The 1,153,433-nt window shown below is 33.6% G+C and overlaps 4 protein-coding genes across 11 annotated transcripts; all 4 read left to right on the top strand.

The window, feature by feature from the left end:
• Positions 1–241,908: 241,908 nt before the first annotated feature.
• LOC114335105 (latrophilin Cirl) lies at positions 241,909–1,068,055 on the top strand. Of its 8 annotated transcripts, none has more exons than XR_007701173.1 (17): positions 241,909–242,108; positions 356,185–356,226; positions 586,495–586,597; positions 898,680–898,869; positions 961,879–961,988; positions 990,772–990,924; positions 992,218–992,415; positions 996,859–997,515; positions 997,595–998,211; positions 1,000,467–1,000,632; positions 1,007,201–1,007,415; positions 1,011,572–1,011,675; positions 1,020,170–1,020,214; positions 1,021,747–1,021,915; positions 1,041,311–1,041,665; positions 1,053,512–1,053,778; positions 1,057,245–1,057,492. XR_007701173.1 is itself a non-coding variant. In XM_050663553.1 (17 exons), exons 3-17 carry the CDS (start codon positions 586,510–586,512, stop codon positions 1,057,977–1,057,979), a joined length of 3,930 nt encoding a protein of 1,309 aa, XP_050519510.1. In that variant the 5' UTR covers positions 241,909–242,108; positions 356,185–356,226; positions 586,495–586,509; the 3' UTR covers positions 1,057,980–1,068,055. The 8 variants fall into 8 exon arrangements, 7 of the variants coding, with proteins under 7 accessions (XP_050519510.1, XP_050519507.1, XP_050519514.1 ...); XM_050663553.1 differs by lacking the exon at positions 961,879–961,988 and adding an exon at positions 962,568–962,674 and having other exon boundaries at positions 1,041,311–1,041,529; positions 1,057,245–1,068,055; XM_050663550.1 differs by having other exon boundaries at positions 1,041,311–1,041,529; positions 1,057,245–1,068,055.
• A 5,569-nt stretch (positions 1,068,056–1,073,624) lies between these two features.
• LOC126893150 (uncharacterized) lies at positions 1,073,625–1,079,578 on the top strand. The gene is made up of 2 exons (XM_050663102.1): positions 1,073,625–1,073,712; positions 1,079,172–1,079,578. The coding sequence occupies exons 1-2, from the start codon at positions 1,073,625–1,073,627 to the stop codon at positions 1,079,576–1,079,578; spliced, it is 495 nt and encodes a 164-aa protein (XP_050519059.1).
• A 5,452-nt stretch (positions 1,079,579–1,085,030) lies between these two features.
• Positions 1,085,031–1,126,770, top strand: LOC114335109 (uncharacterized). The gene is made up of 17 exons (XM_028285276.2): positions 1,085,031–1,085,436; positions 1,092,371–1,092,639; positions 1,101,239–1,101,357; positions 1,101,462–1,101,646; positions 1,101,869–1,101,966; positions 1,102,022–1,102,135; positions 1,103,077–1,103,339; positions 1,107,448–1,107,486; positions 1,107,525–1,107,849; positions 1,107,904–1,108,005; positions 1,111,343–1,111,428; positions 1,113,649–1,113,734; positions 1,113,811–1,114,200; positions 1,115,584–1,115,731; positions 1,115,784–1,116,332; positions 1,122,107–1,122,862; positions 1,126,418–1,126,770. The coding sequence occupies exons 1-17, from the start codon at positions 1,085,236–1,085,238 to the stop codon at positions 1,126,588–1,126,590; spliced, it is 3,903 nt and encodes a 1,300-aa protein (XP_028141077.1). The 5' UTR covers positions 1,085,031–1,085,235; the 3' UTR covers positions 1,126,591–1,126,770.
• A 14,671-nt stretch (positions 1,126,771–1,141,441) lies between these two features.
• Positions 1,141,442–1,147,462, top strand: LOC114335110 (TBC1 domain family member 22B). The gene is made up of 4 exons (XM_028285277.2): positions 1,141,442–1,141,649; positions 1,142,754–1,142,887; positions 1,142,941–1,143,177; positions 1,146,419–1,147,462. The coding sequence occupies exons 1-4, from the start codon at positions 1,141,585–1,141,587 to the stop codon at positions 1,147,375–1,147,377; spliced, it is 1,395 nt and encodes a 464-aa protein (XP_028141078.1). The 5' UTR covers positions 1,141,442–1,141,584; the 3' UTR covers positions 1,147,378–1,147,462.
• Positions 1,147,463–1,153,433: the final 5,971 nt, after the last annotated feature.

Genomic DNA, 1,153,433 nt, shown 5'->3' with positions numbered 1-1,153,433 from the left:
TCGTCTTATTGTCTCTACATTTAACGTCCATGATTCCACTCCATCGTATAGTACACTATATACGTAACATTTTGTTACGTTTTGTATCGTTTGTACACTATATACATAGGACCTTTTTCATTTTCATAAAATTAGAACGTGCTTTTTCGATTCTGACTTTGATTTCTGCAGTGTAGTCATTATTTTCTGTTATAAGTGTTCCTAGGTAAGTGTACTTTTTACTCTTTCGATCTGCTGGCCCTCTACTATCAAAATTTCGTTAGTATTATGGTTGTTTTTACTAATTTTCATAAACTTCGTCTTTTTGATATTGAGAGAGAGAGAGTCCGTACTCCCTACTACACCTTACTATTTTACTCATGAGTCTTTGCAGGTCTTGTAAACTATCGGCTATTATTACTGTATCATCTGCATATCTGATGTTGTTAACTAGGACTCCATTTACTCTTATGCCGACTGTTTCATCTTCCATAGTTTCTCGCATTACCTCTTCAGAATAAGCGTTAAATAATAGAGGTGATAGTATGCAGCCTTGCCTGACTCCTCTCTTTATTTCCATTTCTTCAGATGTTTCTTTTTCAATTCTTACTATCGCTCGCTGATTGTAATAGAGGTGTGTTATTACTCTTAAATCTCTTTTATCTAGGTTTTTAGTTTTCAGAATTTCCATGAGTCGATCATGTTTTACTTTATCAAACGCTTTATTGTAGTCTATAAAACAGACGTAAAGAGGACGGTTAACATCCAAACCTCTCTGTGTCAGCACGTTGAAGGAGAATAATGCCTCCCTAGTACCCACACCATTGCGGAACCCATATTGAGTGTCAGTAATATCCAGCTCCATTTTAGAGTGTATTCTGGCGTGGAATAATTTTCAGCAGAATTATTCAGTGTGTTATAGTACCAGAAAATTGATTTTGACAAAGATATAATTGACACTTCACTTACTTATCATAGGGGATTCATTGGTTAAGTTTATTTGTAAATGTTTATCTGGCTTTGCAAATACTGCAAAAGTGATTTTTACTGTGTATTTAACAGATTGTTTGACCGCAGATGAATTGTAAATGGGAGGGAATCTGTCGTGTGCACTTTGAAAGCTTGGTGTGACCTATTAGCCTACCTGAGTTTATTTACACCTACAGTTTATATGTAGTTTATCCATACTGGCTTATTCTAGTTCAGCCATTTAATGAAAAATGACAAGAGCAGAGTAAACATTTTTACGAACCTGCGAAATTTTCATTTTCGGGGTGTTTTTATACAAATATTGACGAAAATACTTGATTAAATTAACTAGAAGTCAATATTTTTTTGTAAGTAAAATTCTTCTTGCGTAGACATGATTATTAAAAGGAGTTTTAACCCTTTTTAAATTTGCATTTTGATTGTGCGTTGTTTGATTTTCTTCTTCATTCCAGGATTTAGACGTTTAGGATATTATAAGCTTTTAGAGGATTTATAATATACTTGAACTACTGAAATAATTACATACAAAGTTAAATTTTCACTGTGCACCATAAGAAATTTAAAAAATGTCAGGATAGTGACCATCTTTTCAATATTTTACTAGTGGCCACATTTTAAAATTAAGTGCATTAATAAGTTAATATCAATATTATTCTATATGGTATACAACCAACCCCCGGGAACTATCCCGTTTTAAATTAACAATATTGTTTCAAGTATTGTTTTAAAACGAATAAACAAAATATTGGAACGATTTAATTTAACAATTCAACAATAAATTTTGCAATTAACTTATATTAAATTTAATAGAAATATTGCGAAAAATAAATCAATATAGGTAAGTATTATGTTTATATGGGATTAAGCCACAATGATTGCTGTAATGAAAATTTTATTTTTTATTAACTAATGCTTGACGTTTAGATTTCCATTATGGAAATCGTTAGTAACTATAGCTGAATGAAGATAGCTTAAGGCCTTTATTATGAATGTGAAGAATTTGAAACTGTTCATTAAAAGACTGATTATGATCTAGAAGATGAAGTGCGTACGTAGAATCTGTATTCTATTATTTTGTGTGCCGCCAGACGTTTGTAAAAGGTTCAGCCAGTTTGACCGATGTAAGTTTTTGGACAGTTAACACATTCAGTTTGTATACACCACTCTGGAATTATTGCTTTTTCTTTTGGCTCTTATTGGTCTTAATTTATTTGCTTAAGTTGATGTTTGTTCTGAAAGCTGGTGTTATTCCTTTCTTGTTTATGTACTTGTCTATTTTTGTTGATATCTTTCCTGTATATGTGATAGAGCAGAAGGTACTGGGTTTTTTCTGTGGTAGTGAGAAGAAAATATTTATTTTTTTACTCTTTTTGCGGAAGTATTGAAAACAAAAGTTTTCAGTGTTTTTGAAGTGAAAACTTCTTTAGAGACGTTGTGCGATTTTTGGACAGGGGAAAAAGCATTGAATTCGCGACCGTCATTGTGACCATCATCGCAACCGTCATTGCGACCGTCATTGCGACCGTCATTGGGACCGTCATCGCGACCGTCATTGCGACCGTCATCGCTTATGGTATATATTATTTGTATGTATATATAAATTGTATAGAAGTATTTAAATTTAAAATAAATGTAAAACCTATTTTAGGATGGGGAAATAGATTTATTTCGCGACCATCATAGCGACCGTCATCTCTTCGACGAAATAAATTTTGTACGTATCTATATTATGTGTATCTATACATAAATTGTATAGAAGTATTTAAATTTAAAATAAATGTAAAACCTATTTTTCGATAGGGAAAAAGGATTTATTTCGCGACCGTCATCTCTTCGGCGAAATATATTTTGTACGTATATGTATTGAAGTGAAAACTTCTTTAGGGACGTTGTGCACTTTTTGGATGGGAAAAAGTATTAAATTGGCGACCGTCATTGCGACCGTCATCGCTTCGAAGAAATAAATTTTTAAAGTGAAAACTTCTTGAGAGTCGTTGTGCATTTTTGGATGGGGAAAAAGTATTAAATTAGCGACCGTCATGCGTCATCGTTTCGACGAAATAAATTTTTGAAGTGAAAATTTCTTTAGGGACGTTGTGTAGTTTTTAGATAGGGAAAAACGTATTGAATTAGCGAATGTCATCGCGACCGTCATCGCTTCGGCAAAATAAATTTTTAAATTGAAATCTTCTTTTTTGGACGTTGTGCACTTTTTAGATGGGGAAAAGTATTGAATTAGCGACCGTCATCGCTTCGGCGAAATAAATTTTTGAAGTGAAAACTTCTTTAGGGGCGTTGTGCACTTTTTGGATGGAGAAAAATTATTAAATTTGGATGGGGAGAAAGTAATAAATAAGCGACCGTCATCGCTTCGACGACATAAATATTTGAAGTAAACTTTTTTAGGGACGTTGTGGTCTTTTTGGATGGAAAAAAGTATTAAATTATCGACCGTCATCGTGACTGTCATCGCTTCGATGAAATAAATTCGTGAAGTGAAAACTTCTTGAGGGACGTTGTGCACTTTTTGGATGGGGGAAAAGTATTGAATTATGGACCGTCATAGCTTCGACGAAATAAATATTTGAAGGGAAACTTCTTAAGGGACGTTGTGCACTTTTTTTTATGGAAAAAAGCATTAAATTAGCGACCGTCATCGCTTCGATGAAATCAAGTTTTGAAGTGGAAACTTCTTGAGGGACGTTGTGCACTTTTTGGATGGGGAAAATATAAATTAGCGACCTTTATCGCTTCGACGAAATACATTTTTGAAACGAAAACTTCTTTAGGGACGTCGTGCTCTTTTTGGATGGGGAAAAATTATCAAATTAGCGACCGTCATCGCTTCGACGAAATACATTTTTGAAGTGAAAACTTCTTTAGGAACATTGTGCACTCTTTGGATGGGGGAAAAGTATTGAATTAGGGAGCGTCATCGCTTCGACGATATAAATATTTGAAGTGAAACTTATTTATGGACGTTGTGCACTTTTTCGATGTAAAAAAGTATTAAATTAGCGACAGTCATCGCTTCGATGAAATCAATTTTTGAAGTGGAAACTTCTTGAGGGACGTTGTGCACTTTTTGGATGGGGAAAATATTATATTAGCGAACCTTCATCGATGTACGAAATAAATTTTTGAAGTAAAAACTTCTTGAGGTACGTTGTGCACTTTTTGGATAAGGAAAAATTATTAAATTAGCGACCGTCATCGCTTCGACGAAATAAATTTTTTAAGTGATAACTTTTATAGGGACGTTCTGCACTTTTTTCATGGAGGAAAAGCATTGAATTAGGGCCGTAATCGCTTCGACGAAATAAATAATTGAAGTGAAAACTTTTTGAGGGACGTTGTGCACTTTTTGGATGGGGAAAAAGTAGTAAATTAGCGACCGTTATTGTTTCGACGAAATAAATTTTTGAATTGAAAATTTCTTTAGGGAAGTTGTGCACTTCTTGGATGGGGAAAAAGTATTGAATTTGCGACCGTCATCACTTCGCTGAAATAAATTTTGTACATATAAATTACGTGTATGTATACATAAATAGCATAGGGCATACGCATCGCGTAAATCGTATATGATATAGGTATAGCACTTCTTTTAGAATGGGGTAAAAGCATTGAGCTCGTAATTTATATACTATAAGAAGTTTTCACTCTGTCGGCACTCCCACGAGTACCTTATTTTTTTTAGATAAAATGAATTTCCATCAAGTAACGGTTGACTCCGTCAATTATTCAACCATATCTTATTTTAATAATGAAAGATCCCATGCGTACAACGTATTCAGAAGAATATAGCAGCACCCTGTATAAATGACCGGCACCTAATTCTGCCCAAAGAGTCAATTTTGCCGATATGTGTGTTCTCATTGAACAAATAATGTTGAAAAACAGTTCGGGCTCGTTCTTTAAAGCGCTTATACCTGGATTCTCAACACCTTTTCAAAATGCAGTTCCGAATACTCGTTTTCAGAACTAAGATAAAGAACTATGAAACGTCTCACGAATTGCTGCTGTTGTGTCTTTGACTCTTTCTCGAAAACATGAATTTTTCATGGCGTGTATAAAAAAGCCTCCTGTGCCAGTCCTTAGAGGTTTTCTTTCTTTCGGCGACGTATCCCCAGGAACGATTGGCTTCGATATATAGATCACAATTTATCTTTGAAATCTTTTACAACTTATTGGTATACTACTTACTATATAACATTACTTTGTCTTCCGAAATACAGTTTTAGTATCGCATAATTTTTGAAACAGAACAAAAATTTAAAAGTAATAATTTTTAATTTTTAGCAGAATGTTATAATACTCGTCTATCCTCTCCTTTAGGTGTCTACAAACCCATAACATTTCAAGTTGAAGCGTGTTTTTGCCGAAAAAAAAAACAGTAAACAAAACTTTTTAAAGGAGAATATTTATTTTAGACATTTGTGTTCGAGAATTTGATCTGTGCTCTATTAGGCCAGGGTAATAAGAAAAAAAATACACCCTGTTCGTGACACTTCAGCAGCCAGGGTACTGAAGTGTTTTTTCGACAGGTAATACCTATAGGAACAAATTATAACTATTTCCTGCGTAGGATTTGGCGGCAATTTCTATTTATAAACAATTAACTGTCAAAAATGGCATTTTCTCCCTTTTTTTTTCAAATCAACGGAAAACAGTAAAGCTTATGATTTTTTTAGTACAAATATTTTCGAGATTATGGAAAAAGCTTTAAAATTACGTATTACAACCTTTGATATACTCATTTATTGTTAATATAATTGCGAAAAAAGGTCAGAATTGCAAAAAAAATTTTCTTAATAACTGTTGTAAAAATTAGTGTACAGCTTTGAAATTTTTGTCAAATGAGGATTCTTTGGTGCTTAATATGTGATAAAAATTTCAAAGCGATTCATTGAATTGTTTAATTTTTATATAAATGGTTTATCCCAGAGAGCATTTTTTTGCAATAATATAAGTCAGAAAAAAATGACCTTAGAACCATTCCACAGGTGTCAAATGAAAGAGCATGAGCTACATTTTCAACGTGGTTTAAAAAAGTGAATAAAAAATGCATTTATTAGTAATAAATAATTATGCAAGAGTATCGTCAATTTTTCTTTGTAAAATTTTTGAATAACTTTTTCCAAAAAAATTAACTTTTTTACCCTGATTTAAGTGCACAACTACCAAGTAATATTATCTATATCATAATTGATAAAAAATTGTAATAAATATGTATAATTTCTTATATAACAAAATAAAAAGTTTATAAGGAAGGATTACGATACTTTTGCACAATTATTTATTACTAATAAATGCATTTATTATTCACTTTTTTAAACCAAGTTGAAAATATAGCTCATGCTCTTTCATTTGAAACCTGTGGAATGGTTCTAACGTGATTTTCTTCTGACTTATGTTATTGCAAAAAAAATGCTCTCTGGGATAAACAATTTGAATAAAATTTAAACAATTGAATGAATCGCTTTGAAATTTTTATCACATATTAAGCACCAAAGAACCCTTATTTGACAAAAATTTCAAAGCTGTACACTAATTTTTGTAACAATTGTTGCGAAAATATTTTTTTTGCAATTCCGACTTTTTTCGCAATTATATTAACAATAAAGGAGTACATATATCAAATTTTGTAAAACGTCATTTTAAAGCTTTTTCCATAATCTCGAAGATATTTGTACTAAAAAAACCATAAGTTTTTCTGTTTTCCATTGATTTGAAAAAAAAACTGAAAGATGCCATTTTTTGACACTTAATTGTTTATAAATAAAAATGGCCGCCAGATCCTACGCAGGAAATAGTTACAATTTGCTCTTATAGGTATTACCTGTCGAAAAAACTCTTCAGTACCCTGGCTGTTCAAGTGTCATGGAAAAAACCTTATTACCCTGGACTATATGTCTGCTTGAGTTTTCAATGAGGAGGTGCGTTATTACAAAAAATGAGTAATATAACGTCAGAACAAGCAGCCCAAATTGTAGGTTTAATTCGAGATGGACGATGGCAGCAATCAATCAATCAATCAATATTCTTTATTTCATCTGACTTTTACAAGTATTGAAATGCGTCAAATACAATCTATGAGTAAAAACTATAAGCATTTACATAAAAACAGTTAACATAAAAACCTATAAAATATACACAAAAACATACAAATTGTTAAAAAGATGCCTGCAAGTATTCCTCTAACGAATAGAAAGTGTTTACCAAAAGTAAGTCCTTAACTACTGTTCTCTTAAATACATAAATATTTGACTCTTTAACATAATTAGGTAATTTATTATACAAATGAACGCATGTTGGGTAAGGACCCTTGCCTACAACGGTCAAGTGGCGAAGAGGGGTCACCAAATCATTTCTGTAACGAAAATTGTAGCCACTCATTAAGGAAACATCATTTCTGCAAATAAAATTGCCTCTATGTGACTTTACATAAACAACACAACTGAAAATATACAGCGAAATTACAGTTAAAATATTTAATTGTTTAAAAACTGGTCTACAGGAATCCAAGCGCCTTCTAAACGTCATGGTACGAATATTTTTTTTTTTTTGAAGAACAAGCACCTCATTAATTCGTGAGCAATTTCCCCAACAAACTAAGCAATATTGCAAAATTGACTGTACATGAGCAAAATAGTAAAGTTTTAAGATATCTAGGGAGAAAAAATTCCTAAGTTGCCATAGAACATAACTGTGCACAGACAATCTTCCCACTACATAATCAACGTGAGAGCTCCAAGACAAATTAGAATCCAGGTAAACACCTAACAACTTAGTGGAGTATTTACCACTGACCCATTGTCAAGTTTTACTAATGGACTCATCTGCATAGTAGAAGGTGAAAAGGTTACCATATTGGTCTTTGATCCATTTAAGATTACGGCATTATTTAAACAGTAATGAGTCATACCTTTCACAAGACAGTTTGCTTTTTGTACTACATGAAAAAAATTATTGGAATTTAGTGCAACTGTGGTATCGTCAGCAAATTGAGTGACATAATAGCCCGATTGCTGTTCCATGTTTTCTACTCGAACGCTTATTGCATCAGAAAAATTATCTAATGAATGGGGAAACAAACATGTTGAGCTATCGTTTATCAGTTGATTTAAATCATTGACGAAAATCAAAAATAAAAGAGGGCCAAAAATACTTCCCTGTGGAACTCCGGAGAGGACACTTTCTTCTGAAGAAAATATTATATTTCCATTCACATTGACCTTAATATCTTGCTAGTGTTAGGGAAATCCACCAATCCAGTGTTTCGAGAGCTTTAAGAAGGTATAGAGAAAGTGGAGGATACACAAGAAGAAGAAGAAGTTCCAGGACGTCCCAGGTGCACGAACCCCGCAAATGAACATTATATACATCAGCAGACTTTTGTTACAAGAAAATAAAGATCGAAAGATGTTACTGAATAAATAAAATGAATATCAATATATTCCACAATATATAATACAAAATTCAGTAAATCTCTCTATCTCATCTCAGGGATTTATTATGGGTTAGTAGAAGGTGACCCGGTTATTTCTGAGCATTAAAACAACCTATAACTACAAATATTTATTGAACATAAGTGAAGAACATAAAATGAAACAAAATAGGGGAATTGCAAAAAAATATAAGAAAATGTATGACTATTGAAACTATTAACTATAAAATAAAAAAATATGAAAAATAATTTTTAGGAAACGCTTTTCTTTAGTTCCGAGTGACTAAAATTAAAAATATTAAAAAATCAACTAAAAAATCAACTAAGCAAAAAATAAAAAAAATTGAAAAAATCTAACACATTCGTCAAAGAAAAGCGTGGCGCGTCTTCATCGAATAAACGGTTTTTGCCCCACGCTTTTCTTTAACGAATGTGTTGGATTTTTTCAATTTTTTTTATTTTTTGCTTAGTTGATTTTTTAGTTGATTTTTTAATATTTTTAATTTTAGTCACTCGGAACTAAAAAAAGCGTTTCCTAAAAATTTTTTTTTCATATTTTTTTACTTTTTACTTTTTAGTCTTACCCTTTTCAAATAATAAAATATATCGTCATGTTTATTAAAATATGTATAAAACATATGATGTACAAACATGAAAAGTAGTCGGAATCGGCAAAAAATTTGAAACTTTATTGTTTATTTATGAAGCATAACGTAAACAATTAACGTAAAAAGTGAAATTATGTATAGTTTATATAATTAGCTACAATCTGTAAAAGTTTCAAGTTTCTTCATTGTAAAAAGCAAGAGAATTTAAGCCTTTTCCGTTAAAATCGTTTTTTTACTTAAACAATTAATAAATATAAAAAAATGTTATTGACTATTCGTGTATTGTTCCTGCGAATGCATATGGCTGCAAATTTTTAGTCATTTGCACTGAAAAAAAGGCAGTCAAATTAACGTCCAAAGATTTGACCCAAACGATTGAACTAAAGGAAAGCGTTTAATTAATACGCCAAAATGAATTCTAATGTTAATTATAGCACAAAACGTCCCTACCGGTGGTTTTTCTAAGACTACGATAAAAACACGAATTTTTTGAATTCGAGTTTAGGTTGAAGTTTTGTTTCGTATCGTATTGAAATTTGACACGAATAAGCGCCGATTTTTATACATATAAACAAATATATGAGCGTGTAAAATTTGAAACTTTATTGTTTATTTGTGAAGCATAACGTAAACAATTAACGTAAAAAGTGAAATTATGTATAGTTCATATCATTAGCTACAATCCGTAAAAATTTCAAACTTCTACATTGTAAAAAACAAGAGAATTTAAGCATTTTCCATTAAAATCGTTTTTTTTATTTAAACAATTAATAAACATAAACATTTTTTTTTATTGACTATTCGTTTATTGTTCCCACGAATGCATATGTCTGCAAATTTTCATTCATTTGCATTGAAGAAAAGGCAGTCAAATTAACCTCGAAAGGTTTGACGCAAACTATTGAACTAAAGAAAAGCGTTTAATAAATATACAGTACTGTTGAGGCTTAAAAGACCTAACTTATCACATACAATACAACCTGATGAATGAAATGTACCCACGTTCAGCAAGAATCAGATATATACTGTAACCATACTATATTAATATTACTAGTACCAAATATAGAGTGAATAATTTATACCATGGAGTGTCAAATACCTACTTCTGTAAGTCTACCTGTGAAATTATATACCCTGTAATTACTCTATTATAGCTATATCTAGGTGTACAATGAGGGTAGAGGAAGGACTTAGATCTGGACAAAAATGGTATCTATAGACACACTATAGGATATAAATGGTATATGTATATAAAAATGGTTATGTTGCTACTGTTACCGACTTATCTCTGTTCTTGCTTACGGTCTCGTGGTGGGTGTTCCTGTTGTTATGACTCTGGTTGAATTGACTAGGTGCTAGCTACTAGTTGGTGGTATTGGATGTTAGGACAGCCACGAGTCCCAAGTTGTGTCCTCAAGAAGTTGGACTACCAAGGAGAGAAAATATACTGTCAGTAGGGACTATACGGGACGGTAGAAATACTAGAGGCTATAAGCTTAGTAATAGCTTTCAAAATATTTACCTGTTGGTGTTAAGTGTCCACAAAGAATTGTCACGATGTCTTTCCTCACAGTCACAAGGGGTTATGTCCCGTAAGCATCTAAACATTCCGTATATGTATTTGGACCATAGGAGTTTTCTATTGGTTCGTTGCAGCACGCGGTAATATTTTAACCAATAGGCGGCGAGGTTCCAGATGCATATACGGAATGTCAGTCGGTCCCAAATTCATATACGGAATGTTAAATATCGTACACCGACAAAGATAAGTTTTTTTAGAGTCTTTTAAAAGGAGGTTGATTTTAAAATACTTGTTACTGTATTATTAAATAAAAATAAAACAATTATAGTATTTCGAATGTTTTTTGGTGCGAAATTCATATGCGGAATGTTAATTATTCGTAGACCAAAAATGGGACTTTTTATTAATCAGTTAAAGGAGACTGATTTTAGATGTATATTTTATTGATGTATTATTAAAGAAAAATAAAACAATGATTAGGTACCTATTTTTGTTCTGAAGCTATTTCCTTGTGGCATTTTTGTAATTAAGTATTTTCTATGGGAAATAAGCCACAATTTTACTAAAAAATGAATTTATTAACGTTTCGAAGCTCAAATCGGGTTTCGTTGTCAAAATACAAAATACTATTAAAATAAATAAAAATGTTGTTGCTAAGTAAAAAAATTCTTCTAATAATTTATTTAATCTAACTCATTTATATTGGCAATTCAGACGTATATTATACCAATATTTATGATTTGCGTTCCTGGACGACTTTACTAAAAGATAGTTCATTCGATTACATGAAATCATCCCAACTCAAGAATATCCGTCGCAAAAAAATCATAGCATGTGATCTGTCTTTAAAAAGACAACCAAATGCAACGATGACAGTAAAATTCTCGCGTTAGAGATTCCATAGTAAATCACGAGGGAAAACCAGGAAAAAACCTCGTGATACTATCCCGACATCGTAAGTAATTGGTCTTACATTTAATTTACCTTCAAAAAACTAATACCAAATTCTGACTTTAATATGTTTAAATTATAAATATTATTAATAATACATAGATATACAATAAGTAATACTAAAATATAAAATTTGTACTACCTCGATATGTTATTGACTTACTAATCGTGGTATTTTCTTTCTATTGACTTCCTCTTTCAGTATGGGTAACCACATACTACTGCATTCTACCGAGGAATTTGCGACACAATTGGTTTCATTTAGCATAATTAGAGCCGCTTCTTTGATTTTTCTCTTTTTACTATCTGATTCTTTCAGGACTATACTTGAATCTCTCCACTGAACTCTATGTTCATTATCCCATGCGTGTTGACATATTTGAGTTCTATCAAATTCTCTATTTTTAATATAAGACTGATGTTCACTTATTCTAACGTTTAATGGTCTTGATGTTTCACCTAAATAAAATTGTTCGCATTCACAAGGTATTTTATAAATGCAATTCTTTGTTCTTTCTTGTTCATTGTTAGGTTTAGTTTTAGATAGAATAGATCTCAATGTGAATAATATAATAATAATAATAGAATAAGTGAACATCAGTCTTATATTAAAAATAGAGAATTTGATAGATCTCAAATATGTCAACACGCATGGGATAATGAACATATAGTTCAGTGGAGAGATTCAAGTATAGTCCTGAAAGAATCAGATAGTAAACAGAGAAAAATCAAAGAAGCGGCTCTAATTATGCTAAATGAAACCAATTGTGTCGCAAATTCCTCGGTAGAATGCAGTAGTATGTGGTTACCCATACTGAAAGAGGAAGTCAATAGAAAGAAAATATTACGATTAGTAAGTCAATAACATATCGAGTTAGTACAAATTTTATATTTTAGTATTACTTATTGTATATCTATGTATTATTAATAATATTTATAATTTAAACATATTAAAGTCAGAATTTGGTATTAGTTTTTTGAAGGTAAATTAAATGTAAGACCAAATACTTACGATGTCGGGATAGTATCACGAGGTTTTTTCCTGGTTTTCCCTCGTGATTTACTATGGAATCTCTAACGCGAGAATTTTACTGTCATCGTTGCATTTGGTTGTCTTTTTAAGGACAGATCACATGCTATGATTTTTTTGCGACGGATATTCTTGAGTTGGGATGATTTCATGTAATCGAATGAACTATCTTTTAGTAAAGTCGTCCCAGGAACGCAACTCATAAATATTGGCGATATCATTTTAAAGTCTTCTACTTTAAAATGTATAATATACGTCTGAATTGCCAATATAAATGAGTCAGATTAAATAAATTATTAGAATAATTTTTTTACTTAGCAACAACATTTTTATTTATTTTAATAGTATTTTGTATTTTGACAACGAAACCCGATTTGGGCTTCGAAACGTTAATAAATTCATTTTTTAGTAAAATTGTGCCTTATTTCCCATAGAAAATACTTAATTACAAAAATGCCACAAGGAAATAGCTGCAGAACAAAAATAGGTACCTAATCATTGTTTTATTTTTCTTTAATAATACATCAATAAAATATGCATCTAAAATCAGTCTCCTTTAACTGATTAATAAAAAGTCCCATTTTTGGTCTACGAATAATTAACATTCCGCATATGAATTTCGCACCAAATAACATTCGAAATACTATAATTGTTTTATTTTTATTTAATAATACAGTAACAAGTATTTTAAAATCAATCTCCTTTTAAAAGACTCTAAAAAAACTTATCTTTTTCGGTGTACGATATTTAACATTCCGTATATGAATTTGGGACCGAGTGACATTCCGTATATGCATCTGGAACCTCGTCGCCTATTGGTTAAAATATTACCGCGTGCTGCAACGAACCAATAGAAAACTCCTATGGTTCAAATACATATACGGAATGTTTAGATGCGTCCCGTAACCAAACAAATGTCCATCGGCATAACAAAATGTACATCCCCAAATCCGTCACTGCCACAAGCTCCTCGAGACGATACGTTTCCATAAACTTGGGCTGTATTATTAGTGAGTTTTTGTGCACACAAATACGTAAACGTAACGCATCTTTTTGACATATACGCTTGCGCATTAATGGTTGAACTCCCGTATCGCGCTACGTATTACCTAAGGTTACGGGCTGGTACGTTAGGTTCATACGCATCCCTATCGAGCCGAAAGTCACCGAATGCACACAGGATCTTGCCCGATTACCTACCAAATGAACATTTCATCAGCGTACTACTCGTTTCTAAACATTTTAAGGTTATATTGGTTATTGGTTTAGTCTATTTGAGTAAAATTATTCTGTGTTTGTAATTGGAAATTGGAACTTCATAATAGATTTAAAATTTTATTGTTTTTAAGTTGTCTATTAATAAAGCAAAACAAACAAATCTTGTATTAATTTAAGAAATACAGTGATCACCACAATTAATAACTAGATAAACAAATGACCTAGTTTCAGTAAAATTTTCAAATAAATATTACCACACTATTTACATTATACCTACTGGAATTCTGATGTAGGTATACAATAATTTACAACTAAAAAGTAGGTATAAACAAAAATAAAAAAATTTTAACCTAAGGAAAAATAATATTTTTATATTTAAATAGAAGCAATTAAAACCATACAATTTCATCATTCATTTATCTTTTTTTACATTTGTATATTAATTGTATATTGTGTGAACATTGTTTTATTTTTTTGAATGTCAACGGAATTTAAAAATGACTTTACGATTTGCTTTACGTTACGTTAAGGCAGTTACAAAAACTACCTATTTTAACATTCATCCTCTACGACACGTTAGTTGCTTTACGTATACGGAGATGCGTACGTTACGTAGCAACAAAAACTCCCTAATAGGGAATTTTCGCCGATAGAAAGGGATTAGTAAAGTTCCACCCCTTGCAATCCGACCTCGTTCCAAAACAATCGAAGACGGATGTCATCCGTCTTTGCTTAATGTCATTCGATCTGAGTTCCAACTCAGACGAACCATTCAAGCACGGAACCACTGACTGATTCAGTTACGTGACAAGAACCTATGCACAACCTATGAACGAGAGAAAGACAGCATATTTTTAGACTTTCAAACTATTCCTAAACAAATCAACAGAACAGAACCTTTTTGCGAACGAACAAACTGTTTTAAAGGAACTACCATAGGCGTAACCAGGGGGGTTTAAAGTATTAAAAATCTTTCAGTTTAACATATATAAATGAATTGTGAAGGTTTAAAAAAACCGTAACACTTTGCGTACACATCCTGCTACAGCTAGAAACCTGCAAAATGATGTTTCCACAGCCCGTAATGTTCGAATAAGTGCCAATTCGGTTAGAAACAGATTAAGGAAATTTGGAATCAGAGCCAGAATACCTGCTACAGCTCCACTTTTAACGAGGGCACACCATATGGCACGTTTAAGTTTTGCACCAGAACATGTCGATTGGGATATTAGCGACTGGGCTAATATTAGGGAGTTTTTGTTGCTACGTAACGTAACGCATCTCCGTATACGTAAAGCAACTAACGTGTCGTAGAGGATGAACGTTAAAATAGGTAGTTTTTGTAACTGCCTTAACGTAACGTAAAACAAATCGTAAAGTCATTTTTAAATTCCGTTGACATTAAAAAAATAAAACAATGTTCACACAATATATAATTCCACGAGGAAAAATTTCCTGTAGTTGGCTGTATACCATTACAAAAACATAAAATCCTTTATAAAAGGTATATTTGTTAAAATCCCTATACAGGGCTACATCAAAGACAGAACTAGTTTTCGATCGGTTGACCGATCATCATCAGTGCAATCTTAGAATCTACATGCAAGCCACCAAAGTAAAAATAACAGGGTAAAAACCCTTTACAATTGATCCGTCATCGGAACATATGACAAAGATGTGAATTATAACATGGATGATTAAGATATCCAAAGATAGAGCTCATTGGTACCTCGGGCGAAAAACATTGGATATCTTAATCATCCATGTTATAATTCACATCTTTGTCATATGTTACGATGACGGATCAATTAAAAAGGGTTTTTACCCTGTTATTTTTACTTTGGTGGCTTGCATGTAGATTCTAAGATTGCACTGATGATGATCGGTCAACCGATCGAAAACTAGTTCTGTCTTTGATGTAGCCCTGTATAGGGATTTTAACAAATATACCTTTTATAAAGGATTTTAATATACAATTAATATACAAATGTAAAAAAAGATAAATGAATGATGAAATTGTATGGTTTTAATTGCTTCTATTTAAATATAAAAATATTATTTTTCCTTAGGTTAAAATTTTTTTATTTTTGTTTATACCTACTTTTTAGTTGTAAATTACATCAGAATTCCAGTATAATGTAAATAGTTTGGTCATATTTATTTGAAAATTTTACTGAAATTAGGTCATTTGTTTATCTAGTTATTAATTGTGGTGATCAATGTATTTCTTAAATTAATACTTTGTTTGTTTTTCTTTATTAATAGACAACTTAAAAACAATAAAATTTTAAATATATTATGAAGTTCCAATTTCCAATTACAAACACAGAATAATTTAACTCAAATAGACTAAACCAATAACCAATATAACCTAAAAATGTTTATAAACGGGTAGTACGCTTATGAAATGTTCATTTTTGGTAGGTAATCGGGCAAGATCCTCGTGTGCATTCGGTGACTTTCGTCTCGATAGGGATGCGTTCTCACGTACGTATCAGAGCGTTACTAGGGAGTTTTTGTGCACACAAATACGTAAACGTAACGTATCATTTTGACATATACGCTTGCGCATTAATGGTTGAACTCCCGTATCTCGATACGTGTTACCTAAAGTAACGCTCTGATACGTACGTGAGAACGCATCCCTATCGAGACGAAAGTCACCGAATGCACACGAGGATCTTGCCCGATTACCTACCAAATGAACATTTCATTTCATCAGCGTACTACCCGTTTATAAACGTTTTTAAGGTTATATTGGTTATTGGTTTAGTCTATTTGATTAAAATTATTCTGTGTTTGTACGTAATTGGAAATTGGAACTTCATAATAGATTTAAATTTTTTTTAAGTTGTCTATTAATAAAGCAAACCAAACAAATCTTGTATTAATTTAAGAAATACAGTGATCACCACAATAAATTAATATCTAGATAAACAAATGACCTAATTTCAGTAAAATTTTCAAATAAATATGACCAAACTATTTACATTATACTGGAGTTCTGATGTAGTTACAATAATTTACAACTAAAAAGTAGGTATATAAACAAAAATAAAAAAAATTTAACCTAAGGAACAATAATATTTTTATATTTGAATAGAAGCAAATAAAACCATACAAGTTCATGATTCATTTATCTTTTTTTTTACATTTGTATATTAATTGTATATTGTGTGAACATTGTTTTATTTTTTTAATGTCAACGGAATTTAAAAATGACTTTACGATTTGCTTTACGTTACGTTAAGGCAGTTACAAAACTACCTATTTTAACGTTCATCCTTTACGACACGTTAGTTGCTTTACGTATACGGAGATGCGTTACGTTACGTAGCAACAAAAACTCTCTACTTTAGGTAATACGTATCGAGCTACGGGAGGTCAACCATTAATGCGCAAGCGTATATGTCAAAAAGATGCGTTACGTTTACGTATTTGTGTGCACAAAAACTCCCTATTTTTTTTATTGATGAGTCAAGATTTGCACTTTGTCAAGATTTGCACTCTGGCTCTGATTCCAAATTCCCTTAACCGAATTGTGTCACTTTACGAACCGAATTGGGCCACGGACTGTGGAAAGATCATTTCGCAGGTGGCTAGCTGTAACATGATGTGTACGTAAAGTCTGCAGATGTATATAAGGGGCCGTTCAAGTATTACGTAACACAGGTTGGGAGGACGGGCGGGGGGGGGGGGGAATCTTCAAAAATTGCGTTACGTGATACTTGAACGCCCCATTACCGTGCCTTACATAGGGGGGGGGGAGTCAAAAATCTTCAAAAATTGCGTTACGTAATAGTTGAACGCCCCCTAACGTTCATCTGCGGGGTCCGTGCACCTAGGAAGTCCTGGAACTGGTCTACTTGTGTATCCTCCACTTTCTCTATACCTTCTTAAGCTCTTGAAATCTTGGATTGGTGGATTCCCATAACATCAGCAAGATATTGCTGCAATCGGCTATCTAAAATTAAAGCTACTGTTTGGGCTGCTTGTTCTGACGTTATATAATACTCATTTTTTGTAAGAACGTACCACCTCATTGAAAACTCAAGCAGACATAGTGCACAGATCAAATTCTTGAACACAAATGTCCAAAATAAATATGTATTCTCTTTTAACCACGTTTGGTTTACTGTTTTTTTTTCTGCAAAAACACACTTCAGCTTGAAATGTTACGAGTTTGTAGACACCTAAAGAAGACAATAGACGATTCTACTAAAAATTAAAAATTAGTTTTAAACTTTTTTTTGTTTTAAAAATTATGCGATACTTTTGTGATTAGTGTATTTCGATTGAAAATCTTTTAAGACCTTTTGATAAATAAAAAATAAAATGGCTCGGGAATAATTTGATTCCTGATATTTTTGCAATAATCCTACTCCTGCAAACTAACATGGTTCGGTAGTGAAATTTTTTCGAATTCTGAAAACAAAATATAGGGTCACGTTCGGAAGCATATTGAACTGCCACTGATTAGACGCACTCAGTGACAATTCAGTTGAATTTGATTGAATTGTTCCTGTCAATATTATTATTACTATGTCCAGTCGTTATAGATTTCATCTCTAGAGATGAAACCGACAAGCTAAATTTATTCTCTTTTTCATATCTAACTGGCACTAACAATAACACTTTCCGCTGTATTCTCAACTATTTAAATTAGTTTAGAGGTTACACAACTTTTCCCTACAGTTTGTCCCTTTAGAAATTTTTAATACAATACGTTTTCCACAAGCTTTGTTCAGCTATTGAGGATACTAAATTGCCTTCTATATGCCATAAAAATCACCCTTATGACTTAATAACAGCTTTATCTTTACTATTTTTCATTTCAAGTAAGTGCCAATTTCAGTTAATAGAACGGTTGTACGTTATTGTTAAACGGCAGGCCCAAATTATATTTCAGAAGTACGGTTACTAAACAAGGAAGAAAACAGAACAATATAAATACATATAAGTAAAATTAGTTTGTTGAATACTTCACAGAGGGCGCAAATAAAAAAATATTGCATTTTTACTAGTTCTGGAGTCCTCTTATATTGAACAAAGCATTGAAGAACACATTAATAGAATTTAAAGCTATTTCAGAAAGCATCTGTTACTTGACTAAGAGAAAAGTCTATGCATCTGTTACTTAATGAGTCTCTTAGAAAGATTGTAAGACTATACCGAGATATTTTTCATATTCGGATTGAGGAAGAACAATGTTAATATATACAGGAGGACACATGTTTCTCTACGTAGCGCAAATGTTACGTGAAGTACATAATTTAGTTTCATTAGATTTAATTCGCCATATTTTTAACCATTGACGAATTCAATTTAGGTTTGATTGGGGGTTTCTTGAGGCTGTTGATGGATCTGTGTGGGATGCCAAAATAATTTCATCTGCGTACGTTGCTACTGTAATTGTTCTTGTTGTTGGAATGGCCGATGCATACACGAAATATAGTATTGGGCCAAGCAAGCACGCTGCCTTGCGGAATGCCTGAATATTATATAGAATACATGTAATTCAGTGTACTCGGTTCCTTGTTGCACCAGAAGTTGTTTATTTTCCAGATATGATTTTAAGAACTGGAAATGAGGATATGTAGTTTTATTTGCAGTCATGTATGTCAGACTTTATCGAATGCTTGAGATATGTCAATAAAAGCAGCTGAGCAATATATGTTGGCGTTTAAATCTTTGTTTATTTTGTTAATTCTTTGCTTAGTTTTAGCGACACTTTGTCCTACAAACAAAGAAAAACATATAAAGGTCATAATTCAATTAATAGCTTCCAAGTGGAAACCAATATGTGCTATTATCAAAAATTGGAATTTTTTACGCGTAGCGGCAACAATCAACTCATTAAATCGTAAAAATATAGAAGCACGGTATCGAAACACCAACCATTTTCATTGAAACTCTATTTAGCATGCTATTTAAAGAATAATAGACTTTTACGATCATCAGAATAACAGCACTTTCAAATGAAATATCAATTTGCAATTAAATGGTCTCATAACGTTTATTTTTCATGATATATATATATATTTCTACAGACATGCTGAATAAATTTGGCCTCTTTATTTTTTTTATATTATTTGCCGTATACATATAGCTATTGTATATAGCTAACTGTAAGCTGGATAAATCTGTGGTCCATTTTAATAGAAATGGGCACACCAATACACATGGCGACACTTAGTTAAAATCTGTACCAGTCCAATATAGCAACAGTACGACTAGATCAGAAGTTCTCAAACTAATTCAAGACCGAGGGAGGTCTTAGACAAGGATGTGTGTTGTCACCTGACTTATTCAATATTTATGGTGAACATGTCATGAGGATGCCTTTAGAAGGATTGGCCGGTGGAGTAACAGTAGCTGGTAGGAAAATCTCTAAGTTAAGATTCGCTGATGACACTACACTTATAGCAGCAAATGAGCAAGAAATGTTTGATCTCCTGCGAAGAGTTGAGTACGAAAGCAATAAAGTTGGTCTCAAAATCAATAAAGCTAAGACAAAAATAATGGTGGTCGACAGATTCAACACTATTCAACTGACTAACACCTTACAGGAATACCAGATAGTAAACACCTTTGTCTATTTTGGGTCTAGTATAACTAAACTAACGATGGTAACTGTGAAGCAGAAGTTCGGAGACGTATTGATGTGGCAAAAAATGCGATGATTTGCCTAACTAAAGTTTAGAAAGACAGATCTATCTCTCAAAATATCAAGATGAGACTGGTGAATGCCCTTGTATTCTCAATATTTCTATACGGGGCAGAGACTTGGACTCTTCGCGCACGCGAGCGCCAAAAAAATAATGCCTTTGAGATGTGGTGCTGAAGAAGAATGCTGCGCATACCTTGGACAGCTCATAGGACAAACGTTTCCATTCTAAGCCAACTCGAGATTTAAAAGAGGCTGTCCACAATATGTCTGCAACGAATTCTGCAATTCTTCGGTCACGTGGTTTGCAGAGGTGACGAGAGTTTGGAGAGATTAATTGTTTCTGGAAACGTTCCGGGGAGAAAATCAAGAGGACGATTACCAACTAGATGGTCCGACCAAATTAAGAATTTAGCTGGAAACTCATTTTGCGAAGCTCTTAAAGCAGCTGAGGATAGAGATCAATGGAAAAGAATTGTTAGAAATATTGGAAGAAATCACGATCCTCAGTAATGGGGAAACGACAAGACAGAGAGTATAAAATATATACTTTTGTAACACCACATTTCAAATGACTGTAGCTCATTTATGTGTTCTTGCTTCAATTTCCAGCTTTCAAGTCCCTATTGCAGTATCTAAAACACGTAGCATCTAGAGCTCTTACACTCAGTTCTAATCTAAGGCCTTTGTTGCAGAGAATTGTTTTAATTTTTTACAAACGCATTTCTTGCTATTTCTATTCTGGCCCCGGCCCCTATTTTTGTTTAATAATTATTTTCTGAAATCCAGGTTCCCAGGTAGTTGTATTTATCAACCCGTTCTATCGGTACATTTTCCAAATGTATGCTTGTTTGTATATTTGTTTTCTTAGTTATTATCATATATTTAGTCTCTTTATATTCATTCTTAGTTCATATTTTTCACAGAAATTATGATATACCTACATATGATCAATTATTTTTTCTTTTCTAAATGTTTCTAAAGTGATTTGATTTAAGACTTGGAGGCTACTTTAGTCTCTAAGTGTTTATATACTTTTTTCATGTGTTTTGTTTCTGTTTTATCATAAATTTTCAATTTTCTTAAAAGTAAATCGTAATCTCCTATGGCGGGTTTTCCGTACGCTTCCCAGAAAACGAGTTTTATCTAACTAAAATCTTAATATAGGTAATAGTATCAGCTGTTTATTGGCTTATGAATAATTTAACCCAGAAATACTCAGTTTCGCCAACTTGTGAGAGAAGGGGCGCTTAATGTCTATACTGAAGCGGAATATAGCCAGAGAAGCAATTTCAAAGAAATATTTGCAACCGAGCTCGCTTTATAGAGGATTCCTGTTAGCTCTTTGATTAAAATAAAAACTCTTAAAAATTTATGCACATACTTCGGTTATAATTTTTTAAATTTTAAAAAGTATTCACGTTTGATCTTACTTTACTTTTAATGTTTTCGTGTGAAATATTCATGCACCGTATATTGTTTCTTTGATACTAGTAACACCCTTATTTTTACTCGTTATTTTAATTATTGTATATAAATTAGTGTTGTAAAGTACTCTAAACCAACTGATTTCTAATAAAATAAAAAAAGTATAAATTGGAGAAAAGAAGTGGGCAGGTTATAGTTACAGAGGTTCTCAAAGTGTTTTCTTGTAGTATTTTCAGATTAAATACTGTATTTATTTTTGAAGATATTCTTCTTTAGCGGCGAATCGATTGAGGGTAAAATTTGATTGATCCCCGCGCATGCGCACACCGACAGTATGGTATTAGTGGTTATACGGGCTCTGATTGGGTGTTGAAATTTTGAAATGATCTGTCAATAATTGTTCAATATGGAGGTTATCGGTAAACAAAAATATTGTATAATATTAGTTTTTATTGATGTGTGGACAGAAATAAAATCAAATTTATAATTATAGTGACTTTTTAAATAGTTTTGAAAAGCCGCAGGTACGTAATTCTAAATGTTTCAGTTGGAAATACCTAATAGTTTCAATACCTATCTATTTGGAAAATTTAAACAAAATAATGTAGCTACCTATTAGTAGGCAATGCTTTAATTTACATAATCTGATTACGAACAAACTTTCTACAACCCTTCATCTCATATATTGTTTTCTTACTCTATATTTTGTTGTATTTTATTTCGACAAAAATCAAACTAATAATTTTATTAAATTCATATAAATTTATGGTGTAAACGTTTAGTTTGTGTATATTCCCACATGACATATACGCGAATGTGGTCTAGTTTGAAATGCCGTCAGCTTTCGTACGGCGCGGTAGACGTGAAGTGGGTTCGAGCCCCAAGCAAGTTATTATTTTTTTATTTTTTTTTTATAGATTTTATGATTGTAAGTATATTATTATATAATTTTTGAAGATATTCTTCTTTTTTGAAAGTGGTAGATAAGAAAGTTAGTTTGATTTTTAAATAAAATAAGTACAAATAACCTTTTAAGTATATTTACTTCGTTTAAATTACCTATTATATAATAGAAGAATATCTTCTTACGTGCGTACAAAGTACACACACATTCTTTTTTTTTTATTATGTATAAAGCTTAACAGGCTTAGGGCTACAATTGCAATCAATATAATCCTGTATACCTGAACATCCCTGTATACCAAAATTAAAAAATCATACAGAAGTAAAAACTTCGTTTGTACAATGGTGTAAAAAAGGTTTATTACAAACCAATAAAAGTCATCCAAAAGGATTCGCAAAACGTTTTCGATCTAGATCAGATCATCTTCAGTGCCTAGAACGAAGTATTTCCACGTTAGAATGAATGCAAAAAGTTAAAATTGTGACTAGTTGAAGAAAAAATGTGGTAATACTTACGTTCTGCTTAGTATATAAAACTAGCTACTTTATGACATTGGTAACATCGATAAATATGGTTTACATGATACTTATATGATATTTATAGCGACTCCAAGTCGATGTTAAAGGATTGAATGTGTTAGGAGTGCTCAAAGGGCAACATGGTTCCCTGCTCGATAAAAAATTTGTGGTACTTGCCAGTTCAATGGACACAGACCAAAAAAAGTGAAGGAGATGACAATCTAATTATTAGACAGAAAGCGACATGACAAGACAGGTAGTCAATTTTTGGTTATGAATTTAAAAAATAATGTTGTTTAGAATTTAGATTATTACTTAAGCTGAATGTATATTAATAACTGTATTAAAGTGAAATTTAAATTATAATAAAATAGATTTTATGAAAAAGTCTAAAAGGCAACTCTCTGTTACAGAAAGAACTGTTGTTAATGTTAAGTTGATAAAAATATTACTCATAGTAGAGTCAATGACGTCATTGATGACAGTTTTGAAACGAAGGCGAAAGTTTAATTTAGTTTGAAATAAAAAGAGAAAGAAAAATAATTAAATGTGAACAACTTATAGACGTACAAAGGTAAGATACATGGTAATGTTGTAAAAAAAAAAAAAAATGTTGGTCGCCTATTATTGTGGTTGTAATGGTTATTAACAAATTGAAAAAATATTTTAATTTAATTTATTGTCTGAATTAGTGAACTGATGATTTGAAATCTATAGAAGGTAATGGAGTAAACAGACTGAAATGGAAGAAATATATATTGCGGTAAAAGTTTTAAAGGAGAGAAGAGTGTATAGCAGAAGCGTTGATTGAATATCCGTATATTCAATCAACGGCAGAAGCAAGTTAAAAACAAGTAATGGTGGTTGCCTGATATGATAGGTTGAAAAAATATAAATTTTAATTAAATTACTGAAAGAATAGTATGTATTTAATGATAATGACCTAAAATATGTTAAAATGTCAGATAAAATAAAATTATGCACTCCTAACACATTCAATCCTTTAACATCGACTTGAAGTCGCTATAAATATCATATAAGTAACATGTAAACCATATTTCTCGATGTTACCAATTTCATAAGGTTGCTAGTTTCATGTACTAAGCAGAACGTAAGTATTACCACATTTTTTCTTCAACTAGTCACAATTTTAACCTTTTGCATTCATTCTAACGTAGAAATGCTTCGTTCTAGGCACTGAAGATGATCTGATCTAGATCGAAAACGTTTTGCGAATCATTTTGGATGACTTTTAATGGTTTTTAATAAACTTTTTTATACCATTGTACAAACGAAGTTTTTACTTCTGTATGACTTATATATTACTACACTTGTATCAAGTGGGGTGGCTTCTTGTCCAATTATGCTCCTTGCCGACTAAATTGACTAAGTATTCTCCTCCACTCATCCCTGTTTGTTGCTCATTCTTCCAACCAATAATTGCCTCATTCCTGAGACCTTCCTGTACGCTGTCCAATCATTTTTGTCTGGGTCTTCCTTTCCTTCTTTTCGTGATTGGGCCCCGTTTTAGGATCATTTTTGGCATCCTCTTCCTTTACATCCTACAAAGGCACTTAGTACGTTCTTTGAAGGTAAAATATTGCAAAACCTCTGAATTTTAAAGAACCGCTTGGACTGACATGAAATTTAGCATACACATAGCTAACAAGTCAAAGAAAAAAAGTGATATTGTGTCGATGTGTGCTTTTGCCCTAGGGGGGAAAAATGTATGTTCGAAATAAGTCCGGAAATGGATAAAATGACTTAATTCTTAGCAACTTTTGTTCTATAAAGTTTTTTCACCAAGTTAATACTTTTCGAGTTATTTGCGAGTGAATATGTTAATTTTTCTACAAAATAACCACGTTTTCAGACGGTTTTTCGCAAATACCACAAAAAGTAGGTATTTGGTCGAAAAAAAAATTCATAATATATGAATATAATTTGATATTCATAAATATCAAAAATATAGCACGTAAAAAAGTAAAAAACATGGTGTATATATTAGGTCACTATACCTAGTAGAAGCAGAGTTAGGTATAGCTAATGAAAAATAGATTCATATTCGTCAAATTCCAAATCGAATATTTTAACGTGCCATAACAAAAAACGGAAGCACTTTTTTGGGGAAAACTCATTTTAACTTTTTTAAAGTGTTTAAAAAATGTTTGTTTTAAAAAAAAATTTTAGCATAAAAAAGTAAACAAGCTACGCTCAAAATAAAGTTGGTCTCTTTTTTGGTAAGAAATTGGGAAAATCACCCCCTAATTAGCATTTCAAATGAACTTAATTGTTACCACTTCACAAGTTTTTTACTCGCGTATGTATTGACCATATGATCTGTAAGTTTCATCGGTTCAGTCCTTATTTTTGAAAGAGCTGTAGTTAAAAGGGCTTGAACGAGTCACTTATCACGAGTGTATGCAAATTTAGAAACACCGAATCTTAACCAATTTTTGTCTTACAGAAAAACAAAAAAATAAAAAATATTCAGAAAAGTAAAGCCGACTTTTTTTTTATTGTTTAAGAGTTTTGGTATCTCTAGCAATTTTTAAGTTATTTTGAAAAAAAGCATTTTTTTCAAAATTAAAATTTTTAAAAATTTTACTTTAAAACCAAATTTTTTCAAAAATAAGCACTTTGAATCGATGAAACTTACAAATCATATATACAGAATAAGCCAAATAAAAACGGAACATATGCAGTTAATACAGTGTATCGGAACTACGTTTGAAATAGTCGACCAATATAAAAGTTTGACCCACATAAATCATAGCAAAACTTAACTACCTGTCTTCTTTTAGGCTAAGGCTACGGCCAGACAAGCGACAATTTACGGCGCCACAAGAGCAGCAAAATGAAGCGCGAAAATTGGTCCCGCGGTGAGTGGAGTGGACGGCCAGACTAAGCTGTAAAATATCGCGAAGCAATATCGAACGGGTCCATCTTCAGCGTCGTGTCGCAAACAAATGGACCTAGGTCCAAATTTGTAGCTCATGTAGCCACAGCCACGACGAAAACACTGTATTTACATCTCGCGACACGCCGTAATTTACATCCCCGTCTGGCCATATTTTTTACTGCAGTTAGTGACACTTCATTTTACTGCTGTTACAGCGCCGTAAGAGCAGTAAAATGAAGCGGTCGTAAAAAGCATGACCAGATGGGGATGTAAATTACGGCGTGTCGCGAGATGTAAATACAGTGTTTCGGTCGTTGTTGTGGTTAGATGAGCTACATTTGGACCCAGATCCTTCTTACCAGGACCCATTTTCGCGCTTCATTTTACTGCTCTTATGGCGCCGTAAATTGTCGCTTGTCTGGTCGTAGCCTTAGCCTAATTGGAGACAGATAGTTGAGTTGCTATGATTTATGTTTGTCAAACTTTTATATTGGTAGACTATTTCAAACGTAGTTCCGATACACTGTATTAACTGCGTATGTTCCGTTTTTATTTGGCTTATTCTGTATAAACACAACACAAGTAAAGTAACTTGTGAAGCGGTAACGATTAATTTCATTTAAGTTGCTAATTGGAGGGTGATCTTTTTGATTTTTTTTTGCCAAAACAAAAGGGACCAACTTTATTTTGAGCGTAACTTGCTTGCATTTGATGCTAGAAATTTTTTTTATAAAAACAGATATAAAACTTTTTTTAAACACTTTAAAAAAGTTGTAATATGTTTTCCCCAAGAATGCTTCATTATTTGGATATTTCACATTGAATTATTCTATTTGGAATTTTTCGAATATGAACCTATTTTTCACTAGCTATAACTCTGTTTTTGCTAGGTATAGAGACCTAATATGTACACCGTTTTTTTCACTTTTTTATAGGCTATAGTTTTGCTAAGAAAATTTTTTTCGACAAAATGCTTAGGTTTTGAGTTATCTGCGAAAAATAGTCTAAAAACGTGGTTATTTTGTTGAAAAATGAACATATTCACTTGCAAATAACTCGAAAAGTATTGATTTGGTGAAAAAACTCTATAGAACGGAAGTTGCTTAAATTAGTCAGTTTATCCATTTCGGGACTTATCTTGGACATATATTTTTTCACCCCCGAGATGATGTGAAAGTCACCCCCATGGCAAAAGTACACATTGGCACATATCACTTTTTTCTTTGACATATTAGCTATGCGTATGCCAAATTTCATGTAAATCCAATCGGTTCTTTAACATTTACAGCAAAAACCGTGAAAGAATGTACTAACTCTCTGTGCCTTTATGAAGCGACTTTACGCTTGGTTCGTTATACAGTTCCTCTGAGCCTTTTCTTTTCCAATCTTTCCAATATCACCGTATTTGCTTTTTTCATTGTCCATACTTCGCTACCATACGTCATTGTGGCCCTTATTACCGTTTTGTATATCCTTATCTTTGTTTTTCTCGATACATATTTGGATTTTAGGCTTCCGATCTTTTTTCCCTTTGCCAATCTGGAATTCAATTCTCATCCCTCCTGACCTCTTCCCTTCTATAATAACCCCCATATACGTGAAATGGACCACTCTCTCGAAATGATATTCGTTTGATTCATTAGATATGAAAGCAAACTGTCCCTCTTCTTTTTGCTCTGTATTTCCAGGTATCATGTACACTGGAACCTCGATAACTCGGATTAATCGGGACCGCGGCCGATCCGGGTTATCGAAAATCCGGGTTAGCCGAAGAATACGGTAAAAATTAATAAAATACGGTATACTTACAAATAAACTCCGTTAAAATTGAAATAACATGAAATATAAATATAAATATGCACAGTACCTACACATCTAAATTACTAAAAACAAGCAAACACAAACGTAAGCAAACGGAAGCGAACAATATACAAGACTGTACAACTGTACTACACACAATACAGTCACAATCGATGTTATATTATTTAAGAACAGTGAAAACTAAAGACCATTGTTTGAAAAAGAATTTTTTAAATAATCTTTTAGTCTTTTTAAACAATGCTGTTTGAAATATATAAAGGAATACTACAGACAGGTGTCTGTTGTTTCTGCCGGCGCGGCGTGTGCCATGAGTCATTTTTTCTATCGTATAGTTCAAATCACACAAATACACATTATCTCTCAAATATTATATTACATACATTTGTATTGTTGAAATGTTTATCTGATAATTAACTATGTATTTTGATGGGAAATAAGCCACAATTAAATTGAAAAATAATTTTATTAACATTTCCACGCCCAAATCGGGTGTCGTTGTCAAAATACAAAATACTGAAAATTAAAATGTTTATCTGATGAAAATCGGTCCGAGTTAGCCGGACTTCCGAATTATTGGGGGCCGACTTATCGGGGTACCACTGTACTTTGATTTTTCCTGGTTTATTTCTAGGTCACAATATTTTGCCTCCTTTTCTAATCTTCTCATTTTTCTTGTTTTCGTTAGAACAGTAAGATCATCAGCGAAGGTCAGACACTGTTGCTCATTGTTGAAGATGGAAGCGGTCATTTTAAGTCAGCTATTTCTGATTATTGTTTCCAATACTAAGTTAAAAAGCACCATGGATAACAGAACTCCTTCTCTAAGACCTCGTTCACTTCAAATTCATCCGATGAGAATCCTCTCCATACCACATGATTTCGTGTGCTATTCAAAGCCATTCTTACTAACCTACATAATCAGTTTTGAGAGTATGCCTAAGGAGTCAGTGCTTCATACATTTTATTCCTTCTTATTACACGCTTGTTTACAATCTAAGAACAACACATGAAGGAATACCTTATGTATTAACTCTAATATTGGCATGATATTCACCTAGTTTATCTTCAGCAAATCTGTTGAATATCTCTCTTAGCATCCTGGCTAATGCCTTGTAAGAAGTATCCAACAAAGCAACACCTCTGTAATTTCCACATGCCGATCTATCTCTTTTTTTGTATACGGGGCATAGCAGAGCTTTTTTAAATCTTTGGGCAAATTTCCCTCTTCCCATATCCTCTTGATAAAGCTATACATCCTTTTTTTGTAGTTCTTTCCCTCCATTCTTTATTATTTCCGAAATTTCAAAGAAATATTTGCAACCGAGCTCGCTTTATAGAGCGTTCACAAAACATAAGACTAAAATACGATTTCGATGTATACCCACACTTATGCCTTATCCTCCCTACAGAGTGTTTCAAACTTAACATCAGAAAAACATATATTTTCTTCCACCCGGTATAAGCTCAAAAAAGAAGTTTGAGTAAACCTTTGCCCAACTCTAAATACCAATAGTCCATTCTTTCACGGTTTTTGCTCTAAATTTTAAAGAACCGCTTGGATTGAATGAAATTTGGCATACGTATAGCTTACATGTCAAAGAAAAAAAGTGATATTGTGCCGATGTGTGCTTTTGCCCTGGGGGTGACTTTCACCCCCTCTTGGGGGTGAAAAAATATATGTCCAAAATAAGACCGGCAATGGGTAAACTGACTAATTTTAAGTAACTTTTGTTCTATAGAGCTTTTTCGCTAAGTCAACATTTTTCGAGTTATTTGCGAGTGAATATGTTCATTTTTCAACAAAATAACCACATTTTTAGACGGTTTTTCGCAAATAACTCAAAAAATAAGTATTTTGTCGAACAAAAACGTTCTTAGCAAAAATATAGCCTATAAAAAAGTAAAAAAAATGGTGTACACGTTAGGTCTCTGGATCTTGTAGAACTACAGTTATATAGCCAATGAAAAATAGATTCATATTCACCAAATTTCAAATAGAATATTTCGACGTGAAATATCCAAAAAATTAAGCACTTTTTGGGAAAAACCCATTATAACTTTTTTAAAGTATTTAAAAAAGCTTTATTTCTGTTTTTACAAAAAGTTTCTAGCATTAAATTTAAGCAAGTTACGCTCAAAATAAAGTTGGTCCATTTTGTTTTTGCAAAAAAAACTCGGGAAGACCACCCCCTAATTAGCAACTTAAATGAAATTAATCGTTACCGCTCCACAAATTATTTTACTTATGTTGTTCTGAAGCTATTTCCTTGTGGCATTTTTATAATTACGTATTTTTTATGGGAAATAAGCCACAATTTTACTAAAAAATGAATTTATTAACGTTTCGAAGCCCAAATCGGGTTTCGTTGTCAAAATACAAAATACTATTAAAATAAAACAAACATGTTGTTGCTAAGTAAAAAAATTCTTCTAATAATTTATTTAATCTGACTCATTTATATTGGCAATTCAGACGTATATTATACATTTTAAAGTAGAAGACTTTAAAATGATATCGCCAATATTTATGAGTTGCGTTCCTGGGACGACTTTACTAAAAGATAGTTCATTCGATTACATGAAATCAATCCCAACTCAAGAATATCCGTTGCAAAAAATCATAGCATGTGATCTGTCTTTAAAAAGACAACCAAATGCAACGATGACAGTAAAATTCTCGCGTTAGAGATTCCATAGTAAATCACGAGGGAAAACCAGGAAAAAACCTCGTGATACTATCTGTTTACTTAGCAACAACATGTTTGTTTTATTTTAATAGTATTTTGTATTTTGACAACGAAACCCGATTTGGGCTTCGAAACGTTAATAAATTCATTTTTTAGTAAAATTGTGGCTTATTTCCCATAAAAATACGTATTTTACTTATGTTGTGTTTATATGATCTGTAAGTTTCATCGATTCAAAGTGCTTAATTTAAAAAAAAATTGGTTTCAAACTAAAATTTTAAAAAATTTAAATGTTGAAAAATATGCTTTTTTTCAAAATAACTTGAAAATTGTTAGAGATACCAAAAATCTCGAAAAACAAAAAAAGTCAGATTTGCTTTTCTGAATATGACGTATTTTTTTGTTTTTCTGTTAGACAAAAATTGATTGAGATTTGGTGTTTCTAAATTTGCATACATTCATGATCAGTGACTCGTTCAACCAATTTTAACTACAGCCCTTTCAATAATAAAGACTTTGAACCGATGAGACTTACAGATCATATAAACAATACATACACGAGTCAATAAACTTGTGAAGTCGTAACGATTAAGTTCATTTAAGTTACTAATTAGGGGGTGATTTTCTCGATTTATTTACCAAAACCAAAGGGACTAACTTTATTTTGAGCGTAACTTGTTTAATTTTGATGCTAGAATGTTTTTATAAAACAAAAATGATGCTTTTTTTAAACACTTTAAATAAGTTTTAATGAGTGTTCCCCGAAGTGTGCTTCATTTTTGGGTTATTTCACGTTAAAATATTCCATTTGGAATTTGACGAATATGAACCAATTTTTTAATAGCTATAACTCTGCTTCTACTAGGTGTAGAGACGTAATATATAAACCATTTTTTTAAATTTTTTACAGGCTATATTTTGGCTAAGAATCTTTTTTCGACAAAATACTTACTATTTGAGTTATTTGCGAAAAACCGTCTAAAAGCGTGGTTATTTTGTTGAAAAAATGAACATATTCACTGCCAAATAACTCGAAAAGTATTGACTTAGTGAAAAAACTCTATAGAACAAAAGTTACTTAAAATTAGCCAGTTTATCCATTTCCTGATTTTCTTTGGACGAATATTTTTTCACCCCCAAGAGGAGGTGAAAACCACCCCCAGGGCAAAAGCACATATCGGCACAATATCACTTTTTTTCTTTGGCTTATTAGCTATGTGTATGCCAAATTTCATGTCAATCCAAGCGGATCTTTAAAATTTAGAGGTTTTGCAATATTTTACCGTTAAAGAACGGACTACAAAGAAAAATCTAAAATAATAAAAAAATAGCGGAATCAGTTAATCTGTTCGCGAAAAAATCAACTATGAACATGAGTGATGCATAACTTTTGAAACTATGTGTATATTTCCTTCTTCTTCCGCACAAGATCTTCTATCCCAGGGGTCACCAATTAGCGGACCGCGGTCCGGATCCGGACCGTGAGCAACTTTTGTGCGGACCGTCATTAAATTCAGAATATAGCGTTTGACAATTTTGAAAATGTTTGGCCATGAAATTGTATATTATGTTTGACTCAACTTATGTGTGCGAAGCCGCTTTATCAAGAATGAACTTTAAAAATCGGTACAGATCTCAGCTAACAGATGAATATCTCAACTCCCCAATGAGAATCAGAGTCAGTTGCACCAAACTCACTCCAAACTTCAGACAGGTTGTACATAATAAAAAATGTCATTTTTCTCACTGATAATTAAATTTTGTAAAGAATGACAAATTTTCTGATTCGGTTTTTTTTGGGGATTCCTGTTCAAAAATGTCCCCTTAAACAAATCAGAAGGGGCCCGGGATGCCGGGCAAAACAATCTTTTTATACAAATTCAAAATTACCTTTTAGCCCCGAAAATTGTATTTAAAAAAAAGGTCTCTTGCCATTTTTTTTTTCAAAAGTTGATGGTTTTCGAGTTATAAACGATTTAAAATCTGAAAAATGTGAAAATACCTACGCATTTTCGAGGTTTGAAAACTCGTATGTAAATTATTAGTTTTCAGGTTGCCAAGTGCCTAAGTTGAAGTTTATAAATTAAATTTCAAGGTTCTAACGAGTAATCGGGACTTACTTCAATATAGACCGTTGTTTTTTAATTGTTAATTATGCGAGTCCACTCGGCTTTTAAGTCGCCGCACATCGCAATTTATGGTGCGTCTCTGTCGCACTTATTATACATATTTTACGTACTTATGCAACAAATACTTCACATTTATTAAAATTTTATAATTTATTATTAACATATTTTATTCTTAATGATTTATTTATTTATTCAACTAATTATTGCCAATGTGCTAATTAAATAGGTACTCCAATAAAAACAAACGGTCAAAATTGAAATAAACCCCGATAACTCATCAGAATCTTGAAATTGAATGTTTAAACTTCAATTTAGGCACTTAACACCCGCAAAAATAATAATGTACACATGAATTTTCAAGCTTCGAAAATGCTTATTTTCGCATTTTTCAGTTTATAAGTCGCTTCAAAACTTAAAACTTGAAATCTATCAAGTTTTGAGAAAAATGACAGAAAATCTTTTTTGTTTAAGATGACCCAAAAATGCTAAAAAACATATTTTCGGGAGCAAAAAAGGTGATGTTTTGGATTTATTAAAAAACTGTTAAAAACAATTTCTGCCTAAAAATTTCCCACTGCACCCTTCTGATTTGTTTACCGAATTGGAACAACCAGACAGGTAGTGTTAACTCCGGACCCTCAGGAAATATAATTGGTGATCCCTGATTCTATCTCACAAGCATTTTTAAAGAAATATAAAAGTGTTCCTAAGTTGCTGAGTAGTGTGACTACAAAGTCAATATTAGCAAAAACTTATAGCAAAAGTAATTGCAGAATCCAAATCTTTACTGCAAACACAACTGTCGTTGGATGAATTTTATTATATTGATATTACTTAAGCACTAAATGATCTTGGTTACTTATGCCTTTATAGCATAGATAAACGCTTGAGTATCGGAACAGACGACAAAGATATATTAAAATGATAGCGAAACCACTCGCTCTTTATGGCTAATACCTATTAAGCTTGTATATACAAAATTTTGTTATTAGGGCCGTATGAACATCTTTGTTTCATTGTTTTATGAGAAAACGCTTTTGGGATTCATGTTTGTGTAAAGGTTTCCGAAATGGGTAGAGAGTCAACACCAGACAATATCAGTAAATATATATTTTAAGGGTAACAACTATTTACCGAGTTTTTACATGATTATTTACCATACGGGAAAATCTATAGGTTTACTACTATTATAGTCTACTACCAAAGCGGATTCAGACCGGGAAGGTCGACTATAGACCAGATCTTCGTGCTACGCCAGGTGTTGGAAAAAAACTGGGAATTCAACCGCGATGTACACCAATTCTTCGTGGACTTTAAACAAGCTTACGATTCTGTTGGCAGAGAAGCATTGTGGGAGACTATGGTAGAAATGGGAGTGCCTGGAAAGCTGGTACGATTAGCACAGGTGAGTACGGAGAACGCTTCCGCACGAATCAGAATTGGCAGTACCACGTCAGAGGAATTTCTCATCGACACCGTGCTTAGACAAGGAGATCTTCTCGGCCTCCTGCTGTTTAACTTCGCATTGGAACATGAAGTAAGGAAAGCTCAGCCACAACTGACAAACGGATTTGCCGCCCAAGGATCAAAAATACTATTGGTATTTGCGGATGACGTGAATACAATTGCACAATGCACCAGAGATGCAAAAGAAGTTTTCACCCTATTCGAGAACGGAGCCAAGGAAGTTGGTCTTAAGGTCAACGAGGACAAGACCAAGTATATGGTGGTTACGAGAAACCCAAGTCCAAGGGTTAGACAAAACGTAACAATTAATGAATACAACTTTGAAGTCGTCAAAGAATTTAAGTACCTGGAAGCGATCATAACATCTGAAAATAAATATGAAAAGCACGTGGCAGCCAGGATCATTTCAGGAAACAGGGCATATTACTCATTAATGACAGTACTTTAATCAAAAATACTCTCAAGACCGGCAAATATAAGATTATATAAGACAATAATTCGTCCCACAATAACGTATGGAAGCGAGACATGGACTCTGAACCAGCGGAAAACAACAAAATTACTGGTACTTGAAAGAAAGATACTGCGGACTATCTATGGGCCTTGCAGAGAAGAGACAACAGGAGAATGGAGAAGAAGACACAATGATGAACTCCAGACAATATATGGAGATGAAATCATAGTACGCTCATCATCATCATCATCCAGCCTTCTGCATCCAAAGTTGAACATAGGCCTCCCCTAATTTCTTCCAGTTTTGTCGATCTTGGGCTTTCTGCAACCAATTCCCAGCAATCCTTTTGACGTCGTCTGTCCATCGTGTAGGTGGTCTACCTCTACTTCTTCTGTCTTCTCTTGGTCTTCACACTGTAATTTTTTGGGTCCACCTCCCGTCCTTCATTCTGGCTACATGGCCCGCCCAATTCCACTTCATCCCTGCTACTCGCTCTATGACATCTGTGACGCCTGTCCTTCTTCTGATTTCTTTGTTTCTGACCCTGTCTCTGAGAGTCAGTTAACGATAATGTTTCACGAAATTCATATCAAGCGGGGTGTGAGACAGGGCGACACTCTCTCACCTAAATTATTTATAGCGGTCCTCGAATACGCCTTTAAAATGCTAAAGTGGGAAAAAAGAGGAATAAAAATAGATGGAGAAATGCTCAATCATCTTCGTTTTGCCGACGATATAGTACTTATTACCAAAGATCTGGGTGAAGCACAACAAATGCTACTAGAATTAGAAAACGTATCTTCAACAATAGGTCTAAAAATGAACATCAGCAAGACCAAATTTATGACAAATTTAGTTCCCAGCGAACACCTAACCATCCAAAATCAAGTGGTAGAATTGACAGAAAAGTACATATATCTCGGTCATGAAATCAGAATAGGCAAGGACAATCAGACTTGCGAATTTCAACGACGAATAACACTTACTTGGGCGGCGTATGGTTCACTAAGAGACATCTTTAAGAGCAACATCCCGACATCCTATGAAACGGAAGACATTTGAACAATGCGTTCTTCCTATTATGACATACGGAGCAGAAACTCTTACAAAAACAACAGCACTAAAAATGCGAGTGGCACAAAGGCGCATGGAAAGATCGATTCTCGGCGTGACAAAGAAAGACAAAATAAGGAACCAAGACTTAAGGAAAAGAACAGGTATCACTGATGTCGTTGAACGTATAGCCAAGCTGAAATGGAATTTGGCAGGTCACATAGCGCGACTGAAAGACTCCAGATGGACCAGAGAACTAATTGACTGGCTCCCAAGAGAAGACAAACGCAGCAGAGGACGACCACCAACACGCTGGATGGACGACATTAACCGAATATCCAAGAAATGGCAACAAGAAGCACAGAACCGTGAAGAGGGCCGACGAATGGGAGAGACCTATGTTCAGCCGTGGACAGAAGAGGTTGCATGATGATGATGACCATTGCGAAAAAAAAGCTCTCTGGGATAAACAAATTGAATAAAATTTAAACTAATTGACGAATCTTCTTAAAATTTTTTGTACATTATATGGACTGTTTGACTCAACTTTTCGTGCAATATGAAAATCTTAAGGTCATTTTCGCAAAAGATATAGCAATTTTTTTATTTTCGAAATTTTAGTTTTATTTTGCAATTTCCGAAGCAACAAATGACGGGACCAAAATTCAAAAACTGCCATTTTAAACCTAGGGTCATCTACTAAAAGAAGAATGCTACAACTAAGATATTTAATTACCCTATTTTTACCTGTAGTGATTTAAACGAAAAAACTGCCATTTTTGACCCTTATTTATTAATAACTAAATTTCTCGTCCGAACTGTGACGGGCATTTTTGTATTTATAATGTATTAGGTATATAGTACCCAAAAAACCCATTTGCAACCTGGCTGCTCAAGTGTCCCGAAAACCTTATTTCTCTGGACTATATCGGTTTACAGCCTTCCGACTCCTAACCGCCATTCTTCTCTGTTTAACGATAGACCTGCAGGGGTTTCTCTTTCCTCTAGTTTTTTTTCAATTCCCTTCCTCCAGCTTCTTCTCGGCCTTCCTCTTTTCCTTCTCCCTTGTGGCTTCCACGTCAAACTCTGTTTAGGGATACTGTCATTTGGCATTCTTTATACATGTCCGTACCATATTAGTTGTTTTGTTTTTATCTCATCAATTATTATATGCGTGACTCCCATCATTCCTCGTATTTTCTCATTTGGTATCCGATCTCTTCTTGACTTGCCTACTCTTGACCTCTTCTCCAGAAGTCCATTTTTGTTCCTAGTAACATTTTCTCTGTTCTTTCTTATTCCTCTTCATAAAGGTGGCGAGAAATCTAATGCCTGCAACTATAGACCTATTGCCCTACTACCGGTACTCTCCAAAATTATTGGGAGGCTCATAAAAACCCGACTTATGTCCTTTCTCTTTGATAACAATATTTTATCACAAAATCAGTTCGGCTTCTTAACTAATAAATGTACAACTGATGCCATGTTTTCTGTACTTCACGAGGTTTACCAAGCACTAAACAATAATCTTTATACTGCCACTGTTTTCTGTGACTATTCCAAAGCTTTTGATTGTGTAAATCACAACATTTTGATTAAAAAACTTAATTTCTATGGAATTCGAGGTATTTCTTTGAATTGGTTCAAATCTTACTTAGATAATAGGAAACAACTGGTTAGAGCAAATGATACTGACTCTAGTCTCAAAAACATTGTATGTGGAGTACCACAAGGTTCAGTATTGGGTCCTCTACTTTTCCTTATCTTTATAAATGACATCACTAATTTAAAAATCGATGGAAAAATTTTTCTTTTTGCTGATGATACCAGTATCACTTGGAGCAACTCAACTATTGCAACTCTTCATGCAACTATAACTTCTGATCTTCTTACGATAAAAACCTGGTCTGACTCTAATTTACTCTCCTTTAACGTGGATAAAACAGTAGCATTATCATATAAAGGTGCTCTTCAACCCCTGCTTGTGAATAGCAGCCAGATCTCTACCGTTGCTTCTGTAAAATTTCTTGGTATTCTTTTAGACAGCAACCTCAAATGGTCCCTTCATATCGATTTGTTAAGTAAGAAACTCGCCTCAGCCTGCTATGCCATAAGATCTGTTTCGAAGGAACTCAATTTAGCATCTTCTAAAATAACATATTTTTCTTTATTCGAGTCTCATCTTCGTTATGGTCTTCCTTTTTGGGGGTCTAGTACAGCTGCCCAATTTGATGTTATTTTCAAATTACAAAAAAGAGCAATAAGATATCTGTTTGGCCTCAGAAGAACAACCCATTGCAGAAGTTATTTTAAAGATCACGAAATTTTAACCCTTCCATCTTTGTATATTTTAGAAACTGTTTGCTTAATTCGTAAACACATGCATGTCTTTCCAGCAAGGCCTCATCATGACTACTCCACCAGAAATTCAACTTTTGATGTCTATTTACCGATCCCGTCTTGTGAGTTAGTAAAGAAATCTATACTATATTCCGCAAAAAAACTATACAACCATCTCCCTTTACAACTCAAATCTGCAACATCCTTTCTCAAGTTCCGTAAAATGACAAAAGCTCATGTATCTAAAAGACCATATTATTCAGTAGAAGAGTTTCTTAATGACTAACTAAGAAATCACAGTAATGTACAAGTAACTAAAGTGTATTTATCTATATTTGGGTGTCACATACGGCAGCTTAAACTTATTCCTTTGTTTGTGTTTTATTATATTATGTTGTATGTTCAATTTTGCAATTTATAGTAATTTTGCAATATATTGGTTTTTGTTTTTTACTTCACTTTTTTAACTTGTTTATATTTTTTTTATTGACGATTTATCTAATTTTAAAAAATTGTATTTGTTATTGTTATGTATATCTTTTTCGTGACTCTATGTTAAGCTTTGTCCACAAAATTGTATAATTTTCAGTGACAATGAAGCATATTTCTATTCTATTCTATTTTATTCTTTCATTGGCCTAACGTCACTGCCATATGTGATTATACTTTTAAGTATCGTATTGTATATGAGCCGTTTGTTCGCTTTAGCTTTAGGTACTGTTTAGTCCCACAGAATGCCGTTCATCATGGATATGGCTTTTCTACCCTGTATGTTTCTGTCTTTTAGAGCAGCATCGAGTGTTCCATCGTTATCCTTATTATCACAATAATTATATTTATTTATGTTTATACTAAATTAATATTTCTAGTTTTCTTAGTGTACATTTTATACTATTTATGTCATACTTCTTTTACCGTACATATTTCTTTAGTGTAGATATATCTTTGTCTCGTAATATGAAACCATAGTGACATAATCTAAAAAACATTATGAAATGAATTTCTTATAACGTGACATATGAAATAACCCTTGTAACAACATTAATGTGTCATATCTTATAAACGATCTCACAATTTTCGTTGTAATTAAAGACAGCTGTTCACGTGTATGATTAGAATTTCTCTATAGCCAATTTATTAAAGCGGGAAATATCTAAGCCGAGGAGAGGGTGACTCATTTCTCCTGGATTACATTATTAAGAATAATTACATAGAAAATTCGGGAAGCATTAGAATACTCATTTTAGAAATTAGTACGTATAGATGACATTATTGTATAAACGTTGTCGTTCTTCATGATTGCTAACGTTTAATAATTTAGTGAGCAATTACAGATTAATCAAAAGTATTACCCAGAATCATTTCAAACCTCTACCAAGAACAAAAGGCTAAAATCAGAATAAAAAGCGAAACATCTGGAAAAATCAATATCGAGAAGGGAGAAGACAGGGATGTGTCCTGTCACCTTTGATATTCAACGTTTACTCTGAGAAGATATTTAAGAAAGCTTTGGAAGATACCTCGGATGGTATAATTATAAATGGGCAATGTATAAATGGAACACTATGGTTCTGTGAAGAAATAAAAATAAAATGCCAAGAAAAAAGAAAATCTACCTAGAATACAAGTCCAAAAGAACGAGACAAACATATGAAAAATATAAAAGAGTACGAAATGAATTAAACTTAATAGTAAGAAGGAAGAAAACAGAATATTGGGAAGCATTTTCAAACAAGATTGAGCACGACTTTTATGGGATGCAAAAGGAAATGTGGAAAATGATAAGATGGAAAATGATAAGAGGTCAAAGAGCAGAGATGAAGGAATTGATAGAAGTAAAACATATTGATACAGATACATGGACAACTTACCTAAAGAACCTCTATCAAACAGCTAATCACGAATAACTGGAAACACCAGGATTAGAATCGGATGAGCAAACAGAAATTAAAGAGGTTGATATAAAGAACGCCTTAAAGAAGATGAAAAATGGAAAAACTCCTGGGAAAGATGGAATAGCTAATGAACTTTTAAAATACGGAGGAGATACACTTCACAAAGAACTGCATATAAGTAAAATAATAAATACGGGAAGAATTCCAGAACAATGGAGAACCACTCAAATGATAGCGTTATTTAAGAAAGGTGATAGGGCAGACCCCAGTAACTATAGAGGGATAAATTTACTGAGCACTATACTGAAACTGAAACCCGACGTTTAGGCAGGATTTTTTCCACCCGGAACTTTCGTAAATTCCAAAATTTATGCTTAACCTCTGAGTGGCGCTTCCCTGCCATGGACGTGGATAATAATTTCAGTGAATTCTTAGATAAGCTTATCTGTATCTTCAATAAAGCATTTCCTTTAATTGCAATTAAGCCAAAACATCACAAACCCTGGACTACTAAAGGTATCCGAATATCTTCCAAGAATATGCGTTCTCTTCTCTATATCAAGAAATTTACTACCAACGTCTCTATCACTGAATATATCACCAAGTACAGCGCAACCTATCTTAAACTTATAAAATCAGCTAAAAAAGTCTACTACCAGAACCGTCTGGGAAGCTCCAAAAGTGTTGCAAAAGAAACTTGGTCCATAATAAACGATCTTCGAAATAAAACCCATACTGCTCAAACATTTTCCCTTCCAGACCCTGAAAATCTAAATGAATACTTTGTTAATGTGAGTAAAAATATTACATCAACTATTTTGCCACAACAAGATCCCATTTCCTATCTCCCTAATTCAAGAAAGGCCTCGAATTCATTCTTTATAAAACCAGTCGATAAATCGGAACTGATCCAAACAATCAATATGTATGTAGTATCAAAAGCAAATCTTCCTGTAGTACTGATGGTCTATCGATAAAATTTTTTTCTAATCTTCCAGAAAATGTGTTAGAAGTCCTCATCTCACTAATTAATGATTCTTTTGAGAAAGGTAAATTTCCAGAGTGCCTGAAAACAGCCATCATTATTCCTCTTCATAAGGGTGGTGAAATATCTAATACCTGCAATTATAGACCTATTGCACTACTATCGGTACTCTCCAAAATTATTGAGAGACTCATAAAAGCCCGACTTATGTCCTTTCTAGTTGAAAACAACATTTTATCACATAGTCAGTTCGGCTTTTTAAATAATAAATGCACCACTGATGCAATGTTTTCTGTACTACATGAGGTTTATCAAGCACTGAACAATAATCTTCACACTGCCACCGTTTTTTGTGACTACGCCAAAGCTTTTGATTGTGTAAATCACATTTTGATAAAAAAACTAAATTTCTACGGAATTCGAGGCATTTCTTTAGATTGGTTCCAATCTTACTTGGATGATAGGAAACAACTGGTTAGAGCAAATGATACAGACTCTAGTCTCAAAAACATTGTATGTGGGGTACCTCAAGGTTCAGTATTGGGTCCTCTACTTTTCCTTATCTTTATTAATGACATCACTAATTTAAAAATCGATGGAAAAATCTTTCTTTTTGCTGATGATACCAGTATCACTTGGAGCAACTCACATATTGCAACTCTTCATGCTACTATAACTTCTGATCTACTTACAATAAAACCTGGTCTGACTCAAATTTACTCTCGTTTAACGTAGATAAAACAGTAGCATTGTCTTATAAAGGAGCTCTTCAACCCTTACCTCTTAATAACAGCCAGATCAGTACCGTTGATTCTGTAAAATTTCTTGGTATTTTTTTAGACAGCAACCTTAAATGGTCCCTCCATATCGATTTGTTACGGAAGAAACTCTCTTCAGCTTGCTATGCTATAAGATCTGTTTCGAATGAACTCAATTTAGCATCTTCCAAAATAACATATTTTTCTTTGTTCGAGTCACATCTTCGTTATGGTCTTCCTTTTTGGGGTTCTGGTACAGCTGCCCAATTCGATGTTATTTTCAAATTACAAAAAAGAGCAATAAGATATCTGTTTGGCCTCAGAAGAACAACACATTGCAGAAGTTATTTCAAAGATCACGGAATTTTAACCCTTCCATCTTTGTATATTTTAGAAACTGTTTGCTTAATTCGTAAACATCTAGAACATCTAGACTCATCTTTCCACCAAGACCTAATCATGACTACTTCACGAGAAATTCTACGTTTGACGTCTATTTGCCGACCCCGTCCTCGGAGTTAGTAAAGAAATCGATATTATATTCCGCAAAAAAAAATGTACAACCATCTCCCCCTACAGCTAAAATCTGCACCATCTTTCCACAAATTCCGTAAACTGACAAAAGCCTAGCTGTCTGAAAGACCATATTATTCAGTAGAAGATTTTTTTTTAGTCAATAACTAAGAAATTACAGTACCCTTTGCACACGTAGTATTTTTATCATTTTTTTATCTATATTTGGGTGTCATATGCAGCAGCTTAACTTTTTAACTTTTAAACCTTTTTATTAATTATTAGGTACACTATGCATTTGCAATTTATTTAAATTTTTGCAATTGATTATTTCTGTTTTAACTTCACTATTATTATTATTATTTAAATATATTGACGATTTATGTAATTTTAGTAAATTGGATTGTTACTGTTTTGTTTTTTTGACTATTTATAAGCTCTGTCGATAAAATTGTAAAATTTTTCATGGCAACAAAGCATAAAAAAAACTCACAACAAAAATACTTATGGAGAAAATAATGGCGGGCATAAATATATCGGATGAACAACAAGGATTTAGAAGTGGAAGATCATGTAACGATGCAGTTTTTGTGATAAGGCAAATAGCGGAGAAATCATTAGAATATAACAAACCAGCCATTTTCTGTTTCATAGATCTAGAGAAAGCGTTTGATAGAATCCAATTAAAAGATGTGATACACCTACTATATGACAAAAATTTACCACTGGATATCATAAAACTGATAGAAAACATAAATGTAAGAAATAAAATAGAAATGAAAGTCAATGGAATAATAACAGAACCCATAGAAACAAACACATGAATCAGGCAAGGAGATTCACTAAGCCCTCTACTGTTTAACATAATGTTGGATGCAATAATAAAACAAGTGAAGAAAAAAATATGGTACAAAATGGGCAGTAGAGAGATAAAAATACTCTGTTACGCTGGTGACACCGTGTTAGTAGCAGAGTGCGAAGCACCGAAAGCTTATTGCACGAGTTCAACATTAACGCAAAAGAAATGAATATGAAAATATCAGCCCAAAAAACAAAAAGCTTAGTAATTGCCAAAGAATCAATAAGATGCAAATTGGAGTTAGACAATCAAATTATACAACAAGTAATGACTTTCAAATATCTGGGAATTAATCTATCAGCCGACAACAATATCGAAGAAGAGGTAAAAGACCATATAATTAAAGCCAGTAGAACATCCGTGCCTAAACGACACAATTTGGAAAAACAAACACCTAAGAGTGGAAACAAATGCCCGAATATATGTCAGTTATTAGGCCAGTTATGATTTACACGGCCGAAACAAGACCAGATACAAGCAAAACACGAAGACATCTGGAAACCAACGAAATGAAGATCTTAAGAAAGATTTCTGGAAAAGGACTACAGGATAGGGTAAGAAGTGAGGAAATCACACGCATATGTGGGGTAGACAATATAAATACCTGGATAAAGAACAGAAAAGAAGAGTGTAATGAGCACATAAGCAGGATGTCTGAATCAAGGATAGTAAGAATAGCCAGGGACAAGTCACCGTTAGGCAGGAGAGGTATAGGACGTCCAAGGAAAAGATGGAATGACAGCTTAGCGGCAGAATGAAAGGCACCGTTGAAGAAAAACAGGCAGTACTGCCTATATAAGAGAAGAAGAAGAAGATAAATAACCTGCGATACGCTGATAACACGGTCATTCTGGCAGATAATGCTAAAGCACTGCAACGCCTAATGGACCGAGTAACGACACCCTGTAGAGAATTTGTAATGAAATTGAATACAAAGAAGACAAAATCAGCAAGCACCAAAACAGAAGGGTGAAGGTCAATCTCGACGGAAACTTAGGACCACTCACTAGAGATAAGTACACTTCTGGAAAAGGCACGTACAGTGTTTTACAAAATGTAAAAAGTTCTATGCCACCGCCACCTGGGTATCTCATTGAGAACTAAAATACTTAAGTGCTATGTTTTCTCCACATTGCTCTATGGTGTTGAAGCCTGGACAATGACAGAAACAACAGAAAAAAGAATCCAAGCATTCGAACTCTGTTGTTACCGTAAAATGCTCAGAATATCCTACATGAGCCATACGACAAATACGGAGGTCTTGCGGAGGATGAACAAGGAAAGAGATCTTATGCTTATGTCTAATAAAAGAACGACAAACACAATATTTTGGTCACATCGTAATAAATCAAAAGTATGAACTGCTGCAACTTATAATCGAAGTCAAAATCGTGATCGTAATTCTTTTTTTTGTTCATCTCCATCTCATCGTCATATTCATCATCATTTTATTCATCATTATTGTATATCATGACTATGACTGTTAATAGGGTAATATATTGAGATGGTTTAAGATTAATAAAACCTTCAGTTGTTTTTAGCGTGCCAAAATAAAATACTTGATAAAAAACTCTATTGTAGAGACCAACAAAAATCAATTATCCTTTTAGCTATATTATTTGACGCCCTTATACCTTATAATTTTATTTTCCAATTATTCATCGACATTAGGGTAATGTATAACTCGATAAAAACGCTTTTCACTCTTACTGAATATTTGTCGTAATATAACACGAATTTTAAGAATTTACATTGCAAATTTTTTGGAGGAATTCTTAAAGACGTCTGACAAAAAACACAAGAATCATTGGTAGCAACTGATTTGCACTTGGAGGGATTAGATAAAATTATGTAGAAGTCAAACATCCTTATGAAGTTGCATTAAAAACTTATGTTTGTTGTAGTTGGTCTAGTGTTTCTCCTGAGATGAACTCACTGATTGAAATTTTGAATCTATATAATTATATTAGATTAAAAAACAGCTTATGTTTCAATTCGGTTCAGAGGTAATCCACCATCCCCATACCTACGTTTCTGTCTCTCCAGACGTCTTCAGTAGGGCTACATGAACACATCTTGTTCAGAGCCAGTGAAGACGTCTGGAGAGACAGAAACGTACGTATGGGGATGGTGGGTCACCTCTGAACCGAATTGAACCTTAAGCTGTTTTTTAATTTTTCTATTTACTCATATTTTGAGTACAAGGAATCAAATTTCGTTGGAATTTTTCTTTGACGAATAGACGGAATGTGACTGCATATTGTAGAGTCCCTTTCGTCTTCTTTATTTGTCGTCTCCTTGTCTTATAAATGGTAAAAGGCAGAGATTAAGGATGTTACCAGAAAGAGATTCCATGAGTAGTTTCAGATTTATTGTTTAGATCTGGGACTTCTCATTTCTCTTCTCTATATATCATACTTTTAATCATCATATATTTTATTCTTCTTCCTCTCTATAAGCAATTCTGCTTGTTCATTTCCGAATTGATACCTCTATGGAAGGTTGTCACTCCATCTTTTGCGCGGTCGGCCTATACTTCTTCTACCGATTGGTGGTTTATCTCTTGCTAATTTGACCACAGACCACACGTGTCTTCCCCATTCTGCCTATGTGGTTATTCCATTCTATTTTCTATTTAGTGTCCATTTGTTTTAGGGGTCGCCAAGATCTTGAAATTTTCAACATCCTGTCTTGATCTTGTCTTGATTTCAAGACAAGATCAAGACAAGAAGTAATTTTAGATTTCAAGACAAGACAAGAAATTTTATGTCAATACCAAGATTTCTTGTCAAGGAAACAAGAAATCTTGAAATATCTTGACTAATATAATGAAAACTCTAAAACGTATATCGGAATTGATAAGCCATGAATTAAAGTAGATAACACTTCTTGTGGAGTCAACTTCTAGCCGATTTCTTGGCTTTGTTATTGTTAAAGCTGCTCTTGAAAATAGCATTTTGGCAAGTACAGATGTTGCTGGCGTACCGAGAAAATCCGTGACCATTTTCGATAATGACGGGTATGACATTTTCGTGTCTTATCCAACAATCATTGAAGAAAGTGTTTTAAAGCTTCTCAGATTCTGACAAAATTTACTGATCAGAACCCATTCTTTATCTAATATCTTGCAATGATTTAAATGTTCGATGTTATCGCAAAACATAGTTAAAACAATTTTTACACCTAAACCCAGGCACGTAGCCAGGAAATGTCCTTGAGGGGGGTCCAAACACAACTCAAATTTTGGCGCTCTCTGAACTAACTAAAATAAGACTGCTCTTGTTTAGATTCACAACGAAATGATTATTTATTATTTTTATTAGTTCTACTCCTATTCTGAGGAAGTAATCTTTGTTTGAATTTTGCCGTGCTGGACAGGCGGGTAGTGAGAATCAACTTGATAGATCTCCCTCTTTACTCCGGCGATTCGTTGGCTTGTAAATTTTAGAAGCCACGAATGGTGTAACAAGAAGATTAGTTCTGATAAAGTTGTATTTTTAATATTGTTAATATTAGAAGTAAAACTTTCATTCGTCTTTAGCAGATGCCACCACGGAATCCATATCATCATAATCTTTTGTGTGTGGGTAGAGGCTGACAGCCAAAATTTTAGTGGTTCAGAGAGAATCAAATATGTGTTCTCTGAAGAGAGTCTAACAAGAGTCGAAACTAGTTAGAGCACTTTTGGCGATCTCTGAACTAACTAAAATAAGACTGATCTTGTTTCGATTCACAACGAAATGATTATTTATTACAACTCAAATTTGTTGTTAGATTAGACGGTAAAATTTTTCAAATTTCACCATTGTATCTTTAATATCATTTTAGCGTCTCTGATGATGTTAGTCATCACATATAACAGGGTTAAAGTGGAGATTTGCGGATCACAATGCGAGACAGGAAGATAAAAAGATCGAATGCTACAATACAAAACTGGAGGCTGTGATAGGAAGAAGAGGAAGACCTCAGATGCGATGAAAGGACGATATTGTATAAGCTACAGGAAATCACTGGAAAAGCGCAGCCAAGAACAGATTTATGGAAAGATTTGGTGAAGACATATGTCCAAAGCTGAGTAGAAATGGGCTAAAGAAGAAGATGGTGATGTTAGAGACTACTATGTATAACGAAATATAGAATCCCATAGAAAAGATTACATCTGGTCTTCTATTCAGTTGTCGACCCAGTAATTTTTGGTTATTTGATAAAAAATGTACTTGGCTTTAACTCAACATTCCAATGAACGGACCAAACAGCCAATAAAATGAGTCTTTCGCTTTCGTTTCCCATTTTGTTTCCGGGTGAAGTTTTTACTCGATTCATTGTTGAGAACGAACGTTTTACACTGGCCGTTGTGACAGGGATAGTTGCCAAAATTGTAAGGAATTTGTAAATTTTTGGAAAAAAATCTTTATTACAATGTTCATTACGCGGAGACTTTCGGTATTTGGTTCCAAAGAAGATATTGTATTACATACAGTTATACCACAACATATATTCAGCTTTTATTGCTGTAAGAGAAATGTTGTGGGACTAATAGGCAGACAAATTTTCTAGCAATTTTGCTTTTTCTGTAGAGGCAAATCCAGGTAAAAGAATTTAAAATGTTGATAGAATACTTTTCCTCGTGGTAAATCTGATTTTTAAACTGGATATATGTTGAAACATACACTGAATAAAAACAAAACAATCCTAGTAAAAAATAATAATAATTTCGTTTACTTTTTCAAAAATAATAATAACTTGGGGATAAACTTGCTGCTTTGGTACCAAAGCCGAGACAGTTTTGGGAGGGGTCCGGACCCCATGGACCCCCCCTTTGGCTACGTGCCTGCCTAAACCCCATGTTAGCATCTCGAAAGTTAAATGCCATCTTATATCATTTTCTACTTCGTTCTCATCCTCCAACTAATCGAAATCCTTTTCGATGTCTAAACTGTTTCGATTTGGTTCAACAACTGAAATCCTCGACAGCTAAGTTTGGAATATGTGCGAAACATACAAAATGCTTATTTTATTAGCACGAAGCGCAATAAAAAGTTCGCCGGGAAATCACCTGACCGGGTGAGTCAAGACAAGAGATATAAGATGTCAAGAAAACGTCAAGACAAGATTTTTTTAAATTTCTTGATTTTTTCTCAAGATAAGACAAGAAGTTGTTATCAAGACAAGAATTCTTGTCTTGTCGACCCCTAATTCGTTTATACACTGTACGTTACATTGTCTTCTAATGTCTTCACTCCTCTTTCGATTTCTTAGCGTATTTCCTGTAATTTTTCTCATTACTCTCATCCCTGCCATTTCTAGTAGTCTTTGTGTTGTGGCTGTATCGGGTCTTGTTTCTGATGCATATGTCATTATTGGTCTTACGCTGGCTTTATAAATTCTTGACTTCATCTCAGTGTTAATATGTCCGTTTCGCCGTATTGTGTTATTAAGATATCCTGCCAGTCTGTTTGCTTTTTGTACTTGATTTCTCACTTCTTTGTCCAGGTCTCCGTGGCTTGACAATGTAATTTCAAGGTATTTTACTCCCACTACTTGTTCAATACTGATATACCATCAATTTCTATTTTACATCTGATTGTTTCTTTACTGATTACTATTGTTTTAGTTTTCTGAGATGAAATTGACATATTGAATTATTTTGCTCTTATGTTAAATCTGTGGACTAATCTTTGCAGACTATCTTTATCTTGGGCTATTAATATTGCGTTGTTTGCTTAACAGAACAAAGTATTTTTTACTTCTTTGTTTCCCATTCTGTATTCTCTTCCTTTGTTGGCGCTTTTTTTCTCTATTTTGTGTACTTATATTATGTTTTTTGTTTCAGGTACGTAACATAAAAACACCTGACGAAATCCTACATGTCAGTAGAATCGTTAATACCATGTTCAAAAAGGTCTGTATATTTTTTATTAGAATAATTTGGCCAAATATAATAAAGAGAGAGCGTTTTCAAAGTAATGTGATATGCTAGTAATGTACATTTCAAGCAATAGCAAGCTTTTTCTAGAAGATGTGAACTCTTGCACATTTCCTATACCTAGCGCAAATGACAGAAAACTGTATTATTAGGTCGTTTTCGTTCACGGCCATCAAAATAGATGATAACTTTATACGCTCACCACTTGAGTGGAAAACATTTCGGGAATATTCATTGACCTTCCATGTGTCCCGGCTTCCATGTGATGAAGGCATTGGGCCTGTATTCTTTTATTTAGGGTATTTTTGGTTTCAACTCAGATTTGTGCGCAGTAATCTTTTCTGTTTGACAAAAATTAATAACCATTTTTAATTTCGTTGCAACACGAAACTACAGCTGCATTCTATTCTAGTTCAATCAGAGAGTGCAGCAAGCACCTCTACCGGTTTCGAAATTTATTAGTTGCTCATCAGGAGGCACATATTCTGCTCTCTCTGACCCAACCAGGACAAACCCCGGCGCGGCGCGTGCAGTCACGGATTGCAACGAACGAAATGGCAGGGAATAGAATGAACTAGAATTTAATGCGGCTGTAGTTTCGTTTTGCAACGAAATTGAAAATGGTTATTCATTTTTTATTTACATGTTTACTCTGATTGGAGTACGAAGGGAACCATTCTCGTTGGAACTTTACTGCACTGAGCAGATGGGACGTGAATTATAAATTGTAAAATTCCCTCATCTTCTTTAGTCTCAGCATCCGTTATGGCTTGCAAATTTTAGAAGCCTCGGAGGTGTAACCAGAGAAGGTTCCCATTGTTTTCAGTCTGGTGGGATGTAGAGTGATATTTTTAGTGTTATTTTATGTGCTATTAGATTGAAAACTTGGTCTTTTTCTGTTTGAATTTGCTCAATTATTAGGTTTCGTCTTCATACTCTGTGGTTTTGAAAATAGTATGTATTTAGTTTTTTGCTCATTTATGGTTGAGTCCAAATTTCTCCAACTAATTTTAGTCTTAACAGACTTTAAGATTGTTAAAGTGGATGGTAGCCTCGTCGAGTATGATCCTATTGTGAAAAGATAACTGAAATGCAGCTGTGAATAATTCTGAATAATTTTCTTTTCCATCTAGGTTTTAGATAGAGTCATTAAGGTAATTGTAGTAGAGTCCTAATGTATTTTAAAGGTTAGACTTGTTTACCCTTCTCTCCGCTAATGATAGTATTGTAACAAGACTGTAAAAATCTCAAGTTTCATCCCCTTTCGTAATCCAAATGAGAAATTAATTAACTGAATAAAATGTCAGCTTGTTAGAACATATTTTTGGGCAAAACTCGGGCATTTTTAAAGCGTAGACAATATTTAGCGTGAAATTTACATAATTTGATTCCACCCACTGACACTGGCGCTACCCTATCCTTTTTACTCTCTCCAGATTTATACAAAGTGTCGAGGCATACGTAAACCTTTAATGAGACCGTATAAAGAGTCTGGAATGTATGCTATTAGGCCAGTACACGGCGCCAATTTACTCTTTGTAATCAAAGTAGAAATATTTAAATCCTCCTGACTGCGCCAATTAACGGTTTAACAAAAACAATATTAATTAAATAAACTGGAAAACTTCATGATGCAATCACCATTTATACAGATTTGTAAAGTTATTTGCACAAGAGGATCTATGGGCGAGTGTAAATATACTTCTCCCATTTGGTGATTTGTTCTATTGTTAGCTGATGGTCACTGTTTTTGTAAAGGTTAAAACGGCGCATATGATTTAATTGCTTTTAAGGCGAAAAATAGTAACTTATTCTGCATCATAAGTAAACAATTAAAAATGAATTGAAGAATCTCAGATGCAGAATCCACCAATTTAATAAGAATTAAAAATGGTAAATAGTATTTTAAAACTGAGATTTTTCGTGTTGAAAGTTCGTGTTGAAAAACCCTTTAAAATGATGGTAGAGCTGTTTTTCGGTCCAGAGGTAGGCACACTAACGAAAGCTACTGAGGACGCCTGAAATGGTAGAAACAGCCTGTCTAGCTGGTGTGCAACCCTCTGAATCGAAAACAAGCAAAACCATCATTTATTATTTTTATTTCCTTTACTCGGATTTGAATACTGAAAGTTCCTCTGCTGTCCGTTTTTCCTAGACGAATGAAAGCGAAATGTGATCGTTTCCCTTTCGTTTTCTATATTCGTCGTCTGCTGTCTTATTAATTGAAAAAGTCGAAGATTAAGGATGTATCAGTAAGAACTTTCAACACGAAAAATCTCAGTTTTAAAATACTATTTACCATTTTTAATTCTTATTAAATTGGTGGATTCTGCATCTGAGATTCTTCAATTTGTTAGTAGATGTCGCTGTATCGCGTCTGATGGGAAATTTGAATTATTTTTCAGATTCCCTTTAAAATGATGGTAGAGCTGTTTTTCTGTCCAGAGGTAGGCACACTAACGAAAGCTACTGAGGACGCCTGAAATGGTAGAAACAGCCTGTCTAGCTGGTGTGCAACCCTCTGAATCGAAAACAAGCAAAACCATCATTTATTATTTTTATAATTAAAAATGAATATACTTTTTAAAAACATGAAAATCTGAGATCTTACTAAAAGAATGAGATTAAAAGTGCTTTCTCGCCTTCTTTTTCTGCGATATATGTTGCCTTCCAGTTATAAATCTTCTATATTCTCTAAGTTGTTGTCGAAACTATGTATATTGTATTCTTCTTGTAGCTTTCTCGTAATATACAGATATTCAGAGTCCTTTGAAATCATTATTTGATCGGCTGCAAAGATTAATGTATAGAGGTATTTTTTCTGGTACCTCCATTTCTTTTAAAGTTTTCCTTTTCTTTAAGGTGGGAGTATGGTTTGAAATATTTAATTTTTTTTAGTATCTTAAATAAAAGTGCAAGAATACTCTCTGAAATTTTCAGATTGATCGGAGTAAAATTACCAGAGATACAGCGTGTTGAATATTCCTACCTTCAACTCGCTTTGCCGCGTTTCGCGCTAGCACGCTTAAGCGTAGTGAGAAACGTTCAACAACTGTTCGCCTTCTCTTTTGTAAATTACTTCGCGATTCAAAAAACATATTCCGATTTGCGTCACTTTACGATTTGACAGACAAATAAGAAGATAATTTGTCAAAATTTTAAACGCGTTTTTCTCAAAACTGCTTTTTCAAAGGCGGTGGACATCGTAACTCAAAAATTACTCGACCGATGCACCTGAAATTTTGCATATATTTTCCTTAGACATTTCATGAGGTAACGCTGTTGAGATATATTTGGCTTTATGTTTATTTTTTGTTTAGAAATAATAAATATATTGATTTTTACCCTTTTGTTACAAAGAATTTCGTTTTTTTGACTTCTGAGTGATACCAAGAACTCAAAAATCGTAAAAATAAAAAACTCGACAGCGTTACCTCGAGATACTCATAATCTAATAAAATATTTTTGAATTTTTTGTTTCACATAATCCAGTGACGCTATACGAAATAAAAAAAAAAGGAGAAGCTGCACCAGGGGGGTCAAAAAACTAATAAGCAATAATCAACATGAGAAAAATGGTAACGACATGGCTACAATAAGGACGATGAATTCGGAGAAAGGAAAAGAAGATAAGAAAGGAAATAAACAAATTGAAAATGTACTGAAAGTGGGCACATGGAATGTAAGAGGGACCTACGATGAAGGAGCATTAAGAAATTTAGATGAAATACGAGAGAAATATAGAATCGAAATAATGGCCTTGCAAGAGACCAAGCAACTAGGATGTGAGATAGTAAAAGTTGGGAAAAGTACCCTTTTTAAAAGCGGCGGGCCAAATAGATACCTGGGGACTGGTTTTATAGTGTCAGACAGAATAAGACGAGTAGTAACTGACTTCCAATCAATATCCGAAACACTGTGCTATTTAAGATTTCGCGGGAAGTATAGAAAAATTAGCATAATAAATGCACATGCTCCTACAGAAGAGAAAGACATGGAAACAAAAAATGAGTTCTATGAACAACTCGGTGAGCTAATTGGGAAAATACCAAAATATGATATAAAAATAATTGTGGGAGATATGAATGCGAAAGTAGGAAGAGAAGAAATTTATATGAATATAACAGGAGGTAAAAGCCTACATAAAGAAAGTAATGACAATGGCAAAAAACTAATAGAACTTTCAGTGGAACATAACCTTAAGATAGTAAGTACACAATTTGATCATAAAGATATACACAAAATAACCTGAATCTCTCCTGATGGGAAAACGAGAAACCAAATAGACCATGTCCTCATTGAAAGAAAACACAACAGATCTGTAACTGATTGTAGAAGTTACAGAGGAGCAGACGCGGATAGCGATCATATATTGACAATAGTCAAACTTAAGCAAGAAATTCCCAAGCTACCAAGAAAAGGAACACAACGGAAAAATACCAATTAGAGCGACTCCAAGATAAAGAGGTAGCAAAAAGAACAGAGGAAGAGATAAACAAGAGATTGGAAAGAATCACGACCGGGAACATAGAAGAGGAATGGGAACTAATACAAGCAGCTGTGATAGAAGCGGCAGACTTTAGCATTGGGAAAGCAGAAAAAGAAAAGAGAGAACAACGGTTTGATGAGGACTGCAAAAGAATTCTAGAGCAGAGAAACAACGCAAAAATGGAAAATATTAGAAACAACACAGAAAATAGTAACGAGTATTATAAAGAAAAGAGAAGAGAAGCTAAGCGATAATGTAGGCAAAACAAGAGAAAATCAGTGGAAAAGCAACTAGAAATAATAGAAGAAGACTATGTCCAAAAAGAAGTTAAAATTTTTTATCAAGGAGTAAAAAAAACACGAGGGACTCAAAATAAATGCACAATGTTTTGTAGAAATAAAGATGGTATGTTGCTGGGAGACAAGACAAAAAAAATTGAATAGATGGGCAGAATACTTCGGAGAATTAGTAAACGATAAAGCCCAAACAGAAACAGAAATGCAACAGCGAGGGCAAGATATCGAACAACAACAAATACAAGAAGCGGAACCACAACAAACACATGCACCGACAGAAAGGGAGATAATAACAGTAATAAAGGACCTAAAAAATAATAAAAGTGCCGGAGAAAGCGGAGTTCCAGCAGAGATATTAAAGGTAGGAGGAAATATACTGCAGCAAAAAATAGCTGGACTTATAAAGAAAATATGGGACAACGAAAAAATGCCGGAGCAATGGAACACAGCACTCATCTGCCCAATTCACAAGAAAGGTGATAAGAGCATATGTGAAAATTACAGAGGAATCGCACTGTTAGAAGTGGTGTATAAGGTATTAGCAAAAATTATAAGAACTAGATTGAAAGCTTATGAATCAGAGATAATAGGAGAATACCAGGCTGGTTTCGGACAGGGAAGAGGAACAACCGATCAAATTTTTTTGCTAAAGTTAATACAAAACAATAGTTATGAACAAAATCTAGGCTTACATATGCTCTTTTTCGATTTTAAACAGGTTTACGACTCAATCTCACGAAACGGGCTATACGAAGCAATGAGAGCACTAGGAATATCAGAGAAACTGATACGATTAGTTAAAATGACGTTATCCAACACAGTCAATAAAGTTATGATAGAAGGCAGTTTTTCAAATCAGTTTAACGTCAACAGAGGATTAAATCAAGGGGACTCCCTGTCAACAGACTTATTCAATCTGGTACTAGAAAATATAATTAGAGGAGCCAATATCCAGACAAGCGGCACGATTCTTAACAGAAGACAACAGTGGTGTTTCTGACGCGTTTAAGAATAGAACTTCAAAAAATGTTCAAGCAATTTGAAGAAGAAGCAAAAAAATATGGCCTGACTATAAACCAAGGAAAAACCAAGTATATGGAAATGAGAGGAGAAAATGCTGAAGAAACTAGGTGGATTACTCTAAGGACAAATGACAAAGATTATAAATTTGAGAAGGTAACTGAATTTGAGTACCTTGGAGTCACAGTTACAAATCGAGGAGACGAAGAGAGAGAGAGATAGATAAACGGTTGTTAAAAGGCAGTAGGTTCATTAAACGCACTGTTGAAGGCAAAAAACGTGTCCAGGGCAGCCAAGATCCGAGCGTATGAAACAATAGTGAGACCAACGGTGCTGTATGCATGTGAAACTTGGACAATGAACCAGAAAGTAGAAAAGAAGCTAGAGATTTGGGAGAGAAAAATATTGAGAACAATTTTTGGTGGTGTAAAGGAGGCTAACGGGGAATGGCGCAGAAAAACAAACCTAGAGATAATGGAGATGTATAAGAAACCTAAAATAACTCAGAAAATCAAGGCACAGAGAGTTAGATGGTTGGGCCATGTTTTACCCATGCCACAAGAAAGAAACGTCCTAAGAGTTTTATCAGCAGGAGAACAAGGGAAGAAAAGAAGAGAGAGACCATGAAGGAAGTGGTTTGATGTCGTCCGGACTGACCTAGAAGTAACGGGTACAAGAGACTGGAGAGGACAAGTACAGGACCGCAAAAAGTGGAAGAAATTAGTCAAGACTATCGAATCCAAGGGCCTTTAAGGCCTGTAGGGCTGTTATATATATAATCCAGTGACGAGTTCTGATGTCCACCGCAAATCCATTTTTTTTTGAGGTGCCACTGTTGGCATATTTTTCCTTGATTTTTTTTATATTCTATGAATTGTACTTAATACGATTATTTAATTAAAAACTAAAATAATTGTACCATAGTTTAAAAAAAGTCACAAAAATGTGCTTGAAATGTTGATTTCAAACCATACCCTCCCCTTAATGTGTGTCTACGTATATTTTAAATTTTATTTGAAGATATTACCCTTACTCGTTGATAATCGTTTTAATTTTCCCATATCTTTGTGCCTGGAAAATGATTTGATAGAGTAATCATGCTAGTGAGTTGTAGAAGCATATGAGCATAACAAAACAAGAAGATCCATATGAAGATTAGGCTGAAGATAAGATAGCACCAAATTGTAACGAATTTATACGATAAAATTCTAAACGCTTACGTCTCTAAACAAAGACATTCTCACCCGAAAAAATGTAACGATAACGGCAGCTAACGTCTTGTGGTTTTTTATTTAAATTAGCCGCTAATGACTAGTGTAGTTGGACCAAAAAGCAATTAGCCTCGCTATTTATCTTTTTAAGGATAATTTTCAAAGCAAGACGGTAGAAATTCCCACATTTACTCCCAATTCATAAGGACGTAGTAAATTCAGATGCAACAAAAACGTTTTTTATTAATAAAAGTGGAAGTTTTCCCGTTTATGATGCAAACATTTTATTTATTGAAGAGGCAAAAGAAAGAAGAGATAGCGTAATGTTACGAATTTACTTTATTTATATTTTTTAACACTTTATTTATATGCTTTATAACAGGCGCGGATCCAAGGGGGGGTCAATGGGGTCAATTGCCCCCTCCTTGAGACTTCGCGTGGTGTCGCATTTTTTTAAGAAATATACAGGGTGTAACAAAAATACAGGTCATAAATTTAATCGCGTATTCTGGGACCAAAAATAGCTCGATTGAACCTAACTTACCTTAGTACAAATGTGCACGGAAAAAAAGTTACAGCCCTTTGAAATTACAAAATGAAAATCGATTTTTTCCAATATATCGAAAACTATTACGAGATTTTTTATTAAAAATGGACAGGTGGTATTGTTATTGCAGTCGTATTTTAAGAAAATATTATAATGAAATTTGGACACCCCATAAAAATTTTATGGGGGTTTGGTTCCTTTAAACCCCCCAAACTTTTGTGTACGTTTCAATTTAATTATTATTGTAGCGCCATTAGTTAAACACAAGTTTTTAAAAACTTTTTTGTCTCTTAGCACTTTTTCCAAAAGTCAGTTTTTATCGAGATATTTGAATGTTTGTCAAATCCACCACATATTTGTATATGGTAAAGTACGATTATGGAGACTTGGTAATAATATGAAAATTTATTTATGATTTTCATTTTTAGGTACATTTTGAACCATATTAAAAAAGAAGCCACATCTCTATAAAAGATGCTTTATCAAAAAAATACAAAGAGGCAAAAAAGTTTTAAAAACACTGTGTTTAACTAATGTTACCGCAGTAATAGTTTAATTGGAACGTACACAAACATTTGGGGGGTTTAAAGGAACAAAACGCTCATAAAATTTTTATGTAAACATATTAAAAAAGAAGCCGCAACTCGATAAAAACTGCCTTATCGAAAAAATACTAGGAGGCAAAAAAGTTTTAAAAATATTTAATGCAACTAATGGCACCAGAATAATAATTTATTTTAAACGGACACAAAAGTTTGGGGGGGCTTAAGGGAACAAAACCCCCATAAAATTTTTATGGGGTGCACAAATTTCACTATAATTTTTCTTTAAGATGTTCTTGCCATAAGAATACCACATGTCCATTTTCAACAAAAAATCTCTAATAGTTTTCGATATATTCGAAAAAATCGATTTTCATTTTGTAACTTCAAAGGGCTGTAACTTTTTTTGTGTGCATATTTGTACTAAGGTAAGTTAGGTTCATTCGAACTATTTTTGGTCCAGAATATGTGGTTTAATTTATGACCTGTATTTTTGTTACACCCTGTATAATTACGATTGAAAATAAATAGTAAAACATAATTCCTTTTCCAAAGTACGTGTTCTCGGTCTGACTGTATGGTGTCGAGTCTTGGACTGTGAATAAAATCGATCTACTTACCTAAATTGCCTTGAGGCTTTCGAAATGTGGTTCTATAGAAGAATTTTAAAAGTATCTTGGGTGAAGAAGATTCGAAACTCCACAATACTAGAACGTCTCAGCAAGACTACTGAGATTATAGAAGGCATCAAGAAGAGAAAAGAATGAGAATGTAATGAGAAGTTTCAAATATAGCCTGCTACAAAATATTATGCAAGTTAAAATAGAAGGCAAACGCAGTCCAGGACGAAAAAGCACTTCGTGGTTAATTTAGAGTGGCAGTGAATAAAATTAAGATAGCTATGATAGTAACCAACGTTCTAAAAGGACATGGTACACGAAGAAAAATAAAGTAACAGCCCATACCGAAAAAGAATCCTGCGTACGCGAGTGACGAGAAAAGTTTTATTTCATTGCCCCCTCCTTGCAAGGTTGCTGGATCCGCCGTTGCTTTATAGACCTCGAAAAAGCATTTGATAGAGTAACACACGACCTACTATTAGAACGTTTGCAAGAAGTCGGTTTAGATGGAAAAGATATCACATTACTAAAAAACTTGTGCTGGAACCAAAACGCCAGAGTTAGGATCGAAGGTTCCACATCCGCAGAAGTAGAAATTAGGAGGGGAGTTTGACAAGGTTGTGTTCTGTCGCCCCTGTTTAATCTCTACTCCGAGTTTCTATTTATAGAGGCATTGGACGATTCCAAGGATGGAGTCAAAGTGAATGGCGTAAATATCAACAGCATCAGAAACGCCAAGGATACGGTCATACAGTGTTGATTGCGAATTCCGACTACGCGAAGTCTACAACGACTCATAGACAAGACCAACTTAGCCTGTGAGCAATTTGGTATGAAAATTGACATTAAAAAATCAAAGTGATGTCAATCCGAAAAAACCAAAACGTACCTCAAGCTTGCACAATAAATGGGCACATTGTAGAATAGGTCGATAGATTTAAGTATAAGCAGGCTTAATCCTGATCTAGAAATAAGATCGAGAATAGAACAGGCCAGAAAATCTTTCGAAACAATCAAAAAACTGCTTTGTGATTCTAGATTAAAACTCGAAATTCGACAACGTTTATCAAAATGCTACGTCTGGTCGACTCTTCTCTATGCAATTGAGACATGGACCCTTAAAATATTAACCGTAAATAAATTGGAGGCCTAAATGTGGATCTACCGGAGAATCCTCAACATTTTATGGACATCACATACCTCAAACGAAGAAGCGCTGCAAAGAATAGGCAAAGAAAGACATCTTTTAAACACAGTGAAAGTTAGAAAAACAACATACCTAGGCCACATACTGAGAAATAATAAGTGCCAATATGCTCAACTTAAAGTGAAAGGAAAGATCGAGATAAAGAGAGGACTAGGAGGGAAAAGACTATTGTGGCTCAGAAACATCCGACAATGGACAGGGTTAAATTTTGAACAGCTAATAAGAACAGCTGAAGACAGAGAAGAGTTTGCAATATTGTAGTAGCCAACCTCCATTGAGGAGAGGGCACTTTAAGAAGAAGAAACACTTTATTTATTAACTTTATTTTAATTGAAAACACTTAATGTATATTAATTATTATTTATTAATTATTAATTATTATTTTTAATTTATTTACTTTATTTATGAACTCCTTTCAATAAGAGTTCTCTTATTTATCAAGTCCTACCCTGCTTCTGGAAAACGGTAGATAACTCTGGAAGAACTAAACCCGTTCTGCACTTAGGTAAAACAACACCTTCTAGAAGGAACTGGACCTTTTACAAATATTGCAGTTGCAGTTGCAGTTACGGCGACAGACCGTTTGCTGGGGGCGACCGGTGTAACAGTAATGTTGATGGTCTACATTGTCTTAAAAGACATAATATAAAAGACATGTCCATGTTTTGATTTATTTAGATATGGTTCATAGGAGCGTAGAGCTTCAGTGAAAAAGAGCCATCGAGTTCTATTTTGCGCCAAGGTCTTCACCTCATTCCAAGACTTTCCTTGACTGACCTCTTATCTCGTCCACGATGGATCTTCTCTAAGTTTGTGCTAGACGACCTCTTTTTTTTCCTTGGGGAATCCACTTTAAGGAAGTCTTTGCAATACTGGAGCTATTTTTTCGGACTATGTGACCGATTCAACCCCACTTTTTGGACTTTATTTCATTTTTTACCCTCTTTTGTTCGGTTAGGTGCAGCAGATTGTTGTTTCTAATGATGTTAGACTAGAAAATACAACAATTCTTTGTAGGCATTTATTTACAAAGACGTGCAGTTTGTCTGTAAGGACTCTTGTCACTTTCCAGGTTTCACATTCGTAGAGCAGAACATACATGACATTTGATTGGAATATTCGGATATTTGTCTTTGTAGTATACTGGTCAGACCTCCAAACAGGTTTAAGCATGCTGAATGCTTGTTGAGTTTTTCGTATCCTCATACGAATATCGTCTTCTGTACCTCCGCTTTCTGTTATGAGTATGCCACTTCCAAGATACGTAAAATTTCCTACATTTTCAAAAAGACATGTCCATGTTTTGATCTGCATGTTGTTATAATAGAATGTTATTTCTTGCGTTTGTACAGTAAGGGAAAAAACCCTTAATGTATAATATAATATGTATCGAAAAAATGTATATAATTTTAAGTAATTTAGGTTGTTACAAAAGATATTGTTTCTACATACACAAACAAAACGAAGGTTGATTGACGAAGTTTGTTTGTGTAACCTCGCAGAGACTCACGTATAGTTTACTTTCAAAGTCCGAGTTGGAAGGAAGAAGAGATAAATAGCCCACAGAGGGATTAAATTGGGCATTATAGTATTGTTATTATTCGTATTAAGATTAAGATCGTTACTATGCTAGTTAGCAGTCATGCGAGAAGGGTGTCCTGAAGGACTACCCCGCGAAACAACATCTTAGTAACCTTATGTTGATGGATGTTGTAAATCATAAATAAAGTTATAAGTTAGAATCAGTGTTTCAACTCGACATACCAACCCTGCAACGTATCATGGCAATCTACCAACTTAACACGTTTATTCTCATGGATTCGGTGTTATTAATATTGATTTTCAAACCTGTTTTATTGACTTCAGTGGAAAGTGTTTCCAACTGGTCAGCCACATTTTGGAACCTTTGACCTATGAGACAGATATCGTCGGCGTATTCTAGATCGCTTAAAGCGTGTGGTTAACGTCCATTGTACCCCTCTTGTGTCGGAGTCTAGTTTGAAGAGAACATAATTTACAGCTATGTTAAAAAGAAACGGAAAAAGCCATCCCTGTGTGAGTCCAGTGACTCGTCACTGTTGATTCAATTGTAAATTACGCTGCATTTATTTATTTCACTAGTGTACAGTGACCAGGGCCGCGTTTAGGTTAATTGACGCCCTAGGCAATTCTCTAGTAGCCGCCCTTCAAGCATATACCATTTTTGCTAAAAAAAATTGCAAGCAGATTTTTTTATTTAAATACGAATACATAAAAATTGTTATTCCAGTTCGATCACATCAGATTTCTTTCTTGATTTTTCTTTGGAAAAATCATCTATAATGTCGTCATAATTTATCGCCTTTGTTACGTCACTTTCTATGGACAAAATCTACAAATTGTTAAGAAGTTCTTGCGTCATAATTGATCGGAAATTATTTTCATGACTATTTTCAATTCTTGACATTTTCGAAAATGACCTTTCAGCGGACACGTTGGTTGGCAACTGGGAGGCACAAATAAATGTGCAAAGCAATATCAAAATTAGGGAAAATATCTTTCAATCCACTCTTCTATAAATATTTAGATATGTCAATTATTGCTGATTGGCGATTTTATTGTGATATCCAAATGAACCTTTAAGTGAATGCATTCATGTATGAATGATGTACTATTAGTGCAGTCAGTGAGGATATCTGGCTCCGAATTCCATCCTACTGCATCAATTTACTTGATATTTTCACTGTAAGTAGGGAATAGCTCAAGAAACAAAGTCTACGCTATATCCTATGACGCTTTTAACTTAGGGGTGGTTTCCACCCGTTCTCGGGGGTGGAATTTTTTTATCAAGCTAACACCGGAAGTGGCCAGAGAACCTACTTCTAAGCAATAACTGTTTTATAATTTTTTTTGAAAACTCAATACTTTTTCAGTTATTCGTAATTAAAAATTTGCCATTTTCATTGAAAAATGACAATTTTCGGAGACTGTTTTTTTGGGAACGATAAACTTCTAACTGCATCTAATGAAAAAAACTATATAAAACATTTTTTTAGTTTATGAAAAATCAGAGAGATTCATTTTTCATAAATCTTCTAGTTTTAATAAAAAAAAGATGGTAGGTGAAAAAATATTTTTTTAGTGCATGCTCAAATCGGCTCAAACTGTCGATTTTAGCGGTATAATGCTACGAATACCTTTTGTAGTGCTTGAAAAGACCTTTAAAACGAGAACTGTAAAAGTCGGTTACATTCAAACTAAGCTAGATATGGTGCAAAAAAAAAAAATTATTACTAATGTATTTTAAGTAAGGAAAAATGAGAAGTATACCCCTCATCCACCAGAATTTAAATGCATCGTTTTTCTTCTGGAATACCTTCTACTATAGTGTTATTTCTATATTCAAAAAGTTGGTCGGGTTTAAAATAAATGGTTTTTGAAAAGAATAACATCAAATTATAGAGCGCATTTTTAAATTTTTTTAAAAATCTTCTTTTTCTCCATGTAATTCGAAAGTGATAAGAAATACGTAAAAAAATACCTTACAAAAATGTAGGTTTTCTTTTAGATAACAATTTTATTTTTTTTTTCATTACTGTATCTCATTATCATTTTCGAGTTACATGGAGAAAAAGGAAAATTAAATTTTTTTTTTACAATGCTCTCTATAATTTGATCTTATTTTTTTCAAAAACCATACATTTTAAACCCGTCCAACTTGTTGAACATAGAAATAACACTTTAGTAAAAGGTATTGTAGAAGCAAAACAATGCATTTAAATCTGGTGGATGAGGGGTTAAAATATACATATTTCGCATTTTATCTTAAAATAAATTAGTTATCCTTTTTTGTTGCACCGTATCTCGCTTAGTTTGAATGTAATCGAAATTTAACAGTACGGTCGTTTTAAAGGTCTTTTCAGGTAGTATTTAGAAAAAAGATACTGATAGCATTATACCCTTAAAATCGACCATTTCTCTGTTATTAAGTTGAACACACCCATTTGATCATGCACAAAAAAATTTCTTCTCACCTACCATATCTCTTTTTATGTTATCACTAGAAGAATTATGAAGGAACGAATCTCTTTAATTTTTCATGAGCTACAAAAATGTTTTATATAGTTTTGTTTTTTTCGTTAGATGCATAATTTTTAAGGTATTCGCAAAAAACCGTCCGAGAAGGCGACATTTTTTCAATGAAAATGGCAAATGTTCAACCACGAATAACCGAGAAGGCTTCAGTTTAATAGTTATTTATGATATAAGTATTAAAAGTACACATTTAAGGCACATATGTGGAAGTTTGCAGAATAAGCGAAGCGAGTTCTGCAATTCACATGAGTGCCTTAAAAATGTACATTTTAACACGCATCTCATACAATATTTTTTCTACAAACGTAATTACAGGACAATATCTACAAAAACTTTTACTTGAACTTGACTGACATTCCATTTTTCTATTTTTTTGACATTACATCAAAATTGCCTATACGGTCAAGATGAACTGCAGTGCCATAAAAGTTTTAAAGCACTAGTGCCTTAAAGTAGCATTTTTAACGCTTGTATGGAGTGCTAAAAATTGCATTTTTAACACGGTTGTAGAAAAAAAATTATAGAACAGTGCGCCCGCCGCCTTTGCGGTGCTGCCGACGGCCCAATAATCCCTAAATTTACGACTTTTTTCCTTTTTGAATGAACAGTGTTAAGAAAATGCAATTTGTTTTCTAGAAATGAATGCCCACTTATATTCCATTGATGGATGTACTATGTAATTAAATGTTATTCGATTTTAATTTTTATATACAAATAATTTTTGTACAGTATTTTTGCCGCCCTCTCATAATTTGCCGCCCTAGGCAACTGCCTATATTGCCTAATGGATAAAGCAGCCCTGACAGTGACTTTATAATAGAAATTAGTTTTTGAAGTATGTTTCTTAACTCTAAAATTTTCCTACCTATGTAGACGGTAGAAATTCTAAATTTACTCCAATTTTAACTGAGGACATAGTAAATTCAGATAAAAACGTTTTTTATTAATCAAAATGAGAGTTTCCCGTTTATGATGCAAAATATTTCATTTATCGAAGAGACAAAAGAAAGAAGAGACAGCGTAATGTTGATGGTCTACATTTTCATAAAAGTGAACCATTTTTTGTTTTATTTACATATGTTTCATATAACAACGTTTTATTGTCGATAAGTGGCACAGCAAAAGGGAGAAGCAAAAAATGTAAAGTTGAGATAAAACAAACCAAAAGTAACGTTACCGACATAAATACAAATTTTTCTACACTATTAACCGCGTTCTTTATATGTATAAACCACTGTTTTTATCATGAATATATAAAGCAAGCAATTTTATAGACGTAAACTCATAAAGTATACACATATAGAGGGTGGCCGCGAGTATACACATATAGAGGCATTATCAAGAACTATGACATTTTTGAAAAACTGAGCGACAGGTAAATTTTTGATTAAAGGGGCACACATTTTTTTGTCCCCCAGTGATTATTTTACTGCTACTACTATCGGTTTGAGTGTTAGGGGTGTGTATCGGCGTGTTAGAGTGTGTTATAGAGGTAGCACCTTTTATTGGAACGACCACATCAAACGTCATCGACGGGAGATTGTTTTTTGATAACTGGTCCTCATAAGGCACTCAACTCTCACTTATGGCTCCACGTGCCACATCCCGGGCAACTGCATTGGTCTGCAGGCTAAACTAAGTGAGGGTAGCCAGACATGGTGATAGGTTGGACAGTGGCAGCTGGCTGTTACAAAACTGACCATGCGACGAGAATGATAGCCACAGAAACGGCACATATACGCGGCGGTGCAGAAGGCAAAGGGAAACCATATTCTTCCCATAACGATGACAATTTCAGTAAGTGAAGATGGAATGTGTAGCGACCCGACTCACACTCGGCTCCATCTCGGTTCCGGGTCGGATGGTGTGAAATTTGCTAGCGGCTGCCAAGGTGTGAGGGACCAGGCACCTGGCAGAAATTGTGCGACTGAATCCAAATTTTCATTTAATTTAAGAAAATGTCAGCGAATTGGTACATAGAACGTCCAGGGACTGATCCAAAACCCTGGAAAGTTACGCATAAACATAATTGAAAAAGAAATGGCAGACCACAATCTTTCGGTACTGGGACTCTCAGAAACTCATTGGAGAGGAAAAGGGCATTTTAAAACAACTGCTGGCAACCTTGTCTATTTTTCAGGCCCAGATAACAAAGTACAAATGGAGTTGCAATAATTGTACTCTCTAAACTTAACGACTGCGTAATTGGATATAATACTATTGATAGCAGGATAATATCCCTTAAAATGAGAATATCCACCAATACCCTACACCTTGTCCAGGTATACGCTCCTACAACAGCTGCACAAGAAGAAGACATCAACAGGTTCTATGGTCGTCTAGAAGAAACTGTTCGCGCTATTCCGAATCGTGAACTAGTCATAATTTTAGGAGATTTTAACGCCAAAGTGGGGTCATCTAATGAAAATATTGAAGGAGTGCTGCAAAAATGGACTGGGACAGAGAAATGAGAATAACGACCGTCTAGTGGAGTTCTGTGTAGAACAACATCTTACAATTACAAACACGTTATATCAACATCAGCCACGGAGATTATACACATGGCGTAGCCCAGATGGACGAATAAGGAATCAAATAGACTACATTCTAATAAGATCAAGATGGCAGTCGTCGTCCATCAACTGTAAAACATATCCTGGAGCAGACTGTGGAAGCGATCATCAACTCCTGGTATTGAACGTTCGACTTCGTTTTAAAGTCCCCAAAAAAAGACCCCAGAGAAAAGTCATGTCTCTAAATCGATCAAAAATCAATGACTTCCAACAAAACCTAGAAGAAGCTCTTTCTTTAGAACAAGTAGATAGTGACCCTGAGAGCACTTGAATCTATCTCAAAGATAAGGTAATCGAGGCTGCAAAAGACTGTGAGGCAGCGGTTTCCACTGGCCGTACGCCATGGATATCCGATAATACGTGGACTGTGATTCAACGCAGAAAAGAACATAAAACTAGGTACGGAACAAACGATGAATACAGAGCGTTATCGAGAGAAATCAGAAAACAGTGCCGCAAAGATAAATCTGATTACATCTCTCAAATATGCAGAGAGATAGAGGAACATGGCTGTCGAAATGAACCGAGGGACTTATTCCAGAAGAGCAAACTCCTTACCAGAGAATTTCAACCTCAAACGTGGTCTGTGTTAGATAAGGAAGGTAATTTAAAGACCGATACTGATGAAATATTGGAAACATGGCGAAACTACTGTGGCTATATAAAAATAACGAGGTATCAGCAGAAAATCAGTGGCCTTCTGACTACCCTAGAGAACCTACTGTCTTACTCGCTGAAGTCAAAGATGCAATTAAATTACTAAAGAGAAATAAATCCCCAGGCATTGATTCAATGCCATGCGAAATACTACAGTTACTAGGTGACAAAGGATTACATATCATCCATTCTATCTGTATCACTGTCGCTGAGGGCGTACCCGAAAGAATTGGAGGGATCAAATAGAGGACATAGGAAATGCAAGAGGGAAAACGAAAGAAGAAGTGAAACGCCTAGCCAAAAACAGAAAAGCATGAAAAAATGTGTGAAAGAAACAACGGACCATAATCCGACCCCGTAATAGGCATAATGAAAAAAGACAAGAAGAAGAAGAAGCTAATTGTTAGATTTAAGAAAATATGCATACAGTAATTATTGTAAAAAGAGAACTATTGCAAAGTTCCCGTTAACATTATTTTTTTAATGGAATTACTACTGTTTGCTATATGTAGCATAATCAACGACAATCAATTTTTTCAAAGATCGTTCTTATCTGAATATTAGATACAAAAGTTTAAAATAAGAAAATGAATCTCAATTCTGTATAAATAATACATTAGCTTCTAGAAAGGTTTCAATTCAATGGAAATTACAATATTATGTTAACCAAGAGAAACTATTTAAATATTTCTAAATTGAATGTAAACATATAAGTGGGGAGAGTCTTATTGAAGTAGTCTCAATAAATAGAAACAAAAACCTAACAAATAAATGAAGTTTAAAGAATTATTTGAGATAATAAATAATAAAAATGAAACGTTTATAATTTCACAACAGTCCAACGGAGAGGTAGGCAAGAAGAACAAATTTCTAGTGTTACATCACTATTTTCCTTCTTCTTCTTCTTTACGTGCTGTCTTCGCGGCGGAGGTTAGCAACCATCAAGACTACCTTAAAAAGTTCGATAGATGAGCAATGAGCATCTCTATACCATTCTCGCCAGTTGCGCAGCCATGAAATTTTCCTATCGTGGATTAACCTTTTTCCTACATGATGAATCCATGATATTTTCAGGATTCTACTGTGTACCCACAATTCAAACAATTCCAGTGTTTAATTGTAGCCGCGTTCAGGGTCCACGCTTCCATTCCATATAGTAGTATAACGGTCCGAAGGTCAATGACCACCCCTTAATTTTTTTGTGTTAAGACAATAACTATATTACGACTCCGGTATAAGCATTTTGTCTAATAGAGTCGTTAAATTTATATTTGTTGATCAGAGAATCGTCGGTTCCTCGCAAATTTGTCGCTCTGGAGTGTGTACGTATGGTATTACGTAGTGCGTTTTCTCACAATGTTAAAGATATTGTGTATTTTTCGTTCTTCGTAGTATTGGATCATCCGACTTTGTTTTGTTTATCTTCGCCGAGGTATCAAAGAATTTTAATGGTTTTTCCAGACTGAAGTCTGAAGTTTTGTTAATAGATAGTACCCATTGGAGTCAGATTACTGCCGTACCGACTTTTAGATTGTGGGAAGTGATTATGCTATCTCATAAGTATTTGGCGATAACAGCTCAGAGAGCACACGTGTGAAATTGGTAATTTAGCAATTTTCTGTGGGAAACGCGAAGCTTTGGCTGATGTCGTTTTATAATTTGGATTCGTCAAGAAGAAGGTTTATGAGTTCAGAGGGTTTGGCTAAAAGTATGTCAAGCGACTTCTTATTGGCAAAGATTAAATTGATTGAATGTTTTGAATCTGTAATTGGTTATTGAGTTCTGTTAGAGGAGTTCTGTTGTAGAGGTCATCGAGTAGAGTTCAGGAGAGAGCTATCTTGCCGGGCCTCAGGCCGCCAATATGCGGTTACCGGCAAAGTTAGTAGTGAAGTTCCAGTTAAGTTTTTTTGCAATTGTATTGCAGAAATAATTGTGTTTAGTTAGTGTTTACCCCATCATGGCTTAAACAATCGGCAGACCACCGCGTTTTCGCTGTTTTCAAGCGAACGCAATATCTTTGTACCACTGTTGGTACCACCGTTCTTTACAAGCAAGTAGAAGTTAAGAAGTTTTATTTTTGTGTTTTCAACACCCTAGTTAAAGCATGAAGTTCGTTTTAATTTTAGTATTTTTTTTATTCCGTTTAGTGAACTAGAAAACAAATCACTTTTAATATTTTTGTTCGAGTAGAACTAATTTGTTTTTGAGAATGCAGAATGCATACAATGCTGAATTTCTCTATGAAAATTTTTTCTATGAACTATGGATAACCTTATGTACTGTTGCTGTATCTATTAATATTGTGGAGTGACTTTTGTGCAGTGAAATCGCGCTTTGGACTTAACAACCCACGAGAAGACTCAAGGACAATGATTACAAGGTATTTTTTTTATGTAGAACTTTTCTATCATTTATTTGTTTGGTAATCTCGATCTCAATTTGTAACACAGTGAGATCACAGATTCGTAAATTCATTTTTTGTCTTAATAAATAATGTTTTATTTGCTAATTACCATCTTATTATTTCTCTTTTTCCTTCTCTCTTGAATCGTAAGAATAATAAAGAATTTGCTGAGTATAGTATAGAGTAGACAAGGTAAATCACACCATATTTGCTGTAAATTTAAAGTATTTTATATTTTTTTATTTGACTATGTTTTTTGTTTTATTTTGATTTAATACTATCTTTCTTTTAATATTTCTATTTTGTAAAATATTTGGTTCCCTTGAGGTAACCAGTGGCGCTCAATTTTTTATTTTTGTATTTGACATCCCTATTTCGATTTTTCTTTTATTTTTTTTAAGCTAATAAGAGTATACTATAACATCCCTTAAGAATCCACCCCCTTAGATCTCTGAGACTTGAGCGACCGTGGCCATGTCCTTCGTTGTGTAACATTCCCTAATATGACATAACAACATCTTGTCAAAATTCTATTCCCTTTCGTATGACTGTTACAGTAGTGTCGAGCAAATATAGCACCTTAGTCAACTCTTAAATCCAGCTTAAGATTCCTTGTACAAAATACTTTCTTCAGTTTGTTAAAATTTGTACGTGCTTATTCTACTAATTTCTTCCTTAAGAGTCCTTTCAGTCTTCAAATTTCTTCAGAGTATGCATTGAAGAGAAGTGGTGTTAGCACATAACCCTGTCTAAACTCTCTTTTAATTACGATTTCTTCCGATGTGTTTTCATGAATGCGTATCGTTATTTACCTATAATAACATTTTTAATAACTATTTTTGTACATACGGTATGCGGCAAAATAAATAGTACTGAAATGCGTATGCGTCAAATTTGTATGTGTCAAATTTGTATGTGTCAAAAGTACTGAGTGGTTTCCGAATGTCACTTTAACATATTATGTGAATGTCATGTTATCGTTCTATGTTTCAGGATGGTTCTCATTATTGCAGAAAAATTTTTATCGTGGGTATTGTTGGATCATACGGAAAAAGTCGTGAATACAATTCAAGCTTAAAATCAGTTGCCGACGTATTTAGGCAGATAGCACGGTTTTTTGGATTCGAATGACCTGATGTAATCGTCGAGCACCCCCTTCACAGTGACCTTGTTACCATTTGGTGTGCTGTATCCGCACATGGCATATTGGGCCTGTATTTCATTGATGCAAACGATGGAACGCCGTTAACGTCAGGAGCACGCCATTGCTACATGATGTTCAGCGATTTTGTCGTGCCAGGAACCTACTACTTAATCAAAAATGGTTTCAGGAGGACGGGGCAACCTGTCACACGACCAGGGAGTCTCTTCGAATGCTGTTCCATCATTTTGGGGATTACGTGGTCTTATTTCGCGTGGCAGTGATTTTCCATACCATCGCAATCACCAGACCTAACGCTACCTGATATGAGGAATGTTGAAGGAGGCTGTTTTTCGTACCGATCCACCGTCTGACATTCCGGAATTGCGGACTAAAATTCAATATTTGTTTTCGTGCCGTTTCACAGACATGATTGAGAACCTTCGTAAACGCTAGGAAAAAGGCTTGAAACTAAACGGAGGGCATCTTGAACATCTATTTTCTCGTGAATAATGTTTGCAAGGCTATATCATGTCATCATTTTCTTTGCCTTATCCCTATGCGGGGTCGGCTTCCCTAATTGCATTTCTCCACACAATTCGATCTTGGGTCGTATCAATGTCAATCCCCTTTACCAACATGTCCTGCCTTATCGTCTCCCCCCAGGTCTTCTTTGGTCTTCCTCTCCTACTCCTTCCAGGAATCTACACTTCAGCTATTATTTGTATTGGGTAATTAACGTCTCGACGTTGAACATGACCAAACCATCTTAACCTATACTCTCTCATTTTGGCATCAATTGGTGCCACACCTAGACTTCCCCTAATATACTCATTTCTAATTTTATCCTTCTTTGTCACTCCACTCATCTATCTAAGCATTCTCATTTCCGCCACATGCATTCGTTGTTCCTCTTTCTTCTTCACTGCCCAACATTCAGTTCTGTACATCATAGCCGGTCTTATGGCTGTTTTATAGAATTTTCCCTTCAGCTTCATTGGAATTTTTCTGTCACACAACACACCACTCGCTTCTTTCCACTTCATCCATCCAGCCCTAATTCTATTGCATGCATCTCCGTCTATTTCTCCATTACTCTGTAATACCGATCCCAGGTACTTAAAACTATTGCTTTTTACAATCAGTTCACCATCCAAAGATACCATTTTATTTGTAGTAACTCCATCTTTAAATGAACATTCCAAATACTCTGTTTTTGTCCTACTAAGTTTTAAACCTTTTCCCTCCAGAGCTTGCCTCCACTGTTCCAGTTTTTGTTCTAAGTCTCTTTCACTATTTCCTACTGACACGACATCATCAGCATACATTAAGCACCATGGAATGTTACTTATGTTACCCTGTAGTTTCGCTGTTATCTGGTCCAAAACTAATGAGAATAAATATGGACTAAGCACAGAGCCTTGGTGCAATCCTACTTTCACATGAAATTTATCAGTCTCTCCCACACCTGTCCTAACACTAGTCGTTACTCCCTCATACATATCCCTCACAATCTTTACATATTCACCAGGGACTCCTTTCTTATTGAGTGCCCACCACAGAATCTCTCGAGGAACTCTATCATATGCTTTCTCAAGATCAATGAATACCATATGAGCGTTTGTTTCTTACTCCTGTATTTTTCCATCAACTGCCTTATAGTCAAAATTGCATCTGCATAGTTGATCTGCCCTGCATAAAGCCAAATTGATTCTCGGATATTTCGGTCTCTTCACGTATCCGTCTATCAATTACTCTTTCTCATATTTTCATGGTGCGGCTAAACAATTTTATAGCCCTGTAGTTTGTACATTGTTGTATATCTCTCTTGTTTTTGTAAACAGGTACCACTATACTGCTTCTGCATTCGTCTGGCATTTGTCCCACTTCCATAATTCTATTAAATAGACCTGCTAGCTACCTTGTTCCTGTCTCTCCCAATGCTCTCCATACTTCCCCAGGAATATCATCTGGTCCTACCGCTTTTCCTTTCTTTATTTTTTGAAGCGCTTGAGCCACTTCCTCGTTTGTTATCTTGGTGACCATTGCTGCTACTGTGTCCGTTGACTCTACAGGCTGTCTGTCAAATTCTTCATTTAATAAGCTGTCAAAGTACTTTCTCCATCTCTTTTTGACATAATCTGATTAAAATCTTTTGCTTTCTTTGCTCTCTGTTTGGATATTTTATATATCTTCGTTTCACCTTCCCTGGTATTAAGTTGATCGTATAGGTTTGAATACGCTTCTGCTTTGGCTTTTTTGCTCCTGCTACTTTCGCTTCCTTTTTCGCCACCATATAGTTTTGAAAATCTGTGTCGGATCTGGTTTCTTGCCACTTTTTATATAATTTTCTTTTCTCTTTTATTTTTCCTTGTACATACTTCGTTTGACCACCACCAAGTCTCTTTATCCTCAAACCTTTTTCCTGACGTTTTCCCAAGTATTTCAATAGCAGTCTCTCTAATACTACTTGCCATTTTTCTCCAAATTGTATTAGGGCTTCCTTTCATGTTCCAACATATTTTTTCTACTATTCTTCTCCTGAATAGACCTTCTTTCTAATCTTTTAGCAGCCACCACTTGATTGTTTGTGGTCCTCTCCGATATTTTTGTTTAGCTTCGCTTTTTACTTTCTTTATCCAGAACAAGCAGCTTATGTTGTTGACTTACTGTCTCACTAACTATTACCTTGCAGTCCTTGCATTCACGTATGTCTTCTTTCCTTATCATGAAGTAGTCTATTTGGGATTGATGTTGTCCACTTTTGTAGGTAATAAGTTGAGTTTCTCTCTTTTTAAAGAATGTGTTAACAATCGCCATATCCAATGCTGTTGCTATATCATGTATACTAAATATATAAATAATAATAAACATTTCAATATTCATGTCAGTACTGTTTATTTTGCTGCATGCAGCATAATTTCTAATTTGGGAATCAAGCATAGTGTATTTCAATAGAAGTTCAGCCTCGATTTTATCCCTTACGCCTTTGAGAGTTCTGAAAGATGAAATCAAAAAATTTAATTTTTATTGTAAAGAAAATCGCATGTGCTCGACGATTTTATCCCTTATGCAATTTTAAGAATGGATAGAGAACTATTGATTATGTTTTTAAAATTTTTGGAATAAGGGCTACTGTTATCTTAAGGGTGTTAATTATGACCTAAACATGTAATGTTAATAGGTCAGTGTCCGTGATTTTCTCTTGTAATTTTACTTGAGGGTTTGTTAATTTTCACGATAAGAAACGTGCTAAAAGGCATAAGGTCACGAAAACAAAAAAAAATACCTTGATAAAGTGCGGAACATAACCCTCTTTTGCCCAATGTATCTCACAAGATACATGACTTATAATTAATTTTTTAAATATTGTGGGCTTTTTCAATAGTTCAAACCTCGATTGTCACAATCAGCTGTCCTTTCTCTACACAGTTGGCTATCTTTGTTTGATTTAAACGGTTTCAAAGTATTAAGGTATGTTGATTTATTTTCTTGTTCTGTGAGTGTGCGCGTTTTTGAAGCCATCAACACAAGCGGTAAATTCAGTTTACTTACTGTTACTATTCTACTAATTTTTTTTTATGAAAACCTATTCAATTGACTTATTATTATGTTATTTAAGTTTAATTATTCACAAGTTTTAGGCACTAATACTTTCTGGTCTATTTCCAATATACTTTTATAAAATATATCCATATGTGGGAGGGGGTAGGCGGAAATAATTTTAAATATGATTTTTGCTTAATTGGACCCTATAACAATAAATTGCTAAAAGGAAATTATCATGGGTTGAGGATTTCTTCATTTGGTCAAAAGAGGGATAAGAAAAATTCGATTTTCTGAAAAACGAACCCTCTTACTTTTCTTTATTTATCTCATATGCAATTTTCAGTACTCATAAAGGCATAAGGGATACAATTGTGGTTGAAAGTCGTGTTGAAATCTGACGGTCTATTACAAATACATCTTATTATAAGCGAATGTTATAAAAGTTGGTTGATGTTTTTTCTTTGTAGTTATTTATATATTCGTAATTTATTCTATAATCTTCTAGTATTTACCGTTGAACCTGAAATGAGAACACCATTGTTTGTGTTATAGTTCATCAATAAAATTTATTGCTCTTTGTTTATACAAAACAAAAATAGACACCTGAAATTGGTTTCGGCATTGGCATGTGATATGAGCTTTTTGATATCATTTCAACCACACAATCCACGATGACAATTTATAATGAGGTTGCCGAAACGAACTAAGAAAATATCGTAATATGATAATATCAATAGACTAAGAGCCGGATAGGTGAAATTTGCTAATCATTTTAGGTACCATAAGAGGGCCTTATGGCCTTGGCCTTCTTTATTTTTTACCTCCACCCTTGTTTGTCTGTGGCTGCTCTTCTCCATACACGGACTCCTAAAAGGGCTTGTGCATCGCTGTTCACTGTGTCTTCTCAGCGCTTTCTTGGCTTTCTAACCGGTCTCTTTCCATGCATTCTAGCGTTCAGTGCTCTTTTTGGTAGCCTATCCTGTCCCATTCTAGCCTATCCCATTCTTATCACATGTCCGGCTCATTGCAATGTTTGTATTCTAATATATTTTAATGAAATTTGACAGAGGTGTTTCCTTATAAAGTTGATAAAGCTCGTTGTTGTATCGAATTCTGAAGATTCCGTTTTCCCTCACAGGTCCTAGTGTGGATCTATTAGTTTCCCTTCGAATGTGTCGAGTTTGTTTTTAGATGTTTCTTTCAGGACCCATGCTTCACTGCCATTGCATGCTATTGGTCGAATTAGGGTTTTATAGATTCTCATCTTTGTATTTCGGTGGACACTTTTAGACCAAAATATATGGGAAAGGGTAAAGTAAGCTCTGTTTGCCTGCGTTATTATCTTCCATGTTTGTCCATCTTTTGATCCGTCAACGTATATTTCTACTCCCAGGTATGTAAACTTTCCAACCGTTTCAATGCCATCTTCATGTATAATGTTTTGTGGGACTATATTTCTTCTCGTCTGTATTATTATTTTTGTATTTTCTGTGTTAATTTCCAAACCTTTAGCAGCGATGTTAACTGCGATGTGTATGCATGTTTCATAGATTTCGAGAAGGCATTTGATAAAGTCCCTCCCACATGGAAACTAATCGATATCCTAAAAACATTAGGACTAGATGGTAAGAATGTAAGACTGGTATCAAACTTATATCTCCAACAAAAAGCAACAGTTCGATTCGAAAATGAACTGTCCGAAATCTTCACAATCGGAAAAGGAGTTAGACAGGATTGCATCCTATCAGAAGCATTATTTAACATGTACTCTGAAAACATCTTTAAAGAGGCCTTGGACGAATCAGAAGATGGTATTGCAGTAAATGGACAACTTATACATAATATTAGATATGCAGACAATACAGTATTGCTGGCAGATAGTGCGCAGGGGCTCCAAAGGATGATGGATAATGTTGTAGAAACATGTAAAAAATACGGCTTAAAACTAAATTGTAAGAAGACAAAAATAATGATCGTTAGTAAGAACACCAACATAAACGTCCATTACAGTAAACAATACACCCTTATAATATGCTATCTGGGCTGCAATATTAAGGATACTTGGGATCATAGCTACGAAATAAAAACTCGTATTGAAAGAGCCAGAAGCTCTTTTAACAGTATTAGGAAGATTATCTGTAACTTAAGTTAGTACACTTGTAGTACAAACTACAGGGCTATAAAACTACTTAGCCACACCCTGAAAATATTGGAGAGAGTAATTGATAGACGGATACGTGAAGAAACCGAAATATCCAATAATCAATTTGGCTGTATGCAGGGCAGATCAACAACAGATGCAATTTTCATTGTAAGGCAACTGATGGAAAAATACAGCAATAAAGACACCAACGCTCATATGGTATTCATTGATCTTGAGAAAGCATATGGTAGAGTTCCTCGAGAGATTCTGTGGTGGACACTCAATAAGAAAGGAGTCCCTGGCGAATATGTAAAGATTGTGAGAGATATGTATGAGGTAGTAACGACTAGTATTAGGACAGGTGTGGGAGAGACTGATAAATTTCAGGTGCAAGTAGGATTGCACCAAGGCTCGGTGCTTAGTCCTTATTTATTCTCATTAGTTTTGGACCAGATAACAGCGAAACTACAGGGTAGCATTCCATGGTGCCTAATTTATGCTGATGATGTAGTGTTAATAGGAAATAGTGAACTAGACTTAGAACAACAACTGGAACAGTGAAGACAAGCTCTGGAGGAAAAAGGTTTAAAACTTAGTAGGACAAAAACAGAGTATTTGGAATGTTCATTTAAAGATGGAGTTACTACAAATAAAATGGTATCTTTGGATGGTGAAATGATTGTGAAAAGCAATAGTTTTAAGTACCTATTATCGGTATTACAGAGTAATGGAGAAATAGATGGAGATGCATGCTGTAGAATTAGGGCTGGATGGATGAAGTGGAAAGAAGCGAGTGGTGTGTTGTGTGACAGAAAAATTCCAATGAAGCTGAAGGGAAATTTCTATAAAACATCCATAAAACCGGCTATGATGTACGGAACTGAATGTTGGGCAGTGAAAAAGAAAGAGCAACAACGAATGCATGTGGCGGAAATGAGAATGCTTAGATGGATGAGTGGAGTGACAAAGAAGGATAAAATTAGAAATGAGTATATTAGGGGAAGTCTATGTGTGGCACCAATTGATGCCAAAATGAGAGAGCATAGGTTAAGATGGTTTGGTCATGTTCAACGTCGAGACGTTAATCACCCAATACGAAGAATAGCTGAAGTGCAGATTCCTGGAAGGAGTAGGAGAGGAAGACCAAAGAAGACCTGGGGGGAGACGATAAGGCAGGACATGTTGATAAAGGAGATTAACATTGATATGACCCAAGATATAATTGTGTGGAGAAATGCAATTAGGGAAGCCGACCCCGCATAGGGATAAGGCAAAGAGAATGATGATGAACTAAATTTCTCGTCCAAACTGTGACGAGCATTTTTGTATTTATAATGTATTAGGTATATATTACCCAAAAAACCCATTTGCAACCTGGCTGCTCAAGTATCTCGAACATGGTATATTTTTGCCTTATTTCCCTGGTGTACCTTAAAATACAACAGCTAATAATAATAGCTGATGATAAGGAATGATAAGGAACTTATCTTTAGGTATCAATATACGCATAAGAATTCTTACATGTTACGTCTTTAGAGTCCTCCTCTACGAAGAAGAAAGCTGGAGTCTTACACAGGGCCGTAGCTACCATTGGGGCAACCGGGGCAGTGCCCCGGGGCCCCCGGCGAAGAGGGGCCCCGTAGGGGCCTCGTTTGTTTAGCCGTGCATAGCTTTTAACGAGGAAAATAAAAATATGTATTTTAAAATCCGATCCCAACGAAATAGTTTCAAATGACTCAATTTTAAAAAGACCTTACAGATGCACCCTAGACCTCAACCTAAAGTTGAGGGGGCTAAGCCGTGGCCCCCGAGACCATAACATAAAAATTTAAATTATTACCTAGGAAATTAGTTATTTTGGCGTAATAAAACCTAAAATGCCATTAGAAGAGGAGGCCTGGGCTAAGCTGGGGCCCCCGAGACCTTTCGTAAAGATATAAATTTTTACTGAGAAAATTAGTGAGTTTGGCGAAATAAAAACTAAAATGTAACAGGAATATGCCCCCCCCCCCGTTCCAGCTATATTGTCTTAACCAATTTACCCCAGGCCACATATTGGTACGCGAAAGGAACCACATTGTAGCCGAACAATGTACTTGCATAAAACAGATAAGATGGTACTTGCAAAACTATTTAACTTAAAATAGCAATATGTAGGTACAAGAAACTTCAGTCATGAAATGCATTAAAATGAGTTTTCAAGGGGTTAAATATCAAGCATTTTTCCGGACCCCCCATTCCGCTGGGAGATAAACCCCAGACCCCACGGTAGCGGCCCCCAGATCACGTTTGGCCCGGGGCCCCCAATATCGTAGTTACGGCCCTGGTCTTACAGAACGTGCCATAAAACGATTAGAGGCGTTTGAAATGTGGTACTATCGACGTATGTTGAGGGTCTCATGTATACATCACACAATTAACATAACTATTCTCCAGAGGCTAAGAAAAGTTAAAGAAATAATTAACACCGTAAAGCACAGAAATTTGGTTTACTTCGGCCACGTTATGCGTAATAATAAATACCGACTGCTACAGTTGATTCTACAATGCAAGTTAGGCCCTGGACGTAGACGTATATCCTGGCTGGCCAATCTTAGGAAGTGGACTGGTTTAACGTAATATGATCTATTTCGAGCTGCTGTGAATAGAATAAGATGGGTCAATGTGGTCGCCAACATCTCTAGAAGATAGGTACCTTTAGAAGAAGAATACCGGCTCTTAGTCTATACCTAAATATAAGATCTGGGAAAATATCCATAAATATACGATAAAGATCTCCAAATCGTATAAATTACACATAATACGGAATAGCTTTAATGACACACATAAATAATTTAACAACTACTGATTTCTTTTGTACGCGAAATGATATTTTTCAAAGAAAATGATACACGTGGTCTATATTTAGCATAATAATAAGTAAAAAGAATTTTGTGATTTATGTTTCTTTTTTATTATTTTAATTATTACTCTCTAATAATGTTTTATAATGTCAAATTATTTCTTTGTGGTACGTCACTTGTTTCTTTATGGTATTGTCTTTAAGAACAATCTTATACTTACGTGGCAATTCTATAATATATACTGTAAAATGGGGTAACTTTGATCCTTTTTTAAGAATTATTGAAGAAATTGCAAGAAAAAGTGTATAAAATTACTACTAGTATTATAATTTTTTATATAAGGGATGACGAAAGTATATAATGATGTAATTAATGTATGGTATTTTTATTCTAAAAATAAATAATGGCATATTTTTTTTAATTAAAAGGTGGAGCTATAGAGTGGGGTAACTTTGCTCCATCTCAAAGAAGCATGAAATTTAAAATAGTAATATATAGTTGAGTTGCTTATATTAACCTTTCCCCAAAGATAGTATGTGTACAAAAAACCTAAAAAATATGGAGTTAATTATTTGAAAATAAGTATAATTGGCTGTAAATTAAAAAAAAACAAGTAAAAAATGATAAACAATAATAAGTTTTAATTAAAAAGCAATGTTACTTCAGGAATCGCGAAAATTCCTCTTTTAGAAACTTATTTTGAAGCAATACAGCCTAGTACATCAGTCCATAGATAAGTGATAGGTCAGTTGACCTCTTTTTGTTACCTCTTCTTCAAAACGTTGTTACCGTTTTATCATCAAATGTGTCCGGGATATAAGTGGCTTTCATATGAAAGGACTACAAAACATCCTACTTCTGGAACTACACTTTCAAAATTATATTTGTTTTCTTTGTCTTCTAAAAAATCTACAAATTCCTTTTCAACTTCTTTCTACCTGGCAAGCTCTTCAAAGTCTACATCGTCTGAGGAATTGTCATCAAATATCCTTTCTTTATTAGCTCTAAAGCGAACTCATTAGAAGTTCCGTCAGTAGTTATTGGCTGCTCAGAAATTTCACTGGTATCATTCCAGAGGTTATAGGTTCTTCCATCCATAATATATGTATCGTGTTGGAACATTTATTTTTTTCTGCGGTGGTTAACACTTTTAGATAAATCTGATATTTTTGCTTCAAGGACTTTTAAAAACTCCAATTGCACAACATCTGGGTCGCATTTTCATATTATTTGGCTGAGCACTTCCTCAACATTCAGGACCAAGCAAGATCGTTGGCAAAAATGAAGGAAAGTGTTGCTTTTGTATATTAGTGTTGCTGATGCCATCTTTAGTACTTTCCAGATGTTTTTTCTCTATTCATTTCAGCCTGACTCTTGCATCTGCGCCTAAAAGGTTGTGATAAGATCCTGTATCTGCCCCAGGGTGTGTCGTAACTCTGCTCATGGAGTTCCTAAAGCTTTTGTTTATGCTGGATTACTCCAGAGGCTCTCCAAGTATACAGCATGCGTGAATGTAGTCTGTTACTAATATAATATTTCCAAGACCGAGAATTAGGCAGAACATAACTACATATTACTGACCACAACTTCGAAGTAGTAAAAGAGTTTAAATACCTGGGGCGGTAATCACAGATGACAACCAGAAAGAAGATGAGGACTCAGTAAGGATAGCTGAGGGGAATAGAGGCCTGTTCTTACATATGTAAGTAAATCATCGACTCATCATCAGTGGGAAATAAATAAACTGCTGGTATTTGAAAGGAAGGTTCTCAGAATGATATTTGGCCCTTAAAGAGATGGATTGGGAGGAGAATGGAGGAGATGCCGCACTTCTAGATTGATGACTCTGTATTGTACTAAAAACATCGTCAAACGTATACCTAAAAGCTAACCGGAAAAGATATGCAGGTCATGTGGTAAGATCAAAGGAAGACACAGTATTAAAGACAGTGTTTTTGAGAGGCCAGACGGTAGAAGATGTGTCTCAGACCGTCTCAAAAAAAGATGGAAGGATGATGTTGAAGCTTATTTATCTAGGATTGGGGTTCAACAACATAGTGTTGACAAGACATAGATCAAGACAATAGAGCCTAGACAATAGGTCTGCAACGAATTCTGCAATTCTTCGGTCACGTGGTTCGCAGAGGTGACGATAGATTGGAGAGATTAATTGTTTCTGGAAACGTTCCGAGGAGAAGATCAAGAGGACGATCGCCAACTAGATGGTCCGACCAAATTAAGAATTCAGCTGGAAACTTATTCTGCGAAAAGCTCTTAGAGCAGCTGAAGATAGAGACCAATGGAAAAAAATTGTTAGGAATATTGGAAGAAATCACGATTTTCGTAATGGGGAAACGACAAGAAAGAGAGGGGTTCAACAATGGGAAATGGAAGCGCAATATCGTAGAAAATGGAGACTATGGTGAATGTGGCGAAGAATCGCCCCGACTTCTAGTGCAAGTCAAGAAGAAGACTAATATAAGCGAATAAAGCGAGGAAGTACAGGAAAAATTGGGGTCTAACGGAACAAGCAAGGTAACACCAAATTAGGTACTATAAACAAAAGAGAACAATGAAAAACTCCGAGAAAATTTAAATTTAAACAGGCGATTAAAAAGAAATATTCAAACTCACTAAAAGAGAAAAACCATCTTAATTTGAAGCTATTTAAAATCTCATTTCATTCAGTTTTCAACAACAACCGTTTCAAGAATTAACTTTATTTAAAACAAATGAATATAAACAGGCACAAGGAAAGGCCGTCTAACGGTCTAACCAACCCAAGAACTCTCAATTTTTCAGAAGAACCATTTTAAACTCGCAGTTAGTTGATTGGACATGAAACTTTGAAGAGCTGTCACTGAGTTGTTTGGTGAGTGTCTTGACGAAAATCCATTAGAGTACGGAAACCGTGGCGAAGGGAGAAATTATTTTCTAGTTCATTTTGTTTACGATAGTTTTAGAAAATAGCTATAACCCAGACAAGCTCTGTAAACATTTGGGAGAAGCCAGGGAGAAAAGGGTTTTAACTTTATAGAATTAATTGCTTTTTTGGTCACGTTATCCAATATCAAACAAAATTATATAAACAAGTATGTCACATATAAAATAACACAATAAATTATAAAAGGAAAAGGGTGAAAGAGGTGGCTGATATTTTTTAAACGATTGATGTACATTTTACGTAAAAAATATATTATTTAATTGGTGCAAATGGCCATGATATATTAAGGTCACTATAGTGTAAATTAGTAAATTTTCTATCAGAAGAATTCCTAGTAATAAAAGGATTACAACAAGGATGCTGTCTTTCTCCAGTTCTGTTTAAAGCAGTAGCGTACTGAGCATGGTTCCGCTGGTTCCGCGGAACCAGAGTCCGGGACCCACAGGGGCCCGCTTTAACGCGCTTTTTGCTTCTTTTGTTTTTAATTTGATGGGGACATTTTGAACTACACAAGTACACCCATACGAAATATAACTGCTTAATAGATTTTAATTTTTGTGTAGGTACTTATAAATAAAAACGAAGAATACCTATTCCTCAAAAAATTTGAAAACAAAATTTATTGAAATACAGGGAACACTGTTGTAAGGTTCCTTACTTGCTTACCTGCTTTCCAAAGCCCATATTTCAACACTTAGGGACCGTTCAAGTATTACGTAACGCAATTCTTGAAGATTTTTGACCCCCCCTCCCCCCCAGGTAACGCACCGTAACGTTTTTATGTACCCCCCTCCCCCTACCTAAACGTTACGTAACACCCAAGTCACCATTTGAACCTAAATGGAAAACTAGGTTGCGAAAAGTACCGGAATTATTATTTTAATCGCATTTGAGGTAATAATAAAAACTTACAATCATCATCCAGCCTCAAAAGTCCACTGCTGAACATAGGCCTCCTCCCCTCATTTCCAACCACGTCTATCCTGCGCCGCTCTCATCCAGCTTTTATTTAGCTTTCTTTCGTCGTCTGTCCATCTTGTAGGCGGTCAACCGGCGCTTCTCTTGTCTTCTCTTGGCCTCCATTCCAATAACCTTTTTGTCCATCGCCCATGTGTCATTATCGCTATGTGTCCTGCCCATCTCCACTTCAAGTTAGCTATCCTTTTGATGACGTCAGTCACCTTTGTCTTCTCCTGATTTCTTTGTTTCTGATTTTGTCTCGCAGAGTTATTCCTAACATTGACCGCTCCATTCTTCTCTGCGTTACTCTTAGTTTGGTAGCCGAGGCTTTAGGTAAGGTAAGTGTTTCTGATCCGTACGTCAAGACTGGGAGGACGCACTGATCAAATACCTTTCTCTTTAGGCATTTGAGCAACTCACTCTTAAAAGTTTCTCTCAGTTTTCCAAATGCTGCCCACTTAAGAACGATTCTTCTTTTTAGTTCATGTGTCTGGTTATCCCTGCCAATCGTAATTTCATGTCCCATGACATGAAATATGTCCAAAACTTAGAATAATAATCTTTTATTACTAATTTTACATTTACATTTACATTTTCCCTGCTTGGCCCCATCCTTACATACATTTTTGGCTTCATCCTTTATTGTTCTTCTCATGCATTCTTCTATTTGATCTTCTTTAATAAAAACTTAAAATAAAATAACATATTTATTATTTCAATATTTTATTTTGCTTAGTAAAAATTTTTGTATAACAAATAATATACGATGTTGCCAGTAGTTTCGGAAAAATAGTGAAAAAAATGTATAAAATTTTTGTTCTTCAACGCCCTATATCGTGAAAACGCATGCCGTTACAAAAATTTTATACTAAGCAAACCCCAATTATTTTTCAGTTTTTCACTTATCTTAGAGATCGTGTTACCTTTTTCTGAAACACTTTGTATATGTAAGAAGGCGCTTATGGAATAAAATTATTTCTGTCCATGTTTTAATCAATTTTAAAAAACGCTGAGACCCGTAGATTTTAATATATAAAAATGTGTGCTTTTTAAACATAAATTTAAATGTACAGGGGATTTATGCAAGACTACCGTAGTCCACAACCTTTATTTTTTAACACCCTGTATATTTTTATATGTTTACAAGCTGCTTAACAATCTGAATTTATGGTCTTTATGAATAATACAGGGTGATCATTTAAAATTATAATGTATGGAAACCACTTATGGAATAAAATTGTTTTTGTCATGTGTCATTATTTTAGAAAATTATAAAAACGCTAGGATACGTCAACTTTTAAATTCAACTATGGACTATTTAAACATAAATTTGAATATACAGGTTGATTCATTCAAGTCTAGCATAGTCCATTATCTTTAATTTTAATTAAACACCCTGTATATTTTTGTTTTTAGAAGCTGCTTAACAATGTCATCTCAAAAATGTGTATTATGTAGGGTCTATTATGAATAATGCAAGGTGAAATTTTGAAATTCACTTGAAATTTTTGAAATTTTGAAATCACACTTTAAATAAGGGTACTATTTTTTTAAATATCTATCAATTTTCTAAACTAAGCATCAGTATAGTGGGTTTTGTATTTAATGCTTTTTATTTAAAGACATTTTTAAATAATTTGAAAATTTGGGTATTTAAAACATTTATGAATACCTACTGCAGAAAACGATTTCAGAAAACATACAAGATTTATGAACATGTAGTTCCCTTCTGCAACCTCTTAAATAACATCTGTATCTTTTAATCTTTTGTTGTGGAGACAGGTCCATCTAATTATTGGAAACAAATGTTACTGTGCTTCATCTGTGTTACAAATTTTAAGATTTTTTCACTTGAAAACGTACTATTATGTATTGTCCTCTTGTCGGAACATGAACGGAGCGTGAGAGTGCAACATAAAACAATTCAGGGGTCTATGTAAAACATAAATGAAATTCCGTAGTTTTTTTTCATTTAAGTTAAAAAAGAATCCACAAGGAAAAAGTTTTCCTGTAGTTGGCTGTATACCATGTAATACAAAAAATAGTAAATCCTTTATAAAAGGTATATATTTACCTTAAAATATATACCTTTTATAAAGGATTTAGTAATTTTTTTAAAAAGAATGTTACGTAACGCGCTGTTCGAACCCCCCTCCCCCCCATGTAACGCGCCGTAACGTTTTGCAAGACCCCCCCTCCCCCCAAACTGCGTTACGTAATACTTGAACGCTCCCTTATAAAGGCCAACCGCCAGGGCTGCCTACACGTGATAACTCAAAGACTTGTATTTTTTATATTAGCAAGATTCGTTAATGAAATGTACGTAGGTAACCTACAAAGATGCAAATATGCATTGCAAGTTTTATACTGGGTCATAAAAATAATCCCAATACAATAGGCTCGATAATCGTTTTTATCGAACCGTCATCATTCAGACTGTACTTTTTAGGTAGGGAATTCTTAAATATTGAAATTAAATTCTAAATATAGACAATAGTTGTAAGGATAACAAGACCTTATATACATATAGACACAATTTCTTTTCAAGAAAATCTCGTCGTTTGATAGAAGATATCAACCCCACCGTTATCCAAGGTTTTTTTGATATTTTTTTTATTTAAGCGTTTTATCTCCCTAGAGGTTTGTATGTAATTATTTAACTTATTTATAAATGTATCATTTGCAATTTGAAAATCTATTTTGTTAATATAAATTTCATTCTAATGTTCATTTTTTAAAAGCTGTGTTAGTTTTCCGATATTAAGGTTTTAAATTATGACTGGAGATTTTAATAAGACTTCGTATATATGTTACAGTTCAAGTTGATTCTCAGTTAGAGTTGACTCCAACTAGTTGGAGTCAACTCCAACTGAAACGAGCAGTAAAAGTTGATTTTAAAAATTTAAATCAACTTTTACTAGTTGGAGTTGACTCTTCCTGGATCGATTCAGTAAATGTTGATTATACGAGAATCTCAAGTGCATTTTTGATGAGTGTGCGTTTCTTTGTTTTGACCGTTTCAACTACTTATTAGTATAGTCTGTAACGTCGCCCCCGTTAGGTAAATTAATCTGATTCGAGTTTTTGCACAAACTTACTCAAAGAAATACATCCGTATAACAATCCTTATAACAAATACACAGGGTGTCACGCGGTACCGCGGTCGAAAAATTGTTTAACCAATTTTTGTTAACCAAATTCACAAAAATAATTTTTATCTACTCTATCTCATATTATGTAAATTGTAAACGTTTTATTGTGTGAAAATTGTAAATATAGATAGCAGTACATGAAGGGTTTAAACTGTGTCTGAAGTAACAATGTATTTTAAATCGGTTTTACTTTTTCGCACTGTTTTTTAGCACACTTTCATATAATTAAATATCCGTAACTTTCGCCTTCTTGAGGAAATCAGACACGCTCTTGCAACGGCAACTGAAATGCTCACAAAACAGCGACCACGGAAGCAAAGATGGATGACAGAGGAAATATTGGATTTAATGGACGTCAACTAAAAAACAACAAATCTGTAGGAAAAGATGAAATACCAGCTGAGCTATTGAAGTTAATCAACGAGGAAAACTTAGACCTTCTTCTTGGACTATTTAATAATGTTTACAATACAGGGACTATCCCTAAAATATGGCTTGAATCAGTCTTCATATCACTGCCTAAAAAGAAGAATGCCAAATTATGCCAGGACTTCCGCCTTATAAGTCTATTAAATAACATTCTGAAGCTTTTCTTGCGTATCATACAGAACAGAATATATTATAAAAAATGTGATGAGGTCACCGGTCAAGAACAATTTGGCTTCAGGAAAGGTATGGGGACACGAGAAGCAATATTCTGTCTTCAAACTCTGGCACAAAGATACAAAGATCAGCAAGCAGACCTTTTTATCTGTTTCATAGATTTTGAGAAAGCGTTCGATAGGATGAAGCACAAGACCTTGATAGAAAGATTGAACGACATCGGAGTCGACAAAAGAGATTCTAAAATTATAGAGGCTATTTATTGGAATCAGACAGCAATCATAAAGACCAATGGTAATACGTCAAGGCCAATTGAAATACAACGAGGTGTTAGACAGCGTTGTGTGCTATCACCCATACTTTTAACGTCTACTCTGAGGTAATATTTGCGAACTCTTTATCGCATTCTTCAGAAGGAATCAGGATAAACGGGCAGAGTAAATAACATCCGGTATGCAGATGACACAGTATTAATGACTGATTCGGACCATAGTCTGCAGATACTGTTGGATAGGGTTACTGAGAGTTGTGAAAAAATGGGGATGAAGATCAATACTGCGAAAACCAAAGTTATAAGAATATCAAGTAACAAAAATTTACCTCTTCCAATAAATATGTGAAACACCAACAGCTTGAATACGTAAGCCAGTACAAATATCTTGGTTGCTGGTTTAACAATCAACTTGATTATAAACAAGAAGTCAAGAGCGAGAATAGAGGTAGCCCAACAGGGGTCTATCAAAATGAAAAGCTTATTTTGTAACAGTAGCATTAATATCAGCCTTAGATGTCGTTTTCTGCATTGCTATGTGTGGTCAATACTTTTGTATGGAACGGAGGCCTGGACACAACACAACACTGATGAACAAGTTCTGACACACTACCAACGAATATGTTCTAAGGAGAATAGGTACAGATAGGGAACTGCTAAAAATCATTAAAGTCAGAAAAGTTAGCTACCTGGGACACATAATGAGAAACAAAAAGTACCGCCTCACGCAACTGATCATCCAGGGTACGATTGAAGGAAAACCGGGTCCCGGTAGGCGCCAGATTTCATGGCTTACAAATATCAGAGACTGGACCGGCCTTGATTCAACATCTTTGTTTAGAGCCGCATTGGACAGAGACAGATTTGCCAGTGTAGTCGCTAACCTCCACTAAAGAAGAAAGCACCACAAGAAGAAGAACTTTCGCCTTGTAATGGTGATGACATGTGAGCAATAAATTACAAAAAAAGTTTTGACAGTTTTGTGGTTTGACAGAAGTTTGAATTTTTAAATGCCAAAATGGTGCAATGGTGCATCTCACTCGCACTCACATTGAGAGCTGCGTCAATACGCTCCTAGCACTCATTGTTAATAATTAAAATAACCGCTTAGTAATAAAATAATAACAAAAATTTCTTCAGTATCTTGTAGGGGGGTCGTTAAAATTCGTATGACAGTAATGACACATGACTTTTGCATATTGTATACCTACCTAATTACTAAATCTGTAAAGTTTTGATTTATTTTGTATGAATATAATTGCCAAACACTACAGAGTTTTACTTTTTGACATAAATTTTATTAATAATAAGATAAATTTTGTACAATATTTTTAATAATTAAAGTAAATAAATTTTAATTTCACTCAAATAAATAATCGATTGCTGCCATTGACCACTTACATTCAATCTCGGTTAATTTGATTAATAATCGCGGCAGGTAAAGTAACATTCTTCTTTCAATACAACAAAGTGTTACTTTACTGCCGAAAATGAGGGCAAATGAGTACAATAATGGATGATTTTAGTGACGTTTGGCGATAAACAATGATTTTAAACAAATTCGCTAAAATAATTTTTTCACTTCGCACAAATTTTTTTTTAGATCCTTTGGGCCTTTTTTCTCTAAAATTGACTGTTGTCGAGTTATTAACGACTTAAATTTTGAAAAACGCCAAAATAACCATTTTTAAGGTTTAATAACTCGGTTAAAGATAATTATTGTGAAAGTCGAGCTAGCGGCCGTGGGTAACGGCATAATCGCTGGCCTCATACGCCAGTGTACTTGGGTTCGAGCCCTGCCAAAGACAAACCATTTTCATTTCCGATAATGACACGAGCCGTCTCACCGTGCCTCGGAGAGCACGTTAAGCCGTCGGTCCCCCTGGGCTAGTGTACATCGACACTAGTTACTTGAAACAGGGTTAAAGATGTAATTGGCGCCGGAACTGTCCGAAAGGCAAAAATGCCATACGATATTATATAAATATTATGAAAGTCAGAAACTAAAAAAAATCAAAGATTAAAGCTACCTCTATAAGATCCTGAAGAAATTTTTGTCATTATTTCATTAATAAGATAATATTTTTAATTATCAACAATGAGCGCTAAGCGTGTATTGAGGCGGCCGTCAATGTGAGTGCGAGTGAGATTCACCATTGGACGGCCGGAATGGTGCATCTTTAGCACTCACCATTGACGGCCGCCTAATACGCACTTAGCGCTTATTGTTAATAATTAAAGATAAAGCTTAGTAATAAAATAGTGACAAAAATGTCTGCTGGATCTTGTAGAGGGGGCTATAAACTTTGGTTTGGTCACGTTCTGACTTTCATAATAATGGATTTTAACCGAGTTATTAAGCCTTGAAAATGGCTATTTTCGCATTTTTCAAATTTTAAATCGCGTATAACTCGACAACAATCAATTTTAGAGAAAAATCACAAAATACCTTTTTTTGCTCAGAATAACCCAAATGATCTAAAAAATATTGTTCGAAGTGAAAAAATTATTTTTGTGAATTTGTCTAAAAAAAATTGTCTAAACAATTTATCGATCAAGGTACTGCCTGGCACCCAGTAGATTTGTTATAAGGACCTCTTTTTGAGTAAGTTTGTGCAAAAAATTCGAATCGGAGTAATTTACCTAACGGGGGCGACGATACAGCCTAGACTAATTTAAACATTTTCAGTAACATTTAATTTCTAGAATCGGCTGTTTGTATGAATCAGAATCAACTTTTACTAAATTGCATTGGGAAGAGTATACTTTTCCTAGTTGGAGTCTACTTTTACTAGTAAATGTTGAATATAAATCTTCATTTTATATTTATAATCAACTTTTACTGAAACCAGCCGTTAGAGTTGACTCCAACTAGTTGGAGTCAACTCCAACTGGATAATCAACTTAAACTGTAACATATATACTATATTTTTCACTTTTTTATAAGCTATATTTTTACTAAGAATATTTTTTTTTTCGATAACATACTTACTTTTTGAGGTATTTGCGAGAAACAGGTATGTAAACTTTCCAACCGTTTCAATGTCATCTTCGTGTATAATGTTTTGTGGGACTATATTTCTTCTCGTCTGTATTTTTGTTTTTTCTGTGTTAATTTCCAGACCTAGCCTTTTCGTTTGTGTTTTTAACTCTGCGTATGTTTCCTGTGATCCTGTTGATGTTCTACTTATAATATTTATATTTGTATCATCGGCATAAGCGGCCAGTTGAACCGTTCTGTTGGTCAGTAGGTTTCCTCGTTTAGTTTGCATTTGCCTAACCGCATACTCTAGTGTCAGGTATAATAACTATGTCAACTATAAATATGCATATCTCTGCATTTATTTTCATTCTTTCACTATCTCATCTATTACCTATAATTATCAAAAGTACTGGGCGTGAACTACCTCCTTGTCTAACTCCTCGCGTTGTTTCAAATGGTTGCTATTACATATTTTGTGTTCTTATTGTATTTATTGTTTTCATATACATGTATTCTTTATCTAATCAATTAAGTAAAAGTTTTTCATTGACCCTTGTGATCTCATTGTAGCTAGCAATAAAATCCGATCTGAAAGTATGTCAATTAGAATAAAAAAAAGTTGTAAAAGTTTATATCATATATTTTATATAATATCAATAGATATAATTAATGTTCAAAACATTCCTTTATTAAAGAGACATAGCGTATCTTGAGGCACTGCGTTTATTAATAGTCTTCGATTGTTTGCAAACTGGCCTATGATGAAACCTTATAAATATCCAGGAATATGCGCTACGCCAAAGTACAGAGTAAAAACAACGTGACCCCCATTTTGGTTATTTACCTGCCAAGTGGGATTTATTTATTGCCCTTATAAATTATTCACATCAGTTACCTACATCTCCTTAATAATCTTCTAACACTCTGTGTGGTGTATCTGATTGCATTTATGTGGTTTAGAATGGACCTTAGAATGGGCCGCCGCTAAGAGCCACTTTACATAAGTGTGTGGTCAACGCTTTATAATACGAAATTCAAAAGTGAAAAGCATCCACGAAGAGCGAGGACTTTTAAAAATTTAGAATTTGCTGCATGATACGAGGGATAAGCTACCAAAACAGACGTCGGGCATTGGAGACATTTTTTATCTAAAGAAAGATTCCAACGGAGCGTGTTGAGGCGCTCTTGGAGAAATAGAAAATATCATCATCAGTGGCGTTACAGTTCTTTATGAGCCAAAGCCTTCTTCAGAACAATCCTCCATTCGCCCCTGTCTCTGGCAACTCGTCTCCATGCTCTAATTCCAATAGATTTTAAATCATGCTCTAAGTTGTCTTGGTACCTAAGTCTCGGTCTTCCTCTCGTTCGTTGTCCTATCGGCCCTATTCGGCCAAAAACTTTTCTGACTATGGCATCTTCATCTCGCCTGATTACATGCCCTATCCATCTAAGGCGTACTACCTTAATGAATTTTACAACTTCAGGTTCTCCAAAACTTCTATACAACTCAAAGTTGTAACACCTGCGCTGCGCCACAAACCTTGTTCTTTTATCCCTCCATATATTCTTCTTAGGATTTTTCGCTCAAAACGTTTGAGTAGTTCTTGGTCATTCTGTGTAAGTGACCAAGGGAGCGTTCAAGTATTACGTAACGCAGTTTGGGGGAGGGGGGGTTTTGTAAAACGTTACGGCGCGTTACATGGGGGAGGGGGGTTCGAACAGCGCGTTACGTAACATTCTTTTTTAACTTAAATAAAAAAAACTACATAATTTCTTTTATGTCTTACATAGACCCCTGAATTGTATTATGTATGATTTGCCTACAGATTTTTCAGTAGACCTACTGATTTGAGTTGCGATCTACTGAAAACTGTATAAAACCTACTGATTTGAACTCCAATCTACTTATCTACTGAAAACTGTGTAAAATCAACCGAAAACTCTAAAAAAAATTAATTGCTCAAATGTAAACCATTTCTCATTTATATTATACAACCCAAAGCCCAACATCCAACAGCGCATAATCTTCTTTCGTTCCACTTCACCTAAATTATATTTAATGGTTTAGCGACATAGGATTTTCAGGGTCAAGTCAAAATGATGTCAAGTGCCTAACCTAAAGGGATTCTTTCGTTGAGAATTGTTTTGTTTTCAGAAGACCACATGTTTCCACTATCCGGAACTGTTCCCTCGGAGTTATTTATGGGTTTATCTGATGAATAGATAGGTAGGTACTTTATATTTTGGTAACAATGAAATGGGTAATTTAAGTCCATAACATGCAGTATCGTTTTCAGCAGTAGGTAGGTATTCATTAATGTTTTAAATATGTACGCAAAGGACCCCGCACAAACCTTATGGAAAATAGGTCCCAGTGGATTTTGTTCATACTTTGGGAAAATACTCTTGGAAGCATCCTGATAAAAAGTTCTCATGGGCACAACTCAATCGTATGAAGGATTTTCAAGATATGATTTTTTCCTGGCTATCCAATGGCGACCTTTACTTTGACCTTGACCTTCAACGGACGTCATCTTCTAGAGTTTCGAGGGTTTTCGGCATTCAATTGATATAAACAGATTACTCATGGGTTTTTGGGATCGCTAAACACGAATATGCAATCAGAATTGCCCTCGGGATGACGTGGTGGCCAGGGCCTCTGCAAAGACGTCATCTTCTAGAGTTTCGATGGTTTTCGGCATTTAATTGGTGCAAATGAATTACTGGAGGGTTTTTTGAGGTCGCTATACACGAATATGCCACCAGAACCGACTCCCCGAGTACCTGAATTCCAAGGTCAATGAAAGGGGCTCCTGGAGTTTCGAGGGTCTTTGGTACTACATTAATGCAAACGGATTAGTTATAGGTTTTGGGGTTGCTGAACACGAATACGTGATCAGCACAGACACAGGAGCACCTGGTGCCTAAGACAGGTTATCTTCTGGAGTTTCGGAGGAATCAAATGGATTACTCTTAGGTTTTTGGGGTTGCTGAATATGCATACACTATCAGATCCGACCCACGAATCACATTGTGCTTACGGCACAATGTGATTACGTATTCGTGTTCAGCAACCCCAAAAATCTATAATTAATCCGTTTGCATCAATGTAGTACCAAAGACCCTCGAAACTCCAGGAGCCCCTTTCATTGACCTTGGAAACCAGGTGCTCCAGGAGTCGGTTCTGGTGGCATATTCGTGTTTAGCGACCTCAAAAAACCCTCCAGTAATTCATTTGCATCAATTAAATGCCGAAAACCATCGAAACTCTAGAAGATGACGTCCCTTGCAGTGGCCCTGGCCACCACGTCATCCGGAGGGTAATTCTGATGGCATATTCGTGTTTTGTGATTCCAAAAACCCATGAGTAATCTGTTTATATCAATTTATTACCTAAAACCCTCGAAACTCTAGAAGATGACGTCCGTTGAAGGTCAAGGTCAAAGTAAAGGTCGCCATTGGATAGCCAGGAAAAAATCCTAGACTGCTAGTATTTTTCCTTGATCCAAACTTCTACATGTTGCCAAATAACCAGGAACTCACGGAATTGGAATACCCCGTAAATCTTATAATTTTCCGAGTTTCGACCTCTATATCTTGAAAATCCTTCATACGATTGAGTTGTGCCCATGAGAACTTTTTATCAGGATGCTTCAAAGGGTATTTTCCCAAAGTATGAACGAAATCCACTGGGACCTATTTTTCATAAGGTTTGTGCGGGGTCCTTTTCAAATTATTTAAAAATGTTTTTAAATAAAAAGCATTAAATACAAAACCCACTATATTGATACTTAGTTTAGAAAAGTGATAGATATTTTAAAAAATAATACCCTTATTTAAAGTGTGATTCCTGAATTATTAATTTCAAAGTTTTATGTGATTAACATCTTGACGAAAATTATACATAATTTCAAAATTTCACCTTGCATTATTCATAATAGACCCTACATAATACACATTTTTGAGATGAGGTTGTTAAGCAGCTTCTAAAAACAAAAATATACAGGGTGTTTAATTAAAATTAAAGATAATGGACTACGCTAGGCTTGCATGAATCACCCTGTACATTTAAATTTATGTTTAAAAAGCACACATTTTTATATATGAAAATCTACGGGTCCCAGCGTTTTTTAAAATTATTTAAAACAAGGACAGAAATAATTTTATTCCATAAGTGCCTTCATTTATATATACAAGGTGTTTCAGAAAAAGATAACACGATCTCTAGGATAGGTGAAAAATGAAAAAATAATTGGGGTGTGCTTACTAAATAATTTTGGTTTCACGATACAGGGCGTTGAAGAACAAAAAGTTTTACACATTTTTTTCACTATTTTTCCGAAACTACTGGTAACATCGTATATTATTCGTTATACAAAAATTTTTACTAAGCAAAATAAAATGTTGAAATTATAAATATGTTATTTTATTTTAAGCTTTTATTAAAAAAGATAAAATAGAAGAATGCATGAGAAAAACAATAAAGAATGAAACCAAAAATGTATGTAAGGATGGGGCCAAGTAGGGAAAATGTAAATGTAAATTAAATGTAAATGTAAAATTAATAATAAAAGATTATTATTGTAAGTTTTGAACATATTTCATGTCATGGGACATGAAATTACGAGTGGCAGGGATAACCAGACACATGAACTGAATAGAAGAATCGTTCATGGGTGGGCAGCATTTGGAAAACTGAGAGAAACTTTTAAAAGTGAGTTGCCCACATGCCTAAAGAGAAAGGTATTTGATCAGTGCGTCCTCCCAGTCTTGATGTACGGATCAGAAACACTTATTAACTAAAGCCTCTGCTACCAAACTAAGAGTAACGCAGAGAAGAATGGAGCGCTCAATGTTCGCGATGAGCGATGACTGACGTCATCGAAAGGCTAGCCAGGTTGAAGTGGAGATGGGCAGGACACATTGCCAGAATGACAAATGGGAGATGGACAAAAAGGTTATTGGAATGGAGGTCAAGCGAACACAAGAGAAACGTCGGTCGACCGCCTACAAGATGGACTGACGACTTAAGAAAGCTAAAGAAAAACTGGATGAAAGCGGCGCAGGATAGACGTGGTTGGAAATGAGGGGAGGAGGCCTATGTTCAGCAGTGAACATTTAAGGCTGAATGATGATTGTAAGTTTTTATTATTACCTCAAATGCCATTAAAATAATAACAAAGTTTTTTTACCGAGTTTCCGGTACTTTTCGCGCAACCTCGTTTCCATTTAGGTTAAAATGGCCACTTGGGTGTTACGTAACGTTTAGGTAGGGGGAGGGGGTACAGAAAAACGTTACGGTGCGTTACATGGGGGGAGGGGGGTCAAAAATCCTCAAAAATTGCGTTACGTAATACTTGAACGCTCCCCAAGTTTCTGAACCATATGTTAGCACTGGACTTATTAGTGTTTTTTAGACAGTCAGTTTAATTTTTCTAGGTATTTTTGATGCCATGTGCCTTCTTAAGTCATAGTAGCACTTATTGGCGAGCACTATTCTTCTTTTAATTTCTTCACTGACATTGTTACCTTTAGTTAGCAGCGAGCCTATTTGTATGAAGGTGTCGCCACCTTCCAGTTCTAGGTCGTCAATTATTATTCTTGTAGGGATTGGGTTGCTTGACCTACTGCAACACATATATTTTGTCTTTTGAACATTTATATTTAGTCCCATTCTCTGTGCAGATGCTCTTAACGACCAAAATGCTTCAGTCAGAGATTCTGTGGACATACCTATGATGTCTGTGTCATCTGCGTATCCGACAATTTGTACTGATTTGTTAAAGATAGTACCATTCGTGTTAATCTGGGACTCTCGAATTATTTTTTCTAATGCCAGGTTAAATAAGAGGCACGATAGTCTTAGTCTATTTTTGTACATATTGCTCCTGTGAGTGTAAGTTCAGTTAATTGGACAAGACGAAGCGGTATTTGATATTCTACCATAGTAAGTAGATGTTTACCTCTATTAACTGAGTCGTATGCGGTTTGAATTCCACGAATATATAGTCCACGAACTAGAAGATATGTAATCGAAAATGATACAAACTGAAGATGGGAATCAACGCAACGTTAACTAGCAAAATTTCTCTTAAAATTTCGAATTTATGATCCTTAAGCTAATACCGAACCCTCTATTTATAGTCCGTGTGGAGCGGCGCGTTATTTCCCGTCAATTGTCGGTAAAATGGCACGATTCAAAGAATTTTTGATTAACAAACACGTACTAAGGTGTCGCCCCTTCCGACGGAGCTAGATACGATCAGTGTCGTGGTAGTTTCACCAGAATGGTCAAATTAACTTGTGATGGAAGTTTTATCCTTGTATGAAGCAGAACCATGTATTTGGAATCCAAGGGATCCAAATCATTAACATAAAAATGTTAACCGCCAACATTGGTGCAGTATAATACTCTAAAATACTACACTAAACCTGATATTCGATTCTACATTTTACACGATCTGACCACACTTAAGGATAAGTCAAGTGAACTTATCAAAAAGTAAATATTTATTCACTATAGAGTAACATGGGGTGCCAGCCGTAGATTCCTTTTCACGATTATATATTTTCTCTCCTATTGCCGACGTTTAAATTGGTAAAGTGGTGAAGCGCGCCTCAACATGCTCCGTTGGAATCCTTCTTAAAGATAGTGACGTTTCGAAATTAATGGAATTTTATCTCGTTTTGTCTCGCCCAATTTTTATTGCATATACTTGTTATTGTTTGGCTCTCAGCTAGAAGCTATAAAAAATCTTAATTTTTAAACGATGCCTTGCATCAAGGTTTTTCTAGAAAGTATTTTTAATAAAAACTGGACAAATTGGATTATACATGCTTTTTTTTAATTTTTCGTTGCTGAAGGTGTCTAAACCCTCTATTTGCTATTGAGACAGAGTCATAAACTACTATAATAGTAGAAAAACTACTATAGTAGTAGAAAATAATAATTATTCAAGCCAGTGTTACCTTAGAAATAAACGAAAAAAATGTTCTCCAAAATACACTCGGGTGCAAAAAAATCGATCCACTTAAAAATTTGGTCATTTTTGATTCTCGAATTTCCTAAACCTGTTGTCCGATTTAAGTGATTTTTTTTACCATGTTATAGCATTATTCATTAACAATATCGCTGTAATAATATTGTTGTTAGACAGGGAAACTGTCATTGTATACTGGGCGTAAGAATTAAACTGTGTTTTTTTTTTCTTAAAGTTAGCATCACCCTGTGGACTATTCTAGCATTTATAAAATACTGAAATTAAAACCCAACTATAGCCTCGGGTCTTCTTAACATTCTGTTTTTAGATTCATTCGCTTATTTTGCTGGCCATGTTCGTCATCAGTACAGGGTGTTTCTAAATAAGTGCGACAAACTTTAAGGGGTAATTTTATATGAGAAAATAAGGACAGTTTGCTTTATAATTATATGTCCGCAAACGCTTCTTTTCCGAAATACGGGATGTTCAAATTTTTTTTACAAACTGACGATTTCGTTATTGCTTTAAAAACAGTTGAGATATGCAAATCAAATTTGGTGGATTTTAAGACGTAGTTATTGCACATTTTTTGACATACAATTAAGAATTTAATATTCACCATTGGCGTGCATACGGGTAATATGATCGGTCATAATACCCGTTTTGTGCGCCAATGGTGAATATTAAATTCTTAGTTGTATGTCAAAAAATGTGCAATAACTACGTCTTAAAACCCACCAAATTTGATTTGTATATCTCAACTGGTTTTAAAGCAATAAATAAATCGTGAGTTTGTAAAAAAAAATTGAACATCCCGTATCTCGGAAACGAAGCGTTTGCGGACATATAATTATAAAGCAAACTGTCCTTATTTTCTCATGTAAAATTACCCCTTAAAGTTTGTCGCACTTATTTAGAAACACCCTGTCCTGATGACGAACATGGCCAGTTGTTAAAGTACCTAACTTTTTTATTATCCAAAATAAGCTAATGAATCTAAAAACAGAATGTTAAGAAGACCCGGTAATGGTAATGGTAATGGTAATGGTAATGGTATATCGGGGCAGGGCCCACTTGTGAGCCCTTCAGACACTTAGACCTCCTACGGCGGGTCCATTGTATCACCCCTATCTTGCTGATCAGATCAGGTCCATAAGAACCTGGTCTTCGGCGTTTATGGGGTCCAGGCTGCACCGAGCTCCCATGCTAGTCCCCCAGAAACCTTATGACCTCACAGAAAGCCACAAGTCTCTTGAAAGACAACTCCCTCACCTGGCTCGGCTGCATAGATGCCGATCCCAGGATCTGCCACCTCCGATATGCCAATACCGGGCACTCCCAGAGGACATGTGAGGAGGTTTCCTCCTCCTCATTACATAGACGACACCATGAGCCATCCGCCAGTCCAAGCAGATGAAGGTGCCGTCTGAGTCTACAGTGGCCGGTGAGCATACCGACCACCAGGGAGCATCTTCTACGATCCAGAAGAAGCAGTTGGGCTGTAAGACTTTTTGATGGCTCCACTATGTGAAGCCTGGCCTGTCTCATACCTCCACAACTGGCCCAGGAGTCCTGGAACCTCCGCAGAAGAAGCTCCCTGAGACTACCCCGACCAGTACTGAAGGGCACTCCAATCACAGGTTCGAGTCCTACAGACAGAGAGGATGAGCCCCGTCTTCCCAGGGCGTCAGCCCGTTCGTTACCTTCCACACCTGTGTGTCCCGGTACCCATACCAACCTAACCCTGTTGGTTATAGCAACATCATCCAGAGCTTTCTTGCACTCAAGAACCAGCTTAGAGCTGATCTTGGGTGCTTCCAGAGCCCTTAGCGCTGCCTGGCTGTCAGAGCAGATAGAGATGGTCCTGCCTGAGCAAGCCCTATCTGTAATCTCTTGAGTACATGCCAGGATCGCAAAAATCTCGGCCTGAAAGACTGATGCATGAGAGCCGAGAGCCTGGCTAGACTCAAATCCGACTCCACCTCCATACACTCCAGCACCTGCCCGCTCGTCTATTCTGGACCCATCTGTGAACCAGGTGAGCCCACTCTGACAGATGAGTGTAGGTTCTCGTTCTACCCATTCATCCCGGTCAGGAAATTGGACCAAGAAGGAGGATGAGAACTCAAATTGAGGGGACATGCTGTCCTGTACCATAGAAAGCACAGGACAACATTCGATAGCCTGTCTCCAAATGTCGCAATGGCTCATCGGCCCATTCGTTCCCAACCAATATCCAGAGCAGTTGAGACGATAGACTGCCATCATGGTTTCGTGCTCTACAATGAGATGTAAAGGAGGTAAATCCACCAGAACCTCAAGAGCTGCTGTGGGAGTGGTCCTCATGGCCCCTGTGATGCCCACGCATGCCAACCGCTGTAGATGCGCCAACTGGACCTTGACTGAAGACAGTCTAGCCCGGGGCCACCACACGATTGCCGCATACGTCAGTATAGGTTTTATCATGGATTGGTATATCCAATATAGAATTTTCGGCTGCAGACCCCATTTGGCTCCGAAAGCTCTTCTGCACGCCCAATAAGCTGCAGCGGCCTTCTTCAACTTAGCGTCCAGATGTTCCTTCCATGTCAGTTTAGAATCCAGGATCACTCCTAGGTACTTCACTGACCTGGAAATTGATAATGTGTTGCCATAGAAGCTAAGATTTCTAGTAGATCCGATGACCCTTCTCCGAGTAAACGGAACCACAGCAGTCTTCTCAGGATTAACCTTGAGTGACTGCCCCCGACACCATTCTTTAACGAGCCCGAGAGCCACCTGAGCGACCTCGTGCACTGTTCCCGGAAAGAGTCCCTCAATCAGTAAAACTACGTCATCGGCGTAGGCTTGTGCATACATACCTTGTTCGGAGAGTCGCTGAAGAAGGCCGTCAACCACCATGCACCACAGCAGGAGGGATAGGACTCCTCCCTGAGGGCAACCACGAGATGCCGACACCCGAACGCAACAACCGTTCCGGTACGCAGCTATCTGCCTCTGAGAAAGCAGGGCCCAGATCCACCTGACCAAGTTTCGGCCAGCCCCATGCTTTTCTGCAGCATCACACGTAGAGTCAAAAGTAGCGCAGCTAAATTCGCCCTCAATATCCATAAAGATACCCAAGCTGTATTGCTTCCGATCTCGCACCCGCTCCACCCTGCAGACAAGGTGATGCAGGGCCGTCTCACAAGACTTCTCAGCCTGGTAGGCATATTGACGTGTATGCAAGGGATTGCCCCTAAGTGCTCCATCACGTATGAATCGATCCACTAGTCTCTCTAGAGCCTTTAGAAGAAAGGATGAAAGACTGATTGGCCGGAATGATTTAGCAAGGGTAAAATCAGTTTTACCCGGTTTAGGAATAAATACGACTCTAGTCCTCCTCCAAGGCAAAGGAATATACCCTATCGTAAGACAGGCCCTAAATATCCTGACCAGTGTCTGAAGCAGAGCCGGTATAATTCCGTCCTCTCCTGGTGACCTGAAGGGAGCGAAACCCCTGACAGCCCAGCACACCTTCGTGTACGATACTACTTCCTTCGCCATCCGGAAGTCCCCATTCGCGGGAGCCTAGCCGCGGCTAAGGCAGTATCATCGTCCAAACCCTCCGGAAAGTGAGCATCCAAGAGAGTTCTGAGGGCCTCCTCGTCAGTTGTAGATAAGCTTCCACTAGGCACACGGACCTGACCGACCCCCGGGGTTGGATGTTTGGAGAGGGCATGATGGAGCCTAGCTGCAGCGGGCATGTGTTCCACGCTGTCACAGTAATCTCTCCAAGAGCTCCTCTTTGACCTCTTAATCAGAGACTTATATTCCCTCTGAGCTTCCTTAAAAGAGTCCCAGTGAGCAGGGGTACCAGTCCTCTTGGCCCTATTGAAGAGAGCCCGAGTCAATTTGCGTTGTCTCTCTACCTGAGGTGTCCACCAGGGAATAGCGGAGCCAGTCGTCCTCTGTATAAGAGGGCAGCTAGTTCTATATGCCGAGGTTAGGGCTCCGGATAAGTTATCCAAAGAGATATCTATCTCCTCAGCTCCGCCTCGACAGGGAGGCAGACCCATGAGATTATGGCCGAGCTCCTATCGAAAGATTTCCCAGTCTGTAGCTCTTGGATTCCTATATGAAATATTCTGGAGCTTAAGAGCCTCCAGCTTAATAATAATGTGTCTATGATCTGACAGCGAGATTTCCTCGGACACGACCCACTCTAAGACCAGTCTCACTAGCGCTCTAGAGCATAAAGTGAGGTCGATAACTTGACTTCAGTAAGAAGACCCGAGGCTATAGTTGGGTTTTAATTTCAGTATTTTATAAATGCTAGAATAGTCCACAGGGTGATGCGAACTTTGAGAAAAAGACATAGTTTGATTCGTACACCCAATATACAACGACAGTTTACCTGTCTAGCAACAATATTATTACAGCGATATTGTTAATGAATAAGGCTATATCATGGTAAAAAAATCACTTAAATCGGACAACGAGTTTAGGAAATTCGTGACATCAAATTGACCAAATTTTTAAGTGGATCGATTTTTTGCACGTGAGTGTATCACCATGAGTTCTCTATTCTTTTCTATTTTGTGCTATTTGGTGCCAGTTTCTCTCCACTTTTGCTTTAATGTCGTTTAGCCATCGTTTTTGTGGTCTTCCTCTACTACGACTGTAGTCGCGTGATCTCCAATGTACAATGTTTCTTATTCACGTTTCGATATTTTGTCGTGCCACGTGTCCTACTCAGTTCCATTTCATTTGCGCAATTCTTCCAATTGCATCTTCCACTTTCGTCCTGCTTCGCTCTTCCTTATTTCGTATAATATGTTCACTGATTGCTCGAAACAGCAGAGATAAAAACCCTTCGAAAAATCGATGATAAGACTCTATGGGACAGAGCTAGAAGTATAGATATACAACGGAGATGCAAGGTGAATAACATTAATAACTGGGTAAGAAACAGAAGAATAGAATGCAATGACCACATAAGCCGAATGACAGCAAATATAATAATAAGGACAACGAGGGACGGTTGACGGTTCCCCAATAGGAAGATGATCAGTGGGAAGACCACGAAAAGGATGGAACGACAACTCACTAGAGGCACATTAAAAAAAACAGACAGGTCATGTCTATACAAAAAGAAGAAGAAGAAGATGTTCTCTGAGAGCTACTCCTAACATAGCTCGTTCGATGGCCCTCTGTGCTGTTCTTAATCTATTGGCTGATAACTCTGTAAGTGTCACGGTCTCCATTCCATAGATCATAACTGATAGAATACAACAACTGTTGAATACCCTTTTCTTTAGATGATTTGGTATCTTTTTGTTTTTCAACGCGTATATCACAAGTAGATATTTCTATAACTTCAAAAGTTGCTGGAATTATTGTATTTGTATGGGAGACACAAAAGATATTATAAGTCGATCCTATAAGTAAGTAATAACAATAATATTATTCCGACATATTTGTTTCAGGATTCATAAATTAGAAACCTCCAACTTAGACGAAGTCTTGAGGTCTTTGTCTGTTCTTACAATTATGGGAGAGGTAGCCCAATGGCAATTAGTAGCTTTTATAAATTCAAACGTTAAGCTTATCTTCTAACCACTCGTCCTTTAATAATCCTTTATATCCATTCCTAAAAAGCAGGAGCTATTTATTTTCATTGTATATGTATTTGTATTCCGCAAGGTTTAATTTAAGTATTTGATAGATGTTGGGAACGATAATTAGAAATACAAAGGAAAGAGACTTTCTCTTAGGGAAATCTATACAGGAAAACAACGGGACGCATAATGGAAATGAGTCGGAAAGTGGGATAATTAGGACCGTAGTTAAGTGACAATATTATCGACTTTGTACTTTGGTTTTGTATAGTCAAAAGAAATGCCTATTGAAAATGACTTGCAATTACTTGTCGGCTGACTTTACTGGTTTTCTTTACAAAAAAAACGATAAGTATTGATATTTAGATATTCATATAGATACAAATCGGCCTTCGATAACATTCAGTGGGATAAAATGTGGCATATACTTAAAGAAATGGGGACGCCAGCATATCTAATCTATTTATTACAAGAACTTTATGTAAATAACACATAACACCACTAATGTAAGAGCTAATAATGTGGTTTCGAAAAACTTCAAATTAAAATCTGGAGTTCGACAGGGATGTGTAAATCCCCATTCTATCCAAAATATATTTTTTTTTATTTTAATGCTCCACTCGGAGTAACATTACAATCTGTTCACTATTGGAACAATGAGTAACTTAATTCTAACCTAACCTAACTACATTTTTCTAAGCTAAAGCCTTACTCATCAGTATTTCTTTAGGTTATATTAGCATATCGTCTATTTACACTGCAATTAACGTGTACACTACCGCACGATGCGCACTACACTATCTCATATGGTTTAGTACCGCACTATGCGCACTACACTAGCTCATATGGTTTGCTTCTTTTGAGTCGTCTGGTCTGGTTCGTGTTGTCAAGTAGCTGGAGGGCCTCAACATTCACGTGACGATGGAGCCTATCTTCGTGGTTCCGGGCAAGTCTAGATATAGTCTGTCTAACGGTGTCGATCCCCAGATCATTGTGGATGATACTGTTTCTAATATACCAGGGGGCATCTACGATGTTCCTTAGTACCTTGTTTTGGAAGCGTTGAATTATTTGTATATTACTTTCGCTGGCACACCCCCATAGTTGTATGCCATAACTCCAGACAGGCTTGAGGATTTGATTGTAGAGTAGCAACTTATTATGGATTGATAATTTGGAGTCACGTCCAAGCAGCCAATACATTTTTTTATATCTGATTCCAAGCTCTTGTCTTTCCTTTTTAATATGTGATTTCCACCTGAGTCTTGCATCAAGAGTGATACCCAGATATTTTGCAGTATTCTCATATGGAATCTGGATATCATTTATTCTGATTGGTATGTATTGCCTCCTTTTATTGGTAAAATCAATATGTATGGATTTAGTTTCATTCAACTTGATTCTCCATGCTTTAGTCCATTTATATATCTGATTTATGGAGTTCTGTAAGTTATGTACCGCTTCTTCATGATTATTTCCGACTGAGATAATTGCTGTGTCATCTGCAAATGTAGCAATAGTATCTTGACGTAGTTGAGGGATATCTCTGGTGTATAAAATGTACAGAGCTGGTCCAAGGACACTTCCTTGTGGAACAACAGCTCTAATATGTCTCAAATCAGAGTATGCTGCCTCCTGCTTTACTCTGAAGCATCTGTCTGTATATAAAATATATAGTGAACACATTATGCGTCAAGATTTTGAGGAATGACCAGCTGAAGAAACTACTATAAGAGGAAGAAAAATCAAACACCTACTTTATGCGTTATGCAAACCGGCCTAACGCCATTTGATGGACTTTCTTTTGACCTAATTTTATAGCGGTTTGACATAAAAATAGACAAAAAAAGAGAAATATTTTGATACCAATATTTCAAAAATCGATTTTTTGATTTCATAGCGACGAGTTGTATTCTACCAGTTATGACATGGAAAGGAGACCGTGACACTTACAGAGTTATCACCCAATAGATTAAGAACAACACAGAGGATCTTCGAACGAGCTATGTTGGGAGTACCTCTGAGAGAACATAACGAAACGAGGACGTGCGAAACAGGACGAAGGTGGAAGATGTAATTGGAAGTATTGCGAAAATTAAATTAAACTGGGTAATGCACGTGGCACGACAAAACAACGAAAGGTGGACGAGAAATATTGTACATTAGAGACCACGCGAGCGCAGTCGTAGTAGAGTGTAACGGCTCGACACGTTACGAAAGTATTTTTGAACTCTTTAATTATTTTTATAATTATTTTCTGTTGATCTCTTAATTAAATTTCTGTAATTTTCTCGTAATTTCCCATTTATAATTATTATTTTCTCTTAGATTTTAAAATATTTATTTTTATGACGTCATACCTAAACACACTTAAAACTACCTGTTTTGTTGGATTGGTGTCCCTGACGTTTGGTTCATGTTCTGGGAATTTGACGTTTTGCTCTGTGAAGGATCGGGACTTCACTTGGCTGGGGGCTGTGTGTAAGGTCAGTGGCATGAAATGGCGGGTTGATTTCCAACGAGAACATGAAGACTTATTCAACGTCTAAGTTTAATTAAAGTGAAAAGTTACCACCCATTGTTGTCTGGAGTAAAAATTAAAGTACCATCAATGGAACCTGAATAAAAATCACCCGCCATTTAGAAGAAATTTAACCCTCGCGTGAAGTAGCCCCTTTGACCACCTTGAGAAGCGCTATTACAGCCACCGCCAAGTCATCTGGGGATATGTCACTTTGGGAGCAAGCTTCTTGAGCGTTCACGCTCCATTTTCAATTCTACACCTGTCCCTACAGGAAGCATGGTTCGGTACCCCCTCTGGTGTTAATTTTCTGGGACGCAGCAGTGAACCTTTTAGGAGTAGGTCAAGGAATGTGTCGTTTTGGGAACAGTTAGTTGGGACATTGAGTAACTATGGCGTGTCATATCACAGACATTTGGTTGATGTACTATGTTATTAATTTTTTTTCAGATTTAGCTTACCTTTGTTTTTTTATATAACATATTTGTATATTAATGTATTAGGTTCCCAAACTTATTTACGATCCTACGGTAAGCCCCAAAAAATTAGGTTTTTATACTGTATTGTTAATTTTGGTCGATTCCATTTCATTATATAAATTTAGTTTGTAATATTATTTGCTTGTTTCCCAGATATTTCATTTGCTCGGTCAATTCAAGTCGTTTTGTATAGGTATTTATCTTAACTTCAATTTATTTAACGTTTATTCATTAATTTGCTTAATTCATTTTATGATATTTTATTTAGTCAGGCTTGTGCCTGCTGATTTATGTATTTTTCATATTTATCGGTTTTTAATTTAGTTGTACGTAGCAAGCGTACTATAACCATTTGGTAAAGGTAGTCTCATGTGAGTTGTACCCTATATGTATGTAATAGGTATTAAAGTTTGTAACATACATATAACAGGACTGTTGTTATATTGTATATATATCCTGTTAAAGTATAACCTTGTCATGTTAGAGTCACATAGATACTATTCATTTTGTAACTCATAGATTATCGAAAATCTAGTAGCTATATTTAATAAATGTTTATTTATTTTGCATATCATTTCTAATTATTCCTTTATATTTACTTATTGATTTAATATAGTTTTGACAGCAGTGTAAGATACCTGGGAGATTGGTCGATCCCATCTTCTGGCGCCTATAACTTAGTTTATTTTATTATCTCCTATATTCTTCTATTTTTATTATATTATTATATTTATTCTATCTATTTTCTGAACATCTATTTTATCTTCATATTGCCATTCTTAGTCATCATCACTATCTACTTTGAGCTACCGTCTTTGACAGGCATGCAAATTGGCCGTATCCATCCTTGAGTGTCAAGTTGTCGGTCTCTTACATATATCGCTAGCCTAACTTCATTCAGTTTGCGTCTGTTTATTCCTATATCTATTATTTGTTCATCACTGCTTTCATCTTATCATTTTCCCACACTAATATTACTGCAAAAGTAGTATTTTGTTACTTTAGCTTCTCCAACGAAAAGCTATTTTCTTTCTATTCCCTTCATTTTTGTTCCATTAGCTATCAGATAAACATCTATTTCTACTTCTGTTGGAGTTTATCATCCTCTTTACTTTCAGTCCAACAGAAGTTTTCTTTTTGTTACATTTTAGCTATATACTTTAGTTGTCTTTTTTCTTTTTCTTACTTCTGTTCGAGTTTATCATTCTCTTTACTTTCACTCCAACAGAAGTTTTCTTTTTTGTTACAAGAGGAACACCACAAAATCGATGGCTAACTAAACGACATCAAAGCACAGGTGGAGAGAAACTGGCACCAAATAGCATAAAATAGAGAGGAGTGGAGAATTCATCGTGATGCCTTTGTCCAGGGGTCTGGACAAAGGCCTCACAGCCTGAAAAAAAAAGAAGAAAATATATATGCGTTTCTCTCCTCATGAAACAGTGTTTTGCTATTGAATCTAGATATTTTTTGGTACTATAAAACGTATTGATCAAATTATTATTTAGGATAAAACAACATATTCCAAAACTATATTGTGCCCCTATCAGTGGCGGATCCAGGGGAGGGCGATGGGGGCGATCCGCCTCCCCTCTCAAACCAAGTTTATGTAAAGATTATAAAAACATTCATTTATTTTTCATAAAAATTTAGCCAATCGGCCCTCCCTCTTGACGATTTTGGGTCCTGCTGGATCCGCCACTGTTTGGACAATATTGATAATTACAAACATGAGACATCCCTTTTTAAGAATAATACCAATGCCGAATAAAATTTTATCAGGAAATTGAACAAAAAAGATTAAACCAATTAGAGAGGAAGTTCAGTGATTCATAAGGAGGTACTTATCTACTACAAAATATTTAGCTAATTAGTTTGCGTCTATTCGTTTTTATTAATTGAGGCGGTACTTGAGGAGGCGCAGGCGGTGCCATGGCCGATAAATCTCTGTTTTAAAAAACATTAAAAATGATAGTAAACTGTTTTAATTTCATTTAAGACGCAAAATTAAATATATTTAGTTGATGGATTCGACCGTTACTTGATGGAAGTTCATTTTATCTAACAATAAAACACTGAAAACGTTTGTTTTCTATACTTCCACAAAATGTATTATAACTAAGTGACTACAGCTGTTTCGGCAGAGTGCCTTTCTCAAGTGATATAGTTTACAATGTGTTTGTCTTTTTAAGTCTTCAACTGAAGAGGTTGAGGAGTGGGGAGCTGTTTGTCTCGAGTTGGTCATTCAGAATTATATCTGTATTTTTCAGTTTATTAATTTCCATAGATTCTAAAAAAGATAGCTTAAGGCCTTTATTTTGAATATGCAGAATTTGAAACTCTTCATTGAAAGAATGATTATGATCTAGAAGGTGAAGTGCGTACGTAGAAGTGTCTGTTTTTCTATTGTTGAATGCCCTTTTGTGTTCTGCTATCCGTTTGTCAAAAGTTCTGCCAGTTTGACCGATGTACGTTTTCGGACAGTCACCACAAGTTAGTTTGTACACACCACTCTGTAGTTGCTTTCTCTTTCGGCTTTTATTGTTCTTAATATATTTGCTTAAGTTGTTATTAGTTCTGAAAGCTGGTGTTATTCCTTTCTTTTTTATGTATCTGGCTATTTTTGTTGTTATCTTGCCAGTATATGTGAGAGAGCAGAAGGTACTGGGTTCTTTCTGTGGCGGTGGATACACTAATTTCAGGGCTTTCTTATGGAGTTTTTGGTTTAAAATTTTGTTAACTGTTTGTTCGTTATAGCCGTTCTTTACTGCTATTTGTTTAATGATGTGACTACACAACACAAATTAGCAGCCTACCATAGCATGATACATAAACTGACAGAAATTCCCATGACAAAAAATAACTTCGAGATAGAACTAAACATCATTAAACAAATAGCAGTAAACAACGGCTATAACGAACAAACAGTTAACAAAATTTTAAACCAAAAACTCCATAAGAAAGCCCTGAAATTAGTGTATCCACCGCCACAGAAAGAACCCAGTACCTTCTGCTCTCTCACATATACTGGCAAGATAACAACAAAAATAGCCAGATACATAAAAAAGAAAGGAATAACACCAGCTTTCAGAACTAACAACAACTTAAGCAAATATATTAAGAACAATAAAAGCCGAAAGAGAAAGCAACTACAGAGTGGTGTGTACAAACTAACTTGTGGTGACTGTCCGAAAACGTACATCGGTCAAACTGGCCGAACTTTTGACAAACGGATAGCAGAACACAAAACGGCATTCAACAATAGAAAAACAGACACTTCTACATACGCACTTCACCTTCTAGATCATAATCATTCTTTCAATGAAGAGTTTCAAATTCTGCATATTCAAAATAAAGGCCTTAAGCTATCTTTTTTAGAATCTATGGAAATTAATAAACTGAAAAATACAGATATAATTCTGAATGACCAACTCGAGACAAACAGCTCCCCACTCCTCAACCTCTTCAGTTGAAGACTTAAAAAGACAAACACATTGTAAACTATATCACTTGAGAAAGGCACTCTGCCGAAACAGCTGTAGTCACTTAGTTATAATAAATTTTGTGGAAGTATAGAAAACAAACGTTTTCAGTGTTTTATTGTTAAATATATTTAGGAATAAAATATCCTTGTTCGAGGACTACGTCTTTTGTATGATGTAAATCAATCATTTTCATGTGGTTATAGTTTTAGTTTTGCTGACTTGTGTTTTCTATGGACATCTATTTGGTTTTTTTTAGATATATCTGTATAACATATGTGTGTAAGTTCCTTTTCTCTTTTTGTTACTTTATATTTATTTTACAAACATATTGAAGTTTTCAGTAATTTGGTTCAAGCAACCATTGCTTGAGCCACTCTACATCTGAAATAAAGTTACACGATATTCGATAAAAATATCGATATTGTATTGATATCGTATCGAAAACCAATACGATACCGATACAATACATACCTTAGCAATATTAATGTCGATACGATACTCACTATTTGAAATCAATACAATAGTCTTGTATTGTCGATACGCTTGCCTCGATATTATTGAAAATGTCGATATCGAGAAAAATAATAAAACGCTACAGTTGTTTGATTATATTTTGTGGAATAGGTATTTAGATCATAATTATTTACATAAAATTATAAGTGATCTGCAACCCAAGCATCAGCTGTTGTAATATTTTACACGTAAGTGCCTGAACTTGAAACTCTTGAATTGTGAGTAAGTGACTATTATGATTACACTGTTTATATCATGTGGCAATATTGTTGAAGTGAGTGATGATGACGCAAAAATCATTTTCAACAAATACTGAATTGCGATTTATTCCGAGTTTCCGGGGATTTCCTTATTGTTTCAAAAGTAGTTTTTAAACAATACAGAATTAGTAAGTACAAGTACATAATAATCGACTTTTAAAGTAAGTATTCAGCAATATTAAATTTTTATAAGAATCTATAAGTTGTAAGAAATATTCTTAATATTTTTAGAATACTGTCCATTTGCCAAGCATGCAAAAGTGGGCACAGAGCCTACACAGCTCAGATGTATAATCCTTGTTATGTCGATATTTTATCGAGTATTGTATCGATATCGTATCAAAATGAATATCAATACGGTATTTTTATAAGACAGTATTGCCGATATCGATACTCGATACGATACTTCATTGGCATAACCAATACAATATTCAGTACTTAAAAAGTATCGATATTGTATCGTATCGTGAAACTTTAATCTGAAAATACTTAATTGGGGGATAACTGTAATGTAATAAAAGTTGCTCATTGTTGCTCTGAGCGTCTCATTTATTATCCAATTTTCAAACTGAGGATACTTCTTGTCATGGTGTTATATACTCTTCTTGTTTTTGTACTGATGTTCTTATCCCCCAGTACCGGGTTCAATTTTCGTTTGTCCTAGTCCATTTTTTATATCTTCTTCCGTTGTTCCTTTGTTCGATATTATGAAACCTAAATACGTGAACTTGTTTCCTTTGATTTGTTTACCTTATTCGTCTATTTCCAGGTGTTTTATTTCTGCATCCAACGTTGTTAGGTATTCAATTTTCTTCACGTTTATTTTCATCACATTCTTTGTATATTCCTGTATACAATATACAGGAATATATTATAAAGTAAGAATTCCGACACTTAAATGTATAATGATGCACGTGAAGAAGAAGTTTCATTGACATAAAAATTTAAAGTAGGAATGATGTAGATTTTTAGCATTCCATTGTTAATAGTATATTGAACATGAGTACCAATGTTTAAGCTACATACAAATTATACCCCGATGTGTATTTTATCCGGACTAAAATAAGAAAGTGCCGTAATAAAGTCACACCCCGGACAGTTGATCCAGCACGGCTAGATACTCGTACAATGGCTTAATACCTATAATCATACAATATTGTACTATTGTTGAGTGCAGAAGAATGTAACATCAAACCATCGTAAGCTTGCATGATGATACTTCTTCTATAATAAAGTATTAAAATTCTGAAGGAACGCAATTATAAAAAAGTAATTTATGTTTAGCGATTATTAGCTTTGTTTGCGACGTGTATTTTGCAAAAATTAATGTCAATATTGGACCCGCTATGAATGTTAATCATGAATGTTAATTACAAAAAGGTGATGAAACAAATTGCGAAAATTATATAGAAATATCGCTATTAGAAGTGGTATATAAAACACTTGCAAAAATCATCCGAAATAGATTGAAAAAAGGAGGTAAACAAGATCATTGGAGAATTAATACTTAATAGGAGGTTTTAGATCAGGAAGATCAACAACAGATCTTCTTCTTCTTCCTTCTTGTATGTAGGCTTTAAAGCCTGTTTCTTCTTCAATATTAGCCTCCTAAATTGTTTAAGTTTTTCGCTTCATCTTTTTCTTGGTCTGCCAATACTTCTTCGTCCATTTGGTGACTTATCTCGTGCTATTCGTACTATCCTATCCTCTGCCATTCTACTAATGTGTTCGTTCCACTCCTGTTTCTGTTTTGTCACCCATCCATTTATGTCTTCTACATTGCATGATCTTCTTGTGTTTTTGCTTCTCCCCCAATCCAACAGACTTTTCCCTGATATTCGTCGGAGTATTTTCATCTCTGTTGTTTCTAGTAGTCGACTCGTTTTAGATCAACAACAGATCAAATATGTTTATTAAAACTAATACAGAACAACAGCTACGAATAAAATTTGGGACTACACATGTTGTTCATTGACTTTAAACAGACTTACGACTCGGTAGACCGACATATGCTATATGAAGCAATGAGATCCTTAGGTATTTAAGGAAAGCTGATTAAATTAGTGAAAATGACGCTCAACAATACAAAAAACAGGACAACAATGGAAGGACATTTTTAAAAACAATTCACAGTAAATAAAGGACTGAAACAGGGTGACCCTTTATCCGCAGACTTATTTAAGAAATAGATAAAAGATTATTGAAGGGAAGTCGAGATGTGGGTTCCTTAAATACGGTATTAAAAGCAAAAAATGTTTTAAGAAACGCGAAATCAGAATATATAAAACGATAATACCACCCACAGTGTTATAGGCGAGCGAAACGTGGGTAATGAATCAACAAGAGGAGAAAAATATACAGATATGAGAAAGGAAGGTCCCGAGAAAGATTTTTAAAGGTATACAGATAGCAAAGAAAACTGGAGGAGACGAACAAATGAAGAAGTAATGGAGATGTATGTGAGGCCAAAAATTACGACAAAAATAAGAGTCCAAGGAGCTAGATGGCTGGGACATATTACGCGAATGCCAGAAGGTAGAAGCGTCAAACGAATATTGAATGATTGAATATTGAATTCATGGGAAAAAGAGGACGCCCAAGGAGGAGATGGTTAGAGGCTGCAGAGAGTGATTTAGAAGACAACGGGGTGAAGGACTGGAGAAAGAGTGCAGAGGACCGAAAAGAATGGAGAAATATTATCCAGAATTTAGAAGCCGTAGGCCTACAAGGCCTGTAGTGCTTGCATAAGTCTATATAATTATTATAAGTCTATTTTTCTTTCTCTTGCCTAAATTATTAATTGTAGAATTCACCAATATAAATTTGAGAATCAACTATATTCCTATTCACAATAGACGCCATATTCATAGCCAGACAAATTGCTGAGAAAGCACTGGAATATAATAAACCTGCTTTTATGTGCTTTATAGATCTGACTAAAGCCTTCGATAGTGTAAGACTAGAAGATGTGCTAAGATTGCTAAAGGAGAAAAATCAGCCCAAGATGATAATGATAATTAAAGACATTAATACGAAGAAAAAAACCAGAATCAAAGTCAAGAATTAACTAACATCGGAAGTAGAAATCAACTCGGGAATCAGACAAAAGGATAGCTTGAGCCCACTGCTTTTTAATTTAGTAATGGACAAAATCATAGAAAACATTAAAAGTACAGGAGAAGGATATAAGATGGCAGAAAAACAAATAAAAATCCTCTGTTATGCTAACGGCGCAATCTTAATCTCCGATAACGAGGATAACATACAGTGAATGGCACAAACTTTCAATACACTGCCAAAGAACTACAGCATGAAAATATCAACAACTAAGATCAAATCCCTGGTAGTGCCAAGGGAACCCATAAGTTGCAAAATAGTAATTAACAACGAACTAATTAAACAAGTCTCGAGATTCAAATATCTGGGATTCGAAATATGTAGTTATGGAGATGTTAAAGAGAGCGTCCGAAATCAAGCAAATAAAGCCAATTACGTGTCAGGATATCTGAGGGATGTTATCTGGAGAAATAAAGATATAAGGCTGGAAGAGAAAGTACGCATATACAAATCATGTGTAAAAACGATCATGACGTATGCGATAGAAACAAGATGTGAAACAGCAGAAAGCAAGAGGATGCTGAGAACATCAGAAATGAGAACGTTAAGGTCAATAACTGGGAAAACACAGAGACAGAATACCGAAAGACAGAATAAGAGATCTCTGTAACATACAAGATATAGTACGGTGGGGAAGACAGAGACGACGAGAGTGGAATCAGCATGTGACGAGAATGGACAGCGAGAGAATAGCCCTTATAGTCAGAGATTCAAAGCCAACAGGCAAGAGACCAATAGAATGGCCCTTTAAAACGTGGCGAGATCGCTGGCAGTCAACATCACAGCTACGAATACAAGCTCAAAATCGGTAAGGTCAAGAGGCCTAATATAAGAAGAAGAATAATAAAAAGAAAAAGAAGAAGAACTAATAAAAATTTCATGAAATTCGTTCAGTTTTTTGTGTTTTTAGTGGTAGAAATATCTAGAGAACTTGCCACTGCCAAAGTAGCATAAAATTTTAGGCATAATCAAATACCTTCAATTAAGAGCAAGTTGTGTGCATTGTCGGCGGAGGCGAATTAGAGGAGGGCGGCAATACGGCAATGGCGAACCTCCAACCTCTTTTGTTACCAATAACAAAGGAGGAACAATCGGTAGACAATTCCATGGCAAATACCCTTGTGAATATGGTGTTAATATCCTAAGTTCGCTACTGTTACCAGGGGCGGTTTTATAGATATTTTGCCGCCTCTGCGGTGATCACTCTAATGGATACCTTGTTATAGCTCTTGTTAAACTATATTTAAAACTATTTTCGCACAACTGAGATTAATGAACTATGGAAAATTAGGGCCCAATATAAAAAAAATTACATTACACGTTTATAAACATAACCATGTTGTTTTTGTAGATGATTGTATATTTTCTTCAAGAAAATCATTAGAATACAACAAACCGCCATATTTATGTTTCGTGGATCTTAACAAGGCATTTGGCAGGATAAAATTAAAGGACGTTATCGACTTATTGTACTCAAGAGCGGTATCTCTATAGGAATAATTAAAATGAATGAAAATATCTACCAGAACAACACAATCATAAAAGTAAAAGTAGAAAAACAAGTAATTGACCCAATTGAAGCTGCCAATGGAATAAGACAGGGGTATTCCCTGGAGTATTGTTCAACCTGATCACGGATGAAATAATAAAAAAAATAACTTTTTTGACTGTAAGATGTCTGTTTTGTGAATTCTGCCTTTCATTTCTTTTCCGATATTTTTATTTCTCCATATTCTGTCATTCAGGCAACCTGCGGCTATGTTTGCTATATTCACTTGATCTTCCACTTCTGTTTCAAGCTTTCCGTGGCTGGATAGTGTGATGCCTAGATATTTACTTAATCACTTGTTCTATTATCTGACCTTCCTGCTCCAATTTACATCTTATTGGATTTGCTATTATAACCATGCATTTTGTTTTCTTTTTTTGGGAAATTAACATGTTGAATTTTCTGGCGGTTATAATAAATTGGTGCAGCATACGTTGTAAATCATCTTCACTTTGAGAAATTAGTATTGCGTCATCTATATAGCAGATTATTTTAAGTTGTTTTTCTTCCATTTGGTATTTTTTTAGTTCTAATTCTCCCTGTCTTATACCATTGCCAGCTTCAATTGGGTCAATTAGTTCATCCTCTACTTTTACTTTTATTGTGTTGTTCTGGTAGATGTTTTCGATTAGTCCAAGGCGAATCTGTTTTGATATGGACGTTGAGAGGTGACTCAAATTTTTTTGCGGAAATTGCTTGAAAATAACTCAAATAATAATATTTGAGTTATCCTCCCACTCAAGATGGTCCGGAACATTGTTTAAATAATCAAAATGTCAAAATATGAAGGAAAAATTCGATTTTTTTATTGGTTTTTTGATTATAACTTTAAAACTATTTATATATGAGAAAAGTTGTACTGACATGAAAGTTGCGTAATTAAATTTCCTACGATATAGAATTGGAAAAAGAATTTAAAAAATAGTCACCTTTGTTGCAAAATAGCAATAATTGCGAAGAAAAACATACAAAAACAAGTATTTGCATTTTACGTTTTTCAACCATTTATGCTACACTTAGGACCTTCATATTTTACCCAGCAAAACTTTATGATATAGTAAAACAACACTGTAAATTTCATTAAGATTGGTTTAATAGATTTTGCAAAATAAATTTTGCAATCCAGCTTTTCCAAAAAATTCATTTTTTTTTTAATGTTGCAGGACTGAAAATAAAGCAGATAGCAAGTTGATTTCTTTTTTGCTTATAGAAGTGTACTGTACCTTTTATTTGAAATTTGCAAAATTAAAATCGATTAATTACCACGGCGTCAGGAAATTTTTTAAATAAACATTAATTTTTGGTGCTACGCGCAGGACAGCGGTGTTCGATTCACACAAGTTGATTTCCACCAAAATTTCTTCCAATCTTTATCTAATATATTATTTTGTTACTCTATATTTTGTTGTATTTTAATATTTTAATTCCACAAAAGTAATTTTATTATTGTTTGTGAAATATTGTTTAAACAAATGCATATGTTTAAAAATAATAAACTTTTATTCTCTAAGTTAAAATATATGAACAAAGAAAGTTTTGCTAAAAAAAGTGCTAAAAAAAGTGTTATTTCAAAGGATAGAGTATGTGTTTTTATTTTGCAATAAACAAATTTATTTATTTATATCGAAATGTAATAAAAATTAAAATGTATCAATCATTATCAAAGGTCATTAAAATGCCCAATCAGAGCAAACTATCCGCTGTCCTGCGCGTAGCACCAATAATTAATGTTTATTTAAAAGAATTCCTGACGCCGTGGTAGTTAATCGATTTTAATTTTGCAAATTGCAAATGAAAGGTACAGTACACTTCTATACTCAAAAAAAATCAACTTGCTATCTGCTTTATTTTCAGTCCTGTAAAATTTTGGAAAAATGAATTTTTTTTGCGAAAGCTGGATTCCAAAGTTTATTTTGCAAAATCTATTGAACCGATCTTAATGAACTTTACAGTATTGTTTTATCATATTATAAAGTTTTTCTGGGTGAAATATGAAGATCCTAACTGTAGCACAAATGGTTGAAAAACGTAAAATGCGAATACTTGTTTTTGTATGGTTTTTTGGAAATTATTGCTATTTTGCAACAAGGGTGACTATTTTTTAAATTTTTAACCAATTCTATATTGTAGGAAATTTAATTACGCAACTTTTATGTGAGTACAACTGTTCTGGGAAATGAATACTTTTAAAGTTATAATCAAAAACAAAGAAAAAAATCGAATTTTTCCTTCATTTTTTGACATTTTGATTATTTAAACAATGTTCCGGACCTTTTTGAGAGGGAGGATAACTCAAATATTATTATTTGAGTTATTTTCAAGCAATTTCTGCAAAAAAATTTGAGTCACCTCTCAACGTCCAAAATAATGTACTAATATTTTTACAGATGCGTCCTGGTCTAGATCGTTTTTATTATTCCTTGAAGTAGAGTCCTTTTCATGAGCATTTTTCAGTACGCCACAAATGATAGAAAAAAAGGTAAGTCCGTGATAATACACATTTATGACATCTATTCTAACATGACATTTTAATTAAATCTGACAGTTGTCACATTTTATTTGCAATTTGGCATAAAAACAAATCAATTGTGTTTATTACATTTATAAAATGGTATTTTCTTTGATTTGTATAGTCTTATAAATTGTACAGATTATATTCGTAGATATATTATATAATTCGTAAATAATTTTTTTCTTCGATTATAGCGCCATCTATCGACAACTACAATAACTAGAATAAATGTTATAAATGTCTGTAATCACAGACGTGCCTTTTTTTCTGTCACATACAATTTAATGCGTTAGAAAGAAATCGAAAAACTGAAAAATGATCAATAAAATTAACATGAAGTAAAACTCCCTAGTGTAGTTGGTATATTTAAAAAAAAATAAAATAATATATATATATTTGTATATATATTTAATAAAAAAATACCAACTGCACTAGGGAGTTTTACTTCATGTTAATTTTATTTAACTAGATGGTATACAGCCAACCTTCGGGTATTATCCCGTTTTATTTTTGAAAAATGATCATGAAAAGTGTAGTGTAACAAATGGATAACGTCTTTTAATTTGACCCTGTCAAATGTTTTCTTAAGGTCTATGAAACATAAATATGCCGGTTTGTTGTATTCTAACTAACGATTTCTCTTGGACTTGTCTCATTATAAATAAGTATAGCGTGGGTGCATCTCCCCGAGCTAAAACCTTGTCGTTCTTCTGCTAATGTTATAATTTCATTCCGTTTGTTTGTTTCACGTTGGTTGTAAATTTTAATGTTGTGTTTAATAAGTTAATTCCTCTTTAATTCTCCGGGTCCGATTTGTCTCCTTTTTTGAAGAAAGGTATTAGGATGCTTGATCTCCATTCTTATGGTATTCTGCTTTGTTATATTATTTTTTGTATTCGTTTTAATAGTTGTTTAGTCAGATCTTCTTCTCCATACTTTAGGAGTTCGTTCGCTATTCTGTCCTCTCCTGGAGATTCTAAATATCATGAGGACCTAATGGGCCAACCCGCTCCCCGTTTTGAAAGTTGCAAGGGGCCGTGGATACTGTATCGGGTAGTAGTGGCCATTACGGAATTGCAATAAAAGATAATGTAGAAATAACCAGATTATGCTAGAGTGAATGTGTCTCGTTAAAAGTGAACCCACAAAGATCAATCTTGATTTACTAACTCGATGAGGGGTGTTTCGATTATACATCTAAAAATGCATTTACAAACGAAGATGATTTGTTTTTAAGTGCGAATGTTGAGGAAAGTAATTTAGAGCATTTTTGATCTTTTGTCATCATGTCTTCTCTCTTACAGTACAATTCTAACGCATGCGTTTCAGTGTTATCGACCACTTTTTAGAGTAGTAATATAAAACAATAGTAATGCAACTGCAATAGAATAACACAAGAAAGAAAATACCGAACTTATACAGAACAAAGTAATGAAAATAACTACCTACCCTATGAAGATAAAGATATAATAGAAATATACGGAATTAGAAACCAACAAAACTCGAGGAACAGACCTGTAAAGGTTGAGCTTAAAAATGAAACGATAAAAAGAGAAATTATAAAACAAGAAAAAAGTAGAGGGCACAGACATTTATAAATGAAGACTTCTGGAAAGAAATACTAGATCAAAGAAGATAACTAACACAATACTTGAAAAAGGCGAGAGAGAAAGGAGATACCGCCCACATACCTAAGTAACAACAGATTAAAAATTTGGGAGAAATGATAGAGGTACCCCGGACAATTACGAAATGAAAAAGAAGCCAATGAACCAACGGCAGAGATACAACAACAAATTATAACAAATTGGGTTGTAAATATAACTTGTTCTTATTTGTTCTTCGACAATGTTTCACTGGCATATTAAGCGGATAAACATATGCGCTCTGCTCGGTGTGCAAGCCGCTCGCGCGCAGCATATTTGTTAGATTAGTACGTGTTTTCAAGTGGCACACAAACGGCTTGCACACGGCGCACCACGATCTAACTTCTGTCGGCTTTTCAACAAATGCTTTGATGGTTCGCAATACGTATTTGGACGGGTTTGCGAGTGGTTTGTTGGTTTTGGGGCGCCTGAGTTGAATATTTGTTAGTAATGGAGTGGTCGGAAGGAAATATCAAACTTATTGATGTTTACCGTGGAAAATGAAAATCAGATGATGACATTGAATATATTTAAACATGTTAGCTTGCAACCCCCAACTTGCAACCAAGTTGCAACCATCTTGCAACCAACTTACAACCAACTTGCAACCAACTTGCAACCAACTTGCAACTCAACTTGCAACCAATCGGAATGAAACCAAACACTTTTCGATGAGAATAGGAGAAGCTACTCCCGACGTCGGCCGATATCGGATCTGATCTGATCGGAGAAAAACGGATCCAATGTAGGCACCCACATTTAAAACTAATTATCTACAATTACTAAATGTTCGTAAGTTTCCTCTGGATCGCGGAAGGTTCGTCAAAATGAAAAATTTTAACGAACATTAACCGCGCCACGAACGCGCGGCGCTCACAGGGCGCGGAGTTCGCGGCGCGGATATGTATGTTCGCCTTTATGCTATAGGTCTTATCACTGTTTTATATATTCTTATCTTAGATATGTTTTACTTATAACTTGTTTAGAGCAAAGATACAACGATTACCAGCCATAATTCTCGCTTGGATTTCTTCCTTCGTATTTGCTTTTCTGGTGAATGCCGCTCCTAGGTACTAGAACTTTTCTTCTTCTTCGAATTTATATACTATCGTCCTATTAGAGGTAAAACTCACTAACTACACTTTTCAGAAAGTGGAGAAAAATCGATTTAAAGGTACAAATTGTTTTTTAAATTCACCTGACTTGAATATTGGAATTTTTTAAATGTATCTTTAAAGAATAAATAAAAACTTATTTTAAGTCATATTTCGTCACAGGAACTATAATACAATCAATATTAGATCAATTTTTGTACTTAATGAGTTTTTCCATGAACACAATTATTGGATATTGATATCCTATTAGAGGTAAAACTCCCTAACTACACTTTGTACTTGATGAGTTTTCCTTGAACACAATTATTGGATATTGAGAAGTTAATGAATTTGTCTCCATAAAATTTCGCTGACTTACGACAAACGAACTATCAAAAATAACAGTGTATTATTTAAAAAATGAACAATAAAAGTTTTGTTCTTCGAAAATAACTGCAATTTTTTCGACATTTATGACAGCCAGAAAAGTCGCCTGCTTAATTACAAAATAAATTATGTTACACTTTATGTAAGCTATCACGGTTATAAAGAAATCTAATCTCATATTTCTTTAATCAATCGCCGAACAAATAATGCACACAAATATAATGTACAGTTTGTACAGTTTCAACAATACAATGTAACACACAAGTCGCCTGCTTAATCGCAAAATAGGTTATATTATCTAATGTATTGTTTGAAAGATCACTAAGTACCGATTCGGCATTCCAGATTGTAAGGAAAAATTCACTAAGTGCAATAATAAGTTTTAATGAGTTTTACCCTGAAACCGAAATTCACAATATTGCATTCCATATTGGGAGGAAAACTTCACTAAGTGGAATAATACGTTTTAATGAGTTTTGCCCTGAAACCGAAATTCACAATAATGCACTTAGTGAATTGTACCATAAATTACCTCAACAATTAGAAGGGTTAGAGCCCCAGGTGACTTCTCCAGAGCTGGGCAGTAGCGTATTGAGTTCAAATTAATGAAAATATCAAAATCTCACAAAAGTGCACTTAGTGAGTTTTACCTCTAATAGGACGATATTTTTCCTTCCGTGATTATTGTCAGGTATTGCCCTTGTATGTATTCTCGTTCTGTTCATTCCATAATTTGGTATTTTCTTTGTGTATGTATATTCCTTTCTTTCTGGCTTTCGGGAGTAAATGCTGACCAGTTAATCGAGGCATCGGTGTTTTTGTTGATAAACAAGTGATGTTCTATTAATTTCGGCTTCTTTGTTAATTTCAAGAAGGCTACTAAATAACATTGATGACAGTGTTATGGCATCCTCTCACTGACTTCAAACTTATCTGTTTCTTTTCCATTTATCTTAATCGCATTCTCTGTTTTTCTGTGTGTCGTTTTTATCATTCTTATTAATTTTTCACTAATTCCTATTTCACGTAGTGCCTTGTATATTTCTTTCTCGTTTACTTCGTCAAAAGCTTGTTTAAAGTCGGTGAATAGGACCACTGTAGATATTTTTAGCTTTCTGCTTGTATTTCGCTCAACAGGAAAATTTGATCTACTGTATTAAAAAAAATATTAAATAAAAATTATAAAAAAAACTATAAAATGATATCGAGAACCAAAAAAAGAATGGAAAAATAGGAATGGAATAGACACCAATGCAATAGAAAAAATCACACCCTAGATCTAGATGGTAAAAAGAGTTTAAAGAAGAAGAAGAACAAGAAGAAGAAATAATTAAATTGAAACAAATTAAATTAAAAAAGGAATGTAAATACCAATGGGAAATAATTTTTTAATTCTTAAAAGTAAATTAAGCATAATAATTTGAAACTCCTGACGACTGAGGATCGTCTTGTTTTGCCATCAGTTTTCCGATGAAATCAACTTATTACCTACTTCTTTGTTTATGTTCTGAAAATTCAGTGGCCTCATACTAATTGATATTTTACAACAAACCGTTAAAACAACTCCCACTATATAAAATAACATTACTAAGAACGGTCTATTGCGATTCCTTATATTGATTAACAAAGTTATTCCTAAAAATATCTTATTCTCTGTTTGAAAAGCGACTAACTGCGTCTTTGCTTTCGAGTCATATTTTATAGCAGCAACGTTTGTATCAGCAACAGTAGTGGTAACAATACGTTAAGATGTCTTCTCCAGTATGGAGAATTAAATACAGTTGATCCCATATAAGAGAAACACAATACCTTTGTAACGGGTTTTAATGGGAAGCATATACAAATTATGTTTAAATGCCCATTATTCATTTTAAGAGATTTTTGTAGCCGGCCCATTAAGAATAAATTAGTTCAGACGTATTATCTATTTTATTTTCAGTATAAATTTATTTTATTTACCGTGCGATTTAAATGGAATGTAGCTTCATCTGAAAAAAGGATTTAGTTTAAAAAAGTAGGATTATTGTTGACATTGTGTCACAGAACTCCATTCTGTAATCTGGATCGTCTTCACTTAGTTTCTGTACCAATTGAGCTTTATATGGATGGCATTTTCTTTTTCTTTTTTTAACATTTACTAACAGTGACTTCACTGATTTCATTTTCGGTTGCAAAATTATTCTAGTAGCATATGAGTCCCCTTCCATTTCTGTCAAAGTCAGTCTTCCTAATATGGTGGGGCAGTTTGTTTTTAGAATCTCCCGTAGGGAGGTAACGTGGGGCGCCACTCTTACCACCCATCTAAAAAATTTCGAACATAACTGAGAAATTTTTCTCAAAGAAAACAAGAACACAATGCTCTACCTAGGAACATCGTGTATGCAGTAGTAATCTGTAACAACAATTCAAAAATAAATATTCATAATAAAGTAATTAAAATAAAGTATAGTATATGCAAAAAGGGTCAATACTCACAATCTTTATTGTTGTTAAAAGGCGACCGATTTCGAGGCTTGCAATATATGCCTCATCCTCAGGCTCAGTGTAAGACGTAAAAAGAGTTTTTAATAAAAACTTAAAAGATATCAGTTATTAGAAGTTTTCTGCTGGCATCAGAAGCACCGTCTGAATTAATGATTGTGAGAAGTGTTTGAAGCTGTTCAATAGTAATAAAACCGAATTTTTGCATCGATATGTTACAATGGATGAAACATGACTCCATCACTTCACACTTGAATCCAATCGACAGTCAGCCGAGTGGACTGCACGTGATGAACCGACTCCAAACAGTCAGCTGGCAAGGTTGTGGCATCAGTATTTTGGACATCTTGGATATTAAAGCACCCTATGTAACGCACAGCTGAATGTGGCTGAATTTTTATGTTTGTGCGTCACAGTGTTGCCATGCTGTTTTCTATATATTTCTTTCTCAATTTCAATCAATGTTAAATGTACCTACAAGAATAATAGAATAATAACGTTTACTTCTCCGTTATTATACTAGACAAGACGGACGGACGTTGACAATTCAATGTTTTCACATTTTTTCAAAATTGGTGAAAACAACAACATAATAAACTTTACTTAATTGGTGTTTGAAAACTACTTACTTTTAACACATTACACAATATTACAAGTTTTCTAGCAAGTTAAACGTCACAATGATTTAAAATAATCAAGTAAAAACCTATATATACATAACATATTAGAACATACCTAAAATACACAAAAATGATACATTTCACACACAAATATAATATCACAAAAAATTGTAACGTGATAGTATGAAAAAATATAGGATACGGCAACGGTGTTACATGTGACGGTCGGATCCAATGCCAATATCTACACAGACATATTAGGGTGCGCTAATATCCAAGATATCCAGTATTTTATGATGCGCATAGTATAATATTTATCGACTATCTTGAAAAGGGAAAAACCATTAACAGTGACTATTACATCTGGTTATTGGAGCGCTTGAAGGACGAAATCGCGAAAAAACGGCCCCATTTGAAGAATAAAGTGCTATTTTGTCACAAATCAGTGAAAACGATGGCAATATTTCACGAACTGGGATACGAATTGCTTCCACAGCCACCGTATTCACCAGATATGGCTCCCAGCGACTACCACCTGTTCTCTGACCTCAAGAGAATGCTCGCGGGAAAGCACAAGCACAGAAATTTAGCACCAATGAAGAGTTAATCGCCGAAACTGAGGTTATTTGAGGCTAAAGATAAATTGTATTATAAAAATGGTATTGGAAAGTTGGATGACCGCTATAATCGTATTGTCGGCGAAGGTAAGGATATTGAATAATAAAATCAAATTTTATCGAAAACCAATTTTTTTTCTACGAAGCTACGACCTTTTTTAGCCCAACAATAGATTATATACGAAAGTAGCACGAAAACGGCCTATTTTTGCTAGTTTATCTGATCTGGGTCTTCTTCTTCATCTTTAGCCCATTTCTATCCAACTTTGGACATAGACCTTCCCCAAATCTTTCCATTTCCGTCTGTCCTTGGCTGCGCTTTTCCAGTTAGTTCTTGCAGCTTTTACAATATCGTCCTTCCATCGCATCTGAGGTCTTCCTCTTCCTCTTCTTCCTGTCCACGGTCTCCAGTTTTGTATTTCAACATTCCATCTTTTATCTTCCTGTCTCGCATTGTGACCCGCAAATCTCCATTTTAACCCTGTTATATGTTCAGTTACATTTTTTACTTTTGTTTTCTCTCTTATCCATTTGTTTGATTTTCTGCCTTGTTGTTTTATTCCCAACATGGATCGTTCCCTTTTTCTCTGAGTTATTTCTATTTTAATAATAAATTAATAAATGATGGTTTTGAGAGGGTAGCACACCCGCTAGAAAGGCTGTTTCTACCATTTCAGGCGTCTTCAGTAGCGTTTGTTAGCCTGAAATGGTAGAAACAGCCTGTCTAGCGGGTGTGCAACCCTCTGAATCGAAAACAAGCAAAACCATCATTTATTATTTTATTTCCTTTACTCGGTTTGAGTACTGAAAGTTCCTCTGCTGTCTTTTTTCCTAGACGAATGAAGGCGGAATGTGATCGTTTCCCTTTCGTTTTCTATATTCGTCGGCTGCTGTCTTATTAATTGAAAAAGTCGCAGATTAAGGATGTACCAGTAAGAACTTTCTACACGAAAAGTCTCAGGTTTAAATTACTATTTACCATTTTAATTTTATTAAATTGGTGTATTCTGCATCTGAGACTCTTCAATTTGTTATTTCTATTTTGTTTATGTTGACCTTTGTTAATGTCCATGTTTCTGAGCCATACATCAGAACAGGAAGGATGCACTGGTCAAATACACGGGTTTTTAGGTATTGTTGTGTCTTTGTGCTTTTTAGTATCCATCTTAACTTTCCAAACGCTGCCCACGCCAATCGGATTCTTCTTTTTTTATTAGCTTTGATTATTTGGCCCAGGTATATACAGGGTGTAACGAAAATACAGGAACATCTTAAAAAAGAATTATAGTGAAATTTGTGCACCCTATAAAAATGTTTATAGGGGTTTTGTTCCCTTAAACCCCCCCAAACTTTTGTGTACGTTCCAATTAAATTATTATTGTGGTACCATTAGTTAAATTCAATATTTTTAAAACTTTTTTGCCTCTTAGTATTTTTTCGATAAGGCAGTTTTTATCGAGTTGCGGCTTCTTTTTTAATATGTTTACATAAAAATTTTAGGGGGGCTTTGTTCCTTTAAACCCCCCAAATGTTTGTGAATGTTCCAATTAAACTATTACTGCGGTACCATTAGTTAAACACAGTGTTTTTAAAACTTTTTTGCCTCTTTGCATTTTTTCGATAAGGCACCTTTTATCGAGATGTTTCTTTTTTAATATGGTTCAAAATATACCTAAAAATGTAAATCATAAATAAATTTTCATATTATATATTACCAAGTCTCCATAATCGTACTTAGCCATATACAAATATGTGGTGGATTTGACAAAATATTCAAAATATCTCGATAAAAGCTGACTTTTCGAAAAAGTACTAAGAGGCAAAAAAAGTTTTTAAAATATTGTGTTTAACTAATGGTACTACAATAATAATTAAATTGGAACGTACATAACAGTTTGGGGGGATTTAAAGGAACAAAACCCCCATAAAATTTTTATGGGGTGTCCAAATTTCACTATAATACTACTAAATACTATAAGATACTACTATTATAAGAATGCCATATGTCTATTTTCAATAAAAGATCTCTAATAGTTTTCGATATATTGGAAAAAATCGATTTTCATTTTTAACTTCAAAAGGCTGTAACTTTTTTTAAGTGCACATTATTTGTACTGAGGTAAATTAGGTTCAATCGAATTATTTTTTGGTCCCAAAATATGTGTTTAAATTTATGACCTGTATTTTTGTTACACCGTGTATATTCGTCAACAATCTCAATATTGACATTATTTATATTTATATTTATTCTGTCATTTGTATTTGTCATGATTTTTGTTTTACTCGTGTTCATTTTTAATCCTATCTTCTCTGACGCGTGTGCTAGTTGAGTCAGCATTGTGGCTATTTCTTCTTGGTTGGTTGTAATAAGGACAACATAATCGCAATATCTGAGGTGATTGAGATTCTTCTCGTTTATGTTGATACCCATGTCTTCCCATTCCAGTTATTTAAAGACGTCTTCCAGAGCTAAGGTGAAGAGTTTTGGGGATATTAAATCTCCTTGTCTTACGCCTCTACGTATTTATATGGGATTATTTTTGTGTGTTTTATTTTCCCATTCGACTGTCATATATATATGTTTGTTTTATAGATGTTATGTAAGAGTTGCCTGTACCTGGAGTCTATTCTGCTGTTATTTAGAGCTTTTTCTATCGCCCATATCTCGACACTATCGAACGCTTTTTCATAGTCTACAAAGGCTAAACATAAATCTAGGTCGTATTCATTTGCCTTCTCTATCAATATTTTCATAGTGAGGAGATGATCTATGGTACTAAACCCTTTTCTGAAACCTGCTTGTTCAACCGGCTGATAACTGTCCATTTTATTTGTTAGTCTATTGGTTATAATTCTAATAAAGAGTTTGTACATTTGTAAGAGTAGTGAGATAGGTCTGTAGTTTTTTAAGTCTCTTTTGTCTCCTTTTTTGAAGCAGTATTGTACTACTCTCATTCCAATCGTGAGGTATTTCTGCCTTGTGTAGACATAGATTAAATAGGAGTTTGAGCTCCTCTATAATTGCTTGGTTACCTTCCTTAAGCACTTCAGCAAGGATACCATCTGGACAGGCAGCTTTGTTATTTTTCATTTGAGATAGGGCGGTTTCGGTTTCATGGGTAGGATTTCAAAGATGACATTTTTAATTCTTCTTTTTAGATTTTCTTTTGAGTTATTATCAAGCTCCTATTTTGTGTTATATAATTCGCTATCTGGGTGCTACTGAGATATTAGCTTTGGATTATAAAGTAGAATAAACACGTAATATCAAATCATCAATGCTTCAGTCAAGTTTTCAATTAGTTTTTACAAATTAATTCTGAGAGATGAAATGGGAAACGTGCTAGTAGTCACTACCTCGTAGGTTAGCTTAAAGACGCCATTATCGTTGATTGTTTTAACTCCTCCATAAAAGACAAAGAAAGTCTAAAGGATAAAATTCTAAAGGGCACTCTTCAGGTTAATTAGTCTGCACCCCGTTCGAAAATTAAGGGAGGGCGCATCTTTCAAATTCCCATCACGAAGAAACCGTAAGTATCTAAATATTCTGAAAATTTCCTATCACGTATATATTTTGACAAAACTTCGCAACTTCCTAATTTTAAGTATCTCTTCCCTGACATTCTGCAAAAAGCTTTTGTAGCTTAAGAAACGAGTACCGATACAAACTTTGAAATACACTTCTAATGAAAATTATGTGCTCATAACAACAACGCCGCAACGCCTAAACTAAACTTTCCGGGGATTTTCTTGTAATCAGTTATATTTGTGTGATCTGATACGTGAAGTTTTTAAAACCGAAAATTATTTACTGCTTTTGTGTCATTACTAAAGTGTTTTAACGATTGCAGCTACAACAATAATGTAACACTTTATATTGATTACAAGAAATAAAGATAAATATGAATTTAAACACAGCAGGCAGAAAGCAGCGAGAATATCTGGTTTCCTGAGGGATATAATCTGACAGAATAAATATATGAGCACCGAAAGCAAAGTCCGCATTTATAAGACATGTGTTAGACCCATACTGACATACGCAGCTGAGACAACAAAGACCAAACAAATAATGAGAACAACAGAGATGAAAACCTTAAGATCCATAAGAGGTATCACACTCAGAGATAGAATACGAACCGAAGACACATTGAGAGAGCTAGGCGTTCAAGACGAAGTGAGATGGAAAAGAGCACGACGACGCATGTGGAGAGACCACGTAGATCGGATGGTCCCTGAACTTATAGCGAAATGGGCGAAGACACAGAAGCCCAACACCAAGCGACCCATAGGAGGACCCGAAAACGATGGTACGAGAGCTGGAGCTCCGGATCGCAGCAGAGACTGTAACAGAAGAAACAGGACATAGTCGCATTAAAAGAAGAAGAAGAAGAGATTAATTTAAAGTCTGCAAGGAAATAGTTAGGGAGTTTGTGAGTAACAACATTTATGTATAGTGCGAAGAAAAGCAAAAATATGATAGACACAACAGAAAAGATTAAAAGATGCCTGTTAAATGGCGAAGAAAGACCTAAACCAAGAATTTGACATAGCAAAACCAAGATATAGAAACATATTTTTATATCCTGTGAAAAAGAATTGGTATAATATTATTGGTGTTGCAACTAATTATTTTCCTCGAGAATGGAAAATCTCCTACATTTCGAGCATCTACAAAAAGGGAAAACGTAGTAATCCGTCTAATTATAGACGCCTTAGTGTTAACAGTATTATTAGTAGACTATTTAGCAGAATAATAAAGAACAGATTAGACGTAGAGACAAGAGGGAGAATAAGTGAAGATCAAAGTGGTTTTACGGCGGGACGCTCATGTGTGGACAACCTTTTCGTCATCCAACAACTTATAGAGAAAAGGACGAGTGTAAATGAAGAAATCCACATTGCCTTCATAGACTTGGAAAGGCATATGAATCCGTCCCTACAAACAAGTTGTGGCATGCCCTTGATGAAATGAAAGTGAGTCCGGCTATTATACATATTATCAAATCATTGTACAGCGATAATATAGGATATGTCAAGATTGGCACACAACTATCTGAAGGAATAAAAATAGAAAAAGGACTGAAGCAAGAGTGTAGCTTGTCACTGTTGCTATTTAACATACACTTGGAAGTCGCTTTAAAAGAATGGAAAAGAAGTTGTGGACTAATGGGAATCATGATCGGAGATGACTGCCTGTTTAACATTCACTTTGCTGACGATCAAGCAGTACTGGCAGAAGTTTTGTATGACATGGAATTCATGTTATTCCGCCTGTATTCAGCCTACAAAAAATGGGGATTAAATATAAATATAGAAAAAACAGAATATCTAGTCGTGAATTCTGACGCCCACTTTGAAATCCTAATACCAGAGAACACATTAGTTAAACAGGTTGAAGAATTCAAATATCTGGGAGCTGTAATAAACAGAGAAGGCCTAGGCAACAAAGAAATCCCAAGGCGAGTTGAACAGAGTAGGAAGGTAGTAGGTTGCTTGAATTCCGTGTGGTGGGATAAAAATATATCCATAACTACAAAATTAAGAATAGGGAAGTCATTTGTGGAATCGGCGCTAATGTACGGAAGCGAAGTCTGGACATTAACAACAGAGTCCAGAAGAAGGATCAATGCTGTGGAAATGGACTACCTACGTAGAAGTGCTGGAATCTCCCGATTGGACAGAGTACGTAACGAAGAAATAAGAAGGATGCAGGCACACATACAGCGGTAGACAGGCTCGAGAAAAGAAGCCTAAAATGGTTCGGTCACTTACTTAGAATGGACGACCAACTATAGTCAAAGAAACTACTGAAATGGAAACACCCAGGTAGGAAGAAGAGGGGAAGACCAAGACTATCCTGGAATGACACGATAAGGAAGGCCATGAAACACCGAGATTTGGAAGAGGAAGATGCCCAGGATAGAAATAGATGGCAGTTAGGTGTGGGGATGCGGCGTCAGCCGATATGACACCCCGTATATATATATATATATATATATATATATATATATATATATATATATATATATATATATATAAAGAATTGGTTAGGTATTAGATTCATCAGCTATAAATAGGACCACCCGTATATTTTACAATATTCTGTTACAGTTTTTTATTATCGATTCAGCATATATTCTGTTAATGAATACTGGGCATTTTTAGCATTGGGGATAATTTCAGAATCAGCCAGACTCTTTCCTGATGATATAAATCTCGTGAATAGATCAATTTGGTTTGAGAAAGATGGAGCACCTCCTCATTATCTTCGAGACGTTAGTGAGTGTCTCGACAATACATTTCCAAATCGTTGGATTGGAAGAAAAGGAGCTATCGAATGACCAGCAAGATCCCCAGATTTGACATATCTAGATTAGTTTTTATGGGGATATTTAAAAAATAAAGCGTATTTAAAAAGGCCACAGACTATCTACGACCTGAAAGATAGAATTACATAAGAGATAGCACTAATTTCTCCGAAAACGATTGGGAAAAGTTTAGATTAATTTTCATTCAGAATGGATTTCGGTTTCAAAAGACAAGGTGGTCATATTGAACATCATTTTTAATTTTTTTCTACCGGTGCTTTTTGTTTATACAGCAATATTAATTACAAAATAAATATGTTTTTCCTCATTTCTGCATATTAATTATTGTGGCTAACAGATTATTATGCTGTTTCGGAAATAAAAAAACTATAACAAAAGATTGTAAATTATGCGAGTGGTCCTATTTAAAATACGCATATTATCCATACATCTCAGAAGCCGTAATTTGGCAACGTCGAAAATATAAAATTTTGAATAACTGGTTCATATAATATACAGGGTGTTTGCTAAATAATGGGCCATAGCTTAACCTTAGATTCCTGAGCTTAAAATAAGTCGATTTAAGCTAACTTACCTTAGTACGAAAGTTGATAATAACTGAAATACAGGGTGTCAAAGTTAAACTTATTATTTGAATTATTCTTGAATATTTCCTGATATGCATGAGGTAACAACACGAAATTTGGTAAGCGGGGTTTTTTGGGACAAGAAATCTAAATTCGCTACCAAAATTGATGTATTATCCAGAGGGCGCCACATACGCCTTCCAGCGCTTATTTAATAGGTTATATTTTTCTTATTACTCACTCTATATACTTTTTGAATAAAAAATTGTATTCTCTTAATTTTTTCACGAAAAAAGTTTTACTAGATTCATCTCGCTAAACTCCACCGTTTTCGAGACACACGCATTTTATGTCTGCGAAGCAACATATTCTTTTGCATAATATCATTGTAGTTACACCCGAAAAATCAACTTGAAACCATAATAATTGTGCCAGTTCTCATATTTATGTCAATGCATCGCAAATTCCATTTAAAGAAATTTGCGATACATTTTTGGAAATTTTTATGGTTTTAAGTTATTTTTCGAGTGTAACTACAATGATATTATGCAAAAAAATTATGTTGTCTCGCAGATTTAAAATGCGTTTATCTCGAAAACGGTTGAGTTTAGCGAGATAAATGTAGTTTACTATTTTTAGGTAAGAATATTAAGAGAATAAAAGGTTTGATTCGAAAAGTATGTAGAGTGAGTAATAAAAAAATTTAACCTATTAAATGAGCGCTGAAAGGAGTATGTGGCGCCCTCTGGGTAATACATCATTTTTGGTGGCGAATTTAGATTTTTCATCCCCAAAAACCCCCGCTTACCAAATTTCATGTTATTATCCCCTACCTGTCAGGAAATATTCAAGAATAAATAAAATAATAGTTTAACTTTGACACCCTGTATTTCAGTTATTATCAACTTTCGTACTAAGGTAAATTAGCTAAAATCGACCTATTTTAAGCTCAGAAATCTAAGGTTAAGCTATGGCCCATTCTTTACCAAACACCCTGTATATAACCAACACTTTGTTACTATATTATACAGGGTGTCGTAGATATCTTCCATACTTTACGAGCGCACTGTAGAGTAAAGAAGAAAAATATATAAGTATTAACAAGCCAAAAATAGTTCTAGAATCAAAGGTGTAATGCAAAAGTGCCCAAAAACGATGCAAAAATCGATATTTAATCACATTTAAAGTTTTTTTCCACAAGTAAACATCTTACTCTAAAAAACGCTATTTTCAGCTGGTGCTTAACCCATTTTAGTAATTCATGATAATAATAAATCACTTTTGAATTTAGAGAGGCGAAGATTTAAGCTAAAAGCCGCTAAAATGCCTTAATTAAATCAATGAAATATCTGAGAATTGATAAAGGGGAGAGCATTAAAAATAAAGGGTTTTCCGGAAAAAGGAAAAGTATTGAGACTTAATTTCCGAGCTTATTCCACGTCACTGAATGCCATTGCAAAAGCAAGACTAACGACTGGCGCATTCAGAAAAGTATTCGCGGGTGGATATAAGGGTGAACAAAGTTGGGATCGGAAAATCTATCCAATTTTTTGAAAAAGTCCATAGACAACGAAAAATCTGAAAGACAACAACAGTACAAATATCTAGGATCATGGGTTAGTCGAAACACAGAACAAATCTTCTTCTTTACGCGCCATCTCCGCGACGGAGGTTGGCAATCATCATGGATATTCTGATCTTAGATGGTGCTGCTCTGAATAGTTCGGTTGATGTTCATCCGTACCATTCCCTCAAGTTACGCAACCATGAGATTCTTCTCCTTCCGACACTTCTCTTGCCCTGAATTTTCCCTTGTACATACACTTAATTGACGTATGTTGTATCTCTCATTACGCATAACATGCCCCAGATATTGCAGTTTTCGTGTCTTGATGGTTTCCAGTGTTTCCTTTCTTTTGTTGACTCTTCTCATGACTTCGTTGTTTGTTACATGCTCGGTCCATGATATCTTCAGGATTCTTCTATACACCCACAGTTCAAATGCTTCCAACTTTTTAGCCGTCGACGCGTTAAGTGTCCATGCTTCTATCCCGTACAGCAGAGTCGAGAAAATATAACACCTTGGCAGCCTATCTCTTAAGTCTAATTTCAGTTCTCTTGCACAAATTACCTTTCTCATTTTATTGAAGTTTGTTCGTGCTTTCTCTATTCGAACTTTGATTTCTTTGGAGTAATCGTTTATGCGATTAATTATTGTGCCAAGATAGTTGTAGTTTTCAACTTGTTCTAAAGTTTTACCGCTAAATGTCAGGGTTTCATCCTTATTTTGGGTTTTTGATATCGTCATAAATTTAGTTTTCTTTATGTTTATTGATAATCCATATTCTTCTCCGTACTCCACTATCTTGTTCATTAGCTTTTGGAGGTCTTGGAGGTTGTCCGCTATATTATGATAGTATCATCCGCATATCTAATGTTGTTAATTGTCGTTCCATTGACCTTTATTCCTGCTGCTTCTCCCTCAAAAGCTCTTTTCATAATTTCTTCAGAGTATGCATTGAATAGTAATGGTGACAATACACACCCCTGTCGCACTCCTCTTTTAATTTAGAACAAATACAAGAGACTAAAAGTAGTATAGAAATAGCAAGCAGTCTCGGATTAAGAATCTTGAGGCCCCTAGGCAACCCAAACTAGGAGGCCCTTAGAAACTTTTTCTTTTCCCTCCAAAACCTCGGATAACCCCTCCATCTCCGATAGGTATTCCTTTGTTAAGTCTATTTTGTGCCACTGTCGAACGGTGACAGTTCTTAATAATTTTCATTTTTTAAAATGATCGTTCGCCTGTTGCATTTGTAATCATTAGCGTAAGATAAATCTTACAACATACAAGCTACTGACAAATTTCGAAACTTCGACTTAAACCCAAAAAGACTATGAAGCATGAATAAATTGTTTTCGCAGTCCTGAAGATGGACTATAAAATATTTGAACTGCAATAGTTCAAAATAAATTTCAGGTTCAATATAATCAGTATAGTTTTCATGTAGTTTTGAAGCACATTCCTTTATTTGAGTATCACTCAGGTTTGGAAAAACACACAAAACACCATATACATACTGAGTTACTGACTCATACGCTGTCAACTGACGACTCAGCTCAATAATTAGCTTATCCAAAATTGGTAGATTCGTTTCAACCTCTAACTTTTCTCCACCCTGTAGAAAAACTTCATTGGGAATAGCATCATCAAAATGTAGTTTTCTTGCTCGTGTTTGTTTGCTCTCGTCGGCAGAGTATTGTACGAGTAGATCGCAGACCTTCTGCTCGTAGTAAGCAAAATGATCTCTTTGGAATTTTAAGAACTCCAAAAGTGAATTTAGAAGCTAAACTGCTTTTATTTTCAATATCGTCTCTGTGTAATGATTTACAGCCAGCGTTGATACGTTCTAAAATTGTTGCCCAATACTCATTAATTATGAAAGTTTCTTTTTTTTTACATTTCTCTGAACAAACACTTAGCTTCATGAACTGTTTCAGCTTTCTGATTAGAGTCTTCAGCAAGAGTATGAAGAGCAGATTTGAAAGCGTTGTAACCTTTAGACAAAGGTATTGTTGCATGTGTCCTTGCAGTCCATTTTGTGCTGCTTATTCTTTTAAGGTCTAGATTGTGGTGAATGAGATCGCTTAGTGAAGTTTCATTTAAGAATTTGATCATAACTTCCCAACGGTGGGTAGAGGCTGAAAAAAAGTTGTACACGGACTAGATAAACCCAAAATACGATATTCCATTTGAGGGAGAATACGTTAGCCAATCTCTTTTAATTTTTGTTCCACTGATAGGTTTTCGAAAAACCATAAATTGTGTAAAAATCTTGTAATGCCTACAAAATTTCCTTTTGATGCTGAAAAACTTTCATCAAGATTTTTACATTCTAAAGACCTTTCCCAATTCAAAATTTTATTACTTCTTCAGTTATTGTATTCCGTAATCCAATTCGTAAAAATATATTCAATTTATCTTTGATGAAGAAGTATATCTTCTTCTTAAAGCGCCTATCCGTTCCGGATGTTGGCGATCATCATGGCTATCTTGACTTTGTTTACCGCAGCGCGGAACAGTTAAGTGGTAGTCGTGTTATACCACTTTCGTAAATTTTGAAGCCAGGAAATGCGTCTTCTTCCCGGTCCTCTTTTACCATTTACCTTCCCTTAGAGGATCAGTTGGAGAAGGCCGTAACGTTCTTGATTTCTCATTACATGTCCTAGATATTCTATTTTTTTTGTTTTGATGGTTATGAGAATTTCACACTCTTTCCCCATTCTACGCAGGACTTCCACATTAGTAATTCGGTCAACCCAGGATATATGTAAGATGCGCCTATAACACCACATTTCGAAAGCTTCGAGCCGATTAATAGATGCAACAGTTAATGTCCACGCTTCCATTCCGTAGAGCAGAACTGTGAATATGTAGCATTTCAACAGACGGTATTTTGTTTTTAATGATATGTCTTGACTGTTGAAAATGGGTCTCATTCTAACGTATGCTGCTTTCGCTTTTATTATTCGCTGTTTAATTTCTGATGAGTGGTCCCATTGGCTATTTAAATTCGTACCCAGATATGTATATTGCTCAACTCTTTCGATATTCTGTTGGTTGATTGTAAATTGAGCGTTTAGCATTGGTTTTTTACTAATTGTCATAAATTTGGTTTCTTTATGTTAAGAGTTAGTCTGTTGCTGACTTCTGTTACACGATTTGTTAATATCTGTAAATCATTCAGATTATCAGCAAAAACTATGGTGTCATCTGCATATCTAATGTTATTCAACCATTCACCATTTATTAATACTCCTTGCGCACAACCGTCTAAAGCTTCCTTAAATACTCATTCAGAGTAAATATTGAATATTAGTGGAGATAAAATACAGCCCTGTCGCACTCCTCGATCTATTGCAATTTTATTAGTTAACTGGTCTTCTATTTTGATTTTGGCCGTTTGATTGTAATAAATGCTTCTGATAATTCTAGATCTTTGTTGTCAATTTCAATTTCTTGCATTAGAGTTATTAATTTGTCATGTGTTACTCTGTCAAATGCTTTTTGGTAATCTATAAAGCATACGTATATATCACAATTTACATTCCTGCGTCTCTGAAATAGCACTTGCACAGCAAAAAGGGCCTCCCGTGTTCCCAGTGCATCACGATATCCGAATTGTGTTCTTGTTAGTTGTTCCTCGCACTTTGCATACATTCGTTGTGAATGACCTTTAGAAATGCTTTAAGTAAATGGCTCATAAGGCTTATAATTCTATAGTCTTCGCACTTTCTCGCATTGGGTTTTTTGGAAGATTTATAAAAGTTGATTCTAGCCATTTTTGGGGAATTATGCCTGTGTCATATATATTGTAAAATATATTTGTCAACCATTTTATGCCGTCGTAGTCCATAAGTTTTAAGAATTCGGAATGAAAATGATCAGGGCCTACTGCTTTACCATCTTTGGTACTTTTGATGGCATACGTGACTTCTTCAACTGTAAGTGGAGGTCCAGATTTGCAATTGGTGTTTGTTGTGATGCCAGTGTTACTTCGTATATCTTGAAAAGTTTTTTCCATGTATTAATCCAAATATCCCTTTTCTGTTCTATTTCCAATACTGTTTCCCTGATTATCTGTCAGAAATCCAGTGTTCTTGCATTTATATAAGCCTGCAGCTTCTTTGATATTTTTATGGAGGTTCAACGAATCATGTTTTTGCTGTAATAACTCTATCTCTGTACATTTCGAGCTTAACCAATTTTCTTTTGCTATTTTAATAGCCCTTTTCATTTCGTTATTTTTTTTTGTTGTAGTTATTCTTATTATCTTTAGCCTTTCTTCTGTCTTCCATCATACATAGAATCTCCTCTGTCATCCATTCTTTTTTCTTTGTTCTTTCAGGTCTTAAGTATTTAAGAAGTATATAAAAATTTTAATTGCCAAGCGTGTTCTGAATTAATTTGCAAACTTGATAGAAATGACGATGTGTATGAAAGATCTCTTTTGTTAAAACTTTCAGAAACTCTGAGGCAGTTTTCTCAGTGTACAATTTGGATGGAATAGAATGGCTGCGCCGCTGATGGCAATGCTAAAAGCAACAATGAAAAGGGGGTATTCAGAAACCGCCATTTGGAGCCCGGTAATAAAACATTTCTGTCAAAAGTAAAAGAAGTAGTTTTTAGCTTTTTAAGAAGCATTAAAGAATAATTCTGGGAGGATGAGTGCCTCGGCCGCTTAAAATACCGCCGAAATTCTCTCGCTTTGCTTATCAGTGATTGAAAGCCCATATTTCAATCTGAATGTCTTTTCACTAATAAATTGTTACATTCTAGTGATTCACCAGCCACCAGACGTTATGTTATGGTAGAGTTTTACTTTTAAACAATGCTTCATTCGATTGTACGAGCTTCTTTATAAATGTACTAAAAGTCAAGCCAGAAAAAGACTGTAATAAAAACAATACTCCAATTTCTGTACAGTTATCTTGCCAAAGCCACTTTATTCTTGAAAGAAAATTTTAGAAGCCATATAAAACGGGCAAATTGCCTCTTTGGCTTAGGGGCAAGTTGGGGGAGCTGGTCACTCGTACACTGTGTTGTGTTGTAACAAAGCACGAATTTCCGAGTATATTTACCATTGAATGTGATGTTTCTACCATAATATTTTGTAACTATATTACTCACATATAAAATAAATACACTGACCCGCAAAAATAACTGGACACTAATATACACTTCTCCAAGAAATTAACACAAATTTACTAAATCTGTTGTACGATTTGAGTGATTTTTTTAATTTATCATAGCCTTATTCTTTAAGAATGTCGCTGTAATAATGTTGTTGCTAGACAGATAAATTGTCATTGTATACCGGGTGTACCAATCAAACTGTGATTTTTCTCAAAATTCGCACCAGCCTGTGGAATATTCTAAAATTAATAAAATACTGAAATTACAAGCCAACTATAGCCTCAGGTTTTCTTAACATTCTGTTTTTTTATTCATTCGCTTATGTTCGATAATAAAAAAGTTAGGTACCTACTTTAATAACTAGCCATGTTTTTCATCATTATATCCTCATTTTCTGCTTGGTTTAATACACAAGCCTATCGTAGGCTATGAGAAATTAACAATTTGATAAATGTCAAATTGTTAATGTATTAAATTGTCAAATATCGATTATGTACCTTTCACTGTTTAAAGAACTGTTTAAATATCGGAGAGGACCACAAAAAATCAAGTGGTGGATGCTAAAAGATGAGAAGGAAGGTCTATTCAGGAAAAGAATAGTAGAAAAAATATGTTGGAACACGAAAGGAAGCCCTAACACAATTTGGAGAAAAATGGCCAATATTATTAAAGAGACGGCTATTGAAATACTTGGGAAAACGTCAGGAAAGAAGTTTGAGGATAAAGAGACTTGGTGGTGGTCAAATGAAGTACAAGGAAAAATAAAAGAGAAGGGAAAATTATATAAAAAGTGGCAAGAAACCAGATCGGATATAGATCTTCAAAACTATATGGTCGCCAAAAAGGAAGGGAAAGTAGCAGTAGCAAAAGCTAAAGCAGAAGCGTATTCAAACCTATACGATCAACTTGATACCAGGGAAGGGGAAACAAAGATATATCAAATGGATAAACAGAGAGCAAAGAAAGCAAGAGATTTTAATCAGATTAGATGTATCCAAGATGAAAATAATAAAATACTAATTCACGAAAAGGATGTCAAAAAGAGATGGAGAAAGTATTTTGACGGTTTATTAAATGAAGAATTTGACAGACAGCCTGTCGAGTTAACGGAGACAGTAACAGCAATGGTTACCAGAATAACAAACGAGGAAGTGGCTCAAGCGCTTCAAAAAATAAAGAAAGGAAAAGCAGTAGGATCAGATGATATTCCTGGGGAAGTATGGGGAGCATTGGGAGAGACAGGAATAAGTTGGCTAGCAGGTCTATTTAACAGAATTATAGAAGTTGGACAAATGCCAGACGAATGGAGAAGCAGTATATTTGTACCTGTCTACAAAAACAAGGGAGACATACAATAATGCACAAACTACAGGGCTATAAAACTACTTAGCCACACCATGAAAATATGGGAGAGAGTAATTGATAGACGGATACGTGAAGAAACCGAAATATCCGATAATCAATTTGGCTTTATGCAGGGCAGATCAACAACAGATGCAATTTTCAATGTAAGGCAACTGATGAAAAAATACAGGAATAAAGAGACCAACGCTCATATGGTATTCATTGATCTTGAGAAAGCATATGATAGAGTTCCTCGAGAGATTCTGTGGTGGGCTCTCAATAAGAAAGGAGTCCCTGGCGAATATGTAAAGATTGTGAGAGATATGTATGAGGGAGTAACGACTAGTGTTAGGACAGGTGTGGGAGAGACTGATAAATTTCAGGTGAAAGTAGGATTGCACCAAGGCTCGGTGCTTAGTCCTTATTTATTCTCATTAGTTTTGGACCAGATAACATCGAAACTACAGGGTAGTATTCCATGGTGCCTAATGTATGCTGATGATGTAGTGTTAATAGGAAATAGTGAAAGAGACTTAGAACAAAAACTGGAACAGTGGAGACAAGCTCTGGAGGAAAAAGGTTTAAAACTTAGTAGGACAAAAACAGAGATTTGGAATGTTCATTTAAAGATGGAGTTACTACAAATAAAATGGTATCTTTGGATGGTGAAATGATTGTGAAAAGCAATAGTTTTAAGTACCTAGGATCGGTATTACAGAGTAATGGAGAAATAGATGGAGATGCATGCAGTAGAATTAGGGCTGGATGGATGAAGTGGAAAGAAGCGAGTGGTGTGTTGTGTGACAGAAAAATTCCAATGAAGTTGAAGGGAAAATTCTATAAAACAGCCACAAGACCGGCTATGATGCACGGAACTGAATGTTGGGCAGTGAAAAAGAAAGAGGAACAACGAATGCATGTGGCGGAAATGAGAATGCTTAGATGGATGAGTGGAGTGACAAAGAAGGATAAAATTAGAAATGAGTATATTAGGGGAAGTCTAGGTGGGGCACCAATTGATGCCAAAATGAGAGAGCATAGGTTAAGATGGTTTGGTCATGTTCAACGTCGAGACGTTAATCGCCCAATACGAAGAATAGCTGAAGTGCAGATTCCTGGAAGGAGTAGGAGAGGAAGACCAAAGAAGACCTGGGGGAAGACGATAAGGCAGGACATGTTGGTAAAGGGGATTAACATTGATATGACCCAAGATAGAATTGTGTGGAGAAACGCAATTAGGGAAGCCGACCCCGTATAGGGATAAGGCAAAGAGAATGATGACTGTTTAAAGAACTGTCACGTAAAGGAACAAGATCTATCCGTGCTGTTAAAGAAATTCCTCCCCAAACCATTATAGGCTCTAAATTAGATAAAGAGATAAAGTCGTTCTGTATGTTACACTTGGCATAACGCTCATTTGGTATCGGATTACTCAACCGTCGATCGGAACTATAGAGGCAAAATCTGGATTCATCTGTAAACAGAACGTTTTCCCAGTCTTCATTATTCCAGTTTACGTGTGCTCTGGCAAATTGCAATCTAGCTCTGCTTCGCAGTTGGGCCTGTAGCTGATCTTCGAATACGCAAGTCATGTGGAACAAAACGTCTCCTAACGGTATCAATGCTGGGTTGGATATTATGAACCGCATTAAGTTCCGTTAAAAGATTCCTTGACGTGGTAAATCGTTTTCTTAAAGCGAATAATCTAATAAAATGGTATTGAACCACCTTAGTAACTGGAGTTCTACCTTGTCCAGGACGTCTGCTGTAGTCGTTCATTTCTCTAGAACAATACGGGAAATTTATGTATGTGAAACTCTCAACCTCCGACCGATAGCATGGTAGCAAAGTCCTTCTCTATATAAGGTCGCTGCTTGACCACACGCATCGCGGATCCAATTCCTTATAGCGCGTTCCATTTCCACCAAAAACAAAAAAATAGGACTTTCAGCTCCGGGCCAATATCTGACATTTGCCTCATGTGCCATTTTTATACAGTCATTGGAAAATTGTTGAAATGTAAACACGGTAGCCGTATCGGTGGCACCTAATTGATAACATTGTGAACACGGGAGCCGTGTCGGCGGACTTGAAAGTGTTATTGAAACTTTAAATAATGAATCTACTAATTTTTTACACTTTTTGATTGTTAACAATTTGACATTTACCAAATTGTTAATTTCGCATAGCCTGCTTTAGACTTGTTTATTAAACTAAGCAGAAAATGAGGATATATTGATGAAAATCATGGCTAGTTGTTAAAGTACCTAACTTTTTTTATTATCTAACCTAACATAAGCGAATTAATCAAAAATCAAAATGTTAAGAAAACCTGAGGCTATAGTTGGGTTTTAATGTTAGTATTTTATAAAAGCTAAAATATTCCGCAAGCTGTTGCGAACTTTGAGAAAAAAGCACAGTTTGATTGGTACACCCGGTATATATTGACAATTTACCTGTCTAGCAACAATATTATTACAGCGACATTCTTAAAGAATAAGGCTAAAACATATTAAAATAAAAAAATATGAAAACATATTTTGAAGAAACGCTTTTCTTTAGTTACGAGTGACTAAAATTAAACATATTATAAAAAATCAGCTAAAAAGCAAAAAATAAAAAAAATTGAAAAAATCTAACACATTCGTCAAAGAAAAGCGTGGCGCGTCTTCATCGAATAAACGGTTTTCGCACCGCGCTTTTCTTTAACGAATGTGTTAGATTTTTTTCAATTTTTTGTATTTTTTGCTTTTTAGTTGATTTTTTTATATGTTTAATTTTAGTCACTCGTAACTAAAGAAAAGCGTTTCTTAAAAATATTTTTTTCATATTTTTTTATTATTTACTTTTTAGTCTTACACTTTTCAAACATTAAAATAAATCGTCATGTTTATTAAAATATGTATAAAACATATGATGTACAAACATGAAAAGTAGTCGGAATCGGCAAAAAATTTGAAACTTTATTGTTTATTTATGAAGCATAACGTAAACAATTAACGTGAAAAGGGATTAACGTAAAAACTTAAAATCGTTTTTGAAGTTATACTTCTTTACGCGCGATATGAGGGTGAATTTTTATATGTTAAAACCTACGATCCCGGCGCATGCGCATTATAACTTTGTTCTGATTGGATGTTCAAATGACATGTCAAAAATTATCCAATTTTGCAGCTGTAGCGCAGCTGTGGTTTGGACGGTTGACGGTTTGGTTATGTATGGGTGTTGCGTTTTAAAATTTGTGGGAAGAGAAATAACAAAGGTTAGTTAATAGTTATACTGCCTTTTTAAATAGTTTTCACATTATATTTTTGAAGTTATACTTCAAAATGTTTTAATTTATGTATGTATCAGTCCATAAAAGGTGTGGAAAGAATATATTAGTGTTTTTAAATATATTTTTCTACAAACGTGTTAAAAATGCAATTTTTAGGACTCCATAGGAGCGTTAAAAATGCTACTTTAAGGCACTAGTGCTTTAAAATTTTTAAGGCACTGCAGTTAAAAGTGAATTGTCAAATTGTGAAACGTTAAAATATTTATATTTCATTTATTAACATTAATATTAATAATACAACTTGCGCAATTTGAAAAAGGTGGTTTAAAAGGTTTTTTATTATAATTTTGTGTCTTTGGATTTATCTTCCTTGGGCGTAAAATAATAAAACATCTATTTTTATATTTCACTTGTCGCCGTGATGTATAATTTTGTATATCTGAAAGGTAAGTAGCATGCGGCTTGATGGCCTTGTTGGTAGAGCATTGGACCAGAGATCAAAAAATCGCGAGATTGCGGGTTCAAATCCCGGACGATTCATATTTTTTTCTTTTTTTTTAATATTTGGCATTGTTAAGTTTTGGTTCATTTTTGGTAATTATTGTTAATTTTTTGTATTGTAACTGTTAAGTAGGTACATTTATTTCGTTGAAATTATATTATAATAGAAGTATAACTTCTTACGTGCGTACAAAGTACACACACATTCTTTTTTTTTATTTAAACAATTAATAAACAACAAAATTTTTATGCACTATTCGTGTATTCTTCCCGCGAATGCATATGTTTGCAAATTTTTAGTCATTTGCATTGAAAAAAGTCAGTCAAATTAACGTCCAAAGATTACGACAAAACGAATTCTAATGTTAATTGTAGCACAAAACATCTCTACAAGTGGTTTTTATAAGACTACGATAAAAACATGAATTTTTTGAATTCGAGTTTTGGTTGAAGTTTTGTTTCGTATCGTATTGAAATTTGACACGAATAAACGTCGATTTATATATAAACAAACATATGAGCGTTCAAAATTTGAAACTTTATTGTTTATTTATGAAACATAACGTAAACAATTAACGTAAAAAGTGAAATTATGTATAGTTCATATCATTAGCTACAATCCGTAAAAGTTTCAAGTTTCTACATTGTAATAAACAAGAGAATTTAAGCATTTTTCATTAAAATTGTTTTTTTATTTAAGCAATAAACACAAATTTTTTTATTGACTGTTCTTGTATTGTTCCCGCGAATGTATATGTCTGCAAATTTTCATTCATTTTCATTGAAGAAAGGTCACTTAAATTAACGTCTAAAGATTTGATAATAATAATAATAATAATAATAATAGCTTTATTGCCCAACAGTTTCCCATTTATAGGACAAATACAGAAAAAAAAATAATCACATAATTCATTAGTATAACATCTACAAAGTAATAGTAGAGACCTAATCTAAGTAAAGAGAAGCCATTTTTAACAAATCATTAAGTGAGCACGAAAAAATATCACAATGATTGCAAATACTATTATAATTATTCTTACACATGACAAAAAGAGGCGATTTAACTAATATACTTGTTCTTGCTCTTGGACACTTAAATAAAACGTTTGATCTAGATCTAACTCGAGGAACGTTGAAATTAATTTGTGCTAATAAATCACTACAGTCAATACTGTTATGTAATAATTTATACAAAAATGTTAATGAACTAATTTCTCTCCTTAATTCTAAACTAACCATGTCAACTCTACAACATAATGTATTATTATCACATCCACGGTTAGGATAGATTCCATCAATTTTAAATATCAGATATTTTATAAGTTTTCTCTGTACTTTTTCAATATCTTTTGTATAACAATTATATATAGGATACCAAACTAAACTGCAATATTCTAATTTTGGACGTACTAGAGAATAGTGATGTAACGAATGTCATTTTTTGAACATTCGCGAATACGAATGCGAATGCGAATATCTGCTACCGACATTCGCGAATGCGGATGCGAATGCGAATATTCAGTTTTTTTTAATTTGTTTCTATTTTTGTAATGTTTCCAAAGTAATGAAAAGTTCATTGATATTTAGTGTAAATCAATCTGAATCTTAAGCTTTATTACATAATACCAAATAATAAAAAAATGAAGGCTGATAATGTGATTATACAAGGTTAAGTTCTATCTATCTGTTGCCCTTCATTTGTCCAAAGTTGAACGTAGGCCTCCCCCTTATTTTTCCACTCTTCTCGGTTCAGTGCTAATGCTGTCGATCTGGTCCCTGTGTATCTTTTTAAGTCATCCAATCATCTCGTCTGTGGTCTGCCCCTTCCTCTTTTGTAGTCCTAAGGTCTTCAGTGAGTTATCGCTTCTGTTAAGTTACCTTTTCTTAATAAAAAAAGATAAGAAGTGAATAGATTTTGATTTTATTAACCTAATATTATCTTAAAATTTTTTTTTTTTCTGGTTTTCATATTCGCAAAACATTCGCACAAATTTCGCGAATGCGGATGCGAATGCGAATATGCAAAAACATGCGAATATTCGCGAATGCGAATGCGAATACGAATATTCGTTACATCACTACTAGAGAATAGTATAATAATTTTATTGGTGTTATGTTGGTGAAGTTTCTGCAATTCATAATAATGAAACCGTACATTCTCATAGCTTCAGAAACTTTTTGTTCAATATGCAAATTGAAAGTTAACTTGCAGTCAAAAATGACACCTAAGTCTTTGAGGCTATTACATTTTTCCAAAACAGAGTTCTGAATTATATAGTTAAAGTTAACTGTCGTCAATTTCCTGCAAAAACTCACTACTTTACATTTTGCAGAATTTAATAGTAGTTTGTTATTAGTACACCATGTATCAATAGCAGTTAAGTTACGCTGAAGTTCTAAACAATCGCCAATAGTGTCGATCTTACAGAAAATTTTCAAGTCGTCCGCAAAACACAATTTTTTACAGTTAATTTCTTGAAACAAATCATTAATATAAAGTAAAAATAATAACGGTCCTAGATTGGAGCCTTGCGGAACACCAGACTTAGACAGAATTAAATCTGACTTAAAGCCATTATAGAATACATACTGTCTCCTTCCTATTAAATAACTACCAAAGAATTTAATTAAGTTAACAGAAAATCCCAAATTTGATAACTTTGATAATAAATACAGATGAACCACCTTATCAAATGCCTTCGAGAAATCTGTATATACGACATCAATTTGTCCTTGTTCATCTAATAGTTCAGAAATAAATTGTGTCATCACTACCAGGTTTGTCACGGTAGATCGTTTATCTATGAATCCGTGTTGAAAACGTGCAATATAGCCGCGAACACACGGATATATACGATTATACAGAACAATCTCGAAAATCTTTGAGAAGTTACACAACAGAGAGACAGGTCTGTAATTAGATATATCAGATTTAACTCCATTTTTAAATATAGGACATACTTTTGACTCTTTCCATATTTCAGGATATTTTCCAGTTTCCAAAGACAAGTTAAACAGTTTTTGAAGCGGTTTGACAAATATTCGTGTACAATCTTTAACTATAAATGCTGGAATATTATCTGGACCAGTCGTCATTTTATTTTTTAATCTTTTAAAAGCTTCCAGAATTTCATTTTCTTCAAATTTCAAAAAATTAATGGTTGGTAAATTAAAACCCTGAACGCTGATGTCCTCTGGTTCATTATTGTCAGTAGATACATATACTTTTTCAAAAAATGTTTTAAAAGCGTTGACAATATCCTGGGGATTATCAAAAGTATTTCCCTCATAGCACATTTCACCTGGAATTCGCGATGACTTATTTTTAGTATGTACATAAGACCAAAATGATTTTGTTTCAATGGTAATACTGTCTTGAATGTTTTCAATGTAATTGTTATATGCAGTTTTAATTTGCTGTTTAATAACTTTGCGCAATCTTTTAAATTCTATGTGATATATTCCGTTTCCTGTTTTTCTATACTTTTGACGGTTTTTGGCTTTGAGTTTAATATTTGATGCAAACTATTGAAGTAAAGAAAAGCGTTTAATAAAAATAACTAAAATCGGACAACATATTTAGCAAAGGACCCCGCACAAACCTTATGGAAAATAGGTCCCAGTGGATTTCGTTCATACTTTGGGAAAATACTCTTTGAAGCATCCTGATAAAAAGTTCTCATGGGCACAACTCAATCGTATGAAGGATTTTCAAGATATAGAGGTCCAAACTCGGAAAATTATAAGATTTACGGAGTATTCCAATTCCGTGAGTTACTGGTTATTTGGCAACATGTAGAAATTTGGATCAAGGAAAAGTACTAGTAGTCTAGGATTTTTTCTGGCTATCCAATGGCGACGTTTACTTTGACATTGACCTTCAACGGACGTCATCTTCTAGAGGTTCGAGGGTTTTCGGCATTCAATTGATATAAACAGATTACTAATGGGTTTTTGGTATCGCAAAACACGAATATGCTATCAGAATTGCCCTCCTGATGACGTGGTGGCCAGGGCCACTGCAAGGGACGTCATCTTCTAGAGTTTCGATGGTTTTCGGCAATTTAATTGATGCAAATGAATTACTGGAGGGTTTTTTGAGGTCGCTAAACACGAATATGCCACCGGAACCGACTCCCGGAGCACCTGGTTTCCTAGGTCAATAAAAGGGGCTCCTGGAGTTTCGAGGGTCTTTGGTACTACATTGATACAAAAGGATTAATTACAGGTTTTTGGGGATGCTGAACACGAATACGTGATCAGCACAGACACAGGAGCACCTGGTGCCTAAGACAGGTTATCTTCTGGAGTTTCGGAGGAATCAAAGGTGCTCCTGTGTCTGTGCTGATCACGTATTCGTGTTCAGCAACCCCAAAAACCTATAACTAATCCGTTTGCATTAATATATTAGCAAAGACCCTCGAAACTCCAGGAGCTCCTTTCATTGACCTTGGAAATCAGGTGCTCCGAGAGTTGGTTCTGGTGGCATATTCGTGTATAGCGACCTCAAAAAACCCTCCAGAAATTCATTTGCATCAATTAAATGACGAAAACCATCGAAACTCTAGAAGGTGACGTCCCTTGCAGAGGCCCTGGCCACCACGTCATCCGGAGGGCAATTCTGATGGCATATTCGTGTTTAGCGATCCCAAAAACCCATGTGTAATCTGTTTATATCAATTGAATGCCGAAAACCCTCGAAACTCTAGAAGATGACGTCCGTTGAAGGTCAAGGTCAAAGTAAAGGTCGCCATTGGATAGGCAGGAAAAAATCATAGACTGCTAGTACTTTTCAAACTTCTACATGTTGCCAAATAACCAGTAACTCACTGAATTGGAATACCTCGTAAATCTTATAATTTTCCGAGTTTGGACCTCTATATCTTGAAAATCCTTCATACGATTGAGTTGCGCCCATGAACACTTTTTATTAGGATGCTTCAAAGAGTATTTTGCCAAAGTTTGAACGAAATCCACTGGGACCTATTTTCCATAAGGTTTGTGCGGGGTCCTTTGCGTTAATTTCTTGGAGAAGTGTATATTAGTGTACGGGTATTTGTTTTTATATTGTTTTTGCGGTTCAGTGTAGATAATTAAAGTGAGACAGATAGTGTTTTAACATTTAAATTATTTTTTATAAATCATAGAAAAACTTTGCTTTTAAGTTTTGTGTAACGTTTTTGTTCCATGTTGTAAAGTCTTCAAATGAGATAGGCAGGCCAACTACCTTCAAATTTTCATGCAAACCATCTGACATTGCCTTTTGGACTCCATGAAATAGTGTTGTTTTCGGGTCTTGCTCTTTTTTTCATTCAGGTGGCTGCCAATCCAATGTTAACTTCGGTAGGCAATGGTCTATCATTTTCTGTATATCTACGTACCAAATGCAAACGACGGATGCAACAGAAGATGAAGTAGAAACATTCTACCAACAAATTGAAGATGCACTGAAAATGACAAAGAGCAGGGAAATCACGGTAGTTATGGGCGATTTTAATGCAGGGGTCGTCAAGGTAAGTGCTGGAACAATACTGGGAGATCAAGGACTAGGGGAACGTAACGATAGAGGTGATCGTCTAATACAATTCTGCCAAGAACAAAATCTAATAATCACAAACACGTTCTTTAAATTACCTTTGAGACGGTTATATACATGGCGCTCACCAGCAGATAAACCGGAATAAGTGGTAAGAAACCAAATCGATTATATACTGATTAAAGAGAGATATCGTAACACCATCAAATCCGTTAAAACATATCCAGGAGCAGATGTCACAACAGACCATAACCCACTAATCGCTAATGTCACGCTTAAGCTTAAACGTATTAGAAAACCCCAAAGAACTCCAAATATAGATGTTAGAAAACTGAAAGAAGTTGATATAAAAAACAAACTTCAACAGAAAATATACGAAAACCTTGATAAATTAGATACTAACACCTACGAGATAAACCATCAATGGGAAACACTAAAAAATTGCCTACTTGTTCTATGCGAAGAGATATTAAAAGAACCGATAAGAAAGAGAGACAACTAGATGACCGACGAGATACTCGGCATGATGGACCAACGAAGACAAGCCAAGAACAAAGACAATCACAATTACAAAATAATTAACAATGAAATCAGAAAAAAGATAAGAGAGACAAAACAAACTTACTATGAGGAAAAATGTAAAGAGATAGAAGATCTTCAGAACAAATACGATCTATTCAACCTGCACAAAAAGGTTAAAGAAATGGCCGGACTGCAAAAAAGAAACCACAACACAACTCTTTTAGACAAAAATGGAAACACTATTATAACGACTGACGAAAAGCTAAAACGATGGAAGGAATATATGGAAGAGCTTTTCGACGACGAAAGAGGAAACCTACAAGACATGTCTTTCGAAAACAGAGAAACAAGTGTAGAAATTACAAAGGAAGAAATATTGTATGCACTAAAAAACACCAGTAACGGAAAAAGCCCGGGGCCAGATCAACTGCCTATTGATATCCTTAAAATAATAGAAAATGAGTACATAGATGTCTTCTTAAAGCTCTTTAATGAAATTTATCAGTCGGGTGACATACCCAATGAATGGTTGACCTCAACATTTATTTGTCTCCCAAAAAAGAAAAATGCTAGAGAATGCACCGACCACCGCAACATAAGCCTGATGTCTCACACACTTAAAATGTTTTTAAAGATCATTCATAAACGCATTTACCAAACACTTGATATGGATATTGAAGAAACCCAATTTGGATTCCGTAGAGGCGTAGGTACCCGTGAAGCTATCTTTACATTCAACGTACTAATCCAGAGATGCTTGGACGTGAACCAGGATATGTACGTCTGTTTCACAGATTACAGCAAGGCTTTCGATAAAGTCCGCCACAAACAGCTAATGGACGTCCTCAAAGCAAAACAATTACAATACAATGACCTTCGAATTATAACAAATCTATATTATAAACAGCAAGCACACATACGCATTAACGAACACACATCAGAAGAGTTCGAAATTAAAAGAGGAGTGCGACAGGGGTGTGTATTATCACCACTACTATTCAATGCATACTCTGAAGAAATTATGAAAAGAGCTCTTGAGGGAGAAACAGCAGGAATAAAGGTAAATGGAACGCCAATTAACAACATTAGATATGCGGACGATACTATCATAATAGCAGACAACCTTAAAGACCTTCAAAAGCTAATGAACAAGATAGTTGAGTATGCAGAAGAATATGGATTATCAATAAACATCAAGAAAACTAAATTTATGAGGATATCAGAAACCCAAAATAATGATGAAAGCCTGACAATTAAAGGTAAAACTTTAGAACAAGTAGAAAACTACAACTATCTTGGCACAATAATTAATCACACAAACGATTACTCCAAAGAAATCAAAGTTCGAATAGAGAAAGCAAGAACAAAGTTCAATAAAATAAGAAAGGTACTTTGTGCAAGAGAACTGAAATTAGACTTGAGAGTTAGGCTGACAAGGTGTTATATTTTCTCGACTCTGCTTTACGGGGTAGAAGCATGGAAACTTAACGCATCGACTACTAAAAAGTTGGAAGCATTTGAACTGTGGGTGTATAGAAGAATCCTGAAGATATCATGGACTGAGCATATAACAAACAACGAAGTCACGAGAAGAGTCAACAAAAGACTGGAAATATTGGAAACCATCAAGACACGAAAGCTGCAGTACCTGGGGCATATTATGCGTAATGAGAGATACAACATACTTCAGTTGATTATACAGGGGAAAATCCAGGGCAAGAGAAGTGAGGGAAGGAGACGAATCTCGTGGTTGCGTAACTTGAGGGAATGGTACGGATGCACATCAACCGAACTATTCAGAGCAGCAGCATCTAAGATCAGAATAGCCATGATGATTGCCAACCTCCGTCGCGGAGATGGCACGTGAAGAAGAAGACGTACCAAATAAGCTGTTTTTGCTGTATTTCGTCTACGATGGTGGTTGTTATGATATAGCATCTAGCAGTATTTTTTTAATGTTACGGCCTAACAAAACCCTTTTGTTTGGTTTATTTTCTGATAACTGAGAAAATCGTTTATCCTACTTTTGAAAAAGTATTATTCATCTTTTTATAACGTTTGCCCTTCTTTCCCCCAACGCCAGTAAAATGTCTGCCAATATTCTGCGAAACAATTAAGAAATAAAAAGATCTTCAGTTACACATTTAATATGGCCAAAGAAAAAAAAAGCATTTCTCCAGATTTATCGATCCATTACCACTCGCCATTATCAAAAAAGTTATGGAGGAATTTATTAACCTCTCTCTTATGATTTACGCCAAAAGGTTTAGCAAATGGATCGTCTACTTCCTTTACGATCTCACTATGTTTTTGATTGTTATTCCTCCATCTCCATGCCTATAAAATTTATGCAGAAGATTCTCAAGACTCCTCTTTATGTCTAACTTATGAACGGCGTATTTTCACGGGTTAGGGAAGATTACTTCGAAAAAACTTACCACATGACAAAACCCTGCGATACGTAGGGGTGAGGAAATTTCGTGGAAACTTTCAGAATTAGTCCAGGGCGCATCTGTTTTGAGATGGACGTTGAGAGGTGACTCAAATTTTTTTGCAGAAATTGCTTGAAAATAAATCAAATAATAATATTTGAGTTATCCTCCCTCTTAAAAAGGTCCGGAACATTGTTTAAATAATCAAAATGTCAAAAATTGAAGGAAAAATTCGATTTTTTTCTTCGTTTTTTGATTATAACTTTAAAAGTATTCATTTCCGAGAAAAGTTGTACTGACATAAAAGTTGCGTAATTAAATTTCCTATAATATAGAATTGATTAAAAATTTAAAAATAGTCACCCTAGTTGCAAAATAGCAATAATTGCGAAAAAACCATACAGAAACAAGTATTTGCATTTTACGTTTTTCAACCATTTATGCTACACTTAGGACCTTCATATTTCACTCAGAAAAACTTTATGATACAGTAAAACAATACTGTAAATTTCATTAAGATCGGTTCAATAGATTTTGCAAAATAAATTTTGCAATCTAGCTTTCGCAAAACAAATTCATTTTTTCAAAATGTTACAGGACTGAAAATAAAGCAGGTAGCAAGTTGAATTTTTTTTTGCTTATAGAAGTGTACTGTACCTTTCATTTGAAATTTTCAAAATTAAAATCGATTAATTACCACGGCGTCCGAAAATTTTTGAAATAAACAATAATTTTTGGTGCTACGCGCAGGGCAGCGGTGTTCGATTCACACAAGTTGATTTCCACCACAATTTCTTCCAATCTTTATCTAATATATTATTTTCTTACTCTATATTTTGTTGTATTTTAATATTTTAATTCCACAAAAATCAAACTAATTTTATTATTGTTTGTGAAATATTGTTTAAACAATTGCATATGTTTAAAAATAATAAACTTTTATTATTTAAGTTAAAATATATTATTAGCAAAGAAAGTTTTTGCGAATAAAAGTGTTATTTCAAAGGATAGATAGAGTACGTGTTTTTATTTTGCAATAAACAATTTATTTATTTATATCGAAATATAATAAAAATTAAAATGTTGTTCTGAAGCTATTTTCTTGTGGCATTTTTACAATTTTAACTATTTATAATGGGAAGTAAGCCACAATATTATTAAAAAATGATTTTTATTAACGTTTCGACGCCCAAATCGGGTGTCGTTGTCAAAATACAAAATACTACTAACATAAATTGAATATTAAAATGTATCAATCATTATCAAAGGTCATTGGAATGCCCAATCAAAACAAACTATCTGCTGTCCGGCGCGTAGCACCAATAATTAATGTTTATTTAAAAAAATTCCTGACACCGTGGTGTTAATCGATTTTAATTCTGTAAAATTGCAAATGAAAGGTACAGTACACTTCTATACGCAAGAAAATTTTCAACTTGCTATCTGCTTTATTTTCAGTCCTGTAACATTTTGAAAAAATGATTTTTTTTACGAAAGCTGGATTGCAAAACTTATTTTGCAAAATCTGTTGAACCGATCTTAATGAAATATACACTATTGTTTTACTGTATCATATAGTTTTTCAGGGTGAAATATGAAGGTCCTAAGTTTAGCATAAATGGTTGAAAAACGTATAATGCGAATACTTGTTTTTGTATGTTTTTTTCACAATTATTGCTATTTTGCAACAAGGGTGACTATTTTTTAAATTTTTAAGCAATTCTATATTGTAGGAAATTTAATTACGCAACTTTTAGGTCAGTACAACTTTTCTCGAAAATGAATACTTTTAAAGTTATAATCAAAAAACCAATAAAAAAATCGAATTTTCCCTTAATTTTTCGACATTTTGATTATTTAAACAATGTTCCGGACCTTTTTGAGAGGGAGGATAACTCAAATATTATTATTTGATTTATTTTCAAGCAATTTCTGCAAAAAAATTTAAGTCACCTCTCAACGTCCAAATGTACTAATATTTTTACAGATGCGCCTGGTCTAAATATCATTCGCTTTATTTCCCCTGTTACGCAATTACGAAATAAAAACTATTTTATATAAACATGTTTTATAGTTTTTCTAAATGTTCTCAATAAACTTTTTACAATGTCATTTTTATTTGAGATTTGATGTCACACTAGATTTGATTTGCACAAGCCAATGGAGACCAGTTCAGGGCCGCCGCTAAAGTGTTGGCCGCGCGTGTGCAACTTAATATTAAAGAAATGTGCAGAAGATACTACATCGTAACTGTAACGCGTATATGAATAATAATTGCTCTTATCTCGACGTTACTTTTAGAAAGTTGATTAATAGCAAGCTGACAATTTGTTAATAGCAAGGGCGGATCCAGGACCGATTTTCGGGATTGGTCATAAACTTTTTTTGGGGAGGAGTACCAGAAGTACGGGGGGTAATTTTTAAAAATTAGGGTTACAATGGTGAATTTTAAGTCACTTTTCACACACTTTAAGAAGTGCCTTAAAACTCACCATTCCTGCCATAGTACCGATTCCTACACATTTCTCCGGATCCAAGTGCAGTTCTTTCAACAAGTTTAATACTATTTTTTCCAATGCTTCTCCTGCCAGGCCTTGTTCTTTCCCTCTTTCTTGATTTTCACTAATTATTTTTAGGTTCTTATAAGCGTCAGTGAATTTGACAAAGTCTGCACGAATGTTGTTATTGTGTATGTATCCCAAATTCAGAGAAAGCTGTTCCACGTGGGATACGTCAGTCGTTTCGTCAAATATTATTTGTTCAATTATTTCTTCACCACAACATGTTATTAATTGATTTTGACTGCTGCTACTAATGCATGTTGCTCAGGAAGATGCTGTGGATAGGTGTTATTTAAGAGTCTTATCTCCTGATGCCATTTTAAACCTTAACACTATGGTCCTAAGGCAAAACCCGATATGTCAAAAAACGTGATTTGGCAGCAGATTTTAAAAGTTCGCGGTGTTGTTGTAATAGTGGACATATCGCAAACAATTTTATTATCTACTGGTTACATGGATGCGTTTTACCATGTAGGGTTTTGTTATCACAATCTTCATCGCTCAATGTACATAATGGCATTAAAAACGAAAAATCGATTATTTTTGACATATCGGGTTTTGCCTTAGTACCACAGCAATTCCCCTCATTCCTAGGTCCAGCATCTTCGTCCAGAAGCATAAGGCCATCATCACGATGGTCTCTTAGAGGAATATTCTGTCGACCTAATAACACTATAGACCCTACTATTGGTCGTAGTCTTTCTTTATTTTCTGTTTCTGTTTAGACCCCTAAGAGTCTATCTGGTTAATGACTGACTTGTGAGGGTTGCGATAACTTTTTAGAAAATCCAGCTCAACCTGAAAGCACTCCTTGTGGTATGATGTTTTTTCATGGGTTTATATGACTCCGTATTTGCTCATGAGTTTGGCGAAAGATGTTAAATGTTTCGTGACAAGGCTTTGGGCTGTCATCCCGTTATTGTGACCATATTTTTCATTAGAAAAATGAAACGCAATATTTTTAAAACAATTCCTTCTGACTGTGCGAAAATACCAACCAACTCCAGTCAGAAAATACCAACCAGTATAAAATTGATAAAATTGGACATAAGATGGTTATATTTTAGGTTTTAGGCCATGCAGAACTTTTTATTAAGAATCACTTTTTTTCGTAAAATTAATAATAAAAGAGTTATCTGAACTGAAATAACTGAAAATAATGTTAGTTATCCATAATTTTTCAAAAAAAAAAAAAAATTTTAAATATAAGGATGTAATTGCATACTAGAATATAGTTTTTAATTCCAAACAACTTTTCCTAATAGCAATTTTCAATATCGTGAAAAATAAAGCTACTTTTACTCTTGAGTGAAATTCAGACTTTTTGACATACCTCGTATAACATTCAAAAAATTTGATATTTGATGGTTAAATCTTAGGTTTTGGACTATGCAGAGGTTTTTATGAAGAATAACTTTTTTTGTAAAACTAATAATAAAAAAGTTTTCCATATGGATACAACTTACAGGTACATACTGTACATATGTGTTTGAAATTAAAAATATTTGAACTGCAAATATTTAAATTTATATTATTCTAAATTCTCGGAGGGGGCCATGGGGGCCTGGAACCGCCCTTGGTTAATAGCTTAACGGTGTCTAGTCAGACAAACTTTGATGTATGGGAACACTGGAACAGGGGAAGTTTTAATTGTGAAACAGATTAAAAATTTGGAACATCAGACTACGAAAACGGTCAATGTATTTTGTCGGACATAACTTCCAATTTATTTGTTACCATTTCATTAAACTCTCATGAAAAAATCAGACTGGTGTTTATCAACAACTGGGCATTTTAATGAGTGGGACACGAAGAACATGTCAAATGACAGGAATTATGTTGGTTAGTAATAGCAGTTTGATTTTTGCATGAGAATTTAATGAAAGGGTAACAAATCAATTGGATGTTCTTTCCGACAAAATACATGGGACGTTTTCGTAATCTGACGTTCCAAATTTTTAAACTGTTCCACAATCAAAACTTCCCCTGTTCCAATGTTGCCGTACATCAAAGTTTGCCCGACTAGACACCGTTAAGCTATTAACAAATTTTCAACTTGCTATTAATCAACTTTTTTTGGTACGCGGGATCCAGGCCTATTTGAAATACAGTAGTGTGCAAAAGAAACGGGCACACTACTATATTTTACAAACAAAATCGTTTATCAAAAGCGTGTCTAAAATCATCAAATTCTCAACTTAGATTGAACTATAACCCATCTATAACCATACATAAGCATAAAGGAACAATATTATAACAGAGCAACCATCGAGTGATAAAAAGGATTTTCTTAAACCATCGAGTAATAAAAATACTTTTTTATTACTCAATGAGAACAACTTAACAATCACTTATCTAAATTCTCGCAAAGTATCCTATGGTCATATCGTACTCTCTTAACAAATCATAAATAATGTTCAGAATTTGAAAAAATCGCATATGGACCACGTAGATAAAAATATCTTAAAGTCCGAACGCAGCCAGCCAATTTGAATTAAAAAGCATTCCCTAACTACTTTATAACTACAGCTGCAAAAGGGCAGTTCATTTAATAAATAACATTATCTGACATTTTTGTTTAGATTGTTTGGAATATTAGAGTTTATAGAATGATCTGAATCATTACTATTTAATTTTTTAAATTTATTTTCGTTTTAAAAAGAGGATTATCATTAGTGGCCTGCTTTTCGCCGCCCCTATAATCGGCCGCCCGTGTGCGATGCACACTTTGCACACATGGTAGCGGCGGCCCCTAGTTCAATCCGTCAGACAAAACATTCAATTAGTGAGACAAAACTCAAGTCAGTTCTGAAAAATAGGAAAAGTGTAAATAGTGAAGTACACCACACCTTAAGACTGAAGATCTTCCTGAGGGTTGTAAGTTTGAAATTCGAGACATTATATTATATATAAAATTCGTGAAAAGGAAGAACATGGTTCTGTAGAGACTTGCTTTCAACATCGAGACTTGATTTCTAGGGAATGGTCCCAATTTTCATTGATGGTCATACCAAGGTAGGTGTATGTTTTTACTCTGTCTATTTGTTGACCGTGCACACTGATTCGTCCAAATTGCTGTTCTTTCTTAGAGATCATCATACATTTTGTTTTCTTATTATTTAGTGAAAGGCTTTATCTCTGACTTTCTTCTGTGATTCTATTCAACAACTCCTGTAGGTCTTCAGAACTGCCAGCGAATACCACCGTGTCGTCTGCATATCTTATGTTATGGAAGTTCCTGCTTCGGTTGCACTGCTTCTTAAAATATTTCCTCAGAGTATATATGTTAAATAGCAGTGGTGATAATATACATCCCTGACGGACCCCACGTATAATTTTGATATCATCGGATTCTCCTGCCTTTGTTCGGATAGACGATGTTTGATTCCATTACAGATTGCTAATAATTCTTAAATCCCAGTTGTTCATTCCAATATTGGTTAATATCTCCATCAACTTGTCATGCTTTAACGACAGTTTCTTCTTCTTGTGGTACCGTGCACATATAGTGCGTTGGCCAATTATCATAAGGTCAGACGCCTATCTTTTGCGACATGCAAAAGTTCTCCAGTGTTAGTTATGCCTGTCCAGTTCCTTATATTTCGCAGCCACAACATTTGTTTGCTACCTACCCCTCTCTTGCCCTCAATCTTTCCTTGGACGATTAGTTGAGGGATTGCGTATCTTTCTCTCTCAGGATATGGCCCAGGTATCCAATTTTTCGTGTCTGGATCAAGTTCAGCAATTTTCTCTCAGTATTTGCTCTTCTTAAGACTTCCTCGTTTTTCACCCTATCTGTCCATGGTATGCGGAACATTCTTAGCAAGGTCCACATTTTGAAGACCTCCAACTTATTAATGGAAGATATTTTCAACATCCATGTCTCCATGCCGTATAACAATATGGGCCATGCATAACACTTAACCATTCTGTAACGGAGATCGAAGGAAAACTTGCGGTTACAAAGTAGCGGTTTAAATTTAATAAAAGCTTGTCTTGCTTGTTCGGTAGGGCACTTTATTTCTTGTTGAGGATCCCCTTGGTCATTCACCATCATTCCCAAGTATTTTCACTTGCTTCGAGCATTATCTACTTGCAGTGTTGTACTCTTAAAAGTGCGGCCTTTCTTATTGCCATGCATTTAGTTTTTCCAGCATTTATCTTGAAGCCATATGTTTTTCCTGCGGTATGTATTTTATTTAGCATCAACTGCATATAATGTCCGTTATCTGTGATTATCGCGGTGTCACGAATCGGCGTAATCGGCGTAGCGAATGTTATTTATCGCCTTATCGGATACCCTTTGACCTTTATACCACAGTCAGTGCCTTCAAGCGCCTGTGCAAAAATATTCTCCACATAGAGGTTGAACAGCACAGGAGACAAAATACAGCCCTGTCGCACCTCTCTTAAAATTTCAAATTGACAGTTTAGGAACATATTTTTTAGCAGATTTGTGCATTGTGCATATGGTATGCATATACCGTTATCTGCTGCTATAAACAGCGGTATATTACTCAATTTCTCACACAGTTTATAGCTTACCTCCAAGAAAGTTTTGAAATGTTCATTACTTTAAATTAATAATTAAGTATACCGTACTTTCGGCAGCAATTAGTTTCAAAACATATACACGTTTTAGAAAAAGGTGAGTCGTATTAATATTTACTACCTGGACGCAAATTATCATATATACATCTAAAAACGTTTACTTGAAAGTACAAATAAATAATTATTTGAAGAGAAAAAGTCGACATAAATTATACGTATAATAATTAGCTGTCAGAATACAATAAAACAATAAATAGGAAACTATCAGGTCTGGTTGTACTGTTTGCTAACAATACGATATAAAGCCAGTTTTGTTGCAATTAATTTATAACTTTTTTGCGCTTAATTAAATGTTTGAAATATTGTCAGTATGTGTACTGCACCTAAGTAGCAGGTAGATATTTTACCAATTGTGCAAGACCATATTATGAAAGATACAGGCATTAGATATATACATTAAACATATACTTATAATATGCAATATTTTTATTTTTACTTTTCGATCTTTTTTTGTGAGGGGGGGTCCGCAGATTTTTATTTATTTTGCTCAATAGGCTATATAGGCCCTGGGCGTGAAATATATAATTACATTTTTTTACTACCTATATACAATATAATTAATTTGTCTATTAAAAATACATTATATTTATAAATATATACATACATATATAGCTCTCATTTTACAGTTCATGGCACATTCTTGTGTTGCAATTTCTCTTGCGCTCTTCTTACCACTTCTCTCTATTCTCTTCTGTCAGTAATACCATGTTTCTCCAGTTATCTATTTTAAAATTTCACGTAAATCTGCTTGGACGCTGTCAAACCATCTTTTGCGGGGTCTTCCTTTCCTTTTTTCCCGACTGGTTTCCTATTCAATATCATCCTGGTCATTCTGTGATTTTCCAATCGTTGCACATGTCCCAGCCATCTTATTCTATGCGCCTTTATTATTGCGGTGATTTTGGGTTCCGTATGCAGCTCTTCCAACTCTTTTCTCCATCCCATTTGTGTATTTATGCCTCCGTAAATTTATCGGAGAATTTTCCTCTCCCATCTTTCTAATCTTTCTTCATCTGTCTTTCTCAAAACCCATAATTCAAACAAACTTACACTTCATTAGGGATATCAGCATTCTATATTTCTAGTTGCCTTTTGTAATTCTGGATTCTATTTCTTTATCTTCATGTCCATTTTCCTTTACTTTCACACCAAGGTAGGTAAACTCTTCCACTCTGTCAAAACTGTATATGTAATCTTTCTCCCCTTGTATTTTTATAAACTCTTCATTGTCTTGCTGTGTATCCCCCATTCTCAAGTACTTAGTTTTCTTTTCATTTATCTTTAGGCCAAACCTATTTGCTTCCTTTTCTATCTTTTTCACAATTATTTTCAATTCTTTCTTTGGTTTTGCTAATATTGTTAGATCATCCGCGAAAGCTATACATTGATGTTCATTTTTAAATATGGTTTCTTCCATTTTTATGCTGCAATTCCTCATTATTACTTCAAGAACAAGATTAAATAACGTGGTTGACATCGGGTCACCTTGCCTGAGTCCTTGTTTGATTTTGAAGCCCTCTGAGACGACGTCTTTCCACACTACTTCACTTTTCGTTTTTGTCAACGTCATTTCAATCAAGCTAATGAATTTTTTGGGAATTTTTAATTCTTTCAGAACACGGTACATTTATTTTCTATTTATACGATCATATGCCTGCTTGAAATCTATGAACAGCGCATACAGAGTAGTTTTGTACTCATAGCAATTTGCTTGTAATTCTTTTAGCGTAAAAATCTGGTCTGTTACCGAACGGTTGGATCGAAATCCTGCCTGGTACTCTCCCACAGTATCCTCCATGTATTCGTTCAGTCTTCCACGTATGCATTGTGCTATTATCTTATACCCTGTCTCTAGGAGTGCTATTCCCCTATAATTTTCACATGTTTGTTTATTTTATTTTATTATATTATTGTACCTAAAAAAGTAGCCTATAGCTTTTTTGTAGCCCCTAGATGACCTTGGGCCTGAGATGTGCCCCTTGAAAGGGTCAAAAATGGCCATTTTTACGCTATATTTGAAGCACTATATCTCTGAGCCCAGTGGACCGATTTTATCGCACTAGGTCTAATTGTGTGAGGTCCTCGGAAGAATAAAGAAGAACCGAGAGGTACTGACCACCATCAAATCTCGACAGTTAGAATACTTCGGACACATTCTCTCTGTATCTGTAAAGTAGGGAGTGTGAGTCAAGTCCCACAGCACTTAGGCCACAATTGACCCATTGCACATCCTCCCAGGGGGTTGTCGTCCTTAGTTCATTATCCATACTGCCATTTCCAGGAAGGCGGACAAATCACCTGGTGACATATCTCCTATATCGGCAGGTGTAGGCCAAGGCTCGCCGAACGCATACTCTCGTATTGACCATAACTCCGGACATTCACATAGGACATGCTCGACAGTTTCGTCATCTCGTTCACACCTCCTGCATAGATATGTGTCTACTAGCCCCAGTGTGTGGAGGTGTTTTCTTAGTTGACAATGGCCAGTTAAAAAACCAACTATCAAGCGTAGGTTTTTCCTGGTCATTCTCAAGTACTTTTCTAATGCTGACTTCCCAAGGTTCCTTAGTGTTACCTTGGCGAGTCTACATCCTGGCCCTTCTTCCCATCTTTTCACGGTTTGTGTGTGGGAGTCACATTTGACAATTTCCGCAATTATTGCAGTTGACCAGCCAAAAAGATCACCAGGTCCTAAGAGTCGTAGGCCTGCTGCCTAGCTAGCTAGTCAGTAATGCGTTTGCCTTTATTTCCGTTGTGTCCTTTAACCCACCTCACGATGATGTTGTTACCATCCAAAGCTTGGCTAGTGATTCATGACACTCCATCACTAGCCCTGATATGACATGTGGTCTGTTCAGGGTTAGTAGCGCTTGCCTGCTGTCTGTGCAGATTATTATAGTTTTGCCGGCTATAACTTTCCAGTTCATAATATAAAAATAATATTTTAGTAACATACAATTAATAAATATGTTCTTTTTATCATCCGTAACTTCACGCATGTGCTCATAAACAGACAAATCTTTGATCTTTAATAACTCAAAAAGTATTGATTTATTTTAATAACATGATATAACAAATTTTACTTATAATTTGTCCTTCTATCGATTTGTGGGGTTATTTTCAATAAAATAGTTTTCACCCCCGAGAAGGGGTGGTATCCACCCCCAGGGTAAAAGTGCAAGTTGGCACCAAATCATTTTTATTTCTTGGGGTATGCTCTAACTAGTCACCAATTTTCATGCAAATCGATGGAGGTTTAACAAAATAGGAGGTGATAACTTTTAAAGACTTCACTAACTTTCCACTTTCATCCCTTATTGCTACTTCCTGTATCCACTGAGGTGTCAGCCTGAAAGGTGTCTTAATTATCAATATACAATAGACACATTTCACATGCCAAACTCCATATTACTTATGACGATGATTTTTCGGCTCTATCTCTTAGACTATAATACTAATAATATTACTCTACATCCCACCAGATTGAAAAACAATGGGAACCTAAAATTCCCTCATCTTCTTTAGGTTATGGCTTGCAAATTTTAGAAGCCTCGGGGGTGTAACCAGAGAAGATTCCTATTGTTTTTCAATCTGGTGGGATGTAGAGTAATATTTTTAGAATTATTTTATGTGCTATAAGATTGAAAACTTAGTCTTTTGCTAGTAGTTGCCGCTAGGGCATCCCTGCCATTTCGTTCGGTGCAAGGCCGTGTTTTGTCCTGGTTGGGTCAGAGAGAGCAGCATATGTGCCTCCTGATGAGAGACTGATAAGTTTCGAAACCGGTAGAGGTGCTTGCTGCACTCTCTGATTGAACTAGAATATAATGCGGCTGTAGTTTCGTGTTGCAACGAAATTGAAAATGGTTATTCATTTTTGCTAAGAAGTTAAGTTTGAATCGTATGACGATTGAGCTAGCCACGAGTGGAGTTGAATCCAAAGGGAATATTTGATATAGAATTGGAATTATTGTTGGTGGAGGTGGTGAAGCGTACATAGAATACATCGGAAATAGGTTAAACCGTATCACTACGAGAATTCTGAAATTTTATCTGCGGAATGAATTATAGAACATATAATATGTAATTTATTTTATTGGATAATGCTGGCTGTTTATATTATAAATGGATTACGGATTTATACAACTATTGATACTTACATTTTCAATGGAAAATAATTTATTCAATTTATCATAAACTTTATACATAATTGAACGACAATTTGACAATGGAATTTTTTTTAAAATGGACATTATCACGCAATATGGATATGTATATCGAACAAGTGAACTGTAATATTAGGTATTAATAATACGAGGTAAACAATAATAGTAGATGGATAGAAAAATACACAAAATTACGAATATACGAGGGATATTCGTAAAATAAGGTTCCCTATGCCGATGACAAAGAGTGCGACGTGTTGGTAGAAATCTGGCAACACTGCCTTACACATTAACTCTCCCTCTCTCTCTCTCACCCCACCACTTTCGCATCGCTTCATTGCTCAGTGTCGGCCTAGCAGCCTTCGAAGATTGCCTGTATAACATTTAATTCTTCTTCTTCTATGGTACTACAGCCCACATTGAGTCTGGCTTCCTTTATTTTTTGCCTTCACCCTTGTTTGTCTGTGGCTGCTCTTCTCCATACACGGACTCCTAAAAGGGCTTGTGCGTCGCTGTTTACTGTGTCTTCCCAGCGCTTTCTTGGCTTTCTAACCGGTCTCTTTCCATGCATTCTAGCATTCAGTGCTCTTTTTGGTATCCTATCTTCTCCCATTCTTATCACATGTCCGGCCGATTGCAATCTTTGTATTCTAATGAAGTCTGACAGGGGTCTTCTTCTGCTTTAAGTACCGTGCCCAAATTTTAGGCATGGGTAGCTTCCATGACAATTTGCCGATATCGTTCTTTATCTTGTGCGGCATGTAATAGTTGATCTGCTGATAAGCCAGTCCATTGACGAAGGTTTCGGAGCCATGAATATTTCTTTCTACCAATTCCCCTTTTTCCATCGATTTTTCCATTGAGTATTAACTGCAGCATCCTGTACCTGCTACCTCTCATTATATGCCCGAGATATTCAAGTTTTCTCTTTTTTATCATCTTGATTAAGTCACCTTCGTCTTGACCTACTCTGTTTAAGACTTCTCTGTATGAAATTAGTTGAACCAAAGATATTCTGAGCATTCTAGGATATGACTACATCTCGAAGGCTTCTAATTTGTTCATCATGTTAACCTTCATGATCCAGGTTTCACATCCATACAGTAATAAATGATACACATAACATTTTAGGAATTTGATTCTTTTAGTTGTAAATTCAGCTGAGAGTTGCTCAGAACAGATCTAAGTTTCATAAATGCTCCTCTTGCAATTTCTATACGAGTTTTAATTCCTTCATCCGGATTTAGTGTCTCGTTCATCCGGATTTTGGATCCAACATCCTAGGTATTTAAAATGGTTAACTTTTGTTAAAGGTTCATTATTGACAATTATTTGTATAGAGCCGACGTCTTGTTTGCTAACCACAAGTAACTTTGTCTTTGTTATATTTATCCCAAGACAGTTATTGGAATATTCTATAGTGACTTGATCTATAAGGAATTGAAGATCTTCGATACTTTTAGCCATGATCGCGGTGTCGTCTGCATATCTGATGTTGTTAATAGTTTCTCCCCCGATTCGAACTCCACATTGCCCTTCCAAGGCTTCGTTAAAAATTATTTCTGAGTATACGTTAAGCAAATTTGGGGATAACACACAACCCTGTCTGATACTTCTTTGAATGCAAATTTTGTCTGTCTCTTTGCTATCTACCAGAATAGAAGCTTCTTGATTCCAATATAGATGTTGTAAATGCTTCAGATCTTTATCATCTATTCCAATCATTTCTAGATATTCAAACAACCTATCATGTTGAACCCTATCAAACGCCTTCTCAAAATCTATAAAGCAGACGTTCCTGTACTTCCCATGACCGTTGAAGTAATATTAGCATTGAGAACAAAGCTTCCCTTGTTCCCAAACTTTCTCTGTAACCGAATTGTTGGTTTCCCATTGTCTCTTCACATTTCTGCTTGATTCGATTAAGAATTATCTTAAGAAGTAGCTTAAAAGAGTGGATCATAAGACTAATTAGGTGACCTGACAAGGGTGTTTCCTTATAAAGTTGATAAAGCTCATTGTTGTATCGACTTCTGAAGATTCCGTTTTCCCTCACAGGTCTTAGTATTCTCCTCAGTACTTTCCTTTCGAATGTGTAGAGTTTGTTTTTGGATGTTTCTTTCAGGACCCATGCTTCATTACTAGACTTAGGCAAATATGCAAATTGTATAATTTCCATATTATGCATAAAAAAATGCAAAAATTTCCAATTTTGCATATTGTTATATAAGTGTGCATAAAGTGCATATAATTTGGAATTTTGGTTGTAACTATACATATCTCTTTATATTCAGATAACTAATAGCTTGGAAATCTCAATATTTTATTTTGTTTTATAATCTCTATTTGGTATCCAAATTTTTGGTATCGCAATGTACTAACTAATAAAAGATACCGGCTTATACATTTTGTCACGTTTTGTCCTTGATACAAGGGTTCCAAAATATGCCAGTTTATACCTCTAGGTAAAAATTTTTATTTTGACGATTTCATTTTTGTTGTAAAATAAGCAGTGTCTTTGTAATTGTGAATAATTACTGTGCTTTGAAAATGCCGAAAATATACAGTTCAGTACCATTCATAAAAGCAAACTATAGTTTTCTTCAGAAAACTTTTACCCAATTAGAATCTTCCAAATTATCATTGTTAGACAGTATATTTTTAATAAAAGAATTGGAATCATTGTGTCAAAACATTAAAAGTAATACATATTGGGAAGGAAATTTTCCAAAAATTTAAAGCAACCATGGAAATAAACAGTAGTTACCAGGTTCTTTCCTGATGTGATTCAAGTACAAGCTGGGACATTTTCCGAACCACTTAATTTAAAACCACGTATTATCTTAAATTTGAAAAAAAAATTGCAAATTTTGAACAGAATTTGATAACTTGTTGTTAGCACAATTCGAAATAGTATCATTTATTTGTTGAAATACCTAAATATTCAATTACATAAGCTTGGTTTGTAAAATACATAGGTAGGTACATGTTAATTAATAAAACATAATGAAGATATTGTAAATATTTTTGTAAATAACATTTATTACATGCATATTTTCTAGATAAACATACATATTTTTGGGTAAAACACTGCATATTTATGCGCATATTTCATACTGTTTTATTTGCATATTTGCCTAAGTTTGTTCATTACCATAGCATGTTATTGGTCGAATTAAGGTTTTAAAGATTCTCATCTTTGTATTTCGGTGGACACTTTTAGACCGAAATATATGGGAGAGGGCAAAATAAACTCTGTTTGTCTGCGTTATTCTCTTCCGTATTTCTCCATCTTCTGATCCGTCGTCATATATTTCTACTCCCAGGTATGTAAATTTTCCAACTGTTTCAATGTCATTTTCATGCATAATGTTTTGTGGGACTATATGTCTTCTCGTCGGGATATCAAATTGGAGAACTGCGGCCATGGACAGGAGAAAATGGAGAAAAACCGTGGAGAAATTCCAAGCCATGGGCCTTTAAGGCCTGTTGAGCTATATTATATATATATATATATATATATATATATATATATATATATATATATATATATATATATATATATATATATATATATTCTTCTCGTTTGTGTCATTATTTTTGTTTTTTTCTGTGTTAATTTCCAGACTTGGCCTTTTTGTTTGCGTTTTTAACTCTGCTTATGTTTCCTGTGCTCCTGTTGATGCTCTACTCATAATATTAATTACATCGGCATAAGCGGCCAGTTGAACCGTTCGGTTGGTCAGTAGATTTCCTCGTCCAGTTTTGATTTGCCTAACTGCATACTCTAGTGCCAGGTTACACAATGTTGGGGCCAGCCCATCTCCCTGCTTTAGTCCCTGCGAAATTTTGAAAAAGTGGTCCGTGTTACCGCCAATGTGAAATTCATCCTCTGATTGATAAGTTTTTTAAATACAAAATGGATTTCACCTATTGACATTCATTGACAGTTGATCGATATTTATGGGTAAAAGTGCATAACTGTTCAACATGTTCGGAAATGGTGTAGAGAACTCAGTGAAGGCCTTCCGCTCCGATCTTCACTTAATTCTCTACCTACACCATTTGCGAACATGTTGAACATATATGCAGTTTTACCCATAAACTTCGATTAACTGACGACGAATGTCTTCTTTTTCTTATATTAAACCTCCTGACCTGTTCTTAACCGATTTTGAGCTTGTATTCGTAGCTGTGATGTTGACTGCCAGCTATCTCGCCACGTTTTAAAGGGCCATTCTATTGGTCTCTTGCCTGTTGGCTTTGAATCTCTGACATAAGGGCTATTCTCTCGCTGTCCATTCTCGTCATATGCTGATTCCACTCTCGTCTTCTCTGTCTTCCCCACCGTACTATGTCTTGTATGTTACAGAGATCTCTTATTCTGTCGTTCGGTATTCTGTCTCTCAGTGTTTTCCCAGTTAATGACCTCAACGTTCTCATTTCTGACGTTCTCAGTATCCTTTTGCTTTCTGCTGTATCACATCTTGTTTCTATCGCGTACGTCACGATCGGTCTTACACATGATTTGTATATGCGTACTTTCTCTTCCAGCCTCATATCTTTATTTCTCCAGATAACATCCCTCAGACATCCTGATACGTAATTGCCTTTATTTGCTTGATTTCGGACGCTTTCTTTAAAATCTCCATAACTACATATTTCGTCTCACAGATATTTGAATCTCGAGACTTGTTCAATTAGTACGTTGTTAATTATTATTTTGCATCTTATGGGTTCCGTTGAGACTACCGGGGATTTGGTCTTAGCTGTTGATATTTTCATGACATAGCTCTTCGCCACTGCATTGAAAGTTTGTGCCATTCCTTGTAGGTTATCCTCGTTATCGACGATTAAAATTGCGTCGTCAGCATAACAGAGGATTTTTATTTGTTTTTCTGCCATCTTAAGGCGGAGATACATATGCGCTCTGCTCGGTGTGCGAGCCGCTCGCGCGCAGCGTATTCGTCAGATTAGTACGTGTTTTCAAGTGACGCACAAACGGCACGCACACGGCGCACCACGATCTAAATTCTGTCGGTTTTTCAACAAACGCTTTGATGGTTCGCAATACGTATTTGGACGGGTTTGCGAGTGGTTTGTTGGTTTTGGCGCGCATGAGTTGAGTATTTGTTAGTAATGGAATGGTCGGAACTGTCGGAAGAAAATGGATGTTTACCGTGGAAAATCATTATTGTGGGATCCTCAATAAAGAACCATTTAATTTAAAGAAACAACTTAAATCCGATCTGAACGGAAATAGAAGCTGAAATAAAAAAATGTACATGCGGACCTTTTAAAAAAATGTTAGTTCATTGTTGTACTAAAAATAACATGTATTAAAAGTAAGATTTATTATTTTATTTGGGCATAAGCCACAATTCGAGTTTGAAATCAAGTTTACTTGACCTTTCGACTTTCACTTCGGAAATAGTTATCAATATCAAAAAAACATTCATAAGCAGATATATATTATGTGTCACCGGAAAGCGAAATAGGTAACGCACAACTTGGAGAACCTATAGTTTTCTAACATCGTGTCTGGTGAAGCAACGCAGTTGAAACAAGCGGATATATTATAATTGTGTCACCGGAAAGCGAAAAAGGTAAGGCACAACTTGGAAGACCCAATAGTTTTCTAACTTCGCTTCTGGTGAAGCAACAGAGTTGGAACAAGCAGATATATTATAATTGGGTCACCGGAAAGCCAAAAAGGTAACGCACAACTTGGAAGACCCAATAGTTTTCTAACTTCGCTTCTGGTGAAGCAACGGAGTTGGAACAAGCAGATATATTATAATTGGGTCACCAGAAAACGAAAGAGGTAACGCACAACTTGGAAGACCCAATAGTTTTCTAACTTCGCTTCTGGTGAAGCAACGGAGTTGGAACAAGCAGATATATTATAATTGGGTCACCGGAAAGCCAAAAAGGTAACGCACAACTTGGAAGACCCAGTAGTTTTCTAACTTCGCTTCTGGTGAAGCAACGGAGTTGGAACAAGCAGATATATTATAATTGGGTCACCGGAAAGCCAAAAAGGTAACGCACAACTTGGAAGACCCAGTAGCTTTCTAACTTCGCTTCTGGTGAAGCAACGGAGTTGGAACAAGCAGATATATTATAATTGGGTCACCGGAAAGCCAAAAAGGTAACGCACAACTTGGAAGACCCAATAGTTTTCTAACTTCGCTTCTGGTGAAGCAACGGAGTTGGAACAAGCAGATATATTATAATTATGTCACCGGAAAACGAAAAAGGTAACGCACAACTTGGAAGAGCCTATAGTTTCCTAACTTCGCTTCTGGTGAAGCAACGGAGTTGGAACAAGTAGATATGTTATAATTGTGTAGTCGGAAAGCGAAAAAGGTAACGCACATCTTGGAAGAGCTTATAGTTTCCTAACTTCGCTTCTGGTGAAGCAACTGAGTTGGAACAAGCAGATATATTATAATTGGGTCACCGGAAAGCCAAAAAGCTAACGCACAACTTGGAAGACCCAATAGTTTTCTAACTTCGCTTCTGGTGAAGCAACGTAGTTGGAACAAGCATATATATTATAATTGGGTCACCAGAAAACGAAAAATATAACGCACAACTTGGAAGAGCCTATAGTTTCCTAACTTCGCTTCTGGTGAAGCAACGGAGTTGGAACAAGTAGATATGTTATAATTGTGTTGTCGGAAAGCGAAAAAGGTAACGCACATCTTGGAAGAGCCTATAGTTTCCTAACTTCGCTTCTGGTGAAGCAACGGAGTTGGAACAAGTAGATATGTTATAATTGTGTCGTCGGAAAGCGAAAAAGGTAACGCACATCTTGGAAGAGCCTATAGTTTCCTAACTTCGCTTCTGGTGAAGCAATTGAGTTGGAACAAGCAGATATATTATAATTGGGTCACCGGAAAGCGAAAAAGTTAACACAGGGCTTGGAAGAACCTATAGTTCTCTAATTTCGTTTCTAGTGAAGCTACGCAGTTGAAACAAGCAGATACATTACAATTGTGTCACCGGAAAACGAAAAAGGTATCGCATGACTTGGAAGTACCTATAGTTCTTTAATTTTGTTTCTGGTTGTAGGAACAAGCAGATATATTATGGTAGGGGAGCAAAGTATGCTAAATGTGCAGTAACTCGAGCGCTTTGGGGACCTATTGGGTTGTGATTAGTAGGTCCTAAAACCAAAAAGTTAAGTAAAATTTTCCATTTTAGTGGGGACTTCCCATTTTTTAATTTAATTTTCCATTTCCAACAATCTTTTTTCCGATTATAGCGCCATCTATCCATAATTCAAAAAAATGTTTCGAATAAAAGTTGTTTATTTTTATACAAACAATCCAAATCTGCAATAAGAAACGGGGTCTACCATTTAAGATTTTAAAGTAACCCCCCACCTCACCTCCGTGGGGGGTCGTGCTTGGAACCATTCGATAGATTTTTCAAAAACATTGATAAAGTGTATTTGCAGTTTTTCGATATGATGTTTATTTTGCGAAAGATCGCGGGATTTGTATTTAAAATTTTAAATTTACCCCCCACCCCTCTCCGTGGGGGGTCAAGTTTGGTATTTTTCGATAGATTTTTGAAAAATATTGAACACGTAGTTTTTAGTTTTTCAATCTGACGTTCATTTCGCGAAATATTCGCTTTTTTTTGTGAAACTTATTGACTCACCCATTTCCGTACGCCCCGCTCAAATCGTCATATTTTTGTAATATAGACTTTTGCATGTACTTAACTTACCTTATCTTAATCTGACAATTTCGAATATTTTAAGGATAGATTTTTTTTCGGGCCCCCCTGAACGAACTCCCCTGTGTTAAGAGCCAATATATGGTGGAGGTACATCTGCAGGATACCACGTTTCTCCCCATATGATAATCTGACGCGCTCGAGTAACCGCAAAAATCCCCGCTTGGGCTCCCCTACCATTATATTTGTGTTGCCAGGAAGCGAAAAAGGTAGTTCCCGAAATGTTCCCAAACTGTGGCTTATTCCACATAAAATAGTAAATTGCATAATATGACACAAGAAAATAGTTTCAGAACAATACCAAAATAAGATGTAGTAGAAGTACAGGACAGAGACATGATTATCTACAATTACTAAACGTTCGTAAGTTTCCTCTGGATCGTCAAAATGAAAAATTTTAACGAACAATAACCGCGCCACGAACGCGCGGCGCACACACGGCGCGGAGTTCGCGGCGCGGATATGTATTTCCGCCTTTATATCCTTTTCCTGTACTTTTAATGTTTTCTATGATTTCGTCCATTACTAAATTAAAAAGTAATGGACTCAGGCTATCCCCTTGTCTAATTCCCGAGTTGATTTCTACTTCCGATGTTTTTTTTTCTGGTTTTGTTCTCCGTATTAATGTCTTTAATTATCCTTATCATCTTGTTGGGCTGATTTTTCTCCTTTAGCAATCTTAGCACATCTTCTAATCTTACACAATCGAAGGTTTTAGTCAGATCTATAAAGCACATAAATGCAGGTTTATTATATTCCAGTGCTTTCTCAGCAACTTGTCTGGCTATGAATATGGCGTCTGTTGTGGACCTATTTTTCCGAAAACCTTGTTGTTCCTCACTAATTGTGTATTATTCAGTTATTTTATTGGCAAGTATTTTTGTTAAAAGTTTAAGAGTTGTGCTCAGCAAGGTGATGGTACGGTAGTTGGTAGGCTCTTTGCTTTTTCTTCTCTTGTGTATTGGTATTGTTATACTCGTCCTCCACTGGTCTGGTTACATATTATTTCTTGAAAGATAATCTCTCTATGTTTCCGATTCTCCTCCGTATTTTAGGAGTTCATTTGGTATCTCATCGGGTCCTGGGGTTGTCTGTTTTTTAATTTACGTATGTTATTCCTTATTTCTTCTTTTGTGATTTCTAGTTCTGTAGAGTCTCAATTTTTTTGGCTTTTCTTCTTTAGTCCGTTAGTTCCAAGATCTTATCTATCGGAAGGAATTACTAGCGATAAATTACTATCACAACGTTGGAGCATGTGAATTCCCCGAAAAAGTGAAGTGATGAAGGGCCAGATCAATCAAGATTAAATAGCTAATTTGACCGAAATCAAGAATAAAGAAGATAATATTACTCAGACTTCTTACATAATCCTCGCATGACTAAAATAGATAATAATTGAGTAATTTATTTTATCCCATTGACAAAGACGTTTAGTGTACCTAATAAACGGTTTACGCAAAATCCAATAGAATCTACACCTACGTATAATTATTAAAAATAGAAACTTTTAAATATTTAAACGCGTTGCTGACGAAATACGACTAAAAGAGAAACCTTTTTACAAAATCAAAAAGAGAATGGCTTTAATGACAGATAGGACAGTCGTCGTTTTTTTAAAATAGCACATTTGATCGGTTTTTAATAGGCATTTTGCGTGATGATTATACCCTTCCATTGAAGGAAATGCAGCGACCTTCAATATCGGCTTTCATACATCTATTATTAAAGTTATATTTTGTCCTTCTAATAATCGGAACGTGGTTGGCCAGTGGCACTAGCGATTTTTTTTATTTAGACAAATAAATATGCATCAACTGCTGTGGGGTTATTAGGGTATATACAGATAGTAAGAAATTATACAATAAAAAATAGGAAAAGTTTTCTTTGCGGATGAAAAAAACCCACGCTTTTTTCTCATTTTTCTCATTATCTCGATATTGGTTTTCTCTCGCTACAAGACATCCTTATACTTCTACAATACCACATTCCAAATGACAGTAACCACTTTCTATGCTCTTTGATTAAGTGGCATATAACAATGTTGTGGATACGTAGTTTTCATCTTTCGTTGATTTTAAGAAAGCATTCGACAAAGTCAGACACGAAAAATTAGTCCAAATTCTTAAGACAAAACACATAGACAAAAGAGACTTAAGAATAATAACCAATCAGTACTGGACTCAAAGAATCCATTATGCCAGTTAGTCAAGACACACAGTTAGGTTTCCGTAAAGGATTTTGAACGAGAGAGGCATTGTTTGGGATGAACGTACTTGCTCAAAGATGTGATATATATGTAGACATAAGTATACTGTTGTTTTATTGACTTTCAAAAGGCATTTGATCGTATTAAGCACTTGATATTGATCGAAGTTCTAAGAGACATTGACTTGGATGGCAGAGACGTTCGCATAATTGCGTATTGGAATCAAACATTAGTTTTAGTTGACGGTTTGGAGTTTGGAATCACAGGCTCTTAATATTAAAAGAGGAGTACGGCAAGGGTGCCTCTTGTCGCACCTGCTTTTCACTTGCCGCACTTTCTGAAAAACAAGAAGAAATAATAATTATTGTCAACGGTGAAGTCATCAATAATTTGCGATATGCGGATGACACAGTACTCCTAGGTTCTACCTAAGGAGTTCTGCAAACTTTACTTGACAATGTAGTTGTGGTGTAAGGACACATATCTGGATCTGAACATGCGAAAAACCGAAATACTCGTAATATGTATACAACGGAATATAAATTTGTCTATAGATGTAAATATTACCAAACTTGGGCAAGTTCTAGATCTAGAATTGAGCAGGTCAAAGCTGCTTTTAGAACGATGTCTAAGGTACTATGTAACAGAGACATAAAATCGGCATTATGGATCCGCCTACTTCGCTGCTAAGTGTTCTTGGTCTTACTTTATGGTGTCGAGTCCTGGACTGTGAATAAAATTAAGACTTTCGAAATGTGGTGCCATAGAAGAATTTCTAAAGTTTGCTGGGTGGAGAAGATTCGAAACTCCACAATACCAGAACGTCTCAGCAAGACTACTGAGATTATAAAAAGCATCAAGCAGAGAAAGCTGGAGTATTTCGGACATGTAGTAAGAGGTCCCAAATATAGGTTGCTGCAAAATATTATGCAAGGAAAAATAGCAGGCAAAGGCAGATGATATAATGAGTTAATCCGTTTCAGTTTTGGCATATTCATTATACAGGTGATGCTCTATACTCTATACCAACGATACTCAACCTTTTTCTTTCCTGGGCTACATAGTAGCTTTTGCCACAGCTTGCGGGCCGCAATCATGATGAAGTAGTATACAGGATCAGGGCCGTGCCGTGCTATGATGCGGTGAGGCAGCCGCATCAGGCGGCATCACTAGAGGGGCGGCATAATCAGTAAAATCTAATATAATAAATAGATAATTCAACATTATTGGAGAGAAGTTTTGAAAAGAATTAGACTTTTGGCCTCACAATGTTTAGCTTTTCGTGGAACAACTGATGATTTGTTTCTACCTAATAATGGAAACATTATTAAGTTAGTACAATTGCAAGTTAGTACATTGTCATGATGATTTCCAACCTTCGATAGAAGATGGAACTTAAAGAAGAAGAAGGTAAGATGAATTGACAAGTTTAATGGGTAATATTATCTTAAACAAAATTGTCGAAATAACAAAAATCGCCAAATATTTTTCGATAATCGCCGATTGTACCCCAGACGTAAGTCATATTGAATAGCTCGCATTGACGATAAGAGTTGTCGCTTTTAATTCTTGTCAGAAAAAATACCTATAATATCGAACGATTTTTTATTTTTTTTTTTTAAGCTAGCGATTCAACCAATGAAGGTTTAATGGAACTTATTTTGACAAATTGGGGAAAGTTAGGTCTTGAGTTAGAATGACTTAGAGGACAAGGCTATGATAACGGGACCGATATGAAAGGAATAAGAAAGGGTGTGCAAAATAGAATACCTACTTGAAAAATATCCGAGGCGCTTTAGGTATGATACCCTGCGCGTGCCACTTTTTAAAATTAGGTAGTCATAATAATTGACGCAGCGTCTTCTTCTATAGAAACAACAACCTTTTTTGTATTATACAAGAACTGTAGGTGCACTTTTTTCTGGTTCTACAAAGTGTTGGAAAGTTCTGAAAAAACATGTTTCAAACTAACTCTAAAACCGTTGAGTGTTACTACATGGTCAAGTCGAATAGATGCATTGAAATCTGTAAGATTTAAATTTTGTAAAATATAAATATGATGCCTTATTCGAAACAATAGAAGATATAAACACAGATCCGGAAACTAAAGTAAAAGCACGAGGATTAGCAAAAGCTACTTATTAAAAATTATAAATTTATATGCGGTGTTGTTCTTTGGCATTTGGCTATTTCATATAAATTCAGTCTCGAAAAATTTTAACATGTAACTATAAATTTTTCAGATTGTGTGAAAATGTTGTCAGAAACTACCGAAAAAATGGAAAGTTGCAGACAATCTGGCTAAGACCAAATGAAAATTATTGTTAATAGAATTGCAGAAAATCTTGATATAAGTTCCGAATTTCCAGCTGAAAATGAAATTCGAGTCAGGAGAAAAAATCGCCCTTTCAATAGAAAAAGAATAAGAATCATATATAGAGTCAAATGATATTCTAGAAAAATTGCGTGATATATCTCTAACGATACCGTACTCCATGAAAACTTTTTTAAGGTTTGGAGATTTTGAACTGTTTGTGCCAAAATAACCTATTAATTTCTTTATACCCAAATATGGGTATGTACCACTAAGAATTTTATTAACACTCCCTGTCTCGGTAGCTAGTGGGTAAAGAAGTTTTTCAAAATTAAAAACTATTTACGAAAGTCCATAAGACAAACAAAACTAAAAAATATAGCACTCATTTCAATAGAGTCCTCACTAGCTGCTACTTTAACCAATGTGATTGACGAGTTTGCCAAAATTAAAGTCAGTAAAGAAGGGCAAAATTGGAATTTTTGTAAATGTTATTTAATGTTAATATATATTTCATTAAATTTAAAGTAGGTTTTGTCTTTAAAATAAAAATTGTCCTTCATTTTGTGTAGGTTCATTTAATAAAAATAAAAGTTAGGTTTCAATCATATTTAAGGGGCGGCATTTCGAAGACTTGCATCATATTGAAAAGATGTACCGCACGGCTCTGTACAGGATGTTTCATTGGGAAACGGAAATACTTGAATGGTGAATAGAGGTCAATGTGGCGGTTCTAGACATACTAAATTTATTGCTCCACCGACTTTATAACCGATTTACGGGGTGTTTTATCGATTTTGCCCATTTCTTTCTGGACCCATAACTTTAGAAACACCTTGTATATTTTTTTGACATTTGGTACACATGTAGAACCCAAACCACCCAACTACTAATCACAGGAAAATCCAGGTCCGGATTAAACAAAATTATAAATCCATTGTGACCTTGAAACAACATCATGTATATTGAAATATTCAAAACCCGTTTGCACATTTGAAAAGAGCTTTAATGGAGCTTCCATTTTTGCAGACAATTCAATGACTTTAATTTTGAAATTATGTAGAAATTTTTAAGAACTCGAACTTTCAAAACAAAAATTTCGATATAATTTCAAAATTAATGTCATTAAATATATATCTGCGAAAAAATTGAAGCGAGCCATTAAACTTAGTTTTTTGTGCTCTTTTCAAATGTGCAGACGAATTTTGAAAATTTTAATATACAGGGTGTTGTTTCAAGGTCACAATTATTTTTAATTTTTTTTGTTAGTCCGTACCTGAATTTTTCTTGTGATTACTAAATGGGTCGTTGCAATGTAGTAAATAAATACCAACCTTAATAATTTATTATTAAAAGTTAATACCTTCATTTTTAATCAGAGTTCTTAAAAATTTCAATATAATTTAAAATTAAAGTCATTATTGTCTGCCTCACGCCCAAACACGCCTCAAACACATCGGCACACTATCAAATAATTTGATAAACACGTGAAATTTGAAAAATAATTTGATCACAGGGCCCTTTAGTTAGCCTTAGGGCCGCATAAAAAACGCTAGAGGGCCGCAGGTTGAGTATCACTGCTCTATACTATTATTCTGATGCCTATTTAGTTTGAGGACACCCCCGCTAGGTCTGACTTCCGAGAAGTACAAAGTGATTCAGTGAAACGGTACGATCTGACAACGCTGCTGAAGATATAATAGAGGAGCCGCGGGCTGGTGACGTAAACGTTGCTAATCTAGAGTCTAGAGAGTGGGAAGTTTAGTTATCATGGAGGCGTGGTCTTGTTGTGAAAGCTTATTACAAAAATGGTGAGTTTTGTTCGTGTAAAACGAACATTTCCTTTACACTATCATTTGCCGCCCCGCGCTGCAGTTCCGTCTAACATGGCTATTAAGACTTGGTTTAGGAACTTTGAAAGTAGTGGTTCAATATCACAGAAAAGAGTGGCAGTGTCAGAACTGCTCACACACCACAGAATATTGAAGCGGTGCCAAATTCATTATATGCGAGTCGTCGCAGGGATCTTCGAGCACTCGCGTGTAATGAATTTGGCACCGCTTTAATATTCTGTGGTGTGCGAGCAGTTCTGACACTGCCAGCTCTTTTTTGTGATGTTGAACTACTACTTTCAAAGTTCCTAACCCAAGTCTTGTAACTTGGTCTTGTGAACGGGGCGGCAAATGGTAGTGTAAGTTGAATGCTCGTTGTACACGCACAAAACTTACACCATTTTTGTAATAAGCTTTCACAGCAAATGCGCGTTGTTTACCAGACCACGTCTCCATGATAACTAAACTTCCCACTCTCTAGATTCACAACGTTTACGTCGCAAGCCCGCGACTCCTCTATTTTATCGTCAGCAGCGTTGTCAAATCGTACCGTTTCACTGAATCACCCTTTAGTAAAAACCGCCTGATGAGGTCAGAGCTTCTCCACACAAATTAAGAGGTTACATAGGTCTTGCGGGTAAAAAAGTGACTTTTTAAAAAAATCATATCTCGAAAACTAAAAACTATTTTTATTTATAATTGGAACATGTAAAAGTAAATTACTTAAGGTACTCTCAAAAAAATTTTCAGCCAAAAATATTCATTTTTGTAGAGTTGGCTGCAATTTTTTGACAGCAGCCCTCTTTTGCGGTGGGCAGCATAGATAAGTCCAGTCTCATCTGAAATCAAAAAATCGAAAAGATTCTTGTAGTTTATACCTCTGGCTAGTGAATAAACAAAGGAATTTTTATTAGGTGAAGTTGTTTTTGTTTTATAAAAAAAACTACTTTAAAAATGGTCATTTTTGAAAAAATGAGAAAAATTGGGGTCGAAAATGTGTTTAAAATTATGTAAAATCTTCAAATTTCATTTTTTTTTTTAATTCCTTCGTTCATTCGCTAGCCAGAGGTATAAACTACAAGAAACTTTTTGATTTTTTGATTTCAGATGAGACTGGACTTAGTTATGCTGCACACCGCAAAAAAAGGGCTGTTGTCGAAAAATTGCAGTCAACTCTACAAAAATGAATATTTTTGGCTGAAAATTTTTTTGAGAGTAGCTAAACTTTTACATGTTCCAATTATAAATAAAAATAATTTTTAGTTTTCGAGATATAATTTTTTTAAAAAGTCACTTTTTTTATGTAACCCCTTAAGTTTGTGACCAGTCTCAACTCTTTTGAATATTTTTAATGAACACCCTAATATATATCAAATTCAAATGTGCTGATATAAATATTTCTAAAATTACTTTTAACAATGTTTTGCACAAATGGTTTTGTAGTATAAATGAATTTTTTTTCTAAATTTAATTAATAATTTACCTACCTTTATTATGTTTCTATAAAAACTTTTGCCAAAATGCATTAATGCTGTTTGTTAAAAAATTGTATCAATACATTTTCATTAAATTTTTTCTTTATAGGTTTCTATTTTGCCGAAATTCATAATTCACTGAAAATCAATTCTAACTTTTGCGAGAATAAAATATAATTATTTATTTTATTTATCTAATAGAATATATTATTAATTCAATATAAATTTAAATTTGTCGATTTAGTCGAGATATATTTAATATTTGTTTAGATATCGATGTCCCAAATTAAAATTACTTATTTGAGAACATATTTAGAGGAATATTGTTTAGAAGCAATTTTTTTCGTCTATTGACATTAGTTTTTAATTATTTATATTTTGTTTGTTAATATATAAAGTAAGTACAATAATCCTAAAGTCTTTAATATCTATTTCTAATTTTTTGATTTTGTGTAACTTCGATCAATAATTTCAGGATTTTTTCAATTAAGACAGTTTACTATAAAAGATAAAATTTCATGAAAAATTAGGAAAAGTTCTATTCTTTGTAATTATTTTCTGTTTTATTTGTTGGTACTAGTATACTTTAGAAGACCAAAAATAATCATTTTTTTCAAGAATTTTTTTCTCAGAACCTTTATTAGAAATGAACATAAAACTTTTTACATATTAATATCTAACTCTTAGAGAGTAAAAAAACTATTATCTTTTTTCATTTATGCGCGTACAGGGTAATTCACTATATTTTGACCCCCTTGTAAACTGTTTATTTACAGAATTAGAAAAAAAATGTAAAATGCAAAAGTTGTTCGATTTTTAAAATATGATTTTTTGGCATATATAACATACTAATGACGTCATCCATTTGGGCGTGATGACGTAATCGACTATTTTTTTAAATGGTAATAGGGGTCGTGTGTAGCTCATTTGAAAGGTAATTCAATTCTCTATTCAGTAATATAATCATTAAGATAATTATTTATACAAGGTGTCCAAAAAAATTGTTTTTAAATTAAATTAATTGACACAAAAAGAAGAATGTATGTAATTTTTTTAATTTAAAATACATTTTACTGCTGTTAGAAAACAGAAAAGTTTATTGCACAAATAAACATTGATTTTTGCTTAAATTTAATGTTCAAACTGCCAAGAGGCAGATGGGTGGCAGCTTGAACATTGAATTTAAGTGAAAAGTAATGTTTAAGTAATGTTTATTTGTTCAATAAACATTTATTTCTGTTTTCTGACAGCAGTACAATGTATTTTGAATTAAATAAATTACATACATTCTTCTTTTTGTGCCAATTAATTTAATTAAAAAAATTGTTTTGGACACCCTGTATAATTAATCATGTTAATGTTTATACATGTTTATACTACTGAATAGGGAATCGAATAACCTTTCAAATGAGCTAGCACTCGACTCCTATTCCCATTTAAAAAAATGGTCGATTACGTCATCACGCCCAAAAGGATGACGTCACTAGTACGATATATATGTCAAAAAATCATAATTTCAAAATCGAATAACTTTTGTATTTTACATTTTTTTCTAATTCTGTAAATAAAGCAATTTACAGGGGGGGTCAAAATAACCCTGTACATTAATATTGTAGAGGGCGCAAAAGTTGAGGCCTTGAAAAATGATGGCGGACAGTTAATCTCAGGTTTGGGATATCTGAAACAAAAAAATCGTACTGTATTTGAAAAATTAAGGTTGCTTAGGTGATAATTTACCACAATTTGACCAAAAAATAAAAAATAAATATTTTTTAACCATGAAAAACTGAAGAAAAACGGGCGATTTTTTCACAAATTTTTTTTCAAATTTCCGTAAAATCTTTTTTTTGTGGAATTTTTTACTAACGGTGGTAAATTGTCACGTAAGAATGCTTCGTTTTTCAAATGCCGTACGATTTTTTTGTTTCAAAGATCCCAATCCTGAGATTAACTATCCGCCATCGGAACTATTTTTTTTTTCGAGGCCTCGACTTTGGCGTCCTCTACAATATTAGTGTACGTGCATAAATGAAAAAAGATATATTTTTTGTATTCTCTAAGAGTTAGATATTAATATGTAAAAAGTTTTTTTGTTCATTTCTAATAAAGGTTCTGAGAAAAAAATCTTGAAAAAATGCTTATTTTTGGTCTTCCAAAGTGTACTAGTACCTTGTACATTTTGCAGAGTTTTTTTGTTGATATTAAGGTCTCTCATATGTTCACACCTCCAGGCAATTTGTTTCTTACTATATCTTCAGAGACTGGTTAACAGAATAGCGATATAGGTATAGCCAAGAATACGGTCTAACAATGAACATCAAGAAGACAAAATTTATGAGAATATCTAAAACTCAAAGACATCTCTCGTCTCTCAAAGACGAGAATCTCCTCATAAACGGAACCAGTATCGAACGAGTAGACCAATATGCATATCTTGGAACAATGATTAACTACACAAATTATAACTTCCAGGAGATTAAAATTAGAATAGAAAGGACTAGAGCGAATTTTAACAAAATGGGAAAAGTGATCTACACAAGAGATCTAAAGTTAGAGTTAAGAGTAAGGTTGGCTAGGTGCTACGTTTTCTCGACTCTGTTTTACGAAATGGAAGCCTGGACCTTGTATGCGGCATCAATGAAAAAACTGGAATTATTCGAGTTGTGGGTATATAGAAGAATTCTGAAAATATCATGGACAGAACACGTCACAAACAAAGAGGTTCTGAGAAAGATGAATAAAGAAATGGAAGTCTTAAATACCATCAAAACCAGAAAATTTAAATTTGTCGGGCATATTCCACGTGGAGAGACTTGCTCCAACTCATTATGCAGGGAAATATTCAAGGAAAAAGGAGCATAGAGAGACGCAGAATATCGTGGCTGCTCAACCTGAGAGAATGGTACGGATGTACATCAAATGAACTTTTCAGAGCAACCGTCTCAAAATTTCGAATAGCTATGCTGATTGCCGACATCCGTCGTGGAGATGGCACTTAAAGAAGAATATGTTGTTTTACTAGTAGGATAAGCAGGGTAGAAGGAGTCGTGAAAGAAGACGCATCTCCTGGTTAAACAATTTGAGAGCTTGGTTTAACTTCACTTCTGAGGATCTCTTTAGAGCAGCGGTATCGAAAGTGCGAATTGCCATGATGGTTGACGACCTTCTTAGAAGAGATGGCACATGAAGAAGAAGAAGTGATTACTTTTTAAAATCTTTTTATATACTTCGCTTGGTTGGTGTCACAGACTCCGCAAATTTTGTAATCCATTTTAAAAATAGTTCTAGGCTACCTAGACACCTGAAATTTTCAGGATAGCTTAGAACTAGCTAACAATGCAATATTTAACTGTTATTATACAGGGTGATTAATTATATAGTGGGGTGAAGCTTTGTAGATCCGTTATAGTAATGTATAGCGATAAAACTTAATAACAAAAATTGTAGCGAACTTTGAGCTTCATATTACAAAATTAGTTAGAATGTTACAGGGTGTTCGATAACATAGTGGCAGACCAAACTTATGTTTTTTTTAAATAGAATACCCTGTATTTTATTTTATATTCGAAATCTTCGTAACTTTTCGATTACAGAAATATAAAAGTTTGGTATGTTATACGGGGTATTTACAAAGTTATAACCAATTTTATATGAAAATCGTAACAAGTTTAACTACCTGTTTAAATAAAAGCAAGCACAAGGTCAATGATTTATTGACGTCATATTTTTTTATCTATTGTCAAAATTTTCGTAAATGTTTGTTTTGCTAATTTTCTTTATATTGAATACAGGGTGACTCAAAACGCAAGTACATTATTTTCTCAGTAATTTTAAATAGAATACCCTGTATTTTATATCATTATCGAAAAGTACCATTACCATACTATAATTTTTGTAAACATTCCCTATGTGTAAATTTATTAGTTTTCGAGATATTTTCATTTTTCAGGACAAAATTATTAATAATAATTACGGGTCTAAATCTTTCCAAATTTTAAGTAAGCCATGGCTGAATAATTGTCTAAATCAAATGTCTGTAATCAAAGTTGGCTACAATTTTTGTTATGAACTTGTATGACTATCTATTACTTACAACGGATCTACAAAGCTTTACCCCACTGACCAATCACACTCTATGGATAAATCGATTTTTTTTAATTTCAAACTATTTTAAAAATGTGACTAATGCAATGATATTTTAAAGTACGTTAATAAATCGATATCTACAAATTGATGGTGCCTCAGTGGCATTAGACTGCAGATCGAGAGGTCCCCAGTTGGAACCCGGTTGTTGCGTATTATCTTTTTTTAATAATTAGAAGTTTATATACTTAAAATTATATATACCATTTTAAACAACCGTGGTATTATAAAAAATACTATTTTATACTAGTGTAATTTTTGGAATCATAATTATAAATAACAGTTAATACACCTACTTAGTGCGTGAAGAGTTTAAAGTGTGCGTGAAGTAACAATGTATTTTAAATGAGATTTACTTTTTCGCACACTTTCAATGGGTTTCTTGGCACACTTTCATATAATCAAATATCCTTAACTTTCGCGTTGTCATGGTGATGATAATATGAGCAATGACTTACAACAAAATTTTTGACAGTTAGGATTTTTAAATGTGAAAGTTCTAAAAATTTTAGAATAGAAATGAATTCCAGTAACGAAGAGTTACAGTTGTTTTATTTGTTTATCGTAGATAAAATATTGTATGCTCGCTCCGTTGTCGCTCGTGCTCTAAAAATCGCGTGCGTTCGCAAAAAGCATACTTCACGAACTGTTTCATAAATAACTATTTTTATTAGAGTGTAATTTTTGGAATTTTAATCATTTTATCGTTAAATCGTTTATCGTTAAATTATTTTATATTCTTTCCTATAAATAATAAAAAAGTTTTATTATAAAAAAGTTCTTTTTTATAAAAGTGTAATTATATTAATTGTATAATACATTTGTTTTTTAATTGTGTCTTTTTCTTCTTCCTTGGGTGTTCGTATTCAGACGTTGGCCATCATCGTGTTTACAATTTCCTGAAACCTTTCTCTGTCGATTGATGTCCAAAATAATTCTTCTTCTACTGTGGAGCCAATCCATTTCTTTCCCTCCACTTTTCCTTGTTTGTAACTATTTGGCTCAAGTTTGTACATATTTCGAGGAATCCATACACTTACATATACCCACAACTTCCGCAAAATATCCCACATATATTTGATTACCACGTTACCTACTTGATTTTATTCCACATCCCTAAGTCGCTTAAGATTAAACCATGGCAATTTTCCTGCACATTCAGCTAAAATAGGAATGCGTATCAACTCTCTCTGTTCATGTGATAACTACTCTACTGCAGATTTAAATCATATAATCTTTAATTGTGAACTTAATAAATACCATACGAAAGCACTAATTGCTAGACTTCAGGAGCAGAATGTAAGTTTACCGCTGAATATTTCACACCTACTAAGCTTCAACACCAAAACTATTAATGATATCATACAATTTCTTAAAGATTCTAAAATAATAAAAAAATATGAAAAAAATATTTTTAAGAAATGCTTTTCTTTAGTTACGAGTGACTAAAAAAAATCAACTAAAAAGCAAAAAATAAAAAAAATTGAAAAAATCTAACACATTCGTCAAAAAAAGCGTGGCGCGTTTTCATGGAATAAACGGTTTTCGCACCACGCTTTTCTTTAACGAGTGTGTTAGATTTTTTAAATTTTTTTTATTTTTTGCTTTTTGGTTGATTTTTTTTAATCACTCGTAACTAAAGAAAAGAGTTTCTTAAAAATATTGTTTTTATATTTTTTACTTTTTAGTCTTACACTTTTCAAACATTAAAATATATCGTCATGTTTAAATATGTATAAAACATATGATGTACAAACATGAAAAGTAGTGGGAATCGGCAAAAAATTTGAAACTTTATTGTTTATTTATGAAGCATTACGTAAACAATTAACGTAAAAAGTGAAATTATGTATAGTTCATATAATTATCTGCAATCTGTAAAAGTTTCAAGTTTCTTCAATGTAAAAAACAAGAGAATTTAAGCATTTTCCGTTAAAATCGTTTTTTATTTAAACAATTAATAAACAAAAAAAAATTTATTGACTATTCGTGTATTGTTCCCGCGAATGCATGTCTGCAAATTTTTAGTCATTTGCGTTGAAGAAAAGGTAGTCAAATTAACGTCCAAAGATTTGACCCAAACGATTGAACTAAAGAAAAGCGTTTAATTAATTAATACGACAAAACGACTTCTAATGTTAATTGTAGCACAAAACATCTCAACAAGTGGTTTTTATAAGACTACGATAAAAACACGAATTTTTTGAATTCGAGTTTTGGTTGAAGTTTTGTTTCGTATCGTATTGAAATTTGACACGAATAAACGCCGATTTATATATAAACAAATATATGAGCGTTCAAAATTTGATACTTTATAGTTTATTTATGAAGCATAACGTAAACAATTAACGTAAAAAGTGAAATTATGTACAGTTCATATCATTAGCTACTATCCGTAAAAGTTTAAGTTTCTACATTGTAAAAAACAAGAGAATTTAAGCATTTTCCATTAAAATCGTTTTTTTTTATTTAAACAATTAATAAACATAAAAAAAAATTTGTTGACTTTTCATGTATTGTTCCCGCGAATGCATATGTCTGCAAATTTTCATTCATTTGCATTGAAGAAAAGTCAGTCAAATTAACGTCTAAATATTTGATGCAAGCCATTGAAGTAAAGAAAAGCGTTTAAAAAAATTTAATGACATCTTCAACTTTCACAAATATCTGTGGCAATAAGTTTATCTAATGCCATCCCCTCTTTGTGAACACACACACACTTTTCCTTGTATTACAAGGCGAAGTAGATGGTATAGTCGATTCGCTAATCAGAGACACAACTGTCTACACTACAATTACAATAAAGATGCACTAGAAATAAACAAGCACGAGGAGCACTCCCAAATCATGATTTGGGAGTGCTCCTCGAACATTCGACGTGTCCTGGTTTGTTTATTTCTATATAGTGCATTTTTATTGTGTAGACAGTTGTGTCTCAGATTAGCGAATCGACATATTTAGGTCCTCTAAACATATGGCCAAAGTATTTTGTTTTTTTCCTCTTTATGACGTTTACGAGCAGACTGTCTGAATTCATCATTTTAAGAACATCTTCATTGGAAGTGTGCGAAACCCATGATATTTTTAGGATCCGTCGATAGCACCACAATTATTAGAATGCTTCTTGTTACGTATGGGATGTCCACGAGATACTTTACGTGAAGATCCCTAGGTTCGTTAATATAAAAATACTCAAGTGTCGCTTAAAACCAAGTTTTATTCCTTTTTCGGTGAACTTTACAAGATCGACTGACTTTACAAAAATGATTGACGTTACTTAAATTAACTGACACTTTTTTCAATTTTTTGGAAATATTGATATAAGGCATTCTCATTGACTTGGCACTTCTAATTATAGACTAAGAGCCGCTAGGTATAGGTGAAATTTCTTAATCATTTTAGGCACGATGGGACCCTATAACTTAAATAGTAGAACCTAAAAGAAAACGTTTGAACACTGTGCCGTCACTTTTCAGTGGCACATGCGTCGACAGTGGCGCATCAAACTTTCCACTTATGGACGGGATAAATAAATTAAAAGTTACCCTCCCTTACCAACAGAATTAAATTTTTTTTATTTTTTAAGTTCTATGTGATTAACACATAGGCGTAATTTTAACCCACCACCTCCTTCCGCCTGCCCCCACCATCAAAAACTTCATTTTTCATTTTTATTTTTTTTGGTGGGATGCAATCAATTTTAAAATTTCAAAAAATTCACACGCATAGCTGAGGCTGTTATAAAACATGCCTATTTTTTATAGACCCATAGGTAGAGTGTACATAACCTCAAAAAATTAAAAGAATTTTTTTTTTCAAAAAAGCGTATAACTTTTTTTGAGGAATAGCTGCAGGTCTAATTTTTTCTTAATCTTTTGTGTTTTATCAAGCACTATATTTTTAATTTTTTTCAGATTTTTCCGTAAGGCTCCCCACCTTAAAAAATCCGAAAAACTATTTTTTGGGGGGTTTTGGGGGATTTTCCCTATTTTATAGACTTCATAATATATCAAATCAATTTTGTTTTTATAGGTTATATATAACTTGAAGTAACTGAGTTCTTTAGAATATTTAAAAATTGGAAAAACACGTTCAAACCCCCCAAAACCCCCTTAAAAAACAGTTTTTTGGATTTTTGAAGGTGACCAGCATTACAGAAAAATCTGAAAAAATTAGATTTGATAGGTTTGATAAAATACACAAGACTAAGAAAAAAATAGATCTGCAGAGCTGTCCCCAAAAAAAAGTTATATACTTTTTTCCAAAAAACAAATTTTAAAAATTTTTTGAGGTTATGTACACTCAACCTACAGATCTATAAAAATAGACGTGTTTTATAAAAGCCTTAACTATGCCTGTGCATTTTTTGAAATTTTAAAATTGATTGCATCCCACCAAAAAAAATAAAATCGAAAAATAAATTTTTTGATGGTGGGGGCAGGGAGAAGGGGGTGGTGGGTTAAAATTACGATGAATCTTATGTCTTAATCACATAGAACTTAAAAAAATGAAAAAAAATTAAATTCTGGTAATGAGGGAGGGTATTTTTTAATTTATGTATCCCGTCCATAAGTGGAAAGTTTGATGCGCCACTGTAGACGCATGTGCCACTGAAAAGTGACGACACAGTGCTCAAATGTTTTCTTTTAGGTTCTACTATTTAAGTTATAGGTTCCCGTCGTGCCTAAAATGATTAAGAAATTTCACCTATAGCGGCTCTTAGTCTATTAAGCATTGTGGTTTTTATTGTCCGTGTCTACAGGTAACAACCATATACATAATAGGATAGACCACATAGGTATAACACTTCAGGACTCTTCCGAATATGCATCGACTTCTGATTTCAGTATACTGGGACCTCTGTCTAACTGTTTGTCACAGATAGTATGTATATGTGTAGGATTTTCTCCAGAAGCATCTTCAAAAAGGTCACTGATGTATCTCTCCCATTCTTTGCATTGTTGTTCTTGATCAAAACATTGTATCTTTTTACATTTTCTAAACACTAGTTTTCACTATATTGTTCACTATATTTACTTACTTCTTCTTCTTCTTCCTTCTTGTATGTAGGCTTTAAAGCCTGTTTCTTCTTCAATATTAGCCTACTAAATTGTTTAAATTATCGCACCACCTTTTTCTTGGTCTGCCAATACTTCTTCGTCCATTTGGTTACTTATCTCGTGCTATTCGTACTATCCTATCCTCTGTCATTCTACTAATGTGTTTGTTCCACTCCTTTTTCCGTTTTGTCACCCATCCATTAATGTCTTCTACATTGCATGATCTTCTTATGTTTTCGCTTCTCTCCCTATCCAACAGACTTTTCCCTGTTATTCGTCGAAGTATTTTCATCTCTGTTGTTTCCAGTAGTCGTCTCGTTTTAGACGTGTCAGGTCTTGTCTCCACCGTGTCTGTCAATATAGGTCTAATTGCTGCTTTATAGATTCTTGCTTTTGTGTCTTGTCTTAAGTGTTTGTTCTTCCAGATTGTGTCATTAAGAGAGTTACTTACTTAATTTAGATAATTACCAAAATCGTATTAATACTGCAATCTTAATATTGCACAAAGCAAAATTTTATTCTATATTTGTGAATCTAGTACATTTATATTTCGCAATAAAGTTATCCCGCTTTGTTCAATTAACCAAATATTTAGCTGCTAACAAACATAATAATTAGAAAAGCGATGTATTTAATTAAGAGCTATATTATTCCGGTGTTACGAGCTCATAAATTGGGGAAATTGTAATAATATTGTTTATATCTAAAAGGCTCTCGCAGCTTAGCTCTGCAGATGTTTCCAGGAGGCATTATTGTTGTTGGAAATTCGCTAATAGTTTTGATTTTCTAGTTTCTTTTTAATTTCTCTTACATTGCGTATAAGTTATGTTGATTGTGTTTTGCTAATTATTAAACAGAGGAAAATATGAAAATTGCTTACGTTAACATTTAGTAAAATTTGTACAAGTTTGTTTATTCTCATTTCAATATTAGATAGAGATAATAGTTTAACAATAAAACACTGAAAACTTTTGTTTTCAATATGTACTTCCACAAAATTTCATCATGAGCCCATAGTCGTCCACTGCTGACCATAGGCCTCCTCGAAAAACTTCCATTCACATCTATTTGGCGCTACTGCAATCCAGTTGATACAAATCCTCTTTTATGTCGTCTGTCCATCTTGTGGGTGGTCTTTCCGAGTTTCCTCTATCCGCTCTCGGTCCAAGATTTTTGTGGTTCACCTATCATATTTCATTCTAGCGGCGTGTCCTGCTCACTTCCATTTAATTTTGGCTATGTGTTTTATAATGTCTTCTACACCACTTCTACGAATTTCTTCCTTTCTTACCCTATCTCTCAACGTTATGCCCAACAATGATCTTTCCATTCTACTCTACGTTGCGTCACTTGTAGTTTTCGTGCAGATGTCCTTGTTTGAGTAAGTGTCTCTGCGCCATATGTAAGAGCACATTGATTAAAGGCTCTTCTTTTTAAGCTGATAGGTGTATCACCTTTAAAAATATCACGCAGTCTTCCATATACTGCCAATCCCAGAGTAATTCTTCTTAGCAGCTCAGCAGTTTGATTGTCTCTGATAATTTTTACCATATGTCCAAGGTATATGTAGCTGTCAACAATTTCAATTTCGACGTTTTCTACCTTTAAAGGATGGCTCGGAACTAAATTCGTCATCATTTTTGACTTTTGGTAATTAATATTTAGACCTACTTTACGTGCTGCATCGCTGAGTTCATTCAACATATCATTAGCAGTTTTTAGGTCATCTGAAATCAGAACAATATTATTTGCGAATCGTAGATGACTAAGCATCTCACCATCGATATTTATTCCTTTATTTTCCAATTCCAGTGACTTCAAAGCATGCTTAAGTACAGTAATGAACAACTTAGGCGACATAGTATCTCCCTGTCGAATACCTTTCCTGATATGTATCTTATTGGTAGGACCGTGCAGATTTATAGTTGTAGCATTGCTGTATATCATATTTTGTATAATATTAGTGTACCTATGATCAATTCGACACTCTTCCAATGACTTCAAAAGTGCGGGTAGTTCGATAGTATCAAACGCTGTATGGAAGTCTATAAACGTTAGAACTAGACGTATTGTATTCAATTGATTTTTCAATCAAGTGTTTTGTGCACTGTAGGTGGTCATTTGTACCGTAGTTGGGGCGAAAATCAGCCTGTTCTCTTGGCTGATACAGCTCAAATTTTGCTTCCAATCGATTGGTTATTATTCTGGTGTATTTGGTCCAAAAAATGTATCACCAGTTAATGTCACTACACTTGTCTCTTACAAGAAACTTGTGGGTTCCGAAAGAACGATTACGTTTGTTTCATCGACTTCAGAAGGCTTTCGATCGACTACAACACGACATACTCTTTGATTGCCTGCGGGCAGCAGGACTTGGCCACTACTATACAGGGTGTTTCATTAATAATTGTCCATATAGTAACTGGAGAAACCTTAGCACAAAATACGAAGATTTAACCTAAAACACTTAAATAAAATGTGGTTCCTTACCGAGTTACAGGGTGTTTAATCTGAAAATTTAAAAATTATTTTTGCTCAGCATTTTAAAACTATTCGACGTATCCTTTTTATATTTGGCAGGAACTATAGGTACTGTACAAACTACTAAATTATGTTAAACAAACGTTTCTGGCTATTACCAGAGGCGTACAACGGGGGAAAGTGAATGGTTGACCCTTTCCAAATTCTACGCCACTGGCGAAATTGCTATTTTAGTTCAATTTTTGGATTCTCCAGTACTTTATATGAAAATAATATACTCTTCATTCGTAACGATAGAGTCATTAGTTTTCGAGATCTTTGAAGTTAAAAATGAAACGACACGGTTATTTTGATTAGTGTATTGTGTCGCTTCATTTTTAATTTCAAATATCTCGAAAACTAAACATTTTATCGTTACGAATGAACAGTAAATTATCTGCTTAAGAAGTATTGCAAAATCAAAAAATTACACTAAAATAGCAATTTCGTCAGTGGCGTAGAATTTGGGAAGGGTCAACCAGCCACTATCCCCTGTCGTACGCCTCTGTTAGTAGCTAGAAACGTTTATTTATCTGAATTTAGTAGGGTGTACAGTACCTACACTTTCTGCCAAGTATGATAAGGATACGCCAAATAGTTTTAAAGTACTGGGTACAAATAATTTTTACATTTAAATCATATGAATCATATTTTATCATAAATTAATCAAAATAACCGTGCCGTTTCATATTTAACTTCAAATATCTCGAAAACTAATGACTTTATCGTTACCAATGAAGAGTATATTATTTACGTAGAAAGTATTGGGAAATCTAAAAATGACACTAAAATAGTAATTCCTCCAGTGCCGTAGAATTTGAGAAGGGCCAACCATCTACCATCCCCTATCGTACGCCTCTGGTAGTAGTTAGAAACGTTTGTTTATCATAATTTAGTAGGGTGTCTAGTAGTTGCCCTTTTTGTTAAGTATGAAAAGGATACGTCGAATAGTTTTAAAATGCTGAGCAAAAATAATTTTTAAATTTTTAGATAAAACACCCTGTAACTCAGTAAGGAACCACATTTTATTTAAGTATTTTAGGTTAAATCTTCGTCTTTTGTGCTAAGGTTTCTCCAGTTAGTATATGGACAATTATTAATGAAACACCCTGTATAATAAGACTGCTAAGATACTTTTATTACAGTCAAGTAACCTCTATCCAAATTAGAGATAGTCGTACTGAAAAACTCCCTATCAAATGTGGAGTGGTGGAACGACAGGATTGTGTTCTGTCACAATAGTTTTCATCTATACTATGAAGAAATCTTTAGATAGACTTTAGTTATATCACATAAAAGAGGGAGTACGACGCTGACGATACATCCGTTCTTGCAGAAAATTTACAAGATCTGCAGGTATGCAGAAATCTAGTGAGTGAAGCATGATATAGTTTTTTGAATGAAAAAAGCTAACGGCGATAGAATAAAATTAAGAATATCAATGTCATAAATCATAAATATGTTATAATAACTAAGTGTCGTGACGTTAAGTAATTTTAGATTTTAAATATAGGAATAGGTTTTAATTTTAACAAAAATGATAGGCTGTGATAAATTTTATCAACATTATACAACATTGATGATACAACCTCATTAAGTTTCTCCCTGATGAAGGACATAACCATGTCCGAAAGCTTGGAATAAAATTTACAAGAGTAGACATTTCATTTTTATTGCTGCAAACCCAATATATAACGTTTATTTATATAAATAGAATATATAACTCTCTGATGTTTGGCAAAAATAATCCCTTTTTGCCAAAAATCAGATAACTATATTAAACATGTGGGAAGTTCGACATTCGAACATTTTATGAAACATATTTTTGATACAGACAGAACTGTATTAAAAAAAAGGTTGAAATTTTCAAATTAGCTTGGATTAAAATCTAATCAAAATATGCGACGTGAGTTTATACGAAAAAGGCAATATAATGTGGAAAAATGTAATTAGAAATGCCGTTCCACAAAGGGAACGGTGATAATAAGACTGATATAAATTGGTATCAAAAAAAAATGTGTAGGGGGGAGTTTTTTATCCACCAGCATCGATTTGTTTCTATACATATACAATTCGGACTTTAAGCGAATGTGGTCATCGGTTGGTGTCTATGCTTGTTCGCTTGTTCGGTTAGACCCACCGCATACATTCAACTTTTAGTCGAACGACTATTTAGTTGTGTATCATAAGTCTGTAGGAATATATTGAAGTGCGCATACTGTCAACTTGATAGTCGCTCGACAAAAAAAATCAAAAGCTTTTTGACCCGTGTTGAGCTGCCCCCCCCCCCACTTGCAAAAATTAAAAAACAAATAGCCCTGATTTATGAGCTTTCATATTCCGCAAACTAAAAATTTTGAGCTCGTTCCACTGAGCAGGAATTTAATACTTTAGTGGGGGGGGCTGAGTCAGCCCCCCCACTACTTAAAAATAGGAATATTGAATCGGTTTTTGCGGCAGAATTACGAGCTATTTATGAGCTCTTGAAATTATATAGTTTCGATTTTTGAGCTCATCCCCTTCACCCCCAAACAACCCTTTAATTGATTTAACTTAAGAGAAAAATGCTGAGAAAACTTAAAATATATCGTATTGCGGATATAATTCCTATAGCGTATATACTCTAAGAATAAACTATTAAATCACGTGCATTTCGATTATTGAGCTACAACCCCTTCGCAAGAAAACCACCCTATCTTCCCGGCTTAAGAGAAAGTTGTACTTAAAATGCAATAAATTAATTATTTGGCGACTACATATCATTTAATAATTTATAAGGTTCCAAATTACGCGCATTTAAATCAGTAAATTGCAATTTATTTTGTATAGTGCAGTCACTGAAAGTAAAAATTAACGATTACCTTCAATGTCGGTGAACCTTCATCGATTTTCACGAAAATTGGTCAGTGGTTAGAGGATACGTCAAGAAACAAAGGTGACATGGTACCACCTTGCGCCTTTACCCTGAGGGTGGATACCGCCCCTTCTCGGGGGTGGAAATTATTTTATAAAAAATAACTGCACAAATCTATAACAGAACAAATTATTAGCAAAATTTATTAAATAAAGTTATTAAAATAAGTCAATACTTTTTAAGTTATTAAAGATCAAAAATTTTAATTATTCGTGAAAAAAATGCATGTTTTGAAGCGGTTTTTCGTAAATCACTGAAAAACTGTAAGTTTTTACAAAAAAGTTAATAGTACTTTTATTCGTATAGCTTATATTCTAAGAATAAACTCTTAAATCACGCGCCTTTCGATTATTGAGCTACAACCCCTTCGCAAGAAAACCATCCCATATTCCCGGCTTAAGAGAGAGTTGTACTTAAAATAATTTAAATAAATTATTTGGCGACTAGATATCGTTTAATAATTTATGAGCTCGCAAAATATACGCATCTCCATTATTGAATTGCCATTTTCTTTCTACAGTGCATTCACTGAAGGTAAAAATCAACTATGACCTTCGATTTCGGTAAATCTCCATTCATTTTCACGAAAATTGGTGAGCGGATTTTGATGCTATCAACTATTTCCGGAGCTCATTTTTGATAGGTATTTCTAAGTACTTTGACAAGTATTTAGTACCTAAGTGTTATAAAACGCATCTCTTTCCCGTTATTTAAGCTTGAATCCTTAGATTTGAATAGTCGCAGAAAAAATATACATTTAATTACCAATAACTTACTTTAAATTAACATTAAAGGGTTTTTCAAGTAAGCAATTTATTATATTTTTTTATTAGCTTCAATTTTAGCAATTAACGCTTTTTTGTAAAAACTTACAGTTTTTGAGTTATTTATGAAAAATCGCTTTAAAGCATGCATTTTCTTTCGCAAAAATTAAAATATTTGATCTTTAATAACTCAAAAAGTATTGATTTATTTTAATCACATTATATAACAAATTTTGCTTACAATTTGTCGCTCTCTCGATTTATGGGGTTATTTTTAATAAAGTAATTTTCAACCCCGAGAAGGGGTGACATGTACCCCATGTTAAAACCCCAAGTTGTTATTGTTAATTCTTGAAAATGAATGGAGGTTTACCGAAATCGAAGGTCATAGTTGACTTTTACCTTCGGTGACTGCACTATAGAAAGAAAATGGCAATTCAATAATTGAGATGCGTATATTTTGCAAGCTCATAAATTATTAAACGATATGTAGTCGCCAAATAATTAATTTAAATTATTTTAAGTACAACTCTCTCTTAAGCCGGGAATATGGGATGGTTTCCTTACGAAGGGGTTGTGGCTCTATAATCTAAAGGCGCGTGATTTAAAAGTTTATTCTTAGAATATAAGCTATACGAATTAAACTACTATTAACTTTTTTGTAAAAACATACAGTTTTTCAGTGATTTACGAAAAACCGCTTCATAACATGCATTTTTTTCACGAATAATTAAAATCTTTGATCTTTAATAACTTAAAAAGTATTGACTTATTTTATTAACTTTATATAATAAATTTTGCTTTTAATTTGTTCTTTTATTGATTTGTGCAGTTATTTTTAATAAAATAATTTTCACCCCCGAGAAGGGGCGGTATCCACCCTCAGGGTAAAGGCGCAAGGTGGTACCATGTCACCTTTGTTTCTTGACGTATCCTCTAACCACTGACCAATTTTCGTGAAAATCGATGAAGGTTCACCGAAATTGAAGGTAATCGTTGATTTTTACCTTCAGTGACTGCACTATACAAAATAAATTGCAATTTACTGATCTAAATGCACGTAATTTGGAAGCTTATAAATTATTAAATGATTATGTAGTCGCCAAATAATTAGTTTAATGCATTTTAAGTACAACTTTCTCTTAAGCCGGGAAGATAGGGTGGTTTTCTTGCGAAGGGGTTGTAGCTCAATAATCGAAATGCACGTGATTTAATAGTTTATTCTTAGAGTATATAAGCTATAGGAATTATATCCGCAATACGATATATTTTAAGTTTTCTCAGCATTTTTCTCTTAAGTTAAATCAATTAAAGGGTTGTTTGGGGGTGAAGGGGATGAGCTCAAAAATCGAAACTATATAATTTCAAGAGCTCATAAATAGCTCGTAATTCTGCCGCAAAAACCGATTCAATATTCCTATTTTTAAGTAGTGGGGTGGGCTGACTCAGCCCCCCCCCCCCCCACTAAGGTATCAAATTCCTGCTCAGTGGAACGAGCTCAAAATTTTTAGTTTGCGGAATATGAGAGCTCATAAATCAGAGCTATTTGTTTTTTGATTTTTGCAAGTGGGGGGGGGGGGCAGCTCAACACGGGTAGCTTTTTGACTGAAAAGTCGCACAACTATCGATAAGCAGGTCAGTTCCTATGGCGTTAGATGGACCCGCGCATACACTCGACTAAACAGTTGTTTGACGGTCGTTCAGTTGGTACTAGAGACGGACAAAATCAGTAACGGTTGTTTTTACCGGGAGCATTCATCACTACTATTCAAAATACAAACTAATTTTAATCCATAAGGAAAAATTTCCTGTAGCTGGTTGTATACCATTAATTACAAAAATTGAAGAAGAAGATCTTCTGTGTAAGAGGTATATTTATTTTAAAACCCCAATAAAGGGCCACATTAAAAAACAGAACGTTTTCGCTCTAAAGAGAGCATCATCAGTGTTCTAAGCCCAAAATAAGTTGTGAAGACAAGAGTAAAAAATTTAAAGGTTGACCAAGATAAAAAATTAGGTTATACTCACAAGCTCTACATGCTAAGCCACCAAAAATACATGGGTTAAAACCCTTAAAATGCCGATTAAAAGCCTTACATTGGCGTGTTATATATAAAACCCTGACGATGGGTGAAATTTAAAAAAGATATACCTCAAAGCAGCATATGACTATACCACGAGCATGTGGGTGATTGAGTTGATTTCTCTGTCTTCACAAAGAGAAAGGTGAAAGCCAACTGATTATAGGTGACAGGTGTGAAAGCGTTTCTGACTAATGACAGTACGAGACAGACAGTGTAATATGAAGTTTTGTGAACTGATATGTAGTTAGGTACACTAACCACTAGTCATAAAAATTATTATTTGTGGTAAAATTCAATAATAACAACAAACATCATGTGCTGGGATTACAAGTATTCCCTATTAAGCTAACAAGAATAATTTACGGAGTGAAAAAAAAACGTTATTTAAAACCAATTGTCAACGGGGTTGAAATAAATGTATCACTATGGTTGGTTGCCTATCCTTAGTAATACACTTATTTGAACCCCGTTGACAATTGGTTTTAAATAACGTTTTTTTTTTCACTCCGTAAATTATTCTTGTTAGCTTAATAGGGAATACTTGTAATCCCATCACATGATGTTTGTTGTTATTATTGAATTTAACCACAAATAATAATTTTTATGACTAGTGGCTAGTGTAACTAGCTACATATCAGTTCACAAAACTTCATATTACACTGTCTGTCTCGTACTGTCATTAGTCAGAGAGACTTTCACACTTGTCACCTGTAATCAGTAGGCTTTCACATTTCTCTTTGTGAAGACAGAGAAATCAACTCAACCACCCACATGCTCATGGTATAGTCATATGATGCTTTGAGGTATATCTTTTTTAAATTTCACCCATCGTCAGGGTTTAATATATCACACGCCAATGTAAGGCTTTTAGTCGGCATTTTAAGGGTTTTAGCCCATGTATTTTTGGTGGCTTAGCATGTAGAGCTTGTGAGTATAACCTAATTTTTTATCTTGGTCGACCTTTAAATTTTTTACTCTTGTCTTCACTACTTATGGTTATACTTATTTTAGGCTTAGAACATTGATGATGTTCTCTTTAGAGCGAAAACGTTCTGTTTTTTAATGTTGCCCTTTATTGGGGTTTTCAAATAAATATACCTCTTACACAGAAGATCCTTTTCTTCAATTTTTGAAACTAGTTTTAGTAAAAATTATAAAAAATATAATTGGCAATAATAAATCCAATTTTAGCTTATAAAAACAAGATACAACTCAAAACAAATTTTTCTTACATAAAAGTATATAACGTCTATTATTTTAAATAACGAAAAATATAAACTTTTGTGGTTTAAATTACAATAATTATTATTAAAAAATTACACTTAAACATATTATATTGTTTTTAAATATGTTACAGACATTTATAAAAATTAATTATTTTAATTGAACAGTAGAAAGTTACTTATTTCAGATTTATATTTAAAAATGTGATTTGTTTCACTTTTTTTGTGGTAAGTCTTGTTCGTCTATGGGATATAATGATCCCGTTTTTGAAAAAAAACCTTTCGCAAGGTACAGAGGTAGCCACAGTTGTTTGACGATCGTTCAGTTGAGAGCATCTATGTTGAGACACGGACAAGTGAATCATTTTGTGCTGTATTGGTAGGTTTATTATTGTATAAAGTTTATTTTTTTATTTATCTACAACGTAACAATTAATTTTGCAGTTACTATGTTTAATTAATAAAAAATTAAGCACTCACTTTTGGAGTAGAACTTTATGATATGATTTTTATTATACATTTAGTAATCAAATTATACAAATTATACGGAATTAAATGAAATAGAAACACCTCGATTGGCTAAGCAAACTATTAATAGAAAAAGAGTGGCAACTCCAAGATTTCAACATTCTTTGTTGAATATCTTAAAAGAAGATGTAGATGAAGAGAAAAACTTTGCAAAACTTTCAATAGTTCCTTCATTACAGTCTTTACAGACAACGAAAATCTTTATGCAAAAATTCAAATTTTACAAGTATGTAGTATTTCAAACAATAAAAAATAGAAGAGTTAAGGACTTTACAGCTACTACTAGCTACTTAATTACACAACCTTGCGGATATTCGTACAATCAATTGTTCAACGTTCCGCGCCCATCTCAAGTATCAACAAAAAATTTCACAAGGAATCATGAGTCATCAACGTATTAACTCCGACACACTGAAATCTCCAATGTAGCTGTCGACTGTATGCGCACCCTCTACACAACTAAATAATTTATTCGAGAACAAATCGCAATACTCTCACAATTCGACTAAATAGTTTGTTGTTCGACTAAAAAGTTCCCGGGGGCCCTTTCTTGACACCATCTTGAACCTCGTCTATGCTTCTCTGAAAATAGATTCCGAAATTAAGTAATAGCAGTGATAAGACGCAAGCCTGTCACACTTCTGATCGGATTCGTATCAACATCTTCGGATGATGTGTGCTCTGTTTCAATCGTTGCCGCTTGGTGCCAATTATAGTTCTGGGATAATTCGCAAATCTTGTTCGTCACAATTCCAGTTGTTCTCAGAATTTCCATCTTTCGATGGTTAACGCAGTCAAATGCTTTTCGATAATAATCAATAAAACAAGCATAGACATCTACATTCATGTCTCAGGATCGTTGTGTTAACAAAAAGAAGACATCAAGCTTAATATTCGATTGGTTTTTTTGGTAATGTTACCAATGTAAAAATACTATGAGAAAAATTAATAAAGCAAATCTAAGGACGGGTGGTGGTCAAGTTATTGCATACGCGGACGACATAGTACTAATCACAAAAACAAGAAAAATAATGTAAAACGTGCTAAATGAAATATTAGAACAAGGAGAAAAAATAGGATTAAAGCTAAATGAAGAAAAGACAAAAATACTGAAATTTGGAAATAAACCGAAAAGCGGTGTCATCACAATCTGCACAAATAAGTTTGAAGAAGTGGAAAAATATAAATACCTTGGGGTAACGATTTCCAAAACAGGAGATAGAAGAGCTGAAATCGAAGAGTTACAACTAACAGGGCTTTCCATGCAAACAAAAATTTACTCAAAAGCAAAATAATTACGAAGAAGTCCAAAATTACCATTTATAATACAATAATTAGGCCTATTGTATGTTGCGGAAACACTCACTATGACAAAAAGAGAGGAGAAGGAATTGAGAATATTGGAGAGGAAAGTAATGAGAGATATACTGGGACCTGTTAGATTGTCTGAAACAGAATACAGGATTAGGACTAACAACGAAATAAAACAAGACCTGAAACATGGAGATATAATTAAAAAAATTAAACAGCACAGTGTTAGATGGTTGGGGCATATATGGAGAGCAGGTAGCGCAACAACCATCCACTCAATTTTACAATGGGGACCCGGAGTTAGAAGAAGACGCGGAAGACCTAGAATAACATGGTTACAGGAAGTAAACGAAGATTTACATAGGGCAGGAATTAGAGACTGGCAGGGAAAGACAGGGGATAGAAAGAAATGGAGAAGCATAGTCAATAGTAACGAGTAGCAGGCTGGGACTGATCCCCAAAAAAGATGGATCAAGATAGATTTTTAGCGGCTCAACCCCACCTGGGTCTTCACCTTTAGCCATTTTATTATTATTAATGTTACAAATGTTGATTTTAGCCAGACTGATCATATTTTACATGTCATATATTTTATTGAATAGCCAATAGCGCTGTTATCAGGTCTAGTCTTTTACTTTGATGAATATTAGAGATTCTTTATTTTATACAACTTTCGTTGGCTACCTATACATCCAGGAGTTTCTCCTAAAAGCACTAAACTGATCTAGTTAAACACGAGTGACTGGTTCAGTGATTCAGTAAAGAATCTGTTAGTAAATATCAATTTCAATATATCTGTAAATAAGATGAATGCCTGTGCCTGAATGAAGTCTTAGCCGGATCGCTAAATTTCATTAGTTTGAAAATACATATTCAGAATTCTTAATACTATTTTCACAAATAACATTTAACAAATATAAATAACCTATAACAAATAATATTAACACAAAAACATTTCGAATATCAAAGCAATTTCAATACAAAACTACTGAAAATATTTATTAGATTCCTGTGCTTTGAACGCTAGCCAAAGGGAAGTAAAATAATAAGCCGACCGTATTTTTAATATGAAGACATAAGTACAAAAAAATATTATATGTGTGTACTCATATATCACAGATGCTCAGAGTTCTTGTATATAAAAGAACAAATATTTTATTGAAATGAATAAATTTGTTTAGGAAAAAAATATCTGCCAATAAAGATTTACAGACATGCAAAAGCAATTTAATTAAAAAATACGTACATTTTTTGTGACAGTGTAGAAATATTTATTTACTGGTTGTCTCTCACCTAAGCACTCATTCGAGCAAGGATGAAGTACATCCACATTATGGTTTACAATAATCTTAATACATCGACTTAATGCCGCTTAGTTCATAATGTTAAATATGTTAAGAATGTAATTTAATAGGTTTTCACGCCTATTACAGTGGCTAGTTCCAACTACATGTACAATGTACGTTCACTATGAAGATGGTCAGTTTAGACCGAAAACGTTTTGTGTTTTTTGTAATTTACCACTATCTTGTGGATAAATTTTAAGAATTTTTTAATAAATCCATATATCTACACAACAGAAATGATTGGAATCTAGAAAGATGGAATACTTGGGGCACATTATGGGGGGTGAAAAGTACGAACTTTTAAGAAATATCATGGAGGGCAAAAGAAATATGGGAAGAAGAAAAATGTCGTGGCTTCGCAATCTACGTGAATGGTTCGGGCAGGCGCGGATTTAGAAATTCATAATAGGGCCAGACTTACCTCAAATACAGTGATGATACAGCTACCGATTTTTCGGAAGATCTACCGAATACCTGTTAAATCTACCGGTCTACCTAATTCTCCTTTTTTTCTACCGAAAAATCAAAATTCTTAATTTTAAAATTAATCTGCCGATTTTTTTTTCTGCCGAAAAATCAAAATTATTAAAAAATTTTTTTAGCGGATAGATTTGGCAACAGAGTTTAGTCAATTTTCAAGAATTCTTGAATTGCTTTTACTAGCTTGTGACACAATGTGCGAACCAGCAGATACGGATTTACCGATATCAATTTTATGACCAGTCCTTTGTCCTTTTATATTATGATTTTGGGAGTAAAATGTATCTACCTGAATCTGACTAGTGAATACTGAAGGATTGTGGCTTATTTTGATATAGAAGATAATTTCAAACTAAAAATAGTATTTATATTAAAATCTTAAGACATTAGAAATTTATTATGCACCATTTTAACTTACAGTATTTTGACATAACTAAAGAACATTAAAAATTTTTCTTGTTCTCAATTGCTTCAATATCCGATATTGTTTTGTTTTTAAACGATTATAAAGTGTAAAAAATCATGTTTTTGCCTATAAAACATTCCTTGTAAATTTTAGAGAAAAATGTTTCAAATAAATATTCTAGATCTTAATAGTTTCTAATTTGAAATACATAAACAATAATTGGAGATAATTGCAAAAAAACCATTATTTTTGCAGTAATTTATAAATGTGTGGTAAGTTTTTTTAAAAAGTCTACAACAGGAAAAAATATGCAGTTTTATTTTATTATAAATAAATTATTTCCTTATAACAAAACTAAAGCATCCTTGATATTTAGTATTCCGTTAGTTAGACGGCTCTACTCGAGTTACTTTGGATTTTAAAAAATGAAGAAAATTGCTCTATAATTCTATAATATCTAGAAAGCCGAGCAAATACATTTTTTAAGGTACATATACCGATTTTGAACTTTTAATGATTTTTATGATGAATGGTGATTATTGATCATTATATGATGATGAATGTAGTGTATTTTTGAATACTCGTACCTAAAGTATAATTTTTTTGCAATGTGATAGCAAAAGAAGCAAAAAATGAAATCTACCGAAATTTGACGATTTCTACCGAAAAAATAGGAGCTGTCTCTCGAAATTTTGTCCAAGACCTGTGGCAACACTACTCAAATATTATATTTTCCAGATTTAGCCATACGACTCACACTTACTCTAAGGATAAAATATACTATTGTAGCGGAAGAGAAATCTTGGCCGATCCCCGTATAACAGTAAACACCTCGAGAATGACGTAATCGGATGTGCTAGGCCTCGCCGGAGAATTCTGGAAGGTACGTCACGTAGGCGGAACAAGCCGATAGCTCGAGATGGGAGTCGATTGTTCCAGAATAACAACTGGGTATAAATACGGGCATATTTTGTGAATAAGTTTAGTGTATAAGATAAATTCGTCTGTAACTTATATAAATAAAGTCGTATATAAATTACGAACCGCTAGTTTTATTGTAATTAGAAGTAATTACACTAATCACGCTACAGTTGGTGTCAGGTGTGATATAAATAAGTGAATTACAGAGAGACTTTAAAAGACTTTTGAACTTTATTCGTCGGGAATAACCGGAGTGCGTTGATTGTTCGGTATTCGGAAAGACTTAAAAGACATTGTGAAAAGTACGTGTGTGCCGACTAAAGATGTTGCTAGAAGAACTCTCGCTAAAACAGCTCCGTGAACAATTAGAAGAGTACGAGCAAGATGCCAGTGGGTCCAAGAAAGTCCTGAAAGCACGACTCGACGAGGTCCTCAAGAAGAATGGAGAGGACCCAAAGACGTTCCAATTCCAGACAGCAGAACAAGCGATCTTATCGAAATTTGAAAGTGTTTCTCAAGTAATTAAAGAAGTTAGTAGACAGAACAACGAGAAACTTGAAGAAGTTAGTAGAAAAAGCGACGAGAAATTCGAAAACGTTGCTAAAAGATTCGACGAGACTTCTCAAAAGATTTAAGAAACTTTTAAAGAGGTCTGTAGGCAAAACAACGAAAAACTTAAAGAAGTTTGTAAACAGAACAATGAGAAATTTGAAGAAGTTTCTAGAACATTCGATAAGATACAGAAAAGTGTAGACGACAATAAAGAAATGTTAGAAGAGAAGATCAAACAACTAGAGACTATGGTAACCAATACGAAAGTTCTACCTTCAGTTAATGCAGTAGTTTTGGCCGTAGAAGAGAAGATCAAAGAATTAGAGAGCATGATAACCGATACAAAAGTGCAACCGTCAGTTAATGCAGTAGCTTTAGATCCTGTAGTGAAAGATGAACTACCGAGAGACGAAACGTCGCATAATATGAGATTCAAATTACCACCATTCGATGGAAAGTCCTCTTGGTCCATATATCTTAGACAATTTGAAGCTATTGCGACCGCCAATCATTGGACCGAACAGGAAAAGGCTGTTTCCTTGACTGCTGCTTTGCGAGGTGATGCTGCAGATATATTAAGATCAATTCCTAAGGGTCAAGAAAATTGTTACCAGACCTTGTTCACTCGTCTAGAAAAACGCTATGGAGATGCCCATCTACAACAAGTATACAAAGCACAACTGCGAAGTAGAAGTCAACGAGCAAGTGAAAATCTGCAAGAATTTGAAGCAGATGTGGCTCGTGTGGTGCGGTTGGCTTATCCAGAGGTGCCAGACAGCGTTTTAGAAGAAATTGCAGTAGATACCTTCGTCAATGGGCTGAAAGATAATGAACTACAGAAAGCTTTACGACTAGCAAGGCCGAAAGTTTTAGATGAAGCACTTGCTATTGCATTGGAACATGAAACGGCTAGTCAAACTTCACGAGGCCATAGAGTAAGAACCATTGAAGAAAGTGACGAACACAACGATGAACGTCTGGAGGAAATGATACGGAGAGTATTAAGTAATCAGATGCCAAAGAGACGCGAGCCTAGATGTTGGAATTGTGGAGACGTAGGCCACATTCGTCGTAATTGTAAGAAGATCGTACAGCCGTCGGAAAACTAGAGCGGGTCGACACCAAGGGGCAACTGCCGACCTCGAGAACTAGAGCCCCCATAGTAACTGTCAACCTCACGTCCTCCGGTGGAATCCACAACTTATACATCGAAGGTCGTATCAGTAATAGATGTAGATCATTTTTGGTGGATACAGGTGCAACGAGAACTATCGCACGTCCAGATGTAGTACGAGACCATAATAAATTATCACCTGCAACAGTAAAGCTTAGAACAGCGACTGGTCAGCTAATTAATACATATGGCGAGGCTAATATGTCAGTATCCATTGGCCAGACCACAGTTGAACATCAAGTATTAATTGCCGAGATCTCCGACGAATTCATATTGGGGATGGACGTACTAAGGAAAGTGGGGGCAATATTGGATGTTCAAAATGGAGTTCTCAAGATCAATGGTGAAGAGTTGCCCTTTCACGACGACAAAGAAGATGTCATCCGCTTACTTACTACATGCGACGTAACCATACCCGGTAATAGTGAGAAAATTCTGATGACCATGCTTGATGGACACTGCCGAGAGGGAAGTTTAAGGATGGTCGAAGATGTGGATAATGTCGAGTTCCTAACGGCGAAAACTTTGGTAAAAGTTCGACATGTGATCCCTGTAAGAGTTATGAATTTAAGGGAAACTGCTATCAAGTTAAGTAGAGGAGCTTTGATCGGGCAGTGTGTTCCCGTGGCTTCAATTTGCTCTGTGAATACCAATGAGAAATCATCGAAGGCGAAGTATCCAAAGGAGCTTGTTGAGATGATCATTGAAAGATGCCAAGATCTTGATCATGAACGAACGGAAAAAGTGACGTCTATGCTGATAGAGTATCAAGATGTTTTTGCTATTGACACGAAGGATAAGGGAAAAACAAGCATAGTGACGCATAAAATAAATACCGGAGACGCTCAGCCAATCAGACAACGGCCTAGACGACTTCCATTCGCGAAAAGAGATGAAGCCGAAGAGATTATCAAGGATATGGACAAACAAGGGGTAATTGAACCATCGAACAGTCCATGGACATCACCAGTAGTTCTGGTAAAGAAGAAAGATGGTTCAACGCGTTTTTGTATCGACTACCGCCAGCTCAATGCGGTAACAAAAAAAGATAGTTATCCTTTGCCCAGAATAGACGATACATTGGATACTCTCTCCGGTTCTCGTTGGTTTTCCACACTCGATTTAAAAAGTGGATATTGGCAAGTAGACATGGAGCCAGCCGATCGGGAGAAAACCGCATTTTCGATAGGATCAGGGCTTTGGCAGTTTACGGCTATGCCGTTTGGTTTATGTAATGCCCCTGCCACATTTGAAAGATTAATGGAGGCAGTTTTAAGAGGTCTAACATGGAAAACATGCCTGGTTTACTTGGATGATGTAATTGTGGTTGGAAGGTCCTTTGATGAACATGCCAAGAATCTAATAGAAGTCTTTCAACGATTGAGGGCAGCGAACTTGAAGTTAAGTCCGAAGAAATGTCACATGTTTCGACGAGAAGTTAAGTATTTGGGACATATTGTATCGAGTAATGGTGTAACAGCTGATCCTGAAAAGATTGAAGCAATTAAAGATTGGCCAGTACCAAAAGATAAACATGAAATTAGAAGTTTCCTTGGCCTATGTACATATTACCGACGATTTGTCAAAGGATTTGCCAATATCTCCAAGCCCCTAACAAAGTTGACGGAGGAGGGCAAAGAATATACATGGAGTGAGGAGTGTCAAAAAGCTTTCGAACAACTACAAAGGGCTCTGGTCAGTGCACCGATATTAAGCTACCCGGGACAGGCAGGAAAATTTGTTTTGGATACCGATGCTAGCAACAGTGCCATAGGAGCTGTTCTCTCACAAATCCAGGATGGACAGGAAAAAGTCATCGCTTATTTCAGCAAAGTCCTGTCGAAACCAGAAAGAAACTATTGCGTTACCAGAAGAGAACTGCTGGGTGTAGTGAAGGCTTGCGAACATTTCCATAAATACTTGTACGGCAGAAAGTTCCTTCTTCGAACAGATCACGCTGCTCTAAAATGGCTCATACAATTCCGTAATCCAGAGGGCCAGATGGCAAGATGGTTAGAACGACTGCAAGAATATGATTATGAGATAGAACACAGGGCCGGAAGAGTTCATTCAAATGCTGATGCCCTTTCGAGACGACCATGCAGTGCAAATTGTAATCACTGTGCCAAATTAGAGGAACGATTTTGCCCCGTGAGACGAACCACCGTAGTTAATGAGCAATGGCAGCCCCAACAGTTACAAAACGCCCAAGAAGATGATCCATGTATAAAAAGAGTATTGGATTGGATGCGGCAAGGTGAAAGACCTAGTTGGCAGAACATTAGTGCATGTAGTCCAGAAGTCAAGGCCTACTGGAGCCAATGGAATTGTCTGGTACTAAAAGATGATCTTCTGTACAGAACCTTTGAGAACGATGATGGTACAGAATCTAAGCTTCAGTTAATTGTACCTAAAAGTAAAGTGTCAGAAGTATTGCGTCAGTTGCATGACGGTACATCAGGTGGACACTTTGGTATTACGAAGACTCTGCAAAAGGTTCGAGAACGGTTCTATTGGGTGAACTGTAAAGATGATGTAAGAAGATGGTGCCGAAAATGTGAACTGTGTGCATCCGGTAATGGTCCGGTTGGTAAAAAGAGAGCACCCATGAGACAGTACAATGTTGGAAGTCCTATGGAAAGAGTAGCTATCGACATTGCAGGTCCATTTCCAGAAACCGATGCTGGAAATAAATACATCCTGGTAGCCATGGATTATTCTACAAAATGGACTGAGGCCTATGCATTACCAAATCAAGAAGCTGCTACCGTTGCAGAGGTACTTGTTAAAGAATTCTTTAGCCGATTTGGTGTTCCCTTGGAGATCCACTCCGACCAAGGGCGAAACTTTGAGTCAGCTCTTTTCCAAAACGTTTGTAAATTGATTGGTGCCAATAAGACCAGAACAACACCCCTGCATCCTCAATCAGATGGGATGGTCGAGAGGATGAACCGAACGATGGGTAAACACTTGTCCAAAGTTGTATCTGAACATCAGCGAGATTGGGACCAACACATTCATTTATTCCTGATGGCCTACCGCTCGGCCGTAAATGAAACTACAGGTCAAACACCAACCTGCCTGATGTTGGGTCGTGAAGTTCGGTTGCCCTGCGACCTAGAGTTTGGCTGCGGACCTTCCGAGGAACATGTTGCAGGCGAAGACTACGTTGACCGCCTGAAATTACGAATGAACAACATTCATGAACTTGCCCGACAACACATCCAGATAGCCAGTGACAGAATGAAAGATCAATATGATTCTCGATGCAAGAATGAAAGCTTCGAAGTAGGTGATCTTGTCTGGCTTTATAATCCGCAACGTCGTCGAGGCTTATGTCCTAAACTGCAAAGACAATGGGAAGGTCCATATGAAGTTAAGAAGAAAATAAATGACGTAATATATAGAATTAAGAAGTTGCCAAACGGTAAACCAAAAGTTATTCACATAAATCGTCTTGCACCATATGCTGGCTCAAATGAAACAGAAGAAGCACGAGTCCTCCAACAGGAGATGAAAGATGTCGCACAGCCAAGTTTTAATCAATTTATGTCAAATTACGCAGCGAGAAAGAGTGCTAGATTCGGCGTGACCACAGAAGTTCAGCAAGATCTGTTTGGTGTTCCAGAAAACGTCTCTCTGGCCCACTGTGTTGCCCAAGACCTCGAGATGACTAAAGGAATATCGTCCGTATTCAATAGAAAGTTCGGCCGCCTGGACGAGTTAAGAAATCAGCAGCCTAAAATTGGAAGAGTACTGCGATTGGAAGATGGTCCTCGATCTTTGCTGTATATGGTGACCAGAAAGTCTTATACGGACACGCCAAGCTACGAGAACATATGGCGTGCTCTAACTAATTTGAAGAAAATCGTGTGTAATTATGACATCAAAAATTTGGCTTTACCAAAAATAGGCCATGCAGTAGAAAATCTGGATTGGAAGATTGTGAGAAGCATGCTTGAAGTGGTCTTCAGAGGAACTGGTGTACAAATCACTGTGTGTTGCATGAACCCGAAGATGTCGTACCCTTCAAAGACAGTAGACTGTTATTTCTTCTTGAAGGGTGTATGCAGAGCTGGAGAGTCGTGTAGATTCCGCCATCCTGGGCCTTCATTTAGAGTTGCTGATCGAGACGCTCAGATCTTAAGAGGGGAGCAGTGTAGCGGAAGAGAAATCTTGGCCGATCCCCGTATAACAGTAAACACCTCGAGAATGACGTAATCGGATGTGCTAGGCCTCGCCGGAGAATTCTGGAAGGTACGTCACGTAGGCGGAACAAGCCGATAGCTCGAGATGGGAGTCGATTGTTCCAGAATAACAACTGGGTATAAATACGGGCATATTTTGTGAATAAGTTTAGTGTATAAGATAAATTCGTCTGTAACTTATATAAATAAAGTCGTATATAAATTACGAACCGCTAGTTTTATTGTAATTAGAAGTAATTACACTAATCACGCTACACTATATAATCCCAGATACCTACGGTATCAAAAGGATTGATAGACAATTCACGACTATTAATCTCACTGGTCGTTCTTTACCATAAAGATTAACCTTTCTACCATCAATGGGTAGGTACGCATGGATTATCTAGTAAAATACAAATTTTTATATCTTTATTGTATCGCAGATTTTAAAAGTGACTTTTCATGAGATAAGGTTTCTACCCAGTGTAATGTATTTGCATTTTAAAATATCATTTTTGTTATTCTTTGAATTGAGAAAAATATTTCCGTTGTTTATGGTTCCACCGGTACCCAAACAAATGCGCCTGCAGATTATTTTTCAGAGAAGGGTGTTTTTTTAGATTTTATGGCTTCTTTCAATTCTTTGGAAGCGGTTGTCGTGTAATTTAGTGTTGTACTGATTACTTAAAGTTTAGAGTTAACAGAAAAAAATAATAAATAATAAAAAAATACTTATAGACTAAATACAATAGGGGGGTCTATGGACCCGTTGACCCCCCCCCTGTATCCGCGCCTGGGTTCGGGTGTAGTTTGATTGAACTTTTTAGGCGCGCTGCTAACAAAGTCGCAGTGGCCATGATGATTTCCAATCTCCGCTAGTAGTGGCACGTGAAGATACCTACATACAACAGAAGTGTTTACTTCATACCACGTTGAATCACATATATGTCACATTAGTCATCATCTGAAAAGTCATGAAAAGCTTATTTAATATCAGTCGTTTTCTGCATTTCTATGTATGGTCAATACTATTGTATGGAACGGAAGCCTGAACGCTCAACATAATGCTGATGAACAAGTTAGAATCCTTTAAACTCTGGCTTTATAGAATGATCTTGAAGATACCTTGGATTACCCACACCACGTACAAAAAGGTCCTGAAGAGAATAGGTACAGATACGGAGCTGTTAAAGATCATCAAAGTTTAAAAAACTAGCTACCAAGGACACGTAATGAGAAACGAAAAGTACTGCATCGCGCAACTAATCATCCAAGGGAAAATTGAAGGAAAACGGAGTCCCAGTAGGCACCAGATTTCATGGCTTAAAAATATCAGAGACTGAACCGGCCTTGATTCAACATCCTTGTTTAGAGCCGCATTGGACAGAGACAGATTTGCTCCAGTAAAGGAGATATCACCACAAAAAGAAGAAGTCATCATCTGACTGTGGGCCAATCGGTTGTCTCTTTAGCCCAAATTTTGTACTTGCGGATTTTAACGCTCGACCTCATATGGAGTTGCCACTTCGGTCACCAGACTTTAATCATATCGAACAAATCTTCAATGACAGATTAGTCTTCAGGATCCCCAGCCACGAACATATGAAGAGCTTTCTGAGACTTTAAAAGAAGAGTGGCTATGTTTGAATATACGATTCATACGATCACTCACAGCGCCGGATAAAGGGGCGGGCGAGCCGGGCGACTGCCCGGGGCGCCAAATCTTGGGGGCGCAAAATTTTGAGTGATAAATGTAAATAAAATATTTTTTACATTCATTATTTTTTTGGACTTTATAGATTATCTTTGGGCTAAGATTATTCCTAAGACAATTATTGAATAATTGTAATACGAAAACTATTTCTACCTCACAAAAACAAAAATTTTCTAATAAAAATAATGCAACCTAAAAATTGTTATGGCTTTTAAAGGTAATTTGTCAGGTACCTATCACTTTTATGGTACATAACAATGTTATACTTAAAATACACCAAGAGCAGATTTACAAAGTATCAACAAATTTATGAATAGTCAGTGATATTATTATACTGGCGCTTGTCACCCTAGCCTCAGTGGCCAATGGTTAAATAGTTTTGTCTTTCTGTTCTGCAAATTTTGCATTATCAACATTGTCGTGTGTCCGTGTGTGTGCTGTTTCATATGAATATAAATATAGAAATTTATTTCGAATAATTCGTAAGCGTTAAGATGTTTTACTTTTTGCATAAAAACGGCGCGCCGTATGAAAAAAAGGAAGGATAGATTTTTGTATCACAAATTGAACGAGGAATTCCAAAATGATTTTTGAAGTTATACTTCTTTAGGCGCGATTGAGATTAAGGGTGAATTTATATTAATCTGCGCGCATGCGCACACCAACAGTATGGTATTAGTCGTTATACGGGCTCTGATTGGGTGTTGAAATGATCTGTCAATAATAAATAATTGTTCAATATGAAGGTAAACAAATGTATAATAATTATATTAGTTTTATTGTTGTGAGGACAGAAACAAAAAAGTTTATAATTGTAGTGACTTTTAAATAGTTTTTTAAGCAACAGGTACGTAATAATTGTAAATGTATCATAGGTACCTACCTATTTGAACCTACCAAAATACATAGTATGTAATACTTTTATTTACATAATTTGATTACCATCAAAATTTCTATCAATATTCACCTAATATATTGTTTTCTTACTCTATGTTTTGTTGTATTTTTTCAATTCTAAATCATTTCAATTCAAAATCAAAATAATTTGTTTTAATTCAAAAATGTCAAAAGTTTAATCCGTTTAGTTAGTCGATCTTCGCACATAATGACACGTTGTCTCCGTGGCGAAGCGTTTAAGGCGAATGAACCCCAATACAACGTCAGTACCAACCGCGCTGATAAGTTGGTTCAAATCCCAATGGAAACTTTTATTTTTTTATTTTTTTTTATACATTTTATGATTGTAAGTATATTTATTATATAATTTAATCTTCAGAAAATACGTATTTAGTTAAAAAATTTTCAGACAATTAATGTTCAGAAATCATTTGTGGCATTTTTAATGTGTTTGTGTGTGTTTTATTCTTTTATTATTTTAATTTTTGGCACGTTTTAATAAAAATGTTTGAGAAGTAGTAAGTATAAATTAGTTTAATATTTAAATAAAATATAAATAAAAAGTATATTAATTTCGTTTAAATCATATAATAGAAGTATAACTTCTTACGTGCGTACAAAGTACACACACATTCTTTTTTTGTTTGAAATATCTCAGTGGCGTACTATGTTTTTCTTTAAAAATTTAGACCATTACCTGTATTCGCGCCAATGGTAGATATAAAATTCTTAATTTTATGTCAAAAATGCGCAATAATTATCTCTTAAAACCCATCAAATTTTAGAGCAATAAATAAATCGTCAGTTTGTCAGAAAAATTTGAACACCCCGTATCTATCTCGGAAACGAAGCATTTACGGACATACGTTTATAAAGCAAACTCTCATTGATTTTTCATATCGAATTACCCCTTAAAGTTTGTCGCATTTATTTAGAAACACCCTGTATATAATGATTTCCACAGTTTTCACTGTATTCCTTCACTCAACCGTTCTCTTCAGTTCTGTTTATTTTGCCAGTCCCCTTTCTGCAGATTTCTTTTCTATTGCTTCGTCCATTTTATCTCTGAAAGATTTTCGGGGTCTGCCTATCTTCCTTCTTCCTATCGGGCTCCAATCTGTTATTCTGTTTAACCAACGATTTTGGTCTGCTCTTCTGACATGTCCATACCAGGACTGTTCTGACATATCCATCCATACTCTTGTTCTGTGTAGTCTATTATCTCTTGAATTAATTACCATTCTTTTCTTAATCTCTATGTTAGTTATTCTCTCTCTTCTGCAGCTTCTCCTTAGGAATTCCATCTCTGTGGCTCTATTTTGCATTTGGTTTTAATATTTTTTATTCAATTTTCACACCCATTAGTCAGAATACTTCTTGTCATGGTGTTATATATTCTTCTTTTTGTTTTTATACTGATGTTCTTATCCCACAGTACCGGGTTCAATTTTAGTAGGCCGTCTATTGTTTGTCCTAGTCACTCGATACCTAGAACCATAGCTTGGCTCTAGGTATCGAGTCATAGGCATACTCATGATAAAATAAACAATTGTACTATTTTTTAAATAAATATATTTTTACATAGTTCTTTATGGCAATATTTTGACTTTTTGCCTTTTTTGCTATTTTTTAGAAAAGGGGCGCCAAATTTTATTTTGCCCGGGGCGCTCAAAACCCTAGAACCGGCCCTGATCACTCATTCTAAACATGCCTAGAAGTGTACTTACAGGCAGTATAAACAGAGGGATCCTACAAGACATTGAATGGAAGATTCGTCAATGTTTGCGATATTTTCTTCTTACTTACTTGTAATTTAAAAAATTGTCGTATGGATATTATTTTAAAATATTTATTTTTACGATAGTGTTGAATTTTATTTTTAAAACACCATTGAATTAAAATTTAAAAGTCTGTTAATAATACAAGTATTCTAATATTTTGTGTTTTGTTTCTAGGTAAGAACTATTGTTTCTCTCAACTAGGTAAGTCCTTTTATTAAAGTATCAAAAAATCTTCGTATAATTGAATCTAATTTAATCTAAAAAATACAAGGAGACAGATAAAATTCCCAAAATACGATCGAAAAATGTATGGCTAGAAAAATAGATTTTAAAAGAATCTGCAGAAAGAAGAAAAGAAACCGCTAGAAAAGCAATTGAAAACATAGAAGAAGTCTACGTAAACAAAGACATAGAAAATGTCTACCAAGAAGTTTAGAAATTCAGAGAAACTAAAAATTAATAATACAAAGTATTGAAAAAACAAAGGTTTACTTCTAGCAGAAACAAGAGAAAAATTAATAAACATATTGGGCAAATACTTCTAGATTTCTTATATACAGACCAACATGAGGAACTAGAGGTAAATGAGAATTAGCAAGAAGATGAAGAAGCTACGTACGAGGAAAGAACTTATTAAAAAAATTAAAAAAATCCACGAGGAAATTAAAATTCCTATAGCTGGCTGTATACCATAAATCACAAAAATACTAGATCCTTTGTAAAAGGTATATTTAAAATTCCCTAAATAAGGGTTACATTACATAACAGAACGTTTTCGGATTAAAAAATCCATCATTAATGTTAATAAGAGCCAATAATGTGCTTGCCTGAGCCACCAAAATGTTTTGGGTAAAAACCCTTTAAATGTTGAAAATTGTTATTAAGTATATACTAAATATATACTAAATATTTTTAATAATATTTAGTGATGTTGCAGATATTCCTGGATATTACCCAGGGCAACACAGGACTCCTCCCACGTGATTGGAATTTAAGGATTGAAACCTCACATATTGGATTTCAATGGCCAACTGAATACAAAAGGACCTTAGAAGGATGTCAAAGGTCATCCTTCTAAGGTCCTTTTGTATTCGACGTACGTCGATGTGTATATATGTTACCGGCCAAACCCGATTTCAGGATAAACTAGTTTGGCATAGGCCAAACTAGTTTGTCCTAAGCGCGTTAGGATAAACTAGTATGTCCTAGGCTAAACTAGTTTGTCCTATCGCGCGTAGTCCAAACTAGTTTATCCTAAAGTGTATGTTTTTATATCAGGATAAACTAGTTTAGCCTAGTCTAAACCAATTTAATCTAGTCGAAAGTACATAATTGATTACAGACTGTTGCTGATTTAAACGTAAGTTTAGAAGACACTATTAAGAGTTGTAAAACTCTTAAGTATTTAGGGTAAATGATAAACCGAGATGGCACTTGTATGAAAGATATGTCTTGAGAGTATTTTTGATTTAAGTAGGGTCATTAATGAGTAATATGCCCTGTTTCCTGCATGATCCTAGCTGCCACGTCCTTTTCATATTTATTTTCAGATGTTATGATCGCTCGCAGGTACTTAAATTCTTTGACGACTTCAAAGTTGTATTCATTAATTGTTACGTTTTGTCTAACCCTTGGTCTTGGGTTCTTCGTAACCACCATGTACTTGGTCTTGTCCTCGTTGACCTTAAGACCAACTTCTTTGGCTCCGTTCTCGAATAGGGTGAAAACTTCTTTTGCATTTCTGGTGGATTGTGCAATTGTGTCCACGTCATCCGCAAAGGCTAATAGTATTTTTGATCCTTGGGCTGCAAATCCGTTTGTCACTTGTGGCTGAGCTTTCCTTACTGCATGTTCCAGTGCGAAGTTAAACAGCAGGGGGGCGAGAGGATCTCCTTGTCTAAGCCCGGTGTCAATGAGGAATTCCTCCGACGTGGTGCTGCCAATTCTGATTCGTGCGGAAGCGTTCTCCGTGCTCACCTGTGCTAATCGTACCAGCTTTTCAGGTACTCCCATTTCTACCATAGTCTCCCATAATGCCTCTCTGCTAACAGAATCATAAGCTTGTTTAAAGTCCACGAAGATTTGGTGTACGTTTGGTGTAAGATCTGGTCTATGGTCGACCTTCCCGGTCTGAATCCGCTTTGGTAGTCGCCTATTATTTCCTCTGCATATGGAGTTAGTCTTCTAAACAGTATTATGGATATAATTTTGTATGTTGTATTAATCAACGATATTCCTCTATAGTTCCGACATATTTGTTTGTCTCCCTTCTTGTGAATAGGTATTATATGGCTTTCATGCCAGTGTTTCGGTATTTCTTCTCTTTTCCAGACTTCTCTTATAAGATGATATATCTCAAGATATAGTTTTTCTCCCCCTTTTGTTAGTAGCTCTACCTGTATGACGTCTGGACCTGGAGCTTTACGGTTTTTTAGTGACGAAATTGCAGACTTTACTTCAGCTAGTGTGGGCCCTAATATTTCAGGTTCGGCTAACTGGTACTGTTTTTGTTGCCCTGTCGTTGTGGGGTTTTCTGTATTTAAGAATTGCTCAAAATACTTTCTCCATTGGCGGCTTATCTCTTCGTCGTCTGTGAGCAATTGTCCTGCATCATCTTTTATAAATCTTGGGCTGTTGATCGTGTTGCCCGTCATTGTTTTTAGGTCCCTATAAAACTGTCTAGACTGACCGGTTCTATTTTCCTCCTCGAGTTGCTGTATTCGTGCTTCTAGGTACTGTTTCTTTTTTCTTCTCAAAAGTCTTCTCCTTTGAGTCCTTACTCTGTTGTAGTCTTCCCTGTTCTCTTCTGTAGGTCGTGTTAGTAACTCCAGCCTCTTGATTGCTTTCTGCTGCAAGCTTTGTTCGCACTCTTGGTCAAACCACTGATTTTTCTTCCTGTTATTCCTTTCTTTCCCTATAGTTTCCGCTGCGGCGCTTTCTATGGCGTTTGTTACATTTTGCCATTTCTGGTCTATGACCAATTCTGGTGTTGATGTTTCTTCTTCTTCCAGTGTCTGCAATTTATTTTGGATCAGTGACTGATATTGGCGTTCATTATCAGGTAGATCGAGCCTTGAAATGTCCCATCTGTTTCCTTGTTGGCGTTGCTTTGGATGTCTCGTGTTTAGCCTTGTTCTCATTTTTATTCTGACCAGGAAGTGGTCAGAGTCACTTTCTGCTCCCCTCAAACTGTGTACGCTGATGATATTGCTAGAGTGTCTTCCGTCGATAAGCACGTGGTCTATCTGATTTCGTGTGATTCCGTTATTTGACACCCAGGTTACTTTATGTATATCTTTCCTTTGGAACTGTGTAGTTTTCACTACCATATTGTTGGCTACAGCGAACTCTGCCAGTCTTGAACTTTTTCAAAATTGGTGAAAACAATATAAATTCGTACTCGATTTTATTCGTAAATGTATCTTTTCTTTTAATTTTTGGAGAAAACCTCATCCTTTTATTTATTATTTTTTATATTATTTAATTATACAAGAATATATTGATTTATAGCATGTATCAATATCTTCATTCGATGTATCATATGATACAATATATCGATGTATAATTTTTTTTTGCCATCCCTGTTGGGACGTGATTTGGAAATTCCCTTCATGTAAAAGTCCTTACATGTTCGCTAAATTACTTTTGACTCGGCTAAATTGGTTTAGACTAGGCCGTACTAGTTTATCCTGAAGTGTGAGTCTTTATTATATCAGGATAAACTAGTTTGGCCTGAAGTGTGTGTATTTATATCAGGATAAACTAGTTTGCTTTGGCTTACGCGCGATAGGACAAACTAGTTTGGCCTACGTGCCATAGGACAAACTAGTTTGGCCTAGGCCATACTAGTTTATCCTAACGCGCTTAGGACAAACTAGTTTGTCCTGAAATCGGGTTTGGCCGGAAGCATATACATTGTGTATACTATACACAGTAATGAGTGTGCTAATAACCGGAAAAATAGCTCAAAAGATGGAAAACATAATACATTGTGAAACAAAAAGAGATGGAACTAGTGGAGGTGGAAATTATCGTTATAAACGTATTAATTAACATTACATTACATAGTTTCCCACCTTTAGACGTATCAGAGGAGTATGTCACTGTGACAGTAGAATTTTATAAAAAAAACTCCTCTCACAGACGTCTAAAGGTGGGAAAATATGTATTGTAATGTTAATTAATACGTTTATAACGATAATTTCCACCTCCACTAGTTTCATCTCTTTTTGTTTCGCAATGTACTATGTTTTCCATCTTTTGAGCTATTTTGCCGGTTATTAACGCGCTCATCACTGTATACTACACACATCGACGTACGTTTCACTTTATGTTTTGATTTAATTTGTTTGAAAATTAAGCATGACGCATGGGCAAAGATAAATTGGAACAACTATAACATAGATTACTCGTATATTAATGTTTTTCGTGGGTGGAACGTTATAGGAAATTAAGAATTTTCTAGGATGATTAAGTGATATCCAAATGTTATGGGCCACCATTTTGGCGGCCCTCCCAAAGGGCCAAGAAGTGTCGATGCAGAACCAGATAAGCCTGGCTGTTATACCATTAGCTAAAATTTTAGTGTATAAAATACTTAATCACGCTACTTGATTTGAAAATAACACTATTTTTAGATAAATTACAGTCTGAACATAATTTTATGTGACACGATTAGGAAGCATTAAAGAGATTTTCTATCAAGATGAATATGAATTATTTTATTATGCTAAGAGGCCAGTATCCAAGAACACTTGTTTTCTTCGAGTAATTTCCTTGATTATTCGTTATTATCTTAATTGATAGTATATGCACATTAAAACATCCTTCTTTATATTGAAATATGTTTTTCATCATAACGTGAACTGACGACCTTCGTTAGTCGTACCGACAGAACCAACTGTTCACACCTTTTCATATGATAACGTCATATCGCATTTTCATTTTTATTTACCGGTTCACTATGTGTGAAGCTTTTATAAATAATTTGTGGTGGCAGGACTGGACTGGCCTTTTGTGCACGCCCCACGCCAAAACAATGTGCATATTCAATGCAAATATTATAAAATTTTGCATAATTCTCTGTTTGTATAAAGTATATAACAGCTCAACATCATTATGTATACCTACCTTACTCCTATTCGAATATAAAAGAATACAATTTAGAAAATTTCGAGGAAAAACAGCGATACAGGCCTTGTAGATCCCAGGCTTCCGAAAACTTGTTTATTTCCTTCCATTTTTTCAGTCTCTTGCTTTTTCTCTCCAATCTTTCACGCCTATTTCTGACCAGTCTTGGTTTACTGCTTCCAACCATTTCTTCTTTGGACGTCCTCTTCTTTTGTCCCCATTTCTCCCCCCTTCTTCTCCTTCTAGTGCCGACTCCACTAATGAAGGTTAGCTATAACCATTGCAAATTCGTCTCTCTCTTCTGCTTTTCTGAAAAGCGTCTGTGTGTTTAAACCGGCTCAGTCGCGAATATTTTTCAGCCAGGATATTTGTCGTCTATCAGGACCCCTTTTTCCTTCGATTTAACCCTTCATAATCAGCTGTAATAACTCGTACTTATCATTTCCAAGTATGTGCCCCAAATATGCTGCTCTTCTATTTTTCAAGGTGGTCAAAAGTTCTCGGTCTCTTATTATTTTGTGCAAGACCATTTCGTTTATAATATAATCGGTCCAGGGTATTTTCAAAATTCTCCTGAAAAGCCATATCTCAAAAGCTTCTAGCTTTCTCGTTAAGTCAACATTAACAGTATAAGCTTCGACACCGTACAGAAGAATATATAGAGCTTCTCGATATTCGATAAAAATATCGATATTATATTGATATCGTATCGAAAAGCAATACGATACCGATACAATACATACCTTAGCAATATTATTGTCGATACGATACTCATTATCTGAAATCAATACAATACCTTTGTATTGTCGATACGCTTACCTCGATATTATTGAAAATATCGATATCGAGAAAAAAAATAAAACGCTACAGTTGTTTGATTATATTTTGTGAAATAATAGTAATAATTACATATTTACATAAAAGTATAAGTGATCTGCAACCCAATCATCAGCTGTTATAATATTTTACAATTGAGTGGGGCCTGAACTTGAAACTCTTGAGAGTGTTACACTGTTTATATCATGTGGAATTTGTGGCAATATTATGGAAGTGAGTGATGATGACGCAAAAATAATTTTCAACAAATATTGACTTGAGACTTATTCCGAATCTCCGGGGATTTCGCTATCTTTTCAAAAGTAGTTTTTAAACAATACAGAATTAGTAAGTGGTCGATATTTTATCGAGTCTTGTATCGATATCGTATCGAAATCAATATCAATACGATATGTTTATAAGAAAGTGTTGCCGATATCGATACTCGATACGATACTTCATTGGCATAACCAATACAATACTCAATACCTAAAAAGTATCGATATTGTATCGTATCGTGAAGCTCTAAAAATATAGTGGATATAACATTTTATATGCAGGGTAAATCAACAACATATCTGATTTTCATTATAAGGCAATTGATGAAAAAATACAGGAATAAAGAAACAAAAGCTCTATGATATTTGTTGAGATAAGAGCTATCACAACATGACAATAGGACGTCATAAAGATCGTCCTAACAAAGAGAGAGAAACTGTACTACTATAGAGGTGCTCGTTGTACACCAAATGTGAGGTTATCTAATTGTACCTGTAATAAAGGGGGTGGGAGAGGGATTTTAAACACTAAGGTTCAAAAAGAGCTTCTACAAAGGGGTACTAACTATTTATTGAGAGGAGATACATACAAAATAGAGTAAGAAAAAACCTAGGAGAAAAAGAGAACAAACATACATAAAACATAAATGCGTGGATGCAACTCTAGCGTAGATCGAGAGAAGAGAGAGAGAGAGAGAGAGAGAGAGAGAGAGAGAGAGAGAGAGAGAGCAAAACAATTAAACAAAATTGTTGGATCCAACACTAGTGTTGATCCAGAGAAAACAAAATACCTACTACAAAACTACAAGAAGTACTTACGAGCTACCAATGAGTCTTTCAGTCCGTGTACGCACTATATTGTCTGTCCAAAAGTCACTTGTTACACGATCCAGTCTGGAGACTATGTGGCAACGGTGTGGTTGAAGGCAACGGAGTGTTGCGTCTTCTTCTTAGTTGAGAAACAGGTGAGTCCCTACCGGACCTATTGCAAACACTTTTACGTGGATTGAGGGAGCAAACGAGCGTGTTGCAACCACCTCGAACTGGAGCACACCTTACACTTTTGAGAGTCGAGTCTGGCAACGGTGTGTTGCTGAGATCTCGTACTGAGACAGTGTCCAATTTCTTGAGGGACCGACAGGCATGCCGCATGGACCTCGGCCTGTGACACACTGCCATAAAAAGGCGATTTTGCCCTGGTCCATCAATGGGACCAAGGGGACACTTGAGGTCTCGAAGAAAAAGTCTTCCCGAACCATATGTCTTTTGAGCTGAGGCACACACACATATTTAACACTAAATTGTCCTTACATTTACACTGTTGACAGTGTTACATTTCAAAGATGGATTTACTTATAAAAAATATTTTCAATCTCTTTACATGGTCGAATAATTATTCGAACAGTATTTATTGATCTTGAGAAAGGATATGATAGAGTTCCTCGAGAGATTCTGTGGTGGGCACTCAATAAGAAAGGAGTCCCTGTGAATATGTAAATATTGTGAGAGATATGTATGAGGGAGTAACAACTAGTGTTAGGACAGGTGTGGGAGAGACTGATAAATTTCATGTGAAAGTAGGATGTTCGTTTAAAGATGGAGTTACTACAAATAAAATGGTATCTTTAAATGGCGAAATGATTGTGAAAAGCAATAGTTTTAAATACCTAGGATCGGTATTACAGAATAATGGAGAAATAGATGGAGATGCATGCAGTAGAATTAGGGCTGGATATATGAAGTGAACGGAAGCGAGTGCTGTCTTGTGTGACAGAAAAATTCCAATGAAGCTGAAGGGAAAATTCTATAAAACAGCCATAAGACCAGCTATGATGTACGGAACCGAATGCTGGGCAGTGAAAAAGAAAGAGGAACAACGAATGCATGTGGCAGAAATGAGAATGCTTAGATGGATGAGTGGAGTGACAAAAAAGGATAAAATTAAAAATGAGTATATTAGAGGAAGTCTAGGTGTGGCACCAATTGGTGCCAAAATGAGAGATCATACGTTAAGATGGTTTGGTCGTGTTCAACGTCGAGACGTTAATCACCCAATACGAAGAATTGCTGAAGTTTAGTTTCCTGGAAGGAGTAGGAGATCAAGACCAATTAATCAAGGTTGTGTCGAGAAATGCAATTAGGGAATCCGACCCCGCATAGGGATAAGGCAAAGAGAATGATGAGAGTGGATATAACATTTTACCATCCGATATCGGATTTGCAGACTAACTCCTCTCTTGATTTCAATTTCTGAACGGGGTTCGTTATTTATTACAATTTGTGAAATTTGATTCCAGTAAACGTTTGTTATTATTCGTAACTCCTTTTTGTCTATGTTTTTTGTCTTTACAATTTGGACTAATTTTTCATGCCTTACTTTGTCAATTGCTTTTTTAAAATCAGCGTAACAAACATGCACATCCACAGTCATATTCGTGCAACTTTGAGCTTTCAAATTAAAAGCAAATAACGCCTCTTTGCTTCCTAGTCCGTTTCTGAACCGAATTTGACTATCATCTATTCCTTTTGATCAGTATGATCAATTAAACAATTTTGGGAAGATATCAGATCCAGATCACAGAATATTCGTGCCTAACGAATAAAAAAATCTTGAAGATTGAAAATACCATGCGAGTACAATTCAGATATGAGTTTTTCATGTCAGCAAGTATCTGCAAAACATTTCAATGATCAAAAGATTTATTGTGTTGGAAAGTGTGCATATTGAATAAAAAACTTCACAAATTACAACTGTTTTGAAATTTTGATTTAATAATAATGATTAACACAACGTCCTTCACTGCAATAGTAATGTGGTAAATATAGCAATGAAAAAATCTATAAGTTAAAATGGTTAACAAAAGCGTCATATTTATGGAACATAATTTAAATTGGAAACGTAAACAAGCTATTAATAGGAATTATTACTTACCACAACAGTTAACAGTTTATATAAGTAATTATTGATGAAAGAATAAAAATTTATATATGTGTACCTCGTTTAGAACTATTTACGTTCACTTTTCTGACGTCACAGATTATAGCCCAATCAAGAACAATCTGGAATAGGTAGTTGACATTGTCTATTATTATAAGAAAAAGTTTACAATTCTACATCCCCTCCAGTTCTAAGTAACTCTTTTTCTATTGAGTTTTTTCACTAAGTCAATATTTTTCGAGTTATTTGCGAGTGAATAAGTTCATTTTTAACAAAAAAACACATGTTTTTCTTTTTCGACGGTTTTTCGCAAATAACTCAAAAAGTAAGTGTTTTATCAAAAAACATATTCTTAGCAAAAATATAGCATATAAAAAAATGAAAAAAAAAAATAGTGCATGCGTGAAGTCTGCATACCCAGTAGAAGCGGAGTTGTAGCTAATGAAGACTAGGTTCTTATTCGTCAAATTCCAAATCTAATACTTCAACGTGAAATAACCAAAAAACGGGGCACTTTTCGGGAAAAACTCATTAAAACTTTTTTAAAGTGAAAAAAGGTTTATTTTTGTTTTTAAAAAAAACTTGTAACATTAAAAGTAAGTGAGGTACGCTCAAAATATTGTTGGTCCGTTTTATATTTTGGTAAAAAGAATCGCGAAAATCACCCCCTAATTATTAGCATCCCAAATAAAACTAATCATTACCGATTCACAAGTTACTTTGTATTGTATATACAGGGTGTCCAGAAACTCTACCGACAAACGAAGACAGGAGACTCCTCATATAATTTTAAGACATTTAAACCCAATTCATCTAGTCCGAAAATGCTTCCTAAGGGAGCTAGAGCTCTTTGAACATGGCGTCTTGTAACTAATTTTTCTTAGATACCTCCAGAACCCTTGTATTTAGAAAAACAAAAATTGGTACACATATTTATCTTCCAGAGATGTAGTCCAGGGTAATAAGGTTTTTTACATGACACTCGAGCAGCCAGGGTACTGAAGCGTTTTTTCGACAGGTAATACCTATAAGAGCAAATTGTAACTATTTCCTGCGTAGGATCTGGCGGTCATTTTTATTTATAAACAATTAAGTGTCAAAAAATGGCATTTTTCCCTTTTTTTCAAATCAATGGAAAACAGTGAAAGTTATGGTTTTTTTAGTACAAATATCTTTGAGATTATGGAAAAAGCTTTAAAATGACGTATTACAAAGTTTGATATACTCATTTATTGTTAATATAATTGCGAAAAAAGGTCGGAATTGCAAAAAAAATTAATTTCGCAATATCTATTGTAAAAATTAGTGTACAGCTTTGAAATTTTTGTCATATAAGGGTTCTTTGGTGCTTAATATGTGATAAAAATTTCAAAGCGATTCATTCAATTGTTTAAATTTTATTCAAATTGTTTATTCCAGAGAGCATTTTTTTTGCAATAACATAAGTCAGAAGAAAATAACGTTAGAACCATTCCACAGGTGTCAAATGAAAGAGCATGAGCTATATTTTCAACTTGGTTTAAAAAAAGCGAATAAAAAATGCATTTATTAGTAATAAATAATTATGCAAAAGTATCGTAAATCTTTCCTTATAAACTTTTTATTTTATTATATAAGAAATTATATATATTTATTACAATTTTTTATCAATTATGATATAAATAATATTACTTGGTAGTTGTGCCCTTAAAACAGGGTAAAAAAGTTAATTTTTTTGGAAAAAGTTATTCAAAAAGTTTATAAGGAAAGATTTACGATACTTTTGCACAATTATTTATTACTAATAAATGCATTTTTTATTCGCTTTTTTTAAACCAAGTTGAAAATATAGTTCGTGCTCTTCCGTGGAATGGTTCTAACGTCATTTTTTTCTGACTTATGTTAGTGCAAAAAAAAATGCTCACTGAGATAAACAATTCGAATAAAATTTAAACAAATTGAATGAATCGCTTTGAAATTTTTATCACATATTAAGCACCAAAGAACCCTCATTTGACAAAAATTTTAAACCTGTACACTAATTTTTACAGCAGTTATTGCGAAAATAATTTTTTTTGCAATTCCGACCTTTTTCGCAATTATATTAACAATAAATGAGTATATCAAACTTTGTAATATGTCATTTTAAAGCTTTTTCCATAATCTCAAAGATATTTGTACTAAAAAAATAATATGTTTCACTGTTTTCCATTGATTTGAAAAAAAAAGGAAAAATGCCATTTTTTGACAGTTAATTGTTTATAAATAAAAATGGCCGCCAGATCCTACGCAGGAACTAGTTACAATTTGTTCCTATAGGTATTACTTCTCGAAAAAACGCTTCAGTACCCTGACTGTTGAAGTGTCACGAACAGGGTATATTTTTGTCTTATTACCCTGGCCTAATGCATCAATTTCATTCATCGTGAATTTCTAGTACAGGTTATAGGCGTCCGTTATGGGTAGGGCGACGGTTATTTTATCGCATAACTCTTTTATCTTTAACTTTTAAGCATTTTTGATATTTGATTATTATATTGTGAGATATTCTAGTACTAAAAGGTGCTGTTGATTTAAGTCCGTAGGACACACCATTTTCTAGAAAAATCGATTTGAAAATTTTTCGTCTTTTAAATTTGAAAAAAAAACTGCAAAAGAGTTTTCAAAAAAACAGTGTTTTTTACTAATTTATACCAAGAGTAACTTTTAGTACTAGAATAGCTCATAATTACAGGCAAAAAAGTTATGCGATAAAATAACTCTTGACCTACCCAAAACGGACGCATATGACCGGTACTACAAATTCGCAATTAATGAAATCGATTCATCTCTGGAATATAAATAAACGTACCAATTTTCGTTTTTCTAACTGTTTTTTTTTTATTTTTTTGAAAATTCAAGGAACGAAAAATTTTGAAATTGATTTTTCTAGAAAACCGTGTGTTCTACCGACTTAAAGGAAGAGTACCTTTTAGTACTAGGATATCTCATAATTGAATAATCCAGTGTCAAAAATGCTTCAAAGTTAAAGACATAAAAGTTATCCGATAAAATAACCGTTGCCCTACCCAAAACGGACGCCTATGACCGGTACTAAAAGTTCACAATAAATGTAGTCGATTTATCTCTGAAAGATAAATATGCGCACCAATTCTCATGTTTCTAAATGAAAGCGTTCTGGAGTTATTTAAGAAAAACTAATTACAAAACGCCATATTTAAAGAGCTCTAGCTCCCTTAGGAAGCATTTTCGGACTAGAAGAATTAGGTTAAAATGTCTTAAATTTATCTGAGGAATCTCCTGTCTTCGTTTGTCGGTAGAGTTTCTGGACACCCTGTATTATGATCTATAAGTTTCATTGGTTCAAAGTACTCCTTTTTGAAAAAAAAATTGGTTTTAAAGTAATTTTTTTTGTAATTTTGAAAAAAATTTCTTTTTTACTAGATCTGTTACTAGAATCTTTTAGAATCTTCTATGAGCCCACACTTAAATCATATCAAATGAGGAACCAATTAGAGAGATAACTTAAATATCGTCCAAAAATCTTGTTATAACTCGGTAAATCATTGCAAAAAGGATTGAAGAACGTTGGTCAATAACCTTTTCCTCGTGATTGAGTTTGCCAAGATGAATTTTTAAAGCATGAGGAGGCAATACACGATATTAAAAATCACATAAAATTAAGATTTTCACTTTTACGTTAATTTTGTGTTTTCATTAATGATGGACATCTTCATTTTTCTATTTTTATAGAGTTTTGGGTTTATTATATTATAGATTATCCAGATTTAAGCCATGCGGCTCACTGTTTCTAAGGGGACAATTCACTCCAAATTTCTAGTTTCTATTTTCACTCAGATCCAGATCCCACATGTTGTCTGGAAGTTTCTTAGGAATGACACCAGTAGTAGAGAGGATAACAAATATTGTCTGGGTACTTTCCACTCTCCAATTACTCCATCTTTAAATCTCGTTATCTCTGTATTTGGTCTTTAGTGAGTGGGAATCTGATCCGATTCCCACTGATCCTCTTCCTATCGAGGAACCGTCCCTCGCCGTCTTTACCCTATTTGTTGTCTTCTTGTATTTATACTTCTAGCTCTCTCCCATAGTTGTTGTTTCTAGAATTATTTTTGTCCTCTCTGTGTCAGGTTGTGTTTCTGCTGTGTATGTGATTATTGGTATGATGACTGTTTTGTAAATTGTGCCTTTAATTTCTTTCCCGGTATTTTTATTTCTCCACATTGTTTCATTCAGGTAACTTATCGCTCTGTTTGTTTTATTCATCTGATCTTCCACTTCTGTTTCGAGCTTTCCGTAGCTAGATAGTGTCAAGCCTCGATATTTAAACTCCATCATTTCTTCTATTTGATCATCCTAATTGACATCTTGGTAGATGGAAATTTTCTATTCCTTTACCTTTCCCTCCTCAATGGAGAGAAAGGTAAAGGTCTCTTCTGGTATTGGTGGTTCATTATCGTCACCTTTAGCAAATAAGGATCAAAAGAAGTTGGCCAATTTTTCCTCCTGTGTATGTTTTGTTTTAGTTCGTTCATCTCTTTTCTTTGTCCACTGATCATTCTCCATATTTCTTTTTGTGGTCTGCAGAAGTCGTGTTGCATCGGTTTTGAGAGAAGTTCCACCAGCGTTGTCTTTTATTTTGTTTTTTTAAATAACAGTATATAGCACTTGAAGAAAGAAATGAAAAGCTCAAATATACTTAGTTACCATGGCGACCAAATAACCGATACCGAGAATTTATAAATGTTGATAAATGTATCTATATACACTCACCGGCAGAGAAAACGGGCACCCCAAAAAAAGGGTCATTTTTAATGTCTTGTATTTTCCTAAACCTGATGTCCGCTTTAGGTAATTTTTTTAATATGCTATAGCCTTATTCTTTATCAATATCGCTGTAATAATATTGTTGCTAGACAGGTACATTGTCATTGTATACAAGGTGTACGAATCAAACTGTGTTTTTTTCTCAAACTTTGGAACACCCTGTGGAATGTTCTAGCTTTTATAAAATACTAAAATTAAAACCCAACTATAGCCACAGATTTTCTTAACATTCTGTTTTTTTATTCATTCGCTTATGTTGGATAATAAAAAAGTTAGGCACTTTAACAACTACCCCTGTTTTTCGTCAATACAGGGTGTTTTTCAATAAGTACGGCAAGCTTTAAGGGGTAATTCTGCATGATAAAATAATGACAGTTTGCTTTATAAACTTATGCCCGCAAATACTTCGTTTCTGAGATAGGGGGTGTTGAAATTGTTTTTACAAACTGACGATTTATTTATTGCTCTAAAACGGTTTGTGATATGCAAATGAAATTTGGTAGATTTTAAGAGCTAGTTATTGCGCATTTTTTGGCATACAATTGAGAATTTTATATTCACCATTGGCGTGCATACGGGATATATCTAAAATATTTTTACCCGTATGCACGCCAATGGTGAATATAAAATTCTTAATTGTATGCCAAAAAATGCGCAATAACTACCTCTTAAAATCTATCAAATTTCATTTGCATATCACAAACCGTTTTAGAGAAATAAATAAATCGTCAGTTTGTAAGAACAATTTCAACACCCCCTATCTCGGAAACGAAGCATTTGCGGGCATACGTTTATAAAGCAAACTGTCATTATTTTATCATGCAGAATTACCCCTTAAAGTTTGCCGTACTTATTTAAAAACACCCTGTATTAACGAAAAACAGGGGTAGTTGTTAAAGTGCTTAACTTTTTTATTATCCAACATAAGCGAATGAATCAAAAAACAGAATGTTAAGAAAACCTGAGGCTATAGTTTGGTTATAATTTTAGTATTTTATAAAAGCTAGAACATTCCACAGGGTGTTCCAAAGTTTGAGAAAAAAACACAGTTTGATTCGTACACCCTGTATACAATGACAATGTACCTGTCTAGCAACAATATTATTACAGCGATATTGATAAAGAATAAGGCTATAACATATTAAAAAATTAATTAAATCGGACATCAGGTTTAGGAAATACAAGACATTAAAAATGACCCATTTTTTGGGGTGCCCGTTTTCTCTGCCGGTGAGTGTATTTAATTTTAATTCCATGAATTTATGTAAGACCTTCTCTGCTGCAAAACGTTCTCCATACAGATACAACAAACATAAACCTGAAGAAAAAGCTTACGTAGCTCTGTAAAGGTTAACCTTTATTTCGCACGTATGTATCTTTTATTTACTTCTTCATTTGTTTACGTTTTCGGAATCTGCCTTCTGAGAATTTCATTATTTCTCCCACTGCGTGACCCTGTACATCAAATACCAGCCGCTCTTCAATCGTGTATCGCCCTGTATGGGTAAGATACATGCAGGTAAATCTGTTGATGAGTTCAAGTTGCATTCCCTCCACCTGAGGGCGCTGCCACTACTATCTTTTCTCTTCAGCGCGGTGATGCCGGATCTTCACAAAGTACACTCTTTCAAGGAATTTCGTATATTTTACTTCTTAATATTGGAAATTTACAGAATTATGGCGCTTCTACGAGTTGTAACGTATTTTTATAAGAAATATGTAATTATATAAAGAAAATTTGAAATGATTGTCCTAAAAATAAAAGAAAGAAATCAGTTTCAAAGTAATTTTTCACCAAAGAATTGTTGCCCTGCATCTATTTTGAACAAAATTACAAATGGTACCAATTCATATATTTAATGGCAAATAAATCGTATGAAATTATACGAAGTAATTTAAATTGGAATATTGTGGACCTCTCAAATTGAACGATATTAATAAACCAATTATTTTAGTTACATTTGCGAAATTAAATAATATCAAATGGCTTTAAACCACACAATTCTCAATGATTTTTGAGTAATTTAATAAATTAAATTAATAACATGGTTTAATACTTTATTAGTAGAAGTATAGAAAAACATTTCATATATAATATATATATTTAAAGCTCAATCATTTTTGCATTTTAAATAATGTTTTGGTAAATGTGTATATTGTAATATTATTTGTACAGATTGATTTCATATTCAAAAAATTATTAAGAACGCAGATGTGGTCACTAAGATGGTGACTGGGCATGGCCATTTAAGAAACCACCTATACAAACTAGGTAACGTGAATTAACCATGGTACAGAAAGTGCGAAAAGGAAGAAGAGACTTACAAGAGACTGCCATATATGTACATCCTATGCCACCCTATGCTAAGTGATGTGAGCCACGAATTCACTGGTCAATTGAGGTTTTAACCAGAAGAGATCCTAAAACTACCAATAAGAAAATTATTGGTCTTCGTTGAGGCTACAGGACTCAATAGAGTTTAAGGGAACAAACAAGGTATGGTACAAAGAGTACACGAGCAAGTGCCAGATACTAACGAGTCTTACCTGATTTTAGAAGGAGAAGAAGTTATTGAGAAGGAAATAGTATTATTTAAGACTATTCTTGCAGTTTCAATCTACCGATCTGACCATTATCACTTCTCAGCATCTCAAGTAGTTACTCCTGAATATGTGCAGTATTTAACGAAATCCTGCTAATTAGAATGAGAGTTAAAGAAATAGTAAAGACCATTACAACCAGAAAAAAGTACATCGAATTTTATAAAGAAAATATTCGGAAGAAGACGTCTATAGTCAGAAGAAGAATATCATGGTTTAAAAATCTGAATAATAACAATCTACCCAAAGTCAGGATGCACTACTCACTAAGCTATCTCTAATATGGATAAAGTTAAGATGCAGATTCTGTCAAAATGCGAAAGGAAGGGCAGAACATATTGTCTGCCCATAATATGTTTTGCCAATGCCATAAATACCTGAAGGAAGTCTCTTTAGAACCAGATCAATATGAAATGTAGCTTCGAAACGATTAATAGGCAGAGTAATTTTCACTAAATGGTGATCCTGTAGCACGAAAAAAGGTGCCTAAAATAATCGAAAAGAACCAAGTACATGACCGTCAAAAGAACACCTGACAATGAAAATTATATCACAGTAGACAACTATACTACTGAACGTGCGGATGCCTTCACATATCTGGGCATAGAAATCAATCAAAAGAATTCCGTAAGTAGGGAAATTAATGCATGTATTTCCAGTGGGAAAAGATTGATGACATCGAAATTATTAGACAAAATACTTACTATATTGTAAGATTTGTTGGACATATCCAGAGACAAAGAGAAACAAAATCAACATAGAAAATATTACAATAGCCAATAAGAAGAGGAAAAGAGGAAGACCTATATTGAGATGGATGGATGACGTGGAAGACGACCTGAGGAGAAGAGCACAAGAGAGATGGAATGGAACGACATAGCCAGAGAAGCAAAGAGTTATGCGGGGTTATGATGCTAAAAGAAGAAGAAAAATTTTCACCAAATAAATAACTGCCTCTATAAGGGGTAGTAAGTAAATTGTAGACTTTTTTAATTCCCATTTAAATTACTTACTCTTCAGTGATTGATAAAAAGAAACTAAATAGTCCAGGGTAATAAGGTTTTTTCCATGACACTCGAGCAGCCAGGGTACTGAAGCGTTTTTTCGACAGGTAATACCTATAAGAGCAAATTGTAACTATTTCCTGCGTAGGATCTGGCGGCCATTTTTATTTATAAACAATTAAGTGTCAAAAAATGGCATGTTTCCCTTTATTTTTCAAATCAATGGAAAACAGTGAAAGTTATGGTTTTTTTAGTACAAATATCTTTGAGATTATGGAAAAAGCTTTAAAATGACATATTACAAAGTTTGATATACTCATTTATTGTTAATATAATTGCGAAAAAAGGTCGGAATTGCAAAAAAAATTAATTTCGCAATATCTATTGTAAAAATTAGTGTATAGCTTTGAAATTTTTGTCATATAAGGGTTCTTTGGTGCTTAATATGTGATAAAAATTTCAAAGTGATTCATTCAATTGTTTAAATTTTATTCAAATTTTTATCCCAGAGAGCATTTTTTTTACAATAACATAAGTCAGAAAAAAATGCCGTTAGAACCATTCCACAGGTGTCAAATGAAAGAGCATGATCTATATTTTCAACTTGGTTTAAAAAAAGTGAATAAAAAATGCATTTATTAGTAATAAATAATTATGCAAAAAGTATCGTAAATCTTTCCTTATAAACTTTTTATTTTGTTATATAAGAAATTATATATATTTATTACAATTTTTTATCAATTATGATATAAATAACATTATTTGGTAGTTGTGCACTTAAAACAGGGTAAAAAAGTTAATTTTTTTGGAAAAAGTTATTCAAAAAGTTTATAAGGAAAGATTTACGATACTTTTGCACAATTATTTATTACTAATAAATGCATTTTTTATTCGCTTTTTTTAAACCAAGTTGAAAATATAGTTCATGCTCTTCCATTTGACACCTGTGGAATGGTTCTAACGTCATTTTTTTCTGACTTATGTTAGTGCAAAAAAAATGCTCACTGAGATAAACAATTCGAATAAAATTTAAACAATTGAATGAATCGCGTTGAAATTTTTATCACATATTAAGCACCAAAGAACCCTCATTTGACAAAAATTTCAAACCTGTACACTAACTTTTACAGCAGTTATTGCGAAAATAATTTTTTTTTTGCAATTCCGACCTTTTTTCGCAATTATATTAACAATAAATGAGTATATCAAACTTTGTAATATGTCATTTTAAAGCTTTTTCCATAATCTCAAAGATATTTGTACTAAAAAAATCATAAGTTTCACTGTTTTCCATTGATTGGAAAAAAAGGGAAAAATGCCATTTTTTGACAGTTAATTGTTTATAAATAAAAATGGCCGCCAGATTCTACGCAGGAAATAGTTACAATTTGTTCCTATAGGTATTACTTGTCGAAAAAACGCTTCAGTACCCTGGCTGCTCGAGTGTCACGAACAGGGTATATTTTTGTCTTATTACTCTGGCCATACAAGTAAACAATAAAGAAGTATAGTAATTTTGTTCGATGAGATCAAACAATAGCAAAAACAAAAACAAACAAACCAGTGCAGTTGAATACCAAAGTTTTTAGTGACTTAATAAAAAAGAACTTTTGATGCAACTACGCAAGAGAAGTAAATTATTTGAGAAAACGTATGGCAGTAACTACTTCCATTGTAAAGAAAGTCTGCGCAATATAAATCCCCTATCAAAAGTTTTTAGTGGCTTAATAAAAAAGATAACTCGCCGTCGTCTCAAGAAATGCTAGAACGTCGAAATTAACATATCTATAGATATTCAACAAGTGGAATAAGACCTCTAGGTAATATAATTTGTTACTGCAGGATTTATAGGATAGTTTACCAAGACTGTTTCTATTATAAATGGAGATTTTATGGAAACATAAATATTTCTGAATTTGCGGGTGACGCTTTTTTCGATCTAACACCAATAAACTTGAGAAGTTGATGAATTGCGAAGAGAGAAATCAAAATAAGCATAAATAATATCGATGGCTTAAAGCACACTTATTGTATGTCCGTGCATGTACTTTTTGAGAAAATCGAGTTTGAATGTTTAAGCTCCTATAGTACAGCGATATAGCGCACAGTTTTGAAATGTCATTTATACCACAACAAACGCGTTAGGAGTTAGGACATGCAATGTCTGTGCAGGATGATAAACTATTAGGAGGTCATTAAGGTACAGTGCATAATTCAATAATAAAAAAAATGGACATACAATAAGTGTGCTTTAAGCTATAGATATGTAAATCGCATACAATAGGGAACTTGCATAAAATTTTAAATTCGAAAAAAAAAAATGGTATAAATCACAACAGAACATAATTTAGAACCTGTATCAAAGATAAAAAAGTTTTGTTTGTCTTTCGTTTGGCCCCTAAACACGACTAAAAATTCAACTTATACCAGCCACCCCAAAACGCGTCGTGACGTCACAGGGTTGTATGTTTACATTCTACACCAATTGTATATATAATTTTAAATTGGACATTATAAACGTCAGTAAAAAATACAGTTATGTGACGTTAAAAGTGTTTTTGATCGTTTGAACTATTCATACAAAATTTGTACTTTTACAAATTTTCAATGGTAAACCTTCTTTCATTTCCTTCAAAAACTGTATGAAACTCCAATCTCAACAAACTGGTATATATTATTACGACATACGATAAATGTCATTAGAATATTAATATTTTTCCTTTATGTCCGACGACGAGCTGAAAAAATACCCAAGTAGGTGGAGGCCAATAAACTAAAGAAGAAGAAGAAGAATATACGTAAATATAACCATAAACAGAACCACATAGTTAAACTCTGTGACGTCACGGGTCGTTTGAACTATTTAAAAATAAAGAAGACTTTAAATTTGTACTTCTAAGTTATTATGAGTTTTTGAAGCGTGAAATTTTGTAAATCTCATTTTTATACAAAACTGAACATTATTATGTAATAAAAAAATATGTGCAAGTTCCCTATGGTGGTAGAAGTACAGAAAGAAGTATGCTTAGTTGGTTCTTAAAATTTACGAGTAAAAATCCTATCGTTTAAACTGGATTCAAGGATAATCAAAAATGACCGAAAAACCCATTTTGTTGGATATATCAACTGTTATATTCTTAGAGACCTTTATATGGATTATCCTCTAACAGCAATTACACATACTAACTCAAAATTTGGACGTTAGCAAGATTGTTTTAGAGCGGATGGATCTTGTGTCGAGCAAATCTAAGAGTGGAAGTGGAGGTGGAGCCAAACTTATTCAACTTGTTTGAAGTCTATGTTAGACACGGTTTCTACTTTGTAGCATCCTTTTTCTGTTGTGAAAAATGTGAAAAGTTGTATCAAGAAGACAACGAAAGCCAATACCGAGAAATTGCGGACGAACTACTGCACAGTTGAATGCAGCCAGACGACCAAAATGGATGGAGGCTTGGAGACTGTGGAAAAAATCGACTTTAATAAATCAAGCACAAAAGCATGGTCCTTAAGCCTACTCACTGTTAAAAATTTGTGACAAGCCAGCTGTTTGTCGTAAATATTTGCGTGCTCGAGGTAAATTGTGCTAATGTGGACGTGTTCGTCGCATAAATCGGACGCAAGAATTTTCGATGCACACAACGCACACGCTCGATGGTATTCATTGATCTTGAGAAAGCATATGATAGAGTTCCTCGAGAGATTCTGTGGTGGGCACTCAATAAGAAAGGAGTCTCTGGTGAATATGTAAAGATTGTGAGAGATATGTATGAGGGAGTAACGAATAGTGGTAGGACAGGTGTGGGAGAGACTGATAAATTTCAGGTGAAAGTAGGATTGCACCAAGGCTCGGTGCTTAGTCCTTATTTATTCTCATTAGTTTTGGACCAGATAGCAGCGAAACTACAGGGTAGCATTCCATGGTGCCTAATGTACGAGTATGCTGATGATGTAGTGTTAATAGGAAATAGTGAAAGAGACTTAGAACAAAAACTAGAACAGTAGAGACAAGCTCTGGAGGAAAAAGGTTTAAAACTTAGTAGGACAAAAACAGAGTATTTGGAATGTTTATTTAAAGATGGAGTTACTACAAATAAAATGGCATCTTTGGATGGTGAAATGATTGTGAAAAGCAATAGTTTTAAGTACCTAGGATCGGTATTACAGAGTAATGGAGAAATAGATGAAGATGCATGCAGTAGAATTAGGGCTGGATGGATGAAGTGGATAGAAGCGAGTTGTGTGTTGTGTGACAGAAAAATTCCAATGAAGCTGAAGGGAAAATTCTATAAAACAGCCATAAGACCGGCTATGATATACGGAACTGAAACTTGGGCAGTGAAAAAGAAAGAGGAACAACGAATGCATGTGGCGGAAATGAGAATGCTTAGATGGATGAGTGGAGTGACAAAGAAGGATAAAATTAGAAATAAGTGGGACCTGGGGAATGACCTGGGGGGAGACGATAAGGCAGGACATGTTGGTAAAGGGGATTAACATTGATATGACCCAAGATAGAATTGTGTGGAGAAATGCAATTAGGAAAGCCGACCTCGCATAGAGATACGGCAAAGAGAATGATGACAACGCACACGCTCCATCGTTTGTCGGTTTTTGAGCGAAGATCAAAGGATTTGCATCGCATACGGTTTGCAGTGTGGACGTTGCGTTATTTACTCCACACAATCTGAACAGACGCGCACAACGAACGATAAACAAATTTTTGGTGGTCGAGCAGTTAGATCTGCCACGCAAATTGTTGCGACGAACCATTAATTCAGTATGCACGGAAAAATTTACCAGTGAGAACGCGGCTTTACTTAGAAAACTTGATAATAGACATCCAACTAGAGACAAGGTACCAATAGTTTCCAACAGAGTGGCCTTCCACATTGTAGCAACCTCACACCTTGAGATCGTGACCACACCACAAAAGTAAAACAAGAACTAAAAATACTAAAGTCTGCTACTCAAACACAAATCGCCTCAGCGATATTAGAAATTAATTCTGGAAGAACACAGGGTTCAGGGTTTCAATAAAATCCATACAGAATTTTTACTTCACTGTGGCAAATATGCTAGGAAATGACTGGCTGATTTCTATACAGATATTTTAAAATCAGGAGAAATCCTCTACTCATTTATAAAGGTCCTCCATTGTAGACATATTAAAACAAGGAAAGGCAAATGATCAGCCTTTAAAGTACTGACAGATTGCACTGATGAGCTGTGTCTATAAACTGTTGGAACGCTGAACCTACAACAGAATTAGTTGATACCCATTGCGCAAGCAGGATTTAGACCTAACCGCAGTTGCACAGATCAGATCCTATCCCTAACAACACATATTGAAGCAAGTTTTCAAAGAAAGCTAAACATCCGCTGCCTTCATTGACCTTTCAGCTGCATACGATACCGTCTGGAGACAAGGACTAATCTGAAAACTACTCCGTGCCTTTTAGTGTCAAAAAATAACTAAACTCATTGATAGCATGCTTACCGACAGTCCAAATGAACTTCAGCAAATGGCTAATAAATAAGAAATCCAAAACCCAAAATACGAGGAACAGAGATGGAATTTCTAAGGAGAAGCTGCAGAGTAACAAGAAGAGATAGAATAAATAACATAGAGACTAAGAAAAGAATTGGAATGAACTCAGATATAATAGACTACATAGAACAGGAGAGATTAATCCGGTGCGGACATGTCAGAAGAGTAGACAAAAAACGTTGGATAAATAGAATAACAGAGTGGAACCCGATGGGAAGAAGGAATAGAGGCAGACTCTGTAGGTCTTTCAGAGATGAAGTGGACGAAGCAATGTAAAGAAGAAATCTGCAGGAAGGGGATTGACAAAACAGAAAGAACTGGAGAGAACGGTTGAGTGAAGGAATACAGTGAAAACTGTGGAAATCCTTAGTACGAGTATATTACCTATATACAGGGTGACGATTAGTAGGGTAAAGCTCAATAGCTCCGCTATAGTAATAGATAGCAATAAAAGTTAATAACAAAAATTTTAGCCACCTTTGAGCTTCACATTACAAAATTAGTTAGAATGTTACAGGGTGTTCGATAACACAGTGACAGACCAAACTTATGTTTTTTTTAAATGTAACACCCTATATTTTATTTTAAATTAGAAATCCTGTTAACTTCTCCATCACAAAAATATAAAGGTTTGTTATGTTATATAGGGTATTTACAAAGTTATAACCAATTTTATATGAAAATCGTAACAAGTTCAACTCCCTGTATAAATAAAAATAAGCAAAACAACAATGGTTTATTAATGCCATATTTTTTAACGTATTGTCACAATTTTCAAGAATGGTCGATATTGCTAATTTTCTTTATACCAAATACAGGGTGAGTCAAAACGCAAGTACATTATTTTCTCAGTAATTTTAAATGGAACACCCTGTATTTTATATCACTATTGAAAAGTACCATTACCGTACTTTAATTTTTAGATAACATTCCCTATGTCTAAATTTATTAGTTTTCGAGATATTTTCATTTTTCAATGGACCAGTAGCGTGGCCACCCAAATCACCAGAATTTAATAAACTGGACTGATTTTTTTGGGGTTACGTTAATAATGAAGTTTATAAAATACCTCCAACAACAAGGGATGAGATGAAAAATAGAATACAAAATGTATTTCGATGTGTTAATTTACAAATGCTCCGTAGAGTAAGTAGCTCATTCAATGATCGTTTTTAGGCGTACATAAATGTGTTAGGAGATAATTTTGAACACCTTATGTAATTAAATATTAAAAATATTTTATTAAAAGTAGCTTCTTATTTTTTCAGACATGTTTTTTGCAAAATGTATTACTGATAAATTATGTTTCGTTCTTTATTTGTTACATTGTTACATTTACATACAAAAGTAGTGTTTAATTGTCTTCACAAAATATTGTATTTTGTGTTTGTGTGTTTTTTTGTAAAATTTATTACTAATTTTCTTTGTTTATTTGTTGCATTTACATAAAAAGATAGTTTTTAATTGTTTCAAGAATGTTGCATGTAGTGGTTGTGTTTTTGTTTGTAAAATGTATTACTAATAAATTATTTTTATTTCTTTATTTGCTACAGTGTTACATTGATTACCGGATTGATAATAATCGGTAATCTTCAATTATTGTCAATTCAGTCATGGCTTACTTAAAATTAGGTAAATTTAAACACCTAAAATAATTTGCTCTGAAAAATGAAAATATCTCGAAAACTAATAAATTTGGGCATAGGGAATGTTGTATAAAAATTAAAGTACGTTAATGTTACTTTTCAATAGTGATATAAAATACAGGGTGTTTCATTTAAAATTACTGAGAAAATAATGTACTTGCGTTTTGACTCACCCTGTATTTGATATAAAGAAAATTAGCAATATCAATAATTCTTAAAAATTTTGACAATAAATAAAAAAATATGGCATTAATAAACCATTGCTGTTGTGCTTATTTTTATTTATACAGGGAGTTGAACTTGTTACGATTTTCATACAAAATTGGTTATAACTTTGTAAATACCCTGTATAATATTACAAACCTTTATATTTTTTTGATAAAGAAGTTAACAGGATTTCGAATATAAAATAAAATATAGGGTGTTCCATTAAAAAAAAACATAAGTAACATTCTAACTAATTTTGTAATGTGAAGCTCAAAGGTGGCTAAAATTTTTGTTATTAACTTTTATTACTATCTCTTACTATAGCGGAGCTATTGAGCTTTACCCTACTAATCAATCACCCTGTATATTTTATTGTATGCGACACGCTAAATAAATAAAATAAAAAAGACACTCTTACTATCTACTTACTGTATACGTTATCAGATATACAAGTTTTATACGTCTTTGCCTTTGCCACAGTTGATTTCGCTTCCCTTTTGGCAGCTATTCCTTAATAAAAATACAGGAAAAGTCTGGTACACAGTAAATCACGATGTGTAGTTGCCCGTGAAAATTTCATAAATCTAATATCACTCCACTAATTTAATTTATTCACAATATCTAAACGGATGTCCATCTAATGCGGGCCAGATTTTGACATTTCGACGAATTTCCCAGCAAAACTCTGGATCTGTAATTGAAACGAAATGAAATTGTAGTCATATACTGTCGAGATTTTCTGATCCAACGAAATTTGTGTCCAGACACGCGGAAAGAAAAATACAATTTAGGGAAGCACAGATTGTCAATTACCTATACCATTTTTTCGTTAATATTCTGCATGCAGTGGAAAATTGACGATTTCACAAAATTAAAAATCGTACAAATGTGGCTAAATATTGCGCTGAATGGACAACTGTTGGATGATGCGAATACGAAAAATTTTTAGTAAAATTTAAATTTAAGACAACTCAACATTTATTTAATCAATTTAGAAGTTACATACTTAAGTCCTAAAAATAAAATTTTAATGTTTTACAAGTCAGAACAAACAGAAAACTTTCTTTCCTATATAGGTCTTTTTTGGAAGTTGTTTGTTGTTATAACTCGTCGTCTTATTAAGAAGATCAATGTAAGACTTCTTACATTGTCTTGTCAGGGAAGATGATAGGTAAATTATTGTACTTTTGGTAGCATTGCGAAGCATTTCATAACAACTGTGGATTCCTGTCCATTGGCGAATATTACGCAATCATGATATCTTTTTATGTTCTAGGCCTCTCTTACCCTCCATCTTTTCTTCTACTACTATTTGCTGGAAAGTGTATCGTTCTCCTCATATTATGTGCCCTAAATATGCAGTCTTCTTACTTTTTGCTTCCTCATTTCTGACTGTCCTTCCATTAATTCTAATCATACGGCACAGGCACCACGTTTCAAAAACTTTAATTTTATTAGTGGACCTGGCCTTTAACGTCCATGCTTTCATTTCGCACAAGAGAACATGCCAAACGTAACACTTTTTATTATTAATTTGGTGGCTTTGGTAAAGACCAATTAGCCAGACAATTTTTACATCTAAGTATAATATTGCATAACTAGAATATATGATATAAGTATAAAACATTTACATATATTTAACTAACATATTAAAACTATATTATATCTAGATATAGTATATGCACATGCACACACATACGTATACATATATAGGGTGAGGCAGATAAAGGGCCTATTAGAAATATCTCGAGAACTAAAGGCAACTGAATTATGAAAATTGGAATAAGGGGGTTTTGAAGACTGATCTATTTAATGAAAATATTTGCATCGATTTGGTACTTCCGGTTATACCGGAAGTTGTTTATAACTTCGTTTTTTTTAATGGGACACCCTGTATATTTTTACATTTTTGGATTCTCCTCGATTTCTTCTTTCTTAAAATATAAGGTTTTGTAACATTATACAGGGTAGGTTAAAAGATAATTACGTTTTCTTATTAATTTCGTAGTAATATTTACACCCTGTAAGATTGTAGTAGTTTGACATAATAAACTCTATTTATGTTCAAATTATTTTTAATATAGTCTACTATTGTTAACAATTATTAAAGCTAAATTTTTAATTTTAGTATACAGGGTGGGTCGAAACTCGGAATGAGTATTTTCTGAGTTTTCTTGAATGGAACACCCTGTATTTTAGTATTGTAATGAAATAATATTTCATGGTACTTTTTTACTTCTTAAGCATTCCCTATACCTAACTGCTTTAATTTGGACCTAATTGTTAATCGCACCAACAATCTTAACTTCAACGGTATTTTGATACCTCAACCATTATTGGCAATTTTAAGTATCAGTCTAGATTAATATGTATTTATTTACAAAAAATTTTTTGTGATTGAATATTTTCACGACCAGACTAATACAATTTCACCTATTTTGTGTTGCAAGTAATGTTAAGCCTGAATCACCAATAACTCACAAATTAAAGCAGTTAGCTTTAGGGAATGCTTAAGGAATTAAAAAGTACCATAAAATAACATTTCATTACAATACTAAAATACAGGGTGTTCAATTTAAGAAAACTCAGAAAATACTCATTCCGAGTTTCGACCAACCCTGTATACTAAAATGAAAAATTTAACTATACCAATAACTCTTAACAATAGTAGAGTATATTAAAAATCATTTGAACATTAATAGAGTTTATTATGTCAAACTACTACAATCCTACAGGGTGTGAATGTTGCTAGGAAATCAATAAGAAAACGTCATTATCTTTTAACCTACCCTGTGTAATATTACAAAATCTTTGATTTTAAGAAAGACGAAATCGAGGAGAATCAAAAAATGTAAAAATATATAGGGTGTCCCATTTAAAAAAACGAAGTTACAATCAACTTCCGGTATAACCGGAAGTAGCAAAGAGACCAAAATAGTTTCATTAAATAGTTTATACCTCAAAACCCTTGTATTCCAATTTTCATTATTCTCTTAGCTTTAGTTCTCGAGATATTTCTAATAGGCCCTTTATCTGCCTCACCCTGTATAAACACATACATTTTCACAAGCCACATTTTGAAAGCCTCAAATTTCCTGGAGGTAACGTCTGTGAGTCTGTGAGAGACCACGACTCAACTCCGTACAATGGTATAGGGAAGATATAATATCGTAGTAGCCTGATTTTTATGGGTATTGATAAATCATGACATTTAAATAGCTTAGCCATTTTTTGAAATACAGATCTTACTTTCTTTATCATCCTACATTAGATTTCTAGGGAATGGCCCCAATTTCATTGACGTTCGTACCAAAGTACGAACACGGTGTATGTTTTTACTCTTTCTATTCTTTGACCGTTCACACTGATTCGTCCAAATCTCTTTCGCCGCTATAATTTCTTTAGAAATTTTATGGTTTATATTTCTGTAAGTTATTTAATTTTGAGAAGTTTTTTACATACATTAAATACCAAGTGTTCTGTTCATTCAAAATAATCTGCAGAATATTTTTAATAATTGTTTTTATCCACTTCCATTTTAAACTATGCTCTGTTTTTAAACCAGGAGGAGTAATTCAAATTTACCGCTCCGTACCTAATCCTTTGTAATTGGTCCAACCTCAGGCAAGTTTACTCCACTGTTATGAAATTTTGACACTATTGACATTTATGAAATTATGACACTATTGGCATTTCTTCTTCTTCTTAGCAGAATAACAACAAGGTTTTAGGTCGGGAAGGTCATGCACTGACGCTAAATTTATAATAAGTCAAGTTCAAGAAAAATCGTTGGGATACAACAAACCGGCATATTTATGTTTCGTGGACCTTAAGAAAGCATTTGACAGGATCAAATAAAAGGACTTTACCCATTTGTTGTACTCAAGAGAGGTACCTCTAGGAATAATTAAAACGACCGAAAACATCTACCAGAACAACACAATAAAAGTAAAAGTGGAAGATGAACTAACTGACCCAATTGAAGCCGACAACGGAATAGGACAGGGGGATTCCTTGAGTCCTTTATTGTTCAACCTGATCATGGACGAAATAATAAAAAAAAGTAAGAACTAAAAAAGGATACCAAATGGGAGAAAAACAACTTAAAATAATCTGCTATGCAGACGATGCAATAATAATCTCTCAAAGTGAAGATGATTTACAACGTATGCTGCACCAATTTAACATCACCGCCAGAAAATTATTTAACATGTTAATTTCCCCAAAAAAGGCAAACTGCATGGTAAAATAAGATGTAAATTGGAGCTGGAAAGTCAGATAATAGAACATGTGATGGAGTTTAAATATCTAGCCATCACCGTATCTAGCTACGGAACGGAGGGCTCGAAACGGAAGTGGAAGATCAAGTGAATAGAGCAAACAGAGCCACAGGTTTCCTGAATGAAACAATATGGAGAAATCAAAATATCCGAAAAGAAATAAAAGGCAGAATTTACAAAACAGTGATCATACCAATAATGGCATACGCGGCAGAAACACGACCCGACACAGAGAGAACAAAAAGATTGCTCGAAACAGTGGAGATGAAAACCCTTCGAAAAATCAATGGTAAGACTCTATGGGACAGAGCTAGAAGTACAGATATACAGCGAGAGACGGTTCCCCAATAGGAGTTTAAATATTTAGGCATCACACTATCTAGATACGGAAGGCTCGAAAGGGAAATGGAAGATCAAGTGAATAGAGCAAACAGAGCCACAGGTTTCCTGAATGACACAATATGGAGAAATAAAAATGTCGGAAAAGAAATGAAAGGTAGAATTTACAAAACAGTCATCATACCAATAATGACATACGCGGCAGAAACACGACCCGACACAGAGAGGACAAAAAGATTGCTCGAAACAGTAGAGATGAAAACCCTTCGAAAAATCGGTGGTAAGACTCTATGGGACAGAGCTAGAAGTTCAGATATACAGCGATAGACGGTTCCCCAATAGGAAGACGATCAGTAGGAAGATCACGAAAACAATGGAACGACAACTTACTAGAGGCATATTGAAAAAACAGACAGATTCATGTCTATACAAAAAGAAGAAGAAGAAGACGGCATTTCATAGCTTAATTAAGTTTAATTGGCGATTTTTTGTGTTTTCTGCGTTATTCCTTTAATTTTTAGTCTGTTTGTATATTATAAAAAGCAGTTGTTTTTAGAACTCTTTAGCGACGTATTAGTATAATATAATAGTTGTGGATTACCGTCGAATGCTGACATAATCAACCAAACAAAAAATAAGATGTATTTGGTGATTTTTCTAGTGACTTTCTTGAGTTGGATCTGTCTTTTTAGTTTACTCCTCCTGGTTTAAAAACAAAGCATAGTATCTATATAAAACATATCCCCTGGTTTCTCTTTATTTATTGTTTCACTGACTGCAAATATTGTTGAAAACTATGATAGATACGTCATAGTAATAAATACCATCTATTACTTCCCTGTTAATTAATGTTTTGTGTAACAGCACAATGTACAACTTGTATATTGAGCAATCCACCCCTCCCTTTCTCAATGCGGTCCGATACCACTACCCGTCGGATGAAGAATCTTCAACATCGGCAACACTGCCTCCATGCATAGCATCTGGCCATGGGCAACTACATCTACACGTTTCGGTCTTGTTCTTCACCTTTCAGTCAGTGGATCGGGCTAAAAGTGTGGTTGTAACGTTTCTTCGTTGTTTCTTCAGTAGATCTTCAATTAGTTGTGTAAAGTGATTTTTGTGTCACTTGTGCGTGTGTTCCGTTATTGATAGTTCTCTACGATGTGTGCTAGTGATTTTATTAAGTGATTATTGTGATGATGGATAACAATTATGCGGAGAAGAGTGAGTCTTCCTTTTTATTAATTACATACTTGCAAAGGGAATAATATCAAGTTTTATTGAAATAAAATCGAATATTATCATTTATCATGGTCCGATCAGTAATTCTTCTTCGGTAGTTAAAATTTATTCTGGTACTTGGTACTAACGATACATCTACAGATGGGAGTTTTGAATTGAACGGTCTTGTATTTACAGTTAGCTATCTGCGAACATCAGGGCATAGGTATTCTCTGCGGCTTCGTTTTCTAAAAATCATGCTCTGGTAATACTGATCTTTTACTGATATTAATAGTTTATAGATCGATAGATTATTTTATTGTCAACTTCTTTCTTGACGATTCCTTTCTTCGCGATCGTTGAGTTCACCAGTCAATAACCAGTTTAGAGAGATAGATAACATTTAGATAGATAGTTAAAAACAACCGCTAATTATAATATTTTTAACTAATGGGCTAATTAAGAATGGATTTTATTATTAACCAGTCGTAATATGATCAGGGATAAACCTATGATTTTCGTGAGTCCACTTTTTAATAGGAATTTTTGGCTTTTTGGATACTAAACTAACTCTTTGAATGGTAATGTTGTTAATTAAATAAACTCTTAGTCATTCATTATGGATATTTTATTTTAAAATATTAGTCATATTTTTCTTGTTCACTGTTGCGTTATCTAAATCTGCATTTTGAGTAGAATAAGAAATATCTCTAAATATTAAAAAAATATATCAATATTCTTTGCCGTCGGTAACATCAACATCTTTAGGTGGTTTGGTCTTAAACTTTACCATTTATCTCCTTTCTCTTTCATTATACATTTTCGGTCATTTTTTGGGACTCTACTTATTCCTACAAATCCTTTTCCCTGACTTGTTTTCCGTTTCATTCAATTTCTTTTTATTAGCTTTTCTTGTACTTACATTTTGTTTAAGTATTTATAATTGTAGTGTTTTTATTTCTGCTCTAGAATGGGACCTAAGCATCATTTCGTGCGATTTTTTCCTATTTGTTTCTTGCAGGTTATTTTCCAAAATTTTACTGCATTAATTATTTGATTATATCCCTGTCTAGATGGTTCTGTAATATATATGTGAAGCACCTGTGCTAATAACGATTTTTAAGCATTTATTATATCAAAATAATTGAAAAGAATTATTTTTGGATTGTGGAAAGAATATCTACAAGACAAAACGCAACAAAAATATGCAAGATACAGAACACAGAGAATAAAAGGTAAAGAAATAGTCAAAAATGGGAAACAGAAAATCCAGGAAAAGTTTGGAAAAAAAATGGAAGAAAACAGTAAAGATAATGTAAAATTGTTTTACAGAACACTGAAAACCCGATGAAGCAACAAAGAAATTAAATTAAAACAATTAATGACCAAAAGCGAAACAATATTAACCGATGACAAGGATATAATGGAAAGATGGAGAGAACATTTCGAACAACTATTGAACGGAGAGCAAGGAAAAGCAAAGGAAAATGAAAATAACGTAATTGGCGGATCAGAGGAAAACACGTAGGAAACAGAAGCTATACAGGTAGAAGAACTAGAGGAAGCAATGGGGAAGAAAAAGACTGGGAAAGCTTGGGAAAACTGGGAATCAAAGAAAAGATCATTTACATACATTCTAAATCCAATATGAAAGCAAAAACATATTGCCTAAAGAATGGTCAACTGCAATAATTTCTAGTGCAAAAGAAAGGAAACAAGAGACTGTCAGAACTGTAGAGGCATATCCCTATTATGTGCAGCAGAAAAGCTATACGAAATAATAATAGAAAGAATAGAAATAGTACAAACTAAAGAAAATACTAAGTGGATTCAGAAAAAGACAGATACAAAAAGTAAACAATGAAATAAGAAGGAAAATACAAAGGTTAAAGACAATGATACAAGGAAATAGAAAAATGTGATCATAAGCATAACCTATTCAATCTTCACAAATAATACAAATAATACATTAAACAACCATAGAGACACCAAGAACTTCTTGCTTGACTTCTTCAATGAGTTAAAAACGTTTACTATTCTCCTTTCTCTTGGACGTATGTACTTAAAATTCATAAATTTAACTACTATGTCTCAAAAAAAAATTTTAGTAAAGTTTGCACCCTCTTTACTTGTTTAATACATCAAGTGCTCATAATGTTATGTCATTTATAGACTTTTTCCATTATGTCTGTACATAGTGCCTTTTTCCGCTTATTAGATTTTTTCTATAGTATTTCTTACTATTTTGTTTATTAGGTAATAACTGAAATTTCATTATCACTGCAGATTACTCAGAATTTTTTACTTCCATTACATTTAACTTGTTTCTATTACACTGTTTCTTTGATTTTTATTTAATTTCCTTTTTATTAATATTTATATTTTAGAGTAGATCAGAAATTTTACAAAATGCTTAAAAAGTCAGACTTTTCATCCCTTCATTTAATCGTTTCGTATATTTTTCACTTACTTTTTATTTAGCATGTTTTAAAGTAGTTCTCTTTTAATCCCGTTGATCATAGTTTTGATTTGAAAAAAGTATACAATGATCTCAAGAAGGCACTTTTTTCGTACCGTATTAACCTACCCTACTAATATAATAGTGCTTGCTATTATACTAAACCAGCCATTTTCGGAACTTCTTAATACACAGGTAGAATTTTCTGTGCATAGGGTTCAACAGAATTTGAGCTTGAAAGTTTGTGTGATGTTTTAATCTAGAAATTTTGTATAAATAGTGCGTTGCAAGTCATAAGAGATCGGTAAACCCAAAATTATGCAGTATATCTTCATTGGAGAGCAACAATAAACAAATTATGAACATGACATTATTAGTTCTAACATGACAATATTGAAGTTAATCCTTTTTCTTGGAGCGCCATTTGTTGGTGCTCTGAATATCCTATATTGGATGTTGCAAACCAGGTTCTTAATAAAGTTGAGGCAACCAAGATGTTTGCTGAGATAATCATGTATACCTGCATTATCAAGATAACGTTTTGTGTGGACCTACCTATGAAGAGCTGTAAACTTTGGGATTCACATCTCTTATAATTTGCAATGTCTGTACTTTTTCTTTGCTTACTCCTAACTTTAGTCTTATTAACACTACGGTATATAATATTAGTATAAGGGTAGGTACTTACAATTTCAACGGGAAACGCTTTCACGAAGAAGGCAATAAATTTGTGGAATTTGTAGCTGAAGTTGTGTAATTTCGAAAAACGTAGCTATCGAAAAGAAGTATGTAGTTTTAAACGTCTTAAATCGTTTGTAATGTGAAAGTATTCAGCGTTTTTTAAGTATATTTCAAATACCTTTATTTGTTGTCAAAACTCAGAATCCAAATTTCATGTTATAGGTTTTGAAGCTTAGGCTCTAAAAATGTAAGTTCCATAGTGACCTATCTATCAATGAAAGTAATCAATGTTATTGATTTCATGAGAATAGTAAAAAAGGCAAAAATTGCGTAACATTTATTTATTTAACAGCTTTATATCCAAGTGACACCAGTATCACTTGGAGCAACTCAAATATTGCAACTTTTCATGCAACCATAACTTGTGGTCTACTTACAATAAAAACCTGGTCCGGCTTTAATGTACTTTCTTTTAACGTAGATAAAACAGTAGCATTATCCTATAAAGGAGCTCCTCAACCGTTGCTTCTTAATAACAGCCAGATCAGTACCGTTGATTCTGTAAAATTTCTTGGTATTTTTTTTAGACAGCAACCTTAGATGGTCCCTTCATATCAATTTTTTAAGTAAGAAGCTAGCCCAGCTTGCTATTCTATAATATCTGTCGAAAGAAATCAATTTAGTCTCATTTTCGATATGGTCTTCTTTTTGGGGTTCTAGTACAGCTGCCCAATCTGATGTTATTTTTAAATTATAAAAAAGAGCACTACGGATATCTGTTTGGCCTCAGAAGAACAACACATTGCAGAAACTACTTCAAAAATACGGAATTTTAACACTTCCTTCTTTATATATTTTAAAAACAGTTTGCATAATTTGTAAACATTGCATGTATTTTCAGCAAGACCTAATTATCACTACTCCACCAGAAAGTCAACTTTTGATGTCTATTTACCGATCCCGTCCACTGAGTTGGTAAAGAAATCTATATTATATTCTGAAAAAAAAACTATACATACAACCATCTCCCTTCACAACTTAAATCTGCAACATCTTTCCCCAAGTTCCGTAAAATGTCTAAAGCCTATCTATCTGAAAGACCATATTATTCAGTAGAAGAGTTTCTTAATTAATTAACTAAGAAATTACAGTAGGTACCCTTATGTAGTTACATAATACATATGTAGTATTTTTATTTATATTTGGGTGTCACATGCAGCATGCAGCAGCTTAAACTTATTAGTTCATAACGTTGTATTATGCATGCAATTTGCAATTTATATAAATTTTGCACTATATTATTTTTATTTTACTTTATTAACTTGTATTTTTTTAATACTGACGATTTATGACTCTTTGTAAGCTTTGTCCATAAATTTGTAAAATTTTCAATGATAATAAAGCATATTTTTTTTCTATTCTAGATACTGATAACAAAATTGACTGATTGTCAGCTGAGTCACTGAGCTTTTTACACATAGTTTCAAAAGTTATGCATCACCTAAAATTATTCGCATTTTCATAGTTGATTTTTTCGTGAACAGATTAACGGATTCCGCTAAATTTTTTTTATTAGGTATTTTAGATTTTTTTGGTATTTACACAGTTGGGCAAAGGTTTACTCAAATTTCTTTTTTGAACTTATACCGGGTGGAAGAAAAGAAATGTTTTTCTTATGTTAAGTTTGAGGCACCCTGTAGGGAGGGACAGGGAGGACAAGATATAAGTATGAGTATACATCGAAATCGTATTGTAGTCTTGTGTTTTGTGAACATTTTACTTTTGAATGTCCCGGATATCTTTAGAAACAAAGGAAATAGACGGTTTTGTTATTTTACATGACGTGTTTTAACTGAAACAAAACTAAAACTAAACTTTAAAAACAGAAAGGCACATAACGTTAACAATTCTGGTCGACACCTTAAGTTATTTGACGACCAAGTGAGCGATATGCACAGCGCAACAGAGCGCTGATATTGTTTAATGGAGGCTCTGTGATGTTTTGTGGTGGAATTTCCTTGAAACTAAGTACGGATTTGGTGTCTACGTAGAGTCTCTTTAAATAGCGAGAGGTACATTTCACATATTTTCTTTCTTTGAACACGTTGTTCCTTTCGTACTTACATAGGAAATAATTTCAGCTTTGTTTATGATAAGACATGGCCTCCACACGTATCGCATGTCGTCAGTTAAAACACATGAGGAGCAAAACACATATTGACGAGGAATAAAGGCAGTTTTTTGTTTTTATTCGATTCAGAGTAGTGAAGCCATCTTCAGTGAAGCTATGCAGTCACAACTCTGAAACGAACATTAACAACCATGCCTATTTAAGGGAAACCATCGCCATAGAATGATTCCACCTTTTGAAACGCAATCTAGCGACATCTCTCGCAAAACGAGGAAAACAACGAAAAGCCCTAGATACAAAGTTTACTACTTTTTAAACAATTAGAATAATTGAAATAAAAATATAATAAACAATATTTTAAATCTAAGACTTTTCGTTAATAAACTGCTTTCTGGCTGCATCCTGTATCCCTGGCTTTTACAATATATAAGCACAAGAGACGACGAAAATAGGAGAAAGCAAATAGAGGACACTTTGGCCACGCATTTACCTTCTCTTCGTCTAGGAAAAGGACCGAAAGACTGTTTCTAAATACTCAAATCTGAGTAAAGATGAAAAAGAATAAAGGCAGTTTTTGTTTTTATTCGATTCAGAGTTGGACCACTATCTCCATGTAGCTATTTCAGCATCCCATGCATCTTCAGTGAAGCTATGCAGTCACAACTCTGAAACGAACATTAACAACCCTGCCTATTTAGGAGACATATTGAGGAGTTATTAAAGATATCACAGAAACTAAAAAAATAAAATGTTCACAAAATATGAGACTACAACATAATTTTGATGTATAACCACCTTTGTACCATTTCCTCTCTTAAGGGTGTTTCAAACTTTTGTTTCAATTAAAACACATGTTAAAGAATAAAACGGTCTATTTTCTTTGTTTGTGAATATATTAGGGACATTCAAAAAACAAAATGTTCACAACACATAATACTACAATACGATTTCAATGTATACTCACACTTGTACCTTGTTCTCCCTACAGGGTGTCTTAAACCTAACATAAGAAAAGCATTTCTTTTCTTCCACCCGGTATAAGTACAAAAAATAAGTTTGAGTAAACCTTTGCCCAAGTGTATAAATGCCAAAGAAAAATCTAAAATAATAAAAAAAATTAACGGAATCCATTAAGCTGTTCATAAAAGAATCAACTATGAAAATGAGAATAATTTTTAACTTCTGAAACTATGTTGAGATATTGTGTGTCCCTGTCTAAATTCTATTCTACACATTAATAAAAGCAGTGTATTTCTAAACCAAAAACAGCAATCACTTTTATTGCTAAATGTAAACCGCTTAAAACAATAAATAACATGAAAGCCGCTGGTGAAAGTTTTTAATTCGTTTTGTAAGAGAACGGCCGCAATGTATTCTGCATTGAATATTTATTTAAATAAAACGAAAACCTACACTAAATTCATCTACCAGAGTTAATGGATTTTAACAAAGTTGTGGGTGGTCAAAGCCTTGTAGAACAGGTGTATACCAGTGTCGAAGCAATGATAGAATGAAATCTTGGCCAGGGGATGTACTTACACTGCGGAGACACTAAAACACAGGCTATAAAACATGATCCACCCATGTTAGATTTCAATTTCGTTCTGAATGAGCTGAACAGTATGCCTGTAACAAGGTTTTACTACTTTCATTGACTTTTATGTAGTCAGAACACCACTAGCCAGCAGTTTTACTACATCATATCAAAAAAATTAATTGATTTAATGTGTATTCGTATTAAAATGTAAATTATAATTTTTTATCGATGGGAATATGATGCCAACCATATTGACCCACCTTTATTATCGTTGTATGTATCTATGTATGTATGCTTTAAGACAGGGGTCGGCAACCTTTTTCGGATGGCGGGCCATGTTCAAAATAAAACCTTTTATGCGGGCCGCATATTCAAATGTAACTTAAATAGTCTTCTTCTTCAGTCTATTTGCATCCACTCCTGGACAAAGGACTCCAATGAGTTCTTCACTTCTCTCTGTTTTGTGTTATTTAGTGCCAGTTACTCCCCACTTGTGATTTGATATCGTCTAGCCATCGTTTTTGTGGTCTTCCACTACTAAAGCTGTGCTCGTATGGTCTCCGATGTATAATGTTTCTCGTCCACATTTCGTTGTTTTGTCACGTCACGTGTCCTACCTAGTTTCATTTCATTTGCGCAATTCTTCCAATTACATCCTCCACCTTCGTCCTGCTTCATATGTCCTTATTTTCGTATATGTTTTTTCAGAGATACTCGTAATATAGCTCATTCGATGGACCAGTGTTTTTCTTAATCTATACAGAGTGAGTTTTATGTATGTAACGCCTCAATTATGTTAGAAACGGCTTGCGCGATTTTTATAAATTTTGGTATGTAAGGGTCTTGTGATACGGCCGATATTATGGTGGTATTTACATTGTTTTCGGATCTTCCGTTTTTCTGAAAATCCAATGAACTTTCTTATTTGAAATGGGACACATAATATTCCCTATACCTAAACGCCAAACGGCCGATATTATGGTGGTATTTACATTGTTTTCGGATCTTCCGTTTTTCTGAAAATCCAATGAACTTTCTTATTTGAAATGGGACACATAATATTCCCTATACCTAAACGCCAAATTTCGTCGTTGTTGCTATATTTATTTAACAAAAAATTTAAAACAAGTTATAAAAATCGATTTTCTCGGCCCGACCAGACATTATTTTAGGTTCTTTGGATGATTTTAAATAAAAAAGGTCCCTTGTAATTTTTCGCTAAAGTCGTTTTTTAATAGTTATAAACAATTTTATACTAAAAAAACGAAAAATGACGGTTATCAAGGCTCAAAATCCCAAGTAAAAAATATTACTATTGTAATATTACAACCTAAATTCAAGTTCAAACCTTATTATACGCAGTTTTATTTGGGCTTATTTCATTTTAAAATATTGTTTTTTAATTGTTAATGCCCCATGATCGCCCGCTCTTTCATAAGCGATTCATTTAGACTCTTCTTAAAAAATAATATTTTTAAATAAAACATGCCAAAAATTCTTATGGGGAGCTGATAGAAGAAGGCTTCAAATTTAATTTAGGCTCTTCGTGATTTCAAAAATAATGTTTTTTATTTATGTTTTTCAGTATTGAAAATCATCATTTTCGTTGTTTTCAGTATTAAATTGTTTATAACTCAAAAACGTTCAAACGTACAAAAACGTTCGTCGTTTTCAGAATTAAATTGTTTATAACTTTAGAGAAGACTTTTAAAGAACATTTTTTGTTAAATAAATGTAGCAATAACTCCGAAATTGCAGCATTTATGTATAGGAAATATTACATAAAAAATAATCGGTCTTTTAAAGGACTTCAAAACGCAAAAAATATACAGGGTGTCCCATTTGAAATAAGAAAGTTCATTAGATTTTCAGAAAAACGGAAGATCTGACAACAATGTAAATACCACCATAATATCGGCCGTATCACAAGACCTTTACACATCAAAATTTATAAAAATCGTGCAAGCCGTTTCTAAGATAATTGAGGCGTTCCATACATAAAACTCACTCTGTATATTCATTTTTCATCTCTGTTTTAAGACATCTTTTATAACTTCCTCGTTAGTGATTTTGGTAGTATTTCAGATCCTACATTTAATACTTCCATACCGTAGTTTTCTGGTTTTGCTACGCTGAATGAGTAGATACAATTCTGTATAAATAGTAATCTTCAACAATATTTTTTATTATCTTATTTTTGTCGTTTTAGTGATTCCATTTTTATCTTTTATCTGGTGTATTTGTTGTCGGTCTTTACTACTTATTTAGAGTTTTTAACACTTTCAAACTCTTGTTTTTCTCTATAATATTTTCGATTTGTTCGGTGTTGTTGTCCCTGATGTCTTGTCTTATTCTTTTTCTTATTGCCTTATTAAGTTTCTTATATTCTGGTGAATTTCGGTCCATTCAACTTCTGTCCTTAATCGTCTGTTGTGTTTCTGTCTTTAATTTATTATTTTTCATAAATTTGTTGATTTTTCCTAAAATTGTATTAGTGCTTTGGCGGGCCGCACAAAAAGTTGCAAAGGGCCGCATGCGGCCCGCGGGCCGCAGGTTGCCGACCCCTGCTTTAAGAGCTTTGTAGACATTGTTGCAAATTTTTCTTCTTAATGCTTTCTTTTTTCCATTTGGTGACGTTTTTAGTACTGTCAGAGTTGTTTTTAATGTACGGTTGCGGTCATTGAATAGTTTACACCCTTACATATCTACAAGCCGATTTTTTGAATTTTTACGTCGTTTAAATACACATTTCAAGTCAAAGTGACGTTAACTACCAGTGGCGGACCCGGAATATATTATTCAATTCTGTTACTCCGTGAAGGAGCATAGGGCATACACGAAGTTTCTCCATTCCTGTTTATTTCTGGCAATGGCTACTATCTCGCTCCAGGCTTTCTTCATGCTTTTGTAGTCATCTCCAATCGTGTTTCTCCATGTTTTGGTCGGTCGTCCTCTGCTTCTTTGTCCTATTGTATTTCATTTGAGTGCTTCTTTTATGTTTTGTTATGTCTGCATTTTCTTTCCTCAACGTGTGATCCAACCTTTTCCATCTTTTTCTCTTTATTGTTGTTCTGATTGATTCTTGTTTAGTTATCCTCCACAGTTTTTCATTTGTTATGGTGTTGGGCTATTTTTCCTCATAATTTTTCATACGCATCTATTTACAAAACTTGGATTTTTCTTGCATTTCCTTCTGTCATTGTCTATGTCTCATTCCCATAAGTAGTACTGATTTGACATTACTATTAAATATTCTTATTTCAGTGTCCTGGCTAATGTATGTTGATCTCCATATGTTTAAGAGCATCCCAAAGGCCTGTTGTGCTTGTGCCTTTCCTATTATATGTTTAATGTCTTCCTGAACTCCATCTTTTGCACTAATTATACTGCCTATGTATAGTTTGCATGTTCACTTATTCCTACTCTAATCTCTACTGTCTTATTAATGTTGATGTTATGGCCAACTTCAGCTGACTTTTCCTCTGGCTTCCTTATAATGTTCTTCATGTCGTCTATTGTGTGTGAAAGCTGCATATTGCATATATGCCAGTTTCTTATTCTGAAGGTAATTCCAAGCGATTTTTTCTTTCCATTGTTTTTACCAATATGTTGTTATTAAGGCATATATTAAAGAGCAGTATGCAACCTTGTTTTAAACCTACTTCTATTTTTATTTTCCTTGACCTCTTTCTCGTCCATGATGGATCTTCTCCAAGTTTGTGCTTGGCGACCTCTTTTTCTTTTTCCTTGGGGATTCCACTCTAGGGCAGTTTTTGCAATACTGGAACTATTTTTTCGGGGTGTGTGACCTATCCACCCCCACTTTCTGGACTTTATTTCATTTTACTACCCTCTTTTGTTGGGTCAGGTGTAGCAGATCTTCGTTTCTGATGATGTTTGGCCAGAACATACGGACAATTCTTCGTAGACATTTGTTAACAAAGACTTGCAGTTTGTCTGAAAGGGTTTTTGTCACTTTCCAGGTTTCACATCCGTAGAGTAGTACATACATGACATTTGACTGGAATATTCGGATCTTTGTTGAGCATGCTGAATGCTTGTTGAGCTTTTCGTATTTTTATACGAATATCGTTTTATGTACATCCGTTTTCTGTTATGACACTTCCAAAATACATAAAGTTTTCCACATTTCCAATCTGCATGTTTAGTACGTTCTTTAAAGGTAAAATATTGCAAAACCTCTAAATTTTAAAGAGCCGCTTGGACCTTGGATTGATATGAAATTTGGCATACACATAGCTAACAAGTCAAAGAAAAACGTGATATTGTGCCGATGTGTGCTTTTGCCCTAGGGGTGAGTTTCACCCTCTTTTGGGGGTGAAAGATATATGTTCGAATTAAGTCCGAAAATGGATAAAATGACTAATTCTCAGCAACTTTTGTTCTATAAAATTTTTTCACCAAGTTAATACTTTTCGAGTTGTTTGCGAGTGAATATGTTAATTTTTCTACAAAGTAACCACGTTTTCAGACGGTTTTTCGCAAATAACGCAAAAAGTAAGTATTTGGTCGAAAAAAAATTCTCATCAAAAATATAGCACGTAAAAGTGAAAAACATGGTGTATACATTAGGTCACTATACCTAGTAGAACTGGAGTTATAGTTAATGAAAAATAGATTCATATTCGTCAAATTCCAAATCGAATATTTTAACGTGCCATAATCAAAAAACTTTTTTAGGGAAAACTCATTTAAACTTTTTTAAAGTGTTTCAAAAATGCTTATTTTTGTTTTTTTTAATATTTAGCATCAAAAGTAAACAAGTTACGCTCAAAATAAAGTTGGTCCCTTTTTTTGGTAAGAAATCGGGAAAATCACCGCTTAATTACCATTTCAAATGAACTTAATTGTTACCACTTCACAAGTTTTTCACTCGCGTATGTATTGATCATATGATCTGTAAGTTTCATCGATTCAAAGTCCTTATTTTTGAAAGAGCTGCAGTTAAAAGGACTTGAACGAGTCACTTATCACGAGTGTATGCAAATTTCGAAACACCGAATCTTAACCAATTTTTATCTTACAGAAAAACAAAGTAATACAAAATATTCAGAAAAGAAAAGCCGACTTTTTTTATTTGTTTAAGTTTTTTGCTATCTCTAACAATTTTTAAGTTATTTTGAAAAAAAAGCATTTTTTCAAAATTAAAATTTTAAAAAATTTTACTTTAGAACCAAATTTTTTCTGAATCGATGAAACTAAGGCTACGACTCCACGGGCTGGAAATTGACGCTAGCAGTAGCCGCAAAACGAACTTAAGGTTCCACGGAACGGAATAGGAATAGCCGAACTGAACCGACTACGCACAAGTCCTGTAGTCAGTACAGTTCGGCTATTCCTATTCCGTTCTGCGGAACCTTAAGTTCGTTTTGCGGCTACTGCTAGCGTCAATTTCCAGCCCGTGGAGCCGTAGCCTTACAGATCATATAAACACAACATAAGTAAAGTAACTTGTGAAGCGGTAACGATTAATTTCATTTAAGTTGCTAATTGGGGGGTGATCTTCCTGATTTTTTTTGCTAAAACAAAAGGGACCAACTTTATTTTGAGCGTAAATTGCTTACATTTGATGCTAGAATTTTTTTTATAAAAACAGAAAAAAATTAAACACTTTAAAAAAGTTGAAATGTATTTTTCTCAAGAATGCTTCATTATTTGGATATTTCACATTGAATTATTCTACTTGGAATTTTTCGAATATGAACCTATTTTTCATTAGCTATAACTCTGCTTTTGCTAGGTATAGAGACCTAATATATACACCGTTTTTTCACTTTTTTATAGGCTATAGTTTTGCTAAGAATATTTTTTTCGACAAAATACTTTCGTTTTGCGAAAAACCGTCTAAAAACGTGGTTATATTCACTCGCAAATAACTCGAAAAGTATTGATTTGGTGAAAAACCTCTATAGAACAAAAGTTGCTTAAAATTAGTCAGTTTATCCATTTCGGGACTTATCTTGGATATACCTATATTTTTTCACCCCCGAGATGGGGTGAAACTTACCCCCATGGCAAAAGTACACATCGGCACCATATCACTTTTTTTCTTTGACATGTTAGCTATGCGTATGCCAAATTTCATGTCAATCCAAGCGGTTCTTTGAAATTTACAGCAAAAACCGTGAAAGAATGTACTAGTTATCGATAGTAAATAGCCTTGTTGTTCCTTGCATTTATTCTCATGGACTTGGTTTTACTAATATTGATTTTCAAACTTTTTTTATTGGCTTCAGTGGAAAGTGTTTCCAATTGGCCAGCCACATCTTGGAACATTTTTGTCCTAATAGGCAGATATCGTCGGCGTATTCTAGATCGCTTAGGCGTGTAGTTAACGTCCATTGTATCCCTCTTGTGTCGGAGTCTAGTTTGGAGAGAATAGCTATGTTAAAAAGACTGTAAGCATAAGTTGTTTATTTTTGTTTTGTATATCAGTACAAATGTGTAATAAACGTAAAAGAATAAATTTTCCTTCCTTCTGTGTAATAAATTTAATAAAATTTCATTTTTTTAAAGATTATGAACGACAAAGTGCGACATTACAAAAAATTAACAGTTGCATTTTAAATAACAAGTAACAAAAAACATATTATGAAAGCCTTGAAACAAAGGTAGATGCAGTCCTGAGCGTTTTTTGTGAATGTTACTGTGTGCCTCAAGGTCTTCTTTGTACACATATTTACGCATTAATAACTGGGTTCATTAGTAGGTAACTCTGAAATATTTTTTGTGAAGTCATTTGTGTCTCTCGCACCCAAGAGATGGCTTGGTGTGACCCGGTAAATAAAATGACCTGTTAGGGCTTAATTTGTCTACTATATGTGATTATTTTGACAGGCTTGCGCTGCAACCTATAGTTTTGTCTGTATTTAAGTCGGTGCGGGGCAATTAATAAAAATTACAGCAAAAAATCCGGTCTTTTGGACCACCCGGTCCTTTTGATATTTTGTTGTTCATTTTAAACCAGCCCGGATCACCTACAGGTGTTTCCAATTTTGAAGACAAAGGTGGCCAAGTTATTAAAAAAGGTCGTGTTCTTCTCCTTCGAAAAATAACGCTCAAATTATGGTTCTGTTCGGTTTTAAGCCTCGCTGCAATCACTGGAACGAGTTTTTAACAGAATTAACTGAAATTTTGCTCAGCTTTAATTCTATATCATTATTGAATGTCTAATAAAACATTTAATACAGCTATTACTCTAAGATTTGCGTAAAATAGCCAAAAAGCTTCACCTTTACAGATAATATGAAACTCTTCATTACATAAATTGCTCAGCCGCTTGTATTTTGATTATAGTCTTAAAGAAAACTACAAAACGCTCGTTTTTAGCCTTTATATACTTATTATCGAGGCCTACAAATTAATTTTTAAATCTACCCTATAAATGGACTGAGACAAGGATATACGCTCTCAACGGTACTATTTATTCTATCACTAGACAATACAATGGAAAAGCTGTCAAACGCAGGAACTATAAACAAGAATACAGTACAAATAATGGGATATGAGGGCGATATAACCATAGTAAGTACAGATAAAACGGCTTTAAATAAAACCTTCCAGAAATAGAAAACGAAGCCAAACTGAGAGGACTGGAAGTAAATGACAGAAAAAAAATACATAAGCGTGAGGAAGAAAAAGAAGACACAAATGACAGAACTGACAATAGAAGTATACAGCTTCGAAGTCGTTGAAATTTCAAATATTTGAGAGTATTAGTCAACAGAAGAAATAAAAGTGTAATAAAGCGTTCTACAGAATTAAAAATATGTATAGAGATAAGAAGAAGACCAAAACACAACAATGAAAATCTACAAAACGACCATAAGACCAATAGTGTTGTATGCTTTAGTTAGAGCAATACATTAACAGCAAGAGAAGAAGAGCAACTGAAAGTTTTTGAGAGAAAGATTATGAGAAAAATATTGAGACCAACAAAGGAAGACGAAGAGGATGCAAGACAATGGATGAATCAACGAAGTACAAGAATGGATGAGTCAGTAAAACAAAGCTAGATCAATAAAATCACATAGAATTAGATGTTATGGACACATAATGAGAAGAGAGAAGGGCAGATGAATCAACGAAGTACAAGAATGGATGAGTCAGTAAAACAAAGCTAGATCAATAAAATCACATAGAATTAGATGTTATGGACACATAATGAGAAGAGAGAAGGGCAATCCGTTAACAGTTATAGCGTGGATACCACCATGTAAAAGAACCAGAGGTAGACATAAACTGAGATGGAGACAACAAGTTGAAGAAGACTTAAAGAGTATGGAAATTAGAAAAATAGGAAGGACAAACAAAGAGAGAGACGAATGGAGGGAAAAGTAGTGGAAACAGTGAAGTCACACCAGGAACTAACACCAGTTTTAGTGTAAAACCAAACCCAGAATGAGAAGATCCCCCACACAAAAAGGATCTTCAACTGAAAACACCTTCAGCTTCCTCAGGAGCGTATCTTCTTCTACACGTGCCATCTCCGCGACGGAGATTGTCAATCATCATGGCTATTCTGATCTTAGATGCTGCTGCTCTGAATAGTTCGGTTGATGTGCATCCGTACCATTCACTCAAGTTACGCATCCACGAGATTCGTCTCCTTCCTACACTTCTCTTGCCCTGGATTTTTCCCTGTATAATCAGCTGAAATATGTTGTATCTCTCACTACGCATAACATGCCCCAGGTACTGCAGCTTTCGTGTCTTGATGGTTTCCAATATTTCCAGTCTTTTGTTGACTCTTCTCATGACTTCGTTGTTTGTTATATGCTCGGTCCATGATATCTTCAGGATTCTTCTATATACCCACAGTTCAAATGCTCCCAACTTTTTAGTAGTCGATGCGTTAAGTGTCCATGCTTCTATCCCGTAAAGCAGAGTCAAGAAAATATAACACCTTGCCAGCCTAACTCTCAAGTCTAATTTCAGTTCTCTTGCACAAAGTACCTTTCTTATTTTATTGAAGTTTGTTCTTGCTTTCTCTATTCGAACTTTGATTTCTTTGGAGTAATCGTTTGTGTGATTAATTATTGTGATAAGATAGTTGTAGTTTTCTACTTGTTCTAAAGTTTTACCTTTAATTGTCAGGCTTTCATCATTATTTTGGGTTTTTGATATCCTCATAAATTTAGTTTTCTTGATGTGTATTGATAATCCATATTCTTCTCCATACTCAACTATCTTGTTCATTATCTTTTGGAGGTTTTTAAGGTTGTCTGCTATTATGATAGTATCGTCCGCATATCTAATGTTGTTAATTGGCGTTCCATTTACCTTTATTCCTGCTGTTTCTCCCTCAAGAGCTCTTTTCATAATTTCTTCAGAGTATGCATTGAATAGTAGTGGTGACAATACACACCCCTGTCGCACTACTCTTTTAATTTCGAACTCTTCTGATGTGTATTCGTTAATGCGTATGTGTGCTTGCTGTTTATAATATAGATTTGTTATGTTTGTTAGGACAGGAGCGTATAGCTTATATAAAATACATTTATAGTTTGTTTCCATTATATGGATAGTAAATCCTAGGACTCAAATTAGGCCGTACTTGTCTACTTAACTAACTACCAACGTCCGCTGTTTTTCTTGTTACGTGCTTAACAATAATTTATTTATCTATCAAACAATTTCTTTTTCTTTTGTTTAGACATCTTTACCTTAACGACTATCGATTTTCTGTGAATTGTTTACTTTTTTTCCACTTTCTTATGACAGAAGTTGTTTTGTATACAAATTTGTACATTGGCTTCAGTAAAGTACAATAATTGTGACAAATCCATATACAGTGCTAGTCAAAAGTCCGTACCCCCCCTCGTATCTTTTGAACGGTTATACCTATAATAGTGAAATTTGGAGGGAAGAAATAAACGGATGTAAGCTTCTTAACTAGTCATGACAGGTGACGTAATAGTGACAGATGACGTTACAGAGCCACTGTGACAGAAAATTTTAAATGGGACCTTATGTCAAGTGATACCTCGTTTGAAAGGTATTGAAAATACCTATTCAGTCATACTAATTTTGTTTGAGTTTAAGCTAATTTTGATGAATAAATGAAATAAATATAAAATTGTAGTTTCGCTTTTAATTAATAAAAATTCAAAATTCCGCCTATGATTACTTGTCAAACAGGTTGACGTTACGTAAAAACTACTAGAGAATTAAAAAACGTCAACTTTTTTGACAAAAAATCCATAGGCGGACATTTGAATTTTTATTAATTAAATTCGAAACTACATTATATTTATTTAATTTATTCACCAAAATCAAAATCAACCTAAACCTAACAAAATTAGTATTACTGAATAGGTATTTTAAATACCTTTCAAACGAGGTATCACTTGCCATAAGGTCCTATTTAAAATTATCGGTCACAGTGGCTCTGTAACGTCATCTGTCACTATTACGTCACCTGTCATAACTAGTTAAGAAGCTTACGTCCGTTTATTTCCTCCCTCCAAATTTCACTATTATAGGTATAACCGTTCAAAAGATACGAGGGGGGGTACGGACTTTTGACTAGCACTGTATAACTTCAGTAACTAAATTATTAAATAAAATAACTACATTAAAAATAGTTATAAGTGTATGAGTTCATCAATATTAATTGTTTTCAAAACCATTGCTTTCTTTTAAAGAAAAAGATCAGGATCAATAGAAAAACCTACGAAATAAAAAAAATAGTATCAGGCTGGTTTCAGACAGAGAAGATCAACAACAGACCTAAGTTTTTTTTCTAAAATTATTATAAAACAACAGTTGTGAACAAAATCTAGATTTGCATTATGTTCTTTATTGATTTTAAGCAAGCTTACGACTCCAGCTCACGAAATGGTCTATACGAATAGTCCGTTTCTTGATATTTACGTACGCATCAGAAACAAGACCCGGCACAACCGAAACAGAATCATGGAAACACCAGAAATGAGAATACTCATAAGAATTACAAGAAACACGCTGAGAGACCGAGTAAGGAGTGACGAGTCCGATACTAATGTATGGATGTGAGCCGTGGACGCTGACAAAAGCAATGGAAATAAAATTCAAATGTTTTGGAGGAAAATCCTTAGAAGGATCGTTGGACCCTATCACGATCCCAATACTAACTAATACCAAATGAGAACAAATGTCTAGGCTAAACAGATGTATAAGACTAGCAATGTAGTCAAAGAGATTAAATTCCAACGTCTAAGATGTCCATGTTCATAGACTCCCTAATAACCGCCTTGCCAAGTTAATCTGGAAGGAAGCTCCGACAGGCAGAAGGTCTTAGGACGTTCACGAATGCGATGGAGAGATAACATATTGTCAGATTCAAGAACAATGGGGCTACCCACTGACTCAACTATCATGCACAACCGTTCAAGATGGAAGAGAGTTATAGTGCTATACTAAATTTACAATCAAGATACAGTAGAAATAAACAAAACCAAGACACATTAAATGCTACTAGGAGCACTCCCGAATCATAATTTACAATTTATATACTGGTAAATTATTTTATGGGGAGAGTTAAGAGAATTAATTTTGTGTCAAAGACCACGAGATCGTAAATTTTCATCGCCCTGTATATGACCAAAATTTCTAAATAAAATAATTTAGCCGTAAGCAATGTTTCGTGGAAGAGTCAAAGTCTAGTGGTAAAGTTTCTACGAACGGATTAATACATTTCAAAACAATGAACTAGAAAACGGTAGTTTTAGAAAGTTAATGTGCCCGGTATATTGTGATTGCGCGCAGCGGTCAAATACCTCCTGGGGTACTCTACACTCTAATACCCGAATGTTAGGTTTGGACCGAAGGGTTAGGTCTTCCTCCTTTGAAAATTGTACTGTATCAGGGGCGTAACAGAGGCCCCCGCAGCGTAAAGCTTGCGGGGGGGCCCCGATCGAGCAGGGGCCCCATCTTGTCGTCTGATATTATGTAAAAATCTGTTATAGGTATATGATTTTACTTTGTGGGTTTAAATTTAAAAACGTAAATTTCTAAATAGGCATATTCGGCAAGTGAATCATCTCATCTAGAAAAATATTTTCCGGTCTCACTAACTTTTATGGGTGGCGACAATAAACTATAATGCTTTGTACGTGACTATTCAAAGATTTGAGAATTGCAATTTGCCTAATTTTAGAACAATATTTCTAAATCTAGAAATGGGTTCTCTCTTTAATCTTTACCTACGTTTTAGTATTTCGATACGATTATCCAGAGGCGTAACAGAGGCGCCTTGCAGGATGAAGCTTACGGGGGGCCCCAATATGTCAAGTGCGCCATCTTGTTATCTAATATATGTAAAAATGTGTTGTTATATTATTTGCATACATACATTTTTTAAGAAGTGCAGTATTGAAAATGAAGTTGTCCATCCGAATTAATAAAATTGTAGATATATTCGCTGATAGTAGATAGTGCACGAAGAAAGTTGTTCATCTCATAGAATAATACTTATGTAACCATTTAGTAATCTTTGTTCTATTTTATTCTATACCAATAAAGATGAAAAATGTAAGTCGTCATAAACAATGCATGATTACACCAATGCTCAGTAAATGAGAGTTTTGGAGTGAAATTATCAGCGTCGCGACGGACGTATTTGCTTGACAATTTGGATTTAGGTTCTAGTTACACTCCACTTCAAAGTTGGATTTATGCCGTTGGTTGCTTTTACTTCGGGGGTGACACCCCTCCTTGGGGTGAAAAACATACGTTTAAAATAATCCCGGAAATGTATAAATTGACTAATTATAAGCAACTTTTGTTCTATAGAGTTTCTTTTTCTATGTTAATACTGTTCAAGTCATTTGCGAGTGAAAATGTTTATTTTTCAACAACAAAAAACAATGTTTTCAGACGGGTTTTTCGTAAATAACTCAAAAAAAAGTATTTATCGAATTAAATATTAGACATCGAAGAAATATTTGTAGCAAAAATGTAGCTTATAAGATATAAAAAATGGTGTACTTATTCATGAAGTCTATCGACACAATAAAAGCACAGTTGAAACTCATGAAAAATTATTCTTATTCGCCCAATTCCAAATCGAATATTTCAACCTGAAATAACCAAAACATGAAGCAATTTTCGGGGAAAACTAATTAAAACTTTTTTTTAAATGTTTCAAAAAAGCTTTATTTTTATTTTTTTATAAGTTTCTAGCATCAAAACTATACGAATTGCGCTCAAAATAAAGTTGGCCCCTTTTTGTTAAAAAAAAATCGTCAAAATCTGCCCCTATTTCGCACCCCAAATAAAATTTATTATAACGCTTTACCATTTATTTTAAATATTTATTGTTTATATGATCTGTAAGTTTGACTGGTTCTTTTTTCGAAATAACTTAAAAAGTATTAGTGATACGAAAAATCTCAAAGAGTAAAGAAATGTAGGTCATGCTTTTATAAATATTTTGGATTTTTTTTGTTTTTCTGTAAGACAAAAATTGGTTAAGATATCGCTGTTTAAAATTTGCATATACTCGTGATTAGTGACTCGTTCAAGCCCTTTAACTAGAACCTTTTTAAAAATAAGCACTTTGAACCGGTGAAACTTACAGGTCATATAAAAAAATTAGGTAATTTGTAAGGCGATAATGATTAGTTTCATTTGGGGTGCTAAATAGGGGGAGATTTTCACAAATTTTTTTTACCAAAAAATGGGATTAACTGTATTTTTAGCGTAACTGGCTTAGTTTTGATGCTACAAACTTTTGTAAAAAATAAAGCTTATTTTAAACACTTTAAAAAAGTTCTGAGTTTCCCTGAAAAGTATTTCATTTTTTGGTTATTTCACGTTGAAATATTCGATTTGGTATTTGACGAATAAGAAAAACTTTTCAAGAGCTACAACTTTTCTTTTACTGAGTCGATAGACTTCATTTTTGTTAACAATATTCTTTTCGATCGAATACTTACTCTTTGAACTATTTGCGAAACATCGACTAAAAACGTGGTTTCTTTGTTGAACAATAAACATTTTTACTCATAAATAACTCGAAAAGTCTTAAGTTGACCACTTCGGTGGTGACACTGAAAATTACACGGTATCGTCATATTTTACGTTGATTTACTGGTCTGTAACACATAATTATAGGTATTTGTTACACATGTCGCATTTAGTAATTTTTTAAAGGGGGCCCCATTTCCAATTCTGCGGGAGGGCCCCGACGGAGTTTGTTACGCCACTGTACTGTATAATATATAATATATTAATTTTTTAATTAATTAATTTTTTTAAATTAGCAAAATTTCCGTTCAAAACGAATAAGAAGTAAATAAAACTTAGACACCCTGTTGAGAACCCTGACCGCTGCGCGCAATTGCAATCTGCCCAATGTGCCGCTTTGGAATTGACAATAGACCATGTTTCTAAATGGTTTCGTAGAAAGAAACGATTGTAAACAATTTTGTTTAGTTTAGAATAGAGGGCTTTTCTAAAATGTAAGTAAAATTTAATTTTAATATCTCCTGGAAATTGACAAGACAAAATTTGTATATATACAATACTATTTGTTTTTAAGAAAAAAAGTAGGGATATGATGTATGGAGAATGCTTGTGATTGGCGAGGAGACTGATGGAGGGAGAATAGAGTGGTTGATTTTCGGATTGATGAGAAAAAAATTTTTCGCTGTGTAATTGAGATCGGAAGTAACCAGTCCAGTTCGAAAGTAGTATTTTTGTGTAAAGTGGTTAATTTGGTGGCCGTGGAAGCAGATTCGTGTTTGAGACGAAATCGTGATCAAGTCTAGAAGTACAAACTCCTTGTGTCCGAATGGATTCCAGTTTCTGTCTGGAACGAGTAGCCGGTTTATATCAACTTGCGCGAGATATCGAGCTGGGAGAAGAAATCTTCAAATTATAAAGATTGGTATTGTTTGTATCGAGTCAGAGATTTAATTGAGGATAGAGTTCGAGTGAGTGCTGTTTTTGTTTGTGAAACAGTTTGAAGGAGAAGGATAGTCGCAGCATCAGAGGAGCACGTTGTGGGAGAACCGAGGACAACACAATCCATGAGAAGAAGTAAAGAAGATAGAAAAGGTTAGTCAGATTATTTGTGAAAAGTGAGAGTTGTTTTATATTACATACCATATTTGTTTTTGTCAACTTATCAGTTTTACAGCATAATTTATTCATTCATAACTTCATAGAAGATATAAGTAATCTATTTAAAAAGTGAAAATTAAATTTTGGTTTTTTTTATAAATATATATTAATAAGAACAGTCTTCCGAATCATTTGAATGAATTTTGGTTCAAAAAAAGGAGATAGTAGAATAAAAGTTTTTTTATTATATAAGAAATTTTTACAACAGATTAAATTTTAGCATACTTTTTGAATCTTCTATTTATGGTATAGTATATGGATAAATAATAGTGATACAATTTATATGATTTTAAGTATGTTTATTTTCCCTGTTTTGTCCTGGATAAAGTAAGCAACGAGAAATACTAGAAGCCACAAACTAAAGGTGATACATTAAAATCAATTAGCCCTGAGAATATTTTTTATTTTAAAGTTTTATTAAATTTGGTTTTGGTTTCATGAGTAGCAATTAAAATAATTAATTATATATATATATATATATATATATATATATTTGTACAAATATATATTCAAAAAATCACTATATATATATATATATATATATATATATATATATATATCAAGCAGTGATTCTTGAATATACAGTCAAGAATACCATAATCTTATATATATATATATATATATATATATATATATATATATATATATATATATATATATATATATATATATATAGTGGCTAAAACACCCCCGTGGGGGTAGCGCCGCCTTCACAGGCTCTCTAGATCCATGTTTTCGAGGTGGATCAGTCCTCCATTCTTCTTTTCTTAGACTGCATTACATATCCGGTTCCAGCTCCTTCTGTCTCTTGCTCTTTCTTCTGCATTTCTAATTCCCATGTCCCCTAGATCTCGCTTCACCTCTTCCAGCCATTTGGACCTCGGTCTTCCTCTTCGTCTCCTACCGGCCGGAGACCACTTTGTTACTATGTTTATTATCGCCTCTTCTCCTGCTCTCCATACATGCCCAAGCCATCTCAATCTTTGTCTCTTTATTCTCCTGACTATATCTTGCCCCTTCAATTCCTCATTTATTTCATTATTTCTTCGACTCCTGTATTCACCTTCTGCTGTTTTTATTGGTCCTAATATTGCCCGAATTATTTTTCTCTCAGTTCTTCTCAAATTTTCTTCGTCTGTCTTGGTCATTGTCATCACTTCTGCTCCATACATTAATGTCGGTCTAATTAATGTTTCATAGAGCCTTAATTTAGTTGTTTTTGTTAATATCTTGCTTTTTATCATTTTTTTGTTGGCTTGGAATGCTCTATTTATTGCCAATGATTTCTCTTTTATTTCGTTTTCTCTTGTTCCATCATTTGACAGCATGACTCCTAGATACTTATATTTACTTACTTTTTCAAATTTATATCTTCCCACTTTGACCTCACTATTGGTAGGTTTTTTCCTAATCTTAACATTTTTGTTTTGTTTTCGTTAATACTCAAACCCACTGTTTTTCCTTCTTGAATGAGTTCCTCTACCATTTGCGTTAATATATCTCTTCTCTTTGCCATTATCACGACGTCATCGGCATATGCTACAATTTGACCTCCTCTATTTCTGGGTGTTCCTTTGTTCATTTTTCTGGTAATATATTCTATTGCCATGTTGAATAATGTTGTGGACAAACTATCACCCTGCCTCACTCCTTTGTTTGTTTCGAACTCTTCAGTTTCCTCTATTTGCGTTTTCACACTCACTCTGGTATGACTCATCGTCATTTTTATAAGTTTTCTTAATTTAAGAGGTACCTGTAGCGTTTTTAGTATTTCCAATAGTTGCTTTCGTTTGATGGAATCAAAAGCTTGTCTAAAATCTAGGAAAAGTATTTCTAAGTTTATGTTAGATTCGTTCGCCTTCTCCATTATTTGTTTTAGTATGTATATCGCATCTATTGTGGATTTTCCTTTCCTGAATCCACATTGATATTGCCATATCTTATTGTCTGTTGCTTCCTGTAATCTTCTTTGTATTATGGTTGACAACACCTTATATACTGTACTCAGTAATGTTATTCCCCTGTAATTTTGACATTCTTGTTGGTTTCCCTTTTTATGTATCGTTATTATTTGCCCTGTTTGCCATTCTTTTGGCATTTTCTCTTCTTTCCAGATGTTTACTATCAGTTTGTGTATTTCCCTATGCAACGGTTCTCCTCCTAATTTTATGAGTTCGCTGTTTATGTTATCTTTCCCGGGTGCTCTTCTGTTTTTGTTATTTTTAATTATTTCGATTACTTCTTCGAGTGTTGGCTCATTCGTTCCATTATTTTCCCACTCTTCCTCAATTTCTGTAATCTCTTCTGTTTGATTTTCTGCCAATAACTCCTTGAAGTGTTCCATCCAGACTTCCATATATGGTTGATCTTGTGTTACTATTTGCCCTTGTTTATTTTTAACTCCACTTACTTTTGGTTTGAAACCTCTATTCTGTTCTCTGATTTTTGTGTAGAATTTCTTGATGTTCTGAGTCTTACTTTCCGCCTCAATTTCCTCTAACTGACGTTCCATGAATTTTCTCTTATGTTGTCTTATTATTTTTTTGCTTTCCTTTCGTTTTTGTTCGTATATGTCTCTATGTTCAATTTTATGTGTCCGTATCCACTGATTTCGTGCTTTTACTTTTTCTTCAACTGATTCTTTACATTCTGTATTGAACCAGTCCTTCTTTTTTGTGATTTGCTTCGTCCCTAGTGTAGTTTCCGCCGTGTGGTTAATTGCTTTTTTAATATCCCCCCATATTTCTTCGATATCATCTCTAGCCTTATTCAGTGCGGCAATTATTTTACCTATTTCATCTCCATACTTTTGTATCTCTTTTGCTTCATTCAATTTTTCGATATTCCACCTCTTATTCCTCTCTTTCTGCCTTCTCATTACTTTCATCTTTTGTCTCAGCTTTGCTACCACCAGGAAATGGTCTGAATCTCCGCATGCACCCCTGTAGCTTCTCACATCCATTATACTTGATTGTCTTCTTTTCGATATTAATATGTGGTCTATTTGTGACTCTGTTTTTTGGTCTGGAGAAACCCATGAGACTTTGTGTTTTCTTGGATGCTTGAACATTGTACTGCTGATAGACATATTGTTTCCTGTCTTTTGCGTTGTTCGATTATGGTTTTTGGATAATCTTCATTAACAAACCATTTCGATCCTTTTAATTTCCATGTAGCTTTAAGAATTTCCGTTCTTTTATTCCCACTTCTTAACTCTACCAGGACTGGTCTTTCAGAATTTCTAGTTTTGTCTCGTATTCTTCTAATGTCTGTGACCTCTTGGTTGGCTTTGCAAGGTATTTCCATTTTGTTAATGATGTCTTGTACTTTGTTTACCAACATTTGTGTGTCCTAATCGCTTGTTTCTTCAATGCCGTGTATTATAAGGTTTTTCCTCTTCATATCTCTTTCTATTTGGTCTATTCTATTTTTCTGCTGATGCAGCTCTTGTTTTAGAAGCGCATTTTCATTTTTTAGTTCCTGATTCGTATTTCTTAGTTGTTCAAGCTCACTTTGGATCCCATCTAATTTTTCTTCTATTCTCATACCTCTTTCTTCCATTTTATCTAATTTTTCCCGCAGTTCTTTTATAAATTCCTCCATTTCTTCTTAGTCAGAGTTTCCACAAGTTCGGCGTCTCCCGTACAGTTCGTGTTAAAGACCTGCAATTAATTAATCGAATTAATCAGATGCTGATCAATCTCATAACAGAGAGAAAATACAGAGCATAATAATACATTGTAAATCCCAAATCATGATTTCCAAAGTTTATACATTGTAAATTATGATTCGGGAGTCTCCTAGTAGCATTTAACGTGTCTTGGTTTGTTTATTTCTACTGCATCTTGATTGTAAATTTAGTATAGATGGAAGACCCACCCTGGGTTATACTGCTACGAGAAGAAGATCTTTGTGAGTAACAATCACACATTTTTGATTGATGTCAGTGGAGGAACGAATTAGTTGATGCAATTTTTTATTGCTGTTATTTCTTAACTGAGAGCCGCTTGTGATGACTTAGTTTTACCCCTAAAAACACCTCAATACTCTAACATCTTTGTATATCTCATATAATAGAGCCTTAGGCTTTCTAACTTGAACCGTGTAGTTTTTAACGGACAGATTTAAAAGATAAAAAGAACAGCTGGACGTTATTAAATAATATTATTAACTTAAAAATGGCAGTTGATTAATATGTAAGAAAAGCATTTATTTTATAATTATTATAACCAACATTTAAGCATATTATAGTATACTACGTAAAAGTGCTGAATTATAGATATTACAATGCCAGACAGGTGTTGTTTTTAAACAACTTTCACATAACCGTAACAATTAAAGGAGATTTTAATCACACGTATTTTCCTTCGGCCAGCCACGATTCTGTGCTAAAACTTTTAAATTAATTCTAGGAATGGGATTATTATTTTTCGATCTATTCTTTTCAAATCATGTGTTTCATACAGAATTTCATTTCAAAACTATTAAAGAAAAAAATTAAATAAACAATCATTTCGTTCTAAAACGAAACAAGAGCCGTCTTATTTTTCAGTTGTTCAGAGAGCACCATAAGCATCCTAACCGGTTTCAAACCTTATTAGGTTATCATCAGAGAGTGCATATACAGTGAGGACGTTTAGGTTGGAATAGATTCATTTTCTCGAGACTGGGCAATTTTAAAGATAAATCCCGGAACAGGTCGATTTTTATTTTTAAATTATGATTTTTTGGCATATATATCATACTAGTGACGTCATCCATCTGGGCGTGATGACGTAATTTATGATTTTTAAAATGAGAATAGGGGTAGTGTGCTAGCTCATTTGAAAGGCTATTCAAGTATCTATTCAGTAATATAAACGATAACATATTTTCTAATTGAAAAGTAAGATTGTTTTGCCTTCGCATTGCAACTGAATAAAAATGGTATACATTTTTATTTTATAGTCGTATTACTCCGTAGAGTAACTAGGTGCATTTTTCCGTTGGAACTTTACCAGCTGCAGACGGAGGATGTGAATTGCATAGTGTAGAATTCCTTCCCTCTCGTCTTCACTGCAGCATCCATTTGACTTGCAAATTGGAGAAGTCTTGGAGGTGTCACCAGGAAAGTGTACCAATAAGTTTTCAATTTAAAAATCTTTTAGTAATATTTTTAATATTTTCAATATTAATAATTTACTATTAGGATTGAAAACTACTTCGTCTTTCAATGCCAGATGGCGCTAGCCACCTACTATCATCACTTCAGTTGCAATGGGTGGGAGAACCTCTCGATGCGAATCAGTTAAAATATGGAGAACAGTGCCTACGTTCCTTCCGATGAAGGCTCCAATAAGAGCCGAAAATCGCGGTTCAAGGGACTGGACTGCACTCCGTATTCTAATTGAAAAGTAAGATTGTTTTGCCTTCTCATTGCAACTGAATAAAAATGGTATACATTTTTATTTTATAGTCGTATTACTCCGTAGAGTAACTAGGTGCATTTTTCCGTTGGAACTTTACCAGCTGCAGACGGGGGATGTGAATTGCATAGTGTAGAATTCCTTCCCTCTCGTCTTCACTGCAGCATCCATTTGACTTGCAAATTGTAGAAGTCTTGGAGGGTCACCAGGAAAGGGTACCAATAAGTTTTTAATTTAAAAATCTTTTAGTAATATTTTTAATATTTTCAATATTAATAATTTACTATTAGGATTGAAAACTACTTCGTCTTTCAATGCCAGATGGCGCTAGCCACCTACTATCATCACTTCAGTTGCAATGGGTGGGAGAACTTCTCGATGCGAATCAGTTAAAATTTGGAGAACAGTGCCTACGTTCCTTCCGATGAAGGCTCCAATAAGAGCCGAAAATCGCGGTTCAAGGGACTGGACTGTACTCCGTATTCTAATTGAAAAGTAAGATTGTTTTGCCTTCGCATTGCAACTGAATAAAAATGGTATATATTTTTATTTTAAAAATGGTATACATTTTTATTTGATAACATATTTATTTATACAGGGTGACAAAAACATATTTTTGATTAAAATAATTGACACAAATAGAAGAATGTAAACAATTTATTTAATTCAAAATACATTTTACTGCTGTCCGAAAACAGGTAAAATGTTTATTTCACAAAAATAAACATTGCTTTTCGCTTAAATTCAATGTTCAAACTCCTAAGAGACGAGTGAATTTAAGCGAACAACAATATTTATTTGTAAAATAAACATTTATTTCTGTTTGCCGACATCACTAAAATATATTTTGAATTAAATGAATTACATACATTCTTCTTTTTGTCTCAATTAATTTAATTCAAAAAATGTTTTTGGACACCCTGTATGAATAATTATATTAACGTTTATATTACTAAATAGAGAATTAAATAACCTTTCAAATGAGTTATCACACGACCCCTACCCTATTTATTTGAAACATTTTTCTCTAAAATCTACAAGAAATGTTTTATAGGCAAAAACATGATTTTTTACACTTATAATCGTTTAAAAACAAAACAATGTCGGATATTGAAGCAGTTGAGAACGAGAAAAATTTTAATGTTCTTTAGTTATGTCGAAATACTGTAAGTTAAAAAGGTATAAAGTAAATTTCTCTTGTTTTAAGACTTTAATATAAATACATACTATTTTTAGTTTGGAATTATCTTCTACAGTGGGTGATCATATTATCAGAGCCACCTCAGAAAATTTTACTTTTGTTTAATAATGGTATGTAAGTTTTTTCTTTATACGGTCCACGTTGCCTTTGAAACTTTAGAAATGGATGCTATGTTTCTGCTGGAGTGATTAGTATTGAATATTAAAGTTTCTATTTCTGCTATTTTCCTTGGTGAGATGTCTTTGGATTTCCCATGATGTTCTAGTACCACTAGTGTAACGAAAGCGCAATTTTTACTAAATTCACAAAATATAGTATAGGACTGTCAGGATATCACTAGGGAGCAATGGAAACACACAAAGTTTATTATAACTCTAAACACCAAGAATACAAAATAATAGGCACACGAGTTGCAAGCTAGGCTGGACAGCACTGACAAACAATGGCATCTGAGTCGCGCATTTCCACACATGCGTGTTGCCACTATTGTCAGACTATTTATTGCACTTTCATAAAGTGTAACAAAACAGCCAAATGGAAACAAATACATTAATATATTATGATACAGCTCAATTATATACCCTTCCTCTAAAACATTGAATTTTACTAGGTGGCTCAAATAATATGATCACCCACTGTATATCAAAATAAGCCACAATCCTTCAGTATTCACTATTCAGATTCAGGTAGATACATTTTACTCCCAAAATCATAATATAAAAGGACAAAGGACTGGTCATAAAATTGATATCGGTAAATCCGTATCTGCTTGTTCGCACATTGTGTCACAAGCTAGTAAAAGCAATTCAAGAATTCTTGAAAATTGACTAAATTTTGTTGCCAAATCTATCCGCTAAAAAAAATTTTCTAATAATTTTAATTTTTCGGTAGAAAAAAAAATCGGTAGATTAATTTGAAAATTAAGAATTTTGATTTTTCGGCAGAAAAAATGAGAATTAGGTAGATCGGTAGATTTGACAGGTATTCGGTAAATCTACCGAAAAATCGGTAGCTGTGGCATCACTGTATTTGAGGTAAGTCTGCCCCCCCCCTATTTTGAATTTCTAGATCCGCACCTGGTCACTAGTATGATATATACGCCAAAAAATCATAATTTAAAAATAAAAATCGACCTGCTTCGGAATTTCTCTCCAAAATCACCCATTCTCGAGAAAATGAAATTATTCCAACTTAAACGGTATTCATCTCTGAACAAACTAAAAATCGGGCTGCCAGTATCGGTTCACAACGAAATAACATGATGGCATGAATGTCGTGGCGACATCTGCTTGAGACAAGCGAAAGTCTTATTTTTAATACAATTAAAATAATGTCAAAAATAAAACTTCCCTTCGTGGTTTATAAAATCTGCAAACCAATGAATTGCCAGAGCAAAGAATTCTGAGGGAGATCTAGAAGTTGCATATCACTTCTCGCCTGACCAGCGCGGTAAAATTCCAACGACAATGGTCTAGCATAGTCAGTTAGGAGCAGAACTAATATACATAAATAAATAATCATTTCGTTGTAAAACGAAACAAGAGTAGTCTTATGGCAACAGGATTTAAGGGTTTAACTTAATCTAGGAAATTTTACTTAATTTTCCCAAAGTGTTTGTTAATAATCAACGACACATAACAAAGACAGTGTCAAACCATAAATGTCTCGTCATTCGTGACGAAATTTTTGATAGTTTTTAGATACTATATCACGCTTTGATAACTTCATTCTTTTGTTTATTAATCTCGTTAAACTTTTATAAATTCTAGTATTAGTAGTTCAAGGTGCAGGTGTTTTCTATTTAATTCCTATCTAAAATTAAATATGATTTCTGGAACAAAATGAAATTATTCATCAGCATGATTCTCTCGCGACAGGTCTTTCTTTCTAAAAACACTCCTGAGGAAACATTTTCGAGTGGGAAACCATATTATTTAGATTTTATTCCAAAAGTTACCTGCTTTCTGCTAACCGCACATACACTTTATATTAATAAACATTTGGAATTGCATTGGCAAAATTTAAGCACTCTACACACACGGTGTCTCAAGATCAGAAATAACATGAGTATACATGAAATCTACGACTCGTTGAGGGTTGTATAAAATATCTTCCAATGGTGCATTTACGGACAACTCAATTTATCAAGTTGTGATATATATTAGGAAGATCCTTGATATCGGTCTTGTTATTGATACAATTTTGTTCTTTATTTATGTGAATTGTCTCTAATATATATGTTTTGCTATAATTCTGTTCTTTTGCTAAAATCTGTACATTTTCAAAGTCAAAAGTATGCTTCTTTTCTATAGAATGATTAGCTAAGGCTGGTGTTTAATTTGTTGATTTTTATACGATACATTCCATGTCAAAATCACTCAGGCAAAAACTTTTGGATGTACGATTTTTCTGAAACTTGGGGTGTAGCTCCTGCGGGACGTAAAAATAAGATATTTAAGGTCAAAAAATCTTCTTCTTTTTTTTCTCAAAATGTTATTTTATGCGATTTTACAGTGATTTGGTGTTTATTTAAACAAATTTGCGTTTTCTATCGTAAAGTATCAATGGAAAAAAATAATATTTTAATAGAAGGGACTCAAAAATGTCAATATATGACATTATAACAAGTTATTTTGATTCAAAACAAGTTTTTGATCAAATTTTATAGTATAGGAAACGTTAAAATACCGTTACATTTTCTTCCATTCCCAAATCATAATCGATTTGGCTGAAAATTTGCCCACAGATAGCCAAAATATAGGACTTTAAGTGTGTAGAAGAAGTTGAATTATATTACAATACCAAAAAAGTTACATGCAATAATATCAGACTCAAAAGTATATTAGTTCAGTAGGGATAGCATTTGACCTTACATACCGAGCTGCCCAAAATTTTATTTTTCTAATCTTTCTTTAGGGGGGTCAATAGTAGCCTAAATTTAAAATCGCGAATGAATTCCTCCGTTAGGTACGGTAGCCGCCATCTTTATTTTAAAGGAGAACCGTTTTTGCTCAATATCTCCGTCGTTTTTAACTTTTCGACAAAAATGGTAGGAACTGAAATTGTTCCAAATAAGGCGTATTTACAATTATTACAATTTCTTTTTAACAATTTTTGTCGTGAGGCCGATATTTTCCAAGTTAATTGTACTTACAGTAGACGATTTTTGACTATGATATTGCATGTAACTTTTTTGGTATTGTAATATAATTCAAATCCTTCTAACCACTTAAAGTCCTATGTTTTGGCTATCTGTGGGCAAATTTTCAGCCCAATCTATTATTATGTATTTTGGGAATGGAGGAAAATGTAAAAAAACGGTATTTTAACCTTTTCTACACTATAAAATTTGATCAGAAACTTGTTTTGAATCAAAAGAACCTGTTATAATGCCATATAATGACATTTTTGAGTCCCTTCTATTAAATTGATACTTCGCGATAGAAAATGCAAATTTGTTTAAATAAATACCAAATCACTGTAAAATCGCTCAAAATAACATTTTGAGAAATAAAAAAAGAAGTAGAAGATAATTCGACCTTCAATGTTTTATTTCTACATCCCGCAGATGCTATACACCAATTTTCAGACAAATCGGATTTCCAAAAGTTTTTTTGATCCAAAATTGAGTGATTTGAAATGGAATTACCCATGGATGAAATGGAATTGTGTGTAACAACCCTTTTATGCAGATATTGTTGTGTCTGCCCGATATAAATATGTTGAATTACATGTTGAAGAAAAAAGTTTTACAATATTGCAAAGAATTAGTAACGGCTAATAAAAATTATTTCTTTTCAGTGGTCTATTTATATCAATGAATTAGATTATCATGGATAAAAAGTAATGATCCTGAAATTGTTCTCCAAGGTGTAACTCATGAAATGTCTATACCTAATTCAGTTCGCTAAATAATTAATTCTTGTTTCGGTTACTCAAATAAGTCCGATCATATATTTATAGGCCCTTAAAAATTTAGTTCGTCCGACAACCTTTTTCTGAAAAGACATGGACGATGTAAAAAGAAGAATGTGTATTTTAATATATTAATATTTAGAGGAAGTCTAGGTGTGGCACCAATTGATGCCAAAATGAGAGAGCATAGGTTAAGATGGTTTGGTCATGTTCAACGTCGAGACGTTAATCACCCAATACGAAGAATAGCTGAAGTGCAGATTCCTGGAAGGAGTAGGAGAGGAAGACCAAAGAAGACCTGGGGGGAGGCGATAAGGCAGGACATGTTGGTAAAGGGGATTAACATTGATATGACCCAAGACAGAATTGGGTGGAGAAATGCAATTAGGGAAGCCGACCCCGCATAGGGATAAGGCAAAGAGAATGATGATGTGTATTTTAATCCATTAATTATGAAATTTGATTGTGAATCTGTTGCAGTAATTAAATTCCTTCTTGTAGGCGTGTTTGAATTGCTTCTGGTGCTGTGGTAATGAAAATAGCATTTTTTGTTACATTTATTATAAGGTTTTTCTTCCTGAAATGAGTTTTTATTAAAGCAGGTGTTTTGAGCTCCATCATTTGTGTGCTGGTTGTTTTGAATGTTGTTGTGATAAGCAGCCCTATTCTGTAACTTTTAGCAAATAGAACAGAAATGACCAAGTCGAATCGTAATTACCCGAAATCGGAATGTTCGATATCTATCGCGTCGTTTTCGTGTTTGAATTGGCATTTTGTAACTTACATCGTACATAATCAGTGTAAGGGCCAAACCACACGGGCCACTCTGCAGCGCTACTTTGTGGATCCACAGAGTGGCTGAAACAGGCGATTTTCTAGCGCCGCCGGCGACTACGCTGCGAAGTGGATCGTTTGGAAGGGTGCGGCGTTTAATGTAATGGGTGAGAAAAAACAGTAAGTTTAATGAAATGATTAAAAACTTGCCGGCTAATATTTTTTAAAAAAAGTGTTTTCCTGTTTGTTTGTTTGTTTTGCTGTCCTTAAGTGATATGCCAAGCATTGCTCTTTCCATCGCGTGTTGAGTGACTCTGAGTATGTTCATATTCTTTTTTGTGATTGTCCATGTTTGTGGCCCATATGTTAATACCGGAATAATGCATGCATCAAAAACTTTAGATCTAAGATGTAGTTGAATTTGCTGATTTCTGAGTATATAGTTCAGTTTGCCGAATGCTGCCCATGACAACTTTCTTCTTCTTTATATTTCTTCCGTTTGAATTTCCCTATTTAGTATTATTTTTTGTCCTAAGTATATATATTCTTCAACTTTTTCTATAACTTTATCGTTTATTATTGCCACGGTTTCTTCGGAGTGCATGACTTTTGTCATCTTTTGTTTTGTTTAAATTCATTTTCAGTCCTATTTTAGAAGATTTTGTGTGTAGTTCTGAAAGCATGGTTTGCAGTTCTTGTACATAGGTCAGTAGCTATCAGGATTATGTCATCCGCAAATCGAAAATTACTGAGGTAGCGGCCATTGATGTTTATTCCCTTATATTTCCAATTTAGATTTTTAAACACGTCCTCCAAAACTAAGGTGAACAGTTTGGGTGATAGAGTGTCTCCCTGTTTGACTCCCCTATTTAATTGTACAGGGTTCGTGTATTCATTTTCATTTAGGTAGTATGTATGTAGCTGTAGCTTGGTTCATAGTTGCTTTTATTAAGTTGATATATCTGCTGTCTATTCTACAATTTTGCATTGCGTTTATTACGGTCGTGTGTTCTATAGTGTCGAAAGCTTTTTCGTAGTCTACAAATGCTATAAAAACTGGAAACTTGTATTCGTTACATTTTTATATTAATATTTTTGTGGTTAACAGGTGATCGGAAGTTGAATAGCCTTTTCTAAAACCTGCCTGTTCATATGGTTGGTATTCATCTAATTTCCTTGTTAGTCGGGTAGTTATGACTTTGGTGAGTATTTTAAACAGTCGATTATCACCTTTCTTGTGATAATCGTAATAAGATTACTTTAGAGTTGTTCCAGCTCTTAGGGACTTTTCCCTGGTGTAAACAACTGTCTATAAGCTTAAATAGTTTATAGTTTTGGTTAAGTTTGACAAATTCCACACAACAAGAATAAAAAATGGCAACCGGAACACCGATTGGGAGCACGACCACCACCAAAGAAAAAAACATCCGCTAGCATTTCAATTACATAGTAGATTTTGCACGGTAAAACAAGTTTTTTCCCTAAAAAACTGTTTTGGTTTTTACACTAGATACGTTCAAATCTACATATTCTATCAGTAAACTAATTATTAGAGTAGCAATTTTTAAAATGTCTAATGATTTCTATTAACCTTCTTCTTCTTCTTGTGCCACTCCTATCGGAGATTGAAAATCATCAAGGCTACCCTGACTTTGTTTACAGCTGACCTAAAAAGTTCATTAGTGGTGCAGCCAAATCACTCTCTCAAATTCCGCAACCATGACATTCTTCTACGGCCTGGATTCCGTTTTCCTTCTATTTTTCCTTGCATTATATTTTGAAGTAATGCGTATTTATGACCTCTCATCAGGTGACCCACATACTCGACTTTTCTTCGTTTTATCGTTAACAAAATTTCTGGGTCTCTTCCTATCTTTCGTATTACTTCAAGATTTGTGATTCTTTCAACCCAACTTATCTTCAGCATTCGACAGTAGCACCACATCTCGAAACTTTCAATATTTTTTATGTTGTTCTGTTTGAGAGTCGAGGCCTCTACACCGTATAATAGCGTGTTAAATACGTATCCTCTTAGCATTCTTAATCGTAGAGGGATGCTTATATCTCTGTTGCAGAAGAATTTTCTCATCTTTATGAAGGTGACCCTGGCAATTTCGATACGTCTTTTTATTTCATTGTTTTGGTCTCCAGTTTCGTTTATTAAAGTTCCCAAGTATTTGTAACTTGATACTTTTTCAATTTGAATGCCGTTTATACTAATATGTGCTGGTTGTGTCATGATTTTACTGAAGACCATATACTTGGTTTTTTTTTATATTAATGTTTATGCCATAATTGTTGCAAGCAATATTTATGTTTGTAAGTAATCGTTGTAATTCTTCTACTGTTCTTGCAACTAGTACAGTGTCGTCTGCGTATCGAATATTATTTACAACCTCTCCATTGATTACGATTCCTTCATTTGCTTGCAAAAGGGCTTCCTGACAGATGCTTTCACTATATACATTAAATAGCAGTGGTGACAAAATGCATCCCTGTCTTACTCCTTTACGTATTTCTATTGCTTTTGATATCTCATTTTCTTTTTTGATGTTAGCTTTCTGATTCCAATATAAGTTGAGAATTATTCGCAGATCTTTATTATCTATGTCTTTTCTTTCAAGAATGTCTCTTAGCCTATCGTGGCGTACTCTGTCAAACGCTTTTTCAAAATCGATAAAACATGCATGTACTTCTTGATTAACGTCTAGGCATCTTTGTGTAAGAACATTCAAACCGAAGAGAGCTTCTCGATTACCTATTCCTTTTCTTGATGCTGTATAATTATTGGTATATAAAATTAAATATACAAGTATCTAAATAAATAACAACACACGCTAAAATCGCTAATTAATTTAACAAATAAACGTCAAAACAAAAATAATAATGCCAAATGCGCAAGCGTCAAGACCAATTACGATGTCGAAATGTGATCTCGACAAGGCTTTTCTACTCAAAATCAATTTCTACTAAACGTTCCGACAGTAGTGTTGGAGAGTTACAGAATACAAATTCCTACAAATTCCGATCCGACTTGCTGACCTCTATTTGATTTGACTCATTTCTATTCGATTTGTAGTTACAGAATAGGCCTGATTGTACTTGTTTCCTATCCTTTTCAATCTTTCTGATAAGCCTTACATATGGTATTGTTGCCATCTTTGAATCCCTTCTTTTGGATGTCTCTGGAATGCTTGTGGTGTTTGGTACATTCCATGTCAAATCACCCAGGCAAAAAATTTTGGATCTCCGATTGGTCTGAAAATTGATATATAGCTTCTGCGGGACATAAAAATAAAATATTTAAGGTCAAAAAATCTTCCTCTTCTTTTTTTCTCAAAATATTATTTTATGCGATTCTACAGTGATTTGGTGTTTATTTAAACAAATTTGCATTTTCTTTCGTAAAGTATCAATGGAAAAAATAATATTTTAATAGAAGGGGCTCAAAAATGTCATTATATGGCATTATAACAAGTTATTTTGATTCAAAACAAGTTTTTGATCAAATTTTATAATGTAGAAAACGTTAAAATACCGTTTCTTACATTTTCCTCCATTCCCAAAATACATCATCATCCATTTGGCTGAAAATTTGCCCACAGATAGCCAAAACATAGGACTTTAAGTGGTTAGAAGGATTTGAATTATATTACAATACCAAAAAAGTTACATGCAGTAATATCAGACTCAAAAGTATATTAGTCCATTCGGGATAGCATTTGACCTTGCATGCCGAGTTGCCCAAAATTTTATTTTTCTAATCTTTAGAAGAGTCAGTAGTAGAATCATGAAAAAATTTCAATTTAAAATTTAAAATCACGAATGAATTCCTCCGTTACGTTAGCCGCCATCTGGATTTTAAAGGAGAACCTGCTTTGCTCAATATCTCCGCCATTTTTAACTTTTCGACAAAACTGGTAGGAACTGAAATTGTTCCAACTAAAACGTATTTATAACTGTTACAATTTCTTTTTAACAATTTTTGTCGTGAGGTCGATATTTTCGAGTTAATTATACTTACAGTAGACGCCTATATTTTTGACTATGATATTGCATGAAACTTTTTTGGTATTGTAATATAATTCAAATCCTTCTCACCACTGAAAGTCCTATGTTTTGGCTATCTGTGAAAAAGTTTTCAGCCAAATCGCTTATGATGTATTTTGTGAATGGAGAAAAATGTAAAAAAACGGTATTTTAACGTTTTCTACATTATGAAATTTAATCAAAAACTTGTTTTGAATCAAAGTAACTTGTTATAATGCCGTATAATGATATTTTTGAGTCCCCTCTATTAAAATCTTATGTTTTCCATTGATACTTTACGATAGAATATGCAAATTTGTTTAAATAAACACTAACTCACTGTAAAATCGCATAAAATAACATTTTGAGAAAAAAAGAAGAAGATTTTTTTACCTTAAATATCTTATTTTTACGTCCCGCAGAAGCTATACCAATTTTCAGACAAATCTGAGATCCAACATTTTTTTTGCTCCAAAATTGAGTGATTTGAAATGGAATCACCCTTACACATGTTAGGGTACTTTAACTAGTCTTAAAATATAGTTTTCCGCTGTTACCAGAGGCGTGCTGTAGGGATATATACTTTATTTTCGCCCCTTTTCCCCCTCACAATCTACGCCACTGTCGTAATAATCATTTCAGCATGTTTTTTGATTCCTTGTTATTTTACATAAATATCATCCTGTTGTCTCATTGCGATAAAGTAAGTAGTTTTCAAGTTATTTTCGTTTAAAGATAATGGATTCCATAAGAATATGTACTTTAAACTACATTTAATAAGATTATGTGTTTTTGGTTGTGTCTTTTCTTTAGTCTTGTGGAATTCCTTCTTTAAAAAGACACCGGGTAGTCATTTTTTGTCAAGACCTTCCTTAGACCTAGAGAGAGACATAGGTCTCTCTTAGCTCTTTCCATATGTCTGTCTTGTGCAGCTTGCATTCAGTTACTAACATACAGTTCATAACAGTAAAAATCATTCTTCTTCTTCTTCGGATGCAGATCCACTAATGGATGTTAGCGATCACATTTTCCATTAACTCTTTGTTTCTTGCAATATCTATCAGACTGTATGTCGTTAATCCCTGTCCATTGCCTTATGTTTCGGAGCCAGGATATTTTCTTGCGTCCCATTCCTCTCTTGCCTTCAATTTTACCGTCGATTACAAGTTGAACGAACTGGTATTTTTCATTTCGCAATTATGTGACCCAGATACGCCGTTTTCTTTTTCTTGATGGTTTCGAAAGACGTTATTGGTTGATTCTTTCAAGGACATCTACATTTGTGACTTCGTAGTCCATGGCATCTTTAGGATACGACTGTTTATATCCCTCGTTTTGAATGTCCAGCCCTCTACGGCATATAGCAGCATTAATCATACGTAGGTAGCACTTAGTAAACCTTAGTCTCAGTTGAAGATAGAACTCTGAGCAGGTTAGTACCTTCTTGAATTTTACGAAAGCTTGTCGAGCTTGCTCAATGCGACATTTTACTTCCCTGTCCGATGCCCAGTCTTCAAAAAGCCACATTCCCAGGTATTTAAATTTGTTCACTCTTTCAGTGGACTTGGTATTCAGTTATGGAGGAGTTTTCAAGTGCATCCAAGTTTTTGGAGATGATTATGAATTTGGTTTTTTTGGTATTAATATCTAATCCCATTCGCTTACTGTATTCTCCGATTATAGTGATAAGTTGTTGAAGATCGACGATGTTTTCACAAATTAAGACACCATCATCAGCATACCGTATGTTGTTGATCAATACTCCATTCACTTTGATTCCCATCTCTGCGTCTTGCAAAGACTCTTGAAATATGGCTTCCGAATAAATGTTAAATAAAAGAGGGGAAAGCACACATCCCTGTCGATCACCAAAATTATTATCTAGTTGAAAATAAGTGTTATCTGTGCAAAGTGTTAGTTGCTCCATGATGGCTGATACATTCAGTTTGGTTTTTGTTGTCAATTTAAGATTGGCGTCCAAGCATTTATTTTCTATTAATTAATGTTTATAGATAGTGTGGGCTAGAACTTCTTCAATTTTCTGTGTGGTCTTCAGTGTATGTATGTAGTAATTTCTACATTATTAACTTTATATTCATTTCTTCTCGTAGTTTATTAATATTAGTAGCTCGATTTATGACTTCCTTCTTAAAACTCATAGAGCATATGTGAAATTACTCTCTGTTACTCGGAGTATTATATTTCTCAGACTAGCTAGTAATAATAAATAATTTACATTAAATTAGTAGTATATTAAACACAATTATAGAAACAATTGAAATGTATAATATTAGTAGTAGTCTCAGAAGCGGGATGAAAAGAAGTAAATTAACTTGGTTCACTGTATTCCGTCATGCTTTATTGACAAGGTGTTATTTTAATACCTCTTATTTCAAGCCTTATTTACTTCTCATTGGATTATTCTTCAAATTGTATGCTTGACTTCGTTTAAGTTCTTACGACTTAGTTTAAAATGTACCACTCTATAAAGTATACATAATCTTGTACACGTCTCCAAGAAATTAACGCACCACCTTAAAAATAGGTTATTTTTAATTTCTCAAATTTCCTAAACCTGTTGTCCGATTTAATTGATTTTTTTAACATGTTATAGCCTTTTTCTTTAACAATATCGCTGTAATAATATCGTCAATACAGGGTGTTTTTAAATAAGTATGGCCAACTTTGAGGGGTAATTCTACATGAATAAATAATGACAGTTTGCTTTATAAACGTATGGCCGCAAATGCTTCGTTTCCAAGATGATGGGTGTTGAAATTTTTCTTACAAACTGACGATTTATTTATTGCTTTAAAACCGGTTGAGATATGCAAATGAAATTTAATGGGTTTTAAGAAGTAGTTATTGTGCATTTTTTGACATACAATTAAGTTAATCTTATGTTCACCATTGTCGCACATAAGGGTCATTTACCCGTATGCGCCGTATATTCGACACAGTATCAAATCAAAAGCGAATCACCATATTTGTGTTGTTCATATTTCCATTTTAGTTATCAAGCAATCTAATTTTATTAGATATATTTTGGTAATATCATGTTCTGTTTGTTATATCATTCGTGTTGTTAGACTATTAAATTTAAATACAAACAAATATTGCTTAGACAGCGAGGGAGACATTTTTTTAGAATTGTAAATTAAAAGTACAGTTTTATATATCATTGATTAAATTTTCATAAAACAGATCAAATATATTTTTAAATGATACAGAATCATCGAAAAAGGACTGATATTTCATTTTGGTTGTATTGGTACAATTGGTAGTGTGCTAGTTAAATCATGATATATTACAGACATGATTAATCCAATGTTTTTTATCCAGACACTTTAGTCGTGGATAAAATACAGTATGTTACTCGCGCTAGCTGACGCTCGCGTTTGAAATTTTATACTTATCTTGCATTTTCATTCGATATTATCCAGATTTAGCCATACGGCTCACACTCCCTCTAAGGAGAAAATTGACTCATTCCAGATACCTACGGTATCAAAAGGATTGAGCTCTGGTGGGACTCTTTCCGTGTTATTGAGTCCTAGGTGACTTGGTATGCTGGAGTATCGGAGTATCTCCCAAAAATGTTCGTACACATCTGGCCGTTGCGAGTAGTATAGCTTTCTGCATTGTCTTATAAAGATGTTCATTTAGACCCAGCTTTTTTATGTTTTCGAGGAGGTTCTTCGGAATGACCCCAGTAATAGACATAATAATCGGTACTGTCTGGGTACTTTGCATTCTCCATTTTCTTCGTATTTGAATTTACAGATCTCTGCACTTGGCGATCTTTTCAGTAAATTTTTGTGTGTGTGTATTTATGTTTTATTGGCACTGGTTTAAGCAACCAACTGGCCAGTCAATGTGTTTTCTCTCTCCTTTACAAAATATATGCTTAGTATCTAAATTTAAAACTATTACTACTACTAAGTTTTTTATTCTGTTTTTTTTTTATTTTTTTTAATATATATTTTTTAACAATTTTTTTTATTATATTTTTTATTTTTTTTATTTAGTTTTTTTTTGTTTTTTATGTATTTTTTGTATATTTTTTTACTACGCTAAGACCTAAACCCGATTCAACCTCTCGGAGGTTTAGATCTTCTTAGTAACTTTTTATTTTATTTTATTATTATTTTTTTTATAATTTTTTTTATTCTTTTTTTTTCAGAGCTTTATTTTAAACAATTAACATGGTTGTATAAAATTTTATAAACATCTAGATTGTTTGGTTGTAAAAGGTATATAAGATTAAAAGGAAATTGTACATTAACCTGAACTAGATTGGTATAGAAATTTCAATAAAATGTAAAGGACATTCTAACAGAATATGTTGTAGATCAACTAGCTCTCCACATAAACATTCATCATTATCTACAAGTCCTATTTCTCTTTTGTAGACTGGAGTCAGACAGTGATTACTTCTTATTCGACAAATAGTTTTGATAAAGCCTCTGTTGGAAACTTGATTAAACCATGTCTTGATGGGAAGTGTAGGCTGGATTTTTTTGTAATAATGTCCTTTGTCTGAATTATTGTATTGTTCCTGCCATTTCGTCCGTTTGATAGATCTGATAATAGAAATTATGTCTCCCATAGGAAGTTAATAGGTTTGCAGAGCGGATTCCTTTGTTGTTGCTTTGTAAATTTGATACGTAGATTATTGTTGTTAGGCATCGCCAAGTCAATAAGTATTGTTTCTCTAGTTTATTTATTGACTAGTACGAGATCTGGTCTGTTATGTGTCACTGTTTGATCTGTGAGTACAGTGCGGTCCCAGTATACCTTGTCCCAGCTTGATAGCTATTTCTTGATGAAGGATATTTCCTAGTGAGTCATGCCGTTCCTTGTATTCAGTTGCAGCAAATGCTTGGCAGCCCCCTGTAAGATGTTGGATGGTTTCTTGGGTTGACATCCATATCGGCATTTGTCGTTTTGGACCTAAGGGCCTGAGGGTCTTTGACAATATATTCAAGGTAATTTTTGGTTGGTATAACCTGATCCTGAATGGCCAGTAATGAATCTTCTGTTTCAGGGAACATCTTTCTTGATGTCAACCAATAGTTCGACGCTATATTGTCGACATAGTCTTGGCTGACCTCATTAGGATGTCGCCCGTGCAGAGGTTTACCCATCCAGGTGCGCATTTTTTCGTCCTTTGTAACGTGGTTTATGAGCATTTCTGGTTCCCTTAATTTGATCGGTGTCGTGTCATCTACTGCGCAAACAGTGCGATGCAGCGTAGACGTCTCAGCCTTCATCTGAAAATAAGTTTTTAAATTAGCAATCTGTTTATCTAATTGCTCACCTATAATATCCATAAGTCCTCTTCCTCCTAATTTCCGTGGTAATGTCGTTCTTTCTACTGCACTTCGAGGATGGTGTTTTTGTGCCTTTGTGAGATGTGTTCTTACTTTTCGCTGAAGATTTTCTATATCCGTTTTAGTCCACTTAACAATGCCAAATGAATAGCTAAGCGCGGAACATGCGTAGGTGTTAAATAGTGCCTTAAAGCCTTAAACAAATTTCTGCTGTTAAGGTGTGAACGAAGCAGCTGTTTTACCCTTCGTATAAACTCCGAAGTTATCTCAGTTTTCATTTGCTTATGGTCAATTTTCCGCGCTTGCTTTACTCCAAGATATTATTATTCTCGATATTATTATTATTATGCTATTATTCTGTTAAAATTTTACCTAATCCACTATAAATGCGCTTGATGTTCTTTTTTAGTGTATTTGCTTGAACAGAGATATGCCAGAGCAAGAATATCTACAATAAATTAATATATTGTTGAAAGTTACTTTCAGTAAATAGATCTGCTGTAGGTATGTTCAACATAATTAGAATCTGCGATGCAAAGTTATTATCTGGAAGCCTAACGGTATTTCATAACGGCATTAATTTTACCTGGAAAAAGCAATGTATTAGATAACATATGCACGCGTTATGCTACATCATAAATATTAGTTTTGAATAAATCAGTTATTAAAGCGCATTACATCTGAAATGTAACGTTGTTGCATAAAATCGGTATCTCCAAAATGGATTTTAGTCGCTTACATGGATTGAAATTCAGTAAGAAGCTAATTAAACCTATTTGCGAAAGCTTCTTTTAAGAGAGGTACGACAGGGGTGTATTTTGTCACCTGTGGGAGCGTTCAAGTATTACGTAACGCGATTTTTGAAGATTTTTGACCCCTCCCCTACGTAACGCACTGTAATGGGCGTTTAACTATTGCCTTACGCAATCTTTGAAGATTTTTGACCCCCCCCTCAAACTGCGTATACGTAATACCTTACGTAACCCTACACATATTTTTGAAATTTTTGATTTTTTTATTATTTTAAATAATCAAGAATATTCTCCAAAAAATTTCAGACGGATCGGATCAAAATTACCGGAAATACAGCTGTTCCCCTTCTCTTTTGTAAATTACTCCGCGATTATAATACATTCCGGTGTGCATCACTTTACGATTTGACAGACGAAGAAGTAATTGAAAATAAAAGTTGTCAAAACTTTAAACGCGTTTTTCTCAAAACTGATTTTTTCAACGGCGGTGGACATAGCAACCCAAAAACCACTTCACCGATCCACCTCAAATTTTGTACAGATTTTCTTTAGACATTTCGTGAGGTAACGCTGTCGGGATATTTTTTGTTTTATGCTTATTTTTTGTTTAACAATCAATTGTTAAACTAAAAAAACTCGACAGTGTTACCTCGCAAACTGGGTATGGGACGATTGCGCCGATTTTATCTGTTATAATTCGGTCTCGATAAAGGGTCCTTTAAGCTGTAGGCACGATTGCGCTGATGGCAGATTTAAATTAAGTCATCTAATTTAAAATGTATGTCTAAATTGTCAATATGAATTAGTCAGATCAAATTTAATAATTAGAAGAACTCTTTCAATAAGCAACAAAAACAAAAGTGGAAATTGAAACGTCAAATTTTAATTTCAAAATTAAATTGTGGCTAATTCCCACCTAAAATGGTAAATTGCATAAGATGCTTCAAGAAAATAGCTTCGTCTATCAATGGTTTTCGTCTTTACGGTGCGGTACTAGTCAAAACAAGGAGGACATTAAGATATTACAACACCACGAGAGGGGGCGCAATCATACCCAGGAATTATCAACCCTCTGAGTTTGTTCGGCGCAATCATGCCCCCAGCTTAACGTACCTCAGGTAAAATCTGCGCAATCATACCCTGCCCGAGAAACTTATAGGCTAATAAAATCTTTTTGAATTTTTTGTTTCACATGATCTAATGACGAGTTTTGATGTCAATCGCAAAATCCGTTTTTTTTTTGGAGATTGTACAAATTTGTCACCGTCGCGTTGGCTTATTTGTTAATATTTGACTTTAAATTTTTTTTCAATATTCTTTGAATTGTAATGAATATCATTATTGAATTTAAAAATAAAATAATTCTATTATAGTTTAAAAAAATCACAAAAATGTGCTTGAAATGTTAATTACAAACCCTACCCCCCTTAATAAATACATTATTATCGTCAACAAGTGACACATACCTCAAGTTATTTATTTTCATTTCTTTTAATTTTATATCCATGTCCACATTTCAAAACATAAATTTTTTTAACTACTTTTCATTTATTATTTTGGAATACGCTTAATTTATGTACTGTTGTGTTCTTGTATATATTTATTTGGTTTTGTGATGGCAACCGAATAAGAATTATACACTACGCTACCAATTTTGAATGTTAATTTATGATAATTATATTAAATGTTTATTCTGTACAAAGTTTATTGCATGTGCATGAATGCAGACGACCAAACCAAAATAACTAAATAACTAGGAATGTGATTGACTATATAGTCGGCACCTATGTTTAGTTTTATGAAAAAAGTTATTCTTTATAAAAAGTTCTGCGTGTTCTAAAACCTAAAATAAAATCATCAAATATTAATTTTTGAAGTGAAAACTTCTTATCGTTCGCTTTTAGTTTATACGGAAAATGTCGCGAAATGAAACTAAACAATGGTCTCCCGCAAGGATCGGTGCTGGCCCCTCTACTCTTTAGCCTTTATATAGCAGACATGCCTGAAACCATATTAAAGAAGTTCGGATATGCAGATGACTGGGCACTTGCTACGAGCCATGAAGAATTGGAGACTACTGAGCAAATATTAACAAACGACCTGGTTACTGGTTACCCTCGGGAGATATTTACGTCACTGGAGATTACAGCCCAATACCTCCAAGACAGAAGTATCATGCTTTCATTTAAACAACAGATTGGCTAATTACCAATTAAAAATCCACTTTAAAGACAGACCCAAAATATCTAGGTGTGACAATCGATAGAACGCTAAGCTTTAAGGAACATCTTACAAAGACGACTGCAAAACTTAGAACACGAAACAATATTCTACAAAAGTTATGTGGTACCACATAAGGTTCCTCAGCGACTACACTTAGGTTGACAGCGCTGGTACTCGTGTATCCATTTGCAGAGTACTGTGCACCTGCTCAACAGCCCACACACCAAACGTGTTGATGCCCAACTAAACAAAGACCAGACCGTTGGCAAGAAGATTGAGAGAAGAATGCTCCACCTGACATCCGGAATATGCCATGTATTACAAGCAAGCCAGAGGGATTCAGTAAACCAAGACGAATCTGGGCGACACTATATATAATATAATATCGTATGGCATTTTTGCCGGGGAGATCCTTTCGGATAGTTCCAGCGCCAATTACATCTTTAACCCTGTTTCAAGTAACTAGTGTCGATGTACACTAGCCCAGGGGGACCGACGGCTTAACGTACTCTCCGAGGCACGGTGAGACGGCTCGTGTCATTATTGGAAATGAAAATGGTTTGTCTTTGGCAGGGATCGAACCCACGTCTACTGGCGTATGAGGCCAGCGTTTATGCCGTTACCCACGGCCGCTCACTGGGCGACACTAAACAGAAGTAGAACCAACTGTGGTAGACAAACGATTAAGCATTTGGCGGAGGAATGGCATCAGATCGTACGGTGGCAATTGGTCCGATTTTTTAGTGGTGACCAATGAGTCGATTGAATATATGTACCAACTAAATTTTCGTTTATAAAAATGAATTATTATTTATAATGTATTGTTATCTTTATTTATATACAAAAACTGTGAAATAGCCATACGCCAAATAAATATAAGTGTTGCGAAAACAATCCAAGCTAAAAATCAACAATGGTTTCAGCAAGACGGGACAATCTGTCACAAGGCCAGAGAGTCTTTTCGAATACTGGTCGCAGATTTTGGGAGATCGCCACTAATCACACCTAACGCTACCTGATGCGTACATATGGGGAATGCTGAAGGGGGCAGACTGATCCACCATCTGACATTCTGGAATTGTGAACTAAAATTAAAGACTTTTTTCGTGCCAGAGGGCATCTTTAATATCTATTTTATCGGAAACGTCGTTGTGAATAAAGTTTGCAAGGCTATATCATGTATACTGAATATAGAAATATTCATAAACATTTCAGTGTTCATTTCAGTACTGTTTATTTTTCCGCATACTGTATAAAAGAGTTATTTTATATATTAATTATATATTCTATAAAAGAGTATATTTTATCAGAAACCAGTTAACCATTTTACGAAAAAAATCGGAGATAAATAATTATTGATTATACAGAGAATACTTCCTTTTAAACTGTATTATATATTATAACTTAAACGTGGGTATATAATCCTCTTCAAGTGCTGAGGCTAAAATCAGGTAAATCTGGTAAATAGGTACCAGAGTTTACGGTACCACACGGTACCCTTTGTTTGAATTCACTTGACTATTACAACCACCCTACAGACCGCTATGAAGATTTAAGATAGGCTTCATTTCCAGGTAATTTTTATGCTAGATAGATAGATTTTGAGAAACTTTATGGAAGTAATAAAGTATTTAAGAAATAGGTAATACCAATAAAATAATTTAGATTTAAGTTGTGGTGAGTCATAAATACCTATAGATAAATTCGAAAATTACCATTTTTTATGAACTGTGGTTATTATTATCTACTACAATTGAATCACTCATTTTGAAAGGGGTTACCTTTATATGTACGAAGCGCCCCCTCTTGCAAATATTCCGAAATTGAAAAGTTGTCCTAGTCGACATGAATAACTGAATAAAAAAAGTCTCATAAGGGAGGTAATCATTTTGTTAAATGGTGGGTCCAAGGACTAATAATTGTCATGTTGACCAGAAAACTATATTCACACAATAATAATTTTCCAATTCTGTTTATATTCCAACAGAGTTTTACAATCTGAAATCATCCTTATTTTCCATCTTTTGCCTTGAATGTCGCTGACTGATGAATAGGTTATACTTTCATATTTTTTTTGTGCCGAGACCTACGCTCAGCTTATATTGTATATTGAATTAATTCATTCAAACCAAATAGTTACCTAGTTGATGGCTGGCATCACCGTAATCGCTGGTGTTTTTCTGAACCCTGATGAGTTGGAAATGTATTGTTAGATTGGGATTTCGTATGCCAATCCCGCACCGCAGTCTAACTCGAAAAGAAAAGAAAAAACGTGGGCGGTTAATGATGCTATTCAAAAACCAGACAATATTATACTAGCTAGGCGTGTTTTTTCGCAATCGAACAAAATGGAGTTATGCTTCCAGCAGTGCTGCCGTTAATATTTATTCAGAAAAGGATTCTCCAACACGAATTCTCTGATATTATTCATCTTCTAGTAGTATTTATTTGTTTAAAAATGTTGTATCACTTAACATTCTCCTTGAGTTAGTTTCTATATAGAGTCAGTTTCCTTAAAAACAGCTCTCCCTATATTTGGACCTAGATCGTACCAATATAAATCCCCATCACAGACATATTATTTCATGTAATAATGTTTTTTTAGGTTTCTTGTCTCTTTCCTTTAGAAACTCAGTGTTTCAATCATTTGTGTCAATAAATTTATGAAAATGTCAAACTCCAATTTGACATTTTCACCTATGCTCTTTATTTTTAGCAAGGTCTGTGCCAAACCAAGACTTCCCTAACTTTAATTTGACCCATTTTTGATATTCTGCAACAATGTAGACCCCTAGTTTGTAAATACAGTTGCCATTTGGCCTCATAGACGTTTTTTGTGCCTACGAAGTCATTGTTCGTGACTTCATGTCTTCTTCCTGATGATTATATCCAGAGTTTCCATTCCTAGGACCTTATATACGTCACTGTTTGCCACGTATCAATGAGCATCTACAAAGTTTCTCAGTATGTATTTTGTTCTGGAACCTTGGTCTAGCTAGCACACCCCCATAGTGAGCATTCATAAGTTCATACAAGTCTCAATATTTGTTTGTAAAATTGTAACTTATTATGGAACAATACATTTTTTATACTTTATATTTAGTTCTTCCCTTTTTTTTTTTTGACGTGAGCCTTCCAGTGTAGTTTGGCAATTTGGCATCCAATGTTAGATATTATTATGTAATATACCTAAATATTTTATTCTCTTTTTGTCCCTTTATGGGTTTTGTTAAGTGCTATTTGGATCTTATTGGTTGCCTTTTTACTAGTCATTCCTACTATAAAAGAATCTAAACTTCTTTTTTGCAGTTATACCAAAAATTAGCAAGATTACTGCAGATTTCGTAAACATTCCGTCGATTCTGCCGCCAAGTATTAACTTTTTAATTAAAAATTAAAAACAGCTTATACAGGGTGGGGCATTAGTGTGACAAAGTCCAATTAATCGTTTATCGTAAGAGATACGAAAAAAAGTTATTTAGGTAAAAGTTGGGGCATACATAGTACCATAATTTAAAAATATTTTCAAATATACAGGGACGTCCGTTTTGACAGGGTGACACAAACTTATGTTTTTTTAAATGGAACACCCTCTATATTTTTACATTTTTGAATTCTCCTTAATGTTTCCTTTCTTAAAATATATGGTTTTGTAATATTATACAAGGTGGTTTAAAAGATAATTACGTTTTTGTTAATTCGGTAGCAACATCTACACCCTGTAAAATTGTAGTGATTTGACATCAAATTTTCTATTTATATTCAAACGATTTTTAATATAGTCTACCACTGTTAATCATTAACAGTATTGCGAAATGTTTTTTTGTTAATTTCGTAGCAATATTTACATCCTGTAGAATTGAAGTGTTTGGACATCAAATTTTTATTTCCTGTTCAAACGATTTTTAAAATAGTCTACTATTGTTAAACATTAACAGTATAGCGAAATGTTTAATTTTAATATACAGGGTGGGTCGAAACTCGGAATGAGTATTTTCTGAGTTTTCTTAAATGGATCTTGAATGTATTTAAGTATTGTAATGAAATGATATTTTATGCTACATTTTTATTTCTTAAGCATTCCCTATACCTAAGTATTTTAATTTGCAAGTTATTCGTGATTCTTTAAGCCAAACATTAATTGCCACAAAAATTACGTGAAACTTAATTAGGTGGCCGTGAAAATATCCAATCAAAAATAATTTTTCGAAAAAAAAATACATAATAATCTAGCCTGATCCTTAATTTAAAAAAATTGGATGAGATATCCAAATACATTCCTAGTTACCGTTGTTGGTGCTTAAAATATTAATCAAACATACAAAATTCCCCCTAGTTGGCTATGGCACAAAATTTGCTTAAACATTTGACATTATACTATTTATATAGTTTCAGTTGATTTGTTACCATTACTAATATTAATTTTTCTAATGAGGAACTGATTAAAATGGCTTTGTATTGGGAGAGTATAACAAAAATGAGCTACTTGCAATACAAATTTATCATCAGCAATTCCCTGATCGACGACAACCAAGAAGAGAAAATTAAAAGTTCAGTTTATTCAAGAAGATAATCTTTAAAAGTATACTAAAACGGTCTCAACAGACTAGGTACTTAGATTGTAAGAACGGTTGTACTAATATGTAGATCTTCAGTGACACTAAGGATTACATTTAATTCCTGTTTTCTTCATTTACAATAGTTTTTGTTTTATCAAATGTATCATAATTTAAGTGTTCAGTCCGTTGAAACCGTCGTAGTATATTTTCAAACGTTTGTCTTCTTGGTTGTCGCCTATCAGGGAATTTCTGATGAAAAATTCTTATTACTAGTAACACATTTTTGTTATACTCCACTAGCACAAAAATCTTATTAATCAGTTCTTCGTTAGAAAAATTTATATTAGTAATGATAACAAAGCAACTGGAACTATAAAAATAGTATAATGTCAAATTTTTAAGCAAATTTAGTGTACTAGGTAGAATATTGTATGTTTTTATTAATATTTTGCGCACCAACAATCTTAACTACGAATTTATTTGGATATCTCATCCAATATTAATAAATTAAGGATCAGGCTAGATTATGATTAATTTTTTTTTTTCGAAAAATTATTTTTGATTGAATATTTTCACGGCCACCTAATAAAATTTCACGTAATTTTTGTTGCAATTCATGTTTGACTTAAACAATCACGAATAACTTACAAATTAAAGCACTTAGGTATAGGGAATGCTTAAGAAATAAAAAAGTACCATAAAATATAATTTTATTACAATACTAAAATACAAGGTGTTCCATTTAAAAAAACTCAGAAAATGCTCATTCCGAGTTTCGACCAACCCTGTATACTAAAATTAAACATTTCGCTATACCGTTAATGTTTAACAATAGTAGACTATATTAAAAATCGTTTAAACATAAAATAAAAATTTGATGACAAATCACTATAATTCTATAGGGTGTAAATGTTGCTACTAAATTAACAGAAAAACATAATTATCTTTTAAACCACCTCGTATAATATTACAAAAAACCCTATATTTTAAGAAAGGAAACATTGAGGGGAATCCAAAAATGTAAAAATATACAGGGTGTTTCATTAAAAAAAACATAAGTTTGTGTCACCCTGTCAATACGCACGCCCCTGTATATTTGAAAATATTTTTAAATTATGGTCCTATCTGTGCTCCAACTTTTACCTAAATAACTTTTTTTCATATCTCTCACGACACCCTGTATGTTTCATTTCCCCTATCTAGCTTATGTTTTATTATGTTTTACCATCCCTATACGTCAGTTTCGGTATTTCCAGACTTCTTCAGTAGGGCTACATGAACACCTTTGAATCGAAACGAAACTAAGCTGCCTATTCAAGTATCGGACGCTGTAGCGGTAGCGACATCTATTAAAGAGAAATGAGAAGTCCCAGATCTAAACAATAAATCTGAAAATTCTCTTGGAACCTCTTTCTGGTAACATTAATCATTGCCCTTTACAATTTATAAGCCAAGGAGACGACAAAGGAGACGAAACGGACTCTACAATATGCAGTTACATTCCGTTTATTTCTCCAAGGAAAAATTCCAACCAAAGTTGATTCCGTGTACTCAAAATATGAGTAAAACGAAAAATTAAAAACAGTTTATGTTTCATTTCAGTTCAGAGATGATCCAACATCTCTATACGTCCGTTTCAGTCTCTTCAGACCTCTTCAGTCAGTAGGGCTACATATATGTATTACCTTTTTGTTTTCACGGTGTCCCACACAACTACAAATACCCACCGTTTGCAAGTTATCTATACCAGGTTCACAATTATAGTGCCTAGACTTATGCATAATTATTGTGGTAAGCATTAAACCAAGGAATAAACAATGGGGGTTTAAGAAGCTTTAAACTTTTAAAAGGGCCGTCTTAAGCCGAGGGTCATACGAATTTTATACGAGATATCCCGTATTTAATCAGGATTTATGCAGCAAACTACAAAGGTTGCAGGGTATACAAGGAGCTACAAACGAAAAAATTCCCAAAGATCAGACCCAGGCCTAGCATGTCAATTAATCATGCACAACATGTCCAAGCAGGAGTTACCTACGCCCAAATCGTTAATAACTCACAACAAATTACGAATAGTAATACAAATCAAACAGAAGTAACTACTACCAATACTCCCGCCTCAAATGACATGGCTGAACTAAAGAATATGTTAAAAGTCCTGATGGAACAAATGGGTACACTGTTAAATCTTCTCATCACCGTCGTCACTAAATTAACAAAATGATCAAATTCTTAAAAATAGCTATTTGGAATGCCAACGGGCTAACAAATCATGCTCAAGAGGTTAAAGCTTTTATACTAATACACAACATCGACATAATGTTAATATCTGAAACACACTTTACAAATAGAAGCTACCTGAGAATTCCCAACTATGCAATATATAACACCAAACATCCAGATGGCACTGCACATGGAGAAACTGCAATCATAATTAAGTCATCGATAAAACACCACGAGTTAAATAAGTTTAAAAGATACTATGTATATACAAGCAACAAGTAGTATCATAGAAGACTGGAACGGTCCCTTAACAGTAACTGCAATATATAGTTCACCACGACATACTATAGCCAAAAATCAATACCAAGAATTCTTCAACACACTTGGAAACAGGTTTATAGCAGGCGGCGATTATAACGCAAAACACACTCACTGGGGATCCAGGCTAATAACCCCGAAAGGTAGGCAATTATACATGGCAATGGAAACCAACAACCTTAAATACATATCTACTGGCGAACCCACATATTGGCCCACAGACACAAACAAAATTCCAGATTTGGTTGATTTCTGTGTGACGAAAGGAATACCACTTGAATCCCAGACAGCACAATCTTGTTTCGATCTTTCATCCGACCACTCTCCTATCTTGGTCATGATATCCACGAATATCCTCGAAACAGAACCTCCACCATATCTAAGCAGTAAATATACCAATTTGATTAAATTCCGGGCTATTCTTGATGAGAGACTGGATCTAAACATCCCACTAAAATCGGATGGCGAAGTTGACGAAGCAGTAAATCAATTAAATAGGATAATTCAGGAAGCTGGCTGGCAGTCAACGCCTATACAACCAAGAACAATCATACACAAAGATTTACCCAACGAAATAAAAAGAAAAAATCGCAGAAAAAAGAAGACTAAGGAAAGTATGGCAAAGAACCCGCGCACCCCAGGATAAAAATAGATTAAACCAAGCTACAGCGCGACTAAAAACTTTGTTAAACAACAATAAAAACAATGACATAAAACGATATCTACAAAATCTATCTGCCACGGAAACCTCCGAATACTCGCTATGGAAGGCAACACGAAAGATTAACAGACCACAACTCTCTAATCCACCTATCCGGGCCAGTAACGGACGATGGGCCAAAAGTAACAACGAAAAGGCTACAGTCTTTGCCAAATACCTGGAGGAAGTGTTCCAACCACATGCCCAAAACAACAACTCTGATGCAGAAGATAATATTCAATTGTATTTAGAATATCCATACCAACTAGAAGCACCGTTGGAGAAATTCACAGACAAACAAGTTTTCAACAAAATCCAAACAGATATGAATCCGAAAAAGTCCCCAGGGTTCGACTTAATCACTGCAAGAATTTTAAAAGAACTTCCCAAAAAAGGAGTGCAATATTTGACACAGATTTTTAACGCAATCTTAAGAACTGGTTACTATCCCCTTTTGTGGAAAGTGGCACAAATCATCTTAATACCCAAACCAGGCAAGCCTGTAGAAGAAGTTAAGTCCTATAGACCTATCAGTCTACTTTCAGTGATGTCAAAGGTTTTTGAAAAATTGTTACTAGACAGATTACAGCCAATCCTCGTGGAAAAGCAGCTAATACCCAACCACCAGTTTGGATTTAGACAACAACATGCTACCACCGAGCAAATTCATCGAGTCTGCAATTCCATAAACAAAGCCTTAGAAGGGAAGCAATACTGCTCTGCAGCCTTTTTGGATGTTTCGCAGGCTTTTGATAAAGTCTGGCACACTGGCCTGCTATGCAAAATAAGAAAAGTCCTTCCTCTCAACTACTTCCTAATCCTCAAGTCCTATCTCTCCGACCGCCATTTCCTTGTAAAAGTTAAAGATCAGTGCACTAACTTATATCCAATCAAAGCTGGAGTACCTCAGGGTAGTGTCCTTGGACCAGTTCTCTACCTACTCTACACAGCAGATCTTCCTACAAGCCAAAACATCATCACAGCCACATATGCAGATGACACAGCAATCATTGCAGCTCACCCAAACCCGTACATCGCCTCGCAACTGCTTCAGACAAATCTCGACAGAATAAATATCTGGTTACAAACATGACGAATTAAAGTAAACGAAAGCAAGTCAGTACATATAACATTCACTAATCGAAAAGATACGTGCCCAACCGTCTCATTAAATAATCAAGTACTACAACAAAAGGATGATGTAAAATACCTAGGTATGCACTTGGACCGCAGATTAACGTGGAAGAAAGACATATGCACGAAAAGAAAACAGTTGGGTCTGAAACTCAATAAAATGTACTGGCTGATAGGAAAAAGGTCACAACTGAGTTTGTACAATAAAATTTTAGTATACAAGGCCAATAGTATACAATTATAATTTGCCAATTTAGTATACAAGGCTATTAAGCCAATATGGAGCTATGGTATCCAACTGTGGGGATCTGCGTCGAGATCCAATATCGACATCCTGCAGAGATTCCAATCGAAAACCTTGCGCATTATCACAAATGCACCGTGGTACATGCCCAATGAACAAATCAATCGTGATCTCCAAATGAAGACTGTCAAAGAAGAAATTGCCAGTTACGCCCAAAAATACGACATCCGACTACAAAACCACCCCAACAGGCTAGCGAAGAACCTAATGAGACCCCAGGCAAACATAAGACTAAAGCGCCACACTCCAAGCGATCTACGAACAAGATTTTAAATTTTAAATTTTCAAAAATATTTTATTTATTAGAGTTTTATTTATAGGGTTTTATTTATTAATCACAAATAATTTTGTTAAGTACTAAAATTATGATTTTATAGGTTATTGTCACTAGACAGTCTCCTGCAAGTCTCTTTTAATTGTTAAACAATTTACTTATGTAATCATTATTACAGATTGTAAATAAATGGGATGTTAAAAAAAAATTAGGATTTAAGCCGGTCCTGATAACTTACAAATTTTCAACAATAGAAGATTTATAACGGGCTTATTTTTATTACTGTACCATAATTTTTAAGAGGTCATTAAGACAATAAAGCACTACATTTGTGAACCTTCTATACTTATTTATGTTTTCTATAAAATAAATACATGTAAGGACTGACACTAGCGCTCACCTTTCTATATTTCTATCTCGCATCGCTCCAGTTCCCAATCATATCAACAAATATATCAATAAATCCACTCAACTGAGACCATAGGAACTCAGAGAGAGCTAGAGCAATTTGCAAGTACCTTTGAAATATCAGCCTTGTATAGCGGTATCATTAATAAAAATGTCGGGAGTTTCCTACTGGCACTGGCAAAGCCATAATATGATGTATTATTTCGGATACATACGTGTACAGGGTTGAGTTAATTATAAAAGTTACTTTAAATTTATCAAAAATAAATCAAACCATTACTGAAGCCATTATAGAAGAATGAAAGACAAAGAGAATTTAATCGAGAAATTCAAATTGCACTTAAATATGTATTTTAAAAACCTCTCTGACGAGGTCCATAGTCACAAACTATCTGAAATTATAAAAAAAGATACCCAATGAGGGAGAAGAAAGACAGGAGCAACTGTTCAATTAGGACTACACCTTTTGGTGAGCTGCTGAAAAATCTCTTGTTTTTGATGTTTCATGCTTGTTTATCCGGCCACTTAGTGGTCTTGCAGTTTCTCCCACATAAAATTTTTTGCATTCACAGGGTATTTTATAGATGCAGTTCTTTGATCTCTGTTATGTGTTTGGTTTTGGGTAAGAAAGAACTCAGTTGGTTGTTGTGGTGTTATATTTATTTTCTATCCTTTTTAAATAATACTGGAAAAACCCAAAAATTAATAGTCTTGCCAAGCCTCAGGCATCTTCAGATGAAAGTCCAGGAAACATTTTTGGTATTATGTTTATATACAGGGTGAGTCACCTCTAAAGGACGGAAGATTACAGAGAAATCGTAAAAGATTTAAAAAAATTTTTAAATTAGTAGTTTGTAAGTTGATAAAATCTACATTTTAAAATTATTTTGAAATATACAGGGTGTCCCAATAAATGGCGGCGTATCAAAGTTATATTTTTTCTTATGGAACACCCTGTATTTTATTGCATTTTTTAATTGTCCGCAAAAAAATAAGGTATAGTTTTATAAGGCTTCCCTATACATATGTACAGAGTGTTCTGAGTTATGGTGACTTTTCTTGAAATGTAAAGTTATAAAAGAAGGCTTATTCTCAAGTTATTTAAGAAATTATGAAAAAAATACTTTTACATCTAAATAGTTGGATATTGGTTGAATGTATTCTATGATTAATTATTACACAATTATTTACAGGGTGTTCAACATTTACAGTTTCATTATTGTATTATTCAATGTGTCATATGATGCTTATTTTAAATGGAACACCATGTATATTAATATACCATTATGCTAAACGGAGTCACCTCTTTCGAAAGGTATATGGATATCCTATACCTAGGTCTAATGGTTTTTGCGTAATTTACAATTTTTTAAATTCTTAATCTGTAAATCGAGTTTAAAACAAAAGATGTATCTCATTTTATAACATCGTCATTTTATGACAGTACGGTCTGGTAATTAACAAATTCTGGTAATTCTCAAATTTAATTGTTCCTAAAAAAGAATAATCACGTTATCTACGAAAGAGCAGACATGGTACTTTGCATTGGGGAGTGTTTGCAAAATTGTATCTTACCTTCTAAAGTTTACGCTCAAAAGTATCCTTATAGAAGACATCCAAAAAAGGACGTTTTTGAGAGATTTCAGTAGATTCCGTGCTACTGGTAATGTTGCATACGGAAAGTTAAATAAAAATAAACCAGTTATTTGTGATGACGTCAAGGAGCTTGATGTCCTGCTTTCTGTTACGGAAAACCCAAATACTAGTAAAGAAAAAATTTCGGGTGAATTGTAAATCAGTCAAACGACTGTTAGAATACTTAAGAGAAACCACTATTATCCGTATAAAACTTAACTACACCAGTATTAGACCAAACAGAATTATGATAAATATTTAACTTATCGTTTATGGACTTTAGACTTTATAGAAAATCCTGATTTTTTTAAATGTATTGTGTACAGACCAATATACCTACTTTCCATAATAATGGTCTAGTTCTAGTAAATAGACATAATTTTCATTTCATTATGATACAGTAAACAAACATTTATTTCGTACAGTTTAAAAATCGAGAGTGACTATAAATATTATTTTTAAAATCAATTTACCGTTTAAGAAAATTGTAAATTACGCAAAAACTATAACTCCTAGTTATATAACATCCCTATACCATTCGAAAGGGGACCTGTGCTTAGTACAATAATTTATTAATATACATGGTGTTTTATTTAAAATAAACATCATATGACACATTAAATAATCCAATAATGAAACTGTAAATTTTGAGCACCCTGTAAATAAATGTGTAATAATCAATCATGGAATACATTAATTATAAAATAAAAACCAGACCGTACTGTCTTAAGGTGACAATGTCATACAATGCCATTAATTATCTACACCTTTTGTTTTAAAATCGATTTACAGATTAAGAATTTAAATAATTGTAAATTACGCAAAAACTATGAGACCTAGGTATAGGACATCCATATACCATTCGAAAGAGGTAAAATTGTTTAGTATAATTATTTATTAATATACATGGTGTTCCATTTAAAATAAGAATCATATGACACATTGAATAATGCAATAATGAAACTGTAAATTTTGAACACCCTGTAAATAAATGTGTAATAATTAATCATGAAATACATTCAACCAATATCCAAATATTTAAATGTAAAAGTAATTTTTTTATAATTTCTTAAATAACTTGAGAATAAGCCTTCTTTCAAAACTTTACATTTTAAGAAAAGTCAACATAACTTCGAACACTCTATACATAGGTATAGGGAAGCCTCATGAAACTATACCTTATTTTTTGAGGACAATTAAAAAATGCAATAAAATATAGGGTGTTCCATAAGAAAAACTATAACTTTGACACGCCGCCATTTATTGGGACAGCCTGTATATTTGAAAATAATTTTAAAATATCTTCTTCTTCAGGTGCCATCTGCGCTACGGAGGTTGGCAATCATCATAGCTATTTTAATTTTTGAGGCAGTAGCTCTAAATAGTTGTTTCGAGCTGCATCCAAACCACTCTCTCAGGTTCTTCAACCATGAAATTCGTCTTCTTCCGATGCTTCTTCTGCCATCTATCTTTCCCTGCATTATGAGTCGTAGGATACCATACTTCTCGCCCCGCATCACATGTCCGAGATACTGTAGCTTCTTTTCTTTAATTGTAAGTTCAACTTCCTTTTCTTTACCTATTCTTCTCAGTACTTCATTGTTTGTAACTCTATCTACCCAGGAAACCCTCATAATTTTTCTATAGGTCCACATTTCAAAGGCGTTAAGTCGTCTCATTGTCTCTACATTTAACGTCCATGATTCCACTCCATAGTATAGAACACTGTAGACGTAACATTTTGTTAGGCGTACTTTAAGAGCTAATGTTAAATCTTTGCTACATAGGACCTTTTTCATTTTTATAAAATTAGAACGTGCTTTTTCGATTCTGACTTTTATTTCTGCAGTGTAGTCATTATTTTCTGTTATAAGTGTTCCTAGGTAAGTGTACTTTTTTACTCTTTCGATCTGCTGGCCCTCTACTATCAAGATTTCGTTAGTATTATGGTTGTTTTTACTAATTTTCATAAACTTCGTCTTTTTGATATTGAGAGAGAGTCCGTACTCCCTACTACACCTTACTATTTTACTCATGAGTCTTTGCAGGTCTTGTAAACTATCGGCTATTATTACTGTATCATCTGCATATCTGATGTTGTTAACTAAGACTCCATTTACTCTTATGCCGACTGTTTCATCTTCCAGAGTTTCTCGCATTACCTCTTCAGAATAAGCGTTAAATAATAGAGGTGATAGTATGCAGCCTTGCCTGACTCCTCTCTTTATTTCCATTTCTTCAGATGTTTCTTTTTCAATTCTTACTATTGCTCGCTGATTGTAATAGAGGTGTGTTATTAGTCTTAAATCTCTTTCATCTAGGTTTTTATTTTTTAGGATTTCCATGAGTCGATCATGTTTTACTTTATCAAACGCCTTATTGTAGTCTATAAAACAGACGTAAAGAGGATGGTTAACATCCAAACATCTCTGTGTCAGCACGTTGAAGGAGAATAATGCCTCTCTGGTACCCATACCATTGCGGAACCCATATTGAGTGTCACTAATATCCAGCTCCAGTTTAGAGTGTATTCTGGCGTGGATAATTTTCAATAGAATTTTCAAGGTATGTGACATTAAGCTTATGGTTCGGTAGTCACTGCATTCTTTTGCATTCACCTTCTTTGGCAAACACACAAAGGCTGATGTCAACATTTCTCTAGGGATGATTCCAGTAGTATAGATAGCGTTGAACAGTTCTACTATTATGTCCAGGTTTTTCTCGTTGACCAACTTTATCAGCTCGCTAGGCAATTCATCTGGACCAGCAGATTTATTGGTTTTCATAGAGTTTATTGCCTGACTAACCTCTGATTTGGTTATCTCTGGGCCTACATCTCCCGTTTGGCTATCTACGGATGTACTAGCTTCTCTCTGGTCATGAAATAGTTCCTCGATATACTCTTTCCATCGTCGTAGTTTTCGTTTTGTCTCCATTATAATATTTCCATTTTTGTCGAGCAATATATTTGAGGTTCTTCTATTTCCTATTCCGGCTAGTTCTTTGACTTTTTTATGTAGGTTGAAGTTGTCATATGTGTTTTGCAGTTCTTCTATTTCTTTACATTTTTCAGAGAAGTAGGTTTCTTTTGCCTCCCTAATTTTTCTTCTTATTTGGTTTTGAAGCTGTTTATAGCGGGTCTTATTAATGGTTTTGTTTTTTCTTCTTTCATTCATCAAGTCTAGAATTTCCTCCGTCATCCATTCTTCTTTCTTACATTTGGTTGTAGTAAGTACTTTCTTACTTGGTTCTAATATAGAGGTTTTGAAGAATTGCCACTGCTGTTCTACGTTGCAATTATTTCCTGGGTTTCTGTCTAGATTTGTGTTGATTTCGTGTTTCAGATTTTCTTTTGTTTCTTCTGACTTTAGTTTCTGTATGTTAAGTTTATTGTTGTTGCGGCTTTTTTGCGTCTTTTTTAGTTGAAGTTGAAACCTAGCAATAAGAAGACTGTGATCAGAGGATACGTCTGCTCCTGGATATGCCTTTACTGCCTGAATTGAGTTTCGATATCTGTGCTTTATTAGGATGTAGTCAATTTGATTTCTGACAATTTTGTGCTCTTTGTCAGCTGGTGATTTCCATGTATACAGGCGTCGCTTAGGTAATTTAAAGAATGTATTTGCGGCTATAACATTATGCTCCTGGCAAAATTCTATTAGGCGATCTCCTCTGTCGTTTCGTTCGCCAAGCCCATATGATCCTACATTAGGGTAGCATTTTTCTTCGCCAATTTTTGCGTTGAAATCACCCATGATCACTGTTATGTCTCTAGATGCTGTGAGATGTAATGTTTTCTGGAGTTCGCTATAAAAGTTTTCTATTTTAAAATATAGATTTTATCAATTTACAAACTACTAATTTAAAATTTTTTTCAAATCTTTTACCATTTCGCTGTAAGCTTCCGTCCCGTGGTGACTCACCCTGTATAAATAATCAGATTATATTTCATTCTATTAGTTGAATTATTGGTTTTATTGCTGGTCTCCCCATTTGTATGAAGGGATTGCCTCCAGCGAAAGAGTCCTTGTTGATTTTTTCTTGCAAGTAGTCATAATTTTCGAGCAATTCGTGCTTATACGAATGGTTGTAGAATTAAGCTACCTTGAGTTTCCATGTTTTCGTGGTGATTGGTATATCTACGCTTAACCAGTTCTTTGATGGAGAAACCCTTAGGCCCTTCTTCTTCTTAACGTTCCATCTTCTATCGAGGTTGAAGCTATTAGCTGATTTTTTCAATGTTCCTCCATTTCTCTCTATCTTCTGCCATTTTAGCACATTCTGAATTCTGACAATGGAGCGCCAATAGTAGCAACAATATGGTCCATGTATATGACTTCTTTTGCCTTCTACCTTTCCATGAATGGTAGATTTTTCAAGACCATTTTTTAGAGGCACGTGTCCAAAATAGCCTATTATTTGTTTTGATATTTGTGTTCTTAGTATTTTCTTTATGGGATAGATTCATTTGTTCTTCAGGCTACCCACGGTATACTTAGCATTTGTCTCCAGCACAGCAGTACATCTCAAATACATCTATAATCTTTTTATCTTTCTCCATAAGGGTCCAGCATTCCAAGGCATACGTGGAAACTGGAAAAATTAGACTTGTTACCAGTCTCATTTTTGTATCGATAGTTATTTATGGTTTTTCCAAATGTTTGTTAATTTTGCTATTGAGCTTTTGGAAATTGCCGAACAGCGCTTTATTTCTTCAGTACAGCCTCTCTTGTTGGTTATTAAAGAGCCCAGATACACAAATTTATCTTCTTCTTCTTCCTAGCCTTCTATCGTCCACTTTTGGACATAGGCCTCTCCCAACTCCTTCCATCGGTATCTATCCTGAGCAACATATTTCCAATTTGTTTCGGTTACTCTTTTAATATCATCAACCCATCTCATCTGTGGTCTTCCTCTCGGTCGTTTACTTTCCTAAGGTCTCCAGTGTTGTATTGTTGCATTCCAACGTTAGTTTTGTGTCTAGCAGTGTGGCCTGCGAAGCTCCATTTAAGTTTGGCAACTTTTATTGTTATGTCCTCAACTTTTGTTTTTGATCTTACTCAATCGTTCCTCTTTTTATCTGATAGTCGTATACCTAACATTGCTGTTTCCATTGCTCTTTCTGTTGTGGCTAGTTTATTCATATTTGGCTTGGTTAGAGTCCAAGTTTGACATCCATATGTCATGATAGGAAGGATGCACTGGTTGAACAGTTTGCTCCTCAAGTATTGCGGTATTTTGCGGTTCTTAAGTATTCAACTAAGTTTGCCAAATCCTGCACATGCTAGTCTTGCTCTCCTAGTAATTTCCGCGCTTTTGTTCTCTTTGTTAAGCTTCAGGATTTGGCCTAGGTAGATATACTCCTGGATTTTTTCTATCTCACTGTCATTTGTAATTATACGTCTGGGGTCATCTGTGTTTGTCATTATTTTTGTTTTTCTCATATTCATTTTTATGCTGACGTATTGGGAGCTGCCTGCGAGTTCCTCCATCACAATTTGCAGTTCCATTTACAAATTTATCTACAACAGCTATATTGTTTATCATCGTTAAGCGGTTTTGATTGTTGTTAGCTCTGTCAATTATTATGATTCTCGTTTTGTCTCTATTTATTTTTAGACATAAAAACCGAAATAGCTGACTTCAATTTTGCTATTAAATACTGCTATGAAGAAATAAACAACATTGCAAAATATATATTGCTTCCTACATAGCTAACGATGATGGACATTCTTTATGGATAGTCGATTTTATAAGAATCATCTGAGACCTGTGTAGTAACGCCCCTGATGAGGTCTGCGCCGGTCGACGGCAACGTTCTTTTATCTTTCTTCGCCATAAGCAAAATATTTGATTGTCGTTTGTTAAATTTACATAGAAACGCAATATATTTTGTTTTATGGTGGCAGCGGATTACAAATTTCACTCGTGGTCTGATTGTGATCAAACATCGAAGAACAAAACGGCTTCCAAATACTATTTTCAAATATCCCACAGAACTACGAGACTGACAAGATTTTAGAAAATATCTCGTCAAGCAAGGGAGCAAGGTGGTCCAGCTTACTAAACTTCGTTTGAAAATTATTGATAGTACAGTTTTCAGTGTACTCTACTTTCTGTGATCGAGGAATCAGTATTATATCGTCTATTGGCAGACTCATAGAACGAGCAAATGAATACCACATTCCTCTATATATAGCGTTCATAGATTTCGAAAAAGCTTTCGACAGTGTCGAACATTGGGCAGTGAAAAGTTCTTTGATTAACAGCAGAATTGACCACATATACAGGGTGTAACAAAAATACAGGTCATAAATTAAACCACATATTCTGGGACCAAAAATAGTTCGATCGAACCTAACTTTCCTTAGTACAAATATGCACATAAAAATAGTTACAGCCCTTTGAAGTTACAAAATGAAAATCGATTTTTTCGAATATATCAAAAACTCTTAGAGATTTTTTATTGAAAATAGACATGTGGCATTCTTATGGCAGGAGTATCTTAAAGAAAAATTATAGTAAAATTTGTGCACCCAATAAAAATTTTAAGGGGGTTTTGTTCCCTTAAACCCCCCAAACTTTTGTGTACGTTCCAATTAAATTATTATTGTGGTACCATTAATTAAATTCAATATTTTTAAAACTTTTTTGGCTCTTGGTATTTTTTCGATAGGGAAGTTTTTATCGAGTTGCAGCCCTTTTTTAATATGTTTACATAAAGATTTTATGGGGGTGTTGTTCCTTTAAACCCCCCAAATGGTTGTGTCCGTTCCAATTAAACTATTACTGCGATACCATTAGTTAAACACAATGCTTTAAAAACTTTTTTGCTTCTTTGTATTTTTTCGACAAGCCACCTTTTATAGAGATGTGGCTTCTTTTTTAATATGGTTCAAAATATACCTAAAAATGTAAATCATAAATAAATTTTCCTATTATTACTAATTATCCATAATCGTACTTAACCATATACAAATATGTGGTGGATTTGACAAATATTCAAAATATCTCGATAAAAACTGACTTTTCGAAAAAGAGGCAAAAAAGTTTTTAAAATAGTGTGTTTAACTAATGGTACTACAATAATAATTAAATTGGAACGTACACAAAAGTTTGGGGGGGATAAAAGGAACAAAACCCACATAAAGTTTTTATGGGGTGTCTAAATTTCACTATAATTTTTTTTTAAGATACTAATGCCATAAAAATGCCACATGTCCATTTTCAATAAAAAATCTCATAATAGTTTTCGATATATTCAAAAAAATCGATTTTCATTTTGTAACTTCAAAGGGCTGTAACTTTTTTTATTTGCAAATTTGTACTAAGGTAAGTTAGGTTCAATCGAACTATTTTTGGTCCCAGAATAAGTGATTAAATTTATGACCTGTATTTTCGTTACACCCTGTATATAGACCTAATAGCCAATATATACGGTGTTTGGTAAAGAATGGGCCATAGCTTAACATAAGGTTCCTGAGCTTAAAATAGGTTGATTTAAGCTAACTTACCTTAGTACGAAATTGATAATAACAGAAATACAGGGTGTCAAAGTTAAACTCTTATTTTATTTATTCTTGAATATTTCCTGGCAGGCATGGGATAACAAAACGAAATTTGGTAAGCGGGGGTTTTTTGGGACGAGAAATCTAAATTCGCCACCAAAAATGATGTATTACCCAGAGGGCGCCACACACGTATCTCAGCGCTCATTTCTTACGTTCAATTTTTTTATCCCCCACTCTACATACTTTTTAAATCAAAACTTTTATTCTCTCAATATTTTTACTTAAAGAAGATATACTATGATACATTCGATAATGATACATATACTATACTATGATACATACATTCATCTCGCTAAATTCAACTGTTTTCGAGATAATCGCATTTTAACTCTGCGATACAACATAATTTGTTGCATAATATCATTGTAGTTATACACGAAAAATAACTTAAAACCATAATAATTGTGCCAGTTCTCATATTTATGTCATTGCATCGCAAATTTCATTTGAAGAAATTTGCGATACATTTTTGGACATTTTTATGGTTTTAAGTTATTTTTCGGGTGTAACTGCAATGATATTATAATAAAAATAAAAATGTATACCATTTTTATTCAGTTGCAAATGCGAAGGCAAAGCAATCTTATTTTTCACTTAAAATACGGAGCGTGACCAAACCATGAAAGCTTATCCCCACATTGCAACTGACGTGTATGGATTATTTGACTAGCGTCATCTGGCAATTGAAAGGTAAAGTTTTCAATCCTAATAGCAACATTAATATTATTGAATAATATTAAAAATATTACTAAAAGATTTTTAAATTGAAAACTTATTGGTCCATTTCACTGGTGACACCTCCAAGGTTTCTACAATATGCAAGCCAGATGGATGCTGCAGTGAAGACAAGAGGGAAGGAATTCTACACTATGCAATTCACAACCCCCGTCTGCAGCTTGGTAAAGTTCCAACGGAAAATGGACCTAGTTACTCTATAGGAGTAATACAATATAAATTAAAAATAAAAATGTATACTATTTTTATTCAGTAGCAATGCGAAGGCAAAACAATCTTATTTTTCACTTAGAACAGGGAACGCAGTCCAGCACTCTGAATCGAGGATTTTCGACTCTTATTGGGGTCATCATCGGAGAGGCGTAGGGCTGCTGCTCCATAGTCGAAGTGACCAACCATGAAAGCTTATCCCCACATTGCAACTGACGTGTATGGATTAGGTGACTAGCGTCATCTGGCAATTGAAAGGTAAAGTTTTCAATCCTAATAGCAACATTAACCCGGCACCTGCCACGTGGCTTTGCAAGGCGCTAACTGCCACGTGGGGTGCTCACAGCACCCCTTAACAATTTTCTGTGATCTACTTGTTTAAAAAACAAAATAATGTGTTGAGTAACACAAGAACATAAATAAACATGTTTTATTAACTTATTAGCCACTGATATGTTGCAAAAGTTGAAAAATAAAATGAAAAAGGTGTTATAAGCAAATTAGCAAGTACCAAGCCATAATAAATGAAGTCATGTAAAATATCTAAAAAAATTAAGATTTAGTGAGTATAGAGTCTATATTAATAATTTAAATCAGTTATTTTAATAAAAAATGTAAATTTGACCTGTTTATCAAAAATACAAAAAAAGATTAAAACTTAAAGTGTCAGATGATGACACCCCAATTCGACTTTAGAGCTATAAGTTCAGAATGACACTAAATAACCACTTCAAACACTAACACAGTATATGCTATATAATATTATAGAAAGCTACTATGACGCACAGCTCGGTTACAAAACTTTACCAAATATTTGATAAAAATGTGTTATGGGGTGCTGGTAGCACCCCACGTGGCAGGTGCCGGGTTAATAATATTGAAAAATATTAAAAATATTACTAAAAGATTTTTAAGTTAAAAACTTATTGGTCCATTTCTTACAATATTATGCAAAAAATTATGTTGCCTCGCAGATTTAAAATGCGTTTATCTCGAAAACGGTTAAGTTTAGTGAGATGAATGTAGTATACCTTTTTTAACTAAAAATATTAAGAGAATAAAAGTTTTGATTCAAAAAGTATGTAGAGTGGGTAATAAAAAAAAATGGAACATATTAAATTAGCGCTAAAAGGCGTATGTAGCGCCCTCTGGGTAATACTTCATTTTTGGTGGTGAATTTAGATTCCTCGTCCCAAAAAAACCCCCGTTTACCAAGTTTCGTGCTATTATCCCATGCCTGTTAGAAAATATTCAAGAATAAATAAAATAAAAATTTAACTTTGACACCCTGTATTTCGATTATGATCAACTTTCGTACTAAGGTAAGTTAGCTTAAATCGACCTATTTTAACCTCAGGAATCTGAGGTTAAGCTATGGCCCATTATTTACCAAACACCCTGTATAAGGAAGCCAAAACAACAATTAAAGTATATAAAGCAGCGGTGCTCAAAGAGTCGATCGCGATCGACCGGTCGATCGCCAAAGTTTTTGAGGTCGATCGCGATTCACGAAAAAAATACAAATGAAAAATATGTGGACACTAATTTACTTCTGCATACATGTGAGGTGGTTTAAATAATTAGTCCCGAAATAATTTCTTTTCTAGGGGAACGAGGGGAACATTTACTTTAAAACAAAAAGCTCAGTGATCTGGTTTTCGTATCAGATTTAGCAAATCATTTGAACCTTATTAATTTGGAACTACAGGGTAAAAATAACAATTATCGATATGATGAGCGCAGTGCATTCCTTTGTCAACAAATTGTTATTATTGATTAATCAAATGAACAGAAAGGATTTAAACAACTTTCTATCGTTGAAAAAAAGGTTAACCGCCCATTTATGTAAATTATATTTATTATTAGACGGAGATGAGAGTAGTTCATGGCGAGTTTGAAAGATGCTTGGCTGATTTTAAGAAAATGGCAGATATTGTAACAATCATGTCTAATCAATTTTCTTGTAAAGACGTGGAAAAAATTGCCACTACAATATTAATTACTTTAAATATGGAGATTAAAATGAGGCACTGAAAATAATTTCGGATACTTATATACACCTTAAGTCCAGAGCGCCTGACAAGAAATTTCGGTGTTTCATACCGTATAACAAATATCCATCTTTGAGGCAAATAGCTCTGAAGCTCATAGCATTCTTTGGATTAACGTACTTGTGTGAGTCTGCATTTTCCCAAATGAAGGTAGTGAAATCAAAGTATCATAATCGGCTAACTGACGAACAAATCTCATCATGCTTGCATCTGGCCCTCGGTAATTCTGTACCATCATATGAAGATCTTGTGAATATTGTGCAGTGCCATGCATCAACATCCAAATAAAGTTAGGATGAAAAACATGACTTTAATTACAACTCTCTGAAGTTACAACTTTTTATCAAATAGAAATGTGCAACAAAGTTTTTTATTTTCAAAACTGTTGTGTTTTACTAGCAGTCGATCGCTGGACGCTTGCAGTTTATGTGGTAGATCCCACACAGTATAAGTCTGAGCACCACTGATATAAAGGAACAAAATCAATACAAATAAAGGCGTGAGACAGGGTGACACAATATCACCGAATCCTTTTCCACCCTAAGATATGTTTAACAGATTAGAATTGGAAGAAAAAGGTATAAAGATGGTACAACGCTTGAACCATCTAAGGACGCTGATGACACCGTATTGATAACCGATAAAAAAAGAAGAATTGTTTAAAATGATGAAAGAACTCGACATAGAAGCTTTAAAGATAGACCTTAATATAAATTACAGCAAGACCAAAATCATAACAAATACAGGTGAGGACATCACAATGAGGATCGCACAAGATGAAATAATAGAACAAGTTCACGACTATGCATATCTGGGTCAAATTAAAACTTAACAAGGAAAACCAAAAATCAGAGATCAAAAGACAAGTTAGACTGGCATGGGCGGCATTTGTCAAACTAAGCTACATCCTTAAAAACAAAAGATATCCACAACATCTTAAGACCAAGGTATACAATTAATGCGTACTCCCTGTTCTCACTTATGGTTCCCAAACGTGGATGTTTACAAAAGCCAACATGGACAAAATAAACGTAAAGAGCAATGAAAAGACAAAGTTTGCACATACGACTAATGAATAAAAAGAGAAACGAGTGGATAAGAGAGAAAACAAAAGTTAGGGTTGTTAGATAAGAAGTTTCAAAATTGAAATGGAGATTTGCCGAACCCAATATAACACAAAAAGAAGACCGATGGAACAAAATTCTTATAAATTGAAGACCGTGGGAATATAAACGAAGCAGAGGAAGGCCCCAAATGAAATTGGCAGATGATATCAAGAAGCACGTGGGCTCCAGGTGTAGCGACAGACAGAGAAGAATGAAAAAGGATTGGGGACGCCTATGTCCAAAGATGGACCGAAAAAGGCTAATTAGATACGTAGATAGATAGATGGGCAGATAGATAGATATATCGATTATCTCTAGTTTTGTATGTCACACTCTGTCAAAGGCTTTGCTTACATCCAGGAAGGCTGCTCCTGTAAAGTATTACTTGTTGAAACCAGCTGCTGTGTACTTGTCTGAGTACTTGTGGTTCGCTGGAATGTTGAGCTCTGAATCCGAATTGTGCCTCTGGAATTAATCCTAGCTCCTCTGTCTCTGATTAGAGTCTGGTTTTAATGACTTTATATACCCTTTTGCTGACTACTGGAAGTAAGCTAATCGGATTGTAATTTTACGGAAATCTACTATTTTTTCGTGGCTTTGGTGTCATAATTACATTGGTTTCCCGTATAATCATTAATGTAATCCGAAACCAATGTAATCCCAAACCGATTACATGCGTTTGGGAAGAGCATGTACCCTAATATTGCGTTAGTTATGTTAGTAAAATACGAGTATACATGTATAATATAATTTCACTTATTTAACAATAATTGAATGGCAAATTATACCACATATTAATATGAACTCGAATAAAAAGTTACTTAAGGGTTGTCAAATAAAGGTTCTCGACTATTCACTATTTAAACAATCCAAATTTGCAAAAGTTATTTTCCCTTTAATTTCCGTTACTTTGGATTTACTCTGGTACAGAAATCACCGGAAAGGCTGCCAGAATATTTATTACCTATAAAAATATCAGCGCCATGTGGATTTTTATTTGCCTTTCGAGTATTGAAAACATCACTGGAGTTCAGACAGAATCAGTGGGGTGCATAAAAGGGTTAGATGTTTCCGTTTTTGCAAATCTCGACCGCAAGCCTAGTGTCAAATTTCATTGATAGAGGTTTGCCCGAAAACAGGTTTTGTATAGTATATTTCACGAATTTTCGACTTTTTTGGATTATGGATGAAAAAACGATCCGCTGTGCTGGGAAGGTTAATAGCAGATTATCCCAATATACGTAGCCTGTCTGTTTAGTTTTACATATAGCCGCTTAGAGGGCGCCACCAATAAAATCTATATAACAAGTCGTGTAGATACACGATCAATGATAGGGGCCACTCTACGAGACAGGATTAGAAACGAAGATCTACGAGCTAAGACCAAAGTCATAGACGTCATTGAAAGAATTCTTCTTTTCTTCTTAAAGTGCCGTCTCCTCAATGGAGGTTGGCTACTACAATTGCAAACTCTTCTCTGTCTTCAGCTGTTCTTATTAGCTGTTCAAAATTTAGCCCTGTCCATTGTCGGATATTTCTGAGCCACGATAGTCTTTTCCTTCCTAGTCCGCTCCTTCCCTCGATCTTTCCTTTTACTATAAGTTGAGCATATTGGTATTTATTATTTCTCAGTATGTGGCCCAGGTATGATGTTTTTCTAACTTTTACTGCGTTGAAAAGTTCTCTTGCCTTGCCTATTCTATGCAGCACTTCTTTGTTTGAGGTATGCGATGTCCACGAAATTTTGAGAATTCTCCGGTAGATCCACATTTCAAAGGCCTCCAACTTATTTATAGTTGATGTTTTAAGGGTCCATGTCTGCATACTGCATAGAGAAGAGTCGACCAGACGTAGCATTTGGATAAACGTAGTCGAATTTCGAGATTTATTCGAGAATCACAAAGCAGTTTTTTGATTTTTTCGAAAGATTTTCTGGCCTGTTCTATTCTCGATCTTATTTCTAGATCAGGATTTAGGCTGCTATCGATCCAACATCCCAAGTACTTAAATCTATTGACTTGTTCTAAAATGTGCCCATTTATTGTGCAAGGTTGAGGTACGTTTTGGTTTTTTCGGATTGACATCACTTTGGTTTTTCTAATGTTTCGATTGAAAGAAGCTGTAACTTAAAATGGAAATGGGCTGGACACGTTGCCAGAATGAAGGACGGAAGATGGACTCGCAAACTAGTTGAATGGATACCAAGAGCCGCTAAACGTAGTTGAGGAAGACCACCAACACTATGGCAATACGAATTACGAAAGACAACAACTGGATACAGAAAGCATAAGACAGAACACTTTGGAGACAAACAGGGGAGGCCTATGTCCAGCAGTGGATCGAGAGAGGCTGATGATAATGATGTAGATACACTGAATTTTTGAAATTAGCGGTCGAAAAATGGATCTTAGCCGAGAACATTTTTGAGCAATAATTTTTTACAATTTTCGGAGAGGATTATCCCAACAGCAATGTCACGGTGAAAAGTTTTCTGTGTTTGGGAATGAAGCACCACACCAGTCAACTATTTCCCGCTGGTATTGCGAATTTCAACGTGGTCGCTCCAGTTTCACCGACGAATCCAGTCCAGGTCCACACAAAACATTAAGAATGACTGCCGTGTAACATACCGGGAGACAGAGGCAACTTTGAGCATTTCAAAGACCTCGATCTAAAAATTCTACATAAAGAACTGGGTGTTTGGAAGTTGGTTTGCCATTGGATCCCTCATTTGCTTACAGAAGAGCAAAAAGCGGTTCGCGTCAATTGATGTCGAAAAACATTAGAACGGTTCAACAAAGGAAGCTCAAAAATCGTTTATAGTATTGTTAGTGGCGATGAATCTTGGATTTACTCCTACCAACCGGAAAATAAACGCCAATCTGCTGTGTAGGTGTTTCACGATGAGAAAAAACCAACAAAAGTGATCCGTTCTCGAAGTGTGTCGAAGAAAATGGTCGCAACTTTTGTGTCAAAATCTGGTCATGTGGCAACAATTGCTTTAGAAGATCTAAGAACGATTACTTCTGATTAGTATATAACCGTTTGTTTACCAGAAGTTTTCGAGAAACTCCAACAAGCCAACACACAACGGCGAATAATCAACAGCGAATAACGTAGGTGTTCACACTGCCCAAGAGACAATAGAGTTTTTGGAGCTTCAAAACATCGAATTGTTAAACCATCCCGCTTGTAACCCCGATCTAAGTCCCAACGACTTCTTCATGTTCCCAAAGATCAAGAATTCAATGCGTGGGCGGCGATTCCAGTCGAAAGAAGAAGCCATCGATGCCTTTAAAACAGCGATTTTTCAGGTGTCAACTGAAGACTGGAATAACTGTTTTACCAATTGCTTGAACGTATGCAGAAGTGTATCGATCTTGGTGGGAATATTTTGAAGAAAAGCAGTAAAATATTGTAAGTCTATATATTTTTTGTTTTTATGGCTATATGCAAAACTAAAAAGACAACCTATCGCATGAAGCACTGTCGAAGACAAACAAAAATACGGTTTTAACTGATAATGTATTTTACATTTATTTCGGGAAATATAATTATTAGGGCAAAAATAGAAGAAAATTACAAATTCTGTTGTTTCCGAATTGTAGTGGTAAGTATTAAGATTACCTCACAGTGTAATCAAGAGTTAGATCCATACTTATAATCACTGTCGTCGGTATCTTCATAGTTAATTGCTTCGATCCGATTTTCTTCTCATTCTTCTATTATTCATTCTTCTATTAACTTTTCACATATCCGCACACTTTTTTCCCAAATGCAGGGGTAGCAGTATTCAACGCTTCTTGCCATGTTTCCAAAACTGCTGCGTCACTGTAACCGTTACGTCCAATATAGTTCTCGTAGTAAGTTTTGATTATTCCCCAAATATATTCAATGGGATTGAATTCACAATGTTGGTAAGGGGGTAGTATTGACACATTATGTCCAAAACTCTCGTATATAATCTCGTCTACTATACTTTTGGTTTTTCATTCCTTTTCGTTATCTGTAGTAGTTCAGGCTTCAAAGAATCTTGAGGAAATGAAATATTCTCATTCGTTAACCATTATTTTATTTTATATGTACTATCCAGGAATTTGCTGGTCGTGTATTTAAAATTTCCGAATGGTGTGGGGTATTATGCAAAACTGTAACAGATGGTTCATGTAACCTTGGAAGCAATTTTCTACAACCATTTCACAAACATCTCCGTATTCATGTTATCGTGACAATCAGCCAATTTTGATTTTGACGATAACATAAGATCCGCTCCATCAATAAAAATATGTTTTTGCAATATAATATGTCTTTTTCCCCCAGTATGGATATATTTTATGGATTTTATATTATCGTTCTGCCAAATCCGTTTGATTCCACCTTTATCAAAAAATACATGTTACGTCTAAATAAACAAATGAAGCGTGTTCCTTTTTAAACTGATTATAGTTTCTTAAAACTCGATTCTTTTGTGAACGACACTAGCTCTTTAACACTAGGCTTTTCTGTGGTCTTTCATTTTGAACCTAAACTCAATCTGTTTGAAAACTCTCCATATACTTAACCTGGAAATTTCGAATGTATTTGTTTTTTAATTTTTTAACACCGTCTCTACAGAAAATGTTCTTTTTTCACGAATTTTATATATTATAATGTCTCGAATTTAAAACTTACAACCTTCCGGAAGATCTTTGGTCTTAGAATATGGTCTAGGTTAATTGTTCGGCCTCTACGTCACTATTTACGCTTTTTCTTTTTTTTCTGATATTTTTAATTCAATTTCAAAGTTTTTCGTTTCATATTGTCGAAAGTCGATTGTCACTTTGACAGTGACAGTTTTAGTTAACATACTCCTCTGATACGTCTAAAGATGGGAAACAATAATTATAATGTAAATTTATAGGCTTTTATCGCTAAATTTCCCACCTCCACTAGTTTCATTTCTTTTTATCTCACAACTTAATATGTTTTCCATCTTTTGCGTTATTTTGCCGGTTATTAGCGTGCTCATCACTGTTTAGTCTTAAAAAAATCTATTTTAAACGTATTAAAATGTAAAGATGTTAAAACTAACACCCTGTCGTTTATGTAGCTGTCGAAAAGTGTAGAAATCACACTAAAATCTGCTTGTATTGTGTTCACATAAAGATATCATGAAGGTTATTATGTTCGGTCATCTAGTATTCTAATATTAATGGGTTAAATTGGGGCCGTATACAGATCTAATGGGGCAGTTGTGACGCTATGCATGAGTTAAACTTGAAAATTAGCATATTTTGTTATCACTTATACCGACAATCGTCAGTTATGCCTATAGGCCAGGGTAATAAGACAAAAATATACCCTGTTCGTGACACTTCAACAGTCAGGGTACTGAAGCGTTTTTTCGACAATTAATACCTATAGGAACAAATTGTAACTATTTCCTGCGTAGGATCTGGCGGCCATTTTTATTTATAAACAATTAACTGTCAAAAATGGCAATTTTTCCTTTTTTTTCAAATCAATGGAAAATCATTGAAACTTTGGTTGTTTTAGTACAAACATCTTCGAGAGCATGGAAAAAGCTTTATAATGACGTATTACAACGTTTGATATACTCATTTATTAATATAATTGCGAAAAAAGGTCGAAATTGCAAAAAAAATAATTTCGCAATAACTATTAATTATATAATAACAATAACTAAAAAATTAGTGTACAGCTTTGAAATTTTTGTAAAATGAGGGTGATTTGGTGCCTAATATGTGATAAAAATTTCAAAGCGATTCCTTCAATTGTTTAAATTTTATTCAAATTGTTTATGCCAGAGTGCATTTTTTTGCAGTAACATAAGTCAGAAAAAATGATGTTAGAACCATTCCATAGGTGTCAACTGAAAGAGCATGAGCTATATCTTCAACTTGGTTTAAAAAAACTGAATAAAAATGCAATTATTAGTAATAAATAATTATGCAAAAGTATCGTCAATCTTTCCTTATAAACTTATATCCGAAAATATTATCCATGAATTATTAATTACAGATGCCATTAACAATTTGTAGAAAACTTTATGTTAATCTAGTAGATTTTTTATCTAAAAGTCTAAAGGTGGCAGTCTTTTGATCCGTCAAATACCCCCTCTCATTTCAACACCTCCCATATATTTATTGTTTAATACTGTAGCTTCAGGGCAATTAAAAGTATATTTTTTACTTGTTTTTAGTTTTCTTTCAATCTGTGATATAGATGATTAGTGGCAGTTTGACAAAAGTAAAACTTCTTTAGTATCCTACTATCTAACTGTCCTTACAACTTTATTATCCACCAATGAATCAGATTCACCTACAGATAGTTTCTTATCAATAAGAAACATCAGGTTTAGTATAAAACATTTTCACGTAAACACGTTCAGTATAAAGTACATTGATCATTGATTTGTTTCTCTATTTGACAACGATTCATTGTTGGATCAGTAATGATAAAAATTCGGCACCCTGTTATAAGATATCAGAATAATGCAGCTAAGAGCTATCGTAATTTCAAACACGTCCAGCTCACAACACTCAGCTAGACTCAGTGACTCTTCTTTATTCACTGAATGACGTTCATAGTCGCTGCTTATATCTGGTCCTTCAGTACTACCTTTGCCTTCCTCCTCTTCGTCGCTCATTTGAACTCCTCCTTGACTTCCGTTTTCGCTGTCTCCAGAAGTCTAGTCATACTCATCGGTTGCTGAAAATGGTTCTTCTTCTGATTCAGATATATTATTTACAGCTTTTTCCAACTCTTTTTCACTAAGAGGCCGGGTTCGTCTCATGTCTGAAAAGGAAAAAGTTTATCACTAATGGGTGATTCTGATCCCATATAAAATTACGGTAACGAACAAACGGTCCCACTAAAAACACCCTACGTTTTCATTACTATTTATTATATTTTACTTACTTTTAAGAATATTAACGTCTGTACGCCGCCAGAGGGAATACGACAGCTCAGCAATACATAGAAAAAATGCTGGAACCTCATCTGATAGCAGGATAACGCAAGGCCACACATTGCGAGAATCACCATGGGCTTCTTTGACCATGATTGAGTAAATATTTTGCCTTGGCCTCCTAAATCCCCAGATTTATCCCCAATTGAACACGTGTGAAACATGAAGGGTCGGAGACTATGTAATTTAGAGCATCCTCCTCAAACTTTGGGACACTCCGGGAGGAGTTAGTTAGGGCATGGAACGAGATACCCCAGGAGGATATTCATCAACTAATCAGAAGAGATCACAGGCGCATCCAAGGTTGCGTTGCCCAACGAGGTGTATCAACACAATAGTTATTGATTTACCCCTGTAAATTATCCAAGACCAAGAGTTAGGAAGAACATAACTATTGATGACCAAAACTTCGAATTAGTAAAAGAGTTTAAATATCTGGGGGCGGTAATCACAGATGACAACCACATAGAAAAAGAGGTCTCAGCAAGGAGAGTTGCGGGAAATAAAGCGTTATACTCCCTATCATCATTATTAAGAAGCTGCTAAAAAAATCTAAATTAAGACTACATGTCAATTGTTCGCCCAGTTGTAACATATATGGAAGTGAAACATGGACTCTATCAGCGGGAAATAAATTAGCTGCTGGTATTTGAAAGGAAGTTCTGAGAATGATATTTGGCCCTCAAATAGATGAATTGACAGGAGAGTGGAGAAGGCGCCACAATACTGAATTGATGACTCTGTATGGCACTGAAAACATCGTCAGACATATCGTCGGCTTACTGCCAAAACCAACTAACTCCACTTTTTAAAGTTTTGAGGAATCGACGTTTTAAACTTTAATTCGAAATGAAAAATCGTTTGAATTTAAAAATGATTTAATGACTGAAAAATATTAAAGTAAATAACATTATAGACGAAACATTTTGTTAAAAAATTATTAAAATGAAGTGAAAGTTAAAAAAAAAGTACCAAAAACTTTTTTTTTTCGGCACTTGTCGGGTTTTGGCTGTACAAAGTTAGTCAACTTCTAGGTAACTTTGAACATCACTGTCCTCCATATCAGGCACTTGTCTTGTTTTGGCAGAACTAGAATATTGTAAATGATAAAATACTATTTTATTTAAACAGAGATGTGCAGACAACTGCACATATCTGGTTTTGGCTGAATAAAAGTGTCATCATTGGAATTAGTTGTTTTGAGACCCTTCTGTTTCCCACATTTAAAATCTGCTTTGAAGTGTCTGGTTTCATCAGTACATTCTTTGATAATTATTAAGTACAAAGGCGTACTTAACTCAGAATCGACCAAAAGTGGAGTTAGTTGGTTTTGGCAGTAAGCCGACGATATAAAAGCTATTCGTATAAGATTGGCAGGTCATGTGGTAAGATGAAAGGAAGACAGAAGGAAGATGTTGTTTTAATCATATTCAAATTTTATCTTTTGTTTATTTTATTACCCTGTATAATTGTACAAAATATATACAATAAGTATATATTATGCATAATATATATGTCCTTGGGAGTTTTTTATGTAACCATATTCTATAGATTTGCAAAACTAAAAGGAATATCGACTGGTTTGAAAAGGGTTATGTAACGCACGTCTGCACCACGCACGTCACTGTGCACACATACATACCATAGTATATAATATCCAGAATTTCAGAGCTTTCTGCCGTTTTATCCTTTGTGACACATTATCGACATTCGACATGGGTCTGCCCTTTTCTCTTTTTCCTCTCCGAGGACCGACGAATTTGTTTTTTATGATTTCGTATTTATGATTTTATGACCAAGTTGTTTTACAAGTTTGTGGCATTTTTTATTTCGTCATTTATACATGATAAATGTAAGCCTTTTTAATGTTTCAATTTCACTTTTTACGATTTTTTTTTACCTTTTTAAAGGGCGAAATGGCCGCAAACGGCAAAAAAATGTCCGAATCTAAATATCGCTGTTAAAATTTTGATGCATAAACCGAAAGACCACTTTTGGGATTTTATTCTTCGTTATCTGTATGATAATAAAGATGAATAAAAATTACCAAATCAAAAGTTCTGAAAATGTGTTCATGTGAAATTGGTTATATCAATAAAATATCTCATATTAACATAAGCTTGGAAAATCGTGAAACCATTACGAACTAACAGGAAAGAGGACACTTTATACAATATTCTTTTTCTCATGATCATCTTTCAGTGCGTCACAGTTTTTCGATTTCTTTCTAACGCATTAAATTGTATGTGACAGAAAAAAGGCACGTCCGTGATTACAGACATTTACAACATTTATTCTAGTTATTCTAGTTGTCGAGAGATAGCGCCATAATAAAAAAAATAATTTTTTTTAATTAGATAATAATATTACAAATATAATCTGTATAATTTATAAGACTATACAAATCAAAGAAAATACCATTTTATAAATGCAAGAAACACATTTGATTTGTTTTTATTCCAAATTGAAAATAAAATGTGACAACTGTCAGATTTAACTAAACTGTCATGTTAGAATAAATGTCATAAATGTGTATTATCATGGACTTACCCTTTTTCCTATCATTTGTTACGCACTGAAAAATGCTCATGAAAAGGACAATACATACCTACGGTACGACGAGTGCAAGAACCACTATATATATATCTACTGATAGAACAAAGACCAGAGTTCAGCATTGATGGTGACGAACAAAAAAAAAATGATCACAGAGGAAGAAAAAATAGTTACAACCGGCAAAGAGATGAAACAAGCGATAAATTCCATGAAGAACAATAAAGCTGGAGGACCAGGAGGCATTATGGCGGAGCTAATCAAATACGGATCAGAGAAATTAAGAAGATTGATATGCCGAATCATGGAAAGAGCAATAAATGGAGAGGACATTCGTAAGTAATGGCAGGAAGCGGAAGCCTACATAACATCGATACATAAAAAAGGAAATAGAAAAGAATGCGAAAACTACAGGGGAATAAGCGTCATTGCTACAATGGGAAGGCTGCAGGGCCAAGACTCAGCAGGAACAAAATAGAGAAAAGTATAAGAAGGTAGAATTGGTAAAGAGCAAGTAGGATTCACAGCAGGGAAATCATGTCTAGGTCATATCTATACAATAAAACAGACAATAGACAAGAAAAGAGCAAAGAACAGATATGTACACATGGCGTTTATAGACCTAGGAAGGCATACGACATCGTGCCAAGGAGATAACTATACAGCGCAATGCAAAAATGGGGATAGCTAACCTAACACAAGCAATCAAGTACATATACAGTTACAGGCGAAATGAAGTATATATAAAAACCGGAAACAAGATAGTTGCCAACTTCAAAACAATAAAAGGACTACTACAGGGATGCCCAATGTCACCAATCCTATTTAAAATATTTTTAGAACACGCACTAACAACTTGAAAGTCAAAATTTAGGGGTATGGGAATACCGATAAGGGACGATTATCTACACATTGTTTCACAGACGACCAGGTGGTGATGGCTCAAGATGAGGAAGAGTTACATTCTAAGAAAACTAAAAGAGGAATACAGCAAGGTGGGCCTGAAAATAAATATGAAGAAAATGGAATACTTAGCAATATCGGAAGAAGACGTCAACAATTTGGAAATAAAAGAACACGTAGACATAAAAGGAAGAATTTTAAATATTTGGGTTTTATAATGTCAAAAAACAGAACAACTGAAGAAAAAATAAAAATAGTATTTCACGCGCATGAATCCCACTCGTATCATTGGCGAGCGGACTTCTATTTGTTTAGCAGTGTTTTATTTTCATGAAACGTGTTTCACGTTTCATGTACCTAACACGTTTCTCACGTTTCATGTTTCTTTGGTGTGCGGCCTCCCCAACAATTAATGATCTTAAAAGTTACACCCAAATCAAAGCTTTCACATTCGCATGATATTTTATAAATGCAATATTGATTCTATTTTGTGCGTTGCTAATTTCAGTTTTAGATAAAATAATAAATGGCGTTGAAGTATTCTAGGCGTTTCTTTGTATTTTCAGTTTTTTACAACATGTACAAGATTTCGTAAAAATGGTTATTAAATGGAGGAATGTCTAAAATTCCCAAGATTACAACTTTTCTAATATTCGTTTCTGTTAAGCTTGTACGTGAGATGGCAATGAATCTGTGTTAATAATGTTAAAATATGATTTTTTTTAATCTTTACGATTTTTATGGATATTTTCACATATAGATCGAAGTCCCTATTCAGAATTTTCGCAATAACCCGACTTTCATTTCCACTACCAGTTATCTGGTCGCGATCAAACGTTCAGGCATTTCAGAATCTTTGACATTCATGGTGCGATAAAAAGCAGCTCAATAAGCCAGGATCTCCAAATCTCCAAATCAGGTTCGAACTGGCGATTTGCATTTGGGAAATATTCTTATCACGAAGTAAAGACAGCCTTAAAGTTGAGCATTACGAAAGTTACGAAAATAATCAAATAAAAACTGAAAAATGTGAGCACTGCTTCACCCAAAAATATGCGTACAATAATAAATAAAAAAATATAAAAAATGATTTTAGGAAACGCTTTTCTTAGTTACGGGTGACTAAAATTAAAATTTTTATAAAATAATCAACTTCTTCTCGTTCTTCTTCTCGTTGTCCTTATGCCCTATAAGAGTGTCGGACTTTGGTATCACATATCCATCTTTAACCCATTTCTTCCAGGCCTTCCGGTCTCTTGCCATTTCCTTCATCTGTTGCACTGTTTTACCTCTATTTGTCCCGATTTCCTCGATTTGTTCCATCCACCCCTTTCTAGGTCTGCCCCTTCTTCTTTTCCCGTCTTTTGGCATCTGTCACCTTCTTTACTAGTATGTTCTCGTTCATCCTAGTTATATGTCCAAACTAATTCAGTTTTCTTTTTTCAATTTTTTTCTCTATTGGTTCCTGACTTAGCACGTTTCTGATGTTTTCGTTCCTTTCTCTGTCCATCTTCGTCTTTCCAGCTATTTTTCTCAGCTGCTTCATTTCTGCTGCATTTATGGCACTTTCATGTCTTTTATTTGTGACCCATGTCTCGCTTGCATATAGAAGAGTTGGTACTATGATTGTATTATATACATGCATTTTTGTTTCCTGGCTGATTTCCCTGTTTCCCAGTATCGTATTATTAATGGCATAGTATATTTTCGTAGCTTTCTTTGTCCTATTTGCAATTTCTAGGTCTAGCTTTCCGTCATTCGATATTATCGTGCCCAGGTAATCGTAGGCCGTCACCCTCTCCAATTCTTGTCCTTTACAGAGCACTCGTGTTTCGCCTTCAATTTCCTGCTCCTGCTGACCTATTTTCATCATCTTGCATTTGCTGATGTTTATTTCTAATTTCATTTTCTCTATTTCCTCAGTCCATACATCAATTAATCGCTGCATCTTTCTCGGGTTGTCTGCTAGGAGAACGACGTAGTCAGCATACAGTAATCCTTCTATCATAACTGGTGTTAGGTGCGTGTAGCCTATTATTGTTTTTAAGTGGTTTGTTCTTCTTTTTACATTTTTAAATAATTTGTCCATAATTATGACGAATAGGAGTGAGCTTAGGCTATCTCCCTGTTTTATCCCCTTGTTCATCCTAAATTCTAGTGATCTGCTACCTCCCATTTGCACTTTTCCCACCACTCTGCTGTACGTACTTTTAATTATCTCTAATAGTTTCCTCGGTATTCCCAGCTCCTCTACAGTATTCCACAATACTTTCCGGTCTACTGAGTCGAACGCTGCTTTAAGGTCTATGAAGGTCATATATATGTTTGTTCCCCGATCATTATTTTTTTCAATTATATTTCTTAATATGCTTATGTTGTCAACTGTTTGCCTTTTGGCTCTGAATGCTGTTTGTTCGTCTTCCAATTTTTCTTCTACCTCTGTTCTTAATCTTCTTTCTATTATTCTCGTATAGAGCTTGAACACTACTGATGAGAGGCATAAATATCTCTATAGTTTCCACAGGTGGATTCTTCTCCTTTCTTGTGAATTGGGATCAGTAAGTTTTCTTTCCACTCTCTCGGCATTTTGTTTGTTCTCCATGCTTCTCTCATTATTTCCAGCAACCACTTCTTTCCTTCTTTCCCTATCCATTTTATCATTTCGGGATCAATTTTATCTGCTCCGCTCGCTTTTCCTATTTTTATTCTACTCATCGCTTCTTCCATTTCTTCTGTACTTATTTCTTCCATTTGGTTTTCGTCTGCTGCTGTCTGTTCTATGGTTCCCTCTGTCTCTATTTCTTCACTTTCATCGCCCATATATTTCTCTTAATAATACTCTCTCCACACCTCTAGTATCTCTGTTGTATTTGTCTTTAGTTTGTTGTGTTTGTCTTTTACTCCTCTGAGTTCTTTTCTTTTCTTTCCTCTTAGACTCCTTACTTTATTCCAGAAGCATCTGTTGTTATCTCTGTAATTTTGGTTTAGTGATTCACCGAACTTCTTCCAACTCTTTTTTTTTCCTTTTCTTACTAGTTCTTTCACTATGTTTCTGTGTTTTTGGTATTCTTTTTTATCTTGTTCCTCTCTTGTACTATTGTATTTCTTCCATGCCTTTTTCTTTTTCCTCACTTCTTCCTGTATATCTGCATTCCACCATTCCGTTTTTTTGTTTAATTTTCTGACTGTTAGATTTCCGCATATCTCTTGTGCCTTCTTCATTATAACATTTTTGACATTCATGGTGCGATAAAAAGCAGCTCAATAAGCTAGGATCAGCATCTCGAAATCAGGTTCGAACTGGCGATTTGCATTCGGGAAATATTCTTATCACGAAGTAAAGACAGCCTTAAAGTTGAGCATTACGAAAGTTACGAAAAATAATCAAATAAAAACTGAAAAGTGTGAGCACTGCTTCACCCAAAAATATGCGTACAATAATAAATAAAAAAAATATAAAAAAAATATTTTAGGTAACGCTTTTCTTAGTTACGGGTGACTAAAATTAAAAATTTTATAAAAAAAATCAACTAAAAACAAAAAATAAAAAAAAATAAAATTCGAAGGATTATTCGAAAAAAACTGTTATGACAGGTTAAATATACAAAAATCTCACACATCCGTTAAAAATTAAAAAAATCTAACATATTCGTTAAAGAAAAGCGTGGGGCGCGAGAAGTAAAAAAGTTTTATCCTCAAACCGTTTATTCGACGAAGACGCGCCCCCCCCCCCCACGCTTTTCTTTAACGAATGTGTTAGATTTTTTCAATTTTTTAACGAATGTGTGAGATTTTTGGATATTTAATCTGTCTAACAGTTTTTTTCGAATAATCCTTCGAATTGGACATTTTTTTTGGTTGATTTTTTTATAATATTTTTAATTTTAGTCACTCGTAAACTAAGTAAAGCGTTTCCTAAAATTTTTTTATTTTTTACTTTTTAGTCTTACACTTTTTTCAAACATTAAAATATATCGTCATGTTAAAAAAAATGATATATGTGACACATGTTTTGCATTTATTTCAACATTTGATACATACATTGTACTTTTTCTGTAATTTCTTCATACATTTCTCAAATCAAAATCATTATTTACACCTATTACAGTTTTCGCAGTCTTTCCATCTCTTCTAATGCTTTACTATTGCACGGTGTGGACTCTGTTAATTTCTCGAGAATTAGAATTCTAATGTTAATTGTAGCACGAAACGTCTCTACCGGTGTTTTTTCTAAGACTACGTTAAAAACACGAATTTTTTGAATTCGAGTTTTGGTTGAAGTTTTGTTTCGTATCGTATTGAAATTTGACATGAATAAGCGCCGATGTTTATATAAACAAAGATATGAGCGTTCAAAATCGTCGCCGCTTAGGATGTTTATAAACATGATGTACAAACATGAAAAGTGGTTGGAATCGGCAAAAAAATTGAAACTTTGTCGTTTATTTATGAAGCATAACGTAAACAATTAACGTAAAAAGTGAAATTATTTATAGCTCATATAATTAGCTACAATCTGTAAAAGTTTCAAATTTCTACATTGTAAAAAACAAGAGAATTTAAGCAGTTTCCATTAAAATCGTTTTTTTTTTATTTAAACAATTAATAAACATAAAATAATTTTATTGACTATTCGTGTATTGTTCCCGCGAATGAATATGTCAGCGAATTTTCATTCATTTGCATTGAAGAAAAGGCAGTCAAGTCAGTCTTAACGTCTAAAGATTTGACCCAAACGATTGATGTGACACTGTTTTAACAGTTAGTCTAAAATTTAAGTACCGTAGTTTGGGGATAAATTGATCGTTTCATATTTTTTATTTTTGTTTCAATTTTTTATGCAAAAACAACATCAAAGTAATGCTAAATAATGACAATAGAAACAAAATATAGCTGCTCAATTCCCCGCTTCGTTTGGGACCAATCTGGTCACAATGCAGTCTTTTTGCCTTTACAATAAGGACATGTACAGTTACGATCACTGAATAGTTTACACCTTAATTTTTATATTGTAATACTGAAAAATTTGCAGTGTCGTACGGATTTGATAAATGTCAAAGTTAAAAATTTCAAAAAGTCGTCAAAAATTTCGCGAGTGTTGAAAAATAAAATAAAACGATATCAAACTCCTCCAAAATGGTTAGAATGCATTTGAATGATTCGCAAAAAGCAAGAGCAATTGCCAAACTCGAAGAAGGTTGGTCACGAAGGCAAGTTGCTGCAGATTTGAACGTGAGCCATATGTGCATATGGAAAATCAAACAAAGATGAGATAATGTTTACTCTATAACACGGTTGGGCGGTTCAAGAGGGCAGAAGATCTCCACGTATCAACAGGATTATGTTAGTAGATTATTTGTGAGAATCTTCTTTTGCCACAGCTCAAAAAGCTAGCGAAGAGATCGTTTCCGGGAAGTATTTGCACCGCACGTTATTTAGAAGAATTAAAGCAAGTGAACTGATAAATTGTGCAGATGCAAGGAAACCTTTCTTGACTGAGGATCACAAGAGGAGACGAGTTGCATTTTGTAATGGATTTATAAACGTGAAGAGAACTTTGGTCTTCTTCTTCTTCGTGTGCCTTGTCCGTTGCGGACGTTGGCTATCATCATAGCAATTTTAATTTTGTTTGCGGTGTTTCTGAATAACTCGATCGATGTTAGTCCAAACCATTGGCGTAAGTTTTGAAGCCACGAGTGTCTTCTTCTTCCGGGTCCGCGTTTGCTTTCTATTTTACCCTGTATTATCAGTTGGAGTGTATGATATTTATCATGCCTCATAATATGACCGAGGTATTCAAGTTTCCGTTTCTTAAGGCTATGGGTACATAATTCGCAAATATTTTACGTGTATCCCTACTTTTTCTGTCTTTACACGGCAAATTACGTGTAGTAAAATTCACACTGGTATGGATATATAAACATTACTAGAATGTCATTCTACTTGAAAATGTCATCATTAATTTAAAGAGATGGGTTTTGAATGTTCTTGGATAACTGTTATTTTTATAATTGGAAATTATTAATTCAGTTAATAAATGTGATAATTTTTTCACTAACTATGTATTCAGTGATTGTAATAATTTATTTGTACAACAAAGACTAATACTCAATCGAGAAAAGAGGAAAAGTGTTAAAGTGATTTTTTAATAATATATTGTTATGGAACGCTTACAATTTTGAACATCTTTAACAACAAAATACTTGGATCACAGAATATATTATCCTTTTGTATTCTCTGCTTGGATCTTCCACAAATAATACACAATAAATAACTTTTTATTAAATTCACGTCTTAAATCAATTATTTATCAAATACACTATATTTCAATAATATTTAATCAATAACTCAACATATTCCCGATGCAATGTCAAATATTTAAAATTGTCACTGATTGTCAGTGTCTGACTGACAATATATTCCAAAGATACATTTGGAAAATATTACCACGGCATTGTGTTTATTTTTTTCAAATCCTGAAAAAACCAATAAATATTTTTGAAAAATTTAAACGCAGAATGAAAGACTAAATTATTACCGAGGGCCGAAAGTCCCTTAGAATAAATAAAAAGTTTATTTTGAATGATATATTTGAAATTAAAAATCACACTAAATTTTCTCTTAGTTTTTCACCCCTGTAACTTATTAAAATAAACATTATAGAAGTTCTCAGGGACTTTCGGCCCTCGCTAATAACGTGATCTTTCATTCTGCGTTTAAATTTTTCAAAAATACTTATTAGTTTTCTCAGGATTCGAAAAAAATGAATCCCCATTTGAATAGCATTGCAGCCGAAAATACGTACCGATCCTCTTAATTGTGAAACAGATTTCTTTTTGTTTTCTCATTCGGCGCTTACGTTGGTGGTGTGAGTCGTCCAGGATATTTTGAGGATACTTCGATACACCCACATTTCGAATGACTCCAGCTGTCTCATTAATGTTTCCGTCAGTGTCCAGGCCTCTGCGCCATACAGCAAAACTGGAAATACATATCACTTTAGCAGCCGTATTTTTAGTGGGAGAGATATGTCGGAATGGGTGAATATATTTTTCATGTTGTTAAATGTTGCTCTGGCCTTTTCAATTCTAGATCGTATTTCGGTTGTTTGATCCCATTTCGAGTTGACGACTGTTCCAAGGTCACGAGTCAACGTGTTCAATTAGTTGGATTGAGGTTATGTTGAGGTTAAGTCCTCTTTCTTCACTCGCTCTTTGTACCCTGTCCATAAGATAGAAGTTCATCGATACTACTGGCAAGTACGACTGTATCGTCCGCATATCGGATGTTATTTGTCAATTCTCCATGGATTTTTATGCCTTCGTTTGCTTCATCCAGTGCTTTTTTAAAAATTTGTTCGGAGTAAATATTAAAAAGGAGACGGGAGAGAACACATCCCTGTCGCACACCTTTTCTGATATCAATGCTCTCTGTGGACGCATTGCCGACTTTTACCCGGGCTGTCTGATTCCAGTAGAGACTTGTCACAATTCGGATGTCCTTATCATCAATCCCTATTCCTTATCATCAATTCCTAATCAACTTTTGGTCTAGGGTTGCATTTTCCGATGAAAAAGTATTTCAGTCATATTTATAGCAATGGTCAAGTAAGCGTTTGTAGGCCGAGAAATCATAGGTATGATGAACAATATACCCATCAGTTAAGAAATAGTGGAGGATTCTCGGTTAACGTATGGGGATGGATAAGTGCTGAAGGCCCAGGCGCTTGTTATCATATAGAAGAAGAATTAAGGATTACATTACAAACATAATCTTGAAAACACAATGTTGCCATCAGTGATCCAGAGATTCCTCAACAACGGCCTTATCTTCCAACATGACAATTGCCCGGTGTATACGAGTAGAATTGTTCGAGAATGGCTGGAAGAAACTCATGTTAATGTTCTTCCGTGGCCTTCCCGGAGTGCAGACTTTAACGCCGTCGAAAATGTGTGAGAAGTTAACAAAAAAACTAAATGAAAGAAACCCTAGACCACGGAGTAGAATTGAATTATGGGAAGCAATTGAGCAGGCATGGGAAGAGCTTGTTGACTATAACATGAGGGGATTGGTGCTATCTATAAACAGAAGACAGAAGTTGTATTTAGAATAATGGGGCTTCCACCAAATATTCATTGTTGTTTATTATTTATCATTACTTAATATAAAACATAATTCATAAAACTAAACCAGCAAGTGTTTCAGAGTTGAACCAAATAATTATCGATGAATCCATATTAATTTCTAGAGACACGTGGTGAAATGTAATAGACGAATGCTACCATCGATTAGGATGTTGTCAAATTAATAACGGAGGACATTTTGAACATAATTGATGGATTCGACCGTTACTTGATGGAAGTTCATTTTATCTAACGATAAAACACTGAAAACGTTTGTTTTCTATACTTCCACAACATTTATTATAACTAAGTGACTACAGCTGTTTCGGCAGAGTGCCTTTCTCAAGTGATATAGTTTACAATGTGTTTGCCTTTTTAAGTCTTCAACTGAAGAGGTTGAGGAGTGGGGAGCTGTTTGTCTCGAGTTGGTCATTCAGAATTATATCTGTATTTTTCAGTTTATTAATTTCCATAGATTCTAAAAAAGATAGCTTAATGCCTTTATTTTGAATATGCAGAATTTGAAACTCTTCATTGAAAGAATGATTATATCTAGAAGGTGAAGTGCGTATGTAGAAGTGTCTGTTTTTCTATTGTTGAATGCCCTTTTGTGTTCTGCTATCCGTTTGTCAAAAGTTCTGCCAGTTTGACCGATGTACGTTTTCGGACAGTCACAAGTTAGTTTGTACACACCACTCTGTAGTTGCTTTCTCTTTCGGCTTTTATTGTTCTTAATATATTTTCTTAAGTTGTTGTTAGTTCTGAAAGCTGGTGTTATTCCTTTCTTTTTTATGTATCTGGCTATTTTTCTTGTTATCTTGCCAGTATATGTGAGAGAGCAGAAGGTACTGGGTTCTTTCTGTGGTGGTGGATACACTAATTTCAGGGCTTTCTTATGGAGTTTTTGGTTTAAAATTTTGTTAACTGTTTATTCGTTATAGCCGTTGTTTACTGCTATTTGTTTAATGATGTTTAGTTCTATCTCGAAGTTATTTTTTGTCATGGGAATTTCTGTCAGTCTATGTATCATGCTATGGTAGGCTGCTCATTTGTGTTGTGTAGGATGGGATGATGAATTGTGTATAGTTGTGTCAGTATGGGTAGGTTTATGATATACGGAGAACTCATGTTTGTTGTGTATTCTGGAAATCGTGACATCTAGAAAGTTTATGGAGTTATTCTGTTCTGTTTCTACTGTAAACTCAATATTATTATGAAGTGAATTATTATATGATAGAAATTGGTCGAGTTGTCTGTTAGTTCCTGTAAAGCATACTAGTATATCATCCACGTATCTCCACCAATATAAGAACTGTTTAAATACGGGATGTTTAGAAATTGTTGTTTCAAGTTGGTTCATAAATATATCTGATAGCAATGGGCTTAGAGGATTATCCATAATAAGTCCTGCACTGTTGTTTGTGTATATTTGATTATTGAATTCAAAATAGTCTTGATTTATGCAAATTTCAAGAAGGTGTAAAATTTCAGATGCAATGATCGGTATTATGGTCTAAAAGATTCTTAACTAAAACAAAAGTTTCTATAGGAGGAACACTAGGAAAAAGATTTTTTACGTCAAATGAAATTAGTCTGGAGTTGTTGGGCAATTGAAAATGTTGTATTTTATTAACTAGTTCTAGTGTATTTTTTACGGTGAATTTAGGTGAAAATTTAGTGTATTCTGTAATAATATCTGACAGTTTTTTTGAAAGTTTATATGACGGAGCTGTATAAAAAGAAACTACAGGTCTTATTGGGTGGTCAGGTTTGTGTAGTTTAATAAAAGAGTATAATTTAGGAGGTTGTGGGTTCATAATGTTAAGGTATTTCTGTTCTGTTGGATTTAGTATTGATTTTGAATTTTCAATGGCTAGTTTAATTTGTTTTCGGTATTTTTCTGTGGGGTATTTGTTTAGTTTTGAACACTTGATTAGGTAGACATTAATAATTTAGCTGTGTAGTAAAATTTTAATTATGTTGTATACATAGTTTGACAATTATTGAGACCATTAGTCGTTTCTAGGCTTTTATTTATTATTATTTTATTGTATACGGTTGAGCTGGTATTGAAGTGGAGATTTCAATAGAGGTAAATGGTAAAAAAACAAAGGCAAAAATGATAAATCGGGCAACATTACATACAAACATAAAATTTCAAATCTTCTTATTGCAAAATAGGTTTATCTCGCAATAGTTCATACATTTGCTTCTTATTTATTCTATCGTTGCTTAGATTAAAATCTATAAATAGCGGATAATACCATTTTGTTCGTATATCATGCACTTTGGATTTCTTTTAACGCAAATTTGAACTGGTCGACCTCCTCTTTTTGAATCCTATTTGATATTGTCCTGCAATATTCTGTGAATAATCCTTGTTTTGTTGTGGCCTTTGGAAAGGGAAATTTGAATACCGTTTCAAAGACTTTTCAGATATCCTTCTAGTAAGATATCCTTCTAGTAAAAAACTCCTTTTTTCCCACAAACTATGAAAAATACTTTGAGGGAAGACTAACACGTCTGTTATTTTTCTCACGGGGTATAAGGATTTTTCACGGAAAACAGTTTGATCCTTGTGTTGATAAATTCATAGCGATTGCACATGAAAATTATTTGCATTTGATTTTTTTGTAAGCTTTTACTGAGGTAAAAAGATTTTCACCTAAGGTAAAACATCCTTTTAAATACCACATATGTGTTTTTATTTAGTTTTTGTGAGCTTAGAGTTGCCAGATAGTGAAAATTTATACCAGAATTCTATATGTATATTCTCATATGACAGTGGTTTATTGATTTCAAAAAATTATCTACATGGAAAATTCAGTCACATGTTAGTCCATCATGGATCTGTACGTATCGTTGTAACAAAAAACCTTGTGGGGCAACTGAAAACTCCTTTACGCTGCAAATAAGTGTTCGAAAGTTGTTGAAACTTTCTCAGGTGTTTATTGTCAACGTAGGAACTGTGTGTTATTGGGATAACTGTTCCTCCACCTTGGTCCTTAGTCCCTTATAGGGATGTGGTGACATCATCAAATTTTTATCATTTCTTTCCATCATTCTCTGGAGGCCATCATGGATCATTTCTTTCCATCTAGGCCCCTTGAATTCCTCGATTGATCAGTGTTTTTGTTTGATCTTCCCAATGGCTAGGAAATCTTCATCGGTCTTTTTCGTTCAACTTTGCCCTCGCTGATAAGTTTTTCTATCGTGCCTTTTGACAATGTATCCAAAATACTGAAAGTATCTGTTGTATTTGTTTAAGCAACCTATCTTTTATATTGAGTTATTCTATTATGAATACATTTGTTCGATCTTTAACCCAGGATATTCTCAACATGCGGCGGTATACACACATCTGAAAATCCTCTATTTTGTTCTTATCTGCTTTCCTCAGGGTCCACGTTTCAGATGCATACGTAACTATGGGAAAAATTAATCTTCTTACCAGTCTTAGTTTTATATGCACTGTTATGGTTGAGTTTTTACAAATTGTTATAAGCTTCATCGTAGCTGTTCTTGCGATAGTAAGACTACGTATCTCTCTGTTACCTCTTCCTTCGTTTGTTAGAAGAGACCCTAGGTATAATAAACTACCTACTACATACTTCAAAACCCCCGATCTTTTTAATATGCTGAAGATTTTTCTGTACTCACTATCTACTATTATCAGGATTTTTGTCTTCCTCCTATGTTAGCCCAAACTCTTTGGTTTTCTCCTCTAGTAGTCTCATTACATGTTTTCTTTTTTTTCTTGTTTTGAAGCGATTATTAGTGTATAATCAGCATATCTGAGGTTACTGATTTTCTTTTCTTCCAATAATATTCCACTACTCTATCCGTCTAGTAACTTACGTATAATGTATTCACTATACGTACTGTTATGATCTGCTTTCTATTACTTTTATATTAATTATTATTTACTTGATCAATTATTTAATTAACGCAAATCATACATAAAAATTAAGAAAGAATCTCAGGGTGCCTTTTTATAATATAAAAAAATGTCTAAATTATCTTATGTTATACTTATCTTCTCTCGTGGTTTCAGTATCTCTTAGTTGATCCTTATCGGGATAAAATAGGAAAAGGAAATAAATAGAAAAATCATAAATAAAAACATACAATTACCTTTATTATCAAAAGCAATGTTCTGTAAATTTATCAATTAAATTCTGTGGGCATAACTGTCCAAAAGAAACTTTTACCATATAAATTAATCTAATTCAAACAAATATTTATCGCTTTGTTCTTGATACCATTAATAAACCCAGCTAAACAAACAAATTTGGTATTCGCAAAATTACTTATACTTCCTATTAAATTTTTGAAATGTTGGAATCTTAATTTCATATCATTCATATGCTTTTACGTAAAAAAATTAACTTCTGATTATAAAAAAAAAATCTATCACATAGGTTATTGACTGACCTTTTGATTCACACACAATGATGTCTCCTCTTGACCCAAACAGCTCCTCCTTGTTGATTATGTTAGGCTACCAATCAAAGCCCTCTCCGTTCTCAGCAAAACAATCCAGCAGGATACCAGCAACTATTTCTCCAAAACACAAGCCAGGCTTCCTTTGACCAGGACTCGTTCAATAAAACTCCAAATCTCTCTCCTCTCTTTCTCTCAACAATAATCTCCTGAGACCCAAGTATCTTTTTTACTTGGTGTCACAAATAATTTTAATAACGATTATTCTTGTAACTTACTCTCTTGGACTTTACAGAATCAAAGAGGTATTTCTTCTCGATTTGATTTGTCTCTCGTTCCACTTTCAGCTACTCTCACTATCAAACACAACACTAGTACTTGGTTCTGAACTACTCACGAAAACTTTTCACTGCTCCTCTCGGCTGACCATAACACAATAATCCCTCTTTCCAAAACTATCTGAAAATTCAAACTTCTCTCCTTCCCATTCCAAATTGCCTAAACCAATCAGAGACATTTCTTCTTCCCCATTCTTTTTTTCATTCGAAACACCCACTCATACTTTCAAAAATATTACTACCATCATACTAATTACTTTCGGGAAATTCTACAAAATTTACTCGGGGTTAAACAAAAAGCTTAAAATTCCAAACTTTCTTTACTTTAATTTTCTAAGAACTAATTACCTATGGCTTCTATATTTCCCGTAATAAACAATCGGTTTAAAATACTAATCCTAAATAACTTTCACTTCACTTTTATTTACAAAAATGTTTTTAATATTCTTCATGGAAAAATTCATTAAGGAGGAACCATTTTGCGTTGAATGCTAACTTCTAATAAATATTTACAAATCAATATACAGGGTGTATCAAATTCATGTGCCCGCGTTATATTAAAAAAAATTAAAATTTTTATTCTATCTTTGATTGATAAATTGAAACACAATAATATATATTGTTATGATCTGCTTCTTATTAATTTTATATTAATTATTATTTATTTGATTAATTATTTAATTGTCGCAAATCATACATAAAAAATGAATAAAAAATCTCAGGGTGCCTTTTTATAATATCAAGAAAATGTCTAAATTATCTTACGTTATACTTATCTTCTCTCGTGGGTTCAGTATCTCTTAGTTGATCCTAATCGGGATAAAATAGGGAAAAGAAATAAAGCAAAACATAAAATAAACATACAGAATTGTCTTTTATTTATCAAAATCGATACTCTAAAAATCTATCAAATCTAAAACCTGTGGACACAGATGTCCGAATGAAATTTCTACCATTTAAATTTATTCTAGTTAAAAAAAAACAATTTATCGGTTTGTTCCCGATGACTTTGGTACAACAAAATAAACAAAACCAAATTATGTATTCGCAAGATTAGCTATACTCCCTATTTACTTTCTGAAATATTGGAATTTTAATTCCTACGCTTTTTACTCAAAATTTTAGTTTCCGAACATAAAAATATCTTTCACATAAGTTGACTGACCTTTTGCTTCACTCACTCTGATGTCTTCTCGTGGCCCAAAACAGCTCTCCCTCGTTGACTATGTTAAAGGCTACTCATCAAAGCCCTCTCCGTTCTCCAGCTTCAAAACTATCAGCATACCAGCACCAATTCTCTAACAAGCCAGGCCTCTTTTGACCAGTACTCGATTCAAACAAAACTCCAAAAATTCTCTGCTCTCCTTCTCACAATAATACAGAATCAAAGAGGTATTTCGTCTCAATTTGATCTGTCTCTCGTTCCACTTTTCAGCACTATTTTCCACTATCAAACAACCACTGGTACTTGCTAACTATCTATCCACGAAAACGTCGAACTGCTCCTCAGCGATGCCAATAACATAATGCCTTCTTTTTCAAACTCACTCAAACATTCCAACCACTTTTCCCCTTCCAAATTGCCAAGAATCAGACACATTTCTCTTTTCCATTCGATAAACAAACAGTCATTCTTTCAAAATTATTCCGACCATCTTAATTACTTTCGGGGAACTCTACAACATTTACTCGGGGTGAAACAAAGATATTACAATTCCAAACTTTCTTTTAAACCATTTTTCTAGAAAATGATAATTACCTCTACCTGTGGATTCTATAGTTCCCGTAATAAACAATCTTTTTCCATTTTAAACCTAAATACATCGTTCTTTTCACTTTAATTATTCACAAAAGTTTTTAATGGTTCATCGGAAAGCTCATAAAAAAAAGAAATCCACTTACATCCAAACTAAATTCTAATAAATATTTACAGATCAATATACAGGGTGTATCAAATTTATGTGCCCGCGTTATTTAAAAAACATTTAATTTAATTTTTATTTTGCCCTTGATTGATAAAATTGAAAACACAATAATATATATATGATAGAATCGGCGATTGCATTTTATTTCACTCTGAACACAACCGATATCCTACACGACGTGTTTCGGGTCATGTCAACCACTCGTCAGGTACATCTAGGTGGATGTTCAAAGCGTAACAAAATGCATTGGGCCTTCCTGGTATAATAAACTAACCAGACTTCAGTACACTAGGTACGACATCTATATGACATAAACGAAAAGATTTCTCTGGTATACAGAAGAAATCTTCTCCGGTAGCGGACGTGAAAATGTGAATTCAAAGTCTTCATAAAAGACGATGAACGGCAAAAGATACCTCTTTGTATCACAGATTTGCCTACAAAGCCACGTTATTCGCTACACATTCGTCAATTACGGAGAAACCGTGAAATGATAGAATCGGCGATTGCATTTTATTTCACTCTGAATACCGCCAAAGTCTTTATCAAGACTTTGAATTCGCATTCGACTAACGCATGGTTCAGAAACTTGGTCACTTACACAGAATGACCAAGAACTGCTCAAACGTTTTGAGCGAAAAATCCTAAGATGAATATTTGGTGGCATAAAATAACAAGAACTGCTCAAACGTTTTGAGCGAAAAATCCTAAGATGAATATTTGGTGGCATAAAATAACAAGGTTTGCGGCGCAGATGTTACAACTTTGATTTGTATAGAACTTTTGGAGAACCTGACGTTGTCAAATTCATTAAGGTAGCACGCCTTAGATGGATAGGTCATGTAATCAGGCGAGAGGAAGCTGCCATAGTCAGAAAAGTTTTTGACCGAAGAGGGCCGATAGGATAACGAGCAAGAGAAAGACCGAGACTTAGGTACCGAGACAACTTAGAATTTTTGGAATTAGAGCATGGAGAAGAGTTGCCATAGACATGGGCGAATGGAGGATTGTTCTAAAGAAGACTTTGGCTCATAAAGAACTGTAACACCAGTGACGTACTGATAGATCAGCGGGCCCTGGTTCCAGTTTGGATGGGGCCCGCCCGCCCAATAAAAACACACATTGTATATCAAAAGTTTTTAATAAACATTAAATATAAATCATCATAATATATCATTAAAAATATATCATATCAAGTGATACCTATTGTGACGATGTGTGCTTTTGCCCTGATGCTGAAAAACATACGTTCAAGATAAGTCCGGGATTGGATAAACTGACTAATTGTAAGCAACTTTAATTCTATAGACTTTTTCACCAAGTCAATACTTTTCCAGTTATTTGTGAGTGAATATATTCATTTTTCAACAAAAAAAACACGTTTTGAGACGGTTTTTCGCAGATAATTCAAAAAGTAAGTATTTCATCGAAAAACGTATTCTTAGTAAAAATATAGCCTATAAAAAAGTGAAAAAAATGGTGTATATACGAAGTCTGTAGACCCAGGAGAAGCAGAGTTGTAGGTAATGAAAATTAGGTTGTTATTCGTCAAATTCCAATTCGAATATTTCAACGTGAAATTACCAAAAAATGAAGCACTTTTCGGGAGAAACTCATCACAGCTTTTTTAAAGTTTTTAAAAAAGCTTTATTTTATAAATTCTAACATCAATATTAAGTATGTAACACTCAAAATAAAGTTAGTCCCTTTTTTTGGTAAAAAATCGTAAAAATCACCCTCTAGTTAGCATCCCAAATGAAATTAATCGTTATCGCTTCACAAATTACTTGACTTATGTATTGTTTATATGATCTCTAAGTTTTATCCGTTCAGATACTCCTTTTTGAATTTTTTTTTTCAAAATAACTTAAACATTTTTGGTGATACCAAAAATCTCAACTAGTAAAAAAATATAGGTTTTACTATAGTGAATATTTTGTGCTTTTTGTTTTCCTGGCTGACAAAAATTGGTTATCTAAGATATGGCTGTTCACAATTTGCATACACTAGTGATTAGTGACTCGTTTAGGCCCACTTAACCACAGTCTTTTCAAAAATAAGCACTTTGAACCAACGAATCTTACATCTTATAACCAAGACATAAGTAAAGTAATTTGTGAAGCGGTGACGATTAATTTCATTTCGAAAGCTAATTAGAGGGTAATTTTCACATTTTTTTTACCAGCCACAAAAAATACGTACATTATTGTGATCGTAACTTACTTACTTTTGATGTTAGAAACTTTTTTAAAAAACAATGGACTATTAAAACAGTAAGCTAATATTAATCCTATCGTTTTTCATACTGACATGACTGATCAATTTACGCCAGCCGTTTTTATAAATAATGAAACTCAAAAATTTTCTTCATCTAAATCTCCCGTCATAATTAAAAACCTTAATATCGGAAAACTAAATCAGCTTTTAAAAAATGAACATTGGAATGAAATTTATATCAACAAAATAGATTATCAAATTGCATATGATACATTTATAAATAAGTTAAATAATTACGTACAAACCTCTAGAAAGATAAAACGGTTAAATAAAAAAATATCAAAAAAAAAAGAATGTGTGTGTACTTTGTACGCACGTAAGAAGATATTCTTCTATTATATAGGTAATTTAAACGAAGTAAATATACTTGACAGGTTATTTGTATTTTATTTAAAAATTAAACTAACTTTCTTATCTACCACTTTCAAAAAATTTTTATTAAAATAACGAAAAATAAAAAAAAGTATGAATCGTCCAGGATTAGAACCCGCGACCTTCCGTGTGCTTCCGTTCTCTGTCCCACCGCTCTGCCAACTACGCCATCGAGCCACTTGAATTGACACGCAAGTTTCGGATATAATTACACAACACGGCGACAAACTGTAAAAATGTTATGCCTACATATTTTATTATTTTACTACAGGGAAACACAAATCCAAAAACACAAGAATTATAATAAATAATACATTTCCTAAAACCACTAATATATTCTTTTAATGACTTATTTGCACGGTTACAGATACATACATACCTATCTTGAAAGATTAGCAATGAACTACATACTGTCAGTGTGCGCAGGCGCGTGGTTCATGTACAATTTTACCCTCAATCGATTCGCCGCTAAAGAAGAATATCTTCAAAAACCTTGGATAACGGTAGGGTTGATATCTTTTATCAAACGACGAGATTATCTTAAAAAGAAATTAGTATCTATATTTATCCTTATTATCTTTACCACTGCATATCGTCTATATTTAGAATTTAATTTCAGTTATTAAGAATTACCTAAAAGTACAGGCTGAAGGTTGAGGGTGCTATAAACACAAGTATCGAGCCTATTGTATTGGGATTATTTTTATTACCCACCGTATAAAACTTGCATTGATCAGTTTCCGATTTTCTGTAACTTGGTAGCTTACCTACATATCATGGATCGTGCTAATATAAAGAAATACAAGTATTTGAGTTAGCACGTGTAGGCAGGCACCGACGTCGGTTTGTCTTTAAACACGTGTTGAAACAAGGGCTTCGGTAAGCAGGTAAAACTAGTAAGGAACCTTACAAAAGCGTTCTCTGTGTTTCTTAATAAATTTTGTTTTCAAATTTTTTGATGAATAGCCATTCTTCGTTTTTGTTTATAAGTACCTACACAAAACTTAAAATTTATTAAGCAGTTACATTTCCTAGTGTGTACTTGTCTAGTTCACAATGTCCCCATCAAATTAGAAACACAGAAGCAAAAAGCGCGTTAGAGCGGGCCCCTGCGTGGCCCGGGCCCTGGTGCCGCGGAACCCGCGGAACCATGCTCAGCTCAGTACGCCACTGTGTAACACCACTCATGATGATGATGAGGACTTTCATTACAGCTTTTAAAATCAAATTATTCTCGGTCGTAACTCTTTTAGTTATCACTACCATAAGCGCCAGAGTATATTCAAAAGCATACCTAATATTCAAAAAGGAATCATAATAGGATTCAGAAAAGAGGCCTATTTTATGGAAATTTCTCTATACGGCCCTGTTCGAGATTGCCTCTTTGAGACTCGGAAAATGTTCTTGAAAACCACCCAATTGTCAGGGTGCTAATTTCATCGACTTTTGGAATTTTCAAAGGATTTATACACTTAGCGTCAAATTTTACCTTCGCGCTTCAACCAACGACATCGCCAACGGCATTCAGCAGGAGACAAGAAGTTGACAAAAACATTTATCGGGGTTCATACATAAACATGGCTATTCAAATTGACTGAAATGTACACAGAAAGATTTTTTAGTTCGCAAAATAGAGGCCCGCAAACATATAAGGATACTCAAAAAGACCGTGTTTGTTAATAAAAATTAGAAAAACTTGTCTCGGGAATCTTAAACATTACTTTTTAATTAAAAATTATGGGAAACTAGAAAAAATAGACAGGGAAAGATAAGTGGAGGAAGGAATATAGGAAGAAGGAGAGTGTCATGGTTGAAGAATTTAAGGGACTGGTTTAAATGCAGTTCTGTAGAACTCTTCAGAGCAGCAGTAGATAGAGTAAAGATGGTGATGATGATATCCAACCTCCGATTGAGAGACGCAACTGAGTAGTTGACATTCAACTCTCAATATGTGAGGTTCATCCCTTTCACATTACATCCATGTGGGTTAGAGTCCTGTGTTGCCCTGGGTAATATCCAGCAATATTTGCAACATCCATTATTTTTATTTACAATATGTAGTATCATTTAAGATTTTCTAACATTTAAAGGGTTTTTGGTTCCATGACATCTCGTAACGCGACAGTTCGTAACCGGACAATTGGTAACGGACAATTCGTAACAGCGACAGTTCGTAACGGCGACACTTCGTAACGGCGACAGTTGGTAACTATACAAGTTCGTAACGGACAATTCGTAACGTCCAAATTGAATTATGCTGTTTATTTTTGTTAACGTGGAGACTACTGTTATTACTGAAATTATGTTTATCAATTTAACGAATCAGTATCAGGATAAACATTTTAAGGCATTTCATATTTTGTGTTTCAGAATATAATAAAAGTATTTAAACACGCAAATAAAAATTATTTCAATAGAATACTTTACTTAGAAAAATGTTTACTTAGAAAGTTAGGAATGTCTAAAGACGGTTGTCGGCTTAAAGATTTCACGAATTACTTCATTATTCCTTTGTCTAAATAGGTATATGCAAATTTAAGGAACAATAAGAGGGATAAACTTTTAAAAATATTGTTAAAAGTTTGTATGTATTTAAATAGATCCTGAGAAGGCATATGACACAGTCCCGCTAAATAAACTATGGGAAGTCCTGGGCACATCAAACATACATCAAACATTGGTTAGTGCTCTCAAAGATCTATATTACGGCTCAAACTTCCAAATGAAATTCGGAAACCTCTTAGCTGAAAAATTTGCAGTTACTAAGGGTCTCAGACAGGGATGTTGTATCTCTCCGACTTTGTTTAAGATTTATATCTCTGCAGCTCTGAAACAATGGAAAAGGAAAGTCAAAGGAATGGGTATACAATTGAACGATCAGGATTGTATATATGGGTCATTCCATTTCAAATCACTCAATTTTGGAGCAAATAAAATTTTGGACCTCCGATTTGTCTGAAAATTGGTATATAGCTTCTGCGGGACGTAAAAATAAGATATTTAAGGTCAAAAAATCTTCTTCTTCTTTTTTTCTCAAAATGTTATTTTATGCGATTTTACAGTGATTTGGTGTTTATTTATACAAATTTGCATTTTCTATCGTAAAGTATCAATGGAAAACATAATATTTTAATAGAAGGGACTCAAAAATGTCATTATATGGCATTATAACAAGTTACTTTGATTCAAAACAAGCTTTTGATCAAATTTAATAGTGTACAAAACGTTAAAATACTTTTTACATTTTTCTCCATTCCCAAAATACATCATAATCGATTTGGCTGAAAATTTTCCCACAGATAGACAAAACATAGGACTTTAAGTGGTGAGAAGGATTTGAATTATATTACAATACCAAAAAAGTTACATGCAATATTATAGTCAAAAATATAGGCGTCTACTGTAAGTACAATTAACTCGAAAATATCGACCTCACGACAAAAATTGTTGAAAAGAAATTGTAATAATTGTAAATACGATTTATTTGGAACAATTTCAGTTCCTACCATTTTTGTCGAAAAGTTAAAAATGGCGGAGATATTGAGCAAAACATGTTCTCCTTTAAAATCAAGATGGCGGGTAACGTAACGGAGGAATTCATTCGTGATTTTAAATTTAGGCTACTATTGACTCCTCTAAAGATCAGAAAAATAAAATTTTGGGCAGCTCGGCATTCAATTTTAAATGCTATCCCGACTGGACTAATATATACTTTTGAGTCTGATATTACTGCATGTAACTTTTTTGGTATTGTAATATAATTTAAATCCTTCTAACCACTTAAAGTCCTATCTTTTGGCTATCTGTGGGCAAATTTTCAGCCAAATCGATAATGATGTATTTTGGGAATGGAGGAAAATGTAAAAAACGGTATTTTAACGTTTTTTACACTATAAAATTTGATAAAAACTTGTTTTGATTCAAAATAACTTGTTATAATGCCATATAATGACATTTTTGAGTCCTTTCTATTAAAATATTATGTTTTTCATTGATACTTTACGACAGAAAATGCAAATTTGTTTAAATAAACACCAAATCACTGTAAAATCGCATAAAATAACATTTTGAAAAAAAAAAGAAGAAGAAGATTTTTGACCCTAAATATCTTATTTTTACGTTCCGCAGAAGCTATATACCAATTTTCAGCGGAGATCCAAAATTTTTTGCCTGAGTGATTTGACATGGAATGTACCATATGCTTTACAGTTTGCAGATGATCAGGTGGTGATCTCAAATGACAAAGACGACATGGAATATATGCTTAGAAAACTAATTGAAGAATACCAGAAATGGGGATTAAATATCAATTTAGAAAAGACAAAATACCTCTCAATTGGCGCTGAAGCAGAACAACTCGATATCGAAGACAATCAAAAAATAAGTCCATGTGACGAATATAAATACCTGGGCGTCATCTTCGACCGTAGTGGAAAAGACGAACGAGAAATTGAACATCGAATCATACAAGCCCGAAGAGCTATAGCATGTCTAAACGGAGTTCTATGGAGTAAAGAAATATCAAAGAAAATAAAATGGAACATATATGAGACAATGGTTAAAACTAGCCTACTTTATGGAGCCGAGACATGGAGAATAACCGAGAAATATAAGAAAAAGGTCGAAGCCACGGAAATGGATGCCATCAGAAGATCGATGAGAATATCAAGAGCCGAAAGAATAAGGAATGAAGTAATAAAACAACAAATGGGTGTAGAGGGTACTATAGTTGAGGATATTGAAAGAAAACAGCTCATATGGTATGGGCATGTGAGCCGAATGGGGGACGAAAGATTGCCTAAAAAAACTATGATGTGGCAACCCCCAGAGAAGAAAAAACGAGGACGACCACCACAGAGCTGGAATCTGGGAGTTAGGAAAGCGATTAGCGCTCGAAATCTAAATGAAGACCTAACTCAGGACAGAATACAGTGGCGTTTGGGAGTCGGACAACGTCGTAAGACGTTATAAAACCGAATATATATATATATATATATATATATATATATATATATATATATATATATATATATATATATATATATATATATATATATATATATATATATGTTCGGAAAGATTTCCGCGGTCAGGTAAATGAAAATTACTAAGTTCTCGGGAAGAACCGCGTTGAGAATTTATAACTCGACGTTTCGGCACCCTTTTTGGAGCCATTATCAAGAGGGGTATGGTTCCGTTCGAGTTCGGGGTCTCAATCTGCCTACTCCCCTCACTCGTGACGTACCAGTAGTGTCTTGTTCTCTAGGAGAACGGTCAAGCGGCACTGAGGTCTCAATCTGCCTACTCCTCAGTGTCGAGTGACGACCTGTCTTTGTCTTCGCCTGTGTAGCTCCTTTTATACTCTCAGTGCGCGCGGGAACTGTATGCGCGGGAGAGGCCTGAGTGGGATCGACTGACGTGGGGATTCGCCGAAGCAGCGGTCGCCATGTTGTCGGCAGTCTTTTGGCGTCATCGCGTGTGTTTAGGCTGTGAGGGCGTTTTTCAATTTCGATGGCTTCACGGATGATTCTCGATTTTAAGGAGCGGACAGTGGCGATGGTTTTTTGCTTTCTCGAAATCTATTTGGTGACCTGTCTGAATATGATGTTGGGCAAGGGCTGAAGTAGTGTCGGAATGTTTTACAGATATGGAATGTTCGTAGATACGGTTTTGGATTCGTCGGTTTGTCTGTCCTATGTATGTCCGTGGGCAACTGGAACAAGGTATCTCGTAGACACCATGGTCTTCATTGGGGATTTGGTCTTTTACGGATCTGACAAGATTGCACAACTTGGAGTGAGTAGTGAAGACGGTTTTGATATTTAGAGGGGTAAGAATTCTACTAATCTTGTCAGTGACACCTTTGATAAAAGGTAGAAAGATTTTGGGTTGATCGGGCGGCAAGTTTTCTTTATTAGATGGAATGGGATTTAGATGTTTCTGAATGCTCCTATTGATTTGGGTTTTATGGTAGCCGTTTTGTAAGAGTGTTTGCCTTATTGAATTTATTTCAGATGGTCTGTGATTGTCGTCACTAAGCCTTATAGAGCGAGAAACAAGAGTGTTGACAACTGAACTGAGTTGGGCGGGGTGATGATGTGACTGGGCATTGAGATACCGATTTGTATGGGTGGGTTTTCGGTACACGGAATAGGAAAAACTGTGAGGTGGCTGTTTTTGAATAAGTACATCAAGAAACCAATGAATAAGTACATCCTAAACCGTATCTACGAACATTCCATATCTGTAAAACATTCCGACACTACTTCAGCCCTTGCCCAACATCATATTCAGACAGGTCACCAAATAGATTTCGAGAAAGCAAAAACCATCGCCCCTGTCCGCTCCTTAAAATCGAGAATCATCCGTGAAGCCATCGAAATTGAAAAACGCCCTCACAGCCTAAACACACGCGATGACGCCAAAAGACTGCCGACAACATGGCGACCGCTGCTTCGGAGGAATCCCAACGTCAGTCGATCCCACTCAGGCCTCTCCCGCGCATACAGTTCCCGCGCGCACTGAGAGTATAAAAGGAGCTACACAGGCGAAGACAAAGACAGGTCGTCACTCGACACTGAGGAGTAGGCAGATTGAGACCTCAGTGCCGCTTGACCGTTCTCCTAGAGAACAAGACACTACTGGTACGTCACGAGTGAGGGGAGTAGGCAGATTGAGACCCCGAACTCGAACGGAACCATACCCCTCTTGATAATGGCTCCAAAAAGGGTGCCGAAACGTCGAGTTATAAATTCTCAACGCGGTTCTTCCCGAGAACTTAGTAATTTTCATATATATATATATATATATATATATATATATATATATATATATATATATATATATATATATATATATATATATTTAAATATTTAAAGTTTGTATGTGTTTAAAGACTTTTAATATGTTCTGAAACACGAAATATAAAATGTGTTAAACATGTTTATCCAGGTACCTACTATGTCGTTAAATTGATAAACATAATTTCAATTGTAACTGTAATAACAGTTAGTTTCGACGTTTTGTATAGTTACGAACTGTCGCCGTTACGAAGTGTCACCGTTACGAACTGTCGTTGTTACGAGTTGTCCGTTACCAATTGTCCGGTTACGAACTGTCGCGTTACGAGATGTCTGGTCACGAGGGTTTTTACCCATAAGTTTTTGGTGGCTCACGCATGCATGCTATTGGCTTTTAACACTGATGATGCGTTTTGTTTATGTGATGTAACCCTTATTTGGGTCTTTTAAATATACGTAAAAGATCCAGTATTTTTTGTAATTTATGGTATACTGCCAGCTACAGGAATTTTATTTTACTCGTGGATTTTTTTAAAGCAGTAATCCATAGAAATGAGAAATAGAAATAACAGAAAGAGGTAACGAGAAAGTTATAAAAGAACATTAAAGCGCTCCGATTCGGAGCTATCTCAGCTGAATTCATAAAACACATGTCACAAAAACTACACAGAATGATGCAACAGATGTTGCACAGAGCCATAAGTTCAGAAACACTTCCAAAGGAATGGGCATAAGCATATAAGACATCAATGTTTAAGAAACAAGACAGATAACTGTGATAAAGAAGGGATTTAAACATGAAAACAATACCATAATTATAGAGCTTATGGGAAAAATTAAAAAAGGTAGGAAACAACATTCAAAACCCCTAATACACTGGGATTTATTTTGTCTAACACCAAACCTAACAACGTACAAGACAGATCAAAGGACTGAATCTATAAAATACACTGTGAGTGCAATAATTTCTATGTGGGAGAAACTGCAAAACCACTTAGTGTTAGGATAAACGAGCATAAGACATACATCAAAATTAGAGATTTCTTAAGGCACGTATCCATTACGTTGGTGCTCCGTGTAACTGCTCCACATAGTGGATACGTTAGTACTCCCGTAGTGGCGCTCACCCTCGGCGATCCAATCGGTGGCGGTTTATATGTACAGGAGCCGTGCCCATTGGAGTAGTGATGTTGATTATAGTTAGTTTCGAGTATTCGTCACAAATCGTTACTTTTGTATAAAGTAATCATTTACAGTATTCGTTACGTTGATTACTATGATTACTTTTGTATTCGAGTACCGGCAATCATATCGGGAATCGTATTTCTCAGTAGGTAGGTATTTTGTATAGGTATTCCGATATAACAACGACCTTCGCCGATCTGTTTAAGGAATAAAAATGATTTGATTACTATGATTACTTTTGTTACTTTTGTATTTGAGTACCGGTAATCATATCGAGAATCGTATTTCTCTGTAGGTATGTATTTTGTATTTTGTATAGGTATAGATATAGATCTAGATAAAAATATAGGATTCTCGCGTTCGATCTTTGTTAATGACATTCATTACATATTTTACCTCCATTATACCTCCCTCTGTTTCATCTTCTATCTTCTCCTCACCCTCACAGTGTGGGGCTCTGGGGCTCACACACTTAAAACGCTTCATACAAATAACGATAATAATCGATAACTCTCGTAAAATACCGATCCCGTCCGTTACTCGCTGGGATACGATTGGTACAAAGTAATCAAGTGTACTGGTTGTAGATACAATAGTCGTTACTCTCTCTGATACGATTGGTACGAAGTAATCAGAGTAATCAAAGTAACGATTTGCCTCTCTGTATAGTAATCGTTACTTTCGGTATTCGTAAGTAACGAGTACTTTGTAACGAATAGATACTTTTTCAACATATCTACATTGGAGCAGTTACACGGAGCACGGAGTACTAACGTAAGGGATACGTGCCTTTTTAGAGACAAATCATGGATACTCAAACATTCCGGGGACAGTTGATCACAGAGTACAATGGAAAGATCCATCAATAATCATGAAAGACACAGACATAAAAAAGAGAAAAATCAACGGAGCAACCCACATCCTACTTAATGAAGAAACATAGAAAAATGTGTAGCAAACTCATCAGCGGAATGTAGCAGGCTTTGGTTGCCAGCCAATACTAAAAAAAGAAGTCAGCAACAAGAATATATCAGCATTAACAGATTAATAGAAAGTCGCAGATACATCGTCTACAATAATTATAGACGCCCATACAGGGTGGGGCATTAGTGTGACAAAGTCCAATTACTCGTTTGTCGTAAGAGATACGAAAAAAAGTTGTATAAGTTGGGGCACACATAGTACCATAATTTAAAAATGTTTTCAAATATACAGGGGTGTCCGTGTTGACAGGGTGACACAAACTTATGTTTTGTTAAATGGAACACCCTGTATATTTTTACATTTTTGGATTCTCCTCAATGTTTCCTTTCTGAAAATATATATTTTTGTAATATTATACGAGGTAGTTTAAAAGTTACGTTTTTTTGTTAATTTCGTAGCCACATCTACACTCGACACCCTGTAGAATTGTAGTGATTTGACATCAAATTTTTTATTTATAGTCAAACAATTTTTAATATAGTCTATTACTGTTAATCATTAACAGTACAGCGAAAAGTATTTTCTGGGGTTTCTTAAATGAAACACCCTGTATTTTAGTATTGTAATGAAATAATATTTTATGGTACTTTTTTATTTCTTAAGCATTCCCTATACCTAAGTGCTTTAATTTGTAAGTTATTCGTAATTCTTTAAGTCAAACATTAATTGCAACAAAAAGTAAGTGAAATTTTATTAGGTGGCCGTGAAAATATCCAATCAAAAATAATTTTTCAATTTATTGATTATTTATTTCAATTATTTATAATAATTTTAAGCACCAACAACCTTAAATACGAATGTATTTGGATATATCATCCAATATTAATAAATTAAGGATCAGGCTAGATTATGATGTATTTTTTTTCAAAAAATTATTTTTGATTGAATATTTTCACGGCCACCTAATAAAATTTCACGTAATTTTTCTTGCAATTAATGTTTGGCTTAAAGAATCACGAATAATATACAAATTAAAGCACTTAGGTATAGGGAATGCTTAAGAAATAAAAAAGTACCATAAAATATCATTTCATTACAATACTAAAATACAGGGTGTTCCATTTAAGAAAACTAAGAAAATACTCATTCCGAGTTTCGACCAACCCTGTATACTAAAATTTAACATTTCGCTATATTGTTAATGTTTAACAATAGTAGACTATATTGAAAGTCGTTTGAACATAAAATAAAAAATTGATGTCAAATCACTACAATTCTACAGGGTGTAAATGTTGCTACGAAATTAACAAAAAAACGTAATTATCTTTTAAACTACCTCGTATAATATTACAAAACCATATATTTTAAGTGTTCCATTAAAAAAACATAAGTTTGTGTCACCCTGTCAATACGCACGCCCCTGTATATTTGTAAATATTTTTAAATTATGGTCCTATCAGTGCCCCAACTTTTTCTAAATAACTTTTTTTCGTATCTCTTACGACATACGAGTAATTGGACTTTGTCATACTAATGCCCCACCCTGTATAAACATAAACATATAACACACAGACAAATAATACAGAAACACAAAATAATGATAATTTGACACCATCCTTAGGGTAAAAATACCACCTTCAGAATTTTCAACTAAAATCATGGTTATTTGCCTACAAGATCCAGGCCAAAGTAAGTCATCCGTCAGTTTGAAAAAACATAACCGCTAAAACAACTTTCTAATAACACTTTCATTTTTGAAATAATCTTTTTTGAAAACGATTTCTAGAATTATAAAATATAATTTTCATTATCATGAAAGGACAGATTCCATATAACGGCTAATCTAGTCTGGGGATGGGTACTTTATCCCAATTTTTTGTTTCCTTTTAAGGTTTTTTTTACAATTTTATTTTCTTTCTTGGATCAGAAGATTCTTATTCAAAAGGCAGTGATCGCCATCTGCTGTTGCAGGATCGCCATCTACTATTGCAGGATCGCCATATAGCGTTCCCCTTTCCAACTACATAATTTAATGTGGTTACAGTTGAGGTAGGTCACAAGGTGCTGAGTGCCATTATGATCTGCCAACAGTTTTGTCCTGAATTCTACTTCTTCGGCTAAATTAATAATGTATGCGGAAATACTTACTTTCAATTCCAACTGAAAGTAAATATCTAAATTTAAACTCTGTTATAAATTGTCAATTAATTTAAGGGATTGTTTCCCTTATGCTACAATTAGATAAATACCTAATCTGATTAAATCGTGGTAGCAAAATAGTAAACAGTCATCGGAGCGAACTAGTATACAATTAAAAGGGTTTTTTTAACTATTGGTTCCGAAAAATGGTCTTCTAAACATTCCGGAAAAAAATTAAATCGTATGGAATGATAAATGAAAACGCAGACAAAGCGATCAAACATGTTTATCAAAGAAACCTTTTATGGGCATTATGATTGAAGCAGGCCCATTGTCGCCAAAAAGCTAAATACGCTCCCCTGTGGATACACATGCAGTTATAATTGTTTTGAAATTCAGTTGTTTTCAGTTTTCAGCACACCAACACTCACAAACTCACAACTTAACGTTTCAGTGACCGCATACAATTTTGTTCATTGAAATTTATGTTACATATGAAAATATTAGTTTTGTTATTGCAATTATTATTTATCAGTTTACAGCATTTAATGCTATAAATAAAAGTGCAGGTCATTGCTAAATAAATATCGATTTCAATGTTAACAAGCGTTGTTAACAGTCATTTCGGTTATCAAGCCTTGTATTTAAAATTTGTAATGAACATTTTGGATTATATTTAAGTATATAGGGTGTGTGAAAAAAGCGGGATGGTCGAATATTGAAGAACTGGAGACTTTAGATAAAGCTGAAGGACAAGAAATACTAAAATCAGAAATACTAAATGCTGTAAAATTGGCAAAAAACAAGAAAGCCGTTGGTCCTGGCAACCTACCGACAGATATGTTAAAGCTCATAAATGAGGAAAACATTGGATTACTGGTCAAACTTTTCAATTATGTTTATTCGACTGGTAATATCCCTGAAGATTGGCTGGATAACTGTGGCTACTATAGATTAATAAGCCTTATGAGCCACACTTTTAAAATATTTCTACATATCATCCACAGTAGAATTAGAGATAAATGTGAAGAAGACCAGGATGAAACGCAATTTGGCTTCAGAAATGGACTGGGAACCCGGGACGCACTCTTTGCTCTAAATGTATTATTGCAGAAATGCCGAGATCAAAGGAAATACGTCTTTGCTGTATTTATTGACTATGAAGATGCCTTTGATCGAGTAGAGCATCAAAAATTAATTAAAATATTAAAGGATAAAGAGTTGATAGTCAAGATATACGAATCATAGAAAAATTATACTGGCGTCAAATAGCGACAGCTTGCATAAATGGAAAATCAACAGAAACATGTAAAATACAAATAGATGTCAGACAGGGTTGTATACTGTTCCCACTGTTGTTTATTTTTTATTCAGATAGAATATTTAAAGAAGCGCTGCATAATTTGTAATGGGGCGTGAAAGTTAATGGAATTCTGATAAATACAATCAGATATGCATGCGATTAAGTGATGATATGAATGGTTTACAATGCCTTTTAAACGCCATGGACACAGTGGGAAGAGAGTTCGGCCTAAACATAAACTGTTCAAAAACAAAATACATGGTATTTAGACGTTTGGCCCATCAAGATTCGCGATTATATGTTGATGGTCATATGATTCAAAGAGCACCCAGTTTTAAATATCTTGGTTGCCATATTACTGAACAACTAGATCCAGATAAAGAGATAAAATGTAGAATCGAGATAGCCCGAACATTTTTAAAAATGAGGTCATTCTTTTGTAATGATAACTTGCAACTTCAACTTCGATGAAGTCCCAGTCCTCTTGTACGGTGTAGAAGCATGGACATCCACCATTTATCGTTTGAAGGCCTTTGAAATGTGGCTGCACAGACGTACACTGAAAATACCATGGATGGCTATGCTGACAAATGTGACAGTCCTTAAGAGAGCAAATGCTGCCCGCGAGCTGCTTGATAACATCAAATATAGAAAGATAGCCTACTTTGGACACGTAGTAAGGAGAGGCCGATATAATATTCTTCAACTTACTATCATGGGTAAAATCGAAGGACGCAGAGGAATTGGTAGAAAGCAGGCCTCTTAGTTGAAGAATATCAGGGAGTGGACAGGAATAAAGAAACAGATCAATTATTTAGAATAGCTCGACACAGAGACAGTTTCGCCATGTTAATCGTCAACGTCAAGGGGACTTGATAGGGCACGTTAAGAAGTTAAGAAGAAGAAGGTCGAATATTTCGATAAACAAACATCGGATTGAAAAACTGAAAAGACGTGTTCAATATTTTTCAAAAATCTATCGAATGACACCAAACAGCCTCCCCTCTCCACTCTCTGGAGATGGAATGGGAAGAAACTTTTAAATCTTAAATAGGAACCCGTATTTTTTATTAGGTACAGATTTGAATTCCTTATGCAAAATTATTTTTCACAAGTTGGTCCTGAAGTATCTTAATAATAATCTTCTGTATGGTAGTTTCAAGTAAGTGTTAGTGATCACAAACTCTTCTTCTACTACAAATTCAACCAATCGATCTCCCAGCTCATTTCTTTCTCCAAGCCCAAACTGTTCTATGAATTCTCCCGATTATCCTCTACCAATCTTGGCATTTAGATCACCCATAATCAGAAATAAATCCTTTTTGGGAAGGCTTTTTAAATTGTTGGATAAGTTATACAATGCTTCACTTATGCCGCCTGGTTTGTCAGCTCTAGGAGAATATACCTGGATAATGTTAGTTGTAATTGGGTACGTATTAAATTGAAGGAGGAGCACTATTTCCAATACGGGTACAAATTTTTTAGGATGCCTGGAAGTTTCTTTATTTAAGATTATACCTGATCCATTTTTGTATCTTCCGTTGGGTTAGCTGAATACTAGATGCGATGATCACCGATTTCACATCGCCTAGAGTTCATTCATCTAATTTTGCTCATTCCTATTTTGTCTATTGACAGTATATCCATCTCCTTGGTTGCATTGAGTCTTACCTGCCTCGTATAGTGTTTTAACATTCATTGTGCAGATCATAAGGTTTTTCTTTTTTGTGTTGTAAACTTTAAACTGTCTTGATTTATTTTTATGTTTAAATATTTTTTTATCTAGAACACTGTTCTTTGCTTGAATTCCCTTTTTCAAAGTCAATATTTGATTACTTTTGTTATCTACCTGTCCTAGAACTCAGTTTTCTGCTGTCTTATCTCCAATGCTCTCAACCTACCTTCAAACATACGAATGCACTTTTCATCAAAATAAAAAAAATAGTTTATAATTAGCTTCTTTTTTCGAAAAACATGAGAGTTCGCCGAAAAGTTTCCACAAACTCTGTTTTTACTATACGTACGTTCAAACCACAGCATCACAAACACCCATCCACAGAGATCAACGCTAATTTGATTATTTGGAGTTGTAATAATAAAATTATTGTGTACAAGTTGCAAACTTTTCTATTCGATTTCATTTCCTAGAATGTGATAAAGCAGAAGAATACAAAAGAGTTGAATAAATATTATTTCTTTGCAACGCTCTACAAAATAATACGTGTGCAACGGTTGTGTATTTATTCAAGTTTTAACGAGGAGAGCATTTTATGAAATTGTTGTTTTTTGTAAATATGGAATGGCCATTTTGTTTTATTTATTTAACAACCCTTGAAAGCGTAGGAGTAATTACGTTTTATAATAGTGTGGTTAAATAAAAGCAACATATTTAATATTTCCATATATTATATAAAGGTGGCTTCCAACGGAGCGTGGCGTGGCACGCATTGAGAAATAGGAAATATGTAACAGAAAAACATAAAACTCATTTTCTCCTCTATCCAGATAATAGAAAAAAAGATGGCACGGAATCAAGAAATTTATATTTTGTTCGCAGACCTACGGAAAGCCTACGATAGCGTTCCACTGAAGAAGCTGTTGCAATCAATGGAAAGCACAAGTGTTGATATAGAATTAATAAACGCCGTCAAAGTACTATACAATCAACACATAACACAAAGAAAAACAGGGACACAGATAACAACAGAATTTGTAACATCAAAATGATTAAAGCGAGGATGTTGCCTGTCCCCCGTTTTATTTAAAATATACGTCGAAACTGCTTTAAAAAGATGGAAACAAAAATGTAGAACAATTGGGATACCTACCACTCACCAACACTATGGTATATACGCTCAACTTTGCAGACGTTCAAGTAGTAATGACTCAAGATTATGAGGCGACGATTTAAACGATATGGCTCGAAAATTAATTGAAGAGTATGATATGATATGGGACCTAGAAGTGAACAAAAAGAAAACCGAATACTACGACTACAAATATGTAGGTATCAATATTTCACACCATGGAACTTTAGATAAATAGGGTCCTAAAAGTGACAATGGCGTCCTCCATAGGTAGACCTGTAAAATACTTCTTTTTATGTAACCCTTCTTAAAGAAGTAGCATTATGTAAGTTTATATGCATTTGATAACTCCCCGTTAGAATCTATTAACGCTGTCGATATTCTTGCTAATGAAGGAACTAGTACTCCTTTTATTGAAACAGAACCATTCTACCGCATAACGAAAAAAAGGAACATCCGCTGTACAGGGTGATCACTTAAGGGTAGCGAGCGGCCATATCTCATAAGATATTGGTCGTATAGATTTGAGAAAAAAAAATCATGATAAAAGTCGCCAAGAGAAAGTGCTGGAAATTATTTTCGAGTTTGTCAAACGTCCGCTAGAGGGCGTAACAACCAACACAAAGTAGAAAAATGGGATTTTTATAGAATTTTGTCTAATGAGAGTTTATCGATGATATCATTTTCATATTTACAGACTAGTTCCCTACATTTTTTTTCTAAAACGTTTTGTTCTATCTATCAAAATAAAGCGGTGGGGGAAGTTCAATTGTTTTTTTAAACAAACCAAGATTTCTTCCGTTTCTTTTAACCGATTTTAGCAAACTTAGGCTCATATGAAAGAGCATAATTTGCACTACAAAACGGTTATTTGGTTTTGAATTTTTGACGTTTGCTGTCGCCGCTAGATGGCGTTAACTGAAATGGTAGCAAATTTTTGAGTTTTTTTCAAAAAAAAAACAAATGTAATGGTATATTAATTTTTATATATTTTAAAAAAGGATAAATTTCTCTATAATTTAATGAAAAGAATTTATTATCTACCTTTTTTTGAACCGTTGATATTGACCAAAATATAATTTTATTACATTAAAAAATGGCACGCCACTGTTTTTTATCAAAATAAAAATCTGTTTTGTAATCTCTTCTTAGTTGCTAACAAAAAGAACCTCTTGACTTTTTTTCGTTAGACAAACGGTTTTAGATTAAAAAAAAGTAAATTAGTATGTTTCGAGATATGGGCGCCCCATGTAAACATGTCTTATTTTTTCAATCCAAAACCGTTTGTCTAACAAAAAAAAGTCAAGAGGTTCTTTTTGTTAGCAACTAATAAGAAATTACAAAACTGATTTTTATTTTGATAAAAAACAGTGGCGTGCCATTTTTTAATGTAATAAAATTATATTTTGGTTAATATCAACGGTTCAAAAAAAGGTAGATAATAAATTCATTTCATTAAATTATAGAGAAATTTATCCTCTTTTAAAATATATAAAAATTAATATACCATTACATTGGTTTTTTTTTTTTAAAAACTCAAAAATTTGCTACCATTTCAGTTAACGCCATCTAGCGGCGACAGCAAACGTCAAAAATTCAAAACCAAGTAAGCGTCTTGTAGTGCAAATTATGCTTTTTCATATGAGCCTAAGTTTGCTAAAATCGGTCAAAAGAAACTGAAGAAATCTTAGGTTTGTTTAAAAAAACAATTGAACTTCCCCCACCGCTTTATTTTGATAGATAGAACAAAACGTTTTAGGCAAAAAAATGTAGGGAAATGGTCTGTAAATATGAAAATGATATCATCGATAAACTTTCATTAGACAAAATTCTATAAAAATCCCATTTTTCTACTTTGTGTTGGTTGTTACGCCCTCTAACGGACGTTTGACAAACTCGAAAATAATTTCCAGCAATTTCTCTTGGCGACTTTTATCATGATTTCTTTTTCTCAAATCTATACGACCAATATCTTATGAGATATGACCGCTCGCTACCCTTAACTGATCACCCTGTACGTGTCATCAGCTCCCTCCCATATACCTTTTAGAACGTTTAAATGCCTGTATAAGATTTTTCAGGTTTTTTCCTTGATTGGGGTATTGAGTTGAAGTTAAATGAACAGCGAAACTTTCCGCAATTTTTTAACCGGGATTTCAATGCTATTTCAAGTATTTGTGGCATTTTTAAACACGTTTTAAGATACTGTTTTTTGTTCTAGGTAAAAATCATCATTCGTCTACGCAGTCATCTATGATTTTTGGTATGTAGTTGAAACATTTAAAGAATACCGATGTTTAGAAGAGGTCCCGTTATTTGGGAAGGCACCAACCTGCATATAATGGCGAATCTAAAAATGATCTAAGAACCGTCTTTAAAGTTCGAGATAGGTTACTAACATTGAAATTTTATTATATTTATTATATTATAATTTTATTATTTATTATATTTACTGTGTATTGAAATTATTTACTATTGCTAATTCGTGGCTTAGGGAGAAACTTAAAATTTTGACTTCTATACAAGTGGAATAATATGCAAATTAGTGCCATCCCAAATGACGGTACCTATAATAAGATGTTGTTACTATTCTTTATTCCAGTATCCAGCATCCTAGATATTTAAACTTTTCAACTTGTTCAATTAGTTTGTCATTTACTGGGGTATTTTTTTTTCGTAATTACTATTGCTTTTGTTTTATTTGTATTAATTTTAAATATTTTCACCCTCGCTTACTACCCTTGTTCAGCAGATTTTTCAGTTCTCATTCACGGCAATTAATACCATATCGTCGGCATAGAGGATATTATTAACAATTTTTTGATTTTTATGGTCTCAGTACTAATAAATGCCCCCCACCTCCGTACTAATAAATGTATTTTGGTTCCAACAACAGATTTCACGTATTGTGTTTATATCATTGGATCGATGTTCTTTTTTTTTCTAAACATTCTATTAGTTTTTCGTGCTTGACTTTAGCAAAGGTCTTTTCATAATCTATGAAACACAAATATGCATCTTTTTCGGATTTATCGGTTGTTGGAGCATAAACTTGTATAATGCACATAGTTTCAAAACATTAATGGATTCCGCTAATTTTTTTATTATTTTAGATTTTTTTATGTTAAATTTGAGACACCTTGTACAAGGTATAAGTTGGGGTGTATATCGAAATCTTATTGTAGTTTTATGTTTTGTGAACATTTTATTTTTTTAATGTCCCTGGTAGCTTTAGAATCAAAGAAAATATACGGTTTTATTCTTTAGCAGGACGTGTTTTAACTAAAACGATAAATTAACAATAAAAAAACAGTTAACAAAACTCTAAAAACAAAAAGGCACCTAACGTTAACAATTCTGGTCGACATTTTAAGAGTTCTTTGCCGACTAAGTGAGCGGTATGCACAGCGCAACATAACTAGACACGAGATTGTTTAATTGAGGCTCTATGGTGTTTTGGGGTGGAATTTCCTTGAGGGTAAGTACGGATTTGATGTCTACGTGGAGGCTCTTCAAATAGTGAAAAGTACATTGCACATATTTTCTTTGTTTGAACACTTGGTTCCTTTCGCACTATATATATAAAAAATAATTTCATCTTATGTCGACTTTACATTACATGATTTATCATGTGATTTGTCATATGATTTGGTCATGGACTGAAATTTACATGTTTACACTGTGTGATTTGTCATATGATTTTGCATTGTTATACGGCTCGTTTTGTCATAAGCATTGTCATGCGGCTCGTCATGGGAAAAATCATATGACAAATCACATGATAAATCATGTAGTGTAAAGTCGACTTTAGTAGTATGATAAGATATGTCCTCCTCCCGTGTCGTATGTCCTCAGTTAAAACACATATTAAAGAGTAAAACCGTTTAGTTTCTTTGTTTTTGTTATTAAAGATATCAGAAAAAAATAAAAAAATAAAATCCTCATCCTTCACACTACACACTACACACTTGTACCTCATCCTTCCTACAGGGTGTCTCAAACTTAACATACGAAAAACATTTCTTTTCTTCCAACCGGTATAAGTACAAAAAAGAAGTTTGAATAAACCTTTGCCCAGGTTTGTAAATAATAAAGAAAAATCTAACATAATAAAAAAAAATTAGTAGAATCCGTTAATCTGTTCATGAGAAAGTCAACTATGAATATATGTATGAGCATAATATTGTTTTATGCATAAGTTTTGAAACTATGTTTATTAATATTGATTGGGTTTTTATGCAAGCTTTTCAAGCTTTTAAAACGATAGTCTTGTGTTGTGTGTTGATGTCTTAGACCGGATTAATAAATATCATGCTTTTTACAACAGATGTCGGCGCTTTGGTTTTTTGTCAGTACTTTGGCTAGTTTTCTTTATACTGCAATTAAATATTATATTGCAATAACAAACGATTAGTTTGTATATTTTTATATAAAGCACGATTATGTTCTTTCAAGAAATCTATCCAGAAACCTTGAAATTTTTTTTATTGCAAAATTCATTGTACATTCAAAGAGTCATCTTTATTAATCTATCGCTGCATGTCTGAATCATAAAGACAGTTATAGACAATTATTGAAATAAAGTAATGACCAAGTTGATCTCAGGTAAACGAGTTTTAGAAAGCCGAATTGCTTAGTGCAATTAATATAATATAGTCAGAAGCAACATTTCTCTTTTACAAGATTATCGCATTCCACTAGTTGCTTAATTTTAAGAGCAAAGATCAGCCATCCATAATAGTATTATCAATCATACTAATGACTTTAGTGTGTTTCGTTCATTTCGAACTGATAACCAGACATATTAGAAAATAAAGATAAAGGCTACTTTGCCTGATTCATTTTTATTTAGGAATCTATTATAGAAATATAGTATTTCAAATGCGGCTGAACAACTTGAACAGTTATTTTTTATATGGGTTCGAACTGGTGGGTTCACAAGACTGTTTAACATATTTGTTGGATTTTTTAGACAAACGGTTATAGTTTGCGTTATTTTCACAATATTACTATACTAGTATGTATGTTATATTTTATAATATACACTCACCGGCACAAAATTCCGCCACCCAAAATTTTTGATTAAGTTTGATAATCTATAACTTTATTATTTGTACTCCGATTTTCAAGATTATTGCATCAGTTTGTAGGTACATCTATTGATGTCGTTTGTTATTATTCCGGTAACAAAATTTTTTTTTCTAAGATGGCATTTATACGTTGGTGAATGGATGCGTTGTTTTTTCTCCTAACTTTAAAAAATTCTGTGGAAAAATGGAAGAGCTCATTTTGTTTCATAGTCCTGTCATATTATTCCGGAGTCATCACTAAAATTTTGTTTTTTGAATTATCCGAATATCTCTTTTCTTGTAAAAGCTGTACCATTTTTTGTAAATAGAAACACTGATTGGCTCATAAAATAGAGGTTGGATTGATAAGATTAGAATGGCTCGCATGCAGCCCAGATCTCAATCCTATTAAGCATTTATGGGATGAATTAAAAAGAGCTATTCGCCGTCATCCTACGCCTCCAGAAAATTTGCTACAGTTATGGCCCTAGTAGAGGAATATCGGGCTATTCCCCAGGCAAGGATAACACATCTTTATTCAATGCTAAACAGATTGCGAGCAGTCGTTGCTGCAAGAGGTGGACATACCCGCTAGAGATGCATCAAGTCAAACTAGTTTGATTTTACTCAACAAACTTGACTTGACTTGAAAATCAAACTTTTTGTATAAAAAAGTTTGACTTGACTTGATTTCGATATCTTTAGGCTTGACTTGAATTCAAACATCTTCAAACAGTTTGAAAAGTTTGAATATTACGAAACGTGTTTATTTTCAATTTTAAGTGAGACCGCCTACGCCTATATTTGTTCAGTGGCGGATCAAGGGGGGGAGGGGTAGGGTAAATTCCCCTTTCTCCCAACAAGGTCAAAAAATTTTTTTTGACAAATTTCAATAAACATAGAAATGTATTGGCTGATACGATATTTAAACCGCAGACAGACAAATAAAACCCAATAAACGCGCCAGTTAGGATAATTATTAAGAAAGCTTAATGCATATTTATACATTAATTTTTTTAAAATTTAAACCCAACATTTGTAGCCTGTATCCGAAAAAAATTTAAATTGTAGATATAAAACCATATAGACCTGGATCCCGCGTACCAAAAAAAGTTGATTAATAGCAAGCTGAAAATTTGTTAATAGCTTAACGGTGTCTCGTCGGACAAATTTTGATGTACGGAAACACTGGAACTGAAGAAGTTTTAATTGTGGAAAAGGTTAAAAATTTGGAACGTCAGACTACGTAAACGTTCCATGTATTTTGTCGGACAGAACTTCCAATTAATTTGTTACCATATCATTAAACTCTCATTCAAAAATCAGACTGGTGTTTATCACCAACTGGGCAGTTTAATGAGTGGAACACGAAGTACATGTCAAATGACAGGAATCATGTTGTTTAGTAATAGCAGTCTGATTTTTGCATGAGAGTTTAATGAAAGGGTAACAAATCAATTGGATGTTCTGACCGACAAAATACATGTGACGTTTTCGTAATCTGACGTTCCAAATTTTTAAACTGTTCCACAATTAAACTTCCCCTGTTCCAGTGTTCCCGTACATCAAAGTTTGTTCGACTAGACACCGTTAAGCTATTAACGAATTTTCAGCTTGCTATTAATCAACTTTTTTTGGTACGCGGGATCCAGGTCTAATAACCCTATGGTTAGTTTTGAATTTTAAAGAAATACCAATGAATATACAGCAATACTAACTTTTGTATTGTGGTACATATTTTCGAGTGAACTAGCAGCTTGGTACCACATGTGTTTTCGAACTGGCCCTAAGATAAATAAATGCCTTTTTTAATAAAAGAAAGTCATAAAAATTTAAAATAATTGTATTTTAAACTGTCCATTGAAAAACCAAATAGTCTTATTTTATTGTAACCCTTAAGGGCATAGGCGTAACATGTCGCTTATCAAAATGTTCAATGTGTTTTAAATGTATTAATTTTTTTTAAATCCCGAGAAAACTAATAATAATTTAAAACAATTTAAACGCCACATGAAAGATTACATTATTTATGAGGGACGAACATCCCTGAAAACTTCTATAATGTTTATTTTAATAAGTTACGGGGGTGAACATAAAAAGGAAAATTTAGTGTTATTATTAATTGCAAATATTTCATTCAAAAGAAACTTTTTATTTATTCTAAGAGACTTTCGGCCCTCGGTAATAACGCAATCTTTCATTCTCCGTTTAAATTTTTCAAAAATACTTATTAGTTTTCTCAACATTCGAAAAAAATAAATATCTACATTTTAAAGTTTTAAATTAAAACACATTGATAATTTTGACTTTTATGTGGCACTCATTGTATTATTAATTTTCTTATCTTAATTGGCAACTAACATGTCTATCTCGACAAAAAAGTATATCTACTAAATAAATTATTTTTCAAACTCTTTCAAACTAGTTTGACAAACAGTTTGAATTTTCAAACCTGTACGATTGACCAGTTTGACTTGACTTGAAATATTTGTCAGAAGGATTGACTTGAGTTTGACTTGAAATTAAGTCAAACTCAAGTCAAGTTCAAACATTCAAGTTAAACTTGTGCAACTCTAATACCCGCTATTGAATTGTTTTGTTTTGTTGTTAATTTTGTTTTGTTTTGTTAATTTTAGTGCGTTTGATATTTTTAATTAAATAAACTTTCAAAGCAGTGTTTTTATTTCCAGCTATTTACAGGATAATAGAAAAGGAGTATGAAATAAAATTAGCCCTCCAATTTTTCCACAGAATTTTTTAAAGTTAGGAGAAAAAACAACGCTTCCATTCACCCCCGTATAATGCAATTTAAGCAAAAAAATTTTGTTACCGGAATAATAACAAACGACATCAATCATCTACCTACAAACTGATGCAAGAATCTTGAAAATCGAAGTACAAATAATAAAGTTATAGATTGTCAAACTTAATCAAAAATTTTGGATGGCGGTATTATTTTAGTACCTGTTCTCGTTATAATCAAGAGTTTTGAGATTCTATCAGTCTGCATTCTAGCGATACGGTTTAGCTACCTTGATCTCTGTCTTTTAGTAATGGTTTTTATTGCTGGTTATTAATACATTCCATACTTCTGTTAACTCTACCTCTTCTCCTCCAAATTTTATTCTATTTTGCCTCCATAAATCCTTCAATAATCCGTTTAAAAATTATCGATTGCACAGTTTTCACTATGTGAGCTGGAATAAGTGTTACCCCTCCCTATAAACTTATTTTTTACTTTTAGCGCATAAGCAAAACCCTCGGAGAGGTCGATTTTTAAAATAATCATGGTATATAACATCAATGTTTCGAACTTTACGCAACCCTCTTCAGGTGACAGTCATAACTTTGATTTTTTTAAATAGGAAAGTACATCATGTGACACGTCATTTAAAAGCTTTCGAAATGCTGATTACAAAAATGTATAATAATTTAATACTTTTTAAGAGTGTAGGCGCAAAATTTCCGTTCTAATCCTTTTTAAATGCAATCATTTTTTTCAAATCCTGAGAAAACTAATAAGTGTTTTTGAAAAGTTTAAACGCAGAATGAAATATTACAGTATTATCGAGAGTTGAAAGTCCCTGAGAACTTTTATAATTTTTTTTTGATAAGTTACAGGGGTGAAAAAAAGAGGAAATTTAGTGTGATTTTTATTTCAAATATCTCATTCTAAAAAAACTTTTTGGTTATTCTTAGGGACTACTCTATAAACTAAAAAGAGACCTACACCAGAACATGTATAACATACTATACTCATATCTAAAAGAAAGATATTTCCAGGTAAAATATGAAGACGAGATAACCGGTCTACATCTCATAAAGGTAGGCGTTCCTCAAGGTAGCGTTCTTGGGCCGATCCTGTATCTACTATTTACCTCCGATTTGCCTACGGACAATAAAGTATATACAGCCACATTTGCAGACGATACCGCAATAATGGCGGTACATTCAGATCCCGTTGTTGCAGCAGACCAACTCCAAGAAAACCTAAATAAAGTCCAGAAATGGACTAAGAAGTGGAAGATAAAACTTAACGAATCCAAATCAAGTCACATAGTATTCACTAAATGTCATAGCGATTCTCCTCAAATATCACTCAACAATGCTCCCCTTCCAACGGTAGATACTGTAAAGTACTTAGGCCTACATATGGACAAGAGACTCACTTGGAAAACTCATATATGGAAAAAAAGAAAACATCTTGATACCATATATAGAAAATACTATTGGTTGCTCGGAAGAAAATCTCAGTTGTCGTTGAGAAATAAATTACTAGCATACAATGCGCCGCATTAATCGCCGAGACAGAAGACGATCTCCAAAGATTAACACACATCTTTAATACAACAGCCAAGAAATACAATATGATAATATCAGCAGAAAAAACCAAATGTATGACAACATCTAAATACCCACTACGATGTAAAATCGAAATTGATGGGAAAATAATAAAGCAGGAAGCAAGGTTTAGATATCTGGGAATTGATATAACCAGTTACGGAGATGTTGAAGAGGAAGTACGACAACAAAGCTTAAAAGCAAGTAAAGCGGCGGGATCTCTTAATGACACAATCTGGAAGAACAAACACTTAAGACAAGACACAAAAGCAAGAATCTATAAAGCAGCAATTAGACCTATATTAACATACACGGCGGAGACAAGGCCTGACACATCTAAAACGAGACGACTACTAGAAACAACAGAGATGAAAATACTCCGACGAATATCAGGGAAAAGTCTGTTGGATAGGGAGAGGAGCGAAAACATAAGAAGATCATGCAATATAGAAGACATAAATGGATGGGTGACAAAACGGAAACAGGAGTGGAACGAACACATTAGTAGAATGGCAGAGGATAGGATAGTACGAATAGCACGAGATAAGTCACCAAATGGACGAAGAAGTATTGGCAGACCAAGAAAAAGGTGGTGCGATAACCTAAACAATTTAGGAGGATAATATTGAAGAAGAAACAGGCTTTAAAGCCTACATACAAGAAGGAAGAAGAAGAAGAAGCATACAATGCCATACTCAAGCCAATTTGGACCTACGGAATACAGTTGTGGGGCACTGCTTCAAAATCCAATCTAGCAATCATGGACCGGTTTCAAAACAAGGTGTTACGAGCAATAACTGATGCGCCGTGGTTTGTAAGCAACAAAGACATCCTACAAGACCTTCAAGTGCCAACTATGAGTGAAGTGATAGTGTCACACAGTGATAAATATTTACAGCGACTAGAAAACCACCCAAATGTGTTAGCGCTAAATTTATTAGACAATAGTCAACAAATTAGACGCCTTAAGCAAAAATATCCATTAGATTTACCATTCTTAACTTAAGAAACACTAATTGTAAACGTAATTTTAATACTCATGTAGAGTAAATATTTATTGAAATATTTCTCTTCGGGCCATTGTAAATTTCAACAAATGTGTTTATGGTCTGTTTTTTTAGACTGATTGCACAGTAAACAAACAATAAAAAAAATATTAAGATTAAGATCGTTACTATGCTAGTTAGCAGTCGTGCGAGATGGGTGTCCTGAAGGACTACCCCGCGAAACAACATCTTAGTAACTTTGCGTCTATGGATGTTGTAAACTTTAAATAAAGTTATAAGTTAGAGTCAGTGTTTTCCTAAGTTCCGATAGTTGGCTCCCCTTCCGTTCCATTGAGGATCCAACACGACAACTCGACATGACAACCCTGCAACTCGACATGGCGATCCTGCCAGGATGATGGAGTTTAAATATCTAAATATTACACTAAAGCTCGAAATAGAAGTGAAAGATTAAGAGAATAGAGCTAACAGAGACACAGGTTACCACAAAATGGATAAATATTAGGAAAGAAATGAAAGGCAGAATTTACAAAACAGTCATCAGACCAATAACGACATACGCGGAGAAACACGACCTGACACAGGGAGGATAAAAGGAATGCTAGAAACAGCAGAGATGAAAACTCTTAGAAAAATCAATGGTAAGACACTATGGAACAGATCTAGAAGTACAGATATGCGACGGAGGTGCAAGGTGGAGAAAATCAAGGACTATGTAAGAAATAGAAAAATGGGATGGAATGAACATGTAAGCCGAATGACAACAAATAGAGGAGTAAAGACGGTGAGAGACCGAATTTACTGAATACCCCTAAAACTCATCACAATAAAAATGTTTTGTCAAAAATCCAATACAGATAGAAATACAGCTGTAGAAGCAACTAAAAGAATAAAAAACGCAAATCGACTCAGTTCATTCACCAATAATTTTCATTGGATGACATTAAATTGTTAATTAATTGTTATGTAATATTACATAATTACAATTCAGTTAAAGCGTGTAATATGTGTCTCTTGCTTTTTGCATGATGATGTACCTCTGTAATATTTGGTAAACGTCATCGCTACAAAGCGACAAAGCTATAATTTTGTCCTAGATCAAATGCTTCTGTATCGTATACAATCGGGAATTATATACTTATAGAAATACCCTTGTTAACAATAATCACAAGCCAACCACTCGTACATTGTCAAGTGTTGTATAATTAATTCATATATTGGTAATCGTATTTGTTAATCTCTACAATTAACATATTTCAAATCATGACGAACGAATGTAATTATTGTATGAATGCCACTTGTTTGAACCGCATATATTACGATGATGTATTTCTATACTTTTTCTCGTAATTTTAGTAGGTTTTGCAATTTTTTGAGCAAACGGTGTAGACATCTTCTTCTTTAGTTGCCCTGTTTGTATTCAGACGTTGGCCGTCATCATGTTTACAATTTTCTAAAACCTTTTTCTATCGGCTGCTGCGCGAAATAATTTTTCTACTGTGGAGCCACTGTCTAATGTTACACAGAGCATCCATGAAAGTTTCTTTCGACCAATCAATCTTTTTCCCTCCAGCTTTCCTCGTATTATAAGCTCGTCTAATAATATTGCCGAAGTATTGTAGTTTTCTCCTCTTTATGATGTTTATTCGCAGACGTTCTGAATTCATTATTTTAAGATTACCTTCATTGGACGTCTGCGAATCACGATATCTTTAGGATGCTTCTAATTTGTTTAGCATCGTGTTTTTAACGTCCATGTTTCTCGGCCATACAATAGGATGCACCACACTTAACATTTCAGGACCTTCTTTCGAATATGCATCGATAGATTTTTGTTACATAAAACAGGTTTCCAGGCCATAAAGCCTTCGTGATATTTGGAACCTGATTATTATCTCTTCATGTTTTACAGGTTCTATCTCCTCTCCATTGAGAAAAAGCAGACCTTGATATAAACTTACGGGCATAGAAATCGGCCCACTTAAAAATTGGGTCATTTTTGATGTCTCATATTTCCTAAACCTGTTGGCCGATTTAAGTGATTTTTTTGAACGTGTTATAGCCTGATTCTTTAAAAATACCACTGGAATAATTAAGTATTTTCTATGGGAAATAAGCCACAATTTTACTAAAAAATGAATTTATTAACGTTTCGAAGCCCAAATCGGGTTTCGTTGTCAAAACACAAAATACTATTAAAATACACAAAAATGTTGTTGCTAAGTAAAAAAATTCTTCTAATAATTTATTTAATCTGACTCATTTATATTGGCAATTCAGACGTATATTATACATTTTAAAGTAGAAGACTTTAAAATGATATCGCCAATATTTATGAGTTGCGTTCCTGGGACGACTTTACTAAAAGATAGTTCATTCGATTACATGAAATCAATCCCAACTCAAGAATATCCATCGCAAAAAAAATCATAGCATGTGATCTGTCTTTAAAAAGACAACCAAATGCAACGATGACAGTAAAATTTTTTAGTAAAATTGTGGCTTATTTCCCATAGAAAATACTTAATTATAAAAATGCCACAAGGAAATAGCTTCAGAACACCACTGGAATACTATTGTTGATAAACAGGTAAATTTTCATTGTATACCGGGTGTACAAATCAAACTGTGTTTCTTTTCTCAAATTTCGCATCACCCTGTGGAAAATTCTAGCATTTATAAAATGCTGAAATTAAAATCCAACTATAGCCTCAGGTTTTCTTAACATTATGTTTTTTTATTCATTCGTTTATGTTGGGTAATAAAAATGTTAGGTACTTTAACAACTAGACATGTTCTTTATCAATACACGGTGTTTTTAAATAAGTGCGACAAACTTTAAGGGGTAATTCTTCATGAAAAAATAATGACAGTTGGCTTTATAAAGTTATGTCCGCAAATGTTTCGTTTCCGAGATACGGGATGTTGAATTTTTTCTTACAAATTGACGATTTATTTATTGCTTTAAAACCAGTTGAGATGTGCAAATGGAATTTGGTAGGTTTTAAGAGATAGTTATTGCCGATTTTTTGATATAAAATTAAGAATTTTATATTCACCATTAGCATGCATACGGGTAATATGATCGGTCATATTACACGTATGCGCGCTATTAAGCCGATTATTAAATTCTTAATTGTATGTCAAAAAATGTGCAATAACTATGTCTTAAAACCCACCAAATTTCATTGGCATATCTCAACCGGTTTTAAAGCAATAAAATAAATCGTCAGTTTGTAAGAAAAAATTCAACATCCCGTATCTCGGACATACGTTTATAAAGCCAACTGTCATTATTTTTTTAATGCAGAATTATTCCTTATAGTTTGTCGCACTTATTTAGAAACTCTGTGTATTGATGAAGAACATGTGTAGTTGTTAAAGTACTTAACTTTTTTATTACCCAACATAAACGAATGAATCAAAAAACAAAATGTTAATAAAACCTGAGGCTATGGTTGGGTTATAATTTCAGTATTTTATAAATGCTAAAATATTCCACAGGGTGAAGCAAACTTTGACAAAAAGACACAGTTTGATTGGTACACCCGGTATACAATGAAAATTTACCTGTATAGCAACAATATTATTACAGTGGTATTATTAAAGAATCAAGCTATAACATGTTTAAAAAATTACTTAAATCGGCCAACAGGTTTAGGAAAAATGAGACATCAAAAATGACCCAATTTTTAAAGTGGGCCGATTTCTATGCACGTAAGTTTATATTAGTCTCTTCAACTACCAACCACTTTGTCTTTAAAATGTTACTTTTAAGGCCTCTCCGACAACTTGCTTCACAGACTAGATTTACTAATGTCTGGAGATCTTGTAAATTTTCTGCAAGAATGGCTGTGTCGTCAGCATATCTGATATTGTTGATTACTTCTCCGTCTGGTCTTACTCCCTCTTGTCTGTAATCCAAAGCCTCTCTAAAGAATTCTTAAGAGTATAGATTAAAAAGACTGGGTGAAAAAACGCAACCCTGTCGTACTCCACGTTTGATGGGTAGTTTTTCAAGACGATCACCAATTTGAATAGAGTCTACTTGCTTTTAATATAGATATTTTAGTAGTATTATAATAATATCGTAGTGGTCAAGTTCTGCTGCCCACAGGCAATCGAGAAGTGTATCGTGTCTTACTTGGTAGAATGCCTACTCGAAGTCGATGAAACAAACATAAACGTTTTTTCGGAAATCACAAGTTTTTTGTAAAAGAACGCGCATACAAAATATTGCCTATTTAGTTCCTAGATCATTTCTAAATCCAAATTGCTTATTACCCATTCTACTTTCCCACAGAAGGAATACTCGGTTTTGTATAATTCGTAAAAGTATCTCAAGTGTGTGTGGCTCATCAAACTGATTAGCCTAAAATCACTGCATTTGGTCCCTTTTCTCTGACAACGCTATTAGCAGTGACTCCAACCAATCATCGTATTTTTCCTTCGTTGTAAATTTTATTAAAAAAGTGGTTAAGTAGGTAATGTTTTGCTCTTCCGACAGTTTAAGCAACTCGGCTGCTTTGGTCTGGGTTTTGATCTGGTCCAGGTGCTTTATTATTTTAGGCTTCCTGTATTCATCATCATCTTTGGGTTTTACAACTCTTCGTGAGTCTTTGCCGCGTTTACTTTTGTCTTCCATTGGTTCCGATCCTGTGCTACTATTTCTCATGGTCTCACCTCCATCTTCTCCAGGGCTTCTCTAACTGCATCTTTCCACCTTTTTCTACGCCGTCCTGTCGGTCTTCTACGGTCTGGTCTTTCCCAAAACACATTGCTAATCAATCTGTCGTCATCACTCCGTACCACATGGTCTGCCCATCTTAGTCTATTGGCTTTTATGTATCTCACGATGTTTCCCTGCCCGAAGAGAGTCTCTAATTCATTGTTGTATCTGCTCCTCCATTAATTTGTCACACTGTCCCTGTAAGGACCATATACAACTCGAAGGATTTTGCATTCCCATGCTTGCTGTATTGTTTTTTTGATTTCCGAGTTCAATATACTGGCACCTCTGTCTAACTGGTTGTCACAGGTAGTATTTGTAGCATTTTTCTCTCTCATTCTTTGCACTGTTGTTCTTTTTCGTCTGAGTTTTTAAGTACGTAAGCATTTTTCTGTGTTCTAATTCCGGAGGTAGGTATATTTAAGTTTTTTGTGGAGGTTGAGACTGTCGTGTTTTTTTGGAGGTCTTCTATTTCTTTACATGAATTCTCGAGCCATGATTCTTTGGCTTATGGTGTGGACATACTTAACCTAAAAGTTATGCAATGTTATTCCTTTACTTGGGCTGTTGATAGGTATATTTTTTTCTGAGAATTTGTCGTTACTCCATTCCTTCGAAAAATTTTCTTCTTATGTATCTGTTTACAGTTTTATGCTTTATTTTTATTTGTTAGTCTCTGCTGCGCAATCCCTTTGGAATCGCCGCCACTGGATGACTGATATGGCATCCTTCTTATCATACGCAGTTCCGAGGTAGCGGAGAAGCGGAAACGCGAATCCAATCCTCCCAATTACCGTAAAAGTAAATTATTCCTAAAATTTAGTATCACGACACGGACATGTTGGTATTTTCCCACCAAAATGAAATCTAAAACAGTTCATCAGACTATCGATTGCCAAAATCACAGACCACACCATGTGTATACTATATTTCGTACAATGTTGCCAATTTACACAAATCTAATCGCATGCCGGGCCAACATTAATCAAAACGCGGTACCTTGACGGGCTACTGCCCTCCCCCATCCCTCCAAACTCTTGCTCCTAACCTATAATGCTATAATACGTGCTACGGGGTCGGTCAAAGTAACACCCTCACGTAAGCAGTGGAGCAGATGTGGATGCGCTTACAGACTTCAACCCTTAAAGCCACTAGAGTTTGAAATTTGAAAGGAAAAGCATAATAAATGTTTAATCAACATATGAACCGAATAAACAAAAAAAAACGGAGCCCACGCTGATATCATTTGTTAGTAAGCACTCAGAATAATAAAATTAAACAACAGATACACACAACCAAACTAATATGGAATCATCTGATTAGTTATTTCTTATTATTTCAAGTGAGTTTTACAAAACTTTAAAAAACTTTATTATAAAGCATTTTAATCACCAATACATAGAAATTAAAAATAACAAATTGAAACTATTTTGTTTTAAAGTCAGTAGCACGAAAAATTTAAATGTAAAACTAACAGTGGCGGCTCGTCAGAGGAGGCAAGGGAGGCTCAGCCTCCCCATAAATTTTTTACACACTCTACACTGTTTTGTTTATCATGAATCGCGAAAATAACAAGCACTCTCACTATTATACAACGTGTAAATTCCATATTATCACTAATTATCCATACGTACGGAGCATTAGCATTAGAACGCATGATCGCGTCTCAGTTTTATTACATATTATTGTAGGCAGGACCCTGGGTTATCCCGAGATGCATGAACGGAGCCGAGAAGCCCAGCAGTCTCCGTTGCTAATGCTCCGTGCAGCGCAGCAGGCGTTTAAGGAGACCCGGTCTCCTAACACTGGCATCTACGGTGCCATCACACGCTGCCCGGAGATTACCAAGGGAGGCAGAGTAGCTTCTCGGCTCCGTTGCGTGGTTGCGTGCGTCTCGGGACAACGAATTTTAGGGTCCTGACTAAAAATAATGAAAAATCTAAAAGTGCGAATTTTGTTATGAAATTTGGTATGTGGGATTATAATAATATTTGGAACAACTTGCTCAAATAACTTTTTCCGATATCTCTAACTCAAAGCAGAATATCGGTAATTTATCGTGTTTTTGAATTCGCAGTAGGCCGCGTTTAGAATTAAAAAAATTCAGTTGAGTATCTTAAAAAATTTGAAGCTTCATTATGTATGGACTGCAAAACTTCAAATCTGTATTTATTTTGATATGCATAGGTATCTATTTACAAATAGATAGAATTGTTAACAAATAAACGACACAAACTTTGGTATTAAACTTTTACAATTAGACTATTTTTAAAATGATATGATATCATGAAATTATGAATTAGGATGATATTATGAAATGTAAATAAAAAATGGTCAAAAAATGGGGCCTTAAATTACATTTTTTGGCGCATTTTTTTGCTAGTGCAAATTTGTGTAGATATTTTAGTTAGGTATAGCCTCCCCTATTGTAAAAATCACGAGCCGCCACTGAAAACGAATAAAGTTAAAAAATATAAAACGTTTTTATTTATTTATATTTTTTTGAATAGTCATTGTTACCACCTCTAGCCCTTTGCAAGCTTCAATTTGCCTGGTCATACTCCTAATAAAATTGATAACATCTTTGTTGGCAACGGTTGTTACATTCTTCAAGAGACTTGTACTAGATGTTGAAAAAGTAACTATTCGTTACCAAGTACTCGTTACTTACGAATACCGAAAGTAACGATTACTATACAGAGAGGCAAATCATTACTTTGATTACTCTGATTACTTCGTACCAATCGTATCAGAGCGAGTAACGACTATTTTATCTACTTTGATTACTTTGATTACTTTGATTACTTTGATTACTTTGATTACTTTGATTACTTTGATTACTTTGATTACTTTGATTACTTTGATTACTTTGGTTACTTTTATTACTTTGATTACTTTGATTGCTTTGATTACTTTGATTACTTTGATTACTCTTATTACTTCGTTACTTGTACCAATCCTATCAGAGCGAGTAACGACTATTGTATCTACTTTGATTACTCTGATTACTTCGTTACTTCGTACCAGCCGTATCAAGTGTACCAGTACACTTGATTACTTTCTAGACTGACCGGAAAAATGTGGAAATGATAATGTTTCTACAGTATGATCAACAACTTTAAGTTTGTATGTATTGCATTGGTTTTATTAGAAGTAGACCAGGGCATTTAGAGGGGGCATACAAAATACCTACCTACTGAGAAATACGATTTTCGATATGATTACCGGTACTCAAATACAAAAGTAACAAAAGTAATCATAGTAATCAAAGTAACGAATACTGTAACTGATTACTTGTTATATCGGAATACCTATACAAAATACTTACCTACTGAGAAATACGATTTTCGATAATATCATGATTACCTCATATTATGATTACCGGTACTCAACTACGAAAGTAATCATAGTAATCAAAGTAACGAATACTGTAAATGATTACTTTATACAAAAGTAACGATTTGTAACGAATACTCGAAAGTAACTATAATCAACATCACTACAGCCATGCTGTATTTTGTAGATTATCCTGGCGAGCTGTAATTTTTCATTTAAGCTTATTCCACAAATCGACGGTTAAACTCCAAAACCTCGTAAGTCGATTTTTGGTCCATTATTACTTTTATACTTTGTTGGTTTATACTTTTACATATCTTTTAAACTACGAAAGCTTGTAAGTCAATATTTAAATTTAATGGTACTAGCGACATCTACAAAAACCTCATAAGTAAGATCGTTACCTAAAAAGAACCCTACACACACAAAACGAATAAATTGAATCTTAGATAAAGAAGCCAAAATGTTTTTCGTCTCTCTTCTAAAGTTACATAAAACTGACTTACGAGGTTTTGCCGTTTAATCGTCGAAATGCTCTTCGGGTTAAGGTCGGGTGAGCAAGCAGGCCATTTCAGAACAGTGATATCTTCTACTTCAAGGAAGTCTGTAGGTACTCACTCTGCTGGTATGTGGAATTGAATTATCTTGCATGACAATTAACTTTTCTCCTATGTTGCACCTCTACAGAGCCTAACTTCAGGTTCTAGAAGCAAATCAACATACCTGCGAGCTATTAAAGTTGGTTGCCCTCGCCCTCTAAGTACACGCATTCGTCGGTCATCTGATTTTATACAAATCCTGGTTTCGTCTGAAAATAGCACATTTTGTCAATTTCCAATGTTTTCGTTTTGGTGTTAAAGAGACCAATTTATCTTCCGATCAATTTTGTGCTGCCTGTATAATTGGGGAATCCGTAACTTTCTCCTGGTGTATAGTCCTTGGGAACTAACCCTTTTTCTTATCGGTTCAATTGAAACTCTTAGAATAGAATAGAATAGAAATATGCTTTATTGTCATGAAAAATTTAACAATTTTATAGACAAAGCTTACAAGAATCATAAATAAAAACAATAACAAATACAATTTACTACAATTATACAAATCGTCAATATAAATAAAACATAATAAAGTCAAATAAAAATCAGTAACAATCTATTGCAAAATTAAAACAAGAATGTGTGTGTACTTTGTACGCACGTAAGAAGTTATACTTCTACTACATATTATGTGATTTTTAAGACTATACCAAAAATTTAAAAAAATAAAAGAATAAAACGCACACAAACACATTGAAAAATGCCACAAAGAAAAAATGATTTCTGGACGATAATAATTGTTGGCAAAAATTTTAAATACGCATTTGCTGAAAAAAAAAATTATATAACAAATATACTTACAATCATAATATGCATAAAAAAATAAAAAAATAAAACTTGCATCGGGAATTGAACCCTTGAATTTCGTGCCGCTTTGACTCGTAATCGAAGCGTAGGCTCACTCGTCCAATCGCACATTATTTATCATGTGGAAAAATACGGTAACTGAACGTTTTACTGTTTGACAATTGTTTTGAAAATTATGTAGTTTAAATTTTGTGGAAGAAAATATAAAAATATAACAAAACAGTAAGAAAACAATATATTAGATGAAGATTGGTAGAACTTTTGTTGGTAATTCAAATTAAGTATGTAAATCAAAGCATTACATACCTACTAGATAAATAAATCTACGCCAAAAAATCATAATTTAAAAATAAAAATCGAACTTAATTTGGGATTTCTCTCTAAAATCCGCATTCTTGAGAAAATAAATGTATGTATTTCAACCTAATCCAAATGTATAATTACAATATGATTATAATAAAAACTAGGTACTTACCAAATTAGAATGAGTTTTCCTTGTCCAAAATAGTCCAAAAGTCCAAAAATATAGGTATATGAAAACTATTTAAAAAGGCGGTATAACTATTAACTAACTTTTGTTTGTTGTTTCTTTTCACACAAATTTTAAAACGCAACAACCATAAATAATCTAACTACAGCTGTGCCACAGCCGCCATATTGAATAATTTTTTGACATGTCATTTGAACATCCAATCAGAACAAAGTTATAATGCGCATGCGCCCGGTCGCTAGGTTTTCCCATATAAAAATTTACCCTCTATCGCCGGTAAAGAAGTATAACTTCAAAAAAAATTGCAAATTGCGTAATCTACCTTAAGAAATTTAATAAGTAATTTAATAAGTTATGCTGCTGCATATGACACTCAAATATAGATTAAGATTCTACTTATACATAACAATACTGTAATTTCTTAGTTATTGGTTAAGAAACTCTGCTATTGAATAATATGGTCTTTCAGATAAATAGGCTTTAGTCATTTTACGGAACTTGGGGAAAGATGTTGCAGATTTAAGTTGTAGAGGGAGATGGTTGTATAGTTTTTTTGCAGAATATAATATAGATTTCTTTACTAACTCACTGGACGGATCGGTAAATAGATGTCAAAAGTAGAATTTCTGGTGGAATAGTCATGTCTAGGTCTTTCTGAAAAACATGTAGATGTTTACGAATTAAGCAAACAGTTTCTAAAATATATAAAGAAGGTAATGTTAGGAATTCTGTGATCTTTGAAGTAGCTTCTGCAATGTGTTGTTCTTCTGAGGCCAAACAGATATCTGATTGCTCTTTTTTGCAATTTAAAAATAACATCGGATTGGGCAGCTGTACCAAAACCCCAAAAAGGCAGACCATATCGAAGATGGGACTCGAACAATGAAAAGTATGTTATTTTGGAAGAGGCTAAATCCATTTCCTTAGAGACAGATCTTATTGCAAAGCAAGCTGAGGATAGTTTTCTTGCTTAACACATCGATATCGATATGAAGGGGACCATTTAAGGTTGCTATCTAAAAAAATACCAAGAAACTTTACAGAATCAACGATACTGATCTGGCTGTTATGAAGAGGTAAGGGTTGAAGAGTTCCTTTATAGGGTAATGCTACTGTTTTATCTACGTTAAAAGAGAGTAAATTAGAATCTGACCAGGATTTTATTGTGAGTAGATCAGAAGTTATAGTAGCATGAAGAGTTGCGATATTTGCTCTTACACCTGTAGCTTCCAAAAGACCTTAGGGTAGAACTTAGAGTAAGAGCTGGACACTGAAGCAAGACCATATAAATAAGTTACAGTCATTTGAAATGTGCTGTTACAGAAGGATGCTTAGAATGGCATGGACACAGAAGAATACGAACACGGAAGTATTGCGAAAAATGGGCAAAGAATACGAAATAATAAAGACAATAAAAATAAGAAAGTTACAATATCTCGGACACGTAATGAGGGGACAGCGATATGAAATGCTAATATTGATAATACAAGGAAAGATACAAGGAGGAAGGGAAGAAGGAGTGTGTCATGGTTGAAAAGTTTAAGAGACTGGTTTCAGTGCAGTTCAATAGAACTGTTCAGAGCAGCGGTAGATAGAGTAAGAATAGTGATGATGATATCCCACGTCCTATTGGGAGACGGCACTTCAAGAAGAAGATCTGCTAAGAAAAAGAAGGCAAAAACTAACATTTTTGAAATCAAGGTGTCAATTTCACTCTTAAACATATCGAATTCAACAGAAATTTTGTTGAAAATTGAAGGGTCAGGCGGAAGAACGATGAATGTCCACCTGGAAGCATTTTCGGTAAAATGAGAAACAAAGTTACATATTTGTTGTGAACACAACATTTAAATTAGTTTGCTTTTATGTAAATATTTTGCCGATGTCCAGTTAGGCAAAAGGGAATAATTAACCCCTTTTCGCCACGGTGGGGTGAAATTTAAAATAAGATCTCCCAAATATTCATTATTTTCCCCCCTTGCGGCCAATCTTGTGACGTGTTTTTAAGACAATTCTCATCGTTATTTCTCCTTGGCCATTCACAGGTTGATAGTACTCTTCCTAAGCTAACAGATTGCACAAAAATCGCAAACCAAAAAATGACATCATCGTTTTTCCCTCTGACCCTTTAATTGTTTTCCAATTGATTTTTCTGTGACAGACACAACGAAATATCTTCAAATCAATAAAAAGTATTTATACCCTCCCTACTGTAATATAATAATTTTACCAGTGAGCAGTGTAATCAGTAAGTGCCTACATACCTTCTCGGTATCTTTAGTTGTTTCATGAAAATACATTTTCATATTGTGTAGATGCTTGCCATTTTTCTTTCTTGATAGAGATAAGCTCTAAGGCTTTATTATTGTCTCGGTTACGTGGTATAGCGCCATAAAGACCCGACAATAAAATAAAGTATAAGAGTAGTTCCTTTTTCAAAATATCGATACGGTCTATAACGCCTATTACAAGAACCCTGTGAGATTTATTTTGGGATGAGGAAATTAATTGTTTTATTTTTCCGTTTTTCGATGCAACTTCCCTAACAATAGGATAAATATCAAAGACAATATATCTCTTAACGCTTGTTGGCAATATTCCATTAGGTAGAAATTTCAGAATGCAGAGGGAAACGATCCAGGAAGTCAGAGACGAACTACTGTAATTTCTCTCGAAAATTGCTGATCTTTTTATTAAACGCTTTTCTTTACTTCAATAGTTTGCATCAAATCTTTAGATGTTAATTTGACTGACTTTTCTTCAATGCAAATGAATGAAAATTTGCAGACATATGCATTCGCGGGAACAATACACGAATAGTCAATAAAAAAATGATTGTATGTTTATTAATCGTTTAAATAAAAAAAAAACGATTTTAATTGAAAATGCTTAAATTCTCTTGTATTTTACAATGTAGAAACTTGAAACTTTTACGGATTGTAGCTAATGATATGAACTATACATAATTTCACTTTTTACGTTAATTGTTTACGTTATGCTTCATAAATAAACAATAAATTTTCAAATTTTGAACGCTCATATATTTGTTTATATATAAATCGGCGTTTATTCGTGTCAAATTTCAATACGATACGAAACAAATCTTCAACCAAAACTCGAATTCAAAAAATTCGTGTTTTTATCGTAGTCTTAGAAAAAGCACCGGTAGAGACGTTTTGTGCTACAATTAACATTAGAATTCGTTTTGTCATATTAATTAACCCTCGTAAGGCGGTGCTTAGATTATTACGTAAACAACGGTGCGGGGTGCATTTGCACCCAATCTGTATATCCATTTTTTATATGTGAACGTTGGGGAAATTAATTTGAAAGATAATTAGGACTTATTTATTATAGTACAAAACATAATTTTACAAAAAAAGTACCCATTTCTTCTTAAAAAAAATTATTATCGTCGCAAGACAAACACATGAAATTTTTCACAGAATGAGCAACACAAAGTTTTTACACGCAATACAGTTATGCCGGGACTTTCGGTCTTTTTTCTCTGACATAAGTAACACCGACCTTGTCCCGTAGCTCTGTTAGCTCCAATTTGCACCCAAAAGTCATTTTTTTTTAAAGCACCTAAACGCAAAGAGTTTTAAATGCTGTAATGGGTGGAATACGTTTAGAATTGAATTTAATACGAATAAAAAAATGGACAAAAATCAAAAAAATTTATTAAAAAAGATGGGTGGGAAAAACGAGGTCTGGGGTGCAGCTGCACCCCGCACCGCCTTACGAGGGTTAATTAAACACTTTTCTTTAGTTCAACCGTTTGGGTCAAATCTTTGAACGTTAATTTGAGCCTTTCTTCAATGCAAATGACTAAAAATTTGCAGACATATGCATTCGCGGAAACAATACACGAATAGTCAATAAATTTTTTTTTGTTTATTAATAATTGTTTAAATGATTTAAACGGAAAATGCTTAAATTCGCTTGTTTTTTACAATGAAGAAACTTGAAACTTTTACAGATTGTAGCTAATTATATGAACTATACATAATTTCACTTTTTACGTTAATTGTTTACGTTATGCTTCATAAATAAACAATAAATTTTCAAATTTTGAACTCTCATATATTTGTTTATATATAAATCGGCGTTTATTCGTGTCAAATTTCAATACGATACAAATGACGATATATTTTAATGTTTGAAAAGTGTAAGACTAAAAAGTAAAAATAAAAAAATATGAAAAAAATATTTTTAAGAAACGCTTTTCTTTAGTTACGAGTGACTAAAATTAAACATATTATAAAAAAATCAACTAAAAAGCAAAAAATAAAAAAAAAATTGAAAAAAAATTGAAAAAATCAACACATTCGTTAAAGAAAAACGTGGTGCGAAAACTGTTTATTCGATGAAGACGCGCCACGCTTTTCTTTGACGAATGTGTTAGACTTTTTCAATTTTTTTTATTTTTTGCTTTTTAGTTGATTTTTTTATAATATGTTTAATTTTAGTCACTCGTAACTAAAGAAAAGCGTTTCTTAAAAATATTTTTTTCATATTTTTTTATTTCATTTACTTTACCTATCAACGCATACCTGCGATATTATTTGCAATAGATAAATTGTATAATTTGTAGTGCTCTATAGTTTGTTTCCATCTACTTGATATCACGATATATCACTGAAGATTTGAAGGTAGTTTTAGAAGATCTCTGTTTTCTCTATCACATTTAAATGTTTGACATCTAGTTTAATTTTTACTCTAATTATTCTTTCATAGATATATATTGTACATCCTTGTATTAATTTAGTGTATACATTTTCCATCCATCAATAGTTTCTTGGCTCTGGTTTGCCTTTTTTTATCTCTTATACTTCTTCTTTCTCTTTATAAGCAATTAGGCTTATTCGTTGGTGTATTGCTGTCTCTATGGAAGGTTGTGATCACTCCATCTTTTGGGCAGTTGTCAGATACTTCTTATGTCGATTGGTGATTTATTTCTTGGTATTTTGGCCACACAGGTCTTTCCTTTTTGCTGATGTGGTTCTTCCATTCTTTTTTTCTATTTAGTGGTCATTTGTTTATACACTGTACGTTACATTTTCTTGTGTCTTCACTCGTTTGCGATCTCTCAGCGTATTTCATATAATTCTTCTCAGTCTCATATCTGTTGTCTCCAGCAGTCTTTGTGTTATGACTGTCTTGTTTCTGATACATATGTCTTACACTGGCTTTATAAATTGTTGACTTCATCTCAGTGTTACTATTTAGGTTTCTCCATATAATGTTATTAATGCATCCTGCAAGTCTATTTGATTTTTGTACTTGATCTTTCAGTTCTTTGTCCAGGTCTTCATAGCTGAACAGTGTAATTCCAAGGTATTTTATTTCCATTATTTGTTCATTACTGACTACCAATGTCAATTTTACATCTCATTAGATCTTTCTGATTGCTATTGTTTTAGTTTTTTTAAACTATCGAATTGAGATTGTCATATTCAATTCTTTTGCTCTTATGTTAATATGTGGACTAGTCTTTGAAGACTATCTTCATCAATATTGCGTCGTCTGCGTAACAGAGTATTTTTCCTTCTTAGTTGCCCATTATGTATTCTATTCCTTTATTGACACTTTCATCCATGATTGAATTGAAGAGCATAGTGTATAAGTTCTGTAAATTGTCCATCTATCATGGGCGCCCATACCCGTGGGCAGGGGGGGCGTGCCCCCCTAGCTTTTCTGGTGCTGTAAACTGTATATGGTTATCCAAGTATACAAAATACAATGTGCAACATCTTCACGTCTGCCCCCCCCCCTGAAAATCTATATATTGGCGCCCGTGATTCTGATTTTGTTGTTTTGGTAGATGTTTTCAATAGTTTTTATGATGTTTAAGGGAAATTTTCTATTATACAGAAGATGGATTACATCTTTCATTCTTACTCTGTCAAATGCTTTCTTTAAGGCAATCTGACATATAAATGCTGGTCTATTATACTCTAGACTCTAGAGACTTCTCAGTAATTTGCTTTATGAGGAATATTGCATCTGTACACAATCTTCCAGTACGAAAACCGTGTTTTGATTAGTTCTTGATTGATTAGTTCTTGTAAACTTTTAGTTGCGAGTTTTAGGGTAGTATGTAACAAGTTTATATCTCTGTAGTTTTCTGGCTGTTTTTTATTTTCTTTTTAATAAAAAATTACCTTAACCAATGAAATTAGTAATCTGCTAGAAGCATTTGGACATACAGAAGTATATTAAAAATAAGTTGGGTGGACATATAATAAGTTGGTCGAGACAGAATCAGGTGTTGAGAAAGACGAATGAATAAAGAACAAAAATAATAAAATAATAATGGGATGTCATGTGATAAGAAGAAATAAGTATTTTTTTATTGTAGATGATAATACAAAACAAGATAGAAGGATAGGAGTATTGTAATAAGGTTAAATAATCACTGTGGTATAATAGTGGAGTCACTGAAGGTGGATATGAGCTATTACCTCCGATTTCGTTGAACCTTCATAGATTTGCATGAAAATTGGTGAGTGGTTAGAGGATATCTCAAGCAACAAAGGTGACATGATGCCAACTTGCGCTTTTACCCTGGGGGTGGATGCCACCCCTTCTCGGGGTGAAAATTATTTTATTAAAAATAACCCCATAATTCGATAGAGGGACAAATTTCAAGCAAAATTTGTTATATAAAGTTATTAAAATAAATCAAAACTTTTTGAGTTATTAAAGATCAAAGATTTTAATTTTTCTTGAGAAAAATGAATGTTTTTAACCAATTTTTCATCAATAACTCAAAAGTGTAAGTTTTTACAAAAAAGTTATTATAAAAATTGAAGCTAATAAAAAATGAAATAAAGCCCTTACTAGAAAAACCTTTTAATTTTAACTAAAAGTGAGTTATAGGTAATTGAATGTATATTTTTTTCGGCGAGTAAAAAACTCAAGTATTCAAGTATTCAAGCTGAAATAACGGGAAATTGATGCATTTTATAACATAAACTTATTAAACATTTGTCAAAGTACTTAAAAATATCTATCAAATGATCCCCCGAACATGTTAATAGGATTAAAATTTATCCTCCAAATTTTTTTCAAAATTTATCTTTTAAAAATTTTTCCAAAAAATGTTATTGTTTTTTTTAATAACTCCATTAAACATTTGTCAAAGTACTTAAAAATATCTATCAAATGATCCCCCGAACATGTTAATAGGGTTAAAATTTATCCTCCAAATTTTTTTCAAAATTTATCTTTTAAAAATTTTTCCAAAAAATGTTATTGCTTTTTTTTAATAACTCCGTTCGTGTTTACGATATCAGGTTCATCTAAAAACTGTTTAAAAGTTAATTCTAAGTGCTATTTAAGCACGTTGAACCTAATCTTTTAAACCCCTTATTTTTTTTTTAAATAAAAGGTTAAATGACCCCGGTTGCATGGTTCCCACAGCAAAATTTAAGATTTAAACGTTTTTATCTCGGTTATTTTTTACCCTATAGAAATAGTAAAACAGGTAAAATATTTGGCACAGAAAAATCTAAAATTTGGTTATATATAATTTTTTACGTATATTGAGTATTTTTGGAGTTATTATCAAAAGAATATGAGAATTACAATAATTTTAAAAAGTATGATTTTTTTAAATTATATCTTTTTTTTTCAAAACTATGCATTCTAAACTGGTCAAAATAATCGAAAACATTACTTATGCTAATATAAAGAAGTTCTTGTAAGGATTACTATAAATTTTAATTTTTGTGGAAATGGCGTATGTTTTATTTTTCACTTTTTCCTAAAAAATTCGAAACGGTCTTTTTATTTTCATTATAACTTGCTTAATTTTGACGCTATTACCTTGTTCTGAAGCTCATTTGATAGGTATTCCGAAGTTCTTTGACAAATGTTTAGCAGGAATATTTTATACATTGCATCGTTTTCCCGTTATTTAAGCTTGAATACTTAGATTTGAGTACCCGTCGAAAAAAATACACATTCAATTGCCAATAACTCACTTTGAACTAATATTAGTTTAGTTCTTTATGTGAGGAATGTATTCAATGTTTTATTATCTTCAATTTCAGTAATAATAAACATTTTTGTAAAAGCTTATAGTTTTTGATTTATACGTGAAAAACCGATTTAAAAAATGCATTTTTTTACGAAAAAATAAAAATTTTGGTCTTTAATAACTCAAAAAGTGTTGATTTATTTTAATAACTTTATATAACAAATTATGCTTATAATTTGTCCCCCTATCGACTTATGGTATTATTTTTAATAAAATAATTTTCACCCCCGAGAAGGGGTGGCATCCACCCCCAGGGTAAAAGCGCAAGTTAACATCATGTCACCTTTGTTCCTTGAGGTATCCTCTAATTACTCACCAATTTTCATGAAAATCGATGGAGGTTCAACGAAATCGGAGGTGAAAACCTTCAGTGACTGCACTATAAAGGTAGTTCCGTAATACTATTCAGACCTACAGTGTGAAAAGTGGTCATGCTGGTTACCAACTTCCTTAAAGGAGAAGGTTTCTAAAGAAGAAGATGTGAATTATGTACTGAATCTTCTTTTTCTTCTTCTTCTTCTTCTTCTTCTTCTTCTTCTTATATTAGGCCTCTTGACATGTTCTTAACCGAATTTGAGCTTGTATTCCTATTGGTCTCTTGCCTGTTGGCTTTCAATCTCTGGCTATACGTCTTCTCTTGTCGTCTTCTCTGTTTTCCCCACCGTACTATGTCATATGTTACAGAGATCTCTTATTCTGTCGTTCGGCATTTTGTCTCTCAGTGTTTTCCCAGTTATTGACCTCAACGTTCTCATTTCGGATGTTCTCAGTATCCTTTTGCTTTCTGCTGTGTCACATCTTGTTTCTATCGCGTACGTCATGATCGTACGTCATGGAGTCATGGTACGGATGAACATCAACCGAACTATTCAGAGCAGCAGCATCTAAGATCAGAATAGCCATGATGATTGCCAACCTCCGTCGCGGAGATGGCACGTAAAGAAGAAGAAGACGTCATGATGGGTCTTACACATGATTTGTATATGCGTACTTTCCCTTCCAGCCTCATATCTTTATTTCTCCAGATGACATCCCCTCAGACATCCTGACACGTAATTGGCTTTCACAAATAGAAGCCAATACAAATCGGATTTTTATTTAAATTGTAGGGATTGTTTTCAATTTTTTTTATGAAATAGTGGGGTGAACAGATTTTCTAATGTCACCCCATCAGTATTTTTGCAAATCCGCCACATGTGCAACATATTTACAACTGCTGCTAAAGAATGTTTTTTTGTACGTATTTACAGTGTACAAACATACTAATTATTTCGCTTAGTCGTTACGTTCTAATTGTGTAACACAATGATTTAGGTGAGACCGTCTCTGTCTCGTACAATACCTAGCAGAGAAAGTGATCTAATTTCGGCGTCCGTCGAAACAAACCTCCTGTCTGACATGTAGTAAGTGTGTCCAGTGACTGGAATAAGCACATCTAATACCCTGAAATACGAAATCGAACAAGACCATTTGATACAAGTGCTCGGAACAAATGAACAGCGTATCCACTTTTCGATTTCGGCAACATTACGTCACAATTATGTCGAGGAGAGTGCCAGATCGTACCTCGTTACTCGTGACAATTACTTATAGCCTAAGAGCTAGTGAACCCTCCGAGTAACGGTCTTCCTGCAAGGCTAGAAATTTGTATAGTGATAATTCATAGCACACCAAGGCTGAAAACCATAACCTGGTAGGCATCAGCCCTGCACGGGTATCTACCAGGTGAATCGAAAGGTGCATAGTTTAGGGGGTAAAATAAATAAAAAGGTAAGTATGTGTTTGAGTAAGTCATTTAGAAGAAATGTGCTGTGCATGTCAGGCCATTCTGAACAGCATAAGACCTTGCCAGGCGAGGGGAAAGATTAGTCTTTTTTCCTAAAATTATTTTTTTGTATCGAACAAAGTTTTTTTAGGTTTTTTGAAGCATTCCAAACAGAAAAGGTCTTTATGACTTTTCTCTTAAGTTAATAGTTTTTGACATATAAGCGATTAAAAATTTAAAAATTGCGAAATCGGCCATTTTTAACACTGAATAGGACTTTTAACTGAAAATTTCAATGTTGCCAAGGTAGGTAGATATTCTTTAAACATCGATTGATGAAATCCCGAAGAGTTTTTTGCAATACAAAATCGAAAACCCCTTTGTTTTTTAATTGCTAATCAAGCGGGCGCGACACTGTAGTATAAGTGAGGACGTTTGAGTTTGCATAAATTCATTATCTCGAGAATGGACAAATTTGAAGAGAAATCCTCAGACAGGTGGCATATATATATATTGGCATATAAGACTCTTTGACATATACAGGGTGTCCAGAAACTCTACCGACAAACGAAGACAGAGGATTTTTCAGATAATTTTAAGACAATTTAACCCAATTCACTTAGTCCGAAAATGCTTCCTAAGGGAGCTAGAGCTCTTTGAAGATGGCGTCTTGTAATGAGTTTTTCTTAAATATCTCCAGAATGCTTCTGTTTAGAAAAACAAAAATTTGTACGCGTATTTATCTTCCAGAGATTAATCTATTCCATCTATTACGAATTTTTAGTACCGATCATAGGCGTCCGTTTTGGGTAGGGTAACGGTTATTTTACCGCAAAACTTTTTTGTCTTTAATTTTTAAGCATTTTTGACTCTGAATTATTAAATTGTGAGGTATTCTAGTACTAAAAGGTACTCTTGCTTTAAGTCGATAGGATACACCGTTTTCTAGAAAAATCGATCTGAAAATTAAAAAAAAAAAATTCAAAAAAACCTATTTAGAAAGACGAAAACTGTTACATTTATTTATATTCCAGAGATGAATCGATTTCATTAATGCGAATTTCTAGTACCGGTCATAGGCGTTCGTTTTGGGTAGGTCAACAGTTATTTTATAGCATAACTTTTTGTCTTTAATTTTTAAGCATTTTTGAGACTAGATTATTAAATTTTGGTGTATTCGAGTACTAAAAGTTACTCTTGCTTTAAGTTAGTAAAGCACATCGTTTTTTTTTGAAAAAAATTTTCAATTTTTTTTCAAATTCCACAAACGAAAAACTTTCAAATCGATTTTTCTAGAAAACGGTGTATCCTACCGACTTAAAGCAAGAGTACCTTTTAGTACTAGAATACCTCACAATTTAATAATCCAATGTCAAAAATGCTTAAAAGTTAAAGACAAAAAAGTTATGCGATAAAATAACCGTTGCCCTACCGAAAACGGACGCCTATGACCGATACTAGAAATTCACAATTGATGGAGTCGATTCATTTCTGGAAAGTAAATATGCACACCAATTTTTGTTTTTTTAAATAGAAGCGTTCTGGAGGTATTTAAGAAAAACTAATTACATGACGCCATCTTCAAAGAGCTCTGGCTCCCTTAGGAAGCATTTTCGGACTAGGTGAATTGGATTAAATTGTCTTAAAAATTATCTGAGGGATCGCCTGTCTTCGTTTGTCGGTAGAGTTTCTGGACACCCTGTATATACAATACTAGTGACATCATCCATCTGGGCGTGATGACGTAATCGATGATTTTTTGAATGGGAGTAGGGGTCGTGTGATAGCTCATTTGAAAGGTTATTTAATTCTCTATTCAGTAATATAAACGTTAATATAATTATTTATACAGGGTGTGCAAAAATTTTTCTTCTTTTTGTGTAAATTAATTTAATAAATTTTTTTTGTACACCCTGTATAAATATTTATGTTAATGTTTATATTACTGAATAGAGAATTATATAACCTTTCAAATGAGCTATCACACAACCCCTACGCTCATTTAAAAAAAAAACTCATCGAATACGTCATCACGTCCAGATGGATGACGTCACTAGTATTATATATATATATGCCAAAAAGTCATAATTTAAAAATAAAAATCGACCTGTCTGAGGATTTCTTTTCAAATTTACCCATTCTCGAGATAATGAATTTATGCAAACTCAAACGTCCTCACTTATACTACAGTGTGGCGCTCGCTTGATTAGCAATTAAAAAACAAAGCGGTTTTCGATATTGTATTGCAAAAAACTCTTCTGGATTTTATCAATCGATGTTTAAAGAATATCTACCTATCTTGGCAACATTGAAATTTTCAGTTAAATGTCCGATTCAGTTAAAAATGGCCGATTTCGCAATTTTTAAATTTTTAATCGCTTATAAATATGCCAAAAACTAGTAACCCAAGAGAAAAGTCACTGAAAACCTTTTGTGTTTGGAATGATTCAAGAAACCTGAAAAAACTATGTTCGATGCAAAAAAATTATTTTAGGAAAACATTTTTTTCCTCTGGCCTGGAAAGGTCTTATGCTGTTCAGAATCTCCTGTCATTGTACACATTTCTTCTGAATGACTTACTCAAACACATACTTAAATATAAACTTTACAGGAGAAAGTTTATTTTTCCCCTAAACTATGCACTTTTCGATTCACCTGGTAGATACACGTGCAGGGTTGATGCCTACCAGGTCATGGTTTTTAGCCTTTCTGTGCTATGAATTATATTATCACTATACAAATTTCTAGCCTTACAGGAAGACCGTTATTCGGAGGGTTCACTAGCTCTTAGACTATTACACAGCAGCCACTCTTTCTCTCCTTTTTTATCGGAGCTGCTAATGAAACTTACACACGGACTCTTACATGCAATACGTTCAAATAAATTACTTGCAAAATAAAAAACAAACTACAATATTGATTACAACTTTATATAAAATATTAATGAATTCTTTGCATTGCAAAAAACACCACTTGCAGGTTTCCGTCTATCACAGTTTATTTGTGTATAGCACGATTTTGTTTGTGTATAAATATAACCCCGTACATCAGAGTCGATCTTACGATGGATCCATAGAATAGAGGTTAAAAAAAAAGTTTTTTGAAATTAGCCAGTTTTTCGAAAATCGCATTTTTTATCATTCGTAAACTGATGGCATTTGATTGTGCAAGCTGGATAAATATGTGGTCCATTTTAATAGAAATGGGCACACCAATGTACCTGGTGACACTTATTAAAAATCTGTACCAGTCCAATATAGCCGTACGACTAAATCAGAGGTTCTCAAACCAATTCAAGACCGATAGAGGTGTTAGCCAAGGATGCGTGTTGTCACCTGACTTATTCAACATGTATGCTGCCGTGCTAAGCCCAAAGGCGGTAACTGATTTTTTATCGAAATTGAGATTGTTGTATTTCTAGGGAAGAACAGGGTATTTACAATATATTTACAAAGTTCTTGGAGTTACAGAAGTATTATAATGGGTATCTAGAATATATTTACAAAGTCTTTGGAGTTGTAGAAGCATTATAATATAATGAAACCTACCTAGAAATACAAAAATCTCATTTTCGATAAAAAATCAGTTACCGCCTTTGGGCTTAGCACGGCAGCATGGTGAACATGTCATGAGGATGGCTTTAGAAGAATGGGCCGGTGGAGTAACAGCTGGTAGGAAAATCTCCTATTTAAGATTTGCTGATGACACTACACTTACAGCAGCAAATGAGTAAGAAATGTTTGATCTCCTGCGAAGAGTTGAGTACGAAAGCAATAAAGTTGGTCTAAAAATCAATAAAGCTAAGACAAAAATAATGGTGGTCGACAAATTTTACACTATTTAACTGACTAACATGTTACAGGAATACCAGATCGTAAACAGCTTTGTCTACCTCGGGTCTAGTATAAGTAACGATGGTAACTGTGAAGCAGAAGTTCGGAAACGTATTGGTATGGCAAAAAATGCGATGAGTCGCCTAACTAAAGTTTGAAAAGACCAAAGATCAAAGATATGTGCGAAGGTATCCACACGAAGTTTACTGTTCTGAGATTTTCTTGAGCTTTCTGAAGTTCCAATTTTATCATCTTTTCTATGGGATGTTTCGGATAGAGATTTTGCATAGCTTTAATGGCGGAAAGGCAATCGGAAAGAATGACACTGTAGGAGATGTTTTTGCTGTTAATATATTGTAGTGCTTTGAATAAGGCAAAAAGTAATGATGAGTATATGGTGGAATAAGTGAGAAGGTCAAATTTTAAGGGACCGTTTGATGTGATAATAGCTGCGCCAACTCCCTGTTCGGTTTTAGATGCGTCGGTAAATATTTTATACCAGTCTTTATACTGCTGGTTCAAGATAAAGTTAAGCTTTGCTTTAAATATTGAAGGATTTGTTTGGTCTGAAAATATTTAGGCATAATGATATATTAATTTTCGGTTCTGCAATGATCCACGGGGGCCAGTTGTCAGACTTTATTGGAAAAACTTTTGGGAATTGTATATTTAGTTTAGAACAGTACATTCGGATTCTTTCATAGTAAAGTTTAGGTGTCCGAGGCCTGTTATCAAAGTAGTTCATGTATTTATCGTTAAAAGTATTATCGTACAGAGGTTTACTTGGATCTGAGGCGATAGAAGTTGAATGAGATAGTGTTAAATACATTCGTCGGTAATATATCTTTGTTGTTTCCACGAAAAAAGAACAATACAATACTCTCCCCAGGCATATATGGCTTGGTAACAATCTGATGAAGTCTAACTGGTTCCTTGGTTTTCCTTGGTAGCTTGCTTTTCCTGGGTTCATTGGATCCCTAATTAGTTCCTTGAATTAGACTTCATAGTTTTTTGAAAAATTCAAACTTAAATCTTTTTAAAAGATGGAAAGCTCATTATCTGGATAATGTTTATTTATAATACGTTGTTTAGACAGGCACAAGAACTATTTCATTGTTTACCAGATTTATTTAATAAATATTTCGCAAAAAATTGCTGATAATGCCTAAAAATATTTTATTTACTGCTTCGTGTGCCATTAAATTCCTTCTTCTTCTTCGTGCGACTAGGATTCCTGTTTGTCTGCCTCTTATTCTGTTTCAGTTGCTGTACATTGTCTTTCCACCTTTTCGGCGGCCTTCCAACGGGTCTTCTGCTATACGGATTGTTGTTTTTACAGATGTTCGCTAATCTATCTGGTTCCATTCGGTTTACATGTTCATTCCAGTTTTTCTTTCTTGTTTTATCCACCTGTTAATATTTTGAATTGTTCGCGTATACTTCTGTTGCTTTGTCTATCTCTTAATGATATGCCCGCTATTGATCTTAATACTTTCATTTCGATATTGTTGATTTGTTGTTTCGTCTTTCTTGTATCGGTCCTTGTCTCCGCTGCTTATGTTAGAATTGGTCTTACTGTTGTCTTGTATACTTTCAAATAAATTCCATAAAATTAATTTAAAATTATGTAAAACACCTCAAAAATTAAATTAAAATTAAATATTGTGATACATTTAACTTGGTTATTTTGTAACTTTATTGAAGACAAAACTTTTATTGTGAAAAAAAATCAATCAAAAGCTAATAAGTCTCTGGCTAAATTCACAGTAATTTTAATTAAACAAGGTGTGAATAATAAAACTTTTACATTTTACAGTCTTTTAATGGTTTCAATTATGTACAACCATTTTGTTATTAAACTATTCACATCAATTGTACCTATCCGTATCCGTGACGTAGGGCGGCATTAAAAATGGACCGGGAAACCCAATTTTCCGTTTTTGATTAATTTCAGATAAATTATTTACTTTAACCTTTTTTCACCAAAACAAGGTGTTCGGCCTACACAGTTTTGCCATATTATGCAAGATTTTTAGTTGTCAATATTAAATCCTCAATAAGAATGTCCATGTTTTTGGGGTAATTTGTAACAGCAATCGACAGTCAACACGGTTTGACAGTCGATTTAATTTCTTTTAATTTAAATTCACAAAAATTCACAAAAACTTGAATATATTAGATTTAAGCCATAAATATTGGTGTACTAAAAAAACCCCCATATACGTTGAAAGCTACAGGAAGTTGACAATGAATGAAAATCAAATGTACAAAAATAAAATACCTTTAATTTACACTAAACCTCCTGAAACTCTCTTTTCCAAGGTAATACAAACAAACTACATGGATTCAAACCTTCCAGGCAATATTATCAACAAAATAATTAAAGACAGGTGGCCTATGTTTCAATATATTTTTACTGACGGCTCCAAAATTCAAAATAAAACCGGATGTGCAATATATCACTGGAATTCTGAATACAAAGAATCATGCCGATTGCCTAATGAAGCTTCAATATATACTGCTGAATTATCAGCTTTATTACTTGCGTTAAAATATATAGCCTCTGTTGGTATGGACAATTATATCATTTTCACCGATTGTAGAAGTATTGTGGACAAACTCACTTCTATCCAATCGACAAAAAATCTAAACCACATTGAGATAGAAATTAAGAGTCTATATTATGATTTTACTTCCTCGGGCAGTTCAATTATTATTTGTTGGGTGAAAGGACATTCTGGAATATTAGGAAATGAAGAAGTCGACAAATTAGCTAAATCTGCAGCTTTAACCAAACAAAACATAAGCAACATACTTCTACCAGTAACCGATATAGATAATATCAGTAAAAACCATTGCAAACAAAATTGGCAACGTGTATATAACCAAAGTACAACGGGAATAAATTTTAGAAATTGCCAGCCACTAATTCCCAATGAGAGATGGTTTAAACAAGAATCAAATAGGCTATTTATAAAAACAATAAACAGAATGAGGTCAAATCACGCACTAACCCCAGCATACAAACACAGCATAGGTATCAGTGATAACCCATATTGCGCCTGTGGTGGAATGGGAGATCTACAGCACCTCATATTGGAGTGTGGACTGTACAGACAAAATATTAAAGTAATGTATGAAAAGTTAATTGATCTAAATTGTCCTTTACCTGTCAATTTAAACGAAATTCTTTTTCCAAAAAATAAGCAGACGTTACAATGTCTTTACGAATATGTAACGTCCTGTAAATTTAAATTTTAAATAGGCTTAGATAATAAAATTATAAAATTGTAAAAATATCACACAAAATTGAAAAATGTATCCATTAAGATAGTAGGTATAACACTCTGTAAATTTAGATAATAAGTAGGCTTAGATATTAACTTAAAATTGTTATTGTAATACCATACAAAAAAACAAAAAAACACAAATAGTCTGGCTAATTGGCTCTGTCAAAGCCATTAATAAAAAAAAAAAAAAAAAAAAAAAAAAATTCACAAGAAAAGCAAAAGTAGAAGAAAATCTAACTGACCTAATTGAAAGTGGCAATGGGATAAGACAGGGGGATTCTCTGTGTCCTCTATTGTTCAACTTGAGCATGGATGAAGTAATAAAAAAAGTAAGAACTAATAAAGGGTACCAAATGGGAGAAAAACAATTTAAAATAATCTGTTACACAGACGATGCAATACTAATATCTCAAAGTGAAGATGATATACAACAATATGCTGCTGCATCAATTTAATATACGTAACCGCCAGAAAAGATTTTAAATTTTTCTTTAGTATTTACACGGTTTTGCAAAGGTTTACTCAAACTTCTTTTTTGTACTCATACCGGGTGGAAGAAAAGAAATGTTTTTCTTAAGTTTGAGACACCCTGTAGGGAGGGCAAGGGACAAATGTGAGTATACATCGGAATCGTATTGTAGTCTTATATTTTGTTTTTTGGATGTCACTGATGCCTTTAGAAACAAAGAAAATAGACGGTTTTATTCTTGAAGATGTGTTTTATAGACCAGGGCGCATCTGTAAAAATATTAGTACATTTGGACGTTGAGAGGTGACTCAAATTTTTTTGCAGAAATTGCTTGAAAATAACTCAAATAATAATATTTGAGTTATCCTCCCTCTCAAAAAGGTCCAGAATATTGTTTAAATAATCAAAATGTCAAAAAATGAAGAAAAAATTCGATTTTTTTCTTGGTTTTTTGATTATAACTTTAAAAGTATTCATTTCCGAGAAAAGTTGTACTAACATAAAAGTTGCGTAATTAAATTTTCTACAATATAGAATTGGTTAAAAATTTAAAAAATAGTCACCCTTGCTTCAAAATAGCAATAATTGCGAAAAAAACATACAAAAGCAAGTATTCGCATTTTACGTTTCTCAACCATTTATGCTACACTTAGGACCTTCATATTTGACCCAGAAAAACTTTATGATACAGTAAAATAGTACTGTAAATTTCATTAAGATGGGTTTAATAGATTTTGCAAAATAAATTTTGCAATCCAGCTTTCGCAAAAAAAATTATTTTTTCAAAATGTTACAGGACTGAAAATAAAGCAGATAGGAAGTTGACATTTTTTTTGCGTATAGAAGTGTACTGTACCTTTCGTTTTCAATTTGCAAAATGAAAATCGATTAACTACCACGGCGTCAGGAATTTTTTTTAAATAAACATTAATTATTGGTGCTACGCGCAGGACAGCGAATAGTTTGTTCTGATTGGGCATTCCAATGACCTTTGATAATGATTGATACATTTTAATTTTTATTACCTTTCGATATAAATAAATAAATTTGTTTATTGCAAAATAAAAACACATACTCTGTCTTTTGAAATAACACTTTTTTTAGCAAAAACTTTCTTTGTTCATATATTTTAACTTAGAGAATAAAAGTTTATTATTTTTAAACATATGCAATTGTTTAAACAATATTTCACAAACAATAATACAATTAGTTTGATTTTTGTGGAATTAAAATATTAAAATACAACAAAATATAGAGTAAGAAAATAATATACTATACAAAGATTGGAAGAAATTTTGGTGAAAATTCCACACCTGTAATTTTGAACCAATCAAAATACGTTATTTTGACAGATCACCATGGCAACGGAGGTATTTTATCGGAAATTTTTTGCTCGTGGGGTACCCAACAGCGAATTATAGTGGAAATTTTTTGACGTTTACAATAACAGAACATTTTTGACAGACTGGTTTTTATTTGTTTACATAATTTAGTTTTGATTCATTTTCTATCACTTGTAGTTACTCAAAACTTATGTAAAATTGAAGAATATACTATTTTCTATCTTGAAATGGTATTCCCATGCAACTAGAATGAGTAGAAATTACGAATTTGAAAGCCTAAATAATTGCTGACAAAGCTATGGCGCGCTATTAATCTGTTCATGCAGCTTTGGATTTTCAAATGCAAATTTGGTGTGGAATTTTCTTACCTAATACCACGCGAAGTCAAATTAATATCCGGAAATTTTTTTTTGATCATGAATATTTTTAGAAAATTTCCCTCGTCTGCGACTCGGGAAATTTTCAAAATATTCATGATCTCAAAAAAATTTCCGGAAATAATTTGACCTCTAGTGGTATTACTAGTGAAAATCAACTTGTGTGAATCGAACACCGCCGTCCTGCGCGTAGCACCAAAAATTAATGTTTATTTAAAAAATTTCCTGACGCCGTGGTAATTAATCGATTTTAATTTTACAAATTGCAAATGAAAGGTACAGTATACTTCTATATGCAAAAAAAAATTCAACTTGCTATCTGCTTTATTTTCAGTCCTGCAACATTAAAAAAAATGAATTTTTTTTTGCGAAACTAGATTGCAAAATTTATTTTGCAAAATCTATTAAACCGATCTTAATGAAATTTACAGTGTTGTTTTACTTTATCATAAAGTTTTTCTGGATAAAGTATGAAGGTCCTAAGTTTTGCGTAAATGGTTGAAAAACGTAAAATGCGAATACTTGTTTTTGAATGGTTTTTTTTTCGCAATTATTGCTATTTTGCAACAAGGGTGACTATTTTTTTTAAATATCTAACCAATTTTGTATTGTAGGAAATTTAATTACGCAACTTTTATGTCAGTACAACTTTTCTCAGAAATGAATAGTTTTAAAGTTGTAATCAAAAAACCAATAAAAAAATCGAATTTTTCCTTCATATTTTGACATTTTGATTATTTAAACAATGTTCCGGACCATTTTGAGTGGGAGGATAACTCAAATGTTATTATTTGACTTGTTTTCAAGCAATTTCTGCCAAAAAATTTGAGTCACCTCTCAACGTCCATCTCAAAACAGATGCGCCCTAGACTATTAACCGAAACAAAAGTTTGAGACGGGAGGAAAAGGTACAAAGGTGGATCATCATCATCAATGGTGCTACAGCCCTATGTAAGAGCCTCGACCTTCCAAGTCTATTACGCCGGTCACTCCTATCCATTGCCAACCGTTGCCAGTTTGCTGCGCCTATTTTTCTCCCATCCTCATCCACACCATATAAGAGATACTACGGCTTTACTACCAAATATATGTTCATATCTGTGGTATACCTCGTAGTTGTACCTCCTCCTCTAAACACCATTTTCACATATGCCACCGAATATTCCTCTCAGGATCCTTCGTTCAAATATAAGCAGGAGGTTTTCATCTGCCTTGGAGATGGATATACACAAAGGTGGATGGATATACATCGATATTATGTTCTAATCTCATATTTTATGAACATTTTATTTTTTTAATTTCTCTGATATCTTTAATAACAAAGAAACTAGACAGTTTTACTCTTTAATACGTGTTATAACTGACGACATGCGATACGTGAGGAGGCCATCTCTTATCATACCAATAAGATGAAATAATTTCCTATATATAGTGCGAAAGGAACAGTTTTTTTTTATGGCCTTGGCATAGCCAATTAGCCAGTCTAGTTTGGTATTAACGCAATTTCACAAGTTAAATTACAATATATTACACCTTTTCATAATATATCATATAATATACAGACACATATATACATTTTTATTTATTTATTATATAATATATATTTTTTTTGTTTATTATTATTTTTTTTATATTTTTTTTCCCCGTTAGAGGACAGTCTAACCACAATATACTGCAGATATTTTAATAGATGCAGTTCTTCTTCGTCTCGAGTTGATTCAATTCAGTCTACTTGCAATAGCCTCTTTGATAAAGGATAAAGATCCAGAAACACCGTGTCAGAGGATGGCAAGAGACTCGAATTGAATCAAAACGAAAACGATTATTTTCTTTTTCTTTTTCATGCTTTACTCGGTTTAGAGTACAAAATGACCAAGTGTTCTTAAAGTATTCTGAGACGCATTGTTGGAGAAGCTCCTCCTAGCGGCGCCGCTTGATACTATAGTATCTCGGTTAACAGAATCCTGACTCGTGGTCGAAATTTATTTTATTTATTTTATATTTTTTTTTGTTTACTATTATTTTTTTTTATATTTTTTTTAAATTTTTTTTTTATATCTATAATTATGTTTATACTAAAACTAAAGCAGGAAAATTTTAGGGAAACATGGAAGAAAACTGGGTAACATAACTTCTCGTCCAGGGGCCCATCAGGACATTTTTATAGTAGACGTATCAGAATTAGGCCACGGTTAGGGGGGTAACAAAACATTAGGTAAAAAACAAAGGTTGTCGGGATAATACTAAAGCCTAATATTTGATGACAGGTTATAATTTAAATTTACATCTTTTGGTGTGTTCATATAAAGATTTTAAAATTTCTATATTTTTATGAAATATTATTAAATTTAGATTTATTGGAAGTAAACATTTATTTTTACATATATCTACATATAACTGTGATGTACTATTCTCTTTCTGGTTACATTCTAAGATGATGTGATCTAGACTGTCAAGCTCTCCACATATGCAATTTGGCGATTCTATTAAACCCATTCTATGTAGGTAGAAAGGTGTAAGAGCATGGTTGGCTCTTATTCTATTTAAGGTCTTAATGAAGTGCCTATTGGACTGATTACAGAACCATCTCTTAACGGGTAATATAGGTCTACATTTTTTATAGTTTAAACCGGTTGTAGACAAACTGTAGTGATGTTGCCATTGAGTTACAACATTATTTTTGATTACACTGATTATATCTGTATACGGAATATAGTTGTTATATATTTCTTCTCCATTTATTGCTGCTTCCTTAGCTAAACTATCAGCCTTTTCATTGCCCAGTACAAAAAACGTTCAAAAAACAAAATGTTCACAAAACATAAGACTTACAATACGATTCCGATGTATACTCACATTTGGGACATCTTGGATATTAAAGCACCCTATGTAACGCACAGCTGAATGTGGCTGAATTTTTATGTTTGTGGGTCACAGTGTTGCCATGCTGTTTTCTATATATTTCTTTTATAATTTCAATCAATGTTAAAGGTACCTACAAGAATAATAGAATAATAACGTTTACTTCTCCGTCATTATACTAGGTAAAATGACAAATGAGGTGTCGAATGAAAGCTTATAATCCAAGGATAGTACTAAATGTGAGAAATTAGACCTAGATTGTCTGTCCCTCAAAAAATAAGCGTTATATTGGGGATTTCTAATGTTGACATTAAAAGTTGCACTATTTTTTTTTCTATAAAACATTTTGATCTAAAACTTACCAGAAAACTTCTTTGTACTCTTTACTTTAAAATAAACGTGATTAAGAAGCTAAATTTTAAACTTCGTCACACAACTTTTGCGATTAAACTTTGCAATGGACAAATCCGCACCTTTTTCTTTGAAAAATTCATAACCTTTATCATGATAAGAATAAAAACTTGAGGCAGATACCTTTGTCTTCAGAAATGTTACAGCTATATAGTGTAAAAATTTCAGAAAAAGATATTAAAATGGAACAGAGTTGTAGCGAGGTAAACGCAAAAAACGTGATTTCTTTTTTTTATTTTTAGGTTAAAATTGCGATTTTGACAATGTTCCCCCACATAAAATTCAAAATAAACTTCATTTTCGTTTTCAGCGCCCTCGAAAATATAAAGTATGAATAAAATTAGCCATTCATCCCTCTGTGGTCAGTATCTCGAAAACTAAGCGCTTTTTTGAGGGTGCCACGCTCGTGTATATCACAAAAATTGTAACGTGATAATATGAAAAAATAGAGGATACGGCAACGATGTCACAAGTGATGGTCGGATCGAACGCCAAAATCTACACAGACATATTAGGGTGCTTTAATAGCCAAGATGTCCCACATTTGTACATCGTCTTCCCTATTGGGTGTCTCAAACTAAACATTGCTTTTCTTCCACCCGGTATACCTTAGTACAAAAAAGAAGTTTGAAAGAACTATGTAAATGAGCATAATTTTCTATATCCCTAACTTATGTCTCGCAGTTTATAAAATGATAAATGAATCGCCTTTAAACAATGTAGAGAAATTTTGAATTTAAACGAAGTATATCGTTTCGAATGAATAAATAAGTATGATACTCCGTTAGACCCACCCCTGTATATAATTAGTAATTCAAGGGAAGCGTACAGGAAACGACAGAATGAATGTTAATGTTTTAATAAAATTCCATTCACAAAGTTGTAATTAGTAATTTGAGGGCTCGTCTAGAGAAATTAATAAAAAGTTTCATTTGACTCCCTAAACTAACTCCATAATTATAATTTTGACCTTACATAAATATGAATAGTTGGTAGAAAATGAAAAAGCATGCTCAGGAAGAGCATGTCCACCTAAAAAATATAACCATTAAAGAAAAGATAGAACAATGTTTCACGGAGTTGTAGAATTTTTAAACAAAGAGTGGCTGTAGAAAAAGCGGTAGAACTTTTGTAAAACTTTGGCAGGCAGCTTTTTCGAGCTGAATAAAACATAATATTATACACCCTTCTCCTTCAGGAGGAAAATTAAGAAAACTGCTTATAATAGACACATTTATTAAAGTACTAAAAGTAAATATATCAGAGAACATATTGGAATATATAAAAGGAAAAACACCTGATTTTAATAAGATAAAAAAAAGTTAACAAACAAATGAAGTACAAGGAAAAATAAAAGAGAAGAGAAAATTATATAAAAAGTGGCAAGAAACCAGATCGGATATAGATCTTCAAAACTATATGGTCGCCAAAAAGGAAGCGAAAGTAGCAGTAGCAAAAGCTAAAGCAGAAGCGTATTCAAACCTATACGATCAACTTGATACCAGGGAAGGCGAAGCAGATATATAAAATAGCCAAACAGAGAGCAAAGAAAGCAAGAGATTTTAATCAGATTAGATGTATCCGAGATGAAAATAATAAAATACTAATTCACGAAAAGGATGTCAAAAAGAGATGGAGAAAGTATTTTGACAGTTTATTAAATGAAGAATTGGACAGACAGCCTGTCGAGTTAACGGAGACAGTAACAGCAGTGGTTACCAGAATAACAAACGAGGAAGTGGCTCAAGCGCTTCAAAAAATAAAGAAAGGAAAAGCAGTAGGACCAGATGATATTCCTGGGGAAGTATGGAGAGCATTGGGAGAGACAGGAATAAGTTGGCTCGCAGGTCTATTTAACAGAATTATGGAAGTTGGACAAATGCCAGACGAATGGAGAAGCAGTATATTAGTATCTGTCTACAAAAACAAGGGAGAGATACAACAATGCACAAACTACAGGACTATAAAACTACTTAGCCACACCATGAAAATATGGGAGAGAGTAATTGATAGACGGATACGTGAAGAAACCGAAATATCCGATAATCAATTTGGCTTTATGCAGGGCAGATCAACAACAGATGCAATTTTCATTGTAAGGCAACTGATGGAAAAATACAGGAATAAAGAGACCAACGCTCATATGGTATTCATTGATCTTGAGAAAGCATATGATAGAGTTCCTCGAGAGATTATGTGGTGGGCTCTCAATAAGAAAGGAGTCCCTGGCAAATATGTAAAGATTGTGAGAGATATGTATGAGGGAGTAACGACTAGTGTTAGGACAGGTGTGGGAGAGACTGATAAATTTCAGGTGAAAGTAGGATTGCACCAAGGCTCGGTGCTTAGTCCTTATTTATTCTCATTAGTTTTGGACCAGATAACAGCGAAACTACAGGGTAGTATTCCGTGGTGCCTAATGTATGCTGATGATGTAGTGTTAATAGAAAATAGTGAAAGAGACTTAGAACAAAAACTGGAACAATGGAGACAAGCTCTGGAGGAAAAAGGTTTAAAACTTAGTAGGACAAAAACAGAGTATTTGGAATGTTCATTTAAAGATGGAGTTACTACAAATAAAATGGTATCTTTGGATGGTGAAATGATTGTGAAAAGCAATAGTTTTAAGTACCTAGGATCGGTATTACAGAGTAATGGAGAAATATATGGAGATGCATGCAGTAGAATTAGGGCTGGATGGATGGAGTGGAAAGAAGCGAGTGGTGTGTTGTGTGACAGAAAAATTCCAATGAAGCTGAAGGGAAAATTTTATAAAACAGCCATAAGACCGGCTATGATGCACGGAACTGAATTTTGGGCAGTAAAAAAGAAAGATTAACAACGAATGCATGTGGCGGAAATGAGAATGCTTAGATGGATGAGTGGTGTGACAAAGAAGGATAAAATTAGAAATGAGTATATTAGGGGAAGTCTATGTGTGGCACCAATTGATGCCAAAATGAGAGAGCATAGGTTAAGATGGTTTGGTCATGTTCAACGTCGAGACGTTAATCACCCAATACGAAGAATAGCTGAAGTACAGATTCCTGGAAGGAGTAGGAGAGGAAGACCAAAGAAGACCTGGGCGGAGACGATAAGGCAGGACATGTTGGTAAACGGGATTAACATTGATATGACCCAAGATAGAATTGTGTGGAGAAATGCAATTAGGGAAGCCGACCCCGCATAGGGATAAGGCAAAGAGAATGATGATGAAAAAAAAGTTAACAAACTTTTTTTACCTATAATTTTGTACCTTTATTGTGTTTATTATTTCTTTGCCCAGTTCTTGCAATACTTCCGTGCTCAGTAAGAATTTTATTTTACTCATCTAAGGTATTTATTGCAGAGAATTGTTTTCATTTTTAAAATCGCAGTTCTTGCTATTTCTATCCTGGCGCTTATTTCTGTTGTTTGATCATTATTTTCTGAAATCCAGATTCCCAGGTATTTGTATTTTATCAACCCTTTCTTTCAAATGTGTGTTTGTTTGTAAATTTGTTTTCTGTCTGTGTTTTTATCTTCTTCTTCAAGTGCCATCTCCGCGACGGAGGTCGGCAATAATCATAGCTATTTCGACTTTACAGACAGCTGCTCTGAAAAGTTCATTTGATGTACATCCGTACCATTCTCTGATGTTGCGCAGCCATACGTCTCCCTATGCTTCTTTTTCCTTGTATCTTTCCCTACATAATGAGTTGGAGCAATTTGTAACACTCTCCACGTGTAATGTGTCCAAGATATTCCAATTTTCTGGTTTTAATTATATTTAAGACTTCCATTTCTTTATTCATCTTTCTCAGAACCTCTTGGTATGTGACGTTGTTATTATCATATGTCTAGTATTTTTTATATTCAGTTTTAGTTTTAGTCCATGTTTTTCACAGAAACGTGGTTCTTCTTATTTTGGCATTTCAGTTATCTCTAGCATCCTTTTTGTTTTGGATGTACTAGATTTCGTTTCAGCCGTTTATGTCATTATTGGTCTGATAACCATTTTGTAAAGTTCCATCCTAATGTGTTTGTTCCTCCATGTTGTATTATTTGAACATCTTGCTGCTCTATTGGCTTTTCGTTTTTTTACCTCTGCTTCTACATCACCATGATAGTCTTTTCTTCTTCTCTTTTTCTTCTTCCTTTTGTGTAGACATGACTCTGCTTGTTGTTTCAATGAGCCTCCAGTAAATTGTCGTTCCATTGTTTTCGTGGTCTTCCCACTGATCGTCTTCCTATTGGAGAATTGTCTCTCGCCATCTTTACTACTATATTTATTGTCATTCGTCTTATGTGGTCGTTCCATTCTACTCTTGTTACTTACCCAGTTATTAATTTGCCCCATCTTGCATCTCCGTCATATATCGTACTTATAGCTCTGTCCCATAGTGTCTTACCATTGATTTTTCGAAGGATTTTCATCTCTGCTGTTTCTAGCATTGTCTTTGTTTTCTCTGTATCAGGTCGTGTTTCTGCCGCGTATGTCATTATGAGTCTAATGACTGGTTTGTAAATTCTGCCTTTCATTTATTTCCCGATATCTCTATTTCTCCGTATTGTTTCATTCAGACAACCTGCGGCTCTGTTTGCTCTATTCACTTGATCTTCCACTTCTGTTTCGACCCTTCCGTAGCTAGATAGCATGATGACTAGATATTTAACTGGATAGTGTGATTTTTACAATCTGTTCAATCTTTTCAATCAAGGTAAAGAGAATAATGATGATTGATTCTCTTCCAATTGTAATTATGCTCGTACACAGCGTACACTCCCACTGTGTGGTACTTTTCTATCAGAGTAATAAATATAATGTCTCTCTATCTGTTTTGCCGCTCTTCTTTTTGTATTCACTGATTCCTAATATTATTTCAACACTGTAACAGTCCATTTCTTCTTCATATCTTTCCTTTCAGCTTGTCGTTTTTTTTTATTTATTTATTAAGCGCAACAGGCCTTGTAGGCCTAGGGCTAAAATGTTTACATTTCTGATTACATAAATAATATAGTAAATAACTTAATATAACTTACATAACTTATAAATTTTATTTAAATACACTTCAGTCTTTTTATACACTCCTTCACAACCTCTCTCCATCTCCTTCTGTCCAATGCTAGTTCTTTCCATCTCTCAATGTTACTTTTCTTCAAGTCTTCATGTACACTGTCCTTCCATCTTTTCCTTGGCCTGCCTTTCCTCCTCTTTTGTATTGGTCTTCGTGAAAGTACCATTTTTGGCATTCGTTTACTTCCCATTCTCTCTATGTGCCCCAAGTATCGTATTCTCTGTGCTTTGATCGTCGTCGTAATCGTTGGCTCTTGATATAGTTCTTCCAATTCTTTATTGGTTCTTCTTCTCCACTGACCTTCTATTTTCACACCTCCATATATTGCTCTTTGCATTTTTCTCTCCCATCTTTCTAACAGGTCTGTTTCTGACTTTTTGAGCACCCATGTTTCGCTTGCGTATGTTACTGTAGGTCTGATAACAGTCTTATAAATTCTTATTTTTGTTTTTCTTGATACGTATTTGGATTTCAATAATGTGCGTAATGCTCCATATTTTTTATTTCCTTTAGCTATTCTTGCCTTTATCTCCCCTTCTTCATGACCATTTTCATCTATTTTGGCTCCCAGGTAAATAATTTCTTTGGCTCTTTTAAACGAGTATGTTTTTTCTCCATCTATTTGTACGTCGTTTTTTTTATCTTGTTTATTTGTATTTCTCTCAAAATTTAAGAATTCCGCAAATCCTCAAAATAATAACAGTAATGACCATATTTGCAGTATAATATTTGAAGAAACTTAAATCCGCTAATATCGTTTTACCAATAGCAGATAATTTTTTAAATATCTTATTTCTCACAGTAAGGGTGTCATTTTAAAATAAACAACACCTGGGAAGATTAAAATTTAATTAAAAAATAACCTCACCTCACAAGTTTATTAGACTCAATACCCTAGTCTCCTTAACATGTATTATACATTAAAAAATAATTTAATATTCACAGAACAGAATAAACGTCTTTACGGTTTTCATGTGAGCCTTGAGTATGCTTCCTGTGTTTAAAAGTGTTACAGGACCAATGTAATACTTTAGTATCATGCTATCAGACTCTAATATAGAAATTATTTGAGTCTTAAACCGTATCCGAAACCATTAGCTATTATGGCTCTACGTTTTTAGGTTTTATGTAATTATTTAATCAGTTTACGACCGATTCAGTCAATGGTAAAATAATTTTTAGTAGTAAGTAAAACCTCGATATAACGGACTAATTGGGGGGATGGGGTGTCCGTTAAAGCCGAAAGTCCGTTATATAAAAATAAGTTTAAAATAAATAAAAAAAACTTTACTTTGAAGCACATATTATATGGTATAAATTTAATAAAAAACAAAACACAAACAAAATTCTATTTAATTATCTTCGGACATTCGTTGTGAAGTGGCATTGTTTGATATTAACACGCCTTCTATAATCCTGTTTTGAAAAATGAATCAAATTTTGTTTTCAATTTTGAAGTTTTGAAGTATTTATAATAAACTCTCTAAAATTACGAAATTACGCATAATACATTGAACTTCGTTATCTGACGAATAATCAAAATGTTACTAGATCGAGATACGATGGCAGCTCTGATAACTTCATTTTTGGCAGTGTTGTTTTGTCTTCTTTGCTATCTTCACAACCATCTTCATTTTTTAGGCTGATAACTTCATCTGCTATTTCACTTTCAGTCATAAGATTATACCCAGGGTCACCTTCATCTACTTCTAGCCATTGTAAACCATCTTCCTCAGCCACCTACTTCTTCTCCGGCATTATTATGTATTGTCCTACAGAAATCAGGAATTTTCAACCCTTCTAAACCTATGTGTGCATCTTGGCCATCAATCAAATTTTTCTTTTGCAAGGTACGCTGTCCTCTTGTATCTTCTGCATTATGTTCATCATGCAATACAACCATTACTTAATCTAAAAACTATCTTGAATAAGCGATGTTTTATTTTTTAACAAAACATACAACTAAAGTTTATAGGTAGGTGTAGCGTTTGGGATCCACATGGACCCCGTTGGTATTCAATGTATCTTGGTATGAGACAGGTTAAGCATGTATAATATTAATGGGATGTTTTTAATTTTTTTACGTTTGACCGGATTTTTTGTCCGTTATATCTGAAGTCCGTTAAATAGAGGTCCGTTATATGGAGGTTTTACTGTAATAATGGGTTTTCTGTGATTAAAGTTTATAGGTAATTAATAGAAATATGCTTAAATTTACTGTCTTACTATCTCTAAGACATTAAATAAAAATGCAACAAAACGCCATGTTTATGTAAGGAAGTAAAAGAAAAATATAAAGAAAAGAAAAGCATATCTGGAATACACAAATAATAAAACACCACTTTCATATAAAAACCATAAGATAATTCGCAATGAGCCACATAAGCTTGTTAGAACAACCAAAAACAACCACTTGGAACATTTCTCAAAAGATCTGGAATATACTTCTACTCAGGAAATCGAACCCAACGTGGGGCCCCGTTTCAACGTCTTCTAATGTCTTCACTCTTCTTTCGATTTCTCAGCGTATTTGCTGTAATTTTTCTCAGTACTCTCAGTTTCTCAGTCTTTGGGTTGTGGCTGTATCGGGTTTTGTTGCTGATGCACATATCATTATTGGTCGTACACTGTCTTTATAAATTCTTGACTTCATGTCAGTGTTAATATGTCGATTTCGCCATATAGTGTTATTAAGATATCCTGCCAGCCTATTTGCTTTTTGTACTTAATTTCTCACTTCTTTGTCCAGGTCTCCGTAGCTTGACAATGTAATTCTAAGATATTTTATTTCCATTACTGATGCGTTTTACATGTCTGCTCATATGGGGGCAGGGATTGAACTAACTATAAAAATACTGGGGGGTCAGAATGGGGCTAAAGAAGAAGAAGCAGACACGCAAACCTTCATGCGAACGACAGCTCATTTGTTGTGCGGTGGCTAGGTCGTAGATTCGTTAAGGGGGGTAGGAGGGTGTTAAGAAGACTAAACTACCATAATAAATACAAAGGAGTTCTTACTCAGACTAGAGGATCTTTCTACTATTTAAAAAAAAAGGACGCCGTTCGAAATAAATCCTCTGGTTCACATATGGGTACTTACTGGACATTTTATGTACTTACGGGTACCAAATGGGGGGCATTCATCATCGATTCCTCTTTGGGGTTAAACTGGGCAACTTTCTTTTAACACTGGCTTCTATGCCAAGTTTCTTTTCTTCTACTCTAAAACTCATTTCATTTGTATTAGAACCTAGTTAATATTTTTCCAAGAAAAGGTTACAGAAATAAAATGGTAGATACACTTACAAAAACGTTTATTTAAAACTTCAAACTTTTACTATGTTTATTCAAAACTTTACTGTAATTTTACTACAAAAACAATATTTATTTTAACCTTTCAATACGAAGTTATCTATTACAAACATGACTACTAAGATACAAAACTTTTGACTGGTTTTAAACATTACAAGCAAAACAATTACAACTAAACTTGTTGGGCAGTATATGTCAAATAAAATTTGACCCACTTATTTCAACTCAAAAATTTGACTTTGACAGATGTCATAAGTCTCTGCCATTTTGTTTTACTTACAAACAATTTTCATCATGAAAGCACTATATCTTTATACAAATACTTAAACTTTTTACCAGCAAACTTTAGTATATCCACTTGAAATTTAGTAAAATTAAAAATGTATCATACCTTTCTTTTAATGTCACACGGGTTACACAAAACAAAACAACGAGGTCATTGACATGGGGCGTGGCGGGGATGGCTTCAATCTTCTATTTCAGGACAATGGGGGCAAGACGAAACTTGGGGCCAAATCAGACATCTCTTCGGAAAATAGAGAACTTCAAACTAGAGGACCATATTGGTCCACACAGGGTACAGCAAACAAAGAAACAGAAACCGCACTCTTCCCCTACCGGCATAACTAACTGCGTCACAAATACTGAAAACTGGACTTTCACTTTATATATCCAAAATAATGTGGGTGAAATTTTCTACTAGTATTCCATAATATTCACAGGACAGGTTGCAAATCCTTCACTTAGTTTAACATAACGACGACAGCCTCAAGCCGGCAGAGGTACGGCTTCCGGAGCTCCACGGAAAGATCCTTACGTCTCGATGGTACTCGTAGAACTCAACTTCTCGGCGGCGAAATACTTCACCCGAGAACCTGTTGCGTATTTAAAAGAGCGATTTTCGCCCTTAATGCTGCAACTTGGCAAGATTCGGAGGAAACCATTATTTTTTTCAAGGGAAGGTTGGCATTTTTGGACGAGTCCAAACATTTTTCTAAAGGGGGGTAGGGGTACTGATCCAATGTTACGCAATACTTCGTAAGATTCTGCAATTTTCAAACAGGGACGGCTTTAAAATACTTAGGGTAGGATATCACATTAACAAATTGGGAAAAATAGATACTTTTTTGGGGATTAGGATATTAAATTAATGAATGATATTAATAAAACATTATAGCGGGAAATCCATCTGCTATATTACTTGTTTAATACTGATACCATCAATTTCTATTTTTACATCTGGTTGGTTCTTTACTGATTACTATTGTTTTACTTTTCTGAGATGAAATTATTAGATTGAAGTCTTTTGCTTCTATGTTAAATTAGTGGACTAATCTTTGCAGACTATCTTCATCTTTGGCTATCAATATTTAGATTACAATACAGAGTATTTTTACGAAACGTTCGAAACACTTCTTCTTTTAGTGCCGACTCCACTAATGAAGGTTGGCTATAACCATTGCAAATATGTCGCTTTCTTTTTGTCTAGGATATTCGTCGTCTACTAGGATCCCTTTTTCCTTCAAGTTTACCCTTCATAACCAATTCCTTCTTCTCGATCGACGATGATAAATAAATGTTGAAATCGTGGAGTAAAAAATGGTTTTATTGATGAGCTACTGATAATTATTAGGTACACAACAGTTGTTGGTTAGATAAAATAACAATGTAGACTGCACTCAAAAGGGTCTGAATCCCCTAATTTATAAGTTCACCAATAATGCACACCTCATCACAAAGGTTATTGTTCTTAGCATAGTAACAAAAACTTTGAACCTTTGTTTGTATTTGCACAAATATAATTTAAACGAGGACGCTATTGCAACATTATTTGAAGGGTAATAATCTCGTAATTAAACTATGAATCGGTATCTTTCACAATTATACACGATAAAACTATAAAATATTAGGAAATTAAGATTAATGTGAGATTACAAATTAAGGGATTAATCTGTGATTGAACAAGCGGTATCTCTGATGATATGGGCCATCTTCCTGCAGATCTTATTAGAGCTTCCTCTCATATTCCAACACATTTTTTCTATCTCTTGCCCTGAACAGACCTTCTGTATCATCTTTTAGCATCCACCACTTGAATTTTTGTGGTCCTCTCCGATATATTGGGTTTTTAATTACAGAATATAATATGTGAATGAATTTATATTTAGGCCAGTTATTAGAAGATCAGACATTTTAATTTATATTTTTGAACAGTAGCTTCCAATTATAATAAAAAATTGTCTCTTAACTATTATTTATTATGTCACATAAAAGCTGTCAGTGATACGGCTAATTTTAACAGTTTACTAAAATTCGTGGAAATACGAGAAACTCATTTTCACTGTTTTATTTTAAAAACGAGCTTTCATCAACTATCGGCTAATTATATCAACCACTACATTATATTAATTAACATTAAAGTCAGCGTATATTAATGAGTAGCTATACAATTTAAATGCCCTAAAAAGGTATTTTGTTGACCCCCAAATTATTGAAGCGTAATATGTTTTTGTAACGATTATTTATTTTCTACTACAAATCCATCTAATTATATATCACAGTGTTATCATTTTTGATTAATTAATTATTTTGCCGATAAACAATATAATATTTAGGGTCCAAATTAACGACTACATAGTTAGAGGTATAATTCGAACCCCTAAATAATTAGTAAAATTTAGAAATTAATAAAGCAGCTTTTTTAAAATTAATCTTTTTCACGAATTACACGAATATTTCTGTGCAATTGGCATGTGTATTTTGTTCGTTTTTTTTTATACTTATACAGGGGTGGGTATAAGTCATCTGAACGTCTTTTTCCCGTTCTTTCCATCCTTATTTCTCTTAAACAACAACAAATAAGTCGGTTCGCTAGTCAACTTCGAGACAAGGCCCAAACCAGACGGGACACTCTGCAGCGCTACTCTGTGGATCCACAACCACAAAGCAGCTTCCGATGATTTACCGTCCTCGTCCGATGATTAGACGGGCGACTGTGGCGAGCCACTATTGGCAAACGCCATTCAGACGGACCACTTTTGTAGCTGCCGCAGATGTTTACGAGAATTTATAGGGGAAGCACCTAAGATGAATTTCGATTCGGAACGGTTTTTGATTGAAGTGCAAAACAGACGGTATATAATATGGGTCTAGTACTATTCGGCGCCGCCGATTCGGTTTCGGCCGGTTCGGCGCCGGCCGGTTCGGCGCCGGCCGATTCGGCGTCGGCTGTTTTGGCGCCAGATTATACCTACGTTACTTTTTTAGAAACTTAAGAGGCTCTTGATTTATATCTATACCACACTAAAAAAATATATTAAATGTTATTTTTTCCAACCTTATGGATTTCTTTATGGATTTAAGGTTTAAAAAAAAACAAAGTTTCAAGTTTATTGAGACTGTTTATTCAAAAAAATATATCTATATACAATATGTACAAGTTTTAAAAACTACTTAATTTTGCCGCATTTCAAAATTATAGGCGATACCCCTCAAAAAATCATTTAGGTTTCTATTTTCGTAGTCTAACACTAGACTTTCAATTCGTTGGTCTGCCTGAATATATATTTCTTTAACTTGCTTGGAGGTTCGTTTCCAGCAATCAGCCGTTCAAGGAAAACATCCCGTCCGGCTTGAATTTTCTTTAGGGCATCAATGAACTTTCATATCGTTGGATGGTCCATGCCCAATTCATTTTGTATCCTTCTGTTGGCCGCCTCTGCATGGTTATTTGTTCTGTCATTAATAATATTATATATAATATTATTAAATAAAACATATTGTTTTTGTGAATTATTTTACATCTTCTAAAATTAAAATGTCGAAAATTGTTCTCCTGACTCTACATTTTTTGTTAAAGAAAATTTCAGACTATCATACATTAACAACTATTTTTTTTCTCTCTCACTTTGCCAAAGTATCTGTCGCCGAATCAGCCGGCGCCGAATCGGCGGGCGCCGAATCAGCTGGCGCCGAATCAGCGGGCGCCGAACCGGCAGGCGCCGAAACGCCGACGCCGAATCGCCGGCGCCGAATCGCCGGCGCCGAAACGGGCCATCCCCATATAATATGTGATACAAGAACCCGACGGCATATTTATAGGGCATTCAAAGAAAAAGCGTGGGACGTCATCTTTGAATTATTTGTTTCTGATTTTAAAGAAGGTAGCCCTATCGAAAAGAATAAATCCAGTAAGCAATGTGTTCTTTATTTATATTTAGATTTTATTATACATTGGATGCATTTGAACTGAACAAAACAAATACAATCTTGTTTGTTTATTTATGTTAAATAATGGGGTCCCATCCTAGGTCAAAAAAGTTTTTTTGTTTGTTGTTGAAAACAAAACGATAAGATATCAGTTAAAAGGGGGTTGCAAGCTAACATGTTTTTCACTTTCATTCAGTTGTCAGGTTGTATCAAACTATTTTACGCCTGTAGGATACCAGATGTACTGGTTGATTTTTCATGTGCTTCATTCTGTGATGTAGCTGTTTTTGTCTAGTTCTTCTTAATTCCATTTATGGAGTTTATTAATAGTTTTTCAAAAGCGTTGAAATTTTATAAAATATTCAAAACTATGGACAGTACAAACACTGATTTTGACACACTTTTTTAAAAAAATATTAGCCGGCAAGTTTTTAATCATTTGATTAAACTTACTGTTTTTTTCACCCATTACATTAAACGCCGCACCCTTCCAAACGATCGCCGAAGCTAGAAAATCGCCTGTTTCAGCCACTCTGTGAATGCACAGAGTGGCCTGTCTGGTTTGGCCCTAACTAATCAAAAGACGAGAGACGAAGAACAATTCACGGTTAATGGCAGGATAAGTTTTATAATTTGGAAAAGAGACATATGTCACAAAACTAATAAAATATAATAATATTTCAAAAAGTACAATATTACACAAATATCACAAAAGAAGATAATAAAGCAACCTTACTCTGGTTAGAAAGGCTTTATATATATTGTTATTTTGAAATATTTAGTGCGCGCATAACTCATATTTACTCTTTTGCTAATATTGGCAAATCCTAAAAATGACTAACGAGGTGACTTATGCCCAGGGGCGGATTTATTCATTAGTAGGCCGGGTGCTAATTCTTATAGAGGGCCCTACCCAACTCTTTTTTGACAAGGCACTTTAAAAATTAAAACAATATAAACTTCAGTACATTTAAAATCATGCAGAAGATACAAGGCTAAGACAAGGTAACGCTTTTTTCTTTGTTTATTTTCAACAAATGCTTTTATGACACTTTCAAAATAAATTTCCCCAATACGTCATTCTCAATAGAGCAGATCGATAACGAAACTAATCTGTTCTCGCCCATTGATGACCTTAATTTATTTTTAATAAAGCTTAATTTTGAAAATGATCTTTCGGATTCGCAGTTCGTGATATGTATAGTTAAATATATTCTTAAAACAATATAGGTATTTGAAAACACTGAAACAAGGTCTTTTTCGATAATAATATCCAACATGTCTTTAGGTGTTACTATAGAATTCTCGGAATTAGGAAGAGATAAAATAAAATTTTGATTTTTGTCAAACACCTTTAACTTTCAAAGCGATTTAAAAGCATTGTATTGTAAGATTTCCGAAAAGGAGATGTAAAAGTATACCTGCTAATCTGTTGCCATTTATGTCATGTCATAAAAGGGTGGTTATCGGGTGTTCATTTCCTTTTCTCTGAGAAAAAAGATTATATGAAATTGTCAATACAACAATAATTTCAAAGTAATTTTTACAATAAATAAGAGGAGTTTGGTAGGGTAAGTACGACGGCGCGTCAGAATGCCAAATACGTAATTTTAGACAAATGTGTAGGTCTTCTGGGGGCCCCTTCAACCTGGGGGCCCGGTGCTACAGCACCTCTAGCCCCCCCAAATCCACCACTGCTTATGCCCCTTTTCCTTTGAACCACAATAAGCTCAACTGCGTTTGTTGGGCTGATGCTCATCATCATCATCATTGGCTCTACAGCTCATGGTGGGTCTTGGCCTGTTCCAGAATCAGCTTCCATTCTTTCCTATATTTCGCCTTGGTTTTCCAATTTCGCACTCCTAACACTCGCAAGTCGTCTTCCACCTGGTCCTTAAATCGTGCTCTGGGCCTACCTCTTCTCCGCACTCCATCCGGCTCCACCTCATTCATTCTCTCTAAGTGGCCTAGCCACCGTAGCCTGCTTATTTTGATCTACCAATACTAGGCTCACTATAAAGGTGGTAAAACTCAAAATTATAGCGTCTACGCCATGATCCGTTTTCCTTCACGCCTTTATAGATATGCCTGAGGATTTTACGTACAAAACCTAACCGTTCTTCATCACTTTTTGTTGTCGTCCACGTTTCTCACGCATAAGTGAGGACGGGCTTGATTAGAGTTCTGTATATCAATATTTTTGTTCTTTTTGTGACTATGTTGTTGGGGGGGGGGGGGTGGGGGTGGGGGTTATTTGGATGTACTTTGAGTTCTATACGCTTAACACCATTACTATTCCATACCCCCCAGAGACCATCAAGTAGTTGTAACCCCCCCCCCCCCATTAAGATCATCCCTGGTTACACCTGTGCTGTGTCGTTCTCAATCTATTGGCTGATGCCTCTGTAAGTGTCATTGTCTCCATTCCATGTCATAACTGGTAGAATACAACTGTTGAATACCCTTTTCTTTAGATTTATTGGTATCTTTTTGTTTTTCAACACATCACTGAGTCTTAGACCTAGGTATAATTATACAGGGTGAGGCAAATAAAGGGCCTATTAGAAATATCTTGAGAACTAAAGGCAACAGAATCATGAAAATTGGAATAAAGGGGTTTTGAAGGATGATCTATTAAATGAAAATATTTTCATCTCTTTGCAACTTCCGGTTCCGTCAACTTCGTTTTTTTTTAATGGGACACCCTGTATATTTTACATTTTTGGATTCTCTTCGATGTCTCCTTTCTTAAAATATGAGGTTTTGTAATATTATACAGGGTATTTTAAAAGATAATTACATTTTTTTATTAATTTCGTAGCAAAATTAACACCCTGTAGAATTGTAGTAGTTTGACATCTAAAACTCTACTTACTTTCAAATGATTTTTAATATACTCTACTATTGTTAAGAATCATTAGTATAGCTAAATTTTTAATTTTAGTATACAGGGTTGGTCGAAACTCGGAATGAGTATTTTCTGAGTTTTCTTAAATGGAACACCCTGTATTTTAGTATTGTAATGAAATGATATTTTATGGTACTTTTTTATTTCTTAAACATTCCCTATACCTAACTGCTTTAATTTGTGCTTAATTGTTAATCGCACTAACAATCTTAACTACGTAGGTATTTTGATAGCTAAACCATTATTGGTAATTTTAAGGGCCACTCTGGATTAATATGTATTTATTTCTGAAAAATTATTTGGGATTGAGTATTTTCACGGCCAACCTAATAAAATTTTATGTATTTTTTGGTGCAATTAATGTTTAGCTTGAATCACCCATAACCCACAAATTAGAGCAGTTAGGTATAGGGAATGCTTAAGAAATAAAAAAGTTCTATAAAATATCATTTCATTACAATACAAAATACAGGGTGTTCTATTTAAGAAAACTCCGAAAATACTCATTCCGAGTTTCGACCAACCCTGTATACTAAAACGAAAAATTTAGCTATACTAATCATTCTTAACAATAGTAGAGTATATTAAAAATCATTTGAACGTAAGTAGAGTTTTAGATGTCAAACTACTACAATTCTACAGGGTGTGAATGTTGCTACGAAATTAATAAAAAAACGCAATTATCTTTTAAAATACCCTGTAAAATATTACAAAACCTCATATTTTAAGAAAGAAGACATCGAAGAGAATCCAAAAATATAAAAATATACAGGGTGTCCCATTTAAAAAAACGAAGTTATAAGCAACTTCCGGTATAACCGGAAGTTGCAAAAAAATGAAAATATTTTCATTTAATAGATCATCCTTCAAAACCCCTTTATTCCAATTTTCATGATTCTGTTGCCTTTAGTTCTCGAGATATTTCTAATAGGCCAGTTATCTGCCTCACCCTATATACTCTTCGACACTTTCGATTTCGATATTTTGATTTGTGATCACTTTTGTTTTTATTTAAATTCATTTTTAAACCGATTTTCTCAGATTCTTTAACATGCAGATCAGTTCCTCTGTATTGTTGCTTATGAGTACTATGTCATCGGCAAATCTCAGCTGACTTAACAATCTGCCATCGTTTTAATTCCACGTTGTTCCCAATTTAACTTCTTGAACAGATCAGAACTTAAATGTAGAATAGATCACAAAAATCATATTATTGACAGTCTAAATAGTCAGAAATAGAAAATATGTATCAACCAAAAAATTTTTCAAAAGCCAGCTGCAGTCTTCTTTGGCAAGTAATATGAATTTTTCCAGTTACTTAAACGTTTAAAAAGATAAGCGAGCGGTACAAAGCGTTTCATGAATATTTACGTCTTTAGGAAAATTGTGAGCGATCTCGATATAATATGTTGTTTTGTTGTCAGCGCGAAAGAAATACATTTGAACATCATTTAACGGTAATCGAGTGTGTTCAAATAGCACTGGTATTGAGCCATAAAACAAAAAGCGTGTACGCTCTTAAACTATACAGATTTTCCTTGCGGAACATATTCGTGACTAACGACTTTTCCCGCTGGGATGCTTTTCTCGAAAGAAACGAGGGTTCAGATAATATAAGTTACGCTGTATAAATAATAAAAATGCGTGACTGATTTCGCTCCTGTTTAACAGTTACATCGACAGGTCTGGGAGGAAGATCCATAGCACGTTTCTGCTTTTTGTCCTAACTGGCAGAGTAGTTGTTTCTCGAGCCATATGTTGATGTACGTTACGTTAAGCGTACTGTTTCCTTGTCACTTTCTCCGGCGAAAAAGTGGAGGGCACATCTAGACACAGGCGCGCTTATCTATTAGGGGGCACAATAGAACATTAGAAAAGACACTGTTTTTTTTTCAAACTAACTTACAAAACTTAAAAAATGTAAAAACTATTAAAAATATGTTTAGTTCTCTAATAGATTTAACACCATCTTTGACGTCCCCGCAACTCCCTGTTGCAACTCTCAAAAATTCCGTTAAGGAATTTTACGCCAGTCAAGAAAGAGTGAGTTTAGACGGTCAACAAGCAACATCTCTCCCGTACTCTCAAAAATGTAAGAAGTAGACGCAACCTCCCTGTTGCGCGTCAATAAAATCCGTCCCGGATTTTACTCCACTTAAAAGTGTAAATCAAGACGTTGGTCAAACAACGGCTCTATTTAACAGTGTCTCACGAGTTTATCAAGAATTCCCTTCTACACACTGTACAATTTACTCCACGTGCTCTCTACAGTCTGACAGAGAAGTTTGCTATCCTGAAGCCTACTCTTAATGCTTGCTCATTTATGACTCCGTCCGTCCGTGATATTCTAAGCATTCAGCACAGGCACCATATTTCAAATACTCCAAGTTTGTTAATGGAGCTGGCCTTTAACGTTTATGCTTCCTTTCTGTACAAGAGAACAGGCCAAATGTAACACTTTAGTATCTTGAATCTCATACTGAAATCCAACTTGTGATCAGTTAGAAATTTACGAAGCCTCAAAAAAGCATTTCTGGCTTTTTCTACTCTGCTCTTTATTTCAGTCTCAGGGTTCCAACCCTCGGTTTGGTAATTAATTCTACTTATAATCATTGTTTTTGTCTTCTTGATAATTATTTTCAAACCCAGAGCTTCATTTGCACGAGTTAGATCAATTAAAAAGCGTTGAAGATCTTCTATGTTATCTGCCACTATCGTTGTATGATCGGCATACCTGATGTTGTTAGTAAATATGCCGTTTACTTTAATACCCTTGTTAGAATCTGCCACTGCTTCTGCGAAGGCTTTTTCTGCGTATAAATTAAACAACGTTGGAGAAAGTATACAACCTTGCATTACTCCTTTTTTAACTAAGAAATATTTTTTTTTCGTTGAAATTTTGAAGACGTGTCCTTCCGGTATGGTTCCAATACAGATTGGCGATAATTCTTATATCTTTGCTATCCAATCCCAATTCTTGTAGTGTGACCCCACGAATGGGAGACATTTGTGTAGCCAGCCTAGACACGTTAAATTAAATAAACAAAAAAGTATTTGCCATAACGCCATTTGTGTAAAACATTAAGTAGCGTTAAATAAAAAATATATTCAAACAGTGTAGTTATGTAGGTCATAGACGTGATGTTCTTTTGTGCTACTTTTCGGGATGCCCCGGTAAGCGGGGATACGGTCTTCAGAGATTAAAGAGGTGGGTTTTTAAAATAACATTTATAATTAAAAGATATTATTGGGCGCCATTAATAAATCAAAATAAGAATACTGCAATGTTCTTATCCAAAGTTAAAGAAAGTTACTAGCAATGTCGTTCCATCTGATGTAGGTTGGTACTTACCATTGCGGTCGTAAATGTGTCTGTACTCCTTCTCCAACAATAAGGATAAGAGATGAAGTGTGCAAAAGAAAAAAATACTAATAAAAATTATAACATAGTAGTCGTTTATTAAAAAAATTAAGAAAGTAAAAATGAATTGAAATGATTTAGTAAAATTAAGTCATGCGCGAGTATGATTGGTCGAAAGAAAGAATAAACAGTTTATTATGAGTACCTGGTGACCTGGACTGTATTGATGATTAGAGCTAACATGGATCTAGTTTAGTTTAACTGGAACTGTTGTTGCCCAACACTTTTCACTTAACACTTTACAATTGTTTGAACTAGAGTACTATTTTACAACATTTTATAATATGAAAATAAAATTCCAAATTTTTAGTTTTTTTTTTGCAAAAGGTAACTGCTAATTATTGACTGTTATTGGAAAATTCCACATTGGAACGATGTAAACACTGTTCAATTAAACATAGTAAAATTTTGTTTAAAAAAAATGAGTTTTTTATCTTATTATAAAGTTAGAGAAACTGGCTCCGCGAACTTGTATTAATTTCTTCTTAAGAACAACATAACGAAGCTATTCCTTCTAATACACTAGACACCTAGACACAAAACATACTATCGTGGTATTCACTATACCCAACATTTGTTTTTTCACCAAGAAAACATACTATATAGGAGATCACTCCATCTGATAACTCACAAGACCAAATCGGTCCGCGACTCTGCACTCTCGTAGCTATATCTTGACTCCCGTTCTCGTCCCAATTTAAGACATGATTCCTTCTCTCAAACACAGAATTTACCTCCCATTCTGGCAATCACCAGATCTTATCCAATCAAAAGAAACCAAAAATTTCTTCTGCCAATAAAATAGCTAGGGTATGTTCCCAAGAACATCCCACTAACAGTTGTAAACCAATCAGAAAATACTCATTATCCGTAAACGGTTTTTTCGGTTCTCACCAAAATGCTAGCTAGCTAAGCTCTAACGACTAATCTTGAGAATTCAAAAACACTTGAGAATTTGTGTAAACATTCTGGCTCTAAAATAAATAAAACTCAGACTCTCGTCTCGAAATATCATTAAATCTCTTTGATAATTAGCCGAAGATAAACAAATGCTCTACTTGATACTTGAACGGCAAACGAAAAATATATTATATCATATACAGACCGTGGACATGTAAAAAAAATCTCGTGGTATAACACATACGTTTAATTTATTCGTCACTACAGGATCGGACCTGATATATTTATACGACGATAAATTGAGACCGTTACAGTAGGTATTTTATCATTATTTCGTGTTTTACATTATCAAATGCTTTGTCGTAATCGATGAAGCATATACAGAACTCCTTTCTTTGATCTGAACAATTCTATATTAATGGTTGCATACTAAAGATCTCCCCGCTCGATCGATTGTTGATTCCAAAGGTATTTGGAGCTGTTCCAAGAATTACGTGCAACTTTGGATGAGATGACAGATTTGTAGGACGAAACATCCTTTTGAAGCAGGACGGAGCCACTACGCATTTTGGCCTGGCGCACTTTCCTAAACCAGCATTTTGCTGGATGGATCGGTAGAGGAAAGGAGCCATGGCCTCCAAGGTTGCCAGACATTACTTCTACGGATTTATCAATCAAAGGCAGGCTTAAGAACACCGTTTAAGTGATGAGATTATAAAGTGTCACCCAAAATTTACGAAAGACTTGAATTTAATCGAAAACACTATTTTTTTCTTTAGATTATAATTTTATTGGATCATAAAGTACATCAAATTTGATCGCACTATCTTGTATAGTAATTCCACCTTCACTTGAATTTCTACATATTGATTTTCGGTGACATACATAAATCGTTCTTAAAAAACTTTTCGTCCACAATAGTACGTATTCCCGTCGACTTCTTTCATTGTCGCTACCCTTCCCGCGTCTCCGCCTCTGGGGGCATCACACAGCTATACTGTAACAGTAGCACAGAAGCAGACTGAGTGGAGCGAGGGAGCGGTGAAGCGACAAGTCATAAATTCGTTTTCCTCATTTAAAGTGCCCTCTTTTGATCTGATATTCTTTTCATAGGCTATAGCTCCGCAAATCCAAAATATCCTATCACGGGGTAGTGGTAGTTCTCTTATAGTGCGAGAAAATTCTGAAAGGCGTACACATATAGGCATATTCCATATTTATTATATCATATTAAATTCACTTCGAAAAAGATAAAATTTATTGAATGTGTGCAAAAGGGTAGTTACAAGAATTTGAAAATAAAATTTGAAGAATATTGTTCTGAAGCTATTTTCTTGTGGCATCTTTACTATTCTGAATGAACAGTCAAAATACTGTTAGTCCAGGGCGGATCTGTTTTGAGATGGACGTTGAGAGGTGACTCAAATTTTTTTGCAGAAATTGCTTGAAAATAAATCAAATAATAATATTTGAGTTATCCTCCCTCTCAAAAAGGTCCGGAACATTGTTTAAATAATCAAAATGTCAGAAATTGAAGGAAAAATTCGATTTTTGTCTTCGTTTTTGATTATAACTTTAAAAGTATTCATTTCCGAGAAAAGTTGTACTGACATAAAAGTTGTGTATTTAAATTTCCTACAATATAAAATTGGTTACAAATTTAAAAAATAGTCACCCTAGTTGCAAAATAGCAATAATTGCGAAAAAAACATACAAAAACAAGTATTCGCATTTTACGTTTTTCAACCATTTATGCTACACTTAGGACCTTCATATTTCACCCAGAAAAACATTATGATACAGTAAAATAATACTGTAAATTTCTTTAAGATCGGTTTAATAGATTTTGCAAAATAAATTTTGCAATCCAGCTTTTGCAAAAAAAATTCATTTTTTCAAAATGTTACAGGACTGAAAATAAAGCAGATAGCAAGTTAAATTTTTTTTTTGCTTATAGAAGTGTACTGTACCTTTCATACGCAATTTTCAAAATTAAAATCGATTAATTACCACGGCGTCAGAAAATTTTTGAAATAAACAATAATTTTTGGTGCTACGCGCACGACAGCGGTGTTCGATTCACACAAGTTGATTTCCACCAAAATTTTTTCCAATCTTTATCTAATATATTATTTTCTTACCCTATATTTTGTTGTATTTTAATATTTTAATTCCACAAAAATCAAACTAATTTTATTATTGTTTGTGAAATATTGTTTAAACAATTGCATATGTTTAAAAATAATAAACTTTTATTATTTAAGTTCAAATATATGAACAAAGAAAGTTTTTGCTAATAAAAGTGTTATTTCAAAGGATAGAGTATGTGTTTTTATTTTGCAATAAACAAATTTATTCATTTATATCGAAATGTAATAAAAATTAAAATGTATCAATCATTATCAAAGGTCATTGGAATGCCCAGTCAGAGCAAACTATCCGCTGTCCTGCGCGTAGCACCAATAACTAATGTTTATTTAAAAAAATTCCTGACGCCGTGGTGTTAATCGATTTTAATTTTGCAAAATTGCGAATGAAAGGCACAGTACACTTCTATATGCAAAAAAATTTTCAAATTGCTATCTGCTTTATTTTCAGTCCTGTAACATTTTGAAAAAATGAATATTTTTTACGAAAGCTGGATTGCAAAATTTATTTTGCAAAATCTATTTAACCGATCTTAATAAAATTTACAGTGTTATTTTATTATGTCATTAGGTTTTTCTGGGTTAAATATGAAGGTCGAAAGTATAGCATAAATGGTTGAAAAACGTAAAATGCGAATACTTGTTTTTGTATGGTTTTTTTCGCAATTATTGCTATTTTACAACAAGGGTGACTATTTTTTAAATTTTTAACCAATTCTGTATTGTAGTAAATTTAATTACGCAACTTTTATGTCAGTACAACTTTTCTCGGAAATGAATACTTTTATAGTTATAATCAAAAAACCAAGAAAAAAATCGAATTTTTCCTTAATTTTTTAACATTTTGATTATTTTAACAATGTTCCGGACCTTTTTGAGAGGGAGGATAACTCAAATATTATTATTTGATTTATTTTCAAGCAAATTCTGCAAAAAAATTTGAGTCACCTCTCAACGTCCAAATGTACTAATATTTTTACAGATGCGCCCTGGTCTATGTGTTTTGTCGTTAAACAAAGAAAAACAAAGCAAAGAAAATATGTATTTACATGCTTCGTGGACTTCGACAAGGCATTCGATAAAGCAAAGCATGTAAAATTAACGCAGATGCTAAAAAATATAGGAATAGATGACATTCGTGTCATTAAAAATTTGTACTGAAATCAAACTGCTATCGTAAAAATTCGAGATAACTACACGGACGAAATCTACATACAACGAGGAGTCAGACAAGGTAGCATTGTGTCCCCAGCATTGTTTAATATTTCCTCGGACCAGTTATTTTTGAGAGACATTCCCATGGAATAAGAATTAACGGAGATCTACAGTCAGAAAAATGAAAGAATACCCATGAACGAACATATAAAACACGCTGTATTTTCCTGTCACCGTGTCACAAAGAAAATTGCCCAGCGCAAGTACATGTAATAATAATAATTACATGTACTTGCGCTGGCCAATATTTTGTGTGACACTGTGACAGAAAAATACAGTGTGTTTTATATGTTCGTTCATGGGTATTCTTTCATTTTTCCTACTGTACTTAATGTAAATAGATACATGGACGATATAGCAATTCTGTCAGAAAATATTGAAGGTCTCCAACTTCTGCTTTATCTTATTCACGAAATAGGAGCGGAAATGAGGATTAAAATAAACTCAAACAAAACCAAATTTTTAGTCGTTAGTCGCAACCCACATCCAGATGCAGAGGTTCAATTAAATGGAGCACAAGTTGAAAAAGTTCATAAAATTACATATTTATTTGGGACCTGTCATGACGGACCAACTAGATCCAGACATACAAATAAAACGCAGAATAGCAATGACTAAAACTACTTTTACATTTCTTTGCAATAATCATCTCAGTTTAGAACTAAGAAAAAGAATGGTTATATTTGGTCTCTACTTTTGTATGGTGCAGAAATTTGGACATTAAAAGTATCAAGCATGAACAGAATTGAAGTATTGGAAATGTGGATTCATAGACGGATGCTGAAGATACCTTAAACAGCAAGAAAAACTAATGAGGAAGTACTAAGGAGGGTCAGTACTAATGAGAAAGTACTAAGGAGGAAGTACTGAGCAAAGACACAGAATTGCTAAAAACTGTGAAACACCGGAAAATTTCTTACCTGGGATATATAGTTAGGGAAATCGATATAAAACACTGCAACTGATCTTTAAAGCCAAAATAAAACATCGTAGAAGTGTAGGAAGAAAATAAAATTAATTGATTAAAAAACATTCGTGAATAGACTCTACATCAAATGCAGGACAATTATTCCATATTGCAGAAGATCCAGAAGCCTTCGCAATGGTGATCGCCAACGTTGCATAATTCTTATTGCACGCGAAGAAGAAGAAATTTTAAACCTTTTTCCTCAAGAGTTTGTCTCCACTGTTTCAGTGTTTATTCTAGATCGCTTTCACTATTCCCTACTAACACTACATCATGGGCTCTAAGACTTCCAAGATTCCATAACCATTATCCTAATTTCGATATCCAAACGAGAGATCCATATTCATTTAAAACGAATATGTGGAATGTCATTTATAAAAATTGAATTATAAAAGAGATGTCGCTGCAACGTTCCAAAAGTGGATTTTAAACTATTTTTAAATTTCCAAATAAATAGACAGTTTGGTTTCGTTTTGCTTCAGAGGTGTGCACGCAGCTCCACTGAGGAAGTCGTAAGACAGAAACAGCTGTCTGGAGATTGTGCATTGCCTTTGATTATAGAGCTTCACGCTACGATACAATATCGATACTTTTTAAGTACCTATTGAATATTGTATTGGTTATGCCAATGAAGTATCGTATCGAGTATCGATATCTGCAATACTGTCTTATAAAAATATCGTATTGATATTAATTTCGATACGATATCGATACAATACTCGATAAATATCGACATAAAAAGGATTATACATCTGAACTGTGTAGGCTCTGTGCCCACTTTTGCATGCTTGGCAAATGGACATTATTCTAAAAATATTACGAATATTTCTTACAACTTATAGATTCTTATAAAAATTTAATATTGCTGAATACTTCTTTAAAAGTCGACTATTACTTACTAAAATTCTGTATTGTTTAAAAACCACATTTTTTGTGAAACGATACGGAAATCCCCGGAAATTCGGAATAAATCGCAATTCAGTATTAGTTGAAAATTATTTTTGCGTCATCATCACATCATCACTTACTTCAATAATATTGTCACAAATGCCACATGATATAAATAGTTTAATCATAATAGTCACTTACTCACAATTCAATAGTTTCAAGTTCAGGCACTTACGTGTAAAATATTATAACAGCTGATGCTTGGGTTGCAGATCACTTATAATTTTATGTAAATAATTATGATCTAAATACCTATTCCACAAAATATAATCAAACAACTGTGGCGTTTTATTATTTTTCTCGATATCGATATTTTCAATAATATCGAGGCAAGCGTATCGACAATACAAGACTATTGTATTGATTTCAAATAGTGAGTATCGTATCGACATTAATATTGCTAAGGTATGTATTGTATCGGTATCGTATTGGTTTTCGATACGATATCACTGCAATATCGATATTTTTATCGAATATCGTGAAACTTTACCTTTGAATCGAGAGGTAACATAAACTGCCTTTTTCACAAAAATAGAATTGTTGGACCATACATTTTTCGAATTTTTAAATTATTAGATGTGCCATTTTCTTGATGAACTATTATTAATTGAAAAACAAAAAATAAGGTACCAACATGATGAGGCAGCATATCGTAGGGTGATAGGTAGCTATATGGACTTTGCTTGGCCTCCGAGGTCTCCAGACCTTACCCGTCTGGACTTCTTTGTGTTACGACTACTTAAAACAAAATATTTAGCTTGAGCGGCGATTTGTACATGTTAATCAGTGAGAGAGATAATGTTGAAAAAGTAATAAAAGAAGAATTGTAAAGCTATTACTAAACATTTTGAATGTAATTATAGCTACATTGATTAGGAGGTTAATGCTGTTCTCTATTTGAATTTCAAGTTATATTATTCTTTCTTTTTTCCAATTTGCATAAAACTTTTTGGGACACACTGTATATATAATATATTGAGTTATATCAACCATTATTATAATGATTCTCCCTGCTGATGGCTTCATGGTTCATTTATACATCTGTATATGTCAAACGGTTTACCGACTTATTCCCAGCGTGTTGTCAGATAATGTTTATATAATTTATATAAGATACATACATACACTAAGAGCACCATCATGTAATGTTTATATATTTTAGATGAGAAACTGCACTTTCCCAGCATGCCGTCAAGTAATGTATATAAAATTTCCCACTGTTTAATACTTCAAAATTTAAGTGTAGTATATGAAAAATGAAAGAATGACGAATTACGAGGGGCATACGTAAAATATGGTTCCCTATGCTGCCGAGAAAGAGATTTGTCCCTTTGCTGGGACAAATCTGGCAACACTGCCTTATACATCAACTCTCCCTCTCTGTTACCCCACCACTTTCGCCTCGCTGCATGCTGCATTGCTCAGTGTCGGACTAGCAGCCTTCGAAGATGGAGGTCTCGGTTGCTGTTACAGCCAATGTGAAATTAATTCATGCTGTTGTAACGGGTAGCTCTTTCAAGATGACAGACTCAGTAAAACACAGGTTAAAAACAAAGTAAATATTTTTCCGATATTTATATAAAGTTCAAAATAAATAAAATAAAATATTATTATATCTGCTGCAAAGAAAAAATAACATTATAGCTATATAACTCTCATCAAAACATAATAGTAATATTAAAATGATACAATACACAATACAATATATCGTCCTATTAGAGGTAAAACTCACTAAGTGCACTTTTTTGAGATTTTAACATTTTCATCAATTTGAACTCAACACGGTACTGCCCAACCCTGGAGAAGTCACCTGAAGCTTTACCTCTTCTAATTGCTGAGATAATTTATGGTGCAATTCACTAAGTGCATTATTGTGAATTTCGGTTTCAGGGTAAAATTCGTTAAAACTTATTATTGCACTTAGTGAATTTTTCCTTACAGTCTGGAGTGCCAAATCGGTACTTAGTGATCTTTCAAACAATAAATTAGTAAGTATAAAAATGGATGTTGATAATGGACTAATAATTACTTCTGTCTCTATCGCGTGTGATTTTTTATACCTAGAGGGAATTGTTTTGTAGAAACTTATTTAATTGTTTATTAACATTTTATTCATTATCATTAATTACCATTAAGAGATTCTCAGCTTTAGCTCCTTTAGTTAGAGGTTAGATAATCTGTTTTAGGTTTAACATTTTGTAATATGCATTAATCCATTTTTTGTTACTTATTATATAATATCCAATAATTGTGTTCATCGAAAATCTCATCAAGAACAAAGTGTAGTTAGTGAGTTTTACCTCTAATAGGATATCAATATCCAAAAATTGTGTTCATGGAAAAACTGATCAAGTACAAAAATTGATCTAATATTGATTATACCATAGTTCCTATGACGAAACATGGCTTAAAATATTGTTTTTATTTATTCTTTAAAGTTGCCTTAAAAAAATTCCATTATTCAAGTCAGGTGAATTTAAAAAACAATTTGTACCTTTTAATCGATTTTTCTTCACTTTCTTAAAAGTGTAGTTAGTGAGTTTTACCTCTAATAGGTTATTTTTATTTAGCGTATGGCTCAATACATGGAATAAATACAATAATAATTGTAAAAAACGTAAGTACATAATTCAAAAATACAAACATAAACTCATATAAAAACGAACATAGACAAAATACAGATAAAATATAAGATAATACAAACAGATAAGGTTATATCTTTAAGTCAAGTTGAGCTATCCATTCAAGGCTTGCAGGCGTAGTTTTGAAAAAGTCTTTTGGTTCCCCTCGGTATGCCCTCAATTCACATGTCTCCACTATGTGTTGGATGGTTTGATCTGGAACACTACAGTCGCAGCTGGAGGTAGGCTGTTTTCCTCATTTATGTAGGTTGTGTGCGCATACTGCATGTCCCGTTCTAATTCGGTTTAGGCTCTTCCATATGTTTCGTGACTGGTCGAAGCCATCAGGCTTTTGGACTGGGTCAGTAAGGTTGGATACTTCAGGTGAGGCTTCCTCAGATTCACATGTCTCCACTATGTGTTGGATGGTTTGATCTGGAACGCTACAGTCGCAGCTGGAGGTAGGCTGTTTTCCCCATTTATGTAGGTTGTGTGCGCATACTGCATGTCCCGTTCTAATTCGGTTTAGGCTCTTCCATATGTTTCGTGGCTGGTCGAAGCCATCAGGCTTTTGGACTGAGGTGAGGCTTCCTTAGACCACCGCGTGCGCCATCTGGAGGTAACATTGAAATCATCTGCTGTTAGCTGTTGGGCTGTTCTTATGGGTGGTTTTCTGGATGGGAGTCAGTTTGCTGCTAAACTCGGGATGTCTTCATGGATTCGTAGTTGCAAGTTGCTAGTTACTTTCGAATACTCCGTTATCAAGGCCTTTTGTCTTCGTAGAATAGGCGGAGGTATATGGCTAAGGGTGGGAAGCCAATATAGTGGAGTAGTCTTGATCCAGCCGCTAATCATTCTCATTGCTATATTAAGCTGCGTATCAACTATCTTCACATGACGACTATTTAGCCAGACCAGTGCACAGTACTCTGCCACAGAGTAGACCAAACTTAGCACAGATGTTCGTAGTGTGTCCGCAGATGCGCCCCAGTTGGTACCACAAAGATTCTGGATAAGGTTATTTCTACTACTTATTTTTTGTGCAGTTATTTGTAGATGTTTTTTAAACGAGAGAGTCCTGTCCAAGGTAACCCTCAGATATTTTGGATAAGGTTGGTAGGGTAGTGCTACATTTCTCATTTTGACCTCTAATTTTTGGTTTGCCTGTTTGTTATTGAGGTGAAAACAGCTTACCTCAGTTTTATTTAAGTTGGGTATCAGGCGCCATTTTGTGAAATATTCATAGAATTTGTTGAGGTCGTTTGTCAGCACGTTTTGAGTAATTTCAAACTGTTTTTGTTGTACTGCTATTCGATCAGTGTCAGGTAGGTCCGATATATATAAGTTGAAAAGCATCGGAGCAAGGACTGATCCTTGGGGTAGTCCATTATTTAATTTCCTCTGTTTGCTTATGTTATTACCGTGGATTACCTGAAAGTATCGATCAGAGAGCATGTTGTTTATTAGTTGTAATATTCTTTGGCATGAGATTAGTTTGGTTAGTTTATAGAGGAGTCCCTCCTTCCATACTGTGTCGTAGGCAGCTGTCAAATCCACAAAGACTACAGCCGTCTTTTGTTGCTTTTGGAAGCCTGCTTCTATATGCGTAGTTAGACTTAGAACCTGATCTGCGTAGCTTCGATTAGGTATGAAACCTGCTTGTTAGAAACCTCTAATAGGTCATTTTACCTCTAATAGGACGATATACAATAGCAATCACACTACACGGAATCAATCTATCTACACATTCAGACTCGGAGCTATCGCATTTCAATCCAATGCAATAACATCAAACAGCGACACACAGTCGCCTATCCATCGTCACTACCGCTCACTGCGGTAACGGTTCCGGTGAAACGCCTCTTCAATACGGAAGCGCCTACCTCGGCAAAGTCCCAACTCAACCCGTTGCATCTCTGCCATTCAACTATTCTTGATTCAACACGTCAAGAAGAACTGATTTTCTGATTCTCCTCGCTCGTCTTAAATACGCTCTCGGTGCCACTTCTCCTTCGGTTTCGCCTAGTGGTGGTATGTAGAGGGGATGCGCCAACATGGATACTCCTTCGATCCTCTACGGTTGACCTGCCGAACGCCAGCTCTGGGCATCATATCATTACACTGTGATACGTTTTTTAAATGCAAGATGGACCCATTCAATCTCAGTCAATCGAGGTTTATGAGTAAAAGTGCATATCTGTTCCCAACGAACGGAAATTCACGATGAAGATGGGAGCGGAAGACCTTCATATTCTTCGTGAATTTCTGGTCGGCCTTCGCTGAATTCTCTACACTAAATTTCGATTAAGGGATGATGATAGTTGAAATCCATTTTGCATTTAAAAGACGTAGCACAGCACGAATTTCACATTGGCCGTAACAGCGACTGTGACCTCCATCTTCAAAGGCTGCTAGGCCGACACTGAGCATTGCAGCGAGGCCACCGAATTTATGGAAATCGAGAAACTCACTCCGAATCGGTACTTGGAATGTAAAATTCGTAAATACAAGAAAACAAGAACTAAATAAAATAAAGTGATAGAAGTATTTAACATGCATACATGTACAGAAGACTCGTATTCAAACAGAAAACATATATTTTTGACAAAGTCTCTGAATTAAACACAGAGTAAACATCCATTTGAAATGTATTGTGCACGAAATCAATGGTTTTGCGACATTGCCAGATAAAATCGTAGAACAGTTAATTTAGAATACATTTAATATTTTTGTAATAAACCTGAATATTATAAGTGTCGTGAAAAATAGGGCACCAAGTGCACAATCACGTGAAATCAAACACAATGTTTTAAAATTTGCATAGAAGGAAGCACAAGGAAATTTTACTGTCAAACAGGTAACAAATAAAAAACCGGAAAACCTTTGAAACCTGATTGATCTGACAACGTAACCAAAATTTTCGATCGGTCTGACCTTGGCAATTTCAGATATGCCTATCGGCTTGTACATCCTAATGTCTGGATCAGAGTAAGAAAAACCTTGCAAGTAAAATTTGATTGAAGCATAGTAAGCATTTTGAAGTGATTAAACTATTCGACTTAAAGACTTCGACGTCTTCCGATTTCCAATTTCCATCTCGTTCTGTCATTCCATAGATCGTCCTCCAGTTCTCTGTCCCTGATTTCTGTCAACTCCCTCTCTCCAACTTCTTCTAGGCGTTCCTGGTCTGCGCCTACCTCTTGGTTGCCAAACTTCGCATCCATATGTTGTGATACTTTCTATTATAGTGTTGTATATTCTTCTTTTATTTTCCTTAGAGATGTTTTTATCCCACAGTAGGTACGCTGTTCAGCAAGTATATGCCTTTTCTCCCTGGACATTTCGTTCCTGGATGGCTGCATCTAATTGTCCGTCCTGAGAGATCTTTACTCCCAGGTATTTATAGTCTTCACATAATTTTATTTCTTGATTTTCCTCTACGAGGAGGCTATGTTGGTCTCCTCCGATACTCATGTACTCAGTTTTTTTCATATTCACTTCTAAAGCCCACTCTGTAAATTCTTCTAATAGTTTTCGCATCATGTAACTAAGATCTTCAGAGTCCTGTGCGATGATCACCTGGTCATCCGCAAAGCACAGCGTGTACAAAGTGGACTCCGTTAGTGGTATGCCCATATTCGTACATTTTTTCTTCCATTGGCTGAGTGCTGCTTTGAGGTATATTTTGAATAGTGTTGGCGAGATACAGCATCCTTGTCTTAGTCCTTTAGTTACTGTGAATCCAGGTGTTATAAGATTTCCCGTTTTAATTCTTGTTGTTTGTTGGTAGTACAACGTTTTTACTGCTTCAACCAATTTTATATTTACATTTGTTTTCCCCAGTGCCTCCCATAATTTAACCAGCGGGACACTATCATATGCTTTTCTAAGGTCTACAAACATCAGATGGACTTCTTGGCCACGAGCCACTTTCTTTTCATCTGAGTAATGAAGAAAACATGATCTATTGTGGATCGACCTGCGCGAAAACCAACCTGTTCTTCGGCTTCCATATCTTGGTATTCTTCTTCTATTCGATTGTTTATAAGCTTACCATATATTCTGCTGATACTACTAGTGACTGCAATTCCTGTATAGTTTTCAGGTTTTGATTTATCTCCGTTTTTGTGGATAGTGCTCAGATGTGACTCTTTCCATTCTTCAGGTATTTCATGCTTATACGCATTCCTGAAAAAGTTGTCTTAGCCGCTTAATTAGAATTTTCGGTCCATATTTGATGAGTTCCGGAGCTACATTTCCTGGGCCAGGCGATTTGCCATTCTTCAACTGTTTGCATATGGTTTCGACTTCTCTCTATTTACTCTGATTGGTGATCCTATCAACCTAACGCCTGGTATACCGTTGGATTGTAGCTGTTTGAAGTAATTAAACTAATTTTATTAAAGCCACAAACCCTGCTAAACTACATAAGCTGTACTGCGCGCAGATTAAGTTCTTTTACAATTATTCAAAGTTGTGCCTCTTGGGTCCAAAATCTAAACTCTAGTGTTTGAAGTTCCCGTTTTAATGACACAATGTTCCGTTAGTTATGACCATTTTGGTTCTAACGTTTTCATTGTGCGGCTTGAAACTTTACAAGTGCTCGCAAGTTTCAACAAAAAGGTAGATGTAGATTTCTAGTGTGTCACAAACATATTCAACTACTTTATAAACAATTACTCATTTTGAACGATATATTTACGTGTAATATCAGAAGTGGAGCGGCTAAATATTGGAAATGGAAAATTAATATTCACTGCGACTCATATCGATTTTCCACATCTATATAGTAAGTAGAAAATTGTTTAAATTATCAACGAGATTTGAAATAAAATACAATTATTTCAGACAGCATAAACCAGGCAATAAAGCACTGAACCTCCGAAAAAAAAAAACGACAAGACGGATCTTAATAATTCTTTTTGCATTCGATTCGTCAATGCCCCAGGAAACTTTGTGACCCCGAGCCATGATATATATATTGAAAAAATGCATACAAAAAATGCATTCTTAAAGTGCATCTCAAACAGACAATAAAAAAATTTCAGAATTCGTCAATTATTGGCGGAAACGAGTTCAATTTTGTTACTCGGGGGTTTTTGGGGTCACTGAAAACGAATATGATGTCGTAAGTGATCTCCGGAGTACCTGGTGCCCAGGGTACCTACTATTTACCTCGTCTTCTGCAGTCTTTGGCAAATTCATTAAAAATTAGTCAAAAATCATTACTCGGGGGGTTATTGGGATCGTTGAAGACGAATATGACATTGGAAGTGATTCTGGAGTACCTGATGCCCAGGGACTTACCTCGTCTCCTGGAGTTTTCGATAATTTTGATAAATAATTAGTCAAGACTTGATACTTGGTAGTTTTTGTGCTCGCTGAGAATATATTTAATATCGAAAACGATCTTCTCAGCAACCTCTACGTCATAGAGTTTCATTTCATATCTTGAAAAAATAACACACTTTTTTTTAATTTGGTGTTTCAAATTGTGTTGGTTGCACTGATGAATCTTTATAAAATCGATGGTACCATTGCGTATAAAAAGAAGGAAAGAATAAAGAAAGTAAAAAATACGATCTCTCGCTTAAAATATATCCGTGGCTTAGTGTTCAAAGAGCCAATGTCGATATTTTACTTTTTTGCACAGTTTTATTTAAAATTTAATATTGGCAAAACAAAACGCAAAAAATTGACATTGGCCATTTTAACACTAAGGCACAGTATGTGGCTAATACAGTATACTTCCTACTGTAGATGCCTTCACCCAACATTTAAAAAGGATTTACTTCCAAGTCCAAAATTGGATATATGGAGAAGGTGAAGACAGTTTGGATCCAACACAGTGGGCATGGGAACGAATGGATAAATCGATAATTCCCATAAAAATGACTCTAATGCCTGGTCCACCCAGTATAATGAATTTGATATTCTGTAGTTGCAAGACGGACTGCGGAAATTCATGTGGGTGCAGGAAACATGACCTTAAATGCTCCGTTGCATGTAAAAATTGTGCAAGTTGAGTAAATTGTACTAATACAGATGGTCTAATAAATCCATTGGAAAGCAAAGAAGAAGAAGAAAATAATTAAATATAAACATCTATGTATCCATCCATTTAATTGTATTTTTTTAAATAAAGGTATTTTTATAATACAAAATCAAAGAATTCGCATTAAAACCAACTGCAATCTATATTACATACCTTGAAGACCATTAACATTCAGAAATTTATTTTCGGTGAATCCAATAACTTCCATGTTTAGAGGTCTGACTGGTTGTATAACGAAAATTACAGACGTAAACAGTAGGTATCCTAGGCACCAGGTACTCTGGAGATAATTCTCAACGTCATCTTCTCTTTCAGTGAGCCCAAAACCCCCAAATAATGATTTTTGACTAATTTTTTAATGAATTTGCCGAAAACTGCAGAAGACGAGGTAAACAGTAGGTTGCCTGGGCACCAGGTACTCCGGAGATCATTTACGACGTCATATTCGTTTTCAGCGACCCCAATAACCCCCGAGTAACAAAATTGAACTCATTTCCGCCTATAATTAACGAATTCTGAATTTTTTTATTGTCTGTTTGACATGCACTTTAAAAATGCATTTTTTGTATGCAGTTTTTCAATATGATCTCATGGCGAAGAGTCACAAAGTTTCCTGGCGCATTCACTAATCGAATGCAAAAAGAATTATTTTGAGAAGATCTGTCTTGTCGTTTTTACTTTATCGTACTACATACGTAGTATAGTAGGATATAATAGATAGGATATAATAGATAAAGTTATAGGATCGTGCAAAAAAATTTTTCAGATTTCACTTTTTTTCGACGTTTTGAGTGCCCCTGAGTCTAAAAAGCAAATAAAAAAAACATGTCGGAAGTATGTACGTACGTATGTCGCCACCGCCCAGCAAAAACTACCGGACCGATTTCGATGAAATTCGGTATGAGTAAGTTTAAGAGAATTTTGTCGAGAAACTAAGCTTTTAAAAAAACCCTCCCAAGGGGGGGCCAAAATAGGGGGGTTATTTAGGGCCCATTTTTGCAAATTTTGACCAAAACGAATGAAATTTAACTCAAAGTTAGCTCATCGATAAGTAAATATAAATACGGAATTTGACATTTCCAAATTCAAAATGGCGGCCAACATGGCCGACCGCCCACCCGACACATTTCCCTACCTATCTAAAAACTTGTTTAAGATAAGTTTAATTTGAAAAAGTTGTTATATAGCCTAAAGATGGTGCTATAAGAATAATATTATCGTTTTTTAGAAAAAGTTATGGGTTGCCTATATTTAAGGGGTCAAAATTTGACATAAGTTTGAACTAGATTTTCTCAAAAATGGCTCCAAGGAATTTGTTTATTTTAGATATATTTTTGAAGTCCTATCGGTAAATTGAATGACATTAGTCAGATTTCTTAACTCTTCATAGGAGGGGAGTTATGAATTTTCTATAAAAAAATATTCGAGTGCCCGTAACTTCCTTTGTAATAGAAAATAAAATTTGAAATTTTGTAAACATATATGGTACTTCATTATCTATTATCACAATAAATTTTACCCAAAATATGGCTTCCGGTTGAGCCGGAAATGAAAAAAAATCTTAATTTTTTTGATAAGCCCTGTATATTTTTGCACATTTTAAAAGAATGCAAAATTACCTTTCCTATGACATAAAACTCGTTGCTGTAGCTCAAAAACTCGAAAAGTTACAGTAAATAGAAATTTTGCTATAATCTTGTGTATGTCCTCTCTCACGCGATCATAGCAGAGCATTATTAATAAAATTATAGGGCAGTCAATGAGGGTATTTGGCTCCGAATTCCATCCTAACACATCGATGTACTTGATATTTTCACAGTAAGTAGGGAATAGCTCAAGAAACAAAATCTACCCTATATAATATGGCGCTTTTATCTTGGGGCGGTTCCCACCCCTTCAGGGTGGTGGAAAATTTGTTGGTCAAAATAAGCACGGAAGTGGTTAGAGAACCTATTTCTAAGCAAAAACTGGCCTATACTTTTTTTTGAGAACTCAATACTTTTTGAGTTATGCGTAGTTGAAAATTGGCCATTTTCATTGAAAAATGACCTTTTCGGACGGTTTTTTGTGAATACCTTAAAAACTATGCATCGAACTAAAAACACTATATAAAAAATTTTTTAGGATATAAATAACAAAGAGATTCGTTCCTTCGAAAATGTTCTATTTATAATACAAAAAGAGATATGGTAGGTGAAAAGAGTTTGTTTTTTGGTGCATGCTCAAATTGGTGTATTCAACTTGAAATAACAGAGGAACGGTAGGTTTTAGGTGTATAATGCTACCAACGCCTTTTGTAGTGTTTGAAAAGGCCTTTAAAAACGAGCACCACTAAATGCCGGTTACATTCAAACTAAGCGAGATATGGTGCAAAAAAATATATGGACTAATGTAGTTTAAGGAAAAATCAAAAGTACATACATTTAACCCCTCATCCACCAGAATTTAAATGCATTGTTTTTCTTCTGCAATACCTTTTAATATAGTGTTATTTCTACTTTCAAAAAGTTGAACGGGTTTAAAACGAATGGTTTTTGTAAAAAATGTGATCAAATTATAGAATGCATTTTTAAATTTTCTTAAAAATCCTCCTTTTTCTCCATGTAATTCGAAAATAAAAATGTTCCACCCCCAAGAAGGGGTGAGAACCGCCCCCATGATAAAAGCGCCATAGTATATAGGATAGACTTTGAATCAAGAGATTGGGCTACTCCCAAAAATTTCATTAAAATCCATGCAGTAGGATAGAATTCGGAGGTAATACCTTGCTCTTAATCTCGCGCATTGACTGGCGTAATAGAAATAGAATGAAATGCAAATATTATAAACTATTAATTTCTCAGAAAAATGAACCAATTTGAAATGAAAGTATGACTATAATATTTTATTGATTTATGCAATAATCTATACATCTATAGTGTGTCCCCGAAATATGGCATCGAACATTTTCTCAAATGCTGGAATTAATGATGCGTAGAACTATAAAATATTTTCAAGTATACAAGGTGTTTCTAAAATATCAAAATAACGAGTAACTTTGCTATTTTTATAGAATGCCAGTATCTAGTACGATAACGATAATAGATCGGTACGATAAAGTTCTCGGGCGGCCATTCCGTCCAGCATTTTTTTTTCGGAGGTAAGGCCGATTTTAGTGCTTTATTGCCTCGCCTAGCAACTTCTAAATGAAATTATTGTCGGTAAAAAACTGGTCCGATTGACGAGTTTGAGTCTACGAAGATGTCAAAAAGCGATGTAAAAAGACTTTTGACAGTTTTTACATTAATAATTTTACGGAAAACGAATAGAACTACTTGAGACCGTCATAGCAATTGTGACCAAAATAAAAAAATAAAGGAAGTTGCTCACTTCTTCTTCCTTGTAGGGCCTATCAATTTCAGATGTTAGCGACCATCATAGCAATGTGTACTTTGCACACTGCTACTCTTAAAAAATTTGTGGTTGTTGTATTGAACCAAGTACGTAGATATTCCAGGCAAGAAATCCTTCGCCTTCCTGGTCCATGTTTTTCTTCTACCTTTCCCTACAAAACTAATTGCAGCAATCCACATCTTTCGGTGTTCCTCATAATGTGACCCGAGGTATTCGATCCTCGGCCACATTATTGTGACCTATTTTTCATAATACTGTTGTTCTTGAGTACAAAGGTAAAGAAACAGTGACAAATAAAGCTTTTGCATAATTAAAGAATGTAATTTTAATGATTAAGTACGAAATGGGAAGTATAAAATAGAAACAAAACATTTTAATGCTCAAATAACTAATTTATTGGATGTCTGCTATAAACCTACTAGACCAAAGCATTTAGCACAACATAAATCGATTTTTAAATACATCACCTAGTACGCCAGGGCAGATAAATAAAAATGAGCGATTTCAGGGTAAAAATCAATACAGGTATTTGAAGGTGCTAAATCGTAGGGGGGACATAGTTAATTAAAAATACATACAGAGGTACTCGCAAATCAACCTCAGTTTTTTATAAACAAAGGCTAAAGTCACAAAATATTGTTTTTTGCCTGTAGCATTTTTTGTATCATGTTTACAGCAAAAGTTGTATTATGAAAGTTGTGTATCATAAAAAAACGATTAAGTTTAATTTTGATTAGTTAAAATTGATAAATAATTAACCGAGATAGTTGCAAAAAACCACATTTTTGGCACTATTTTGTGAATGTTAATAACTTTTACTAAATATGCCCTAAGGAACATATTGCACCTTAATTATGAGGACATTATGTGCCTTTATTAGAGTGCAAAGTATCAAGAAGATCGTTTTGTTAGTTTACGAGTTACGTTAATTGTTTATCCAAAACATTGAATGTTTAAACATCTATTGTTGCCCAAGGAGTATTTTCAGAGCTTTTTAGCAAAGTGAAATGAGTTTTTAAAGACTCAAACTACTAAGAAATTAAAAAAAATGATACATTTATTATTTAAATGTTCTTAAACAAGTCGTTTAATAAATAGCGAGTTTTTTCCTTATAAACATTTAGAATAACTTGGTTATTTTTCACGACAAATAATTATAATTAGTTGTATCAGAAAAGTGGTAAAAAAACACACATTAAAAACTAAAAATAAACTTTCTATGACCAATAATACCCAAGTTATACTTTTTTTTTTGAAAAATCATATCTGTATTGTTTATAAATATTAAGAGTCGAAATTTGCAAAAAATCATAATAGACATCTATATTTTACATTGCAATTAATAGCTACAGTATATCTTCTATTTAAAATGAGTAATAACCCTTTAAAATGAAGGTACTCGAGCTGACTTAACTGGGACCGTGTGATGGGGGAAGGATCTCTGAGTCCGTTTTCGCGCTTCGAGATTTTGGTATTGAAAGTTCAAATTGGAGCACTTGAAAAAGTTTACAATAACTCCGCTTCCAGAGAACGTAGAGCCTTCATTTTTTTTTTAAATTGCGGTAACTGGACGAAATAATAACGACTAGCTAATTTCCATTCACCGGAAAAATCGGCAAATTCTGGAAAATGGACTTTTTTATTCAACATTTATTTACAACGTTAACACTAATATATTTGAATAAATATTTTCATAACATATTATAAATTTGTAAAAAAATAATAAATGTATAGTATATATATCTTTATATATATACAGGGTGGTTCATCGTATTTGCCTCGGTCTCTGTACGGAAAACGACTTGATATTTAAAAAAAATTCTTGACAGCAATTTACAGGGCAATTAACACTACAATCTAAAACTAATGAAAATTATACAGGGTGCTTCAAAAAAGAGGGGTATATTAAAGTTTTATTTTCTCTTATGGAACACCCTACTCGTGAGCCATTTTTGAATTTTCCTTAAAAATAAGCTATATTTTTATAAGGGTTTCCTACACGTAAATACATGGTGTTTTGATTTATTTCGATTTTTATAAGAATGTAAGGTTTAAGAAAAAAAAAATAATATCTACGAATCTAAGAATCGGTGAAAAATTTTTTCTTGGATCTTTATAATAGACTATTCAGCATATTGGAACAGATATTTATTGTAATAATATTTATAATTATTTAATCGTACATTTTTAGATTTAAAAATTAATTAAAAACAAAAACATTCAACAAAACTGAAAACATAAACAAAAACATACCTCACTATAGGGCCAAAACTAGTTTTAATGTGTATCTACAAAAACACATAATAAGTATGTGTTTTTGTGTTTTGTGTTTCTCCACAATACACCAGGGTAAATCAATACAGGTATTTGAAGGTGCTATTATTGTGCTTTATTAATAATACATACAGGGGTACTCGTAAATCGACCTCATTTTTTTTATAAAAAAAAGACCAAAGTCAGAAAATATTAGTTTAGTATAGTTTACAAAATCTCAAGAAGATCTGTTTGTTAGTTTACAAGTTATGTTAAATGTTTATCCCAGACATTGAATGTTTAAACAATCATTGTTGCCCAAGGAGTGTTTTCAGAGCTTTTTGGCAAAGTGCAATGACTACTTAAAGACTCAAAAGTTAAAAAAAAAATAATATATTTGTTTTTTAAATGTTGTTAAACAAGTCGATAAAAAAAAGATAAGTTTTTTCCTTATAAACAATTAGAATATCTTTGTCATTTTTTCTGATAAATAATTATAATTATAAATTGGATGTGTCAAAAAGCTGGTAAAAAATGTACATTAAAATGAAAAAAAACTTTCTAGGACCAATAATAGCCAAGTAATACTTTTTTTTTTTTGAAAAATCACATCTCTATATATCAAGTTTATAAATATCAAGAGTTGAATTGAAATTTTTAGAGCATGGTAATAAATATCTATATTTTATATGACAATTGATAAGCACGAAATATCTTCTATTTAAAACGAGTAATAACCCTTTAAAATCAAGTTACTCACGCTGACTGAGCTGGGACCGTGTGATATGGAAGAATGTCGGAGTCCAGTTTCTCGCGTTGAGATTTTGCTATAAAAAGTTCAATTTGGAGCGCTTGAAAAATTTTACAATATCTCACCTTCCAGAGAACGTAGAGTCTTTAATTTTTTTTTGGGTAACTCGACGAAAGAATAACAACTAGCTAATTTTCATTGGCCGAAAAAATCGGAAAATTCTGGAAAATGTATTTTTTATTCAACATTCATTCACAACGTTAACACTAATATATTTTGATAAATATTTTCATAAAATATTATAAATTTGTGAATAAATATTAAAATATAATTATAGTATGTATACAGGGTTGTTCATTTTATTCGCCTCGGTGTCTGTACGGAAAACGAATTGATTTAAAAAAAAATTCTTCATAGAAATATACAGGGCCATTAACACTACAATTTAAAAATAATATGAATTATACAGGGTGCTTCAAAAAAGAGTGGTATATCAAAGACATATTTTTTATGGAACACCCTACACCTGATGAAATTTTTGAATTTGCCCTTAAACAATAAGCTATATTATACCTAAGTACAGGGTGTTTTGATTTATTTCAATTTAAAAAAAAATGTAATGTTTTAGAAAAAAAAATAAACAGGTATTTTCGAATCTAAGAATCGGTGACAAATTTTTTTTGGATCTTCATAATAGACTCTTTAGCATATTTAAGCAGATTTTTATTGTAACAAAATTTATAATTACAATTACATGATCGTACAATTTCAGGTTTAAAAATTAATTGAAAACAAAAACGTTCTCAAATTGAAAAAAAAAATAGATTATAATTATTGATCTTCGTTAATTCTACACAGTTTTTGTACAGGTTCATCAATTTCTTCCACATTATCCATAATTTCTTAAAATAAATCAATTGTACCGAGCTTTGCATAAATTGCAAAGATGATACTGACGAAAACAGATGCTACAACCTTTTGACAGTTATTATAGATCACAAAAGTGAAGTTGAAGAAGATTTGTTTAAAAAAATTAGGGATAATGTTTAAGAAATTAAAAAATCTGTACATAAACTGTGTAGAATTAACGAAGATCAATAATTATAATCTATACATATACATTTTTTCTTAATTTGAGAATGTTTTTGTTTCCAATTAGTTTTTAAATCTAAAAATGTACGATTAATGGCCGGTTTCACCAACGACGAATAGTAGTTTATTCTATGATTAAAGTTATTCGACCAATAAACTGACATATCTCCATTTTACTAACGTCAAATAAGACTTATTTTATTTATTTATCAAAAAAATACTTACTCTTTGAGTAAATTGGCAAGTTAATCTGACTGTGAATATTTAGAAGAAAGTAAATTCGCCAGTTTCACTTTAAATTATTAAAATTATTGAAACAAAATATAAACTTAAACATCTAATACATTTTATTCGACGAATAGCATTCATTGATTTATTTGTTGTTGGTGAAACTGGACCTAAGCAATTATAAATTTTGTTACAATAAACATCTGTTTAAATATGCTAAATAGTCTATTATGAAAATCCAAGAAAAAATTGTCACCGATTCTTAGATTCGTAGATATGCATTTTTTTCTAAAATTTTACATTTTTCTAAAAATTTAAATAAATTAAAACACCCTGTACTTAGGTATAGTCTAGGTAGCAGCTAGCATATTGTTTCAAATTGAGCAATTCAAAAATTTCATCAGGTGTAGGATGTTCCATAAAAAATATATCTTTGACATACCACTCTTTTTTGAAGCACCCTGTATAATTCATATTATTTTTAGATTGTAGTGTTAGTGGCTTTGTATATTTCGATGAAGAATTTTTTTTTAAATCAAGTCGTTTTCCGTACAGACACTGAGGCGAATAAAATGAACAACCCTGTATATAAATAAATATATACATACTATAACTATATTTTAATATTTATTCACAAATTTATAATATTTTATGAGAATATTTATCAAAATATATTACTGTTAACGTTGTAAGTAGAATGTTGAATAAAAAAATCCATTTTCCAGAATTTTCCGATTTTTCCGGTCAATGAAAATTAGCTAGTTGTTATTCTTTCGTCGAGTTACCCCAATTTAAAAAAAAATTGAAGGCTCTACGTTCTCTAGAAGCTGAGATATTATAAAAATTTTCAAGCGCTCCAAATTGAACTTTCTATAGCAAAATCTTGACTAGAGAAACTGAACTCCGACATTCTTCCATATCACACGGTCCCAGCTCAGTCAGCGTGAGTAACTTGACTTTACAGGGTTATTACTCGTTTTAAATAGAGGATATTTCGTACTTATCAATTGTCATATAAAATATAGATATTTATTACCACGCTGTAAAAATTTCAACTCTTAATATTTATAAACAATAGAGATGTGATTTTTCAAAAAAAAAAGTATAACTTGGCTATTATTGGTCCTAGAAAGTTATTTTTTTCATTTTAATGTCCATTTTTTACCAGCTTTTTGACACAACCAATTATAATTATTTATCAGAAAAAATGGCAAAGATATTCTAATTGTTTATAAGGAAAAAACTTACCATTTTCTTATCGACTTGTTTAACAACATTTAAAAAACAAATATATTATTTTTTTTAACTTTCTTAGTACTTTGAGTCTTTAAGTAGTCATTGCACTTTGCCAAAAAGCTCTGAAAACACTCCTTGGGCAACAATGATTGTTTAAACATTCGATGTCTAGGATAAACATTTAACATAACTTGTAAACTAATAAACCCATCTTCTTGAGATTTTGTAAACTAATAAAGGCCCTTCATTACCTCATGATCAAGGTACAGTGAGTTCCTTACGGCCTATTTAGTAAAAGTTATTAACATTTCCAAAATAGTGCAAAAAACGTGGTTTTTTGCAATTATCTCGGTTAATTCTTGATGGATTTTAACTTGTAAAAATTCAAATTAATCGTTTTTTTGTGATACACAACTTTCGTAACACAACTTTTGCTGTAAATATGATAATAAAAATTCTATAGGCAAAAAACAATATTTTCTGACTTTGGCATTTTTTTATAAAAAAATGAGGTCGATTTACGAGTACCTCTGTATGTATTTTTAATTAACTATATCCTCCCTACGATTTAGCACCTTCAAATACCTGTATTGATTTTTTTCCCGTTTTTATTTTTCTACCCTGGTCTATAGAGACTTACCAACTTTTTGCATTGTGTTCAGGATGATGTCAGACAAAAAGCTTACTATATATAGAAATGGGTGGAAATGCATAATTGCATTTTAAAGTACATAAAATGCACCCAAAAATGAATAAACATGTCAAAAGAGGTGTATCAAAGGCCAAATTTTGTTACTCGGTGGTATTTGGGGTCACTGAAGACGAGTACGCCATTAGAACCGACCACCCAAGCACCTGGTGCCCAAAAACCCTTTAAACTCAGAAGATCACATGCCTTATCAGTGACCTTGGGAACCAGGTGGCCGGGGGTCAGTTGTCAGTTCTGATGATGACTTCCTTAGCAGTGATCGTGGGCACCAGTTGCACCGGGAGTCGGTTCTGTTGGCGTATTCGTGTTCAGGCTGATTTATCTTACACCGGGACGTAGACGGCACGGCGTGCAGAACAATATAAATCGCACGTCCTCGGCACTTCCCGGTGTCGCCCCGTTCCGTTGTAAGATAAACCAGCCAATGCTTTTCATAGCAGACGGTTCTTCAACGTGCCCCGTCCCGTCCACGTCCCCGTTGTAACATAAATCCAGCTTTAAGCAACACCAAACTCTCCCCTGTAATCTGTTTGCATCAATTTAGTGCCGAAATCACTTGAAACTCCAGAAGATGATGTGACCCTAGACACCAGGTGCTCCGGGTGTCGTTTGATGGCATATTCGTTTTCATAAACCCCAAAAACCCACCAGAAATCTGTTTGCATCAATTTACTGCCGAAAACCGTCGAAACTTCAGATGATGACGTGCCTTAGCGGTGACACTGGGTACCAGGTGCTCGGGGTTTTGATGGCGCAGTCGTGTTGAGACTCCAAAAACCCCCTAGTGACAAAATCTGGTCCTTAATATGCATATTTTGATATGTTTATGCACTTTTGGATGCATGTTACACACTTTAAAATTAAATTATGCATTTCCGCACATTTTTCTATAGAGTTTTTTCCTGACATCATCCTGAACACAATGAAAAAAGTTGTAAGGTGAGTCTTTAGGTGCTGTATTTAAAAATCAATTTATTCCGGTGTTTTTAGTGCTAAGTGCACTGGTCTATATACAGGGTATTTCAAAAATACATGTCATAAATTAAATCACGCATTCCGGGGATAAAAATAAATTGATTGAATCCAACTTACCTTAGTACAAGTGTACAAGTACAAGTGTACACAAAAAAAGTTACAGCCCTTTGAAGTTACAAAATGAAAATCGATTTTTTTTTCATATATCGAAATCTCTTATTTTTTTTTAAATGGACATGTGGCATTATTATGGCAGCAACGTCTTAAAAAAAATTAAAGTGAAATTTGTGCACCCCATAAAATTTTTATGGGGGTTTTGCTCCCTTAAACCCCCCAAACTTTTGTGTACGTTCCAATTAAATTATTATTGTGGCACCATTAGTTAAACACAACGTTTTTAAAACTTTTTTGCCTCTTAGTACTTTTTCGATAAGCCAGTGTTTATCGAGATATTTTGAATATTTGTCGAATCTACCACATATTTGTATATGGTTAAGTACCTATGATATAATATGTACCTGTTAATAATCTGAAAATTTATTTATAATTTACATTTTTAGGTATATTTTGAAGAAGAGGCCACATCTCGATAAAAGGTGACTTATCAAAAAAAGACTAAGAGGCAAAAAGTTTTAAAAACACTGTGTTTACCTAATGGTATCACAATAATAGTTTAATTGGAACGTACACGAACATTTGGGGGGTTTAAAGGAACAAAACCCCCTAGAATTTGTATGTAAACATATTAAAAAAGAAGCCGCATCTCGATAAAAATTGGCTTATCGAAAAAACACTAATAGGCAACAAAGTTTTAAAAACGTTGTGTTTAACTAATGGTACCACAATAATGAATTAATTGGAACGTACACAAAAGTTTGGGGGGGTTTAAGGGAGCAAACCCCCCATAAATTTTTTATGGGGTGCACAAATTTCACTTTAATTTTTTTTTAAGATGTTGCTGCCATAAGAATACCACATGTCCATTTTCAATGAAAAATCTAAAGAGATTTCGATATATGAAAAAAAATCCATTTTCATTTTGTAACTTCAAAGGGCTGTAATTTTTTTTGTGTACACTTTTGTACTAAGGTAAGTTGGATTCAATCAATTTATTTTTGTCCCCAGAATGCGTGATTTAATTTATGACATACCTTTTTGAAACACCCTGTATACCTAAAAATTCTAAAAATACAATAATGTGAATCATTATATTGAAACACTTATATCAACCAATTATCTCGTCTATTAACCGGTTTCTATCCCTATACATATATGTAAAATGTGATTCATTAGTATTTAATTTCAATATCTTCCAATCAGAAATCTCACTAGCTGGTCAACAAATCAAATCACAAAACTTCCTGTGTACCGGTCACATTGTCCCGCCTACTTACTTCTGCAGTTATTTTTGTTTATCAGGCTAATTCTCACACCACAAATAGGTAGTCTTATCACCGAAAAACTTATCAGAATTCTAGTATACGTTAGTCACACCTATATGGGCGAGGCAATGAATCAGAAAAAGCCCAACTACCAATTTTTTGCAGTTTAATGGATCTCAATGAAATTTGTTGGATTTGTGAACTAAAGTGGTTTTCGAAATGGAAATTGCATTATTGAACAAGGAAACTGCATTTTCAAAAGTGCATTTCGAAGGGGTGAAAAATAATTTGTAATTCGGAAATAATTGATGGAAATAAGTTCAATATTACGGTTTTTTGGTTCGCTTAATACGAATATCATGATGTCGAAAGTCTTTGAAACATCTGTTGCCCAGGGCGGGCCTCGTCTGGAGTTTTATGGAAATCCGATACAAAGTCAGTGCAAACTCGGTACTCGGGGGGTTTTTGGGGTCGCTGAATACGAATATCATGACGGTATCCTGTGCCTAGGTTAGGATGGATCTCGTCTCTTAGGGTGCGTCCACTACGGAGACCATCGCATCGTATCCTAGCCTAGAGCTTAGTATCCTACTCTTCATTTTGGTGAACGCTCGCATTTAAAAGAAAAAAGAATGCATCTGGCGATCGATAATATGGTAAGAGCAGTACGAGGGATACCAGGGAGCGAGGGTCGGCGCCTCGTTGTGAGCACAACTTTAGAGTTTTGTGAAATTTCGGTACAAAATCAATACAAACTCATTACTCAGAGGTTTTTGGGATCGCTAAACACGAATATCATGTTGGTGATGGTCTCCGAAACACCTGGTGTCCAGGACGAGTGTCGTCTCCGAAGCACCTGGTGCCCAGGACGAGTGTCGTCTCATTGAGCATTGTGAAAATTCGATATACATACAGTCAGTGCAATCTCGTTACTGGGAGGAAGTTTATGCGGTCGTTGAACACGAATACCACGTCGGCGATGATCTCCGAGGCACGTGATACCCAGAACGAACTGATTTTTTATGGAATTTCCAAAAAACTCCAGGAGACGAGTCCCCTACTAAATTATTAAATATACAGAATACCTTCAGAATTATCTCTCTTTGCTGCTGTTACTGACATTTTTAACTTTTTTCTTTCATTTTTTTAGTTATTTAATTCTCGTTTGTTTTATCTTACACATATTGTTTCCATGCTTTTTCTTCATTTTCATTTGCTTTTTGAAGTTATACTTATTTAGGCACAAGGGCAAATTTTTACATTCCCTGGCGCATGCGAACACCGACATTATGTTGTTAGTTGCTAAATCATCCAATTTATGTATGTATCAGCGCAACTAAGGTTTGAAAATAATATATTAGTGTTTTGAGTAAATATATTTATTATAATTTTGTGTCTTTGGATTTGTCTTCCTTGGGAGTAAGATAATAAGTATTTTAAACATTTTTATATTTAATACTTCACTTGATCTATTTGTCACCGTCGTTTGTAATTACGTCCCAGAAGCCGTAAAAACAAAACCCTGATGGGTTATTGGTAGAGCATTCGACTACATAACGCGAAGGTCCCGGGTTCAAATCCTGACATGGGCGATTGTTATCCTTTTTTTTTAATTTTTGGTGTTGTTTTAATAAAAAAAATTTGAAAGTGGTAATCAATCAAAATTAGTTTATTAATTAAATAAAATACAAATAAACTTTTTTTAAGTATATTTATTTCGTTGAAATCATATGATAGAAGTATAACTTCCTACGTGCGTACAAAGTACACACACATTCTTTTTTTATTTCTATAGACCGTCACGCGCTGTCCGCTGTCTGTTTCTTTGTTGAGTCTTTTACTGTATTTACATTACTTTACTGCATCTGCAAAAGAGAAAACTTCTCTTTTGCATCTTTGAGAAAACTCAATGAGATATGGAAAGACAAATGTTGGAAATATCGCTGAGAGATAAAGAGAGGAACAAGTGGATAAGAGGCAAAATCGGTATGTCAGACGCTGTCGGACATGCATTGTAATTAAAATGGAAATGGGCTGGACACAACGCAAGGATATCAGGATGGAAGATCGAATAAAGAAATTGGCCACTGGAGATCATATACCTACTACAAAAAGGTAAAGAGGTCGACAGCAAATGAGATGGAAAGATGACATTGAGCAAAGCGCACGTCCAATGTGAAAAAGGCAAACAGAAAACAGAGACAAATGGAGACAAGTTTTTCCTTTACTTTTATCTCAAAAAGTTTTGCCATTTCTTTGTTTCTTAGTTTATACAATTTTATTGTCTCTTTTTAAATTGTTTTCGTATCTTATTTACTACCATGTACCTACTGCGGTAACTGCCTATTTCGGGTGCGGTCAGACCCATTTTTCGCGCTTCATTTTACTGCTTTTACGTCGCCGTAAATTATCGCTTCTCTGGCCTTAGCCTAAATAATTGGAACTTACCTATATCACTATATATTTGTCTTTATTTTATTTATTTTCTTTGTAACGATTGTAAATATTGTCAAAGGTTTAATGAAAAAAATTGCAATAGCTTTTTTACTAGTACAGTTAGTATATTTGTATATGTAACAAAGAGAATCGTTACTGATAGTTCCTTGACTATATCGGCGAAATAATGCTATTTCCCGTTTCTTTTCTTTGCCTTATAAGCCATATGTCTATCTTTCGAGAAATGTACAAAGAGAAAAAAGGGAAACTAGAGTACACCCCAGTGAAAAGCTACTGGCGTACTCTTTGATTGTCTCTCGATTCGATATTTTAGAAAGCTATTGAATGTAACACGGTTCACCAACTTTAAATAAATACGAGTAGATACATGACAAATATATTACTTTTCACTTTATGTTCAACCTGTGTACTTAAGGGTTGTTTTATTCATATTAATTTTACCTACTCTCTGGTTGTTTTCCAAAAATTTAACTTGAATGTTAAAAAAACATTCCCAGAAAATTTACAAGGAATCTTAAATTAAAAAGTTAAAATAATTTTACGTTAAAAAACCAAAATTGTAAAAAGCAATGCATAGTGTATTTAATATAATATAATTTTACAACTTATTTGTAATGTTCTATATTAGAGGAATTCTTCTTCGTGTGCCTCATCCTTTAAGGACATTGGCGATCATCATGGTCCATTTTACTGTGTCTCCAGCGGTTCTAGAGCTTTACGATACGATACAATATCGATATTTTTTAAGTATTGAATATTGTATTGGTTATGCCAATGAAGTATCGTATCGAGTATGTATCGATATCGGCAATACTGTCTTATAAAAATATCGTATTGATATTAATTTCGATACGATATCGATACAATACTCGATAAAATATCGACATAAAAAGGATTGTACATCTGAGCTGTGTAGGCTCTGTGCCCACTTTTGCATGCTTGGCAAATGGGCATCATTCTAAAAATATTACGAATATTTCTTACAACTTATAGATTCTTATAAAAATTTAATATTGCTGAATACTTCTTTAAAAGTCGACTACTACTTACTAAAATTCTGTATTGTTTAAAAACTACTTTTGAAACGATAAGGAAATCCCCGGAAATTCGGAATAAATCGCAATTCAGTATTTGTTGAAAATTATTTTTGCGTCATCATCACATCATCACTTACTTCAATAATATTGCCACAAATGCCACATGATATAAACAGTGTAATCAAGTAATCATAATAGTCACTTACTCACAATTCAAGAGTTTCAAGTTCAGGCACTTACGTGTAAAATATTATAACAGCTGATGATTGGGTTGCAGATCACTTATAATTTTATGTAAATAATTATGATCTAAATACTTATTCCACAAAATATAATGAAACAACTGTGGCGTTTTATTATTTTTCACGATATCGATATTTTCAATAATATGGAGGCAAGCGTATCGACAATACAAGACTATTGTATTGATTTCAAATAGTGAGTATCCTATCGACATTAATGTTGCTAAGGTATGTACAGTAATACCCCGAACTTACGCGATAGGTGGGACCGAGCGGTAATCGCGTAAGTCGAATTCGCGTAAGTCGGGGTATAATTTCGTATATATGTATGTTTGGATGACATTATTACTCTTTCAAGTCTTCTTAGATATAAAACAAAAAATCCCATTACAAAAGTAACAAACAGCCACTCCATTAGACAAAACTGTAGATAAGAAATACCAAATACAAAATAAAATTGCTGATTCCGTGTAAAAAGTACAAACATGCATAATACATTGGATGAGCAATAGTGTGTGGGTGGTAATTCTACCTCGTCGATAACTAAACGATTGTGTGGCGCTTAAATAATGAATCAACAAGATTTTAAAATCGCATATCAAATAACAAATCCTACAAGATTTGAGAATCGCGTAACTCTGGGTTCGCGGGGTAGCGTAACTCGAGGTATTACTGTATTGTATCGGTATCGTATTGGTTTTCGATACGATATCAATACAATATCGATATTTTTATCGAATATCGTAAAACTTTAAGCGGTTCTGAATAGTTTTATTATTGTTTTTCCACTCCATTGCTTAAATTTTTTCAACCAGAACATGCGTCGTCTCCCTGGTCCTCTTTTTCCTTCCACTGTTCCTTGTATAATCAATGGCATTAACTCATATTTTTCATTTTTTAGTATGTGTCCAATGTAGCTAAAATTTTTCTTTCCTTCTTAGTGTTGAGTAGTTCTTTTCTTTTTTCATCTTTCTTAATGTTTCCCTGTTCGTTACGTGTTCTGTCCATGATATTTTCCACATTCTTCGATAACACCACATCTCAAAGGTGGCAAGTCTTTTTTCAGTTGCGTCCGTAATTGTCCAGGCTTCGATTCCATATAAAAAGACAGAGACATCGCATTACTAATTTATATTCCCAGTTTTCCATTGCATTATTATTGCATTGTATTAGGGCAATAAATACAAAATATAAATACAGGACAGGATGTTAAATACATATCTACTAATAGTTATAAGTACATACAGTAAAATTTGCTTTTATAGTTTTTTAAGGCAAATTTTTGTTTTAACAATGTCAAACAAAATTTGGTTATATATAGATAGATGAGATGAAAATAATAAAATACTAGTTCACGAAAGGGATGCCAAAAAGAGATGGAGAAAGTACTTTGACAGCTTATTAAATGAAGAATTTGACAGACAGCCTGTAGAGTCAACGGAGACAGTAGCAGCAGTGGTCACCAAAATAACAAACGAGGAAATGGCTCAAGCGCTTCAAAAAATAAAGAAAGGAAAAGCGGTAGGAAAAGATGATATTCCTGGGGAAGTATGGAGAGCATTGGGAGAGACAGGAACAAGGTGGCTAACAGGCCTATTTAATAGAATTATGGAAGGTGGACAAATGCCAGATGAATGGAGAAGCATTATACTGGTACCTGTTTACAAAAACAAGGGAGATATACAACAATGTACAAACTACAGGGCTATAAAACTGCTTAGCCACCCCATGAAAATATGGGAAAGAGTAATTGATAGACGGATACGTGAAGAGACCGAAATATCCGAGAGTCAATTTGGCTTTATGCAGGGCAGATCAACAACAGATGCAATTTTCATTATAAGGCAGTTGATGGAAAAACACAGGAGTAAAGAAACAAACGCTCATATGGTATTCATTGATCTTGAGAAAGCATATGATAGAGTCCTCGAGAGATTCTGTGGTGGGCACTCAATAAGAAAGGAGTCCCTGGTGAATATGTAAAGATTGTGAGGGATATGTATAAGGGAGTAACGACTAGTGTTAGGACAGGTGTGGGAGAGACGGAGAGACTGATAAATTTCATGTGAAAGTAGGATTGCACCAAGGCTCTGTGTTTAGTCCGTATTTATTCTCATTAGTTTTGGACCAAATAACAGCGAAACTACAGGGTAACATTCCATGGTGATTAATGTATGCTGATGATGTCGTGTTAGTAGGAAATAGTGAAGGAGACTTAGAACAAAAACTGGAACAGTGGAGGCAAGCTCTGGAGGAAAAAGGTTTAAAACTTAGTAGGGCAAAAACAGAGTATTTGGAATGTTCATTTAAAGATGGAGTTACTATAAATAAATGGTATCTTTGGATGGTGAACTGATTGTAAAAAGCAATAGTTTTAAGTACCTGGTATCGCTATTACAGAGAAATGGAGAAATAGATGGAGATGCATGCAGTAGAATTAGGGCTGGATGGATGAAGTGGAAAGAACAGAGTGGTGTGTTGTGTGATAGAAAAATTCCAATGAAACTGAAGGAAAAATTCTATAAAACAGCCATAAGACCGGCTATGATGTACGGAACTGAATGTTGGGCAGTGAAGAAGAAAGAGGAACAACGAATGCATGTGCCGGAAATGAGAATGCTTAGATGGATGAGTGGAGTGACAAAGAAGGATAAAATTAGAAATGAGTATATTAGGGGAAATCTAGGTGTGGCACCAATTGATGCCAAAATGAGAGAGCATAGGTTAAGATGGTTTGGTCATGTTCAACGTCGAGACGTTAATCACCCAATACGAAGAATAGCTGAAGTGCAGATTCCTGGAAGGAGTAGGAGAGGAAGACCAAAAAAGACCTTAGAGTAGGAGACGATAAGGCAGGACATGTTGGTAAAGGGGGTTAACATTGATATGCTAAGATAGAATTGTGTGGAGAAATGCAATTAGGGAAGCCGACCCCGCATAGGGATAAGACAAAGAGAATTATGACATAGATAGATGAGATTATTGGTGAATAGGTAGATAATGATGATGCGTGTATTTCAAGGGAAATATAGGGTACATAATTGGCAATTTCATCATATAAATATTGAATTACAATATCTTTTTCATTTTTCGCTGGATCACATATAATATTTTTAAGAGTTTTTAAGAATTTTTTTAATTATCTATTTTCTTTTTTTGAATATCTTTACATTCGTAGTCAAATAAAAGCTTTTCTCAGGGCCTAACCATATTATTTGGTGGAAAAGAAGGGTCGCAATCGATATCTTCGGAAATTTTTTTGGCCCCTTCTAAAATACCGTTATAAAATTCATTTGATATATTATTAGATCAGTATATTTTTGTCTGATCTCAGATTAAAATAATTCTTCATCAATTTACTTGCAATATTTGTTTTTGTTAACACAGTATTTCGTATAATAATGGAGCAAATAATGGAGTTACACGATTTAATCTTTAAAAGTAAAAATTTACCATATTTCTAGTTTCAGAGTCTCTGCTATTATAAGAATAAAGTGCGCATAAAGCGTCATATATTTTTACTAGATTGTATTAAACAATGGAGCAAAATTATGGAATAAAATAATTTTTTCGAGAATGGGCAATTTTGGAGACAAATCAGGGGTCTTGTGCTAGCTCATTTGAAGAGTTATTCAATTAATTCTCTATCCAGTAATATACACATTAACATAATTATTATTTATACAGAGTCACCGAAATATATATATAATTTTTGAATTATATAATATGTAATTTGTTTAATACAAAATACGTTTTGCTGCTGATAGAGAACAGAAAAAATGTTTATTTAACTAATTAAAATTGATTTTTGGCTCAAATTAAATGTTCAAATGATTACGTCATCACGCCCAGATGGATAACGTCAATAGTGTGATATATACATATGTAAAAAATCATAGTTTAAAAATAAAAATCGACTTGTTTCGGGATTTGCCTTAAAAATCGCCCATTCTCGAAAGAATGCATTTATTCCATAATTTTGCCACTCCCTGTATTCTAAAAATAGTTATTTTATATAAAATTTTAAAATTTTTAAACGGTGTTTAAACAGTTTCCATGATTCGCTGTAAAACAAAAGATAAACGTTTAAAAAGACATATAAATAATTATGAGCCTAAGTAAATAGTGACCATGGTACTACGGTACTACCATGAAAATTACAGTGTATAACCGTATGGCACGCAGTACTTACCATCTTTAAATTGTTCTTACTACTATGTATGTTTATTACTTCGTTTGTTTTTGTTTAATAAATAATGAGATTCTTCTTTATTAGTAGGTACTTCGAAAAATTTTTATGCAAATAATACAAAGGTTTAACAGTAACAGGTTATTTCAAAAGACGAGAAACTCATCCCACAGAATAAATTTAGCGCGCATGATATTCACACTAATTCCCTGACTTTTAAAAGCGAACAAGATGATGAATTAAAACGTTTTTGTATAATTAGTCATAGCGAGAAAGGTGGAGTTACAATAATAATGTTGATGTGCATTCCACACACACGAATAAAGGTTCCAAGAAATTCCATCATGCATAAAATATATTCTGGTAAAGCCAAACCGCATACGATTTTTTGGCTTTCTCTTTATTATACTTTACATTTTAAATCGTAATGTCACTGCCCCTTTCACTGGCTTCATAACTTGAAAATAAAAATAAGTTACAATTCATTTTCTTAACGATGCAGATATTTGTTATAATTGGGAGCTCATGGGATTCTCCCAAAGTGTTATCAAGTCGATTGTGGCGGCCTTTTTATGACACTGGAAGTCCAGCCGAACATCATCCAGGACGTGAGAGCGCTACAAGTGCAGCTTAAGACCAATTTTTAGTGTTAACCGCTAGAAGACGACCAACAATTATAGTACCTGAATTGGTTAGCGACTTGCAGCGGGCACACCAGGTAACTATAGGCCCTAATACTGTAAGAAATCGTCTCCATGAAGCCAAATATCCACAGTCGAAGACCATTGAGATGTCTCCCTTTATCCAGAGGCAATCGCGCTTCAAGATTAGAGTGGTGTCAAGAATATTAAAACTGGGATGCAAATGATTGGGCTACTGTTTTATTCTCCGACCAATTTAGATTGAGATTTCATCCAAATTCTCGTCGAGTAAGAGTGTGGAGATGATCTGGAAATGTAGAACGCTTAAGACATGTCCAGGAAGTGTACACATACAAAGGTGGTACAGTAATGGTATGGGGTGGAATAATAATCGATGACAGAACGTACCTCGTTTTTCCTGACCTCTTCCTTACAGTATAGCAGTACCTCGATGCCATTGGTCAACCTATCGATCGTCCGTTTGCTGGTGCTGTTGGTCAAAACTTAGACCTCATGCATTATAATGCTGGTCCACATATTGCACGCCCAGAGCCTATTTTACTTCAAATCAGGCCCGAGGCACTACACAATTTTCGGGCCCCTAAATATAATTATTTAATAATAACAACTTTTTTTAAATGTATTAATTATTTAATAGAAATATAGTTGCAACAAAAATTTAAATTTGTATTAACAATGAATTAAGTTTATATTTAAACAATTACAATTTGGCGATATTTCCGGGCCCCATTAAAATGCGGGCCCGAGGCAGTTGCCTCACGGGTCTAGTGGTAAAATAGGCCCTGCGCACGCCTAGTGACAGACTGGCTTGCCAACGAAAGTATTGATGTGTTGCCTGGCCAGCACAATCCCCCGACCTGAATCCCATCGAGCATGTATGGGACATGCTTCAGCGAATTACTCCACATATGGGTAGCATATACACGCCGATTAGTTTACTAGAACGTCTGATAGAAGAATGGGAAACGTACCTCAACAGGATATCGATAATCTCATTTTGTCTATGAACCACATATGTAGAACCGTAATAATCCTGGATGGACGTCATAGTTTGTATTAATTTTGTTTTTTTATTACGACCTTATTTTGTGATGACCTAAATTTTGTTAAGGATTATATTATTATTAATATCTATGGTATTTCGGTTCAAATACGAGTATAAATAGCGCTGACAAGCTTGAGGAGCTTTTAAATCAGATATAAGAATCCACTAAGTACATATTTGCGGTCATAGAATAATACTTGTGAGGTGATGTCTGTAACGTTACCCCAGTGTTTGTAGTGACACTTTTGGTTTCTTTCATCTCGCAGTTCTATTGATATAAAAGATACATTCAGTCTTTTCAGTGTCAAGTAGTATATATAATCTTTTTTCACAATATAATATATACATCCTGCTCGTGTAAAGAATATATATTTATCCATTTTGTTAACTATTTATAAACTTGATATACTGACAAATCAACTAAACACTGAGTCTTTATTTCCTGATTACAGTGCCTTGTCTAATGTAGTTCACAACTCAATGCTTGTGATAAAATCAATACTTTGGTTATAAACTACATACAGAATTATTTATTTCTCAGTATTAGAATAATTGTGACACGATTGAAGTGATAAAATCACAGTAATTAAAATGTTCTCTCGATAAATCTTGCAATCGGAATTAATGAGGACGAAGAGTGACAGAAGACTGACAAAGATTTGACAGAATAATTACTTAAAGGAAGTCTTTGTATACGAGCCAAACATGTTTATATGCGTTTTAAAAACTCAATGGGTTGTTGTATAGTTTAAATGATTAAAGGCGAAAGAAAGAGGATGCAACAGCACAAGTAAAGGACGATTTTTTGCTCACACTTTGGAATTATTATTGGAAAAGGTGAATAAAACCATGAAGAGATTATATATATATATATATATATATATATATATATATATATATATATTATATATATAACTAACTCAGATTGCGCTAGTCCCATAAGGACTGCATGGCTGTCTTACGGCCTCGGGTATACGGAGGAAATATTCTACATCTTCGTCTGTTCTGAGAGCTTGGCTGATGAGCTGTAGACAGCGAAAACGTTCCCAAGATGGCAGCACAGACGAAGGTAGAATATTTATTTCCCGTATAATATTTTACATATATATATATATATATATATATATATATATATATATATATATATATATATATATATATATATATATATTATATCGGTTTTATAGCGTTCTACGCCTTTCCGTTCCTAATCGCCACTCCTTTCTATTGTGGCAGTCTTCCTCTCTTAGATTTCTTTCAGACATCGCTTTGGAGATGCCCTTTATCCATGTAGTTGCTGGTCTTCCTCGGTTTCGTTTTTCTGTGGGGGTCCATTCTAACACTTTTTTGGATATTCTCCTTTCCTCCATTCGTCTTACGTGTCCGTACCAAACTAGCTGTTGTCTTTCGATGTCATCTATGATTGTTCTTTCTATTTCCATTTGTTGTCTAATGTCGTCGTTTCTTATGTGTTCTAGTCTAGCTCTTTTTGCTGACCTTCTCCAAAAATCCATCTCAGTGGCTAAAAATTTATCTTTGTACTTGTTGGTTAATTGCCAGACTTCGGCTCCATAGGTTAACACTGGTTTTAATATTGTATTGTAAATTCGTTTTTTATTTTCTGTTCTTATATTTTTTGCCACAATACCGAATTCAGGGCTCCTATCACCTGTTTTCTCTTTACTATCCTCCAGGCCACCTCCAGGCCTCATTTTCTATATTCCTCTATTAGTTTCCTTGCCATATATTCGAGATCTTCCTGATCCTGTGCAATTACAATTTGGTCATCTGCATAATGCAGCGTGTAGAGTATCGCATCTCCTATCGGTAGTCCTAGAGCTTACAATACCGGGATTCCGGGATCCCGAATACCGGAATCCCGGACGATTTTTGTCCGGTATTCGATACCGGTATTTATAATAAAAATACCGGTATTTCGGTATTAGCTTAATTTATGAAAAGTAAATTGATGCACAATAAACTTTCTTCTAAAATATTTTTTGCTATTACAAGAAATTATTTTTGAAGATAAACAACCAATATCATTGTAAAAAATATTTATTAAATACGCTTATTACATAATATACAAGTCAAGTATAGCGCTTTCTAAAAGCGTGAATGTCGTTAATTTCAGGCGAAGGGTTATATCAGTTTCTACGACCAAATTATTAAATCTCGTCTATACAAATACATAAAATGAGTTATACAGGGTGTTTCATTAATAATTGTCCATATAGTAACTGGAGAAACCTTAGCACAAAATACGAAGATTTAACCTAAAACACTTAAATAAAATGTGGTTCCTTACTGAGTTACAGGGTGTTTTATTTAAAAATTTAAAAACTATTTTTGCTCAGCATTTTAAAACTATTCGACGTATCCTTTTCATACTTGGCAGAAAGTGCGACTACTAGACACCCTACTAAATAATGATAAACAAACGTTTCTAGCTACTACCAGAGGCGTGCGACAGGGGATGGTGAATGGTTGACCCTTCTCAAATTCTACGCCACTGGAAGAATTACTATTTTAGTGCCATTTTTAGATTCTCCAATACTTTCTACGTACATAATAAACTCTTCATTGGTAACGATAAAGTCATTAGTTTTCGAGATATTTGAAGTTAAATATGAAACGGCACAGTTATTTTGATTAATTTATGATATGATTCATAATGATTAAAATTTAAAAATTATTTGTACCCAGTACTTTAAAACTATTTGGCGTATCCTTATCATACTTGGCAGAAAGTGTAGGTACTGTACACCCTACTAAATTAAGATAAATAAACGTTTCTAGCTACTACCAGAGGCGTACGACAGGGGATAGTGGCTGGTTGACCCTTCTCAAATTCTACGCCACTGACAAAATTGCTATTTTAGTGTAATTTTTTGATTCTGCAATACTTTTTATGTAAATAATATACCCTTCATTCGTAACGATAAAATGATTATTTTTCGAGATATTTGAAATTAAAAATGAAGCGACACAATACATTAATCAAAATAACCGTGTCGTTTCATTTTTAACCTCAAAGATCTCGAAAACTAATGACTTTATCGTTACGAATAAAAAGTATATTATTTTCATAGAAAGTATTGGAGAATCCAAAAATTGAACTAAAATAGGAATTTCGCCAGTGGCGTAGAATTTGGAAAGGGTCAACCATTCACTTTCCCCCTTCGTACGCCTCTGGTAATAGCCATAAACGTTTGTTTAACATAATTTAGTAGTTTGTACAGTACCTATACTTCCTACCAAGTATGAAAAGGATAAGTAGAATAATTTTAAAATGCTGAGCAAAAATAGTTTTTAAATTTTTAGATAAAACACCCTGTAACTCAGTTAGGAACCACATTTTATTTAAGTGTTTTAGGTTAAATCTTCGTATTTTGTGCTAAGATTTCTCCAGTTACTATATGGACAATTATTAATGAAACACCCTGTATAAAAATTCTTAAATTTTTAAAATTAGACTACTTTATTTTATAAATAAGCCGTAAGATAATCAGAATTGCTTTTACATTTTTAGATCTAGTTTTCATTTTTTTGTGTATTGTGGTGTATAAATTAGGCTCACTTATTTTCTGAATTATTTATAATAATTGAAAATATATAGCAGTCTAAACACAGAGTAATCTATATTGAATATATGTCAGAGTAAGTTAATCTTTGTATCAATATATTTTAAAGTTAAATTAATTTAAAAATAGAAAATTTCATAAGTAAAAGTACTATATGCAAAATTTATCCTAGAATCAAATATATAGTTTTTCTATTTGCACCTTTTTTGTATATATCTATTCCTACTCTCTATGTAATATTATAAACAACATCTTCTCATTTGAAAACAAAATTTAAAAGGTTTCATATATAGGGCTATATCGATTCTCATTTGTTTCGAGCTTCTGTCATATGTTGTATAATCTGTGTATAATATTAATATACACGGATTATATGACATATGACGGAAGCTCGAAACAAATGACTAAATGAAAAGCCGTATTATTTAATATCAAGTCGATATAACAACTGAGGATGGTATAAATATAACGTGGATATTTTTTATTCATAATACCGGTTTTAATATCGGGATTCCGGTATTTGAAATTTTAAATACCAAATACCGGTATTGAGATTTTGGCTCGGTATTGTAAGCCCTAGGTAGTCCCATTCCATTGCACTTCTTCTTTCACTGTCTAAGGGCTTCATCAATATACAGTGCTAGTCAAAAGTCCGTACCCCCCCTCGTATCTTTTGAACGGTTATACCACACCTATAATAGTGAAATTTGAAGGGAGCAAATAAACGGACGTAAGCTTCCTAACTAGTCATGACAGGTGACGTAATAGTGACAGATGACGTTACAGAGCCACTGTGACCGATAATTTTAAATGGAACCTTACGGCAAGTGATACCTTGTTTGAAAGGTATTCAAAATACCTATTCAGTCATACATTTTTTTGGGTTTAAGTTCATTTTGATTTTGGTGAATAAATTAATTAAATATAATATTGTAGTTTCGCATTTAATTAATAAAAATTCAAATGTCTGCCTATGCTTTTTTTGTCAAAAAAATTGACGTTTTTCAATTCTCTAGTAGTTTTTACGTCAACCTTTTTGATAAGTAATCACAGGCGAAATTTTGAATTTTTATTAATTAAATGCGAAACTACAATTTTAAATCTATTTCATTTGTTCATCAAAATTAACTTAAACTCAAACAAAATTAGTATGACTGAATAGGTATTTTCAATACCTTTCAAACGAGGTATCACTTGCCCTAAGCTCCTATTTAAAATTATCTGTCATAGTGGCGCTGTAAAGTCATCTGTCACTATTACGTCACCTGTCATCACTTACGTCCGTTTATTTCCTCCCTCCAAATTTCACTATTATAGGTATATCCGTTCAAAGATACGAGGGGGGGTACGGACTTTTGACTAGCCCTGTATATATTGAATAATACTGGCGATATACAGCATCCTTGCCTTAGACCTTTAGTGGCAAGGAAACCTTTTGATATTTCATTCCCGCTTTTAATTTTGGATGTCTGGTCTTTTCTAGTACTTCCCATAGTCTATTAATGGGGACCGTGTCATATGCCTTCGTTGGATGAAGAAATTATAATTGGGATATATACTGATGGCCAAAAAAAATAAAAAAGTTTGTATACGTGGTCGTCGGCAATTTCGTCATTAAAGCAACTTCGAAAAAGGACGTTTTGTAGGCATAAAATTTCACGAAGAGTTGAACCTAATCCATCAACGGTGTTCGGCGTCGTGGAGGGTCTGGACATCCTAGAATATTTCAAATCCCTGATTTGTGCCATCATAGATTTCTTTCTCTTAGAAATAGATGGGACAGTGTCCATCAACTATGTCTTAAGTCATTAAACCGAAAAATAAATACATGGATTGGCTTATTTTCATTAACAATTGAGGTGAATAATTTGGTAAGTCGACGGTGAATAAATGGTTAAGTCTCATGTCTGATTATCCTACTTACGTAGTAGTTACAGAATGAGATCAATAATAAGTTTTTATTCTATCTTAATTTAATGTAAAGTTTTAACATTCCATCATATAAAATCGATTTATGACAGGTTGTCAAAACTGGTAAGTCGTCTGCTGAAAACTATGCAAAATTGACTTAACCACTTATTCACTGGAGTAACAGATTTGTTCTTCTAGGTGTTGCATTTTTTGGCCATCAGTATAATATAAATTCTTCTTCAATAAATATTCAAATATTAGGCTGAGAACAAATTCGAAAACAGAATCTGTAACCTCCCCAAGTTTGCCATTTTGAATGTCACAAAAGATTAATTATTTGGATGGCCTTTACTTAATAAAATATAAATTAATTTAAACATTAAATATGGATTAATTGGATAAAATGATGGGATGAAATTATTCATCTGTGCCAAAAAATAATCAATGTGTATATCGTAAAAAAATGTTTATTATTATAATAAATATGTTTATTAAAAATAAAATTTTTATTATCGTGAAACTTAATTTGAACTTTATTTAAACTGAAATTAATTTAAAAATTAAATATGGATTAATTGGATAAAATGATGGAATGAAATCATCTGCGCCAAAAAATAATCAATGTGTATATCATAAAATGTTTATTATTATAATAAAAATGTTTATTAAAAATAAAATGTTTATTATCGTGAAACTGGCCTAATGGAGATTTCTGCTATTGTGTGTTGTGTTAATTCATTGCGTTTTCACGAAGTATTCTTTACAAAAGCGTTAGAAAAGTAAGTCATCACTTGCCGACAGTTTGTTTGTAATATGTCATTATTATAATAACATTATTACCAGACATGCATCAAAGTAATTTTTTAAATAACTCACATTTCAACGTAACCAACTTGCCGTAACATAATCTAGTAAACTTAGGCGTTTTAATAATGCTTATTAAATTAAAAAAAAACTTCCAAGTAATATAATCTCCTATATAAACTACACTACAAAGGATCTCCCAGATTGAAAACAATGGGATTATAATTAACGGGTTTAGTGCTTGACATAAAGAAAAATTAACAGAATAAAAAATAAAAAGAACATAGTCTGACGAATGTTTAAACTAGAGATGTTGCAAATAGACGAGGATATATCGTCGTCCCCGTTAGCGAAATTATTCCGATTCGATTTTTTTGCACAAATTTACTCAAAAAGAGGTCCGTATAACAAATCCACAGGGTGCCAGGCGGTGCCGTGGTCGAAAAATTGTTTAAACAATTTTTTAAACAAATTCACAAAAATAATTTTTCATTTCGAACAAATTTTTTTTAGATAATCTGGGTCATTCTGAACAAAAAAGGTCTCTTGTCATTTTTCTCTAACATTGATTGTTGTCGAGTTATACGCGATTTAACATTAGAAAAATGCGAAAATGGCCATTTTCAAGGCTTAATAACTGGAATAAGAATTATTATTTTGAAAGTCAAAAAGTGCCTAAATCAATGCTTAAAACACCTCCTTTAAGATCCCGAAGAAATTTTTGTCATTATTTTATTACAAAGCTGTTATTTTTAATTATTAAAAATTAGCTCTATAGTCCAGGCTCTATCGTCGTCCCCGTTAGCGAAATTATTTCGATTAGATTTTTTTGCACAAACTTACTCAAAAAGAGGTCCTTATAAGAAATCCACAGGGTGCCAGGCGGTACCTTGGTCGAAAAATTGTTGAAACAATTTTTTTTAAAGAAATTCACAAAATAATGTTTTCACTTCGAACGATTTGTTTTTAGATAATTTGGATTATTCTGAGCAAAAAAAGGTCTCTTGTGATTTTTCTCTTAAATTGATTGTTGTCGAGTTATACGCGATTTAAAATTTGAAAAATACGAAAATGGCCATTTTTAAATTTTAAATCGCGTATAACTCGACAACAATCAGTTTTAGAGAAAAATAACAAGAGACCTTTTTTGCTCAGAATGTCTCAAATTATCTAAAAAAAATTGTTCGAAATGAAAAGATTATTTTTGTGAATTTGTTTAAAAAAAATTGTTTAAACAATTTTTCGACCAAGGTACTGCCTGGCACCCTGTGGATTTGTTATACGGACCTCTTTTTAAGTAAGTTTGTGCAAAAAAATCTAATCGAAATAATTTCGCTAACGGGGACGACGATACAGCCTCCACTATAGCGCTAATTGTTAATAATTAAAAATAACAGCTTTGTAATAAAATAATGACAAAAATTTCTTCAAGATCTTGAAGGAGGGGTTTTAAACTTTGATTTGATCACCTTCTGACTTTCATAATATAATTTTTAATCGAGTTAATTAAGCCTTGAAAATGGCCAATTTTGCATTTTTCAAATTTTAAATCACGTATAACTCGACAACAAATAATTTTAGAAAAAAATAACAACAGACTTCTTTTACTCAGAATGACTAAAATTATGTCCATTTTTCGAAATGAAAATTTTTTTAGAATTTGTTTAAAAAAAATTGTTTAAACAGTTGTTCGGCCAAGGCACCGCCTCGCACCCTGTGGATTTGTTATAAGAACATATTTTTGAGTAAGTTTGTGCAAAAAAATCGAATTGAAATAATTTCGCTAACGAGGGCGACGATACAGGCCCATCTAAAAGGAGGTTGTTCGTTATTTTTCAGAATTTTTTACTTGTTAACTCGTCACCACAACGTGTTCCGAGACAGACGTGTTGCTAGAATAACCTTATATATATATAGCGACTGTTTTACAGTATCCTATGCCGTTTATCGCAATTCGAACGCCATTGTTTTCTGTTTTGCCATGAATCTATTTCTATAATTCTTCTGTTCATGGCTATATTGATCCCTTTTTCCCAAGACTTCTTTGATCTTCCTTTTTTCCTTCTTCTTTTTGGGACTCATTTCCAGGTTTTAATCGGTAATCTCTCATCATTCATTCTTCTCATGTGTCCGTACCAGGAAAGTTGTTTTCTCTCTATCGTATCCGTTAACGTTGTCTCTACTTTCATCATTTATTTTATTCTATCTGTTCTTACATGATTGTGTAAAGTTAATCTACAGTATCTTCGCCAAAAATTGTTCTCTACTGCGTTTATTCGATTCTGCATTTTCTAACTTATTGTCCAGATTTCTGAGCCATATGTAACTGTACTTTCAATCAGTGTTGTATATAGTTGTTTTTTGTATTTTCTCGTATATCTTTACTCCATAGAAATGAGTTTAACTGACTTGTGACGGCTCTTCCTCTACCTAATTTTTGTTGTATATATGTTTCGTCGTTTCCATCTTCCGTCAATGTAACTCCCAGGTATTTATATCCTTTAGTATTTTTTATTATTTTCCCTTCTAAGTCTAGGTCTTCGCCTGTGCAGCCTATTGTCATATATTCTGTTTTGTCTGTGTTTATTTCCAGACCCCAATCTTTATACTCCTCCACCAGTTTTCGAACCATATAAACAGTGTCCTCTGCATCCTCCGCTAGAACCACCTAATCGTCAGCAAATAACAGTCAGATTACCCTCTTCTATTCGTACTCCTATTTTTTACATTTTCTGAACCATTTTTTCAGAGCCGTGTTTATATAAATTTTGAAGAGGGTAGGGGACAGGCTGCATCCCTGTCTTAGACCCTTGTTTGTTAACCTGAAAGTATTCTGTTAACCTGAAAGAACCTATTCTGTTAACCTTAATGTCAATATTATGATGTGCCCCCTGAGCTAATTAAATTCATTGACGAAAAACACTACATATACTTTTAGATATATTTAACAAGGTATATACAACAGGAGTAGTAATCCAGGATTGGTTGCTGTCCACATGTAACACTACCAAAGTCAGTACATGCGACAGAATGCTCCCAGTAGAGAAAACAATTTCCTTAATAAGCCAGTCATTTAAGATATTTCTCAAAATAATACATGCAAGACTATACAAAAAAATAGAAGAAGATATAGATGACACCCAGTTAGGATTCAGAGGAGGACTAGGAACGAAAGAGGCTCTGTTCGGTTTTAACGTTCTTGCGCAAAGACGACTAGATATGAATCAGGATCTCTATGTGTGCTTTATAGATTATCAAAAGGCTTTTGATAGAGTACGACATCAGAAACTCGTAGAACTTTTAAAATAAAAGAATGTGGACAGTCGAGATATACTGTTATTGTGAATCTGTACTGGAATCAAAAAGCAAAGGTTAAAATCGAAAATGTCGGAAACAGAAACCATAGAAATCAAAAGAGGTGTTAGGCAGGGTTGCGTGTTGTCTCCATTGTTATTCAATCTGTACAACGAAGCTATTTTTAAGAAAGGAGTATCAGAGGAAGAACAGGGTATATCAATAAACGGAAAAATCTTGAGCAACATAGGATTCGCAAACGACACCGCTATTTTTGCAGACAGTCTAGATGCACTGCAACGATTAGTAAATAGATTACATCAAGTCAGCATAAAATATGGACTACAAATGAACGTTAAGAAAACCAAGTTCATGATTATTTCTTGCAACTTACAGTAGGAAGGCTAGATATCGAGGGAAAACACATAGAAAGAGTGAATAACTACAAATATCTGGGAACCAGGGTAAATGAAAATAATGACCAAGGTAGAGAAACCAGGACACGTATTGAAATTGCAAGACAAGCATTTATAAAAATTAAAAAAATGTTTGTTAATCGAGACATTCCTTTGTAGCTGAGGATAAGAATAGAGCCTTAAGATGCTACGTGTTCTCGACTTTGTTGTATGGAGTGGAAAGCTGGACACTAAAAGTAAAAAATATAAAGAAGTTGGAAGCCTTTGAGATGTGGTGCTATAGAAGGATTTTGAAAATACCATGGATCCAACGAGTTACAACTGCAGAAGTGTTAAGAAGGCTACAAAAGGATTGCGAGGTGATGAAGAACATCAAAACAAGAAAGCTGGAATATTTAGGCCACATTACCAAAGGTGCGAAATATGAGATATTAGAGCTCTCATTGTAAATTAGTCATTTCAAAACTTAAAGTTAAACACTTTACACTAAGGGCTAGCACATATGGTGAAACGAAACTGCAACGAAACCCTTTTGAAATTAAGTATATTCAAATGAGAAATAAGCCACAATTTTACCTAAAAATGATTTTATTAACGTTTCGACTTTTACCAGCGGATAAAGGAAATGCAACTGTAATAATGGATAAAGTACAATATGAGGACAAAATTACAGATCTAATTACAAATGGACCTTATACCAAATTAACGAAGGATCCAACGAAGACACTGGAAAACAAAATCTATAGAACTTTATTCAAATTTAAAAATGACCTAACGTACTATCAAAGAAAATTAATGACACCTCATTACAGTAAGACACCACATTTTTATGGAGTACCGAAAATTCACAAAGCAAATATTCCACTTAGACCTATTTGTAGTACCATCAATTCTCCTTGTAGTGAACTATCAAAATTTTTATTAAATATTATAAAACCATTTGCAAATAATAATGACACATTTATAAAAAATACACAACATTTTTTAAACAAATTATCAAATATTGAATTTAATCCAAATAATATTTTAGTAAGTTTTGACATAAACAGTTTATTTACAAATGTGCCATTAGATAAAACTTTAAACATAATCAAAACGAAATTAGAAAATGATAATACATTAACAACTAGGACAAGACTAAATGTATCAGCTATAATGGAGTTATTGACATTATGTACTAATAATACCTATTTTCAACTAAATAATGAATTCTATAAACAAAATTTTGGTCTCGCAATGGGCTCTTCTTTATCTCCATTATTGGCTAATATATTTATGGAGGATTTCGAAACTAATATCATTTCTAAACAAAATTTAAAACCCACAGTATGGTGGAGATATGTAGATGATGTGTTTTCCATATGGCCTCATAGATCGGAATTGTTGGATACGTTCCTGAATATTATAAACGATCAAGAAGAGACAATAAAGTTTACAATGGAAAAGGAATACAATAACACCCTACCTTTCCTCGATGTTTTGGTCTCAAAGAAGGATACTGGATATGAGACTCAAGTGTATAGAAAACCAACACACACCAACAGATATCTCAATTACAAATCAAATCATAACATCATCATTAAATCCTTATATGATAGAGCCAAAATTACTTGTTCTAACGAAAATTCATTTTTTGAAGAAAAACAATTGTTAACATCTGTTTTATTAAAAAATGATTATCCCATATCGTTTATAAATAAGGAATTGTCAAGATTGGATCGAATGGAACAGAACAACTTAGAACGGGATCCTACAACATTCACAAGAAATAATACGAGGAAAATATCAATACCATATGCAAAAGGACTATCCGAGAAACTTAAAACAATAGGAAATAAATTCAACATATCAACAACATTCAAACCAACAAACACATTGAGATCTATTCTGTCTAAAACTAAACCTAACAGTGAACAAGAAAGAACAAAGAATTGTATTTATAAAATACCTTGTGAATACGAACAATTTTATATAGGTGAAACGTCAAGACCATTAGACGTTAGAGTAAATGAACATCAGTCTTATATAAAAAATAGAGAATTTGATAGATCTCAAATATGTCAACACGCATGGGATAATGAACATAGAGTTCAGTGGAGAGATTCAAGTATAGTCCTAAAAGAAGCAGATAGTAAAAAGAGAAAAATCAAAGAAGCGGCTCTAATTATGCTAAATGAAACCAATTGTGTCGCAAATTCCTCGGTAGAATGCAGTAGGATGTGGTTACCCATATTAAAGGAGGAAGTCAATAGAAAGAAAATACCACAATTAGTAAATCAGTAACATATCGAGTTAGTACATTGAGTATTTTAGTATTATTTAAAATTTAAAATATCAAGTCAGAATTCGGTATTAGTTTTGAGAGTAAACTAAATGTAAACCCAAATACTTACGATGTAGGGATAGTATCACGAGGTTTTTCCTGGTTTTCCCTCGTGATTTACTATGGAATCTCTAACGCGAGAATTTCAGTGCCACCGTTGCATTTGGTTGTCTTTTTAAAGACAGATCACATGCTATGATTTTTTGTGGCGGATATTCTTGAGTTGGGATTGATTTCATGTAATCGAATGAACTATCTTTTAGTAAAGTCGTCCCAGGAACGCAACTCATCAATATTAGCAATATCATTTTAAAGTCGTCTACTTTAAAATGTATAATACGTGTCTGAATTGCCGATATAAATGAGTCAGATTAAATAAATTATTAGAAGAATTTTTTACTAAGCAACAACATTTTTGTTTATTTAGTATTATTTTGTATTTTGACAACGACACCCGACTTGGGCGTCGAAACGTTAATAAAATCATTTTTAGGTAAAATTGTGGCTTATTTCCCATTTGAATATACTTGATTATAAAAATGCCACAAGAAAATAGCTTCAGAACAACAGCTTTTGAAATTATTAGTTTAAAACTTGTTTCAATCGTTTACCACACACGCTGCAACCTCAAACTTCGCAATCATTTCAGTTTTCTGTGAAAACAGAAGTCTGTAAAATGTCTTGTTTAAGTTGAAGAAGTGGTGGTTATGTATTTATATCTTCGACAAAGAAAAAGGCGTAAAAGAAGAACTATGTGGATCCTTTGTAGATTGAGAAGAATATCATTGTATGTCTGTGGTTGCCAAAGAATTACAAGAAACTGATAGAGAATTCATGTATTCGTACGAGCAAAACTACCTTGAACTTGTTGAAATAATGGCAGAAACACAATACTAAGTATGAGGGATTGTTTGAGTTCTCAAGAACGGCTAATAATAACACTTAGTATTTTAATAATACTAATTATTAAATAAAAATATTTAGAATTATATATTATAATTATAAATAAATCAATATTTAAATATTTTTATTTATTTAAAAATTAAATAAATATAATTCAAATTTAAGTTTCCAAAATTCATGTCTTGGTTCACAGAAGGGTATTCTGTAGGATTCGATATGATTCCTGTTGATATTTCATTTTGTTGTACCCACAAAGACGTGAAATCCGATGAAACACAAACACGAGTTTCTTGCAAGCCGGTTTCAATGAAACTGATCTGTGTGCGTTTCAAACCGTCGGTTTGAAACGGTCAAAATGGTTTCATAATGTGTAATTTCTCATAGGTGTCTATGGCATAAACTCAAATGAAACTCAAAAGTAACTGAGGGTTGCAGTTTCGTTACATTTGCGTTTCACCGTATGTGTTGGCCCTAAGAGGTGGTCATGTAGCCCTACTGAAGAAGTCTGGAGAGACTCAAACGGACGTATAGGGATGGTGTATAATCTCTGAATTGAAATGAAACATAAGATGTTTTTAATTTTAATTAAACACTTGGATATATAGTACAGCTAAAATGATTACGTATACGATAAATATTACGCAAGAGTAATTAAACTTTTTTCTTCAATATTATTTTGCACATTATGTTTGAAGCATTATTTGGTTAAAACATCTCATTTTTGGTGGTAAAAAAATATATTAATTTGCTTGTACTAAATGTGGTATTTGTTTGAACCTGCCGATGGACGATTACGCCACGATACTATAGTGGATTAATAAGCAGTGTTGCCGTTTTTAGCGCTTCCTTCACTGTGGTATATCTAATTAAAAAGTAAACGCTCTGTATATGCTATAAAAGCACAATTCGTATGAAATAACATTTTTCTTAGTATCAACAAAAAAATACACTGTATACTCTATACTAATTTAGTTACTTTAGAGTTTACAGCAATTATACAAAAACACCAAAGTTTATAAAAATTTTAGTGCCCAAGGCAATCAGGTTTCTCCTCGGAACGTAATAAGCTGTTTAAAATTACTTTATCGCGAGCTTTTTTTAATTTTTTTTAGCTGTAAGTCATTCTCTGCGTGTCCCTAATTGTTTTAAGTAAAAATTACACATTTTTCTATAGATCTTAAACATATGTAGGAGAAAGTGTATAATTCTTTATTCATTTTTATATTACACGCGAATTTGAATAAGTATTTAATACAGAAAAGAAATAAAGGAATAATAACATTTTATAAGCTGCGTCGTAATGCAAACCAACATGAGTAACTTTTAAAATATCAAAAACTTCATGTCATAAAGTAGTTTTAATGGCCGACCATAAATTTTATAACATAAGAATGAAAACTTGGATCTGTAAAAAGAGACGCGCAAATGTGGGGAAAATTGGAGCAAAATCATCTGAAACAAATAAAGAAATAAAAATGAAAATAATCGGTTTCGTTTTGATTCAATTCGAGTCTCTTGCCATCCTCTGACACCGTGTTTCGGGGTCTACCCTTTTTCAAAGAGGCTTTGCAAGAAGACTGATTTAAATCAAAACGAAACGACAAGATGGTATAAATATTAAAATATTTACACCGCGGCGTATGGTTAGACTGACCTCTAACGGGGAACCATGGAATGTTAATTTAAATCAGTCTTCTTCACTCAACGAAAAAGGTACGTAATATTAATAAAAATGTTAATTCAGACAACAAAAGCAATACTTAAAATTTGTCCAATTCTTGGTTTTATTGGAACAACACAGCGATGTTTATCAATTCACTAATTTCGTTAGTTGATCCAATGTATGTATTACGTTTATTAAATGGATGAATATCCATTTATTAATATATAATACTTTCATTATGTATACCATAATATCACTGTATTGATATTACGAACACTGTTCACTGAGTCAACGAACACTATTCATTGAAACAACAACGTCGTTAATAGACCGACGAATACTATTCGTTGTGTCATTAACAGTGTTATTTCTCCTAACGTATACTGCTTCATGCATCCAATCAATTTCGTTTATTTCTACAATTATTTAAATTTATTCTTACAATCAATTCCGTTCATTCCCACAATAAACACGGTTATTCTTACAAGCAATTCTATTCATTCCTACAATCAGTTTCGTTCATTCCTAATATATTCTAATATGAACGTATTTTATTTAATAATTACTGAATGCATTAGCTCAATGTATGCTATTAATTGATTAATAAATATTTTGCAAATCCCCCTTTTTTGTCCTAAACCTAATGGACTTTACACTGTGTGATTTCTCATATGATTTCACTTAAACAGTGCGCTGGAATAAGTGTTACCCCCCTTATTAACTTATTTATTTTTAGCACATAAGCAAAGCGCTCGGACAGGTCGATTTTTAAAATAATCAAAGTATATTATAACATCAATGTTTCGAACTTTACGCGATCCTTCTTCAGGTGACAGGCACAACTTTGATTTTTTTAAATGTGAAAGTACATCATGTGACAGCTCATTTAAAATCGTTTGAAATAGTGATTTCAAAAATGTATAACACTTTAATCCTTTTTGAGAGCACAGGTGCAAAATTTCGATCGAATTCTTTTTAAACGCATTCATTTTTTTTAATCCTGAGAAAACTAATAAGTATTTTTGAAAAATTTAAACGCAGAATAAAAGATAACATTATTACCGAGGGCTGAAAGTCCCTTAGAATATATTATTTTGAATGGTGTATTTGAAATTAAAATCATACTAAATTTTCTCTTTTTCACCCCTGTGACTTATTAAAATAATCATTATAGAAGTTCTCAGGGACTTCAGACCCTCGATAATACTGTAATATTTTATTCTGCGTTTAAATTTATCAAAAATACTAATTAGTTTTCTCAGGATTCGAAAAAAAAAAAATGAATACGATAATAGACACACGAAAACTTTCTTTCTTCCAATACAGACTACACTTGGAAACAAAATGAAATTATTCGGCACTTCGGCAAATAATTCTTTTTTAAGCAATGGTAACACAGGGAAGCTCGGGGTATTACGATAAGGAAAAGCCGTTATATTTCAAATGGTCAAGCAAAATATTTATTGTTTCAACAACTGCGTTTATAGTTACCATGAACGCATTGATTGTGGTTATTAAACGCAGTAGTAGATTGATTAATGCATTCGTCATAACAATCAGTTTACATCTATGGAATAATCATATATTACTCTATACATATTAACAACATTTGTACATTGTTTTAATGAAATCTGTACGTTGTCACGATAAACCAAGGTAATTGCTTATCATCTACGAAATCAAGAAAGTGTTTTGCTGCCAGAATTACTATTATTTACTAAATATGCGAAATGTCAAAACACAGCAGGGTACATCAAAAAACTGATAGTCTTCTGGCTTTAAGTTAGTATTAATTTAGTTGGTCGATTTTCCTCCATTCTGTTTATATGTTGTTTCCATCGTGTTCTGTATTATTTTTTTTTTCATCACTGATCAAGTATTCTTCTTTTTAAGGTTCCATCTTTTATCGAAGGTTGGATATCAACATAGCAATTCTTATTTTACTTACAGCAGCCCTAAATATGTAGTTGGTTAGAGCTCAAACTAAACCATTCCCTTAGATTTCGTAACCAGGAGGTTAGACTGCTTTCTACAGCTCTTTTACCTTTTATTTTGCCCTCCATAATCAAACGCAGCAGATTATAACGAGGACCTCTTACTATATTATGATAGAAATATTCAAGCTTCCGCCTCTTAGTTGTCTGTACAATTTTTTCCCTCCTATTAACCCTATCAAGGATTTCAATATTGCTAATTTTGTCTATCCATTATATTCGTAGCATTCTTCGATAACACCAACGCAACGCTCAAAAGTTTCCAATTTCTTAATCTATAATTGCTTCAATGTCCAGGTTTCAGATCCATAGAGCAAAGTTTAATAAACGTATAAGTTGTAGCTGCACAACAACTTTATTCTTAGATCCATTCTTAGGTCTGTAGTACATAATAGATGTTTCATTTTCACAAATTTTGCCCTTGCTATTTCTATACGGCTTTTAATTTCCGTTTGTTTTTAGATAATTCTTAGATATTTGTATTTGTCTACCCTTTCTGTCTAAAACAACTAAAGATGGTGAAGCTGTAGGGCCTGACCAGTTTTATGTAGAATTCCTAAAACTTATGGATGAACAAGGAATAAAATGGATAACAACTGTATTCAACAAAATATACGTAACTGGAAAAATACCCCAAAGCTGGTTAAAGTCGACCTTCGTAACTTTACCCAAAAAAGTAAATGCCAAAACATGTGAAGACTACAGAACAATTAGCCTAATGAGCCACTTACTCAAAACGTTTCTGAAAGTGATACACGGCAGAATATATAAAAAATGCGAAGAACAGGTGGTATCATGGACGCAGTTTGGATTCCGCGATGCCTTAGGCACCCGAGAGGCTCTATTCGCTGTCCAAGTGCTTATGCAAAGATGCAGGGATGTTGACTGTGACGTGTATATTTGTTTTATCGACTACAAAAAGGCGTTTGATAGAGTAAAACATGATAAACTCGTAAACGTCTTGAAAGAAGCGGGAGTAGATGATAGAGACTTGAGAATCATATATAATTTGAATTACAACCAAACTGCCAATATTAAAGTTGATGACCAATTGACAGAGGCAGTCTCCATAGATAGAGGAGTGAGGCAAGGATGCATCCTGTCCCCGGTGCTGTTTAATATATACTCTGAATGCATCTTCGAGCATGCGCTGGGAGAACTACAGGAAGGCGTATTAGTCAATGGAGTGCGTCTGAACAACATTAGATATGCCGACGACGCTGTAGTTTTTGCAGACAGTCTAGAGTCTAGATGGCTTGCAAAGAATAATGTCACGCATATCAGATATAAGTAGAGAATACGGACTTGATCTCGATACGAAAAAAACAAAGTACATGGTAGTCAGTAAGCGCGAAATATTAAATACACAGCTTTTGGTTAACCAACAACTAATTGACAGGATTGACAGCTACACATACCTTAGTACCAACATAAACAGCCAGTGGGACCACTCAAGTGAAATAAAACAACGCATAGGAAAAGCGAGATCAGCGTTCATAATGATGAAGTCTCTTTTCAGAAGCCACGATTTACCTCTTGCTACCAAAATCTCTATCATCAGATGCTATGTATTTTCTACGTTATTATACGGAGTAGAGGCCTGGACACTTTCCGAGGCTTCTTTGAGAAAACTCGAGGCATTCGAGATGTGGTGTTACAGGCGCATTTTGAGAATTTCGTGGGTGGATCGTGTGACTAATGTTGAGGTTCTACGTAGAATAGGCAAGGAATGCGAGATTATTAACACAATCAAAGAGCTTAAACTAGAATATCTTGGCCATGTTATGAGGAATGAACAGAGATATGGCTTGTTGCAACTCATTCTTCAAGGCAAGGTATTTGGAAAGAGAGGACCAGGGAGAAGAAGAATATCTTGGCTTCAAAACCTGAGAAAGTGGTTTAATACATCGACAACCGGACTATTCAGAATAGCAGCAAGCAAAGTTAGGATAGCCACGCTGATCGCCAACATCCGGAACGGATAGGCACCTTAAGAAGAAGAAGAAGACCCTTTCTGTCTGGATCTTATTAATATGGAGTGTCTCGTTATATTTTGGATATTTTGTAATGACTATGAATTTTGTTTTCTTTAAGTTCATTTTGATACCGTGTATGGTACACTTTTCGTTCAGCCGTTCCAGTATGTTGGCCGGACTTTGTAGAGTAAGTAATGACAAAAATTTAATAATAATAAGTAATAATATAATTGTAATGACAAAAATTTCTTCAGGATCTTGTAGAGGGGGCTTTAAAGTTTGATTTGGTCACCTTCTGACTTTCATAGTAATTATTTTTAACCGGTAATGTATTTTTACATAGTAATTATTTATTTTATTTTAATTATTTTATGGCAGAATACTGAAAACCATTATTTGCGAAAAATATCAACCCTATGAATCCGAAGAACAGTGTGGTTTCAGGGCCGGCCGATCTACGATTGATAATATATTCTGTCTAACACAGGTTATGGAAAAAAGACTAGAACGTGGACAAGACACACATATACTTTTTGTCGACCTAACGAAAGCATATGATACAGTGCCCGTGAAAAAATTGTGGGAGGTTTTGGACAATACACACATATCTGCAACTGTCATCAAAGACATACAATGCCTCTATAAAGATTCTATGTCAAGGGTAAAGAGAGGTAACCATCTGTCATCTAGCTTCCAAGTAACAAAAGGCCTTAAACAAGGGTGCTGCTTATCTCCCATTCTTTTCAATATATATACCGACGGTGCTCTCAGACTTTGGAAGCAGAAATGCAGTGGTATGGGTATACCAATCGGAGACATAACATTATACACTTTGAATTACGCATACGACCAGGTGGTAGTTGCCCAAGATAAGGAAGACTTAGAATATATGACCAGAAAATTGATGGAAGAATACAGGAAATGGGGTTTAGAGGTAAACATAAGGAAAACACAATATCTACACATCGGTAACCAAATACAACAGGAGGACCTAGATCTTGACGGAAGTGACTACATCAGGGGTTGTACAGAGTACATATATCTAGGGATTAAATTAACAAATAGTGGAAGAACGGAACCCAGTATAGATGATAGAGTGACGAAGGCTAGAAAGGTTACTAGAGCCCTAAACCCTGTCTTATGGCAACATAACATAAATTTAAATACAAAAATGAGGATGTACGACGCTATTCTGAAACCAATTTTAACGTATGGCTCCGAAGTGTGGCAAATGACAAAAAAATCCGAAAATAAGCTGCTTACTACTGAAATGGATTTTTTTAGCAGATCTGCCAGAATATCGAGATGGGACCATGTTCGAAATGAACAGATCAGAGAAAAAGTAGGTAAGCAGAAAACAATAGTGGACGAGGTACAACGAAACCAACTTACTTGGTATGGACACGTCCAACGAATGGGAGATGAAAGATTACCAAAAATTACAATGAGATGGATACCGCCAGAAAAACGGAAAAGAGGAAGGCCACCGACCTCCTGGAAACAAGGAATTACAAAAGCCATGTCAGAAAGAAATCTTCAAGAAAATGACTGGCTAGATCGACAGGCTTGGCGATTGGGTACCGGAAGGCGTAGAACGCTGTAGAACCGGGTATATATATATATATATATATATATATATATATATATATATATATATATATATATATATATATATATATATATATATATATTTTTAACCGAGTTATTAAGGCTTGAAAATGGCCATTTTCTAATTTTTCAAATTTTAAATCGCGTATAATTCAACAACAATCAGATTTAGAGAAAAATCACAAGAGACCTTTTTTGCACAGAATGAGCCAAATGATTTTAAAAAAATTGTTCAAATTAAAAAATATATTTTTGTGAATTTGTTTAAAAAAAATTGTTTAAACAATTTTTCGACCACGGTACCGTCTGTCATCCTGTGGATTTGTTACAAGGATCTCTTTTTAAGTAAGTTTGTGCAAAAAAATCGAATCGGAATAATTTACCTAACGGGGGCAACGATACAGTCTGGACTATAAGACAATTTACTATTTTGGGAATAAGCTACAATTTTATTTTGAAATTAATTTAGTCTCTTGTTATTTTTATGTTAAATCCTGCCCTAATTCTACTTCTACATCTGCATCTACTTCCTCATTTGTAATACCGATCTTAGATACTTAAAACATGATCTCATTTGTAGTAGTAAGTCCCAAAGTTAAGTATTAAGGATGTTATAGCGTACTCCGCTATAACATGCTTCTGGAGCAATCCCCGATTGTTCCTACGGGATACGCCAGTGAAATCCTCCGGATGATTTCAGAGAAATAACGAGTGTCACTTAAGCGAAAAAGATCGATCGAATAATGAACGTTCTAGGTTTCCCTAAATGATTGGCTCGCTATTTATAAATAAATGCAATCAAGATCCACCCTCATTTACAGAGGTAAAAGTAAATAATGAAGCAGCTTTAAATCCATTTTATCCTAACGTTTAATGATCTTATTTAGATCTTTCTTACCGATATAGAGACGAACTAGCCAAGTTGTTCCCAGCGATTTTTGAAGTACATAACTAGAACGGTATATAAATATCTGTTACTTTTTCCTACGATCTGCATTTTATTTTCTCTGTTCTGTGTTTTTTAAAAAGTTCTACTTAAATTGAAGCTCAAAAAATAACTGTAAAATCAAAATCATACTTGATGGATTCGACCGTTACTTGATGGAAGTTCATTTTATCTAACAATAAAACACTGAAAACGTTTGTTTTCTATACTTCCACGAAATTTATTAAAACTATGTGACTACAGCTGTTTCGGCAGAGTGCCTTTCTCAAGTGATTTAGTTTACAATGGTTTGCCTATTTAAAGTCTTTAACTGAAGAGGTTGAGGAGTGGGGAGCTGTTTGTCTCGAGTTGGTCATTCAGAATTATATCTGTATTTTTCAATTTATTAATTTCCATAGATTCTAATAAAGATAGCTTAAGGCCTTTATTTTGAATATGCAGAATTTGAAACTGTTCATTAAAAGAATGATTGTGATCTAGAAGGTGAAGTGCGTATGTAGAAGTATCTGTTTTTCTATTGTTGAAAGTCCTTTTGTGTTCTGCTATCCGTTTGTCAAAAGTTCTGCCAGTTTGACCGATGTAAGTTTTCGGATAGTCACCACAAGTTAGTTTGTAAACACCACTCTGTAGTTGTTTTCTCTTTCGGCTCTTATTGTTCTTAATATATTTGCTTAAGTTGTTGTTAGTTCTGAAAGATGGTGTTATTCCTTTCTTTTTTATGTATCTGGCTATTTTTGTTGTTATCTTGCCAGTATATGTGATAGAGCAGAAGGTACTGGGTTCTTTCTGTGGTAGTGGATAGACTAATTTCAGGGCTTTCTTATGGAGTTTTTGGTTTAAAATTTTGTTAATTGTTTGTTCGTTATAGCCATTGTTTACTGCTATTTGTTTAATGATGTTCAGTTCTATCTCGAAGTTACTTTTGACATGGGAATTTCTGTCAGTCTATGTATCATGCTTTGGTAGGCTGCTAGTTTGTGTTGTGTAGGATGGGATGATGAATTGTGTATAGTTGTGTCAGTCAGTATGGGTAGGTTTATGATATACGGAGAACTCATGTTTGTTGTGTAGTCTGGTAATTGTTACATCTAGAAAGTTTATGGACTTATTCTGTTCTGTTTCTATTGTGAACTCAATGTTACTATGAAGTGAATTAATGTATGATAGAAATTGGTCAAGTTGCCTGTTACATTAATTCACTTCATAGTAACATTGAGTTCACAATAGAAACAGAACAGAATAAGTCCATAAACTTTCTGGACGTAACAATTACCAGACTACACAACAAACATGAGTTCTCCGTATATTATAAACCTACCCATACTGACACAACTATACACAATTCATCATCCCATCCTACACAACACAAACTAGCAGCCTACCATAGCATGATACATAGACTAATAGAAATTCCCATGTCAAAAAGTAACTTCGAGATAGAACTGAACATCATTAAACAAATAGCAGTAAACAATGGCTATAACGAACAAACAATTAACAAAATTTTAAACCAAAAACTCAAAACAAAAAAATAAGAAAGCCCTGAAATTAGTCTATCCACCACCACAGAAAGAACCCAGTATTAATACCTTCTGCTCTATCACATATACTGGCAAGATAACAACAAAAATAGCCAGATACATAAAAAGAAAGGAATAACACCAGTTTTCAGAACTACATAACAACAACTTAAGCAAATATATTAAGAACAATAAGAGCCGAAAGAGAAAGCAACTACAGAGTGGTGTTTACAAACTAACTTGTGGTGACTGTCCGAAAACTTACATCGGTCAAACTGGCAGAACTTTTGACAAACCGATAGCAGAACACAAAAGGACTTTCAACAATAGAAAAACAGACACTTCTACATACGCACTTCACCTTCTAGATCACAATCATTCTTTTAATGAACAATTTCAAATTCTGCATATTCAAAATAAAGGCCTTAAGCTATCTTTATTAGAATCTATGGAAATTAATAAATTGAAAAATACAGATATAATTCTGAATGACCAACTCGAGACAAACAGCTCCCCACTGCTCAACCTCTTCAGTCAAAGACTTTAAATAGGCAAACCATTGTAAACTAAATCACTTGAGAGAGGCACTCTGCCGAAACAGCTGTAGTCACATAGTTGTAATAAATTTTGTGTAAGTATAGAAAACAAACGTTTTCAGTGTTTTATTGTTAGATCAAAATCATACATTTATTCCCGGATTTAGAGGTCGTGATCTGGAATTATTGCTTGTCTAAAGTCGTATTAGACCACTAGGGCTTTCTCTAATGAAAAACATCCATTTACCAAGAATCCGTACACCCTAGAAAAAATGTTTCAAACAAGAAATGGAGCTAAGACGATTTTGAGCAAAAATGTTTATTAGTACTTTTTGTGTAGAATGAACCGTTCTCTCAGAAACAACACATGAAGCGACTAGCGATTTTGAATGTCAGTTACAGGCGCAAAATCAATTTTATAAATAAAATTTGTCTCAACTCGACGCAAAGATTCAATAATCGTTTGATCAGAGTGTCCTATCGACAAAAATCAAAATTATTTTTAAAGCTAAAGAGTGAAGCTTTCGTATGCTATTTCGTATTTACCGCAAATGAAGTTTTTCTCGGATCTATTATATCTAAAGAGACATCGAAAAGAGAACGCAGCAGGGCAAAAAAGCGGAAAACATTCTAAGATCACTACTATGGTCTAAAGATGTAAGAGAAAAAACGAAATTCACAATCTATCGTACCTTGGTAGAGCCTATTATGACTTATGGGGCAGAAGTTTGTCAGATCACGAAGAAAGGTTGAAAAAGAATAGATAGTAGAAATGGATTATATCAAAAGAGAGCGTGTGGCAAAAGGTTGTGGTGATCCACAAAAGATCACATCAGGAATGAAGATTTTAGAAGGAGGACAAATACTGCATATTCCAATGTAGATAGAATTGAAACGAGACAACTAGTGTGGTATGGTCACGTGAAACGAATTAATGAAGATAGATGGCCAAAGAAAGCTTTAAATTACATACCACAACAAAGAAGAAGAAGGGGAAGGCCTTCAGTTGTCTGGGAAGAACAAGTACGGCACATCATAAGAGATAGAGCCATCAAAGAGGACGAATGGATGGACAGAAAAAGATGGCGGTCGAAATGCGAGAAGCGGTAGAGGCTGTAGGAACCTCGCTTATAGATAGATAGATGAAGTCTCTTTGTATAAAGCTGTGAAGTAAATAAACGTTTCGCGATTTTTGCCAGTTTTTACGATTCTCATGAGATCAAAAAAAGAATGTGTGTGTACTTTGTACGCTAAGAAGTTATAATTCTATTATATGATTTCAACGAAATTAATATTAAAAACAGTTTATTTATATTTTATTTAAATATTAAACTAATTTTAATACTTACTACTTCTCAAAATTTTTTATTAAAACAGTGCCAAAAATTAAAATAATAAAAGAATAAAACACACACAAACAAACACATTGAAAAATGCCACAAATGATTTCTGAACAATGTAACATTTTAACTAAATACGTATTTTCTGAAAAAAAAATTATATAATAAATAAACTTACAATCATAAAATGTATATAAAAAAAAATGTGTGTGTACTTTGTACGCACGTAAGAAGTTATACTTCTAAATATGATTTCAATGAAATAAATATACTTTCGGACAGTTTATTTGTATTTTAATTAAAGATTAAATTAATTTTTACTTACTACTTTCCAAAAATTTTAATTAAAACAATACCAAAAATTAAAAAAAGGTTAGAAAACACCAGGATTTGAACCGAGGTCCTCTTGATCTCCAGTCCAACGCTCTACCACTGAGCTATACCCTTTTGTTTATCCGGGCTACAAGATTTCTCAGACATAGTGACAAACAGACGAAGTGAATCATAAAATACTTTAAATATTATTACTTATTATCTTATTCCCGAGGTAGACAAGTCTAAATACACAAAAATTATAATAATAGTTACCTATTTATGATATAAATGTTAAAAGTACAATTTTAAGGCACGTATGTGAAAGTTTCGTGTGAAAGATTCGCTTCGCTCATTCTGCAATTCACATAAGTCCCTTAAAAATATACTTTTTAACACGTCCTATATCATACAATATTTTTTCTACAAACGTCTTATATATCAACAATTATAATTTATTTATTCTCAATTACAGGACAATACCTACAAAAACTTTTACTTGAACTTTACTGACATTCCATTTTTATATTTTTCTTGACATTACATCAAAACTGCCTATATTGTCAATACGTAAATCAGAATAACATTTATTTTTATTTTTGTATTTTCTAACAAATTTTAATAGTTTTTTTCTACAAACGTGTTAAAAATGCAATAATACAGTTTAAATTAAATTTTAAAAAACCTTTTAAACCACCTTTTTCAAATTGCGCAAGTGGTATTATTAATATTAATGTTAATAAATGAAATATAAATATTTTGACGTTTCACAATTTGACAATTCACTTTCACAAAATTTTTAAAGCACTGGTGCTTTAAAGTAGCATTTTTAACGCTCCTATGGAGTGCTATAAATTGCATTTTTAACACGTTTGTAGAAAAATATATTTAAAAACACTAATATATTCTTTCCACACCTTTTCTGGACTGATACATACATAAATTAAAACATTTAGTAACTAACTCCATACTGCCTGTGTGCGCATGCGCGCAGATTAATAAAATTTCACCCTTAATGAAATCGCGCCTAAAGAAGTATAACTTCAAAAAATAAAAAATAAAAGTTTCCATTGGGGTCGAACCCCCTTATCAGCGCAGTTAGTATTGAAATTCATTCACCTTAAACTTTTACCCACGGAGACCATGTGTCATCATGTGCGAAGATCAACTAACTAAACGGATTAAACTTTTGACGGTTCTGAATTTAACGAAATTATTTTGATTTTAAATTGAAATATTTAGAATTGAAATAAATATTAAAATACAACAAAACATAGAGTAAGAAAACAATATATATTAGGTGAATATTGATAGAAATTTTGATGGTATTCAAATTATGTAAATCAAAGCATTACATACTATTTTGGTAGGTTCTTTTTAAATTTTCCAAATAGGTAGGTACCTATGAAATTTTTTATTAGGATACTGAAACATTTACAATTATTACGTACCTGTCGCTTTTAAAAACTATTTAAAAAGTCACTACAATATTATAAACTTGCTTTTTTCTATGCCATCACAACAATAAAAACTAATATACACAACATTAATTTGTTTATCCAAAATCTCCATATTGAATAATTATTGACAGATGATTTTAACACCCAATCACATCCCGTATAATGTTTATACCATACTGTCGGTGTGCGCATGCGCCCAGTAAAATAAAAATTTACCCTCGTGCCTAAACGACCGGTTACTATGAAATTTCCATTGCTAGAGCCTAATCTTCAAAACCTATAACATGAAATGTCGATTTTGAGTTTTGGCAACAAATGAGGCATTTGAAATCTGCCTAAAAAGCCTGAATTTAAGCTTTTGCGTCACGGGAAAACGAAGACGGCAAAAAATCAGTTTAAACGTTTTAGATTGTTTGTAATGTGAAAGTTTAAATTCAGCTTTTTTGGGCATATTCCAAAAGCCTCATATTTCGTACCAAAACTTAAAATCGAAACTTCATGTTATAAATTTTAAAGATTAGGCTTTAACAATGGAAATTCCATAGTTACCGGTCAATGGAAGTGATAACTTTTATTGATCTCATGGCATCATGAAATCGTAAAAAAAATGGCAAAAATCGCGCAAAGTTTATTTATTTAACAGCTTTATAGGTACTGACTTCAGTTGCGGCAAAATACAAACAATACATTCTAAAGCTGCATTCTTTAACTTTAAAATGTATTTTGATTTTTGTCCAAAACCGTACCATAGAAAATGTTGAACATTATGTACAGGGTGTAACAAAAATACAGGTCATAAATTTAATCACATATTCTGGGAGCAAACATAGTTCGATTGAACCTAACTTACCTTAGTACAAATGTGCACATAAAAAAAGTTACAGCCCCTTAAAGTTACAAAATAAAATCGATTTTTTCCAATATATCGAAAACTGTTATGAGATTTTTTATTGAAAATGGACATGTGGCATTCTTATGGCAATAGTATCTCAAGAAAAAATTATAGTGAAATTTGGACACCCCATAAACATTTTATGGGGGTTTTATTCCTTTAAACCCCCCCAAACTTTTGTATACGTTCCAATTTAATTATTATTGTAGTACCATTAATTAAACACATTGTTTTAAAAACTTTTTTGCCTCTTAGTACTGTTACGAAACGTCGGTTTTTATAGAGATATTGAGAATATTTGTCAAATCCACCACATATTTGTATATGGTTAAGTACGATTATGGAGACTTGGTAATAATATGAAAATTTATTTATGATTTATATTTTTAGGTAGATTTTGAACCATATTAAAAAAGAAGCCACATCTCGATAAAAGGTGCCTTATCTAAAAAATACAAAGAGACAAAAAAGTTTTAAAAACGCTGTGTTTAACTCATGGTACCGTAGTAATAGTTTAATTGGAACGTACACAAACATTTGGGGGGTTTAAAGGAACAAAACCCCCATAATTTTTTTATGTAAACATATTAAAAAAGAAGCCGCAGCCGCAACTCGAAAAAACTGCCTTATCGAAAAAATACTAAGAGGCAAAAAAGTTTTAATGATATTGAATGTAACTAATGATACCACAATAATAATTTAATTGGAACGTACACAAAAGTTTGGGGGGGTTTAAGGGAACAAAACCCCCATAAAATTTTTATAGGGTACACAAATTTCACTATAATTTTTCTTTAAGATCTTCCTGCCACAAGAATGCCATATCTCCATTTTCAATACAATATCTCTAAAAGTTTCCGATATATTCGAGAAAATCGATTTTCATTTTGTAATTTCAGAAGGCTGTAACTTTTTTTATGTTCATATTTGTACCAAGGTAAGTTAGGTTCATTCGAACTATTTTTGGTCCCAGAATATGTGATTTAATTTATGACCTGTATTTTTGTTACACCCTGTATATCTGGGCTGTCATAGCCCTTACCAGAAAATCTGCTAAAAAACTATAAAGAACGCATAGGGCAAAGAAACGAATCATGCTTGGAATATCACTAAGAGACAAGATCAGAAGCACTGCTTCTGGACACCGTGTGGACACGGAGAATTCTACACTGGAGACCAAGGAGGACGACAAGGAGCATAGGAAGACCTCAAAAGAGATGGACAGAGCAGTGCAGGCAAACTTAGATTGTCGCAAGCTAGAGAAAGAGGGAAGTAATTGAGAGAGACCTACATTTAGGATTGGATGGAAAATGGTTGAAGAAGAAGAAGATTGTGAAACGCCTTCAATAAAAGGAGTTATCTTAGGGTCAGGAATTATACCTAATAGAAGGATTTACGCCAACGATATTCGATGAATGGTTTTTTATTTATATACTGACCGCAAAAGTATTCTTCTTCTTGTAGTGCCTATTCGTTTTGGATGTTGGCGACCATCATGGCAATCTGTACTTTGCACACTGCTGCTCTAAAAGGTTTGTGTTTGTTGTGTTGAACCACGTACGTAGATTCTTTAACCAGGAAATCCTTCGCCTTATCATGGTCCTCGTTTTCCTTCCACTTTTCCTTGTAAGATTAGTTGGAGCAGTCCATATCTTTCGCTTTTCCTCATGATGTGACCAAGGTATTCGATTTTGGCTGCTTTTATTGTGGTTAACAGCTCTTTTTCTTTTTGCATTCTCAGCAAGATTAATAACGTGGTCGGTATAAGATGCCTTCAGGATCCGACGATAAAGCCACATTTAAAAAGCCTTAATTTTCTTGCAGGTGGCGTCTGTGAGAGTCCACGACTCAACTCCGTACAACAGTATAGGAAAGATATAACATTGTAGTAACCTGATTTTTATGGGTATCGTCAAGTCATGTCATGACATTTGAATAACTTTGCCATTTTTTGAAATGCAGATCTTGCTTTCTCTATCCTACATTTGATTTCGATGGAATGGTCCCAATTTTCATTGACGTTCGTACCAAGGTAGGTGTATGTTTTTACTCTTTCTATTTCTTGACCATTCATACTGATTCGTCTAAATTGCTGTTCCTTCTGAGAGATCATCATACATGTTGTTTTCTAAGGCTAAGAACAGAACAAGTGGCTCGAGGTGGAGGTGTAGGTCGCGGTGGATGCTACTAGTTAAGTCGCGGTCGATGTCGACAGCACATAGCAAGGAGGCCACCTGCGCTGTCAGTCGAGCTAGGCTAGAACCACTATCAAGTGAAGTAGTTTAATGAAATTTGAATGACAAAAAGACTGCTTTTACGATGTTGTGTCAGTAAAGTGATGATAGTGATGAAATGTCAGCTGTAAATAATCAGACCTTCCTTCATATTTCAAAAATTTATTGAATTTAATTACTTTAGAAATTCAAAAATAAACTGAATACAAAAAAGGGATTATATTATAAAAAGTATCAACTCAGATAGCGCAACCAATTACAGGGAAGCATCCTTGTAGGCCGCGCAGTAGACGTCCATATAAAACAAACTCATTTTATTTTCAAAAGCATCGATGTAAACCTCCTAGATGGCATCGCGCTAAACCTCCACCGCGACTTACCTGCTCTATTCTCTTCGATTCACTACAATGTGTTTGTTTTACATGGATATCGACATCGACCGCGACCTACACCTCCACCTCCACCGCGACCCACTTGTTCTGTTCTTACCCAAAGGCCGCTATTATATTAGGCAACTGGTGACGCCACCAAGTTGCTCCACCAGTGACTCATGACGTCACGGGGCATTTAAGTAAATGAGACCTATTAGACTACTGCAACTGGTTGCGCCACCAGAAATTGTTGTCGATCTGGTGGCCGAACCAGTCCACCAGCCGGGTAACCGGGTCTGGTGGCGCCACCAAGCCGGGGCATTATGTTATATGGACCCTATTAGACTGAGCAACTGGTGTCGGCCACCACTAGTTCGTTTGTGTTGTAATCGAGTGCTTCGTAGGTATTTCTTTTCTATTAACTTCTATATTTTCTATTAACAAGCGTATATTTTTCTAAAACCTTTTTTGTTGATTTATAAATATGCTATATTAAAAAGTTCTTCTCGCAGATTTAGCCGTTAATTGTTTATTCATTGTTTAAACAATAAAAGCTCTTTTTATATTTTAGAAATATCGGTGAATTCATCACTTTGCCTTGATCAAAAATGTTTCTATTTTGTATTTAATTATGCTGAATCCGAATGTGACGTTAATTGGAAAATTTTAAAAAATTGAGCTTTTATATATAGGTACAGTATGTCTGCGTAACTTGGAACCATATGGGAAACTTTTTTCTTATCAATTTTCCAAAAAAAAATATTCTTTATAAAATGCTCTGCATAGTCTATGTTATACGAGGTATGTCAAAAAAATTGTATGTAAAGTACCTTTAGATTTCACAACATCGAAAATTGTTATTATGAAAAGTTGTTAAGAATTAAAAAACTATGTTTTGGGACGCATTAATTTTATTACATCATTCTAATTGAAAAAAAATGCAATTTTTTTTAAATTACGGATACCCAACATCATTTTATTACAAATATCTATAAGTATTTTATTATTAATTTTACGAAAAAAGTTATTTTTTACAAAAAGCTTTATATGGTCTAAAATCTAAGATGTAATCATAATATATAAACTTTTATCAATTCTATACGAGGCATGTTAAAAAATATGAATTTCGTCCAAGAGTAAAGTACCTTTACAGTTCACAATATTTCAATCAGAAGAATGTAATTGCATATTCAAACATAGCTTTTAATTCCGAACAACTTTTTATAAAACATTTTTCGATATTGTTTAATATAAGGATACTTTACTCTTGAGCGAAATTCATCTTTTTTGACATACCTCGTATAAAATTCACAAAATTTGAATCTGATGGTTGCATCTTATATTTTATACTATTAAGAGCATTTTATGAAGAATAACTTTTTTTCGTAAAATTGATAACAAACAAGTTTCCAATTGCATTTGATTATTTTTCCAATTGCAATTCATTTTATTATTTTTGCTGGTGGCTATTCTCGGCCACCAGTTGCCCGTGCTCACAATTTGGTGGGCCCACTAGTTGCGCCACTAGTTGCGCCACCAGTTACCTAGACTAATAGAGCCCAAAGTGTTTAGTGAAAGTCCGTATCTCTGGCTGACTTCTGTGATTCTGTTCATTAACTCCTGGAAGGCTTCAGAACTGTCAGCGAATACCACCGTGTCGTCTGCGTATCTTATGTTATTGATACATTCTCTGTTAATTCTAATTCCGGCTTCAACATCAGCAAAAGTATTAAGACACGAAATATTTTCATCTGTTTTTGTAAGATTTCCAGAACCTCAGTATTTCTTTTATATTCTCGACAAATATATATTTTTTTCAATATCGTCTGTTGTCAATATTATTTTAGACTTCTTAAAAGGTCTGAAATGAAAAAAGTCTATCAAATGCATCATTCCTTTTTTTGACACCTTAATACTTCTGAAATATTGATAAAGTTCATTTAACTGATTTTTGTGGCCCGATTTTGTAAATCTGACATAAAATCCTAACCAGGACGAATATCAACAGAAATAAGAGATGAAATACAGAAAGTGGTTTTAATTATGAAAGCAATATCGGAAGCGAAAGAAGGAAAAAAGAAACCGTGTAAGATAAAAAGTAAATTGAAGGGACGAATATTAAAAAACAGTTGATGTTTAATTGAAAATTCGCGTAGATGATCTTTTCTTTCGAGTCCATTCCTGGTTTTCCGCGAAGGAACGCCATCTTCTCAGATTATTTAGACGTTTTATGTTTTATGGAGGGCAATTCCTTTATTTAAGGAATAAATCATAAGCCCTACCTACTCAGATTTTAATGTTATTTTCTTCAGGGTGTCGTATGATTTCCAAAACGAAAATTCACTTAATGAACATTTTCATTACTTAACTTACGAATCACTGCTTTTTAGATTACCTTCTAAAATACCTACTATTATTTTAATGGCATGACAACGGCGACGAACTGTACATTTCAGTTTATGATATAAACGTTTCGATACGAAATCCAATCTTCAGAAAGTTTAATTGACAGAAATGAAATCTGATAAGCGAATTCAACAATTTTTTATGCCCATTTCGAAAATTCGACGGTGTTTATACACATTATACAGGACTTATCGAAGGAGAAAAAAATATAAAAATCGATACCTTATTAATTGTGTCAGTTTAGCACAAAAAGTTATAAAAATAATATGTGATCACCCCAACAAACTTCGAACACAACATAGCTGTGTTATGACTCTCGATGTTTAGTCTTTCTTCTTCGTATGCTTCATCCTCTAAGGTCATTAGGATCATCACGGCTTATTTTAGTCTGTGCGCAGCAGTTCTGAAGAGTTATATTGTTGTTTTTCCACTCCACTGCTGTAAATTTTTCAACCAGCACGTGCGTTGTCTTCCCAGTCCTCTTTCTCCTTCCAATTAGTAGCTCATTTTTCTTTCCTTCGTGGTGTTGAGTATTTCTTTTTTCATCTTTCTTGATGTTTCCTTGTTTGTTACGTGTTAGATCCATGATAATTTTTCACATCCTTCGATGGCGCTACATTTGAAAGCTGGGAAGTCATTTTTCAGTTGCGTCTGTAATTGTCCAGGCTAAACTCCATATAAAAGGACATATACTACATCTCAATACTCTAGTTCGAATGTGTATTCCCAGATTTTCATTACATAATACTGCTTCCATCATATTGAAAGCCCTTCTGGCCATGTCATTGCGTCGTTTTATTTCAAGGCTGCGGTCCCATTGTTCATTTACCAGTTAACCAAAATTCAATTCCCCAATATTCACCATTGGTGCGCATACGGGTAATATAACCTTTATGTGCACTGTGCGCCAATGGTGAACATAAAATTCTTACGCCCAGTTCCACCAACGTGACTTAAGTGAAAATTTGATCTTAAGAAACAATTTTTACTTAAGTCCCGTTGAGCTTCGTTCCACCAACGAAAAATATTTACTTAAGAACAAATATTTTTGCTTAAGCTTAAGTCACCTATTATGACGACTTAAATAAAAATTTTAACTTGACGCATGCATTGAAATTCATCTTCTGTCATATATTGACAAATAAGTGAGGTTAAATTTCTTCTGCTGTTGATATTAGGTTAGGATAACTCGCATTTTTGCGATCTATTTTGATTTATATATTCCTATTTTTTGTAAATTCTACCGTAATATATAATATAAAGTAGTATTATAATAGTTTATAGCATATAATATAGTGTAGTGTAGTCTCTTTATTTTTATCTTTGGTATACACACCACTGGTTTTTTATTTTCAATGATATCCTTGTATTTGGACACCAAGGAAACCAATTCCCCGTTTTTTGATCAGAAAAGTTTACTATTTTTTAAATTTTTTCTTATTCTTATAAACTATTTCCATGCTCTTGACAAATCAAAACTATTACATACCTTAATTTTTAAAACTCTAAATTTTTAAACCGTTATATTTTAAAACTAACAACTAAATTAATGCTAAACTAATTAACAATTCTCAACTAGATTAATTTTAAATGAGCAAATAATTTCGCAAAATACACAAGAACATGACAAGAATCATATACCTAATAACAAGTTACAATAAATATTGAAATGACATTTTCTAATGACATTAATGTCAAAAATGGCACAAATTTTCTTCTTTTTTGGTGTTTTTTTCATTAAAAACTAGTCAAAAGGTTAAGAATTTTTGACACTTGCAAAGTTGGTATCTCTGATAATCTAAGTTTTTTCTTGGCTAAGAAATTTTTACTAAGAAATTTTTTTGACTAAGCAAAACTTAGCTAAGATTTTACTTAGATCACGTTGGTGGAACCGGGCGTTAGTCGTATGTCAAAAAATGCACAATAACTACCTCTTAAAACCCAAAAAATTTCATATGCATATCTCAACCGGTTTTAGAGCAATAAATAAATCGTCAGTTTGTAAGAAAAATTTCAACACCCCCTAGCTCGAAAACGAAGCATTCGCGGACATAAGTTTATAAAGCAAACTGTCATTATTTTTTCATGCAGAATTATTACTTCTTAAAGTTTGCCATACTTATCTAAAAACACCTTGTATTGATGAAAGACAAGGCTAGTTGTTAAAGTACCTAACTTTTTTATTATCCAACATAATATGCGAATGAATAAAAAAACAGAATGTTAAGAAAACATGAGGCTATAGTTGGGTTTTAATTTCAGTATCTTATAAATGCTAGAATATTCCACAGGGTGATGCGAACTTTGAGAAAAAATCACAGTTTGATTGGTACACCTGATATACAATGACAATTTAGGTACCTGTCTAGCAACAATATTATTACAGCGATATTGTTAATGAATAAGGCTATAACATGGTAAAAAAATCACTTAAATCGGACAACAGGTTTAGGAAATTCGAGACATTAAAAATGACCAACTTTTAAGGTGATGCGTTAATTACTTGGAGAAGCGTATTTTTAGATAGGTCCATGAAGGTTGTGATAGGTCGAATACCGATAAAGAAAATATAATGCAGTTAAATTGAGGCGTTTTATTATGCATTTAATTAACTAAGAACCAAAAGGCACATTATCCTAACGACCAACATTTATATTTATCAGCACAAATTGAACAACCCTCGTAATAAGTAAAATCAAAGCCAAATGCCCAAAAAACGGGAATCTTACATTTTCGAGAGATGATGGATAACGAGGAAACACGGGTAAATTTGTCCCTTCGTCATTTTAATTTTAAAGACTGTCTTTGTTGTCATTTATCGCTTAGTACGGTATATTCCAGGAAATACAAACAGTATTTTGTGCGTTCAAATATAATCAACGAATACATAAAGGCAAAATCAAATATTTGTATAAAAAGTAATTTGAATGAAGAAACCCACTTCGCCACCCGATATATCTGTTAAAATATAAATATTATGATGGATTGTTCAGGTGGTATTTCATAGGAAAATGTGTCACTGCTATTGCTAATGCCTCCTCTAAAGTACACAGTACAGTAACGATAATGGACTGATATTTAATGTACCTTTTGGGCTTTATGGAAAACACTAAACTCAGCTTTATACATCACAAAAGTATTATTTATCAAAAAAATGTACCTCGAAAACACTTACCGTGAAAGGTTTTATCGTAAGGATATTTAACATGAACTGTAATATATAATAAACGATTTTATTTAGCCATTGAACTGTATACTTTGTAATTTACTCTAAAAAATCATCATTTACATCACTATTTATATCCTTATCATAAATGATGTGCGTTATTCCCTGAAATTTTCGAATTCATCATTAATTTAACCATCACTTGGACATCCACTGGTATAGGAGCTTCAGCAATCATTACCGGAATTAGATTTCAAAAACGGCGCTTAGCGCCGGACTCCACTTGCGTTTTTTAGTCGCGCGATTGTTTTGTCGCGAAGATTGAACACATTGTTTCAAATACAAGTCAAGTGGATTGACTTGTATTTGAAACAATGTGTTTAATCTTTGCGGCCAAACAATCGCGCGACTACAAAATCGCAAGTAGAGTCCGGCGCAAGGCTGATCTTACGATGGGACGTGGACGGCATGGCTATCTTAGGGCATGCCCATATAAGAGCGGTTTGCCAACGTCGACGCCGCGATTTACCAATTTAAACGCTGGTAAACTGGCGGTTGCATATGTACGATGTTGAGCGGTTGCATGTGTTTCTATGTTAACTTGAACAGCGGCGGTTGGGTTTTTCAGGTAAACCGCGACGTCAACGTTGGCAAACCGCCCTTAGGGCTTGTTCATATATGAGCGGTTTGTCTACGTCGACGCCGCGATTTACCAGTTTAAACGCTGGTAAACTAGCGGTTACATATGTACGATGTTGAGCGGTTGCATTTGTTTCTGTGTTAACTTAAACCGCAGCGGTTGGGTTTTTCAGGTAAACCGCGACGTCAACGTTGGCAAACCGCCCTTATATGTACGAGGCCTTATATGTACGAGGCCTAAGCGCTAGTAACATTGTCATGTGTACGGTATAAACGTCGGCTAACCGCGGCGTCAACTGCTGACAAACCGCCCTCATATGTACGAACGCTAAGCGCTCGTACATATGAGGTCGGTTTGCCAACGTTGACGTCGCGGTTGACCTGAATACCACAAACGCCTCGGTTCAAGTTACCAAAGAATAAATGCAACCGCAACGTAGCGTACACATGAACCGCTCAACGTTGTCAAACCGCGGCGGTTGTAAGTTACTAGCGGAGGAATGGGACCGCGGGTCAAACGCTGTCATGTGTACGGTACAAACGTCGGCTAATCGCGGCGTCAACCGCTGGCAAACCGTTCTCATATGTAGGAGCGCTTACGGGGTACGTTGAAGAATCGTCTGATATGAAAAGCATTGGCTAGTTTATAGTACAACGGAACGGGGCGACAGCGGGACGTTCGCTGGCTATTGTTCTACGGTCCGTGCTGTCCACGTCTCTTCGTAGGATAAATTAGTCTTAAAGCATATAAAATCCAACGTAAACATACCTGCACTAGAAGCTTTGGGAAAAGTCTTTGGTCTTTGGCAAAAATAAATGTCTACCAAATTATAAATAAACAAAGAAACCAAGCTATGGAACAAATGTCCTGCATGAAATGTACGAGCACCTAAGTACCAGAAGAAGTATGGAAGTAGAAAGAGAAAACCAGAAGTACCTAAACGAAGCGAGACAATGAATAATGAAGAATACAATAATATAAGGAGAGGAAAAAATCGGACATCGAAGTTTCACGAATATTAATAATACCAGTAAAAGCACTCTACAAGAATAGCAAAATAGCTCAAAACGGGCAATAGAATATGTCGTCCACTTAAGACGACAAAGGGGTTTCTCCACATCCCCTACCCTGTTCAAAATATTCCTGGAAAAAACCCTGGAACCATGGAAAAGAAATTGCGAAGGAATGGGCATACCAATAAGAAACGAATCTAATATACTCTAAATTTTGCTGACCACCAAATAGTGGTCTCAAAAGACGAAGATGACCTCAGATTTATGATGAGAAAACCAGAACAGGAATAGACAAAACAGCTGGAAATAGACAAGCAGGTAAACAATTCAAAGGAACAGACAAGTACAAGTATTTAGGTTTCACAAAGGAACAAACTGAAAACAGTACTGAAGGATAAGAACATCAGAATAAAAACAAAAATAAGACTATATAGTACATTACAAGAAGTATCCTGACTTATGGGTGTGAAAATTGGATAATAAATAAGAAATCCAAAAACAAAATAAGAGCAAACGAGATGGAATTCCTAAGTAGAAGCTGCAGGGTAACAAGTAGAGATAGAATATATAACAGAGATTAAGAAAAGAAGGGGAGTGAACTCATATATAATATTACCTGGTTATATAATATTACCTTATAATTAACCTGGTACGGACGTGTCAGAAGAGCAGACAAAAAACTTTGGATAACCAGAACAGAGTGGAGCCCGATAGAAAGAAGGAAGAGAGACAGACCCCAAAATCTTTCAGATATGAAGTGGAAGAAGCAGTGGAAAGCAGAAATCTGTAGGAAGGGGACTGGCAAAACAAGAAAGAACTGGAGGGAACTTTTGAGTGAAGCAATACAGTGAAAACTGTGGAAATCCTTAGTATATAGGATGAAAAATATGGGAATTTTGTTTCAATCCATTTTTCCTTTCTGGCTTGACTCAGCTGTTCAGCTCAAGAGTAGGGCTTCCCTACAGAGAGCTTCCCTACAGTATCTTCAGGCACCCGTTTCTTGGCTAAAAGAAGAGGATTTTGTATATGTATTCTTATTAATTCATGCCTGCATACTTTTCCCAGTTTGACTTTTTGAAGGTAAATCTACTTCTGAATGGGATAGCTTGTGGTCTGAAACTTGGAAAGATGTTTATACCAATTGGTATATGCTGAGTTTTTGGTATGGAGCCAAATATGTAGTATTTTTTGAAATTCTTAAGTAAAAGTTGTCCAATTACATACATAACAGAAGAAGAATGGGAAGAAGTACTCATAGAGAACCGCCTAGAATTCCTACAAACTGACACAGAAGAGATGCAACTACGAAGTCAAAATGGCAAAAAAAATGTCAAAATGTTAATACAAGTATTGAATAGAAATAGAGTTAAATACGGAATCAGGAGTAATAATATTGTATTGTTTAAGTACTTTTTTCTTATAAGCTTCCTTCAATTTCTTGTACTTGCGACTTTAAATTTTCTCCAATTCCTGTTGAGTACTTTCCACAACACTAGGAAAATGTCAGGAGTAGATTATACACCCTTTACCACAAATAATTTCACACATATTGATTAAGTTGATTTTAAAGTTATGTCAATGTTTTAGTCAGAACTTAGTTGTAACGTTGAACTTGTTTGAAATTCCAGATAGTTTCGGAAAAGATATTACAACAAACTTTGCACGGTGTTGAAAGTTCACTGAATGTTGCCAAGAAATACACGAACCTTCCTGTAATATTTAAGAAAATTGGAAGGTTTTAGTCAGAATGGCACTATTTGGGGCAATTAATTTCTCAATGAATAACCTCACTAGATTTATAGTTTTACGAATTAAACAGAGTAATCAAGAAGTTTAAAGATTTCGTGTTTAACAAATTACAGAATGTACTAGACTTACCACACACTATGAACATTTTAGTGCCAAGTGTAAAATATTTCCAAAGTTGTACATTATTATTTGTCTTGCAATATTGTATATTTCAGCTTTCTTGACATAGGTATAATACCAACAGACTGCTCTTATATTTTGTCTTTTGTAGCAAATATGCCGCAACGTAATGGCAGTATATACTTGGAAAAATGAAAGACCAAAGAAACGAAAAGGTTTTTAAAATCATAGTAGAAATATTCTTCTTCTTCTGCAGTTTATTGGCCTCCACATACTTGGGTATTTGGCCAGCTCATCGTCTCGGAATAAGGGAAAAATCCCTTATTCACTTAAAATTTGGAGTTAGTACATTGTACAATTTGCTTCTTCTTCTTCATCTTCTTCTTCTTCTTTAGTTAACTGGCAATTTTGGTTGGTGTGGGACAAACATGACAAGATAAAAAAATTTCACGCTAGGGGCAACTGTCTATCAATACACAATCTTCTTTTACTTCTTTGATTTAGTAGAAATTTTGAGTTGGCATGGGACAAATACAACAACTAGACTTTTTTTTTAACGACATTAAACTTTTTTCTCTCGGGGGCAACTGCCGACTACTACACAATCTTATTCATCTACTCCTTTTTTAGTTTACTGGCAATTTTGAGTTCGCATGGGACAAATTCAACAAAGACACAAACTTTTTGCTCTCAGGGGCAACTGCCGACCATTACACAATCTTATTCTTCTACTTTTTTTTGAGTTTACTGGCAATTTATATTATACAAAATATTTATAAATAATATATATTTATAAATAATTTATATTATACAAAATATATACAATAGTAGAAATATTTATATTATACAAAAATTTTTTGTGATTGCATTAATAGTATAATAATAATTACTTGGTAATACTTGACTTAATGATGGCAGTAACAGCAATGGTCACCAAAATAACAAAGGAGGAAATAGTTCAAGCACTTCAAAAAACAAAGAAAGGAAAAGTAGTTAGACCAGATGATATTCCTGAAGAAGTATGGACAGCATTAGGAGAGACAGGAACAAATTGGCCAACAGGTTTATTTAATAGAATTATGGAAGTTGGACAAATGCCAGACGAATGGAGAAGCAGTGTATTAATACCTGTTTACAAAAACAAGGGAGATATACAACAATGTACCTACAAACTACAGAGTCATAAAGCTACTTAGTCACACCATGAAAATATGGGAGAGAATAATTGATAGAGGGATACGTGAAGAAACCGAAATATCCGATAATCAATTTGGCTTTATACAATACAAGGCAGATCTACAACAGATGTAAATATTCATTATAAGACAGTTGATGGAAAAATACAGGAATAAAGAAGCAAACGATCATATGGTTATTCATTGATCTTGAGAAAGCATATGAGAGAATTCCTTAAGAGATTCTGAGAGATTCTGTGGTGGGCAGTCAATAAGAAAGGAGTCTCCGGCGAATATGTAAAGATTATGAGAGACCTGTATTATTAGGGGATGTTCAAGTATTACCGTAACGCAGGTTGGGGGGGAAGGGTCAAAAATCTTCAAAAATTGCCATAGTTAAACTCCCACAAGAGTGCGTTACGTAGGGTGGAGGGTTAAAAATCTTCAAAAATCGCGTTACGTAATACTTGAACGCTCCCTTAGGTGAAGTCTAGGGGTGCTACCAATTGATGCCAAGATGAGAGACCATAGGTTAAGATGGTTTGGTCATGTTCTAAGGGTTCTTGGGAGGAGTAGGAGAGGAAGGCCAAATAAGAGCTGGGGGAGATGCCTAAATAAAAACGAATATATACGAGGGCTATCCAGAAAGGACCCCGCAGAAACCTTATGGGAAATGGCTCTCTGTCAAATGCTCTGAAACTTTAGGTTCTGGTAGTCCTTGATGTGTAGAACCAGACGCAATGGGCGCATAGCTCCAAAAATCATGGTTTTAAGATATAAGCCTCTGAAGTTATAGTTACAGTGAGGACGTTTGAGTTGGAATAAATTCATTTTATCGAGAATGGGCGACTCTGCAAATACATTACAAATCAGGTCGATTTTTATTTTTAAATTACAATTTTTTGGCATATTTATCATACTAGTGACGTCGTCCATGTGGACGTGATGGCGCAATCGATGATTTTCTTAAATAAGAATAGGGGTCGTGTGATACCTCATTTGAAAGGTTACTCAATTCTCTATTCAATAATATAAACATTAATATAACTATTTATACGGGGTGCCCAAAAAAATGTTTTGAATTAAATTAATTGAAACATAAAGAAGAATGTATATAATTTATTTAATTCGAGATACATTTTACTGTTGTCCGAAAACAGGAAAAAATGTTTATTTGATAAATAAATATTGTTTTTCGCTTAAATTCAATATTAAAGTCGCCACCCACCTGCCTCTTAGCAGTTTGAACATTTAATTTAAGCGAAAAGCAATGTTTATTTTTCAAATTAACATTTTTTCTGTTTTATGACAGCAGTAAAATGTATTTCGAAACCAAGACTGGGAGTGCAATACCAAGACCAAGACCAGGTGTACTGTTGCAAGACCAAGACCAAGACTGTCCAAGTCTCGTAATGGTCTTGAATTTGGGCAACACTACTTTCAAATGTATATAATACAATCTTTTTCTTGTGCTTGTTTTCTTTCTATTCCCAAACGTAACGTACTTTCCAGAGAGCCTGCGTATTTTTAATAGAAAAATTCGAAATAAATTCCAATAAAATGATAACTTCCCAAGTATTTTAAACTATCGATATTTGTAGAAATAAACGCCACATTTTGAAAAGGGTTAGTCAACCTTAACCTTTCATAAAATTCGAATTTACGGAAGTTGCTACTGCATCAAGTAATGTAGAATTTTCTTAGAAATAGTTTGGACGTGTTACTGAAATGAACCTTTAATAAAGTTTTGAAGTATGTCATTTTAAAAAAAGATCAATTTTTAGAGTAGAACAGTGAAGGATCGAGAAATTTTTAACGAGAGGTATGAAAATCATCTTAAAATACTGATTGGTATATTATTTATTGATATAAAGTGAGTTTAACTATGTCAAGTGTTTCTAAGGGTATAGTTGCCAACAAATTATTGCAGAAAACCTTATCTTAAGCTTATTACAAAGTCATGTGTATTTAAGTGGCGTCGTTAAGTTTCGAAAGGTAAACATTCTAAATAGCAGGTATAATAATATAATTAAACGTACAATAGATTAACATTCATTAAGGAAAGACACGAATTTAGGGAGACGAATTTCGTGGTTGCGTAACTTAAGGGAATGGTACGGATGCACATCAACCGAACTGTTTATAGCAGCAGCATCTAAGATCAGAATAGCCATGATGATTGCCAACCTCCGTCGCGGAGATGGCACGTGAAGAAGAAGAAGGAAAGACAGCTTTTTAGATTAAATTCGATTCGGGGACACCACCATCAGCTGACCAAGGTTTCTGCTTTTCAGCGTCTTCAGAGCCGCCTGTGGTGTATCCCGAAGCTAACTGAATCCAAGCTGTCGAAGTATGCATATACAGGGTGAGTTTTTAGTGCGGGATCGGTCGATAATTCCATTATGGTATAGAATATCGAAAAAAGTTATTAAGAAAAAATGTAGGCAATGATATTTTCCAGGCTTGGAAAATATGTTCATTTCTACAGGGTGATCAATAACTGCGTGGTATATCAAACATATAATTTTTTAAATGGGACACCCTATATATTTTTTCATATTTATATTTCTCTTATATTTCCTGTTCATATCATATAGGGTTTTGCATTACTATACAGAGTATTTAACAAGTTATGACCATTTTTATTTCGAAATCCCTATGAGATTAACACCATGTATATAAAGAAGTAATTCATAAATAATAATTTGTTTTATATAATGAGATAAACAATATACTGTAGTTTTTACATTAAGTTTAATTGAAATCATTGACGAATATTTGTATACAGGGTGAACTACAAAACCAAATTACGATTTTCTCAATTTTTTTAAATGGATCACCCTATATTTTATTTTTTAAAAGCATTATATTTATGATACTCTTTCATTTTTATATAGCATTCCCTATACTTAAACTGATTACTTTTCGAGATATTTTTAGTTTTCTTCAAATATCGGGAATACATTCAATTTTTCTGGTAGAAATAAGTTAGTATTGAGCTATAATTAAACAAAATTATTTTTATTCAATAAATAACTAACACAAAATATAAACCATAACAATATGCAGTAAATGTACCAATAAATTTGATATTAAGAAATTATCATATTTCCCTAATATACAAGAATCGTAAAATTCATACAAATAAAAATTTATTTTGTATATAATAATATAACGAAATTATTTTTATTCAATAAATAAGTTACACAAAACGTAAATTAAAACAATATACAACTGATGTAACAGTTTTTAGATTGAGGGTGAATTTATATTGATCTGCGCGCATGCGCACACCGACAGTTTGGTATTAGTCTTTATACGGGCTCTGATTGGGTGTTGAAATGATCTGTCAATAATTGTTCAATATGGAGGTTATCGGTAAACAAAAATGTTGTATAATATATTAGTTTTTATTGTTGTGAGGACAGAAATAAAATCAAATTCTAAATGTAATGTAATTCTAAATGTTTCAGTTGTATTCCAATAAAAAATTATCTTCATACCTATTTGGAAAATGTAAAAAAAATAATGTACTTACCTAGTACTTGCTATGCTATACCCCTAGTAGGCAATGCTTTAATTTACATAATCTGATTACGAACAAACTTTCTACAAATTTTCATCTAATGTATCGTTTTCTTACTCTATATATTGTTGTATTTTAATTCGACAAAAATCAAACTAATAAAAATTCATATAACCAAAATGTCAAAAAGTTGTTCAGTTTGTGTATATTCCCACATGACGTATACGCGAAGGTGGTGCAGTTTGAAATCGCTTCGACTCTCGTACGGCGGGATACACGGGAAGTAGGTTCAAGCCCAATGCAAGTTATATCATTTTTTTTATTTTTTTTTATAGATTTTATGATTGTAAGTATATTATTATATAATTTTTTTCAGAAAATACGTATTTAATTAAAATTTTTGGCAACAATTATTGTTCAGAAATCATTTGTGGCATTTTTCAATGTGTTTGTGTGTGTTTTATTCTTTGATTTTTTTAATTTTTGGTATTGTTTTAATAAAAATTTTTGGAAAGTAGTAGAGAAACTGTTTAAAGTATATTGATTTCGTTGAAATCATATAATAGAAGTATAACTTCTTACGTGCGTACAAAGTACACACATTCTTTTTTATATCAACAGTATTCTAAGCCAAGAAGTGTTTAGTGAAACATTAAATTTTATAAGCACTTTTAAACTACAAAAAAATTACGATTTTCTAATTTTTTTTACACAGATTAGCCTAAATTTTATTTGTTAAAAATGTTTTATTTATGATACTCTTTCATTTTTATATAGCATCTTTTATACCTAAATTTATTAGTTTCTGAGATATTTTTAATTTTCTTTATTTGCCGGGAATACATTCCATTTTTATAAGTACAAATAATTTAACAAATAAGTATTGTGTAATAAAATAACAAATATTTGCATTTAATAAATTACTAACAAAATGTATAAACCATAACAATGTTTAATGAATGTACCAATTAATGTGATGTTAAAGATATAAGTCTAAAGTAAATGTTGAAAATGCCCACCTTCAACGTCTATGCAATTTTGTAACTGATATTCAAATGTCCGAGCCACATTTCTTAACATTGTTGTAAGTCAATATTATTAAAAGCTCCACCTATTCTTTTTTTCATATAATCAGGCGTTGTTGGATGCTTCTGGTATACAAGGTTTTTTTTATATAGCCCCAGATGAAAAAATCAATTTTGGAAGAACTGGAGCACCGTCGTCGTGTAAAAACCTCAACCGTCAAAAAAATGTGGGCCAATCACATAATCGCCAACAATAGCATCTTAAACATTTATAAATCACCTAGTTTGACTATGAGTATTAACCAAGTAGGGATTTCTCGATTCATAGTAATGAAAAATAGTATGAGAATTATATTATTAATAACTGCGCGCCACAATCTGCAATGAGGAATGTGTTACTAAAAACTTCTTGGCTTAGAATACTGTTGATATAACAATCTAAAAACTATTACATCAGTTGTATATTGTTCTGATTTATGTTTTGCGTGAGCTGTTTATTAAATAAAAATAATCTTGTTATATTATTATACACAAGACATATTTTTTTTGTAGGAATTTTACGATTCTTGTATATTAGGGAAATATGATAATTTCTTAATATCACATTTATTGGTACAGTTACTGCATATTGTTATGGTTTATGTTTTGTGTTAGTTATTTATTGAATAAAAATAATTTTGTATAATTATCGCTCAATACTAACTTATTTCTACCAGAAAAATTGAATGTATTCCCGATATTTGAAGAAAACTAAAAATATCTCAAAAAGTAATGAGTTTAAGTATAGGGAATGCTATATAAAAATGAAAGAGTAACATAAATGTAATGTTTTTAAAAAATAAAATATAGGGTGATCCTTTAAAAAAATTGAGAAAATTGTAATTTGGTTTTGTAGTTCACCCTGTATACAAATATTCGTCAATGATTTCAGTTAAACTTAATTTAAAAACTACAGTATATTGTTTATCTCATTATATAAAGCAAATTATTATTTATGAATTACTTCTTTATATACATGGTGTTAATCTCATAGGGATTTCGAAATAAAAATGGTCATAAATTATTAAATACAAAACCCTATATTATATGAACAAGAATTATGAGAGAAATATAAATATGAAAAAATATATAGGATGTCCCATTTAAAAAATTATATGTTTGATATACCACGCAGTTATTGATCACCCTGTAGAAATGAACATATTTTCCAAGCCTGGAGAATATCATTGCCTATATTTTTTCGTAATAACTTTTTTCGATATTCTATACCATTATGGAATTATCGACCGATCCCGCACTAAAAACTCACCCTGTATGTAAATAAAATATTAAATGCGTACGGACGCGTTAGCGACATCTATCTGGACACAGAGAAAATTCTCTATAAGTCGGAGTACAGAATCCTTGGTAACTATCTGTTGCCTGAGCTTTTGAACATTTATTACTTTGTACCTGTGCCGGAAACTTAACGACACCACTCAATTACAAATGACTGTCTAAAAATAAGTTTTTCCTGCAATAATCTGTTGGTAACTATACCGTGAACATCTACCAGACTCCTGGTCAAAGCTGTAGCAGTAACAGTCCGCTCTCGAAGCGCTTGAAGCCTAAAGTTGTGCTCACTACGAAGAGCAATGGATTGTATCCTTGCTCGGACCCTTGCCCCTGGTATTTATATTCGTTATATTCGTGAATTCTTGCATTTAAAATAAAAATTTTTTTTGTCATTTGCTACCAGACTTTCACCATGTAATCTAGTCACACCACAGCTCAAATGTTACCTGGGGCATAATTTTTAAATAGTTTAAACATCCATGCTTTAATTGGCATTTTTAACTGATGTTTCCTTAACGGACTACTTATACAGGGCTTTGACCCACATATTTTTGTTAAACTATATCTTGGTGGTTAGCATGTAAACTTCACGTAAGCACTGATGATGACTGGTAAACCAGTCGAAAACTAGTTATGTGATTGTGATGTAGCCCTTTTTAGGGATTTTAAATATATACCTTTTATAAAGGATTTACTTTTTTTTTTTTTTAATAAATACATTATTTTAAATGCGAGAATTCACGAATATAAATACCAGGGAGCAAGGGTCGGAGCGAGGATACAATCCATTGCTCTCCGTAGTGAGCAAACCCTTAGAAACCGATCTTCCACGGCATTTGTGGACCTTGGTCTTCCCTGTACAGGTCTTCTTGAGTAAGAACCAGCTTATCGAAATATTTGTAAAGCATACAATGTTTTACTTCGCGGAACGCCAAGCATATCTTCGGTATATCAAATGAAACTTCCATAATGTATAGCAATAGCTTGCGCTACTTGATTTGACCTTATTACAAATTATTGTTTGTTATTAAAAACATTTTTTCCCAAAAAAGCAGCCAACATCACCATAAAGGAATATAATCAAGTTAAGGGGCAGGTAGGGGTGAAAATGGTTTGAAAATTTTGAATTATTATTTTAAATGAAAGTATGCACATAATTTCAGGAATACTTTCTCTAGATTTCAGAATGGGCGGAGCAAAATTACAGCATGTTGAATATCCTTACCTTCGACTAACATCTTCGCGCCAGCGCGATTGAGTGTAGTGAGAAACGTTCAACAGCTGTTCCCCTTCTCTTGTTTAAATTACTCCGCGATTCAAAAACATTTTGGGTATGCATCACTTTAAGATTTGACAGACAAAAAAGATATTGAAAATAAAGTTGTCAAAACTTTAAACGCGTTTTTCTCAAAACTGCTTTTTTTTCAAAGGCGGTGGACATTGTAACTCAAGCACTATTTGACGGATCCACCTGAAATTTTGCATATAGTTTCTTTAGACGTTTCGTGAGGTAACGCTGTCGAAATATTTTTTGTTTTATGCTTATTATATTTTGTTTAACAATAATAAATGAAATGAATGTCATTAAGGGGGATGGCAGGAGACAAATTTAAATCAAAACGAAACCGTAGATTTTCTATTTTTAATAATGCCTTACTCTGTATTACAGTACAAAGACTCGATTCATACAGGTTCTCTGAACCGCAAATTGGAATATTTTCCTAGCGGTGCCTTTTGGTATTGTCATACCTGGGTTAAACAGAGAACTTGAATCGAGTCGAAATTCATTTCACTTATTCCCCGTTAGAGGGCGTTCTAACCATACTGCGGTATAAATAGTTTTATTTTATACCGAGAAACTACGGACGTGTTGGTGTATATTTGTCTTCTGCAGAGCCTCTTTTACAACGGGTAGACCTATTTTTTTTTTATTTATCGTATGGCATAGATACAATAAGAACACATAATTTAAAAAAAGTATATAAAACATTACATGAAGTATCACAAACGAACATCTAATGTATTAATATAATGTAAAACATTTTCGGTCGCATTCAGGAACTCATCGAAAACTCCAGGGTACCGCCTTCGGGGGCATTCCTCAATAATGTGGCGGACGGTCTGCCGTTGCGCACCACAGTCACACTCAGGAGTAAGGGCCTTTCCCCATCTATGCAAGCTGTCAGCACATCTACCGGTACCTGTTCTTATTCTGTTCAGCGTCGTCCATGTATTGCGGGGCAGTTCAAAGCCTGGCGGTTTCTGATCGATACAGGCCATTTGGTGTGATTCCTGTGGTGAGTCGCTCTCCCATTGTCTTCTCCAAGCGTTGGTGAGGTCGAAATGTTCCTGATGTAGGGAGGTGGCCCTTAAGAATGGAGGATATCTGGAGCGTAGTCTGTTCGTTTCGATATCAAGCTTATCATGGTGGATGGGTAGTTGATGGTTAGCCTCGATTTTTCGATATTCTCTGAGAAGAGAATGACTTCTTCTTAGTTTCGGCGGTGGAATGTGACTCAGAATGGGAAGCCAATAGTTCGGTGTTGGTCGAATTGTACCTGAGATCATTCGCATTGTCTGGTTTAATTGGGTGTCAATGATCTTCGTGTGTGTGCTATTGAGCCATACCGGCGAAGCATATTCAGCCGCCGAGTATACGAGTCCGAGAGCGGATGATCTGAGTACGGAGGCTGAGGACCCCCATGTGGTGCCACATAGCTTTTGGATTATATTATTTCGCGTCTTCAGTTTTTCTGCCGTTCTATGTAGGTGTTCCTTAAAACTTAGGGTTCTGTCAAGAGTCACTCCAAGATATTTTGGTGTTGAGTTATGAGTGAGTAGTCTCTTTTCAAAGTGAACGGAGAGTTTTTTGTTGGCTTGGGCATTATTCAGATGGAAACAGCACACTTCAGTTTTCGTTGCATTGGGCCGTAGCCTCCATTTGCGAAAATATTCACCCATAACAGCAAGGTCATCCGTTAGTATTGTTTCTGTAACATTCATGTTATTATGTCTTGCTGCAATGGCCCAATCGTCAGCATAGCCAAATTTCTGCGAAGTTGTCCTAGGTAGGTCCGCGATGTATAAATTAAAGAGTAAGGGTGCCAAAACAGATCCCTGTGGCAGTCCATTGCTGAGCTTCATTTGGACACTTCTTAAGTTGCCCATTGTGACGTGAAAAGGTCTGTCGGTGAGCATGCTATCAATGAGTTTGGTTACCTTTTGGCATGGGATGGCACGGATCAGTTTGCAGATTAATCCTTGTCTCCAGACGGTGTCGTATGCAGCTGATAGGTCAATGAAAGCAACGGATGTTTTTTGCTTTCGTTGAAAACCTGCTTTAATATGTGTTGTTAGGGATAGGATCTGATCTGTGCAGCTGCGGTTAGGTCTGAACCCTGCTTGCTCAATAGGTATCACCCCCAATATGGTGTTACTAATTCTGTTGTGGATTAAGCGTTCCAACAGTTTATAGACACAGCTCAGCAGTGCAATCGGTCGGTAGTTTTGGGGTTGATCATTTGCTTTTCCTGGTTTCAATATGGCTATAATGGAGGCCTTTTTAAGGGAATGGGGGATTTCTCCTGATTTTAAAACGGGTAGACCTAGAAATAGTACTATCGGGGGATGGCAGGAGACAAATTTAAATCAAAACGAAACCGTAGATTTTCTATTTTTAATAATTTCACTCGTAGATTTTCACTCTTTTTTACAAACAATTTCGTTATTTTGACTTCTGAGTGATACCAAAAACACAAAAATCGTTAGAATTAAAAAAACTCAACAGCATTAATTCGGGAAACTCATAAGCTAATGAAGTCTTTTTGAATTTTTTCTTTTTGAACTTTTTTTCTTTTTGAACTTTTTTTCTTTTTGAATTGTTTGTTTCACAGGGTCCAATGACGAGTATCAGCTAAATCCATTGGTTTTTGGAGATGTCATGCGTTGGCTTATGTTTAATATTTTGGCTTGAAATATTTTTGAATATTTTTTGAATTGTACTCAATATGTTTATTTATGTAATTTAAAAATAAAATAAGTCTACTATAGTTTCCATCAAACTCCATACTCCCCCCATACAAGCATTGTTTTCCCTACTTGGTACGTTGGTACCATTGTTTTCTTGCCTTTATTATTGACCTAATTATTGAACGAATGTAAAACAATTCAAACTCTTTAAATTTGAGGATCACATTAACCTAGTATTTTATAACGACATAAAAGCTTTGGTAATGTCTTTTTTACTATCTTGTAACATAATAAAACAGTTGAAAGGCCATTCAGATAAGTCAATTCCATTTTCTAACATTAAATTATGAACGTATTTGATTACGATATGACAGAGCACTATAATTTGTCTTGAAATTAACGGTCTTTGCTATCCCTGATCTGAAAACAAACATCCATTGAGGAAAAGGCAGATCGTCGCCCTATGTCTGTCGATGTCATTGATGTCGTCTTTCCACTTTGGAAGATCGGATATCAAAAGCTGTGGGGTATTTTGTGTAACTATAATAAAATGTAAACAAACGTACGATCCACAATCATAAATAAACAGAAGAATTTTTATCCCTCAGATTGGTTAACAATAAATAAACATGCATGATCAGGACCGGTTTAGATTTCGACACAAGAATTGAAGAGAGAGAATAAGTCATTCACTTTTGTTCTTGTCGTTGCATCCCTCTAGAACAGCGATTCTCAATCTGTGGTACATGTACCACTGGTGGTACATATCATTATTTGCGGTGATACACAAAACGCACAAACAGCCCACAATTATAGTTAATTAGTTTATCTAGCTAGATATATATTTCAGTTAGGTGGTACTCAAAATAATAAAAATTATTTTGTGGTACATGCCTCAAAAAGATTGAGAACACCGCTCTAGAACATAACATATAGATTAAAATAACTCAGAAGTAAAAAAGTTTTCAAGATTCTTTTTTAATGTTGCAATATATAGATTCAAGTATTTTGTCTAGGAAAAACGTATAAGCTATACTTTAGTTAGAGGTATAAAAATGTAACTTATTAACACCTTTTTAACTGGCGCCCATTTTGACAGCTGTCAAGTCATTTATGTTTAGTTTGGTTTGGCATTTGGGCATGAATAAACTAACGCCTGAAATACGTATCGCGCACTACGTCCATTTTATAGTCAACATAATTGTCCATCAGAGCAAAATTCGATTAACCATGGCAATTTTTGCGCACCTCGTTTACTCCCCACTGATAATACGCATTCACAGAGATGTCAGAAAGTGTGTACAGAAGAAGGTGTTGCTGCTATAGATGCTGCTATAGAGCCTAGCATAGAGGAAGACCCGAATGAGTCTATCCGCCATCGTGAGTAACAGTTGGATATGTGTCCATGCACTTTATGGAAGATTTTGCCAAAAGATCTTGGTTTGCGTACTTTTGTTTGCGACAAAATCCAACTCGTGCAAGAATTGAAGCTACAAGATCACCTAGCAAGGCGTAGATTCGGTGAATGGGCCCAAAACGAGATTGCCGTTGATCCCGATTTTCATAAGCGAATTTTGTTAAGCGATGAAGCTCACTTTTGGTTAAATGGCTACGTCAACAAACAAAACTGCCGTATTTGGAGTTAAGATGTATTACACCGTTCTTAGGCGTCAACGCCCTTCGGTAGGGATCTATGGGGGAGTATCACCGAGCCGCAAGCCCTTATCCCTTGCCGTACTGCTCCCTCATAGGTCGATCAGATGCCCGCATATTCCAGTCTAAGCGCCAGATTCATATTTAGAATTTTATACTGGCGCATTAGCCTTTTTGTTTTTCCGATGGCCTGGGCTGGGCTTGAACTCACATACCTCAAGGCGAAGTGAAGTGTGGGTCAGCCGCTAGTCGCACTGAGCTATCCGATCGACAGATCGGAGTTAAGATAATCCTCAAAAGTGATGTTCACAAAAAATTAAAAAGTCATTTCAAACATGTAAAACGATTAAGAAACACCCTAGGAATAATTGTCCAAAATTTCAAAAAAAAAATGAAAAAGCCTTTCTATACAAAAATTTTATTAGAAATCTAGCATTATTTTAAATTTCAAGAACGCTTCTCTATTGACCTGACGTCACTAGTCGTATACCCCAAGCGCGCGCCATTCTCATAGTGTTATTGTTTACCTGTTTGACGTTTCAGGTCATTTTATTTTGTTCTCTTCTGTTTTATCAGGGTTAAAGTGGAGTTTTATAGTAAATTTGTTTAAAGTGGATAGACTGTTTGTAAGGACATATTTTGGGTGGTACAAAAATAAACAAATAAAATGGAAGAAGGTTTTCAGAAAGCCGATTCGTATAAACTACCGACTGTAGTGTAGATGTAACAATGGTGTATGATTTATTGGCATCTTGTAAAAAAATCAATCTACCACAGCTTTACTGAGTGTATATTCCATATAATTTTCCATGTCTTCTTTAAGCTAAAAAAAATAAATGCTTAATCCTCTACAAAAAAAAATAGAGAAAGTTGTATGCATGCATTGTATGCATGCATATTGTTGTATACACATACATTGGCTGGTTATTACTTTACCTTGGTTAGGTGTATTAAAAATATTTTTGTTCTTCTTCATGTGCCTTGTCCGTTGTGGACGTTGGCTATCATCATGGCAATTTGAATTTCGTTTGCGGCGTTTCTGAATAACTCGATCGATTTTCGTCCAAATCATTGGCATAAGTTTGTAAGTCATGAGTGTCTTTTTCTTCCGGGTCCACGTTTGCTCTCTATTTTACCCTTTCGTTTCTTAATTGTAAAAGATATTTCTTTTTGTTTTCCCATTCGACGCAATACCTATACGTTGATGGTGTGGGTCGCCCAGGATATTTTGAGGATACGTGGGTACACCCACATCTCGAATGCCTCTAGCTTTTTCATTAATTGTTTAATTATTAAACAATAATGTTTCCATTATTGTCCAGGCCTCTGCGCCATATAGCAAGACCGGAAATAATAACATTTTAGCAGCCGCATTTTTAGTGGGAGAGATTTGTCGCAATGGGTGAAAATATTTCTCATGCATGTTGTTAAATGTTGCTGTAATTTTCAACTCTACATCTTATTTAGGTTGTTTCGTATTTCGAGTTGACCACTGTTCCAAGGTAAAAAATATTTTTGAACTTAGGTATTATACATTTTCATTTGAACAAATATTTTCACTAAATAATTATTAATGATTTTAATATAATATAAATTCATACCTACATCCACATGTAGTTATTTCAATGTTTACTTTTACTGTATGTATTATTAGAATCTCGGTTTTAGGAATATCCCAGTTTAAGGAATACAAATGTTAAAAACCATGACCTGGCAGGCATCAGCCGTGCACGTGTATCTACCAGGTGAAAAAAGTGCATAGTTTAGGGGTAAAATAAACTTTCTCCTGTAAGGTTTAAATTTAAGTATGTGTTTGAGTAAGTCATTTAGAAGAAATGTGTACAATGACAGGCGATTCTGAAGCGCATAAGACCTTGCCAGGCGAGGGGAAAGATTAGGGGTTTTTCCTAAAATTATTTTTTTTGCATCGAACAAATTTTTTTAGGATTTTTGAATCATTCCAAACAGAAAAGGTCTTTAGTGATTTTTCTCTTAAGTTAATAGTTTTTGTTATACCTATAAGCGATTGAAAATTTTGAAAATTGCGAAATCGGCCATTTTTAACCCTAAATCGGACATTTATCTAAAAATTTCAATGTTGCCAAGGTACGTAGATACCTATTCTTTAAACATTGATTGATGAAATCCCGAAGAGTTTTTTGCAATGAAATATCGAAAACCCCTTTGTTTTTTAATTGCTAATCAAGCGGGCGCGACACTGTAGTATAAGTGAGGACGTTTGAGTTTGCATAAATTCATTATCTCGAGAATGGCAAATTTCAAGAGAAATCCTCAGACAGGTCGATTTTTATTTTTGAATTAGGACTTTTTTTCATATATATATAATACTAGTGACGTCATCCATCTGGGCGTGATGACCTAATCGATGATTTTTTTAAATAAGAGTAGGGGTTGTGTGATAGCTCATTTGAAAGGTTATTTAATTCTCTATTCAGTAATATAAATATTAACATAATTATTTATACAGTGTGTACAAAAAAATTTTTCTTCTATTTGTCAAATTTAATCAAAGTTAATTTAATAAAAATAATATTTTTTTGTACACCCTGTATAAATAATTATGTTAATGTTTATATAAGTGAATAGAGAATTAAATAACCTTTCAAATGAGCTATCACACAACCCCTACTCTCATTAAAAAAAATCATCGATTACGTCATCACGCTCAGATGGATGACGTCACTAGTATTATATATATGACAAAAAGTCCTAATTTAAAAATAAAAATCGACCTGTCTGAGGATTTCTCTTGAAATTTGCCCATTCTCGAGATAATGAATTTATGCCAACTTAAACGTCCTCACTTATACTACAGTGTCGCGCCCGCTTGATTAGCAATTAAAAAACAAAGAGGTTTCTGATATTGTATTGCAAAAAACTCTTTGGGATTTCATCAATCAATGTTTAAAGAATATCTACCTACCTAGGCAACTTTGAAATTTTTAGATAAATGTCCGATTTAGGGTTAAAAATGGCCGATTTCGCAATTTTCAAAATTTTCAATCGCTTATTTAACAAAAACTATTAACTTAAGAGAAAAATCACTAAAGACCTTTTCTGTTTGGAATGATTCAAGAAACCTAAAAAAAATTTGTTCGATGCAAAAAAAATAATTTTAGGAAAAACCCCTAATCTTTCCCCTCGCCTGGCAAGGTCTTATGCTCTTCAGAATCGCCTGTCATTGTACACATTTCTTCTAAATGACTTACTCAAACACATACTTAAATTTAAACCTTACAGGAGAAAGTTTATTTTACCAATAAACTATGCACTTTTCGATCCACCTGGTAGATACACGTGCACGGCTGATGCCTGCCAGATCATGGTTTTTAGCCTTGGTGTGCTATGAGTTATCACTAGAAAAATTTCTAGCCTTACAGGACGACCGTTAGTCGGAGGGTTCACTAGCTCTTAGACTATTATCACCGCTAGATCATTTTCTGTGGTGATATGGGAAGTCGCTGGTCTATGCCGATAAGCCTGAAACCATACCCTTGTCATCGGTTATTATTTCGTTTTTCCTCATTATTTGTTTTAGCTTTATTTAATTGTTGCTTCTTTAGGTTTTTCAGTGTTCTATAAAACAGTTTTAAATTTTCTTTACTGTTTTGTTCCATTTTTTCTTCGAACTTATCCCAGTTTCTTTTTCTCATTTTTAGCTATTTGTTTAACTTTTATTCTCCGTATTTTGTATCTTCAATATTTTTGTTGCGTTTTGTCTTGTAGGTATTCTTTCCGCAGTGTCTTCTTTTTTTAATTCGATTTTTACCTCCTTATTCTTCTGTTGTCTGTTTCGCTCTCCTATTATTTCTTGTGGTCACTAATTTAAAATAAAGGGATAACTTTGACTCCATATAGAATAACTTATTAAAATTATTTTTCCCATCCAATATTCCCATATAATCCGGACCTGGAGACTGGTGACAAAAAAGATCCTCTAGTTAAGGGACTAACCACATAAAGAAATATTTGAAGGTCAATGTTTGTCTAGGTTCATCCCGTTTCCTACTTTTACTGATAAAATTATTGGTATTGGTTAAAAACTATTTTGTCACATTTGAAATTATTTTGGATATATATATATATATATATATATATATATATATATATATATATATATATACATATATATATAAATAGTTGGTGTTTAATTCCTGGGTTTGCGGTCTGTTATAAATAAAACACTTGATTTTGCTTAGACGTTTCGGCTGTTTGCCATTTTCAATAAGCACTTTTAATTATTAAACATTACACTGTTAACAAACATATTTTATATACAATACACGTAATATTTTGAAAATTTAAAAAAATGCACATCGTGTTTCTCTAAGATGTTATGAGAGAATGCCAGGCATGGGCATTGGCATATGGTAAAAGCACTTCACAACGGTTTTGGATGGTGGTCGTAAAACCAAAACGATAATATACAGGAGATCAAGTTACATAATATACGAAAGAAATAAATGTGACTAATGTTTAACTTTTAATAATGGGAGCAAGATTTTTTGTAGTTATGATCTGAGTATGTAACTCGAAATATGAATACTGAGGTGCGTATTTTTTTTTTGTATTTTATATGGAACAGAGGCTTGAACGCTAAAACAAGGATATTCATTAATGATAGAACATTATAATAGAACAGAGTATTTGATATGTGGGCATATAGAAGATTTTTAAAAATAACATTGGTTCAAAAGATTAAGTGAACCATCCAAAACCGTTGTGAAGTGCTTTTACCATATGCCAATGCCCATGCCTGGCATTCTCTCATAACATCTTAGAGAAACACGATGTGCATTTTTTTAAATTTTCAAAATATTACGTGTATTGTATATAAAATATGTTTGTTAACAGTGTAATGTTTAATAATTAAAAGTGCTTATTGAAAATGGCAAACAGCCGAAACGTCTAAGCAAAATCAAGTGTTTTATTAATAACAGACCGCAAACCCAGGAATTAAACACCAACTATTTAAAAATTCACGGTCAGGAAATAAGCAATATATATATATATATATATATATATATATATATATATATATATATATATATATATATATATGATTAGAATTGTCAATATATTCAAGATTTGAAAATGTTTTGTGTGATAACCATATCCAAATTAAGTTAACAGTCAAATTCTATAAAACTGACAAGATCAACGATACTGTTTGAAAATTATTGAGTTTTTATAACACTGTTGAAAATCCCCAATGCCATGTCATAAACAACTACTGACGAATAATTTTAAAATTATTTAAAAATTTTTTGTCAATTGTTGCAGTCATTTTAACAAATCAATAAGTTCTGTTATAAAATAATACTACTACTCGAAATACAGTTTACGCATTGTTCTAATTTTGTTTTTTCTGTTTCAGGTAAGCAACTTGAGCACCAGATGCACTTTGGTATGTTAGTAATTTAGTTGTATAAAAAAAAGTATACAGTACCTATCGTTAAAATTTTTTTTCTACTACCGTTTAACTACTAGTTTCTACTTTACCCGTGAGTAATATTTCATTACTCACGGGCTGAAAATACTCACGGGTCATTACTCACGGGTTGAAGTTAGATTCAAGTAGTGCACGGCATTTTTAATATACTTATTATTAGCAAATAAAATTACTTAAACTTGTTTATTTAATAAAATAATCATTGTAATTTATATCAACAATTAACTTCGAAAATTGTTTAAAGGATTTTTAACTGTAACAATGGGTTAGTATATTTTTTACGTTTAAATTTCAACATTTGACATTTTAAGATTGGCGTTTTAAAAGCTAAACATAAACATTTGGCTACTAATTCCGTAAAAGGGTTTACGGATGTGAAATTTATATCCATGAATTCTGTTTCACTTAGTGTTGATTGTACAACAGTTTTTTATTGGGAGCAAACGTTTTTTTTTCATGTAATTGCCTTAAAATATGTCTTATTTTTAAAAGCCACCGCCATTATATACCATGACACTAATGACAACTACTGTTTCATAAACTCAAGAAGGGTAATTCTAACAGTGTTGCCATAGTTATATAAAATATGTGTTGCTATGAAAAATAAAATCTTTCGATTTTAAATAATGTTAGTAGTTGAAAATTATATTTGTCTACTAATCCAAATAAAAAAGGTCGTAGAAAAAGTATAGTATTCTACTCGCATGTAATGGCTATTGCTTACTCTGATGAATTACGACACTCGCCTACGGCTCGTGTCGCAAACTTCATCATCGTGAGTAATAGCTATCATTACATGCTCGTTGAATCCTCCTCCTCAGTCGTTTCCTCATTGCTGAGTGTCGTGATTCCCTATAATACGATCAACTATCTCTTTCCATCGGCTTCTGTCCTGAGCTTCCCTCATGGATTCAGAGAATGTTTTTCCACTGGCTTTCTGTACTTGATCCGTCCATGAGTAGGTGAGCGACCTCTACTTCTGCGCCCTTCAACGTTTCCCGAAATTATAAGTCTCTCAAGATTATCATCACTTCTTCTTGCAATATGGCCGAAAAATTTTAAGACGGTGGAGAGGCAGATAGAGGAAAGTCGAGTCTGAATATTAAGCTCTTGGAGGATTGAGTGATTTGTTCTGTGTTCCGTTCATGAGATCCGAAGCATTCTTCTCCAGCACCACATTTCAAAGGCGTCAATCCTTTTTCTGTCGTCCGATTTCATTGTCCATGTTTCGGATCGGTAATTAAATATGGGAAAAATAAAGGCACGTACTAATCTTATTTTGGTGTTCTTCGACAAGGAGCGATCTTTCCAGATTTTCGATAATCGACTCATAGCGTTTTTGGTTCAGTGTTGCCAATCGTCGGATAATTATCCGATTTGCGTACCTTTTTGAGAGTTGTCGTATCTTCTTCTTATCTTTAAATAAATCGGATATTTGCGGATATTTTTCAGTGTATCTACCATCGACTAAAACTTTCTCATCCATATATTCCCAACACCAACAACACATTAGTTTTGTTTGGTTCCACCAAATTTTTATAAATACCCTATACTGGATGAATGTTAGTGACATCCGATACTTTTCATCTTTTGACAAAAGGGACATGTGCCGATTCTTTTGTTTAGAATTTAAATGCACAAGTGCATCCACTTTATTAAGACATACTAATCCAATTCAAATTTCAAAAACCGTCTGCCGTCCGATGTTATTTATGAGTTTTTAGTTTTTAGTCTTTAAACTTATGAAAGCTAATTCATGCACGATTTAGTTTTATTTTCATTTTACGTAGTGCAGTGCTTAAGTAACTCAGGACTCGAAAAATTAATGCATTTTAAAAGCGTTGACCAGAAAGTTTTCGCCTATGCTATTAATGTAGCTGTAGTTTATTTTGTATTGATTTATTTATTATTTATTTTTCCAGTACCTAGTTTTAGGTAGTTTTTACGTTTTAATAAAATAATATTTAAAAGTGTTTTTTTTTACTTAAATAATTATAATAAATTAATATAACGATCCAAATAATGAAATATTTAGATTTATTTATTTATTTAGAATTTAACACTTACGATAATACAAAATACGAATAATATAATAATAGGAAGTAAATAGTATTTACATACATGAATTAGGTAATAATCAGCTAGGATACGAGATTTTCATCTATAAACGAAAATTTTTAAACCGTGAAATAGAGAATCCAGTAGATTAAAGGGCGGATTGTTCGAACGCTAATCAGAAATGGAATCAACTGATCATTATCAAATATTTAATTACTGTCAATATCAACTTTGGTTGGGTTGCTGAAAACATAATTGATTACAGTTATGAGATTAATTGATTAATTAATCAATTATGTTAATAATTGTTACGTTAATTGATAATTAATAATTAATCAATCAATTATGTTAATTATCATAATGATAATTGATTACAATCAACTGATTGGCATACGAACAACGGATTTTGTTATTTGATGGTTGTTAAGGGGACTAAAAGAATAACATTGGCAACATTGATTTTAATAACAGAATAATCTTTGACCTAGCGTACCTTTTCGTGACAAATCGGATATTTTTCGAGCGATCATCGGATAATCTAGAGAAATGCGATTGGCAACACTGTTTTGGCCATGCCTATTTTCCTACGTATTTCTGTTTCACAAGATCCTGTATTACTGATGTATGCTCGTTGAATAATACACTATAAACAATACGTGAAAAATACGATTAAGCGCAAAAGCAGACGAACCACTCTGCATTGCTACTCTGTGGATCCACAAAGTGGCTTAAACAGGCGATTTTGTAGCCCAATGATTTTGTACGTATGAGACGTGGACACTGAAGAAAATTGACGTGAGGAGACTAGAAGCATTCGAGATGTCGATGTACCTAAGAGTGCTAAAGATCTCAAATATCTAATACTGTAGGTCATTATGCAAGGCAAAATCCAGGTAAAAGATCCATAGGAAGGAGATGTAACTCATGGCTGAAGAACCTTTGGGACTTTGGGAATGGTTTGGATGTAATAACAACGAATTATTTAGAGCCGCGGTCTTTAAAAGTTAAAATCGCTCTGATGATTGCTAACTTTCGAAGCTGAGACCGCACCTAGAGAGGAAGAAGATGAAAAAACAATAAATGGATCGTTTTGTCATCCATTTTTAAATGTTTCCAGATTTATAAATCTAATAAACAATATTATACACACCCAATACATTATATGACGTCATAATTAATGACGCACTGAAAGAAGTCTCTGAGAAGCACCATACAAAAAATGTACAATGAGAACAACAATGCCGTAATAATTAGTTATAATTCAACATAAGATTGGTTTACATAAATGTAGTTGTAAGACTGGGAGGAGCCCCAAACAAGTTTTCCATTAATATAATTTATGATTCTAAATAGTTTCTTGATATCCCGTCTCATTGTTTTATAAATGTAAATTTGCTTTCTTTTTCAAATAAATCGCTGAAATCAAAATGACGCTTTCCGATTTAATATTTACTATTAAATTGAACCTAACGATACAATACAAACAAAAACAATTTTCAAATATAAACTTAGAACGGTACAAAATAGATAATAGCAATTTTAAAGTGAACTAAATGTTTTGTTCGCCACCGCCAGTAGAAAAAGAAACAAATGCAAATTATGTGCACTACATTAATTATTTGTTGTTCGTAATTGTATTTTGTGCTGTGCAAATATTAAAATTAAACTTTGCTATAGCAATAGCTATAGCAGAGCTCCTAGCGAGGACATAATGTGTTGTACTTCGTTATTAATTTTATTATACTCAGTGGAGTTCAAAATTTGCTTTATTTTCTAATAATTCGTCATTATAGTATTAATGAAAACAATTATTGTTCTATAAAAATTACATAATATAATTAAATGTTGAGTGTGATTGACAAAGTTAGCGACCTACCTATAGTAAAAACGAATACTGCTCAAAGAAACAATCTGGTAGTCCAGAGAAATAAGGATTTTCTCAGGACACTCAAAGATCCAGGTAGCTGACTACTTTTTTAGTTATTGTAGACTTATAGGAAGAAAACCTACCTGTTTCCTGCCTATAGCTCGCACCCGTTTTTTAGTTATTAACAATTTAGTGCAAATATCGCGATTTTTTCGATTTTTTACACCCCATTAAAAATCTAAATAGTTGACATAAAAGCGCCCGTTTTTTAGTTATTAACAATTTAGTGCAAATATCGCGATGTTTTCGATTTTTTACACCCAATTAAAAATCTAAATAGTTGACATAAAATTACAAAATTTTATTTTTTAGAACATTAAAAAAGCTTCAAAATACCGATTTTTGAATGTTAAAAAGTCAATATGTTGCTTCGCAAATTGCAAAATAAATGAAAATCAATTTTTGTTACTAACTTTTACTAAATTTAACCTAGTTTTAGGGTTTCACTCAAAGTTGGGTATTTGGGTACTTAACAAACGCTTAAAATTTGAGAGATCCATTAATTAGTTTAAAAGTTATTCTATTTGTTTATCCCAGAGACCTTTATTTTGCAATAACATAAGACAGAAAATAATGAACATAGGGCAATTCTGAGTATGCCATATGAAAGTAGAAGAGTGGTAGTATCAAAATGTATTAAAAAAGATAAAAAAAATTAATTAATATAGCCAAAAATCCTAATCCCAAATTTTTGAAATTTTGTAGTTTATAAACATTTAGAATAACTTTAAAAATATTATCTGTAGAAACAATCTTCTTATACCCTATATTCGAAAAGATAGTATTTTAACACAAATTTACAAATAAAGAAATTAGCCTGGGTTCGTTTGGGACAAAGTTAGCATGTGTTTTTTTTTAATTCACAGCTAATTTGTTTATAATAATTAAGGAATCTCATTAATGCCATTTTAAAGAAAGAGATTTGTATTTTTTGTTTAAAAATTTGCACAAACATTGTACCTTCACAGCACCCTTTACGATTTTTCAAAAATGTAGTTCAAACGGTTACTAGGGCGAACCTACAAATCCACCGAGTTAAAATACCGAAAAAGCAATTTCAAACGAATATAATTTTCTGTATCTCCGGATAAACTCAATGGATTTTGACTTTTTTTTTAATTTGTATGTAATTTCTACGTACATTATGAATATGCCATTTGTTTATAAATTTATTAATTAATAAACAGTTTAATTTGTTTTAACAATTCTTGAAGAAATAGTTTTTTACAATAATCTATTTTTTTAATCATAGTGTCATTAATGATCATAGAAAAAGTTAAAGTACACTTTAATAAACAAAGTATTTTAATTGGATAATTATTTATTGAAGATAATTATTTATTTATAAAAGTATACCTTAACTTTTTCTATGATTAATAATGATAGTATGATTAAAAACATGGATTTTTGGGAAAAAATTATTTTTTTAAAAATTGTTTAAACAAATTAGACTGTTTATTAATTAATAAATGTCTAGACAAATTAAATATTTTTAATGTACAGAAAAATTACATACAAATTAAAACAAGATCGATGGCTCCCAGCCCCCCCCCCCTTCACTTACCACAACTAGTCACCAATTGAACTACATTTTTAAAAATTTGTGTAAAATACCAGGATTTTGAATATGTAAAATGATTTTTTCTACGGACAATATTTTTAAAGTTATTCAAAATGTTTATAAACTACAAAATTTTAAAAATTTGGCATTAGGATTTTTGACTATATTAGATAATTTTTTATCTTTTTTTAGTACATTTTGATAGTATCACTTTTTTACTTTTATTTGCCATACACAGAATTGTCCTAACTTCATTTTCTTTCTTATGTTACTGCAAATTAATAAAGGTCTCTGGGATAAACAAAAAGAATAACTTTTAAACTAATTAATCGATCGGTCTCAAAATTTTGAGGGTTTGTTAAGTACCCCAATACCCAACTTTGGGTGAAACACTACAGTTCTAAGGTAGTTTTAGTAAAAGTTATTAACAAATAACGATTTTCATTTATTTTGCAGTTTGCGTAGCAACAAATTAACTTTTTTTTTCAAAAATCGGCATTTTGAAGGTTTTTCAATGTTTTAAAACATTAAAGTTTGTAAGTTTATGTCAATTATTTAGCTTTTGAATGGGGTGCAAAAAATCGAAAAAATCGCGATTTTTGTACTCAATTGTTAATAATTAAATAACGGACGCGAACTCTAGGCAGGAAACAGGTAGGTTTTCTTCCTATAGGTCTAGAATAACTAAAAAAGTAGTCAGCTACCTGGATCTTTGAGTGTCCCGAACATGGTCTATTTCTAGCTTATTTCCCTGGAGTATGATGCCTTGGAAGCGGATTAATAATATGAAGATGATCAGGGCAAGAAACAAGGAAAAGAAAAAAATATCCAAAACCCAGATGATAATTACTGTGTGGAACATCAGATCGCTCAACACTAGAGACCAAGAAATCATCCATAGACCAAAGAGAAACAAATAGACATATACGTTCTACATGAAACAAAAAAGAAAGGAAAAGGACAATCAATATTAGGAGAATATAATATGCTGCAGTGGAGTAGCAAAAGAAAACAGGACCAAAGAAGATGTAGCCTTACTAATACACCAAAGATACGAAACTTACATCAAAGAGTGTACATACTGTTAAAAGCAGGGAAAAACTCAAAAATAACGTAATTAACGCAGCAACAGAATCACATGAAGGGGGAGACAAGTAACGAACATTAACTCATCAAAAATGAAAACACCATGGTTTAAGAGACGAAGTGAAGATAAAATGTGAAGAAAAGAAGAAAGCCTTTTTTACAATACAAAACATAAAAACCTTATTATCAAACGAAACGAATACTTTAGTGAGACAAATAAAAAGGGAACACTGGCAGAGCTTCTCAAAACAGTGGAACACGACTTCTACGGAACTCAAAAAGAAATATTTAGAATTTAGAATGATCAGAGGAGAAAAGAGATGAACGAACTAATAAAAACAAGACACGTTCAGAAAGAAACATGGGCAGACTACTTTCGATCCCTATTTGCTAAAGGTGACGATAATGAACCACCAACAGCTGAAGTTGCGACAAGCGAAGAAATAAACATCGAGGAAGGAGAGGTAAAGGAAGCATTAAGAAAATTAAAAAATAGAAAAACTCCAGGAGAGGACAGAATATCGATGGCTTAGTGTGAAAACCTCGTATCTCATTAAATTACAATTTTACAGGAGAGGCAAAAACTGATTTTCTGCATAATATAACCTAAAAAGAAAAATTACCGTTACATATTTTTAATTCGAGCACATTGAGACGAATATCTGATATTGGTCTAGAGCTAAAAGTGTTAAATGTTGCTATTAAATTGGAAATACAAATATTAACTATGAAAAACACGTAAATATCCTTGCAGTATATAGAGCCTTTGCCCAAGTAACTATGATAACCTCGTATATCTTGATATACGTGTTTTTCATCTTAAATGAGGTTGTGTTTATTATTATTTACGAGGTTTTCATTTTTCATAGCTTATTGCACACCTCCAAATACTAGGTTGATACAGTACAAATCTTTTGATTTAAGGTTCATAAAATGTTTCTGCATGCAGGACTACCTTTTACTGTTCACAAAAAACATTTCTCCAAGTCGAATCTCTCAAACAAATACTCCAAATTAAGTACCAAAGTCTTGGTTATAAATATACGTGGTATTCAAGAGAGCAATCGATATACGTGGTTTCTTTTTTCGGCTGTAGAAAATAGTCTAGTGTATTTGGATTTTTTCTAACAGTTGTAAATCGTGAGATACAAGGTTTTCAAACTAAAACCACCAAAATGTCATTTTAGAAAAAAAAATGAGATACGAGGTTTTCACACTAAGCCATCGATATCGAATGCACTCCTTAAGTACGGAGGATCAGATGAATCAGATCACAAGAATGGAGACCAAGCCATCCTCTCTTCAAAAAGGGAGACAAATCGGACCCGGAGAGTTATAGAGGAAGGAATTTATTAAACATAACAATAAAATTAATAACCAAAGTGATAGCAAACAAACTGAATGAAATTATAACAGTAGCAGAACAACAAGGTTTTAGGTCGAAAAGATCATTCATTGATGCTATACTTATAATGAGGCGAGTGCAAGAGAAATCATTAGAATACAACAAACAGGCATATTTATGTTTCGTGGATCTTAAGAAGGAATTTGACAGGGTCAAGTTAAAGGACGTTATCCACTTACTGTACGCAAGAGAGATACCTCTAAGAATCATCAAAGCGATCGAAAACATCTACCGAAACAACATAATAAAATATAAAGTTGAAGAAGACCTAACTGACCCAATTAAAGCTGGAAATGGGATACGAGAGGGGGATTCTGTGTACTAAACCTTCAGAAAAATCGATGGGAAGACACTCTGGGGCAGAACTGGAAGTAACAGAAGAGCAGAATGGAGCGATTCGAAGAGCGAATGAAAGGCAGAATTTACAAAACAGTCATCAGACCAATAATGGCATATGCGGCAGAAACAGCGGAGATGGAAACCCTTTGAAAAATCAACGGTAAGACACTATGGGACAGAGCTAGAAGTACAGATATACGACAGGACAGAGATGCAAGGTGAGCAACATTAATAACTGAGTAAAAAACAGAAGAGTACAATGGAATGACCACAAAAGCCGAATGACAACAAATAAAGTAGGAAAGACGGCGAGAGACGGTTCCCCAATAGGAAGGCGATCAGTGGAAGACCACGAAAACGATGGAACGACAACTTAGGTACTGGAGGCACAATGAAAAACAGACAGTCGTATCTACAAAGAAGTAGAAGAAGATAGTAGCAAAAGTAGTAAAGAATTCCAAATACCATTATGTTGTATTGATGCGGTGTGCGTCAAAATAAACAGTACTGAAATTCGTATGCCTGAAATTTGTATACATATGTCAGGTGCCGAAAGGTACTGACTGGTTTCCGAACGTCGTTATAACGTATGTGAATATCGTAATAATGTTAGGTGCTTCAGAATGGTTCTCAGTTTTGCAGAAAAAATTTTTATGGTGGAGTACTATTTTCGGTCATACGGAAAAGGTCACGAAAACGGTCCAAGCTTAAAATCAACAATGGTTTTAGCACGACGGGCCAACCTGTCAAACTGCCAGGGAGTCTCTTCGAATACTGCGCGATCATTTTGGGAGTTGCACTCACCAGAACTAACGCCACCAGATGTACATATGGGGAATGCCGAAGGAGTCAGACAGATCCACCGTCTGCCATTTCGAAATTGCGGACTAGAATTAAAGATTTTTTCGTGCAAAGAGACAGTGGCGGATCTAGAAATTTGCCTTGGGAGAGGAAATTTGCCTTAGGGGATGAAAAACCGAATGAAAGACATAAAAAAGATAAACTCAGATTACCTAAAAGACATAAATAATAACTTATAGACATTAAGTTCCCTTAATTTTCCTAACTAGTGTTTATTGGATTGAACTTGTCTTTCTGTGGTTTCGGTTTGATGTCAGCTAATATATTTTTATGTATGAACATTTTTTTTTCTTTAATTTTGGACCTTGTTGGGGGGGTGGGATCCTCATCAAGGGCATCTTTAGCATCTGTTTTATCGGGAACGTGTGTCGTCGTGAATAATGTTTGTTTGGATATATCATGTATACTAGATATGTAAATAATCATAAACATTTCACCATTCATTTCAGTAGGTAGTGTTTATTTTGTCTCATATTGTACTTCTGAATCCAATGGTAATTATCATTGATCTGGAGTTAATTCCCATTCAAGATAGTACATAATCTTGGTCAACTTTGAACATATATTTGCCCTGTATAATCAGTACTATTTGCAATATTTACGTTAGGTAATTTTTCGTTTCTAGACAAACTCGTATAGACAAATCTTCCATCTTGAACAGTACAAAAAGGACTTTATATACGTTAATTATATACCATGTATTAGGACATGAATTAGCGTGTTCTCGACGAGGAGGCTGTTAAGGAGTAAAGAAAGGATGAAAATTCCAAATTAAAGATTTCTCATCATTTCTTTCATGTTGGGGAGCCATTCATTTCAGTTTCTTTCAACTAAGAGATTTTTTGGTTCTCCTTCTTTTGTTTAAATTTGTTATAACATGTTCTGGGGATAACTATTGATTATAATATGTTTAATTTGCCCTGCAATTTTGCGCTGAAATTCTTTAACAACACTCCATACCATTAGCTGCATCCAAATCAAATTTTTTTCATATCAAATTAACTATATCATCGGATTGGAGTAGAGTATTTCTTAAATTAGTAGGTATATCCATTTTTGCTTTGTTAATTTTCTTAATAATTCATATCAAAGGTTTTCATTTATTATGGTGGAAAACAATCAACAACGAAATTGTGTGGAATGGGATGAATATTGCAATTTCAGGAACGCCATGGATGTCAGCAAAACGATTTTATTTGTTGACTAAATGCCGACATCTAAAATTAAATCAACAACTAATTAAGTACGGATTGTTTCAGAAATATCGATAATATTTATAAAAAATAGAGAGATATTGGTAAACGCTCGTTAAAATGATTGAATTACGATGACTTTTGAATTCCCTGTAAATAAATGCAAGGAAAGATCGTCGAAAAAGTAATAAAAACTATATTCTTCTTCTTGACGTATTTTGTCTGTTCCGAACTTTGGTAATTAAGTTGGTTATTCTGACTTTGTTTCGGCAAACCCTAGAGTTCGTCGTCAACACCCACCACATACTCGTTGACTTCAAAGCCGCATACGACTCCGTTAATAGAAATAAACTTCTACTTGCTATGGTAGAATTTCGAATACCATTTCATCTTGTCCAATTAACTGAACTTACACTCACAGGTGCAGAGAGCATGGTAAAAATCCAAAACGATCTCTCAAGACCCTTCCATTGCAAAAATGGACTAAGACAGGGTGATGGACTATCGTGTCTCTTATTTAACCTGGCATTAGAAAAAATAATTCGAGAGTCCCAGATTACTACGAATGGTACTATCTTTAACAAATCAGTACAAATTGTCGGATACGCAGATGACATGGACATCATAGGTAGGTCCACAGAATCTCTGACTGAAGCATTTCGGTCTTTAAGAGCATCTGCACAGAGAATGGGACTAAATATAAATGTTCAAAAGACCAAAGATATATGTGTTGCACTAGGTCAAGCAACCCGACACCTACAAGAATAAAAATTGACGACCTAGAACTGGAAGGTGTCGACACGTTCATATACTCGTACTTAGGCTCGTTGCTAACTAAAGATAACAATGTCAGTGAAGAAATTAAAAGAAAAATAGTGCTCGCCAATAAGTGCTACTATGGCTTAAGAAGACAGGCTCAAAAATGCTTAGAAAAATTTACTATCTTTAATGCCTCCTCTACATATCAGCAGACGCGTCTGCGGATGCATCTGCCGATGTAAGAAAGTGCCTCCTCTACACATCGGCAGACGCGTCCGCGGAAACCTTTTGATCCGTTCTTGGAAAACCGACAACAACCGCATGCCTTAAAAATAAACAAAGACCACCAACAGACGACCAAATTACCCCATCTACACACCTGCGGATGCATACGGGGATGTCATCCGCGGACGCGTCTGCTGATATGTAGAGGAGGCATAACAAATCAGTACAAATTGTCGGATACGCAGATGACATGGACATCATAGGTAGGTCCACAGAATCTCTGACTGAAGCATTTCGGTCGTTAAGAGCACCTGCACAGAGAATGGGACTAATTATAAATGTTCAAAAGACCAAATATATGTGTTGCACTAGGTCAAGCAACCCGACACCTACAAGAATAAAAATTGATGACCTGGAACTGGAAGGTGTCGACAACTTCATATACTTAGGCTCGCTGCTAACTAAAGATAACAATGTCAATGTCAGTGAAGAAATTAAAAGAAGAATAGTGCTCGCCAATAAGTGTTACTATGGCTTAAGAAGACAGATGGTCTAAAAAATGCCTAGAAAAATTAAACTGAGTGTATGCAAAACACTAATAAGACCAGTGCTAACATATGGCTCAGAAACTTGGTCACTTACACAGAATGATCAAGAAATGCTCAAACATTTTGAGCGAAAATACTAAGACGAATATATGGAGGCATAAAAGAACAGGGTTTGTGGCGCAGCGCAGGTGTTACAACTTTGAGTTGTATAGAAGTTTTGGAGAACGTGACGTTGTAAAATTCATTAAGGTAGCACGCCTTAGATGGATAGGTCTTGTAATCAGAGGAGAGGAAGATGCCATAGTCAGAAAAGTTTTTGACCGAAGAGGGCCGATAGGACAACGAACAAGAGGAAGACCGAGACTTAGGTACGAAGACAACCTAGAAAATGATTTGAAATCTATTGGAATTAGAGCATGGAGAAGAGTTGCCAGAGACAGGGACGAATGGAGGATTGTTCTGAAGAAGGCTTTGGCTCATAAAGAGCTGTAACGCCACTGATGATGATGATGATTCTGACTTTGTTTACGGCAGATCTGAATCCGAACCAATGCCACGAGTGTCTCCTACTCCCTGGACCCCTTCTGCCGTCTATTTTCCGTTGGATAATTAGTTGAAGTACTTCATATTTACTGTGCCTCATAACGCGACCAAAGTATTTCAACGTTCTTTTCTTTATAGTTATTCCTACCTCTCTCTCTCCTTACCTATCCGACGTAGTACCTCCTCGTTGGTCACGTGCTCGGTCCAAAATATACGTAATATACGTCGGTAAATAGTCCTACATTTCGAATTCCTCTACTTTTTTCATTAATGTTGCGGTCATTGTCCACGCCTCCATTCCATATAACAAAACCGTAAATACGTAACATTTAAGAAGTCGGATTTTGAGAGGTAGGGTGAGGCTATTAGAGGTAAAAATTTGCTTCATGCTAGTGAACGACACTCTTATTTCTTATATTCTGATGTTGTTCGTTGTTGTGTTTTGTTTACTCGCATCCATTTACTTTTTGTGATGTTCAGTTTAAGCCCGTATTGTACACTTGTTCTTTGTATCTTACCCATCAGGCAACTCAGCTCCTCCTTCATAGTGTCGTCAGCACTAGTGATGGCGGTTTTTGACAATACACCGGTTTTCGGTTATACCGTTTTTTTACTTACGGTTTAACCTGGCTATTATAACCGTCTTAAAAAAACCGGTTGTTCCAAAAACCGGTTTTGTTTTTTTTAATCAATAGCCAATACTCATTAGGTTACAATTACATTTACAATGCATTTTAGTTTGCGATACTCCATTCAAATCGATATAAATATTAATCATATCGATACTATCGAAAGAATATATCGATACCAATATAATTAATCGATATATAAACGGCGTTAGGATCGTACCCAATTGGGATCGAAAATAGAAATCAGTCATCAGTGTTGTCAAATCGGTTTCGGTCAGCTTAAAATTTATTCATCGCGCGCTGGGGGCTCAAAATTTCCCCATTTTTTCTCTGAATGAATTATTTTTTCCAGAGGTAGTAACTTGAATTTTTAACCGGTTATTACTGTAAAAAGAAAAAACCTGTTATAACCGGGACAAAAAAAATAACCGCAAAAACAGATTATTGCAGAGAAAAAAACCGGTTTTCGGTTATAACCGGTAGGTTTTTCCCATCCCTAGTCAGCACATCTTATGCTATTAATTATTTCTCCATTTATCTTTATGCCCTCTGTGCTTTCCTCTATCGCTGTCTTTAATACTTCTCGCGGATATGTTAAAGAGAATAGGAGACAAGATACAGCCCTGTCGTACCCCTTTCTTGGCTTTAATTTTATTGGTCAATGCCTACTTTTATTGATCAATTTTAATCCTACTTTCACTTTCACTGTTGGATTCCAATAGAGACTCGCTATTGGTGCTATTGTGCTAATGTCTCTGTAGCCGATTTCGATCTTATGGAGTACTTCAATTATCTTTTCGTGCTTTACATTATCGAATGCTTTTGCGTAGTCTTTAAAGCATATACATATTCACGTCTTTGTTCATATCTATGCAGCGCTGGATGAGTACCTGTAGACTAAAAAGTGCTCCTCTTGTGCCAGAGCATTACGAAACCCAAACTGCGAATCTCCAATGCTATCCTCACATTTTTGCTTATTTTATTGTCTATAATCCTGGTTTATATCTTTGTAATGTGGTGAATATTGATGTTGATCACAAGACGTTGCTACTTTTGGTTTTTTCGGCATGGCGACAAAATTCGACTGTAGTCAGTCCCAGTCTTCAGGAAAGTCCCCGCTGTTATAAATATTATTAAAAAGTATGACGAGAGAGTCAAGAAATTGACAGTTTGTTTCGCAGAGCATTTCAATACTTCTATGAACTATACAATACTCTGTAAACTATACAATATACAATATTTTATAAATTAGATAAATTCTTTTAAAAACTATCTAACGACACCTATACTATCATCATTTTTAAGCGAAACTACAAAAAATATACAGATGTTTGGTAAAGAATGGGCCATAGCTTAACCTTAGATTCTTGAGCTTAAAATAGGTCGATTTAAGCTAACTTATCTTGGTACGAAAGTTGATAATAACTGAAATACAGGGTGTCAAAGTTAAACTTATTATTTTATTTATTCTTGAATATTTCCTGACAGGCATGAGCTAACAACACGAAATTTCGTACGCGGGGATTTTTTGGGACGAGAAATCTAAATTCGCCACCAAAATGATGTAGTACCCAGTGGGTACTACATCCCCGCTTTTTTTTATCCCGCACTCTACATACTTTTTGAATGAAAATTTTTATTCTTTTAATATTTTTACTTAAAAAAGACATATTCATCTCGCTAAACTTAACCGTTCTCGAAATAAACGCATTTTAAATCTGCGATGCAACATAATTGTTTCATAATAATATCATTGTAGTTACACCCGAAAAATAGACTTAAAACCATAATAATTGTGCCAGTTCTCATATTTATGTCATTGCATCGCAAATTCCATTTGAAGAAATTTGAGATACATTTTTGTAAATTTTTATGATTTAAGTTATTTTTCGGGTGTAACTACAATGATATTATGCAAAAAATTATGTCGCCTCGCAGATTTAAAATGCGTTTATCTCGAAAACGGTTGAGTTTAGCGAGATGAATGTAGTATATCTTTTATAAGTAAAAATATTAAGAGAATAAAAATGTTACTTAAAAAAGTATGAAAGTGGGGGATAAAAAAAATTGAACGTATTTAATGAGCGCTGAAAGACGTTTGTGGCGCCCTCTGGGTAATACATCATTTTTGGCTTTAAATTTAGATTTCTCGTTCCGCGTACCAAATTTCGTGTTGTTACCTCATGCATATCAGGAAATATTGAAGAATAAATAAAATAAAAGTTTAACTTTTTACACCCTGTATTTCAGTTATTATCAACTTTCGTACTAAGGTAAGTTAGGGAGCGTTCAAGTATTACGTAACGCAATTTTTGAAGATTTTTGACCCCCCTCCCCCCATGTAACGCACCGTAACGTTTTTATGTACAGCCCTCCCCCTACCTAAACGTTACGTAACACCCCAGTCACCATTTGAACCTAAATGGAAAACTAGGTTGCGAAAAGTACCGGAATTATTATTTTAATCGCATTTGAGGTAATAATAAAAACTTACAATCATCATCCAGCCTCAAAAGTCTACTGCTGAACATAGGCCTCCTCCCCTCATTTCCAACCACGTCTATCCTGCGCCGCTCTCATCCAGTTTTTATTTAACTTTCTTACGTCGTCTGTCCATCTTGTAGGCGGTCAACCGGCGCTTCTCTTGTCTTCTCTTGGCCTCCATTCCAATAACCTTTTTGTCCATCGCCCATGTGTCATTCTCGCTATGTGTCCTGCCCATGTCCACTTCAAGTTAGCTATCCTTTTGATGGCGTCAGTCACCTTTGTTCTTCTCCTGATTTCTTCGTTTCTGATTTTGTCTCGCAGAGTTATTCCTAACATTGACCGCTCCATTCTTCTCTGCGTTACTCTTAGTTTGGTAGCCGAGGCTTTAGGTAAGGTAAGTGTTTCTGATCCGTACGTCAAGACTGGGAGGACGCACTGATCAATACCTTTCTCTTTAGGCATATGAGCAACTCACTCTTAAAAGTTTCTCTCAGTTTTCCAAATGCTGCCCACCCAAGAACGATTCTTCTTTTTAGTTCATGTGTCTGGTTATCCCTGCCAATCGTAATTTCATGTCCTATGACATGAAATATGTCCAAAACTTACAATAATAATCTTTTATTACTAATTTTATATTTACATTTACATTTTCCCTGCTTGGCCCCATCCTTACATACATTTTAGGCTTCATCCTTTATTGTTCTTCTCATGCATTCTTCTATTTGATCTTCTTTAATAAAAACTTAAAATAAAATAACATATTTATTATTTCAATATTTTATTTTGCTTAGTAAAAATTTTTGTATAACAAATATTATACGATGTTGCTAGTAGTTTCGGAAAAATATTGAAAAAAATGTGTAAAACTTCTTGTTCTTCAACGTTCTGTATCGTGAAAACGCATGCCGTTACAAAAATTTTATACTAAGCAAACCCCAATTATTTTTCAGTTTTTCACATATCTTAGAGATCGTGTTACCTTTTTCTGAAACACTCTGTATATATAAGAAGGCACTTATGGAATAAAATTATTTCTGTCCATGTTTTAATCAATTTTAAAAAACGCTGAGACCCGTAGATTTTCATATATAAAAACATAAATTTAAATGTACAGGGTGATTCATGCAAGACTACCGTAGTCCATAAGCTTTATTTTTTAACACCCTGTATATTTTTGTATGTTTAAAAGCTGCTTAAGAATCTGAATTTATGGTCTTTATGAATAATACAGGGTGATCATTTAAAATTATAATGTATGGAAACCACTTATGGAATAAAATTGTTTTTGTCATGTGTCATTATTTTAGAAAATTATAAAACGCTAGGATACGTCAACTTTTAAATTCAACTATGGACTATTTAAACATAAATTTGAATATACAGGGTGATTCACTCAAGTCTAGCATAGTCCATTATCTTTAATTTTAATTAAACACCATGTATATTTTTGTTTTTAGAAGCTGCTTAACAACCTCATCTCAAAAATGTGTATTATGTAGGGTCTATTATGAATAATGCAAGGTGAAATTTTGAAATTCACTTGAAATTTTGAAATCACACTTTAAATAAGGGTACTACTTTTTTAAATATCTATCAATTTTCTAAACTAAGTATCAATATAGTGGGTTTTGTATTTAATGCTTTTTATTTAAAGACATTTTTAAATAATTTGAAAATTTGCGTATTTAAAACATTAATGAATACCTGTTGTGGAGACAGGTCCATCTAATTGTTGGAAACAGATGTTACTGTGCTTCATCTGTGTTACAAATTTAAGATTTTTTCACTTGAATAGGTACTATTAATTATTGTCCTGTTGTCGGAACATGACCGGAGCGTGAGGGTGCAACATAATACAATTCAGGGGTCTATGTAAAACATAAAAGAAATTCCGTAGTTTTTTTTCATTTAAGTTAAAAAAGAATCCACAAGGAAAAAGTTTTCCTGTAGTTGGCTGTATGCCATGTAATACAAAAAATAGTAAATCCTTTATAAAAGGTATATATTTACCTTAAAATAGATACCTTTTATAAAGGATTTACTAATTTTTAAAAAAATAATGTTACGTAACGCGCTGTTCGAACCCCCTCCCCCCATGTAACGCGCCGTAACGTTTTACAAGACCCCCCTCCCCCCCAAACTGCGTTACGTAATACTTGAACGCTCCCTTAGCTTAAATCGACCTATTTTAAGCTCAGGAATCTAAGGTTAAGCTATGTCCCATTCTTTACCAAACACCCTGTATATATTGTAGTAACAAAGCCATCGTATATAATCGACAGAAAGTAGATCGAAGAAATTTTCACATTTAGAACAATACAAATGGAGAATCCTCCCGGAGCTGGCAAAACTCTACTCGACCTATTAAAGTGCACGAACAAGCTTTATGGATGCCTGGTAAACTTGTTCCCGAAACCAATCAACGGAACAATCATCTCACAAAAATGAGATCTATAAATATATGTATTGAGTTTTGTTAGAAATTTTCGCTTTTCGTTTTTATTTAAAACACAAGCGAACAGAATTTTATAAATTCAGCTTTTATTTAAAAAAAACTGGTGATATACCTGAGTCATAACCGTTTAAATACATTAATATTCGATATATAAAATGAATCATTGTATTTTACAGCCAACATTTGTGGTTATAAACATTATACCACATATCATTAATGATAGAAAAATACTTATCAGCCTCATTTGATAGTCTGCGTGTAATTCATATTAAATGGGAAATTAATTATTAGAAATACAACCATTTTTGGTAACTGATTTCGTTACCAGGAAATTTTTATACCGAACAACAGAAACTGTTGACATTATCTATGTTCTGATTTATTAATAAGTAGCAAGAAACATTATCTATAAATAGGTGCGATGATAAAGAGATAGAGATAGACCGTCATAGATATGTTCAGTTTGCAGGAAAAGGTTATAAGCATTTATTTATTTACAAAGCTCAACAGGTCTTGAAGACTTCTTTTTCTTCTTCTTTTTGTATAGACATGACTCTGTCTGTTCTTTCAATGTGCCTCTAGTAAGTTGTCGTTCCATCGTTTTCGTGGTCTTCCACTGATCGCCTTCCTATTGGGGAACCGTCTCTCGCTGTCCTGACTATCCTATTTGTTGTCATTCGGCTTATGTGGTCATTCCATTCTATTCTTCTGTTTCTTACCCAGTTATTAATGTTATCCACCTTGCATCTCCGTCGTATATCTGTACTTCTAGCTCTGTCCCATAGTGTCTTACCATCGATTTTTCAAAGGGTTTTCATCTCCGCTGTTTCGAGCAATCTTTTTGTCCTCTCTGTGTCGGGTCGTGATTCTGCCGCGTATGTCATTATTGGTCTGATGACTGTTTTGTAAATTCTGCCTTTCATTTCTTTTCTGATATTTTTATTTCTCCATATTGTGTCATTCAGGCAACCTGCGGCTCTGTTTGTTCTATTCACTTGATCTTCCACTTCTGATTCGAGCCTTCCGTAGCTAGATAGTGTGATGCCTAGGTATTTAAACTCCATCACTTGTTCTATTATCTGACCTTCCAGCTCCAATTTACATCTTATTGGATCTGCTGTTATAACCATGCATTTTGTCTTTTGTGAGGAAATTAACATGTTAAATTTTCTGGCGATTATGTTGAATTGGTGCAGGATACGTTGTAAATCATCTTCACTTTGAGAGATTAGTAATGCATCGTCCGCATAGCAGATTATTTTAATTTTCTCCCATTTGGTATCCTTTTTTAGTTCTTACTTTTTTTACTATTTCGTCCATGATCAGATTGAACAATAAAGGACTCAAGGAATCCCCCTTTACTTATCCCATTGCCGGCTTCAATTGGGTCAGTTAATTCATCGTCAACTTTTACTTTTATTGTGTTGTTCTGGTAGATGTTTTCGATCGTTTTAATTATTCCTAGAGGTAGCTCTCTCGATTATGACAAATGGATGACGTCCTTTAATGTGACCCTGTCAAATGCTTTCTTAAGGTCCACGAAACATAAATATGCCGGTTTGTTGTATTCCAACGATTTCTCTTGAATTTGCCTCAATATAAATATAGCTTCAGTGCATGACCTTCCCGACCTAAAACTTTGTTGTTCTTCTGCTAATGTTATAATTTCATTCAATTTGTTTGTTATAACTTTGGTTGTTAGTTTTAATGTTGTGTTTAATAAGTTAATTCCTCTGTAATTCTCCGGGTCCGATTTGTCTCCTTTTTTGAAGAGAGGTATTAGGATGCTTGATCTCCATTCTTGTGGTATTCTGTTTTGTTCTATTATTTTTTGTATTAGTTTTAATAGTTTTTTAGTTATATCTTGTCCTCCGTACTTTAGGAGTTCGTAAAAACGGAAAAGGTCTTGAAGGCCTTTGGTTAACATAAAATTAATATAACACTTATATATTACAAACCTTGTATCAAGTGCGATGGATTGTTGTCCAATCATGCTCCTTGCCTACTAAATTGCCTTATGTTTCTCCTCCATTAATCCCTTTTGGTTGCTCTCAAACCATCTTCGTCTGGCTTCTCCTTTCCTTCTTTTCGTGATTGGGATACGTTTTAGGATCATCTTTGGCATCCTCTTCCTTTCCATTCATCACGTGCCCCATCCATCTCACTTTCTGTGCGTTTATGAAGAGAGTGAAGCTGGGTTCGTTATACAGCTCCTCTAGCTCCATGTTTCTTCTACCGTGTAACCTTCCACCGTGTTTTTGCCTCCATATATCGTCGGTATACTACGAAAACCAGATAAATGTCGAAATACCGAAATCGAGAAAAAACGTTTTTAAAGCTTAGTGCTTTATTTTGAATTAAGCGTACCAGTTGTGTTTGATATTCGATATGCTAGTGAAAGATGCATATATCAGAAATAATATTCTATCATTAGTTTGAAATAGTTAAGAGACCTAGCTGATTAAACCTAAATTTAAATCACTTACCTGGTTTTACCTGTAAATCAAAATAAATCACACTGTATTAAAGACACTTATCACCTTTTTACTGAATATGGTAGATATACAGCAGTAGAAATATATTGTTGTCCGGCAAATATATATGTGCGCTTAGTTGGTTTTACATGCAACAGAGCTTTGATTTTATGGAAGTAAGTAGCGATATATTGTTTTATTTGAAAATGAAAAGTTGGTTAGGTGTAACTTATTTGTTTATTACACAAATTATCTGCTGAATGGTAAGTCGTATCACTTATTGGGTTTTACCTGTATGGAGAGCGTAAAAAGCTGAGAATTTTGGTATACTTAACTCAATATTTTAAAATTTGTCATTTATCTGGTTTTCGCAGTATACCGACGATATATCTCTGAGCATTTTTCCTTCCCATCTTTCTAATTGCTCCGTATTTGTTTTTTCGTTGTCCCTATTTTTCTACCATACGCCACTGTGGGCCATTATTACCGTTTTCTATATCTTTAACTTAGTTTTTCTCGATACATATTTGAATTTCATCAGTGGTTTTAAGCTTCCCATTTTTTTATTTCCCTTTGTCAATTTGGCATTCAGTTCCATATTCTTCCTGACTTTTCCCGTCTATAATAACCCCCAGATACGTAAAATGGACCACTCTTTCGAAATTATATTCCCTTGATTCATTAAATATAAAAGTAAACTGTCCCTCTTCTTTTTGCTCTGTATTTCCGAGTATCATGTACTTTGACTTTTCCCGGTTTATTTCTAGGTCAAAATATTTTGCCTCCTTTTCCAACCTTTTTATAATATTTCTTAATTAGGTATTTTCTTGTTTTCATTAGAAGATTAAGATCATCGGCGAAGGCCAGACATTGATGTTAATTGTTGAAGATGGATCCGGTCGTTTTGACTCGGCTGTTTCTGATTATTTATTCCATGTCAAATTCAAAAACAACTTGGATAACGAATCTGTGTTTTCTTTAAATTCATCCGATGAGAATTCTCTCCATCCACATGATTTCAGAGTCATTCTTACTAACCTAACCAGTTTTGCGGGTATGCCCAAGGAGCTCAGTGCTCTTGAGCTCCAAGCTAGGAAGTATCCATCAGAGCAACACCTCTGGAATTTTCAAATGCCAACCTATCCCTCCTTTTGTATATGGGGCATAATAAAGTTTTGGCATCGTTGGGCATTTTTTCCTCTTCCCATACCTCTTGATAATGCCGTTTTTGTAATTATTCTCCTCCATTATTTAGCATTTCCGCAGCTATTTCGTTTTCTCTCTGTCGTTTGTTATTTTTGAGCCCATTGACTATAATTTTAATCCCTCCTTCCTTCACTAGGCAGTTCTATTATTACGACATTAGCATTCTCTATAAGGAAATTAATATAAGAAAAAGTACAAATGACTGAATTAATGAATGAATTATTTCGGAAAATATTTTATTAGGTGCTAAAATTGAATCCAATTTGTTCTTACTCTTTTCAGATCATCTCCACAACGTGTAGGAAATTTTCCTCTACCTCTTTTGTCCTTGCTCGATCTGCAAATAAGTCCATTTTTTCATAAGCATAGTTTTCCATAGGTTGCCAAACCTTGTGTTTGCATCAATTTAGTGCTAAAGATCACCGAAACTCAAGATGAAATGCCTTAGCAGTAACCCTGGGCACAGGCGCGGATACAGAGGGGGGTCAACGGGTCCATGGACCCCCTATTGTATTTAGTCTATAAGCATTTTTTTATTATTTATTATTTTTTTCTGTCAGCTCTTATTTTCAAACGATCAGTAAGTAAGTCTGGACCCCCCTATTATGAATTTCTAGATCCGTGCCTGCTGGGCACCAGGGCAGTACTCCGGCGGTCGGATCTGACGGAGTATTTATAAGTATTCAGCGACCCCAAAAACTTCGCGAGTAACAAAATCTGGCCCTTAATATACTGATTTTGACATGTTTATGCACTGTTGGATGCATTTTATGCACTGTAAATGCAATTATAGACCAGTGCCGATAGCTCTAAAATGGACCAAAAAAATAAAAAATTAATAGCAGGATGAGACCAATTCCAAATGAAAGTACACATATTAGATAACATGTGGAACATTTTTCACCAAATCTGGATGAGGGGAACATGGGTTGGGAGAGCGTTTTTAAGGGTTAAAACGGTTAATTACGATTTGCGGCAAAACGACACATCCTATCGAAAAAAGTTAAATTGCAAAGTTGTAGGCAATAAAAAGATCTACAACTTTTGTAAATAAACATTTTTCACATAACCTCAAAATATCCGAGAAAATCGAAAAATTCGATGTTTTTGATTTTATTTTTTTTTTCTCACTGAAAAAAAATTTTTTTTACCAAATATGGTGGAAACTTACCTATTTCTGTCCCAAACACGCTGTAATTTTTCTGCATAAAAATATTTTTTAAAACTCTTGTTTTTTATGTTTAAGGAAAAATGTAAGCATTTTTTCAATTGAAAAATCTCCCAAAATTTTTTTCTAATGCCGTTGTCTGTGATTTTTAATTTTGTGAATAAATTATAGTTAAAAAAAATAAAAAACACGCTTTTAAAGCACTAAAAATTTAAAAATAAAATATTACTAGCTTTAATTTTAAAAGTTATTTTTAAATTTTTAGTGCTTTAAAAGCGTGTTTTTTATTTTTTTTAAACTATATTTTTTTTGAAAAAGTCGGCCTACTTACCTATAAACTACATTTTTTTTAAACTTTTTTCTCATGAACCAAATTAAAAGTCGCAACAACTTTTTTAACGAAAAAGTTTATTTAATACAAAAGAAAGTAATTATTATAATTTTAATGGTCAATTTTTCATCAGTTAATTAAGTTTTTGCTTCTTTGATGGCATTTTTTCATCACATTCGGTAATGCTTACAGATTCTGCAGTTTCCTCTAAATCTTCTAGATTCTAGACCATCATGGTCTTCGTCTACATTTTCTTCATTTGGCGTTGGTTTCTCATCCATAATGTCATCATATTCATTAATAAAAAAAATGGTTTTTCAACATTGGAGCATTTATCAGAAGTACAATTTGAACATAAATTGGTACATTTCAAACCATGCTTTCGGCACCCACATTTTTGACTATTGCATCCAGTCTCACAGCTGCAGCAAATACTTTTTAGTAATATTTCTGGAATTAATTCTGCATTTGTGAATATGGGCACAAATAAATTTCCGATTTTTGCCTTTTGTGACAAAATTTTCCACAGTAACGTATATATTTTTTACACCATCAGAAAATAGAGGTTTCAATAAACAAAAAAAAAATGCGAACTTCTTTAAAAAAGCTAAAAAAATTTCGGGAGATTTTTCAATTGAAAAAATGCTTACATTTTCCCTTAAACATAAAAAACAAGAGTTTTAAAAAATATTTTTATACAAAAAAATTACAGCATGTTTGGGACATAAAGAGGTAAGTTTCCACCATATTTGGTAAAAGAAAAATTTTTTTTCAGTGAGAGAAAAAATAAAATCAAAAACATCGAATTTTCCAATTTTCTCGGATATTTTGAGGTTATGTGAAAAATGCTTATTTACAAAAGTTGTAGATCTTCTTATAGCCTACAACTTTGCAATTTAACTTTTTTCGATAGGATCTGCCGTTTTGCCGCAAATCGTAATTAACCGTTTTCACCCCTAAAAGCGCTCCCCCAACCCATGTTCCCCTCATCCAGATTTGGTGAAAAATGTTCCACATGTTATCTAATATGTGTACTTTCATTTGGAATTGGTCTCATCCTGCTATTAATTTTTTATTGTTTTTTTTTTGCTATTGGCACTGGTCTATTATGCATTTCCACCCATTTTTCTATTGTAGACTTTTTTCCAGTTGTCATCCTGAACATAATAAAAAAGTTGCAAGTCTCTAGGTGCTGTATTTAAAAATCGATTTATTCCCGTGTTTTTAGTGCTAAATGACCTAGCCCAGGGCTTCCCAAACTGGGCGTCGCATGTCAGCGCGGAATTTTAATACAGAAAATATATTTATTTGATTTTAAATGAGTATTAAATATATGTATTAATAAATAAATCAAATAAAAATATAACATCAAATCGATAGACCCTTGAATTACCGAAATTATTCAGAAAATTGTTGAATCCGAAAATTATCCGATGGTCCACGAAATTATAAAAAAATCGGATAATTATCCGGACAGTGGCAACACTGGAGTCGAGCGCATTCCGTATTCTGTTGTGAGTGATCTTAATAAATTACTGGATTTCAGAAGAAGTTGTTCTTATGGAAGAGAAAATTCTAAGATCAAAAATTTACTGTTTCCCTGCTTTACAAGGTATTCTACAAGAAAAAATGATAGAAATCCTCGATCCCTTTTAAAAAACATGTTTACACAACACATGTTATCATTGAGCGAACACTTTGAGAAATATTTTCCCAAAGATATGGATCAATGTGACTGGGTCAGAAACCCTTTCCAGTCATCCACACCATCGACATTTTCAACAGAGGAAGAAGAACAACTGACAGAATTGTCCTGCAATTGCAGCCTAAAGCTTCAATACGACAAGGACAAACTGTTTAAATTTTCTAGCTCAGTTTCTCATGAATATCAAGCCATCAGCAGTGCTAGAGTCCTTTTCATGAGCATTTTTCAGTGCGTCACAAATGATAGAAAAAAAAAGGTAAGTCCGTGATAATACACATTTATGACATTTATTCTAACATGACATTTTAGTTAAATCTGACAGTTGTCACATTTTATTTGCAATTTGGCATAAAAACAAATCAATTGTGTTATTGCATTTATTAAATGGTATTTTCTTTGATTTGCATAGTCTTATAAATTGTAAAGATTATATTCGTAGATATATTATATAATTCGTAAATAATTTTTTCTTCGATTATAGCGCCATCTATCGACAACTAGAATAACTAGAATAAATTTTATAAATGTCTGTAATCACAGACGTGCCTTTTTTTCTGTCACATACAATTTAATGCGTTAGAAAGAAATCGAAAAACTCTGACGCACTGAAAAATGCTCATGAAAAGGACTTTACATTAAAGATTTTATTACCATTTGCAGTAATTAAAAACAAGTACAGGTCAAACATAAACTTAGAAAAAGAGATGAGAGTGGCAATTTCCAAACTGTAGCCCCGGTTTCATAAGCTGTGCTGAAAAAAGCAATCACATCCCTCACTTTAACCAGCCAGTTACATAAATAAATATCCCTTTTTATTTTTGTGCTTATGTTTTGATTTCGTTCTTAGTTTCTCATAAAAATTATAAACTAAGTTAAAATAGTGTTTTTTGTTATAACTATAACCTGTTACTAGGCTAGTACTAAAATTGGTATGTATTATTGGGGGTTGGGTTGAGGGGGGTCGCAAAAAATAGCAAAGTCCCAAGGGCGTCACAATACGACTAATTTTGGGAAGCTCTGCCCTGGCCTATATGAAAACACATATTCGTTTTTTACTTATGCGATATTGATGCAAATCCTGATTAAAACTATTTACATATATGTCGGTGATGTGTTTGTAGATTGCGCTCAAACAGATTTTTATTTTATTAGATATAATTTAAAATTACTTCAAGTAACTTGATGTTCCCCAAAGGTACAACAGAATGTCCATAGTTTATAGAGACTTTAATGTAAATAATGGCGACCGCCTACACAACGGACAGATGATATCAGACGAATTAGTAAAAACTGGCAACAATCAGCACAAAATCGTGAGTATGGAAACAATTGGGGACCTATGTCCAGCAGTGGACGTAAATTGGTTGGATGATGATGATGAATGTAAATAACAACTCCATCGCTTGTGTTTAAATCACCTTAATTGTATAAAACATTTGAAGGGCTTAATGTGAAACAATGACAAGCCACACATGAGTTCAAAAAGAGTTAGTGTTATTCTTGGTTAAAGTAATAGTATAACAAGCCACTAACAAATTATCTCAGCCCTTCGTTAATAGATGGCCCGATAAATCTATGGTCACACTATTGCATAGGCCTAGTTTGTTCTAGTATCTACTCGACATAATGACAAGCCACATCAAAATGGCGAACATGGGCGGAAGCGTGTCGGATAATTATTGAGTTCTGACGATTCTAGAAAGAAAAATAGCAAAGTTGACTTGACATTCGATGACAGTGACCGTGACCCTGACTATGTACAATCTAGAAGTGACACACGTAGTGAAAATCCAGCGATATATAATTTTTTCCTAAATGTGGCTTGTCACATTATTACCATTCAAGATTAATGTAGTGGCTTATGACGTGGCTTGTTATATTATTGCATTTGGTTGTAGGATAATGAACAAAGTCCGTCAATAAAAACCAAACACACCCGTCAAAAATTCCAACAAGTTGATGGAGACAAAGAAATAAACACTGTATAACACCTATAGGATTGAAACCACCCGATCTCAGTCAATAATAGAAAATTCTGAATCTACATATATCTAAAATTTGGGTATTTATTATTAATGGAATAATGTAACAAGCCACATTTTTTTAAATAAAGGCTGTTTTTTCGCGAGTTTCAAGTAATTTGATTAATATTGTTGTCAACTATAGTCCCATAGGGCATGATGCATCGAAATATCTAAACTAAAACAATAAAAGTTGTTACTAGATTTTTTAATATTATTTTTAACATTCAAAGTCAAATATCTCACCTCACTTTTACCTTTTTGAGGCTTGTCATTGTTTCACTTCATTTTATTCCGGTGTGTTTTGTCTTAAATGCCACTTTTTATCTTATACCTATGCCCTGGTCTAATCACGAATTTAAGATATTGTAAACGTGATTTAAAAATGTACATGTGGATAAAATCGCAAATGGTCTACATAAACTACATAGAGCACCTACGCAAACTGCAAACTGTAGGGCAAAATTCCTGGTCGTCATATTATTAAAGCAATTTATGAAAACAATTAAAAGAACAGCATGCCGCTTTTGTTGTGCGAAGCAGTTATTATTGCAACGCTAAAATATGCTTTTTTCCCTCCATTTTTCAACTCATGTTGGGGTTAACATGTATAATCCTTTGCCTCTGTAATTAAAATTAATTTTTAAGGTGCCAACAACAGATCCAACGTACTTAAAAGTTTTCTTGTCTGCCAGATTTTTTCAGCATAAAACATTAAAATTGTATTTTTCGAAGTTTTGCTTTTAAAATAAAATCTTCTTTGCGTACACATCATGTTTTCAACGATTTTTTTCTATATGAACGTAAAGCAAACACCGTTTTTAATTTTCACCTTGACATGTTTCGTTGAATATTAACTTCAATAAATTTCATTTTTTCCCTTTTTGTTCTCTATTTAGAATATTAAAATTGCAGGTGTACTAATTCTTGGTAATTAAACGATTTTAACATTTGGATTTCTGCATCTGAGGGAATGAACAATCTGGGTGTTTTTGTACTATTAATTTTTTTCAGACAATTATTGCCTATTATTTTTGTTATATCAGTTCGTTTGACTCTTTTACAATTTGCTACATACGCCAGGGAAATAAGGCAAAAATATACCATGTTCGGGACACTTGAGCAGCCAGGTTTCAAATAGGGTTTTTGGGTACTATATACCTAAAGCGTCGTTTAAACACAACGATAAGTCACAGCAACTAGTTGTGATGACAAGTTGAAACTCTGTTTAGACGCTGCGATTCAATGCGATACCACCTTCAACCCAACTCCAACTTTGATAAGTTGTGCGATGCACCGTTTACACACAATGATAAGTTGCAACAACTCGATTGACCTTGATAAGTTGTTTGATTTATCGCTGTGTTTAAACGACCCTTAATACGTTATAAATACAAAAATGCCCGTCACAGTGCGGACGAGAAATTTAGTTATTAACAAATAAGGGTCAAAAATGGTTGTTTTTCATTTAAATCGCTACAGGTAAAAATAGGGTAATTAAATATCTTTTTTTAGTATTGTTTTTTAATAGATGAGCCAAGGTTTAAAATGACAGTTTTTGAATTTTGGTCCGATCATTTGTTGCTTCAAAAATTGCAAAATAAGACTAAAATTTCGAAAATAAAAAATTTGCTTTAACTTTTGCGAAAATTAATTTAAGACTTTTATATTGCACGAAAAGTTGAGTCAAACAGTCCATATAATGCACAGAAAATTTTAAGAAGATTCGTCAATTGGTTAAATTTTTTTTAATTTGTTTATCCCAAAGAGAGCTTTTTTTTCGCAATGTTATTGTTCAGAAAATAATAATGATATAGCAAGTCTGTGGAAACCACATGAAAGAAGAATAGTCATACTTTCAAGTTATTTAAAAAAATAATTAAAAAGTCATTTTCATCACTCCAAAAACATTTTACTAAAATAGAGTCATTTTTGGCTCATAAACAATTTGAATAACTTTGTTAATATTGACTATAAATAGGCTAAAACTACAATCGGATTTGGAAAATTTATATTTTTACACGAATTTTCAAAAAAAAAGTTTTCGCCTAATTACGGTTAATTACGGTCAAAGTTAGCCACTTTTTTATTTAATTGAAGGCTACTTGTTTATAACAATTAAGCAACCTAACTAGAGCCATTTTGAAGTTGAAGGTATATAGTTTATGTGTAAAAGTTTGAGTAAACTTTGAACCTCAATAGAGTGGTTAATAAAGCTTTAAGAATGACGTCCTAATGAAATCGATTCGTGGTCGGTGGAGGGGACTTAATAAAATCCGTGCACTCAAAAAATGAAACTGATTCTTCAAACATATGCTGCGATTAATACTGCCGGAGCTTGTTGATGGATTTTGATCATAATTTTTTAAATTTAGCTATTAACAAATAAGGGTTGGTGATAGAAGAGTGAAAATTAAGGGGTGTATGTATTTTTTAATTCTACATCATATAAAATTAAGGCAGATAATTTTGTCCAAAAAAATAAAAAAAAATGTCAGGGTGGCAACCCTCCTTATAACTTATGGGTATGAAAAATAGATTATAGATTATAACTATATTTTAGTAAACTGTTTTCGGAGTGATAAAAACGACTTTTTAATGATTTTTTTCAATTCTTTGAAAATATAACTATTCTTTTTTCATGCAGTTTCCACAGAATTGCTATATCATTATTATTTTCTGAACAATAACATTGCGAAAAACAAATACTACGAAAAACTTTGTGATAAACAAATTGAATAAAATTTAAACTAACTGACTAATCGTCTTAACATTTTTTGTGCATTATATGGACTGTTTGACTCACCTGTTTGTGAAATATGAAAGTCTTAAGGCCATTTTCGCAAAAGTTATAGCAATTTTTTTATTTTCGAAATTTTAGTCTTATTTTGCAATTTCCAAAGCAACAATTGATCGGACCAAAATTTAAAAAGTGCCATTTTAAACCTTGGCTCATCTACTAAAAGAAGAATATTATAAGTAATATAATTAAGTACCCTATTTTTACCTGTAGCGATTTAAACGAAAAAACTGCCATTTTTGACCCTTATTTGTTAATAACTAAATTTTTCGTCGCAACTGTAACGAGCATTTTTGTATTTATAATTTAATAGGTATATAGTACCCAAAAAACCCATTTGCAACCTGGCTGTTCAAGTGTCCCGACAAAAACCTTATTTCTCTGGACTAACAGTCCATCTTTCGTTTTCTACTGACATAAAAATATGTATCAAACATCCTCTTTATTTTTAGCCCCATTTTCCTTGCCACAAATCCTCTCAGTACTCTGTTTGCACCAATTTAGTGTTCGAAAGCCTCTAAATTTCAGAAGATAACGTAAATAGCAGTCACCCTACCCTAGGCACTAGATGCTCTGAAAGTCGGTTCTGATGTCATATTCATGTTCAGCGACCCCAAAAACCCCGAGTTGTTTGTTTGCAGTTAATTTAGTGTAGAAATCTTTTGAAACTACAGATGAAGTGCCTTATTAGTTATCAGTAACCCTGGGCACCAGGTTCTCCGGGGGGTTGGTTCTGATGGCGTATTCTTCTTTAGCGACCCCAAAAACCCCCGAGTGACAAAATTTAGCGCTTAATATACTGATTTTGACATGGTTATGTACTTTTGGATGCATTTTATGCACTGTAAGTGCAGTTATGCATTTCCAAATACATAATAAATATGAAGAATATACAGAATATCCATATTCCAGAACAGAGAATACGATATTTGGCGCACATCGAGAGAATGGGAAGTAAAAGAATGCCAAAAATGGTACTCTCACGAAGACCATTACAAAAGAGAAGGAAAGGTAGGCCAAGGAATAGAGAATAGAAAATATGCTTTATTGTCATGAAAAATTGTACAATTTTATCGACAAAGCTTACAAAAAGTCAAGAAAACAAAACAATAACAATTCAATTTACTAAAATTACATAAATCGTCAGTACAAATTAAAAAAATAATAACAATAATGAAGTTAAACAGTTAATCAATTGTAAAATTTAAAAATTTAAATAAATTGCAAATTGTATAGTCTACCTAGTAATTAAGTTTAAAAGTTAAGCTGCTGCATATGACACCCAAATACAGATGAAAAATAACAATAAAAATACTACTTGTGCAAAGGGTACTGTAATTTCTTAGTTATTGATTAAGAAAATCTTCTACTGCATAATATGGTCTTTCGGATAGGTAGCCTTTTGTCAGTTTACAGAATTTGGGGAAAGATGCTGCAGATTTAAGTTGTAGAGGGAGATGGTTGTAAAGTTTTTTTGCGGAATATAATATAGATTTCTTTACTAACTCAGATGACGGGGTCGGTAAATAGACGTCAAAGGTAGAATTTCTCGTGAAGTAGAAACAGTTTCTAAAATATATAAAGATGGAAGGGTTAAAATTCTGTGATCTTTGAAGTAACTTCTACAATGTGTTGTTCTTCTGAGGCCAAACAGATATCTTATTGCTCTTTTTTGTAATTTGAAAATAACATCGAATTGGGCAGCTGTACCAGGACCCTAAAAACGAAGACCACAACTAAGATGTGACTCGAACAAAGAAAAATATGTATGTTATTTTGGAAGATGCTAAATTGAGTTCATTCGAAACAGATCTTATAGCATAGCAAGCTGAAGATAGTATCTTCCCTAACAAATTATATGGAGGGACCATTTAAGGTTGCTGTCTAAAAAAATACCAAGAAATTTTACAGAATCAACAGTACTGATCTGGCTGTTATTAAGAGGTAAGGGTTGGAGAGCTCCTTTATAAGATAATGCTACTGTTTTATCTACGTTAAACGAGAGTAAATTAGAGTCAGACCTGGTTTTTATTGTAAGTAGATCAGAAGTTATAGTAGCATGAAGAGTTGCAATATTTGAGTTGCTCCAAGTGATACTGGTATCATCAGCAAAAAGAAAGACTTTTCCATCGATTTTTAAACTAGTGATGTCATTAATAAAGATAAGGAAAAGTAGAGGACCCAATACTGAACCTTGAGGTACCCCACATACAATGTTTTTGAGACTAGAGTCTGTATCATTTGCTCTAACAAGTTGTTTCCTATCATCCAAGTAAGATTGGAACCAATCTAAAAAAATACCTCGAATTCCGTAGAAATTTAGTTTTCTTATCAAAATTTTATGATTTACACAATCAAAAGCTTTGGCGTAGTCACAAAAAACGGTGGCAGTGTGAAGATTATTGTTCAATGCTTGATAAACCTCATGTAGTACAGAAAAGATGGCATCAGTGGTGCATTTATTATTTAAAAAGCCGAACTGATTTTGTGATAAAATGTTGTTTTCAACTAGAAAGGACATAAGTCGGGCTTTTATGAGTCTCTCAATAATTTTGGAGAGTACCGGTAGTAGTGCAATAGGTCTATAATTGCAGGTATTAGATATTTCACCACCCTTATGAAGAGGAATAATGATGGCTGTCTTCAGGCACTCTGGAAATTTACCTTTCTCAAAGGAATCATTCATTAGTGAGATGAGGACTTCTAACACATTTTCTGGGAGATTAGAAAAAAATTTTATCGATAGACCATCAGTAGTACAGGAGGATTTGCTTTTGATACTATTGATTGTTTGGATCAGTTCAGATTTATCGACTGGTTTTATAAAGAATGAATTCGAGACCTTTCTTGAATTAGGGAGATAAGCAATGGGATCTTGTTGTGGCAAAATAGTTGATGTAATATTTTTACTCACATTAACAAAGTATTCATTTAGATTTTCAGGGTCTGGAAGGGAAATTGTTTTAGAAGTGTGGGTTTTATTTCGAAGATCGTTTATTATGGACCAAGTTTCTTTTGCAACACTTTTGGAGCTTCCCAGACGGTTCTGGTAGTAGACTTTTTTAGCTTTTATAAGTTTAAGATAGGTTGCCCTGTACTTGGTGATATATTCAGTGATAGAGACGTTGGTAGTAAATTTCCTGATATAGAGAAGAAAACGCATATTCTTGGAAGATATTCGGATACCTTTAGTAGTCCAGAGTTTGCGATGTTTTGGCTTAAATGCAATTAAAGGAAATGCTTTATTAAAGATACAGACAAGCTTATCCAAAAAAGCACTGAAATTATTATCCACGTCCATAGCAGGAAAGCGCCACTCAGGGTTTAAGCATAAATTTTGGAAATTACGAAAGTTCCGGGTGGAAAAAATCCTGCCTAAACGTCGGGTTTTCGAGGAGGGTTTGCTCAAGATATTAAACTTCGTATAAACTGCTTCATGATCAGATAGTCCAGCATTAATAATTGTAGAGTGGACAGCAAGGGGTGAAAAATCTGAGACAGTATAATCAATTATGGTAGATGAAGTTTTTGTAATCCTTGTAGGAGAATCAACGTGCATTGTTAGACCATACGATTCAAATATGTTGACCAAGGATATTTGTGTAGCACTAGCAGCAGCATAATCAATGTGAAAGTCCCCGCATAATTATGTCATGACTGTTGATGTATCTTTCGTACTCAGTGCTCATTGTCCTGGCATGTTTGCATATCTCGGATCTGAAGAAACCTCTGTTTTTGATGTATGATTCATGCTCATTTTTCCTAACACTTAAAGGTCCTAGGGTCTGTCCCACATAAAAATCGGAGAACACTAGTTCGCTCCCGTGGTCAAAAAAACCCTTTTAATTATATACTAGTTCCTAGTTCGCTCCCATGGTTAAAGCGGATTAAATATTTATCTACTAAGTTCTAGGAGAATTAATATCGGCAAAATTGGTTCTGTCATTTTTGTATTTTATATAGAAATTATATTAAAATATTATTTGTTACATATTTATTTACAAGATAGTTGAATTAGATTATTTGTATAATATTCACTTCATTTTGGTTCCTATTTTGAAAAATCTTAGTAAGTAAGCAATTTTATTAGAAATTTTGGTTTCTAATGGCCGGAGAGAACTTACCGGTGATCCTTTTCTGTCGGGTATTAAAATCTGACCGCCGGAGCGAACTAGTATATGCCCATAAAAATTGTTGCATCAGGTATTTTATAGATACAGTTCTTTGATTTCTTATGTGTGTTGTAGTTTTATTACGTGTGGCATTGGACACAATAGATCCCAACGGGTTGGTTGTTTTGAACGTTGTAATATTGTATTTATTTTCTATCCTTTCTAATTTTATTAAGAGCCCTGAAAGGCCTAAAGATTCAGGCGAAAAGAAGTATTTTATACTTTTATATTACGTTTAGAACGTAATTAATTTTATTTCAACTAAATTTAAAATTCCACCCTGTACACAAAATTGTTGCGTTATCAGTATCATGATGTTTTCTTTATATTAATAAATTTTAGCCTCAGTATCAGCTGCACATTTGTAGACCAATCTAAATTCTGTTAACAATGAATGATAAATGTGTTAGTAGGTGACACGACTTTTTTTGATTCGGAGGTATGTATATTTCGTTTCAATAATGCGGCTGCAATCACCGTGGAGGATGATCTAATGTCTGCCGTGATATTCGCCACCTAATTTCAAGTTGTTTACGTTGAATACTCGGGCTCTATCTGTATGTTTTCGTTAATTTTTTATTTCATCGTTTGCCGACTACGGCTACCAAAGTACCAACCAACCAAACGTCAGTTGTTCGTTTGCTTCGGTGTCGCCTACATTCGCTTTTTATCTGTTTTGGTACTATCCGTCTGTGGAGTATTTTGCTGTGCTGTGTTCGGCATTGTTGACAGCGTTTGTCAAAGTCAAACAAGACTATTAGTATTGAAGATCGTCAGGTGCAAGGTGCAAGTATAGTGCAATTAAACGTGAACGTGATTAAGTTAATAAACTAAGTGGAGTTCAACCAAAATTTTATTTAATTGGGATTACACATCTATTAGAAGGTATTGTTTGTTTATATTATTACATTATTCATTAAAGGTAATACCACGTGCTTATTTGTTTACAGTTCTATTGTTTTAATTAAAAGAAACACAGGAAAACAAATTTTCAAAAAATTTAATAATGCAATATTTATTTAATGATTACTGATTAATGATTAACAGTCCAAATTACTGTTCCTTCTTAGAGATCATCATACATTTTGTTTTCTTAATGTTTAGTGAAAGCCCACATCTCTAACTTCTTATTCTTTAAGCAGTGACGTTTTAAGGCATCGTGGGGCCCTAGGCGGCCATAAGAAGTAGGCCCCTTTATAGTGACCATTTACTTAAAACAAATTTACAGATATTTATGTTGTTTTGAGAAGTAGTTACTCCAAAAGTAAATTACGACAATGTAAAAAAGATCATTTTTCTTTTTTTTTTTACATTTCGCAACAACTTCTCATTAATAGTCCATAGCTAATATGCCAAAGAAAAAAAGGGATATTGTGTCGATATGTGATTTTGCCCTGGGTATGAGTGCCACCCCTTCGGGGGTGAAAAACATACATTCAAAATAAGTGCGGAAATCGATTCTAAGTAACTTTTGTTCTATCAAGTTTTTTCACTAAATAAATACTTTTTGAGTTAGTTGCGAGTGAGTATGTTCATTTTGCAACAAAAAACATGTTTTTAGACGGTTTTTCGCAACTAACTCCAAAATTAAGTATTTTATCGAAAAAATATAGCGTATACAAAATTTTAAAAAAATGGTATATGTAGTATGTATGAAGTATGTAGACCTAGTATAAACAGAACTGGAGCTAATGAAAAGTAAATTCTTATTCGACAAATTTCAAATCAAATATTTCAACCTAAATAACCAAAAAATGAAGCACTTTTAAGTGAAAAGTCATCAGAACTTTTTTAAAGTATTAAAAAAGTTTTATTTTTGTTTTTGTTAAACAAGTTTCAAGTATCAAAATTAAGTAATTAAAGCTTAAAATAACGTTGATTCCTTTTTTTGGCAAAAAATCTTAAAAATTTATGAAAATCTTGAAAAAACTTATAAGTATATTATTTATATGATCTGTAAGTTTCACCGGTTCACAGTGCTTATATTTCAAAACATTGGGATTTAAAGTAAAACAAATTTTTTGAAATTTTGAAAAAAAAGGCATTTTTTTCAAAATAACTTAAAAATTATTAGTGGTACCAAGAATACCTTAAATCTTAAAGAGTAAAAAATGTAGGTTTTACTTTTCTGAATATTTCAGATTTTTGCTTTTCTGGAAGATAAAAATTGGTTAAGATATGACTGTTCAAAATTTGCATACCCTGGGTAGAGAATTTTTCATTTATTAAAAATTAATAAATGAAAATAGTTTCTATCCTTGTGGGATCGGTACTTAGCGGAGGGACCGCAGACGTTCGGATACAATTAGCGTCTCTTGATGGATATGACATCTTGAAGCTATGCCTCTTGATGGCTATGAAAAACAATGACGACTTTGCTAAATAACAAGACATTTACTCAACACACACTATATACCCATTACATTAGGTACCTGATTGGAAAAATCCACTGTACCATGCTAATGGCCATTAGTTGTCGAGGCATTAAGCCAAATAAAAAAATTTGCATACACTCGTGATTAGTGACTTGTTCAAGCCCTTTCTACTACAGCCCTTTTATAAATAAGTACTTTATACCGATAAAACTTACAGAGCATATAAACAATACATAAGTAAAGTAGCTCGTGAAGCGGTAAGGATTAATTTAATTTGGGATGCTAATTAGGGAGTTATTTTCACCATTTTTTTTACCCAAAAAATGGGATCAACTTTATTTTGAGCGTATCTTGCTTACTTTTATGTTAGAATTTTTTTTAAAGTACAAGAATAATGCTTTTTTAAACATTTAAACAAGTTATGATGAGTTTTCCATGAAAAGTGCTTCATTTTTTCATTATTTCACGTTGAAATATTCGATTTGGAATTTGACGAATAAGAACCTACTTTTCATTAGCTACAACTCTGCTTCTACTGGGTCTACAGACTGCACACATATAATACCATTTTTTCAATTTTTTAAAAGATATATTTTTTCTAAGAATATTTTTTCGATAAAATACTTACTTTTTGAGTTATTTGCGAAAAACCGTCTAAAAACGTGTTATTTTTTGTTGAGAAATGAAGATATTCACATGCAAATAACTCGAAATGTATTGACTTGATGAAAAAACTCTATTGAACAAAAGTTGCTTAGAATTAGTCAGTTTATCCACTTCCGGACGTATTTGACGGTATATTTTTTCACCGCCGAGAAGGGGTGGACTCAACCGTAGAGCAAAAACACACATTGGCACAATATCAGTTTTTTCTTTGACATGTAGCTATGCGTATACCAAATTTCATGTCAATCCAAGCTTATGTTTCAAATCCAAAGGTTCTTTAAAATCCGGAGGTTTTGCAATATTTTACCATGAGTCAATGGACTATGAGGCCCATCGGTGGGTAGAAATTGAAAAAAAAAACGTACCATACCAAAATAATCACCAGCTCTAAGCAAAATTTGCTTGCAAAATTGATTACCAAATTGAGGGAATTGTACTTAGAATACTTAGAACATGGAATATAAAAATGCCTTTGAAGATAACTGCTTAATTTGTCTTGAAGTCGGTTGTATTTTCCTGATATTTGACAGAAGACAAAGCAAAAAACTCAGTTTGATTGGAAATAATAAATTAACCATTCTCTTTTTTTTTTTGTCTCAGTTAGCCCTATTTGATCTTTTTAACATTTTAAATTCTTTTTAAATTACTGCTTAAATAATTCAATATTAATTAATGCATTTGTGTGGGATGCGGGCCCCATCAAGTGCCCGGGCCCTAGGCGGCCGCCTAGTCCGCCTAATGGTTAATCCGGCACTGTCTTTAAGTGCCTGCTCCCAATCGGTCATCATCACTATCTTAACTCTATCTACCGCTGCTCTGAAGACTTCTATAGAACTGCAATTAAACCAGTCCCTTAAATTCTTCAACCAGGACACTCTCCTTCTTCCTATACTTCCTCCTCCTCTTATCTTTTCCCTGTATAAGTCTTAGCAGTTCATATCGCTGTCCTCTCATTACGTGTCCCAGATATTGTAACGTTCTTATTTTTATTGTGTTTATTACTTCGTATTCTTTGCCGATTTTTCTGCCGTTTTCTTCTGTGTCCTTGTTATTCTAAGCATCCTCCTGTAACACCACATTTCAAAGGACTGTAGCTTATTTTCTTATTTATGTGTTCTTGCTTCAATGTCCAGCTTTAAAGTCCATATTGCAGTATCAAAAACAAGTAGCATCTCAAAGCTCTTATTCTCAGTTCTAATCTAAGGTCTTTGTTGGAGAGAATTGTTTTCATTTTTACAATCGCATTTCTTGCTATTTTATCCTGGCCCTTATTTCTTTTGTTTGATCATTATTGTCTGAAATCCAGGTTCCTAGGTATTTGTATTTTTTATCAACCCTTTCTGTCGGTACATTTCCCAAATGTATTTTTGTTAATTCTTCGTAATAGTTCGTAATGTATGTATGTACATTCTCCGTTAATTATAATTCCGGCTTCAAAATCCTCCAGTGCTTCTTGAAAGATTTCTTCTTCAAGGAGCGATAGGTGATCGTTAGGTATCGGAGTAACCTAGTTGAGTCCCAGAATTTATAATCCGTATTTCTAATAGCCGAGTTGAGTCCCGAAGATGGGTAAATTGAGTCCCGTGTCTACCTGGGGCTTAGTCGGTGTACGTAATGATTTCTAGGAATTAGAAAACAATAATTTATTTTAGAGCATATAATTTTATTACAAAAATGTATACCTACAGTATTTACAAAAAGCAATATAAGCTAGAATTACATGCTAATTCATTTATTTAACTATTCTAAATTTTTCACCTACACTTTTGAGGTAATCAAATTTTGATTTAATCTATTATTTAATTTTAAAATTTGTTCATCTACAAATTTTTTTGATGTAAGGGTTTGTGCAGAATAATTTTTTTTTACTTTTTTTTGTACACTTCTAATTTTAACATACGATTCACTTTGAAAGTCTATTAAAACTGTTAAAAATTGAAAAATATGAGGATGAGCAAAATAAAATGACGAGTTAAACCTGGAATGAAAACTCTCACATGCGTTCGTCGTCCGTTGTAAACTGCTTGACATCTCCGCCCATATTTCTGGCGGAAACTTTTCGAAAATTTCGAAAATTATCGACCAGATAGTCCGCAAATTCTACTATTCTATGATTTTGTGGCTGTATTGATGATACAGCTTCAACAAAACAATCTCCTACATCTTCTGGGTTGAGAAATGGCATTTCAAAGCAGTACCTATGTTAAATATTTTCCTACATCACTCTCTTTGTCTTTGTATAAGGATGTTAAACCTAGTGCCTGAATTTTGCGCCACCTGAAAAAAGAAAAAAACATCATTAGAATTATAACAGTATGACATATGGAAAATAAGAAAAAAACACCGGAAAACAAAAAGCATATATACACATCATCATCATCAAAAATACAATTCAAATACTCGTATGTTAAATATGACTACTTATCAGGACCAGGAAAATTACAACAACGTGGCATATGGGAAATCAGTAAAAAACACCAAAAAACAAAAAGTTTACATACACATCATCATCATCATCATCATCATCATCAAAAAAAAAAGATTCAACTATGTCAAATATGACTACTTATCAGGACCAGGAAAATTACAACAGCGTGGCATATGGGAAATCAGTACAAAAAAAACCAAAAAACAAAAAGCACGCATACACATCATCATCATTCAAAAAAGGATTCAAATATGACTACTTACCAGGATTGTCCTAAATGGAATCGGCAGCCCTTCAATGAAACATTACTCCAAACTTCAGTGACACTTTGCTGAATTGCTTCTTCAAAATCTGCAAATACCGTTCTTAAAGCAAGTTTTTTTATTGCATTTCTCAACTTGTTCTGTTAGGTATTTAAGTGCCAGTGTATATGTATGTTTTTGTTTATTTGGCAATAAGAAGAAAACCAAAGGTATATAATGATCTTCTTTTAGACCATGGATGGAGACCATTTGCTTAAAAAACTTTGGGCAATATTCAAAAGTTCCATCTATATAAACGGTGTCCAAATCTGCTAAAAATTCTAAATTGCTGCTACAGGAAAACATAATAATTTGGTTTTCTATGTCGTTCACCATTAGAAAATCCTCGTTTTTGTTGGTTTTCACTGGAAATGTTTTTAATATATCATGAGTTTCCTCCATACTTTTTGGAAATTTAGGCAGAAGAGATCGTCGGGCGTTATACATATTTTTTCGAACCAATGCCACGTCTTTGGTAGTCAAGGTACTAATATCTCCATTTCGTAATTCCTTTTGCAAAATTTTCATAGGTCTTTATGCTTTAAAATGCTTTACATTTTTCTCTCGTCTGCGCACAACACATCCAACGCTTGTCGTTATTCTTTAAAGATTTGTGAAAACGATATTTGAAGCCATTTAACACAATCAATTGTTTTCCTTTTTCACTAAGAACAATTTTCACTGAACTCATTTTGGCAATCAACTTAACACCGTATCGACCGTATCGTATACAGATAGATCGCACCATACTAAATATTTTGTAGGATATTGCTTTTTTATATTTGATTACCATAAATGCATAACCAATAAAATCATTTCATTCCTCTATTGTTATTCCAGGTAATAACAATATTTCTAAATATGCTTAAGTACAAATTAGAAAGTACTTACAAATTAGAAAGCTATTAAAAGGTAATTAGAAGGATTACGATGCCCAGGACTCAATTCGACCATCTAAATATTTTGACCCTTCTTAATTCAGGTATATGGGACTCAATTTACCTATGCCCGATAGTATACATCCTTGTCGGACCCACGTTTTATTTTGATATCGGATTATCCTGCCTTTGTACAGATGGACAATGTGTGATTCCACTGAAGATTGCTAATAGTTCTTAGATCATAGGTGTTTATTGCAATATTTGTTAATATCTCTATCAGCTTGTCGTGCTCTACTGTGTCGAACGCTTGGTAATCAATGAATCATGCAAAAATATAGCAATTCACGTCTCTACATCGTTGAAATAGCACTTGTATGCTAAAGAGAGCTTCTCCCGTAACCACTGCATTCCGAAAACCAGACTGCAACTTTAAAATATGGCTAATTAAGCTGATGGTCTGGAAATCTCTACAGGGTACGGATTTTGTTTTTTTTTGGTAAAGCAATAATTTTCTTTGATGTCAGCCATGTTCTTGGTATTATTCCGCTTAAATAATTATGTCACTAATTATTTTGTTAGACGTTGAGTACCGTCGGTGTTACATAGTTTTATGAGTTCAGCGTATGCATTGTCAGGTCCAAGAGCTTTGCCATATTTTAGTTGTGATATTGTTTTTTCCACTTCATCTGATGTGATAGTGGTCATTACATATTGTGTAGGATTGAGGTTGTTTGAACCTATTATCATCAAAAAATTCTTGTATGTCTTTGGTCCATATGCAAATTTCTTGATTTTTATCTGTGATGATGGTCCCCTGTTGAACTCGTAGTTTGCTAGCTGTGTTGGATTTGTGAAGACCAGCTGCTTATTTATTAACCTTTTTATATATGTGCTTATATTAAACGTATCATGTTTTTCTCACATTCCTTCACACTGTGATTTTAACCAATTTTTTTTGGCCTTTCGTATTTCGATTCTTATTTGTCACTAAATATTGTTGTACATTTTTTTCGTCTAGTTGTACGATCATAGTTGCGTTTTCATATTTGTCATGTGTTAGTTGCCTATATCTCAAATCTATTCTACAATTATTAATAGCTTGTTCTATGGTCCATATCTCGATAATGTCAAATTCCTTTTCATAGTCTTCGAAGGCAATAAATACGGGTAATTATGCCTTCTCCGTTATTTTTTGCTATTACGAAGATTTTGCTATTATGGAGACATCTCTGTTAGTAGGTATAAGGATTGTTGTCTTGGTTGCTGTCAAAAGCTCAATTATTATACCGTCGTGTTCTGGAGGTTTATTATTTTTTAGCTCTTTTAAAGCTCTTTCTATTTCGAATCCCTTTATTTTTGGTAGTACCTCTAATATACCAAGGTTTATATTTTTCTTTTGACGTTTTCTTTTGTTGATTAATTAGGCTGGCTTTGCGAGCTGTAGAAGGTTTTGTAGAAGTCTTTGACTATCTTGGTATTTTATTGTCCTTCTCTTCTTTATTATTGGTGTCTGTGATTTTGATAATGACTATCTTGGTATTTTATTGTCCTTCTCTTCTTTATTATTGGTGTCTGTGATTTTGATAATTTTCTGAACACCCAATATTGGTGTTGGTCTTAGACATTTTAAGCCTGAGTGGTTTTCAATGACTTGCTCTACTAAGTTCTATACTTAATGGAAGATAGAAAAAGTGGCTTGAAGCTTGCGAGAATTTAAAAAATTAGGGATAAGAAACTGGAGAAGTGTTGTGATATATTCCATTGTATATCATTGTGTAATCATCCAAATTTTTAGCAAACATGATTGTGGTTATAATGTATATGTTTATTTATAGCTGCACCAAATACGGACTGCATATTATTTGAGATCATGAAACCCTACACCTATCCTTTATCAGTTGTTATTATTATACCTGCGTTCACGGTTTTAATTCTCGAACAACATGGCTATTGTTCCGAAACCATCAACTCATCAATTTCTAGTTCCTACACTTTTCAATTTGCGGGTAATATCATGTTCATTATTCAAGGAAAATAATAAACCTACTCATCGTTTTTGTGTGCTGTTTTAGTCATTAATAGAGGTATTCTCTTCTCGGCAAACATTTTTGTTTTTACGTTGATAGTGGAAACTGGAAACCATATTATTTTAAATACAATCTTTAACCCATTCGCGAACACGACTGCATATGCAGGCAGTCATTTACCTTTGTAAGTGTCTGCATATGCAGTCGTGTCCGCGAATGGGTTAATTGTATGTTTTTCCCTACAATCTGATCAAAATGGTTAATCATTATTGGATATTCGCTCCAAATTTGTTTTGTCTAAGTGTTAGATAGGCTTTCACACGTTCGAGATTTTTATATGCTATACTCGATTTAGAAATGCATAATAGGCTTGAATAGTTTATATTCGAATAAAATACAATAAAAAATGCAAATGGGCAAGCTTTAGGGGTTGAGGTCACAATTGCACGCTTCAGTGGTGGAGAACATAAATATACTAAGGATTTCCATAGTTTTCACTGTATTCATTCATTCAACCATTCTCTCCAGTTCTTTCTGTTTTGCCAATCCCCTTCCTGCAGATTTCTTCTTTCAGTCCACTTCATCTCTGAAAGATCCCCAGGGTCTGCCTCTCTTTCTTCTTCCTATCGGGCTCCACTCTATTATTCTGTATATCCAACCTTTTTTTGTCTGCTCATCTGATATGTCCGTACCAGGTTATCCTCTTCTGTTCTATGTAGTCTATTATATATGAGTTCATTCCCATTCTTTCCGTAATCTATGCTATTTATTTTATCTCTTCTGGTTACTCTGCAGCTTCTCCTTAGGAATTCCATCTCTGTTGCTCTTATTTTGTTTTTGGTTTTCTTATTTATTATCCAATTTCACACGCATGAGTCAAGATACTTCTTGTCTTGGTGTTGTATATTTTTCTTTTTGTTTTTGTACTGGTGTTCTTATCCCATAGTACCGGGTTCACTTTTCGTATGCAGTTTCTTGTTTGTCCTAGTCTATTTTTTATATCTTCTTCAGTTGTTCGTTTGTTTGATATTATGAAACCTAAATACTTGTACTTGTCTGTTCCTTTGATTTTACCTGTTGACCTTCGTCTATTTCCAGCTGGTTTATTTCTCATTGTCCGTTGTTAGGTATGTATTCAGTTTTCTTTAGATTTATTTCAATCCCGTTCATTGTTCATCTTTCTGTTCCAGTTTTTTCGTCACAAAGCTGAGGTCATCTTCATCTTGTGCGATCACTATTTATTGGTCGTCAGCAAAACCCAGCGTATATGGCTATTTGTTTCTTATTAGTATCATTGTTTAAAAAGACTTTTTTAAACAATGCTATAGTATACCTATTCCTTCGCACTTGCTTTTCCATGGTTTCAGTGTTTTTTCTAGGAATATTCTAAACAGGGTAGAGGATTTGGAGCAGCCTTGTAGTAGTCCCTTTGTCGTCTTAAATAGACTGCATATTCTATTACCCTTTTTTATAACTACTTGGTTATTCTTGTAGAGTGCTTTCACTGCTTTTATTAATATTCGTGGAACTTCGATGTCCTCCATTGCTTCTCATAGCTTGGTTCTAAGTATCAAGTCATAGGCCTTCTTCAGATCTACAAAAGCCCGACGGGTGGATCTATGTGGAGAACATGAGTTTACTTTATCATAAAGAAATATGGAAAAATGTTATAGACAAGGCGAAAACGGCGGGTTCGTTGGAAAAAATATTCCCATGAGATTTTTTTCCATAATCACATTCGTGAGACATCCCAGAATAAGGTTCAAGAAGTCGCCCACGTGAAAAGTGGTCCAAATTTTTTTAACAATTTTTTTTAATCAAATTGTAAAAATCAATATTTTTGGCCCGGACAAATTTTTTTTAGGTTATTTGGACCATTCTGGATAAAAGAAAGTCTCTAAAGTTGATCGTTTTCGAGTTATAAGCAATTTAAAATTGAAAAAAACGAAAAATTGCGATTTTTAAGGCTTAACAACTAGGTTAAAAGTTATTATTCTGAAAGTCAAAAAGTGACTAAATCAAAGTTTAAAGCCCTCCCTACAGGACCCTGAAGAAATGTTTGTCATTATTTTATTACTAAGCTGTTATTTTTAAGTAATAATAATGAGCGCCATGCACGTGTTAGGCGGCCGTAAATGCTGATTGCGAGAGAGATGCCATTCCGGCAGTCCAATTGTGCATCTTACTCGCACTCACATTTACAGCCGCGTCAATACGATCTAACCGCTCATTGTTATTAATTAAAAATAACAGCTTAGTAATAAATTATTGACACAGATTTCTTCAGGATCATGTAGTGGGGGCTTTAAACTTTGTTTTAGTCACTTTCTGACTTTCATAATAATAATTTTTAACCGAGTTGTTAAGTCTTAAAAATGGCAATTTTCGCGTTTTTCAAATTTTAAATTGCTTATAACTCGAAAAAGATCGACTTTAGAGAAAAATTATAAGAGACCTTTTTTGTCCAGAATGGTCTAAAAAAACCTAAAAAAAGGACCAAAAATATTGATTTTTGCAATTTGATTAAAAAAAATTGTTAAAAAAAATTTTGGACCACTTTTCACGTGGGCGAATTCTTGAACCTTATTCTGGGATGTCTCACGAATGTGATTATGCAAAAAAATCTCATGGGAATATTTTTCCCAACGAACCCGCCGTTTTCGCCTTATCTATTAATAAGCACATACATTTCTTATCAAATAGTATCATCATTATCGCTACTCGTCATTTCCCAAAAAAATTATAATTGAATCCAGTGTTTCTTTTAGTATCATATCAGTTTCTGCACTTTTCTTCCTCTGCTATCGCATGTTTTATAGCTTTTTGCCGATTGTCAGATGAAATTTTTGTTATTGAAAATGCCAACGTATCTACTCTTTCATTTCGTATTCCCAGACCAAATTTTCCTATGATATCTTCCTGTTCTCTTCTCCAATCTTCACATTAAAATCTCCCATGACAATATCGATCTCGTCTTTCATTGTAGATGCTAATACTATTTCTAAATTATGAAATGCATTTTCAATTTTATCTTCATAGTCTTTCTGTTGGGGCATATTCTTGCATTCATATGTAGTACATTCATTATTTATTATTGTTTTTTGTGTTTTGTAACATAAGTATCATGTCTGAGCATAGGACGTTTTTCACAGCTTTATTATTTGTTTCTTTCGTCTCAATTATTCCTACGCCATTTTTATTTTTTGAACTGTCTTCTCTTGAATATTGTGCTCATCTATAGTTACTTAGCCTGACCCTGGCCATCTCATGTCACTTTTTCCAAGGATACACATCACATATGTAGGCGCTTCATTTCTTTTATGGTCTTGTGAACCTTGCCTGGTTCATGCATGCTTCTTATTTTCCTTGTAGGTACCTATTTTTCTTTCTTCAGAATATGTCATTCACGCTAGCTGATCGGGAGATTCTTAGCTCCCTTAGAATAGCCTGTACTCGGGGTTGTTCAGCCATTTCCATGACTGTTTCTTGGGAAATTTAGGCGCTTTGTTTAATAATTTTTTCTTACACTTAATAAATCCATATTGTTCTAAATCTATCCATTCCTTGCTATTTTTATTTCTTTTTGCTATTTTTATTTTTTATAATTTTTTATTTCTTGAGTACTTTGTTGCTCCTATAATAATGCATCGAAAACATGCGAACAATAATCTAATAAATCCATCTAAAAAACAGTAAATATTTGTTTTGGTACCATCTTTTGCGTAATGCGTTAAAACCTGGGCCACAGAATCTGATAATATGTACTAATTTACTTAGAATGACTCACGAAAAAGAGAGCTGATATGAAATCATCCGTCCTTGACATTCAATGAATTGATTACAGTTTTATGGAATTTCAATATTAATTAGGATGTTTTCTATTTATATTTTTATAATTAAATTTATAAAAATAATTATACAAATGAGTATTTTGTTAGGAAAATAACCGCAAGAGGTTTTGATTCATAATATTTTCAGATCGTAATTATAAACAAGTTGTTAAAAAATTAAATGGATGAATAGAAATATTTTGATATTGAGACATGAATGTCATAGAGATACGAAAGGTTAAAGATTTGCAATTAAGTTAAAAGATTGACATAGAAAAATGTGTGTATAAACGGGGGGTCCTACAGCTTCTGCCGTTTCTCACATCTCGATCGCCATCTTTTTCTATCTCTCCAGGTGTCTCATCAATGGCTCTGTCTTTCATGGTTTCCATAACACCTTGTATTCAAGATTTGGCTGGTCTTCCTCGTTTTCTTCTATTACTTGGATCATATTCCATAGCTCTTTTTGGCTATCTGTTGTCGTCCATCCGCTGCACGTGTCCATACCATATTAACTGTCTATTTTTTATTCTTTCACTTATGTAGTGTATCTGTTTTTCTTCTAATTTCAGTATTAGGTATACGTTCTTCTCTTGATATACGACAAGCTCTTCTCAGGTAGTGCATTTTAACCGTGTCAACTTTTTTCTTTCCTTTTGCTGTCATTTGCCAACGTTCAGCTCCATATGTAAGAATGGGCTCTACAATTACTTTGTAGATTGTCATTTTAGTTTTCAAAGTAGCTCTGTTCAATTGAATAAAAGTATCGAATTCAGAATTTGAACACTCTTCCTGCCTTGTTGCACTCTATAATTGATATTTCGTTCCGTTGTTCCTTTACTGCAGATAATGCTTCTCAAATATTTGTTTTCGTAGCACCTTTTCATTTGTCTAATTTCCAAATCCTGGTCTTCATCTTCACTGCCTATTAGGGTTGGCAAAAACCAAGGTTTTTTGCAAAAAGCCAAAAAAACCAGGTTTTTTGGTTTAAACCAGGTTTATTTGGTTTAAACCAGGTTTATTTGAGACAAAGTATTATAAGTCTAAACACTTTAAAAATGAATAAATTATTTTAACATAATAGTAATAAACAAAGAAAAAAAAAATGATTAAGACAAATTTTACTTTCATTTACAAACACAAAAAATAATATACCTAACAACAAAACATCTTCAAACGTAATAATTTTCAAATAACTAAGTTCGAAAATACAAAAATGGAATTTATTTATCCTGTTTCTTCATTTGCGACAGATGTATTAAAAACTTTAAATAAAAAAACCAGTTTGGTTTTTTCTTAAAAAAGCCAGTTGGTTTAAACCAGTTTGGTTTTTTCTTAAAAAACATTTGGTTTAAACCAAGGTTTCAAGAATTTTGGTTTAAACCAACCAACCCTGCTGCCTATTCGCATATATTCTGTTTTTGACATATTCATGCACATCAGCACATCCCCCATTTTTCGTATTCATCTTTGAGCTTTCTAAGCATATAATCTCCATCTTCTTCACAGTTTGCAATTAGTAATTGCATCCACTGATGCAGTGCTTCTTGGACGTATATTTTGAATAGGGCAGGGGAAAGACAGCATCCTTGTCTCAAGCCTTTCTTTACTATAAATACCCTTGAGAATGTATTTCCTATTTTTACCGTGCTTTGAGGACTTTTGTTGATGTTCAGTAGTGCTTTTATTTACTAAGGTCCGTTTTCGTCAAGACACCAAATAAAAGTTTTAAATGGACAGTATCATAAGTCTTTTCCAGGTCTATGAAAACCAGATGCGTAGGGAGGTTTCGGGCTGTTCGTTTTTTAATTACTTGTTGAAGGGTAAATGTGTTGTTCACGCACGATCTTACTGCTCTGAAGCGCTTTGTTCTTCAATATCTTTATACTCCTCTTCTATTCTTCTTTTCAATATACGATCATATAACCTTCCCAGCGAGCTAGCTACGCTAATGCTTCTATAATTTCCGCACTCTTTTCTGTCTCCCTATTTATAAATGGGGCTAATGTGGGCCAGATTCCAATCATCTGGAATAATTTGACCTTAAGCACTTATTAAAAATATTCAGTAAGATTTCCAAAAGAGCATCCGGTCCATGTTTCACCAGCTCGATAGGAATGTCTCCAGTCCGAGTGTTTTTCCATTTTTCATTTGTTTCAATTCCTTTTTCAGTTCTTCTTTGTTTATCTTATGCACCTCTGAGTTTTCTGTCATTGAGATGTTTTCAGGTCCTTTTTTGCCTACTTTCTGTTAATACTGTTTCGTAATATTTTTCCACTTTTTATTTTGAATCAGGGGTATATTTCCCTCATTTTTTGTTTCTTTTCTAACACTTTTTATGAATTTCCAAACTTGTGTCATTTTGGTTTTTTCTCTTAGCGACTTCTTTCTTCGTTTGTCTGTTGAGTCTGCTATAAATTTTACGGTCTTCTGAGTCTTTCGTGGCTAGCCATGTTTGATAGGCTTTTTCTTGTCTTTAATTAATTATTAGAATGTATGGAAATCAATTAAATTAAAAAATACAGTTATAATACTGAATGACCAATTTTAGACAAACAGCTCCCCACTCCTAAACCTATTCAGTTCGAGACTTTAAAGTGCATACACATAGTAAAATACATTACTTGAGACTTGAGAAAGCCCTTTTGCCGAAACAGCTGTAGTCACATAGTTGTAATAAATTTTGTGGAAGTATAGAAAACAGAAGTTTTTCAGTGTTTTATTGTTAGATATTCAAGAATACTCTAGTGGGAAATAGACGCAAACAGTTGCCAATATGTCGTAATAAAAATACGAAGACCCCCAACGCTTAATGTTTAATGCTAATTTTAAAACATTTTCGTTCTCTTATTCTTGGTATCTGTTCCGATTTAATATTCACATATTTTGTTTTATCTAAACAAGTACTCGAAAAAATGAACAACAAAACCAAACTGAATTTTAAATATATTGCCTTCAAGGGATCCACATAAAATAAGATAAATTTGATAATTTAGATAAGCAAAATAAAAAAACCGTATCTTCCGGAGAATAGAAAAAACGTTGAACCTTATCGTCTAATGAAAAATGCAGCAAAATTTAAAATTCTAGCAAGAGATAATAAATTCCGGAGCTAGATGCTCTGACCTGAAACTATACGATAATATACTTCATTAAACCGAAAAAAGTCAAAAAGTTCCTAAACTGCAAGGGAAAACTTTTCCTATTACGAAAAATATAGTGCACGTGCTATTTATGCCGCCATTCTTATTTATTATATACAAAACAAACACAAACGAATTAAGAAATTACGTCTCAACTTTTTTAAGAGCTAAAACTTGTATCATTCAAACCATAATAAACAAAGTGTATTGAAACTGCGGAACTTCAAATAAACATAAAAACAGACCGATGGACAGAATATATATACAGGGTGGCCAGAAGAAGAGACGAGAAACGATAATGGAACAAGGATTATAATATGCATCGAAAATGACCTGATAATAGGGAATTCAAAATTTACACACAAAGACGTCCACACATACACAAGGGAAGAGAGGGGTAGAGGCGAGAGATCAATCATTGATTATTTGAATCATTGAAGATTGGAAGTGACCATTATCTAGTCAAAATGAGCTTAAGAATAATAAAAGACATACAAAATGACAACAAGAGAAAAATAATAAAAGAAAAAATTAGAAGCTACAAGCTGAAAGAAATAGAAGTTAAGAAGAGATACCAGAAATGTCTAGAGGAACATAAGAAAAGAGAGAATGTTCCAAAATATAGAAGAAAGATGAAAAGATTATAAACATAGTCTATTAGTAGCTGCAAAAGAGAGTTGTGGAGTAACAATAGCTATTTGTATAACAAGGGAGGAAAGTGCTACTTTTCCTCCCTAGAATGAAGTTGACTGCCCGACACGTAGCGGAGGGCAGTAATCATTCAAGGGAGGAAAAGGCACTTTACTCCCATGTTATACATATGGTTTTTCCACCTTCCTCAAATAACAAGTAATTTTTTCATTTTTACTTAATTTATTTATGTAACTAACCAACAAAATTTATTACAACTAAAACTAACAAGTAGGTACAATATAACTGGCAACTGTCAAATATAAGTCAAATTATTAATGTAAACATTGTTAAATCAAAATAACAATTTACTGGTTTTTGCCATTCTGCAAAATACAGGGTGCTTTATAAATAAACGTTAAAATATATAGATACTTACGTAATAGAAAATAATATAATAATATAAAATGAGTTATATTTCATGAATGAAATACCATGACGTCACTTCTACTTTTCCTCCCTAGGTAGGAAAAGTACAACTTTGCTCCCTACAATCAGGTCCGGAAAAGTATACTTTCGGTAGAGGTAGGTGGAAATATTATTATAACTAGTTAGTTCTCTTCTTTGAAGAATTGTGAAATCTACTATTGCAATAATTTTTCTGCACATTATTAAAGCTTTTGACCCTGATTGCGTTCATCGGAAATAATATCTATTTGTTCCAAGTAATAAATTATTGAGATGTCATTAATAAATATAAATATAGCATTTCACGTCAGTTTTTATCAGTTCTTATCAAAATTACCTATTATTCCAATTCAACGATTCGATGTCTAATAGTTCCCGTGAATTAATTGCTCACCCTGATAAGTACATGTGTAGAATAGTTTGAATGTTTGTACACAAAAGATTTGTGCTTTTCAACAGATTTGTGATTGGTGAACAGTTTCAGTTAGCTCTTGGTTTTATCAAAAAACAGATGTGATGTGAGTGTATCCAATTATTAGGTAAACGTGTTATTTGTGGAGTGTCGAAAAACAAATAGTTAATAGTTTAAACAAATAGTTAACTATTGATTACTGGGTAAGTTGCAAAAGTTTTAAATTTATTTAATTATATTTTACCAGTATTTATCCAGAGAGAATTATCCAGTGTGGTGAAAGGATGACCGTTCTTTTTTGGTACTGTTTTTCAACCAAAATTAAGGCTCTTGCGATATAAATAAAAAAAGTGCATTAAGATAATGATTGATTTTTTTGAATAACCCAATTGAGTAGATCTCTTTTTGTACTCTAACAAGGCGTTTATAGAGGCCAAGTCTATAGCGTGAGTAAACATCCTGACGGTTCATTTCTTTGAGCGAATAAAGGTTCTATAGTTATAATTAGAATTAGAAAGTCTAATTTATCGACTTCTCCCATGTGTGCGTTGTAGAGCTAAATTACATCAGGTTGTGAAATTTCTGTATATTATTTATTAATGCTGTCCCACCTTTTGCACATACATATCTTTATTTCCAATGCTTACAAAATTTAGAGCCATCACAAGAGCTTTAATATCATACCATTTGGTCGTTATGACTTCTCTATCCCCGCTTTCGTCAGAAGTACCACAAGCACTATTTTTTGTTGGAAAAAGGTTGATTTCGAAAAGGACTAATTCGAACTGTACCACCAGTATAGATATACTTGTGCCGCAGATACTGTAATAAATTGCAGCTGGAAAAATAAATATCATAGGCTAATTGACAGTTTCTAATATGTATTCTTTCAACCAGTTTGGACGTGAAGGACTAACAATGACAGCTAAACTGGTGTTCTATCTATCTAACCAGCTCTTAACATCCATCCTTGGGCATAGGCCTGGTCTTCCTTTTTCCATGTCTCTCTATATTGGGCATTACATCCATTTTGACCCGGCGTGTTTCTTCATGTTATCTGACCATCGCATTGGTGGCCTTCCCCTTTTTCATTTGTGGTTCCCCTGTGTCAAAGGGGAACATCATCTTAGTCCATCTTTCATCCTTCTGCCTTAGGGTATGTCCGGCGAACTTCCGTTTAAGCTTTGCTACTTGGGTTGAGACATCTTACACTCTTGTTTTGTTACGGATAAATTCGTTTCTTTTCCTGTCTGTTAGTTTAATGTTTAGCATTTGTCTTTCCATGGATATTTCTGGTTTTTTTCCATATTTTCCTTTGTAAACGTCCAGGTCTGAGAGCCATAAATCAGGATATGGAGTATACATTGATCGAATTCTTGTTTTTAGGCATTGGAGTATTTTCTGTTCTTTAGAATATATGACAGTGTTCCGAATGATTCCCTGGCCAATCTTATTCTTCTCTTTATTTCTTCGGTCTGATTTTCTTTATTTAATTTAGTGATTTGTCCTAGATATATAATACTTTTTTACTTATTCTATTTTTGTTTGTGCCTCTGTAATTATTAGTTCTTCTTGTTGATTGGTCATGATTTTTGTTTTACCGTAATTCATCATCAGTCCTATCTTTATCGATTCTCTATTTAGTTCTTCGATCATTCTTTGGCATTCTTCACTTTTTTCTGTTATTAGGTACTACAATATGATCAGCATATCGTAAGTGATTCAGATATTGTCCGTTTATGTTGATACACCAGTTATTCCAGTGTAGTTGTTTTAACACATCTTCTAGCGCTTGGCTGAATATCTTGAGTGAGATGGTATCTCCCTGTCTTACTCCTCTGTTTATTCTAATAGGTTCCATTAGTTTCATTAGTTTAATAGTTGTTGTTGCCTTGTTATATATATTTATAATTTGAAGCTATCAGAACAACAGTGGCCTAAGCCCTAAAACGAAGTTTTGAGATAAATAGAATATTTGCATTCGTATTTCCTGTATATTGTTCTTGTTAAGGCAACAAGAAATTATGTAGCGCCATCTAGCCAAATATAGAGCTATATTAAACTAAAAATGCTTAATTTGTGGCGTAGGTCACTGTTGCTCTAAGATCCTCATTTAGTCGGTATATCTGTAGTTTATTCTGCTGTTTTGTAGGGAATTGTAGATGTTCTACACTATCGAGGGCCTTTTCAAAGTCTATAAATGCCATATATGGCGGGATATGATATTCATTAGTCTTTTCGATTAATATCTTAGCGTTAAAAGGTGATATTGCTTCTAAATATATACAAAATAATGTATGAGTTGATGTAGACGTATGTCTACCTGGTGACCAAAAGAGTTAAAGACCGAGTTTGACTCAACTTGATGGTATTTACGTTTTTTTCACTTGGTTATCAAACGAGCCCCGTATTGTCAAGCATTTATTTTCCGCATATCAACAGGTAGTCGATTTAATACTTCCTATTTTTCTAAAAATAATTACAAGGCTTCATTAAAAATCTAATTTCGTCTGAGAATGATCGTAGCAACATTTTGTAGATACGGTTATGAACAAGGGGATACACGCTAAAATAAAAATGTCTGGCCAACTAATTTCTTTAAATTCTTTCTCGGAAAATAAATGTGAATCTTGAGTAACGCCTCTAATTCAACTTTCACGGGCCATTTCCCTTGCATCTCATTAAAAAAAAAGTAAAAAAACGGAGTAAAAAGTGATAATTGGCTATGCTTAGTAATTTACAGTTTTAAATTAGTGCAAATACCAACTTTAATGTACGTTTTTCAGTTTTGTGTATGTGTGTATGTATGTAACCAAATACAGTATCAAGAATATTGTCGTATTTCTGTTTTTTTGAAACAAAAATTTATTTATTTATTTATTCAAAAAGCTCAACAGGCCTTGACTCTTGAAGGCCTAGGGCTAAAAATCCAATTACCAGAGAACGGCAGTTCTCGCCAGTGGCGCACATCAACACTCCCCTACACGCGACACTATATAAACACGAAATTTTAGATTTTCTAAATCTAACTGAATTGAAAATTGGGCCAACTCCCATCTTAATGTTCAGGAAAAGACTCACCCATTCATATGTCAACCATCCATTTTGGTCGACGGGTGTGGATTTTACGGCCCTTCCTATTTAGGGTCTGTTTTTCGTTCTCGTCCCCAAAACTCCCAAAAACTTCGAAAATTTAACTACGACCTTTACGACTTCTGATAGTACTGATCATTACCTTTCTAACGCATGTCTAATTTTGAAAATGGGTTATACCATTCAAAAGTTACCGAGCTCAGAAATATGACTCAATTTTTATTTAAAAAAGGGAAAATGTTTGTCGATATGTATGTATGTAGGTATGTGGAAAAGTTAAACCGATCTGAATTTTTTTTCTATGTTTGAAGAGGGGGTCAGGGCCGATTCAGAACCGATGTAGTTTGTTTGTGACTTTTGACCACCCATAAGCCAGCTATAGGACTTGGTAGGTACAAAACAGCATATTTTTTGGGGGTATATATCTTCGGTTCAAGAAGAGACAGGAGAATCGCAAGTACACCAAATCAATAGTATTGAGTTAATCTTTCAATTCAGCCGCCAGGATCAGACATAGAGTATAGCTCAGTATAGCCGAAAAACTAAAAAACTAAACTTTGAAAATTTTTAAGTTATAGGCTTCATAAGTATGATCAAATCTATTTCTTATGGGAAAAACGATTTTCAAGCTCAATAATTCCTGTAATAGCTTCAGTTATCATACTTGACCTTAGATTCATCAGCTACTACTTGTCAATACGTTTCAAACTCATATATAGTGATCAAAATCGGTTAAGCCGTTTAGAAGTTATTAAGCTACAAAAGTATAATCCAATTAACGATTATTCCCTAAATGGTTTATGTAGTTGTAGTGGTTACGACGCTAAATTTGATCTGGCAACGAGCAATTCGAGTTCATTTACCGGCCATCCCAATATTTTTTTAAAATCTATTTCGAATAGAAAAAAAATCTAGTGTACATTCGATGGACACTAGATCATTTGTCTTAAACATCTAACCAAACTTTATCCTATGTATCAGTAGCGAAATCGATTCCACGGCCAACATTTCCAACCAAGAGAAACTGTTTCTTAAATTCGCAAAGAACCCAAAATTCCAATATAAAATTATTGTTATACCTACTAATGGGGTACTAATACCTACGTATTAATCTTCGAGCCGACCTGGGCAGTTTTTAAAATGTACCTGGGGTATAATAAACGACTAAAGGATTATAGTGAGCCGAGATGGGAATACCCCATTACAAAACTTGTATCACGTGAGGTATGTTTTTGTCCAACCATGCACCTTGTTTACTAAATTGGCCTACTATTCTTCTCCATTCGTCCCTATTTGTTACTCTTTCTTTCCAACCAATAATTCCCTCATTCCTGAGATTTTTCTGTACACTGTCAAACCATCTTTGTCTGGGTCTTCCTTTCGTTCTTATGGCTATTGGTTCCCATTTTAGAATCATCTTTGGCATCCTTTTCTCATCACGTGTCCCATGCATCTCACTCGCTGTGCTTTTATGAAGCGACTGATGCTTGGGTCGTTATATGGGCCGGCTACACACAACGTCTTGCCTGTGCAGTCCAAAACTGTGCAGGCATGAACGGAACAAAAACACGGTAATACACCGTACGTTGTCCACACGTGCAGACTACGTAAAAACTGGACTGCACAAACTTCAGCCTTTCGAGAACTCAACACGATGAGCAGGACGGAAGAGGTTTTTTAATGGAAGCGTTATTGTATTGTTTATTAATAAAAAGGCAACAAAAAAACAAGCAATGGCTCCTGCGGAGAATTTCTTAATTAACTACTGTTTGACGTGTCGATTTGCACTCTGGAAATCGTCCGCAGAAAAAATTAAAAGAAAATTAGGTTTGAAAATTCTAGGAAAATTTCTCATATTTAATTTTCTTTTAATTTTTTTCTGACGACGATTTCCAGAGTGGAAATCGAAACGTCAAACAGTAGTTAATTAAGAAATGTAATTTTCATTACACCTACAATTATTATGGCTTCATCCCATACAAACATAATACCATTGTATAACTAGACAGTTAAACAATGATAATACTACATTAAACATGCCACAAGAAAACAGTTTCAGTATACTATATAAGTAGTATATAAACTTTTTCAATGGTAGTACAGTCGAACCCGCTTATTGGAATAGCCGTCGTGCCAAGAAAAAGTATTCCTATAACAGGGATATTCTAATAACCGATCATATAAGCCTAGAAAAAATGTTTTGGGACCTCAAATTTCTATTCATTAAACCGGGATATTCCATTAACCGGTATTCTAATAAGCGGGTTCGACTGTATACCAATAATGGAAAAAATAATAGTTAATCTTTAAAAAACAGTAAAAAAATTATATGATTTTAAAGAATTCCCTATTTTAGAATCAATTAAAAATCAAATATTACGTATTAAATAAAAGCGTATGCTTCATTTTTCTTATTCCTGTCGGAATATTCTCTACTGTTCACCTTCCATAATAACCCGGTCTATATAGACATTTGAAATAACAAAAATTGCCGGAGAGCCAAATTTTGGTGGAGAGCTAGTTATAGTAGAGAGCTATAACAAATAAAGTTTTAAAAGTCCCCATCGATCCCATGTGTGCAACAAAAGTTATTCGGAGTCAAAGGTCAAAATTTGAGATTTTTTGAATTTTTTTCGAAAACGGTAAGTTTTATCAAAAAAGAACCTTAAACCAAAGTTGTAGATCTTAAAATTCTCTACAAAGATAGTCCTTACTATTTTTTCCTAAGAGTTACCATTCCTGAGATATCGCGATTCTAAGAGTCACATTATACATGATATGCACACGTTTCCACACCACCTGTGAGGTAGTATACTCGGAGCGTTTTTTTTACCGTGGTTTCCCCTGTAGGCCTACTCCACTAACTGTTTTGACAATTTTAGGATAATTTAAGGAAACAATACCGGTCAAGTTCTAGATATTACCTTATTATTGATATTGATTATTGATATTGCTATTGATTATTAGGTTAAATATTGTTTTGATTTCCTTAGATATTTTAATCACATTCATATTCTTGAAAGTCTACTTCAACAGTCAAGTCTTCTTCGATTTCATCTTCTTCCTCTTCCTCTTGCTGGATGTTCAAAAATTGTTCAAATGTTCAAAAGAGTCATTGGTCTCTTCATTAAAATCACAGGAATCTTCCTCTGTTGTATTACTAAACTGGACATTTGAGCAAGACTGACCTTGGCAGTTGGTACACGCTAGAGAACACAGCAACCCGACTTTTTTACATCCACATTTGGCACTACAACCTTTTTTGAAATTGCAAGAAATAGTGTTAAGGAGTTTTTCTGGAGCAGGTGGGAGTAAGGTTTTAATCGGTTCCAGAGTATTATCTATTAATTTCCAACCCCAGTCTTCTGGATTCAGTTCATTGCCTAGCCATGTTTGAAGTTAATAATATACTCGATACAAATGTTGAGAAGCAGATGCTGATGTTGGAGGAAGACATGATAGTTGTACTTGTTTCTTGTTTCGCGTATTTTTTACAAAAGTTAAGTATCGGTAGTTATCAAGACAAGTAATTTTTTGGAGCTCCATAAACCGCAAGAAGAAAGCGAATTCCTTCCGTAATTATTGTTTGCAGTGTGGAATCAAATTCTATAAAAACTGTACAGCAGTCAGTCAAGTCTTTTTTTTTTCTAATAATTTAAGTACTGACGTTTTGCCCCTTCTGTACATTGCTGACGTAGTGTCGCAGCCGGTTATCGCATGTAAAAATAAAATGTACTTTTGGCATTTGGGATAAGCCGATAAACTTTTCGAAGAATATATCTCTGTTCGCTGTTGAGCCCTTCGAGGTTTCAGAAAATAAATAACGTTATCTACTGGAGTCCTTGCAGTAAGCAGTACTAACAAATCAACATCTTCACCGACTACAATTATTGTTGTGTTTGTTGCCTTAAATTTTTCGATTGCTGTCTCAATTATAAGGACATCTGCGTCATTTTTAGCTTGTTTCACTTCAATATTCGCAGTTGTTAATTTGTCAGTTAACATGGAAATGAAACGAGATTTATTATTAATGTTAGCGAAAAATTATTGTTGATTCGCTGGAACTGTTATATTTTCATCAAAGATATTCTCGGAGCCCGATGATGTTTTTGTAGTTCGACGACGTTGTTCTGCAGCTTTAATATTCTTTGTCGAGTCACTGTAGCCGTCAAATACCACTGTCACTGTAAGCCCGTAATGTTTGCTAAATGGTAGACGCTTGTAATAAGTACAGTGGAACCCCGATAAGTCGGCCTTCGATAACCTGGAAGTCCGGGTGGAACCCCGATAAGTCGGCCCCCGATAACCCGGAAGTCCGGCTAACCCGGACCGATTTTCATCAGACAAACATTTTAACAAATAAACAATTTAACAATTTTATCAAATAAAAATGTATGTAGCCAAAATAATATTTGAGAGATAATGTGTATTTGTGTAATTTGAACTACATATACGATAGTAAAAATGATTCATGGCACACGACGGCAGAGCGACCGTCTCGGCTTATCGGAAAGAACAGGCACCTGTCTGTATTCCTTTTCCTTTATTTATGTCAAACTGTCTTAGCATTGTTTAAAATAGACTAAAAGACTATTTAAAAAATTCTTTTTTAAAACACTGGTCTTAGTCTGTTCTTAAATAACAACATTGTTCCTTGTAACCGTATTGTTCCGTAAGTTATCTGTAAGTATACCGTATTTTATTAATTTTTACCATATTGTCCGGCTTACCCGGATTTTCGATAACCCGGATCGGCCGCGGTCCCGATTAATCCGAGTTATCGAGGTTCCACTTATACTATAATTTTATTTTAATATTTATTCACAAATTTATAATATTTCATGACAATATTTATGAAATTATATGTGTTAACGTTGTAAATGCATGTTGAATAAAAAAGTGCATTTTCCAGAATTTTCCGATTTTTCCGGTAAATGAAAATTAGCTAGTTGCTTTTCTTTCGTCGAGTTACTCCAATTAAAAAAAAAATGAAGGATCTACGTTCTCTGGAAGCTGAGATATTGTAAAATTTTTCAAGCGCTCCAAATTGAACGTTCTATAGCAAAATCTCGACGCGCGAAACTGGACTCAGACAATCTTCCCCATCACACGGTCCCAGCTCAGCGTGTGTAACTTCACTTTAAACGGTTATTACTCGTTTTAAATAGAAGATATTCCGTACTTATCAATTGAAATATAAAATATAGATATTTATTATCATTTTGTAAAAATTTCAACTTTTAGTATTTATAAACAATAGAGATGTGATTTTTCAAAAAAAAAGTATTACTTGACTATCATTGGTCCTAGAAAGTTGGTTTTTCTTTTTTAATGTGTGTTTTTTACCAGCTTTTTGATACAGTCAATTATAATTATTTATCAGAAAAAATAACAAAGATATTCTAATTATTTATAAGGAAAAAACTCACCATTTTTTAGCGACTTGTTTAACAACATTTAAAAAACAAATATATCCTTTTTTTAACTTTATTAGTACTTTAAGTCTTTAAGAACTCATTGCACTTTGCCAAAAAGCTCTGACAATATTCCTAGGGCAACAATGATTGTTTAAACATTCGATGTCTGGGATAAACATTTAACATAACTCGTAAACTAACAAATAGATCTTCTTAAAATTTTGGACACTAATAAAGGCACTTAATTTCCTCATGATCAAGGTACAATAAGTTCCTTACGGCCTTTTTGGTAAAAGTTATTAACAATTACAAAATAGTGCAAAAAACGTGGTTTTTTGCAATTATCTCGGTTAATTTTTTATAAATTTTAACTTTAAAAATTCAAATTAATCGTTTTTTCATGATACACCACTTTTGTAAAACAACTTTTGCTGTAAATATGATACTAAAAATGCTATAGGCAAAAAACCATATTTTTTGACTTTGGTCTTTTTTTATAAAAAAATGAGGTCAATTTACGAGTACCTCTGTATGTATTTTTGTCCTACGATTGTAACTATGTCCCCCCTACGATTTAGCACCTTCAAATACTTGTATTGATTTTTACCCTGAAATTGCTCATATTTATTTTTCTACCCTGGTCTACAAAAAAAATTGTGTTCACGACAAATACTTTAGAAATCTTTATCTTAAATCACATAAATAATAAATAAAGCATTTTCGCATAAATTATACTTACAGACAAGGGAAGCATCTTAAGATGTCTTAAAAGTCGGTAGAAAAAAATCGACAATCGAGTATTTTTTGAATGCCAAACAGTAGAATTTTTAAGAAAAACGTGGTTTTTAATAAATAATGATTTGAAATGTGTGTGCTAATGTAATTGATGAGTAATGAATTAATGAGTAATATTTGGTTTTTTTGTCATACCACATTTTTTATTGCTCATACTAAAATAAAAAACTCAGATTTGTAATCATGAATGGTCGGAAAATTTCCATAAATTAACAACTTTGCATTACTTCGTCAAATATCATGCTCCAGATGCATATTTTATATAATTCTCACCTAGAGAATTTAGTCACTTACTTTACGCATGCAGAGAATCATAGCAGCGTCCACTGTTTGTTTAGGCCCTCGATATCATACAACATAATTAGAAATTCTGAATCTAGATCATTTATTTCTCCCGCATACGTTGATGTGGATGCCCTAGTGAACGAGCAATTAAAAACAAGCTTAAGGGACTTGATGATGGTAAAAGCAGTAACACCCCAATCGAAACATTTATTTCAATAGACTTTATCCCCTTTGAGTTTACTGCAACTGATATTTGACCGTTCAAGAGGAAAATACGGATTATTGTTTTGCTAAACGCTTTTAGTAATTTGTTTCGTATATGTCGGCTTTTAATCGATGCTTTGGATTAAGTTCAAACGTGTTTCAATTTGGACAACGATGTCATGAATTAATAAACAGATAATAGGAATATATAATAAAAAATAATTCGCTGTAAAATTTTTTTTGTAAAACGTTTCACTCTCATTAGAGATCTTCAGTGGGTGTATTGTGTATACAGGGTGTCCAGAAACTCTCGACAAACGAAGACAGGAGATTCCTCAGATAATTTTAAGATATTTTAACCCAATTCACCTGGTCCGAAAATGCTTCCTGAAAAATCGATTTGAAAATTTTTCTTTTTTTTGAATTTCCAAAAAAAATTTCAAAAAAAACTATTTAAAAATCCGAAAATTGGTATGTTTATTTATATTTCATAGATGAATCGATTTCATTAATTGCAAATTTCTAGTGCGGGCCATATGCGTCCGTTTTGGGTAGGTCAACGGTTATTTTATCGCATAATATTTTTGTCTTTAATTTTTAAGCATTTTTGACTCTAGATTATTAAATTATGAGGTATTCTTAATGTTGTTCTGAAGCTATTTTCTTGTGGCATTTTTACAATTATAACTATTTATAATGGGAAATAAGCCACAATATTATTAAAAAAAAATGATTTTTTAATAAAAAGTCGAAACGTTAATAAAAATCATTTTTTAATAATATTGTGGCTTATTTCCCATTATAAATAGTTGGTATTAAAGTATAGTAATAATAGTTGGTAGTAAAAATGAGGTATTCTAGTACTAAAAGTTACTCTTGCTTTAAGTTGGTAAAATACACCGTTTTTTTTGAAAAATTTTTTCAATTATTTTTCAAATTCAAAAAACGAAAAATTTTTAAATTGGTTTTTCTACAAAACCGTGTGTTCTACCGACTTAAAGCAAGAGTACATTTTAGTGCTAGAATAACTCACAATTTAATAATCCAGTGTCAAAAATACCTAAGAGTTAAAGACAAAAAAGATATGTGATAATATAACCTTGGCCCTACCCAAAACGGACGCCTATGATCGGTACTAGAAATTCGCAATGGATGGAATCCATTTATCTCTGGAAGATAAATATACGCACTGATTTTCGGTTTTCTAAATTGAAGCGTTCTGGAGGTATTTAAGAAAAACTAATTACAAAACGCCATTTTCAAAGAGCTCTAGCTCCCTTATTAAGCATTTTCGGACTAGATGAATTGAGCTAAATTGTCTTAAAATTATCTGAAGAATCTCCTGTCTTCGTTTGTCGGTAGAGTTTCTGGACACCCGGTATAAATATTAATTTATGACTGTAATTTATGACGAAAAAACAAAAAAATTTCAAATCAATTTTTCTCGAAAACGGTGTATCCTACCTACTTAAAGCAAGAGTATCTTTTATTACTAAAATACCTCAAGATTTAATAATCCAGTGTCAAAAATGCTTAAAAATAAAAAAAAAAATTTTTCTATAAAATACCCGTTGCCCTACCCAAAACGGACGCCTATGACCGGTACTAAAAATTCGCAATTGATGAAATCGATTCATATCTGGAAAATAAATAAACGTACCAATTTTCGTTTTTCTAAATAATTGTTTTTTGATAATTTTTTTTAAATTTTTTTCAAATTCAAAAAACTAAAAATTTTCAAATCGATTTTTCTCGATAACTGTGTATCTTACCGACTTAAACAAGACTACCTTTTATTACTAAAATGTCTTAAAAGTTAATAATCGAGTGTCAAAAATGCTTAAAAGTTAAAGACAAAAAGGGTATGCGGTAAAATAACCCTTGCCCTACCCAAAACGGACGCCTATGACCAGGGCCGTCTTAACCATACACGACGCCGGGGCGCAAGACTCATCTTTGCGCCCCTTTTGTCAGAAGACTATGTAGGTTATAGATACGCTAAAATTAAAACTAATTATGTTTGCTTTCTTTATTTATACAGGGTGGGCCAAAGAAAACAGTCCACCTCGATATTTGGCAGTAGTTATTAGATTTTAAGGAAATGCCGAAACAGGTCAATTTTTATTTTTAAATTACAATTTTTTGATATACATTTCATACTAGTGACGTCATCCATCTGGGCATGATGATATAGTCGACGATTTTTTTAAATAGGGATAGGAGTCGGGTGTGGTAGCTCATTTGAAAGGATGTTCAATTCTCTATTCAGCAATATAAACTTTAATATTTTTATTTATACAGGATTGGACAAAAAATAATTTTTGAATTAAATTAACTGGCAGAAAAAGAAGAATCTATGTAATTTATTCAACTAAAAATACATTCTATTGCTGTCAGAAAATAGAAAAGCATGTTTATTTGGCAAATAAACATTGCTTTGCGCTTAAATTAAATGTTCAAACTGCCAAGAGGTAGCTGGAAAGCTGTTTGGGATTTCATTTAAGCGAAAAGAAATGTTTATTTGTAAAATAAACATTTTTTCTGTTTTCTGACAGCAGTACAATGTATTTTGAGTTAAATAAATTACATACATTCTTCTTTTTGCGTCAATTAATTTAATTAAAAATTATTTTTTGGCCACCCTGTATAAATAATGATATTAATGTTTATATTACTGAATAGAGAATTGGACACCCTTTCAAATGAGCTAGCACGACCCATATCCCCATTAAAAAAAATGATCGATTACGTCATCACTCTCAGATGTATGACGTCACCAGTATGAAATATATGCCAAAAAATTGCAATATAAAAATAAAAATCGAAATATTTCTGCATTTCCTTAAAATCTAATAACTACTGCCAAATATCGAGGTGGACTGTTTTCTTTGGCCCACCTTGTATATTAAAAAACATGGTTTCAATATTCAAAAAAGATCAATCTTAGAAACTAGACCATATTTTTTAAAGGACGGGGTCGAGTTCGCTCCCAATGGTAAGAATTTTACCTGAACTAAAAAAGGTAGAGTCCGAATTGGCTCCCATAGACAAAATTTATTTTACCTAAACATGTCGAAAATATCACCCAGCGTTGTCACTTCTTTCAAATTTTCTCTTTTTGTTAGAAACAGGTACCTTCCTAGAAATATCTATGGGAAAGGAGGAAGACCTAACCCTTCGGTCCTAACTTAACTTTCGGGTATTAGAGTGTAGAGCGCAAACCGGCCGATTTCAGGTAAGAGCGCAAAACGGTCGAGCGCATACCGGCCGACACCGATAATTTGTGTTAAAATTGCCACATATGCCAATGTTGAACTAAAACAAACTCTAAAAGTATTTGTCTAAAAGTATAATTTTTTTATAAAAAGTCTATATCACTATGTAAATTTCCTAAGCAGTGTAAATATTACACGATTTGGCAACAATGTCTAATGTTTCCGCGATTATATTGAGAGCTTACCCGCATTCATGCGGGAGCCAATTCGTACCCTTCTAAAATATACCTGAACGAAGCGGAGCGAACTCGACTTCACCCTTTTTAAAGTATTTCAAAGTCAACTTTTCTAGCTTTTAAGTTGGCAAAAGTTTTTATTGCTTTGGTGATATCTATTGTTGCTTGCTTTTCTATAGGTACTTATTAAAGCCAATTATTTTTGATCAATTTAAGTTTAGAAAAAGACCTTTCTCCTTCAGCTATTTATCTGGAAGTGTTAAATACCTATATCCTTAGCCTTAGACATGTAGAAATATTCAGGAAAACGGAGAGTAAATTATTTTAGAATATGATATATAACTTAAAATATCGAGTGGAGTTGTGTCTATATTTTAAAAAAATATTGGTAACAATTCTATACTATATTGATTATGTATTTTAGAAAGGAACTACAACGTTAACGGGGTTTTATTGTTTCATATAGTCAATGAACCTCTAAATATGAAAAACCCGCGGAGTGCTACCATTTAAAGGGGTGCGTTTTTAAGAAAGGGATGAATTAGTCCGTAGGCACAGGCGAATTAGGGTTAGTTTTATACACTTTTGGTACAAACACATCTACAAGAAAATTGTTCCAGGTTACATTTACTATCGAAACATCACATCTTAAAGTCAAAAATATATTTTTTACAAAGATATATTTAAAAGAAAACAAAGAAAAAAACACAAAAGATAGCCATTTTGATTTTTGGCCCATAACTTTTTTCCACAGGTATATAGGTATAAGCATTGCTCCATGGAAAAAAAAATTACATCATCACTCTTTAAAAGGACGTTCAGTAGAAGTCTGTGTGAGTTACAGTTTCCAAAATATAATTTTTTAAAGTTCGGTACTCACAGCGATTTTGGCCCATTTTCCTTGTTACTTCTCAAACATTATTCTGTAACTTTTTTCTACGTAGCTTTAGGTATATGCAATACATTTGATAGGAAGAAAAGTCAATTACCTTTAAAACGGCCTATTGAAAAAGGCTGTATGACTATTTTTAAGCAAGATATGGTTGTTCAAAGTTTTATACTTTTTATGATTTTTGATATATTTTACTATCATTTTTAAATGTCTCATACCTTTTTTTATTGTTTATGTAGGTATATACATCGTCTAATAAAAAAAGAAAGCTTATTTTCCTTACTTTAAAATGGTGTATAGTAAAAAATTCTGGGACTATTTTTAAACAAGATATGCTTTTTCAAAATGTGACATATACACATGCGATAGGTCCCACTAAGTTGAAACCATATGGAAAACTTTTTTATTATTAACTTTTTGAAAAAAATTATTCTTTATAAAATGCTCTGCATAGTCTAATACCTAAGATGCACATGCAATCATCAGATATAACATTTTGTCAATAGTATACTAGGTATGTTAAAAAATATGATTTTCAGTCAAGAGTAAAGTACCTTTATATTTCATAATATCGAAAAGTGTTATTAAGAAAAGTTATTTGGAACTAACAATTATGTAAAAAAAAATAAAAAAAAAATTAAAATTTTTCTCAAATTACGGATACCCTTGGATATCCTACGGATATCTTGTTTAAAAATAGTATAGAATTTTTTGCAATACACCATTTTAAAGTAAAGAAAATAAGCTTTTTTTAATCCACAATGTATATACCTAAATGTACAAGAAAAAAAGTCATAATGAGAAATTTAAAAAATAATCATTAAAAATGTCAAAAATCATTAAAAGTATGAAACCTTGAAAAAGCATAAATTGCTTAAAAAGAGCTGTATAACCTTATACTGTAGCTGTAGACTATTTTAAAGGTAATTGACTTCTCTTTCTACTAAATGTACCATTGCATTGCCATTGCATATACCTAGAAATACGTAGAAAAAAGTTACAGAACAATGTTTGCGAAATAATGGGGAAAATTGTCCAAAAATGCTGTGACCGCCGAACTTTGAAAAACCTATTTCGGAAACTATAAATCTTAGGGAATTTCACCAAACTTCATTTTAAAGAGGAGGGATGGAAGTTATTTTTCGCTAAAGCAATGCCTATACCTATATCTCTGCGGAAAAAAGTTATGGGGCAAACAACAAAATTGCTTTCTTTCGTGTTTTTTTCTTGCTTTTCTTTTGAATATATTTTTGTAAAAAAAATATTTTTGACATGAAAATGTGATTTTTAGATTGTAAATTAAACCTGGAACAATTTTCCTGTAGACGTGTTTGTACTAAAAGTGCAGAGAGCTCACCCTAATTCACCCTGGGCCTAGGGACTAATTCACCCCTTTCTCAAAAACGCACCCATTTAAATAGTAGCACTCCGCGGTTTTTTCTAACTTAGAGGTCCACTGACCATATGAGACAAAAAAATCCCGTTAACGTTGTAGTTTTTTTAGCTCTCTTATTTTGAACATACTCAATAGCCTTATAACTCATGGAATAAATCTTCACCATCTACACTGCGCTGCGGTGCAAAAAAATCGATCCACTAAAAATTTGGTCAGTTTTGATGTTTCGAATTTCCTAAACCTGTTGTCCGATTTAAGTGATTTTTTACCACGTTATAGCCTTATTCATTGACAATATCGCTGTAATATAATTGTTGCTAGACAGTCAAACTGTCATTGTATACCGGGTGTACGAATCAAACTGTGCTTTTTTCTCAAAGTTCGCATCACCCTATAGATTATTCTATCATTTATAAAATACTGAAATTAAAACCCAACTATAGCCTCAGGTTTTCTTAACATTTTGTCTTTCGATTCATTCGCTTATGTTGGATAATAAAAAAGTTAGGTATTTTAACAACTGGCCATGTTCGTCATCAATACAGGGTGTTTCTAAATAAGTGCGACAAACTTTAAAGGGTCATTTTACATGAGAAAATAATGACAATTTGCTTTATAATCATATGTCAGCAAACGCCTTGTTTCCGAGATACGGGATGTTCAATTCTTTTTTTACAAACTGACGATTTATTTATTGCTTTAAAACCAGTTGAGATATGCAAATCAAATTTGGTGGGTTTTAAGACGTAGTTATTGCACATTTTTTGACATACAGGTAAAAGTTTTAGAAGAAACTTACTAAAAATAAATAATTAATAAAAAAGAAGGAAATAAGTAAAAATAACGCTTTCAATAACTTTGATATTTAAATTTCTAATTACGTCTTTTACGTTCCCGTATTACCCCTGTGATACTCGGCTAAATCTGAATTTCTCTGTCATTCACCAAAAATACGTTAATGAAGTTAGCTTAAAGCTGATAATACGATATTCCAGATATCCGTGATCCTTCGGGATTTCCGTGGTTTTATTAGTCATCTTGAAATGTTTTTCCTCTCCGGATTTGAAATGGGTCCGAGAGGATTCTGTTGTCCGATGTTTTTGTCTGATAACATCTAACGTATATATACAGCGTGTCTACTTGAGTTGGAAACATATGGGAAACTTTTTTATTATTAATTTTACGAAAAAAAGTTATTCTTTATAAAAAGTTCTGCATGCCCCAAAACCTAAGATTCAATCATCAGATATCAAATTTTCTGAATATTATACGAGGTATGTCAAAAAATATGAATTTCGGTCAAGGGTAAAGTACCTTTATTTCTCTCAATATCGAAAATTCTTATGATAAAAAGTTGTTTGGAATTAAAAACTAAGATCAAATATGCAATTACATGCTTCTTATTGAAAAAAAATTGTTTTCTCAAATTTAAGGATACCCAACATTGTTTTTAATTATTACAAATATGATAACTCGTTTATTATTCATTTTACGAAAAAAAGTTATTCTTCGTAAAAAGCTTTGCATGGTCTAAAATCTAAAACACAACCATGATATATCAACTTTTATTAATTTTATACGAGGTGTGTCAAAAAATATGAAATTCGCTCAATATTATAGCACCTTTATATTTCACAGTATTTCAATTAGAAGGATGTAATTGCATATTGACACATAGTTTTTAGTTCTAAACAACTTTTTTAATAACTGTTTTCAATATTGTGAAAAATAAAGGTACTTTACTCTTGAGTGAAATTCATATTTTTTGACATAACTCGTATAAAATTAATAAAATGTGATATCTGTTGGTTGCATCTTCGGCCTTATGACCTACAGAGCTTTTTATAAAGAATACCTTTTTTTCGTAAAAGTAATAATAAAAGAGTTATCGTATGTGTAATGAATGAAAACGAAGTTAGTATCAATAAATTTGAGAAAAATTTGGAAAATATTTTTTTCCAATTAGAAGCATGTAATTGCATATTTGAGCTTAGTTTTTATTTCCAAACAACTTTTCAGAATAAGCATTTTCGATATTGAGAGAAATAAAGGTACTTTACTCTTGAACGAAGTTCATATTTTTTGACATACCTCGTATAATATTCAGAAAATTTGATATCTGATGATTGAATCTTAGGTTTTGGGGCATGCAGAACTTTTTATAAAGAATAACTTTTTTTCGTAAAATTAATAATAAAAAAGTTTCCCATATGTTTCCAACTCAAGTAGACACGCTGTATAAAGTAGTTAGGTATTTTTTACTTTTTTTACTGACACTTTATGCAAACTAAAGTTTTATATTGAGGTTGCAATTATGGTTTTTGGAGCAGGTTAACTCTTTGTTATTATTAAGCTTTCACAAAAGTTACGTGATTTATCAGGATATTCTAAAATAAATTTTTCAGTAAATAGAATGACATTAAAATGTCAGGACATTGTATAAAAAGAATAATATACTAAATAAAAAGTTTTACTTCGATTTTGAAAAGTTTTTAACTATACGGTATACAGCCAACTCCCGGAATCAATCAAACTCAAGTTGTAAATTTTTATTATTTATTATTCTTTTTATACAATGTCCTTTTACTTTACTTTTATTGTATTTACAGAAAAAATTATTTATTTTGCGAAAGCTTGTTAATAACGAAAAGTTTCTTTTGTCATTCCCTGAAAACAATGACTGTAACCTCAATAAAAAACTATGTTTATAATATATACCTATTCGATTTTATTTGAAAACTTGAATGCCTTTTTATATGTAATTTTTTTTTCAAATATATGTAGGTATTTAAATATAACTTGAAGGGTTTCTTCCTTTTGAGTCTTCTAGCCAGATCCGTGTTGTCGAGGAGCTGCTGTATGGTCTCAACATTGACGTGTTGAAGAAGTCGTTGTTCGTGACTCCATGCAAATTTTTCAATGGTCTTACTAACAGTATCTATTTCTAGGTCCCTATGGAGGTCACTGTTCCTGTAGTACCAAGGAGCATTGACAATGCTCCTTAGCACTTTGTTTTGGAATCGCTGAATGATGTCTAAATTACTGTTACTAGCACATCACCACAGCCATATGCCCATATAGGTTTTAGAATCTGTTTATACAAAAGTATTTTGTTGTACATATCAGTGGCGGCTGGTGGCTTTAGGGACAGGGTCGGCAAGGTTTTGTCTCCTCAGATAGATATGTCATCTAATTAAAAGGCTTCCATTTCATAGGCGATTTTTCTTCTTCTTCTACGGCACTACAGCCCAAATTGAGCCTTGGCCTCCTTTATTTTTTGCTTCCAATAGGAGCTTTTTGGTTTTTGTTTATTTTTATTTTTTGTTTTTTTCTATAAATTTAGAACCTAAACCTTTTTATAAATTAACTCTAGTCTATGTTGTTTCGAAGTATAAAAATGGGTTATAACGTCATTGTAAAATTTATTATTGTTTTGGAGAGATTTTAAAAGTTTTTTTCTATTGACATTTGAGAGAAGCTTGCCATTATCTCTTGTTTCATGGTGTTTCGACAATACGTTTTGACTCTTTAGAGACAAGAGAAATCCCGTTCATTTGAGGCAGAATTTGCCCACATTTGGGAACAATAATTTATTAATTTCGGGAACAGTTTGTTATACCTAATGAATTGCAGTAAAATTATACATATTTTGTAACTTATCCCACCTTCCGAAAATATTTGAATCAGCATATAAAATTTCATTTTCTCATTTTATTTGATTAAAGAATGATGCATAATTTTTAATGAAGTTGTCTAATAGATATTTTGAAACTTCTTTGGCGTAACTTTTAAATTGTGAATCGTCAAAGAGGTAAATAAAGGTAAATAGAGGTAATGACAGTGAGTAAATAAAGCGGGGGTGTAATAGTTTTAGCTTTTGCCTGGAGACCATACAATTCACCGGACATCAAGATCACTTAACGTATCGGATCGATCGAATTCTTTTAAAAACAATGAATAAAATTTAGTCTGTATTATCTCACAGATATTGTTTTATTTCACAGAAACGAATATCATCAACTCTTATTAAATTAAACATTTAAAAAAATCTATAATGTGTCCACAAATGTGTGGGTCGGCACTGCCGACCCTGCCGACCCTGACCAGCCGCCACTGGTACATATATTGACAGTGAATAGGGATGTTCACAAAAAATTTAATAGTCATTTTAAACATGTAAAACGATTAAAAAACACCCTAGGAATAATTGTCTAAAATATTAAGAAAATTAAAACAACCTTTCTATGAAAAAACTTGATTAGAAATCTAGCATTATTTTAAATTTCAAGAAAACGGTTCTGACGTCACTAGTCGTACTCGTATACTCCAGCGCGCGCCATGTCCACAGTATTCTTTCTCTTTGGGTACCTATTTGACGTTAGTTCAGGTTAGTGATGTAACGAATATTCGTATTCGCATTCGCATTCGCGAATATTCGCATATTTTTGCATATTCGCATTCGTATTCGCATTCGCGAAATTTGTGCGAATGTTTTGCGAATATGAATATCAGAAAAAAAAATAATTTGAAGATAACATTAGGTTAGTAAAATCAAAATCTATCCACTTCTTATGATCTTTTTTTTTATTAAGAAAATGTAACAACCTCGTATAATCACATTATCAATCTTCACTTTATTTTTTATTTGGTATTATGTAATAGAGCTTAAGATTCAGTTTGATTTACACTAAATATCAATTAACTTCTCATTATAAATTTAGAAAACATTACAAAAATACAAAATTTTTTAAAAAACTAAATATTCGCATTCGCATCCGCATTCGCGAATGTCGGTAGCAGATATTCGCATTCGCATTCGTATTCGCGAATGTTCAAAAAATGACATTCGTTACATCACTAGTTCAGGTCATTATATTTTGTATTTTGTTCTCTTGTTTATCGTTTTATCAGGGCTAACATGGAGTTTTATGGTGAATTTGTTTAGTTTAAAGTGGATAGACCGTTTCTAAGGACATATTTATTTTGGGTGGTACAAATAAAATAAATAAAATGAAAGGTTTTAAAATAGCTGATTCGCTAAATCTACGTAATGTACATGTAACAATTGTGTCTGATTTCTTGTCATCTTATAAAGAAATAAATCAACCACAGAGTAGCGGAATGTTTATTTTAATAAGGTACAGGGGTGAAAAAAAAAGAGAAAATTTATTGTGATTTTTAATTTCAAATATTTCATTCAAAGGAAACTTTTTGTTTATTCTAATGGACTTTAGGCCCTCAGTAATAATGTAATTCTGCGTTCAAATTGTTTAAAAAATATTTATTAGTTTTCTCAGGATTCGAAAAAATTACTTGTATCTACGTATCTACGTATCTAAGTACCTACTTTATTACTATGTTATGGACGAAGTCTTTTAAACCTCCAAACAAATTGAAAGATCATAAACTATATAGGTTCTTTTTATTTGTTAACTAATGTTAATTGTAGCACAAAACGTCTCTACCGGTGGTTTTTCTAAGACTACGATAAAAACACGAATTTTTTTAATTCTAGTTTTATTTGAAATTTGACGCGAATAAACGCCAATTTATATAAAACAAATATATGAGCGTTCAAAATTTGAAACTTTATTGTTTATTTATGAAACATAACGTAAACAATTAACGTAAAAAGTGATATTATGTATATCATTAGCTACAATCCGTAAATGATTCAAGATTCTACATCGTAAAAAACAAGAGAATTTAAGCATTTTCCATTAAAATCGTTTTTTTTTTATTTAAACAATTAATAAACATAAAAACTTTTTTTATTGACTATTCGTGTATTGTTCCCTCGAATGCATATGTCTGCAAATTTTCATTCATTTGCAATAATTTGCATTGAAGAAAAGTCAGTCAAAATAATGTCTAAAGATTTGATGCAAACTATTGAAGTAAAGAAAAGCGTTTAAAAACAAGAGAATTTAAGCATTTTCCGTTAAAATAGTTTTTTTATTTAAACAATTAATAAACAAAAAATTGTTTTACTGACTATTCGTGTATTGTTTTCGCGAATGCATATGTCTGAAAATGTTCATTCTTTTGCATTTAAGAAAAGTCAGTCAAATTAACGTCTAAAGATTTGATGCAAACTATTGAAGTAAAGAAAAGCGTTTAAAAAAACAAGAGAATTTAAGCATTTTTCGTTAAAATCGTTTTTTTAGTTAAACAATTAATAAACAAAAATTGTTTTATTGACTATTCGTGTATTGTTCCCGCGAATGCATATGTCTGCAAATTTTTAGTCATTTGAATTGAAGACAAGGCAGTCAAATTAACGTCCAAAGATTTGACCCAAACGATTGAACTAAAGAAAAGCGTTTAATTAATTAATACGACAAAACGAATTCTAATGTTAATTGTAGCACAAAACAATGTAGATAAAAACACGAATTTTTTAATTCGAGTTTTGGTTGAAGTTTTGTCTCGTATCCTATTGAAATTTGACACGAATAAACGCCGATTTATATATAATCAAATATATGAGCGTTCAAAATTTGAAACTTTATTGTTTATTTATGAAGCACAACGTAAACAATTAACGTAAAAAGTGAAATTATGTATAGTTCATATCATTAGCTACAATCCGTAAAAGTTTCAAGTTTCTACATTGTAAAAAACAAGAGAATTTAAGCATTTTCCAATAAAATCGTTTTTTTTTTTATTTAACCAATTATTATTAAACAATAAAAAATTTTTTATTGACTATTCGTGTATTGTTCCCGCAAATGCATATGTCTGCAAGTTTTCATTCATTTGCATTGAAGAAAAGTCAGTCAAATTAACGTCTAAAGATTTGATGAAGTACTGTTGAACTATTGAAGTAAAGAAAAGCGTTTAAAAAACGTGGAAATATAAACACAATCAAATCAAAACTTCCCACTTGATTTAAAAGTAATTTCTGATAGGTTTATTACTCCCTTTCCTTCTCTCTGTTATTCGCTCAAATTCTTCAAAACTTTCATAATAATATTTCCCAAATAAACGATTTGCTGCATGCTTGTAATGTTTTAAGTTCCCTATAAATTACGAAAAATCTGTGGAATCTGCAAATTGCCAGGAAGAGCCCATTACAATTTTCGCTTTTATGTATAATTCTCAATATTGGTGGGCCATAAAATAAATGGCACCGAAAACGACCTATTTATGCGATTATTGATTTTCGTAATTTTAACAATAGCCGTAAAAAAGGTTCATTTTTCTCGAAAATGTGATTGGTAGACATAATTTGGCGTACTGATGCACTTTTTACGATATCGTAATTCGACATAATTATTTACATTTTGACCCAAAAATTTGGCATTTCCTGTAAGGTCTAAAAGAACTCCACGCTTTGTCCTCCTTATACAGGGTTGGAAAAAACCCGGTTTTTTTTAAAGCCCAACCCGACGGGTTTTTTGGGTTTTTTTAGGATTTTTTAGGGTTTTTTCGGGTTTTTTTGGGGATTTTCAGTTTTTTATTTAGATTTGATATATAGTTTCTGCTCTATCAAAAGTTTTACAAAAATTATGAATTTTATTGCAAAAATAATAAAATAACAAAATATGCTTACAAAATAAAGCAACTTGACAATGTCAGCAATTTATAAGCAACTATCACATATATGTTGAAATTAGGACAGAGAAGGAGCAAGAATTTGATAAAAATATCTCCCAAATATTAGATAATGTCGCCATATATAGAGAGGCTCTGTATTTGCAAAAACAACTTGCCGTTATTGTGAAAGCTCTAGACTCTAGACAGATTCCAAAGTGATTCTGTAAACATTTCTGATGCAGTAGAAATATGGAAAGATGCCCTCGACCATGATTTGTTACAGTCATACAGACAAGAAATAAAAAAGAGATATGACTTTGCCATTCATCCATTTCACCTTTTTGCAAATACTATGGATCACAAATACATGGGAAGACGACTTCCAGGGGAAGAAGAGGAAACAGTCGAACAATGGGTTGCATCAAATCTTTCTGATGAGTTTTTGGCAGTGATGTTATCATTCAAGATTAAGGATACAGACATGTTCCCCGCAACACTTTTCAAAGAAGAACTTGTCAAAAAATTCTCAACAAAGAAATGGTGGAAGCTGATATCAATAAAAAATAAAAAAACAAATAAAATACCATATGAATTTTGTATTTATATGTTATCTTTGTTCTCATGTCCAGCTTGATCTGCATCTATTGAGCGGATTTTTTCTTCATATGGATTAATATGGATTAAGCTTCGCAACAGATTAGGTGCCGATAGAGCTGCAAACTTGGTAAAAATATATAATCATTTAAGAACCGAGCCCTCGTCCTCGACCGAGTCTAACGAATAACGAATGGGAATTGGGAATGTGACAAAAATACAGATTCTGATTTTCCTGATAACTAATATGCTTTGCTGATGCTTTGTTTAACAAGAAACTTGTTTATTTTTTTATTTGTCTATATACCATGTTTAAAATAAGTGTTTTATTAGTTTAGTTTCAGTTTCTCTCGTTTTGTATTCACCTACTACTTACTTCATGGTATTTATGTTAGTTTTTGTTTTTATTCAGAAATAAATATGACGTTCATTCAACTGAAAATTTGCTATTTTTGAAAAAACCCCAAAAAACCCAATAATAGTGGGTTTTATCAATTGAAAAAACCCGAAAAAACCCGCTGGGTTTTATAAGATGGGGAAATTCTATGCCAACCCTGTCCTTATATGAACTTATCTTTAACTTTGTGTGGTATTTAACCTTCTTCTTTAAGAGCAATCTTCCAATTGGAGGATGAACGACTACAGACGAGCCACTTTGAGCGTCTGGCTGATTTTAGTGGCTCAACAATGCTTTGCTGCAATTGAACACCGGTGGCGGACAACGGTGTCAGACACCAGTGTCTTAGTCTGAAAGGGTTCTTACTCTCAGTTAGAATCTAAGATCTTTATTGCTGAGAATTGTTTTCATTTTTACAAACGCATTCCTTGCTGTTTCTGTCCTGGCCCCTATTGCAGTTGTTTGATCATTATTTTCTTAAATCCAGGTTCTCAAGTAGTTGTATTTGTCAACCATTTTTATCAGTACATCTATCAAACGTATGTTTGTTTGTATATTTGCTTTCTTTGTTATTATGACAGTATATATTTGGTCTTTTTAATATTCACTTTTAGGCCATATTTTTCACAGAAACTACTTGTCTTGTTTGGTAGTACTTAGTTGGAGTTGTTCAGCAGAGCTACCATAATCACATTGTCATCTGCATATCTTATGTTGTCAATAGTTCTTCCGTTAATTATTATTTTTTTACTTTCAGAAGGTTTTTCTTCAACAATGGATGCCCTGTATACGTTAAATACTAGTGGAGACACAATACATCTCCACCTAACTCTTCTTCTGAGTTCAGTTTCTGAACTGTGTTCATTATCTATCACATTTTGTGCTATTTGATTCCAGTAAAGTTTTTTTATTATTCTTAAGTCCCTATTATAGAACATAATTGTTTATGAGTTACTTTTTAAAATGCCTTTTCAATGCAATTTTTGATTCAGAAACATCAGCGCTAAACGTGAATAATTTGGAAAATCTAGAATGAATATTGAATAAAATATAAAGGGACAGTAGCAAATATGGACTCTTTCTCAACATCAAAAGAACTAAGTTCATAAAAATTGGTAAGAACTACAATATTGACAAAACCCTTATGGTAGGAGGCTAGTAGAAAAAATGAAGTCTTGCAACACTAATAACAGAAAATAACGACTACACTGGCGAAATAAAAAGTTTAAAATAATTGAAAAATCACTTGCCATAGATCACCTTGTCTCTGATCCATGGATCAGAGACATGGACACTGTCGAAAAGCGATGAGAACTTATTAGGTACGTTTGAACGAAAAATCCTAGACACATATAAGGGGGTGAAAGAAAATGACGTATGGCGCAGAAGATATAATTTTGAACTATACGCAGCTTACAACGAGGCCGACGTCTTAACATCCATAAAGATCGATGTTGGAGACTGAAACCCCAAAACATATAATGAGGCAGACACCAGTAGGGAGAAGGTCAAAGGGAAGACCCACACTCAGATACATGGAACAAGTGGAACAAGATCTGAAAACACTTGAGATTACCAATTGGAAGAACAAAGCAAGGAACATAACAGAAAGGCTTAAAATCCTAGAACAAGCCAGGACCCAAAAAGAGTTGTCGAGCTATTGATGATGATGATATATCACCTTGTAGAAGTATTTTACTTTTCTTGGTTGTATACTTGGTTGTATTACTTTTTAGATTATTATAAAGATCAAACTGTCAACTTATATTTAACTTATTTACGTGATTAAAAAAAGTTTTATCAATAGTATTAATTTTGATTCTTTTGTTACAGGGTGACCAGGGTGCCATGGCCTGGCATGGGAAATTTAGGCCCGGCTTACTTTTACTCCTGTTCTCGTTCGTTGTGATATCGGAGGCAACGGCAAAAACATTAGGTAAGTCAATTTTTCTATTCGTTTATTCGGTATATCTTCTAAACCATATTTTTTGTATTAAACACCTAAGCTATGTATGTTTATGCCACTGAAATATGGTCACAATTGACCAATTATCAATTATATTATTCTTTGACTTAAATTACTAAATCATACGTAAATTCTAAGAGCTTCACCCTATGGTGTCTAACAAGTATGTACTGTAGCTTACACACAACATAGCACTATGCTCTGATTTTACAGTAGTTAACACTTTACACTAACTCAAATGGTTTTCTTCGTTTGAGTCTTCTTTCAAACCAAGTATTATCGAGGACCTGGATAGCATTGATGTTTACATGATATGGAGCCGTTGTTCGTGACTACCTGCCATCTTCTTGATAACTTTATCTACATCTTCCATCTCAAGGTACTTGTGGAGGTTGACATTTTGATACACCAAGGAGCATCAACAATGTTCCTTCACACTTTATTCTGAAATTTCTGGATGATCTGGATATTTCTTGAATTTGCACAGCCCCATAGTTGGCAACCATACGTCCATACTGGTCTCAGTATTTGTTTGTATAGCAATTGTTTGTTATGTATGGACAATGCGGAGTTTCTTTTCGTCAGCCTATACATTTTTTTGTAACGTATACATAGTTCTTCCCTTTTCTTTTTAATATGGCCTTTTTAGCGAAGTCTTGCATTAAGTGTGATGTCATAAGTATTTTGCGGAAGATGCATATATGGTATTTGGGCATCATTTATTCTGATGGAATGCTCTGGATTTTTTTATTTGTAAAATTAACGTGACTTAATTTAGATTAATTTAGTTTGATTTTCCATTTTTTAGTCCAATTATGGATTTTATTTATTGACAACTGTAATTTTTCTGCTGCTTCTTCGCTAGTATCACCTTCACCTACTGCTAGGATAGCAGAATCATCTGCAAATGTGGCTATAGTATCATTTACTAAAATTCATAAGGAAAAAATTTCCTGTAGCTGGCTGTATACCATTAATTACAAAAATTGAAGAAAAAAATCTTTTGTGTAAAAGGTATATTTATTTGAAAACCCCAATAAAGGGCTACATTTTTTTTAATGTAGCCCTTTATTGAGGTTTTCAAATAAAATATACCACAGAACATTTTTTTCTTCAATTTTTATCATTTAATAGTTCAGGTGTGTCGTATGTGTAACAGATAGAGGACCGGACCTAAGACACTTCCTTGAGGGACTCCTGCTTTGATTTATTTTAGATCTGTGTACACGCCTTCTTGCTTAATTCTGAAATATCTGTCAGATATGTATGACTGCAATATTTCTGAATATTGTTAAGGGATAAGAATTTTAAGTTTGTAGATTAAACCTGCATGCCAAAACCATATTATAGACTTCAAATTAACAAGCCGATATAAACTGTCTTATTAGTTATAGTCCAGGGCGCATCTGTTTTAAGATGGACGTTGAGAGGTGACTCTTATTTTTTTACAGAAACTGCTTGGAATTAACTTATATAATAATACGGACAAAAAGGTCCGGAACATTGTTTGAATATGTCAAACATTGTTAAATATAATCAAAATGTCAAAAAATGAAGGAACAATTCGATTTTTTTTCTTCGTTTTTTGATTATAACTTTAAAAGTATTCACTTCTAAGAAAAGTTCCACTGAAATAAAAGTTGCGCAATTAAATTTCCTAGAATATAGGATTGGTTAAAATTTTTAAAAATTGTCACCCTTGTTGCAAAATAGCAATAATTGCGAAAAAACCATAAAAAAACAAGTATTCGATTTTTACGTTTTCCAATCATCTATGCTACACTTTGGACCTTCATATTTTACCCAGAAAAACTTTATGATATAATAATACAATGCTGTAAATTTCATTAAGATCGGTTTAATAGATTTTTCCAAATAAATTTTGCAATCCAGCTTTCGCAAAAAGTTCATTTTTTCAAAATGTTGCAGACTGAAAATAAAGCAGATAGCAAGTTGAAATTTTTTATACATATAGAAGAATACTGTACCTTTCATTTGCAATTTTCACAATTAAAATCGGTTAACTACGACGGCGTCAGGAATTTTTTTAAATAAACATTATTTTTGGTGCTACGCACAGGACAGCGGTGTTCGATTCACACAAGTTGATTTCCGCCAAAACTTCCTCCAATTTTTATCTAATATATTATTTTCGTACTCTATATTTTGTTGTATTTTAATATTTTAATTCCACAAAAATCAAACTAATTTGATTATTGTTTGTGAAATATTGTTCAATGGCATATTTTTAAAAATAATAAACTTTTTGTTGTATTTTAATATTTTAATTCCACAAAAATCAAACTAATTTGATTATTGTTTGTGAAATAATATTGTTTAAACAATTGCATATGTTTAAAAATAATAAACTTTTATTCTCTAAGTTAAAATATATGAACAGAGAAAGTTTTTGCTAAAGAAAGTATTATTTCAATGGACAGAGTATTTGTTTTTATTTTGCGATAAACAAATTTATTTATTTATTTCGAAATGTACTAAAAATTAAAATTTATCAATCATTATCAAAGGTCATTGGAATGGCCAATCAGAACAAACGTATCCGCTGTCCTGCGCGTAGCACCAAAAATTAATGTTTATATAAAAAAAATCCTGACGTCGTGCTAGTTAAACGATTTTAATTTTGAAAATTGCAAATGAAAGGTACAGTATTCTTCTATATGTATAAAAAATTCAACTTGCCGTCTTCTTTATTTTCAGTCCTGCAACATTTTGAAAAAGTGAATTTTTTTTGCGAAAGCTGGATTGCAAAATTTATTTCGCAAAATCTATTAAACCGATCTTAATTGAATTTACAGTATTATTTTGTTATATCATAAAGTTTTTCTGGGTGAAATATGAAGGTCCTAAATGTAGCACAAATGGTTGAAAACCGTAAAATGCGAATACTTGTTTTTTTATGGTTTTTTCGCAATTATTGCTATTTTGCAACAAGGGTGACAATTTTTAAAATTTTTAACTAATCCTATATTGTAGGAAATTTAATTACACAACTTTTATGTTAGTGCAACTTTTCCCGGAATTGAATACTTTTAAAGTTATAATCAAAAAACGAAGAAAAAAATCGAATTTTTTTTAAATTTTTTGACATTTTGATTATTTAAACAATGTTCCGGATCTTTTTCAGTGGAAGGATAACTCAAATATTATTATATGAGTTATTTTCAAGCAATTTCTGCAATAAAATATGAGTGACCTCTCAACATCCAAATGTACTAATATTTTCACAGATGCGCCCTGGTCTATTATATAAATATGTATTAAATTCAGGATTCTTTAACATTCTCATAGTCGCAATTCCTATGTCACAACCAGCTATCGTGAATTTCTGTGTTTGCGGAAGGCTCAAAGTTGTTGTTCCGATAAACCCTACAATTATTTAAGACCAACTATTTTTCGTGTTATAAAAAGAACCCGCTGTTATCAAAACACTTAAATTTATCTTATAGATTGTACATAAGTACCACAAAAGGAGAGTACATGTCAAAATAAATGCTTTTCCCCTGTTTATATTTCATTCCGTTTATTTATAGGGTATTAAGTAGACGGGGGCCATGTGTATTCGCTCCAAACTACCACGTCTTTGTATATTTTTACAGCGGCGGAACCGTCTTGTGAGTATAAGGAAAATACAAGACATCCCTTAGCTGTGTCTGTAAGTAGGAAGTTTATTTTTATGTTGAGAATCAAAACTATGATTCAAATTACCAGATGTTCGTTTATATTTTGTACATAGTTTTGTCCTTTTACTGTATGATATTTTGAGCTACTTGGTGATTGTTATGTACTTCTTCTTCATACTTCGTTAATAGACTTAGACTTCTTTCATCTTAGGATATCTTCTTCGTATGTATTAGTTGTATATCTAGCATACAGGCATTTATGTTCCCTATGTTGCCTATGTTATCTTCACTATCTTCTTCTTTAAGTACCGTTTCCCAATCAGAGGTATCATCACTAGGGAGCGGATTTTATGCTAAATGCATATTGCTTGCATATTTCGCATATTTGAGAACTTTAACAAATTTTGCATATTTTTAAAGAAACGTGCATATTTTGTGCCTATTTAAAAACATTTTTGTCCAAACGAAAAAATTCTAAAATTTTTTAATTCGACACAAAACATTCCCTAGCACAGGCTGTCATATCTTTTCGAGAACTACCTGAAGTCGGCTCGTTCACCACTTTTCGATTTTTCTTAGAAAACATCCGATCTTTACCACAAAGTGCGTATAGTGCGCCGTCATAAAATGATTGTAGGATGTTAAATTAATATCCTATTGTTTAGAGAATATTTACACCTCTAAACATCGTTTTACGGTTCTCTAACGGAAATTTAAATATGATTTAAAAATCCGTCACCTTTAGTCGGTCAATGCGAATGTTTATTTTTTGTGTAAAAGTACTTCTGTTTGTGAATAGTGCAATATGCCGAAAGATTCTAGTCTAGTTTATTTCCGGATCGGAACCTATCCCCAGCTTCCTTACACCAATGGACAAATACTCTGCAAAGCATGTAGTAAAATGGTGAGTTTAAGATTGTTTCTTCCTCTTTTTTCTTTAATAAATAATATTTGGCTGGTTCCTCTACATTTTAAGTTTAAACAGTTTGAAAAAGTATGTGCTATTGTCGTAGATACCATCTCAGCGAAAATTTTCGGATACACAACACGTCGAGATAGAACTACATGAGTCAAAATGCAAGAATATTAGCGAATCTAAAGTTGATCAGTTACTTATTGACAGTAGACAATAGTTGATGACTTCATACAAATATCAGTATAAATTTAATTCGGATTTGTGCGAGGCGATGATTTGCAAACGTACCTTTAAAAACGCTGGAAAATCCTATGTTTAAAAGTTGTTTGGAAATATATTCCAAGAAAAGTGTTCCTGATGAAAGTACATTGAGAAAAAATTCCGTACCTCAAATTTACAACGATACCATAAAAAAATCAAGAAGATAGTGTAAAATCGATACATTTATTTTATTGTAGATAAATATGCGGTTTCTCAAAATGCGCATTTTTTAAAATTATTGTGCATATCTTGCGCATATTTCATCAAAATTGCTCGCATATAAATCCGCTCCCTAATCATCACTATCTTTACTCTGTCTACCGCTGCTCTGAAGACTTCTATTAAACTTGATTTAATCCAGTCCCTTTAATTTTTCAACCATGATACTCTCTTTGATCCTATACTCCTTCCTCCTCTTCTTATCTTTCCCTGTATTGTCAATCTTAGCATTTCATATCGCTATCCTCTCATTACATGCCCTAGATATTGTAACTTTCTTATTTTTATTGTGTTTATTATTTCGTATTCTTTTTCCATTTTTCGCAATATTTCCGTGTTTGTTTTCTTCTGTGTCCATGCTATTCTAAGCATCCTTCTATAACACCATATTTCAAATGCCTGAAATTTATTTATGTGTTCTTCACTCAAAAAAATTTAGTTCGTAATATTGATTAACAGTGATTATTGAATAGTATTTCGTTGTAACAACAATTTAATTTGTTGTTTCAACGAACTTTTAGACATTGACGAATGTATTTGGTTATTGTCACAATGATTGAATAATAATTGTGAAAATAACTAGAGTACATTAATCAATAACACTCAATTTATTCAGCCAATAACTTAGTTTCGTATATTTAATAAATAATGTTAATTGTGACAGCAACTCACTTTCTTGATTTCGTACATGACAAGCAATTACCTTGGTTTATCGTGATAACGTACATATTTCATTAAAACAATGTACAAATGTTGTTAATATAGAGTAATATATGATTATTGTATAGATGTAAGTTGATTGTTGTGACAACAAATGCATTAATCAATCTACTACTGCGTTTAATACCCACAATCAATGCGTTTATTGTGACAATAATCGTAGTTGTTGAGACAATAAATGTTTTGCTTGACAATTTGAAATGTAACGGCTTTTCCTTATCGTGATACCTCTAGCTTCTCTGTGTTTAAAAAAGTTTAAAAAATAATTCTTTGTTAAACAATGCTGTTACCTCTACCGAAGTGGTAGAGTGGTAAGTTCATTTCGTTTCCAAGTGTAGTCCGTAGTAGAAGGAAGTTTTCGTGTGTCTATTATCGTGAAATATTTTGAAAACTTAAACGCAGAATAAAATATTACAGTATTATCGAGGGTCTGAAGTCCCTGAGAACTTCTATAATGGTTATTTTAATAAGTCACAGGGGTGAAAAAGAGAAAATTTAGTATGATTTTTAATTTGAAATATACCATTCAAAAGAAACTTTTTGTTTATTCTATGGGACTTTCTGCCCTCGGTAACAATGTAATCTTTTATTCTGCGTTTAAATTTTTCAAAAATACTTATTAGTTTTCTCAGGATTCCAAAAAAAATGAATGCGTTTAAAAATAATTCGATCGAAATTTTGCACCTGCGCTCTCAAAAAGGATTAAAGTGTTATACATTTTTGGAATCACTATTTCAAACGCTTTTAAATGAGCTGTCACATGACATAATTTCCCATTTAAAAAAATCAAAGTTACGCCTGTCACCTGAAGAGAGATCGTGTAAAGTTCGGAACATTGATGTTATAATATACTTTGATTATTTTAAAAATCGACCTGTCCCAGCGTTTTGCTTACGTGCTAAAAATAAATAAGTTAATAAGGGGGTGGGGGGAGTGTAACACTTATTCCAGTGCACTGTATAAGTTAAATCATATGAGAAATCACACAGTGTAAAGTCCATTAGGTTAAGGACAAAAAAGGGGGATTTAAAAAATTATTATTAATCAATTAATATCATACATTGGGCTAATGCATTCAGTAATTATTAATATAAAATACGTTCATAGTAGGAATGAACGAAACTGATTGTAAGAATGAATAGAATTGCTTGTAAGAAAAACCGTATTTATTGTGGGAATGAACGGAATTAATTGTAACAATAAACGGAAATAATTGTAGAAATAAACGAAATACGTTAGGAGAAATAACACTGTTATTGACACAACGAATAGTCTTCGTCGGTCAATTAACGACGTTGTTGTTTCAATAAATAGTGTTCGTTGACTCAGTGGACAGAGTTCGTAATATCAATAAATAGTGTTCTTTGACTCAGTGAACAGAGTTCGTAATACCAATAAACTGATATTATGGTATACATAATGAATGTTCATCCATTCAATAAACGTAATACATTGGCTCAACTAACGAAAATAATGAATTGATGAACATCGCTTTGTTGTTCCAATAAAACCAAGTATTGGACAGATTTTAAGTATTGCGTTTGTTGTCTGAATTAACATTTTTATTGATATTACGTACCTTTTTCGTTGAGTGTTGCTTCAGTGTCTAGCTTGCAGGTCCATATTGTAGTATTGAAAACACGAAACATCTCAGAGCGCTTACTCTCAGTTCTAATCTAAGGTATTTTTTTCAGAAAATTATTTTCATTTTACAATCGCATTTCTTGCTATGTATTTCTATCCTGGTTCTTATTTCTTTGTTTTATCATTATTTATCTGCAAGGTTCCCAGGCAGTTTTATTTATCAACTCTTTCTATCGGTGCATCCCTCAAATGTATATTTGTTTGTATATGTGCTTTCTTTGTTATTATCATATATTTACTTTTGTTTATTTATTTTTAGTGCATATTTTTCACAAAAACTGCTTGTCTTGTTTAGAAGTAGTTGAGAGTTGTTCAGCAGTCTACTATAATGTTTAAGGTTTCATCATTTATACATCTTACGCTTTTTACTGGGATTTGGTTTGGGCGCCTACTGCTTGGCCATTTTTGCTGTATTTTAATGCCATTTTAATTTCCTCTTTTAATATCCTTGAAACACCATCATCTTCTACTTCTATTTCTATTTGTTCTGTTTTTATTTTCTTTGAACAACTCATTGATGTATTCTTTCTATATCTTTAATTTTTCGTTAGTATTTAACACTAGTTTCCCGTTTGTATCTTTCATTCCCGGTTTTCTTTTTCTATTATCGTGAGTTAATTCTTTAATTTTTTGTGTGTGTTTTAAAACTATCATGTCTTTTCTGTTGTTTCTGCATCCATTTCTGCACATTGTTGTTTTAACCATTCTCCTTTGGCTTCTTAATTTTGTATTTAATTTGTTTATCCATTTTTTTATAGGTGCATCTTTGTTTTTATGTTGACGTCTTTCTTCCATTAAATCTTAACTTTCTTCCGTCATTCATCGTTTCTTTTCGTATGTGGTTCGTGTCAGAATTTCTTTTTGACTTTTATACCAATATCTTAAAACCATTAAAATGAACCGCCTGTCACAATATTTTTGTAGCGCCGCTGTCAGTTAGTATTTGCTTCCTGCGATTGCACATGTTAGGGAAACAGATAATGATTTCTGGTCTGGAAGTAGTTGAAAACGGCAGTTGACAAAAACATATTGATAAGATTTGGAAATATGGTCTTAATCTGTCTCCAGATCTCCTCTTGGGCTTCCTTATTTTTGTAGTTCGGTAATATTGCCTTAAATCTTAAATCCGTTCTCTTTAATTCAAATTCGAACATAAAGGAATTTTTCCTACCATTTGTGGTCCTATAAGATGAATTTGATATTTATTATAATAAGTTTTTATATTTTTAGTTAGAAAATAAAATTCTATATATATATAGAAAATTTTATTTATTAGATTTACAAATAAACTATTTGTCTATAGATACATATCATTGAAACACGGAGCCACTTAAGGCTTTTCGCTTTAATAGATACAGCAAAATTTTTGTTACTGCACTGTAAATTTTCTTGAGGAAAAATAATAAAAAGTGATAAATGTGAAAAATTTGATTTATTTTTTAATAACAGCGTTTCTAAAAATTATTTTAAAACAAAAACTTCTTCTTTTGGTGCCTATTCGTTTCGAATATTGGCGATCATTCTGGCTATAATTATTTTATTAACTGATGCTTTAAATAGATTAGTTGTTGTTGTGGAGAACCATTTCCTCAGGTTCTTTAACCATGATATTCTTCTTCTCCCAATTCATCGCTTTCCGAATACTTTGCCTTGAAAACAAAACTAATGGCGTGTATGGGCTCCTCTAACTCTCTGAACTTCTGTACAACATTCAGGTATGCTTTCAGTCACACTTCGAATAGTTCCTTGATGTATGTAGTTGTTCCCATTCTTCCACGAGAACTTCCTCAACATGCTGTAGGTTTCTTAATGGCTGACAATCCTTCAAATGCTTCCCGATTGTATTCCAAATCTCTTCAATGGGAATTAAATCTGGGCTCCTCGCTGGCCACACCATAACCTGAATATTGTGGGTAGTCAAATAATTTTGCACTATCCTGGCAACGTGCGGTCTCGTATTACCTTAATGAAGGATACATTCTGGACTTATCTTCTTCTTAACGTGCCCTATCAAGTCTCCTTGACGTTGGCGATTAACATGGCGAAACTGTCTCTGTCTCGAGCTATTCTAAATAGGTGTTCTGCTTTCTTTATTCCTGTCCACTCCCGGATATTCTTCAACCAAGAGGCCTGCTTTCTACCAATTCCTCTGCGTCCTTCGATTTTACCCATCATAATAAGTTGAAGAATATTATACCGGTCTCCCCTTACTACGTGTCCAAAATAGGCCATCTTTCTATATTTGATGTTATCAAGCAGCTTGCGGGTAGCATTTGCTCTCTTAAGGACTGCCACATTTGTCAGCATAGCCGTCCATGGTATTTTCAGAATACGTATGTGCAGCCACACTTCAAAGGCCTCCAAACGGTTAATGGTGGATATTTTTAATGTCCATGCTTCGACACCATACAAGAGGACTGACCAAATGTAGCATTTAATCATGCGCTTTCGAAGTTGAAGTTGCAAGGTATCATTACAGATGAATGACCTCATTTTTAAAAATGTCGTGCGGGCTATCTCGATTCTACATTTTATCTCTTTATCTGGATCTAGTTGTTCAGTAATATGGCAACCAAGATATTTAAAACTGGGTACTCTTTGAATTATATGACCATCAACATATAACCGTGAATCTTGATGGGCCAAACGGCTAAATACCATGTATTTTGTTTTTGAACAGTTTATATTTAGGCCAAACTCTCTTCCCACTGTATCAATGGCATTTAAAAGGTGTTGTAATCCATTCATATCATCACTTAAAATAACTGTATCGTCTGCATATCTGATTGTATTTATCAGAATTCCATTAACCTTCATACCCCATTCCAAATTATGCAGCGCTTCCTTAAATATTCTATCTGAATACAAATTGAATAACAGTGGGGACAATATACAACCCTGTCTGACACCTCTTTGTATTTTGCATATTTCTGTTGATTTTCCATTTATGCAAGCTGTCGCTGTTTGACGCCAGTATAATTTTTCTATGATTCGCACATCTTGACTATCAACTCCTTTATCCTTTAATATTTTAATTAATTTGTGATGTTGTACTCGATCAAAGGCCTTCTCATAGTCAATAAATACAGCAAAGACGTCTTTCCTTTGATTTCGGCATTTCTGCAATAACACAATTAGTGCAAAGAGTGCGTCCCGGGTTCCCAGTCCATTTCTGAAGCCAAATTGTGTTTCATCCTGGTCTTCTTCACATTTATCTCTGATTCTACTGTGGATGATACGTAGAAAGATTTTCAAGGTGTGGCTCATAAGGCTTATCATTCTATAGTCGCTACAGTTTTTCGGACGTTGTTTTTTTGGTAGGGTTATGAATTCGGACTTTAACCAATCTTCAGGGATATCACCAGTCGAATAAACATCATTGAAAAGTTTGACTAGTATTCCAATGTTTTCCTAATTTATGAGCTTTAACATTTCTGTAGGTATGTTGTCGGGACCAACGGCTTTCTTGTTTTTTGCCAATTTTATAGCATGTTGTATTTCTGATTTTAGTATTTCTGGTCCTTCACCTTCATCTAAAGTGTCCAGTTCTTCGGGTCTATCATCATTATACAGTTCATTTATATAATTATACCAGGTAGTTCGAATTTCGTGTTCGTCTATTATCATTTTTCCCGACGAATCGGTTATAGTATGTGGAGTTTTCTTATAATAAAGACCAGCTACTTCTCTAACTTTTTTAAACATATTAAACGTATCATGTTTTTCATTCAACTTTTCTAATTCCTTGCATTTATCCTCCATCCATTTTTCTTTAGCTACCTTTATTTTTTGTTTAATTAGTTTCTGTTTTTCTTTGTATTCTGTTTTGTTATCTTTCAGTTTTCTTCTCTGCTCCATCAATTCCAGGATTTCATCAGTCATCCATTGTTGTTTTTTGTGCCTCTGCATCGTTGTTGTATATTTTTCCATTACTTTCCAGGTAAGATCTTTAAACGTGTTCCATATTTCTGTATTGTTTTCATTTGTTGAATTCTTTAGCTGATTATTCAGGTCATTTTCTATTAGCGTTTTGTTGGATGCTGATATATGTAATTTTGGTGTTTTGGGGCTTTCTTCGACTTTTTTGAGCTTCACTTGGATGTCAGCTATTGGAGGGTTATGGTCTGAACCGATATCTGCAACAGGATATGTCGTTGATCTCTTGACACCATTCTTAAATCTCTTGTTTACTAGAATATAATCTATCTGATTTCTAATTATATGAAGTGAGTTATCTCCTGGTCCCTTCCATGTATATAATCTTCTTTTGTGTAATTTGAACCATGTATTTGCGATTATCATGTCATGTTCTTGACAGAACTGGTATAATCTATCGCCTCTTTCATTGCTCTCCCCTAGTCCATATTCACCTACCAGGTCAGATCTTCGTCCTTGACCAATTTTCGCGTTAAAATCTCCAATAATATATGTGATTTCGTTCCTTTTTAGATTGTTAAGTGTCTGTTTTAATTGACTATAGAATGATTCAACATCATTGTCATATTTCTTTTCTGAAGTAGGGGCATATATCTGGATAACATTGACATTAAATGGTTTACTATAATGGTTCTGGACTTATATTTTCAGCAAATGGGACAACAAGCGGCTCAAGATCTTCGTTAATGGACGCTTGGCCGTCATCACCCCACGCCAAATACCTACTAGGTCAGGGCGGTCATTTAAAGTTATCCCACCCCAAACCATAATAAAACCTCCGCCAGAAGCCTGTGATTCTTGAATTGTGGAATCCAAGAAGCGCTTGCCTGGTCTTCTCCAGTCTCTAATACGTCCATCAACATGATTTAAGAATAATCTGGACTCGTTAGGACATTACGTTACTCCATTGTGCCATGGTTCAATTCATGTGTTCTTTTGCAAACCATCGTCTGGCTCTACGATGTGCAGGGGTCAAAGGAGGTAACTAGCTGGCCTTCTTGCATTCAACCCATATTCTGGTAGTTCAGAGAAATAAGGTTTTTGTCGGGACACTTGAGCAGCCAGAGCCATTTAAAAAAAAAAACTTTCGCCTAGGTTAAATACGGTCAAAGCTAGCCACTTTTATTATTTAATTCACAGTTACTTCTATATACATAAAATTCTCCTGTAACAGTGTTAGTTACCATACTCCTCCGAAACGGCTAGACCGATTTTTATGAAATTTTACACGTATATCCTGTAGGACTGAGAATAGTTTTTAATCTATTTTTCATACCCATAAATTATAAGGGGGGTTGCCCCCCTGACTTTTTTTATTTTTTTGGACAAAATTGTCTACCTCAATTTTATATGGTGTAGAATTAAAAAATACATACAACCCTTAATTTTCACTCTTCTATCACCAACCCCCATTTTTACATCTATAAAATTCTCCTGTCACAGTCACAGTGTTAGTTGCCATACACCTCTGAGACCGCTTGACCGATTTTTATGAAATTATATATGAATATTCAATAGGTGTTAGAATCGGTCGTAATCTATTTTCCATATCCCTGAGTGATAAGAGGGGTTCCCCCCAACATTTAGTAATGTTAGGTGGGGATATGTTTTCATAACATACTCTACAAGACTACGAGTACATACAAACTGAAAAAATTATGATCAAAATCCATCAACAAGCTCCGGAGGTATTAATCGCAGCATATTTGAAGAATCAATTTCATTTTTTGATTGCACGAATTTAAATAATTCCCCTCCACCGACCACGTATCGATTTCGTTAGGACGTAATTTTTAAAGCTTTATTAACCACTTTGTTGAAGTTCAAAGTTTACCCAAACTTTTACACATAAACTACATACCTTGAGCTTCAAAATCGCGCTAGTTAGGTTGCTTAATTGTTATAAACAAAGTAGCTGTGAATTAAATAAAAAAAAAGTAGCCAACTTTGACCGTAATTAACCTAGGCAAAAAGTCTTTTTTTCAAAATTCGTGTACCAACTTTTTAAATCCCAAAGTAGTTTTAATTAACAAATTTATTCAAATTGTTTATAATCCAAAAATGACTCTACTTTAGTAAAATGTTTTCGGAATGATAAAAATGACTTTTTATTGATTTTTTTTAATTCTTTGAAAATATAACTATTATTCTTCTTTCACGTGGTTTCCACGGAACGGCTATAGCTATATCATTCTTATTTTCTGAACAATAACATTGCAAAAAAAGCTCTTTGGGTTAAACAAATTAAATAAAATTTAAACTAAGTGACGAATCGTCTTAAACTTTTTTGTGCTTTATATAGACTGTTTGACTAAACTTTTCATGCAATATGAAAGTCTAAATGCAATTTTCGCAAAAGTTATAGCAAATTTTTTATTTTCTAAATTGTAGTTTTATTTTGAAATTTCCGAAGCAACAAATGATCGGAACAAAATTCAAAAACTGCCATTTTTAACCTTTGCTCATCTACTAAAAGAAGGATACTATAAATAAGATATTTAATTACCGTATTTTTACCTGTGGCGATTTAAACGAAAAAACTGCCATTTTTGACACTTATTTGTTAATAACTAAAATTCTCGTGCGAACTGTGACGAGCATTTTTGTATTTATAATGTATTAGGTATACAGGATGAGTCATGAGGAACTGTACATACTCCTACCTCGTATAGAGGCCCCTATGGGGAATAACAAATGACCATTAAAAAGTGTCTGCTCCCAGTGTTTAATAATATACAGGGCGAGTTTCGCATTTTGACAGAAATTTGTATTCGTCATAATTTTTGAACGGTCAGATCGATGTGTATTTTGGTCAATCGTTACACTATTACCACCTAATCAACTGATTTATTCAAACTAGAAAAAATCAGGTCCGGCTTTAAAAAATTAGTTCGTTTGGGTCTTAGAAAAAATTTCACCCTGTATACGCTTTTTGAAAACTCTAATATGAATTTTACAAATTACACAAATAGGCAATTAAAATGGCATATTTATTTTTTTCCCCACACGATTACTTAATTTTTTATAAAAAAATCAAATTTGACTATGAATTAAAAGTTTGGTAAAATGAACCATAGATTTAAAAAAATTAACTTTTATTACCAAAATTATTTTTTTTAAACAAATATTTAATTTATGTTACCACCCAATCAACTAATTTATTCAAAATAGAAAAAAATCAGGTCCAGCTTTAAAAAATTAATTGGTTTGGGTCTTAGAAAAAATTTCACACTGTATACGCTTTTTGAAAACTCGAATATGAATTTTACAAATTAGACAAATAGGCAATTAAAATGGCACATTTATTTTTTCCCCACACGATTACTTAATTTTTTATTAAAAAATCAAATTTGTCAAAATCGCAATTTTACCATAAAAATAAAAAATTAAACAAAGTTTTTCTTAAAATTAAAAGTTTCACCATTTTTTTTATAACACGTCTAGATCTAAAACTCCCCATAACACTTCTCTTTGGACTCTATAGTTTAACATAGAGGTGATCAAATTTTAAATTTTTTCACTTAATTTTTGAGATTTAACTTTGCAATTCACGAATCTGCACCTTTTATTTTTTTAAATTCATAACTTTTACGAGAAGAAGACTGAAAGTCTACAACAATTTTCATAGTACTCACAATGGTAAGAGATATGTGCTGTAAAAATTTCAGAAAAAAAATATTAAAATGGAACAGAGTTGTAGCGAGTTAAACCGTGATTTAATTTTTTTTTCATTTTTAGGTTAAAATTCCGATTTTGACAAATTTGATTTTTTAACAAAAAATTAATTAATCGTGTGGGGAACAAATAAAATGTGGGCCATTTTAATTGCCTATTTGTCTAATTTGTAAAGTTCATATTAGAGTTTTCAAAAAGCGTATACAGGGTGAAATTTTTTCTAAGACCCAAACGAACTAATTTTTTAAAGCCGGATCTGATTTTTTTCTAGTTTGAATAAATCAGTTGATTGGGTGGTAACATAAATTAAATATTTGTTTAAAAAAAATTAATTTTTGTAATAAAAGTTAATTTTTTTAAATCTATGGTTCACTTTACGAAACTTTTAATTCATAGTCAAATTTGATTTTTTTATAAAAAATTAAGTAATCGTGCGGGGAAAAAATAAATATGCCATTTTAATTGTCTATTTCTCTAATTTGTAAAATTCATAATAGAGTTTTCAACAAACGTAGGTATACAGGGTGAAATTTTTTCTAAGACCAAAACGAACTAATTTTTTAAAGCCGGACCTGATTTTTTTCTAGTTTGAATAAATCAGTTGATTAGGTGGTAATAGTATAACGATTGACCAAAATAAGAGATACATCGATCTGACCGTTAAAAAATTATGACGAATACAAATTTCTGTCAAAATGCAAAACTCGCCCTGTATATTATTAAACAATGGGAGCAGACACTTTTTAATGGTCATTTGTTATTCCACATAGGAATCTCTATACGATGTAGTAGTATGTACAGTTCCTCATGACTCACCCTGTATAGTACCCAAAAACCTATTTGCAACCTGTCGCCCTTGCAGGATGCGGATAAGGTTGTCTTCTAATAACTCCTTACATGTCTGGTTCAGGCTCTATTTATCGCAGCAATAATTATTAATAACATTAACGTAAATATCGACAGAAATTCAATAATCTAATAAATGTGATTTCAAAATGTTATCAAGTTTTTCTTTTTTATTGAATACAAGAAAAACTAAGATCAGGGGTGGGATTCTGTGTACAATCGCTAACGCCGATCGCTTTCTATCAATGTCAATATATTTGAATTTTTAGTTTTAATTCAAATATTTTCTTGTTTTGCTAAGTGTCACTTCAGCATCAATTAGAGTTAGTCCAGGGTAATAAGGTTTTTTCCATGACACTCGAGCAGCCAGGGTACTGAAGCGTTTTATCGACAGGTAATACCTGTAAGAGCAAATTATAACTATTTCCTGCGTAGGATCTGGCGGCCATTTTTATTTATAAACAATTAAGTGTCAAAAAATGGCATTTTTCCGTTTTTTTCAAATCAATGAAAAACAGTGAAACTTATGGTTTTTTTTTAGTACAAATATCTTTGAGGTTATCTAAAAAGCTTTAAAATGACGTATTAAAAAGTTTGATATACTCATTTATTGTTAATATAATTGCGAAAAAAGGTCGGAATTGCAAAAAAAATTAATTTCGCAATATCTATTGTAAAAATTAGTGTATAGCTTTGAAATTTTTGTCATATAAGGGTTCCTTGGTGCTTAATACGTGATAAAAATTTCAAAGCGATTCATTCAATTGTTTAAATTTTATTCAAATTGTTTATCCCAGAGAGCATTTTTTTTACAATAACATAAGTCAGAAAAAAATGACGTTAGAACCATTCCACAGGTGTCAAATGAAAGAGCATGAGCCATATTTTCAACTTGGTTTAAAAAAAGCGAATAAAAAATGCATTTAGTAGTAATAAATAATCATGCAAAAGTATCGTAAATCTTTCCTTATAAACTTTTTATTTTGTTATATAAGAAATTATATATATTTATTACAATTTTTTATCAATTATGATATAAATAACATTACTTGGTAGTTGTGCACTTAAAACAGGGTAAAAAAGTTAATTTTTTTGGAAAAAGTTATTCAAAAAGTTTATAAGGAAAGATTTACGATACTTTTGCATAATTATTTATTGCTAATAAATGCATTTTTTATTCGCTTTTTTTAAACCAAGTTGAAAATATAGTTCATGCTCTTCCATTTGACACCTGTGAAATGGTTCTAACGTCATTTTTTCTGACTTATGTTAGTGCAAAAAAAAATGCTCACTGAGATAAACAATTCGAATAAAATTTAAACAATTGAATGAATCGCTTTGAAATTTTTATCACATATTAAGCAACAAAGAACCCTCATTTGACAAAAATTTCAAACCTGTACACTAATTTTTACAGCAGTTATTGCGAAAATATTTTTTTTTGCAATTCCGACCTTTTTTCGCAATTATATTAACAATAAATGAGTATATCAAACTTTGTAATATGTCATTTTAAAGCTTTGTCCATAATCTCAAAGATATTTGTACTAAAAAAACCATAAGTTTCACTGTTTTCCATTGATTTGAAAAAAAAAGGGAAAAATGCCATTTTTTGACAGTTAATTGTTTATAAATAAAAATGGCCGCCAGATCCTACGCAGGAAATAGTTAAAATTTGTTCCTATAGGTATTACTTTTCGAAAAAACGCTTCAGTACCCTGGCTGCTCGAGTGTCACGAACAGGGTATATTTTTGTCTTATTACCCTGGCCTAAGTATAACCTAGCAAAACTAGAAAATAATTCAATTAAAGCTAAAAATTCAAATATTTTCACGACAATTGACACCGATAGAAAGCGACGTGTAGATATCTACACTACAGTGCACGGAATCTAGCCCCAGAAACTTATTTTTCTCTTTCATTTATAAAAACTTTTTGTACCTACTGGTGGACATACATATTTAAGTTCCTATCTAGTCATCGTAATAAACAATTTATATTAAATTAAGTTAGTGGCTCCTTTTTCGTTTTGATCAGTGTATTTAGGGGGTATGGTCAGTGGACAACAACCTTTCCTAACCCTCCCGTTTACAGTTTCCTATAATTTATTGGTTAGTATACCCGCGATAACCCTTGCGCTTTATAAATTTGTGATAAGAGAAATGTAGGTTTGTAGTTGGATAGTTTAATGTATTTCCGCATATTTCAGAATTATATTTGGCTTATACGAATTTAGATTCATTAAAAATAATCCTTTAAATATTATTGGAAGTTAAAACTAAAGTCGTAAGGTTTCGTGTTCGGCAATTCGTTTTAAATCATCTTTATCGTAATTTTCCAGCTTCTTTTGTACTTTAATCTTAGATTAAAATGCCCTTTGCCTTGCAAAAGTGCGTGTCTTGGCTATAAGAAAAAAAAATGGCAAAACTGTCTCTGTCTGGAGCTATTCTAAAATAGTTATTCTGCTTTCTTTATTCCTCTCCACTCTCCGATATTCTTCAACCAAGAGGCCTGTTTTCTGCCAATTCCTGTGCGTCCTTCTATTTTAACCATCATAATAAGTTGAAGAATATTATATCGGTATCCCCTTACTTCTTCTCTTCTTCTTCTTATACTTGTTGTAGATTTGTCGATCTGTTAATTCCGACGTCGAAGTATTTCTTGAGAGGTAGACTGCCAGCTATTTCGCCATCTTTTTGGTGGTCTCCTCGGTGGACGCTTGCCTGCTAGTTTTCCTTCTAGAGCAATTATTCTTGGTAGTCGGTGCTCCTCCATTCTTTTTACATGACTGAACCATTCTCTTCGTCTTTGCCTGCCCCATCTGACTACATCTTGCACGCCACATTGTTCCCTGATGATGTTTCGTATTCTATCTCTTCTTGTCTTCCCTGCTATTGCTCTTAGTGTCTTCATTTCGGCTGTTCGTAGCATGCTTTTGGTTTTATTGGTGTCTTCTCTTGATTCAATGCCATAAGTCATAACAGGTCTGATGCAAGTTTTATAAATTCTAACTTAGCTGTCCATTCTCATATATGGGTCATTTCAGACCACATCTCTCAAACATCCGGACAAGACAGCGGCCTTGTTAATTTGTCCTCTTAGGTCTCTGGCTGGGTCATGATAACTTGATAACTCTACACCTAGATATTTGAACTGGTTAGCTGTTCTATTGGTTTTCCCTCTACCACTAGCTTGCATCTAATTGGGTCTTTCGCAACGGTAATGCATTTTGTTTTCTGCGTGGATATGCGGACTGGGACGTTTCGCCGTCGCCGTTTCGCCGTCGCCGTTTCGCCGTCGCCATTTCGCCGTCGCCGTTTCGCCGTCGAGCCACTTCGCCGTCGGCCGTTTCGCCGTCGAGCCAGTTCGCCGTCGGTCGTTTCGCCGTCGCCATCCCGGCATTGGTTAAGTTTGCAAGAACGTGATAACATACTAACTTTTTTTTATACTAAATGTCAGTGTAAATAAAATGCTGATGTTGGTAGTTAAACCAAGTTATATTTTCGTATTCAACTATACATTATTTTCGTCCGAAAAATAAAATATTTACAGTATTAAAAATATGACTATTATCAGATTCCCGGAAATAAACAATATTGAGGAAAGGGATTTCAATTTCAATTGTTTTTACTGTATCAAAAATAAAAAACTTCATTATGCAAAAGTGTTCGAAGTATATTCGTTCGAAAACCATTCAAAACTTATATACAAGTAATGGCGACGGCGAAATGGCTCGACGGCGAAACGGCGACGGCGAAATGGCTCGACGGCGACGGCGAAATGGCTCGACGGCGAAACGGCGAAATGGCTCGACGGCGAAACGGCGACGGCGAAATGGCGACGGCGAAACGGCGACGGCGAAATGTCCTAGACCCTGGATATGTTCATGTTGAGTCGTCGACATGCTTGATAGAATCGATAAAGTTGTCTTTGTAGGTCATCCTCGTCCTCTGCAATCAGGGCTGCATCATCCGCATAGCACACTATACTGATTCTACTGTGGCTAAGTCTGTATCCTAGTTGTAGCGATTCCACATCTTCTATTATTTCATCCATTAGCATATTGAATAGAAATGGACTGAGGCTGTCTCCCTGCCTGATTCCTCCTGGTGTTGGTATGTTGGCCGTAGTGGTGTCGTTTGTTTTAATTTTTGTCGTGTTGTTATTGTTCATTAGTTTTATGACTTCAACAATGTTTTTGCTGGTATCCCTTTTTTGCTTAATTTTCTTTATTATATCGCTAAGTCTGACTCTGTCAAATACTTTCGTTAGGTCTACGAAGCAAATCCCCTTACTACGTGTCAAAAATAGGCCATATTTCTACATTTGATGTTATCAAGCAGCTTGCGAGCAGTTTTTGCTCTCTTAAGAATTGCTACGTTTGCCAGCATAGCCGTCCATGGTATTTTTAGTGTACGTCTGTGCAGCCACGTTTTAAAAGCCTCTAAACGATTAATGGTGGATATTTTTAATGTCCATGCTTCGACACCGTATAGGTGGACTGACCAAGTGTAACATTTAATGATGCGCTTTCGAAGTTGAAGTTGCAAGTTATAATTACAGAAGAATGACCTTATTTATAAAAATTTTGTGCAGGAATCTCGATTCTGCATTTTATCTCTTTATCTGGATCTAGTTGTTCAGTAATATGGCAACCAAAATATTTAAAACTGGATGCTCTTTGAATTATATGACCATCAACATATAACCGTGAATCTTGATGTGGCAAACGGCTAAACACCATGTATTTTGTTTTTGAACAGTTTATGTTTAGGTAAAACTCTCTTCCCACTGTGTCAATAGCATTTAAAAGGCATTGTAATCCATTCATGGCATCACTTAAAATAACTGTATCGTCTGCATATCTGATTGTATTTGGTATTTATCAGAATTCCATTAACTTTCACGTCCCATTCCAAATTTGGCAGCGCTTCTTTAAATATTCTATCTGAATATAAATTAAACAACAGAGGGAACAGTATACAACCGTGTCTGACACCTCTTTGTATTTTACATATTTCTGTTGATTTTTCATTTATGCAAGCTGTCTCTGTTTGACGCCAGTATAGTTTTTCTATTATTCGTACGTCTTGGCTATCAACTCCTTTATCCTTTAATATTTTAATTAATTTGTGATGCTGTACTCTACCAAAGGCCTTTTCATAATCAATAAATACAGCAAATACGTCTTTCCTTTGATCTAGACATTTTTGCAATAATACATTTAGTGCAAAGAGTGTGTCCCGGGTTCCCAGTCCATTTCTGAAGCCAAATTGTGTTTCATGCTGGTCTTCTTCACATTTATCTCTGTGGATGATACGTAGAAATATTTTCAAAGTGTGGCTCATAAGGCTTAACATGCTATAATCGCTACAGTTTTTCGGGCGTTGTTTTTTTGGTAGAGTTATGAATTCGGACTTTAACTAATCTTCAGGGATATCACCAGTCGAATAAACATGATTGAAAAGTTTGACCAGTATTGAAATGTTTTCCTCATTTATGATCTTTAACATCTCTGTTTGTATGTTGTCAGGGCCAACGGCTTTCTTGAGAGAGAGAGTTGAGATATTATAAAACAGTTTTCCTGTGGGAAAATGGTTTGAAGAAATTCTTACAGCAAAGAAACATGTGTAAGTATATCGATCGATGGTGAACTCCTGAGTCCGTCCCTATTAATAAAGAAAAAGTGGTAGTGATTTATATTCGCTATAATACGTTTTATTGTATGCCTTGTGTAATATGTCTAAAATTAGTTTTTTTCCTACTCATTTGTCGGAAACATGTAAAATGGCGATTTTACTAATGGCATGTCGTATAACGGGGAAGGAGTGCGTGGTTGAAGTTATTTAATCACAGTTTTTCCAATAGCCATTTTATATCAAAATAAAAGTTATTTTTAGGATTATTGGAAGGGTATCGTAAATTTTTTGAATGTTTGCTAAAACTTTCTGAACTAATACGAACATTTACTGCAGAAGATAAAAATTCGAACATTCTGCAGAGGACTGCACAAAGTATCGTAATAATAATTATTATGGACCTTTATATCTTTATGCGAGTTCGCCTTCCTAAACACCCGAATGAAAAGACGAATTAAAGTTAATTACATGAATAAAAAGGTTAAATTTTTCGGTTTTTTGGTACCATAAACTAAAAAGTTTAATATTAGCTTCGTTCGCGGTAACGATCCTGGACTAGTCCAGGATTAGTTACGAATTCTCTTAGTACTCGGGTTGTACGCAAGCGTGGTTCAGAATCAGTTCAGGATTAGTCCATAACACTATTATAACCTAGTTTTTATGTGTCCATCTTATTTTGATGAATTTGTTATTTTAATTCAGATTTGCATGAACATTTTACTGGATCAGATCAACCGGTTATATGGACACCTTTGAGTTCACTCCCGTCTTGTGTAGGTAGTTATTTTATTAGTCGAGTTCACTCCCGACAGTATTCGAATTCACTCCCGAGCGATTTTACAATAAAGGATGATTAGATATTATTTTTATGAAATTTAAACATTGTTGCCAAATAGTATTTTTATCCATAAAAATAACTACTATATAGAAATAAATAATATCTATATATTTTAATAACCTTCAACCTACATCTTTCTATTTATTCTTAAATAACAACTAACACTAAAAAACCCAACTTCATACATATAATATGTTAGCTTTCGAATATTTAAAAGAAGTATTTGAATCTATAACCAGTCAGAAGTTTTTCTCAAAAGTTATAACAGTAGATTTTGAGGCAAGTATACATAAAGCAATTCGAGAAGTTGTTCCAGACACTGAACTTAAGGTATGCCTGTTTCACCTGGGTCAAAGTTGGTATAGAAAAATTGAAAAGTTGGGACTGCCCCACGAATATCAGTTAAAAAACGGTGCAGAAACAGATATAACTAAATATCTTACTTATATATTTGGTTTACCATTTCTCAAAGCAGAGGACGTTGGGGATTGCTTTGCGATAGATTTTGTTGCAATTCAATCAGAAGATGAAAGGGTGGTTAAGTTTAGTGACTACTATTTACTTGAAACCTATATTGAAGAAACATCAACATTTCTTCCTCACATTTGGGCTGAAAATTCTTCGTCTTTACAACGGACAACAAAGTGAGTCTTTTCACTTTCGCAATAATGCTTCATTTTACAATACACATACAAATTTTAACTAGTTTATTCATGTTCTTTGAGATTTTAAATTAGATACTTATATCAAACTTCAAAGTATATATTTATACCGTTGTGAAAGTGTACGATAGAAAAGTGATATTGAGAAAAAACTGTATATCGATAAATTTGAGAGAACTACAAAATAATATCAAATATGTTGTAAAAAAAGTAAGCGGGGCAGTTATAGCAATTTCATCTTTAATGTATGTATGCAATGAAACTTTGTTTCCTTTTTTAAAAATCATCCCATATAGATGTAGATTTGCAAGAACGCTCAATAAGAAATATACTTTTAAACGAATGATTTGTCAACAGTGTCCAGATTTTAAGGTATAATAATTACTTATTATACTAATGACGGCTTAAAATCGCCTGGGAGTGGATTCAATCATTACGTTTTACGGAATCAGGTAATATTCATATTTTGGGAGTGAACTCAACTCGTCCCGATATATATATATATATATATATATATATATATATATATATATATATATATATATATATATATATATATATATATATATATATATATATGAATTAAATGAAAAGAGTGGTTCCTTTCATATCACGGTTTTTCTCCGTTATTGACGAATGTGTAGCGAATAACGTGGCTTTGTAGACAAATCTGTGACACAAAGATGTGTCTTTTGTCGTTCATCGTCTTTTATGAAGACTTTGAAATTTACATTTTCGCGTCCGCTACGGAAAAGATTTCTTCTGTATACCAGAGAAATCTTTTCATTTAATTCATATAGATGTCGTACCAAGTGTACTGAAGTCTGGTTATTTTATTATTACCAGAAAGGCCAAAAGCATTTTCTTACACCTCGACCATCCACCTAGATGTTCCTGACGAGAGCTTGACATGAGCTCGAAACACGTCGTGTAGAATATCGGTGGTGGTCGAAGTGAAATAAAATGCAATCGCCGTTTCCTTTCATATATATATATATATATATATATATATATATATATATATATATATATATATATATATATATATATATATATGTTTATACATAGTATGAATAGGCAGTCTTTAATGAAATATTTTATTATAAGTTTTAATGACTTTAATAAGCTACGGCCATATTAAAACATTCTCCAAATACTTTTTTTCTGAGAAAAAATTTGTTCTCTTATGCTGGTTACTGGTATTGCATAATTTTTATTAATTACATGGAGTATTTTTATTATTTCTAATACCTACATATTTTAATATTCACATCTATATTATGTATTGTTTATCAATAAAATATTAGGTATCCTGGTCTAATAAAGATTTCATAGATATGTATATTATGTTATTTTATTCATTTTTTCAGGTAGTACATTTTACATAACATTGGTTATTTTTGTATCACAAATATAATAAATACGAGTATTTAACTTTACAAGAGACACACAGTGTTTAGTAGCTTCATATTAAAAAAATGTTTTATTTGTTTATGATCATATTTCTGATAATCTTTCTGGTTATTATTTCGACCGAAATTTTTTAATTAACATTTTAATTATTGCTAAACTATTGGTTAGATTGTCGCCGGCCTCCTGATATATAATCTACTATAAAAAATCTTTCATGTCACCAATTTATTTAATTGTTGATAAATAATTACTTTCCTAAAATTTTAAATGAAAATTGCAGATTTTTTTGGGAAAACTCGGATTTTCCGAGTAAATTTTTTGCTGGAAAAGGAAATCGGAAAAAAAATAGCTTTGTGCAGAACTAAATTGCGGCGAATTTTTATTTCAGTGTTTTTGGTTTAAAGGAAAAATTTTAGGAGTTACAGAGCACTAATTGAAAAAAAGAAGATTTAGGAGTCCTAATTTGTTTATAAATAAAATAACACACTTTCTGCGGACTTGTCATACCCCATATTACTAAATATGCAATCTTAAGATTCGATTTTAGCAATAAAATAGCTGGTAAATAACTTTTTCCAAAATGACATTTTTTCGATAATTTGCCCTGACTATCAACAAACGTTGCGGTGGTTGCATACCCAATACATCCAATAAACAGGAAGGAGCACCAACCCAAATTCTGAGCATTGCCAAAATGATAACGTTAATATCCCCAGTTGGAACTAATATCGAAATGAATAAGAATCGCTATAAATTGCGACTGTCATGGCGGAGTCGAAATTAAATTGCGACATCGAAATGAATTAGAATCAAGGCCCCAGATCCCAAGGATCGGTTGTACTGGTTACGAACTCGCAGTTCGGTTACCGCGAACGACAAATCTGACAAAATCCCGGACTAGCAGTTCAGAACTCGATTACCGCAAACGCTCTTTTTAAAGTGCGCATGCTAAGTAATCCTGGACTAGTTCAGGATCGTTACCGCGAACGTTACTAATAATGGCGATGACCTTTGATTAAACCTGTAAATGGAAGTAAAATATACAACTGAGTCCAACTGTACAGGAATGTCTGAAACTGCGAAGGTCACAGATAGCAAATCAGGAGAAGGGGACTTCAGTTGAATGCGTTGTTGCAACAAGTAAACATCCATTTAAAATGCATTGTACACTAAATCAGTGGTTTTGCGAGATTAATAATATAATATAACACCGGTTTATAGCGTCCTGCGCCTTCCAGTTCCTATTTTCCAGCCGCGTCGATCTGTCCAATCTCCTGGTCGTAGATTTCTCTCAGACATTGCTTTCTGGATTCCACTGATCCAGGTATTTTTCGGTCTGCCCCTTTTCCTTATTTCCGGAGGTTCCCATTCCAGTATCAGCTTTGGGAGTCGATGTTCCTCCTCTCTTTGTACATGACCATACCAACAAAGTTGTTTTTAATTGATGGATTCGACCGTTACTTGATGGAAGTTCATTTTATCTCACAATAAAACACTGAAAAACGTTTGTTTTCTACACTTCCACAAAATTTATTACAACTATGTTATTACTACAGCTGTTTCGGCAAAGTGCCTTTCTCAAGTGATATATTTTACAATGTGTTTGCCTTTTTAAGTCTTTAACTGAAGAGATTGAGGAGTGGGGAGCTGTTTGTCTCGAGTTGGTCATTCAGAATTATATCTGTATTTTTCAATTTATTAATTTCCATTGATTCTAAAAGTGATAGCTTAAGGCCTTTATTTTGAATATGTAGAATTTGAAACTCTTCATTGAAAGAATGATTATGATCTAGAAGGTGCAGTGCGTATGTAGAAGTGTTTGTTTTTCTATTGTTGAAAGCCCTTTTGTGTTCTGCTATCCGTTTGTCAAAAGTTCTGCCAGTTTGACCGATGTAAGTTTTCGGACAGTCACCACAAGTTAGTTTGTACACACCACTCTGTAGTTGCTTTCTCTTTCGGCTTTTATTGTTTTTAATATGTTTGCTTAAGTTGTTGTTAGTTCTGAAAGCTGGTGTTATTCCTTTTTTTTTATGTATCTGGCTATTTTTGTTGTTATTTTGCCAGTATATGTGAGAGAGCAGAAGGTACTGGGTTCTTTCTGTGGTGGTGGATACACTAATTTCAAGGCTTTCTTATGGAGTTTTTGGTTTAAAATGTTGTTAACTGTTTGTTCGTTATAGCCATTGTTTACTGCTATTTGTCTAATGATATTTAGTTCTGTCTCGAAGTTATTTTTTGTCATAGGAATTTCTGTCAGTCTATGTATCATGCTATGGTAGGCTGCTAATTTGTGTTGTGTAGGATGGGATGATGAATTGTGTATAGTTGTGTCAGTATGGGTAGGTTTATGATATACGGAGAACTCATGTTTGTTGTGTAGTCTGTATACACAATGTAAAAAACTAAATAATCTAATTTGCAATAGTAAAAAACTCAATACTCATTATACAAAAAATTTTTCAAATCATACTTTTTTCAATAGATTTATAAACTTAACAGATACCAAATTCAATAATAGTGAGATAGAACTTTTAGAGAAAGGATTCAAACATAACTTGCCTCAACATAATAATCAAAAAAATTTAGAATATTTAGGTGTAGAATGTGAAGTAGCGTTAAATAAAACTGCCAAGAACATAGAAAAAAGCATCATTGCAAAATCTATTACCGATGTAGGTAGTGAAACTAATAATTCCTGTTACAAAGAAAACCAAATAGCCGTTTCAATTAAAAATAAATCAATAAAACATGACATAATATTTACAAAAGCAGACAAGATAACACTACTATTGCTATCGATAAAAGTGACTATAATAACAAAACAATAGAATTTTTAAATAACCAAAATAGTATAACACTAAACAAAGACCCCACAGAAAAATACCGAAAACAAATTAAACTAGCCATTGAAAATTCAAAATCAATAATAAATCCAACAGAACAGAAATACCTTAATATTATGAACCCACAACCCCCTAAATTATACTCTTTTATTAAACTACACAAACCTGACCACCCAATAAGACCTGTAGTTTCTTTTTATACAGCTCCGTCATATAAACTTTCAAAAAAACTGTCAGATATTATTACAGAATACACTAAATTTTCACCTAAATTCACCGTAAAAAATACACTAGAACTAGTTAATAAAATACAACATTTTCAATTGCCCAACAACTCCAGACTAATTTCATTTGACGTAAAAAATCTTTTTCCTAGTGTTCCTCCTACAGAAACTTCTGTTTTAGTTAAAAACCTTTTAGAACATAATAGTACAAATCCGATCATTGCATCTGAAATTTTACACCTTCGTGAAATTTGCATAAATCAAGACTATTTTGAATTCAATAATCAAATTTACACAAACAACAGTGCAGGACTTATTATGGGTAATCCTCTAAGCCCATTACTATCAGATATATTTATGAACCAACTTGAAACAACAATTTCTAAACACCCCGTATTTAAACAGTTCTTATATTGGTGGAGATACGTGGATGACATACTAGTCTGCTTTACAGGAACTAACAGACAACTTGACCAATTTCTATCATACATTAATTCACTTCATAGTAATATTGAGTTCACAATAGAAACAGAACAGAATAATTCCATAAACTTTCTAGATGTAACGATTACCAGACTACACAACAAACATGAGTTCTCCGTATATCATAAACCTACCCATACTGACACAACTATACACAATTCATCATCCCATCCTACACAACACAAATTAGCAGCCTACCATAGCATGATACATAGACTGACAGAAATTCCTATGACAAAAAATAACTTCGAGACAGAACTAAATATCATTAGACAAATAGCAGTATACAATGGCTATAACGAACAAACAGTTAACAACATTTTAAACCAAGAACTCCATAAGAAAGCCTTGAAATTAGTGTATCCACCACCACAGAAAGAACCCAGTACCTTCTGCTCTCTCACATATACTGGCAAAATAACAACAAAAATAGCCAGATACATAAAAAAGAAAGGAATAACACCAGCTTTCAGAACTAACAACAACTTAAGCAAACATATTAAAAACAATAAAAGCCGAAAGAGAAAGCAACTACAGAGTGGTGTGTACAAACTAACTTGTGGTGACTGTCCGAAAACTTACATCGGTCAAACTGGCAGAACTTTTGACAAACGGATAGCAGAACACAAAAGGGCTTTCAACAATAGAAAAACAGACACTTCTACATACGCACTTCACCTTCTAGATCATAATCATTCTTTCAATGAAGAGTTTCAAATTCTACATATTCAAAATAAAGGCCTTAAGCTATCACTTTTAGAATCAATGGAAATTAATAAATTGAAAAATACAGATATAATTCTGAATGACCAACTCGAGACAAACAGCTCCCCACTCCTCAACCTCTTCAGTTAAAGACTTAAAAAGGCAAACACATTGTAAAATATATCAGTTGAGAAAGGCACTTTGCCGAAACAGCTGTAGTAATAACATAGTTGTAATAAATTTTGTGGAAGTATAGAAAACAAACGTTTTTCAGTGTTTTATTGTGAGATAAAGTTGTTTTTCTTGGATTTCTTCTATTATGTTTGTTTTCCTATTCATAATATCGCGTATTACTCGTTCATTCGTAATGTGTGAGACTCTAGAGACGCTGGCCGATCTTCGCCATAAGTCCGTTCCTGTTCTGTTCGCTTATTCATTTGCCAGGTTTTACATCCATGCAGTACTACGCTTTTATAGATGCTATTATATTGCTGTATTTTCTTTTCTTTTGATATGGTTTTTGGCCAAAGCAGTGAGTTCAAAGCTCGCATTACCTTCTTTCCTTCATAATTCTTTCTTCAATTTCGAATTCTGTCCTTTCACCTTGTTGGATTCTCGTTCTAAGGTATACATAATCAGAGATTGGCTCAATAACCACATCATCCTCTAGTTGTAACTCCTTTTTCTGTTTTCCTATACACATCTATTTGGTTTTCTCTATATGAACGTATAGGCCCCATTTTTTATATTCTCGAAACAGCCGGTTTGTCATAAATATTAGACCATCCTTATTCTGGGCAATCACCACCTGATTGTCAGCAAAATGTAGTGTGTGTAGTGTTGAGTTATCATTTAGCTGTGTCCCCACGCCACGCCAGAACATGATCTCCGCCATTTATTCAAGACCTCATTCATATAGATTTTAAACAGTGTAGGTGATAAGTTGCATCCCTGTCGTAGTCCCTTATTCATCATGAAACTATCGGATAATCTGTTGTTGATTTTTATGTTTGCTTGAATGCTGTTATAGAATTCTTGCACTGCTTTTATTAAAGTTCTGTTAATACGGAATTTTCCAGGACTTGCCATAATTTACACAGTGGTACGGTATCATATGCCTTAGTTAGATTGACGAATAGTAGATGTATTTCTTTGTCTCTGCTTACTTTTTTTTCGTTGAGTTGAGCGTCAAGATGTGGTCGATGCAGGATCTTCCTGCTCGGAATTCTGCTTGTTGTTTTGCAACATTGCCAGATAAAATAGTCGAATATTTGTTTATTTAGCATACATATCTATACTTAATATTTTTTTAATAAACATAAATACTCGCATTACAAGTGCCGTGAAAAATAAGACATCATTTTTATTAAAAAAAAAAACAATATTTTCTAATAAATTCAAAACTTTCGTAAATATAGGGACACCCTTTATACTATAGCAATTGAGATTTACTCTCACTATGTATGCAGTATGCATTAAATTAACTACGTATTTTGCTCAATGCAAGCGTATATTCACAAAGAGAATAGATCACAAATGCACAAATCATTATATTTTGACTAATAGACATTTTCAGCTGCAGTAAATATTAAATGAGAACACTAAGCTCAGCTGATGTAGGTCACATTCATAGTAGTTCTATTGGGAAACGTAAGGGTAAAATCCAGACAACCGAAGAACCCAAAACCAGTGTGTTTTAAAGTCGAAATAATTACATGTGTAAGTCACAGCGTCCAACAGTAACAGAATTTTATATAAAAAAAAAATTGGCACTCGTGGGAGTGCCGACAGAAGTGACAACTTCTGTAAGGCACTGCTCCGTAAGTACAACGTGTTACTACTGATTGAAAGTAAGAGTATGCTCATAAAAGTATGATTAAAAGTGTATTTCGGGTACACACTCTATCTCTCCTCCAACCATTATAACTTCGGTCGAACTTATACGCAATTCAACCTATAGTATATAAATTACTAATATCTCGCCCTAGCGATGACGGTCGCGAGTTCAATGCTTTTTCCCCATCCAAAAAGAAGTGCTTTGCCTATATTATATACGCGTTACGTGCGTCCTATACTATTTATATATACATACAATAAACAATACATATATATATATATATATATATATATACGTACCGAATTTAATTTGACAAAGCGATGACGGTCGCGAGTTCGATGCTTTTTTCCCACCCAAAAAGAAGTGCTATACCTATCTTATATAAGTGTTTAGTGCGCCCTATACTATTTATATATAATGTTACCGGCCAAACCCGATTTCATGATAAACTAGTTTGGCCTAGGCCAAACTAATTTGTCCTGAACGCGTTAGGATAAACTAGTTTGTCCTAAATGCGATAGGATAAACTAGTTTATCCTGATATTACTACAGGATAGACCAGTACGGCCTAGTATAAACATTATAATATACCAAAATAAATAGATAAACTGAATAAAATACGCTGTAATTGGAGAATAATCAATATTTATTAAAACAATAATTATACGTCGTTAAAACTAATGGACAATTGGTAATACAAACAATCATATTATAAAAAATATTCAATGTTTTTTTTTTTTATAAAAGCAACAATTATTATATCTCAATTATAAAAATTATGATTTATTTCCCGATGGATTGCTTCGGAGTATCATTGCCTTCTTGCACTTTCATCTGTTTTTGGAACAGTTTTTGTTACAGCTGCATTTGACAAAATTTTGTGATCCAACTGATTCTCTCGTAGCTGCAACTTTTAACGATATTATAAAGCCTTAGTTTATATCTGCTTCCTCTCAAAAAGTTTGGTGGCTAATGTCGAATTCTGATCTGAAAAAAAAATTATCAAATGCAGTTGCAACAAAAAGTGTTCCACAAACAGATGCAAGTGCAAGAAGGCAAATGATACTTCGCAATTCTAAGTGACAGCAAAGTACTCGATTGAAAAATAAATAATAATTTTTATAACAATTGAGGCATAATAACTATTGCTTTTATAAAAAAAATACTGATTGTATTTTATAGTATGATTGTTTGTATTACAGAGTATTTTATTCAGTTTAAATATCTATTTATTTATGCTTTGTAGGTATACTATAATGTTTAGACTAGGCCGTACTAGTTTATCCTGCAGTGTCCGTATTCATATCAGGATAAACTAGTGTGGCCTAGGCTAAACTTGTCTTATCCTATATTGTCTTTGGAGAAGATGAGATAGTTGAAATGAAGCCTACAGAGGAGGAGGTGGCGATAGCAGTATAAGAAATAAAAACAAGTCCTGGGGAAAATGCCATGTTTGATGGATAGAAATTATCAAGTTTGGTGATCCTGGAAATAGTCCACGGTAAGACGGAATCTAGAACCGTCAGCTGGAGAAAGAGGGGGTGGGTTTAGTCGGTACAAATAGGACGGGCCAATAGTAGTACAAATAGGACGGGCCGAATCCGATACACCTGGGACACCTTCCCAGACGGTCTTGAGAAGATTCCCACCTCCCAAAAAAAAAGGATAAGACGCAATTCCAAACCAATTAATGAAATTATTGAAAAAAGACGTTGGTTTGTTGAAAAAAGACAGATTTAAGAAAATAAAATAAACCAATTTGACTCCAATCTAGAAGACGTAGAATATTTCTTTTGTTTGTAATTAATTTATAAAGCTCTTGTAGATATCCAATCAGTAGTAACAAGTAGATTCGTATACCAGTTATTCCAGCATTTGACAAACTGTTTTCCCTTCTCATATAATCCCTCGATTTTCAGCTTCCGGTATTGCGTCGGTAATGAAAATCAAATACTTTCGAATTTGAAGAGGAACGATAGGCATTTGTAATTATGCTTCATAAGGCAAAAGTGTACTGATATGCTGCAAGCAGTATGCCGGTAATATACCTGGAGTTTGATGAGACAAAGGACAAATTAATTTCTAAAACCGGTACGCCAATTAGCGCACACAAACTCCCTTTACCACATATCCCCCATTTGTCATGGTTGTTGAATTAATTAGAGGATGATACGAGTTCAATATTATATCCTAGATAAATACTATGTAATAAATAATCTTTAATTTGTTAAAATATGACTTGACCTTACTTGTTCTTTCAAATTGTTTGCTGAAACATACGGTATATTATAATCCATCTCTATCACTCCATTCATTTTTAATAGGCTTTGATCACTCGACTCTTCGTCGGCGTCTTTTACGTTTTTTTCTTCCACCTGATTTTCATTGTATAATTTGTTTGAGAAGCCTTATATTTTGCTCTTCTCTAGAAGTGTATTTCTATTGCTTGCAGCTTTTTTTTCGGGTCTAGGACGTTTCATCGCCGCCAGTTCATCGCCGCCGTTTCGATGCCGCCGTTTCGATGCCGCCGTTTCGATGCCGCCGTTTCGATGCCGCCGTTTCGATGCCGCCAGTTCATCGCCGGTCGATTCATCGCCGGCCGATTCATCGCCGGCCGGTTCATCGCCAGTCAGTATATCGCTAACTGATATATTTCCGAATTTTCGACCAATTTTCGACAGTTACATTTATTAAGTATTTATTTTTAGTATTACATAATTTTATTATTACATAATTCTAGAGGCACTGGAAGAGTACAATGAGGGCATCAAGATTAATGGCGTACCAATAAGTAATTTTCGATATGCAGATGATACTGTTATACTGGCCGATAACATCGAAGATTTACAGGTGATGCTAAATAGAGTGAATACAACTGGCAACCGCTTTGGACTGAAGATCAATAGAAAGAAAACTAAATTTATGGTGATCAGTAAAAAGAACATTCAACATATCGACCTGAATATTGAAGCCGAACGTATTGAAAGAGTACACCGATTTAAATATCTGGGATATACAGTAAATGATAAGTGGGACCCAGACGTAGAGATTAGGATCCGAATTGAAATAGCAAGATCCAAATTCATAAAAATGAGAAAGCTCTTAAGCAACCGCAACCTAAGCGTTAACCTCCGATGGCGCGCCACGAAATGCTACGTACTCTCTACGCTACTTTACGGAGTAGAAGGGTGGACGTTAACAGCAGCAACTATAAAGAAGTTAGCGGCTCTGGAAATGTAGCTGTATCGACGCATACTGAGAATACCTTGGACAGACAGAGTGACCAACACAGAGGTATTGAGACGAATCGGTAAAGAGGTGGAATTGTTAACAACTGTTAAAAGAAGGAAAGCGTCATACCTGGGCCATGTGTTCCGTAATGATAAGTACAGTCTGCTACAGCTTATCGTGGAAGGCAAGATTGAAGGTAGAAGTGGTTTGGGCAGAAAGAAGAAATCCTGGCTGAGAAACTTGAGAGAATGGTTTCAAATACCAGAAGCTGTGAACATAATACATGCGGCACAAAACAGAGAAACCTATCGTTTGATGGTCGCCAACCTTCGGTAGAAGACGGCACATAAAGAAGATTACATAATTAGGAATTCTAGGAAATGCGAGAGATAAACATTCCCGTTGCCATACCACAGTATAAAGTGGAACCTCTATATACTGTGGCCATACTTAATCTTTTACATTTAACACTACAAATTTAGTACTATCTAGTATACAATTTAGGGGAAGTAGAACAGTAAATTTAATAATATTTTTTATCTTTTTAATTGTCATAAGTTTTGAACTGAATTTAACGTCGTGTCGTGTCATCTCCCATAATACAAAATCAACTGACTAACTGGCGATGAAACGGCCGGCGATGAAACGGACGGCGATGAAATGGACTGGCGATGAACCGGCGGCATCGAAACGGCGGCGATGAATCGGCGGCGATGAAACGTACCATTCCGTTTTTTTCTAAGAAGTCATAATTCTAAGCTACATATATGAGGCCCCTAGGACACAAGGGGTATAAGTGCCACGTTTTGAGAAAACTTTATTCAAAGTTCTAGACCTAGGTAGGTACTACTTAGCATGTTTTCAATGACATATCATTATTGATCATGTTATTGTTAGTTTATGTAGAAAGTATGAAGCCACTATCGTTTCTTTGTATTTGGGAGTCCGTTTTTGTATTTAACCCAATTTCCTAAAAATTGTCACTTACACCCCTTGTGTTCTAAGGGCCTCATATGTGAATATGTTCTTTACAATGATATATATTCTGGTTTTGTTTTCTTGGCTTATATTTTTATCCCATAGCATATCCTATAGCTTTAATAGTGCTATTATTTTCGTTTCTTCAATATTTCTCTCTCTCTCTCTCTCTATCTCTATCTCTATCTCTATCTCTATGTCTATCTCTATCTCTCTCTAATGGCTTTATCCATCCTTAATGTTTATCCCAATGCTACGTCTGGTCCATTCTTCTTTATGCACTTGAAACGTGGACCTCCAAAACATCTACCGTAAATAAATTGGAGGTGTTTGAAATGAGGATCTACCGAAGAATCCTCAAAATTTCATGGACATCGCATACCACAAACGAAGCAGTGCTGTACAGAATAGGTAAGAAACGAAAACTTTTCAACACAGTGAAATTTAGAAAAACATACGTCCATCAAGTTAGCAGAACAAAGTCAGAGAACACAGTTATTCTTATACCATAATTAAGTGTAAATAAAATGCAAATTTAATGTTCCAAGAAAAAATTTATTGCTCTTTTTTATTTATCGCATGTTCTGCTAACTTGATAATCAAGCTAGCAGAACAGTAATTCAAAAATTTAATAAATCATTTATAATTGAATGCCAAAGTATTCTCTGAATTAAATGCAAATTTAATGTTCCAAGAAAAAATTTATTGCTTTTTTTTTTTAAGTTATCGCATGTTCTACTACTAAAATCGACTATATCTTCTACCAGATTCTAAAATCTACTAGATTTGAAATTTTCCCACTAAATCACAAGAAATTCTACTAGATCTAGTAGAAAATCTACTAAATTGGCAACCCTGAATATGGAACAGAAACTTCTATTGTTCAGTGAAGGAGAATGGCTCTAGTTTCTAATCGCATCTGCTTTTGGTAGTAATTATTGGTAAAATTCGCACGGTTTATTAACTTCTTAATAAAATTTAATGTTCCAAGAAAAAATTTATTGCATTTTTTTTAATTTATCGCATGTTCTGCTAACTTCATAATCAAACTAGCAGAACAGTAGTTCAAAAATTGATAAATCATTTATAATTGAACACCACAGTATTCTCTGAATTAAGTGCAAATTTAATGTTCCAAGAAAAACTTTATTGCTGTTTTTTTTTTAAGTTATCGCATGTTCTGCTAACTTGATTTCAAGCTATAATAATATATTAATTACTACCAAAAGCAGATGCGATTAGAAACTGTAGAGCCATTCTCCCTCACTGCACAATAGAAGTTTTTGTACCATATTCAAGGTTGCCAATTGAGTAGATTTTCTACTAGACCTAGTAGAATTTTTTGTGATTTAGTGGGAAAATTTTAAATCTAGTAGATTTTAGAATCTGGTAGAAAATATAGTAGATTTTAGTAGTAGAACATGCGATAACTTAAAAAAAAGTGCAATAAATTTTTACTTGGAACATTAAATTTGCATTTAATTCAGATAATACTTTGGCATTCAATTATAAATGATTCATCAATTTTTGAACTACTGTTCTGCTATCTTGATTATCAAGTTAGCAGAACATGAGATAACTTTTTAATAAAAAGAGCAATACATTTTTTCTTGGAACATTAAATTTGCATTTAATTCAGAGAATACTTTGGCATTCAAGTATAGATGATTTATCAAATTTTTGAACTACTGTTCAAACGTGCGATAACTTAAAAAAAAGAACAATAAATTTTTTCTTGGAACATTAAATTTGCATTTAATTCAGAGAATATTTTGGCATTCAATTATAAATGATTTATCAAATTTTTGAACTACTGTTCTGCTATCTTGATTATCAAGTTAGCAGAACATGAGATAACTTTTTAATAAAAAGAGCAATAAATTTTTTCTTGGAACATTAAATTTGCATTTAATTCAGTGAATACTTTGGGATTCAATTATAGATGATTTATCAACTTTTTGAATTACTGTTCTGCTAGCTTGATTATCAAGTTAGCAGAGCATGCGATAACTTAAAAAAAAAGAGCAATAAATTTTTTCTTAGAAACATTAAATTTACATTTTATTTACACTTAATTATGGTATAAGAATAACTGTGTTCTGTTGACTTTGTTCTGCTAACTTGATGGGCGTGAAAAACATAATATCTAAGCCACATGCTGAGAAATAATATGTAAGTACCAATATGCTCAACTATATCCCGGCCAAAATGTCATACGATATTATTATTCTAATGTTCCGACCATATTTTGTACGCAATTTTCGAACTATGACCGCCAAATTTTCATTATTTTTAAAATATTGTTCAACAATGAAAACTTGTTTCTCTCTCGTGTAATGCTCCATTTTTTACCAACTCCAAACTGTCAGCTGTCAAACTGTTTTTGTGTTGTTGAATTTTGAAAAAGTTTGAACTTTTCTGCTCAAATTGCGGGAAATTCAAATGTTTCGGGAATTTTAGACACCTTTTTATTTAAGTATGTAAGTCGTATATATTATAGTATTTAAGTAATATTTAAATTAGACATAGACATGCCACAAGAAAGCAATCATTTCAGAACCTTTTATGCTTAATTTGTGGTACTGTCTCATTGGACATGATGATGATCTTTTGTTTGTCGTGGTAATTTGTTAATGTAACGTTTGTATGTTGAAGGTAATTAAAGAATAACTAATAAAGATGGATACAACTTGATAGTCATTTAACAAACAGTGGGAAGATTTTAAGAAACGTGCTTAAATGTGAATTTTGTTCATTTTTCTCTCTAAATACTTATTGTTTCACAAGAAAATATTTCGTTTCGCTTCTAGTTGTTCAACGGTACATTTCAATAGCGCCAAAGCATTTCTTTACATTCTATTAGACATTTGTTAGAACACAATTATTTGAAAATTAGACATACGTATTTTAATATCAAATAAATCAAATATTGTGTAGAATTAACACCACATACAACATTTAACTTATTGGTAACTGTATTTCATATTAATTAACATAAAGACGCTGATCCACAAACTAGTTTCAATTGAAAACGAACAATCTTAATGATTTCTGATTCTTTTCCTAGTCGGATTGTAACGTGGATATGAATAAAACTTAATAAGAATTTGACAGGAAGACAAATTCGATTAATTTTTTAAAAATATTGTTTGGTCAATTTAGATAGTAAACTCTATACTACACAGAACTCATGATTTTCCTATTTATCGTGTGCTGCATTTAATCCACTTTTAGACGTTTTTTCTTAAAAAATCCTCGAGAAGCTAAAATTTGATGATTACATAAAGATATAAAGTGGAGCAGATCAAATGGACTTTTTTTTAATTAGAGGTAGAGTCAAAAGAAACTGGTCTGTGTCAATGAAGATAAAACCAAATATGTATATGTGCGTTACAGACACAAGAGACGAGGTAGAATAGGGCAAAATGTTACAATATACCCATATAACCTATAACTACATAGGAGAAATAGCCTCAACACTATTAATGGATTTAGTGTCCGCAGTCACAAAAACGCAAACAAAAAATACAAATACATTTATTAAAAGTGCTTTTTTTACAAATGCAAATTGATAAATTTAAAAAAGTAAATTAATTAAAATTAAAATTAATAAAAGTACTGCGCACTGGTATGTAGCATTCCAACAGTGTAGCTCTTTCTAATCAACACTTGTTTGGAACCAAATATGTCTTGCCGTTTCCGTGTCTGGTTCAAAACTGCGCTGTCGTGAAATGAACACGCAAACAGAAATACGCCCCCGGGTTGTAGTTCTACGAGAAGAAGAAGAAGGATCAAATGGAAAAGTAATAAAACAGACCATGTGTTCATAGGACGTAGATCGTTCTGGACACCCACATGCTCAGAAGTGTGAAAGATTTAGGGCAGAGAAATGAAGTCGTAAGACAAAAACTAAACGTGTAAGTAGGTACTCGATCAATGAGAAAATAAAAGAATATGTAATAAAATAGAAACAACATATACACATAATGGATGAAAATCAACTAAATAGGTAAACAAATAGATACTTATTCCAAATAAAAAATCGAGCCAAGTTTACGCCTAAACAGGCAACAAATTCCCAGTCACTGTAATGGAGAAAGACTTTTTGGCGAATAAAACCTCAGTCAACTATAAAAAAAACATGGAACAAGTTATATTTCACAGCTAGTTCAATTTTGGTAAAACCACTTTAATTAAATGGCAAATGGAACGACTTCATTCCAATACTGCACCAATAGTGGACTTGTTAACATCAGTTAGCATAAAATTATAATATACCGTATTTTAATTTGTGTCAAATCGAACAAAATGTAATAAACAGGCAGATTTTTTCCATACAATAGTCAATTATGTGGTTATAATTTCATTTTACCTTGTTGATGAATGAATCGAAAAGTAGGTCTAGTTATTAGATTTTTAATACGGTTTCTAGCTAATCGATTTACCGAAATCAAATTATTGTTGTAATCCACGAGATAGAAGAAGTCTGATCTGTTTCAATTCGACAATACTTTCGAATATAAACATTATAACAAGGTTGATGTTTAAATTTCGTTGCTTACTGCGATAAAAATCATGTTTTCGATTAAGAAAACTTTTATCTGATAAGAGTAAACCTTCAATCAACCTAAACTGTTCAATCAAGCGCTGGAAGACGTGTTTAAGAAGTTGAAATGGGAAAAAACAGGAATTAACATCAATGACATTGTTGATGCTGAAGACAAAAATGAGCTCCAAAAAATGCTTAAAACGCTAGATACAGAAGCGAGAAATATAGGGTTAAAAATGAACCTTCAGAAAACAAAAACAATGACTAATACTAATGACAACTGTACAATAACTATTCAAAATGAAGAAATCCAACAAGTGCAAGAGTATATGTATATGGGTCAATTATTTGGGCCTAGCAAAGAAAACCAAACATCGCAGGTGATCAGAAGAATCAGACTGACATGGGTAGCGTTTGGAAAGCTCATCCATATTCTCAAAAATAAGAGATACCCGCACCCGCAATACCTAAAAACAAAAGTCTACAACCAATGTGTATTGCCTGTATTGACATATGGAGCGCCAACATAAACACTGACATAAAATAACATGGATAATTAAAAACACAAAGGGCCATGGAAAAAAAATGCCACAAGTAAATCTGGAGGATAAGAAATGAAACGAATGAATAAGAAAAATCACCAAGGTCAAAGATGTAAATGAAAAAATAGCAGAACTGAAATGGACATTCACTGGGCACAATGCAAGGCAAAAGGTCGGCAGATGGAATAACCAAATACTACACTGGAGACCAAAGAGGAAGAGGAACACCTCAAATGGGATGGATCGACATCAAAAAACACGCTGGTTCCAAATGGATGAGTATAGCCCAGGACAGAGAATGCTGGAGAAAAAAGGGAAGGAATACGTTCAAGAATGGGCTAAATAGGCTATAGATAAGAGTAAACCTTATACATGGCGATCCTGCGGTCTTTGTTAAATAGTTATTGTAAATTATTTAAGTGTAAAGTTTAAAAATTTTCTAGCAAAATCAGGAAAAGATTTTACAGATGAAAGAATTGATCGCCCGATCGTGTTTGAAATTAGGAACGCCCTAATTGATTATTTTGAATTTAAGGGAATACCTACATTAGAATTGGAACACAAAAAGAAGATAACATTTATGAATTTTTACATACATATAAATTTTTCTAGAATTAATTTCAATGCTGTTTTAGCCGCTTGAAAATTTAGTAAATATTATTTTTGGTATTGACAGAATATTTTTAGGTTTCAATAATATTTTTCCACCTATACAAAAATTTTTTGTATTAATTTACAATATGTGTTACACGTGTTTGTTCCGTAGTAAAATGTGAGTTCACATTTGAGTTTCCGGTCCGTTGATCTGAAAAGTAAATCAGTATTAACCAAGCTCATAGTTTCACTGGGGGGGACTGATTCCAACTGCGTGTGTTCCCTACTCAGCAACTCAAATTGGATATAAAGAGGGTGGAGAAAATTTTAAATAAACATTTATAATAATGATCGGCGGAGTTTTTAAATAGAAATTATTTTATCGTCACCCGCCATTCCGTTTTACATTATTATCTGCCGTGTTTGTGTTTTATTACAGTTCAACTTTTTTGTATGTTTACATCTAGCTCATATTTTAAAATACTTGATTTCATCATCCTCACGTAGCGCTACAACCCTGGGTGGGTCTTGACTGACTGTATAATTTTTTTCCAATTTGTTCAGTTTTCCATCAACCTAGGGTCAAATGGAATGTTCATATTCCGGAGATCTTCTTGGATGTTATTTCTCCATCGCATTCTGGGATGTCCGAGTGGTCTTTTGCCTGTAGGAATCTCCTCCCATACCAGTCTTATGTTATGAAGTCTGTTCACGTGGTCTGCCCATCTTAGTCGCTGTGATTTAATTTCTTGAACAATATCGGCGTCATTGTAGAGTGCTTTTAATTCGATATTGGTTCTGATCCTATACTGGTTTGTGGTGATGTCGTGGTGAGGTCCGAAAATGTTTCTAAATTTTTTTCGTTCAAAACGTCTGAGCTTTTCTTCGTTTGCTTTGGTCATGGTCCACGTTTCGCATCCATATGTTAGTACAGGTCTGACGATGGATTTATAGATTTTGATCTTTGAACTTCTTGTAAGATTTTTTGATTTTATAAGCTTCTCCAGTGCGAATAGACAGCGATTTGCCGATTGGATTCTGTCTTTTATTTCTTCAGTAACATCGTTGTCAGCTGTGATTACGGCCCCCTATATATTTAAAACATTTCAAGTACCATTTCGAAATTGAAGGTATTGACCATCACATTTTATCCTATCCTGTCTCTTCGTATCGTTCTATTTATACACATATATTTCGTCTTCTCTTCATTAATCTTCAGCCCTACTTGTTGCTCCTTCCACCTTGTGGAAAATGTCTTTTTTTATGGATAGGATGGAGTCTCCAACGAGATCAATGTCATCTGCATATGCTAGTAATAACTTGGGACCTTGAACCGACAATTATGTTTTTATTTCGGCCGACCTCATGGCGTTCTCTAATACAATATTAAAAAGTAGTGGAGATAACGCATCACCCTGTTTGAGTCCACTGTTGTATTCAAAGCTGCCGGACACTTTATTATTTACACGTACTTTAGATATACAGACTTTGGTCATTCGAATGAGTTTCTTTGGTATTGAGAACTCCGCCGTGGCATTCCATACTTGACTTCTTTCTACGCTATCATATGCCCGTCGAAAGTCTATGAAGAAATTGTGTATGGGTCTGCTATTTATACTCCCATCCCTTTTCTAGAAGCTGTATCGGCTTGAATAGTTGATCTATTGTTGATCTGTTTGCCCTAAAACCGGCTTGATATTCTCCTAGTACATCTTCAGCATAAGGGGGTAGTCTAGTAAGAATGATGTTTAACCCTCCGTTAGTCGCTAGGATAAAGGGAGCATTAAGAGTCGCTACGGTGTCAGAGACCGACAATTTAAAAAAAATAGTTATTGCTTTAAAATTCATACAAATATTTTATATTGTGTATAGGAATGACCGAAAAATATTTTTGAAAATGTTTTATTGAAAAACAACAGACATAAAATGAAAAACCCTAGTATAACAATATACATATTGTTATTTGTAATATAAAAATATTCGCTAGGAACCATTTCCCATAATTCCAACAAACGTTTTTGTTCGGCTTTAAAGGACATCTATAAATAAGATTTGACCAAAACTTACCGATAAAATGCAATAATAAGATGCTAAATATTTACCTGAACAGCAAGTTATGCCAATAAAGTAATAACCACACCGTTAGTCGCTACGGAGTCTTGCACCGCAAATAGCTATAAAACTCGCACAACTGTACCCAAGTAGGTAAGAATGTATACAAACACGAGTAGTTGATAGGAAGAGGTACAGAAAGTGGCGATAGAAAAAACCAGTTATTTTGTAAATCCCGAACGAATAATTCTGTCGTCGGTGTGTGACACCGATAGCGACTAACGGAGGGTTAAGAGTATTTTATATGCCATGTTTAGGAGTGAAATTACTCTATAATTCGCGCATTTTATGTTGTCCACTTTTTTTGGATGGGCACTATGATGTTTTCCTTCCATCCAAATTTACCACTCCGTTATTCTTTATGAAATCAATTTTACTTTGTTAAAAATATTCATCTGTATTTATTATCATTAGTTTTGGACCAGATAACTGAGTCGTATGACGTATTCTGTCCACCATGGTGGACAGAACACGTCACAAACAAAGAGGTTCTAAGAAAGATGAATAAAGAAATGGTCATCTTAAATACCATCAAAACAAGAAAATTGGAATATCTCGGACATATTACACGTGAAGAGAGATACAACTTGCTCCGATTGATTATGCAGGGAAAGATTCAAGGAAAAAGAAGCATATGGAGAAGCAGAATATCGTGGCTGCGCAACCTGAGAGAATGGTACGGATGTACATCAAATGAACTTTTCAGCGCAGCCGTCTTTAAAGTCCGAATAGCTATGATGATTGCCGACCTCCGTCGCGGAGATGGCACTTGAAGAAGAATAAGTACCAGAAATATTTAGTTCTAAAAAATTGCCCTTATTTTGTTTGTTAGGTGTACCTAAAATTCAAAATATTGGCTTTTACTGTTTAAATGAAGAGAAAGGAAAATGAGCAAGCATTATGCAAAATTGGTACGCACAGATTAAAACAAGTCTCCTGTGACAAGTAATTGCTTCTCAGGTATTAAATTACGATTAAAAATGTTACGCAACACCATCCCATCGGCACAAAATATTGATTAAAATGAGTGCCAAATATATACGGGGCTGGACCTGTTTCATTTAGGCTCTCTCTTTCGGCATTAGTTATATGTTACCGTGGCAATAAATAAGCTGAAATTTATGCAACGTTTTGTATTTCATTGGAATTGTAATCAAACATGAGAGGTAAAAAGTCCCAAAATAATTAAATTGCTACATTTTGAACATACAAAAACTTGCGTAAAATACAGTAGATATAGTTGAACCACTGACCATTATGCAAAGTTTATGACTCTTTCAAATTATTTCTATGTAATTGAAATACCGTTACTGTGGTTGCTTTAAAGAGGATCAATTATGACTTTTTTCATTTTTCCCAAAAAAATTAAAACAGATAAATTACAATAGATTTTAAATACAAAAATACGATTTAAGCTGAGAGATAAAATAAAAGATAAAAGTGAACGACAGTTTATGTCTCCTTTCGATTCAGAGGATATTCACAATCCCTAGACAGCTGTTTCTGTCTCTAGACGTCTTCAGTAGGGCTATGTAAACACCTCTGAACTAAGACTAAAATAAACTGCGTATTTAAGTGGAATTTCAAAAATAATTCAAATCCACTTTATGACTCTGTAGCGACATCTCTTAAAGAAAAGAAGAAAAGTCCCAGATACAAAATTCATTATTAAAATAAAATTAAAATAAAAAAATATGAAAAAAAAATTTTTAAGAAACGCTTTTCTTTAGTTACGAGTGAGTAAAATTAAAAATATTATAAAAAAATCAACTAAAAAGCAAAAAATAAAAAAAAATTGAAAAAATCTAACACATCCGTCAAAGAAAAGCGTGGCGCGTGTTCATCGAATAAACGGTTTTCGCCCCACGCTTTTCTTTAACGAATGTGTTAGATTTTTTCAATTTTTTTTTTATTTTTTGCTTTTTAGTTGATTTTTTTATATTTTTAATTTTAGTCACTCGTAACTAAAGAAAAGCGTTTCTTAAAAATTTTTTTTCATATTTTTCTATTTTTACTTTTTAGTCTTACACTTTTCAAACATTAAAATATATCGTCATGTTTATTAAAATATGTATAAAACATATGATGTATAAAACATATGATGTACAAACATGAAAAGTAGTCTGAATCGGCAAAAAATTTGAAACTTTATTGTTTATTTATGAAGCATAACGTAAACAATTAACGTAAAGAGTGAAATTATGTATTGTTCATATCATTAGCTACAATTCGTAAAAGTTTCAAGTTTCTTAATTGTAAAAAACAAGAGAATTTAAGCTGTTTCCATTAAAATCGTTTTTTTTTATTTAAACAAGTAATAAACATGAAAAAAATTTTTATTGACTATTCGTGTATTGTTCCCGCGAATGCATATGTCTGCAAATTTTCATTCATTTGCATTGAAGAAAAGGCAGTCAAATTAACGTCTAAAGATTTGACGCAAACTATTGAACGAAATAAAAGCGTTTAAAAACAAATAATAATTTAAATCTGAAACCTTTCTTGCGACCACTTTGTGGTAACATCCTTTATCTCTGACTTTTACAATTTGTAAGCCAAGAGACGATGAATAAAGAAAGCGAAAAGAATTCTACAATATGCAATCATATTTCGTCTTACTCGTCTAGAAAAAGGTCCGAAAGTTCCAATACTCAAAATCTGAGTAAAGATAAAGATAAAAGTGAACGACAGTTTATGTATCCTTTCGATCCAGAGGATATTCACCATTCCTAGACAGCTGTTTCTGTCTCTAGACGTCTTCAGTAGGCTACGTGAACACCTCTGAACCAAGACTAAAATAAACTGTGTATTATCAATGACTTAATAGGCCAAGAGACGACGAATAAAGAAAGCGAAAAGGATTCTACAATATGCCATCAAATTTTTTTGCTTTTCGCTTTCTTTATTCGTCGTCTCTTGGCTTATAAATTGTAAAAGCCAGAGATAAATGATTACCAGAAAGTGGTTTTAAGAAAGGTTTCAGATTTAAATCATTATTTTTTATTTTAATTTTATATTAATAATGAATTTTGTATCTGGGACCTTTCTTTATCTGATAGATAAGAAATGAAAATTAGATTTAGGGGCTAAAATCTACATAGATCTTTGATAATACCGGTAGAGGGCTGAAAAAACGACGAAACATTGCAAGTAATTAACAAATTAAAGAACGCATAAAGTGTAATAATCCATAAAATGGGAGAAAAAAACCAAGTGCTCTAATTATAGAGGCATCTCCCTACTTAAATATAGCGTACAAAATCTTACCAAATATCCTATTATGTAGGCTGACACCTTTTGTACAAAATTTCATAGGGAATACCCAGCCGATTTCAGAAAAAATAGATCCATCATAGATTAGATTTTTACTCTAAGGCAGCTGCTGGAAATAAGATGAGAATTCGATAGAACTATTCATAATATATTCATAGATTTCCGACAAGCATACGACAGCATTAAAAGGGATCAGATGTGGAATGTAATAAAAGTCTTCGCTGTTATATAAATCGACGAAATACTGGTAGCCTTGAAATGCCAAAAAAACTTTAATTTTAACCGACAAGTTTTTGGTTTATCGGCATGGTAAAAAACAAAGAGCTACCCCGTATAACCGTTAAATTGGGGCGGTGGTGATTGAAATTAATCCCTGAAATTGTGCGAGCTTTTATATTAAATTGACCGAATTTTTGTTTGTTGGATTAACCCTTCCGGACATGGCATTATTATTTTCCTAATTGAAAAACAATGTGTGCATATACTGGAAAATAGATATATCATGATAAGTTATTTTGGATCAATTTTGCTATTTAACAATATTTATTTCACAACTTAACGATTATTTTAAGCTCCATTAAAAACAATTTATTTGAAAATTGTTATATAATTTCACACATAACGGATTTGTAAAATGATTGTTACATAATATCTAGATGTTAATCGTTTATTATAAACCACAGCTTTATTCTCCCTTTAATTTTTTTTTGTTAAATCCTTTTGTTCAATTTTCACATGTAAAAAATATTATTATATTTTTTACTGTGTTAAATCTGTAATTAAACCCCTCAATTTTAAATAATAACAAAGTAAAGCCTGTTCAATAGTACCATTTCATCCCACCTTTTTCTTACCCTCACTCGTAACCATACAGACAACTACGGCTTGGACAGTGGAGTGAGAAAAAACTTTCTTTCTACTACGATCCGTCCAAGGATCAACTCCTGTACCAATCACCTTAGCGTTGAGGGTGTATACTCTCTCTTCCAATAGCACCCACCCGAGGGTCAACTTGTATAATCTCGTGCCATCCACCATGCGTTGTAGGTACAAGAATTCTTCTCCTAGGACCGCTAGGTCGCGAACACATCTCCGCAAAATAAGAAAATATAATTAGATAGTCATAACTAACCCTTAACCGATACGAACAATAACAATTCGTGCACTAACAGGTAATTCGCGAGTGTTACGGCATACATGAGTTCGCGGTAGTTCAAACGCGAGACACGTGGAACGGGTAACAGTCAATTCGTGTGTGATCGGCATTAGTGCTCGAGACAAAAAAAGGCGACAAGGCTTCACAGTTTGGTAAGACTTTTTTATATACATATGAATATTGTCTGTTGATAAACCCTTTCCCATTTGAACCTAACCTAAACCTAAATAAGTACAGTCCACATATTATACTTTCTGAGATTATATTTATAATTTCACATATGTAAAAGCTCTATCGTACACCTTTTTTAAAAGGCTATTGAGCTCTTATGTGGAGCGCATAGAGCTTCAGTGAAAACGCACCATCGAGTTCTATTTTGCGCTAAGACTTTCACCCCATTTCAAGACTTTCCTTGATCTCTTATCTCGTCATGATTGATCTTCTCCAAGTTTGTGCTTGGCGACCTCTTTTTCTTTTTCCTTGGGGTTCCATTCTAGGGCAGTCTTTGCAATACTGGAGCTATTTTTTCGAAGTGTGTGACCGATCCACCCCACTTTCTGGACTTTATTTCATTTTTTACCAGCTTTTGTTCTGTCAGGTGTAGCAAATCTTTGTTTCTGATGATGTTAGCCAGAAAATGCGAACAATTGTTCGTACGCATTTAAGGAGTACAGGGGAAAAACAAGGATTGTCACTTTTTCATGAACTTTGGCTTTTCTCGCCATGTGGTAGCAAAAACTGAGTACTATCGACTAGACCAGGGATGGGCAAAAGCCGGCCCGTTGAAAAATCCCGCAAGCAATTTTTTTAATCTCTGATGCGATTTTGCTGAAATCAACAGTATTAGTGTGCATAGTGTTCATATAAATAATGAATCTTTATCTTCTGCTTTTCTTAAAAGCGTGTGTATCTTAAAAGATCCTAAAAAATCCTTTTCCTTCGATTTTTCCCTTCATAGTCAGCTGCAACAACTCGTACTTATATTTCTAAGTATCTATGTGCCTCAAATATGCCCTCTTTCATGTTGGTCAAAAGTTCTCTGTCTCTTCCCATTCTGTGCAACACCATTTCGTTCTTAATATGATCGGTCCATGGTATTTTCAAAATTTTCCTAAAAAGCCACATCTCTAAAGCTTCCAGCTTTCTCATTAAATCAGCATTAACAATCCAATAAAGAAGAATAGAGTGGACATAACATTTTACCATCCGATATCGGAGTTGTAGGTTTTAGGTCCTCATCTTCAAAAAGGCTGCTCAGACTTGTAAGTATTTCATTTTGTCCACTTGTTCAATAAATTCATTTTTTATCTGGATCCTTATTACGACTTAATATAATGGACCATATTTCTTTAAAAATTACGTGACATATTTTACTGGGCACAAATTGTTCGCATGTATACCCAAGTAAGACAATTTATTATTACTATTATCTATTATTACCAGTCAAATTTCTTTGTCAAAATACTTTAAAATGATATTAGTATCTTTGTCAAAAAAATTTGTTAAGCAGGGAAAAACTCCACTAAAATCATTCGCATATGCACAGCGTACCTACGCGGTATAGTCCTCCGGCCCGAGAAACATTTTGAAAATTCTATTTTGGCCCGCGTTTAAAAGTATTTGCCCATCCCTGGACTAGACTATCAATTCAGAACAGTAACCAGAAAGATAGATAAGTCTATATAAATTTTCAAAGAATTTGTATCCAGGCGAAGGGCCGGGATTGTCCGCACGCCACTGAACAAAAATAAGGAATTTTAGCAGTTTTTTGGTGCATTATTAAATTGATAAGTTAATATAGATTAATATTATATTAAGATTATAGAATAAGAATAGCTAGAATTCTGCTAAGAATCTCCTAAGTAGTTTTTAGATATCATAAGAATAAAACCTTTATTGGTGTTTATCTTAATATGTATAAAATGTGACATTCCTTGTTTTTCCCCTGTACTCTTCATTTGTTAACAAAGATCTGCAGTTTGTTTGTAAGGGTTTTTGTCACTTTCCAGGTTACACATCCGTAGAGTAGAACAGACATGTCATTTGACTGGAATATTGGGATCTTTGTCTTTGTAGTATACTGGCCAGACCTCCAAACAGGGTTGAGCATGCTGAAGACTTGTTGAGGTTGTCGTATCCTCATATGAATATCGTCTTCTGTACCTACTATTAACTTCGTAGACGATATTGTCTTCTGTAGTATGTTGTTCTTTTCATTTATTTTCATGGGTTTGGTTTTATAAATATTGATTTTCAAACCTTTTTTATTGGCTTCAAGGGAAAGTGTTTCTAATTGGTCAGACACATCTTGGAACCGTTTTCCTAAGAAGCATGTTAAAAAGAAACGGAGAAAGCACGGATCCCTGTCTGACTCCAGTAAGTATGTTAAATTCGTCACTGTTGATCATATTGTGTGTCACGCTACATTCGCCTCAGTCTACAGTGACTTTATAATGAACATTATTTTTTACGGGATGTTTTTAACTCTAAAATTTTCTGTATAATAATGGGCCGTAGTAGCTCAGGCGGTAGTATGTCTGACTTCTATGCAGGTAGGCCGGGGTTCGAATCCCAGCTCCGGCGAGAACAGCTAGACATTAAAAAAAATGTATATAGGCTCCCGGTCGACTCAGACTGAATAAAATGAATACTTTGGGTAAAACCAGGGGTAATAATAAGCGGTTGAAGCGTAGAGCTGACCCTGTTATCTTCCTTATATACCGTAGGCCCTAGATACCTAACTACCCTGCTATAATCCCAAAGCCGCGACAGTGGTATAAAACGGGAGACTTTGTGGGAGTTTTTTATCAGTTCTTCTATCAGGCGCGCGTGAAACGGGAGACTATTATCTATCAGATTTAGCCATACGGCTCACACTCCCTCTAAGGGGAAAATTGACATCCCAGATACCTACGGTATCAAAAGGATTGAGCTCTGGTGGGACTCTTTCCGTGTTATCGAGCCCTAGGTGACTTGGTATGCAGGTGTATCTCCCAAAAATGTTCGTACACATCTGGCCGTTGCGAGTAGTACTGCTTTCTGCATGGTCTTATAAAGATGTTCATTAAGACCCAGCTTTTTTATGCTTTCGAGGAGGGTCTTCGGAATGACTCCAGTAGTAGACATAATAATCGGTATCGTCTGGGTACTTTGCATTCTCCATTGTCTCCGTATTTGAATTTCCAGATCTCTGTACTTGGCGATCTTTTCAGTAAATTTAGTACGTAGATTATTGTTGTTAGGAATCGCCACATCAATGAGGGTTGTTTGTCTCGTTAATTTATGGACTAATACGAGATCTGGTCTATTATGCGCCACTGTTTGGTCTGTGAGAACAGTGCGGTCCCAGTATAGCTTGTAGTTGCCATCCTCAAGCATACTCTCAGGGACGTATTGATAATATGGGAGATGGTCGGTTTGAAGAAGTCCCAGCTTGATAGCTATCTCCTGATGAAGGATTTTTCCCACTGCGTCATGCCGTTCCTTGTACTCAGTTGCAGCAAATGCCTGGCAGTCCCCTGTAAGATGTTGGATGGTTTCTTGGGCTTGACATCCATATCGGCATCTGTCGTTTTGAACATGAGGGTCTTTGATGATATATTTCAGGTAATTTCTGGTTGGTATAACCTGATCCTGAATGGCCAGTAATGAACCCTCAGTCTCAGGGAACATCTTTCCTGATGTCAACCAGTAGTTCGACGCTATATTGTCGACATAATCTTGGCTGACCTCATTGGGATGTCGCCCGTGCAGAGGTTTACCCATCTAGGCGCGCACTTTTTCGTCCTTAGTAAGGTGGTTTATGCGCAGTTCTGCTTCCCTCAGTTTTATCGGTGTTGTGTCATCTACTGCGCAGATAGCGCGATGTAGAGTAGATGTTTCAGCCTGCATCTGAAAATAAGATCTGAAATTAGCAATTTGTTTGTCTAATTGCTCACCTATATCCATAAGTCCTCTTTCTCCTAAATTCCGCGGTAATGTCGTTCTTTCTACTGCACTTTTTGGATGGTGTTTTTGTGCCTTTGTGAGGTGCGTTCTTACTTTTCGCTGAAGATTTTCTATGTCCGTTTTTGTCCACTTAACAATGCCAAATGAATAGCTAAGCGCGGAACATGCGTAGGTGTTTAGTGCCTTAAACAAATTTCTACTATTAAGCTGTTTTACCCTTCGTATAAACTCAGTAGTTATCTCTGTTTTCATTTGTTTATGGTCAATTCTCCGCGCTTGCTTTACTCCAAGATATTTATACATATCGTTTTCACCCATGGCCTCGATGTTCTGGCCATTTTGCATATCGAATCCTCCGGGCTGTACTTTTCCTTTGACTATATTTAAAATACGGCACTTGTCTAGTCCGAAGTGCATGCTAATATCATTAGAAAAAGTTTCTACAGTTTTTAGCATCTCATCGAGTTGGTTTCGAGTGGAAGCCATTAATTTCAAATCATCCATATACAATAAATGATTAAGCTTCGCCACCACATTGTTGTTATTTTTGATGCTAAAACCTGCGTCTGTGGAGTTCAATAGCTGAGATAGTGGGTTCATAGCTAGACAGAACCACAGTGGACTCAACGAATCTCCTTGAAACAGGCCCCGGCTGATTGCGATATTTTCAGTTTCGATGTTATTTTCACCAGGTATTTGAAGGTGAATTCTAGTCTTCCACTCCGTCATTATATGTCTAAAAAGGTCACTATATTATCATCGACTTTATATATTCTCAATATATCTATAAGCCATCCATGCGGCACTGAATCAAAGGCCTTCTTGTAATCAATGAAGGCAGTAAAAAGATTCCTCTTTTTGGAATATGCCTGGTTAGAAATTACTGAGTCGATGATGAGTTGTTCTTTGCAACCCATGGAACCCTTAGCGCATCCTTTCTGTTGAGGCTCTATGATATTGTTCAGAGCACAATGTTGGTAGATACGCCGGGCTACACAGGATGTGACCAATTTATACAAAGTTGGAAGACAAGTAATTGGGCGGTATTTGGCTAGATCTTGGGTGTTCTTTTGATCCTTCGGAATTAAATAAGTGGTTCCTTGAGTTAGGAATGATGGTATATCCATCATTCTAGTATATATCCATCATCTAATATAGACTATTATTATTATTATTATCTATATATCAGCATGAAATAAGCTGCCAAAAGCACGCTCGAAACCGACAAAAACTGTGTAAGGGTGTGTCCCATTCAAAAAATTGTTATATTATTACCCTCACAGTAATGCAGTGAGACATGATGTGGTGGTCTATGCAGGAGAATTCTGATCTAAAGCCTCCTTAATTAGCTCGAATCCAATTTTTGCACAGAGGTTGCCTTTTTTGGAAGCTTGATAGTCAGATTGGACCAGATAGTCAGGCTAAATTTGAAAATTGAAAAGCGTATTTGCAGTAACTCATCTTTGATAAAGGTAAAAACAAAAGTGTCGCTTAGGAGTCTCACACAGAAGATAAGCAAGGTAACTCTTATCGCAAAATTGTTCATTTTTCCATCTCAATCTCCTTAATAAAGTCTAAGGCCCCAAATAGCAAAATACAAAGTTCAAAATGTAGTTCGCAAAGTCTCTCAATAAGCGACAAGTCAGTGACGTGTAAGCGCTAAGTGAAATGTGTAAGTGACGCTGACTTGTCGCTTAAGCGTCGCTGACACATTTCATTGAGCGCTTCGTTTTCACTTAAACAAACGTCGCTGACACATTTCGCAGAACGCTCTACAGCCCATGGTGGGTCTTGGCCTGTTCCAGAATCAGCTTCCATTCCCTCCTATCCTTCGCCTTGGTTTTCCAATTTCGTACTGTTAACCCTCGGAAGTCTTCTCCCACCTGATCCTTAATATAATACAATATATACTCACTGACATAAGAAGTGTTACACCCAGAAGGAATAATTTCTGGAACTTAATTTTTTGGCAACACGGTACATTTTAATCAAGAATGAAACGATAACATTTGCAAGACTTTTTATTGATTTGTAATCAAAAAAAATTAATAATGTGTTTGGCGACCCCCTAGCTGAAAGCACCCCTGTATACGTCTAGGCATTAACAAAATGAGATGATCGATGTCTGCTTGTGGCACCTCGTTTCAAGCAACTTGAATTTCATGGATTACCTGTGCCAGAGTCTGTGAAGGATGGTGCAAAATGGACAGTCTCCTCCCCATCATATCCCACACATGTTCGATAGGATTTAAACCCAGTGAACGGGGTAGCCACGGCAAAAAATTAACGCCAGCTTCTTGGAGAGAGTCCATAATTCGACGAGCAATATGGGGACGCGCGTTGTCTTCCTGAAAAAGGGCGTTTCGACGGCCATCTAGATAAGGCAGTAAAGTGGTTTGTAAGATGTCATCAACATAACGCGCATCTGTCATAGTGCCTCGAATAAACAAAAGTGGTGATCCGCTTCCATAGGCAATAACCCTCCAAACCATTACTCCAACTGTCCTATGTATATGCCTCTCGACAGCAAACCCGATATCTCGTCGCTCTCCACGGCGGCGTCTTATCATCTTACGACCATCATGCATACCTAAACAAAGTCGCGATTCATCGCTGAATGCTGCATTATGCCATTCTGTCACCCAATGCTGCCGTTCTCTGCACCAATTCCAACGTTGATGACAGTGATCCGCAGTCAATGGAAGCACTCGTTATGGGAGCAATGAAAACAATCCAAAGGCTCGAATGCTACGGTATGGGGTACGTATAGTAACAAGTCTACCCTCTACTAAAAACCATTGGTCAGCGATTTGACGCGTAGTAGCAAAACGGTCACGCAGAGCCAAGAGTCTAAAGCGCCCATCTTGACGTCATGTGGTACACCTCGGTTGACCAGTTGGTCTTCTTCGTGTTCCTCTACCTTCGTTTGTCCACACACGACACACTCGCATAACTATCATTGCCGTACAATTAACACGACGACCAGTTTCGTGATACGACAAACCCATATCTCTATAGGCAATAATTCTACCCCTGTCAAAATCGCTAAAATTGTGGTAATTTTGGTGTCTTCGAACTCGAGGCATATTCTTGAACTGAATACAATTAGACCGAGGAATAATAAATAAAAATTTCTGTACCAACCGGTCTTCATAAATGGGTTTTTTCACAAAAAAATTTAAAGATAAAACTTTATTTTTACAAAAACTATAAAAGATAAAACATTGATGTTGTTATCATAGCATGCTTTAAATATAGTCATTGTGCTGCCAAAAACTTAAGTTCAAGAAATGATTCCTTCTGGATGTAACAATTCTAATGTCACTGAGTATATGTATTACATATTTATATAAGTCTTACTCTGTCAAATGCCTTCTTTAAGCCGATCATACATAGGTATGCGGGTTTATTGCATTCTTTGGGTACGAACATGAAGATACATGGATGTGCGCAGTGTAGGTCGCGATCGCGGTCGCTACATCAATGTCAAAACAAGCCTTCATTTTCTTATGAGATCGCACATACCAAGGATGTGTCACCCGTTCACCCTCGCGACCTATCATCGCGGTTTACAGTGATGTCGATGCCAAAACAAAATAATTTGTTTTACATCCCGATCGAGCTGCTGATCGCGTGGTAAATTAAAGTTTATTGGTGGTTTTTAAACCACGTCACATTCGCCGGAGATACGGCTGGTGTATTTATTCATTTCTTGTTGTAATCAGGTTGCGACAAGTTTTGGTTATATGGAAACCGCAAAGAACACTGAAAGGATTTTCGGTATGTTCTGCCCGTCATCAATGTAAACCTCGACTGCGATCGCGACCTATACCGCGCTCATCCATGTATCTTCGGCATGTTCGTACCCTCTTCTTCTTCTTTTAGTTCCTATTCTTTTCGAATATTGGCGATCATTCTGGCTATAATTATTTTATTAACTGATGCTTTAAATAGATTAGTTGTTGTTGTGGAGAACCATTTCCTCAGGTTCTTTAACCATGATATACTTCTTTTCCCAATTCCCCGCTTTCCGAATACTTTACCTTGAAGGATTACCTTCAGTAATCTGTATTTGGTGCCGTTTCTCATTATGTGTCCGAGATATTCTAACTTTCTCCTTTTAATGGTATACATCACCTCTCTTTCTTTGCCCACTCTTCGTAATACGGTCTCGTTGGTTATCTTGTCCGTCCATGATATCCTTAGGATTCGCCAGTATAGCCACATCTCGAAGGCTTCAAGTTTTTTCTCCATTTCTTCAGTTAGGGTCCAGGATTCAACTCCGTAATACAATATTGAGAAGATATAACATCGTAGGAGCCTTACTTTTATCTCCAGATTAAGGTTGTGGCTTTTAAAGAGTTTGGCCATATTATTGAATGCCTTCTCTATTCTACATTTTATTTCCTGTGAGTGATCCCATTGTTCATTTACTATTGTTCCAAGATAGTTATACTGTTTTACTCGGTCCACTGGAGTATTATTGATAAGTAGTTGGGCGTCTCTAATTTTATTTTTGCTGATGATCATAAATTTAGTTTTTGTTATATTTACTTGAAGTCCAAATCTTTCACATACTTCATTTACTTTGTTTATTAGTTGCTGTAAACTGTTCAAACTGTCTGCAAAAATAACGGTGTCGTCTGCATAGCGGATGTTGTTTAGTGGTTCTCCATTTAGAAGTATTCCATGTTCGCAATTTTCCAAGGCTTCACTAAATATTTCCTCTGAATATAGATTAAATAATATAGGTGAAAGTATACAACCTCGTCTAACGCCTCGCAGAATCTGGATCGCTTCCGTTGGTTCACCTCCAAGAGTCGTTCTTATTGTGGCTGATTGGTTCCAGTATAAATTTTGTATTATACGCCGATCTTTATCATCCATTTGGGCTTTTGTTAGAACATCCATCATTTTTCGGTGTTGAACTGTATCAAATGCTTTTTGGTAGTTTACAAAGCAGGTGTAAATATCGCAAGTCATATCTCTGCATCTTTGAAATAATACCTGTAGACTAAACAGTGCATCTCGTGTACCTACGCCTTTCATGAATCCAAACTGTGTGTCTTGTATTCTCTCTTCGCGTAGCTTGTATATTCTACGATGTATAATTTTAAGAAAAAGTTTTAATGTATGGCTCATTAGACTTATTAGCCTATATTCTCCGCACTTTTTTGCTCCCTGTTTCTTTGGTAAGATAATAAATTCTGAAACTAGCCAATCTTTTGGGATATTGCCTGTGTCATAGATATTATTAAAGATTTTACATAGTATTCTTAAAGATTCATCATCAAGAAGTTTAAGAAATTCAGATTGTACTCCGTCTGGTCCTGGAGTTCTACCTTCTTTTAGTGATATTATGGCTGCTCTTATTTCTGCCACTAGTATAGGTGGTCCTTTTCCGTAGGTATTGGGGACTGGTTCTCCCTCTCATCAAAAAAAAAAATTTCGTATGTAATTTTTCCAGGTATCATTGATACTCTCTTTGTCCACGATTATCTCTCCATTGTCATTAACAAGTTTACTTATTCTTCTGTTTTTACATTTGCCTGTAATTTCTCTTACCTTCTTATGCACGTTGAAGTCGTCGTATTTACTTTAAAGAATTTCGATTTCTTGGCATTTTTCCCCAGTTCTTTCTGTTTAGCTTCTCTGATCTTTCTCTGTATCTCTCGCTGTAATGTTTTATACATGGAATTATCGTTCTTGTTTTTCCTTCTTTCTTCCATTAGTTGCAGAATCTCTGTCGTCATCCATGTCTTATTCTTACCTTCTTCGTTCTTCATAAAATTATCTTTAATGTCGTACCCTAATGCTCTCTTTGTAAGTGCAGTTTTATATCGAATATTACATTTCTATACAACCTTCCTGTACAGATATTTTGAGTAGGATATAGAAAGATATAATGTCAAATTCTCACAGTTAAAATTGTTTTTGTTTTAATTATAATCCAGAATTAATTGTTTCACCACATATACATAGAAACTATAATCAGCTAAAAAGGTTTAGAGCCAATAATGTCCATAAACCATAATTCGGGAACAAACTCGACGTAAAATATTTCGTTGGCCGTTGGAAGTTGGTGGAACCCTGTAAAGGCTGATTAGTGATTAACACAACATGATGATGATTCACGGTACGGGTGTCTCCTATTTCATGTACAAAACCTGATACAACATTCTATTTATTTCTATTTGGGGTATCAGTATTGATGGGTTTTGTATCAAAGTGAAACACAACCACAAAAACACGCCCTCGTTAATTTAATCTCTGAACAGATTTTGGATAATGCCTAGTTCCAGAATTGGTCTCAATTCAAGGGGTAATTTCTGTCAAAACCAAGTAAATATAACTACGAGGGGTTATTTTTACTTCTGAATTTAGGACAGAATTTAGATATTTATTGATAGTTTTTTAGTAAGAAGACTATTGATTTTTTTTTCAAAAGTCGGCACCTGTGACCTTTTGAATAAAAAATATATACCTACTTGTTCAATTGAAATGCTTCTTTGGTCAGATTTGCATTGGAAGCAATAATTATTGTAATCACGCAACTGACGTTCTGAAATGTTAGTTACGTTTGTTAACGTCACATTGTACAGTTTCTATCATTTGTATTTGACTGTGATTTTATGATTTTAAGTAATGTGACTTAAAAATTGAGATTGTTATTAACAATGCATCAAACAAGTTTCTTATCTTCGTTTTTCTTGTATTCGATAAAAAAAGCAAAACTTTGATAACATTTTGGAATCACATTTATTCCGATTAGACCAGTGGACCGATTCTATAAGATCAACGCGAAACAATTACGTTCGTTATCCGACGGTTTGCTATTCTGTAAGCTCATTCGGGAAGAATCGGAGAAGCAGATCACGAAGCCGATTACAAAGCGAAAGCGATAACTTTTGACTTGCGTTTCGTTTCGCTTTCGATAGTGATTGGTCGATCATTTTCACGTGGTAAACAAGCGCAGGCGCTAAGCAGGTTGTTCGTTGTGTTGATTTCACAATAATTCTGTGTTCTTTGTTTTGTTGATAATGAATTATGAATTAGTGATGCTCTTACACCACCTTCCCAATCTTCCGTAAGTTCCTGTAGCTCATCAAAAAGGAATCAAACTAGTTCTTTGCTTAAGCGAAAAATATCAATAAACCTTATATCTGTTAAACCAAATGGGTCACTTCCACTTCTATCTCGAAGGAACCTGCTTTCCTCTGGCGTTAACCGCAGATCGCAGATGGTTTCTTCGCTCGAGTTCTCCTTCTCCATATAGAACAAATTGCACCGGCAACATTTTTATTAAAATATAATAAAAATTTAATCAAACTTGTGATTATAAGGTTATATAGGTACGTCATGTAACTCTCTAGTTACTCTTCTTCTTTCTTTACTTCTTCTTTTTTTACTTCCTGCACATATATTTGCAATGTTGCCGTAATTATTTATTCATAGATCGTTTAAACTCGTATATTATCGTATGCCGCTATGATAACGAAGCCAAAGCGAAAACTAACCTTATAGAATATAAACATAAATCAACTTCGCTATCGTTTAGCTTAGCTTTCGCGGTAATAACGAAAATTATAGAATTCGCCTACAGGGCATTTAGCACTAAAAACACCCGAATAAATAAAATTTTAAATACAGCACCTAGAGACTTGTAGTTTTTTGCATCATGTTCAGGATGACGCCAGGAAAAAAGTCTACTATTCAAAAATGGGTGGAAATGCATAATTGCACTGTAAAGTGCATAAAATGCATCCAAAATTGCATAAATATAAAAATAAAGTCAAAATCAGTATACTAAGGAACAAAATTTATTATTTGGGGGGTTTTCAGGGTCACTAAATACGATTACGCCATCAGAACTGATCCCCGGATCACCTGGTGCCCAAGGTCACGGCAGGAGACGTCATCTTCTGGAGTTTCGATGGTTTTCGGCATTAAATCGATGCTAATGGATTACTCACGGATTTTAGGGGTCGCTAAATACGAATATGATATCAGAATTGTCCTCCGGAGTACCTGGTGCCCGGGGTCGCTACTAAGGCACGTCATCTTCTGGAGTTTCGAGAAATTTCGGCATTAAATTGATGCAAATGGATTACTGAGGGGTTCTTGAGGTCGCTAAATACGAATATGAAATCAGGACCAAATTTCGGAGAACCTGGTGCCCAAGGTTATTGCTAGGGGCGTCATCTTCTGGAGATTCGAGAGTCTTCGGCACTAAATTGATGCAAACTCAAAACTCCAGAAGAGGACGTCCCTTGCAGTGACCTTGGGCTCCAGGTGCACAGGGGGTCGGTTCTGATGGCATATTCGTGTTTACCGACCTCATAAACCCTTCAGTAATCTATTTGCTTCATTTAAATGCCGAAAACCCTCGAAACCCCAGAAGATGACGTGCCTTAGTAGCGACTTTGGGCACCAGGTACTCCGAAGGTCAATTATGATGGCATATTCGTGTCTAGCGACCTTAAAAACCGTCCAGTAATCCAATTGCATCAATTAAATGCCAAAAACCCTCGAAACCCCAGAAGATGACGTGCTCTATTAGCGACCCTGGGCACCATGTACTCCGGAGTTCAGTTCTGATATATTCGTGTTTACCGACCCCAAAAAAACCGTGAGTAATACGTTTACGTCAATTTAATGCTGAAAACACTCAAATCTCCAGATGATTACGTGCCTTAGTAGCGATCCTGGGCACCAGGTACTCCGGAATGAATTCAATTCTGATGGCATATTCGTGTTTAGCGACCCCAGAAACCCGTAAGTAATCCGTTTGCATCAATTTAATACCGAAAGCACTCGAAACACCAAAAGATGACGTCCCTTGCAGTGACCTTGGGCACCAGGTAATCTGGTGGTCTATTCTGATGGCATGTTCGTGTTTGGCGACCTTAAAAATCCCCGAGTAATCTGTTTGCACCAGTTTAATACCGAAAGCCCTCGAAAGTCAAGAAGATGACATCCCTTGCAGTGACCTAGGGCACCAGGTGATCCAGAGGTCAGCTCTGATGGCATATTCGTGTTTAACCACCTCAAAAACCCCCCGAATAGTCCAGTTGACTCAATTTAGTGCCGAAATCCCTCGAAACTCCAAGAGATGACGTGCCTTAGTAGCGACGCTGGGCACCAGGTACTCCGGAGGTCAATTCTGATATCATATTAGTACTTAGTGACCCCTAAAACCCGTGAGTAATCCGTTTGCATCGATTTAATGAAGAAAACCATCCAAACTCCAGAATATGACGTCTCTTGCACTGACCTAGGGCACCAGGTAATCCGGGGGTCAGATCTGAGTGCATAATCGTATTCAGTGACCCCAAAAACCCTCCAAATAATAAATTTTATTCCTTAGTATACTGATTTTGACTTTATTTTTATATTTATGCAATGTTGGATGCATTTTATGCACTTTACAGTGCAAGTACGCATTTCCACCCATTTTTGAATAGTAGACTTTTTTCCTGGCGTCATCCTGAACATAATGCAAAAAACTGCAAGTCTCTAGGTGCTGTATTTAAAAATGTATTTATTTTGTGCTAAATGCCCTCGGCTAGATATTGAATTTTGAATTTCTGTCGATATTTACGTTAAAGTTGTTAAACATTAATGATAGATTTTGATGTGCTTAGAAGACCCCGAAGGCGCAGAGTGTATCTCACAGAGCAAATTGCTGGGATAATAACTTTAATTCAAGAAGGTTCCTCAGAACTTCGTACAGCAGAAATGTAATACCGGATTTATACTCAGCCCTGTTCGACAGGGAATTGGACAGGGAAGTGGGCAGCGTGAATGTGTAAATAGCTCACTCGCGCTGTTACTCGTCATGCTACTGCCATTGCACCTACATACCCAAAGAGTCGGTTCTAGTGGCGGAAGTCAAAGGAGAGAAGTCAAAGGCGGGTTTGCCGCCGACAAAGCGGCAAGTGAGTAAGGGAGCAAGACGATGTTGTTGTCATATTCCTTTCTTGTGAGTCGTTCGGTAATGAGTTGTGGGGACATTGACGAGGAACTGATGTGAACCCCTCACTCGCGTTGATATCGTATTTCGGGCAATATTTCCGTCAACGGCAGCAGCAGTGGCAATAGCTGAGTATAAATGCGGCATTAAATGTTAGTCGTGCTGCGATAAATAGAGCCTTCACCGAACATGAAATGTATGGAGTTATTAGAAGACAACCTTATACGCATGGTACAAGGGCGACTATAGCTAGAGATGATCGACTTTCACAACTATGGGCCGTCAGAGATCGTCGAAGTACTGCTTGAACGCTACAAAATGAGTTGTTAGAAGCTACGGCTACAAGAGTTATACTCAAACTACATATATGTAATCGGCTTCACGAACATGGTTTGAATGCAAGAAGGTTCTTGATCCATATGTTGTCCCATTTGCTGAAAATATAAGTCCAGAATTTATCCTTCAAAAAGAATGCGAGACCGCATGTGACCAGGATAATGCAAAATTATTTGACTACCCACAATATTCAGGTTATGGAGTGGCCAGCGAGGAGTCCAGATTTAAATCCCATTGAGCACATTTGGGATACACTCGGGAAGCGTTTGAAGGATCGCCTGTCATTAAAAAACCTACAGGATGCGAAGGAAGTTCTCATGGAAGAATGGGAACAACTAGACCAAGAAACTATTCGAAATATGATTGAAAGCATGCCTGGACGTTGTGCAGAAGTTCGGCGAGTTAAAGGAGCCCATACACGCTATTAGTTTTGTTTTAAAATCATTTTTAGCAAAGCTTTTATTAAAAAAATAAATTGTATTTTTCACACTTATCACTTATTATTTTTTTCCACTAGAAAATTTACAGTTCAGTAACAAAATCTGTGCTATATGTATAGCGAGAAGCCTTAGATGTAATTAAATAAAAATAATATCATAAAAAGAATTAGTTCAAAACTACGAAGATCTTTATATGGATCCTTTTTCGTTTTGATCAGTGTATATAAAAACATTCCCTGAAGCGTTGTTTTATTTGATGTTTGTTAATCATATTTCTTCTTCTTCTTCTTCTTTTGGCATCATAACCCTGGATGGGCCTTTGCCTGTCTGGCTATGTCCTTCCATTCAGATCTCTCTTGTGCCCTTCTCCTCCATTGTCTTATATTCATGGTTTTCAGGTCGTCTTCCACGTCATCCAACCATCTCGTCCTGGGCCTTCCACTGTAATATCTTCTTTGTCGCTTTCGTATCTTCTTGTCGCTGAACATGTCCCAGCCATGACAGTCTATAACTTATCACAAATCTTACAATATCATATCCTTCATTCAGTTCATTAACCTCGTCGTGAACATCATCGGAGTGTACGGCCCAGAAAATAGTAAGCCCCAAACAACAAGGGAAATATTCTTTGATCAATTGCAACAAGTAGTAGATCAAGTTAGAGGAAAGTTGATAATACTGGGGGATTTTAACGCTCGAATAGGCAACCAAATAATACCTGGAATTAAACAAAAACATAATGAGAATGTCAAAAACGAAAATGGAGAACTGATGATAAACTTCTGCACGAATAACGAACTTCGAATAAACAACACCTTTTTTGACCACAAAGACCAACACAAATATACATTCAATAATACTACCCGTGGACAAAGATCTATGATAGATTATGTTGTAACTAACAGAGATATACATCCATCAAAAATAATTGACGTAAGATGCCTCAACTCAGCAGATGTAGGTAGTGACCACAGCCTAGTATTATGTAAAATTAGAATCACCATGAAACGCTCCAAACCTAAGAGAGTGGCACCAACACAAACAAAAGTCAAAGTCGAAGGACTAAGTACGGAATCCACGGAGTACTTATATAGAAAAAGAATATCAGAGAAGATTGCTGATAATGAAATACTAGAAAACGATAACATCGAGGAAAGCTGGGAAAAACTCAAAAGTAACATAATTAACGCAGCAACAGAATCACTTGGAGAGAGGAAAGTAACGAATACCAATATATCAAAAAAGAAAACCCCATGGTTTCGAGAGGAAGTGAAGATAAAATGTGAAGAAAAAAAGAAAGCCTTTTTATAATACAGAACACAACAAACACAACAGGCATACAACCACTATAAAAGAATTAGAAACGAAACAAACACTCTAGTCAGACAAATAAAAGGAGAACACTGGGAGAGTTTCTCAAAACAGATGGAACACGACTTCTACGGAACACAAAAGGAAATATGGAGAATGATCAGAGGACAAAGAAAAGAGATGAACGAACTAATAAAAACGAAACACATTCAGAAGGAAACTTGGGCAGACTATTTTCGATCTCTGTTTGCTAAAGATAACGATAACGAACCACCAACACCTGAAGTGACAACAAACGAAGAAACAAATATTGAAGAAGCAGAGGTAACGGAAGCATTAAGGAAATTAAAAAATAGAAAATCACCAGGAGAGGACAGAATATCGAATGAACTCCTAAAGTATGGAGGACAAGACCTGACCAAACAATTATTAAAACTAATCCAAAAAATAATAGAACAAAACAGAATACCACAAGAATGGAGATCAAGCATCCTAATACCTCTCTTCAAAAAGGGAGAAAAATCGGACCCGGAGAATTACAGAGGAATTAATTTATTAAACACCACACTAAAATTAACGACCAAAGTGATAACAAACAAACTGAATAAAATTATGACATTAGCAGAAGAACAACAAGGTTTTAGGTCGGGAAGATCATGCACCGACGCTATATTTATAATGAGGCAGATTCAAGAAAAATCGTTAGAATACAACAAACCGGCATACTTATGTTTCGTGGACCTTAAGAAGGCATTCGACAGGGTCAAATTAAAGGACGTTATCCATTTATTGTACGCAAGAGAGGTACCTCTAGGAATAATTAAAACGATCGAAAATATCTACCAGAACAACACAATAAAAGTAAAAGTAGATGATGAACTAACTGAGCCAATTGAAGCTGGCAATGGGATAAGACAGGGAGATTCCCTGAGTCCTCTGTTGTTCAACCTGATCATGGACGAAATAATAAAAAAAGTAAGAACAAAAAAAGGATACCAAATGGGAGAAAAACAACTTAAAATAATCTGCTATGCAGACGACGCAATACTAATCTCTCAAAGTGAAGATGATTTACAACGTATGCTGCACGAATTTAATATAACCGCTAGAAAATTTAACATGTTAATTTCCCCAAAAAAGACTAAATGCATGGTTATAACAGCAGATCTAATAAGGTGTAAATTAGAGCTGGAGGGTCAAATAATAGAACAAGTCATGGAGTTTAAATATCTAGGCATCACACTATGCAGCTACGGAAAGCTCGAAACAGAAGATCAGGTGAATAAAGCAAACAGAGCCGCAGGTTGCCTGAATGAAACAATATGGAGAAATAAAAACATCGGAAAAGAAGTGAAAGGCAGAATTTACAAAACAGTCATCAGACCAATAATGACATACGCGGCAGAAACACGACCTAATACAGAAAGGACAAAAAGAATGCTAGAAACAGCAGAGATGAAAACATTGCGAAAAATCGATGGTAAGACGATGTGGGATAGAGCTAGAAGTGCAGATATATGAAGGAGATGCAAGGTGGACAACATTAATAACTGGGTGAAAAGCAGAAGAGTAGAATGGAACGACCACATAAGCCGAATGACAACAAATAGAGTAGTAAGGACGGCGAGAGACGGTTCCCCAATAGGAAGACGATCAGTTGGAAGACCACGAAAAAGATGGAATGACAACTTACTGGAGGCACATTGAAAAACAGACAGAGTAATGTCTATATAAAAAGAAGAAGAAGAAGAAGAAGAACCTCGTCGATTCTCCTGAGTCTCCATGTGCCGTCTTCCTCTTGCACCGGGCCATAATATACTTTTCTCAGTATCTTTCTCTCGAATATCCTGAGTTAGGTTTCATCTTTTTTCGTCATTACCCAGGTTTCACAACCATAGGTTACTACAGATCTAATCAAGGTTCTGTAGATAGTCATTTTGGTTCTTTTGTCTAATAATTTCGATGTCATCAATCTTTTATTAGCGTAGTATCTATGAACGATTTCCACGGGAAGTACGTTCATTAATTTCGCTACTTACGGAGTTATTCTGATTGATTTCTGTGCCCAGATATGTGAAGGCATCCACACGTTCAATAGTATAGTTATAGTTGTATATTGCTATATTATTTTCATTCTCAGGTGTTCTTTTGATAGTCATGTATTTAGTTTTTGTTTCGTTAATTTTAAGCCCTCTTTTTTGTGCTTCAGGATCGATTTCCTTGAAAGTTTCCATTAGTCGTGTTTTTCTTCTACTAGTAATGGCGAGATCGTCTGCATATGCAGTAATTTGTACTGTTTTGGTATTTATGGCCGGTTACATTGGTTTTTCTGATGACTGCCTCAAGAACTAGGTTGAACAGCATGGTTGAAAGTGCATCTCCCTGTCTCACCCCCATGTTGATGTCAAACAGGGGAGACAGTTCTCCATCTACTTTAACTGCGGCTTTTGAACCCTGCAATGTCATTTTTATGAGGCTGATATATTTTTTTTGGTATACCTACATCATGGAGGTCTTCCAGCATTTTGTTTCTTTGCACACTATCAAAAGCTTGTTTAAAGTCTATATAAATATTATATTATAGTTCTATGTCGTATTCATAAGCTTTCTCTTGTAGTATCTCTTCTTAGTATGAATATGTTGCCTGTAGTGGCTAAGGAGGGTCAACAAAGATAGAGAACTGCTAAAGATAAACATCGAAAAATGTCTTATCTGGGACATAAATATATAGTGAGGGGAAGTCGATATAAAATATTACAACTGATCCTTAAAGGCAAAATAGAGGGCCGTAGAGGTGTAGGAAGAAAACAAGTTTCTTGGTTAAAAAACATTCGAGAATGGACTCAGATACCAAATGCTGGACAATTATTCCATATTGCAGAAGATCTGGAAGCCTTCACAATGGTGATCGCCAGCGTCGGATAATTCTGATATGGCACGTGAAGAAGAAGTGGCCATATTTGGTTTGAATCCATTTTGATAATCACCAATTATATTTTCGGAGTATTCTGACAATCTATAGATAATGCCAGAAAGGATTTTGTATATTACATTTAGCAATGTAATTGGTCTGTAATTCTGGCATTCCCTCTTATGTCCTTTTTATATATTGGCTGTATAAGACCAACTGCCCATTCCTCCGGCATTTGCTCCTTGGTCCATACCAACTTTATCAGGTAATGTATTCTTCCCTAGAGTTCGGATCCTCCATATTTCAACAATTCTGCCGAAACTCCGTCCGTTCCTGGCGCTTTACTGTTTTTTCAACGAAAACTTTTCGTTTATAAATTTGCAAAAGTCTGTGTGTTATTGCGTTGCCGCTCCTGCAATACTTAGAGCAGGTGTATCGATGGATTCTTATGTAGTTATGCCTTCTGAATCCAAATCTGAAAACCGCATTTCGATATATCTAACCGTCTTCGAGATAATCGACCTCAAAGTCTAAAATATGACGTCACAATCCGGTTATCTCCTACAGACGCACTAAACGTCAGCTCAAATGGTTGATTAGGAAGTAGGCTACTTTTTTTTTAAATCTTGATTTGCCAAGCATAGGTTATTTACATTTGAGTTTGACACTTCGTGAATGTCAAACTAAATTTTAAATTAAGTATTAATAAAACATCAATGACATTTGATAGTGAATTTAATTATTATATAAAATAAATAAGATGTTCAAAAATACAATTTGAGTATAAATATTTTAAAAGCAATAATTTATTAACAGTTTTAAAAAGGTTTATACCAGTATAAATACGGCCTCCCCTTTATGATAAATGGACTGTTCCATTTGCTATAAAATTAAAATATTATGTATACCTAGTCGTTCCCTAAACTCGACACAACTGGATAGTGATTGTAGAAGGTAATTTTTTTTTGTTTTTTGAGAATTTTGCCAAAATTGGCAAAATTACTAATTATTTAGTAATAATTATTAACTATTTAGAAATTATTTTTTTGTCGAATTGGCAAAATTATTGACTAAAATCATTAGCCAGTATTGTGTCTGTGCATGTACATCCTTCTAATGGAAAAAATATTTGAAGATTTTTCTCAAATTATGGATACCAAGAACATTTTCATTTATAACTCTTTTATTTTTAATTTGACAAATAAAAGTTATTCTTCATAAAAAGCTCTTCTTGTTCCTAAGATTTATGATGCAACCGTGTCCCAAAAGTAGGGGAACGGTCGAATATTTCGTGAACTAAACATCGGATGGAAAAACTGAAAAATACGTGTTCAATCATTTTCAAAAATCTATCCAATAACACCAACTCCCACTACACCCCCTGGAGGTGGGGTGGGGGGTAACTTTAAAATCTTAAATGGAAACCCCTAGTTTTTCTTGCAGATTTGCATTCGTTACGTAAAAGTAATCAACTTTTATGCAAGACATTTTTTCGAACTGTGGATAGATGGCGCTATAATTGGGAAAAACGATTTATCCTGATACCATAGGTAAATTATAGAAACGGTCTAATATCTCGAGAAATACACTTCCAAATAAGAACCAAAAAACAGGTTTTTAATATTTTTCGAAAACCTATCGATAAACACTAAACATGACCCTCCAACCCACCCCCTGGAGGTGGGGTGGGGGTAACTATAAAATCTTAAATAGCAACCCCCACTTTTTATTGCAGATTCGAATTCGTCATGAAAAATTAAGCAACATTTATTCGAAACATTTTTTAAAAATGCTGATAGATGGCGCTAATAAATCGTATTTTTCCAATTAAAGCGCCATATATCAACAATTCTAAAAAATGTTTCGAATAAATGTTGCTTAGTTTTTCATGACAAATCCGAATCTGTAATAAAAAGTGGGGGTTGCTATTTAATATTTTAAAGTTACCCCCCACACCACCTCCAGGGGGTTGGGTTGGAGGGTCATGTTTAGTGTTATTCGATAGGTTTTCGAAAAGTATTAAAAAAAAAGTGGTTGGGTTTCTCATTTGGAAGTGTATTTCTCGAGATATTAGACCGTTTCTATAATTTACCCATGGTATCAGGATAAATCGTTTTTCCCAATTATAGCGTCATCCACAGTTCGAAAAACTGTCTTGAATAAAAGTTGCTTACTTTTACGTAACGAATCCAAATCTGCAAAAAAATCTAGGGGTTTCGATTTGAGATTTTAAAGTTACCTTCACCCCACCTCCAGGGGGTGTAGTGGAGGTTGGTGTTTGGTGTCATTGGATAGATTTTTGAAAATGATTGAACACGTATTTTTCAGTTTTTCGATCCGATGTTCAGTTCGCGAAATATTCGACGGTTCCACTACTTTTGGGACACCTTGTATAAAATTTTATTAATTTTATACGAGGTATATAAAAATATGAATTTCGATCAAGAGTAAACTACCTTTATAGTTCATAACATTTAAATTAGAATGATATAATTGCACATTAAAACATAATTATTAATTCTAAACTACTTTTCATAATAGAAATTTTCCATATTATGAATTAAAATACGTAAATATACAAAGTTTTCGTTATGACAATGCTCGCATTTTCAGCTTGTTAGTTTCTTTATTATTTGAACTACTTCTTCATAACTCGGATTTTCAATGTGCTGCTCCCCCGTATAATATATGGTTTCATATTGTGTTAATCATATTTAGTTAATGTTAATTGACTAAAAAGAATGCAATAAAAACCTAATGCAGCCTCATCTTTCGAGTGGCTTCGCTCGAGTATCATACAACAATAAGAATTTAATATTCAAGCATGTTAATGCCGTCTTGGATTTTGAATCCGCTGCATGTTAAGTCTAACCCAAATACCTCACGTTCGGGATTAGCGTAATCTCACATATGCCGTAATTTTGGTATAACGTGGCAACATTGTTCAAATAACAGTTGATGCATCAGAAAAGCAAACCGGTTTAGTCGATACGATATACAATATTCAACATGATTCAATGAAATGAAAACGTTGTGCACAATGCACAGAGTGCACATTGCATACTGAACATGCAAGAGATTCCAGTCGAGAGCGTCAACACACTTTAGGGGGTCACTCATGTATGTACCCCTAACAAATGACCCAGAAATTATCAAAAAAACTACCCACGGTATTCGGTAAACTCCAATAAACTTTTAATTCGATTTTGAGTAGCTTTGAGGGGTTACATAGTATTTATTGCATTATAGACCAGGGCGCATCTGTAAAAATATTAGTACATTTGGACGTTGAGAGGTGACTCAAATTTTTTTGCAGAAATTGCTTGAAAATTACTCAATTAATAATATTTGAGTTATCCTCCCTCTCAAAAAGGTCCGGAACATTGTTTAAATAATCAAAATGTCAAAAAATGAAGGAAAAATTCAATTTTTTTCTTCGTTTTTTGATTATAACTTTAAGAGTATTCATTTCCGAGAAAAGTTGTATTGACATAAAAGTTGTGTAAGTAATTAAATTTCCTACAATATAGAGTTGGTTGAAAATTTAAAAAATGGTCACCCTTGTTGCAAAATAGCAATAATTGGGAAAAAACTATACAAAAAGAAGTATTCGCATTTTACGTTTTTCAACCATTTATGCAAAACTTAGGACCTTCAAATTTCACCCAGAAAAACTATATGATACAGTTAAACAATACTGTAAATTTCATTAAGATCGGTTCAATAGATTTTGCAAAATAAATTTTGCAATCCAGCTTTCGCAAAAAAAATTCATTTTTTCAAACTGGTACAGGACTGAAAATAAAGCAGATAGCAAGTTGAAATTTTTTTTTGCTTATAGAAGTGTACTGTACCTTTCATTTTCAATTTGCAAAACTAAAATCGATTAACCACCACGGCGTCAGGAATTTTTTTAAATAAATATTAATTATTGGTGTTGCGCGCAGGACACCGGATAGTTTGCTCTGATTGGGCATTCCAATGACCTTTGATAATTATTGATACATTTTAATTTTTATTACATTTCGATATAAATAAATAAATTTGTTTATTGCAAAATAAAAACACATACTCGATCCTTTGAAATAACACTTTTTTTAGCAAAAACTTTCTTTGTTCATATATTTTAACTTGAGAATAAATGTTTATTATTTTTAAACATATACAATTGTTTAAACAGTATTTCACAAACAATAATAAAATTAGTTTGATTTTTGTGGAATTAAAATATTAAAATACAACAAAATATAGAGTAAGAAAATAATATATTAGATGAAGATTGGAAGAAATTTTGGTGGAAATCAACTTCATGTGAATCGAACACCGCTGCCCTGCGCGTAGCACCAATAATTAATGTTTATTGAAAAAAATTCCTGACGCCGTGGTAGTTAATCGATTTTAATTTTGCAAATTGCAAATGAAAGGTACAGTACACTTCTATACGCAAAAAAAATTTCAACTTGCTATCTGCTTTATTTTCAGTCCTGTAACATTTTTAAAAAATGAATTGTTTTTGCGAAAGCTGGATTGCAAAATTTATTTTGCAAAATCTATTGAACCGATCTTAATGAAATTTACAGTATTGTTTTACTGTATCATAAAGTTTTTCTGGGTAAAATATAAAGGTCATAAGTGTAGCATAAATGGTTGAAAAACGTAAAATGCGAATACTTGTTTTTGTATGGTTTTTTTCGCAAATATTGCTATTTTGCAACAAGGGTGACTATTTTTTCAACTTTTAGCTAATTTTATATTGTAGGAAATTTAATTACGCAACTTTTATGTCAGTACATCTTTTCTGGGAAATGAATACTTTTAAAGTTATAATCAAAAAACGAAGAAAAAAATCTAATTTTTCCTTCATTTTTTGACATTTTAATTATTTAAACAATGTTCCGGACCTTTTTGAGAGGGGGGATAACTCAAATATTATTATTTGAGTTATTTTCAAGCAATTTCTGCAAAAAAATTTGATCTAACAATAAAAAACTGAAAACGTTTGTTTTCTATACTTCCACAAAATTTATTATATCTAAGTGACTACAGCTGTTTCGGCGGAGTGCCTTTCTCAAGTAATATAGTTTACAATGTGTTAGCCTTTTTAATCTTCAACTGAAGAGGTTGAGGAGTGGGGAGCTGTTTGTCTCGAGTTGGTCATTCAGAATTATATCTGTATTTTTCAGTTTATTAATTTCCATAGATTCTAAAAAAGATAGCTTAAGGCCTTTATTTTGAATATGTAGAATTTTAAACTCTTCATTGAAAGAATGATTATGATCTAGAAGGTGAAGTGCGTATGTAGAAGTGTCTGTTTTTCTATTGTTGAATGCCCTTTTGTGTTCTGCTATCCGTTTGTCAAAAGTTCTGCCAGTTTGACCGATGTACGTTTTCGGACAGTCACCACAAGTTAGTTTGTACACACCACTCTGTAGTTGCTTTCTCTTTCGGCTTTTATTGTTCTTAATATATTTGCTTAAGTTGTTGTTAGTTCTGAAAGCTGGTGTTATTCCTTTCTTTTTTATGTATCTGGCTATTGTTGTTGTTATCTTGCCAGTATATGTGAGAGAGCAGAAGGTACTGGGTTCTTTCTGTGGTGGTGGATACACTAATTTCAGGGCTTTCTTATGGAGTTTTTGGTTTAAAATTTTGTTAACTGTTTGTTCGTTATAGCCGTTGTTTACTGCTATTTGTTTAATGATGTTTAGTTCTATTTCGAAGTTATTTTTTGTCATGGGAATTTCTGTCAGTCTATGTATCATGCTATGGTAGGCTGCTAATTTGTGTTGTGTAGGATGGGATGATGAATTGTGTATAGTTGTGTCAGTATGGGTAGGTTTATGATATATGGAGAACTCATGTTTGTTGTGTAGTCTGGAAATCGTTACATCTAGAAAGTTTATAGAGTTATTCTGTTCTGTTTCTACTGTAAACTCAATATTATTATGAAGTGAATTAATATATGATAGAAATTGGTCAAGTTGTCTGTTAGTTCCTGTAAAGCATACTCGTATATCATCCACGTATCTCCACCAATATAAGAACTGTTTAAATACGGGATGTTTAGAAATTGTTGTTTCAAGTTGGTTCATAAATATATCTGATAGCAATGGGCTTAGAGGATTACCCATAATAAGTCCTGCACTGTTGTTTGTGTATATTTGATTATTGAATTCAAAATAGTCTTGATTTATGCAAATTTCAAGAAGGTGTAAAATTTCAGATGCAATGATCGGATTTGTACTATTATGGTCTAAAAGATTCTTAACTAAAACAAAAGTTTCTGTAGGAGGAACACTAGGAAAAAGATTTTTTACGTCAAATGAAATTAGTCTGGAGTTTTTGGGCAATTGAAAATGTTGTATTTTATTAACTAGTTCTAGTGTATTTTTTACGGTGAATTTAGGTGAAAATTTAGTGTATTCTGTAATAATATCTGACAGTTTTTTTGAAATTTTATATGACGGAGCTGTATAAAAAGAAACTACAGCTCCGTCATATAAAATTTCAAAAAAACTGTCAGATATTATTACAGAATACACTAAATTTTCACCTAAATTCACCGTAAAAAATACACTAGAACTAGTTAATAAAATACAACATTTTCAATTGCCCAAAAACTCCAGACTAATTTCATTTGACGTAAAAAATCTTTTTCCTAGTGTTCCTCCTACAGAAACTTTTGTTTTAGTTAAGAATCTTTTAGACCATAATAGTACAAATCCGATCATTGCATCTGAAATTTTACACCTTCTTGAAATTTGCATAAATCAAGACTATTTTGAATTCAATAATCAAATATACACAAACAACAGTGCAGGACTTATTATGGGTAATCCTCTAAGCCCATTGCTATCAGATATATTTATGAACCAACTTGAAACAACAATTTCTAAACATCCCGTATTTAAACAATTCTTATATTGGTGGAGATACGTGGATGATATACTAGTATGCTTTACAGGAACTAACAGACAACTTGACCAATTTCTATCATATATTAATTCACTTCATAATAATATTGAGTTTACAGTAGAAACAGAACAGAATAACTCTATAAACTTTCTAGATGTAACGATTTCCAGACTACACAACAAACATGAGTTCTCCATATATCATAAACCTACCCATACTGACACAACTATACACAATTCATCATCCCATCCTACACAACACAAATTAGCAGCCTACCATAGCATGATACATAGACTGACAGAAATTCCCATGACAAAAAATAACTTCGAAATAGAACTAAACATCATTAAACAAATAGCAGTAAACAACGGCTATAACGAACAAACAGTTAACAAAATTTTAAACCAAAAACTCCATAAGAAAGCCCTGAAATTAGTGTATCCACCACCACAGAAAGAACCCAGTACCTTCTGCTCTCTCACATATACTGGCAAGATAACAACAACAATAGCCAGATACATAAAAAAGAAAGGAATAACACCAGCTTTCAGAACTAACAACAACTTAAGCAAATATATTAAGAACAATAAAAGCCGAAAGAGAAAGCAACTACAGAGTGGTGTGTACAAACTAACTTGTGGTGACTGTCCGAAAACGTACATCGGTCAAACTGGCAGAACTTTTGACAAACGGATAGCAGAACACAAAAGGGCATTCAACAATAGAAAAACAGACACTTCTACATACGCACTTCACCTTCTAGATCATAATCATTCTTTCAATGAAGAGTTTAAAATTCTACATATTCAAAATAAAGGCCTTAAGCTATCTTTTTTAGAATCTATGGAAATTAATAAACTGAAAAATACAGATATAATTCTGAATGACCAACTCGAGACAAACAGCTCCCCACTCCTCAACCTCTTCAGTTGAAGATTAAAAAGGCTAACACATTGTAAACTATATTACTTGAGAAAGGCACTCCGCCGAAACAGCTGTAGTCACTTAGATATAATAAATTTTGTGGAAGTATAGAAAACAAACGTTTTCAGTTTTTTATTGTTAGATAAAATGAACTTCCATCAAGTAACGGTCGAATCCATCAATTAAAAAAATTTGAGTCACCTCTCAACGTCCATCTCAAAACAGATGGGCCCTGGACTATTATAATAGAGCAACTTATACAACAATATAACTTAGCAATATTTCAGGTCAATGATGAGAGAAACTGTACGTAAATTTAAGTTTCAATCTAATTACTACTTTAACCCTTTTCTTGACAATGTAACAAATTTGTAACATTTTCATTGTAGGTCCTAGGCGAGTTCTAGGTGATTTAGGCGCATTTTGTTAGTCACATTTTGTACTAATAATATAAAACTGTCCCTAGATGGCAATAGTTGGCTTATATTGTTTATTATTATCGATTTCTGATAACTTCTAAATGATACCATCTGTCACCGGTTGCATTTTCGAGAAGATTCTCTACTTTTACAATCTTTTAATTTTTTATAAGAAATAGTGTGTTTATTATTTTGATGATTGTTTTATCTTGTGTAATTATACTATAAATAGAGAGATTACGTTTTAGTTGTTTTTTTGTTTCTTCAACTATCAAAAAACGTCAAACATTTGTAACAAATTTGTTACATTGCCAAATATACCGTGAATAAAGTTTTTATTTTTTTTCCAAATGTAGATTTGTGATATTTTATCTCTGCAATATTTTTATGCAATTTTATCCGCTTTGCAAATAAATATGTTTAAAAAAAGGATAGACAAAATTATTTCTATGTTTTGTAAGTCAGGCACTACTTTCAGTGCATGAAATGTTCAAATGACAAAGGAAACTGTTTTTACGCCTATCATCACAAAAATAAGTAGTTACCTAGATTATAAGGATTTTATTTAGAATATAGTGATTATATTTTATAAATAACTTTTTTTAAATGTACAAGCATTTTTTTTATTTTTGGAGAAATTCATTTTCCTAAAATTTAAATGGGGGGTGGGGGGAGGGTTCATTATGACTAAAGAACTTTCTTTTGAGAAATCGTTTCAAACCTTAGAAAATGCATGTATCATCGTGATAACAAGGTTTATGGCATTCTTGGCAATGTAACAAATTCAAATTTGATACTTAACGATAAATTAAAGGTAAAATATATATTTCATAAATTTTTAAATAATTCTAGAAGAACATTAATAGAAAAAGAACACAGTTTTCACATTTTTGTTTTGGTTTGCCAAGAAAAGGGTTAATATGATTAATATGCTTTTCACTAAACTTTAAGTAAACAAAATGTATGATGATCTCTAAGAAGGAACAGCAATTTGGACGAATCCGTGTGAACAATGTGTCAACAAATGGAAAGAGTAAAAACATACACTTGCCTTGGTACGAACGTCAGCGAAAACTAGGACCACTTCCTAGAAATCAAATGTAGGATAGAGAAAGCAAGATATGCATTTCAAACAATGGCTAAACTGTTCAAATGATTTATCAATACCCATAAAAATCAGATTACTACGACGATGTTATATATTTCTTATACTGTTGCACGGAGTAGACTTGTGGACTCTCACCGACGCCACCTGCAAGGAAATTGAGGCTTTCAAAATGTGGCTTCATTGTCGAATCCTGAACATATGGGGTGTTTTATTAAGAATACCAAAAGGAAAAGAGTAACCACAATAAAAACAACCAAACTCGGATACCTCGGTCACATTATGAGGAACAGCGAAAATTATGGATTGCTGCAACTAATTTTACAGGGAAAAGTAGAAGGCAAACAAGGACCAGGAAGGAGAATGATTTCCTGGCTGAAAAATCTACGTACTGGTTTAAGACAATAAACCACAAATCTTTTCAGAACAGCAGTGCGCAAAGTATAGATTGGTATGATGGTCGCCTACATCCGAAAGGGATAGGCACTACAAGAAGGAGAAGAATATGATTATCAATGTAATCTAGCGTTTTCTAATTCCATTTGACACGTTTCTATTTTGGGTCATACCAACAGTAAACCCATCACAGACATGTTTTGCTTGTCTGTCTTCCACCTTCCTTACATCTTCAAGGAACATGGATTATCTTAATTTACCCCATCATACTTGAAATGCTTCTCTGCTGTCGGGACTTAAACCTTGATTTAAAAATACGACTGTTGAGGTGCTATGTACTATCCGTATTATACTACGGGATGGAAGCGTGGACACTGAAGAAAATTGACGTGAGGAAACTGGAGGCATTCGAGATGTCGATGTACCTAAGTGTGCTAAAGATCTCATGGGTAGATAGAATAACCAACGTAGAGGTAATGAGGCGCAAGAATAAGGAAAGAGAAGTATTTCTAACAATTAAGAGAAGAAAACTGAGATGTATGGGACATGTGATAAGAGGAGATAAATATCTAATACTCCAGGTCATTACGCAAGGAAAAATCCAGGGAAAAAGATCCATAGGAAGGAGACGTAACTTATGGCTGAAGAACCTTAGGCCTTAGGGAATGGTTTGGATGTAGTAACAACGAATTATTTAGAGCCGCGGTCTCAAAAGTAAAAATCGCTCTGATGATTGACCTAGAGAAGAAGAACTTGAAATTTTATGAATATCTCTTAAGGATTTTCTCCTTATTAACTATCATATTTTCTTCCTCGTCCCTTCTTTACTATGTTTACTTTTATGTCTATAGTAGATATATTTATGTTTCCCATCTCTTCAAAGCTATCTTTTATTCACTTTGTCAGCCAATCTAAATTCTTAAAAGCATGTTCTAGCACCATATTAAACAGTTCAGGTGACACTGAGTCTCCTTGTCTAACCCCTCGCTCTACTTTTATGCAATTACTATTAGTATGGAATTTGACAGTGGTTGTTGCCTGTAGGTAAAAATTGTATAATAATTTTGTATATCTATAACCTAGCCGCTAGCCTGAATTCTTTAAGCGCCTGTAGTATGTTGCTTAGCTCAACTGTGTCAAAGGCTTTGTGAACATCGATAAATATGTAGTAGCACTATGATTTCTGATTTTGTTAAATCGGCCATTAAATCTGATCCTTGGTTTAATACCCTAGTTTTTAATGTAATTGGAGGTTGTGTATTGTCTTATTTATTTTATTTACCGCTTCTTTGCTAATACTGTTATTTCCTTTGATCTGTCGCCTTAATTCTATAAGGGTTTTTGTAGGTTGACTTAGTTTTTCATCCTTTTTGTTTGTTGGACAATATTTAGCTTGAGTCTGTTGCATTGTGTTAACTATTTGTTAGTTCAATATATTGATGTGTGTTGTTGCTGCATCTTTCAATGAACTATCAATATATTTGTCGAATTCCTGAATATTAGTTGGTTTTGTCCATTTCTTTGGTTGTTTCTTATTTATAATTTTGAGTCTTTCTTTTATTTCGCTCTAATTTTTTTTCTAATCTTTTTTTTTTTGTTACAGGTAAGCAGATATTCTCGACTGTACCATCAAAAGGCAAATTTGGTATGTTTTTATCATACAGTGTGTCAATTTAAAAAGTTGCCACCCCTATAATTTGGACCCTATAGAAAATCTAAAAATATACAAAAACACGTCAAATTTTTTTGGGTCAACCCCCAAAATCTTTAATGGAAAGTGGGGTTGAGTGATACCTCATTTTGAAGGTCATTAAATTACCTTTTCAAAAATACCACATGCCTTATATTTCTTTTCAGTACTTTTGGAAAAATCTTGGACTCAATACTCTAAAAAAATTTGGAGTTCTGAACTCTATACTTAATATCTTTACGGTTTTACTTGATTTTTCCAAAAATACTTCAAAAAAATACTCTAAATACTTCCAACACTTCTGAACTAGATATTTAATTATTAAAATTAATTATAAAAAAATTAAAATTACTGAAAAGAAATCTAATGTATGTGGTATTTTTAAAAAGGTAATCGAACGACCTTTAAAATGAGGTATCACTCAACCCCCCTTTCCATTAAAGATTTTGGGGGTTATGTCCCCTCACAAATAAATTTGACGTGTTTTTGTATATTTTTTGATTTTCTATAGGGACCAAATTATAGGGGTGGCAACTTTTTAAATTGACACCATATATAATATTTTTAATAGTATTGATACTCAGTTTTATGGTATGTATTGTCTTTGATATTAGGTTACATCATCATAATTGGCTCTACAACCCCTGGTGGGTCTTGGTCTGTTCCAGAATCAGCTTCTATTTTTTCCTTTTCTTCGCCTTGGTTTTCCAATTTCGCACTCCTAACACTAGCAATTCGTCTTGCACTTGGTCCTTAAATCGTGCTCTGGGCCTGCCTCTTCTCCTCATTCTCCCCGGTCTCTGGCTATAAATGTGTTTCGACGGCTCCGCCTCATTCATTCTCTCTAAGTGGCCTAGCCACCGCAGCCTGTTCATTTTGATAGATCTACCAATACTAGCCTCACTATAAAGGTGGTAAAGCTCAAAATTATAGCGTCTACGCCATAATCAGTTTTCCTTCACGCCTTTATAGATATGTCTGAGAATTTTACGTTCAAAACAGCCTAACCGTTCCTTATCACTTTTTGTTATCTTCCACGTTTCTGACGCGTAAGTGATGATGGGCTTGATTAGAATTATGTATATCAATAATTTTGTTCTTTTTGTGACTATGTTTGATGTCAAAAGTTTCTTTAATCCATAGTACGCTCTATTTGCTAGATATATACGTCTGTTAATTTTTGCAATTACTGTATTACTTTTCTTGATTTGTGAGCTTAGATATACGAACTCTCTTATTCCTTCGAAAGTACACTGTGGGCAGAAATAAAGGAGTACATTTTTTAGTTGAAAATAACTTTTTTGTTTTTTGAGCGATTTAATTTCTTTTTGCAGGGCTAATAGCCTAACATGTCCTCAATATGACTGCAAATTTAGAAGCAAAAATAACGTACAGGGTCGGACTTATAAAAAAATTATGTAACGGTGCATTTGAACTCGTTGCAAATGAAAACTGTCTAAGCTAAAATTGAACTGATATACTCTTTTGGTAAGTTAACTATCCAGAACACTTTAGTAAAAAGGAAATTTTTCAAAATTATCGGATAATTTTTTTATTAAATTAGGAAAATATAACATTTTAACAAATAACACATTTATGAAAACAGTTTAATAATTTTAAAACTTAGACTAAAATATTATGAATGTGGCACCATTATTGTTTACCAATTCTTGAAGTCGTCTGTGCCATAAATTGATAGCCCCATTTACTATACCCTGTTCAAAATTGTTCCAAACAAACTGCATTCTTTCTTTGAGCTGTTCAATGGTTTCAAATTGTTGTCCGTCATACAAATTTTGTTCGAAAATTCCCCAAATAGAATAGTCAACCGGATTTAATTCTGGGCTGTTAGGTGGCCACATCTCTGGCTCAATATAGTCCGGGCAATTTTCACTCAAGAATATCCTTGTATTGTGGGAAGTGTGCGAAGGAGCACCATCCTACTGGAAAGTGTAATCATCACATACTTCTTCAATTTCAGGTAATAGGTGCTGTAAGATTGGTTCTTGATATGTTTCTGAATTAAGTTTTACCCCGGCATCAACAAAAATCAGACGATATTTTCCCAACATGGATACTGCAACAGAGACCATTACACCTTTTGAGAAATGACTTTTTTCAATTAAAAGGTGCTCTAGTGGAATTTCTCTCTTAAATTGTACGTCAGAATACACCCTATTATTTTGGGTATTTTTAGGAGGCCGTAAATAAAACATTTTTTCATCTGAAAACCATATTTTTCTAGTGTCTTCACGAGAGCGGAATGTTCTTAGTAGCAAATTACATCTTTCCAGTCGTTTTTCTCTTACATTGGCAGTAAGTCTTTGACAGTAAACTTTTTTAAATACCTTAAGATGGCAATCTTCTTTAATGATTCTTCGAACTGATGTGTGGGAAATCCTAGTTTCTTTTGCGATTTTCCTTGTTCCAACAGATTGGCCAGGTTGCATATTTCCTAAAACAACCCTTACTCTAGCAATATTTTCTTCAGTTCTTGAGGTTCGCTTCCTTCCTCTTCCACTTTTATGTTCAATAGACCCATGGGTTTCCCTTAGATGTCTTAAGAACTTTCCTATCGTTCCAATATGCCAATTTTTCTCAGGAAATGCATTTAAAATTTTTCTTGCGCCATAATTCTATTTTTTACGGTAATATTTACTTAATATTCTGTCCTCTTTGCTTAAAAGTGGCATTATGAACTGTCCAATTTACTTATTTAACTATAAATGACAAACAAATTCCATGGCAACCTAAGCAGTCATGGCTTACTAAGTAAAATTGACATATTTGAGCGTTTGAGAAATTCTTAAGACATTTAACAAAAATTACTGCTAATATGAGGCAAAAACGATGGAAAAGCTGTAATTTAGTGTTAAGAGAGTTTCGTTCTGGTGAACATATTAGAAAAGTACTCGAATAAGATTTCCCAATTTAAGAAAAAAATTATATTTTACAAATTCGGGATTTTTTAAAATTTTATGGCGAAGGCGCATTATGAACATTATTTAAATTAGAAAATGATATTTTGCGAATCCGGTAATTTTAAAAAATGTTATGTTTATTGAAGTGTTCTGGATAGTTAACCTACCACAAAAAGAGCTTTTTTTTCGCAATGTTATTGTTCAATAGTACCGAATCGCCTCTCGTGCTGTGCGGATGTATTGCCTTAATCATCAAGCAACGTACGCCACGATAAAAATTTCGAACCGGAATTTTTGTTAAAAACCGATACCTACAATTTAAAAACAATTAATGAAATATTTATTTTCATTTACATTGAAATTTAATGAGTTTTTGAACCCAGTGCTAATTTAAGTGAAATAAAAACATGAATGTGTTACCAGCTAGTAATGGACCTGGAGATTCTTATAGCCAGCCAGTTTCGCAAACCAACATACAGGGTGTAGCAGATACAAATATGCAAGTACAACAATTTATTAATTCTCAACCAATAACTCAAGCAGCAATGAATAATAATAATTCTTGTTTATCTCAACAACATTTTGATGCTTCTCAAGCAAATTCCACTCAGCAGGTACCAATTAATCAACAAAATTACATACATCAGGTACCAATGATCCAAAAATCACAACATATACCATCAACCAGTCAGAAATATTATCACAGATTGTCCTCTACAAGTGACGATGAGCAGCTAGAACAACACGCAGCCAACGAGAACGAATGGCAACAAGTAACGAATACAAAAAGAAGGAAGATCAGAAGAAGCAACTCACAAAACTCCGACATAGATATAAGCAATAGATATAGTCAGCTTCCTGTAGAAGAAACTGTAGAAGAGAGTCAAACAGACCAACAAATAGATATCACCGAAGCTAAAACTATAAAACCTCCTCCAATATTTGTGTACGGAGTAACAGATTACCAGAAAATGATACTAAGTTTAAGAGATGCCATTGATGATGTGCACTACAGTACAAAAACACTTGCAGATAATACAATTAAAATAATTAGTGATACTGTTGAGTCTTACAGGCATCTAGTAACGTATATGCGTGAGAAAAAAATTGTACACCACACATACCAACTCAAAGAAGAACGTGCATTCCGAGTAGTGATCAGACACCTTCACCACACTATGGATACAAAAGAAATAGTGAAAGAACTCAACGCAAAAGGCCATCAAGTCAGAAATATCCTCAATGCCAAGGACAAAAGAACTAAGGAGCCTCTTAATCTGTTTTTTGTGGATTTAGAGCCTGCGGTAAATAACAAAGACGTATATAAAATACAAAAAATGCAAAATTTAATCATACAGGTAGAACCTCCAAAACCTAACTATGGACCAGCTCAATGCACGCGATGCCAACAATATGGACACACCAAGGGTTACTGTTATAAACCTTTTGTCTGCGTTAAGTGTGGGGGAGCCCATAGTACATCAACCTGCACAAAAACAAGGAACACTCCAGCAACATGTGCACTTTGTGGAGGTGCCCATACAGCCAACTATAAAGGTTGTAGCTACTATCACAACATAATGAGACGCCCTAATAATCAAAATAATAGGCAAAATGTACAGCCAGTCAGCAGTCAGGGTTGCCCAAATGCCCATCCTAATCTTACCACCAAGCCAACAACAACGCCGGTAAGAAATAATGTGACCTATGCAAATGTAGCATCCAACAATTATACTCAGCAGAATCAATGTGACACCACAACAGATATGCTACATAGATTCTTAGACGAATTCAAAGCCATGTTTCAGCAACTTATTCATCAAAACACCATGGTGATGAATATGCTTACTACGTTAATAAATAAAATTCATTAAGTTCATTAGAATAGCACTGTGGAATGCCAACGGCATTCTACATCACAAACAAGAAGTTGAAATATTTCTAAAACACAATTCCATAGACCTGCTTCTCATCAGCGAAACACACTTCACTGACAGATCCTACTTTTACATTCCACATTACACAACATATCACAGCAATCACCCAGACAACACTGCACATGCTGGTACTGCTATCCTAATAAAAAACACAATAAAGCACCATGAAATGCCAAAATATGCCGAAAATTTTCTACAAGCCACAACTGTCAACGTCTGCATGGACTCATATAATCTAAAAGTTGCCGCCGTCTACTGTCCACCACGACACAACATAAAAAAGGAACATTTCAGTGATTTTTTCGATACACTAGGATCCAAATTTATTGCGGGCGGTGATTACAATAGCAAACACATTTTATGGGGGTCTAGGCTTACAACAACCAAAGGTAGAGAATTGGCATCAGTGATTCACGAGAAGCATTACGCATACCTGTCAACAGGAACTCCAACTTACTGGCCAACTGATCCTGCTAAAACTCCTGACTTGCTTGACTTTTTTGTGACAAATGGGTTACCAGCTCCTTACTTAGACGTAATACCAAGCTATGATCTTTCTTCTGACCACTCTCCGATAATAGCTTCAATAGGAACAGCAGCGTTACATAGAAAAACTCCCACAAGACTACATAATAAGAAAACCAAATGGGAAGAATATCGTACCAGAATTGAAGAAAAAGTAAAACTCGACATCAGACTAAAGGAACCCAATGAAGTCGAAGGGGCGATCACAACTTTTAATGACCTCCTAATTGAATCAGTACAACAAGCCACTCCTCGTCCCACCATCCAAAAGAAAGATATTTCTGTACCTAAAGAAGTGAAGGAACTCATAACTCTAAAACGAAAAGCAAGAGCTAGATTACAACGCACGCAAGCCCCTGTTGACAGAACAGTGTACAACCGAGCCAGTAGTCGACTAAAAGCAAAAATTAAAGAATTGCGTGAATGTTCATTTAATGAATATTTGAAGGGTCTTAACCGAAGTGATAACTCCATCTGGAAACCATGCAAATTCAAAAACAAGCCTCAAATGCAGAATTCTCCTGTACGTGACTCCAGCAATCCTGCAGCTATATGGGCAAGAAGCGATAAAGAAAAGGCTTCACTATTTGGTGCATACTTATCCAATGTATTCACACCGAACTGTGATGTAGTTGATGACGAAATAGCTAGACATCTCTCAAATATCCCAAACAACATACCCGCAACCAAACAACTTTCTGTAAAGGAAGTTCAAAATGAACTAAACTTCCTAAATCCAAGAAAATCTCCAGGGATCGATAAAATAACCTCCAAAATGTTAAAAGAACTGCCACGCAGAGGAGTCATATTCATGATGTACATTTTCAATGCTATCCTGAGACTAAACTACTGGCCGACGCAACTCAAAACAGCAGAAATAATTTTAATACTGAAGGCAGGCAAAAACCCAAACGAAGTTTCATCTTATCGGCCAATCAGCTTATTGCCAGTTATGTCAAAACTACTAGAAAGACTCATACTTCAAAGAATAAATAAGGAAGTACTCCCTGAGGATTGGATTCCATCACACCAATTTGGTTTTCGACAAGGCCACTCAACAGTTCAGCAAATACACAGAATAACACATTCAATAAATTTAGCAATAGAACAAAAACAATACTGCCCCTCAGTATTCTTGGATGTTAGCCAAGCCTTTGACAAGGTTTGGCATGATGGACTTTTATACAAAATATCTAAAATCTTTCCACTATCCTTCTATCGACTGCTCGAATCATATCTTCACGACAGACAGTTTCTTGTAAAAGTGAATGATGAATATTCGCAAAAATTCCCAATCAAGGCCGGAGTTCCGCAAGGCAGTGTCCTGGGTCCCATTCTATATGTATTATTCACATCAGATATTCCTACGTCTCCACACACTGTCATAGGAACCTTTGCGGATGACACCGTCATCTTAGCAATTCACCAAGATCCAGTAGAAGCTTCCAACATCCTACAAAATGACTTAGCAAACCTAGAAAATTGGGTAAAAAAATGGAAAATTAAGATAAATGAGGCTAAATCCGTCCATGTCAACTTTACTACAAGAAAAGATCAGTGTCCATCACTATACATAAATAACAAAATTATTGCTAAAAACAACTCTTCCAAATACCTCGGCATACATCTAGACTCTAAACTTACTTGGAAAGTGCACATAACAAAGAAGAGAAAACAAATAGACATGAAAGTCAAAGAACTCTACTGGTTGATAGGTAGAAAATCAAAACTAAGTTTGGAAAATAAACTGCTGATATACAACACCATAATCAAACCAATATGGATGTATGGTATCGAAGTCTGGGGATGTGCAAGCAAATCTAATATTGCTATCATCCAAAGGAGCCAGTCAAAAATACTACGCATGATCACAGATGCACCTTGGTTCGTGTCGAATTTAACATTACATGAAGATCTGAAGGTTCCATTCATCACAGATGTCATTAAAGATAGGTACAACAAACACCACGAGAAAATGGAAACACACCCCAACGCAGTATTACAGCCACTAGTACAAGCTCCAATTGCCAGAAGGTTGAAGAGATTATGGCCAGCTGACATGAAGACTATCTAGGACTCCTTCATTGGAGGGAGTCCCTTCACGCCAATGAGGGGCCCAGCTCCCAAGCCAACACTTTAACTTATAGGATGCTAATGTATTCTGATTGTTAAATAAAGCATAATAAAAAAAAAAAATAAAAAAAAAAAAAAAAATGTTATTGTTCAGAAAATAATAATGACATAGCAATTCTGTGGAAACCACATGCAAGAATAATAGTTATATTTTTAAAGTATTAAAAAAAATCATTAAAAAGTCGTTTTTATCACTCCGAAAAAAGTTTAGTAAAATAGAGTCTTTTTTGGCTTCTAAACAATTTGAATAACTTTGTTAATATTGACTATAGAGTAAATCTACTTTAGGATTTCAAAAGCTGGTATTTTTATACGAATTTTCAGAAAAAAAAAACTTTTTGCCTAGGTTAATTAGGTTCAAAGTTAGCTACTTTTATTATTTAATTCGCAGTTACTTCTATATACATCAAATTCTCCTGTAACAGTGTTAGTTACCATACTACTCCGAAACGGCTTGGCCGATTTTTATAAAATTTTACACGTTTATCCTGTAGGACGTTGAAGAGGTTTTAATCTATTTTTTATATCCATAAGTTATAAGGGGGGTTGCCCCCTGACATTTTTTTTTATTTTTTTGGACAAAATTATCTACCTTAATTTTATATGATGTAGAATTAAAAAATACATACAACCCTTAATTTTCACTCTTCTATCACCAACCCCTATTTGTTAATAGCCATCTATATATTTACATTTATAAAATTCTCCTGTCGCAGTGTTAGTTTTCATACTCCTCCGAGACCGCTTGACCGATTTTTGTGAAATTATATATGTATATTCGGTAGGTCTTAGAATCAGTCGTAATCTATTTTTCATATCCCTGAGTGATAAGGGGAGTTCCCCCTAACATTTTGTAATGTTAGGTGGGGTTGTGTGTACATAACGTACTCTATAAGACTACGAATACATACAAATTAAAAAAATTATGATCAAAATCCATCAACAAGTTCCAGTGATATTAATCGCAGCATATGTTTGCAGAATCAGTTTCATTTTTTGAGTGCACGTATTTTAGTAATTCCCCTCCATCGACCACGAATTAATTCCGTTCGGACGCCATTTTTAAAGCTTTATTAACCACTCTGTTGAGGTTCAAAGTTTACTCTAACCTTTACACATAGCCTATATATCTTCAACTTCAAAATGGCTCTAGTTAGGTTGCTTAATTGTTATAAACAAAGTAGCCGTCAATTAAATAAAAAAAAGTGGCTAACTATGACCCTAATTAACCTAGGCGAAAAGTTTTTCTTTGAAAATTCGTATAAAAATACCAGTTTTTCAAATTCCATTGTAGCTTTAGCCTTCAGTCAATATTAACAAAATTATTCAAATTGTTTATAAGCCAAAAATGACTCTAATTTAGTAAAATGTTTTCTGAGTGATAAAAATGACTTTTTAATATTTTTAAATGCGTTGAAAATATGACTATTCTTCTTTCATGTTGTTTTCACAGAATTGCTGTATCATTATTATTTTCTGAACAATAACATTGCGAAAAAAAGCTCTTTGGGATAAACAAATTGAATAAAATTTAAACTAATCATCTTAAAATTTTTTGTGCATTGTGTGGACTGTTTGACTCAACTTTTCATGCAATATGAAAGTCCTAAATTCATTTTCGCAAAAGTTATAGCAAATTTTTTATTTTCGAAATTTTAGTTTTATTTTGCAATATCCGAAGCAACAAATAATCGGACCAAAATTCAAAAAACGCTATTTTACACCTTGGCTCATCTCTTAAAAGAAAAATATTATAAATAAGACTTTTAATTACCCTATTTTTACCTGTAGCGATTTAAACGAAAAAACTCTCATTTTTGACACTTATTTGTTAATAACTAAATTTCTCGTCCAAACTGTGACGAGCATTTTTGTATTTATAATGTATTAGGTATACATTTTAGTATATAATTTATATTAGGTACATAGTACCCAAAAAACCCATTTGCAACCTGGCTGCTCAAGTGTATCGAACATGGTATATTTTTGCCTTATTTCCCTGGTGTATATTTGTACGCTCCTATTAATAATGGTCCCTCTTGTTGTTATTCCAGATTCTTTACTAGCTTTGTCTAGGGCAATGTTGAATAGAATACACGATAGGCTATCTCCCTGTTGAAGTCATGTTTGTGTCAGGAAAGTTCTTGATATTCCATTCTGCACTCTAACCTTACACTCTACTGTTGAGAGGGTTGCTTTCACCAATCTCACTAAGTGTATTGGGATATTAAATTCTATCATGGCTTTGTATAATGCGTTTTTGTCTACACTGTCATAGACACCTCTAAAATCCACAAACAAATGGTGAGTATCAATTCCATACTCATATGTTTTTTCCAAAGCTTGTCTTAGAAGGAATATTTGATGGATAGTAGACTTTTCTTTGCGAAACCCACACTGGTATTTGCCTATTATGCTTTCACAATATCCCGACAGTCGATTGTAAAGAATGTAGGCCAATATTCAGTAATGATATTTAGTTTACACAAATAACAAGTGCTAGTCAAGAACCGTGAAATATACCATATACAGGGTGTTTCATTAATAATTGTCCATATAGTAACTGGAGAAACCTTAACACAAAATACTACGATTTAACCTAAAACACTTAAATAAAATGTGGTTCCTTACTGAGTTACAGGGTATTTTATCTAAAAATTTAAAAAATATTTTTGCTCAGCATTTTAAAACTATTCGACGTATCCTTTTCATACTTGGCAGGAAGTATAGGCACTGTAGAAACTACTAAATTGTGTTAAACAAACGTTTCTGGCTATTACCATAGGCGTACGATGGGGGAAAATGAAGTTTGACCCTTTCCAAATTCTACGCCACTGGCGGAATTGCTATTTTAGTTCAATTTTTGGATTCTCCACTACTTTCTATGAAAATAATATACTCTTTATTCGTAACGATAAAGTCATTAGTTTTCGAGATCTTTGAAGTTAAAAATGAAACGACACGGTTATTTTGATTAATGTATTGTGCCGCTTGATTTTTAATTTCAAATATCTCGAAAAGTAATAATTTTATAGTTACGAATGAACAGCATATTATTTACATAAAAAGTATTGGAAAATCAAAAAATTACACTAAAATAGCAATTTCGTCAGTGGCGTAGAATTTCGGAAGGGTCAACTAGCCACTATCCCCTGTCGTACGCCTCTGGTAGTAGCCAGAAACGTTTATTTATCTTAATTTAGTAGAGTGTACAATACCTACACTTTCTGCCAAGTATGATAAGGATACGCCAAATAGTTTTAAAGTACTGGGTACAAATAATTTTTACATTTTAATCAAATGAATCATATCATAAATTAATCAAAATAACTGTGCTGTTTCATATTTAACTTCAAATATCTCGAAAACTAATGACTTTATTGTTACCAATGAAGAGTATATTATTTACGTAGAAAGTATTGGAGAATCTAAAAATGGCACTAAAATAGTATTTCCTCCAGTGGCGTAGAATTTGAGAAGGGTCAACCAATTCACTATCCCCTGTCGTACGCCTCTGGTAGTAGCTACAAACGTTTGTTTATCATAATTTGATAGGGTGTATAGTAGTCGCACTTTCTGCCAAGTACGAAAAGGATACGTTGAGTACTTTTAAAATGTTGAGCAAGAATAGTTTTTAAATTTTTAGATAAAACACCCTATAACTCAGTAAGGAACCACATTTCATTTAAGTGTTTTAGGTTAAATCTTGATATTTTGTACTAAGGTCTCTCCAGTTACTATATGGACAATTATTAATGAAACACCCTGTATACCTCGATGCAGCTTGACATAAAAGCCTTGTGAACCTCCACAAGGTTAAAATTGCTTACAAATATAGCTTGACTTGATTCGTTACATAGAATTGGTTAGCATTTAGCCGCGCTTTAATGCCTGTTTTCCACGCCCAAAACAAAACGAAATAAATTAAAAAGATATATGTTTTAATGGTCAGTTAATTCGCAGCATATCTTACATGATTTATAGTGAGCTAAAACACTTCCCCAGAAAGTCATTTTGTAACGCACACGACGCGAAGGAAAAAATCGATCTATAAGACCCGTACCCAATTTACTCGTTCAGTTAAGTCTATTAAAACGTTATATGGATCTTGACCAGTTGTATTGTCAAACTAATGACTTTTTGTGGCCATGTGCTCATAAAGTGACGTAGGTTAAATACGAAGATCTTTTAATGAGTGCGTTACTTACTACATTGTCATATATTAATACAATTCTACTTTATTCCAAAATAACAAAGATGCAGATGCATGTTATAAATACACTTCTCCAAGAAATTAACGCACCACCTTAAACCTGTTGTCCGATTTAAGTGATTTTTTTAATTGTTATAGCCTTATTCATTAACAATATCGCTGTAATAATATTCTAGCATTTATAAAATACTTAAATTAAAACCCAACTATAGCCTCATGTTTTCTTAACATTCTGGTTTTTTATTCATTCGCTTATGTTGGATAATAAAAAAAGTTAGGTACTTTATCAACTAGCCTTGTTTTTCGTCAATACAGGGCGTTTTTAAATAAGTATGACAAACTTTAAGGGGTAATTCTACATGAAAAAATAATGACAGTTTGCTTTATAAACGTTTGTCCGCTTGAATTTTCTTACAAACTGGCGATTTCTTTATTGCTCTAAAACAGGTTGAGGTATGCAAATGAAATTTGGTGGGTTTTAAAAGGTAGTTATTGCACATATTTTGATATACAATTAGGAATTAAATATCTACCATTGGCGCGCATACGAGTATTATGACCCTTATGTGCGCCAATGGTGAACATAAAATTCTTAATTGTATGTTAAAGATGCACAATAACTACCTCTTAAAACCCACCAAATTTCATTTGCATATCTCAACCGCCTTTAGAACAATAAATAAATCGTCAGTTTGTAAGAACAATTTCAACACCCCCTATCTCGGAAACAAAGCATTTGCGGACATATGTTTATAAAGCAAACTGTCGTTATTTTTTCATGCAGAATTATACTTTAAAATTTGCCATACTTATTTAAAAACACCCTGTATCGATGAAAAATATGGCTAGTTGTTAAAGTACCTACCCAACTTTTTTATTATTCAACATAAGCGCATGAATCAAAAAACAGAATGTTAGGAAAACATATTCCACAAGGTGACGCGAACTTTGAGAAAAAATCACCCGGTGATTGGTACACCCGGTATACAATGACAATTTACCTGCCTAGCAACAATATTATTACAGCGATATTGATAAAGAATAAGGCTAGAGATGCATCAAGTCAAACTAGTTTGATTTTATTCAACAAACTTGACTTGAAAACCAAACTTTTTTTGTAAAAAAGTTTGACTTTGACTTGATTTCGATATCTTTAGGTTTGACTTGAAATCAAACTTTTTCAAACAGTTTGAAGTTTGAATATCATATTGCGCAACGTGTTTATTTCCAATTACCGACTTTTGTTTTGACTTATTTGGATAAATCTAAATCTGTACTCTGTTAATCTGTAAGAGAAAAAAGTCTGTAGTCGAAGCAGAATTAATTAATAAATATACTGATTTATTTGAACTAATGTGAACTAATTCTTTAAAACGACATTGCAAAGTCGCAAAAAATTTATTAACCTACTCTATTAAAAATATAATATTTTGTTGTTCCTTCATAAATTTTCGTTAAAGTAGATTAAGTTAAAATTTGTATGATAAAAAAACCATCCAACGAATTATTTGTTAATCTAGTAACCTTAGGGTGACAAAAACGGGACACATCCAAGGAGCAGTAGCGCACCTAGAATTTTTCTCGGGGGGGGGGTTGGCTTGGGCACCGACTTTTTTTTGTGTTATTTGTGAAAGACAAGTTACATTTTCCTACGATTCTTCATAATTATATTTTTCATATGCCCTGGGGGAAAGAGGGTTTAACCCATAAACCCCCCACCTCCTGGGTGCGCCAGGAGGGTTTGGGACGACACCCAAACAGGTAGGGACGATTGAAACATGGGAAATAAAACATAACATCTTTTAAAATAGAAGCATATTTTAGCTAATTTGTTACCTATATATCCTTTTCAATTTACCTTTGACTGTAATTTACGTACGATCACGACTGCGAAACAGACAGAACACTAAAAAACTCCGCCATAATGACAAGGATTAACAGCTCGTCAGAAGAATACAAAATAGCAAGAAACAAAGCCAACTCAATAAATAAAAAGAAGAAATAAAAAAAAAACGGTAGAAAATAATTTTAAGCATTAACACAAAAGGACTAAAAAAACCAAAAAGGAGAAACCCTATTTGAAGACAAACAGATCAGCAGAATAGGGGAATAATAGGTATTGCAAAAAAATGCTATTTAGTATGAAGGAAACACACTGCGATGAAAAAGTAAGGCCGTAGAAGATAACGACGAAGTAGAAATTTTTACAGAAGTACAAAAACAAATATTAAAATCCTAGGAAACGGAAAATCATCAGGAGAAGATGAAATAGTTGTGGAATTAATAAAATACAGGAGGAGCAGAATTCCATAAACAAATTAACCAGCTAATACAACAAATATGGACAAATCAGACTACCAGACGATTGGAACACAGGCAAAATAACGCAAAAGATGGAAAACATATTAAGTTGCGAGATAACAAGAAATGAAACTAGTGAAGGTGGGAGATTTAGCGACAAAAACCTATAAACTTACATTCTATTTATTGTTTTCCACCTTTAGACGTATCAGAGGGGTATGCCAACTAAAACTGCCACTCTCCCAGTGGCAGTTGCCAAACTCGTCCGATGCGTTCAAAGGTGGGAAATAATAAGTAGAATATAAATTTATAGGTTTTTATCGCTAAATCTCCCACCTCCACTAGTTTAATTTATTTTTATCTCACAACTTAATGTGCTTTCCATCTTTTGCGTTATTTTGCCGGTTATTAACGCGCTCATCACTGTATAAAAAAAGGAGATCGGGAGGAATGCGAGAATTACAGACCAATGACTTTATTAAATACCATATTATAACATTTTAGCAAACATACTAAACAGAGACTTAAATCATGCGCTGAACGAATATTAAAAGAGTATCAAAACGGGTTCAGACCGGGAAAACGACGATTAATTCCATACATACAGTGGAGCAAATAATTCAAAAATCGAGAGAATACAACAGAGAAAGACACCTAATATTCATAGATTTCAAAAGCGCTTTTGATACAATCATTCGGACGAAAATGATGGAGGAGCTAGAGAATGTTGGAATCCAGAAAGATTAAGACACATGCTGACAGTGAGCCTAAAGAACACCAGACCAAGGATCAGTTTCAACGGAACAACTCCTAAGGAGATCAATGTAAACAAAGGCGTGAAACAAGGTGATTCTATCTCCCCGACACGATTTATTCTTATATTGAAAGTAATCATACGGAGGACAAACTGTGCAAACAAAAACATTATTACGGATTATACAACTTCAACTAGTAGCATATGCAGATGATCTAGTCATCATAGCGAAGACGAAGATGACACTTATAAAAGCATTTGGAAAATTAGATAAAGAAGCGAAGAGAATAGGACTAGAGATAAACCAGCACAAAACAAAATACATGACGATAGGGAAGGACGACCGAACTACGAAATATCTAACAACACAGAACAATAAACTTGAAACTCTATCCACCTTTAGCTACTTGGGAGTAACAATAGGAAAAGCCGGGAGAGAGAGAACAGAGGAAAGAATTCTGAAAGGCAGAAAAACATATAGATTGAATAGAAATCTGCTGAGAAACAAGGCTCTAAGTATCATGTGAACTTATAATGTAAGATTTTAATAAGACCTGTTGTTACATATGGGATGGAAACAACGACGATTAACAAGAAAGAGGAAGAGTGCCTTCTGAAATTTGAAAGAAAAATAATGAGAACAATACTGGGCCACAATGTAACAAGAGAAGCAGAAATAAGAATGAAACAAATGGCGAGATTGAAGAAGAATTAAAGAGAGAAAATAAATCAGATACATAAAATCAACCCAACGCAAATACGGGACATTGCGTCCCGAGAGACTTTTTCGGGACCCCGGGACAAATCGTTAAAAAACGGGACAATCCCGTTTTTTCGGGACGTTTGGTCACCCTAAGTAACCTCCAACAATTTTTAGTTTGAATATTATTTTGTTTGTGTCGTTTAAATTAGAAATTCTCGTGTATAAATAGAACACTTTACCTACATACTTTTCTTTTATTTCGTAAAAATAGGATATCTCTTTGAATGCGATGACATCCGGACAACATCTGTTTATTTTTTGACCTGGCTGGCCCTTCCGAGACTTGCGTCTGTTAATGAAATACATGCAGTGACACCAAATTTAATATTTTTGAAATATCCCTTGCTTGGCAGAGTTTTTTATGAATTATGTAGGGGTAATGTATACAAGGAAATGAAACACTTTCGTCATAATTTATTATCAATAATTCTAATCAAGTCAATAATTAAGTCAAATCAAGACTATTATATACCTAATAGCTAATATGCAACAATTACAAAGCAATAACAATTACCTGTTATTATTCTTAGGAAATCTAAATAAACTTATTACTCTTCCTGTCACAGATGAACATCTGCGAAATACACACGAGTAACTAGGCATTTTATAACCATAACCATAATGATACTATATAATATATAATTGAGGGGCTCGGTAGTAAACAATGGTAAGGGACAAATTTTGATTTTTCGCGAAATCGTATGTAAAAGATTTTACAAATTTAAAAATTTTAAAGATTTTAAAAATTTTACTTGGTTTATCCTCCTAATAATAGATGGAGCCAGATTAATTTCTTAAAATTTGGTAAGGGACATGCATAAGCATGAAAATAATGTTATGGGTCCATGATAATGCAGGTTGTTCAAATCTAAATGGCTTTTTTGCTTTTAACAGTGACAATTCTGAGAGCTACGATGATTGCAACTCAGATAAAGATCCTGAATTTCAAGTATTTAGTGAAGCTCTTGGTCAAATTTCTATAAATAAGACAATTTCTTTATAAACTTAGAATAAATGTTCGCAAGTAAAAAATGGTAAGGGATGTACTTAACATTGTTTACCTCCACGTTCACTTTGCATAAAAACTTAACATTTTTTACTTGCAAACATGAAAATAAATTCTCTCCAGCACTATATTATTATTTTTATTTAAACGTTTTAGAAAACCCGAAAGATATAAAATCATTTTGGGAATTGATTCCAGCTGTTTACTACAAATGGTATCTAAATTTAAAGTGAATTCCTAGTACCTACCAAATTATGTTAAGTCAACACCACTTAACACTTTACGTTAAACTATTTCAAATATTTTAGGTAAACAATGTTAAGTTGTAGTTCATATTTTCCTACTTTTCTAATTAATCATTATAAAAAAATATTTGGTTTTCCATATTTTGCCTACGTATTAACAACATATTCAGCTAGTTTTAACATGCTCCATACTCTTATATTTTTTAATAAAAAATATAAGAATATTTTTTTTTTAAATTCAACACATCAAAACTCAAAACTTCTTTACTGCCCCTTACCATTTTTTACTCCCGGACCCCTTAATTATATAAATGCTCAAATAAACTTGTTAATTCGAGTATATACCATATCCACGAGGAAAAAGTTTTCCTGTAGTTGGCTGTCTACCATATATTACAAAAAACGACTAAAATCCTTTATAAAAGGTATATTTGTTAAACTCCCTATAAAGGGCTACATTACAGAACTAGTTTTCGATAATTCGATAAACTATCATCGCTTCTTGTATCAAGTTACTTTTATATGGCACTCATTGTATTATTAATTTTCTTACCTTAATTGGCAACTAACATATCTATCTCGACAAAAAAGTATATCTACTAAATAAATTATTTTTCAAACTCTCTCAAACTAGTTTGACAAACAGTTTGAATTTTCAAACTTGTACGATTGACCAGTTTGACTTGACTTGAATTATTTGTCAGAAGGATTGACTTGAGTTTGACTTGAAATTAAGTCAAACTCAAGTCAAGTTCAAACATTCAAGTCAAACTTTTGCATCTCTAAATAAGGCTATAACATGTAAAAAAAATCACTTAAGTCGGACAACAGGTTTAGGAAATACGAGACATCAAAATGACTAATTTTTAAGGTGGTGCGTTAATTTCTTGGAGAAGTGTATTTAATGTTGTGATCGCGCTTTAAATAAGAATAATAACAATATCTAAGAATAAATTTAAAAGACTCTCGCTCTGTCACCTTTAAGGTAATTATAAATATGAAAGATGCTTATCGGAAAATATCAATCTATGGGGTCCCTACGTGCACACAATAGTAACTTCCTGTCAAATATTGGGAATGAATGTAAAATATCTTTGACGATTTATGGCACAGATTGAGAGGAGAGACAGAAAGAGAAAGAAATGCCGGAAGGTCCCTATGTGACAATGGTTTTGAAACGCAAAGAATATGATGGGTATAACGCAAAAATGTACAAAAATATGAAAACACAATATAGAGTTATCTGATCATATTATTTCAACAGGCGATTTATACAAAAATGATTAAAACTGTGTTGACATAATATGATTAATGCTGTAGATAAAATTAATATTTCTACAATAGAATAGGACAAATAATATGAAGGATGTTCTAAGATGAGAAAGAGAGTAAAACATATTTTGCTGGATACAAATAAATATGAGAACTCTTATCTGTAATTTAGGAATGTCTTAAAGACTTCTTCTCTTCTTATACTTGGTGTAGATCTGTCAATCTGTTAATTCCGACGTTGAAGTATTTCTTGAGAGGTAGACTGCCAGCTATCTCTCCATCTTTTTGGTGGTCTCCCCGGTGGACGCTTGCCTGCTGGTTTTCCTTCTAGAGCAATTCTTGGTAGTCTGTGCTCCTCCATTCTTTTTACATGACTGAACCATTCTCTTCGTCTTTGCCTGCCCCATCTGACTACATCTTGCACGCCACATTGTCCCCTGATGATGTTGTTTTGTATTCTATCCCTTCTTTTCTTCTCTGCTATTGCTCTTAGTGTCTTCATCTTGGCTGTTCGTAGCATGCTTTTGGTTTTGTTGGTGTCTTCTCTTGTTTCAATACCATAGTTCATAACAGGTCTGATGCAAGTTTTATAAATTCTAACTTTGCTGTCCATGCTCATATACAGGGTGTTAGTAAATAAGTATGAAACATTTTAAGGGCTAATTCTACATAAAAAAATAATGCTGGTTTGCTCTATAAACATAATATGTCCGCAAATGCTTCGTTTCCGAGATAAGGGGTGTTAAAATTTTTATTTCAAACTGTCAATTTATTTATTGCTCTAAGACCAGTTGAGCTATGAAAATGAAATTTGGTTAGTTTTAGGAGGTAGTTATTGCGCATTTTTTGACATACAATAAAGAATTTTGTATTCGTCATTGGCGCGCATACGGGTAATAGTCTGAATTTTTTTAAAGAAAAAAATAGTACTCCATTGAGATACTTATTTCAAAATAAAAATTATTATTAAATTCCACGTATAATTTTTTAATAAAAAATCTCTCTTACCTTTTTTCATCTGGTGCACCGTTTTTATGCAGAAAGATAAAACATCTTGGCGCGTATTTTTTATTTCTTAATACATATCAAGAAATATCCAATATAATAATACTAAACTAGAACAATAACAGAAAATATTACTAATAAGATTTAAGCTAGGTGCAAAGCTGCAAGAAATGTTTAAAATGATCTCCTTTGCAGGTAACAGAAGAATTTTATATTCATCATTGGCGCGCGTACGGATAATGGTCTGAATGTTTTTAAGAAAAAAATAGTACGCTACTGAGATATGTCAACTTAAAAATCATTTTTCAATTCCTCGCTCAATTTACGATAAAATATCTTTCTTGCATTTTTTTCATACAAGGCGCCGTTTTTATACAAAAAAATAAAACATCTTAACGCTTACAAAGTATTTAAGGTAGTTTCCAGTTCAAATACTTTGTAAACGTTAAGTTGTCTTATTTTTTTTTTCATAAGAACGGCGCCGCATATTAAAAAAAAGCGGAAAAGATTTTTTGTCGTAAATTAAACCAGCAATTCAAAAATGATTTTTAATTTGACATATCTCAGTGGCGTACTATTTTTCTCTTAAAAAAATTCAGACCATTACCCGTACGCGCACGCCAATAATGAATATAAAATTCTTCTGTAACTTCTAAAGAAGGTCATTTTTAACATTTGTTGTAGCTCTGCACCTAGTTAAAATATTATTAGTAATATTTTCTGTTATTGTTTCAGTTTAGTATTATTATATTGGATATTTCTTGATAATGTATTAAAAAATGAAAAATACGCGTCAAGATGTTTTATTTTTCTGCATAAAAACGGTGCACCATATAAAAATAAAGCAAGAAAGATTTTTTATCACAAATTAGACGTGGAATTTAAAAATAATTTTTAATTCGGAATATCACAGTGGCGTACTATTTTTTTCTTTAAAAAAATTCAGACCATTACCCGTAATCGCGCCAATGATGAAAACAAAATTCTTAATTGTATGTCAAAAAATGCGAAATAATTTCCTTCTAAAACTCACCAAATTTCATTTTCATAGCTCAACTGGTCTTAGAGCAATAAATAAATTGGTAGTTTGAAATAAAAATTTCAACACCCCGTATCTCGAAAATGAAGCATTTGCTGACATATGTTTATAAAGCAAACCGGCATTATTTTTCATGTCTAATTAGCCCTTAAAATGTTTCATACTTATTTACTAACACCATGTATGGGTTATTCCAGACAGCATGTCTCAATCATCCGGACATGACTGCGGTCTTGTTTATTTGTCCTCTTAGGTCTCTGGCTGGGTCATGATAACTTGATAAATCTACACCTAGATATTCGAACTGGTTTAGCTGTTCTATGTTATTCTATGGTTTAGCTGTTCTATGGTATTTCACCTCTACCACGAGCTTGCATCTAATTGGATCTTTCGCAATGGTAATGCATTTTGTTTTCTGCGTGGATAATAATCATATTACCCGTATGAGGGCCAACGGGGAATATTAAATCCTTAATTGTATGTCAAAAAATACGACATAACTACCTCTTAAAACCCACCAAATTTCATTTGGACATCTCAACCGGTTTTAGAGCAATAAATAAATCGTCAGTTTATAAGAAAAATTTCAACACCCCCTATCTCGGAAACGAAGCATTTGCGGACATACGTTTATGAAGCAAACTGTCATTATTTTTTCATGCAGAATTACCCCTTAAAGTTTCCATACTTGTTTAAAAACACCCTGTATTGATGAAAAACATGGCTAGTTGTTAAAGTACCTAACTTTTTTATTATCCAACATAAGCGAATGAATTAAAGAGCAGAATATTAAGAAAACATGGGGCTATAGTTGGGTTTTAATTTCAGTATTTTATAAATGCTAGAATATTCCACAGTGTGATCCGAACTTTGAGAAAAAAACACAGTTTTATTGGTAGTTGGTACACCCGGTATACCATGACAATTTACCTATCTAGCAACAATATTATTACAACGATATTGTTAAATAATAAGGCTATAACATGTTAAAAAAATCACTTAAATCGGACAACAGGTTTAGGAAATTCGAGACATCAGAAATGACCCATTTTAAGGTGGTGCGTTAATTTCTTGGAGAAGTGTATTTACTTCGTTGATGTATTTTATTGATTTAACATTCTTATTTCAATCAAACTGCCTGCATTGTATTATTACTACATTGTACTCGATAGTACGTCCTATGTAGTCTAAAAGTCCCAATTTCCACTACCACTAAAGAGTAATTTATTGCTTGGAGTATAATTAGAATTATTGTCCAATGATAGCCTTATTATGGAAATATGGATTGGGCCGAATCGAATGAGGCATTGACTAGCATTCACAGCATATTTATGCAAATACATTTCTTTCTGAAGAAGTTTTTGGTGGCTTTTTGTTGCATTTCATTAGCGGTTATTATTTTTCTGTCAACGAGTTTTACAACTTTTGATTGATTTTGTTTTCTTTTATTCGAGAACGTACTTTTTAACGCTGCCGTGTTTATTTTTGGCGTCGGAGATTAATCAAGAAATCAAATAAGAGTGTAGTTGCACTCTGATGATTTTCAACGGAAAAGTAAACAGAAAACAAATAATACAAACACGGCATTTGATAGATTCCACCAATGTTTTATAAAATTTTATAACTGTTTGTAAATTACAGAGTATTGTAAGAAATGAGCAAAGAATACGAAATAATAAACAATAAAAATAAGAAAGTTACAATATCTGGTATACGTAATTCTGGTATTTGTATTTGGAAGATGTTCTAGGCGACTACCAATGCGGCTTCTGTGCTAGAAAGTCAACAATACATCAAATATTAACGATCCAACAAATATTAGAAAAAACTGGGAATTCAACCGAGATGTATTACACCAAATTTTCGTAGATTTCCAGCAAGCATATATGATTCGATAAAAAGAAGCAGACTATAGCCAGGCCCGCCGAGAGGGGGGTACAGCCGGTAGATTTTACCGGGACCCGGCGATGTAAGGGGCCCGGCGTCGACTAGACCAAAGACGTAATTTTTCCGTTTTTTTTTCTCTTCACTTTGTGTGCATAATGCTTTTAAGTAGCACTCGGCTATATTTAATATGATATTTACCTCTATTTTGAAATACATTTTATTGTTTTTTTTTTAAACGGCGCTAGAAGCTTGCTAGATTTTTTGATAATTTGCCTGAGCCTAGTAGTGACGCGACTGATAATTTTGAGCCCGACGAAATATTTCGCTGTGGAATGTTTAATATTGTCATAGACTGTATAATAAGCAATTTAACCCGCTAATAGTCTGGTCGCAACATAGGGGCTCCTGTGGGGACTTTGAGGTCGCCGCGATTTGATGGTGGTATTATAGGTTTTTTGGGTCGCTCAATCCAGTGGAAGTGGTCTGGAAGCCCAAATGTGGTGCGTTTAATTGTTATTAACAAATTATGGTAAAATTAGCTGTTTTTTAGGAATTATTAGAAGCCCTGTAAATAAATTGATAGTGTTAAGGTCTTCTCTGGTGTATTTTTGGTCGCTGAATCGAATGCGACTAGTCGCGATTACTCAAAATGTGTTGCGATTACTCAAAATGTGTTGCGATTACTCAAAATGTGTTGCGATTACTCAAAATGTGTTCTTATTTTGTTAATAACAAAATAATTGATTATTCGCCGAAAAGCTCGAAATGCGTTATCTAAAGCAAGTTTCTAGTCTTTTTCATAGTATTTTTATACGCTAAATCGATTTTCACTAGTCGTGATAGCTTAAAACACGTTCCGACTTTGTTATTAATAAATTATTGCAAAAATAACGGTTTATAGTACGTTTACTCACGGTTTTTGCTCTAAATTTTAAAAAACCACTTGGATTGACATGAAATTTGGCACACACGTAGCTAACATGTCAAACAAGACAAGTGATATTGTGCCGATGTGTGCTTTTACCCTGGGGGTGAGTTTCACACCATGTCGGGGGTGAAAAAAGATACCTTTAAAATAAGTCCAGAATTGGATAAACTGATTAATTCTAAGCAACTTTTGTTCTATACAGTTTTTTCACTAAGTCAATACTTTTCGAGTTACTTGCAAGTGAATGTGTTCATTTTTCAACAAAAAAACCAAATAACTCGAAAAGTATTGACTTAGTGAAAAAACTGTATAGAACAAAAGTTACTTAGAATTAATCAGTTTATCCACTTCCGGTCTTATTTTAAAGGTTTCTTTTTTCACCCCCGAAAAGGGGTGAAAGTCACCCCCAGGGTAAAAGCAGACATCAGCACAATATCACTTCTTTTGTTTGAGATGTTAGCTACGTGTTGCCAAATTTCATGTCAATCCAAGTGGTTTTTTAAAATGCAGAGCAAAAACCGTGAGTGAACGTACTATAAACCGTTATTTTTGCAATAATTTATTAATAACAAAGTCGGAACGTGGTTTAAGCTATCACGACTAGTAGCAATCGATGTAGCGTATAAAGATACTATGAAAAAGTCTACAAACTTGGTGTAAATAGCGCATTTCGAGCTTTTCGGCGAATAAACAAGTATTTTGTTATTAACAAAATAAGAACATATTTTGAGTAATCGCGACTAGTCGCATTCGATTCTGCGACCAAAAATACACCAGAGAAGACCTTAACACTATCAATTTATTTACAGGGCTTCTAATAATTCCTAAAAAACAGCTAATTTTGCCATAATTTGTTGATAACAATTAAACGCACCACATTTGGGCTTCCAGACCACTTCCATTGGATTGAGCGACCCAAAAAACCTATAATACCACCATCAAATCACGGCGACCTAAAGGTGCCCGCGGGACCCCCTATGTTGCTACTAGACTATAAAGAGAAAAGATCCTTTATTTGTTTTTCGAGATCGGTTAACTGGCCTATCAACTTTGTGCATTGAGAATGATTTGGTAAAATCATGCATTTTTCGAAAATTATAGACATCTTTATCAATTAGAAAACTCAAAAAGACCATGTATTACAAAAATTTTCCCTATTATAAATATAATCAAAATTTAATCAAATTAATATGTATTTGAAATGTTTCTTATTATTTATTATTGATAACTTTATTTCTTATAAAAATTAAATAATTTTTTTCGCTCTTCACTTTTTGCCGGGGGCCCGCTCTTCACTTCTTACCGGGGCCCGCTCATCCCTCTCGGCGGCCCTGACTATAGCTAGCAATGCTAGAAATGGGAATACCAAGAAAATTAATAAAGCTAACTCAAATGTGCGTAACAGACTCATATGCACAGGTAAAGATAGGAAACAGAATATTCATTAAATTTAGTATAACATCAAGACTTACACAAGGAGACTCCATATCACCGTTGTTACTGAATTTGGCCTTAGAATACGCAATAAGTAAAATATCGTGTGAGCTGACAGGGGATTTGCGAATCGAGGTTCAAAGTATTGTTGGCCTTTGTTGATTATGTAGATGCAGTCACTCATTCTACAAGAGAATTAAGAGAGCTGTTTTCACAACTCGAGGAAAAAAGAGGTAATCTGGGTATTCGAATAAATGAAGAGAAGACTACATACACGCTAGTAACCAAAAATACAAGACCGAGAGTTAGGCAGAACATAACTTTTAATAAACCACAACTTCGAAGTAGTAAAAGAGTTTAAAGATCTGGAGGCGAAAATCACAGATGACAATCACATAGAAAAAGAGGTCTCAGCAAGGATAGTGCGGGGAATACATTATACTCCCTATTATCATTATTAAGATCTAAGCTGCTAAAAAGAAAATCTAAACTAAAACTGTACATATCAATTCTTGGAACATGAAAGGAAGCCCTAACACAATTTGGAGAAAAATGGCCAATATTATTAGAGAGACGGCTATTGAAATACTTGGGAAAACGTCAGGAAAGAAGTTTGAGGATAAAGAGACTTGGTGGTGGTCAAATGAAGTACAAGGAAAAATAAAAGAAAAGGGAAAATTATATAAAAAGTGACAAGAAACCAGATCGGACATAGATCTTCAAAACTATATGGTCGCCAAAAAGGAAGCGAAAGTAGCAGTAGCAAAAGCTAAAGCAGAAGCGTATTCAAACCTATACGATCAACTTGATACCAGGGAAGGCGAAGCAAAGATATATAAAATAGCCAAACAGAGAGCAAAGAAAGCAAGAGATTTTAATCAGATTAGATGTATCCGAGATGAAAATAACAAAATACTAATTCACGAAAAGGATGTCAAAAAGAGATGAGGAAAGTATTTTGACAGTTTATTAAATGAAGAATTTGACAAACAGCCTGTGGAGTTAACGGAGACAGTAACAGCAATGGTTACTAGAATAACAAACGAGGAAGTGGCTCAAGCGCTGCAAAAAATAAAGAAAGGAAAAGCAGTCGGACCAGATGATATCCCTGGGGAAGTATGGAGAGCATTGGGAGAGACAGGAATAAGTTGGCTAGCAGGTCTATTTAATAGAATTATGGAAGTTGGACAAATGCCAGACGAATGGAGAAGCAGTATATTAGTACCTGTCTACAAAAACAAGGGAGACATACAACAATGTACAAACTACAGGGGGGTATAAAACTACTTAGCCACACCATGAAAATATGGGAGAGAGTAATTGATAGACGGATACGTGAAGAAACCGAAATATCCGATAATCAATTTGGCTTTATTCAGGACAGATCAACAACAGATGCAATTTTCATTGTAAGGCAACTGATGAAAAAATACAGGAATAAAGAGACCAACGCTCATATGGTATTCATTGATCTTGAGAGAGCATATGATAGAGTTCCTCTAGAGATTCTGTGGTGGGCACTCAATAAGAAAGGAGTCCCTGGCGAATATGTAAAGATTGTGAGAGATATGTATGAGGGAGTAACGACTAGTGTTAGGACAGGTGTGGGAGAGACTGATAAATTTCAGGTGAAAGTAGGATTGCACCAAGGCTCGGTGCTTAGTCCTTTTATTCTCATTAGTTTTGGACCAGATAACAGAGAAACTACAGGGTAGCATTCCATGGTGCCTAATGTATGCTGATGATGTAGTGTTAGTAGGAAATAGTGAAAGAGACTTAGAACAAAAACTGGAACAGTGGAGACAAGCTCTGGAGGAAAAAGGTTTAAAACTTAGTAGGACAAAAACAGAGTATTTGGAATGTTCTTTTAAAGATGGAGTTACTACAAATAAAATGGTATCTTTGGATGGTGAAATGATTGTGAAAAGCAATAGTTTTAAGTACCTAGGATCGGTATTCCAGAATAATGGAGAAAATTCTATAAAACAGCAATAAGACCGGCTATGATGTACATAACTGAATGTTGGGCAGTGAAAAAGAAAGAGGAACAACGAATGCATGTGGCGGAAATGAGAATGCTTAGATGGATGAGTGGAGTGACAAAGAAGGATAAAATTTGAAATGAGTATAAAAGGGGAAGTCTAGGTGTGGCACCAATTGATGCAAAAATGAGAGAGCATAGGTTAAGATGGTTTGGTCATGTTCAACGTCGAGCCGTTAATCACCCAATACGAAGAATAGCTGAAGTGCAGATTCCTGGAAGGAGTAAGAGAGGAAGACCAAAGAAGACCTGGGGGGAGACGATAAGGCAGGACATGTTGGTAAAGGGGATTAACATTGATATGACTCAAGATAGAATTGTGTGGAGAAATGCAATTAGGGAAGCCGACCCCGCAGAGGGATAAGGCAAAGAAAATGATGATGTCAACTATTGTTTAGTCACACTCAATTCCTAATACGGTGGTCGCCTTGAGTCACTAATTTCCTTATATGGTCATCAGCTTGGGACAGAAGTCACACTCAATTCCTAATACGGTTGTCGGCTTGTGTCACTAATTTCCTTATATGGTCATCAGCTTGGGACAGAGTCGATCCGGGGAGACTGGTAGTTCGGTGACGACATATAAACACAGCGGAAGACGATAGATATTTGAATTGGTATCCTAAGTTCGTGGCGAAAAGTAATATAATTTGTTGTGTGATTGATTTTGACCATTGTGAACGAGTTTGGATAATAAAATAAATTTATTTTCGTAAATACGTGTTTAACTATTTTAATAGACGATAGTTGTTACATAACAGAAGTGAAACATTGACTCTACATCAGCGGGAAATAAATAAGCAGCTGATATTTAAAAGTAAAGTTCTCAGAATGCTAAATTCGTGTCTCTGTATGGTACTGAAAACATCAACAGACATATAAAAGCTAACCAGATAAGATGGGCAGGTCATGTGATAAGATCAGAGAAAGACAGAGTGTTAAGGGCAGTATTTTTTAGAGACCTGACGGTAGAAGATGAGTAGGTCGTCCCAAAAAAGATGGAATGATGATGTTGAAGCTGATTTATCTAGGATTGAGGTACAACAATGGGAAATAGAAGCGCAAGATCGTAGAAGATAGAGGGCTGCGAAGACTGGTTTAAATACAGTTGAATAGAACTCTTAGAGCAGCGGTAGATAGAGTAAGGAAGTGGCCCATCTCATTTAGTAGAAAGATGATAATTCGAAGGAATTTTTCGAGTAGTTCTTCTTTTTGAGATTTCTTAGCAAACATTGCAAATATCGTTTATATACAAGACATGAAAAAATGAAAGTACTTAATAAATTGTTTTCAAAACATTTGGTTCCTATATTAGTACACATTACATTGAGATGAATGCTCTTATTGAATAGAATCGGAGGCAGTTAACTTAAATAAATTATTACCCAAGATGTCCTTCAGTGTTTATCATTAATCAAAGTTCTGTCACATCTGAATTATATTAGTAATATATTACACTGTCTCTTGACTCCGATGTTGGTATTAGATTGTCAACAACCTCAGAAAAAGATTTCAAAACAGTCGGAGGAGAATAATGTCCTTCTTAAACACAAGCATGATTTTATTTGGTTTATCATTGAATCTACACCTAAAATAAATTTGAAACAGTAAAAGAAAATGATTAAAGCTATCAAACGAATAATTTAACTAAACGGTAAATCAAATTAAAATTTACCAAGTTGCTCTACAGCCCGATTTGGTACATTCCATGTCAAATCACTCAGGCAAGAAATTTTGGATCTCCGATGTCTGAAAATTGGTATATAGCTTCTGCGCGACGTAAAAATAAGATATTTAAGGTCAAAAAATCGTCTTCTTTTTTTTCTGAAAATGTTATTTTATGCGATTTTACAGTCATTTGGTGTTTATTTAAACAAATTTGCATTTTCTGTCAAAAAGTATCAATGAAAAACATAATATTTTAATACAAGGGACTTAAAAATGCCATTATATGGCATTATAACAAGTTATTTTGATTCAAAACAAGGTTTTGATCAAATTTGATAGTGTAGAAAACGGTAAAATACCGTTTTTTACATTTTTCTCCATTGCCAAATAACGTCATCATCGACTTGACTGAAAATTTGCCCACGGATAGCCAAAACATAGGACATTAAGTGGTTAGAAGGATTTGAATTATATTAAAATACCAAAAAAGTTACATGTAGTAATATCAGACTCAAACATGATACAAAGAATACAGAAGATATAATCATGCGCATGACGGTGAAGTGGGCGTGTTTATATGGTGTGACGTTGTGACGTAAGTGGAGAGTGAAAACATAATCTGGCTTTAATTTAGCACGCTTATTGCCGTAAGAAGGTGTCATTTGCTTTTATTTTGAATGTTTTCTTGTGTTTTAAGTTGTTTAAATAGTGTAATTGTCTTGTGTGTTTTTAAAACGCACAATTACACTGGCATCTTTAGATGAAAGCTCTTTTACATGGGTTAATCATCTTTCCGAAGGGGGGTTAAAAAAGCCATCAGAAAAATTAATTATCCAATTCCAGCAGCTGGAAGAAATATTTGTTACATTTAGTCCTGATAATGATATAAAAATTTGCAAGGGATATTTAACCAAATTATTGAATCTCTGCTCTAATGTAGAATGTAGCATTAAAATAAAATCTTTATTTTTTAGGTCTAGGATGTATTTTAGATTAAGAAAACTGAATAAAAACTTGCGAGATCAGACAGTCAGCAAAAAAGTATCATGAGACTCAAAACTATGTTAGTCCAGTCGGAATAGCATTTGACCTTGCATGCCGAGCTGCCCAAAATTTTATTTTTCTAATCTTTAGGGGAGTCAATAGTAGCCTAAATTTAAAATCACGAATGAATTCCTTCCTTACGTTAGCCACCATCTTGATTTTAAAGGAGAACCTGTTTTGCTCAATATCTCCGCCATTTTTAGCTTTTCGACAAAAATGGTAGAAACTGAAATTGTTCCAAATAAATCGTATTTACAATTATTACAATTTCTTTTTAACAATTTTTGTCGTGAGGTCGATATTTTCGTGTTAATTTTACTTATAGTAGACGCCTATATTTTTGACTATGATATTGCATGTAACTTTTTTGGTATTGTAATATAATTCAAATCCTTCTCACCACTTAAAGTCCTATGTTTTGGCTATCTGTGGGCAAATTTTTAGCCAAATCGATTATGATGTATTTTAGCGGTATTTTAATGTTCCCTACACTATAAAATTTGGTCAAAAACTTGTTTTGAATCAAAGGAACTTGTTATAATGCCATATAATGACATGTTTGAGTCCCTTCTATTAAAATATTATGTTTTCCATTGATATTTTACGATAGAAAATGCAAATTTGTTTAAATAAACACCAAATCACTGTAAAATCGCATAGAATAACAAAAAAAAAGAAGAAGAAGATTTTTTGACCTTAAATATCTGTTTTTTACGTCCCGCAGAAGCTATATACCAATTTTCAGACAAATCGGAGATTCAAAATTTTTTTGCTACAAAATTGAGTGATTTGAAATGGAATCACCCATTGTCATTTTATTATTTTTAGTGTGTTTAAATTCTATTTCACGCTATTTTTTGCCATATTACGCTGTATTTTTCTGCGTTTTTTTCTAATACCTAAGTCTTCTACTTAGAATAAATTTTTTTAAGTTGCTTTTTTGCTCTGTTCCTGGTCCATCAATGCCGCACGAGAAGTTATGGAATGGATGGTTAATATTGTAACTTTTACTATACAGGGTGTTTCATTAATAATTGTCCATATAGTAACTGGAGAAAACTTAGCACAAAATACGAAGATTTAACCTAAAACACTTAAATAAAATGTGGTCCCTTACTGAGTTACAGGGTGTTTTATCTAAAAATTTAAAAACGATTTTTGCTCAGCATTTTAAAACTATTCGACGTATCCTTTTCATACTTAACAGAAAGTGCGACTACTAGACACCCTACTAAATTATGATAAACATACGTTTCTAGCTACTGCCAGAGGCGTACGACAGGGGATGGTGGATGGTTGACCCTTCTCAAATTCTACGCCACTGGAGGAATTACTATTTTAGTGCAATTTTTAGATTTCCCAATACTTTAGTTTTGTCATTAGTTTTCGAGATATTTGAAGTTAAATATGAAACGGCACAGTTATTTTAATTAATTTATGATAATGATTCATATGATTAAAATTTAAAAATTATTTGTACCCAGTACTTTAAAACTATTTGGCGTATCCTTATCATACTTGGCAGAAAGTGTAGGTACTGTACACCCTACTAAATTAAGATAAATAAACGTTTCTAGCTACTACCAGAGACGTACGACAGGAGATAGTGGCTGGTTGACCCTTCCCAAACTCTACGCCACTGACGAAATTGCTATTTTAGTATAATTTTTTGATTTTGCAATACTTTTTATGTAGATAATATACTCGTCATTCGTAACGATAAAATGATTAGTTTTCGAGATATTTGAAATTAAAAATGAAGCGACACAATACACTGATCAAAATAACCGTGTCCGTTTCATTTTTAACTTCAAAGATCTCGAAAACTAATGACTATATCGTTATGAATGAAGAGGTTATTATTTTCATAGAAAGTATTGGAAAATCCAAAAATGGAACTAAAATAGCAATTTCGCCAGTGGCGTAGAATTTGGAAAGGGTCAAATATTCACTTTTCCCCGTTGTATGCCTCTGGTAATAGCCAGAAACGTTTGTTTAACATAATTTAGTAGTTTGTACAGTACATATACTTCCTGCCAAGTATGAAAAGGATACGTCGAATAGTTTTAAAATGCTGAGCAAAAATAGTTTTTAAATTTTTAGATAAAACACCCTGTAACTCAGTAAGAAATCACATTTTATTTAAGTGTTTTAGGTTAAATCTTCGTATTTTGTGCTAAGGTTTCTCCAGTTACTATATGGAAAATTATTAATGAAACACCCTTTATAGATATTGTTGATCTTACAGCACGAGAGCCACATTGCTAGTTGCCTAGAATATCTTCCGAATACGGAGTAAGCCTCTTTAGCAATATAAGTGATGTGTAGAACTTTATATGCTGTTCTGATAAAGCTGTATATAGTGATAATAATAATAAGCTAGGATAATATTTTCTGATATATAAAGTATGTTCGGTTTGTAGTAAAAAAATTAAGGCCCCAGAATGTTATTTGGAAGAGTTGTATAATACAAAATGTTCTATAATAAATTCAAAGGTTAAAAAATCCGTTGACGTATCTCACCGATAACCTCACAGATGAAGCATTAATGAACAAACCGTTTTTGGTTGAAGGCCCATTTTTCATAAGGGTAAAAAGTTATTTGATAGATGCTGACAGTATTTTTCTTCGTCGTTTGGCTGGGAAAAGAGTGTAAAACTTTCTGAAAATTCATGAATTTTTAACACTAGCTCATCGGTTGTAAATTGTTTGCCGTGTAAAACATTGACGTATCCAGGGGGGATTCGCTGCATTGTACAATGTTGCGATAAATCAATGAACTGGATCATAAGATCACAGGGTTTATTGTAGAATACACTACTAGACACAATCTTTGTTCTTTATAACTTTACGTCTAGCTGTGAACTGTCGCTTAGAATACAAACACGATGAATCAGATACACAGCGTTTAGTTTTCATTTAGATATACGGACTTAAAACGATATCGGCACGGGGATATGTTTTTGCTGATATAATTGCGTTTCTATATATTTGTCTAACTAATACATAGTCTATTTGGTTTCTTACAATTCTCTCTTCTTGATCTGCTGGTGACTTCCACGTCTATAGTCTTCTGTTGGTAGTTTAAACAATATATTCGTTACAACAAATTTATTGTTTTGGCAAAATTCAATAAGCCTATCACCCTTTTCGTTTCTGTTTCTCCAACCATATCCTCCTATACATGCTTCTACTTTTTCTTCCCCAACCTTTGCGTTAAAATCTTCCAATACAATGGTAACATTATGCGTTTTCATGAAAATTCATTTTCAAAAAAAATTTTGTCATAAATGCTATAAGTATCATTTTAGAGCATTTAGATAAATAAATTTGATGAAGAAGAATTTTTCAACGGGTCGGATAAAGTAAGCAAACGGGCCGGATCCGGCCCGCGGGCCGGCTTTTGCCCACCCCTGGTCTAGGCTTTCAATATCGCTTTCTGGTTTGTTCCCACTTGGCACATTAACTTGTATAATGTTTATTTTGGTTTGTTCTAGTGTATGTAGTATAGATAGTGTGACCAACTAGCCCGAATAATCCGGGACATGGCCCGAATTACAAAGTCGTGTCCCAGCGTCCCGGACAAGGCTTTCGGGCCATTCGAATTTTCAACTATTTGGTAAAGTTTTATTTTAAAGTTCTGAATACGTTATTCTTCTAAGGATTTACATAAAATTGAATTTTTGGTCGAAAATAATCGACATTTTCTAGACCTAGAGTGTAATACTAATAAAATTATTAGTGGACGTTTTTCGTTTCTGTATTTTAATTATCGTCTTATGAAAAGACATACATTGTATTTTTGATAAGATTAAGCCACAATTGGTTGTGATCATAATTACAATTTTATATTAACTTAAGGTGATATGTATTTACATGGAAATCCAACAGCAGTTGATTTTCTAATTTTTCCTTTTTTGAGAACGATTTCCGGATTGGAAGTCGAAATGTCAAAAACTAACAAAAATGTAATTATTATTACAATCAATTGTGGCTTAATGGCATCAAAAATATCATTGTCAACATAAAAATGTTAAATAATCAATAAAATGATATTAAAATTCTTCATTTAAAAAATGGCCCGACTTTCGTTGAAAAGTCCCGGATTTTAGATATTTTTTTCAGCCTTGTCCCGAATTGCACTGAATTGGAGTTGGTCACACTAAGTATAGAGCCCTTGGTGGACAATGCTTTTAGAGCAAAAAGATAAAGGAGAGTGTGAAAAAATGGGTTTTTGGGGAAAGTGAAGGTAAATAAAGGTCTAAAGTCTAAAATGACTAATGCCGAGGTTTCAACAGTATATTAATCTTTATGACGATTCTGTGGAGAAATGATACCATATTTTGCCACATTTACACAGATATAAAGTTAACTGGACTATTTTATTAGCAAAATTATCACCATCCTGATTTCCAAACCTAAATTCATTACCTCAATTTTAGTTGAAAAAAAACGGCATAAAAATTCTTTACTAGGACTTTTTATCAAGTTTATACACTCAAGCAGGTCTTCTCAGGCATTAATCGAAGGTGGAGATTTGAATAATTTTAATTCATTTCGAATATTTTTGATCGAGGTACAAAATGATCGAGGAAATTTGAGAAATCGGAGGGATGGAAGGGTTTGATTTAAGCGTTTTGAAACAAATCCTTAACATATTTATCTGTAATCATGTTTTGTAGCGCAATACATTGTATTGTTAATAAAAATATATATGTAATAGTAGGGGAGGAAAGTATGCTAAATTTGCAGTTACTCGAGAGTTATGGGGACCTATTGGGTTTTGAAGATTAGGTCCAAAAACCAAAAAAAGTTAAGTAAAGTTTTCCATTAAAGTGGGGTCTTTCCATTTTTTAATTTAATTTTCCATTTCCAACAATCGTTTTTCCGATTATAGCGCCATCTATCCATAATTGAAAAAAATGTTTCGAATACAAGTTTCTTATTTTTACGCAAGGAATTCAAATCTGCAATAAAAAAGAGGGCTCCTATTTAAGATTTTAAAGTAACCCCCCACCCCAAGTTTGTGGGGGGTCGTGTTTGGTGTCATTCGATAGATTTTTCAAAAATATTAAATACGTGTGTATTTTGCGGTTTTTCGATGATGTTCATTTCGCGTAATATCGCGGGATTCCTATGTAAAATTTTAAATTTACCCACCACCCCTCTCCGTGGGGTCGTGTTTAGTATCATCGATAGATTTTTGAAAAATATTGAACACGTGTTTTTTAGTTTTTCGATCTGACGTTTATTTCTCGAAATATTCGCTTTTTTCTTGTGAAACTTTGTGACTCACCCGTTTCCTTACGTCCCGCTGAAACCGTCAGATTTTTTAAATATACATACACTGTTATGCATGTACTTAACTTACCTTATCTTAATCTGACGATTTTAAGTTTTTTTAAGGATAGATTTTTTTTTCGGGCCTCCCTGAACGAACTCCTTTGTATTAAGATCCAATATATGGTAGGGGTACATTTACAGGGTACAAGGTTTCTCCCCATGTGATAATGTAACGCGCTCGAGTAACTGCAAAAATCCTCGCTTGGGCTCCCCTACCATAATATGAATGCTTTGAAAACCTCCTATGTTGTGTAAGGATTATAATGACCGATATAAACAGATCTTAAGAATATGCAATAAGTAAAATATTGTCTGAGCTGACAGGAGGATTTGCGAATAGAGGATCAAAACTATTGTTGGCCTTTGCTGATGATTTAGATGTAGTCGCTCCTTCTACAAGAGACGTGAGAGAGGTGTTTTCACAACTCGAGGAGGAAACAGGTAGTCTGGCTCTTCGAATAAATAAAGAGAAGACGAAATACACGCTAGTAAAAAAAATCCGAGAACATAACTATTAATGACCACAACTTCGAAGTAGTCAAAGAGTTTAAATATCTAAGGGCGGTAATCACAGATGACAACCACATAGAAAAAGAGGTCGCAGTGAGGATAGCTGCGGGGAATAGAGCATTATACTCCTTATCATAATTATTATTATCTAAGCTGCTAAGAAGTCAATTTAAATAATTAATACTGTACATGGACTCTACATTCTACATCATTCTTCTTCTTAACGTGTCCTATCAAGTCTCCTTGACGTTGATGATTAACATGGAGAAACTGTCTCTGTCTCGAGCTATTCTAAATAGTTGATCTGCTTTCTTTATGCCTCTCTACTCCCTGATATTCTTCAAACAAGAGGCCTGTTTTCTACCAATTCCTCTACGTCCTTCGATTTTACCCCTCATAATAAGTTGAAGAATATTATATCGGTCTCCTCTTACTACGTGTCCAAAATAGGCCATCTTTCTACATTTGATATTATCAAGCAGCTCGCGAGTAGCATTTGCTCTCTTGAGGACTACCACATTTGTCAGCATATCCGCCCATGGTATTTTTAGTATACGTCTGTGCAGCCACATTTCAAAGGCCTCCAAACGATTAATGGTGGATATTTTTAATGTCCATGCTTCGACACCGTATAAGAGGACTGGCCAAACATCAGCGGGACTCTACATCATCAGCGGGAAATAAATAAGCTGCTAGTATTTGAAAGGAAGGTTTTCAGAATGGTACATGGTCCACAAAGGGGTAAATTGACAGGAGAGTGGAGAGGGCGCCACAATGCTGAATTGGTGATTGTATGGTACTGAAAACATCGTCAGACATATCAAAACTAACCGGATAAGATGGGTAGGTCATGTGGTAAGATCAGAAGAAGACAGAGTGTTAAAGACAGTGTTTTTTGAGTGACCAGACGGTGGAAGATCAGTAGGCCGTCCCAGAAAAAGAAGGAAGGATGATGTTGAAGTTGATTTATCTAGGATTGGGATATAACAATGGAAAATTCAAGCACAAGATCGTAGAAAATGGAGGGCTACAGTGGATGCGGTAAAGACTCGCCCCTTTTGTAGTCAGAATTTTTAATAATACGTTGATAATATGTTTATCAACATATTATGTGCTTATGCTAAACAATCTTTAGGAATATTGTAAGCGACTGTTGATTTGAATGCGCCATTGCGCAAAATAAAATAAATTGGGAGAATGACATTTCTTGTAAGCGATAACATTCATCCACGTTTTAAAATCAAACGTTATATCCTCAATTTTGAGCCAATGTACGTAGTAATTAATTCTGAAGATTAAAATTGGACCAATTATCTCTTCAGAGGAATTTATGCTATCAGGTACCAAATCAATAGGTAATATATGACGATATTGATCATCGCTTTCAAAATATTAATTATAACCAAAAGTCAGTGTACGCTGTACAAATTTATGACACTCTAATAATGTAGTTGTATTCATAATTAGAGAATTTGCGTATATTATCAGCAATATTAATTACTTTCATTGTTATTTGTCTCGCTATTGAAATATATACGATAACCGCCACCATTTATTCTTGTTGAAAAATACACTTGGACTGCGATTGATTGACTAATTTTAATTGATTGACGAGCACGGTCAGTGGGGTGCGATTAATGTTTTTTCCAGGTAGACCCCATCTCATTCCTCAATATTTCTCAAACTGCTTTCCCCTTAACTAAAGGATGATCCCGGTTCCTGGAAGGCCAAGACACACTTGAAGCAATCGCATGGTCAAATTCCATCACCAAAATCCTAATAACTACTATTTTCCAAATGATCAGCAAATATGTCCGTTTTTCTTGGTTACCTTTAGCTCATGCACCATCAGATTTTCTAATTTTCCAATGGGTAAAGAACTGAGGGCTGAACAAAGGAGGTTGAACAAAGGATTGCACGGGATTGTTACAAAATATGTATCAGTTATGTATGATTCTAGCAGTATTGGATCTGTTATGAGGTATTCTCGACATTTTTTAAGTCAACGTTGAATAATGCAACGTTAAAAATTATTTTTAATTTTTTTGATGTTATATTTGTCATGTTTCTTTAATCACGATATTTTTTGAATAAAATTTGTACAATAAAAATAAAAAATAAAATACAAACTCTTTAGGTCTAATATTTTATTGACATTATTCGAAAATTAGGGCATAAAAACATATTTCATGCTCTCATTAAGGATATTTTTTATTAGGGGTTATCTCTCACTGTCTTTAAAGCAAGTTTGGTCATTTTCCAGGTCCCTAAGCTATTATCACGTTTCCAATCCCGTATTTTTCGTTTCTTTCCAACTAAAAGTTTGTCCTTTTTGTTGCCAAAGCCGTGAAGTAGATTTTTACAATCTTCCACATTTTCTCTTTGTTACTTTTACCTTTTATCAAAATAACAGGAAGAGATTCGTAACTAAAAACTCATCCCTGATGCCTAGAAACCCCCTGTGCATACGATTCGTCTTTAACCGAAGATGTATGCGCCGAACACTCGTATTTATAACGATCATGTCCAAAGTAGGCCTATTGCAATTCGTATGCAAACATACGAACTGTATTCTGTAAAATTATGGTTGCTATTCTGTGGTGGTTGTTTCACTACATATACATCACCTCTATAACTCCAATACACGCAAGAAACGGTAAGTTTCGTTCTAGGGTTCGTTAAAGACTTACTGCCACTTTCTATCAATTTTTGCGATAAAGCCTCAAGTAAAACAAAAACTTGGGAACTTGTTTAGTAGGAACTAATTATGTGGTGTTTCATTTTTAAATTTATTATTTTCTAATTATGAATACAAGATAGCATTCCTAATCAACTGTTTCTTAAAGAACTATTTAGACCAGGGCGCATCTGTAAAAATATTAGTACATTTGGACGTTGAGAGGTGACTCAAATTTTTTTGCATAAATTGCTTGAAAATAACTCAAATAATAATATTTAAGTTATCCTCGCTCTCAAAAACGTCCGGAACATTGTTTAAATAATCAAAATGTCAAAAAATGAAGGAAAAATTCGATTTTTTTCTTCGTTTTTTGATTATAACTTTAAAAGTATTCATTTCCGAGAAAAGTTGTAGTGACATAAAAGTTGCATAATTAAGTTTCCTACAATATAGAATTAGTTAAAAATTTAAAAAATAGTCACACTTGTTGCAAAATAGCAATAATTGCGATGAAACCATACAAAAACAAGTATTCGCATTTTACGTTTTTCAACCATTTATGCTACACTTAGGACCTTCATAGTTCACCCAGAAAAACTTTATGATACAGTAAAACAATATTGTAAATTTCATTAAGATCGGTTCAATCGATTTTACAAAATAAATTTTGCAATCCAGCTTTCGCAAATAAAATTCATTTTTCAAAATGTTACAGGCCTGAAAGTAAAGCAGAGAGCAAGTTGATTTTTTTTTGCGTATAGAAGTGTACTGTACCTTTCATTTGCAATTTGCAAAATTAAAATCGATTAACTACCACGGCGTCGGGAATTTTTTTAAATAAACATTGATTATTGGTGCTACGCGCTGGACAGCGGATAGTTTGCTCTGATTGGGCATTCCAATGACCTTTGATAATGATTGATACATTTTAATTTTTATTACATTTCGATATAAATATATAAATTTGTTTATTGCAAAATAAAAACACATACTCTATCCTTGGAAATAACAGTTTTTTTAGCAAAAACTTTCTTTGTTTAGCAAAAACATATGCAATTGTTTAAACAATATCTCACAAACAATAATAAAATTAGTTTGATTTTTGTGGATTTAAAATATTAAAATACAACAAAATATAGAGTAAGAAAATAATATAATAGATAAAGATTGAAAGAAATTTTGGTGGAAATCAACTTGTGTGAATCGAACACCGTTGTCCTGCGCGTAGCACCAAAAATTAATGTTTATTTCAAAAATGTCCTGACGCCGTGGTAATTAATCGATTTTAAATTTGCAAATTGCAAATGAAAGGTACAGTACACGTCTATAAGCAAAAAAAAATTCAACTCGCTATCTGCTTTATTTTCAGTCCTGCAACATTTTAAAAAAATGAATTTTTTTTGCGAAAGCTGGATTGCAAAATTTATTTTGCAAAATCTATTAAACTGATCTCAATGAAATTTACAGTGTTGTTTTACTATATGATAAAGTTTTTCTGGGTAAAATATGAAGGTCCTAAATGTAGCATAAATGGTTGAAAAACGTAAAATGCGAATATGTACTTGTTTTTTATGGCTTTTTATTATTTTTTATTACTTTTTATCAATTATTGCTATTTTGCAACAAGGGTGACTATTTTTTAAATTTTTAACCAATTATATATTGTAGGAACTTTAATTACGCAACTTTTATGTCACTACAACTTTTCTCAAAAATGAACAGTTTTAAAGTTATAATCAAAAAACCAATAAAAAATCGAATTTTTCCTTCATATTTTAACATTTTGATTATTTAAACAATGTTCCGGACCATTTTGAGTGGGAGGATAACTCAAATATTATTATTTATGTTATTTTTAAGCAATTTCTGCAAAAAAAATTGAGTCACCTCTCAAAGTCCATCTCAAAACAGATGCGCCCTGGACTAATTGGCCTATATTTATGTTTAACATCAGAATGAGTTAAACTTCAACTGTAACAATATGGTGCATTTATAAAATGAATTAATTTATTAAACTGTGATATATATGAGAGAGATCCTTGATGTCAGTCTTATTATTGATACAATTTTGATTTTTTTTTATGTGAATCATCTAGAGATAACTGGATAACTATTATCTGGATATAAATACAGATCAAAATTTTGATGTATGCATTATTTATGTCTGCCATCGTCAATATTTCGAACAAAATTTTTAAGGATACCGTATCATAGGCCTTCTCTAAGTCGACGAACACTAAGTGAGTCGGTCAATTTCTGGCTGTTCTGGGCCTAGATTCCGTGCACTGTAGATATCTACAGTCGCTTTCTGTCGATGGCAATTGTCATGAAAATATTTGAATTTTTAGTTTTAATTCAAATATTTTCTTGTTTTACTAAGTGTCACTTCAGCATCAATTAGAGTATAACCTAGCAAAACTAGAAAATAATTCAATTAAAGCTAAAAATTCAAATATTTTCATGACAATTGACATCGATAGAAGGCGACTGTAGATATCTACAGTGCACGGAATCCAGTGCCTGTTCTCTATAATTTGTTGAAAATAGTATATTGTGTAATAAGTGCAGAAAGGTACTAATTTCTCACGAGTTTGAAAAGTTGTTCAAACGAGAAGAAATTACCTTTCTGTACGTGTTACACACTATACTTTTTCTACAACCACATATTTTGCTAAAACTAAAAATCACAATTTCCAATCGAAGATTTATTATAACAATAAATTATAAATTTTAAACTGTGTTTAATTAATACTAATCAGTTTAAATTCCTTGTACCTAAACAAATTACACAGAAATCAGTTAAAAAATTAATGCACTACATTAATTTGTTTGAAGTTATACTATGTTAAATAATTATTACAAAATAATGTCACATTTGACGTTATATTTACGCAGTCACGGATTTACACCAAACCTACTTCATTCGACGTATCTTGCTAAGGTTGCTAAATCCTTATTGGTTAACTGATAATTATAAAATATTTATTCAGAATAAAATTGTAAAATAAAACAGTTGTAACATCCATAATTTAATTTCTATTCGATAATTAAGTATAATAATTGTCTTACAGGTTATATTTGTCTACCACAGATGTAAACAGAATATATAACGTGACTCAGAATGAGTTAGTCTACTGTGCAGAAAAGAACTTTCCGGCACAGAAACGTCACTTTTCTGCACACTAATGTCATATATCTTATACTGTGAGAAAATATCAACTTTATTAACATAAAACTGTGCAGAAAAGTGCATTTTGAATAGTGGTTATAGAAAAAATATATTATCAACACGGAATCCACTCTGATCTTCTTTTTCCTGAAATTGCTTTTCGATTGCCGATTTGCCGTTTCGATTGGAACCTGCCGAATAATAACGCTTATACCTCTGTAATTTTTACATCTTTTGTCTCCTTTTTGTGGATAGAGCTTATATACGTCAAGCTCCAATCTGCTGGAATATTTTCTTCTTTGATTAGACATTTATTAATGATCTCCGCCAACATTCTTTTAGTATTGACCGTCCGAGGTTTATTGATTCAATGGAGATGTTTCCAGATAGTGTGGATTTCCAGTTTTTTTATTTCCTTTAAGGTTCGTCGTATCTCGTCCACGCTGATTGGCTGTACTTGGTCTTCGTCTATTGGAACTGTTCTGAAGTCTCTATAATTTATTTCGGCATGCGGTATTGCTTCCGTCAATAGGGATTTGTAATATTCTTCCTACTTTGACATACTTATGGGATTTAATCTCCTTGTTCCTTTGTGATCTTTTCTGAGGTTTCTTATAAAGTTCCATGCTTCAGATTTTCGAGTTCCAGCCATACCCATACCTCTGTTTATTTCTTCACATTTTTTGTCCCACGTCCCCTATTTCAATCAACTATGATAGTTATCGTTTACTCTAGCCTAGCTCAGATTCCCAAGGTGTGTGATCCCATGAAGATCTGGATTGGAAGCAAACAAAATAATATTTTAACTAATCATGTTTATTCTTCAATAAAGATATAATAAAATATGACTTATTAAATTCAATGACATACATATTCAAATTCGTGCCCAAAGCTAACAATTTTTGATTATACTTATGTGGCTTTTGGTATCTGTTCGATGGTAACTCCTTGATGTCGAATGGTATTGCTGTTTCTGCGGCTGGCTCTAGGGTCCTAGATGTTGTATTCACCTGACCTACGGATGTTGGTAATTGCAGTCTAGGTGAGAAGCATTATATGGTCCTCGCGGTTGTATCGCCGGCGATGGAGGATGCTTGAGACTCCCGAAGGGAGAAAGGTAGATTTTATTCCCAAAAACTAGAAGATATAATGCGTATTGGTGACATCAAGAAGTCAGAAACCACAATGTGCCTTCTGCCAGTAATAGGAAAAAGTAGCAAATGGCAACAATAGATTAAATGGAATTATTTTGGACATGGAGGTTAGATATAGAAAAAAATGTTATAAAAACTATGAATGTAGGCTAACTATGAATACGATAAGATATAATGAATTTCTTACCCCAAGAGATAATTCTGTTAAAATAAATGAACGAATAAACGAATGTATAAATGAAAGACATGATGAACTACAGGAAATGAAAGAACAAAAGCAAAAATTATATCACAGATGGCTGGGAACAAAAGATCAAGAACATAAAAGAGAATATAGAGAAATGGTAAATAAATTTAAATCAACGGTAATAGAGTCAAAAAATCAAAGCTGGGAAAGAAAATGTCAGGAATTAGATACGTACATCGGCGGCCGCAAATCAAGAGAATCCTGGAGGTTTATAAAAAACATCAGATCCAACAAAACAGAACAAATAGCCATACACTCCATAGAACCTGAAAAATGGGAAAAACACTATAAAACACTGTTAGTAGAAGAAAGACCGGAATACAAAAACATAGAACAACATGAAGTCCTGATTCAAGGGGAGCCATTAGCAATCAACGTAGAAGACACTAAAAAAGCTGTATCACGGCTGAAAAATGGACGTGCTCCTGGTCCAGAGGGGATATATGCAGAGTTAATAAAAAATGGAACCAACAAACTATTCGAGATTCTAACAGAAGTTTTCAATAGGCACTTGCATGGAGAACCAGTGCCACAAAGTTGGAAAGAAGGATGGATTACATCTATCCATAAGAAAGGAAATAAGGAAGATTGCAATAACTATCGGGGTATAACTGTTACGAGTACGCTTAGCAGATTATATGGAAGAATTATAAAAGAACGCATATGCGAAGAATACCGCCCTTTTGAGTCAGAAGAACAAAACGGATTCAGAGCAGGACGATCCACAATAGATAGTATTTTCTGCTTATCCCAAATACTTGAGAAAAGAACACTGAGATCTCGAGAAGTGCATTTACTCTTAGTCGATTTAACAAAAGCATATGACACCGTGCCTGTTGCGAAGTTGTGGAAAGTATTGGAGAAAACCAGTATCAGCGTTACACTAATCGATGCTATTAAAGAGCTTTATAAGAACACAATAGCAAAAGTTAAAATAGGAAAAGAGGTGTCTAATGGTTTTCAGGTAACAAAAGGACTTAAGCAAGGTTGTTGTTTATCTCCCATACTGTTCAACATATATATCGATGAAGCACTCAGGCACTGGAAGAAGAAGTGTAAAGGGATGGGGCTATCTATTGGGGATGAAACGTTATATACGTTGCACTATGCAGATGACCAGGTAGTTATTGCCCAAGACAAAGAAGACCTGGAGTATATGGCTAGAAAACTAATGGAAGAGTACAAAAAATGGGGCCTCGAAGTAAATGTCCAAAAAACACAATATCTTTGCGTAGGAGGAGAAAATAATCCAGATGACCTCGACTTAGAAGATGAAACTATTAAGAAATATGACCAATGTACATATTTGGGGGTAAAACTGACAAAGACAGGACGAAGTGATGAAACCATAAAAGACAGAATAACCAAAGGAAAACAAGTTATAGGTGCGTTGAATTCAGTATTATGGCAAAAAAATATAAGACCGGAAACGAAAAAACGAATATATAATACCATATTAAAACCAGTAATCGTCTATGGCTCAGAAGTGTGGCAGTTATCACAAAAACTTAAAGGTAACCTATTGGCAGTTGAAATGGATTTTTGGAGGAGAGCAGCGGGAAAGTCTAGATTAGAACATGTGAAAAATGAGGACATCAGGAGACAAATGAAAGTACAAAGATCAATTATAGAAGACATCGAAAAACAACAACTAATATGGTACGGACATGTTAGACGTATGGGGGAAGAAAGACTACCCAAAAAGATATTAGAATGGGTACCACCAGAGAAAAGAAAACGAGGACGACCACCAACAACATGGATCCAAGGAATCTCAAAAGCAATGTCAGCAAGAAATCTATCTGAAGAAGACTGGCAGAATAGACAGGCTTGGCGAACGGGAACCCAAAGGCGTATTACGCTGTGAACGGGATATATATATATATATATATATATATATATATATATATATATATATATAAATGAAAGACAAACAGGAGTAATCCTAGTCGCACGAAAAAGAAGAAATAAATAAAGGTATTATCAGCCCATCTTTTAAAATAAATTAATTTTGCCACCATTGTGAGAAATATGGAGGTTGTGACTGTCATGTCATCGAACTTTGAAATGACAACCAAGTAACCATGAAGTAACGAACATAGAACATAAGATTAGATCAGCTGTTAGAATGTAGAGAGAGTTGCCTATAACAGGAGAGGGCGCCAAACAAGTTTTATCGGGGAAAACAGGTAAAACAAAATACAAGATAGAATAAAATAATTATTTTAAAATAAAATGTGACGTTTATAACGTTGCATGGTCACAATGTCCCAGGGTTGAAACATGTTTTTTTATTTTATACAAAACAAACGTTTTTTTTTTGTTTTAAACGGTTTTTTTTTGTTTTAAACATGGTTTTTTTTCGTTTTTATATTGCATGCTTTAAACAAATAAAACGTAGAAAAAATATTGTTTAAATCATATTTCTTAAAATGAGAAGGATCTGTTTGAGGAATTAGACAGCACAGATACATATAATAACTTATGGCTGTTCAGCCCATATTCTGAACTTACTTGCCCACGATATAGAAGTGCCAGGAATAAAGAACAGTGTCAAAAAATTGCAAATATTTCTGCAATGTACATTTTGCTAGCGCAAAATTCCGAGAAGTTGGTGATTCTGCTCTTGTATTGCATTAGGATGTTCGTTGGAATACTTTATCGGAATGCTCAGAAAGTTAGTTGAAAAACTGGACAATATTATTTCACATTTGCTCTAAACAATAGAATAAGTATTGATAAAAATGTAATAAAGCTTGTAAATGATACAAAGTTAAAGACAAATGCCTAAGACTAGGTATTTATAAAATTTAAAGTATATTGCAGCGCAGGGACAAAGTCCAAACAAATACTTGCACTAAAGAAGGGGTTACAGAGATATGGCTAGAACTTCTGGAAGCATTCGAGACTGAACACGCAAATGGCGAATTTTTGGTAAATGATACGAATAAAGTCAAGGAGCTTATGAAAATGGCTTTGATCCTGGCTCATTTTTTGACAAGTTTGCTTGCTCATCGCTTTAGTGGAAATAAATTTAGTCAAGAGCAAATAAAACTGGCACGGATTTGAAGAAACTTCACTTCACATCCAGAAGTATTGCCAATTGTTATTAATTACCAGGCAAAGTGTGTGCCCTTTAAACAATATATATTTTCTAAACATCTAATGTAAGACCATTGGCATGGTGGCGTTCTATGGTCATCCAACATAAAAAAAACTCTTCTCATCATACGCTTTAGTCAATTCCAAACTATGTAACCGGCTAGGCAATGTCAAAGCTGCTAAGTTGGTTTCAATTTTTAAAGAGCTTAATTATATAAGAGATCACGTGGCTGATAAAATTGATGACTTAGATTACAAGATATGAGACTGAAACAATTTGAGAAAATTAACTCTTTTATGCAAAATATTTTGAAGTTTTCCAATTTTTGTTGTGTCCCCATTATTAATAAATAAATAATATATTTGTTACAAAGTCTGTATAATAATATGTATAAGATTTTTTTTCATATTTATGTATTATTCACAAAAAAAATGAAAAAAGACGCTTGTTTAATTTAAGTGTTTTAAACAAAAACTGTTTTAAACCTAAACATGTTTAAAACAAAACAACCCTGCAATGTCCTTAACTGTTATTTATTATATCCTACAAAAATATGTTACCTAACTGACTTACCGATATTTTATTTTCCTACTCTCTCCTAGTAAAGCCCATAAATTTATCTTTTGCCGTATCGTAATTGAACTCAATCAAATCGGCATCAAAAATAAACAAAATAATTTTCCATTATCGGAAGATTGGGCTATTTTTCTTTCATACTTGCGAGAAGGAAATAAAAATCAAGGCTAACAGATAATCCCTCTATTCATTATTTATGAATATTACGAATATTCCGAAACATCTTTTAATGCGGCATCGGAGATATCAAAGAGAATATAAAGTATGTTGGCCAACCTACAAGGTGGTCTATATTTAGCTTATTATTATTCAGTTATGAAATAGATTTACTGTTTTTGTTTTTTATTTCCATCTAGAAATGGTTTTATTAAGATACTTCGTACTTTTATTATTTTTTAATCTCAATGGGATTAGTAAAAGACTAAAATTAAATGAAAGTATATAATCTTGTTATTATAGAATAGAACGTTGACAGAAATATTGCCTTCATTGTCCTAAAATATCCTCTTAAGATGAGAAATTCTTATGATGACTCTGATGATCCCTAATGCTGGTCACCTCTGAAACGAATTAAAACGTAAGCTGTCAGAGTCAGACTCAAAGATGTAATCCATCTTCTGTATAATAGAGAAGCCACCCTAGATATCATAAAAACCATTGAAAACATCTACCAAAACAACAAAATGGAAGTCAGAATAGATGGACAACTTACAGAACCTTTAGACATAGACAGCGGAATAAGACAGGGAGATTCATTGAGTCCTATGCTCTTCAATTTAATCATGGATGAAATAATCAAAAGCGTGAACAAAGGAAGAGGACGCAGATTGGGAAACTTTTTCTTAAGTCCTCTTGTCAAGAAACTGTCTCTGTCTCGAGCTATGCTCGACATAAAACTACTTTACTCTTGAGTAAAATTCAAACTTTTTGACATACCTCGTATAATATTCAAAAAAATTGATATTTCATGGTTAAATATTAGGTTTTGGACCATGCAGAGCTTTTTATGAAGAATAACTTTTTTCGTAAAATTAATAATAAAAAAGTTTTCCATGTGGATACAACTTACAGGGACATACTGTATTATAAATATATCTACGAATATAATCTGTACAATTTATAAGACTATACAAATCAAAGAATATAACATTTTATAAATGCAATAAACACAATTGATTTGGTTTTATGCCAAATTTCAAATAAAATTTGACAACTGTCAGATTTAACTAAAATGTCATGTTAGAATAAATGTTATAAATGTGTATTATCACGGACTTACCTTTTTTTCTATCATTTAATAACACTATTCGCGATGAAAAACAAAGTATCTGACATCTGGTGGAATAAATTTGAACTACTATAAGTGGTATAAACAAACCAGAGAATTGTTGATTTGAATGGAATTTGGTCAATATTAAGAAATTTTTATTAAATTTTAGCATTATGAGTTCTGTTCCTCGATTGTATGTTTGTTTATACCATTTATATCGGCCATTTTCCTGCATTCGACCTGCCCTCTATATTCCGTTTCAATCGCGAATATGGCGAAACCGCCATATTAACACTGAGATGAAGTAAAGAATTTATAAAGCCAATGTACGACCAATAATGCCACAACACAAAGACTACTAGAAACGGCAGAGATGAGAGTACTGGGAAGAATTACAGGAAATACGCTGAGAGGTCGAAAGATGAGTGAAGAGATTAGAAGACAATGTAACGTACAGTGTATAAACGAATGGACACTAAATAGCAAAAAAGAATGAAATTACCACATAACCAGAATGGGGGAGACACTCGTGGTCAAAATAGCAAAAGATAAATTACGAATCGGTAGAAGTATCGTCCGACTGCGCAAACGATTAAGTGACAACCTTCCATAGATTTATCAATCCGCCAATGAACAAGCAGAATTGCTTATAAAGAGGAAAATGAAGAAGAATATATATATATATATATATATAATATAGCTCAACAGGCCTTAAAGGCCCATGGCTTGGAATTTCTCCACGGTTTTTCTCCGTTTTCTCCTGTCTATGGCTGCAGTTCTCCAATTTGATATCCCGATTGTTTGCAGGTCTTCCTTACATGCTTCTAGCCACTTTGTCCTGGGTCGTCCTCTTCTCCTCTTTCCTTCCCCTCTCAGCAGCGAGTCCTTTGCCCACCTTCCGTCAGCCATTCTCGCAAGATGACCTAACCAACTTAGTCTCTTTGTTCTGACCATCTGGCTTATTTCTGGTTTCCGGTACAGCTCTCTGATCTCTGCATTTGTTCGTCTCCTCCAAACGTCTTCATCGTTTTTTACTCCCCCGAATATCTTCCTTAGGACACTCCGCTCCCAGATGTTCAGCATATTTTCTTGGTTTTTATTCATGACCCATGTTTCGCTCCCGTAAAGAACTGTGGGCTGGATCACTGTTCGATAGAGTCTTAATTTTGCGTCTCTGGAGATGTTTTTGGCTCTTAGTAGTTTTTGTAGGGCTCCGACTGTCTTTCTTCCTCTGGAGATTCTTTTTTCAATTTCCTGGCTTTCTTCCCCTTTACTTGGTAGCGTTACTCCTAGATACTCAAACTCCGTCACCTTTTTGAAGCAATACTCTTTATTCTCGTTGTTTGTGGTAGTTTTCAGTTGTGTGTCTTCATCTGAGGTCTGTCCAGTTTCCATATACTTTGTTTTTTGCTCATTAATTCTCAGTCCATACTGCTTAGCCTTTACTTCAAAGAGTTTGAAAATCCTCAGCAGTTCCTTTTCCGTTCTTACCATTAGCACTACATCGTCCGCAAAGGCCAGAACCTGGTTTCTGTTGTCAAAGATCATACCTTTCGTTCGTATTCCACTCTCTCTCAATATTGCCTCCAACAAAAAATTGAAAAGTACTGTGGACAGCGGATCTCCCTGCTTTAATCCCATTTTAACTTCAAATTTTCCTGATAGGCTTCCTTCTATCCTTACTCTGTTGTCGGTCTTCACTAAGGTCATTTTTATGAGTCTGATCATCTTTTCCGGAATTCCAAGTGCTCTTAGGGCCTGGTACAAACGCCTTCTTTTCACAGAATCGTAAGCTTGTTTGAAATCTATAAAGAGGAGGTTTAACTTTAGCTGTTACTCCTATGTACTGCTCTGAATCATTTTCAATACGAATATTTGATCTATGGTGGATCTACCCTTTTTGAATCCTCCCTGGTATTCACCAACCTGCTCGTTTAAGTGCCTTTCCAGTCTGCTTCTTACGACTCAGCGTCTGGCGAGTACCTTATATGTTACGTCTAGGAGAGTGATACGTTACGTCTAGTTACGACTAGTTACGTCTAGGGGGAGACACTCGTGGTCAAAATAGCAAGAGATAAATTACGAATCGGTAGAAGTATCGTCCGACTGCGCAAACGATGAAGTGACAACCTTCCATAGAGGTAAGCAGAATTGCTTATAAAGAGGAAAAAGAAGAAGAATATAACCAATAAAGTAATATCGACATACAGTGTGGTTTTTCTCGTTTTATTCCCTTAAAGATAAAAGTAAACATTGATTTTGATTTTTGTCTTCTCAAGGCACGTATCCACTATGTTCGCGCTCCGCGCTCCTGAAACTGCTCCACATAGTGGATACGGTGGCGCTCCCGGATTGTGCCACAGTGCGAGCTCCGCCTCAACGCTCCAATCGGTGACGGTTTATATGTAGAGGAGCGCATACTGTATCAATTGGAGCAGTTGCAGGGAGCGCGGAGCGCCAACCTAGTGGATACGTGCCTTTATTAAGACCACAAGGCACAAACCTGCCTTTTTTAAAATAATTTCCTTGGACCACCCAGTAGGTCTGCGTTTTTTTACAAAAGCTTCGTCCATTTATTATATATTGATTTCTTAGGATGGATTGTGTTATTAACTCATGATTCAGTTTACAAGGAGTGGCTGAACATTATAAAACATTTAATAATTAATTTACATTCGAAATCAATTAATTGTTCTATTGGAATATAATATCTTACTAAATGAAAGTTTTAGAGGTGTTTTTAATTTGTTGTGTCTTGCGGGAAAAATAATCCCATTGTACTCTTTCGTCGAAATTAATAATAGGCCAGTGAGAAATTATAATAGTCCATAATTCTGCTGAGAATGTCAATTTTAAAACCCCACAAAAATGCAAAAAAGTTTGCCACTCATATCCCCGGGGCTTCCCTTTAAACCCCCCCCCCCCCTTAGGGGGACGGAAGACATGAAGACACCATGAATCTGTATGCCTTATAAAAAATGTTTCAAACAAGAAATGTAGATATAAGAAAGTTGCAGTATTTCACCCAAGAAAGTCACTAGAAAAATCACCCAATACATCTTCTTTTTTGGTTGATCATAATATCGGCCTTCGACGGTAATGGCAGCTATGTACGCATTTGATCCCGCTTGGCGGCGCTAGTGTAGTTGGAGGTCGACGTTTTGACAATTCGTGAAGTTTGTATATGGTGTTTTTGATTACGATTTAACAAATAATAAATTATGGCCGAAAAATACGGATCTTGGGCTGTTTGTGCGTTGAAAAACGAATTGAGGAGAAGGAATGCGAGAGTTACTGGAAAAAAGGAAGCCCTTATCGAATGATAAACTATATATATTAATCATCGTCTCAATGTTCTATTTCTACAGTTCAGAGGGTATAGATCTGAGGGTATTTAGTTGGTATTGACTCGCTCCACCCACGAGTCTAGTGTGTATATATATGATATCTGCCTTATTTTTTAACAATTTAAAATTCCCAAAATGAGAACAGAGACGAATTTAAAGAAGATATGAATTCATCAAGAATCGAAATTCTGGGAGAGCATATTACCATAGATATCAACAAAGTGCAAAAAGCTATAGCAGGGATGAAGAATGGGAAAGCAAGCGGACCAGAGGGAGTAACTACGGAACTAATAAAGAATGGCTCAGAGAAATTACACAGAATGATCACTGGGATATTTAACGAATACATTAATGGCCATCCAACACCTGATAAATGAAAAACAGCATATATGACTCCAATATATAAAAAAGGTGACAGGAGAAATTGTAAAAACTATAGAGGGATATCGGTCACAAGTTCAATGAGTCGACTATATGGTCGAATACTACGGGACCTGATAGAGGAAGATTATCAATCGTCTGAAGACGAAGAACAAGGAGGATTTAGAGCAGGTCGTTCATGTACAGATAACATCTTTTGTCTTAAACAAATTATAGAAAAGAAAGTTGTGACAAATAGAGAGTTACATATGACTTTTGTAGATCTTGAGAAGGCATATGACACAGTCCCGCTAAATAAACTATGGGAAGTCCTGGGCACATCAAACATACATCAAACATTGGTTAGTGCTCTCAAAGATCTATATTACGGCTCAAACTCCCAAATGAAATTCGGAAACCTCTTAGCTGAAAAATTTGCAGTTACTAAGGGTCTCAGACAGGGATGTTGTATCTCTCCGACTTTGTTTAAGATTTATATCTCTGCAGCTCTGAAACAATGGAAAAGGAAAGTCAAAGGAATGGGTATACAATTGAACGATCAGGATTGTATATATACTTTACAGTTTGCAGATGATCAGGTGGTGATCTCAAATGACAAAGACGACATGGAATATATGCTTAGAAAACTAATTGAAGAATACCAGAAATGGAGATTAAATATCAATTTAGAAAAGACAAAATACCTCTCAATTGGCGCTGAAGCAGAACAACTCGATATCGAAGACAATCAAAAAATAAATCCACGAATATAAATACCTGGGCGTCATCTTCGACCGTAGTGGAAAAGACGAACGAGAAATTGAACATCGAATCATACAAGCCCGAAGAGCTATAGCATGTCTAAACGGAGTTCTATGGAGTAAAGAAATATCAAAGAAAAGAAAATGGAACATATATGAGACAATGGTTAAAACTAGCCTACTTTATGGAGCCGAGACATGGAGGATAACCGAGAAATATAAGAAAAAGGTCGAAGCCACGGAAATGGATGCCATCAGAAGATCGATGAGAATATCAAGAGCCGAAAGAATAAGGAATGAAGTAATAAAACAACAAATGGGTGTAGAGGGCACTATAGTTGAGGATATTGAAAGAAAACAGCTCATATGGTATGGGCATGTGAGCCGAATGGGGGACGAAAGATTGCCTAAAAAAACTATGATGTGGCAACCTCCAGAGAAGAAAAAACGAGGACGACCACCACAGAGCTGGAATCTGGGAGTTAGGAAAGCGATTAGAGCTCGAAATCTAAAGGAAGACCTAACTCAGGACAGAATACAGTGGCGTTTGGGAGTCGGACAACGTCGTAAGACGTTATAAAACCGAATATATATAACAAGGTTGAAATATTGGGGTAGCAGCAAATGTTTCCTAACTGTTCAGCAAAGATTATATACCTGTTATATATATATATATATATATATATATATATATATATATATATATATATATATATATATATATATATATATATATATATATTGATGTGATCTTGATTATTGATATGAGATAATATTCTTATATGTTACTTAATTTAATCAATGTATTAATACTAATCCAATTAATTAACCAGATCACATATCAATATGTTTTCAATCTCAGGGCGAATTATAAATTAATTACTTACTTCCGTGGCTTCTAAATATTTCTTAATGGTTCCTAATCGGGATAGAAAAGAAAAGAGTAAAAAAAATACACATATGGGTTACAATTATAATCAAAATATTTTTTATTTTATTTAAAAGGCAATCAATGCTTGATATTTGCTATTTCTTATTATTCTTAAACATAACATTTACAAATGGGAATCTTATTTCCTTTTGGTTTTCAATTGAAAGTTTTTATTAACATTTAACTATTAGGAGTTATTAGGAACAACTCTATTTAAGTTTGATGAAGCTTTTCTGATATTATTGATTATGTTATTCAATTTTTTATGTGGAATTTAATACGAAAAACCCATACATTCATGTCCAAACAAATGAGACTGACCTTTTCCTGGTGAACTGAAAATGTCCTCACACAAAACCCTTTCCTGCTATCCTTGGCTGCGATCAAACCTCGTCCTGGCTTCCAGTGATGTTCTCCTTTGAAAAACTAGCTCGAATAGCTCTCGTTCCTGCTTTTGTCGTGATGCTGTGTTCTACCTTTTTCGAAACTGCTATCAGCTACCGGGACACTCTGGGCTCAAGGAGGTTCTTTTACTCTCGACCTGGCCTACTTCTCGTTCCACGATAGATACTCCACACTCACGGAACTACACCGGCTACCTCACTCCTCGAACACTACCGTCTACTACTCGACTTCCCTTCTCGACAGCTCAAAACATTCTGCTCTCACTTTGTCATCCATTCCCCTACTTTCTAAATATCCCTTCCAGATTCACAAATCAATCTTCCACCACCAACTCTCATTCGTAATATTCCTCAAAACCAATTTTTAATCTTTCTAAATATGCTTAATGGATTTCAAAAGAAAATATTTAATTCCCATTCTAAAATACTTTCTAACTATTTACAAATTTTAATGACCTATTCTCTCTTTCAAATGAGTCTTATTTAGCATAGGCTAATGATCGAAACCTTCCGCGAAAAACGATAATGAACTATCATCTATTTCACTGAGTTTTATTTAGCATAGGCTAATGATCGACCTTCCGAGAAGAACGATAATGGTACGCGTCATTCACTTTGTTTATCTAAGCACATTGTTCCGAGTTTCGTACGCTTATTCTAATCACTTCTTAAAATTAAATATAACAATTTGTTGTATACAGGTTGTTCTAAATTTATATGCCCGAGGTTGAGAAAATTAAAAATATTTTATATTAAAGTGAATTTTGTTTATAATTATCAAATTTTAATTTTTATATCAAATAAAAATATAACAATATATATATATATATATATATATATATATATATATATATATATATATATATATATATATATATATATATATATATATATATATATATATATATAAAATTCCCAAATAAGTGCGCTCAGCATTAATTTTTGTGTTTATCTCATTTAAAAATGTGATATTTTCAAAATATGGCCGCCGTGACAGTTGCGCATTTGGGGTAAATTTGGTTTAACCATGGGTTGAGCGCAGTTGATTCTGCAATGTTGCCTTATTTAAAAAAATTATAATTCCTTATAGAAATATAGAATGTGTTAATTTAATTAAGTACAATTATTTGGGTGTTTGTCTAGGTGAAAGGCGACCTTAAATTTAAGGTGAAATTAAAAAAAATTAGGGTTAGGTTTGATCAGGTTATGTTTGAGTCATGATACTATAAATTTTAGGTTTTAGTCATTAAAGAATATTTGAATGGTACTAGGTCACTTTAATTTTCAGTTATTAACTTGTTTATATTACTTTTGATTAGGTTAGGTTTGATCAGGTTATGTTTTAGTCATTTTAAAGCATATTTTAAAGGAATTATTATGTCACTTAAATTTTCAGTTATTAACGTGTTTATATTTATTTTCGATGACGCTAGGTTAGGTTTGGTCAGGTTATGTTTTAGTCACTAAAAATATTGAGAACTTGAAAATTATTTCAAATAATTATTTCACATTTTTCCTATATTATTTCAAATATATATTTTTTTATATTTTCACTTCATAAAAAGCGATTGTAGATGTGGCAACAGTGTGACTGTATATAAAATTGCATATCTTAATCCGTGCGTCCGTGCGTTTATAATAAATTTTGATCTGAATTTTATAGTGAAGTATTCTATTTTTTACAGTCGAATCCAGGGGCAATACGTAATCTGTTTTAACAAATTTTTTATTGCAGATACGTGCATTTATTCTCAGCACATATTTATCCCTTCTTATTGCTACAATCCACTTTTTTCTCATCAGAATATCTTTGGGAAACCTGTGTCCTGATATTCTCGATGAGCACAAATGCACAGCACAACATTGAGGGATTTTATGCTCTTAAGTTTAATTCACACAGCGAAACAAATATGCAATATTTACTTAAAAATAGAAGTGTTGACGTTAGTTGAGGTGACCTCTAACTACACGAGCGCCACCTACGTTGAGCTTTCCAGATTAGTTGCCATTAATAAATTACATATTATTATGGAATTATACTGATACGTCGCTAAGAGTTCTAAAAACTACTGGTTTTTATATAGAAGCAGACTAAAAATCTAAAAATTAAAGAAATAACACAGAAAATACAAAATGTCGCTGATATAACTTAATTAACCTATGTAATGCCAAGTGTCAAAGTTTTATAAATGTCATTAGTGTCAAAATATCATAACATATGAAACAAATATTATGTAGTAGAGACCTCAGCCTAAATCTTAGAAAGCGAGTACTAAAATGTTATGTATTTTCTGTTCTTTTGTATGGTGTGGAAACATGGACTCTTAATAAACAATGCCTCAATAGATTGGAAGCATTTGAGATGTGGACGTATCGAAGAATGCTGAGAATCTCCTGGACAGACACAATAACCAATGAGGAAGTACTAAGGAGAATACAGAACAGCAGGGAGATACTGAATTCCATCAAAATAAGAAAACTTCAATACTTGGGTCATATAACACGTGGTGACAGATATGAACTCCTAAAATTAATTATGCAGGGAAAGATTCCAGGAAGGCGCAGCATAGGTAGGAGAAAAATGTCCTGGCTAAGAAATCTCACGAGAATGGTTTGGATGCAGCTCAACTGAACTCTTTCGGGCTGTAGTGTCAAAAGTGAGAATAGCAATGATGATTACCAACCTTCGTCGCGCAGATGGCACGTAAAGAAGATCATAATAGTGGAGTAAACTTGCCTGAGGTTGGACCAATTAAAAACAAGCATTACGGCGCAGTAAATTTGAATTACTCCTCCTCTTTGGGCTCTTCTGATTGATTTGTTACGGGAAATCGGTCCGCATTACCATTTTGGTTTTACAATTAATTGTGCCACTTGACGTCTTATGCAGTATTTCTTCATCCGTTCCTGTTTTTGCTTATGGTTATGGTTATTCATTCTCTAACTCTTACCTTCTTAAGGTCACTAATTATCTGGTTCTCCCATCTCTTTTTCTGTCTTCCTCGTGGTCTGCCTGATACTGGTCTCCATTTGGTGATTTTCTTGGTAACTGCTTCTTGATTTCTCCTTTCTATATGTCTCATCTATCTGAGTCTCTGCCTTGATAAATATGACGATATTTTCTTTCAAAAGTTCTCTGACTTCGTAGCTCATGAGCTTTCTAAATTCATTATTACCTAAGTTTAGTGGGCCTACTATTCTCCGAATGATCTCTATGCATTTTCACAACATATTTCTTCATCTTTCTGTGTCAAGCACGTGACTTCAGCACCATATGCCATTACTGCTCTAATTAATGTTCTGTAAATTTTCAGTTTAGTATTCTGAGTATGGTCGAAGCAATAAAGCACTGAACCTCCGAAAAAAAGGACAAGACGGATCTTAATAATTCTTTTTGCATTCGATTCGTGGATGCGCCAGGAAATTTTTGACCCGGAGCCATGATTTAATATTGAAAAACTGCATACAAAAATGCATTCTTAAACTGCATCTCAAACAGACAATAAAAAAATTTTAGAACTCCTCAATTATCGGCGGAAATGAGTTCAATTTTGTTACACGGGGGTTTTTGGGATCGCTGAAAACGAATATGACGTCAAAAGTGATCTCCGAAGTACCTGGTGCCCAGGGTACCTACTGTTTATCTCGTCTTGTGAAGATTTCGGCAAATTCATTAAAAATTAGTCAAAAATCATTACTCGGGGGGTTTTTGGGGCCGCTAACGACGAATATGACATCGGAAGTAATTTCCGGAGTACCTGGTGCCCAGAGTACTTACTGCTACCTCGTCTTGTGGAGTTTTTGGCAAAAAAAATTTATTAAAAAATTAGTCAAAAATAATTACTTGGGGGTTTTTGGCATCTCTACGACGCCAAATCGCGTCTCTATGTTAACGACGAATATGACATCGGAAGCGATCTCCGGAATACCTGGTGCCCAGGGTACCTACTTCTTATGGAGTTTTCGGCAAATTCTTTAAAAAATTAGCCAAAAATCATTACTCGGGGGTTGTGGGTCGCTGACGACGAATATGACGTCGGAAGTGCTCTGCGGAGTACCTGGTACCCAGGGTACCTACTGTTTACCTCGTTTTCTGGAGTTTTCGGCAAATTCATTAAAAAATTAGTAAAAATCCATTACTCAGGGGTTTTTGGGGTCTCTGACGACGAATATGACATCGGAAGTAATCTCCGGTGTATCTGGTGCCTAGGGTACCTATTGTTTATCTCGTGACTAATTTTTTAATGAATTTGCCGAAAACTCCAGAAAACGAGGTAAACAGTAGGTACCCTGGGTACCAGGAACTCCGTAGATCACTTCCGATGTCATATTCGTCGTCAGCGACCCAAAACCCTCCAAGTCATCATTTTTGGCTTATTTTTTAATGAATTTGCCGGAAACTCCATAAGAAGTAGGTACCCTGGGCACCAGGTATTCCGGAGATCGTTTCCGATGTCATATTCGTCGTTAGCGACCCCAAAAACCCCCGAGTAATTATTTTTGACTAGTTTTTTAATAAATTTTTGGCTGAAAACTCCACAAGAGAGGTAAACAGTAGATACTCTGGGCACCAGGTACTCCGAAAATCATTTTCGATGTCATATTTGTCGTTAGCGGTCCCAAAAACCCCCGAGTAATGATTTTTAACTAACTTTTGCCCAGGTACTCCGGTACTTGCCCAGGTACTCCGGAGTACCTGGGCACCAGGTACTCCGGAGATCACTTTTGACGTCATATTCGTTTTCAGCGACCCCAAAAACCCCCGAGTAACAAAATTGAACTCATTGCCGCCTATAACTGACGAGTTCTAAATTTTTTTATTGTCTGTTTGAGATGCACTTTAAGAATGCATTTTTTGTATGCAGTTTTTCAATATTATATCATGGCTCCGGTTCATAAAGTTTCCTGGCGCATTCACGAATCGAATGCAAAAAGAATTATTAAGATCCGTCTTGTCCTTTTTTTTCGGAGGTAAGGCCGATTTTAGTGCTTTATTGCTTCGTCTGCTTCTTCTCTTTGAGGAAGTATTTTCAGTAGGTTCGGCTTCCTATCAGTGATTCTTTCATTGATTACTATGCTTCTGTCATTAGTTCCATTAACTGAATCCCAAGATATTCTGATATCTGACCCCCAAGATAAGTGTTTTACCTTTTCAAACTCATATTCGCCAATATTTAACCTTGTCACATTAACTGTATTTTTCTTGAGCATATTAGGTATCTTGGTTTATTTTGATTTATTTCTAAACCCCTTTTGGATGCTTCCTTGCACAACTTCGCAAATTCTTCCTTTAGACTATTTAGGTTTCTGAAGAAACTATCAAGAAAATATCCAGAGATAAAAGAAGTTTACTCCTAGTCTGATCTAATAAGAGCAGCAAAAATAGTAGGATGTCTGAAGGATTTAAAATGGCGAAGTATTAGACCTATCATAATGCAGTAAAATGGAGCAAAAACATCAAAAACTAAAGGACAAGAATGAAAAAGACACAACAGAAATTAATATACTTTGTAGAATGGTCGCAAAGGCACCTCTAGACAGAGAAAACAACGAAAGCATAATAAAACACATTAATAACTATTAATTAAAAAGCATAAAAAAGTGTAATGAACACATTAGCGAAATATATGAAAGATGAGAGGAATTAAATCGCCAATAGATGTGGGCCATCTAGTGTGACCAACTCCAGTTCATTCGAATTCGGGACAAGGCTGAAAAAAATTCCCGAAATCCGGGACTTTTCAGTGAAAATCGGGCCATTTTTTTTATTTAGAACTTTAATATTATCATTTTATTTTTGTTTAAAATTTTTATGTTGACAATGATATTTTTGATAGGATTGAGTCAGCCACAATTGGTTGTAATGATAATTACATTTTTCTTTGTTTTTGACGTTTCGACTTCCAATCCGGAAATTGTTCTCAAAAAAAGAAAAATTAGAAAATCAAATGATATTGGATTTCCATGTAAATATAATCTTAGGTTAATATAAAAATGTATTTATCAGTAGTAATTACACCAGAGCTCTAAAATTATCGATTTGTATCCCGAGTGACACTTTGACAGTTTTGAAGTGAAATTATGTCAAAGTGTCACAAATCGATAATTTTTAAAAGCTCAAATATAATTCGGTAAGATTATTTCATGAATAAAATTGTTTTTTAAATCATTTTAACTAATGTTTTATTGATATATTCACCTGAATATTTGCTAAATCTGTCCATGGTGTACTATTTGACAAGTTGTAAAACAGAAATCGTCAATAATGTCACTGAATGTTCATTTTTGCGTAGCAAAGAAGGACATCTGACGTAATACTTGACGACGGGAAATTATCGAAAAAAATTACCGCTGTAATTTTTATTCTTGTAGGTTTCTATTGGTCAGAATATCTATGAACGAAAAATAATCATTACAACTCAGAAAACACCTTCAGAACATTTTTATGTTGATTACTTCTTACTATTGCAGCTTGTTTCTGTTTGTATGCATTTTGGAGGTGGTATTAAAATATTACAACCTAGAAATTGTCGACTTTTTCGTCCCACCAATTCAATTTGAGGTGAATTCTTAGAAAAATAACGTATTCAAAATTTCAAAATAGAATTTTACCAAATCGTTGAAAATTCGGATGGCCCGGAAGCCTTGTCCGGGACGTCGGGACACGACTTCGTAATTCGGGCCATGTCCCGGATTTTTCGGGCTAGTTGGTCACACCAGCCATACCCAAAAGAAGCAGAGCAATGACCTAGCCACTTCAGAAGTAGGTAATTCGTTTAAAATCAGGAATGTAGAAGAAAAGCAAGACCCAGTCTCGTCAATAGAATATTTTAATTATTATTTAAAAGAGTAAAAGAGATTTTCTAAACTAGTTATCTCCCTGAAAATGCTAGAGGTAGGAAATGAACTTAATTATATATTCAACCCTGATGTTAATTTAGTATGTTAATGGACGGCCAGTCATCAAGCATTTTATCAGACTGATGTTCGATAATCTAATGAACAGAAAATGCTGTAAGATTTTTATCAATAAAAATATGAATACGAAATTTACAACGAAACAGATGGCAGATGTTTTTATAGCCGATATAATTTATTTAAGAACTGCGTCCCAACATTTTCTAATAGTGATTAGATTGTTAATTTTAATTACTGCTTTTAATCAATAACAAAATGCGTAATAAATGCTACATAGGTATACGAAAACAATGTTAAATGAATTTAAGATTTTTGATTTTTATTGATTAGTAGACTATTTCGGCTTCCTTTATAGAAATAATTATCTTATAAACACTAATAAATAGGAAAACTACGAAAATATGTCTGATTCATATGATTACCCACACTAACTTTGAATATAATACAAGAAACAACATGCAAATGAGCTTTATGTTTTGAGCCTCAGTGCGCGAATGTTTTTTTTTAGCTTATCGAGTTTGCAGAATTGTTCTTTCTCTGCCATGATATCTCTTGAGGCTTTTTGCCAATAGCCAGATACTTACAATTTTTATATTGTAGTCATTTAGTAGTTGACAAATAGCTTCAAGTTTAAATGTGGTATTGTTTCTCGTAACATATTCCTTCATTTGAGGCCAAGTTAGCTCAAAGGATATATCTAATCAAAAACCTTTCTACGAAATAATAGTGTAAAAAAGTTTTAAGTTACTTAACAAATTTTTTTCATTCTTTGAGGTTTCGTGTTGACATCTTTGCGTCTGCCTATTAGGCCTGGATCCCACGTACCAAAAAAAAGTTGATTAATAGCAAGCTGAAAATTTTTTAATAGCTTAACGGTGTCTAGTCGGACAAACTTTGATGTACGGGAACACTGGAACAGGGGAAGTTTTAATTGTGGAACAGTTTAAAAATTTGGTACGTCTGATTAAGAAAACGTCCCATGTATTTGGTCGGACAGAACATCCAATTGATTTGTTACCCTCTCTTTTTTGACTGCTATTACTAACCAACATGATTCCTGTCATTTGACATGATCTTCGTGTTCCACTCACTAAAATGGCCAGTTGGTGATAAACACCAGTCTGATTTTTGCGTGATAGTTTATTGAAATGGTAACAAATCAATTGGAATATGTCCGACAAAAAACATGGAACGTTTTCGTAGTCTGACGTTCCAAATTTTTAACCTGTTCCACAATTAAAGCAGCTTACCCTGTTCCAGTGTTCCCATACATCAAAGTTTGTCCGACCAGACACCGTTAAGCTATTAACAAATTTTCAGCTTACTATTAATCAACTTTTTTTTGGCATGCGGGATCCAGGTCTATATGTCACACCTCTTCTCTCCCAAAATCTTTCCGATTAGTTCATCTTATGTCTGTCTTCGTCTTTTTTTTGTTTTTCAATATTTTTGCTTCCCATACTTTTCTCACTGGTATGGTATGTTTCATATACAGGGTGTCCAGAAACTCTACCGACAAACGAAGACAGGAGATTCCTCAGATAATTTTAAGACAATTTAACCCAATTCACCTAGTCCGAAAATGCTTCTTAAGGGAGCTAGAGCTCTTTGAAGATGGCGTCATGAAATTAGTTTTTCTTAAATACCTCCAGAACGCTTCTATTTAGAAAAACGAAAATTGGTATGCATATTTACTTTTTAGAGATGAATCGATTCCATCGATTGCAAATTTCTAGTACCGGTCATAGGCGTCCGTTTTGGGTAGAGCAACGGGTATTTTATCGCATAACTTTTTTGTCCTTAACTTTTGTGCATTTTTGACACCGGATTATTAAATTGCGAGATATTCTAGTACTAAAAGGTACTCTTACTTTATGTCGGTAGGACACACCGTTTTCTAGAAAAATCGATTTGAAAGTTTCTCGTTTTTGGAATTTGGAAAAATGAAAGAACTTTTCAACAAAAAACGAAGTATTTTACCAACATAAAGTAAGAGTAACTTTTAGTACTCGAATACCTCATAATTTAATAATCTAGTGTCAAAAATGCTCAAAAACTCAAGACAAAAAAGTTATGCTATAAAATAACTGTTGACCTACCCAAAACGGACGCCTATGACCAGTACTAGAAATTCGCAATTAATGAAATCGATTTATCTCTGGAATATAAATAAATGTACCAGTCTTTCTAAACAGTTTTTTTTTGAATTTTTTTTTTTTAATTTAAGAAGCGAAAAATTTTTAAATCGATTTTTCTAGAAAACGGTGTATCCTACCGATTTAAAACAAGAGTACCTTTTAGTACTAGAATACTTCACAATTTCATAATCCACTGTAGGAAATGCATAAAAGTTAAAGATAAAAAAGTTATGCGATAAAATAACCGTTGCCCTACCCAAAACGGGCGCCTATGATCGGTACTAGAAATTTGCAATGGATGGATTAGATTTGTATCTTGTAGATAAATACGCGTACCAATTTTTGTTTTTCTAAATAGAAGCGTTCTGGAGATATTTAAGAAAAACTAATTACAAGACGCCATCTTCAAAGAGCTCTTAGCTCCCTTAGGAAGCATTTTCGGACTAAGTGAATTGGGTTAAATTATCTTAAAATTATCTGAAGAATCTCCTGTCTTCGTTTGTCGGTAGAGTTTCTGGACACCCTGTATATAGTATACCGTATACAGGGTGTAACAAATATACAGGTCATAAATTTAATCACATGTTCTGGGATCAAAAATAATTCGATTGAACCTAACTTACCTTTGTACAAATGTGCACATAAAAAAAGTTACAGCCCTTTTAATTTACAAAATAAAAATCGATTTTTTCGAATGTATCGAAAACTATTGGAGATTTTTTTATTGAAAATGGACATGTGGCATTCTTATGGCAGTATCATCTTAAGAAAAAATTATAGTGAGATTTGGACACCCCATAAAAATTTCATGGGGGTTTTGTTCCTTTAAACCCCCCCAAACTTTTGTGTACATTCCAATTAAATTATTATTGTAGTACCATTAGTTAAACACAATGTTTTTAAAACTTTTTTGCCTCTTAGTACTTTTTCGAAAAGTCAGTTTTTATCGAGATATTTCGAATATTTGTCAAATCCACCACATATTTGTATATGGTTAAGTACGATTATGAAGACTTGGAAATAATATAACATTTATTTATGATTTACATTTTTAGGGATATTTTGAACCTTATTAAAAAAGAAGTCACATCTCGATAAAAGGTGCCTTTTCGAAAAAATACAAAGAGGGAAAAAAGTTTTGAAAACACTGTGTTTAACTAATGGTACCGCAGTAATATTTTAATTGGAACGTACACAAACATTTGGGGGTTTAAAAGAACAAAACCCCCATAAAATTTTTATGTAAACATATTGAAAAATAAGCCTCCACTCGATAAAAACTGCCTTATCGAAAAAATACTAAGAGGTAAAAAAGTTTTAATAATATTGAATTTAACTAATGGTACCACAATAATAATTTAATTGAGACGTACACAAAAGTTTGGGGGGGTTTAAGGGAACAAAATCCCCATAAAATTTTTATGGGGTGCACAAATTTCACTATAATTTTTCTTTAAGATGTTCCTGCCATAAGAATGCCACATGTCCATTTTCAATAAAAAATTTCCAATAGTTTTCGATATATTCGAAAAGATCGATTTTCATTTTGTAACTTCAAAGGGCTGTAACTTTGTTTATGTGCTCATTTGTACTCAGGTAAGTTAGGTTCACTCGAACTATTTTTGGTCCCAGAATATGTGATTTAATTTATGACCTGTATTTTTGTTACACCCTGTATAAATGATCCCATTAACTCCGCTGTCTGTTCGTTCTTCATATCTGTGTACCTTATTCTATCCATTTTAGTAGCACCTTTAACCCTTCTTAAAAACTTTATCTTTTTGGCCCGTATCTTGCTCTTTTGTCGTTCCACCATTCGCTGCTTTTGTATTCCCTGATATTTTTTTCTGCATATATAAATTTTTTGTTCAATTTTTTTTTATACAGTAGTTGTAACGTTTTCTTTACTCTGCTATTGATTTGTGCTTCTAGAGATCCTGTTTTTTCTATCATTACTTCCAAACATGTAAAAATTTTAGCTTATAAACGGATTATAGATATTAATTTCATTGTGATTGTCATACAACTGTACTCTTGGCTAAAATTGTATAAATCGATTGTATATGCGTCCTCATATTGTTTAACAAGTTTTAAGAAGTCACTGTTTTACCATTTGAGATTCTATCACGTCACTTATACCGGTTTCACACGCGGTTCGGTTCCACTCTGTATACATAAATATACGCATATTGTTTAAAAAATCAACGAAATTTGTTTCTAATATTTTTGTTTTTCTTTCAGGTAAGCTGTTATTCTCGTCTGTACCAGAAAAGGCAAATTTGGTATGTTTTTGTCATAATATAATATTTGTAATAGTATTGATGCTTGAAATGAAAACACTTCAAATTCTAAAAGTTACTGCAAATAAATCATTATGTCACAAGTATTTGATGCAAACTTGGACGAAAGAACAAATAATAAAATGCTTCCTCAAAATCAAATGTCCATGTTTTTTTTTAATTTTTTTCGACAAAATCATAAATAGACCAAGTCGTTTGGAAATTTTTAAGAGAACCAAGCGAAATGGATAGTAGCGCCATAGATCAGTGGCTAGGTGTTTGCTCAGGCTAGGTACTCTGGTGGCAGAGACAGAAGTTGTATAATAATCCAATTTGCTGCAGTACCATCGGTTATAACAAAAGAAAATACCGATATTTTGGCATAAATATTTAGGTACTCCCTGCATACCGTTAGGATGCACTCACATATCCGTTGCTCAAACTATTAATGGCACGTTATTCACATGGTGATTTCATAATGGTGACTTCGGTACTACCTTTTTTTGAAGTGAAAACTTCTTTAGGGACGTTGTGCGATTTTTGGATAGGGAAAAAAGCATTGAATTCGCGACCGTCATCGCGACCGTCATTGCAACTGTCATCGCTTATGCTATACAGGGTGTCCAGAAACTCTACCGACAAATGAAGACAGGAGATTCCTCAGAAAATTTTAAGACAATTTAACCAAATTCACCTGGTCCGAAAATGCTTCCTAAGGGAGCTAGAGCTCTTTGAAGATGGCGTCTTGTAATTAGTTTTTCTCAAATACCTCCAGAACGCTTCTAGTTAGACAAACGAAAATTGGTACACAGATTTATCTTTCAGAGATAAATCGATTTCATCCATTGTGAATTTCTAGTACCAGTCATAGGCGTCCGTTTTGGGTGGGGCAACGGTTATTTTATCGCATAACTTTTTTGTCTTTAACTTTTAAGAATTTTTGATACTGGATTATTAAATTGTGAGATATTCTAGTACTAAAAGGTAATCATTCTTTAAGTTTTGAGTTTAAAAAAAATTTTTAAAAAATTTCAAAAAAAAAGCGATGTATTTTACTAACTTAAAGCAAGGGTAACTTTTAGTACTAGAATACCTCATAATTTAATAATTTAGTGTCAAAATTTCTTAAAAATTGAAGACAAAAAAAGGTATGCGATAAAATAACCGTTGACATACCCAAAACGGACGAATATGACCGTTACTAGAAATTCGCAATTAATGAAATCGATTAATCTCTGGAATATAATTAAGCGTACCAGTTTTCGTTTTTTTTTTAAATTTTTTTTTGATATTCAAAAAACGAAAAATTTTTACATCGATTTTTCTAGAAAACGGTGTATCGTATCGACTTAAAGTAAGAGTACCTTTCAGTAATATGATACCTAATATTTTAATTATCCAGACTCAAAAATGCTTAAAAATTAAAAACAAAAAAGTTATGCGATAATATAACTATTGCCCTACCCGAAACGGACGCCTATGACCGGTCTTAAAAATTTACAATGGATGGAATCGATTTATCTCTGGAAGATAAATATGTGTATCAATTTTCGTTTTTCTAAATAGAAGCGTTCTGGAGATATGTCAGAAAAACTAATTACCAGACGCCATCTTCAATTAGCTCTAGGTTCTTTTAGGAAGCATTTTCGGACTAGAAGAATTGTGTTAAATTGTCTTAAAATTATCTGAGGAATTTCCTGTCTTCGTTTGTCGGTAGAGTTTCTGGACACCCTGTATATTATTTGTATGTATATATAAATTGTATAGAAATATTTAAATTTAAAATAAATGTTAAACCTATTTTTGGATGGGGAAAAAGGATTGATTTCGCGACCGTCATCGCGTCGGCGAAATAAATTTTGTACGTATATTAATTGAAGTGAAAACTTCTTTAGGGACGTTGTGCACTTTTTGGATGGAGAAAAATTAATTATTAAATTAGCGACCGTCGTCACTTCGACGAAATAAATTTTTGAAGTGAGAACTTCTTTAGGGACGTGGTGCACTTTTTGGATGGAAAAAAACGGAATGGGACGTTTCATCGCCGCCGGTTCATCGCCGCCGTTTCGATGCCGCCGGTTCATCGCCAGTCCATTTCATCGCCGTCCGTTTAATCGCCGGCCGTTTCATCGCCAGTTAGTCAGTTGATTTTGTATTATGGGAGATGACACGACACGACGTTAAATTCAGTTCAAAACTTATAACAAATAAAAGGATAAAAAATATTATATTAATTTACTGCTCTATTTCTACTTCCCCTAAATTTGATACTAAATAGTATTAAATTTGTAGTGTTAAATTATATTTTATATTATAAAAGTTTAAAAGTCTATTAGAAGATTAAGTATGGCAACGGAAATGGTCATATCTCGCATTTCCTAGATATAATTAATACTAAAAATAAATAATAAATGTAATTGTCGAAAATTGGTCGAAAATTCGGAAATATATCAGTTAACGATTAATTGACTGGCGATGAACCGGTCGGCGATGAATCGGCCGGCGATGAATCGGCCGGCGATGAACTGGCGGCATCGAAACGGCGGCGATGAACTGGCGGCGATGAAACGTCCTAGACCCGAAAAAAGTATTAAATTAGCGACCGTCATCGCTTCGATGAAATACATTTTTGAAGTGAAAACTTCTTGAGGAACGTTGTGCACTTTTTGGATGGGGAAAAATTATTATATTAGCGACCGTCATCGCTTCGACGAAATAAATTTTTGAAGTGAAAATTTCTTTAGAGACGTTGTGCAGTTTTTGGATGGGAAAGAGTATTAAATTAGCGACCGTCATCGCTTCGACAAAATAAATATTTGAAGTAAAAACTTCTTGAGAGGCGTTGTCCACTTTTTGGATGGGAAAAATATTAAATTAGCGACCGTCATCGCGACCATCATCTCTTCGACGAAATAAATATTTGAAGTGAAAATTCCTTTAGGGACGTTGTGCACTTTTTGGGTGGGAAAAGTAATAAATTAAATACCGTCATCGCGACCATTATCGCTTCGACAAAATAAATATTTGAAGTGAAAACTTATTGAGGGACGTTGTGCACTTTTTGGATGGGGAAAAAGTATTAAATTAGCGACCGTCATCGCTTCGACGAAATCAATTTTTGAATTGAAAATTTCTTTAGGGACGTTGTGCACTTTTTGGATGGGAAAAAGTACTAAATTATCCACCGTCATCGCGACCATCATCGCTTCAACGAAATAAATATTTGAAGTGAAAACTTCTTGTGGGGGAGTGCACTTTTTGGATGGTTAAAAAGTATTAAATTAGCAACCGTCATCACTTCGAGGAAATAAATTTTTGAATTGAAAATTTCTTTAGGGACTTTGTGCACTTTTTGGATGGGGAAAAGTATTAAATTAGCGGCGGTCATCGCTTCGACGAAATAAATTTTTGAATTGAAAATTTCTTTAGGGACGTTGTGCACTTTTTGGATGGGAAAAAGTATTAAATTAGCTACCGTCATCGCAACCATCATCGCTTCGATGAAATAAATATTTGAAGTAAAAACTTCTTGAGGGACGTTGTGCACTTTTTGGATGGGGAAAAAATATTTAATTAGGGAACGTCATCACTTCGACGAAATAAATTTTTGAATTGAAAATTTCTTTAAGGACGTTGTACACTTCTTGGATGGGGAAAAAGTATTGAATTTGCGACCGTCATCACTTCGCCGAAATAAATTTTGTACGTATATAAATTACGTGTATATATAGCATAGGGCATACGCATCGCGTATATGATATAGTTATAGCACTTCTTTTTGGATAGGGAAAAAGCATTGAGCTCGTAATTCATTTACTATAAGAAGTTTTCACTTCTGTCGGCACTCCCACGAGTTCCTTCAATTTTTTTTGGTATTGTACCCTCGGAGATCGCTGAGAAAATTTCCACTCAAAATAACAAAATTCAGTTTGGCAACACTGTGTAAATGTTGATAGTAACATATCCTTTTTAAGATAAACAGAAGCATAATTTAGTCCAGACAAATTAATATATTTTTTTGCCAACAAAAATGAGATTTTTCAACCAAATAATGTTTCAAATATGATGTGCAAAATAATTTTTAATTGGGTTCTGCTAATGATCTTGCTTTTTTTTGTCATTAAAGTAGAAAAAACTATAAATTTCACTCATTAAATCATTATCGTCTTAATTATTTTAACTGTACTAATATCCGTCGGCTAATTTTGAATGATTAATGGGCTCTTAAAACATTTTATCTGTAGCGGCTTCTGGACTATCTTAAAAATATCGAATTTCATTGATAAAATGCACATATCCCACCGATCTTCGCTTTGACCATACCGACTCTACTGATGACCATTACAAATTCGTCTCTATCTTCCGCTTTTCTTAGAAGCGTGTGTGTGATTAACGTGGTCCAGTTGTGATATTTTTCAGCCAGGATATTTGTCGTCTACCAGGACCTCTTTTTCCTTCGATTTACCCTTCATAATCAGCTGCAACGACTCTTTCTTATCATGTCTATCTGTGCCCCAAATATGCTGTTTTTCTCCTTTCAAAAAGGTGGTCAAACTCTGTCTCTTTCCATTCTGTGCAACAATAATCGGTCCACGATATTTTCAAAATTCTCCTAAATAGCCACATCTCAAAAGCTTTCAGCTTTCTGATTTAGTCAATATTAACAGTCCCAAGCTTCGGCACCATAAAGAAGAAAGGAGTGAATATAACATTTTACCATCCGATATCGGATTTGCAAATTGGTTACTCAGAAATTTTCTCATCTTCAAAAAGGCTGCTCTTGATTGCTCTATTCGTGATCGAATTTCTGATTTTGGATGAAGTAAAAGACAGACGTACTCTCAATCATTTATTGTAACTTCCGACGACCGGTTTCGCTCTCTAAAGTATGCAGAGCATCTTCAGGTCAACGGTTACAAGTCACTTCTTCTTGCAGTACCGTCTCCTATCGGAGGTTGGCTACCATCACAGCAATCTTAACTTTGTTGGCTGCAGCTCTGAACAACTGTATTGAACTGCACCCATACCACTCCCTCAAATTTCGCAACCAGGAAATCCTCCTACGTCCCACATTTCTCTTTCCCGAGATTTTTCCTTGGATTATGAGTCTTAGCAGAGAGTACTTTTCTCCTCTCATTATGTGGCCTAGATACTCCAGTTTTTTCGTTTGTATGGTTTTTATGACTTTGCATTCCTTCCCCATCTTCAGCAAAACATCTTGATTTGTTACTCTTTCTGTCCATGGTATTTTCCACATTCTTCTGTAACACCACATCTCGAATGCCTCAATGTTTTTGATGTTTATCTTTTTTAGAGTCCAAGCTTCCATGCCGTACAGCAGAACGGAGAAAACATAGCACCTTAACATTCTCGTTCTTAAGTTTATATTTATGTCCCGGCTGCATAGGAACTTTTTCATTTTGACAAACGATTGTCTCGCTATCTCAATTCGCCTCTTGATTTCTCTTGTCTGGTCATTAGTATCAGTGAAACAAACCCCTAAATATTTGTAGGACGTAACTCTTTCAACTGGCTGATTATTTATGGTTAAATTCATATTGGTGTATAGCTTCTTTGTAACAATCATGAATTTCATCTTTTTGATGTTTAGTTTTAGACCATACTTATTGGTATGAGTGTTTATGTTTTCCATCAAATACTGTAAATTTGCTAGGTTATCTGTTACTATTAGCGTGTCATCAGCGTATCGTATATTGTTAATTAACTCTCCGTTAATGTTCATACCAATGTTTTGCTCTAGGAGTGCTTCCTGACATATTGTTTCGCTATATATATTGAATAGTAGTGGAGAAAGCACACAACCCTGACGCACACCTCGACGAATCTCAATGCAATACAAGTCACTAAATGCTACAAATAAAAACCAGAGTTAGAACACTGTCTGGTTGTTAAAGATGCTAAAGATCCATAAGATCAAGCCAATATTGAACAACATACATAAAAGTAGTGAATATAGCAGACAAATACATATGTATGTAAACTCGGGGGCGGTAACAAACGTCTCCAAGCTCACAAACACATGCAGATGTATGCCGTCTATAATCATGCAATTATAACGTGTCGTACTTACATTCGGTTACAAGGAGCTACTACCTCAGTATTCATTAACATGGTATTTCTGCTTAAGTTATGCTAACGGGATATGGTGGAATAGACGGAGAATGTTGCAAAGGTAAACAAGTTTATGGGATTTGGGAATTCTTGAGGGTGAAGAGATAGTTGATGAAAGACAACCAACAAATCTGTGCCTGTTATTTTGTTTGTGAAGTAGACTAAAGTGAATGTCATATATACAATTTTTTAAAATGTGATGGTTTTAAAGATTTTTATTTCTATTTATTAAAAGATTTTTGTTTTTATTTATATTTATTAAAAGACTTGTATAGTCGGTTCGCTAAACTCAGACACAACTGGCTAGTGATTTTAGTAGGTAATTTTTTGTTTTTGGCCAATTTTGCAAAAAATTGGTAAAATGACTAACTATTTAGTAGTTATTAACTAATTAATAATTATTTTTTTGTCAATTTTACCAAATTGGCAAATTTACTTACTAAACTAACTAGTCAATTGTGTCTAGTAACCGTTGACCTGAAGATGCTCCGCATACTTTAGAGAGCGAAACCGGTCGTCGGAAGTTACAATAAATGATTGAGAGTACGTCTGTCTTTTACTTCATTTAAAATGAACTCTCACATGCAACCAATTCAACATTCTGATTTTGGATTTAGATCTTCAGTAATCCAGACTCCTGTATTTCATTTTGTCCATTTGTTCAATATCTTCATTTTTTTATCTGGATCCTTGTTATTACTTTACCCCTCTGACTGATAACCATGGTTTTTGTTGTGTGTGTTTAATGTTAAACCAAACTGTTCCCTAGTATCACAAATTGTGTTTAGTAACGTCTGCAGGTCTTTCTCACTTTCAGCGATAATGACTGTATCTTCGGCATAACGAATGTTATTTATATTTTCACCATTTATCGTGATCCCTCAGTTTTCAAGTGCTTATGTAAATAACTCTTCGGAGTATATATTAAATAGTAATGGTGAGAATACACAGCTATGTCTCACTCCTCTACTTATTTGCTGTTTCCATCTAATGTTACCACAGCCTGTTTAGAGCTTCACGACACGATACAATATCGATACTTTTTAAGTATTGAGTATTGTATTGGTTATGCCAATGAAATATCGTATCGTGTATTGATATCGGCAATACTTTCTTATAAAAATATCGTATTGATATTTATTTTGATACGATATGGATACAATACTCGATCAAATATCCACATAAAATGATTATATTAATAAAAAAAAACGATTCTTTATTCATTTATCACTATCTTTATTAAAAAAATCTCTTAAAATATACAAGAAATAGGATAAATTACATTGTAACCTCACAAAAAATATTATCCTCTAAAGAGCTCTTCATGCATCTGTTCACACAAATGAGTTATTTGAAACTTTATCTTTTGAAAAGCATCTTTTATTCGTTAGTACTAGCGCTGCTTCAGAAAAAAGCCGCTCGACTGGTACGGACGCACAAAATTTTCCTAGCCAACCGAGATAAAAGGAGAAACACTATTATATGATTTCCACCAGGCGCGGATACAGGGGGGGGGGTCAACGGGTCCATGGACCCCCCTATTGTATTTAATCTATAGGTATGTATTTTTTATTACTTATTCTTTTTTCTGTTAACTCTAAACTTTAAGCCATCAGTACAACACTAAATTACACGACAACCGCTTCCAAAGAATTAAAAGAAGCCATAAAATCTAATAAAACACCTTTCTCTGAAAAATAACCTGCAGGCGCATTTGTTTGGGTACCGGTGGAACCATAAACAACGGAAATATTTTTCTTAATTCAAAGAATAACAAAAGTGATATTTTAAAATGCAAATACATTACACTGGGTATAAACCTTATCTCATGAAAAGTCACGTTTCAAATTTGCGATACAATAAAGATATAAAAATTTGTATTTTACTAGATAATCCATGCGTACCTACCCATTGATGGTAGAAAGGTTAATCTTTATGGTAAAGAACGACCAGTGAAATTAATAGTCGTGAATTTTCTGTCAATCCTTTTGATACCGTAGGTATTTGGGTTATATAGTGTATTTTATCCTTATTAGAGTAAGTGTGAGTCGTATGGCTAAATCTGGAAAAATAATATTGGAGTCACAGTCACAAGCTAGTAAAAGCAATTCAAGAATTCTTGAAAATTGACTAAACTTTGTTGCCAAATCTATCCGCTAAAAAAAATTTTCTAATAATTTTGATTTTTCGGTAGAAAAAATAATTGTCAGACTAATTTGAAAATTAGGAATTTTGATTTTTCGGTAGAAAAAAGGAGAATTAGGTAGATTCGTAGATTTGACAGGTATTCGGTACATCTATCGAAAAATCGGTAGCTGTGGCATCACTGTAATTTGAGGTAAGTCTGGCCACCCCTATTATGAATTTCTAAATCCGCGCCTGATTTCCACCATAATAAAATATTTGTGTTTGGTCCAGATCTTGGATATAGCAAGTAGTTTTCAATTTCCTTTTCAAAAACATCGATATTATCTGATGATTTTAAAAATAAAATATCGCAGTTGATTGCCTTATTGGGTTCATTGTCCTTCTCTCTCGCACTAATGGAGAGCATAAGCGCTTGTGAGTCTTATAACTCTTATAATATTTTAACTGTATAATAGGCCTTATGCAGCACTCACGTGGCGTTTTTTTTTCGATATCGATATTGTCAATAATATCGAGACAAGCGTATCGACAATACAAGAGTATTGTATTGTTTTAAGATAATGAGTATCGTATCGACATTAATATTGCTACGGTATGTATGTATTGTATCGGTATCGTATTGATTTTCGATACGATATCAATACAATATCGATATTTTTATCGAATATCGTGAAGCTCTAAGCCTGTTGGTTCCAATAGAGATTGCTCACTATGTTAATATCATTTTTGTCGAGTCTTATTCGCTTTAGACGGTACTACCACTCTCTATAAATATGTGACTCCATGGATTATCTCCAATGCAATTTTTTCAGTTGCTGTATTTATCTGGTTAAAATGTGCTGTGCTAGACTGCCCTTGGTGTTGAATCTTTGCAGTTAATGTTTGAGCTTAAATTTTTAAACCGTTATCAAAATAGTTATTTTTATACCTCGGAAAGCCTTAAACACATAAGGTGGCAACTTTTATGTAGGTACAACTTGTTTTTTAAGGTAGTCATGTAAATGAGTGACTAGTTATCTTATTGATCTGTATTGGAGCTCCGCTTAGTATCCGTTATATTCTAATGTCTCAGCTCAACTTACTTGGCACTACACTCTCGAACGACCGTAAAATTTTGTATTTGATATATGGTAGATCTAAACTTTTACTAATGAAATCCTTATCTCATATTTTTGGCACAGCTTTGCGACTGTCCTGCAGCAATATACCAATCACACAGTTATAAAGTGGAACGAAGTTATTCTTGAGTATTTCCACTTAAAGAAACAAACCATCGAGTGGAAGTAAGACGGAGAGGGTGAAGGGGGTTTGACACCTAAACAGTTAGAATCACCCACCCGTCGTTTATCCCCGGCCCCGGCGGCCATATAGCCAAGCCAAGCAAAGAAATCTACCCGCACCCGCTTGCTCTAGCATTGTAAGTAGATCCAGAGACGTGCACCTTCATAATCATTGTATTTATTTCTAAACATTTCTTATTCAAAATTTTGTGTATATAACGCACAGGTATAAGATTTATAGGTAAATAAAAAAATTGTTTTATATAATACCTACTTGATCAGATTTCATCCGTTCTCTTCTCAACCTATATACATTTGTGTTAGAAAGCCAAAGGTTCGTATTTAAATTGCCTTTTGGTACGTAATTAAAAAATCGTAGTCAACGTCTTTAGTTTAACATTATGTATACAGGATGTAACGAAAATACAGGTCATAAATTTAATCACATATTCTGGAACCAAAAATAGTTTGATTGAACCTAACTTACCTTAGTACAAATGTGCATATAAAAAAAGTTACAACCCTTTGAGTTACAAAATGAAAACCGATTTTTTCCAATATATCGAAAACTATTAAAGATTTTGTATTGAAAATGGACATATGGCATTCTTATGACAGTAGCATCTTCAGCAAAAATTATAGTGAAATTTGGACACCCTATAAAAATTTTATGGGGGTTTAGTTCGTTTAAAGCCCCCCAAACTTTTGTGTACGTTCCAATTAAATTATTATTGTAGTACCATTACTTAAACACAATACTTTTAAAACTTTTTTGGCTCTTAGTGCTTTTTCGAAAAGTCAGTTTTTATCGAGATATTTTGAATATTTGTCAAATCCACCACATATTTGTATATGGTTAAGTACGATTATGGAGACTTGGTAATAATATGAAAATTTATGTATGATTTACATTTTTAGGTATATTTTGAAGCGTAATAAAAAAGAAGCCATATCTCGATAAAAGGTGCCTTCTCGAAAAAATACAAAGAGGCAAAAAAGTTTTAAAAACACTGTTTAACTAATAGTACCTCAGCAATATTTTAATTGGAACGTACACAAAAATTTGGGGGGTTTAAAAGAACAAAACCCCCATAAAATTTTTATGTAAACATATGAAAAAATAAGCCTTAACTCGATAAAAACTGCCTTATCGAAAAAATACTCAGAACCAAAAAAGTTTTAGGAATATTAAATTTAACTAATGGTACCACAATAATAATTTAATTGAGACGTACACAAAAGTTTGGGGGGGGGGTTTAAGGGAACAAAACCCCCATAAAATTTTTATGGGGTGCACAAATTTCACTATAATTTTTCTTTAAGATGCTCCTGCCATAAGAATGCCACATATCCATTTTCAATAAAAAATCTCTAATAGTTTTTGATATATTCGAAAAAATCGATTTTCATTTTGTAACTTCAAAGGGCTATAACTTTTTTTATGTGCATATTTGTACTAAGGTCAGTTAGGTTCATTCGAACTATTTTTGGTCCCAGAATATGTGATTTAATTTATGACCTGTATTTTTGTTACACCCTGTATTTATAATATAAATCGGTTCTTGAACCACAACTATAAACAATCTATCTAACACTATTTCGACATGCTCTCGTCTAATAATAAATACGAATACCTTACACTTAATTCTGGCCCGTGTTTTATACACTAGTCCAGGGTATTAAGGATTTTCTCGGGACACTCAAAAATCCAGGTATGTAGCTGACTAATTTTTTAGTTATTGTAGATTTATAGGAAGAAAACCTACCTGTTTCCTGCCTAGAGTTCGCGTCCGTTTTTTAATTATTAACAATTTAGTGCAAAAATCGCGATTTTTTGCACCCCATTTAAAAGCTAAATAGTTGACATAAAATTACAAAATATAATTTTTTAGAACATTGAAAAACCTTTAAAATGCCGATTTTTGAAAGTTAAAAAGTTAATTTGTTGCTACGCAAACTGCAAAATAAGTGAAAATCGTTATTTGTTAATAGGTTTTACTAAAACTATTTTGAAAGTTAAAAAGTTAATTTGTTGCTACGCAAACTGCAAAATAAGTGAAAATCGTTATTTGTTAATAGGTTTTACTAAAACTATCTTAGAACTTTAGTGTTTCACCCAAAGTTGGGAATTGAGGTACTTAACAAACCTTTCAAATTTGAGACCGATCAATTAATTAGTTTAAGAGTTATTCTATTTGTTTATCCCAGAGACCTTTATTTTGCAATAACATAAGACAGAAAATAATGAAGATAGGGCAATTATGCCAAATGAAAGTAGAAGAGTGATAGTATCAAAATGTATTAAAAAAAGATAAAAAAATTAATCAATATAATCAAAAATCCTAATGCCAAATTTTTGAAATTTTGTAGTTTATAAAGGTTTAGAATAACTTTACAAATATTGTCCGTAGGAACAATCTTTTTATATATTCGAAAAGCTAGTATTTTAACACGAATTTTCAAATAAAAAATTTAGCCTGGGTTCATTAGGGACAAAGTTAGCCATGTGTTTTTTTTAATTCACAGCTAATTTGTTTATAATAATTAAGGAATTTCATTGATGCCATTTTGAATAATGGGATTTGTATTTTTTGTTAACAAATTTGCATAAACATTGTATCTTCACAGCACCCTCTAAGATTTTTCAAAATTGTAGTTCAAACGGTTACTAGCGGGAACCTACGAATCCACCGAGTTAAAATTCCGAAAAAGCAATTTCAAACTAATACAATTTTCTGTATCTCCGGATCCACTCAATGGATTTTCATCTTTCTTTTTTTTAATTTGTATGTAATTTCTACGTACATTACAAATATGCAATTTGTTTATAAATTTATTAATTAATAATCAATAATTTGTTTAAAAAATACTTGAAAAAATATTTTTTACAAAAATCTATTTTTTTAATCATAGTATCATTAATGATCATACAAAAAGTTAAAGTTCACTTTAATAAATAAAATATTTTTGTTAGATAATTATTTATTGAAGATAATTTATTTATTAAAGTATACCTTAACTTTTTGTATGATTAATAATGATAGTCTGATTAAAATTAATGGATTTTTGGGAAAACATTATTTTTTCAAAAATTGTTTAAACAAATTAAACTTTTTATTAATTAATAAATGTCAAATTGCAAATAGACGAATTACATATTTGTATTGTACAGAAAAATTACATACAAATTAAAAAAGAAAGATCAAAATATATTAAGCAGATCCCGAGATATAGAAAATGATAGTAGTTTTAAGTTGCCTTTTTTAGTTTTTGAACTCGTGCATTTGTCGGCTCCCAGCTCCCCCTTCACTTACCAACCACGACTAGTCACCAACTGAACAACATTTTTAAAAATTTGTATAAAATACCAACTTTTCGAATATGTAAAATGATTTTTCTACGGACAATATTTTTAAAGTTGTTCTAAATGTTTATAAACTACAAAATTTCAAAAATTTGGCATTAGTATTTTTGACTATATGAGATAATTTTTTTATCTTTTTTTAGTACATTTTGATAGTATCACTGTTCTACTTTCATTTGACATAGTATTACGCAGAATTGCCTTCATTATTTTCTGTCTTATGTTATTGCAAAATAAAGGTCTCTAGGATAAACAAATAGAATAACTTTTAAACTAATTAATGGATCGGTCTCAAATGTTGAGGGTTTGTTAAGTACCCCAATACACAACTTTGGGTGAAACACTAAAATTCTGAAGCAGTTTTAGTAAAACTTGTTAACAAATAACAATTTTCACTTATTTTGCAGTTTGCGTAGCAACAAATTAACTTCTTAACTTTTAAAAATCGGCATTTTGAAGGTTTTTCAATGTTCTAAAAAATTAAATTTTGTAGTTTTATGTCTGTTTAGCTTTTGAATGGGGTGCAGAAAATCGGAAAAATCGCGATTTTTGCACTAAATTGTTAATAATTAAAAAACGGACGCGAAGTATAGGCAGGAAACAGGTAGGTTTTCTTCCTATAGGTCTACAATAACTAAAAAAGTAGTCAGCTACCTGGATCTTTGAGTGTTCCGAACAGGGTCTATTTCTACCTTATTACCCTGGAATACACATAAAATCATTTCTACATCACGCACATTTCACGGTCAAGTAATGTTTTATGTTTACTTATATATTTTATAGTAATTGTATTAAGGGTGGTTAATAGTCAACCACACATTGCTTCTCTGTGAATATATTTATTTTTTCTATCGTTTGATGTCCTGTTTGGATAAAAATAATAATGAATTGTATATAAAATGACAAAAGGTCTTGACTATAATATGTCGTTCAATTTTATTTATATATTTATTTAAAAAGCTCAACAGGCTTTGAAGGCCTAGGGCTGAAAAATTTAATTTTCCATTACATTTACTATTTACATATATTTATGTATAAAATACATTTAATATTTCTTATAGTCTTTCAATAAATTTCTTAACCACTTCCTTGCATTTATTTCTATCCAATGCTTTTTCTTTCCAATTCTCAATTTTACTTTGTTGTAAGTCTTCATATACGCTGTCCTTCCATCTCTTTCTTGGTTTACCTTTTCTTCTTTTTTGTATTGGCTTTCGTGATAGTATCATTTTCGGCACTCTTTCCTTTCCCATTCTTTCAATGTGTCCTAAAGATCGTATTCTCTGTGCTTTGATTACCGTCGTAATTTTTGGATCGTTATATAGTCCTGTAAGTTCTTTATTATTTCTTCTTCTCGATTGACAATTTATTTTCGCACCTCCTTATATTGCTCTTTGTAGTTTCCTCTCCAATCTTTTTAAAAAGTCTATTTCTGATTTTTTAAGCACCTTCGCTTCTTCGCTTTTATCTCTCCTTTCTCATGTCCTTTTTCATCTAATTTTACACCTATGTGCACAGATTCTAAAGCTGCCGGTGGGAATGGCGTGTATGCGCAGTATTATAGTCGGTGTATGAGAGAGAAAGTATTCGAAATAATGCAATAACAAAATAAAAGATCCCTGTATTCGTGGTCAGTTATAATCCATTGAGTACACATCCAAAATAGCATTTAGACAATTTTTAATCCTCCTAGAAGCATGGAAAATGCCAAATGTAATTTTGACGGAACATCTGCAAATATCTTCTTCTTGTCCTTAATGAAGGTTGGCTACTACAATTGCAAGCTCTTGTCTGTCTTCAACTCTGTTCTTATCAACTGTTCAAAATTTAGCCCTATTTATTGTCGGATGTTTCTTAGCCACGATAGTATTCTCCTTTCTAGTCCTCTCTTTTCCTCGATCATTCCTTTCACTTATAGGTATGATGTGATTCCATGTGCGATATAGGTATGCGATTTCCATGTCAATTTTTAGGATTTTCCGGTAGATCCACATTTCAGAGGCCTCCATTTTATTTACGGTTGATTTTTTAAGGGTCCACGTTTCAACTGCATAGAAAAGAGTTGACCAGACGTAGCATTTTAATAAACTTGTCGTATTTCGAGTTTTATTCGAGAATCACATAGTGTTTAGATTTTTTCGAAAAATTTTCTCGCCTGTTCTATTCTCGATATTATTACTGCTATTATCGTTAAATATACAGGGTGTCTAGAAACTCTACCGAAAAACAAAGACATGAGATTCCTCAAATAATTTTAAGATAATTTAACCCAATTCACCTAGTGCGAAAATGCTTCCTTCCTAAGGGAGCTAGAGCTGTTTGAAGATGGCGTCTGGTAATTTGTTTTTCTTAAATATCTCTGGAACGCTTCTATTTAGAAAAACAAAAATTGATATATGTACGTATTTATCTTCCTGAGATAAGTCGATTCCGTCTATTGCGAATTTCTAGTACCGGTCATAGGCGTCCGTTTTGGGTAGGGCAACGGTTACTTTATCGCATAACTTTTTTGTGTTTACCTTCTAAGCATTTTTGACTCTGGATTATTCAATTTTATAGTATTCTAGTACTAAAAGGTACTCTTGATTTAAGTCGATAGAATACACCGTTTTCTAGAAAAATCAATTTGAAAATTTTTCATTTTTTGAATTTAAAAAAAAAACTTCAAAAAAACAACTATTTAGAAAAACGAAAACTTGTACGTGTAATTATATTACAGAGACGAATCGATTTCATTAATTGCGAATTTCTAGTACCGGTCATATGCGTCGGTTTTGGATAGGTCAACGGGTATTTTATCGCAACTTTTTTGTCTTTAATTTTTAAGCATTTTTGGCACTAGATTATTAAATTATGACGTATACTAGTACTAAAAGTTACTCTTGCTTTAAGTTGGTAAAATACACCGTTTTTATAAATCTTTTTCAATTTTTTTTTTCAAAATTCAAGAGACGAAAAATTTTTAAATCTATTTTTCTAGAAAACGGCATGTCCTACCGACATAAAGCAAGAGTACCTTTTAGTACTAGAATATCTCGCAATTTAATAATACAGGGTAAAAATTCTTCAAATATAAAGAAAAAAAAGTTATGTGATAAAATATCCGTTGCCCCATCCAAAACGGTCGCCTATGACCAGTACTAGAAATTCACAATAGATGGAATCGATTTATCTCTGGAAGATAAATATGCTTACCAATTTCGTTTTTCTAACTAGAAGCGTTCTGGAGGTATTTAAGAAAAACTAATTACAAGACGCCATCTTCACAGAGCTCTAGCTACCTTAGGAAGCATTTTCGGACTAGATGAATTTGGTTAAATTGTCTTAAAATTATCTGAGGAATCTCCTGTCTTCGTTTGTCGGTAGAGTTTCTGGACACCCTGTAGATAATATATACTATATTATATAATTTCAATTTGAGATTGTATGACATTAACAAATGATTTTGATTTGCATATCGGGGGATGAAGTTCATGTTAAATCACTGTACCAGATTTAGGCAATGATCCGCAGGTTTAAATTCATCGAACAGTGTAATCGGCAGATATGTACCGTACTTAATTGATCCCGTCAATCATTGAGGATTAACGGGTAAAGGGCCATCCCTCAGGATACGCTTATGATCGGCTTCTATTTGCTTCTTTACGCTGTAGTCTGCCAGTGATAGAGCAAAATAGGCCGTGAATTTATCAATATATTATTATTTGCGATTCTCGATGGAAATTGATTAAAGTGCCAAGTAGTAATTGATTAGTTGATAACGACCTGATAAATACTTTTGAAAGAAAGATATAAGGAGCATATTGCGACCCATTTGCGACAATGGTATATGGACAATAAGGTTCAACCACGAGTTACATGTACAAATTTTACAAAGAACCCTCTATAGCAAATTATGCAAAAATACAAAGATTGCGCTGGGCAGGTCACTTTATAAGAATGAATAATAGCAGAACACCTAAGAAGCAACTATGGTGAAACGTCGGCCAGTAGGAAGACCAAGGAAGAGGTGGATAGACGTCATTAAAACTATCATTTCTCTTTACCATTTCCCCTCTCTTCTTCTTGATGTGTGACGAATGTTGACGATCATATCAATCTTTATCTTACCTGCTTCTTCTTCTTGATTAGAGATGTATCAAGTCAAACTAGTTTGATTTTATTCAACAAACTTAACTTGACTTGAAAAACAAACTTTTTTTGTAAAAAAGATTGACTTGACTTGATTTCGATATCTTTAGGTTTGACTTGAAATCAAACTTCTTCAAACAGTTTGAAGTTTGAATATCATATTGCGCAACGTGTTTATTTCCATTTCTAATTGAGAGGGTACCTACTGACTTTTGTTTTGACTTATTTGGATAGGTCTAAATCTGTACTCTGCTACTCCTCAAATTAGTTTGTAGTTTGTAGTTCATATTAAGAAGTATGTGCTTGGCTTGTTTATTACGTTCGTTTTGAAGTGTGTGCTTTGTGAAATAATATCTTCTCTTCTTCTTCTTTTTATATAGACATTACTCTGTCTGTTTTTCAATATGCCTCCAGTAAGTTGTCATTTTATCTTTTTCGTGGTCTTCCCACTGATCGTCTTCCTATTGGGGAACCGTCAGTTGCTGTTCTGACCACTCTATTTGTTGTCATTCGGCTTATGTGGTCGTTCCATTCTACTCTTCTGCTTTTCACCCAGTTATTAATGTTATGTCCACCTTGCATCTTCTTTGTATATCTGCACTTCTAGCTCTTACCACAGCGTCTTACCAACGATTTTTTGCAATGTTTTCATCTCTGCTGTTTCTAGCATTCTTTTTGTCCTTTCTGTATCAGGTCGTGTTTCTGCCGCGTATGTCATTATTGCTCTGATGACTGTTTTGTAAATTCTGCCTTTCACTTCTTTTCCGATGTTTTTATTTCTCCATATTGTTTCATTCAGGCAACCTGCGGCTATGTTTGCTTTATTCACCTGATCTTCCACTTCTGTTTCGAGCTTTCCGTAGCTGCATAGTGTGATGCCTAGATATTTAAACTCCATGACTTGTTCTGTTATTTGACCCTCCAGCTCTAATTTACACCTTATTAGATCCGCTGTTATAACCATGCATTTAGTCTTTTTTGGGGAAATTAACATGTTAAATTTTCTAGCGGTTATATTAAATTCGTGCAGCATACGTTGTAAATCATCTTCACTTTTAGAGATTAGTATTGCGTCGTCTGCATAGCAGATTATTTTAAGTTGCTTTTCTCCCATTTGGTATCCTTTTTTTGTTCCTTCTTTTAATAATATCTGAACCTGAATATTTTTCGGCTCAGAACAAGTACCAGATCAAATTGAGTCTGATTTTGAAGGTAGCTCTTCTCTTCCACTGCAAAAATTAAGAGAAAAAAATCTGTAGTTTATTGATATTGCGGCAGGTGATTTCAAAACAATGAAAATTGAAAAGTACATACTTGTATTATGTAAAAATAAAGAACAGTGTTATAAAATGACAATAAGTGAATAATTCTTTAAGACGATATTGCAAAGTCGCAAAAAAATCATTAAACATAGTCTATCAAAAATATAATATTTTGTTGTTCCTTCATAAATTTTTGTTAAAGGGGCCGTTCAAGTATTGTAGTAACACAATTTTACAACCTCTTTATCCCATCTGTACCTTTTCATCTTTTGTTGTGAAGAACGGATCAGCTATTTATTGCCAACATGTGTTACTGTGCTTGATCTTTTAGACAAATTTTAAGATTTTTTCACTTGAATACTATTGGCCTATTGTAACATGAGCGGAGCGTGAGGGGGCAATATAATACAATCCAGGGGTTCTATGTAAAATATAAACGAAGGTTGAAAAGTTGGGAGATTGTGATTCCGTAGTTTTTTTTATTTAAGTTAAAAACCAATGTTATGTAACGCGCCGTTCGCAGCTCGACAACCCTTTTTTGGTCCTGGCTTGTTCTAGGATTTTTCGCCATTCTGTTCTGTTCCTTGCTTTGTTCTTCCAATTAGTAATCTCAAGTGTTTTCAGGTCTTGTTCTATGTATCTAAGTTTGGTTCTTCCCTTTGACTTTCTCCCTACTGGTGTTTGCCCATTATATGTTTTGGTGTTTCGGTCTCCAACATCCGTTTAACATGGCCCATCCAGCGCAGACATCCGATCTTTAAGGATGTTATGACCTCGGGTTCGTTGTATGTTGCGTATAGTTCAAAATTATATCTTTGCGCCATAGGTCATTTTCTTTCACCCCCTTATAATCGCTTTTCGACAGTGTCCATGTCTCTGATCCATATATAAGGACCGGTTTTATCAGGGTTTTGTATATTTTGCATTTGGCTTTTCTCGTGATGTTAGATATTAGATGTTTAATTAGTCCATTTACTAACTTGCGTTACCCTCCCCCAACTTGTGTTACGTAATACTTTAAAGCTTCCAAAGTAGATTAAATTACACTTGGTATGATACAAAAACTATTCAACGAATTATTTGTTTTAATCTAGTGGCACTCTAATATAAAAAAGTTATATTGATAAAACGAAACTTACCAGCATTCAAGCAATTCTAAGCGTATACAGGAATTATTTTCAAAAAATTTACCCTATTTGATTATAATCGCTTCCTGTATCAAGATACTTTTAAGTGGCATTCATTGTAATATTAATTTTCTTATCTTAATTAGCAACTAACATGTCAATCTCGACAAAAAAGTATATCTACTAAATAAATTGAATTTACAAACCTGTACGATTGACCAGTTTGACTTGACTTGAATTATTTGTCAGAAGGATTGACTTGAGTTTGACTTGAAATTAAGTCAAACTCAAGTCAAGTTCAAACATTCAAGTCAAACTTGTGCAACTCTATTCTTGATGTGCCTATCCGTGACGAATGTTGGCGATCATCATGGCAATCTTTACTTTATCTGCAGTAACGCGGAAAAGCTGCACAGATGTTGTGTTGAACCAGGTTCTGAGGTTCTTTAACCAGGATGTTCTTCTTCCTGGACCTCGCTTTCCAAATATTTTTTCTTGCAGGATGGCTTGTAGGAGGGCATATCTGGATTCATTTCGCATAATGTGTCCAAAGTATTCCAACTCTCGAGATTTGATGGTGGTCAGTACTTCTCGGGATTTCCCCATTCTCCTAAGGACCTCCTCATTTCTGACCAGATCAGTCCATGGGATTTTAAGAATTCTCCGATATAGCCACATCTCAAATGCTTCCAACTTTCGGCACATATCCTCGTTCAAGGTCCATGATTCAACACCATAAAAAAGGACAGAGAAGACGTAACATCTCAACATTCTTACTTTTATACCAAGAGAAAGGTTGTGGCTCTTGAAAAACGCGCCCCTCTTGAAAATCTTACCTGCAGCAGTGCGGAACAGCTGCACAGATGTTGTATTGAACTAGGTTCTGAGGTTATTGAATCAGGATGTTCTTCTTTTTCGTGGACCTCACTTTCCAAATATTTTTCCTTGCAGGATGGCTTATAGGAGGGCATATCTGGATTCATTTCGCATAATGTGTCCGAAGCATTGTAACTTTCGATATTTAATGGTGGTTAGTACCTCTCGGTTCTTCTTCATTCCGAGGACCTCCTCATTTGTGACTCGGTCAGTCCATGGGATGTTAAGTATTCTCCGATCTAGCCCCATCTTAAATGCTTTACATCCTCTACACATATCTTCGTTCAAGGTCCACAATTTAATACCATAGAATAAGATAGCGAAGTGGTAGCATTACAGCATTCTTACTTTTATATCAAGGGAGATGTTGTGGATCTTGAAGAAGGTCTCCATCCGGTTGAAGGTGAATGTAGCTCTTTCGATGCGCGCTTTATCTTGTGGTTGTTAATAAATTCTTCATTTACTGTTTTGTCGAAGTAGTTGTAGTGCGTCACTGTTTCTACTGGGGTTTGGTTGACGTAAAGTTGACTTTTTCTTCTTAGCTACTCGTATTTTTGATCCAATTTCTCTCTGTGCAGCTTTGTGTCTGTCCACATTCTTATTTTTACATAGTATTTTTTTGTTCATTAGTTGTAGTCTGTCAGTTATCATCCATGGTGTTTTAGTATCGTCAGTCTTATGTTTATCCAAATGCTGCGTAATTGGAATCCTTCTTTCAGTGTTTGAGTTTTAGAAGAGAATTTGATAGAATTACGGCATCTCTTGTTGATCAGAAATATAATCTATTTAGTTCCTTAACCTTTCCATACCTTCGCTATCCCAGCAAACGACTATCCAGCAAAGTCCATCTCCAACAATTAAAATACATTGTACATGTTATGTGCGCAGACACAGAAAACATGGAAAGACTTATTATCCAAGGAAAGGTGGAAGGCCGAAGATCAGGAGGAAGATCCCCAACAAAATGGATCCACCAAATTACAGGAACTTTGCAAAAGACCTATGCATGAGTTAAAAGACATGATCAGAGACAGAGATACACTCCCCCCGGGGGGGGGCAGAACTAAAGAACGAGAGAGAGAGACAAAGAGAGAGAAAGAGAGAGAGAGAGAAAGAGAGAGAAAGAGAGAGAGAGAGATCGAGGGAGGGAAAGAGAGAGGGAAAGAGAGAGAGAAAGAGAGAGAGAAAGAGAGAGAGAGAGAGAGAGAAAGAGAGAGAGAAAGAGAGAGAAAGAGAGAGAGAAAGAGAGAGAGAGAGAGAGAGAGAGAGAGAACCATGGATAAGTCATTGAGCATAGTAACAAAAATTTAGCTATTTATTCTCGCTATTATTTTAAATTGTCAGTTTAAATTTACCTTGAAATTATTATCCATTTGAAACCCTCATTGATTTCCACTTAATAATGGTTTTTTGCGAGTTACAGTTTGATGATTTACCGTGATTGTGACTGGCCTATCGTGCTGTTCCAGCGAGGGGGACAAAATGAAGCAAAGAGGGTAGGTAGAGGGTGCACGAGAGTATGAGAGAGATAAATCAATACCTCTAAAATCTTACCGCTATTTTCATCCGTGCCACACGGCTTCATACACACACCCCTACACCCACAGGTTGAAATTTTCATGCAAAAGGACCTTCCGAAAATTTAGATCCAATCACGCATTCAAATCTAATCTGCCGAGGGACGGTTTATAGTACGGGGGATTAACCTGAACCGTTGAAATTAATCAGATAGGGAAGGAATATACGGCTTTGATTTAAGACTGTTTCGATCAACGTGACACAGCGCTATATTTACAAAAAGTAAACTGATAGATATAAGACTACTAAAAGAAAATAACATCCAGAACAAAGTAGACACGGGGATTAACCAGAATTTTGCGATTAGAAGACACTACTAGAGGCATAGAAAAACAGTGGAACGAAATGAAGACATCTATTACCACAATTTCGCATGAATATCTAAAATCAAAAAGAAAATAGAAGCAATAATGGATGACTGATAAGATATTGCAGATGATGGAAGAGCGAAGGAAATTTAAAGGTAAAAATGACAATGAATACAAAAAGTTACATAAGAGTATACTAAGGGAAATAAAAGAAGCAAAAGAAGCATGGCTGACGGAGAAATGTACGGAAATTGAAACACTTCAACGCAAACATGACGATTTCCATATGCACAAAATGATTAGAGAAGTACAGAACACCAGAAAACAACGAAATACAAGCATAATTCTAGACATCGAAGGCCAGATTTGGACTACAATTGATGGAAAGATTGAAAAGATGGAAAGAATATATGCAAGAATTATTCGAAGATGCAGCACGAAGTCCAATTGAAATAAACAATCCCTACGGCCCAGAAATAACAAACGAAGAAATAACTATGGCTATTAAGCGGATTAAAGATGGGAAATCACAAGGACCTGATGAAGGTGCATGAAGCTATTTAACAACATCTACGAGACTGGTTACTTACCAAAAGACTGGCTACTATCAATTTTCATTCCACTTCCTAAAAAATCCAACGTTAGAAAATGTGAAAAACATAGATTAATCAGTTTGATGAGCCATGTACTTAAAGTACTCCTTGCTATCATTCACTCGCGCATATACACCAAATTAGAAGAACGTATGAGTGAAGTTCAATTTGGATTCAGAGCAGGACTCGGAACGAGGGAAGCACTTTTCAGTTTTCAAGTTGTAATACAGAGAGCCAGGGATGTCAACTGCGATGTGTATGCATGTTTCATTGATTTCGAGAAGGCATTTGATAAAGTTCCACATGGGAAACTAATCGATATCCTAAAAACATCAGGACTGGATGGTAAGTATATAAGACTGATTTCAACCTTATCTCCAACAAAAAGCAACAGTGCGATTAGAAAATGAACTGTCCGACATCTTCACGGTCGAAAAAGGAGTTAGACAGGGTTGCATACTGTCACCAGCATTATTTAACATATGCTCTGAAAACATCTTTAGAGAGGCCTTGGACGAATCAGAAGATAGTATTGCTGTAAATGGCCAACTTATAAACAATATTATATATGCAGACGATACAGTATTGCTGGCAGATAGTGCGAGGGATCTCCAAAGGATGATGGATAATGTTGTAGAAACATGTAACAAATACGGCCTAAAAAGAAATTGCAAGAAGACAAAAATAATGATCATTAATAAGAACACCAACATAAACGCCCAAATTACAATAAACGATACACGTTAGAAAGAGTGGAAAAAATATGCTATTTGGGCTGTAATATTAAGGATACCTGGGATCATAGCTAGTTACGAAATAAAAACTCGTATTGAAAAAGCCAAAAGCTCTTTTAACAGTCTTAGGAAGATTCTCTGCAACTTATCTGCAGACGTCTTTAGTGTCCTTCTCCACGGAGTAGAAAGCTAGAGTCTTACAGAAGATGCCATAAAACGATTAGAGGCATTTGAAATGTGGTGCCACCGACGTATGTTGAGGGTCTCATATATACACCACACAACTAACACAACTATTCTCCAGAGGCTAAGAAAAGACAAAGAAACTATTAACACCGTAAAGAACAGGAAATTGGGGCCACTTCGGCCACATTATGCGTAATAATAAATACCGACTTCTACAGTTGATTATACAAGGCCAGATTGAGGGCAAGAGAGGCCCTGGACGTATTAGACGTATATCCTGGCTGGCCAATCTTAGGAAGTGGACTGGTCTAGGTCTAACGTCAACTGATATATTTAGAGCTGCTGTGAATAGAATAAGATGGGTCAATGTGGTCGCCATCTCTAGAAGATAGGTATGTTACCGGCCAAACCCGATTTCAGGTTGCTAGTTAGCACACTAAGCGAGTTAGGATAAACTAGTATGGCCTAGGCCAAACTAGTTTGTCCTATCGCGCGTAGACCAAACTAGTTTATCCTGATATAAAGACGCATACTTCAGGCCAAACTAGTTTATCCTGAAGTGTATGTTTTTATATCAGGATAAACTAGTTTAGCCTAAACTTCAGTCTAAACCAATTTAATCTAGTCGAAAGTAATTAATTACAGATTGGTTGCTGATTTACACGTAAGTTTAGAAGGCACAAGACAGCAAGACTTTTAAGTATTTAGGCTAAATGGTAAACCGAGATGGCACTTGTATGAAAGATATAGAAATGAAAATATTACGGAGAAAACAAGTCACGAAAGCACTCCATTAAGTGATATGGAAGAACACTCTAACTAAAGCAAACAAAAAAGGATTTTTCAGGGCATAGTGCTGAATATTATCGTGCAAGACAAGAGCGGAAGAATGGCCAGGGACAACAATAATACGAAATAAAATACGAACAGTTGAATTGGAGTTTATGAGAAGGTGTGTACAAATTACCAGGTAGGATAGAATAAGAACAGAGAAAATACGAAAGAGAATAGAAGTAGAATGCTCAATTACAGAAAAGTTGTGGTAGTAAAAGTAGAGCCCTGAAATGGTACGGGGATGTACAGGAGCACAGGTGGCCGAAAAGATTACTGGACTGGGATCCGCGGGGAGGAAGACGGAGAGAAAGACCTGCTGTGAGATGGAAAACTCACATAGGAAATGATAGATAGAGACCTCAGGGTTGGCGACTAGGAGAATAGGAGACTATAGAAGACGAAAACGGCAAACTCATAATGGGAAAAAGCCAAGAAGAAGAAAGTAATTCAGTACGGCTTAATATGAATAATAAATAATTGTAATTATTCGTAACAAACAAACAATAATATTGAGTTATATTCGCGGTCGGACGGACAGACAACCTGGGTTAAATTTCTCACCGTTAGTACGATCCTTGGATTCTAAGCTTTCATTTGACACCTCATTTGTCATTCTACCTGGTATAATGACGGAGGAGTTGAGTTCACGGACAGACAGACAGACGGGCGGACAGACAGACAGACGGACGTGGATAATTCAACGTTTTCACATTATTTCAAAATTGGTGAAAACAATATTAATTCGTACTCGATTTTATTCGTAAGTGTATCTTTTCTTTTAATTTTTGGAGGAAACCTCATCCTTTTATTTATTTTTTTTATATTATTTAATTATACAAGAATATATTGATTTATAGCATGTATCAATATCTTCATTCGATGTATCATATGATACAATATATCGATTTATAATTTTTTTGCCATCCCTGTTGGGGCGTGATTTGGGAATTCCCCGCATGTAAAAGTCCTTACATGTTCGCTAAATTAACTCAGCTAAATTGGTTTAGACTAGTCCGTACGAGTTTATCCTGAAGTGTGAGTCTTTATTATATCAGGATAAACTAGTTTGGACTAGGCCAAACTAGTTTGGCCTGAAGTGTGTGTATTTATATCAGGATAAACTAGTTTGGCCTAGGACATACTAGTTTATCCTAACGCGCTTAGGACAAACTAGTTTGGCATCCTAATTTTACACTGTACAGTACCTGGCCAAATTATTAGTCCAAACAAAGAAAAATTTACTATATGAATTTATTTCTCTCATGATTATGAATATTTGAAAAAATACCGTTTTGTTTCTTTTTTGTGAATATGTATTAACTTTAAGGTGCGCATCCATTAGGTTTGCTGCTCCGCGCTCCCTGCAACTGCTCTAATCGATATGGCATGCGCCTGTTGCATGGACCAGGAGCGCCAACGTATCCACTATGTGGAGCAATTGCAGGAGCGCGGAGCGGCAAATCTCATGGATACGCACCTTTATATGTAAAGGAGCGCATGCCGTATCGATTGGAACAGTTGTAGCGAGCGCGGAGCAGCGAACATAATGGATACGCACCTTAAGAGTTCATTCAAGAGCTTATTCACAAAAAAGGAACAACACAATATTTTTTCAAATATATTCATAATCGTGAGAGAAATAACTTCATATAGTAAACTTTTCCTTGCTTGGCCTAATAATTTGGCCAGGTACTGGACATGTCACTTATTCGCCCAGTTATTACATATGGAAACCAAACATGGACTTAACATCAGTGGGAAAATTCAGATGAAAATTGAAGTTTCTTTCAGGACCTCATCCGATAAAAATGTATTCCTTAACCCCTAACGAATTATGGTTTTTTTAGACACCTCAAAAAGTCCTAATGTGGATGAATTTTTTATTACACAGTCCCTCTTTTGCTAGATGTTTTGTTGATTTTTATTTTCCTCAATGAATAAACTTTCCATGATCTGTTTCCTCTTTTATAATACCAAAGTTTGCCTTTTATGTACAGTTATGTACATGTTATTCATGTTAAAATAGCCTGAGTTATTCCCAGTTTTAATAACGGTTTTTAAATATGTTGTTAACAGTTTCCTTTCTAGCATTATTATTCTACAGCCGTATATGTACATATTTTTACCCGGATATGTGAATGAAAGGTTTAAAATAAGTTATTAGCTAGGATTTTATATCACTCGAGGTATTGCAAATAACAGTATGAGAATATCCATCAACAATTTACTACGACATTTACAAGACACATAAAGTAAAATTAATATGTTTAAGCATTATATGCATAAGATCGTAATAGTACCGTAATACTTAATACAAAATGTTGGATACTCAGGGATTTTTTAGGTAAAGTATATTGTTTAAAAGTTTAAAAAGTATACAGGGCGAATTTTTTGATGTGTGACATAGCTATCTTGCATACTAAATGTTAAATATCGTCGAAAAATTTGTAGTAAATACTGGATCTTCTGTTGTTCTTTCTTATAAACATAATATAACATAACATAGCATAACATAACATAACATTTCTTTCGTATAAAAGGTGTCTTGGTACTCCATGGAGTACCAAAATTGGAGTATACTACTGTTTTCAAAGTACCAAAAGGTATTAGGTTAATTTCATTGTGAGAGTACTTAATGTGTTTAAGCATTATATGCATAAGATCGTAATAGTACCGTAATACTTAATACAAAATATTAAAAAAAAATTAGTAAATCCTTTATAAAAAGTATATATTTAAAATCCCTAAAAAGGGCTACATCACAATCACCCAACTAGTTTTCGACTGGTTTACCAATCATCATCAGTGCTTACGTGAAGTTTACATGCTAACCACCAAGATATAGTTTTACAAAAATATGTGGGTCAAAGCCCTGTATAAATGGTCCGTTAAGTCCGATATACTGAGAATATAACAATATTTATAACACAAATACAGTTTGCTGCAAAATAAAAAGTACTGAAATGAATATTGAAATGTTTATGATTATTTATATTTATATATCTAGTATAGCCTTGCAAACATTATTCACGACGACGCACGTTCCCGATAAAACAGATGTTAAATATGCCCTCTGGCCAGTGGCGGATCTACGGGGAGGGAAAATGAGGAAATTCCCCCCCTAACAAGGTCCAAAATTAAATAAAAAAACTTGTTCTAACATAAAAATATATTAGCTGACCTGAAACCGAAACCACAGAAAGACAAATTCAACCCAATAAACACGCTAGTTAGAAAAATTAAGAGAACTTAATGCCTATAAGTTATTATTTATGTCTTTTATGTAATCTGAGTTTATCTTTTTTTATGTCTTTTGGTTGGTTTTTCATTGGAAGTCCCCCCTAAGGCAAATTTCTACATCGGCCACTGCCTCTGGCACGAAAAAATCTTTAATTCTAGTCCGCAATTCCGAAATAGCAGACTTGACTTGACTTGAAAACCAAACTTTTTTTGTAAAAAAGTTTGACTTGACTTGATTTCGATATCTTTAGGTTTGACTTGAAATCAAACTTCTTCAAACAGTTTGAAGTTTGAATATCATATTGCGCAACGTGTTTATTTCCATTTTTAATTGAGAGGGTACCTACTGACTTTTGTTTTGACTTATTTGGATAGGTCTGAATCTGTACTCTGCTACTCCTCAAATTAGTTTGTAGTTCATATTAAGAAGTATGTGCTTGGCTTGTTTATTACGTTCGTTTTGAAGTGTGTGCTTTGTGAAATAATATCTTCTCTTCTTCTTCTTTTTATATAGACATTACTCTCTCTGTTTTTCAATGTGCCTCAGTAAGTTGTCATTTTATCTTTTTCGTGGTCTTCCCACTGATCGTCTTCCTATTGGGGAACCGTCTCTCGCCGTCCTTACTACTCTATTTGTTGTCATTCGGCTTATGTGGTCGTTCCATTCTACTCTTCTGCTTTTCACCCAGTTAGTAATGTTATGTCCACCTTGCATCTTCTTCGTATATCTGCACTTCTAGCTCTTACCACAGCGTCTTACCAACGATTTTTCGCAATGTTTTCATCTCTGCTGTTTCTAGCATTCTTTTTGTCCTTTCTGTATCAGGTCGTGTTTCTGCCGCGTAGGTCATTATTGGTCTGATGGCTGTTTTGTAAATTCTGCCTTTCACTTCTTTTCCGATGTTTTTATTTCTCCATATTGTTTCATTCAGGCAACCTGCGGCTATGTTTGCTTTATTCATCTGATCTTCCACTTCTGTTTCGAGCTTTCCGTAGCTGCATAGTGTGATGCCTAGATATTTAAACTCCATGACTTGTTCTATTATTTGACCCTCCAGCTCTAATTTACACCTTATTAGATCTGCTGTTATAACCATGCATTTAGTCTTTTTTGGGGAAATTAACATGTTAAATTTTCTAGCGGTTTATTAAATTCGTGCAGCATACGTTGTAAATCATCTTCACTTTGAAAGATTAGTATTGCGTCGTCTGCATAGCAGATTATTTTAAGTTGTTTTTCTCCCATTTGGTATCCTTTTTTTGTTCCTTCTTTTAATAATATCTGAACCAGTTTAATAGTACCAGATCAAATTGAGTCTGATTTTGAAGGTATCTCTTCTCTTCCACTGCAAAAATTAAGAGAAAAAATCTGTAGTTTATTGATATTGCGGCAGGTGATTTCAAAACAATGAAAATTGAAAAGTACATACTTGTATTATGTAAAAATAAAGAACAGTGTTATAAAATGACAATAAGTGAACTAATTCTTTAAGACGATATTGCAAAGTCGCAAAATAATCATTAAACATAGTCTATCAAAAATATAATATTTTGTTGTTCCTTCATAAATTTTTGTTAAGGGGGCCGTTCAAATATCGTAGTAACACAATTTTACAACCTCTTTATCCCATCTGTACCTTTTCATCTTTTTTTGTAAAGAACGGATCAGCTATTTATTGCCAACATGTGTTACTGTGCTTGATCTTTTAGACAAATTTTAAGATTTTTTCACTTGAATACTATTGTCCTATTGTAACATGAGCGGAGCGTGAGGGGGCAATATAATACAATCCAGGGGTTCTATGTAAAATATAAACGAAGGTTGAAAAGTTGGGAGATTGTGATTCCGTAGTTTTTTTTATTTAAGTTAAAAAACAATGTTATGTAACGCGCCGTTCGCAGCTCGACAACTCTTTTTGGGTCCTGGCTTGTTCTAGGATTTTTCGCCATTCTGTTCTGTTTCTTGCTTTGTTCTTCCAATTGGTAATCTCTAGTGTTTTCAGGTCTTGTTCTATGTATCTAAGTTTGGTTCTTCCCTTTGACTTTCTCCCTACTGGTGTTTACCTCATTATATGTTTTGGTGTTTCGGTCTCCAACATCCGTTTAACATGGCCCATCCAGCGCAGACGTCCGATCCTTAAGGATGTTATGACCTCGGGTTCGTTGTATGTTGCGTATAGTTCAAAATTATATCTTTGCGCCATAGGTCATTTTCTTTCACCCCCTTATAATCGCTTTTCGACAGTGTCTCTCTTTCAGTGGCTTTTCTCGTGATGTTGTTAGATCTTAGATGTTTAATTAGTCCATTTACTAACTTGCGTTACCCTCCCCCAACTTGTGTTACGTAATACTTTAAAGCTTCCAAAGTAGATTAAATTACACTTGGTATGATACAAAAACTATCCAACGAATTATTTGTTTTAATCTAGTGACACTCTAATATAAAAAAGTTATATTGATAAAACGAAACTTACCAGCATTCAAGCAATTCTAAGCGTACATACAGGAATTATTTTCAAAAAATTTACCCTATTTGATTATAATCGCTTCCTGTATCAAGATACTTTTAAGTGACATTCATTGTAATATTAATTTTCTTATCTTAATTAGCAACATTCTACCGCATACTTTTAAGCCATACGGACGTGTCTAGTAGTAATCGTATTTGGTTTAATAGCTTGTTAATTAGTTCTAGTTTTTTCTTTTTGTTTTGGTGATCGTTTAAAAATAAATACATAAATTGTGTGTTTTTAAATAAATAGACCCCGTAATGGGGGATAAAAATCTAAAGACGTCCTCTTTGACGAAAGAAATTGATATGGACGTGTCTAGTGGAAATAGTGTATTGGAAACTAGTGGTGAAACAACTCAGGAAAAAGATGATTTGCAGTCCAAGGAAAAGGAGATAAAGCATTTTAATTTGCAGTCAGATAAGTACAATTTAAATAATATCTGGGTATATATTGAAAGAATTGGTGATTTAAGTAATTTATCAAGATTACACCCCATGGTTTTAGGGGATTTATTATTTAAAAAGTTAAAATTTACTCACATACAGCAAATACGCAGTATTGGGAAGAATAGGATAAAAGTCTTATTAAATTCTCGTTTAGATGCTAACAACTTAGTAAATAATAAGTCTCTAAAAGAACATAATTTGCGAGCTTATATACCAAATCACTTGTTAGAAGTGAAAGGGTTGGTAAGAGACGTGGATACGACGTTTGATGTTAATTATCTTTTAGAGAATATTGAATGCACGTCAAAAGTTTTAAATATATACAGAACAAAACGTAGGATTCAAAAAGAAAGTACAATAGAATATGTAGATAAGAAAACTGTAGTCATTACTTTTGAGGGAAATATTCTACCCAGTTTCGTTGCTTTCAATCGTGTTTATTTTCCTGTTGAGCATTTTGTTGGTAGGGTTGTTCAATGTTACCGGTGCCTCAAATTTGGGCACGTCTCTAAGCAGTGTAAAAGCTCACAGGAATCCTGTATACAGTGTGGTGAAATAAAAAATCCAGATCATAAATGTGAGAAAAGTATGTTTTGCATTCACTGTAAAAATAGTAACCATGTAACAATATCTAAAAACTGCCCTTTTTATGAAAAGCAGAAGAAAATCAAGACCATTATGATAGAGCAAAAAACTACCTTTTTAGAAGCAAAATTATATTGCGAAAATTCATTCTCCGGCCAAATCAGTCACAATCCTTTTTCTGTTCTTTCAAGTTATGATAAAGAATTTCCCACACTCCCTGTAAATAACAATAATGTTTCTTTAAATCGGCCTAATATAAGTATGAAACAAACCCAATTTTCAACACACCGTCAAACTATTTCTAGTAGTGAAAACCTTCCTACAGCAAAGAAAAGAAAAGCCAACACCCCTCCTATGCAATCACCAGCACATCAACCACTTTTTCCATTCACATTTGGACCTTCACAACCCTTACCTCCTAACCCATACAAACCAAACTATGGAAAAACTGACAACAAAAATGAATTAGCTAAATGTGTGTCATCTTTTATAATCAATCTTTTAAGTAACATTCGTACATTGGAAGACATAAAAACAATAGACGATAAAACAATAATTTCAGGTTTAGAACAAGTATTGGATAAAGTAGATAATAGTAAATTTTAATGTCTCTTAAAAATACTTTTAAAATAAGTCAATGGAATGCTAGATCTGCGGTTGCCAATAAAGGTAGCTTAATGAATTATTTAAACAAAGAAAAAATAGATATTCTCCTCTTAAGTGAAACATGGTTTAAAAGAAATTTGCAGTATCGATTTAATGGTTACAATCTTATCAGAAATGATCGCCAAGATGGTTTTGGCGGTGTGGGTATATTAATTCATAATTCAATTTCTTTTAGTGAATTCAACTTAAATTGTAATTTTAATAAGGATATTCAAGTTTGTGGTACAAAGATTAAATATGAAAAAAGTGAATTAAGCATATTATCTATATACAGATCACCTAAAAGTAAGAGCACAGTAGATGATTGGAAAAATATTTTTTCGGAAGTCAGTAAACCAGCAATTATAGGTGGAGACTTCAACGCACATCATGCAATCTGGGGATCGACTTTTAATGACGCAGTTGGAAAACAACTCATAACAGTTGCAGATGACTTGGATTATATAGTAATGAATAATGGTCAACCAACTATTTTTACCCGACCTGACCAAAATACTTCAGCCATTGATGTAACTTTTGTTTCGCCTGAACTAACTAGTAAAATAAACTGGTCCGTCTATCCTGACACTTTAGGTTCAAACCATTTTATCATCAACATGGAAATAAATTGCCAGAATAAAAATGAGGAGATTAATCCCGCGAGCAAGTGGAACGTAAAAAAGGCCAACTGGTATTTATATACATCTTGTGTAGAACAATTTTTTGATAAGCAATACCAAATGGAAAATATATCAGAAAAATACAATTTCTTAATAGATGGGATCAACCAGGCAGCAGAAATTTCAATTCCACGGTACAAACCTTTTAAAAACCAAATTCGAACCCCTCCCCCCTGGTGGAATAGAGATTGTGACAAAATCATCAGTGAGAGACAAGCATCACTTTCAAATTATAAACACAATTCGAATTTTGAGAACTATTTGAAATGCCAAGAGACCATCGCAAACGGTAAGAAAAAACTGAAAGCAATCGCAAAACAAAGTTGGAAAAATTTTGTCTCCACCCTTAACAAAAATACTCCATCATCATCCTTATGGAATCAAGCCAGGAAAATAAACAGAAAACCAATATCGAATACAAAATGCTTTGACAGTACATTAGAGGAAGAATTTTTTGACCAGATAGCACCGCCATCTGTTAAACCACGAGAAATTATAATACCTACTACAAAAAATAATGAAAAGGAATTTTTACTAGAACCATTTAAAATTGCTGAGTTAGAATATGCACTCAAAAACAGATGCAACACAAGCCCAGGACTAGACAATATTAAATATCCTATGATTCAATTTCTTCCTAAAATTGCTAAACTCTTTTTATTAGATATATTTAACGACATAATTATTAATAATTCAGTTATTTATGAATTTAAAGAAGTAATTATTATTCCTATTCTCAAACCAGGTAAAAATTCCAACTTAGCAGATTCGTACAGACCCATTTCCCTTATGTCTTGTTTACTAAAAACATTAGAACGAATGATCAAACATAGACTAGAATGGTGGTTAGATAGGAATAACTTACTTCCAGAATTTCAATTTGGATACAAAAAAGGATGTGGTTCTATAGACGCTATTGCTACATTAGTAACAGACATTCAGGATACATTTACCAATAATACATATCTACCTACAATATGTTTAGATATAGAAGGTGCATATAATAGTGTGTGTCTTGACATCCTAATGGAAAGAATGATTAGAAATTTTCACATACCAGCTGCATTAGCGAAAACCATACTCAACTTTTACACTTGCAGAAAAATTTATCTGAGATCTAATAATAATAGACTGATAGGTCCTCGATATAATAACCTAGGACTTCCACAGGGGTCAGTTTTAAGCCCTCTATTATTTAATCTGTATACAGCTGACTTGCACAATATTTCAATGGTAAATAACAGCTTTAATATAATACAATATGCTGATGATTTTCTGATATACTCATCTTCCAAATCATACGAAAAGTGCATACAAATTTTAGGAAAAATGGACGACTTCTCTAATAGCTGGTTCAAAGAAAATGGATTTGAAATAGCACCGAGCAAATCCAGTATATGTATTTTCACGAGACATAATCTCCCAAAAATAGACCAAATAACAGTAAGCAGTCGTGAGTATAATTTCTGTGCCTCAATTAAATATTTAGGGATGATTCTTGACCGTAAATTAACTTGGAAGCTACACATCGAATTCATGTTAAACAGATGCAACAAGGGATTAAATTTCCTTAAAGCAATTTCTAAAACTTGGTGGGGAGCCGATGTAGAAACGGCATTGCTTTTTTATCGATCGTACATAAGATCAATCATCGATTATGGATGTGTTTTGTATGGTTCAGCAGCTAAGTATATCTTGGGAAAAATAGATGTGTTTCAAAATACAATATTACGTATTTGCCTGGGTACTATGAAGTCAACTCCAACCAATTCGTTATATGTTGAATCTCTCGAATTTCCATTGAGATATAGAAGACAATATCTTAGTCAAAAATTTCTGATTAATATTTGTCATAGAAACCCCTCTCTCTACTCCAATATTAGCAAACTTAATAATGCAGATTTAATAAATAAATATTGGATCCACAAGAACTCCCCTCCACTTTGTGAGGCTTTTAGGAATCTCTCATATTCTGATTACACCAACTCACATACATATAACAGCTCAAACTTTGAAGATTTTGATGCTTTTTTTCAAACTATTACGGTAATTAAACCAAGGTACCATGTAAATACTGCAATTAGCTTCAATATTTTAAGAAATTTATTAGAAAACTGGCCAGAATCAACAGTTATTTACACAGATGCATCAAAGTCTTCTTTTGGCACTGGATGCGCTTTTTATATCCCCTCAAAAAGTATAGAAAACATGTTTACACTGGATCATAATTTTTCAATTTTTACTGCTGAAGCCATAGCAATTTATGAAGCATTAAAGTATTTTAAGAGTTCCAATGACAGCTCCGCAACAATTTCGTCTGATTCTTTGTCGGTTCTTTTAGCCATTGAGACTATGTTTTTACCCAGTAAAAACACAAATATTTACATTCTTCTAATTAAAAAAATTATTTTTGAATTACACCATGAGCAAAGAACAGTTAGATTTTTGTGGATTAAAGCTCACATAGGGCTCGAGTATAATGAGCATGTAGATATATTAGCTAAGAAAGCCATTGCTTCTGGTGTGAAAACAGATTATAAGCTCTGCATTCCAGATTTATTTATAAAAATCAAGAATGATCTAAAGAAACAGTGGAAACAAGAATATTATGAATATAGTCAACACTCCAAGTCACAATATGCACTGATACAACCCACAATCCCGAGTGAATTTTGGTTTAAAAATTACTCTGTCCCACGTAGATACATTACATCTATAATCAGAATGAGATCTGGACACGCGTGTTATCCAGCCCATCTAGCAAAACTTAGAATTTTAAGTTCCAATTTATGTGAAGATTGTCAAAAAGAAGCAGATTTAAACCATATTTTCTTTGAATGTACAAAATATATACAACAAACTGATGACTTAATAAAAAATTTAATCAAACATAAAATCCTTCCTCCCTATAACATTTGCTACCTTTTGTCATTAAATAATAAAACCGTATATGACTATTTAACAGAATTCATTTCAAAAAGTAACCTTCACTTGTGAGCACAGTTAAACTAGTAACCTTTGTTTTACCCCATTTGTTTAAAACCTTCTTTCCGTGACCCAGTCTAGTTTGTGTATTAATTTAATGTCTTGATGGGTCCCTAGACGAGAAGCGAGTAACCATGTTATTCCTTACTGATAATCAAATAGGTATAGTGATAATTACTTTCTTTTCTTTGCTTTAGGAAGAACTTAAAAAAGTTGTGACTGGCTGAATGGCAAAAGCCTATGCCAAAAAAAAAAAAAAAAAAAAAAAAAAAAAATCTTAATTAGCAAGTAACATGTCAATCTCGACAAAAAAGTATATCTACTAAATAAATTATTTTTCAAACTCTTTCAAACTAGTTTGACAAACAGTTTGAATTTACAAACCTGTACGATTGACCAGTTTGACTTGACTTGAATTATTTGTCAGAAGGATTGACTTGAGTTTGACTTGAAATTAAGTCAAACTCAAGTCAAGTTCAAACATTCAAGTCAAACTTGTGCAACTCTAGTATTCACTTGCAAATCTCTATGGAGGTCACAGTTTCCGAAGTACAGACCTAACCTAAAGCCTCTTGGTACTTCGCACTTTTGTATTTTACTTTTTATTCTGTTTGATGGCATCAGCAATAATCAAAAACTGTCCGCGATCAAAACAAAGCCGGAATCTAAATACAACATGGCAAATGGTACCCAATCCAAATTTCTATTTAAAATAGGTTTATGTTGACGTTTCCAAAGTTGGAAGTTTTAAGAAACGGATAACTGAATATGGACTAATTTCCATCAATGGCACATGTGCCAATCATATAATATGTGAAAAATGTTTAACCTTAACCTCAATATTAAATAAAAAAAGAAAAAAATCTGTATAAACTCATGAGGCACGGTTCAATTTCCGGCCTTTTCACGACCACGCGAAATTATTTAAACAATAAAGAAAATTTGGTCGCTTCTTCTGTAAGCAAAGGCTAGCATATTTGAAAATGCGATTGGTCTGCTAATGTACACATCCCGGGGCAAAACTCCGTTAACATTTCAATGCAGAGATAGCGAATCGCGAAGTAAAACGAGAGATAGAACATTGTAAGGGCTGGGGGCTGATCCCAGAAATAATATTAGACACTTTGGATAACCTCCAAGAGATTGGTATTTGATTGAGGTGAATGTAAGTAAAATTTCTGTGGTTATAGGGTGAATAATGCAGTTTTATCAAAAAAATTACAATTTTGAACTATTAATTAAAACAGTTTATTATATGTTGTTCTGAAGCTATTTCCTTGTGGCATTTTTATAATCAACTATTTTCAATGGGAAATAAGCCATAATTTTACCAAAAAAATTATTTTATTAACGTTTCGACGCCCAAGTCGAGTGTCGTTGTCAAAATACAAAATAATACTAAATTAAACAAAAATGTTGTTCCTTAGTAAAAAATTCTTCTAATAATTTATTTAATCTGACTCATTTATATCGGCAATTCAGACATGTATTATACATTTTAAAGTAGAAGACTTTATAATAATTATAAAAGGACTATCCGAGAAACTTAAAACAATAGGAAATAAATTCAACATTTCAACAACATTCAAAACAACAAACACATTGAGATCTATTCTATCTAAAACTAAACCTAACAATGAACACGAAAGAACAAAGAATTGTATTTATAAAATACCTTGTGAATGCGAACAATTTTATTTAAGTGAAACATCAAGACCATTAAACGTTAGAATAAGTGAACATCAGTATTATATTAAAAATAGAGAATTTGATAATCTCAAATATGTCAACACGCATGAGATAATGAACATAGAGTTCAGTGTAGAGTTTCAAGTATAGTCCTGAACGAAACAGATAGTAAAAAGAGAAAAATCAAAGAAGCGGCTCTAATTATGCTAAATAAAACCAATTGTGTCGCAAATTCCTCGGTAGAATGCAGTAAGATGTGGTTACCCCTACTAAAAGAGAAAGTCAATAGAAAAAAATACCACGATTAGTAAGTCAGTAACATATCGAGTTAGTACATATTTTATATTTTAGTATTATGTATATAATATCTATGTATTATTAATATTATTTATAATTTAAAGTAGCATATATATAGCTAAAATATATAAATATAATCTATAAAATAGCATATTAAAGTCAGAATTTGGTATTAGATTTGAGAGTAAACTAAATAAATGTAAGCCCAAATACTTACGATGTCGGGATAGTATCGCGAGGTTTTTTCCTGGTTTTTCCCTCATGATTAGTGTGACCAACTAGCCCGAAAAATCCGGGACATGGCCCGAATTACGAAGTCGTGTCCAGGCGTACCGGACAAGGCTTCTGGGCCATCCGAATTTTCAACGTTTTGGTAAAATTCTATTTTGAAATTTTGAATACGCTATTCTTCTAAGAATTCACATGAAACTGAATTGGTGGGACGAAAAAATTCATGGTGGGTCACCGTCATTGTTATGAAGCAAATTTCATTGCAAGACAAATTGTATATTTTAAGAAACAAGCAATGTAAACAATGAATATATTTTCTTCGTTGGGGTCAATTTAAAATATTAATGGATTTATTTTTAAAGGTTTTCTTCTCATTTTTAAGTAAATTCAATCGTTCGACAAATATGATAGTAAGAAGTAATCAGCATAATGATGTTCTGAAGCTGTTTTCTTGTGGCATGTTTGACAATTATATTTTTGATAGGATTAAGCCACAATTGGTTGTAATGATAATTACATTTCTATATTCACCTAAATTTATATTTACATAGAAATCCAACATCAGCTGATTTTCTAATTTTTCTTTTTTTGAGAACGATTTCCCGATTGGAAGTTGAAACATCAAAAACTAACAGAAATGTAATAATTATCATTACAACCAATTGTGGCTTAATCCCATAAAAACATCATTGTTAACATAAAAATGTTAAATAATACAACGATGATATTAAGTTTCTACTACATACATATTAAAAAATGGCCCGATATTAATTGAAAAGTCCCGGATTTCAGGTATTTTTTTAAGCCTTGTCCCGGATTGGACTGAATTGGAGTTGGTCGCACTACTCATGATTTACTATGGAATCTCTAGCGCGAGAATTTTACTGCCACCGTTGCATTTGGTTGTCTTTTTAAAGTCAGATCACATGCTATGATTTTTTTTGGCGGATATTCTTGAGTTGGGTTGATTTCATGTAATCAAATGAACTATCTTTTAGTAAAGTCGTCCCAGGAACGCAACTGATCAATATTGGCAATATCATTTTAAAGTCTTCTACTTTAAAATGTATAATACATGTCTGAATTGCCGATATCAGATTAAATAAATAGATTAAATAAATTATTAGAAGAATTTTTTACTAAGCAACAACATTTTTGTTTAATTTAGTATTATTTTGTATTTTGACAACGACACCCGACTTGGGCGTCGAAACGTTAATAAAATTTTCTATTATGTTTGTTTTCCTATTCATAATATCTCGTACTCATTCATTTGTTATATGTGAGACTCTGAAGATGCAGGCCGATCTTCGCCAGAAGTCCATTTCCAGTGCGAGCAACTTCTGTTCTGTTCGCTTATTCAGTTGCCAGGTTTCACATCCATACAGTACCACGCTTTTAAAGATGCTATTACAGTCGACTCTCGTTAATTCGAAACTCTAGGGACTCTTAAAATATTACGAATTATTGAATGTTTGAAATATCAAATGGTTCGAAATTGGTGAGAGAAAATAAATAAAACTTCGAATTATTAAGTGTTGATTATTTATTAACTGCTACGTATTCTATAACGATGACAAAAGTTTAGAGGTACAGTCGTGTACATACATACATGTATGTATTCCTAATGTGAATTAATCAATCTTTCGAAAGAACTGTATTATACTGGTTTGATTCAAAGCACATTGCTGCTGCTCAGACTGCTCAATAATTTTTTTTTAGGAGAAAAAGTGCCTGAAATGCTTTTTCATCACTTTCGTTTTGTAGACAGAAGGTTTGTAAGGTATCAAATCTTGCTTTCTTAACTGACACATCTGCCAAAGGTTCTGATGTATCGTACTCATCTTCATCGTTACTTTTTTCATTCGTATCTGTCGCAGATAAAATTTCGCCATCGGTTAGTGAACCTGAGACAGCAACATCTTCATCCACTTGAACACAAAGTCAGAAAAACTCACACCGCTGATGTCAACTAATGGTGCTATTGCTGGTTCTTCATCATCCATAAGTATTGGAAGATCTTCTGTCTCCAACTTTTTTGTTGCTAAAACCAGTGCCAATAAAACACACACACACTCTCTGCAACTTTGAATTGTCGAGTGTTGGACGCCGATGAGTTCGAATTAACGCGTCGTTTTGTTATATAGAAATGATATTTTTCGTTCGAATTACCAAGTGTATAAAAATGTATTGATTTATTTCGAAATATAAAGAGATTTTGTAGGGAACTCGTGATAACTTTGAATTATAGAGAGATTCGAATTATCGCAGGTTTGAATTAACGCGAGTCGACTGTATATAGCTGTGTTTTCTTTTCTTTTGATATGGTTTTTGACCAAAGTAGTGAGTGCAAAGATCCTATTACTTTCTTTCCTTTCATAATTATTTTGTCTATTTCGAATTCTGTCCTTCCATTTTGTTGGATTCTCGTTCCAAGGTATACATAATCAGAGCTTGGCTCAATAACCATATTATCCTCTAGTTGTAACTCATTTTTCTGTCCTCTCATACACATATATTTGGTTTTCTCTATATTAACGTATAGGCCCCATTTTTTGTATTCTCGAAACAGCCGGTTTGTCATAAATATTAGATCATCTTTATCCTGGGCAATCACCACCTGATCGACAGCAAAATGCAGTGTGTGTATAGTGTTCAGTCGTCGTTTAGCTGTATTCCCATTCCAGAACATTATTTCCGCCACTTATTCAAGACCTCATTCATATAGATTTTAATCAGTGTTGGCGATAAGCTGCATCCCTGTCGTAGTCCCTTATTCACCATGCAGCTATTGGATAATATGTTGTTGATTTCTATGTTTGCTAGGATGCTGTTATAGTTTTGCACTGCATTTATTAAAGTTATATTAATTGGGGATTTTTCCAGGACTTTCCATAATTTACACAGTGGTACACTATCATATGCCTTAGTTAGACCGAGGAATAGTAGATGTATTTCTCTGTCTCTGGCTACTTTTTTTCGTTGTTGGTTGTTTTTTCGAGTTGGTTGAGCGTGAAGATGTGGTCGATGCAGGATCTTCCTGCTCGGAATCCTGCTTGTTGTTTTAACCGTTGTTCTGTTTAACTAACTGACATTACATTACATAACAACATTGCGAGGTGATACTATGATAAAGGAGGATATTATAGTCTCCCACGCTATTTTGGACTTACAACAAAATAGGTCTGGTTCCCGTGTATGAAAAAAAGATGATTAATAGCAAGCTGAAAATTTGTTAATAGCTTAAGGGTGTCTAGCCGGATAAACTTTGATATATGGGAACACTGGAACAGGGGCAGTTTTAATTGTGGAACAGGTTAAAAATTTGGAACGGTCAGACCACGAACAGACAGAACAGACATAAACAGACTTAAACTCTTCGAACAGAGGTTAAACTCTCATGCAAAAATCAGACCGCTATTTATCACCTGTCATAATTCCTGTCATTCGACATATTCTACATGTTCTACTCATTGAAACGCCCATTTGGTGATAAATAGCAGTATGATTATTGCATAAGAGTTTAATCTCTGTTCGGAGAGTTCAAGTCTGTTCTGTCGGACAAAATACATGTGCCGTTTTCGTGGTCTGCCCGTTCCGAATTTTTAACCTGTTCCACAATTAAAAGTTCCCTGTTCCAGTCTTCCCATATATCAAAGTTTGTCCGACTAGACACACTTAAGCTATTAACAAATTTTCAGCTTGCTATTAATCAACTTTTTCTTCATACGCGGGATCCAGACCTAAAATACAAAATCATTAAAAATCTAAATCTAAAATCTTAATTGAGACGTCGAATTTGTTCAGATCTTCGTAACTGTGGATGTTCAGGTAGGTATAAGCGGCTGCTGTGGTCTGTAGTGAATTGTTAAGGTCGGTACGTTCTTCATTAGCAGGTTCCTTAATGGGTACCATTGGATGATCATGATGATCAGGTTCTATCAGTGGATCAACATTTTCATTGATAGGGTTTGGATGTAAATGAACTGGAAGAACTGAAAGTTGGATAGACGACAGAAGATGTAGAGGAGGTTCTTGATACTGTGGCTGATAAACGATTACTTCTAGTTCGTTTACAAAGGTTACATTCTTTTTAGGTGTCATAGTTTTAAGAATTTGGTCAATGTGAAATTTTAGACAATACCCATCATCAAGTTGGACTTGGTAATGTAACAATCAATATTTTTTAACAATTGTGCCAAATTTCCAAAGTTCCTGGTTTCCTTGGTAATATTTACCTACCTTACTTGTACTCTCTCCCCCACATTTAACTGTCTTGCACCAGGGGGTTGATTTCATCTTGCAAGTTTTGGTGGACATAGTGCGTCGAGTTTGATTCTTAAACTTCTGTTCAAGTACATTTCTGCTGGTGATTTTATATATAATACTGCTTCTGCTAGTGAATACTGCTTCACTGTAGACATTGAAGTAGTGGGGACAGTACGCAATCCTGACTAACTCCTCTCTGTATTTTGATATTTTGGGTGTTGTGTTTGTCAACTCTTACCTTGGCAGTTTGGTTCCAATATAGAGTAGATATAATTTTCATATCACGACTGTCAATATTTTTGCTTTTTAATATATCTACAAGCTTTTTATGTTAAACCTTATCAAATGCCCTTTCAAAATCTACAAAACATAAGTACATATCCTGATTTATGTCCATGCATCTCTGGGCCAGTACATTCAAGCCGAACAAAGCATCTCTTGTGCGCATACCATTTCTAAAGCCAAATTGTGTGTCACTAATTTCATATTCAAGAGTTTTAACAGTTCTGCTGTGTATTATTTTCAAAAATGTTTTAAGTGTGTGACTCCTTAAAGCTATTGTTCTGTGATCTGAGCAGGTTGTTGCACTTGACTTTTTGGCAACTACTACAAAGGTCGAATGCAGCCATTGTCTGGGGATTGTGGCAGTCTGATATATTAAATTAAAGAGTTCAACCATTACATCAATAACATCTTCATCAATGAGTTTTAATAATTCGATGGGCACATCATCTCGTCAGTAGCTTTACCCTCTTTTGTGTTTTTAATAGCATAGATGACAGATCCACTGTGATTTCTAATGACAGTGCTTCTCTTTATTCATTAAATAGTTGTTGGATGTAATTGGTCCAGTGATACAATCTCTAATTCACATCAATAATAATATCCCCTTTATCATTTTTAAGGGTATTCATTCTTGTGGTTGTTCTAGAACCTGTCACTTCTTTGATTTTTTTTGTGTAAATTAAAGCTATCATACATTTTATCCAGCTCTTCTATTTCTTTGCATCTGTCGGAGAGCCACCTCTCTTTTGCCGCTCGAATTTTCTTCCTGATGTTTCTCTGAATTTCTTTGTATTTATTCGGGTCTTTTTCTTTGTTTTCTTCGTTCTTCCATAAGTTCAAGAATTATTGTAATATTATATTCATTTAATCCTTGCCGATGTGCCATTTTTATTTGTTATTTTTTTTATTCGTGTAATCTTGGAAAACATGGCAAGGAAATAAAAAAATCTTAGTTTTTTCGGCAAAATTACATGTTTCCTGTCCCCCTTGTTCGAGATGGACCTTCCCTAGCTTATTCTTCTCCTTCTTCCCTTCTGATGGGTCGTTCGATTGTATGCGAAGACCTTTTTGTTTTAAATTCGTCTTAAATCAAAAATAAAAACCAGCCTATCCATGCCGGAAACTATTATAATTATTATACATATATATTCTTCGAAAGAGGATACAATAAAAAAGTTTGGAAGCACGTTCAACGGACACTTTCAAACTTTTATTTAATATTAAAGTGTGCTATGCTGGTTTTTTATTATATGCATCTACGATAATATTAAAAACTTACAACGTGGATGAAGCCGTACTTTATGGTTTAATAATAACTCCGGTGCATAAAAAAGTACGCTAGTTTTAAACTTCAACTTTCTTAAATTATTAAATAGTCAGACCTAAAAACATTTGCTTATCTTTCAAATTATTATTTACATGTTTAAACGTTATATTACACGAAACAGCAATATTGTTTCAATCAGTGGCGGCTCGTCAGAGGAGGCAAGGGAGGCTTAGCCTCCCCATACATTTTTTACACACGCTACACTGTTTTGTTTATCTTGAATAGCGAAATACCACAACTCACTATTATACAACGTGCAAATTCCATATTATCACTAAATATCGATACGCACGGAGCATTAGCATTACAACGCATAGTTGCGTCTCAGTTTTTTATTATTATTGTAGGCAGGACCCTGGGTTATCCCGAGATGCATGAACGGAGCCGAGAAGCCGGCTAGCCTCCGTTGCTAATGCTCCGCGCAGCGCAGCAGGCGTTTAAGGAGACCCGGTCTCCTAACTGAAAAACTACCGATAAAACGTGGGGTACGACAAGGTTGTGTCTTATCACCCACCCTTTTAAATCTGTACTCTGAAGAAATCTTTAGGGAGGCTTTGGATGACAGACAAGAGGGAGTAAGGTTAGGCAGAGGAGTAATCAGCAATATTAGATACGCTGACGATACAGCCATTCTTGCTGAAAATTTACAATATCTTCAGACACTACTAAATCTAGTCAGTGAAGCAAGTTATCGGAGAGGCCTTAAAATCAACATTTCAAAAACAAAGTGGATGGCAGTTGGAAAGATTAATATAGATCAAGGTCAGCTTTCTCTTGATGGAGAGGAGTTAGAACGGGTAAATCATTTCAAGTACCTTGGCAGTTCGTTAACTGTAAATTGTGACTCTGATGAAGATATAATAACTAGGATCGAAATATCACGGAAGGCTTTTATGACCTGAAAACCAGTTTTATGCAACAGAAACCTGTCGATGAATATTCGAAAGAAGGTGCTGAAATGTTATTTGTGGTCTATCCTATTGTATGGTTGTGAGACATGGACGTTAAAAACCACAATGCTAAACAAAATAGAAGCATTCGAATTGGGGTGCTATCGACGAATCCTAAAGATATCGTGGATTTCGCACATTTTCAATGAAGATGTTCTTGAAATGCTGAATTCAGAACGTCTGCTCATAAGCATCATAAAGAGGAGAAAAACAGAATACTTCGGCCATATAATTAGAGGACCTAAATACCATCTGCTTCGCCTTATAATACAAGGAGAAGTGGAGGGAAAGAGATGGATTGGTCGAAAGAAACTTTCATGGCTGCGTAATATTAGACAATGGTGTGGCTGCACAATAGAAGAATTATTTCGCGCAGCAGCCGATAGAGAGAGATTTCAGGAAATTGTAAACATGATGACGGCCAACGTCTGAATACAGACACGGCACCTAAAGAAGAAGAAGGTCTCCTAACAGTGGCATCTACGGTGTCATCACACGCTGCCCGGAGATTTACCAACGGAGGCTAACTAGCTTCTCAGCTTCGTTGCCGTTGTGTGCATCTCGGGACAACGAATTTTAGGGTCCTGACTAAAAATAATGAGAAAACTAAAAGTGCAAATTTTGTTATGAAATTTGGTATTTGGGTTAGAATAATATTTGGAACAAATTGTTCAAATAACTTTTTTTCGATATTTGTAACGCAAAGCAAAATATCGGTAATTTATCATGTTTTTGGATTCGGAGTAGGCCGCGTTTAGAATTAAAAAAATTCAGTTGAGTATCTTAAAAAATGTGAACCTGCAACCTGTATGGACTGCAAAACTTCAAATCTGTATTTATTTTGATATGCATATCTACTTACAAAGATGGAATTATTGTTAACAAATAAACGACACAAACTTTGGTATTAAACTTTTACAATTAGACTAATTATTTTTAAAATGATATGATATTATGAAATTATGAATTATGATGATATTATGAAATGTAAATAAAAAATGGTCAAAAAATGGGACCTTACATTACATTTTTTGAGCTCATTTTTTTGCTAGTGCAAATTTGTCTAGATATTTGAGAGTTAGGTATAACCTCCCCTATTGTAAAAATGACGAGCCGCCACTGGTTTCAATAGATCCACAACTCGTAATTTTTAACTTCGTTTTGGTTACTCTGGATAGGCCATATGGAAGAGACTGTGAGGGTCTAATACAGTGTGGTCAATCATATTGACTCCCAACTGCTTACCTCCTCTCATGATTTCAATTTCTGAACTTGGTTCCTTATCTTTTTTCGTTGTCTGGGTATTTTTGTGCTCTTTGATTCGGTATTTGCGTTCAGTTTCCGCAAAGAGCTGTACAATTTTTTGTACTATTGCCTTATGGACAGAAGAATGGTTTGGGAAAGTATCGTTGAACAAGTTGGCTACTGCACTAGTAGGGGAGTGCATATAGATTTTCACTTCGGAAAGAATCAAATAGGATAGAACTTTTTGTAATTTCATTAAGATATGTTTAATAAACAACATATATCAAAAAGTTCTACTAGAGAAGTGGGTGCTTCATTTTTTATTAAACAAATGAACTGCGAAATTAGATGTTTTTTTAAATAACTCCGAAAATATAAATTGTAGAAAAAAACTGATTTGGCCGTTGAAAAATTCAGAAAATTTTACAAAAAAAAACATTTTATAAAGATTTTTCTAAAATTAAATCTGTAGCTTCTATAATTTTTTATGTATAACTCTAAAGTCACCTTTCTCACAAACATTGGCGCACTGTAAACTAGCGTACGGCGAAGTGCACGGTTGAGTTATTTTAATTTAATTCTTTAACTAATGGATCAAATGAAATTTTATAAATTGATCATGAAACAAGAATAATTTAGCTATCTTATGGTTGTAATAAAAAGAAATAAAATTTATGGGTATAAGTATGGTGTGGGCGGAAAGTGAGACTTACATGAATTTGGTTTAAAAATGATTTAAAAATGTGTAACTAATACAATTTTTCTTACAAAACTCTCAATTTTGCACAGCTTACCTTTCAGACATCTTACTAAACGATGTTTCTTTCAAAAAAAATCTCAAAAATTTAATTCAAATGATACGACGTCTCAAAAAATGTAATTTTTGAAAACTTCGTAGTTTTACATAATTACCACCAGTTTAAGACGGTATTACTCAAGTTTGAAAATATTTTTTACAGTTTTATAGGTGCTTTTTTAAAGCTTAGGATGTAATCTTTAAAATGCACTAAATTATTTTACTTGATTATTAAAAGATAACAAAAATGTAATACAAAAACCGAAAATTACCAGTTAAAAAAATTTTTATACACAGTGATCAAAACTTTTTTCTATAAAACTTACCTAAAATACATTTAATAATAAGCTTCAACAATAATAAATGTTCAACAAAAAAAATTTTTAGCTCTTATACAATATGTCTGCGTAACTTGAAACAAATTGATAACTTTTTTATTATCAGTTTTACGAAAAAAAAGTTATTCTTTATAAAATACTCTGCATCGTATATAATCTAAGATGCAACCATCGAATGTCAAGTTTTATTAATGTTATACGAGGTATGTCAAAAAATATGAATTTCACTCAAGAGTAAAGAACCTTTTTATTTCACAATATCGAAAATTGTTATTAAGAAAAGTTGTTTGGAATTAAAAAATATGTTTCAGTGTTCAATTACATTATTCTAATTAAAATATTGTGAATAATAAAGGCACTTAACTCTTAAGTAAAATTCATATTTTTTACATACCTCGTATAAAATTGCAAAAGTTTGATATATGTTAGTTGTATCTTAGATTTTAGACCAGGTAGAGCATTTTATGAAGAATAACTACTTTTTTTCGTAAAATCGATAATAAACTAGTTATCATAATTGTAATAAAATGATGATGGGTATCCGTAATTTGAGAAAAAATTGAAAAAAAATTTTTTTCGATTAGAATGATGTAATTGTATATTAAAACATAGTTTTTAATTTCACACAACTTTTCATAATAGCATTTTTTGATATTCTGGAATATGAAGATACTTTACTCCTTAACGAAATTTATATTTTTGACATAACTCGTATAAAATTGATAAAATTTGATATATGACGGTTGAGTTTTAAATTTGTGACTATCCAGAGCATTTTATGAAGAATAACTTTTTTTCGTAAAATTTATAATAAAAAAGTTTTCCTGTGTTTTCTTCATAAAAGTTTTCTTCATAACAATGTGGATCCTAGCTACGCAGACATACTGTATAAGAGCTTCTGTATAAGAATTTTTAAATTGTAATGCCATATTCGGATTCAGCATAATCAAAAACAAAATAGAAACATATTTGATCAAAGTAAAATGATGAATTCAACGATATTTTTAAAATTATTTATACAAATCAATTGTTATTGTTTAAACAATTAATAAACAATTAGTTGCCAAATCTGCGAGTAGAACTTTTTACTTTAACATGTATATAAACTAACAAAAAAAGTTTTAGAAAAATATAAGCTTGTTTGAATTTTTCCGAAACAATGCATGTTATCGTTCTAATTGCACTCCCCTATATAAGATCTTTTTCTATCGCCGTAGCCCCTCATCATTAAAACAGTAAGTCGCTCTTTTTCATCAAAAACCATCTTTATTGTAGAGCTTTTACAACACATAAAGAGAAGTTTTATTTATTTAAGACCTTTGTGAATAGATCGTATACCACATGTTACATAAATATGGTTGAGTTCCTTATATTTTAGTGAATTTCAATCCATGCAGCTTATTTCCTTAATCCTTTTAATGGGATTTAGTTATAATCCTTTGAAATATAATTTCACAAGCCATTAATTTAGATTAGAATTAATTTCGATAGAATTTTTGCTGTGTGTACAATTTGCATCTCTTTGTTTTTTAAAATGAAAAATATCAACGAGAAATGCAAGCGCAGATTAGAAAAGATCTTGACAAAAAATAATATTGGCCGTCGCTAAAAGCCGAAAAAAACAAAAAGAATTTGAAAATTGATGAATACGCAAATACATTTCCTTTCATTTATAACAAAGAAAATACAAATAATCTTTTGAGACTACAAGAGAAACATTTTTGAGATGCTAATAATATTTCGCGAGCTCTCTCCATCTTTGGAATTATAATTTGTGTTTACCGAAAGGTTTAAATTGGAAGCGTAATTGAATTCTTGATAACTTAGTAAAAAATAGTGAAAAGTGGTAGATTAAGTTGAAATAATGAGGGACATTTGATTGCAACATTTTGTGGAAATCTCTTGTTCTTATGATGCTGTCTCGTTTAGTGGAGGTTGGCGACTACACTGGCAAATCTGTCTCTGTCCAATGCGGTTCTAAACAAAGATGTTGAATCAAGGCGGGTCCAGTCTCTGATATTTTTAAGTCATGAAATTTGGGGGTCCGGACAAAAAATCCCCACAAATTATCCCTGGACAAAAAATCCTCACAAAAAATCTCCACAAATAATCCCCACAAGTAATACCCGGACAAATAATCCCGGACAAAAAATCTCCACAAAAAATTCCGGACAAATAATCCCCACAAATTTGTTTGGACAAAATATCCCCACAAAAAATCCCGGACAAAAAATCCCCAAATTATGCTACAAATTATGGAAATATTTGCTGCCGAATAGTTCTTTAAAGTTGTCCCGTGAATGGTGAATGCAATCGACGCAAATGTTTTAAGCTTCAGTGCATGACAGTTATAGCAATCGCCATGAAACCGCTTTTCGGCACGAAAGTAATGATTAGCAATTAAAATTAAGCATGAATTGTAATTTCGATTACCAAATTTATAATTCCAATTGTGTTTTTTCAAAAACCGTGGAAGATATGGGGAATGAGCTAAGGCTGTGGGAATCATGTTGTAACTATGCGCTTAAATATTTTCTTAACTCTGCTTTGAATAACTCTGTTCAAAACATTGCCTATTCGTGATAATAACTGCTTGTCCTGAAAACGATAATCTTGACTGTAATGCAAAAAAACCTGTTCCTTTTTGTAAATTTAACTTCAAAAATATTTAGTCATCATCATCATCAATGGCGCTACGACTCTTCGTGAGTCTTTGCCGCGTTTACTATTGCCTTTCATGTTTGTCGGTCATGTGCCACTATTTCCCATTGTCTTACTCCCATTTTCTCCAGATCTTCTTTGACTGCATCTTTCCACCTTTTTCTAGGCCCTCCTACAGACCTACAGACCTTCTCCCATCTGGCCTCTTCTCAAACAGCTATATTCGGTTTGATTTTTGATAAATTTTAGAGAACTATTCGGAAAATATTTCTTGGGTTTTTTTGTCCGGAATTTTTGTAGGGATATTTTGTCCAAAAGAATTTGTGGGGATTATCTGTCCGAAATTTTATCTTGGATGATCAGTTGCGCAAGGCGGTACTTTTCGTTTCTCATTATGTGTCCTGGGTCGTTAACGTTTCTAACTTTGATGATCTTAAGCAAATCTCCTCAGGATGTTTTCGTTGGAGGTGTGTGTTGTCCAAGGTTGTATGGTTACTAGCAGGTATTGAACGAAACAATGAATAAAATCAAAACAAGCAATCAAACTATAATTACAACACCTGCTTATAATCTTTTTATCCCTTCTGATAGCTCTAATATGGAAAGAAAAGTGGACTTTCTCAATAGGCGCAAAATACACACATTCAACATTGGTTTGTTGCTAAATAATTCAAAATACAATAAAGGGTAATAAAGGTAATTAAATTCAGGTTAAGCTTACCCCATCTGGCTGGAGACACAAGGATCGACAAAACAAACGAACGAATGCACGTCTTTACACATTCGAGTTCTCGATGCATCTCATCTTTATCTCGTAGGGGTAGAGTTTTTGGATTTCAAGTGTTTGAAAGTCCCTTTCTTCGCGACACATGTGAATTTCGATAACATTATCGTCAGGAACAACACTGGCGTCGACAAGGAAAAAAAAGGGACATGATTTCGAACTATTTACACAACCAAATCAATTTTATGGAATTTCCAACAAAGGTATTTTCAATAAAGCCAGAGTTCAAAGGCTTCTAACTTGTGCACCAGCGTTATGTTAGGCCTCTGTTCCATACAATAGTATTGGCCATACATAGCACTGCAGAAAACGACTTCTAATGCTGGGGCCACACTAACGTCTAATGCCGTTAATTATCGCATTATTTGACATTAAAGAGAGGTGTAGCCACGACTTAGCGCGCTAATTTGTTATTGCCATTATTAATCCCGTTAAACGTTAGGCGATAGCTCGAGTGTCGGTTTCTGTCAACACATCAAACGAGTTACTCCGTCACTTATCGCGTTGTTTTGGCTACACTAGCGCTGTTTTAGTTATACGCAACAAGTTCTAGCTTGTAGTGCAGCAGTGTAATTTGTTTTGTGAAATACATACTACGTAGTATGGAAACTGGATACTCTACAAAAATGGAGTGGTGCAATGAAAAAATAATCGATATTTTAACCGTGTTTAAAACAGAACCTTGTTTATGGGATCCCCGACAAATATCATGGTGTTCATAGTGACGCTTGGCGTCGAATTGTGCAGTCATTATATTTTCCAGCGAATATAAAAAATTATTTCTGTGCATTTTTATCATCCACCGTCTTCTTTTAAGTCTTGGTTTTTGCTTGATCCATTTATAAAATAATAAATTCATAAAATAATAATTAGCAGCACTCATACAATATAACAACATAGCAGCTTCGACTTCCCTCTTGAAATTATTTGATTAAAAAACGCGTTTTTTACTGACTACGCGCTAAAATAAGTGTGGCCAGTCACTTTAATTCTCCACAACAACAACTAATCTATTTAAACATCAGCTAATAAAATAATTATAGCCAGAATGATCGCCAATATTCGAAACGAATAGGCACCAAAAGAAGAAGAAGTCACTTTAATGCGCAGTTTAATCCATCATTTTTGGTGTATAAATTAATACGATAATGAACGTTAAACGTTAACGTTAGTGTGGCCCCAGCATAAGACTGATATTAATGCTACTGTTACATTTTGATAAAGCCTTCTCCTACCTCTATTCTCGTTCTTACTTCTTGTTTTTAATCAAGTTGGTGGTTCACATATATTGGAAGGGGCAAATTTTTGTTCTTCGACATTTTCATAACTTTGGTTTTCGCAGTATTGATCTTCATACACATTTTGTCACAACTCTCAGTGACCCTATTTAACACTAACTGGAGACTATGGTCCGAATCATTTATTAAATCAGTGTCATCTGCATAGCGGATGTTATTTACTATTTGTCCGTGCATCCAGATACCTTCTGAAGAGTGCGATAAAGGGTTCGCAAATATTACCTTCGAATAGACGTTAAACCGTATCGGTGATACCACACAACCCTGTCTGACACCTCGCTGTACTTCATTTGGCTTTGACGTGTTACCATTGGTCTTTATGATTGCTGTCTGATTCCAATAAATAGCTTCTATAATTTGAGAATCTCTTTTATCGATTCCGATGTCGTTCAATCTTTCTATCAAGGTGCTGTGCTGCACGCGGTCTAACTTCTTTTCAACATCTATAAAACACACAAAAAGGTCTGCTTGTTGATCTTTGCACCTTTTTGTCAGAGTTTAAAGACAGAATATTGCTTTTCGTGTCCCCATGCTAATCCTGAAGCCAAATTATTGTTATTGACAGGTAACTAAATCAGTCGAAGAAAAGAGTTCGTTTTTTAAGACATTTTTATTTGGAATCAAAACATACAAAAGATAAGATAATTAGCCTTAATTACTGGTTAATTTCGTTAATAAAATATATTTATAATCTACGCATCGAGCTTTCTGTTCGGGCCGATGTGACGATATTTTGTACATGAATGAATGATTTTGACGATCGCGTGAAATAAGAATTGCTTTTATTAATATGACATGAATGTATAAGGAAAGGGAAGAAAGGGAATCTCGCTCAGCTCGCCAGATGAAAAGACATTAGGGATATACGATCACCGCTCGTATATAGGTAAAAGGATAGGTAAGAGGATAGGTAAGAGGAAAACTGTCGGATTCGCTCAGCTCGCCTAAACGACAGCGAAAATTGGTCGGGAACTACTACCTACATAAACTCACCTCTTGTACCTCGCTGTTGTTTATTATTCTTCGATCATTTCTCCAAGAATAATAATCAACTAGGCTTTTTGTTCCGACTTTTATATCGTCCAAGACGGTACAAAAACACGTTTTACTTAATTCATTGGCGTACTCTAGACTCTAGACGACAAAATTATATTATCGTCACACCTTGTCACATTTCTGTACAGTATTGGATATATTTTTTCGGAACATAGGAACTTTCAATGCAATAAGTTAGATTCTTGATTTGCAATTAACCAGTGTAAATTTCAAGACATAGCGATGTTTCATATTTAATTAATTTGTTCGACTGCACTGAACTGAGGTGCCCCATCAAATGGCATTGTTTGTGCGATAGCCCGCGATAAAGGGATTACAATCAGAACAAAATTTGTTTCATTTAATGTATTATTCAAATTCATTTAATGAATTAATTTTTAAACATCGCGACGTTATATTGAAATTTACACTGGTTAATTACAAATCAGAGATCTCACATCGGTGCAGTCGAACAAATGAATTAAATATGAAACATCGCGATGTTGCACAGTGTGTCGCTTATTACAAGCTAGGTGGACAAAATTATTTTTCATCTTATTTACATTTGTATCGACCAGTTAAGTAATTTGATAATAAACTAAATCATTTTTATTAGTCAAAGACTAAATCAGAGGCGTTCGTCAGGGGAATAAATAAAAAATTAAAAGATTTTCTATATTTAATGCATATTTTATGGTAGACACTTCCTAGTCTGCTTGTATGAATGCGTTGTAGATTTGGAGTCTATGTAATAGGCTAATGCTTCATCTCCACTTAATTGCCTACCATCCTGCAAGCTATTCAATTTTTTATAATTAGAAGATGTAGCACCTACTGAGCATTCACTTACGCTCATAGTTGAATTAGCAACGTTTCTTTTCCCTACTGCACGAGCTGCTACTTCTGAAGCAGTTACCAACTCCCCCACACTGCGTGATTCAACGAGGTCCTCAACTATACGCATTTTTGTTTTAAACGATGCCTCGTCAAAATTTTTCCGTGGTCTTCCTATATTACCGGAACCTTGAAATAATATGGACGATCGCGGCACAGTACATTGAGCTTCAAATTTGATGTGCTCATTCAACCAACTTTCATTAGTTGCCAAAAAACGCTGTTTTGATCTTCCCGCAGCAACCCATTTATCAGAAATTTTGGAGGCATAATTTGCTATCCTCATTCTGATTTTCCTGTCAGAGTCCTCTGTTAGGTCTCTAAAATTAAATTTTGTAGAAAGGAACTCAAATAGAAAACAATTTTTTTCTCCTTTTGTTGAGCATTTTACCCATTCTTCAAAAAATTCCCTCCTCGGAAGACAGTGCTCTAAAAAAATGATGTGCTCGAGTATGCAGGTTATAACAAGTCTTATTATTAATGGGAAAGGTGCAGCTATGACAAATAGCAAATTTAACCCGGATACAAAAGGTACCTTTTTTTAATATTCTTTGATTATCAGATAGATTTGTTAAATTAGAAAAAATTATCAGTTACTATCATAAATATTATCCACCTTCAACAATTAATATTTATAAATTAAGGAAAACTTAAATTTCATGTGATTTATATGATCTACGGAATTCAACTGATTTATTCTATTACAATAAAAATACGTACCTACCTTTGGACGCTATTACTCAAAAAACAAAATGATGTGCAAGCGTGTGCAGTTTATAATAGGCCTTATTATCAATGGGATAGGTGCAGCTATGACATATAAAAAATTTAGCCCGGGTACAAAAGGGTACAAGTATTGCCCACCCTTCCAAAGTTTCAAAACGAAGGAAATTTCCTTCATTCATCATAAAAACTTTTTTTAATAGTGTTTGGTTATCAGATAGTTTTGTTAAATTAATAAAAATTAGCACTGACCAATATAAGTATTATCCATATTCAACAATTAATCTTTATAAATTAGGGAAACGTTAATTTCGTGCGATTTAAATGTTGTCCGGAATTCAACTGATTTATTCTATTACAATCAAAATACTTACTTTTGGACGTTATTACTCACACGGTGGATGTGTCAGACACAAATAAATATTAGAATAGGATGTTTTGATGTATTCTTTACAATATTCAAATAATAATTCTTTTAGTTTTGAACATGACTTTTGTCCAGCTAGCTAGGCTCAACGACACACTGTGCGTTGTCTTGAAATGTACACTGGTTAATTGCAAATCAAGAATCTAACTTATTACATTGAAAGTTCTTATGTTCCGAAACAATATTTTCAATACTGTATATTCTATTCTGTATGATTCGCAAGAAAAGCTTCAGAATATTATTTAGTAGACTTATAAGGCCCTGACATGATTTTTTTGGCAGTGGTACTAAAATTGATTCCAACCAACTAGGGATCGGTACTGCTCGGTAAATATTATTAAATAGGTCAAGGAGAAGGTCTAAGTTTGCCTCGTTGACTAACTTCAGCAGCTCAGCTGGTATTTCGTATTTTCTTGCATATTTGTTGTTTTTTAGTTGACGTTTTTTTTTTTGCAGCAATAAATGAAAGAAGTTACATTGCAAAACTGATCTACCCGTCTAAACCTATTTCGGTCCTGCATTTCTACACCTTTTTATGGAGTGTTGTTTGAATTCAGTTCAAGTTTTCACGTGTTTTGTCCTCGAAGAACTTTTTCTTTTAAGTATTTTCTCGGGAAACTTTTGTTTTCCTATTATTTCGGTTACTTTTTCTACGTGAAAATAATCTCAGTTTACTAAGGGTGATAAATTGCCATTGTACAAGTTTGTACCTCTGTTTGTAGCCCTTTTCCGTTGTAAATACAGAGGGTTGGCAGGAAAATTAGGTTAGCTAAGGCGGAACATTTTAAAAGCAAAGGACTTATTTTGTAAATGTAATAAAATCCACTGTTCCAGGATTTGTCGAGTGTCGCCGACTACATTTACACACAAAAGGCCCAAGGACCTCTCCAAAACCGTTAAATTGTCCACATCTTATTCTTCTTCCAACTAATTCATATATTTTAAGATTATTATTATTTATTCCAATTAATTCATATATTATTTATGAATGAGAAAAATAGGCGTGAGAAATGGACTGAAACAGTTGAAAATCTAGATTTTAAAAACTCGGGTAGACAAGCTTGGTCACAACTTCGAAAACTAGGAGGCAGTAACCCACCCGACCGCCCAACCAATCTAGTAACTCCAAACCAAGTAGCATCACATATAACCTCAAGGGCACCCCAAAATCGCTTACACACAATTAAAGTTAAAAAAGACCTCCAGAATTTAAAATCCACCTGTCCACTTGAAACAGAGTATCCAACTCTTTCACCTGTGAGGAAATCACTGAAGCTCTTAATGAAATGAAAACAGGAAAAGCCACTGGCTTTGGTGGCATTCATGCTGAGTTTTTAAAGCACAGTGACAGATTTACTAGGCAATGGCTTGCCAAATTCTTCTCAGACATTCTTCAGACGGGAAATGTTCCTCATCAACTAAAAAGAGCAAAAATCATCGCTATTTTAAAACCAGGAAACCTAACGATTTACCAAAAAATTATCGTCCAATTGCACTTCTAAGTATGGTCTACAAACTTTTTCAAAGAATGCTATATAAAAGAATTAGCCAAACAATACTTCAACATGGGTCTACCCCAAAATTCCGACAGCCAAAATCCCGACGGCCAAAATCCCGACACGTCAGAATCCCGACAGGCCAAAATCCCGATACGCCAGAATCCCGACACAAGTTTGATAAATTCCTTTTTAACATATAATTACATTTATTTCTGGTTTTTTGTTTATGGTCATCTGTTTTTTATTTTTTGTTGCTAAACAAAAGTATTTACCATTTAATATGAACTAATTTTCTAAATAAAATTTCTAACATATGTATATGAATTAAATTATTTTTTTTGCTAATATATAGTCAAATAATATATGTATAATCAAATCCTGAATTCAAGTTTACTTTCATAATATAATAGATATTATCATGTCACTTACAACCTTCCATTTCAGTAAGTATAGCTTTTATATTAAAAAATAAAGTCTTTAATAATGTTTTCTTTTAAAATACATAATAATTAGTACCCGTAAGTATTAGTAAGTAATATCTTTCAAAAACAACTAAAATATCTACTGTTTTTATTGATTTATCAGCAGCGTACGATACCGTGTGGAGACAAGGGGTAATATATAAATTAATGAGAGCGATTCCATGCAGAAAGATTACTGATGTCATTAATACAATGCTATGCAATAGAAGTTTTCAAGTCATCATGGGCGATAAGACCAGTACCCAAATGAAACTGAACAATTGTCTCCTGCAAGGATCGGTGCTGGACCCTCTAATCTTTAGCCTTTATATAGCAGACATGTCTGAAACCACATCAAAGAAGTTCGGATATGCACACGACTGGACACTTGCTACGAGCCATGAAGAATTTGAGACTACTGAGCAAATATTAACAAATGACCTGGTTACCCTCGGGAGATATTTCCTTCACTGGAAATTACAGCCCAATACCTCCAAGACGGAAGTATCATGCTTTCAGTAAAACAACAGATTGGCTAATTACCAATTAAAAATCCACTTTGAAGATAGACTCCTCAATCATACTAAATACCCAAAATATCTAGGTGTGACACTCGACAGAACGCTAAGCTTTAAAGAACATCTTACAAAGACGACTGCAAAATTTAGAACACGAAACAATATTCTACAAATGTTATGCGGTACCACATGGGGTTCCTCAGCAACTACACTTAGGTCGACAGCGCTGGGACTCGTGTATCATCCCGTTTCAGAGTACTGTGCACCGGTATGCATAGGCGTAACCAGGATGATCCTAAGGGGGGGTTACAACTACTGGAAGGTCTCTGAGGGGTATGGTGTTAAGCGTATAGAGCTCAAAGTCCATCCCAATGGGGGGTTACAACTCCCAAAACCCCCCCTGGTTACGCCTATGCCGGTATGACTCGAACAGCCCACACACCAAACGTGTTGATTCTCAACTAAACCACGCTTTGCGTATTATATCAGGTACAATCAAGGCCACGTCAACGTATTGGCTACCAGCAGTAAGCCACATAGCCCTCTCACACATCCGTCGAGAACATGCCCTTGTCAGGGAGTATAGAAAAATTAACGCCGATTCTGCGCTCCGCTCTCACGTTGGTATTAACGACAGAGGCATAAGTAGGCTTCGTTCAAGAAAAAACCCTCTGGATTCTGCAAGGATACTCTCTCTCTTCAATCCTGGCCCCCTGGAGGGAGTGTAATGGTCGACATGATGTCGTGTATTGTCCGTCTCCAAAGATCTCTGTCTCTGGTCATTTCTTTTAACTCATGCATAGGTCTTTTGCATATTCCCGTAATTTGATCGATCCATCTTGTTGGGGATCTTCCTCGTGATCTTCGGCCTTCCACCTTTCCTTGTATAATGAGTCTTTCCATGTTTTCTGTGTTTGCTCTCATAACATGTCCAAAGTATTTTAATTGTTGGAGATGGTCTCTTAAAATTGAACTGTTTGTTCTATGGTCGGTCCAAGAAATTCGTAGCATTCGTATCCAACAGAACATTTCAGTGGCGTCTATTTTTCTTCTTTCCGAATTTCTCAGGGTCCAAGTCCAAAAAAATTATGCGATAAAATAACCGTTGGCCTACCCAAAACGGACGTCTATGACCGATACTAGAAATTCACAACGGATGGAATCGATTCATTTTTGGAAAGTAAATATGTATACCAATTTTCGTTTTTCTAACTAGAACGGCTCTGGAGAGATTTAAGAAAAACTAATTCCATGACGCCATCTTCAAAGAGCTCTAGCTCTCTCAGGAAGCATTTTCGCAATAGGTGAATTGGGTTAAATTGTCTTAAAATTATCTGAGAAAAATCCTGTCTTCGTTTGTCGGTAGAGTTTCTGGACACCCTGTAGTTATTTCAAAATGACTCACCCCTCTCTATCTTAATTTCGCGGAATGTTGCCAACAAAACATGAAATTTGTTAGAAAAAAGTAAGTATTCGAACATACGGGGATGACAAGGGTTGAATCGGTTCATGCATAACGGGTCGCGACGAGGTGAATTTCGGTGGACTTGCCATAGCCATAGCCACCCCTTCGCCCGCCCCTTTGCTAATGTAAGTGTTACGCCTTGAACTAATTGCACGATAAATTTTTGAAATTGGGAACACAGACCTAGCGGTAAATTACCGGAATGGAATATTCATCAACAGATATAAATAGTATTAACAGAATGAAAAAATACACTGTTAAAATTCAAATGGAAGTGTAAATGATTAATTTAAAAGCTGAATTCTTCTTCTTCAGCCTGTTTGCATCCACTCCTCGACAAAGGCCTCTCCGTGAGTTCTCCATTCTTCTCTGTTTTGTGCTATTTGGTGCCAGTTTCTTCACATTTTTGCTTTGATGTCGTCTATCCATCGTTTTTGTGGTCTTTCTGTACTACTACTGTGCTCGCGTGGTCTCCAATGTACAATGTTTCTCATCCACCTTTCGATATTTTGTCGTGCCACGTGTCCTATCAGATATTTCATTTGCGCAATTCTTCCAATTACCTCTTCCACCTTCGTCCTTCTTCGTACGTCCTCATTTCGTATATGTTCCCTCAGGGATACTCGTAACATAGCTCGGTCGATCGCCCTCTGTGTCGTTCTCAATCTATTGGCTGATACCTCTGTAAGTGTCATGGTCTTCATTCCATAGGTCATAACTGGTAGACTATAACTGTTGAATACCATTTTCTTTAGATTTATTGGTATCTGCTTGTCCAAGTATTACGTTTGCAGACGACGCCGCATTAATCGCCGAGACAGAAGACGATCTCCAATGATTAACACACATCTTCAATACAACAGCCAAGAAATAGAATATGATAATATCAGCAGAAAAAACCAAATGTATGACAACATCTAAATACCCACTACGATGTAAAATCGAAATTGATGGGAAAATAATAAAGCAGGAAGCAAGGTTTAGATATCTGGGAATAGATATAACCAGCTACGGAGATGTTGAAGAGGAAGTACGACAACAAAGCTTAAAAGCAAGTAAAGCGGCGGGGTCTCTTAATGACACAATCTGGAAGAACAAACACTTAAGACAAGACACAAAAGCAATAATCTATAAAACAGCAATTAGACCTATATTAACATACACGGCAGAGACAAGACCTGATATATCTAAAACGAGGCGACTACTAGAAACAACAGAGATGAAAATACTCCGACGAATATCAGGGAAAAGTCTGTTGGACAGGGAGAGAAGCGAAAACATAAGAAGATCATGCAATATAGAAGGCAAAAAATGGATGGGTGACAAAACGGAAACAGGAGTGGAACGAACACATTAGCAGAATGGCAGAGGATAGGATAGTACGAATAGCACGAGATAAGTCGCCAAATGGACGAAGAAGTATTGGCAGACCAAGAAAAAGATGATGCGATAACTTTAACAATTTAGGAGGCTAATATTGAAGAAGAAGCAGGCTTTAAAGCCTACATACAAGAAGAAGAAGAAGAAGGTATATTTTTGTTCTTTAACACGTCGTCATGTATGTTGACGATACATTCGTCATTTGGCCCCACGGAATAGATGCTCTGGCATCTTTTCAGACCCATCTGAATGGGATACATCCGAGTATCCAGTTCACGATGGAGATAGAGACTAATTCATCCCTACCGTTTCTCGACGTTCTCATAAAGAAGAACCAATCCCAAGGTGTTCACCACTCTGTTTACCGAAAACCCACCCACACCAACCGCTACTTACATGTGAACTCTCATCACCGCTAAAATCACATCGATAGGAGTTGGAGTCGGGGACAGTACGCATCCTTGTTTATCTCCACTTTTTATAGCTATATCGTCTAACACTTGTCCTGCCTGTTCCAGTCTGGCTCTGTATCCCTTGTAGAATAATTTGATGATGTTGATGTATTTCATCGGTGGCCCATATAGTTTTTCGAATCTTTTTACATTTTGAGAATGTTTGGGTCAAAAAATGGTAATATTGACATCGGAATTCGAAACAATGAAAAAAAACAGCTAAAAAATCAAAAGTCTACAATCTGCAAAGGAAAAATAAAGATCTTATCGCTATAAACATTTTTGTTGATCACTCTAGCAATTAGAAAATACAAATTTTATTTATTTAAAGCAAAAAGGTAGTACCAACCCCTGAATCACATAAGGTTAGTTGCAAGTATCAAGTTTACATTGACTAGTCAGTTTTATCATGTTCAGTGGCAGTTCCCGCGTTAATATCGAAATTATAGTCGAAATTTAATATTATATTGCCAAATAAAAGCGCAGAGGGTCAAGAAAGAAGCTCAACAAGAGACTTGTCAACAATCAATCACATGTCACGTAGTAATTAAGGCAGAAGACTTTCAAATTTTTTTGGGGGCGAGATTTGAATGAAATGGGCGTGCTTGAGCGCTCTTTTGAAGGTATTCGGCGTGGTGAACTGGATATTAGTCGACTCCACAACATAAATCTTCGAAGGTGACATTATTCAATTGCTATGAAAGGTTTTGGCAACTTTGTGTTGCGTTTCTTATTCTCAATTATCTATTAATGTCTTCGATTACTAATAAATACCTGACACTAGAAAGAAAATAGATTATTTGATCGCAAGACAAGAAAAGATGGTATACGTGAATAATTTAAGTAGGTACTCCAAGGTAATAGTGAGACAGTAAGCCAACAACATAAGTTGCTTGAACTGGACATCCCAGTAAAAAGCGAAACTAAACCAAAATATCGAAGGGAACCACAAAAAATTAAAAAATGGATGAGAAAGAAGGACTATTCAGGACAAGAATAGTAGAACTAACATGTTGGACTAAGATCGCCGGAAGAAGAGGCCCAGGCAGAAAAAGAACGTCCTGGCTCCGAAATCTCCGGAAGTCGTATCAAGAGACCACCGCTAATCTGTTTAGAGCGGCCGTAAACAAAGTTATTATTGCCAATATGATCGCCAACGTTCGAGAATCGGACAGGGTACTGAAAGAAGAAGAAGAACATGTTGGAATACGAAAGGTAGTCCTAATATAATTTGGAGGAAGAGTGGGAAAGTTTTGGGGTAGTTCTGATTTCTTTCATTATATATGGATTTTGGGCTGCTGAATCCGAATATGAGGTTTGCGGACAAAATTTCTTGCCGGAACATTGAAAAAATCGCGAAAAAATCTAAAAATTTCAGCTTTTTTCCGCTTTTTTGCTCAAACCTCGAAAACTATTAACTTTTAGTGAATGGTCTGTTAACAGAAATTAAAGTACTTAAAATTATCCACAAATATCACTATTTACTTTTTTTTTCAGACGAACCGTTCGGTCTAAAGTGCCAAGTTGAAAATTGCCAATTTTTAACGGTCTCGGCAAATCCCACTTTTTACATTCCAAAACTTTAGTTTTTATTAGAATTCTGTCATTTGATAAATTTCTCCTAGTTTTCTGTACAAATAATAAATGCTAGTTCATAATATGAATATGGTATGTCTCTTCTCACAGCTTCTATGAATCCACTCCATCCTAAAATACCGAGAATGTCTCTGCTTTTCCCTTAGAGCCACAGAAGATCAGGCACAGATGGAGTCACAGTTTCAGTTGGTGTGAACGTTCCCTTCTGATCTTGATTTCTGATAAACCTTGAGGTTTTGTCCTTTCAAAATGGATTAGTTGAACAGCTCTCTGACTTCCATTCATAAACCTCAGGTGCGGGTTTAGTTTTTAGCCGAGGAATGGATTGGTTAGGAGCTTTTGCATGTTTTGGTGCAATACAAGAAATGCCACCCATGACGTAAAAAGTGTGGTATCCGTCGATTGTATGTACGTTAACCCTTTCTGTCTCATCGCTGCATATATATTTTATGTTTTTGAAAAAGTGGGTCTGCATTCCCAGACCGCCGTGTATATACGTTCAAGGTGTTAGGGTCTCAATTTACCAAAGCCGAAAATACGCGTTGCTTATAAAATTTTAGACTCATTGTCCCAATACCGTAGAAATATGTTCGAAAATGTTAGATTATTGTTCCCAAAGCCTCAAAATGTTGGCACCTAAGACAGGTCATGCGGACCCATTGCTGTATATATTTGTTCACATATTTTAGATATATGCTATATTGTAGCACTGGTGGCAACTCTTATAGGTAGCTGCTAGAAGGTGAAGCGTTTGTAGCCACAGAAAAGATCAGAAAAAAAAAGAAGCGAATCGAAATACATGTCTGCAAGATGCGGAGTCGGCCTTTGCGTAGTGTCATGTTTTGAGGAGTACCACACAAAAGAAAACTTTTAATGTTAATTTACATTCCATTATTTTTTTTAAGTTAGTTACATTTTTTCAAGTTGGTTTTGCTCTCTGATGAGTACTTTTGAAAAGAAAACGTTTAAGTTGGTTAAAAAAACTCATTAAAAAACATATTTTGGTCATTTATTTGTTTATTTATATGCGACGTATATATAAGGCAATGGGACACTAAGCATGAAAAAACCTTTGGGATTGAGGGACCAACATGCAAATTAAGGCCTGGCATAGAAAGGGTTAAAATCAGCGTTTTCGTACACCTGTTGTGTAAAGCATGGCTGGTCAATTTTCTGCGGATCGCCTGCGAATGCTGACACTTCCAGACAAGCAACGCGCTTGCTCAAAGTCTTGTAGCGGCAGTAAGGCCCAGATAGTTTGTCTCACCATTCCTTGCAGGATTGGCCGTTTTCTCTACAAAAAGTACGGCTCAAGAAAATAGGTTGATGAAGTTTCCTCTTTTGGGTTTTGTTCATCCTATACAGAAGCTGTTCGCCTGGAAATGTCAGCATTCGCAGGCGATCCGCAGAAAATTGACCTGCCGTGCTTTACAGAGCAGGTGTACGATAACGCTGATATTAACGTACATACAATCGACGAATACCACACTTTTCACGTCATATGTGGCATTGTTACACAGAATTTCGTTTTTTTTTACTTCTAAGTGATACCAAGAACTCAAAAATAGTTAAAAATAAAAACCTCGACAGCGTTATCTCGAGAAACTCAGAATTTAATAAAATCTTTTTGATTTTTTTGTTGCACATGCTTCAATGACGAGTTCTGTTGTCCACCGCAAAATCCATTTTTTTTTGAGGTGTCTGTAAAAATTTGCCACCCTTGGCTTATTTTTCAGTATTTTTCCTTGAACATTTTTTTGAGTATTCTTTAAATATTGTACTTAATATACCTATTTAATTTAAAAATAAAATAATTATACTATAGTTTCAAAAAAAAAACAAAAAAAAAAATATGCTCGAAATGTTGATTTTCAATCTATACCCTACCCCTTTAAAACAATCATGAGAACTACAATGTGGTGTAGATTGATTGGACTATCATATATTTTTTGTTCTTTTAACTCACCCAGTATTTGTTTGTGGTAACATTTGTAGATAAGTGATTGAAAGAACCTTTCTAGTCTTTTTACACTTGAGAATATTTCAAGATATGTAAATTCTTGTAATTATTCTTTACGTGTAATGATAGTGGTCTTTTCAAGTTATTCGTCTTTTATAAGAAACCAACTTGTTTTTTCTTAAAAAAATGAAAGTGAAAGAGGATGCAAAATTATCGACACGCGAGAAAAATAAGAGCAAAACAACATTATATAGATTACAGAAGATTAAAATAAAGTGGTATGGATATCTAAAAAGTACCAGACCGGTTCAGCAAGTATAGGAAGCTCTACGAGCAAGTCAAACAAGAGAAAGACAAACCCAACATGAATGCAATCATTGGGAACATTTTTACAGTTGAGTCCATGGTTCTTTACCCGTTCGTCATTAATACCTGGCGAGATAAAACACATACTTTTTATCTACCATCATTCTCTTCCACGCATGAAACTCATGACAAACCAGCTGCCGCCTGTTATTAAGTAAAGACACATGTTATTTTTATGAACGCTCTTAGACTCATTACATCGAAAAGAGATACATATGTACAAAAAAGATGCTTGGGGACGTTTTCAGATTTTAAGTACAATTTGTGACGTTTCTGTATTGTTTTCTTATGGCTGTCAGTTTGTTCGATTTTTTTGCTGTTTTTTTGTTCTGTTTTTGCATTTAGAAGTTATTTATATCACACAAACAGTTATTTTCACAACTAATTTTATATTGGGGTTTCAAATTTTATGGTCTTCTTCTTCTTGTGCCACTCCTATCGGAGATTGGAAACCATCAAGGCTATCCTACAGCTGACCTAAAAAGTTCATTAGTGGTGCAGCCAAACCACTCTCTCAAATTCCGCAACCATGGCATTCTTCTACGGCCTGGATTTAATTTTCCTTGCATTATATTTTGAAATAATGCGTATTTATGTCCTCTCATCAGGTGACCCAGATATTCGAGTTTTCTTCGTTTTTCCGTTACCAGAATTTCTGGTCTTTTCCTATCCTTCGTAATACTTCAAGGTTTGTGATTCTTTCAACCCAACTTATCTTCAGCATTCGACGGTAGCACCACATCTCGAAACTTTCAATATTTTTTATGTTGTTGTGTTTGAGAGTCCAGGCCTCTACACCGTATAATAGCGTGTTAAATACGTAGCCTCTTAGCATTCTTAATCGTAGAGGGATGCTTATATGTATATCTCTGTTGCAGAAGAATTTTCTCATCTTTATGAAGGTGGCCCTGGCATATTTATAATTTCGATACGTCTTTTTATTTCATTGTTTTGGTCTCCTGTTTCGTTTATTAAAGTTCCCAAGTATTTGTAACTTGATATTTTTTCAATTTGAATGCCGTTTATACTAATAAGTGCTGGTTGTGTCATGTTTTTACTGAAGACCATATACTTTGTTTTTTTGATATTGATGTTTATGCCATAATTGTTGCAAGCAATATTTATGTTTGTAAGTAATCGCTATAATTCTTCTACTGTTCTTGCAACTAGTACAGTGTCGTCCGCGTATCGAATATTATTTACAACCTTTCCATTGATTACGATTCCTTCGTTTGCTTGCAAAAGGGCTTCCTGGCAGATGCTTTCACTATATACATTAAATAGCAGTGGTAACAAAATGCATCCCTGTCCTACTCCTCTACGTATTTCTATTGCTTGTGATGTCTCATTTTCTATTTTGAGTGGTTTCTAATTTTATGGTAAGTGTATTTTATTTTGCAATTAATTTACATACAAAGTTAACCGCATTCACACAGTTAAGGAATGGTTTGGTTTAAGTTTCCACAAAAGTGAAAGAAATTATATACTTATTTAATTTTATTATATTTTTTTTATAAATTGTTTATTTATTTATTAATCACTAATGATATTCACATAATTTATTAAGCTACTTCAAATGTAGCTGTAATTGTGCACCAAAATTTTAAAGCAAAACTAAAATTTTACATTCTATTTGATAACGTCAAATAATATAATCCGTGATCGGAGTAGTAGCCACTTTCTGTCACTTGCTGTTGCGTGGAGTAAATTTCAGACTTGTTTCGTATACTTTAAAAAATGATGACGCACGCGTAAAGAACCATGGACTCAACTGTAGAGGCGATTCAACACATTATGACGTAAGCAAAGATATAATTATCTTCTGTTGAAATAATTACAAATTGACAGTTCAAGAAAGATTTTTTCTGAAGTCGTTTTCACATATCGAATCGATTTTAATTTTGTATGCAAGGCACAGTTTGGGTGGTGCAACTGTCTAAATGTCACTTTAAAAAGTTTACCCTCTTAAAATTATCACCTAGAATCAGTTAACGGCTTATTATACACTTTCTGAACTTTTTAAATAATTATTTAATATAGAAAAATTACCTCAACATCGAAGTGAGACGTACCTATACAGGGTATCCTATTAAGAACATCCCATTTGAGCATGATAATAATTGAAGACACGAGTGCATGAAGGGTCTATGTGACAAATTTTTCAAAACATGTTTTTTATGTTAAAAGTAAGTTGTTCGAACCTAAAATCTTTCAAACAAGCCAAACACGTTTTAAAATTAATATTTTCTTAGTTACTAGGGTGTAAAGGATCTATGTATACTGTAAATTTTAAAATGTAAGTGAATAAAGGATCTATGTACACTTTTTATATACAAGGTGTCCCAAAAGTAGCGGAACGGTCGAATATTTCACGAAATGAACATCGGATCGAAAAACTGAAAAATACGTATGCAATATTTTTCAAAAATCTATCGAATGACACTAAACACGACCCCCCACTCCACCCCCTGGAGGTGGGGTGGGGGTAACTTTAAAATCTTAAATGGAAACGCCCATTTTTTATTGCAAATTTGAATTCCTTATGTAAAAGTAAGCAACTTTTATTCGAGATATTTTTTTGAATTATGGACAGATGGCGCTATGATCGGTAAAAAAGATTTATCGTCATACCATAGGTAAATTACAGAAATGGTCTAATATCTCGAGAAATGCACTTCCAAATAAAAAACCAAGAAATACGTTTTTAATATTTTTCAAAAACTTATCGAACGACCTCAAACACGATTCCCCACTCCACACCGTGGAGGTGGGGGTGGGGGTAACTTTAAAATCTTAAATTGGAACCCCCATTTTTTATTGCAGATTTGGATTTCTCATAAAAAAATAAGTAACATTTATTCGAAAAATTTTTTAGAATTGTTAATAAATGGCGCCATAATTGGAAAATGCGATTTATTAGCGCCATCTATCAACAATTCTAAAAAATGTTTTGAATAAATGTTACTTATTCTTTCACGAGGAATCCAAAATTGCAATAAAAAATGGGTGTTTCTATTTCAAATTTTAAAGTTACCCCCACTTTCACCTCCAGGGTGTGAATTCACCTCCAGGGTGTGAAGTGGGGGGTCGTGTTTGGTGTTTTTCGATAGGTTTTTGAAAAATATTAAATACGTGTTCTTTGGGTTTTTACTTGAAAGTGTATTTATCGAGATATTAGATCGTTTCTTTAATTTACCTATGGTATCACGATAAATCGTTGTCATCGATTATAGCGCCATCTATCCACAATTCGAAAAAATGTCTCGAATAAAAGTTGTTTACTTTTACATAAGGAATCCAAATCTGCAATAAAAAATGGGGATTTCCATTTAAGATTTTAAAGTTAACCCACACCCCACCTCCGGGAGGCGGAGTGGGGGTCGTGTTTAGTGTCATTCGATAGATTTTTTTAAAATATTGAACATGTATTTTTCAGTTTTTCGATCCGATGTTCATTTTACGAAATATTCGACCGTTCCGCTACTTTTGGTACACCCTATATATAATATATTAGTTTTAGGACTACCTACCCTATAAATTTAGTCTATTTAGGTCTTATAGTAAAAACGTTCTATAAATAGTATAAAAACTTTAACTTCATTTTTCTCAATAACTTGCAAATGTCACATAGACCCTTCATGCACTTGTGTCTTCAATTAAAAGTTTACTACATTACTAAATTAATGTCTACCTAATCAAGCGTTCAATATGTCCTCCGTTATTAATTTGACAGTATCCTAAACGGTGGTAGAATGCGTCTATTAGATTTCTCCTAGAAATGAATATGGATTCATCAATAATTCTTTGCCTTAGTTCTACAACACCTGCTGGTTTAGTTTTATAAATTCTACTTTTCAAGTGTCCCTAATAAAAATAATCTTTGGGGTTCAAATCGGGTGAACGAGGAAGCCATTCAATTCTACCTGATCTACCAATCCATCCTCCGTGAAATGTCTAATCAATATGTCCGTGACCATAGTTATTGCTTGTAAATTCCATTCAGTGCATTCAGTTTTTGGGGTCTTTAAATATGGTATCCAGTGTGGAGTTCCCTCTATCCAAAATCTAAAATTTTGGCGATTTACTGTCCAGTACAGTGTAAATATTGCTTTGTCGGAAAAACATATCTTGTTAACGAAGTTCTCGTCAGTTAAAATTTTATTCATCATTACCTCAGTAAATTGCAATCTACGATTCGTAGATATTATACAATTCAGGCGTGAACATACCTATATGAAATTGTTAATATAATTTCAGTGGACTGTATATTTGTAGGTTGTTAGTTTAAGTGGAATTTGGAGGGGGATTATGATATACAGACAATAACTATAAGCTTATAAAAAAATCTTACCAAGTCACTGTTACACCATTTGCGATTCTATCACGACACATATACCGGTTTCACAGGCAGTCGCTTCGATTGCACTCTGTATACATAGGCATAATGCTTAAAAAATCAAAAACATTTGTTTCTAATCTTTCTATTTTTGTTACAGGTAAGCAGATATTCTCGACTGTACCATCAAAAGGCAAATTTGGTATGTTTTTGTCATATAATATTTTTAAAAGTATTGATACTCAGTTTTATGGTATGTATTATGGTATATGTATTATGGTATGTACAGTTTTATGGTATGTATTGTCTTTGATATTAGGTTGCATCATCATCATTGGCTCTACAGCCCCTGGTGGGTCTTGGCCTGTTCCAGAATCAGCTTCTATTCCTTCCTTTCCTTCGCCTTGGTTTTCCAATTTCACACTCCTAACACTCGCAAGTCGTCTTCCACCTAGTCCTTAAATCGTGCTCTGGGCCTGCCTCTTCTCCTCACTCCATCCGGTCTCTGGATTTAAATGTGTTTTGACGGCTCCACCTCATTCATTATCTCTAAGTGGCCTAGCCAGCGCAGCCTGTTGATTTTGATAGTTCTACCAATACTAGCCTCACTATAAAGGTGGTAAAGCTCAAAATTATAGCGTCTACGCCATAATCTGTTTTCTTGCATGCCTTTATAGATATGTCTGCGGTTCTGACGTTCAAAACAGCCTAACCATCATTTTTTGTTATCTTCCAACCGTTAGATCTTCAGGATCCGCTACTTGATTATTATTTGACACCCTTCCTATACTTAGTTTTATTAGTATTAATTTGTAGCCCCATTCTTTTTACTGCTGCTTCCAATGCCGTGAACGATTGAACCAGGTCTGTCTTTCTTCTTGCTATGATATCAATGTCATCTGCATACGCTAGTATTTGTACACTCCTATTAATAATGGTCCCTCTTGTTGTTATTGCAGACAGTGCCGGATTTACCACTAGGCCGACTAGGGCGCAAGCAAAAGGAGGCCGCAGGGTCTTATAAAAAAAATTTTTTTTGGTAAAAAAATTCAATTTTTATTTTCCAAAATTAATTAATAATTACCGATACTGTATATCGAGAACATTACTTTTGTGTATAAACAATACAATCTAATTAAAATAGCCAACGTTCATATCAAAAAGAAATATTAACGCTTACCAGGGTATACGAGACTACAGATTGGAGTTGGATTGTGGAAAGTTCTAGGAATGTGATAAATTGATGTACAAGCAAACACAACAATTATTGATGAACAATTTTTCAAATTTGAGAATGCTATTCTACTAAACCGTGACCCGTCAAAATAGCCCGGTCAAAACAGCCCCGTCAAAAAAGCCCCGTCAAAATAGCCCGAACACAAAATAGCCTCTACAAAATAGCCCGCAAACAAAATAGCCCCGACAAAATAGATCGCACACAAAATAGCCCCGGTCAAAACAGCCCCGGTCAAAACAGCCCCGGCTAAAATAGCCCCGGCTAAAACAGCCTCTTATAAACAATTACATAATTATTTATACAAGGTGTTCAAAAACTTTTTTTTAATTTAAATTATTTGACAAAATGGAAGAATGTATTTAATTTATTCAATTTAAAATGCATTTTACTGTTGCCCGAAAACAGAAAAAAATGTTTATATCATAAATAAACATTGATTTTCGCTTAACTTAAATGTTCAAACTTCCAAGAGGCAGGGAAGACAGGACTCGAGTTCTCTGAAAAGACCATTCTTATTTAATGTGATTAAGATAAACATCTGAATAGAGGATAATTACCATTTCCGAAAAAATGTATTTTTAAGTAATTATTTCATGATGAATTCTCAAGGGAGCTTTTTTGTCGGGGCTATTTTGTCGGGGCTATTTTGTCGGCGGGCTATTATTCCGCGGCTATTTTGTTTGCAGCTATTTATGTCGGGGCTATTTTGTCGGAGCTTTTTTGACGGGGCTATTTTGACGGGGTACCCTACTAAACATGTGGTAAGATATTTTACAACGTTTTGACAAGAGTAGCAAAACATTGCAAAAAGCTGCTACAAACTTGAATGTGACTTGCAACATATAAAGGATTACGTATTGAGTCTGAGAGACAACTTTGATTGCTATGAAAAAAGAGGAAAAGAGTTGTCTAAAATTGAAACCTTTATATATTATTAAAATTAAAAGACTCCGGAAAAGAAAAGCTCTCCCTGGCGAAAACAAAGCTGAATCCACTGAACCCCACTTTAATGGCAAAGAAGACAAAGATTACTACTTTCAATGTTGTAATTGACAGGCTTTATTCAGAATTGAATGAAAGGTCCGAAGTTTATTTCAGTCTTAATGACCAATTTGGATTTTTAATCAACTTATCTTTTTTTCCAATGAATAAATCAGGGCAAAAGCTTCTATTTTTGCTAAAAAGTATCGAATCGACGTAGATGATGACTTTAGAGAAGAGTGTGTACAGTTCAGAGGCTTTGTTGAAGGTATATTTGATGAAGAAAAAGAACCTCATGATAACAAGATTACCAAGCCTCAGAGGAATAGACTCTGGGATTATCTGAAACTCATTTGTGAAAAACAGTTAACATTATTTCCGAATATGGACACAACTTTGCGCATTCTACTATCCATGATGATATCTAATGAATCTGGAGAAAGATCATTCAGCGTGTTGAAAAGAATCAAAAACTACTTGAGGAACTCGACTTCTGACGAAAGTTATAGATTGTCTAGTTTGGCTAGTTTTGTTTCAAATGCTGAGCTTTCTCAAGCCTTAGATTTTAACGATTTGATTAAAGATTTTTTCTACGAGCTTGCAAAAAAGTCTACTTTTCCGCACGCGTTTTAGTTTGGAAAGTTTTACTTTTCCGCGCTGAATTTTCATACATATTGTGCTTTTAATGCCCAATTGCTTCGTATGTCTGAGTTGATGAAAATAGATGGGGGTAGTTCTTCGTCACTTGATGTCATCTAAATCACTGACTTATTCGTAAAATTCGTAAGTAAAGATGCGTGGAAATTTTAAAGTGTGTGACGTGCTTTTTGACAATAAATGCTTTGTTTGACATCGTTGCTATGAATTTAAAATATTAAAATCTGTATTGATATCAGAGACATGTTGAGGATAGACTTGGCTAGGGATATGCCACTCAATGCATCGGGGTGTAACATCGACATAGGATCGAGTGATCTAGCCATCTTTGTCAGTCACATGCACCGGATCGTTTAGTTAAAAGTGATAGATAGACCACCGATCGACTGTTTCCATGCTGTTTCCGCGTTACGCTTTTTTGGTGAGTGTGCCGAGTCTACGCTTAATATGTCAATGATTAATATACACCATTCATTACTGCATAACAGGTATTTAGGCACCGCATTGACTTTAATTCGGGATTATTCCAACTTATTAGCGTTATTTTTTAATTCAATTATTTGGTTAAGATTTGGTCATTTTTTAAAAGCTCGTAGAAAAAATATTGTTCCTAACTCTTGCGAAAAGTCTCTTCTCCGCACTCGACTGCTTGCCGAACTCCGCTTCGTGTCGTTCGGCAAACTGCAATCGCGTGCGGAAAAGTATGACTTTCCGCACTAGTTAGGAATATAACTATTGCAGTCGAAACAGATAGAAAATTGAGTGTTTAGAGTTTAGATATGAGATTTATTATGAGTATGGAGTGGAGTGTAATGTTAATCTCTAATCCAACTTTATCCAAATTAAGGACATGACATTGACCTTTTTTAGTATAAGAGAATAATGTGAGAATTGAACGATCCAGAAGTTTATTTGTTGTATTCTTAATATTTTTCAGCACCGTAGCCTATTACTATTACAGTTCATATTATATTGTTTGTTCTTTTACTTATAATGTTTTTTCAACTCGGCTTTTTTTAGTATTTTGTTGTCACCTGTACTTTTGCCCCCGAACGAAACAAATATTTAATTTTAACAATTAACTGCAATGCTAATTTATGATATAATAATGTTAGCAATATTAATAATTTTACAAATAACTGCTTTTAGCCTTTTGAATTATATATTTTCTATAAATATAGAAATTGTTGTGCTGTTTTGGGGATTTAGCCAAATTTGCAAACCAAGATTACTTAATTAGTGAATACAACATTTCAACCTTTTTATGTACCATTTCAAATAGATTATTGGCATTGGCATACTGGCAAACATTATTGGCATTTCTATTCATGTATGTTATGCTTTGTATGTTGTACCAATTTTAAAAAGTAAACTTAAAATACACGTTATGTATTAATATAAAATTTGCTTTATGCTTTAATTACCTAATCGTAAAGTTATCGGGGGCCGCTCGGGGTAATTTGGCCTAGGGCCGCAAATACCCTAAATCCGGCACTGATTGCAGATTCTCTAATAGCTTTCTCTAGGGCAATGTTGAGCAGAAGGCACGATAGGCTATCTCCCTGTCGAAGTCCTGTTGGTGTCTGAAAAGTTCTTGATATTCCAGCCATTACGTTGCAGTGCCATAAAACCTATGGTATTATAATTGTCAAACCTCAAATTTTCAAACGGAATTTAAAAGTCTATATTTTAGGAATAAATTTACAGGAAAGAAGTAACTACCTGGTTTTTTTCTAACCTGTTGTAGTTTTTTTAAAAGACTAGATAAATTTAATCATAAAAAATAAAAAAGAACACGGTAGATATTGACACCAAGCGCCAAAAAGTTTTTGTTTAAAAAGTCTTTTAAAACACTTCCAGCCCTCCTCGTAAGTCGTAGGTATGAAATTTGTTTTTGTTTGAGTTCTTCTCGAAGTTCTATTTGAAAAGGTTATTCATCAAAGAGCGACGTTACTTTTGGAGTTTTCGATAAAAAGTCAAAGATGAATGGAATATTCTTTCATCAAGTGTTAAAAAGTTTGATTTTGGAAGGGATTTAGCAGATTTGCAACAAGTAAATGGCAAACAATGGAGTCAAAAAATCCAAAAAGTCAATAAAATTCCGAGTCAGGAACTTCACAATGGCCTCCTCTCGAAAAGTTTCTCTTCTCAAGTGAGAATTCGTTACAAACTTAGATTTTACTTTCCCTTGAAACGTATTTCTCTGAATCAGTTAACTAAAACAATAGATTTACGGTCCTTTATTCAAATTCTGCTACACTAGACTGAACCTTTCATTTATAATTTAAAACTTTTAATATTATTTAGCCTGTTTTTTCATTAATTGCTGTTATTTTCATAATGATGACGAAAATATTTCTGAAATACTGACGAAAAATGTGAGAAATCCTAATTATATTTTTTTTTTCGTAAGATTGACATACGAGGGGTGTACAGAAAGTAAAAGAAAAGTGCAAGACAATTTTTTTTCAAAGTTAACACCTAGTGTTTCGAACGGAGAAAATGACTTTGCAGTCCAAAATTGTTCATATGGTTTTGTGCACCTCTTGAGAAAACATGTGATTACTTAATAAAATATATATTTACTTTAGGTACTGTTGGATAAAGTTACTTGGTTAAAAATTCTTCTTCTTCTTCTTCTTCTTTTTGTATAGACATGACTCTGTCTGTTTTTCAATGTGCCTCTAGTAAGTTGTCGTTCCATCGTTTTCGTGGTCTTCCCACTGATCGTCTTCCTATTGGAGAACCGTCTCTCGCTGTCCTGACTATCCTATTTGTTGTCATTCGACTTGTGGTCATTCCATTCTATTCTTCTGTTTCTTACCCAGTTATTAATGTTATACACCTTGCATCTCCGTCGTATATCTGTACTTCCAGCTCTGTCCCATAGAGTCTTACCATCGATTTTTCGAAGGGTTTTCATCTCCGCTGTTTCGAGCAATCTTTTTGTCCTCTCTGTTCGGGTCGTGTTTCTGCCGCGTATGTCATTATTGGTCTGATGACTGTTTTGTAAATTCTGCCTTTCATTTCTTTTACGATATTTTTATTTCTCCATATTGTGTCATTCAATTTAAGTATTTTAATTAATAATTCCAAACTAAACTTTGTAGAGAAAAACAAAAACCTGGGCGTTATTTTAGATGAACAGCTTAGATTTAAATAACATGTAAAAAAATTAGTTCAAAAATCATTTTGTTCTCTAAAAATATTATATAATAATAGACATGTCCTAAACAAAAAATTAAGAAAAAATTTATGTGAAGCTCTCGTCTTATCTAATTTTAATTACTGTGATTTTATTTATGGTTTTTGTTTAGACAGTGACAGTAAAAACCGTATACAGAAAGTCCAGAATGCGTGTATCAGGCTTGTTTATGGTTTGCGCAAATTTGATTATATATCACATTTATATAAGGATGTTAATTGGCTTAAAATGAATGACCGAAGAACTCTTCATTTTGCTACCTTTTTATTAAATATAATAAATAATCCTACTTCACCAACTATGCTTAGGGAACGCCTTATATTTCGTAACAATATACATAACCTTAACATCAGAAACAGGATTAAACTAACAATGCCTCAACATAGCACCGCTATATTTCAGAGATCTTTCTCATATAATGCTGTTAAAATTTTTAATTCCATTCCTAATGATTTCCTCCCATTAAATATAAATACCTTTAAAGTCAAATATAAAAAATACCTGTTAAATATGTCATAATAAGTAATCTTAAATCTTAAAAAACCAACTAAATTATTAAATTTTAATTTATTAGCTAATTTGTAGACCAAATAAAATATTTATTCAATGTTATTATTAATTGTCAATCCGTAATTTTCTTTTATCAGTATAAATTAACATAAAAGCCTTTGTGTAACTTATCATGTAAGTGACAAAAAATATAAATGTATTAGGGTTCTGGTTTGGTTAAGTTGAGTAGCCTTGAGCTAGACTTGCGCCAAACCAGGACATGATAGGGAACATTTTTTTTTATTATTGTAACTGACTGTAATTTTTTCCCCTTAAATAAAGTCCTTTATTATTATTATTATTATTATTCAGGCAACCTGCGGCTCTGTTTGCTCTATTCACTTGATCTTCCACTTCTGTTTCGAGCCTTCCGTAGCTAGATAGTGTGATGCCTAGGTATTTAAACTCCATCACTTGTTCTATTATCTGACCTTCCAGCTCCAATTTACATCTTATTGGATCTGCTGTTATAACCATGCATTTTGTCTTTTGGGAGGAAATTAACATGTTAAATTTTCTGACGATTATGTTAAATTGGTGCAGCATACGTTGTAAATCATCTTCTCTTTGAGAGATTAGTATTGCATCGTCTGCATAGCAGATTATTTTTAGTTGTTTTTCTCCCATTTGGTATCCCTTTTTAGTTCTTACTTTTTTTATTATTTCGTCCATGATCAGGTTGAACAATAAAGGACTCAAGGAATCCCCCTGTCTTATCCCATTGCCGGCTTCAATTGGGTCAGTTAATTCATCGTCCACTTTTACTTTTATTGTGTTGTTCTGGCAGATGTTTTCGATCGTTTTAATTATTCCTAGAGGTACCTCTCTCGAGTATAACAAATGGATATCGTCCTCTAATGTGACCCTGTCAAATGCTTTCTTAAGGTCCGAAACATAAATATGCCGGTTTGTTGTATTCCATCGATTTCTCTTGAACTTGCCTCATTATAAATATAACGTCAGAACATGACCTTCCCGACCTAAAACCTCGTTGTTTTTCTGCTAATGGTATATGTAATTTCATTCAAATGGTTTGTTATCACTTTGGTTGTTAATTTTAATGTTGTGTTTAATAAGTTAATTCCTCTGTAATCCTCCGGGTCCGATTTGTCTCCTTTTTTGAAGAGAGGTATTAGGATGCTTGATCTCCATTCTTGTGGTATTCTGTTTTGTTCTATTATTTTTTGTATTAGTTTTAATAGTTGTTTAGTTAGATCTTGCCCTCCGTCACTTTAGTAGTTCGTTCGATATTCTGCCCTCTCCTGGAGATTTTCTGTTTTTTAATTTTCTTAATGCTTCCTTTACCTCTCCCTCCTCGATGTTTATTTCTTCGTTTGTTGTAACTTCAGGTGTTGGTGGTTCATTATCTCGCCTTTAGCAAATAGAGATCGGAAGTAGTCTGTCCATGTTTCCTTCTGAATGTGTTTCGCTTTTTATTAATTCGTTCATCTCCTTTCTTTGCCCTCTGATCATTCTCCATACTTCTTTTTGTGTTCCGTAGAAGTCGTGTTCCATCTGTTTTGAGAAACTCTGCCAGTGCTCCCTTTTTATTTGCTTCGCTAAAGTATTCGGTTACTTTTTGGTTAAAAATTAAGCTAAAGAATCTTGGTTTGAGAACTTATGTAAAGAAATAAAAGACCTCCAAAAAAACACGACAGTTTCAACCTCCACAACGGACTTGAAATATACCTCGGAATCCGGAATTAGAAAACTGAAAAATGCTCACGTACTTAAAAACTTACTTACTTCGCCGTGGCGTTACAACTCTTTGTGGGTTTTAGCCGACTCAACAACATGCCTCCATTCTTCTCTGTCTTGAGCAAACTCCATCCAGTTCTCCACGCCCATAGTTTTCAGGTCTCCTGCTATATTATCTGGCCACCGGAGTCGAGGGTGTCAACGAGGTCTTCTTGCAGTTAGTACTTTTTCCATACCAGTCTTTCTATTTCAGAATGTTTTCTGAAGTGCCCTGCCCATTGGAGTTTTCAGGACTTTATTTCTTTAAGTCTGAGTATAGTTCTTCGAACTCTTTGTTCGTTCTTACCATATATTGCCCTGCTGCTTCATCAAGGATAGGCCCAAAAACCTTCCTTAAGATTTTTTCTTTCGCAAACACATAGTCGCTCTTCGTTTGCCCTAGTTTTGTCTACGTTTCGCTGCCATACATCACTACGGGCCGTATGATTGTTTTATATAGTTGTATCTTTGTACGTATTGTTAGTTGTATCGACACTCAACAAAAAAGGTACGTAATATTAATAAAAATGTTAATTCAGACAACAAAAGCAATACTTAAAATTTGTCCAGTTCTTGGTTTTATTGGAACAACAAAGCGATGTTTATCAATTCACTAATTTCGTTAGTTGATCCAATGTATTACGTTTATTGAATGGATGAGCATCCATTTATTAATATATAATACTTTCATTATGTATACCATAATATCACTTTATTGATATTACGAACACTGTTCACTGAGTCAACAAACACTATTCATTGAAACAACAACGTCGTTAATTTACCGATGAAGACTATTCGTTGTGTTAATAACAGTGTTATTTCTCCTAAGTTCATGTATCTAATCAGTTTCGGTTATTTTTACAATTATTTCGGTTTATTCTTACAATGAATTCCGTTCATTCCCACAATAAATACGGTTATTCTTACAAGCAATTCTATTCATTCCTACAATCAGTTTCGTTCATTCCTACTATGAACGTATTTTATATTAATAATTACTGAATGCATTAGCCCAATGTAAGATATTAATTGATTAATAATAATTTTGCAAATCCCCCTTTTTGTCCTAAACCTAATGGACTTTACACTGTGCGATTTCTCATATGATTTCACTTATACAGTGCGCTGGAATAGGTGTTACCCCCCCTTATTAACTTGTTTATTTTTAGCACATAAGCAAAACGCTCGGACAGGTCGATTTTTAAAATAATCAGAGTATATTATAACATCAATGTTTCGAACTTTACGCGATCCCCCTTCAGGTGACAGGCACAACTTTGATTTTTTAAATGGGAAAGTACATCATGTGACAGCTCATTTAAAAGCGTTTGAAATAGTGATTCCAAAAATGTATAACACTTTAATCCTTTTTGAGAGCGCAGGTGCAAAATTTCGATCGAATTTTTTTAAACGCATTCATTTTTTTGGAATCCTGAGAAAACTAATAAGTATTTTTGAAAAAGTCCCTTAGAATAAACAAAAAGTTTCTTTTGAATGGCATATTTGAAATTAAAAGTCATATTAAATTTTCCCTTTTTCACCCCTGTGACTTATTAAAATAATCATTATAGAAGTTATGAAGGACTTCAGACCCTCAATAATACTGTAATATTTGTTCTGCGTTTAAATTTTTCAAAAATATCAATTAGTTTTCTCAGGATTCGAAAAAAAAAAATGAATACGATAATAGACACACGAAAACTTCCTTCCAGACTACACTTGGAAACGAAATGAGATTATTTGGCACTTTGGCAGAGGTAACAGCATTGTTTAACAAAGAATTATTTTTTAAACAATGGTAACACAGAGAAGCTCAGGGTATCACGATAAGGAAAAGCCGTTACATTTCAAATGTTCAAGCAAAACATTTATTGTTTCAACAACTGCGTTTATTGTTACCTTGAACGCATTGATTGTGGTTATTAAACGCAGTAGTAGATTGATTAATGCATTCGTTGTAATAACAATCACTTAACATATATGGAATAATCATATATTACTCTATATTAACAACATTTGTACATTGTTTTAATGAAATCTGTACGTTGTCACGATAAACCAAGGTAATTGCTTATCATATACGAAATCAAGAAAGTGTTTTGCTGCCAGAATTAAAATTATTTATTAAATATACGAAACTAACTTATTGGCTGAATAAATTGAGTGTTATTGATTAATGTACTATAGTTATTTTCACAATTATTATTCAGTCATTGTGACAATAACCAAATACATTCATCAATGTCTAAAAGTTCGTTGAAACAAAAAATTAAATTGTTGTTACAACGAAACACTATTCAATAATCACTGTTAATCAATATTATGAACTAAATTTTTTTGAGTGGATTCTATAAGATTTTGAAAGGCATAAAGACAGCTGTTGCCGGCTTGTATCTTATTGTTTATTTCTTGTGATCCGTTATTGTCTTCAGTTGTTGTTGTTCCAAGATTCTTAAATTCTCTAACGCCTCAAAGTTAAAATCATCGATGGTGATGTTCTGACTTATCCTGTGTTTGTTTTGGTTATTGCGGCTCATATACATATATTTAGTTTTACTTTCATTGATGAGGACGTTCATCTTCTCTGCTTTCTTGTCGAACCTGACGAAAGTCACCTTCATCCTTAATATGGTGTTTCCTATTAGATCGATATCGTCTGCAAATCCCTACAGTAAGTGTTGGTCCTTCTCGATGAAATACTGTAATCGATTTTTCGATTCTTACACTTCTGATTATATGTTCCAGGGCTAAGTTGAAGAGTTGTGGTGGAAGTGCATCTCCCTGTTTTAGTCCATTGTTTATTTCAAATGTGTCCGACTATTGTTGTCCAACTGTCATCTTACATCGTTACCGTTCTATACATATCCGAATCAAATTGACTAGATTTTTTGGAAAGCCAAGTTCGCCTGCATCTTTGTCCACAGTCTAACCCTCCTTCTTCTTCTTTAAGTTCCATCTTCTATCGAAGGTTGGAAATGTTGACTGTCGTTCTAAATAGCTCTGCACTACTGCATTCGAACCATTCCCGTAAGTTCTTAAGCCAGGATGTTCTTCGTCTTCCCATATTTTGCTTTCCTCGGATTTTGCCTTGCATAATAAGTTGTAATAATGAGTATTTTTGCCCTCTCATCACATGTCCCAAGTAGGTACTAAAGTTTTCGTCTTTTTTTGATAGTTACTATTATTGCCTCTCCATTTCTTATCCTTCTAGTTACTTCCACGTTCGGCATTCTTTGAATCCATGATATTTGTAGGATTCTTCTGTAACACCAAAATTCAAAGGCGGCCAACTTATTAAAATGGACTTGTTTCAACGTCCACGCTTCCAAGCCATAAAGAAGAGTAGAGAACACGTAACATCGAAGCATCCTTAGGCGTAGTTCTAACCTTATATCCCGACAACAAAGAAACTTTTTAAGTTTAATGAATGATGCACGTGCTATTTCAATACGTGTCTTAATTTCTTTAGTTTGGTCTACATTTGATGTTATCCATGTTCCTAAGTATTTGTAGTTATCCACACTCTCAGTCACAGTATCTTCAATAGTTAATTGGATGTTTGTTCACTTGTAGCGTGTGCTGATTTAGTTATTATCATGCATTTACTTTTCTTTAAATTCATCTTTAGTCCGTACTCATGACAGCGTTCATTAAGGCGTTGCATTACGTTCTGTAAATCATTGTTGTTATCCGTTATTATTACTGTATCGTCTGCCTCTAACCCTCCATATTCTATCAAATGCCTGTTTAAAATCTATGAACACACGATGAAGCTCACGATCAAACTCCCAGCATTTTTCCATTATCTGTTATCTGTTTTATTGTGAATATCTGATCAATTATAGTAGAGCGGCCCGGTCTAAATCCGTATTGATAATCCATAACGATTTCTTCTGTATATGTTTCGGTTATTTCTACCAGTATGTTTGTAAGGCCTTTGTAGGTGATATTTAGGAGCGTTATTTCCCGGTAGTTAATACATCGCTTTATGTTTTCTTTTTTGTGGATTGGTACAATAACTCTTTCTTTCCATTCATCTGGCATTGTTTCTTCTCCTCAAATGTATTGAATTAGCTTGTATATAGAACTGTACAACGCTTCTCCTCCGTATTTTAAGCACTCTGCGGGTATAGCCATCGCTACCTGGTGTAGCGATGGTATACCCTTATTTTTTTAATTACCTGGATTACTTCCTCGTAATGTCGGGTATTGATCTTCTGTTTCAGCTGTATGTATTTCTGCTAGATTGGTCGTTTAACAGTTGACAGAAGTATTCCTTCCAGGTTTTTAGGATTTCCTTGTCATCAGTAATAGGCTGCCCGCTTTCGTTTTGAAGGAAGTTTTCTGTTCTTTGTGTGGTACCCGGCCTTAGAGTTGCACAAGTTTGACTTGAATGTTTGAACTTGACTTGAGTTTGACTTAATTTCAAGTCAAACTCAAGTCAATCCTTCCGACAAATAATTCAAGTCAAGTCAAACTGGTCAATCGTACAGGTTTGAAAATTCAAACTGTTTGTCAAACTAGTTTGAAAAATAATTTATTTCGTAGAGATATACTTTTTTTTTTGAGATAGACATGTTAGTTGCCAATTAAGATAAGAAATTTAATAATACAATGAGTTCCATATAAAAGTAACTTGATATAGGAAGCAATTATAGTACAGGGTAAATAAATTTCTTAAAAATGATTGCTGTATGCTTAGAATAATTGCTTGCAAGTTTCGTTTTTATCGATATTACTGTTTTATATTTTTATTTAAGTGCTATTACTAGATTAAAACGAAAAATTCGTTGAATGGTTTTTATCATAACAAGTGTAATTTAGTCTACTTTCACAAAAATTTATGAAGGAACAACAAAATATAATATTTTTAATAGAGTTCTAATATGAACTACAAACTAATTTGCGGAGTAGGCGGATATCTACGGGGGATAGGAAAATTCTCATACACTCCCCAAGAAGGTCCAAAATATTTTTTTGACAAATTTCAATAAACATAGAAATGTATTAGCTGGATATGGTATGATATGACCACAGAGAAATACGAAGAAGAAGAAGAAAACGGTTCGACCATCAATGTCTTATTTTTACCATATAGATCCGCCATTGGCGGAGTAGCAGAGAGAATTGGAAATAAACACGTTGCCCAATATAATATTCAAACTTCAAACTGTTTGAAGAAGTTTGATTTCAAGTCAAACCTAAAGATATCGAAATCAAGTAAAGTCAAACTTTTTTACAAAAAAAGTTTCGTTTTCAAGTCAAGTCAAGTTTGCTGAGTAAAATCAAACTAGTTTGACTTGATGCATCTCTACCCGGCCTTTATCTCTGAAACTTCTTTGATGAACTGTCTTGCTTCTTTGTTCTTCTTTTTTCTTCTATATCTCTGATTATTTGTTCCTAATTCTCCCTCTTTTCCTTTACATTAGTTTTCTTGTCTTTATTCTGGTCTGTTTATACCTTTCACTGTTGTTGTGCGAGGGATTTTGTAGCATGTAAAATTACTTTAGAATGGTACTAGTGTTGTGTAACATAAATTCAAGAACATTTTGTTTGTTTCTGGACATTTAAAATATGGAATTTTATGTTATCACGTTATTAATATTCCCATTCTCACAATTTATTACACTTTTGAGTATTCCATATTTAATAAATCGCTTACAATGCACATTTCTCTCACGTTTTTTCTATATGCGCATTTTGACCCATATGGAAGTGATGCTGCAATCTTGTAAAAACTTATAAAATAAAGAGATAAATGGATAATCTTTGTAGTAAAGTAAGTAGGCAATAATCAGAATCGTAGAAAAAGCTAAAAATTTGGTTAAAGGAAGAAAAAAAGGTAGCATGAGCTACAGAACATTATTTATAGCACAGTGGTGTTAAGGAACAATCAATACTGTACACACTACTCACTACTATACTGTAGCATTCATTAGTCTCGTTGGAATTTTAAATTAAGTTGAATCGTTACCGTGGAGCTATATTAAACAAGCGACCCCTTGCCAAGCCCGCCCCTGGATATTCCCAGTAAATAATTCCTTGGTCTTTGTCTGTCTATTATTAAATACCTGCAGAGTGGGTTACTGATATTAATAAATTAAATGAAATACAAACCACAAGCCGTTTACGAAATTAAGAATGCGCACAACTTTGCACTACGAGCAGTGGGATTTTTATGTTACGACAATAATTATAACATAACATTCTCCAGAAGTGTCATCTCATCACGCGATCTTTCCAGGTACATTTCTCAGAACATTCTTGCTCACACAGTTGGAATTTTGTGATAGTAATAGTACAGGAATTGCATTGATACTTATTGAAACTATAAAATGTTGAAATTATTAGTTGATTATAGTAAAACGAAACAAGGAGAAGAATCCACTGATGCATTTCAAATTAATGGTAATTTACTATTTAAGAAAAATATTAACTAAAACAGTTTTCTTAAGTTTTTAAAGATTTCCTTGCCATGTGTATTCCAAGATTAGGAGTTGTAAGAAAATATTAAAGAAAAATAGCGAATTTGCCAGGATCAAATGAATATAATTATTATTAAAATAAATTGTACCTGTCATGATGTATGTTGTCAACACGGGTTTTCGAGATCACTTTGTATTTGGTTTTACCTATATTCATTGTTAGTCCCATGTTTATGCTTTCTCTGTTAAATATTTCTAGAAGGATTTGTAAATCGTCTATATTGCGGTATCGTCTGCAAATCTTATGTCATTAATGATGCTCTCTCAAGCCCTACTTATTGGCTAGTTGGAAAAAATACACTATATCGATCCATAATAAGTTACTATTTTACAAACAAATATTGAATGTATGGACTTATGGATGCCCACTATGGAGGTGTACTAGAGCAAGCAATATAGCAATAATTCAAAGATTCCAGGTCAAAATACTGAGAAACATTGTAGATGCTTCTTGGTACGTGACAAACAGTGACCGTCATAAGGACTTAGAATTGGAAACTGTGGATATAATCATCAAAAAGATGGCAGGAAGTCACGAGCAACGACTTCATAGGCACGAGAATATTGAATCAATCCAGCTCCTTGATACTACTCGGCAAACTTGAAGAGGACAAAGCCTTTTGAACTATTTTTATTGATAGTGAAAACAGAGCATAGCACTATCTGTTAGTTTAGATAAAATACGCTATTGGGACCGTGCAAGTTCGGCAAAGCGACCCCTATTTCTACGCTCTATACTAAAATTCGCACTTTTAATTATATTGGCCAATTATATTAGTCCTGGTTACTGGATAATTGTCAAGGCCATAGTCCAAAAAAATAATAAGAAGAAAAAATAAGATTCAGGTTATGTTATGAAAACGTCAACAATTGTATGTAGTAAATAAAATTAGTTATTAAAATGCAGTACTGCAAGCAAAATAAAATTAATTAAATTTACCTTTATATAATAATTGCATATCATATCAATATTGTGGAGCAATATATAATTTTTCTGCTTCATTGACAGAAGGTATGAAATATACGTCAATTTGACAATATGAATTATTTAAGATAGTTGCAATATTTCTCCGCGACTCGCGCAGGGTCGTTTCTCGTTTCCCCTTCCAAGTACTTGCACACCGCGAATAGGGTAAGTTCTTCATCTTAAGGAACAGTAGTAATCTGGAGAAGGGTATAACTCTGGACAATAACAATATAGTAAAGGTTGAGTCGTATATAGTTATACTTAGGATAAAAAATCGAACTGTCAAAGCTTAACCTAAAGGCTGATTTAAAAAATAGAAGGTGTTCTCTAGCATGAGCAGCTTTTGGTCGATTACAAACAGTATTCAAAACAAACTTGCCAAATACTTTAAAATCAAAAACCTTCGATCAGTACGTATTGCCAGTTCTGACAAACGGTACTGAAACATGGGCTTTTAACAACATCACAGTCCACAAACTTTAAGTGACTCAGAGAGCTAGGGAAAGGTGAATGCTCAACATTAAGCTCAGCAATTGCAAATCCAATGAAGAAATAAGAAGACGATCAAAAGTAATAGATGTGATCCAAAAGATTGCTATATTAAAATGGAGCTGGTCAGGACACAGGAACAATGGAGTTGGTCAGGACAATGGATGGAATAGCTGTTGATGACGATGATGATGAGTCATCATCATTCTCTTTGCCTTATCCCTATGCGGGGTCGGCTTCCCTAATTGCATTTCTCCATACAATTCTATCTTGGGTCATATCAATATTAATGGTAAAGGGGACCAACATGTCCTGCGTAATCGTCTCCCCCCACGTCTTCTTTGGTCTTCATCTCCTACTCCTTCCAGGAATTTGCACTTCAGCAATTCTTCGTATTGGGTGATTAGCGTCTCGACGTTGAACATGACCAAACCATCTCAACATATGCTCTTTCATTTTGGCATCAATTGGTGCCACACCTAGACTTCCCCTAATATACTCATTTTTAATTTTATCCTTTTTTGTCACTCCACTCATCCATCTAAGCATTCTCATTTCCGCCACATGCATTCGTTGTTCCTCTTTCTTTTTCACTGCCCAACATTCAGTTCTGTACATCATAGCCGGTCTTATGGCTGTTTTATAGAATTTTCCCTTCAACTTCATTGGAATTTTCCTGTCACACAGCACACCACTCGCTTCCTTCCACTTCATCCATCCAGCCCTTTCTACTGCATGCATCTCCATCTATTTCTCCATTACTATGTAATACCGATCCCAGGTACTTAAAACTATTGCTTTATACAATCAGTTCACCATCCAAAGATACCATTTTATTTGTAGTAACTCCATCTTTAAATGAACATTGCAAATACTCTGTCTTTGTCCTACTAAGGTTTAAACCTTTTTCCTCCAGAGCTTGTCTCCACTGTTCCAGTTTTTGTTCTAAGTCTCTTTCACTGTTTCTTACTAACACGACATCATCAGCATACATTAAGCAGGATGGAATGTTACCCTATAGTTTCGCTGTTATATGGTCCAAAACTAATGAGAATAAATACGGACTAAGCACCGAGCCTTGGTGCAATCCTACTTTCACATGAAATTTCTCAGTCTCTCCCACACCTGTCCTAACACTAGTCGTTACTCCCTCATACATATCCCTCATAATCTTTACATATTCACCAGGGACTCCTTTCTTATTGAGTGCCCACCACAGAATCTCTCGAGGAACTCTATCATATTCTTTCTCAAGATCAATGAATACCATATGAGCGTTTGTTTCTTTACTCCTGTATTTTTCCATCAACTGCCTTATAATGAAAATTGCATCTGTTGTTGATTGCATAAAGCCAAATTGATTCTCGGATATTTCGGTCTCTTCACGTATCCGTCTATCAATTACTCTTTCCCATATTTTCATGGTGTGGCTAAGCAGTTTTATTGCCCTGTAGTTTGTACATTGTTGTATATCTCCCTTGTTTTTGTAGACAGGTACTAGTATACTTCTTCTCCATTCGTGTGGCATTTGTCCAACTTCCATATTTCTATTAAATAAACCTGCTAGCCACCTTGCTCCTGTCTCTCCCAATGCTCTCCATACTTCCCCAGGAATATCATCTGGTCCTACCGCTTTTCCTTTCTTTATTTTTTGAAGCGCTTGAGCCACTTACTCGTTTGTTATTTTGGTGACCATTGCTGCTACTGTCTCCGTTGACTCTACAAGCTGTCTGTCAAATTCTTCATTTAATAAGCTGTCAAAGTACTTTCTCCATCTCTTTTTGACATCCCTTTCGTGAACTAGTATTTTATTATTTTCATCTCGGATGATGATGATGATGAATATTGATGAGTAATTCAGGTTAAATGGAAATTGCCTATAGGTCATGTATGACCAGATTGTAGTTGTAATCATCATGATCCTTCTGATATTTTAAATACCTTGTATACGTTAATTTTAACGAAATCACGCTTTCTCCAGGAAATATACAATTCGATTTAGCAACGTTACAATTGTCTCACTCTTTTGAAGCATTCTCGTCGCGGAAACAGCATAAAAAATCAATTTTAATGAAGTCCTTACTTCGGAATAAAGTGCAAGCTTGATTTTCAATTAAAATCTTGTTTTGTACAACTACCTACTTCTGTTCACTGGAGAAATAAATGGCAGTAAAGTTTATAGCTTCTATTTAGTTTTATACACATTTTCGTTTACAATGTAGTTTTCTCTTATACAGCCTAGAGGTGGGAGAAGTCGTCAGATTTTATCAACTAGAAAGAATTTCCAATATGTATTTTATACACATCATACACCCGGAAACAGAAAATTTGAAAAGGTTTTAACGTTACAAACGTCACTTGTTTGTTATTTATACTTTTTGTGTATTATTTGTTATTTGTAACTTTTATTTCTTATTTATTTTATTGTAATCATTGTTTTATTTTAATCGTGTGTATTTTTACTATATATTGTACTCTATTGTACTAAAATTTTGACTAGTCAGATAAGATTTATACATTTTTTTTGTAAGAATTGTGTAAACTTTGTGAATGAATGTAACTAACTATTTATCTATCTATCTACTTAAATAATTATTTTATTTAAATTTCGGTTGATTGTATCCATTTGTTAACTTTCTGATTTGTTTTGCTATTTTTCTTCTAAAAATAGTGGCCGCTCAATTCTTTTATCAGCTAAATATTTTGTTTAATCTTTCACTTATTTTTGATCCTTGATTTTTCCCGTTATTGAAAGCCATAACTAGCTTAACCATAGACATATACCTATTTACGGATAGTAGGAAATGTAGGTGTTACCAAGGAAATGGACCAATAAGTTTTCAATTTAAAAATCTTTTAGTAATATTTTAAAATTTTTAAATATTATTAATGTTGCTATTAGGATTGAAAACTTCACCTTCTAAAGAAAGATATATTTTATTATAATATGTCACCTTGTATAAAGTAAATTTGTTGTGTTCGTAATTTAAAGTCGAATGTTGCGCTTCACGTACCTATATGCTTTTAGATCGTATAGGTTATAAACAAACCATTCTTTGTTCGACCTTCGAAAGTCCCAAGTGGGCCTTTTAAATTATGTAATGTAACTATTCTACAAGCAGTGTCCTGACCACGGGGAATGTGCAGTGTTCACGCGCCAGCCAAGTAGGAAATCGCCTTTTTATTTCCACAATCCACAATGCCATGGTATGAATTACGAACCAGAGATGTCTCGAATAACGACGAACTAACTGTAAACTTTTTGTAATTTCAAAGAATTTATTTTAAAACAGTTTCGTGAGGAGTTTCGTGAGGTCGAAACTGAATTTCTTAAAAAATGTCTATTACTTTTATTTTTAGTCTTTATCTAGTCTCGTTAGTACTGGAAAAGAATTTCTAGGATAAGATCCGTTGTTGTTTAATGTTTACTTATAATGTGGGAATTGTGGAGGAAATTAACTACCCGGCGGAAACGATGGAGACTGCAACCGTAGAAGAAATAATAGAAATCATTATATAACATGAAAAACGATAAAAGTGCAGGCAGCAATGATATTCATCATCATCAGCAGCTATTCCATCCATCGTTGGATGTAAGCCCCCCTTAGGTGTGTCCATTCGTATCTGTTTGCTATCTTTTGCATCCATTCAAGACCAGTCATTCGTTTGATGTCATCAGTCCATCTTGTTTGAGGTCTGCCTCTACTTCTTTTGCTTGCCCTTGGTCGCCACTCGAGAATTCGCTTTGTCCAGCGGTTGTCTTCCATTATTCCTATGTGTCCTGCCCAGTTCCATTTTAACATGACGCCTGTTACATTTAACATCATATATGTTACTTTTGATCGCCTTCTTATCTCTTCATTGGACTTGCGATCACTGAGCTTAATGTTGAGCATTCTCCGTTCCATAACTCTCTGAATCACTTGAAGACTACGCTGTTGTTAAAAGCGCAACAATGTTGTTGCAATGATATTCCTGCAGAATTAATCAATCATGGGGGAGAAGCACTTATAACGCGGATACGTAGTAGCCTGCTGACGAAAATCTGGGAGCGAGAGGAAATGCCGGAATTATGAAGAGAGGCAATAGTATGTCCCATTACACCGTTCTTTGGCGTCAACGCCATTCGGTAGGGATCTATGGAGGAGTATCACCAAGCCGCAAGCCCTTATCCCTTGCCGTACCGCTCCTCCATAGGCCGATCAGACGCAAGTTTATTCCAGACCAAGCCGTAGACTCGTAAACTCTATTGAGTTTTATACTACGGCGTTGGCCTTTTATTAATTTCATGACCTATCTAAGGCTCGAACCAGCGATCGCAAATCTACTAAACTTGTCGATCGCCCCATTCATAAGAAGGGAAATAGAGCAGTGTGCGAAAACTACAAGAGTATCACTCTTCTGGATGTAACATATAAGGTACTCACCATAGTCGTAAGAAGAAGACTGGAAAGGCACATAATCAAATAGGTTGATGAATACCAGGGAGAATTCAAAAAGGCCAGATCCACCATAGATCAAATATTCTTGTTGAAAATGATTCAGATCAGTTAATGTACGAGCAACAGTTAAAGCTAAACCTCCTCTTTATAGATTTCAAACAAGCTTACAATTCCGTCATAGGAAGGCGTTTGTACCAGGCCCTAAGAGTACTTGGAATTCCGGAACAGATGGTCAGACTGGTAAAAATGACCTTAGTGAAGACCGACAATAGATTAAGGAGAGACGAAAGCCTAACAGAAAAGTTTGAAGTTAAAAGGGGATTAAAGCAAGAAGATCCGCTGTCCACAGTACTCCTCATTTTATTGTTGGAGACTATTGAGAGAGAGTTAAATACGAACGAAAGGTATAATTTATGACAACATAAGTCTTTGTGGACGATCTAGTGTTAATGGCAAGAACTGAAAATGAAGTGCTGAAGATTTTCAAACTCTTTGAAGTAAACTTTAGCAGTATGTACTGATTATTAATGAGCAACAAACAAAGTATATGGAAATGGACAGACCACATATTATGAAGACATACAACTGAAGAGAACCACAAAGAAAGAGAGTAAAGACTATTGAAAAAAAAATCCACGAGGAAAAAAATTCCTGTAGTTGGCTGTATACCATTTATTACAAAAAACCATAAAATCCTTTATAAAAGGTATATTTGTTAAGATCCCTATACAGAGCTACATCAAAGAACAGAACTAGTTTTCAATCGGTTGACCGATCATCATCAGTGTATGCCTAAAATGTGTATAACCTGATAAAATGATGCAAAGTATTTAAAATTTTGACTACGATTTTAAAAGTTATAGTTGAGAATTTGTGCTATCAAAGTCACTTGCTATCATACAGCCATGATGTGAACAAGTCAAATTCGAGCTCAATGGTACCTAGAGCAGGAAACATTGGATAGTTTAAACATCCATATTTAAATTCACATCATTTTTCTATGTTCCTATGACGGATTATTTGTAAAGGGTTTTTACCCAAATATTTTTTACTTTGGTGGTTAGCATGTGGGATTCTGAGTGAGTATAACCTATAACTTTTAAAATCGTAGTCAACATTTTAAATACTTTGCATCATTTTATCAGGTTATATACATTTTAGGCAAATACTGATGATGATCGGTCAACCGATTGAAAACTAGTTCTGTTTATTTTATGATGTAGCCCTGTATAGGGATTTTAACAAATATAGCTTTTATAAAGGATTTTATGGTTTTTTTTAAAGACTATTATTGCTTCAAAAAGGTGGCGGAGTTTGAGTATCTAGGAGTAAACCTAACAAGTAAAATGGAAGCAAGCCAAGAAATTGAAAAGAGAGTTTCGAAAGGAGGAAAGACTGTCGGAACTCTACACAAACTACTAAGAGCAAAAAACATCTCCAGAGAGGCAAAATTGAGACTATACTGAACAACGATCCAGCCCACAGTCTTTTACGGAAGCCAAACGTGGGTTATGAATAAAAATCAAGAAAATATGCAGAACATCTGGGAGCGGAGTGATAGGGGAAGATATTCGTCTAAGGAAGATATTCGGGGGCGTAAAACCCAATGAAGACGTAGAACAAGTCATGGAGTTTAAATATCTAGGCATCACACTATCTAGCTACCGAAAGCTCATTGAATGAAACAATATGGAGAAATAAAAATATCGGAAAAGAAGTAAAGGCAGAATTTACAAAACCGTCATCAGACCAATAGTGACATACGCAACAGAAACACGACCTGATACAGAAAAGACAAAAGAATGTTAGAAACAGCAGAGATGAAAACCCTTCGAAAAATCGATAGTAAGATACTATAGAATAGAGTTAGAAGTGCAGATATACGACGGAGGTGTAAGGTGGACAACATTAATAACTGGGTAAAAAACAGAAAAGTAGAATGGAACGACCACGTAAGCCGAATGACAACAAATAGAGTTCCCCAATAGGAAGACCACGAAAACGATGACAACCTACTGGAGGCACATTGAAAAACAGACACACAAAAAGGAGAAGAAGAAGAACTGGAAAATAGAAACTAAATGGAAGGAGGGACGGAGGACGTTCTAGATTAGTAGAACGGACACATAAAAACAGCAATATAAAAAAGAAACCCGTCTGAAGAAGAAATTGCGATTGATATGTGGTAAACGGCAAACAGAATATGCCGTATAAAGACACGAATAAGTAAATAAGTAAGCAAAGTATATAATCTTTTCACAGACTTTTTCACAGAAATTTTATGGCTGTATTCCAAAAGTTTTATATTTGATTAACTGTGTTTATTTTCCTTTTACGCATTTTTCACGATGTACTATACTGCATTTTGTCAAATAACAATAAAAAGACCTATAATTTGCCCGGTGTTACAGCCTGTGTATAGTATTATTAAACGAACAAACAAGTAACTAAGTTTATGTTTAGGTTTATTGTTCTTAACCAATTATTATTTCTACCGTTATTTTGACTATTAAAACTTTATTTTTGTCTTTCACTAAAATGTCAAGCGGTTCTTACAGAAATTACCAAGCAGTGTAAAGACACCCACATTTAAAAACAAAATAAATAAGAAAATCTAAACACAACGATTTCAAAACATCCCTTATTCAAACAGTTCTTATATTGGTGGAGATACGTAGATGATATTATACTAGTATGCTTTACAGGAACTAACAGGAAAGTTGACAAATTTTTATCATTTAATTTACTCCATAGTAATATTGAATTTACAATAGAAGCAGAACAGAATCAGTCCATAAATTTTTTAGATTTAAAAATTACTACAGTCGGAAAAATGAAAGAATACCCATGAACGAACATATAAAACACGCTGTATTTTCCTGTCACCATGTCACAAAGAAAATTGTCCAGTGCAAGTACATGTAACAATAATTATTACATGTACTTGCGCTGGCCAATTTTTTGTCTGACACGGTGACAGGAAAATACAGCGTATTTTATATGTTCGTTCATGGGTATTCTTTCATTTTTTCTACTGTACATAAACTGGAAAACAAATATGAGTTCTCCGTATTTCAAAAACCTACCCATACTGACACAACTATACACAAGTCATCATGCCATCCTACACAGCATAAATTAGCAGCCTAGCATAGCATGTTACATAGATTGACAGAAATTCCCATGTCAAAAAATAACTTCGAGATAGTATTAATAGTATATTACATACCTAGTGGGAAAGTACTCTATTTCAGCCGAGCGGCAAGGTAGTTTACCGAGGTGCGAAGCACCGAGGTAAACTACAGACGCGAGGCTAGAATGAGTTCCCGCGAGGTTTGTATACTATTTTACTCACAGTCGGTTAGTACTTTATGGATTTCTAATACTCACAATCAATAATAAATAATAATAATATGTTGTCTCATGTAGAAAATCCAGAAACGTCGGCGTCATCATCTATTTCTGAAACTCTTAATTTTGAGCAACACGGTCTTACTTTAACCGTTAATAGTAATCATAATTCCATTGTAACTATTAATATTTATAATTCCAAATAGTTTTCTTTTTGTTAATGTTGTTGTTGTTTCTTAATTAAATAAATGTTGAGTGGATTCTATTCTTTCTAAACCATCTTTTAATCAAAAATGACATTGACATTTGCAGGTAGAAAAGTGACAGATGCTAGCCGGGTAAGTACTTTCCCGGCTAGCTGGGAAAGTAAAGTTAGTAATAAGTCGCTTCCTGATTACTTCAAAGGGTAGAAATCCATAAATTACTAACCGATTGTAAGTAAACATTATTAAACAAATAGCAGTAGACAATATGGGTACAACGAACAAATATATATATAATATCGGTTCACAACGTTCTTCGACGTCTTCCGATTTCCAATCTCCATCTCGTTCTGTCATTCCATAGATCGTCCTCGAGTTCTCTGTCCCTAATTTCTCTGTCAACTCCTTCTCTCCAACTTCTTCTGGGCCTTCCTGGTCTGCGCCTTCCTCTTGGTTGCCATTCAAGGATCTATCTTGGTATTCTATTCTCCGGCATTCTCCTTACGTGTCCGTCTCAGCTGAGTTGTTTTGTCCTAATATCCTCACAAAGAACAAACAATTAACGAAATTCTGAATCAAAACTACATAAGAAAGCCTGTACTGAAATTAGTCTTCTAAACTACCACAGAAAAAACCCAGTACCTACCTTATTAGACTAAGAGCCGCTATAGGTGCAATTTCTTAATCATTTTAGGCACGATGGGACCCTATAACTTAAATAGTAGAACCTAAAAGAAAAAAAGGAGTGCCTGACATTCGGGCTTTGACTATAACATATACAAACTGGCATGTGGTGACTGTCCAAAAACTTACATCGGTCAAACTGGCCGAACCTTTGACAAACGCATAGTAAAACACAAAAGACCTTTGAATAAGAGAAAAACAGAATCTACGTACCTACGCACTGCACCTTCTAGATCATAATCAATCTTTTATTGAACAGCATCAAATTCTCCATATTCGAAATAAAGGCCTTAAGCTATTTTTATTCGTAAGCTAGGAAGATCGTGTACAGATGCAATATTCGTCATAAAGCAAATTACTGAGATATCACTAGAGTATAATCGACCAGCATTTCTATGTCTGATTGACTTGAAGAAAGCATTTGACAGAGTAAGACTCAAAGATGTAATCCATCTTCTGTATAATAGAGAAGTCCCTCTAGATATCATAAAAACTATTGAAAACATCTACCAAAACAACAAAATGGAAGTCAGAATAGATGGACAACTTACAAAACCTATAGATATAGGCAGCGGAATAAGACAGGGAGACTCATTGAGTCCTATGCTCTTCAATTTAATCATGGATGAAATCATCAAAAACGTCAACAATATAGAATGGGAAACAAAGAAGTAAAATTACTCTGCTACGCAGATGACGGAATATTGATAGCCCAAGATGAAGATAGTCTGCAAAGATTAGTCCACAGATTTAATCTAAGAGCAAAAGAATTCAATATGACAATTTCATCTCAGAAAACCAAAACAATAATAATCAGTAAAGAACCAATCAGATGTAAAATAGAAATTGATGGTATCAGACTGATACTATCAGTATTGAACAAGTAATGGAAATAAAATTCCTTGGAATTACATTGTCAAGTTACGGAGACCGGGACAAAGAAGTGAGAAATCAAGTACAAAGAGCAAATAAACTGACAGGATGCCTTAATAACACTATATGGCGAAGCCGGCATATTAACACTGAGATGAAGTCAAGAATTTATAAAGCCAGTGTAAGACCAATAATGACATATGCATCAGAAACAAGACCCGATACAGCCTACAGCCACAACACAAAGACTACTGGAAACGGCAGAGATGAGAGTACTGAGAAGAATTACAGGAAATACACTGAGAGATCGAAAGAGGAGTAAAGATATCACAAGACAATGTAACGTACAGAGTATAAACGAATGGACACTAAATAGAAAAAGAGAATGGAACAACCACATAACCAGGATGGGGGAGACACGTGTGGTCAAAATAGCAAGAGATAAATCACCAATCGGTAGAAGAAGTATAGGCCGACCGTGCAAAAGATGGAGTGACAACCTTCCATAGAGATATCAATCCTCCAATGAACAAGTAGAATTGCTTATAAAGAGGAAGAAAAAGAAGAAGCTATTTTTATTAGAATCTATGGAAATTAATAAATTGAGAAATAGAGATATATGTAATTGATGGGTTCGACCGTTACTTGATGGAAGTTCATTTTATCTAACAATAAAACACTGAAAACGTTTGTTTTCTATACTTCCACAAAATTTATTACAACTATCTGACTACAGCTGTTTCGGCAGAGTGCCTTTCTCAAGTGATATAGTTTACAATGTGTTTGCCTTTTTAAGTCTTTAACTGAAGAGGTTGAGGAGTGGGTAGCTGTTTGTCTCGAGTTGGTCATTCAGAATTATATCTGTATTTTTCAGTTTATTAATTTCCATAGATTCTAAAAAAGATAGCTTAAGGCCTTTATTTTGAATATGCAGAATTTGAAACTCTTCATTGAAAGAATGATTATGATCTAGAAGGTGAAGTGCGTATGTAGAAGTTTCTGTTTTTCTATTGTTGAAAGCCCTTTTGTGTTCTGCTATCCGTTAGTCAAAAGTTCTGCCAGTTTCACCGATGTACATTTTCGGACAGTCACCACACGTTAGTTTGTACACACCACTCTGTAGTTGCTTTCTCTTTCGGCTTTTATTGCTCTTAATATATTTGCTTAAGTTGTTGTTAGTTCTGAAAGCTGGTGTTATTCCTTTCTTTTTTATGTATCTGGCTATTTTTGTTGTTATCTTGCCAGTATATGTAAGAGAGCAGAAGGTACTGGGTTCTTTCTGTGGTGGTGGATACACTAACTTCAGGGCTTTCTTATGGAGTTTTTGGTTTAAAATTTTGTTAACTGTTTGTTCGTTATAGCCGTTGTTTAGCATGATACATAGACTGACAGAAATTCCCATGACAAGAAATAACTTCGAGATAGAACTAAACATCATTAAACAAATAGCAGTAAACAACGGCTATAACGAACAAACAGTTAACAAAATTTTAAACCAAAAACTCCATAAGAAAGCCCTGAAATTAGTGTATCCACCACCACAGAAAGAACCCAGTACCTTCTGCTCTCTTACATATACTGGTAAGATAACAACAAAAATAGCCAGATACATAAAAAAGAAAGGAATAACACCAGCTTTCAGAACTAACAACAACTTAAGCAAATATATTAAGAACGATAAAAGCCGAAAGAGAAAACAACTACAGAGTGGTGTGTACAAACTAACTTGTGGTGACTGTCCGAAAACGTACATCGGTCAAACTGGCAGAACTTTTGACTAACGGATAGCAGAACACAAAAGGGCTTTCAACAATAGAAAAACAGAAACTTCTTCATACGCACTTCACCTTCTAGATCATAATCATTCTTTCAATGAAGAGTTTCAAATTCTGCATATTCAAAATAAAGGCCTTAAGCTATCTTTTTTAGAATCTATGGAAATTAATAAACTGAAAAATACAGATATAACTCTGAATGACCAACTCGAGACAAACAGCTCCCCACTCCTCCACCTCTTCAGTTAAAGACTTAAAAAGGCAAACACATTGTAAACTATATAACTTGAGAAAGGCACTCTGTCGAAACAGCTGTAATGACATTAATTTTTAATAAATTTAGTGGAAATATTGTAAACAAAAGTTTTCAGTGTTTTATGATAAAAATAAGAAAAGAGTGAATTGCTACATTTAATTCTTTCATACTGTAGTTGTTGTAGTAAAGTTGGCAACAACTGAATGGAAAAAGCAGATTTAAGCCCCTGGTCGGATAAACATAACAAGGAGAGAATCCACAAAAGTTTTTTATTGTATTTTATGTATAAAATTAATTTTCATCATCACGTATCGATTTAATCCATCAACGTGTAGCATTTTCTTTCACCGCTCCGGTGTTTGGTAAATGCGTTTTTTTCGGATTTCTCAACCACCTGATACCAGAAAAATTCTCTTTTTTGCGGCCACATTCAATAAACTCAGTAGATTCTATTTGCGAGGATTATATCAGCGTTCTTTTATTGCTAGATCAGCTTTGTAGAAAAAATAAATAGTTAATCTCACATGATTTGTAGAAGGAAGCCTCCTAACGATATTTTTGTGTATCGAATGAAAAGCAAAAACAATTTCGAGAAATGCCGATAAATATCGTGAAGAAACAAAATAAACGGCATTTTTGGGGCGTATAAATAAAAATAAGGAGAGGATTATAGCGTCAAGAATTTAGTAGTTTTGATTGCTTTAAATCAGAGCTGTACAACATTTCTAGCAAGAGTGTCATCACTAGGTAAAATAATGGGTCTAATTGGAACGTACGTAAAATTCACATTTTTTGGTGGATATGTTACAAATTTAGACAAATTGACATTCTTTTTTCGACATTTCCATTGTAAATAAAGTTTAAATTCTCAAAATTTAATAAAAAAACAAATAATTCATTCTATATGGAAAACTTATCGAAACTTATACATATCTTACATAAAACTACATAATTTATTTGAAATATTGTTCTTTTTTATTAAACGCTTTTCTTTACTTCAATAGTTTGCATCAAATCTTTAGACGTTAATTTGGCTTACTTTTCTTCATTACAAATGAATGAAAATTTGCAGACATATGTCTACAATAAAAAAATTGTATCTTTATTAATTGCTTAAATAAAAAAAAGATTTTAATGGAAAATTCTTAAATTCTCTTATTTTTTACAATGTAGAAACTTGAATCTTTTACGGATTGTAGCTAATGATATGAACTATACATAATTTCACTTTTTACGTTAATTGTTTACGTTATGCTTCATAAATAAACAATAAAGTTTCAAATTTTGAACGCTCATATATTTGTTTATATATAGATCGTCGTTTATTCATGTCAAATTTCAATACGATACGAAACAAAACTTCAACCAAAATTCGAATTCAAAAAATTCGTGTTTTTATCGTAGTCTTAGAAAAACCTCCGGTAGAGACGTTTTGAGCTACAATTAACATTAGAATTCGTTTTGTCGTATTAATTAATCAAACGCTTTTCTTAGTTCAATCGTTTGGGTCAAATCTTTTGATCTTTTGGACTTCTTTGGACGTTTTTGACTGCCTTTTCTTCAATGCAAATGACTAAAAATTTGCAGACATATGCATTCGCGGGAACAATACACGAATAGTCAATAAAAAAAATTTTTGTTTAGTAATTGTTTAAATAAAAAACGATTTTAACGGAAAATGCTTAAATTCTCTTGTTTTTTACAATTAAGAAACTTGAAACTTTTACAAATTGTAGCTAATTATATGAACTATACATAATTTCACTCTTTACGTTAATTGTTTACGTTATGCTTCATAAATAAACAATAAAGTTTCAATTTTTTTGCCGATTCCGACTACTTTTCATGTTTGTACATCATATGTTTTATACATATTTTAATAAACATGACGATATATTTTAATGTTTGAAAAGTGTAAGACTAAAAAGTAAAAAATAAAAAAATATGAAAAAAATATTTTTAAGAAACGCTTTTCTTTAGTTACGAGTGACTAAAATTAAACATATAAAAAAATCAACTAAAAAGCAAAAAATAAAAAACAATTGAAAAAATCCAACACATTCGTTAAAGAAAAGCGTGGTGCGAAAACCGTTTATTCGATGAAGACGCGCCACCATTTTCTTTGACGATTGTGTTAGATTTTTTCAATTTTTTTTTATTTTTTGCTTTTTAGTTGATTTTTTTATAATATTTATTTTTTATAATATTTTTATAATTTTAGTCCCTCGTAACTAAAGGAAAGCGTTTCTTAAAAATATTTTGTTCATATTTTTTTTATTGTCACTTCACTATTATATCTAAATATCTTTAGTTCTACAATAAACATAAGTAAAGTAAAAGAAATAATATTGAGACTAATGGAAAATAGACGAAAACAGAAAAATAAAGACAATGAAGAATACAAAAATGATACAGCAACAGATGTCTTGGAATATAAGAACTGCAGAAAAAGAATGACGCGTTTAATATGTACAAAAAGGTTCAAGAAATAATTGGACCACAAAGGTCAACTGCAAGTAGTTTACTTGATGCATTTGGAAAATAGATTGATAAACAAGAAAATATTATAGTCAATGAACAAAACACTCTGAAGAGGTGGAAAGAATATATTGAGGATTTGTTTGATGGCGATAGAACAGAAATTCAAATTGAAAATATATCGCCTGGTCCAGACATGACCTTCAATTAAATGAAAAGAGCTATAAAACTATCAAAAAATAGAAAAGCAACTGGTTCAGATGAAATTTCTAGCGAAATAATGAAATTACTCGACGTTAAGGGTAAAGAACAACCGGTATATATGTTGTGTTTTATAGATTTTGAAAAGGCCTTTGACTGAGTCACCCACTACAAACTGATAGGTGTCTTACAAGATGTGGGAATTGATGACCAAGTCTTCCGTATTATCAAAAATTTGTATTGGCATCAATGTGCAAACATACGAATTGGTCAAAACTCAAAACATGACGGAAGCATTGAAAATACGACGTGGAGTGGAGCAAGAGTGTATTTTTCGCCTCTACTTTGTATTATTTACTCCGAATTTATTTTCAAAGAAGACTTAGATAAAAATGCAAACATTAAAATCACCGGAATTTATTTCAACAAGAATTTCAACCCAGAGTTCAATTTTTTTCATTTTTTTTTAATTCTATGTGATTAAAAAAAGACTCAGCGTAATTTTAACCCACCACCCACTTCCCCCTTCCCCCGCTATCAAAAACTTCATTTTTCGTTTTTTTTTTGTGGGATGCAATACATTTTAAAATTTCAACAAAATGCATTGGCGTAGTTGAGGCTTTTACACAATACCTACATGTCTATTTTTATAGATCCGTAGGTTGAGTGCACATAACCTCAAAAAAAATTTGGAAATTTTTTTTTTGGAAAAAAGCGTTTAACTTTTTTTGGAGATGGTTGGAGGTCTAATTTCTTTTCTATTTTGTGTATTATTTTATCAAACACTATGTTTTTAATTTTTTTCAGATTTTTCTGTAAGGTTCGCCACCTTCAAAAATCCAAAAAATTGTTTTTTGACGGTTTTGGGGGTTTTGAAAATAGTATTGCTTTAAGCTAGTGGCTATTAAAATAAAGCAAAAACAAAAACAATATATTGCAAAATTGATATAAATTGCAAATTGAACATACAACAAATAAAATACAACATTAGGAACTAATAAGTTTAAGCTCCTGTATATGAAACCCAATTCTTAGTTATTAATTAAGAAATTCTTCTATTGAATAATATGGTCTTTTAGATAGATAAGCTTTTGCCATTTGACGGAACTTTAGGAAAGCTTTTGCAGATTTAAGTTTTAATAGGAGATGGTTGTATAGTTTTTTTTGCCGAATATAATATAGATTTCTTTACTAAGTCAGTGGACGGGATCGGTAAATAAATATCAAAGGTTGAATTTCTGGTGGGGTAGAGATGATTAGGCCTTGCTGGAAAGACATGAAGGTGTTTACGAATTAAACAAACCGTTTCTAGAATATATAAAGATGGAAGTATTAAAATTCCGTGATCTCTGAAGTAACTTGTGCAATGTGTACTTCTTCTGAGGCCAAACAGATATCTAATTGCTCTTTTTTGCAATTTAAAAATAACATCAGATTGAGCAGCTGTACTAAAACCCCAAAAGGAAGACCATTTCGAAGATGAGACTCGAACAACGAAAAATATGCTATTTTAGAAGATGCTAAATTGATTTCTCTTGAAACAGATCTTATTGCATAGCAAGCTGAGGCGAGAAATAACAGATCTTATTTCCCTTGCACTTAACGAATCGATATGAAGGGACCATTTTAGGTTGCTGTCTAAAAAAATATTAAGAAATTTTACAGAATCAACGGTACTGTGGCTGTTGTTAAGAGGCAAAAGTTGAGGAGCTCCTTTATAGGATAATACTACTGTCCTATTCACTTTAAAAGAGAGTAAATTAGAGTCAGACCAGGTCTTTATCGTCAGTAGATCCGAAGTTATAGTTGCATGAAGAGTTGCAATAGTTGAGTTGCTCCAAGTGATACTGGTATCATCTGCGAAAAGAAAAAATGTTCCATCGATTTTTAAATTAGAGATACTGAACCTTGTGGTACACCACATACAATATTTTTGAGACTTAAGTCAGTATCATTTGCTCTAACCAGTCGTTTCCTATTATCCAAGTAGGATTGGATCCAATTCAAAGAAATAAGTCGAATTCCGTAGAAATTGAGTTTTTTTTATCAAAATATCGTGTTTTACACAATCAAAAGCTTTTACATAGTCACAGAAAACAGTGGCAATATAAAGATTATTGTTTAGTGCTTGGTAACCCTTGGCTATTTATTAGTTTAAAAGCCGAACTGATTTTGTGATAAAATGTTGTTACCAACGAGAAAGGACATAAGTCGAGTTTTAATGAGTATTTCAATAATTTTGGAGAGTACAGGTAGTAAGGCAATAGGTCTATAGTAGCAAGCATTAGATTTTTCACCACCCTTATGAAGAGGAATAATAATGGCTGTCTTTAGGCACTCTGGAAATTTACCTTTTTCGAAGGAATCATTAATTAGTGAGACGAGGAATAGTTGATGTTATATATTATGTTTACTCACATTAACGAAGTATTCGTTTGGACTTTCAGGGTTTGGAAGGGAAAATGATTGAGCTGTGTGAGTTTTATTTCGAAGATCGTTTATTATGGACCAAGTTTCTCACTTGGTGAGAAAATGCCACTCAAGTTAAGCATAAATTTTGGAATTTACGAAAATTCTGAGCGGAAAAAATCCTTCCTAAACGTCGGGTTTTCGAGGAGGGTTTGCTGAAGATGTTAAAATCGCCAACGTTCGATAATCGAACAGGGTACTGAAAGAAGAAGAAGAAACGTCTAATAACAAGTTAATTTATAATTTGTTGTGTACACTAGTACACTGTACGATATATTTAATAAAAGTTGGGATGGCAGAGACCAAAATAGTTCGAAAATAATTTTAAGAACCCTATCGGATTATAATGTTTAGTTCAGGTAGATATAAATATTCCTTCCGCCGGTCGAAGCAAAAGATTTTAGTAATGAACGGTCTCCCTGTAGAAAATAACCCTTCCGTTCCATTTTAGAGTCTAATTTAGTGGGCAATCTAGGTAAATTATAGGTTCAGCGATAGCAAATGGCGCTTTAGTCGCAGGCGCGAAACGAAAGCTATGAGGAGTCAACTTCACCTTGCGGTGTGAATAACAATCTGCTAAACAGAAAACGCTTTTTATTACATCGACCATCGACTATTAGAACAGGTGTACGTGTACAAGCGGTACGTAATTTTCACTCCGAGGGAAAACCACTCACAATCTGCAGAAAGGAACGAAAATGCTTTTTACCGGCCTCTTTCTATCGACTTTTCTCAACTTTTTTTCTTTCGGAACATCGTATTTAAGCTTGAATTTATTGTGCTGTATCCTCTCCTAATTTACACTATTTTTTTCAGAGTAGAATGTCGGACTAAATACCTTTTTTACCTCCACAACAATTCTTAGCTCAAATTATGTTCATACAAAAATTTAGATAGCTTTGATACATAAAGGGTGATTGATTAGTGGGGTAAAGCTCCGTCGATCCGTTATAGTAATACATAGCAATAAAAGTTAAAAACAAAAATTGTAGCCAACTTTGAGATTCACCTTTCAAAATTAATTAGAATGTTACAGGGTGTTCGATAACATAGTGGCAGACCAAACTTATGTTTTTTTTTAAATAGAATACCCAGTATTTTATTTTATATTCAAAATCTTCTTAACTTCTCCATTATAAAAATATAAAGGTTTGTTATGTTATACATGGTACATATTTACAAAGTTATAACCAATTTTATATGAAAATCGTAACAAGTTCAACTCACTGTATAAATAAAAATAAGCACAGAAACAATGGATTATTGATACCATATTTTTTTATTTATTGTCAAAATTTTCATAAATGATTGCTATTGCTAATTTTCTTTATATTGAATACAGGGTGAGTCAAAACGCAAATACATTATTTTCTCAGTAATTTTAATTGGAACACCCTGTATTTTATATCACTATCGAAAAGTACCATTACCGTACTTTAATTTTTATATAACGTTCCCCATGTCTAAATTTATTAGTTTTCGAGATATTTTCATTTTTCAGAGCAAATTATTAATTACGGGTCTAATTCTTTCCAAATTTTAAGTAAGCCATGATTGTCTAAAACTGACAATTTACGATTACTGATTATCAATCTGGTAATAAATGTAACAATGTAAAGAAAGAAATATAATTTATTAGTAATAAAGTTTACAAAAAAACACAACCACAACATACAACATTTTTGGAACAATTAAAAACTACTTTTGTATGTAAATGTAACAATGTAACAAATAAAGAACGAAAAATAATTTATCAGTAAAAAATTTTACAAAAAAAACATGACCACAAAATACAACAGTTTTGAAAGTATTAGAAGCTACTTTTAATAAAATATTTTAAATATTTTATTACATAAGTTGTTCAAAATGACCTCCTAACACATTTATGCATGTCTAAAAACGGTCATTGAATGAGTTACTTACAGTACGAAGCATTTGTAAATTAACATTTCAAATAACACTTTGAATTCTATTTTTCATCTCATCTCTTGTTGTTGGAGGCATTTTATAACCTTCATCCTTAAGGTAACCCCAAAAAACTCGGTCCAGTTTATTAAATTCTGGTAATCTGAGTGGCCACGCTACTAGTCCATGGAAAAATGAAAATATCTCGAAAACTAATAAATTTAGACATAGGGAATGCTGTATATAAATCAAAGTACGGTAATGGTACTTTTCGATAGTGATATAAAATACAGGGTGTTCCATTTAAAATTACTGAGAAAATAATGTACTAGCGTTTTGACTCACCCTGTACTCAATATAAAGAAAATTAACAATATCAATCATTCATGAAAATTTTGAAAATAAATAAAAAAATATGGCATCAATAAACCATTGCCGTCGTGCTTATTTTTATTTATACAGGGAATTTAACTTGTTACGATTTCATATAAAATTGGTTATAACTTTGTAAATACCCTGTATAGCATACCAAACCTTTATATTTTTGTAATTGAGAAGTTAAGAAGATTTCGAATATAAAATAAAATATAGGGTGTTCCATTAAAAAAAACATAAGTTAGGTCTGCCACTATGTTATGTGAAGCTCAAAGTTGGCTACAATTTTTGTTATTAACTTTTATCGCTATCTATTACTATAACGGATCAACGGAGCTTTGCCCCACTAATCAATCACCCTGTATACACATTTTTTTAAAAGTTATGCATCATCCAAACTGCTGTTATTAATTATTTTCAGTAATTACTGTTATAGATCATTTATAAAAAAAATACCATAAAGTTGACAGATTAAAAAATAAAAAATTTAGATGCTTATAAATAAAATGTATTTAACAATTTTAATATCGTGTATTTTCACCATGGGCATCGATGTAAGCCTGAATTCGAGCTCTAATACTGCTAACAAGTCGATCAATCATTTCTCCCATTCGTCTCTACAGGCAATTGTAAGTTAATGATGGATTCTAGGAGGATTCCTACGGGCATGAACAGCCTTGGAGAGCACATCCCACGAATGTTAATGGGGTTCGTGTCTGGAGACATCGCAGGCCCCTTCAAACGGCGAATACCTTCTGTCTCAAGATAGCTATTAACCGCTTGAGTGCTATGTGGGCAGGCGTTATCATCCATAAATACAAAATTGTCACCCCCAGAATGGAGGACAAACGAGCTACTCTTATTATTCAAAACGGGCTATAAGAAACAACCAAAAACTATTCAATTTGCTATGCAAAAAAGATATCAATTTGCTAAATACATAATAATTCTTGTCAGGTGTTATTTATAAATTACAATGTCTCTCTTCTTCGTGTTCTTCCTAGATTAGGCTGCTCGTAATATGTATTATAACTCTCATGTTTATTTAGCAGAAGCTAACTAATTTCAATATAGGTTTTTGACTATACCTAGGTCTTTGCCGTCAACTTCTCTGTCTTATAGGATTTCCATCTTTGTGTTCGGTTAAATAATGTCTCTGAAAACTATAGAGGAATTGTAGTCACTAGTAGTATCAGCAGAATATATGGAAAACTTATTAAACATCGAATAGAAGAAGAATACCAAAATATGGAAGGCGAAGAACAGGCTGGTTTTCGCGCAGGTCGATCTACAATAGATCTTGTTTTCTCCATTACTCAGATAATTGAAAAGAAAGTTGCTCGTAGCCAAGAAGTCCATCTGATGTTTGTAGACCTTAGAAAAGCGTATGATAGTGTCCGGCTGTTTAAATTATGGGAGACACTGGAGAAAACAAATGTAAATATAGAATTGGTTGAAGCCGTAAAAACGTTGTACTACCAACAAACAACAAGAATTAAAACGGGAAATCTCATAACACCTGGATTCACAGTAACTAAAGGACTAAGGCAAGGATGCTGTATCTCACCAACACTATTCAAAATATACCTCGAAGCAGCACTCAACAAATGGAAGAAAAAATTACGAATATGGGCATACCACTAACGGACTCAACTTTGTACACGCTGTGCTTTGCGGATGACCAGGTGATCATCGCTCAGGACTCTGAAGATCTTAGTTACATGACGCGAAAACTATTAGAAGCGTTTACAGAGTGGGGTCTAGAACTGAATATGGAAAAAACTGAATACATGAGTATCGGAGGAGACCAACATAGCCTCCGAGTAGAGGAAAATCGAGAAATAAAATTATGTGAAGACTACAAATACCTGGGAGTAAAGATCACTCAAGACGGAAAATTAGATGCAGCTATTAAGGAACGAAATATACAGGGAAGGAAAGGCATATCCTTACTGAATAGCGTACTGTGGGATAAAAATATTTCTACGGAAAATAAGAAAAGAATATATAACACTATAATAAAAAGCATCACAACATATGGATGCGAAGTTTGGCCCCTAAAAGACAGAACAGAGAAAATGCTTAGAGCAACAGAAATGGACTTCTGGCGCCGTTAGGTGGGAATATCTAGAGCCGACAGAATAACAAACGAGAGAGTCCGACAAATCATGGGGGTTACACATACTATTGTTGACGACATCAGGACGAAACAACTCAGCTGGTACGGACACGTAAGGAGAATGCCGGAGAATAGAATACCAAGACAAATCCTCGAATGGCAACCAAGAGGAAGGCGCAGACCAGGAAGGCCTAGAAGAAGTTGGAGAAAAGAAGTTGATACAGAAGTCAGGGACAGAGAACTCGAGGACGATCTATGGAATGACAGAACGAGATGGAGATTGGAAATCGGAAGACGTCGAAGAACGTTGTAAACCGATATATATATATATATATATATATATATATATATATATATATATATATATATATATATATATATATATATTGATATGATCTTGATTATTGATATGAGATAATATTCTTATATGTCATTTAATTTAATCAATGCATTAATAATAATCTAATTAATTTACCAGATCACATATCAATATGTTTTCAATCTCAGGGCTTTTTATAAAATTAATTACTTACTTACGTGGCTTCTAAGTATTTCTCAATGGTTCCTAATCGGGATAGGAAAGAAAAGAGTAAAATAATACACACATATGGGTTACAATTATAATCAAAATATTGTTTATTTTATTTAAATGGCAATCACTGCTTAATATTTGCTATATCTTATTATTCTTAAACATAACATTTACACATGGGAATCTTATTTCCTTTTGGTTTCCAATTGAAAGTTTTTATTAACATTTAACTATTATGATTTATTAGCAACAATTCTATTTAAGTTTGATGAAGCTTTTCTGATATTATTGATTATGTTCTTCAATTTTAAATGTGGTATTTAATACGAAAAACCCATACATTCATGTCCAAACAAATGCGACTGACCTTTTTCTGGTGAACTGAGAATGTCTTCACACAAGACCCGTTTCCTGCTATCCTTGGCTGCGATCAAAACCTCGTCCTGGCTTTCAGTAATGTTCTCCTTTGAAGATTAGCTCGTATAGCTCTCGTTCCTGCTTCTGTCGTGATGCTGTGTTCTATCTTTTTCGAAACTGCAATCAGCTACCGGGACACTCTTGGCTCAAGGAGGTTCTTTTACTCTCAACCTGGCCTACCTCTCGTTCCACGATAGATACTCCACACTCACGGAACTACACCGGCTTTCTCACTCTCCGTACACTACCGTCTACTACTGGACTTCACTTCTCGACAGCTCAAAACATTCTGATCTATCTTTTTCATTCATTCCCCTACTTTCTAAATATCCCTTCCAGATTCACAAATCAACCTTCCACCACCAACTCTCATTCGCAGTATTCCTCAAAACCAATTTTTAATCTTTCTAAATATGCTTAATGGATTTCCAAAAAAAATAGTTAATTCCCATTCTAAAATTACTTTCTACTATTTACAAAATTTAATGACCTATTATCTACTTCAACTGAGTCTTATTTAGCATAGGCTAATGATCGAACCTTCCGCGAACAACGATAATGACCTATTATCGATTTCAATTGAGTCTTATTTAGCATAGGCTAATGATCGAAACTTCCGCGAACAACGATAATGGTACGCCATTCACTTTGTTTATTCTAAGCGCATTTTCCCGAGTTTCGTTTAATCACTTCTTAAAATTAAATATAACAATTTGTTGTATACAGGTTGTTCTAAATTTATATGCCCGTGGTTGAGAAAATTGAAAATATTTTATATTAAATTGAATTCTGCTTATAATTATCAAAATTTAATTTTCAGATCAAATAGAAATATAACAATATATATATATATATATATATATATATATATATATATATATATATATATATATATATATATATATATAATATAATATAATATATAATAATGTCTTTGATAATCAATGAAATAGGCATATACACTACAATTCGTGTAGCTGCAACGTTGAAAAAGCGCTTTCCACTTGTTCCAATTCCTTTCATATACATAAGCAAGTTGTTTTGATGTATTACCACCCTGTATAAATAAAATTGTCCCTGGCAAAAATCTAAAGAATTTAAAAAAACGCGGATGAAAAAGTTCTTTCGGTAGACAAATTAATAACTGATGTAGATTTTTTTTCATAAATTTAAATTTTGGTATTGGCGTGGTCCCTTTATAATCCATATTTAATTAAAAACTGCGTGATACACTGGAATCTGGAATGCGTGGAGCAATCTCAGGACCGTACGTCGTTAGATCCAGAGAATCCTTATCGCTTTTTATTACTTATTACGTATCATTCATGTCCAAAATTAATAATCGTCAAGTTTTGAAAACGTTTGTTACTAATGTCGACATTAATTTGGCAACTACTATCCTTTTTAATTATTTAACAAGACTCTAAGAAATCGCAAAATATAAAGTTAAATAAAGAATTAAGATAAAGATTTAATAATTGGCAATCGAATGTCAACATTGTCTAAAAAAGACTGGGGAGCAGATATACAAACTACTCTCCATCTACAGATCACTAACCAGACCTAAATTAAACTATGTGCGATAGCATATTCATCGGTTACTGAGTCTTCCCTTAAAATTTTAGATACAATCCACAATACTGTACTCTGCATTGTCTTGGGAGCTTTCAGAACCACACCAATAGAAAGCCTGTATTGCGAAGCAGCTGAACCAACACTCTATTGCAGAAGAATGTACTTAAAGTTAACCTACGCAATTAAATCAAATGCAAAACCACACCTTCAAATAGACATGATCACCGTAATCGCTTATCAACACTTTTCTCCAATAAACAACGTCTACGCAAACCTTTCTACCACCGAATCAAAATGGATCTCTCATCTCTTAACACCACCTTACCTCCTCGCTTTCCCGTTAGTTTTGAACCTGCTGCACCATGGAAATTGGGAGTACCTAAAATAATAACTACCTTAACTTCATTGGACAAACATACTACTAACCATAATGTAATACATCGTAATTTGCAAAACTTACTATCAAACTATACAAATTTCTCTCAAATATGATATCATTCATCTCAAATATAAGATGCTTGAAAATCAACAGATGGCGTTGGAGCAGCAGTTATATCACATATCTTAAGGATATATTCACCACAACAGAAATACATCATTTTGACTGATTCACTAAACACACTACAATCCATAGGAGAAATATACCCAAAGAATAACATTTTAGGAAAAATCAAACAAAGTCTGATGCATTGTCCTGATAAAAAATAATTTTTTTCTTCTGCAAACCGGGTATTTTTTCACGAATTTTTTCCTTCAGCTGGTCTAAAAGTTTACAATAATATCCAGAACTTATTATTTTGTCAGTTTGCAAGTAATCCACGAACAAAATTCCTCTGGCATCCCAAAAAACATCTTAACCGATTTCTGAACACGAACTTGTTTTGGATCCTAAAGGCGCATTTAAATCAAAGCGAACACGAACGAAGGAACGAATTCGTAGGTGTTCGCTTGGTCATTCGTTCGCTACAAAGTAGGGCCATTTACATTGAAGCGAACGTTCGCATTCGTTGATGATCGGGAGTGCATATTGCCCGCAGATGTTTTAAGATGGGCCACATTGTGTTTAAGTTTATTGTCGTGTTTCGAGTTCTGCAATGTGTGTTCTGTAAGGAAAAAATATGTTATATTCATAATATAATATAATACTTCAATAATTATGTCATTAAAAGATCACTTTTGTTAGGTCAGTATAATTTAAGATTTGATAATTATCATATTGAAAGGTTCAATACAAGTGCCATGGAAAAAACTCTTTTTGTTGAAGGACTAAGAATATATAACAGTCTACCATCTAGCATAAAAGATTCACCAAATGTTAAAGTCTTCAAAAGTAGGTTAAAAAATTGTATTTTAAGAATTAGTTGATATTTCGTTTTTTAAGTTATAGTTATTTAAATATATGTAAATGTTTATTTGTAATGTAATAGCTAAAAAAGCTAAATAAATCCTATTACTATAAATATAAGTATAAATTTTGATACGACTTCAATCATTTCATTTTGTCCTGTCTCTATTCTATAATAATTTAATTTAAAAAATTATGTTTTATTTAAATCTGGCATTATCGACTAAAGTTTGAGATACATAAAACGTCCAAAAATGTCTATCAATTATAAATTCATATTTCTTCTTCTTCATGCCGTGCATTTCTGCGTAGGCGTTCACCGTACATTGTCTTGTTTATAAAATATTACTGTTTTTAGCAGCATTGCAAAGCATTTCATAGCCGTGGATTCTTGTCCACGCGGTGGCGATTACGCAGCCTTGACATCTTTTTCCCACATCTTTTTCCCAGACCCCTCTTACCCTCTATCTTTCCGTCGAGTATCAGTTGCTGAAAAGTATATCGTTCCCCTCGTAATATGTGCCCCAAGTATGCAGTCTTCTAATTTTTAACATAATTTAAAAGTTCCCTATCCTGTAAACCCGCTCTTTTTAGTACTTAATCATTTTTGACTCTGTCGGTCCATGATATTCTAAGCATTCGACGTGGGCACCACATTTCAAACACTTCAAATTTGTTAATGGAACTGGCCTTTAACGTCCATGCTTCCATTCCGCACAAGAGCACAGGTCAAACGTAACACTTTTTAGCATATAAATTACTGACAAAATATGTGTATTCATATTTCTAATAATGACAAAAGTAATGACAAAAAAAATTATCTTCTTAAAATAATTTTGAATTCAATATATTATTTAGGTAGGTACCTGTAATGTGCTTCGAACTAATGAACGCAATCTGTATCAGCAGCCAGGCAAAAGGTATTTAGGCTGTTTGAGTAGTTTGAGGGAGCATAGAGAATAATACATATATTAAAGAACCAGCTTTCTTAAAATTCTTCCTCGAAAAAGTTGCTTGCTCTTGGTATTATGACTATATTATGTTCAAATAATAAATTGTAAAATTGGTGTATCAAAATAAATTTGCTTTTAATTAATTTGATTAGCTAGTCTTTCTGGGTTGAAATTTATCCAATAAAAACATTAGACTTTTAAAAGCAAACTACTTCGAACCCACTTTTTGTCTTTCTCGTTTAAATGATGCCAGAAGCCTTCAGAATGATACCATTTTTTTAGTTCAGAGACATCACAACCCATTCCTATAGAAATGTTAAATGAAGCATCAGTTTTTCTGTTTATTATTTTATATAGCTTCGATTTCGGGTTTCATATGCATTCTTCATTTCTATATAACTCAATTAATTGAAGTATCTTTTCATTGGTCCATTTCATATTGCAAAATTATGTTTTCACGACTACACAATAAACAATTATCTCCAACTAATGTTTGTAAATAAATTAAATCAGTACTTCTAAACGAATTCGTTCGCTACCGTCTATCCACTGTCCACATTGAACAACGATTTCTTTTGATGATTCGCTTACTTACCGACATCGGTTGGAACATGTGCGAATGCGAATGAATTCGTTCGGTCGTGCTCGATTCGCTGTACAAATACAATAAAATTAACGAACGAATTCGTTCGTTCGTTCGTGTTCGCTTTGATTTAAATTCGCTTTAAGATGCAGATTCACACCACTCTTTAGCCTCTTGTTTTAATTCAGGATCATGGTGGTAGATCCAAATTTCATCCAAATTGATGAATCGACTCACAAAATCTACTTTATCCTTTCGAAAACGCTCTAAATGTTGATGAGAAAGTCGCATTCGAAAGTGTGCTTGTTCCGTTGTTAGCGAATGCGGCACCCATTGTCAATACAGCTTTCTGACACCCATTTTTTCGTGAAAATATTGCTTACACTGTCCAATGAGATGACTAGGGCTTCTACTAAATCTTTTAGTCACTTGATGATTTTCTAATACCAGATCCTGTATTATTTCTACGATTTCTGGTGTTGTTGCTGTTTTTTAATATCTTTGACGTGGATTGTCTTCAAGTTTTTAAGACGAGGTTTAAATTCAGCAATCCATATTTCTACTGTAGTAATTGAAGGCGAAGACTCCTTATACACTTTCAACATTCCTTCATAAATTTCCTTTGCTTCTTCTGACTATCTTCCAAAAATAAAAATTCAACCACTGCATGATACTTTATTGTTTCCATCGTAAAAAATACTGTGACATGTCAATACTAAATGGCTTGTAAACAAAAAATGCATTGACAGATTGAAATGAAATTTCAGCCACGTTTATATGAAGAGTGTACCAACATAACAAAATAAAATTACTAATTCTGAAAACTAATGTTCAAATTCTACTCCATTTTCTTAAATACGCATTCGGCACAATTTTTAACATTAAATTTGCTTTGGTAACTCTCTTTGGCTTAAAAGCTCATAAATAAATTTCCGAAATCTCCAAAGTACATTCTTCCACATTTTATCATTTTTTGATGGCCTATTAAACATTTTCCATTTTCCGAGGAACTGATCATTTGTAGGAAACTGCAAGGTTTCGTGAATGACACGACTAATTTTTCGAATTCCGGTCCTAATGGCATAAAAGCACCAAATCGCGTTTCATAAATTCTCTATTTATCAAACTAATGAATTTATTTCACAATAAATAAAAGTAAAAAGGAAAATAGCCTAATTAATATTGCCGAGGCATTTTCAACTTTTAACGAATATTCTAAATTACGATGAATTATTGAATTCGAGCATAACCGAATTGGAAATGAAAATATTTTTGCACCAAGAATCTACCTACACACAAATAACTTTCTACATAATTTCTCTCTAACAGGTTTTGCTGAAATAATCCCCAATTGGAATGGATAGATGCTTCACCCAACCGCTACATTCTAAGCTTTTTTTGTTCAGTATGCGGTTTAACTGCCTATAAATGGTGTGTGATTTTAATCAATATTGCTCTTTATGGGGGGTATGGTTTGAAAATTTAAAAATTTTCTATTTGTTTATTATTTTAAATGAAAGTACATAACTTCAAGAATACCCTCTGAAAATTTCAGATTGATCGGAGCAAAATTACCGGAAATACAGCATGTTGAATATCCATACCCTCGAATCACTCTACAGCAGCTTCGCGCCAGCGCGCTTGAGTGTAGTGAGAAACGTTCAACAGCTGTTCCCCTTGAATTTTGTAAATTAGTCCGCGATTCAAAAGCATATTCCAGCGTGCATCACTTTGCGATTTGATAGACAAAAAAGAGATTTAAAATGAAATTTGTCAAAACTTTAAACGCGTTTTTCTCAAAACTGCTTTGTTCAAACTACATTGTAACTGCATTGTAACTCAAAAACTACTTGATCGATCCTAAAATTTTGCTCAGGTTTTCTTTAGACATTTCGCAAAGAAATGCTCTCGAGATATTTTTTTGTTTTATATTAATTTTTTGTTTAACAATAATAAATATGTTGATTTTTACCCTTTTTTACGAAAAAATTCATTATTTTGACTTCTGAGTGATGCCAACATCTCAAAAATCGTTAAAAATAAAAACCTCGATGGCGTTTACCTCGAGGAACTCGTAAGCTAATAAAATCTTTTTGAATTTTTTTGTTTCACATGATCCAACGACGAGACCACAAAATCCAGTTTTTTAGAGGTGTCTGTAAAAATTTGCCACCGCTGGCATATTTTTCAATATTTTGCTTTGATTTTGTTTTAATATTCTTTGAATTGTACTGAATATGTTTATTTAATTTAAATATAAAATAATTCTACCCTACTTTAAAAAAATCGTAAAAATGTGCTTGAAATGTTGACCCCCCCCCTAACTCTTCGTCAACTTCATTTTACTATCTAAATATATATCTATATATTTAGATAGATAGATAAAGAACAATAGGGAGCAATGGCACTGTGGATTTTGTGCAAATCTATTACACAGATTGCAAATCAGTTTTCTTATCTTCTAGATTCAAATACTTTTTGAACCCTCAGGATCCGGAAACACTGGATCTACTAAAACATACCCTGGATCTGAAATTCATAGTAATCACAATCCAGCTGTAATGGATTTTATACTAAAAAGATTTCTGAAAGTTAAAAGAAAAGTGACAAAAACAGACATCTCACTACTGAAGAACCCTGAAAGGAAAGAAGAAATAAGTAATAAGGTTGAGAAAGAAATAGAAACAATAAAAAACTTGGAACAGACAGACGTTGAAGTAACATGGACTGCTCTAAAAACGATGATAACAAAGATACAAGAAGAAGGCGTCGGGTTAACCAAAAACAACGGTCTAGCTAGGACGTTTCATCGCCGCCAGTTCATCGCCGGCCAATTCATCGCCGGTCGATTCATCGCCAGTAAATTAATCGCTATAACCTAAAGCGAGCAGTAAATAACCTAACCTGACACTACATAAATTTGAACATATATATTTCTACAAGGCCATTTTACACTACAAATTTAATACTATTTAGTATCAAATTTAGGGGAAGTAGAAATAGAACAGTAAATTAATATAATAATATTTTTTATCTTTTTAATTGTAATAAGTTTTGAACTGGATTTAACGTCGTGTCGTGTCATCTCCCATAATAAAAAATCAACTGACTAACTGGCGATGAAACGGACGACGATGAAATGGACTGGCGATGAACCGGCGGCGATGAAATGGACTGGCGATGAACCGGCGGCGATGAAACGTCCCATTCCGAAAAACAATATAAAACAAGAATGGATAACGTAAGATATCAAATAAACCAAATAGAAATCGTGGGCCCAAGGTGGGCACAACATGTGTATTGGGGATTACAAGAATGAAGTTCTGTGTTATTTACAGATGAAGCTAAATTTCGTCTTTACTCTGATACAAGAAGAGTGAGAGTTTGGAGAGGACCTGGCTAACAAGACAGACTCAGGACTCAGGCATGTATAGGGTATTCGTCCATATAGTGGTCTACAACTTACACTGTGGGCTGGAGTAATTTTTCATCATTGTACTGTTCCTATTTTTGTAGAAGGTAGTTTGAATGAATATCAGTATAATGATCGCATCTTAGAACCTGTTGTCCTTCCATTTGCCACTGCTGCAGGTCCTGATTTGCGTCATATAGGATAATGCCAGGTCACATATTGCTGCAACAATAAGAGATTGGTCTCATATTGGGGATATTACTCTTTTACCGTGGCCAGCACAATTGCCAGATCTTAATCCCATCGAGCATGTATGGGATAAACTTCAGGGATGAATTATTCCTGATCTGCACAATGTTAAATCATAGGGAAATTACACTAAAATTAAGATGAATTTATTAGTGACCAATCAGGCATTATAAAGGTATGTCAGTTTTTAAAATCCAAGCAAAATTGATGCATATACAGGGTGTCCAGAAACTCTATCGACAAACGAAGACAGGAGATCCCTCAGATAATTTTAAGACAATTTAACCTAGTCCGAAAATGCTTCGTAAGGGAGCTAGAGCTCTTTGAAGGTGGCCTCTTGTAATTAGTTTTTCTTAAATACCTCCAGAACGCTTCTAGTTAGAAAAAGGAAAATTGGTACGCAAATTTCTAGTCCCGGTCGTAGGCGTCCGTTTTGGGTAGGGCAACGGTTATTTTATTGCATAACTTTTTTCTCTTTAAATTTTAAGTATTTTTGAGTCTGGATTATTAAATTGTGAGGTATTTTAGTACTAAAAGGTACTCTTGCTTTAAATCGGTAAGACGTACCGTTTTCTAGAAAAATCAATTTAAAAATGTTTCGTTTCTTACATTTGAAAAAACATTGAAAAAACGGTTTTATTTACCAACTTAAAGCAAAAGCAAGAGTCATTTTAGTACTAGAATACCTCACAATTTAATAATCCAGAGTCAACAATGCTTAAAAATTAAAGACAAAGACAAGAAAGTTATGCGATAAAATAACCGTTGCCCTACCCAAAACGGACGCCTATGACCGGTACTAGAAATTCGCAATGAATGGAATCGATTTATCTCTGGAAGATAAATACGCTTAACTAATTTTGGTTTTTCTAAATAGAAGCGTTCTGGAGGTATTTTAAAACAGCTACTTTATACCAGACGCCATTTTAAAGCAGCTTAGGAAGCATTTTCGGACTAGGTGAATTGGGTTAAGTTGTCTTAAAATTATCTGACGAATCTTCTGTCTTCGTTTGTTGGTAGAGTTTCTGGACACCCTGTATATGAGAAAAAACTTTGCGTTCCTTAGATATTTTTGATGTGATTAGTAAATGAAACATCGTATAGACCAGGGCGCATCTGTAAAAATATTAGTACATTTGGACGTTGAGAGGTGACTCAAATTTTTTTGCAGAAATTGCTTGAAAATAACTTAAATAATAATATTTGAGTTATCCTCCCTCTCAAAAAGGTCCGGAACCTTGTTTAAATAATCAAAATGTCAAAAAATGAAGGAAAAATTCGATTTTTTTCTTTTTTTTTATTATAACTTTAAAAGTATTCATTTCCGAGTAAGGTTGTACTGATATAAAAGTTGCGTAATTAAATTTCCTACAATATAGAATTGGCTAAAAATTTAAAAAATAGTCACCTTTGTTGCAAAATAGCAATACTTGCGAAAAAAAACTATACAAAAAGAAGTATTCGCATTTTACCTTTCATTTGCAATTTGTAAAATTAAAATCGATTAACTACCACGGTGGCGTCAGGAATTTTTTTAAATAAACATTAATTATTGGTGCTACGCGCAGGACAGCGGATAATTTGCTCTGATTGGGCCTTCCAATGACCTTTGATAATAATTGATACATTTTAATTTTTATTATATTTCGATATAAATAAAGAAATTTGTTTATTGCAAAATAAAAACACATAGGTACTCTATCCTTTGCAATAACACTTTCTTTAGCAAAAACTTTATTTGTTCATTTATTTTAACTTAGAGAATAAAAGTTTATTATTTTTAAACATACGCAATTGTTTAAACAATATTTTACAAACAATAATAAAATTAGTTTGATTTTCGTGGAATTAAAATATTAAAATACAACAAAATATAGAGTAAGAAAATAATATATTAGATAAAGATTGGAAGAAATTTTGGTGGAAATCAACTTGTGTGAATCGAACACCGCTGTCCTGCGCGTAGCACCAAAAATTAATGTTTATTTAAAAAATTTCCTGACGCCGTGGTAATTAATCGATTTTAATTTTGCAAATTGCAAATGAAAGGTACAGTACACTTCTATAAGCAAAAAAAATGAATTTTTTTTTTTGCGAAAGCTGGATTGCAAAATTTATTTTGCAAAATCTATTAAACCGATCTTAATGAAGTTTACAGTGTTGTTTTACTATATCATAAAGTTTTTCTGGGTAAAATATGAAGGTCCTAAGTATAGCATAAATGGTTAAAAAACGTAAAATGCGAATACTTCTTTTTGTATGGCTTTTTTTCGTAATTATTGCTATTTTGCAACAAGGGTGACTATTTTTTAAATTTTTAACCAATTCTATATTGTAGGAAATTTAATTACGGAACTTTTATGTCAGTACAACTTTTCTCAGAAATGAATAGTTTTAAAGTTATAATCAAAGAACCAATAAAAATCGAATTTTTCCTTCATATTTTGACATTTTGATTATTTAAACAATGTTCCGGACCATTTTGAGTGGGAGGATAACTCAAATATTATTATTTGAGTTATTTTCAAGCAATTTCTGCAAAAAAATTTATTTTAGTCACCTCTCAACGTCCATCTCAACAGATGCGCCCTGGACTAGTATATTATGTACTACATTTAATAGCGACCATTTATTACATAAGAGACACTTTGGGAAACTGTCGTAAAAAAGTGTTTTTTAACAGAAACATGGCCATTCCTGGTCATGCAAACAATTGTGGAAAACAAATGTGGAATTTAGATTTTTGCTTGGCAAACAATTATGGAGTATTCACAAAAAAGCTTTTAGTATATTAAGGTTAGTCAGTGGTCCTCAAACTCATACATTGTTACTTTTTTGGCATCTCTATAAACTCAACCAGTCATTTACCAACTGTATTTTCCCTGTTGCTGTTCCATCATATATTTCGTAGTATAAGTTACTGAGATACTTTTCACATAATAGTTTAATATTTTTGAGTATATATGTGACTTTCTGCTTGTGCTTTTCTATCTTTTAAATATTTAATGGCATATCTGAGTTGCTCTAACAGGATCTGAAGGCCTGTGGGATTATTAAGCTTTATGTATTTGAAACAGTCTTTTCTGAAACAGAAAAATATTCATTCGTTCATCATAGTTTTTCGTATATTACGTAAAACATTATTATATTTATACACACATATACAGAGTGGACTAAAATCTTGAAATGCCTAATTATTTCTTAAATAGATGATTCGCAACTATAATCCAGAAATAAGGATTTTCTCAAGACACTAAATAATCCAGGATTTTTTGCACCCTATTAAAAAACTAAATAGTTGACATAAAATTACAAAATTCGATTTTTTAGAACATTGAAAAAGCTTCAAAATGTCGATTTTTGAAAGTTAAAAAGTCAATTTGTTCCTTCGCAAATTGCAAAATAAGTGATAATCGTTATTTGTGAATACCTTTTATTAATACTGACGTAGAATTTTGGGTGTTTCACCCAAAGTTGTGTATTGGGGTACTTAACAAACCCTTAAAATTTGAGACCGATCCATTAATTAGTTTAAAAGTTTAAAAGATATTATATTTGTTTATCCCAATATTTTTTGCAATAAGATAAGAGAAAATAATCAAGATAGGGCAATTCTACAGGTGCGAAGTGACAGTAGAAGACTTATACTATCGATATGTATTAAAAAGAGATAAAAAATTACTTAGTATAATCAAAAATCCTAATCCAAAATTTTTAAAATTTGGGATTAATAAGTTTTAAACTTATAAACATTTAGAATAACATTAAAAATATTGTCCCTTTGAAAAAATATTTTTTCAAACAAAAAAATTTGGCCAAAGTTAGACATGTTTTTTTTTAAATTCACAGCTAATTTGTGAATAATAATTAAGGAACCTAATTAATGGCATTTTGAAGTATGGTATTTTTATTTTTTGTCAAAAAATTTGCACAAACATTGTATCTTCACAGGACCCTCTACGAATTTTTAAAAATGTAGTGCAAATGGTGACTAGGGGGAACCTACAAATCCACCGATTTCAAATACCGAACAAGCAATTTCAAACTACATACTAAAATTTTTTATATCTCCGGATCTACTCAATGGATTTTGATCTTTCTTTGTTTAATTTGTATGTAATTTCCACGTACATTGCAAATATGCAATTTTTTTTATAAATTTACTAATTAATAAACAGTCTAATTTGTTTAAACAATTTTTTTTAAATCCATAAGGAAAAATTTCCTGTAACTGGCTGTATACCATTAATTGCAAAAATTGAAGAAAAAGATCTTCTGTGTAAAAGGTATATTTATTTGAAAACCCCAATAAATGGCCACATTAAAAAACAGAACGTTTTTGCTCTAAAGAGGGCATCATCAGTGTTCTAAGCAAGCTCTACATGCTAATCCAAAAAAAAATACATGGGTTAAAACCCTTAAAATGCCGACTAAAAGCTTTACATTGGCGTGTTATATATTAAACCCTGTCGATGGGTGAAATTTAAAAAAGATATGCCTCAAAGCTTCATATGACTATACCACGAGCATGTGGGTGGTTGAGTTAATTTCTCTGTCTTTACAAAGAGAAAGGTGAAAGCCAACTGAGTTGGCTTTCACCAGCAACACTGATGATGCTTTCTTAAGAGCGAAAACGTTCTGTTTTTTAATGTGGCCCTTTATTGGGGTTTTCAAATAAATATACCTCTTACACAGATATTTTTCTTCAATTTTTTTTAATTTTTTTTAAATAATTTGCTTCCAAAAATCTATTTTTTTAATCAAAGTATTATTAATAATCATAGAAAATGTTAAAGTGCACTTTAATAAAGAAATTATTTTTAATAAATAATTATTTATCGAAGATAGTGCATTAGAAAGTGCATTGATAGAAGTGCATTAAAAAAAGAGCTATAGAAAAAGGCCAGTATTCAGACAATACAGACTAAAATCAAGGGTGGACAATGACCTAGACGAAATTCTTAAAAAAAAATAAATACTGTTCTCCTTTATGTACAATACTTCTTTTTTACTTCTTGCAACAATGTAGTATCAAAAGTCAACTTTCAAAGTGTTCAAACAAATGTGGATTACCTGCAATATAGCGATCTCCATCAAACCGTGATCCACAATCAATTTTCCATTGCATCCGGTGAATAAATATTATTCCAATCTACGTTATGTACCGGCAATCACCTAACATCAATTTATAAAATAAACATAATGTTCTTCACCTTAATAGGTTCAATAGATTACAGTGTTCCAGTTGTTTTCAGTTTGTTTGGCAATCAGGGCGAGAGATAATCCCACCCTTTTCTATAAACCAATTAATAATAAATACGTTCCCCAAGCTGGATTATTCCAGGGATTTGAACAGTAAAATATTTCTTGGGATGTTTTTCAATTTAGCAAACCCAGTTTATCCATTCGTTACAGTATGGGTCATTAGAAATATGAAATTTACCCCAGCAAGTAAATCATTTTGAAATACTGCATGTTTATTCTTGTTTTGCTCTTAGCTTTAAATATTCCATCAATATTCTTGCAAAACTCATCATTATTAAATTCAGCATAAGGTATTCAATTAAATGATGGCACTTTATTTTCTCACAGATCAGTTCTACTTAAAACGAACATAAATACGGGGGGAAATGGATTCCATGTTGTTTCCTAATCTTTATAGGGTAATCATTAATCATAGCTAACTAATAGATCCAGCTTAATCTATCTATTTACGAGTACAATTATGTTACAATAATTATTCAATTGTTAACAGCAGCTTGCCGTATTCCCGTCATCCTTTGCCAAACCTCTCTGTCCAAGGCATCGTCTTCTTGTAAATTGCGGTCATACATCATCTCCTGACGCTCTCATTCCACGACCTTCGCGGTCTACCCCGCTTTTTTCTTCCTGGTGGTCTCCACTGAAATATTTGTTTAGGCCAACATTCTTCAGGCATTCTTAATAGGTGTCCAAACCATTTCAATGATCTCTTTCTATTCTATCTACTACCGGTTCCTCAGCGTTCATTATTGTTCTTACTTCTTCGTTAGTTTTCCTTTCCCATCTTGAAATTCTTGCACTTCTTCTTATATAGTCCATTTCTGCGGCTAGTAGCATTCTCTTCAGATCTGCGTTGAGAGTCCATACTTCCGAGCCATAACATAGTACCGACTCCACTATTGCTCACACACCCTTTTCCTTTTATTAGAAATATTCTTATCCACCAAAATGAATTCAAGCTTCCCACAATTTGCCTGGGATTCTCTGCTTTATCTCTGCTCCCCCGAATCCGGTCTTATCAAACAATGCTCCCAGGGGTATTTAAATGTTAACGTCATCATTGACAAGGACTTGAAACCGAGCCTCGCTGTTTACTACCAAATACTCTGTTTTTGTTAGACTCACTTGCAGTCCCCACTTTTGATGCTCATGATGCAACCTTTTCATCATAAATTATAGATCGAAAGCATCCTGAGCTATCACGACCTGGTCATCTGCAAAACTAAGAGAGAAAAGGGTGTTGTCATTAACTGGAATACCCATTCCGCTACATCTCTTCTTCCAGCTTCCAAGGGCTGCCTCAACATACAAATTAAACAAAAGAGGAGACATACTACAACCGTGTCTAAGGCCTTTTCTGATATTTATGGAGTGCGACAATATATCTCCCTTTTGAACTTGTACTGTATTATTCATGTACATTTCTATGATAATCTGCAAAAGGTGGTTGTCAATATTCAGGTCTTTCAAGGCTTCCCACGGCTTTGTTCTAGGGTCCGTGTCATATGCCTTTTCTAAGTCAACAAAAGCTAAGTGTAATTCTTTTCCTACGGATACAAACTTTTCTGCCAGTTGTTGCAAAACAAAAAGGTTATCTGTACAAGATCTGTCTGGTGTGAATCCACTCTCCAGCTCCAATATCCAGCTTAATTAAAATAGACAATACATTTTTTTACGAATACTAGCGAAGGAAAACCACATTCAAATGCCCCGTATAGAAATGTTGATTTTTTGAGAGATAGATCTATCTGTCCAAACTGTAGTAGTTAGGCGATTCATCGTATTTTTTGTCATACCAATGCGTCTCCAAACTTCTGCTTCCCAGTTGCCATCGTTAGGCGTATTAAATTCGAGATAGTTAAATCTGTCTACTATCTGGAATTCCTGCAACTGGTTACTCAGCAAAATAGTGTTGAATCTGACTTATCACAGTTATTTTTGTCTTGTCTTGTTTAAGTTTAAGACCAACTTTCCAATTCAACTCTTCGCTTGACCCTCGCCAACCAGAAATGCTAGATTTCGCAGGAAATCTAGCAGGAAATCTAGCATTTCTGGTTAATTTGCTGCTATAAGTCTAGTGTCATTTGTATTCTGTTTACTGCTGCTCTAAAAAGTTGATTAGACGAGCAATTAAACCAGTCCCTGAGATTGCGCAACCATGATATTCATCGCCCTCCAACGCTATCCTTTCCTGAAAATAATTCGCAGCATGATATTCTGCAGAAGCTTGTCCAAGGTATTGTAGTTTTCCTATCTTGATTTCATTATTCAGTTCTGTTTTTTTCTCAAGTCTTCGCAAGACGCCTTCATTCTAGACTGTGTCTACATTTAAGATATTCTCAGGATATTCTCAACAGTTGTTTTAAAATGATTTTTACCTTTCCAATAAGTTTCTGAGTCACAATACCAAATGGTGTGGTTTTTCATTTCTTTTTCAATTATTTGTAGCCTTCCAGGGTTTTTGATCCTTATTTGAACGATCTATGTTTCAACGCTTTGAGACTTTCTTAAATTTACATTAGGTTTGGATTCAATTGCACAGTTTCTACAAGATGCTTGATCCCTTACACCTTTTGGGAGAAGTTATCTTGGGAATATCTAGTGCAGTGGTTTCCCTTTGTCTTCTGCACCGCTGTACCACAACCATTCAAACTGTTTCAGTCATACTGGTGGTAATCCAGTTTCAAACCGATCCAGGATCATTTCCTCTACGCTTTGAGCTGGTACTGTTGATCGTTACAGTCCTTCTTTAGGAAGGGATAGGAAATAGATATCGAGATCTTGGAAGGAGAAAGGGAAGGGGCATGGTTTCTTTTAGTATGGAATGGAAAGCAAAGTATGGCTCGCGTGGGCAGCTTCGCTTCGCTGAAGTAGACCTATCATCTACTGGAATCGTAGAAAAATGTCTACCCTCTACCCCCATCTTCCTCATTTTTAACTAATAAATATATACTGGAAGGCGACTGATCATACTCTGGAGGTCTTAGTGGTAGTTTATTTAGATGGAATGGTATTAAATCGTAATAAAATATTTAAAGGATAATGAAAGCAAAAAAGTTAAATTTTCAGATATACAAATTGTTCGCACACAAAAGTAGATATGTACTTCGAACTTATTATTCTTCTAAAGAGGCCCACAAATTGCGTTATTGCTCGACAGTTTTGTTCGACGAACAAGTCTGTTCGAACAAAAATGACGCAAAACGGAAGTGTGTGGCTTGAAAACTGTCGTTTTTGTTGGCGTGCAAAAATTTTGGAATAATCAGGTTGAGCTTGATTATGTCTGTCGAACTTGTTCGATACGCACTTCAATTCCAGCAAATCTGAAGTGTGTGTGTATAACAATTTTAAAAACCGACTGTTTATCCATAAGTGGCGCATTTATTTATTTTTTAACAGAACTGTATCGTAATTTTCTGTGTGTATGAAAGATTAAAAGTCGCGAGTACAGTCAGTGATCGACTTAAAAAGGACAAAGCATATGAAAGTCTATTGGCAAAGTTAAAAGAAGTGGATTCTGGTGCAATAAAAGAAACAGTAAAGAAAAAGATTCGTTAATTAAGAGCAGGCTACAGAAGGAAATTAAAAAAAGGTAATAGATCAACACATAGGGGCGTTGGAAGAGATTGTACCAAATCTGTGGTATTGTGAGGATCTGTCATTTTTTTTGAAGGACAACGAAACTACACGTTCTAGTGTATCAAATGTAGAGACTGACGATGATTCTTATTATGTAATGACAATAATAGCCAGGAAGACGACTATGTTTGATTTTATGACAAACGCCGCCGCTACTGCACAGAAATAAATTCGTTTCATATTCGAACAAACTACTAAATAAAACTGAAGTGTGTGTGCAACACGTGTTCGTCATTTTTGTTCGAACGAAGCTAGGACAAATAATCCCCGGACAAATAATTCCGGACAAAAAAACCCAGCAAATTATCCCTGGACAAAAATCCCCAGACAAATAATCCCCGGACAAATAATCCCTGGACAAAAATCCCCACAAAAAATCCCTGGACAAATAATCCCCGGACAAAAAAATCCCCACAAAAAATCCCGGATAAAAAATCTCCAAGAAATGTTTGCTGCCGAATAGTTCTCTAAAAGTTTTCCCGTGAATGCAATCGACTCTAATGTAGGGATGGAAAAAAACCTACCGGTTTTAACCTAAAACCGGTTTTTTTACTTCGAAATAACCGGTTTTGCCGGTTGTTTTTTTGGCCCGGTTATAACCGGTTTTTTATTTTTTAAGTAAAAACCGGTTATTAGGTTTTTACGGTGATTAGCAGGCGCGGATCTAGAAATTCATAATAGGGGGGTCAGACGTACCGCAAATATTTTATTGTCCAGATTTAGCCATACGACTCACGTTTAGTCTAAGGATAGAATTCAGTCATCTCAGATACCTACAGTATCAAAAGAATTGACCTCTGGTTGACAGAAAGAAATATTAAATAATAAAAAAATACTTATAGACTAAATACAATAGGGAGTCCATGGACCCGTTGACCCACCTCTGTATCCGCGCATGGTGATTAGGATGAGGTTAGGTATTATTTTGGATCCCAATCATAATTATTATTCTCAAGTAATTATTCCAAACAAAACCATAATTCAAATTTTATTTTATAAATACAGAAGCAAACTGAAAGTGCAAACTCACATCAGCCAGAAACAATTAGATTTTATAATATTTCCTTGAAAAGGTATTTGTAATCATAATATTTACATAAGAAGTGATCTGGTTAAAGTAGACGCAAACATCATCTATTTTTCACACTTGACTCTTGACATTGAAAGTGGGTTCCATCTTTCCAAGTGGGGAAAGTGGGTTGAATCTCCAAGGATTTCCCTACGTTTTCAAAACGATACGCCCATACAGGAAGTATTAAATAAGTTAAAATGTACCTATTATACAAATATACAAACGTGTTAAAAGAAATACATGATGTAGTAAAAATAAAAGATAAATTGCATTATCCAATTTATTTTTAAGTAAAATATTTATGTTGATATTATTTTTTTTTAAATCCGATTTGAAAGAGTCTCGGAAATTGTTTATAAGTTGAAATGGTTGGGTTAAATTGTATATTATTGCAATATGAATATATTAATCTTACGCTATATTATATTTAATAATAATCAATAAATATATAATAATAATTTTTTTTAAACGTTTATTCAGCAATCTGTTAGTTATAAAAATTCTAACAATAAGCGTCTTTGGGGTTTGAAATAAAAAATAATTGACGTTAGAGAGGTCAGTCCAATGACTGGACCTCTAGTATGGAACAAACATGACATTCCGATAATATGCTACATACAAACATACATTTTACATTTACAAACAATACATATATCTAAAATATAATAATAATAAAATAATAAATAAATATGATAATTAATAGAATAAAATGGTTTTATTAAAAATTGTGTTTTATTTATATGTATTGATATTGATGTTCTTTCGATAGTACTAATTTTGATCATATTATTGATATCGAGTATCGAGTCGGGTGGAGTATCGCAAACTAAAGTGCATTGTAAATGTAACATTGTAACCTATTGGCTTAAAAAAAACCGAAAACCGGTTTTTGGAAAAACCTGTTTTTTTGTCCGGTTATAACCGCCAGGTTAAACCGTAAGAAAAAAACCGGTATAACCGAAAACCGGTGTTTTGTCAAAAACCGCCATCCCTACTCTGTTTTTCAGCCTCAGTGCATGAGAGTTATTATAGCAATCGCCATGAAACCGCACGAAAATAATGATTAGCAGTTAATATTAAGCATGAATTGTAATTGCGATTATCAAATTTTGAATTCCAATTCCAGTTCGAAAACTTCAAATTTTACATGTCAAAAGAGTGTGAGTTATATGTAATATGCGGAATGAGCTAAGGCTGTGGGAATAATTCTAATATTATTCGCTTAAATCTTTTGATCACTCTGCTTTGAATAACTATGTTCCAAACATTGTCTCTTCGTGATGCTAACTGCTGGTCCTGAAAACGATAATATCTTTATTGTAATGCAAAAAACCTGTTCCTTCACGTAAAGGACACCGCACACATCTTATGGTAAATATAATGTCACTCAAATTCAATAAAATTTACATAAATAAAATTACGATCATTTCATATCATTGATCCAAGTCTGAATTTTTTATAATTACGGAGTAAATCGATATAAGTAAATCTAAAATTAAATGATAGTGTATAGGGAGTTAGAGAGAGACATACATAAGTTACATAAGTTAAGACCTACATAAGTTAGAGAGAGAAAAGAAATTTGAGTTCATAAATCTTGTCTTATCTTATTTTTTGTGAGGATATGTTGTCCAAAAAAATTTGTGGGGGATTATTTGTCCGGGATTTTTTGTCCGGAGATTATTTGTCTGGGGATTTTTTGTCCAGAACCATTATTTGTCCGAACACCGTTTAAAGATCCTGATCATTCCTGAATAACGCATTAATAATGACAACATGCACAACAAAAAAAAAGAAATTTTGAATGCATCAGTTTTTTCCTTCGCTAGTTGTCTTGATAGAAAAGATAATAATGTATTGTTTAAATATTGTTGCAATAATGTTGTTTGCCATTTTAACTAATTTGAAAGCAACTATTTTCTTAAATAAACTGTACCTGTCGTAATTTTTTTATGTAGAAAATAGAAGATACAATAATTTTTCTCTAGGATGCAGCATCCCATTAGTTATATTTTCATAATTTAAGATGAATTATGTTTCCACGGGCACAATGCTTAGTTTTCTATTGGTGCAGTGAAAAATAAAATTCCGGAAAACACATTATAGACTACCCTTGCATAAATATTGTTGGAGCAGGAAAAACAGCAGTAAATAAGGCCTGTCTTACCCCATAAAGCAGATCTTAACGTGAACGTGAGAATGTTGGTGGAGAAATACGCGTATTTCGAGCCAGCTGAATGGCAGGAAATGCTTTGTTATTTAATCCCGCATTTCACTAAATTTATCACAATTTAATTTACTGATAATGTTAACATACTAAAAATTTAAAATGTCTAAAGTTCATTAACTACATTTTGCTAACATGTGCAAATGCACTTTTTTTGGGGCTCAGAATTATGACACATATTTGTATTATTATAAGAAAAATATCATCATCATCATCATCATCATGGCATCTACACTCCTAGCGGAGTGATTGTCGCCCTCTTTGGGCTCTTCCGATTCGTTTGTGTGACTTGGCATCTTCTACAATTTTTCTCCATTCGTTCCTTATTTTGCTTATGGTTACCAATTCTCTAACTCCTATCTTCTTAAGGTCCTCGACTACAGTGGCGGCTCGTGAGTTTTACAATAGGGGAGGCTCTAACTATAAAAAATCTAGACAAATTTGCACTAGCAAAAAAATGCACCAAAAAAAGTAATTTAAGGCTCCATTTGTTTTTGACCATTTTTATTTACATTTCACCTTACGGGGACCCTCCCTCTTATACCGCATGCTTGCATTGATAACTGAGATGTAGAATAGCTTTTGTAACTAATAATAATATTATTGTTACTAAAAAAACTTTATAAAAACAGGATTAAATCTAAAATTAACGAAATTTTTCGAATTTTGAGTCATAATTACCCCACAACGATAGAAGTTCCTTGTAATTGCCGCGATTATTGGAATAATCATCACTTTCATCGTGTCTGCGAAAAGCTAATTCTTGCGAAGCCAAATATAGTGTTATATCGATAAGCCTTTTTAAATTCATCCTATTCTCCAAAACCTGATTATTGTAAGTAATTATGGCCTCTTTTTGAGCTGTATCTAAAGCAGTTACTATATTTTGTTTAGCAAAAAGTTTTAATTTACACAAAAAAAGTTTTTCCTCTTAATAGACCCGGTTAACCAGTCCCATTTATTATACCAGTTAATATTAAATCCACGATTTTGACGATTACCTGAGGATTTAATAATAGTTAAATTTGGCTGTGGTCTTTCTAAGGCTAAGGCTCCACGGGCGGGAAATTGACGCTAGCAGTAGCAGTAAAATGAACTTAAGGTTCCGCGGAACGGAATAGGGATAGCCGAACTGTACCGACTACAGGACTTGTGCGTAGTCGGTTCAGTTCGGCTATTCCCATTCCGTTCCGCGGAACCTTAAGTTCATTTTACTGCTACTGCTAGCGTCAATTTCCCGCCCGTGGAGCCGTAGCCTAAGGCTTTAATAATATAAGCTTTATTATAATATACTTAAAGTATTAAAATTATTCATTTATATACATTTTATATAAACAAACAACGGTACGTAAATTGTAAAAATAACCTTACCAAGCCAATAACAACACAAATAAAAATATATGAAATACAAAAATTCACCAAACACTAATTAAAAGAAATAAAATGATAAAATCACACCAAAAAATACCCTGACTATTAACTTCCTTATAGAATATAAGTAAAACCACGAGTGAGCCTAATTCTGGTTTTGCCTCCCTTGGCATATATTTCTGGGTAGTTTGACGTGAAGCGATATAATATTACATTTCTCTATCGAGTATTATTGTACGCATAGGAAACTATATCGCTGGTTTCGAGACGTTTGTCGTAACTTAGAACACAACGGAGTCGAGTCTGGCTTCTTCCTCTTTTGGTAGGGATATGAGGAGCTGCTCACAGCATACAGGTGGGCATATTGATGCATTCCAGATGCGTTTAGTTACAAAAGTGTGCAATAATTTACACTTTCTATTAGTACGAGCGCTTGTTGTTTCTCGTGATTCAAAATAAACAAAACAGTGACATTTCATCAATAATTCTAGAAATATTATGTCCCAGATATGACACAAAATGTGTAAAAAAATTATGGGGAGGCTAAGCCTCCGTTGCCTCCTCTGACGAGCCGCCACTGCTCGACTATCTGGTTCTCCCATCTGGTTTTGGGTCTTCCTCGTCACGTCACAGCATAGAAAACGCAATAGCAGTGACACACTAGAAGGCGGGAAAAGTTCGCGCACTATTACTGCGCAGATCGTCGGCCATTTTTCGCGTAGTACCAGAGAGTGTAGAAAATCGACAGTGTTGCCGATTTGTACATAATTATCAGATTTACTTAACTTTTATGATATTCGGATACTAAATATTTTGTAACATAATTTTATACGTATGCCTGTGGGAATTATGTCAATAATTGGGACATAACACAAAATATTGGCGATGAATGGCGATTGTATTGTTAATATTTTGCAGAAATTCCGGAAAATATTCAAAAAGAATCTCTGACGGGTAATAAAATTAGTGCAGTAACTGATACTGCAGCAATGCAGAAATAAAGAAAAATCACGTTTTCGTAGATATCGTTGTCTTTCGACGTTTAAATGCGATCTGTGAGCAAATATTAAATTAGTGTTAGCAGCAAAAGTGAAGGAGTAAAAGAATGTTACTCCTTCCAAACAAACAAAAAATGTTAAATTATTTTAATCACATAAAGTCTTCATTTTCACAAGATGAGGATGAGGAAATTTTATTTGAAAGCGTTCCAGATGTAGTCTTATTATAGTATAATATATTACATATTATAATTTTGTTACAAGTATTTTTGAATTAACAAGTTGAATAAAATAACTTTTTTCTTAATGTATTTTTATTACCCTTAGTAACTACCAAGATCAAAAATTTTAAGATAATTCTTGGCAAAATCTGATCATTTTAGCAGTGGCTTAATGTAATTTCATATAGTGACATCGGCAACACTGATGAACGAACACATCACATCACCACTGAGATGTACTACGCGAAAAATGGCGACTCTGTAGTTTTCAACTTCAAAGGCGGCATCGGGGAGTGTCCTTGCTGGTCTAGTTTAGCTGGTCCTCGTGGTCCACCTGATACAGGTCTCCATTTGGTAATTTTCTTGATAACGGCTTCTGGATTGAAGGTTCTGTGCCTTGATAAATCTGACGATGTCTTCTCCTTTCAGAAGTTCTCTTACTTCGTCGTTCATGAGTTTTCTAAATTAATTATTACCTAAGTTTAGTGGTCCTGCTATCCTCCGAATTATTTTCCTCTCTAGGATCCTCAATGCTTCTTCTTTTTCTGTGTCAGACACATTACTTCAGCACCATATGTGAATACTGGTCTAATTGATGCTCTGTAAATTTTCAGTTTAGTATTCTGAGTAAGCTTCTTATCTTTGAGGAAGTTGTTGTATTTCCAGTAGGTTCTGTTTCCTGTCTGGATTAATTACGATGCTTCTATCATTAGTTCCATTAACTGAGACCCCAAGATATCTAAAGTGTTCTACCTTTTCAAACTCATAATTACTAATATTTAAACTTGTATTAATGGGATTTTTTCTTGAGCATAGTAGGTATTTTGTTTTGTTTTGATTTATTGCTAATACCTTCTTGGATGCTTCTTTACATAACTTCGTAAATTCTTCCTTTAAACTGTTTAGGTTTCTGCTAATTAATGCTATGTCGTCAGCATACGCCACAAGTTGCGACGTCGATGTTATAATTGTACCTTTTATTTCTGTAGCTCTTATTGCTCCTTCTATGGCGACATTAAATAGTGACGTTGATAGAGAGTCGCCTTGTCGTACTCCACTTGCTATTTCTATATTTTTGGTGACTCCGTTATCTGTTATTATTGATGTAAATAATATAGCCCGGTTATAGATAAATGAGAAATTTAAAGAGATAGACCAATTGGTGTACAAGTGGTAATACCATTTGTACACCAATTGGTCTATCTCTTTAAATTTCTCATTTATCTATAACCGGGCTATACCAAACTTGAGCAAGTTGATAAAATCCTTTACCTTGAACAGCAATTAAATTGTAACGCAGAAAGTCACGGCAACATGAGATCTAGGATAGAGCAGGCCAGAGCCGCTTTTAGAAGGATGTCCAAGGTGTTATGTAACAGAGACCTAAAATTGGCATTGAGGATCCGCCTACTTCGCTGCTACGTATTCTCGGTCTTACTTTATGGTGTCGAGACCTTGACTGTGAATAAAATCGATCTAAATCGCCTTGAGGCTTTCGAAATGTGGTGCTATAGAAGAATTTTAAAAGTTTCGAGAAAAGATTCGAAACTTCACAATACTAGAACGTCTCAGCAAGACTACTGAGATTATAAAAAGCATCAAGCAGAGAAAGCTGGAGTATTTCAGACATGTATTGAGAGGCCCAAAATATAGGTTGCTGCAAAATATTATGCAAGGAAAAATAGCAGGCAAACGCAGTCCAGGACGAAGAAGAACCTCATGGTTGAAGAACTTGCGAGATTGGTATGGTGTTGATACAAGCATGCTATTTAGGGTGGCAGTGAATAAAATTAAGATAGCTATGATGATAACCAACGTTCTGAAAGGACATGGTACATGAAGAAGAAGTTATTATTGCTGCAGTCGATCTTTCCATTGTTATTTTCGTAAGCTTTATAAGTTTTATTGGTATATCTAGGTTTTTCATGTCTTCTATTCTTTCTTTTTTATCTTCTAATAGAAGATAAGAAAAAGATACGACACATAATTCTTAATCCTTAATTATATATAATGACTAATATCTTCTGAACTATTGACATTTTTTGTTGCTTCAACTTTGATCTAAGATTGTGATTAATATTCAAATTAACCTTCCTGCTAAGTCACATGTCATTTGACCTGTTCTTTAGTACGTTCTTTAACGGTAAAATATTGCAAAACCTCTAAATTTTAAAGAACCGCTTGGATTGACATGAAATTTGGCATACACATAGGTAACAAGTCAAAGGAAAAAAAGTGATATTGTGCCGATATGTGCTTTTGCCCCGGGGGTGGTTTTTCACCCCCTCTTGGAGTGAAAAAATATTTGTCCAAAGTAAGGGAAATGGATAAACTGACTAATTTTAAGTAACTTTTGTTCTATAGAGTTTTTTCACTAAGTCAATACTTTTCATGTTATATGCCAGTCAATATGTTCATTTTTTTAACAAAATAACCACGCTTTTAGACGGTTTTTCGCAAATAACTCAAATAGTAAGTATTTTGCCGAAAAAACATTCTTAGCAAAAATATAGCTTGTAAAAAAATTTAAAAAAAAATGGTGTATATATCTCGTCTCTATACCTAGTAGAAGCAGAGTTCTATCTAATTAAAAATAGGTTCATATTCGTCAAATTCCAAATGGAATACTTTAACGTGAAATAACCAAAAATGAAGCACATTTCGGGGAAAACTTATTACAACTTATTTAAAGTGTTTAAAAAAAGCTTCATTTTTGTTTTATAAAAAAAAATTTTTAGCATCAAAAGTAAACAAGTTACCTACGCTCAAAATAAAGTTAGTCCCTTCTTTTTGGTAAAAAATCGGCTCCTAATTAGTATCTCAAATGAACTTTATCGTTACGACTTCACAAGTTTCTTGACTCGCGTATGTATTGTTTATATGATCTGTAAGTTTCATCGGTTCAAAGTCCTTATTTTTGAAAAGGCTGTAGTTAAAAGGGGTTGAACGAGTCACTGATCACGAATGTATGCAAAAGAAACACCAAATCTTAATCAATTTTTGTCTAACAGAAAAACAAAAAATTCATGATATTCAGAAAAGCAATGCTGACTTTTTTTGTTTTTCGAGATTTTTTGTATCTCTAACAATTTTTAAGTTATTTTGAAAAAAAGCATATTTTTCAAAATTAAAATGTTTAAAAATTTTACTTTAAAACCAAATTTTTTCAAAAATAAGCACTTTGAATCGATGAAACTTACAGATCATATAAACACAACATAAGTAAAATAATTTGTGGAGCGGTAACGATTAATTTCATTTAAGTTGCTAATTATGGGGTGGTATTCCCGATTTGTTTTTTGCCAAAACAAAAGGGACCAACTTTATTTTGAGCGTAACTTGCTTAAATTTTGCTTAAAAAACAGAAATAAAGCTTTTTGTAAACACTTTAAAAAAGTTATAATGGATTTTCCCCAAAAAGTGCTTAATTTTTTGGATATTTCACTTCTAAATATTCTATTTGAAATTTGGTGAATATGAATCTATTTTTCAGTGGCTATAATTCTGGTTCTACGAGGTCCAGAGACCTAACGCGTACACCATTCTTTTTACTTTTTTACAGGCTATATTTTTACTAAGAACGTTTTTTCGACAAAATACTTACTTTTTGAGTTATTTGCGAAAAACCGTCTAAAAATGTAGTTATTTTGTTGAAAAATTAACATATTCACTCGCAAATAACTCGAAAAGTGTTGTCTTGGCGAAAAAGCTCTATAGAACAAAAGTCCATTTCTGGACTTATTTTGGACATATATTTTTTCACTCCCAAGAGGGGGTGAAAGTCACCCCCAGGGCAAGAGCACACATCGGCATATTGTGAATTATTAATATTAATATTTCCTATCGCCACCTACGCTTCAGAGACTTGGACGATCAAAAAAGCAGATTCAAAACGTATAATGGCATTTGAAATGTGGGTCTACCGGAGAATGTTGCGCATACCATGGACCGCACATCGCACAAATAATTCAATATGAGCCGAACTTAACATAAAAACTAGACTCAGCACAACTCTCAACCAAAATATACTGAGATATTTTGGACATATAACTAGAAGAAGAGAAGGCATGGAACAAATGATAGTTGATGGCAACGTAGAGGGCAGAAGATCCAGAGGAAGATCTCTATTACGATGGTCGGACCAAATAAAGGACATGACTGGTTACTCATTCTTCGAAGCAAAAGAACACGCACAGGAGAGAGAGAGAACTGGACAGAAATAGTCAAACGACTTACATGACGCCACTACATCCTTACGAAGGAGAACAGATAGAGGAGGAAGAGACGACAAATGTCCTGGCTGAAAAACATTCGCGACTGGACCGGGTTAAACCTACAGACGCTTTTACGAAAAGCAGAGGATAGAGACGAATTTTCAATAGTTATAATAGCCGACCTTCGTTAGTGGAGTCGGCACTAGAAGAAAAAGATGGACAGATTAGGTTATTTAAAATTCTTGAACCAACTTAAAACAACAATTTCTAAACATCCCGTATTTAAACAGTTCTTATATTGGTGGAGATACGTGGATGATATACTAGTATGCTTTACAGGAACTAACAGACAACTTGACCAATTTCTATCATATATTAATTCACTTCATAATAATATTGAGTTTACAATAGAAACAGAACAGAATAACTCCATAAACTTTCTAGATGTAACGATTTCCAGACTACACAACAAACATGAGTTCTCCGTATATCATAAACCTACCCACACTGACACAACTATACACAATACATCATCCCATCCTACACAACACAAATTAGCAGCCTACCATAGCATGATACATAGACTGACAGAAATTCCCATGACAAAAAATAACTTCGAGATAGAATTTAACATCATTAAACAAATAGCAGTAAACAACGGCTATAACGAACAAATAGTTAACAAAATTTTAAATCAAAAACTCCATAAGAAAGCCCTGAAATTAGTGTATCCACCACCACAGAAAGAACCCAGTACCTTCTGCTCTCTCACATATACTGGCAAGATAACAACAAAAATAGCCAGATACATAAAGAAAGGAATAACACCAGCTTTCAGAACTAACAACAACTTAAGCAAATATATTAAGACAATAAAAGCCGAAAGAGAAAGCAACTACAGAGTGGTGTGTTCAAACTAACTTGTGGTGACTGTCCGAAAACGTACATCGGTCAAACTGGCAGAACTTTTGACAAACGGATAGTAGAACACAAAAGGGCATTCAACAATAGAAAAACAGACACTTCTACATACGCACTTCACCTTCTAGATCATAATCATTCTTTCAATGAAGAGTTTCAAATTCTACATATTCAAAATAAAGGCCTTAAGCTATCTTTTTTAGAATCTATAGAAATTAATAAACTGAAAAATACAGATATAGTTCTGAATGACCAACTCGAGACAAACAGCTCCCCACTCCTCAACCTCTTCAGTTGAAGACTTAAAAAGGCAAACACATTGTAAACTATATCACTTGAGAAAGGCACTCCGCCGAAACAGCTGTAGTCACTTAGTTATAATAAATTTTGTGGAAGTATAGAAAACAAACGTTTTCAGTGTTTTATTGTTAGATAAAATGAACTTCCATCAAGTAACGGTCGAATCCATCAATTATTTAAAATTGTGTTTTAAAAAATAAAACAATTATTGTATACATTATTTACAAGAGTTAGGTTATATTTATATTTGATTTGAACTTGATAGACAAGACTACACCTAAAATAGAAAAGAATAACCAGGAATAAAGGGAACCCCTTCACAATACACCGCCACTTACAATTAGGAATTTTAATTAAAAATAAAATAGCTTTTGTAACATTCAAAGTAGCTCTACTCGGTGCTTTATAATTATTTTTAGCCTGTTATCAAAATCATCTACATTATTTTAATCTCTGGCAATCCTTGAATTATCTTTTATTCTTGGTTGTATACAAATCACAGAAATGTAACGGCAGCATTTCGACGGCAAAATGCACCGTCGTACTCACAATACCAGGACGAATTATTTACTCAATAATGTTTGTGGAAACGCGCCTTGTCATTGGATATTTCAGTTATTTTGCAATTTAAAAATCTAGAAATACTCTAGAGTAAACTAGTGATTAACTGCAACTTGGAACTCGATCGATTAAAGCTACTTCAATGACTATTTTATAAAAGAGCAGAATAAGCTATGCACATAATAAAAGAAAATGGGACTGACAAAGATTTTCAAATTACAAAGGTTTTTAAAAGAAGGCAGAAGTCAGCTCCACTAAAAGATAAATCAGAAGTTTACAAAAACCTAGACAATTCACTTCATAGTAAAAAATAAAAAAATATGAAAAAATATTTTTAAGAAACGCTTGTCTTTAGTTACGAGTGACTAAAATTAAACATATTATAAAAAAATCAACTAAAAAGCAAAAAATAAAAAAAATTGAAAAATTCTAACACATTCGTCAAAGAAAAGCGTGGCGCGTCTTCATCGAATAAACGGTTTTCGCTCCACGCTTTTCTTTAACGAATGTGTTAGATTTTTTCAATTTTTTTTTATTTTTCGCTTGTTAGTTGATTTTTTTATAATATGTTTAGTTTTAGTCACTCGTAACTAAAGAAAAGCGTTTCTTAAAAATATTTTTTTCATATTTTTTATTTTTTATTTTTAGTCTTACACTTTTCAAACATTAAAATATATCGTCATGTTTATTAAAATATGTATAAAACATATGATGTACAAACATGAAAAGTAGTCGGAATGGGCAAAACATTTGAAACTTTATTGTTTATTTATGAAGCATAACGTAAACGAATAACGTAAAAAATGAAATTATGTATAGTTCATATAATTAGCTATATTCTGTAAAAGTTTTAAGTTTCTTCATTGTAAAAAACAAGAGAATTTAAGCATTTTCCGTTTACATCGTTCCATTAATACACAAATTTTTTTTATTGACTATTCGTGTATTGTTCCCGCGAATGCATATGCCTGCAAATTTTTAGGCATTTGCATTGAAGAAAAGGCAGTCAAATTAACGTCCAAAGATTTGACCCCAACGATTGAACTAAAGAAAAGCGTTTAATTAATTAATACGACAAAACAAATTCTAATGTTAATTGTAGCACAAAACGTCTCTACCGGTGGTTTTTCTAAGACTACGATAAAAACACGAATTTTTTTAATTCGAGTTTTGGTTGAAGTTTTTTTTCGTATCGTATTGAAATTTGACACGAATAAACGCCGATTCATATATAAACAAATATATGAGCGTTCAAAATTTGAAACTTTATTGTTTATTAATGAAACATAACGTAAACAATTAACGTAAAAAGTGAAATTATGTATAGTTCATATCATTAGCTACAATCCGTAAAAGTTTCAAGTTTCTACATTGTAAAAAACAAGAGAACTTAGCATTTTCCATTAAAATCGTTTTATTTTGATTTAAACAATTAATAAATATAAAAAAAATTTATTGACTATTCGTGTATTGTTCCCGCGAATGCATATGTCTGCAAATGTTCATTAATTTGCATTGAAGAAAAGTCAGTCAAATTAACGTCTAAAGTTTTGATGCAAACTATTGAAGTAAAGAAAAGCGTTTAAAAATTAAAAGAAAATTGTGCAAGTAAATATGCATATTATATGGAATGATGTTTTGATGTTATGAGTTTTAAGTGATACTATCCAAAGAGAAAACCCAATCGATGGTAATATCCAGGAACCCAATTAGATGTAAGTTAGTAGTGGACGACCATATAATCGAACAGGTAATGGATTGCAGATACTTAGGTGTGGAAATATCTAGCGACAGGCATCTGTGGCAAGAATCAAAACAGCAGGCAATGAAAGCAGCGAGAATATCTGGTTTCCTGAGGGATATAATCTGGCGGAATAAATATATGAGCACCGAAAGCAAAGTCCGCATTTATAAGACATGTGTTAGACCCGTACTGACATACGCAGCTGAGACAAGGGCCGAGACAACAAAGACCAAACAGATAATGAGAACAACAGAGATGAAAACCCTAAGATCCATAAGAGGTATCACACTCAGAGATAGAGTACGAAACGAAGACACATTGAGAGAGCTAGGCGTTCAGGACGTAGTGAGATGGACAAGAGCGCGACGACGCATGTGGAGGGACCACGTAGATCGGATGGACCCTGAACGTATGGCGCATTGGGCGAAAACACAGAAGCCCAACACCAAGCGACCCATAGGAAGACCCAAAAAACGATGGTACGAGAGTTGGAGCTCCGGATCGAAGCAAAGACTGTAACAGAAGAAACAGGACATAGTCCTATTACAAGAAGAAGAAGAAGAAGAAGAAGAAGAAGAAGAAGAAGAAGAAGAAGAAGAAGAAGAAGAGTTTTAAGTATTTATGTTCTGACAAACACTGAAAAATGTTCATGTAATATTTCCTCCCTTCAACTGGTCATCATCGTCATTTCATCATTCAATCTTCGCTTGTCCACTGCTGGACATAGATCTTCTTCATAATTTTCCATCTGTTTCGATCTTGTGCCTCTTGCATCCAATTCTTTAGACAATGTCTCCCGTGGTCTCCATTCCAGTATCCGCTTTGTCTATCTGTTATCTCATTCTAGTTACGTATCAGCCACTACTGATCTTTGTCGTCGCTGGCGGTTTGGGATGGTCGCACTGTTCTACTTGTCATATCATGATCTACCTTTCCGCTCCGTAAGTCAACACCGAAAGCTACACAAGTCAGTCTTATATGACGGAGAAGCTCAACGATTTAGATATCTTTTCCTATGCAAATCTCATGACCTAGGTATTTATAAGATATTACCTCGTCTATGAATATTGTTCCTACGTATATATCTTCGCTTACTACAAGATTTATCATCATCTGGGTTTCAGATATATTTATTTTCGATTACCATTCTAGTAAAGAAAGGTAGGGCTGATTTAAAAGTTCTTTGACCTCGCCTATCGTATTAGCTATCAGCTGCAAACCTCTGGTGGGTAAGCTTTTCTCCGTTTATGTTTATGCCCTTGTCGGCCAGTTTTGCCTTTTTACATAATATATATTCCAAAAGCATAGTGAACAGTTTCGGTGACATAGTGTATTCAACTGGTAATGAAAAGAAAAATAGAAGGAAAGCAGGGTCCTGACAGATGACAAATGACCTGGCTGCGTAACATCAAGGATTGGATAAGCCTAGACCTCCAAACCCTAAGAGTCCCAGCAAACTGCAGACTTTTTATCGGCCGATAGTTTAGTCGGGTTGGGCTGTTAGTGCGCATACCGAGCCAACTAAACAGTCGGGTTGGTGAGGGGGGCGCAGACTAGCAACAACTCTGGACCAACTATGCTCGAACGATTTACTAAATTGACGTATTTGATTTTGAAGTGAGTGGTTGCATAATGAAAAAATTGTCCAGAAATGTGATTATTGCTCTCATACAACGAAGGAGGAAAACCAAGAAAAGATTCCGGGAGTATTGGGTGCATCCAATTCTCAGTGATAGATTATTGAGTGGAAAATTTTACACGTTGTATAGTAAATTACTTGATTATCCAAAAAAGTTTTTCGCCTTTTATCGGATGAGCATAGTCAGCTTCAATGAACTGGTCATGCTAATTGGACCAGCTATAACCAAGAAAGATACCAATTTAAGACTTTCTATACCTGTGGAGGAGAGATTGAGCGTTAGTATAAGGTAAGATAAACTAAAAAATAAGGTAAGATAAGAGGCTGAAGGAGTGTAGGAAGGAGAGTGTCGTGGTTGAAGAATTTAAGGGACTGGTTTAAATGCAGTTCTATAGAACTTTTTAGAGCAGTGGTAGATAGAGTCAAGGTAGTGATGATGCTATCTAACCTCCAATTAGGAGACGACACTTAAAGAAGAAGGAGCCAACTTCAGTAGACCTACCGAAATTTCGGTAGCCCTGGCAACACTGCCCTAAACCATCTTTCTATTCTTTTCTCTACGAAAATTTAAAAATGGGAATTTTGGCGTGGAATCGTGGAAATACCAAATTATATTGTCAAAGCAAAAGACGCTAATACATTTTCTAAAGAAAGGCTATTCTCTTATCCATTGCCTGCTATTATCTTTGTTATTTCTATTTATATTGTTAACATACGTGAGTTACAACAATGGAATAGATATTAGGATATTTACATTTTTGTTTACATTACTGTAGTTCTCTACTTATAATGAAAGCTGAAAGGATAACAAAAGGCTACCTTCCTTCTTTGTCTTAACATGACTGTATTTAAAAATTCAAACCGTCATGCGTCATTTACATTCCGAATCCGAAAATTGTTGGATAATTCTGCAAACTGAACTGTCGGCCGACAAAACCATCGTCCTGTGTGCGCACGGCGCGGCGTGTAGTTAGCCAATACTGATTAAACAGTCGGCCGACAGTTGGCCGACTTTTTAGTTTGAAAGCAATCGGGAAGCCCATCAAACTTTTTTGTCGGCCGAGACTGAACCAGTGTAATGTGCGCATCTGCATACCTCTCTGTACTGGTTAAGAAGCCGACCAAATTATCAGCCGATAAAAAGTCTGCAGTTTGCGGGGGCTCTAATAATTAACCTCCATTAAAGGTACTGTGTCTTATGTCCATAAAAGCCCTTTTCCAGATATATGAAAACAAGATGGGTAGCAAGATTCGTATCAACGCTAGGCTTGAGCAACTTCCTAATATGTTATCTGGATGACCGTTGCTTGTACTGCATCTGTTAGTTTAACTAATTTTTAGTCGAACTCTTCATAAACTGTCCATTATCATTTTCCATCGCTTTCTGTTATCCTTTTCATGGTCCTGGCTCATTCGTCCTACTTTTGCTCCGAATAAACCTTCTGTTTTATCTCTTAACATGTACCATTTTCTGGCCCAGTACAAGCAACATACTTATGTTGTCTCTACTTTCCTCTTCGTTAAATAATATATTTGAGTATGATTTTATTCACTTTTGCTTGTGATTTTTATGTACAGTCAAATATACTGTAATAAAGTTTGTTTACATTGTTATTGAATCAGAAGCGCGTTCCTATCTTAGGGTATTAAGACAGTTCGTGCTGTTGAATGATTTCCTCGTTATTAAACCTCCCAAGCATCAAATTATTTACTTCAAAAAGATACATACATCACATATGAGGATTAAGATTTTCCACCTCTATTTCAATTCTGGACATGTTCTGTCTGAATTTACTGATAATTTTTACCTGCATTAATTCTTGCATTTCTCGCCACAAACCTGAATCAATAAAAGGTTCAATTTTTCCATTTGCAGTAGTCTCTTTAAATCGTTTTCCGTTTTAAACGTGATGTTCAGTCAAATAAGACTATTACCGATATTAGAATGTTCGTTTTTGTGCATTTCAAACTATGTTTATTAGTTTGCAAAATTATTAAATGAATCGTTCATTTAAAAACCCAACAATTACTGTCTTAGCATAAAGTGAGTTGAAAGCGTTGTGAAGAATAAATTGTAGTTTTTTTTTATCTAACAGTAAATATAAACATATTGTTAGAATTGTTGTTAAATAGAAAAATATAAAGATGAACGTGAAATAAGTACATTATTTTAAATTTACTAACACTAAACCATAATTGATTACAATTTATATTTCTCGACAATAACATACGCTTAAATGAGATAATTTACTTCAGACTGAATCAAATATATAAAAATACAAATACATAATTCTCTATTTAAATACTCCGGTATCTCTTACTTATCTTTAAGCGGTAAGTTTGAGAACACACTATGTGAGAGATTACAAGTTGCTCCCAGACTAATAGAAACATATTGTAAGGAACACTTACTGTCTATAAATCCAAAAAAAGACAGAGATGGTCCTCTTCACCAGAAAAAGAAGGATCACGGGGCTAATACCCCCTAGGACTGTAAACTGCAGTCTGAACTTCTCTGAAGAGGTGAAATACCTTGGTATTACCCTTTACAGGAAGTTAACATGAAACTCTCACTTAGATAGTAGAACTAAGAGCCCCCGCAAACTGTAGGCTTGTTGATTTACTACTTTGATGCTTAGAAAACTGTAAAAAACCTCTGAATTCTTACTTTTCAATAAATGTTAGTAACTATTGTAAAAATGAACCTACAGCCTGGTGAACATTGAAAGAATTATTTTCATTATTCAAAAATTTGGCAAGTTTAAAAAAACTAACGGACACTGTGGCTCAGGTACAGATGAGATGACACATCCATTTCAAATGACACACGGATTAAAACAGAGTGTGGATACAGTTTATTATTATTATTTTGGTTCTCATTTTAATAAATACTTCGTCTTCTTTGTACAGATTTTTTGAGTATACTTCTAATGTATACATCTGCATAAATAGACTTTGTTTATTTTTTTAGAATTATTAGAAATAAATATTGTTTTAATCTAGACCGAAATATTCGATTAAGATAATTGCTTTGAACCTATTAATTTAGCCCATTAATTTAAGTGTTTAGTTGGTTCATATAAGAGATGAGTAATAAGTGATTCTACGAAGTTTTTAGTAGAAAAACATTCAAAAAATAACCATAATGTGAAGAATAATAACTATGTCTGAGTTTCTGATAAGTATTTTTAAACTAAACTCATATGGTTTGCAAGGGTAGAATAAATCGACAATTTAATAAGTTTGTTAAAAAAAATTTAATTCTCAGAATTATATTATATAAGTCTTACAATAAAACACTGAAAACGTCTGTTTTCTATACTTCCACAAAATTTATTACAACTATGTGACTACAGCTGTTTCGGCAGAGTGCCTTTCTCAAGTGATTTAGTTTACTATGTGTTTGCCTTTTTAAAGTCTTTAACTGAAGAGGTTGAGGAGTGGGGAGCTGTTTGTCTCGAGTTGGTCATTCAGAATTATATCTTTATTTTTCAATTTATTAATTTCCATAGATTCTAATAAAGATAGCTTAACCTTTAACTACACGCGCTGGCGTATTTTGTATGCCAGATATAAGAATTCTACTGCAAATATATTTAAAAATTTAATTTTTGACCTTGTTTATCTCTCTAACCTATCACTGGAATGTGCTTTGCAATTTGATTTTAGTTTCGTTATAATCGGCGTTCTGGGAAGATCGTAATTTACAGTTTATTATTTGTTGTTTCCGGTGGTGGACAATATACGTCACGATTATATTAATATAAGTCGTAATATAAGTACATATTTCAATTGTTTTTTAGTCATTATGGCACAAAATATATTTTTCTTTATAAACAATACTTTTTCAAGTACATATTTCAATTGTTTTTTAGTCATTATGGCACAAAATATATTTTTCTTTATAAACAATACTTTTTCTCCTGTAAAAAATCACATTTCAAAAAATTTTTTATTAGTAATTTTATTTATTATGGAATCCAGTTATTCCATGATTCCAGTTATAAATCCCAATTGGCTTACTGAGAAGGAACTCCAAGTATTCACTGATGCCGAATAAGGTTTATAACAAACAACTAAGTGTATTTTTTCAAAAATAAATAAACAAATCCGCTGTTTTTAAATGTATTTTCTTGTGGCGTATAAAGTACGCCACGCGTGTAGTTATGTTATAACTTGATGCGCGGGTAGTTAAAGGTTAAGGCCTTTATTTTGAATAATATGCAGAATTTGAAACTGTTCATTAAAAGAATGATTATGATCTAGAACTAGAAGGTGAAGTGCGTATGTAGATGTGTCTGTTTTTCTATTGTTGAAAGCCCTTTTGTGTTCTGCTATCCGTTTGTCAAAGGTTCTACCAGTTTGACCGATGTAAGTTTTCGGACAGTCACCACAAGTTAGTTTGTAAACACCACTCTGTAGTTGTTTTCTCCCTCGGCTCTTATTGTTCTTAATATATTTGCTTAAGTTGTTGTTAGTTCTGAAAGCTGGTATTATTCCTTTCTTTTTTATGTATCTGGCTATTTTTGTTGTTATATTGCCAGTATATGTGATAGAGCAGATGGTACTGGGTTCTTTCTGTGGTGGTGGATAAATTAGTTTCAGGGCTTTCTTATGGAGTTTTTGGTTTAAAATTTTGTTAATTGTGTGTTCGTTATAGCCATTGTTTACTGCTATTTGTTTAATGATGTTCAGTTCTATCTCGAAGTTATTTTTTGACATGGGAATTTCTGTCAGTCTATGTATCATGCTATGGTAGGCTGCTAATTTGTGTTGTGTAGGATGGGATGATGAATTGTGTAACGGTCGAATCAAATAACTTCCATCAAGTAACGGTCGAATCCATCAAATATTATATAAGCTTCGCACAATTATGATCTGCTATGTTTTTCGTATCTTCTACTTTTTATTCTAAACGTTTTTGATTGTGCATTTTTCGTTGTTAATCTCTTGTGTGTTCACCACAACAACTGTTAACTGATACCACTTCAGCCATCATCGATGACTGCTATTAGACGCCATATTTAAAGACAATGAAGTGTCTTTAATATGGGTGCCAGGTCATGAAGGTGGGCATTGGAATGAACGAGCAGATATGTTGGCAAAATAAACCTTTCTGTGGCATCAGTAAAGATGCTACGAAAAACGAGGTTCAGAAATGGCTGAAAAGGAATCATCAAAAGAAATGGTGAGCCTCAAGGGCAAATCCAGGCTACAAAAATAATCGAGAATATTGATAAAGAACTCTCGAATAATTTGATGAACCTCAATAAATGAAAGATAAAAACGGTAACTGAAATGGTGACTGGGCATTGCCGTTTAAGAAACCACCTATACAAACTAGGTACCCATACCTCGCTTTACGGCCTAGATACGTTCCACGAATCTTGGCCGTATCGCGAAAAGCCGTATAAGGAATCAAGTGTTATAATACAAATTCAATGGGATCGGTTTCAAATTTTTTAAATGTGTAAAATGGTTTAAAAGGCATTTTATTTTATGTAAATCAAAAATACATACATAAAATACATACAACTTTGTGTTAATGTTAATCGTTCTTTAGACACCTTATAACCAGGCGCAGATTTTTCGGTTTATGAAATGTACGTGCGATCAGGCCAGGCATTCGCTTTCCATAAAGCCTTGTTTCGTCTACGTTAAACATTTGTTCAGGTTTATAACCACCTCTTTCAATAATTCCCTTTAAAATGTTGGGATATTCCTTGCGGTCTCATCACCGCTAGCTGTTTCCTCTTTCATTTTCATATTATGCAAATTAAACCATTTTTTTTATCTTCAAACCATCCTTGGCGTGCTTGAAATGTGGCATCTTCAACAGATGCATCGGTATTTCCATTCCATTCCAAATTTTCGAAAATACTTCAAGGTTTTTCATGGATAGTCACATTTGACTTATTGGCATTCTCTGTTTGTTATTGTCCTCAATCCATATAATCAATAATGTTTCCATGTATTTCCATAATCGAGTTAATATAATTTTCCAGAATGTAGATGTATCGACAACGAAAAAATGTTTTTTGGCCGTTATAGCGAAACATTTTAGGCCGTAAATCGAAAACGCCCTAATTGAAGAGCGCCGTTATAGCGAAATGCCGTATAAAGAGCGGCCGTATAGCGAGGTATGGTTGTAATGTGAATGAATGATGGTGCAGAAAGTGCAAAATGGAAGAAGAGACAGCCATACACATACCAATTCCAATGTACTAAGTGATGTACGGTAGGAATTCACTGGTCAAATGAGGTTTGAACCAGAAGAGATCCTAAAACTACCAATAAGAAAACTGTTGGCCTTCGTTGAGGCCACTGAACGTATTAAAGTTTAAGGAAAAAGCAGGTATGACACGAAGGTCTTACGACCAAGTGCCAGAGACTAAAACTAGGCTCGCCTGATTTAAGAAGAAAAAACCGTATTTGTCTTCTTCTTCTTTTGCCCTTTAACTCGTCCAATTTTGAACATAGACTTCCCCCAGTTTCCTCCATTTGCTTCTGTTTTGTGCTTTCTGTTTCCAGTGTGTTCCTCGTATCTTTCTAATGTCATCTCTTATCTCATCTGGAGTTGTCCTCTTGCTCTCTTTTTTGTCCATGGTCTCCATTGTTGTATCGTGGCGTTCCACCTATACAGGGTGTCCCGAAAAGATTGGTCATAAATTATACCACAGATTCTGGGGTCAAAAATAGGTTGATTGAACCTCACTTACCTATATACAGTAGTGCACACAAAAAAAGTTACAGCCCTTTGAAGTTACAAAATAAAAATCGATTTTTTTTTCATATATCGAAAACTCTTAAAATTTTTTTATTGAAAATGGACATGTGTTTTTTTTGTGACAGCTTCAGCTTAAAAAAAATAAAGTGAAATTTGTGCAGCCCATAAAAAATTATGAGGATTTTGTTCCCTTAACCCCCCCCCCCAAACTTTTGTGTACGTTCCAATTAAATTATTGTTGTGGCACCTTTAGTTAAACACAATATTTTTAAAACTTTTTTGTCTCTTAGTACTTTTTCGATAAGCCAGCGTTTATCGAGATATTTTGAGTATTTGTCGAATCCACCACATATTTGTATATGGTTATAATATGGTTAAGTACGATTATAGAGACCTGTTAATAATCTGAAAATTTATTTATAATTTGCATTTTTGGGTATATTTCGAAAAAGAAGCCACATCTCGATAAAAGTTGACTTATCAAAAAAAGACTAAGAGGCAAAAAAGTTTTAAAAACACTGTGTTTAACTAATGGTACCATAATAATAGTTTCATTGGAAGGTACACAAACATTTGGGGGGTTTAAAGGAACAAAACCCCCATACAATTTTTATGTAAATATATTAAAAAAGAAGCCGCATCTCGATAAAAACTCGCTTATAGAAAAAATATTAAGAGACAAAAAAGTTTTAAAAACGTTGTGTTTAACTAATGGTACCACAATGATGAATTAATTGGGACGTACACCAAAGTTTGGGGGGGTTTAAGGGAACAAAACCCCCATAAAATTTTTATGGGGTGGACAAATTTCGCTATAATTCTGTTTTAAGATGCTCCTGCCATAACAATGATACATGTCTATTTTCAATAAAAAATCTCTAATAGTTTTCGGTATATTGAAAAAAATCGATTTTTATTTTGTAACTTCAAACTTTTTTTTTGAGCACATTTGTACTAAGGTAAGTTTGTGTTTTTAACCCCAGAATGTGTGGTATAATTTATGACCAATCTTTTCGGGACACCCTGTATATTGTCCGTTTGTCTGGCGTTATGACCTGCGAAACTCCATTTAGCCTGGCTATATGTTGTCCTGCGTCCTCCTATCACCTGTTTTCCCTTTACTATCCTTTCTTTAATATTTTCTTCGTTTCGTCCTGTACTAGTTAGTTTCATTCCCGGATAATATATGTATTCATTACAGCTTGTAATTGTCTCCTGTTCCAGGTTCAGGTTCTCCGTTTCTTTCTTTCCTACGCATAATACAAATAAATAAGGAAAACCAAACAGCGGAGGTAAAAAGAAGGGTCAGATTGGCCTGGGCAGGATTTGGGAAATTAAAATGGATATTAAAGAATAAAAAAGTACAACGATACTTAAAAACAAGAGTGTTTGACCAGTGCATACTCTTAACTCTCACATACGCATGCCAAACATGACCTTGACCAAGGCAAACATGGATAAAATAATGAAGACACCAAGAGCCATGGATAGAGCAATGTTAGGAGTAAAATTAGAAGACAAAAAGCAAAACAACTGGATCAGAAATAAAACAAAAAACCAATTTAAAAAAATTTTATATCGCTGGATAGGTAAATGACCGTTTTTTCAAGACACAAAAAAATATACTGGGTGTTTTAATAAAAAAAGTCAACAACGTTTTTTTTTCAAAAATCCGCCATTTTTTATTTAAAAGCGATATAAAAAATGGTCATTTACCTAAAAACTTGAAAAAACGGTCATTTATCTATCCAGCGATATAAAAATTTTTAAAATCGGTTGTCAAATGACTGAGCAATTAATTTTTAAAATGAGAGATGCAATGTGGAAATCACATAACTTAATATCATTTTGCTCAGTTATGTTATTTAGGTATGTGATATCCACGTTGCACCTCTCATTTTAGAAATTAATTACTCAGTGATTTGACAACCGATTTTGAAAAACTTTATATCTCTAGATAGGTGAATGACCTTTCTTTCAATTTACAAAAGAATATACTGGGTGCTCCATTTAAAAAAAGTCAACAAAGTTTTTTTCAAAAATCCGCCATTTTTTATTTCGTATTTGAAAGCGATATAAAAAATTCTATCCATTCAGACAAAACTTTTACTAAAATAAAACATTTCAGTGACTATTTCACTCATCTTAAAATTTTCACATAATCTGACCAATCACAAACCAAAGACAGCTTGTGTTATCGCGAAAACACCAACTGTCTTTTAATTCTGATTGGTCTATCAGCTTCGTGTTTTCAACGACGTAACCATGGATACCGATCGCAAAGCAAAGTTTGACGTTTGCCAAAAAAATTATTGTAGCTGTATACGTCAAAATGAGTCGTTTCGGTGGTACTTCAAACGAAGTTATAAACCAAAACATTGAAGAAAATATACCGAGTAACACAAGAAAATCTAAATCTTATATATGGAGACAATTTATGATATTCTGTGTGGATCGCAACTACAAATTAGATGCAGAAAATAACAACGAAAGACTAGCATTCATTCTAAAAGACTGGGCCTTCAACATGCGAAAAATTGATGGTAGTGATTACAAGGAGAGTGTTATTAAAACCATATGGAACACTACTGCAAAATTGGTACAAGAAAAATATTTCTGTGAGTATCAGAGACATATTGATCCCTTCAAAGATATAACCTTCAAGGAAGCGAGAGCGGCTCGTGATAGTAAGAGAAAATTGTTGCAAACTGTACCCGATAAAAGGAAAATGAGTTCTGTCGCTATGACTTCGGATGAATATAAAAATATGTGCTTACAATGGGACGAAGACACGCCAGAGGGACTCCAAAAGAAGTTTTTTCATATAGCTGCCGTAGAATTAGCTTGGAGAGGTAACGAAGCAAGTTTTTCCATGTTACATTTTTTCAAGGAAGAGACTAACAACAAAGGCTGTTTAACAAACAGAATTGTATATAACCCGATATTCTCCAAAACCCGCCAAGGTGGTGATAAAAACTGTGCAGATAATAAATGGCTTACCCAAAATTTGAAGAATCCTGAAATGTGTCGTGTGAGATTATACCGGAAACTTATATCGAAAAGGGAAACTATTACCAATGATAGAATTTTTCTGACTGTGAATGGCAAGTGGAATAAATATAATAATAGTAATTGGTACAAGAATTGTCCTATTGGTATTAATACAATATCCAAATGGACAAAAATGTCTGCAGAAAAGATAGGATTAGACACTAAAAAAGTGAAAATAACGGATCACCCTAATCGTGCCACTGCAGTTAGTCAGTTACTACAATCTGGCGTTAGTGAACAACAAGCTATGAAAATTACTGGACATGGAAGTTCGAACTCGATGAAACCGTATTTACATCTTAGTGCCGAACATCATCAGAACATAGTGAATACTTTTAGGAATACTCCAAGTACATCAAGTAATAATAGCAACAATACATTGTATCCACCTAATAACGGTCATACTATTCAAAATTTTTACAATTGCACCGTTTATAATAATTATAGTCGAGAATAATGTATTTTTTTCGTGTACAAATTATTTATTGTTATAGGTAAAAAATAATTATAACAAATTATTTATAGTTATAATAAATATTTCATGATTATGACTAATTGTGAATTATTCAAAAAATGGGTAGATTTGGGTTACCTAGATCAAATGTATTATTATTAAATTCCTTCCTCTCATTCTACTGAATTTTTGACCTATCACTTTGTTCGTGAAATAGTCTAATAAAATACCACTCGTGATTTAATTTATCTTATAAGTCTCTTTTATTTCTAAACTCAACTGAGTTGCTTAAAGAAAATACCACTCGTCCTACGGACTCGTGGTGTTTTCAAGAGACTCAGTTTCGTTTAGAAGTAAATCGACAGACTTATCGCGAAAATTGAATCACTAGTGGTATTACTATTGAAAACCGAATATTTCTATATAGGCAGTTAAAATGGGGGAAAATATAAGTGGACACCCGGTATAATATAATATTATATTTGTATATCTGTCCCAAATATAATATATTATAATCATTAACCGCTTCAATTGTGGTTTCGTTTAGTATTACGTGTCTATTATCTTATGTGTTTGTCATTGTTTTTGTTTTGGTAAAATTTATTTTTAGACCTATTTGTGCGGATTCCTTTGCTAGTTCGGTTAGCATGGTTTGTAGTTTTTCAAATTTTGATGCCATTTCTTTCCATTTATGTTTATTCCCATGTGTGTCCATTCCATTGTTTTTGTCAGATATGATTAAGGTGTCATTATATTGTTGAACAATTGGCACCCAGAGTAATCTAGATGGTTGCTTTATTGTTACAACTTCTGAGTCATTACCTACTAAATAAATATCTTCATCCTACACCCAACTTTTTCATTTCACCTTTATATTCATTACTAAACCAGTTAAAAGATCTTCCTGTTTTATTAATAGCTCAATCAGAGTCTGTGCTTGTGTAATAACGGAATATAGACTTGTTTGTAAACACTCTCATGTGCTAGAACACAAACTGGCACACCTAGTGACAATTATCATTGGTTAAAAACATTTTAATAGTTGTAATTCCAAGAATAACTCACTATCTAAATGATAATCAAAATGAATTTGCCATTTATACTAACACCTATCTATCACGACACCATACTTTATGTAAGGTTTATTATGGGAGCTAGTTAAATTTTTTTTAGGCTCCATTTAAATTAGTCATAGTAAAACTAACTCAGGGTCGGACTGCCACTTGTAATTATGGCATCGCTAAAGGTTATTGGTGTGACATAACAATGGAGGAAAACACTCATTTTTAATGACAGTTATAGGTAACGCATTGCTCAAGAATAAATAAATAACGTATGATTGTTAAACATGTCGTACATTCTAATAGTATTGTTGGATATTCAGCTAAAACCTTGACGATACCCGTATTTGGGTAAGATAACAATTGACAATAAGAGGACTGCATCACCCATCTTACTATTTTGCCATTCGCTTTCATTTGTAAGCTTAATATTAATGGCTTCAGTGACAACAATAATGCTCTTTTTAATTTCATGGATACATGGATAGTTTTAAAAAGGAGTGTGTTATATTTGTAATTTCTTTCAATGCTTTGCAAAAAGGGCACAATAAAATTCTGGGAATATGTAATTTTGCGAAATAATTAATTGATGGGTCTTCTAATGCAATAAACTGATACACCGATCAAAACGAAAAAGCAGCCACTTATAAAGATGTTTTGAACTAATTTTTTTATGATCAAGTATATTATTTTTATTTAATTACATCTAATTCTTTTCGCTATAAATATAGCAAATTTTGTTACTGGACTATAAATTTTCTTGTGAAAAAAAAAAATAAATAAAAAGTGACAAATGTGAAAAATTTGATTGTTTTGAAGTTATACTTCTTTAGGCGAGGATGAATTTTTATTTTTCTGGGCGCATGCGCACACCGATAGTATGGTATTAGTCGCTACATATTTTAAGTTATGTAGCGCAAATAAGGTGTGCCTGAAAAGAATATATTATATTAGTGTTTTTAGTAAATATATTTATTATAATTTTGGGTCTGTGGATTTGTCTTTCTCGTAATAATTATTATTGAAAATATTTATTTTCAATTAATTAATCTATCTGTCACCATGATTGTAATTATGTCCGAGAAATGATCGTGTGTATTGTTGTGATCTGCTTCTTATTAATTTTATATTGATTATTATTTATTTAATTAATCATTTAATTGTCGCAAATCATATATCAAAATTGAATAAAAAATCTCAGGGTGCCTTTTAATATATAAAAAAAAACAAATTATCTTACGTTATATTTATCTTCTCTCGTGGGTTCAGTATCTCTGAGTTGATCCTAATCGGGATAAAATAGGGAAAAGAAATAAAGCAAACTATTATAATAAAAATACAGAATTGTCTTTTATTTATCAAATTAATACTCTGAAAACTATCGAATCTAAAAAAAACCTGTGGACACAGATGTCCGAATGAAATTTATACCACTTAAAATTATTATCTTTACAAAAAAAACAATTTATCGGTTTGTTCCCGATGACTTTGGTAAAACAAACTAAACCAAACAAATTTATGTCTTCGCAAGGTTACCTATATTTACTATTTATATTTTGAAATATTGGAACTTTAATTCATATGCTTTTTACTCAAAAATTTATTTTCCGAACATAAAAATCTCTTTCACATAAATTGACTGACCTTTTGTTTCCTCACTCGGATGTCTTCTCGTGACCCCAAACAGCTCTCCCTCGTTGATTATGTTAAAGGCTACTCATCAAAGCCTCTCTTCGTTGTCCAGCTTCAAAACTGTCAGCAAACCAGCACTAATTCTCCAACCAACCGTGTTTCTTTGACACGTTCTCGATTCAAACAAAACTCCAAAAATTCTCTGCTCTCCTTCTCACAATACTACAGAATCAAAGAGGTATTTCGTCTCGATTTGATCTGTCGCTCGTTCCACTTTTCAACACTATTCTCCACTATCAACCAGCCACTGATATATGCTAACTATTTCTGCACTTAACACGTCGAAACCGCTCTTTCTCGCTGCCAACAACATAATGAATAATTTTTCAATCTCTCTCAATCATCCAATCCATCTTTTCCCCTTCCACATTCCAAGAATCAAAACATTGACTTTTCCATTTGACAAACAACAGTCACCCTCAAATTCGTTCCGACAATCCTAATTACTTTCGGAGAAACTCTCCCACATATACTCGTATTGAAATGAAGATATTAAAATTCCAACTTTCTTTTCAATTATCAATTTCGAGAAATATTGATAACTACCTATACAGTAAACAATTTTTTTCCATTTTAAATCTAAATACATAGTTCTTTTCACTTTAATTATTCACAAAAGTCTTTAATGGTTCCGCGGAAAGCTCGTTAAAAGAGAAATCTATTTACATCCTAACTAAATTCTAATAAATTTTAAAACAGCTCAATATACAGGGTGTATCAAATGTATGTGCCCGCGTTATTAAAAAAATTTAATTTAATTTTTATTTTGCTTTTGATTGATAAAATGCAAACACAATAGTATATACAAAACGGTGGTAGCTCATCGGTAGAGCATTCGCCTACGGATCGAGAGGTCCCCCGTTCAAATCCGGACAAAGTAATATTCTTTTTTTTTTTAATTTTTTTTTCTTTCTTGTGTTTCTAAAAACACATTCTTTTTTTTAATGACGGCGTTGGTAAAAATGATTTTAAAACAGAACTAATAGCGTGTATGGGTTCCTTTAACTCACCGAACTTCTGCACAACGTCCAGGCATGATTCCAATCACGTTTCGAATAGTTTTTTGGTCTAGTTGTTCCCATTCTTCCACGAAAACTTCCTCGACATGTTGTAGGTCTCTTAAGCCTGGGTTTCCTCGAAAGCGGCACCGACAAACAGCGACCGTAACACTGCGATGAATTACGTCAGATTACGGTGAAAAATTCAAGGTTCTTCACTGGGGCAATGGAATGTGCAAGCTCAGCAAGCGGTGGCTTCCAACGCATCCTTGGAAACCAACGCTATTATTTTGCATGGTACAGTTTTTTATGATGTCATTCATCGCAGTGTTACGATCGGAGGTTGTCGGCACCGCTTTCGAGGAAACCAGCGCTTTAGTGACTGACGATCTTTCAAGCGTTTCCCGAGAGTATTCCAAATGTGTTCAATGGGATTTAAATCTGGACTCCTGGCTGGTCATTCCATAGCCTGAATATTGTGGGTAGTCAAATAATTTTGCACTATCCTTGCCAAGTGCCGTCTCACATTATCTTGCTGAAGGATAAATGCTGGACCCATATTTTCAGCAAATGAGACAACATGTGGTTCAAGAACTTCGTTAATGTACCGCTCAGTCGTCAACGTCCCTCGCCGAATAAATAGGTCAGAGCGGCCATTTAAAGTTATCCTTCCCCAAACCATAATTGAACCTCCGCCAAAAGCCTGGCTTTCTTGAATTGTGGAATCCAAAAAGCGCTCGCCTGGTCTTCTCCAGACTCTTAACACGTCGATCAATATAATTTATAAGAAATCTTGACTCGTCAGTAAACATCACGTTACTCCATTGTGCCATGGTCCAGTTCATGTGTTCTTCTGCTCTACGATGTGCAGGGGTCAATGGAGGTATTCTAGCTGATCTTCTTGCATTCAACCCATGTTGGTGAAGCCGATTACGTATAGTTTGAGTATTTACTCTTGTACCCGTAGCTTCTACCAACTGATTTTGTAGCGTTCGAGTACTTCGACGATCTCTGACGGTCCATAGATGTAAAAGTCTATCCTCTCTAGCTGTAGTCGACCTTACACGATGCATATAAGGTAGTCTTCTAATAACTCCATACATTTGATGTCTGGTAAAGGCTCTATTTATCGCAGCACGACTAATATTTAACATTTCTGCTGTACGGCGTCTTGAGTAACCTTCTTGAATTAAAGTTATTGCCCTATAGTCCAGGGCGGATCTGTTTTGAGATGGACGTTGAGAGGTGACTCTAATTTTTTTTTCAGAAATTGCTTGGAATGAACCCATATAATAATAATTGAGTTATCCTCCCACTCAAAAAGGTCCGGAACATTCTTTAAATAATCAAAATGTCAAAACATGAAGGAAAAATTCGATTTTTTCTTCGTTTTTTGATTATAACTTTAAAAGTATTCACTTCCGAGAAAAGTTGCACTAAAATAAAAGTTGCGTAATTAAATTTCCTACAATATAATATTGGTTAAAATTTTTTAAAATTGTTACCCTTTTTGCAAAATAGCAATAATTGCGAAAAAAACAAGTGAAATTTAATAAAAAATTTTCCTCTTGGTAAAAGGTATATTAGTTTAAAAAGCTCTAAAGGGCTACAAACATATAAACAAAACGTTTTCGCTCTGTAACAAGATCATCATCAGTGTTACAGAACGAAAACGTTTTGTTTATATGTTTGTAGCCCTTTAGGCCTTTTTAAACTAATATACCTTTCACCAAGAGGAAAATTTTTTATTAAATTTCACTTGTAATTAATGGTATACAGCCAACTATAGGAAGTTCTTCCTTGTGGATAAAAAAACAAGTATTCGCATTTTACGTTTTTCAACCATTTCTGCTGCACTTAGGACCTTCATGTTTCACCCAGAAAACTTTATGATATGATAAAACAATACTGTAAATTTAGTTAAGATCGGTTTAATAGATTTTGCAAAATAAATTTTGCAATCCAGCTTTCGCAAAAAAAATTCATTTTTTCAAAATGTTACAGGACTGAAAATAAAGCAGATAGCAAGTTAAATTTTTTTTACAAATAGAAGAATACTGTACCTTTCATTTTCAATTTGCAAAATTAAAATCGGTTTACTACCACGGCGTCAGGAATTTTTTTAAATAAACATTAATTTTTGGTGCTACGCGCAGGACAGCGGCGTTTGATTCACACAAGTTGATTTCCACTAAAATTTCTTCCAATCTTTATCTAATATATTATTTTCTTACTCTATAGTTTGTTGTATGTTCATATTTTAATTCCACAAAAATCAAACTACCTAATTTGATTATTGTTTGTGAAAAATTGTTTAAACAATTGCTCAATTGCATATGTTTAAAAATAATACACTTTTATTTTCTAAGTTAAAATAAATATATGAACAAAGAAAGTTTTTGCTAAAAAAGTGTTATTTCAAAGGACAGAGTATGTGTTTTTATTTTGCAATAAACAAATTTATTTATATATTTCGAAATGTACTAAAAATTAAAATTTATCAATCATTATCAAAGGTCATTGGAATGCCCAATCAGAGCGAACGTATCCGTTGTCATGCGCGTAGCACCAAAAATAATGTTTATTTAAAAAAAGAATGTGTGTGTACTTTGTACGCACGTAAGAAGTTATATTTCTATTATTATGATTTCAACGAAATGAATATACTTAACAGGTTACTTGTATTTTATTTAAATATTAAACTAACTTTACCTACCACTTTTAAAAAAATTGTATTAAAACGATACCAAAAATATAAAAAAAAAATATGAATCGTCCGGGATTTGAACCCGGGACCTCTTGATCTCCGGTCACACATTCTACCACTGAGCTATATCCCTTCTGCTTTGACAGGTTACAAGATTTCTCATAAACTGACCAAGTGAAATATACAAAAATACTTTAAATATACTTACTATTATTATAAAGACAAACCCAAAGACACAAAAATTATAATAAATAATACATTTACTTAACACTAATATATCCTTTTATAATATGATATAATATTACTTATTTGCGCTGACAGCGCTGATACATACAGCTTGAAAGATTAGCAACGAAATACATACTACTGTCTGTGTGCGCATGCGCCCAGAATGTGATAAAATTTCACTCTCGATCGTAAAGAAGTATAACTTCAAGAAATTTCTGACGCCGTCGTAGCTAACAGATTTTAATTTTGCAAATTGCAAATGAAAGGTACAGTATTATTTTATATGCACAAAAAAATTCAACTTGCTGTCTGCTTTATTTTCAGTGCTGCAACATTTTGAAAAAATGATTTTTTTTTTGCGAAAGCTGGATTGCAAAATTTATTTTGCAAAATCTATTAAACCGATCTTAATGAAATTTACCGTATTATTTTACTGTATCATAAAGTTTTTCTGGGTGAAATATGAAGGTCCTAAGTTTAGCATAAATGGTTGAAAAACGTAAAATGCGAATACTTGTTTTTTTTTATGGTTTTTTCGAAATTATTGCTATTTTTCAACAAGGGTGACAATTTTTAAAATTTTAAGTTAATCCTATATTGTAGGAAATTTAATTACGCATCTTTTATGTCGGTACAACTTTTCTCGAAAATGAATACTTTTAAAGTTACAATCAAAAAACCAAGAAAAAAATCGAACTTTTCCTTCATTGTTTGACATTTTGATTATTTAAACAATGTTCCGGACCTTTTTGAGGGGGAGGATAACTCAAATATTATTATATGAATTATTTTCAAGCAAATTTCTGCAAAAAAATATGAGTCACCTCTCAACATCCAAATGTACTAATATTTTTACAGATGCGCCCTAGTCGCGCCTTTAAGTCTTTCCAAGCACATCAAAATCTATCATTAATTGTTAACAACTTTAAAGTAAATATCGACAGAAATTCAATAACGGAATAAAAGTGATTCAAAAATATTATCAAGTTTTGCTTTTTTAGAGAGAACTTTTTTAAATAGGCAGCTTGGTTTCGTTTCAATTCAGAGGTGTGCATGTAGCCCCACTGAAGAGGTCTGGAGCCCGAAACGGACGTATGAGGATGTTGGATCATCTCTGAACCGAAATTAAACACAAGCTGTTTTTAATTTTGCTTTATTTTGAGTACAAGGAAAACGAAGATAAGATACTTGATTTTTCTTTTCATTTCTATATAGCTAGATCTAATAGCAGGTCTTTGAGTGTATAAAGCAACGGATATTTCAGTCGTATACAATAAAATAGTCTAAGAGCTAGAGGCGAGAAATCATAGTCATAAGTAATATGGAGTTTGGCATGTGAAATGTGTCTATTGTATGTTGATAATTATGACCCCTTTCAGGCTGACACCTCAGTGGATACAGGGAGTAGCAATAAGGGATGAAAGGGGAAAGTTAACGCAGTCAATAAAGGTTTTCACCTCCTATTTTGTTAAACCTCCATCGATTTACATGAAAATTGGTGAGTAGTTAGAGCATACCTCAAGAAATAAAACTGATATGGTGCCAACGTGCGCTTTTACCCTGGGGGTGGATGCCACCCCTTCTCAGAGGTGAAAACTATTTTATTAAAAATAACCCCACTAATCAATAGAGGGACAAATTTTAAGCAAAATTTATTACCTCTAATTATTTAAATAAATCAATACTTTTTAAGTTATTAAAGATCAAAAATTTGAATTTTTCGTGAAATAAATGCATGATGTAAAGCGGTTTTTCGTAAATAATTCAAAAACTGTAAGTTTTATCAAAATAGTTATGATTACCAAAAGTCAAGATAATAAAAAATAAAAGAGATTTCGTATTCTAAAAACCTTTGAGAATTAATAAAAAGTGACTTATAGGTGATGGAATGTTTTTTTTTCGGCTAGTACCCAAATCTATGTATTCAAGCTCAAATAACGGGAAAACGGTGCATTTTATAAAATATATTTACTAAACACTTATCAAAGTACTTAGAAATATGTATCGAATGAGCTCCCGGAAAAGTTGATACCATTAAACATTATGCTTTTAACATTTTTCAAAGTTTAGGCTCCAAAAATTTGGAGCTTAATTATTATATTATTATATAAGTTTTTAAAATTGTTTTAAGACATTTATATAAAATATAGCAAAAATGTATCTGAATATTATGTCAAATGTACCCATTATTGGACACCCTCAGTTTCTGTACATATTCAGTTTATACAGGGGCGGTTCTAGACCAAAAAAAGTGGGGGGCAAGGGAACACAACCGGTGAATAAACAAGATAACGTGCCTTTTTAACGAAAATTATAGTACAAAAGTACTGTAAAAAAAGAAGGGGGGGGGCAGCTGCCCCCCTGCCCCTGGCTAGAACCGCCACTAAGTTTATATAGATAGAAAAAATTCAATTAAATATCGAAATAATATAAAAATAATATTTTAGTAACATACATATTATTTCAAAAATATATTACTTCATATAAACTGTAAAATAATTGATATATCAAATAAATAAATATTACTTATTAATTTTAATGTAAGTAATGTTAAATGGCAGGTTGCAAATGTTTGGTACTGTCTACCCAATGATTTATGTATTATGTATATTATATTGTATAATATACAGTGTGTCTACTTAAGTTGGACACATATATTACGGGACACTTTTTTATTTTTAATTTTACGAAATAAAGTTATAATTCATAAAAAGTTTTGCATCGTCTAAAACCTACGATTCAATCATCAGATAGCAAATTTTATCTATATTATAGGAGGTATTTCAAAAAATATGAATTTCGCTCAAGATTAAAGTACCTTTTTTTCACCCTGTTGTAAATTATTGTTACTACGAAAAATTGTTTGGAATTAAAAACTGTTCTAATATATGCAATAGTTGTTATTATTTTAATTAAATAATTAATAATTATTATAATAATGTAACTATTATCTACATTCTTCTAATGAAAAGAAAATATTAAATTTTTTTCTCAAATTAGAGATACCTACCAATCATCATTTTCATTTATAACTCTTTTATTATTAATTTTACGAACAAAAATTATTCTTCATAAAAAGATCTGCACGGTCTAAAATCCAAGATGCAATCATAAACATAAGATTATATAAAATTGTATCGAAATTTTTAATTCTAAACAACTTTTCATAATAGCAATTTTCCATATTAGGAATTTAAATACATAAAAAATAAAGTTTTCGTTATAATAATGCTCGCATTTTTAACTTGTTATATTTAAATTGTAATAAAACGAACTTGATAATAAATTATAATCCTAACTTCATTCCCGAAATTCCTTTAAAAATTATTCTGTTAACAAATTTCAAAATAAATATATAAATAGCGTATGTTTTAATTTTCACTTTTTCCTAAAAACTCGAAAGGGTTCTCTTATTTTCATCATCACTTGCTTAGCTTTGATGTTATAAACTTCATCTGGAGCTCACTTGATAGGTATTCTTGAGTACTTTGACAAGTGTTCAGTAAATATATTTTATAAAATGCACCGTTTTCCCGTTATTTGAGCTTGAATACTTAGATTTGGGTACTAGACGAAAAAAATATACATTCCATCACCTATAACGCACTTTTTATTAATTCTCAAAGGTTTTTCTAATAACAAATCTCTTTTATTTTTTATTATCTTCAGTTTTGGTAATCATAACTATTTTGATAAAACTTACAGTTTTTGAATTATTCACGAAAAACCGCTTTACATCATGCATTTATTTCACGAAAAATTCAAATCTTTGATCTTTAATAACATTTTAATAATTAGAAGTAACAAATTTTGCTTAAAATTTGTCCGTCTATCGATTAGTGGGGTTATTTTTAATAAAATAGTTTTCACCCCCGAGAAGGGGTGGCATCCACCCCCAGGGTAAAAGCGCACGTTGACACCATATCAGTTTTGTTTCTTGAATTATGCTCTAACTACTCACCAATTTTCATGCAAATCGATGGAGGTTTAACAAAATAGAAGGTGAAAACATTTAATGACTGCACCAACTTTCCCCTTTCATCCCTTATTGCTACTCCCTGTATCCACTGAGGTGTCAGCCTGAAAGGGGTCATAATTATCAACATACAATAGACACATTTCACATGCCAAACTCCATATTACTTATGACGATGATTTCTCGCCTCTAGCTCTCCGTCTAAAATATATGTTTAAATAAAATATACATAACAGTATAAATTTTGTAATTAATTGACCAAAATTCAGTTTTTATCGTGTGTGATAACAATCCCCCATAAAATGAATTTACTAAATATGCGCCAGATGCTTTTATTCTTGTGGGCTAGATAATTTCTCGAAAATGATGTTATTACTCCGCTTAGCCTGGTGCTGGTGGATTCCTATTAAAGGCGATCAATGTGGATCGAGTAATTGACACTTTGGAAGTCGTAGAAACCGAACCTTTCATCATTCCACTGCATTCGATACGTTTGGTCTTCATCGAATATAATAATGGGCGGGAATATTTTTGATCGGCGCACAAGAAGTACTTTGTAAAGGTATTTCTATGATGCCTTCTTGATTATTTCATTTTATTGAAATATGCCAAGGTCTAACTGAACAGGTACGAGAATATCAGGTCTGTACTTCAAAGAATTTCTATAAATATTGTGCCGTTGAATTTTATATTCTATTTTGGAATAAAGAAAAAATATGAAATAAATTATTTCTTCTTCTTCTTCTTCAGATGCAAATCTACTAATGGATGTGAGCGATCATATTTTCCATTAACTCTCTGTTTTTTGCAATATTTATCAGAGATTGTATGTCGTTAATCCCTATCCATTGCCTTATGTTTCGGAGCCAGGACATTTTCTTGCGTCCCATTCCTCTCTTGCCTTCAATTTTACCCTGGATTATAAGTTGAAGGAACTGGTATTTTTCGTTTCGCATGATGTAACCCAAATACGCCTTTTTCCTTTTCTTGATGTTTTCGAAAAATTGGCGCTGTTGGTTGATTCTTTTAAGGATATCTACATTTGTGACTTTCGCTGTCCATGGTATCTTTAGGATACGGCAATCAGTGGCGTACTGAGCAAGGTTCCGTACTGAGCAAGGGCCCGCTTTAATGCGCTTTTTGCTTCTTTTGTTTCTAATTTGATGGGGACATTTTGAACTACACAAGTACAAGCATAGGAAATGTAACTGCTTAATAGATTTTAATTTTTGTGTAGGTACTTATAATTAAAAACGAAAAATACCTATTTCTCAAAAAATTTGGAAAAAAATTTATTGAAATACAGGAATCGCTGTTGTAAGGTTCCTTATACGTTTTACCTGCTTTCCAAAGCCCATGTTTCAACATTTGTAAAGACTAACCGACAGGGCCTGTCTACACGTGATAACTCAAACACTTGTATATTAGCAAGATTCATGAATAAAATGTAGGTAAACTACAAAGTTGTAAATATGCATTGAAAGTTTTATACGGTCATAAAAATAATCCCAATACAATAAGCTGGATACAGGTGTTTATAGAACCGTCGTAATTCAGCCTGTACTTTTATATAGGTAGATAATTGTTAAAAATTGAAATCAAATTCTAAATATAGACAATAGTGGTAAGGATAACAAGAAAATATATTATATAGTCACTAATTTCTTTTTAAGAAAATCTCGTCGTTTGATAAAAGATGTCAACCCCACCGTTATCCAAGGTTTTTTTTGATATTTTTTAAGCGTTTTATCTCCCTAGAGGTTTGTATGTAATTATTTAACTTATTTATAAATGTATCATATTATGCAATTCGCGAATCTATTTTGTTGATATAAATTTTATTCCAATGTTCATTTTTTAAAAGCTGTTAGTTTTCCGATATTAAGGTTTTAAATTATGACTGGAATTTTGGATGTAGAAAATTTTTGAGTTTCATTATTTATAACAACGGCTGGCGTAAAGTGATCAATCATGTGGGTATGAAAATCGATAGGATAAATATTAATTTACTGTTTTAATAGTCTATTGTTTTTTTAAAAAGTTTATAACTTCAAAAGGAAGTCAATTTCGATCAAAATAATGTTGGTATCTTTTTTTTTTGGTTGGTAAAAAAGTCGTGAAAATCACTTTCTAATTAGCATCTAAAATGATATTACCGCTTCACAAATTACTTTACATATTGATTATAAGAGATGTAAGATTCGTTGGTTCAAAGTGCCTATTTTTGAAAAGGCTGTAGTCAAATGGGCTTAAACCGAGTCACTAATCACGAGTGTATGCAAAATTTGAACAGACATATCTTTTAACCAATTTTTGTCTTCAGGAAAACAAAAAGTTCAAAATATTCACAATAGCCAAACCTATATTTTTTTATACTAGTTGAGAATTTTAGTATCACCAATAATTAATAAGTTGTTATTTTGAAAAAAAAAATTTTTTTCACGATTATAATTTTTTTTTAATTTAAAACCAAATTGTTTTTAAAAATGAGCACTTTGAAGCGGTAAAACTAACAGATCATATTTATAAGCAATACACAAGTCAAGTAACTTGTGAAGCGGTGACGATTAATTTCATTTGGGATGCTAATTAGGGGGTGATTTTTACGATTTGTTTACCAAAAAAAGTCTCAAACTTTGTTTTGAGCGTTACATAGTTAATATTGATGCTAGAAACTAAAAAATGACAAAAATATAGCTTTTTAAAAAACTTTAAAAAAGTTGTGATGACTTTTTCGCGAAAATTGATTCATTTTTGGTTATTTCACGTTGAAATATTCGATTTGGAATTTTACGAATAAGAACCTACATTTCATGACCTAATGGATTTAAAGACTTCGTATATACACCATATTTTTAACTTTTTTTATAAGCTTTTTATTTGCGAAAAACCGTCTCAAAACGTGTTTTTTTTGAAAAATGAACATATTCACTCACAAATAACTCGAAAAGTATTGACTTAGTGAAAAAACTCTATAGAACTTAAAGGTTGCTTAGAATTAGTCAGTTTATCCAATTCCGGACTTATCTTGAACGTATGTTTTCCACACGAGAAGGGGTAAAACACACCTAGGGCAGAAGCGCACATCGGCACAATAGATATCACTTTTTTTGTTCGACATGTTAGACAAATTTCATCTCAATCCGGACAGTTCTTCAAAATTTACAGCAAAAACCGTGAGTAAATGGACTATAAATTAGCTTGAGTTTTTATGGTATATTTTATTATACAGTATGTCCCAGTAAGTTGTATCCATGTGGAAAACTTTTTTATTATTAATTTTACGAAAAAAAGTCATTCTTCATAAAAAGCTCTGCATGGTCCAAAACCTAAGATTCAACCATCAGATATAAAATTTTATGAATATTATACTATTATACTTTGACATACCTATTATAATAGGTTGTCAAAAAGTTTGAATTTCACTCAAGAGTAAAGTAGCTTTATTTTTCACAATATTGAAAATTGCTATTGTGAAAAGTTGTTTGGAATTAAAAACTATATTCTAGTACGCAATTACATCCTTCTAATTGAAAATTTTTTTTTTGAAAAATTATGGATAACTAACATTATTTTCAGTTATTTCAATTCTGATAACTCTTTTATTATTAATTTTACGAAAAAAAGTGATTCTTAATAAAAAGTTCTGCACCTTCGTTTTCTGTATATTCCAGCAGTCTCCTTAATAAGTAATTGATTGGTGAAATAATGGGATATGGGCCTTAATTCTAGTGGGCGTATTATTATTTATAGATATATTTGCCAATCATTTTGTTCGGGATAAGGATCGGTTTGAATTGAAAAAGCCTCATACACGCAAATTTTTATGTATACCTAAACTGAAAAATTTTCCCATTTAGATTAACTGCAGGTAATAAATTTTTGAAATCAGTTAAAATACATTTCGCATAGAATGAGTGCCTTCCAAAACAACATGCATCAGATTTGAAATTTAACAATAAAACACTGAAAACGTTTGTTTTCTATACCTCCACAAAATTTATTATAACTAAGTGACTACAGCTGTTTCGGCAGAGTGCCTTTCTCAAGTGATATAGTTTACAATGTGTTTGCCTTTTTAAGTCTTCAACTGAAGAGGTTGAGGAGTGGGTAGCTGTTTATCTCGAGTTGGTCATTCAGAATTATATCTGTATTTTTCAGTTTATTAATTTCCATAGATTCTAAAAATGATAGCTTAAGGCCATTATTTTGAATATGCAGAATTTGAAACTCTTCACTGAAAGAATGATTATGATCTAGAAGGTGAAGTGCGTATGTAGAAGTGTCTGTTTTTCTATTGTTGAATGCCCTTTTGTGTTCTGCTATCCGTTTGTCAAAAGTTCTGCCAGTTTGACCGATGTACGTTTTCGGACAGTCACCACGAGTTAGTTTGTACACACCACTCTGTAGTTGCTTTCTCTTTCGGCTTTTATTGTTCTTAATATATTTGCTTAAGTTGTTGTTAGTTCTGAAAGCTGGTGTTATTCCTTTCTTTTTTATGTATCTGGCTATTTTTGTTGTTATCTTGCCAGTATATGTGAGAGAGCAGAAGGTACTGGGTTCTTTCTGTGGTGGTGGATACACTAATTTCAGGGCTTTCTTATGGAGTTTTTGGTTTAAAATTTTGTTAACTGTTTGTTCGTTATAGCCGTTGTTTACTGCTATTTGTTTGGTTCTATCTCTAAGTTATTTTTTGTCATGGGAATTTCTGTCAGTCTATGTATCATGCTATGGTAGGCTGCTAATTTGTGTTGTGCAGGGTGGGATGATGAATTGTGTATAGTTGTGTCAGTATGGGTAGGTTTATGACATACTGACACAACTATACACAATTCATCATCCCACCCTACACAACACAAATTAGCAGCCTACCATAGCATGATACATGGACTGACAGAAATTCCCATGACAAAAAATAACTTCGAGATAGAACTAAACATCGTTAAACAAATAGCAGTAAACAACGGCTATAACGAACAAACAGTTAACAAAATTTTAAACCAAAAACTCCATAAGAAAGCCCTGAAATTAGTGTATCCACCACCACAGAAAAAACCCAGTACCTTCTGCTCTCTCACATATACTGGCAAGATAACAACAAAAATAGCCAGATACATAAAAAAGAAAGGAATAACACCAGCTTTCAGAACTAACAACAACTTAAGCAAATATATTAAGAACAATAAAAGCCGAAAGAGAAAGCAACTACAGAGTGGTGTGTACAAACTAACTTGTGGTGACTGTCCGAAAACGTACATCGGTCAAACTGGCAGAACTTTTGACAAACTGATAGCAGAACACAAAAGGGCATTCAACAATAGAAAAACAGACACTTCTACATACGCACTTCACCTTCTAGATCATAATCATTCTTTCAATGAAGAGTTTCAAATTCTGCATATTCAAAATAAAGGCCTTAAGCTATCTTTTTTAGAATCTATGGAAATTAATAAACTGAAAAATACAGATATAATTCTGAATGACCAACTCGAGACAAACAGCTCCCCACTCCTCAACCTCTTCAGTTGAAGACTTAAAAAGGCAAACATATCACTTGAGAAAGGCACTCTGCCGAAACAGCTGTAGTCACTTAGTTATAATAAATTTTGTGGAGGTATAGAAAACAAACGTTTTCAGTGTTTTATTGTTAGATAAAATGAACTTCCATCAAGTAACGGTCGAATCCATTAATTAAATTTGAAATTGTTTGAAAATAACCTTCAAAATGCTTTATAAACTTTACCGTTGGCATATTCAAATGGCTCTGTTACTCTAGTGACCTGTATTTTGTTTGTTTAAAAGCTCAGAGTTTCTGAAAAAAACTGGGTTACACTGTTTTGTTAAGTCGAGGTTCGTGTTATTTGTCAATTAGGGAAAAACAGATAAGGGAGTATCATGAAAGAAATGCTGAAAAGACGGTAGGAATTACCGATAAAAGTATCTTGTTCGTTCATCATCAATTGTTTTCCTCATTTCGGAAACTTTTCATGTTTTCTGTTTTTATATAAAAGATGGATTGATTGTGTCAGGGGAGTATGTATGGTGTGTGGTAGGTTCACTTTCTCACAAAGGAACTCATTTTCGTATTTATGCCAAGAAAAACATTTTTTATTTTGAAATATTAACTACGCTATTAAAATAAACATTTAGTCCAAGGGCCAGTGTTGTTTCGTGGCCGATCAACGTCCATGGAGTTTCAGAGTGTATTGTTAAGCTGGGATCCCTTGGAACGTGGTGTGGCACGCCTGAAAACATGGAAATATATTAAATAGAAAAAGATAAAAACTAAAGACGAGAATCAATGCAACGTGAAATAGCGTTATTTCACTTAAAATTTGTAATTTACGATCCTTGGACTAGGATCGAACCCTCTATTTGTGGCCTTGTGGCCGGCGCTGATTGGTGCGAGCTCTCCCAGCGTTTGTCGGTAAATGGACACAGTTCAAAGAAAGTCAGAAACTGATACAGACTGTACTACAATCACAATAAAGATACACTAGAAATAAACAAACCAAGACACGTTGAATGTTACTAGGAGAACTCCCAAATCATGGCCCTGATTCTAATTCAAATTTCGACTCAAAACAAGTAGCAAACAATATGGCGACGTTGAAATGCGACTGTGCGAGTCTTGTGGATTTTAGTTGAACTAACGAATTGATGTCACAAAATAGCGACTTATCGAAATTAATTGCGACTCCAAAAAAGTGGTTGATATTATAATTTCGCGTCGAAATTATTGTAACACGACACGGACATGAATGAATGGCCGAAAGCCGAAAGTGAGGTTAGGTTTAGTTTAGGAGATGTGTTTTGTTTGTTTCTTGCAAGGAAAACGAAAGCAAAAGTTATTAATATGGCTGGGTTTTATGGAAATTTGCTGGTTTTCGAGGAATTAGATAGAATAGTATTAAATTAGAAATATAATAATTGAGAATGTTCACAACGTGAATTCTCAACTCAATGAAAGATGTAAGGTAATAATCTGGGAAAATTAGTATAAAACAAGGAAAATTATGTACCAGCTATTTTATTGCTGGGCATGCTGAAATCAAATATTAAGATTTCATATATTAGCAATATAGCTATGCAAAGTCCGCAGAAAGTGTGAAATCTTTTTTTCAATTATTGCTCTGTAACTCAGAAGATTTTAACGTTAAACCAAAAACACTCACATAAAAATTCACTGTAATAATTTAATTCTGCACATAGATATTTTTTTTCGATTTCCTTCGGCGGAAATTTTCCTCGGAAAATTCGGGTTTTCCAAACAAAATCTTTAATTTTCAACTAAAATTGTAGGGAAGTAATCATTTATCAATAATTAAATAACTTGGTGACATAAATCTTTTTTGTTATGAGTGTCTTGAAGATATGAAAATTTGTATGTAGGTACAAAGAGGGCCGGAATAAAAAGGTAATGGTTCAAAGATTGAAATCCTGTTGTTTATAACTCTGTCGCAAATGCCGGTCAAATTTGACCGGTTATACCTGGAATAACTCAATTCGACTTTTCTTTTCTTCGAAGAAGAAGCCGTGCCCTTTTCAACAGCGTTAACTTAATTTAATTTAATCTGATATTTTCTGAGGGGTTCCATTTGTTTATAAGCCAAAAAATTGTTTCTTTATAACATTCCTGAGACCGCTCAAATACCCCATTTTCAATTCTGTAAAGTACGTTGAATAGGTATAGTGCTTTTTATACGAAAATCATAGTTATTCTGGTTATCTTTCTGGTTATTATTTCGACCGAAATTTTTTAATTAACATTTTAATTATTGCTAAACTATTGGTTAGATTGTAGCCGGCCTCCTGATATATAATCTACTATAAAAAATCTTTCATGTCACCAATATATTTAATTATTGATAAATAATTACTTTCCTAAAATTTTAATTGAAAATTACAGATTTTTTTGGGAAAACTCAGATTTTCCGAGTAAAATTTTTGTTGAAGGAAATCGGAAAAAATAACTTTGTGCAGAACTAAATTGCGGTGAATTTTTATTTGAGTGTTTTTGGTTTAAAGGAAAAATCTTAGGAGCTACAGAGCACTAATTGAAAAAAAAAGAAGATTTAGGAGTGCTAATTTGTTTATAAATAAAATAACGCACTTTCTGCGGACTTGTCATATCCCATATTTGATTTTAGCAATAAAATAGCTGGTAAATAATTTTTCCCAAAATGACATTTTTTCGATAATTTGCCCAGACTATCAACAAACGTTGCGGTGGTTGCATAGCCAATAAATCCAATAAACAGGAGCACCAACCCAAATTCTGAGCAGTGTCAAAATGATAACGTTAATATCCCAAGTTGGAACTAATATCGAAATGAATAAGAATCGCTATAAATTGCGACTGTCATGATGGAGTCGAAATTAAATTGCGACATCGAAATGAATTAGAATCAGACCCCAGAATTTACAATGTATTTACATTGTAAATCCCGAATCATGATTTACAAAGTTTATACATTGTAAATCATGATTCGGGAGTGCTCCTTGTAACATTCAATGTGTCTTGGTTTGTTTATTTCTAGTGCATCTTTATTGTAATTTTAGTATAGGTGCGTACCCCTCCAACCGTTTCGAATCGACTAGTGGCTGGTACAGTCAGTGCCGTAGTAATTTTACTATGGAGTGGTCTATCGTCGTTGTATTGTAAATTTTTTCATTGTATGAATTACCCAATTCCAGTATTCTGGAATAGGTATTAATGCTTACTTACTTTACTTTTTCGTGTCTGGATCCGACTATAGTTTTTCTGCCCAGTATCGGGCTACGTCTACAAGTCTACACCCTTTGTATTTGCGAGCCATAAACCATCGAGGGTGCACTGTGATGGGCAAAGTCTGCATACTCTCAGGTGCTCCACGGTTTGTATTTCCCCACATTCACAAAGTGCGTCGTTATCTGTCTTGATGTCCCATTTAATGAGTTTCTGTTTTACAGGGGCAACACCTGTGCGTATACGGTTGAGTGTCCGCCAGATTCATTGCATTAGGTCGTTCTAGATGTAGGGAAAACAGTTCGGGTGGTTCGACGCTGACATTTCTCATAAAGCTTTTCCTTGATTTAAGTCGGCTGATTCCTGGCGGTTCGTCAAACCCGTATAATTGGTGCCTTTCATCGAAAGTTTGTCTTAACTTCTCCACATATTGTGAGGCGGATCTACGGTCGTCTGTTGATGCGAATCCAGCTGCCCGGTACAGCAGAGGTAGAGGGGTAGGCTTCATACAACCGCTAGTTATTCTACATGTTTCATCGTGGTGACTTGTATGTGTCTAGATCTACCCCAGACGGCGCAAGCATATTCCCCTGTTGAGAAACATAAAGCCTCAGTTGTTGACTTTAAGGCCTGGGGGTTTGCACCCCCTTGCTCCTTACAAGTTTCCGGAGAAGGTTGTTTCTCGTAGAAACCTTTTGTCTTGTGCTCTGACAGTGGAATTTATATGTGAGCGACCGGTCTAGTATCACTCCAAGATATTTGGGCCTATCAGTATGTGCCAAGCGTTGCCCCTCCCAAGAATCATTCAGTTTTACATGCGACAGATGGTTGTTAAGATGGAATGTACATACTTAGGTTTAGTAGGGTTTGGCTTTAATGAGTTTTGTTTGTAGTAAGTTGACATCATATTTAAAGCCTCTTCCATTGACGACTCTACTGGTGTGTTTTCCCCTTTATGGCGATACTAAGGTCGTCAGCGTAAACAAAACTCTCAATCTGGGGGTGCATTGGTTGGTCGTTGGTGTAGATGTTAAATAGGGACGGCGCGGCGTCAGAACGCTTCCTTGAGGTAGGCCATTTTTTTGGGTTCTCCATCTGCTCTTCTTTCCATTTAGCACAACGTAAAAGCGTCTATTATGGTGAAATAGAAGATATATAATAAGCTAATTGGCTGAATTTTTGTGTTGTAAAATACTAACTCTCTCTTTTTGTTGCAGAAATTCGATATGAGACTGCCTACGCCTGCGAAGGCAAGATTCTTAAGATAGAATGCAAGGACGGTGAGCTCATTAAGTTGATAAGAGCAAATTATGGGAGGTTTTCCATCACCATCTGCAATGATCATGGCAACACTGACTGGAGCGTTAACTGTATGTCACCGAAGTCTTTGAGGGTTCTACATAGTCGGTAAGTGACAAATGTTTTTAATGATATATTTATATTTGTGTCTAACGAATTCTTATCAATGTTCAAACTTCAGAAATTTGATTCGATTCAAATATGGTTAACACATTCGGTGCCACCTAATATTCAGTCACTTTTGTATGGAGCCGATACGAAAAGAACCCTATTTAATTCCACAGTATAGCAAAAACGCCTTTTGGCGTCAGTGGCAGCGAATGTGTTAAATGTTTAAGATTTTTAAATCTAAAACTCCTTTCTGCTTTATGTTTTTCTCGTATTAACTGTTAAAAACGCTGAAATTTGAATATTAATCTGTATTGAAAAACACATACTAAAAATTAATTTTGGAGGCTCAAAATTGTATTAATAGAACCAACGTCAAAATCATATAATGACCAAAAGTTTCAAAATCATTTGAGAAATTTGTTTGAGAACATTGTCTGCAAGTGCAGGGTAATGGTTCGCCTTAAGTAGCTGGAAGAGATCTTTCTAGAACCTGGTCAAATACCAAATATCTCTCCTAAACAGAAATCGGTTGCACTGCACTTAGATGTGAGATAAAAAAAGATTTAGTAGCTCTTTAATAACAAATTCGTAGCTCAAGAAAGTAGATATGTAGAAAAGAAAATTTTAAATTATTACAATTTGAGATAGTAACGTTTGAAAGATCACTAGACGATACCAATACCGGAATATCACTTCTTATTCTTTAAGTTCCATCTTCTATCGAAGAATGAAATCATCATGGCTATGGGGACCCTGTTGACAGTCGCTCTACATAGTAACAATGAGTATTTTTGATATCTCATCACATCTCCTAAGTTATGTTATGTTCTGCCTAACTCTTTTGGTTACTAGCATGCATTTCATCTTCTTTTCATTTATTCGAAGACCCAGACTACCTGTTTCCTCATCGAGTTGTAAAAACACGTCTCTCACTTCTCTTGTAGAATGAGCGACTGCATCTAGATCAGCAAAGGCTAACAATAGTTTTGATCCTCGATTCGCAAATCCCCCTGTCAGCTCACACGATATTTTACTTATTGCGTATTCCAAGGCCAAATTCAATAACAACGGTGATATGGAGTCTCCTTGTTTAAGTCTTGATGTTATACTAAATTGCATCGATGTTCCGTTTCCTATCTTTACCTATGAGTCTATCACGCACATTTGAGTTAGCTTCACTAATAGACCGTGATAGTCGTGACGTCAAATCAATGTTGGCTACTCTGAAAAGGTTTCCAAACAAAGCAAAAATCTGTCAAAAATTCACAGGTAGTGTTTGTTTTCGTTTTTATAATTGTAATATATTGCTTGTAGGATGTTTAATTTTTACAAAATGGTAATTTGTTGGGTACCCGTGATTGTAATCAATGCTCATAGTATATTTCCCACCATATTTCCAAATAGGACTGGTTAAGAACCTGAAGAAATGCAGTAAGTACTATGTAGTGTGTAAATCCTTGATTTTGTGTAAGGACATTTATAAAATTAAAAGCAATAATGATTGATATGACTAACAAGGATTGTGTCTTTAGAAAAAATGTGCAGATGATTGTTAAAACAAAATAAAATTAAAAATGATTCACAAATCACGTGTATAATCAATTAACAGACGTCAACTTTTGCTTAGTTTGGAAACCTTTTTGGCGTTTTGACGTCACACTATCACTGTCCATTGTCTTGATATTCTCATTTCTATCAATTTGGATTCAGAGGAGTATTAGGAACAAGAGAGGCTCTGTTCGCTTTTAACGTTCTCGCGCAAAGACGACTAGATATGAACCAGGATCTCTATGTCTGCTTTATAGATTATCAAAAGGTTTTTAATAGAGTCCGACATCATAAACTCATAGAACTGTCAAAAGAAAAGAATGTGGACAGTCGAGATATACAGGTTATTGTCAATCTGTACTGGAATCAAAAAGCAAAGGTTAGAATCGAAAATGTCGAAACGGAAACTATAGAAATCAAAAGAGATGTTAGACAGGATTACGTGTGGCCCCCATTGTTATTCAATGTGTACAGCGAAGCTATTTTTATGGAAGCAATATAAGAGTAACCAATTCAAGACCGAGAGAGGTGTTAGACAAGGATGCGTGTTGTCACCTGACTTACTTAACATTTATGGTGAACATGTCATGAAGATGGTTTTAGAAAGATGGGCCGGTGTAGTAACAGCAGCTGGTAGGAAAATCTCCAATTTGAGATTTGCTGATGACACTACACTTATAGCAGCAAATGAGCAAGAAATGTTTGATCTTCTGCGAAGAGTTGAGTATGAAAGCAATAAAGTTGGTCTGAAAATCAATAAAGCTAAGACAAAAATAATGGTGGTCGACAGATTCGACACTATTCAACTAACTAACCTGTTACAGGAATACCAGATAGTAAATATCTTTGTCTATTTTGGGTCTAGTATAACTAACGATGGTAACTGCGAAGCAGAAGTTCGGAGACGTATTGGTATGGCAAAAAATGCGATGAGTCGCCTAACTAAAGTTTGGAAAGACAGATCTATCTCTCAAAATATCAAGATGAGACTGGTGAATGCCCTTGTATTCTCAATATTTCTATACGGAGCAGAGACTTGGACTATTCGCACATGCGAGCGCCAAAAAGATTGATGCCTTTGAGATGTGGTGCTGGAGAAGAATGCTGCGCATACCTTGGACAGCTCATAGGACAAACGTTGCCATTCTAAAAAAAAGACTGTCCACAATATGTCTCCAACGAATTCTGCAATTCTTTGGTAACGTGGTTCGCAGAGGCGACGACAGTTTGGAGAGATTAATTGTTTCTGGAAACGTTCCGGGGAGAAGATCAAGAGGACGATCACCAACTAGATGGTCCGACCAAATAAAGAATTCAGCTGGAAACTCATTCTGCGAAGCTCTTAGAGCAGCTGAAGATAGAGATGAATGGAGAAACATTGTTAGGAATATTGGAAGAAATCACGATCCTCAGTAATGGGGAAACGACAAGAGAGAGAGAGAGAGAGAAAGAGAGAGAGAGAGAGAGAGAGAGAGAGAGAGAGAGAGAGAGAGAGAGAAAAAGTGTCAGAGGAAGGACAGGGTATATCAATAAATGGAAAATCTTGATCAACATAAGACTCGCAGATGACACCGCCATTTTTGCAGTCTAGAAGCACTGCATCGATTAGTAAATAGATTACATCAAGTCAGTATACAAAATGGACTATAAATGAACGTTAAAAAAAACAAGTTCATGATTATTTCTAAGTAACATAAAGTAGGAAGGCTAGATATCGAGGTAAAACAAGTAGAAAGAGTGAATAACTACAAATATCTGGGAACCTTGGTAAGTGAAAACAATGACCAAGATAAAGAAATCAGGACACGCATTGAAATTGCAAGACAAACATTTATACAACTAAAAAAAATGATTGTTAATCGAGACCTTCCTCTGGAGCTAAGGATAGGAGCCTTAAGATACTACGTGTTCTCGACTTTGTTGTGGGGAATGGAAAGCTGGACTAAAACTAAAAGTGAATAATAGAAAGAAGTTGGAAGCATTTGAGATGTGGTGCTACAGAAGGATTTTGAAAATATCATGGATCCAATGACTTACAAATGCTGAAGTGTTAAGAAGGCTACAAAAGGATTGCGACGTCGTAAAGAACATCAAAACAAGAAAGCTGGAATATTTAGGCCACATTGCCAGAGGTGCGAAATATGAGATATTAAGGCTCATAATACAAGGTAAAGTTAAGGGTAAAAGATCCATAGGAAGAAGAAGAATTTCCTGGCTGAGAAACCTAAGAGAATGGTATAGTTGCAGCTCAGTAGATCTTGTCAGAGCAGCCGCCAATAAGGTACGGATAGTTGTGATGATAGGAAGAAGAAGACAGTGCATTACAAAAAAAATTAATATCTCCTGTATTAATATCATCGATTAGAGAGAAAATGTATACATTTTTTGTCAGCGTTTGCAAATTACATCCAAAATCAGTATTAAAAGTACGAGAAACATAATTAAACTTCGACTTGCGGTAAGATAAATACAGAAATTGGTTTGATCCGTACAATTCATTTAAGTAATGAGAAAGTCGGGATAAAAAATTGTAATATTAAACAGAATCCCTCAATATGGTCCCCGAGAGGCAAGTTATCTCCCAATTCCCCACACGCCGTTCGTGAAGTAAGGCATCACCTGAATTTCACATTTTGGACAAATTATAAGTTCAAAGGAAAAGTATATCATGGGTGGCTTTAATCCGTAGAATTACTGCGTGTGTGTGGTGTAGAACTCGGTGGCGGTGGTCTGATAAACAGAGAAAGAAAACATATCTCAAGAGGGGACACAAGACTAATAATGGGAAGAAATGCTTAACATCCTTTATCGGTTATCTGCAAAAAATCGAAAAAACTCGCTCGATCCAGGGCCGGATTCAGCGCACGGGTCATCGATAATAATCATAAAAGATAATTAAATGCAAAAAAATGGTAATAAACAAAAGGTAAATAACGAATGAGTCTTCATTCCTACACGGTTCTTAGACATTACTACGGTTGCCCAGATCGACTAACCAATGAACACTAAGGGTGCGATTATGTCACGAGTGTACTGTCATTTGAATCGTAATATGATTTTATTCGAATCCTGAGAAAACTAATAAGTATTTTAAAAAAATTTAAACGCAGGATGAAAGATTAGATTATTACCGAGGGCGGAAAGCCCCTTAGAATAAACAAGCAGTTTCTATTGAATGGAATATTTGAAATTAAATATAACACTTCTCTTTTATTTTCAGCCCTGTAACTTATTAAAATAAACATTATAGAAATTTTCAGGGACTTTCGGCCCTCGTTAATAATGTAGTCTTTTATTCTGAGTTTAAATTTTTCAAAAATATTTATTAGTTTTTTCAGGATTCGAAAAAAATGAATACAATTAAAACACATTGAGAATTTTGACATGCGTCAAAATTTTGCATTAACTCAATGTAAAATTCTAAACTGTTGAATTCCAGCTTCCCTAATTATTTTACATCAAAAGACATTAGAAACTATTTGTAGAGGATTGAAATCTGTATTGAAAACAACTGTTAAAATTGGTCTACGAATTAAACATATTCCAAAATTTTGTAAAAATGTAAGACATTTCAGTTTTTAGCCCAAACTTAGGCCACACACAATGCAATAATGTTCACATTTTTGAACTGTCAATATTTTTATTTTATCATTTATTGTTTAAAAACAATACAGTTGATAAGATACCCTCAGTTGCGGAGAAAGTATTAATAATAAAGATTTTTTATTCAGTCAATGGTGTGAGCACTGTCAGTTAAATAGTAACGTGTTGCCTAACTTTTACACGCATACCTATTGTGGCAAATGTATCATATTTTTCAAAATTTTGGAATGCATTTAAATCGTAGAACAATTTTAACTTTTGATTTTAATACAGATTTTAATTCTCTATAAGTATTCTCTCATGACTTTTGATGTAAAATAATTAGGGAAGCAGGAATTCAACAATTTAGAATTTTACATTGAGTTTACTATGGCCCGTTTTACGATTCACCACCCGGTATAAGATAAAATGTGTATTATTTGTCTTATTATTTCATAATAACACAAATAATACACATATATACACAGTAACACGCATTCAATGATCGAAAATCATTTAAAAATATGGGATTGTGTACTCTTGTGACGTAAAGTCAAAAATATAAGTCTCCCCACCACCTCCGGTCAAGACAACCGTAATAAAGTCTAATAACCGTGTCATTCCTAGAAAGCATGGCTGATTTTTGTATAGTATATTCCGAGACAAGGTTAAAATAAAAATTCTAACCTTTTTGGTTGAAGGTCTTATTATTGGTCTTATACTGGCTTTATAAATTATTAATTTCATCTTTCTGTCGATTTCACTATATAGTATTAATAAGGCATCATGCCGATCTATTTACTTTGTGTATTTGTTATCTCAGTTCTCTATTGCTGTTCATTGTAATCCCAAGCTATTTTACGTCCTTTACTTAGTCATTGCTGATCCTATCAATTTCTAATTGACATCTGGGTTTATTCTTTACTGATTAACAATGTTTTCTTTTTCTGTGTTGAACTCGTCTTATCTCTTTTGCTGTTGCGTTGTTGACTTCTTTTGAAACTATGGATTAGTTTTTGTAGACCATCTTCATCTTCGGCTATTCTCATTGTCTACTTATCATGTTATTTTCTACTTCTTTGCACATGACCAAACCATCTTATGGTTTGGTCAAACCATCCTATGCTCTCTCATTTTGGCATAAATTGGTGTCCCTCCTAGACTCCCTCTAATATACTCATTCCTAATTGTAGCCTTTGTGTCACTCAACTCAATCTAAGAATTCCAATTTTCCCCATTCGTTATTCCTCTTAACTGTTCTAATGGCTGTTTTATAGAATTTTCCCTTTTGATTTATTGGATCGCTTCCTTCCACTTCATTTATCATCTTTTTCTTTTACAACTCTTCGTGAGTCTTTGCCGCGTTTACTATTGTCTTCCATTGGTTCCGATCCTGTGCTACTCTTTCCCATGGTCTCACTTCCATCTTCTCCAGGTCTTCTCTGACTGCATCTTCCCACCTTTTTCTAGGCCGTTCTGTCGGTTTTCTACCGTCTGGTCTTTCCCAAAACACCAGTTCATCTGGTTGGCACTTGATCTTTCCACTTCATTCATTCAGCCCTAATTCTCCATTACTCTGTAATACCGATCGTAGGTACTTAAGGGCCGGTTGTTCGAACGCTAATCAACAATGATCACTATCAAATATTTAATTACTGTCACCAAAACTGTCAATGTCAACTTTTATTGGGTTGCTGAAAACATAATTGATTATAATTATGAGATTAGTTAATCAATTAACATAACAATTATTAACATAATTGATTAAGTAATTTCATAATAATTGTAATCAATTATGTTTTCAGCAACCAAACCAAAGTTGACATTGACAGTTGTGACAGTAATTAAATATTTGATAATGATCATTGTTGATTAGCGTTCGAACAACCGGCCCTAAAACTATTACTTTTCACAATCATTTCAACATCCAATGATATAATTTTATTTGTAGTAAATGCTTCTTTAAATGAACATTCGAAATTGTAACGTTGTCGTTGTATTTGATGCTCCAGGTAACAAAATTCAGCCGAAGACAAAGGTTCGCTTTTTAAGATATTTTTATTTAGAATCAAAATATACAAAAGATAAGATAATTAGCCTTAATTACTCGTTAATTTCGTTAATAAAATATATTTATAATCTACGCATCGAGTTTTCGGTTCGGGTCGATGTGACGATATTTTGTACATAAATGAATAATGTTGACGATCGCGTGGATTAGGAATTAATTTTATTAATATGAAATGGACGCATAAGGAGAGAAAATCTCGCTCAGCTCGCCAGGGGAAAAGACATGTTGGGAAATACGATCACCGCTCGTATAAGGATCGGTAAAAGGAAAACCGTCAAAATTCGTTCAGCGCACCAAAGACGACGGTGGAAGATGGTCGGGATAACTCGCCTCTTATACCTCGTTGTTGTTTATTATTCTTCGATCAACGCTCCAAGAATAATAATCAACTAGGCTTTTTGTTTCGACTTTTATATCGTCCAAGACGGTACAAAAACACGTTTTACTTAATTCATTGGCGTACTCTAGACGATAAAATTATATTATCTTCACAAAATACTCTGTTGAAGAGCTTGTCTCTACTAGTATCTTTAGACTGTCCCCCAAGATCAAATATGAGCATTTGTTTCCTTATTTCTGTATTTTTCCATCAACAGCCTTATAATGAAAATTGCATCTGTTGTTGATATGCCTTGCGTGAAACCAAACTGCTTTCATCTTCTAGTTCCATGACTGTTATCGAGCGTTGGATATCATGTTGGCTACCATATTGGCTATCGTGACTTTGTTGGCAGCAGCTCTGAATAATTATCTAGTCGGTTTTCCGTACTGTTGTCTTAGATTTTTCAGCCATTATGTTCTTCTTTTACCAGGACCACCTTTACCTTGGATCCTTCCCTGAATGATCAGATTCACAAGTTCATATTTTTCAGGATGTTTCATAATGTGACCGAAGTATTCCAGTTTACGTCTATTTATTATATTGACCAGTTGTGTTATTTGGTTGTAAGGTCCTTCTCAGTTCTAACTCTGTTGTTTTTGTAAACAGATACTAATATCCTGCTAATCTGTTCGTCTGGCATTTTTATCCAACTGCCATAATTATATTAAATAAACCTGTTAGCCAATGTGTTCCTGTCTCTCTACACTTCCCCAGTAATATCATCTTCTCCAATTGCTTTTCCTTTCTTTATTGTTGGAAGTGCTTGAATCAGTTCTTCGTTTGTTATTTTGGTAACCATTGCTGTTACTGTCTCCGTTAACTTAACTGGTTTTCAAAGTCATTTTTCCATCTCTTTTTGACAAACTTTTCATAAATTAGTATTTTATTATTTTCATCTGAGATACATCTAATCTGATTACAATATTTTGCTTTCTCTGATTTATGATTTTAGACATCTTTGTTTCTCCTTGATCGTATATATATATATATATATATATATATATATTTGTATATGCTTTAGCTTTTGTTACTGATAATTTCGCTTCCTTTTTTAAGATCTATATCCGACCTATGTTCTTGCTACTGTTTATATAATTTTCATTTCTGTTTTAGTTTTTCTTGAACTTCGTTTGTCCACCACCAGGTCCCTTTATTCCTAAATTTCTTTGACTTTTCGAGGTATTTCAATAGCAGTATTTCTAATGATTGCAAATGATAGCAAATTGTTGTAGAAATTCCTTTCGTGTTCCAACACATTTCCTTTCTTTACATTTTTGCTTCACTTATGTACAGTGACACTGAATGTTTCACCTTTATTTCTTAATTATTTCTTGCGCCAAGAACTGCCTTAGCTGAGTCTAAGATATTTGATTTAATTTTTTTAATTTTTTTTAAGTTTTTAACTTTCTTCGATTCCCTCACTTTTATGATATTCATGTTTCTGCTTCTGTCAATAAAAATTATTGAGCAAGTAAGAAAATTGATAGTTGTTTCAGTAAAAGTCACAAACGAACGGATAAGATGCTATGTTATACAGCAAGAGCATAATTTCTTGTTCACATCGTCCAAGTACGGCCCATGTAGATGACATAAATACACAAGTAAATCAAATAGCTTCCATATCAAAGATTTGTGTAATATTTATGTGAAAGTTGACATGGATGATATGCGGTCAAAAAAATCCACTTTGATTTGGTTATAATTATTTTATATAATTTGTTCTGATGAACGATTATCACTTAACTAGAATTTCTGCATGAAAAATTCTCGCCGCGACATAATACCAATTGTTTTTATGGTAGATTTACATTGCTGTAGACTATTTAAAACCCAATTATACAGGTAATGGTTCATTAGTAAAATTTATAAGATTTCCATAGAACACAAACCGCCGTTTCTTTCTTTATCCCGTTCCTTTTACCCTATCAGGGTGTCGAATTTGATCTAGCTATTTTAACTTCCATTCACCCATCTCTTCCATTCTTTTCTGTTTCCTGCCAGTATTTTCAATTCCTCGAGTGATTTTTGTTTAACATTCCCGCCATCACTGTTTGCTGTATCCATTTTTTCCTTGGTCTGCCTCTTTTCTTTTTACGATGTTCTTTGCTTCGTGGACTGTTCTTGTTATTCTGTTGGGTTGCATCCTCATCAAATGCTCAGACCAGTTCATTTATCTCTTTGCGATTTTATTCGTTATTGGTTCTTGGTTGACCATTTTCCTAATAGTCTCGTTGCTTAATCTATCCCATTTTGTCGTTCCAACTATTCTTCTTAGGTATCTCACCTCTATTGCATTTATCCTGCTTTTATGTTTTTTCAGAATTGTCCAGTTTTCACTTGCATAAAGCACGTCTTCTTCTTCTTCTTCTTCAGCCTTAAGTAATCCAACTTTGGACATAGGCCTCCGCCAATTCAATCATTTGTTTATATTTTGCGCCACTTGCTTCCAGTTATGTCCTCCAATCTTCTTACTGTCATTAGCCCATCTCATTTGTGGTCTTCCTTTACTTCTCCTTTCTAACCATGGTCTCCTGTTGCATTTCGTGACTCGCATCTTTTATCCTTCAGTCTAGTTTTACAGCATGCTCTCCTGACTTTTTTACTTTGGTTTTGCTTCTAATCCATTTGTTTGTTTTTTTGTATATAAGTCTCACCCCGAGCATTGATCTTTCCATCGGTCTTTATGCCTGTACTATTTTATCCATATTGGCCTTTAGTTCAGGGCGCATCTGTTTTGAGATGGACGTTGAGAGGTGACTCATATTTTTTTGCAGAAATTGCTTGGAATTAACTCATATAGTAAAAACTGACTTATCCTCCCACTCAAAAAGGTCCGGAACATTCTTTAAATAATCAAAATGTCAAAAAATGAAGGAAAAATTCGATTTTTTTCTTTGTTTTTTTATTATAACTTTAAAAGTATTCACTTCCGAGAAAAGCTGCACTGATATAACAGTTGCGAAATTAAATTTTCTACAATAAAGGCATGGTTAAAATTTTTAAAAATTGTCACCCTTGTTGCAAAATAGCAATAATTGCGAAAAAAAACCATAAAAAAGCAAGTATTCGCATTTTACGTTTTTCAACAATTTTTGCTACACGTAGGACCTTCATATTTTACCCAGAAACACTATATAATATAATAAAAGAATACAGTAAATTTCATTAAGATCGGTTGAATAGATTTTGCAAAATGAATTTTGCAATCCAGCTTTAGTAAAAAAAAATCCTTTTTTCAAAATGTTGCAGGACTTAAAATAAAGCAGACAGCAAGTTGAATTTTTTTTACATATATGTAGAAGAATACTTTACCTTTCATTTGCAATTTGTAAAATTAAAATTGGTTAACTAACACGGTCAGGAATTTTTTTAAGTAAACATTAATTTTTGGTGCTACGCGCAGGACAGCGGTGTTCGATTCACACAAGTTGATTTCCACCAAAATTTCTTCCAATCCTTATCTAATATATTATTTTCTTACTCTATATTTTGTTGTATTTTATTATTTTAATTCCACAAACATTAAACTAATTTGACTATTGTTTGTGATATATTGTTTAAAACATTGCATATGTTTAAAAATAATAAACTTTTATTCTCTAAGTTAAAATATATGAAAAAAGACAATTTTTGCTAAAAAAAGTGTTACTTTTAAGGGCAGAGTATGTGTTTTTATTTTGCAATAAACAAATTTATTTATTTATATCGAAATCAACTAAAAATTTAAATTTATCAATCATTATCAAAGGTCATTGGAATGCCCAATCAGAGCAAACGTGAATGTTTATTTAAAAAAATTTCTGACGCCCAGGTAGTTAACAGATTTTAATTTTGAAAATTGCAAATGAAAGATACAGTATTATTCTATAGTGAAAAAAAAATAAACTTGCTATTAGCTTTATTTTCAGTCCTGCAACATTTTGAAAAAATGAATTTATGGTTTTAAGTTTAGCATAAATGGTTCAAATACGTAAAATGCGAATACTTGTTTTATTATGTTTTTTTTTTCGCAATTATTTGCTATTTTGCAACAAGAGTGACAATTTTAAATTTTTAGCTAATCCTATATTGTAGGAAATTTAATTACACAACTTTTATGTCAGTACAACTTTTCTCGGAAATGAATACTTTTAAAGTTATAATCAAAAAACGAAAAAAAAATCGAATTTTTCCTTAAATTTTTGACATTTTGATCATTTAAACAATGTTCCGGATCTTTTTGAGTGGGAGGATAACTCAAATATTATTATATGAATTATTTTCAAACAATTTCTGCAAAAAAATATGAGTCACCTCTCAACATCCAAATGTACTAATATTTTTACAGATGCGCCCTGGTCTACTTAGTGAGTGTCCACGTCTGTGAACCGTACATGAGTACAGGGAGGATACACTGATCGTAAACCGGGGTTTTCAAATATTGTTCTATTTTAGTGCTTTTAAAGATCTAACTCAGTTTTCCAAATCCGGTCCACGCTAATTTCGGCAGTTTGATTTTCTTTGTTAACTTTCATTATCTGTCCCAGGTAGATATATTCGCTTACTATCTTCTAAATTTATATAGTTCAACGTTATTTTTCTAATATTCAGTGTATTCGTCATTATTTTTGTTTTTTCCAAGTTCATCTTAAGACCTAGTTTTTCCGAAGCTTGAAATAGTTGCGTCATCATGGTCTATAATTCTTCGAAACTTGTAGCAAATATTACAATGTCGTCAGCATATCTCAAATGACTCGGTTTTTTTCTATTAATATGTATTCCTTTATCTCCCTGGCGAACTCCTCTGTTGATTGGCATACCTTTGGTTTTTTCATCTATTTGTTCCTGAATTATATGTTGTTTAATAATTATGACTCTGTTTATCACACCTACAGTTAAAACTGTTTATGATAATTACGGTTCTCGTTTGTAAATGTGTATTTTCTGAAAGTATATAAAATGTATATAGAAAATTGCATGACGTTTTAGAAAAATATATAATTGATATGAATGAGTATTTTACATCGAATAAATGGCGTTATTTCATAAATATATTATTTTGAGTCTCCATAATTTGATTTGAACATTAGTAGATGTATTCAATCTTTGTATGATTGATGTATTGGTTCATAACAATTTCATGATCATTATGTTTCATTTTAATGCTATTTTCTCCATAGGCGTCGAATGTATTTTCTCATTTTGGATTTACATTTAATGACAAATATTTTTATAAATGCACAAAAACTTATGTATATCTAATTGTTGTATTCGTAATAGTAGTTTGGGATAACTTGATTATGGAGTCGATTGATACGATTATTTAAATGTCTCAATATTTTAGCAAATTATTGATAGTTGGTTAAACGAAGAATTTTACGGAAAATCAGTTAAACTAACGGAGACAGTAACAGCAATGATCACAAATATAGTAAACGAAAAAATTGATGAATCACATCAGAAAAGAAAGGTGAAGAAGTTGGACCATATGAGAACCATGGGGAAATGTGAACCGCTATAGGAGGGACAGAAGTCGGAAGTTGAAAGAATGCAAACGAATCTTCTTCTTAAGGTTCCATCTTCTATCGAAGATTGGATATCAACATGGCAATTCTTATTTTACTTACAGTAGTTCCGTAGAGCAAAGTTGTACAAACGTATCAGCGCAACAATCTTATCCTTAGATCCATTATTAGGTCTCTACTACATAATAGATGTTCCATTTTCACAAATTTTGCCCTTGCTATTTCTATACGGCTTTTATGCCTGGTTGCACAAACAGATCTTAAGCTCCAGCTTAGCTAAGCTCTACTTATAGATAGGGCCTTCTTGAGTATCACTTACGTTGCACCATAATTTTAGATTCTTACCTTATTATCAATTATATATATTATTATATCATGGTATTCTTATTAGAATATATTATAATTATATTATATTAATTCTTATGATATTCTCGACTTAAGCTTAAGACCTGTTGGTGCAACCGGGCATTAGTCTCTTGTGTTTGTTCAGCGTTTTGACTATCCAATGTTCCTAGATATTTGTATTTCTCTACCCTTTCTATCTGGATACTATTAGATAATATGGAGTGTCTCGTTGTTTTTGGATGATTTGTAATGACCTTGAATTTTGTTTTCTTTAAGTTCATTTTAATACCATATTTATATGGTACACTTTTCGTGCAGCTTCTCCAGTATGTTTGTCAGACTTTGTAGAGTTTAAGTAAATCTGACAGTGTCATTGGTATACTTTATATTATTAAGGATATCATCATTTTATGCTTATCCCATCCTTACTTTCTCCTAAAGCTTCTTGGAAGACGGCTTCTCTATATAATATTACAGCAGTGGTGACAATATACAGCTCTGTTTTACATCCGAAAAATTTCTATTTCTTCCTACATTTGATCCTCAATTCTTATTTTGACTTTCTGGTTCCAGTAGAGGTTTGAAATTACTCTGATGTCTAGAATGGAGAAGCAGTAGATTAGTCCCCGTTTACAAACATAAAGGAGTTGTCCAATAATGATCAAACTACAGGGCCATAAAACTGCTTATTCACACCATGAACATATAGGAGAGAGTAACTAATAGACTTATACATGAAGAAACCAAAATATCGGAAAGATTTCACTGAAACCGAAAGGAAAATTATATAAAATTATAAGATATAAAAGACCAATCAGCCAAAAACAATTTTGTGTTTCATCTTAGATGATTGGAATACCCGTAACTAAACTTTCAGATAAAGAGCATCACTGTTTTAATAAGGCTTAATTACTTCTCTGAGAGAAATACATCCATTTACAACAAACGTAGAAAATGATAAAAATGTCAAATACGTACATGTTAATGTAAATAAAATGTTTTCTCTGTCGCTGTTGTATTAATCCATTTTATATTAGGCTTGAACTTCCAGATGTGGATTTTTTGCAAGTGTTTAACGAAACGGTGACAAGAATGTTTATTGACGAGTATTTACTACTCTGCTTTATATGTCTTCATTCACCAACTTCTATTTTATTAGAAGGAGCAAACAAAACCTATTCTAAACTACTTTTGAAGTTTTAGAATCTTTGATTTTCAATAAATGAAGATGATGATGATGATGATCATAATGGTTTTAATTTATGAGCAGTCTCAAATATTCAACTAAAAACTTCGTACTTTACATTGTACTTTATTCTGCCGTTATTTCCCCACGATAATATTATGATACTACTGCTACAGATGGCCCATGTAACAAATTATGAGGTCCTAATAAGAGCTAATGTCCAAAGAGACCTGTTTAATCAAGTTGATTATCGAAAGGTTTCATACTGGGGCCATATTCTACGAAATAACAAATATCAGTATCTCCTAAGTATCATCTTGAAATACCATGAAATACTTCACACCCAAGAAACGGCATCAACACAAACAAAAATTGAGTCCAAGGACTAAAGGCAAAATCCACGGAATACTTATACAGAAAAATAATATTAGAGAAGATTGCTGATAATGAAATATTAAAAAACGATAACATCGAGGAAAGCTGGGAAAAGCTTAAAAATAACATATTTAACGCAGCAACAGAATAACTTGAAGAGAGTAAAGTAACGAACGAAGATATCAAAAAGAAAACTCCATGTTTAGCGAGGAAGTGAAGATAAAACAAAAGAAGAAATCCTTTTTACCATATAGAACACAACAAACACAACATAACAGCCACTATAAACGAATCAGAAATGAAACGAATACTTTAATCGAATCAGAAATGAAACGAATACTTTAATCAGACAAATAAAAAGAAACACTGCCAGTAGCTTGTGAAAACAGTTTGAGCACGTGTTTTACAGAACACAAAAAGAAATATGGAGAATGATCAGAGGACAAAGAAAAGATACGAGTAAACTAATAAATACGAAACACATTGAGAAGGAAACATGGCAGGAGATCCGTATTTGCTAAAAAATGGCGATAATGAACCACCAACACCAGAAGTGACGACAAACGAATAAATAAACATTGAGGAGGGAGAGGTAAAGAAAGCATTATGGAAAAAAAATAGAAAATGACCAGGAGAGGTATATATCATGTTGTACTCAAGATTGGCTCTCTTGTACCGGGTGTCCCAATAAGAATGGCTCTCGGCCATATCTCAGGAACCGTTTATAGTACAGCTTTGAGAAAAAAATATTTATAACAAAAGTTGCCTCGGGAAAAGCCTGGAAATTATTTTCATAATTGTAGGTCCACCGCTAGAGGGCGTAATTGAATATCAAATATTAAAAAATCAAAATTTTACAAAATTTACTTAATGACAGGGCACTGGAAATCCAATCATCGTATTCTTCATAAAATTCTGCGCATATTTGATTTCACAAGTATTTCTATCTTTGCAAATGAGAGGTGGAGGTGAGTGGGAATCTTCTTATGAAAAAATGGCTGTGAGTCCGGTTCTGCTAAATCGAATTTTGCATATTTAGTCTTGTTGAAAACAGCATTTTTTCGTCAATGTAAGAGTCTTATTTTCGAAATAGTCTAATAAGGTTACTAATCAGTTATTTAATTATTTTCGGAAATCTAGTTTTCTTTGAAGAATATTAAATACAAGTATGCATTTTTAAACCTGTGTTACAAAATTAGAACAAATTAGCAACATAATATAAAAAACCGCATGTCGATACCTTTTTTCTATCTCGAGATATCTTAAGAAACGTGTAAATTTTAAACAACTGTTAATGTCACCGGTAAACGAAGTTGAGGAAAAATAGTGTGCTATGGAAAAACAAATAAACATTTTCCAGATGTAAACGTATATAATTAATTAAAACAAGAATAAGACAAACAGCACTATAAGATATAACAAAGAAATAAAAGCATCTACCAAATTGTTGCCCATCATTTTCGATGCAAGCATTTACTCTTTCAAGAGTAGGTTGAACAGCAGTCTTAATTTCTGCTTTCGCAATGCTTTGAATGGCGTTTCGTATTCTCTAGATTCTAGATCATGTTTTCTCGCGTAGTGGACCTAGCGGCAAAAACAAGGTCTTTAATCCGTCCCCATAAATAAAAGTCTAAAACAGTAGGTAAATCTGTTGCTTTTCAATCTACTCTTGAAAGAGTAAATGCTTACATCGAAAATGATGGGCAACAATTTGAACATTTAGGCAGTCACTAAGACTAAGTAAGTAGTTACTTTTATTTCTTTGTTATATTTTATAATGTTGTTTGTCTTATTGTTGTTTTAATTAATTATATACGTTTACATCTGGAAAATGTTTATTTGTTTTTCCATAGCACACTACTTTTAATTAACCTCGTTTACCGGTGACAGTAACAATTATGTTTAAAATTTACACATTTCTAAAGATATCTCGAGATAGAAAAAAGGTATCGACATGCGATTTTCGGTATTATGTTGCTGATTTGGTCTAATTTTGTAATATGTACAAGATTAAAAATGCATGCTTGTATTTAATATTTTCCAAAGAAAACTATATTTCTGAAAATAATTAAATAACGCCTCCTAGCTTGCATATTACTTATTAGGCTATTTCGAAAATAAGACACTTACATTGATAAAAAAGAGCTGTTTTCAATAAGACCAAGTATGCAAAATTCGATTTAGCAGAACCGGACTTACAGCTATTTTTTCATAAGAAGGTTCCCACTCACCTCCACCTCTTTTTTTGCAAACGTAAACTTAAACTTGTGAAATCAAATATGCGCAGAATTTTATGAAGAATACGATGATTGGATTTTCAGTGCCCTTTCATTAGGCACATTTTGTAAAATTTTGATTTTTTAAATTTTGATATTCAATTACGCCCTCTAGCGGTGGACCTACAATTATGAAAATAATTTCCAGGCTTTTCCCGAGGTAACTTTTGTTATAAATATTTTTTCTCAAAGCTGTACTATAAACGGTTCCTGAGATATGGCCGAGAGACATTCTTATTGGGACACCCGGTACAAATGGAGATACGAAGAAAAGCCAAAAACAACTCTGATGTGTATATGTATAAACAGTGAAATTAAGAGAAGGCAGGGAGGTAAGGATAAAATGTTTAAGGAAGCTCTAGAAGACCAAACATGTGGCATCAAACTAAACGGAGGATTGATTATCAAGTATCGGGGTATAATCCACACTCGATGTAGAGGAAAATGATTTACGCAGTAGTTAAGACATCTCGTTTTAATTTTAAATGTAAAAGTTTGCAGTATTTAGTATTGATCGACTCCATACATTACTTTAATTATTCAGCTTGTTATTTATGTGTTATGTAGAATAACATAAAAAATAACAACTTAATATTAACATATACATACTACAATCACAATAAAGATTCACTAAAATATAGAAATAAACAAACCAAGAAACGTTGAATGTTACAAGGAGCACTCTCAAATCATAATTTACAATGTATACAGCGTGTCTACTTAAGTTGGAAACATATGGGAAACTATTTTTTTATTCATTTTACGAAAAAAAGTTATTTTTTATAAAAAGTTCTGCATGCTCTAAAACCTCAGATTCAATCATTAGATATCAAATTTTGTCAATATTATACGAGGTATGTTAAAAAATATGAATTTCGTTCAAGAGTAAAGTACCTTTATTTCTCTCAATATCGAAAATTCTTATTATGAAAAGTTGTTTGGAAATAAAAACTAAGAGCAAATATGCAATTACATGCTTCTAATTGGAAAGAAATATTTTCCAAATTTTTCTCAAATTTATTGATACTTAACTTCGTTTTTATTTATTACACATACGATAACTCTTTTATTATTACTTTTACGAAAAAAATGTATTCTTTATAAAAAGCTCTGTATGTCCTAAGACCGAAGATGCAACCATCAGATATCACATTTTATTAATTTTATACGAGGTATGTCAAAAAATATGAATATCACTCAAGAGTAAAGTACCTTTATTTTTCTCATAATGGAAAATGCTTATTAAAAAAGTTGTTTAGAATTAAAAACTATGTTTCAATATGCAATTACATCCTTCTAATTGAAATATTGTGAAATATAAAGGTACTATAATCTTCAGCGAATTTCATATTTTTTGACACACCTCGTATAAAATTAATAAAAGTTGATATATCATGGTTGTGTCTTAGATTTTAGACCATGAAGAGCTTTTTATGAAGAATAACTTTTTTTCGTAAAGTGAATAATAAAAGAGTAATAATCATATTTGTAATAATTAAAAACGATGTTGGGTATCCATAATTTTTTTTTTTCAACTAGAAGCATGTTATTGCATATTTGATCTTAGTTTTTAATTCCAAACAACTTTTTATCATAAAAATTTTCGATATTGAGAGAAATAAAGGTACTTTACCCTTGACCGAAATTCATATTTTTTGACATACCTCGTATAATATTAAGAAAATTGGATATCTGATGATTGAATCTTAGGTTTTGGGGCATGCAGAACTTTTTATAAAGAATAACTTTTTTTCGTAAAATTAATAATAAAAAAGTTTCCCATATGTTTCCACCTTAAGTAGACACCCTGTATACATTGTAAATCCCAAATCATGATTTACAACGCTTATACATTGTAAATCATGATTCGGGAGTGCTCCTCGTAACATTCAACGTGTCTTGGTTCGTTTATTTCTAGTGCATCGTTATTGTGATTTTAGTATAACTATTAACATTTTATAATTTTTTAATTATTTATGTTTTTTAATTGCGACGCCTATGACTTTCTATTTATGTGTGTGCTTTTGTCTGTCAATATTGTATGTTACCTGATAACGTAAGCAACTCTTTACCTAATTAAATATGTTCGCTTTTATTGCTTTTAAAATAACTGTCACGAGATTTAAATGTAGCAGAAAAATAATCCTACAAATACACGTCAAATAGAATTAATCTGGACTCTGTAATCAATTCTAACTGGGCAAGTTCAATGTTTATATTTATATCTATTAATGTTTGTAACTTTTAGATGCTTTTCTTTAGTACAACTTGACCAGTGTAGCGTGGCATTCGAATGTCACATGCGCAGGGACTAACTTCGCCATGGGACAACATAATTTAAAGGTGGAATACCCTGTATATTTTTACCTTTTTGGATTCTCCTCGATGTTTTCCTTCTTGAAATATAGGTCTTGCAATGGTATACGAGGAAGTTTAAAAGATAATTACGTTTATTTAATAATCTCGTAGCAACATTCACACCCTGTAGAATTGTAGTGATTCTACAATTGGACCCCGTTATGCAACAAGGAACCAACCAACATTTTTTCGAAAACGGAGTTATTGGTTCGTACAGACTGTAAATATAATAATACTATTCACGTTCTGCAATAACGAACCAAATGTTCCGGTACATCATCATAGCCATCTACTGGACGATAGAACCATATTGCAGATTAATAAATTTGATTGTACAGTTTTTCAATTTCGAACCAAGTAATTTTGGTTCCTTGTTGCAGAACAAAGACAAAAAAGACACCTGCAATAAATGTCTTTTTTATGCCTTTAAAATAAAAATAAAGAGTATTAAAGACAATGAAAAATAGGATATTGTTAAGAGACAGGAATTTCATTTGGAACAAAGTGAATTACGAAGAAAATCCATAATTTAGCCTAACTTACCTTATTACCTTAATAAGCCTTATTAAGACGACACGACGTACCGATGACGAGTATACAGAGGTAAACATAAAAATGGAACAGAGTTTGTCACGTATTTAGAACCATTGCGGCTTAAAGGAAAGTCAGTTTCCGAAGAAAAACTTAAAGATGTACAGAGTTATTTTCATTTAATTCAAGACACCACGATTTTTATTCAAATTTTATAGCAGATAATACTATAATCTAGGACATACAGTACGTCCCAAAAGTAACGGATAAATTCATTATTAGCTAAATAAACAACATAATTAGACATTCCTGAAACATGTCGATCTTTATTTTTAAATTACGATGTTTTGGCATACGTATATAATCATACAAGTGACGCCATCCATCTGGGCCTGATGATGAAACCAATGAGACCATTTTCTTAAATGAGAATATGGATCATGTGATAGCTTATTTAAAAGTTTATTTAATTCTCTATTCAGTAATATAAACATTAACATAATTATTTATATAGGGTGTTCAAAAAAACTTACATTAAATTAATTGAGGCAAAAAAAAAGAATGTATATTCCGTTGGGGTGAGTTGACGGAATTAATTAAAAATAATAAAAATAAATGTAACGACTAACAGTAATATATTTATTTATTTTGGGTGAACAAGCGGTATGTTTGCTTATATCTCGAAGGAGGGTTGATTGTCAGCGAGCCGAGGGTTTGTCTGCATCGTTTGCATGCTGTGTATAGACTGGCCTCCGGAGCACCACTTTTATGTCAACTGGTTTTGCGGTTTTGAGATAATGACCAGAAAGGGTCATAATATATTCTGCATCTGCCTTTTAAGAACCTTTTTGTATTTCAAGAAGTTGACATAACTAGTGTGGCACTCTGGGGGCATCGCAATCTATTAGTGTTTCCTTGAAAGAAACATTAATCTTACACAATCTGTTTAAGGGATAATTTTTCGTTTCTCGAAATCAACGGCATATGGTTTGTATATCACATGTGGATTTTAAATGACCAATGCCGTTTCGTTTTGAGAAAAGTTATCAAAAATTAAGAAAATAAAATTAGCAAAAATAGTAATTAAAGCGTACCGCTATATGTACGTAATTTATTGAATGCAAAATTTATTTAACTGTTGTCAAAAAAAAAATTTAACAAATAGGTGTTAATAGATTGTTTCTCGTTTAAATTCAATGTTAAAGTTGCCACCCACCTGTCTCTTGGCAATTTGTACATTTCATTTAAGCGGAAATCAATGTTTATTATTCAAATAAAATTTTTTTGTTTTCTGACAGCAGTAAAATGTATTTAGAATTAAATAAATTACATACATTCATCTTTTTGGGTCAACTAATTTAATTTAAAAAAACATTTTTTTAACACCCTGCATAAATAACTATATTGCATAATGTTATATTGCTGAATAAAGAATTAAATACTCTTCAAATGAACCATTACATGACCCCTATTCTCATTTAAAAAATCATCGATTAGATCATCACGCCCAGATCGATGACGTGACTAGTATGATATTATATATGCCAAAAAATTGTAATTTAAAAATAAAAATCGACCTGTTTCGGAAGTTTCTAATAATGTTGTTTATTTAGCTAATAATGAATTTATGCGTTACTTTATGGACGCACTGTAGATGGATTAAACAGAAATATAGATTTCGTACCAGACGTGGATTGTTAATGTTACATTTAACAACAAAGAACCTAGTGATTAACAACAAAGAACGACCTATTGATTTTTTTCTACCATAGGAGATAATTTTTTAGTTGTTTATTTTATTATTGCAATAAAACCAATAAGTTATAATAAAAGTGTTTAGTTTTGTGTCGTTTATTATTATTTTTATATCCAAATAATTTTTTCAAACAAATAAAACGTTTTTCTTGAATATCTCCAAACTAACTTAATGCCAATTTGTTCCTTGTTGCATAACGGGTCCAATTGTACAGGGTACAAATTTGTTCTAAGAAATTAATAAAAAACGTAATTATCTTGTAAACGTCCTAGTATAACATTGCAAAAGGTTATATTTTAAGAAGGAAAACATCAAGGATAATCCAAAAATGTAAAAATGTACAGGGTGTTCCATTAAAAAAGTAGATAAGTTTGCTTCACCTTGTCAGTACGGGTGACCCTGTATATTTGATAATATTTTTTAACTATGGTCCTATCTATGCTTCAACTTGTACCTAAATAATTGTTTGTTAATATCTCTTACGACAAACAAGTCATTGGACTTCCTTGCACTAACGCCGCACCCTGTATACGAATATAATTATTGTGTGAGGATGACGTAACGGCGCACGATGTATATATACAGGGTGATTGATTAGTAGGGTAAAGCTCAACAGCTCCGCTATAGTAATAGATAGCAATAAAAGTTAATAACAAAAATTTTAGCCACCTTTGAGCTTCACATTACAAAATTAGTTAGAATGTTACAGGGTGTTCGATAACACAGTGGCAGACCTAACTTATGTTTTTTTAAATGGAACACCCTATATTTTATTTTATATTCGAAATCCTGTTAACTTCTCCATCACAAAAATATAAAAGTTTGTAATGTTATACAGGGTATTTACAAAGTTATAACCAATTTTGTATGAAAATCGTAACAAGTTCAACTCCCTGTATAAATAAAAATAAGCACAACAGCAATGGTTTATTAATGCCATATTTTTTTATTTATTGTCAAAATTTTTAAGAATTATTGATATTGCTAATTTTCTTTATACCAAATACAGGGTGAGTCAAAACGCAAGTACATTATTTTCTCAGTAACGTTAAATGGAACACCCTGTATTTTATATCATTATTGAAAAGTAACATTAACGTACTTTAATTTTTATATAACATTCCCTATGCCCAAATTTATTAGTTTTTGAGATATTTTAATTTTTCAGAGCAAATTATTTTAGGTGTTCAAATTTATCTAAATTTTAAGTAAGCCATGACTGAATTGACAATTGAAGATTACCAATTATCAATCCGGTAATCAATGTAACACTGTAGCAAATAAAGAAATAAAAATAATTTATTAGTAATACATTTTACAAACAAAAACACAACCACTACATGCAACATTTTTGAAACAATTAAAAACTATCTTTTTATGTAAATGCAACAAATAAACAAAGAAAATTAGTAATAAATTTTACAAAAAAACACAAACACAAAATACAATATTTTGTGAAGACAATTAAACACTACTTTTGTATGTAAATGTAACAATGTAACAAATAAAGAACGAAACATAATTTATCAGTAATACATTTTGCAAAAAAACATGTTTGAAAAAATTAGAAGCTACTTTTAATAAAATATTTTTAATATTTAATTACATAAGGTGTTCAAAATTATCTCCTAACACATTTATGTACGCCTAAAAACGATCATTGAATGAGCTACTTACTCTACGGAGCATTTGTAAATTAACACATCGAAATACACTTTGTATTCTATTTTTCATCTCATCCCTTGTTGTTGGAGGTATTTTATAAACTTCATTATTAACTTAACCCCAAAAAAATCAGTCCAGTTTATTAAATTCTGGTGATTTGGGTGGCCACGCTACTGGTCCATTGAAAAATGAAAATATCTCGAAAACTAATAAATTTAGACATAGGGAATGTTATCTAAAAATTAAAGTACGGTAATGGTACTTTTCAATAGTGATATAAAATACAGGGTGTTCCATTTAAAATTACTGAGAAAATAATGTACTTGCGTTTTGACTCACCCTGTATTTGATATAAAGAAAATTAGCAATATCGACCATTCTTGAAAATTTTGACAATACGTTAAAAATATGGCATATGGCATTAATAAACCATTGTTGTTTTGCTTATTTTTATTTATACAGGGAGTTGAACTTGTTACGATTTTCATATAAAATTGGTTATAACTTTGTAAATACCCTGTATAAGGGTAATACAAACCTTTATATTTTTGTGATGGAGAAGTTAACAGGATTTCGAATTTAAAATAAAATATAGGGTGTTCCATTTAAAAAAAACATAAGTTTGGTCTGCCACTGTGTTATCGAACACCCTGTAACATTCTAACTAATTTTGTAATGTGAAGCTCAAAGGTGGCTAAAATTTTTGTTATTAACTTTTATTGCTATCTATTACTATAGCGGAGCTATTGAGCTTTACCCTACTAATCAATCACCCTGTATGTACGCATTGTAGGTCCAGTTTCACCATCTTCCTAGTGTCGTTACACTAAGCAGCATTATTATTCATGACGATATGCTACTGTAGCATCTGCTATTGTTCGGAATTTATCTTATGTGAATCGTTATTCGTTAGCATTAAGTGTTGCGTCCAAAAAACAATTTGAATATTAGCTGGTCTCAACGTAACTTGAATACAGTATCTACGCTTTTCTGTCTGGCATATTATAGATTATGGGCAATAACCTTATAGTATTGGTAATTTTGTATGTAAGTGTAGTAGACTCGGAATTCGGCTATACTTTATTTCACGTTAAGAACGAAACGTTTACCTTATGCAGATCAGTGTTGCCAAACCTCTCAGGCTACTAGACTGTCGGTAACGATTCATTCTAATAAGACGGCGTGGCATCGGCGCGCTTCTATCGTCCATAAGAAATATATTGCCCGATATCCGCAACGTTCTGCTCTTAACGTGAAACGGTCTATAGATAATTTAAACCAAACATAAAAAAATTCAGGTTGGCAACATTTTCTTGTCGAACAAATGATAAAGTGATTAGCAGACTAAACATTATTCTTTCTTGGTAAATCTTCGTCTATTCAAAGCAATTACCTTTGTAAAAGTTATTGTGAGTGTGGTTCCGGACCTTTATACACTTCTCGAATAAAACGCACCACCTTAAAAATTGCTTATTGTTAATGTCTCGAATTTCCTAAACTTGTTGTCCGATTTAAGTGATTTTTAAAATAACATCGCTGTAATAATATTGTTGCTAGACAGGTAAATTGTAATTGTATACCGGGTGTACCAGTCCAACTGTGATTTGTTCTCAAAGTTCGCGTCACTCTGTAGAATATTCTAGCATTTATAAAATACTGAAGTTAAAACCCAACTATTGCCTCATATTTGATAATAATGTCTAAAACCCAACTATTGCCTCAGTCGCTTATGTTGGATAATAAAAAAGCTAGGTACTTTAACAACTAGCCTTGTTTTTCATCAATACAGCGTGTTTTTAAATAAGTATGGCAAACTTTAAGGGGTAATTCTGCATGAAAAAGTAATGACAGTTTGCTTTATAAACGTATGTCAGCAAATCCTTCGTTTCTGAGATAGGGGTGTTGAAATGTTTCTTACAAATTGACGATTTATTTATTGCTCTAAAACCGGTTAGGATATGCAAATGAAATTTGGCGGGTTTTAAGAGGTAGTTATTGCGCATTTTTTTATATACAGTTTTTAATATTCACCATTGGCGCCCATACGGGTAATATGACTCTTATGTGCGCCAATGGTGAACATAAAATTGTTAATTGTATGCCAAAAAATGCACAATAACTACCTCTTAAAACCCACCAAATTTCATTTGCATATCTCAACCGGTTTTAGAGCAATAAATAAATCGTTAGTTTGTAAGAAACATTTAAACACCCCCTATCTCGGAAACGAAGCATAAACTGTCATTTTTTATGCAGATGTACCCCTTAAAGTTTGCAATACTTATTTAAAAACACCCTGTATTGATGAAAAACAAGGCTAATTGTTAAAGTACCTAACTAAATAAAAAAACAGAATGTTAAGAAAACATGAGGCTATAGTTGGGTTTTAATTTCAGTATTTTGTAAATCCTAGAATATTCCACAGGGTGACGCGAACTTTGAGAAAAAATCGCAATTTTATTGGTACATCCGGAATACAATTACAATTTACCTGTCTAGCAACAATATTATTACAGCGATATTGTTAAAGAATAAGGCTATAACATATTAAAAAATCACTTAAATCGGACAACAGGTTTAGGAAATTCGAGACATCAAAAATTACCCATTTTTAAGGTGGTGCATTAATTTCTTGGAGAAGTGTATTTAAATTCATCGCTGTTATCGGTAATATGACTCAGGGATTAAAAGCTTAAATAACGTCTGCACATTCTGACGGAATTCCGTTTTATTTGTACTATACAGTTGGATGCTCTCAAAGGTTCCGTTGCTGCAATCAGAAGAAATTGTATAATATTCGAGCAAGTAACTAAATTATATTCTAATGTATCTATTGCTAATTGAACCAGCAAAAGATAACAACAAACGATGACGGTTCGTTTGATCTTGTGGCATTGCCAGGGGCTCGGCATTTTCTTCATTCAATTAGCAAGTATATTAAACTAATAGATGCTTGGTTATATACTTGAAATATACCTACTCAATTATTTAATATGTTTCTGAAACTACTTATTTTACTGTGGCATTTCTATTTAATATATTACACATAGTTTCAAAAGTTATGCATCACCGCTCGTATTCACGATGTTTACTCTTTTATAAATCCGTATCTTTATCATATATTTAATGGGCCTGTTTTATAAAAAATATACCATTTTTGGTTTTTTATTTTATTTGATTACCCATTTAATTGACCTGGTTTTGCCAAGGTGTAAACATTTGAAAAAATTATTCTGGTGAAATTTTTGAAAACGTGATTAAAAATGAATCGTACTTTAATTTCTTATAAGTTGGACCGTATAAGAATTATCAATTTAATTGAAGAAAGCCATTCGCAGCGGTTCGTGGCGGAAAGAGTGGGTGTTTCTCAGAGTGATGTCTCACGGATATGGAATAGGTTCCTGGAGACAAACTCGATACGGAATAGAGCTCGGTCTGGTAGACCCCGAGTTATCAATGATTGACAGAATATATATATATATATATATATATATATATATATATATATATATATATATATATATATATATATATATATATCAAAATTTCCATCTGTAGAAATTCTTCTGTCTCTACCAGCCCTCCAAAGAGAATTCAGGCATGCTACAGGAGTCAGATTATCGTTGGCTACAATAAGAAGAAGAATTTTAGACTCAGGTTTGAGGAGTCGTCGACCAATAAGAGTTCCTCAGCTACAACCTAGACATGTTTTGGACCGCTTCCAGTGGGCTCAAAAACACATATCAAAAACACATACCCCCAACATTTTTGTAATTTTGCTCTTTTTTTCAGACGAGACCAGAATCTGTTTAAATAGTGATAACTGGCGAATTCGTGTGCGGCTAGTTGTGCAGCTCTTGCTGGCTCTCGCCACACACAAATTCGCCGGTTATCACTATTTAAACAGATTCTGGTCTCGCCTGAAAAAAGCACAAAATTCCAAAACAGTTGGGGGAGCTCTATGTGTTCTTAAGCCCACTGGAGGCGGTCCAAAACATGTCGAGGTTGTAGCTGAGGAACTCTTATTGGTCGACGACTCCTCAAACTTGAGTCTAAAATTCTTCTTCTTATTGTAGACAACGATACTCTGACTCCTGCAGCATGCCTGAATTCTCTTTGGAGGGCTGGTACAGACATAGAAGAATTTCTACGGATGGAAATTCTGATATATCTATTCTGTCGATCATAGGTAACTCTGGGTCTACCAGACCGAGCTCTATTCCGTATCGAGTTTGTCTCCAGGAACCTATTGCATATCCGTGAGACATCACTCTGAAAAACACCCACTCTTTCCTCCACGTACCGCTGTGAATGGCCTTCTTGAACTAAATCGATAATTCTTATACGGTCCAACTCAGAAATTAAAGTATGATTCATTTTTAATCGCGTTTTCAAAAATTTTACCAAAATAAATTTTTCAAATGTTTACACCTTGGCAAAACCAGGTCAATTAAATGGGTATTCAAATAAAATAAACAACCAAAAAAGGTATATTTTTTATAAAAAAGGCCCACTAAATATGTGATAAAGATACGGATTTATAAAAGCGTAAACATCGTGAATACGAGGAGTGATGCATAACTTTTGAAACTATGTGTATATTTAATATACTGCATTTCAAATTAAAATTATGGTTTAGTACCATTAAATTTAGTAGATGACTCATTTGTTGTTTAGGTTATACAAAAGTCCAACAAGTAACCATAATAATAGTGAAATAATATTTGCGTTTAATAGTACAAATTATTCCATATAGTCCAGGGTAATAAGAATTTTCTCAGGACACTCAAAGATCCAGGTAGCTGACCACTTTTTTAGTTATTGTAGACCTATAGGAAGAAAACCTACCTGTTTCCTGTGTAGAGTTCGCGTCCGTTTTTTAATTATTAACAATTTATTGCAAAAATCGCGATTTTTTAGATTTTTTGCAGCCTATTCAAAAGCTAAACAATTGACATAAAACTACAAAAATTAATTTTTTAAAAAATTAAAAAACCTTCAAAATACCGATTTTTGAAAGGTAAAAAGTTAATTTGTTGCTTCGCAAATTGCAAAATAAATGAAAATCGATATTTGTTAATAACATAACTTACTAAATTTAACTTAGAATTTTAGGGTTTCACCCAAAGTTGGTTATTTTGGTACTTAACAAACCCTCAAAATTTGAGACCGATCCATTAATTAGTTTAAAAGTTATTCTATTTGTTTATCCCAGAGACATTTATTTTGCAATAACATAAGACAGAAAATAATGAACATTGGGCAATTCTGAGTATGCCAAACGAAAGCAGAAGACTGATAGTATCAAAATGTATTAAAAAAAGATAAAAAAGTTAATCAATATAATCTAAAATCCTAATGCCAAATTTTTGAAATTTTGTAGTTTATAAAAATTTAGAATAACTTGGCAAATATTATCCGTAGGAACAGTCTTTTTATATATTCGGAAAGCTAGTATTTTAACACGAATTTTCAAATAAAAGATTTAACCTGGGTTCATTAGGGACAAAGTTAGCCATTTGTTTTTTTTTTAATTCACAGCTAATTTGTTTATAACATTTAAGGAATTTCATTGATGCCATTTCAAATAATGGGATTTGTATTTTTTGTTAAAAAATTTGCATAAACATTGTATCTTCACAGCAACCTCTACGATTTTTCAAAATTGTAGTTCAAACGGTTACTATGGGGAGCCTACGAATCCACCGAGTTAAAATACCGAAAAATCAATTTCAAACTAATACAATTTTCTGTATCTCTGGATGAACTCAATGGATTTTCATCTTTCTTTTTTTAATTTGTATGTAATTTCTACGTACATTACAAATATGTAATTTGTTTATAAATTTATTAATTAATAATTAGTCTAATTTGTTTAAACAATTCCTGAAAAACTATTTTTTTACAAAAATCTATTTTTTTAATCAGTATTATTAATGATCATACAAGAAGTTAAAGTTCACTTTAATATATAAATTTTTTTTATTAGATAATTGTTTATTGAAGATAATTTATTTATTAAAGTATACCTTAACTTTTTCTATGATTAATAATGAGTCTGATTAAAAACATGGATTTTTGGAAAAAATTATTTTTTCAAAAATTGTTTAAACAAATTAGATTGTTTATTAATTAATAAATGTCGAGTTGCAAATAGACAGATTACATGTTTGTAATGTACAGAAAAATTACATACAAATTAAAAAAAGAAAGATCAAAATATATTCAGTGGATCCCGAGATATAGAAAATGATAGTAGTTTTAAGATGCCTTTTTTAGTTTTTGAACTCGTGCATTTGTCGGCTCCCAGCTTCACTTGCCCCTTCACTTACCACGACTAGTCACCAACTGAACAACATTTTTAAAAATTCGTGTAAAATACCAACTTTTCAAATATGTAAAATGATTTTTTCTACGGACAATATTTTTAAAGTTGTTCTAAATGTTTATAAACTACAAAATTTCAAAAATTTGGCATTAGTATTTTTGAATATATTAGATAATTTTTTTATCTTTTTTTTAGTACATTTTGATAGTATCACTTTTCTATTTTCATTTGACTTACGCAGAATTGCCTTATCTTCATTATTTTCTGTCTTATGTTATTGCAAAATGAAGGTCTCTGGGAGAAACAAATAGAATAACTTTTAAACTAACTAATGGATCGGTCTCAAATGTTAAGGGTTTGTTAAGTACCCAAATACAGAACTTTGGGTGAAACACTAAAGTTCTAAAGTAGTTTTAGTAAAAGTTATTAACAAATAACGATTTTCACTTATTTTGCAGTTTGCGTAGCAACAAATTAACTTTTTAACTTTCAAAAATCGTCATTTTGAAGGCTTTATTTACAACGTTCTAAAAAATTAAATTTTGTAGTTTTATGTCAACTGTTTAGCTTTTGAATGGGGTACAAAAAATCGAAAAAATCGCGATTTTTGCACTAAATTGTTATTAATTAAAAAACGGACGCGAACTTTAGGCAGGAAACAGGTAGGTTTTCTTCTTATAGGTCTACAATGACTAAAAAAGTAGTCAGCTACCTGGATCTTTGAGTGTCCCGAACATGGTCTATTTCCAGCTTATTACCCTGGAGTAATACAGTAACGCTAAATTATGACAATGATTCTGCTGAAACCACATTTTGGGTCGTCCTTCCCTTACTTTCGTGGTTAGACCCCGTTTTAGGGGTACCAGGTTTAGAGGGTTACCAGATTTAGAGGTACCAAGTTTAGTGGGTACCCTTTCCATTTTCATCTCGTACCCCATCCATCTCACTCTGGTCTAAGAGCAACGTTTTCGAGAAAGTATTTTAAGACAGCTGATTCTTTAATATATTGTTCCCTATGCATCCTCGAACACCGTACCGGCCATCTGGCTGCTGATACAGGTTGCGTTCATTACTGCGCAGCACACCTGTACAGGTAAATACAAAATCAGAGTGATTGATTAGTGTGATAAAGCTTAGTAGATCCGCTATAGTAATAAATATCAATAAGAGTTAATAACAAAAATTGTAGCCAACTTTGAGCTTCACATTACAAAATTAGTTAGAATGTTACAGGGTGTTCGATAATATAGTGGCAGACCAAACTTTTGTTTTTTTTTTTAATGGAACACCCTATATTCGATTTTATATTCTAAATCTTCTTAACTTCCCCATCACAAAAATATAAAGGTTTGTTGTGTTATACAGGGTATTTATAAAGTTATAACCAATGTACTATGAAAATCGTAATAAATTCAGCTCCCTGTATAAATAATAAAAATAAGCACAACAGCAATGGTTTATTGGTGCCATATTTTTTTGTTGATTGTCAAAATTTATAAAAATGGTTGATATTGCTAATTTTCTTTATATCGAATACAGGGTGAGTCAAAACGCAAGTATATTATTTTCTCAGTAATTTTAAATAGAACACCCTAATTAATAGCTTGCTCTGAAAAATGAAAATATCTCGAAAATTAACAAATTTAGACATAGGGAATATTATACAAAAATTAAAGTACGTTAATGGTACTTTTCGATAGTGATATATAATACAGGGTGTTCCATTTAAAATTTCTGAGAAAAGAATGTACTTGCGTTTTGACTCACCATGTATTCGATATAAAGAAAATTAGCTATATCAAAAATTCTTAAAAATTTTCACAATTAACAAAAAAATATGGCACCAATAAGTTGTGCTTATTTTTATTTATACAGGGAGCTGAACTTGTTACGATTTTCATAGAAAATTGGTTATAACTTTGTAAAAGCCCTATACATATAACATAACAAACCTTTATATTTTTGTGATGGGGAAGTTAAGAGGATTTCGAATATAAAATAAAATATAGGTTGTTCCATTTAAAATAACAAGTTTGGTCTGCCACTGTGTTATCGAACACCCTGTAACATTCTAACTAATTTCGTAATGTGAAGCTGAAAGTTGGCTACAATTTTTGATATTAACTTTTATTGCTATCTACTACTAAAGCGGATCTACTAAGCTTTATCACACTCATCAATCACCGTGTACATTGAATTTAAATTATTTTAGGACGAAGAATTCTTTTGTCATTACCTTTTAAACCACAGAAATGTCAGGCAATTATAGTTCATATTTCTAATAATGTTTAAAAATTAATGACAAAAAAATTTTTCGTCTTACAATAATTTTAAATTCGTTATATTTACCTGTACAGGTGTGCTGCGCAGTAATGAACGCAACCTGTATCAGTAGCCAGATGGCCGGTACGGTGTTTGAGGAAGCATAGGGAATAATATATTAAAGAACCAGTTGTCTTAAAATACTTTTTTTTCCGACGTTGCTAGCTCTTGGTCCAGTTCACTTCAAATTCATCCGATGAGAATCCTCTCGATACTAAATTTCGTGTACTATTCAAAGTCATTCTTACTAACCAGTTTTGTGGGTATGCCCAAGGAGCTCAGTGCTTCATAAATTGTATTCTTTCTTATCCTATCTTACGCTTGTTTAAAATCTAGGATAACGCATGAAGGGTTACCTTATGTTCACAGCAGGAGGCAGTCTGTATTTATTTTAGTGTAAAAATCTGATCTGTCACTGATTTCCAGTTTGTCTTCAGCAAATGTGAAAGTCTTATCTTAGCATCCTGGCTAATACCTTGTACAAGTATCCAACAGAGCAGCACCTCTGTAATTTTCACATTCCAATCTATTCCCCTTTTTGTTTATGGGGCATAATTAGGCTTTGGTTCAATCTTTGGGCATATTTTTCTCTTCCTATATCCTCTTGATAAAGCTATACATCCTTATATTTAGTTCTACCCCCCCTTTTATTAGCATTTCCTCCTCTCGTCTTTTGTTATTTTTGAGCTCATCTTTTAATCCTCCTTCACGAGGCAGATCTATTATTATACCATCATCCTCTATAAGGAAATTTTCATTCTCATCTGTATGTTGCCCATTCAGTAGTTCACTAAAATGTCTCTCCCGGAGAAATAAGAAAATTTAAATACTTACATATTTTAAATACTCTGATTTCAGCAATATCTTTAGACACAAATACTCTGTCTCGACGTATTCGTTTTTTGTTAGGTGTAAATAGAAATTATAAAGTTTCTTATAACACGAGCGTCTCAAGGGATAGAAAAAACGGCAATCAATAAAAGCTCTGACATTGTTGTTCATGTAAGTAGTATCAGGCACACACTCTTATTAAGTTACGCCCGTTAAATATACATTATATACAGCTTGCTTTTTGTGAAAGTTATATTTCAGTTATATGAAATCAAAGGTTCTCAAACTAAAAAGCAATTAGGTGGTTTTGACAGGTTTGTTTTGATGATACACCTGTACGTCTCTCGAAATGAGTTCTAAACATTCAAATGAGTAAATGAAAAAGACAGAGTTAATTAACTTTTTTCAAAAGCGATTCATTACTTTCGCAATGCGTTTTATTTTTAATATAGCCACCAGACCTGCGGAGGTGTTAGATAGGTACTAATAATAAAAAATGGCATTACGCGAATTCGGTCTTTGTTGATATATTTTCTTGAATCCATCAACATCAAATGAACTTTGTTTCTGTTTGTGACTGAAATCTAGCACTAGTACAAAGCGAGTGGCGCGTAATTGACACCAATAGCCCATAGTTATCATAAATGAAATTTTGTGCGAAATGGTTCTGTCATATCCTGTCTGTCAAAACAATATCAGTTTACTGATCTACAAAGTAGATTTTGTGCGTGGTATAGCTCATATCGTTACACCATTACCAAACGATCGGATTGTTTAATAATGTTTGTACATTTTAGTCCTTTGGCTTCTCTGTCGTCATTTTCATTTCAAATCTCTTTGTAATTTAATATTACTATATAATTCAGTATGGTTCAAAATAATGGTAGTATAGTATATTTCAGATTTTTTGTCTGTACGTCATCACATCCTAGATACATTAACATTTTTGAAATCCCAACATCATTGTTAGTAAAAGGATTTAAGTATGTATTATGTTTATACAGGGTGTGTGGTAAAGAATGGGCCATAGCTTAACCTTAGATTCCTGAGGTTAAAATAGGTCGATTTAAACTAACTTACCTTAGTACAAAAGTTAATAATAACCGAAATACAGGGTGTCAAAAACTTTTATTTTATTTATTCTTGAATATTTTTTGACAGGCATGAGATAACAACACGAAATTTGGTAAGCGCGGTTTTTTTGGGATGAGAAATCTAAATTCGTTACCAAAAATGATGTATTTCCTAGAGGGCGCCACATACGTCTTACAGTGCTCATTTAATACGTTCAGTTTTTTTAGCCCCACTCTACATACTTTTTAAATCAAAATTTTTATTCTCTTGTTATTTTTACTTAAAAAAGGTATACTACATTCATCTCGCTAAACTCAACTGTTTTCGAGATAACGCATTTTAAATCTGCGATACAACATATTTTTGTGCATAATATCATTGTAGTTAGACCCGAAAAATAAACTTGAAACCATAATAATTGTCCAGTTTTCATATTTGTCATTACATCGCAAATTCCATTTGAAGAAATTTGCAATACATTTTTATAAATTTTTATGGTTTTAAGTTATTTTTCGGGTGTAACTATGTACAGTAATAATATGCAAAAAATTATGTTGCCTCGCAGATTTAAAATGCGGTTATCTCAAAAACGGTTGAGTTTAGCGAGTTAAATGTAGTACACCTTTTTTAAGTAAAAATAACAAGAGAATAAAAATTTTGATTCAAAAAGTATGTAGAGTTAGAGTGTGGGATAAAAAAAACTGAACGTATTAAATGAGCACTGTAAGACGTATGTGGCGCCCTCTGGGTAAAACATCATTTTTGGTGGCGGATTTAGATTTCTCGTCCCAAAAAACCCCCGCTTACCAAATTTCGTGTTGTTATCTCATGCGTGTCAAAAAATATTCAAGAATAAATAAAATAAATGTTTAACTTTGACACCCTGTATTTCGGTTCTTATCAACTTTTGTACTAAGGTAAGTTAGCTTAAAAACGACCTATTTTAACCTCAGGAATCTACGGTTAAGCTATGGCCCATTCTCTACCAAACACCCTGTATATGGAATTAAACCACAATTGTTGGTGTAATGAAAATTATATTTTTAATTGACTAATGTTTGACGTTTCAATGTCCACTCCGGAAATCGTTCTCAAAAGAGATTAGCGAGGAACTAGAAGGAACTAGCGAGGATGGTTGTATTATCTGCATAATGTCAAGTTGCAAACTTCTTCCTGTCGATATTGACGCCACCGTTCCAGATCTTTGGAAGGAGTAGGCAGAAGAGGGCAAAAACGTGGTATGACGATGAATGTCGGAAACAGCAGGAAAAAAGACAAACAGTAAGGAAGACATGGATACAATTACAAACAGACAAAAGTAAAAAGGAATACGACGACTGCTGAAAAGAAACAAGAAAAATGATACGCACAAAGAAAAGAAACTATGAACAACAAAAATATGAAGCTATGGAGAGAGACCGACCCAAACCAGGCTCCAGAGAATTCTATAAAGCAATCTCCACAGAGAAAAGAGGACATAGAACCAATTCTATCCATACACTGAGAGACAATCAAGGCCATATGATAATCGACGATAAAGAACTAACAGAAGAATGGAAAGGGTATTTCAGGGACCTTCTAAATATTGTAGCGGAAGAGAAATCTTGGCCGATCCCCGTATAACAGTAAACACCTCGAGAATGACGTAATCGGATGTGCTAGGCCTCGCCGGAGAATTCTGGAAGGTACGTCACGTAGGCGGAACAAGCCGATAGCTCGAGATGGGAGTCGATTGTTCCAGAATAACAACTGGGTATAAATACGGGCATATTTTGTGAATAAGTTTAGTGTATAAGATAAATTCGTCTGTAACTTATATAAATAAAGTCGTATATAAATTACGAACCGCTAGTTTTATTGTAGTTAGAAGTAATTACACTAATCACGTTACAGTTGGTGTCGGTGTTCGGTAAACTTAGTGCGATATAAATAAGTGAATTACAGAGAGACTTTAAAAGACTTTTGAACTTTATTCGTCGGGAATAACCGGATGTTGCTACGAGAACTTACAGTAAAACAGCTCCGTGAACAGCTAGAGGAACGGGATCTGGACAGCAGTGGGCTCAAGATAGTCCTACAAGCACGACTCGAGGAAGTCCTAACGAAGAACGGAGATGATCCAGAGACGTTCCACTTCCAGTCAGCAGAACAAGCAATCTTATCGAAATTAAAAACTGTTTCTGAAACGATTGATGATACTTCTAAGATAAGCAACGAGAAATTTGAAAGTGTTTCTCAAAAGATCGATGAAACTTCTAGACAGAACAACGAGAAATTTGAAAGTGTTTCTCAAAAGATCGATGAAACTTCTAGAAAAAGCGATGAGAAATTTGAAAGTGTTTCTCAAGTAATAAAAGACGTTTGTAGACAGACCGACGAGAAATTTGAAGAAGTTTCCAGAACATTCGATAAGATACAGAAAAGTGTAGACGACAATAAAGAAATGCTAGAAGAGAAGATCAAACAACTAGAGAGCATGATAACCGATACAAAAGTGCAACCGTCAGTTAATGCAGTAGCTTTAGATCCTGTAGTGAAAAATGAACTACCGAGAGACGAAATGTCGCATAATATGAGAATCAAATTACCACCATTTGATGGAAAGTCCTCTTGGTCCATATACCTTAGACAATTCGAAGCTATTGCGACCGCCAATCATTGGACCGAACAGGAAAAGGCTGTTTCCTTGACTGCTGCTTTGCGAGGTGATGCTGCAGATATATTAAGATCAATTCCTAAGGGTCAAGAAAATTGTTAACAGACCTTGTTCACTCGTCTAGAAAAACGCTATGGAGATGCCCATCTACAACAAGTATACAAAGCACAACTGCGAAGTAGAAGTCAACGAGCAAGTGAGAATCTGCAAGAATTTGAAGCAGATGTGGCTCGTGTGGTGCGGTTGGCTTATCCAGAGGTGCCAGACAGCGTTTTAGAAGAAATTGCGGTAGACACCTTCGTCAATGGGCTGAAAGATAGTGAAATACAGAAAGCTTTACGACTAGCAAGACCGAAAGTTTTAGATGAAGCACTTGCTATTGCCTTGGAACACGAAGCAGCTAGCCAAGCTTCACGAAACAATGGAGTAATAGCCATGGAAAAAGGCGATAAGAGAAAATATGAACGTTTGGTGGAAATGGTACGGAGGGTGATTCGTGACACGATGCCGAAGAGACGCGTGAAGAGGGCTGGAAGAGTTCGTTCAAATATAGATGCTTCCTCGATACGGCCATGCGGTGAAAGTTGTAATCACCGGCTTAGAGTAGAGGAACAGCGTTGCCCTGTGAGACGAACTATCGTAGTTAATGAACAATGGCAGCCTTAACAGTTACAACACGCCCAAGAAGATGATCCATGTATAAAAAGAGTATTGGATTGGATGCGGCAAGGTGAGAGACCTAGTTGGCAGAACATTAGTGCATGTAGTCCAGAAGTCAAGGCCTACTGGAGCCAATGGAATTGCCTGGTACTAAAAGATGATCTTCTGTACAGAACCTTTGAGAACGATGATGGTACAGAATCTAAGCTTCAGTTAATTGTACCTAAAAGTAAAGTGTCAGAAGTATTGCGTCAGTTGCATGACGGTACATCAGGTGGACACTTTGGTATTACGAAGACTCTGCAAAAGGTTCGAGAACGGTTCTATTGGGTGAACTGTAAAGATGATGTAAGAAGATGGTGCCGAAAATGTGAACTGTGTGCATCCGGTAATGGTCCGGTTGGTAAAAAGAGAGCACCCATGAGACAGTACAATGTTGGAAGTCCTATGGAAAGAGTAGCTATCGACATTGCAGGTCCATTTCCAGAAACCGATGCTGGAAATAAATACATCCTGGTAGCCATGGATTATTTTACAAAATGGACTGAGGCCTATGCATTACCAAATCAAGAAGCTGCTACCGTTGCAGAGGTACTTGTTAAAGAATTCTTTAGCCGATTTGGTGTTCCCTTGGAGATCCACTCCGACCAAGGGCGAAACTTTGAGTCAGCTCTTTTCCAAAACGTTTGTAAATTGATTGGTGCCAATAAGACCAGAACAACACCCCTGCATCCTCAATCAGATGGGATGGTCGAGAGGATGAACCGAACGATGGGTAAACACTTGTCCAAAGTTGTATCTGAACATCAGCGAGATTGGGACCAACACATTCATTTATTCCTGATGGCCTACCGCTCGGCCGTAAATGAAACTACAGGTCAAACACCAACCTGCCTGATGTTGGGTCGTGAAGTTCGGTTGCCCTGCGACCTAGAGTTTGGCTGCGGACCTTCCGAGGAACATGTTGCAGGCGAAGACTACGTTGACCGCCTGAAATTACGAATGAACAACATTCATGAACTTGCCCGACAACACATCCAGATAGCCAGTGACAGAATGAAAGATCAATATGATTCTCGATGCAAGAATGAAAGCTTCGAAGTAGGTGATCTTGTCTGGCTTTATAATCCGCAACGTCGTCGAGGCTTATGTCCTAAACTGCAAAGACAATGGGAAGGTCCATATGAAGTTAAGAAGAAAATAAATGACGTAATATATAGAATTAAGAAGTTGCCAAACGGTAAACCAAAAGTTATTCACATAAATCGTCTTGCACCATATGCTGGCTCAAATGAAACAGAAGAAGCACGAGTCCTCCAACAGGAGATAAAAGATGTCGCACAGCCAAGTTTTAATCTATTTATGTCAAATTACGCAGCGAGAAAGAGTGCTAGATTCGGCGTGACCACAGAAGTTCAGCAAGATCTGTTTGGTGTTCCAGAAAACGTCTCTCTGGCCCACTGTGTTGCCCAAGACCTCGAGATGACTAAAGGAATATCGTCCGTATTCAATAGAAAGTTCGGCCGCCTGGACGAGTTAAGAAATCAGCAGCCTAAAATTGGAAGAGTACTGCGATTGGAAGATGGTCCTCGATCTTTGCTGTATATGGTGACCAGAAAGTCTTATACGGACACGCCAAGCTACGAGAACATATGGCGTGCTCTAACTAATTTGAAGAAAATCGTGTGTAATTATGACATCAAAAATTTGGCTTTACCAAAAATAGGCCATGCAGTAGAAAATCTGGATTGGAAGATTGTGAGAAGCATGCTTGAAGTGGTCTTCAGAGGAACTGGTGTACAAATCACTGTGTGTTGCATGAACCCGAAGATGTCGTACCCTTCAAAGACAGTAGACTGTTATTTCTTCTTGAAGGGTGTATGCAGAGCTGGAGAGTCGTGTAGATTCCGCCATCCTGGGCCTTCATTTAGAGTTGCTGATCGAGACGCTCAGATCTTAAGAGGGGAGCAGTGTAGCGGAAGAGAAATCTTGGCCGATCCCCGTATAACAGTAAACACCTCGAGAATGACGTAATCGGATGTGCTAGGCCTCGCCGGAGAATTCTGGAAGGTACGTCACGTAGGCGGAACAAGCCGATAGCTCGAGATGGGAGTCGATTGTTCCAGAATAACAACTGGGTATAAATACGGGCATATTTTGTGAATAAGTTTAGTGTATAAGATAAATTCGTCTGTAACTTATATAAATAAAATCGTATATAAATTACGAACCGCTAGTTTTATTGTAGTTAGAAGTAATTACACTAATCACGTTACAATATCATACAGGAAGAACAGCACAAAGAAGAGATCCTTATCACGGCGGACATGCCCGTCAAAAATCCCTCTTTTGAAGAAACCCAAAAGGCCTTAAATAAGCTGAAAAATCACAAAGCTCCGGGTACGGACGAGATACCAGCAGAATTTCTGAAATATGGTGGAGAAACACTACATCGCCAAGTCCACCAATTAATAACACAGATATGGTTAGAAGAAAGGATACCAGCAAGATGGAAGGAAAACATCATAGTGCCCATCCACACAAAAGGGGACAAAACAAAATGCTCGAATTACAGAGGAATTTCACTCTTAAACACGGCATATAAAATCCTCTCAAACATCATTCTTAATAGACTAACCCCTAATGCTGAAAATGTCCTAGGAGAATATCAAGCCGGTTTTAGGGCAAACAGATCCACAATAGATCAACTATTCACGCTGAGACAGCTTCTAGAAAAGGGATGGGAGTATAACAGACCCATACACAATCTCTTCATAGACTTTCGACAGGCATATGACAGCGTAGAAAGAGGCCTAGTATGGAATGCCATGGCGGAGTTCTCAATACCAAAGAAACTCATTCGGATGACTAAAGTCTGTATGAAGGGTGGAATATCAAAAGTACGTGTAAATAATAAACTGTCTGACAGCTTCGAAATCAACAGTGGACTCAAACAGGGTGATGCGTTATCTCCACTTCTTTTTAACCTTGTATTAGGTTCAAGGTCCCAAGTTATTACTAGCATACGCAGATGACATTGATCTCGTTGGAGACTCCATCCTATCCACAAAAGCCATTTTCAACAAGGTGGAAGGAGCAACAAGCGAAGTAGGGCTGAGGATTAATGAAGAGAAGACGAAATATATGTGTATAAATAGAATGACACGAAGAGACAGGATAGGACAAAATGTGACGGTCAACACCTTTAATTTCGAAAGAGTACAACGTTTTAAGTATCTGGGGGCCGTAATCACAGCTGACAACGATGTTACTGAAGAAATAAAAGACAGAATCCAATCAGCAAATCGCTGTCTATTCGCACTGGATAAGCTTATAAAATCAAAAAATCTTACAAGAAGTTCCAAGATCAAAATCTATAAATCCATCGTCAGACTTGTACTAACATATGGTTGCGAAACCCATGACCAAATCAAACGAAGAAAAGGTCAGACGTTTTGAACGAAAAATACTTAGAAAAATTTTCGGACCTCACCACGACATTAACACAAACCAGTATAGGATCAGAACCAACATCGAATTAAAAGCACTTTACAATGACACCGATATTGTCCAAGAAATTCAATCACAGCGACTAAGATGGGCAGGCCACGTGCACAGACTTCATAACGAGAGACTTGTAAGACTGTATAGGAGGAGATTCCTACAGGCAAAAGACCACTCGGACGTCCCAGAATGCGATGGAGAGATAACATCCAAGCAGATCTCCGAAAAATGAACATCCCATTTGACCCTAGGTTGATGGAAGACCGAACAAATTGGAAGAAAGTTGTACAGTCAGCCAGGACCCACCCAGGGTTGTAGCGCTACGTGATGATGATGATGATGATGTTCCAGTCCTCAGTAGCTGTCCGCATTATCCATTTGCCATGTATGTTGAATAGAATTGGGCTTAGTATGTAGCCTTGCCTGACGCCCGCAGTGACATCCATGAAGTACAGATATGTTGCGATGGAGATACAACTTGCTCCAACTCATTATGCAGGGAAAGATTCAAGGAAAAAGAAGCATAGGGAGACGCAGAATATCGTGGCTGCGCAACCTGAGAGAATAGTACGGATGTACGTCAAATGAACTTTTCAGAGCAGCCGTCTCCAAAGTCCCAATAACTATGATGATTGCCGACCTGCGTCACGGAGATGGCACTTGAAGAAGAAGAAGAATAATTGAGGCTTAACCCCATATAAAATAATACTTAAACTAGACGTGCCACAAGAAGGCAGTTTCAGAACCTTATAGACTAAGAGCCGCTATAGGTGAAATTTCTGGACATCTTGGGTAATAAAGCACCCTATGTAACGCACAGCTGAATGTGGCCGAATTTTTATGTTTGTCCGTTACAGTGTTGCCATGCTGTTTTCTATATATTTCTTTCATAATTTCAATCAATGTTAAATGTACCTACAAGAATAATAGAATAATAACGTTTACTTCTCCGTCATTATACTAGGTAAAATGACAAATGAGGTGTCAAATGAAAGCTTATAATCCAAGGATAGTACTAAATGTGAGAAATTAGACCTAGATTCTCTGTCCCTCAAAAAATAAGCGTTATATTGGGGATTTCTAATGTTGACATTAAAAGTTGCACTATTTTTTTTTTCTATAAAACATTTTGATCTAAAACTTACCAGAAAACTTCTTTGTACTCTTTACTTTAAAATAAACGTGATTGAGAAGCTAAATTTTAAACTTCGTCACACAACTTTTGCGATTAAACTTTGCAATGCACAAATCCGCACCTTTTTCTTTGAAAAATTCGCACCTTTATCATGATAAGAAAAAAACTTGAGGCAGATACCTTTATCTTCAGAAATGTTACAGTTATATAGTGTAAACATTTCAGAAAAAAATATTAAAATGGAACAGAGTTGTAGCGAGGTAAACGCAAAAAAACGTGATTTCTTTTTTTTTATTTTTAGGTTAAAATTGCGAGTTTGACAATGTTCCCCCACATATAATTCAAAATAAACCTCATTTTCGTTTTCAGCACCCTCGAAAATATAAAGTATGAATAAAATTAACCATTCATCCCTCTGTGGTCAGTATCTCGAAAACTAAGCGCTTTTTGAGGGTGTCACGCTCGTGTATAATATCACAAAAATTGTAACGTGATAATATGAAAAAATAGAGGATACGGCAACGATGTCACAAGTGATGGTCGGATCGAACGCTAAAATCTACACAGACATATTAGGGTGCTTTAATATCCAAGATGTCCAAATTTCTTAATCATTTTAGGCACGATAGGACCCTATAACTTAAATAGTAGAACCTAAAAGAAAACGTTTGAACACTGTGCCGTCACTTTTCAGTGGCACATGCGTCGACAGTGGCGCATCAAACTTTCCACTTATGGACGTGATAAATAAATTAAAAGTTGCCCTCCCTTACTAACAGAATTAAATTTTTTTTATTTTTGTAAGTTCTATGTGATTAACACATAGGATTCAGCGTAATTTTAACCCACCATCCCCTTCCCCCTGCCCCCACCATCAACAACTTTATTTTTCGTTTTTATTTTTTTTTGTGGGATGCAATCAATTTTAAAATTTTAATAAATTCACACGCATAGCTGAGGCTTTTATAAAACATGCCTATTTTTTATAGACCCATAGGTAGAGTGTACATAACCTCAAAAAATTAAAAGAATTTTTCTTTTCAAAAAAGCGTAACTTTTTGAGGAATAGCTGCAGGTCTAATTTTTTCTTAATCTTGTGTGTTTTATCAAACACTATATTTTTAATTTTTTTCAGATTTTTCCGTAAGGCTCCTCATCTTCAAAAATCCGAAAAACTGTTTTTTGGGGGGTTTTGGGAGATTTTCCCTATTTTATAGACTTCATAATATATCAAATAAATTTCGTTTTTATAGGTTATGTGTAACTTGAAGTAACTGAGTCCTTTAGACTATTTAAAAATGAGAGAAACACGTTCAAACCCCCCAAAACCCCCTTAAAAAACAATTGTTTTGATTTTTGAAAGTGACCAGCGTTACAGAAAAATCTGAAAAAAATTAGAAATATAGTGTTTGATAAAATACACAAGGCTAAGAAAAAATTAGATCTGCAGCTATCCCCAAAAAAAGTTATATACTTTTTTCCAAAAAAAAAATTTTTTGAGGTTATGTACACTCAACCTACAGGTCTATAAAAAATAGACGTGTTTTATAAAAGCCTTAACCATGTGTGTGAATTTTTTGAAATTTTAAAATTGATTGCATCCCACCAAAAAAAAATTAAAATCGAAAAATAAAGTTTTAGATGGTGGGGGCAGGAAGAAGGGGGTGGTGGGTTAAAATTACGATGAATCTTATGTCTTAATCACATAAAACTTAAAAAAATGAAAATAATTAAATTCTGGTAATTAGGGAGGGTATTTTTTAATTTATGTATCCCGTCCATAAGTGGAAAGTTTGATGCGCCACTGTCGACGCATATGCCACTGAAAAGTGACGGCACAGTGTTCAAACGTTTTCTTTTAGGTTCTACTATTTAAGTTATAGGGTCCCGTCGTGCCTAAAATGATTAAGAAATTTCACCTATAGCGGCTCTTAGTCTATTGTTCTTGTTAGTAAAAGGATATTGATATTGACTTCATCCACGTGCCTTTGTTTCTTTTTAAGAATAATCGCTATCACTAAAAATCCCAGTGACGGAAATATTCTCCCTTCCAAATCATGCATGAATTTTTCTTTAAGAAATTTATCTCTACGACGTATATTCAATTCAGCTCTTTTTTCAACTTTTGTAACATATTCTTTCTGCTCATAATATTTTCTGGAATATTTTGCTTACATCGAGCATGACAAACTGGATTTTTCTCTGGAAAATCGTCCACGATTACCATTTCGGTGTGTAGGATCAGATTCTGCTGCGGTTGCATCTAATAGCGGCGAAATATCAAAAATTTATTTTTATTTATTTCTAAACTGTCCAGATACAAATACACGACAAATAAAATTCAAGGCAAGAGGAGTCTGATCTTCTAAGTAAAGTAGAAATGTTTTGGTTATTATCTAAATAATCATCTATTATTTGTTTATTGTACAGTGCGTCCATAAAGTAACGCATAAATTCATTATTTCATAAACCGGCGACTTCAAGGAAAAATACCGAAACAGGTCGATTTTTATTTTTAAATTACGTTTTTTTGGCATATATCATACTAATGACTTCATCCCTCTGGGCGTAATGACGTAATCGATGATTTTTTTAAGTGAGAATAGGGGTCATGTGATAGCTCATTCAAAGGATATTCAGTTCTCTATTCACTAATATAAACATTAACATAATTATTACAAGGTGTTCAATAAAATTTTTTTATTAGTTAAATTAATTGAGACAAAAAGAAGAAGGTATGTAATTTATTTAATTTAAAGTACGTTTTACTGTTGTCAGAAAACAGGAAAAAAATGTTTAGTTGACAAATAAATATTGTTTTTCGCTTAAATTCAATATTAAAGCTGCCACGTACTGCCTCTTGAAAGTTTGAACATTTCGTTTAAGCGAAACTTAATATTTGAGGGGTCCGGCAGTAAAAAATGGTAAGGGGCAGTAAAGAAGTTTTGAGTTTTGAAGTGTTGAATTTTGAAAAAAATATTCTTATATTTTTTATGAAACATGTTAAAACTAGCTGAATATGTTGTTAATACGTAGGCGAAATATGGAAAACCAAATATTTTTTATAATGATTAATTAGAAAAGTATGAAAATATAAACTACAACTTAACATTGTTTACCTAAAATATTTGAAATAGTTTAACGTAACGTGTTAAGTGGTGTTGACTTAACATAATTTGATAGGTACTAGGAATAGGAATTCATTTTAAATTTAGATACCATTTGTGGTAAACAGCTGGAATCAGTTCCCAAAATGATTGTACATCTTTCAGGTTTTCTAAAACGTTTAAATAAAAATAATAATACAGCGCTGGAGGGAATTTATTTTCATGTTTGCAAGTTAAAAATGTTAAGTCTTTATGCAAAGTGAACGTGTATGTAAACAATGTCTTACCATTTTTTACTTGCGAACATTTATTCTAAGAATATAAAGAAATTGTCTTTTTTATAGAAACTTGATCAAGCTAGCTTCACTAAATACTTGAAATTCAGGATCTTTATCTGAGCTGCAACCAAAGTAGCTCTCAGAATTGTCACTGTTAACAGCAAAAAAGCCATTTAGATTTGAACAACCTGCATTATCATGGACACATAACATTATTTTCATGCTTATGCATGTCTCTTACCAAATTTTAAGAAATTAATCTGGCTCCATCTATTATTAGGAGGATAAACTAAGTCAAATTTTCTGCTTTGCCATGTCCCTTGCCATCTTTTACATACTATTTCGCGAAAAATCAAAATTTGTCCCTTACCATTGTTTACTACCGAGCCCTTCATTTATTTTTCAAATAATTTTTTTTTCTCTGACAGCAGTAAAATGCATTTAGAATTAAATAAATTACATACATTATTCTTTTTGTCTCAATTAATTTAATTAATAAAAATTTTTTTTGAGCATCCTGTATAAATAATTATGTTAATGTTTATATTAGTGAATAGAAAATTGAATTCCCTTTCAAATGAGCTAGCACATGACTCCTATTCTTATTTAAAAATCATCGATTGCGCCATCACGCCAAGATGGATGACGTCACTATTATGATATATATGCCAAAAAATCGTAGTTAAACAATTAAAATCGACCTGTTTCGGGATTTTTCCTTAAAGCCGCTGGTTTATGAAGTAATTAATATATGCGTTACTTTATGGACGCACTGTATATGTCAAAGTACTACTAAACAACGAAAGTAAAAGCTTAAACTTGATAAGAGCACTATTCAATAAGATATATTACGCAGGTTCATCAGAGTCGCTAAAATCAACATTACCAAAAAACCCAATTCCACACAATCCGATGCCTATCGAATTTTAAGCTTGATGCCTCCTGTTCTTAAAACTTTTCTCAGAATCATCCATATACGAATTTACAAGAAGTGTGAGTTTCAGATGAGTGAGACTCAATTCGGATTTTGAAACGGATTGGGCACAAGACAAGCTCTGTTTGCCTTAAATAGCACAAGGATGCAGAGAAATGAATGTAGATAAATATGCATGTTTATTGATTATCGAAAAGCTTTTAACTGCGTTTAAGATCAAAAGTTGATGGCAATTTTGAGAACAACTGGAATTGATGAACAAGACTTGCGAATTATCTCAGAACTGTATTGGTACCAAACGCCAACAATAATTGAAATAGTGCACGCAACAACCGAAGATATACGAATCCGACAAAGAGTGCGACAGGGTTGCGCCTTGTTACCGCTATTATTTAATCTATATTCGGAATTCATATTCAGAGAAGCATTCGACAAGGTCTAAGGCTCTGAAACAGAAAAAATAATAGATGCCTTTGAGATGTATCTTTATATAGACGGATGCTGAGAATTCCATGGGAACAAAAAGTTATTAACGATATGGTACTTCGGCGCATGAGTAAACAATGGAACAAAGAGAGAAAAATACAATACTTGGGTCATGTGCTGAGAGGTGATATGAATTACTCGAAATCATATTTTAAAGTAAAGTACAGGGCAAAGAATAACTTACGACATGACCTGAGGAGATCCACTTAAAGATCCACTTTAAGACATCAAAAAATCGCATCATCATCAGTAAAGATACAGTGTATGGTTTTGTAAGACCACAAAATACTGTGACCAATATTTTGGCTGAAGTTTAGCGGTTCAGAAAGCTGGAACAAAAACGCTTTAGGATATGAGCAACATTTAATGCCTTTTAAAAAGGATACGAAGGATATTATATACCTTGTCAGCAATATGGATATCTTAGGCTTTCCACCAAGATCTTATACGAAAAGGAGAAGCTCAAGAATGGTGTGAACACCATATTTTGAAATTAGGGTCCATAAATTGGTCAAGAAATTGTCAGCGTCAGTTTTTTTAAATTCAAAAGAAATTTTGCTTGTAGATTACCAAAATTGATAAATCAATATACTTAAATTAATATTGTCGTCTTTTGAATCAGCTGGATTCAAACAAAATGAGAAAAGTCCTGTTTTATAAAAAAAAATCATTGTTCTTCAAGACAACGCACACTATCAAACAGATTACAAAAACTATTGCAAAAATCAGTGAATTTATGTACGAGGTGTTTCAACATTCGCCCTGTTGCCCTGATTTAGCTCCTTCTGACTTATCTGTTCTCACATCTCAAAAATTCATGAGTGGAAAACGATGTTCATAGAACAGAGAGGTAATGTGCGCTTTGGCAACGTATTTTGAGCACTTCAAGATTAGAATCCATAAATTAGAAGATTACTAGACCAACAAAACTTAATGGTAGTAGTGAAAAACCTATTATCCCTGGACTTTTACTTGCACCACACATTTTATTTTTTCTGTTTCCTTAACAATGTCGCTAGAAAATAATGGCAGCAACATTATTCATAGACCATTACCTATTGTATGCGCCCCTGCGTTTTTGAGGTATTTTGATGTAAGTGTATGCAAATATATGTAAATTATTATATTGCCCACCCAGAAAAAAGTAATTACGTCTATGTTCTATACGGCAACACCGACAACCCTCGAAAAACGGTAAAATTATCTTTCTCGTGTATTATAGTCTGGGAGCCAGTCCACCCAAGTTTTTTATGTATTTTTGGCTGTTGATTACGAATTTCGAGGGTGGATTTCGATCCGAGGGATCAAACAATTATTGTTATAAACAATTTAATTGTTTAAAATTGATTATATTAAGGCTCTAGCTTGTAAACTAAAAGAGATATTTTTTGTCAAATAAAATCTGTTCCTTGAATAAAAATAAAGAAAATGGCGTTTACTAAACTTTAATCGAATAATTAGAACTTGAGATATTGTAAAATTAGTGCAAAATTGTTGCAAAATAAGTATTTTCTTAGCTTTTTCAATCGTGACTCGGTTATGACGCATGCGAGTGAGCTTTACAAAGTTTCATTTGTAAAGCTTAATTTATCTACTTTCAAACAAAAATGTTAAATTACTTTATCTGTATTAGTATTGAAGTTATACGCGTTTGAAGTTATAATTTTCTTAAAAAATTATAAATTAATTTGTTTATAATAGTTTTAAGCTTTGAGCAATAAACAGTTACGCTTTAAGTAATAGTAACGATAGAAGACCTCAAAAGGAACATTTTAAGCTGGCGAACAGATATCTGTATTTTAATAGCGCACTCTGAGGCGCAAGATCGGTTCCCAGCTAAAAGGTACGCGCACGAACCGCTCGATACAAATTATAGTTAATTCTTTCTTTTTTCTTTCTTCTTTTAGTTCTTTTCATTTTTGAAGATCGTAACACAAATTTTCTTATTTAATTCTTATAATTAACTCATTATAAAGTAGATCCCTTTCATTCTTTTTACTTCAATTTTTTGTAATAAATAAGAAAAAACATGAAAACCTAAGAATTCAGAATTATTAAGAACTTAAATGGAATTTTTCTTATTTATTATTATTATTTTCTTTCATGCATCTACATCGAGATATGAAGGAAATCTCAGCTTTTTACATTTACATAAGTTTTTAGACAATTTTTACATTTACATGTTGGTATTTAGTCTGTGCTTGGAGGCATTACAATTAAACCTTTGTCGGGCTTGGATTTGGATATCTGGGCCAAAAATAAACCTACGAATATTTTTCCAGGCTCAAAATATTTATTTTGAGTTCATCTATCATTACTCACTTGGTATAAATTTTTATTATCATCATCATCACGTAGCGCTACAACCCTGGGTGGGTTCTGGCTGTCTGTACAACTTTCTTCTAATTTCTTCGGTCTTCCATCAACCTAGGGTCAAATGGAATGTTCATTTTCCGGAGATCTGCTTGGATGTTATCTATCCATCGAATTCTGGGACGTCCAAGTGGTCTTTTGCCTGTAGGAATCTCCTCCCATACCAGTTTTACAAGTCTTTCGTTATGAAGTCTGTGCACGTGGCCTACCCATCTTAGTCGCTGTGATTTAATTTCTTGGACAATATCGGTGTCATTGTAAACTGCTTTTAATTCGATGTTGGTTCTGACCCTATACTGATTTGTGGTAATGTCGTGGTGAGGTCCGAAAATGTTTTTAAGTATTTTTCGTTCAAAACGCTGAGTTTTTCTTCGTTTGATCTGGTCATGGTCCACGTTTCGCATCCATATGTTAGTACTGGTCTGACGATGGATTTATAAATTTTGGTCTTGGAACTTCTTGTAAGAATTTTTTGATTTTATAAGCTTATCCAGTGCGAATAGACAGCGATTTGCTGATTGGATTCTGTCTTTTATTTCTTCAGTAACATCGTTGTCGCCTGTGATTACGGCCCCTAGATACTTAAAATGTTGTACTCTTTCGAAATTGAAGGTGTTGACCGTCACATTTTGTCCTATCCAGTCTCGTCGTGTCGTTCTATTTATACACATATATTTCGTCTTCTCTTCATTAATCCTCAGCCCTACTTCGCTTGTTGCTCCTTCCACCTTGTTGAAAATGGCTTTTGTGGATAGGATGGAGTCTCCAACGAGATCAATGTCATCTGCGTAAGCTAGTAATAACTTGGCACCTTGAACCGGTAGCAGTTCTGTTTTTATTTCGGCCGACCTCATGGCTTTCTCTAATACAAGGTTAAAAAGTAGTGGAGATAACGCATCACCCTGTTTGAGTCCACTGTCGATTTCAAAGCTGTCAGACAGTTTATTATTTACACGTACTTTTGAAATTCCACCCTCCATACATACTTTAGTCATCCGAATGAGTTTCTTTGGTATTGAAATCTCCGCCATGGCATTCCATACTTGGGTTCTTTCTACGCTATCATATGCCTGTCGAAAGTCTATGAAGAGATTGTGTATGGGTCTGTTATACTCCCATCCCTTTTCTAGAATAAATTTTTATTGCTCTTTGGTTTTAAACCCTTATAAACAAATTAACTTAAAATTTTTTAAAGAAAATTATAACTTCATACGGGTATAACTTTAATATAAATAAAGATAAAGTAATTGAACAAATTTTGTTTGAAAGTATTTGAAAGTATATAAATTAAGCTTTAAAATGAGACTTTGTAAAGCTCATTTGCACGCGTCAAAGCTGAATTACGATTGAAAAATCTTCCAAAAGTACTTATTTTGCAACCATTTTGCTTTAATCTTACAATATCTCGAGTTCTAATTATTGGATTAAGATTAAATGAACAAATTTTATTTGAAAACAATTTTTTTCTCTCTTTTTGTTAACGAGCTACAGCCTTATAAACAATTTATAAAGAACTAAGTTGTTCATAACAATTGTTTGACCACTCGGATCTAAATCCACCCTCAAAATTCGTAATCAGCATCCAAAAATACATAAAAGAGTTTCAGTGAATCCATCAGAATTGAAAATTCCACGGTAACCTAGCTCTCCTAGACTATATGTTATAAAACCGAGTGTGATTATACATTCTCAAAAAAACTAATAAAAGCAGTGTTTGGACAAGAACAATTTGGTTTGAAAATAATAAAAAAAAACGGGAAAAAATGAAACGGTCAAACAGTTACTAATAATTTTTCTGCTATTTTTTGGTTCGTCGGCAAATAAAATGAGTTGCCTATGTTATAATAACTTTTGTGAATAACAGCATGGGATAATATATACAGTAAGGCTCAAAAATAAATTCTCTAGCCTTCTGCTCTATATTTCTATCTCTAAGAAACATTTCGATATGTAAGAATGTTCGACAAGCCAGTCTTTAACCATCGAAAGAGCTGTACTTTAATTTAGGTCTTCCAAATGACACTGATTTGTCATTGTTTAGAAAAAATCTACAGACGAATATACGAACAATTGAAAAAATCACTTCCCTCATCGGCAAAAGGTGCACTTGGAGTTATCCATATAGTCGGTTCGCTAAACTCAGACGCAACTGGCTAGATATTTTAGTCGATAATTTTTTTGTTTTTTGCCAATTTTGCAAAAATTTGCAAAATTACTAACTATTTAGTAATTATTAACTATTTAGTAATTATTTTTTGCCAATTTTACTAAAATTGGCAAAATTACCGACTAAAATATCTAGAAAGTTGCGTCTGAGTTTAGCGAACAGACTATACCAAGAGGTAATTACTTATAGACAGAGGAACTAGAGAGAATAATGGACATGGACAACATATGGTTTATCATGAAAAACTTAGAACACTGTGAGGAATACAAAACAGCAAGAACCATATCCTAATGAAAAATAACTATAAAATTAGCGTTGGGGTATATTCAATGGCGATGTTTCCAGGTCCTGTGGCTTTCCAGTTTTTCATTTCCTTGAAGATTCGTCTTAAAGTCCACAATGATTGGCTGTACTTTGTCTTCGTCTATTGGATCTGTTCTGAAGTCTCTGTAATTTAAAGACTAAATCTTTCAACCTAATAAAAATATTTGTAAAATAAAATATTTTTAAAAGATTTTTAATTGAAAAACTTATTAGTCCATTTCCCTGGTGACACCTCCAAGGCTTCTACAATATGCAAGCCAAATGGATGCTGCAGTGAAGACAAAAGGGAAGGAATTCTACACTATGCAATTCACAACCCCCGTCTGCAGCTTGGTAAGTTCCAACCGAAAATGGACCTAGTTACTCTATAGGAGTAATACTAATATAAAAATAAAAATGTATACCATTTTTATTCAGTTGCAATGCGAAGCTAAAACCGTCTTAATTTTTACTTAGATTAGAGAGTGCAGCCAGCACTCTTATCGACGATTTCACCTCTTGTTAGAGGCTCTTCAGAGAATGCATAGGCTGCTTTCTCTAATCCTGGTAAAAAATTTTCGACAGATTAGTCCCCCATTGCAACTGACGTGAAGGTAGTAGGTGCGTAGCGGCATCTGCTAAATAAAAGTTTTTCAACCTACTAAAAATATTTGTAAAATAAAATATTTTTAAAAGATTTTTAATTGAAAAACTTTCCATTTCCCTGGTGACACCTCCAAGGCTTCTACAATATGCAAGCCAAATGGATGCTGCAGTGAAGACAAAAGGTTTTACAATTAAAAATCAAATACAAAGACAAATTCTTGCATATTATAGAAGCCTTGGAGGTGTCACCAGGGAAATGGACTAATAAGTTTTTCAATTAAAAATCTTGTAAAAATATTTTATTTTACAAATTTTAGTCTTTCATTTAGCAGATGCCGCTACGCACCTACTACCTTCACGTCAGTTGCAATGGGGGACTAATATGTCGAAAAATTTTTACCAGGATTAGAGAAAGCAGCCTATGCATTCTCTGAAGAGGCTCTAACAAGAGGTGAAATCGTCGATAAGAGTGCTGTCTGCACTCTCTAATCTAAGTAAAAATTAAGACGGTTTTGGCTTCGCATTGCAACTGAATAAAAATGGTATACATTTTTATTCTCTGTAATTTATTTCGAAATGTGTTCTTGCTTCTGTCAATAGCTTAATCTTCCTGTTTCTTTGTGATATTTTCAGAGGTTTCTTATAAACTTCCATGCTTCAGATATTTCAGCTCCACCCAGATATCTATTTATTTCTTCACATTTTTGTCCCACGTTTCGTTTTTTCGTATGGTCATATGTTTCTTAACTTCCCTGTATTCCTAAACTTCCCGAGGTATCATATCTAAAGTATTGGAATAATATATACTAAATTACAACACAAGATAACTTATGGTCAATGTATGGAATCGTAACAAAGTCCCACAATAAGGACACAAAATATAATAATAATAATAATAATTTGCCTACGGTATACAAGGAAGGTAACAGGGCTGTCAAGCTGGGACTTCTCCAAACGGACCATTTCCCATATTATCAATAAGTTCCTGAGAGTATGCTTGAGAATGACAACTCAAGCTATTTCTACTGGGACCGCACTGTACTCACATATCAAACAGTGGCACATAATAGACCAGATCTCGTATTAGTTAATAAATTAACAAGACAAACAACACTAATTTATTGAAGTGGCGATACATAACAATAATCTACGTACTAAATTTACTGAAAAGATCGCCGAGTACAAAGATCTGAGACAATACCTATTATTATGTCTACGTCTACTACTGGAGTCATTCCGAAGAACCTCCTCGAAAACATAAAAAGCTGGGTCTAAATAAACACCTTTATAAGACCATGCAGAAAGCTGTACTAGGTACTCTGGCCGGCCAAATGTGTACGAAAATTTTTGGGAGATAGTCCAGTATACCAAGTCACCTAGGGCTCGATAACACGGAAAGACTCCCACCAGAGCTCAATCCTTTTGATAACGTAGGTATCTGGGATGAGTCAATTTTCCCCTTAGAGGGAGTGAGAGCGCTAGGGCAAAATCTGGGATTGGCCTACGGTATACAAGATACCTGTAGATAGTTTCAAAATATCTAGATGTTTTCGCCGGCTCTAGGGAACGATCCCTGGCCTTCTGCGTGATAGTCAGACACTCTCCCGCCTGAGCTACCCGGCCCTTACAGCTCTAGAGAATATTCAGATATTTATAACAAAGTTACTGAAATTATATATGTCGTAGTTTCTTAGAGAATCAGCCTTTTAGCTAAGAAACCAGCCACTTAGCTAAGAAGCGCTTCTTAAGCGCTGGTTTCCTCGAAAGCGGTGCCGACAACCTGCGATCGTAACACTGCGATGAATGACATCATAAAAAACTGTACCATGCAAAATAATAGCGTTGGTTTCCAAGGATGCGTTGTAAGCCACCGCTTGCTGAGCTTGCACATTCCATTGCCGCAGTGTGAACCTTGAATTTTTCACTGTAATCTGACGTAATTCATCGCAGTGCTACGGTCGCTGTTTGTCGGTGCCACTTTCGAGGAAACCAGCGCTTTAGACTAATGAAATTCAATGTTTCCACCTTTTTTTTCTATAAGGCTGAAAAATCCAGCTTTTTAGAAAATTTTCGAACGTTTTAGTCTAAAAAGATAAATTCTTCAGTCACTTAGACTAGCGTCATGGAATTGGCCCGCCTCTTCTCTATAAAGCTGAAACCGGAGCAGTTTTATAGAAGAATTAGAAAACATCTGTCAAAAGATGAAATTGTCAATCTTGTAGTGTATAAAGCCAAATGGGATGGGAACTGGAATTCCCGTTAGGTCAAATGATCTTTTGGTACTTTTTAAGGAGTAAACTAAAAACCCTATGAGCATATTATTTTAGCATGTAGCATTGCACCTTATTTAAAAAAAATCTATTAGATCGGCCTACACAGAATCTCGCCTTGTCCCTAAAAGTGTAGGTTAGTTTTGATAATGTAGAAAAGTTTAAAAAATCCACAAAGAAAATGATTTTCTGTAGACGGCTCTATACCATTTATCACAGAAAATTATATTTAGTAAAATCCTTTATGAAAGGTATACAGGGTGTTTCATTAATAATTGTCCATATAGTATTTGGAGAAACCTTAGCACAAAATACGAAGATTTAACCTAAAACACTTAAAAAAAATGTGGTTCCTTACTGAGTTACAGGGTGTTTTATCTAAAAAATTAAAAACTATTTTTGCTCAGCATTTTAAAACTATTCGACGTAACCTTTTCATACTTGGCAGAAAGTGCGACTACTATACACCCTACTAAATTATGATAAACAAACGTTTTTAGCTACTACCAGAGGCGTACGACAAAGGATAGTGACTGGTTGACCCTTCTCAAATTCTACGCCACTGGAGAAATTACTATTTTAGTGCCAATTTTAGATTTTACAATACTTTCTACGTAAATAATATACTCTTCATTGGTAACGATAAAGTCATTAGTTTTCGAGATATTTGAAGTTAAATATGAAACGGCACAGTTATTTTGGTTAATTTATATGATTCATATGATTATTTTTTTCACCTGTCAAATTCTGACGTTTTTGCTTTTTCAGCCAATCACCACGCGTCGTTCTAGCCAATCATTGAGTGTAATACTGATAAAACAGCCTCTTCCTTGATAAAACAGTTTTTTCTCTGATAAAACTTAAGGTACCCTAAATTTCACATAATACGTACATACCTGTGTTTACTAACTTAATTTATGAACAGCCCTGGTACATAGATATTTTAAAAACACTAACCACGATATACTCAGATTTTCTACAGTTTTTATTTTCAAAATAAATATTTCTAAACTTTTCATAAACGTCAAACAGAACCGATGTAAACCGTACACAGAACTAATTCTTCTATTTTGTTGCCGATTTCAACAAACCAGTGTTATCACATAAAAGGATTCGAATATTTACAACGTAATATTTTGGAACAATAGTTACTTTTAAAATACACATTATATTAGTAGAATTAGTAAAATAGTTCTACAATTACATTCTCCTATTTTATTATTACAAAAACACGGGTGAATAATAATTAAATAAAATGCATTCACTTGGGGGTTAGGCGAAACCAATTACACCACTGCACTGTGGTGAACTCACCCAGCGTAGCTGGGTAAGACCACGAAGCAAGTAGGCCTAATAATACATATTGGTTCACAAAATAATCTTTTCAAATACCACTCGTCCTCTAAATTTCTTGATAAATTTTTTCGTTTTCATACTTAAACTTCTTTATTTAGGGTAAAATCACTCAAACAAACCGAAATGGATAAAATCACTCGTCCTTCGGACTCGTGATTTTATCATTCGGTTTGTTTTCGTAATTTTACCAAATAAAGAAGTTTTCGTGAAAACAAAAAAATTTATCGATAAAATTTAGAGGACTCGTGGTTGATTAAAATTTAAAAATTATTGGTACCCAGTACTTTTAAACTATTTGGCGTATCCTTATCATACTTGGCAGAAAGTGTAGGTACTGTAGACCCTACTAAATTAAGATAAATAAACGTTTCTAGCTACTACCAGAGGCGTACGACAGGGGATAGTGGCTGGTTGACCCTCCCAAATTCTACGCCACTGTCGAAATTGCTATTTTAGTGTAATTTTTTGATTCTCCAATACTTTCTATGAAAATAATATACTTTTCTTATGTAACGATACAATGATCAGTTTTCGAGATATTTGAATTTAAAAATGAAGCGACACAATACGTTAGTCAAAATAACCGTGTCGTTTCATTTTTAACTTCAAAGCTCTCGAAAACTAATAACTTTATCGTTACATAAGAAGAGTATATTATTTTCATAGAAAGTATTGGAGAATCCAAAAATTGAACTAAAGTAGCAATTTCGCCAGTGACGTAGAATTTGGAAAGGGTCAACCGTTCACTTTCCCCGGCGTACGCCTCTGGTAATAGCCAGAAACGTATGTTTAACATAGTTTAGTAGTTTGTACAGTACCTACAGTTCCTGCCAAATATGAAAAGGATACGTCGAATAGTTTTAAAATGCTGGGCAAAAATAGTTTTTAAATTTTTAGATAAAACACCCTGTAACTCAGTAAGGAACCACATTTTATTTAAGTGTTTTAGGTTAAATCTTCGTATTTTGTGCTAAGGTTTCTCCAGTTACTATATGGACAATTATTAATGAAACACCCCGTATAATTTATTAAATAAAAGTTCCAGGGGACTACATCAGAATAATAGCAGAACGTTTTCGATCTGAAGCGAGTCAGTGTTGAACGGGATGCAAACATGCTAAGCCACCAAAATGGCTTTTTTGATTTTGGTGGCTTAGCATGTTTGCATCCTGTTCAGCACTGATAAAAACGTTCTGCTGTTGTGATGTAGCCCTTTAACTGACTTTTATTTAATAAATTAAATACCTTTTATGAAAGATTTTACTAAATATAATTTTTAAAATAATACACTAAGCAGCAAAATTAACGTACCACCTTAAAAATGAGATATTTTTGATGTCTCAAATTTCCTAAGCCTCTTGTCTGGTTTGAGTTATTTTTTAGTATATTATAGCTTTATTCTTTAAAAATATCACTGTAATAATATTATTGGTAAACAGATAAACTGTCATTGTATATCGGACGTTGAATATGTTGAAATTAAAACTCAATTCTAGGTTTAGGCTTTCTTAATATTCTGTTTTTTTATTCATTCGCTTATATTGGAAAATAAAAAAGTTAGGTACTTTAACATCTAGCTATGTTTTTTGTCGATAAATCCTCATTTTCTGCTTAGTTTAATAACCAGGCCTGCAGTAGGCTATGAGGAATTTACAATTTGATAAATGTCAAATGGATAAAAGTCAAAAACTGTTTGATTTGTTGTGAAAATTAGTAGATTCTTTATTTAAAGTTTCAATTAAGTCCGTAATTTTTTTTGTTGTTTGGTGGAAATAGAACGCGCTGCAAGGAATTTGACCCACGATGAGTGTGTTTAGTAGAGGCCTCGAAAAATGATGGCGGACAGTTAATCTCAAGATTGGGATATTTGAAACAAAAAAATCGTACTGCATTTTAAAAAGGAAGGTTTCTTATGTCAAAATTTACCATAATTTGACCAAAAAATAAAAAATAAATATTTTTTTAATCATGAAAAACTGAAGAATAACAGGCGATTTTTTCACAAAAATTTTTCTAAAATCTTTTTTTTGCGGCATTTTTCACTAACGGTGGTAAATTGTTACGTAAGAAACCTTCCTTTTTCAAATGCCGTGAATTTTTCAAATTCAGAGCTTCCAATCCTGAGATTAACTGTCCGCCATCAGAACTACTTTTTTTCGGGGCCTCGCCTTCTTCGCCCTCTACAATATTAGTAGTGTAGGTAAAAGCATAAATGAAAAAAGATATATTTTTTGTATTCTCTAAGAGTTAGATATTAATATGTAAAAAGTTTTATATTCATTTTGTACAAAGGTTCTGAATTTTTCAACAATCTTGAAAAAATGCTTATTTTTGGTCTTCTAAAGTGTACTAGTACCTTAAATAATATTCAATGCTCGCTCATGCTAAAATAATATGATCATATGGTTTTTAGTTTATTCGTTAAAAAATAACAAAAGATCATTTGACATAACGCAAATTCCAGTTCCGATCCCATTTGGCGTTATACCTCCCTACCTAGAGACTCACAATTTCATCTTTTGACAGATGTTTTCTAATTCTTCTATAAAACTGCTCCGGTTTCAACTTTATAGAGAAGAGGCGGGGCAATTATATGACGCTAGTCTAAGTGACTGAAGAATTTAGCTTTTTAGACTAAAACGTTCGAAAATTGTCTAAAAAGCTGGATTTTTCAGCCTTATAGAAAAGAGGGCGAAGACATTAAATTTCATTAGTCTAAGAAGCGCTTCTTAGCTAAGTGACTGATTTCTTAGCTAAAAGGCTGATTCTCTTAGAAACTACGACATGTACAACCTGGCTTTGCCAAATCATAAAAATAATAAAATATAATGACCATTTTTTGATTCAATTTAATTTAGATTTTATATCCATTTGCGTATTTTCTTACAGTCATTATTGCGCTATTTTCCCTAAAGGGGAAATTATCACTCCTTAATGCTTTTCCTGGAAGGAAAAATTACCGTATTCGTTTTGAACGAACCTTGTATATTTCTCGGCACAATCGCTTTGGTCTAATTGTGATTGGCAATGAAGTTTGGTAAATTTTCAGCAATAAAATAGGTAATCGGTCTCTGCACATAATCGAAATTTTTATTTTTTACTCTGCCTTGAACTTTTATATGGTCGTAGTCGTAAATGATATACTGTTACAGTTATTGCGTTTAGTAACGATAACGTTTATTTTAGACCAGGGGCTACCACACTTTGAAAACTTTTAGCGCCCTAACATTTTATTTCCCCATCTTTAATGATATAGATCATTTTTCATACTTTGTAACCCGATTCATTTTAAAGACGTTTTTATCGCTTTTTCTGTCACTTGCGTTATTTATGAGCCATTTTTCAAGAGGTTTTTAACACCGACTGCATTTGTATTATGAATGCCACAACTGGACGAAAAAATGTACATGGACGGAATTTATCAGAATACTACACTATGCTTTTCTTCGTCAATTTTTACGTATATAATAAAAGGATTCGATAACTATATGGGACCGTACGAATTTGTAGAAGTCTTTACCGTTCTCTCGAATCTTTTGTATAATTGATCTATTTTGACAATATTCAATCAATCGAAAACGGAGTAACAGAAAACGTTCTTAAAATCGTGAAAAGAAAACCAAATACATGTGCATAAACGGCCGAATAGACAATATAACCTGGCTGCAAATTGACCTATGTATTCACTACTAGATAAGCTTATAAAATCGAAAAGATTACCCAGGAAATCAAAAATCAAAATCTACAAATCCATTGTCACCATTGTCTGACCTATAATAACGTGGATGCGAAACATGGACGATGACCAAAGCTAGTGCAGAAAAACTCAGGAGTTTTAACAGAAAACCCTGGCGAACTCCTCTCTGTATTTTGATATCTCGGATGTTGTAGTTGTCAACTCTTACCTTGACAGTTTGATTCTGAACCTATTCAAATGCCTTTTCAAAGTCTACAAAACATCAGGACATTTCCTGATTCATGTCCATGCATCTCTGGGCCGGCACATTCAAGCATATCTTGTGCCTATACCATTTCTAAAGCCAAATTGTGTCTCACTAATTTCATACTCATGAAAACTAGTTATAAACGGCAAAAGACCGAGAATTGTGGATATAAACATGAATCGTATATCCAGTGCTACCATCCTATCCAGTGCTAGCATCCAAATGCTACGTCTGGTTGACTCTTCTCTATGCAGTTGAGACATGGACCCTTAAAACATCAACCGTAAATAAGTTGGAGGCATTTGAGATGTGGATCTACCGGAGAATCCTCACAATTTCATGGACATCGCATACCTCAAGCGAAGAAGTTCTGCATAGAATAGGCAAGGCAAGAGAACTTTTCAACACAGTGAAAGTTAGAAAAATATCATACCTACGCCACATACTAAGAAATAATAAGTACCAATATGCTCAACTTATAGTGAAAGGAAAAATCGAAGGAAGGAGAGGACTAGGGGGGAAAAGACTATCGTGGCTCAGAAACATCCGACAATGGACAGGGCTAAATTTTGAACAGCTAATAAGCTAAACAGCTGAAGACAGAGAAGAGTTTACAATTGTAGTAGCCAACCTCCATTGAGGAGACGGCACTTTAAGAAGAAGAAGGTATATCCAGTAGTGAATTTAAGAAGGCTGATAATGACGGTGCAAATTCAGGAGGAAAAGAAGAACTTGAAGATCTGATTAACCAGCGGGTACCACATAAAGACAGTCTTTTTTGGTTGTCATACTACAGGCAATTGGATTATTGTACAGTTTGTATATTGTACAGTTTGTATATTGTACAGTTTGTATATTGTAATGTGTGTGTTAAGTGATTGCGTTGATATTATAGTACATTCTTTCACGGTTTTTGCTGTAAATTTTAAAGAACCGCTTGGATTGACATGAAATTTGGCATACTTATAGCTAACATGTCAAAGAAAAAAAGTGATATGGTGGAGATGTGTGCTTTTGCCCTGGGGGTGAGTTTCACCCCATCTCGGGTGAAAAATATATATCCAAGATAATTCCCGAAATGGATAAACTGACTAATTTTAAGCAACTTTTGTTCTGTAGAGTTTTTTCACCAAATCAATACTTTTCGAGTTATTTGCAAGTGAATATGTTCATCTTTCAACAAAATAACCACGTTTTTATACGGTTTTTCGCAAATAACTCAAAACGTAAGTATTTTGTCGAAAAAAATATTCTTAGCAAAACTATAGCCTATAAAAAGTGAAAAAAACGGTGTATATATTAGGACTCTATACCTAGCAAAAGCAGAGTTATAGCTAATGAAAATTAGTTCATATTCGAAAAATTCCAAATAGAATAATTCAATGTGAAATATCCAAATAATGAAGCATTCTTGGGGAAAACACATGACAACTTTCTTAAAGTGTTTAAAAAAAGCTTTATTTCTGTTTTTAAAAAAAAAATTTCTAGCATCAAATAATGTAAGCAAGTTACGCTCAAAACAAAGTTGGTCCCTTTTGTTTTGGCAAAAAAAATCAGGAGGATCACCCCCCAATTAGCAGCTTAAATGAAATTAATCGTTACCGCTTCACAAGTTACTTTACTTATGTTGTGTTTATATGATCTGTAACTTTCATCGATTCATTCATAGTGCTTATTTTTGAAAAAAATTGCTTTAAAGTAAAATTTTAAAAAATTTTAATTTTGAAAAATTTGCTTTTCTTCAAAATAACTTAAAAATTGTTAGAGATACCAAAAATCTTAAACAATAAAAAAGTCGGCTTTACTTTTCTGAATATTTTTTATTTTTTTGTTTTTCTCCAAGACAAAAATTGGTTAGGATTCGGTGTTTCTAAATTTGCATACACTCGTGATAATTGACTCGTTCAAGCCCTTTTAACTACAGCTCTTTTAAAAATAAGGACTTTGAACCGATTAAACTTACAGATCATATGATCAATACATACACGAGTAAAACACTTGTGAAGTGGTAACAATTAAGTTCATTTGAAATGCTAATTAGGGGGTGATTTTCCCGATTTCTTACCAAAAAAAGGGACCAACTTTATTTTAAGCGTAACTTGTTTACTTTTGATGCTAAAAAATTTTTTAAAAAACAAAAATAAGCATTTTTTAAACACTTTAAAAAAGTTAAAATGAGTTTTCCCCAAAAAAGTGGTTCGTTTTTTGGTTATGGCACGTTAAAATATTCGATTTGGAATTTGACGAATATGAACCTATTTTTCATTAGCTATAACTCTGCTTCTACTAGGTTTAGTGACCTAATATATACACCATGTTTTTCACTTTTTTACGTGCTATATTTTTGATACTAATTTTTTTTCGACCAAATACTTACATTTTGAGTTATTTGCGAAAAACCGTCTGAAAACGTGGTTATTTTGTAGAAAAATTAACATATTCACTCGCAAATAACTCGAAAAGTATTAACTTGGTCAAAAAACTTTATAGAACAAAAGTTGCTTAGAATTAGTCATTTTATCCATTTCCGGGCTTATTTCGAACATATATTTTTCACCCCCAAAAGGGGGTGAAACTCACCCCTAGGGCAAAAGCACACATCGCCACAATATCACTTTTTTTCTTTGACTTGTTGGCTATGTGTATGCCAAATTTCATGTCAATCCAATCGGTTCTTTAAAATTTAGAGGTTTTGCAATATTTTACCTTTAAAGAACATACTATTAAGGAAATTCGATCGATAATCGTTTATCGCGGATAAAACGGGGATGTCTTGTATGTGTCTTTAGCGGATACACGTTTACACGTCACTGATTGCATTTGAAACTAGTTCACAACGAGAAAAATCGTTTATTTATTATGAGAGGCGGTATATAGAGCTTCGCAGTACTGGTTCTATGTCTAATTGCGAAGCACTCACGCTCAGCGATACTATTATGCCAGACAGAAGGCTTTGATTACTGTATATATGTCTATGTCGCATAAAACTACCTGTACTTCATGTGCTAATCTACTTCTGTGTCAATAACCAATCAAAAGCTTAACTTCTTTACTTGCTGTTCACATAAAAAATACGAAATCATTTATTTTCAGATGTTCAGATAAACAGAATTGTACAGTAGAGATAAACAACGAGACTTTTGGAGATGATCCATGTCCAGATACTAGTAAATACATTGAAGCGCACTATGATTGCATGTCCGGTAAATATCTGTTTACAGGTCGACAGAAATATCTGAAACCGCCAAGATCAGGCCAAGGTTACGCGACGTTGTCAGATCAAACGGATTTCAAAGGTTTTTCGGTTTTTTACAAATGTGTTCTAAATAAACAGCTATTCGACGATTTTATCTGACAATGTCGCAAAACCACTGATTTTGTGCACAATACATTTTAAATGTTTGTTTACTCTTTGCACCATCGCGTTCAACTGAAGTCCCTCTCTCCTTGATTTGCTACCTGAGTGACCTTTGCGGTTCCAGATATTTCTGTACAATTGTACAATATTTCGATTTTCTCATTGCTCTAGCAGGTAGTAGGATGCAGGTGAATTATAGCCCAGACAAACTGTAACAAAAAAAAAGTAAAATTTTGTGGAAAATTCTGAAGATGTTAGGTTCAAAGATTCAGAAATCGGTACATAAAGACATTTCATTTTATGATTAAGTCAGGACTAACTTTATTATTATTATTATTACTCTTTGGCATACAATATTGGCAGCATGTAAAGGTACACTTGTTGTAATTAATGTCACAATACCAAACTGTCGGGTGTTCCGCAGGTGCACCCACAACCAAAACTGCAGCATCCCGGCTAGTACGAGTATGTTTGGGGATCCTTGTGCTGGTACGCATAAGTATCTCGAAGCACATTACCAGTGTTTACCAGGTAAGTTCCTTTTTGTACAATGGTACCAAGGTCCAGTACCAACGTATATTTTTAGATTACTCAATAAGTTTTCTCGTTTTTACGTTTAGTTTTGTATTGCATATCGAGCAGAATATGAGTAGTTATGGAGAACCAGGAGGCTGATTGAGGTAGAAATACAGATCCCGTTTAAATCCAGTTGGAAGTTTTGTCGCTTAACCGACCTTTGTTTTTTCTCTAAAGTAAAACATTAGTTTCACCACTTACATAAAGGGTAGCCCCCATTAAGATAGGCAAAATGCCCTCACTCCCATAATTAAATTTTTTTCCATTTTTTTACGTTCTATATGATTAAATAATAACACTTAGTGCAATTTTATTCCACCTCCTCCTGACCTACCACCAAAAACGTCATTTTTTATATCTAGTAGGTATCCATAACTACTCATGTTCTATAATGTACTGTACTGTTGTAACCATATTTAGATTTACCTCCTAAAAATTCATCTTTTTGCTTCATAAGTAAGCCAACCCACGTTGTCTCTCGTCTGATTATTATGCAATATTAGTACTCAACGAACTATTAAAATAGATAACAGAACCTGAATTTTAAGCGCTTAAGCAAGCCTTTAGCAGGTCGAGAACCAAAGTTATAGCAATTTTAATTTTAACTTTAATCTGACGTACGTATCAAATACGTGAACGCTAGTAACGTTGGCAATATAAAGCAACAAAAAATAGGTTTGTTCCAACCTGTCACATTACCGTTGTTGAATGGTTACGATCATGTGCAATAACGAATAATTATGCGCCGTAATACATTCGTAACCATTCAAGAACGGTAATACTGCCGTAACTTTGTTTAGGACCACCTGATCACCATGCTAAACCATAACAGATGACGGCAGGGTTACCAGACCTAGGGAATTTTCCCTAAACCTAGGGAATTTTGAGCCAGCTTAGGGAAAAAGGGAATTTTATTCAATTCTATGAAAAATCTAGGGAATTCTTATTATTTGTAAGACGATTTTAAAAAATCTGTTTGATTTTATATGCTTTATAAAATTGCACATATACAGGGTGTAACAAAAATACAGGTCATAAATTAAATCACATATTCTGGGACCAAAAATAGTTCGAATGAACCTAACTTACCTTAGTACAAATATGCACACAAAAAAACTTACAGCCCTTTGAAGTTACAAAATGAAAATCGATTTTTTTTGAATATATCGAAAACTATTAGAGATTTTTTGTTGAAAATGGACATGTGGCATTATTATGGCAAGAACATCTTAAAAAAAATTATAGTGAAATTTGTGCACCCCATAAAAATTTTATGGGGGTTTTGTTCCCTTAAACCCCCCCAAACTTTTGTGTCTGTTTCAAATAAATTACTATTCTGGTGCCATTAGTTCAATTAAATATTTTTAAAACTTTTTTGTCTCTTAGTATTTTTTCGATAAGGCAGTTTTTATCGAGTTGCGGCTTCTTTTTTAATATGTTTACATAAAAATTTTATGAGGGTTTTGTTCCTTTAAACCCCCCAAATGTTTGTGTGCGTTCCAATTAAACTATTACTGCGGTACCATTAGTTAAACACAGTGTTTTTAAAACTTTTTTGCCTCTTTGTATTTTTTTGATAAAGCATCTTTTATCGAGATGTGGCTTCTTTTTTAATATGGTTCAAAATATACCTAAAAATGTAAATCATAAATAAATTTTCATATTATTACCAAGTCTCCATAATCGTACTTTATCATATACAAATATGTGGTGGATTTGACAAATATTCAAATATCTCGATAAAAACTGACTTTTGGAAAAAGTACTAAGAGACAAAAAAGTTTTTAAAAACTTGTGTTTAACTAATGGCGCTACAATAATAATTAAATTGAAACGTACACAAAAGTTTGGGGGGGTTTAACCCTAGGATGCATAACATGTGTCTAAGAGACTCGAGCGTGCATTTACATCTTCGTAAAATGTGATTAAATCAATACCAATAATTGCCGATTTAGGAATTCGTTTTTGACATGTATGACTGTTTGTTAGTGTATAAAAATTTAAATAGTATGCACAAAAAAACTAAAAAAAAAAAATAATTTCCATTCATACCCCAATAATGCATACCATGAGTCCGGGAGACTCTTATCGAATTAGTGGTCAAAGGTTTGTCGTGAATCACCGCGATCCTTCGGTACTATTCCATTACGCATATTTATCTATTGCCTAAACTGTAAAGCTAAGAAAAAGGAATTTAGTCACGTTTTGAAGTGTCAAAGTATTAGTGTTAGTTAGTACGTTGTCTCAGTTGTCTGCTTTCATAGTTTATATTTGTGTTATTCGCATCATTATTCAAGTAAGTGCACTAATTTTGGATCAGTTTATTACTTAGTCAATAGTTTCATCCACAATTTTATTTTTATAAAAAAGTAAAATTTATTTTTATAAGTGAGGTAGTAGAAAATTGATAATAAATATTGATAAATATTTTTTGGGCTCACTTCTTAGAAAAATCATTTTATATAACGAGTGCTCTTTTGCGATAGACTCCTGTGTTTTTGTTTTTACAGATATCAAAACAGAAGTAGTATACAAAAATTCATTCACACATTTCATCAAAAAAGGAAAATCATGTTATATAACGAGTGCTCTTTCGCAACAGACTTCTGTGTTTTTGTTTTTACAGATTATCAAAACAGAAGTAGTATACAAAAATTGTATTTTCAAATGCACAAATTTGGCTTTCAAGTAAAATACTCTATATTTTCAGGCCAGCAATATGGCATCCTCGAGTAAAAAAAGATCCGTTCACCCCAACGATAATAGTTATCAGGAAATCTTACGTACGTGGTATGAGGAGGATGACAACGATTCCATAACTAGTGAAAGTGAAGTATCGGAAGCTGATCAAGAATACGATCAGCCTGCAGTATACAAAGATAGTTCAGACGAGTATTCCGAAAATTCTTCGAGTAGTGATGATATGAACTTGAATCAAAATAATTTAACAATTGAAACAGCAGGTACATCATTTATTAGCAGAAACAATTTTGAATGGACATCCACGCCTCCTTTGCAAGGAAGAACAAAAATTCACAATCTATATCGTTTCACGGCGGGACCGAAAGTAAGAAACGAAATGTTGTCTCCGAAAAATGCTTGGGATAAATTTGTGACTGCTGAAATGGTTGAAGAAATAATAATATGTACCAATAGAGAAGCCAACCGAATATTGGAAACCAAGGGAAAGGTATGGCCAAAAATTGAAAAAAAAAGAAATGAACGCATTTTTTGGCCTGCTGCTACTGGCTGGTGTCGAGAACAACTGGGATACGCCTGTCAGAGAGTTGTTCTTAGATAAATCATCAAATCCACTGTATAAAGCTACAATGGCAGAAAATCGTTTTGAAAATATAAGACGATTCATACGATTTGACGACCGACGAACACGTTTAACTAGGTTGTAAACTGACAAATTTACTTATGTCCGGTATATATGGGAGTTGTTTGTGAAACAGTGAGGAACAGTTATGGTACCAGAATTGGATGTAACCATTGACGAACAGTTACTTGCATTTAGAGGTCGTTGTAATTTTATTCAATACATGCCATCGAAACCTGCAAAATACGGAATTAAATTTTTTTGGCTTTGTGAAAGTGAAACAGGATATGCAGTTGATGGGCAGATATACTTAGGTCGTCAACCTGTTGAAAATATTCAACAAAATGTAGGGGAAAATGTTGTAAGGTCCTTGACCGCTTCCATAAAAAATTCTGGTCGCAACTTGACAATTGACAACTTTTTTACTAGCATCCCTTTAGCACAGCATTTACTGTCTATAGGAATAACTTGTGTTGGGACATTACGAAAAAATAAGAAAGAGATCCCCTACGAATTTCAAGCTTCAAAAGAAAGATGCGTTTTTTCCTCTATTTTTGGATTCAATGATAATTTGACTTTGGTAAGTTACGTGCCAAAGAAAAATAAAGCTGTCATTCTTCTTAGTTCAACGCACCATGATCAATCTGTAGATATTGAGAGTCAAGCAAAGAAGCCCGAAATTATCAAATTTTACAACCAAACAAAAGATGGGGTTGATAAAATGGACCAGATGATTGGTACAATATTATGGATGTAGCAGCTCTTAACGCGTTTCTCCTTTATACAAATCAAAATAAAAATTTTGCTGCAGGAAAAACAAATAAAAGACGATATTTTCTCAAAGATTTAGTAAATGAGTTAGTTTTACCATTTATGAAAAGAAGGGCTAGAAACCCTAAACTTACAAACACAATCCGAAGACATATGGGTAATTTTATCGAGTTTCCTCAAGAAAATTTAGGGTTAGATTTGGCTCATAGAAAGAAAAGGAGATGTTCCGAGTGCCCTTCACACATTGCAAGAATGAGCACACAAATTTGTCAGAAGTGGAAGTGTCCAATTTGCAAAGAACACAGTGTTTTAATATGCAAGAATTGTATTGAGTAGTTACTTACCAGGTATTTATTATTTGTTTATGCTTATATTATTATAAATAAAGAAATATTAAATAAATATTTGACAACAATTAAAGAAAATATCTATTTTAGTACTTTATTTACAAAGCGAGTCTGCGAGACTCATGTTATGCCATAACGTAGAAAAATTTGCTTATGCATCCTAGGGTTAAAGGAAACAAACCCCATAAAAATTTTATGGGGTGTCCAAATTTTATTATAATTTTTTCCTAAATTACTACCGCCATAGCAATACCACATGTCCATTTTTAATAAAAAATCTCTAATAGTTTTCGATATATTGGAAAAAATCGATTTTCATTTTGTAACTTCAAAGGGCTGTAACTTTTTTTCCGTGCACATTTGTACTAAGGTAAGTTATGTTCAATCGAACTATTTTAGGTCCCAGAATACGGGATTAAATTTATGACCTGTATTTTTGTTACACCCTGTATTATCTACATGAAAATCGTTTTATTCGATTTTTGATTTTGTGTGTCGCTTATCAACAATAATCGATTCGAATCGATCAGTGTTTCGATCATTTTTAATTTTGACCATTTCGGACATTTTACAGTTTGGGAGTACAATGCTAGAAGTGTACAATATTTTCCGTACAATGCTAGGATTGTCCAATTTAGGGCTTTGCTCGTAACATATACAAAAAAATACTGGATCTACTCGCGGAGGACATCCTGAAATTACCCAGTGGCAGTACGCCTGCGCATTAGCTGTTCAGATGGAAAAAGTCGACCTTGTCCAATGCCCAGTTTTGTAATGCGCATGCGTATATTGAAAATATATAGGGAATTCTAGGGTAAAACTGGTGGTCAAGTTGTTAGGGAAATCTAGGGTAATTTTGAAAAAAATTCTAGGGAATTAAAAAAAATCATCTGGCAACCCTGGATGACGGTATCTCTAAAGATATATAAATAGCAACTGGATTACGACAGGGCGACTCTCTATCAACGTCACTATTTAATGTCGCTATAGAAGGAACAATAAGAGCTACCGAAATAAAAGATACAATGATAACATCGACATCGTAAACATATGTAGCATTAATTAGCAGAAACCTAAACAGTTAAAAGAAATAATTTGGGAAGTTGTTCAAGCAAGCATCCAAGAAGGGTTTCGCAATAAATCAAAATAAAACGAAATACCTAATATGCTCAAGAAAAAATAAAGTTAATGTGGCAAGGTTAAATATTGACGAATATGAGTTTGAAAAGGTAGAACCCTTAAAATTTCTTGGGGTCTCAATTAACGGAACTACTGATAGAAGCATAGTAATTAATGAAAGATGCTGGCAGGAAACAACCTACAGACAATACAACTTCCTCAAAGATAGAAGCTTACTCAGAATCTTAAACTAAAAGTTTACAGTGCAGTAATTAGACAAGTAATCACATATGGTGCTGAAGTAATTGGCTTGACACAGAAAGATTGAGGTTCCTAGAAAGAAAAATCATTCGGAGAATAGCAGGCCCACTAAACTTAGGTAATAATGAATTTAGAAAACTTATGCACTACGAAGTAAGAGACATTTTGAAGGAGAAGACATCGTCAGATTTGTCAAGACGCAGATACTCAGATGGATGGTACCTACAGAAAGGAGAAATCTAGAAGTTGTAGAATAGGCACATGGAATGTGCGAAGTTTATATGAACCAGGAAAAACACACAATGCCATAAATGAGATGAAAAGGCTGCAAATATCAATTCTGGGTATCAGTGAAATGCGATGGCCCGGATCTGGCCAATGCCATGTGGATGATCATGAAGTATCTTATGCAGGAGAAGAGAGTAATTACCATCGTCATGGTGTAGGATTCATAGTCTCAAAGGAGGTTAGAAAATATGTTAGGGCGGTATGCCAGGTATCTGAACGAGTCATAATGATTCAGTTGCACGCGAAACCCAGAAACATAGATTTAATACAAGTGTATGCACCGACAGCGGAAAGTGAACTGGAAGAACTTGACAAGTTCTACGCCGATGTAAAAACTGTTACCGACCAACTCAAGACTAGAGATCTCACCATTCTGATGGGTGACCTTAATGCTAAGATAGAAAAAGGCAAACAAAGTAATATTATTGGATGTTATGCACTGGGCGATAAAAATGAAAGGGGAGACTATTTCGCAGATTTTTGCAAAGAACATAATCTATGTATAATGAATACCTTTTTCAAATTACCTAAACGGAGATTATATACGTGGAAATCTCCAGCAGATACCCCCCATACTATCCTAAGAAACCAAATTGACTACATAACCATCAGTGAGCGTTACAGAAATGCAGTCTGTAAAAACCTATCCTGGCGCCGATGTTCCATCTGATCACAATCTATTGTTAGCCGAAATAAAATTAAAACTTAAACGGATAAAACAACAACGATCCTCTAACAAACTGGGTACCGATTTTATTAGAAACAACAGTCAGGGGATTATAAACAATTTAGAGAGCAATTTTGAGAATAGCGAACAACAAGAATCCATCGAGGATCATTGGAACCAAATCAAAACGATTATAAGCAACTCAACTCCAAACTTCAAAGAGAAAAATCAAAAGAAGCAACAGTGGATGAACGCTGAGATTTTGAATTTGATGGAAAAAAGACGCAAATTTAAGAACCAAAACACCGAAATGTATAAACGCATTAATAAAGAGATAAGGACTAAAATACGATCGGCAAAAGAAACATACTTTGAAAACAAATGTTTAGAAATTGAAGAGTTGCAGAGAAAACATGATTCATTTAATATGTATAAAAAAAATAAAAGATCTCACCGGTCAGAACAAAAAACATGCAAATAACATCGTTGATAGAGACGGAAAACTGATTATCACTGATTTGGATAAAATAGACAGATGGAAAGACTACATTGAGGAACTGTTTAATGATGAAAGGCCCGAGCTTGAAATTAACGAAGTAGTTACAGGATCTGACATAACTATGGACGAAATTGAACAAGCAATAAGATTAGTAAAGACCAGAAAAACGACGGGACCAGACGAAATACCGAGTGAAACAATTAAGCTCTTCGAAAGTTCAGGTAAAAGATCTCTCCTTCATCTTTTTAATAAAGTTTATCAAACTGGCTATATACCAACGGATTGGCTGCTGTCGACTTTTGTGACGACACCTAAAAAAGCAAACGCGAAAAGATGTAGTGACTACCGAACCATTAGCTTGATGAGTCATGAGTCATGTTTTAAAGATATTTCTACGAATTTTGCACTCTAGGATGTACCAAAAAATAGAAGAACAGCTTGGTGATACACAATTTGGATTCCGCAATAACCTTGGGACCAGAGAAGCACTGTTTAGTATTCAGGTTATGGTACAGAGATGCAGAGATGTCGTACATCCGGTTTATATGTGTTTCATTGACTTTGAGAAGGCCTTTGATCGGGTAAAACATACTGAAATGATTGCTATTCTTCAGAAAGTGGGTATTGATGATAAAGACCTACGCTTTATCAAAAATCTTTACTGGCATCAACGTGCAAACATCAGGATTGGCCGGGACACATCTGAAGAACTTCAAATACGAAGAGGAGTAAGACAGGGCTGCATTTTGTAATTATGAAGAACTTCAACATCTGATTAATAGGATTACCACAACGTGTGATGAATATGGACTCAAGCTAAATACCGCAAAGACCAAGGTGATGGTTGTCAGTAAGACGCCAATACAACCGCAAGTAGTAACTGCTTATGGTGAACAATTAGAGAGAACTAACAGTTTCACCTACCTTGGTTGTAAGTTAAATGAGAACTGGGACATGAGCAAAGAAATTAGAATACGTATAGAGAAGGGCAGAGCTGCATTCTTTAAGATAAAGAAACTTTTATGTGGAAACAACATTACTTTGAATCTTAAAATTAGATTAGTGAGATGTTATGTGTTTTCTACTCTTTTGTACGGTGTCGAAGGTTGGACTTTAACAGATACTCTTCTCAAGAAATTGGAAGCCTTTGAAATTTGGGTATACCGAAGAATCCTACGAATAAGTTGGGTGGATAGAGTTCGTAACGAAGTTGTTTTGCACCGGATGGGAAAAGTCACGGAAGTCGTCAGAACAGTTAAAAATCGAAAACTTGAATATTTTGGCCATGTTATGCGACACCCAGAGAGATATAATATACTCCATTTAATAATACAAGGCAAGGTAGACGGAAGAAGAGGGCCAGGTCGAAGAATAACGTCATGGCTTAAAAACCTGAGAGAATGGTATAACAGATCCTCTGCATTCCTTTTCCGAGCTGCCGTTAACAAAATTGCTATAGTCAATTTGATAGTCAACGTTCGATAATCGAGCACGGCACATGAAGAAGAAGAAGTAGAAAAAGTATGTCCAATAACCAATAAAATTGAAATAAGCTGTGTGAAAGTACTTGCGATGTGATCAAGATTTCTCCAACACAATACTGTTTCGAATCACAAATAACATACTTTCAGTTATTTCATATTTAATTCGACAAAGGACTTTATAGAAAATGAATGCTTTCATACTATATTTATGGTAATGTCTATATCGGTTGTAAAAATGAATTTATTCAAAACCGAAACTTCATAGCTGTATTTAGGTGAGGCATTTACTAATAATAATATATACGTGTAATACATACATGCCGAAGGAAAACTCCATACACTATTAAAATTATTCAAATTGCCTTAAATAAAATATAATTGAGAACAATTATGTATGCATCATGAGATGTAATAAATGTAAGATACCTTTCATTTAGGCACTGATTATAGACGTATTAAGTAAGAGTAATGTATTCAACTTACAATAGAATTCTTTAGAACCAGCTTTATGTTTATTTTCAACACCACACGAAACAATATGGAAAGCATTGCATTTATACACTGTTTCTAATGTTACTTTTGTAACAGTATAGAGATGGGAACCAACTTTTGGAACGGAAACGCTGAAGATTTTTGACAAAAATGCTTACCGCCGTAAATAAAATTTTCACGACCATTTTACTGAAAAGATTAACTAACAAAGTTGAATTTGAGCTAATCAAGCAGGCTTAAACCAGAATCCTTCTGCATAGACCACATCAATAATGTGAGGATAATAATGGAACATTCGGTTGAATGGAACACACCCCTATACATGGTTTTTATCAATTTCGATCGTGCCTTTGACAAAGTATCTCATATCGCTATATGAAAAATCTTAGAGGGACTTGTTTCTGAGACCTGTTTGTTAACACACGTATACAATTTACCAACGACTTAAGCCAAAGTATCGCTAAATTAAAGCCGTTTAATAGTTAAGTTTTAAAACTTTAGTGATACAAAACATCAAGAATTATTCCGTGAGTAAAATTTTTAATAATTACTGCATCTAAGGGCATCTAAGGTACCATTATTAATCGGAGTTTGAGGTTAAAAATCAAATCCACTCTGCTAAATTTTTAATTACCTAACATAAAAAACTGGATCGGTGATTAGTGAACTTCAACAAAAAGGCAGGGTCGGCCTTAAAAATATGTTTTGGACACTAATTATATAGAACAGAATAACTTAACAAATTTTACTATTACAAATATGATGTCACAGCCAACATCTAAAAACCAATCTTCTTTCACCATCATCCACCTACAAGAGAATACTGATAATTCCAATTTCAATAATGCGAGTACCTCCAACGCATTTTATGCAAGCACTGTCTTCCAAAATATCTACAAGTATCCACGCAAGGATCAAGCAATTATCTTCAGCTCTATCCAGGGTGCAAAACTTCAAGAGTATCTTCTCCAATTGGGACCTCTGGTCAAACCAAATAATATTTTTTTCTGTAGCAGAATCTCATACAACAGAATATGTATTTATCTAACAAATAAATCACTAGTTGATGAGTTCTTAACTAAACATGGTGAAAATGTCGTAAATAATGAAATTATCAAAGGAAGACGTCTAATTTCACCAGCGGACAGACTAGTATTATCGAATGTAGACCCAACGATCCCACATGAATCTCTTGTAACCTTACTGGAAAATATTGGATTAATGTTGTTCTGAAGCTATTTCCTTGTGGCATTTTTATGATTAATTATTTATATGGGAAAGATGACAACGGCACCCGATTTGGGCGTCGAAACGTTAATAAAATTATTTTTTTCATTTTAATTGTGGCTTATTTCCCATATAAATAATTAATCATATTGGATTAAAATTAGTATCTCCAATAAACTTTCTTAGAATAGGGGCATCAAATCCGGAATATTAACACATACTTAGCTTTAGAAGACAGGTGTATATTGCTTCTTCCCCAGATACCATCATACCGGAATCCTTGGAAATAACGCATGAGAGTCTATCATATCGAATCTTTTTATCCCTAGACAGTCAACGCTGCTTCACTTGCCAACTGTCGGGACATTTTGCATCCCAATGCCCTTCCGGCAATATTAACCCAAATATCCAACAATCACCACAACCCACACAAAATATTCAGATCTCGCCAACTTAGTCTCAACCTGCCGAAACATATTCTAATGACTCTACAATAGGTAATATTCTACCCGGAAATTACTTGTTAGTAGAAAATTGTCCAAAAGACGCCAATAATACTTTAATCACACCCACTCTGGCAACAAATCCAGACAGCACTGTTCAATCTGCAAATACCCCAACCGCCGATAAAACTTCTAATTCAACAAATTCAACTCTGGCAACATATCCAGATCGCATTGTTCAATCTGCAAATAAACCGCGGATAAAACTTCTAATTCAACAACTTTCTCTGCAACAAAACGAACAGCAGAAGATATGTCTCCAGCTACTCCAGAAGAACAAGCGCCACCCAATACTTCTACCTTCTCTCTTTCCACAACAGTCCTTCGTAAAAACAAAAAGCCCAAAGCTAATACATCAGATCAAGAAATAGAACTCACTGAACCCATTATAAACTATATCGACTCCCACTCTCCTCCCCTCATAATCAACAGTCATCAGTTCAAACAGCTCCTAGAGAATACACGCAGAGCAAGGGATGTTCTTAGTCTTGCTGAAGACTTCACAGAAGATATTCCAAAATTAATAGAAATGTTAGAAGAACTACGTTCCCACGCAAACACTAAAAAGCTAAAAACTCGTGTCACAAAGCTTAAAAACAAATTATTAGATCAATTTCAAGAATAATTAAGAGAAGCCCAATCTGACATCTCAAACCTATCTCAAGAGACCTAATAAATACACTCGACTCAATACAAAAATGTAAAACGTCTACAAGCAAATTAAGAGAGATAAAAGAAGATACTGGTCCATGGAATCCACATTCACTCAACAAATCGCATTACGTGATCCTATCTCATCTTCGGTTAGAACACTACTACACTTACTCATGAGAAAGTGTAATATACTAATTTGAATAACACAGGTGCTAATAGAATGTGATAAATTTGACTCTTACAAACAATCGATATCTGGTTATTCAAACAATATAAAAGACATTCTTAATCCATCAAAGCGACTGAAAACCTCTTTACCAATTCCTTAACAAACATAACTTAGCAAGTAAGATATATTGTAGGTAACTAATTTCATACTTTGTACTCCTATTAATATTGTATTCTCGTTACCCCGCTAATGACCTTCGTGGTTAATGCAGTTATTTTCTAAATAAAAAAAAATCTTAGAGCTAAGAAACATTCGGCAAAAAATTATTTTCATTATAAAGTCACTGTATACTGAGGCAAAATGCAGCATGACACACAATGGGATCAATAGTTACGAATTTAACGTACTTACTGGAGTCAGACAGGGATGCGTGCTTTCTCCGTTTCTTTTTAACATAGCTATAGACTATGTTCTCTCCTAACATGACTGTAGACTAAAAGAGGGATACGATGGACGTTAACCACACGCCTAAGGGTAAAAACATGCCGAAGATACATGGATGAGCGCGGTTAGGTTGCGATTGCGGTCGCTACATCGATATCAAAACAAACCTTTATTTTCTTATGAGATCGCATATACCAAGGATGTGTCACCCGTTCACCCTCGCGACCTTGCATCGCGGTTTACAGCGATGTCGATGCCAAAACAGGATACGGAAAGTATATTCGGTATGTTCTGCCCGTCATCGATGTAAACCTCGACCGCGATCGCGACCTACACCACGTTCATCCATGTATCTTCGGCATGTTTTTACCGTAAGCGATCTAGAATACGCCGACGATATCTGCCTATTAAGACAAAGTTTCCAAGATGTGGCTGTCCAATTGGAAACACTTTCCAATGAAGCCAATAAAATAGGTTTGAAAATCTTCTTCTTCTTTATAGCATGATCGACCGTGCTAGTAGGTTACTGCCTGTTCATTGCCATCAAGTCTTCCAGGGGCCAAGAGGTCAAGCATTCTCGCCATCGTTTTGGTGGTCTACCTTGTTGTCTTTTACCTACTGGGTTATTCGTTTTTGCGCTTTTAACGAGTCTGCTGTCGTCCATTATCTTTATATGTTTTTTCCAATATCTTCGTCTTTGCCTGACCCACCTTCCTATGTCCTGTATTAAACAGTTTTGTCTGATGTCTTCACTTCTTATTCTGTCACGTAGAGTTTTGCCTTTTCTACTTCTTAGCGTTCTTATTTCAACTGTTCTCTTCATCTGTAACGTTCTGTTTGTGTCTGGTCTTGTTTCTGTCGCATATGTTATAATAGGTCTTATTGTTGTTTTATATATTTTGATTTTGCTTTCAGTATTTAGATATTTGTTCTTGCATACGATTTCTTATCAGGCATCCCGATTTTCTAGCTGGTTTCATTGTTTGTTCTCTGACCTGTTTTGAGAGATTTCCATAGCTTGTTATTTCCGCTCTAAGATATTTGAAGTGATTCACCTGTTCCACAGTTTTGGAGTCAATTTCCGCATCGTCAGCGTAGCAAACGACTCTAAAGAATGTGTTACCCATCTTAAATCCAGCTGTTCTGGGAAGGTTTTCTATTATTTTGTTTCATTATTAAATTAAATATGAAAGGGCTCAGTGAATCGCCTTTACTGTCCTGTTTTTATAACTATGTCTTCTGTTGTCAAATGTCCTACTCTTATTTTTGTTTTACATTGTTCGTTAATATCGTGTACTAGGTTAATTAGCCTGTGGTTTAGCCCTTTTTCTCCCATTATTTCCAACACGTCCTTTAATCGCACTCTGTCAAAAGTTTGAAAATCAATATTTATAAAACCAAATCCATGAGAATAAATGCAAGAAACAACCAATGTTTCCAACCGCATTTCTCTAGATTATCCGATGATCGCTCCAAAAAGATCCGATTTGTCACGAAAAGATACGCTCATAGGCGTAACCAAGGGGGGTTGGGAATTATAACCCCCTCCCCCCAATTGGATGTACTTTGAGCTCTCTACGCTTAAGACCATTACTATTCCACCTCTCAGAGGGCCAGAGGGGCGCAAAAATTACAAAATTACAAAAAAAAATTGTATGTCTTTGTACTCACTTTATAATGCTCAAAAAATTACAGGGTCTGGATTTCAATGCATTTTTTTTATACTTCTCGTATCAAAGTTGCGCGCGAAGTTAGGCGTGTTAATGACAGTAGCGATTTTGGGGGCGACCCTTCCAGAGACCATTCAGTAGTTGTAACCCCCCCTTAGGATTTTCTTGGTTTCTTTTATCTTTTTTTGTATTGATTACATTACTGAAAACCCTTTGTACACTGTATAATAGCGTTTGAAAATGGTAGAACGAATAGCAATGAAAATATTTACTTTTTTTAATTAGGAAACAAATATATATTAGCTTCATTTTTTAATTTTACCATTTATCCGTTATAAAAAAGTATTTTCACAAAACTAAACTTATTTCAACAGACGTTTACTTAAGCATTGTACTAGATAAAATAAAAATAAAACTAAATCGTGCAGTAGCTATCAAAGACTAAAAACCCATAAATAAAATCGGACAGCAGAATCCCTGTTTTTGAAATTTGAATTGGATCAGTATGCCTTAAGTGGAGACATTTGTGCATTCAAATTTTAAACAAAACAATTCGCACAGGTCTCTTTTGTCCCTTCTTATCTTAGGAATAATTACCATGAAAAGTATCGAATGTCGCTAACATTCATCCAATATATAGGCTATTTATAGAAATTTGGGTGGAACCAAAGAAAAGTAATGTTTTCGTTGGGAATATATGAATGAGAAGCGGATTTTTTTAAGTATATTTTTGTTATCAGTCTGTTGTAGTAGATTGGTAGATACACTGAAAAATATACGCAAATATCCGATTTATTTAAAGATACGAAGAAGATGCGACAACTCTCAAAAAGATACGCAAATCGGATAATTATACGCCGATTGGCAACACTGGAAACAGCATACTATGTACTATTAACAACATGCAGATTGAAAATGTGAAAAGTCTAACGTATCTTGGAAGTGTCATAAGTCATAGCAGAAAGCGGAGATACAGAAGACGATATTCGTATGAGGATACGAAAAGCTCAACAAGCTGTTAGCATGCTCAAGCCTGTTTGAAGGTCTGGCCAGTGTACTACAAAGACAAAAATCCGAATATTCCAGTCAAATGTTATGTCTCTTCTACTCCCCAAGGTATAAGAAAAAAAGGTCGCCCAACATAAACTTCAGACGAGAAGATCCATCGTGGACGAGATAAGAGTTCAAGGAAAGTCTTGAATTTTTTTTTATTTAACCTCCCAATTTATTTACAATCTGTAAAACAAAGTTACAATGAGTAAATTTTGTGACCACTAGTGTAGGTAACTTGGAGAAAATGATTAATTAATCATTTTCTTTACAAATATTTTACATAGATATAAAATTGTTTGTCTCTGGGAATTACGGCTCATATAACTAAAATCGCGATGGTAAATCACTAGGTGTATTTCGTCTAAGTCTTCGTCTGACTGGTTGTCTCATCAGGTTTCTGGCTAGTACATTTGGATGTTGTGTCAGTCTGTCTTGGTATTTCTGTGCGAAGTTAGTAATTTCTTCTTTTACTGTTGCAATTTCTAGATCGCGTCTAATAATATTATTTGCAACATACCATGGGGCATTTGTGATTATTCGATGAACCTTCGACTGGAACCTCTCCAAGATTTCGATATTGGAGTTTGATGCAGTACCCCAAAGTTGGATCCCGTAACTCCATATTGGCTTCAAAATTACTTTGTAGACAAGTACTTTATTTTTCATCGAAAGTGATGATTTGTGACCAATCAGCCAGTAAAGATTGTGTAATTTGAGACCAAGTTGTTTACGCTTCATAAAAATGTGTGTTCTCCAGTTTAATCTTTGGTCTAGGTGCATTCCAAGGTATTTGACTGTTGCTTGCTGTTTTAGTTGGTGGTTGTTGATATATACAGGCGGGCAGTGACCTTTACGGTTTGTGAAGGTAATATGAACCGACTTTGTTTTATTTGTTTGAAAACGCCACCATTTTAGCCAAGTTTGCATTTTGAGGCTGGTTTGCAGAAGTTGAGAAGCTATCCGTGGGTCCTGATGTACTGACATCACTGCTGTCTCATCTGCATATGTAGCTGTCGTGATTTGAAAGTTTGTTGGTAAGTCCGCTGTGTACAATAGGTATAACACTGGCCCCAGAACACTGCCACAGTACATAGAGGTTCCACAGTAAAACCACTACTCTGTCGGCGCTTTGATCTCAAGAAGTAATACCGGCAGTACGCAATTGGTAATTCACCAGTGGTGGATGCGGGTTTTCCCTGTTAAAAGCCGTACGTTTCTATGCGAATAGCAATGCGAGAGTGAGGCAAAAGCGACTGCCAACATTGAGCGGTCGCCATGCGCGACTACAGATTTTACTTCCAATTTTTCGGAGAGTGGTTCTACTGTGTGCTCTTTATACTGTGACACTGCCCTGTGGAACTCCGGATCCAACTGGAAATAGAGACGTGCGCTCATCTCTATGTTGTACAAAAAAGTAACGGTTATGGAGGTAGGATTTTAAAATTAGGAAGTGAGTGAGAGGAAGCATTTTTTTTTAATTTGTGTTGAAATGTGAGTGAAGTCTTGAAATGAGGTCTTACTTTTTTGTCACTTTTTTGCTTAAATGTTAATAAAAAACCATGACGCAGTAAAAATTTCGATACTCACGATGTAGGTACTCCTTTTCTATTGATTTATTGGCAGTAATTTTTAGATTTTTAAATGCTTCATTTCCTATAGTAATAAATCGATATAAAAATTGTTTTATAAATGAGATGAGCAAATAAAAGGTGATAAAAACAATTTAATACACAAATTAATTACAGATAAGGGATTTTTAAAAAATAAAAAAGGTTATTATTCGTGTAGTCAAATTGCCCGTATGATTCATGATAAAAACAGATGATTTTTACCCAATTAGAGGCTCGCAGCATCCGAAGTATTTCCCAGCAATCTGGAATATTCCAGGTTTCTAAAACAATAAAGAGTAATCTGCGAATGTTGCCAAATAAAAGTGGAAAATATTTTAATACTTTGCTTGGACGCAACCATGTTTGTTTTAGTGGAAATTCCTGTGAAAAAGACCATCGGAGCAACCCCAACAGTGACGTGCTAACAAATAAAAAGACATCATTTCAAACACGGGTTTCATTAGCTAGTCCATGTTGTGAAACCACTCCCGTCTGAAAAAATTTCTGATACGGTATCTTTGCGGATTCCTATTCTAAAATTTCCCCTTTAACCCTAGAAGGACCAAGTAGGGTTAAAAAGTATCCGCAAAATTGCATTACATCCGATTTTCTAAATACCTTTGTTCCTAAAAATCTCAAATAATTAGTAGTTGTCGGCGTACTACTGCCCTATAGATGGACTAGTTAGCATTTCTATAATTTAATTTATTTCCTCATACTTTTATTAGAAGTTGACAGTGGACTATAAATAATCCCCTTGAATACCTTCAACACCATCCCAAAATGGAAAGGGACGATATCATTCATGTGTCAAATTAGGAAAATTTAAATGAAAAAAGGCCAATAAGTGGGCAAAACAACCATAGTTTGTTTAAAATGCAAGTATGTATGCGGTAAACACAGCAAGAAGTCAAAAATGTTTTTATATTCTACGATGATGCCAATCCACTGAAGCCGAAGACTCCGGGTAAATTATAAATTCGTATCTTTTAACTGTTTCATTAACGTCTAGGAATAATATAAAAGTATTATTTTTAAATTAGTTTAAATAAAGAAGCACGTTTTTGATTAATTTATGTGTGGACATTTATTCATCGCACAATATGCGCACATCGCATATGTGGACATCGCACAATAAGCTTAATGGGACACACACTAAAAGTATTTCTTAAAGTGATACATACAAGAATTCACAAAAAACTAGACGCTGACATCAGTGATACTCAGTTCGGGTTTCGAAACGGGCTTGGAACAAGGGAAGCACTATTTGCACTTAATATCATGTGCCAAAGATGTCTGGATGTTAACCAGGATATATATATATATGTGCTTTATTGACTATAACAAGGCGTTCGATAAAGTTCGCCACGAACACCTGATGAGACTGTTGGTAGAGAAAAACTTGGATAAAAGGGACCTCAGAATTATTTTCAATATTTACTATAACCAGAAGGCGAATATTAGAGTAGAACGGGAAACAACCGAGGAACTCGAGATCAAAAAAGGCGTAAGGCAGGGATGCATACTTTCACCAACCTTGTTTAACTTATATTCAGAAGATATTATAAACAGAGCCCTTGCTGACCAAGATATAGGAGTTAAAATAAATGGCACTTTAATAAACAATTTGAGATACGCTTATGACACAGTATTAATAGCAGAAACCCCGGAAGATCTCCAAACACTGATAAACAGAATAGTAGAGTGCAGCGAAAAGTTCGGTTTATCACTTAACATCAAAAAAACAAAAATAATGATGGTGTCGAAATCTCCACAAAATTTTTCTGACATAACCGTACATGATCAAAGAATTGAGCGTGTTAGAAAATATAATTACCTGGGAACTGTGATTAATGAAAACAACGACAACTCTGAAGAAATCAAGATCAGAATAGAAAAAGCTAGAGCTACTTTTACCAAAATGAAAACAGTTTTATGCGGAAGAGAGCTAAGTTTAAATCTTAAAATTCGCCTGATGAGATGTTACGTGCTGTCAGTTCTTTTCTATGGAATGGAAGCTTGGACACTGAAAAAGATCGATACAAGGAAAATAGAAGCATTCGAGATGTGGATGTACCGCAGGATACTGAGAATATCGTGGACAGAGAGAGTGACAAACATGGAAGTGTTGCGAAGGATGCAGAAAGAAAAAGAACTTGCGCTTACTATTAAAAAGCGCAAATTGCAATACTTGGGACATATAATGAGGGGACAAAAGTACCAGCTACTACAATTAATTATTCAGGGAAAAATAATAGGTAAAAGATCCATTGGCAGAAGAAAACATTCATGGTTGAAGAATTTAAGAGATTGGTACAAGTGCAGCAGCTGCCAATTATTTAGATCTACGGTATCAAAAATACGCATAGCCTTGATGATAGCCAAACTTCGGAACGAGGACGGCACCTGAAGAAGAAGAAGATTTATTGACCCTCCTTGGTCTTCGCTGTTTCTACTAAAAGCTTGGTCCTGCGAGGGTTAAACAAATTTGAAGAGTGCCGGACGAAATTGTGGGCAGATATTGTTTAAACATTTTTTCCTATACTACTGTCGGTTTACAGCGTTCTCCTGCCTCTGCCTTCCGACTCCTAACCGCCATTCTTCTCTGTTTAACCATAGACCTGGAGGGATTTCTCTTTCTCTAGTTCTTTTTCAATTCCCTCCTTCAAGCTTCTTCTTGGCCTTCCTCTTTTCCTTCTCCCTTGTGGTGTCCACGTCAAAATCTGTTTAGGGATCCTGTCATCTGGCTTTCTCTGTACATGGCCGTACCATTTTAGTCAATATTTGTCAAAGTCACATCAGTTATCATTTGTCACTTACTTGAACACTACCGCCATAATAAGGAACTGTCATTCATTGTTCTTTCATTTTGACTTGCTAAGATGTAGCATAATTTTTATTTAATTAATTTCGATCTGTTTGTCCTTTGTCCAGTGTGTGTTATATGTACTTATTAATTAGTTTAAAATTTTTAAAATTTCTTGCCAATGTTGCACTTTGCTGGGATATCTTCCTAATTTGACGAAGTAAGTCTACGCTATTGTAATTTTTTGTTTAACTTCAACTTTGATTTTTTGTCAAAGTTTTTTCCACCTACTTTTTTTGCTACAATGGCGTTTTTTTGGCTTATTTCAGATGCCCCTGATGATGCTAAGTTAGCGAAAGTATAGTTGGGCCAGATTTAAACTATATGCTCTAAACCTGCCTTTTATTCCTATAGATTCCATATATTCGAGCATTCAACCTAGTTCTGTTTTGTTTTTATGTCATCAATAATTATTGTATGCATGACACATCATATCTCGTATTATCTCATTTGGTATCCGATCTCTTGCTCTTCTCCAGAAGTCTATTTCTGTTCCTAGTAACATTTTCTCTTTTTTTTTTGTTTCATTGGTCAAACTTCACTGCCATATGTGATTACACTTTTTATTATGGTATTGTATATGAGCTATTTGTTCGCTTTAGAAGTTGTTTGGTCCCACAGAATGCTGTTCATCCTGCATATGACTTTTCTACCCTGTAGGTTTCTGTCTTTTATAGCAGCATCGAGTGTTCCATCTTGAGTTATCTTCATGCCCAGTTTGTGTTCATCACAGTCACAGTGTTTAATTTCTACCCATCGTCTAATGTAATGGAATGGACTGCTTTGCTCCTCCAATCTACATGACAGTTTTCTTAATGTTGACTTCGAGACCCCATTTGCTATATTCTTCTATATTAGCTTCCGCATTGTAACGGATAGCTCTTTCAGGACCACAGACTCAGTAAAACACAGGTTAAAAATAAAGTAAACATATTTAAGATAGTTATATACAGTTTAAAACAAATAAAATAAAATATAATTCCGTCTTCTGCAAAGGAGAAACAATATCAAACTTTATTACAGTCATAATAGCAACATTAAAATGATACGATAAACAATACAATACATATAATACAATAACAATCTCGCTACGTTAAATCCACATAGCCCTATATTCCGATCCGGATATACCGCATTTCACTTCAATGCGGCGCGTAGTCACTCGTTCCTCGCTACTACCGCCTCCTGCGATAACGGTCATGGCAAGACTCCACTTCACCACGGTGACGTTCCCTAGGCATAGTTCCACCTCACAAACGGTGCATCTTTGCCAATAGGGCTATTGCTAGTTCAACACGCTAGCAACGACGGATTTTCTCATTCTCCTGGCTCGCCTTAAATATGCTCTCGATGCCACTACTCCTTCTGTTTCCCCCAGCGGTGCTATGCGCCAACACGGCTGCTCCTACGGTTGTCTCTGGTCGACCGGCCCATCGCTGGCATCATATCATTACAGCATCATGTAACTCAAGTCGTCATGATCCTGAGCAATCAAAATTTGGTCATCAGCGAAACATAAAGTGTGTAGTGTTGTATAATCATTGAGAGGGATTACCATGCCATTACATTTTCTTTTCCACAGGTTGAGTGATTGTTCCAGATAAATTTTGAAAAGGATAGACGAGATACAGCAACCCAGCTTCAATTATTTCGTGACCTTAAATCCCTCAGACATCCTTGATCCAGTTTTAATTTTTGCAGTCGTTCCATTATACAGACTTTGGACTGCTTTAATAAGACCATGTTTAATGTTGGTTTGCTGTAGGGTTGACCATAGTTTGCTGAGGGGCACACTGCCAAATGCTTCTTGTGAGTCTACGTACACCAGGTGAACTTCTTTATTAACGGCTGTTTGTTTCTCAATAACTTGCGTAGTAGAGTACAAGTGGTCTACTGTGGACCCAGCTCTAAAGCCAGCTTGCTCCTCTGCTTCGTAATCTCTATTTTCTCATTTTCTATTTTGTTCTTAATACGTTTCCCATACATCCTACTTATTGTGCTGTTTACCGCAATTCCTCTGCAATTTTCACACTGATCCTTGCTGCCCTTTTTGTTGATAGTTGCAATTTTTTTAAACAAATTCAAAAGGTCACCTTTTTTGCTCCTGAAAATATTTTATTAGGTTTTCGGGTCATTCTAAACAAGAAAAGGATCTTGTCATTTTTCTCTTAAGTTGATAGTTTTCGAGTTATAGGCAATTTAAAATATGAAAGATGCGAGAATATGCATTTTCGAGGCTTACTAATATTTAAATTATTATTTTTGAGGTGAAATTGTTAATTTTGCGCGTCCACTAGAATTTTAAGCCGCCGCACAGTGGTAAGCGCATAATGAACAAGTAAAACACAGCGGTCTAAATTGAAGTTAGACCCGACTACTCTTCAGAATCTTGAAAATGAATGTATAAACTTCAATTTAAGCATTTGGCAACCTCAAATATAAATCAAACTTCAAAGCTCAAACCTCAAATTTACATACGAGTTTCTTCGAAAATGCATTTTTCAGATTTTAAATCGTCTACAACTCGAAAACTATCAACTTTTGAGAAAAATTACAAGATAACTTTCTCGTTTAGAATGACCCAAAAACCTAAAAAAATTTAAAAACCTATTTTCCGGAGCAAAAAGGTGATTTTTTGAATTTGTTTAAAAAAATTGTTTGAACAATTTCTGCCCAAAAATCCGCAAAGAAACCGAATCAGAAATTTTTCAGACGGGAGCGGCCTTGCAACATGGACTAAATAAAAAGACATCATTTCGAATACGAGTTTCATTAGCGTACTGTTTGTTTTGGTCATTTAGTCGGTTCGTTTATATTATTGTCATTCAAAACTCCACTCCACTGCTTAGGACGGGATGAAACAATTATAAAAATTGGACATTTTGCTTTGCCCGTTTTACGCGAATCTTTTTTTCGTTTTGATGGAATGCAGTTAACTTTATCACCCTGTTTTAATAAATCAAATTGATTACGTCCATTAAAAAGTCTGCTTTAAATAATATCTTTCTTTTCAACTTTGATTTAAACATTTTTTTACATTATGCATTTATATCTTTCTTTTGATACTCGATTTTAACAACTTCTAGACTGTTATTTATCGCCTTCCGGAGCGCTCATCATCATTGGTGACGGTACGACCGCGTTTGAATTCAGCAAACCATCATCTAATGGTTGTAATCGATGGAGCAGAGTCCCGGTAACACTTTTTGAGCCATTGCTCAGTTTGGACGGTGTTTTTCCCAAAGTCACCATCCCATGGTTAATCCCGGGACTTATTGTCCGACGTATTATGATACTACTGACTAGCTTAGGACTGAAGTACATACTAAAAGCATAGAGTCTCATAAGGGTAGCTTCTATATCCAAACATGACAAAACCGGACAAGAAAAAGCAAAGTCTAATGGCATTTATAGTCAGAATCTAGAAAAATTGCTCGATAGCCTCATTTGGGATGGTGAAAACCTCCCTCGTAGGGGGGGGGGGTGGCGACAAACATCGCTTTACCAAGAATATGTACGCTGAAACTGTAGAAAAAAGTTTTAAACATAGTGCTGCAGATGATTTAGTTTCTATGGAAACGAAAGATTTACGCGCCTGAGTGGTCAAACCATCTCCTCAAATCTTTCAGCCACGAGTTCTAGAGTTCTAGTTCTGGCGCCTTCCTACTGATCTTTTTTCCTGTACTTTACCTTCCAATATGATTTGGAGTAATTCATATCTTTCACTTCTCAACACAGGACCCAAGTATTGTATTTTCATTTCCTTGATCATTTTTAACTCGCCAAAATATAAATACACACACCCAAACTTACATGGAATCACCTGATATTTCTTATTACTTCGTGCGAATTTAAAAAAACGAACACACGAACTCAAACAATATTTATTTTAAAGCAATTTAATAACAGATACATAACAATTAAATAAAACAATAAAGTGTTTAACAAACAAATTGAAATTAGTTGTTTTCAAGTCAATAGCATAAAAGATTTCAATGTAAAACGAATAATGTTTAAATTGCTTTTATTTATTTTTTTTTTGTTTTTTTTTTGGTAGTCAGTGTGATCCCCTCTAGTCCTTATGCAAGCTTCAGTTTGCGTGGGCACACTCCTAATCAAATTGTCAACATTTTGTTGTGGTAGGTTGCTCCATCCCTCAAGAGCAGCTTGTACTAGCCGTGAGGTGTTTTGTGGATTATCCTGGCGAGCTCTAATTTTTCTTTTAAGCATATCCCACATATTCTCTATAGGGTTAAGCTCGGGTGAGCAAGCAGGCCACTCCAAACAAGGGATACCTTCTGCTTCAATGATGTCTCTAGTCACTCTAATGGTATGGGGAGATCCATTATCATGCAAGAAAATTAAATTTTCTCCTGTTGCACCTCTCCAGAGCCTAACAACAGGTTATAAACATACCTAGAAGCAGTTAAAGTTGATTGGATGAAAATTAAAGGAGTTTTTTACGGATCACAATTCCTCTCCGGAACAACACACTTCCTCTTGTATATTTGTGAACAGATCTGACAGTTTTCGTTCTTGCTTATCTTCCCCGACCTCAGCGGCGGCTCGTGGGTCAATCTTCAGGGGGGTCATTTTGGTTTGAAAACTTCAAACTGTTGATTTTTTAAAGTATTTAAAAGATCTTTTAGCATTTATATTTTAGATAAAAAATACAGACTTAGATAAAACTCAATACTATTTACCCTAGTTTTCCGAAAATTAAATTTGTCTTTTTTTAGAGTAAATCTTTTAAAAAATATAGGAAAAATGGTATGAACAGGTTATTGACTGATATATAGATAGGAATATTTATAGTATAATAAATTGTAAATTTATTAAAACGAAACTTACTTTAAATATTTTTATATTTTAAGTCAATTCTTCTATCCTTTAGTTCTGCAAAATAGTCTATGACCTTCTCATTGAAATTTGGAATGCTCTTGACAAGCGTTTTCTCGATGCTCAGCATAGACAAGGCACTAAGTCTAGGTTGTCCCATCGTATTACGCAGGAATGTTTTTACTCTTTTTAAAGTAGAAAAACATCTCTCACTTTCCACGGTTGTCATAGGGAGTGTGCACAAAATATTTAATAACTTCACTGCTTCAGAAAATGTTTCAGACAAATTCATGTTAATAAAAAGCTGAAGTATGGCTACTGCACCAGCACTATTGCGAAAATCCTCACGACAATATAAGACTTCAAGTTCCGATTTTAGTTTGGAAATATTCACTGTGGGATAATTAGCCGTCACCATTTTTAAAATATTTTGCGGAAAGTTGGTAGTGTATGCTTCAAATTTCTCTATGTAGAATAACTGTGAAATCATGAGATGATCATTGAAACTAAACCTGTGATTTATTTCAGATATAATAATATCACAAATTTCAAGTGCAGTTCGTCGCTTTGGATCCTCTGCAGTAGTTTTTCTTTTTTTTGCTGTTGATGTGCTTGGTACTTCTGATTCCAAAATAGTATTTCTAATTATTTGGATATTGTTGTTAAAAGACAGGATACAATTTTTGACAGATATAACATCAATGTCTCGCATTTGCAATTGTTTAAACAATATATCAACATGGGGCATTATTTTATGGAAAAAATTTAACCAAAATAAAAAATGCTCATCTTCCAAATGTCTTTTTAAACCAGTTGCTTGATTTATATTGTTACCATCTTGCTCCTCATCAATAATTTCCTCTAAGCAAGATTTTAAATCATCTTTATAAGTGTATACAATTTCAACACATTTTGTATTGAAAGCCCATCGAGTAGGCGCAGCTTTAGGTAGCCTTACTTTAACCACTCTATCCAGAACCATCGTACGTTTTGGAGATCGGCCGAAAAAGGACGAAAATCCGTGTAAATTTGCAAAAAATATTTTTATCGGTTTGTGTTGACTCGCCGCTTTTTGGAGGATAAGATTAAATTGATGGGCATAGCAGTGAATGAAGTGTGCATTTGGGTATATTTCTTTAATTTTTGTTTGTACTCCTCCCAGTTTACCGCTCATGACTGATGCACCATCGTAACTTTGGGCAATCAATTTTTCAGGTGCTTCATTAATTTTTAATAATTGAAGTTCTTCCAATATTACATTAGTTAAATGTTGTGCTGTAGTACCTAGGGGGTTAACAAATTTCCAAAATCTTTCATGTACAATACCAGTTAATACATATCGCAATATGATAATCATCTGCGTTTTATTGGAGCTGTCTGTGGTCTCATCTACTTGAATGGCCACAAAATTTGTCTGGCCAATCTCCTTCATGATATGAGTATGCACAATGGCTAACATTGATTCTAAAATATCGTTCTGAATTGTTTTCGATGTTCCTTTAAATACTGTACTTTTTTCAATGTGTTCTTTAAACATTAAATCCAGTTCAGAAACAAAATCGATAAGGCCCAGAAAAATTCCACGATTATTGGAGCTGTCACTTTCGTCATGACCGCGCAATGCAATTTCGAAAACTCCACAAAATTTTACACAGTCGATTAGTTTGTTTAAAATATACCTATTTTTAGATACCAATTCATTAAAGTCATGCACAGATTTACGATATACACTATCAAGTTGCTGTCTTATGTTAACACGTCCTAAACTTGCGTAACTCATTGATGAATTTATATGAGTAGTTGAAGAGGCATGTTTTGTAATTTTCACTTTTAAATGCTTAATGTCAGTTACTCCATTTTTCGCCCATACAGCGTCATTCGAAAACAGTAAACACGGATAGCAAAAAAATGCATTTCTCACACTGCAGCCACAAATCCAATCACACAAATTGTACATTGATTCTTTAAAATATCTTTGAATGTCCTTACCCCTATCCTTTGTTGTTTGTTTTAAATTCATGTTTGGTTTTGGTCGACCACTTTCTTTTTTCTCAAGCCGCCGTTCATAATTTAGTGTTCCAGCAGATTTTAAGGCAATTATTTCGTCAACAACACTCATCTTGTTTTTGTTACAATCACAAAAAAATCCAACAAAACAAAATAAATTACGCAAATACGCCGCGATCGATATAGACCTGCCGTGAAGTGCGGTCAGCAGACGGTAACTAACTAAACGTGAGGCCGTCGACTCTACTAGAGGTATACGACGGAAAGGTCACTCCCACTCTCGCCCACGAAATTGCTATCTGCCGTCTCTTTTCTATTTTACATGCATTTGTCCATAAGCCATAAGAACTGTATATAGACAATTTAAAATACGGCCCAGCCACGGGCTTGTGTATAGCGCGAGGCGCGACGTTATTATATCTATTATATTTGTTTTGCCAATGCAGACTGCTGAGAGAGAATTTTATATTTCAGAGTGAAGTTTTAGATAAAAGATATTTTTAATAAAATTGGTATTTTTATGAGATTATTTTAGGGGGGTCATTGACCAATTGACCCTAAGGAGGAGCCGCGCTTGCCCGACCTCTAAGTACACGATTTCGTGGGTCATCTGATTTTACACAAATCCTGACTTTTTTTGAAAATAGCACATTTTGCCAATTCCCAATGTTCCAGTTTTGGTGGTGAAGACACCAATTTAGGCAATCAATCTTGTACTACTTGGATAACTCGAGAACCCATAACTGTCTCCTACTATATACTTCTTGGCACGAACTCTTCTTCTTATCGTTTCAACTGAAAGAGTTACACCTGTAGCTTCCAAAAGCTGCCTTTGGAGCTGCATGTGAGAAATGGATGGGTGTCTTCTAAACGATCGTGGCTAGCCGTTATTACTTTTTGGCGACTTTACCTTGCTTTATTTTTGAGCTTTCCTAGTCCTGTTACCTAGCATAGGTTTTGGACAGAACGCCCTGTGTTACGTCTAGCTCTACAGCTATGTCCCTCTGAGAACATTTCTTGCTCCACAAGACCAATAATATTTCCCCGTTGTAAGCTCTATAACCCCATATGACGCATATTTTCGTTTTTGGACGCAAAAGTTAGTTTATTTATTTTCGTTCAATTTGCAGCTCAAGCAAATAACCTATACCGTACCGAGCTGTATGCAGCTCAAGCAAATAACCTATACCGTACCGAGCTGTACTATCTGATTGTCTTATAGATTTGTTTATTTTCAATGAAAACCTTTATTCTTCGCAACAATAACAAGTTTTTTCAAAAGAAATAAGTATTACTTTAAAATACGTGGTGATTCCATATAAGTTTGGGTGTGTGTATTGATGTTTATACTGAATTTCATCGATTATAAAAGACATCAAGTCTACATAATATCTTTATTTTATAGTACAATACCTTTCTTAGTTAGTAACTTGTATAATTTAAACTGAAATTTTGTATAAAAGCGATTTTCCATTTAAGTATTCTTTAAGAAGTGTAATTACTTGGCTATCGATTTCTAAATAAAATTTTCATGAAACACTAAAACAGTTTCCTTACAATTTATAAACAAACGCCTTCATGAATTGATTATAAAAACCGCAAAGAAAACGAACCTTTTAGTTATCTTCATCCGATTCTATTATTTATTTTACAAGGACTTTTCTTTTCTTTTTATTTCACGAACCATAAGAACTTCAATTGTAAAACGGTAGTTATAGTCCGGTTCAGCAAAGTAATAAAACAATTTGATGATATTTTAGCCACCACTACAACTACAACGAGTCGACCTAGTCCACCATGGCTTATAACGTCCCAGCCACCAATGTGGAGCACCATCAAAGCGCCATCTAGTAGACCTACTCATCCGACACCTCCTCCAAAGCCAGCAGTTATTTCGCTGCCTCAAACACCAGGTAAGCTTCTTTAGTAACTATTATTAAGATTAAGTAACGACTAGTATGAAATCGAAAATTATTTGTTTATATATGGCGGTAAAGGGAGGGGTAAAAGCTGTAACGATGACACCGTCAGCGCTTGCCACCGGCTGTCCCTTTCTCTATATGCGAGTACTACTGACAAACTACCACTACCATTGATGCACGCTGGAGATGAAACAACGATAAAGATATAAAACGTCGTGGATAACGACATCGACAGCGAAGCTTTGCATGAAACTGAAATAGGTATTCTACTAAACGGGTACCGGCTAAACATCAGTTATGCAGATGACAGATAGTTTTTGCTTAATAGCATATGTACTTTCTCATACACCGACTATAATATTGCGCATAGACGCCATCCCCACCTGCACCTTTCGAATCTGTGCACTGTACTTAGCAGCAGTGTGAATCTTGTTTACTCTTGGTTTTTTCTGACATTAAAAACAAGCTAGTTTATTTTCACTTGTTTTTTATATGTAGCTGTTACCGCGTGGTCTTGTCTTTAGCTGTACTAAAGTTTTTTAATTGTTAACTATACGTCTAAATGTTTTATATACTTTTACATTACTTTGATGGTTCATTGGATAAGATATTTTTTACTTGTACATCTTATCTTGCTACATGTCTTTTTTAAGGTAACACTAGTGTTTTTTTACTTCTCTTTTGGATGTCGTTTCTTATAACACTCATTTGTAGATGAACTGATGATGTTTACTGAGCAGTAAACGAAACGTCTTCAATAAACAAATAAAGTAGCCGAATTCTTTGTCTTTTTTCTCCACCTAATTGACCGAAAGACCCTACCCCTTTCATACATGGCTTTGTTTATTCCTGCCTGCCAACTTTTCCTCGGTCTACCTCTTCTTCTTTTACCTTCCAATTTTGTACTTGTTTTGGGATTCTGTCTTCATGCATTCTTTGTACGTGACCAAGCCATCGTAGTTGTATTTCGTTGACTTCGTCATTTATCGTATGTGTAACCTTCATTATTTCTCGTATCCGTTCATTGGTGACATGTTCTCTTCTTGATCTTCCTGCAGCTCTTCTCCAGAAATCCATTTCGGTGACCTCTAACATTCGTTTTGATTTTTTCTTCATAGGATATGCTTCGCAGCTGTATGTTATAAGTATTTTCACTACAGCGTTATAAATATAAATTTACCTTTTATAAAGGACTTAAAAAAATTGTAATATTTACCTTACTTAGCAATGAAAGACAATATAATTTGTATTTTAAACATAATTTAAATGTATTTTTTGGTGTAGGTCCATCCACTTCAAGAACGAAATCTACATCAACGACACGTTATTTTTCAGTGACGCCACCGCCACAGTTGCCTGTACAGCCACACAATACAGGAGAGTTTGACGAGGATGCAAAACTGTATCCCATTCCAGATGAAATTACTACACTTCCATTTACCACAGTCACTCCTATTGGGGTTGAATCCAACAAACCTACATGTAAGTTGGTCGGATATTTTTTCTTTATGTATTTAACTTATTTTCTTTATTAACTATACCTACACGAATATTACAACATAACATAAAAAATGGAAACCTTAAGTGGACCGCGTTATGTAATAGCGGATTAAGCGCCAAAATGTAGTTTTGAGATAAATCGGTTTAAAGATTTTAAATTTGTTATTGGTACTATTTCTAAAATATAGTACTGACATGTTTCATATTTAATATATTAATGCAAATGTAAATAGACTTTTACATGTGTTTAAAATTTTTTAAAAATAATTTATATTTATAAAGTTATTCGATCAAATGTCGCTTAATTCGTTAATGATTTTTTAAGATATGCATGAGTTAAGATCCGAATACCGGATTAAGAGACATATTTGGCGCTTAATCTGATGTTACCTGACAAAGGATGTCTTTTAATTGGATATCTTAAATGTTAGTAAATATGTTATGTTTTGTAATAAAGAATTAACCGACTATTCATGGCGCTTGATTCGTTATTACACTTACAAAGATACGGATTTTTGTTTATGGCAATGAATTATGTACCATTATTGGCGTTTAGTTCGATATTACAAATCCTAGTGTGAGATTTTTTTTAATAAAATAAAAAATGTCGCTTAATACAGGCATTTAAAAACAGCTTTTTTTTTTAATTTTTTTACAAAAAACATATTTTTATACATAGATTTGCACCCTAGCTACAATATGGCACTATTATCTCGATTTTGGACTTTTGGCGGTTAATCCGTTATTACATAACGCGGTCCAAGTAATATCGAGATCACAGAGTTTTGTTGAATAACCTAGAGTTCGAACCATAGATATTAAGGATAGACAAGCCATACGGAGCAAAAAAGCGTAACGCGCGGGCAGTCGATCAGTAGTGTATATAATATCTCTATTTACTAAGCGATTCCTCTCATGTAACAGACAAAGATGGCTAGACAACTCAATCCTTAATATTGGCGTTACACCTCGATGCACAGAGCGGCCCATACCTTGCCTAATCTATCAGTTATTATATCTATGGTTCGAATTCCCTATGATCGTATTAAGACAGAAATGAAGCAGGCTAGAGGGCGCTATTTTTCGATTGAAAAAAAAAACTAAGTGGGCAAGACTTTGAGAATTACACCTGATTGCATATTAAGAAAATTTTAAAAGTTCTCGTTTATGTTAGTTTTATTTATGATTTTTATTATGGAATAATGAAGTTTAAGACTTCCTTTATCAAATTAAAACTTGTAAGGAAGCAAAACGATTGTTTTATGCCAAAATAATTACAAAAAACTCGTGTCACTCACACAAAATTCCATGTAATTGTCATTGGAATTGAAATTTCAATGTTTACATTTTCTCCTTATTTGTTTCCACCTAGCGGACAACACGCGCACTAAACTTTACAAAAATCGGCCTCACGTGTTCTACTTATCCAGTTCTACATCTAGTTTATTATTACTACATTATTAATTTTGGTATTCCTGTCTTGATTTAATTCAACTCGGACGTTTTAAAAGGCTTGTAATATGGTTAAATACTCAAAACAAGAAATTAAATTGCACGGTTGCTGTAAACTTAACCATCAGCAACTAAACTGTTTTTATTTCAAGTTGGAAACTTGATGATGTAAAAGTTCTCTTGAGTAAAAACGTACACGTAGAAACACGTAAAAACGAGCCCGATATTCCTGTTATCCTGCACATTTACCCAACATTAAGATGACATGAAAGTAACACTGAAAATTTAATTAATGACGAACACAGAAAACTAGGAATTTCTAGGGAAACCATTTCTATTAAAAGTTTAAGTTTGAACGATTTTTACGGGTTATAAAAACAAATAGCTTAAGATAAAACTTTAACCTTCTATATTTTGTGTACACTATGTTTGGAACATGTAATCTTAGCCCGGCCGCACATCAAAGAAACATGAAACGTAAATTACGTTTCATGGAAATAAACCACTGCTAAACAAATATACGTCCGGCCATTTATGAAACTCTCCGAAAATAAAAATGTGTCATGAGCATGAATCACACTCGTTTCATTAGTAGGCGGACTTTGAGATTTTTTTAGCAGTGTTTTCTTTTCATGAAACATGTTTTTCGTTTCATGTTTCATGTTTTTCGTTTCATGTTTCATGTTTTTCGTTTCATGTTTCTTTGGTGTGCGGCTTGGCTTAGAGAGCTTGTAGATAAATAAAGAAACATGTTAATTTTACAGAGAGTGTAGAGAAATAAAGATGCCTATTAAGGAAACAGGCAAAAACTCTCAATTTTTCTATAAGCGGGAAAATTAACTCAGAATTAAAGTCAGAATATACTTCCTAGTATACCTGTGGATTTCTTAGCACAACAACAGCAGCAAAGAGAGATAATCGGGAAAAGTCGCAGATAAAATGGAAGAAGATAGCAAAAGTAACCAAAGGCTATTCTACAAAACCCTGAAGACAGCAAGAACACAAAAAACATCAAATATACAGCATTAATTATAAAAATGGAGAATTAATACTAGAAACAAGACATTAAGCCCACTGCTCTTTAATATAATAATGGACGAAATAATACAAGCAGTACGTAAAGGTCATGGTTACAGAATGGGGAACAAAGAAATCCAAATATTTTGTTATGCAGACGACGCCGCATTAATCGCCGAGACAGAAGACGATCTCCAAAGATTAACACACATCTTCAATACAACAGCCAAGAAATACAATATGATAATATCCGCAGGAAAAACCAAATATATGACAACATCTAAATACCCACTACTATGTAAAATCAAAATAGATGGGAAAATAATAAAACAGGAAGCAAGGTTTAGATATCTGGGAATACATATAACTAGTTGCGGAAATGTTGCAGAAGAAGTACGACAACAAAACTTAAAACCAAGTAAAGCGGCGGGATCTCTTAATGACACAATCTGTAAGAAAAAACACCTAAGACAAGACACAAAAGCAAGAATCTATAAAGCAGGAATTAGACCTATATTGACAAACACGGCGGAGACAAGACCTGACACGTCTAAAACGAGACGACTACTGGAAACAACAGAGATGAAAATACTTCGACGAATATCAGGGAAAAGTCTGTTGGATAGGGAGAGAAGCAAAACATAAGAAGAGCATGCAATGTAGAAGACATAAATGGATAAGTGACAAAACAGAAACAGGAGTGGAACGAACACATTAGTAGAATGGCAGAGGATAGGATAATAGTACTAATAGCACGAGATAAGTGACCAAATGGACGAAGAAGTATTGGCAGACCAAGAAAAAGGTGGTGCGATAATTTAAACAATTTAGGAGGCTAATATTGAAGAAGAAACAGGCTTTAAAGCCTACATACAAGAAGGAAGAAGAAGAAGAAACAAAACAAATACCTAGTTAAAAGATGGACACAAACCTTTAAATAACTATTAACGGATATAAACCAAGATGGCATCAAAATAATACAATTGGCTCTGCTAAGGTTCCATATTCTATGTTTTCTACTGGATGTGGCTTCTGTTGCGGAGAAACTTTGTGATGAAATAATGATTGGCACATGATCAGATCCATGAGGTTCTTGTAAAGTATTCCAATGGAAATAAGAGGCATTATCTCGGGAACAAATGGTTAAGTCTACAGCAGAAGGTTTTTTGGAAATAGCGAGAGTGGGAGACCCATCGTTTAAATATTCTAAATTACAATATTTTATAGCATATAGAAGATTTTACTTAATCTATCAGCGACTTCGCAGCCCCACGCCAAATTGTGTGCGTTAAAATCGTCTCCTATTATAAATGGTTTTGATATATTTTCTAAAAAATTTATTCATTGTTGAATTGAAACTTTATTATTGGGTTCATTATATAGAGAAATTATATGTAAAGGTTTTCTGAAAGGTGAAATTTTATTTGAAATATATTTATATTGGAAGATAACACTCAATAAACAAGGAAGATCTAGAAGAAGCAATAAAAACATTGAATAAGAGTTAAAGGTGCGACCAAAATGGATATAATAAGGACCACAGATATAAGGAACGAACTGAAAATGCAATCCACATTGAAGTTGATAGAACAGAGAAAACTGAGTTGGTGGAGTCATTTGCACCTTATGAAAGATACCATACCAGTGACAAGAGTGTGGGAAGCAAAAATATTGAAAACCAAAAAATAGGATAACCAAGACAAACATGGAATGAAGAATTCGGAAAGATATTGGAGAGAAGATCAAGTGACACGAAACCGCAAAGAATGGAATAAATTTGTTAAGAACTAAATTAAATATATAGTCAGAGTAAAAGAAAAATAGTACAATAAAATAAAATGTTTACAAATAAACAAAATCTGAAGGATTAAAATAATTATTAATTGAAGATAATAAAAAAAATGTAACAACTTTTTCAGAAGTATCACTAATTTAGACTTTTTGTTTTTTTTGCAGACGATGTCATGTATACGTCAGTACCCAGCATACTTCCGTCCTGGGGCAAGGATTCTGAGGGCATACCGTATCATTGCAGCCCCCAAACGGTCCGTAGCATATACTGGAATTGGACAAAAGTTAACGCGACGTCAATCCAGCCATGTCCAGGAGGGACTACAGGATTCGCCAAATGGCACTGCCAGGCATTTCCAAATTCCAAAGAACCGCAGTGGTACCCGCCAAATCCAGACCTTAGCGAATGTAGGTCTGTTTGGTTAACCAGTCTAGAACAAAGGATTATTGTTGGTAGAGACCCTTTGCTGTCGATTACCAATGACTTAGCTCAAGTAACTAGCAGTAAAACACTATTTGGTGGTGATATGATGTTCACAACGAAGATCATCCAAAAATTAACCGAAAAAATGAGCAAAGATATTCAAACATTCCCTGATGCTGCACAAAGAGAACAGTTCGTCACAGAATTACTTTCAGACGTAGCCTTAACAGGCAGTAACTTGTTAGATGCTTCTCAACGCTCATCTTGGAAAGATCTGAGTTATAAAGAACAAATGAATGTTGCTACTTCATTGCTCATTGAGCTAGAAGAAAATGCTTTTCTTCTTGCTGAAACTGTGAATAATAAAAAGACTGTAGACCGACATTTCAAGAATATTCGTAAGTATTTAAGAGTAAACATTTTAATTTGTTATTTATTTGTTTAGACAGTATTTAAAGATTCTAATTACCTTTTTAGTGTTGTCCGTTCGAGTTCTAGACGTAAAGTCTTTATCTTATGAAGTATTCCCCGAAGGAGCAACAAAGAAGCACTGGAAAGTGAGCAATGACGTTATAGAATTACCTAGAGGAGCTTTAATAGAAAATAGCGATGGTTCTTTAGTTAGACTAGTCTTCGTAGCATTTGATCGGCTAGAGGAAATCTTGCAATGGCAGCCAGAAGGGATCGACACCCCAAATCCTAGCAACAATGTGTCCAAAGTACTTAATAGCAAAGTGATATCAGCAAGTTTGGGCAAAGGTAGACATATCCAGCTAAAAGAACCCGTGAAGCTTACTCTGCAGCATTTAAAAATTGAAAACGTCAGCAATCCGACGTGTGTGTTTTGGGATTATACCACCAACGCTTGGTCGGAAGAGGGGTGCTATGTGGACTATATATCCTCAAATTTAACTCATACTACGTGTTACTGTGATCATTTAACTAATTTTGCTATACTTATGGACGTTCATGCGATTTATCTACCAATGGCGCATGAAATAGCTCTACAAGTTATTACATATGTTGGTTGTATAATATCCATCATCTGTTTAGTGTTGGCAATCATTACTTTCCAGTTATTTAGAGGACTCAAGGTAATTGCTTTTTGTATAATTGAGGCCCTCAGAGCAACAGTGGCCTAAGCCACAAATTGACCATTTTTAGATTATGTCAATAAAAGCAGCAACATTAAATCTTCGGATTAACAGGGGCCTACACAACCTACTATATATTTGGCTAGATTTGTAGCGCCATCCATAAAAATACTGGAAATAAGAATGCAAAGATTGCATTTATCTCAAAACTTCGTTTTTGGGCTTACGCCGCTGTTGCACTGATAGCCTTAATTATGTTTTCACTTGTGTGGCATATTGTACTTGATGCTGCATTTCAAATTTATTAATATAATAGATCACTAGCTTTGTAGTGGCTTAAAGGGAATAGCACGAACTGATTAAAAGTTAGAGCACAATTTGCCCAACCAAGTTCTGGTCGAGTTTACATCATTGACTCTACAATAACAAGTTAGGATTATTTAGGTTAGTTAGGGCTAAAATATGTAACTTGGAGCTGACTGAATCACTAATGTGTATGCCAAAAAAAGTCTCTACAATACATTGAGCATCTTGGCTTGTTCCAGGGTTATCCATTCATCATCATCATTATCAATGGCATTACAACTCTTCGTGAGTCTTTGCGCCTTTCATATTTGTCGTTCCTGTGCCACTATTTCCCTTTGTTTCACTCCCATTTTTTCCTGATCTTCTCTGGGCCGTCTTCTCTTTCTCTCACCTTTTTCTGGGCCGTCCTATAGACCTTCTCCCATCTGGTTTTTCCTAAAACACATTGTTTCTAAACCGATTATCTATTCCATCCTATTATTTGTCTGGGATTTCTAGGTTTGCTCCTAAGTGTGTCTGGTCCATGTGGAATACCCATAAAGTTGATTTTATACACCAATACCTGTATCGGTCTGTACCTATACCTGGATATTTCTTGGGTGGATTACTGTTTTGATTAGTTCTGAAATACAAATGGTCTGTCTTCTGTTAAGGTTCAGAAGATTGAATTCACAAGTATTCTCAGTAGATACTGCTCACTGAGATATCATCACTGTAAAGTAAGCAAAGTGCTAAATTCAGAGGACACTGCCGAAAATATTATCTGCAAATGCAGAACGGTTGCTGTCCATTACAATAAAGGCCTGGTACAGGTGTTTTTAGAACCTGGTCAGCTCTTTTTAGAGCCGAAATTCATATCAGGCTTCTTAGAAATATAGAGTCTTAAAAGCGTGGACTGTAACACAGATATTAACGTGGCAATACAGAAATGAGACTAAGAGACTCAAAACTATGTCACAAATTAAAGTTTCAAAATTATTTTCACAAAAATTTAAAGAATGACCAATACCAAAACATAAAATACATAAATTTTGTTTTTTCAAAAAACACGTCATTTCAAAATGGAGGTGCCTTCAGGATGAAACCACTGGGCCATACCTGAGGGTACAAAACAAAATAGTTTCTTTTTGTCATTGTGGCAAAATGTTACAAGTGAAACATGCCTCTTGGACTTACTACAACTTGTTTTTAAGTTCTTTCTCCCATCTTTCTGGTATCTTCAACTCCTATAAGCATATGCGAGACAGGCTCGCCTGAAGTGTTTCAAATTTAGTTTGTGTCTTGCACTCGTTTCTGAGAATAAAATGAGCCAATTCGCGGGAATAACACCTCTTCTTCTTCTCAAGTGCCATCACCGTGACGGAGGTCGGCAATTATCATAGTTATTCGGACTTTAGAGACAGCTGCTCTGAAAAGTTCACTTGATGTACATCTGTATCATTCTCTCAGGTTGCGCCTGAATAATTAATTGGAGCAAGTTGTATGTCTCTCCACGTGTAATATGCCCGAGACGTTTCAATTTTCTTGTTTTGTTGGTATTTGAGATTTCCATTTCTTTATTCATCTTTCTCAGAACCTCTTTGTAACGTGTTCTGTCCACGATATTTTCAGAATTCATCTGTACACCCACAGCTCTAATGATTCCAATTTTTCATTGATGCCGCATTTAAGCTCCAAACTTCCATTCCATAAAACAAAGTCGAGAAAACGTAGCACAGAGCCAACGTAACACTTAGCTCCAGCTTTAAATCTCTTGTGCAGAGCACGTTTCTCATTTTGTTAAGTAACAAAATGAGAAAACATGTAACATCTACTAAATTCCAAAAAAAATGTGCATGTGCTCAATGGAAAGTTCACTACGGATGATTATACTGTGAATGTGCCAGCACAATTGCCCTACTTGGTTCTAATCGATTTTTAATCAAACTAATAATTGTTTTCTTTTTTAGAGTGATCGTACGACAATCCATTGTAATTTATGTATATGCCTTTTAATAGCCGAAGTGATATTTTTGTTCGGAATTAGTCAGACTGAGAATAGGATTGTATGTGGAGTGATTGCTGGATTCCTGCAATACTTCTTTTTATGCGCTTTCTTCTGGATGTTCTTCGAAGGTAAATATAAATATGTTAAGGGGATATTCTCGTACGCCACTGGTGTCGTTATAAATATTGTACGTTACTCAGTTTTATAAGTAGCTGCCTGACATTAGTTTTAGTTTCATTTTTACATAAATCAATAATGTATCTTTTGCTAAGATAATTTCAATCAATCCGCCAAAGAACAAGTAGAATTGAAATGAATTTCGACTCGATTCAAGTTCTCTGTTTAACCCAGGTATGACAATACCAAAAGGCACCGTTAGGAAAATATTCCAATTTACGGTTCAGAGAACCCGTATGAAACGAGTGTGTGTGTGGACTCTAATAAAGAGTATGGCATTAGTAAAATAAGAAAATCTACGGTTTAGTTTTGATTTAAATCTGTCTCCCTTCATCCTCCGATAGTACTATTTCTAGGTCTACCTGTTGTCAAGGAGGCTCTGAGGAAGACAAATTTACACCAACACGACCGTAGTTTCTCGATATGAATTAAAACTATTTATATCGCAGTATGGTTAGAACGCCTTCTAACGGGGAATAAGTGAAATGAATTTCGACTCGATTCAAGTTCTCTGTTTAACCTAGATATGACAATACCAAAAGGCAATGTTAGGAAAGTATTCCAATTTACGGTTCAGAGAACCCGTATGAAACGAGTCTGTGTACTCTAATACAGAGTATGGCATTAGTAAAATAAGAAAATCTACGGTTTCGTTTTGATTTAAATCTGTCTCCCTCCATCCTCCGATAGTACTATTTCTATGTCTACCTGTTGTGTAAATGTGTAGGTGTAAATTTATCTTCCTCAGAGCCTCCTTGACAATAGGTAGACCTAGAAATAGTACTATCGGAGGATGGAGGGAGACAGATTTAAATCAAAACGAAACCGTAGATTTTCTTATTTTACAAATAGAATTGCTTATAAAGAGGAGGAAGAAGACATAAAACAACTTAATGCGTTAAGAAAAAAACTATATCGTAAAACTAGTAATACAAAACATAGTCCAGGAAAGTAACGATTGTCTCAAGACACTCTTTGGTACAGGTATCTAACATATCTGCTTTTGATACATTTGGTGATAAAAATATGTCATAAACAAAATATGCCAAAGTGTAAACGTCATTTTTTCCTTATAAACCATGTGAAAGCGCTATTTAATTTTAAATACTAAAGGTGAAAACCGATGAAATATATGGAATAGTGACACAATTTTACTGAAAAGGCATAGAAAATCCTTTAAAATAAGAGTTTGTAAAGTTATTTTTGGTAAATGAAATAAATTAAGAGACGTACTCACAATAAATTTATTAAATAATCATTTCGTTCCAAAACGAAACCAAAAGCCGTCTTATATTTCAGTTCGTTCAGAGAACATCACATACACTCTTAACCGGTTCCAAACCTTCTTAGGTTATCATCAGAGAATGTATATGACTTTCTCTGAACCAGTAAAGCATATCGGCCTGTTAGTATCGAATCGCAACGAAATAACGTGGCATGGGTGTCGTAGCGACATCTGCTAAAAGCAAGCGAAAGTTTTACGTTAATAAAATATAAAATAATATCAAAATAAAACTTTATTGGGGTAACATTTTTCTGGTAACACCTTCGTGGCTTTTAAAATGTGCAAGCCAAATGAATGCCGGAGCAAAGAAGGCTGAGGGAAATCTAATAATTGCATTTCACTTCTCGCTTGTCCAGAGCGGAAAAATTCCAATGAAAAATGGTCTCCCATACTCAGTCAGGAGTAAAACTAATAGAAATAAATAATCATTTCGTTACAAAACGACACCAATAAATTTATTATTTTCTCCGGACGAGTTTTTTTTTGTAATTTGTAGCATTTAGTTTACTATTACCGGGACGCATCTAAACATTCCGTATATGTATTTGGCACCTAGGAGTTTTCTATTGGTTCTTTGCAGCACTCGGTCATATTTCAACCAATACGCGGCGAGGTGCCAAACGCATATACGGAATGTTATTCGGTGCGAAATTCATATCTTCTTCTTCTTGTAGTGCCTATCCGTTTCGGATGTTGGCGACCATCATGGCAATCTGCACTTTGCACACTGCTGCTCTGAAAAGATTTGTAGTGGTTGTATTGAACCACGTTCGTAGATTTTTCAGCCAGGAAATCCTTCGCCTTCCTGGTCCTCGCTTTCCCTCTACTTTTCCCTGCAAGACCAGTTGCAGCAGTCCATATCTCTCACTGTTCCTCATGATGTGACCGAGGTATTCGATTTTGGCTGTTTTTATTTTGATTAACAGCTCTTTTTCTTTTTTCATTCTCAGCAAAACACCCTCATTAGTAATGTGGTCGGTATAAGATATCTTCAGGATTCGACGATAAAGCCACATCTCAAAAGCCTCAATTTTCTTGCAGGTGGCGTCTGTGAGAGTCCACGACTCAACTCCGTACAACAGTATAGGAAATATATAACATCGTAGTAATCTGACTTTTATGGGTATCGACAAATCATGACATTTGAACAACTTTGCCATTTTTTGAAATGCAGATCTTGCTTTCTCTATCCTACATTTGATTTCTATAGAATGGTCCCAATTTTCATTGACGTTCGTACCAAGGTAGGTGTATGTTTTTACTCTTTCTATTTGTTGACCATTCACACTGATTCGTCCAAATTGCTGTTCATTCTTAGAAATCATCATACATTTGGTTTTCTTAGTGTTTAGTGAAAGTCCGTATCTCTGACTGACTTCTGCGATTCTGCTCATTAACTCCTGTAGGGCTTCAGAACTGTCAGCGAATACCACAGTGTCGTCTGCGTATCTTATGTTATTGATACATTCTCCGTTAATTCTAATTCCGGCTTCAACATCATCCAATGCTTCTTGGAAGATTTCCTCAGAGTAGATGTTAAACAGCAGTGGGGATAGTATACATCCCTGACGGACCCCACGTTTGATTTTGATATCGTCGGAAATTCATATACGGAATGTTAAATATTCGTAGACGGAAAAAGATAACTTTTTATTACTCAGTTAAAAGGAGATTGATTTTAAAATACTTGTTTATGTATTATTAAATAAAAATAAAACAATTATAGTACATATTTGGAATGTTATGTGGTGCGAAATTCATATGCGGAATGTTAAATATTCGTAGACTAAAAAAGACGACTTTTTATCAAGTCAGTTAAAGAAGACTGATTTTAAAATATTTTGTTAATGTATATTAAAGAACACCTTACACCGTTAGGTAGAAAGGTTTAGATTATATATATATATATATATATATATATATATATATATATATATATATATATATATATATATTAAAGAAAATAAAAGAATTTTACCTATACGGAATGTTATTTGATGCGAAATTTATAAATGGAATGGTATGGTATAGATTTGAGAGACTTTATTATTTCTTTATTTGACTATTTCGCTTTCGCAGAATTTTTAATGACTTGCACGTGTTGTATAATATGTTTCAGCTATTCAATTCTGTTATTTCTGTTGAAGTTTAGGGCTGTGTGCTACCAGACGAAAATAGATGTCTTTTTTTATCTACGAACATTTAACGTTCCGTATATGAATTTCGCACCAAATAACATTCCATACATTATTAATAATACATTAACAAAATATTTTAAAATCAGTCTTCTTTAACTGACTAAATAAAAAGTCGTCTTTTTTAGTCTACGAATATTTAACATTCCGCATATGAATTTCGCACCAAATAACATTCCAAATACTATAAATATTGTTTTATTTTTATTTCATAATACATTAACAAGTATTTTAAAATCAATCTCCTTTTAACTGACTAATAAAAAGTTATCTTTTTCTGTCTACGAATATTTAACATTCCGTATATGAATTTCGCACCGAATAACATTCCGTATATGCGTTTGGCACCTCGCCGCGTATTGGTTGAAATATGACCGCGTGCCGCAAGAAACTAATAGAAAACTCCTAGGTGCCAAATACATATACGGAATGTTTAGATGCTACCGGGACCTGACGATGCTTTGCATATGGTAGAAAGCGAAACCGGTCGTCCGGAGTCAATAATAAATTAATTGTGAGTACGTCTCTTAAGCCTCGTTTACACGGTGACAATTGGCGAGACAATTGTCAGAAAACAACTGACTGGCATGAAATTACTGTCTTCGTCTAAACACTTCAGGCCAATTGCCTTGCCAACTGTCCTCACAATTGGCCCAAAATTCAGTTGTCTCCGGGAGTAGACTGAGGACAATGAGCTGCGCCTAGTGAGCCCCCACCACTCGAAATCTCAATCGTCGCGACAATTGGCGCCGTGTGAACGGTGTAGGCCGGTAAAGCTGATTTAACATTAGTTTTAAGTCCTCACCGGACACAACAGATGACGAGCAGTCGGCCATGTTTTTGCTCTCTACTGCCATGGCAATAGTTGGCCCTGTATAAACATCTTCTCGTTCAACTGGACTGGCCTCCGACAATCCGCAACCACGTGATGACAATTGTCCAATGACAATTGTCTCGCCAATTGTCATCGTGTAAACGCGGCTTTAATTCATTTCATTTCATTATGGACTCACATATGCAACCCATTCAACATTTTTTTTTAATTTGTTGCTTAATTATTCTAAAAATAGCTTCAGTCGATTTTTTGAAAAATATTACTTTTAAATACTAACACATATCATATTAGAATGTCATTTACAGATAAATAACATAAACGACCTTTATAAGGAATTAAAAAATTTAAAATGCCAATAAACCTTAATACTTTAATATTTACAAATGATATGGAAATTCTTCAACTCATTTATAAACATGTTAAATTATGTAAATACAAGTTGTAAACTAGGCATAATTTGTTAATTTAGTTTGAAAAAATTAAAAAGAAAAAATAATATATAAAAAAGAACATATAATAAAATAATAATACCAAAAGAATATATAAAAAAATAGAAACCAAAAGAAAAAAAAAGAAAAATAAAAAAAACAAGTAAAATAAATAACAAAAAAAAATAGAAGTAAAAAAAAGTGATTACCACAAATTAAAATATATAAAAAAATATAATATAATAATATGTTGTATCAAAAAAATAATATTGTAGCACTTACGTTATGAAATAAGAAATATATGACTATGAATCTGCAATCAATCACAAACAAGTCTGGCTAATTGGCGCTGCCAAAGCCATTTTTCAAGCAAAAAAAAATACTTTTAAATATGAACTTTCCTAAAAATGCAGAGAAAACATTAATTTCACGCGAGAATGGGGACAGTATGGCAAATATTCAGCTATAAAAAATAGCTAAATTATAATATATGTAATGTAGCATCTCGACATTTATAACTTTGAAGTTATGAATTCAGTTTTAGAAATAGTAAAATCGAGAGTGCAAATCGCTTCGCTTTTAAACTTTTTATCTTTGGCGCATAAGAAATCTTGTTGAAACATTTTTTGTCAAAACTAAACTTTTAATCTTTCAAATGGAACTTTTTACATGTCTTAATGTTTACAAACCAAGCCCCGGTAAATTTTGAAAAAAAAAGGGTTAACTCGGCTTTTAAGGAGCGTAATAAAAATTCGTGTAAAAATACCGACATTTTGAGTAAAAAGATCAACTTTCTACATGTTGATGCGTCCGAGTTATTTTAAATATTTATAAGCTTAAAATCACAGTACTTTTTCAAACCTATTTTACAATATTTAACATAAACTTTTTGATCGTTTAATTATTGAATTTGATAATATTAAGCCTTTCTATTCAATTTGGTGCTTTCAGAATTCATATAGATCCAACAATTTACGCATAATAAAGTTGTAGATAAAAGCTTTCTGGAATAAACAATTTCAATTTTGCAATAACTATTACATAAAATTTTTATAGCTGAATATTTGTGATATTGTCCCCATTCTTAGGCGAAATTCAAGTTTTTTGTGCTTTTGCAATTATTAATCATTTTCAAAAAATCGACTTTTGAACTATTTTTGCAAATCGACTTTTGAACTATTTTTGCAATAATTAAGCAACACTGAAATTTCTCGTGCAACCAATTTCTGGGTACATACATCCTTAATCTCTGCATTTTACAATTTATATTCCAAGGAGACGACGAAAAAGGAGATAAAAGGGAGTCTACAATATATGCAGTCACATTCCCTCTATTCGTGTAGGAAAAATTCCAACGAAAAAAAATGACAAAAAATGAAATAAAAAATGACGTTTAATCTTTCGCATGTTTGGTTTATTACATATTGTTTTCACCAAATTTATCAAAAGCAATGGTTAGGTATTAAAAAATATGTAATATTTTTAATTAGTATTAAAATTAATTAGCAAAATTTATTTTGCTAATTATTTATTAAATAATAGTTTTAATTATTAACAAAATTTATTTACAAAAATTGTCACGAATATAGCTTTTTTTGCTAATTTCTCTGGTCTAAGACCGAAATGATTGTTTTCATTTAACATTTTAAAATACAAAAAAATTGAGATTAGTAAAAAAATTTCATGGTGGAATCAAAACGATCGACCCTAAACTTTTCTTCTAAATGAACTATTGTTATTAATTCTTAAAATAATCGTTTCATTGTTTGCTTTCAGGTTTTCAACTGTATGTTATGCTTATAGAAGTTTTCGAAGTTGAGAAATCTAGGATGCGCTGGTATTATTGTATAGCTTATGGTCTTCCTTTTTTAATAATATTTATTTCCGCTGTAATATATCCTCAGGGATATGGAACTTACAGGCATTGTTGGTTGCAGACTGACAACTACTTCATATTTAGTTTCGTTGTACCGGTAGCAGTTATCATATCGGTAAGTCTAAAAGTCTTTAGTTAATTTCAGTATAATTTTCTGTCTCCTTCAAAAAAGGATACAAATCGGACCTGGAGAGTTACAGAGGAATTAACTTATTAAACACAACATTAAAATTAACAACCAAAGTGATAACAAACCAACTGAATGAGATCATAACATTAGCAGAAAAACAACAAGGTTTTAGGTCGGGAAGATCATGCACCGACGCTATATTTATAATAAGTCAAGTTCAAGAGAAATCATTAGAATACAACAAGCCGGCATATTTATGTTTCATAGACCTTAAGAAGGCATTTGACAGGGTCAAATTAAAGAACGTTTAGTCCGGAGAAATAAGGTTTTTGTCGGGACACTTGAGCAGCCAGGTTGCAAATGGGTTTTTTGGGTACCATATACCTAATACATTATAAATACAAAAATGCCCGTCACATTTCGGACGAGAAAGTTATTAACAAATAAGGGTCAAAATTGCAGTTTTTTCGTTTAAATCGCTGCAGGTAAAAATACGGTAATCAGATATCTTATTTAGAGCATTCATCTTTTAGTAGATGAGCAGAGGTTCAAAATGGCAGTTTTGGAATTTTGATAAGATCATTTGTTGCTTCGCTAATTGCAAAATAAAACTAAAATTTCGAAAATAAAAAATTTGCTATAACTTTTGCAAAAATGAACTTAAGACTTTGATATTGCATGAAAAGTTGAGACAACCAGTACATATCATGCACAAGAAATTTCAAGACGATTCGTCAATTAGTTTAAATTGTATTTAATTTGTTTATCCCAAAGAGCTTTTTATTCGCAATGTTATTGAAAATAATAACGATACAGCAATTTTGTGGAAACTACATGAAAGAAGGACACTTATATTTTCAAAGAATTTCAAAAAATCAAAAGTCATTTTTATCATTCAGAAAACCTTTCACTAAAAGTCATTTTTGACTTAAAAACAATTTGAATAAATTTGTTAATATTTACTGTAGAGTAAATCTACTTTGGGATTTCAAAGGCTGGTATTTTTACACGAATTTTCAAAAAAAAAAACTTTTCGCCTAGGTTAAGTGCGGTCAAAGTTAGCCACTTTTATTATTTAATTCACAGTTACTTCTCTCTCTCTCTCTCTGTCCTGTCGTTTCCCCATTACTGAGGATCCTGATTTCTTCCAATATTCCTAACAATGTTTCTCCATTGGTCTCTATCTTCAGCTGCTCTAAGAGCTTCGCAGAATGAGTTTCCAGCTGAATGCTTTATTTGGTCAGACCATCTAGTTGGTGATCGTTCTCTTGATCTTCTCCCCGGAACGTTTCCAGAAACAATTAATCTCTCCAAACTGTCGTCACCTCTGCGAACCACATGACCGAAGAATTGCAGAATTCGTTGCAGACATATTGTGGACAGCTTTTTTTTAATATTGAGTTGGTTTAGAATGGAAACGTTTGTCCTATGAGCTGTCCAAGGTATGCGCAGCATTCTTCTCCAAGTTACAGTTACTTCTATATATATAAAATTCTCCTGTAACCGTGTTAGTTACCATACTCCTCCGAAACGGCTTGACCAATTTTTATGAAATTTTACACGTATATTCTGTAGGACAGGGAATAGGTTTTAATCTATTTTTTATACCCATAAATTATAAGGGGGGTTGCCCCTTGACATATTTTTTTTATTTTTTTAGACAAAATTGTCTACCTTAATTTTATATGGTGTAGAATTAAAAAATACATACAACCCTTAATTTTCATTCTTCTATCACCAACCCCCATTTTTTAATAGCCATCTATATATTTACATCTATAAAATTCTCCTGTCACAGTGTTAGTTGCCATACTATTCTGAGACCGCTTGACCGATTTTTATGAAATTATGTATGAATATTCGGTAGGTCTTAGAATCGGTCGTAATCTATTTTTCATATCCCTGAGTGATAAGGGGGGTTCCCCCTAACATTTTGTAATGTTAGGTGGGGATATGTGTACATAACGTACTCTACAAGACTACGAGTACATAAAAATGAAAAAAGATATAAAAATCCATCAACAAGCTCCAGAGATATTAATCGCAACATATGTTTGAAGAATCAATTTCATTTTTTGATCGCACGGATTTTAATAATTCCCCTCCACCGACCACGAATCGATTTCGTTGGACGTAATTTTTAAAAGCGTTATTAACCACTTTGTTGAAGTTCAAACTTTACTCAAACTTTTACACATAAGCTTCAAAATGGCGCTAGTTAGGTTGCTTAATTTTTATAAACAAAGTAGCTGTGAATTAAATAAAAAAAGTGGCTAACTTTGACCGTAATTAACCTAGGCAAAATGTTTTTTTTTTTTGAAAATTCGTGTAAAAATACCAGCTTTTCAAATCCCAAAGTAGTTTGAACCTAGAGTTAATATTAACAAAGTTATTCAAATTGTTTTTAAGCCAAAAATAACTCTACTTTGGTAAAATGTTTTCGGAATAATAAAAATGACTTTTTATTGATTTTTTAGATTCGTTAAAAACATGACTATTCTTCTTTCACGTAGTTTCTACAAAACTGCTATATCATTCTTATTTTCTGAACAATAACATTGCAAAAAAGCACTTTTGAATAAACAAATTGAATAAAATTTAAACTAATTGACGAATCGTCTTAAACTTTTTTGTGCATTATATGGACTGTTTGACTCAACTTTTCGTGCAATATGAAAGTCAAAAGGCCATTTTTGCAAAAGTTATAGCAAATTTTTTATTTTCGAAATTTTAGTTTTATTTTGAAATTTCCGAAGCAACAAATGATGGGACCAAAATTCAAAAACTGTCGATTTTAACCTTTGCTCTTCTACTAAAATAAGGATACTATTAATAAGATATTTAGTTAAAGTATTTTTACCTGTGGCGATTTAAACGAAAAAACTGTCATTTTTGACACTTATTTGTTAATAACTAGAATTCTCGTCCGAATTGTGACTGGCATTTTTGTATTTAAAATGCATTAGGTATATAGTACCATAAAAGCCTATTTGCAACCTGGCTGCTCAAGTTTCCAGAACATGGTATATTTTTGCCTTATTTCCCTGGTGTAGTTATCCATTTATTATACTCTAAGAGAGGTACCTCTAGGAACAATTAAAAAGATAGAAAACCTCTACCAGAACAACACAGTAAAAGTAGAAGATTAACTGGCCCAGTTGAAGCTGGCAATGGGATAAGAGGGGGAATTCCCCGAGTCATTTATTGTTCAACATGATCACGGATAATAAAAAAAAGTAAGTACTAAAAGATGATATCAAATGGGAGAAAAACAACTTAAAATAGTCTGCTATGCAGATGATGCAATACTAATCTCTCAAAGTGAAGATTATTGACAACGTATGCTGCACTAATGTAATATAACCCCCAGAAAATTTAACATATTAATAAGACAAAATGCATAGTTATAACAGCAAATCCAACAAGATTTAAATTGGAGTAGAGGGTCAGATAATAGAACAAGTGATGGAGTTTAAATATCTAGGCATTACACTATCTAGCTGCGGAAAGTTCGAAACAGAAGTGGAAGATCAAGTGAATAGAGCAAACAGAGCCGCAGGTTGCCTGAATGACACATAATGTTGGAGAAATAAAAATATCGGAAAAGAAATGAAAGACAGAATTTACAAAATAGTTTCCAATAATTTCATATGCGGCAAAAACACAACCTGGCACAGAGAGGACAAAAATATTGCTCAAAACAGCGGAAATGAAAACCCTTCGAAAAATCGATGGTAAGACACTATGGACGGAGCTAGAAGTACAGATATACGACTGAGATGCAATATGGAGAACTTTAATAACTGGGTAAGAAATAGAAGAATAGAATGGAATGATCACATTAATAAAGACGACGAGAGACGGTTCCCCAATAGGAAGACGATCAGTGGGAAGACCACGAAAACGATGGAACAACAACTTACTGGAGGCACATTGAAAAAACAGACAGACAGATAGACCAGTAGCCGCTGGAGATGAGCCAATTGGGCAGGCATTGTAGTCTAAGTCCTAGCAATGAGCAGGAAAAAATAAAAAATGTGTACAAATGAATAAAATACCCTTTGAATGCAAAAAAAACATTTTGGTGTAACTTCAAATCTTCCTTTCCTTCCTCTTTCCTAATAAATATGTTTATTTGTAGTTAAATGTAATATTCCTAATAATGGCCATAGTAATGATGTGTAAACACTCCAGTAACACAGTTTCCATGAAAAACAAGGAGCATTCCCGACTTGCAAGCACCAGGTGAGTTACATCTTATTGTATTTAACTTAGTGGTAGTTCACTACGTAATATTTTACTTTTCAAGTGCGAGACAAGTAGATTGACTCATGTGTGTACCTCCCATTACTAGTTAAAAATTTAACACTGTGTACATTGCATGTTGTCTTTAGTGGTCAACGGTTAAAACATTGCATCTATGGAATTGAAAGATCTGTTGATTTATTTTTATGTATTTTTGTTTAGTTTAAATGATATCACTAAAGATTTACACTCCATCTTTTTTCTATTAAGACAACAAGGACTCTAATGTTACATAATATTGTGATAAAACAAGAATCTATTGGGAGATAATTAATAACACCTTCATTCGTTGCCAGCGAGTAATACTGATACTGCACCATGATGAGCACCAGCGCTTACAGAATTTGCTCCATTTCATCAGAAATTTTCTTCCCGTGTAGCTCCTTGTTAGACCATGTATCATCTACTCATAAATGGTATATTTCAAAGGAGTTATTAAGCCTCACATACTTTTTCACCTTTCAACCTAAAAGCCCTTTTGTGAATACCCCACAACCGTGCTTTTGAGTAACAGAAAGGCTGTATGGCTAACTGTCGAAGTCTTGATTTAACAAGTATTTAAACTTTACTAAAGACGTAAAAATCTTCCTTTGTAGATGGTATATAATGTATTTAAAATTTTTTCTAAAAAAGATCCAAGTTGGACTTAAAGTGGGTACATCTCTGGTACGATACAAACAAACGTTTTCGGACTAATCAGTCCATCATCAGGTTAAAGTTCCAGATCCAAAGTAGTTGAAACTAGCTACTGTGGTAGGTCGGATGACCTTACCAGTATAAAAATTAAGCCATTTGGGCTACATCGAGAGTGATAATAAGTCGATGTTACAAGATTGAAGTGTAATTAAACCAAAATGGAGTCTTCATCTTAACTTCAAACTAAATGGTTATGTTGAAGACAGTAGGAAACGGACTAAAGAGAGAGCCCGAGAAACAGAGTCCGTTTCCTACTGTCTTCAACATAACCATTTAGTTTGAAGCCAAGATGAAGACTCCATTTTGGTTTAATTACACTTCAATCTTGTAACATCGACTTATTGTCACTCTCGATTTAGCCGAAATAGCCTAATTTTTATACTGGTAAGGTCATTCGACCTACCTATGTAGCTTTTCAACTACTTTGGATCTGGAACTTTAACCTGATGATGGACTGATTAGTCCGAAAACGTTTGTTTGTATCGTACCAGTGATACAGATGCCACGATATTCTGCTTCTCCCTATGCTTCTTTCTTCTTGAATCTTTCCCTGCATAATCAATAGAATCAAGTTGTATTTAAGATTTCCATTTATTTATTGGGAATATAATTATTCCATTTATTTATTGAGAAAAGTATTGGGAATATAATCAGGACGTGCATCAGATCTTTATAGACTTCAAACAGGCTTATGATTCAATTAATCGTGCAACATTATGGAAGGCAATGATCGAGCTCGGCGTACCCAAGAAACTAGCTGCGGTAACACATATCTGTGTAAGTAACTCCTTTGCACAAGTTAGAATAGGAGGGAAAATATCAAATGCTTTCTGCGTAAATTCTGGACTGAGACAGGAAGATCCGTTGTCCCCATTGTTGTTTAACCTGGCCTTAGAATATGTCATGCGAAAAATGTATCCAAAAATCACACCAGACATAACTGCTCGGGGAGCTAAAATCATACTCGCCTTTGCCGATGACGTAGACGCAGTAGCACAATCAACATTAGAAGTTAAGGATATTTTCTCGAGCTTTGAAGAAGCTGCATTAAAACATAAATGAAAAAAAAAACAAAATACATGGTCGTCTCAAAACAAGAACGACGGCTAATAGGGCAAAACATTACTATAAACGAGCACAACTTCGAAGTGGTTAAAGATTTTAAATATCTAGGAGTAACAATCACAAATGACAACAAATTAGAGTGAGAAGTTGAAACGAGAATAATGGCAGGAAACAGATCTTTCTTTGCAATGCAACATCTCATGAAGTCAAAACTTCTTTCACGAGGTGCAAAAATCCAGATATACGCGTGTCTACTTAAGTTGGAAACATATGTGAAACTTTTTTATTATTAATTTTACGAAAAAAAGTTATTCTTTATAAAAAGTTCTGCATGCCCCAAAACCTAAGATTCAATCATCAAATATGAAATTTTCTCAATATTATACGAGTTATGTCAAAAAATATGAATTTCGGTCAAGGGTAAAGTACCTTTATTTCTCTCAATATCGAAAATTCTTATGATAAAAATTTGTTTGTAATTAAAAACTAAGATCAAATATGCAATTACATGCTTCTAATTGAAAAAAAAAAATTTCTCAAATTTATGGATACCCAACATCGTTTTTAATTATGTATTACAAATATGATAACTCGTTTATTATTCATTTTACGAAAAAAAGTTATTCTTCATAAAAAGCTTTGCATGGTCTAAAATCTAAGACACAACCATGATATATCAAGTTTTATTAATTTTATACGAGGTGTGTCAAAAAATATGAAATTCGCTCAAGATTATAGTACCTTTATATTTCACAATATTTTAATTAGAAGGATGTAATTGCATATTGAAACATATTTTTTAATTCTAAACAACTTTTTTAATAACCGTTTTCAATATTGTGAAAAATAAAGGTACTTTACTCTTGAGTGAAATTAAAATTTTTTGACATACCTCGTATAAAATTAATAAAATGTGATATCTGATGGTTGCATCTTCGGTCTTAGGACATACAGAGCTTTTTATAAAAAATCCTTTTTTTTCGTAAAAGTAATAATAAAAGAGTTATCGTATGTGTAATAAATAAAAACGAAGTTACTATCAATAAATTTGAGAAAAATTTGGAAAATATTTTTTTCCAATTAGAAGCATGTAATTGCATATTTGATCTTAGTTTTTATTTCCAAACAACTTTTCATAATAAGAATTTTCGATATTGAGAGAAATAAAGGTACTTTACTCTTGAACGAAGTTCATAATATTTTTTGACATACGTGGTATAATATTGACAAAATTTGATATCTGATGATTGAATCTTGGGTTTTAGAGCATGCAGAACTTTTTATAAAGAATAACTTTTTTTCGTAAAATGAATAACAAAAAAGTTTCCCATATGTTTCCAACTTAAGTAGACACGCTGTATAAAAGACCATAATACGACCAGCAGTCGCGTATGGAAGCGAAACATGGACGCTAACAAAAAGAGAAGTAAATAAATTGCTGATTTGGGAACGTAAAATCCTTCGAATGATATATGGCCCTTGCAGAGACAGTGTGACAAACGAATGGAGGTGCAGATACAATAACGAGCTAGAGTGTCTATTCGGAAAAGAAAATCTAGTCAGGTATATAAAGGCCAATAGACTCAGATGAGCAGGGCATGTGATACGCAGTAACGACAATCGCCTTATAAACAATGTGTCCTGGGAAAGGCCAGATGGAAGAAGGTCCGTAGGGCGGCCTAGAAAAAGGTGGAAAGATGCAGTCAAAGATGATCTAGAGAAAGTGCGACAATGGGAATTAGTGGCACAGGACCGACAAACATGGAAGACAATAGTAAACGCGACAAAGGCTCACGAAGAGTTGTAGCGCCATTGATGATGATGATGATTTATTTATTCATGTTTCTCAGAACCTCTTTGTTTGTGACGTGTTTTGTCCACGATATTTTCAGAATTCTTCTGTACACCCACAGCTCGAATGATTCTAGTTTTTTCATTGATGCCGCATTGACATTTCGTAAAACAGAGTCGAGAAAACGTAGCACCTAGCCAACTTAACTCTTAGCTCCAACTTTAAATCTCTTGTGCAGAGCACTTTTCTCATTCTGTTAAAATTTGCTTTAGCCATTTCTATTCTGATTTTGATTTCCTGGAAGTAATCAACTGTGGAGTTACTCATTGTTCCAAGATATGCATATTAGTCTACTCGTTCGGCATTGGTTCCGTTTATGAAGAGATTTTCGTTATTTCTTTGAGTTATATTCTCATAAATTTTGTCTTGTTGACGTTCATTGCTAGACCGTATTCTTGTCCAAACTCCGGTATTCTGGTCACCAGATTTTGAAGAACCTCAATATTTTCGGCTGAGATGACAGTGTCATCCGCATATCTAATGTTGTTAATGGGAACTCCATTTATCTTTATTCCAGCTGTTTCACCCTCAAGAGCTTTTTTCAAGATCTCTTTCAAGTAGGCATTAACAAGAATTAGCGACAACACGCATCCCTGTCTCACTCCACGTCTGATTTCAATTTCCTCAGACAGCTGTTCGTTAACACGTATTTTTGCTCGATCAGCTTGTTTCGCTAATAAACTCGATCAATTATATCGAATATTGCGAAAGAATTTCAGTTCCCACGAGGCACGTTTGCTCTGACTCCTCGTTAAGTGACACATTTACGATATCTCGCTACATCTATAACTTCATTAATTGTGCAGTAGCAAAGACGTATTGTCTATCACAATAACTACTCAATGCAGCCAACGTAATAGCGAATAGAAGTGATACACGAATATTATACTGCTCATTTTGACTTAATAGCATACAAATTTAGCAGAAGACACACACAAACAATACACGGCATGAATTAAATAGATTTTTATTAGTCTAATGTTTCAAAGGCGGTGCAGTCTTTGTGAAATTACTCTTATTCGTTAACTATAAGTAACGAATGTTTCGTTGTGACTGTAACATTTTATTATTTTATAATTATATGATTGTAACAAATATTGACTACCGCTTTTGATATTTCTAATACTGGGTATGGTTTTACACAATAATATTTTACCTATTGGAGTAAATTGTACAGTATATACTTTAAATAATTGTTTTTTTTTTAGACTGCATGTACAATAATTAATTCTGATATGTCTCAACTTAATCTTTTTACTGAGCGTCAAAAAGTTTAATTTAGTCTTTGTAGCACCTGACTGTCAAAGTCGGGACTGTGTAGGTGTAGATGATTGGAACTTTTTAAATTTATTGTTTGTCTTATTGTACATCTTCCATTTCTTCATGATGCCTATTTCGGTATCTTGGAACCCTGTACCAGCTTTACAGGTCCAGCGAGTAAGTATCATATACAGGGTGTTTCATTAATAATTGTCCATATAGTAACTGGAGAAACTTTAGCACAAAATACGGAGATTTAACCTAAAACACTTAAATAAAATGTGGTTCCTCACTGAGTTACAGGGTGTTTTATCTAAAAATTTAAAAAATATTTTTGCTCAGCATTTTAAAACTATTCGACGTATCCTTTTTATACTTGGCAGGAAGTATAGGTACTGTACAAACTACTAAATTGTGTTAAACAAACGTTTCTGGCCATTACCAGAGGCGTACGACGGGTGAAAGGGAATGTTTGACCCTTTCCCAATTCCACGCCACTGGAGAAATTGCTATTTTAGTTCAATTTTTAAATTCTCCAATACTTTCTGTGAAAATAATATACCCTTCATTCGTAACGATAAAGTCATTAGTTTTCGAGATCTTTGAAGTTAAAAATGAAACGACATGGTGATTTTGATTAATGTATTGTGTCGCTTCATTTTTAATTTCAAATATCTCGAAAACTAATCATTTTATTGTTACGAATGGACAGTATATTAATTACATAAAAAGTATTGCAAAATCAAATTACACCAAAATAGCAATTTCGTCAGTGGCGTAGAATTTGGGAAGGGTCAACCAGCCACTATCCCCTGTCGTACGCCTCTGGTAGTGGCTAGAAACGTTTATTTATCTTAATTTAGTAGGGTCTACAGTACCTACACTTTCTGCCAAATATGATAAAGATACACCAAATAGTTTTAAAGTACTGGGTACAAATAATTTTTAAATTTTAATCCTATGAATCATATCATAAATTAATCAAAATAACTGTGCCGGTTCATATTTAACTTCAAATATCTCGAAAACTAATGACTTTATCGTTACCAATGAAGAGTATATTATTTACTTAGAAAGTATTGGGGAATCTAAAAATGGCACTAAAATAGTAATTTCTCCAGTGGCTTAGAATTTAAGAAGGGTCAATCATTCACTATCCCCTGACGTACGCCTCTGGTAGTAGATAGAAACGTTTGTTTACCATAATTTAGTAGGGTGTCTAGTAGTTGCACTTTCTGCCAAGTATGAAAAGGATACGTCGAACAGTTTTAAAATGCTGAGCAAAAATAGTTTTTAAATTTTTAGATAAAATACCCTGTAACTCAGTAAGGAACCACATTTTATTTAAGTGTTTTAGGTTAAATCTTCGTATTTTGTGCTAGGTTTCTCCAGTTACTCTATGGACAATTATTAATGAAACACCCTGTATATTTGGACTCATTTCGTTGTCTCCAAAAAGTGTTTGCCGCCTACAATCCAATGTCTCGCAGGATTCGCTGCGAGTCGATGAGTAGAAGGGATTTGACAGTTTTCGCCAGCGCTATTAGTGGCAGTTTTTGTGAATTGAATTTGAACAATTTTATCAGAAAAGTACAAGTTTCAAACCGCGAGAGAGCGCTACCGACGAAACTCACAGCCAATAAAAACAAGAGGTAGCCTCTAAATTTCACATAAACTTTTTCTTTTTCTCAATGGCCTCTTGCGTAAGCAGTCATCCAGTCGCACGAATTTATATATTAAATATTAAAATTATAATGAACAAAATAAAAAAACATAATTACTTTTACTATTAATTCTGTGTATTCGTTCAGTAAGCAGGTTACAATAATATTTAAGTTCATAATTTGTGTTTTTCTAGATAAATATCTATTTTTCTCGTTTTGTATATTTCACATACACCAATTTTATCAGAAAAGTACAAGTTTCAAACCGCGAGAGAGCGCTAACGTCGAAACTCACAGCCAGTATGGTAGACTGTAGCAGGTTCTCTTCTACAAAATCAGCAGATCAAGTCTCCATATAACAGTCCATTGTATGCAGGTGTTCCTGATCTGGCGCATGTCACTAAGAAAACCTGTTATGACTCTGAGCTGATTCCTGCTTGTTTTTCACAGTTCTTCTTCTTGATGTGCCTATCTGTGACGAATGTTGGCGATCATCATGGCAATCTGCATCTTATCTGCAGTAACGAGGAAAAGCTATACTGAGCCATCCATATTGAACCAGGTTCTGAGGTCCTTTAACCAGGATGTCCTTCTTCTTCCAGAACCTCGCTTTCTAAATATTTTTCCTTGCAAGATGTGAGTGCATACAAGTATTGTAACTTTCTAGATTTGATAATGGTCAAAGTACCTCTAGGTTCTTATTCATTCTTCTGAGGAACTCCTCATTTGTGACTTGGTTAGTCCACGTGATTTTAAGAATTGGTCCAATATGGTCACATCTCAAATGCTTATAATTTTCTGCAGATACCTTCATTCAAGATGCAAGAGTCAATACCATAAAAAAAGACAGAGAAGACGTAGTATCGCAGCATTCTTACTTTTATACCAAGAGAGAGGTTATGGCTCTTGAAGAAAGCCCCATATGGTTGAGGATGGATTTAGCTTTTTCGATGCGCGCTCTTATCTCTTGGTTGTTGGTTCATTCTTTGTTTATTATGGTGGCGAAATAGTTGTAGTGTGTCACTCTTTCTACAGTGGTTTGATTGACGTAAAGTTGACATCCTGTTATCTTTTTCTTGCTAATGAGCATAAGCTTTGTCTTCTTTACATTTATATTGAGTCCATACTGTTGACTGTATTACGTGATTGTGTTCATAAGAACTTGTAGGTCTTCTAGGTTGTCCGCAAATATTATGGTGTCATCTGCATACCTGATGTTGTTTAGGCGGTACCCGTTTAGTAAAATACCTTTTTCAGTTTCGTGCAAAATTTCGATAAATATTCTTTCAGAATAGAGATCCTTGCCTCACTCCACGCACGATTTTCACATATTCGGTGTGTTCACCTTCAACTTTGAGACTTGCGGTCTATTTCCAGTAAAGGTTCCTAATTATTTTCAAATCTTGGTTGTTAACTCCTGCTTCTTTTAGTATTTACATCATCTTGGCGTGCTGTACTCGATCAAAAGCTTTCTTGTAATCAACCAGACATGCGTATACGTCGCAATTGACGTCTCTGCTTCTCTGGAATAAGACTTGTATTGAGAACAAAGACTCTCCTACCAACAGCATTTATGAACCCGAACTGGTTGGGGGAAATTTGACTTTCACATTGAAATTTTAGCCAGTATTAGCAACTGCCAAATACTGACAGAATTAGAAAAATGAGCGAATAATCAAACAACGGATGTATCAGCTAAATTTTTCTGTCTCAAACTTTTAAATATACCAATCAAAAAAGTACAATGTTGTAATTAATATTGAAATAAAATAAAGCTAATCTTAAAAAACAAAGTATTAGTACAGTTTGCTCCAATTGGTTGTAAATATCGTGTGGTTAGGTATTAATTCTAATACTATCTTTCTCTCTCTTGCATGGCGATCTTATCCTATGGTAGTGGAAAGGAGGAAAATGCACTTCATATCAAAATAAAAGCTCATTTGTAAGAATTTTCTTTATTGTATTTAATTTTTGTTAAGTAGTTTAGTTTTAGTGCACGTTTAGGTAGTGTAGGCTTTATAAATTAGTGCAAAGGCTATAAAAACAATATGATTCTCTTAAAAGGTTGTACTCTTACATATTTTAGAAGTGTCCGTCTAATACAGAGATGGCAAAATAGTTCTGCTTAAAGTTTTCTGTTCGTCCTTTGGAATGAACGTAAGAATCTAACTTGTTTATACACTTACTGTTTAATAAAAGAACGCAGAATCTTTATGAAACTCACCACAGCAATTAGCAGGCAGAAGCATGTAACAAACTTAAAAAGCACCAAAGACTAATAGATTTAGCTTGAAACTCCAACTAGTCCCTTAGATGTCAAAAAACAAAGACGACAAGTAAATATTTAGAGGGTTACCAAGCTCTGACAAGGGCTCAAGGACTGAAGAGGAGAGAAGAATTTGTATTCAGAAGAGATAATTAAGGAAGTAATGGAGGAATCAACAGCAGGCATAAAACATATCTACTGTTTTCAGATGCCAGTTTCAAATCTACTACAGGAACAAAGCTAAAGAAATCAAGGACAGGCTAAACCTAAAAAACAATTAAAGACCTTATATTTAATGAGACTAGCAAGGATAATCTGCTATGCAGACGATGCAATACTCATATCTCAAAGTGAAGATGATTTACAACGTATGCTGCACCAATTTAATATAACCGCCAGAAAATTTAACACGGTAACTTTCCCAAAAAACAATAAATGCATGGTTATAGCAGCAAATCCAATAGGATGTAAACAAGAGCTGGAGGGTCAGATAATAGAACAAGTGATGGAGTTTAAATATCTAGGCATCGCACTATCTAGCTACAGACAGCTCGAAACAGAAGTTGAATATCAAGTGAATACAGCAAACAGAGCAGCAGGTTGCCTGAATGACACAATATATATGGAGAAATAAAAATATCGGAAAAGAAATGAAAGGCAGAATTTACAAAACAGTTATCAGACCAATAATGGCATATGCGGCAGAAACACGACCTGATACAGAGAAGACAAAAATATTGCTTGAAACAGCTGAGATGAAAAACCTTCGAAAAATCGATGGTAAGACACTATGGGACAGAGCTATAAGTACGATATATGACGGAGATGCAAGATGGGGAAAATTAATAACTGGGTAAGTAACAGAAGAGTAGAATGGAATGACCACATAAGCCGAATGACAACAAGTAGTAAGGACGGCGAGAGACGGTTTCCCAGTAGGAAGACGATCATGGAAGACGAGTCATGTCAATACAAAAGAAGAAGAGGAAGAAGCAAGTAGAAATTGCTGAGTCATTCAGTCAAATAAATGTACTTTTACAACCCTCACAAAGGGCTATTTTATCAATGTTTTATCAATCTACATTTCCTCAATTCAGTTTTGTTTTTATAACCTTTGCCAGCTTATTAGTATAGAATCAAACATATAAGAACTATAGCTATATTTTTAGCTAGTGAACATATAAACTAATATTTTTAATGTGTTTTAGCGCTTGGCTGAAAGGAGCATTCATCTTAGTTTTTCTTCTTGGTTTGACCTGGACCTTCGGATTCTTATACCTGAACAAGGAGTCAGTAGCCATGGCGTACATCTTCGCAATATTAAATTCGTTGCAAGGATTCTTTATTTTCTTATTTCATTGTATACAGAACGAGAAGGTAAGATGTTGTGTGTACAAAGAACGATCTACTCTCTTGTAATTTTTGTTTGTATCGATAATTTAAGAAGTTAAACATGTTTTTGATTATGAATAATACTAGGCTGTTCAATAAGTTTTGCGGTTCTATAAGAGAGGGCGTTGCTACTAGCCTAATTTTATTTTGTTATGTTGGTACACTCTTCATATGAACGTGTGGGAAATTTCATTTCAATATGTCAATTCATTTTTTGTTTACAAGCAATTTAGTATAAGCCGCGTCTCCATCGGCTGTACGCTCAGGCGAGGCTGCGTCGCTTCGCGAGCCAAATGCTCGGTCTGTGTGGACGTGCCTCGGGGTTGTACGGGCGAACAGGCCTCGGAGCCGAGCCGGTCGGTAAAATGCACGTGCTCAAAGGCGCCTCAGTGTGCGTTGTTCGTTCAGTGTGGACGTAAGTGTATTGCTTGATTGCGAGGCATAAGCTTTGGTTGTGCTAATTCGATCGTGAATATGAATACTCAAGAAGATTCGATTACCTTAATTAAATTATATGGTTCACACACGTTGCTATGGGCTCCTAAGCATCCCAAATACTTAATAAAAGTCAGCGGGAATATATGTGGAGGCTAATTGCGGTGGAAATTAAGTGTCCTGTTGGTGATTTGAAGAAGAAAATGGAATCCTTGCTAGGTTCATATCGGCGAGAGAAAAGCAGACAGAAGTATTGCAAGCTGGTGTAAGAATCTCCTGTTGCTAAAAAGCTTAGAGTAATTAGAACTTGTTCTGTTGCTTCTTGAACAGTAATGGCTTCTCTATAATTTGTGTTGCGCTTTCTAATTTTCTCAGATAATAATGAACACAGATTTTCAAATTCTGGTTTGTTCAACGGTGTAAAATTATGCACAGAGTTATCACAACAAATGTCCTTTAGTAATTTATTTCCCTATTGTTTGCGACAGTCATAAAGTCTTTTGATCCACATGCGTGTTGTCTTTTTTTATGTCGGTACTTAAACAATAAATTGATAGGAAAACAGCAGAAAGCTGCTGCAGCAACACGACTGTCCATTGTCCATCTTGAATTGTTTGAGGGAACTGATGGCTCGGCTTGCATCGCGAGCCCCGCCTCGATGTTTCCGAAAACCTAGGAAGTTGGCTCGTGAGCCGGGCGACTACGAACTGCCCCACGCTACCTAGATTTTAATGGGTTCAGTTTTATAGTGGGATTAAAAGCGACTACGAACTGCCCCACTCTACCTAGGTACTTAGATAATATTTTTGTGAACATATATAGTTTTTATTTTACGTTATTGTATTCAAAAAGGAACCCAATTCCCAAAGAATGAGCGAAAACTTTAAATGATTAAATAATGAAACTATAACAATATAATCGAATAAAGTTTATTTATAAATCTACAATAACAAAAACTACAGTTAAACAATAACAATGCTTAATTCTGTCTGATTAGTGATTAAAATAAGTAAGAGTGAACATTATATTTTAGGTTTTAAAAGTTACTATAATAATTGCAAACTGACTTAATGAAGTCTAATTTAGTAATGTTTTGATTAACGTAATATTAATTTAGCCTATTTTCAATAAAATCAACTTTTCTTTTTGCCGTTTTATCAAGTTTTTTTTTGAATCTATGTGCAGTTCTAATTTTCACATATACTTCTGCTTGAAAATTTAACAAAATGTCTGTAAATTTAAATATGTCAGGATGTGATTTATAAAAACATACGTTAAATTTCGAGTGAAATGATTCACATGCGTTTGTAGTAAATATAAGAGATGATGAATTTGAAGCCCACATGTAAGGTGGAAATGTTGAATCTTCCGTTAAATAATTATCAACTACGTAATCACAAAATTGCAAAACATCACCTTTTCCATCTTTGGAGACCGTGGCCTTTGAATATTTATATTCATTAATAATTAATAAAAGTTCTCCCTTTTGACTAAACATAGTCGTTAGATTCGCCATTTAAAAGTTAAACACTAACGGACAAACCCGGACACTATACCGTAATACTTGCAACTGAAGTGAATAACTGAAAATATTTATATTCTTACTTTGAACTACATATAATCAAATTTGGAATTTCCGGTCATTAAGACTTAATCCCCAACTTTCTCGGCGATGGGGCAGCAGGTGCTTGGGATTAATGGGCCCAGGTAGTTCGTGGGGCAGTTAGATATCGCCGCGTGAGCCAGCCTCCGTCGAGGCTGGCTCGCGAGCGTGTTCGCCCAGTGGAGACGGGGCTGTAGACGTGTCACAGTATTCTTTAAAATGGAAACAATCGTGCATTTTTATTTTTGGAAGGTTTGAATCAAAGGAAGTTTATGAACTAATGTCGAAAGTATATAAGAACCATTGGCCTTCAATTAGTACAGTAGAAAGATGGGTTCCTGAATTTAAAAGTGGTCGTACAAGCCTTGAAGACGATCCACGTCAAGGACGTATAAAGACAGCAACACCAGAAATCGTAGAAAAATACAGGATATGGTATTGGAAAATCGTCAAGTGACAGAACGAGATTTCGTAGGAGCCCTAGGCATCTCATTAGAAAATGTGAGCAGTATTTTGAATGAAGTATTGGGTATCAGAAAGTTGTATTCACAACGGATGCCGCGTTCGCTAATAATGTAACAAAAACACATTCGAATGTGACTTTCTCAGCAACCTTCAGAACGTCTTGCAACGCTAAACTCGGCTTTGGAAAAGAAAGATAGTCGAAGTTAGTATGCAATTTGAAAGAAAGTGAAAAAAGTATAGAATAGAGAAGAAGGAAGGAAGCAGAATAGAATAGAGCACCGGCTAAGAAGCTCGAGAAACAAGAGACTAAAAAGAAGGTGGGATTTGAGGGCCAGAAAGTGGAATAAAATTAAAACAGATTTCTTTCTGAAATAATTTGGGCGTGAAAGAAGGAGAGCTGGAAGAATAAAACAAATTAGATAAATAAAAACAGACAGAGATCCTGAACAAACCAAAATGTAGGGCATCAGTCTTACTTTTCAGCAAATTAACAAATATATAGATAACTAAACTTTCCTGATATGAAATTTATGTTGTTTCATCCTAAACCAACTACCCGTTGAAGTGAAACTGGAAAGAGATATGTAATAAGCAAAAACGAATTTACTAAATTATTTATTACAATTTTTACGAATATAGTACAATTTACAAAAGAAAATATACAACGTTACAATGTGATACATATAGTTAGTAAATATGTAATTGAAAATAAAAAGTCCTAGTGAGATTTTATGGTTTAAAAATAGAATAACCAATCAGTTTTTATGTTTGTACTGTTCATTGAAATTTAATAAAATACCGGAATATTTGAGATATATATTTTACCGCTTTTTGACCAGTAGCGATAGAAAATCCTGGATAAAGTCTCCCTGAAGACTTTAGTTGGCTGAAATCCACATCAACGATAACCACACCGTGGTAGAGAGAAGTTCAATGGAACGTGACCCATAAATTCACGTCCGATAGAAGGAAACCATTCGATTTTCGGAAACGTCTAAGACCATTCCAAACAGGCTCCAACCAGAAAGTAAACCGCTTTACTTCAACGAAACGGAAAGTTTCCTGGTATGGAAAATATGCAGAAACGCCAACAAAAAAACCAAAACCCATAACAACCAAACACCAAAATCCAGACGAAAACCAAACTCCAAACGGAAACCAAACCTCCAAACGGAAACCAAACCTTTAAACGGAAACCAAACCCTGAAACAATAGAAAATTGTTTAGGATTTAGAAAACTAAAGTGACAATTTTTTACCGGGATAGAAAAAGAAATCAAGAATTATTACCTTGTACAATGGATCTTCCCACAAACCACTGCTTGTCACGACAGCAAAATGAAGACAAAATCAGATACTAGCGGTCTTTCAAAAACGAACTTTACAAAAACTAAACGACTATAGAGGTGGGAACGGATATATTTTTGGCAGAGGCTTTGTAACTGTAACAGTCTTCTAAAGTATAAAGTAGATTTTGTGCGTAGATTCATCACTATGGATGAGACTTGTGTCTATCACCATCATCCTTAATCAAAACGAGAGGCTAAAATGTGGTGTGAACCTAGTTCCTCGGGTCCGAAACGAGTTCGTGTCCAAAAATCGGCCAAAAAAGTGTTAGCATCAGTTTTTTGGAATGCGGGAATTTTGTTTGTGGTTTACTTGCAAAGTGGTAAAACAATAAATTCTGGATATTATTGTAACATTTTAGTCACGCTGAAAGAACAAATTCGTGAAAGAAGACCCAGTTTGCAGAAGAAAAACATCCTTTTTCATCAGGACAGTGCACCGTGTAACATGAGCATTTTAAAAATGGCTAAAATTCATGAATAAAAATTCGAATTGTTGGAGCATCCACCTTATTCATCAGATTTGACCCCTAGGGACTTCCGTCTGTTTCAATACCTAAAAATATTCGTGCGTGGAAGGCATTTTTCATTAATTGATGAGGTCACAACTGCTGTGGAAGCGTATTTTGCAGCCCTTCCAGATTGTCACTTCAGGGATGGAATTTATAAATTGGAATCTTGTTAGAACAAGTGTATTGATGTTCAGGGAGACTATACTGAATGTTATAGTGTACAGTGTAACCTTGATAACTCGGATTAATCGGGACCGCGGCCAATCCGGGTTAGCCGAAGAATATGGTAAAAATTAATAAAATACGGTATACTTACAGATAAACTCCGTTATAATTGAAATAACATAAAATATATATGCACACGTTAAAACATTACCTAGACAAAAAAACACGCAAATAAAAACCTTTCTGAAGCATGAGTACAGAACGGAAGCTAACAATAGAAGACTGTACTACACACAATACAGCCACAATCGGAACGGTGTTATGATATTTAAGAACAGTGGATACTAAGACCATTGTTTAAAAAATAATTTTTTAAATAGTTTAAAAAATAATTTTTCCCTTTTAGTCTTTTTTAAACAATGCTAAGATAGTTTGAAATAAATAAAGTAATACTACAGGTGCCTGTTGTTTCCGATAATCCGAGCCTATGAACGCTCTGCCGCCGTGTGCCATGAGTCATTTTTACTATCGTATAGTTCAAATTACACAAATACACATTATCTCTCAAATGTTATATTACACACATTTTTATTGTTGATTTGTCTGATGATAATCGGTCCGGGTTAGCCGGACTTCCGGGTTATCGGGGTTCCACTGTATTTCAAAACATGAAGTTGTGTTTTTCTTATCGAACCGCAAAGCTTATTGAACAGCTTATTATGTTTAAAGCATATTTTTAAATGTTTACGTGCCTCCAGTGAGTTTAACATTGTTACCAATTGAAATGATTGTAATTCTCTTTGTCCATTGGAATAGAAATTTTAAACTAGGTGAATTCAGTTATGGTAAGTATTTTGCTTAGTTGTGGCATGTAATAATAGTGTAAAAAATAGGAATGTGCATAGGACAATCAAATAATCGGATTGATAAATGAAACAAAATTATTCCGGTTGGGTTATTAGCCACACGCTTGTATTTCAATATAAATATCCATTTAAATGTTGGGTTAATCCATGCCAAGTGGTCCAATATAAATTAAGATGGTTGCTTGAGTATTTTTAATATTTTTTATTTTTCTACCTTTTAAACTTCAGTCTATAGAGACTACAGAATTCCATTTATTTTATTTTTTAAAAATTTAGTTTGCCGATGACGGCCATTTTTGTTAAAGCGTATCGATCATTTTCACGGAAAAGATGGCTTCGCTCTTTAGCCAATATTTTCACTTAGGTTTGTCCTAGAACAATAAATCAAAAACCAAACTTTTTAGAAAAGTATGCTCTAAAAAAACGGCATATAGCATTATTTAATTTCAAACTACCCTTAAGGCCTTAAATGAACCTCAAAGTTTGAAAAGGTAAACTGATAAAATTCCATTTTCAGCATTTTTTAACAGCATAAGACAAGCCTATAATGGTTTGTAATTTTTTTCTGCAAAAGACATACGTACATACTTTAAATAAAAAAAGTTTGAGCTTTGAGACTTGAGTAATTTTTTTCAAAAAAAATCTCAAAAATGTAATTTTTTGAAAATTCTCAAAGTTTGACCCCTTATATCTCTGATGGACACGGATGAAAAAATTTTAAATTCGGCTGAATGTTAGCCCCTAGCAAGTAGAATAAGGAGTAAAAATTTGGAGTTGCAGACTTATCTCATATAGGACTTACAGGCTTGAAAAAATGGTCGAAAATCAAAAATGGTCGTGGTAATTAAAATTCAAATAAACTGTCTAATGAAATAAAAATTAATCTATTTTCACCAGATTTCACAATGAATACAAATTTATACAGGGTGGGCCTAAGAAAACAGTTCACCTTGATATTTGGCAGTTATTGGATTTTAAGGGAATGCCGAAACAGGTCGATTTTTATTTTTAAATTACAATTTTTTTATATATATTTCATACGTCTCCATGACGTCATCAATCTGGACGTGATGACGTAATCGATGATACTTGCTAGGGGCTAACATTCAGCCAAATTTCAAACATTTTCATCCGTGCCCATCACGGATATAGGTGTCAAACTGTGAAATTTTCAAAAAATTACATTTTTGAGATTTTTTTTGAAAAAATTTACTCAAGTGTCAAAGCTCAAACTTTTTTTATTTAAGGTATGTACGTATGTCTTTTCCAGAAAAAAATTACAAACCATTATCGGCTTGCCTTATGCTGTTAAAAAAATGCTGAAAATGGAATTTTATCAGTTTACCTTTTCAAACTTTGAGGTTCATTTAAGGCCTTAAGGGTAGTTTGAAATTAAATAATGCCACAAAAAATTTTTTTAGGGCATAATTTTTTAAAAAGTTTGGTTTTTGATTTATTGTCTTAGGACAAACCTCAGTAAAAATATTGGCTAAAGAGCGAAGCCATGTTTTCAGTGAAAATAATCGACACGCTTTAACAAAAATGGCCGTCATCGGCAAACTAAATTTTTTTAAAATAAAATGAATGCAATTTTGTACTCTCTATAGAATGAAGTTTAAAAGGTAGAAAAATAAAAAATATTAAAAATAGTCAAGCAACCACCTTTGGACCACTTGGCTTGGATTCACCCTGTTATGTTTATATGGGATTAGCCACAGTCAGGTTGTAATGACAATTACATGTTTTACCTAAAAATACTTAACATTTCGAGTTCCAATTACTCTGGAAATCGTTGTCAAAAGAAAATTAAGGGCATATTATTCAAAAGTTGTGTACAACCGCCAGTTGTTGTTATTATTGAGGTTATGTCATATCACAGTCAACAAATTTTGTACTTTACCTATGATGGTTGTAGGCAACAGCCCGCTTTGGCTGGAAAGATATAAAGGTGGATGTTTTTATGCTCTGTGTTACATCAAATTCTGATATTCTTTGTATTTATGTATTTGTACAGAATAATCATAATTTGATGTATCACAGAGCATAAAAACATCCAAGGCGGGCCGTTGCCTACAATCATCATAGGCAAAAAGTAATATTTGTTGACTAAGATTTTTTAAATTTTAAAGAATTTAAATATGTGATGTTATTATAAAAGAGAATATTAACAATTCAGTAATAAGCAGACCTAAAGTTTCATTAACACACATATAGTAATAATGCACTATAAGAAATAGTCAGTTCTGTCGGCACTCTCCAAGCCGTTTTTTAAATGTGGAATACTTTAAGTTTTTGTATTCGTTTCTTTTGTAAAAATATGTCAAAAATGAGTGTGGCTAATAACCCGACTGGCACCAAATTGTATTAAAAGAACATTTCAGTCAATCGTTTTTCAGTTTGTAAAATGTTTTAACCTTTAAATAGTCAAAAAATATTTCAACAAAACATATGTTAACTTTCTAAATTATCGTTTATACTCGTATACACCCTGATATACCGATAATAGTTACTGTTAGTATTTGCTGAAAAAAAAAACCTACACCCTATCAATTATACCGGGTGTCCACTTCTATTTTCCCCCATTTTAACTACCTATAACTTCTAAACGGTTTAAGATACAAATATGCGGTTTTTGCTGAAATGTTTTACTTTAGTAAAAGTGTTGTCTGAATGGATTGGGTTTTTATATCGCTTTCAATTACGAAAAAAAAAATGACGGATTTTTGAAAAAAACTTTGTTGACTTTTTTTTAATGGAACACTCAGTATATTTTTTGTAAATTGAAAGGACGGTCATTCACCTATCCAGCGATATAAAGTTTTTTAAAATCGGTTGTCAAATGACTGAGTAATTAATTTTTAAAATGAGAGGTGCAACGTGGATATCACATAACTAAATAACATAACTAGAGCTCGGGAAATACAGCTTTTCATCGATTGTCATTTGTTTCGAGCTTCTGTCATATCTTGTATAATCTGTGTATAATATTAATATACACGGATTATACGACATATGACAGAAGCTCGAAACAAATGACTGTGAATGAAAAGCCCTATATGCAAAAAGCATATTAAGTGCATATTTGCATATTTTGGGTCAATTGTATAAGTGCATATGCATTTATTAAAAGTGCATATTTTCAGATATATCACAATATGGACTAACATCTGAGTAATGCAGTTTAGCGAGGTAGGTAAAAATTTTTCTCGGAAATACCCCTTATTGATATTAGCATAATATAACAATATACCCCAATGGACAGTAATACAATTTGGACAATATACCCCAATGGACAATTGTAAGATTCGTTGCAATATTCCAATTGCAAAATTGGATAATCCAGTATTCCAACAATTTTTAAAAAAGTACTGCAATAATGATAATGATGTAGAAGTTCCTTCTGCTACGAGTATACGAAAAAAATATGTTGATTCCAGCATGCAATTTACTGTTAAAGCGATTAAAACTGCAATTGGGAATAATGTAATATGTGGACAAGACGACAGATGTTAAAGGACGGTATTTTACAAATTTGGTTATAGCTATAGGAAGTTTAAACGGGAGTGAGTGTAGCACCGGATATTTAGTTTCCGTTATGGAGTTGCAAAAAACGAACAATGTAACTATTGTCCTTTTCATGATCTTTTTCAGTGCGTAACAAATGATAGGAAAAAGGGTAAGTCCGTGATAATACACATTTATGACATTTATTCTAACATGACATTTTAGTTAAATCTGACAGTTGTCACATTTTATTTTCAATTTGGAATAAAAACAAATCAAATGTGTTTGTTGCATTTATAAAATGGTATTTTCTTTGATTTGTATAGTCTTATAAATTATACAGATTATATTTGTAATATTATTATCTAATTAAAAAAAATATTTTTTATTATGGAGCCATCTATCGACAACTAGAATAACTAGAAGAAATGTTATAAAAATGTCACCGACGAAATGTATTCACCGACGTGCCTTTTTTTCTGTCACATACAATTTAATGCGTTAGAAAGAAATCGAAAAACTGTGACGCACTGAAAAATGATCATGAGAAAAAGAATATTTGTAGATTTGTAAATGAATCTCTGAGCAACTTTTTTTACCTCAACCTATACCAAGAGAAAAAAAAATTGTTATTGTTAATTATTGACACCATATATGATCAAAGCTGGACAACATTTTAAAATATTTTTTCCAAACTTGATTTTCAAACGTTACTTGTTTTTCACACGCTTTAAATAGAGTAGCAGAAACTGTAAGGATAGAATTTCCAATGGTCAATATCCTTGTATAAAAATATTTTTAAAAGCCCCTCTGCGAGTATAGGTCTATAAAAATCGTTTACATAATGTGCCTTTACCATTTGACCATATGATAACTAGATGGGAAACATGGTTAAATTCTCTAAATTTCATAACCGATCATTTTGAAGGAATTAGAGACGTCATTTGTAGTTTCAATGTAGATAGGTGCTCAGGTGCTATAAAAAGATTGTGGATGTTTAAAAAAACCGTTATTAAAAAGTAATTTGGCACATATCCAAACCAACTTTGAAAATATTGCTGAATAAAAGCGAAACATTTCATTTGTACTGAAATTATCAATTCACTAGATAAAAAAATTAAACACCTTGGGAACACCACAAAATGTATCAAAAATTCTGCACGGTGTTAAAGAAAAATGAGGTATATCAAAAATAATTCAAATTAATAATAGTATTAAGGGGAGTTGTGAAAATAATTTAATTTTACGCGTAGAATCCTCAATTATTATACATTATTTAAGTTTGGTCCTTTAACTGAATATAAAGAATAAATGAATATAATGATGCAGGTAATAGAAATTTCAATATTTTTTTTCTGAGTTTAGCATAAAATAAATTAAATACCTCCAAGATAAGGATTACTGCGTTTTTTATTTATATGCATTAAATGCATAAAAGCATATTTCAGTGTATATTTTAACTGTTTTTTGTGCATATTTGCATGCATATTTTAGGGTTTTTAAGTGCATATTTCCCGAGCTCTAAACATAACTAAGCAGATTGATATTATGTTATGTAATTTCCACATTGCATCTCTCATATTAAAAATTAATTGCCGAGTCATTTGACAACCGATTTTAAAAAACTTTATATCGCAAGATAGGTAAATGACCATTCTTTTAATTTACAAAAAATATACTGGGTATTACAATAAAAAAATCAACAACGTTTTATTTTTCAAAAATGCGCCATTTTTTATTTAAAAGCGATATAATAAAAAATGCAATCCATTCAAACAAAACTTTTACTAAAATAAAACATTACAGCGAAAACCGCGTATTTCTATGAGTCGTTTAGAAGTTATAGGCAGTTGAAATGGGGGAAAATATAAGTGGACACCAGGTATTTTGGATGGAAATAATTGAAATTTTTAAAATTGTGATTTTACAACTGTTTTTAAGATATGGGTCTATTAGTTATACATGTAATTGTTGACAGTATATTAATCTAGAATTATTATAAAAACATTTTCTTGCAAAAATGTTCCTTGTTTTGAATAATTTGGACATTTGAATGAAGGATCTTCTTTGCTTTATGAATTCTTGACTTCTCTATAAATTGTCTCACAGCAAACTAGCCATATGTTGTCCGCCTCCCTGGCCTAAACCCAAACTGTCCTTAAACTTTGCTCTTCAGTTCTCTCCCAAATTTTCATTGTATCTGATATTAAATTTATCCCTCTATAATTCATAGGTCATAATATTTCGTACCAATTTCAACAAGCGTATCGTTCCTGCTTCCATGTATTGTATGACTACTTGGAAAATTGCCTCTGAGTACATGATGATTATGAGAAGTGATAATGTACCGGGTGTCCCAATAAGAATGGCTCTCGGCCATATCTCAGGAACCGTTTATAGTAGAGCTTTGAAATAAAAAATTTTATAACAAAAGTTGCCTCAGGAAAAGCCTGGAAATTATTTTCATAATTGTGGGACCACCGCTAGAGGGCGTAATTGAATATCAAAAATTAAAAAATCTAAATTTTACAAAATTTTCCTAATGAAGGGGCACTGGAAATCCGATCGTCGTATTCTTCATAAAATTCTACGCATATTTGATTTAACAAGTTTAGGTCTACCTTTGGAAATAAGAGGTGGGGGTGAGTGGGAACCTTGTTATGAAAAACTGGCTGTGAGTCCGGTTCTGCTTAATAAAATTTTGCAAACTTGGTCTTGTTGAAGACAGATCTTTTTCGTCAATGTAAAAGTTATGATTTCGAACCAACTTACTGAGTAATATGCCAGCTAGAAGGCGTTATTTTATATTTTTCAGAAATCTATTGTTCCTTGGAAAACATTAAATACAAACATGCATTTTTAAAACCATATTACAAAATTAGACAAAATTAGCAACAGAATAGCGAAAACCGCATGTTAATACCTTTTTTATATCTCGAGATATCTTACAAAACGTGTAAATTTAAAAACATAACTGTAACTGTCACCGGTAAACGAAATTCATTAAAAGTAGTGTGCTATGGAAACAACAAAGAAACATTTTCCAGCTGTCAACGTATATTAGGTCTTTTCAACGCTTCTCATTTGTTTCGAGCCTCGTTCATATCTCGTATATTAAAATTATACACGGATTATACGGCATATGACAGAGGCTCGAAACAAATGAGAAGCGTTGAAAAGCCCTATTACAAAGAAATAAAAACAACTATTTAGTGATGACATAAACGTTCAAATTTTTGCCCATCATTTTCGTTGCAAACATTTACTCTTTCAAGAGTAGATTGAACAGCAGTCTCAATTTCTGCTCTCGATATGCTTTGAATGGCGTTTAGTATTCTCTGGATAATGTATTCTAGAGTAGTGTATGATGGGCAACAATTTGAATATTCAGGTCGTCACTAAGTAGTTCTTTTTGTTCTGTGTTATATTTAATTTTAATAGTATTGTTTCTCTTTATATTGTTGTTTTAATTAATTATATTTTTATACGTTGACATCTGGAAAATGTTATTTTGTTTTTTTCCACAGCACACTACTTTTCATTAACTTAGTTTACCGGTGATAGTAACAGTTATGTATAAAATTTACACGTTTCTCGAGATATCTTGAGATAGAAAAAAGGTATCGACATGCGGTTTTCGCTATTCTATTGCTAATTTAATCTAATTTTATAAAGTATGATTAAAAATGCATACTTGTATTTAATATTTTCCAAAGAAAACTAGATTTCTGAAAAAAATTAAATAACGCCTCCCAGCTGGCTTATTACTTATTAGGATGGTTCAAAATTATCACGCTTACATTGAAGAAAAAGATCTGTCTTCAACAAGACCCAGTTTTCAAAATTTGATTTAGCAGAACCGGACTTACAGCCATCTTTTCATAACAAGGTTCCCACTCACCCCCACCTCTTATTTTCAAAGGTAGAGTTAAACTTGTTAAATCAAATATGCGCAGGATTTGATGAAGAATACAATAATCGGATTTCCAGTGCCCCTTCATTAGGAAAATTTTGTAAAATTTAGATTTTTTTATTTTTGATATTCAATTACGCCCTCTAGCGGTGGACCCACAATTATGAAAATAATTTCCAGGCTTTTCCTGAGGCAACTTTTGTTATAAAATTTTTTATTTCAAAGCTCTACTATAAACGGTTCCTGAGATATGGCCGAGAGCCATTCTTATTGGGACATCCGGTACATCCCAGTCGAATTCCTCGTTGAATTTTCATTTCATGTGTTCTCTCATGGTTTTCTTTAACTTTTTACATAAATACAGTGTTAAAATTATAGTTTTAAATCAGAGAAGTAATTAAAATTTTCTTCTTTTGAGGTATTTGATAAAGAACATAATGTTTCTGCAATTTCAGGACCCTTATCTTAAGAAATTATTTGAGGAAAATACTGTTTTTTATCTTTTAACAACTGTTTTTTGAGGAAAACAACACTTAGGTTTTAACAAGTATCCAAATAATAAAATATTTATTAAAATGTATTGTAGACTGGTATAACTATTATTTAAAAATGATTTTCACTATATTGCCGTATTTAAAATAAATAAGTCATGTGTAGTACTAAAATTGTAGCAAGCAACTGTACATAAAAATGTAAAAAAAGTTTAAATAAACAACTTAAATGACATGTTTTGTAGACTTCTTTAAAATTTTCAATTAGTTGCATAAGTGGAATAATAAGCGTTATCTAAAAGTGTATTAACTTTAAATTTACTTTAATGTGCTGCTTTTAAATAATTTCAAAAGTGAGGGTCGATATCAGTTGTAAACCCGTTTTCAAGCCAATCAAAGCGATGCTAAGAATATTTATATTCCAATAATACATCAAGTCTCTCAGGTGTCACAAGTCTCCCTGATGACGGGTAGACCCAGAAACACGTGTAAGAGAAAAATGACAACCGTCTATATTTATTGAGTGTCACGTTCTTACTCGACGAAAAATAGTACAAAAATAATAGTGGTTTACATCACGGTTCTTAGACATTACTACGGTTGCCCAGATCGACTAACCAATGAACATTAATGGTGCGATTACGTCACGAGAGTACTGTCATTTGAATCGTAATATGATTTTTTTTCGAATCCTGAGAAAACTAATAAGTATTTTAGAAAAATTTAAACGCAGAATGAAAGATTACATTATTACCGAGGGCGGAAAGCCCCTTAGAATAAACGAGCAGTTTCTTTTGAATGAAATATTTGAAATTAAATATCGCACTTCTCTTTTATTTTCAGCCCTGTAACTTATTAAAATAAACATTATAGAAGTTTTCAGGGACTTTCTGCTCTCGGTAATAGAATAGAATAGAATAGAAATATGCTTTATTGTCATGAAAAATTGTACAATTTTATCGACAAAGCTTATAAAAAGTCAAGAAAACAAAACAATAACAATCCAATTTACTAAAATTTTCATAATAATATAGTTTTTCATTCTGAGTTTAAATTTTTCAAAAATATTTATTAGTTTTCTCAGGATTCGAAAAAAATGAATACAATTAAAACACATTGAGAATTTTGACTTGCGTCAAAATTTTGCATTTTGGTACTTCCTCTTAATCTATAATTTATTGTAAGAATTTAAATAATAGGTACCTAATAAATTTGGCCACACTACAGCCTGTACCTGGCATTCTAAAATGTCATCAATATTATTATTATGTTAATACTTAATGAACTTTTAACGTTTTAACCTACCTTATAAATATATATTCTTTTTTAAACTCCTACAATAGGTACGATCTACAACTTTCATGAATAATTCAAAATAAGTTTTTACGTGAAACAACACCAAAATTACAAATACAAAAATATAAAGTAAGCTAGGAATAGGTACCGGGTTGTGAATTGGAAAGCGGGCCATAGGAAACTCAATGTAAAATTCTAAACTGTTGAATTCCAGCTTCCCTAATTATTTTACATCAAAAGACATTAGAAACTATTGGTCTACGAATTAAACATATTTCAAAATTTTGTAAAAATGTAATACATTTCAGTTTTTCAGCCCAAAATTAGGCTACACACAGTGCAATAATCACATGCAAATGTCACAATGAAGTTATTATTTTCACATTTTTGAACTGTCAATATTTTTATTTTATCATTTATTGTTTAAAAACAATACAATTGATAAGATACCCTCAGTTGCGGAGAAAGTACCTATTAATAATAAAGATTTTTTATTCAGTCAATGGTGTGAGCACTGTCAGTTAAAATAGTAACGTGTGGCCTAACTTTTATACACATACCTACTGTGGCAAATGTATCATATTTTTCAAAATTTTGGAATGCATTTAAATCATAGAACAATTTTAACTTTTGATTTTAATAGAGATTTGAATTCTCTAGAAGTATTCTCTCATGACTTTTGATGTAAAATAATTAGGGAAGCAGGAATTCAACAATTTAGAATTTTACATTGAGTTTCCTATGGCCCGTTTTACGATTCACCACCCGGTATAAGATAAAATGTGTATTATTTGTCTTATTATTTAATAATAACACAAATAATACACACATATATACACAATAACACACATTCAATGATCGAAAATCATTTAAAAATATGGGAATGTGTACTCTTGTGACGTAAAGTCAAAAATAATAAGTCTCCCCACCACCGTCGGTCAAGACAACCGTAATAAAGTCTAATAACCGTGGGTTTACATGGGTAAATTGTTGATGTATTAGTGGAATATAAATATTCCTAGCATTGTCGTGAATGGCTTGATTGAGTTTGGGTTTAAAGCTGTATTTAATGGCTATCGACTCTCACTTCATCTGTCCTAGTTAGTACGCTAAATGCGTACTTTTTGGTATATTATTTGACTATAATTGCTAAACAGCCGGTACGTTTTGAGTCAGTTGAGTCTTATAAGTCTCTCTGATGACTTGTAGACCCAGAAACACGTGTAAGAGATTGGTAAGAGACTTAAATTGAATCGAAATTCAACCGTCTATATTTATTTTGATTTCAAAAGTTTCTAAGGGGTCTTCTTCTTTAGGTGCCGTGTCTGTATTCAGACGTTGGCCGTCATCATGTTTACAATTTCCTGAAATCTCGCTCTATCGGCTGCTGCGCGAAATAATTCTTCTACTGTGCAGCCACACCATTGTCTAATATTACGCAGCCATGAAAGTTTCTTTCGACCAATCCATCTCTTTCCCTCCACTTTTCCTTGTATTGTAAGGCGAAGCAGATGGTATTTAGGTCCTCTAATTATATGGCCAAAGTATTCTGTTTTTCTCCTCTTTGTGATGCTTATGAGCAGACGTTCCGAATTCATCATTTGAAGAACATCTTCATTGGAAGTGTGCGAAACCCACGATATCTTTAGGATTCGTCGATAGCACCACAATTCGAATTCTTCTATTTTGTTTAGCATTGTGGTTTTTAACGTCCATGTCTCACAACCATACAATAGGATAGACCACACATAACATTTCAGCACCTTCTTTCGAATATTCATCGACAGGTTTCTATTACATAAAACTGGTTTCCAGGTCATAAAAGCCTTCCGTGATATTTCGATCCTAGTTATTATCTCTTCATCAGAGTCACAATTTACATTTAACCAGTTGCCAAGGTACTTGAAATGATTTACCCGTTCTAACTCATCTCCATCAAGAGAAAGCTGACCTTGATCTATATTAATCTTTCCAACTGCCATCCACTTTGTTTTTGAAATGTTGATTTTAAGGCCTCTCCGATAGCTTGCTTCACTGACTAGATTTAGTAGTGTCTGAAGATCTTGTAAATTTTCAGCAAGAATGGCTGTATCGTCAGCGTATCTAATATTGTTGATTACTTCTCCGCCTAGCCTTACTCCCTCTTGTCTGCCATCCAAAGCCTCCCTAAAGATTTCTTCAGAGTACAGATTAAAAAGGGTGGGTGATAAAACACAACCTTGTCGTACTCCACGTTTTATCGGCAGTTTTTCAGTACGACTGTCTCCAATTTGGATAGAGGCTACTTGATTGTAATATAAGTATTTCAGCAGTCTTATATCGTAGTGGTCAAGTCCTGCTGCCTGCAGGCAATCGAAAAGAGTATCATGTTGTACTCGGTCGAATGCCTTCTCGAAGTCGATGAAACAAACATAAACGTTCTTTTGGAATTCACAACTTTTTTGTAATAGAACGCGCATACAAAATAGTGCTTCTCTAGTTCCTAGACCATTTCTAAATCCAAATTGCTTATTACCCAACCCATTCTAGTTTCGCACAGAAGGAATACTCGGTTTTGTATAATACGTAAAAGTATCTTAAGTGTGTGACTCATCAAACTGATTAGTCTAAAATCGCTGCATTTGGTGGGCCTGCTTTTCTTTGGTAATGTTATAAACAGTGACTCCAACCAATCATCTGGTATTTTTCCTTCGTTGTAAATTTTGTTAAAGAAAGTAGTCAAGTAGGTAATGTTTTCCTCATCCAAAAGTTTAAGTAGCTCAACAGGGATTTGATCTGGTCCAGGTGCTTTATTGTTTTTGGCTTGTTGTATTGCTTTTATGACTTCTGCCTTCAGTATACTGAGACCTCTGTCTAATTGGTTGTCATAGGTAGTATTTGGAGCATTTTCTCGAGAAGCATCGTCAAAAAGGTCACTGATGTGTCTCTCCCATTCTTTGCACTGTTGTTCGTGATCACAAATTTTTCCGTCTGCGGTTTTAAGTACGTGAGCATTTTTCTGTTTGCTACTTCCGGAGGTATATTTAAGTTTCTTGTGGAGGTTGAAACTGTCATGCTTTTTTTGGAGGTCTTCTATTTCTTTACATGAATTCTCGAGCCAGGATTCTTTGGCCTGTTTAATTTTTCTTTTTATGAGTTTGTTAATTTCACGGTATTTGATAATATTTCTATTTTTGTATTTTCTTCGAACTTCCATCAAGTCTAGAATTTCTTGGTTCATCCATTCATTTTTTGCCAACATTGTAGGTGTTTTTAAAGATTCCCTTACGTCCTCTAAAATCGAGTTTTGAATATCGTACCAACATTCGTTAATAGTTCTGTTTTCGTTTGGTATATTTGATATTCTGTGCATTTTACTATTTATCTGCTGTGCTATGTGTTCGCGCGTTTGGGTGTTTTAATGGGGTCGAGATATATCTTACTAGGCTTAGTTGGCTTTGTTAGTTTCTTTAATTTAATTTTTATTTTGGAGCAGAGTAAATTATGATTTGAGTTTATGTCGGCGCCGGGGTAAGTTCTTACATCTTTAATATTGTTCCGAAATCGATGGTTTATTAGGATGTAGTCTATTTGATTCCGTACTATTTTACCTTGATGTTCATCTTGAGGGGATTTCCACGTGTAGAGACGCCTGTCTGGAAGTTGAAACCAGGTATTTGTAATGACGAAGTCAATTTCTTGTCAGAATTCTATTAGACGCTCACCTCTTTGATTTCTCTCTCCCAAGCCGAACTTTCCGGTGATGTTTTGTGTCATCTTTTGTCCAACTTTAGCGTTAAAGTCTCCCATAATTATTGTTGTTTCGTGTTTCTTTGTTGTTTTTAGCACTTCTTCTATTTGATGGTAGAATTCTTCCATTTTCTGCTCATCTGCATCTGTAGTGGGAGCATAAACTTGGATGATATTTATATTTACAGGTTTAGCATTCAGCTGTATTAAAATTACTCTGTCTGACATTGGGATGAAGTTAGTCACGTATTTACTAATATGCTGTTTCATAATTATTGCTACTCCGTTTCGATGCATATGGTCTTGATTTCCAGAAAAATAAACGGCGTATCCGTGTGCTATGAAATTCCCTGTATTTGGCCATCTTGTTTCACATACCCCCATGATAGTAATGTTTAGTCTGTCCATTTCAGAGAGTAGATTTCTCAGCTTACCAGCTTCATATAAAGTTGTTACATTCCATGTAGCTATTTTATACGGATTCTTCATTTTCATCTTATGTCTGGTGATGTTTTGCTCACAGGGATTTCGCTGGCTAGCGACCTGGGAAGCCCTGTGGTTTAATTTTGTATTCCTTCCCCTGCCGGATCTTGAGTTCCGCAGCCCATGATCAGTAATGTTATTCGTTTCACTAATTGATTTAATGATAACTTTACTAGGGATTATAATGGGGTGGTTTCCCGTTGCCTTCCCCATAGCAGTGTTTTAGCCGTATCAATCTAATATAGTAATTGTCGCCTAAAAGTGTCCGTATTAAACTGTTCCGAAACTTTTTCTCCACCTTAACACAGTAATGAAAATGCTGCTTCCTATTTCCATGTACATATTTGTGGTAAATACATGTATTTCTAAGTGGTACATTAAGTAAATTCTCTAAATTAATGCAATAAATGCTTATTATTTTCACTGTGTTGTGTTAGATATGAGTTATCTGACACTTCACTTTCCAATTTTGATTTGTACTAGCACCGTATTTGATTATTTTGCTTACTTGCTCCCTTTTAAGTTACTTTTAAGTTAGTTAGTCGCACTGTTTTGATTTGGTTTTCTTCCCAGGTGCGGAAGGAATATCGCAAAATAATAAGAAGACACTCCTGGTTACCGCAATGTCTTCGTTGCTCTAGCCCGAGTGGAGGATCGGGAAGCACCAGCGGCAGCTCCGGGATGGCGAAAGAACGGCGAACCAGCCTGTACGGTGGTTCTAACGGGAACCCTTCGGCTGGTACCAACTCCCATTCCACTGACAACTCTGTTCTTACACAACACGGAACTAGTGTGGGTACCAGTGTAGTCAATAACCTTAATAATGCGCGTCCTACTGCACTAGTCCAGATTGTCCCTAGAACTGATCTCAACAATGCTAGTACCACCACGACGAGCCATAAGAGGCTGCATAATGTCTCGCAACAAGGTACTATTATCTGAGAAATGCTTACCAAGTGCAGCTCGTTATGTCTCATGTTAATATAATGTAATAGATCAGGAAAGTAACGGTTTTTATCAAGACACTTCTTGATACAAGTATCTAACAACTGCTTTTTTGATAAAATTAGTGATAATAAAGGTGAAGACCGGTACTAAAGGTGAAGACAGGTAAATTATATGGAAAATGTGACACAATTTTACTGAAAAGGCATACAAAATCCTTTAAAATTAGAGTTAAGTTATTTTTGTTAATTTTTTGCTTAGTTATTGGAAAAATAGCTTCAAAAGTAGATTTTTCGAAATATATGAGAAACTTTTGTAAAAATGCTCAAAAATCTTAATTTCCTTTACTTCCTACATGGATCTGAATTATGTTACATGTTTATAAGCATAAAATCACAGTACTTTTGCAAACCTATTTTACACTAAGCGTCAAAATTAACGCACCACTTTAAAAATGGGACATTTTTTATGTCTCGTATTTCCTAAACCTGTTGTCCGATTTGAGCAATTTTTTTAGTATATTATAGCTTTATTCTTCGAGAATATTGATGTAATAATATTATTGCCAAACAGGTAAGTGTCATTGTATACCGGGTTTAACAATGATAGTGTGTTTTTTCCTCAAAGTTTTGAACACCCTGTGGAATATTCTAGCGTATATAAAATATTGAAATTAAAACTTAACTATAGCCTTAGGCTTTTTTAACATTTTGCTTTTTGATTCATTCGCTTATGTTGGATAATAAAATAGTTAGTTACTTTAACAACTAGCAATGTTATTCATCAATACAGGGTGTTTCTAAATAAGTGCGAAAACATTAAGGGATAAAATTCTGCATGAAAAAATAATGACCGTTTGCTTTATAAACATATGTCCGCAAATGCTTTGTTTCCGAGATACGGGATGTTGAATTTTTTCTTACAAACTGACGATTTATTTATTGCTCTAAAACTGGTCGAGATATGCAAATGAAATTTGGTAGGTTTTAAGAAGTAGCTATTGTGCATATTTTGACATACAATTAAGAATTTTATATTCACCATTGGCGTGCATACGGGTATAAACGTTTTAGATACATCCCGTATGCACGCCAATGGTGAATATAAAATTCTTAGTTATATCTAAAAAATGCACAATAACTACCTCTTAAAACCTACCAAATTTCATTTGCATATCCCAGCCGGTTTTAGAGCAATAAATAAATCGTCAGTTTGTAAGAAAAAAGTCAACATCCCGTATCTCGGAAACGAAGCATTTGTGAGCATATGTTTATAAAGCAAACGGTCATTATTTTTTCATGCAGAATTACCCCTTAAAGTTTGTCGCACTTATTTAGAAACACCCTGTATTGATGAAGAACATTGTTAGTTGTTAAAGTACCTAACTTTTTTATTATGCGACATAGGCGAATAAATCAAAAAGTAAAATGTTAAGAAAGCCTAAGGCTACAGTTGGGTTTTAATTTCAATATTTTATATACTCTAGAAGATTCCACAGTGTGTTCCAAACTTTGAGGAAAAACACACTATCATTGTTACACCCGGTATACAATGACACTTACCTGTTTAGCAATAATATTATTTCATCGATATTCTTGAAGAATAAAGCTATCATATACTAAAAAAATCACTAAAATCGGACAACAGGTTTAGGAAATACAAGACATAAAAAATGTCCCATTTTTAAGGTGGTGCGTTAATTTTGATGCTTAGTGTATAACAAATGTTTTAATCGTTAAATGATTTAGTTTGATAAAATAAGCCGTTCTCTTTAATTTGGTGCTTTCAAAATTCATTAAGTAGACCCAATAGTTTACGCATAAAAATGTTGTAGATGATTTTCAAAAAATCGACTTTTAAAGCTATTTCTGCAATAATTAAGCAACAAATTAACAAAAATAAATTTATAAACTATCATTTTAAAGGATCTTCTATGCTTTTTCAGTAAAATTGTGTCACTTTTCTATATAATTTAGCGGTCTTCATCTTTAGTATTTAAAATCAAATAGCTCTCTTACATTGTTTATAAGTAAAAAAATGACGTTTAATCTTTTGTACATTTTGTTTATCCAATTTATCAAAAGCTGTTGTTAAATACCTGTATGAAAGAGTGTTACGAAAAAGGCTATTATTTTGCGAATTTCTCTGGTCTATAACTTGTACAAAGTCCTTTGAAGTGCCTTCTCTTAATACCATCAAAATTCGTCAATTGGCGTTTTGAGTTAATATAGAAAAAACAAAAATCATTAGGTATACCTTGAACTGTAAAATTAAAAAAAAAGAAATCGATTTTCAAATTACTTTTACGCCACAATTTTTCAATTCACCCCTTTCCTCTAGAACCTGATTGTTTGCAAAGTAAATACCTTCCAAACAACAGTTTCGCTATATAGGCAACCAGCCATACACACTATCCATACATTACTACCACTATAGGTGGAAAATCTGTTCCACCAACTTACTCCACTATTCAACAAGTACATAATTAATGTTTTAAACTAATTTGCTGATATTCTCTTGTCTTCAGTTCTCGTTTCGAGCAGAGTTCAGCATATTCTCTTAAATTAAAATATCATCGATTTTATATCGCTTCAATTTTAATTTTTAAGACACATAATATTAGAATCTAAAAGTTATTAATAGCCATTTGAAAATATTTGATGGTATAAAGGAAAGGTACTGCAGAAAAATAAGCGTGTGGAAGCTTCAGTTAAGCATATGTGTGGCATTATGTTCACGTTTTTGCCAATACTTCTCGTACCTTTTGTTAAATAAATAAAGATAATTGCTTTTTCCATGTACAAGATTATTTTTAATTTATGTTATGGATGGCGGAAACACAAATTAAGTACTTGTCTGTTTTTAGCATCATTCGTCACACTCATAAATCAGTTACATACAAAATAAGCCTAAAATGCGCCTCAAACTATTTTCTGCATGATTTTTATGATTATGCATTTCATATAACTATTAACTAAGACATTTATATATTATTTTTATGTCTTAGTGACGTAATCATTCAAAATGGCAGATGGGCGCCATTTTAATAATTTTGTTGTAATAATATGTGAAGTAATATTTCATTTGAAATCTCGTGTATCACCCTAGGGAGAGTCCATATTTTTTGAAACAGCGGGAGAGGATGACACTAAAATCTAGGAAAATGCTGAGTGGCACAAGAGCTTTCAAGTTAGGTTTTACTTTTCATGTGATCCCATTTCTATACCCCAGTTAAAAACAATCATCCAGAACTCATATTAGAACGATTAATGGAACTATGGTGAGACGTCGGCCAGTATGAAGACTGATAGACGAAGTGAGCACAGATATTAAAAAAATATTAAGAGTGGATAACTGAAGAAGAGCAGCCATGGAAAAGGATACTTGGTGGCGGATGAGGGGGGAGGTTAGTGACCGAATTGGACTGTAGTGCCATAGGAGAGAGAGAAAAGCAATGATAGAAGCAAATTAATGGATACAAAAGTGCACAGAGGACATGAAATAGGCAGCGACCATTACGTGGTAGTAACTAAGATACGAGAGGAGATGAAAAAGAAGAAAAAGCCTAGTACAGAAATAGACCAGGGCGCATCTGTAAAAATATTAGTACATTTGGATGTTGAGAGGTGACTCATATTTTTTGCAGAAATTGCTTGAAAATAACTCATATAATAATATTTAAGTTATTCTCCCACTCAAAAAGGTCTGGAACATTGTTTAAATAATCAAAATGTCAAAAAATGAAGGAAAAATTATTTTTTTCTTGGTTTTTGATTATAACTTTTAAAAGTATTCATTTTCGATAAAAGTTCCACCGACATAAAAGTTGCGTAATTAAATTTGCTACAATATAGGATTAACTGAAAATTTTAAAAATTGTCACCCTTGTTATATAGCAATAATTTCGAAAAAACCATAAAAAAACAAGTATTCGCATTTTACGTTTTTCAACCATTTATGCTACACTTAGGGCCTTCATATTTCACCCAGAAAAACTTTATGATACGATAAAACAATACTGTAAATTTCATTAAGATCGGTTTAATAGATTTTGCAAAATAAATTTTGCAATCCAGCTTTAGCAAAAAAAATTCATTTTTTCAAAATGTTGCAGCACTGAAAATAAAGCAGACAGCAAGTTGAATTTTTTTTACGTATTAAAGAATACTGTACCTTTCATTTGCAATTTGCAAAATTAAAATCGTTTTACTACCACGGCGTCAGGATTTTTTTTAAATAAACATTAATTTTTGGTGCTACGCGCAGGACAGCGGATCCGTTCGCTCTGATTGGGCATTCCAATGACCTTTGATAATGATTGATAAATTTTAATTTTTAGTACATTTCGAAATAAATAAATAAATTTGTTTATTGCCAAATAAAAACACATACTCTGTCCTTTGAAATAACACTTTTTTTAGCAAAAACTTTTTTTGTTCATATATTGTTTTCACTTAGAAAATAAAAGTGTATTATTTTTAAACATTTGCAATTGTTTAAACAATTTTTTACAAACAATAATGAAATTAGTTTGATTTTTGTGGAATTAAAATATGAACATACAACAAAATATAGAATAAGAAAATAATATATTAGATAAAGATTGGAAGAAATTTTGGTGGAAATCAACTTGTGTGAATCGAACACCGCTGTCCTACGCGTAACACCAAAAATTAATGTTTATTTAAAAAAATTCCTGACGCCGTGGTAGTTAACCGATTTTAATTTTACAAATTGCAAATGAAAGGTACAGTATTCTTCTATTTGTAAAAAAAAAATAACTTGCTATCTGCTTTACTTTCAGTCCTGCAAGATTTTGAAAAAATGAATTTTTTTGCGAAAGCTGGATTGCAAAATTTATTTTGCAAAATCTATTGAACCGATCTTAACTAAATTTACAGTATTATTTTATCATATCATAAAGTTTTTCTGCGTGAAATATGAAGGTCCTAAGTGTAGCAGAAATGGTTGAAAAACGTAAAATGCGAATACTTGTTTTTTTATGTTTTTTTTTTCGCAATTATTGCTATTTTGCAACAAGGGTGACAATTTTTAAAAATTTTAACCAATCCTATATTGTAGGAAATTTAATTACGCAACTTTTATTTCAGTGGAACTTTTCTCAGAAGTGAATACTTTTAAAGTTATAATCAAAAACAAAGAAAAAAAATCGAATTTTTCGTTCATTTTTTGACATTTTGATTATTTAAACAATGTTCCGGACCTTTTTGAGTGGGAGGATAACTCAATTATTATTATATGGGTTAATTCCAAGCAATTTCTGCAAAAAAATTAGGGTCACCTCTCAACGTCCATCTCAAAACAGATCCGCCCTGGACTAAAAAGGAACTGACAGTTATTATCCATTTTGGATAATTACGTCACTTAAACATAAAAATTTTGTATAACTGCCTTAATTCAATTATCCAAAACCTTTCTAATTTGTTTTTTCTGTCCTTCCGAAGTGTTATCGTTCAGAAAATAGTTGGGAGCTAATTTTAGATGTTCACTGGGTGTGTAACAAAGAGTTGAGTAGGTTTTTTATTTGGAACACCTAAAACTCCACAATCCAAATAAGACTGTTTATTGAGTTTTGTTTTTGTTGTCTACCATAAAGTTTCAGATATTTTGCCTTTTTAATAAACAACGCTTTAATATTACATTCTTTATGTCGTATATTTTGCGTTTCTTGTTTCACGTGGTTTTATTGTCTATTTTTTAATGTAATATCGAGATGAAGTATTGGCTACGTTTGGCAAGCTGGAGGCTTGAAGCAAGCTGTTACTCTTAAAGTGTAAACAAAACATTTTTTTCTCTCGTTACTGTTTTTTTTAATAAAAAAAAATCACCTGTACAATATTTTGTAAGCATGGACCTTTTCTACTAGTATCATCAATCTTCGAGTAGATAGTACTAATTAGACTAAAAGCACAAGTCTAGAAATTATCAATTACAAAGATTTTTCTATATATTTCAAAAAAAAATATTATGAAAATGCATTCTTACCAAATTTTTGTCGTTTTAGTATATTTGTCAGTTACAGTAACTCCGAAATTTTCCAAAACTATTACTAATTTAAATAGTATATTGTATTCTTGATTTCTAGTTGGTTGTATTAAGTCTAGGACTCATCAGAGAATGGTAGAAGTGGAAGATAGACTCTTAGAGTCAAAGAGGATTCTTTTTCAAATTTCCACACATTAAGGTGCCTATTTTCTCTCATTCAACGAAGTTGGAGCTACCTACAGTAGAAAATTTGATAAAGAATCCTACTTTTCTCTTTTAATCTGATCTCTTCCCAGATTTCTACCCAGACATATCATATGATCGAAGAAGACACTTTTTAGATAGCAAATATGGACATTCCTATATAAAACCGTAACTTTTATTGTACCTTAACTTTTGTTTGCTTATAACAAATACAACCAAATAACTGATAAAAGTTTTAAAAGGCTAAAGAACATTTTATGGTTATTAACCAACATTTTTCTGATCTACTAAAGCTTAGGACGTTGCAAACACCTACCAATCATAGAATTTAATATTGAGAATATTAACCTTTAAAGTATATTAAGTTAAAAACGGATTAAATTGTCAATATAAACACCCTAAAATATTACGATTTTTCTGCAAAAGTTAAAATAGAAACCTATTGTAACGCAAATTTTTAATTTTTGTCGTTTTGTTGTTCTTGTTATGCGTTTTGTTGTTCTTGTTATGAGTTTTATTTTTTGTTATGGATTATGTATGTTACTATGGCTGTTAATACTTTTAGGTTATGGCAGAAGTCTCACTGTGACCTAGAAGATCTCTTGTGTCCCCTATTTTCTTGACTTCTCCTAATTATTTGATAAAATCATATCGACAAGATGTCTCCCATTAGAGAAGAAGTTAAAAATATTATAGAGAAGCTAAAAAATAACAGAAGACCAGGAAACGATCAAATAACATCTGAGATGTTCAAATATGCAGGAAATCGCATTCATGAAAAACATGGAATGAAGAACAATTGCCAAAAGAATGGTGGGAAGAAATAATATGTCCCATTCGCAAAAAAAGAGCAAAAATTACAGGGGATAGCATTGGTAATACATATAAAGACAATACTAAAAAAGAATAGAATATAATTGGTGAATATCAGGTGCGTTTTAGACAAGGAACATATTCTCTTTCTGAAAGAGATACTAGAGGAAATCTATCAATAGCACAAATGCTATAATATAAGCCAATACAAATGGAAAAGCAATTATATATCATAAAAAGCATCAATACCTGGCGTTCCCTGATGATATAGCAATAGTAGCGAGAAGCAAACAGGAACTGATAGGGATAACTAAAGAATTAAAAACAAATACCGCAAGAAGGACGATATTATATTAATGCCATAAAAACAAAATACATGGAATGAGCAGACCAAGAATATGTAACAGGAAAGTATAATAGAACAAACAAATAATAATACATATTGATTTGAGGATATTGAGAGGTTCGAATATCTACACTGCGGTGCAAAAAAATCGATCCACTAAAAATTTGGTCATTTTTGAAGTTTCGAATTTCCTAAACTTGTTGTTGGATTTAAGTGATTTTTTTACCACGTTATATATAGCCTTATTCATTGACAATATCGCTGTAATAATATTGTTGCTAGACAGTCTGTCATTGTATACCGGGTGTACGAATCAAACTGTGCCTTTTTCTCAAAGTTCGCATCACCCTGTGGACTATTCGAGCATTTATAAAATACTGAAATTAAAACCTAACTATAGCCCCAGGTTTTCTTAACATTTTGTCTTTCGATTCATTCGCTTATATTGGATAATGAAAAAGTTAGGTACTTTAACAACTGGCCATGTTCGTCCTCAGTACAGGGTGTTTCTAAATAAGTGTGACAAACTTTAGGGGGTAATTTTACATCGGAAAATAATCACAATTTGCTTTATAATCATAATGTCCGCAAACGCTTCGATTCGGAGATACGGGATGTTCAATATTTTTTTACAAACTGACGATTTATTTATTGCTTTAAAACCAGTTGAGATATGCAAATCAAATTTGGTGGGTTTTAAGACGTAGTTATTGTACATTTTTTGACATACAATTAAGAATTTTATATTCACCATTGGCGCGCAAACGGGTATTATGACCCATAATATTACCCGTACGCACGCCAATGGTGAATATAAAATTCTTAATTGTATGTCAAAAAATGTGCAATAACTACGTCTTAAAACCCACCAAATTTGATTTGCATATCTCAACTGGTTTTAAAGCAATAAATAAATTGTCAGTTTGTAAAAAAATATTGAACATCCCTTATCTCCGAAACGAAGCGTTTGCGGACATACGATTATTAAGCAAACTGTCATTATTTTCATGTGTAAAATTACCCCTTAAAGTGTGCCGCACTTATTTCAAAAAAACCCTGTACTGATGACGAACATGGCCAGTTGTTAAAGTACCTAACTTTTTTATTATCCAACATAAGAGAATGAATCAAAAGACAAAATGTTAAGAAAACCTGAGGCTATATTAGGTTTTAATTTCAGTATTTTACTAAGTGCTGGAATAGTCCACAAGGTGATGCGAACTTTGAGAAAAAAACACAGTTTGATTCGTACACTCAGTATACAATGACAGTTTGACTATCTAGCAACAATATTATTACAGCGATATTGTCAATGAATAAGGCTATAACGTGGTAAAAAAATCACTTAAATCGAACAACAGGTTTAGGGATTTCGAAACTTCAAAAATGACCAAATTTTTAGTGGATTGATTTTTTTGCATCGCAGTGTAGTAGACCGGTCTAGTTAGACTCAAAAATAGGAGTGAGGTTACAATAATTACCATCAAGCTGAAAATTGGCAGCATTGTTCAAAATACCATCATAAATGAAATGTAAAAAGTCCTCATAAATCCGACCCGAGCTAAAAAATTTACGCGGGGTCAAAGGTCACCAAATATGGTTTTTAGCGATTTTCAGCGAAACGGTAAATTTTATCATAAAATTAGTTCTAATAAAAAATGTGGATTAGATGATTATCTACAAAAAATCTCTTAATACTTTTTTTCGTAAGAGCCACCGTTTTTGAGATACAACGATTCAAAGAGTTGAAAGAGTTCTAATCGTAATAATAATATATTAGTACACCACTTATATACATCACTGAAGCCGTAATACAAGTAAACATAATATTCTATCGTCAACTTAACTTATATTACACATAATAATATAAGATATAAATATGATAATGTTTCTACTATACAGCTTACGGTCTACCGAGGGATGCAATGTGTAAGCTGTATTAATTATATTACAGTGCCAACAAAAAAATCTTTACAAAGTGAATGTAACGCGAAAATAATAAGAATTATTATTTCAATTTTACGGCTTATTCCCAACAAAAATAGTAAATTGATATGACAAAGTATTAACTTATAATAATTCTTCTTACTTATGCGTCTTATTCAAATTGTAAAGATGGGTTTTGTCGGAATAAATACGTTCTATCGGTACGTCGGCTAACCTAATCACCCTACCTATTCTTTTCTCAGAAGGGTTTGAACATAATAATGAAAGCCAACTTTCTAGGCAAAATGTTTATTGCTAACTACTAATAAATATTTCAATATACAATAAACTTTATGCAAATTTAGTTTGTTTACTATTATGCAAATTACACCTTTATCTTCCTGAGTGGCGAAATCCTTCAGGTAGATGACACCCTCGAGGTATTAATTAGTCTTGAGTACTACTCCGGAGTGAAAATACGTGTTAAACCTATATTACTTCAATGTGCTGAAGTTTTTAAAAAAACTAATTCAACTCCACAAAAAGTTATTTCCAACGGAATTAGCTTTCTTCTCTCTATGCATGGAGTGCCTAAAAAAACTACGTGCTTTGATAAGTTTCGATATGCATGTTTCTTTAAAAATACTCGAAATTAAAAACAAGTGCAATTATTTTATCCTCCTCCAACCTCAGCGGCTGCTCAACAACATATTTTTCGAGTATATTACCAAGTTCAAGTGTGGCTTGGTATCAGCTAGATCCAAAAGACTGGGGATGGAAATTAGTCGACAGTTCATTAGATCCAATTCAAACTTTACTCCCACCTTCGCCGGAAAAACTCCTGAACACAATTTTTTGCAACTGTAAAAAGGGATGTAGCGCTAATGTGGTTGCAAAAAAGTTGAACTGTTTTGTTCGCTAGCATGCACTAATTGCCAAAATCGGTCGTGCTCCAATGTTGAATCACCAACAATTGAGGATTCATTTGATTCTATCCAGGAGCCATGCGATGTGTCATTATTGGGGCAATTTACTTGCACCCAGGATGAACAAGAAGAAGAAGAACTAGAAGGACGCAGAAGTATTAGAAAATTATGAACCAGCTGGATAAATTTCCCTTTTTTTTTTAATTTATACCGCTTTTTGTAACTTTTATCATTTTTAACCCTAGTCAATATCAATTATACAATAGCTTCAAATTAAACAGAATTATAACAGGTTCGTGGAATAGACCTACTGGGGAGCCCACGTTAAAAAAGGCGCTAAGTACACTACCTCAAAGGTGGTGTGGAAGCGTGTGCACATATTATGACGATTACAACTTTTTGAATCGTATCTCAAAAACGGTGGCTCTTAGGAAAAAAAAGTAATACGACATTTTTTATAGATAATGATCTAATCTACATTTTTTGTTAGAACTAATTTTATGATAAAACTTACCGTTTCGCTGAAAATCGCTAAAAACTATATTTGGTGACCTTTGACCCCGCGTAAATTTTTTAGCTCGAGTCGGATTTATGAGGACTTTTTAGATTTCATTTATGATGGTATTTTGAACAATACTGCCAATTTTCAGCTTGATGGTAATTTTTGTAACCTCGGATGTGTAAATTCACCGGAGTATAGGAACAATAACCTATATACCAATATACCTATAGTATATGCATCAGAGACGTGGACATCAAATAAAAAACAAAAAATTGTGCAGATATGTGAATGAAAAGTACTAACGAAAATATTTGATGCAAAAATGGAGAACGGTCTTTTGATCAGAAGGACAAATGAAGATCTGAGGGAGTTTATAGAGAGCCCAGCATACTAGGAATAATAAGAACTTAAAGACTAAGATGGCTAAGACACATACAGAAGATGCCAGAGGGTAAACTACCGAAAATGCTACTTTTATATACAAAAGGGAGGGCGACAGACAAGAGGTCGGTCCAGAACAAGGTGGAAAATGAATGTAGATAATCTAAAAATAATCAACGTCACAAATTGGAGGATGAAGGCAATGGACAAGACGAGATGAATGAGAATGGTCATTCAAGCAATGGCCTTAAGCTTTCCCATGTTAGTTTGGAGGTGATCACATGTGATATCAGTGCCTTGGTTAATGAATGCTTTCTACCTTTCTTAACTAAACATATTTTTAGTAATGATGAGATTTAATTAATTGATAAGAGATTAATTTTAACCATAGACAGTTTTTTTAGTATATTTTATGTAGGTAGGTATTTTTAAAAAATATTGTTTTATTAATGCAAATAGCAAAAATTGGTGAGAATGTGTAATTCAAATATTGTTACAAGTATTATATGTTGAGAGGTCATTGTGCAGAAGTAAAACTGTATGTAGAGACGTTTAGACTTTCCGAGCTGCTTACTTACTAACTATAGTGTTGTGGTGGTGCGCGCATTGTGTACCCGTCAAAGCATTTCACTGTCTTTTAACCCGTATATACAACTACTAATGCTTTCTTACTGCTGCTTTTGTTAACCAAAGAACCCAAGGTGAAGGTAACCGTTTTGTTTCAGTTGCACCGCGATTGGAACTCCCGAAGTTGCACGAACGTAAATCGGGTATGCAAGACACCTGTACCCACGTCTACTTCGGCCAACATGGCTGCTACTCTGTCTCGGCCGATCAGAACAACACCTACAAACCTTATTCCGGATATTGACTCTAACAACACTTCCACTTTACCTTACTTCCGTAATTTCTATAAAATCTCATCTAACAATCCCAACATACCTAAATCAATTTCCACTTGGGGTCCTCTACACAAACCTTTACACTCTAAGGTGCGTAGCTTCTCTAATTTTACACTTTTTCCTCACGAAACCACTTGCATGAAGCTTAAAACCCCTCTATTACTTTGTAAATTAATTTTTAATACCTAGCACACACACCATTCATGATTCCCTCCTCATTATTCATTGAAGCCATCATTTGAATGAGGCAGCTGTTGCACACTCTTCTAAAGAGTGTATGATTATCAGAGACAGAAGAAATATAAATATATAACTGAAATAATATTAGAAAAATAACTCTTGTCAAGCAGCAATCAAACTCAAAATATATCCCTTTTTGTAAATAAAGTTTTTATGTTAAAATGATTAATTCAAGAATATGGTCAATCATCATTGATTAGCCCGAAGTTTATACATAATTATTTTGGTAATTACAACAACTAAGCAAATAAACAAATTAAGGTATAAAACACTGTAATGAAAGGCAGTTCAACGGCAACTTTACAAAAATTATAAAAGATGGATAAATATTTTCTGTGATACTATACGTTTAGTTTCCGATTAGAGATAGACGACTGAAGGAAACGCTAAAATCGGCAACATTGCTGTGTTGAATTGGCACCGGGAGAATCGAAGAATGACTGAATAAATCCGCGCGACTCGGGTGTGAGAAGCGGGGAAGCAGTGTTGCCATGTATTAGGTGTACTCCTACATCTAATTTAAAAGTAAACACTCTCGTATGATGCAATTTGACACACCGTGTATGTATACCAAAGGAACTATACATCAACCCCAAATTCAATAGGGTTCGTCTGTGGACCGAGGAAACCACAGATTAGAGCCTGGTTCTTAATAAAACAGATCAGTACCTAACAGAAAAGTATAGAAAAACGTGTAGTACTGAACTGAATAAACCACTTACACATCTTTTGTATACTATTATGCTATTTTAATGCTTAAAATCTAGTTTAGAGTGTTTAGATACTATAAAAATGTAAGTAATATGCGTTTTAAGCTTAAAACAAATGGTTTGTGTATACATAATATGTTTAATTTATATATCAAGCATGATATTTTTTCTTTACTATATAACGTTAGCTATTAGAAAGATACTAATAATGTATAATAGTTAATTGCTAAATTTTCCTACTTTAAATACCTAGTTTATTTATATAGGTATATTTTCCTCTAAGATTTTATAAGAAGTATATCATTATTTTCAAAAGCCTCATCTTTTTTGATTCTTTCCATAAATACAGCCTTTCGAAAACATTTTTTTTACTCACAGGGAAAATATTTGCTCATGCTGCAACGATCAATATAGCACTTGACAAAACTGTGTTTTTTTTCTTCTTCTCTTTCTTCATGTCAGAATTATCTGACGTTGGCGATCGCCATTGTGAAGGCTTCTCGATCTTCTGCAATATGAAATAATATTGCCCTGCATTTGATATCTGAATCCATTCACGAATGTGTTTTAAACAAGAAAAACTTGGTTCTTCGAACAATTGTATGGTCTTCTATTTTGCCTTTAAGAATCATTTGTAATATTCTATATCGATTTTCCCTCACTATATGTCCCAGATAAGAAAGACATTTTCTAATGTTTAACAGTCTTTAGCAATTCTCTATCTTTGTTGACCCTCCTTAGTACCTCCTCGTTAGTTTTTCTTGATGTCCAAGGCACAGCATAATAAACGAAACCAGCAAGGACACACTACGATGCCGCCTTTGAAGTTAAAAAGTACGGAGCCGACATTGATCGAGTAGTACATCTCAGTGGTGATGTGATGTGTTCGTTCATCAGTGTTGCCGATGTCACTATATGAAATTATATTAAACCACTGCTAAAATGATCAGATTTTGCCAAAAATTATGTTAAAATTTTTGATCTTGGTAGTTTCTAAGGGTAATAAAAATACATTAAGAAAAGAGTTTGTTATTCAACTTAACAAAATATTCAAAAATACTTGTAACAAAAGTATATGTAATATCATATATTATACTATAATAAAACTACATCTGGAACGCTTCCAAATAAAATTTCCTCATCCTCATCTTGTGAAAATGAAGACTTTATGTGATTAAAATAATTTAACATTTTTTGTCTGTTTGAAAGGAGTAACATTCTTTTACTCCTTCACTTTTAACTAATTTAATAAGCTAACACTAATTTAATATTTGCTCACATATCGCATTTAAACGTCGACAGACAACGATATCTAAGAAAACGTGTTTTTTTTATTTCTGCATTGCTGCCGTATCAGTTATTGCACTAACTTTATTACCCATAAGAGATACTTTTTAAATATTTTCTGGAATTTCTGCAAAAGATTAACAATACAATCGCCATTCATCGTCAATATTTTGTGTTATGTCCCAATTATTGACATAACTCCCACAGGCATACGTATAAAATTATGTTAAAAAATATTTATTATCAGAATGTCATAAAAGTTAAGTAAATCTGATAATTATGTACAAATCGACAACACTGTCGATTTTCTACACTGTCTGGTACTACGCGAATAATGGCCGACGATCTGCGCAGTAATAGTGCACGAACTTTTCCCGCCTTCTAGTGTGTCGCTGCTGTTGCGTTTTCTATGCTGTGTCCAAGGTATCTTCAGCATTTATGTTTTTTTTCCACACTTTCAAAATTATCCTCGGTATTTGTAAAAGCCAGAAATCTTTAGAATTTTTTATATCTCTTGATTCAGTAGTTGAAAATGAGACGGCAGTGAGTTTTTCAGCCATAAACTCATTATTTATGTTGTCGTCCAAGCTCTTTTATTAGATACTCATGCTATCGGCATCTATATGACATGTTCTTCTTTGAAATATTAGTTAAACATTCTAGTTAGGCTTTAAGAATGATTTGAAATTATCAAATTGACGGTTAAGAGAGCTGGTCGCTTTTGAGAAGTTTTACTGTATTTATTTTGCTTACTTCTAATTTTATGGGTTTTAAGGAAATATTGAAACTCTGGAAACACTACTATAAACTGTGAACTGTAAGGCAAGCCGTATACCAAAAAAACATGAAACGTAAAACACGTTTCATGAAAATAAAACACAGGTAAACAAATCTTGAAGTCCGCCTACCAATGAAACGAATGTGATTCATGCTCATAAAATATTTTTATTTTCGGAGAGTTTCATAAATGGCCGGACGTCTATTTGTTTAGGAGTGTTTTATTTCCATGAAACGTGATTTACGTTTCATGTTTCTTTGATGTGGGGCCTGCCTTAGTTGCCTACATTTGGCGCAACTCAGAGATGTAAACATGTCACTTAAAAACATCATACAATTTAAAAAATATTTATTATAATTGATTTCAATAAAACATAAATATAAAATAAAAATATATCAGATGATATTCATAACATGTTACATATATTAATTCATTTATATAATGTTAAGCTTGACTATCTGCGCCATCTATGAACACAATTTTTTATTATTGTTTCAAATTATAGTTAGAATTTTATTAAATCGTTGAATTTTTCTTTCAGAACATTTCTTTTAAATCATGCAGTCGTGATTCCGGACACGGAGGCTCAGAGCAAGAGGATTCACCTAGGTCTCACATGGTACTAGTAGGCAATGCTGTCGACCCAGGACCTGGACATCTAATTACATTAAATACCAAAGACATTCGCCATCAGATGCTACAAGAACAACCGACCGATCTCGCTGACTTTGACATATGTTTGGAGCCAAATATCCATCCCAAACATCTAGCCCTACCTCAGAACTTTCACAAGAGGAAACCTCCAGGCATGAGTCATCATACGTATACAGAAATCTACGATTCTCAAATTCCCAGAGGTTTAATCGAGGATGACCCTGTGTATGAAGAAATTGATAGAAGTGAGATTCAGGTTTCTGATATGAGTGATGAAGACGGTAAGCGACAAAGCGACATGAGTCGGCAATCTTCAAGATCCTATGGCGACCATAGACCTTTAATTCCATACAGTCCTGCTAACGAAAGAAATTTCGCTGATGTAATGAAGCATTACGCCAAAGATCTCAATCATGGCCCACCATCCATCGGTATGGATACCTACAGAAGACGCAACATGGCATACCGTGTTGGGATGACAGGTGATACGTCAGTCCGCTCCCTAGCAGCTGTTTTAGATGGAGAAACCGTGGTTTGTCATCTAGAACCTCCAGAGAATCAGTATCCCAACGATACGTTCGTCTCACGAACTTTAGTCCTCCCCCCTTATAGTGAGAGTTAAGAATTAGGAAACTGCCATTGCAAGTGAATATCTGTGATTACCACATGATCGGACTGTAAGGTCATACATCATCCACGGCGAATCCCAAACTAAAGGTTCAAATACTTGCTTCATTATCAGTTTTTATATATTTTTTATCATTTTTAAGTAATTAGTTTTTAACAACCATATAATGAATGAACAACAATTTTTTTATTTGTATAAACTTACTTTTTAACCATTCATCATAACCATGCAATCGATATTTATAATGGATGCCACTATTCTCATAGCAGAAATGTTAGTTTTTTCATTTCGCTTTATATTTTCATTTTAATCATTGAGTTTAGGCCTCCACGGCTGTATAAGTTTAATGGTACATAATTTTAAGAGTCTATAGGCAGTGGGCTAACATAATTTCTTCCTGACGTTTCTGCTGACACTGCAACAGAAAGAAGGGAAGACAAAATTTTAGACCATGGCCATAAAAGCAGAAAAAAATGGCATTGCCGAGATTAGCTTCTTATTAAAGTGGATAGTTTATCAATCTTACAAATTGCTGATATCTCCATTGGTATTCATTCTACAATCATTTTAGATTGTCAGTCCAACGTGTTGGTGGACGACCTCTGCGTTGTAGGCATCATATCTTGGTCTCCATTCCAGTTTCCGCTTTGTCCATGTTTTATCAGCCATTAGAGCTACATGACCTGCCCAGTTCCACTTCATTGTTGCTATTCTCTCTACAGCATCAGCCACTCCTGATCTTCATCGTAGCTGATCTTTTGCACAGTTCTTCTTGTCATAGTCAACGTTTTCGCTCCGTTGTCTTAAAAGTTTTTCTTTTAAGACATATTGGTATGTCGGGCGATTGGAAAATGTGGTTCAACTTACCGAAGGCAGCCCAAGTCAATCTATCTTTCCCTAAGCGAATCTCGTGATTTATCTATTTATAGGCCTGGTCTATGGATCTTGTTCCTACGCATACAGTGTGTCTGCGTAACTTGGAACCATATGGGAAACTTTTTTAATATCAATTTTACGAAAAAAAGTTATTCCTCATAAAGTGCTCTGTATAGTCTAAAACCTAAGACACAATCATCAGATATCAAATTTTATCAACAGTATACGAGGTATGTCAAAAAATATGAATTTCGCTTAAGAGTAAAGTGCCTTTAGATTTCACAATATCGGAAATTGTCATTGAGAAAAGTTGTTTGTAATTAAAAATTATGTTATAATCTGTATTTGCACTCTTCTAATTGAAAAAATTGTTTCTGAAAATTTTCCTCAAATCACGGACACCCAACATCATTTTTAGTTACGATAGCTCCGTTATTATTAATTTTACGAAAAAAAGTTATTCTTTATAAAAAAGTTTTGCATAGTTTAATAACCAAGATAAAATTATAAGAAAATTTTGTCAATTTTATAGGAGATGTCAAAAAATATGAATCTCGCTGAAGAGTAAAGTACCTTTATTTTTCACAATATTGAAATTTGTTATTATAAAAAGTTATTCAGAATTAAAAACTACTATGTTTCAATATGCAATGGCATCCTTCTAGTTGAAATATTGTGAACTATAAAGGTATTTTACTTTTGAGCGAAATTCATATTTTTGACATACCTCGTATAGAATTGAAAAAACTTGATATCTTATTATTGCATCTTAGTTTTTTGACTATTTAGACATCTTTATAAAGAATAACTTTTTTTCCCAAATTAATAATAACGGAGTTATTTTAAATAAAAATGATGTTGGGTATCCGTAATTTGAGGAAAATTTTCAAAAGTTTTTTTTTTTCAACTAGAAGAGTGTAAATGCATATTATAACAATTTTTAATTACAAACGACTTTTCTTAATAACAATTTTCGATATTGTGAAATATAAAGGAAAATTTGAATGAAAATGAAAATTTTCGATATTGATAAATATAAACTCTTGAGCGAAATTCATATTTTTGGACATACCTCGTATATTATTGATAAAATTTGATACCTGATGATTGCATCTTAGGTTTTAGATTATGCAGAGCACTTTATGAAGAATAACTTTTTTTCGTAAAATTGATATTAAAAAAGTTTCCCATATGGTTCCAAGTTACGCAGACTCACTGTATATCTTCGCTGACTACGAGATTTGTCATCATATGTGTTTTAGATATATTTTCAATTTTCCTTCTAGCATGGAATGGTAGAGCTGATTTAAAAGTTCTTTAGTATCATCTATCCTATCAGCTATTAGCACAATATCATCTGCAAATTTCAGGTGGCTAAGCTTTCCTCCGTTTATATTTATGCTCCTGTCAGTTAGTTTTGCGCTTTTACATATATATTCCAAAAGCGTGGTGAACAGTATCAGTGATATGATGTCCCCCTGACATATTCCACGTCAGGCGAACATTTTTTGGCTCTCAACATTTCTTGTTGATTGGTAGTGTCAAAGGCGTTTCCAAAATCTACAAATATTAAAGCTAGTAGTTTATTATATTCAAGGTGGATCAAGGGATCATTGATTGATTGCTTTGGCTATTTTTTAACTGTTAACTTGTATTTACAATTCCGTTATATTTTTACTATAAATGACATAATAACGTTTTTATTTTCAATATTAGTTGTTATAAAACTGATTTTTAACTTGTTTGTTTACAAAGTAACCTTTATTCTGGGAAAAGCTGCTATACATATACTTAGAAAAGCTCAGCTTGTATGAATGATGAAGGAAAGTGATAATTTTATAATAATCAACTATTTTATAAAAACTTAAAAACTACTGTGAATTGAATGAATATATCTTAATTGTCAGATATACGGTATCTCCCAGTCTGTAACCGGAAAGAAAAAGTTGATTTTGATAATCGTTTGTAGAATATACGATTGGTTTGTGTATATATAGTAGTAGTGTGCCTTTTTTATACTCAAAAATTCTATTTTTGAATGGAAATTTAAGTTTCGTGTTAGTTTTCTCGAATATTTTATTGTACTCTGGAAAAGTATAAATGTATTGATATTTTTGACTCCCAGACTTCAAAAATGAGTACAATTTTATAGAAAATCATTTGCTGAAAGCCATTTGAACAAACAAATTTTCTTAAATAATTAATGTCTACTTTTTTATATATTCTTCTAAAGAAGATTGAGAAATCTGCTAAATAGTTCTAAAAATATATTTTGTGACATGTTTAACACTGGATATTTTATATTTTTGGGAAGAAACCACAATGATCGTAATCAAAATGCATATTTATATTTTGACGGTTCAATTTCAAGAAATATAAGCTATACAATATTGTTTTTTGAAAATTGGCAGTAACTAGAATATTGACGGTGTAGCTTTTTGGCCTCTGTCTTGGAGACATCAACAATTTTACACTTATAGAGCTGAAATCCTTAAAATCTGTTGTTTTAGCCTCAATTAATATAAAATTCTGATCTTTCTGTAGTTGTTATGAGTTATATGTTGTTATCAATTACTTTTTGTATTTTTTCATTGTAACTTCTGGTTTCAATATTGATAGCCGGCATTTTGCTGCATTCTATTAATGTGTTTGCTGTGTAATTTGGTTTATTTCCTATATATACCTGGTATATTTGGTAAAAATGAGTATTCCTATCTTAGTTTTCCTCTTTTTACTTTCCATTTTTTTTAAAGATTATTGATGCATCTTTTCATTTGATTCTTAATATTATTCTGAAGCTATTTTCTTGTGGCATCTTAATGTAATTTACTATTTTTCTCGGAAATAAGCCAGAATTTTACTTTTAAGTTTATTTAATGATGATTAATGAAAAATTTATTAATGTTTTGTATTTTGCGAACGATTTCCGAAGTGGAAACGTCAAAAAAACTGATTTAACTAAAATTGTAGCTTATTTCCAAGAAAAATAGTAAATTAGTCACATTCACAAGATATTTTATCTTATAATTTTTGGCTCTTTCTTTCTTTTAATGTTTTAAATGTTGTTGTAGCCTTGTATTTGTCTGCTGTCCTGAGTTTTTCTGAGAAAAACTTATCACGGTATTGTTCTCTCCTCAAATCAATTTTGAGAGTTATGTATGTTGCATACCTTTGGCTCATAGAAGTTTAGTAATAGTTGATGCTTCCAAGATAAAGGCAAAGAAGTCAAGATTTCATTTACCGCCAATTGGCAAACATAAATATTTTACAAGATATATCAATCTCTTCTTCTTTCTTTACTAGGATATTTTTTCCGTATTAAGTCTTCTTCTTTTGGTGCCTATTCGTTTCGAATATTGGCGATCATTTTGGCTATAATTATTTTATTAACTGATGCTTTAAAGAGATTAGTTGTTGTTGTGGAGAGCCATTTCCATTTTGAAGTAAAAACGCCCAAAACAAATATAAAATGTAATTTTTATTACAATCTCATGGCTTAATCTCATACAAATATAACATTTAACTGTATTCAAATATGTTATATGTATACTGTAGCTGGAATTTATAGGAAAAACTTGAATTTAAATGATCCGCAAGTGATTTAAAAAAAAATCATAAACATCGCTACAAAAATCTGTTTCTGCCCTAAATCAATAGTTTACTCTTAAATTTCTCCTTCTAAAAACTTGGAACTCGGCGTATTAGGCAATTATTTCATTGCTAAGCTTGCACTAACCATCTCATTATATGTTTTTTTCATTTGGCATAAATAGGTGCCATACCAAGACTTTTCCGAGTATCCAGAATTTATTTTAAAGTTTTTTTGCTACTCCATTGATCTAAATAGCCATGATAATTTCTACAATACTTATTAGTCCAAATCTAGTGTATTTGGCCTGGAGACGGTTTTACAGCATTTAACTTCTAGTGTCATTGAATTTGTTCGTTATAGCTTCTCGTTATGAAGATATTTGTAACTCATCCTCAGATTTTTTTTAGAATAATTTACAAAACAGATAAAACCACCTATAAAATCCAGTCAGTGTCACCAGAAATTAGACAAACATCTGAAATAAAACGCAGTCACCACAGAGCAGTATGTACACTATATAATAGTACAAGTTTTAACCTTCGAATATCATTCTAGTACTTATTGTATCCTTTAAGGACTATACAATTAATTCATGGCAAAATAACATTAAACATAGTAAACATTTGTTACATAAAAGATGTTCCGTCCAGTCTTGTATTTTAAAACTTTTTATAGTGGAAAAGTGCCGACAAAATAGTCTAGAATGCTTATGAAATCGTAAGTTTTAACACGTTAAGTGCTTTGTTGTTGAACTTTTATGATTAGTGTTTGATTTGCGAGATTTGTCTGAATTTAAGGGACACTGATTTAGCTTGAGTAATGAAGTATTCATGAATTATATAAATTTCTGTGGGATACAAATCAGACAAACTAGGTGTTAGTAATTTACTTACGGAATTAGTATACCACAACAATTTAAAGATCAAGTCTACAGCGCGTGCGTAAAACATGGAAACAGAAATATATCTGTGACACCGCGTATGTTAGAGTAACGCAATGTTGGTTATGTACATTAGATGGACCAGCTATACAAAATTTTATGTATTCGGCGTTGCCAAATTATACGGCTAATATGCGTATTTTTAAACAGGACCACCAGTATATTTTACAATCTTTTGTTACAGTTTTTTATTACCGATGCAACATTTAATCTGTTAATGGTCAATTTTGGACATTAACATGCCGAAATTATGAAAAACATATTTATTTTGTAAGTATGGCTATAAAACAGAAAGCACTTAAAGAAAAAAATTAAAGGTGGTGTTCAATATGACCACCTTGTCTTTGGAAACATTCTGAATGAAAATGCATCTAAGATTTCTAATCGTTTTCTGGGAAATTATTGCTCTCTTCTCATTTCTGTAATTATATCTTTCAGTTCTTGTATAGTATGTGGCCTATTTACATAGACTTTGATTTTTAACCCTCTCATGCATAATTTTAAGGAAAAATTTTTTTTTCTTAGAAAAATTATTTTATTCCGAAATATTAAAAATTAACATTAGAACATAGTATAGTAAGTGTAAAAACACGATTTTTTTTTCTTAAAACCTAAAAAATAGTCCGTCCACTCTAGTGGTCGCTATGCACTTGCGGAATCGCAGAAGCGTCAGTTACTGGTATGAAAATATTCAAAGCACGATGGACACAGCGGCTCGTTGCACCTTTTGCAGATGTATAACTCATATTTTGTAAAACCAAAATTTAAATTATTGTCTTGGCCAGCATATAAATTGGTCTGAAAGACGATATCCTCCATTATGTCTGCGTTGAACAGTGATAAAAAATAATCGATGGGATTGTTTCATTGAACATGAATATTTTCTGTTCCTCCAAACTAAACTGAAGCAAAGTTGCTGGCCCATACATGCTGTCATTATTGCCTAATTTCCAGTCTTTTTTTCTGAGCCTTTTTGTTTTTCTCTTGATTTTTATGCTTTGATGAAAATACCAAAATACGCTGAGCTAATGGAATGTCATCTTCACACATATCATCGTCACTGTCTTTTGGCTGTATTTCTTCTAAGTCACTTTCAACAATTTGGTCTTCAGCCGTTACATATTTGAGCGAATACGTCTCTTCGTCATTGTAATCAGATTCCATATCTAAACCTTCTAGTAAATAATAAATAATGTCATCATTGTCAATACCTATAAATTCTTCATTTTCTGGTAAACATAAAGGTGTTTCATCCTTGTTATTGTCGTCTTCATCGGCAAAAAGTACTTTCTGAAATAGAATAAAATTTCTCATTGGAGAACTAATATTATGTCAATAAATAAAATGTATTTATTTCCACTAAAATAATATAGTTAAGTGCATAAAAAAATTCCCTCGAAAATCCCTAAATAAATAATAAATCTTTGACAAGAAAATACATAACAAAAAATATGTGAACAAGAAACCTACTACCCCTCTGAAAATTATACTCGTAAAACATACCACAAGAGTGGCATTGTAAGTTACATATTGCATGATGTCCACTCTAGTGGACATGACTTCAAGGTGATATTTTCAGTGAGTTTTCAATTATTTTGAAATGATAACAAATGCTAATTGTGTAAAATACATAATTCTATAAGAAAAATATTTTCTTACCTTTTTTTTTGCTTTTCCATAGAAACTACTGGCATTTATTTCAGGCAATTCACAGGTGGCCATCGCGGTCAGGTGATTTATAGATACTAACGTTAACAAACTTTGACTTTCAAAATAAATATTGTAGATGGCGGTAGTAGTTACTTGATTAGAGTCCACTGAAAGGGATTTCATGCATTTTGCACAAGTTTCATAGAATTAAAATATATTTTTTGGACTTAAAAAAATCTGTCCACCGGAGTGGACTCAATGCATGAGAGGGTTAAATAACCCCAAAAAATAACCTAGAAGTGTCAAATCCGGGGATCTTTCTGGCCATTCGATAGTTCCTCTTCTTCCAATCCAACGATTTAGAAATGTATTGCCGAGAAACTCACAAACGCCTCGAAGATGAGGAGGTGCTCCATCTTGCTGAAACCAAATTGATTTATTCACAAGATGAAGATTTATATCATCAGGAAAAAGTGGCTAATTCTGGAATTAGGTCCAATTTTAAAAATACCGAGTATTTTTCACCTGTTGGGTTCTAATTTCTGTAAAAACTGTAACAGAAGATTGGAAAATATAGGGGTTGTTCTATTTAAAAATACGCATTATATATCTCAGAAATAAATCTGTTTATCTCAGAAACGTCTCATTTGGCAACGTCAAAAGTAGAAAATTAAATTGCTGGTCCATCTAATATACATGACCAACATTTTGTTACTATATCATATGGGTTGTCATAGATATTTTTATTCAATTAAAGTGTTGTAAATTGTATATTCTGGAAAATGTAATTCTGTTGGTCTCATTTGGCTTTCAGCTGTTGCTTTTACTAGCGGGATTCAACCACATGTATTCTTTCTTGTTAAAGACTGACATAAGTGTTTCCCTGACCTATTAAATAGTTGCAATAAATTATCTGTCTATATTTTTAATGTTAAAAAAATTGTTAATTGCATAATGTCTGTCAAACAATTTTCATATATTTCATTTGTAGTTTTGTTGATATTTTTATGCCGACATTATTAATAGATTTCGTGTAAAAAAGTAGTCCTTAAAGTAAGATATTTTTACATTTATAACGCGATAGAAAAAATGGGAATCAATTGAAAGACGATCTGTTTTGTGTTAAATTATTTATTCTTTAAAACATACGAGAAAACATATTTTAAGGACGTACTTTTTACATTTTAGAACAAATTTTTAAAAAGCATTCTACAAAAACAGTTTTATGATTGATATTACATTTTTTAAGGGCAGCTAAAAGATAAATATCTTGTTTCAGTCCGGTTAAGAGTAAACTCTTATTTTGTTTATATTATTTCCATTATTTGTAAAATTGTATCTTGATTGAAGCCCTCGTTGTATTTTTAAATGTATTTAGATTGTCATAAGTTGCTTAATACTACTAATAGGTCATATCAGGCGTCACCCTTTCGAAATATGTTTAGATAATATTATAATACAATCGCGAACGAAACGACGTCTACTAATGATATACATTGTTTTCGCGGTTTATAGGCACTAGTCTCGAATTGTATCTTCCTGAAAATTCATCTGTGACTGAAGGTGTTACCTTCTTGTGGTGCATATGGTACCTAAGTTCTGATATGTTTGGGTTTTTTAATCCACTAGAATTCTCTTCGTCCACATTTTCCACAGCATGGCTAAAAATTTGTCCTGAGTATATATTTAAGAGGAGAAGGAACAGTATGCATCCTGGTTATCTATTTTCCTATTTCTATTTGTAAGTGTGATGTTTTTTTTATTTCACTGAGATCACAGGCACTTTATCTTGATTTTCTTTCGGTTAAATGTAATATTGTGCTAACACCCTATTCTTTATAACAGTTTTTCTTATATGGGCATATCTGATGTAATTCTTGTTTGGGTATTGAGTATTTTTCCCTGAGGGCCGGTTGTTCGAACGCTAATCAACAATGATCACTATCAAATATTTAATTGCTGTCACCAACTGTCAATGTAAACTTTGATTGGGTTGCTGAAAACATAATTGATTATAATTATGAGATTAGTTAATCAATTAACATAATAATTATTAACATAATTGATTAACTAATTTCATAATTGTAACCATAATTATGTTTTTAGCAACCCAAACAAAGTTGACATTGACAGTTGGTGACAGTAATTAAATATTTGATAATGATCATTTTTGATTAGCGTTCGAACAACCGGCCCTGAGAATATTTTTTACTAGGAATTTTAAAATAAGAAAGCTTAATTACCACTGCGTTATAGGCAGCCAATATTTCATCAAGTTGTGTTTTGATTTTCCGAATAAAGAGTTGAAGTGATTTAGGCAACCAACATTTCACCTAAGTGTATTGGTAATTGCATAAATTGTTACTTATTTAAAACGTTTTATTCCTGCTCAACCAACATTAAGCACAATAATTACACATTTGCTACATAAAAGAGTCTTGTAGGGATCGTATTACAGAAAGAAAATGTTTGTGTTTAGTCATTTTTCAACTAATCAGTCCAACGAAGTACTGGTCGTTCTTCTTCCTTTCGGTTTTTCTTTTATCACTAGCCTTCCCATATTATGGACACGTGTCTTCTTCTTCAGCCTGTTTGCATTCACCCCTGTACAAAGGCCTCCCCATGAGTTCTGGATTGTGCTATTTGGTGCCAGTTTCTCCTCATTTTTGCTTTGATGTCGTCTAGCCATCGTTTTTGTGGTCTTCCTCGGAGCTTAAACTTGGACAATTATTCTGCCTCATTCTTTTCCACACTTTTAAATAGGTACTATTAATATATTTTTTAATGGCAGCTTTTACATCGGTTTCTGTTTTTGATTTCTTTAGTTTCTTGGACAGAAAATGACCATTTGGTAGAATTTAATAATTTATGACCATGGAAATTTATTTATTTGTAATTAGTTATGTAAAATTTTATTACAATAAGGGTGCTTTTTAAGTTGTAACTTAGTCAGCACAAAACTGTAAATATAGAAATAAAGTTTCTAATATTAAATAAAAATTTCCCATCAAATTTGTATTTTTTTCAATGCTCCTATTTTCAATGTTTTTAAAATTTGGCAAAAATACAGCAGAAAATCGAAAGGAGTCCATGAAAAATGATGGAATAAATTTTTTACTGAAAATCTCTGTTTTTTGAGTTTATATGATTCATCAAGGAAAAAGCAATTGAGGGGACAGTTCATAGAAAATGATGTATTGGCCTGATTTATCGAGAATTTACCATTTTTAATGTTTTTAAGATTTCGAAAAAATCCAGCGGAATATCGAAAGGCCCATGAAAAAATCATGGATTAAATTTTTTTGTTGAAAATCTACGTTTTTTTGAGTTTATACGATTCGTCAAGACCGCGTCCCACCATCAAATAATTTGATCAAACTTGACAGTTAGTGACACAAAGTGACAGTTAGTGACGTCACATCCTGAGTGTTCATTGTGGATAATAATGAAAATTTTTAATTTTAAATAAAGTACAAACAAGTTAGACAACACAATACAAAAAATTTGATCAAACTAGACTGATAGTGAGAGCACAGATTTTTAGAATTTCAAAAAAACTGCAATTGTGACGTCACTTTGACGTACTTCCGCAGTTTGCTCAAACTGTTTGATCAAATTATTTGATGGTGAGACGCGGCCTTCAAGGGACAAGCAACTGCGGAAAGGAACAGTTCTTAAAGGGGCGTATTTATCGAGAATTTACCATTTTTAATATTTTAAGATGTCGAAAAGATCCAGCAGAATATAGAAAGGTCCGTGAAAAAATTGTGGAATAAATTTTTTTCTTGAAAATCTACGTTTTTTTGAGTTTATACGATTCGTCAAGGGAAAAGCAACTGCGGAGAGGTAGGAGTTCATTAAAAAATGACGTATTACCATTATTTATCGAAAATTTGCCATTTTAAATGTTGTTTAAAGTCCATGAAAAATGATAGGGGAGGCTGCAGTTCTTTTAGCATTTCTCGATGCTCACAGCAAACAGAAACCATTTGATCTTTACTTCAAAATTAAAAAACATTGATAAAAGAGATAGAAATACAAAGAAACCTTAGGAAGATAGCAGCAGATGAAAAGACTAATGGGAAAAGGACAAAAATTGGATATGGTTTCATAGTTATTGAAGGCATTAAGTGGAAATGGAACCAAAAAACAAGCCGGATAGAAAAAGTAACATACAATACAGAACTAACTTGTACAAAAAACTAGCTGAAGAAAACACAATGACGGACCGAGAAACAAAACAGGGACATGAGCAGATTTAAAGATAATAACACAAACGGAAGGAAAAACAAATTGAAGTACAACTTAAACACAGAAAAGAATAGAACAATTTTGAAAATGGCATCATGGAGAAAGGAAATAGAACTGCGAGAAGAAATTAGAGATAAGAACATTGAAATAGTAGCTATAACAGAGACAAAGAAAGAGGATCAATAATACTAGGAAACGGAATGTTACTAATATACAGTGGAGTGGAAGAAACGAAGAGAGCTCAGGCAGGAGTAGCGTGCATGATTAAGAAGGACAGTATCAACAAAGTAAAAAATTGGATATATTACAACGAACGTATACTAAGAGTAGACATAGATATGGATACAGAGGAAACCAATACAAACCTAATCATATGCTATGGACCAGATGAAGACGCAACAAAAAACGAAAAGAATGAGTTCTGGGACAAATTACAAGAAGTGATAAATGATTGTACAGAGAAAATTGTGATCACAGGAGACATGAACAGTAGAGTGGTAGATGTCCAAGGAGACATCGAGGACGATCTTAACAACAGAATGTAAAACACAGGAAAACTATTCCAAGCACTAAATAGAGGATTCCTTAATAACAAAGAAATATCAACAAAGACCAAGATGACAATATACAAAACAATATATAGACCTACGGTGACATATGGAGCAGAAAATAGGATATTAAACAAAAGAGATCAGAGGAGAATTCAGGCAGCAGAGATGAAATACCTCAGAAGAACGATCAGAGTAAAAAGAACTGATAGAATCAGAAATGAAGAAATAAGAGAAAGATTCAAAATCAAACCAATACTCGACTCAAGGAGAAAAAATTGGCATGGTTCGGACATCTAACCCGGATGGACAATAATAGTAAAAAGAGTGTGGGACGCCAAACCAATAGGGAAGAACAGAAGAGGAAGACCCATTAAAGAATGGAACAGTGACATTTCGCAGATACTGCAGAGTAAGGGTAAGACTTGGTAGGAAGTAACACAGATGGCATTCAATAGGAAGGAATGGAGAAAGTTCGTTAAGAGCTAGGACAACTCAGAAGATTGTAAAATATTGTAATTTAATGAATTGTATTATAAGCGGCCCAACACCGAAAGGTACAAATGGGTCTACTGATTAAGTAAAGTAAAAAAACATAAAAGAAATATAGTAAAAGGCAAAAAAGTGTAATAGGAAATACAATAAGAGTAGTAGAAGACAGATAACATATTTATGAAATGTCGAAAAGAAGAGGTCAATGGTCTCGAGCAGTGGTGTCATGGTGCGGGAACGCGTGGGAACGCCGTTCCGGCACTGGTTAAGAAAAGAAAAAAAATAATAGAGAATTTAGGTTTTGTAAACAAAAATTAGCAGTGCGTTCCGGCACTGCTAATTTTGCCATGACACCACTGGTCTCAAGGGAGGCACAAACAGAAGATTTTATTTATGTACAGTAGTACAACCTGCCATATTCGGACCTGCCATATCCGGACCTCCCCATATCCGGACGGTTCTGCCATCCGCATCTACCGAAATCTACCGAGAAAGGCAGTCCTGCTGTTGTACAACACACCCTAAAAAACTAAAAGATGGCGAAATAAATTGTCTTTTTTGCCCCCAAATGTGACAACCCTCTGTCAGCCTATCGATCAAGATATTATAGAATCTATAAAACGTGTCTATCGACGAAAGTTATTGACGGTGTTGATTACTGGAATGTATGAAGGAGAAGTGGTCTTGATATCCGGATTTTTTCATATCCGGATCGGTCTGTCGCCACATTGATCGGGGTATGACAGGTTTTACTGTATTTATAAATCCCATAATCCCCACTCACCAAACAAAATTTCACTCACCCTTGTTTTCGAACAAAATACACGATTTACTATCAGGATAGCAGAAACGCTTGAAGTATATTCAATCTGTAGCGGTCGTGCATGCCCGACCTCCGTCGTATCAAAAATATCACGAAAGTCCAACAGAGTCAGGCAAACCCACCAAATACTCAGAATTTCAGATTTTGTATCAGGATAGCAGAAATGCGATCCGCCGCGAACCACACGCAACACCGACCGAAACAAACATTCAAAATTTCAAATTTTGTATCAGGATAGCAGAAACGCGAGGAGATAGTCGGATTCTCGATCCGTCGCGAAGTGAAAATCCACATGCAACACCGATCGAAGCTGACAAACCCGTCAAAACATTCAGAATTTCAGATTTTGTATCAGGATCGCAGAAACGCATGAAGATAGTCGGATTCTAGATCCGGCGCTAATTAGTCAAATCCTTACCGATCGAATTTAACAAACCCGTCAAAACACTAAGAATTTCACATTTTGTATCAGGATAGCAGATACACAAGGGGGTCGTCCAAATATTGATCCGTGGCGCAGTGAGTAGTACGTCAGTCTCTCCTCCCCTATACTATGGACACGCCCACAAAATGGTGTATTGATAAAATTGTAATTTTCAGTATTATAAACCGGAAGGGTTTTATATAAAAATATTAGTGTTTTATAGTAACAATAATATTAATTCAACGTAATAAATATGTTTCAGTTTATTTATATCTTATTTAAATAATAAACTAATTTTTGTCTTAGCTATCAGCGCCATCTGTCATAAAAAGGTCAAAGTTTTGTTGAAAGTATAGGCATTGTTATTATTTTTATATGCCCATTTCGCCGATTCAAGTTCATATAGGCAACCCAAATTACACGGCACAAAGTAGTGGGTCAGGATTTAGAATTAAGTGAAAAGTAGCTAACTTCACGCTGGCTCGGCAGTATGACGTGAAGACTTGGATCTACAGACCGAGCGCGTCTCGTAAATTGCACGGCTTCGCGCATCGTACTTGAAACACTGTGTCAGGTGAGGTGTTTGAAAATTTGAGTAACTTGATTCTGTGGTGTGAATTTCTAAAACTTTTAAATGTGGTTTTTGACCGTTGTGAGAAATTATTTATTTAGTGTTGTGTTTACAATTTAAACTTTTGTTTTATTTTCAAAGTGTTCTTTTTGTTGTAAGTAGAAAATGAATCGTTGTACTAAGTGTAACATAAACTTTTCGAAATCTTTAATCTATGACGGCACATATGTATAAAAAGAAAACATCCAGGTAATATCATATTTTATACAGGGTGTTTGGTAAAGAATGGACCATAGCTTAACCGTAGATTTCTGAGCTTAAAATAGGTCGATTTAAGCTAACTTACCTTAGTACTAAAGTTGATAATAATCCGAAATACAGTTTGTCAAAATTAAACTTTTATTTTATTTATTATCTTGAATATTGAAATTTGGTAAGCGGGGGTTTTTTGGGATGAGAAATCTAAATTCGCCACCAAAACTGATGTATTACCCAGAGGGCGCCACATACGTCTTTCATCGCTCATTTAATACGTTCAATTTTTTATCCCCTACTCTATACATAAAACTAGTGGAGGTGTTACCTTTAGCGATAGTAACATATAAATTGACATTATATTGATTGTTTCCCACCTTTAGACGTATCAGAGGAGTATGTCAACTAAAACTCTAAAACTGTCACTGATGTGACAGTGGCATTTCTCAAACTCGTTCGATACGTCTAAAGGTGGGAAACAATCAATATAATGTCAGTTTATGAGTTACTATCGCTAAATTTAATACCTCTACTAGGTTCATCTCTTTTTTATCTCACAACTTAATATCTTTTCCATCTTTTGCGTTATTTTGCGGTTATTTAGTGCGCTCATCACTGTATATTTTTCAATAAAAAATTTTGTTCTCTCAATATTTTTACTTAAAAAAAGGTATACTATATTCATCTCACTACATAAACTCAACTACTGTTTTCGAGATAAACGCATTTTAAATCTGCGATACAACATAATTTTTTGCATAATATCATTGTAGCTAGACCCGAAAAATAAACATGAAACCATAATAATTGTGCCAATTCTCATATTTATGTCATTGCATCGCAAATTCCATTTGAAGAAATTTGCAATACATTTTTGTAAATTTTTATGATTTTAAGTTATTTTTTTGGGTGTAACTACAATGATATTACTTATGCAAAAAATTACGTTGTCTCGCAGATTTAAAATGCGTTTATCTCGATAACGGTTGAGTTTAGCGAGATGAATGTAGTATATACCTTTTTTAAGTAAAGATATTAAGAGAATAAAGGTTTTGATTCAACCTTGATTGGTTGGTTAGTGCCCTCTAATTCAAGGAATGAAGTATACCATTCAGAAGGTAAAAGAAAATTATCCATGTAGGTTAGTGTGTGAAGATTGCGAAGCTTGTCTACACTGCTATACTTGTACATGCTTGGATTCGTGTATAAAATGGAACATGTGTAAACATATTCACTTAATTTGCAAGTATACTCAAATCGATTTGACTAAAGAAAGTACCATTCCAAACATAAATTTCTTAGCAGGTAAAGTTTATTATACCTTAGTACTTATCAGAGGCGTGCGGTCCATGGAAGCGGGGGAAGCGCCGCTTCCCTATTTATTCGTCGATATAAGAGAATATATTATTAATTAATATTTAATAATAAAATTTTTTCCCTAATCCAAATAATCTACATATTACCTAGCCAATAGGCATTGAAAAATATTAAAAATTAATCGCGTACGAACGAACTCAATATGCACACAATTCAACTATTTGGTCCACTCCTGACAGAAGCGCATCTCAAAATCGCCGCTTGTCATGCAGTTGTCCCTTTTAAAATTGGTCAGGGTTCAATGACCGCACCCACTAGTCGCGCGAATTTTGGTATGCCATGGAAGCGCTCGTCGTATCGCCTTCCCGAAAGTGAGATGCTCCGACTGTTACTGCTGCTAAGGGGTGCTTAGTTTAGGTATTACATACATTCGCTTAAAGAATATTTCGATTTAAATTTTTTGCAGAGATTTTTCCTTTTACTGATCTTTTATTTGACATTTTACAGAAATCAAATGATATTGCATTTTGTATAAGACAAATTGATGACTTTATTAATACGATAATTTAAAAAACGAGAGCAGTTTAAAAATATTTGGGATAAAACTGAACATATGGGGTTTGAATATGAAAGAAAAATAATGAAGATTGATAATTTCGGAGACAGAGAGACAGAGAAAACAGAGGAAACAAAGAGACCTTTTGATAATATTCTTTAACAAATGAATTCTAGCTTTCAAAATTTTAACGATTTAAAATTTGTAGAATTATATATAATCTTAATATTTCTAATTATAATTCATCAAAATTTCCCACAGAGGAATTTCTGTCATTACGATTAAATAATGAAAATTTTTTGATATCCCAGCTTTGCATTCTCAGTTAAGTATCATTTATGAAACAACTGACATGAATGATAAAGGATAATAATAATACCCAGAAATCTGGGATTTCTTTATAACTACTGGTTTAAACAAGTCGCTGTGTGAAGTGGTCAAGTTGTGTGAATTAGTACTACTACTAACTATCCCAGCCACAAGTGCATCAGTTGAACGAAGTTTTGCAGTATTAAGATGCATTAAAAGTTTCAAATTAAGAGTTTAAAAGAAATTCAACAAGCGAAGACAGACTTTGAAAGTTAGCCCTATTATCCATTGAAAAAGACTGCATTCAACAATTATCAGAAGTTGATAGGAGAATAGACCTCGAGTATAAATAAGTGTCATTTTAGTGAAAGTTGTGTGTTGTGGAAAATGTCTCGGAGTATATTTTTTTTAAATAGGATTCTTCTTTAGAAAACCAAGCCCGGCGCGAGGACTCAAGGCCCGAGCTAGCAATACAGATCAATGATAGGTCACTAGTCACTAGAAATATCGGGAATAGAGTGCCTCACGCGTCACGGATTTAGTGTGTGAGTCCTTGTACGCAGGAGGTCTCACATAATTAAGTGCTTTACTGATAGAGAGCCCCTGCGCATCAGAGTGTTATCAGGTGGAAAGTTGCTCGACCCTCGACCCTTAAGAAAATATTTTTATATCCTTATTGAATCGCTTCCCCTTTCGAAAAAGTCACCGCACGCCACTGGTACTTATATAAAAATAAAAAAAATAATGTATCATTATAAATATACCTATTACATGGTTGTGCAATGGTTGCTAAAATTACAGATTAATTTTATTGATACAATTTTTGGGAATTAACAAATTTTTATAAGTAGACTGACCTAAACACAGTGTTGTATAATTCTAAAAAAATTTATGCTCCTAAAATTATTATTATTTTTTTTAATTAGGTATAGGTGCCTGCAGCAGTTATCTGAAGTTTCCGATACAAAAAGTATGTACCCTTTAATGCAGGTCATTTTCCTAGCTTGGGCGGCTTGGTCTATATGAAAAACTTTTAAATCTTTTCCTTTGGTAGTTATGTTAGATCTATACAGGGTGTTTCATTGGGAAAGTAACATACGTTAACTGTAGAAAGAGGACACTTAGGCGATCTCAAAAATACCATACTTAATGGATCTTACTCCATTAATAACAAAGATACTGGGTGTTTTATCTATTTTGCCATTTTCTTAATTGGTTCATAACTTTTTAACCACACTGTATATTTATTTTATATTTGGCACGCAAATATTATTTAAGGGTACAATAAATTAATTTATTTACAATTGTAAAAAATCCAGATCCGGATTAAAAAATATTGGAAAAATATTCCGACCCCAAAACAACACCCTGTACATTAAATTTTTTTAAAATGGATTTTTCAGTTGAAAAGAGGATGAAAAACTAAATTCAGTGGTATAATTTGAATTTTCGGCAAAATGATTTTTCTGGTGAAATTTTGAATTTCAATTCGGAAATTAAGTGAATTGCGAGAGCTCAAGTAGAAAAAAATTGAAATACAGCTTACAACTTGTCAACCACACTGTATATTGATTTTATATTTAACACGCGAATATTCTTTTAGGTGTCCAATCAATTAATTTATTTACAATTATAAAAAATCCAGGTCCGGTTTAAAAAATATTGTGTAAATATTCCGACTCAAAACAACACCTTGTATATTAATTTTCTTTAAAATGGATTTCGCATTTTAAAAGAGGATGAAAAACAAAATTAGTGGTATATTTTGAATTTTCGACAAAATGATTTTTCTGGTAAAATTTTGAATTTGAATTCTGAAATTATGTCAATTGCCAGAGCTCTTATAGAAAAAATTAAAATGCGACTTAATTTTAATTAATACCATTATTTAATCTAAATTGGTAAAATGTTAATATTTTAGTGTTTTTTATTATGTCGTGTGAAAAATAGTTTTTGGCGAATATTCATCTTTAAATAATGAATAAATAATAAAGGATCAATAAAGAATACATCACTTTAATCAACAAAATAGCTAAAAATTGTAACAAAAAAGCGAAAATTTGCAGCATAATCATTATTCAAAACTAAAGTACTTATTCAAAATTACCACCATCAAAAATTATTTTTTTTTATACGTAGGTACGGTAAATTTTTGTAGTTAGGTACCTAGCGTCATGTGTACTGTGTACTGTGTGTGTTGAGTAAGTGTCTTGTGACATTGCAAAGTCGACGTCATTGTCTTTGCAAAGAGACGCTAATTGTATCCGAACGTCTGCGGTCCCTCCGGTGAGTATCGATTCCACAAGGACAGAAACTATTTTCATTTATTAATTTATAATAAACGAAAAATTTCTGACCCTGGTGAGATTCGAACTCACGACCATTCGGACCTTTCGATCCAAAGGTAGGCGCTCTTACCACTGAGCCACAGAGGGGGTCATCAAAAATTATTGTTATGTGTGCAAATGTTAATATTTTACCAATTTAGATTAAATAATGGTATTAATTAAAATTAAGTCATATTTTAATTTATTTTACTTTGAGCTTCGCAATTCACATAATTTCAGAATTAAAATTCAAATTTTTACCAGAAAAATCATTTTGCCGAAAATTAAAAATATACCACTAATTTTGTTTTTCATCCTCCTTTCAAATGCAAAATCCATTTTAAAAAAAATTAATATACAAGGTGTTTTTTTGGGTTGGAACATTTATACAATATTTTTTAATCCGGACCTGGATTTTTTATAATTGTAATTAAATTAATTGAATGGACACCTAAAAGAATATTCGCGTGTTAAATATAAAATCAATATACAGTGTGGTTGACAAGTTGTAAGCTGTATTTCAATTTTTTTCTACTTAGAGCTCTCGCAATTCACTTAATTTCAGAATTCAAATTCCAAATTTCACCAGAAAAATCATTTTGCCGAAAATTCAAAGTATACCACTGAATTTAGTTTTTTATCATCTTTTCAACTGAAAAATCCATTTTAAAAAAATTTAATGTACAGGGTGTTGTTTTGGGGTCGGAACATTTTTCCAATATTTTTTAAGCCGGACCTGGATTTTTTACAATTGTAAATAAATTAATTTATTGTACGCCTTAAATGATATTTGCATGTCAAATATAAAATAAATATACAGTGTGGTCAAAAAGTTATGAACCAATTAAGAAAATGGCAAAATAGATAAAACACCCAGTATCTTTGTTATTAATGGAGTAAGACCCATTAAGTATGGTATTTTTGAGACCGCCTAAGTATCCTCTTTCTACAGTTAACGTATGTTACTTTACCAATGAAACACCCTGTATATTATATTGATAAATATAATGGGTGGTAGTAATATTAGACAGTTCGATATATAGTATGTCCCTGTAAGTTGTATCCATATGGAAAACTTTTTTATTATTAATTTTACGAAAAAAGTCATTCTTCATAAAAAGCTCTGCATGGTCCAAAACCTAAGATTCAACCATCAGATATCAAATTTTATGAATATTATACGAGGTATGTCAAAAAGTTTGAATTTCACTCAGGAGTAAAGTAGCTTTATTTTTCACAATATTGAAAATTGCTATTATGGAAAGTTGTTTGGAATTAAAAACTATATTGTAGTATGCAATTACATCCTTCTAATTGAAAAATTTTTTTCTGAAAAATTATGGATAACTAACATTATTTTCAGTAATTCTAATTCTAATAACTCTTTTTTTATTAATTTTACAAAAAAAGGGATTCGTAATAAAAAGTTCTGCATTGTCTAAAATACTCTAAAACCTAAAATACAACCATCTTATGTCAATTTTATACGAGGTGTGTCAAAAAAGATAAATTTAGATCAAAAGTAAAGTACCTTTATAGTTCAAAATATTTCAATAAGAAGGATGTAATTACATACTGAAACATGGTATTTAATTCTTAATAACTTTTCATAATAACAATTTTCGATATTGTGAAAAATAAAGGTATTTTACTCTTGAGCCAAATTCATATTTTTGACATACCTTGTATAAAACTGATTAAAATTTGACATAAGATGGTTGTATTTTAGGTTTCAGACCATGCAGAACTTTTTATTAAGAATCACTTTTTTTCGTAAAATTAATAATAAAAGAGTTATCAGAATTGAAATAACTGAAAATAATGTTAGTTATCCATAATTAAAAAAAATTCAATTAGAAGGACGTAATTGCATATTAGAATATAGTTTTTAATTCCAAACAACTTTTCATAATAGCAATTTTCAATATTGTGAAAAATAAAGCTACTTTACTCTTGAGTGAAATTCAAACTTTTTGACATACCTCGTATAATATTCATAAAATTTTATATCTGATGGTTGAATCTTAGGTTTTGGACCATGCAGAGCTTTTTATGAGGAATGACTTTTTTTCGTCAAATTAATAATAAAAAAGTTTTCCATATGGATACAACTTACAGGGACATACGGTATATAAGATATCATTTTGATGGTGTTTTAATAATGATTTAATTTTTCCTCTATTTCAGGCTGTGTAGAACTTATTTATAAACGAAATAAATTATTTACCTGATATACCTATATTACTTTTATTTAGGTGATGCTGACAACCTGGTGATTGAATGCGATGACGAGAAAAGGGCTTTAATAGGTGCGGTTAGCAAAATAAGAAGAGATGAGGAAAATTCTCTGAAAGAAGCTAAGGAAAAATTAATTTTACAGCTAACAGGGCAAATAAATAATTTAGTTTCTTTCGAAGAATTAAAGGCTGTACAAAAAATTGAAGTCCCGATAAAACCCACCATAGATGCTATAAGAAATCAAAAAGATATCAATTTGGGTTTTCCATCCACATCCAGAATACCCTCCAATAAAAAAATTATACCCCAAAGGAAATTTTTTCCAACAAAAAAAATTAAAAAGGAAAGGAAAAGTTCAAAATTGCAAAAGCCGTCCTCAGAAGAAGCCAATATGCTAGCTACAAAAGTTTTAATTCAAAAATAATTTATTTTTTTATGTGTCAGTATATAATATATATTTTAAAATAAGTTTTGTTTCATTTTTTGAGAAAAAATAAAAAATACAGCATACTTACAGTACTTTTTTTGAAATGCTATTTTCCAAAGTTTATAAAATTTCTTACGCTTGATTTTATATTAATAAAGTTAAAGTGGACTTTAAATTTAAAGTTTTCTTTAACTGTAACAATTTAAGGGCTCGGGGCAATAAGGGACCTAAGCCTCATTTGAAAAGTTTTGAGTAAATCACGTTTAAAGTTTTTGACTAAATCCTGAAATCGTATTTTTATATTTTATAATGTTTACCTTAATTCCTTGCATGCATAATAAATTATTAAATATATTTTTTCAAAGAAACATACAAAATGAAACTGCATTTGTTAAGAAAAAATTTATTAAACAAATAAATGTGGCTTATGACCTTTTTGAAAACAACAAAATGAATCATTCTAAAATCAAGAATACACCTACAATATTATTTTTTATTAAAAAAAAAATCGGTTTTATCATCCTTGTCTACTTCCTCTGCTTGATCAACTTGGTTGGTTATAGTCTTGTTTAATATTACTTGTACTGATACCAATAATACTGAGATTAAACTGCTAGTTTACGAGAGGAATATATTGTAAAAGTTTCTTTATATCCTGAATTTTTTTGATGCTCAGTACTATTGGTCCTCCATATATATATTTTTTAAGCTTTTTGTTGTCACCAAACTTTACAACGCTCTTACCAACATTTACTTGATCAAACGCTCCATTTAGGGTATGTTTAATGAATATGAAATTTGGGTGTTCGCTATCGAACCAAGAAGGGACCAAGCCACCTACTAAATAAAATACTTTTTTGGGCTTAAAACGTGTTATTGACAAACGAATTTAAATAAAATATTAGTCTAATGGCTCTTTATCAATAAAAAATTTAAAACAGGTTATTTATGGCTACGTTTTACTAAAAAAGTAAATTTATTGTTATTATAACTTATTAGGACACAAGCCACATATCCTACAGCAAGAAGGTCTCAAGCCACTAAAATGTTTACTTACCTTTTTCGGAGAAGATTCATCACTTTCACTGGAACTCGTGTGCGGAGAATATTGTGGCTTATGACGTTCTTGCTTAAAATTTTTCCATGATTTTTCAAGTCGGCAACAAGGTCGTTATAGCCTGGTGGCCACATATATTGCCCAATAGCCGTAAAACTTCGTTGGTGGCTTGAGATCATTGTTACAGAGCCAGTTTTACTAAAATCTTCAAATTTCAAAAATGTGGCTTAGGGCCCTTATTGCCCCGAGCCCTTCAATTGCATTTTTTAAGGTAACACACACTTTAACTTTATTATGAAATCGAGCGTTAGTCAAAATTCTAAATGCTCAGTAAATAATAACAACAATAACTAGATACTTGTATTGAAAACAACATACAGGGTGTTAGTAAATAAGTATGAAAAATTTTAAGGGCTAATTCTACATGAAAAATTAATACCAGTTTGCTCTATAAACATATGTCCGCAAATGCTTAGTTTCGGAGATACGGGGTGTTGAAGTTTTTATTTCAAACTGCCAATTTATTTATTGCTCTAAGACCAGTTGAGCTATGAAAATCAAATTTGGTGAATTTTAGGAGGTAGTTATTACAAATTTTTTGACATACAATTTAGAATTTTGTATTCATCATTGGCGCGCCTACGGGCAATGGTCTGAATTTTTTTAAAGAAAAAAATAGTACGCCAGTGAGATATTTCAAATTAAAAATTATTTTTAAATTCCACGTCTAATTTATGATAAAAAACCTTTCTTGCCTTTTTTTCATATGATGCACCGTTTTTATGCAGAAAAATAAAACATCTTGCGCGTATTTTTCATTTCTGAATACATCATCAAGAACTATCCAAATATAATAATACTAAACTAGAACAATAACAGAAAATATTACTAATAAGATTTCAACTAGGTGCAACGCTGCAAGAAATGTTTAAAATGATCTCCTTTACAGATAACAGAATAATTTTATATTCATCACTGGCGCGCGTACGGGTAATGGTCTGAATTTTTTAAAGAAAAAAATAGTACGCCACTGAGATATGTCAAACTAAAAATCATTTTTGAATTCATCGTTAAATTTACGACAAAAAATCTTTCTTTGCTTTTTTTCATACGAGGCGCCGTTTTTATACAAAAAAATAAAACATCTTAACGCTTACCAAGTATTTGAGGTAGTTTCCATATGCATAGAAACTTAGTTCAAATACTTTGTAAACGTTAAAATGTTTAATTTTTTTGCACAAAAACGGCGCCGCATATGAAAAAAAGGCAAGAAAGATTTTTTGTCGTCAATTGAACGAGGAATTTAAAAATGATTTTTAGTTTGACATATCTCAGTGGCGTACTATTTTTTTCTTCAAAAAATTCAGACCATTACCCGTACGCGCGCCAATGATGAATATAAAATTCTTCTGTTACCTGCAAAGGAGATCATTTTAAACATTTCTTGCAGCTTTGTCATCATCATCCAACCAATTTACGTCCACTGCTGGACATAGGTCTCCCCCAATTGTTTCCACACTTCACGGTTTTGTGCTGATTTTTGCCAGTTTTTACTAATCCGCCTGATATCATCTGTCCATCGTGTAGGCGGCCTTCCTCTCTACTTCGTTTATCTTCTCTTGGTCTCCACTCCATCAGCCTTCGTGCCCATCTTGAATCTTTCAGCCTGGCGACGTGTCCTGCCCAGTTCCATTTGAGCCTGGTGATACGTTCTACAACATTTGCGATACCGGTTGTTTGTCTGAGATCTTCATTTCTTATTTTATCCCGTAGAGTTACGCCCAGCATGGATCTTTCCATGCGCCTTTGAGCAACCCGCATTTTCGACGCTGTTGCCTTGGTTAGAGTCAGTGTCTCTGCTCCATATGTCATTACCGGTAGCACACATTGGTCAAACACTTGTCTTTTTAAACCGATCGGTATACTGCTCCTAAATATGTCTCTCAGAGCTCCGTAGGCTGCCCAAGCAAGAGTTAATCTTCTTTTTATTTCGCATGTTTGGTTATCTCTGCCAATTCTAATTTCATGACCCAAGTAAATGTACTTTTCCACTAGTTCTACTTCTTGTTCGCGTATAATCAGCTGTCCGCTAGGAATCAGATTAGTCATAAATTTAGTTTTAGAAAAGTTCATTTTCAGGCCTATTTTCCAGCAGATAGCGTCTAACTCATTTAGCATTTTCTTTACTTCTCCTAGGTCATCAGTTATAAGGACTATGTCATCTGCAAAACGAAGATGATTTAACTTTTCTCCATCTATTTTGATCCCTTTATTGTCCCAGTTGAGCATCTTTAAAGGCATATTCCAGAACAGTTATGAATAGTTTTGGCGAGAGTGTGTCGGCTTGTCTTACGCCGCGTTCTATGCTTATTTGTTTGGTTTTATCATGTAACTTAACACTCATTGTTGCCTCTTTATAAATATTATAGATGAGTGTACTATAACGCTAGTCAATGCGGCATTCATTTAGAGCTTCTAAAATGCTATCCAGCTCTATCGTGTCAAAGGCTTTATGAAAATCCACGAATGCTAGGACAAGGGGTTTATTATATTCTATTGACTTCTCAATTAGTAACTTGACTGCCTGCAGATGGTCGTTTGTCCCAAAGTTTGATCGAAATCCAGCTTGTTCTTTTGGCTGGTAAAAATCTAGCTTCTTTTCTACTCTTGATGTCACTACTTTTGTAAAGAGTTTGTATAAGTGGTTTAGCAGGCTAATGGGTCTATAATGTTCTAAGTCTGTCTTATCTCCCTTCTTATGCAAAAGTATTGTTACTGCGTTTTTCCATTTTTCAGGTATCGACTTTTGATGAAGGCATAAGTTGAAGAGATTTTTTATTTTACCTATAAGAATGTGGCCTCCGTTTTTAATGGCCTCTATTACGACTCCATCTTCACCTGGTGCTTTTCCATTTTTCATTTTTCTCAGTGCTTGATGGATTTCGCTAGTGGTTATCTCTGGTAGTATTTCGGAGCCTTGGTTTATTATTTTCTTTGAAACCGCTTCCCTCAGATTATTTTGATTCAGCCTTTGGCTCCTATATAGTTCCAAATAAAATTCTTCTACGATATTTAGTAAATCTTCTCTGTTTGATGTTATTTCGCTGTTTTTATTTTTTAATTTATGTATTTCGCATTTTCCGTTGGTCAATTTCCTTCGTAAAACTTTCAAACTTTTATTTTCTTCTATGGTTTTCTGGATGCTTTGAGTTTTATGCAGCTTTGTACCTAGTTGAAATGGTATTAGTAAGATTTTCTGTTATTGTTCTAGTTTAGTATTATTATATTGGATAGTTCTTGATGATGTGTTAAGAAATGAAAAATATGCGCCAAGATGTTTTATTTTTCTGCATAAAAACAGTGCATCATATGAAAAAAAGGCAAGAAAGGTTTATTATCATAAATTAGACGTGGAATTTAAAAATAATTTCTAATTCGAAATATCTCAGTGGCGTACTATTTTTTTCTTTAAAATAATTCGGACCATTGCCCGTAGGCGCGCCAATGATGAATACAAAATTCTTAATTGTATATCATAAAATTCGTAATAACTACCTCTTAAAACTCATTAAATTTCATTTTCATAGTTCAACTGGTCTTAGAGCAATAAATAAATTGGCAGTTTGAAATAAAAATTGCAACACCCCGTATCTCCGAAACTAAGTATTTGCGGACATATGTTTATAGAGCAAACTGGCATTAATTTTTCATGTAGAATTAGCCCTTAAAATGTTTCATACTTATTTACTAACACCCTGTATTTTGTAATTTGAAAAAAAAACAACATATTTGCAACATAGATAACAAAACAACATGCTTTGTTACGTATTTTAAAAAACTCTCCATCAAACTTTCTCCATGAGAAAAGAAAATATAAAACTAATTTCATCCTTATCGTGTCTCAGATGGCGTAGCTACTTTTGCTATAACTACTCAACGCTTTGCTACCTACTCTACCTACCTACATACAATTTGTATTATTTTATCAAAAAACAAGCATTTACATACTCTGCAAAATTGTATATTTTGCTTTGCATTTTCATATAAAAAAACCGCGGTATTTATCTTGAACTTTTTTTGAACAAGGTGCAATACTTAGGTGCATATTATTATTAATAAAACAAAGTATATTAAAATACAATGTTAAAAACTTTAATAATATTAGCAATATTTAAAAACTTTAATATATTATATTATAGTATACATATTCATATTATGAATCAGTAGCAGTAGAAACGATTATATTTAAATTTGGTACATTATAACTCCACTCGACCAGAGCACGACCACACAACTCAAAACACAAGTACGCAAATTACGCAAATACGGTTGCGTGAAGCGTGGCTCGAAGCCGTGCAATTTACGAGACTCGCTCGGTCTGTAGATCGTTGTGACATGAAGTAACTAGTGACAGCAGACAAAGCCTCACTCAAGCTGAATTCAACGCCAAATAGCCTAAAATGAGTAAAAATGTTAATTTCACAGATTTGAAGGAGGAAGTACAATTTCGCCTGTGAAATGAGTGTTTCCATTCATTTCTGCGGTTTGCTAATGTAACCTTTATTATTATCTGGGTAGTTGCCACCACGAAATAATCATGAGTAAATTTTCGTCGTTTATCGAACTTTTAGTTAAACAAACGTGTCGGCGAGCCTCGCACGAATTTGAATTGGAATCAAAACAACAGTCGGCTCCCCAAGTTGTCAGAGCAGTCCAAGATGATGTCGGTATCTATTCCCTCGAATTCCTTAAGGCTCTTCATGATAACACCAGAGACAGTCTTTACAAACTAATAAGGGTAAGCAGTTACTTCTGGTAATGATACTATTTGTAAGCATACAGCTGGTTTACTGACAAGCCTAACTAGATAAGACATGAAAAAACACTTTTCTAATTAGATTACAAATAGACATGTACACTAGTGAAAGAGAAAACAATAACAAATAAAGAGAATTCATGATAAAACTTTATTTTACAGAATATCTTAAGGTTTTATTTTTTGGCTGTAAATATGTCATGCCCAGCTTCTTTTTTGTATACCAGGATAAAAGACAGGGAAGATAGGGGCATATTAGCTGCCAGACGTAAACAATATAGTAGGATATTAACATGTTGACTGCCACTACAATTTTAAGAAATCTGGCCTAAAATGACTAAATTTATTAAATCACATTATAATAATAATTAGCATGTCGAGCCTATTAATTGACCATTCTTTTCCACCTGTTCTTATCCATTGCTTTTGTCCTGCAATTTGTAATGTTGTCTTTTAGACCATCTTATACATGAATTTTCCACCTCATTCTGGGTGGACCTCTTCTCTGACATTCTCCAATTTTACTTGACAGTAGCATTTTCGGTAGTCTTGAGGGTTCTATGTCTGCACAGTCAGTGACCAATGAATGGTTTTGCGTAAACTGATTACTGCTCAATGCAGCAAAAACCAACAGAGTTGTTTTTTCTCTCAGACACACAGAATGTAAATGATGGTATGAGCAGTGTCAGATTTCTGGGTGTATTATTAGATGCCAAGCTTCAATGGGGTGAACATATCAACAGTCTAAGTAAAAAGCTAGCAAAAAATCTGTTTGTACTCAGGAATCTGGCATCTAATGTTTCACATAAAGTCTTAATAACAGCGTACCATGCAATTTTTCAGTCTCATCTAGCCTATGCCATTTTAGTCTGGGGTCATTCAGCAGAAATGTTGACAGTCTTTGGTTGGCAGCGTAAGGCAGTTAGAGTTCTTGCTGGTCTTTGGTATAGGGATGATTGTAGGCAAGCATATAGGTCCCTAAGAATTCTCACTGTTCCATCTCTATATATACTTGAGAACCTAATGTTTATCAAGAGGGGAGAGGCGCACTTTGAAACCCATGAGAACATACACCAACATGACACCCGATATAAACACCATCTCGTGCCAGCCTACTGGAGATTGAGGAGGTGTCAAACTGGGCCAGGATACTGGGCTATTAAATTTTTCAACAAACTTCCAGATAGTTTAAAGTGTCTTCCATTAAATCAATTTAAGAGTACAATTAAAGATATTTTGTTAGAAAATGTTTTTTATAGTAATGAGGAATTTCTTGCATTTAAGTTTTAGGATTTTATGACTTTAAGCAATGTCCATTGTTAATGTAATCAAATTTAATGTGATTTTAATGTTAGTATTTTTATTAACGCTCTTAGTCGTATTGTGCATCTTTTTAATTTGTATTGCGTCCAAATCTTTGTGTAATTTTATTTGACATGTGTTAAACACTTGTGTTATTGACATGAATAAACGAATCTGAATCTAGTCTACCTTCTGGCATTCTCTGTATGTGTTCTAGCCATCTTATTCGTTGGGTTCTTATTACACCTAGGATACTGGGCTCTTCATATAACTCTCTCGGATATAAATTTGTCCTTTTGATCCAAACGCTTTTCTCCATTTTTCCTCCAAATATTTCCTTAGTACTTTTAACATGTTGACTGCCACTGTAATTTTAAGAAATCTGGCCTAAAATGACTAAATTTATTAAATCACATTATAATAATAATTAGCATGTCGATCGAGCCTATTAATTGACCATTCTCTTCCACCTCTTTTAAACATTGCTTTTGTCCTGCAATTTGTAACGTTGTCTTTTAGACCATCTTCTACATGAATTTTCCACTTCATTCTGGGTGGACCTCTTCTCTGACATTCTCCAATTTTACTTGACAGTAGCATTTTCGGTAGTCTACCTTCTGGCATCCTCTGTATGTGTTCTAGCCATCTTATTCGTTGGGTTCTTATTACACCTAGGATACTGGGCTCTTCATATAACTCTCGGATATAAATTTTTCCTTTTGATCCAAACGCTGTTCTCCATTTTTCCTCCAAATATTTCCTTAGTACTTTTAACATGTTGACTGCCACTGCAATTTTAAGAAATTTGGCCTAAAATGACTAAATTTATTAAATCACATTATAATAATAATTAGCATGTCGAGCCTATTAATTGACCATTCTCTTCCACCTGTTCTTATCCATTGCTTTTGTCCTGCAATTTGTAACGTTGTCTTTAAGACCATCTTCTACATGAATTTTCCACCTCATTCTGGGTGGACCTCTTCTCTGACATTCTCCAATTTTACTTGACAGTAGCATTTTCGGTAGTCTACATTCTGCCATCCTCTGTATCTGTCCTAGCCATCTTATTCGTTGGATTCTTATTACACCTAGGATACTGGGCTCTTCATATAACTCTCTTGGATATAAATTTGTCCTTTTGATCCAAATGCTGTTCTCCATATTTTCTCCAAATATTTTCCTTAGTACTTTTCATTCCCATATCTGCACCATTTTTTGTTGCTTTTTATTTGATGTATGTCTATAATGCATGCTCATGAGTAAATTCTAGTCGTTTATTGAACTCTTAGTTAACCAAATGTGTCAGCGACCTTCACATAACTTTTAATTGGAATCAAAACAACAGTCGACTCCTCAACTTGTCAGAGCAGTTCAGGATGATGTCAGTATATTCGCTAAGTTTCTTAAAGCTCTTCATGATAATACTAGAGACAGTCTTTACAAACTATTAAGGGTAAGCAGTTACTTCTGGTAATGGTACTATTTGTAAGCTTATAGATGGTATACTGACAAGACTAACTAGATAACACATGAACAAACACTTTTCTAATTAGATTACAAATAGACATGTACACTGGTGAAACAGAGTAGACTTCCAAGACATATACATAAAGGATGAAGGAAAACAATAATATATAAAGAGAACTCATAATAAACTTTATATACAGGGTGATTGATTAGTGGGCTAAAGCTCTAGATCCGCTATAAATAGTAATAGATAGCAATAAAAGTTAATAACAAAAATTGTAGCCAACTTTGAGTTTTAAATTTTAAAATTAATTAGAATGTTACAGGGTGTTCGATAACATCATGGCAGACTAAACATATGTTTTTTTAAATGGAACACCCTATATTTTATCTTATATTCGAAATCTTCTTAACTTCCCCATTACAAAAATATAAAGGTCTGTTATGTTATACAGGGTATTTACAAAGTTATAGCCAATTTTCTATGAAAATCATAAGTTCAGCTCCCAGTATAAATAAAAATTTTAAAAATAAGCCCAACAGCAATGGTTCATTGATGCCATAGAGAGAGAGACATACTTTATTGATACAATGTACCAAAAGGCCATCGACCGAAGTCTTTCAGCCAAGATATATTCCATAATAAATATGATGCCATATTTTTTACTTAATGTCAAAATTTTTAAAAATTATTGACATTGCTAGTTTTCTTTATATCGAATACAGGGTAAGTCAAAACGCAAGTACATTATTTTCTCAGTAATTTTAAATGGAACACCCTGTATTTTATATCACTATTGAAAAGTATCATTATCATACTTTAAATTGTATACAACATTCTCTATGTCTAAATTTATTAGTTTTCAAGATATTTTCATTTTTCAATGGACCAGTAGCGTGGTTACCCAGATCACCAAAATTTAATAAACCGGACTGAATTTTTTGGGGTTACGTTAAGAATGAAGGTTATAAAATGCCTCCAACAACAAGATATGAGATGAAAAATAGAATATGAAGTGTATTTCGAAGTGTTAATTTACAAATGCTTCGTAATGTAAGTAACTCATTCACTCAACTCATTTTGAACACCTTCTGTAATTAAATATATAAAATAGTTTACTAAAAGTAGCTTTTAATTTTTTCAAAAATGTATTTTGTGTTCATGTTTTTTTGTAAAATTTTTTACTGATAAATTCGTCGGCTTAGAGACACAAAATCTAACTACATTTCACATTTTGAAGTTCAATCTACGAAATTGAACTTACCTTAGTGAGTTTCGTCGTGAGGAGTTTTCGTAACTCCTCACTGGGGTTTTAGGTGTTCAGAAAGAGGTGTCACTCAAAAGAACTCACTAAGGTAAGTTCAGTGGTGTAGATATCTCAAAACGAGACAAAATGTAGTTACATTTCTGTGTCACTAAGCCGACGAATTATTTTTCGTTCTTTATTTGTTACATTTACATACAAAAGTAGGTTTTAATTGTGTTCACAAAATGTTGTATTTCGTATTGTATCATTATTTTTTTGTAAAATTTATAACTAATAAATTATTTTTCTTTCTTTATTTGTTACATTTAGGTACATACAAAAGTAGTTTTTAATTGTTTCAAAAATGTATGTTGTGGTTGTGTCTTATTTTGTAAAATTTATTACTAATAAATTATTTTTCTTTCTTTATTTGCTACATTAGCGGATTGATAATCAGTAATCTTAAATTATCAGTTTTAAAAAATTCAGTCATGGCTTACTTAAAATCTGGAAAGATTTAGACCCGTAATTAATAATTTGCTCTAAAAAATGAAAATATCTCGAAAACTAATAAATTTAGACATAGGGAATATCATACAAAAATTAAAGTATGATAACGGTACTTTTTGATAGTGACATAAAATACAGGCTGTTCCATTTAAAATTATTGAGAAAATAATGTACTTGCGTTTGGACTCACCCTGTATTCGATATAAACAAAATAAGCAATGTCAATCATTTTAAAAAATTTTGACATTAAGTAAAAAATATGGCATTAATGAACCATTGCTGTTGTGCTTATTTTTATTTATACAGGGAGCTGAACTTGTTACGATTTTCATAGAAAATTGGTTATAACTTTGTAAATATGGTAAATACCCTGTATATCATAACAGACTTTTATATTTTTGTAATGAGGAAGTTAAGAAGATTTCGAATATAATATAAAATGTAGGGTGTTCCATTTAAAAAAAAAACATAAGTTTGGTCTGCCACGATGTTATCGAACACCCTGTAACATTCTAATTAATTTTAAAATGTGAAGCTCAAAGTTGGCTATAATTTTTGTTATTAACGTTTATTGCTATCTATTACTATAGCGGATCTATTAAGCTTTACCCCACTAATCAATCACCCTGTATAGTATAGCTTGATTGACCATTCTCCTCCATCTGGTCTCCATCCATTGCTTTCATCCTTCAATTTGCAATGTTGAGTCTTTTTAGATCATCTTCTACATCCATTTTCCACCTGGTTCTGGGTTGACATCTTCTCTGACATCCTCTGCATGTGTCCTAGCCATCTTATTTGTTGGGTTTTTATTACATCTAGTATGCTAGGCTCCCCATGTAACTCAGATCTTCATTTGTCCTGATCCAAACGCTGTCCTCCCTTTTTCCTCCAATTATTTTTCTTAGTACTTTTCGTTCCCATATCTGCGCCATTTGTTGTTGCTTTTGGTTTAATGTCCATGTCTCTGATGCATAAGTTACTATAGGTCTAATAACTGTTCTGTATGTTCTTAATTCGGCACCTAGTGATATGGATTTATTTCTTAATGCTTATTTAATACATACACTTGTTCGCTTTCATGAGTCTATTTTGGATTTCTTCTTTGGTTTTCATGTTATAATTGTTTCTAGATATTCAAATCTTTCAACTTTCTCGAATCTGTAAGCATTATTTGTATGTACTATTAAATACGAAGTATGAAAGTTTTCATGTTATAATTGTTCCTAGATATTCAAATCTTTCAACTTTCTCGAATCTGTAAGCATTATTATTTGTATGTACTATTAAATACGAAGTATGAAAGTTTTCATGTTATAATTGTTCCTAGATATTCAAATCTTTCAACTTTCTCGAATCTGTAAGCATTATTATTTGTATGTACTATTAAATACTTTCCTCTTACATATTCGTGATGTATGCATTCCATGTATTTTGTTTTTATGTCATTAATATAATATATTCCTTTTTTATGGCTTTTTCTTCTAATTCTTTAGTTCTCTGTATCTCTTCCTGTTTGCTTCTTGTTACTACTGCTATATCATCAGCGAATGCCAGACATTGATGCTTTTTATGACATTTTATATGATTCCTTTTCTATTTATATTGGCTTCCCACAGCACGTTTTCTAGGAGTAGACTAAAGAGAATAAATTAAAGTGCACCTTGCCTTACTCCTTCATTTACTAGGAAACTGTCTGATATTTCGTTATTTACTTTTCCTTTGTTTTCAGTTCTTCTTAGTGTTAGTTGTATCATTCTAATAATTTTTCTGCTTGTTCCTAGTTCTTCAAGTGATTTATAAAGTTACTTCCTTTTTTACTTTATCAGATGCTCGTTTAAAGTCTATAAATAATATCATAGTGGTTTATGATATTGATAGCTTTCCTCTAGTATCTCTTTCAGCAAGAAAATCTGTTCTATTGTGCTTCTTCCTTGTCTAAAGCCCGCCTGGGATTCACCTATTACATATATATCTTCCATTATTTTTTTAGTATATTCTTTATATGCATTGCCAATAGTTTGTATGTGGCATTTAGCATTGCTATGCCCTTGTAATTTTTGCATTTCGTTTTGCTTTTAATGTTTCGTTAACACGATCTACAAGTTATGTCATAGTTGGCAGTCAAAGTGTTAATTTAAAAATTAGTATTTACAATCTATTATAATATACATAAATGTTTAATGTACATTATATACCTAATACCTAAAAGTTAAATGTTTTTTATACTTTGCTTTCATTTTATACAAGATATTACAGTTTTTTAATTATCTTCAGTTTATAAGAAAGAAATGTCATTAAAAAGATGATTGTGTGTCTTTTTGTGACATTTTGTGTCTTGCTTCAATAAGAAGACAATGTTTCCTATCTTTTAATATTATTTCCAGACTAAGGATCCAAATGACCCAAATAGTGTGGAAGTTCCTGTAGGCTTAAATTGGCTGAACAACAAAGACTTCACTGCTCCAGAAAGAAAAGCACTTTTGAATTTTTTATATAAAGTCAAAGATATGGCCCCCAGTAACTCCAAAAATTGGATTGATCTACATCACTTCACGCATTATGTCTATAGAAACTTCGCTAGTGTGAGTCCCGACCCTACCGCTGAATATTTGACGCCTTATTTCTTGGATGAGATGCGAGGATTAGTACGCAGGTAATTTTTTCATATAAAATGTTGTTAAAAATTGACCTCTTTGTTAGATTACTTTTCCTATTATAATTTTTTTTATAGTACATACTCCACTAATGGATGGATTTTTAATGAATATTTCTTTAGAAAAAGAGTTCTATGCTTCTTGATATCTTTTAAGGTACTCTAGTCTAGTACACTTTAGAAGACCAGAAATAATCATTTTTTTCGAGAATTTTCTTCTCTGAACCTTTATTAAAAATGAACATAAAACTTTTTACATACTAATATCTAACTTTAGAGAGTACAAAAAAATATAACTTTCTTCATTTATGCACGTCTTCTTCTTCTTCTTTTTGTATAGACATGACTCGTCTCTTGACTCGTTTTTGACTAGTAAGTTGTCGTTCCATCGTTTTCGTGGTCTTCCCACTGATCATCTTCCTATTGGGGAACCGTCTCTCGCTGTTCACTGTTCTATTTGTTGTCATTTGGCTTATGAGATCATTCCATTCTATTCTTCTGTTTCTTACCCAGTTATTAATGTTATCCACCTTGCATCTCTGTCATATCTGCACTTCTAGCTCTGTCCCATAGAGTCTTACCATCGATTTTTCGAGGGATTTTCATCTCTGCTGTTTCGAGCAATCTTTTTGTCCTCTCTGTGTCGGGTCGTGTTTCTGCCGCGTATGTTATTATTGGTCTGATGACTGTTTTGTAAATTCTGCCTTTCATTTCTTTTCCGATATTTTTATTTCTCCATATTGTGTCATTCAGGCAACCTGCGGCTCTGTTTGCTCTATTCACTTGATCTTCCACTTCTGTTTCGAGCCTTTCGTAGCTAGATAGTGTGATGCCTAGGTATTTAAACTCCATCACTTGTTCTATTATCTGACCTTTCAGCTCCAATTTACATCTTATTGGATCTGCTGTTATAACCATGCATTTTATCTTTTTTGGGGAAATTAACACGTTAAATTTTCTGGCGGTTATGTTAAATTGGTGAAGCATACGTTGTAAATCATCTTCACTTTGAGAGATAAGTATTGCATCGTCTGCATAGCAGATTATTTTAAGTTGTTTGTCTCCCATTTGGTATCCTTTTTAGTTCTTACTTTTGTTATTATTTCGTCCATGATCAGGTTGAACAATAAAGGACTCAAGGAATCCTTGAAACTTATCCCATTGCCGGCTTCAATAGGGAACTTGCACATTTTTTTATTACATAATAATGTTCAGTTTTGTATAAAAATGAGATTTCCAAAATTTCACGCTTCAAAAACTCATAATAACTTAGAAGTACAAATTTAAAGTCTTCGGTATCTTAAAATAGGTCAAACGGCCCGTGACGTCACTCAGTTTAACTATATGGTTCCGTTTATGGTTATAATTAGGTATATTCTTCTTCTTCTTCTTCTTTAGTTTATTGGCCTCCACCTATTTTGGTATACCTCGTCGCGAAATAAAGGAAAAATATTTATATTCTATTAACATTTATCGTATGTCATTGTAATAATATATACCAGTTTGTTGACATTGGAGTTTGATATAGTTATTGAAGGAAACGAAAGAAGGTTTACTACGGAAAATAAAACCATTTTGTAAAAGTACAGTTTTCTATGAATAGTTCAAACGATCAAAACACTTGTAACGTCAAATAAATGTATTTTCTACTGACGTTTATAACGTCTAATTTAAAATTCTGTTTACTTTGTTGGAAAAATGTAAATGTACAAACAAGTGACGTCACGACGCGTTTTAGGCCACCTGTTTTAATTTTAATTTTTAATCGCCTTTGGGGGCCAAACGAAAGACCTACAAAAATTTTTTATCTTTGATACATGTTTTAAATTATGTTCTGTTGTGATTTTTAACATTTTTTTCGAATTTAAAAATTTATACAAGTTCCCTATTGGGTCAGTTAGTTCATCTTCCACTTTTACTTTTATTGTGTTGTTCTGGTAGATGTTTTCGATCGTTTTCATTATTCCTAGATGTACCTCTCTCGAGTATAACAAATTGATCACGTCCTTTAATTTGACCCTTTCAAATGCTTTCTTAAGGTCCACGAAACATAAATAAGCCGGTTTGTTGTATTCCAACGATTTCTCTTGAACTTGCTATAAATATAGCGTCAGTGCATGACCTTCCCGACCTAAAACCTCGTTGTTCTTCTGCTATGGTATAATTTCATTCAATTTGTTTGTTATCACTTTGGTTGTTAATTTGAATGTTGTGTTTAATAAGTTAATTCCTCTGTTATTCTCCGGGTCCCATTTGTCTCCATTTTTGAAGAGAGGTAGTAGGATGCTTGATCTCCATTCTTGTGGTATTCTGTTTTGTTCTATAAAACAAACACAACAGGCATACAGCCACTACAAACGAATCAGAAACGAGACGAATACTTTAGTGAGACAAATAAAAAGGAAGCACTGGCAGAGTTTCTCAAAACAGATGGAACACGACTTCTACGGAACACAAAAAGAAGTATAGAGAATGATCAGAGGGCAAAGAAAGGAGATGAACGAATTAATAAAAGCGAAACACATTCACAGGAAACATGGGCAGACTACTTCCGGTCTCTATTTGCTAAAGGCGACGATAATGAACCACCAACACCTGAAGTTACGACAAACGAAGAAATAAACATCAAGGAGGGAGAGGTAAAGGAAGCATTAAAAAAATTAAAAAACATTTATGCACGTACACTAATATTGTAGAGGGCGCAAAAGTCGAGGCATCGAAAAATGATGGCGGACAGTTAATCGCAGGATTGGGATATCTAAAATAAAAAAATCGTACTGCATTTGAAAAAGGAAGGTTTCTTACAAGATAATTTACCACAATTTGACCAAAAAATAAATATTTTTTAACCATGAAAGACTGGCGATTTTTTCACAAAATTTTTTCAAATTTCCGTAAAATCTTTTTTTGCGCAATTTTTTACTAACGGTGGTAAATTGTCACGTAAGAAACCTTTCTTTTTCAAATGCCGTACGATATTTTTGCTTCAGAGATCCCAATCCTGAGATTAACTGTCCGCCATCGGAACTACTTTTTTCGAGGCCTCGACTTTGGCGCCCTCTACAATATTAGTGTACCTGCATAAATGAAAAAAGATATATTTTTTGTATTCTCTAAGAGTTAGATATTAATATGTAAAACGTTTTTTGTTCATTTTTAACAGAGCTGGGTAGTATCCGGATACTTCTGTATCCGGATACAGTATCCGGATACTTTTTATATATCCGAAAGCTGTATCCGGATACTTTTTAAGTTTTGTATCCGGTATCCGTATCCGTGTTCAAAGTTTAAAGTATCCGGTATCCGGATACTTTTTTTGATATTCGGATACTTTTAAATATTTATCGCCCGCCGATAATGCACCTAACGTAGGCACAACACTGCCATTCCTTCAATCCAGATGTGTCTAATATGTTAAATCCCATTTTTCGTACTCGTCACCGTTATAATATATTATTATATAGCTAATGGAGCTAGAATATGAGAAACTTCTTGCCCAAACGAAATTAAAATATGGAGGAGAACATCTAGCAAAAATGTGCATTAAAAGCTTAAATACTCGTTTTGCAAACATTTTAAATTTGGAATGGGAAGATCCAATTATAGCTGCAGTTCTTCTTCCTACATTTAAGCTTAAGTGGTACAATGTCGGAAAAAATTCCAAAAAAACTATAGAAGATATAAAAAAATGCATTATAACTATCGCCAAAACAAAAATGGAATTGGAAAGTTGCAATGAATCAGATGAAAGTGGAGATCAAAATTTGGATGACTTTTTTGATTTTAGCAATTTTCGAGACCAGCAAGTGGACAACAGCTGTACTATTAATTATACACAGAATGAACAGGGTTCCAGCATCAATAATAAAACTTCAAAAGTACAGTTGGAGTTGCTAACATATTTGGAGGACAAAAGAACCAATTTGAACATCTTAAACGAATACCCAATCTTAAAAAGGGTGTCAATAAAGTACAACACATGCTTACCTTCGTCAGCACCAGTTGAAAGACTTTTCTCTTTTCCAACTATGATTGATACGCCTAAAGGAAAAGCTTTAAGCGATGAACACTTTGAGGTTTGGTACTTACAAAGGCAAATTCAAAGGCACTTCACTTCTGACTTCGTCAGCAATTGGAATACTTTCTGTATTAGTGCGTTTTTATTTTAATTTAATGTTTCCTTATAAGTTTATGTTCTAATTTTATTATTCATAAGCAATAAACAATTTTTTGAGTACTTTCTGATTTCTTTCTCCATCATTTAATGTATTTTTATTATTATATATTACATTAAAAATACATGCACATCACATACTTCTAATACTAATAATTTATGTCCTTCTTAAAAAAAGTATCCTTCAAAGTATCCGAAAAAAATATCCGGATACTTGTATCCGAATACATTTTTAAATGAAAGTATTCGTACTTTTTAAAAAAGTATCCGGATACATTTTGAGTATCCGTATCCGGTATCCGGATACTTTTTTTCAGTATCCGACCCAACTCTGATTTTTAATAAAGGTTCTGAGAAAAAAAATCTTGAAAAAATGTTTATTTTTGGTCTTCTTAAGTGTACTAGTACCTTAAATATTCATGGGATAATTGTCACAGTTCTCATGACTGCTATTATGGATCTTCAGCTCTTCAATTATTGTAGAATAGAGGTGATTCTGACCAAAAATAAGATCGAGAATAGAACAGGTCAGAAAATCTTGAGAAAATATCAAAAGACTGCTATGTGATTCTAGAATAAAACTTGATATTCGACTATGTTTATCCAAATGCTACGTCTGGTCTATTTTTCTCTATGTAGTTGAGACGTGGACCCTTAAAACATCAACCGTAAATAAATTTGGAGGCCTTTGAAATGTGCTTTTACTGGATAATCCTTAAAATTTCTTGTCATAACATACCTCAAACAAAGAAGTGCTGCATAGAATATGCAAGAAAGGAGAATTTTTTAACAGTGAAAGTCAGAAAAACATCACACTGAGAAATAATAATAACTCAACTAATCGTAAAAGGAAAGATCGAGGGAAAGATATGAATAGCAAGGGAAAAGATAATTGTGGCTAAGAAACATCCAACAATGGACAGGGCTAAATTTTGAATAGCTAATAAGAACTAATAAAAACAGCTGAGACAGAGAAGAGTTTGCAATTGTAGTAGCCAACCTCCAACGAGGAGAGGGCACTTTGAGAAGAAGGGATGATAAAAGGATTACTTTCTGGCAAACCACAGTGCATTTGACGGATCTGGGACATTTTTCCTGTTTGTCTACATGTACTGGAAAAAAATTTTGTAGGCAGGATAGTATGCTATGTTTTTATGTACCGGGTGTCCCAATAAGAATGGCTCTCGGCCATATCTCAGGAACCGTTTATGGTAGAGCTTTGAAATAAAAAATTTTATAGCAAAAGTTGCCTCCGGAAAAGCCTGGAAATTATTTTCATAATTGTGGGTCCACCGCTAGAGGGCGTAATTGAATATCAAAAATAAAAAAATATAAATTTTACAAAATTTTCCTAATGAAGGGGCACTGGAAATCCGATTATTGTATTCTTCATCAAATTCTGCGCATATTTGATTTAACAAGTTTAACTCTACCTTTGTAAATAAGAGGTGGGGGTGAGTGGGAACCTTGTTATGAAAAAATGGCTGTAAGTCCGGTTCTGCTAAATCAAATTTTGAAAACTGGGTCTTGTTGAAGACAGATCTTTTTCTTCAATGTAAGCGTGATAATTTTGAACCATCCTAATAAGTAATAAGCCAGCTGGGAGGCGTTATTTAAATTTTTTCAGAAATCTAGTTTTCTTTGGAAAATATTAAATACAAGTATGCATTTTTAATCATACTTTATAAAATTAGATTAAATTAGCAATAGAATAGCGAAAACCGCATGTCGATACCTTTTTTCTATCTCAAGATATCTCGAGAAACGTGTAAATTTTATACATAACTGTTACTATCACCGGTAAACTAAGTTAATGAAAAGTAGTGTGCTGTGGAAAAAAAAAACAAAATAACATTTTCCAGATGTCAACGTATAAAAATATAATTAATTAAAACAACAATATAAAGAGAAACAATACTATTAAAATTAAATATAACACAGAACAAAAAGAACTACTTAGTGACGACCTAAATATTCAAATTGTTGCCCATCATACACTACTCTAGAATACATTATCCAGAGAATACTAAACGCCATTCAAAGCATATCGAGAGCAGAAATTGAGTCTGCTGTTCAATCTACTCTTGAAAGAGTAAATGTTTGCAACGAAAATGATGGGCAAACATTTGAACGTTTATGTCATCACTGAATAGTTGTTTTTATTTCTTTGTAATAGGGCTTTTCAACGCTTCTCATTTGTTTCGAGCCTCTGTCATATGCCGTATAATCCGTGTATAATATTATATACGAGATATGAACGAGGCTCAAAACAAATGAGAAGCGTTGAAAAGACCTAATATTTATACGTTGACAGCTGGAAAATGTTTCTTTGTTGATTCCATAGCACACTACTTTTAATGAATTTCGTTTACCGGTGACAGCAACAGTTATGTTTTTAAATTTACACGTTTTGTAAGATATCTCGATATAGAAAAAAGGTATTAACATGCGGTTTTCGCTATTCTGTTGCTAATTTTGTAATATGGTATTAAAAATGCATGTTTGTATTTAATATTTTCCAAGGAACACTAGATTTCTGAAAAAAATTAAATAACGCCTTCTAGCTAGCATATTACTCAGTAAGTTGGTTCGAAATCATAACTTTTACATTGACGAAAAAGATCTGTCTTCAACAAGACCAAGTTTGCAAAATTTGATTAAGCAGAACCGGACTCACAGCCAGTTTTTCATAACAAGGTTCCCACTCACCCCCACCTCTTATTTCCAAAGGTAGACCTAAACTTGTCAAATCAAATATGCGTAGAATTTTATGAAGAATACGACGATCGGATTTCCAGTGCCCCTTCATTAGCAAAATTTTGTAAAATTTAGATTTTTTAATTTTTGATATTCAATTACGCCCTCTAGCGGTGGTCCCACAATTATGAAAATAATTTCCAGGCTTTTCCTGAGGCAACTTTTGTTATAAAATTTTTATTTCAAAGCTCTACTATAAACGGTTCCTGAGATATGGCCGAGAGCCATTCTTATTGGGACACCCGGTACATATATGTAAAAATTAACAAATAGCCCTTTCACTGCGGATGACGAAAGACGTCGTTCACTTGAGGCTGATGATATACTAAAGTGTTATTTTCCCGTGCCCAAAAGGGTTAAACTCCTAAAATGCTAAAGGCTGTATGACACTATGCATTTTCTTGTATCATTTCTAATATCGTTTCTGATATTAGAAAGTTATATACATTTTCTTGTATCGTTTCTTGTACGTACATTTGTGCCCTGTATGACACTATGCAAGTTCTTGTATCGAAAATTGTATGTGATTCGGCACGTGGTTGGTCGAAATTTTGTTTGTCACCCTGTGTCACGTTACATTGGTATGGTAGTACTGCGTCTACAGCTGATTTTAAGGATTTTATAAAATTTCTAACTTTAAATGTCATAACGGCGGCTGAAAATGGGATCTATTATGTATTGATGAATTTATTTGTGTTTTTGTAGGTATTATTCATGAATCTTTTATTGATACTTAATATATGGACTACTGTTCTGCTAATAACCAAATATTTAGCTCCTAGTAAAGTTCAAACTATAACTTTGGATTTGATGTTGCATAATTTTTTAATAGAGGAAAATACAATAATTCCTAATTTGGATCAAACTGAAGATAATTCTAATGCAAATATTTTAGCACAAATATTAAAACAAAATAAAAACACAAATAATCAACTTCAAACAGTCAACGTAAAAATTCTGGTTAACATTAAAATGTTAAATTTTTATAAGTTTTTAAAGCAGGTTTTACGTTTTTGCTCTTTGCGCAGAAATTGGGCAGTTCTTGTACAAGAATCTGTGTCTGACACAAATTCTTGTATCGTTTCTGATATCGTTTCTTGTATCTGTGTATGACACTATGCATTTTTTTGACATATCAGAAACTATACAAGAAAATGCATAGTGTCATACAGCCTTAAGTCAAGCAGCATACAGAAAGACAGGAGAGACCAAAGAGAAGTATGATAATAATGGTAAAGAGAGCTGCAAAAAGAGCAATAGAAAAGGAAGTTAAAATGTAGAGATTTGTGGAAACAGCAAATTAATAAAATTAAGAGCAATAACAGCAATACGGATGTTATGATTAAGATAATATGTACTTAAAATTTTGTTCTGAAGCTATTTCTTTGTGACATTTATCTAATTTACTATTATAATAATTATTGGGAAAGCCACAATTTAACTTAAAAAATTATTTTATTGAATTATTTTATATTATTTGATTCTATTATATTAATATTTTGTATTTTGATAATGACATCCGAAGTGGAAGTCTAAACGTCAATAAAATCATTTTTCAAATTAAATTGTGCCTTATTTCTTAATTGGAATAGTAAATTACTTAAAATTTTAGTCAAAAATATTGAAATTATGTAACTTTATGTCTCTTAAATGTTTTTTTTTGTATAGTTTGATCCAAGAAGACAAGAGCCAACTATATTTAAGAGTATTGGCTTTATTAAGGGAATATTGCATTTTTGCACAATGGAATTACACTAAGCAAGAAGGAGAAGACCATCTTATTACTAGTAAGTGTCTTATATTTTTAACAATACCTTAATTCTATAAAATCAGCAGAACAGTTTTACGAAATTTTGTATTCGTAATGGTTGAACGAATTTTCTGTTTTCAGAACTGTTTTATTACTATGAAGCCATGTTGACAGCCGCCAAAAATTTAAGCGACGTATTTGCTGATATTGAAGTAATCATCTATAGCAATTATTCTATTTGTTGGATAGATTTTAACACATGTGTATTCATAAGATATTTTTTGGAGACCGATTATGTCCAACAGAAAATTAAGCAAGTTTTAAAGGTAAGATGGTTCGTTCAATTAAGAGATAACTATCAATATGATCACATCTTTGCTATTGCTGAGAGTAATAGAAGGGTATATTCCGAAATGGGGGATGTTAATAGAAATTTAAGCTATTATTTATTTACAGCTATTATAATTCAACAACAAGTTACTAAAAAAGATTGAATCATATTTTTGGTCTCTGTTGTACATACCTAATTCATGCGAACTTTGTTATAGACCAGAGTAAGCCCTGGTGATACTCCTGCCATGTTTGCATTATTAGAAGACTTACAGAAATTATGGACTAGGGAACAAAACCGAATTAAAAAAATTAAGTGAGTACACACTTAACAGTTATAGCAATGAAGTAATAAAAATTATATTTTCTAGTGACGATCTTAGTCTAGTAGAGGGAACAGCAGCATACTATATAGAAGAAGCTATGATTAGTAATCATAAAAAAGTTCTGACCACTAACTTTTGGATGGAGCGGACTGAACAAGAGTAAGTAAAAGAGGTCCCTTTACTAGATGGTTTTCCTAGCACTTTCTCTCCCACCCGTACCACAAATTTGCTCTTGGCTTCCCATCAGTCGTTGGCTGTATCTTTTTCCTTAAGCTCTTCCAGCATTCTACTCTAAACACTCTTGCGAAATCTCTAACTTCCACTACTTTACTTTCATAATAGCAAACAAAGGAACGACAAAAGAAGATATAAAAATAGACTAGGACAAACAAGAGACTGCATACGAAAATTGAACCAGGTACTGTGGGATAAGAACATCAGCATAAAAACAAAAAGAAAATATAATACCATGACAAAGAAGTATCCTCACTTACAGGCGTGAAAATTGGACAATAAGAAAACCAGAAAAAAATAAGAGCAACAGAGATGGAATTCCTAAGGAGAAGCTGCAGAGTTACAAGAAGAGATATAATAAATAACAGAGATTAAGAAAAGAATGGGAATGAAATAATATAATAGACTACAACGAACAGAAGAGATTAACCTGGTACGGACGTGTCAGAAGAGCAGACCAAAATCGTTGGATAAATACAATAACATAGTGGAGCCCGATGAAAGGAAGGAAGAGCGGCAGACCCTGAAAATCTTCAGAAGTGAAGAGATGAATTGGACGAAGCAATGGAAAGAAGAAGTCTACAGGAAGGGGACTGGCAAAACAGGAAGAACTGGAGAGAACGGTTGAGTGAAGGAATACAGTAAACACTGCAAAATCCTTAGTATATATACTTTACTTTCTGCTGTCCTATTTGCTTTGCATCTTTATCTCCATATCCACTATCACTGGTCAGTGTTCACTAACTATACACTCACCCTTTATTAGTTTACAGAGTTGCTAATCTCTTTTAGCTGACTTCTTCTACGCAACACAAAATCTGTCTTAGCCAAGACACTGCAATTGATGTTAATCATTTTTATTTTAGAAAGAGTGATTTAGATTTAAGGCGATTAGATCATCACTTGTTCCGGTTACTAGGAGATCCATATTTTCATCCAGCAGGCCCAATACTGGACAGAAACGGTCAGTGTATATGTGAGGAATGTTTGGTTGCCAAATATGATGTTATGATACATGCAGTCGAAGAACAATCAGAAAACAAGCTGTTAAGGAGTACTTCTCGCCTAACATTTTGTCGTAGATGTCGGACACTTCTGGAGCTTGATAGTTTTCATCGACATGTTACAGGTAAGGATAGCACAACCAGAATTGCGAAGATTCGTGTGTAATTCACTGTTCTCCCTTTCAGCACGGCAACAAAAAATGTTCAACAAATATTTCGAAACTTTATACTCTATGTTCTTATGTCTAAATTAATACAGAAAAAATAATAAAATAATTCTTTATACAGGGTGTCTCCAAATACAATACCCACACAATTGTGCAGGTTAGGTTTTATTTTACGCAAACTGTGCAAAATACTAATACATTAGAACACATATTATTTGTTATGAAATTTCCAAAAACAGTTCTAATCTGTGGTAAGACATAGGTAAACATCACATTTAAGGTATCTAACATGGGTTCCGCTTTTACAACCTGACCTGCAAAATCTTGCTGTAGTTAAGTGGTTAATATTTGACCAATGTTCGTACCCACATAACCTTTTATCTTCAGGTGGTTGTGCAGCTCGTTCATTTTGTGGCCTGATTTATGTTTCTTCTTCCTGTTCGACCTACTCTCCACTTGTTGATCTGATCTTTTTCTTTTAGGCGACGCTAGTAAACTCTCGCCAGCTTCCATTCTAAATGTAAGAAGATCTCGTATTTTCGATTTTGGCATATTATTTGCCCTAGAATCTTCGGGTACTCCGTGTAAGTATTTACTAGGGCTAAATCTAAAAAATCAAGAATGACTTTTAATGTCAACTTTCTGGTTTTTATCCAGATTCTATAATATTCCTATAAGTTCCTGGTCGCAGATATCTACTCCACTCATATTATTATTTAAGTTTTTATGGAAGCTGCAGTTACACCGGAAATACCAGGAACCTCAATGTAATTTTGGGAATATGTGTTTTTGTTGTGAATTAAGGAATTCTCACGAGTATCTTCTCCCTCTTGGTCAAAATTCGCAAAATGGCTGTTTCAGAGACTTCTGTTAAGGCTAATTGGCTCCTTATTCCACGTCGTATCAGAATCTGAGTCATTACTAAAGCCTTCTAGTTCTAAATTTTTAATAATAGAGTTCAGTACCTCTTCGATATCTTCTGGTGTGTTAAAGTCAAAATCTGCAAACGGAGAGAACGACAATAACGATCCCCCAACCTACACGATTGTGTTGGTAGTGATGTAATTGGATATTTGAAAATTATTAATATAATTTTTGAAAATATCTATGTACAGGTACTTTAATAATGTGTTACACTTATAACATGTGTTAGTAATCTACAGCTATTTATATTTTATTAGTGACATTTTTTAATAACAAAAATCTATTTACATTTCTTGGCAAATTGACGACCCCCTTTAGTTGCAAGACAACTTGAGACTGTCGAAACAAAATAAATACAACAATCGCGTAAGGTAGCGCAAAGCACAACACTGAACCTACACAACCATCGTCGTTCGTAATAAACGCTAGATTTTGCCATTTAGCAGTTTTACATCAGTTCAAAACAAACCCACACAATTGTGTGGGTACGTGCTGAAAGGGATAGTCTAATGAGTCTAAGAGACTCGTTAATATTCGCGGGACGCGATTGTTTGAAATGTGAAATTGTACAAAAAAAGAATGTGTGTGTACTTAGTACGCACATAAGAAGTCGTACTTCTATTATAATTAGAGATTACAATTGCTGGATCCAGCATCCAGCTGAATCCAGCGCTTTTTTTACATGCTGGATCCAGCAAACCGTGCTGCATCCAGCAGCATGGATCCGCAAACGTGTCAAATTCGAAATAAGTTACTTAATGTCTTCATTAGCCTCTTTATTCAAAGCTGTGAGTCGGCTACTTGCCATTCTCTGACGCTAGCAGAAGCTCAGTATGCTGAAAAGCTTCTATAGCCTAAAAGTTTGCATCGATAAAGCGTTGATAGGCATTGATTCTGAGATAAATTCTCTGCTGGCGAATGGTCAATAACCAATGAGTTGATTGCCACTTTTTAACCGGTGAAACTGGCTATAAAAGCTCTTTGCAGATGAGAGTTCACTTTGATAACGGCTGACACAACCATGAAATTTGCCTTAGACAAACTAAATAGCCAGGACTCTAGCCTTAGTACCGATATATCTGAAGCACTACGCAACAGAATCGCGGAACGGTGCCTCTCTGAAATTACAGGTACATTAGTGGACTTACAAAATCCAAAAAAGTATGGCGGAGGAGTAAACAATCCTGGTTATTTCCTCATGCCGAAAAAGAATGCATTGCGACAAGAGATGAAAATTTTGTTGAGTCGTATAAATAAACAAATGCTTGTGGAACCAGTGCAAGAGGACATAATGGAAGAAGATGGGCCAACTAATCCGGAGCCCGTGAATTTTACTGGAACAAGAACTTAACATTGAATTGAGACGAGAAAGAGAAAACTTTTATAACCAAAAAAAACTGATTCTCAAAAAGATTACAAAAAGATTTTGGAAAAGAAAATGGCCATTTATGAGACCGAAGGAGTGAAAGTCGATCATTTGTCCATGGTCTATGACTATTTAATGATCTTAAAACCGACCAGTATAGAGGCCGAAAGGGCTTTCTCCTCAACCAGCTATATGTGCAGTTCTGTGCGCAGTAGGTTAGGCCTATGTTTTTTAAGGTCTCACTTCTAAAAAAACTAAATAATTCATGTTTCTGTTTAGAAATTTAGAATACAGACAAAAAAACATTGAAATCGTGATTTTATTTTGATTCCACATTTTGCTGGATTCAGGAAAATCTTGCAAAAATCCAGCTGGATTGAAAATGCTGCTATTATAATATATCTTTAAAAAGGGTAAACCCTGTAGTTGGCTGTATACCTTCGTTAAAACAACGTGGAATGAAGTAAACACTTCTGTTGTATGTAGGTATATAAATTTATTAAAATTCTTAAAATTTATCCACAAGGGAGTGGAAGTACAAAACGTTTTCGGTCAAACTGACCATCATCAGTGTAACCCTGGAAATAAGTGAACCACTTAGATTGAAATGCAAAAGGGTGAAATTTTGACAGTTAAAAAAAGAAAATGTGGTTACTTACGTCCAGTGTACAAGTAATTGAAACTAGCCACTTCAATAGGTGTAAAAACCTCTAAATAACATTATTGCTACATTATATGCTATATAGTAGTCCACAACAACCTTGTGCAATTTCCGAGCAAGGATGACATACATCCACATGTGATATTTATAATCTTAAGACATCGACTTAATGTCGACTAGTATATAGCATATAATGTAGCAATAATGTTATTTAGAGCTTTTTACACCTATTGAAGTGGCTAGTTTCAATTACTTGTACACTGGACGTAAGTAACCACATTTTCTTTTTTTAACTGTCAAAATTTCACCCTTTTGCATTTCAATCTAAGTTGTTCACTTATTTCCAGGTTTACACTGATAATGGTCAGTTTGACCGAAAACGTTTTGTACTTCCACTCCCTCGTGGATAAATTTTAAGAATTTTAATAAATTCATATACCTACATACAACAGAAGTGTTTACTTCATTCCACGTTGAATTATAATATAATCTAACTTCATATTATGATTTCAACGAAATCAATATACCTATCTACTTTAAACAGTTTTTTTGTATTGTATTTAAATATTAAATTAATTTTAGAAAGAACAAAAAGAATACCAAAAATAAAAAAAAAGGATATGACTTCCGGATTTGAACAGGGACCTCTGAATCCCTAGGCGAATGCTCTACCGATTAGCTACCACCGTTTTTGTATTGAGTCGATCATTTCTCGGACATAATTACAAACACGGTGAGAGATACATTAATTGAAAATAAACATTTTCAATAATACTTATTAGGAGGAAGACAAATCCACGGACATAAAAATTATAATAAATATATTTACTAAAAACACTAATAAATATATTCTTTTCACGCACACCTTATTTGCGCTACATAACTTAAAAGATGTAGCGACTAATACCATACTATCGGTGTGCGCATTCGCCAGGGAATGTAAAAATTCACCCTCGTGCCTAAAGAAGTCTAACTTCAATAAGGGATCATTCCTTGTTTATGGAATTTCACACCTCGAACAATAGCACCCAACCCAGCTGAATATGAATGAGACTATTAGATAGCTTGTCAGACTATAAATGTTTTTTGAAATAATCATTTTTCTTTATTCGCAGACCACGCGGCAGCTGATGAGGTCAAAGCAATAATAAAGGGTAAGAATGAAATAAACTAATGATACTATTTTTAAAAGATAATACCACAAAAGTAGGTGGAGCTTTGGTCCTGTGCGAAGAACCGCCGGAGGTAAGTCAAAGGATCCCAATGCCGAAAGAAGCAGCTGACGCAGCCTTGATGACTACCTGCGATATCCACTTTTCAAGACCTAAACACGACCCTAACGATCTAACTTGCACTAGGCTAGCGTTTGAAGAATTTCTCAAGCAGAGCAAGGATAGTACCAAACACGACGCCCTTTCAAATAAAAACGCCAGGAGGGACTTTATTAAGATTAAGAAGGATATATTCAGTAACACGGGAAAAGTGGTCTTTGATGATAGTATACTCAATCCAAATACGTATGTATAATTTCATAAATTAATAATGGATGCTTTATAGTATGTTTATTTCAGATTTGCCTCAAATTTAACGCCGTCCGTGTCACCAACCAAGAAAAAAGCAGAGCCTTCTCCTAAGCCTAAGGAAATACCTAAAACTAGCCGAAAGACTGAAAGGTAATTTTTTTTGTTCAGTGTTTAGTGTATTTTGTCTTCCCCTTTATCAAAAACGTTAAGTCTCTACTTGTCACATCAGGGTTAGTAATGCAGTGTCATGAGTCACTAGCTCAAGCTTCGGATTGTAACATCATCCTGAGATGGGTTAAAGGGCACAATGGAAATAAAGGCAGCTGACCAGCTAGCTAGGAAGGCAGCAAGCCTACGACTCTTAAGGCCTGGTAATCTTTTTGGCTGGTCAACTACATTGTGTATGCTGTGTAAGCTCCTCAAACAGGTCTGGGTGAGAATGAAAGAAGAGCTTTCTATGACCAATTAGGAGACGTACTGAGTGATATTCCAACAGAGGAGAAAGTTATAATAGGATGTGATTTCAATGCACATGTGGGCCAAGCCAAGACAGGATATGAAACAATACATGGGGGATTAGGCTTTGGAACTAGAAATGAAGCTGGAGATGACATGCTTGAATTAGCAACAGCATTGGATATGGCGATTGTTAACACATTCTTTAAAAAGAGAGAAACTCAACTTATTACCTACAAAAGTGGACAACATCAATCCCAAATAGACTACTTCATGATAAGGAAAGAAGACATACGTGAATGCAAGGACTGCAAGCTAATAGTTAGTGAGACGGTCAGCCAACAACATAAGCTGCTTGTTCTGGACATCGAAGTAAAAAAGCGAAACTAAACAAAAATATCGGAGAGGACCACAAAAAATCAAGTGGTGGATGCTAAAAGATGAGAAAGAAGGTCTATTCAGGGAAAGAATAGTAGACAAAATATGTTAGAATATGAAAGGAAGCCCTAACACAATTTGGAGAAAAATGGCCAACATTATTAGAGAGACTGCTATTGAAATACTTGGGAAAACGTCAGGAAAAAAGTTTGAGGATAAAGAAACTTGGTGGTGGTCAAACGAAGTACAAGGAAAAATAAAAGAGAAGCGAACATTATATAAAAAGTGGCAAGAAACCAGATCCGACACAGATCTTCAAAACTATATGGTGGCGAAAAAGGAAGCGAAAGTAGCAGTAGCAAAAGCCAAAGCAGAAGCGTGTTCAAGCCTATACGATCAACCTGATACCAGGGAAGGCGAAACGAAGATATATAAAATAGCCAAACAGAGAGCAAAGAAAGCAAAAGATTTTAATCAGATTAGATGTATCCGAGATGAAAATAATAAAATACTAGTTCACGAAAAGGATGTCAAAAAGAGATGGAGAAAGTACTTTGACAGCTTATTAAATGAAGAATTTGACAGACAGCCTGTAGAGTCAACGGAGACAGTAGCAGCAATGGTCACCAAAATAACAAACGAGGAAGTGGCTCAAGCGCTTCAAAAATAAAGAAAGAAAAAGCGGTAGGACCAGATGATATTCCTGGGGAAGTATGGAGAGCATTGGGAGAGACAGGAACAAGGTGGCTAGCAGGTTTATTTAATAGAATTATGGAAGTTGGACAAATGCCAGACGAATGGAGAAGCAGTATACTAGTACCTGTCTACAAAAACAAGGGAGATATACAACAATGTACAAACTACACGGCTATAAAACTGCTTAGCTACACCATGAAAATATGGGAAAGAGTAATTGATAGACGGATACGTGAAGAGACCGAAATATTCGAGAATCAGTTTGGCTTTATGCAGGGCAGATCAACAACAGATGCAATTTTCATTATAAGGCAGTTGATGGAAAAATACAGGAGTAAAGAAACAAACGCTTATATGGTATTCATTGATCTTGAGAAAGCATATGATAGAGTTCCTCGAGAGATTCTGTGGTGGGCACTCAATAAGAAAGGAGTTCCTGGTGAATATGTAAAGGTTGTGAGGGATATGTATGAGGGAGTAACGACTAGTGTTAGGACAGGTGTGGGAGAGACTGATAAATTTCATGTGAAAGTAGGATTGCACCAGGGCTCGGTGCTTAGTCCGTATTTATTCTCATTAGTTTTGGACCAGATAACGGCGAAACTACAGGGTAATATTCCATGGTACTTAATGTATGCTGATGATGTCGTGTTAGTAGGAAATAGTGAAAGAGACTTAGAACAAAAACTGGAACAGTGGAGACAAGCTCTGGAGGAAAAAGGTTAAAACTTAGTAGGACAAAGACAGAGTATTTGCAATGTTCATTTAAAGATGGAGTTACTACAAATAACATGGTATCTTTGGATGGTGAACTGATTGTAAAAAGCAATAGTTTTAAGTACCTGGGATCGGTATTACAGAGTAATGGAGAAATAGACGGAGATGCATGCAGTAGAATTAGGGCTGGATGGATGAAGTGGAATGAAGCGAGTGGTGTACTGTGTGACAGGAAAATTCCAATGAAGTTGAAGGGAAAATTCTATAAAACAGCCATAAGACCGGCTATGACGTACGGAACTGAATGTTGGGCAGTGAAAAAGAAAGAGGAACAACGAATGCATGTGGCGGAAATGAGAATGCTTAGATGGATGAGTGGAGTGACAAAAAAGGATAAAATTAAAAATGAGTATATTAGGGGAAGTCTAGGTGTGGCACCAATTGATGCCAAAATGAGAGAGCATAGGTTGAGATGGTTTGGTCATGTTCAACGTCGAGACGCTGATCACCCAATACGAAGAATTGCTGAAGTGCAGATTCCTAGAAGGAGTAGGAGAGGAAGACCAAAGAAGACGTGGGGGGAGACGGATTAGGCAGGACATGTTGGTAAAGAGGATTAATATTAATCTGACTCAAGATAGAATTGTATGGAAAAATGCAATTAGGGAAGCCGACCCCGCATAGGGATAAGGCAAAGTGAATGATGAACTACAATTGTAAAACTCTCCCACATGTAAACCGTGAAAAGGTGGGAAGAAGGGCCAGGATGTAGACTTGCCAAGGTAACACTAAGGAACCTTGGGAAATCAGAATCAGAAAAGTACTTGGGAATGACCAAAAAAACCTACGCTTGATAGTTGGTTTTTAACTGGCCATTGTCAACTAAGAAAACACCTCCACACACTGGGGCTAGTAGACACACCTCTATGCAGGAGGTGTGAACGAGATGACGAAACTGTCGAGCAAGTCCTATGTGAATGCCCGGAGTTGTCGTCTATACGAGAGTATGCGTTCGGCGAGCCTTGGCCTACACCTGCCGACAAAGGGGGGAGATGTCCCCTGGTGATTTGTCCGCCTTCCTGGAAATGGCAGGATGGATAATGAACTAAGGACGACAACCCCCTGCCAGGATGCACATTGGGTCAATTGTGGCCTAAGTGCTGTGGGACTTCACTTGTCCTCCCTGTTCTACATAAATACAGAGATCTCTACTTTTAATGATTTATTTTTGGTATTTTAGGACTCGAATTACTAGTATTAAACCACCACCTAAACCTTCAGCATACATTCCATACGATCATCTTTGCAAACATGTCAACGAAGCTGGTAAGTATTTACTATCAGAAAAAAATTAAAAATAAGTTTTCCATATTTTCCAAAAACGAAAAGTTTTCCATATTCGCTGTCTTGAGCTATCTGTTGCTAGTTTCTTACTGCCTCCTCTTTAATGTCGTTGATCCACCTTTTTGCGGTCTTGCTGTATCGTTTATGTCACAGGAAAGAAGAAATCTACTAATTGTTTAATGTTAGAAAACCTATTGGTTAGTAAGTGTCACAGTCTCCATTACAATTGTCTCGGTGACACAATATCTCCTTCACATCAATAATAATAATAATATCCCCTTTATCATTTTTAAGGATATTCGTTCTTGTAATTTACTATTCTAACTGGGAAATAAGCCACAATTTAACTTGAAAAATGATTGTATTGTTTTTTATTTACATTATCATCATTTTTCAAGTTAAATTGTGGCTTATTTCCCAGTTAAAATTGTAAATTACATAAATGCCACAAAGAAATAGCTTCAGAACAATATTCTTTCTTGTGCTTTTTCCAGAACCTGTCTTTTCTTTGATTTTTCTGCGTATGTTAAAGTTATCATACTTTTTATCAAGATCTTCTATTTCCTAGCATCTGTCTGAGGGCCACCTCTCTTGCCTGTCGAATGTTTTTTCTGATCTTTCTCTGAATTTGTTTGTATTTATTCAGGCTTTTCCTTTAGGTTTTCTTCGTTCTTCTATGAGTTAAAAAATTTCTACTGCCATCTAAGGTTTTCTTTTTTCTCCACTTGGTTTGAGGATTTTTTGCATCTATCACAAGGGCATGTTGAATTTTTCTCCAATTTTGGTCAATAGTTAGAGTTTCCGCATTATATTCTTTGACTTTCCTTAAGCTCTCATTATATATAGTATTATTGTATAGTATTTTTGATTATTTTTTCGATTTTTTTATTGGCTTATTCGATTGTAAATATTTTCAAGAGTATACCATTAAAATTTCAAGTTAATCCGAGCAAAATTGACGGACATATACAAAAAATTTCTTAGTATTATTAACAAAACTACATTTTTTTTAAACGCGTTTTCTGAAAAACATGTTTTTGAGGCGGTGTACATCATTAAGCGGAAAACACACCGAAGCGATAGCGTTCACGATGGCGATCGCGATCCAACCCGTCTGAAGCAAACAAGTAGACGAGTTGAATCGCGATCGCCATCGTGAACGCGATCGCGTCGAGATCGCGTTGGTATGTTATCCGCTTAACTCAAAAAGTAATATACCGATCTTTGTGAAATTTTGCACACTTCTTTTTTAGATATTTTACTAGGTAGTGAAGTCGAGTTTTTGCTTATTTTAACATTTTTTTATATTACCATTTTTCTCTTTACCGAACACACTTTTTTTTCGATTTTTTCACTTTAAAGTTGTACCATGAATTTAAAAATCGATATAATCATAAAAACTCGACGTCACTACCTCAAGAAACTCTTAACTAAAATAATCTTTTTGGTTTGTATGTTTCGGATGATTCTGTCCGAAGATATAGTGTACACCGCAAATCATCTTTTTTTTGGGTCGTCTACTTAAAAATGACGCCACCACTTCATTTTTTAATATTTTTCAATAAAAATTTAACTGAATAATCCTCAAGTGTTGTTCTTTAAGATAGCCTTTTACCCATTTAACTTAACCCCACCACTTTCAAGGGAAAACGTTTTAAAATTATGCATAAAAAACGCAGAATTAACTATACCCCCCCTTAATCCGTCTTGTATCTTTACATTCTTTAGGATCACTCTCATCGAAAAAAACAACGGCGGTGTGATCAGAGGATATGCCTGCTCCTCCTGAATAAGTTTTGGATGATATTATAGAATTTCTATATCTTCTGTGATATAGGCGATATTATAATCTATTTGATTTCTGACTATTTTGTTGTTCTTGCCAGCTGATGACCTCCATTTGTATAGTCTAAGTATAAAGAAACGCAGGACTATTTTTTTAAATTTGCATTTCAGAATATATTGTCACATGCAGAATTACTGTTTGACCAAAATATGAATAGTTCAAGTGAATCAGAGTGCTGTATAAGTCTTATTTGTAGCTGATATTGTTGCCTTCTCCAGTTTTAATAAAAGAATAGCATACATAAATTTTACTGTTCATATCCTGGTCAACATTGTTTGGTGTTAGCCTTGTTGTTTTAATGTATGCAAACATATAAGAGCAGTTGTTTTAATATTGCCGTTTTTTTTTTAATTTAGCTGTCTGCCAAGGTCATAGTGGAATGTGTGACCACCAAAAAGAAGCAAAAAAGTGTGATTGTACATACTGCGAAGTTTTTGGAACGGTAATACTCTTATTTAATTTTAATTTGCATAATCAAAGCTTATAACAGTTAATAAACCATATACTATACATTTTAGGCTCTATCCTCACATACACACAAAAATAGCGAACTAAGAGATAGATTGCGAAATCGACTCCATCAGCGGCGAGAAAAAAGAACAAAGGATACTGGAAAAAACCCACCCCTCGAAGCAAATTCTGCGAAAATTAAGACTGTCATTAGTAAAGTAGAAGAAAGAGTACCCCTACCGTCTTCGCCCACTAATATACCCCCACCGGCACCTACGATAAGAACAACAGATTCTTCAGGTTCATCTTCGGCATCAGGGTCCTCTGCATCATCACCCACATCTGGTAGCGATGATATACACGGTTTAGTCAGTTATATTGAAGGAAACTTAGCTCTGACTAAAATGGAGCTGGCTCAGAAGAAAGCGGCGAAAAAAGCTCGACAGCGCCAAAAAAAGGTAAGAAAAATAATTACTGTCATGACAGATAGTGAAGCCTAGTAAGGTTTGTGTGTATTTTGTTAGTTTTCTCATGGAAAATAACACTGATATTACTATAAATTAATGCCTCATAAAAGTTGAAGTAAACTTTTTATTTTGAAAACGTTTTGTTCCACTTCTTCTTCTTGAATCATGCGTGACTTGTTAGTCTGGCACTGGGTCTAACGAGTTCTATGGCCTCAACGAAGGCCAACAGTTTTCTTATTAGTAGTTTTAGGATCTCTTCTGGTTCAAACCTTAGTTGACCAGTGAATTACTGCCTCACATCACTTAGCACATTGCAATGGAATAGTATCTGTATGGCAGTCTCTTCTTCGCACTTTCTCCACCATAGTTCATTCAATTTACCTAGTTTGTATAGGTGTTTCTTAAACGGCAATGTCCAGTCACCATTTCAGTGACCGTTTTGATCTCTAGTTTATTGAGGATCATCCAATTATTCGAGAGTTTTTTATCAATATTCTAGGATTATTTTCCTATAGCCACTTTACACGATGCAACTAATTGCGCAATTAATTGCATAATTTCTTTCATCAATAGAAATTGCATCGTGTCATACGCGAATTGCACAGAAAAGCTGCAACTTCTTGCTGCAAGAAGTTGCAGCTAAATAGAACATGTCCTATTTTTCATGCAATTTTTTCTGCAATTTGGTTATATTTTTAGTAACTTTTAAGGCTATACTGTTTGTTTTGACATTCTGTCATCCTAAATTTCAAACTAAACAATTTTTGACAAAACTAGAGGAACTTTTTACCAATTTCACGCTTCACAGATAACATTATTCTGGCTGGCGGATAACTTTAATTATGCAACATAGTGATGGTATGTCAAAGTTTCTGTCCATTTCATGTCAGTTTATGCAATTACTTGCACCGTGTAATCACTTTATTGCAGAAGTTCTTGCTGCAAGAACTTGTGCAATAAATTTCACAATTACTTGCATCGTGTAAAGTGGCTATTAGTCTGGATTTGCCCTTAAGGGGCTCTCCATTTCTTTTGATGATTCCTTATCAGCCATTTCTGAACCTCGTTTTTCGTAGCGATACCACAGAAAGGTTTTGGGATTTCAAAGGTTTCTCTCAATCCTTGTTTTCCTAACATATATACTCCGATGTACCCCGATATATTCCGATGCACCCCTTCATGACCCGCACGCATATTAAAGACGCCCTCACCAGTTTTGATTTCCTGAGTGGGTTCTTTACTGTCAGAATAACCGCTCGGCTATCTGTGTAAATGTTGATGGCTATCTGTGTTTCAGTTCACTTCAGGCTCTATTTTTGTCGGGAAGCTCTATTAATGCCAACTTAATTTATGCTAAACAAATATCAATTTTAGGAGGAAGAACGAATCAAAGCTGAGGAGGAACAGAAAAGACGTGAAGAAGAAAATAAGATAAAGGAAGCAGAGAAGAAGAAAGAATTGGCAAGAAAGCAGGCTGAAAGAGAGAAGTCAAAAGCCGAAGCTGAGGCTGCAGCTGCTCAAGGTAAAATTTTTAAAATTAGAATTATTCCAATGTTTTATTGTTATATTTTTAGCTCTCAAAGAACTAAAGAAAAAGTCCAAAAAAGAAAGGCAGGCGGAGAAGAAAAGACTATTACAGCAGCAAAAACTCGAAGAGGAAGAAAGGAAAAAAATCGTCGAAGAAACTATACCTGCCATGGTGACAATAAAAAGGGTTGCTGAGAATGGAAGTTCACCAACAGTTACAATAACCTTACAAGGTTCCACTCCGGAGGAAGAAAAACTTATTTACACGCTTGTCAAGGGAGATGACGATAACGTGAGCGAAGCTGCTGTAGCTCAAGAACCAAACAAAGGATCTAAGAAGAAAAATAAACAAAAGCAGCCGGTTCAAAAACCAAAACCACCTGATGAAATTCCGCAAGTTGTCACAAAAGAACTAAAAGTAACAGTAGGTCTAGGCATGAATAAACAACAAAATTCTGAATCAGCTAGTACCGAATCTGGGAAGTTTTCTAACATTAAACAATTAGTAGAGAGTAAAAAGGGTACAAAATTGAATGACAAAAAGCAGAATGTGAGTCAAGATGATATGCCTATTCCTATGTTCCGCTTACCACCAGGTAAGTCTATTTATTTAACAATTGTCAAAAACATTGTAATAATAAAAAGTAGTCACATTTTTATTTCAACTGTTAGTCTAGTCGCAACATAAGGGGTCCCGTGGGAAATTCTAGCTCGCCGTGATTTGATGGTGGTGTTACAGGTTTTTTGGGTCGCTGAATCCAATGGAAGTGGTCTAGAAGCCCAAATATGGTGCGTTTAATTGTTATTAACAAATTATGGTAAAATTAGGTATTTTTCAGGAATTATTAGAAGCCCTGTAAATAAATTGATAGTGTTAAGGTCTTCTCTGGTGTATTTTTGGTCGTTGAATCGAATACGACTAGTCGCGATCACTTAAAATATGTTCTTATTTTGTTAATAACAAAATAATTGCTAATGCGCTATCTACAGCAAGTTTGTAGTCTTTTTCATAGTATTTTTATACGCTAAATCGATTGCCACTACTCGTGATAGCTTAAACCACTTTCCGACTTTGTTATTAATAAATTATTGCAAAAATAACGGTTTATAGTTCGTTTACTCACGGTTTTTGCTCTAAATTAAAAAAAAACCACTTTGATTGATATGAAATTTGGCATACACGTAGCTAATATGTCAAACAAAGCAACTGATATTGTGCCAATGTGTGCTTTTACCCTGGGGGTGAGTTTCACCCCTTTTTGGGGGTGAAAAAAGAAACTTAAAATAAGTCCGGAAGTGGATAAACTGATTAATTCTAAGTAACTTTTGTTCTATACAGTTTTTTCACTAAATCAATACTTTTCGAGTTATTTGCGAGTGAATATGTTCATTTTTCAACAAAAAACCCACGTCTTTCGATGGGTTTTCGCAAATAACTCAAAAAGTAAGTATGTTTTCAAAAAAAAAAATTTTTGGTCAAAATATAGACTATAAAAAAGTGAAAAAAATGGTGTAAGTGTGAGGTCCGTAGACCCAGAACAAGCGGAGTTATAGCTAATCAACAACAGGTTCATATTTATCAAATTCCCAATCGAATAGTTCAACATAAAATAACCAAAAAATGAAGCACTTTTTGAGGAAAACTCATTACAACTTTTTTAAAGCTTGTAAAAAAACTTTATTCTTGTTTTTTGAAAAAGTATTTATCAAAAATAAGCAAGTTACGCTCAAAATAGAGTTGGTCCCTTTTTTTTGGTAAAAAAAAACGGGAAAATCACCCCCTAACTAGCATCTCAAATGAAATTAATCGTTAACGCTTCACAAGTTGCTTTACTTATGTTGTATTTATACAGGGTGTCTGTGTAACTTTGCACCATATGGGAAACTTTTTTAATATCAATTTTACGAAAAAAAGTAATTCTTTATAAAGTGCTCTGCATAGTCTAAAACCTAAGATGTAATCATCAGATATCAAATTTTGTCAACAGTATACGAGGTATGTCAAAAAATATTAATTTCGCTCAAGAGCAAACTACCTTTATACTTCAAAATATCAAAAAATTTTATTATGAAAAGTTATTTGTAATTAAAAACCATATTCAAATATGCAATAACAGCCTTCTACGTGAAAAAGAAATTTCTGAGATTTTCCTAAATTACCGACTCCGAACATCATTTTTATTTATTAGACATGTAATAACTCTTTTATTAATAATTTTAGGAAAAAAACTTATTCTTCATAAAAATCTGTGCATGGTCTAAACCTCAAGATAAAACCATCCGTTTTCCAAGTTTGTTAATTTTATACGAGGTGTGTCAAATAATATGAATTTAGAAAGAATATAGAAAGTATTCTTTCTAAATTCATATTATTTGATACACCTCGTATAAAATTAACAAACTTGGATAACTGATGGTTGCATCTTGAGGTTTAGACCATGCACATATTTTTATGAAGAATACCTTTTTTCCTAAAATTATTAACAAAAGAGTTATTACAGGTCTAATAAATAAAAATGATGTTCGGAATCAGTAATTTAGGAAAATCTCAGAAATTTTTTTTCTCGTAGATGGCTGTTATTGCATATTTGAATATGGTTTTTAATTACAAATAACTTTTCATAATAATTTTTTTTGATATTTTGAAATATAAAGGTAGTTTGCTCTTGAGCGAAATTAATATTTTTTGACATACCTCGTATACTGTTGACAAAATTTGATATCTGATGATTGCACCTTAGGTTTTAGACTATGCAGAGCACTTTATAAAGAATGACTTTTTTTCGTAAAATTGATATTAAAAAAGTTACCCATATGGTGCAAAGTTACGCAGACACCCTGTATGATCTGTAAGTTTCATCAGTTCGAAAGTGCTTATAAAAGTGTTTTTTGTTGAAAAATGAACATATTCACTCGCAAATAACTCGAAAAGTATTGACTATTAATAACAAAAGCGGAACGTGGTTTAAGCTATCACGACTAGTGGAAATCGATTGAGCGTATAAAAATACTATGAAAAAGACTCCAAACTTGCTGTAGATAACGCATTATTTCGAGCTTTTCGGCGAATAAACAATTATTTTGTTATTAATAAAATAAAAACATATTTTGAGTACTCGCGACTAGTCGTATTCGATTCAGCGACCAAAAATACACCAGAAACGACCTTAACACTATCAATTTCTTTACAGGGCTTCTAATAATACCTGAAAAATACCTAATTTTACGATAATTTGTTAATAACAATTAAACGCAGCATATTTGGGCTTCCAGACCACTTCCATTGGATTCAGCGACCCAAAAAACCTAAATACCACCATAAATCACGGCGAGCTAGAATTTCCCACGGGGCCCCTTATGTTGCGACTAGACTACGTGTCACATATTCATTTCATTCTCATTTAACGTGTCATAAAGGATGAGTTACCATTGACGCTACAGTCTATTGTAACTAAACGATAAAAATTTGAAATATACAGAGTGGCTTCTCAAACTTTGTTTCTCTTCTGAAACACTCTACAGGGTGATTGATTAGTAGGGTAAATAAAGCTCAATAGCTCCGCTATAGTAATAGATAGCAATAAAAGTTAATAACAAAAATTTTAGCCACCTTTGAGCTTCACATTACAAAATTAGTTAGAATGTTACAGGGTGTTCGATAACACAGTGGCAGACCTAACTTATGTTTTTTTAAATGGAACACCCTATATTTTATTTTATATTCGAAATCCTGTTAACTTCTCCATCACAAAAATATAAAGGTTTGTTATGTTATACAGGGTATTTACAAAGTTATAACCAATTTTATATGAAAATCGTAACAAGTTCAACTCCCTGTATAAATAAAAATAAGCAAAACAACAATGGTTTATTAATGCCATATTTTTTAACGTATTGTCAAAATTTTCAAGAATGGTCGATATTGCTAATTTTCTTTATATCAAATACAGGGTGAGTCAAAACGCAAGTACATTATTTTCTCAGTAATTTTAAATGGAACACCCTGTATTTTATATCACTATTGAAAATTACCATTACCGTACTTTAATTTTTAGATAACATTCCCTATGTCTAAATTTATTAGTTTTCGAGATATTTTCATTTTTCAATGGACCAGTAGCGTGGCCACCCAAATCACCAGAATTTAATAAACTGGACTGATTTTTTTGGGGTTACGTTAATAATGAAGTTTATAAAATACCTCCAACAACAAGGGATGAGATGAAAAATAGAATACAAAGTGTATTTCGATGTGTTAATTTACAAATGCTCCGTAGAGTAAGTAGCTCATTCAATGATCGTTTTTAGGCGTACATAAATGTGTTAGGAGATAATTTTGAACACCTTATGTAATTAAATATTAAAAATATTTTATTAAAAGTAGCTTCTAATTTTTTCAAACATGTTTTTTTGCAAAATGTATTACTGATAAATTATGTTTCATTCTTTATTTGTTACATTTACATACAAAAGTAGTGTTTAATTGTCTTCACAAAATATTGTATTTTGTGTTTGTGTGTTTTTTTTTGTAAAATTTATTACTAATTTTCTTTGTTTATTTGTTGCATTTACATAAAAAGATAGTTTTTAATTGTTTCAAAAATGTTGCATGTAGTGGTTGTGTTTTTGTTTGTAAAATATATTAGTAATAAATTATTTTTATTTATTTATTTGCTAGTGTTACATTGATTACCGGATTGATAATCGGTAATCTTCAATTGTCAATTCAGTCATGGCTTACTTAAAATTTAGATAAATTTAAACACCTAAAATAATTTGCTCTGAAAAATGAAAATATCTCGAAAACTAATAAATTTGAGCATAGGGAATGTTATATAAAAATTAAAGTACGTTAATGTTACTTTTCAATAATGATATAAAATACAGGGTGTTCCATTTAACATTACTGAGAAAATAATGTACTTGCGTTTTGACTCACCCTGTATTTGATATAAAGAAAATTAGCAATATCAATAATTCTTATATGTTTTGACAAGAAATAAAAAAATATGGCATTAATAAACCATTGCTGTTGTGCTTATTTTTATTTATACAGGGAGTTGAACTTGTTACGATTTTCATACAAAATTGGTTATAACTTTGTAAATACCCTGTATAACATTACAAACCTTTATATTTTTGTGATGGAGAAGTTAACAGGATTTCGAATATAAAATAAAATATAGGGTGTTCCATTTAAAAAAACATAAGTTAGGTCTGCCACTGTGTTATCGAACACCCTGTAACATTCTAACTAATTTTGTAATGTGAAGCTCAAAGGTGGCTAAAATTTTTGTTATTAACTTTTATTGTTATCTATTACTATAGCGGAGCTATTGAGCTTTACCCTACTAATCAATCACCCTGTATATTAACTCAAAAAGCAATAAATATAGCCAAATCCGATTTTAGTTATAAATATTTAGTTAGGAATAGAAAATATTGATGTGTTTATAATTACTTTCTGCTTTGCTACCTTTCAACAACCGTTTATCTGTTTCTCTCTCTTCGCCTCCTCTTTTGTAATTGTTACTCCAAAGTGTTCAAATTTTGTTACCTTCTCGAATTTATACCATCTCTCATTCGTCCTTTGAATGATCCATTTATTTATTCTGCATTTTCCCCTCTCACTTTTATAAACTTGGTTTTTTATTGATTTATAGTCAGGCGATATCTTCTAGTTTCTCCAAATTTTGTGAAAATTTTTCGAAATTCTATTTTTGAATGTGTCAGAAACACCATGTCATCTACGAAACCTATGCACTGTAGTCTTTTATTCAGAATCGTGCCGCCTGTCTGAATCTTGGCTCCTCTAATTATTTTTTCTAGCACTAGGTTGAATAAGTCTGTTGACAGGGGTCTCCCTGTTTTAATCCTCTATTGACGTTAGACTATCATGACTTTATTGAGTGTTTCGTAGGATATTTTACTTGTAGTTTTTGCTTATACCGTATATACTACTTCTAATAGTGTGATTCCTCTGTAATTTTCACACAGTTTTATCACCTTTCTTGTGAATTGGGTAGATGAGTGATGTATTCCATTGCTTTGGCATTTTGTCGTTCTCACATATTTTTATAATAAGTCGAGCTATCTTTTGCTGCAGCTTATCTCCTCCCACTTTTAATATTTCTGCTGGCACTCATCTTTCTCCCCACTTTTACTATTTCTTGGGTGTCTTATTACTTTTGTTAACTACTTTTCTGTCGGTTCTTATGTTTGTTGTTGTTGTTTCTTGTGTTCGATGTTTTATTTCTGTTTGTGTTTGGCCTTTATCGTAGAGAATCTTCCGATTTTAATGGTAACCTTAACTAGTTTTTAAATTGACCTTCAACATGAGAATGTGTTAACAACTTTTTAATGTTTTTAGGTATTACAATAACAAAGATAGACGGTCCAGTTTCAATTAAAAATTTCCAAGCAGCAAATGCAGAGGAACAAAAAGGTTCATCACTAAATGCCACCAAATCGGGAGTAATAGTTGTCGATACCGAAAAACTTATTCACAAGAAACAAAATAATGAAGCTACTAATGGGAAACCTGTTAGTAAAACTTCAAAGAAAAAGAAGAAAAAGAATAATGCAGCTAATAAAAAAGCCCAAGATGCAAAGCCCACTAACGCGTCCACGGAGGTGAAGAAAATGGTAACTTTGAAGAATCCAATATTTCATCCTTTTCAGCAACAAAATCCTGAACCATCCCTTGATAAAAATGCTGAAAGTTGTGGCCCTGCCGCTATTTTTACTAACGAAAATGGCATGGTTACTATAAGAAGTTCTCGTTTGCAACAATCTCTTTCAAATGGAGGGTCAGCAGGTTCTGTACCTTTGACAACAATCTCAAATTTTGCTCCAGAAATGCAGAAGTCTCCAATACCATCCACAGTTTTTACCAATTCACAAATGCAAGACACGAAATCGGATACGATGTGTCCCTTCTATGCTCAAGAAATTCTTTCTGGTTTGCCTGGGATAGAAATCACCAAGGTCGATAAAAAAACTGTTAAGTCTGAACCAGAAGAGTACAAATCTTGTCAAACTGCTCAGGTCTCCATCATACCAGCTTCAACAAACGGTGGAGAAGCGTTTAATTTCGACAATTTGGACAAAGATGATTGGTTATTTGGTAAGAGCTTCCTCTAATATAGGCTGTTTAAGTTTTAAATTAGATAGACGGACTATAAATGGCAACACTGTCGGCTTCCCACATACTATAATTCAATAAGCCATGCTTTATTAATTTATAGACACGTAAACATTAGCAGTGTAGGCGACGGCATAGAGATCAATTTCATCTGCAAAATAGAGATGGCTATTTCGTTTAGGGCCGGTTGTTCGAACGCTAATCAAAAATGGAATCAACTGATCATTATCAAATATTTAATTACTGTCACCAACTGTCAATGTCAACTTTGATTGGGTTGCTGAAAACATAATTAATTACAATTATGAGATTAATTGATTACTTAATCAATTATGTTAATTATCATAATAATAATTTAACATAATTGATTACAATCAACTGATTGGTGTACGAACAACGGCTTTTTTTATTTGATGGTTGTTAAGGGGACTTGATTATAATTAACTTCTTGATTAGCGTTCGAACAACCGGCCCTATGTCTTTTAATATTCTTGGACAATCATTACTTGCTAATTGCTTAAGTTATTTATTAATTTAATTAATAGGATTATTTTTAACTAACTATGTATTCAGTGATTACAATAATTTATATACTATGCAATAAAAACTAATAATCTAGAAAAGAGAAAAATTGATAAAGTGATTTTAATAACATACTGTTACTATCGGAACGAGTAGATAAATTTTGAACATCTTTAACAGTTAAAATACAATTTTAAACAACGATATCTTGTAGAAATTGAAACGGAACTGTAGTGGAATAATAGGCAATGTTGCCGATTTTAGCTCTTCATAATATAATAATATAATTTATTAATATAATGAATTATACATATTATATATAATTCATAATATATTAGAATGAATAATATACTCTTCAATCTTAATGATAAAATCATTAGCTTTCGAGATATTTGAAGTTTAAAATTAAGCGGCACAATACATTAATCAAAATATCTGTGCCGTTACATGTTTAACTTCAAATATCTCGAAAACTAATGACTTTACCGTTATGAGTAAAGAGTACGTTATTTACATAAAGAGTATTGGAGAATCGAAAAATGGCGCTAAAACGGCAATTCCACCAGTGGCGTCGAATTTGGGAAGGATCAACCACTCGCTGTCCCCTGTCGTACGCCACTGGTAGTAGCCAGAAACGTTTATATCATAATTTCATAAGATGTATAATACCTACACTTTTTGCCAAGTATGAAGAGGATACGTCGAATAGTTTTAAAATACTGAGCAAAGATAGTTTTTAAATTTTTAAATAAAACACCCTGTAACTCAGTAAGGAGCAATATTCTATTTAGGCGATTTTGGTTAAATCTTAATATTTTTAAGTCTATCACCCATTAGCTAATGTCCAATTAATTATGGGACACCCTGTATATATAGAGATGAGCGCGCTAATAACCGGCAAAATAACGCAAAAGATGGAAAACATATTAAGTGGTGAGGTGATAAAAAGAGGTGAAACTAGTATAGGTGAGAAATTTAGCGATAGAAACGCATAAATTTACATTATATTGATTGTTTCCCACCTTTTCACGTATCATACGAGTTTGGCAACTAACTGTGATAGTGACAGTTTTAATTGACATGCTCCTCTGATACGTCTAAAGGTGGGAAACAATCAATATAATGTAAATATATACGTTTCTATCGCTAAATTTTGCCCATCTCTTTTTATCTTACAACTTAATTCGTTTTCCATCTTTTGCGTTATTTTACCGGTTATTAGCGCGCTTATCACTACTTACTTAAGCCGTCCTCTGGTATATTTTTTTTCCATCTGGTGATATTTTTAGGCTCATTTCTGTGAAACATTAGGGCAACTCCTGCCCTCGCACGTTCTGATTCATTAACACCTCCAAAAATCATGTAGTGCTCATTTCTCATTTTAATACATCCACTTTCTTTTCTCTTTCAGTTAATGCTAAAAAATTCATTTTTGTGTTTTCAAACTCATCAATAAGTTCATCTTCTTTACCGTTTAGACTTTGTATATTCCACAATCCAATTTTCCAATACTTATTTTGTTTTTCATTTTTTGCATTCATAGTTCTTTCATTGTTTGTATCTTTACGGTTTAGTTTTTGTATATTTTTGTCAAGACTCGTATCAATTTTGTTAAATTCTCTCATGTCCATAAACTGTGCCACGTTCGTATCCATATCCATCCTCGAATTTGCATTAACTAGTAGTTTTTTGAACCAGTTGCTGCTACATTACCTCTGACTATTTCTATATTATTCGTATTATGGTTCCATCTCCATTTGGTGTCTTCAATAAGGATAAAACCATAACCCATTTTTATTCTTTTGCCATTAGCCTTTTCTTTTGCTGCTATATGTCTAAGGTTTTTCTGCATATCAATATCTTTAAGTGTTAAATCGCATTCAATGTATACGCGGTGTTGTTTATAACTTCTTAGAATACTTTTTGCTTTTAGTACTCTTAGTTTGTCTTCAAACTTGTTAAACTCAATAATGCACATATTGTCGTTGATCTTTTGTACCTTATTTAACTCTGCCATTATTCGTAGCTCTTTATTTAAAAAGTTTCCTATTTCATTCTTAAGCTGTTCCGTATCAGACGTACTTATTGGCAAACCCTTCAATATTAAATTATTTTTCTTTCTTTCTTTCTGACAGATTTCTAAAGTTAGCTCTAATTTGTCCATTTTTTGTTTCATACTCATCATTTCCTTTTTTAAATTTTCCTTTTCTTGAATTATTTGTTTAAGCTTTTCTTTGTACTCGCTATTCTCTTTTCGGAGTTCCTTCATTTCTCCTACCAACTCACCTACCATGTTTTTTATATCCTTTAGTTCCTTATCTTTCTTTTTATTATCAGTTATTAGCGTTTTCATCATTTCCGTAATTTCATTCTCTCTACCTCCAGCATTCTTTTTATCGGGAGATCGATACACTTTTCTGCTCTTGCTAAAGATTTCGTTAAATTCATTTCATTTCCTTTTACCATCCTCTGATACATAAGCATCGCTGCCGCTGTCCGTCATCTTAATTTCAATTCCTCTACTATTACAAATTACTAGGTATTATAATTAATTGTTTGTCTGTATTATACTCGTATTTCTATTTCTACCTGAATGTTGTTTATTATTATTTATAAAATAAATAAATGTTTTGCAAACCAGCTACTTATTTACAGTAAGTTTTAATTCCAATTGTTTATGCACGAAAAATTTGACACCAATTTTAAACAAGGTCAAATTTATAAAAAAGCTATAATTAAAAATCACTTACCGATCGCAAAATGTTAAATCAAAATACTTCTGTGTTTTTGTACACAAAACAAAATTCACAACACTAAATAATCCTAAATCAATTTACATCGAATATCTAAATGGTTTTCGTGATAAATCCCGGATTGCGAGTTGTTTATCGCCGACACCACATAGACACGACCGTGACCGTCCTCCTCGCTTTCTACTACTCCCGCGCTCATCACTGTTTACACTAAATATAAACTTTTAAATAAACAAAAACTAATAAAAATCTAATTTTACAGATAGCGTATTTTCACCTAGAGATGTCTTGGAAGACAACATGGACCCAGAAGAACTAGAACTTGAAGCTTTTAAGCGCTTCTGCTCACAATCCATACCTCCGAAGCGCAAGGAAAAAGTTGCTCATTTAAACGTTGCTGACATAGTTGTTAAGAAGAAAACTAATTTCTACTAAGTTATAGAGCGAGTGTGGTTTTTATTTTTATTATTATTTTTTGTTTATCTAAATTTCCTTTTATGATTTTTATTACTTACACGATGAGTTTATTGAAACTATGTGATAATTTTATGGTCTTTTAATATATTTGTATGATATATAAAAGAACTTGTATTAAATGTTCAGATATGGCCCTAATTGTAGTTTTATTACACTGTTATTATCACTTTTTCTTAAAATGCCCTCTCCTCAACTCCTCAGTGAAGGTTGGCTACTACAATCGCAACTTCTTGTCTGTCTTCAGCTGTTCTTATTAGATGTTCAAAATTTAGTCCTGTCCATTGTCGGATGTTTCTTACCCACGATAGTCTTTTCCTTCCTAGTCCTCTCTTTCCCTCGATCTTTCCTTTCACTATTAGTATTGGTACTTATTGTTTCTCAGCATGTGAACTAGCTATGACAGTTTTCTAACTTTCAATATGTTGAAAAGTTCTCGTTCTATGCAGCACTTCTTCGTTTGAGGCATGCGATGTCCATGAAATTTTAAGGATTCTACGGTAGATCCACATTTCAAAGGCCTCCAATTTATTTACGGTTGCTGTTTTAAGGGTCCACGTTTCAACTGCATAGAGAAGAGTCGACCAGACGTAGCATTTTGATAAACGTAGTCGAATTTCGAATTTTATTTGGGAATCACTAGACGAAGCACTAAAAAGCCCAAAACCTAGGAATTTTGTGCAGTAAAATGAATCGTCATGGAACTTTTTGCAATCGATTAGAGAGAGTGGCAGGCAAATTTGTGAACTAAATTCATCTAGGGCAAAAATTTTTGTGCATAAGAAAATGCATTTTAAAAGTGCATCTCAAAGAGGTGAAAGTGAAAAATTTAGAACTTGGGAAATATTGACGGAAATGAGTTGAATTTTTATACTATGGGGTTTTGGGGATCGCTGAACACGAATTTCATATCGGCGATGGTCTCCAAGGTACCTGGTGCCCAGGGTGGAACTCATCGCCTAGAGTATTATGTTTAATCATTAAAAATCAGTCAATATCCATTGGTCGAGGGGTTTTTGGGGTCGTCGGCCACGAATGTAATGTTAGCGATGGCACCCAAGATACCTTGTGCCCAAGGTGGAACTCCTAGAGTCTGGTCGCCTAGAGTTTTTGGTTATAATTATCCAAAATCAGCCAAAAACTATTACCCTGGGGGAGTTGGGGGTCTCTGAGTACGAATTTCATGTCGGCGATGGTCTCCAAGGTACCTGGTGCCCTGTGTGGAACTCGTCGCCTGGAGTCTTATGTTATAATAATTAAAAATCAGTCAATATCCATTACACGGCGGTTTTTGGGGTAGCTGACCACGAATTTAATGTCGGCGATGGTCTGCAAGATACCTGGTGCCTAAAGTGGAACTCGTCGCCAGGAGTTTTTAGGTATAATTATTCAAAATTAGTCAAAAGCTATTACCCTGGTGGTTTTGAGGGTCCCTGAGTACGAATTTCATGTCCGCGATGGTGCCCAAGGTACCTGGTGCCAAGGGTTAGAACTCGTTGCTTAGCGTTTTATGTTATAACCATTCAAAATCAGTCAATAGTAGTCTCCAAGGTACTTGGTTCCCAGGGTGCAACTCGTCGCCTGGAGTTTTATGTCATAATTATTCAAAATCAGTGAAAAACCATTAATCTGGGGGTTTTGGGGTCGCTTAGTACGAATTTCATGTCGGCTATGGTTTCTAAGTTACCTGGTCCCCAGGGTGAAACTCGTCGCTTGGAGTTTTATGTTGTAACCATTAAAAACCAGTCAATAACCATTACTGGGGGGGTTTTTGGGGTCTCTGAGTACGAATTTCATGTCGGCGATGGTCTCCAAAGTACCTGCAGTTTTATGTTATATTCATTCAAAATTCGTCAATATCCATTACTTCGGTGTTTTGGGTGTCGCTAAATATATTATTCATTAATAATTTTTCTTAAAACACTTTTATATTATATCCTAAAAATTACCTGTTTAAAAATTATTTTAAAATGTCGCTTTTAAAGCAGTTGTCGTTAAATTTTGACACTAATGACATTTATGAAATTTTGACATAATTGGCATTTTAAGGGTAATTCATTTATATCAGCGATTTTTTGTGGTTTCTGCGGTATTATTTTAAATTTTAGATTTCTAGTCTGCTTTTATATAAAAAACAGTGGTTTGTAGAACTCTTTAGCGACTGATTAGTATAATATAATGTTGATGGATTACCGTCGAAGGCCGATATGATCAACCAAAAAAGAAGATGTATATGGTGATTTTTCTATTGACTTTCTTGGGTGTGAATCTGTCTTTTTATTTTACTGTTCCTGGTTTAAAAACAAAGCATAGTATATATGTGAATACCTCCAAGCTAAACTTTTATGTAGTTCTGTTCTTTTAAAAATTTTTAATTATAAAAAAAATCTAAAAAGCGATGCCGTATTTAAAGCAAAGTAAGTTTTTAATGTTGGTGTTTTGAAAAAATCATATCTTTTATACTTACTAGTTTTGTTAATTACAGAATAAATAATACCTAATATTGTAATATCAAGCCGTTTAAGATTGGTATTAAAGGAATTTTCATTATCTACAGTCTATCGCTGCGCTGTTTTATAATTTTGGTTTTCGAAATTGCGGAAGAGAAAATTTTTTTATTTTATTTTACTTTTTTATTAATTTTTTCATTATATTATACAAATAAATTGATTATGAATACGTGCACTAACATTTAATTTAACACGTATTTTTTAGATTATTGTACCTATACCTACCTTGAAGACCATCGCCAACATGAAATTGGTGTCCAGCGACCATGAAAACCTTCATAGTAATGGTTATTGACTGATTTTGTGTGATTATACCATAAAAATCCAAGCGACGAGTTCCACCCTGGGCACCAGGTACCTTGGAGACCATCACTGTCATGAAATTCATGTTCAGCGACCCAAAAGACACCCAGAGTAATGGTATTAAATGATTTGTAATAATTATAACATAAAACTCCAGACGACGAGTTCCACTTTAAGCACCAGGTACCTTGGAGACCATCGAACACATGAAATTATTGTTCAGCTCCCCCAAAATCCTCAGAGTAATGGTTATTGACTGATTTTGAATGATTATAACATAAAACTCCAGGCGACGAGTTCCACCCTGGGCACTAGGTACACAGGAGACCATCGCCGTCATGAAATTCGTACTCAGCGACCCCCAAAACCCCCCGCGTAATGGTTTTAAATGATTTGGAATAATTATAACATAATACTCCAGACGACGAGCTCCACCCTGGGCACCAAGTATCTTGGAGACCATCGACCACATGAAACTCTTGTTCAGCGACCCCCAAAACCCTCAGAGTAATGGTTATTGACTGATTTTGAATGATTATAACATAAAACTCCAGGCGATGAGTTCCACCTTGGGTACCAGGTATCTTGGAGACCATCGCCAACACTAAATTCGTGGCCGACGACCCCAAAAACCCCCCGAGTAATGGATATTGACTGATTTTTAATGATTATAACGTAAAACTCTAGACGATGAGTTCCACCGTGGGCACCAGGTACCTTGGAGACCATCGCCGATATGAAATTCGTGCTCAGCGATCCCCAAAACCCTGAATATAAAAATTCAACTCATTTCCATCAAAATTGCCCGAGTTCTAAATTTTTCATTTTCACCTCTTCGAGATGCACTTTTAAAATGCATTTTCTGATGCAAAATTTTTTTTGCCCTAGATGAATTTAGTTCACAAAGTTGCCTAACACTATCTCTAATCGAATGCAAAAAGTTGCATGACGATTCATCTTACTGTACAAAATTCCTAGGTATAATGCTTCGTTGCTTCGTCTACACATAGCAGTCTTGGCTTGATTTTTTCAAAAGATTTTTCGGACCTGTTCTATTCTCGATCTTATTTCTAGGTCAGGACTTATTGTCAATAGCAGGCTGCTATTGATTCAACACCCCAGGTACTTAAATTTAGTGACGAGATGAGAAATGCTGGTGAGGAGAAAAGTACCAGGCATGGACCAGATTGGCAATTTCAAGGGCAAATGTAGCTTTGGAAACTACAGCATAAAAGATTTCTGCAAACGTCCGGTTCAATCATCTTCTCAGTTCATTTAACAGTCATTGAAGCTTTTTAGCTCAAAAATTTTTTACTATGAACCGATTTACATGAAATTTTGGAATAAGGCTTATCCTACCCTTAACTTCAAAAGTGATATTGACCCGAACTCCGTTTTCACCCTGGGGGTGGTTGCCACCCCTTTTCGGTGGAGGATTTTTTTTTTCAAATTAACCTTCGATATTGTATTGCTTGGTAAAGTTCCAACCTAAGATTTATGGCTCTATAACCGAACACACTTTCTATGTTGTCAAACACTTTATCAATATGACAAGAGTGACCCCAGGAGAGAACATAAGTCAGATGAGAATGAAAGTCACTATGATAAGCTGTTAAAATAGTTTCCCTGGAAGTCGCTTGTATAAGATTCCTGAAAAGGAACAGCTTACAGGAAAGTTTTTTCAATAAATTATGTTGTTCCCAGGTTAATCCTGCATCCAAATGTACCCCCAGATACTTCGGCTCAGTTACACATTGCGGTAGAGCAATGTGTCCTATACCAGTGTTATGTTTTAAAGTGAAATTAACACTTTGTTATTTAAAGTTGTTCAAAGAGAGAGGAGAGTTAGTTAAAAATCAATTGAAAAAGTGTTTTTCAGATGTTTGGTAATCAAATGTTGTCAAATTCAGAAGGGTGATGGGTTTCAAAGAAAGTAGTGTCATCAGCAAATAAAAGAGTGTCAACTGCCTCATTCTGACAGTACACTAGGTCATTAATATAGATAAGAAATAATATCGGACCCAAAACCGAACCTTGACGAACATCATACATCAGAGATTGTTTTTGACAATCACACTGGTTGAAGTGAACATACTGATCACAATTTGTCAGATATGAATAAATTAGTTTTATTTTGAATAGCATCACTGTGAAAATTATAATAAGAAAGGTTTCTTAGCAGGAAGGCCAACAAATTCAGAATTACCTAAAGAAATGAGAACTGACAAAGTGAACCACATCAGAATGGCACCCTGAAAAGTCAAGAAAAAGATGCAGACAATGTAAAAGCCAAACCATATATAGATATGTGTCAAAAGCGCAATGTACATTTACACTCTGTAATAGTAAGTTTTATAGTTTTTTAGAAATACTTTATTTGGTTTTACGACTTTTATACTTTTAATTTTGAAATATATCTCATAATCCATAAAAGTGTATTTTATTAATTTCTTAACAGATTCTGACATTGATGCGAAAACGCAATAAGTTTGAACACATGAACCGTTTTCTTGATAAAATTATTTAATTTTTTGTTTGGTAATGACTAAATATTTATACTTTATAAAAATCATGTAAACAATTACATTATAAGCAAAGTAAAATTTTACAAGAAGATTATAATATAGTTATGATGAATTTGTTATAATATAAAATATATTTCAATATCATTAAACCTTTAAGAATTAAAACACATGAAAAATTTACTAAAAAAGATATTTAGTTATATAAAAAAATTCTTTCAAAATATTGCGTTTCGCATCAATGGTGCTTAACGGGTTAATCTCAAATGGTTTACCCTGTTCCCAACCTTTTTTCTTCTATTTGTTTTGTCCACTTTAATAATACTATATTTAATTACTTTTAGCTGGAAGGTGCCTTAGTAATTCATTAATAGGCCAGGGTAATAAGACAAAAATATACCCTGTTCGTGACACTTCAGCAGCCAAGGTACTGAAGCGTTATTTCGACAAGTAATACCTATAGGAACAAATTGTAACTATTTCCTGCGTAGGATATGGCGGCCATTTTTATTTATAAACAATTAACTGTCAAAAAATGGCATTTTTCCCTTTTTTTTCAAATCAGTGGAAAACAGTGAAATTTATGATTTTTTTAGTACAAATATCTTTGAGGTTATGGAAAAAGCTTTAAAATGACATATTACAAAGTTTGATATACTCATTTATTGTTAATATAATTGCGAAAAAAGGTCGGAATTGCAAAAAAAATTATTGTCGCAATAACTGTTGTAAAAATTAGTGTACATGTTTGAAATTTTTGTCAAATGAGGGATTTTTGGTGCTTAATATGTGATAAAAATTTCAAAGCGATTCATTCAATTGTTTAAATTTTATTCAAATTGTTTATCTCAGAGAGCATTTTTTTTGCAAAAGTCAGAAAAAAATAACGTTAGAACCATTCCACAGGTGTCAAATGGAAGAGCATGAGCTATATTTTCAACTTGGTTTAAAAAAAGCGAATAAAACATGCATTTATTAGTAATAAATAATTATGCAAAAGTATCGTAAATCGTTCCTTATAAACTTTTTGCATAACTTTTTCCAAAAAAATTAACTTTTTTCCCTGTTTTAAGTGCACAACCACCAAGTTTTGTTATTTATATAATAATTGATAAAAAATTGTAATAAATATATATAATTTCTTATATAACAAAATAAAAAGTTTATAAGGAAAGATTTACGATACTTTTGCATAATTATTTATTACTAATAAATGCATTTTTTATCCGCTTTTTTTAAACCAAGTTGAAAATATAGCTCATGCTCTTTCATTTGACCTCTGTGGAATGGTTCAAACTTCATTTTTTTCTGACTTATGTTATTGTAAAAAAAATGCTCTCTGGGATAAATAATTTGAATAAAATTTAAACAATTAAATGAATCGCGTTGAAATTTTTATCACATATTAAGCACCAAAGAACCCTTACACGACAAAAATTTCAAAGTTGTACACTAATTTTTACAATAGATATTGCGACATTAATTTTTTTTGCAATTCCGACCTTTTTTCTCAATTATATTAACAATAAATGAGTATATCAAACTTTGTAATACGTCATTTTAAAGCTTTTTCCATAATCTCAAAGATATTTGTACTAAAAAAACCATAAGTTTCCCTGTTTTCCATTGATTTGAAAAAAAAAGGGAAAAATGCCATTTTTTGACACTTAATTGTTTATAAATAAAAATGGCCGCCAGATCCTACGCAGTTACAATTTGCTCTTATAGGTATTACCTGTCGAAAAAACGCTTCAGTGCCCTGGCTGCTCGAGTGTCATGGGAAAAACCCTATTACCCTGGACTATAAGTAATCTACTAATCTTAACCTCGTTCATATAACAAGAGCTTAACCTATGTTTTTCATAACGCACAATTACAACTATGTACATACATATTAGTTGAGGTGCTAAACATGCATCAGCATGTCAACAGCCTCAAATAAAATGTATGTAGTTGTAACCATGCATTATCAAAACGTGTGTTAAATACTTGTCGCGTAAATGTGGCCTTAGAGTGAATGTTCAATTGCAAGAGATTGCAGGGAATGAATCAGTTGACCCATTAAATTTCAATTTTTTTCATTACATAAACTTCACTAATTATTTATTTATTTATTTATTTACGGGCAAGCCCAATTCAGAAAATATTATTACAAAAAAAAATATTACAAAGACAAAAGCAAAACCATAAACAGTGTCGACACAAAGAACAAACATTATAATATGTATTGGATAACAAAGCTAATAAGTTAAAGGAAAAAAAGAACATTACGATATAAAAAACAAACAAAGTTTAAGCTTAAAAAATTGCTGATAGAAATTATATCACAAACATTGTATGTTCAACAAATGGTTTTTAAATCTATCCAAGGAATTGCAGAATATATTTAAGTCATTTAGAGAATTCGCAAGTCTAAGTGTTCGTGGTAAAAAATTGTTGTAAGTATAGTTATATCTATGAAAGCTTATGTGAAAAGTTTGAGTTTGTCTTGTTGACCGAGTAGGTACAAAAAGACTAATTTTTGACAGAAGATCGGGACAGCTACTATTACCATTAATAATGTTGAATAAGATTGTCAGATCTTTTCTTTTTCTACGGGTTTCTAATGAAGTAATATTCAATAATAATTCAATATCTGTGTAGCTACGATATACAAGGTGTAACAAAAATACAGGTCATAAATTAAATCACCTATTCTGGGACCAAAAATAGTTCGAATAAACCTAACTTACCTTAGTACAAATATGCACATAAAAAAAGTTACAGCCCTTTGAAGTTACAAATTGAAAATCGATTTTTTCCAATATATCGAAAACTATTAGAGATTTTTTATTGAAAATGGACATGTGGCATTTTTATGGCAGAAATATCTTAAAGAAAAATTATAGTGGAATTTGCGCACCCCATAAAAATTTTATGGGGGTTTTGTTCCCTTAAACCCCCCCAAACTTTTGTGTACCCAATATTTTTAAAACTTTTCTGGCTCTTAGTATTTTTTCGACAAGGCAGTTTTTATCGAGTTGCAGCTTCTTTTCTAATATGTTTACATAAAGATTCTATGGAGGTTTTGTTCCTTTAAACCCCCCAAATGGTTGTATATGTTCCAATTAAACCATTACTGCGATACCATTAGTTAAACACAGTGTTTTTAAAACTTTTTTGGTTCTTTGTATTTTTTCGATAAGGCACCTTTTATCGAGATGTCGCTTCTTTAAATAAATTATTAAATAAATTTTCCTATTATTATCAAGTCTCCATAATCGTACTTAGCCATATACAAATATGTGGTGGAATTGACAAATATGCAAAATATCTCGATAAAAACTGACTTTTCGAAAAAGTACTAAGAGGCAAAAAAGTTTTTAAAACATTGTGTTTAACTAATGGTACTACAATAATAATTAAATTGGAACATACACAAAAGTTTGGGGGGTTTAAAGGAACAAAACCCCCATCAAATTTTTATGGGGTGTCTAAATTTCACTATAATTTTTTCTTAAGATACTACTACCATAAGAATGCCACATGTTCATCTTCAATAAAAAATCTCCAATAGTTTTCGATATACAGTGGAACCTCGATTATCCGTCCCTCTATTAACCTTCACATCTGTTAACCGTCAGGGTCCATACATAAGCTATATTGTATACATATAAGTAAAAATTTAGTCATCAATTCATTTTCTTTGAGCATTGCGATAAGCCAAAAGGAATTAATTGAAGTGTACACGTACAGTTATGCCATCACCGCATTTTTTTATTTAAATAATTTTTGTTCTTATTCAGGACTCTGGATTAAAATTCAATTTAAATAGGTAATGATAAATGATACCATACTTTTAGAGTTCTATTTTTAGAATCGCAAGCCGAAAATAAAAATGCACATCACAATAATTAATAGTCAATATCTGTGTGTCACCATAATTCAGGGTGTCACCATAACACTATGAATTTTTATTTTTTTAATGTTCTGTTAACCGTCTGTTCGATTATCCGTCATACCCTTGGTCTGGTGCCCTGACGGATAATCGAGGTTCCACTGTATTGGAAAAATCGATTTTTATTTTGTAGCTTCAAAGGGCTGTAACTTTTTTTATGTGCACATTTGTACTAAGGTAAGTTGGGTTCAATCGAACTATTTTTGGTCCCAAAATATGTGATTAAACTTATGACCTGTATTTTTGTTACACCCTGTATATGTTGTTTAAAAGCTACGTATCTGAGAAAGGTATGCTGAACTCTATCAAGTTTATTTAAATTTACTTTAAGAAGTTCCAAGGGGACGGCATACATGCAGGCCCGGCCCTATAGATTTTGCCGCCCTGGGCAAGATTGGCGACCGCGCTGCCTCCTCTCCCCTTTGGTAGACCCATGACTCACCACCTTCCTTCAGCGATCGCCAACTTAAATCACGATTGTATTTTTATTGATGTGTGCTTTGTGCTAAATTATTTAATAAGCCATTTTCCACTGTATTTGAACGATATATGCTTAAAAAATATATATTTGCAATATTTTCATGAACTTTTACTACATTACTATTAGTATATTAAAACATGCTTTAATATCCAAAAACTCACCATGCATATCCATAATTACACACTTACTTTTCTAAGTAAGTACTACTCTTTTTATCTTGGTACGAGAGAGTCTTTTAAGTCTTTAATAATTCTCAAAGATCCAGGGGCTCCGCTATTTCGTATTCAATAGAGATTGTCGCTAGTGCACTCAAACGTTCCTGGGGACATACAGTCGGAAAAATGAAAGAATACCCATGAACGAACATATAAAACACGCTGTATTTTCCTGTCACTGTGTCACAAAGAAAATTGCCCAGCGCAAGTACATGTAATAAATTATTACATGTACTTGCGCTGGCCAATTTTTTGTATGACACGGTGAAAGGAAAATACAGCGTGTTTTCTATGTTCGTTCATGGGCATTCTTTCATTTTTCCTGCTGTAGTTGATCTTAAGTAATTTTTTATTAATTTTAGCTTTGAAAAGGTTCTAAAGGCCCTGTCACTGGTAGGGTTACAAAAATCCTCAAAGCAACACTAACGTTGGGTGCGAAATCAAAATCATACTCTCTAATCATTTTCAGTGTCTCTAGAGGTGTACTCTTGGGCTTCACAATCGTGGAAAATACTTCGAGTGCATCTTTTAGATCAGCATAATTTAGATCTTTTGACTCATCAAAAGTTAAAGCATCACATAGCTTAAAACATTTATCTGATAAATCACTAGCAGTCATATGCTTAATTTGGTTTATGTCGTACAAAAACTCAAAAATTTCTCCATGGCTCTTAGAATAGAATAATTTTTTTTTATTTGCATAAAATTTTTACATATTTGAGCAAATAACGTCAAGTAAATGTAAAAGTAAAAAGAAAAGAGATTGTATAAATCTAAAGTACTTATTTTGCTGAAATCTATCACAAATAAAAGTCAACATATATATCGTATCTCTGGATCTAGGTCCATTCTTTCATTTTCAGCCTCATAGCCGAATTGTCTTTTCACTTTCCTCTTTCTTGATGTTAGTGTGCCTCTGATTTTCGGGTTTTCAATTTTTAACTTCGGTGGAACTCTTTTGCGTCTGTCAAATAGTCCTGGAATTTTAAATCACTTCTGAGAGACTTAAAATGGATTTCTGTTTTTTCTAATAAACTGACAGATTGATACACTCAAATGAATATCAATACTCTGCGTTGCTCAGCGATTTGCTGACTACGTTGACGTGAAGTAAAATGTCATGCCATACCTATTACCACAGAGCAATAAAAACTAGAATCATGTATTTGATTTTCCAAACAGCTTGCCTCATGAGCAACCATTTTATCGTTGGTTTTATTGACAGTGATTTCTACAAGAGCATAGATTTCTTTAATTTGGTATCTGATCGTAGTAATTGAATCAATTCTCATCTAGTTCCCATTTACATAGTTTCGGATAAAGGTTTCAATGTTATGCTAGAAACATGATTTTTTAGTATAGCCCAACGATGAATAGATGGTGAAAAAAAGTTGTAAATTTTTTGTGACTAAGGAAAAGAAAGAAACTGCAAAGTGTGAGACTATACCAGCATTGTTCGCGACTTAGTTATTGTTTCACTTAATAATTCTCGTTTTTACAGTTGCATTTTTGATGCTCTTGTTCATAATATTGATTTTTTATAATATTAAAAACATAATTTATTATTTCTTCAATTTCAAAAATTGGCTGTCCTCTTAAAATTGCCGCCCCTAAATTGGCCGCCCAGTTCGCCCACCCCTGGGGCCAGGCCTGCATACATGTTAGCTAGCCACATGATGCCTTTACCAATAAGCAGAAGGCACGCATATATGCCATTGATTATACACAATACACATTTATAATGTGCTTATTTTGGTCCGTTCAGAGTATGTCTTAGGATCAGACATGCGTACACATTGTGTTAACTACAAATTACACTGGGGTGCAAAATTACCGAGACCCTCAGGTCTTTCCTAGAAATTGGTGTTTAAAAATGTTTAAGATGTTCCCAATTGAGTATTTAATAATAAACAAAATTTAAAAGTCAAATTTATTACAACTCAAGCATGTTACACAGAAAAAATAATGTAAATTTAAAAAATTTGAAAATCTGCAAATAAAAACATTCTTTTTTTTAATTTAAACATTTTTTATGAACAACGATATTTAGTAGGGTGTATTACAGTATTACCTCCACGAGCCCTAATTACAGCTCAAAGTCTGCCTGACGGATTTGCTCCCATCCATCCGAACTACTTGCTTCAAATCTTCATAGTTCCAAACTCACCATGGTCACCTCGAATATCTCGTTCCAGAATATCTCATGCATGCTCTATTGGATTTAAGTCTGGACTCCTTGGGGGCCATGGTAATAAATGAATCCCAACTTTATCCAAGTAATTCAGTGTATTATTTCTACATTTTAACGCAGATGAGGTGCCAAGATTTTCAACATCCTAACAACTTTTGTAAAATATTGATCTTGGCTTATAGTGACTTTATTAACAATAAAACTTCTCAACTTCTTCAGTACACTACCACACACTACTTTAATGGAGTAAAATGACAATTTTGTGACCTTTTAGATGGTATGTTGTTTTTAAATTGAGTTTTTAAAATGCGTATCGTCACTAGGTTGGAGAAATTGCAAAAAATACAATATAAAAAACCTTATAAAAACACATTAAAATATGAATTTTAAAAATATTGTGACATTTGACATTTTATTATATTTTATGTACTTTGTCATAGCCACCTTTACTTAACAAGCCAAGTTGAAACTTGGCAACATCTATTGGTAGACCGATTAATTCTGACAGTCTCATTTGTTTTTAAATAATTTTCACTGTATTTACAGAGAAACTGAAATATTTTACTTTACAATATTTCGTGCTCCAAATTATAAAGAACATTAAAAGGTATGTTATTAATATGATTTTAGTTCAATATAATATATTTTTATATAAACTTGCGTGCATATAGAAATCCGTCCACTTAAAAATTTTGTCATTTTTAATGTCTTATATTTCCTAAAGCTGTTGGCAGATTTAAGTGATTTTTTTAATATGTTATAGCCTAATTCTTTAACAATACTGCTGTAATAATATTGTTGCTAACCAGTTAAATTTTTATGGTGTACAGGGAATTTTTAAAACACTGAAATTAAAACCCAACTATAGACTCCGGTTTTCTTAACATTCTGTTTTTTGATTAATTCGCTTATGTTTAACAACTAGATTTGTTCTTCATCCATTCAGGGTGTTTCTAAATAAGTGCGACAAACTTTAAGGGGAAAGGAAAAAAATGCAAAATTTTGACGTCTGTAATTTAAATGTTATCATTTTTTTCGAATTCTGAGAAAACTAATAAGTATTTTTGAAAAATTTAAACGCAGAATAAAAGATTACTTTATTACCGAGGGCCGAAAGTCCCTTAGAATGAATGAAAAATCACACTAAATTTTCTTAGTTTTTCACCCCTGTAACTTATTAAAATAAACATAGAAGTTCTCAGGAACTTTGGGCCCTTGGTACCAATGTAATCTTTCAATCTGCGTTTAAATTTTTGAAAAATACTTATTAGTTTTCTTATGATTTAAAAAAAAAAGTGAATCCCGTTTATATTCTTGTTATTGTTTTTTTTTTTGTGTAATAAACGTTACTTACAAGGAATTACTTTTAATATTATTTTGTACAAACTTCTAATTAATAATATTTTCTTGTTCAACTCAAAAAATACTATAAAGTTTACCAGAATTTGTACTTTAAAATCGTAGTTTCGAAAAGGTGGCTATGACTTTGTGTTTACAAAACTCAGTGTTGCCGAAACTAGTTGTTTATGTGTATAATCGGTATAATAACAAATAGGTAGAGGTAGATCAACGCATTTTTCTTATTTTATCCGCTTTCTTAGAAAAGAAATAATATTAGATAAAATTGTGATAGTTTATTTATTATTATCAGTGGCGGCTCGTGGCTTTAGGGACAGGGTCGGCAAGGTTTTGTCTCCCCAGATAGGTATGCCATCTAATTAAAGGCTTCAATTTCATAGGATGAGATTTTTGGTTTTTGTTTTTTTAATTTTTTGTTTTTTTTTTGTTTTTTCCTATAAATTTAGAACCTAAACCTGTTTATAAATTAAGGCTATTTAGTCTATGTTGTTTCGAAGTAGCAAAATGCTCATTCTGTGCTGTTTTGGGTACGCCGCTAAATGTCTTCGTTAAAAAGTAAATTAGAAAATTTGTTAAACAATTTTATTTGTTCTCTATAATTAACTTGATGTAACGAATCCTCCGATTCATCCTGTCACCTAAATGGTAATTCCTGACAACTTAAAAAAATGACAATATCAATCATTAAACGACGTAAAACTACCTATTTACCTATTTCATAATTTTATCTCGGGCGCGATAGCTGGGTACCTGGCTAGGTACGTGCCTTATGCTACCGTTCGCAGATCACCGCTCGGTAGATTGGTTTCTGCCGTACTTGCCATTCAAATAGATACGGGAAATGTATAATTGGTTGCCTACCGGCTAATATTCCATAGCTTCTTATTACAACCTAATCTTCAATCTGGGGACGGCTTGCCGAAAACACAGAATCGCAATCGGGTGCATGGCTATAGGATCATTTTTGAAAAGTATCTTACGCACAGCGCACAGGAATCACAACGTATGGGATCGATCGAATTTTTTTAAAAACAATGAATAAAATTTAGTCTGTATTGTCTCACAGATATTTTTTTTATTTCACAGAAACGAATATCATCAACTCTGATTAAATTAAATATTTAAAAAAATCTGTAATGTGTCCATAAATGTGTGGGTCGGCACTGCCGATCCTAACCAGCCGCCACTGATTATTATTAATTATTATGATAGTTTATTTTAAATAGTTCTGTATTTTCTTGGGTTGTAGGTGAAGTATGGCAGCGTTGCTGTCACGTGACCATTGAAATTATTCTGTGCTCGATCTGTCAGTTCAGTAAATAAAGAGTGAGGTTATTTTTGTTTTTTTCCTTCTAAATTTGTTTTTAATTCAAAATAAGTTTTGAAATGATTGCTGAAATAATTTAAATTTACTATTCGAAATATGATCATTGTAGAATGGAAAGTGAACACCAGGAGAAATCTTCTTTTTGGAAGAAGAATGTAAAATCAGTAGCTGGAAGGTAAAAATAATTAAGCTTATTACAGATACTTAAAAGCAACATTAGTTTAGAAAATGCTTTCCTTATATTATCCTGAATTTTCAGTGGTATCTATATTCCCAAATACCTTCTTATAATCCTTGAGTTTTAAATTCTTGCACCTAGTTGTCCCATAATCTAGGCCTTTTAGTTTTTCTTCTTCCTGTAGAAATTTATTCTATTATCCTAAGTATCTATATATTTTTTGCTGTTGTGGCATACTCCTACTATTGCAGCAATTTCGTTTTTATGTGTTCTACTACTTCTGATAACACATTATAGTTTTGTCTGATAATTTTGTTTGGAACCTTATTTTTTATTGGCATCTCACACAGTAGCCAATAGTAGACCCTAGAAGAATACCATACAAGCTAAATATCTTTTCCTTTTTATAATATAAAGGAGCTAATTTTCAGTCTTTCTTGCTTTAATCAATTTTTCTATTTATTTATATCTTCCCCGTCATTCTTATTTTCTTTGCTTATACTCATCTATTTCGTCTGTTCAGGAACATCTTAACTTGCTTCTCTTATCATCCCAACAGAATCTATTCTGTCATTTTCTGCATTTATGCTTTTTTATTTATGTTTTCCCATCAGTTAATTGTATTCACTTAATTCAGTGATATTTCTTCTCTCACTGGAAATTATATGTTTTACATTTTTGAACTCTCCTGGACCTTATCATTTTTTTAATACAAGGTTTGTGATATTGACTAATATTAATGACTAAAATTAAGATAGCTGTGATGATAACCAACGTTCTAAAAAGACATGGTACATGAAGAAGAAGAATGACTAATGCTAATGACTAATGCCCTGTATATCTGCTTGACTTTAAAAATGCTAACACTATCACACATTCTGTTCAGTGAAACATCAATATTGTTTTATTAAACACTTGTTAAGATGAATAGTTTTTGTATTCTTCATATTGTATTGTTTTGAGTTAATTTTTTGTAGAATTATTTGGAGTACATGATAGTTTTCACATTGTTTTTACTCATTGTATTTGAAGTTCTTATTTACACTTAATATTTAAGATTGTTATGTTGCAGTTAAAAGATAATTTACTGAACTATTTTAGACCAAGTCCGAAGCGTGATGTAAAGGACATTAGGAAAACTCCAGGTTCAACCTCATTTCAAGACTTTCAAGCATCAGTTAGTGATGCTTGGGATTTAGATGATGATGAGTTTTGTATTATATCAGGATTAGAAAGTAAGGTAATTTAAAATGATATTAAAACTCTTACTAATTTCGGATTCTTTCAGATACAAAAATATCAAAGAAAGTAGCACACTCTGCAGCTTTAAATGTACTGAATAGTCATAGAAGTACGACTGAATCTGAAGCATCCACTGAAAAGAAACATAGTAAGCGGATGAATATTTCTGAAACCGAATCAATTAAAATTAGTCGAATACCTGGTCGGCCAAAACCAATTCGTAGATTGCCTTGCGAACAAGAAGGTGTTGAAAAAAAATTAGAAAGATTTGAAAATATCCTAGGTAAGTTTAATTTCTTTTTTTTTTAGTACAGTCGAACCAGTTTATTGGAATAGTCTTTGTGCCAAGCAAAAGTATTCCTATAACCTGGATATTCTAATAACCGATCATTGGTGGCTAGTAGAAACGTTTCAGGACATCAAATTTGTATTCCTTAAACCGAAATATTCCTATAACTGGTATTCTAATAAGTGGGTACCACTGTATATTATTATAACATGTACATTTATCATACTTTTTATACAGGGTGTAACAAAAATACAGGTCATAAATTTAATCACATATTCTGGGATCAAAAATAGTTTGATTGAACCTAACTTACCTTAGTACAAATGTGCACATAAAAAAAGTTACAGCCCTTTGAAATTACAAAATGAAAATCGATGTTTTCCAATATATCAAAAACTATTAGAGATCTTTTATTGAAAATAGACATGTGGCATTCTTATGGTAGTAGTATCTTAAGAAAAAATTATAGTGAAATTTGGACACACCATAAAAATGTTATGGGGGTTTTGTTCCTTTAAACCCCCCCAAACTTTTGTGTACGTTCCAATTTAATTATTACTGTAGTACCATTAGTTAAACACAATATTTGAAAAACTTTTTTGCCTCTTAGTACTTTTTCGAAAAGTCAGTTTTTATCGAGATATCTTGAATATTTGTCAAATCCACCACATATTTGTATATGGCTAAGTATGATTATGGAGACTTGGTAATAATATGAAAATTTATTTATCATTTACATTCTTAGGTATATTTTGGACCATATTAAAAAAGAAGTAATATCTCGATAAAAAGTGCCTTCTCGAAAAAATACAAAGAGGCAAAAAAGTTTTAAAAACACTGTGTTTAACTAATGGTACCGCAGTAAAAGTTTAATTGGAACATACCCAAACATTTGGGGGGTTTAAAGGAACAAAACCCCCATAAAATTTTTATGTAAACATATTAAAAAAGAAGCCGCAACTCGATAAAAACTGCCTTATTGAAAAATTACTAAGAGGCAAAAAAGTTTTAGAAATATTGAATTTAACTCATGGTACCACAATAATAATTTAATTGGAACATACACAAAAGTTTGGGGGGTTTAAGGGAACAAAACCCCCATAATATTTTTATGGGGTGCACAAATTTCACTATAATTTTTTTTTAAGATGTTCCTGCCATAAGAATGCCACATGTCCATTTTCAATAAAAAATCTCTAATAGTTTTCGATATATTCGAAAAAATCGATTTTCATTTTGTAACTTCAAAGGGCTGTAACTTTTTTTATGTGCATATTTGTACTAAGGTAAATTAGGTTCATTCGAACTATTTTTGGTCTCAGAATATGTGATTTAATTTATGACCTGTATTTTCGTTACACCCTGTATTATTTAATATTTTTACGTGGTACCTTACTTTAAAAAATGTTCATTCAACTATTGCATAACAAACTTAGAACAATATACAAACGAAGATAAATAATAAATATGTTTACATATATGGGATTTAAATAATATGTTAATTTGTTTGTATTTTGATCTTGTGTCCCATATGTTGTGAGTGAGTGTTTTTAAATATTGACTCTAGAGCTGTTTTTAACAATTTTGGTGAAATATTGTCTCCTTGTCTTATTCCTCGACCACCATCCATTTTGTCTTTGAAATGTTAATTTAAGGCCTCTCAGATAACTTGCTTCACTGACTACATTTCTGATGTCTGGAGATCTTGAACATTTCTGCTAGAACATCTGTATAGTCAGCCTATCTGATATGGTTGATTATTTTTCTGCCTAGTCTTACTTCTTCTTTTCTGTCATTCAAAGCTAAAGATTTCTTCAGAGTATAGATTAAAAAGACTGGTTGACGAAACATAACCCTGTCATACTCCATGTTTTATGGGTAGTTTTTCAGTACTTACTACTATCCCCAGTTTGGATAGAGGCTACTTGATTGTAATATAAGTATTTTAACAGTCTTATATCATAGTCGTCAAGTCTTGCTGCCCACGTGCAATTGAATAGGGTATCATGTTGAACTCAGTTGGCCTTCTCAAAGTCAGTAAAACAAACATTCTTTCAGAACTCCCAACTTTTTTGTAAAAGAATGCACGCACAAAATAGTACCACTCTAGTTCCTACACCATTTCTAAATCCAATTACTTATTACCCATTATATTTTAGCACATAAGCAATACTCGGTTTGATGTAAAAGTATCTTAAGAGTGTGGCTCATCACACTGATTGCTCTAAAATCCCTGCATTTGGTAGGGTTGCTTTTCTTTGGGAATTTTGTTAAATAGAGTGGTTAAGTAGGTAATGTTTGCGTCATCCAAAAGTTTAAGTAACTCAGCAGGGATTAGATTTGGTCCAGGTGCTTTATTATTTTTGGTTTACTGTATTGCTTTTCTGACTTCTGATTGCAGTATACTGGGACCTCTCTCTAACTGGTTTCATCAACTCTCTAACATTGTCTCAAGAAGGATTGTCAAAAAGGTCACTGTTGTATCTTTCCCATTTTTTGCATTGTTGTTCGTGATCACAAATTTTTCCGTCTGCGTTTTTAGGTATGGGAGCATTTTTCAGTCTTCTAATTCAGGAGGTATATTTAAGTTTCTTGTGGAGGTTGAAACTGTCATGTTTTTTTGAGGTCTTCTATTTCTTTACATGAGTAAAATTTCTTTGGCTTGCTTAATGATTCTTTTTACGAGATTGTTGATTTTATGGTATTTGATATTTCTATTAGGGTCATCAGCAAATTTTAAATTGGACTTTTTTCTACCAGACTCCTTTACTCTATAGATACATCCTTCTAAAGTTATTTTCATGACATGTTCAACATATATATTGAATAAGTCAGGTAAATAAATGCATCCTTGTCTAATTGCTCTCTCTGTTCTGAATTGGACTGACAACTTCTAGTTGTCTGTTCTAGTTGTACTGTTGCCATATTGGACTGGTACAGATATGTAATAAATGTCACAATGTGTATAGGTGCGCCCATCTCTATTAAAATGGATCAAAGATTTATTCAGTGTACACAATCGAATGCCTTTTTTTGTAGTCAACGAAGCATATTGTCATAGGTACTTGAAATTCCTATAGGTACTAGTATTTCACTAAACAATCGTAATATCGTGAAAATGTAGGTGAAACATTTCTTAAAGGCTTTCTTCACTGACAGCAATGTTGCCAAGCCCACTAGCAGAATATTAAATATGGAAAATATCTAGTACCTAAGTAGTTTTTTTTTGTTTTAGAAACTTCATTAACATTACAAGAATTGTGTCAGCTCAGTTGGTCTGGTATACCAGCAAAAGTTAGGGGTATCACATGGAGACTGCTTTCCGGGTATCTTCCAATGAATATAGAAAGAAGAAATGAAGTATTAGAAAGAAAGAGACACGATTATTGGTCTCTAGTAGAAAAATATTATTATACAGAACATGATGAAACAAATCGTGATATTCAACACCAAATTAATATTGATGTGCCAAGAATGAACCCTTCAATACCATTATTTCAACAAAAGACAGTTCAGATAATGTTTGAAAGGATATTATTTATTTGGTCAATACGTCATCCAGCCTCTGGATATGTTCAGGGTATAAATGATTTAGTTACGCCGTTTTATATAGTGTTCTTGCAAGAATATTTAAAAGAAGATCAACCATTTGAGAAGTGTTTCGTTGATGAATTGACTGAGGATCAACGCAGGGTTGTGGAAGCAGATTCATTCTGGTGTTTATCCAAATTTCTGGATAGTATACAAGACAATTACGTTTTTGCACAAATAGGTATTCAAAAAAAGGTGCTTCAGCTTGAAGAACTAATAAAACGAGTTGATGAAACATTACACAAACATTTAAAAGAACACAACGTGAGCTATCTTCAGTTTTCCTTTAGATGGTTAAATAATTTATTGACTAGGGAATTGCCATTGCGCTGCACTATTCGGTTGTGGGATACCTACCTAGCTGAAAATGATTGCTTCGCGACGTTTCAGTTATATGTCTGCGCTGCCTTCCTCCTTTACTGGAAAGATGACTTAATGCAACAACATGACTTCCAGGGACTGCTTCTGTTGTTGCAGAATTTACCCACTCAGTCCTGGACTAGTTCTCAAATAAGTTTAATGGTTGCAGAGGCCTACAAACTGAAAGTTATGTTTGCAGATGCTCCCAACCACCTTTTAAGTAATAACTCCGGTGATAGTTAAATCAGTTAGATTTTTATTGATATTATAATGTGTCCAATGTTATATTTTTTGTATCGGGTTCTTTAAAGTACATTGTTAAAGTACACTTTTGGCTTTTATTTATTTTCGTTATAAGTATATCCCTCTAAGAAAATACCAGAATAAAATTGCCAAACAAACTAGAAGAAAAACAACTGAGTAGGCATGACACCGAAACTGCAAAGTAAAGGAATACGACTATGGAAAACGGAAAAATAAGGAGAATGGATGTATGAATGGAATAATAAAAATAGGAAAGAGACTGTTCAAAAGTGAGGGGATCAAGAGATATTTGGAAGTGGGATTTATGGTGTCCGAGAAAGTAAACAAAGTAGTTGTAGATTTTCAACCAATATCAGACCGAATATCTTACTTAAGAGTAAGAGGAAAGTGTTGAAAGGTAAGTATTGTTACTTAAATTTCTATGCTTTCTATATAGAGAGCTTTACACCAATTGAAAACATAGAAGAAGCTCACATAAACAAAGAAATAAAAAAATTCTACAACGAAAAGAAATTAAGAGAAACTAAGAACACTAATACAAAGTATTGCAGAAACAAAGTAGGTTTACTTCTAGGAGAAACAATAGAAAAATTAACAGATGGGCGGAATACTTCGACGATCTCTTAAATACAGACCAACAAGAGGAACTAAAGGTAAATGAGAATGGAGAACGGCCATGCGAGGAACCAACTTTGAATGAAGTCAAAGAAATAATAAAAGACCTAAAAAATAACACAAGGGCAGTAGAATGTGGTATCCCAGCTAAGATTTTTAAGGAAGGCGGCGAAAGACTGAAGGAAAGAATATTCCGCTTGACACTAGCAGTTTGGCAAAAGAAAGAGATGCCGAAACAATGGAATAGCGCTCTTATTTCATCGGCATACTGCAAAAACTGACCAAGTCAAAAATTACTGTTTTCGAGAAATTAAAGTTTAACTTGAAAGTTGTTTATAAAATCGGATATTAGCTATTTATGACTGCAATTTTGATATCATGTGTATTAGAAACCAGTAGCGTAGCTAGCCCCGCAGGGGCCCCGTATCAACATTTTACGCGGGGCCCTTTTTCACGACTGATATGCAACGTGCTGACTAAAAAATGTTCAACAAAAGAAACAAAACGCTTTTTTTTTTTTTTTTTTTTTTCGTGGAATTTATGGCTTTGGTGAGGACCAATTAGCCAGACTATGTTAGATTGTATAAATAGTTTGTGTAAATTGTTTCATAGTATCAAACTTGAGCATGATGTATTCATTTGTTTTGTTAGTAATATGTAGCATTAGTAAAGTGTAAGGTGTTTAATTTTTTTTTCCTTCCGCGCTAGAGCATCAACCCGGTTCAACGCCGCGGAGGTTTTAGCCCTCTTTGTGTGTATGTTTTTATTTTTTTTTTGTTTTCTTTTTTTTTTTGTTTTTTTTTGTTTTTTTTTTTAATTGGTTCATTTTTTTACTTGGTTTATTTTTTTTATTATTTTTTTTTTATTTTTTTTTTGTATTCACCTTTTTTTTTCCTTTAATGCTTTACATTTAGTTTGTTTTGCAGAATTGCTTACAAAATTGGTTAGTAATTTTACAATTTTAGTTTACAGTTTATGATGTGTTGATGAAGTACATAAAGTATATTATTATTTCCTGAAAAAATAATACAATTTAGGTCTATTGGAAGGTTTATCTTGTAGTGAATTAAGTTTTTATATAGATTATTAATGTTTACAATATTTATTGGACATTCAAGTAAAACATGTACCAATGTACCCATTTTACCACAACTACACAGTGGATCGTCTGTAATTTTTATTTTGTGCTTATAATAAGGTGTTAGTGCATGGTTTGCACGTATTCGATTTATTGTGGCGACAAAGTTTCTGTTTGGTATTTTGTGAAACCATGGTTTTCTGGGGATCCTTGGCTGGTGTTTACAAAAGTTTGTTCCAGTTGTTGATGCACTGTATAGGTTTTGCCACATCTCATTTATTTTGTTCCTTTGATTTAAGAATAAATCGGACGGGGGTAGTTTAAGATTTAGTTCTTCTCCTGATGTTGGAGCTGTTTTTGCTAAGGCATCCACCATTTCATTACCTGTTATGCCTGCGTGTCCCTTTACCCATAGATATATGACGACTTTATTCTTGATGTGTATCTCATTATGTAAATACAGGATTTTTGCTTCAATATGATTAACTGATCTATTTATTTTAACATTTTTAAGTTTATCTACTGCACTTTTGCTGTCCGTACATATTATAAATTTGTCGTGGTTAGAGCCGAGTACGTATTTCATAGCTTGCACTATTGCTGTTAGTTCTGCAGTGTATATGGAAGCTTCCTTTGGTAAAATAAATTTTTTGTCAGTATTTTCCTCAAAATGGTAAAAGGCACAACTGGTATATTCTTTTGACTTTGATCCATCAGTGAATATAGAATCATAGTTTGGCCAGTATTTGTTTTTTGTTTCGTTGAACTTTGTTTGATTGATACTTGCTACTTCTTCACTTTCAAAATAGTAGGTTCTAATTTCACGTGAAAAAATTTGTTCAGGTGAGTAAATTAAAACTGGAGGGAGTTGGTTGGAATAGAGTATATCTGTAATGTCAGCTATTTCTGAGAAAGATTCTACTATGAGGGGGGTTTTCTTGAAGTGCCAGTATCTATGGGTCAAAACTTGAACTGTTAGTGACTATACACTATTGAGGTAAGAAGTTTTTTTTGAAATGGTTTTTATCATGAATTTTCTGCTCAATAGTTGTCTTCTTAGTTTAAGAGGAGGTTCCACGGCTTCAGATTGTATAATGTTTATGGGCGTTGACTTAAGATATCCCAGGCAAACTCTTAAGCATTTATTTTGTTGTATCTCGATTTTATTTAGATGTGTATCTGCTGCTGTTCCATAGAGTTGACTTCCATAATCCATTATTGATCGTACCATTGTTTTGTAGAATAGTAAAGCCGTATTTGGGTCTGCTCCCCACTTTGCTCTACAAAACGCTCTTAGGATATTTATAGAATTACTTGTTTTTTTGATAATTTGGTGGATACAGTCCTTCCATAATAGTTTTCTATCTAGATGCAGACCAAGATATTTTACAGAGTTACTAATACAGAGTTTATATTTTCCTATTGTTAATTGTCTTTGATAGTTGTTTCTGTTTCTAGAGAAAATACATATATTGGTTTTGGACTCGGATATGGAAAGTCCTATGTTGTCTAGGTATTTTTGGATTTTTATAAATTCAGTGTTGATATTTTCTATACATTTGTCCTCTGATTTGCTACTGGTGTAAATAACAACATCATCAGCGTATTGAATAATTTTAGACTTTTGTGATATAGCATTTTCTATATCCATTGTGTACAGGCTGTAGAGGATTGGGCTCAGGATACTACCTTGTGGTAATCCAGATCTACATATTCTTGATTCCGAAATTTCTTGATTTATCTTTAAGGAAACTGATCGATTAGAGTAAGCTGATTTTATGAAGTTGGCAAAGGAGGTTGGTAGACCAATATTGATGAGCTTCTCTTCTAGTATATTTATTTGAACATTATCATATGCTGAAGTTATATCCAAAAATGTGGCCAAAGTGCTGTATTTGTGTGTGAATCCTAGATAGATGTCATTTACTAGTATCGTTAAGGGTTCCAAGGAAGATCTTCCCTTTCTAAAAGCATATTGTGAGTCAGGTAATATTTTTTCATTTTCTAGCCAATATTCAAGCCTGTTCTTTATCATTCTTTCCATGGTTTTAAATATACACGATGATAAAGCTATGGGTCTATATGAATCTGCATTTCCATTCTGTTTTCCAGGTTTTTTGATAGGTACTATGATGTATTCTTTCCACATCGGTGGAAAAGGAATCCTATTTATCCAAATCGAATTGAACAATTCCAACAGGGCTTTCTTATGGTCTAAGGGCATTTTATGCAACATATTATATGAAATGTTATCCGCCCCGGGAGATTTATTATTTGTTGATTTAATGCAATGATCGAGTTCCCATAATTGAAATAACGATTGTAGGAAAGAAGTGTTCCTATTTACAGTAGCTATTTGTTGAGTAATGTTGTTTTCGACCCATGGAGGTGAGATTTTTGTGTGGAATTCGCTTATCCAGTCTTCTTTGGGGTCCATTAGGGGTTTATTCGCTTGTTTTCGGTTTTTATATCGGTTAACTTTGTTCCACACTTCTTTAATTGGTGTATTTTGATTTAGATTTTGGCAGTAATTTATCCAACTTTTTTTCTTAGTTTCTTTAAAAGTTTTTTTAGCTACTGCATCAAGTCTTTTATATTCTGTTAGATTATTAAGATTTGGAGCCTGTGTGTAGGTTAAGAAAGCTTGTTTTCTTGCTTTAGCAGCTATGTTATAGGTTTCGTTCCACCAGTCCTTTGAGCAATGATTTCTATTTTGTTCGTTTGATTTTCGTAACGGAATTGCTTTGTCGGCAGCTTTGTTAATATTGTCGATAATGCCCATTAGTGATGATTTTGGTTCTGTTGCTTCACGGGTAGCGGTGTATACATCCCAATTAGCAGCCTTGAGTCTCCATATATTATGTTTTGTCTGTTTAATTTGCGCAGGTGGGATATTCCTTCCAAATTGTATGTGTATTGGTAAGTGATTAGAGCCATAAGGTTCTTCTAAAGTAAACCACGTAATTAGTTGTGTCAGATCCTGTGTACAGAGGGTCAAGTCTACAGCTGACTTCTTATTGTTTGCTAATGTAGGTGATCCGTCGTTTATAATTACTAGGTTGCATTGTTCGATAGCTTCCAAAAGAATCTTGCCATAGATATCGTCATATCCATCGTTCCATGCCAAACTATGTGCGTTAAAGTCGCCCCCAATTATGAATGGTTTTGGAATTTGTTCCAAAAAGTTAATCCACTATTGTAATGATATTCTAGTTCTCGGTTTAAGGTATACTGAAACAAAGTAAATTTTTTTATGTATATATGGAAAATTTACCGAGATACAAGTATGCTCAAAGTTGATTGTAGTTGGAATTGAGACTTCTTGGTATATTAAGTCTGATTTTAATAAAATGGCAGAGCCGCCGTACCCGTCGTCCCGGTCACAGCGAATATTGTTGAAGCCTTTAAAATTATAGTATTTTTCTGCTTTAAACCATGTTTCCGATAGAAGTGCAACGGAGTAGTTGCCCCTATCTAGTAGATATTCTAAGTTATTTTTATTAGAAACTGCCGAACGGCAGTTCCATTGAAGGATATTTATTGCATGGTTGAGGTCTGAGAATGTGATGACGTGTTTCCATTTATAGTTAATTTGACTAAGTTTTCGAGTTCTTCCTTATTTATGTTTATACTTTTTGTTACTAAAACTTTTGTGACAATTTCTATAACTAATTCTAATATTGAATTTATCATGCTCAAGTCCGAAAGGAGATGCAACTGGATTATTATTAATATTTCCCTTATAGTTAATGCTGTCTAATATTCCTCCCGTAGGTAATTGAGATCTAGGGGAAGATATAATTTCATTATGCAAAATTAATGTTGGATCTGGACTATTTGGTCTCTGTCTTTTGAATGTTCGAGAATTTGTACTATTTGAATTATTATTGTAGAATATATTATTAGTTGACATTTTGTTAATTGGATTTGATGGGAATTGGGTGGGTGTATAATTATTGGGATTTAATGGAGGGAAAGTTTTGAGGCAGGAGAGGTTTGTAGTTTGTTCCGTATTTATGGATGTTACTTTTGCATAGGAGTTTCTGGGGAACTGTTTGTTTGCGTCTTGATAACTAATATTATTGGAAGACATAGCGTCTTTAATAAGTTTTTGACGCTGAAATTCTTGACACGCGCTTAAATTTGTAGTAAAATGATCCCCCGAACAGTTAAAACATTTTGGAGTGAGATCGGTCTTTTTACAATCTTTTGAGTTGTGGGATTCTTGACATTTATCGCACCTAGCCTTGCTCTTACACTGCCCACCTGTATGTCCAAATCGAAGACAATTAAAGCATAATAGCACCTTTTGTTTGTATGGTTCGACTTCCTTTAGTACCTT

The sequence above is a fragment of the Diabrotica virgifera genome, chromosome 10 (assembly GCF_917563875.1).
Source record: "Diabrotica virgifera virgifera chromosome 10, PGI_DIABVI_V3a".
Classification (NCBI taxonomy): domain Eukaryota; kingdom Metazoa; phylum Arthropoda; class Insecta; order Coleoptera; family Chrysomelidae; genus Diabrotica; species Diabrotica virgifera.
This window is presented reverse-complemented; position numbering and strand designations above follow the sequence as displayed.

What these genes read in the sequence shown, in the direction of transcription:
- LOC114335105 (XM_050663550.1), top strand. Translation starts at nt 586,510, where the DNA reads ATGGCCTGGCATGGGAAATTTAGGCCCGGCTTACTTTTACTCCTGTTC. An exon ending in ATCAAAATAAAAGCTCATTT is followed by an intron (nt 1,020,215 to 1,021,746) that starts GTAAGAATTTTC and finishes AATGTGTTTTAG; the next exon opens with CGCTTGGCTGAAAGGAGCAT. An exon ending in ACAAACCTTTACACTCTAAG is followed by an intron (nt 1,053,779 to 1,057,244) that starts GTGCGTAGCTTC and finishes TTTTTCTTTCAG; the next exon opens with AACATTTCTTTTAAATCATG.
- LOC126893150 (XM_050663102.1), top strand. Translation starts at nt 1,073,625, where the DNA reads ATGTGTAAACATATTCACTTAATTTGCAAGTATACTCAAATCGATTTG. An exon ending in AAACATAAATTTCTTAGCAG is followed by an intron (nt 1,073,713 to 1,079,171) that starts GTAAAGTTTATT and finishes ACTTTTATTTAG; the next exon opens with GTGATGCTGACAACCTGGTG.
- LOC114335109 (XM_028285276.2), top strand. Translation starts at nt 1,085,236, where the DNA reads ATGAGTAAATTTTCGTCGTTTATCGAACTTTTAGTTAAACAAACGTGT. An exon ending in GTCTTTACAAACTAATAAGG is followed by an intron (nt 1,085,437 to 1,092,370) that starts GTAAGCAGTTAC and finishes TATTATTTCCAG; the next exon opens with ACTAAGGATCCAAATGACCC. An exon ending in AGAAGACCATCTTATTACTA is followed by an intron (nt 1,101,358 to 1,101,461) that starts GTAAGTGTCTTA and finishes TTCTGTTTTCAG; the next exon opens with AACTGTTTTATTACTATGAA.
- LOC114335110 (XM_028285277.2), top strand. Translation starts at nt 1,141,585, where the DNA reads ATGGAAAGTGAACACCAGGAGAAATCTTCTTTTTGGAAGAAGAATGTA. An exon ending in TATTATATCAGGATTAGAAA is followed by an intron (nt 1,142,888 to 1,142,940) that starts GTAAGGTAATTT and finishes GGATTCTTTCAG; the next exon opens with ATACAAAAATATCAAAGAAA. An exon ending in AAGATTTGAAAATATCCTAG is followed by an intron (nt 1,143,178 to 1,146,418) that starts GTAAGTTTAATT and finishes TTTTTGTTTTAG; the next exon opens with AAACTTCATTAACATTACAA.